This window comes from Mesocricetus auratus, unplaced genomic scaffold (assembly GCF_017639785.1).
Source record: "Mesocricetus auratus isolate SY011 unplaced genomic scaffold, BCM_Maur_2.0 Super-Scaffold_100010, whole genome shotgun sequence".
Taxonomy (NCBI): Eukaryota; Metazoa; Chordata; class Mammalia; order Rodentia; family Cricetidae; genus Mesocricetus; species Mesocricetus auratus.
Window position 1 is genome coordinate 2,066,774 of NW_024429194.1, and position 1,153,433 is coordinate 3,220,206.

Sequence of the window (1,153,433 nt, forward strand, 5' to 3'; positions counted from 1 at the left end):
TTGGTTGGTTGGTGTTGTTGTTGTTGTTGAGACAGGATCTCCCCATGTGCTCCCACTGGCCTAGAATTTAGTCTGTAGACCAGACTGACCTAGAATTTAGAATGTAGACCAGGCTGGCCTAGAACTTAGTATGAGACCAGGCTAAAAAAAAAATCACAGAGACCCACAGGCCTCTGCAGGCACCAGACACACCCATGATGTACATATGCAAAAACACATACAGACAAAAACACCTACATACGTACATTTTAAATTTTTAAAAAGACTTATTTATTTACTATGTATACAGTCTTCACAGATAGTTGTGAGCTATCATGTGGTTGCTGGGAGTTGAACTCAGGACCTCTGGAAGAACAGCCAGTGCTCTTGACCTCTGAGCCATCTCCCCAGCCTATCAATTTGAAATATTTAATTTAAAAATATAAATATTTTTATTTATGCTATGTGTATACCAGGCCCTGTGGAAACTAGAAGCAGATATCGAATTCAGTGGAGCCGAGGCCACAAGCAGTTGAGTGCTCTGGGACAGAAGGGAGTACTCTTGACCTCTGAGTCGACTCTGTAACCCCTACTTATAAAAAGCCGTAGACATCTATTTTTATGTGAGATTATGATAAAAAGTAGCTTCTCTATCAAGTTCCCCGATTCATATTTGTAACATCTCTTCTCATAAGAACAGTGCCTACTGTCTAAGAAGGCATATTATATGTTTTTGTTTGTTTGCTGTATATCCCAGGGTGGCCTTGAACTCACCAACCTATCCTCAGACAGGGTGGCCTTGAACTCACCAACCTATCCTCAGACTTGTGTCATTCCTCCAGCCTGTGCTTCCTAAGTTATAGCATTGCAAGCATGAGCCACCATGCCTGGCAAGACAGAGAGCTTTATGTCTTGATAGGTATTTGTACTCCATACTCAGAGCATCTTCCTCTGTTTGTAAAGACTCACCTGCAAACAAGCCTCAACAAGGAAAGGCCCCAAACCTACGCCCACCCTCTCTACTGCACAACAGTGGGCAAATGTTTAAAGCCAATGAACCCCTATGCCTAGACATGAGTGATGGAAATGGAAACTCTTGTTAAGTATATTTAGCACATGCGCAATCACACACAAGAACACACACAGGCTTGAGGGTATGCCTCAGGGGGCAGAGTTCATACAAGCAGGCTTGATGAGCCCCCAGGTTCAACTATCCCCTCTTGTCTCTACATCAAAATGTAAACAAATATTCAAAATGTAAGTGGATGAGGGTTCTAGATTCACAAAACGTCTCTGCCTAAGATGAATGTTCCAGAGCTTAACCTAAAAACTTGACCCATATTATATCTCCAACAATTGTTATTAATCTTGATGACAGTTTTTTCCATAGTCTTCTAATATCTCTGTGCATTAAGGAATCAAAACAATAGTTTGGTGGTACAACCTTGAAATAGAAGCACTCTGGAGGTAGAGGCAGGAATATCAGGAGTTCAAGACCAGCCGTGGCTACATTAAGAAGAAAAAAAAGGAATACAGAAATAAAAACCTTTCCCAGTCCCCATTCTTTACAAGAGTAAAGGAAGCAAAATGACCAAATTTCTGAAATATTATTGTTAAAGTGTCTAAATAGACCATGAAAATTAAAAAAAAAGAAAAAGAGTTTACACACCAGCTCCTGTGACTCAGAACTAAGGAAGCATTTCTCATGAGCTGCACACAGCTGTCACTGCATGAGGCATGAAACCACAGGGGCAACAGAAATAATTATCTCGTGTGTCACAGTCAGTGAATCATTCAGTTAGATAAACAACACGATTCCAGTAGAGGTCACTGCCATTCGCTTCACCACCAGAGGAAGGAGGTGGTGGTGTTTTAATGTGTGTGTGTGTGTGTGTGTGTGTGTGTGTGTGTGTGTGTGTGTGTGTGTGCACGATGCCCTCAGAGTGCTCTTACCCCACAGCCATTGTATTTTGTTTTTATTATTATGTGTGCTACCCCCACCCTCTTGTGTGCACATGAGTGCCGGCAGCTGTAGAGATCTCAGATGTCCTGGACCTAGAATTGCAGGCGGTCGTCCGTCGCCAGATGTGGGTACTGAGCTCTGAACTCAGGTCCTGTGGGAGAAGAGTCTATGCCCTTAACCGCCTAACCATCTCTCGCGTCTTGATTCTGTTTTGGAACAAGGCCTCATGTACCCAAAGCCAACCTAAAAACTTGTCACCTACCTAAACTTGCCCTCACTTTCTGCCCTTCCTTCCTCCATGGACCTCCTAAACGCTGAGATTATTGGCATTGGCCACCAAGCCTGGCTTTGAAATCGTGAACTGGCTGAGAAGAAGACGGGAAAGGAGTGTTCTGAGGATGTTTTGAAAACCACTTGTTTCTTATTGCACACCCACTGTATTTCATCCCGCTGAATCAATTATTTTAAGCCCTGTGGACCAATGCTTTATAAAAGGTACCCAGATTATTTTACGGATAACCTATAACTGATGATAATTTTTTTCTAATGTAGTGAAATTATTCCTATAATTAACAAGAATCTGTCTTCATTTGGAAAGGTAGATAGTGGGGCCGGGCGTTGGTGGCATGCGCCTCTAATCCCAGCACTTGGGGAAGCAGAGGCAGGCGGATCTCTGTGAGTTCGAGGCCAGCCTGGTCTACAGAGCGAGTTCCAGGACAGCCTCCAAAACAATACAGAGAAACCCTGTCTCCAAAAACCAAGCAAACAAACAAAAAGAAATGGTAGTTAGTAGGGTATATGGGATAAATTATTACAAATTATTATTCGAAAGTGGGGTTGGATTGGTTTTTTTTTTTTGCTTCGGGTGTGTGTGTGTGTGTGTGTGTGTGTGTGTGTGTGTGTGTGTGTGTGTGTGTGTGTGTGTGACCCTGACTGTCCTGTAACTCACTGTGTAGACCAGCCTCCTTGAGCTCACGGAGGTCTACCTGCCTCTGCCTTGTTTGAAGTGCTGAGATTAAAGGCATGCGCCACAATGAAAGCACCAATTTATGAACACAAAATCCTCTTTGCTAAAAGCCATTAGTTGAAGTGCCATCTTTGCCAATAAATAACTAAATAAATAACTAGGGCCCCCTGAGCAAATCACTAGCTTTAGGTTAGAAGTAGGCCTGAGTCGTTATTATTCCAGGAGATTGGAAATATTCAAACACACACACACACACACACACACATACACACGAGCGAATCAGTGAGATGGTTCAATGGGTGGAGGTGCTTGCTGCTAAGCCTGGTGGCCTGAGTTCAACCCCAAGAACCCATGTGGCAGAAGAGGAACACTGATCCCTTTTATGCGTACACATATTCTGTGGTATGATCATCCCCCGTGTCCCCCAACACACAAAATAAATATAATTTTTTTTTTTTTTTTGGTTTTTGGAGACAGGGTTTCTCTGCGTTGTTTTGGAGGCTGTCCTGGAACTCGCTCTGTAGACCAGGCTGGCCTAGAACTCCCAGAAATCCACCTGCCTCTGCCTCCTGAGTGCTGGGATTAGAGGCGTGTGCCCCCAACACCCGATAATATAAAAAAAAATTTAAAGTGAATGCCAAATTCTTTAAGAATGACAACAGAAAACACACGGGACAAGTAAAAAGCGGGGGTCTGCAAGAATAGTCTTTGGATGAGCAAGTCTAGGATAATTTAAGCCTGAAAGTCACAAACAAAAATGAAGCAGTAGCCAGACATGGTGACACACGCCTTTGAACGCAAAACTTGGGAGGCAGAGGCAGGCCGACCTCTGGGAGTCTGAGGCCAGCCAGGACTACATTGTAAGGCTCCCGTCTTCAAAAATAAAAATATTTTTAAATTCTGAAGGATGTGTGTCTGTCTGTGTGATGAAATATCTAAGCAAAATAACTTGTGAGGGAAGGTTCTTGTCTCATGGTCCCCAGAGCTCCCAGAGTTTCCGTCTGACCTTGGCTAAGGGCACAGGGTGGGCTAGAGCTGTTCATGTCATGGAATCTGCACCAGCAGGGATTTTGTTTTTAGTTTTTGCTTTTCCCCATTTTTTCCATTCAGGCCTGTAGCTTGCAAGATAGTACTGCCCATGCTCAGGACAGGTCTCCCTTTGGTTGATCTTCTCTTGAAATGCCCTCACAGACACACCCAACGGGAGCATTTTACTGAACCCCCCCCTAGGTGCTTTCAATCCCATCAAGTTAACTGTCAAGTTTCAACATCATCATTTCACAGAAGCGGTTGGAGCATCTGTGCTTGTGGTATCCAAGGTCTTGGGATCAATGGCCCTTGATTCTGAGGGGCATGTGCATTAAAATAAAATAATATAGGAAGCTTACTCTGTGAAATGTAAGTGTAGACTCTAGACTCCCAATGCAAAGATAAGACTCCTTTAGGGACATCATTAAAATTAATTTAAAAAACTTTAGTACTTTTACTAATTTCCTAATTCTTAAAATCTAAGTCGTACTACCTTAAGATGTACTACCTAAGATGTGCTACCTTAAATAATTAAATAAACTCATTGGCTCTTACTATATTATACCGGTAACAGATATCTAATATTGAATTATCTCATAGTTTTTTTAATACAAGATAACCAGCGACATATCAGACTTTCCGATGTTGAATTATAAACTTTTGATATGAAAAAAGGTGGCGGAGAGTTATCATGTGACCTGAAATGACACAAACAAAATTACTTAACGATTGTACTGGGCGATTTTGTGTGTGAACTTGGCACAAGCAAGAGTCATCAGAGGAAGGGGCCTCAGCTGAGGAAAAGCCCCCATGAGATCCAGCTGCAAGACGTTTTCTCTATTAGTGATCAGTGTGGGAGAGCCCAGGCCACGGTGGGTGGTGCCCTCCCTAGACAGGTGGTCCTGGGTTCTGTAAGAAAGCAGGCTGAGCCAGCCATGGGATGCAAACCAGTAAGAAGCTTCCCTCCGAGGCCTCCGCATCAGCTCCTGCCTTCAGGATCCTGCCCTGTTTGAGTTCCTGTCCTGACTTCCTTCAGTGGAGAGCAGCGGGGCTGAAAGGTTAGCCAGATAAACCCTTTCCTTCCCATCCTGCTGTTCGGTCACATGGTGTTTCCTCGCAGCAACAGAAACCCTGACTGAGACAGTGTAACGGACAATGTAACCTGACATTGTTAATGTATTGTTATGATATTGCTAATGTAATGAAGTTAGAGCCAAAGCCTTAAACAGGTACAGGCGAGTGTTTATTTTTATCTTAATTACTTTTAAATGAAAGCAGATCAATGAGGATCAGAAGAAAAGAAAACAGGAAGAATACAGGAAAGAAAGGGAGGGAGGAAGGAAAAACTTGAAGATACCAAGTATTTTTCTCATGAATAGATAGATATCAGATAAGATGTAGGAGTGACAGGTGAAAAATGGAAATTAGCTTAAACCATCCTTCTGACTTCATATTCCAGAGGGGCCAGGGACTGTGTGGAGTAGACACCTCCTGCTGCTGCCTCTCCACACCCATTGCGGCTTCATCCTCATTTCAAATGGTGCACCTAAGGGTGGGCGTTCTGTAACTAGCTGGCAGCCAGGCAGCCGAGGATTTATTCTCTCCTGGTGACAAAACCTGGCCATGGCGCTGTCAGCTTCCACTATTGCCCGTAGCTCTAGGTCTCCACTTACACCAAGGAAATATCCTGCCCCCAGGACCTGAAATTAATTAGAGGACTGATGATTTAGCTGTGACTCATGCTCAGAATTTTCCTCTTCGAACGTTGAGGCCTTGGCCTCAACGAAATGAAATGCCTGAGAAGCAGCAGCAGTTTCATTTTCAGGTATTCGGGTTGGTTGGTTTGTTTGTGGTTCTTGGTTTGGGGTTTTAGAAGGGGGAACTTCCATACCGTTTCCATGATAGCTGTAATAATTTTCAATCCCTCTCATAGTATAGTAAAGGTTCCCTTTCTCAGGGCCAGAGAGACCTTGACCAGACTGAGCTGGTATAGGAACTTGCCGCCAAGCCTGACAACCTAGCTTTGTTTCCCAGGTACTTCCTGGTGGAGAGAGATGACCGATTCCCAAAAGTTGTCCTTTGACCGCCACACACAGGCCAGGAGGCTGTGTCATGAACACACACACACACATACTCATGTACAAACACACACACACTCATGTACAAACACACACACTCATGTACAAACACACACACTCATGTACAAGCACACACTCACATACACACACACAGAAAGAGAGAGAGAGAAAGGTAAAAAACAACAAAAATAAATATTTGCCTTTTACAAGTCCTTTCTAACATTTGCAAATTTTTGTCTGTTTGAGAACAGTCATTTTAACTGGAGTGAGCTATCTCTTTGTGGTTTGTTTTGCATTCCCTGATGTTAGGGATGTTGAATACTTTGTTACAATTCTTTTTTTTTAAAGATTTATTTATTTGTTTTATATATATATATATATATATGTATGTATGTATATGTATAGTGTTCTGCCTGCATGTATCCCTGCACACCAGAAGAGGGCGCCAGATCTCCTTACAGATGGTTGTGAGCCACCATGTGGTTGCTGGGAATTGAACTCAGGACCTCTGGAAGAGCAGCCAGTGCTCTTAACCTTTGAGCCATCTCTCCAGTCCCTTTATTACAATTCTTATTGGACATTTGTAGTCTTCTTTTGAGAAATGCCTGGGTCACTGTTATCGTTGTTTTGAGTTTCTTACACATCCTGAGTATTGCTCCTTTGTCAGTTTGTCATTTTCTTTCTCCTAACTTTGTGGTCTGTCTCTTCACTCTCTTAATTATTCCCTTTGCAGGAGCTTCTTGGTTTCCCAGAATCCCACTCACATAGTTTGTCTTCTGTTGCTTGGGCTCATAGGGTCTTATAAAAAAAAAGTCTTTGACAACACCAACTTCTTGAAGTATTTCCTCTGGGTTTTTTTTCCCTAGCAGTTCTATAGTCGTGGTCTTTTTAGGTTGATTTTGTACGTGGTGTGAGGTAGAGTCTAATTTCATTGTTTTGAATACGTATACCCAGGTTTCTATTAGAAAAGCTTACCCTCTCTCCAATGTATAGTCTTAGATCCTTTGTTCAAAATCAGTTAGCTGTAGATACTCAGAATATACATTACATATACATGCATACACATATACATGGAACTGATAAAAAAATCAAAGGAAATGAAATGAATGGGAAAATCCTCCTACTAGTTGAAGGGAAGTTTTAGTATTTTGTTTCATTTTTCTGTGTGTATGTGTGTGTGTGTACATACATACATACATATATATATAAACTTCTCACAAAGTTTTTCTTTGTTTATTATTATTATTATTATTATTATTTGGTTTTTCGAGATAGGGTTTCTCTGTATTATTTTGGAGGCTGTCCTGGCACTCGCTCTGTATACCAGGCTGGCCTCGAACTCACAGAGATCCACCTACCTCTGCCTCCCGAGTGCTGGGATTAAAGGCGTGCGCCACCAACGCCCGGCTTTGTTTATTATTTTTGAGAAAAGGTTTCTCTGTGTAGCTCTGGCTGTCCTGGAACTCACTCTGTAGACCAGGCTGGATTTGAACTCACAGAGATCTGCCTGCCTCTGCCTCCTGAGTGCTAGGTTAAAAGGCACGCACCACTACTGAATGGCTCTTCCTACAAAGTTTTAATAAAATAAGGAACAGTTCTAGCTGAGTTGTGGTGGCCTTTAATCCTAGCACTCAGGAACTAGAGGCAGGCAGATCTCTACGAGTTCGAGGCTAGCCTGGTCTATAGAGTGAGTTCCAAGGCAGCTAGGGCTACACAGAGAAACTCTGACCCAGGAGGTCGGGGGAGACTTAAAATTTAAAAGAGAAGTTGTTTTTATTACTCCTGCCATCAGCCTTACTTTCCAGGAACTATTTTTAAGATTTCTAAGTTTTGTTTTTTTCTGGTGACTATGATGGACACATTCCAATTATATTTCTGTGTCTCCCTCACCTCTTAACTTATTTGCATTAACATTTTAAACATTTACATGTGATTCATAATTATAATTATTTTGTGCTTTGCAATTGAATTGCTTCTGGACGTTTTAAACTCTGCAAAACATCATTTTTTAAAAAGATTTATTTACTCATTATGTATACAACATTCTGCCCCATGACTGCACACCAGAAGAGGGCACCAGATATCATTATAGATGGCTGTGAGCCACCATGTGGTTGCTGGGAATTGAATTCAGGATCTCTGGAAGAAAATTCAGTGCTCTCTTAACCTCTGAGCCATCTCTCCAGCCCCGCCAAACATGATTTTTTATTTTATTTTTATTTTGTTGCATTGGTGTCTTGCCTGCGTGTATGTGTGTGTGATAGTGTCGAACCTTGGAGTTAGAGAAAGTTGTGAGGTGCCATGTGGGTGCTGGGAATTGAACCCTGGGTCCTCTGGAAGAGCAGCCAGTGCTCTTAACCACTGAGCCATCTCTCCAGCCTCCTAAAATATCATTTTTAGGTTGCTGTGTCCACACTATTAGGTGCAGACTCAGATAGGGGCTTTGCAAGGAAAATGGAATCTATGCCACTAAGGCCTTCTCCCTCTTCAGAAGAAACCGTCCCAATACCCTTATTCCCACACATGCCTGTGGTGGATTGAATGAAAATGTCTCCCACAAGTCTCAGGCATTTGAACACTTGGTCACCAGATGGTGGTGCAGTTTGGGTATGTTTAGAACTGTAGCCTCACTGAAGGAAGTGTGTCCCTGGGGGCAGGCTTTGAGGTGTCAGGAGCCATGTGCCGAGCCCCCTGTTAGCCCTTTTGCGTCATGTTTGTAATTCCAGATGCCAGCTTCCATCTCCAGTCTCTAAGCCTACCTACATGCTTCCTCGTCAGGACAGTGACGGACTCATCCCTCTGCGAGAATGGAAACGAGTCACGTCAAGGTTGCTGGGAAAAGGTAGTTGGATATTTATTCAGATAGAGAGAAGTAACTTAGATGAGAAGCTGAGAACCTGGATCAGCGCTCTATGATCTCCGTAAAGATTTATTTATTATGTATACAGTGTTCTGCCTCCAGGTCAGAAGAGGGCACCAGATCTCATTACAGATGGTTGTGAGCCACCATGTGGTTGCTGGGAATTGAACTCGGGACCTCTGGAAAAGCAGTCAGTGATCTTAACCTCTGAGCCATCTCTCCAGCCCCCTCCTGTACCTTCTTTTATCCCTGGTTTCTCCCATGTACTTATGGCCCGTTGGGCGTGGTCAGTGCTGCAGGTACTCAATCTCTCCTACACCTCTGGACCTATAAGCCCCAAATAAACCCATCTCTAAATTGCCTTGGCTGTGACGTTTCATCTCAGCAGCAGAAAGTAACTGTTTTTGCGGGACTTATTCTAAATCTGCCACTGTTTTTAATTAAAAGCATAAAATGTTAATTTAATATTTCTGGTTTTGTGGTATGGGCCACTGAACTCAGTCCTCACATATGATAGGTGAGAAACTACCCCTACACTCCCAGCCCTTGTTTGTTTGGTTGGGTTTTTGAGACAGGGTTTCTCTGTGTAGCCCTAGCTGAACTAGAACTAGCTCCTGTAGACCAGGCTGGCCTCAAACTCACAGACATCCACCTGCCTCTGCCTCCTGAGTGCCGGGATTAAAGGCATGCGCCACCACTGCCGAGCCTCTGTTTGTATTTTTTAAATTGCCCTTTTCCTTTTATAGGAAGAAAAGTCTCACACAGAGTTGAATACATTGTGCAATTCCTCATAGCAGTAAATACCTCCTCATCTCACTTTGATGTCAGACAAGGAACAGAAATCAAGCATCAGGGTTGGGGTGGGGGCGTGACTCAGCTGGTAGCATGTGTGTCTAGCAAACCCCAGGGCCTGGCTTCTACACCCAGCACTGAATAAAACGACGTGGTAAAGTACACACGTAACCCCAGCATTCAGGAGATGGAGATGGGAAGATCTGAAGTTCAAGGCTCTTATTGTGTAGTGAATTTGAGGTTATCCTGGGCTACATGAGCTCCTTTCTCAAGAAATTAAAAGATGTAGAAACTACTTGCAAAAATCTCCATAGAATAGCGGGCGTTGGTGGCGCACGCCTTTAATCCCAGCACTCGGGAGGCAGAGGCAGGTGGATCTCTGTGAGTTCGAGGCCAGCCTGGTCTACAAAGTGAGTTCCAGGACAGCTTCCAAAGCCACAGAGAAACCCTGTCTCGAAAAAACAAAAACAACAACAAAAAAAAAATCTCCGTAGAAGTGGGTGGGGCGCTGAAAAGAAGGAAAAGCCCCAAAAGAGAATCTTCCGTTACCTTTGGTTGCCCCCTGGGTCCTCGGTTCGGTTATTTATTGTTGTTTTAACAGTCCTAAAGCTTGGCGGTCAAAAGCAACACCCGTTGTGTTACCGACAATGATTCTACGTGTTTACTGGGGGCTGCGGGGCCAGTTTTTAAGCTTCGTGTGATGTGGGTTGTGGCTGTGTTCATCTGGGCATTTGGCGGGGTGGGGCTGTTTCAGTGGCTCCTTCCCATGGCTGGCAGGGACAGAGGCTGGCATCTCAGCAGGGCTGTTGACTAGACATGCACTTGGCCCTGTCCGTGAGGCTCGTGCTTTTCCTTCCCGGTGGGACCCACCCTACACCCAAGTTCACAGTCCCAACAGCATCATCCTAGAGCACCAAGCTCCTATCCGCATGCAAACCACGGCAAGAATGTGGCCATCGCTCTCATCCAGGTCCAAATCCTTGGGTTTTTTTGTGGGAGTGTTCTGGAACCTTTATCTCAGTATACTACTGACAAAGTAGTTTCATACCATGATAAAATGCAATTTTTTTGTTCGTTTTGTTTGTTTGTTTGTTTGTTTTTTTGAGACAGTATCTCACTGTGTATATTTAGCTGTCCTTAAATTCACGGTGTAGACCAGACTGGCCCTGGAACTCAGAGATCCACCTGACTTTATCTTCAGAGTGCTAGGATTAAAGGTGTGTGTATGCCATCACACCTGGCTTTTATTATTATTAATTTGATGCATGTTTTAGGGTTTTTTTTAAATTGCTGTCAAGAGACACCATAACAGTGGCAACTCTTATAAATAAAAACATTTAATGGAGGGCTGGAGAGATGGCTCAGCGGTTCAGAGCACTGTCTGCTCTTCCAGAGGTCCTGAGTTCAATTCCCAGCAACCACATGGTGACTCACAACCATCTGTAATGAGATCTGTAATGTGCCCTCTTCTGGCCTGCAGATGTTCATGCGGGCAGAACACTGTATACATAATAAATAAATCTTAAAAAAAAAACATTTAATGGAGGTGGCAGCTTACAGTTTCAGAGGTTCAGTCCATTACCATGGTGGGGAGCCATGGCGGCTTGCAGGCAGATGTGGGGCTGAGAGTCCTGCATCTTGCAGGCAACAGGAAGTCAACTGAGACACTGGGCAGTATCCTGAGCGTAGGAAACTCCAAAGCCCCGCCCCCACACCCACATACAGAGTGACACACTTCCTCCAACAAGGCCATATTTGTTCCAACAAAACCACATCTCCTAATAGTGCCACTCCCTGTGAGATTATGGGGGCCATAAATGAACTACATTCAAACTGCCACAAAGCGTACGAATGTTTTGCCCGGGAGCCGTGGATGTGCATCATGTGCTTGCCCGGGAGCCGTGGATGTGTATCATGTGCTTGCCCGGTACCTGCTAAAGCCAAAAGAGTTTTTACCGGGGCTAGAAAGCATCACCCCTCGGAACTGGAAGGATGACCTGTTTGGTGTGAGTAGTTGTGTGGATGCTGGGAACTGGACCCATCTCTCCAGCCACCCAAAATACATCTCTTGCAGAAGTCATTAAAATCACGCTATTGAGAAGTAGGAGACAATAGATACGACAACGATAGCTACTTATCCCTGTCTGGTTGAATAGAAATATGTACTGTTGTGTGGGGGAAGTCCTGTTATTTGCCTGTGCATTTGTCAATAAAGTACTGTCTGGCCAATAGAAAACCTAGATAGGAGGGACTAGGGGTCGAGGAGGATTCTGGGAAGGGGAAACACAAGAGAGTCGAGATGTAACGCCATGAGGTAGAACCCCGGAACTATTCTCCGGTAAGAGACATACTTAGATTAACAATTACGGGGTAATTACTTAAAGCAGAGCTAGCCAGTAAGAGACAAACAAGGCCAACAGCTTCATAATTAATATAGCCTCCTGTGTGTTTATTTGGGGACTGCAATGAGGCAGAGCCTAGGCGGCTGGCGGGGAATAAACCAAAGCGGCTAGCAAAGAAAAAGCTTCTCTTAACACTGTTGGTTTCTGTTATAACTCCTCCAGTTGATTTTTGTTTTTTCTTTTCTTTTCTTTTTTTTTTTTTTTTTTGGTTTTTTCGAGCCAGGGTTTCTCTGTATTGTTTTTGGAGGCTGTCCTGGAACACACTCTGTAGACCAGGCTGGTCTTGAACTCACAGAGATCCACCTGCCTCTGCCTCCCTAGTGGCTGGGATTAAAGGCGTGTGCCACCAACACCCGGCATAAATGTAAATTTTTTAAATTAAAGAAACCTTGAGGGATTCAGCCCAGAGACTTGGCCCCTGGGTGCGTCTAGACCTTATCATTTTGACAGTCAGCCATCAGTATTGACTATCAGGATTCTCACATGTTGTTTGAACCTGAAAATTAAGTCTTGTCTGTAAGGAAAACTCCACCTATAACCTTGGGATGGTTTCTGTTTAATTCGTTCTATTTTGTTCTCTAGGAACAGCCATCATGTGGTGACAAATTGTTCTACCTCTCCTTACACATCTGTAATCCAGATGCTGGTGGTGGCAACCATGGGTTGGGGATTTAATGAGTTATCTTAAAGGGGCCATTCCAGGACCTATTTAAAAAAAATAAACCAAAGACCCCAATTTTTTAATTAAGCCTGCTTGTTTTCACTTGTTTAAAATTTGGTTTTACTGAGTTTAGATGGGGGGCTCGGCAGTCTAAGCGCTTGCTGCTCTTCCAGAGGACCTGGATTGGTCCCCGGCACCCACATGAGGCATCTCACATCCGTCTCTAACTCCAGTTCTAAGGGATCCGATGCCCTCTTTTGGCATCTGTGGGCACTGTGTACTCATAATGCAAGCAACACTCATACACATAAAACAAATCTTCTTTTAAATAATTGGTTTTGCCAAGAAGCCGACTGACAAATAATTGATTTTGTTTCTTTTTCTTTTGGTTTACTTACGATGTAAGGGTTTGTAGCTTTCTATTACCCCTGCTCTTACCCCTCCTCTTTGAGCTACCTACCCTTCCTACACTGCTCCCCATCCTCTCCATCATGCATGTTAGGTCCTATCCAAATTCTCCTTGTCTATCAAAATGAAGTTTCCTTTCTTTCAACCTTTATATTACTTGTAGTAACTTGGAAGAAACGCACCCCCCCCAAAAGGCGTGGCACTAGTAGGAGGTGCGCCATTATTGGAGTGGGAAATAACCTTGTTGGAAGGAATTGTGTCACGGTGGGGGCAGCCTTTGGGTCTCTCTTGCTCAAGGTCCCCTCAGTCAGCTGACTTCCTGTTTCCTGTAGGACTCTCAGCCGCTCCTCCAGCACTATGTCTGCCTGCACACCGCCACGCTCCCCACCATGGCGACAACGGACTGAACGAACCTCTGAAACTGTAAGTGAACCGCTTGGATGAACTGTTTTCCTTATAAGAGTTGCCAAGGGGGCTGGAGAGATGGCTCAGAGGTTAAGAGCACTGACTGCTCTTCCAGAGGTTCTGAGTTCAACTCCCAGCAACCACATGGTGGCTCACAACCATCCATAATGAGATCTGGTGCCCACTTCTGGCTTGCAGACATACATGGAGGCAAGATGTTGTATTCATAATAAATAAATAAATCTTAAAAAAAAAAGAGTTGCCAAGGTCATGGTGTCTCTTCACAGCAATAGAAACCCTCACTGAGACACCATGGCACTGGAGGAAAGTCTCGTAGTTAAGAGCACACACTACTCTTGTGGAAGACTGGAGTTCAGTTCCCTGCCCCCCAGACTGGGTTGGTCACATCTGCTTGTACCACTAATAACTCCGCTCCACGAGGATCTGACCCCCTCTGGCCTCCATGAGACACACACACACACACACACACACACACTTTAAATAATAAAACAAAACAAAAACCTTCATGCTCACTCATTAAGCCTGGACCTGGGAATGAGGTTGGGGGAACTCGGTTTCTGCCTTTACAATCTGCTTAACCAAACAAAGGCTTTAGTCACAGGTGAATTCAGGTGCTTTAAATGATGTCATCAAGATTGTGTTTCCCGCTCTTCCTCTCAGGTTTACTTGTCTCTGTTTCTCTTTTCACGTGGCCTCATTCTCTTCTGATCCAAAAAAAAAAAACAAAAACAAAAACCCGTACCTCACGAGTTACAGAAAGGGCAGCTCCTGTTTGCCCCGGGTAATATAAATAGCCTATGATTCCATGCTGAGAGAGTGAGACCCTTCCCAGTGTTCCCAGTTATGTCTCTGGGAAGAAATGTAATTGGACTTGCTTGGGACCATGCCCCGGTTGCACTGGGTAAACACGGCTGGGTTGGCGTGATTGGGTGGGGCGGGTTGTGTATCTACCTCAGTCGCCAGGTCCCATGGGGATCGTTTGGGATCTGGGAAGACCAGTTCTCTGGTGGAAAGAGGGATGCTTTGTTGTGAAGACAAAGGCAACAGCTGTCCCACACCTCACACTCTTTGGTATGGAAATGTGCCCTGGCAGGATCCCTGTCCTCCTTTGGCTCATCCTGCCTCTGGTTTGAGGGTTAGTTCTCTGCACACAAATCTCTGTCAGGGTGGATGTGAAAGGTTCAGGCGGTCCGCTGGCCCGTCCTGTCACCTGGCAGGATGCTCTCGGGCAGCACTCTGGTGCAAAGGGCCCCTTTTAAGGACTGACCTCTGACCGCTTATACTCTTTCTTCTCTTACTCTCCTCATCTCATCCTCTCTCTCTCTCTCTCTCTCTCTCTCTCTCTCTCTCTCTCTCTCTCTCCCTCCCCCCTTCCCCCTTCCCTCCACACAGGTTGGTTACCCCTCACCCCCCTGTCCTTCCCTGTCCACCAGTAACACTCCACGTGGGACCCTTGACTCGAGGTTTGCGTCTGGTTACTGGGTAAACCTAGACATTTTAACAACAGTGTGTCCTGTTAAAGGATGTGACCCTCTTGCAGGCTGTCTTTTCCTGTCCCCTCCCCCCATCCCTTACTGATTAAGAAAGGAGCAACAGCTACCAGTTACTTCGTGAAAAGCCTTCGGTTTGCTTTTTAACGTTGCTTGCCTGTGAAGCAAACTGAGAAGCAAGGGAGGATAAATGAGAAGGGGGAAAGACTAAAGGGAGAATTACCTCATGAACCCCAGGCTTTCCCCCCAATGAAATCATGGGCTGCCGTGGTGATTTCACACTCAGAGGGCTCGGTGAATTACAACAACGGGGCAATTTGGTGTACAAAAGTGCTCAGTGAACTGGGCAAGCGGGTGGTTCCAGAGTCAAAGGAATGCCTTGCTTTGAAGCTATTCACGGAACGCAGAGTGAGTGCTGGGGTCTGCCAGGCCCAGTGCTGGGTACAGAGTCGGCTTGAAATCAGTCTTTTATTGCCCCCCCCCCCGTACACTCCATTCTGCATTGTAAGTGGTGATTTTTACTTTGAACGGTCTACTTCCTTTATTTCCATTTGAGGAAGACTTAAAGGTCTAGGGATGAGGTTCAGCCGGCGGAGTGCTCGCCGGGTTTGCGGGAAGGCTCAGGTTGGATCCCTGGCGCGCATGAACGAGGCGTGGTGGAACATGCCTGTAACTCTAGAAGGGAAAGCAGGAGGCTCAGAAGTTGGGGGGGCGGGGCTAGGAAGATGGGTCAGCAGCTGAGAGCCAGTACTGCCCTTGCAGAGGACTCAAGTTCAGTTCCCACCACCCACACCAAGTGGCTCACAACTGACTGTAACTCCCCGCTCCAGAGGGTCTGATCCCTCTGACTTCCTCAGACACCCGTTCTCACGAGCACACACCCACACACAGACGCATAAGCATAATTAAAATAATCCTTTAAATACCTTTGCATAAAGAAGCTCGAAGTCATCCTTGGTTATGTAGAGTCCAACCTGCCTGGGTCCCATGGTCTAAAAATAATAAACAAGCAAAATGGAGTTCAGTTAGGTTGCATATACTTACTTATGTGACATGTCGTATCTTGAATCCTTTCTAAAAAGAAACCCTAAGGTAAATAGGATCACCTTCAATTTAGGATCACCTCCAGAGGACCAAGGTCGAGTCCCAGCATCCACATGGCAGCCCTCAGCCGTCTGCCTCCAGTCCCAGCAAGGAGGTTTAAAGGAGACTCAACCAACCATCGCGGCAATTCTCACCACACCCCAAATACAGGCTACTGCCTGTGTACAGCCGACAACCCGTGCGCGTGTCCACAGGTGAATGGAGTGAGAGTGTGCTATCCACATGCAACAGAGAGTTCCAGGGAGTCCTGGTGACAGGAGCCCCTACGTGGAGGAAGCCAGCGTCAGCGTCAGATATGCTGCATGATTTCATTTATATGTGGGCAGCAGCAGAGGGGAACTCGTAGCTGGGAATAGAACTGTGATTTCTAGGGCCTGGAGTTTGGTGAAGTGGAGAGGTAACTGGTCGAGAGGAATGAGCTTCCATTTGGTGTGGGACATTTGTGCACAGTGTGTGAAGGCATATTGCTGAGAACGGTATAATGAAGAGCGGAGTCACCAATAGCTAGGCAGGAAAGAATAGGCGGGACTTCTGGGGAGAGGACTCTGGGAAGAAGAGAGACTGGGAGACACCATAGAGATGCCTGGGAAACAGGACTTGCAATAGGGCAGAACAGAGATTTAAAAATACGGGTTAACTCCGGGCGTTGGTGGCGCATGCCTTTAATCCCAGCACTCAGGAGGCAGAGGCAGGCGGATCTCTGTGAGTTTGAGGCCAGCCTGGTCTACAAAGCAAGTTCCAGGACAGCCTCCAAGACAATACAGAGAAACCCTGGCTCGGAAAACCAAAAAAGAAAAAAAATATATATGGGTTAAGTCATAAGAGCTAGTTGGAAACACACCTAAGCTAAAGGCCAAGCTTTCATAACTGATAATGAATCTCCCATGTCATTATCTGCAGGTTGGTAGTCCAGATGAGAAAGTACAACTACATTCAGTTATGAAATAAATAGATTCTGGAGGTCCAGCATGAAGGACCATGACCAGCGCACACTGGGAAGGTACTAAGAGAGCCCGTCTTAAACGGTCTTGATTCGCTTGTGAGAGTAAATCTTTTTTTATATAAAGTTTTTTTTTGTTTTTTCTTTGGTTTTTTCAAGACAGGGTTTCTCTGTAGCTTTGGAGACTGTCCTGGAACTCACTTTGTAGACCAGGCTGGCCTCGAACTCACAGAGATCGGCCTGCCTCTGCCTCCCGAGTGCTGGGATTAAAGGCGTGTGCCACCAACGCCTGGCTTAAAGTTTATTTAAAATATATTTTTTTTTATCCTGTCTCTGTTGTGTGTCCAGAATAGGGCATCAGATTCCCCCCTGGAGCTACAGTTACAGGTGATTGTGAGCCACCAAAGGGTGCTAAGAAGAGACTGTGGTTCCCTCTCTAACCACTGAACAGTGTCCCCGGTCACGACATCTTATTTTTCATTATGTGAATATATGAATGTTCATGTGTTAAGTGCAGGTGCCCTCAGAGTCCAGAAGAGTTCACTTGGTCCGTGGGGCATGGGGTTATAGGTGGATGTGAGCTGTAAGCCATATAAACTGTTGCACCATCTGCTAGAGTGAATCTTTCTTTCCTTCTTTCCTCTTTTCTTTCTTCCTTCCTTCCTTCCTTCCTTCCTTCCTTCCTTTCTTTCTTTCTTTCTTTCTTTCTTTTGAGATAAGGTCTCCCTACATATTCCTGATGTCCCCCGGAACTCAAGATGTAGACCAAACGGGCCTTGAATTTGCAGAGTTCTGCCTGCCCCTGCCTTGAGTGCTAGCATGAAAGGCTTGCACCACCACGCCCAGAGAGTAAATCAGTGTACACACAAAGACACACACACACACACACACAAAGACACACACACACACACAAAGACACACACACACACACACAAAGACACACACACAAAGACACACACACACACACATACACACAAAGACACACACACACACAGAGTTGGAGACAACGTGAGATGACGGCGATATTAACTGGCATAATTTCGTGATGCATGTGTATATCAAAACATTGTACACCTTAAACATATACAAGGTAGCTGGGTGTTGGTGGTGCACACCTTTAATCCCAGCACTCGGGAGGCAGAGGCAGGCGGATCTCTGTGAGTTCGAGGCCAGCCTGGTCTACAAAGCGAGTTCCAGCACAGGTTCCAAAACAATACTGAGAAACCCTGTCTCAAAAAAAAAAAAAAATATATATATATATATATATATATATATATACAAGTTTTGGTTGTTAAGTTTAGCTCAGTTAACATGGGGTGAGTCTAACCTAGTGGGGATAGCCCATCTGGGGGGTCAGATCTCCAGTTTTCTGCACAATGGTGTCATCCACATCAAGGCTTTTCTTTGCACCCATTTTCCCCTTCCTCGGGTAAATGCCTTGCGTGCTCTTTCTCAGTTTGACACAGGTTGTCTTTGTCCACTGCTGGTTCCTATCAGCATCTCTGGCTTGTCCTAGATCAGGTAGTCACCCCTGCTCTGATCCATCACCCGTGATGGGGGCAGGAGGGCTAATCAAGGCAGAATTCCCTTCACGGTGTAAACATCCGTGAAGGTGACTAGCGTAGCCTTGAACAGAGACACGCCCAAATGCACAGTTTTTAATCTATTAATATGATTTAGTAAATGTTGCATCCTAGCTGGCAGCAGCTGGTATTTTAATCACAGGCCCTGTGTTGAAGAGGAACAACCCAGGCTAGGTGACAGTAGGACATAACTTGGAATATTAGACAACCACCAACGGGTCGAGTTTTCAGTCCTCCCGTAAGCAGCCTGAGGTGACCTGGGAAAAATGGTTTACTGCTCACTCAGCTGAGAAAAGCCAACAAAACCGGGCACATTTAGAGGATTAAGTCTGTGTGTTCATTCTCTGTTCATGGAAGTGTCCTGGCCACCAAGGAACTGTATACCATAAAATCACTTACAGAAGCAGTGTGAGCCATCCAGGTAGGGTGAGTACATGTGCTTGGCAGGCCAAGTGGGTCTGGTGACAGAACCTGTGGACCAAAAGGAAAGCTGATTTTTTATTTTTTTTTTATTTTTTTATTTTTTTTGGTTTTTCGAGACAGGGTTTCTCTGTGGCTTTGGAGGCTGTCCTGGAACTAGCTCTTGTAGACCAGGCTGGCCTCGAACTCACAGAGATCCGCCTGCCTCTGCCTCCCAAGTGCTGGGATTAAAGGCGTGCACCACCAACGCCCGGCTCTGATTTTTTATTTTTATTCATTTATTTATTTTGGTTTTTCGAGACAGGGTTTCTCTGTGGCTTTGGAGGCTGTCCTGGAACTCACTTTGTAGACCAAGCTGGCCTCGAACTCACAGAGATCCGCCTACCTCTGCCTCCCAAGTGCTGGGATTAAAGGCGTGCACCACCAACGCCTGGCGAAAGCTGATTTTTTAAAAAATTTATTTCTGACTCACTGTGTCTATGACTCGTGTGTGTGTGTGCGTGTGTGCGTGCGTGCGTACATGCACATGCACCATGCTGCATGCATGAAGGTCGGAGGACAATTCGCCAGAGTTGGTTTTCTCTTTCCAGCATATGAGTGGTGGGAATTGAACTTATGTCGTTAGGCTTGGCAACAAACATCTCTCTCTGAGCCATCTGTCTCTGCAGCCCCAAAGCTGACTGATTGCTTTATGCACTTAAAATGCAAAGTGACGCTGGTCTTGAGGGTTCAGATGCTGACGTTCTGGCCAATGGGTATGTCCAGACGAACAAAGCAGCTGAGATCCTGCACAGTGATGACTGAGCTGGGTCAGGCCTAGCCTCCCCCACAGGCTCCCCTGCCGCAGAGATGATCCTCCTCGCTGAGAAACAAGGAACGCATTGTGTGTGAAACAGAAGAGACTACACAGAGGAAAAAAGAAAGGATTCCCCAGAAGACACCGAGGACACATAAAACTATGGCATGGGAATATATTCAGCACAAAATAAATGCAAATAAACATGAAAAGGGGAACATGAAAATCTTTCCAAAAGATTTTCGTAACAGGCGAAGCGGCCGGAATACATCACGCGAAAACCAAGGCTAGTATGATAAAACTTCTCCATACATGGCACAGTAAGTGAACTCATCGTGCGTTTTAAGTAGGCAGAAAGGGCAATGTCACGCTAAAAGATGGGAGGTAGAGGGAATTTGAGAAGCTGGAAAGCAAAAAAAAAAAAAAAAAAAAGGAAAGCATAAGTTTCCCCATACTGGTATCAGAGGAGAGTGTCTGGACCAGGAGGCAGCAAGATCCTGGGATGAATATATTATAGGCTCTTGTGTTGCGGGGAAGGAAAAAAAAACAACTACTCTTGGTAGCAGAGTTAGCATCCTTTGTTGGGTTTTACAGAGCTGGTTTGTGACTCGGCACTGTAGAGGTGATGGTTTTGCTAGTAGCCAGTCGCTTTATTTTCTGAGAGCATTCCCCTATTGGCCAGAATCCTGGGCTAGCCATTTGGCTTACAAAGCAGCCCCTGTCTAGATAGTGAGACGGTTCCTCCGCGCTCACCGCGAAAGCTCTGAAACTTGGCACAGGGAAAGCAAACGCCAGACTGTGTGTGGGTTGCCTCCCTGAAGCAAAAAGACACCAAACAGGTTCAACCTGAAACCGCCGGCGACCTTTTCCTTTCCTGGCTCCCGGAATCGTGAGATCATTCGCCAGGGCGTTTTAAGACTGAAGTAGAGGCTGCTCTTTGGGGGATCTCTACGGCTTCCGACTGAGCGAGCTCCAGGACACAGCACCTCTACTGTTCGTCCCTGACTCACACCCGCACACGTTTCGATGTTTGGAGGAAGGTTTTTGTGGTTTAGGAAGAAATAAATTCCATAAACACTCACTGGTTAGATGGAACCAGGGAGAAAATTGTGTGTGTGTGTGTGTGGTGGAGGGGGGAGTCGGGGGTGTAGACCTCAAGCTTCATATGTCAACAAAGCAATTGAGTGCACACACAAGCTTTGTGACTGTTCGATGATATCATCGTTTATAAAACAGTTCCCTGTCGTCTTTTGTCCCTGTCTAGTGAAGGCAAGGGGAACTCCGGAGAGAGTCACGCTGGTGGCGTGCAATCTAGAAACAAATTAGAAGGATGTGAATAAAAACAAAGATGCTTGGCCAGAGAGGTGCTCAGTGGGCGAGAGTGTGTACTGCTCGTGCAAAGAATGGCCTTCCGTCCAAACCCCAGCACCCACACCAGGTGGCCCATGACTCAGTAACCCTGGCGTCAGGGAGTCATGCCCTCTCCGGGCTTCCCCAGTGCGGTGGTGGTGTGAAAAGGAACGGCCCCCATAGTCTCACAAGTTTGAAAGCTTGGCCCATTGGGAACGATTTTACTTGGAGGTGTGGCCTTTTGGAGTGGGCGTGGCCTTTTTGGAGGAAGTAGGTTACTGTGGGGGCGGGCTTTTTAAGGTCTCAGATGCTCAAGCTAGGCCTAGCGTGGCATTCACTTCCTGCAGATCAAGATGTAGAACTCTCAGCTCCTTCTCCAGCACCGTGTCAGTCTGCACGCTGCCATGCTTTCTGCCATGACCATAACGGACTGAACTCTGAAACTGTAAGTCAGCCCCAATTAATTTTTTTTCCTTTATGAGAATTGCCAAAGGAGTGGTGGCGCCACGTCTTTAATCCCAGCATCCAGGAAGCAGAGGCAGGCAGACCTTTGTGGGTTCGAGGCCAGCCTGGTTTTCAGAGCAGGCTCCAGAGCTACTCAGAGAAACCTTATCTCAGGACAACAAAAAGCAAACAGCAGCAGAGTTGCAGTGGTCATGGTGTCTCTCATGGCAATGGGATCCCTAACTAAGACACCCAGGCAGCCGCACTCACATGCATGTACAAAAATGAAATAATAAAGTAATCTCAAAACACATACGAGAACGATGAAAGTGTTTTTGTAGAGGTGCCATGGCGGCCAGTAAGCCTGAGTTCCCCTGAAGAAACGGGGAGGGAATGACCATAGGGTGATCCCAAGGTGCAATTGTGAAGCACAAAGGTTTGTATCAAGTCTTCAGAGAAGATGGCCTTCTGCAGTCTGGGGTTAAGTCTTCCCCCAGCTGTACCCTGGGACTATTCAGGCACAACAAAGTTGGCATTTGCTACACCGTGCCGTTTGGGCTTATTTAAAAAAAACACAGGAGCACCATGAAGTGAACACTGCTGCAGGCTCATTCTACAAACAAGGCACAGATCCATTCACTATTTTGGCCAAGTTTATCACCGATAGTGTTGTGCATGATAAAGAAAGGAAATGCGAGCGCTCCAGGGGAGTGGAGGGGGGGTCCTGCCGCTCCAATTTTCATACAAATGTGCCCAACCGTAGAGCTCACTTAGGACTGTGATAGCTTCTTCTCCTGTGTGCCCCCTGTGTGTGTGTGAGAGAGTGCTTCTGTTGAGATTAGCATTTCAACAGTGCAGGTGGTGAAGCTGATTGCTCTCTCCAGTGCAGCTGGAGGGCAGGGATCAACCAGCCCATTTGTATCAAAAGGTGTGAGGAGGAGGAATTTGTCCCCTTTGCTTTCTGCTTGCTTGCTGACATGGGGGGGGAGCACACAGCCTTCAGACTGTGAGTAACATCTCTGGCTGTCTCCAGCCCTCCCTCACCTAGCTCCCACTTCTCTGCCAAGCAAGATTTGCAAGAGGACAACTTGTGGGGGTCAGTTCTCTCCTCCCAGCGCGCGGGTTCTGGGACAGGGTGTCAGGCAAGCACCCTTGCCCACTGAGCCACCTTGCCTGCCCTCTCTGACCAGGTCCTCTTTCCCCCCACCCTTCTTATTCCATCCAGTCACCCCACATAGGATGGTACTGCTCACCCTAAGGGTCCTCCCCACCCTTGGTTCGTCTCTCTGAACACTACCCTTGAAGACAGGCAGAGGTGCCTGATAACTCAAATGGGTAAAATCAACCATCACGCCATCCAAGCACACAACTCACCCACCAGCCGCCGGTTTGAAAGCAGCTGAGGGGGCTGGAGAGATGGCTCTTCACTGAAGAGCCATCTCTTCAGCTGAGCAGCGTGCCGTGCTGCTCTTCCAATGGGACCTGGGCTCAGTGCCCAGCACCCACATCAAGGGGCTCACAACCACCTGTAACTCCAGGTCCAGGGATCTGACTCCTCAGGGGGGCGCCTGCACCCCCACACGCAGACACATAAGATAAATGCGGACACATACTTAAGGTGAAGTGTTTGAAGTCAGTTGTGACCCATGCCTTTAACCCCAGCGCTCAGGGCCAAAGGCAAGAGGACAATGAGTTTGAGGCTGGCCTGAGCTGCGTAACAAGCTCAAGTTCCGCTCTCCCTTGGAAAACAAACGACAATCATATTAAGATAATAGTGTTACATGGCCTAGACTAGTGGGTCCCAGCCTTCCTAATACGGTGACCTTCTAATATATAGTTCCCCCAACCATAGAATTATTTTCACTGCTGCTTCATAACTGTTAATTTTGCTGTTATAAATTGCAACATAAATATCTGACAGGTGACCCCTTCCGAGGGTTGAGACCCACAGGTTGATAACCATTGGCCTGTAAAATAACAATCTTTTAAAAATATTAAAATAATGTTATATTGTCCCTGCTATGCACTATGTAGTTAGGCCTATTTAGATAGCATTTACCTGTGTTATATATTACAACATATGATACAGAAGCGATTTAAAGTATACAGAACCACGTAGAAAACACACATATAGTAAGTCATCTTCTTTTGGGACTTATGCATCTTCAGTTTTGGGTGTGGGTATCTGTGTCCTGGAATCAAGGCCCGATCAAGCTGCCCCATTTGTAACTATATGTCCTCTTGGCTTTATTTCTCCAGAAAACACACACACACACTATTAGGAAGTGCGGCCCTTGTTGGAGGAAGCGTGTTGCTGTGGAGGTGAGCTTTGAGGTCTCACATATGCCATGCCCAGTGTCCCAGACCACTTCCTGTCACCTGCAAGTCAAGACATAGGACTCTCAGATACTTCTCCAGCACCGTGTTGCACCAAGATGATAATGGACTAAACCTCTGAAAAATGTAAGCCACCCCAATTAAGTGTTTTTCCTTTATAATAGCTGACATGGACATGACGTTTCTTCACAGCAACAGAAGCCCTAACTAAGACAAGTGGCAAGAGTACTCTTAACCACTGAGTCATGCTTTTACACAGTTTTATAAAGCAGTTTGTTCTCCTTTCTTCTTTCTGTACCAACCCAGGGCCCTGTGCCCACCAAGGTCATGCCAAGTACACATTGTGTACTGCGAAGCTATACCACAGCCCCTACGTCTTCATTGCAAATTCTTCTATGTACTGGCTGATAGCATTCTCCTCCTTCTATGTGTGAAACAGTTCTGAGAGGTCAGGTGGCTTGTCCAAGGCCACACGGTCAGCCCATCACAGAAACAGGACCAGAGTTAGGGAGTGTTCCCCTCGTGGAAGAGGCTAGGGAAAGCCCTTATTCTCTGGGATCTCTCTGTGGGCCATAACTAAAAAATGAATATGGTTGAAAGGTTGTGGTATCAGGAAAAATTTGTAAGTGCTTGTTTCCTTGGGGGTGATCCTGCTCCGACACCCCCTTGGGGGGAGGGGTGAGAAGACAGGCTCTGAGAGTCAGTGAGTTAGCAGAGCGTGCTGCAGACTTTTTATTTAGGAAGTTAGGCCTGCCTTTATACCCACTCTCAAGGTCCCATTGGCCCAGGCAGCTGACTCTGCTGCCTTGTCCTTTCTGCATGGGTGTCCCTGGTCAGGTGTCTCTGCATCAGCAGCCTCTGGGTGTAGAGGCAGGATTGGCTCAGGGAGGAAGTGCCTGCTGTGCATGTTCATGCGGCCTGACCTGACCTGGGCGCCTGGGCAGGGCTACTGTGGCTTGGGTAGGCTGGCCCGAAGTTTCGCCTACATTATTTGAATCTGGAGCTGTGCCTGCACTAGGAGGTGGGAGCTAACAAGAAAATTGCACTTAGTTCAGTGAATTCTAAGATTTATTTGTTTTAATGAGTATGTTTGTTTGCACGAGCGTTATGTGTACAGCATTCGTGCCGGGCGCCTTCAGAGGCCGGAAGAGGGCATCAGATACCCCCAGAACTACAGTTACAGATGGTTGTACATTGCCACGCCAATGCTGGGAACTGAACCTCGGTCTTCTTTGAGAACCGCAAGTGTTCTCAACGGCTGAGCCATCTCTTCGGCCCCAGAGTGTGTTGTTCATGCAGGATCGACAGGCATGTCTTTCGCCTGGAGATGGTAGACGCTGTTTAACAGTGCTGTGTTGTTAGTAGTATGCCTTCTGGTAACATGGAAGCGCCTTTTGTTTTAGACAGAGGTTTAATTTATTCTCTCTCTCTCTCTCTCTCTCTCTCTCTCTCTCTCTCTCTCTCTCTCTCTCTCTCTCTCTCTCTCTCTCTGTTAAATGTGGAAGCCTCGGTCTCCTGCTTGAGAAGTAAAGTAGAGAGGGCTTTACACTGGGCGAGCGAGAAGCAGCATGGACGGCGGGGCCACGAGAGGTTATGAAACAGCCGGAAGCCACGGTGAAGCGGGACGCGGGAACATCTGGAAGCCTCGGTCTCCTCTGCTTGAGAAGTAAGGTAGAGAGAGCTTTATACTGGGCGAGCGAGAAGCAGCACGAGATGGTTATGAAACAGCCAGAAGGAAGCCTCTGGGCCAAGATGTAGGGACTCTCGGCTCCTGCACCACATCGGCCTGCGTGCCGCCATGCTCCCCGCCCTGATGATAACGGGCTGAACCTCTAAAACTGTAAGCAAGCTCCCTCGATTAAACGTTTTCACTTACCAGGGTTGCCGTGGCCACGGCGTCTCTCCATAGCAATAGAAACCTCACTCAAGACAACACAGTTCTGGGAACCTTTCCAAAACTGCCCAGCAGACATCCTCTGACTGACACTGAGTCCTTGGCGTGTCTAAAAGCATTGCTAGAAACGGGAGTGGAGTGGTAAGCGGATGTGGGGAATCACCCCACTTACCTTTCTCTCCTTTGCAGTGATAAAACTCCCCGAATTCTATCTGGACACACAAACAGCAGGGCAGAAGCCTCCTTTCCCAGCCTCCCTTGCGCCTCATCATCACGTGACAAAGTTCAGGCCAGTAAGATGTAATTGGAAAGTTTGTAAGTAAATTGTGGGTTGAGCCGGGCGTTGGTGGTACACGCCTTTAATCCGAGCACTTGGGAGGCAGAGGCAGGCGGATCTCTGTGAATTCGAGGCCAGCCTGGTCTACAAGAGGAGTTCCAGGACAGCCTCCAAAGCCACAGAGGAACCCTGTCTCGAAAAACAAAAAAACAAAACAAAAAAAAAAATTGTAGGTTGACCCTTTAACATTCCTACACACTCTGCTTCCTCCTTGGGCGGCATGGGGTGACATAAGTCAGCCTCAGTGCACTCTCACAGATGACAAATACCTAAGTAGAAGGAACCCAGGACCCAAATCCTTCTCATTAAGAGATTTCTTTACCTGACTTCTAGTTTGAAATTCTGATTATTTTTCAGGCATCCATTAAAGCAGCATGGCCTAATTACTGTAATGGCCAAGCCTCGCTTAGGTTAGTGATTCTCAACAGGGTTCCTATGCTGGCAATGTCTGCAGTCTGCGTCACCCAGGTGCTTGCTGGACGAGCACGTCGTTGAACCGTACACCCAGAGTTACCTAGAATGCCTGAGGATTGTCCAGATATACATGTTTTCGGTAGTCTTCCAGGTCATTCTGTTGCTCGCTCAAGTTGAAAAGGCATGTTACTCTACAGGCTCCAGGGATGAGCTTACTACTATTATTTTTGCTAAGTGGACATAATATCAAACCACCCTCCAAATTGCTATCTCTGTACCCACAGATTAGTGTGGCTCTCAGACCACTTCAAGGGTTTCTTTGTGCAGTGGACACGGCGGTTAATACAGAAACTCACAGCTATCCAAAGTGCCAAGTAGCAGTGGCATGGTCAGCTGCAAAGGCAACAACGCCTGTATCAACAACCCACCAAAGCCAAAGGGGCTAATTCCAAAGAGCGAACAGGAAGGTTGTAAGAGTCAAGAGGTCAGCCAGGCGTGGGTGGCGCACACCTTTAATCCCAGCACTTGGGAGGCAGAAGCAGGCGGATCTCTGTGAGTTCGAGGCCAGCCTGGTCTACAGAGCGAGTTCCAGGACAGCCTCCAAAGCCACAGAGAAACCCTGTCTCGAAAAAACAAAACAAAAAACAAACAAAAAGAGAGAGTCAAGAGGTCATGGAGAACCAGAGCCAAACTGTGTCCTTTGAATGTGTCACTACACTCATGAACTCACAGTTGCTGTGGCAGCACAAGACCAACTCTAGATCAAGCCACTCAACATTCTACCATGGAGGGAGGAGGGGCTTGTGGGCCCCACCCCCAACTGTGGAACTGTAGACAGTTGGTGGTTTCTGTAGAGGAGAGTCTTTTTCTGTAAGGGTGTGGCTCTGGAAGGTGTGTCTAGCTCCTGGGAGGTTGACCATGCTCCAGTAGATGGCTCCAAACCCATGAATATTCAGGCAGCACAACTTGGATTTTCTTTCTTCTTTTGAAAAGGACACTAGGTGTGTTGATGATGCATGCATGCCTTTAATACTAGTATTCAGAAGGTCAATCTCTGTGAGTTCAAGGACAATCTGGTCTACATAGTGAGTTCCAGGCTGGCCAAAGCTATGGAGTGAAACCCTGTCTCAAAATACAAAGATGAGGACTAGAAGTTGGGGAGAAGGATGGTTGGGTGGTAGATCTAGAGGTTAGGGGAAGGAGTGGGGGGTGGATGTGATCTAAATACATTGTGTGAAATTCTCAAAGAATTAATAAAAAATATCACATACATGTCAATTATGTATTTGGCGTGGTGGCGCACACCTTTAACCCCAGCACTTGGGAGGCAGACACAGGCACATCTCAGTGTACAAAGGGAGTTCTAGGACCGCCAGGACTGTTACACAAAGAAACCCTGTCTCGAAAAACAAAACAACAAAAAACCCACCAATTATTCCATGCTAGATTCGGTTTGTTTGTTTTTTTCTTGCTAAGAATGTATACGGGCTTCATCTAAAGTATATGAACCGCATAGAAAATGTGGGGTTTTGTTCGGGCGGAATGGAGATTGGGTAAGCTACCGTTAGCCTTTGCCACTGTTATAACCGGTACGGTTCAAGTGTTTTCACCCGCTGGAATCAATCAACATAGAGATGGATGTTTACTTACGGTTTCGGGACAGAATTTAGAGGTGATGACTGTTAGTAACAGTACTGATGGCCGGGCTGGGTAACAGGCATGAAAAAGAGAGCAGAGAGCTCAGAAAGGGAAGACACTGGTCAGGGAAGCCATGCCAGCAAGACAATCTCTGAAGGCTAACAGAAGACTGTTAAAATAAATGGCCTGGGGTGGGGGTGGGGACCAGCAGGAGGAAAGGCAAAAAGGCACTGGCCAAGCACCCAGTTCCCCAGTGTGGTGTTCTGTATAAGAACAGTCCCTGTAAGGCTTTCGGCCACGCGCTGATTACTTGGTCTCCAATTTGGAACTTTTTGGTGAGGATTAGGAAGTGAGAACTTGTCCGGAGGAGGTTTCGCACCAAGTGGCAGGAGGGGCTCTGATGTTTCAAAAGCCTATGCCATTCACAGTTTCTCTCTCTCCCTCCCTCCCTCCCTCCCCTCATCTTGAATCCCTCTCCCTCCCTTCCTTCTCTCTACCCCTCCCCCCTCCCCGCCTTATGCTTTGGGTCTCTCAGCTACTGCGCCAAGCTTGTCTGCTCCCTGCCATGCTCCCCAACGAGAGAGTCAAGGTCTCCGTCTCTGAATCTGTAAACCACAGAGTTAGATGGCTTCCGTCATAAGTTGCCTTGGCCATGGTGTTCTGTCATGGTGATAGAAAAGTAACCAAGGTGCCCAGTGAAGGCCAGAAGCTTATTTGCCAGGGGGGTGGAAGAGGAGGAAAATGCAGTCTTGGGGGATGAGGGGGTGTGGCTTTTAGGGGACACGAATGAGTCTGAGGGATGGACCACAGCCAGGGTCAAAGTTCACTATACTCTGGCAGGGCAGGGCGTCAGTGCTAGGCAGGCCTCCTGCCCCGTGCACCAGTTTCCCCCCAGCTGGTTGGAAGGGGCAGAAGTGAGAAGGTATCTTCTGGAGGAGCCATCATTCAGACACACATCAGAACCTCAGAGAAAGCCCTCCTCTGCTGTTTCTCAGGTGCTCTGTTTGATGTTCAAGTCTGCATTTTGGGGGGGTGTTATCTATTTCTGAACCCCAACAGTACAACCTTCAAGTAGACAGGAGGATAGTTTTGATTGACAGTAATGTGGCGTTTCTAAGACAGTAAATTACAGCTCTAGACACACACACACACACACACACACACACACACACACACGATGTAAGGAATTATCTGTGTTAACTAGTTTGCTTTAACCATTCCGTATTATTTACAGCTATCACCATATCACATTGTAATCCATAAACATACACAATCATAATCCACCAGCCAAGAGTGACAATGAAGGAGAACAGCAGTAAGTTGGTAGTTGACATAGTATGGAATGAAGCCACCGACTGAAAATTATAAATGCAACAAAAACTCAAAATAAGAACAACTGTTAGCAGAAGGACTGAGTACACATAAACTAAAATTTCCTTTAAAAAAAAAACACATTTGTTTACTAACCATGGGCATTTGTGGAGGAACCAAGGTGTCAATTCTCTTCTTCTACAGGGGGCCTGGGACTTGAACCCAGGTCTTCAGGCTTGGTGGTCAGTGCGTTTTATCCACCAGGCCATCTCGCCCCCCTCCCCCATCCTTCACAGCAGGAAGTCAGTAGGTAGTTTCAGAAAACACTGCATCCAGGAGCATGTTAGCCCATTATTTAACAAGACAACCAGAAGGACAAAAACAGGCAATTGAAATAAAACCCTGGAGACACATAAGAGATTCAGCTGTGGGGGGCTGCTTATTTTCCTTCTGGCCCTCTTCTACCCGCTTGACGTTTTGTTTAACCTGGGGCATGTATCCCTCTGGCTGCTGTCCCTGATGCCTGGACACAGCAGTCTCTGATAGCTGTACTTCAGTTTCAAATTAAGTTCTAACGAGAGCAAAACTAAAGGGATGTAGCAGGTAGCTAGAGGCATAAATGAATAAAGCATCACCAGGTGGGGTCCTGACACCGTCCACTAGAGGTGATTAGGGTGGCTTAACTGGGAGTCCCGCCAACAAAGGTAAACTCATCGAAGGAGTTGGGGTGACATTCAGCAGAAATAGAAGGAGAGTTTGTGTGCTGGCATTTTTATACAAGGGATAAACAGTAGTAACCTCTGTTAGTTCACCTTTTAACTGTTCTCAAAGCTATGATATTTTTTAAACACCCCTGGCTGTTTTCCCTTCCTACTTTCAGAGCTAGCCTGCTCCAGAACAGGGAATTTCGGAGGGCAGATGGAAATAAGCATGTTCCAGGGCTTGGAGATGGCTCCGTGGGCCTGACAGCTTGTTGCTCCGTCCCTGGGACCCACAGGGCTCCAGCAAATGGTTCTCCGATCTCCACACGGACGCCTGTGGCCCAAGCGCACTTCTCTCCCAGACACCCCCCTCATAAAAGTGTTCGAGGGGGGCTCCTAGAGTCCGCTTAAGCTGCACACGATGTACTTTACAATGACGGGATCTTTTTTTTTTTTGCCATCAGCTACTTAAAATCAAACCACTGGAGAGGCTGCGCACAATGTGGGGCGACGGATTTTCCTGCTCTAAAAAGTTCCTCTGTAATGCCCTGCTTTACCCAGAAGCCACCAGAGTGTTTTCAGAGCCTCGGCTAGACCAGTCTCTGGAAAGCAGCTTTGAGAGTGGTTGGGTGGGGTGGGACTTCTGACAAAGGACCCTGGTTCATTGGCATAATCCTCGGGAGAGAGAGCTGCCCAGCAACGCCTGTGGTCAAGCCATGACAACCAGCTGGGAGCAGCCTGGTTGCAGCCCGTTGGCTGTCACCCTTTGTAGCATCGGCCTCAGTCAGCTTCTTTCTCATTCGGGCGGAGGAGAGCACACTGCCTTGAGGGATAATGGATGCTTTTAGCTGGAGAAAGGGCCGAGCCTCCAGCCACTAGCTCACTCAGCTCTGGCCCTGCAGGGGGAAAACATTCACATCCCTGAAGTCTTGATATTTCAACCGGGCCAGCTCCTGTTCAGACGGCCACATTAGCTACTGTGTTATGAGAGCAACAGTTACATCGTGGTTCTGCCTTTTAATTCAGCTCCTGTATGTTTCCTCTTAACACAACATCGCTGTCAGGTTTTAAGTTTTCTTTGTGCCCCAGAGTAGATGTTGGGATCTCTGCTTTCAGTGCCAAATAAACCTGGTGGGAGCCCGGCGAGGTTGAAGAGCCCTGCGGTGCTCCAGGGACATGTTTTGGAGGTGTCCCTGGGAGTGGCTGGGACTTGGATTGCTAACATAACTCTATTGGGCAGGGGGGAAGGAATCTTCAGTAACTCCTTGAAAACAACTGGCGCACTTAGGGCATTAGCATGGGGCTTGATAAGGTTTCTCTTCCACTTGATAGGTCTGCAACCGCGAGCAATTTCAAATGACTCCTTTAAGTTTCTTTGGTATAAAATAGAGGTAACAGTCTCTTCTTCATCTTTGGCACAAGACTATCTGCAAAGCCTTCTGCTTCCATCTCTATGGGAAGTACTTAAGTGATCCGTCTGCTTTGAGGGTTCCTGTGCTCCCCTTCCCTTCTCTGTCTATCATGACGACCTCTTGGTCAGCTCATTAAAACACTCACTGTCTCAGTCTGCTTTGGGGGGAACGAGGCTTTGCTTGATTCAGGAATTGCAAATAAGAGTCAACCGAGGTATTAAAACTAAACTTTTGTAATTCTAAAATAACCTTTTGAGCCTGGTGGTGGTGGTGGTGGTGGTGGTATACACCTTTAATCCCAGACAGAGGTAGAGGGATCTCTGTAAATCTGAGGCCAGCCTGGTCTGCATAGTGAGTTCTAGGACAGCCAGAGCTACATAAAGAGACCCTGTCTCAAAACAACACAAAAACCCTAAAGATTGTTTTTATTTTATGTGTATGAAGCATTAGCCTACATGTATGTGGGAGTACCATGTGTGTCCTTAGTGCTCTCAGAAGCCAGAAGAGAGCATTGGACCTCAAGATTGGAGTTACAGATGGTTGGGAGCTGCCATATGGGGCCTGGGAACTGAACTTAGGTTTCTTATAAGAGCAACCAGTAAGTACTCTGAACCATTGAGCCATCTCTCCAGGCGCTAGATTTTGTTGCTTTTAGTAATGTTTCTATTTTTTTCCCATCAATTCAAGTTTATTTCAGGGCAAACATTTGATCCATTCATAGTTCGCTTGCTACTAGTTAATATCTTAATCTGGTTGAGCAAATTACCTTAGATAAAACCCATACTCTGCCCTTTCCTTGTTCCGGGAGAAAGGGCTGAACTTAGTGTGTCCTGGTCAGGCCTGGGATAAAAAAAAAATGTTACGTGAATGGTACAGGTGTCTCAGGTCTCATCTGGCCTTTACCAGCCTCAGAGGTGACTGCCCCATGTCAGCTTGGCTACTGCCTGTCCTGTGGGTGAAACTGGTCTATGAAGTAATTCATGGCATGGTCAGTGCCTTTGTGGGCTGGCACCTTCTGTTTGTCTGAACCCATGCCACAGCCACACCCTCACACAGCAGGCCCATCCAAGTTCCTTCTCTTACCCTTGTCTCCTGGGGACCCACAAGGCTTAGGTGTAAGGATCCAGGCATTATGCTGGCCTTCCCCTGTCACCTGGCAGAATGCACTCAGGCAGTGCCCTGGTCAGCCCAGGGTTCCATGGTTGCATAGTAGTCTGCACGCAGGTGCAAAGGACCCCTTTGAAAGAAAGACCCTGCCTCCACTTATGCTGTCTATCCATTCTTCTCTTTTCCCATTGTTCCTCTGGGGCAGACTTTTCCTGTCTCCCTCTTCTCTTCTGTCCTCTGTCTCTGTGTTTCTTTACCTCTTTTCTCTTTTCCTTCCCCCCTCCCCTTTCTAATAAAACTTCTCACTTAAGCTCTGTTTGTCCCTGCCCTCCCTGCCCTCGGTCACCCTCACCTGCCTGCCATGGAATCCGCCAAGGTTCCCCTCGGGCTTTATCCTAACATTCGGTTCTCAAGGCAAAAATCACCTCTGTGTCTTCTCCAGTCTGGGATACCCGTGAGGGCTTCCTGGCGGGACTGGTGACTTTGGGAAATGACACTTTCTGCCTTGACCATGATGCTTCATGACCTCATCTCAACCCAGAAAGAGAAGTTGGTAATGGCTGGTTGGTATCCCCTCACTTCCTGGTGTCTCCGGCAGCCCTAGGTAGAAGGCGCAGGCTTCTTCCCGTCTGAAAGAGCATTTCCCTTGGTCACTTCCTCCCTCTTCGGGAGGTGATTATTCCCCTCACCCTAGGATAGAAGGACTCAGGAAACAGAAGTCGGCTTATCATAAGGAAACAGGGCTCTTTCAAAGACCTTGCATCTGTTATGAGGAAAAAGGGGGTGTGTAGGACCACAGTGATTTGCCCCATCAGCAAAAAGGCCAGGGCCTTGTGGTGGAAGAGACCAGCTACTGAGAAGGTGGCAGGGAGCCCTGGATACTCTTGGAGTTGGGTACTAGATGCTTCGGAGAAGCTGGTGGCTGCTCCGTGTGGTGCGTGGCTCTCTGATCTTTTCCTTGCTCTTGCGTGTAGAAGCACCAGGTAGCCGGATAAAGAAGCTGACCCAAGTAGGAGAAGGCTGTAGAGTCATCCCACCCATGTGGTTCATCAAGGATTCGCTGCGTAATGTCAGCATTGACTGAAGGAACTAATTCTGGCTGTTACTATTGACTCATCCTTTGACTTGTTGAGTTCCTGTTTTTTTATAAAAGTCTGGGTTTTCCTCCTCTGAATATGTCTGATGATCAATAAACAGATACCCAGCCGGGCGTTGGTGGCGCACGCCTTTAGTCCCAGCACTCAGGAGGCAGAGGCAGGCGGATCTCTGTGAGTTGGAGGCCAGCCTGGACTACCAAGCGAGTTCCAGGACAGCCTCCAAAGCCACAGAGAAACCCTGTCTCGAAAAACCAAAAAAAAAAAAAAAAAAACCAGATACCCAGATATTTACAGTGTAGAACAATAGGCTTCACGTTGTCTTTGTGAGGGGTGGCTACGGGGCGTGGCTAAGGTCTTGACTATGCTAAGGAACTGCCGCATCATTGAACTTTAACTCTAGCTCTTGTTTTTTGAGATCAGGCCTTGCTGTTTCGGCTGATGGCCCAGAAACACAGTAATAAGAATACTTTCAGAGAAAAATGAAGACAAGGTGGGGAAAGGTAGTCGCTGGTTTGCTACAGTGGTGGGACACCTCGTGAGCCAGATTTGTACACATTTCACCCCTGGCCTTTGCCAAGTACGTTGGCCCCTAACTCTGCCAAGGATCCTCCATTGTCCTCTGTGGCATTTGTGTGTGTGCGCTTCTAGAAATTTCTTCCAACGGCCACATCTGAAATGGAGCTAAGGATTCTGCTGCCAGATATTGCTTTAGGGGGTAGAGTTTGAGTATGAAGGCTCCCCATTCCCCCATTCCATTCTGTTCCATTTATTTATTTACTTATTTATTTATTTGTTGTTTTTATGAGGCGGGGTCTCTCTGCATAGGCCTTGGCTGCCCAGGAACTCGCTATGTGGACCAGGCAGGGCTCAGATTCTGAGCTTCTCAAACCACCCCTGGCTCCTCTCTCCAATCTCTTAACCATTGCTTAAGTGAGCCCTACCTCTCTGCGGGATGTGCCTGTCTTCCTGAGGTCTCTTAGCCAAGTGACAGACCAGCCCAACTGGAATGAGCCTGTCATTAGAATAGTTTACAATGTTCAGTCTTGACCCAGGTCGGAGAAATAGCTTTCCCTAACGGGCCTCCACAGAGCCCAGAGCAAGTTTTCTGTAGCAGCAGGACCCAAGTCTTTATTTTTTAGACTCTTTAACTGCCTGACCTGATCTGTGACTTAGTTCTAGTTAAGAGGCTGTGTTAAGAATTAGAAACCAGGCATGGTGGTGCCCACCTTTAATGCCAGCACTCGGGAGGCAGAGGCAGGTGGATCTCTTTGAGTTCGAGGCCAGCCTGGTCTACAAGAGCTAGTTCCAGGACAGCCTCCAAAGCCACAGAGAAACCCTGTCTCAAAAAACCAAAAAAAAAAAAAAAAAAAAGATAGAAAAAGAAAAAAAGATGTCTAAGAGGTCACCCAGTAATATAATGTGGCCTGGTTTTGACTGGACTGTTGGTGTGTGGCACAGGCATACCTCGTTCCTTTCACCCCCTCGGTAGAAAAGCTGAGGTGGTGAGAATTAAGAGCTCAGTGGTGGAGCCTTTGCTTAAGGAGCATGAGGCCTGGGTTTCTTCTCTAGTACAGCAAAGAACAAGAAGGGGGGGGGATAGAAGCTGGGAAGAGAATGGCCATGCACAGGGCCTGCAGCCCCAATGAACACCCACCTAGTCACCAGCATGGAAGGCTTGTGTTTAGATGGGGACACAGAATCTTCCAGGCTGTAGCCTAATTAATGTATGTATCTTGTTGCGACTATTTCTGAGAGACTCTCTCCCCTCACCTCAGTGCTGGAGATAAATCCAGGACTTTGTGTACGCTAGCTAGGCAAATACTCTACCACTGAGCTATATCCAGCCCATTTTAAAAAGTGTGTGTGTGTCTCTATGTCTCTGTGTGTGTGTGTCTGTGTGTACCTCTATGTCTGTATGTCTATATGTGTCTATGTCTGTGTGTATCTGTGTGTGTCTCTATGTCTGTGTGTTGTCTGTGTGTGTGTGCCTATGTGTGTCTGTGTTATCTGTGTCTGTGCGTCTGTGTCTCTATGTCTGTGTTATCTGTGTGTGTGTGTCTGTATGTCTGTATCTCTGTGTCTGTGTGTCTGTGTATGTCTGTATGTCTATGTGTCTGTGTGTCTCTATGTCTGTGTGTTATCTGTGTGTGTCTGTATGTGTCTATGTGTCTGTGTGTCTCTATGTCTGTATTATCTGTGTGTGTGTGTCTGTATGTCTGTATCTCTGTGTGTCTGTACGTGTCTGTGTGTGTCTCTGTCTGTTATCTGTGTGTGTCTGTGTGTATCTGTGTATGTCTGTGTGTGTCTCTATGTCTGTGTATATCTGTGTGTGTCTCTATGTCTGTGTGTGCATACACATTGCCTACGGAGGCCAGAAGAGGGTGTCTGGTCTCCAGGAGCTGGAACCACAGGGAGCTGTGAGTCGTCCACCTCTCTTCACAGTTGATTGATTGTTCCACACCCGGCCCCGCCCCCATTCATTTTATTATAAGTGGTCAGTAATCATAACAGCACCAATGAATAACAGCTTGTAGTAAATCTGTAATGCATGGGGGCTGGAAGCTCAGCCAGGCCTTACAGTCAGGAGATAAGGAAGTCACCAGTAAAGGAGGTTGGTTTCTATGTCTGTGCACCAGATTTCTCCAATGTGACATTGTGAAAGAGACATTTGGCCTTCATTTCCTGGCGTACAACTACAAAAAAAACCCTTGGACTCTCCAAAGGATAAGAAGAAAAAGGATAGTGTCCTGGTGTCGGCGATAGGGTGAGATTTTCTCTGGGGGAGAAAGATGTCAGACAGTATTGACTTGTCTAGTAGACTGGAAGGGGAAGTTGGGATAATGGTTGTCAGTGATGGGCGTGACCACACCCAGTGACTGGGACTGTTTCATGATTCGTATGCATGCCCCGAGCCCTCTGTTTACCTCCAAACCTGTGTCAGGACCCCAAAGGTGAGCTTGGATTAGGAAGAGAGTTTACTAGGTCTCTTCGGTTTTTTTCCCTAATGTGTTGGCAGGAACCAAATTAGTTTTCTCTTTCACTACTACCTGTTTCTTTACCTGCTGACTGGGACAGGTAGCTGAACCTTGCTTGTGAAGGGCTTCCAGGATTTGACCTAACAGCTCTGGATCTGATGCCTCCTCAGCAAGTGTGACAGGTCACTGTAGGGGCCCAGCTCCTGTACTAGGGCCCAACATAACTGTTCCCAGAGTTTTAAGTTAACAGTGCTTGAGCTGCTGTCCCCTGCCCAAAGGGGGGAAAAACTATGCTCAGTCAACTCTTCCCTCCCCCATGGCCAATCAAAAACAAGAAACGATAGAGAGCAGAGAGATGAGACTAATGCAGAGCCACCTTGCTTCAAGGCTCCGTCTTGAACTTTAGGTTTACATAGAGGGAGACTAGAGGGAGGAGAGGTGTGTAATTAGAGTCCTGGTCTAGGTGTGTCTTGTTCATCTCCTGTCTCCCAGGTGATCTAAGGAAGTCCTTGTTGCTTGAGGGGACCGAGTAGTTAGTTAGTTCTCCAGAAGGCAGCCTCACCTTCACAGAGAGCTGCCCTCACCTGGGGAAAGGAGCCCTCTGTCCTGTCGGGGTGGGGGTTGGGGAGGAGGTTCTGTCGTTTCTAGAATACAAAGGGTCACAGGAGGGAAAGTTAAGGACAATGATTCATCTCTGTTGCCTTTGGCAAAAAAAAAAAAAAAAAAAAAAAAGCAAGGTGGCCTAGAGTGGAAGGCAGAGGCCAGACTTTCACCTGCTCCTCCTCCCCGGAGGCTCAGGCGAGGGGTTGCTGCTTTTTAGCAAAAGTGACTTCTTGGTGCCTTGTGTCCTTACTGGACCACGCCGGAATAGAGCCATTCATCCTAACCGGAACTGAAGCTTCAAAGGAGCAGTTTCCTTAAAGGACCAGTTTTCTCCTCAAAATTGGAGGTTCCAGTCTCCTCCAGTTGGCTCCAGGAGGAAGTGCTTTCCACTTTAGCCCTCAGAAAAACACTGATCTGGTGGATGCTAATCAGGTGTTCTTGTTTTTCTGTTTCCTTGTTCCCGCCTCACAAACCCCACCAGTTCTGCACGGCCCCGGGGAGGGCGGGTAGCTCCTCATTCCTTTCAGAAAGGAAAAAAAAAAAAAAAAAAAAACGGAGACTTGCTCTCCATTCATGAATCTCACACTAAACTGTGACTAAATTCACTGTGGGCTTTTTTTTTTTTTTGACAGTGCACAGTGAAGCCTGTAGAAAACCCAGTTAGGGCAGGGTTCTGGGGTGGGGGACTTTGGGAGGGTGCAGGACAGGGCATCCAGAGGGGTGAGGCTTTGACTCCTCTGAGTCCCTCACCCTGAACACCCTTCCATCTAGGGCGGTAGTTCTCGGTGCTTCTCAATCTTCCTAAGGCTTGGGCCCTTAATACAGCTCCCCCTGAATGAAAGGTTGTAGGGTTAGGAGGTTTGGTGAACCCCACCACCCCACATTTGTGTTCTGTGTGTGTGTGTGCACGCAGAACAACTTACAGGAGCTGGTTCTGTCCATCCATCTGCCGTGTACGACGTTTTGGGGATTTAACTCGGGTGTCTGTCATCTCACCTGTACACAGGTACCTGATACTTTTGACAAGGCCTCGTCCTAAGAGGTTTTCCCAAAGGCGCACCTGCCGTCATATGAAAATGCCTGTGAATGTGATTGTTCGGTACAGCACTGTATATAACTGCAGTCCAAACGCTCAGAAGAGAGAGTTAGAACGCCTTCGGTCGAGGTGGTGAGCTGCTGAGCTGCTGAGCTGCTGTAACCACACTGGAAGGAGCCCTTGCCTTTAGCTCTCTGACAATGGAGACAATAGATTCCCAAAGTACTGGAATATCCCCCCCCCCCGGGATCTTACTTTAGGACTGTGACACCCGAGGGCAGCCGGAGGAAGAACTTGTAATCCAGGAAGGAGTTTCCCAATTGGGCTGCTTGTCAGTCCACCTTGCAAGACAGATTGGAGCCAAGACAATGATGGACCAAGTGATTCCGGAGACACACCTCGACCAGGAATACTTAGGTATGCAGTCCTCCTGACCTTTGTTTCAGCTAAACTGCTTGTCAGTCACCTGAAGATGGACATGAGGAGCTACTGGACCTCTTTGCTTATTCCTTTTCCCAATGTAGCTACTTGAAGAAATATTCTCTGCTTTTCACTCTGTTTGTCTCTTTATTTGGCTTATGGTGGACAGGTGGCCAAGCCTAGCTTATTAGGATTGCTGGGGCCTAGTCTTTGACACTGGTAACATTTAATATACAACTGTAAAAATAAGTAAGACTAGCCAGGCGTTGGTGGTGTCTGCCTTTAATCCCAGAACTCGGGAGGCAGAGGCAGGCGGATCTCTGTGAGTTCGAGGCCAGCCTGGTCTACAGAGTTCCAGGACAGGCTCCAAAGCCACAGAGAAATCCTGTCTCGAAAAACAAACAAACAAACAAACAAAAAGTAAGACTTCTATAGCCTGATACAAAGCGTTTTCTAATATTTACTATTATTATTATTACTGCCAGAAATTGAGCCCTAGACACAAATCCAGAATACAGAACACACACACATTTTTTTTTCTTTTTTAAAGACAAGATCTCATATAGCCCAGCCCTCTGTGTAGTGGAGTGTGACTTTGAATTCATAATCTTCCTGCTTCCAGCAGTGACCTACAGGGTTGGTGGAATCTGTGGTTTTGACTGCACTCTGGGTGAACCTTTCACTTAGTGAAGACTTATGAGTTTTGCTAAATGTACAAACAAAAGAGGAAAACTGTAGAGTTGGAAGAATGTGCTGGGCCGGGCACAACATGGAGTAGGAATAAAAAAGCTAAAGCTTATTTCAAAAGAATAACACTCAATTGAAGAGCATGGAAGGCAGGATTAACGGAAGTAAGTTTTAAGTAGGGGTGTTTTGACCTAAACCCTCAGACAAAAAGGAGGAAACAAAAAGGAGTTAATTATCAGTGGTGGCGTTGTTCTCTGCAGTGACCTGCCTGCCATGTTCTAGGACTAAGTACTCATTACCTGGCGGTAATGGGAAGCAGACTTCTCACTGTGAGAGGAGAGGCACAGATACCACAAGTGGGAAATGAAGTAAGTGCGGTAGTGCTGGACTGAAATAGGAAGTATAGAATAAATGTGTGCCCCGCTCTCTCCCCCTGTACACAGACACACACACACACACACACACATAGATACACAGACACACATATACATACACACACAGATACACAGACATACAGACACAGACACACACATACAAACACACACATACACACAGACACACATACACACAGACACACAGATACACAGACACACATACACAGACATACATATACATACACACACATACAGACACACACAGACACACATACACAGACACACATATACACTCAGACACCCATACACACACATACACAGTTACACAGACACACATATACACTCAGACACACAGACACAGATACACAGACACACATACTCACACACAGATACACATACATACATACATATACACATAGACACTCATATACACACACATACTCACACAGATACACATACATACTCACACATATCTTTCTCTTCCTCATTTAACACACACACATGCACCCCTTTTCTCCCCCCCTTTTACACATACCTCTTTCCCCCATTCACACACCCCTTTTTCTCTCCCCCCCTTTTACACACACACACACACACACACCTCTTTTCCCCTCTTCCCCTCCCCCATACCCATTGCTTTTTCAGATTGTTTTGACAGACTCCGAATGGCCTCAAACTCCCAATCCCCCTGCCTCAGTCCTCTAAGTACTGGAATTATAAATGTATAGCTCTTTACTGGCATACCCTGCTTGAATTTGTGATTTTCAACATATAAAGGTGTGTGTGTGTGTGTGTGTGTGTGTGTGTGTGTGTGTGTGTGTGAGCTTCTGCTGAGAAACCCAGACACAATGATGGTCCAGGAGCAAAGCAACGCATCTGCCTCGAGCCCAACTTGGTGTCCATAAATGAGTCTTTTCCATTGCGGATAGCTAGAGCTTGCTGGGTAAATGGCCAGTTCCAGGGTTTGGGGCTGGAGCAGGGAAAATGTAACATGCACCTGCACCTGAAACGTATTATCGCACCAGACAATGGGAAAGTCTTCTAAGAATGGTGAAGACCGATGAGGAGACCGGTTTGGGGACCGTTGGCTACAGGATGCTGCTGGGGAGAGGGAGGCATCCATCACATCCACTTTTCTTCCCTCTGGTGCTGGGTCTGCCAGTTTCAGGAGTTCCCTTGCCCAAGGTTGCATGAGCCACTGCGGTTAAACTCAGTGGGACACAAAACAAAAAGGCATGAGGGGGCTACTCTGGGAAAGGACCCAAATTCCCTTCCTAACACTCATATAGTGGCTCACAGTCATCCCAACTGCGGTTCCCAGGGATCCAATGCCCTCTTCTGGCCTCTGAGGGTACCAGGCACACACAGAACACAGGCACACATTCAGGCAAACCACACATATGCATAACATTTTTAAAATCTGTAAAAAAAAAAGACGTGAGCATGAACGATGAAGGGATTCGTAGGGGAGAGGAGGGACTGAAGGGGGTGATGGGAGGGGATAGGGGAGTAATCAGAATACATTGTCTATATGAGGTTGTCAAAGAACAAGCTTAATAAAAGAAAGGGTTTGAGGAACTCCCTCTGGGCAAATCTGATAGTTTTTACAATAATAACAGCAGTCGACGGCTGATGTACTAAATGAATCGGGATTCCAAGCATCCATGCTCCTGTAAGTAAACAGTCAACTGGAGGGAACGCTCTCCCCACTGTAGCTAGAGTGCGCAGAAGAGTGGAGAAGAAATGACGGAAGTCGTTGGCACGACGAAGGACTGAAGGACAGGACACCCTATTTTGATACACTTGATGGATTTACCAACCACAAAGGTAAAAATAACACCCGTGTGACCGAGGCTGACAGTGCTGGGATCACGTGCCACTTGGCACCTGCACTGAGAAGGGGGTGAGGTCGTCTTTTGGAATGTGACTGTCAGACAAACGCACAGCTTCAGTCTACCTGAGAAGACACCAGGAGATGCCAAGCTGGGAAGGGAACTCTAAAACAGGAGGCCTTGACTTCTGAAAGACGCTGAAGTTACTAAAGACAACTAAGAAGTAACCCGGGTTTTAGAAAGCCAGAGAAGCCAGGTGGTGGTGCACGCCTTTAATCCGAGCGCGCTTGGGAGGCAGAGGCAGGAGGATCTCTGAGTGAAGGCCAGCCTGGCCTGTTAGAGGAATTCCAGGACAGCCAGGGCTACACGGAGAAATCCTATCTCAAAGAAAGAAAGGACAGAAGGGAGAGAGAGACAGAGGGAGGGAGGAAGGGAGGGAGGGAGGGAGGGAGGGAGGGAGGGAGGGAGGGAGGGAGGGAGGCAAGAGAGGTTAGTCAAACACAACCAATGTCTGATCCTTATTTGAATTTAGGAAAGTTTGTTTCTGATGATGGACATTATCTGATAGGTAGAAAATATAACCGGTTGGTGGGTTAGAGAACAGCTTGGAAGCGGCGGTCCTAAGTTTGTTACGAAAGGAGAAGTTGTGTTCCTAGGGACACACACTGAGGTTTTTAGGGGCCAATGGACAATGTATCTGCAATACGCTATCACATAATTCAAGGAAAATAAAATGCACATGTATGAAAAGGATTGAGTAGGGGCGGAGAGATAGCTTGATGGTTAAGAGAGCTTGCTGCTTTTCTGGGGGACTCATGTTCAGTTCCCAGCATCCGCATTGGGTGGCTTCCAACTGTTTATAATCCCAGCTTGACTGGATCCGATGCCTTCTTTTGGCCTTCTCAGGCACAGGCAAATAAACAATAAGTCTTTTTATTTTTAAGAGGGGAAGGGGAGAAAAGTAGCTGTGTGTGTGTGTGTGTGTGTGTGTGTGTGTGTGTGTGTGTGTGTGTAAAATCATGAACCAAACTGTAGAGTCTGGGTGGTAAGGAGTATGGGAGTCTTTGTACTATTCTTAAGTTTTTCTGTATGGCTGAAATTACATTAGTGTTAAACATTATGAGCTGGAGGCCAGGCATGGTGGTGTACATCTTTAATCCCAGCACTCAAGAGACAGAGACAGGCAGAGGGTCTCTGTTGAGTTCCAGGCCAGCCAGGGCCGTACAGTGAGATCCTGTCTCCAAAAAGTAATTTCTTTCCATTTAATGAGGAGCCCCTCTTGAGATGGGGAGATGGCTTGATGGGCACAATTTTTTGCTTGGTGCACAAGCGTGACCTGAGTTTGATCCCCAGAACCCACCCTAATGCAATGGAGTGCGCCCATAATTCCAGCGCTCCTGCAAAGAGACAGGAAAGAATCAGCCCAAAGTTTGCAGACCGCCTGGCCTGGGAGACTGTCCCAGAAACAAGGTGGAGGGAGAGAAGACACCCCCCCGTGTGTGTGTGTGTGTGTGTGTGTGTGTGTGTGTGTGTGTGTTACAGAAAAAAACCGAGGGAGGGGAAAAAAGGGCTTTTGTCTTTTTAAAAGCATTTATTTGAGAGGGTGTCCATGCCCACTTAAACCATGAGATAAAATAAAATTTTCTCCCCTAATTGCTTCTGTGGAGCATTTGGTCACAGTGACTATCCAATTCCCAGCACCAGAAGGAAAACCAAGTGTGTAGAGATGTGAATGTGTTTCATCAATCAAACAACAGGGCAAAACCGATCAAAATGGTCACCTAAGTGTGCCGAGTGCTGGCAGAAAGAATGGAAGTGGACATCTAATGAGCCTGTCCAAAGCAGGCATTTTATCTCTTTATTTACCTAAGTAATGGGCTGCTAGAACTTGAATGCTAAAAGAGCATTCAAGTACCAAGGACAAAATGTAATTGTTCTCTCTGAAGTAAATGTTTGACCCTAGAAGCAGAAACACCTTTAGAAAAAGACAATGGAGCGTATCATTCTGGGACTACCCAGCCCTGTTTCTAAGTCATTTTGGCTACAGAGTTCAGAGCTCCTGATCAGGCAAGTTAGAACACTGATCATAAAGGCTGATCCAGGAGTCATATGATGTCTGGGGTTTACAGCAAACAATAAAAGTAAGAAGAAACCTTGAGGATGTAGGTGAAGGAAGTCAGTTCAAGAGTCAACAGCTCAGAAAAAAAAAAAAAAGAGTCAACAGCTCTGGGGCCAGTCGGGTATCTCAGTGGGTAGAGCGCACTTTGCACAAAGCCCTATGTTCCGTTCCTACCTCAGTAGGGAACCAGGTGTGGTGTTAAACGCCAGTAACCCCTGCACCCTGTAGGCCCAGGCAGGAGGACTGTCATGAGTTCAAGGCCAGTGTCTGTCTGTGTTATATAGTGAATTCCCACACCATCCCGAGCTATAGGGAGCAAAGAGGAAAAGGGAAAAAATATATATATAATAAAAAGTTAAAAGAGCAAACAAAAACACTCTGGGAATGACAGTGTCACTGTATCTGGGATCACTCATCTATCTTTAGGATTTCCTGAAAGTAAGAGGGCTGGCTGGCTAGGAGCATGCACTGCACTCCCAGAGGGGGGAGAAGTCACGGCACCTCCATGGCAACTGGCAACCAGGTGCAGCCCGGTTCCAGAGGATCCAAAGTCCTCTCCCGGCCTCCGAGGGCACCAGACACACATGTGATTCACAGACACACATGCAGGCAAGACACCCACACGCCCAAAAAAAAACTTTTTAAATTAAAAACAAAAAAGGAATTTGGGCTGCAGAGATGGTTCACAGGTTAAGATGGTCCTGCTCCTGCAGAGACTCAAGTTCAGTTCCCAGCATGCACCTTGGGAGGATCGTGACCACCATCTCCAAGGACACCTATGCTCTTGTGCGTGTACCCCACCCCCCACACATACACATAGGCACATAATTTAAAAAATAACGTAGTTTACTTGGTACAGGGCTTGCTTCACGGGCACGGAATCCTGAACTTGATGCCTAGGTAAAGCAGGTTTGCAGACCTAGCGCTTGGGAGTAGAGGCAGGGGGGGTCAGAGGTTTAGGTCTCTTTCAGCCAGTGGAATACATGAAGATTTGTATAACAAAAAGTGCTCTCTTCTCTTTAAAACTGGTACATATGTGTATGTTAGTACTCTTTAAATATGTTAAAGGGCCTTCAAAATGTAAAATCTAAAACGGGCTGGGCGGTGGTGGCAAATGCCTTTAATTCCAGCACTTGGGAGGCAGAGGCAAGAGGATCTCTGTGAGTTCGAGGCCAGTCTGGGCTAAGGAGCTAGTTCCCGGATAGGCTCCAAAGCTACACAGAGAAGCCCTGTTTCGGGGGAGAAAAAAAAAGATGAGGACCGGATGGTGGTGTCGCACACCTTTGATCCCAGCACTGACAGGCAGAAGCAGGAGGATCTCTGTGAGTTGGAGACCAGTCAGGACAGCCAGGGCTGTTATACAGTGAAACCCTGTCTCGGAAAAAACAAACAGGAGGAAATATAAAGGAATCATCTTGACTGTTACAGGACACCCTGTGGAGACAATTGAGATCACTCCCACTTACAAAGACACCACTGGACTGGAAAGCCTTCCTTTAATTCAGTTCCTTCCTTTATAGGAGTGCACTAACTTTACCCACATATTTATAAATTCGTTTTTGATTAAAATAACCCCGCCCTATTTTCACACATCGTAATGCTTAGCCTATAAAAAAAACAATTGTCAAGGTAAGTGTGGCCTCACCTTGGAGCTGGAGAGATGTCTCAATGGTTAAGAGCACTGGCTGCTCTTCCAGAGGTCCTGAGTTCAATTCCCAGCAACTACATGGTGGCTCACAGCCATCTACAATGAGACCTCGTGCCCTCTTCTGATCTGCAGTCATACATGCAGGTAGAACACCGTATACATAATAAATAAATCTTAAAAAAAAAGTGTTTGATTTTTTTTCCCACATCTGGTCACCTCCTTCCAGGCTGTGACGGCATTTGTTCCTGTTTTCGGTAAGGGGCAATGAATAATTGGTCTCCAGCGCCATTAGGGGTGCACACCGGCTAATGGCTAACCACCCCTGGCTCTTGGATAGAGAACCCTGCCTGGAAGGCCTTAAATGCCACAGAGTCTCATTTCAGATCTTCCCTCAGCAGATTGTACACATCTATGATAATTAGGAACCAGGCTCCCAAGTCTAATAGTAAGAGACGGTGCACAATGTGTAACCCATGCGACCGGTTACTACTCAGTCATTGCAGTGACGTGACGTGACAGTACTCCCCAGGTAGTAGCCACCCTTAATATTTTCTTGAGACTCATCCCAAAATATGTCGGAAATCAAACATTTTATGAAAAATTACGTTGTATTGTCTTTACAGTGTGTGCATGTTTGTTTGTGGGTGCACAGATAGTCCTGGGCCATGTGGTGTAGCACACACATGACGGTGGTTTCTTAAGATGGACTGGCCTTGCCAGGTGTGGTGGTGCACACCTTCAATTCCAGCACCTGGAAAGACAGAGGCAGATACACTTCTCTGAGTCCCAGACCAGCCTGGCCTATGTAGTGAGTTCTAGACCACCCAGGGGTACATAGGGAGATCTGGTCTTTAAACAAACAAACAAACAAACAAAAAAACAAGAGTGACCAAGTGACCTAGGGACATCACATCTGTTCTGGATAAGGACTGCATGATGCCTGCATAAAGAAGTCACCTAACAGCCTGCTTCAGAATGTGTTACCATTGCTAATTGAGGAATCAGGCTGGTTTCCTATACTCTGTCACACAGCAACAGCAAATTATGTCCTTCCCTGTGTTTTTTGGATTATTTTTTGTTAATTACTTTTGTAAACTTCTAACCTGGAGGCTCATTTGTCAAACTTTAAAGGTGTGTGTATGTGTGTGTGTGAACATGCATGTCCTCTAGTGCCTGAGGAGGCAGAAGAGGGCATCAGATCCTATGGAGCTGGACTTGGGTGGCTCTGAGCCTTGTGATAGACATGCTAAGAGCTGAACCAGGTCCTCTTTGAGAGCAGCAAGAGCCCGTACCCACCCGATCATTTCTCCAGCCCTTACCTCACTCAACACCTGATTGTCCCTTCTTGCAGCTGCACGACATCTTCTCTAAGTCTATGCCTCAGGTAAACTGGTCAACTGAAGGGGAGAACCAAACTGTGTCCTGACTGTCACACAGGCCCCTCCCATATCCTACACCCATGTGATATAAACACATACATACTTATATCTCTTTGTCATTTCTGGGTTCTGGGTTCTAACTGGAAAGGCTTTCCTTACTCCAACACCACACAGTTCTTTGCGCCTCCTTCTACAACATGGAGTTGCACCCCTTACACCACCATTAGAATACACTTCCATGCATTTAAAATAAATTTTTTTCCAGGGGATAGCCCGGGCTGTCCTGAAACTTATTATGTAGACCAGGCTGGCCTTCCTTGAACTCACAGACATCCACTTGCCTCTGCCTTTCAAGTACTGGGATTAAAGGCCACCACTGCCCGGTCTACATTTCAAAAATTTTTTAAAGAAGAATTTTATTTTTTATTAAAGTAAATACAGTGCTAGCTTTGTGTGTTTAATTTTTGTACAGAATCACACTGTGTTGTCCAGTCTTAGCCTCGATTTCAGCTCAAGCCATCTCTCTGCCTCATCCTTAGGAGCTGGGCCAGTCTTTGTGCTTTGTCTGTGTTTGTTTGAGACCGGGGACTCTGTTATGTAGCTCTGGCTGTCTTAGAGCTCCTCAGGTGTAGACCAGGCTCACCTGGAACTCATGCTCCCGAGGAGGCCTGCCTGGGGTAGCATGTGCTCTGTGCCGCTGGCCCTCAGCTCTTTCTCTCGCTGTGATGGGCAGGAAGTCCTGAGCAATTCCTGGCTCAGCAATTCTCAACCCGTGGGTCAGGATTCCTTTGGGGGTCAAGCCACCCTTTCACAGGGGTCACTTATCAGATATCCTGCATACCAGATATTTACCTTGTGATTCACGACAGTAGCAAAATTACAGTAATGAAGGAACGACAAAAATAATTTTTTCCCATAACCTGAAAAATTGTGTTAAAGGGTCAAAGCTTCAGGAAGGTTGAGAATCGCTGACCTGCCTCCTCTCAGGTATCGTCTGCTGCTGCTGTTCCCAGGTTTTGGGGACTCAGTTGCCTTCAAAGGAAGCCAGCACAGAGGCAGGGACAGCCGAGCTGCTGAAGCAGTGGTGGAGTGCTCCCTCCCTCGGTATGTGTGAGGCTGGAGTCCCATCCCTAGAACATTAAAAGAATAAAAGGAAGAGGGGGACCAGGGAGCTGGCTCAATGGCTGGAAATAATTGCTGTGTCAGCATAAAGACTTGGTTAGATTCCCCTCGACTACCTATGTAAAAAGCAAGGTATGGTTGTGGGTGCCTCTAACCCCAGAGTTGATGGGTTGATCCAGAGAGCCTGAGTACTGCAGAGTCCTCCAACTTCAGGTTCAGGAAGGGGAGCCCCCGCCCCTGCCCCCGCCCAGTCTCAAGGGACTTAGGCTGAAAGAGGCAGAGGCAGACACCGGCTCTGGCTTCCCACTGTGAAGCATGTGCACACTACATATACATATATATACACACTACCCCCACATATATACACAAGCTAGCGTGAACAGCAAAAAGACGGAGAGGGGGGTGGGGTGAAAAATCTAGTGACTTCCGGCATTGAGATCTTACGTGACTCTGATCTTAGGTCAAAGTCAGACCTTCCAGAATGTCAGGATTTCCTCGGAGACCCAAGACCTCTATTGCCCAATACCTTGTTTTATGTCTTTTAGCTAGGTCACATTTTGGATGTGCTGTTCAAGTTATCTCGGCTTTAAAAAAACATATAATCTATACGATAATCTGGATATTAAATGAGAGTATTTAAATGTTTTAGAAACTGTGAAACACAAAGGTACAAGATGTTGAAAGTAGCCAAACCGTGGCCTTTAATCCCAACATTGGGAGGCAGAGGCAGGTGGATCTCTGTGAGTTCGAGGCCATCCTGGTCTACAGAGGGAGTTCCAGGACAGCCAGGGCTACACAGAGAAACCCTGTCTCGCGCCTCCCCTGCCCCCCCACCGTGTTGAAAGTAAAGTGTTATAAAGACTGGGCTCAGTGGGTTACTTGTTTTGTTCTGTCTCCGAGATTCTGCAGATGGTGGTTAGAGGAAAACCATCGATCTCACCCAAAATCGGATCATTTATTCTGAGCCAAACGTGAAAACTGACGGTGGCACTGGGGATCCTGAATTTGGGTAGACCCCAGAGACACGTACCCATGGAAGTCAGTTATCACGTGAACTCTTTAGTCACAAACTAAGCTATAAACGAATGCACCAAAATTCATTGGTGGGGCTGGAGGGAGGTAGGCGAGGAAGAGCAGATCAGGGGAAGCCTCGGCTCTGACGGCATCTGTAGGGCTGGTGGAAGGGGTGGGTCTAGAGACTTTAACTGATAGTCAGAAGTAGGGTGGGTCAGATACAGAGCAGGTGATAACTGGCAATTGGCCGGACGAGATAGATCAGGATAATCCGGCTATGGGGTCTGGGGTCTGTATGTATCGTTCCAACTCTTCCCCAATCAGGACGTTCATAAATCCGGCAACCAGGTCTTCGGAAACACAACACTGTGTGTGTGGCCTTTCCGGGGGAGCTTCAGTCCACATCACCCAGGTAAATACAAGTGACTTCTTACCGTGGGAAAAGCGCGGCTGTTGGGGATGGCGCTGGCTGGTACAAAGAGCTCAGAAGCAGCCCGGCCAGCTACCTGTCTATTCATACCTGAGGAATTATCCTTATGTTGCTAATGTGGATAAACTCAACATGGCTGACTGGCCCTTGAAAAAAAAAGACAATAGCCAGCTTCCCCTTCAGCAGCTGGAGGTCCTCAGACCTGAGATGTGACGAGATGATTACAGGTCCCCTGTGCAAGGGTTTTGGAGTCCAGCAGCCTGCATGTTTTATAAATACCTGCCCATGCTGGGCTGCGAGCTAAAGAGATCCCGTGGACTACCAGAGTCAGCCTCCCCACCCCCAAACTTCCCCTCCCCGCCCCCCGCCCCCCCCCCCCCGGCCCAGCACCTGAGGGGAATCAGACCATACCTAAGCAATTGTCCGGATGAAACAAACACCCTTCCCTCCGTCGTTCGACAGGCCTGGTACCAATAACGGCAATTACCACTTATTGCTGCGGGGGCCTCGCCTCTCTCCGCTCTGCCAAGTTTGAAATCTCTGCCTGCTCAGGGTCTGCAGAACCGCGAAAAATCAACTTGGCTTGGCTTGGCTGAAGGCACCAAACGGGGCTGCGCGTATCGCCAGGAAAAGGAACAATAATAATAAACAATAGTGGTGGGACACGTTTATCGCTAGGTTGGGAGAGCACAGGGCCACCGCTCGGTTGTACTTCAGAAGTTTCATGAAGAGGCTTTTTTTTTTTTTAAAGAATCCCGCAAATATAACACGTGGCAGCGACAACTAACCCCACCCCCACCCCCCACCCCCAGTCAATTGCATCAGTGACGCTCAGAGACAGTTGACAGCGACGCCAGCCGCCCGAAGTGAAGCTGAAGTTTGTCTTTCTGCCGTGCGGAGAACAAAACTACTGCGGGTGTCAGGGGCTCGCACTGGGGGGCCGGGGTGGGGGTGTGGGGGTCGTTTCCCCTTTCCGGAGCTGTGCAGGGCGGGTGCAGAGTCCCGCAGGAATGCGAAGCTCCTAACGAGCTGCGCTCAGGCCTCCGGGGGGCGGAGGGGGGTGGGGAGGGCGGCGGGGGAGGGGCTCCAGCTGATCTCAGAATCCGGCCCGCGCGTTCCCGCGTCCTAACGGCCTCGAGATGATTTACACCAGCAGACGGTGTGCCTTGGCGGGGTCCAGCTGGCCTTCGCGTCACGGTGAGTGGTATTCTGCATTTTCCTCCCCTCCCGGCTTGAAAGAGGCTTCTGCTACCCTCTGCCCCCCCCCAATCCCCGCTTGACCCATGTCAAGTTTTGTTTTCAAACTGTAAGCCGGGTTTCCATTTCTGTTGCCCGCCCGCAGAGAGAGAGGAAAAAAAAAAAAAAAAAAAAAAAAAGCAAAGCTACCTTTGTGTGCATAACGAGGCCACCGCGGGGCCGAGGGTAACCGCCGGGAAGGAGCGTTCCGGCCTCGCGTTGCCGCCGCCGCGGCTGGGTTTAGCCGACCCCGGGGCGAGCTCCGTGGAGCGGCCCCGAAGCCACTGTCCAAGTTAGCAAACAAAAGCCACTAAGGCAGTCACCGCCCGGCCGGGACAGGAGTCCTGCCACTCACACGGCCCAGCTCCTCCTCCTCCTCTCCCGCAGTGGATGTGAGCCACCAATCCCAGCCCCAAACAACCCTTCAAAAGCCCCAGAGAGGCGGCCCTCCAACGAGCGGCCGGCCCGCGGCCCCCTCCCCGCACCACATCAGTCCCGCACCCGGGCGGGCGCAGCAGCAGCCGCCGCCGCCGCCGCCGCTGAGTCATCTCCGGCCGGGTCCCGGAAAGCGCTGCGCCCCGGGGGCAGTTTGCAGAGAGGGCTCTGCCAAGCCGGTGGGTTTCTCTCCCTGGACACCGTCCTCCAACCGCCTCCTGCGCTGATTTCCGCGTGTGCGCTCTGCCAGCCGCCAGGGCGCGCGCGGCTTGGGGGTGGGGGTGGCTTTTTTAGGGTTCCTGCCTCACGGTGACGCGACCCCCCCGCCTCCGCAGTTGGTGCGTTTTGTAAAAACCACCCGAGCTTCTTTAACTCTGGGTTTTAACGCGCTCCCCAGAGGGGTTGTCTTTAGGAAGGGGGCGCGGCGAAGGCTTGCTTTAGTTTCCAACGCAATCGTAAACAGACTCCAAAGTCTAGCGGGTCATCCCGTGGCCGCCTTAGTGTGACTTGGGCTTTAACCTTGTTTTCACCGGGACGTCTCCTCCTGCCCGATCTCCACCGAGGTCACAAAACCAGAACAGCCACAGAGCCGAAACTGGAGACAGACACCGGCGCTGACGTCGCCGCTCGGCTTATTTACGTTTGGGGTTTTTCTTTTTCTTTTTTTTTTTTTAGGTAATGGGGAAAGTCTTCTGTGACATGTGACAGTTGGCTTGCTTTGCCTTTTTTTTTTTTTTTTTAACAATCCGGCATAGGTGGAAACTAAACCTAGAAGTGAGGGCATTCGCGTCTCGAAGTCAGTCAAAACTGCATCTGGGTTGTATTTTGGGGGGGGGAGGTTGTAATTCATCGTGGAACTCGTATTGGCGCTCCCCTCTCAAGCAAAATAAACCAATAGGAACGAGTGTGTATTTAATGGCCAGTTTCTGTTTGAAATACTGAAGGGTGGAGGGGGGTTGTCCTCTGGTGGGCACCGCAGCCCACAAAGTAGACGCTGTTTACCGAAACGGATGAGCAGCCCCGGCGTGGTCACCCCTCTTCTAGAAAGGCGTAGCTGCGGGGGTGGGGAGGGGCGCAGCGGGGCGCACACGCGCCCCGGTCATTCCCAAGCTGAGTTGTTTAAAGAACATGTGAGCATGACAAGTGTCTATCCGCAACGTGTTAGATTTCGAAACTGCCCTTCAATCCAATCCGGAACTCGGAGCCCGGGGGAACAGACATTCGCCTAGGGTGCCTGTGTCTGTGTCTCATCCAGCCCCTCCCCCCCGCCGTACACACACACACACACACACACACACACACACACCTCTCCCACTGTCAAGAGTCCACGAGGAGAAGGGTGCGCCGCGCCCGCGTGTCAATGGCAGCTGCGCCTTCTGGAAGAAGTTGGTTCTTGTCTGGAATACTTTTCCTCTGGCGCCCCACCCCTTGAGTCAGAAACCGCTGCCTCTTGTGGCTGGAGTTTGGGGCAGCTGTCAAAAACAAGGGTGGGGGGTTGTCTTGTCTTCTCTGAGGTGGACGGGGCTGGGTGGGGGAGAGGAGGTGTCCTTAACCAGAGCTCTCCCCATCTGTTGCAAACTAAAAGCACTCCTCGCCCGGGACGAAAGGCCCCTAAGGAGAAACTGGTGTGGCCGCCGAGGGCTGAGGCATGTGGACCATACTAGCCCTACGGGCAGGCAGGCATGACCGTGTTTCTGGGCTCCGCCACCCCGGAGGGACCGGTGACCACGGTTCCCCGGACCAGGGCTGTTAAGCTGGAAGGTGCCGGGGGGAGGGGCAGAGGAGCGGCTGGGCGGGCGGGGGACGGGGCGGGCTGCTGGGGGCGGAGGCAGGACCTCCTGTACCTTCCCTCTGCTCTCTCACTCTGACAGCGCCGAGGTGCGCGGAGTGGAGCGGGAAACAAAGGAGTTGAGTAGGGAGGGGAGTGAGTTGGGCCAGGGAGAGCCCCCGGCTGGCTGCCAGAAGATCCTGGCTGGAGGAAGCCCAAGTGTCACTTGAATTCCAAACCCAGGAGCCAGCGCCTGGGACCCAAAGCACCTTGTTTAGCCATAGTGGCTGGAATACTCTCCCGTAAGTTCCCGGAGCACCAGTAAAGGAGGATCATCGCCCCCGCCCCGCCACTCGGACTGCTGGTCCCCAGAAACCCCAGCTTCACCTCTCGCTGGGACGGGAGTTCCAGGATGAAAATCAAAAAGGGTAAGGCTGCTGCACCGGCGGGCTGTGCGCACCCAGGGCACCAGTGCGGGACATGTGCGGTCCGTCCGCGCTGGGTCGGGGTGGGGAGACACTGACTTCGGTGGACTTTTCCGCCCAGGGGCACCCGGACCGGAGAGAGGTGGCCGTTCTCTTTGTTGAGGCTGTGTCTCCAATGGCAGTTGCTGTGCTTTTTTTCCTCCTAGACACAACACGAGGGGCTGTTGTGGGGAGACAGCCTCACCACGCTGCTGGCGCGTTGTCAAGAAACGCGCTCAGCGCCTTGTTTGTGCGCCTCCAAGTTTCATTGTCTTCGCTGACACTCCATGCTCAGCCCAGCCGCCGCGTGGTTTCTCGTGCTGTTTGTGGGACAGGGCCATGGGGTGGGTGTTTAAGGGTACCCTCACACCTCTCTTTTCCCCGCGTGTGTGTGTGGGGTCGTTGGCGCAATCCAGCTGCCTTACCTTTTGTTTAAAAGTTCGGTTCCGGGTGCTCTCGCTCCTCATCAGACCCTGGTACTGTTTTTATGGATGTGGTGTGTGTGTGTGTGTTTCACTGTCAAAGGAATGGGATTCCGGGCCCACACATCGTCTGAGGGAGAGCATAGCTTTAGAAAGCTGGACTTGGACTTTTTAAAACTACGAGTTTCTAAAAGTTTTCTCACCATGAATTTAGGAGAACTTGTCCCCATGCAGGCAAAACGTGTCCCAAGTGTGTGACAAGTAGGCTTGGTTTTGTGAGTGCATAGAGCGAGCCTGTCATTGTTTCCACCGGGCTTTACAACTAAAACTTGCCGTCAGTCAGTCTGGTTTAAAAACAAAATACACAGGGGAGGGGAGAAAAAAAAAACTCCGAGCGGTCAAAAGACTGTGAAGTCCCTTTTGAAGCTAACTTTGGAGTCCCTGGCTGGGAGGTCCCTCGAGTGTTCGTTCCTTCGTTCAGTCGTGGACTAGAGTTGGCTTTTCTGTTGTGATTTATGTGGAGTGGTTCAAAACAGAAGTTAATGGCTTGGGGAAGCTGGCGTGGGGGAGGGTTGGGGAACGCTGCTGCGCATGCCCGAGAGCTTCCTCGAGTTTGTTACTCCACATTCTTTCAGACCCAGACCGCGGCTGCAGTTCCAACGACTGCAGTTCCAACGGAACACGGTTACGGTGGCCACCGCGGGGCGCGCGCGCGCACACACACACACACACACACACAGGCACACACACCCTGGGGTTCCTCCTCGCTCTCCACCCGGTAGAGTTGTGCCGATGTAGTTCCGTGAGAGACTCTGAAACATAGGGAGCTAACTCATGAAGACACACGGTACTTGGTTAAGTAGGCCTCCCTGCCCTTCTCCGTCCTGGGACCAGGGAGAGCCAGAGCGCCTAGAGCTGAGGAAAAGTTTTAACTGAGTCCTGGCGAAGACTTGGGGTGGGGTTGGGGAAACCTCCGCAGAGCCGTGTCACCCTTTTGACAAGACTGACAGATCTAGACCAGGGGAGGGGGGGGGAGGCATTCCGGTCCAAGGGCAGGCACATACTACACGAGGGTGTTTTGGTTTTGAGCGGTTCCTCGGGAAGGCAAAACTGGGTTTGTTTCCGTGGGTGGGGAGGGGGAACTGACTGCTAAGTAGTCTCTTCCTCAGTTACCACCTCTCCCACTTGGGTGTCCCCTTCCCCAGATGCAAGGTCTGGGGGAAAACATCAGAGGTCCCCAGCCCACGACGCGTCAGTCCCAAGTTGGTGGAAACAATGAACCGTGATGTGTTGGAGGGGAAACTTTGCTGCTGCTGCGGCCGCTTCAGGGCTGCTGGTGGGGAGAGAGCAGAGACTGCAGAGGTGGCCCAGGCTCCTTTCCCTTTTTAGGCTTCCCCAGCACATGGTCCGGATGGGGGCAGACCTGTGGGGCAGTGAGTGAGCTGCACCGCCCCATTGCGAGTTCCTTAGGGACCGTGATCCAGCTGGGTTGCTAACTCGGGGACAGTTAGCCAGCAGGCTTCAGTAGGGGCTAAAGAACTCCAAAGAACAAAAGCTGCTTGCTTTCTCTCCTCGGGCTCCTCCCTCTCCTGTGAGCCTCCAGCCCTGCCTCCCCGCACCCCCATCCCTGCTTGAGACTACCTGGGAGGGGAGGGCAAGCTTCCCTGTCCTTGGGCCAGGACTGCTTAAACCTGCCCCGCCTATTGTCTGTTTTAGGAACATCTGAACACCCTTTCTACTTTACTTAGAACAAAGACTGGTCTGATGATAAAGTGCCTTCGTAGAAAGCCGAGATGGCCCCGAAAGAGCTCCAAAAATGGCCCTGGCACAGGCTGGAAGAAGGCTGGACTAGGAAACCCCGGGGTCTCTCCAAGCCTGTTGAATCAGTTTAGGGCTGGGCTGAGCAGCGCCATGGATTTAGTGACTTGGGTGTGAAGTTCTATCCAAGTAGTACTTGTCCGAAGAAGGGAGACTTGTTAAGTTTGTTTCTTCTTAAGTCTTTCCTTTGATTTCCCCCCCCCCAGATTATTTTTCCAGTCTGCATTAGATCTTTTAAAATCCAAGCTCTCCCACCCCCCAACCCCAATGTTTCAGAACTTCAGAAAAGAGAAAGTGAAGAAGCAAGATCTGCTTCCTAGAGCCCTGGGACCCACAGGCCGCCTTGTGGCCTTCTGAACCCTCCTTGTATGTGGGTAGAGTAAGAGACTTGGGATTTTGTCCCACACCCACCTCGCTCCCTCCATAGCCGATTTTTTTTTTCCCAACGAGTAAGCAAAGCGAGACTATTGGAAACAAGTCCTGGCCGGGAAGCTTTTCAAAAGCTCTGTTACAGTAGGAAATGAGTAACAAGGAAAAAAGCCTTTGTTTTTCCAAGTCGAGCCACAATCGGGAGGGAGTTTTAATGAAAACAGCCCTGACAGTAGCAAACGTGGTCTAGCAGGGCTGAACACATCAGCTGGCGCGCCCAAGGCACCTAGTCTTCACTTCCTGTTCCTTCAGCCTTTGTGCATGCTTTGGAAATACTTGTAAAGAAGGCCTGTCTAGTCTGTCTGTCCCTCTTTCTTTCCTTCCTTCCTTTCTTCCTTCCTTCCGTCCTTCCTTCCTTTCTTTCTTTTCTCTCTCCCCTTCCTTTTTTTTTTTTTTTTCTTTGTCAAATGAACAGAGGCGGCCGTTTGGTTAACTGAAACCTGCTTTGTGTCCCTAACCTATTCTGAAAGAGCATGCTTCTTGTCAAACTTCAGTGATCAGATCAAAGGGCAGGCTTTGGGGTTTTTTTGTTTCAGGCACTTTGTTATTGCCAATTTACAGTCGGGAATTGACTGTTCATTGAGCAAACTTTGACACTTTTCCCCTCCTAGATTTAAAAAGAGGGGGTAGGGAATAGAGTGTCTTGACTTTTCTGAAGTTGGGGGAGTTGAAGCAAATTGCTTTATTCAATTAACCTGATGTGTTTAAAAGTGAGATTTCCTTGGTTATCAAAGCAAATGTGAAACAGGAACTCGTTTATAATGGAAGGTGGGTTTTTTTAAAAATGGTTTTTCACCCAAATTTCAATATGGGACTTTTAAAATTTCTCCGATTCTGTACAGTGAAAATACTTTCGGTTTTAAAATCGCCCTTTCTTTAGACTTTTTTTTTCTTTCTCGAAACATTAATTGTATCTTCAGGGGGAGCACATCAACTGCGTGGCAGTTAAACATGGCTGGTTCCTGTGGTTTATTATGGCAGTTTATTGTTAAGCCTTAAGCTACAGTGAATTTGCAAAATCATCTCCCTCTTTTGTTAGAACTTGCTTTACTTTGTCTTTGGATGTGGGCTTTTCCTGTAGGAACGTCTTCCAGCACCTTCTGCCCCCTGCAGTCCAAAGCTAAAAATGTGTCAACAAAGTCAGTCTGCTCCTGGTTGTAAATTCCTTTAAAATTCATGGAGCCGATGCTGTGTCACTGTGAAGAGTATTGTTTTTATTTCCTAGAACAGCACACAGACTCAATTAAGATTGACTAAAACTACTCATAGCTTAAAAAAATATATCTTTGAAAACTTCACCTTCAAACAAACACAAACTTCATAGGTTATAAAGATAATATTGCCTGACTTTTAGATTTGAAAGGTGTTAATAGCATTTGTTAGATAAAACATTTTAAGGTTCAAAATGATGTTAAAATGTAAAAGTCAAACTGTCCTGAAAATTTTCATTGAACTTTGATTTAAATACTCTGTAGGGCTTGGGAATTCTTAACATTTCTGATAGGATTAAAGTATTTACCACCAAAGTGGCTTCCTTTTCGGGTTGCATATTCAATTTTCTTTGTTATGTAAGAATTAAAGATTGATGGGTAGGATAGCATTCTAGGTAGTAAACCTTTCATGAAAGGAGAAAAACATTTAAAATGTACATATTCGCTGGAGTATTGTCTCTAGTTAGCAATGACCATAAATACAAAATTTGAGGCACAGTCCCACACTGTTCAGCACACTTCTTGTGATGACTTACTCCCTTCAAGTGCAGTTTGTCTTGTCTAAGCTTCATGTTTAAAAAAAAAAGTTACATCTTAGTTGGCCACAGCAAGAAGGACTCTGGCAATTAATTGGTTGAATGTCTGTGCCGTTCTATGGAGACCCCGGTCCAGGCCGAAAGCTTCACACTCAATAGTTGAAAAACCACAAGGACGTGGCATTAGTCTAAGCAAACAAGCTTTGAGATGGTCACCCTGCTGATAAGAGTGAGTGACTGTGGGCCTTGTCCCTTCCCAGGCATCGTCGCAGCATCCGGCAGCGACACCGAGGATGAAGACAGCATGGATGTTCCCCTGGACCTTTCCTCTTCGGCAGCCTCTGGCAAGAGACGGAGGAGAGGCAATCTGCCCAAGGAGTCTGTCCAGATTCTGCGGGACTGGCTGTACGAGCACAGATACAACGCGTATCCCTCAGAGCAAGAGAAGGCACTGCTGTCCCAGCAGACACACCTGTCCACACTGCAGGTACGGGGAAAGCTTCACCTCTCACCCCTGCGGCTGCGGGGCTGGGCTTCCACTGTCCAGCTGTGCCCCCAACCTAAGCATATCCTTCTTTATTCCTTACTATTAGATATTTTATAGCATTCCCGTGTGTCATGTTATTAAGCTCTTCCCTAGTCTTCCCCTCCCCCATCCAGAGAGAGAGAGAGAAGCAGGATCTTTCCCTCTTAGACTGTATAGTGTGAGAAGCTAATAATTGGCTGTTTACAGAGGACAGAAACACTTGACACTCATCTATCAGGAAACACTTCCTTCAATGGCTGAAAGAGCCTGTGTGGTGTGTATTGAGAAGGAGGTTAAACCTTACTCTATTGCCCAGGAAACTGGTTTGATATTTAAACAAGGACAGACCTCAGTGAGGTAATTCGTGTTATGTCTGTTGACACAGTCATTTGAACGGAGGGAAATCAGTTACTGAGGGGTGTGGCCTCTTTTATACAGGAAAAGCCTTCCTGTAGTTGATTAACTCAGATGCTAGGGCAGTAGGTAGTAGGTTGAAACAGGCTTGAAGGTGAGCCTTCCTTAAAGTTACCGTCAAGTTTGAGATCTTACACCTTTTCCTTGTTTGTGAAAGGGTTGTGGATGAGAACACATTCAAAGCCAATTTGTGCTCATGGCAGACAGGCTGACTTGGCTTATGTCTCTCTCTCTCCTCTCTCCCCCCTTCCATGTTTTATTATCTTTGCTGTTGTTGGGCCCCTCGAATGCTAGGCAAATGTTACTACCTCCTCAGTCCAGATAAGCCCTGTTCCACCTCCTTTACTTCAGAGAGAGAGGTCAGTTAGGCACCCTGCATTGGATGTTTTCAGAACCAGTTTGTCAAGTGTGTGGAGAAAGTGTTGCAGCCTATCTCTGTGATTTCAGGTCTGTAACTGGTTCATCAACGCCCGCCGCAGGCTCCTCCCTGACATGCTGAGGAAGGATGGCAAAGATCCAAACCAGTTCACGATTTCCCGCCGTGGGGCCAAGATTTCCGAAGCTAGCTCTGTGGAAACTGCGATGGGTATCAAAAACTTCATGCCGGCTCTAGAAGAGAGCCCGTTTCATTCCTGCACAGCTGGACCCGACCCAACCCTCGGGAGGCCGGCGTCTCCCAAGCCTTCCGCCCCGGGATCCATTTTGGCTCGTCCGTCGGTGATCTGCCATACCACTGTGACTGCTCTGAAAGACGGGCCCTTCTCTCTCTGCCAGCCAGTTGGTGTGGGACAGAGCGCAGATGTACAGCAGGTAACAGCTGGCAACTTTACAGATACCTCTCTCATGTACCCAGAGGATGCTTGCAAATCTGGACCGAGTCCAAACCCTCAGAGTGGTCTTTTTAACACTCCTCCCCCGACTCCGCCGGACCTCAATCAGGATTTTAGCGGATTCCAGCTTCTGGTGGATGTTGCACTCAAACGGGCAGCGGAGATGGAGCTTCAGGCGAAACTCACAGCTTAACCCTTTTCCAGACAAAACAGTTCTCCAAAATATGGTCCTGATTGGCAGGGTGATGGCAAGAGATGCATTATTTTATATTTTTTCTATTAATATTTGCACATGGGATTGCTCAATTGAAGCTTCCTGTTACTAAGATGTCTTCAATGGAATACAGTCATTCCAAGAACTACAAACTAAAGCTACTGTAGAAACAAAGGGTTCTCTTTTTTAAATGTTTCTTGGTAGATTTTTCATAATGTGAGATGGTTCCCAATATCATGTGATCTTCTCCCACATCCCCCCACCTTTTATGTTTTTTTTTTCAGACTGTGCAATACTTAGAAGCCGTAGCGTCTTTCTATCTCCATGTGGAACAGGATGCCCACATACAGTCTAATGAATAATCTTTCAGTTTTTTTTAGATTCAAACAAGTATGAATCTAGTTGTTGGATATCTTTTTTCATGATGTAATAAAGTATTTTCTTTAAAAGTTATTGCAATGAAGAGTATTTTCTTGAAGGAAGCACTAGGAGCCCGGCAGGAATATAGTACACCCATGTGCAGGAAGTTGGGGGCAGGGAGGGGTATGACTTAGAGGTGTGTGTCACTGCTTTTTAAAGAGCTGTGGACAACAGACCAGTATGAATAAACAGGATGTGTGATATTTACTCTTGATTGGAGGGGCAGCTGGTCCCTTCAATCTTCCTTAGGGAGGAATGTTAAATTGTAATGAGGTATCAGCATTTAGTTAGCTCATCGCTAAATCAATAACAAGCTGCTTCATATTTCAGACAGGACCATGTGAAACAAAAAGCTTCGAGCAACTGGTCATAGCTTAATTTTTCACAAGTGAACAGTACTAGCAACTTTCATGTCTTTCTAATGTTTGTTGTGGTTACAGATGGTACAGATTTTTGCATCTGAGTACAGTGCCTATTTGTGGAGAAATCACCATTGATAAGCCCTTAAAGCATCTTCCAGAATCCAGGAAAGTACCATCTATGGTGATACTCTGAGTTTATTAAACTTTCCAAGGTCATAAGTTTGAAAATAATGATGCCATGTACAAGTAGAGTTTGTTGGGATAGGAAATTATTTACAAAGCCTGGTTGGCCAGAAGGGAATTGGTTGTGTTCCTTTCGCTTGTCACATGCCACAGAACCATTCCTACAAAGTCATGCTTAGTGTGAAGTTCCTTTGTCTTTATTGCCCTGTCCTCTATCCCTCGGCATGAACTGTCCAAATTTGGAGGACGAATCACAGCTTGCTTCTATGTGGCATTTCAGACAGTGGCAGATTCTCACACCGTCAGGTTTACCTAAATGTAAAAGTGGCTGCTACAGAAAAAGATACACTCAGAAAATTTCTTTGTAAGTGAAACAGAAAACCTGGCCGTGAACTGCATCCTAGAAGTGTAACAAAAGAAAGGAAACGATTTAGAGCCAGTTCTGTCAGACGGTTGCCTGACCATAGTACAAACGCAATGACGGTGGTTAAAGCTGGGTCAAAGATCACTAACTTTGCTTTAAGTCTGACCGCCTACCCATGTTAAAGGTGTTAACTCACTCTAAAGGACGGTGAGAAAAACCCAAAGAGTATAAGGCTGGGCAGGGAGGTACCTCAAGCCAAAGGAATGCACAAGGCCCTGGCCAAAAACAAAAAACAAACAAAACAAAAAAATGACAAGGTTAAGGGTCAACAAGAGCTGAAGCCCATGGCTTATGCTACTTTTCCTTGTTTGAGCTCCTTACAGATCCTAGTTTCCAGTAGCTGACAGAGTAAACAGAACCCATTATGCTGAAACACGTCACTCATAAGCTTTCATATCAGCCAGGCAATGGCGGCACACCTGTAATCCCAGCCCTGAAGAAGCAGGAGAGTCATAAGTTTGAAGCCATCCTGGGCTACTTTTTGTTGTTTTTGCTTTCAAAGACAGGGTTTTTCTGTGTAACAGTCCTGGCTGTCCTGGGTTCTCAAACCAGGCTGGACTCGAACTCAGAGATCCCAGAGTGCTGGGATTAAGTTGTGCACCACCACTGCCTGGCTACCTGGGCCACTTTTTTTTTTCCTTTTTTTGAGACCCAGACTTAAAATTATTCATGGGGCTGAGGAATAATTTGGTCAGGAGGGTGCTTGCCTAGCATGCAGATGACCCTGGGTTCTGTCTCCCATGACAGAAACTGGGGCAAGGTGGCACATATGAGTAATCCCAGCCTATATTCAAAGTTATACTTTGCTACATTGTGAGTTTGGCCAGCCTGGGCAACTTAATACCCTGTCTGAAACTATTCTATCAAACCCAAATAGAAATGATTCTTTTGCGTCTACTGTATACATTGTTTACTTTTGCCGCCTCATAGGGAATATGTAAGTGGGTCTTTTATTTAGTCTGTTTTTGAATCAATGTGTCTAGTCACTTTAAACCTAATATATTTCCATCACTATGCCCCAACTGTCATATATTTGTAGTTTGTATGTTTGTTTTTCCCTTCCTTTGTCTTCTTTCATTTTTGCCTTATTCCAGCTTAAGTGGTACTATCTAGTATTCTGTCTGTAGTTTTTTTTTTTCCAGTCATAACTATATTGTTAGTTTGTCTCACTAAGTAGATCAGGTCGGCCTTGAACTCAGAGATATCCACCTGGCTCTGTCTCCCAAGTTTTGGAATCAAAGGCATTCACCACCGCACTCAGCTGTGCTGCTAATTTGGCTGGCTACTGTATGGTCGTTGTAGGGATTACATCATGCATCTTTAGTTTATTGAAGTCTCCAGTTCTGTTCACTTAATCTGCTTTGCTTTCTTGTGTCTGTGACAAAAGACACAGAGCTCGGTAGATTATGCTTTTAGTCCTGGCACTAGGGAGGCAGAGGCGGAGGCATCACTATGAGTCTCAAGCCATCCAGGGCTGCAAAGTGAGACCCTCTCAAAAATGACAAAACAAAACATGGACTTTTTGAGAGACAAAAAAGGACCAAAACAATAATGCTGGTTTAGCATTTCCAGTGCCTTCCATTCTTTCCTGAAGATTCAAGTGACATGTCTGTCATTCCTCCTAAGCTGGAGGAAGCTCCTACAGGAGTGTAGTATGAAATAGTTCAGTGGAAAACCAAGCCTAAGTAACGTTAGTTCAATTCTCAGCCCCGCCCTCCTCCCCAAAATGTTTTATTTTTTATTGTATTTAATTTCATTTCACTTTTGTTTTGGAAGTGCTTTCACTGCTGGGGAATTTTATGTTGGTACTTGTTTTCCTTTGGCCTGTGGAAGGCACAGCCTCTGTCCCCATTGTTCCAGAGGGGACCTGCTGCTGTTTTGTCCCTTCCTTAGGAGGAGTGTATTTCCTTAGCTGTGTTATTCTGGGATTTCAGCATTTGAACCTTGATGTGACTAAGTGGGGCTTTCTCTTGTTTTTTATTTACCTTTGCTTTGGTTTGTATTGTCTTGGAGTTCACTGAACATCTTGGATGTGTAAGTAAAACCAGGGAAGTTTTGGCCATTAGTTTTGTTGTTTTGTTTTTCATGACAGTGTTTCTCTGTGTAGCCTTGGCTGGTCATTCCATTTCTAAAATACATTTTCTATTTCTTCTCTCCTAAAATGCCATTGAACTTATATTAGGTCATCTGAGATTGCCTTACATATTTATAAGGTTTCTATATTCACTATATTTCAAATTCAGTAATTCAACTAATTAATTTTCAACTTACTCTGTGTCTTCAATCTGCTATTGGGTCTATCTCAGGTCATTTTAAGTTTTATATATATATATATATATATATATATATATTTTTTTTTTTTTTTTTTTTTTTTTACGAGACAGGGTTTCTCTGTATTGCTTTTGAGGCTGTCGGTCCAGCCTGGCCTTGAACTCACAGAGATCCGCCTGCCTCTGCCTCCTGAGTGCTGGGATTAAAGGCGTGCGCCACCACCGCCCGGCCTTTATGTTATATTTTTATAAATAGGTTTCCATTTGCCAGGAACTGAACCCAGGCCTCACCCCTGCTCTGCTAGTACTTAGTTCTTTACACGCCAGACTCTCATCTGATCGTTATGCTTTGTTTTAAGATGAGGCCTCACCTTATAGACCAGTGAAAGAGCACACCACCACACCAACTTTATTCTTTTTGAGAAGTCATTGCTAGTCTATTGTGACCATTGACTTAATAATTATATATTATTTCTGTGTAAGCTATCTGTCAGTCACTGTCCATTTTATTTACTGTGAAGGGTTTGCTCCTGAGCCTGGAGCCTCACCCTGAGGATCACCAAGGCAGAGTGCTTGGATAGCAGGTGGGCTATTGTGCCCACCGGGCTTCTATTGGTGGGGGTTGGGGTTCTGGACTTGTTCTCACACTTGCATGGCAAACACTACCCACTGAGCCATTGCCCCAGTCCCTCACGGGCTACTCATGATTGGCAGCCTCAAAGCACCTGTAATGTGTCATAATAGTCTCCTTTGATAGCCTTTTACTTCAGCAAGAGGTCAACTCTGTGGCCAGTCTCTCTCTTTTTGACTCCACACTGGCATTTCGGATGGGATGTTAGCAAGCCCTCAGTTCTATGACATTCCTCTGAGGAGTTAGCTTTTGTCTTCAGGCGGTTCTCCTGGTTGGACTAACCACCCTACTCTGCTGTGGCTGAAGTCTGAACCTGTTCTTTCACGGTCTTACAGCAGCCCTAAGAAGAGCAGTGCTCTCCCTGGCACAGGCTGAGACTTGCCCCCTGCACCTACAGCATTTCCCCCAAACCTTCCCAGCTTGTTGGCTCTGTCTACCCCCAAGTCTTTCCATGACACCTGTATAAAAATAAGTGTTTAAATTTACTTACTTTATCTCCCCCGAGTGGTTTGCCTGCACATGTGTGTGTTGGTTCTGGATGAAGCCTGGTCCTCTAGTGGGCAGCCCCTGAGCCATGGCTCTAGCCGCTTTCCATGAAATCTTTTTTTTTTTATTTTTTTAAATTAGAAACAAGCTCACTTCAATCCCTCCCCTCCTCTCCCGCCCCTCCCACCAGACCTTCCAGCCTCCCACCCAATCCCCACTTACTCAGCTCCCCAGGGTGGGTGAGGCCCTCCATGGGGGAATCTCCAGAGTCTGTCATTTCATCCAGGGCAGGGCCTAGGCCCTCCCCCAAGAGTCCAGGCTGAGAGAGCATCCCTCACTGTGGGATGGGCTCCCAAAGTCTATTTGTGTGCCAGGGATAAATACTGATCTACTACCCAAGGCCCCAAAGATTGCCTAGGCCTCCTCACTGACACCTACATTCAGGGGGTCTGGATCAGTCCCATGCTGACCTCCCAGCCATCAGTCTGGGGCCCAAGAGCTCCCCCCTTGTTCAGGTCAGCTGTTTCTGGGGGGTTAAACCAGCCCAGTCTTGACCCCTTTGCTCATCAGCCCTTCCTCTCTGTCACTGGGTTCCAGGAGTTCAGTGTTTAGCTGTAGGTGTCTGCCTCTGCTTCCACCAGTTGCTAGATGAAGATTCTGTTTCCCAGACTCTCTGACAGTGGGATTGTGGGCTGTCACTCCCCTGGTCCATGCCAAAAATCCATATATGAGGGAGTACATTCCATGTTTGTCTTTTTGTTACTGGGTTACCTCACTCAAGATGGTTTTGCTTGCAATTTTCAAGATTCCATTTTTTTTTCTGCTGAATAATACTCCATTGTGTAAATGTACCACATTTTCTCTATCCACTCTTCAGTTGTGGGGCATCTAGGTTGCTTCCAGGTTCTGGCTGTTACAAATAATGCTGCTATGAACATAGTGGAACAGATATCCTTGTTGTATGAATTTGCATCTTTTGGGTATATGCCTAAGAGTGGAATTGTTGGGTCTTGTGGTAGACTGATTCCCATTTTCCTGAGGAATCTCCATACTGATTTCCAAAGTGGCTGTAAGAGTTGGCACTCCCACCTTCAGTGGAGTGTTCCTAGTTTGTAATTGTAACCTTGAATGCCATTAGCCTAGAAAAGATTCTACCATTAATGGAAATTAGAGTGTTACTGTGCCTTTAAACTCAAAGTCAGTGGGAGAGGAAGGGGCTGGACTAGCCTGCCCATTCCTGGCTGTCTTAGACAAATTCTCCTGTCTCAATCTCATTATTATAGTTGTCCACTATCATACCTGGTTTAAATCTTTTATATTTTTTTAAGTTTTATTTTATGCCTATAAGTGTTTTGCCTATATGCCTGATGTCCAAGGGTTTCAGAGAAGGGTGTCAGAGCTGGATTTTTGTTTTGTTTTGTTTTTTTGAGACAGGGTTTCTCTGTATTGTTTTTGGAGGCTGTCCTGGAATTCACTCTGTAGACCAGGCTGGCCTCGAACTCAGGAGATCCACCCGCCTCTTCCTCCCGAGTGCTGGGATTAAAGGCGTGCACCACCAACGCCCGGCTCAGAGCTGGATTTTTTACAGAAGGCAGTAAGTGGTGCTGGGAACTGAATTTAGGTCCTGTGCAAGAGAGGCAAGTGCTGTCTCTCTAGCCCCCTTAAACCGCTTCTTTTCTGTGTGTGTGGGATGTTGGTGTTCAGACAGGGTTTCTCTGTGTAGCCCTGGCTGTCTTGAAATTCACTATGTAGCCGAGGCTGGCCTCGAACTCAGGGAGATCCACCCGCCTCTTCCTCCCGAGTGCTGGGATTAAAGGCGTGTGCCACCACTGTCCGGCAGCCTTGAGTAACTCAACATTAGTCTTACTTTGTTGAGATGGTGTTACATGTAGCCTAGACTGGCTTGGTGTGGAAGAGGCAGGTTCACCCTGAACTCCTGATCCCCTCCCCCCATTTTTTCCTCTCTAGTTCTCTTACTCCAGTGCTCAGGACCAAACCCAGAGCTCTTGTGCTGGTTCTGCAGTGAACTACTTCTAAAGCCCCACACCCTGTTTCTCTTAGTAGGCGTTGTCTGGCTTGGTGGCACAGCCTTCAACTCCAGCACTCTGAAGGCAGGGAGAGGAGGAGGTAATCTGTGAATTCGAGGCCAACCGGGTAGTGAATTCCAGGACATCCAGGGGTAGTGAGTTCCAGGACAGCCAGGACAGAGATACACAATGAGAAGATGTCTCTGAAGGAAAAAAAAGAGGGTGCTGGTCAGTGGTGGCACACTCCTTTAGTCCCAGCACTTGGGAGACAGAGGCAGGCCGATCTCCTTAAGTTCGAGGCCATCCTGGTCTACACAGTGAGTTCCAGGACTATTGCACAGAGAAACCCTGTCTCCAAAAACAAAAGCAAACAAACAAACAAACAAAAAAAAAATAGCAAAGCCCCTACAATCCCTGAAGCCACTTCAGGAAGGTAAACATTCATTTTTATCTACCACCCCAGCCCCCTCCCCCCACCAAATGAATATGTATCTGGGAGTTGGCCAGAGAACAAAAAAATAATATGTAGAGATCAGAGTGTTAGATCTTATTAAGCTCACTAATGGGAGAATGTGTGGAGTCTTGACCTCTCAAAGCCGTGACCTGTAATTAAAAATAGATTGCCCCGTGGGGCTGAACTTTATGATTCAGAGGTTGAAAAGAGAACATTCAACAACTGCCTGGCAGATGAAGGGAAGGCAGCTCAGGCCAGTGGTCACAGCAGCACAGCCAACAAACAAGGGAAGCATAAGTTGATGAGTAAGAACAGCAAGTTTTACAGAGATTTAACAAATGTCAAGGAAATAGGATTTCTGAATGAAGTGTTTTATAGACACCAACAGCCCGTGCAACCCTGGGAGGTAACCTGTGGGTGGACTTGCACATGAGTCAGTTTCCACGATGGAAATTTACTCAGCTTCAAGAGACTGCTGTAGGCAGACATTTAGCAAACAGCACTTGCAGGTATACAGTAAAAGGAAACCGTGGGGGGGAGATTTCGGAAGGCATTTCAAGCTCCGTTTCACTTATCTTTTTTTTTTTTTATGCGATGTGTATGTATGGGCCACCCCACATATATGGGGATCATAGGGCAACCTGTGGGATGACATCAGTTCTCACTTTCTAGAGGAACCTGGGTCATAAGGCTTGCTGAGGGGAGTCTTTGCTCCCTGAGCCATCTCACTAGCTCACTATTATCTTTATAAATAAAACAACTGGCCAGGGCGTTGGTGGCGCACGCCTTTAGTCCCAGCGCTCGGGAGGCAGAGGCAGGTGGATCTCTGTGAGTTTGAGGCCAGCCTGGTCTACAGAGCGAGTTCTAGGACAGCCTCAAAAACAATACACAGAAACCCTGTCTTGAAAAACCAAAAAACAAAAACAAAACAAAAAAGAAACTTGAGTATGTTGACATTTGAAAATCTCATCCTAATTTATGATCTTGGGACAAATTAAACTCTTTCCTGAAATTACTGCATATGCACATATTCAGCAATACACAGGATATCCTAATCCTCATAAATCTTAATGGGAAATCATAAATTGAAATAAAACAAAAATAGCTGCTATTCTGGTTTCGTTTGTCTCTTCTCACCTGGTCTAATAATACTTTATTGCTTTAAGTTCTTTCTAATGAATTTTGGTTTGAAACTTATTTGAATGGTCCCATGAAAAGTCAATAGATGCTATTGTTTCCCTTTAGCTATCTTTCTTAGGGTTTGGGTTTAGGTTACTCATGGCCAAACAAGGACTGAGACTATTGAATAGAAAATTCAAGAAATAAACAACTCATGTTTTAAATTCCATGCTGTTCTGAGTTGCATGACAAAATCTTATGCAATCTTAACCCCGTGACTCATCCCCCTGTTTCCACACAAGGGCTGTGCTGCCTGCCTGTCAACCACTTGGTAGCCATTTCAATTACTGAATGGGCTGATGGCATCCAGCACTGGTGTTCATAATGCAAAAAAATGCAAATGTGGAGAGCCTTGATGGTAATTAGCATTCGACCAAGAGTGGTTTGCAAAGATCTTCCAGTAAATGAAAAAGTGAAAGTTCCCAGTACGGGTAGTCACATCCTGTAGTTGGCCATGTCTAAGGGAGACCAAATCTACCTGTGACTTTTTGAGGAAGCCAACAGAAATTAGCGCTAATTCTGCCTGCTCGACCCCAAACTGCACACGGAACAGGACAAGCACTCAGCTGAGATTAAGGGGGATAGCTGTGCACACGTAATTTGGAGAAAGCAGTTCTACGTGACAGGCCCTTTGCTGACTTCAGGATATCCAACACGTGTCTTGGGACGCGCACACCTCAAGGAAAGCTACACTAAAGATGGCTGCTGGCTGCTTTGCTGGCCCTACGGATGACCGGAAAGCAGCAGGCTCACACTTCTGACCCTGATGCGCTCCCAGACTGGTGAAGAGGACACTGTCATGCTGGGCAGTCAACGGTGAGTCACAGCTCTCACCTGGCCACAAGAGGACCACGAGGGTAGACAAAGGGTACCTTGGCGTACAGCACCGTGTCGATAATGGTGGGATAGATACAGGTACCCGGGCCACATTACACCGGAGTCCAACGCATGAAAGCATAGGTTTAGGGCCCTGTCTCAAAAAGCAAAAGGTGCTGTAAATGTAGTTCAGTGCGAACGGCAAGGCCTTGGCCTCCATCCCCGCCCAGTAAGCACAAACAAACAAAAACACCACAAAAAACTAGAGAAGTGATGGCTGGAGGGATGAGATGGCCCAGTGGTTAGGGGCACTGACCTGGGTTCAATCCTGTCGCCCACATGGGAGCTAACTATTGACTGTAACTCCAGTTCCAAGGGGACCTAACACCCTCTACATGCTGTCAAAACACCACACATATAAAATAAAAATAAATGTCTAAACTAGATAAATGTATTAAATCCCCTTTGGATTAGAATGTTTTCAATTTATGGCAGACTCATCTGGTTGTAATATCATTATAAGTTAAGGAGATAAGTATTACACAGCCAACATTTTTATCCCCAAGGCCTGTGCACAGCAAACCACACAATTCAGAATATCATTTATTTAAAATCTTCTAATGAACCATCTTGATATGTTAATTGTCAATCCAGTCATTTCACAATTTATATCATAGATCAAGATGCCACAAAAAGTACAATCTTGCCAGGCTTTGGTGGCGCACACCTTTAGTCCCAGCACTCGGGAGGCAGAGGCAGAGGCAGGTGTATCTCTTATGAGTTCCAGGCCAGCCTGGTCTACAGAGCGAGTTCCAGGACAGTCTCCAAAACAATACAGAGAAACCCTGTCTTGAAAAAACAACAACAACAAAAAAAACCAAGCCAAACCAAAAAAAAAGTACAATTCTTTTTCACAATTTTTTTTCCAAGATAGTGAGATGTCAGATTAAGAGTTGGGGATGTAGCTCAGTGATTCCTTGCATAGGTCCAAGGTTCAATTCCCAATACTACATACGTTAAACACAGAAACAAAGCCAGATTAATTTAAAAGCAATAGTATATTTATTGGACATCTCATATTATCGTTTATTACATTATTGTATTTTATTGAGCATCTTATGTACACGTCGTTTAGACTTCACAATTTAGTGGGAGGGTTACTACTGCACAGGGAGGAAGCTGATTCCCTCGGGTTCAGTTTGTCTGAATGCAACCCCCATTCACCAGCGGATTCTGCCGATTCATCCTGAGTATACTCTGGGCCGGAAATCAAACGACTTGCAGAGAAAAAAAACAAACACAGAAAACAAAACACCAACCCTACACTCTTAAATGAAGATTTTGGAGTTGCCTTGGCAAATGATCGTTTACAGATTCTCTTTTCTAAACACCTCTCCCCATTCCATTTCCTTTTGACCACATCTGCTTCTTGGGGGGACTCCGAGGAGGCGCAGACACATCCTCTGGGTTTCCCGAGTCTCCTGAACAGCAGAGACCAGCACAGTGAATTCCTCCACTGCGCTCGCCGCAGCCTCTCGGTGTGTGAGGACTCACGCAAACTGCTCAATAGCCCACACCTTTTTTTTCCCCCAGTAAGTTTCTGTTTTATTTCGACCCTTTAATTCTACTCATTCCCTCCCCATTAATACTACGGCTTTTAATAGAGATGGGGGACGACATTTAAAAGGGCGCGAATTCATGATAACGCCACTCCATCCCTCTCTCTCCCAACCCCAACACATCCATTCGCTTTTGAATAGGGGGTGTGCGTTAATTAGAGCTAGTGGGCTCTAGTGGTGTACACACAGGCCAAACGTAAAAATAAATAAATACCTCCAGGAAAAGAAAACAGACCACACCTTTCCCCCTCGACCCCGACAGTTACCGGAGCCGTCAGCCCGGGCAAGCTTTCTGAAAGGCTCACCTCCGCACAAGAAGAGCAAGATGAGCCGGTTTGCTGCTCTTCGCGGGCAGGTGCTGCTCGGCTCGCCAGCTCCGTGTTAATTTGAGCCCGCCGAGGGACCTTTGATCAGCGCGCTCGCTCGCAGCCTGCAGGCTTCCCAAACTGGCTCCGGCGACTTCAAAAGAGCTGTAAAGCGAACCGTAATCTCGGCCTTCCTGTTTCTGCGCCTGCCCCCTGGCTGGCTCACAAAAACGCCCGGCTTCCCACAGGACCATTGTGCTCTGGTCCCCGCTCTGTGCAGTCACCCAAAATCCTGTGTGAGCTTGAAGGGGTCTGGGCTTCTCTGCGACTCGGATTTCCGCCAGAGGAGCACCGGGCTCAGGCTCTTTTGGAGGGATGTTTTGGTGGACGTGTCACTTGGATTGAAAAGCCGTCAGTTTTGGGGAATTCTACACCAGGGAGACAGCTGTTTAAGTGCAGTAAATGTCCACAGACTGGACGTGGGCTGAAGTCTGGACCCATAAACTACAACAAAACTCCTGACCAACACAGTCTGTCTGTCTGTCTGTCTGTCTATCTACACTATTTATCATCTGTCTATCACACTATCTGTCATCTATCTGCACTATCTTCTGTTATACAGTCAGTCAGCCTGTCTGTCTGTCTATCTATCTATCTATCTATCTATCTATCTATCTATCTATCTACACTATCATCTATCTATACTATCTATCATCTATCTACATTATCTATCTTCTGTTATACAGTCTAGCTATCTTTATGCTCTCAAATTGTATTCCCTATTTGCCTTTGGGTTTCAAAAAAATGACTTTTAAAAACTTAACACTTATTCTGTGTGCCAAGTGTGCACACCGTGGCAAGTGTACAGAGGTCAGAGGACAACTTGAAAGGGTTGTCGCCTCCCTCATCCTCGAGGGGATTGAACTCAGGTCCTTGGGCGTGGCAGCAGGTGCTCTACCATCTGAGCTGTCTTCCTGGCCCTGATCTATGGCTTATACTGTAAGCACAGGGGGAAAAAAAAGAGAACTAGATTATTGCGGCTTAAGCAAGCTGTTTGTTGTGTTGTGTTTTTTGTTTGTTTGAACTCGGGACTTGGTTGATGTGAGGCAAACTTTTTCCTGTTAAGTTACTTAGGAAATTCTATGTAAATCATGTGAAACCTTTGAAAAGCTTGACTTCTTTATCTACAAATTGGTATTTATTTTTATCTATTTGCTAGCTTTTTATTTATTTTTTTTATTTATTTTAATTAATTAATTTTTTTGTGACGCAGTGTGTCTGTGTAACTGCCCCAGCTGCCCTGGAACTAGCTCTGTAGGTAGACTACAATTTGGCATTTAAAAACAACGCTACTAGCTGCCCCCAAAACAAACACACACAAAAACCCCACTAAACTTCAAAGTTGTTGATAAATCACAGAAGGTAAAACTGAAGTCACTTCTGACTAACCAACCCATGTAAGCTGGCCAAAGGGAGAAAGTAAAAGGAAATTAGAGGTTCTGCCACGGAGGGACCCACCCTTGAGCATTTAAGAACAGGGACTAAGCCGGGCGGTGGTGGCACATGCCTTTAATCCCAGCACTCGGGAGGCAGAGGCAGGTGGATCTCCATGAGTTCGAGGTCAGCTTGGTCTACAGAGCGAGTTCCAGGACAGCCTCCAAAACAATACAGAGAAACCCTGTCTCGAAAAACCAAAAAAAAAAAAAAAAAAAAAACGGGGACTGAGGGGGGGACGGGGACGGGGAGATGGCAAGGTGGTTAAAAGCACTGGCTACTTTTCCAGAGGACCTGAGTTCAGTATCCACACTGCAGCTTACAACTGACTCAACCGTCAGGCCCTAGAGATTCAGCACCGTTTCCTGGCCCGTGCACACACATGCAGACTAAACGCTGGCACCACAGAATACATACATAAATAGGTGAAAGAACTGGGGTTGGTCCGGGGTCAACTCAGTGGTAAAGCTCTGGTCTAGCGTGTGAAAGGCCCCGGTGGTAGATCCCAGCACCAAAAAGGACAAAAAACGAGACAAACTAGCAAAACCGTTAGTCTGAGAGATGCTGGTCGCTCTGTCCTCAGTGAAGCAGTCACAGCTAGCTCTCTTGAGCTTATCAAGTGCCTTTGAAGCCTCACACTGCTTCCTCCCGTGAAGTCCTAAGGAGAGAGGGAAGGAAGGACAGACAGAGCTCAGCTTCAACGGAAGCTGGAGAAGGACGGGCAGGGGATTGAGCAAATCAGCGCTAGACCGAAGCCAAAAGGCAGAACAGTCGAATTAAGAGGAAGCGGGATCTTGGCCCTGATCCAGGGAGGGTCACCGGACAAAGGACAATTTGACCATTTGTTGGCTGCTCAGTTTTGCTCTAAAGAACTTGCCTTTGCTGGGTATATAGGTGCAGGCCTTTATTCTGGCACTTGGGAGGCAGAGGCAAGTAGATCTCTGTGAGTTCAAAGCCAACTCGGTCTAAATAGTGAATTCCAGGACAACTGGAGCTACATAGTGAGACCCTGTCTGGAAGCACACACACACACACACACATACACACACACAGGCACGCATGCTCTTTGTAACTTCACTGTGTACACACACACTCACTCACACAGGCACGCACACTCTTTGTAACTTCACTGTGTGAGTGTGTGTGTGTGTATGTGTGTGTGTGTGTGTGTGTGTGTGTTAGTCTGATCTCTGATGCTGTGACAAAACACTGACTAAAACCAGTCTGGGGGAGGCAAGGGTTTATTTATTTGGCTTACACTTCCTCATCACAAACCATCTCCAAGGGAAGTCAGGGTGGGGAACTCAAGGCAAAGCCCTGGAGGTAGGAACGGAGCAGAGGCCCATGCCTTTGCTCCTCATGGTTTGCTCAGCCTGCTCTTGTATGCTACCCAGAATCAAGCTGCCTAGAGGTAGTATGACCCACTGTGGAATGGGTCCACCTAAATCAAGTTAATCCAGAAAATGCCCCCACAGACCAATCTGATGGAGACAATTCCTCACTGGAGGGTCCCCCCTCACTAATTTATGCTGAGTTGGCAAAAAGCAAAGCAGCGCGGGAGCTATGTAAGACGATGAAACGATGCATCTTTGGACAAAACCATCCAAAAGGGATCATTGCAAACTTCAGGGACAAGAAGAACAAGCTGTGTTAAAACATTACATCTGAGAGCCAAGTTTTTTGTTTCAGGAGGGAGCAGTAGGTGTGCCCCAAAAGAGTCGTTGGACCACAGTGGACTGTTGGACAGCAGTGGAGGGGGGTGGAGGGCCGAGGCGAGGTCAGAGGAGGGACAGGGAGAGGGGTGTGCTGCTGCGGTCTGGTGGGCAGAGGACTAGTTCCAGGCAACCAGAGATCCAGGCAGGTTCTGCCAAGCTCAGGCAAGGTGTGTTCTATACTGGATGTAGAAAGGGGGAAGATGGTAAAAGACTACAATATTTCTTTCTTTTCCTTTTTCTCTTTCCTTCCTTCCCCTTTCTTTATCTCCCCCTCCCTGCCTCCTTCCTTTTCCTCTTCTTTCTTTCCCTCCCTCCTCGATACGCTGATGCTTAGGGATTAAAACCCAGGATCTTGCACTTATTAAGCGGTACACCCCACCACTGTGCTACAGACCCAGCTCCAAAGCCCCTAGTTTTCTGACGACCAACAGAGCTCCACTAAACCTGCAGCCAATCAGCTACTGGATAGAACCTATGTAAATTCAGCAAGAAGCCAGGGGGAAGTCCCGGAGGCTGGAGAGCAAAGAGCCCCATCGGCACAAGAAATAAAAAGGCACAGGCCCCCAAGTCGGAGAAAGCACTGAGCAGCCGCATCCACAGAAGAGACAGCTGCAGAGAGAGGCATGGCTGGTCAGAGGTGGAAAGTGGGGGCTGAGTAAGTGTGGGGGGGTACGCAGGGGGAGGAGAAGACTCTAAGAAACTTTGAAACAGACCCAAGGCCCAGAGCTTGCAGGGCACCTACCCCAAAGTTCTCTCCTGCCTGGTTTCTCTAGGACTCACGTCCCGTCTGTACACACCCAGCCGCCCCCCCAGTTCTGGAGTCTGCCATGCAAAACACACAGGTGTAGAGAGAGCTCCTTCCAAAAGGTCCGTCAAGGCCAGCAAGATGGTCAGCATGGTAAAGTCTCGCTGCCCATCCTGATCCCCAGGCAGACTGACTCCCTCAAGTCGTCCCCTGACCTCCACATGACAAATGAAATGTAAATTTGGAAAAGACCCGCAGGAGGCATTCAAGTGCCGGGTGCACACTTTACAAGTACGTGGGTGGCTGAGGCAGGAGACTTAGTCAAGCCCAGGTGTTGGAAGTGAACCTAGACAACACAGCAAGACTCCTATCTCAACAAAACAAAGCAAAAAGCCAACCAAAGCAGCAAACCACCAAGAGGCAAACGACAAGAGAGGAGGCAAAGGACCAGGAGTTCAAAGTCACCTTCAGGTATCCAGCCGCCCTTTTCCAAGCACAGTGATTTCTACTTACCCAACAGCGTTTGCAGTGGAGAAGAGTGGCCAATCAGCAGCGCGGATTCTTTACCATTTATCACCCTCTTGGAAGCTGCCAGCTTTGAATGGAAATGTTAAGGCCGTTTCATCACACGTGGAATCTCCCAAACTACAAACTTCAGTCTCCCCACTTGTACAGAGTATGGAGTACCGTATCTGGTTCTTACAAAAAGCTACATCCTTCAGGCCATGGCGGTGGCCCACACCCTTCATCCCAGCACTCAGGAGGCAGGAGGATCTCTGTGAGTTCGAGGCCGGCCTGGTCTACAGAGCAAGTTCCAGGACAGCCTCCAAAGCCACACAGAAGAAACCCTGTCTTGAAAAACTAAAACAAAACCAAACCAAACAGCTGCACCCGAGTAGTAAAACTGTTTGGTTTGTCCTCCTTCAGCCTTAATCGGCTCATACCTCACCAACACACTCCAAGTCAGGAAGAAGGGAGAATCAGAGGCGCTGTAGTGACCCCAGCCTTCTCCATCATTGTTTCCTGACACAGGGCAGTCACAGGAGCGGGAAAGCAGGGTTCCTTGTTCATTCATGTTTCTCAAATATCAGCTTTTTTTTTTTTTCCTGGCTTGAAAGAAAATGGTTCCTCTCTGGACTGTAACTGCCATCTCTGGTTACTCAGGTATGTATGTTATCTGACACCCACTCGCTGCAAGGCCTGTGACCCTCCCGTGCATGTGTGAGCCGGCTTTGGGGTTGTTGTGTGTGAGTAAGATGACAATGTGCTGTGGTCAAGGCCTCAGGACCCAGCTAGGTGTGCTCATCCCAGAACTCCACGGGCCAGGCACCTAGGAGTGAGCATACAGTAACATCGGAGCACGGTCCAAGAATGGAGTCAGGTGAAGAGGAGAATTTGGAGTGCTGTGAGAAGACTCCAAGGAAAACGTAAGAGGCTGGCTCATGGTGGGTGTCCCACGCCTTTGATCCCAGCACTCAGGAGTCAGAGGCAGGAGGACCTCTGAGTTCAAGGCCAGCCTGGTTCTGGGACAGCCAGGTCTACACAGAGAAACCCTGTTTCAAAAATATCAAAGCAAGACCATAATCTGTTTCTTCAGAACACAGAATTGTTTTGATTGTTTTGTTGTTTGTTTGTTTGTTTTCCGAGGCAGCGTTTCTCTGTAGCTTTGGAGCCTGCCCTGGAACTCTCTCTACAGATCAGGCTGGCCTTGAACTCACAGAGTTCTACCTGCCTCTGCCTCCCGAGTTCTGGGACAGAATTGTCTTTTTTTTTTTTTTTTTTTTTTGGCTTTTTGAGGCAGAGTTTCTCTGTATTGTTTTGGAGGCTGTCCTGGAACTCGCTTTGTAGACCAGGATGACCTCGAACTCACAGAGATCCGCCTGCCTCTGCCTCCCAAGTGCTGGGATTAAAGGCGTGGGCCACCAACGCCCGGCTCAGAATTGTCTTTGAAATGTGTTTTCTTGCTCCTGCCAGATATAGCGGACAGTAATGGGTTTACTCTAGACTGTTCATTACAACTGGCTGTTGTCATTTGTTTACATGCCTTCATGGAAAAACGGTTTTTTGCTGCCGCACGCAGCTATGGCTGACCTGCCTGCCATGCTCAGCTTTTAAGGTCTCTAACAGGCAAACTGAACATGGCAAACATGGCACCAATAGGTTTTATACCCCTCCCCCTTCCACTAAAAACCATGAGCTTTGGCTTTCCTAAAACTAGCTGATTGGTCCAACAATTAAAATGCATTATTTGGCTAATGTAAGGATTCAGGCATTATGCTGGTCTGTCACCTGGCAGAATGCACCCACCCAGGCAGTACCGTGGTCAGCCCAGGGTTCCATGGTTGCGTAGTCTACACACAGGTGCAAAGGACCCCTTTAAAAGAAAGACCCCTCCCCACCACCACATCCCCACCCCTGGTCCACACACGCACACTTAACGTTCTCTTTCCTGCTATTCTCCTGGGGGATCAGGATTTTTTTCCTGTCTCCCTCTTCTCTTCTGTCCTCTCTCCATCTCTGTGTCTCTTCACCTCTTCTCTTTCCGCCCCTCCCCCTCTCTTTCTAATAAAACTTCTCACTTAAGCTCTGTCTGCCTGGCGCATTTGTCTCCAGCCTCGGTCACCCTCGCCTGCTGTGGAATCCGCCAAGGTTCCCCTCATGCTCTATCGTAACAGCTAACCTGTCCAGTCAGGAATTACGACTAACCCTAGCACTGACTCTCCCTTTTTCTCCAAAAACAACAACAACAACAACAACAAAAAGCATTTGTTTGGGACTGGAGAGATGGCTCAGTGGTTAAAAGCACTGACTCCTCTTCCGGAGGTCCTGAGTTCAATTCCCAACAACCACATGGTGGCTCACAACCATCAGTAATGAGATCTGGCGCCCTCTTCTGTCACGCAAGGGTACATGCGGGCAGAACACTGTATACATAATAAATAAATAAATCTGGGGGGGGGGGGAAGCGTTTATTTGCTCTCTCGCTTGTTGCTAATTGCTATATCTTCCTTTGCAGCCTCTGCCTCGCTCCCTGCTCGCCCCCCCTGGAGTAAAAAATCTCCTATGTGTTGAGAATTTGGTGTCTGGGCGTGTCCCGTAGAGACTGAGAGGGGGGGGCCCACGCTGCTGCAGCCTGTCCTCCACTCTACTCGCCTAACGTTACTCAGTTGTCTGATGCTCTGGATAAAACGGGCTGCTGCATGAAGCTAGTCAGCCTCTCTCATGGGCTCCACTCTCCCAGGCCCCAGTCTTTTGTGCAGTAGACACAGTTAGGAAATAATTCTCTCTGCCACAATAGACATTTCCTGATTTTCCTTCCAAAAGCAGGGATTTTTTTGTTTGTTTGTTTGTTTTCCTTTTCAGAAATTATTTGTTTTATGTGAACTGGTGTTTTGTCTGCATGCATGTCTGTGTGAGGGCGCCAGATCCCCTGGAACTGGAGTTACAGACAGTTATGAGCTGCCGTGTGGGTGCTGGGAATCGAACCTGGGTCCTCTGGAGGAACAGCCAGTGCTCTCCACTTCTCCAGCCCGAGCAGGGATTTTCTATCTGTGGAAATGTGTGGCTTAGGCATAAACTGAGGTCTCAGACCAGGACAAACGGCTGAGGTGTCTGCTTTACACATCAAAAGCTAACCTGGCCTCCAGCATCCCTCAGTCCCCACCTGTTACAGGGCATATGGCTTGCAAACTTCACCTTCTATGCTTTCTGCCCTGAACTCTCCAGCCCAGGGGCTGGGCTGCCCTCCCCACAGAGGCTAACCCCTATATAATTCAGCCATTTTGGCTACCTACCCTTTTGTGCCTTTGGCTTCTCTTGGTCTACGTAGGTTGTGGGGATTGATTGGGCCTCAGTGTGTTCAGCCAGGGCTTTTGCACACTGAGCTTACCCCAGGCTGGACATTTTTTTTTAAAGATTTATTTATTTATTGCATATACAGTGTTCTGCCTACATGCCAGAAGAGGGCACCAGATTGAATTGTAGATGGTTGTGAGCCACCATGTGGTTGCTGGGAATTGAACTCAGGACCTCTGGAAGAGCAGTCAGTGCTCTTAACCTCTGAGCCATCTCTCCAGCCCCAGGCTGGGCATTTTGTGATTCAAGTTGCTGCTGTCTTTGTGTTTATAGGGTTTCACCTCTCAGCTGGGCTCTTTCCAGGGAGGTAATAGTACTGACTTCTTCCAAGATAATTGACTACGTGGTCAGCTATTTTCTAGATTCTGGGATTGAAGAGGATGTCTTCTGTACATGTGTTTCTCTTATTGGTTGATGAATAAAGCACTGTGGCCAATGAGGCAGGCTGATAGGTGGGACTAGGAGACAAGGAGGATTCTGGGAAGTGTAGGCAGAGAGGAGTCATCGTGTGAGGCAGGGTCAGAGAGGACGATAGTGAGTCGTCTCTCCCGCAAGATAAGACCATGTGGAAATACTTAGGTTAATAGAGATTAATAATTAAGACAGAGCTAGCCAATAAGAAGCCCAGGCCAATGGCCAGCAATATTATAGCTAATATAGTGTCCATGTGCTTCTTTGGGGCAAGGCGGTTGCAAAACTGGGTGGGAAACCCAGCAACGTTGGATTATGTGAAATCGGATTCATAACCGCCATTTAGGTGATTCTTTTAAAATGCTGATTCTCAACAGGTGGTGGTGGTGCACACCTTTGATCCCAGCACTTGGGAAGCAGAGTCAGGAGGATCCCTATGAGTTTAAGACCAGCCTGGTCATACAGAGCAAGTTCCAGAACAGCCAGGGTGACACAGAGAAACCCTGTCTTGAGAAGCCAAAACCAGAAAGGTGCCAGGTGACCGACTGCCGAAATGTACAGACAATAACTATGTTTTTTTTTTTTTACAGCAAAGCGTATTTTAGAAAATAAACAGATTCTAAGTAGAAATACGTCTACAGCACCGAGTTTTCTGCTTCTGTATGCACATTTCAGAGTTGTGATGTGGGATGACGTTCTTGTACACTGTAAAGATTTGTCACTTATGTTGGTTTAATAAAATGCTGATTGGCCAGTAGTCAAGCAGGAAGTATAGGCGGGGCTAACAGAGTAGGAGGATTCTGGGAAGAGGAAAGGCAGAGGACCAGTCGCCAGCCAAACCCCAAGGAAGCAAGATGAGATTGTGTTACTACTGAGAAAAGGTACCAAGTCACGTATGGCTAAACATAGATAAGAATTATGGGTTAATTTAAGTTGTAAGAGCTTGTTAGTAATAAGCCTGAGCCAAACAGTTTATAATTAATATACCCTTCTGTGTGTTTATTTGGGACTGAACAACTGCAGACCAGGTGGGACAGAAACTTCCATCTACAAAATGTCATCCAATTGCCAGACTACTGGAGATGTTTAATATCAGTGGAAACCTCACTCCACACTGGCGCACTCATGCACGCGCCCCCCCCAGATGCTCCTTAAGTGTACGTAAAAAAATAATTGTGCCCTGGGCCATTATAAAAGGGCGAGTGTTGTTTTACCTTCGTCCTAGTGGCTGCATTTTGGACGACTAGCGGCCTGGCTACTGAGGTTATAGCCTGCGGGAATTCTGTTCCTCCAGACCTTAGCTCCGTAGCTGCTGATGAAGGTAGTTCTAACTAAATCTCTATCCATTCTAATAAAACCCGAGATCAAAGGCTAGGGTGAAAATCTGCACGCTCAGAGAGTTAGAGTAGCAACTAGCTAACTTCCTCTCTCAGCTTGCATCCCTTTTACTTAATTAACCCAAATGCAACACATCTTTACATAGTTAAACAAATGCATCATAAACAAACGTAACACATCTTTACCTAGTTAAACAAATACATTCCACATCAGCTACGTGTGTGTGTGTGTGTGTGTGTGTGTGTGTACGCGCACGCTCGTGCCTATGTGCGACCATCCTTGGGGTAAAGCTGTGAGGGTAGATTCTTCATGCACCTAATATTCTAGTTCCGACTTGACCTTGCTCTGACACAAGTTGAAATACGACCTGCGCGATGAGCTTGTCTGCTTGTCTGTTGCCTGCCACCCAAACGCTCAGCTCCCACTTTCAGTCATCGTTTTCCTTTAGGCTCAGATACTAAAGTGAGAGTTCGAACCTGAGCTGCATGAAAATACGCCCAGCAACACCGCTGCCTTTGCCCTGCGGTGCCCTAAGCCCCGCCCAGCATTTAATGTGACCGATCTTTCACAGAGTTTTGTTCTGTGTCTTGCCTCGCATAGGCCAGGCAAGTGTTCTCCCGCCGAGCTACACCAGCAGGCCTCCACCAGGTTTTACAAAGCTGTCAAAGCGAACACCCACAATGGACAGCAGTTTCTCAGGTTTTCTGGGTACTCAGGCTCTGCAAGGGGTGAGAGGGATAGCCAGAGAGGTCCTTACACCACCCCTGTTTGAGAAGCAAGATGCCCCGGGGCAATCGCAAGCCTTTAAGTCAACCCTGCCTCACCCACGGGCACCTTCGCCTGCTTTCACCGATGTTTATGGTTCCGTGTATCTGATTGTTTTGTAAAGGGAAGAATATTGTCATTATTTTCAGGTTTGTTTGTCCTTTTTGGGGGATAGTTCTGACTGGATCTCACACTTGCAAACCTTTCTTAACCTCTTTTGAGTGTTGGAATTGCTAGGATGAGGTGAGCCATCATTTTAAGTTTTTAAATTTTCCTCTCTTTGTTTTGAGACAGGGTCTCACTATGTAGCTTTGACTGTCCTGGAACTCTCTATGGCTGGCCTTGAACCCAAAGAGATCCTCCTGCCTCTGCCTCCCAAGTGCTGGAACTAAAGGTGAGAGCCACCAATGCCTGGCTCAAGGTTTTGTTTTTTTAAATATGCATTTTTAAAATTTTATTTATTATTCATACAGTTTTTTTTTTATCTGTGTACATGCTTGTACCCCAGGAGAAGGCGTCAGACCTCATTATAGATGGTTGTGAGCCACTGTGTGGTTGCTGGGAATTGAACTCAGGACCTCTGGAAGAACATGCAGTGCTCTTAACCTCTGAGCCATCTCTCCAGCCCCTTAAATATGCATTTTTATTATTTGTTATGCATGAGTGTTTATCCTGCATGTATGTACATGCACAGTGTGTGTACCTGGTTCCCAAGGAAGCTAAAAGAGAAAGTCAGATCTCCTAGAACTAGGGTTATATAATCTGGGCTCTGGGAATCAAACCAGGGTCACCTGCAAAGGCAGCAATATTCTTAACCACCAAGCCATCTCTCTCCATCATCTCATTTTCAAGCCTGGTTTGGTTTGTGTCTAACACAGGTGTGGTGTGTATCCTTTCTTTTCTCTCTTTGCACCTTCTGAATATAGAATATAGCTAGGGGCTGGGCGGTGGTGGCGCATGCTTTAATCCCAGCACTCAGGAGGCAGAGGCAGAGGCAGGTGGATCTCTGTGAGTTCAAGGCCAGGCTGGACCGACAGCTTCCAAAACAATACAGAGAAACCTTGTCTCGTAAAACCAAAAAAAAAAAAAAAAAAAGAATATAGCTGGGGGTGTGAACCACTAGTAGAAAGAATGCTTGCCTGCCTGGTGTGTTAAGGACCACAGAATGAAGGGAACAGTAAGAAAGATAATTGTGTCCACATTGCAGCACATAGGCAGACAGAGGGACAGGGTGGCTGGGTGACGTGTGGGGTGGGGTGAAGGGTTTCTGATCATGTTGACTAGTTCCCAAAGTCACAGAGTCTGCAAAGGATGCTGTTGGGACAGGAAATCCAGAACTTCTTATCTGTCTTTAAAGAGAAGAGGAGGGATATCCCACACCCAAGCAGGCCTCAAGACACTGCTTACTTCCTGGATTGAATTCCTAATGATTTGAGAGTTTATAAGCACATCAGAAGTTTAGCACCCTCAGACCCGTTTGTTGGCTAAGAACCCAAACTGACTCAAAATAGTAAAAGCACAAGAGGGATGACCATAAAGACAACAGTTACCCTCCATTCCTCAGGGCCACTTGTGATAAGCAAAGTAGCATGGCCACCGTGAGGTCACACTTAGGTTGTCAGTTGTCCTGTCTGCAGAGTACTTTGAGAACAGAGAGGACATTTGCACTTTTGGTATCTCCAAACTGACCAAAAGTTGATTTTAAAATTCTGAATAACTTGCCCTTGGCTGCCTGAAAACCCAGGCAGAGATTTGTACTATTGCAGCTGGGATCCTGGGGGACCCTGGGAGCTTGATAATCTACTGACTCCTTTTCTCTATTCATTTAAAATGTTGCTGCTAGGTCTGTGGGTTATAGCTCAGTGGTGGGATGCTTTTTTAGTGGTAGTTCAATGACCTCTGGTCAATACCCAGCAATATGAAAATGAAATATTGTTCAGTTTTATGTTTTCATTGTAGAAGTCATACTGAAGTCCTTTTTTTTTTTTTCTTTTTGATTTTTTTGAGACATGGTTTCTCTATGACTATGGAGCCTGTCTTGGCACTCGCTCTGCAGGCCAGGCTGGCCTGGAATACACAGAGATCCACCTGCCTCTGCCTTCCGAGTGCTGGGACTAAAGGCGTGCGCCACCATTGCTGGGCTTATATTGAAGTCTTTTAAGTAGACTTTGGGAAATCAGGGAAATGGCTCAGTCAGTAAATTTGCTTGCTACACAGCATAAGGACTTGGAATTTGTACCCCAACAACTACATAAAAAGCCATCCATGGTAGTGCATGCACATCTGTAACCCCAGCACTGGGGGAGGGCCCAGAGGCAGGAAGATCTCTGAATCTCATTGGCCTTTCAGCCCCAATCAAAGAGCTCCAGATTCAGTGAGAGAAGGTGCTTCAAAAAAATAAGGTGGGTGGAGAGATGGCTCAGCAGGTAAAGGCACTTGCTGTCAAACAAGACGACCTCAGTTTAATCCTGGGACCCACATGGTGGAAAGAGAGAACCAACTCCCCTAAGTTGCCACTCCACATATGTGCAATGGCATGTGCGCCTGCGCATGCGCGCACACACACACACATATAATTTAAAAATAACAAAATAAATAAGATGGAGAGGGACTAAGGAAACACTTGATGTTGACTTCTGGCCTGTGTGTACACACACTCAGATGAACACACACACACATACACCCACACACATGCACACATACACAGAGGGAAGATTAACAACAACTTAAAGAATAACTGCCAAGAGTGCAAGTTGCCATAAACCTAAAGTTCCCAGGGCCCCCCACTATCTGAGTTCTCAGTCGTCATGTGAGGTGGGTGACAACAGCCCTGATTTCCTGTAGGTTCACATCTAAGGATAAAATTATACTTTTACTTTCACTTCTGAATGCTTTGTCCTGGGAATTACAGAAGAAATTGCATTTACGTCACAGTCACATTTTGTAGAAATTTTGAGTGTGTTCCGTTGAAATTCTGCTAGGGTATGCCAAATTTTAAAAAAATGAGCGTGTCTGGTTGAATCTGTCTTGGCCTCAAATTTCTGTTGCTGCTGTGGCTAGAACTCAAAGCAGGCCAGAAAGTGCTCTGTGAACTACGCCCCACCTCCTGAATTTACTCTGGGAATCCTTGAAAGGTTCAGGCACTGCGCTGGCCTGCCCTGTTACCTAGCAGGATGCACTCAGGCAGCACTCTGGCCAGCCCGGAGTTCTGTGAGAACCACGCAGGTGCAAAGGACCCCTTTAAAGGACTGACCCCTGCCAGATTATGCTCTCTCTTACTCTCATCCTCTCATTTAGTCTCATCTTCCGCTCTTACTTCTCTCTCTCTCTCTCTCTCTCTCTCTCTCTCTCTCTCTCTCTCTCTCTCTCTCTCTCTCTCTCTCTCTCGCTCGCTCGCTCGCTCGCTCGCTCCCTCCCCCCTCCCTCCTTCTCTCTCTGTCTCTCTGTCTCTCTGTCTCATATCTTATCTCTCAGCTCTGCTTGGGTTGGTTACCCCTCAGCCCCCTTTTCCTTCCCTGTCCACCAATAAAACTCCACATGGGACCATTGACTCAAGGTTTGTGTCTCGTTACTGGGTAAACCTAGACATTTTAACGATAATACTTTGTTTCATTGTCCATAAAAGTAGGTACTACAATGCATTCATGTTTGGTGGAGTGAAAAAAACAATCAATGCAGACCTTAAATCGCTGCATGTCTGGGCTGAAGAGCTTGCTCAGTGGTTAAGAAAGTAATGTTGCAGCTGGGTGGTGGCGGCGCATTGCCTTTAATCCCAGCACTTAGGAGGCAGAGGCAGGTGGATGTCGTGAGTTCGAGGCCAGCCTGGTCTACATAATGAGTTCCAGGACAGCCAGGGCTACACAGGGAAACTCTTGTCTTGAAAAACCAAACAATAGCAACAACAATAAAACAAATCTATCGTGGCTAAGGCGTAAAAGGGAACACTGAAACCACTCAGTAGGTGGGCCGCGGTGCTCTGAACGGGAATAATAGGTTACTAAGTAAAACAGGAGCATGTAGAATGGGCTGCCCTTTGGTGGGGGAAAAATGTGTCCACACTTGAAAACCCATACGCTGGAAGGATATGCGTGCTATAAACTGTTAAGATGTGTTGAGTCTCACATGGAAGAGTGGCAGTGAAAAGTTGGCCTCATACTGAGCTTGCTATTCCCATCCTGAAATTCTCATAGGTGTTTCTTTTCAGCCTTAAAACAACCAACGTAAGGAACCACTTGTTCTGAACAAATCTCATCCATGGACAAAGGACCTGGTGTCAGGCTGGATTCAAACACACTTTGGGTCCATTTTAAGAGTGGGCAGAGTTAAGTCTCTCACGTTACCATGATTTACAAAGTGTTCAGTGTTCACTCAAATTCGGTTTGGGAATCCACCCTTTCGAGCTAGGTCCTCCTGCTGTTCAAACCGTCCACACACTTGACCAGACTTCCCACTCTTCTGAGATTTCACAGATTCCCCTGCCTAGTCAAGGCTTCCAAGACTGGATGCAAAGACCCTGGCTCCTACAGAAAGGGCTCCCCTTCAGTCCTTCCAGACTTTGCTAAGGTCAACAAACAGGCTCAGGGTAGGAAGTGGCAGGTTCACCAAGACTCCTGGAAGGCCAAGCTGCAGAGAACAGAGTGAACCCCTATTTTCCACCCAGTGTATAAAGATTCTTTCCCCTGAACATTCTGGGAGCTGGGGTGGGGGAACTCCCCAAGAAATGTGTTAAGGTAAACTCCAAAGGAATCCATGACAGGATCATTCAATCTTCATTTTTACCTTGGTTCAAGAGTAGCTTTTGGGATCAACCTCCGTGCATGCTTGGTCATACTAGCTCAAGCTGTAAAACACATGAATTTATTTTGGCAATAAAACAGTGTGAGTAATCTGGTACCTTTAAGAAGTGTCAGGTATAGAAGTGAATGTTTCTTACGGTGAGATATTCTCCCTGCTAAGATAACGAGACACGTAAATAACATATCCACTCCCTTAAGTAGACTCTGAATTTTTTTCAGTTGGTAGAACATGTATTTTAAAAGACACACCCATTTTTATTTTATGTGTGCGAATGTTTGCATATGTGTAGGTACACCGTGTGCACAGTGCCCTTGGGAGCCTAAAGAAGGTGTCAAATCCTATGAAACTAGTTAAAGGTGACTGTGAGCCACCAAATCCAGGTCTTCTGGGAAAGTATTATGTCATCTCTCCAGCCCCAGTTAATCTAGGGAGATGTGTTCTTGCCTGTATTGGGGCCATATATCGTACCATCTAACCTTACCTTATGTCTTTGCATCATTAAAAATGTTGGTAGGCCTTGGACTCTGAACTCCTAGAAAAAGGCAGTGTCCATCAACCAGTCATCTCAAAATACCTGCGGGTGACTGGTTCCAAGACCTTGGATACTAAAATCTATGAATGCTCTCACATAAAATGACAGAGTCTTCATCCTGCCTGAGCACATCCTGCTGTGTCCTTCTCTCTAGATTGCTTATGACACTTACTACAATACAAAGACCACACAAGAAGCTGCTGTAGAAAATTGTTTAGGAAATAGTGAAAAGAAACATTTACACATGCTCAGTTGTAGTTTTTCCCCCAAATATATATTTTAAAAATATTTTCAAGCAGGCGGTGGTGGCGCACGCCTTTAATCCCAGCACCCGGGAGGCAGAGGCAGGGGGATCTCTGTGAGTTCGAGACCATCGGAGAAACCCTATCTCAAAAACACCAAAAAAATTATTTTCATTTGTTAATGTGTGTGTGTGTTTGTGTGTGTGTGTGTGTGTGCGCGCGCGCGCGCGTGCATGTGCGTGCCAAGGTTTTGTGTGCGGAAGTCAGAGGAAAACTTGTAAGTGTTGGGCTTTTCCTTCCACCATGTTGGTACTGGGGACTGAAATTAGGTTGTCAAGTCGGATGATGGCAAGTACATTTATATGCTTAGCTGTCTTGCCCCTCCAAATATTACTGACTCACAGTTGGCTGAAATGTGGGCATGTTGAGCCCAGGGGTAAGGAGTGCTGGCTATGCAAACCTCAAAAGCCTGGCTATGCTTGGATGTTTTCTCTGTCGCACGTCAGTGTCTGAAGCATTCGAGGTGTCAGGATTCGAGACTGCAGAAAATAGTTGTCATTTATAACCTCCTTGAAGAGAGCCATTGGGAAGAATGCATTTCCTATCGGGTATCAGGGGGCACAGGGCTGTATCTGCTCCCCTTTCCAAGGGGAAAGTCTCTCCATTGAAGAACCTCCTCAGAAGAAACTGCCTGGTGACAATGGTTTACCTATCAGGCTTCCAGGTGGAACTAACATCGACTTGTCCGAAACAGGGACTAGAAAGAGGAACTCTCCATCAGTGCCTTGGACAAACGTTCTGTATTCAGTCTGCGGCGGGGAATTTATTAAAATGTTTACTGCTTCCTGCCTTGTTCGCTCTAAGCTCAGGCTCCTGTTCCTTTGTTTAGAGGACATGTGGAAATATTTCCCCTCTTCCCCTAACCAAGGCACAGGATGACACAGGGGGTGTCACATTCTTGAGATTTTCACAGGGGTGAATCTTCTGCTTCATGGGAGACAATGACTGGCTTAAGGCGGGGGGGGGAGTTTAAGACCTATTTTGCAAACTTAAAAAATTAGACTCAAAGGAGGGATTTCAGATAGGGTCATTAGTTTCTGTTTGCGAAAGGAATTGATTAGGTCTTGGTTTCGCAGCTGAAAGTCAAACAGCATATTGAACAAACAGAAGGAAAACTTTAGCACCTTTCGTTCCCAGTGCCACTGAGAGAGAATACACCGATACCATGATTTATGACACATGCCATTTATTTAAACCAAAATCAGTTTATGCATTCAAAGAGTGGGTCTCAAAGATTTAAAAGAAAAAAAAAGCCATGTTCTCAACAAACATTTTTTTCCCTGAATTTCCGTTTAAAAAAATTAACTTACATTTTCCAGGAGGGAGCTAACATGGGAAACTGCTTCACTAAAAATAACCTCCTCCATCTTTCTCATCCTCCTCCATCTTTCTCCTCCTCCTCCTCCTCCTCTTCCTTCTCTTTCTTTTCCTTCATCTTTCTAGGCAGGGTCTCTCCAGGTATCCCAGGCTGGACTTTAATTCTTTTTTTTTTTTAATATTTATTTTCATTTTATATGCATTGGTGTTTTGCCATGGGTGTCAGTCAGGTCCCCTGGAACTGGAATTACAGACAGTTGTGAGCTGCCATGTAGATGCTGGGAATTGAACCCGGATCCTCTGGAAGTACTCTTAAACACTGAGCATTTCTCCAGCTCCCCCCCCCCCCACTTGGATTCTTGATACTCCTGCCTTAGCTGGGGTTCTTTAACTTCAGATTCCTACATTCAAAAGCAGATTCAGTTTGGGGATTGGCTGAAATGTTTAAGGAGCCTGGATGAAATAAATAAATTCGGTTGGTGTAAAGTCAAGAAATGTGATCAGATTAGATGAGATTGGTGTGTGCATGTCCGAGTTGTAAGATCTTTGTGGCCTCCATGGATTTGGTCAGTTGACCATTTTGCATCTCAGTTTCAACAGCTTATTCTATTATTTGGTGACTGGCACAGGTCTGACTTATGGCCCCAAAATTAAAAAAAAGACGCCTATCTGTATACTCATCTCCAAGACTGTTGCATATAGATGGATGGATTTTGCCAAGAAGTTGGAGAAAACTGGGAAGGAGGTGCTGGCGGACACAGCTGTCAGACTTTTTCAGCCAGGTGATGAGTGCAAGTCCACTCTGTAAGCTTAAAACCCAGACGGAAAACCACAATGGCAAATAATCACCAATGTGAACCAGGGAGAGAAGACAGAGGTGGTGTTGAAGGTACCAAGCACAGGCCTGCAGTTTAGATCCAAATCCATCCCTTAGTAATTGTGTTGCGGTGGCAAGTAATTAAACCTGGAGCAAAACTCCCCCCCTCTCCGTTCTTCAAGGTACCGGGGATTAGATCCAGGGCCTCACACACATGTTAAACACATCCTCCATCACTGACACAAACCGTTTTTTATTACCTTGAAGATGGAATAAGAACTTCAGAGTACAACTCTGATTTTACCATTGAGAACTGTGTGGGAAACCCATTGGGGGGGGGACACAAGGATGCAAAGAAATCAGGATGCTTACCATATATATGTGAGGGTCTTACAGCATCACTCCTAACCTGTTACCTGTCAGCACAACGCAGTGGTAGGAGCACTGCCGAGCATACCTGATTATCGGAATGAAAGACTTCAGGTTTTCCTTCTGAAATCCTTGAGACAGGATCTCCCACAGCCTGTGTGGCAGCGGGTAGGTAGCATAGTATGCCATTACAACAAAAGTGAGAAAGACGACAGGCCTCTTAGCTGCTGAGCCACCCACTTCCAAAGACAACCACTTAGATTTTGGAAGACTTGGGGCTTCAGTAAAAAACACACAGGCCTGAAAGTAGTGCGTTGGTTATTTTATTAATTCCTTCTTTTTACATTATGGGAAACATCCATGTATTTACAGGTCATATATTTTTTTTTTTGGCCACACACAATCTAGGTAAATAAGCCTATGAAATTCCAATTCAGAAAGCCATAAAAATCTTCCCCACCCCTCCATCTGAAGGCTTTCAAGTGAATCTTTTTTTATTCCCCAAACCAAAATAATTTTTAAAAATTACATTAGGGAATTCAGATATGCTAATGATTTACATTCCAGTTATTTAAAATATGCATCTAGACATGTTCTTAAAAAAGAAATGGTAAATTCATAAGGATAAGGCTTAAATTAAAGCAGTACTGCACAGTAAAACATTAAGGGGACATCTATAAATAACAGAAATATATTACAAATAAATTAGCTCTATTTACCATTTCAAATATTAAAAATCTTTAATCCATTTCTTCATCTCTCTTTACAAAAAGGTTATGTGAATTGTATGGAAACATCTGCAAAAAATATAATAAATACTTAATTTCTTTGAATGTATTTTTTTGTTGTTCTTGATGAGGGAGACAAATTTCTTTTGTAATTCCCCCCACCCCAAGAAAATGCCCAACACCTTTATACCAAAGTTAAACAAAATAAGCAATTTTTCAGGGTACATACATTGTTCATTATGAACTAAAAAACATCTCTACAAATTACATCAAAAAGAATAACGCAACAAATGTTATGCTCACGGATGTCAGTTTCCAGGTTCCAGGGGATAACAAGCTGTATTGTGTGTGGGGTCATGTCCTACCATCAATGATTACCTTCTTTTTTTTTTTAATAAAGTGTTTGTACAGTTTAAACTGTGTTTTTCAGGAAGGCAAGGGTTGTGATGCCCTGCAGGCGTTCAGCTAAAAGATTTAAAATTCTTACCAAAAATAGCTTATGAATATACAAATGCCATTCACTTAAGACAAGATAAATAGGCCTTCACTTGTCCCTCTTTAAAACAGCCTGGGCCAAACCAGTTCCCAAAGAAAACATTGTAGCAGAATCTGGAATCACACTAGAAACTGAACTCTACCTCAGGGCACGGAGCTGTAGTAGTGACTGTGGGTCTGGAATGGACAGTGCTTCCTGTGAATGCCAAGTCTTTCTTGGATGAATGTGACCGCGGGCTACCCAAGGTGACAGTTGACCTTACTCCTGCATACTTCACATGATGCTTAATTGCTGTTCTACTACAAGACTGTTGTCTTTTTTGGAACTAGCAAATACTTGAAGCTCCAAAAAAAAAAAAAAAAAAAATCTCTTCTCCAGTTCAGAAAGCACTGACTTTGTCTGCCCTAGTTAAAAGTTTTGTTTTGTTTTGTTGTTTTTAAAATGTTAGTAGCCCTTTTCTTGTAAACCACAGCAGTAAACATTGTGCCCTGTTATTAAAGGTAACTCAAAGCATCAAGGCTCTGAGAGGTAGCGGATTCTCTAGTAGTTTTAGAATACGTCTGAAAATATTGGTTTCCAGAACCCATCGCTTCTCTTAATTTTGTAAAGAAAATTAAATTAGCACCTGGCTATGAGAGTGTATTTTTTATCAGCATCTCTGTTGCAAGCATTTTTTTTTCTTTTAAGACTTCCGTTTTTCAATGGCAAATTTCTAATTCTTTAGGTTTCAAGCTTGACATACTATATGGCTGACGCTTTCCGATTGCCACATTCTGAATGTTTAAACTGCTACAAGTAAGGGCATTTTGAAGACTTCAGCGGGACGCCAGTGCACACGGCCCATGGACCACGGCTAAAGTGTAAGCCAACAGGAAGCCTGGAATCCAACCCAAAGCTTGAGTTTCTCTCAGCCGTTCTGAATGCTGGCTTTCCTAGCTCCTCATAGCTCTTGGCCCCTGCATACCAAACGACATTCTCTCACTACCTGGAACTTGAGGATCATAACGACAGCTCTTGGGAATGAGGCAGAATGTTAACTGGGGTAAAGAAAAACCTTTTATTTTATTCATTTGATGTAGGACAAAAATCCTGTGCTGCGGAACGAGTGGGAGGTGACCCCTGGACTGTGGAGTGCTGGGCAGAACTGGACAGATGTGGAGCGTTCAAAGGGGGTGGCAGAGAACCGCAACTCTCTTCTGGAAATGGCCTCGCCGCTTTTCAGAAGCAGAGATGTTCCTGTGTGTGTGTGTGTGTGTGTGCGCGCGCGCGTGCGCACGCGTGTGAAATCGTTCAGTGCGCCCACCCGAACGGACACTGAACTAGCAGAACCAACTCTTTCTCCCCCCGGCCCCCATTTAAAAACCCACTGCCATGACATTATAATACACAGAGTACAAGAAAAGTTGATAAAACATTTCAGGTCTAAATTCTCTTAATAATAAATAAATAGATTCCTTTTATGGGATCTTAAACCATCGGGGTTTCCTCTGCCTTAAACTTTCTTCATTTTATTGCCTTTCAGAATAGATTAATTTCCCTGAAAGATCGGGTTTACAATCTTCTGCTGATTGAGACGTTAGAAGCTGCGACTGATGAAGTGCCGGCGAGGCGGTTTGTACAGCTGCACAGGTACAGATGCAGGGTACCGGGCACTTGGCCCTTCTCTCCTACGCCACACCCAGGCCCCCAACCCCAGGCCAGCTTGGTTCCCTCTCTCTTGGTCACCATTGATTCCGATGAGATGGTGTGATTTCTGAGATTAGAAATAAAGCGCTCTGTCTGCTCGTTTAAAAAAAAAATAACCGTTTTCGGGGGGTGCAAAGAAAGGGAATCGGAGCCCTCGTTTCTTTCACGTGGAAGACGGTTAAGTCTCTAAAGGATCACCCTGTGTGACACTGGGCTTCTGAAATACCCTATGGTTTTATATTGCTGAGTTCTGGGGACGCACTAGCTTGAAAGAACTGAGGAGGGCGGAGTGACCTACAGGTGTCTTTTCTACACGGGTGGGTTTGCTTGTCCCAGAAAAGAAAGGGTTTGGATGTCTGCATGAGGCTACAGGACAAGGGAGCGAAGCTCGGTGGGTGAAGAAGATGGGCAAAGTGGTCCAGGAAGCTGGGTGGGGGGGTGGCTTGGGGAACAACGGCTCCTGCGAGGTGGACAACTACGCCACGACGGTGGCGGTCACTGAGCTCAGAGACAGAGGGGGACACGGGGGGGGGGGCGGGGTGGGAGGGAGAGGCGGCCGCGGGCCAGGGCGGCGGGATGGTCCTCTGCGGCGGGCGGGCGCTCAGAGCCGGGTCTGCGCCTCGGGGATGTAGATCTCGATGCTCTCCGCGCTCTCGGTGGCCGAGTTCTGGCGGACCGATGCGGCACGCTTGGCGGCCATCAGGCGCTTGCGGGCCTCCTGGCGCTGCGAGCTCTCCAGCGAGCGCTCCCGGATCAGCGGCGCGGGGCCCTTCGCCGGCTTCTTTGGCACTGGAGGAGGGGCCCTTCGCTCCTGATCAAAGCAGAAGGTTCAGGACATTACACAGCTTCTCAGGACAAAGCTTGGGAAAGACTGGGATAGGTCAATAGTTTGAAAACACACACTTCTGCTTTTTTTTTTTTTAACCTAAGGATGGTTAGCTCTGATCTGTTCACTGTATCTATGATTTCTCCTCATTGTTCTGGCTTGGGTATTCAAAAGATGCAGGGGGGGGGGAACAAAAAACCCACCACCAACGACACATCGTCTCTTACGCTTAAGGCCGAGTGTAAATCTGGGTCGCAGAGCTAGGTCTTTTCATGGCAGGGGGTGAGCATTTAAGACGTACCCCTGCCAGTGCGAGGGTTGGCTCTGACCGCTTATTCCAGACTCCTCCTGGTGCTACGGATGGGCCAGGAGATCTCAACCGCTTACAGAATGATTTAGAACTCTATGATGGATCTGTCTAAGGAGGCATCAGGTAGGAGCTGGGGTGAGAGAAGAAAACCCTCCTTACCCTCCCCATTCGCCTACCCAGCCTCCCCTTCCACCCATTCCTAAGTAGCCAGATGAGGTTGTATTTGTCGGCTTTGATGGTACCACAGGGAGTTAACCCCCCCCCTTTTTTTTGCACATCACACAGGAACACACAGCCATAGACTGTACAGGGTCACTGGGTGGAGAGACTATGGCATTTCCTACTCTGGGGAGGATTTTTTTTTCCGGGATATCAATCGGTCGCTAGGGGCTTCAGCATGCTCATGGCGGCCCGGAAGAAGACAATCCCAACTTGTTATCAAAGTTGAACACAGGACTGGAAAAGGCCATGCCTCTTATCTGCAGACTCTGAAACCGTATTAGACCTAGTCTCCTGCAAAATTCAGCCACCGATGCCTTCATGGTCACCGTCCAGGGGGAAAAGAAAGGCATCTAAGCCACAAAGGGTGGCTTTAGGCGAAAGGTGTTGAGCCTCGGGCTGTGCAAGGGTCCACACGAACCTCCACATTTCCACTTACGTAAGACGCTCTGCATCCTTACGAAATCACTCAGGAAGTTTTTATCGGGAAGGTACCGAGTACCCGACTTAACCCTGATGCCCAGAACCGAGAAAGGCAGAGTTCAGCATGGTTACGCTTGGGCGTGGCCCACAGCTGTTTAAAGCAGTGCCTCTGTTTCCGAAGGACTAAAAGGGGGAACACAGAGTCTCCCGTCACCTCTGTCCCTTCTATTATCTTTTCCTGTCGGGTTCATGAGATGATGAAAGGCTCTGACCATAATCCAAATGCATTTTTAAAAACTCAGAAACTAAGCTAATAATTTAGGTCACACACCAGTAAGTCACATGTAACAGTTTCTTTGCATCACTTCTTCGGGACGTTTAAAATCTTCACTGTGGGATAACTGGTGGATATTTTTAAAAGTATGAATATTGGAAACTTTTTAGCCATTTTTCTTTCTTTGAACACTTTATTATTTTTTTGAAACAATGATATTAACGAATCAGTAGGTGAGATAGTAGATGGAGCAGTACTAAAATTCCAGCGTGTTTACACGTGTGTATACTTTTAAGACCAATTCGCCAGCAGATAGTTTCACACATAAAGAAAACTAGAAGAAGTACAATGTTTGGCTTCTCAACGTAGAGGCCACACACACATCACTGGTACTTCAAGCTTGGTTCTAGAACCCCCCAGTTGGATGGTCATAGATTTGGAGATGGTGGATAGCCGTGACAACATTGCCCTCCTTATGGGCAGTCCTTTGGGACTGGGTTTAGGCTGGGTGCCCACTGACCCCATACATCTGGAAACGATGGGTGACAGCAGATTACTCTTAGCTCTTAATGGGTCAGGAGACCCAAAAGGGCAGGGCTCTCACCGCTCTGAACGAATAACCATCTCTCGTTTTCAGAGGTATCTCTTGGAACTATTTGACTTTGGGTCATAGAAGAACAAAAGTTGTTTAAAAAAAAACCTCATACAAGGCAGATCAGCCTGGGAAGGCAGACATTCGATCCTTGTAGAAGCCTGGTTGGAACCACAGTAATCAGATATGAAGTTATTATTGATTAATGAAAATAATTTAAGTCTTTATTTCTATACTGTTGCATGAAGATCCTCCCCCACCCCCCCACCCCCCACCCCGCCCAGGGAACAATATCCCCCCAGGCAAATCAATGTTAGAAAAAAAATCCCAACTTTGGAGATGACTGTCAGCTTCGTAGAGAGCATCTTAGACTGCAGCATCAGTAACGTCTTCGTTACCGTGTTTATGATTGTCAGCCAGTTACTTCTCAGGGTTTCCTATGTTTCCTCAGAAACACATCCTGAGGGTGTAAGGAAGTTGAAATCTTGTCCTATGGAACCATGCACTGGAAAGATCATTTATTTTAGGTTAGAAAGCAAAACCGGAGGCAGTTCCCTCCAGTGTCTAAAGTGGTTTAGCTTAAAGTTAAACCAGAGAAGAAAGAGAGAAAAGAAAAAAAGGGAAGAAAAAGAAAAAAGAAAGAAGGGAAGAAAAAAAAGGAGAAAAGATAAAGAAAAGCCACATTCCCACTTTCCAATTCACAAAGACAGGTTTTTCTTTGAAAAATATGCCTGACACATATTACAGATAATACCCAAGTGATTAGTATGTAAACATTGTCATTACAATGAAATGAATATGATGCCAGCCAGCTCCATTTCACATTGTAAACAGCAGGACTGAATGCAGAGCCCTATTTAGACTGTCCAGTGTTTGTGCAGGTTTTTAAATGAACCATACAAAATCTACATTGTTCTACCTTCTTGTCAAGAGGATCCATCTGTTTCCAATTATTGGCCTTTAACTGATGAAGTTCATCAAATTTCATACTAATATTTTCTATGGACAACTGCAGCATGTCCCAAAACCCCGCCAAATCCTGGGAAGTGGGTCTTGGATGAGCATTGGGATTCTGTACAAGAGAGAGAAAAATATTGATACTTTAGAGGCAGCAAACAGGGCCAGAAAGGCATTTTTCAAACATTTCAAAGAACTTTAGGAGACTGGGTTCTTTTTGGTTTTTTAAGATAAGAGATAAAAGTGAGGCTACAAATGGTAATTGAAGCCGGGCATTGGTGGCGCACACCTTTAATCCCAGCACTCGGGAGGCAGAGGCAGGCAGATCACTGTGAGTTCGAGACCAGCCTGGACTACCAAGCAAGTTCCAGGACAGCCTCCAAAGCCACAGGGAAACTCTGTCTTGAAAAACCAAAAAAAAAAAAAAAAAAAAAAACAACAAAAAAAACAAATGGTAATTGAATACGTGCCCCCATCCCAGTCTCTGGCTTTCAAAATGTCAAGGTTGTAAAATTCCTCTGTCCTTACAACAGAATGGTTGCTTCAGTTTGATAAGTGGGGGAAGTCTAAACATTTGGGAAAAAAAATCCAGAGTGCATTATCTATTACTAGATGTATTTTAAAACAATATATTTAAACGAAACTACTATCTTTGAAAAAAAATCACATGTAATTTAACGCCACACAGTTTGTTCAGATAATAGATGAGGATTCTAGAATGAGATTAGTTTTAGGATTCTTGTTGAGTGAAATACTAGGGTACAGGATTGATGAGCAATAAGCTATTTTCAGAGTACTTTGGCAAGGCTTTTAAGATGTGAGGGACTGAGCCCAGAGTTTGTATGCTTGAAGCAACCATGGAGACAGATAGCTAGCTCCTGAAACAATTATGTGTTCAGTAGTTGGGATGTTCCTGATGCATATAATAAAGAACCATCTTTACCATATGACTCATTGGAAATCAGCTAGTTTTAAATGCAGCAAATGTCAGAAAACATTATCTTTACACATACATATGTGTGTTAGCAATAATTCCCTTCTTAGAATGGCAAATATTCTTCAGTGTTTAAGAACTGACATTTTCCCAGCCAGTGCTAGTGCACGCCTTTAAATAACAGCACTCGGGAGACAGAGGCAGGTGGATCTTTGAGTTCAAGGCCAACCTGGTGTACAGAGTGAGTTCTAGGATATCCAAAGCTACACAGTGAAACCCTGTCTCAAAACACCAAATCATCATCAATAACAACAAAAAACAAAACAAAACAAAAAATAATTTTTAAAGAATTACTTTAAAATTTTGTTAATATCAACAGGGCATGGTGGTGCATGTCTTTAATTCCAGGACTTGGGAGGCTCAAGGCAGGTCTGTGAACTAGAAGCCAGCCTGGTTTCCATAGTGAATTCCAGGATAGCCAGAGCTACATAGTGAGACCTTGTCTGGGGGGAAAAAAAACTCCTTCCAACAAACACACACACAAACAAAAATCATTATCTTTCCTGGGCAGCATACCTCTGTGTGTGTGTGTGTGTGTGTGTGTACACTAAAACGTGTGTGAAGGTCAAAGGACAACTTTATGGACTTGGTTCTCTTCTTCCACCTTGGTGTGGATTCCAGGAATTTAGCTGGGGTCATCGGGTTTGAGAAGCCAATACCTTTACCCACTGAAGCCAGCTGAGAATTGATTTCTGTTAGTTTGTTTACTTCGGAGTTTGCTGTGTAATCGATGCTGGCCTGGAAATCTCCAAACTCCTACCTCAGCCTCCTGAGTGGGAAAACTGCAGGAGCACACTCTCACATCTGGCTCAGGAGTTGACTTTCTTTATCCCTGTAATCCCTTATCACTGTCATTGCCAAAAAAGAAAAAAAAATGCCACCTGCAAAAGCAGCTGTAGGCATCGAGGTCAGACAGCAAGAGTCTCCCTCCCCTCCACCGGCCAGGGGTTTCTGGACGGTGTCATTTGTTATTTCTTAGTATTATAAACAACTGTAAGCCCCTGCCACATCCTGTGATAACTGATAACTGAAGGCAGCTTGGACGTTTAAAATTAACCCAGGAAAAACGGTATCATCAGAATTTCAGAAACTCATAAAGGTTGTTGACCATCTAATTGTTTCAAGGTTGGAAACAACATTGACATCTGAGGATGACTCTGAAACTACTCACGGTTGTGAGATTCTCCGGAATAAACATACTTTACGGTTTTTAAGTGCTTGGTTCAATATTAAAATCTATCCCAGAGATGGGAGTGAGCGTGACTTTAGTGGTACATACTCAAGGCCTTGGGCTTGAAACAAACCAAAATAAAACAAATACAGCAAAGCATAAAAAAGGATTATAATGATACCTGAGTGAACAAAAAGGGTTCTCTGTGATATCTTCACATAGTAAAAAGCAACCAGAAACCAGAACAAAAGTCCTCCAAGGGGTGTGGTGGCAAACACCAATTATCACTTAAGTAAGCTGGGGGGGGGGGGTAACCTGAAACAGGAACATCTCAAGTTTGAGGCTGCACCACAAACAACAAAAGACCGAAAGGGATAAAGCAAAAACAAACAACCCCTCAGCATTCAGAATGGATGGCAGATTTGACAAAGCACTTCTCAGAAGTTTATGATTTCTCAATATATTTAGCCTTATCCATCATGGCAAACTAAACAGTTCATGTTTTGGAGTTCGGTGACATTCATCTGGGTCATGAGTTTTACTGTTGTATTATTTTAGCACCAATGAGAGAAAAAGTACAGAGTGAATGCTTCTTTTCTGAAACCCTTGGGACCAGACGTTGAGATGTTGGAGTTCATAGGATGTGGAAATGTTTGCCTATCCATATTGAGATACCCTGGAGCTAGAACACACATCTTAAAGTGAAGTTGACGTACATGACACGTACACCTTGTACACACGGTCTGAAGGTATTATACACATTTTTAGTGTGCCTGTATTTTGACCGTGACATGTTATAGGAGGTCAGATGTGTATCTGCCTTGTATCAATGCCTTGGTATCCCCAAAGTTTTAGGTTTCAGAGGTTTCCTGATTTTGGATTCTTTTGGGGGTTTGGGCATGGTCAACCTATAGTTCAGTAGCCCAAGTTTTATAGCAGTTCCTTAGATACACTCAACTCTGTATCATGGGCAACCTGGTCTTGCCCCCAAAGGAATCTCTTTGTGCTGCATTGGCTAAAAGACAAACAAGGAAAAAAGAGGGTAAGTGCTAGCCATTCTCCAACCCAGCGGTGGTATGAAAGTATGAGTCGTACGGTAGTGTGGCCGAACCTAAACCAGATCATCTATGAGATTAGAGGGAGAGTTGGGGGGTGGGGGTCCCCCTGGTTTAGTTATGCTGGGGAAAAATTCATTTACTCTAAGCTTGAGAATCTACTCTGGGATAAATATGTTCTCAAACTACCTTCTCTTTTTCCCTCTTAAAGAAAGAGGGAATAAAGAAAGACCAGCTGCACCTGTCTCTGACCAGCCCTACGTCACTTCCTAAAAACACACACATATTTATTTACTCTGTGTGTGTGTGTGTGTGTGTGTGTGCGCGCACGCGCGCACGCGCTTGTGCGCGCGTGCTGGGGGTGGTACCAGGACAAGCAGGTGTAGGAGCTGGTGTGCTCTCTCTCCATCCTGTGGGTACCAGGGTCAAACTCAGGTCATCAGACTTGACAGTAAGCTCCTTTGCCTGCTGGGCCATCTTGCTGCCACCCCTCAGAGTTACTGTCATACAGCTGCAGTACCAAGTGGAGCCACCACCCGGTCACACTGTTTCCTGGGAGGGATGGAATTCACAATCCTGCCTGGGATTTATGGGGATGGAGCCTGAACAGACAAGGGTCTGATTCTTGGCTCTGCTTTTTACCATGGGCTGGTGGTAGCTAAGTTTCTTAACTTTTTATGCTCATCTACCCCATCTATAAAACATATTAATAATTCATGCCACTGGTAACCCCAAATGACCTTTCTGAGGAGTTTTAACCCAGGGCACCTGGCACCTACGGTGCTGTGTTTGATCTTCAGAGGCCTGGCTTGGGCAGTACCAATGACCTTCCTGTTGGTGTGGTGATGCCATAAACAGGGACATTCTCTAGTGGTCATAGCAGCCACTCTGAGGAATGGTAAGATGTCAAAAGCTGGCTTTCGTGAACCTGGCAATTTCCAGAAATCAGTACACATTAAAAAAAAAGGGGGGGGTACCTGCAATTTCATCTTTAAAGTTTGCACATCTTTATTTATGTTCTACTTTGTAGTACACTTGGGAACTTGCTCATTAATTCTGTTTTTACATTTACTCAGTGTGTGTGTGAGAGAGAACAGTTTTTTGAGTTGATCCTCTTGTGAGTGTGCCTCCTGAGTTCAGGAGACTGAACATCAGGCTTGTCTGCGAGGCCCCTTACCCAGAATTCACCTTGCCGGCCCTGGCTTAGATTCCTTTGAGGAGAAAACCCGCAGTACCTAGGACACAGAGTTAAAAAAACTCTAAATTTCCTATCTGGGTCATTTAGATGTCAATCATGTTTTCACTTCACACACAGCCATGATTTGCTTTTCCTTTGCTTTGCTGTGGAGTGAGCCCGACCAATACCAGTTGTGTTTGTAGGGTCATTCTTGGAGGATAGAGGCTTCTGTTTTCAGGCCTCCCCCGAAGAGGCCTTGTTTCACATCAAATTTGCAAACGCTATTGCTATCCAGATGGGGGTTTTCCTCCCTTTGTTTTTGCATGACAGAGGTAGATGGAGCACTCGCTTGCCTCAGGGTGTCTAATCTACATTTTGTGAGGCACTCAACCTCTGGCCTTTGAGTTAAAACAAAACTCTGATCACAGACACAGTCACTGATAGCCATTTTAGAAAGAGTGACATGAGCCAAAATAGTTATCCTTGTAATAGTATTTAGGAAACACCGGTTGCTCCATACTTTAACAAGAATAAGAAAATCAAAAGCATCATGCCAAAATCTGGGAACATGGAAAATTTTCAGTACAAAAAAAAAGATCAGGAAATGGAGTTTTTAATTTAATTCTGCCCCTAAGATTATGTAAGTGTAAAACAAAGTGGGGTTTTTGTTTGTTTAGTGAAAATCGGGAAGTCGGATTCGTCTGTTAAAAGACTCCAATGAGCCTTGACTTGGTGCAAACTGAGTTTTGCTTTGGCTGGGCCAGTCTTGAGGACAAGGTCTCTCCCGGCTGTGCTAGCAAAGGAGTCACGATGATGTGGATGGTACCTACCAGGTTCTCTTCACACAGTTCTCTGAACTGGTAGAATTTCTGCGCCATGAGAAGTTGGGCGCTGCCCACTGCGGTTCGGATTTTCCCTAGAACTGAAAAGAGCAGACAGGGAAGTTTACATGATAGCTCAATGTTAAGACTTAGTCTGGTAAACAAAGCGAAGAGAAAGTTATGGCGTCACAGTTTGGGAAAAACAGCACACACCACGTGCTCACTCCCACCCGGGCGGGTCCTTGAAACCCTGGACTACAGGGTTCAAGCACGAGGTCAACTTGGACAAGCCCACGTTTATTGCTCTGGTTTCTCCGGAGAACTGGAGTTCTCCGCCGCAGCACCTTGCAGTCCACAAGGAGAGACAAATAGCGTTCCCTTCATGGTCCAGACAAGTGTCATATGCATATTTCCCAGTGTGGTTGTTGGTTTATGGAGTCTGCGATCCCGATCTGCTGGCTGGCTTTTCCAATTCGGATTCAAACACAAGATAAGAAATTCTAGCTTGGCTGGGAGGAATCTCCTAATCACCCTGACCATTTTCCCAGAGTTCAGTCCCTTGTGTTCTCTGACAAGTGAATTGGCTAGGGAGTGATGAGATTCAACCTGTTGCCCAGAGTACGCCAGCACTGACCGATACAGCTTTCTATTTCTCTGCAGTCCAGTCCCCTTTTGAATTAACGTCAGTTTGGTGCAGAGCCTTGCCCGTTGCAAGTAAACTATTTTTGGTCCCAGTAACTGCCTCTGAGGGCCTCTGCAGGGGCCAGGGTCTGAGTGTCCCCAGACCTCCCCCTGCTCCCGCAGCCCTTGTAGCTGCCCCTCCTGGAGCTCTGCCATGTGGCAAACTGCCCTCCTCTTGTACCTGAGTGGGCAGAAACCTCCCACAAGGGAAGCCCAGAGAGAGCCCAGGACCCCCTGAGGCTTGGCTAGGCTGGGGATTTTGCTTGGAAGAGACAGTATGGGATTCAAACAATCTCACTGATGATTCCTGCTTCTTTTTCTCAATCACAAGGTCAGGCAGAAGAAAACTAATAAAGCAATCGGGGCATTGTCCCTGGCTTTTTAGGAATTTCCTGTGCTGGATTCAAAATGCCAGGCCAGATCCAAGTCCGAGATGCACATTCTTCCTAAGTTTTGTTCAAATATCTCAGCATCCTCACTGGTAAGTCAGAACACTTCTACGCTTACATGTTCCCAGTCATGCCAAGTCGCCTGGGGACACACATTTGTAGCCTCTGTTGAGTCACAGTGTTCCTCTGACTTGCAGCTCCAAGCCCTGCTTTTAAGAAGGATCTTTTCTTTTTTGAGACAGGGTTTCTCTGTGGCTTTGGAGGCTGTCCTGGAACTCGCTCTTGTAGACCAGGCTGGTCTCGAACTCACAGAGATCCTCCTGCCTCTGCCTCCCGAGTGCTGGGATTAAAGGCGTGCGCCACCAACGCCCGGCTGCCCTGCTTTTAAAGTCTTCCTCTTTCACTGGAAAATCGTTTGAGTGAGGTTTCTCCCTTTTTAATTTTAACCATTATTTTATACAGGGTCTCGCTACACAGCCCTGGCTGACCTGGAACTCACTATGCAGACCAGGCTGCTCTTAGACTCAGGGAGATCCACCTGTCTCTACCTCCCTTAGTTACTTTAGTGAACAAATGGAAAAGGTGAGCCGAGAGGCCTCAGTTATACCCGAATGCCTGTACTATGTCAGACTATATAAAAGGAGCACACCCACACACCCTCAAAAAAAAAAAAAAAGGGTCTCTTGTAGCGAAGGGTGATCTCCAATTCACGATGTAGACAGGTATGAATGTGGATTTCTGATTCACCTTGCGTACTCCCCCACCACACCTGGTCGGAAAGTGTCACACACTCCTCGACAAACAAACAGCAGTGGAAGCAACAGGCATAGAGCAAAAGGTGGGAGAGTCTATCATGAAAAAAGGAGAATCGTAAGAAAAACACATCTTGCTAACGTCTGGACTCCGCTCTGTAATGCCCCAGGTCAAAACTCAGCGGAGTAGGAATCGAAACTCTTCTGTAGGAGCTTCAGTTAATCAAACGAAACACTAGAGAGTTCTGGGGCAGGCCTACACACACACACACACACACACACACACACACACACACACACACACACACACACGCGCGCGCGGCATCTTTCCAGGGTCATTCTTGAATTCACTATTGTTCCGCAGCAAGGTGGAGGCCAGCCTTGAAGCAGCTAGCCTGGCCCTCAAGGCCGAAGCCAAGGCCAAAAATAGGGCAGAGGAGCCTGGCAGGGCTTGGGAATCCAGTCCCAGAGCGGGGACGGGGGCCGAGTGGGCTCTGCGCATTCATTCATTCACACCGCCAGCAAATACTGGCGAGGGTATAGCATGGCAGGCATGACATTAACGGTAAATGGCAGCGGTTAGCAAGGCAAAAGTCCCTGCCTTTTGGGCTTTGCATCCTGGTAGGGCGCACAGGGGAAAAGGGAAGGGAGCAGTCCCCCTCAGAGGCGTTAGACAACGCAGCCTTCTTTCTCTGTCTCCTGAGAAACGGAAGACAAACGAGCAGCAAACACACTCTGGGGTTTCAGCTACAGCATGCCCAAACAGTCTGTCTCGGCGGCAGCCACAATTTGACAGTGCCACTGCCTCTTATTTAGTTCTTTATTTACCTCATTTTTTAAATAATTCATTTAACTTTATTTTATGTGCATTGGTGTGAAGGTATCAGATCCCCTGGAACTAGAGTTTCAGACAGTTGTGAGCTGCCATGTGGGTGCTGGGAATTGAACCCCGGTCCTCTGGAAGAGCAGCCAATGCTCTTAACCACTGAGCCACCTCTCCAGCCCTTTATTTACCTCATTAAATCTGTGCACACCACTTATTGTGTGCATGTGCCTGAGTGTGCGCACGCATGTGTACCACGGTGTGTGTGTAGAGTTCAGAGGACAACTTGCAGGAGCGTGTTCTCTCTTTTGGCGGTAAAAGTCTTGCGGGTACTGAGGACTGAGTTCAGGTCATTAGGCTTGGTAGCAGGCTCCTTGAGCATCTCGCTGGCTCCCTCTTTTTATCTATTTATTAATTTTTTTGCCACTATTTTTTAAATCTGGAAACAAATTACAATTACTTTCAAGGACTTGATGATTTTCCATTCAAAGAAAATGAGTATCAATATATATGTTCTCCCCAAAGGAACTAATTTTCCCCTTCAGGGCCAAGTGTGGTTCCTTCTGGCCTGACCGTTCTCCTTCTCACCTAGAGTAGAGATAAAGTAGAAAGAGACTGATATCACTGAGATAACCCTCTGGTCCTGGAAAGGTAAGAACTAGGAGCCCTTTAAACTACACACAAAGGGCTGGAAATGGTGGCCATGCATTAGATTCCAGCACTCATAGAAGAAGGTGGATCTTTGTGAGTTTGAAGCCAGTCCGATCTACACAGTAAGTTCCAGGACAGCCAGGGCTACACAGTAAGACTGTTTCAATAAATTAAATATATATATATATATATATATATATACATGTATGTAATTTTAAAAAATTCTATGTGCACTGTGTACATGTATGTCTGTGTGAGGGTGTCAGTAAATGCATATTTTATTTTTTAAATTCTATGTGCACTGGTATTCTGAATGCATGTGTGTCTGCGTGAGGGTGTCAGAAACCCTGGAACTGCCATGTGGGTACTGGAACTTGAACCGTGTCTTCTGGAAGAGCAGTTAGTGCTCTTAACCGCTGAGTCGTTTCTCTAGTCCCATAAATACGTAAATGGGGAAAACAAATACACACAAAAAAACTCTGGATTTGGCCCATCCCACTAACACAGTTAGACCCTGTGGGCTGAAGTGGCAGATTTTCTCTGAATGTTAAAACTGGAGGTTTGGGGTCTCTGTGGGTCTAGGATGGGTTTTGCTCCTAGGGTTCTGGAGAGTTGACTGACCTCCTTTACATGCGAACTTTTCTAGATTATCCAACCAAATATGTTACACACTGAATGTCCCCCCCCCCAGAGGCCTATGTATTAAAATGTTGTTCACTAGCCTATGGGGTTACTGCAAGTAGTAGACACTGGGAAGTGGGGCCTTAGTGGAAGGAACTTGAGCTGCTAGGAGGTTCCTGAGAAGGGGACACAGGTACTCCAGTCCTTGCTCTCTCTTTTTCTTCCCAACTGCCATGAGGTAATCAGTCTCCTCAGATCTGATGTACTGTGCCTCTGAGGGCTTCAGGCAACAAGGTTTAGCGACCATGGGTTGATCCTTTTTCCTTCCTTCCTTCCTTCCTTCCTTCCTTCCTTCCTTCCTTCCTTCCTTCCCTCTCTGTCTCTCTCTCTCTCTCTCTCTTTCTTTTCTACCTGGTTCCACCACCCTTCAGTCCCAAATAAACACACAAAGACTTATATTAACTATGAACTGTTTGGCAGATGGCTCAGGCTTCTTATTGGCCAGCTCTCTCTTAATTATTAACCCATATCTATTAACCTATGTATTTCCACATGGTCTTGGGTTTACCGGTGATGCCGGGTCTCCTTTCTTCCTCGGCGGCTCCTTCGAGACTCCTCTCTGTGTCCCTCTTCCCAGCATTCCTAGTTTGGTAGCCTTGGCTATACCTCCTGACTGCTTACTGGTCAGTCAGTGTTGTATTCATCAATCAATAAGAGAAACATATATTAAAAGCCTACAGAGATTGTTTCTCTATGTATCCCTGGCTCTCCCAGAACCCGCTCTGTAGCCCAGGCTGACCTCCAACTCACAGAAATCCACCTGCCATTGACTGCCGAGTGCTGGGATTAAGGGCATGTGTCACTCCTGCTTGGTTTGTTTCCGTTTGGAGGACAGAATAGGGTATCAAATCCATTGTGACTACAGTTATGGGGGATTGTGAGTTCCTAATGTGGGTGTTGGGAATGGAACTTGGGTCTTGTGCAAGAGCAGTCAGTGTGCTTAACCACTGAGCCATCTCTCCAGCCCTTGCTTCTTTTCCTTCTTTCCTTTTCTCCTTTTTTTGTTTTTGTTTTTGCTTTTGGAGACAGGATCTATTTTTGTAGTCCTGGTGTCCTAAAGCTCACTCTCTAGATCAGGCTAGCTCTGAACTCAGCAAGATCCACTTCCCTCTGCCTCCTGAGTGTTAGGGTTAAAGGCGTGCAGCACCACGCCCAGCTCCGTGTTTTGTTTTCTGAGGTAGAGTCTCTCCTTCCATTCTGTTCTTTGATTCACTCTATGAATTTGCCTTATTTATTTTATTATTGATTTATTTAGAACCAGGGTCTTACTGCATAGCCCGGGTTGATCTCAACTTCCCTAAGACAATCTATCCTCCCTACCTCAGGCTCCAGAGTATCTGGGATTCCAGCTGTGTTTCAGTGCACCGGTTGAATTTCCCTACATGAAGTATTTATCTTTCTGTGACTGGATTATTTCACCTAACACAGGGTCCTCCGAGTTACTCATGTTGTCAGACAGGATCTTCCTCCTCCTCCTGCTCCCCTTTCTCCTTTTCTTCTTCATTTTGGTTTTTCGAGACCGGGTTTCTCTGTGTAGCTTTGGAGCCTATCCTGGAACTCGCTCTGTAGACCAGGCTGGCCTCGAACTCACAGAGACCCACCTGCCTCTGCCTCCCGAGCACTGGGATTAAAAGTGTACACCACCAACATCGGCTAACCTTCTTTTTAAGGCTCAGTAGCATTCCATGGTGTCCACGCATAGCACTTAAAAATCAGGAGAGTGTGATTTCTCTCGATTATCAACAACTTCCTAGAACCAGGTGTGGCGGCACGTCGTCGTCCTCAGAGGGCTGAAGCGGGAAGATTCTGAGTTCAGGACTAAAGCCAAGCTGCTACTTAGTGAGACCTTGTCTCAAAACAGCAAAGCAAGGCAAAACCAGGCCAAATATCCACCTTCTAGCCAGTGCCACTGGGCAGCAGGAGCTGCCGTGGGAATCTGAAGATGAGTCAGCCCCAGATGCAGTGGCTGAGCGCAAGGTCCCGTCTGCTGTGAAGAAGGTGGAGGGTCTGGGGCTAACTCTACAGAGATGGTTAGAGTAAATTACAAGCCCCGTGTTTTCTTTTAAAGATTATATGTCATAATGAGAAGCAGGGAACCACTTCTGTGGGGAGGGGCGTCTATGCAAACTATGCTTTGAAATCCCCGGGGCTACATTGAATTAAAGACCCAGATATTTTAAAAAGACTGACTCTTCTTTCCCCACTTGCCTGCGTGGGATATGGTTTTTTATTTTTTTATTTCGGGAACATAGAGATGGTAGAAAAAGGTGCAGGGGTGAAAAGAGCGAACAGTTTCTCTTGACCCTTCGAGGGGAATCTGTGATTGCTACGAGGAGGAGTTTTGGTGTTCTTGTGCCAGAGAGCCAAAAGAGAACAGTCCCCTAGGGATACGCATGGCTTTTTGTTTGTTTGTTTGGTTTTCGAGACAGGGTTTCTCTGTGGCTTTGGAGGCTGTCCTGGAACTCCCTCTGTAGACCAGGCTGGCCTTGAACTCACAGAGATCCCCCTGCCTCTGCCTCCCGAGTGCTGGGATTAAAGGCGTGCGCCACCAACGCCCGCCATGCATGGCTTTTTGCTAAGTCAAAATTTCAGGGCTGAACGTGTAGCTCAGTGAGCGTGAAACTCTGAACTCAATCCTTATCACCTAAAACACAAACAAATAAGCGTGTGCATGTGCACGAGCGCGCGCGCACACACACACACACACACACACACACAACAGAAGAACGTTCAAACCCTTCAGCACAGCAACCCTATGTACCTTTCCATATTCCAAGAGAACTGGGTCTCCCTTTTGTCCTTCCTTCCTTCCTTCCGTCTGTCCGTCCTTCCTTCTTCCTTCCTCCCTCCCTCCCTTCCCCCTCTCTCCTTCCTTCTTTCTTTCTTTTTCTTGGTTTTTTGAGACAGGCTTTCTCTGTATAACAGCCCTGGCTGTGCTGTAACTTGCACTGTAGACCAGGCTGGCTTAAAACTTACAGAGATCCGACTGCCTCTGCCTCCCAAGTGCTAGGATTAAAGGCGAGCACCACCATATCCCAGCTCTCTCTCTTTTTTTTTTCTTCCTAATTTTTATTTTTGAGGCAGAGTCTCACTATACAGACTTGGCTGGCCTGAAACTTACTATGTAGACTGGGATGACTCAGAGATCCACCTGCCTCTGCCTCCTGACTCCCAAGTACCAGGACGAAAGCCACCACGGCTGGCTTGCTCTCAGCTCTGCCCCAGTTCCACAGCCGTCATGCCTCAGACACCAAAAAGAACATACATACACCCTCAAACTCGTTATGCAGTCAAGGATAACCTTCAACTCCTGATTATCCTGCCTGCATCTCCCTGGCGCTAGGATTGGAGGTGTGTGCCAGCTGCTACGCCTGGGCTATGCAGCGCCACTAGGAGCTCCGCAAGGGCCACAGAGCTACAACACAGAAGACATGGCGGCAGCACTTTCTCCCGTCCTCATGACCTTGCTGTCGGAGCCACAGACAGGGAGAGGAGAATCAAAGGCATATTTCTCACACCTTTTACGTCGAGTCCCGGAAGACTGGGAACTATATATCACATGCAGGAGTCTATCTAGCTGCCCTCCCGCGGGGGGAGGGGCCATCAGTGGGCACACCGGGTAGAAGCGGTTAAGCGGCTTGCCACCTCTCCTGCGGTGTTTCTGCTGTGCTCCTTTTCCCGCACCACTTTCTTTGACATTACAGGCGCTGCGTCCGAGAACAGCCAGCTTCTTCACAAAGTAACTGTCCCTCTCAGGACCACTTATAACCCCTCTTCCTCCTGTTTTTCCTGCATTCCTATGCATAGCTGCCTCTGCCTTTTGCTCATTCTTCCAGCTCCGGGTGGCTACTTACTTGATTTTCCAACCAGACCACAAGCTCCTTGACTGCATAGTTTGGTGTCCTTGCAGCCATGCAACCCCTGAAGTTTCATTGAAGGAATAAGTTTGGAAATCAACTAAATTGGCTATGGACTCTATGTCATCCCCCAACACACACACACACTACCAATAACAACAACAATAACCAAGTTAACAGCAACAATACACACTAGGTTTTTTTACTCCTTTCTGTTTTTTTCTTACACTATCCGTTAAATTACTGTTGAGTAGTTAAGTCCCTGCTTATCTATTTTTGAGACAGGGTCTCTCTACATAGCTTTGGCTGTCCTGAAACTCAGTAGGTAGATCAGGCTGGGTTCAAACTCAAAGACCCACTGCCCCTGATTTATGAGAGCTGGGTTTAAAGTCGTGCACCACCACACTTGGCCTGCAATTCACTATATATCTCAGGTGGTCTTTGAATTCACCATCCCCCTGCTTCTCTGTCCCAAGTGCTGGGTCTTCTTGTGCCTGGAGACCCATCCCGAGAGTGTCAGACCCTATGGGATAGGTTGAACATTATCTGTGGATGAAAGTAAGTAAGTTACCTCGTGGGGATGTTCCTCCATTATATCCCAAGAAGGCCATCAAAAATGGGAAAGGCGGCTAAGTTCCTAATTGACTAACCTTTTGATCTTAGCAAAGCCTGCCTACGCAGTCTCAGTTGCGACCTTCCCTGACCTAGAAGCTGTTGGCGAGTAGGTGGCTGTCAATGTTCACCTTAACTAGAGAAGGCAACTCCAGCATGTGGCCAGCCTAGGAAAAGGCAAAGCTCAGAATCCCCAAGTGGTGAGCAGGGAATGCCTATCACCGAAACGCCCGCCCTTGTAAATCAAAGGCTATCTGCTCCCAAGTTTGGGCTCCTCCTTATCCATTTGGCTTTTTTCTTTTCATTCTGTGGACCTTTGGGGCAGAGGAGGAGAGAAGAGTGGGGGAGAATGTGAGTCCATTCTTCCTGTTTTAAAGCCACATGGATCTGTTGTCAGTACAAATCTGTATGAGACTGTCTGTGCATCCTTGAGGCAGTTTCTCCAATCTGTGGCCCAGAGGCCACTTCTCCTACACACACAGATCAGAGGTGCTGTCACAGCGCGTCTCTGCCACATGGTCTGACCTGTTCTCTTACTGGCTGATGCTACATTTCATAGGAGTACCGTCTATTTTATTTATTTACTATTACTGGTACTCGTGGTAGAGTCGGGAATTGAACCCAGAGCCTTGGATACGCTAGGCAAGAGCTGTAATCCCAGTCTGTACCTGCTGTTTATTTATTTCTTAATCTATTATTTTATTTAGTGTATTTGGGTATTGGTTGCATGGATGTCTGTACACCATATGCATGTGTATACAGTCTTCTGCCTGCATGCCAGTGGAGGGCACCAGATCTCATAAGGGCACCAGATCTCATTCAAGGAGGTTGTGAGCCACCATGTGGTTGCTGGGAATTGAACTCAGGTCCTCTGGAAGAATAGTCAGTGCTCTTAACCTCTGAGCCATCTCTCCAGTCCCTGCTTTCCCTTTTTAAGGAGCCAAAACTTGGTGGCTGCTAACGTATAAAGAACAGAATTCTCAGGGAGACGTCCTCTGCACCATGGGAAGGGCTCCCGTGAGGGGAATGATCCTGAACTCCCTACCCTCCTGCTTCTCCCCCTCTGTTGCAGGTTCCAGGCAAATGCCACCCACCATTGATGTATCTGGCGCCGGAGAGCTAACTTATTGCTTAATAAATGCTAGATAGGCGCTCTGCCAGCTGAGCTGCATCCCCAGGCCCTGTTTTGGTTTTTTAAAGTGAGTTTAGGCTGAATGTGGTGCTACAGGCATGACATCCTGGTCACTCTAGACCAAGGCAGGAGGATTCCCCCGAGCTCAAGAATCAGAGAACAGCCGGGGGAATACAGTGAGTTTCTGAAACGTTGCAAGAATTCATCAAGCTTTCATAATTTCCCTCGTCCCCCCAAAAAATCCATCAGTTTTAATTTTTAAGTTTGTTAGACTTTGGATCAACATACACCAGCCACAAAACTGTCAACATCACATGCCACATGTACAAATAAAGACAGTGCCTTTGGAAGCTGAATGAAGCCAGGTATGGTGGCTCACCTGGTAAACTCTAGCACTGGGAAGGCTGAGGCCAGAGGGTTGCCCCGGGTTCCAAGCCAGTTTAGGCTACACAGTGAGACTGTGTCTAAAAACAACAACAGAGCCGGGCGTTGGTGGCTCACGCCTTTAATCCCAGCCCTCGGGAGGCAGAGGCAGGAGGATCTCTGTGAGTTCGAGGCCAGCCTGGTCTGCAAGACCGAGTTCCAGGACAGCCTCCAAAGCTACACAGAGAAACCCTGTCTCGAAAAACAAAACCAAACTAAAAAGCAACAGACAAACAGGGCTGGTGAGACAGCTCAGAGAGTTAGGTGCTCACGATCTGAGCTTGATTCCCCAGACCACGAATAATGGAAGGAAGAGAGCCAACTCCAGACAGTTTTCCTCAGGCCTCCAAATACATGCTGTGGTACATGTCCCTCTCCTGTCCCAGTAAGTAAATGCAGAATTAAAAACAAACAAAAATCCCTAATTAGGAAAAAACTGAGCTACATGAAAACATTTATTTATATATGTATAATTTTTGCAACATGTGTTTCCGTGTATGTGCATGCCAATATACATGCATGTGGTGATAGTTATGATTTATTAAAGCTTGCCTGAGGATTCAGAAAGCAAAGCCAGACTCAAGATATAGAGACCAGGCAGTGGTGGCACACACCTTTAATCCCAGGACTCTGGAGTAAGAGGTAGAAGGATCTCTGTTAGTTCAAGGCCACACTGACTACACGAAATGGATCCAGTCCTAAGAGAAACAGCTCACATGAAGTTGATCTCAGAGCACTTGGGATCATGCACACCTTTAATCCCGGCACTATGGAGGTGGAGACAGGAGGATATGCCTGGGGGGGTGGGGGGGGAGACAGGAATTCAGAGCCTTTTGCCTCTGAGGATCCCTGGAGACGGGATTGCCATTTCAGCTGGGTAGAGGTAAGAGCTAGTGGCCGGCTGCTTTGCTTCTCTGTCCTTCATCTTGAAGCCTGAACCCCAATATCAGTCTCTGGGTCTTTTAGTTTTCCTGCTACACATGCACATACACAAAGCTATGATTTAGGGCCAAGAACTCCTTCGCTAAGGCAACCTGCAGAAACTAGAATTTTTCTTCCCCAAGGAAAGCCATAGAAGCTCAAATCTTCCTTCTCAGAGTTGGCCGTAAAGCAGTTCTCTGAGTCTGCCTCTACCTCCTGAGTGCTGGGACTAGATGTATGCATCATCAGCACCTAACCTACCTCGGTTTTTTTTTTTTTACACAGGGTCTCTTATTGGTCTTGACCTCAAGCAAGTAGGCTAGATGGCCAGTCAGCCCCAGGGACTCTCCTGTTTCCACCTTCCCAGGGCTAGGAGTGCAAGCACGTCATGACCCCTGACACTTTTTGTGAGTTCTGGGGCTTGCACTCTGACCTGAGAACTCTTGCTTGAGAGGCCAGTGTATGACAGGCCTCACTGTATCCTTTCTAATGTCCTTTGTAGTGAATTGATTGACGAATGTGTTTCCCTGAGTTCTGTGATTCATTAAGGCAAATTAATTGACCCCGAGAAGAGGTGCATAGGACTTAACACCGCCTCTTCTCTTTACACTTTTAAAACTGTGTGCATGTATTTGTGTTTGTGTAGCAGTGTATGCACATGTATAGGTTCCCTCAAAGGTCACAGGCATCTGATGCCCCGGAGTAGGAGTTACAGGAGGCTGTGAGCTGCCCAGAGTAGGCTGTTGGGAACCAAATTTTGTGGCCTTTGTTAGAGCAGTACATGCTCTTCCCTGCTGAGCCTGTGTATTTGTTTTTTAAGACAATTTGGGTTGTGAGATTATCATCTATAGTGTGTATGCATGTGTTTGTGTTGGGAGGGGAGTGCAGGGAGGAATTGGTCTTTTGAGTTGACCTTCAGCCGGGGGGATTTGATGGAGTCCAAACTGAACCGCATTAGAAGACATCAGCTAGCCGGGCATGGTGGCCCAGCACTTGTGAGGCAGAGCAGGCAGAGCTCTGTGAGTTCCGGGTCAGTCTGGTCTACAGTGTGAGTTCCAGCCAGGGCTACATAGAGACGTGTTGATTAGCATATGCATACTTTCCCTGGATTGCACTTCTTCCTTTAGAAGGCTCTTGCAGGGGAAAAGTAACAGAGGCCTTGCCCTGAGACTGCCCAGCTGACTCTCAGCAGCCCCCACCCCCCAACACTGCAGGGTTCACTGAATACCTGAGGCTCTGTTTACAATCTGCCCTGTCCTGCCTTCATATTTCCCTATGACTTAGTGCCTCGCTCAGACTCCGAGCACCGCCCCAGGAAAGACACCCGTTGAGGGATGCCTTTCCCATGTCTGTACCAGTGCTGGACAAAGCAGAGAGAGGCAGCTCAGGAGCCGGACATCAGGCATGTCTCACACAATTTACTCTTCATGGCTGTCTCTTCCTGTGGTCGTGAACTAGTCAGAACTTATGAAACAGACCACACGCTGCTCTCTCTTTGTTTCTGTCTCTGGCCCCTACTACTGTGCTACCGTGTGTGTGTGTGTGTGTGTGTGTGTGTGTGTGTGTGTGTGTGTGTGAGAGAGAGAGAGAGAGAGAGAGACAGACAGACATAGACAGAGAAAGAGAGACAGAGAGAGAGAGAGAGAAGGAGAGAGACAGAGACACAGAGAGAGAGAGATGCATAGGAGAAAACCTTTTGAAGGTTCACTTTAAATGTAAGATGATAATTAAACTGGAAGCAGCAAGGATGGGCCCCCACAGCTCCCCATTTAGCCACACACCCAGGGCTGATGAATATGGCCGGGCCTCACAGGCTGCAGCTTTGTCCACCACCTACCAGCTGATGAGCTGCCCAGATTCGGCAGAGGCAGCCCTGGACAGAAACCCAGAGATCACACCGATAGCCAGCCACGATAGCGACCACGCACAGCTTCCGTAACCAAACCTGAAAGCAGGCAGAGCTGACCTAGGATGTCATCAGCAGCCTGGAGTTCCCTGTCGATGCTCACAAGCCCTTCTGTAGGGGATGCTATCCTCTACCCTGGACGCTGCTGCCAGGTGAAGTTAAAGTGGAATTAAGCTGACTCCTACACACGATGTTCATCTGTCTCTTTCGGATAAAGCCTGGAAATTCCGAGTAGATGCTGTCCACAATTCAGGAGGCAAAGATAGATTACCGAGTACAGCAAACCGGGTACTTTATCCCTGAGCCAAACGAAACCTGAGCCTGCTTCCCTTCCCGCCTCCCCTCCCCCCAACCAGCCAGAGACTGCATTCCTAGTGAGAAGGGCTCAGTTCCATCCGGTTGGTTCTTTTCCTGGTTAGATAATCCCAGACGTATCCGTGTAACATGCGAGCTGCTGTCAAGCAGTGCTGAGCCATCTCCCCGAGACAGCTGTTTCACACAAGGGCTGCATTGTCTGAGGAGAGCTGGTATCGTTTTCCCCTCAAGTGCTGGGGAGGCTCTCTCAGCTGCCTTGGCTGGGAAGAAAGCCTTGCTCTCTACAGACTTCCATTATTCTGTTATCTGGCCCCAAACCACCATGGACTGGGAGGGCTGAAGGCCTAAATTAGGGACCAGTGTCTTTTTCTGCTTCGCATTTTATCAGGGGGAGTAATAGCTCCACACACCCAGGGATTCATGGTTTTACTCTTCCAAAGCTAGCTGGGTTTGCTGTCTGTCTTCCCCCAGGCTCCAGGTTAATTGGAGAGAGTTGTCCAGTCTGGGAATGCCAAAAACTGTTCTGCAGGGAGGGGCTGTCTGAGTTAGGATAACTAACGACAGAATAGGCATTTAAAGCGAGACAGATCTTTTCTTCTCTTGTATAGATGACTCTAAACTACCCACACACCAAATCTCTGTGTTGCTTCAAGTAGTAAGGCAGCAAACAGATTCCTTATGGTACTCTCCCTCCCCCCTCCCCCGCCCTCCCCCCTCCCTTCCCCCACTCCCGTCTTCCTCTCATCTCTCTCTGTGTTTTGGACTGTGGACGTCTGTGTTTTCAACTCAGAAAGATGTTTAATAAAATAGCTTATATTCCTATGAACACGATGACAGCCTTCTAAGCAGATGCGTGTGTTGTTAGGAATTGAATCTAAGGGCTTATACATGCCAGGCAAGTTGCCAGACACTTACCCATACCCCCAAGCACACCTGTAGGGGTCAGAGGTCAATTTATGGGCATGGGCTGTCCCCTTTGCCATGTGATTTCTGGGACTGGATTTAGATTGTCTGGCTTCGTGGCAAGCACCTTAAAGTGCTGGGCCATCTCACCCCTCCCCCACCATTTTTAAATGGACAAAGGGAGGCATTAAATCCCTGCATCAAACATTTGAAATATTTAAGAAATGGGATAACTTTGAATCCTGTCCCTAAGCTTAACCCTATCTAAAATCTCACCTAGCTGGTCAGTAAGATTTTAGACAGCCTAACCTAAAACCTAATCTTAACCCTCACTGTTACGCTAATCACACAACCCCAATCCTCATTCTAACACTATGGCTAATCATACATAATTCTAGCCCTAACCCTGACCTTAAACCCAATATTTTTTGTGTGTGTGTTGTTTTGTTTTTTGCAGTCCGGGCTGTTCTGGAATTCACTCTGTAGACCAAGTTGGCCTCACACTTAGAGCCAGCCTCTGCCTCCCTAACCCTGAGTGCTGGGATTAAAGGCATGTGCCGCCACCACCTGGCAAACGTCACCTTTTATAACCCTGACCCTAATATAAATAAACAAATAAACAAACAAACAAATAAATGCAAAAAGTTGGGAAAATCTGGGGACTTTAAAGGAAAACTAAGCAAGTGTTGTGTTTAGAATTTCCCTTCCCCTCACTGTGATTCTGTGTATGATGACTATAAATACCGAGTCTCCTGGGAAATTCTTGTTTGTTTTTTTCCGTCTCTTTTTGCTTTCAAGAAAAAGAACGTATGAAACGTACACCTTAGCTAAAGCACGGGGGGGGGCCGGGGGTGATATTGGAGGCCCAAAGTCGCCCTGGTCCCTGAAGAGATATCGTCTTTGCACAGGAGGCAAAGAGCCCATCACAAGACCTGGACAACCTAGACGTAGCTGCTTGGTTTGGTTCTTTTTCTGTCATCCACGAATTCAAACAAACAAGGGTTGGTTACTTCGAAGTTTAGCTCTTCTCTGAGAGCAGGGGTTGAGAGGGAAGAAAGGAAGGCTGAATCAGAGGATTTGGGGACACAGACTGAGGCTGTCATCAGAATAGTGGGAAAACTGCCGAGGAGCCAGGGGCAAATGCATGTGGCGAGCGTTCCTGAGGGTCTCAGCAAGCCTCACACGGTGTCATTACATTGTCAAGTGTTGCGCCTGTCCTGTCAGACACTTCTGTGTTCTGTGACCTCAGACAAGACACTGCCAGAGAGCTGTTTGGAGGGCAAACAAAACCTCTCAAAGGCTCCGGCCCACTCTTAGGGGGTGTCACAGGGCTGGGTTCCCACTAACTTGGATTTGCATCATCTGAAATTGGCAGTGTTTTGTGGGTTCTTTTTTTTTTTTTTTTTTTGTCTTTGGAATTACCAGCTAATTCAGAAACTGGTAATCCCAGCAGATTAAAGTATGGCTTGAGCCGGGCATTGGTGGCACACGCCTTTAATCCCAGCACTCGGGAGGCAGAGGCAGGAGGATCTCTGTGAGTTCAAGGCCAGCCTGGTCTACAAAGTGAGTTCCAGGACAGGCTCCAAAGCCACAGAGAAACCCTGTCCCGAAAAACCAAAAAAAAAAAAAAAAAAAAAAAAAAAAAGTATGGCTTGGGACATGAGATAAATGGAGACACTGTTCAAGTGCTTGCATGATGTAACTGTGTCATATGAAGCCGGACAGGAAATATGGGGCTCACCTAGCTGTCCACCTGGTGCTCTCACCCCTGCCAAACCTACCCACTAACCTACCCACTACTCCCAGGAGGCCACATAGCACAAGGGGACGGTCCTTGAAACTTTTATGGCAACAATAACTGTTAGTTACTTGCTGTGATTTGAATGTTCGTGTCCTTTCAAAATTCTACGCTGAAACTCTCCACTGAGGAAAGAGCCTGGAAAAGATGGTTAGGAGCCAGGCAGTGGCGTTGCATGCCTTTGATCCCAGCACTTGAGAGGCAGAGACAGAGAAATCTCTGAATTCAAGGCCATCCTGGTCTACAGAGTCCCAGGACAGCCGGGACTATACAGAGAAACCTTGTCTCGAAAGGAAAAAAAAATAGAAAGAAAAGAAAAAGATGATTAGGTCTTGTGAACAGAATTAGTGACTTCCTAAATGAGGCGGGGCGGGGGTGGGGGTGGGGTGGGGAGGGGCTTGTGTAACCTTTCTACCACCTGAGAATGCTTTAGGAGAGTTCCATGCTGGCTCCATCAGCGCCTTGATCTGAGACTCCCCAGCCCAGTCCCTTAGCTGTAGCCACCTGGCCAGACTAAGAACTTCCCACTTTGGTAGGAAGAAAGTTGTTGCTGAGTTAAAAACAAAAACAAAGCTGGGGCCTGGAGAAATGGCTCAGTGGGTTTGATTCCAGCAGTGGCAGTGCACAATCATCTGTAACTCCAATTCCAGAGCATTCCACTCCCCTCTTCCTCTGGCCTCTGAGGGCACCTGGCATGGACACGGTTGCAGACAAACACCGATACACATAAATAGATGGGATTTTACAAAGTCTTATGAGATTAAATATTTCAAAGGTCTAAATGTATGTCTAATGATCCCATCTTAAATAACTTCTTGTTGGAAGCAGTAGTGGTGCAGGCCTTTAATTCTAGCACTTGGGCGGGCAGAAGCAGTTAGATCGAGTTCAAGGGAAGCCTGAGCTTTATAGAGAGATTCTGTCTCAAAAAAACAAAAACAAAAAACAAAAAAACAAAAAAAAAGCAAAAACAAAAAAAGACAATGAGTTACTTCTGGCCTTACGAAGCTTTCCACCTGAAAACGAGAGTGCAGACTTCATAAAATGAGGATTCAAGGAGGACCTGAGAGTCCCTAAGTAGTCCTGGCAGCCACGCCCAGTGCATCCTAACTGCAAACCCAGCTCAGAACAGTAAACAGTCAAGCTGTCCCTTCAGAGGCACTACTTTGAAATGACCTATAGTTTTATTCTTTCATTTCTTTCTTCCTCTTTTCTTCCCTCCCTCCCTTTCATTTTCTTTCTTTTTTAGTTATTTTTGAGGTTGTATTTTAATCCCCAAATTTCTCCCTCCCCCTTTCTCCCTCTTTTTCCCTGCTCTCCTTCAAACTCGTGGCTTCCTTTTCCATCAGTTGTTATTGTGTGCAAATATGTATATGAATATATATATATATACATATTCCTAAATATAACCTGTTGAGCTCATATAATGTTGCTTTTCTTTGTATAGGGTTGAGGCCCTGTGGGCTTCTCCTTCCTTCCTTCCTTCCTTTTTTCCTTCCTTCTTTTGGGTTTCACTGCTCACTTGGAGCCTCTGGCTCACCCTTATACAATCCATGGAGTCCATTCCTCTCTTCCCAAATCCCACCCACTCAAAGAGTCTCACTATGCAGCACTGGCTGTCCTGGAACTTGCTCTGTAAACCAGGCTGGCCTAGTACTCAGAGATTCACCTGTGTCTGCCTCCCAAATTCTGGGAATAAAGGCGTGCGCCACCACCGGGGCCAGATTGTTGATTTCTATTAGCCTGTAGCTGAGTTTAGTCTAGCCTAAAGCTGCCTCCTACATAGCTTTAAGGATGCTTTGTAGCCGGGCGTTGGTGGCGCACGCCTTTAATCCCAGCACTCGGGAGGCAGAGGCGGGCGGATCTCTGTGAGTTCGAGGCCAGCCTGGTCTACAGAGTGAGTTCCAGGACCGCCTCCAAAGCCACAGAGAAACCCTGTCTCGAAAAACCAAAAAAAAAAAGGATGCTTTGTTCACAGGGAGGCCAGAGGGGGACTGGAGGGATATTGCAGCACCCAAATACACTTACTGCTTTTGCAGGGAGCCTGGGTTTGGTTCCCAGCCCCTCTTGAAAATACCAATCATCTCTAACTCCAGTACCAGGGGATCTGATGCTCCCTTCTGATCTCCACGGGCATCAGAGACACATACGTGGTGCACACAGCATACACACAGGAAAGCATTCATAGACAAAATTAATAAACAAGCCTTTAAATTAAAAAAAATTGTGTGCATTGGTGTTTTGCCTGCATGCATGTCTGTATGAGGGGGTCAGATCACGTGAAAGGGGCCATGTTTTATTCTTTCTTTCTTCTTCTAGTCCTCCCTCCCTCCATTTCATTTCTCTCTCTCTCTCTCTCTCTCTCTCTCTCTCTCTCTCTCTCTCTCTCTCAGAGGTTGTCTTTTAATTGAATTGAATCTGAATCCTGCTGAAGAGCAGCCAGGGCTCCAAAGTCAGGGCTTCCAACCATTGAACCATCTCTCCAGTCATAAATAAGTCTATAGCAATAACAACAAAAGGCGGTTAGCACATACCTTTAACCCCCAGCACCTAGGAGTCAGAGGCAGGTGGATCACTGATCACGGAAAGCTTGAGGACAGCCTGGTCTACATAAAAGTTCCAGACCAGCCAGAGCTATGCAGTGAGACCCTGTCTCAAGAAGGAAAACAAAACAGCAAAATAAACTGGTCAGCTAGCCCTGCGTGGTCACGGTACAAGCCTATAATACCATGACCCGGCAGGCTGACACACACCTATAATCTTAGCACTTGGGAGGTGAAAGCAGGAAGATCAAAAAGTACAAAGATATCTTTTGCTACTGAGCTCCAGGCTAGCCGGGGTTATATAAGAGCCCCCCACCTCTCAAAACAAACTGGCTGAAAGATGCAATAAGCAGGGTTTCCATTGGCCTATACACTATTGTTATTTTAATATTGCATGTTAATAAGACTAATAAAACTATAAAGATAATAACCCAACACACACACATTGAGATGGCTATTAGTGTTGTCAGCCTGACAAAATCTAAAATCCACCTGGAAATGAGGAGGAGGAGGGAGCCTCAATTAAGACAATGCCTCAGTGGGACTGGACTGCAGGCAAGCATGTGTGGTATTGTCTTGATTGATAATTGATGTGGAAGGGGCCAGACCATTGTGGGTAGGGCTATCCCTGGGCTTGGTGGTACAGGGTTCTATAAGAAAGCCAGTAAGTAGCTCCCCTCCATGGCCTCTGCATCAGCTCCTGCCTCCAGGTTCCTGCCCTGTTTGAGATCCTGTCCTGACTTCCTTTGATGATGAAGAGTCGTATGCAAGTGTAAGCCAAAGAAACCCTTTCCTCACCAACTTGCTTTTGTTCATGGTGTTTCATCATAGCAGCAGTAACCCTGACTAAGGCAGACCTTAAAACTAGTTATAATAATAATAATCTTACTAATAGTAATAAATAAAATTATTGTTGTTATTTGATTTTTCAAGATAGGGCTTGTCTGTATTGCCCTGGTTGTCCTGGAATTCCCTTTGTACACCAGGACCGCCTTGAACTCACAGAGATCCACCTGCCTCTGCCTCCCGAGTGCTGGCATTAAAGACGTGCGCCACCACCGCCCAGCTAGTTAGAGTTGGGATCGGACATATTTTAAGATTATGTTGGGGGAAGTGTGGATGCTGGGAGACAGCGAGACCATAGCCCCACGCTGATCTTGGATGTGTTTCAGAGGAGGAAAGGAAAGCTACAGATCTTAGAGCTGGAGGGTGTGGCACCGGCTCCGTGGCTTTCCCTTTTTTTGTGCAGTACAGCACTTTCTGGTGTTTCAACGGAATCGCACAGCTCTTCCAGGAGTTTGGGTTTGGGGTGTGAAACAAACAGAAGGGTTACTACAAGCTGAGCTGGTGGAAAGCCTACGCACACAAACCGGCACGGCCCACACCACAGTCACCGACACGCGGGGCAGCACTACTTACTGTCCTCGGGGAGGCTGTTTTCCCGCTCTTCCCTCTCCATCTGCTGGCACCAGCCTTCCATGCGGTCTCGCTCTGCCTGGAGAAGCTTCAGGAACCAGTGGCCATCCCGGTGGCACACGGACCTTTGAACGGCCTCCAGGGGGTCTTCTGTGATGGAGTCAATCCAGGGGTCCGGGGGAGGCAGGATGGAGGGGTCAAAATCCGTGTCAAAGTCATCGTCGGCTGCGCAGGCGTGGTAATGGTTCCCCGAACCCTGGATGCTGACGGTAGACGTGCTGGCATCCCGGGAGAACTGCCTGGCCATCGGGCCGGGACACGAATTGTCCTCTAAAGATTCCAGGGAATTTTCCAGATTATCATGGAAGTCCAGGTCAGCCTGCACTGCGGTGGTCACGCTGTTGGACCGGGTGAACCTGCGGAAGCTTTGGAAGAGAAGAGAAGTGAGATTTAGCTCCAGGATATTTACCGAAGCCTAACTACATCCTATTTGTTTTGGTGGACTCTGACGAGGAGTGCTCTTGCATCTTCCCAGTGTTTGGAGGAGCAGTTGGGTTGACCTTTGAGGTGACTATACCGGTTGTCACAGATCTAAATATTTGCTAAATATGGAATAGTAAAGCACATGTAAGGTAATTTCACAGGTGGGACAACACGTAGAGCTACCGGAGTCACTATGATGTCCAGGGGCGGCTTTCAGGCAGCTACTGGAGAAGCACAACATTTCAATTAGATTTTTATGTAATTTGCTTAGAGATGGGGAGAAGAATGCAACCTAGGCTTGATCAAGACTGTCTTGCCGGGCGTTGGTGGCGCACGCTTTTAATCCCAGCACTCGGGAGGCAGAGGCAGGCGGATCTCTGTGAGTTCGAGGCCAGGCTGGACCGACAGCCTCAAAAACAATACAGAGAAACCCTGTCTCGTAAAAACCAAACCAAAACAAAACAAAACAAAAAAAAGACTGTCTTAATTCCTGTATTTTCCCCAGGGACACCTCTTAGGAAAGAGATTTCCTAAACATTCGTTCGTTTCCCCTTAAAATTAAAACCTTTTTGCTTGGCAAGCATTCACCTGGCAGTCCTGTAGGTCCACATAATAACATGGCTCAAAGCCTTTGGGATAAAGACCAATTTAGAGCTCTAGAGTTCTCCATGACTACCCTCCCCTGTAACTTTGCTTTGCTTTTCCACAATTGTTGGCCAAAGGTAGCAAAAGACTGCTTATTAACAGGTTCAGTTTGGGCATCTCTCTGTCTCTCTGTCTCTGTCTCTCTCATTTTGAGACAGGATTTCTTTGTATACCCTTGGCTATCCTGGAACTAGCTCTGTAGACCAGGTTGGCCTGGAACTCACAGAAATCTGTCTCTGCCTCCTGAGTGCTGGGATTAAAGGTATGTGCCACCACCACCTGGCTACTTTGGGCATTTTTATATGGATATTCATAGGAACAACTTTTTTTTTTTTTGAGCAAATAGTTCTATGTATCTCTTGCTACAATGAAGGTGAGGACAGTGACCTATCACAGGGTTGTGATGGATTCAAGTATCAATTTCTCTATACCCCATCAACAACACATCTTGTTCTCTAGTTTGTGTGTGTGTGTGTTTGCATGCATGGTATATGTGCATATGTGTGCTCCCACACACCTGTGCATATACATAAGAGTATAGAGCAGTAGTTCTCAACCTGTGAGTTTGACCTTTTGGGAGGTACAGTCACCCTTTCACGGGGGTCACACATCAGATATTTACATTATGATTCCTAACAGTAGTTATGAAGCAGCAGCAAGAATATTTTATGGCTGGTGGGAGTAGGGGATGGTGTCACCATAACATGAGGGTTGTAGCATTGGGAAGACTGAGAACCACTGGTCTAGAGGAAGACACTGGGTATTCTCTTACTTTCCACTGTAGGACCTTGAGACAGGGTCTCTCACTGAACCTGGAGCCTGTCTGGTGGCCATGAGGACCCAGCGAGCCTCTTGTTTCTGTCTCCCGCAGTGCTGGGGTTACAGCAGGCATGTGGGTGTTGGGGACTTGAACTCAACTCCTCAAGCTTAAGCAGCAAACATTTTATTTCTTCCTTTTCTTTCCCCTTCATGAGACAGGGTTTCTCTGTGTAGCCCTGGCTGTCCTGTAACTCACTCTGTAGACCAGGCTGCCCTTGCACTCAGAGATTCACCCGCCTGTGTCTCTAAGGGCTGGGATTAAAGACATGCACCACCACCACCCGGCAGCAAACAGTTTTTTAGAAAATTATTTATTTTTATTTTACATGTGTGAGTGCTTTTCCTGAATGTATGTATATGTACTGTGTACACGCCTGCTGCCCTCAGAGGCCAGGATAGGGTGTTGAATACCCTGGAACTGGAGTTCCAGATGATTGGGAGCTACTATGTGCGTGTTGGGAGTCAAACTTGAGTCCTCTTTGAGGACAGCCAGTGATCTTAACCACTGAACCATCCTCTCTCCAACACCTTAGTGGGTTTTTTTTTTGTTTATTTGTTTTTCCTTAAACTGAAACCACCGTAATGAGCATAATTTGGTACATTCCTCTGAGTAGCTCATAACTATATTACTTTGAGACTTCATCAGCCAGTTGGTTTCCAACGAATGCTTCGTATTCAACAGTACCAACCTAAAGGGGTTGTGTATTAAGCAAAGTGTGCAGCTTTAAATAGCCCGGACTTTCATAGTTCTCCTGGGTTACCCTGTGTCAGCCAATTAAAACTAATGCTTGTAGTCCATCAAAACAAAGAAGGCCCAAATAACATGGGGAAGCAGTTATGTGAACAAGTTAAATCAAGTAATCAAAAGGATACAGAGTCAACATCTCAAAAAAAAATCCATGGTTCCCCTAGAGAATATACATCAAAGAGAAGATGCCTGGAGGACAGGTCTGTGTTGATTATTAAGATTAAAGTCAGGCAGAGCAGTGGTGGTGCACGCCTTTAATCCCAGCACTCGGGAGGCAGAGGCAGGTGTATCTCTGTGAGTTCAAAGTCAGCCTGGTCTTATAAAGTTCCAGGACAGCCAGGACTACACAAAGAAACTGTCTCAAAAACAAAACAAAACAAAAACAAAAGCAATAAAGACAGTCACTGCACATCCTTAAGTCTAGCACTTGGGAGGCAAAGTCATACACATCATGATCCTGGCCACTCACTTTAGTTCATCTATCACTTACACTTTTAAGAAACTGCATGTACGGCATGGTAGCTCATGCCTTTGATCCCGGTGCTTGGATCTACACTGGTCTACACAGAGAGCTCCCAGACAGCCAGAGCTATACAGTGAGACACTTTCTCAAATCACCCCCACCTCAGGGCACACACAAAGAAAAGAAATTGAAGAAATTGTATCTGTTGACATGATCAGCTCTGGTTACTTCTGGAAACTGTTAGTACTGTGAAGAGCTAAAGTGTGTGTGTGTGTGTGTGTGTGTGTGTGGTATTGTGAGAGTGGGTATATGTAAGAGAGAGAGAAAAGAGTGGGGGGGGTGGCTTGTGTGTGCTGTGCAAGTTTGAAAGTCATGTTAAGAAGTCTCTTTGTTGTAACAAGGGCGGGCAGAAATTCAGGTAAAGTGTTCCTTCCAGTAACCACTTCTTGGCTGTTTCTGTATTTCTTCAACTTTGTCCCTAAATGCTAAATGTCACTTCCTGACGTTGAGTTTCCCCTCCCGCTGCCTGTGTGGACTTGGATGGCGTTCATCACCACGGCTGACATTTTGGCTGTTCTACTAACACAGAACTGGAAACTGCAGAAATACTTGGGCTTCTTTGCCGCCAAGATCTCTGATTGCCAGGGGATCGAATTTCCACATTTACTAGTCCAGCAGCTCACACCCAACGCCAGGGAAGAATCTGCTCCACAGAGAGAACAGTGGCCTAGTTTCCCCTGTTTTCAGCCACACAAAACTGTCCTACCAGCACTCCCAGATGTGGATTGGGTAATGTATCCACCTTCTTGAGAAAAATTACTTGGCAGTAGATTAATAGAAGTTTGCAGTTTAGCCACCCAGAAAGAAATAAAAGTCAAGCAAAACGAAAACGGTCTGGGATTAAAAGCGGCGCGCCTTTGAACTCCTGGCAGCCCTGCACAAGCTGTGCCTTCTCTTGCCCCTCAAGTCCCACAAACAATGCTTCCTTCCCAGCAGAGCTTTCAAAGGATGCTCAGCCCCGAAAAACTGCTCTGTCTTTCAGGCACAGAGGCCCTTGTGAGCGAAGGGTGTGAGCAAGTTGTGACTGTTTTTTAAGTTGCTGATGGGACTGAAGGAAGGGCCACTAAGATGAATCTCTGTGCATGGGTAACCTTAAAGCCAAGCCTGATGTAGCTGCTCCCAAACCCACACTTCCCGGTTTTAAAGCGCTTCCTGCCTGCCTGCCCTGCAGGCACAGTGTGTAATGATTACACTTCTGAACAAGGCCAGCCAGTACTCAGGCCTAGGATGCAGAAAACCAGTGATGAGAGACTGGATCAGCCGGTGCAGAGGACAAAGACCTGTGTGTTCTGCATAGGGAGACAAGTCACTGACTAGCAGTCCCAGCTGGGGCCCTTGTGGCTGTGAAACAAGTGGGTGTCTATGACTAAAGGACTCTCTACACCATGGCCATAATGTTTCTATATGGAACAGGTTAAGGAACATACAGGTTCTTGGCTACAGTTAAAAAAAGAAAAAAGGAGTAGCATTTAATACAATTGTCATCTTTGGTGTGTGTTTGTGTAAGGGCTGGAGTTTGAAACCAGGGCTGTCTGTCTACATGCTACACCGTTGCCATAATGTTTCTATATGGAACAGGTTACAAATGAACATACAGGTTCTTGCGCTACAGTTAAAAAAGAAAAAGGACTCACAACTGATACAATTGTCATCTTTGGTGTGTATTTGTGTAAGGGCTGGAGTTTGAACCCAGGGCTGTCCACATGCTGCACTCCCATCCTGACATCTCTGTGTTAATGGGCTGGAACTGCCTGGCATTCAACTAGTGACATCCAAGCCATATGGGATTTTAGGGAGGGTCATTCAGTCATTCCATTGCAGAGCCTCCAGGATCTGGTCACCTTCTTCATCCCTCTATTTGGTTATAGTTGCTTTCAGAATCAAATCTGGCCACATGTTGGAAATGTGAATCTTAGGCTGACGGTCTGAGGAATCCTCACCTCAGCCTTTTCCTCCAAGCTCCTGTCAAGGCCTCAAAATGTTTTCCTCAGTGTGATGCCCATCTTGGGGCTGGGTGAACAGGCACCATTTCTGACCAAGACCCAACATATAACTCATTATGCAAAGTAAAAGTAAAAAATAAAGGGGTGGGAGGTTGCAACTCCTCTAAAAATGTACTTTTCAGTCAGAACTTCTCATCGGAAACTGAGCAGAAAACATCCACGATGTAGCCCTCACTCAGAGAGCTCCCCAGCTGCCATGTGAACGAAGCTCGTGCTGTTCTATCTAGCCTGCAAAGCATCCATTGCTCATCTGAACTCGACAATTCTTTTGTCCAAAGATCTCTTTAAGACAAAGAAAAGAGCGGGTTTCCAACATGAAGACTCGCCCCATGCCGGCTATGGGAGATCATTGGCAGAGGATGGGAAGTTAAGGACAGTGGGTTAGGTAACATCCATTGGCTTTTGAGAGGGCCCACACATTGCTGGTCTTCTTTTAGGATGAGCTGGGAAGTCACTAAGATCCCTGATGACCGTCACTATGGGAAACGCTTGGTTCTATCTCTCCAAAGGTCCAGAAGAAATTGCTTTCAGAACTGGAGCTGAGCCAGTCTTTGGAACCAACACAGGTGTCAGGCATCTCATTAACCATTAAAAAGGTTTATACTTCTTTTATGTCTACAGCTGTTGTGCTTGTGTAAGAGGGCATCAGACCCCTTGGAACTGTAGTTACAGACAATGGCTAACACCCAAGGAGGTGTTGGGAAACCAATCTAGGTCCTCTACAGGAACAGCAAGTGCTCTTAACACTTCATCCCCACTAACACGTTTTAACATGGCGTTGGTTAAATAAAAGTCATAGTGAGTTGATCTCTTCCTGCTAACTAAATAGTCTTAAAAACTAAACATGAAAAATGGAAGGTGGAAGGAAAAGAAGAAAGGAAGAGAGGAGGGGGAAGGAGAAAAGAAAGGAAGACAGACAGACAGACAGACAGAAAGAAAGAAAGAAAGAAAGAAAGAAAGAAAGAAAGGACAGAGGGGATGGGTCAGGGGTGGTGCCACATTCTTGTAATCCTAGAACTAAGGGCTATAAATTTGATGCTGGCTTGGATTTAGGCTAAGTGTCAGGCGTTTGAAATGTGAAACCCCTGAAGACAGTACACCGTTAGGAAGTATTTGATTAGGTTACATCGTTGTTAAGCAAAGGAGAGAGATTGTGAAGGGCAGGTTCTGCCTTTGGAGCTGTTCAAGGAGACAGTAGGAGGTGGAATGAATCCAGAATTTCTAGGTGGGCAAAAACGAGGATGTAGCCTTACGCTCAAAGGGGCTGTCTCTCTAGGCTCCCCGATTTTGACTTTTTATCTTTTAGTTTCTTGTTTAGTTGGGATCACCAGAAGCCCAAATATTTACACACTGAAGTCACTTGGTATCAAAGAAGGAATGTCTATAGTGACGGCGATTGTGGTCAGAGGAACAACGTGCTTTCTTTATGACTTGCTCCATTCAGTTACGGCTCTGTTGTGAGCTGTCTTCTGTTTTGAAATACAGGGTTTAGGGGTTGGTGAGATGGCTCCCCCAGCCACCAAACCCAATGACTTAATTGAATCCTTGGGACCCACACCATGGCGAAGAGAATCGACTGACTCCTTAAGTTTTCCTCTGATGGCCACACAGGAGCTCGCCAACCAGACAAACAAGCATAAAGGGTCATAGGTAGCCCAGGCTGACCTCAAACTTGCTATGTAGCCCAGGCTAACCCCTGAACTTCTGATTCCCCCCCTTCACTTCCCAAAAGCTAGGATTACAGAAGTGTGCCACTACCTCTCAGCCAGTAAACTTTGATATTCGAAGGAAGGAAGGACGGATGGAAGGAAGGACGGGTGGTAGGAAGGTCTTTGAAACTCAGAACTAGGTTACTTCTGGAAATGCTGAAGGAAATGGGGGCAATTTTTATGGAACACCAAACGTATGAGAATTCTATTCACAAACCCCAGCCTCTGCCTCCAAGTGCTGGGATTAAAGGTGATGCACGTCTTTAATCCCTGCACTCAGGAGGCAGAGGCTGGTGGATCTCTGAGCTTGAGGCCAGCCTGACCTATAGAGTGAGTTCCAGGGATAGCCATGGCTACACTGAGAAACCCTGTCTCAAAACAAACAAACAAAGCCAAAGAAACACCAAAAAGCAAAAACAAACAACCACAACAAGAAAGAATTCCGTTCACTGAAGCCTTTGTTTCTAGAGGTGGGGAGTGACTCTCAGGTGGGCGGTCTTCAAAGCCTGTGACATCAGTCTGTGTTTGCAGATCTACTGGAATGGCGGGAGTCATTTGCAAGCAGATTTTATTTTTCGATAGAGGATCTAGTGGTGTAGTTCAAGCTGTTCTCAAACTCATAATCCCCCTATGTGAACTTACAACTGCCATATCCAGTTCTCAAGTACATTTTGATGTCAGGATATCTTTCTTGTTTATAGCCATCATACTCTTGAGATCTAAGTATCAAACACAATGGAAAAGGTGTGGTAGAAGTGGGTGGGGCCTCAATCAGTGGGAGGTCAGGCGGAGCAGAGATTTTTCTTTTTGGCAAGTCAAAGTAGAGACCAATCCTCTTTCCACCAACATACAGGAAAAGGTGTTGACATCCTAAATCCACAAAGCTGTCACAGTTAAACAAGGGTAGTGTTTTGACCCTGTACCGACGCCTGGTCAGGAGCAGGTGGAACTACTTTGGGAATGGGTGGAAACTCTAGGAATCAGGATCTTGCTAGAGAAGCAAGGTCATTGGGGGCATGGCACTGAAGGTAATTTTGTTTCCTGAGGGTAATTTGTGTTCTCTGATTCTTCCCTGTCACAAGTTGAAGAACCTCATCACATGTTCCCACCACAACGATGCTTAAGCACATGGGACCATGAATCCATGAACGGATTCCCCTGAAACCATAATGCAAAATATACTTGAAGCTGTTCTCTGAGATGCTGCCATCCCAGCAACGCAAACAAGCAAGCAGACGTAAGTAAAGCAGAAGACTCGTTCTAGAAGTGGGTCACCGTGGTGACTAAAATCTGACCATGTAGTTCTCAAGCCTTTGAAAATGGTTTGAAGAAAGAATTTTAAGGAGTTTGGACTTGGTAGCCTAGAGAGTCTACATAATTATCAGAGGAAGAATCAAACAGGTGATTCTGGTAAAAATTCAGAAGACCAGAGTATTGACAGAAACGTGGACAGCCAATACTATGTCTTGATGTTTCAGATAGGAACAAAGAGTGCATTGGGAAGCAGACTAGAAGCACTTCGTGTTATCCTCTGGCAAAGAACTTGTCCTCATCCTCACTCTCCGAGGAGGCTCAGGGGACTAGTGGCTCATGCTTGCGATCCCAGTACTTAGGATGTAGGAAGACTGTCACAAGTTCAAGGCCATTCATTAGCCACAAGTTCAAGGCTAGAGAGTAAGATCCTATCTCAACCACACTAGGTCTTTGGTTTCTGAAGTCCAGAGTCTTGAAAAAGAGCACAGATACTTTTGCACTGGGACAATAAGAGAGATGTCCTGGAGGACATTTTAGGCATTGATCAGACCTCATCCATGGCAGATTCGAGAGTAGAAAAATGAAGTCATCTGGAACGTTTTTTTACCTTGAAGAAAGAGGACCTCCATTACACCCTGTTTGCACAGGGCTGCCACAGAAATTATTTCACTATGCACAGCCACCCGGGTACTCCAAACTCAATGCAGCCATGGTCCCAGAGAGAGGCCGTGTGGCCTCTGCATGAAAAGGCCACAGAGGCAGGGCTTCTCAAACTTACTGGAGTTCCCATCATGTCAGCACGATTTAGACATAGAGCTACAGGGTTTAGTGATTGTTCTGTTAGGTTTCTATTGTGATTTTTAATCCTCTTTTCTGTGTATTTCCTTAGAACATTATATGTTGGAGGCATGTAATCTATCTATCTATCTATCTATCTATCTATCTATCTATCTATCTATCATCTATCTAAGCAGGGTTCCTCTGGCTGTCCTGGAACTTGCTCTGTAGACCAGGCTGGCCTCGAACTCACAGAAATCCACCTACCTCTGCCTCCCAGTGCTGGGACTAAAGGAATGTACCACTACTGCCCAGGGTAAATTAACATAAGGAAAATCAGATGGTAGGGTGATGCATGCCTTTAATCCCAGTACCTAGGAGGCAGAAGCAAGGATCTCTGTGAGTTCATGGCCGGACTATCTACAAAGTGAGTTTCAGGACAGCCAGTGCTACATAGTGAGACCCTGTTCCTCCCTAAACAAACAAGCACATTTATTTTATCTATTAAATTTTTGTTTTGTTTTGTTTTTGGAGGTAGGGTTTCTCTGTGGCTTTGGAGGCTTTCTTGGAACTAGCTCTTGTAGACCAGGCTGTTCTCAAAGTCACAGACATCTGCCTGCCTCTGTCTCCCGAGTGCTGGGATTTAATGGCATGCATCACCACTGCCTGGCTCTATTTAATTTTTTAAAATATGTATTTACTGTTACTTAATGTGTGTATGTGAGTGCCTGCCTGTATGTATGTACACCATATTTGTGCCTGGTACCCTCAGGACTGGAAGATGGTGTCACATCCTCTGGAACTAGAGGCACAGTTAAAGTTTCCCTGTGCGTGCTGGTATCCTCTGCAAGAACAAGTGTTTTTTATCACTGAGCTATCCCTCTACTCTCCCTCCAATAAATAAAATAAATCAGTGAATGTCAGTTAGATGGACGGCCACACTAAAAAATAATTTTGCATCTTAATTCATCTCATATAAAAATAATTAGCTCAAAATGAAGGTTAAATTAAGATCTAAGTTATATACAGCCAAACTTTGACCATGGACTTGGTAATGATTTCTCTTCTAAAAAATTAGTTTAGTTTATTTTTATGTTTATGGGTGTTCTGTTTGTGTGTCTGTCTGTATCACATCCACGCCTGGTAGGCCAGAAAAGGCCATTGGATCTCCTGGGACAAGTATTACAAGTGGTTGTGAGTTGCCATGTGGGTGCTAGGAATTGAATTAGGGTCCTCTGGAAGAGCAACCAGTGTGCTTACTCCCCGGAGGCATCCCTCCGGTTCCTTCGTGATGATTTCTTAAGCAGGATACTGAAAATATAAGTATCAAAACAAAGATATAAACTGGACTTATTATTATTATTATTATTATTGAGACAGAGTTTCTCTGTGTAACAGTCCTGCTGTTCTGGAACTCACTTTGTAGACCAGGCTGGCCTCGAACTCATAAAGACTTCTGACACCTGAGTGCTGGGATTAAAGAAGTACGTGGCCACTGCCTAGGAAGCTGGGCTTTTTTTTAAAAACTAAAAACTCTGATACCTGAAATGCCCCTATGGAGAGTGGGAAGACAGCTCACAGAACATGGGAAAATGATACATTTTAACCCTGATAAAGATCCGGTGGTGAATATGAAGATAATTGTTAAAATATTGACTAACAGAAAGAACAAACAACCCAATTTATATAAAAGGCAATCAGCTTGAATTAGACACTGTCCAAAGAGATATATAATCATCCAAAAGACACATAAAAAACCAATGTCATTATTCATTACAGAAATTCAAATGAAAGCTCTGAGATACCACTGCATATCCTCCAAGATGACACAGAAGAAACAAGAAAGACAGTGACAGTGTTACTTAACTAAACACAGAAAGCTTTCTTTCTTTCCTTTTTCTTCTTTCCCTCCCTCCCTCCCTCCCTTCTTCCTTTCTTTTTCTCGAGACAGAGTCTTTCAATGAACTCCTGGCTGCCTTTGAACTCACTCTGTAGACCAGGCTGGCCTCTAACTCAAAGAGATCCTCCTTCCCCTGTCTCTGGAGTGCTGGGATCAAAGCTGTGTGCCTCGTAAAGCCATCAAGTTGTTGCTTTAAGCTTTTACTTATTTCATATGTGTATATGTACATATGTGTGGGGGTGTACATACACCTCAGCACGTGTACAGAGGTGAGTGGACAATTTATGGACCTTGGTTCTCTCTTTCTATCATTTTCTGTCATATAGGTCCCTGGGATCAAGCCCAGGTCTTCAGGCTTAGTAGTAGCTGGCACTGGGCTATCTGGCATGGGCTTTTAATAGCAAAGAGAAAACTTACATTGTGATGTTCTTTCTCATTTTATCATTTTATGTGTTTGGGTGTTTTGCCTTCATGCACTGTCTGTGTACCACACGTATGCCTGACGTCTTGAGAGATCAGAAGAGGGTGTCAGATCCCCCTGGGACTGTAGTTACAGCAATTGTGAGCTGCCGAGTGGGTGCCCATCAAACTGCCAGAAAGGCCGCCGCTTTTACCCGCTGAGCCATCTCTCCAGCCCCTCCTTTCCTTAGTATTAACTGAATTATTCAGCAGTACACAATCCTTACTTAAAAAGACAGTGTAAAGAGAAGAGATACAGGCGCACACAGACACAGGTGTTTTTTTTTTTTTTTTTTTTTTCCCAATCACTCTGAAGCGCATCGGTTATAAATTGTTACCACCTCACCCTTTCTTTGCCTCTGAGTAAGTTTGCATAGTCCTTTTATCACGAAGGCAGTAATCACCTCCTTTTTTTTTGTGTATCCACTGCCGGCCTCAGAATCACTAGTGGGTCATGAAACAAAGGGCAGTTTAAAGTCACTGGGCTAATACAATCGTCATTAGGGAAAGCCCCCTCCCCCTCCCGGGGAGCTTCAGGCTTTCCCACCTTAGTCAACAGAAAGGATTACTTTTCCTGGAGTTGTTAATTATCAGCTCGAAAGCCTAGAAGACTTCATAGGAATTCCTGAGCGCAGACAAAGGATGGGACAGCCGTAGGAGGCCTTGCACCCAGGGCCGCGGAGGAGGCACTGTGGGGGTCTGCTTAGGATCCACCCTGCACGTCGGCAAATATGTACCCCTCGGATCCTGTGCTCGCGCTGCTAGCGGGCCTGCGGAGTCAGCGAACCGATGTCGACAAAGGAAACAAATCTGGTTTCAGAGAACGGTCTCCTTTGCAAAAACGACCCAGGGCGTTCACACAACTGACTTTTGGACAGCGTGGTCCCTACGGTGACGGTGACGCTGCCCAGGGGAGGACACAGCACGTCCACTCTCCACGATACTCTGAGCATGTCCTTGCTGCCCACAAACGGGGACATCCCATGCCCCTTTGCACGCCTCTTCTCGCAGCAGATCTCTGCCTCAAGCACCTTGTTTATGCATCTCTTTATCAACAGCTTAGGAACTGATTTACTTCATAACTCTGAAGTCTGCTCAGTAGTCAGTCAGTCAGGTGGGTTTTTGAGGCCGGTTGTTTACCTAGCCTGTGACCATTCAAAAAAGGCTAGGAGTCTCCTGGCCTCTTGCATAATTCGTTTCTTTTTTTCTTTCTTTCTTCTGGCTCTATTTTCTTTCTCTTCTCACTTTTTGTGGGGTTGCTGCTTCTTATCCTTCGGTTTGTTTGGGGAAGGAAGCCTGGATTACCATCAGATATTCAGCGTGAAAACAGCTGGTTCCTCATTAACACTACATAATTGGGGTGTGTGCACGCCCGCGTCCAGTCATCGGGAAGGAATCTCAACAACGGCCCGATTTTGCTTTGTAGGATGGTATCTAAGTGGACTGCCAGTCGCAGAATTATAAAGAGGAATTGTAAAAGAAGATGAAAGAAACCCCTTCACGTCTGAGAATGGGTTTCTTTCACCCAGAGCCACGAACAATCTATGTAAATGCTTATTTACCTCGTGGAAGAGCCAACTACAAAGTGGCCTGTGGAGGAGTTTTCTAGAAGGTTAAGCACTAAAATTACTGTCAGCCTTCTAGGGAATTAATTAACTTATGCATGCATTTAGTTGCTGGTGTTTTTGAGATGGGTCTCACTATTTGCCGCGGCTGTCCTGGAGCTCACTATGTGGTAGCCTAGGCTGGCCTCAATTCACAGAGATCCACCTACTTTGCCTCTAGAGTGCTGGGATTAGAGGAGCACACCTCTAATTGTATCAGCAAGCATTCTAACACACGCCTGGCACGCTGTTAACAGTTTTCTAGAAATCATTGGGAAAGCTCAGCAGTTGAGAGCTCACAACGCTCTTCTAGAGAAGACTCACAACTCCAGCTCCAGGAGATCCGAGGCTCTGGTCTCTGTGGGTACTTTCACTCACGTGTACAAATCCCCACATAGATGCATATACATAATTAAAAGTAAATCTTTTAAAAAATTACTAGTGTGTGTATGTGTGTGTGAGTGTGCATGTGTGTAGATATGAATGTGTGTGTACGTATATATGTTGTGTATGTATATGTGGGGTGCGTGAGTGTGCATGTGTGTGTGAATGTATGTATGCCTGAGTATATGTATGTGTGCATGTGTATCTGTGGTGTGTGTGCGTGTGCAATCTTGTTAAGATCAGAGCAGACAGCTCTCTCTACTTCTAGGTAGGGAATTCAGGTCATTAGGTTTGTGTGGTAAATTCCTTCCCTATCCCATTGCCCTGTATCAGCAAGCACTCTTACAGATGGTTGAGTATCTGGATATCAATTTAGGAAGACAGGCTGCTTGACTGTGGGGGAAGGGTTTGAAGAATAATGTAAGATTGAGACTATCTTTTCTTTTTCTTTTTTGTGTTTGTTTTTTTAAAAAGGGTTTCTCTATGTGGCAGCCCTGGCTGTCCTGGATTTTGCTCTGGAGACCAGGCTGGCCGTGAACTCACAGAGATCCACCTGCCTTTGCCTCCGAGTGCTGGGATTCAAGGCGTGCGCCACCACCCACTAGAGACCTTTTATTTTTAATCTATTATTTTATTTTTTAATTTACTATTTTACTTTATGTGTATTGGTGTTCTGCCTACATATATGTATATCTTGTGCACCATGTGTTTCCCTGATGCCCATGAAGGCCTGAGCAGGGCATCAGATCCCTCTAGAACTGGAGTCACAGACAACTGTGAGCTGCCGTGTGGGTGCTGGTTAATTGAACCTGGGTTCTTTGGTAGTGCTCTTTACCTCTGAGCAGTCTCTCCAGTCCCTTTCTCTGGTTTTTGAAGAAAAGGTTACACTATTAATTTCTTTAAAAATTTTTGCACTCATGTGCGTATATACGTCCCATAGTCTCCATGCAGAGGTCCAGTGTTTGGAGTGAGCTATTTCTTTCCATCATGAGTGCTTCTGTGTCCTGAGCTAGCCCACCAGCCCTGCTTTCTCACAACTTTAGTCTTTACAGCTCTTCTTCTATGTGGTACTATAGTAGCAACAGCGAGGAGAGCATCCTACACACCAGGCACTGCTCTGAATGTTCTCACATCTCAAACAACACACTCCAGGACAACCACCGATGTTGATGTTGTTATCCATCCTCTCTTTCACAATTAACAAGTGTCAGTTTGGGGGAACGGTTTGAAGTTCATAGCAAAATTCTATAAAATGTAGAGTTCCCATGACCACTCTCTTGATTCCCGGCGCCGCATTATAACCCTCCACCAGAATGTTGTATTTGGTGCAACTGGCACCTCCGTATTACCAAACAATGATGGTGTTCATCAGGGTTTACTTTGGTTGTCTGTTTCCCACTCTGTCCCCTTTGTTTGTTTTTTTGTTTTCTTTTGTTTTGAGATAGGGTCTCATTTAGCTCAGGCTAGTATCGGTGTAGCTGAGGTTGGCCTTGAGAGTTCTCTTAACCTCCCAAATCCCAGGATTATAGGTTTGTGTGACCATGCCCAGCTAGAGTACCTTCTACTGGTTTTGATAAATACACTTTAACATGTATGTACCATCATAGTTTCATACTTTTTATTTACTTTATCTATATGAGTATTTTGCCTGCATGCACCACCCACGCATGAATTCCCCTGGAACTGGAGTTACAGACAGCCTTGAGCTGTCATGTGGGTGCTGGGAGCTGAACCCAGGTCCTCTGGAGGAGCAGCCAGTGCTCCCAACTTCTGGGCTATCTCTCCAGCCCTCGCATTAGGAATTTTATTATGCATTTATTTATTGTGTGTGTGCAGGTGCACATGCGTACTCACTCACGTGCCTGTGCCAGTGTGTGCATGTCACTCTCCACTTATCCCTCCAAGGGAAGGTCTCCCTGAACTCTGGGTTTGTGTTTTCCCAGCTAGGCTGGAAGATCAAGGAGCCCCAGGAGTCCCAGATCCATGGGTATTTGTGGAGTCCCCGGGCTTGCTTTGTGGGAGCTGGGATCTGAACGCTGGTCTTCATTGCAAAGTACTCCTAAATGCTGAGCTATCTTCCTTTCCAGCTCCTTGATGGCTTTAGTTTTGAGACAGGGTAGCCTGCCCGGACTGGAGCTTTCTACACTGACCCGGCTAGCCTCGAACACCCTGCCTCTGCCTCCCGAGTGCTAGGGTCTAAGGCATTCACCACACTGTCTGACACTGTTTTTTTTCAAAGCTCCAAACATTATCTCCTTACCCCAGATGTGCTTCGGTTCATGATTCATGCATTAAAAGACATCCTGTCTGCTCCCAAGTACGGTTGTTAACAACTGTGGTTGCTACACAGATCCACACGCAGGCTCCGGTGTGAATGCAAAAATGTCCTCATTGTGCTGCAACAAGTACAACAACTGCACTGTATTCTAAGAGTTTCCTAAGAAACTGCCAAGCTGTCTTCTTACGCCGCAGCTAAAGGTTTTCCTTTCCCGCTGCAGACTGCTGCACATCCGGGTTACTCCGCGCGCCCTGTGTCAGAATGGGGGACACTCATCGGCCTTTCTGACAGGAGGGCAGTGAATGTATCTGTCAGGTCTGTAGCTTGTCGCTTTGGCTGTGCTGGGGACTGAGCCTACAGCCTCGAGGCTTCTAAGTAAGCACTTCGGGGTGGAGTAGCAAACTCAGACTTGTACATGTCTAAAATTTTTTTTTGCAGATTATTACTTTTTTTTTATGTGTTTGAAGGTTTTGTATGTGAACCCCACGCACACAGTGCCTACAGAGGCCGGAAGGGAGGGCGTCAGATCCCCTGGAATTGGAGTTACAGACGGTTGTGAGACACATTCTGGGTGCTAGGAACTGAATTACAATCCTCAGTAAGAACAGCCTATGCTTTTGGCCATTGAGCCCTTTCTCTAGGCCCCATTTCTAAAAAAGTATAAATTTTATTTATTTATTTATTACTATTATTGTTAATGTATGTGCCAGTGCATGTGTGTGCGTGTGTGCACAGGACTTGGTTCTGTCTTTCCACCTAGTGGGTTCCTGGGACTGAACTCAGGCCAAGGCTTGGTACCAAGTGTCCAGAGACACTGAGCCATCTTGCGGGCTCAGTGTAGCCTTTTTGTGTTTTCCACTTAAAGCTATAATCAGTTTTGAGTTAGGTGGTGTAAAGGCCATGAGACCTGTGTGTGGATTACTCTCCCCCGAGTGTTGGCATGTCCAGTAGACCCAGCACCATTTGTTTAAAGGCTGGCCATCCTCTCCTTATCACTGTGCTTTCTTGCCAAAGATCAGCTGACTGCGTTTATGTGGGTCTTTCTGGAATCGCTCCTCTGCTCCACTGATCAAAGTATCTGTGTGTGTGTGTGTGTGCGTGCGTGTGTGTGTGTGTGTGTGTGTGTGTATGTTTCTCTCTGTGTCTGTTTCTCTCTCCCCCTCCCCCTCCCCCTCTTCCCTTCCCCCTCCTCCCGCACTTCCAAGCTGTGCTGATTACCAGAGTTCTACAAGAGCCCTGAAGTTAGGCCGTCTTAGTCTCTCTCTACTTTGTTCATCCACTTTGGTTCTGAGGTGGCTACTCCGGATCCTTTGTTTTCGATTTAAACTCTACAATCGGTTTGCTGATGCACACAAAAGAACCTGCTGTGACTTTCACAGATCTGGGTTCGATCTACAGAGGAAACTGGGAAGAGCTGACATCCCGGGCCGGCAATGGCAAGTCTTCCTATCCATGGGTTATTTACTCGTCTCTGGTATGTTTCACCAGAGGCTTGTAGTTTTCCCCGATGGTTTCTTATTTGTATTTTTAGATCTATCTATTTTTTGGGGGGGAGTGCTAATGTAAATGATAATTTATTCTCTTGGTTTTATTTAATGTGTATTACACTTGTTAATTGATTTACGTGGGGGGAGGTGCGTACCACGGTGTGCTCATGTGGTGAGAGTCGGTTCTTGGTTTCTACCATCTGGGTCCTGAAAACTGAACTTGAGTCATCACACTTGGCATTGCAAAGCCTACATTTATTTAAAATTTTATTATTATTATTCAAAGATGTGTATATGTGTGTGCCTGAGTGTGGGCATATACACATGAGTGCAGTTGCTGCAGGAAGCCAGAGGCATCAGGTATCCCTGGAGCGGTATCAACCTGAAGTGGGTCCTAGGAACTAAACTCAGGTCCTGTAGAAGGACAGGAAGTGATCTTCATCCTCGAGCCATCTCTTCCACCCTGCTACTACGCTTTAAATGTCAAATCTACTTCCCCATTGAGGACGTGTTGGAAAGTGACTCACTTTTGTATAGTAACTTCTGGTCCTACACATCCCTTATAATTGCTTATAAAATCCTGAAGTGTTTACAAGGTGCAGACTTTTTAATTTTCTACATACATGATCTGTGCATCTAGGATCTGTGAACAAAAGCAACTTTATGTCTTCTTCCTCAACCTACGTAATATCTGTGTCCTTGTTACACTGTTAAAATGGAACAGTGAAGGGCATCTGGGAAGGGACTGGACCCTCACCCAGCCCCTGCTTTGGCAGCTGTGTCCTCTGACTCAGCAAAATGTGCTGAGCGTCCTGACCTTTTCCATCCTCCCTGTCACTGGGAGTTCAAACACCCTCCACATGGCAAGGAATCAATCAGAAGTTAGCTGGCCTGACTCTGGATGTGCTTCACAGTAAAAGTGGCCTGCAGAGCATGGCAACCGCCTTGGGGGGGCCTATGGGCCATAACAACCAGATGACCAATCAATACAGGGCACGTTGTTGCCCAAGTCGGGAAGCGCTCCAATCCTGAGACTGTTGCTCACTCCTAGACACTCCCCTTGCTCTATGCAATAAATTCACCGCCTTGCTGTTTCCCTGGGGGCCTTCTCACTCCATTGCTGCTGTGATAAAGGGCTAGAGTTAATGCAGTCTCCTGGTGATTTGGGGGTTCAGAATTTGAGCACAACATCTGGATCCATCTGGACAGCTGTGAGCTGCCATTTGGGTGCTGGGAATTGAACCCAGGTCCTCTAGAAGAGTGGCCAGTGCTTTTTTTTTTTTTTTTTTTTTTTTTTTTTTTGGAGACAGGGTCTCTCTGTAACAGCCCTGGCTGTCTTGGAATTCACTCCGTAGACCAGGCTGGTCTTGAACTCACTGAGATCCTTTCTCTGCCTCCCAAGTGCTGGGATTAAAGGCATGTGCTACCACCACACATCAAGGCCAGTGCTTCAGCCTCTGAGCCATCTCTCCAGCCCCAAGGATGTGCCTTCTTTTTTGGTTTGTTCAGATTTTTACTTACTAGAGGGTACAATGGTGACCTCCCAGCTCCTGAAATGCAGGCCCGAAGCTATCAACCCTTTTTACACTGAAGGACACCAACCACACATATGTGTGTAGTTTTATGTTCAAGGTCCCTCAGGCTGGTGCTAGGCCGGGGTTAGATACAAGCAGTAGAGGAAGGACATAGCTCTACTGTTTGAACAGTTGATTATTTTTTAATTGAGTGTGTGTGTGTGTATGTGTGCGTGCGCTCGCACTCGAGAGAGAGCATGCACCTAGATTCAGAGCCCAGGTGTGTCGGCTCTCCCAGAGCTGGAGTTTCAGGCAACAGTGTGAGTCAATGTTGCGGGTTCTGAGAACCAAAACTGGGTCCCCTGTATCGTTTAATCTCAGCTCTGTGGCAACAGGACTTCTGAGTTCACAGGATCACAGAATCTCATTTATAAAATGAAAATATTGACACCAGTAGCCTGTTCCACCAGGGGGGTTCTGTGTCACCATGAAACCCTAAATTCCCCGCTTCTGGATACTAAGAGTCTGCAGTGAGCTTGCTTCAAACACCAGTGATGTGACGCTGGGCCTTGCGTCCTTGTGTGCTTAAAAACATTGTGTGTGTGTGTGTGTGTGTGTGTGTGTGTGTGAGAAAGTACACCACCTCCCCAAAGCACACACCCACACAGAGACAAATACACAATTTTAAAAAAGAAAATCACATCCCAGCACTCACAAGACAGAGGCAGGCCAATCTTTGTGAATTTGAGGTCAGCTGGATTTAGAGTTCTGGGTCAGTCAGGGGTGCACGGTACAACTCTTGCCTTAACAACAACAAGACCAGCAACAACAATACCGACAACAGCAGCGATAATAACATAAAACGCCTGCAAGTCTGAGGAGAGGGACCTTTGGCAGTCTCACGCTTCCATTCAATGTTATGCGAGCGTGCCGCTCTTCAGCTGTAACCAAAGCTCAGATGGGGTGCGCCCTCCGGGGTTACAGTGCAGGAGAGGAACACCTAGCGCTGGCTGGCGGAAGCTTTCTCAGCGCTGCCACACCTACTGGGAAGGAAGGGCGGGTTTATCGCGGACTCACCACTTCTCCTCTCCCACTTGTACTCCCACGGACTGGAACTTACTGGGCGCCTTACTCTCCCCCGCCTTCTCCGGCTCTTCAGCATCGTCCACCTGAGGAAACGACCAAGCAAACAAGAGTTGAGCCTCTTCCAAGTTGCCTCACTCGAGAAGCAAATAAATGCGGGTTCATCTCAGGCCATCTGCGGTTATGGCGGGAATGCTCTGGAGGCTTATAACCTCTTTGGTTCAGGTTTGATATCAGCAATTGCTACCTTACTAGCATGCTCTCTGAGTCTGCTAATATTTTCTAGAAAAACGTGTGTGTGTGTGTGTGTGTGTGTGTGTGTGCACCACATGTGTGCAAGTGCCTGGGGAGGCCACAAGAGGGCAGCAGATTCCCTGAAACTGGAGTTACACAGGCAGCTGTGAGCCACTGTGTCGGTGCTGGAACTGAACCCTGGCCCTCAGTGAGAGCAACAAGTGCTCTTAACCATTGAGCCGTCTCTCTAGCCCCCGACTCTACTGATTTTAATAAAATACAGTTTTACTCCCAAAGCTGACAACTGTCTATGATTCCTCCACAGACTTACAAGCAGTCATTCATTGGTCTCCACAGGAATCAGTTCTATGATCACCATAGATATCCAGATTCAAGAAGCCTCAAATCTCTTACATGAGATGGCACAGTGCCTACCAATGACTATACCATACCTCTCAGCATGCTGTCATATCTAGAGCATTCCTACCTAATACTATTGACATGACATGCAGAGTTGCACACTGTACGGAATAGTGAAAGGAAATTGTCTATACAGGTTCGGTACAAATTCACTTTTCTAAGGATCTGGTCTCATTTCTGTGAGTCTGTCTGTGCATATGTCACATGTGTGCAGCTACCTCGTGGAAGCCAGAGGATGGTGTTGAACCTGCTGAAGCTTTCATTAGAGGCAACTGTGAGCCATTTCCACCGATGTGAATGCTGGGAACCAAACTCAGGTCTTCTGGAAGGTGAGCAAGTTCTCTTAACTACTGCGCCATCTCCCGCCCACCCCAGGGGCAGGTTGATTGAGTCTGTGTATATCAAACACTATGAGGGATAACTGTATGTAATGTCCTGTGACTACTCTGTTGGAAGAGGGTGTCACAAACAAATGCGTTCTTGGAAGTTCTAAATGAGCAGTGAAGACACAAGAGGATGAATGGAGATGTGCCTCAGTTGGCAGATTGCTTGCCAAGTATGTGTGTGTATGTGTGTGCAGCCCTGGGTTGGATCCTTAGCCCCGCATAAACTGGATGTGGTCGTGTACATCTCTAATCCCAGCACTTGGGAAGTTGAAGCAGGAGGACCAGAAGTTTAAGTTTATATGGCAAGTTGGAGGGCAGCTAATGTTATCTGACACCCTAGCTCACCCCACACAGAATACATATTAAATGAAAAATGGTGGGCTTCCGGGTGGTGGTGGCGCACCCCTTTAATCCCAGCTCTCAGGAGGCACTAGCAGGTGGATCTCTGAGTTTGAGGCCAAGCCTGGTCCACAAAGCAAGCTCCAGGGGTTACTCAGGGAAACTCTGTCCTGAAAAACAAACAAACCAGCAAACAAATAAATAAGAAAAGGTGGGCTTACGACATTACATGACAGGCAAGATCACATGCCACCAAGCCCGGCGACTGGAATTCAATCCCTAGAAGCCACATGGCAGAAAGAGAGAACCAGCATGTCCTCTGACTTCCACAAGCAAGCCATGCCATAAGTAGGTGCCCCCCAACACACTAAATAACTAAGCAAGTGTAACAAAAGAAAAAAATAAAGCAAAACATAGAGTATTGTAAGACACATGCTAACAGCAGGGCAACATAGGAAAAAGTAAAACAGATATTTGCCAGAAGATTCACTGATGGGGGAAGTCCTTCTGTGTATATATTGTCTTATTGGTTCATAAATAAAGCACTGTTGGCCAATAGGGAAGCAAGATAGGTGGGACTAGGAGTTGAGGAGGATTCTGGGAAATGTAGTCAAGACCAGAGCGTTGCCATGTGATCCCAGGAGGAGAGGGTGCAAGTATGGCATTCTCGGTAAGATAAGACCTTATAAAAATATATATTAGTAATTATGGGTTAATAATTAAGTCAAAGTTAGCCATTAAGAAACCTTATCAAACTTCCAACAGATTCAGAGTTAACATAGCATCCTGCGTGTTCATTTGGGACTGATGCGGCTCAGGGAACAGGCTGGCGGGAAGAATGGATGGGTTACAACTCACAAAATATCATTATATACAAATACTGAGTGCTTTGATTTCCCTCCAAAAGAGAACTGATTGGTTTTTAATCACAACTTGTTGAGGAGCCTTGTCATCACACACACACACACACAAGTTCTGGGGGCCTAGAGACATGGCTCAGAGACCAGGAGCAGCACCTACTGCTCTCGCAGGGGATCCGTGTGCAGTTCCCAGCACATGGTGGCCCCCAGCTGCCTATAACTCCAGTTCTGAGGGATCCAGTGTCCTCTTCTTCTTTTTCCCCCAACTCTGCCAGCTCCTGCATGCGTGTGGTGTACAGACATGTGCACTCAGGCACAGTCACATACAGGTGCACACAAAATAAGTAAATAAAAGCTAAACAGTACTCTGAGTTTCGGGTGATGTATTAGCGATGGAAAATAGTACACAAAGAAGAAGAGAAGGAACTAAACATTGAGGAAGTAAAAGCAAGCTGTCATTCCACGGCACTAATTTGGTGCTAGACAGAAAGGCAGATATTTTAATCACCGTGGTGAAGCCTGTGCAACATAAACTTTCCCACGGTAACCATGGTGATGCGCACGGTTGAGTGGCACTGAACACACCCATGTTGCTGTGCCGCCGCCACCAACAGCCGTGGCAGAATTATACCCAGCATCCCAAACAGAGACCCATGTCCACCCCCACAGGAATCTAGGTTCCGTGCGTCTTGGGGTACGGGTGAGATGGGGTGCCAGCCATGGCGTTCCCGTGGAGTTCAGAGGACAGCTCTCAGGAGTTTTGGTTCTCAACTTCTATCATGGGCCCTGGGACTCAAGCTCAGGTGATCAGGCTTGTACAGCAAAGAGCCTTTACCCTCTGAGCCAACTCGCCAGCCTGGAACCTAAAGAGTTTTAAAATCCTCATTCTTGGATGAGCAAGATGGCTCATTGGGAAAAGGCGTACTGCCAAGCCTGTGAAGCTGAATGAGACCCTGGGGCCCACATAACGACAGAGGGAGAGAACTCTCTCCTGTAAGTTGTTCTCTGGCCTCTGTGTGCGTGCCGTGGCGGTCATACACCCCCCCCACTCTTGTACACTCACTGCAAATAAGTAGAAAATTTCACTCGTTCCTAGTGCTGGTGATGTATGCCTGTAATCTCATCATTTGATAGGAAAGGCAGGGGGTGCAGATCCCTTAGTGATGGAAGGGAAATTTAGCTTCCAGTGGGAACCAGGAGATGAGGGCAGGGGGCTGGGGCTTGGGCCCTTGGCTCCTATGCTGTCACCTCCTCCCAGGCTTCAGTGTGGTCTCGCTGGGAGACCTGACCAGCTGTGTGTGCTATGCAGGCTAGGAAAGGCACCTGACTCCCCTCTTTGAGGGAAGGATTAATTGCCCTTCAAAGGTGAACTTCGCAGAATGGGCTGTGAGCACAGAACCTTAGGGAGAAAATGCGCCCATGTCTGGCTTTCAGATGTCTGTGACCCATGATCTGCGTTGCAGAGAAATAACTGTCCAACAGGAGGCGCCACCGACACCAATGTGTCTCAGGCTCACCAGATGGGGGCAAAAAAGCGAAGGATGGGCTGGCAAGATGGTTCTGTGGGCAACGGACCTATAGCTGACCCTCACGACTTGAGTTTGATGCCCTGGACCCACATGGCAGAAGGAGAGGATCAGATCCTGAAAGCCTTCCTCTGACCTCCGTGTGTGCTGCTGCTGCAGGTGTCCGTGTGCACATGGACACACATAATACATTTAAAGAGAAACAAAGCAAGGTTAGATGGCTGTTATTTCAGAAAACTTACAACACAGTAAAATACTTCCCCTGTGGGACTCGGGCTGGGGAAAAGGATAGAGAGCAAAGAACTGGGAAGTCTCTGAGGTGGCTACGTGTTTCCGTGAGACGCACAGCACGGCGAAACAGCCAACAATGACCCTGGGACTCATGGCATTCCTTCCCGGTGATGCTGGGGGAGCTGCTGCTTCCCACATGAGCGGTCGCTTTGCCCTTGGTCTCCCACACCTGTGAGTGACGAGTTACATCTTGTTCTTCAGTAGGGTTGGGCGTAAGGCAACCTGATGATGGCCACAGCAATACTTGGATATGCACTCCTTTGCTAATTTTGGTGTCTCGTGTGTGTGTGTGTGTGTGTGTGTGAATGTGCATGAGTGTGTGTGCATGAGTGTAAAAGTGTGGGTGTGCATTGTGTACGAGTGCTTGTGCACGTGGGTGAATATGTGTGAGCGTGTGTTTGTGAGTGTGCACGACTGTATGTATTGTGTGAATGTGTGTGTGCGCGAGTGTGAGTATGCGTGTGTAATATGTGAGCGTGTGAGAGTGCATGTGGGTAAGCATGTGTGGGTGTGTGTATTGTATGAGTGTGCTCGTGTGTGTGTGTGTGTGTGTGAGAGAGAGACAGAGAGAGACAGAGACAGAGAAACAGAGAGGGAGAGAGAGACAGACAGAGAGAGACAGAGAGGGAGAGAGGGAGAGAGAGAGAGAAAGGGAGAGAGGGAGAGAAGGAGAGGGAGAGAGGAAGAGGGAGAGAGAGAGAGAGAGAGAGAGAGAGAGAGAGAGAGAGAGAGAGAGAGAGAGAGAGAGAGAGAGAGAGAGAGAGAGAGACTTATGTATGGGCATGCGTGTGCCACAGCACTGTACGGGAGGTCACGCTGCAGGCCTCGGGTCTCTCCTTCGCAGGTGGTCTCTGTAGATTGAACTCACTCTGCCAGGCTTAGCAGAAAGCACCCTATGCACTTGGCCACCTTGCCTCTTACTCTTTTGAACAGAAGACACCAAGGAAACTTTCAACGCCTTCTAGACACAACAGAACAGGCACACGTATGAACTCACGGGGCAGCATGCATGGGGCCTGCATGGTTCTGGGTCAGATGGGGTCCCAGGGCTGAAAGGAGAAGTGGGCAGAAGCCCCCACCCTAATTCAGAAGCTCCTCAAGGAACAACTGCTTGCAAAGGAAAAATTCATTTTCTCCTGTGGAGTTTCACTGGGCTCACAAACCACGCTTAAGGGCAGGCCCCATGCCCAGCACAAAACTAACTCAGTGGTGTTTTTTTGTCCTTAATGCTTTGTCTAGGATCTTTTTCTTTTTGAAACCTTCAGGTCTTCATTTTCTGATTTTGTGTGTTGTATGGGAGCTCAGTGTGTGTGACGTGTGGCGTCTACATCTACATATACTTCTTATGCTCTTTCTTTGGTTCTTTTTTTTCCTTTCTGTTTTTTCTGTCCTACTCTGGTTTATTTATTTCAACTTTATTTTATTTTTACGTGCCTGTCTGTTTTCTAATGAGAGAGAGAGAGAAAGTAAGCATGAGGATTTGGGCAGGGAAGTAGGCAGGTGCTGGGAGGAGTTGGGTGAGGGGAAGCCATGATCAGAATATAGTCTGTGTGGAAAAAAAAACTTTCAATTTTAAAAATATTTATTTTTATTATATATGTATGAGTGTTTGCCTGTATGTGTGTGCACCATGTGAGTGACTGATGCCTGAGGAGGCCAGAGAGGGCACATGAGCTGGAAATTACACAGCTACCAAACCCAGATCCCCTGCAAAAGCAGTAAGTGTGCTCAGCCATGGACACGCCTCTTCCAGACCCTGAACTCTATTTGAGAATCAAAATGTACTTGAGACTAAAGTGTACTTTACGTTAGCATACGTTAGCAGCTGTAATTTTGCTTTTTTATTTTTTGGTATTTTGGTTGGTGGTTGGTTGGTTGTTTTTAAGAAAGGGATAGGCAGTCTAAAACTGCAACCCCCTTTGTTTATTTGCTTTTGAGACAGAGCCGTATAATGTAATACAGGCTGGCTTTGAACTCACAGAGCTTTGCCCGCCTGTGCCTGGTCATGCTGACACGGAAGGTCTTTACCCCCACACTGGCTCAGCCTGCAACCCTGTTGCCCCAGCTTCCTGAGAGCTGAGATTCCAGGCATGCACCACCTACCCCAGCCGCACCCTTCTGTTTAGCAGCTAAGAGGAACCGGTAAAACTTTTAACAAGGGTTAAAAAAAAAGAAAATTCAGCACTAATAATTTGAAATTCTTGTCCTACACATAGCCATCTCATTTCCAATGGCAAAATGGGTGATCTGGCAAAAAACAAAACAACAACAAAAACAAACACACACAGGAAAAGACAGAAAAAACACAAAAAGCAGGAAGAGGCATAGTTCTTAGTAGTTGGGTTGTGTCTGGAGGGCACAGAGAGCCGTTACCTGTATCCCAATAGATAGACATCGGTTTTTCTTAAAGTCTTTCTTCCTGTCCTCGGTCGTGACAGTGGCTATGGTGGTGGTGGTGGTGGTGACCGCAGCGGCATTATTGCCCATGTGTTGACTTGCTGGGCCGTGGATCTGGGCATTTGCAGCCTCGATGGCAGCGGTCAGAGCCTTCATACTGTCCAGACTCTCGGTGGAGTTGCTGAGGCCAGACTGGCTGATCATGTCTCCGCGCTGGCCTTGTCCATCCATGTAGGCGTCCTGCGCAGACTCTGTGCTACTCTGAGCTGTGATAGAAATGAAAGGTTTCGTGGTAGTTCTGGGTGGGACTGGAGGTGGTGTCTTCTTATATGTTGTAATGCAAGATGACACTGGAAGACAGTGAAAACAGAGACGCTGTGATTCCCGCCCGGCCTTCAGCCTCTGATACTTGTCAGTGACAGTCATTGGGGAACTGGGGCACGCGGAACACTCTCTTGGACACACACCGAACATGGGAAAAACAAAAACAAAAACAAAAAAACCGAGGCCATCTACGGGGCAATGAGTGAGGCCTTTGCTGGGGTCATAGAGGTACTGCCGCCTACGGGGTAAACGCGCCATCAAAATAGACAGGGAAGGACCAGCAAGCACCCACCGCTGAAATGGATGGAGGCTTCTAAATGGGAGTGATAAGCCAACAGGAGCGAGACGCGGCTGGTCAACCGCAGAGACTCCCAGGTAGCAACGGAGAAAAGAGAGAGGGCGCTGGGGAGGGATGGTACCGAGAGGTGATGCCAAGCAGAGCAGCCTGTTCGGAGATGGTTTCGGTGGTTGTGATTAACACTGAGCAGGAAATGAGGGGTTGTGAGCGCACGCAAGCTGGCCCTGGTAAGGGTGACAAGCTTGGGGCCCACATAAGCCACCGAAGCTCCCGGATTACGCCCGCCAACGCGAGTCCCTTCCCTGCCTCTTATCGCCTCTCTTTTCTGTGGTTTCTGTCTGTTTCCCTACCTATCTGCCCTCCCTGCCCCTCCCGCCCGTTTTCTCTTGTGGATAGGTACTGGCCATACAAACTTTTGTTCAGAAACTTTGTTTGCTGGGCGCGACGACGGCTCACTAAGGGGTACCTCCCCACCCCCAACACAGAATATGCACGTGTTTATAAATCGACTGTGAGCCTCTCTTGGTCTCTATAATATCAACCCAAGCCTTCCTTCAGGGAGGCTTCATCAAAGTCAAGGGTGAATGCGTTCACCCCAGGCTGCTGTTTGCCCAGGTCGTCTCCCAGGCTCCAACGGAAGCAGCTGCCCGCCTCCTCTCCAAACATCTGTCCACGGTTTTCCGCACCGTGGAGAACTGGGCTGCTTCTCAGGCACCCCCCCCCCCCCCCCCCCGTTTGTGGAGCGTGATTCAGAAAAAGGGAGATTAAAAAAAAATCGATTTCCGGCGGGCGGTGGTGGCGCACAACTTTAATCCCAGCACTCGGGAGGCAGAGGCAGGCGGATCTCTGTGAGTTCAAGGCCAGCCTGGTCTACAAGAGCTAGTTCCAGGACAGTCTCCAAAACAACACACAGAAACCCTGCCTTGAAAAAAAGAAGGATCGATTTCCAGGTAGGACCTCCTACCAGTAAAGCGCCAGCCCTGTGCCGCGTTCTGAACCAGGTTCCTGTCTCCTTCCACGCCTTCCCCAGGTACACACACGCCTGAGACCTCTGGGGTTACAGAAAACCCACACAACTCCAACCTGTCACCTTGGGTCCTCGATACCACTTGGATTATCTTACTTAATACAATATTCACTTCAGGCCTGCCCATGCTCCCCCAGTCCACTAATAATGATGATGATGATGGTGATAAAATCCTACGATGAATCATAAACAGGAGGGTCCTGTTCTGCTGTCCTGTCTCTGCTGCCCTGCAATTGGGGTAATTTCCTTAACCATGAAGAATTACAGCAATGTTGTTGTCACGTCACAACATCACATGCTCGGGAAGAGGATGCGAGCGCATACCATGATGGGGGTCACCGTAGTTATGTGGTCAAATGATCAGCAAATACTGCCAGGATCTCCTCAGGAGGGGAACAGTGAGTGATGTGCAATTCAGTGCTATACCCCCCCCCGTCTGTCTGTCTCTCTGTCTGTCTGTCTGTCTGTCTGTCTGTCTCTCTCTAACACTCCTGAGAAATAAATCTATTGGAAGATGATCCCAAGGGAAGAAGTAAGTCCCTTGTGCCTTCCAGGTCACAGCAAGAGCCTACCTAGACTCGGGTGGGTCCAATCCGCTGTCTCAGAGTTAAGCCTCCCACCAGGTCTCGTGAACCTGGAGGGGACTGGTAAGTCTCATTCTACCTGTTTCATGTCCTTCTCTAACCACTATGGCGCTGCCTCCCGACTCCCAGGAACAGGTTAAAGGTGGCAGCTGAGTTTGTGGTACCCTGTCTCTGTCGTCCATCTGAAGACCCAGAGAGGGTTGGAGAAAGGGGGAGGGCCATACACTCCCGCCTGAACCCTGACGACATCGGATCACAAGGTGACCTCTAGGGCAAGTCTTTACAATGTGAACTTCTTATTGCACTCAAAATCTGTTCTCAGGACATTCAGGCCCCACTCATTTTCCAAAGAAACTAAATGCCGCTTCCCAGCACACAGGGTCTGCTCTTCTAGGCTATTTACTTATTTACTGCTTGCTCAGAACCCTTTCTACCTTTTTCTTGTTATACTGATCATCAAGCTGTCTGTCTGCTACATGGGTTTGACTCCAGAAACCAATGAAACATTCTCTAAGTAACAAAAACAACAACAACAAAACCCAGACCGATGCAGAAGACAAATCATTTCATTTTCTAGAATATACAGAAGAAGTCCTGCTATGGGTACCTCCCAGTATTTCCAACACAATGGCTGGCTTTGCCTTCTGCAAGGCCCACATACTGCCCAGGCCAGCTGCAGTTTTCCGAGTGTCAGATTGGACAGGGGCAATACTGGGGACATGCTGCCACAGCTGCTAAAACCAAACCAGAATTTGAGATTGTCCTACTTTAATAGAGAGGGTCAGGAGCATTGCTCGGGCTTGCTGGACTCCTGCCTACCTCCATGCTCAGGGAGAGACCCTGTCTTGAAGGAATAAAGTGGAGAGTTATGGAACGGACCAGCCAGTGTCACCTCTGGCCTCTGTGTGTATGTATGGGTACTTTGTACCTGCAGACACATTTGTGAATACAATACACACAGAGGTAGAGATAGACAGATGTACAGATGATAGGTAGGTAGATAGATGCCAGATAGGTCATAGATAGATGATGTGTCATAGATAGATGATATATAGATCATAGATGATAGAGAGATCATAGATAGGCCATAGAGAGATCATAGATAGATGATAGATGATAGAGAGATCATAGATAGGTCATAGATCACAGACAGACAGACAGACAGATAGATAGATCATAGAGAGAGTCAAAAAGTCAAATCAAGACTTTACAAATAACAGATTCCTATCATTCCAGTCTAAAATTTTTAAGATTTTTTTTCTTCCACAGCATCTCATGTGGATACAATAGCCTTGGATTTGTTTTACAGCTGGCCTTCAACCCTTAATCCTTCTCCAATGTTTCGGAAGTACATGAGTACACTTTGGCTCAAGGTCGTCTATACTCTAAACGAAAAGCAGTGTCAGTGTGGCAAGCCTCAGGAGGGGCTGTCCAGAAAGAAGGCTTTCTGGAAGAAAACGTAGGCTCCTCCCCTTCTGGCTATCCTCTGTGCGCTCCCAAGCTACTGGACACACAAGCAGCAGGGGCAGGGACACTCATTGAATTGGTCTCTTTAAGCCCCCATTAAAGTTTACTTTAAACTACGCGTAGAAGTGTACGGCCGCGCCGGCATGTGCGGGTGCCTGCAGAGGCCCAGGCGCTGGATGCCCTGGAGTGCGCGCAGGTGTTGCGTCTTCAGATCACGGGTGCTGGGAACTAAATTCAGGTCCTCTGTTACAGACCCATGTTCTTAGCCGCTGGGCCATCTCTCCAGCTACCCAAGCCGAGGCCACCGCCCCCTTCCCCGCCCACATATTGTTCTCTTAAGAAGACTTTGTTGTTGTTTTGAGGCAGGGTTTCTCTGTGTAGCCCTGCCTGGCTGACCTGGAACTCAGCTCTGTAGACCTGTAGCTTTTACCGGCTAAGACAACGGGTCATGCATCCATCAAGCCTTACAGGGAAACTGCTCGGCAGCTGTTGGTTACCGTGACTGCAAAAGTTCTTCCCGATGTCGTACCTGACCTCTCTCTGGAGAGAATGAATGTCTAAAGAGACACCTGTGCTTCCCAACTCTTTGGCTATCGACTAACCAGAGTATTGAAAAGGAAGGTCCAGGAGATAGTAGGATTTCCCCAGAGATCTCTCTATGGGAGAGGAGGTAACTGAAACCCTCGGGCATCCAGGGGAGGAGCTTGTCTCTCTGACATGGACTGGCGAGTTAGCTGACCCTGCAGGGGAGTCCTGCAGGCACAGCAGTAGTGGGCTGGGCGCCACGCCTTTTGGAACAGCATTATCTCTTGCTTTCTTTTTTTTTTTTTAACATTTATTTATTTATTTATTGTATATGCACTTTTCTGCCTACATGCCAGAAGAGGGCACCAGATTGAATATAAGATGGTTGTGAGCCACCATGTGGTTGCTGGGAATTGAACTCAGGACCCCTGGAACAGCAGTCAATGTTCTTAACCTCTGAGCCATCTCTCCAGCCCTATCTCTTGCTTTCTAGTTAACCCGACACTCATGTCATGACCCCTGAAAGATGGACTGGGTGACGTCACTGGACCCCTTTGTCTCTCTCTCCCCTACGTGGCCAGATTGAATGGCTCCCTTTTTTCTGCTTTCACTATTAATTGATCTATTGAGGACAGGTGGCAAAACCTAACTTCTTGGGGGCACAGGCTGTGGCCCGTGAGTACAGGAACAATGTAAGAGCAAGCCTCTCAGGGACTACAAATAAAAACATAAGGGGTGGGTCTCGTGAGATGGGCTGTGTGGCTAAGAGCGTTCGTTGCTCCTGCACAGGACCAGGGTTCAGTTCCCAGCACCCACACGGTAGCTCACAACCATCCCAGAGGACTCCACCCCTCTTCTGGTTGGCGGGGGAACTACATACATGTGATCCACAGACACATGGACAGACACCCATCACATAATGAACAAAACAAAACAAAACAAAAGAGTCACCACTTATCTACCTAGATTTATTCAGTCACTCAAATGAGGTAGGTGATGGAATATATATATATATATATATATGTATATGAAATATATATATGTATTCTCAGCATTAGCAAGGTGGAGGTAGGAGTATCATAACCCATGATATGTCTAGACGGTGAGTTCAAGCTACATGAGACCCTGCATGAAAAACAAAACAAAAATACCCCCTCCCAAATCAGTTATACAATAGTCAAATAACCTTTTTATATGCAAACACATCACCCCCAAGGGACTTTTATTGGGGGCGTTTTTTGTGGCGCCAGATCTCTGAACCCACGGCCACAAGCTTGCTAACCAAGTGTTTTGCCCGAGCGCCAGCCAGCTGCTACACTGAACTTGTATCGAAGTTGTTATTAAGCAAGCCCCGACTTGTTCAGTCGGAAGCCACACGGGTAGGAGGGAACCAAGTCCTGCAAGCTGTCCTCTGATCTTCACATGCACACAAGATCGTCCGTGTGCACGCTAACCAAACTGATGAAAGAAATTAAAAAAACAAAGCTAACGTGGGTGGCTGAGATGGCTCAAGGGTAAAGAAAACGCAGCTGCCGACCCTTAAAGAGCTTGGGTTTGGTTTCAGAACCCATGTAGCAGAAGGTGGACTCCCCAGAGTTCCCCTCTGTCTTCCACATGTACACCATGGCATGCATACGCCCATATACGCACACACACATACAGAATAAATAAACGCATGCAATTTTAATTAAAAACACACCAAGAAGCCAGGCTTGGTGGTTAATCCCATCACTAGAGAGGCAGGCCGATCTCTGTGAGTTTGAGACCATCTACACAGTGAGTTTCAGGCTAGCCAAGGCTATAAAACGAGACCCTACCTTGAGAAAACAAATAAACACTAGATAAATGAATAAACAAATAAAACAAAAGCAACAGCCCCCCACCCCACAAAATATGTAATCATGAGTTATTCATACACGGAACATATGGACCATATTCTATAGTGAGGGGTCAGTTCTTGGGAGCATACAAGCGCAGATCAGTAAACTTTCTCTTTTTTTAAAAAGATTTATTTTATGTGCATGCTTCTTGCCTTCATGTTTGTCTGGACACCATACACATGCCTGTTGTCTGTGGAGGTTCAGCAGAGTGCCTGGGGTTCCCTGGCGCTGGAGTTAGGATGGTTGTAAGCCATCACATGGGTGCTGGGAATTGGAGCCATGTCCTCTGCAAGGGCTCCGAACCCCTGACCCATCCTTCTAGATCAGTCCCCATCTCTCCAGCCCCAGGTCAGTCAATTGTCAGGGGTGGGAAGATACAGAAATTGTATCGGCATTCGATAGATGGATGAGCTTGGTAAAACGATCTTGTTTTTCCTTCCCAAATGGAGCTTTCTGAGTGGGCACAATGCGGAAAAGCACTTTTGGGAGGTGGAGTCCTTTTGAAAGTGACATGAACTAGACACAGGAGGGAGGAAGCCACCAGCTGCACAGCTCAATAACACGCCGGCGTCGCCAGAAAGCATCCTGGCATGGAGGAAGACACAAGCGTTAAGAGATGTTTGCTGCCACTGTTCCCAGTCAGGGGACCGTGAATCTCAGTGGCTGTGCGGTTTGCAGTGATACGTCCAGGGAGGCAGGAACCCATCTGGTGCCAGACAAATCCTGGTCCTTCCCTGGGAAAAGTACAAACCCAAGAGACAAGCAAAGAAGCGGAGATGAAGAGGGAGTGGAGATTTTCCTAGCCACAGGCAGTCACACTGCACACTGCTAAGAACTTGAAGGTCTCCCGGGTGAGGAGGAGTCCACTCTCAGAGAAGGGCATGGCTGTGCTCCTGCCGCACAGCCGTTAAATGGCAGAGCACTCTGAGGTCCACATCCTTTCCCTCCCTGTCCTTTCTTTTTCTTTCCTTTTTTTTTTTTCTTCTTTGAGTCAGGGTCTCACTATGTAGCTGTCCTGGAACTTGCTATCTAGACCAGGCTGGCCTCAAAATCACAGAGGTCTACGTGCCTCAAGCTCCCTAGTACTGGGATTAAAGGTGTGGGCCACCACATCGCAAAATATTTATTTTATGTATCTGGACATTTTGTCCATATGTCTATTTGCACACCAGAAGAAGGCATAGGGTCCCATGGGACTACAGTTACAGAAGGTTGTGAACTCCCATGTGGGTTCAGGGAATTGAAGTCAGGAATTCTGGAAGGGCAGCCAGTAAGTACTCTTTCCTGCTGAACCATCTCTCCAATTCTGCCTTTTCTTTTCTTCCATCCTTCCTTTTTATTTATTTATCTATCTATCTTTAAGGCAGAGTGTCCCCAGACAGACAGCGGTGGTACATGCCTTTATTTACTTATCTTTATTTTATGTGTATTGGTGTTTTGTCATGGGTGATGGGTCCCCTGGAACTGGAGTTACAGACAGTTGTAAGCTGCCATGTGGGTGCTGGGAATTGAACCTGGGTTCTGGACAAGCAGCCAGTGCTCTTGAACACTGAGCCATCTCTCCAGCTCCTAGGAACACGCCTTCAATCCCAGCACTTGGGAGGCAGAGGCAGGCAGATCTCTGAGTCTGAGGCCAGCCTGGTGCAGGCCTCAGGGAAACCCTGTCAAACAAAACAAAAACAAACAAAAAGATGAGTCTTACCATGATGCCTAGACTGGTCTGGAACAATTAATCTGCTTCAGCCTGGCAAGTAACCAGGCCTACATGCACACCACGCTTAACTAAGTCAGAGTTCAAGCCTCTCTTGGAACCATTTCAAACTTACTCACTAAACCTATAAGAAGGTCCTGTGAGGTACAGAGGGCTATGTGGGGAGAAATCTCTCCCAGCATTGGGATATGTTAGAGAAGGGGTTTTGTGGTGGTGTCCCGGGGATAAATAAATGTTTTAAACTGGGTGGTGGTGGCACATGCCTTTAATCCCAGCACTCAGGAGACAGAGGCAGGAGGATCTCTGTGAGTTCAGGGCAGCTTGGTCTACAGAGCGAGTTCCAGGACATCTCACTCTATGTAGAGACCCTGTTTTCTCAAAAAGACCTGCTTTCATTGCTGAAACTGCCAAAATAAATAAATAATAAGAAAATAAAAAGAGAATAAAATAACCCAAGTATATATAAATTCTAAAAAGTTAACAAAACGTTACAGAAACTCTCTACCCAGCAGAGTCCACATGGAAAAGTTACTGCCCTGTTTGAAAAATATTTACAGCTTCCTCCTTCCCAGGCCACCCAGAGAGATAGGACGGCTTGTGGTGAGAGGAACGCTGGCTCACCCGCCAGCCCACCTCCAGGAGATACAGCACACTACACAGTAGTCTCTCCCTCCGTTAGTTCTGGCTCCAGGGAGGCGACTTTCCACTCAAGGCATCCTCCACGGAAAAACACTTTTTCCCTGTCACTGAAGGAAGAAAAGCAAGCGGCTGTTGTGAGTGCAGGGGTGGGGAGGGGAGGGGCTGGCAATAACTCTTTGCAGTCATCCACACCCTCGCCAGTTGGTGGTTACCAGGCTCCCAGACACTTCTTACTGCCAGACAAATGCCCCAAGCCTCGGCATGTCTGGCTCGAAGATCTATTCAACTGATAGCCCCCGCCTTTCCTAGGGAGAGCCCCACGCTACCCGGCTAATCAAACAAAACATTGTTCTCAGAAGGCAGGAAGAAGGGAAAGGCTTGTCTCTGGGCCACGACGTTTGGGGGTTTATTTAATACACACACACACACACACACACACACACACACACACACACACACACACCCTCCCAATTAATCCTGGGCTTCCCGAGACGAGGTTGTTTTGCACAGAGCGTGCACTGTATAAAAATTCCAGGAGGGGAGGAATCAGAAAGTTGAGAGTCATTAAAAGAAAGAGAAAGAAAGAAAGAAAAGAAAAAAGCCCCAGGCACTTGATGCCTGGAAATGATGTAAGACGCAGCCACTCCTCCGTTAGAACCGAACGGCTCTCAGATCCACCGCAGCTGCTCTCCAAATGTCAGCGCCAGCGCCAGGGCAAAGCTTGAAACCCACCATGCTCAAGGAGGCCCTTTCTCGTCCACATTTTCCCCCAGCACGCTTAGCAACCTGGCAACAGGTAACGTGGCAACCTTTGACTTCTAAAGCGGCGGGCGGGATAATTTCAGGGAACCGATGGATTGTTTCCGAGCCAGCTGCACCCTCTCCTCCCGCCCCCGCACCCGACCTCCTCCCTTCCAATCCAAAGTCTGAGAAAACAAATTTTAAAGTGTGCTGCGGGCTACCCTGCTCTTGGGCGCCCCCGGTGACCAACGTCGGAACTACAGGCACGTGCTCGGCGCTCTCCCTGGGTAAGTGGCTTGCGTTGTGGAAATGGGCAGTTGACCCTGCGGACTTGTTTCCGGTAAAGAGCTGGAAGCCACCTAGAATGTCTTCATCTTCGTTGTTGTTTTCGAGACCGGGTTTCTGTGTGTGGCTTTGGCTGTCCTGGAACTCACTGTGTGGCCCACTTGTGTCCTGCAACTCAGCCTTAGCTCCTGAGTGCTGGGGCAAAAGGGGTGAACCATAAACCACCACGCCCTGCTCCAAAACCTCTTCATTTTTATCTAAGCACATTGACAATTTCCTGGCGAGCATGGGCGTGCATGGCAGGTGGCACAGGCCTGTCATTCCCTCCTCCTGAGGCAGATGATGGAGGAGGATCAGGGTTCAAGACCCGGTCAGACTCTCATCTTGAGAAAGCATCAACGAAATTGGATTCCTGTTGTGTGGCAACTCCCATTTCCCCGTTTGTCTTAAGGTGTATTCCGCATGTGACACCTTTTGGGCCTACAGTTTTCCCTCCCCACCTCCCCCAATCAGCCCTGCTGGGTTCCTATCGGCATGGATTACTGAAGATTTCCACACTGCCAGACCAGCTTCCCAGACTGCAGCCTCCAAGCCCCAGCTACACCCAGGAAAACGCCAGCGGCAGTGTTTTTAGGCTGTCTGATTCTCTCAGACACTGCCTCATCTCTTCCTCTGTGGGGCAGGAATGGAGGCCCACACTAACCGGAGGACCTGGTACTCCTCGGTTCTGCATCTGGAAACGGTAACGGGAAACTGAGAGGTTCAGATCAAAGTAATTGTTTTTTTTTTCCAGAAACTTCCATTAATTAACTAAATTAGAGGACACCGAAGGATGCGGGGGTGGGGGGTGGGGGTGGAGGGGTGGAGGTGTCTCTGCAGAAGGTTCAGGTCCAGGGGTTACAGTCTGAGTGAGCCCTGTAATAGACTTTTAGTGAGGTTTGACAATCAAATAATACTAGAAGCTGAAAGTTACCATATGTGAAAACAGCTCATGCCTGAAACCATAGACATTTGAGTAGTATTTGCCCAGACCATTTAAGGTCAAAGATGAAAGCTTGGTTGTCTGAATAAGCATGGTTTGGCTAATGTGAATGGAAGCCTTCCTAGAGCCAGGGCAGCACCTGTGTTGAAATCGGGACATTTCAATCTCCAAGATTACTCATTTTCAAGGCAGGAGTGTTGTTCCCGGTTGGGAATTTGATCTGGACTTCACACTCCATTTTCCCAGCTTAGCTAACAGGTGCTGTTGAGTCATCGATGGACACAGATGACCGCCCAGGCCTTTTTATCACTGCAAGGCTCTCACGTCCATTTGTTCCGTGACTTTATGGAGTGATTCCTACCATTGACTCAGATCACTTCCTCTTAGACTTAGGGGATTGTTTTTGTTTTTTGTTTTTTTCCTTCTTCTTTAGCATTCGTAATCGTGTGTGTGTGTGTGTGTGTGTGTGTGTGTATGTGTTTCAAAATATGTCCCAGTCTGGCTCACAGGTCTTCCTGAGTTGAATGGACTGTTTACAGAAAGGGAAGATTCAGGACCCAAGGTCAGGGTTAGAGAATAATATAAGGTTTCCTGTTTGGGCAGCTGGTCTACCAACTCCTAAGTTAGGGCGGATGAAAGACAGCATGCCAGTTGGGTGTGGTGGCACACACCTGTAACTCAGCCCTGGGTAATACCAGAAGTCCAAAGCCATGCCATCCACAGTTATGTAGGAAAACCCTGTAACTACTAAGAGGCTGGTGTAGAGATGACGTCAGGAACAAGGGTGCGCTCATCAGCCAGGTGGCTTTCATCTCTCTCCAAATGCCGATTCTCAACCATTTGGCTGATCCTATATTTCTAGTAACATTATTATTATTATTTTATCCCCCCCAGGCCAGATTGAGAGAAGGACGTTCATTCACCAAGGAGGTATGAAGCACGCAGCCGGGCATGCTTGTCTGTCGCACGCACGGATGACACTGCAGTTCTTAGAGCAGGTATGTCACAGTCCTGCCATAGTAAACATTGGTTACGTGAAGGGATGGATGAGAATGGGAAGACACTTCCCGGAGAAAAAGGAAACGGGCCTCTGGCAGCAAAGCTATTCTGTGTGGTTTCACAGTCCACCTCCCCCACTTCCCCCGTGTAGCTGCTCACCCTGAATGGAAAGTGTCTGGAAGTGCACACTGGAGCCCGCATTCAACATGCACAGACTTTTTATTTGCTGTTCTCTGTGTAAAGTATAACAACGATATGGAAGTCCTTCTGTACATGTGTTTCTCTTATTGGTTGATGAATAAAACACTGTGGCCAGTGAGGCAGAAAGATAGGTGGGACTAGGACGAGGAGAATTCTGGGAAAGGGAGGCAGAGAGGGCCTGCCAGAACAGTCGCCGCCGAGTGAGCTGCCAAAGGAGCTAGAGGTCCGGACCCTTCTCCGGTAAGATCAGAGAGATAAATGAGCAGGCCATAGGCACCTTTACCTTGCTAACTTCCCAGCGGGGGAAAAAAGAGACGGAACTCCTATCTCTTCCGGCCCATCACTTCCTCTCTCGCCCGGTCATCTCACTTCTTGTCTGTCTATACATCTCACTTCCTGTCTGTCTATACAGACTTCCAGACCTCTATGGTTACCTAGTGGCTAACTCTGCCCCCTGAAATTCAGGCAAGCTTTACTGTGAGAGTACAAACAAGATATCACCACAACAACTATTTGCTTGGTCTACTTCTGTCCACACAGTCCTCGCATGCAAGCGGCTGAGGCGGGGGATTGCAAATGGAAAGCCAGCCTGGGCTACAAGTTGAATACTTGTCTCAAAACTAACATCTAGCCAGGCGGGTTGGCATACACTTTAAAGTCCAGCACTTGAGAGGCATGGGCGGGCAGGTCTCTGTGACTTTGAAGCTTTCCTTGTCCACACAGCAAGTCCTAGGCCATCAGGAGTTACAAAGTGAGACCCTGTCATAATGTATGTATGTATGTATGTATGTACGTATGTATGTATGTGTACACATGAGCACACATACACACACACACGGCCTATATCAGTGGTAGAGTACTTATCTGGCATGGTGGCAGGCCCTGTGTTTGATCTCTAGGTCCGCCAAAATAAGAAACAGTCGTTACAAAGCATTTGTATCAGCTGTCAGAAGTAATCTCGAAATGGCTTGGAGTACGCGGCACACAGGTTACATGCAAACACTGTACCAGAGACTAGAGTGGCTGAGTATCCCCCATAAACGTGCAGGGTAAGAGGGTATTTCCAGAATCAACCCTCCAAGGACACCAAAGGACAGCTACATAGTCTGCTGTCACCAGTGCCCACTTCCATAGGCACTAGTGAATGCTGGCTAAGTTCAGCCGCGAACAGCCAGCGTTCTCCACGGGGCTAGTCTGTCAAACCCCCAGGGTCATGAGGTTGAGGTGACTGCTCGGCGCAGAGCATGAACCTTGTGTGGGCTGAGCTCCACTGCCCAGCATCATCAAAATGAGGAATGTAGTTTCCACTCTCACCTGTGGTTTACCCGCCCAGCATCCTCCTCCGTCACACCCAGGTCCTGACTGGCTGCCAAGCGAGTGAGCGGCCCAGAGGACAGCCAGCAGCCCAGAGCCCCGTCGGTGTCAATGCTTTTGTCTCCCATCGCCTAGGCTGGCCTAGAACTCACTGGGTAGTCAAAGCCTGATCCTGAACTCCCGATCCTCCAGCCTCAACTTTTCAAGTGCTGGAATGACAGACATGCCATCGTGCCTGCCTTCCCTTCCGAGACCCTTTGTCGCTTTGTCTTATTTGAAAATCTTTCTTGTTATTATTTATTTCATTTATTCATCTGGAAAGGTCTCGTGCAGCTCAGGGTGGATCGGGGACTTGAGGATAGCCTCGGGCTTCCGATTGTGCTGCCTTCACCTTCTAAAGTGGGGTTGTGTGGGTATGGACCACTAAGTCTTTTTTTTTTAACGTAAGTGTTGGGGACTGAAGCCACTACTTTTGTGTATGCTAGTCAAGCACCCTACCAATTTAGCTACATCTTCAGATCTTCAGTCCCGTTTGGGTTTTTTAATTGATTAATTGATTTTTGTTAGCTTACATGGTTTGGGTTTTATCGTGGCATCTTTCCAAGAATCCTTCTCTACCTCATCTGAAGAAACTTAACTTGGGAGTCTTGGATACTTACCTGGGTGGAACTCACAAATGGCTGCCTGCCTTCTCTCACCGTGAGACCACGCCCATAAGATGCTAAGGATTCCTGTGCTGGAGGAGAGTGTCAAGCTCATGGTATCTGTCTGTGTTGCCGCAGGACGTGGGGGGCGGGGCTCTGTTTACAAATCAGAATGCAGCACATCTATGGAAGAGCTGGCCTGCTAAGTCCTAACTTACTGGGGCTTTGCTCGGAGAGTCCCTCGGCTTAGGCGCCGAGAGCAGCCTGGAGAATGTACAGAAAGGCCTCAGATATTAGAAAACCAGTTTGTGCTTCAGTGAAGAAAGGAAACCTCTCTGGCCTTCCTATTGGCTTCTGCGGGGTCTGGAAGGCGGGGCCTGTGGGAGGTGCCGGCAGCCCCAGGTGATGTAGGTAAGCATCTAGTTATCCATCTCCTTTCCTACTTTTTCAAAGGGAAAAGTATCCTCCCTGTGTATCCTCATTGGCCTCTGTGGTCCAGAGAGGATTGCCTCTTCCTCACGCACACTCAGATAGCGAGATCAGCCCCGAGAATGACAGATTCTCTTTAACTGCTTGTGTCACTGAGAGCCCAGGACACAAATCTAAGTAACTGTCCAGGTGTCCCTCAGGGCCCTTTCCCACTACAGGACTATTTAAAGTATCCTACAAAGGCTTCACTTACACTGTCACCCTAGGGTATAGCACGGTGGTTGAGCACACACCTAGTTATGTGCAGGGATGTATTTTCTAGCATGGGGAAAAAAAGGGAGGGGGGCAGGAGGCACTGCTGAGGGCTCCTCAACTGCCATTTCATTTGAAGTCCTTTTGAAGTTAAGATTAAAACTGGTATCAAGTTACTCCAACCTCTGTCCTCATGCACTGAGTGTTAATGAACCCAAGGCTGTGTGTGTAGCTGGTCTCATTAAGTCCCCCAAACAACCCTGCATAGCTTACAGATTAAAAAAAAAAAAGGAGGCCAAGAGAGAGGTTGCTTTGCTCCAGGATAGAGCTGGCTGGGAAATCGTTCTCCCCACTGAAGCCTACTTATTTTTCAAAGACCGTGCCACTGTATCTGCTGGTCATGGTGGGTGAACACTTGTAATCCCCTCACTGGAGAGGTAGAGGCAGAAGGATCGGAGAGGTTCAAGGCTAGCTTCCGCTACACTGTCAGTTCCAGGCTAGCCTGGGCTACATGGGACGTTGCCTCAAAACAACAATGGCAAAACAGAGTCTCCCTTGGAATCTTTGGGAGGACACTGCTGCCGGGAGCTCATATTAGAAACTCAGTCAGTAATCCCTGTGTGGCTTTGGGGATTTGCAGACAGCTGATATAGTGACCCCGATACTTGATGGTGGCTGTGAAAGTCTTGGTGTGGTCATGCTGTTGGCTGTTCCAAGGTCAGGCTTTTCGTGATGGCTTTCAGAAATGTGGATGGGGGGAGTCAGGGAATATTTTTGCAGCACCACCACTCTGCACTGGACCACCTGTAGAAGCCAGTTTACGTGTAAGATTTTATATTTCAGTTTCATTTTGTTTATTTATTCTGAGACAGTGTTTCACCATGTAGTTTGTAGCCCTGGCTGGCCTACAACTTTGTAGACCAGGCTAATCTTAAAGAGATCTGCCTTGCTGGGCAGTGGTGGCACACACCTTTGATCCCAGCACTTGGGAGGTAGAGGCAGGCAAATCTCTGTGAGTTCAAGGCCAGCCTGGTCTACAGAGTGAGTTCCAGGACAGCCAGGGCTGTTACAGAGAAACCCTGTCTGGGAAAACAACAACAACGGAAAAAGCCCTCCAAACCAAACATACCATAAAACAAACAAATCCCCAAATAAACAAGAGTTTAAAGGTATAGTTTAGGCTGGCCTGGAACTCCAGATCCTCCTACCCCTCCTGGTACGCAGTTGGGTTTGATAAAGAGTGTCTCTTGCTTCCCTGTGGAGTTCTGAGTGTCCATCGGTTTACCAGTGCACGGTACCTTGCACACAGCACGTTCTTTGTTGGTTTTTATTGCAATGGTAGGGGTGGCTGGAGAATCTTTTAATTGTGTTCTTTCTACAGGTTAGGGTAGTGTCTGAATAGCAACTGTCACACTGTGCAGTGTTCTTTGAGATAAACATTCATATTTACAAGGCCAACTTCTTAGACAGCAAAATGAACAAAGTAGCCTTTTTTTTTGGTACCTACAGGAGGGCATGGGTCCACAGTAGGCTCTGTTGGGGGTGGGGTGGCTTCTGGCTACAGTTTGTCTGAAGGCCAACTTTTCAACCATTGACGTTCTACCTAGTAAACGTGGTCTCGAGAACTCTATGCTCTAGTTTAAACTTGGGGGGGGGTAATGACGGAGATAATCTTTGTTACAGCTTGAATTACAGAATAAACGGAGGTGGGGTGTGTATATAGCTTGTGGCTTAGCGCTGGCCTAGCATATGGGGATCTCCACTGCCATGACAGTCTTCCCAAACCGATGCGTGGGTAGACAGATATGCTGGTGAACTGCACAGGCGACCGATCAAACACTCGACATTTTTATGACCCCAAACAAGCCCGGTACCTACTTCCTGGTGTGGGCTGTATTCTTGTTTTTTTTTTTTTTTTTAATGAACCATAAAAAACCGAAAGGCAATAAAATCTTGGTCTTCTTTTTCTTTTGGATTCCTATTGTCACCGGTCAGGTTTTATTAAGCAGTTAACACTGGGCTGGCGGGATAGCTCAGTGGGTAGAGCACACTTGCTTCTCGAAGCTTGGTAACCCGAGTTCAATCCCTGGAATTTACAGGGCAGAGCAGAAACAGCTCCAGCAAGTGGCCCCCAAGCTTGGTGTGCTGCCTTTCTCAATAAAGAAACGGATGTATTTTTTAAAACAAAAAACCAGATCTGAAGGGCAGCTGTGACCACTGACAATTCTCTTGAGCTTTCTAAAATACTAGGTGTTACAGGGCTTGCCCCACCCACCTCCCCGACTTCTCTCATACCTGGAACGGGAATGCAGGGGGGGCGGGGCGGGGGGGGGGGCAGAGGCGAGTAAAGGCTGGTGTGTGGATGTAAATTAACCACCAATAAAACTGTGAAGCAGAGAATCTTTGATGGCCGGCTTGCTCCAAGGCGCAGCCGGTTTGAGTCGCTGATAACCTTGTCAAACCCAAAGATAAAGGCCAGTCTCGTCACCCGGGGCACCTGGCTGAGAGGTAATAAACTGTAATCTCCCTGTGGTGGAACCGGGCCAAGCTCTGCCTGCGGTAATTACAGCTCTAGAATTGCCATCCTCCGCTGAGAGACCGCGATGGGGAGGGCAGGAAACTGTTTGTTTCTGTCCTTGGATTTAAAAGAGAAAGCAAGCGAAAACAAGGACGAAAGTCTCTAGGGAGTGAAAGAAAACAGCGAGGGGCCTGGGCTCCCCTCACTCCGGGTTACAACCAGTTTGCTAACGGTCAAGTAAAGAGGCTCAGCTGCTGACAGTAACCCCCAAACTTTAAGCAGGAGCCCTTCCCTCTTCTAAATGTAAATAGCCGAGTCACTGCTTTGCTAAGCCGGGGAGGAAGTTGCTGGAGCACCGAGTGACTCATTTTGTTGCACTCTGGCTGTTGGGGGGGGGGAGTCTACGAAATGCAAGAAATCGGGCTTTAAATCCTGCCTCTGTGAGGGAATTCCTCCCCGACGGGAGTGAATGCCATCCACACAAAAGAGCCCCTGTTGACATCTCATTTACAATCTCCCCTAGGACACAGACAAGACTGCCTCAATAAACCCGGCTCAGAAACACCCTTTGTTCAAAATCTTCCATTAACAACAGGCTACCATCACCCGAAGACTTTGCAAAAGAAAAGATTTGGTTGGAGGAAGCCTGGGGCTGGGGAAGCTGAAAAGGCAGGAAACTGTCCTTTGATCCTGGCTGTCCAAGAGTGCATGCACACAGAATGAAGTTAATGGCATTTCCGTATCATTTTTCCTAAGAGATGCCTGGGAGAGCCCCAAACCAGTGGTGGTGAACTCTAAATTTGATGTCAGCTCTACACAGAAACTTCTGTCCACGGGACGGGACTGCCAAACAAAGAGACAGTTGCTCTGCCCAATTTACCTGTTCTCAGCCCTGCGAAACCTGACACCGCCGCAGCAGAACACAGCTGAGTCTGTAAGAGCTTTGTTCTGAAAAGTCAGTCCTCAAACCTGCACCTGTCTGCAGAGTTCCTGATCAGCTCCATTGTTTTGGCCCCTCATCCCACTAAACCTTGAAAGTTCCTGTAATTATATAGTGCTGTTGTTTGGATACACCTTAAATTCCGTTTGGGTTTGCCAAAAAAAAAAAAAAAGAAAAGAAAAAAGGTGGGATTTTAAAAACAAACAGAAACAAATCATCTTTACCCTCCTAAGGGATCTTCCCGTTAACATGTCTAGCCCCAGATCCGTGGCATTTGTGTATTCTGGCCATTCTCTTTTGGATCCTCCTGACTCTTAGGTCATTCTGGAACCATTCTGTGTCTTACCCGGCCCTTTCCCGGTCTCTAGATCTTTCTGTTTATTAACCCGCCTTGGGAGTGTCACAGCCATTTCCTCAGGTCTCTACAGCTCCAGGTTGTGATTTATTAATGAGTCATGAGATCAACGGGAGGTGAGTCATGCAGTTTCACTATTCAGAGAGGGAAAAGGTCTAAACAGAAATTGCCAGAATGCCCTCACAGGTTAGGAAATGTATTGTTGCGTGAAGCGTGTTTGTCCGGATCTGTGTACAAAGTAGGCAACAGGTCAGGTGCTTTTGTTTGTCAAAACTATTTTATAACTGGTCACCCTGCAGGTCTCATCATCCCTGCTTCCAAACTGTTGTATATACTTAGAGCCACGGTGAAAACGTGGGCATGTATAGCCTGTCACCGAGGCTTACGAGTGTTCCCGGGAGGAAGGTGTCCCATCTGGAGCTGAGGAAACTCTGCTAGCCCTTCAGGTCCCTCTTTCTGACCCCGTCAAACTTTTTAGTTGTTCAGGTGGTCAAGTTTCCTCACTTTGCCCTGGGATTCCAACTGTGGGAGACCCTTCCTTTTCTTTCCTGGCCCAGGGACCAGCGTAGGTGTCACCCCCTACTGGAGGACATCTATCTGCACTGTCCTTCCAAATAACCTCTCCTCCATTGCTCTTCTGGCTTGACAGGGCACTTACTGTATTCTGTTGTCTTTTTAGTCCCTTCTGGATTCATGCCCCCCCCAAGAAGGCATTCTGTTAGCAGATGTGTGGCCTGGATGGTTGCCTAGGTGACTGGTTCACTCTCCATCCCACCCTAATCTTGGTTTTCCTCTGTTGAGAAGATGTCTTTTTTATTTATTTATTTTGGTTTTTCGAGACAGGGTTTCTCTGTATTGTTTTGGAGGCTGTCCTGGAACTCGCTCTGTAGACCAGGCTGGCCTTGAACTCACAGAAATCCTCCTGCCTCTGCCTCCCAAGTGTTGGGATTAAAGGCATGCACCACCAATGCCCAGCCGAGAAGATGTCTTGATGCCAGAAGTCCCTCCTCCTTCGGGTGAGCCGGCCAAAGCGGGTTGGATCTGATAGCCAGCTAGAGTAACTACAGAAAGCCCTCTGCATGCTGAATGACACAAGTCCTCCAAAGTCACATTTGTCAGCTGCTGTGGTAGCGGCCGGGTGTGGGTGGTGGGTGGTGGGTGGGTGGGGAGGGGTGATAAGGAGCAGCACATGGAGTTGCCTGAGAAGTCAAACCTTCATCACCCCCAGAACAGACATGGGTACTCCTCTATATCAGCTTGCTCTTCCTCTCACTTGGCTTTAACCTCCCAGCCCCCGAGGACAGAAAAAGTTGATTTTCATCACTCATCTTTCCTATTCTTGGACCAGGTTGACAGACATGGTGGCTGCAGGCAGATGCAGGTTCAGAGCTGTCTCTGTCACACAGCAAGATGTCCACGTGGGAGTAAACTCAAGACCAGTCGAAACCAGCTGGGACCAGCATGGTGAGAGATGATGGCTAACACTGCTTCCACGCTCCCCCCTCTTTCTTTTTGGTTGTTTTTTTAGACAGGGTTTCTGTGTGTAGCTTTTGGAGCCTGTCCTGGAACTCGCTCTGTAGACCAGGCTGGCCTGGAACTCCACAGAGATCCACCTGCCTCTGCTTCCCAAGTTCTGGGATTAAAGTCATGCATCACGACTGCTCGGCTAAATGCCCCCTTGTTATGGCGTCTCTACAGCATCGACTTTGCAAAACTCCTCTTACCATCCATCCTGGCTCCATGATACATCCCCAGACTCCATATAAGAACAGAAAAGAGGGGCTGGAGAGATGGCTCAGTGGTTAAGAGCACTGGCTGCTCTTCCAGAGGTCCTGAGTTCAATTCCCGGCAACCACATGGTGGCTCACAACCATCTGTAGTGTGATCTGGTGCCCTCTTCTGGTGTGCAGGAATGTATGCAGCCAGAACATTGTGCACATAAGAAATAAATAAATCTTAAAAGAACAGAAAAGAGATGCAAACGCTATTCCAGGAATCCCTACCCTGCCAGCCATGACTTACATTATAAGGCACCTGGTTAGTCCCTGCCAGCCACGACTCTTAATCTTCCTTACATTACAAGGCGCCTGGTTAGTCCCAACGGTCAGCCATCAGACTACAGCATCTCTCTACCCTCTCTTTTCCTTCCACTTTCAAAACTACTTTGTTTCAGCTTCAAAACTACTTTGTTTCAGCTTCAAAGCTACTTTGTTTCATCTGGAGTACATGGGCCAGGACTGCGAGAAGATGCGAAAGACTTGCTCACAAGCTGAGTTTGTAATAGCACGTGAGGAGTGGGGGCCGTAAGATCAGTTCAGGACCAACCTGGGCTACTGCATGGTGGTGAAATTGAGGCCAACCTGGTCTCAGAGGACTGAGAGGTGAGGAGACCTTCCCAAGGCCAAACAGCTGCTTAGGAGTGGGAAATTAACACTGTGTAGGTTTTAAATTAATTCAGGAATGCTGAAGATTATGTCCAGGGCATGGGGCATGCTAGGCAAGGACTGGATCTATAGCTGGTGGGAAAAGCACTTGTGTGACATGTGTGTGTGTGGGGGGTCCTGGAACCCATGGTGGGAGCAGACAACAAACCCCCCAAAGCCATCCTCTGACTTCCACATGCTCACTGCAGCCTTCTAACAATAAACAATGCAATAAAACCTTAAGAATCTCTACAACTGGGGCTGGAGAGATGGCTCAGAGGTTAGGAGCACTGGCTGCTCTTCCAGAGGTCCTGAGTTCAATTCCCAGCAACCACATGGTGGCTCACAACCATCTGTAATGAGATCTGGTGCCCTCTGCTGGCCTGCTGGCATACATGCAGGGAGAACACTGTATACATAATAAATCTTAAAAAAAAAAAAAAAGAATCTCTACAACTGAACTATATCCCCATCCCTTTAGAGATTTCAATATTTCATTAGAGACAGCATCCCTTTATGTAGCTCAGGTTGGCCCGGAACTCAAGATATTCTTGCCTGGGGCTCTCAAGTGTCAGAATTGTGGTCTGCCCTCTTGAAAGGTTTTAAAAGGCAGCATGAAAGACCAGGGTGATAGTTCAGTGCAGGACCTTGCCTTCCATGACCAGAGACCTAGGTTTAGTCTATAGTACCAATGGGAAAGTGGGGAGGGGGACCCAGGAACTGAGTGCCATTATATGGTTACATGAGAACAATCCATAATACAATCAATACAACAAAGTCAGGCGTTGGTGGCGCACACCTTTAATCCCAGCACTCGGGAGGCAGAGGCAGTTGGATCTCTGTGAGTTCGAGGCTAGCCTGGTCTACAGAGCGAGTTCCAGGACAGCCTCCAAAACAATACAGAGAAACTCTGCCTCGAAAAACCAACAAATAAGTAAATAAATAAATAAATAAATAAATAAAGTGGGCTGGAGAGATGGCTCAGAGGTTAAGAGCACTGACTGCTCTTCCAGAGGTCCTGAGTTCAATTCTCAGCAACCACATGGGGGCTCACAACCATCTACAATTCAATCTGGTGTATATGTAATAAATAAATCTTTTTTAAAAATCCAATAAATTAACTAATTAATAAATAAAGTAAGCTGAGAGGGGAAAAAATGGAAGAACTTTCTGCTCCCAAACACATTGTGCTGCCACAGCGTCCCAAGGATGCTCTTCTCTGGATGCAGGCCCCAGTGTCTGGACCAGTGGCTACTTGAGAGAAAGCTGTAACTCTGCTTCACGTGACCTTTCTTCCCCCATGTCCCTTCCCATGCCTTTTTACCGAAAGGAACTCCCTGTTGTCAGGGACAAGGCATGTTATTTACTCGCCAGCTTGGGTTTAGATAACCTGCAGTCTAAAGCAGAAGTCACTCCTTTTGGGCATGTGCCCGAGTTTCTTTGAAAACAGTCCTTGGCAAGGCCGCCTCCCCTCCTTTTGCTTGATAACACTTTTAAGTTTCAAAACCACACCTGAGTGATTAAAGATGATCAGTGCCACAGAATCTTTAGATTTACAGACCCCCCCTCACCAAATCATATGAAGACAGTCACTGACACCAGAATGCAGTCCTTATTTTATTTTTTTAGTTCTGTGCCTGAGTTACACAAGTGTGTAAAGTTCTGCGAGGCATAATTTCCAGAAAAATGACAGGTGCAATGGACTATAGGACCAGTGCTGTGGGTCAAGGTTCATGGTCCACAGCATATGCTGGCCAGAGAGGAAAAGGACAGCATGGCCTCCTTCCCTTCTCCAGGCCCTATGCTGAGTTCTTTTTAAATTAGTTATTATGTGTACAGTGTTCTGCCTGCATGTCTGCTTACAGGCCAGAAGAGGGCGCCAGATCTCATTGTAGATGGTTAATGAGCCACCATGCGGTTGCTGGGAATTGAACTCAGACCTCTGGAAGAGTAACCAGTGCACTTAACCTCTGAGTCATCTCTCCAGCCTGGAACAATTATATTTAATATGTACATGAATACGTATGCCTACTCTACCAGTAGGTATACATTCTACCAATGAGCTGGATTCGGTCTGAAGGACTCAGTTGGTCAATTTCTATTCTAGAATCTTACTATTTCCCATCAGGGGTGATGTTTGAAGGATGCACAAGGTTTTATATTTTCCCTTGAATGAAGGAAGATTTTTAATTTGTAACTAAGACAGTTGGGAGTTATATTGCATGGCTTTCGATGCAAGATCAGAATGTGTAATGCAAATTCTAGCAGTCCAGTGGTCTTAAGGCCGTCTTACTGTTAGGAAGCCCAGGACAACCTGTGAGAAAGACCATGTGGGGAAGCCTTGAGTCTACAGAGGGAGAGAGCCTCTGGTGGTTCCCAGATGTTCTAGCTCCCACTGACTGTAAGACCAGAAGAGACTCTGAGCCAGAACTACCCAGCCAAAGCCCTCCCCAAATTCCTGGTTCTCAGAAACTGATAAAATGTTTACTGTTGTTTCACATTGCCAAGTCCGTGGTTGGATTGTTACATAGAAATACACACATCATTGCTCTTAAACTAATGACTGGCAGAGGTGTAATCCAAACCAGTTTGCTATGACAGGGCAAGACAGTGCATAGATTCCTCCATCTATTATTTTTGATGAAGATTTGATCCCCCTGATGGGGAATCCTGTGGAAAATCACCCAACTCTATTCTAGGAACCTAAGGTCAAGCTGACCCAGCTAGCTTTTCTTTGCTTCTGTTAAAGGGCCTGCTTGTGCAGACACCTCTGCCCCGACTCCAGTCAACTGCTTATCTTAGCTTCTGTTAAACTGCTTGCTTGTGTAAAACTTTTCTGGTAGTTGCTGAGCCAAATACCAGGATTTGGCTTTTGCCTTTAAAAACCCATTATCATAAACTCGTGGTTCAACATTTGGGTCCTGAATACCAGGGTGTAGTTCTAGCCATCGAGAATAAAGACTTTTGTGGGGACACCAGACCTTGAGCAGAAACCCACTTCCCCTTCGGCCTGGGGGCAGGCATCTATGTAATGTTTACTGAAAACAATTCAGTGCTTTAAAGCTTGATAGGGCTCAGATAAGGGCTGGCTCACTGAAATACCATGCCTTTCACACCTCCTACGGCTAGATGCCTCTTCCTGTCCCTGCCCCCTGTGGTGTCTCCCCGATTCTGGGGCCGGAGATTAAACCACCAGCCAGGAGGGTGAGAAGTGGAAAGAATGGTATGTAAATGGATGGCAAAAGTCCTTAAAAAAGGGAAGCTCCTTTTTCTTAGAGAGACTTCTCCTGAGATTTCTCCTGAGAGCTCTGCTAAGCGGACTGGGGTCTCCTCCTAAGCTGACTTGGGAAGCATAAAGTTTTCTTAAAGCAACCGACCGGTCTCTGTGTCATCTATCCCGACCACCTCGCTACATTCTCGGATGCAGGCCGCACAGCAGGTGCGACAGACTTTCAGTTGGGTGTCAACTGTGAGTGGTTGTCTCTAGTGGGCTCCTTGTAACATTTTTTTGGAAGCCCCAGCAAGATTTCCCAGAGACTGAACCCAGACACTTAGGGGCTTCAGGACCCCGAAAAGCAGGGAAGAGTATGCCAGCTGGAGAAGACTTTTAGGAGAGCCCTGAGAATATACTCTTCGGCTGATAGCAATTAGCTGCCAAGTGCTCCACAGATATCCGCCGATACTGCCACCCAAAAGAAGGTAAATCCGAAGTCACCTGGTCGGAACAGGTCTGGAGGTAGGTGTGGTCTGTGGGAGGTGCCATCTGAGTAGGACACAAAGGGGAGATGGGATATGACCAAAGACCCAGTCAGTGCTCAGGAGCCACGTGAGACATCAGTGGACTTCCGTGGACTGTTGAGGTGTCCGAATGTGTGGTGGCCACCCCTAGGCTGCATTTACTATGTGTCTCCCTATGGGTTTCTGTCACTTCTATTAGTTGGAAAAACAGATCTGAAACGGAAGGGGGAGTGAGCCATCCTGAGGCTGCAGCTGCCACTGCCCCCGAAACAGTGAACGTACTTCCCGCAGTCCGTGGATGGTCTTGGCCACGGCTCTGTGACACCTGTAGAAGGCAAGAGGTCCTTGTGCACACAGGTGAGCACCGAGGGATGTCGGGAAGAATTACACATGCAAGCTTGTCTCTTCAAAGGGAGGGAACATTTGCGTGTCTTCCATCGGCAATGCTGGGAACAGGCGTAGTTTACGATGCAGTGATCTTCTGCTGTCTGTGGGGCCAGGCCTCATCTGAATCCTCCAGGCTGTTATGTTTGTTTATCCCAGAGTGCTCCTCCTGCTCCCCCCCCCGATGTTGAGCATTGCTTCTCAGTCAGTAAGACCCATCCTTATGAGAGATGCCACTTGTATTTTACAACCTAGCTTACCTTTGTGTTATTTTAGGGCCAGGCGAATCCTGACTCCCACAGACATTATATTTACGTCAGTCATTCCCCCTACACCCTCATCTCAATCATTGTTTCTAAGTCAACAGAACGCATCTTTGTGGAAACGCCATATGTACTTTGTAAAGGATTTTAGTGTAAGCATGTCCTAAGCTTTGCTGTATACACGGGATTGAGTTAATTGTCATCAAGAAACTACCCCCTCCCCACCCCCAAATTGTGTTGTACTTAAATTTGGCTGAAATAAAACCACGTGGTACCAGGTTCTGTAAGTCTGAACCAGAAGCAGCTAACCAACTCATGCCGAACCTGATCTCCTTCTTGCCTCTGGAGGATCGTTTCCCTGTCAGCTGTCGCAATTGTAGACTCCGCAGACACCCTCCTTTCTATGGTGGTTGGCTGCTGTTGTTGCTGTGGAGGTGCCTGTAGCTTCCTGAGCCACAGTGGTAGTCACCAGTTTCCCTGTAATAACCAATAGCTTTCTCTGGTGCCAGACCTCGCCTTAAGACCTGTGCCCTCTTGTCAGGGACTTAATTCCTTTTGGCCCAGCCAGGTTGACCAGAGAAGCCTAAAACCTCCATCTCCTCAGCCCCACCCGAGGAATTCTATGCCCCCCCCAGCCCCACTTGTGGTCCCACAGTCCTGGTCCTGCTCCCTGTGTGGAGGTGGGGAGGAGCCAGGGCTCCCATCCAGGGCTCCCTGCCTTCTAAGCAGGGTGCACACAGGGAGGAGGAAATAGTAATTCCCAGAGCTGCACACACTCTCCGCTCCTTCCTCTGCCTACTCTAAGCCCTAAGAAGGGGAAAGCAGTTCCTCCAGTAGCAGCCCTGGGGTGAGGGTGGGGGAGTGGGAATTCAACTTCTTCCCTGTTCATGGTCTATGTCCCCTTCCCTACTGGTGACATATAATTGGAAGACCCTGAAGCCCTCTATTTTCAGAGAGGTCACAGTCGCTTATCAGCCTGTTGGAAACTGTTTTAAGGTTGGAGAACACTGGATGATCTTTCACTAGACATTATTAGAAGGATTACCGGTTTATCCAAGGTAAGCCCAGCTACTCAAGGACTGGATGAATCGCCCACTGGGTTTGTGGAAAGGCTATGTGAGACATACTGGGTATTTATTCCCCTAGACCAAGATGCCTCCAAAGAGCAGCAAGGCACCGACACTGCCTTTGTCGTGGAGTTGGCCCCCAGACATAAGGTGAAAGGTCCAGAAATGAGAGGGATCTGAAATGATAGATAGGTCTCAACTTCTGGAAATTGTCCAGAAAGTTTACAACAGCCAAGATTCAGCTGGAGATAGACAGGGAAATAAACTCTCTGTGTGGTAATTGCTGCCCTTAGAGAAACAGACAAGAGAGGAAACAGGGGAAGTAGACCAAAAGAAAGGAGTAAAAACTTAACAACATTGTTTAATAAAGCCTGAGCCCAGATCTGTTGGAATTTAGACAAAAATATCCACAAAACACCCTGCTCGGGTATGTAGATGACCTCCTCATAGCTTCAACCACAAAGTAGGAATGTGTGTGTGTGTGTGTGTACATATGTATGTGCATGAGTGTAGTGTGTATGCATGTGGTATGTGTATATGTATGTGTGGCATATGAATGTTATGTATGTGTGTGTGGTATGTGTTGGGTACATGTGTTCCCACTGAATGTATTAAACCGATTGTTTCGGGATTATTGTTGCCTTGGAATCTGAGCAGACAGGCCAGTTATTTTCTCAAGGATGGGCTTAGTAGGGAGAGGACCAGTAGTGACGGCCCCACCCTTTGCTGTGTCTGTTCCAGCAGGCTAGGCAGAAGGGATACATTTCCTCTCAACTTTCCCCTCTCCCTGCTGCCTGGGGCAATCATTCCCTGCCTAGCTGGAAAGATACCACACTCACTTTCAACACACACATGAGGTCATCCCTTCAGCGCTGGCTGGAAGGCTGAATCACACAGACAGTGATTTGAATATTTGGACTAGCTGCTTCATGTCAGCTGGGTGATCCCAGGTGCTTAGGCTCCGTGTTCTCGTTTGTATGGTGGGTATGCTGAAAGCGTTGCCCAGATGGACACGTGAGGGTTAAATGGAAAATCTATATGAAAATTCTGGAGAGGAGAGGTTAACTAACACTACTGTAAGTAACTCTAGTTGGTAACTATCTTTTTTTTTTCTGAGACAGGGTTTCTCTGTGTGGCTTCCTGTCCTGGAATTCACTATTTAGACCAGACTGCGGTAACTGTTCTTGTACAGGCTGACACCAGTTCCTAAGCTTCATAGAAATCCATAACCCCTACAGACACATACGTCCATATACGTAAGGGATCTGATTCTCTTTCTCTTCTCCCTCTTTCCATCTCTCTTTCCCTACCTCTCTTCCTTCTCTTCTGTGAACTGAGCTTCAAAAGCCTTACACATGCTGAGGAGATGCTCTACCACGGAACCACACCCGCCAACCCTAGAGACTCAGCACGAGCAGTTAAAACACATCAGGGCTTGGATACAAAAGGCCCTGGCTTCCACCCAGGCACTGGAAAGAAAGGAAGAAAGGCAGGGAGGGGGGGGGAGGGAGAGAAAGAGAGAGAGAGGGAGAGAGAGACAGAGAGAGAGAGTGAGTATGTGAGTTCTGGTGGCTTCCTCCTACTGAAGCTCTCCTTGGGTGGAACGCAACTGGACCCGGGTAGGTGGCAGCTGTGATGGTCCCCTCACTGCTCACACTCCTCTGACTCCAAGCGCCCGCCCGGTACTTTTCCTCCCTCTTCCTCAGCCGGGCCTCCACACCACATTCCACTGCTCCAGCAGCGGAAGCAAAGGCGGGCTGAGGTCTCTCTGGGTGAGTGACAGCGTCTGAGATGAGATCAAGTCAATGCCAGTGTTGGGGGACAACAGCCTTTCCCTGAGTCACCTCCGTCCCACCTCCTGTGTCTCATGACACACAGCTGAGTCTGTCGACCACTGGGCCTGTGTAATGGATGGTGTGTCAGCCTTGGGTGTCAGACAGTGGGGCTCTGGTAACCTGGGAGCAATGTGTCTACTTGAGAACCTAGGGCTGACCCGTGCTAAGCGAGTGTGTCCTGGACTTTGGGGCTTAGCCTGGCACGCGTATGTCGTTCTGTGTCTCCGTCCCCTGGTGGAGGATGAGGGTTGCTCCAGCTTCCCCAATGATGTTGCAGGGATTTTCCTCAGCCATGAGGATGGGGTGAGACATTTACACACAAAGACAGCATACCAGGAAACCGGAAGGGCTGGGCGGGCCCCTGGGATTTAAAAGTTGACAGCTTGACCCAGCTGGCACGCTCCTTTCTGCTGTGTCATTTTTCCCCCCGAGCTACAGGGCATGTCTGCAGGACGCTCAACCCCACCTCCCACCCACGATCTATTCCCTTATTCTGCGAGCCCACTCATTTTCCTACAGCGTTTACCTTCTTAGGGTCCACAGTTAGAGAACACAGGAAACACGAGTTTCCCTGCTTCTAAACCCTATTCTGCTTCCTCTGTCTAACCAGGGGGAGTGTTGGACAACATTATTTTCAGGTGTGGTGCAGTTTCTTTACGCTCTGAAGCACTTGTTCAAGGATGCAAAGACGTGCTGCTCTTGATCATGCCGCACTAGCTTAACTCTGTGAAGCTGTGATTCGTTGCCTGTCTAAAACACCTGATGGTCCTAATAAAGGGCTGAACGGCCAAATGGCGGGGCGGGAGAGAGGATAGGCGGGGCTGGCGGGCAGAGAGTATAAATAGAAGGAGAAATTTGGAGAAGCAGCAAGAGAGAGCAAGGATGGAGAAAATGGGTGGGTCACCCAACCAGTCATGGAGTAAGAGTGAAATCAAGATTACAGAAGAAAAGGAAAAGGCCAGAGGCAGAAGGTAGATGGGATGATTTAAATTAAGAAAAACTGGCTAGAGGTAAGGCTGGTAGGGGTGGGATGGAGGGCGGGTAATAATAAGCCTGTGTGTGTGTGCGACGGAGGGAGGGTAATAATAATCCTGTGTGTGTGTGGATTGCTCCCTCGTGTGTATTGTACTAGGGGTGAAACTCGGGGCCAGGTGTTAGCTAGGTAAGTGGTCTGCCACAGATCTAGCTACACCTCCAAGCCTGCTGTTGCTGTTGTTTTGGGGTCTTTGTATCTCAGAATGGCCTGGAACTTCCTTTGTAGCTAAGGGTGATAACCCTGAGCTTCTGGTCTCCCTCCTGTCTCTGTTTCCCAAGTGCTGGCCTTAACGGGGTGCTGTTTCGTGTGGCGCTGGCTGGGTATTGAACCCCCCCCCCCCACCGCCCCAGGACTGTATCAACTGAGCGACTCAGACACTCCTACCCATCACTGTTTTGGAGACAGGGTTTCGCTATGTATTAAAATAGCTCAGCCAGCCTGGACTCCCCATAAGTAACCCCCCCTCCAGTCCTGCCTGGTTTATGTCAACTCGACACAGGCTAGAACCATCTAAAAGGAGGGAACCTCAACTGAGAAAATGCCTCCATAAGATTCAGCTGTAGGAGTCGGGCGGTGGTGGCCCCACAGCTTTAATCCCAGCACTTGGGAGGCAGAAGCAGGTGGATCTCTTGAGTTTGAGGCCATCCCGGTCCAGAAAGCAAATTCCAGGACAGCCGGGGCCATTACACAGAGAAACCTTGTCTCAAAATTAAGGAAAAAAAATCCAGCTGTAGGGCATTTTCTTAGTGATTGGTGGGGGGAGGGCCCAACCCACAGTAGGTATTGCTACACCTGGGCTGGTAGTTCTGGGTTCTTTAAGAAAGTCGGGGCGTTGGTGGCGCAGGCCTTTAGTCCCAGCACTTGAGGGGCAGAGGCAGGCAGGTCTCTGAGTTCGAGGCCAGCCTGGTCTACAGAGCGAGTTCCAGGACAGGCCCCAAAACAAAATAGAGAAACCCTGTCTTGAAAAAACAAAAGCAAAACAAACAAAAAAAGCAGGCTGAGAAAGCCATGGGAAACAAGCATCTCTCTTCCATGGCCTCTGCGTCAGCTCCTGCCTCCGGGTTCCTGCCCTGTTTGAGGTCCTGTCCTGACTTCTTTCAACAGACGTCTAAGTCAAAGAAACCTTTTTCTCCCCAGGTTGCTTTTGGTCATGGCGTTTCAGCACAGCAATAGTGAACCCAACTAGGTTCACAAATGCCCCAAGACCCATTTGTGTATAGTCCCCTGCCTGTGGGTGGTGGGGAAACCACTTGGCGCTTGGGCATAGTGGGAGAGGCTAAGCCACTGAGCAAGAGCCCTTGCAGGACCACCCCAGGTATGATGGTGCTGTCCTTCTGTACCTATGCTTCTCTCATTGGTTAATGAATAAAACGCTGACTGGCTGATTGGCCAGGCAGGAAGTATAGGCAGGGCTAGGAGATGAGAATTCTGGGAAACTGTAGGCAGGCAGAGTCGTCATGTAGACCCCAGGAAGAGAGGACGTGCAAGGCCTTCTCCGGTAAGCCAAGACCACATGGAAATACATAGATCAATAGAAATGGGTTAATAATTAAGACAGAGCTGGCCAATAAGAAGCCCAAGTCACTGGCCAACAGTTTTATAATAAATATAGCGTCCGTGTGTTTAATTGGGGCCAAAGTGGCAGCAGAAACAAGAAAACCACCGCAACACAGGTGTTCTCTCTTTGCTTCTCAGAAGACATTAGTGAGCTCTCTCTCCACCATCACATTCTGTCACAGGTCTGATGGCAAGGGGGGGACGGTCAGCATTGATGGACTGACACTTGTGTGACCATGTGCCAACCCCTGTCCCTGCCTTGCTAGGAAAGTATCTTTATTGTATGTGTGTATTTTATTTTTGCGTCTGAGTGTTTGTATGTGCACCCTGTGTGTGCCTGATGCCCCCAGAGGTCAGCAGAGAGCACCGTCCCTCCAGCAGTTATAGAGTTTCTAAGCCATTATGTGGGTTCTGGGAGCCAAACCCAGGTCCTCTGCAGGAGCAACAAATGCTCTTAGCTGCTGAGCCCCCCTCTCCAGCCTCCTAGGAGAGTATCTTTAAAGTGAGCAACACACTTGTTTTTCTCAGCCCTGTTTTTTTCTCACTGGAATACTGACACTTCATGGAATGAAGTTTTCCGTGACTGTAGAGTTGAAACTAAAGCCAAATGAAAAATTAAATTGAGCCGGGTAGTGGTGGCACACGCCTTTAATCCCAGCACTCGGGAGGCAGAGGCAGGCGGATCTCTGTGAGTTCTAGGCCAGCCTTGTCTACAAAGTGAGTCCAGGACTCCAGGACAGCCTCCAAAGCTACAGAGAAACCCTGTCTCGAAAAACCAAAAAAAAAAAAAAAGTATCATCAGAAAGTTGACCTCTGATCTCCACGTACACATCATAGCAAGCACACACACACACACACACACACACACACACACACACACACACACTCGGAGCAAAGCTCCATGTGACTGGCTGAGGTGGGCCATCAGTTTCTCCAGCCTTTGAACACAGTAGTGACATTGTTTTTCCTGTGTGTGGAGCCCGGAACTGGTCAGATTAAAACTACCATTACCCCTCCTGTTTTTCAGGCTTTTGGATTCAGAGCCCAACTAGACACCAGCTCACTTGGCTTTGCTAGCTTAAAACTTCCCCGCCTTTCTGTGTGAGCGAAGTCCTCCTAGTTTGCCTACTTCTCTCCCTCTTTCCCTCCCTCTCTCTCTTCTCAGCCTGGGGTTCTACAAAGGTCAATCTAGTTTTCTCCTTTCCCTCCTCCCCCTCTTTGTCAAAGCAGACAAAGCCAGCACCCCTGATGCAGTGCTGCCCCTCCCCCACCGCTCTATAGAGCGGCTTCTTAAGGCTTCACCTGTGCACGGGGCTGTTTCTGGCCACTGCCCAGTCCCTGTGCCTACACATCTTACTATCATGGGGTCATTTTTAATCTTGATGCATGATCTTCTCATTTAAGAGTGTCTTCAGCTGGGCAGGGTAGTGTGTTTTTTAACCCCAACACTTGGGGAAGCAGGGGCAGGGGGCCAGATGTAGGCAGAGCTCTGAGTTCAAGGTTAGTGTGGTCTGAGAGTAAAACCCTGTCTCAAGAAATAACAAGAAGTACTTTGGCTATATTCAGCAGAACTAAAAGTGACCAAAATTAATTAGGCTTTTAATTGAGATCACATTGAACTTACAGGTAACTCTTAGGAAAACAGGCATGTTTAAACGAATTTGGGTGTTACAATTTGGGTTTGGAGCGTCACAGTCTCTGTAAGTCTGTACGTTTAAGTTCCCGGGAGGGAGCTGCACCTATATCACCATTCACAAGGCCGAATTGACTGACTGGAACTTCAGTGACCGCACAGAGGTTGGAATGTTGACAAGCCAGAGCCGAATGCCTTGAGCTACCTATCTTACTTAGACCGCAAGAAACCGTTTATTGCCGGTCTTGTGTGTGACCTAACATCCTGTCACTATTAAGTAAATCCTTTGGAATGTAAGAACAGACCCTGGCTTCCACCAGGTCAGCAGCTAAGAGTGTCACCCTATAGCATCAGCATCTATGATAATAGATTGCTTTGTGTAAGCTGTCTCTACGTTAGGTACCCACCGGTGTATCTTAGAAGTATTTGATTTATGGCTTTCTTTGTTCTGTCACTATTAAACTCCAGGAGCCTCTGTTACTGTCTTAGAACATGGTGTTCCCGGCCATGGCCACACTCAGGTTTGGCTCCAGAATAAACTGTTTTGTCGTTTTTTTGTTTTTTGTTTTTGTTTTTTTTTTTTTGAGGTCAGAGCTATGTTTTTTTTTTCTTCTCTTTTCTCTCCGTCTCATAGGTAAAGGCTGATACCAGACTGTGGTGAAATAGGGAGGTGGGGGGCATTAGATCACTGGGGTGCCCTTGAAGGGACAGCAAGATTTTCCTTTCTTCTTAGCTGCCATGTGTGAACAGACTCACCCCATAAGATTCACTCCATCAGATCCACCCATCATGTGTTTCCCCATGGTTATTTTCTTTTTTATTATTATTTTCTGAGACAGGGTTTCTCAGGCCTAGCAGTCCTGGAACTCGATTTATAGACCAGGCTGGCCTTGAACTCACAGGGATCCACCTGCCTTTCGGATTAAAGGTGTATGCCACCACTGCCTGACAAGTTCTTATTACATGTTACATTTTAGGTCCTATATTAGTTTATAACTTCCTTTAGTACTTGTTGTTGGTAAATATAATGTGTAATTTATTGATGAATTTTTCTAATTTACTTTTTTTTTTTTTGCGATAAGGTTTTCCTTTTGTAACCATAGCTGTCTTGGAACCAGGCTGGCCTTGAACTGGGGATCCATCTGCCTTTGCCTCCCCAGTTGTGTGCCACTATGCCCAGGTTTTTATCTTTTAATTAATTAAATTCAAGGTGTGACTATGTAGCTGTGGTTGGTTTAGAACTCCGTGTACTAGGCTATCCTTGAACTCACAGAGATCTGACTGCCTCCACCCTCCTGAGTGCTGATATTGAAGTTGTGTACCACCATGAATGCCTAATTCTAAAAGTTTTTAAATGAATACTTCTCACTTATTTGTATATTCCTTGGCCTTCACATGTATTCACAGTCTGAGGCTAGCCTGGGCTACACAGCAAAGACCATGTTTTAAAAAAATCAAAACGCAACCTTCAAATACACCTGAAGTTGTTGATACCCTCTCTTTCATTTTTTTAAAAGACTTACTTTGTTTCAAATTGTGTGTATTTGTGTGTCTGTGTGTGCCTGTGTACACCTGAGTTCAGGTACCCTCGGGGGCCAGAAGAGGGAGCTGCAGAAGGTTGAGAGAGACAGGAGTGGGGGGCTGGGAACCAACCGCATTTAGGTTTCAGGTGAGAATGTCACAAGCCGCCACCTCTCCATCCCATTCTCCTTTGTTTCCCTAAGGGCTGGTGGAAGACAGTCTTGGACTTCCCATCTCAATTCAACTTGTCATTGGCTAATCTGTTTGTTTGCAAGACACTGGACATGAAGTGCAGAGTTTCACACATAATGACAATGCTTTCTACCTCTTGGCTATATCCTTTGCTTCTCTTCTCCAGAGTTCAGCTAATCTCTTTCCTCCCCACTTCCTCCATCCTTCCTTTCCTCCTCCTTCAGTTCCTCTCCCACCCCCTTACTGAGGGAGGGTTACTTGGGGTTGAACCCCCTGGGCTTTGCACTTACGTTTGAGCTAATCTACCATCAACACAACTTCTCATTTCTGTGGAATACCCTAACATCGCAAGACCCAGACATATGCGAATTAAGGATACGGCCTGAATTTCTGCATGAGTTCTCTTATTTTATGTTCTACTAAATGTGATTTTAAAAATACAACTGTTTATCACAGAGTGTTGGCTCAAATTACAATGTCATGGTGAAATTAAGCCGTCAGAACATGGTCCAAGAAAAAGTTGCGTGAAATTTCTAAGTGTTAGTGAAAAAACTCCCAAGAAAACCAAGATGAGAGTCTTGTGACCTCGGTTTCTTCAAAGGCATGGAACTGTTCTCGGAGTATTATTTCATGCCCCTCCCGGGTAGTGGATAGGAGTGAGTTTACTTCAGATTATTGGTTACACTAGGTACTGTTATCTGTTTATACACCTCTATGGAAAAACACATTCTGTTGCATGCAGCTTGCCTCTACATAGGACTTGCCCTTGCGATTGTACCCTTTAAGTATGAGACTCCTTTTAGCCCTCAGGGTACAATTCTTTTTGAAGCTTTGAATAAGGCTGGCAGTTGGGTGAAACTTGAGTTTGCCTCATTTATTGGCTCTCCCAGTTCCCCCTGTCAACTAGAGCAGTAAACAGTCAGTCTCATTCACTGGAAAGATACTATATCATACTATAATATTTGCCTCTAATATTGAAGGACTGTATCATACAGTTGTTCAGAAATATCCATTTGGAGGTGTGAAAGAAATAACTCCAATACTCACCATATGCTAAACTATTTCATCTGTTAATTTCTCTAATGCTACATTCTCTTTGAAATAACAATGTATTATTGCTGTCTTGGATTTTTAAATGTTTACTTTTGAGGGGTCATGTTTTGAGATAGGGGTTCTTTATATCTTTGGAGGCTGTCCTGGAACTCAGCTCTGTAGACCAGGCTGGCCTTAAACTTAGAGAGATCTGCCTGCCTCTGCCTCCCGAGTGCTGGGATTAAAGGTGTGCTCCATCTCCCCTCAACAGTTTTACTTATTTTTACTATGTGTATGTAAGTGTTCCTGCTTGTCTGTATGTGTCATGTGTGTGTGGGTGTCTGAGGAGGCCAGAGGCCTCTGGAACTGGAGTTACTACAAATGGCTATGAACTAGGTGCCAACCATTGAATCCAGGTCCTCTGAAAGAGCAGCCAGTGCTCTTAACCACTGAGCGATCGTTCCCCTATTTTGACTTTTTGAGGAGGCTGGTTTCATGTAGCCCAAGCTAATGTTGAGCCCATCTGAAGCTGTGGCTGACTTTGAATTCCTGATCTTTGTTTCCAGTTCGTAAGTTATGGGGTCCCAGGTTCCAGGTGTATACTAAAGACCGTGGGTACAGAACAACGTCTCTCTCTCTCTCTCTCTCTCTCTCTCTCTCTCTCTCTCTCTCTCTCTCTCTCTCTCTCTGGGTCATAGAGTTCTGCCTGCATGTGTGCCTGCATGTATACCTGCAGGCCAGAAGAGGGCACGGGATCTCATTACAGATGGTTGTGAGCTACCATGTGGTTGCTGGGAATTGAACTCGGGACCTCTGAAAGAGCAGCCAGTGCTCTTAACCTCTGAGCCATCTCTCCATCCCCTCAAAACAACATCTTAATTTTATTAGCTGACATGAGGCATGCTGGGCAACACGAGCCGAGATATTTTCCACTCTCATGAGAGCCATCTGGAGTGAAATGGAGGTGTGTGCACGATTATAGAAATCTCCAAGTAACAGGTGCATGAAATGTCCACGTAACCTTGCTCCTGACCACAGAAAGCTACGTGTACAAACGAGCTCAGAATCTGTCACATCTCTCAGCGACCAGAAAATTCAACTCTCCTGGCAGTCCCTGTAGGCTGCCTCCTGTCCAGGAAGCACTCATGACTGCGGCAGTGGGTGGAGTCTCCCATGATGAGGACAACCTCTCTGGTGGCCAGAGATGGACCTTCACTGGATTCTTGACCTCCTCCTCTTTTCTTCAAGATAGGTTTATGCATAGCCCAGGCTGTCCTGGAGCTCACTCTGTAGACCAGGCTGGCCTAGAACTCACAGAGATCTGCCTGCCTTTGCCTCCAGAGTTCTGGGATTAAAGGCATGTGCCACCACTGCCTGGCTAATAAGAACCTTATGTTCAATGTGACATAATCCTGCAGGGTAACTCCTCACACTGAGTGTTGACTTCAAAAATGAAGAAACTATCACTATCCAGGCACATCCCTTCCTTTCCCTTACATCTATGTTCAAGCAGCCATTGGTGATGTGAGCCCAAACTCCTTCAGCCCCTGGAGTGTCTACGTGGCACAGACCTTCCAAATCTTGACTGGATTCTCTGCCTCTAAATTTGAGCACTTTCTAAATTTATTCTGTTTCCTTTTTTTTTTTTTTTTTTGAAACAAGGTCTCATGTATCCTACTTTGCTCCATCTCGGTGTAGTCAAGCATCATCTTGAACCCCCTGATCCTCCTGCCCCCCACTTCCAAATGCTGGGAATACAGGCATATTCCACTGTGCCTGCCTCTGAGTTATTGACTAAATAGGCAAATAATCATTCCATTAGTTGGTTCAAAAATCTTCAGTGGGGTTGACCAGATGGCTCAGTGGATGAATGCCCTTGTTGTCAAACCTTATGACCAGAGTCTGATCCCAGAAACCCACATGGTGAAAGGGGAGAACCAACTCTGAGTAAATGGCCCTCTGACCTTCACATGCGTCCTACCCCCCCTACTAAATAATTTTACTTTTAACAAATCCTCAATAGCCTGTCACAGAGTTAAATTCCTTGCTGGGATCTTTATAACAGCTCTGAGTCATCTGCCTCTGTTTTATTTCCACCTTAAACCATTATGAAATATAGGTTGTCTGTCTGTCTGTCTCCATCATTTATCATCTATCAATTTACCATCTATCAATTGTCTGTTGATCATCTATTTGTCTATTCACTGCATCTCCTTAGTCACCAGGGACACATTCGAAGACCGTGTCAGGTGCCTGAAGCCTCCACTTAATACAGAGCCCTCTGTACTATTTTTTCCCCCTATGTGTCCTGCAGCATTGCTACACAGAACCATGATTAACCCATCCTTACATGTTCTAAGTCCTGCTGTCTCCCTTCCTTTACTACTCTTGGGCTTTCGAGTCCTTACTAAGTAAGATAAGGATTACTTGAACAGCAGCATTGTGGAACCGGGTAGTAAATCTGACAAGTTAAGGGAGGGAGGGTAACAAGTGAATAATTCCGTGGCTACTATGTGGCTGATGACTCTAACTGGTAGACATGCTGGACCCAGGATGATTCATGCCAGGTAGGGACAGGGTGAGATTCTGTGTGCTCAGAGCAATGTTCAATCTAAAGCTCATGACTTGAACATTTCTGGAATCTTCCTCGTCATATTTCTATACTGTGGTTGGCTGGGTAAGTGAAAGTATAGAAAATAAACCCACGGATAAGTTGGGACCAGTGGAACTCCTGGTTCCTGATGTGACATTTGCAAGCCCTTCTCCTTGTAGGTCCTGTGTGTTTCGGTGTGTGTGTGTTTCGGTGTGTGTGTGTTTCGGTGTGTGTGTGTGTCTCTGTGTGTGTCTGTCTCTGTGTGTGTGTCTCTGTGTGTGTGTCTCTGTGTGTGTGTCTCTGTGTGTGTGTGTCTCTGTGTGTGTGTCTCTGTGTGTGTGTGTGTCTCTGTGTGTGTGTGTCTCTGTGTGTGTGTCTCTGTGTGTGTGTGTCTGTGTGTGTGTGTCTGTGTGTGTGTGTCTCTGTGTGTGTGTGTGTCTCTGTGTGTGTGTGTGTCTCTGTGTGTGTGTGTGTCTCTGTGTGTGTGTGTGTCTCTGTGTGTGTGTGTGTCTCTGTGTGTGTGTGTGTCTCTGTGTGTGTGTGTGTCTCTGTGTGTGTGTGTGTCTCTGTGTGTGTGTGTGTCTCTGTGTGTGTGTGTGTCTCTGTGTGTGTGTGTGTCTCTGTGTGTGTGTGTGTCTCTGTGTGTGTGTGTCTCTGTGTGTGTGTGTGTCTCTGTGTGTGTGTGTGTCTCTGTGTGTGTGTGTGTGTCTGTGTGTGTGTGTGTCTCTGTGTGTGTGTGTGTCTCTGTGTGTGTGTGTGTCTCTGTGTGTGTGTGTGTCTCTGTGTGTGTGTGTGTCTCTGTGTGTGTGTGTGTCTCTGTGTGTGTGTGTGTCTCTGTGTGTGTGTGTGTCTCTGTGTGTGTGTGTGTCTCTGTGTGTGTGTGTGTCTCTGTGTGTGTGTGTGTCTCTGTGTGTGTGTGTGTCTCTGTGTGTGTGTGTGTCTCTGTGTGTGTGTGTGTCTCTGTGTGTGTGTGTGTCTCTGTGTGTGTCTGTGTCTCTGTGTGTGTCTGTGTCTCTGTGTGTGTCTGTGTCTCTGTGTGTGTCTGTGTCTCTGTGTGTATGAGTGTGTGTGTGTGTCTCTGTGTGTATGAGTGTGTGTGTGTTTCTGTATAAGTGTGTATGTGTCTGGGTGTTTGTCTGTAGGTCAAGTATGTGTATGTATCTCTGAGTGTGAATATGTGTGTAAGTTTTTCTGTATGTGTCTGTTTGTATGTGTATGAGAGTGCCTGTACATGTGTATCTGTGTGTGTGTGTGTCTGAGTGCACCTGTGTGCATGTCTATAGGTCCAGTATGTGTGTGAGTGTCTGAGTGTGCCTGTGTGTGTGTTTTTGTGTCTGTGTATGAGTGTATCTGTGTGTGTATATGTGTATGTATGAGTGTATCTGAATGTGTGAGAGTGTGTGTGTAATGCATGAAATCAAAACCTAGGGCCTTACCCAAGCTGGGCAGGCAACCAACTGCTGACTGACATCCTCCTCCTTCCCCTGTCCCTTTACTTTTTTTCTGTCACTTTTTTTGAGACCGGGCTTCACTGTGCAGCCCTGGCTGGCCTGAAACTCCAGAGATCCTCATGCCTTTTGCCTTCCAAGTGCTGGGGTTAAAGGCGTGCGCCACCATGCCTGGCCACTATTTCTTTATCATCATGCCTCTTACCATCTCTCCCTTGTTGGATTACCCACACTGCCTCTGCTTTCTCCGTCCTTTGACGCTGCTATCTTAGAGTATATCAGAACCTACATCATCTTCATTTGTTTGGGTTTTTTTTTTTTTTTGAGACAAAGTTTGGCCATATAGTCCAGGCTGGCCTTGAACGCCATCCTCCTGCCTCAGATTTCCTTCTGTCACAATGCCTGGCAGAACCCGCATCTGATTTGTCTTTGGATACGTGCCTGGCTCCATATTCATTTTCTCAATTACAGTTTTTGCATACTTTAACTCACATGACTCACAAATGTTGCCGACACTTTCGCGAGACTACAACGGACCTTAGAATGTTCTTGGTTATTGCGCGCACAGGTGGGCAGCCCTGCCCGTTACTGTCCTGTTCAGATTCTGTATTTATGGATATTTTCGGGGGCAGCTGATGAGAAAGACTAATCAAGGAGTTTCATTTCTTGTTAATTAAGACATTTTACATTTATTTGTGTGTGTGTACACTGTGCATGTATATATGACGTGTGTGTGGCTCAAAGGAGAGTCTGTAGTTGGTTCTCTCTGTCTACGGTGTGGGGAGGGGCTACTGAATGGAGGTCATCAGAACTGGGGTCAGCTGCCTTTCACCCACAGAGCCATCTCTGCTCACTTCTTCCTAACTTTAAACACTGGACTCCAGAAATATAAAATGCTGAACCTGGGGCTGGAATGTACAGTGCTTGTCTGGCACGTGTGGAGCCCCGGGTTCAATCACCAGCACCCCAAAGCCATCTATGGTGTGAGCACTTGTAATTCCAGCACGTGGAAAGCAGAGGCAGGAGAAGGGAAGTGCTCAGGGTCATCCTCAGCTACATAACTACTTTGTGGCCAGCCTGGGGTACATGAGACCCTGACTCAAAATATTTTTATTCGTTTGTTGGAGACTTTTCTAGGGATATCTATCTCCTCTCTCCTTTAGAAACAGGTTTGGTTCATTGAGTAGAGGTGGCTATACTTGGATTTTGAGTCATTTTCTCATATCTGATTTTATTTTACTTTTTTATGATTTATATATGCATATGAGTGCTTTGTATGTTTGTGCACCATGTACATGTGTGGTATCTACAGATACAGGAAGAGAATACTGGATCCCTTGGAACTAGGGTTACAGATGGTTATGTTTTGACATGTGGGTTCTGGGAACCAAACCCAGGTCCTCTGCAAGAGGAGCCAGTGCTCTTAACTTCTTAACTGCTAAGCTGTCTCTCTAGCACCTATGATTTTATTCTTTCTAGAATACTTTTAGGGGTCCAGAGAGATGACTCAGTAGGTAAAGGTGAATGTAGCCATGCCTGGAAAACAAGTTTGATCTTTGGGATGCACTTGGTGGAAGAAGAGAACCAGCTCAGGTGCTGAATACATTCGCGCGTGCGCGCGCGCGCGCGCGCACACACACACACACACACGAGTTTTTTTTTTTTAAGCTTTTGTATTGGGCTAGGGATGTGACTCAGTGGCAGAACATTTGTCTTGCATCTGCAGTGGTCCTGTCTCTGACCTGCAGGCATAGATAGACAGAACAATCACCTGCATGTTAAACTAGGTACTCAACATTATCTCATTCTGCTTAAGCCTGTTAAACTCCTGGACTAGGAAGTAGTTTTGATCCCATTTTACAGATGAGGAAGGTCTGGTTCAGCAAATGTTAGAGTTTGGACATGTGTTCCCCTGAGGGGCTCATACGTTGGAGACTTGGGTCTGCAGATGCTGGCTAGACCCAGTCACTGGGGTATGAGTAGATCATGGGGATTTGATGCAATGTGTAAATCCTTTATGGATTTGGGGGTACAACAGCATTAGTTGGGGGATGGTGGTAGAGGGAGGTGGGTGGGGTCGGAGGAAGTGAGTCACAGGGTGTATCTCTAAGAAGTGGGTCTTGTATCGGCCCCTTCCTATTATACACTCTGCTTCCATGAAGTGGGTAACTTTTATCCACGCTGCCCTCCACCAGGATGCTGTGCCCTGCTACATGTCTAAAAGCAACTGAGACAGCCAGGCAGGGACCAAATCCTCTGCAACAGTGTGCCAAAAATAGTCTCTCCCCTGTTAACTTGTTTCTCTTTGGTATTTGTTACAGTGACAAAACAAAACATTAAAAAAAAAAATCAAAACCCATTAACAGAGTGTCCCACTTTGGATTGCAACACAGGCTTAAGAGATGCTATCTTCCACCTTTCCGTACTTAGTTCTACTACAGTGGCTCCAAACCCAGCATTTGCTTTATCTTTGAGGCCACCTATACAATCCAGAGGCACACGGAAGGCTTCAGAGGAAGGTGAAATTTGTGTCTCTTACAGTTTTAAAAAGCACTGCACTCTACAGCGATGGACCTAGGTTCTTTCTGTCATTGGCTCTGAATGATGTGGTGCTAAGTAGGGCACCCCTGAAAGTCTGCAGCTCTAGAACCTCTCTCACATCCCATGGGCGGCTGACTTCGCTTGTCACCCACACGTGACAGTCAAAGCGCTTTGGCTCTTTACTCCACGAAGCCAAATGAAACCTCAGCAGATGTCCCTCCACCTGAGGCAGCATGGAAGCTGCTGAGTATACAGTGGTGGCAGCATGCAGATCTGTAGACATCTTGATGGAGTACCCAACTCATACAGGAGTCAACGATAAGTAGCTTCCTCCACCTAACTGTAATGGGGAGCTGTGGATAGTTTGAGATGTGATTTCTAAGGTCATACCTAGTCATACTCCGACCATAGTCTTCAGGGACTAGAGCCAGAGCCTAAATTATGGCATATTCCAAAGTTAACAGGAAGGTCACACTGTAATTTTAGATTGAAAATGTGAAACATTTTCTAAATTTGGGAAAGAAATAGTAGGGGTGGCTTTCATGTCAGTACAGACCTGGCTGCAAAGTAGGTCGCTGTCCTAAAGAACTGTTTTCCCAAGCAACAAATCAGAGTTGGTTGTTAAGAGTGAAAGTTTTATGATGGGGGGATGTCCTTTGGTATATATGTTTCGCTTATTGGTTAATGGATAAAAACACTGATTGGCCAATGGCTCAGACTCCTTATTGGCTAGCTCTCTCTTAGTTATTAGCCTATTTCTATTAAACTATGTATCTCCATGTAGCCTTGTCTTACCGGAGAATGCCAGGACCTGTTAACCCTTCGGCGGATACATGGCATCTCCCATGGCTCCTCTGTGCCTTCTTCTTCCCAGAATTCTCCTACTCTGGTATCCCCATCTATTCTTCCTGCCTGGCTACTGGCCAATCAGTGTTTTGTTAGTCAACCAATATGCGAAGCATATATATAGAAGGACATTCTCCCATCTGTTTCCTTCATATAGAAAACTTCCAGCAGACTGCTAGATTGGTGAAACTAGGTACACAGATGTAAAAAACCTATGCCCTTAAAACAGAAGGGGAAGTGAGCCAGTGGGCCAAAGTAGAAGACGTTGAGGGCTGGCTACCCAGCTGCAGATGTGTGGACTCTCTCTGGGTGGTGCTCATGTGTGGCGAGTCTTCATGGCTGCATATTCACAGACTTGGAATAAGATCGACAGACTTATGAAGTGCTAACTGCAGCCGCACTGACTTTGGTTCTTACTCGTCAAAGTCTGCATGTTTGTTTTAACATCTTAAAGTGTGTGTGCACACGCACAGGCATGCCATGGTGCACATATGGAGGTCAGAGGACAACTTGTGGGAGTCACTTCCCTCCCTCTGTCACGTAGGGCCCAGGGATGGAACTCAGGATATCAGGCTGGGGACTAGGCTCCCTTACCCACAGAGCCATCTCAGTGGCCTCTGTGTTATTTGTGTTTTCAGACTTTGAAGCATTTATCTGCCTTTCCATAAACTCTGATCACGGATTATGTCGTAAGTGTGAGTGGCTAAGCCCCGGGAAAGAATCTCTACTGTGTGACTGTTGTGCTGTGACATTGATGGTCAACTTGACAGGAGTTGGGATCACCGGAAAGACCGGCCTTTGGGCATGCTTGAGACGGGTGATCTAGATGATGTTAATTGACATGGGACTCATTAAATGCAGCAATACCAATCCATGGGCCGGGGTCCCCGACTGAACAAAAAGTGAGCTGGGCATTCATGCGTGTCCATGTCTTGACTGCTGATGGCTGGCTTTCTCAGCTCTTATTACCTGCCACGACTTCCCTGCACAACGGTCCTGGAACTGTCACCTGCAACAAGGCCTTCTTTAAGCTTTTGTGGGCCTTCTTTCCTTTTTTGTTTTTAGTTTTTTGAGACGGAATCTCTTTACGTGTCACCCTGGCTGTCCTGGAACTCACGCTGTAGACTAGGTTGACCTCAAACTGGGAGATCCACCTGCCTCTGCCTACTGAGTAGGTGTCAGGTATGTTGTCAGAGCATCGAGACAAGTAACTAAAAGGCAAATCACAAAGCTCTTTATTCATTGAGATATGGAGGCTCTTGGTCTCTTTCTCTCTCTCTCTCTCTCCCCATCCATTCCTCTAGTCCAGGTCCTCAATGCAACTCAGGCTGACTCAACTCACGACAATCTCCCTGGGTTAGCCTTGTAAGCGCTAGGCTTACAGGTGTGAGACAATACACCCAGCAAGCCACAGCTTTGAGGAAAGATGACAAATGGCGGCCATCTCAGGAACATTCTAGAAGTATAAACTACCGTGTGATAAACACCACTAATACTAAGGAAACCAGCCTCTAACTGTACCTGCCTGGAAATTTCCTGTCTTTTTTTTTTTTTTAAGATTTATTTATTTATTACATATACACCAGCTTGAATTGTAGATGGTTGTGAGCCACCATGTGGTTGCTGGGAATTGAACTCAAGACCTCTGGAAGAGCAGTCAGTGCTCTTAACCTCTGAGCCATCTCTCCAGCTCCAAAATTTCCTGTCTTAGAAAAGGAAGAGCAGGTAGACAGGCAGGTGGGACAATCTGATTTGAACACCTCACATTTAGAGGGTGCCTGGCCCCTTCTGTACAGAGACATCACATCTCTGGGCAAGGACATCAGAGGCTCTGTCCTAGGTAAGGAGCTGTTTCCCTTCTGAGTTCTCAGAGTAGACAGAAGGGAGTGCTCTGCTGTGTACTAGATCTTCCAAAGGAGAGTGGGAGATCAGCAGAGATGGGAGGGAAAGAAAGGGGAGGGGCTACCTGTGGGTTTAGCCTGGAGGGTGCACATCTTTAATCTCAGCACCCAGGAGGCAGTCAGGTGGATTCCTGTGAGTTTGAGGCTGGCTAGGGCTACTTAGTGAAACCACGTCTAAGAGGGAGGGAGAGAGAAAGCGTGTGTGTGTGCGCGTGCATGCGTGCATTTGTGCTAGAGAGCTGAGCTTCCCTGGGTTACCTGCTGTGCACAGCATGCTAAGTCTTTCTCCTTCCTTTTCACCTACACCCTAACACCATCTCCCACCCCCCACTCCTTCTCTTCCAACAGTGTCCCAAGTGTCCCCAGCTGGCCTTGGACTCAGCATTTAGCCTAGGATGACCTTGAACTTCGGGTCATCCTGTCCCTACCACCCAATTCTGGGATCACAGAGGCACAACACCACACTCAGCCGTGTGCTAGGGCTTTCCGATGTCTTTCACGAGTCTTGATGACTGCCCTGAGAAAGAGAAGGCCTGCTTTATGGACTAGCATGTTACAGTGAGCAGCAGCCACCAAACGCATCCAGTTAGTGGGCACTTCCTGTGGTTGAGAGGCCTCCTTAAGGTTGCTACTCGGGAAGAGAGACACCAAAAGGAAAAACAGCTGTGAAATGGTGTCCGTGGTCCTGCAAGACTACTGGTAGGTGGGGCTTGACCTTGATCCATCTTTCTCCAGTTTCTGACTCATGTGGCTCCATCACTGACAGTTCAGATAACCCCAGATTCAGGGAGCTACAGCGTTCTCTCTCCCTATGTTCTACATTGTGGATTCAACGAACCATGGATTGAATATGTATGTATGTACGCATGTATGTATGTATCAATCATCTATCATCATTTCTTTGAAACAGAGTCTCATTATGTAGATCAAGCTTGCCCAACTGTCCAGCCTTTGTATACTGAGTTCTGGGATTACTTTAGTAAAACTCTTCTTCTTTTAAACCTTTATGGTTTTATTGTGGTGAGCGCCTTTACCCAATGAACTATCTTCCAGCATTGCCCCTGCCCTCCATCTTTTCTCTCAGAGTCAGGAGCTTTTGTAGCGCAGGCTAGCGCCAGACTTGCTTTGTAGCTGAGGGTGACCTAGAACTCTTGACCCACATGCCTCAGCCTCTTGAGTATTGGGATCACAGATGTGCCTCATCATGCTCTGTATGTATGTATATGTGTGTATATATATATATTTGTATTCATAAATATATGTACTGAATATGTACATTTTTTTCTTGTCATTCCCTAAACAACATGGTAGAGTAACTATTTATGAAGCCCTTACATTGTGTTGGGTATTTTAACTCATCTCTGCCTTTGAAGTATATGGTAGTCCCTGGTAGGATGTGTAAGTTATATGGAAATACTGCCCCATTTTATTTCTGGGACTTGAGCATCTGGGATTTTTTTTAATCCATGTAGACCCTGGACTAGGACCCCTGTGTTTACTGACAGGTAACTATATCTGAAGAATTCTCAATGTAATACTTCCAGAAACACTAATTCTACCTATCTGTCTTCATCTATGTATGTATGTATATATCTGTTTTTATTATTCACTTTAGCTGTGGGGATTAAACCCAGACTATTAGGTAAGTCTTCTACCTCTGAGCTATACTCTCTGCCTCTGAGATTACAATCTCGTAGGAAAGTTTAGCAAGAGGATAGAAAATACACTTGAGGCCCATATGCATTTGGTGAGGTGTCCAGCTTGCAGGCCATCTTGCCAGGAGGTCGGAGCTGCTTTGCAGAAACAGTCTTCTTAAAATTTATTTATTTATGGCCGGGCGGTGGTGGTGCACGCCTTTAATCCCATCACTCAGGAGGCAGAGGCAGGAGGATCTCAGTGAGTTCAAGGCAGACAGCCTCCAAAACAATACAGAGAAACCCTGTCTCATAAAACCAAAAAAAATTATTTATTATGAATACAACATTGTAGGAGGAAGTCTGTATGCCGCCATTAAACATGTGACTTACTAGAGGCGCATACAGATGAGGTAATAAAAGGGCGGTTTACCGCTAACCACACCCACTTTAGGCATGACTAAAGACGTATACGGCCGGACGTAAAGACGTATACGTATGTAGGCGGTGAACTACGGGGGAAGGCATCAAAGACAGCACACAGGAAGTCTCGGTCTCTTTTTTTTCCCAGAGTTCGGCTTCCGGTTCGGCAGTGGAAAACTACTTGGCTCATCTGGGTTACTTGTTTGGTATCTTTGTTATTTGGAGCTACACAACATTATGCCTCCATGTATGTCTGCACGCCAAAAAAGGGCACCAGATCTCATTATGGATGGTTGTGAGCCACCATGTGGTTGCTGGGAATTGAACTCATGACCTCTGGAAGAGCAGACAGTGCTCTTAACCTCTTAGCCATCTCTCCAGCCCAGAAACTGGCTTCTTGCATGTTGTTTTTAGTTTCTCCAATGTTCTGTCTCACAGTCCTCAAGCCGTCACTTTTTACTCTGATAAAAGGGTGCAGCAGGGGAGTGCCTTTCTGGGAGATGGCTCTACCTTGGCCCTGTCAGCTTTCTGCCCTGTCATCTAAGTGACGAAACTTCACCCTCACTGTTCCACTATAAGTCAGTCCTCCATCGTCTGCCTAGTAATGGGTTTGCCTCAGTCTGCGGTGCCACGCCGGCTTCCCTTAAAATGTAGATACAGCGGCAAGAGCAAAACTCACCTATGGAGGGGACATCGCTGTCTGATCATGTTATAGTGATTGAATTTCAATGCTGGGAATTGAACCCAAGGGCTCTCAAGCGCTAGGTGGGATTCCACCATGAAGCTACATGTTCCACCCTTTTCTGAAAACATGTTTCTATTTTGCAGTAGAGCCTGGGCTGGCTTCGAACTCGAGGTACTTTTTTGCAAGTTATAGGCCTTTGTTACCAGTTGCGGGCTTTTGAAAAAAAAAAAAAGGTTACTTTTGTGGGAAATTCTGTATTTAATGCATATCATCCTATCTCAGTGACAGGCAGAGTGCATTTGGTGAAGGCTGCTCTTTTCCCTTCCCCCCGTTTTTTTGAGACAGTGTTTCTCTGTGTAACAGCTCTGGCTGCCCTGGAACTCACTCTGTAAACCAGGCTGGCCTCAAGCTCACAGAGCCTCCTCCTGCCTCTGCCTCCTGAGTGCTGGGATTATAGGTGTGTGCTACCACTGCCTGGCATTACTATTTTTTTAAGCATTTATTGTGTGTGTGTGTGTGCGCGAATGAGCCACTGAGTGGAAGTTGAGGTCAGAGGACAACTTGGAGATAGTTCACTCCTACCACATAGGTCCTGGGGATTGAACTCCCTCCGGTCATGAGGTTTGGAGGAAGGTGCCTTTTACCTACTGAGTCATTTCCCTGACCTTGGTTTTACTGTTCTTGAAATGTCTTTCCATTCGGTGGTCCAGAATTCATGAACCCGCAGAAACCATCACCCTGGATATGACAGTCCAAAGCCCCCTGTTCTGTGGGGATTGCACACATGAGTCGTCATTGGGAACAAAAAGATACTTATTGCTTTTAAAATTTTATTATTTGTTGCTGTTGTTTCTTGAGACAGGGGTCCCATTATGTTGACCAGGCTGGCCTCGAACTCACAGAGATCCACCTGCCTCTGCCTCCTGAGTGCTGTGTACCACCATGTAGCAGTAGCAGTAAGATACTTAATTTTAGATAATCTGAATAGGATGAAGTGAGAAGGAGGAAAAGGGAAAAGAGAATATTTGAGAATATTCCTGTGGCCAGGGGAGGTTCTGGTTCGTGAACCTCAGTTGTTCCTTCTTGGAGGCTTGGGTGTAGGCCTTTTCAGCCTCCCTCTGACTGCACGAATGAGCACCCAACTCCAGCACACACACACACACACACACACACACACACACACACACACACACACTGTGTGAGTCATGATCAAAGCCAAGGGAGAGCTTGCACTGCCTCACCATCTGGTTTCCTTGAGCAGTTTCTTTAGTCATAGTTTTAAAGTCACGGGGCTTTCCCTAAGCAGACTTCTCTTTATATCCGGGCTGTCAAAATAATTATCTGTCATTTTGGTGTTTGGAATTACCACCCGTAGTAAAGGCATCATCAACAAATGGCCCTTGAGGGATCTTACTGCAGAACATACCTAGTTATCAGCACCGGCACGGGTGCCTCTCCCTCTCCCTCCAGGCTGCATCTCCAGAATACCCGAGTCTGATTTAAACAGAAGGTAGCACACTAGTGTACTACAGTGGCTGGGAGAGCCCTCTGGGCTGAGGCTGGAGTTTCCCCTCCCTGGAAGACAAGGAGCCTGCAGGCTGCAGTCAGGGCAGTTCTGACTCAGCTCTGACTTGTCTACCAGTACTCCTTGATAAGGGCTCTTCTTTCTACTTGTGGAAGTGTACCTGTCTGCTCAGATTTCAGGAGTGAAAACCCCCTTCCCAAGAGGGGATACATGCAAGATTCTAACCTGGGATTCTTGGCACGGACGTTGTTTCTTTCCATGTTCAGGGCTCCAACTTTATCTCGGGTGTTGATTCTGGACTTTTCCCTCTTATCCCAATTTTCTCTTTGGTTTGGAACTAGCCATTTTTAATCTTAAAATTAAGCGCACAGCACACATGCGGAGTCAGAGGAACTTGTTGGGGTCAGTTTTCCCCTTCCACCGGGGGTCTGGGCGTTTGAACACAGCATCGGGCTTGGCAGGAAGGTACCTGTGTGCTGAGCTTCCCATCCCCCCCCCGTTTCCCCTGTATCGAGATAAAACCCAGGGCCTTGACCATGCTAAGCAAATGCTCCATGGTTCCAAACTCCCCGACCCTGAGTCTGGAGCTGTCAATCCTAAAACTAAAGTCAAGAGTTAATCATTGCCAATGATAAAATAATGTAGCTAAAAAGAATTCTTCTCCTTGTTTAAACATTTTTCTTCATTGCAAAACAAAGCATTAATGTGCGTTCCTGTTTAAGTACATAGTCCAATCTTTCAAAGAAAATTGCATTTGAAGGCTTGCCATTAATAAGACAGATTTCCCCTTTGTGCTTACATGAAGCTACACAATGCTGAAGGGGGGAGTTAACGTGTTTTAGAAAGCAGAAAGTACTAAGCCATATGATTTGAACTCTAGGTAGGAAAGAGCAAGCAGAACCTCTGTAGTTCTTTCTCTGAGAACTTTTCAAAGCTGTCTTTTTTTCCTTTTTGCGATGGGAATTGAATCCAAGGCCCCGTACACCTTAAGCAAGTCATGTACAATCAAGTCACACCCCAGCGCCCCCCAAATGTTTTTCCTTAAAAAGCAAAGAGAATGAGAAACCTACCTAGGATTTTTAACTCTAGTTTGAGAGTTAAAACTAGGACAATTCAGAAGAGACAATTTTAAGGGGAAGCGGTGTCATTTTTTTTTTTTTGACAATTGGCCTCTTCCATGGACATGCATGTCCCTGGACATGGGGACAATCTAGGCAGCTGCCTTGGATACACAACGCAGTTGGAAAACCGCAAGGGCGGTAACGAACCCAAACACTGGAAGTTTCACTGTAATCTGACACACAACTCCACCGAGCATGCTCCTTCAGAGCCTCCCGTTCTAGGTGCACGCGGAGAATGCATGCATTGAGCACACTTTTCCCCCACCCCCAGCAAACACATCCCCAGATTGCGTCTGAACACACAGATCCGACACACAGCTACAATGCAGCATGCTTTTCGGAGCCTGCAAGCTTTTACGGCTGTCAGCCAACAAGATGTCCAAGCACAGTAGAAGCCTGCCCCCTAGTGGTCCACACCTGGAGAGACCCTCCTGTGACCCCAGGGACGCCCCGGAGAGGTCCGCAACAGCTGCTTGCTGCCCTGGATCTTTCCCTCACATCTCCTTCTTTCTCTGGAGAAGACAACTCTGTTTGGGGAGCTGAGGAAGGGTGTGCCATCCAATAGTAACCTTGAGTAGAGCATTTTTTTGTTGTTGTTGTCTTTCAAGACAAGGGTATCTCTGTGTAGCTTTGCAGACCAGGCTGGGCTAGAACTCACCAAGATCCGCCCTGCCTCTGCCTCCCGAGCAAGCGCTGGCCTTAGAATAAGGTTCTTGAGTTTCTGACTTTTATCGTAAAAAGAAAAGTTTCTGTATCTTTTCTCTCTTGAGTGCAATGTTGTAAAGGTCAGGCTGCAAATTCTTTCATTAATGTTACAATGACTACCCTTTGCCTGTTACTATGCAGATAGTTAAGAGAATGTCCAGGTCCAAATTGCCCTTGTCTGTATTATTATTGTCTGTATTATTATATGTCTGCATGTAGTGAGTGTTTAGGTAGGCGTGTGTGTGTGTGTGTGTGTGTGTGTGTGTGTGTGTGTGTGTGTAAGGGGCCACAGCAGGTCGTTGTCTTCTTCTATTGCTCTATGTCTTCACGGTTACCGAGCAAGCACTGCTGTCATCCCCTGAGTCCCATCTCCCAGCTCCAACCCTTGTACTTTGATAGGTACAGAACAGACTGGAGAAGCTTTCTATAAAATTCTCCTTGATGTGGACTTGCCGGAGGCCTGAAGCGTGCACTCTCTGTTGGGCTTTGAGGGGATTAATTTTGCTCATCTGTCTCTCTTGAGCGTATTTCTTGAACCTTTCCCCTGTTGTTTTGTTTTGATGGGTGTGTGTGTGTGCTCGTGTGTGCGTGTGTGTTTGCATATCTAGGACCCTGCTTACACTAAGTACGCAGCCCACCACTGGACTCCGTCCCAGTACTCGATGTGTTTTCTTTAACAGCATTCTCTATGCTGTCAACATCAAAGCGCTGCCTTTGGGATTTGGTTTTGGAGTCTCTGGTGGCACTAAACCCACAAAGGGGGACAGCCTTCCACCCTGGATTTCTTGGCCTCATAGATGAGCTCCTAAGCTCCTTTCCCATCTCCTAACTTTCAGACTCCAGCCCTCTCTGAATTCCTTGGCTCAAGGCCAGCCTCCTCCTTTAACTCTTTCCCTACTCCTCCATGCATTCCTCATCTGGTAAGCTGCATCTCACCTGAAACCCACCACTTCCTGTAAGCAGCCCCTCCCCCCAAAAGGATGAAGACAGCACCAGGGCATGACTGGCACACTCCCAACACACAGGAACACACCCCAAAGAAAACGAACACGAGACTCACGGAAAGAGAACGTCACATTCTGTGCCTCTGAACTAAAGACCCCAAGAGGGCGAGAGCATCATTTAAAAAAACATACGAATTAGTCACCACCATCACTTCATATAACGAGAGATGTTTGTCATTGTTGTTTTATTAGGGCCTTGCTGTCACGGTTCAGGCTGACTGGGAACTAGCAATGTAACCCCCAAGCTAGCCTCAAACTCACGTGTCTCCTGCCTCAGCCTTCTGAGAGCTGAGGGGTTACAGGAAAGTGGTCAGCTACTTGTAGCAGTCCTGGGCATTCCTCAGCAAAATGGGCTGCTGTTGTCACTGATTGGGTATTTTTTTTTTTTTTTTTGCTTTATTTGGTACCAGGGGAAGGTGCCCAGGGGCCTTGTATAACAGAGGGAAATCAATACTCGTTAAACTAGACAACACAAAATTGACCCCCACAGCATCTTTTGTTTATGTATTTTTTTGAGACAGTCTCGTGGAGACTATGCTGTTTTCAAATTTCCTCCTCCTCCTCCTCCTCCATTTTCATGTGCTAGGAGGATTACAGGCATGCACCACCATGCCGGGACTTCCTCCACAGCATCTTGTGGTAGAATTGAGTGCCCAAGAGCTTGCTGTTGGATTGACAAATGCACTTGCTAGCATGGGAGCCCGAATGATTGTTCATGCCTGCACGCTTCCCAGGGGGATCCGGTCCACTGTGTGAGCACAGAGGACCACGGCTCCTCTGGGAAAGGCCTTGCTGACTTCCGACAGGCCTTTGCATCCACTCGGGCTCTGGACCTGAGGCGATCATACAGCACAGACATACATGTGCTCTCACGTGACCTCGGAGGCCGAGAGACTTAACATGAGACTTAACAGGAGAAACACGAGACGAAAAGGCAACAGCTGGCAACCGGAGCAGGGCGTCACACACCACGGCCACAGAAGCTCGCTAGCTACGGCCACGCTGTGCAGCCTTGAAGCAAAACTACTGATTTTTGTGGTTGTAAAAAAACAAAAACAACAAAAACCCCCGAAACGTACCTTCAACGGCAGAACTCAGTTTTATGACACCTTGAATAAAAACAAGAGATGGTAGTTATATAATGGACCTGGGTTACCTTTTTTTTTTTCCAGTTTTTCATATAACACACGCACATTTCAGGTCTGGATATATACATATATATGTATGTATGTATGTATATATATATATTTGTTGGTGTTGTTGAGAAATGAAACAATTTGAAAAATGGAACACAGAAGCATCAGCACTTCCTGATCTTTCCTGGGCCTGAGAATCATTTTACACACGTTGGGGCAGAGTTTGTGTTGAAATACGCAATAGACGGATGAAAACCAAGGCATCTCTCCCGGCATCCTTCCCCAAACTGGTTGGGCAAAGCTGTTTTCTCAGTCTTCAGGTGTAACTTTGTCTTTGCAGGGGAAACAAAAGGCTACCTGGGTATGTCAAGGTGATCATGGAGAAAGTAGACATTACCTATGTCTGGACTGTTTGTTTTCCCCCAAACTTAAGGCAAAAATGCTAAAAGGTAGGCCCGGTCCAGCAATTTGATTTACGGCATAATCTCTGTAAGCCACAGCTGTATAGAGGTAAGGTTCTCCAGTTTCCTTCTACAGTCTGTGTGTATGACACAGATGTGTGTCAACACAGGTGCGCGCACTTGGTCGGAAGACAACCTCCTGTGTTCTCTCCGTCTACCTAGCTTGAGGTGGCGCCTTGCTTGCTTTGGGGATGTTCCTGTCTCTCTGCCTCCCTTAAAAGCACACTACTGAACAAGTTTTCCATGGACTCTGAGGATCTGCAGTCAGGTCCCCCGGCTTGTCCCCGGAGCTCTTTTATTCACTGGGCCATCTGAGCAGCCCCTACTTTCTGTGCCACAGCTGTGGTCTTTCACACGGTGCCAAAGTGTCCACAGCATTATCTGGTTGAAGATGTACCTTGTCTTTTATACTGGAAAGGTTTCTAATTTAAGTGGAAATGAAAGTCTTTTGAATACCACCAAATCCAGCTGGTATCAGCTGGCCTGCACACGGCTTCCGTTGAGTGCCCGTAGGCCAATGTACTCATTGCAAATGCCACCAATGTAAACTGTGTGTAGCGTCCGGTGTATGAAAACGAAGTCACAGTAATCGTAAGGCAACTTCCAGAGAGCACCAGCAATTCAAACTGTAACTAGTGTCCCTCCCCCAACAAATCATACATTGATTTATACGCCAATCTGACCTTTCTCCGATATGTTTATTGTCATTACATCTTATGATCTGAACCCATTCCTCATACACGTTGTTTTCATTAGGTTAAAGCCTCGTTCAGTTCTAATGGCAGTGAAAACTCATTGTGAGGTACCCCTTTGGATGCGGGGCTGGGAAGAGCTGTGGACTTAACGGCAGGACACAGCTGCGAATAGCTCCAGGAGTAGGAATTAATAAGCTGTTGTTGGGAATTCCAGGATTTTTAGTAACCTGTCACCATTGTTCCACCAGTGCTGGGCACTGAAGAAAAAAAAAAACAAACCAGTCAAGCTTGGAGGTGCAGGTCAGTGGCCCAGTCCTGAGACTGGTTCAATTCTTTTTTTTTTTTAAAGATTTATTTATGTATTATGTATAGTGTTCTGCCTGCATGTCAGAAGAGGACACCAGATCTCATTATAGATGGCTGTGAGCCACCCTGTGGTTGCTGGGAATTGAACTCAGGACTTCTGGAAGAGCAGTCAGTGCTCTTAACCTCTGAGCCATCTCTCCAGCCCCTGAGGTTCAATTCTTGATAGCATTAAAGCATTGTGTATTGTCTGCCTCTGAACTGTCTGGCTCTTTTGTTTGTCATGTAGATTTATGGAATTGTGAGTTTATATAACTTAAATTGTAACAAGGAGCTCACAAGCTTCCTGGAAAACAAAAGAACTGGGGAGTCGGCTTCTGCAGGCTGCAAGGAGCCAGCCTTTGGACATGGCCATCGTCACCAACGTTCCTGCCACTCAGGCCCAGAGAGGAAAGCTTACTTAGGTTTGTAGACATGGTTTTTAGTTGCTTATTTTTATTTTTACTTTTTAAAAACAGGGTTTCTGTGTGGCTTCCTGTCCTGGAACTAGCTCTTGTAGACCAGGCTGGCCTCAAACTCACAGAGATCCACCTGCCTCTGCCTCCCGAGCGCTGGGATAAAAGGCATGTGCCACCACTGCCTGGCTATGGACATGGTTTTAATTGAACCGAACAAGCCGGTTGTAAACAACTTGATCATTTACTATGATTTTGAGAGTCTCAACGCCTCTCAAAACTGTCAGATGCAAGAAATACCTTTATGTCCATTACACTGGAAGCAGCAGCCTTTGACCTCCACTAAGAACAAAAGCTAAGGTGGGTTTGCCCCCCCCCCCTTTTGTGGTCAGACAAAGCAAGAGGTAAGGTCAGGCCTGAGCACTAGACGTATTAATGAATCTGCCATATTTGAACAGTAGGATGTAAAACAATGTGTGCAAATTGTGTGGGAGACAGTCTCTGTAAAGAACACCTAAACATTCTAGGACTAAAGTGGCCTTGGAGGGAAGTTAAAAAAATGCACTTACTGAAAGAAAAAAAAATTAAGTTAGACAATAGCCTGATTTTAGAACTTTCAATGTGAACATTGTTTTCACAGAAGCATTAATGAATGGATCATTAACTTCAAATGGATGTTTCTTATCTTTTAAACAACAAATTAGATTTTTCTCTGTATTAGGGCAGATATTTATGTTTTGAAGAAACTATTTTGTAGTGAAAGTCTAAACTCAACCAAAGCTCAATATAGGGCTAATACGAACATACATATGGTTATAGAACGACAGGAAAGGTTATAGAACAACAGGAAAGGTTATAGAACGACAGGAAAGGCACCCTCCATCTTAAGTCTTAGAGTGTCTAAGAAGTGACTGCTGTTGATGTTTTGTTTTTTGTGTTTTTTTTGGTTTTTCGAGACAGGGTTTCTCTGTGGCTTTGGAGGCTGTCCTGGAACTCGCTCTTGTAGACCAGGCTGGCCTCGAACTCACAGAGATCCTCCTGCCTCTGCCTCCCGAGTGCTGGGATTAAAGGCGTGCGCCACCAACGCCCGGCTTGGTGTTGATGTTTTAAGGTACACACACGGTGTCGCTGACTTGCAGCAGACACAGGCTGGACATGCTGTAAGCAGACACCATTGACGTTCCCTGTCGTTCAGGGTAAGCCACAGCATGTACATGTATGTAGATACACAGAACGGAGCCCACCACTTCCCAACGAGTTCACTGCTTCAGTCTGCAGAGGGTTTTGAAAATCAAAAGCAAAACATGGAAAGATGAAGGGGAAAAAAAATCCCGGTGGTTTCCCCCTGAACTGGTTTTCTCAGCAAGGCAAACTCCTAACTCGGTGGTGATCTCTGCAAAGCCCTCACCCACCACCCCCATTGTCCTGAGGGAGGGAGCCAATGGCCAGCCAGGGGGTGCTTCCTTCTTGAGCTGTGTTCGTTCGATGTAGCCCTAGGGGTGTGTCCTAGACATCACGCATGTGATTCTTTGGCTGTGTTTGCTTATTGCAGTCCTAGGGGGTGAACTAGACATCACGCATGTGAGTCAACGATCAACCACAGTGCTAGGCCCTCGGCTCATTTTTTTTTTTTTTTACATTGGGTGTTGAGATAGAGTTTTATAGGATGACCAGGTTGGCCTTGGATCCACTCTGTAGCTCACACAGGCCTTGACTTTATAACCCTCCAGCCTCAGTTTCGAGGACAGTTAGGATGACAGGCTCTGCTGCCAGGCCCGTCTCCCTTATTACCTGCATCGATCCCACACCCTGCCATCTTTGGTGCTGAGGATTTAACCCAGGAGTTTCCATAAACTAAGTCCCTGCTCTATTACTGATCTACAACCCCGAACCTCCCTCCCCCATAAGCGATGATTGGTTCCAGCTGTTCTAAAAGAATTCATAGGAGAAACGATCAGGTTAAATCATGCTAAAGTGTGAATGACTGGAGTTCGCTAGGATCCTGCAGTGGGCATCTCGCTGCTGGTGACAGACCCAGCCAGTTTCCGGCCCTAATGAGACACCCTGCCTTTCCCAACAGTCCTCTTCAATGCTCGCTCCTTTCTGCCCTGAGCCAGCCTAACTGCTGCTGCTCCACCTGAGCTGTGGAATCTTCCTCTTTCTCTTCATTCAGACCCTGCTCCAAGACCCCCTCAGACCCTGCTCCAAGACCCCTTCTCCTCACAGTCCTCCTGGTGGCTGCATTCGGAGAAGCCCACAGACCACCCTCTGTGCTAGGCTTTGAGTTGACGTCTCTATCTGAAATGCTCTCCTGTGGGTGTCCCTCGCTCACACATGTCTTCCTCAGCAGGGCCAAGTATGGTGAGATGGGTCCGTGTTGTTTGTTTCTGGAACCTCTTGCCCAGCGGAATTCATAGAATGAGCACCCGGTAAATACCTTTAAAGCGTTTTATTTTTTGAGACGGAGCCTCACGTCAGCCCAGTATGATCAAGAACTCAACACGTAGTTGGGGATGCCCTCGGTCCTCATGCCTGCTTCCTGAGTGCTGGGATTTACAGGCGTGCACCACCGCGCCTGCCTAGCAAATACTCAGAGTTAATTAACTGAATGGTCACTGCCAAGGTTCCATGTCACACACACGGAGCTTCAGTTTTAGCAAATGTATTTCGGGTGTATTATTTAATCGTGAGTAGCATTGAGTGGGACACTGAGAACTCATTACCCTGATCACTGTCTGTCCATGTCTACTCAGTGACTGTGTGTGTGTGTGTGTGTGTGTGGTGGGGAGGGTTGTTGGGGGGAGACCGAGGAATGGAGAGAATATATATGTAAGTTTCAGTAGATATAACAGTACTTCCTATTGTAACAGTAACAAGAGCTCAGAGAAATCTGATTGGCTGGCTACTTGTAGCAAGAGTGTGCCCCTCATTAGATGCCACGAAATATTAATGCATTGGTTGTATATCTCCAAGCATCCCAAGAATCTGTAGTTCTCTTCAGCGGTATCACCCTGTCCCCAACTATAGCTGAGTTCATATGATGAGATATAGAGAAAAGAGTGGCTGGGGGGGGTCACAGGTGTGTGTCGCCACGCCTGACTGAGGACCGTCTCAGTTTTTAATATCCCGACTAATGAGTTGCTGTCCTGCAGCTGGCAGGGCCCCTCAGAAGGTTCTCAGCCCTTTTGACCCTGAAAGGCTCAGGCATTACGCTGGCCTGTCCTGTTACCTGGCAGAATGCACTCAGGCAGCACTCTGGCCAGCCCAGAGTTCCGTGAGAACCAGTCTGCACGCAGGTGCAAAGGACCCCTTTACAGGACAGACGCCTGCCCACTTTCGCTTTCTGGTCTTTCTCTCTCTCATCTTCCCTTACTCTCATCTTCTCTCTCTCTCTCCTCTTTTCTCTTACCTTTCCCTCTCTCAAGTCTGTCTCCCCGCTTTCAGTCTCACTATAATAAGCTATGCTCTCCCTGGCTTGTGCTCTGTCCGCTGTGCCGGTCCTTATTCCCTAGTTAACAACAGACCCTTTCAGTGGTGTTATTTTTAAGATAAAGACAAGCCTCAAAGGAAGCTTGCAGGGCCTTTCAGGGTGTCACCTAAGGAGAACAAAAGACAGCTCTGCATTCACGCTCATCTACAGGAGCAGTGCAGAGGCCCCTGGCCCCTGAAGCTACTCAAATCTCCTGGACCTCTGAATGTCAGAAGATAGGAAGGACCCTCTCTGCCCGCCCTGCGTCCGGCTTCACGAAGCCCATAGTGCCCTCTTCCTGTCTCTTGGGGGTCAGAAGCACCAAGCACGTTCTGCAGGGAGAGCCTCCACGTGAACCTCAAAGCAGAGGCTGTCGGACCCTGTTGCTGAGGGGTAAGAGAATGGGGGAGGAAACCACTCTTGGAAACAGGAGAGACATCGGTCCTTTTATGTGGTGAGAAGGCTTTCCGCCACATTATCCCTCTAGTAGGGGGGAAAATAGACCTAACGAACTGCATGGTTTCACTTGTTACTGTGCGGATCAATCCAGGGCTTCAGACACGCTAGGGAAGGGGCTCTTCCTCAGCCCAGATTTCCAAGTTCAGGGCTTAAAATATGTCCCCTCTGAATCAGAGCTGCACACAGTGAGTTCCAGACAGAGAGTCTGAAAAAAACACAAAAACAAACAAAAAAAACCACAAAACAGTAACAAACAAAAAGCTGTATTTAAGAAACACTCAGCAGAAACACAAAGAGGCAGGACTTGAAATGCCAAAGCACAACAGCAAAGTAAAAATATAAGAAATAAACTATTGGTCCTACATGTCAAGAGATGGCCATTATGATCCCCGCCCATTAAAAAAAATCAAATATTTAAGCATGTGTCCTCTGGAGTTCCTAAAGCTGAGAAAAAGATGGTAGGAATCAAAGCTGCTCCCCAGCTCCCAGCTCCGTTTTTGAAGAGAACTACAGACACATCTTGTTTTAGCAGACAGATGTCTAGTAAGTCCCCGCAGGAGGCCATGCCGATTCCAAAAGAATCGAATGAGGAACCACACCACCAGACGGGCAAGGTGAACAGCCGTGACTTGGTCTGAGAAGATAGCTCAGCTCAAGGTTTTATTTCCTGTGGGAAACGGATAATTCAGAGTACGGGACAAGAATCCGGTACCTGGGCTCAGGAGCTGTGAAGAATCATTCCCAGGAAGCAAGACTGGGCTCCTCAGTTGAAGAACGGCTTTCCGAACTTCTGCAGGCCACTGATTACCATGGGGACCCTTCTTCCCCTTTTGAGTAGAAGTTTCCTAATTTGGATAGGAGTGCCCTCCAAATGCACACGTGTGTCGAAGGCTTGGTCCCCAATGCAGTGTTCAGGGTGGGATTCGGAGATGATTGAATCAGAGGGACACTAAGCTCGTCCATAAGTGGACTAAGCCACTGGTGGGTTCGTAACTGAAAGGACTGTAAGAGGAGAAGCCTGATCGCAGGAACTGGATTTGCTGGGGCCTATCTTTGAAGAGTGTGGTCATTTGGATGGAAATGGCTCCCACAGGCTCTTAGGGTGTGGCCCTATTAGTAGGTGTGGCCTTGTTGGAGGAAGTGTGTCACTGAGGGTGGGCTTTTGAGGTCTCAGATGCTTAAGCGACACCTAGTGTTGCTCTTTTCCTGCTGCCCTGGAGATCCAGATGTAGAACTCTCAGCTCCTTCTCCAGCACCGTGTCTGCCTGCACGCTGCCATGCTTCCCGCCATGACAACAAACTAAACCTTCGAACCGTAAGCCAGCCCCAGTGAAATGCTTTCCTTTGTAAGTGTTGCCATGGTCATGGTGTCTCTTCACGGCAATAGAAACCCTACCTAAGACAAATGGTTTATCTTGTCTACAACTTCTGTCTGCTTTCCCAGCTGCCATGAGGTGAGCTTGACACAAACCTACAGTAACAGAGCCAGTTGACCTTGGACTGAGACCTCTGCAACCCTGAGCCAAACTGAGTTCCCCGTTCAGATGCTTTGTGCGATGATGGACAACTCTGTGCTCAATGGATTTTTTTTTCTCTTCCCACACCAGTATCTGTTGGATATAGGCGGCTCATAGACCTTTAGTTCGCAAACTCTTACATCTAAATTATACCAGAGAACTGCTTCAGGGGACTCTGCCATCAGCTCCTCAACCTCATTCAGGTAGCAAAGATCTCAAACTTGAGCGTGGAGGTTATGAGGTTGTTGAAGGATGAATTGAGGCTGCCTTCCCATAGGCAAATGACATCTTGGTCACTCCTCTTGATGTATGTGGGCTCTGTGACTGCTTTGACCAACAGAATAGAGTAGATGTGAACACAGAGCATTTGGGCTCGGACCTCAGGACGTCCTGTCATGAACACACTCTCTGAGAGTCCTGACACGTTAGAGGTCTAGAAACCACAAGGCTTGAGGTACCACTTAGAGTTTCAGTCAGTGTTGGGCCTGCGCTCCAGCCATCCAAACCAAGGAGTCATGCATGTGAGTGATACCATCATGTACCCACCCCCTGCCTGGTCTAGGCCACCGGTGATGGCTAGGCTTTGTCTCAACCTGACTGGGCTTTGTGGATAACCCCACATTTGGTCGAGCACTGTTTCAGGTGTACACGTGAAGGCTTTTCTGGGTGAAAATATTTGAATGAGTGGCTGGGTAAAGCAGGCTTGCCCCCCCTGATGTAGCTGAGTCTCATCCAGTCTGCTAAAGGCCTGAAGAGAGCTGAAAGGCGGACTGTGGGGGGATTTCTCCCCCTCTCTGCTGGGACACTGGGCTCCTGCCTTTAGACTCGGACTGGAATTCACGTTTGTCATCCACCTGGTTACCAGATCTCTGGACTTAGAACTACAGCAGCACCACATCTGCCTTTAATTGCAGATCTTGGGACCTCCCAGGCTCCCTCATCCGTGAGTCAGCTCTGAAACACTTTAGCACCCCAGCTCCTGATGCACACGGGACAGAAGAGTCACATTGCTGAACATGGCCTAAAACCCTCACACAAAACTGTATTTGATCGGTTTTCCCCTCCCTGTGACAAAATACCCGAGGAAAACAACTTAAAAAGGTGTATGAATTTCTTTTAGCTCATGACTTCAGTTCCTAGTTGCTTTGCTCTATTGCTATGGGGCTGTGGCAGCACGCTATGTCGTGGTTGGGGACACGGTGGAAGAGAACTGCTCACCTTAAAACAGCTGAAAAGGAGGAGGGAGAAATGAGAGAACAAAAGGTAGTTGGGGAGGGAGTCCCAGTATCTCCTTCAGGCCAGTGACCCGAACAACTTCCTAAAGTTCCTTCTAGTAGGGCCACGGGCTAATTAATGACTAAGCCTTCACACATGAGGCTCTGGGGCAGGGTTGGGGGGTGGTGGTGGCAATTTCAGATCCTAATTACAACGCAGAATCTGATAAAAAAATGGTTGTTTATGAGCGTATGCATTCCAAGGTAATAGAGTTCACAGCAAGAGACAACTGCTATCTCATCTTCCGGACCTGACACCTCTAAGCTTTCCTACCCTTATCGGTCACTGCCTACTTAGTATGTGAGGGGCTTTTCTCCAGAAGCTTCCCCCATGCCTTTCTCTGCCTTCGCCCATTGCTTCCTTGTTGGTGATCTCTCCTATCGGCACTGAGTTCTTTCCCCTTTGGAGCCCATCATCTCTGATGATGATTTACGCTGGTCCTCACCTCCTGACTGTAAGCCTCATGAGAATGGAGAGCGGAGGCTCCCTTTGATCACTGTGGAATTCCTGGCTTCAGCACAGTGACTGGGCACGGCCAAGTGCCGGATAAATATTTGTTAAGCAGATGAATGAAATGTTTGATGTTGCTGATAACGACTGGGTGCTCACCACCACCTCCGTAACGCACCGCTATTCTTCTTGCTCATGTGCTGTGCAAGCCTGGAAACCCAGCCGCAGGAACTGGGCAAGACCGTGTGGCTGACTTATTGATCAATTGCCGGGCTGTGGTCTGTGAGGGCAGCTGAGCACCCCTGAAGACTGTAAGCCCAGGAAAGAGAGTCATGAGAGCCCTGGGGATATATGGCTTTGGGGATGTGAGTGTGTGTGTGTGTGTGGGGGGGCAATCTGTGCTCTATTCCATTTATGGCCGAAGGGGAAATGGGGATGAGAGTTTTACTTGAGAGTCCTCCTGAGAAGTTGGTGGCATTTAGACTGTTTGAAGCACTTTAGGATGACGTTAGAAGCCATTCCTTGCTGGGTCAGGAGCTGTTTTCTGCCCTACATCTACAGAAGAAGGAAGCTGTTGGCTCAGGGCCAGGCAAAGCTGCCACCTTCAGCCCGTCCTGGGAATGAATCTCAAGGTATTGGTCCTCCAGATAAGGAAAACAGTGGCTCTCTTACAGTTGTGTGTGTTTTTTTCATCACTCAGTCATCATTGTTTCCAATAGTAAAGTAAGTGCAAGTCTTTATCAGTGTCTTTATAACTTCTATTTATAATTTAAAAGTACCATGCTCACACCCCCCCCCGTAAGTGGCACCCCTTCCTTTACTCTTCTCCCTCCCTCCCTCCCTCCCTCCCTCCCTCCCTCCTTCTCTCTTTCTCTCCCTCTCTCTCTTTCCCTCCCTCCCTCCTGGGTAGGTAGGGCATGGAATTCGGAGCTTTGACACAAATACACAGTTCTGGCCTCAAAGGGAATAAGAGTTTGGAGCCAGATGTGAGTGACCATGGTCTAGGGAACCCCGAGCCCCCCAAATACTTCCTTCCAGTGTGGTAACAGCTTGATGATGTTTATACAGTTACAGAACAAAGAACCTCATGAATCAAGGCACCTTGAAAAGGATTGGTGAGAACAGGAGGTATGACTTCCAAGGTACGGCTCTGCTACTGGATGTACGTGCTATTTGATGACACTCCTTAGCCTCTGGGCTGGTGGAAACCTGTGGTCTGTCAGAACACTGCAAAAGGGTTTATCTGGATAGTCTCAAGGGTGGTAGACAGTGATGGCTTTTTAGGGGCTAACGAAAACCCAAGATGATTGGGCTCCAGATCCAGAGCATTGCAAGTCCCCACAATCCCAAAATCTAACTCGTCCACCAGCCTTAGAGATCCACCATCTTCCCACCCTCCTCCCATCCTTCCCTCCCCTAATTCCTTTCTTCCTTTTGCCTTAAAAATTTTTTTTTTCTTCCTTTTGTTTCACATGTCAATCCCAGCTCCCTCTCCCTCCCCTCCCCCCAAGGCCCCCCTAGTCCCCCACCCAATCTCCACTCCGATTCCCAGGGAGGGTGAGGCCCTCCATGGTAGATCTCCAGTGACTGTCATGTCATCCAGGGCAGGGCCTAGGCTCTTCCCCAAGAGTCCAGGCTGAGAGAACATCCCTCATTGTGGGGGATGGGCAGCCAAAGTCTGTTTGTATGCCATGGATAAATACTACCCAAGGCCACACAGATTACCTAGGCCTCCTCACTGACATCCACATTCAGGGGGGGTCTGGGTCAGTCCCATGCTGTCTACCCAGCCATCAGTCTGGAGCCGAAGAACTCCCCTTGTTCAGGTCAGCTGTTTCTGTGGGTTAAACCAGCCCAGTCTTAACCCCTTTGCTCATCAGTTCTTCCTTTCTGACACTGGATTCCAGGAGTTCAGTTCAGTGTTTAGCTGTGGGTCCTGCCTCTGCTTCCATCAGTCACTGGATGAAGGTTCTATTTCCCAGACTCTCTGGCAGTGGGATTGTATGTAGGCATTCCCCTGATTCATGTCTAAAATCCATTTATGAGTGAGTACATACCACATTTGTCTTTTTGTGACTGGATTACCTCACTCAGGATGGTTTCTTCTAGTGCCATCCATTTGCCTGCAAATTTCAAGATTCCACTGTTTTTTTTTTTTTTTCTGCTGAATAGTACTCCATTGTGTAAATGTACCACATTTTCTCTATCCACTCTTCAGTTGAGGGGCATCTAGGTTGTTTCCAGGTTCTGGTTATTACAAATAATGCTGCTATGAACATAGTGGAACAGGTGTCCTTGTTGTATGCATGTGCATCTTTTGGGTTTATGCCTAAGAGTGGAATTGCTGGGTCTTGTGGTAGACTGATTCCCATTTTCCTAAGGAATCTCCATACTGATTTCCATAGTGGCTGTAAGAGTCGGCCCTCCCACCAGCAGTGGAGGAGTGTTCCCCCTTTTCCACATCCTCTTCAGCATAAACTGTCATTGGTGTTTTTGATTTTAGCCATTCTGACTGGAGTAAGATGGTATCTCAGAGTCGTTTTGATTTGCATTTGCCTGATGGCTAAGGATGTTGAGCACTTTCTCAAGTGTCTCTCAGTCATTTTAGACTCCTGAGAATTCTCTAGTTCTGTACCCCACTTTTTAATTGGATCCTTTGGTGTTTTGGAGACTTGCTTCTTGAGTTCTTTGTAAATTTTGGAGATCAGCCCTCTGTCAGATGTGGGGTTAGTGAATATCTTTTCCCAATCTGTGGGGTGCCTTTTTGTCTTGTTGACTGTGTCCTTTGCCTTGCAGAAGCTTCTCAGTTTCAGGAGGTCCCATGTATTAATTGTCGATCTTGGTGTCTGTGCTACTGGAGTTATGTTCAGGAAGCAATCTCCTGTACCAATTTGTTCAAGGGTGCTTCTCACTTTCTCTTCTAACAGGTTCAGAGTGGCTGGATTTATGCTGAGGTCTTTGATCCATTTGAAGTTAAGTTTTGTGCATGGCGATAGACATAGATCTATCTGCAGTCTTCTGCATGTCAGCCTCCAGTTATGCCAGCACCATTGGTTGAAGATGCTTTTTTTCCCACTGTATAATTTTAGCTTCTTTGTCAAAGATCAGGTGTTCATACGTGTATGGGTTAATGTCGGGGTATTCAATTTGATTCCATTGAGCTATAGTCCTGAAAACAGCTTGGTATTAGCACAAAAATAGACAGACTTTTTTTTTCCGGCTGTTTTTTTTAAAACATTTTAAAATTTTTAATTAGCTTGTTTTACATGTCAATCCCAGTTCCCTCTCCCTCCCTTCCTCCCGCAACCCCTCCACCTTCCCCCCCATCCTCCCACCCTATTGCCAATTCCTTCCACATAGGGGATATCAAGAGTCTATCACTTCATTCAGGGTAGGGTCCAGGCACTTCCCTAAGAGTCCTGGCAGAGAGAGCAACCTTCTTTGTGTTATGGACACACGATGTCTGTTAGTATTCGAGGGATAAACACTGATCCACTGCTCAGGACCTCATAGGTAGCCCAGGCGTCCTCACTGACTCTCACATTCAGGGGGTCTGGATCGGTCCCATGCTGGCCTCCCAGCTGTCAGTCTGGAGTCCAAGAGCTCTCCCCTGTTCAGATCAGCTGTCTCTGCTGGTTTTGCCAGCCCATTCTTTGCCAATTTGCTCTTCGCTCCTCTCTGTCGCTGGGTTCCTTGGGTTCAGTTCAGTGTTTAACTGTGGGTGTTTGCCTCTGCTTCCATCAGTCTCTGGATGAAGGCTCCAGGATGGTTATAGACATCAAGTTCACTATCAGGAATAGGCATTCGAGGTGGTCTCTCCACTATTGCTTAGCGTGTCAATTGGTGTCATCCGTTTAGATCACTAGAGGTCACAATGGTGCCTGATCTGTCTTCTAACCTAAGATTCCCTCTTCCCCCTATCCTACCCCCTCCAGTTGACCTTCCTGTTCCTCCACAACCTACTCTCTCTTCCACTTCTCCCCCTCTCTATTTCCCAGGTCCCCCTCCCCCCACCCCTCGCTGTGTTCCCCATCTGTTCAGAGGATCTTGCCTCATTTCTCTTCTCTTGGGTACCATGTATGTCTTTTAGGTTCTTTCCTGTTTCCCAGACTCTCTGTCAGTGAAAGTGCAGACTGGCACTCTTCTGATCCATGTCTAAAATCCATATATGAGTGAGTATGTACCATGTTTGTCTTTTTGTGACTGGGTTACCTCACTCAGGATGGTTTCTTGCAGTGCTATCAATTTACCTGCAAATTTCAAGATTCCATTGTTTTTTTCTGCTGAGTAATACTCCATTGTGTAAATGTACCACATTTTCTCTATCGACTTTTCAGTTGAGGGGCATCTAGGTTGCTTCCAGGTTCTGGCTATTACAAATAATGCTGCTATGAACATAGTGGAGCAGATGCCCTTGTTGTATGAATTTGCCTCCTTTGGATATATGTCTAAGAGTGGAATTGCTGGGTCTAGTGGTAGATTAATTCCCATTTTCCTGAGGAATCTCCATACTGATTTCCAAAGAGGCTGTACGAGTTGGCACTCCCACCAGCAGTGGAGGAGTGTTCCCCTCTCTCCACATCCTCTCCAGCATAAATTGTCTTCGGTGTTTTTGATTTTAGCCATTCTGACAGGAGTAAGATGGTATCTCAGAGTTGTTTTGATTTGCATTTCCCTGATGGCTAAGGATGTTGAGCACTTTCTTAAGTGTCTCTTGGCCATTTTAGCCTCCTCTATTGAGAATTCTGTTTAGTTCTGTACCCCACCTTTTGATTGGATCCTTTGGTGTTTTGGAGACTTGCTTCTTGAGTTCTTTGTAAATTTTGGAGATTAGCTCTCTGTCAGGGTTTTTAAGGGAAGGGTTTCACTGCATAGTCCTGACTGGTTCAGAACTCCAGATTCAAAGAGATCTTCCTGCCGGCGCTGGCACACCAGGCTAGCTTTTTGCATGCTTTAACGCAGCGAGGTTTTATATTTCCTGGGCACTCTACCACTGAGTCATACTCGCCGACTGGTTCTGTGGACCTGATTTCACGGAGGGGTGTTTAAGCATGGCTCTATAGTTGGAGACGGGAAGGTTACCATCCACCATGTAAAATTTGATCCTTTACCAAGAACAAACCTTGCGGTGTCAGGGCTGCCAAGCGCGTGCACACACACCACGCGCGCCTCAGTCACCTGCTCCAGACGGTGCCCACTGCCACCTCTGATCCGTGGGCCACCACTCCCCCGGGGTGCACAATACCGTGTTTGTCCCCTTTGTGTAACATTTGAAAGCACAGGGGCAGGAGGCAGATGCAGGCACACCTTTGATCTCCCACCCTTGCGGGTTGAGGGAGGGCAGACACCTGGCGGCTGCGGTGAGGAGCTGGAAACAACGCTGGCGGGGACCGGAATGACCAGAAACGGTTGCATGGGCTGGTTGTGTGTGCAGGCAGAGGGCCTGGTCCCGGGCAGCGCCACGAACGACAGGGCTGGAGCGCCAAGGGCAGACACTTCCTAGGCAGGAGGCCAGGAAAGATCCGACAGCAAAGCCAACAAGGCTGCAGAGACTGCAGCTGCGTACCGATGCCAAGGGACTATTTTGGTGACGATGCAGGGAGCTTCTAGGCTTCTAGAAAGGGTATCTAGAGCGCTCTCTTTCCTTCGCGGAACAATTAAGGATTCCATCCTGGCCCCAAGATGCCACGAATGCGCGCTTCAAGTTTCCGTGTCTTCGGCGGGATTGTACTGCCCCCTGCCGTTTATGTTCTGTAACTACGCCATTCCCCGGGCAGCCAGGGCCGTCAATCACATCCATCAATGGCGCGTTTTCTGGTTTCCCCTCACACCGTGGGAGCAGGGGTCTAGTAGGATTGGAAACCCAGTTTTAAATCCTAAGTCAGACCTGGGACGGAACTTCAGACTTAAAGTCCTTCCTTCCCCACGCTGACCTGGGTCTTCTGAGATGTTCCATAAGCTTTGAATCTGTCAGTTATTAATGGGGTTACTGCAGGTGGTTACTGCACTCGGGGTCTTTTCAGAGTCAACCCAAACGAGGCCTGGGCTGGAAAATCTTTTTCCTGACATCGCTTCAGCAATTGGCACGTGATAGGTGATGGATGTGCCCCCCTTGCTGTCAAGCTTCCCCATCAGCGTGGAAAGCAAAGGGCGAGGGATATCCCTGATCTGCAATTTACAGCCAGTGGGGCCAACCTTCAGGAAAACGTCCAGTAAAAAACAAACAAAAAAACGGCTGTGTATTGTCCACACACAGCAACCCTATTCACAAAGCATCAGACGCTCAACCACAATACAGCAACCTGACCCCAAGGCAAGAAGGCAGGTTGTGGGCTGAGGCAGAGGGGTGTGTACAGGTGTGTGAAGGTCGGAGGGCAACCTCGGGCTTAGTTCTCCTGCACCTCCCTTTTTACCCGGAGACAGAGTCTTTGATTGACTGGGAGCTTCCACAAGTAGGCTAGCTGCCCAGCAAAGCTCCAGGGAACCGGTGGCCCATCTTGGTATGAGGAGATGATAAGTTCCCAGATATTTACGCGAGTTCTGGGGATCGAACTTGAGGCAAGCATCTTACTGATACAGCCACCTCGCCAGCCAGTTTAGAATAACGTAAAACTAGGAAACATCTAGTTGCAGTCGTTGGGAATCCACGAAGCTATTTAGACTTTGGCTTGCAGCATCTTGTGGAGGGTGGTCCCCTCACTAGTGAGACCACAGATGTCGTTTGGGTAGGTGTTTTTAGGAGTCAGTGTTGTGTTTCTTAGATGATGTTATTGAATGTTCTGTGGCACCCTGAGTGGAGCCCTGGGCACACTCTGCTACGGAGGTGTACTGCTGGTCTGAATTAATACTACTTCTAAAAACTGTGTGGGCAGTCCCACTTTTGGAACCTCATCCTCCCTGATGCAGGGACCTGTTCTTATACTTCTCAGTAAAATCATGCTTGCTTTTTAGCCCGCCCCCTCCCCTCCCCCATAGGCTCTTAGGTAACCTAACCTATCCTCCAGGTCTGCCCAAGGATGACTTTGAACTCCCGATCCTCTTGCCTCTAATGCTGGGATCACAGGCATTGGTCACCATGCCTTCCCCGCTCATTTGTTACATTGTTTATTTAATTGAGCAGTTTCAAAGTTTGCGGAAGGCTAACATAGCATAGGCATGATTCACCGTTGATAGGGGCAAATGTGCTACTACTAGACCGCACTTCGGCTATTGGGTAGCATCTCTTAAACAAAGGCTGACTAACTTGTTAAAAGATAAATACCCACTGTGTTGTATAATCCCAGTTTTAAGGCAACATAGGTTCAGGGGTCTAAACTTTCTGAATGTTTTCATTTTCCTATTGAAAATATATACTAATTATATACAATAATGAATTCTGTCCTAGTCACTGTTCTAGTTCTGAGAAGAGACACCACAATTAAGGCAACTGTTATAAGAGAAAGTATTTATTTGGGGGCTTGCTTACAGTTTTAGAGGTTGAGTTTATTATATCTGGGAGCATGGCTGCAGCTGAGAGCTCTACATACTGATCAGGAGAGAGAGATTGGGATTGGGATGAGCTTTTGAAACCTCAAAGCCCATTTGCAGCAACACACGTCTTCCAACAAGGCTGTACCTCCTAATCCTTTCAAATAGTGTCACTCCATGGTGACTTAGTATTCAAATGTGTGAGCCTGTGCCTATTCTTATTCAAACCACCATCTATTTCGTTATGGTAGTTTCGTTCTTGTATAGAAATATTTTGTTCATTTTTTTATACCCCCTTCTCTTACCATCATCTAGTCTCCTTTCTCAATTAATAATTCTTTTCCATTAGGGTTGCCTATAGGAGCATATAGGCAATAGTCACCAGTGACTGCACTGAAGACGATTTGTCTCTTGGGGGTCTGGAGAGATGGCTCAGTGGTTAAGAGCACTTGCAGTGGACCCCAGGTTTGGTTCCCAGCACCGGCATGGCAGCTCACAACACCTGGACTCCAGTTCCAGGGGATCCGATGTCGTCTTCTATTTTAAGACTTATTTGTTGTGTATACAGGGCACCAGATCTCATTACAGATGGCTGTGAGCCACCATGTGGTTGCTGGGAATTGAACTCAGGACCTCTGGAAGGGCAGCCAGTGCTCCTACTCTCCGAGCCATCTCTCCAGCCTCTGTGGGCACAAGGCATGCCTGTGGTTAACACTCATCCACACCATAAATGAAACTTAGAAAAGAAAAACGGGTGTCTTTCCCTCCCCTACCGACCATCAGCTGCTGGGAGGATCTCAAGGAGGAGTGATCCCTGAACCTTTCCTTATTCATAACTTTGTGTTGCAGCTTTGAAATCTTAACCTCTGTGTTAAGAGAAGCTTTTTCTTTGAGAGAAGCCTTCCCGCCAGCTTGGTTCCAGAGCCGCATCAGTCCCAAATAAACATACAGGAGGCTATATTAATTATGAAGCTGTTGGCCTTTGCGTGTTTCTTACTGGCTTGCTCTGACTTAAGTAATTACCCCATAATTGTTAATCCAAGTATTTCTCTTACCGGAGAATAGTTCCAGGCTTCCTACCCCATGGCGTTACATGTTGAACTCTCCTGTGTTTCTCCTTCCCAGAATCCTCCTGGACTCCTAGTCCCACCTATCTAGATTCCTATTGGCCAACAGTGCTTTATTAACAAATGTACAGGACTTCCCCCATCACCTCTGTGCTGATGGGAACATATGTACCACTAAAAATAAAAAGCTAAATTCTTATTGCTAGACTAAGATGGTCAAAGTGAGGCCATCCAAGCATCTCCTGCAGGGTCGCTGTGTATTTGTGACATGCACAGGGCGATCCCAGACTTAAAGATGGACCGGGTTGATGATTTAGAAGGATACAAATGTATATATTTGTGGGAGCCTAGAAACATATATTCTTTTTCAACAGGAGGATCGGGCCTTCTAATGGAACATCCAGTAATGTACATGGATCATGAGTTCTGCACAGCTCCCACATCATACCGTGGCTTCCTTAGAATTCCAGTGCAAGACTGAACACTGAGAACTGTCAGCCTGGACTTCAGGTGAGTGCAACATCTACTACCCTTCTTGGAGGTTTTCTTTTACATATGGCAGAGGATTTGCAGGAATGATGAGGATGGGGAGGCTATATTTTTTTATTTTTATTTTTTACAATCTAGCACACGGTTGTAAGATCTTTGTGAGAAACTGCTAAGCATTTATTTTAAAGGTTATTTATGTGTATGGGTGTTTGGTCTGCAGGTGTGTCTGTATACCACATGTGTGCTTGGTGCCCAAGGAGGCCAGAAGAGGGTCCCTTGGAAATGGAGCTGCAGATTGTGAGCTGCGGTTCGAGCAAGAACATAGGTCCTCGGGAAAGTAACAACTGCTCTAAAGGCTGAGCCCATCTCTCCAGCCCCTCGGAGTAGTTTAAATCTCAGCATCTACAAACTTAAGTCATGATTCTGATTATACATGCTTAGGTGAACTATGTCTCGGAACGGATGTTTGACAGCTGCCGGGTAAGCAGAATGTACTTGCTTTTTTATCCGTCAACCAATGAATATCAGCTTTCCCGTAACTAAGGGCAGCCAGGCAGGTTTAATAAGAGCACCCGTGTGACCTGGTAGACATTGTTTAACACCCCTATTCTTATTTCTGGATCCGTGAAGCAGCTGACCAATCGCTGGCTTTCCTGAGCTGGGACTGTGTCTAGTTCTGTCTTGGGTGTTTTTCAACCCTTCAGGCTCCCATTCACCCCCTTACTCGAAGCACTTACAGTCTTTTCAACTTTCTGTCCTCCTTCCTGCCCCTGGAACTCACTGGAGGAAGAGGCAAATTACTTTCTCTACCCACACAGCCCAGTTACAGGGGGACCACAGTGTTCCTTAGCTCCAATCTTCAGAACCAGTCACAGAGTGAACGCCTTGTGCCTCCACAGTACCTGGGAGCCTCCCTGATGGTGAAGTGTCCTTAGGGCGCATCCTGGCCACTGACTCTTTGTGGCTGCCTGCTAGGTTGGCATAAATACCCCCCTGGAAGGCCTGCGGCTTTGTCCTAGCCCGGAGCACTGTTGGGATGTAGTAAAAAATCTTTAAGAAATAGGACCCAGCGGGAGGGTTTAGGTCTTTGGGGAAGGGTGTGTGCAGGCTAGTTTTATGTCAACTTGCCACAAGCTAGAGTTATCTGAAAGGAGTCTCAATTGAGTAAATGCCTCCATGAGGCCCAGCCCATTGTGGGTTGTATCATCCTTGAGCTGGTGCTCCTGCGTTCTATAGAAAAGCAGCTAGTCAGTAAGCAGCTTCCATCCACGCTCTAGGCATCAGATCCCACCTCCAGGTCCTGGTCCTCACTGCCCCCCCCCTTTAAAGACAGGGTTTCTCTGAGTAGCCCCTGCTGTCCTGGAATTAACTCTGTAGACCAGGCTGGCTTCCATCTCACAGAGATCCTCTTGTCTCTGCCTCCCAAGTGCTGGGATTAAAGGTATGGGCCACCACTGCCTGGCCAGCCCTTACTGCTTTTGATGATGAGCTGTTACATGGAACTGTGAGTGAAATAAACCTTTCCCTCCCCCAAGATGCTTTTGCTCATGGTGTTTTGTCACAGCAGCACTAACCCTAACTAAGACAGCACGCGTGCCCTCAAAGGTGATATGGGGATCTCTGTCTCTCTCTCTCTCTCTCTCATCCCACCATAGGCCTAAAAGACCTTTAAAGCTGGGAGCCAAAATCAACCTTTTCTTTTTTAACCTTTATTCCTTTTAATATGACTCATCTCAGGTACTTGCTACAGTAACAGAAAGCTAACTCAGTACCAAAGGAAAAAAATGCTTGCTAAAGGAAGGGATTCATAAATTGACAGGTCATGGTCTCCCTTTGCTTGGCTGTGTCTAGTGAAAAGGTCATAGCACAGGAACTGATTATTTCAGTTGGAGAGACAACCAATTATTTTCATAAAGGTAGAAAACAGATTTTTTTTTTCCTGGCAAGAATTTTTCCCCCCATAAACCACATCTGTAGCCTGAGAAAACAGGTTTTCAAACTTTCTATTTTATTTACTTACTGTCTTTTGAGACAGGGTCTCACTGTGTAGCTGTGGTAAGGTCTTAGGGAGTGGCACTATTAGGAGTATAGCTTTGTTGGAGGACGCATATCACTGTGGGGGTGAGCTTTGAGGTCTCACATATGCCCAAGCCACGCCCAGTGCTTCAGACCACTTCCTGTTGCCTGCAAGATGTAGGATCCACTACTGCTACAGCCCCAGGTCTGCCTGCCAGCCACCATCCTCCCCGCCATGATAATGGACTGGACCTCTGAAACTGAATGAGCACCCCAATTAAATGTTTCCTTTATAAGACTTGCTGTGGTCATGGTGTCTCTTCAGAAACCCTAACTAAGACACTAGCTCTGACTGACCTGCAACTCGATCTGTAGATTAGGCTGGCTCAAACGCACAGAGACTCCCCCCCACCTCTGCCTCCTGAGTGCTGGGATTAAAGGCGTGCACCACCATGCCTGACTGGAACTTGCTTGCTCAACAGATTTTTCTGTCTCCCACACTCATGCCAGATGGAAGGTAGCATGACGTAAGGGAGCTGAAGCAAATATAGTATTAATGAAGTCATTTCCCCTTTAGGACCTATTTTACGATGCTCCTTTCTTCATGCTCAGCTAGTCATTTCCCAATGGAGCAACAAGAGTAATTCTCTAAAATCTGGGATCATGTAGCTTCTTTGTTGAAATCAAGAAGTGACTCCTATTTTACTTACTGTAGTAGACAGATCTTCCCCACCACCACCCCATGTTAGAGTAGCAATAAAGGCACATGAAGGGAATAACTGTTTTAAAAGAGTCAAAGATAGGTTCTGAAGACTCTGGCTTTTTCTGAAAAACTTTAAATAATAATAATAAAGATTTATTGGCCAGGTGGTGGTGGCACACACCTTTAATCTCAGCACTCAGGAGGCGGGCAGATCTGAGTTTGAGACTAGCCTGGTTTACAGAGAGTGTTTCAGGACAGCATTTTATTTTAGGTGTGTGGGTGTTTTGCTGGCATATGTATATCTGTGTACCACGTGGGTGCTTGGTGCCTATCAAGGTCAGAAGATCTCTTGGCACTGGAACTGTAAGATGCCAGGTAGGTGCTAGGAATTGAACCCGGGTCAGTTACTTTACAGTAATAGGACATTCACAGGCTAAACAGATGTGTGTGATGCCCCTGTATGCACATTGGCTGGGGGCAGTTGCTACCTATCAGGAATGATTGATGATGACTTAAGCTTTAGTTGTGACAGTTTTGCTCTTTCTTTGTCTTCTTCCCTTAATTTTTTTTTTTTTGGTAGTGCCAGGGACCAAAGCCAGGGCTTCCTGCATCCAAGGCAATGTTCTACCACTGAGTTAAACATCCAGTCCAGGATGGTACTCTTGATCAAAAAGCTACCACGTCTATACGACAAATGTTGGGTTCTCATTTCCCATCTAATGGATTTTCACATTTTTTTGACTTGTAGTCTCTTTTTTTTAGGTTTATTTCATTGTACGTGTATGTACATCACATGCATGCCCGGTGCCCTAAGAGTTCACAAGATGGCACCAGACCTCCTGGAACTGGAGTTATGGGTGGTTGTGAGCGACCACGTGGGTTCTGCAAACCAAACCCAGGTCTTCTACAAGAATAAAAAGTACTCTTAACCACTGGCCCATCACTCCAGCTCTCTCTATTTTTCCCTTGATTCTGTACATGTTGACTTTCCCAACAAAAACCAACAGTGAGGTCTCTGGAGGTATAAAATAGCCTTGAGGGAATTGATATAAACATTTACTTTCTGGAAGCACACAGCTCTGGCTGGTGTACATCCAGCATGAGGAGCCTAACCAGGAAAGACCAGGTACAAACTATCTGGGCAGTGTACTTCGCAGCAAGCATTACAGAATACACATGGCCTGTGAGAATAGCCTGTGAATTCACTGGTGTCCTGGGCTCTATATATTGGTATGGAAGGAATTCACAGGTACTAAAAACCATTTATAGAATTTTGAGCTTTTCAATAAATTATATGAGATATTCTATACTTAAAAAATGTAGGCTTTGTGCTAGGTGATTCTGTCAAGCAACAGGATAATGTTTAAGATTGGCCAGTCTAAGCTTTTGTTTTTTTGTTTTGGTTTAGTAGAGGTAATTACATCTTTAAAATAGAGTGGGGCTTGGTTTTGGAAATCCAATTCAGAGTCTTAAGCGTGTTAAGCAAAATCCTGCCATTGAACTTCATTTCCACGCTCCACAATGCTCCTCTGACAGATGTTTCTAAGTTACCATGAGCATATTCATTCTCTCTCTCTTCTGTGATTTGGGATTGAAGCCCCCCCCCCCACTGTCTCTCCTGTGTTTAGGGATTGGAGCCAGGGCCTTGGGAATGCTAGGCACACACTCTTCTGATGAGCTACACAGTCATTCCTATGAACATAATTTGGTTAAAGACTGGAATCCAAACCTCTGAAGAAAGGAGTATATTGAGGAGGTCCATCTTTGAGTGCTCTAACTGGGGAATCATGAGGGAACAGCCTATGTTAGATGAAGTCAGGTGCAGGAAGGTCAACTATAGAAGACGTCAGATCAACCTAGTTTTCCTTATAATAAACAACCCACGCTAAAAATATCGGCACCATAACTGTTCCGATACCAACACATAAGAAGAAATCACTGAAATCTAGCCTGAGGTTTATATGGGGTTAAAAAAGATTACTCTCCCCAACCTGTCAGAAAAACAATTTTCCCTCTTTTGTATTTGGGATGATAAATGAATAGATTTTGGTTTCAGAGACCCTACAACACTGAGGGTGACACAGCAGGGCTTAAAGTGGGCTAGAAATAAACCGGCTATTGCTTCCTCCATGGGAGGAGCGCACAACAGTAGTGAGACCAGAGAAAGGATCATCATGGAGAGGGATGAGGCATCCAGCAGACTAAAATTAAGGAGCACCGGATCACCTCAGAGGTGTCTGAATGGATAAGAGACACAAACGCTGTGGCTATATGGTAAGAAAGAGTAGACAGGCTGGTGAAGGTGGCCCAGCATGTGTGTATTTCTGTGTGTGAGGATACATGACAATGTGATGGGGAAGTCCTGTGTATGTGTCAATAAAGCACTGTTGGCCAATAGGGAAGCAAGATAGGTGGGACTAGGAGTCCAGGAGGACTCTGGGAAGGAGAAACACAGGGAGTCATGTAGCTGCCATAGGGGTAAGAAGTCTGGACCCTTTTCTCTGGTAAGAGAAATAGATTAACAATTATGGAGTAAATACTTAAGTCAGAAATAGTAAGAAACAAGCAAGGCCAACAGCTTCGTAATTAATACAACGTCTTGTGTGTTATTGGGGACTGGTGGGGAAAAACCAAAGCGGCTGGCAAGGAAAAGGCTTCACTCAACAGACATGTGCCGTACAAGTCTGAGGATCTGGGTTCATGGTTTTGTTGAGAAAAAAGAGTTGTCTGACCTCTGCAATTTCATGTCTGCACTAACAAACAAACATAAAATTCTTTAAAAAAAAAAGGTTGGATGAAATAAATTTGCAGTTGTGGTCTTTTACCTGGTGTGTACTTTTTGTAAGACCCCTTTCTTTCCCGGATATTTTTTCAAAAAAAGGGTCTCAGTGTAGCCCAGGATGACCTCAAATTCATAGCAATCCTTCTGCCTCAGCCTCCTGAGTGCTGGAATTAACAGGCATGGGCCACTCATTTGAGTCTCCAAGATTCGCAAATTTTCACCTTCAATGAAGTAAGCAATATCACCCACCCAGGGATAATAGGGGGATTAAATAAGGTTATAAACACAGATTACATAGGACTGACATGTTACAGGATTAATTATCAGTGACTATTATTATTCATGAGTAAATATTATGTGATACTTAGCCCAGCCGGTTAGATAACTGTTCCATCACCAACATGAAGAATGTAGATAACAGCCCAGAAAAATGCCATATATACTATTATAGGAATAAAGGTCCTAGAGAGATCAGGGATAACAGGAACATACCTGAATGTAATAAAAGCAATATACAGTAAACCAATAGCTAACATCAAACTAAATGGAGAGAAACTCAAAGCAATTCCTCTAAAATCAGGAACAAGACAAGGCTGTCCACTCTCTCCATATCTCTTCAATATTGTACTTGAAGTTCTAGCTACAGCAATAAGACAACAAAAGGAGATAAGGGGGATACAAATTGGAAAAGAAGTCAAACTTCTCACTATTTGCAGATGATATGATAGTTTACATTAGTGACCCGAAAAACTCCATAAGGGAACTCCTAGAACTGATAAACACCTTCAGCAAAATGGCAGGATACAAGGTAAACTCAAAAAAATCAGTGGCCCTAGTATATACAGACAATGAAGTGACTGAGAAAGAAATCAGAGAAACCTCACCCTTTACAATAGCCATAAACAGCATCAAATATCTGGGGATAATGTTAACCAAGGAAGTGAAAGACCTGTATATCAAGAACTTTGAGTCTTTAAAGAAAGAAATCAAAGAGGATACCAGAAGATGGAAAGATCTCCCATGCTCTTGGATTGGTAGGATCAACATAATAAAAATGGCAATCTTGCCAAAAGCAGTCTACAGATTCAATGCAATCCCTATCAAAATTCCAGCACAATTCTTCACAGACCTGGAAAGAACATTAATCAACTTTATATGGAAAAACAAAAGGCCCAGGATAGCCAAAACAACCTTATACAATAAAGGAACTTCAGGAGGCATCACAATACCTGACTTCAAGCTCTATTATAGAGCTATAGTCCTGAAAACAGCTTGGTATTGGCACAAAAATAGGCAGGTAGACCAATGGAACTGAATTGAAAACCCTGATTTTAACCCACACACCTATGAACACTTGATTTTTGACAAAGTAGCTAAAACTATACAATGGAAAAAGAAAGCATCTTCAACAAATGGTGCTGGCATAACTGGGTACTGGTATGCAGATAGATCCATGTTTATCGCTTTGTACAAAACTTAAGTCCAAATGGATCAAAGATCTCAACATAAATCCAGCCACACTGAAACTTTTAGAAGAGAAAGTGGGAGATACTCTTCAACGAGTTGGTACAGGAGACCACTTCCTGAACATAACAGCAGTGGCACAGACACTGAGATCGACAATTAACAAATGGGACCTCCTGAAACTAAAAAGCTTCTGTAAGGCAAAGGAATAAACAAGATGCTTTAATAGAAGCCATGCTACCTTAATAATTGGTGGATAACGTACCATAAGAAAAAAAATTAGGAGCCCATCAGTTGTGGCACACACCTTTAACCCCAGCACCCAGTAGGCCAAGGCAGACGGATCTCTGTGAGTTCAAGTCCAGCCTGGTCTATAAAGTGAGTTCCAGAACAGCCAAAGCTACACAGAGAAACCCTGTTTTGGGGACGAAATTTACACCTGCTGAAGAAACTGTCTCCCTTTGTGTTAGGTCCAAAGCAGAACCTCAATGGCAGTGCTGGTGACAATTGCCCTGGTAAACAGAAGGATTGTTAGTGGGTATCTGTTTATCAGAAACCTCTTTTAATTTGCCCCAAGGGTCAGTTGCCTTGGGCAGAGGGCATTTAGTTGCCTGTCATTCCTAACAGCCAGTATCAGCTGAAAAACCCCACCCTGCTGCCTTGTACAAAACCTCTTACGTTTTTCCTTGGCCCTGCAGAGATATCCTTGGCATTTGACCCCCCAATGAACCATTTTTTCTATCCATGAAGAGGTCTCCTTGTGCCCTGGCTTACACTATGAGCAGTGGAGGAAGGAGCAGCCTTGGAATTTTGGGGACACCCTCTTCAAAGCAGTTGGAGGCATTCCTGGAGAACAACTAGGCAGAGCATAGAGAGGAGGAATATTGCTGTGATTCTGATGGAAGAGAACCTTACTTGGGCTGTATCTCTCTGAAGGGGTAGCATTCTCCATCAATGTTGTATCCAGCCTCCAACGTGGCAGGATCTGCCACTTGATAAAATCAAGCAAGTTGGAAATTTTCAAGGGATCAACCAGACAAGGAAACTGGGATCTTACAGTAGTGTCATCATGTTGAGTATTCTGGTGGCCACAGTCTGAGGTTCAGTATCGTCTCTAAAACATTACCTTTTCCCTCTGAGCATTTGAAACAAAAGACGACGTTGCTCAGAAGCCTATGTAGCCTTGTAAATATTAACCGTCTTCCTTGCTGTTTAATTTAGAGGTCATCTTAACGAGGCCTCTGTAGATCTGACACATGCAGAAAAATTGGAGTTAAAGCAGGGATACATCAGGAAACCGAGAGGAAGGGGGTGGGGGACATAGCAAAGTATGTTTCTTTACCTTTCAGGCTTAGGCTGCAAAGCCTCAATACCTCCAATACTCGATGAGCACAAAGCAAGAAACCAAGAGCTCCTTGTGTAACGTAACATAATTGCTCCAAGGTCCCTGCCACTATCTGATGGCATGCAACAGAGCAAGTTTAGCATGAGGAAGCTCCATGAGGGTGCCTTTTGGAAGCCTGGACACGTTGGTGATGTGAGCATCCCTTTTCAAAATGCACCAGGAAGTCCTAATGTTGATCAAGGAAGTGTAGAGGAAAACTGTTCATGTAATTATTAAAACACATTGTCCGTTACTTGTTAATGCTTTTTGGCCTTTGTGATTGCACGTGTGGTGTGTAAGTGGTGGACCCCGGGAGGGCACAGGGTGTCTTCCTCTATTGCACTCTGCCTTATGTTTTGAGACAGGATTTTTCACTCAACAGGACGCTCCTGTTTTGGCCAGGTTGTTTGGCCATAGAGGCTCTTAGGGGAGCAGAGACAGGCATATCCTAACACTGGGGTTACAGGGACACACACGGTCGTGCTTGGCTTTCACAAGGGTAGTGCAAACTCAGGTCCGTGTGACCGCATGGCAAGTGCACTTATCATCTCCCCAGCCCCTTAGACAGTATTATTTAAAGAATATGTTAACGACGGCAATAGTATTCCCATCTTTTTCATTTTAGTAGATCACAGAGCTAACACAGTATTCGTTCCCTTGTGTCAATGCTGGGTAGCCCTGAGGGTTGTACATGAAAATGCTTTCTTCCCTGCAGTTTTTTTCCCCTTACAGGCCTTCTTCGACAAGGAACCTGAGACGGATTATCTCAGAAGGTCACCAGTGAGGTTCTAATTTGGTTTGCCTCTCTCCCTAGGCTCAGGAGCTTGGATCCTCACAGAGTACATGTGCCAGAAAAGTTCTACGGAAATCAGAGTAAAGGCTCCAAAGATGTTAAAGTCTTATCCCCAGAACTGTTAAGTGTCATCGTATGTAGCAGAAGGAACATTTCGGAAGCGATTAAAGATCTTGAGATGGGGAGAAGACCCTGGATTATGGGGTTGGACCTAATCCCAATTCTGAGGTCCTCAGTCATGAAAGGAGCAAGGTCAGAGAGTTGGCAACAAAGGAAGGGTAAGCCCCACACCCAAGAGAAGTTAACCGATGTAAACTCCACTCGATGGGCTTAAAAGAGAGAGAGAACAAGAAGTTGGATGGGTAAGAAGACTAGGGGAGATCTGGGAGAAACTGGGGTGAATATGATCAAAAAATATTGTACAGAAATTTTAAAGACTTAATAAAATGCTATTTTAAAATATAACAACAACAACAACAAAAAACCATGAACCATCTCTTTTCTGACTCCAAGAAACACATCCCGTCATCAAAGTCAGATACTGCCTTAAGAGGAGAGGATAGAGAAAAGTATTACATGCTAATGGGATCAGAAAGCAATCGGGATTGCTGTTGAAATGGACTTAAAACAAAAACTACCCGAAGGAGAGACAGAAGGTCACTTTATACTGATTAAAAGCAAAGTCCATCAAGGGGACATTACGATGATACATGTCCCTGTATCAAATGCAGGTGCACTCAATCTCATTAAAACAAATACTGCTAGCTGTAAGGTCACAGGGTGTGATGATTAGTCAACTTGACTGATCCCAGGATCATCTGGGAGAAATGTGCAGGCCAGGGAGGCATTATTTTGCTCATTTTAATTGGGGTGGGGAGACTCACCTACTGTGGGTGGTATTTCCTTGTTGGGATTCTGGGCTGTGTAAGTAGAAAGAGAGAATTGAAGATGTTGGATGCATTCATTGCTCTCTTCTGACTGTTGCTATCATGTGACCAGCTGCTTCACGCTCCTGCTGCTTTGAGCTCCTTGCTCGATGGACGGTATCTTGAACTGAAATAGACTTTATCTCTCTTACAACAAAAAGACATCTGCTGTGACTGGCTTTGAGAATGGAAAGCGGTCATGAGTCTAGGATCTCAGCATCCCTGAGAGGAGGGTGGGAGAGGCTATAAAAGGCGGTCCTCCAAGAGATTTCAGTCTACCAGGATGATGCCAGGCTTCTGGCCACTGAATACTCCACAACAATTTATTTGTGCTGTTTTCAGCTACCGTTTCCATGAATACAACTGAAGTCAATGCCAAAAATATAAGCAAAAATCATGTCCCCTTAGAAAGTGAAGTACATCAGTGTAAGACTAAAGAAAACCAATGGCCAACAGAATATCCAAAGACGTTTGGACCAAATAGCAGCTGTGTGACAATTAGCTAAGACGGTCACGCTCCTACAAGGCCTTTAAAATGTAGTTGTATTGTTAGAATGATTTCCCTTCTAAAATGACTGGCTAGTAGTTACCTAATGCAAATTCCCTGGTTCATACAGAAGAAGCTCCAAGAGCTAAAACCAGACCGTAGATTTGAGATGCAAAGCAGAAATCCAACATCATAAAGGGAAGCAGGACAGGGTGGCCTGAGAATGGATGTATCCCAACCGTCCAAAGAAAAGGAAAGGATGAGTGTAAGGCAGGAAAGCTGTAGAGAGAGAAGAGAACACCGTTTCCCAGTTGACGGAAAGCTGCGGGAAGTGTCTCAGAGTAAAGGTCTGCATGCTGTTGTTGATCATACTTGCACTTCTTTCATCAAATAAAAGTCTCTAGATATGAAAAAAAAAAAGACAGCACAGTAAAAATAAGAAAGGATTGCCTTAGGGAAGACATCAAGCGGCTTCAGGATGGGCAAGAAGGTGGCGGGGGAGACACCTGGCATCGGTTGGGTTCCCTCCCCAACAGATTTTTTTTTCAAGACAGGGTTTCTTTGTATTGCTTTGGAGCCTGTCCTGGAACTTGTGCTGTAGACTGTTACCTCTTCCCACCAGCCTGATCCCAGTGCCGTGTCAGCCCCAAATAACACACAGAGACTCTATTAGCTATAATGCTGTTGGCCAATATCTAGGACTTCTTATTGGCTAGCTCTGTCTTAAGTATTAACTCATAACTACTAATACATGTATTTTTACAAGGTCTTATCTTACCAAGAACGCCATACTCATGCGTCCTCTCCTCCTGGGATCACATGGTGACTTCTTACCACACTTCCCAGAATCCTCCTTGTCTCCTAGTCCTGCCTATCTTGTTCCCTACTGGCCAACAATGTTTTATTCATCAGCCAATAAGAGAAATGTATGTACAAAAGACTTCCCCCATCAGTAGACCAGGTTGGCCTCAAACTCACAGAAATCTGTCTGCCTCTGCTTCCTGAGTACTAGGATTAAAGGCATGTGTCACCACCACCCGGCCCCCAACAGATTCTTGGTTCAGGAAACTTCAAGGAAGACTGGCAGGAGGCTGCTCCTTTCCTGAAGCCCTTCCCTGGTGTCCGCAGCCTTCCAAAGCACTTTCCAGCTGAAAATTCCTGTTCACTGCTGGGACATGCTAATAAGAAACAGACTGCACCACAAACACTGCATCTAGGACCTGGGTTTGTTAGCTAGCCTCCACCTTGTCCTGGCTTCCTGTGTTCTCCCGGCCTCCAGCATTCTACCAAACACTAGGCTCAACCTCCTCTAAGAATGATTTCATAGGCTACAACCTTGGACAGTGTTCACTAAATTAAGAAAAAAAAATCTCTGAAGTAGACCCTTCATCTGGCTCATTGCCGTATGATCTGTAAAATCAGTTCTGGGATTTCAAGGAAGAATTTAAATGTGTTTATCTCTCTGCTCACATCCAAACCAAATCAGCCCCAAACTTCAGGCTCTAAGTGATATCTCCTTGAACAACAAACCTTTTCATCTGCCAGAGCAGCGAAGTGAAAAACCCAGCCGCTGAATTGGAATCTGACCTCCTCTGCGCTGCTGGACTGTTGATGGAGTTGGGAAATGTAATTTTAGATTTCCCAGCACCAGGGTCAGCTCGCCCTCGGCGTTGGTGGCTCTCTCAATAATCTTTGTCCTTGTGCTGACCAGACAACACGTATCTAATGTCCTTTGAAAGGATCTTTTTTTCCTCCTCTGAATGGCACGATCAGGAAGAAAGGTGACCACCGTTTCAATGGAAACCTGATATATGCCGAGAACGGCTACCTACCTCAGCAAACCAAAACACGGGTGATGGACAGAAGGGGCCACACAAATGCAGCAGGCCAGGGTGGTGTGATGGATGTTTAAATACACACTTTCCATCCCCCTTATTTTTACCTTGGAAGTCACATTCTAAGAAGCAGAAAAGGGGAGTCACGATGTAGCTGCGATTAGGGGTAAGAAGTCCGGACCCTTTCTCCAGTAAGAGAAATACTTAGATTGGCAGTTATGGGGTAAATACTTAAGTCAGAGATAGCCAGTAAGAAACAAGCAAATGGCCAACAGCTTCATAATTAAAAAAAAAAAAACAGAAATGGATTTCTTGGGTGGGCATGTAGGAAGGAAGGAAGGAAGCAAATTTTATAGTTAAATCAACTTGAAAAATTCTGGAAGAATTAAAAGACAGTTCTTAGAACCTCTAGTCACATAATAAACATTCATGACCATGGGATTTGTTGTTGTTTTAAATTTGTACCTGGAACACATCATGTCATCCTGGGACACACTCTGGGAAATGCCTACAAACATCTCTTTCTCTCCCATATTTTTGGGGGAGAGTGTGAAATTCCAGTTCTTAAATATGTGGGAGGAGTAGTGGAAACAAGGTCTGGCTGAGGGTTCGCGTGAAGCAGACCAAAGCAGGAACCATGGGTATCCCCACAGAAAGGACATCTGACACAGGTCCAGAAGACCTCGACACTCAATGAGTTAAAGATTTAACTTTTATTTTATGCCTACGAGTACCTGCACGTATGCCTGTGCATCATGTATGTTCCCGACGCCTCTGAAGGCCAGAAGAGGGCGTTGGATACCCTGGAACTAGAGTTACAGGTGACTGTGAGCAGTCATGCAGGTGCTGGGAACCAAACCCGAGTCCTCTGCAGGGGCGGCTGGTGCTCTCAATCGCTGAGCCATCTCTCTAGCTCCATTTAAAATTATATTTGTGTACGTGTGTGTGTGTGTGTGTGTGTGTCTCACACAAGCACATGGAGGTCAGAGGACAACTTGTAGGAGTCAGTTTTCTCCTTCAAACATCTGGTTACCAGAAACTGAACTGAGGTCATCAGGCAAGCACCTTTATCTGCTGAGTCATTTTCCCGGACTCACTATTTGATGATCGAGTTGAAAAAAAAAAAAAGGTCGGGCATTGGTGGCACACGCCTTTAATCCCAGCACTCGGGAGGCAGAGACAGGCAGATCTCTGTGAGTTCAAGGCCAGCCTGGTGTACAGAGCGAGTTCCAGGACAGCCTCCAAAACAATACAGAGAAACCCTGTCTCGAAAAACAAACAAACAAAAAACAGGAGTGGGATGAAAGTAAGTTACTCAGCTAGGTTGAATGAACGTGATTATGACTCCGGGCATGCAAGCATTTGAGCGTAGGGGTTTGCATTTACGACTGCAGTCATGTAAAAGGTAAACACTGGTTTTCTGAGGAAAGGAACCTTTCATAATTTCCACATGCAACATTTTAAAAAGGCACTGAAGAATTAGTTCCTGTCATGTTTCCTGCAAAGAAAAATGAACAGAAAACTGAAGCCAAGCTAATGGTGATTTGTATTTTCTGCTGTCTTTGCCAGAGTTAAATGTCCCCCATTTCGCCTTGGTCTGTAAGAAGGTATCCTTAGGAGAACTTTGAAAAATTTTGCTAATTACTTTAACATATTATCAAAACAACACCCAAGGAAACATGTTCCTGGCTGTGTGCACGCTGCCTCTGGGTAATGTAATTTAGCTAGAGACCAAAGGTTAAGTGCCTCTTAGCCAGGGCGAGAGGTAATCATTTCCATTATGTGTATTTTTGGAAGTGTTTTTATTGTTAATACAAAATGAAATGGACATTCCCCCCTCCTACGAACCATTAACAGTTGTGAATCTGCATCTTAGAACACATTAGAAGAGGCAATTAGAAAGTTCTTATGGTCTCCAGAGTTCAAACGCAATTTTGTCATTTTAATTAGGAGTTTATTCTCTTACCAGGCATTGGAGTATTTTTGTACCAAGGTACAGTGAAATGAAGAGCCATTAGCTTTCCAAGGTCGCCCAGTACTGTCTCCCATTCATTTGCCCTGGCAGGGATTCAGCCTGGTAAAGTCAACCCTACTTCTGCAACTGAGGGCTTCCGCGGCTAGACCCTGACACATGCGTGTGGAGTTGCTTGCTACCCACTTGGCACTTTAAAGTCTGGAATCCCTTTCCTGTCACCAGACTACTGTGTTCACAGGGGGATGGGCATTGTCTCTAAGCTACTGACTTCCCTTCTCCACTAGGACACAAAGAAGTAGCACCCCTGGTGTTCCGACCAGTTTCTCTCATGTTCGAGCAAGTGGTTGAAGTGGGGTTGGGGTATGGGCAGGACTAGGATCCAGGTCCATGGTTCTGTATGTAGATTCTCCAGACTCTGGCCATGGTATCGAAAGCCATGCAGTGATGGGGGGAGGTCCTTCTGTACATATGTTTCTCTTACTGGTTCGTGAATAAAACACTGATTGGCTGACTGGCCAGGCAGGAAGGATAGGCAGGGCTAGGAGAAGAGGAGAATTCTGGGAAACATAGGCAGACGGAGTCGTTATGTAGCCGGCAAAGGAGTTGCAGGTCTGGGCATTCTCCGGTGAGCCAAGACCACGTGGAAATATATAGATTAATAGAAATGGGTTAATAATTAAGACAGAGATAGCCAATAAGAAGCTAAGGAGCCCAAGCTGCCGGCCAACAGTTTTGTAACTAATATAGTGTTTGGTTTGTGTGTTTATTTGGGGCTTAAGGGCGGCGAAACATTCATACAACAATGCAGTCTGGCTGTGACGGAGCCAGCATCTGATAAGGCTATTGAAACCCTTCAGCTCTCCAACTCACAGACATCTGCCTGCCTCTGCCTCCCGAGTGCTGGGATTAAAGGTGTGCGCCACCTGCACTCGCCGGCAAGGATACGTTTCTGTAGGGTTTACCGATAGGTGAATATTGAGAATGTCTCAAGAATCCAGAGCCCGGGGGGGGAGTCAGACTCCCTGACAGCAGGTGTTCCTTCACGAGTTTTGAATTTCATTGTATTGACTTTAAATGTTATTGTATAGTATATGACAGTATAGGAGAAAGGTCGGAGAACACGATCATAATGGCAAGAAAACACAAGAATTACAGATACATGTGGACAGGATGAATAACTCACTGCAAAGTAAGACAGATAAATCGCCAGGATTGCCTAGAGTGGGAGGACGCCGCAGCCTGATCTGATGGCGCAAGGAGAGCGTCAGGATGATGGTGTTCTTTGTGAGTGACTGGTTTCCTTTAGGAGGCAGCTCACCAGCTGTGGACACATTCCTACTCAGGAACCTTACAGATTTATTTGCCTTATGGCTAGAGTTCGCGCTTTCCCTATGCACATGCACACAGCGACCACCAGAGGGAGACCTTGCACGCGCGCAAGCCCTTAGCCGAGCGGGCTATTCCCAGCGATTACAAGGCACAGATTCCTCCCCACGGTCCCCTTTCACGCCTGGCCTCCAATCTGACAGCTCCCCGAGCACCAGGCACGGGTCTCTGTGGGCAGTGGCACAGCCGCGAACATTCTGGCTGCTTTGTAAAACTGTATGCACCTAGGGACAGACGCTTGCGGGATGGCAAGCTCACAGAGAAGGTGCTTGGCAGCCGATCCGCCCTGTTACATTTCTCTGTTCCCAGAGACAGGTGCGCAGAGGTCCCTGGAGGGGCTCTGCCAGTTGGCAAGCGTGGAGTCGCCTGGACGCATGGCTTCCTCTGGGCGTGCGCGTTCTCTTTCTCACATTAAGGACAATGCTAGTTTCGTAACTCGGAGTGAAATGGCCAGTTTGGGAATCCACGGCTAGATTTTCCTGTAAATTTCCTCTAAGTAACTCTGAATTAAAAGGTCTGAGAGAACAGTAGGGTTTATGATCCCAGCTGAGGAGACTGGGGTCACAGAGGAACCTCGCTTCGGGAAGGAATGTTAATTGGTGTTAACACCTGGACTGTGTGTTACGGAGTCGCTGTCACGAGACCCGGTAGGATGCCTGCAGTTAGGACAAACATCTCCAGGGTTTATTAACATTGGTATTGAAAATGTCTTTTGGATATTTTGGGTAGCCACCTTGGGTAAAGACAGAAGACACGAATACAACATGCAAATGGGAATAGCCAACGTGTACAGCACTACATTTTGGGGTTCTAGAATGAGGTAATAGAGGACTGAGGTATGACTTTATAAAGAATAGGAAGAAGAAAGTCAGATGGAAATGATTTCATTCATTCATTCACTCATTCAGCATCTGTGTACATGGGCAACATGGCGTACTTGTAGAATCCAAGGAATGAACTTGTGAGTCAGTTCTCGCCTTCCACTGTGTAGGTCCTGGGATTGAACTCAGGTCCTCAGGCTTGGCTGCAAGTGCCTTTGCCCACTGACTCATCTCATGACCTCCAGTTTTTCTTTTCTTTTCTTTAAAAGATGGGTAATGCAGTCCCCATGTAGCCCAGGCTAGCCTTAACCCATTCTATCTCTCAAGTGCTGGGGACTATAGGCATGTATCACCACACCCAACGGAGAAATTCAGATATTCAGATATTCATTAGGAGAGAAAGACACATAATATGGTAGCATTCTTTAAAATTTTTTTTTGAGCCAAACAGATTTGTTGGCATGGTGACTTCAGCAAACCATCTGTGGGGCTATCTGAAGAGAATCTAAAATAAATGAAGGGATTAATCCAATTTATTTTTTGGGAAAGAAACATTTCCAGCGTTTCAGACTGCTCGCTGGGAAACTTCCGGGGTTTAAACGCAATCTAGCTTTAATTTGGCCATGGTAAACCAGTATTATCTGCTGGGAGGAGCTACGGATTGTGTCTTGGCCGTATGCTAAAAAAACATGGAGCTGAATGTGTCCCCTTTCTAATCACAGTGCAGTTCCTTAATAAGAGACTGCTCGGTTGGAATCATCAGCAAAGGAGGGTTAGAACACTGCTTCATGCAGGACCTTCAGTGTTCATACAATTCTGCATGCAAAGTGACATTTACCCCAGTAAAGTTATAAATGACCCCCCCCCCTCCAAAACACACACTTTTGAAATGTTCTGGTTTGGGTAATAAACTAAGTGGCCACCATGCCCTTATTACCAGTCTCTGAGCCCACAAGACACAGATGTGGTCTTTCCGGTCCCAGGCTCAGAAGACAAATGTGACTAGTACACACGGGCTGGATCCTTCCCTTTGACACCCCCCCCCCCGGGGAGTTCACACACCCACAGCTCCAGAGTAAAGACAATATGGAGACGTTAGAAGTCAGGATGAAATGTCTGTGACCCAAAATGCTCGTAGACATGTATCACAGTCTGCATCAGGGATGCCCCCCGAAGGCTCCCTTCCCCATGCTAATGACTGCCTCCTACTCCTCCTACTCTATGACACTACTGGGAGACAGAAGAACCTTTAGGGGATGTGGCCTAAAGGAAGGAAGTTAGATCACTGGAGGTATGTCTTTGGAGGATATTCTGGGATGCCAGCTCCTTCCTCTCTGTGGTCCTAGGCCGCCTTGCCCTACTTTGGAGTGGTGTGGGTGTCGCCACCTCATTCCCTAACACAGTGGACTAACTGGGAATCAACTGCTGTCTCGAAACAAGAACTAAATGAAGATTTTCCTCCTTTCAAGCTGACGGTTTCAAGTGCTTTGTTAGTGGGGATCCGCCTAACATAGTATGAGAATCATGGGAGCTCTGAAGATGGAAAATTCGGTTTCTTTAGGGCTGTGTAACGACAAAGCCCAGTGAGTAGTTGTACGTGTGAGATGCAGAAATGATGCCAGTGGCCGGCCGAATGACATTTGATCTGGATGCACAGAGAAACTCAGGACGTTCAGATGATACAGCTGGGACTCTAGTCTGAGGCCAAGGCTGAGGAAGCAAGAAATACAGGAAAGCAAAAGCCCTGCCATGATTGGGGGAAAGGCAGGCTGGCTGGAGTGGTTAAGACCACGGTGGGAACTTGCAATGGTGGCCTCTCATGGTGGCTCACACGGCAGAGACAGGGCAGGAGCATGGCTGGGGTATAACACCCAAGGCCCACCCCAGGTGGCCTGCCTCTTAAAGGTTCCGCAGCCTCGCCAAACAAGTGGTCGGAAACTCAATGATGCTCAAAACTCAAGTCCACAGGGACATTCTAGATTCAAAGCATCACAAAAACACACACACACACACACACACACACACACACACACACGCACGCACACACACACACACGCGCACACACACACACACACACGCACGCACACACGTTTAGTCATGTGTGCATTCTGGAATCCATCATGGGCCTTATCCCATGTAGAAAAGATGGGGAGGGACTGACATACATCATGGTCAGGAAGAAAAAGATCCTGAATGAGAACGTGGCAGGAATTCCTGTTAAGAATGCCAACATTGTTGGTACCAAATGAATTGAGAAACGTGGGCAAAAAGGAATTTTTGCAATGAGATGCAGGAGGAGAATTGAATTCAACCAGGGAGAACCCGAATACCACCAGGGCATTGCAGAGGAAGTTGGATATTATGTGGAAATAAAGCTGTGAAGAGTCTAGTGTTTGCCTATTTCCCTTTAAAATTGATTTTATTATCTTTTTATTATCTGTCATCTGTCTGTCTGTTTGTCTATCCATTCATCTGGTCTACCATACATCTATCATCCTCTGTGTGTGTGTGTGTGTGTGTGTGTGTGTGTGTGTGTGTGTGTGTTTATGCCACAGAGTTCCAGGCACTTGTGATCTGACTGATGTGGATTCTGGGAACCAAACTCAGGTCTTCTCAAAGAGCAGGAAGTGTTCTTAACTGCAGAGCCACCTCTCCATTTACCTACCTCGACCTGCCTGTACAACCATGCTTTATGTCTGAGTGTTTCCCCAACTGTGCAAGCTCTCTGACTACTGTAACTGTGTTAGTCTGAGAAAAGAAAAGGAGAAGGACAGGTGTGAGGTATGAAGGACTCCACCTTTGAGAAATACTTCTTTATTGTATTTTGGAATCTAGCTGTAGCCTGGGCTGGCCTTGATTTTGAAGCAGTTCTCTTTCTTTAGGCCCCTAAGTTCTGGAATTAAAGAATGCACTATCACGCCTGGCTTCTCATGAGTATAGATAGGTATTCCTTTTTTTTCCCCCTAAGAACCTATCACTGTACACCGGTAATCAGTCAGCAATACCGAGTTAAGTCCTTAGATCTGATAAGCTGGAGCTGAATTCCAATGGAGCTGAAGAAAACGGCACCTGTCAACTGTAAAATGCTGTTATCATTCAGGGAGTTAGGTAATACCTGGGCTCTGGTCCCTATTCTATATGCAGAGGACATGCACATCTGTACTGGGTCCTGCAAGGCTCTGCCATTATAAAACATCAGTGCAGAAACTGTTGACTTAGTAGATGGTATGGATATGAAGAGGTGTGATTCTCTGCTTGAGTTACGGATGTGAAGAGGGGGGATTCCCTGGCAGGCTACTCACACCCACATTCATGATTCTTAACGTGTTGGTCATCTAAGTCTTGAGCTTGCCGGTTAGCACAAAGCAATGCTCAGTGATGCCTGGTCTGAGTGATTAGACATTATAGGTAACTTTCCGTAGCTACAGGTTCTGCAACCTCTCAACCGACTGGACATAGTTTAAAAAGTATCTGGGAAAAGATAATGCTTGTGTTGAACAAAGATTTTTTCTTGTGACTATTTGTTGTATTAATTATGTGTCTGTATATAGACACGTGTTTTGTGAGTGCAGGTGCCCTCAGAGGCCAGAAGCTTCAGATCTTCTGAAGCTGGAGTTACATGGAGTTTTGAACTTTTGTGAGTGCTAGGAATAGAACTCAAGTCCTCTTTAGTATGCACTCTTAACCATTCAGCCATCTCTCCAGCCACTGTCTTATTGCCTAAGCATTAACGTATAGCAACTACTTACAGAACATTTGTTTTATTTGTGGTGCTGGGGATTGAACCCAGGGCCTTATGGATGCTAGGCACATGGCACATGCTCACTCACTGAGCTACACCTCTAGCTGCCCAACAGGTATACATTGTATTAGGTAATATTTTGTATTCTGGCCATCTAGAGATGCTGGAACGAGTGTGTAGGTTTTATGGTAATGACTACCATTTTTTTCTTATAGAAGGAATTTGGGCATCTATGGGTTTGGTAGGAAGGTGTGTTTGTGTGTCCTAAAAACAGGGTTAGCACAATTTGGTATTCCTCTTTTCTTTCATTTCTATATCTGCCAGTCCCAGTTAACACTGGAATCAGAAACAGTGTGGTGAGAGAGGTCCACCTTGCCATTTCTGCAATCTAACGCGTCAGGGCAGGTCAGCGTTTGGCTTCCTTTCTAAATCAGCCCTCAAGCGAAGCATAGATCCACCAAGAGTGAGTTACTGTCAGCCTGCCACAGAGAAGCCCAGATTACCTGCTGGATTGTGGTAGGGGACAGTGTTTTTTCCTGTGTCATCGAGTTTAGGACACACAGCGGAGAATGTGGATGGATTTGTGAATGACTATCCAATGGCCGGCCCTTCATCTGACACCAGGAGAGACAAACTGCCATGAACTGAGACCGCTCACATGCTCTCCCATCCCATATTTACAGAAAAGAGAAGACACTTAGAGAAGATGACAAGAAAGACGTGTGGTCCACGCCTCCTTTTGTCAAACCAAAAGTCTCACCTTCCCCAGTAGATTTCCAGGGGCCCACGTTTCTCGTTTAGTTCCTTCCACTCTCCTCCAAGCTCCACCCTGGGCAGAGGGAGTGTAGGTGTTTTCTCCCCCCTTTTTTTTGAGACAGGGTATCGCTATGTGGTTCTGGCTTTCGTAGAACCCACCGTGTGGACCAAGCAGGCCTCCAACTCACAGAGATCCACTTGCCTCAGTAGGAGTGCTAGAAATTAAAGGCGTCAACCACCGTGCCCTAGCTCCAATGTACATGTTTTAAACTATCCGGGGCAGACATCAAGGCTCTAAGACCCGAGAACACAGCAAGCAAGAGATAGGGCCGCCAATGTCGGCTGCATGAGCTTTCCATTTCAGGAAGTGCCCTGAAGATGAAGCATCTGAAGGGACAGGAGGTGATGCGGGGGTGGGACTCTAGGTAGTGCGGACACCGGAGGGGGAAGCATTGGCAGGGCGTGGGGACGCGATGGGAGCAAGCTCGCTGGGTTCAGGAAGGAGGTCGAACACTATGAGGGGTCGCAGAGGACCTGGCCTGGCAAGGGCTTGGCTACAAACATGATTGCCTCAGCCCCCATGAACAAGGAAGCAAGCAGACCAAGGAGGCACTGCTTGGTTTGTTTAAATCTGATAAGAAACTGCAAGCCAGGGGGCCATAAAAGCCCGAATGGAAACGGGAGCCGATGCGTCTCACACGATGAGCTCTGCGATTGCCCGTCGTCATAGACATGAATCGGCTCCTACGAATGGGAGCCTTTAAGAGGAGGGGCCTAGTTAGAGGATGCTGGGTACTGATGCCAGGCACCCACCCCCTTCTCCCTACTCAGTTTGTTTCCCAGTTGCCACATGGTGGGCAGACAGACAGACCCCTCTTGGGGGTGAAATCAGGAGTTTATTGCGTTGGGGCAATAGATCTGGAGGAAGCTGCAGGACTCAGCAAACAGCTGATTGTATATTTTTGCTCACCCTTCCGTTCTTAGAACGAGGACCTGGCTTTGAGCTGCTCTTCCCCCTAACCCCCCATCACAGCCTGTGCTACATAACAACAAGCACTTGGTCGCTCGCCATCTGCTGTGGTGCGCGCGACACTGGCGTGATGTAAGTCGCACTGTCCGTGGGAAGCTTGGAGTGCTGCAGATGTTCAGTGGGTGGTCACGGCTTGGATACCATGCAGCAGGCCCAGAAACCGGTGGATGCTTTAAATGAATCCTCAGTTACTCGTCTAGATCTCTCTTTTAGCCTATGGCACACCCGGAAAGGGGAGGTGAACGTGTGAGAAATCTAAAGGTGACGGTGACTTTTAAGGTGACTGGGTGAGCACGGATGGCATCCTGTTCTGTGTGGGAACACCCAGTTCCTGACGGTGTCCTGCCTGAAGGGGCTTCTCCTCTGGGTACTGCAGGTCTGTCAGACCCCCTTTCTAAAAATTTATTTTTAATTATTTGTGTGTATGTGGGTGTTTGTGTATGTATGTGCGGTATGTACGTGTGTGTACATATGTGTACGTATATGTATACGTGTGTATGTGTATATATATGTATGTGTATATATATGTATATGTATGTGTGTATATGTATGTAAGTATATGTGTATGTGTGTATGTATATGTGTGTGTGTATGTGTATGTATGCATGCATATGTATATGTATGTGTGTATGTGTATGTATATGTGTGTGTATGTATATGTATATGTATGTGTATATGTGTGTATGTATATGTATGTGTGTATGTATATGTGTGCATGCATATGTATATGTATGTGTGTATGTGTATGTATATGTATATGTATGTGTGTATGTATATGTATGTGTGTATGTAAATGTACATGAGTATACATGTGAGATTGTGCATGTGAGTGCGGGCGCCTGTAAGGCCAGTGGTGTTGGATTCTCCTGAAGCTGGAGATACAGGCCGTCTCTCCAGCCCCTTAACCCTCTTTTAAGGATACATAATTTTGATCTGTTTCAGGGGAAAAGTAATCAGTATAATTGAGGACTTCAAGCCTGCACTTCCTTGAAGGCCCTTGCCCCTTGGAGAGATGCGTCAGCAGTTAAGGGAGTGTACTGTTTTTGCAGAGAACCCAAGTTCAGTCCCCAGAACCCGTGACGGGAAACACAAACCCTGATGCTTAGTGACGCTGGGTAGTGGGATCAGTAAGATGCGGAGCCTATTGGAAGAGCGAACTCCAGTTCACCAACAGCTTGATCTCAAGGGACACTGCGGGCCTTGATCCATTTTCTCCTTCTCTTTTACTTCCTGGCCATGAGGTGAGGGTTCTGTTTTGCCATGGCGTACTTGCCTTACCACAGGCCCAAAGGAATGCGCCATAGACCATGAACCAAAATGACCCCTCTCTCTTTGTATGTCAGTTATCTCAGAAAGCTGTGTGACACAAGGATGGAGCCCCACTGTTAGCAGTGTGCTACGTGTACTCTTTCCCGCTGGCCGCCTGGGTCCCGTCACTGCTTTAGCCCCCAAATCACACTTTATTAATTATACATCTGTTGGCTGGTGACTAGGACTTCTCATTGGCTAGATCTGTCTTAAGAATCACACACGAGACACTTTATTAATTATACATCTGTTGGCTGGTGACTAGGGTTTCTCATTGACTAGCTCCGTCTTAAGTATTAACCCATAACTACTAATATATGTATGTCTACATGGCCTTACCTTACCAAGAACGCCAGACTCATGCGTCCTCTCCTCCTGGTGATGGTTTCCCTTACTACACTTCCCAGAATCCTCCTTGTCCCCTAGTCCCACCTTTCTTGCTTCCCTATTGGCCAACAGTGTTTTATTCATCACCTAATAAGACACACATATGTACAGAAGACTTCCCCCTGTCAGCAGTGGATGGAGGTACAACCTTCAAAGGCGGCTCTGGAAGAGAATACAAGCTGAAATTAAAGGTAATGGCCTAGTCATGAAGCTCAGGGGGAAAGAGACGGGTGTGCTCATGGGTTGTGAGGGGAAAACCCTTCTGTTAGACGCGTTCAGCATGGCACATGCCGTAGATGCACTCACAGCTCTGGAAGCATCAAGAGATAGACTGTTTTAAATTTGCCAGGTCTTAAAATTAAGCTCACAGGGCTGCGGAGATAGTTTGGCAGGTCGAGTGCTTGCCAGACAAGCAAGAGGGACCAGAGCTTGGATCCTGAGTACCCATGTGAAAACTTGGTGTGCTGTGCCTGTCTGCAATCCCAGAGCTGGAGGGCAGAGATATTTGGATACTGGGCCAGCCAGCTTAAGCTGACATGGTGAGTTATAGGGTCAGTGAGAGACCCTTACCTCAAAAAACATAAGGCAGAGCAATGACGAAGGAGACAGCCATATGTTGATCTATGACACCCCTACATAACTTCACGGACCACTGTACGGATGCACAGATCATCCTCAACCCCGTTCCCAAATAATACAAAATTCAGTTCATAACACTACAGATTTACATCCTCTTTGCTTGGATAAAGGTATGGAAGGGACTTATCTTACAGGAGTTAGGCTGAGAAACACCAGCCATCTGTGCCCTTTTCTGATGCAATGTGAGCCTGTGATTGGACGGAACGTTATTGCCAATTTCTGGGGTCTTATGCATGCCATATTATCTCTCATAGAGAGTTCTGGAAGCACATATATTAGAAACGGGCAACTGTTTGGCATGGCTTTGTTTTGACTTGGCCTCTTCACCCTGTTTTCTCACTTGAGCCGTTTCAGAAGGAAACAGGGAGGCAAAGTCAAGAGTGAGGTCTGAGAGGGCCAGGCAGAGCACCGCGGCGGATGACCCTGCTTACCCCAGGAGCACCGTTCTCCCAGAGACGCAAAGCTGTGTTAAGAGATGTGCAGAATCCAAGGAGGCACAATCCCGCGTTAACAGTGCTTTGGTCGTCTGGTGAAGAGAGGTGCCTTAGTGCTGTTTTTAGTGTAGGTTTATCAACATCCACCTCTCTTCTGCTGCTTCTGAGCTGCGCATCTCCGGCCATCGCGTGAATATCAGCAGCCACGATTTTCCCACACTCCCAACTCTGCACTTCACTTTTTCTGTTTTCCAAAAAGAGTTCTCTTTGGCCTGCACTGTTAGAGCGCGGCCATGGATCTCTGTCAACTCTGCACTTCACTTTTTCTGTTTTCCAAAAAGAGTTCTCTTTGGCCTGCACTGTTAGAGCGCGGCCATGGATCTCTGTTAATTGCTCCGGGAGCTTTGCTGGCTGGACCACAGGTAAACCTAAGAGCATGTCTCTGAGAGCTTTACTCTTGTCAGAGCAAGAATTACAGACACATGGGTTTGTGTTCTCAAGACAGCGTGGGCTGGTTTGATGTAGCTTTATCCCTTTGTCCCAAGCTCCATTCTCTGGGAAGCCACCTGCAAATGAGGTTTGTAAATGAATGCAACTGACACCTAAAAGGAAAATCCCCCCTAAGTCCCCAAAACCTCAACAGCTGGCACTATGGGAGTCAAGGAGGACAAAGGAAGGATATTTTTAAAAAATGATTTTTTTATGCACAGCAGTGCTTACCTCTAAATCCAGCACTAGGGATGCAGAAGCAGGGACGGGGGGATGGGGTGGAGGTTGTAAGTTTGAAGCCAGCCTAGGCTTCCTGAGAAGACCCAGCCTCAAGCCAACAAGATGGAGTTGTTTGTTTCAGCCTTCCCATAAAGAATCCATGGGCACTAACTGTCTTCCAAGCCTGGCCACCTACTTGCATTCTGTTTATCACATTGTCACAGACATAGACATATCCCGCCTCAAGGCGGAGGTGCTGAAACAGAAAGTGGGGGATCGTAACTGGCTCCAGTCTCAATCAGACTATAGAAACAAGGAACCCCTGGTAGAAGGGATTTCCCTAGGACTCTCATGCTGGGAAAAGATCAGCTCCGGGAAAGAGATTCCACAGTTCCAACAACTTGTTGGACCACCCACTATAGGAAGAACCGGAAGCCCAGTCACTGATGAGTAAGTGGGCAGGACCACACCTTGACCAGGACCACTCAGATGTGTATATCCTTGACTCTCTACTTAATGTCACTTCTAGACCTTGAAGATGAAGACAAGACTGGGGAGTCACCAGATCTCTTTGTCCCTCCTCTCAACGTGGCCACATTGAAGGAAACTTTTTTTTCCTGCTTTTCATCATTAGCTAATTTTTAAAAAAAAGATCGATCTATCTATCTATCTATCTATCTATCTATCTATCTATCTATCTATCTATTATGTGTACAGCATTCTGTCTCCATGTATGCCTGCACACCAGAAGAGGGCATTAGATCTCATTATAGATGGCTGTGAGCCACCGTGTGGTTGCTGGGACTTGAACTCAGGACCTCTGGAAGAGTAGTCGGTGCTCTTAATCTCCAAGCCATCTCTCCAGGCCACCTAATTGGTTTTTTTTTTTTTTTTTTGATTCATTTTAGAATTCTCATAGTTAAGAGAAACAACAGAGTGGCCAGTAGGATGGCTTCAACTACCCTGTGCAGGAACCAAACTCAAGAGACCCGAGTTAGTCGTGAATCATGAACACCCTCTCTCCCTGACCCCCTCTCTTCTTTCCCTTCTCCCTGTGTTATAAATCAAACCCAGCTCTTGGACACTGGTTGATCCTTATGCTAATGAAATGAATCTATATCTTGACTGCATGGTGGTTATGGGAATCCACACCAGTAATAAGATATGGCTTCTTCATTCCCATAGCACCAGTGTCACTGTCCTACTTTGGGTGTTACAGAGCTACCTGGGTTACATGTTACTGCTAGTGGACACGGTGGATGTTACAAGGATCCGCATTCTTTGTGATTTCCTATAAATCCACAGTTCTTCTAACTCCCTCCTCCCTTCTTCTCCTTTGAGATCAAGTCTGGCTGTGTGGTGCTGACTGCTCTAGAACTTGCTTGCCTCCAACGCTAGGACTGCATTGTCATGCGAAGACCAACCCTGCCCTTATGTCCAAATAAAAAAGTGTAGTGCAAAAGATGACAGGAAGAAGCTTTGTAGCAAAATAACAGAAGCAAGCGCTTAAAAGTCCCATGATCCTTTGGCCACAAATGACATTTTAGAGGAGAGAAAAGGAAAACCTCTTAAAATGTATTGGGGTGAGAGGGTGGGTTACACAATGGGACACAGAAAGTGGATGAAAAAAGAGACTCAAGGTTTGACTTGAAAGAGACAGGGTGCCCAATCCTACCCAGGGATTTGGATGTCCTTCTGTCTGTCCCCAAATCAGCAACTGCCTAGGCAGACTGATAATATTCCTAGCATATGTCTCCTTGAAGTTGCATAGAAATTAAATCTTGACAGTATGTCATAGTTTTAGAGATCAGTTGGACTGGTTAGTATGCTCTGTCATTCAAAACTAGCCGTTATTAGGATTAGTGTTGTCAGAATTTGCTAGTAATAGTGGTAAAAGGAAGGAATAGGTATAAAAATTGTGTGTGTGGCAACAGGGTATCCAGAGAGAGCGAAGCAGTGCTCAGAGCAACTGTGGCTACGCAGCCACCGATTTGTCATTAAAGCTAACGTACAGTCATTTCAGATGCCGCCAGGGCAAGGTCCTGGTACTGCTCATTTTGGTCGGCCCTGCTTTCAATCACTGAGCATCAAGAAGGCTCACCTAAAGCGACTAAAAGACACCTTGGGAGGAGTTAACAGGAATTCAAAACCACATGCCTTGATTTCACCATCTGGAGATAAGCACGGTTTGAACATCAAAGGGACTCTAGAGGGCTTGTTTAATATCAGCACTAATTACAGGTACGGTTCCCAACTGAACTGCCGCGGTGTAAACTCATTGTGAACTGGACCAGTCTGATCTAGACAACTACCTGCCTACCTACCTGTCTACCTGTCTACCTACTTAGCATCTGTCTGTCTGTCTGTCTATCTATCTATCATCTATCCATCCATCCATCTGTCTGTCTGTCTATCATCATTCTATCTGTCTGTCTTTTAGAGTTGAGGAGAAACTTTTATTTTCAAAGTCATTTAAAGTTACCCTGCAAAGCAATGACTTTCCAGACGGCATTTCCTTCCCACCCATACACGTCATTATACTCCATTTTCCTTCCCCTCTGCTCTGGCCCCAGTGTCACTTCTTGCGGGACCCTTGTCTAATTTTTTTTTAAATTGTTTGCTGAGGACTGGGGCTAACACAGTTGGTAGAGTATCTGCCTAGCGTATTTTGACGTACACACAATAAGGGCATTGTTGGTTATTTATTGTGGGGAAACCCAGGCTAGTCTCTGTAGCCTTTTGAGATCCGACCAGAACCCTGAAAGAGAACGAGTGCCCCTCTCCTCACCCCTTTATTCCTCGAGCCCCTAGGCACCTGTGATCACACCCCAAACGGGCATGGTCAGCGCCACAGGTACCTAGATCTCTCCCTGCATAGCATATACAAGGCCTTACATTTGATCCTAAGCACCCCATAAATGTTGTGATGTTGAATGCCTGCACCCCTAGCAATCTAGAGATGGCAACAGGACCAGAAGTTCAAGGTCATCCTTGGCTACATAATGCATTGGAGGCCAGCCTCGGCTACACTGAGACCCTGTCCAAAAAAAAAAAAAAAAAAAAAGAAAGAAAGAAAGAAAAGAAAAAGTTTATTTTAAAGTTTTAAAGTGATGTCTAAAGACGTAATGCAAAATGGTGAGATTTTTAGGTGCTATATTTTCATAGCACTATTACTTTTATTTAGGAATTCTGTCTGACAAATCATCACATTGAAGGACCCTAATTTGCTGATTTGTGTTTTCTGACCTTTGTAACTGGGCCATTTTGTGTCTTTGCTTTCCAGCCCCATAAAGGGACCTGTCATGCCAGGGTTAAGTTACCACAGGGCGTTTTTTTTTTTTTCCTTACCTAGCATAAGGGCAGGGAGAGCCTTGTCTTTTCTCATCAGCCACACAGAGTAGCTTTGCCACCTGCTTGGTTTACTTGACAGAAATTCCTTCCTCCCAGTTAGGCTGCTTGACAGAGCTGTGGCTAGCGGGGGAACTGGACATTTGATCTTTAAATCCATCATACTGTCAACACACAAATGTGATAGGAAATCTTAAACCCAGAACAGTGCTTTCTTTTTACAGGCTGCTTCTTTATTCATTTACAGTTCTATCTTTAAAAACCTCTAAACAGCCATTTTATAGGCAGAGCAACGTGTGAGATTGCAGCAATAATATGTAGGCAAAACATTTTCTTTTCTTTTTTCCTTTTTGTCTTTTTTTCAAGGCAAGGTTGTTACTTTGTAGCCCTGGCTGTCCTGAAACTTAATATATAGACCAGGCTGGCCTTGAACCCACAGAGGTCCTCCTGAAACATTTTCCTTACAAAAGAGAGACTTTCATAAAATTTTAAGGAAGATACAGGTTTCAGGGTAGCAGGAGCTAGATTAGAATTTCTGAGAAGGAAAAATTTAAGGGAAAATTTCCCGGTCTTCTCATTATTGAAACAGACTTGTTATTTCAGAGTATACTGTATTTAAAAAAAACATTTACAGACAGTTATAGAAATAATTTGAGAGTCTTCATTGTCACTTACCACCTTCGAGACTTGATCAAGGCGTGTAAACTTAATTTTCTCAAAATTTTAACATTTTATTATTGTTGTTGTTGTATGTGTATTTGTTATTATTATTACTATCATTAGTGTGTGTGTGTGTGTGAGCCACCATGTGGCTGCCGGGAATTGAACTCAGGACCTCTGGAGGAACAGTCAGTGCTCTTAACTGCTGAGCCATCTCTTCAGCAGCATGTATGCATGTGTGTATAAGGACAACTTTGTGGAGTTGCTTCTCTTGTTCCACTTTTAAGTGGGTTCCAAGGCTCTCATTCAGACCCTCAGGCTCTCATGCACTTTTACCAAGCAACTATCTGCTGGGCCACTTCTCCCACCCTTATTATTCTTTTTTAACTGCTTGATGAAGATAGTATCTATACATGTCATAGAGTATTTGTTAGGGTTCACGACATAGTTACATACAGTTGGTTTACCATGCCTGTCAAGCAGGATGTGCGCAAAGGTTGGCTATGATCGTTTCCAGCAAACTAAACCAGACGGAGAGCTTTGAAATCAAAGCCACGGCGGAGGTGACCTGATGTGTAACTTGCATAATTGCTTCCCCACTGATCTTATCTGAGCCTCTGCCGCCCTTCCAGTCACTCCGGAAGCCCCCATGGGACCCCCTTCACTATTTGCCCATGACAATCCTCCCCGGGGCAAAGGTGGACCCTTGGTTGGCTGTAAAGGCATGGACACTCTCCTCTCCAGATGACATTCGTGCTTTAGAAAACACACTCTTCAGATTTTAAATTATGCTTGTGTCAGCCAGAATGTTTGCACTCTTGTGATTTTTTAAAAATACTACAGAGCAATCCCATCCTCAAGTGCCCCAAAGACAAACAGGGGAGGCTAAAGCCAACCTTTCTGAGATTTATCACTGACATTTTATCAGATACGAGACAGACCAGGATGGGTCATCTTCACAGGTGAGAGGCCTGCCCCAGACATTTTGCTCTATCTTCTTTTTCCCTAACTTTCCCAAGGTGTGTGTAAGTAGATGTCCAGTTTTATGTGGAGGGATTGGAAGACAGAAATGTCATTAGCAGAGGGCAAGGAACCTGGCCAGGCAATATCCAAGCATATATTACTTGATTTTATCTTGAGCAGAGCACAAAGGGGCTCTGTTCAGAAGGCCTCTGCTTGATGTCTGGCCGTGTGCTTCTGAACTTCCCCCGGCTGCTTTATTAGAAGTTTATTCGCTTTATTAGAAGTTTATTAACTAACTCAGCGCCTGGCAGGAACAACTCTGGAGTCTAAGACTTCAGTAAGTCTGGTATGAGAAGCTGCATCCTAATCTCACTTTACACACAAAGAAATTCACATTAAGCTTATAATCTAATGCAGTTTGTAGAGCATCCTGAAGGTGCAAAGGGCTACTTTCCAAAGACCTGGGCCCTTTATCCCGATTTTGTGTCCACTTGGAGCCCTAATGCTTGCTGCAGCTGCTACCTCCTCCTTCTACCCATTGGAACAAGGTCTCCCGTGGAGCCCAGTCCAGTCTTGAACATGTAATCCTCCCGTCTTAGCCTCTGAAGTGCTGAGACTATAGGTATGTTCCACAACTGATTTTTCTTTTTTCTTTCTACTCACTTACTACCATGTTTCTGTTCTTGGTATGGGATCACATACAGCTGTGAGATCGTATTTTGTCTGGTTATGATATCTTATTCATGCTATTGGCATCATCAGATGTCAGTCTGGGCTCAGAGGTAAAGGGCCTGCCCAGATGCCAGTTTGCCTAGCTAAGAAGAAAACACCTCCTTAAATGTCTATCACTGCATTGGAGTATTCTGTAAGAAGTAGGCTTACTCCATCACTGTGTGGAGATGTCAGGGTTTATTTTGGGCCACCAAGATCTACTTTTATCAAAAATATTCAGATGAACGGGGCAAGAGTTTTTGTTTTTCTCAGACATGAAGCCAATTAATTCATTTTTTTCATTTTACTTTCCTGTCATAGCTCTGATCTTAACCAACACCGGCTTTTATCAAACCTTGGACAGGTTTATACCTTGATCAAGCTCTCCCCAACTCCCATCCTCTCAACCTGTACTGTCCACTGTTCCCTTCTGTGAAATCCAACTTCTTTAGACTCTACATACTGAGTGAGAAAATGTGATGTCTGTCTTTTTATGTCTGCTTATTTAATACAGACAGGAAGGAGAAGTTCCAAAGCCCTAGTGCGCAGCAGGCTGCTTGAAACACAGTAATAGGCATTGCATACTTCAAAACAGGTAGACAATTGTTTGCTTCAGGGTTTCTCTGTAGCCCTGGCTGGCCTGGAGCTTGCTATGTAGACCAGGCTTGCCTTGAACTCAGAAATCTGCCTGCCTCTGTTTCTCACGTGCTAGGATTAAAGGCATCCTTCACTATGTCAGCTCAGAAGAATATTCTTGTTTTGTTTTTTTGTTTTTACGAGACAGGGTTTCTCTGTATTGTTTTGGAGGCTGTCGATCCAGCCTGGCCTCGAACTCACAGAGATCCGCCTGCGTCTGCCTCCCGAGTGCTGGGATTAAAGGTGTGCGCCACCAGCGCCCGGCTTCAGAAGAATATTCTTGTCACAAAGAAACAATAATTCTTTGGGAGGGGGAGTGTGGTAGATATATTAATTGTCACAACTGATGACACAATATGCATTGGTGTCAAAGCATTACAGAGCGTCCTGCAGACATGGAGAGTTATTGGAAACTTGTCCAATCTATTGGACTCCGAGTTATCTGGGTAGCTGAAGTAGACTATGGGCTCAGGGAATACCTGCCTCTCTCATAGGTTAACTGGAAAGTCAATAAATCAGTGGAAGCGTAAAGATGAGTCACTAACTCCCTGATATACGGTGCTCTGAGCAGACATTATCCCTCCTCACCACCTCATTGTGTCTAGAAGGTCCCTACAGCTATTTACAGCTTATCTCATCAGCACGGCTCTTCTATGTGGCGTAAGAACCTTCGGTAGACTTTTGTTTATGATTTAGTAGAACAAACACGCATACAGGGCAAGGCTGGAAGAGAACAGATCAGTAGGACAAGTTAAGTGTTAAAATGGACAGATACGAAAATCAAATTCTTAAAAATGGCAGCAGCCGGCTGGGCATTGGTGGTTCACGTCTTTAACCCCACCACTCGGGAGGCAGAGGCAGGTGATCTCCGTGAGTTCAAAGGCCAGTCTGGTCTACAGAGTGAGTTCCAGGACAGCCTCCAAAGCAATACAGAGAAACCCTGTCTCAAAAAACCAAAACCGAAAGCCAAAGCAACAAAAATGACAGCAGTCATATAAATAACAGCAGATGACAAAAAGGGATCGTCTCTTCCGGATAGAGGATGTTTAGCCAATATGGAACGTCCTACAAGCGTCCGTGAATAGAGCAAAGGGAGAGAAGTCAAAGAGGGAACCTCTGTCACGATCACTAACCCTGAAGCCGGCTGACCAGCGAACCCGGGGAACCTCAAGAAGGCAAAGTCTGTTCTGATGACCACAGGTGAGCGTGTGCTTTAGAATGCCAGGAAGTCAGAGAATAGATTTCCACAGGAAACTGTATTTGCTTCAGGGTGAGAAGGAAGCTACTAGTAAAACGGAAACTAGAAACCCTAATATGTGAGTAGGAAAAGGGGACGCGTGATGGGGGTGGGGGAGGACAATGGGCAAAAAAACTCATAATATAAATTACCGATTTCTCCAGTTGCAGAGAGGGAGGAGTGATGAGCCAAGGGGTCAAGACCAGGCTGGAGAAACCCACTGAAACAGCCGACCTGAACATGGGGGAGCTCATGGGCCCCAGATAGCTGGGGAACCAGCATTGGATCAAACCAAGTCCTCTGAATGTGGGTGTCAGTTAGAAGACCTGGGAAATCTATGGGGCCCCTGGTAATTAAGGATTAGTACTTATCCCTAGTGCACGAATGGACATTGGGAGCCTACTCCACATGGAGGGATACTCTCTCAGCCTAGACACACAGGGGAGGGCCTAGGCCCTGCTCCAAATGATGTGACAGACTTTGAAGATTCCCCCATGGAAGGCCTCACCCTCCCTGGGGAGCAGAAAGGGGATGGGATAAGGGGTTGGTTGGGGGCAGGGGAGGAGGGCAGGGAGAGGGAACTGGGATAGACATGTAAAAGAAGCTTGTATTTAATTTAAAAAAAAAGAGAGAAAATAAATAAATTACAGATTCTTTTCAGAAAGGACAAACCAATGAGGTGGAGAGACCGTGAAATGTAATACTGTTTTTCTGTTTGTTTGTTTTCTTCTCAATGCTGTGCTCTTGACTATCAGGTAGATTTGCTCAGAATCCACTATAATGATTTTTCTTACTTACAGCTGTTTGCTCTCCCATAATGCTCAGTAAATGTTAGGTTTGATGACTTAGTTAACGATGACTGATGACAGAGAGAGAAGCCACCAGCTGCCTTGGTTGGAAAATCTGGCATGGTGTCTATCTCCCTCACCTGGAGTGAATCACAGAGCATGAAGCCTGCCCACCAAGAGGAGAGCTGCAGGTGGGTGCTGCGTATACTTGGGACTGGGGAGAGGGTGCGGCTGTCTCTGTGGTTTTCACTGGCTGTCCCTGTCCTAGGAGGTCACACACAAGGGGCCTCCTGTTAAAGCCCCGCCCCTCCCCCTCGCCTAGGGTCAACTCAGAGCTTAGGTGGGGAGAAACAGGGCACCCTCACAGGCACCGCTCATCTCCTAATAGGCTTGCTGGGTTCTAGTGAAGACTTCAAAGCCTCCAAATACTGCCTCAGTATCATCATTTCCTGGGGTAGGTAGGGATCACTGCAGAGTCAAGAGACAAATAAACGGGGGAGGGGGAGGAAGAAGGGGAGGGAGAGGGCTCTAAAACACTGTGGCCATCAAATACCAAGGTAGGCCCCAAGGTCAGAATGCTCCTTAAACCAAGCTAAGCCCAGCAGGTTTTATGATGGGTGCATAAGGAAAAAGACCAAAGGGAAAACCTCACACCACAAAATGCCCCCAGTATCAGTGCAGACACACCACAGCCTGCCTAGCAGAATCCCGGTGTTTGTGCTTAAGCCGGTGACCCATGCTCGCTAATATCGGAGGTCACACAGCTGAGCAACGGATTATCAAGCTTCCATCTGGGTTGCTGGAGATAATGCTTCCGGCCGGTGGGTTATGATAACGTTGTCTAGGAGACTTCTCAGAAAGTCTGCTTTTGCTGAAAGCTACCTACTGTTTCCTAGAGCCCTCGGCTACCTAATGTATGATTAAAATGAGATAAAAGGCCTGGAATCCTTGTCTCCATATGACGTCTGCCCCTTTTTGCTGCTGTGACCTCTGAGCCAGACTCTACTCAGCTCGGCATTTAGTCATATTGGTTGGTGGTCACTTGGGAGATGTTTTGCTCAAGACCACGACACAGGCTGAGTCTTGTCTACCGCTCTGTGGAGTGGATGTGATTGTCCTGCCCTTCTTGCCAGCCCAATTCCTCTTCCTTATTATAATGGCAAACCAAGTCATGAGGCCGAGACGAGGATGCTGGCGACAGGTGGGACTCAACAGTCCTGAAAATCCTAGCAGTCCCATGACTAGTCCCCAAGCATGGGGGGAGGAAGGGGAGGCATTCACACAGGAATGCTGGTGCCAACAGCAAGAATAACTCTGTTGTTGCAGCTATAAAGCCACTTTCTGATAGTCTGCAAATCCTGGGGAAGAATGCTTGCACATAAAAAGCAAAGTACCCACTGAAACCTTACACGCCTATAACCAACCGATTATTACCAAGTCACAGCCCATTCTTAAAAAAAAAAATTACCCTGAGCAGTGTCAGTGTGACACAGCCTAGAAGCAGTGTCAGAGGGAGGCCCGGACCTCAGTGGGGAGCGACCCCTGGGTGAGAGACAGCAGCGGTTTCCAGCAGAGGTTCTCAGAAACTACCACAAGAAGTTCCTCTGGGAAAGAACACCTGTGTCCCGGTCAGTATCCACTGCCATTTCTCAGCTGGAGATACCCGCTGCTACAGCAGTCACTGGACCCTAAGCTCCAACTATACCTAGAGGAGCAATCGACGGAGCCATGGCCCCACCTCCAATGGGAGGAGCATCTGCTGGAGCTGTAGCCCCACCAGCACACCAAGGAGCGAACACCAGAGCCTTGGGCCCACTTCCTCCAGGAGCAGCGTTCACCAGAGGCTCTGCTCTGCTAGCTCCTGAAGGATTGGTCAAGGGAGCCACAGTCCCCAACTATACCAATTGGAGAAAGAGAGACCCCCTGAAGCACAAGCTCCACCCATACCGATTAGAGGAAGAGACGCTTGAACAACAAGGTTGAACACATTCAACAATATAAAGAGCAATACAGCACCACTAGAAACTAGTGGTTCTACAGCAGCAAGACCTGAACATCCCAGCACAGATGAAATTGAAGAAAAAGACCTAAAAAATGACTTTATGAGGATGATTGGGGCTCTTAAAGAGGAAATGAAAAAATTCCCTTAAAGAAATGGAGGGAAAGACAAATAATGGGAAGAAATTGACAAATCCCCTAAAGAAAACCAAGAAAAAGCAATCAAACAAGTGAAGGAAACGATTCAGGACTTGAGATCTGAAATAGAGGCAATAAATAAAACACAAACCAAGGGAATTCTGGAAATTGAAAATCTGGGTAAACGATTTTCAGTAACCACAAATGCAAGCATAAACAACAGGATACAAGAGATGGAGGAGAGAATTTCAGACATTGAAGATATGATAGAGGAAAATAGATTCATTGGTCAGAGAAAAATTTACATCCAACAAATCCCTAACATAAAACATGCAGGGAATCTGGGACACCATGGAAAGACCGAACCTAAGAATAATAGGTATAGAAGGGAGAAGAAGTCCAACTCAAAGGCACAGAAAATATCTTCAACAAAATCATAGAGGAAACCTTTCCCAACCTAAAGAAGGACATGCCTATGAAAATACAAGAGGCTTACAGAACACCAAATAGACTGGACCAAAATAAAAGTCTCCTGGCCACATAATCAAAACAATAAACATACAGACTAAAGAAAGACTATTAAGAGCTAAAAAGGAGCAAGGCCAGGTAACATATAAAGACAGACCTGTCACAATTACACCTGACTTCTCAATGGAAACAATGAAAGCCAGAAGTCCTGGATAGGTGTTATGCAGACACTAAGGGACCAAGGATGCCAGCCCAGACTACTTTACCCAGCAAAGCTTTCAATAACTATAGACGGAGAAAACAAGATATTCCACGATAAAAACAAATCTAACAATAACTATCCACAAACCCAGTCCTACAGAAAGTATTAGAAGGAAATCTCCAACCCAAGGAAGTTAGCTACATCCACAAGGACACAGGCAATAGATGAGCTTACAGCAGCAGATCCCAAAGAAGAGAACTGAACACACAATGCCATCATCACCACCACCACCAAATAACAGAAACTAGGAATCGCTGGTCATTAATATTAATATTAATATAAATGGTCTCAATTCACCTATAAAAAGAATGGATAGGAAAACAGGATCCATCCTTCTGCTGCATACAAGACACCTACCCTAACTTCAAAGACAGACATTTCCTCAGTGAAAAGAGATGGGAAAAGACTTTCCAATCAAATGGACCTAAGAAACAAGGTGGTGTAGTTATCCTAATATCTAACAAAATAGACTTCAAACTAAAATCAATCAAAAAAGATAAAAAGAAGCATTTCATATTCATCACAGAAAAAGATCCATCAAGAGGAAATCTCAATTTTGAACAGCTATGCCTTAAACACAAGGGGACCTGCATTTGTAAAAGAAACATTAATAAAGCTTAAATCACAAATCAAGTCACACACACTAATAGTGGGAGACTTCAACACCCCACTTTCACCACTGGACAGGTCTGCCAGACAGAGCTTAACTGAGAAATATGGGAACTAGCAGATGTTATGACTCAAATGGATTTAATAGACATCTATAGAACATTCCACCCAAACACAGAAGAATATACTTTCTTTTCAGCACATCATGGAACGTTCTCAAAAATAGACCACATATTCGGTTACAAAGCAAACCTCAGCAGATACAAAAAAAAATTGGAATAACCCCCAGCATTCTATCGGATCATCACAGCTTAGAGTTAGAATTCAACAGCAACGTTAATTTCAGAAATCCCACAAACACATGGAAGTTGAACAATGATCAACTGAATTACCACTGGGTCAAGGAAGAAATAAAAAAAAAAAGGAATTAAGGACTTCCTAGAGTTTAATGAAAACGACAGCACAACATACCCAAACTTATGGGACTCAATGAAAGCAGCACTAAGAGGAAAGTTCATAGCACTTTAATGGCTACATGAGGAAGCTGGAAAAATCCCACACTAGGGAATTAACAGAACAACTGAAAGTGCTAGAACAAAGAGAAGCAAACTCACCCAGGAGGAATGGATGGCAGGAAACAGTCAAATTGAGGACCAACATCAATAGAAGCAAAGAAAACAACGCAAAGAACCAATGACACAAAGAGTTGGTTCTTTGAGAAATTCAACAAAACAGACAAACCTTTATCCAAACTAGCCAAAAGACACAGAGAGAATATCCAAATTAACAAAATCAGGAATGAAAAGGGGGACAACCACGGACACTGAGGAAATCCAGAGAGTCTTCAGGGTCATACTTTGAAAACCTGTACTCCACAAAATTTGAAAATTTAAAGGAAATGAACAATTTTCTGGATAGATATCACTTACCAACATTAAATCAAGAACAGATAGACAACTTAAATATACCTATAACCCCTAAGGAAATAGAAAGTTATCAATAGTCTCCCATCAAAAACAACAACAACAACAACAAAAGCCCAGGCCCAGATGGTTTCAGCACAGAATTCTACCAGATGTTCAAAGAAGTACTAGTAACAATATTCCTCAAATTATTCCACACAATAGAAACAGAAGGAACATCGCCAAACTCTTTTTTATGGTGCTACAGTTACCCTGATACCCAAACCATACAAAGACACCACTAGGAAAGAGAATTGCAGACCAATTTTCCTCATGAACATAGATGCAAAAATACCCAATAAAATACTGGCAAACTGAATCCAAGAACATATCAGAAAAAATCATTCACCATGACCAAAAGGATTCATACCAGAGATACAGGGATGATTCAACATAAGAAAAAGCCTTATATAAAACTCAACAACCCTTCATGATAAAGGTCTTGGAGAGAATAGGAATACAAGGAACATACCTAAATATAATAAAAGCAATATACAGTAACCCAACAGCCAACATCAAACTAAATGGAGAGAAACTCAAAGCAATTCCACTGAAATCAGGAACAAGACAAGGCTATTCACTCTCTCCACATCTATTCAACATACTACTTGAAGTTCTAGCTAGAAAAATAAGACAACAAAAGGAGATCAAGGGGATACAAATTGGAAAAGAAGTCAAACTCTCACTATTTGATGACAGTTTACATAAGCGACCCCAAAAATTCTACCAGGGAACTCCTACCATCAATAAACACCTTCAGTAAGGTAGCAGGATACAAGAGTAAATGAAAAAAAATCAGTAGCCCTCCTATATACAGGTGATAAATGGGCTGAGAAAGAAATCAGAGAAACATCATCCTTGACAATAGCCACAAATAACATAAAATATCTTGAAGTAACTCCAAACAAGTGAAAGATCTGTATGGCAAGAACTTTAAGTCTTTAAAGAAAGAAATTAAAGAAGGTATCAGAAAACGGAAAGATCTCCCATGCTCTTGGATAGATAGGGGCAACATAGTAAAAATGGCAATCCTGCCAAAAGTTTTTAGTATTCAGGCATCTGTATTTGTCTGCCCTTGGGGTTCTGACAGGATACTTCCCCAACTGCAGTCACTAAGAGCACCACCTGTGCACATTCACTATGTTCCCCTTTAAAAGGTCCCTACCCACCTCCCATCCTTTTCTCTCTCTCCCCTCTCTCTTTTCTCTCTCCTCTCTCCCCCTCTTTCCTTTCTCTTCTCTCCTACTGCTCCTGTCCCTGGAGGCTGGTCTTCCCCCTTCCCTTTTTCCCTTTTATGATCCCTTTCCCTAATTAAAAAAAAACCCTGCTTGAACCACGTCCCAAGACATCTTTTTTTGTGAGTGCTTCTTTCCTTAAATTACACAAAAGCAATCTACAGATTCAATGCAATCCCCATAAAAATCCCAGCACAATTCTTCACAGACCTTAAAAGAACACTCAACTTCATATGGAAAAACAAAAAAACCCAGGATAACCCAAATAATCCTGGACAATAAAGGATCATCTGGGGGCATCACCATCCCTTACTTCACGCTCTACAGTAATAGAGCTACAATAGTGAAAACAGCTTGGTATTGGCACAAAAACAGACATGTGGACCAATGGAATCAAATCAAAGACCCTGATATCAGTCCACACACCTATGAACACCTAATTTTTTTGACAAAGAAGCTAAAAATATACAATGGATAAAAGAAAGCATATTCAACAAATGGTGCTGGTATAACTGGCTGTCAACATAAGAATGCAAATAGATCCATATCTATCACCATGCACAAAACTCCAAATGGATCAAAGACCCCAATATAAATCCATCCATACTGAACCTCACAGAAGAAAAAGTAGGAAATACACTTGAATACATAGGCACAGGAGACCATTTTCTTAAATAGAACACCAGTAGCACAGACACTGAGAGCAGCAATTAATGAATGGGACCTCCTGAAACTGAGAAGCTTCTGTAAAGCAAAGATTATGGTCAATGAGACAAACAACTCCCTACAGAATGGGAAAAGATCTTCACCAACCCCACATCTGACAGAGGACTGATCTCCAAAATATACAAAGAACTTAAGAAACTAGACATCAACTGCCAGATAATCCAATTAAAAATGGGGTACAAATCTAAACAGAGAATTCTCATCAGAACAATCTCAAATGGCAGAAAGACACTTAAGGAAAGGCTCAACATCCTTAGTCACCAGGGAAACGCAAATCAAAATCACTCTGAGATTCCATCTTTCACTGATCAGAATGGCTAAGATCAAAGACATCAGTGACAGCTTATGCTGAAGAGGATGTGGAGAAAGGGGAACACTCCTCCATTGCTGCTGGGAGTGCAAGTTTGTACAGCCACTTTGGAAATCAGCACAGCGGTTTCTCAGAAAAAAGGGAATTCGTCTTCCTCAAGATCCAGCAAGTCCACTCTTAGGCATATACCTAAAGGGGGCATATTTACATCACAAGGACATTTGCTCAACTATGTTCATAGCAACATTATTCCTAATAGCCAGAACTTGGAAACAACCTAGATGCCTCTCACTTGAAGAATGGATAAAGAAAAGGTGGTACATTTACACAATAGAGTACTATTCAGCAGTAAGAAACAATGACATCTCAAAATTTGCAGGCAAATGGAAAGGAACTAGAAGAAAACAAAACACATCCTGAGTGAGGTGACCCAGACCTATGAAGACAAATATAGTATGTATTCACTCATAAGTGGATATTAGTCACAAAGCAAGATACCCAACCTACAATCCACAACCCCAGAGAAGTTTGAACCCTCTTCCAGAAGCAGATGCAGAAATCCACAACTATTGGGTGAGGGAGGAGCAATAATATGAACAAAGGGGTCAAGATTATGATGGAGAAACCCACAGAATCAGCTGACCCGAGCTAGTGAGAGATCACACTGTCTCAGGTCTAACAAATGGGGAACCTGCATAAGACTGAACTAGACTCCCTTAATATAGGTGACAACGGTGTGACTGGGACAATATATGAGGCCAATGGCAGTGGGTCCAAGATCTAACACTAATGCACAAACTGACTCAGTGGAGCCCATTCGATATGGAGAGGCACCTTGTCCAGCCTAGACACACGGGTGTGGTGATGGAGAGGTGCCTTGGTCCTGCCTCAATGGGATGATGGGACAGACTCAGTAGACTTCCTAGGGGAGGCTTTACCCTCTCCGAGGAGCAGCTGGGAGGAGGGTTGGGGGGGGAAGTGGGGAGAACGGGAAGAAGAGGAGGGAGGGGAACTGGGACTGGAATGTAAAAAAACAAACAAAAAAGACTTTAAATAATAAAAGAAATAAAAAAATTAACAAAAGCCTGACACTTCTTTGTCCAAGCAAACGGCCTGATCACCTCGGGGCCACCTGGCAGAAGTCAGCCAGCGAATGGACGTCCCAACAAGAGCCTTACATGTTTTGTTTATAGAGTTACACTCATTCAGTATCACAAGACCCCAGAGTCCGGTTTCTTTTCCGGTCCAACATCTGGGTTTCTTACACATTGCTCACTATTTACCTGGGGATTAACTGGCAAGCCTGGATTTTATTTGGCAACCTTATTGTCTGAACTCTTCAGGGAGGGAGGGAGGGAGGGAGAGGGAGAGAGGGAGAGAGAGAGAGAGAGAGAGAGAGAGAGAGAGAGAGAGAGAGAGAGGGAGGGAGGGAGGGAGGGAGGGAGGGAGGGAGGGAGGGAGAGAGGGAGAGAGGGAGAGAGGGAGAGAGGAGAGAGGGAGAGAGAGAGAGAGAGAGAGAGAGAGAGAGAGAGAGAGAGAGAGAGAGAGAGAGAGAGAGAGAGAGAGAGAGAGAGAGAGAGAGAGAGAGAGAGAGAGAGAGAGAGAGAGTGTTGGTGGCAGGGTCAGCAGTGAGTGCGAGGAGCTGAGGAGAACTGCCCCGGAGTGTGCAAGTCACACTGCCTGTTAGTGATAAAAGCCACACACGTTCTGAGAGGCGAGAAGGGCACAGCCAGTCAGATGGTCCCTTCCGCTTTATTTCCGCACCTCTCCCCGGGCGTGGGAGGAGCATCCCGCAGAGCCTCTCCTTCCACCGTTCCTCCCAGGCCCAAGTGGGCCATGCTCTCTGTCTGCATCACTTGTATTGAAGGAACAACTCTGGCTGGCAGGCAGTGCAATGGGCAGAGAGGAAATGAGCCCAGCACCAGGGAAGGGTTGTTTGGAGGGCGAGGGTGGAGGGTGCGCAACCACGAGCAAGGCGCACGTCGACGCGCCCCAGCAGAGCGCAGACCTTCAAAACCGCATGTATGGCACGACCTGAGACACACAGGATATTCTGTGATGGATCGTTAAAGGACGTTATTTCGGACGCTTCAGGAGTCACCTTTATTTCATTAGCCTTGTCTGACGCTGCCCTCGGGGATATCCTACCAAGAAAGGTGTATCTCGTCCACTGTCTTTGGTCTGGACACGACTGTGCTTAGAAACATTTCTCAGTTTGCCGTGGCCAGAAATCTTTGCTCAGGACTTCTACGGAAGTTTACAAATTCTTACCTCAGTCGTTTATCTCTAGTTAGTAGGGGTTTTCGAGGATTTACCACTCAAGCCTTCAAAACTTCTAGAATGAATGATCATTTCTCTGATTATTATTTTTTTTTTGAGACAGGTTTCAGTCTGAAGTGTTTGACTCAGATTCACAATCCTCCTGCCTCAGCCCCCCTGAGGAATGGAATTACAGGCCTGCTTCACCAGGCCAGGCTAACGCTGACACTGATGCCCCTAGTGCTAGCACAGGGTAATCCGATAACCTGGTACAGGCGTTTCTAGTTTACTCATCACCATTTACTGATACCGTGTCCTGGTGTAGGCGTTTCTAATTTACTCATCATTATTTATCTAGGCTCTTTAAGTTTGATGGTATTCTCGTGGAATCACTTTATGGGAGTCAGGCTGAATTCAGTCATAAAGCTAAACCTGGTTAAGATGGAGGGATTTTTTTTCCTTCTTGGTTGCTCAATTGTTAATCTAGCCTCACATAGTGCGAGACTGCGTTACTATGCACATTCTAGTTCCATGGAAACTAGTCAAGCTTCCCCATGCCCCTGCTCCTAAAAATATGCCCATAAAAACACAGTTTCTCTGCAGAAACCACAGTTTAGAGGGAGGAACTGTTTATATATGGCATGACTTAAACCAATGAAACAAGTCTTTTTGTTGTTGTTGTAATAAAATTCATAAACTCCTAGTCAATGTTGCTATTATGCCCATTTTTCTTCTTCTCCTTGTTCTTTTTAAAAATTTTAACCGGATATTTTAGGTCTCCTGGAAGAGTCACACCACGGCCACCTTGGAATAAAAAGGACTCAGGCTGAATCCAAGAAGCAGGTGTTTTTGGTTAGTCTCAGCCCAGGGCTTACCTATTTGGAGTCCGAGTAGGGAGTACCAATGAGACTATGTCGGACTGTCTCCCCCTGACCATAAGCTGTAGTTGTGAATTTTTAGCATGATGATGGAGGGAAGAGCATGTGAGCATGACGGGGAGGAGTAGGTCGGGTCAAGTAAGGAAACTCTTTTTCTGTGTGGGACACAGATGGCATTTGTTACTGTCGACCAAGCGGCCACAGCGAAGCCACCCAAATTCCTGGACAGCAGCTGCGCCCAGGCTGGGGCTCCCGGCTCGCTCACTCACCGGTGCTGCTCTGGATGGTCCTCACGGTGGTGGTTGTGCGTGGAGGCGAGGACGACCTCAGCGACACGCACTCGTCGTCCTGGGAGCAGCCCTTCTCGATGGCCCGCACGTAGCTGTGGCTGCGCATGCGGAAGCAGCCAGGCATGGGCAGGTCCAGAGCCTCCACAGCCTGCGACTCCAGCTCGCTGAACACGGACTCACACACGGATTCGAACTGCCCGTTCACCTCCATCTCGCTCACCTGCCGGCAGACACGCGATGGTCAACACCTGGCTGGCTCCAACAGCTCCCTCCCAGTATCTGGAAACTTCACTCCCCATAAGAGCAGCAGTTATCATTCCAATGTGTGTTATTTCCTTTATGCCACAGATTGTAAGTCAGTGGCAGCTAGCTGATAATATAATAGACATTTTTAAGGATGAGAACTTCGGGGCTGGGGAGATATCTCAGCGTGCAAGAAGTCTTGCTTTGCAAGCCGGAGGACCTGAGTTTGGATTCCTGGTACCTATATCGAAAAGGAGAGCGCCTGAGGGTTTCTTTGCTGTGAAGAGCCACCATGACCAGGGCAACTCTCATAAAGGAAAATATTTAATTGAGATGGTGGCTTACAGTCTCAGAGGTTCACTCCAGTATCATCAGGGTGGGACATGTTGGCGGGACAGAGGACGCTGTGCTAGAGAGGTAGCTGAGAGTTCTACTTGCAGACAATAGGAAGTGAATTGAGACACTGGGTGTGGTTTGAGCATATATGAGCCCTCAAAGCCCGCCTCCACGGTGACTCACTTCCTCCTACAAGGCCACACCCACTTCACGCCTCCTATTAGTGCCACTCCCTTTGGGGACCATTTTCTTTCAAATCACTATCCAGGGTTAACATGTGCCTGTAAACGGAAGTGTTGGGAAAGCATTGGACAGCAGAGACAGGAAAATCCTGATAGCTCATGGGTCAGCCAGCCTAGCCAACCTGGGAGCTCCAATTTCAGTGAGAGACCTCGCTTCAAAACACGAAGTGGAATACGTCAAAATAGAGGAGGACGCCTACCTCTTGCTCTGGAACACACACCTGCATATTCTGTGCGTGTTCCCTCTGCCTCCACTCCCAAAGGAGATCTTTGTTTCTGGAGCAGTGAAGAAATGCAGGATGGGAAGGAAACTTTTCCCCAATGCCTTCTTGATAATGCTATTTACTGTTTCCAATTAGCTTGCTTTTATTTTGCATTGCTGGGGATGGAAGCCAGGGCCTCTTGCTTGGGTAAACATTTCATCAGTAGGATGTGTTCTCTATCCCCTTCCTTATTTATAAATGGGAGTCTAGAGAGCCAATTTATTGGTTTGTGGTCATGGTTCATGTATTTCAGTGTAACTTTTTAGCAACTACTATTTTTGTAAACTATTTTACTTTGCCTTCTGAAGTGTCTAGTTCATCAAATAATTTCAAGGAACATACATTATTTTATTTTGTTTTGCAAGATATATTCTGTATTAAAATAGGCCAAACCTAGATACGTCAAAATCTTAAAAAGCAAGATCAAGATTTCAAAGTATTTATAGGTTTCACGTTTCATAAAAAAATTAATTAACTTCTTTTTTTGAGATAGGAGGCTTTTAGGTTTTTAATGTAATCCTGGATGTCCGGAAGCTCTCTATACAGACTAGTCTGGCCTTGAACTCACAGAGATCCTCCTGCCTTTGCCTCTGGAGTGCTGGGATTAAAGGTGTGAACCACTAGGCTGTCCTTATCCATAAACTCTTTACAAATATATTCATGAAGATCTTTGAAGTAAGACCCTCTTTCAAGAAAAAAAGATAATTAAACAACAACAACAACAACAACAACATATTTTAGCCTAATATCATGGCACATGCCTTAAGTAGAGGCAGGTGAGCTCAAGGCTACACACTGAATTATCTGCCTATTCCTTTGAGGCGAGGGGGGGTGTCTCTCTCTGAATCTAGTACTGTTGTTTTCTTAGCTAGGGTGTACACCAGCAAGCCCCAGATATCCTCCTATAATTTTTTTCAGTTCAGAGCTATGGATACATACTTGTTCAGATTGCAAGGCTCCTTACATGGGTTTTGGGATTCAAGCTCTGGCCTCTTACAGTTGAACATCAAGTATTCCTAAATGCTAAGCCATTTCTTTAGCTCTCTGAACATTTTTAAAAAATAAAGTGTGTGTGTGTGTCTGTGGAGGTCAGAGAATAACTTGTCAGATTTGATTCTCTCTGCCACGTGGATCTAGGTATCAAACTCAGGTTATCGGTCTTGGTGGCAAGTACCATTATTTGCAGAGTCACCTCTCTGGCTTAGTCATTGAGTCAGAATCCAAGTTTAAAATCCATCAGGGTTTGTTTATTTTATATGTGATTCATTCAAGTTTGAAATAATTTCAAAGCAACTTATCCACGCATGTGCTCATAAGTATAACTTATTTATTTTTTTCCTCTCAACTATTTCTGTAACAAACATCACAAAGGAACAGTGAAATATCCATCCTTGTTAAGGTTGCAGGCATTCACCTTGGTCATCTACCTTTTCAGAGGGTTTATACACATTTCCTAGTTTTAATAAAACCTGAATCATACAGCAAACACAATTCTGTATTCTGTAACTTGTCTTTATTTTACTGAACCATCTAGGCTAACCATGCATTCTTAATAGGGTTGTTCTTTTTCTTACAAAGACATAGAAAACCAAAGGAAATAAATGTCTGACTTAACAGGTAATAATAACCAAATATCCTTGGAAATACTAACAAAATCAAGAATGCACATTCCCAAGCCACCCTACAGCCCTCCACATCCATATCTTAACAATAATCCCATGTCTAACTTCTACTTTATCCAATTTTAAAAGTTTTTTTTTTCACCCAAGTGTGAATCTCTGGACCCTAAGGTTTATTCATTGAAAACAATCTGATACATAAGTTTTGAAGGGATCAAACCCAGGGACTCCTGTATGCTAGGCAGACACTCTCATTATAATAGACATCCCCAGCCTCTAACACATTACCTGCTTAAAAAACTAAGTTACATTTATGTGCATATATATTTATGTGCGTGTATGTGTTATGTGTGTGGGTGTGCATGCCAGAGTGTGCGTGTGGTCAGAAGAAACCTTGTGGAAGTCAGTTCTCAGTATGTAAGTGTCAACTTAGTGTATCTTTAGATCATATTGTGTTAGGAAATTTTATTTTAAATGTCATTATTTGAGTTTCATAATTTGTTTAGTGGTTTTTGGCTTGCAGTTGGGACACTTTCTTAAGTGGCCTTAAAACTACTTCTGCAAGTAGCATTCTCAGCACAGATGGTGACACACTCTGAAAAACACTGAATATACTATTGGCCTTCCTATCAAATATTCAGCCAGGATTGAGGTTTCACTCTGTAGACCAGGCTGGCCTTAAACTCACAGAGATCCACCTGCTTCTGCATCCAAAGTGCTGGAATTAAAGGTGTGCACCATGACTGCCTGCAGGATTGAATTCTTTATAGTATCTTTAGCATGGCAACTCACTTTTATCTTTAATAAACACTACAATTATACGTATATCAAAGAATTGCTTTAGTGTAAATTTATGCTTTATCACCAGTAAAATTGTACACTTATTTTATATACCTGTATATGTGGAGTTGCATAAAAAATTTTAAGCATAAAGGGATCATATGTTCAAAAAGTTTAAGAAGTTCACTTGTGTTGGGAGATGTCATTCTGTAAATATGTGTCTGATTGGTTTGAATAAAGCACTGTTGGCCAATAGGGAAACAAGATAGGTGGGACTAGGAGTCGAGGAGGATTCTGGGAATTGTGGTGAGAAGAGCTCTTGTCATGTGATCTCCGGGAGCAACAGGAGCTCAGGAGTGTGTCCTCAAAAAGGTAAGTTCTTATAAAATTATGAGTTAATAATCAAATCAGAGCTAGCCTATAAGAAACCAAGCAAACGGCCAACAGCTTCATAATTATTATAGTGTCCTGTGTGTTATTTGGGGGCTGAAAGCAGCAACAGGAACCAGGTGGTGGGTAGGAAGACTAAACGTTACACATTTGAGTCTAATTCCTTGGTTTATAACATTTTACTTGGATCCCTCTTCGGAGCCTTTGGTGAATAATGTCAGATTTTAAATGGGAACAGAGTATAATGTGCTTAAATTCGACACTATTCTTCTACATATATATATATATAATATTCTACAAGACTAACTCACAAAATCATCTTCTTTTAGAAAAGTCAGTGTGTATGGTTCAGTGACTTTGAAGAAGAAACTGTTCTCTGAATAATGACACCATTGCAACTGTAATAGGAAGGTTGAAATTGTCCTTAAAGACACTGTGTTATTTGAAAGTTGAATATGGTGCTTGAAAAATGATGTGTCATTAGAACTCCATTAAGGATGACCATTCTTTCTGTTATTTTTTTTCTCTTAAGGCCAAATGACTACACCGTGGAATTGTGGCACTTGACTCGAAGACAGCATTAGACTTTTCCAGGTCTGATATCTTACTTGGCCGTCATTGGGGAGTGATGTCCCAAGGAAGGTCGTACTCACAGCACAGGGACCTGAAACATCCAGCTGCACAGCAGTGTCCTGCTGAGGGACATGACATGTCCCCTTCTTCTAAACACATTGAGGTTATGAAGTTCATAAATGTGCACACATTTTTTTCACAGTTTTACTAATCTGCTTTGGAGATAGGGTTTTACTATCTAGCTCTGACTGGCCCGGAACTCACAGAGATCTGGCTTTCTCTGCCTCCTGAGTGTAGGATCAAATCTCCGTGTGCCACTACACCCAGCTTCGCAAAAATTTTAAATTCACTAATGCCCACTCTAAACTGTAGTACTTTTATGACTAGGGTTTTGCCGGTGATGTCTGCCCTAGGCACGGACCCCCCCTCAAGCAACTCTGCAGCGGAAGCCTCCTCTACCAATACCATCCTGAAACTTGAATGGTACCTACATGGTAGGTTAATGAATTTCCCAGGATTCCTTCCTTGTACCCGGTTCACCTGCAAAGGGCTACTCTTCTCCTAGTAGACCATCAAGACCAGGAGTTTGCTGGTTGATCATGTGGCCTACACTGCAGCATCAGCTGTACTTCCTGTTCTCACTGATAATGAATGGCTCACGGCCCCTGAGGCTCTGATGGCTCTTACCTGGCTGATGGTGCTCATGGCTCGCATGTAGCTCTCATTTCTGGAGCGGAACTTTGGTGACGTGAGCAAGCCTGCGGGGTCAAGGCTGTCCAGGCTTCTGTTGATGGAGACTTCACTTACTGCCCTCAGGTAACTGTGACTCCGGATCTGGAGTTTGGGTGAGTGTTCGTTGGAGATCCTGGAAGAGAACAATGAGGAGCTTGGTGAGTGTTCATTGGGGATCCTGGGAGAGAACAATGAGGAGTTTAGTGAGTGTTCACTGAAGATCCTGGTAGAGTCATACTCCATGGAAGCAGTGATAGGCTGTGGTTGCTGTCCTTGGTGCAGCATCCTAAGCACCAGGAAAAACAGTACTGACCGCTATGATTGCCAAAAATCCCATATGGAAGGAAGCTCAGGAGAATAACCTCTTCTTTAGTTTCTCTTCCTTCTTTTCTTTTTAATTAAAGTTAGTTTTGATTGACACATAATACATTTATATGCATGAATAGAGGCCATGGTGAGGTATTTTAGTGCATTTTTTTTCTTTCTGAGACAGGGTTTCTCTGTGTAGCCCTGGCTGTCCTGGAACTCAGGCTGGCCTCAAACTCACAGAGATCCACCTGCCTCTGGCTCCCAAGTGCTGGGATTAAAGACATACATCACCACCACCATCTGGCTAGTGCATGTATTTAATAATATATGATGATTAGATAAAGATATCTACATAACCATAATCTCAGATATCTATCTTTCTTTGTTCTGGGGATATTCACAATCCTCTCCCCTAGCTATTTCAAATGTACATTTTGTTGTTGTCATCCAGAAGTACCTGGTTATCCCACAGGGCATTAGAAGTTATTCTTTCTACTTAATCACACATATGTATGGCTTAGCCATACTGTCTTTATTCCCTACCCACTCCCCCCAGGCATCTGGCATACTAATCACTTCTATGAAGTTGGCTTTCTAGGTATGCACACGCATGTGAGAGCAATAAGGGTTTGCCTCTCTGTCTCTGACTTGTTTTGCTTAACACATCGTACTCTGATTGCATCCACACAGCCACAAATGATACTCTTTAGTTCCTTTATAATAGCTGACTAATGTTCCATTGTGTATATCCACCGTGTTTTCTTTATCCATTCTTCAATTTATGAACTGATGTCTAGGTTGATTCTCTATGCTAGCTACTTTGAATAATGCCACAGTAAGTATTAGAATGCTGATGTCTCCTCAACATATTGATTTTATTTTCTGCGTATTCACATAACCAGTGATGGAATTACTAGGTCATCTGGCAGCTTTATCTCTACTATATTGAGGGGACTACCATATTCTGTGATGGCTGCATGATTTTAAATTCTCACCACCAGGGTGTAAGACATTCCCCCCCCCAAACTATTTTCATAAAAGGAAATACTTTTCCCTTAAAACAGGGTATAATGAAGCTCAGGTTTGCTCCTAGAATACCATGTAGCTGAGGCTAGCCTTTAACTCATGATTCTCCAGTCTCTGCATCCCAAATGCTAGGATTACAGACAGGTCACTACACCTGGCTAGAAAGGAAATATTGTTTCAGGAAATCATCGAGGTTTGATGACCTTAGAAAACAATTAGACCAATTAAAACTCTCTGGAACACCCAGACACCCTGAGGAGGAAGGAAACACCAGTGACTGATCTATTTCAGAATTCTGTGCTTGGTAACATCTAAGATCTTCCTTTGCATGAACTCATTTCCATTTTTTTTTGGTTTTTACGACACAGGGTTTCTCTGTATTGTTTTGGAGGCTGTCGGTCCAGCCCGGCCTCAAACTCACAGAGATCCGCCTGCCTCTGCATACCAAGTGCTGGGATTAAAGGTGTGCGCCACCACATTTCCATTTTTATTTGTCCTTTCATATTAGCAAACAGCACGTAGGTCTGTATCTATACCTATCTATACATTAGTGAGTTTCTCACTCAATAAATCAATTATGTATCTAACTTTCAATTATCTCATATAATTGAGATCGAACCTAACGAGGAAACTGAGATCCAAGCTGCTGAAAATGCACCATTTCCGAGTCTGATCCATAAAGACAACTTCCCCCATGCTTTGTACCCTATGATTGGTCATGGGATGCACTATGAGGATATAAACTGGTTTAGTTGGTTAAGTGTCTTCCAAACAAACATGGTGCCCAGAGTTTGGATCTCAAGAGCCCACACAAAAGCTAGGTCTGGTTCGCAGTACCAGAAAGTGCTATGTTGGGGAAAAGTTATTATTAATGGATTTACCCAGCAGTGAACCTTGCATGCTGACCTTGCCAAACAAGATGTGCCTACTGGTATAATAGTGGCATGGCTGTTATGGGGGGTAACAGACCACTTTCTGATTGGCTTTGAGGACTGCTCCACAGGAGGAAACCATATGTGATATAATGAACTTGACCAATAATCCATGGCTGGGGACGTCATAGACCCTGGGGGACGGCAGTTTTCCTACAACTGTTGTTTCACTAAGTGGACATAATGTCAACTAGCCTTCTAAATATTTTTGTTTATACCCATAGAGTGATGCCAACTTTAGCCAGAGAGACGTCTTTGTACAGTGGGCAGCTCTCAACACAGAGACTCTTAACTTGTCAAAGAAAAATTGACTGCAGAATTCTCAGCCTTAAATGGGACATTTATACCACACCCTCGCAGATTCAGTGAACATCGTGGAAGAGGAGGTAGAAAGAATGTATGACCCAGAGGGTGGGAAGGAAGGCAGTAGTGTTCATGAACTCAGAGAGGTTGTAGTTAGCTGCACAGACCTAAAAGAAAAACTCATCAGTGAACATTCTAGTACAGATAGGGGAGGGGCCCGAGAGTCACTATGCCTAGCTGGGGAGCTACTGGCAGTTTATGGTTACTGGGAGGGACATCAGGAACCCTTCAACTTCAGGAATGTAGCTGCTGGTTGGTTGACCATGCTCCACCAGATGGCGTCATACACATAAGCATTCAAATTAGTGGAGATCAACTATTTACTCTATCGTGATAAATAAAAGACCCAGGAGTGATATTGGGATTCAAACTCCAAACTGAAAATCAGAAAAGCAAAGCAACTGGGCACTAGCTTTCACTCTACCTCAGACTGAAATGCAATCCTGGCTCCACCAAACCTCAGACTGTAACCTCTCCTCAGCATGGCTGGAGAATCCTGAGATTTTGATGTCATCCTCCTATCCCCAATGTGGCTGGAGAATGAATGGCTGATCCTGACTACTGAAGACCCTGCTCTTATCTTTTATACCCCTTTAGTGCTGGGATTCAAGGCATGTGATTCCAGGTGCTGAGGTCATCTTTGTGTGAGCCTTTTCTCTTTAGGACTGGATCAATCTTGTGTATGTCTGGGTGGCCTTGGACTCACAGAGACCTGTCTACCTCTTAATCCTGAGTCCTAGCATTAAAGTATGTGCCACCACCTCCTAGCTTCTGACTTCTGGGACTAAAGGTGTGTATCACCACTGCCTGATCTCTGTATCTTGAGGCTGACTTTGCTTTCTGAATCCTCAGGCAAGCTTCAATAAATCATAAATAATGTCGCCACAATTTACTAGTGACATTAGAGCAGCGGAACATTCATTTTTTTTTTTGGAAAACACATTATTGCTACCCATGCAGATTAAAAATAAGAATATTAGAAGCATAGGAAGTAGATTTAACAACGAATAAAAATCATATTTAGTCAACTCTGGGTAAAGGCTCTCTAGAGCTTATCATAAGAAAATAAATATGAAGGTTCATGGGAAAATAAGTTTATATGTTTATATGCTGCCAGGCACATGACGAGGTGTGCAGTCTCACTGGAAACCAGAGAAATGTTGATTAAAAAAATGGGGCTTTGGGTAGTAGATCAGTGTTTATCCCTGGCACACAAATGAACTTTGGGTGTCCATCTTACAATGAGGAATGCTTTCTCAATCTGGACACTTGGGGGAGGACCTAGGCCCTCCCTGGAAAGAAATAGCAGACGCTAGAGATCCCCCATGGAGGGCCTTACCCTCCCTGGGGAATGGAGTGGGGATTGGGTGGCGGACTGGGGGGAGGGAATGGGCGTGGAGGGGAGGGAGAGGGAGCTGGGACTGACATGGGAAGCAAGCTTGTTTCTAATTTAAATATATAATAAAAAAGTGTTTAAAAATGATAGATATTTTCAAAGCACATCCCTGAACACCCATGGGAAGTGAGGACATTTCACATGCCCTTTAAATGGCAATGTGTGAGATCATATCCGTTCATAAAGATTACTTAATGGCAGCTGAAAAACATATTCTGGGTCATGCTGAGACCTCAGGACTTGATTAGCAGCTGCTTTATTTATCACCTGTACAAAAGAAGAAAGGAAAACAGATGTAGGGCAAAATGTCTGAAGGAAACTTTGTATTTTATTACTATGAGAAAGAAACAATTGTTCTAGAAAGCTGTCCCGTGGGTTATCTGGGCAGCTCTCAAGCAAGAAGACTCCTCTGCCAGGGCAAGTGGATATTTTCTAATGTGTTAATGCTATTCTGGTGACCCATACTGGGTCACTTTGCCATGCTCAGGAATTCCGCCTAACCAGCAAATTTCAACCATTGTTCTCAAACATCCTTTTTTTTTTCCCCCAAAAACTGTGTTAAGCAATAAACTAAACTTCACTTCTGCTTAGAAGTCTGTTTTTATGACAAATGTGCTTCTTTGACTATTTTGCAAAATGCCCCAGAGCAATGACACCCCCAACATAAGTGATGATGCCATTGGTCACCAGGGCAGTAACGGGAGTGGCGCTTTCAGAAGCAGAATTATATTCAAGAAGAAACAAAAGTCCAGTTTTTGAAGAGTGAGTGCCCGCTGGCCGAAATGAGGCATCGTGACAAATCTGTCATCCTGGCCACTTGTTATAAAATAAGGCATCATTCCAAAAATTTCACAGTGGAGAAAAAAAATCGAGAAGGAACTGAATAGCTCTGTTTTGGTGAGTCATTTCTCATGAAAACAACACACACCTTAGCAACCCACTACACAGGAGGAAGCGAGCTTTATCTTATCTTGAGGGTGGAGGTGGCAGCTACCCACACAGAGAGGACATTCTGGGCCTGCACTTCCTGGTGCGGAAGAGTCCAGTAAGAAATGACAACACACATTGTGCTCATCGCTCCCCTCCATGACAGTGGATCTCCTCTCAAGGGAGGTGTGCACAGTCAGAGATGTTAGAGACAGCAATTAATTTTCAGGGTTGCCCTCTTGTAATGAGATCCGTCTTTCCCCACTGTACTTCTTGAATCCCTCTGAGACGTGGCCTTGCTGGGCCAGAGAACCCCTATTTACTATTCACTATTATCACATTCCTAAGTGTAGCCACTTAAGGGACAACCCTTTGGGGTAGATCGTGAGGCCGTGGTTGCAAAGAAGGCTTGAGAAGACTCAGACCCTGTGGTTTCAAACCAGTGCCTCAAGAAAGAAAATCATCAACGTTGTAACACAGATGTAGAAATAAGATCAGGTGATTGGTAATGATGATGACGGTGATGGTGGTGAAGATGGCGATGATTAATTTCTCCTGCAGAGAAGCGATTCGGAGTGATTGTGTCTAATGAGAGTCTTGGAGGGGATGGGTGGGTCCCCTTACGCTTTTATGCTTTGGTTCTTTTTCATCTTGTCTTGACTCTGACTCCTACAGTGTCTTTTACATAAAGCGATTTCACACGTCACAGAGGCAATGTCTGGCTTTGTTCTTTTCTGAAAATGAAGATATTTGATCTTGGCCATGGCGCCCTTATCAAAGTAGTCTCACAAACATTCATGGCTTAAATGGGGCTTTGATTCCTTGGGCTTTAGGGTAGAAAATGGTAATTTAGTGAGTAGCGACACTTGATTGCTGGCTTTCGAGGCTCTTTTATGAGTTGATCTGGTTCAGTCAAACTGAAGCCAACTCTCTTTTCCCCATCCTACTGTGTGTGGTCTACAAAAGTGTGTATTTTGATGAAATTGCTCCCTGGACCACTGCCTTTTGAGTGATTTCTACCTGACACTTGTTAAGGTATTGCTAACACCCCACTATATATCAAGAAACAACTCCTTGAAGATAATTTACTCATTATGAGAATGTGAGTTTTGAGACAGGGTCTCATTAAGTTTCCATGGCTAGCCTTGAACTTGAGAGCCTCCTGCCTCAGTTTCCCCCACACTTGTATTATAGGCAGGTACCAGCAAGCGCAACTTGAAGGTAATTTAAACAGAACCTTTCTATTTCTGACTTCTCCATTGTGATTTTTTAAAAAATAAGAATGGCCCCCAAAGGCTCATATAGTTGAATGCTCAGTCACCAGGGCGTGGAACTCTTATTAGATAGGATTAGAAGGATTAGGAGGTGTGGCCTTGTTGGAGGAAGTATGTCACCAAGGTGGAGGGTGGGCTTTGAGGTTTCAAAAGCCCATGCCAGGCTGAGAGTCTCTCTCTCTCTGCCTATGGATCAGGATGTAGCTCCAGCTCCAGCACCGTGTCTGCCTGCACACCGCCATGCTTCTCGCCATGACAATAATGAACTAAACCTCTGATACTGTAAGCCAGCCCTCCATTAAATGCGTTCTTTCGTAAGTGTTGCCTTGGTCAAGGTGTCTCTTCACAGCAATAGAACAGTAACTGGGACATCCACCTGTGGTGATACATTATTTATGATTTATTAAAGCTCCGCTGCGGATTCAGAAAGCAAAGTCAGCCACAAGCCTTGGAAGCCAGGCACACAACCTTAATCCCAGCAGCCAGAGGATCGGAGGCGGTGGTACACACCATTACTCCTAGGACTCAGGATTAAGAGACAGACGGATCTCTGTGAGTCCAAGGCCACCCAGACTTGCACAAGAATGAATTAGTCTAAAAGAGAATTATAAGTCACACCTTAAATCCCAACATTAGGGAAGTATATAAGACAGGAGCAAGGTCTCCATAGGAGGCATTCATTCTCCAGCGACGCTGAGGAGAGGTTACAGTCTGAGGGAGGCTTGGTGAGAACTTGTAGATTCAGGACCAGACCATTCAGCCTGAGGTAGAGGTAAGGAGCTAGTGACAGACTGCTTTGCTTTCCTGTTGAAGCTTGAATCCTAAGATTAGCCTCTGGGTCTTTTATTTATTTTCAGTGTTACACCCATATTTCTTCCTTTACCTTCTACTTCTTAGGAACTCCTGCCTTTACTTTATCCATTCATCAGTTGGTGGGGATCTAGGTTGCTTGACTTGTTGATGTGAATAGCGCCCACAAAAGGTTCTAAAAAATGCCTTATGATATAATCCTCCCTTAAGAGTCTGTGGTTCACTGGTTCTTATCACGTTTTCAGGATTGAATAAGCAGAACCACTACATACACATCAGTTAGACATCGGGACAGGGATGCTACTGACCACCATTGGCCAATAGGTATTTACAGAAGACAGCATTGCCAGGCACAGAGAGCCCTTTCCAACTTGACTCTCTTTGTAATTCCATATTGTTTCTTTAACATTGAGTTTTCCTTCTGTTTCACAGAGATGAAAATTCAGAACAGCCTCCATTTATCCAGTGCTCACCCCTTCATAAGAGCAATGGTGTACTGCAAAGGCAACTTCTGGAGAATAAGAAACACATAGACTCATGCTACATTCTTTGCTGTGTTTCCTCCATGAATGTTTGATGTGGTAGATAAATGTTAGCATTAGCTGCAAGACATTCCAATGGTCAAGTGCTGTATACATACAGACATTCCTATTTCCCAAGGGCCCCAGGGCCCTGGCCAAAGAAAGTTAAGGGAACATTTTGGAGAGTCATTTAATTATGTGGTATTTCATTTGCTTCATAAACTTTTCCCCGTAGGAAGAAAAAAAAAAAAAGATAGATTTGGTGGGAATTATCTGACTGCCCAATTGTGGGCACTGCTGGAGAGGTCAAGGCCCAGTATATGTGAAGCCATGTTCTAGACACGGAGATAACTGGTTTAGTTGTAAGATGGGACTCATACAAATTGCCAAAGCAACACTTTACACAGAAAACCATCTCATGTCTAAAAATTATTAATAGCAAATGTGAATTTTCCCGTGTTTCAAATGTGCTTACATCAGTTATGTTTAGGTTCTTGTGGCTTTTAGAATTCAAACGTCCTCAGACTTTTAAAGTATACAGCACCAAACACAAAGCAATTAAAAGACATCAGCTGGGCCGGGCGGTGGTGGCACACACCTTTAATCCCAGCACTCGGGAGGCAGAGGCAGGCGGATCTCTGTGAGTTCAAGGCCGGGCTGGACCGATAGCCTCTGAAACAATACAGAGAAACCCTGTCTCGTAAAAACCAAAAAAAAAAAAAAAAAAAAAAAAAGTTATCAGCTGGCTGAAAGGCCAGCATGGGACTGATCCAGACCCCCTAAATTTGGGTGTCAGTGAGGAGGCCTCGGTAATCTATAGGAGCGGGGGTAGAAGATCAGTATTTATCCCTGGCATTCGAATGGACTTTGGGAGCCCATTCCACATGGATGCTCTCTCAGCCTGGACACATGGGGGAGGGTCTAGGCTCTGCCCTGGATGATATGACGAAATTTGGAGATTCCCCCATGGAGGGCCTCACCCTCCCTGGGGAGCAGAGTGGGGGTTGGGTAGGGAGTTGGGGAGGGTTGGTGGGAGGCAGGGGAGGAGGGGAGGGACAGGGAGTTAGGATTGACATGTGAAGCAAGCTTTTTTCTAATTTCAATAAAAAATACATCAGGAAAAAAGATATCATCTGTGCAAACAGCTTGGGTTGGTTACTGCGGGCTAGAACTCCAGTTTTCAGATTGAGACAAAAAAATGCAGAATCAACTTCAAGGGAATCTTTGTTAGGCCTTTTTCCCCCTCCCCAGTTCAAGGAAAAGGAATAGAACAATAGGAAAAGGAAGGGACTCAGCTGGAGTGTGGAGGACAGCTTTCGAGAGAAGGTAACTTTGAGTTAGAACCCGAATGACAAGATTTCCACAGGGCACAGAGGGGCAAAGGAGGCAGACAGTAGAGCAGCTGATATCCAGGTTGAACAGAGCCAGCCAGTGCAGGTGGGAGGGCTAGGCACGTAGCTGCCTGCTGGCCAGTCTGCACCATCAAACTGCAGGTTCCCAGAGACAGCAGCCCCTTGTTGGGAGGATGGGTGGAAATGCATCACTGTATTCTCAAGCTCAGCTCAGGCCTGACTCATTTAAGTCCTCAAATAACTGGTGAACAGAGAGAGAGAGAGAGAGAGAGAGAGAGAGAGAGAGAGAGAGAGAGAGAGACAGAGACAGAGACAGAGACAGAGACAGACAGAGAGAGAGACAGACAGAGAGAGCTACACAGACACAGAGAGAGACAGAGACAGAGAGACAGAGACAGAGAGAGACAGACAGAGAGAGAGAGCTAGACAGACACAGAGAGAGACTGAGAGACTGAGACAGAGACAGAGAGACAGAGAGAGAGCTAGACAGACACAGAGACAGAGAGACAGAGAGAGAAACAGAGAGAGACAGACAGACACATACACAGACAAAGAGATAGACAGAGAGAGACAGACAGACAGAGAGACAGACACACAGAGAGACAGACACAGAGAGAGACTGAGACAGAGAGACAGAGACAGAGAGACACACAGAGAGAGACATAGAGAGAGAGGGAGAGAGAGAGACAGACAGACACACACAGAAAGACACAGAGGGAGAGACAGACAGACAGACAGAGAGAGAGAGAGAGAGAGAGAGAGAGAGAGAGAGAGAGGATGCAATGTAATGCAAAGACCCATTCAGACCCTGGAACAAAGAGGCCGTGAAATGAACCGAAATGAACCAGAGAACGGAGAACGGAAGAAGAAGCCCATCAGGTGTGCAGGTCAGACTTTGAGACTGGGCAGTGATGGAGGAAGCTGTCCAGAGCCCTGTCCCTGCATGACGGGAAGCATGTAGTGACGACACTTTTTCCCACTACAAAGAACATGGGTCTAGGGGTATCTGGTGCCCGCTTTGAGGAAAAAGAAGTCCCTCCTTCTTAATACTTGGATGCACCCCGTAGAGTTTGGGACTGGCTGAAGGCAGAGCAGGGGTTATTCGAGGATTAATTTCCAAGGAACCACATGCAGGGTATTCCTGGCTACAGCCAAGCTTTTCAAGGGGTCTCTGTAAGGACATGGCACATGTGCATTTGGGGAAAATTCCAGGAATCACTGCTCATAGCCCGACCACAACCGAAGCAGGGGGAGGTTTCTTCCTGCTTGTTTTTAACCTGCTCTAGGGTGTCTGTTTTATGAAAAACCGTCCTATATCTCAGAATAACATGAAATTATCTTGGCTTCAGTTTGCACAGGACTGAACTGGGAGAACTAAATCAATGAAAGGAACCCAGTGAGAGCAGCTGCCTTTAACAGTAGGGATTTCACAGTGGGCATCTTATCCTGAGAGGTTGGCTCTGCATAACTGGTAAACCTACGACCTCCGTAGCATTGGGTGAACCCAGTGTTTCTTGTTTGTAAAGAAGCCATAGTAACATCCACCTTCTAGAGTCCAGAGGATTTACTGCATTGTAATCGTCTGTCTTTCTCTTACTGTGGGGAAAGACACACATCACATAAACATCATTCTGTGGAAGCAAAGTGATCCTGAGTAGGGGTCAGAGGGACTTATGGGAGGGAGCGGGGGAGAAGGGAGAGGACAGGAGGTGGGGGGTGGAATGAACATTATGGCCTACGACAGCACGGCAGTTAATATGCACAATTAACAGTTAAAAATCATCATCGCAGTCATCTTATTGTTGTGTGCAGTTCAGTGGCATTAAGTACGCTCATATCATGGTTCAACCACGCACGGTCCCTCTCCAGAACTGCTCTTCCGACTGAACTGCTGAACACCAGTGCTCCCCATCCTCCTCCAGTAGCCCCTGGCAACCATCATCCTACTTTCTGTCTGGGAGTCCAGCCACTCCTATACGTGGTATCTCCTACAGGTGGAGCAAGACAGTATTTTCCTTTTGCGACTGGCTCTTCTTGCTCAGGGCATTGCCTTCAGAGCTCAGCTCTGCTAGCACGCTGTCCTGTTTACGTCTCCCAAGGCTAAATGCTATCCTACTGCGTAAACCTTGTGTACCCCAACACTCGGGTTATCCCCACCTCTCAGGTATTGTGTAATGCCACTATGAACATGAGCGTACACATAGCTTCTTGGGTCCCTTCTTTGAAGTTTTGCTTTGATTGTAGACCCCAAAGTAGGAATCTCTTCCTTAGCAGAAGTTCTTGTTTTTTTTTTCAGTTTCATTTCCTATCAATTTTGCTACCAACATGAGGACCAATGTAATAAAAACAAGCTACCACTTTCCCCCTAAGGAATCACTCTTTGGATTATTTGTTGCAAGCTTTAAGGATGTTAAGTAACCGAGCAGTATTTCCCAAATGATTATTGCTATGGTGAAAATAGAGAAAATACAGTTCTATTCACAGGGACAGATGATTGGCTGCAGCATCCCGCAGGCACCAGGATCTGCAGATGCTTGTATAAAGACACGTAAATGTATATATAGCCTCCCCCTCACCTTCAATCATGTCTAGATATTCGTAACACCCAGAAAAATGAAGACGCAGTATAAATAGCTGTTCTATTGTATTTTAAAGGAAATAATGACAAGAAAAGAAGACTATACATTTTCAGCACAGAAACACTTTGAAAGTATTTCTGATTCACACAGCTCATTGACTCTGTGCATGAAGAACCCATGGATACAGATGCTAATGTGACAGATAAGGAGTATATTTTTATTGCTCTAGCAATGGAAAAGCAGTAAAGTAATTACAACTTGATATAGTATTATGAAAGATATATTGCCATGGTCAAGGCATCCAGAAAAAAATCCCATAAGCAACTAGAGATTGCTAAGACCCTATGGATAGTAGCATCAGTTAATGGACAAGTGAGATCATTTCCTAAGCACCAGGCAGTAAGAGCCTACATGATAATTCTTAGCAGTGGGTGGAGATAGTGACCTAAATGCTATTCTTCGATGACTATGGAGAGGCCTTTCTTTCCTGTTTTTGACCTGTCAGGAGCTTGTATGGGTTCCTTTGCTTGTTACAGCAACAAAGTATCCGACCAAAGCAGCTAGTGGACAAAGAATTTATTTTTAAGAGGGGATACAGTCTGTCATGGTGGAAAGGCATGCTGGCAGGGTGTGAAGCAGGTGTCTGTTCTGTTCACACAATCAGGAAGCAGATAGAAGAGTACTAGAATGTCTATTCTTGCTCTTTTATTTGGTCCGGGAGCCGAGCCAATGGAACGATGATGCCTACGTTCAGAGTGGGTTTCTCCGCCTCAGTTGAACCCCTATGGAAGCATACTGACATCCTACATGCCCAGAGAGTCATCTTCTAGACAATTCTGTTGGGTTGATAAGATCAACTACCACAGATACGTTGACATTAGCAAATAGGAAGTTAAAGACTGTGTGAAACTATTTTGGAAGGTTTGATGAGTTCTTCATGTACCAAGTTCACGCTACGAACTAAAGATGGAATTTGGATGACTTTGTTATAACCCCCATTGTCAAACCTGTACTCGCTGCTGGTATGACAAAAGGCCTTGAGGACCACAGGGCATCTGTGTGATGTTCTCCAGATGTTTGAGCATACTCTCATGTCCAGATGTTTCAGCACACTCTCATGTCCTTGCAAAAAGCCCTCCCTGAGAGCCACGGGTCTCATGACAGCATCTCCAGGTTCTTAAGGAGCTGGGTGACTCTTCTCTAAAGTTGGGAAAATTTGTTATTCTGTCTTTCACCGCTGGGCACGCAGAAGCAGTTAGCCATTCAGACATGGGCCGACCAGTGCAGAATATGGGGCAGCCATGACTGTATATGTTCAGTGGAGGATTCTGCTGGGGTTCAGTCAGAGGAAGCTGTGGCTTGTATGGTCTGTAATCACACAATTCACCTCTAATCAACTCCCCGTCAAATGCTTTAGGTCTTTGTTTTAGGAAGTGATGCTCAGCCATTGCGGTTCCTGCACTTTGTTCCCGAGACGTTGAAGTGGACGCCTAACTCTGCCATCTTCATGTAATGTGTGTGTTGTAGCACTCTTCACAGATTTATTTGTTTTTTTTTACCTTTATTTATGGGTGACAGCGTATGCCGCATTATGTCAGGGTGTCTGCAGAGGCCAGAAGAGGGCATCAGATTCCCTGGAGCTGAGTTACAGATGACTGTGATCTTTGTGACAGATGTGGGTGCCGGGAACAAAACTCACATCCTCTGGAAGACTCATGATAGGTCAGCAATCTCCTTTTTCAGAACCGTAGATAACATTTGCAATTTTTTTTTTTTACTAATGCTGACCCTGCAATTCCTGTCATACTTAGGGTTTCTACTGGGGTGATAAAAACACCATGACTAGGAACAACTTGGTTTTGGAAGGGTTTAGTCTCTAGCTTACAACCCTCAGGTTACAGCCCGATGCTGAGGGAAGTCAGGGCAGGAACTCAAACAGGGCGGGAGGCAGGATCCGACACAGAGGCTGTGGAGCAGTGCTGCTTACTGGCTTGCTTAGCCCGTTTTCTTATAGCACTCAGGGCCGCCAGCCCAGAGGTGACACAGCCCTTAGGGGGTGGGGACCTCCCACTTCAATCACTAATTAAGAAAAGGTACTGTAGACTTGCCTACAGGGAAATCTTATGGAGGCATTTTCCCAATTGAGGCTTCTTTTCCCCAAACAACTCTAGCTGTGTCAAGTTGACACAAACCTAAGAGGCACAATTCCTAAAGTACCCCCAGTACTGATTGTCATCAGCGAGCTGAATTTCCTTCAAGCGCAGACAAAAATTTCACAGACTTTTTTTTTGGTTCTCTTCCTCTCCTCCCTCTTTTTCTTCTCCCTCTTTCACTCTGCAGCCCAAGCTGGCCTCCGACTTATAATCTCGAGGCTTTAGCCTGGGTGTTGGAACTGGAGGTGCCAGCCGGCACACCTGACTTGAATTCTTTTGGTTGGTAACAGTGACCCGCTCTGGGTTCTTGATTTAGGCTGATGTAAGGGAGTCAGTCTTGCCAGCTTTGGATCTGGGCATGAGATGAGGATCTGCACCAGGGCAGAGAGCATTCGAGAGAGGTATTCTCAGTAGACACCAGGGAGCATGGCTGGGCCAGCTGGCTTCATATGTGTGTGCATGGCTGGGCCAGCTGGCTTCATATGTGTGTGCATGGCTGGGCCAGCTAGCTTTACGTGTGTGTGCATGGCTGTCTGTGGTGTATGTGTGATTATTGTCTGACTGCTCCTAATTTTTTACTTTCACACTTGTGTGTGTATAATACACATATAACACAGACATGAAATCCTTATGTAGGCATTCAAACTCTTAGGAGAAATAAATTAGGTGGATGGAGAGATGGTTCAGGGGTTAAGACTACTGGCTGCTCTTACAAAGGACCTGGGTTCAATTCCCAGCACCCACTGGCAGCTTTCTGTAACTCTAGTATTAGGGGCTCTGGTACCTGACATACATATGGACAAAACACCAGTGCATAGGAAATAAAACTAAATAGATTAAAAAAAGAAATAAATTATAAGCAATAAAATAATATATTGTTGGATTTAAAAATAAAATAGGTTCATATTTTAACAAAATTTGTTCTTTCTTACAAAAAGATCCTGATTGGTGCATTTTTTTTTATGCCAGTGGAATAAACCCTGAGTTTTATTTCTCAATCTCTACTTAAGCGTATCATTCTACATAACTGAAAATATTTCAAATAGCCTTTCGTCTTTAGTTATTTGAAACCCACCTTCATTTTGAATAGTTTTAGTAAGATTCATGGTAGAATGACCCTTTCTCTGCTTTACTGTGGTCTGTGTCACACTTCTAAGACACACCCATGCTCTTGGACAAATGCTCAACAAGGTAGCAAAACCATTACGTGGAATACCTTATACATGATACTTTGTCACTATACCATAGGAACGTCACATGTCAGTGTGTATACCCTGTTCTTTCTAAACAATCACTTGACCTTCTTAGCCAGCCAACAAAGACATTTCAGTTGTTATCATACTTTCTATTATTTCCACTTGATAAGTCACACCTAACCAAGTCACATGTGAGTGGTGGGTCGCTGACACGTTATGAATGCTGCTTTACTGTAGGAATCGGAGTAGGCATCCAGAATTCATTGTCCTGAAGCACAGGTGCCCTCCCAACTCCTCTTGACAACTTTTTTCTTTAGGTGATGCAACGGTTCATCCCGACTGGTTGTCAAAAAGGAGCAGAGCTCTATGTCTCCAGCTCACTCCATGATGACACACTCTGGTCACTGTGACACCCCCACCAGATGGACCAAAGCCTGTGTCATGAAACGCAGTAAACACTCCCTTTTTAATTTGCTTTGTTGGGGTATTTCATCACAGCAACAGGAAAAGGAACTGACGTCGGTTACTAACTACCACTGCGAGCACTAGAACAAACAGCCCGGAACACACTGTAAACAATTAAGACCACACTGGAAACTAATGAAGAAAAGAAACTGCTTCACCTAACTAATGAGGAAATCTTGGCTAATAAGTAGATATGAAGAAGAATCAAGTAGAAATTTTAGAACTGAAAAAAATTGAGCAACTGAAACCTACATCTTAGCAGCTGGCCTCAGAAGCAGAGAAGAGAGGGAGAGGAAGGAGCCAGAATATTGCAGTACAGCATGGAGGAAATTGCTCAGTCTGCAAGACAGACAGAAAAGAAACCAGAAAGAAATGTTTCAGAGCTCACAGACCTGTGTGGCCTTTGAGTCGTTAGGATTATGGGGGATAGCTTATGTCCTTTATGGAAAAAGACTCACCAGGAGTGAAAGGGGGTAGGAAAAGCTAATAAGGTGATTAGTACATAGGCATGAAATGGCTAAAACAGAAAAGAGTTTCAAAAAAAGTGGTTGGAAAGTGTTTATAATGGCTAAGAACTCTTGGAATTTATGATGACACAAAGCTGTAGAAACATGAAGTTGAGTGGTTCTGAAACAGGACAGACAAATGTAAGTCAAGACATCATAGCTAAATAGCTCTAACCCAAAGACAGAAAACATGTTGAAACAGCCAAAAGAAAAAGAAAAAGACACCCATCCCTAGGGATAACCAACTTGAGGGACACAGATTTTTTTCCTTCGGGGCCATGGTTAAGGAGAAGACGCCTAGAAAATTTCAAATGCTAAATTTTTATACGCAGAGACATCTATCCTTGAGAGTAAGCAGTAAAGACGTTCTGAGCCAAAGGCAAACTAAAAGCCTTTGTCATCAGCAGACCTGCTCTGAAAGAGTAGCTACAGATGCCAGGCAGTGGTGGCGACACCTTTAATCCCAACACTAGGGAGGCAAAGTAAGATGGATCTCTGTGAATCCGAGGCTAGTCTGGTCTACAGAGCGAGTTCCAGGACAGTAACGGCTGTTACACAGAGAAACCCTGTACTCAAGAAACAAAAGCAAGCAAACAACCAAAAAAAATCCCTGAATTCACTACCAAAAACCACATAAGTGAACCCAGAAAAAGTAACAGGATATAATACAACATGAAAACCAAGTGGATTTATCTAGTTATAAACACGGAAATTAAAAATACAGTGACATTTGCAGTAGCTCAAAAGTGAAACACGTAGGTCCAAATGTAACAAAATAAGTGCAGGACTATGGACTAAAGCTTCAAGACTCTGATAAGGAAATGAAAGACCTGAATAAATCGAAATGGTTGCTATGCTTATGACCTAGGATGCTTAATAAATTAGAAATGCCCATTTCTTCATATTGATGTGCATGTTCAATGGATCCCTGTCAAACTCCATGAAGACTTTTTTTTTGAGACAGGGTCTCTCTATTATGTAGCTCTGGCTGTCCTGGAACTCACTCAGTGTGTAGACCAGGCTGGCCTTGACCTCACAGAGATCCACCTGCCTCTGCCTCCCAAGTGCTGGGATTAAAGGCGTGAGCCACCATGCCTGGCTGCCCATAAAGATTTCTGTAGGTGTAAATACAACTATTTATTTTATATTTTTCTGGAAGATATAGGAACAAAACAGGTAAAATGATTTTCTTTTCTTTCTTTTTTTTTAAAGAATAGTTTTTGAGGATTTACTCTAGTGAAGGTACACAGTCAGCAACACACACTATGTCATGTCAATCACCAAGACATAGGAATGAATAGAAGGGAATAAAGAATCCCAGAAGAAACCCATATGTGTCTCTTACTACTGATGACAGTGCTAAGAAGGACTACCTTTTAAACAATGGTGCTAGGTCAGTGCACACAAATATTGGCAGGGAGAATTCTGACCTAAGTTCAACAGCTTATTCAAAAACAGATCCTGGGCTTCAATGGAAAACATCAAAGAAAAATAATATATTTTTTGAGACAGGGTATCTTTGTGTAGTACTGGCTGTCCTGGAACTCGCTCTGTAGATCAGGCTGGACTCAAACTCACAGAGATCCACCTGCCTCTGCCTTCCTAGTTTAAAGGTGTGTGCCACCCCTGCCCGGCTTGAAGAGAAGCTCCAAGAAAGAACTCTGAAGAAGACATTTGAGATTCCGAGTGAGATGAGAGACAGTTCTTAGACTTGACACTAAAGATTCACAGAAGGACTTGATAAAAGTTAAAACCTTCATCTTGGTGTATGACCTGATCAGAAAGACGCTACATACTATCCACAAGTTATCTAGTGAGGGAAGATTCTTTTAAAAGAAGCATTAACACGTATGAATTGGGTCTTGCTGTGACTTCTGTTTCCATCCACAAAAAACATCATGCTTTGATCACGTGACCCTCCTCTCTGCCCCCCTCGCCCCTCTCCTGGCTTCCCTTTCCTTTTTCTAGAAGTCTTTTAGGAGAAGTTACTGAAAACCGTCCGTCTCACAGTGGACTAGTGTCTGATACTCTCAAAACCCAATGCTACAAAACACAACTCAATGAAAACACAGGCAAAGTCATGAAGAGACACTGCACAAATGAGCACACCAGAGGATATTCGAGAGTCCCGTTTCATTACTAAAATGGAAATGAAATCCACAGTGAGCTAGCGTTGCCTCCTTTCCAGAACATCTAAAATACATATCAACAGATGCAACAGATGTGAGTGAGGATTCGGGGAAAGGGAGTCACTCATAAAATGTAAAAAAATTGTTAAAAAACACTAACTGTCCAGTCACTGCACAACCTAGCCCTTGTCCTCCTGGAAACCTGTTTTAAACAAATGAAGAACTGAAAACTCTTTCCAGGAATGTTCATAATGGTTTGATTTATAAGAGCCCCAAATTGGAAACAACCTGGTAACCTGTCAATGATGGAGGTTTGAATAAACTACAGTATATCTACAGCATGAAGCAAAGAAAAAAGGAGCAAATTCCAGGAAGTTCCATACTGTGTGATTTCCCTTATATGAGGAGAAAACATCATAGGAATGGAGAGATTAGAGAAAGAGAGGGACAGGCAAGGGGCTGTGTGGACCTCCAGGTCAACCCAGATGATCCTCGTGGTGATGGACACACTTTGCATGTTTACTATGATGTCAAACACCGTGCTTGTAGAATTCTACTGCAGTTTCCCAAGCTGGTATGATGGGAGGTAGAAAGGGAAATCAGGGAACTGGGGAAAGGGTATATGGCTCTGTTAACATGTGTTATATTTTCAACTCCATGTATCCTACAGTATCTTAAGATAAAAATTTGGTTCAGAACAATTTCATTTGCAGACAGTCCAGGCATGTCCAACACATGACTGGAGATAGTTATGAATGCAGCAAAACACAAGAATCATAAACATACTTAAAACATCACACACACACACACACAAAGCTGATTTTGTATGTGTTGCATGTAAACTCTTTCACATGTTGCTACAATGTGGTTGGACATGTTCAACAGTACACGCTGCCCAAACACCTCTGATGTTGACAAGTTTGTATCAAAGAGCAAGTAGAATCAGGTTATGTTCCAGAGTTTTAAGCTTTGGTCCAAGTAAGCCAGGGTCTCTGTGCCTGTGGCATGGGTGATGCAAGTGTTGCGAGTCTGTCCTCAGGAGTGGACTCAGGGCCTTGATTAGGTCACTTGGCTGACAGCGACTCTCCATTTTCCTTCACAGAGTCAGTCAGTGCTGCTGTGGATGGAAGGCAAGGAAAGCAGGAGGAGAGAGGACTCCCATTTTCAGCTTATTCTTCTCCAAGTCCTTGGGAAGGCAAGGGACTCTTAAAGACCAGACCGGACACTGCCTCTGCCTTGCTCACTTGACACCGGCTGCTAAGACATAAAAAGGCTGGAGGTGGCCACAGGAAGAGGCATTTGAAATGCAGCGCACGCAATCTGTTATATTTTCCTTCAGCTTTAGCTGCACAATTGCAGCAGCTTTGATACTCAGAGGCATAAGAACACATCCACCCCATCCACAACAAAGTGGGTCTCCAGGAAATGTGGAGAGTTGTCGACTTCACAGATTCCGAACGCCAGGTGTAACAGCCCGTGATTCAAGGCAGAAACATACCTCAAAGGACTCGTGAGCAAAGCAGGAATACCGTGTGTTCATACACGATCATGTGAATCAAAACAGCCTTTGAATGACCACATGCGCTCTGACTGAAGCGACTGAGTAGCAAGAGAGTAACAATTGGTCTCACTGGCTTCCCTGGTTATTCACTAAAGGTGTTGGAAAAGATGACTTCAATTCGCATTTATTCCATGTCGAGGTAAATTATAGCAATTTCTTGTGCTTTGGGTGATAGAGAATGGAAAGAATTATCTTAGTCAGGGCTTCTATTGCTGTTACGAAATACCACGACCAACAGCAACTTGGGGAGTGAAGGGTTTTTTTTTCAAAGATTTATTTATTTATTATGACAACATCTTGCCTCCATATATGTCTGCACTCCAGAAGAGGGCACCAGATCTCATTACTGATGGTTGTGAGCCACCATGTGGTTGCTGGGAATTGAACTCAGAACCTCTGGAAGAGCAGCCAGTGCTCTTAACCTCTGAGCCATCTCTCCAGTCCCCGGAGTGAAGGGTTTATCTTGCTTATCGTTCCACACCACTGTTTATCACCAAAGGAAGTTAGGAAGAAAAGTTAAAACAAGGCAGGAACCTACAGGCTGATACAGAGGCCATGGTGGGGAGTTGTTTACTGTCTTGCTCATCATGGCTTGCTCAGTCTGCTTTCTTATAGAACTCAGGACCACCTGCCCAAGAGTGTCACCACACACAACGGGCTGAACCCTACCACGTCAACCACTAATTAAAATGCCATAAAGGATTGCCCACAGCCCCGTCTTATGGAGGCATTTTCCCAATTGAAAGTCCCTTCTCCAAAATGACTTCGGTTTGTGTCAAGTTGACATAAAACTAGCCAGGACAATAATATTCACCTAGCGAAGATGGATTAGGCTCGGCACAGAGAATCACTGAAGAACCTTTTACCAGCACATGAAAAAGAACAAATCCTTCTGGTTAAAATGCTATGGAACCAAGAGATCAGACTCTAATTTTCTGCTGCTGGAAATATCAAGGTTGTAATGAGTAACATGCATGAAACCAAGTGCCGTGGGGATACAGAGGGGGGACAGTTAATAAACATAGTCTCCCTTTTACATGGGGCTGTCTAGACTACTAAGACTCTGTTCACCCCTCTTCCAACCCTGAGAGCCCTTCCTCTTCTGTGGGTCTTCATCGACTGGCCTTTGTCTCTTCTCTAATGAAAGAGGCGCTGTTCTACTCTTTCTGGTGCCCAGTGGAAGCGGGGCGGTGGGGAAGAGGAAGATACTGTAGGTCTAAAGGAAGCCAAGGGTGTGTTTCCATGGAGAAGCACGCCGGCCTGCAGGGTGTCGCTGAATTGTAGTTCAGGAGAGCGCCTGCAGGTGGCGCTGTACACTGAGGAATGAGCAGGGGTTTGGTGCAGCCACAGAGGCACCAACAGGGAAGCCTAATTTTCACTCAATTTTTACAGTGTTTTTCCCACTGGGGATTTGATGAAAGAATCAGAGGGCGTTGGGAACGTGAATTTCTATGATTATCTTTCCCAAGGCTTCCGTTTCTCGGATGAGGGGTTAAGCTGCGAAGCTTTGGGTCTAAGAAGCCGATGAACCGGGTAGATGCCCAGGTTGGGATCTGGGGGCACCCTGACATCTACCCAGCCAGCTCTGCTAAGATAAACACTAATGGTAAAAGAGCACCCTGACTCTCTGCCACTCCCTAACTAGCGTTTCTATGATTCAGGCCCCAAATGGCTAACAGTCTTTGGAGAAAAACACAAATTTGAAATTAGACAGAATTATGAGTGAGTTGCAGTATTCTGCTGTTTTACCATGGGGTCTGATGTAGAAAACAGTACACAGAGGTTTTCTTATCTTTCCTTCCTCCCTGCATCCCTCCCTGTGGGAGAATCCTGGCTATATCCTTTATCCTTATTTCAAAATCAAAATTCAAATATTATTATTTTTTTTTAAGACACGGTCTCACCATGTAGACCAGGTTGGCCTCAGACTCAGAGAGATCCATGATTGCTAGGATCAAAAGGCATCATTCCTTTTTGTAGTCATAAATGTCTCAGAATGTACTCACTTCTAGACTTTCCAGTTTAAAAATGCATTTTCTAATAATTTCCCAATGATCCTCTGAATTTTATTGGATTCTGTTGTAAACCTTTTGATCCTTAATTTTATTAATTTGGGTCTTCTCTTCCTTCGATTGGTTTGGCTAAGGGTCTGTCAGTCTTGTTTTTCTTTTCAAGGAAGAGGATTTTTTCACCCCATTGATTCTGTGTATTGGTCATGTGCTTTCTGCTTCATTAATTTCTGTCTTGAGCTCCATTGTTTCTTGCTGTTTAGTACATTTGAGTTTAGCCTTTTCTTTTTTTTAAACATTTTTAATTTAGAAACAATCTTATTTTACATATCAATCCCCCCTTCCCTCTCCCTCCTATCCTCCCAAGCCTCAACTCCCCCTACCCACTCCCCAAGAATAGTGAGGCCTTCCATGGGGGACCATCAAAGTCTGTCACATCATTTAGGGGAGGACCTAGGCCCTCCTTCATGTATCCCTCCGTGGGGAATGGGCTCCCAAAGTCCATTTGTGCACTAGGGATAAACACTGGTTCCACTGTTAGAGGTCCCATAGACTGCCCAGGCCTCCTAACTGGCACCCACATTCAGAGGGGTTGGTTCTGTCTCATGAGTTTAGCTTGTTCTTGTTTTTCTAGGACATTAAAGTGCAGTGTCAGGTTATCCGAGATACCCTTGATTTTTATTTATTTATTTGAGATGAGACCACGCTATGTAGCTCTGACTGGACTGGAACTTAATACGGAGACCAGGCTGTCCTCCAATCCATAGAGATTGGCTTGTGCTAACCACTCTTAGTTATCCTGAACTAAAAAAATAAAATTAAAATATAATTACATTTTCCCCTTCTTTTTCCTCCCTCCAACCTCTCTCCAACCCACCTTTGTTCCCTCTCAAAATCATGTCCTCTTTTTCTTTAGCGACCATTGTTACACACACACTCTCTCTCTCTCTCTCTCTTTCACTCTCTCCACACACACAAATTATATATTTACTTCCCTGTAATCTCTTCAATGGCCTATGCACTATTCATTTTAATAGTTTCTAAATATTTGTGGATTTTCATCTTCCTATTTTTTAATTCAAGTGCAATTCTGTTGATCAGGACATATTCATTGTATGATTTAAATTATATATATGCACATATATACACATACATATATATGTATATACACACATATACATATGTATATACACATACATACACATATACATGTATATATGTATATATATATGTATATAAAATGCCTAAATATAAACACGTCCTGCTCAGTCTGTATAATGTTAATTTGTACAGATGATGTTCCAGGGCTGACTGGCTGAATCACCAATTAGGGGGCTTATCCCTGAGGAAGACCGTTTCTTCTGCTCTCAGCATTTCTTAGTCGTCTGTAGTTCCCAGTCTATGGGTGGGGCCCAGTGAGATTCCTCCCCCACCCGTCATGTCAGCATTTCAATTGGTGTTGCCTTGCTATGCAGCCACAATGTTGAGGTCTCACGGGTGCAACGTCCTTGTCATTCCCCGGAGACATACCTCAGAGCAGCTTTCCTGGTCCGCCCCCCCCAGCAATGTTCCCTGAGAGTCTGAGGCGCGGGAGTTGTGTAGTTGATGGCCATCCTTGTACCCACAGGTAAGTGCAACTGTCAACCGTCCATGAAGGTAACTTCTTTCTTTTTACATCCGAAGGAAACCATTAGAGGAATCTATAACCATTCAGAACACGCGGGACAAGTGATCTTGGGTTTCCAGCCCCGACTGTCAACTCTCCTCTTGGAACCTGCCTCCTGAGCATTCGGAAAGTCCTGGCGAGTCCTACTTTCATTTCCATTTAATTCTAGCAGTTGTAACGTTTCCTCCCCAACTCCTTCAAATGTCACACCTTGTCATCCAACAATGTATTTCCCAGTCTCCAAGAATTTGTGTAGAGTCTGTTATTTTTCTTGCTGCTGACTCCTACTTTTGTTGCTTTGTCTTTGTTTTTAAAAATGTATTTATTTCACTGTCGATTTTAAATGCTAGCTTTGGGTGATACAGCAAGCTTGACTGATTGTCCCTTGATCTCCTGGCTTCTAGACTTGCTGACCGGGGAACTTTGATGTGTTGGCCCTTATAGGTGAGTTGGCATTTTTCCCATCAGTTTCTTAAAAAAGTTCTTATTTTATTTATGTGTGTGCATTTCTCGTGTGTGTATGCGCGCAGCATGTGTATGCTGGGACCAGCCGAGGGCAGGTGAGGTTCCCCTGGATCAGGATTCGCAGATGTTAAAAGGCCGCGAAGGAACTTTCCATTCACGGCATTAAGTGAAAGAAACCCGAAAAGCTTAAGTAACATCTTTGACCATGTTACTTTGGAGGACACTGACTGGGTAGAGTTTAGGATAGGTGATTGTGAAGGACGTGGGGAGGAGGCAGGAACTTTTAAAAAGGTAAAAGCAGCCCTCCTGTCTAATCCCCCCATATATAGACTGCGGGTTTTCCCCCCTGTTCTTTGCCTCTGTTTAACCCACTTAATGTGTCTAAATTCTTTTTTTTCTTTTTTAAAGAAGTTTTACACACCAGCCAGTTTCCCCTCCCTCCTCTCCCCCTGCTCCCTCTCCCCTACCTCCTCTGTGCCCCTCCCCCATCCTCCTCTCCGAAAGGGTAAGGCCTCCTTATCAAGCTTATCAAAGCTTATCAAGTTGAGGCAGGACCAAGCTCCTCCCTCCTGCATCCAGGCTGAGCGGGGCCATCCCACCATAGGGAATGGGTCCCGAACACCAGCTCACGTGCCAGGGACAGATCCTGGTCCCACGGCCAGGGGCTCCACAGGGATGAAGTAACACAGGCAACATGTGGGAAGAGGAGACAGGAAGATCGTGAGATCCGGGTCAAACTGGGCTACACGGTGAGACCTTGTTGCTGTGGAACCGACTGTGTGCACCGTGAATATGCATTAATCCCACCGGTTAATAAAGAGCTGGCTGGCCTACAGCTGGGCTGTAAGAGATTGTGTGGGGGAGAGCCAGACTAGGAGGACGCTGGGAAGAAGAAGGGCGGAGCCCGAGGAGTCGTCAGCCAGAGGCAGAGAAAGCAGGATGTGTACAAAATGAGTTAGCAAGGCCACGAGCCATGCTGGAAGCAAGTAGAGGAACAGAAGTGGGTTCATTTAAGTTGTAAGAGCTAGCTAACAACGAGCCTAAGCTATCGGTTGAGCATTTGTAATAATAATAATAATAAAAAAGAGGTTAAATAGAGATGTCTAGGGCAGTGGCAGCTTTTGAATGTATCATTATTTGTTTGCAAAGCCTTTTGAATACACAAAACGAAGTGTGGACTGAAACGTGAGCCGTGGACTTTGAGTGACAGTGATGTCTGAGAGCAGGTCACAGAACATCACGCTGGTGGGGACCGTGGAGTGGTGAGGAAGGCCGTGTTGGGGATGAGGGACAACTGGGAATCTTTTCTATTTTTCCCTCAATTTTGCTATGAACCTACAACTACTCCAAAAAATACTATGTCTGTCTGTCTATCTATCTATCTATCTATCTATCTATCTATCTATCTATCTATCATCTATCTATCTATCCATCCATCCATCCATCTATCTATCTATCTATCTATCTATATCTATATATATCTATATTTCAATTTGAAAGGATGAGAGAGTCTGCAGAGAAGCTGGGTTTGTTATGTTGTGAGCCTGGGTAGAAGGTAGTGATGGTCATATTCTCTGCCTGAAGACTCCTCTTTACACAGGCTGAACTGGACCAATGAGCATGTTACTCTTCTCTCTCCATCGTAGTGCCCAGGCACCTTTCTCCGTTAATTCAATAAAACATATTGTGTCCCAGATCTGTGCCAGGAGCCCGGGAGAGAGTCTCATATACAGAACGAGAGAAGACACACACCAACGGGCCGTTAAAATCCCTTGGAACAAATATTAGGACAGTTGTTTAACTGTGCTGACGGTTTGGATTGGTGACTTCACTTTCCAGTTTGCTTTTGGAGGAGCCACGTAATTAGCTAGAACTGCTCTGCTAAACTAGCTGCGATTTTCTTAAATAACTTCTTGCCCCACTGATAAAAGTCTTGCCAAATTCAGCTTGAACAGATTGGTAAGTGTTATTTATTTCTAAAGGATTTTGTTCTGTTCTGGATGCAGCAAAGGCAGGTGACACGTTATCTTAGTAGACTACGGAATGAGAGATTGTCTAAGAGTCTCTGCTAATGTTTCTCTGTAGCCGAGCGGCCAGATGTTACAAAGTTATAAATTGCCAAGTTTAAAAGTCACAGAAAGAACCAAAATACACTTTTCTGTGATTGGGACTCCAGAGCCAAGAAACAAGACTCTGTGGCTTAGTCTTTCTACCCCAAATTAGGAAGTTCCCTCCCCTGCCGGGTACCAGCAGCTGCTATCCCACCCTCTCCCTCCCACTTATTAGAAACAGTTTCAGCAGCTGTCGAGGAGGGTTTCAGTGCATCTGTAAGCTGTTCAAATAACTCCACACCAGAATGTTACTCTTAGTGAGTGCTAGGGTAAAAAGAAAATTCCGACTTTCAGTTTAAGCCGTAAGAAATGCCTGGTCAATAGCTTAAGGTTTCCCTGTGCCCAAAGTATGTTCTCCTCCCCCCTCCCCCCACTAAAAGACAGGGTCTCACTATGCAGCTCTGGATTACCCAGAATTCACCATGTAGACCAGGCTGGCCTTGAACCCACAGAGATCCACCTGCCTCTGCTGGGATTAAAGGAGTGTGCCATCACCCCGCCCAGCTCTTCCTTTTAAGAAAGAATTTATTTTAACTTAAATGTACCTGTACGTGCGTCTATGCGGACTGCATGTGTATGTGAGTGCAGGTGCCTGCAGAGGCAGGGTTGCTATCTTCTCAGTGACAAGGTGTCCCGTCAGGAAGCAATTGGAGCGACGAGTGGTAGCCAGGGAGTCTGGTAAGCCTCAGTGCTGAGAAGCCCTGTATGCTGTGTTCACCACGTGGAGTGTCATGGACGGGTGGACGGCACGTCTACATGTCTTCCCCTCCTCCACTTGCTATGCTGGAAACCCAACTCACGGTTTCCCGCATGTGTCCTACTAGGAATCCACATCCTCAGCCCTTTCAGGTGATGTATATGTGGATGCTCAGTGTACGTGTGTGTGCAGAGGTGAATCTGCCCATACGGACACATGCGGAGGCTGGAAGTTGACAGAGGGTGTCTTCCTCAACTGCTTTCCTACTTACGCTTTGAGTCAGGGTCTCTCGCCAAATACAAAGCTCATCCTTTAGCTTAACATGGCTGGCTGGTAGGCTACAGAGATCTGTCTGCCTCTGCCTCCCCGTGCTGAGCCTTTAGGCACACGCTGCCACTATTGGCTTTTACGTGGGTGTACGCCTCCAAACGCAGATCCCCGTGTGGGCACAAGCAAGTAGTTTGCCCACTGAGCCGTCTTTAAGCCCTGGTGATGTTTAAATGGTTATTTAGGGAGGCGACATCCTTCTAAAACTTACTGAGTAGGATAGTCTCTGTCTGGGGTGGTTTGAGGGGGTTTCACCCCTGATGGTTGGAGTTAGGCAGGGGAAAGAGACAACTCATCTTGTCTTGAGGATTGTTGACTCCCCCGAACCCCGGGAGACAGGCCGATCATGAAAGGGAAATGATGGCAAGGGGCCCAAGCGTCCTCTTGGTTTTATTGCCCTAACTTCTTTACAAGCCTCTTAAGGGATGGGGATGGTAGGAAGCAGGTGATCCAAAGGGGGAAAGGGAGTAACTGGAGAGGAACATTGAGTGGGGGGAGAGATGGGAGGTCAGGAAAGAGGAGGGGGGTGAGAGGAAGGATAACTAACATTAAAGGGTGTTTGAAAAAGCCGTATGTTATAAGACTCCTAGCTATGCGTGTAGGTTTATTCATATGAAAGCGCCGAATTGGAGTTACCCTACTCAGGGGGCACTGATCCTCCCAGAAGCCATAGTTGTCCAATGCAAAGCCCAGTAGCAGGCATGGGGCACCTTCCTTAGAGTTGTTAGTCCAGGGTGCCTCAGAGACCCCAAACATTATAGGCTGTTGCCATTACTACTGGATGCCTCTCGGCACGGGGTGGGAAGATGGCTGCTGAAGACTCGACGTCTTTGGCTACAGGATACAGGGAAAAAAATCAGGTTGGTACTGACCAAGGAGCCTCCCAACAGAACACGATATGCGGGCTCCCTGGGGGGAGAAAATTCAATGACCGTTTTACCCAGCTACGAACCCTGTGGGCTGCAATGAAGACCAGCGTGTCAAGATGGGGTGCAGTAGGACAAGAACGTTATGGGGGAAACAAAATGCTTTCTGATTGGATGCGAGGCCTGCCCCATAGGAGGAAATACATGCCTAGTGTTATAAATATGGCCGAGAACCCATGTTTGGGGAGTTCATAGACCTCAAGGGTGAACCTACTGCTATTACTTTGCTAAATGGACACAGTCTCTGTTGGTATCCAGGCACCTGCACTGTCCTGCCCTTTGGGGTTCTGATGGGATGTGCCCTCAGCTGCTGCCACTAAGAGCACTACCTGGGCACACTCACTAAGTTCCCTTCTAAAAGGGCCCTGCCCACCTCCCATCTCTCTCTCTCTCTCTCTCTCTCTCTCTCTCTCTCTCTCTCTCTCTCTCTCTCTGCCTCTCTTTCTTCTCTTATACTGGTCCTGTCCCTGGAGACTGGTCTCCCCCATCCCTTTTCCCCTTTTATGATCCTTTTCCCCTAATAAAAAAAACCCTCTGCTTGAACTCTGTCACATAGAATCTTTCTCTCTTGAGTCAGGACACATGTTCCACTATGTTCATAGCAGCATTTGTAATAGCTAGAACCTAGAAACAACCTAGATGCCCCTCAATTGAAGAGCAGATAGAGAAAAACGTGGTACATTTACACAGTGGAGTACTACTCAGCAGAAAAAAAAACACACACACACAATGGAATCTCTAAATTTCTAGAAGAAACCATCCTGAGTGAGGTCACCCAGTCACAAAAAAGACAAACACGGTATGTACTCACTCATACATGGCTTTTAGACATAGAGCAAAGGATTACCAGCCTACAATCCACAGCACCATAAGAGCTAGAAAACAAGGAGGACCCCAAGAGAAAAAAACTCATGATCCCCCAAAGAAGGGAAGGGGGACAAGAACCCCTGAGTATAGGGTGAGGGGAGAGGAAGAAGGTGGAAAGAGGAGAAGGGGAGAAGGCAGGAGGAGAACTGAGACAGGGGAGGAATAGAGGAGGGCAAGAAAGGAGATGTCTTGATAAAGGGAGCCAGTACAGGTTTGGAGAGAGGTCTGGCACAGAGGAAATAGTAGGGGATACACAGGGATGACACCAGCTGAGAATCTAGGCAGTGGTGGAGAGGCTGCCTTTGATGCCCTTCCCCTATTATGAGATTGATGACTACCATGGTTACCATTCCTAGAGCCTTGACTGAGTACCGATCGAAGCAGAGGCAGGCACCCCCAGCTGAGCACTGAGCCACACTCCCAGAATCCAGTTGCGGAGAAGGAGGAGAGATGACCAAATGAACCAAGATGGAACTGGAGATACCCACAGAAACAGTTGACCTGACCTAACGAGAGCACACAGACCTTAGTTGTAAGGCGGGAGGGGGGGGGAACCAGCATTGGACCAAACCAAGCCCTTTGAATGTGGGTTTCAGCTATGAGGCCAAGGAACCTCTAACAGTGGAGCCAGGGTTTATTCCTAGGTCACAAATGGACTTTGGGAGCCCTTTCTCTATGGATACTATTGCAGCCCAGATACGGAAAGGAGGGCCTGGGCCCTACCCCAAATGATGTGATTGACTTTGATGATCTCCCGTGGAAGGTCTCACTATCCCTGTGGAGTGGGTGGGGGTGGGTTGGGGGGGTAGGTGGGAAGCATGGGAGGATGGGAGGGTGAGGGAATGGGGGGATGGATATGTAAATAAGAGTGTTTCTAAAAGTAAAAAAATCAAAAAATATTGCTTTTAATTTTAAAAATTTAAATAAAAAATAAAAAATTACAACAGGATCAAACTGCCAACTAAATTCCTCTCTCTTTACCTCCAGGGTGGCGCAGCTCTCAGACCCCATCAGAGGAGCGTCTTTGTGGATGTCGATTAACAGAGAAACTCACAGCTGGTCAACACTCAGAGTGCAGCCGTACGTGGGGCATCCACACTGCACTCTCCCCCTCAAGACTCAGGGAAGAGTGCAGAAGAGTCAGAGGTCAGGAGGGATGTGACCCAAAGAACCCTCTTGTCATGAAAACCATGTGCTTAGACTCCATAATGGTCCCACACACCTGTCTGTTCTTCCCAGAAGGTAAGCCCAGAAACAGATGCTTTCCTTAGGTTTCTGGGTCTTTTTTTTTTCCTCTCCCCTCTGAAGACTTTTATGGCACGCGAGGCTTTGATTAAGCAAAACTGACTAATTTCCTCTTGTCTTCTGTCGTATGGGTGTCAGTCTTGCGGTGGGAGACACGGCTCAGCAGTTAAGAAGGTACACTCCTCTTCTGGAGGACCGGTTCCCAGCAGCGCCCATGTCAAGAGGTTTCCCGTAACTCCAGCTGCTGCATCCATGTGCAAATATCTGCACACAAGCAACAGTGCACACATAATTTAAAATGCTCAAATGTATCTTTGAGGGGAAAGAAAGCGCCTATAAGTCGTGACCCTTAGTGATGGGGAGAGAAAAGGAACCTCGGGCGTTTCTGCCCGTTCCCATGCACTTACCAAAATTTATTCTGCTGTCGATAGGCGTTCTCACTTGGAAATTATTAAAATAACACTGCGATGAATATTTTACACATTTTTGGTGCCGATGTGTGCATATTTCTCTCGTGTCTGTATCTAGAAATGAAGCTGCGGGTTTTGTGACTATCCACCCTGGATTCCCGCCATCCTTCTTTATCTTAATTTCAAGCCATTTCTATTCCCAGATAATCTTGAAGCTGTTTATATGGAAACTGAGCAGGCCAGGGCACTACAAGTGATTGCTGCTCATAGCTTAAGGAAGGGGACAGACCTACTGCTGGTGTCAAAAGGTTCTGGGCCCTACACCCTGTGCTCCTCAGCAACAAAATCTTCTGTGTGAATGGCTCTGCCAGGGCCCCAGAGAGCATGGAAGTCAGAACAGGGGTAGACATGCCAATGTTCCCACTGTTTGCCTTGCTATGAGCCAAAACTGTCACAGGAAGGGATGAGGGGAAGGACTGACTGAAACTAAATATATGAAAAACACCTCAGGGAAACTTGCTTTTTAATAAAGTAATGAAGCGCGCATGCACATACACACACACACACACACACACACACACACACCAGATTTGCTCCTACTCATGACGCTTCAGAGTCTCCTGGCCAACCGTGATCTTGTGTAGGGGCTGTCTCTGATTATTTTGTCACTGTGGCTTAGACCCAGGGCCTTGTACATAGTAGGCAGATGTTCTCTCTCTGTGAGCTGCACCTCTTCTTTCTATTACAAAAGCTGAGTTCTTTCTCCAGAGCACTTAGTTTGGTCCTGTGTCCCTCCCCTTACTCTCCTTCTTCTATAGAGTCTTGCTATGTAGTCCGAGCTGTCTTGAAACTCACTATGTTCCCCGAGGCTGGCTCTGAACTCCTGTTGTCCTGCCTCCACCTCCAAAGCGTTGGGACTGCAGGTGTGCCTCCAGTCTCCGTTAACACGTAGCTTTGGGAAGCCGCTAAGTAACTTCCCAAAGTAGCGCGTGAGGCTCTTACTGCCCTTCTGGGATTTGCTACAACTGATACTTGACTGGCTGATATGTCACCTTCTCAAATGCCATAATTCCTACAATTCTGGCAAGGTAAGTTTCATTCTTACAGAGGGCCAGCGGCAGGGAATTAAAGACATTTGATTTTGCACGGCCATGGTAACAACATTCTCCCCATGATGCGTGGCGGTCATCACCTACATCATATCAGACCCTGTGGCTGGGGTTCACCATGTGTACTGCTTCGTTACAATGCTGTAAGACAAGTCTCAGTCATCCTCGTTCCTCACGAGTGGGTCTGTTAGCTATAACGAAGTTATCCACAGTCTCTTAACAGTGGCCGGCAGGGAATGACTGACCCCCAAGCCCAAGCACAATTCTCCCTCCATCGCATTCCTTAGTCATGTGCTAAGTGGAAGAGGCACAGGCTGAACTCACACCCTTGGAGTCTAGGACAAAAGTGATTTCATGTACATTTCCCTGAGGCGACTCAACACTCAACTGTGAGTTTTCCTACCCCACCAGGCACACAACAAACCACCAAAGATCTGCCAGGGAAAGGAAGAGAGTGGAAGGTTAGTCTAACTCTTACACTGGGTCACTGGCCTCTGAGTGGCAGATTGGGTGACTGAATATAAAACTCAGAAGGGACATGGAAGTCCTCAGGCTTTCTGAAGAAAAGATATGACCCACAAAAGAGGAAAGAGTAATTGTGGCCCAGAATGGTTCCCAGCATCACAGGCATCACTAGGAGCTTGCTGTTTCTGAGGACATCCATCCAAGAACTCCAGGAGGGTACACGTCTGTCTGTACAACACACACTGAATGGATCCTCATAGAGAGAAAGAGAAAGAGAGAGAGAGAGACAGACAGACAGACAGACAGAGCACCACCTCCCATGTTTTCCCGTCTCTCATGTTAAAGGACAGTCAACCTAGATACAGGACACAACTCTCTGGGGTGTACAAACATGTCAGCTTTTCCTATTGTCCCAGTTCTCAGTCCCCTTGCTCACAGACTCTGTCTGTGCTGACTGTCTTGGCTCACTGCAGCCTGCCCTGTGCAAGCGCCAGCCTGGATCTTTGAGCATTTTACCCCCAATACGACAGAGAGGCAATTATGTGGCAATTGTTCAGTGACTATCTCAAAAATAATAAGAAAAAGACATTATTGGTGTGAGTATAAAATAATTTTCAAGGTTCTATACACTAACAAATTAGTATTGAAGTGATAGTTTTTGAAGTTTGCACTCAGAGATGTGGCTGGGATATTTGGAGAGAGTGGGGATGAAGCTTAAATGGACATCCAGAGAGAACACTGAGCTCCCTGATGGAGCCGTCCTTAACAGAGATGAGTCACTTAAGTATCTGTAGGTGTGCTCCAAAGTGGAAAACTGCAGGAAATGCACAGAGAGGAAATACATTGGAACCAAGAAGGGGGGCTGGGGAAGGTTCTGTGGAAAAGAGAACTTGCTGCTCTTGCAGAGGATTCCCAACAGCTCACAACCACCTATAACTCTGGTTCTTCTGCCTCCCACAAACACCACCATAAACACATGCACCCACGCATGCATGCATGTGCACATGGGCACACACATACACACACATACACACATACATACACATATACATATATATATATGCACACATACACACACATGCACACACATACACACATACATACATGCATACACACACCACACATATACCCATATATACACACATATACACACATACACATATACATACACACACATACACACATATACACACACATACACACATATATACACACATACACACACAAAGTAAAATAAGAAAGGAAATGAAGAAGAAAGAATGTAGGTAACTTCATCAAGGCAGAGGTGTAGAGGAGTGTACATTTGTGGCTGCAGAGATGGGATATGGCTTACAGAAGGTCATGTCTCAAAATAAATTTCTTTGTGTCCTGTGGCTATTATTCCACATTGAAGGAAAGAAAGCAGAGAAATTCTAAGCCTTTTACATGGAAGTTTTCTTACAATCTTGTTATGTCATCTCCTGAAAAATACAAAAGGGATGAGGATGTCTCTACATGTAGATTCTGGGTACTGGGAAAGCTTATTTCAATTGTGTGGTATTCTAAATGTGTGATAAACTTGAACAGGTCAGAAAGATCTGGGCATCAAAATGTTGCATTTCAGTGTTATCAAGTACTGTTTTTTTGCATAATTATGCAACGAAACCAGCAATTGGTGCTTGGGCCTTGGGGAAAAGGTTGACCAGAAGGAGCTCTTCTGATCAGACGTCAGCACCCTGGAGGGGTGGTTATCTTTAGAGATAGGTGGGTGGCTAGTGCATGAAAATATGAGAGTCTACAGTCTCTCTCATGCATTCTCCCATTTTTTTGCTTTTTGCCAGCCCTCAATTTCACATTATTGTCAACGAGACTTACCTCTGAAAAACTTCTGATTAAAGACATTCTACCTATAAGATAAAACTTAACTGTGCATATCAGAGTTGTGAACTAATTAGCATTTATGGTGCATATCAAAAGCAGGTCATGGCTCTCGTTTTAGCACATGTAGGAAAGAAAGGACTTTCTGATGGAAGGGTTCTATGCTAGCAATAAAGACAGATTTCTTGCAACACAGTGTGTGTGCTGATTATTTGGGTGACTGGAGATCTCTTCAGAGAACAGTCCAGCAGAGAGAGAGAGAGAGAGAGTGAGAGAGAAGAGAGAGAGAGACGAATAGGTGATAGATAGGTAGCTATTGCACAATGGGCTCAACGATGAGGCACTCTCTAAAAACCCATGAAAGTGGGCCGGGCATCGGTGGCGCACGCCTTTAACCCCAGCACTGGGGAGGCAGACTCGGGGGGCGGGATCTCTGTGAGCTCGAGGCCATCCTGGTCTACAGAGTTCCAGGACAGCCTCCAAAACAATACAGAGAAACCCTGTCTCAACAAAACAAAACAAACAAACAAACAAAACCGCCTGAAAGTGGAAGATGTCAGAGGAAAGTAAGCGGAGACAGGACAGCCTACGTAGTTGTGGGGGAGGATAATGACTCATTATGTGAAGGATCATCCGCGGTAAGCAGAGGTGATAGATTGCTCACACAGGACGGAAAGCCTGCCGCAGAGGCACAACTGTGCTCGATTCCACCCTATTGTAAAACCTCGCCAATCACCCCTGTCCTACTGCTCATGTGACACCCACTCAGGAGACCACTGGATCGCAGCCTGCTCCCGGAACCTTCACGCTTGGTTTAGCTTTGATAGGTCAACTCCCTTGCCTGTTTTAGCTGGTTCCTGCCCACCCGGCCAGAACTAAGCCCACGCAATGACTCCCAACGTTCTCATCTGCATTCTGCTCCTTCCTTGGCTTCGGTCCTCAGACCCAGGTCTTGGGGGCATGCTCTTATTGTTTTTTCCCTTTGACTCTTTGCACTGAAGGGTTACTCTCCAGAGACAATGTAATCCGTATCCGTTTTTTTTCCCACGATAAATCCCACATTTTTCACAGACTACGAAATAAAGCAGTTTATTTCAAATCTTCAACAATCCATCCAGGCCCCAATTAGTCCATTCCTTGTCCTTTGGGATCCAGCCTAGCTGGACTTCCTGCACTCTGTTGAGTACCACAAAGGACGACTGCATGCCCTTCATAAGGTTTGCCCGACTCCTTTGTCCCTGCTGTCCTCCATTTTGATCTCCCCTGTATCTTGGCACGCCAGCTACTATGGTGTTTCTTGTCGCAGCATTAGGAAACCCTAAGACAATTACCTTGCAGTTCTGGAGATAAAGAAGTATGATTGGTGTCTTTGGTCTAAAATCAAAGGGTTCACAGTGTGTTCCTTTCTAGAGTTTGTGGGGAAGAATCTATTTGTGGACCTTTTACAGCTTCAAGGTTGGCTACATTTCTAGACCCTTCCCCCACCTTCAAAACTAGTAATGACATTTGAATATATCATGATGAACAACTTTACTCGGAAGGGCCCCTGTACATTCACCGAGCACTCTAGGGTACTCAAGATTACATAATACATACATATCTATATACACACACACACACACACACTCTCTCTCCCTCCCTCCCTCCCTCCCTCCCTCCCTCCCTCCCTCCCTCCCTCCCTCCCTCCCTCTCTCTCTCTCTCTCTCTCTCTCTCTCTCTCTCTCTCTCTACTCCACAGGTTGGCTTCAAACTCCTTAGATCAAGTGTTGCCAGCATATCCACCTTAATCTCTATTTTAGCTAGCTACCTTAATTTTATCTGCAAATTTTATTCCTTTGCCATATAGATAACATTCTGGTATTGTGGACATCCATGGGGGATTTGGAAGACAGTTTTTTTTCTCTATCAATCACAGGCTCATTCTGTATATTTTTCCTATAGGTATTTATGCTTTAACATATGACTCTTAGAAGCATACCCTACCCCGAGACACCGCATTTCTCTGCCGTGCTGTGGGTGGAGGCGAGGGCCCTGCAACACGTTTTACAAGTGTTCTACCACTGAGCTATGACCCCCAGACTCCACACTCACTTTTAATAAATGATTCATCCCGTGTGTCTTCCAAAGAAGTTCACCGGGAGCCCTCGGTGTCTCTGATGGTTTCAGAGTATTCCGTGAGATAAATGTCTCATTGTTGCTGAACTCAAGGGGCATGGAGAGAGAGATCGACAGAGCAGGTACTGACCAGGAGGCTTCCTCCTTGATGTCTAGCTTTCACACGTTACAGAAGGTGCTATGATGCTGGTGGGTGATGAATCCATGAAGCGTCCCATGCAGATGTGAACCCTGTGAGCTATGATCACTGCCAACATGGCAAGACATGCCCACGGTGCAGTGGTGACACAAATATTACAGGGGTAACCAACTGCTTTCTGATTGGATGGAGGGCACATTCCAGAGGAAGAAACACATACCTGACGCTATGAATCTGGCAAAGGGCCTATGTCTGGGATCCCACAGGCCTCTGGGTCATGCTAGTACTACTATTTAGCTAAACAGGCATCGTATTAACTTCCTTCTAAGTTTGTATCTATCTATTTACCCACAGAGTGTTGTTGCAGCTCTCACACTTTATCAGACAAGTCTCTTTGTTCAGCGAATAGCAGTTAAGGAAGAAACTCACCGTCGGTCAGGGTCAGAGAACAAGTGTCAGCCTCGCATGGACACTGATATCACTCCTCGTCCACCCGGGGCTCAGGGCCATTGCAGAAAAGGGGGCGGCAACGTTTGAAGGGTCAGAGGCTGGGATGACATGACGGGAACACTGTGCTCATAAACTCATGGTAGCTGTGGTTACCTCACAAGACACAGATGAGACCAATCCCACCATGGAGGAGCGAGGGGCTCATAAACCTCCACCACTAACTGGGGAGCTATGGGTCGTTGACTGCTTCTGCCAGAGGGCTGATTCTCTGAAGTGTGTGGTCTCTGGTAGGTCAACCATGCTCCAGCGGAATTTGTACGGTGGAAGGGTCTGACAGGGTGGGAACGGAGGGCAATTAGGATTAATTTTGTCCTTGTATGAAAATGCCGAAGAACAAGTGAGATTTAAAGATAGGAAAAGACAACAGACTTTGCAACCCTATATCTGACAAAAAACAAACAAACAAACAACCCAAAAAACAAAACCTTGTGTCTTGGGGCTGGAGAGATGTCTCAGTGGTTAAGAGCATATACTGCTTGTGTTTCCAGCCCCTATGTCAGAAAGCTCAGAACTGCCTGCAACTGCAGCTCCAAGGGTTCTGATGCTTTTTCTTGTCTCTACCTGCCCACATATGCACACACCTGAATGCAGTCACTACAGATACACACATAATTAGAAACAGAATAAATCCTTTTTAAAAATACTTTGGGGTTCGGAGGATTGGGTCGGCAGTTAAGAGGTCCTCTGTAAGGGAACCCAGACTCAATTCCTAGCACGTGGCTGCTGACACCTGTCTTAAAAGAAAACCTTCCAGGAATCCAGGGCCTCTTCTGACCTCCGTGGGCACCAGGAACACACGGATGACACATGCATACCTATATTCAGGTAAAGCACTCACACATAAAACAGTAAAATAAATAGAAGAGACTTGTGTCTAGAATTGATACAGAACACATGCAACTCAGTAGTGAAGGACTAACAAACTAAAGATTAATGGGGGACACCCTTCTGTATATATGCTCCTCTCATTGGTTGATGAATAAAACACTGATTGGCCAATAGCCAGGCAGGAAGGATAGGCGGGGCTACCAGATCAGGAGAAGGCTGGGGAGAGGAGGGCAGAGAGGTGGTGAAGAGACACCATGCTGCCCAAGGAGTAACATGCTGGATTACAGTTAGGTCACAGCCTCGTGGCAATACATAGATTAATAAAAATGAGTTAATAATTAAGAGGAGGAGGCAGAGAGAGGCCGCCGGGGAGAAACGCCATGTAGAGACTGGAAAGATAACGTCTTGTAGATATACATAGCTTAGAAGTTATAGGTCAGTAATTAAGAGAGAACTAGCCAGTAAGAAACCATAGCCATTGACCAAACAGTTTGTAATTAGTGTAAGTCTTTGTGTGTGTTTATTTGGGGCTAACCAGCCACGGGACCAGGCTGGGAAGAAACTCCAGCTACAAAAGATGGATAAGAGTAGACAGAAGAGGGAACAAGGAACACATGAAGAGACTCTCAGTATCATTGGCCACAGGAGAGACATAAACCATAACCGCGATGAGGCACCAACTCACATTAGCGGGGATTAGATGACTGCAACACAAAAGACAGCATCGCCAGCAAGAAGAGACACTGGAACCCCCTTTGCAGATCAGGTGCCGAGTGAAAGGAGCCTGTGTCCCTTGGAAACAATCTCACAGCTTCTCAAGAATGTCAAACAAAGCTACCACCAGCCACACCATTCCCAATCATCACCAACCCCGGGAGTAATAAGAACACAGACACATGTGAAAACTTGTACACAAGGCCATTCATAGCATCGTAAAGTCAAAAAACATGCACACAATCCAAGTGTCCACTGAGGGATGAATGAATAGATGAAACGTGGTCTGTCTATACAGTAAGGTATCACTTACTCATAAAAAGAAATCATGCATACATGTTACAACCCGGGTTATGCTGAGTGAAAGGACCATATATATTAGAAATGTACAGAATAGGTAGGTTCACGGAGGTAGACTGGGGTAATTCATGGAAGGGAGGAACGGAACGCGACTCTAATAGTCACAGGGGTTTGGTGGTACTCAAAGTGTTCTGAAATTGACTATAGAGGCTGTGATGCACTAAAACTATTGTGTTGTGCTCTTTAGATGGAGAAGTTAAATCGTAAATGCACCACACCTCAACAAAAAACCATCATCTATGAAGATATACATCCTTCTGGAGTGTCACGGTATGAAAACAACCCACCCTATCACCGGCGGCACTGCCCACCAGTGGATTAAACGCACAAGGAAACAACAAACAAGCTGAAGGCAGTCCTTGGCTTTTCCTGTGCATGCCGGAGCAGTTTCTGGAAGGGGAAGACATGTGGAGGTGTGTGAAGTGAGTTTGTTCTCAGCCCCTGCTTGGTGGGCTCACTTCCTTCTGTATGCAGATCTCGGGGAGCCGACAAGATCTAGTTTCAAATTGTTGAGTGTAAATGGTTGAGCGTATGTGAAATGACATCACAGGAATCATTTTAAAGACTGCTACAGCAACCAACCACCCTCCTGAGCCCCTCTCCCTGCCCTTATGTAAGAGGGAAGCCAGTTAAGAGAGAAGCATTACCTCCTGAAGCACACTGTGCCACTGGGCTGCACCCTGGGTTCCTGGAGGTAGCTTGTTGCCTGATTTTAGGCATCTGAATGGGATACGCTGCCTGGATGATTTTCTCTTGAGTTCCCTTGGCTGTCCCCCCTCCCCCAGCCCCGTCCCTTAGATGGAAGCAAGCAGAAGCCAGTGGACATATAACCCTGTTCTGGGAAAGGTTGTTTCCTTCAGGGTTTCTCCACTAGGGGGCAGTGCCACGGGTCGTAGGCTGGGGTGCTTGCATAACGTTCCATTGTGAAGGATGGGAGTGAAAATGCAGTTAGACAGAAGGACTGAGTTCTGTTGTTCTAAATACAGTGAGCTGACCATGGCCCACAATAACCTACTTCATATCTAATGACATTCTAGAGCGGAGGAAATGACAGACAGATGATAAGGACAACTGCTCCCACTTGACCCCTATGTGGCTGTATGCCTTTGCTATTACCTCATCGAGCACGATTAATATGCACAATTACTACATGTCGGTTAAAAAAAAGCCTACTCTCCATTTCTTCTTCTTCTCCCCCCAACCCCCTCACTCAAGTTGCTGCAGTCCTGGGAGAGATTTGAGACTGCTTTATCTTTCTTAGAGAAATCTATTTTTATTCACACGCTCAGGTGTCCAAATGATGAAGTCTCTCTCTCTCTCTCTCTCTCTCTCTCTCTCTCTCTCTCTCTCTCTCTCTCTCTCTCTCTCTCTCTCTCTCTCTCTCTCTCTCTCTCTCTCTCTCTCTCTCTCTCTCTCTCTCTCTCTCTCTCTCTCTCTCTCTCTCTCTCTCTCTCTCTCTCTCTCTCTCCCAATCAACGACAGCCCACCCACAGTGTCAGTGTGTTCCCTACTTTGGCTTTTTAATGACAAGCCAGATTCCTGCCCAGCTCTGCCGCCTTCGAGGCTCTGCAAGGCGCCCACACCAAGCTGCTGCCGCCGAGGGAAGGAGCCTTTTTGGAAGCACTGGTATGCAGCCAGTGCACCGAGCAAGAGCCTTGGTATGGGGTGGGGGCAACGACCACTTTTGCTAAAAAGTATATTCGGGGCCTCTAGTGCGCTACCCGAGAACAAAGCTGATAAAAACGGCATTGTGTTCAGACCTCCTCGTTCAGTGTGGATTTTAGACGCTCCTGCCCCGCCGAGTGTAGCTGTTTGAGGCGGTAGACACGCTAACCTGCTTCGCTATGGTAACCATGGTACCATCTGTATGCACCTCAAAAACATCACGTCGTAAACCCGAGGTATACATAACGCGGTCAACTAAAATACGCGTCATGAAATTAGAAACAAGGAGCTGGCACTGTGGCTCAGTTGGCAGAGTGCTTGGCTGGCGCGCACAAAGTCCCAGGCTCCATCCCCTGCACCACGGGAACGGGGTGAGGCGGCACATGCCTGCCATCCCAGCACTTGGGAGGCACAGGCAGGAGGCACGGAAACTCAAGATCACCCTTGGCTGTGTCGAGAGTTCCAGGCCAGCCTGGGCTCGATAAGACACTGTTTCCAAAAGGAAGTCAGAAATGAGCAGAATGGAACCCGTGGGACTGCATATGAAGGAGCTCACGTTCGCCCAGCCCAGTCTCTGGCAGCCACCGGCTCCCCTGCTGTCCACGTGCCCGTGCTCTACCCCTGTGAACTGGCTCTTTCTCATTTTATGGGCGGAGATTCAAGCACTTAAGACAAAACCTACTTTAGGACCGGGCGGTGCCTAGTGTTTTCCTTCTCCCGGTCTTAAGTCTGAACTATGATCTTCCTGACAGAAAGTTGTGTTAGCTTCTCCGTCGCTGCTGCCACGGAACCATGAATTCCGAGGCTCACAACTCCCACCAGTCTATTCTCATCCTGGAGGTCACACGTGTAAAATGGGTCTTTGGGGTTATCCCTCAGGGATAATCTGTTCCCTGGCCTTTGGAGAGGCAGCCTGTGCTCCTTGGTTTGCAGACCCGTCCTCAATCTTCAAGGTTGGCAACTGAACATCTCCAATCCTCCCTGGTCTCTCTCATCTTTGTTGTCTCTTTGTGACTCAGACTCACCTGCCGCCCCTTTCCTAAGATCTCTCATGACCACACTGATTCCAGGAGGAACTTCAATCATGTCTATGAAGTCCATCTCTTTTGTCCTGTAAGGAATCAGCATCACAGAGTCTGGGGATTAGGAAGGAAATAAACATCCTTGGTCATCTGCACTTTCCACAAAGGTCTAGAGCTGAGTTAATGAGAATCATCTGGGGCCAAATACTTCAACTTGTCTCTTACAGTGTTGGCGATCACTGAAATGGAGACATAGTAACTAAAAGCAGAAACAAACCCAGAAGAGGTATCAGATAGACACTGTAGAGTTCCTTCCACGTTATAGGAAAACCAGCTGATGCTTGCTTTTTAGGTTTTATGGCATAAATGACCTCTCTAATGACTGAGATTTGAGGTTACACAAATGTCATCATTAAAAAAAAGCACAGCATGGGGGATATATTCTCTACTTAGATTAAAAAGTACTTATTGTTGTTACTGTCTCTGTGAGAACGTGGGCACATCCATGCCGTGTGCTTGTGGACGAGAGGGCAGTGTTTAGGAGCTCTGGGGGTTGAACTCAAGGCTTGGGTGGCAAGGACTTTCATCCACTGATCCATCTTATCTGCTCGTAGGTTTTATTTTGTTGTTATGTTACATGGCTGTTAAAACAGCTAATGAGGAAAAAAATTACCACAAGACACACTGAATTAGGTTTTTTTTTTTTTTTTTTTTTTTTTTTTTTGAGACAGGGTTTCTCTGTATTGTTTTGGAGCCTGTCCTGGAACTCGCTCGGTAGACCAGGCTTGGTCTCGAACTCACAGAGATCCACCTGCCTCTGCCTCCCGAGTGCTGGGACTAAAGGCGTGCACCAACACGGCCCGGCCAGACTGAATGAATTAGTAAGTAAATCTCTTACTGAAGACTGATTTTCCCTTAGTGGGAAAGGCATCTATCAGTGGCTGTGCATTCTTGGGTCATAGAATCCTGGGCAGATTTACAGTGTTGACATGAGACCCTCTTGTAGAGTGGGCCTTAAACCCAACCAGAAAGCTATCTATCAGTTACCCACAGAACACTCATACCACTGCTGCAGCAATGGGAATATTTTACAAAGTGGTTCATTACTGTAGCTTGCAGCATTCACAGCTGGGTTAGTCTGTTGACAACGCCTCTCCAAGCAGCTCTGGTAGACCCTTAATGGCACGTTGAAAACTATATGGAAGGGAGGAGGCTTCCCTGTCAGCTGTCAGTACTAGCATGACTTCTCCACGCCCTGTGGCCAAAGTACGTGGTGTCTTCAACAATAGAGTCTTGGCAGTAAGTTCCGATTGGCAACCTACAACAATGATAAGAGCCTATATTGCTATTTTGGGGAGTCTTTGGAGCCCCCTCGATCAACAACTCCAGTATGCATTTCACACACTTGTCTTTGCAAGACCTTTGTGTTTGATACTTTATGCTTTCTAGGAGGAACAATTATTCTCTGTGTAGAATAACTCCAATTAACCTTTCTGCTTTTAGATTACATTTCTTAGGAAGCTTATTGAAGAGTATGTTTCTGAATGATTTTTTAAAACATCCCTTGCCATCTGACTTCTGTCTTACCTTGCCATCCTCTCCCCACTTAAACCTTCCCCTCATTATTTCCCCTTCTCCCTTCATATCATCTGTGACCCTCAGTTCCTCTCCCTTAAGCTTCCCCAACCCAAACAATGCTACCTTTCTTCTTTTCTGACTTCAAAACACACACACACACACACACACACACACACACACACACACACACACACACTCCGAATTAAACACTCAACTCTAAATATTTGAAGTTAAAGTTTACATATAAGATCGAACATTTAACATTTGTTTTTCTGGGTCTGTTACTGTGCTGTCTCAAGTTTCATGTCAATGTAACATAAGATAGAGTGATTTGGGAAGAGGAAACCCTACTTGGTGAAGATGCTCCCACCCAACTGGCCTGTGGACGAGCCTGTAATGCATTGTCTTAATTGGTGATTGACGTGGGAGGGCCCGGTCCATTGTGGGTGGTGCCATCCTTGGCAGGTGGTCCTGGAGTGTGTAGAAACCAGGCTGAGCAAACCTTGAGGAACAAGCCAGTAAGCAGCATTCCTCCACGGCTTTCTGCATCATCTCCTGTTCTCAAGCCCCTGCCTTGAGCTCCTGCCTTTGCGTCCCTACATGATGGACTGACTACAAGGTGCAAGATGAAATAAACCACTTCCCTCCGAAAACAAACCAGACATGACTTAGTAAATCCCTTCCTGAAAACAGAAGTCTCCCCCAGTGGAAAAGGCCTTCATTGGCCCTGCATCCTTGGGCTTAGACTAGACGGACGACCTGCCACCAGAGAAGCAGCCGACTGCCAGTCTTCTATTCTACTCAGGAAATCTCAGTGTTTGGGCAGTCACCTGTCATCCTAGGTGAAGACACGAGTCCCTCACCGAACAAAGACTCATTTCAAATCTAAGCGAAGGCAATGGGACCTCAGGCTGAACCAGTCCTGAAGCTGCTGCGTGGGCCCAGAGTTTGGATCTCCTCATGGCACAGGAGGCTTGTGAGCTCCATGGCATCTTGTGCAGTCACGGAAGCTTGACTGTCTTGAGGAACTCTGGTTTGTCACACGGGGCCAAAGAACAAAGGAAAACAAATGTTCATCAACGGGGAAAGAAACTGAAACGAGAGTAGGTGGAGTAGACCGTGCGTTTTCACATGACCACAAGTGAAGACATTAGATCAATACTGAATTGTGAACTCTGAGGCCAAAGGGGGAGAATAAGCAAGATTTTTTTTTCCTTCACGTAACTGATGGATGAGTACTGAATCTGAGCTCAGGAAAATCCCAGCACGCAGTGGATATATCATCTTTTTGGGTTCTGGAGATCCTCATACTTAGCCATCTTCCAAGCCCAGGAAGGAACTTTTAAAAGATGATAATAGATGACTCTAAAACACAATGGAAGCTCAATGTTTATATCTTGCCTACCCTGCTTAGTCTTTTCAAACCTTGATGACTGGGAAGGAAAGTGATCATTAACCTGCCCTCGCTTCAGAGATGGAGACAAAGGGAAGCAAGTTATTTCTATCCTACAAGCATATGCAAGCCAGTAAAATACTAAGACCCATTCCTAGTGCACAACACCCCCTTAAGGATGGCAAACAACTATGATTAGGTTCATTTGGCAAATGAGAAAATTTGCTCTTTGAGTTAAGTGGCTTTTCAAGGTCATTACACTTTGGCAGAAGCCTCTGACACTCAGCTTTGGGTGTCAGGCGTGATCCTCATGAGGCTGAGTATGGCAGTCCCATCTCTGTCATCCTAGAATGACCTTTGCCATAGAATTCAGCCATCATAAAGGATGGTAATTGAGCCCTTATAGATAAATAGATGGTGAGATGGTTATGAAGCAACGTTAAGGGTAAAAAAAAGTCAGAGCACAAAATTAAAAGTTCTTTGTGACTTGGGTTACTTAACATGGTAAAGCAATGGTCAAAACACTGGAAAGTTGTGGAAAAAATACAGACTGTGCTCTCAATCCAGCTCAGGTCTTCCTTTACTAGAAAGAGTGCCATCAGAAAAATGGTGATGACTCAATGATGATGTTCCCTCTAGGAAGCATCTGGTGATGAAGGTTTCACTAGAGACACATTAGAGGACATAATTAACAGATGTCACTAGCCTACTGACACAGAATTTGAGGCATGGGAACAGGGGAAAGCCTGGGAGGGTGAAGATCCCCATGGAGACTAGTTCAACACTGAGGTCTGATGATTCACTACCCAGTGGGCGTTAGAAGCTTCTAGAAGATGTGTTGGTCAGGTAGGTAGAAGACCTGGTCTGAAGAGGTGGATTTGAAGGCCAGGGGCAAACAAATGACAGATGAACATGTAATGTTTAGATAATATTGCCTAAGGAGAGATTATTGAATGAAAAAGACCAAGGTAGGACCACAGGACCCATCAGCCTCTAAAGGGACAGTGAGGGAAGTCGGCCAAGGAGAGGAGCGTATCATGCAGGTCAACAGAATAGTTTAAGAAGATAGGATCAACAGTATAAGACATTTCAGAAATGTAAAACAAAACAAAAACAACAAAGAAGAACAAACAAGAAATTAGAAATATCCCTTGACTGTATCATTTGTGAATAGTGACAGGGATCCAAGAATTAATGAGAAATGAAAAGAGATGACAGACAGACAGACAGACAGACACACACACACACACACACACACACACACGAAACAGGCTTAAAAGAATTAAAAACTAGTAACAATAAAAACGAAATACCAGAACTAAGTAACTATGTTTACCAGCAGTGTGTCTTAAACTGTAGAAGCAATGTTTGGGAAATATTGTGAACCGTGCCTTTGCTACACAAATTATTCCAGCATCTAAGAAAATTACTCTAGCTTAAATGTGGGCACATGTTTGTGGGTTAGCTCTTCCTGGCTTTGGTATACCAGCTAGGTTCTGTCAGCTTTTAGTTTGCAAAGTTGTTTTCTGGTCCTCAGAGGACACATTAGGATAAGTAAGCATTTAATTCTTGTCTCTGAAAAGGCTGAAGAATGAATTACCTTCTCTTTGTTCCACTGTAAAATGAATGGATGACTGGGCCACACCTTTATATGGATAATTTCCAACTCCTCCTCTGCCTTCTTCTCCTCTGCCCCCTCTCTCCCCTTCTCTCCACTCTCCTTCCCTCCCCTATTCTTGTCTTCTCTCCCCATGATTTTTCTTCCCTCCCTCCTGATGGGGACGCCCGACTGTACATATGTTTCTCTTATTGGTTGATGAATAAAGCTCTGTGGCCAATGAGGCGAGATGATAGGTGGGACTAGGAGACAAGGAGGATTCTGGGAAGTATAGGCAGAGAGGAGTTGTCTTGTAGGCTGACGGAGGAGTAACACCATGCTGGGCATTAATTACTGCATAAGCCACACTCTTGTGGGAAATACTTAGATTGATAGAAATGGGTTACTAATTGAAACAGAGCTAGCCAATAAGAAGCCCAAGATAATGGCCAACAGTATTATAACTAATACAGCGTCTGCATGTTCATTTGGGGTTGATGCGGCTCTGAGACCAGGGTTGCAGGAAAGAATGCTTGTAACACCCTCCCTTCCTTTCCCTTTGTGACAGGGTCTCACTGTGTAGCTCAAGCTGGCCTCAAACTCACAGTCCTCCAGCCTCAGCCTTTGGAGTTGCGGGTCTGTGGGTGAGCTTCTAACTGAGGAATGTGGATTTCCCAGCAGTTCTCATTATCTGACTTACTCAAGCACAATGTGAAACGCACGTGGATTCAACAGAAAGAGGAGTCCTGCTTGCTTGCTGTTACGTGCAGCATGTCCTGGACAGAGCTCATGGAGAGAAGTGTTTGGAACCTCAATGGTACTTTTTCACACAAGGAGCCATGGAGAAGGTCCTGGAGGGTCTTCTGTACTCATCACAGGGGATGGGACTTTGGCTCAAGATAACTCAAGGCCGCTTCGCAGACCAACGCCGAAGCTGCCTTTGCTTCAGTAAGGCAACCAGGTCTCTGCAGATGTGGTCTCTGCCTCTTAGAATGCCAGAATCAATTAGTGAAGGGTCATCTCAGCTGTGCACCACGGGCATGGCTTCGGGGCCGAGGTAATAAAGACCCATCAACTGTGGTGATGTTACTGAGAATGGGGGGAGCAGGTGACAAGCTCATCAGGATATGCAAAAAGCATCCCCCAGGAAAAGTAGGCACGGAAACTGTAATAGTCAACTCAACAAATGCCTTGTCCAGCATAACTTTTCAAAAGCGTGATATAATTACCAATCCAGATCGGCTCAGCACAGCATTATCCGACATGGAAGGCAAAGTAGAGCAGGCTAGCATTTTCTTCCATGATCCACAATACCATGCATGCATGTGATTACAGTGGGATCATAATACTTGGAGTGGCTTGTGGGAAAGTAAACTCTAGATTCATACAGCTGGCTTTGACTCCAGGGCTGTTTTTATGTGTTGCATGGTTGAATTTACAAGGTGTGTGTGTGTGTGTGTGTGTGTGTGTGTGTGTGTGTGTGTGTATGTGTGAGAGACAGAGAGAAACAGAGAGACAGAGAGAGAGAGGCAGAGACAGAGAGAGAGAGAACGAGAGAATTTTCATTCACACAAAATGAATAGATGTTTTCTTAAGAGTCAGTGATAAACATTAGGTAATATGTGATACTATTCATTCACATCTGTACTCCTGGACTCTCTCTATGTAGACTAGGATTCACAGAGATCCACATGCCTCTGCCTCCCGAGTGCTGGGATTAAAGGCGTGCGCCACCAATGCCTGGCCACATCTATGCTTTTCAATGTGAATTATAGGACACCATCCCAACACAACAGAAATGAAACACAGTTTAAAAAGACAAACGAGGAGGGGGTGCGGTGGAGATGACTCAGTTGGCAAAGTCCTTGCTGTGCAAGCATGAAGGCCTGGGCTCAGTCCCCAGTACTGACGTGTAAAATATAAATAAAACCCAGGTGCGGTGGTCTGCTTACATCCCAGTGCTGGGACTCCTTCAGGCTCACTGGCCAGGCAGCCTACCCTACGTGGCAGTAAGAGACCTTGCCTCAAAGAACAAGGTGGACGGTGCCTTAAAGAGTGACAACTGAGGTTGACCTCTGACATCCACAACCATGCACACACATGCATGAATATCTTCTCTGCACTCTCCAACATACATGGACACATGTACACACACACACATGAACGCACATGTTAGAAAATTAAAAAAACCCAAATGGGAATTTTACATTGAACAGAAAGTCACGTTCAATCCCTATCTGCTTTCCATCCACACACTATGGCTCTTCACCTGGAGCTGGCTGGCTGGTGCTCTGCCCCAGGGCATATTCAGCATGGCAGTTATCTTATCCCAGGAGACCCTGGCGTGGCAACCTTCATGAGTGCTGGAGACAAGATCCTCTGCTTTGATGCCACACGGGCCTCCTTCATGGGTCTACAATCCAGAGCCACAGTTTGCAGTTCCACACAAGGGTTCAGTGTCTGTGGTAGACCAGAAGGACCTGAAGGGAGGGTTCAGCCAACTGGACAGCCTGACTCATCACTGCCCTCCCACAGCCCACCACCCAGGCCAGCACTGGTGAGGGTCCAGACTGAGCCTCGGTTGGCTGAACTGTTGGGATGACATACTAGGTTGAGTTTACATAGGTCTGTGATTCCCTTTGTCTTGTCTGATCCCTTAGCTTAGATACTTGTCCTGTTTCCTGAGCTGAGACCAGCCCGTTGCCTTCTCCCCTGGACTCTGATCATTTCTCAGGTTTCCTCAGGGTGGGGGTTACACTCTATCCAGTACCTAGAGAGTTTGTGGGCCCATAGAAACTCAAGCTTCCTGACTGGGTTCTCGAGGAAGGGTGGTACAGTCAGCACCCTTGGGGAGTAAGTGTTGGACACTTCCCCCATAGGGATCTGCTGACCAGCTTGTGACTAGGAGCTTACCTCTTGATCCCCTCCTTCCAATAAGGCCTGAATGCGAGTTCCTGTTATCCGCCCATCCTTATTGCTGGAGGGCCCTGGGGATGTGAATCTCTGACCTTGGTGGTTTTCCAACGTGCCTGCTAACTGGTATATAATGCTCCTCTCTCGTTGCAATAAATGACATTCTCTTTGCAAGAATGACCCTCTGTCTTTTGTCTTCATTTCAATCCTCAGGCCCTCGCCTGAATCCTTGAGAAGTGTTGTAGCCTGGGTGCTACAAGTAAGTCTGGCCAACACAGACAGATGTCTGGAAGTATCTAACATGTAGGTTTCTAGCCTTTTCTCTGGTAGATCAGTCTGCACTAGCTCCACATGGCCCACCCAGGGGAGTCTTGTGTGATCAAACAGCCAGCTATGTTTGCCTCCAACACTTTCCTGGTAATGTCCCACCTGCTATTTGCCTGGTCTGGCCTCCAAGTCCTGCTTAGCCCTTCTTGAGAAGAACATGAAGGACTTAGCTCCTTTTCACTGTCTGGGGTCTGGGCCACAACAGACAGCATGACTTGCAGGGAACAGTGCCTTTGCACAGGGACAGCCTGTCACAGGCAGGCTAGCCTAAGATGGGTCTGCCCATTCACAGACTCCACTCTGGTCCTCGTTGGTCTGCTGCTGAAACCCAAGCCTAATCCATACCTGACTTATGGTGAAAAAAAAATGGGTGGATTCTTGGATAGTCTGGTCATTGATTTGTATGGTCTGATGTTCTGGGTACTGGGCCGAAGGAGAGGTTTTGGCTTAATAGTTCTAATCTGGCAGTCCCATATAGCCTAGGTGCTTAGGTCTGGTGGGGTGGACACTAGTTTTGATGTTCCTTCATCTAAAACAGCTTTCTGCTGTTTGAACTATCTTGTCTATGGCGTCTTATCATGGAAGTCCAAGCACTCTCCCAAGGGCAGATTGAAGCATGAAAGTAACACACAAGGGACAAGAAAGCCTCCTACCATCCGTCAAGGGCTGGAGAGTACCCAGCAGTATATTCTTAATGTTTTTGCCTCATTTGCTGCAGAGGGGTGTGTTTTACACAAACTGGTCAGGTGCAGCAAGGACCCAGAGAGACACAACACACTAGAACAAAAAACATCCAGAGCATGCTGGCCCACTGCTCTACTCCCCGAGCTCATATACACACACACAGCAAAGATGCCAGGTTAACAGACCCCTGGCTTCACGTGTCCACCCATCAGCCCTTGGGATTGGCGAGGGAACTCTCCCAACAGAGGGGAAGAGTCAGGGAGAGACGGGCAGATGGCGATCAGAGGGGGAGACTGGAGAGGGGTGGAAAGTAGATCCCTTCATGCTCAGCTGTTTAAGCCTCTGGGGTTGGCAAGAGAAAGACCTCCATTCTGGGGTATGAGAGGCAAGGGAAAGGGCAGCATCGGAGTGCAGCTAGCTCAGTCTAGAAGAGTCCCATGTGTCAACTCCAGCAGAGTGAGTTACTGGTCCACGGGGAGGACATTTACAGGGGGCTCGGTTGTGCCTGGCACATTGTGGTGTGTGTGTAGGGTTAGGGTGGGGGAGATCTATTCTGTGTACACAAATACGTTTTTAGGGCTTTCCAGTTATCCATGTTCATCTAAAGCTTGGTTTGCATTTTAAATTTTGAATTACTGCGCATCTGTGTGTGGGTCTGGAGCTGTGGTTACAGGAGGTATGAGCTGTTCCATGCGGGTACTGAGAGCCACACTCTGGTCCTCTGCAGGAGCCGCTCCTTTAACCCCTTAACTGCCACGCTGTCTCTCCCCACACTAAGGGGAGTGAAACTTGTTCCTGGTACACAGGCCCAATGCGTCCTCACAGAGTGTTCTGGGCTAGAAATCTAACCTTCACCTGCGGGTTTAATTTTCACAAACATTTCCGTAAGGATAGGCAGAATTAGGTCAATTCTACAGGTGAAAAAAAGAAGAAGGAAAAAAAGCCCGTGAGAAACAGAGTGCCTCACAGAAGGAGGCAGAGTGGCAAGGCCCACCTACGTACTCATGGATGCCTTCCCCACTCTTTCAAGGGTACCTCCCCCGAAGAAGGATCCAGCCTGGGGTCCCCAGTGCCACCACGAAGGGTGAGGGGAGCAGAGGAGGCAGCTGGGCCCTTGTGCCTTCTGCCCGAGTTTCCTCTCTCTCCCAGAAACGGCTGGCTGGCAGGGCTGAGGGTGAGCGGTGGGACCCTAATGTGAGCATCTTAGCGCTATTCCAAAAGCAGCGCCCTTAAAACACACATACACACACACACACACACACAGGAACTCCCTCTACCCGAGATGAAGGGTTTTCCTTCGGTCAGCAGGGAGACAAAGTGATGATGGGGTGTGGGGTATGGGTGTCGGTGAGAGCCGGGTGGGGTGGGGGTGGGGTCTTGTCTTCCAAGTAGGCCAGCCTCAAGGTCTACAGGAGGGAAAGAGGCTAGAAATCTTTATTTATTTATTTGTTTGCTTTTTATTTATTTATTTATTTATTTTAAATGTAAACAAAAAATTTGATGAAATGCCATCAGGATTGCGACCTTAAAAAGGAAAAGCCAAATAGAGTTGATTAATGTTCTTTCCAGGTCTGTGAAGAATTGTGCCGGAATTTTGATAGGGATTGCATTGAATCTGTAGACTGCTTTTGGCACATGAAAACAGAAAAAAAGCCTCACACAGTCTTGGGTACTTATAGAAAACACATTTCGGTACAGTCTGAGGCGAAAAGAGCAAGGTCTACACCTTGTTTCTAAGGAGAGCTGAGACTCCTTCATATATAATGTATGTGTCGTGTGCATAGTGGCACATGCTTATGTCGCAAATGAGATGGGGAAAAGGAGTATCAGGGGGTCAGCCTGAGCTACATAGCAAGACCTTGTCCCCCCTGCAAAGAAAAAAAAGCCAGTTAAGAAACTAAGAATTTTTATGCATACAAGGGTTATGTCATGTGGGATCATAATTCCCGTTTTCTAGGTCTTGCTAGAGTTCTTACATTATTATGTCCCTTGACGGCTCCCGTCAGCTGATAGGACTTGAGTTTTGTGAAGTGGTTCTGCTCCATGAGGCAATGATGAGTGTTATGGCTGGGATCTTAGACATCTCCTAAAGGGCCATGTGTCACCTTAGTCACCAGCCTGTGGCGCTGTTGGTTCTCTGTGTTTCCATGCAGCCATGTGGTAAGCAAGTTTGTTCTGATGCCACATTCTCCACCGTGGTACTCAGTCTTATGGGCCCCAAAGCCATGGAGCCGTTCAACCATGAAGCCTCAGAAGCCATGAGCCAAAACAAACTTTGCCTTTTTAGGCTACGCATATCAGGTGGTTTGTCACAGCGATAAACAGCTGACTGTGTTGGTTAATTTTGACTGTCAATTGACGGATAAATAAATACCTAGGGCATCAGCGGATGGAACCTCTGGATACAGGGGATTACTGGGGTGGTCAGGGGACAGAAGTAGGTGATGTGAGTGAAACACATCAGTATAAGTATGAAAATATAATAATGAAACTCTTGCTATGTTTAGTTAATATATACTGATAAAACTTTGAAAACCTTACCTAGGTTTGCCTGATACGGTATCTCCATAATCAGTTAGGTCATGAGGGCTTTGACCTGACTAATGCATTCATTCACTAACAGACATTCATAACCTGATGGCATTATTGGGAGGTGAGAAAGGAGGTCTAGTTACGGGAAGTAGGTCGCTGACGGTGAACTTCGGTGTTATATCTCACCCTGGCTCTTTCTACATTTGGCCCCTGTGATTTCTGTCCACCGCAAGGCCAAACAAAGTCTTCCCCCTTTTGCTTACACAAGGCTTTCGGTTCCAACATCAAGAACAAAATGAATACAACCGACTAACAGCCATCTATGCTCATCTCCCGCGTTTCTCCATCTAACACTGGCATACCTATCTTTAAAAAAATGCTTTTATTACATTTATTTATTTATCTTGTATGTGCCACAACATATATGTGGAGGTCAGAGAGCAATGTGGGAGAATAGGCTCTTGCCTTCCATTAAGTGGGTCCTGGGGATTGAACTCAAGTTCTCAGGCATGGCAGCAAGTGTCTTTATCCACTGAGCCATGACATAACCTTTCTTCACTGAGTAAGGAAGGAAGTGGTTATCAACTAGGTCTTTAATCTAAGTCTCTGAAGACATAGGCTCTAGGATAAGACAAACCATAAACACCCGTATCATCCACAGAGTAAGAACTTTTTCTGAAGTCTGGCCCAGGGATGACTCAAGTATGGGCAATGCCATATGCAATTGATAACCTAGAGCTATGCCAAGAGCCCTCAGCCCTGCCTTTTCTGGGAAAGAGAAGTGATCCAAAGAACTGAAAAAAGGTTCTAGGATGAAAGTCTAGAACAGTGTACAGATGGTGCAGGCAATGTCCAGGTTGGTTGGGTGGGTGGGGACACCACAGTTCTATGAGTCATTGAGAGGAAGCAAGGGCTAGAGCTTAAGACACAGAGGGCAGAGTTGGGCATTGGCTGATAAGAAGAAAACCCGTGCGTGAATCTTTTTGTTAAAGTCGACTCTACATTCCCTTTGAGAACACTGGGATCAAACAAGACATACTGAGAATTCCGAAGAGACAGTTATTTGTAACTATTAGTCTTGAAAAGAGAGCCATGGAGGAGAAGGAAAATAGTGCTATTTATCAGCACAGATGATCAGGCACCTCTGCTGCTCTTTGGCTTGTGTGGATTCCCAGGCAAGTTTTAAAAGTACCGAGCAGTCAGTATGGACGTTGAAGAAGACCTCTCTGCAATTCTAGAAAGGGCTCATTAGTCAAATAGAATCTTAGGGGATTCCCCAGATAAACTAAAGGAAATGTGCTAACGTTCAAAGGGGAAGACAATACTAGGGATGGCTGTGTAGATATTTTTAACATTGATAATGCATACCTGACAGACTGAGTTCCCAGCCTCCAGGTGGGCTGGCAGTGCTAAGTATGGTTGCGAGGAAACAGCTTTTCCAGAGAACTACAGACTCTGAAAGAACCTGAGAGGGTACAACCAAAACACTTCTGGTAGAAGCTGGGTGGCCGCTCACCTCAAGGATCGCAGGTTGATGTCGCTGCGTGAAACTCTTGTTCAATCTACTTTAGGCATGCAGGGATGGTGGTGGCATAGCGACTGGACATTCAGTTTCTGCTTGGGTCTTATCCTGTGCCATAGGATGTACAACTATTACTTGTCTTCTACACTAGGGAGAAAGAGAAATTATAATAGAAAAGGGCATACGAAGGATAATCACCTTCGCAAATATTCGCCCTGGGAGTTGTTAGGAAGAAGAAATACTGGCCGTGGGAAAGTGTTTGAGAGGAAGGTTTAGAAAGATGGAGATGCCCACCTAGTCCGTTCGTTGTTATTTTAAGAATCCAAAGACGGCACTTCCTGGGATAGCAGCACCGTAACAATGGGGATGAGGATGGGAACTAAGCTCTAGAGAGCATCCATCTTCCATGTGCTGAGTGCTCCACACACATCCTCTTGAATATCCATAATTAATAATAATCTTATCCCTGAATGATTTGACGAGGAAAGTGAGGCACAGAATGATCAAACGGTGCTTTTCCATAATATGCGCCTCAAAGTGACAGACACAGGCGTTTGAACTGAGAGATAGCTGACATCAGAGTCTGGGCTGTGTGCCTGGGCATTCCATGGGAGAATGTGGGGGTAGCAACGGCAGTGCCTAGGAGCTTGGAGGGAGGAGCGTGAAGGGAGGGCTCCAGGCCCTTCCAAACAGACACAGCTCTCAGTTTCCCAGGCTTATGGTAGTACAGCTCTTCCCCCCTACCCTGCCCTCTTTGGAATGAGGCGTGGCTGTGTCGCTTGCTCCAGCCGTGACATGTGAGCGCGAGCCACGTCTCACTTCTAGGAAACCACGATTCCCCTTGTCACTTGGCCACCGCGGAAGCAGGTGCTCCGATGGAGCTGCTGCCATTCTGAGCATGGGAGTGACCACAGCAAGCACAGTAAGAACTCAATTGTGGCCATCTGGGAATTGCTTATCAGCAAGAGCACAGCTTAACCTATTCTTGCTGGGGCATAAACTGGTGTCAGAAATAAGATGCTCCCGTAACACCAAGAGTGACCAAAAAAAAAATCTTGAAGTATGTGACTTGTAGTTTCAGGAGTTGGTAGTCGTCAGCGAGTGACTGCCACTAAAGGCTGGAGAAAGCTTTGGTTGATGCTCCCCGGTGAATCACTTTGTAAACTGTTTTCTACAACCTGAAAGAGGGAGGTGATGTAACAAGCGAACTCACGGTGCTAATCACATATATTGGTTGCTGTTGGCAACATCTCACAAGCTATTTCATGGTAGGAGAGAAGGGGCTATTTTCTCAAGTAGCAGTGAAAGAAAGAATAAACAGTTTAGACACTTGAGAGCTTGCTGCATTGGGAGAAGGAACTGGTTTTAAACTAACTCACAGAAGGCAAAACAGAACCCAAGAAACTATGAATGACGGAGGGAACATGAGACTCACCTCTTGTGGCAAAGTTCCACTTAAGGACATGCCCACCCTTCTCCTCTGTTTAACCCCCTGAGCAATTCTGAGAAATTAGAAGAAGACACAATTAAGAAGATCGTTTTGATTAGAGAAAATTATTCGGAAGAAAAAAAGTTAGTAGGTCTGGCTCTCTAACTCCCGGATGAGTTGAGAGTCTCTGAGATCAAGGCGTGTGGATGAGAAGGCAAACTAATCCAAGCCCGGATAGTAATTGCATCTGCGCGGATCCTGTGAGCATGCTAATCAGTTCACAGAACTCACTGGAGACAGGAGACGAGAGATAAGAGGGTGCTTGCAGTCTTACGGAGCTGTACTGTTCAAGGAACCACAGGATAAAATCAAAAGACATGTCTCTGGAAGGGTCCTGAGATACCACTTGGGTTCCCAGAGTGAACTACGGGTATAGTCAAGAAGGATAACAGAGATGTCCTTCCAGAGAGGAGGCTCAGCGGCAAGGAGAACAACAGATGAGAAGTTGCTGCCAGGCAACAGAATAGCAGCGTCATCTAGGAACACTACCTTACCCAAGAAGAGACCCTGCAACATCCCATCCAGCAGGACTGCTGGGGGTCCATGCCTCCTGTGACCCTGTCTTCTTCCTTCCTAATGAGAGTGTTGGTTAGGGATGTTTTTTTTTTTTGCTTTTATTTTATAATTATATCAGATATGTGAGAGACAGGTCATTTGTCCTGTTGAGTCTCTGTGTCACATAGACACACCTGGACTGTGTCTCATTCTCTGTGGCGCACACCATCACACATCTGCCATAGGATATAAAGTTTAAATGCAGACATTTTGCCCTGGAAGGATGGGGTTTCTGGATTTCCTCCCATTTGATGGAGAGCATGAATCTATTTTTCTTGCAGGACAGAGAGTAAGTTTTAGTGTTTAAAAGAATGGGATTTGGTTGTCTTTAGAGCTGTTAGGTAGACAGTGTTTTGCATTTACGTCCTAGCATGGGGTCAGGTTGCTTAGCTCTTCGAAGTTAGGGATGGTTGTGTCATTAGCTTTCATCAATGGAACTGGAAGGGAGGTGGCTTGTTCCACTTTCCAAGTGCAAGTGTTAAGGTCTTTGGCCCCAATTCTGCTTTGGTGAGCTTGAGAGAGAATTTTTGCTGTGGCGTATCCAATCTTGGTCCAGCAGTAACCATAGTGGGCAGAGTTCTCTAATGACCCCAGGTGAACATATAGTGTGTGCAAGAAATCACCTCTAGCTGTTGGAAGTCTCTGGTTTCAAGACTGTTTTAAAGCACCCACTTAATCTAGCTTATCTTGTTTAGCGCAGGTCTCAGACCTAAAACACAGAATAATGAAGACCTCCCTATGATTGAAGCCTGGGAAATGTGTAGAGGGATAGAAGGAAAGAACTCAAAGGAGGGTGGACATTGGTGCTTTGGAATGTTCTATTGTGCACAGGCAAAGTGAGATTCTGCGAGGAGTTGTCAATAGCCTCGAAGAAAGTCTCTGTAAAGAGCTAGAACAGACAGAGAACAAATTGGCTCATCAGAGTCATTCAAGTGAGAAATAGTGAAGCCATAAAGCTCAAAGACATTAGAAGCAAAACCCACGATGCTTTGCCACTGTATTTTGGACAGCAGCAATTCCACCAAAAGAAAGAAAAGACCTATGAGGCAGGTGTGTGTTTAGGGATTTGAAATGTCATCCCACAATGTCAGCTTGGAAATGTAGGATTGGTGATCACTGTAGGAGGACACTGTTGACCTTGCACTGACATATTAGGCTCCTCAGGCTCGAAGGCTCTTATGTAGATGTTTTGCTCATCACAATTAAATACTCCAAGCAGTTCTCAGATGCCTTCTAGTCATAAGTACATGTTTACATGCTACTTTATTTTTCCCTCCCTTAAAGAAAAAATGCTTTTGAACAGTTCTCTGTGACGTTAGCAGGTTATTCATTCCACCCAAATCTCTATCTTTTCTTCCCTTAGCAGACAGGCTCAAATCTTAACTCTCACTGTACTTGAGAGTTAACCTCCATGGGACTCGGATTACTCATCTGTAAAAGCATCTAAACCATGTGTAAAGAGCTGTGGTGGCCAAAATGAAACTCTTGCACTCAGTCATGTATTGAGAACTTTGTGAAGATGTAAATATCTGGGCTGGGGAGGTGTTCAGAACTTAAAGTGTTCTTGCTGCTCTTCCAGAGAACCTGAGTTCAGAGTCTAGCACCATTCTTAACTCCAGTCCCAGGGGATACGACGCCCTCTTCTGGTCTCTGCTGGCATTTGCACTCATGTGCACATAAACATACATACACACACACACACACACGCTTATACACAATTAAAATATATAAAAAAGGAATCTTAAAATTTTAAAAAGATTTAGATACCTTTTTTTGCTTTCTAATATGTGTATCCAAGATCTCTGAATAGATGCTGGAGTTCTTTTCATATTCATTAAACACACACACACACACATGCATGCACACATGCACTCATGCACAGCACACACCATACGCACATGCATGCACACACACATGTCTCTTTTTATTGAGACCAAGTTCATGTTGAGACAGTTCAATCTGTGCACGTTTCCTTCTAAGACAGACTTTTAAAAGACTTTAATAAGGCATAGGATAGGGTGTAGACCACAAGATACATCAGACTCATAACATCTGAAGGTGGGCTTTCAAATCCCAGGGAAGGACCAGTTTTTGAAGCTTCCCCTGGTGATCAGGGCCTGAAGCAATGGACAGTTCCTTACACGAGTTGCTTCCTCTGTTCAGTCAAGGCTCATTCCAGCAGGAGTTTAAAAGATCTCTGCCTACAGGCCAGCAATGCTTTGTCTGTGAGAAAGAATGATGCTCCCGCTTTAACACTTTCCCACTTATTATTTTGGAAAGTGAGAAGGGAGTTAGAAAGACTGGAGACAGTAAAAGAAAGCATTATTGTCATGGAGGATGTAAATTTACGACGTGTAGTGCCTGGTCCAGCTATTCTGTTCTCCCTCTGGTTGCATGGAGTACTTGCTAGTTTATGTCACAATTATACTCTGGGAAAGGTATGAGAGGAATGGGAAAGAATTTGGGGGGGGAACAGACAACAAAAGAGTAGAGATATCTCACATAGTTAGGACCAAGACGGATGATGTATATTGCTATGTCCTTAAATACGGCTCATATCTTTGGTTAAAAAAAATAGCAATGCTCCAATCTTCCACCGTCTTTCTTTTCTGGGAAGAGAAACAACAGTCGGTGGGTAGGAGGAACAAGCAGAGACACAGTGTGTCTAGAAAGAAAAAAAAAGAAACTTACACAAAGACAAATAAGTTTTCATGCTCTTGCTATAGGCCTTCATTTTAAAGTCGAAGCTGGACATCGGCGTTTCTCAGGGCATTTTACCTCCCAACACTGTTTCCCCATCTTTAAATGGCAAACTAGCTTTTTTTTTCTATGCTACATCCTTATGTTTTCTTCACGGGTGCCAAGAGGTTCCTCAGAGACCACCCGTGTAGATGAGCAATGACATCCACAGACAACGGGGGTCAATGAGTCCAGGATAAGGGTGTCTGATGCTTAGCCACCAATGCTGGGATCTGCCAAAGCTGACGGCCACAGCCTAGGTGTGGAGGAGTCAGCCTGGAGTTCCCATTCATGGTAAGAGCCTGAGACTTTTTTTTTTTGAGATGTTGAACCATTAGCCAAAAGACACTTGATGCCCCACCAAGTATGACGGCTCATCTTCATTGTCATCGAGACCGGACCTGGGAGCACCTTGGGGGCATACCTATGGGAATCGGTAAGATGTAGTCAGAGGGTTTTTAGTGGGGGGAAGGAAGACCCTCCCACATCAAGGGTAACACCACCTCAGAGGATGGGCTCCGGTTCTGGACAAAAGAGGAGAAGGGTGCCAGCCACAGCTCTCGGCTTTATGGACTGTCCAGGTGGAAGGGATTCCAGATGTTATGAGCTTGGCCATATCTCCCGACAAGGATGAACCATGCCCTTGCAAACTGGGAGCTGAAATGAACTATGCCTCCCAGGAGTCGCTTTTTGTTGCCTATCTGGTCACAGCATGAATATAGTGATTAATTTATCTTTAAAAGAGGTGAGGGATGGGGCTGGAAAGATGGCTCAGAGGTTAAGAGCACTGGCTGCTCTTCCAGAGGTCCTGAGTTCGATTCCCAGCAACCACATGGTGGCTCACAACCATCTGTAATGAGATCAAGCACCCTCTTATGGCCTGCAGGCATATATAGACAGAACACTGTATACTTAAAAAATAAATAAATCTTTTTAAAAAAAGGTGAGGGATTGGGAAATACATGGAGATGAAGAGGATGAGCCACTTGAAATATAGGACTGGGCATAAACCCCCTTGAAGTCACTCATTAGACACTTTATCTACATTGCTAAGAGCTCTAATTGGCCCCATAATAAAGTCCAGGGCCCTCCTCAGTGGCTTTAGAAACTATTTCCCTGCCCCCCCATGGGAATTTTTTTTTCACCTAATGCTTGGATGAAGGGATAAAAAATATGGAGAAACTTTAAAGCATCATTTTCTATGGATTAGTGGGTATTTGAACTTGACATTAGAGTATTTCATATTTTATATTATTATTATTATTAGTCAGTTTTTTGAGATAGGATCTCATGATATAGCCTTGGCTGGCCTAAAACTCACTACATAGACCAGACTGGCCTTGAACTTACAGAGATCTACCTACCTCTGCCCCATGACTGCTGGGATTAAAGCCATGCGCCAGCAAACCCAACCTGCTTTTAGAATATTTTAAATGGAAGCTCTCTTAGTATCATTTTAGAGCATTTCTTCTACAGTATATCTGAGTGAAGTAAATTCGAGCCTGCTTTGGGTCTGATTGTAACCCACCACTGTAGCAGTCCGCAGTCTAGCTTTGAGAACAAACAAGATTATAAAGAATCCAAATAAAAGACCTACGTTCCTTTTCAGAGCTAAACTGTCGGGGATGCGTTTCTGGAGAAACTCTGACTCCCAAAATTCTCTCCTTGCTTGCCTGAAACTTTATTATTGAATATTCAGAAGCTTCGTTGGAAAACATTGTGGTGATTTTCTAGGTACAATGTCATTTCAGATTCACAAAAGAAGGAGAAGATAGGGATGAAGGGAAGGGTCAGTTGGGTGGGGAGGAAGAAGAATGTTGGAGAGACAGTGGCTTTCAGACAGAAGTTAGTACAGAGCTCTGCAAGCCCAAAGAAGGACTTATCATGATTTCAGAAAGCTCCCCTGCCCTTAGGGGTTGTTGTGCTGAAGACCCAATCACTAACACTAAGCGGCTGATGCATAAACAAATTCTCCAGATGCTTTTGCAAAATAAGAAGGAAAACAATGGAAGGAAGTGTAGGAGTGCTCTCTCTGTCTCCCAGAGAAGAGGGGAGTGGAAAGCCTCAAACAAAATGTTGTCCCAGCTCCACTTGGCTAATTTTAGTTATCTTGGTTCATGTCTATGATTCATCCCTAAAGCTGTGAATTGTTGAGGAGGAAGGAGGAAAAAAAATGACTTAAATGTCAAAGAAGTAGGAACATAAATATAGTTTTCTTTTTTGGGGGAACTAGAATTCCAGGATCTGGGTATCTTTTTTTCCCGCATGGGGGACTGAAAGCTTCAAACTTCTAGAAAAATAATGACTCCAGTCAAAACACCACCAAGAAATAAGAGAGGATTGATTCCAAACCATGATTTATGTTGAGGTCTTTGATCCATTTGGACTTAAGTTTTGTGCATGGCGATAGACATGGATCTATCTGCAGTCTTCTATACTCCAGCATCTAGTTATGCCAGCACCATTTGTTGAAGATGCTTTCTTTTTTTCCATTGTATAATTTTAGCTTCTTTGTCAAAAATCAGGTGTTTGTAGATGTATGGGTCCATATCAGGGTTTTCAATTCGAGTCCATTGGTTTATCTGTTTATTTTTGTGCCAATACCAAGCTGTTTTCAGGACTATAACTCTGTAATGGAGCTTGAAGTCAGGGATGGTGATGTCTCTGGAAGTTCCTTTATTGTACAGGGTTGTTTTGGCTATCATGGGTCCTTTGTTTTTCCATATACTAAGAATTGTTTTTTCAAGGTCTGTGAAGAATTGTGCTGGGATTTTGATGGGTATTGCGTTGAATCTGTAGATTGTTTTTGGCAAGATTGCCATTTTTACTATATTGATCCTACCTATCCAAGAGCATGGGAGATCTTTCCATTTTCTGATATCTTCTTTAGTTTCTTTCTTTAAAGACTCAAAGTTCTTGTTATACAGGTCTTTCACTTGTTTGATTAGTGTTACCCCAAGGTATTTTATGTTGTTTGTGGCTATTGTAAAGGGTGATGTTTCTCTGATTTCTTTCTCAGCCCATTGATCATCTGTATAGAGTAGGGCTACTGATTTTTTTGAGTTAACCTTGTATCCTGCCACTTTGCTGAAGGTGTTTATCAACTGTAGGAGTTCCCTGGTAGAGGTTTTTTGGGTCCCTTATGTAAACTATCATATCATCTGCAAATAGTGAAAGTTTGACTTCTTTCTTTCCAATTTGTATCCCCTTGATCTCCTTTTGTGTTATTGCTCTAGGTAGAATTTCAACTACAATATTGAAGAGATATGGAGAGGGTGGACAGCCTTGCCTTGTTCCTGATTTTAGAGGAATTGTGTTGAGTTTCTCTCCATTTAGTTTGATGTTGGCTGTTGGTTTGCTGTATATTGCTTTTGTTATGTTCAGGTATGTTCCCGTTATCCTTATCTCTCCAAGCCCTTTTTCATGAAGGGGTGTTGAAGTTTGTCAAAGACTTTTCAGCATCTACACAGATGATCATGTGAGTTTTTCTTTCTCAGTTTGTTTATATGGTGGGTTACATTGATGACTTTTTGTATGTTGAACCATCCCTACATTCCTGGGATGAAGCCTACTTGATCATGGTAGATGATTTTTTTTCTGATTTGCCAGTATTTTATTGAATATTTTGGCAACAATGTTAATGAGGGATATTGGTCTATAATTCTCTTTCTTGTGTCTTTCTGTAACTTGGGTACCAGAATGATTGTAGCCTCATAAAAAGAGTTTGGCAATGATCCCTTTGCTTCTATTATGTGGAACAATTTGAAGAGTATTGGTATTAGCTCTTCTTTGAATTTCTGGTAGAAGTATGCACTGAAACCATCTGGCCCTGGGCTTTTTTTGGTTGGGAGACTTTTGATGACTGCTTCTATTTCATTAGGGGTTACGGATTTATTTAAATTGCTTATCTGTTCTTGATTTAGTTTAGTAAGTGATGTCTATCCAGAAAATTGTCTATTTCCTTTAGATTTTCAAATTTTGTGAAGTACAGCTTTTCAAAGTATGACCTGATGATGCTCTGGATTTCCTCAGTGTCCATTGTTATATCCCCTTTTTCATTTCTGATTTCGCTAATTTGCATGCTTGCACTCTGCCGTTTGGTAACTTTGGATAGAGGTTTGTCTAGTTGATTTTCTCGAAGAACCAACTCTTTGGTTACATTTATTCTTTGTATTGTTTTCCTAGTTTGTACTTTATTGATTTCACCCTCAATATTATTTCCTGACGTCTACTCCTCCAGGGTGAGTTTACTTCTTTTTGTTCTAGAGCTTTTAATTGTGCTGTTAATTCTCTAGTGTGACTCTTCTCCAGTTTCTTCATGTAGGCATTCAGTGCTATGAACTTTCCTCTTGCCACTGCTTTCAAGGTATCCCATAAGTTTGCATATGTTTTGTCTTCATTCTCATTAAATTCTAGGAAGTCTTTCATTCCTTTTTTTCATTTCTTCCCTGACCCAGGAATTCTGCATTGTTCAATTTCCATGAGTTTGTAGGGTTTCTGCAATTTGTGTTGTTGAATTCTAACTTTAAAGCATGGTGGTCTAATAAAATACAGGGGGTTATTCCAATTTTTTTTGTACCTGTTGAGATTTGCTATGTTGCCAAGTATGTGGCTGATTTCAGAGAAGGTTCCATGTGGCACTGAGAAGAAGGTATATTCTTTTGTATTTGGATGGAATGTTCCATTGATGTCTGTTAAACCCAATTGGGTCATAACTTCTGTTAGTTCCTTTGTTTCTTTGTTAAGTTTCTGTCTGGTAGTCCTGTCTAGCAGTGAGAGTGGGGTATTGAAGTCTCCCACTATAAGTGTGTGAGGTTTTCTGTGTGATTAGAGTTTCAGTAATGTTTCTTTTACGAATGTGAATGCCTTTGTATTTGGGCCATAAATGTTAAGAATTGAGACTTTATCTTGATGTATTTCTCCTGTGATGAGTATGAAATGCCCTCTTTCATCTCTTTTGATTGATTTTAGTTTAAAATCTAATTTGTTAGATATTAGGATTGCAACCCCATGCTTGTTTCTTGGGTCCATTTGATTGGAAAATCTTTTCCCAACTCTTAACTCTGAGGTACTGTCTGTCTTTGAAGTTGAGGTGTGTTTCTTGTATGCATTCTGTCTTCATATCCATTCTGTTAGTCTGTATCTTTTTATAGGCAAGTAAAGACCATTAATAGTGAGGGATATTAATGACCATTGTTGTTCATTCTTGTTTGTTTTGTATTTGGTGGTGGTGGTGGAATTGGGTGTAGATTTCCACCCCCTTTTTTCTTTTGGATATTGGTGAAGTGGGATTGCCTATGTTTTTCTGATTGTAGTTAACTTCCTTGAGTTGGAGTTTTCCTTCCAGAACTTTCTGTAAGGCTGGATTAGAGGATATGTATTTTTTAAATCTGGTTTTGTCATGGAAAATCTTGTTTTCTCCTTCTATAGTGATTGAAAGCTTTGCTGGGTATAGTAGTCTGGGATGGCATCCTTGATCTCTTAGTATTGGTAGAATATCTATTCAGGACCTTCTGGCTTTCAGAGTTCATGGAGAAGTCAGGTGTATTTCTGATAGGTTTCCCTTTATATGTGACTTAGCCTTTTCCTTAGCTGCTCTTAATATTCTTTCTTTATTCTGTATGTTTGGGGTTTTGATTATTATGTGGCGAGGAGACTTGTTTGTGGTTCACTCTATTTGGTGTTCTATACATTTCTTGTAGTTTTATGGGCATGACTTTCTTTAGGTAGGGAAAGTTTTCTTCTATGATTTTGTTGAATAGGTTTTCTGCACCTTTGAGGTGGGTTTCTTCACTTTCTTCTGTACCTATTATTCTTAGGTTTGGCCTTTTCATAGTGCCCCATATTTCCCAGGTATTTTGTGTTAGGGATTTTTTTGACTTAAGATTTTCTTTGGTCAATGAATCTATTTCTCTCAGTGTATCTTCAATGCCTGAGATTCTCTCTTCCATCTCTTGTATTCTGTTGGTTATGCTTGCATCTGGAGTTCCTTATCATTTACCTAGATTTTCTATTTCCAGCATTCCCTCAGTTTGTGTTTTCTTTATTGTCTCTATTTCAGTTTTCATGTCTTGAACTGTTTCTGTCATCTGTTTGATTGTTTTTTCTTGGCTTTCTTTAAGAGATTTGTTGATTTCTTGTATTTTTTGGTTTGTTTTTTTTCTTCCATTTCTTTAAGGGATTTTCTCATATCCTCTTTGAGGACCTCTGTCATTTTTATGAAGTTGTTTTTAAGGTCATTCTCTTCTACTTCATCTGACTTTGGGTATTCAGGTCTTGCTGGTGTAGAGTCCCTAGACTCTGGTGGTATCATATTAGTTTTTCTGTTGTTGAATGTGTTTTTATATCATTATCTTCACATCCCTTCTTCCAGTGGGTGCAGGAGGAGTGTCTTCCTCTCCTGGTGGGTATGGGACCAAGGTTCCCTTCCAGTGGGTGCAAGCAGGTCCAATACTCCAATGCCTCTCCTCTTCCTGTGAGTGGAGGTGGGGCTAGTACTTGGGCCTTGGTAGTCTATGGGTGGGCAGGACTGCCCAGATGGGATCCCCAGTGTGCAGTCCCCAGGCCTCAGGTGGCTCCGAGCAGGGCACCAGAAGCTTTTTTTTTTTTTTAACCAAAGCAGTTAACTACTTAATTTTTTGGGTCTCTTGCAGTTGTGTCAAAGTTCCACAGGGATTTGTTTCCCTTTTTCAATGTCCACAACAACTTTTACCCTGTAGTAACTTTATAGGTTGACTCATATCCCCCAAGTAGGTATGCTGTCAGCATCTGTGAATGCTCACAGCAAGTACAGGTTCTTGGAAGATTCAATCAAGTTAACATGAGAATAATTAGGGAGGTCCCTAACGCTATGGCTGGTGTCGTGAGAGTGATGAAATTAGCACCATGTAATGTCATGTGACGTCAGCCAAGGGATACCAATGTTGCTGGCTTCAACCAGAATCCAAAAGAAACAAGGGAGGATTGACCACTGTGGGTTTTGGCAGGTGTGTTTCCCTACATGTCTAACTTCCTGTGCTAGGAGGCAGTAAATTCATTGTTTGTGCTAAGTTTGTGATGGCATCCCCAATTAACTAACAAACAAAAGCAAAATGAAGGAACGCGGCATGGGAAGGTTAGAAAGAACAGCTTCTCTTTGTGGGTTACTTCACTAATGTATCAATGCTAATCTTCAATTAAAAAGATTTCAGAACAATCCCATATGGTCCCTTGAAAAGGGACCAAGAGTAGATTTTCCTGCCTCGTTCCTTATGTCCTTCGTTATTTAAATAGTTCTTGTTATAGATCAGTCAGCTGCTTTTCAACATTCTTGATCAATAGTTTGATTTATATTTTATATTTATATTTTAACCCAGCTACTTAGTCCTTTTATGTTTTATCTGTTTCTTAACATTTCATTCTGTAACCTAATGCAAGTGCAGAAATAGTATTAGTCACACACATTTTACCAAGAGGGCACTTTAAAAACGCCAATTACCAAAGCTAAAACTATATAATGGAAGAAAGAAAGCATCTTCAACAAATGGTGCTGGCCTAACTGGATGCAGATAGATCCATGCCTATCGCCATGCACAAAACTTAATGGATCAAAGACCTCAATATAAATCCAGCCACACTGAACCTCTTAGAAGAGAAAGTGGGAGGTACCCATGAACAAGTTGGTACGGGAGACTGCTTTCTGAACATAATGCCAGTAGCATAGACACTGAGATTGATAATTAATAAATGGGACCTCCTGAAACTGAGAAGCTTCTGTAAAGCAAAAGACACAGTCAACAAGACTAAACAGCAACAGCAACCCACAGAATGGGAAAAGATCTTCACCAATCCGACATCTGACAGAGGCTGATTTCCAAAATACACAAAGAACTCAAGAAGTCACCAAAACACCAAATAATTCAACTAAAAAGTGGGGTACAGAACTAAACAGAGAATTCTCAAAAGAGGAAACTAAAATGGCTAAAAGACAATTAATAAATTGCTCAACATCCTTAGCCATCAGGGAAATGCAAATCAAAACAACTCTGAGATATCATCTTACACCTGTCAGAATGGCTAAAATAAAAAACGCCAACAGCAGTCTATGCTGGAGAGGATGTGGAGAAAGCAGAACACTCCTTCATTGCTTGTGGGAGTGCAACCTTATACAGCCACTTTGGAAATCAGTATGGTGGTTTCTCTGAATTGTGAACGAGAGTCTACCTGAAGATCCAGCAATTCCACTCTTAGGAATACACACAAAGGATGTACATTCATACAACTAGAATGTCTGTCCCATTATGTTCACAGCAGCATTATTTGTAGTAGCCAGCACTTGGAAGCAACCTAGATGCCCTTCAACTGAAGAATGGATAAAAAAATGTGATACATTTACACAATGGAATACTACTCAGTGGAATAAAAAACAATGGAGTCTTGAAATTTACAGGCAAATGGACTGAAGTAGAAGAAACAATCCTAAGTGAGGTAACCCAGTCACAGAAAGACAAACATGTACTCACTCATATGTAGATATTAGACATAGAGAAAAGGATTACCAGCCTGCAATCCACACTGCCAGAGAAACTAGGAAACAAGGAGGACCATAAGAGAGACATACACGGTCCCCCAGCAAAGCAGAAAGGGACAAGAGCCCCTGGACAAATGGGGAGCATGGGGGAAGGGGGAGGGAGATAAGAGAGGGAGGAGGGAAGGAGAGGAGGGGAAAGGGGAGCATGAGGGATCAGGAAGATTTAGTGGGGAGAGGAATAGAGGAGAGCAGGAAAGGAGACATATCAATAGAGGGAGCCACGATGGGTTTGGGGAGAAATCTGGCACTTAGGGAATTACACAGAGATCCACAAGGATGACTCCAGCTAGGACCTTAGGCGATAGTGGAGAGGCTACCTTGGATGCCCTTCTCCTATAATGAGATGATGACTACCTTATATGCCATCCTGGAACCTTCATCCTGTGGCTGATGGAAGGAGAAGCAGAGAACCACAACTGAGCACTGAGCCAGACTCCTGGAATCCAGTTTCAAAGAGGAGGGTGTGATGAACAAAGGGGTCAAGACCATGCTGGGGAAACCCACAGAGACAGCTGACCTGAGTAGGTGGGAACTCATGGGCTGGGGGACCAGCATGGGACCCAACCCAGCCCCCCCCCCCGGGTATCAATCAGCTGGGAGCACTGGGCTGTCTATGGGACCTCAGGCTGGATATATCCCTGGTGCATGAACAGACTCCAGGAGTCCATTTCCCATAAAGGGATACTCTCTTAGCCTGGATGCATGGGGGAGGGCCTGGGCCCTGCCCCAAGTGACTTAATAGATTTTGGTGATCCCTCATGGAAGGCCTCACCCTCCCTGGGGAGTGGATGGGGGACGGGTTGGGGGGACATGGGAAGATGGGATGGAGAGGGAACTATGATTGATATATAAAATATGATTGCTTCTAATTTAAATACAATCTATAGAAAAAATCCTACCAATTACCTGCGATATATCTTTTAGGGGCAAATAGTTCTATTTTCCAAGGCTCTCTATGAACAATATTAGAAATTAGGTCTGTTTGAAACAGTCAGTATCTGGGCTGCATGTTGTGGCAGCACCTTTAATTCTAGCATTCAGGAGGCCAAGGCAGGCAGATCTCTGTTGAGCTCAGGGCCAGCCTAGACTACATAGTGAGCACCAGGCTAGCCAGGGCAACATGGTGAGAACTGTCTCCTCCCGCCCTCCCCCCAAAAGTCAGTTCTAGTTGTTTCCTGTGCAAAGTTGTTTTTCTCCAAATGGCACAAACATAAGTGCTCATGCTCACACATTTTTTCCAAAACAAACAAACAGAAGCACTTTTAAGGCCTTGCAAACTGTACTATGCACGGAGTCCAAATTCAAACATGCATATCGGGAATTGTCAGGCACTACCCAGCTTCCCCACCACGATCTCATTTTATAAACTTCTCTGACACAAACAGCTCCACCACACGACGTAATTTTCTGAAAAAATCCAAGTCTCCTAAGGAAGAGTTCACTTGCATATTTAGTAGCTGAAAAAAAAAAAAGTTCCAAATCTGGGTGGGGTACACCGGCCTCTCCCTTGACCAGAAATCTCGCTGTTTTTTTTCCCCTTCCAAAAACATTCTGATTGCCTTTGAGGGTTAAGAGTCCATCTGTATTTCTCTGTCTTTATGACAGTGGTATTTACAAGCCAAATCCAATGTCCAAAACCAACAGTCCAGTCATTACGACACTGCAGCTGAGGGACATTTTCTGCTTCTGTCTTGTCATCAGTTGGACCCTAGGTGCTAACACCGCAGGTGTGGGGGGACAGGGCGGGGCTGGGGGTAGGGGTGGGGGTTGACTAAGGGGAGCACGCAGGTAGGGTTACTCACTTGAGTGTGGTGAGCTCTGTAAGGGAGGGTTGTGTAGCCTTGAGATAGCTCTCTCTTCTTGCGGCCACTTTGGGAGAAGGCTTGGGACTCGTGTCTGAATCCCCGCTGTCCTCGTCCCCCATGGCCTTGATGTAGCTGCCACTTCGCATCCTTCGGCAGGGGATCTCGTCGCCCTTCCCGCGAGGCGTGTACCCTGTCCATTCATCTTGGGGAACCTGGTCAGATGTAAAGGAGACAGGTCACAGTTCACTTTCAATAAAATGGAACGTCTTAAAGTCCCCCCCCCCCCCGTATGATTCTGGCATAGAGATAAATTATCTAACCCTTAGATCTTTAGACCCTTAGACATTCATTTTTTTAAATTAAAGTTTTACCGTAACCACTTTTTAACACACACACACTCATGCTGCCGTCTTAGCCGAGCGCAGAGCATCTGGAAAGTGGGAACCCCTGGCTCTGGTGACTTAAAACTTCTCAGCTTTCTCACACGTAACAACAGCAGCTGAGCTGGAAGCAGATGATGGGGAGGAAAGCCGCTGGACTTGAACTTTTCACCGACCTGCCTCCTTGGGAGTCGGGGAGTGTTCCCCGGCTCGTCCTGGGGTCTCTGACTTCGCGCCCATCCCGTGTCTGCTTCTTTTCTTCCTGACCACCGCTCTGTTCCCTAGTTGCATTTCCTCCCCACTCATCCATTCTTTCCGAGCTCTTGTTAGTTTATATCTGGTCTCAGTGATGTTTTCATAATGGCCAATTGCCCCATCTCAGTATTTGTGCTTGCTGGCTTCTCCAGCGTGTGCGCGCGCGCGCGCGCGCGCGCGCACACACACACACATACAGCGCACGCTACACGTCACTGAAATTGCCTCCCTGTTCAGCATCCTGCTTGCTCTATGACTTGGGAGAGTTACCGGTCAGGTCTCCCCTCCCCCTCAAGTTTTGCTGGATCCTGTCCTACATCCCTCACTGCGGAGTCCACAGAGAGGATGCTGCCAGTGCATTGCTTTCCCATGTTTTTCCGTTTCCGTTGAGCTGATCAGGGCATTACAAATTCTGCTTTACGTTGATTACATTACGGCACCACTTCCAATTCCCCCTATTTCCCCCCCTGCTTCAGCATGGGCTCAACCCAGTACCTATTTAGCTTCATCCTTCTTCCAATGGCGAAATACACACGTAACAACCACGGACTTTAATCCTTCAAGGAGTCAAAAAGAGCCCACAGTGCCATGGTGCCCTGTATTTGGGGCTTCATCAAAAAAGAGACAAACCAGGGTGAGGCTGGTTTTACCGCTGACATGCTTTACAAAAGGTGGGGGGAGGGGGAAGAGGAAGGGGGAAGGAGAGGGGTACGTGGAGGGGGAAGGGGGGACCAGCAGACACACAAACATAACGCTACCTCTAAGTCAACATGCTTGTTAAGTTGAAGATGCCGCGCCACAATGGGATATGCGCTAAAGAGACCACTAGAAGCATGGCCCCCTCTCGGTAATGAAAATGGGAGTAGAAGTCCTAGAGGGGGGTCTGGCCAGGTTTGCAACGATAAGATAAAATGACTATAAGTATGCATTTACATACATACACATACACACATATATGTATATGTAGATGATGTATATGTATATGTATATGATGTGTGTATTAGGGTCTCATGGGCAGGCCAGTAACTCATCGTGCAGCCCACGCTGGCTGGGAACTCTCAGGCCACTTGCCTCAAGCTCTTGAATTCTGGGGTCAAAGGTGGGCACCAGCATACCCAGCAATGAGACATTATTTAGCTCCTTGCATACTGGGACTTGGTATTTAGATGCTAAGTAGTTCCTGGTTACCGGAATTGACCCAGCACCTCACCAGCTACGTTTAACTATACTAAGCAATTTGCTCGCAGCAACTTGTTTTGTCGGCGTAGCTCCGTGCTTTTATTATCTTTCTGTAATTTCCCCCTGTGAAAAGCTGGATCTCACACTGCTGAAGGCACTGGCCGAAGGATGCAAGGGAATCCTTGGGATTGAAAATCACTCAAGTTTCTCACTCCAGGCAGACCCCTTGTCCAGGAGTAGATGACCAACACAAAGCAGACTTAGTGGCTTTTTTGTTGTTACACTTGTTTTGGCAGTTTTTATCTTTTTTTTTTGTTTGCTTGTTTTGATATTATTCAGAATAATATTTTGAGGGGGGTGCTAAAGTTGGGTAGGTATGGAGGTTCTGGGAGGAATCGGGGGAAGGGAAACCTGATCAAACTATATTGCACGAAACATTAAAGAAAAAAGACTACCACACTGACTGCATCTGAAGAAAAAAATATCTGGAAGACATAAAAGGGTGCTCCAGCTGAACTTCAAAAATCAGAATGTCTTTTTACATGGGAGATAGTCTGTGAATTTGAAACTCAAAAGAGTTAAGAAAATTGCCCATGATGACTTCTTATCTACATCAGACATAGATTTCTAAATATTACCCACTGCAGACAGTGAGATTACACATTCACTATCAGAAGCACTGTTCTGTCCTCCTTAAATCATGGGCTTCCCTGTGTAATCAAAAAATGCCATCAACCGCTCACAGCCCCTCATCCAGGGGTGGGGCCTTGTGAGTCTCTCCCTCATCCACGCTGGAATGTTGACCGGCTTGACCATGAGCAGGTATCCAGAGCGTCCACAAGTTCTTGAGTACAACAGCCCCGTCATGTCCAGAGGACATGCTTTATTTCTCTGCGGTCGTCTCCAAGCTTTAGTTCGTGTAGCCTTTTTCTGTCCCTCTCTCTGGTTGTTCCCTGAGACGTGGGAAAGGGGTACAATTACAGATGTACCATTTAAGGCAGAGGACTCCACAGTCAACTTTTGTCTACACTCTGACCAGCTGTGAATCTCTGCACCAACTGTCATCTAATGTAAAAGGAAGTTTCCCTAATGAGGGGTGAGAGTTGAACCCTGCAGAAGAGGAGGTGGAGAGAGTGTTAAGAGCCAGAGAGGATGGAGGACTCCAGGAGAACAAGCCCCCCTCTAAGTTATCAACTGGGTAAAGTTCATATGAACTTACGGAGACTGAAGCAGCAAAACACCTATACACTTAGCTTTCAGTTTAATATTTTTGTGGGACCCCTTAACGTGTGAACAAGTAGTTCTCTGATTCTTGCTCCTGCTCTTGGGTCTCCTTTCCTCCTGTTCATTTACTGCCTTGTTCAACTTCAATGTGATGTTTATTTTTTGTCTTATCTTATATTTTGTTGTGTTTGGTTGTTAGCTCTTTGAAGCCTGTTCTTTCTTAACAGCAGACAGAAAGGGAGTGGACCTGAATGGGAGGGAGCAAGGGTAGAGCCGGGAGGAGTAGCAAGAGGGTATAGCATGAATAATAAAAGCCCAGAGACAAGCCGAGCATTGGTGGCGCACGCCTTTAATCCCAGCACTCGGGAGGCAGAGGCAGGCGGATCTCTGTGAGTTCGAGGCCAGCCTGGTTTACAGAGCGAGTTCCAGGACAGCCTCCAAAGCCACAGAAAAACCCTCTACCAGGGTTGGGGAGATCCTGTCCTCAAAGTGGCTGGAGACTAATTGCCTAAGACTTTTATACTGAATACCCCATGAGACCCTGAGCTCCTGTCTTATATACATCTCTAGTGCTGGGATTAAAGGCATGAGCTCTCTTACTCTTTTAGACTGATTCACTCTCATGTAGCTCTGGGTGGCCTTGAACTCACAGAGATCCATCTGTCTCTGTTTTCTGAGTTCTGGAATTAAAGGTATGTGCCACCACTGTCTGGCCTCTGCGGCTGTGGCTAGCTTTGCATCTTGATCTTCAGGCAAGCTTTATTAGATTATAAACAATATATCGCCACAAGAGAGGAAACTAATCAGGATATATTGCATGAGAAATGAATCTATTTTCAACAAAAGAAAAAAAAAGATAACTTTTTGGAAGACAGTTTGATACTATGTCCACTAAGCAAAATAATAGTAGTAGGTTCTCTCCTAGGGTCAGCAATAGGTTCTTGCCATGTTTACAGTACAAAGGATAAGTTCCTTCCTTTGTGGTAGGCCATAAATCCAAGCAGAAAGATGTTGGTTACCTCCACAATATGCATGCCACTATTGCACCAACGGATTTATCGGGCTAGGCTGGTCATTACATACGCAGCTAGGTAAGATCATTGATGTCTTTTCTCCCCAAGCAGCCTGAACAGCAGTTTCTGGTACTGTAAAAGCTAGGCTGTCAATTCTATGATCTTTCCTGTCACCAAAGTATGTGGTGCCTTCTGTAGTAGGCACTTCCAACCAAAATTTCCATATTCTTATGCTGAGCTCATGGGGTGCCAGTTCCTTGGATCCACACGCTGAAGGGGTGATAGTGTTTTCCCCTCATTTTGCAGCAGAGGGAACTCAGTCTCTGGAACGAGGCCAGGCTACAGGTGTGAAGAGCAGAGTCTCAACAGGGCAGTGCCTGGGCCTTAGTACTGGCCGGGAATTGATGGGGGTTTTCTCTCTGGTCTGTGCTTTGCTGCAGCTGTTGGACTGTGCAGTTATAGTTCTTGACCCTGTCACAGTTCATCACATACAACACATTTGTCATTGACTAACCATGCTAAAGGGCCCCAGGGTCACCACAGCAACAAGGATGTCTCAGGGAATTATAAATGATGAGAACAACCTTGTTTCCCTTCAGTTGGCAAGTGACTCATGGCATAGCTGTAATCACGTTCAGATCCTCGTCTCCGTCATAAGCTTGGTGATTGCGCCCTAAAAATTAACAGCAAGCCCGGGCCACTGATGACCCGCCACTTGCCATTTCTCAACACTGATGTGAGGTTCATTAGAGTTGCTTTCTGGAAGCAGGCAGATGAATGACAAACTGATTAGCTAACATGCCAGTTTCTGCTCAGGTGCTTTGCAAACTTAGCTCAAGGCAGAAACCTGGGCTCCGGTAAAAATAGTCTGTGATCGTTGCTAGGGGAACGGGCTGAGAAGTGTTTAATCTGTATGCCTTTCAATTAATCATTCTTTTCGATTGATAGAGGTGAAAGAATTGTACCGATGTGGCTTCCACTGGAGTGGAGCATAAATATTAATATATTATTCATCCGCTCAAAGGGAGCATACAGCAAGGTTTCATATAAAATAACAAAGAAGCTGGTTCCAATAAAATATAGTAGACCTGGGAGAAGAAAAATTCCATTGCTAAACTGTTAGCATGAGCAAAATCGCTGAAATTAAGTCTCTCTCTCTCTCTCTCTCTCTCTCTCTCTCTCTCTCTCTCTCTCTCTCCTGTGTGTGTGTGTGTGTGTGTATCTAAACAATTCAAAGCAAAAGAGGGACAGCTCAGAGGTACATAGTTTTAGAGGGAAGCATACTGCTCTGTAAAGAGTGCAATGTTACCTGTCTTTGGTCAGAAAGAAAAAAATGGTTACAAGGTGGCAGCTACTGTTTTGACCTAGTCAAAGATTGCTGGACTAGACTAGATTTCCCCTTTCCGCTACTAGGCTGGGTTTTCAATCCTTCCCACCCCCTACTCCCAAAAGGCACCAGTCCTATGCACATCTACAGACTTTCAGGCAGGCATGAATCTACGAGTGGCTAATGCTTTAGATTTTGGTGGTAAGTCTCTAACACCAGGAACATCCCTCCCTGTGCTGACTGACACGCGTGTGGTTCAGACAGGCTTTCAGGTCTGCTGGCACTGTGTTCTGATTCACCCCTGTGAGTACAGCCTAGCACTGCCAGCAGCGTCCGCACCGCCAGGGTTATAGGAATCCTGGGAGCTTCCTTCTTCTCCTTTTCCACTGCTCTCTGCCTGGGTGACCTACTGCTTCGTTTTCTGCTGCTTACACCAAGGAGCCCCCTTAGCTGCTCCCCCACCTGACGGCACAGGAAAAGGTGTAGGGAAATCTAAAGAGAAGGTTAACCCTGCCCACACTCTGAGAAAGGTTACGCTGTTACTGGTGGTGGTGGTCTAGGGCTGGGAGTCCTGTTGCAAGGGGAGCAGATGGACAAGTGTCTGGGCGACAGGGGGACAGCGGGTGGCCCCACGTGTCTGGGCCATTCCAGGAGGCAGCTGGGCCCAACTAAGGAAGTCACAGGCAAAACAGTCTCCTACAGGTTAGGTTTGATCACAGTGATAGGTCACAAGGAGAGATCATTTACTTTCTAATGCTTGTGTTTAAGCACTAACACTCTAACAGAGAGTTTTATTTATTTATTTATTTATTTTTGTGGGACAGCTCTGGCTGTCCTTAAAGTCTATCTGTAGACCAGGCTAGCTTTGAATTTACAGAGATCCACCTGTCTCTGCCTCTTGAGTGGTGGGATTAAAAGTGTGTGCCACCACTGCCTGTTTTTTTTCCCCCAATGATTTTGAGGCAGGTTCTGATGATGTAGCGCAGGCTCGCCTGTAACTTGCTGTGTAGCTCAGGCTGTCCCCCAACTCGCAATCTTCCTGCCTCAGCCTTCCTTCTCAGTACGGTGATTACAGGCATGTGCCAGCTTGTCTATCTGAGAGTTTTGGAAAAAATGAGGAGTTGTGAGCAGTTTCCTATGTGGGGTCTACAACTGAAGCCACATGTCATCATGGGGAAGTTGAAGGACTCACCACCAACCAGTCAGTGACTGTAATCAGATGCTGCCACCCAGGCACCCAGGAGGTGAATACTTTCTTTACTGCAGTGACCTCTGCGGCACCAAACAGTAGTCTATCCAGTCACAGAACAGGGTTGAGATCGGGAAGCCATGGCCACCTAATGGGACATGCTTTCATTTCCCTAGCCTTCCTGCCTCCCCGCTGCTCTTATTCTCTTACCGCTGCAAGCCGCTGTAATTGTTTATTTGCCAGCAGCACATGATTCAAACTTACAGGCAGATAAGCAGAGAAATAAACGAACAAGATAATTTGAGAAAAAACAAATGCTAAAGGGAAACCAGATGAGACAACATGGCAGGGTGTCTGGAAGGGGGCAGCTGGCCTTCCCTTGTTTCTCTCCTGCCTGCAAGGGGTGACATCCGAGAATCACAGCAGCGAGCCTTAGGAAGACCTGGGTCTAGCCAGCATAAACGGTATAGCATAAGAATAAGCTGGGAGTAACCCAAGTCGGGCCTTGAAAAGTGTCAACCTGGGCAGAGAGCACCGGGCAGAGGCGGGGCGGTGATACAAGGAGGCACCAGCGGGCGTGGCCAGGTCACATTTATCCTATAAGTACCTCTCAGGTTTTCCTCCAAAGATGGACTCAGCCTTCCCAAAGCCCCCCCTTAAACCACTGCAACCTAAATTAGTCTCTTTCGTGAAATATGATCTATTGACTTGGGGGTCTGTGAGCTGTAGCTTGGAGACTAAATGCGGCTCACTCTGGGCTTTTATAAAGTATAAGCTTTACTGGAGTGCAGTCATGGCCGGTGATTGTATCTTGTCTGTGGCTGATTTTTGAGTTACAAGGGCAAAACTGTGGTGGGGGAGAGAAACTGTACAGTTCACAATGTGGGGGGGATAAAACCTCTCAAGGCCCATTCTTTGATACCGCAGACACAAAAATAATTGAACATGTTAAACGGGAGCATAAATTCAGGACAGACTGTCTGCACCAGCGGTTCTGAGTGTTAGTTCCCCATCAGGAAGTATCCCAAAGCTGCTTTTCCTCTTCAGGAGGACGCACTTTCCTGGCTTTCCAACGACCCTGCATGATGTCTGTTTGGGTTTAGAAACCTTAGGGTACAAGGACCCCAATGGGCCCTACTTTTTTTTTTAATTTTAAGATTTCTTAAAAGAACATTTGTCCTAAGACCTCTGTGCATAAATGTTGGTTGTCAACACGATCTCTTACATACTATATGTGTGACTATGTGTGTAATCACATGTTTGACTCACTCTTTTCATATCTGTAAAATAGGAACAGCTATCTAAGGACTTTATGAACTTTAGGCACCTTACAAATGTGACCATAGAGGTTGGAAACATAGCTATATTTTAAGTGTAGCTAACCATAAATATCTTGGGGATGACAAAGTGACAGCCTTTCAGGATGATATCCTTCTGCATATTAGATATTCCAGTACAAAGATATATATATACATATATATGATATATACATATATATTATATACATATATATACATATATGTATATATGACTATGTAAATACCCATACGCAAAAATACAAGCATTTCTTCTACCACAAAGACACAGAACCCCTAAATTGGCCATGTGAACCAAAAGGTACTTATCCATCTTGTAGGCCCTTTGGAAATGGACTGTCTTATGATGCTTTTAATTTCTCTCCCTTAGGTTTCCCCAGATGGAATTAAAAGAGCATCATACGGGTTCTGGGAGACCAAAGAAGGGGTCCTTTAAAATATTCTTCCTGTGGAGGTTGAGCTGAGGTTATTACCTCCATCTGGATGTCTCAAACTTGTCCTGCTTGGCTAGCAAGCTTCCTGCATTTACCTCTCCCTGCTTTCTTAAGGTGAGAGGCCTCATTTTATGTCAGTGCAGACCTCACAATCCTTACAATCCTTTTTTTGTACCAACAAGAAAGAAAGGAACACCACCAACGAACTCTAGATATTATGCTGCATCTCAGAAATGATGAATATGTGAAAAATATGGGTCTTAGGATCAGCTTACCACTCGTTTAAAATATATGTGAAAACAAGAAATGAGACAGTAACAGTGCTCATATTCAGCCATCTGTATTCAGCATTCATCTGTCTTATGTTTTTGTGGGGAAAAAAAGCCCACCTCTAAGTTCACATAGTGTCTATGATTCTGATGGACAAACTGAACAACAGCAAGAGTTCTTTTGTATACTCTCTATCGTAATATGTTATCAATTACATATCATAATATGTATCAAATGAAGAGACTAGGGAGCAGAGAGGTCAGTAGCTGGTGTTGTAGAACCCGACTCTCAACTCTCAAGCTGGGTTCTTCTCCTCTTCAGGGTTCAGGAGAAATTTTCCTTCCATTATTTATATATATTCCTTCCATGCTGTTGCTACTTTACAATAATCAACAGAATACACACTTCAGATAAAAAAATCCAACTTCCTATGGATTTAAGATCAGATTACGGGAAAAACTGAGTTAATACACAGACCATAATTTATTCAACTTGGGATAAAAATGGCAAGAACTGCTATTTATGATGAAGGAAGGCCTGTCTATCAAAGGCCCTGGCAAAGTGTACAGGCTTGAGACTCTGCTTCAGTGGGCTACAGGTCCTGAGATGTATCTACAGCTAGGACAAGTGAGACACTCAGCACCCATGATGGTCCGATGGCCGAGAGAGCTGGCTACAGGTCCTGAGATGTGTCTACAGCTAGGACAAGTGAGACATTCAGTGCCCATGATGGTCCGATGGCTGAGAGATGGGATCATGTGCACATCCTTGAGAGTAGAGCATCTCAGGATGGGAGCTGGATGGTGAGGTCCAGAGTAATGAAAATGCGTGAGATTTGGGGAAAATCTGAGAGCCACAAAAGGAATGAAGACTTAGAAAGCCTGGACAGCTGAAGTGGAGTGTATGTCCTGAAAATCCACAAGGGTAGGCTAGAGCTTTTCTGGAGGAGGCGATGGAGCTGGTAGCTGTGGGCACCAAGGCAGGGTTCTATGCCACGGGGGTAGGCGGAGAGCCTGGAGAAATGAGACGCACGTGGCTGGGCAGAGAGACTGCAGGGAACAAAACGAGGAGATGTAGGGGATTAGGGTCACCTTGCCTATGCCTGCAAGGTGGCCATTTAGCACTGTTGACGTTTTTCCAAAGAACAGGACATTTCGGTGATGGTCATCAGGTCAGTGGTGGTGCTTGGCCTTGGCTGAGGGGGTGCAATGGAACTAGCCCTTCTGAGCTTTATGGACAAAGGTCAATTGCAGGACAAGATCTTGTATTTATGAAAGCTGAGGTGGGGGATCTGCTCTCTACAGAAAAAAAATCTAACAATTATATGGAATAGTCTCCCAGGATCAGGGGCAGGATAGGGTTGCGGACAGCAACCTCCAGCAATCCTGTAAAACAGGCATTGCCAATTTTGTTCTGCCCTCGAAAAGCCGAGACTCAGGAGCGGTGAAACGACTCTCCAAGGTCATCGTGATGAACGAGAGGTTTGCTGTCTGGCACCAAGGCTTTTTAGCAGCATCACCTAGCCTCTGGTGAATCCATCACGACCGGGTGATGAGCCGATAAACTACAAAAAAAGGAAAAAGAAAAAAAAAAGAGTGGAGTCCATGCTCCCACTTAACCGCACTTAAAAATGAAATATAACTATTAAAAATAATCACAAATGTTATCTTGTCACTTATTCTCCTAGCACCGCTAAAAGAGCAAGTACTTAAAACATGTAGGACGTGAGATGGTCCTTTGGCAGCAGTCCTGCGACTCTTGCCACCACCGTTCTCTGCATTACGGATTAAACAGAAAAATGCTCAGTCGTATGAGTGTGGCTGGGGGGTCAGAAGACTTTCAGGACAGTCACCCGGGGGTGAACAGTGCCTCTGGAGGCCTCCGAGCATCCCGGCATGCTTTAGCATTGCTAGGACGGCTTGGCTGTGGAGACCAGACTCCCGGGGACAGCCTCCTGCAGGGAGGGCGGCGAAGCACTGGCCTTCTAAGCACTTTTAGTGGCTCTCAGATTCCCTACTCACTCGGCTTCTTCGCATCTTCTTTGTAGCCTGGAGGATTGCTTTTCTGCTCCACACAGCTTTCACCTTGACAAATACGACTTGGCTTAAGTGTCCCTGCAGCCTTTTTAGCTTGCTCTTCTCATAGCAAAGGCAGCAGAAGGAAAAAAAAAGAGAGCAGGAATAGGAAAATTACAATGACATGACATGCAGATCCTCAGGCTGTCCGTAAGACTGTCCTTACACAAATAGGATTTGATCTCCCTAGCAACCAACCACCCTTCCTCACTCCTATGGAGGCGCAAGGCTGAAGCGCGAATGAGCTTGCTCCACTTAAGGTTACCTTTCTAGGGACAAGCACGGATACCTACCTTGCTTAAAATAGGGGCTGTACCCCGGGTCAGTGTCAAAGCCCCCTCTACATGTTCTTGAATGCTCTCAAGAGAAGAGAACTTTGTAAGCATCAGAACGTAGTGGAGATCTGTCCACTGAGTGGCTCTAAGATGGTTTTCAACTACAAACATTTATACTTGTCTTCAGGGGACCTGGGTAAACATGCCCAGACCATTTTACAAAACATAGTTTCTGACCTCAGAGAAATCCAGAAGTTTTAACTGGACCTGGAGATTGGGAGGACGAAGGAGAAGACTGAAAACCAGCTTCAAAGCGTGTCACATGGAGTTGGGCACTAAACTCTTTATGTGGCTGGAGCTTGTTCCCATAGGCCCTGTTCCCTAGTGGGTGATACTGTATTTGTGGGAATACCCAAAGGCCTTTTAAACAGGTACTCGCCCCTGGGAGCTGCTGGGAAGCATTATCAAGGTGCCAGATGATGACAGAAGGGGACTGTTGGGCAGAGTCTTAGTGACATGAGGTCAAGAAATAGCAGCTGAGATGCCAGCCTCCAGGTGGCTGTACGAAGGGGCAGAAGGGAAAGTGAACATGCGTTTTTACAGATTTATTCATTTTTATTATATGCATACGTGTATATGCGCTTTGTCTGCTTTTATGTCTGTGTACCACGTGTGTGCTGGGTGCCTGTAGAGTTGCAGGCACTCGTGAGCTGCCGTTAGGGTGGCTGGGAATTGGATTCAGGTCCTCTGGAAGAGCACCTAGTACTCCTAACCACTGAGCCACCTGTCCAGGCCCTGGAAAGTGACTCTTTATTCACCCTGTACTTTGACTGGCGTGGCCACGGCTGGAGTTTGCTATCTAAACCTCACGGTTGGCTCTTGTGCTCACTTCACATGGGTTTTGTTTTGGGGGAACCTTCTTCCTTTATTTGAGACCCACATTGTTTTAGGACTGGTTCAGGGTTCAGGCCACACCCATCGGTACACACAGCTTTGTTCACTGCTCTTTGCCTCATTGCACTGTTTCAGCGTTGTGTGCATGATCTAAGCTTGTTCAATACATAAGGGTCTTGGGGCTTTTGCTTGGAAATGCTGGGCAAAAATACTTTCTCTTCGATTGAGTAATGCAATAGGGAAGCAGGGAGTGATAGGCCCTGAAGGTAGCCATTTAATAATCACAGATACAACAGTACTTTCTAACATACTGTCAACCCTATGCTGCTATCAAATCCCATTGCAAAAATGAGAACACTGAGACTTCACAGCATCAAGGGACTTAAAGTAAATGTTACACACGATAGTCAGATTTCTATTCTCTTTTTAACCGCACCATCCTGTCTAAACAAGATTTTTGGACCTCACTTTAGCAATTCTTCATTAATCATGAGATTCAAGAATTAAATTTTCGGGACGTATTATGAAATGCTTTTAAAAAACTTTGAAAACCTTGACAAATAATGACTATTAGATGCTTAGAAGAACAACAGAGAGAGAATGCACCCCACCCAGCAGTTAGAAGTAGCTGTAAGAGTGAGCGAAATGCAAGGAAAATCCAAGACATTTTAGAAGAGTTCAAAAATCAACAGCCCCGGGGTCTGTCTGTGGCAGAGAAATTTGTTCCCACATGCTATATAAGATGATAAATTTGAAGCCCTTAGTAATTTTAATGAGGCTGTTTACTTTTGGGCACATGGAAGGCACAGCCATTGGCTCAGAATGGCTGAGCTGAGAACTGTGTTTTTTTCCATCACGGCTACAGTCGGAGGTAGGCTGTGTCTGTCCACCACATTGTGTGTGGGTTTTCAGTATAATTTCTCATTCTAAAGCGGAGTTCTCCGAGGAAAGCTGGAATTATTGACGGGGTATTCAGAAGCCGGGAGGGAGCTGGGCCAGGAGTCTTCCTCCTGGGGTTCTGTAGAAACCCAGACACAGACATTCACCAAAACCAAACCGCGCTGTTCACTAAAAATCTCACAAGTCACTCAGCCAGCTCGTCAGCTGCCAGTGCTCTACACTCCCCATGTGTCTAATCTGCAGGGCGGCAACTCTGCTTCTTTAGAACAGGAAGCCTGATAAACATGGGATGAACAAATAGCACAGTTATTTTAAAGTGCTTATGAATATAGATGCTCTCCCTTTAGAACAGAAAGTCTGATGATCTTGTGAGAATGGTACAAGTTTAGCCCACAAAACACTCAGCCAGTCGTCCCATGCACTAATAGTTAAACGCACATCCCGAAACAAATTTCAGGAAACATTTTTTCCCCCGTTAGAGAATTTATTGTTAATTTCAAAATGCTGTTTCTTAAGCGAGCCTACAACTAATTATACTTATCAACCATTGACGCAACTTTCTGGCCTTACAGACAAGCAAACAAAGGAAGATTTAATGTTTCATCGCCATCCACTGATTACTATGACTGTTATCTTGATGCCTTTTTTTCCCCCTCAAGTAATAGTACACTGCATTTAAATGGACCACAGTGGAATTTTTTCCTCCTGAATCTATTCATTCTCTAACACTGAAACACCATGAAACCATATGAATCTAGTTCTTGGCATCTAAGCAGGATAAAGTCACATTTTGGTGTCTCTGTGCACGTAGGTGATGCAAAAATTATCACACAGTGACAGTATCTCTTGAGGATCTGATCTTTGTTCTGTTTCATCCTGCTTCCTTCAGGCAGCAAGATGTCTATAACAGGTATGTGCACAGATGGCCCGCTAAATAGCTATTTTCACCAGTATTTTATCAGGCTGTTGTAAAGGCCGTGGATGGGGTTTTGAATAGAGACAGACATGTTCTAGTTTAAAAGACTCTTTTCAAGTTGTCCATTTGGGAATGACCAAAGGGGAACAAGAGTAGAATCAGAGATTAAATTCATGTAAGAATCCTAGTGAGGGGCTGGAGAGATGGCTCAGAGGTTAAGAGCACTGACTGCTCTTCCAGAGGTCCTGAGTTTAATTCCTAGCAACTACATGATGGCTCCCAGCCATCTATAATGAGATCTGGTGTCCTCTTCTGGCTTGCAGACAGACATGGAGACAGGATTATTCATAATAAATAAATAAATCTTGAAAAAAAACCAATCCTGGTGAATCCAGACTGTGGTGGAGAGAGGAGAGGATGGGTTTCTTAATGGAGATTTGGGTGTGCAGACTTGGAAGAAAGGAGGCGAGGCTGACCCCAATGCTTATGGCTTTATCTAATAGAAAGGCTGAATTACTATCGGCTGAAATGAAGGAGCAGATTAGGGGTGCAAGATTCAGTCTGGAATCTTAAGTCACACACACACTGCAGGGACAGCCGAACAGTCACCTTCCCTGTGGCACTACTCACAATAGCCAAGTTACAACATCAGCCTAGGCGTCTACCACATGAATGGGTACAAAGAAAGTAGTACATTTACCCAATGAACTTTCACTTAGCCATGAAGAAGAGTGAAACTGTTGTTGGCTGGGATAAAAACAGAACTAGTAAGGGTCATCATATCAAGTGAAACAGCAAGGTTCAGAAGAAAAAAAAATTCATGTTCCCTCTCATTTGTTTGTTCTATACTTCATATAAAAACAAAACTCTTTATATATGCATATATATATATAAATAAAATCTTTTGCATATATATGTGCGAGAGGGAGCCTGGCATGAGGGGAACAGACCAGTGGGAAAGTGTAGGAGGAAGAAGACAGAGAGCATAGGGGGTAACTATGGTCGAGGTGCATCATCTACTTGGGAACTACTTCCTTAAGGAAACACAGCACCGTGCACACAGAGGATCCACACAGAGGTAACGCACATGTGCTGACTCTGAGATGCCCGGCAGACGTCCAGGAGGAGATGTTAAGGAGGGATCTGGCCATATAAACATGGCTCGCCGGCAATCTGGGCTGGGAAAGAAAAAATCCAACCGGACATCACCTGAGGACGAGTGACGCCTCTGAGCAAGGAGAAGCAGCCCAAAAGCCGTGATTAAGTGGGCCTTCCTCCCCATCTTTGGGGGGGGGACCAAGATGCAGCAAGAATGGTGTGTGTGTGGGTGAGGGCAGCAATGTGTACGCCCCAGAAGATGAGCAAGGAAAGGTGTTGGGAGGGGAAGGGTGACCTGCTGCACCCTACTCCAGCCCATCTCACCTCTTAGTGGCTCTCCACTTTATACAAAAGACTCACCATTCAGTCAGCTTTCTTTTCTCGGCAGGAAGTAAACCCGGGAGTGTCGGAGCTTTTGTCTTCTCCTTTTTTCTCCCTTCAAACTCTTTGACTACTTTTCACAATAAGCATCTTACTTTGGAAATCCAGTGGCCACCCCCCCCCCCACACACACACACAAGAAAGAAGGGAAGCTTAACCTTCTGGCTCCCCGTAAACTCTATCTTCTTTTCTATTATTCTCGTCTATTGTACTCTACTTAATTAAAAATAATGTTGTTCCCGACCCACTAAATTGATTTCACCAACTGCTAATTCATCATGACCATTGTATTGGAAAACAGTTTTGTTTTTCTTCTCCACAGCATCTGGCAGGGGCTTGGCCGCATCCTTTGTTAATCAGAAAGATAATGGTATTTATCTTTGCTTTTCCCAGTGAACCTTCTGCAAAATCAGTGCTTACCACGGACTTGCTGAATGGATAGCTTTGAGACACTAAAGTCGTTTCTCTTTAATGGAGCGCTATGGATTTTTTTTTTGTTGTTGCCTTTACTTTATTGATTGTACCCCATGTGGAAAACCACTTCCTCAAAGCTCTTTGTCTGGAGATGATTTTGACTCTTACGAATAGATCCTGCGAGAACTGGTGAAGACCACCCTCCGGGTGACATTCACCAGTAGGGTTCCTACTCCACACAAAGCCAGAGAAGGCATGCGGAACCATCTGCATGCCATTGCATACATATTCACCTTTGTGAGTCTGGCCAGTGGCGCTATAAAAAAAAAATTAAGAGCTAGCAGGGTGGCTCAGGATAAAGGCACTTGTCACCAAGCCTGAGGACCTGAGTTCAATCCCTGAGACCTCCACAGTGGGAGGAGAGAACCGGCTTTTGAAAGTTAATTTCTGATTTCCAAACTCACGCTGTGGTACATTCCCACCACAAATAAGTGCAACAGAGTTTTTTTTTTTAATGTAAAATTCAAACCAATTAAGCTCCCCTTAAAGCATCCTATAATCTAAAAGAAGAGATCTCAATATTTTAGAACAGTCTTATTTTTAATATTGTCATTCTCATGGCTCTTCATGCCAAGACGAAATGTCTGTCACCTTAGGAACGGGGTTAAAAAGCTTCTGTCAACGAAACGAATGGTCTGGAGAAAAATGATGAGTACCAACATGTCTTAGGATCCTAAAACATCTGGTTAGAAATGATGTGTGGCTTGACCCGCACATGGGACTAGAGGAAGCTTTAGGGAAAAAGCCTGGCATGTAGTACGTCCTCAGTAAGTGTGAGCCGGAATGAAATGCGTCTCACGGAGCACCTACAAAGGGACACGGAAGCAGATGGAGGGTCTTGCGACTGTGTGATTCTTCCTCATGAGGCTTGCCACTCACAGAGAGGAACAGGCTACAACAAAGTGCAGACCTTGGAGACAGGTCAACCTGGGCGCAGACCTGACCCGCTAAACTGGTGGTGTTTGGTTTGCTTACCTGGCCTCCCTCTGACTTCAGGCTTTCAAGTACGTAATGAGAATATTAAGACTTACAGGGACGAGACGGTCGCATGAAAAATAAAAGACGCAGACACGGATGTTGGGGTTCAAGCTTCAAACTGAAGATCACAGAAGCAGAGAAGTCAAGACTCTTACCTCTGCCTCAGCCCGAAAGACCTGATCCTGTCTCCACGAGCTCTCACCGAGCCTCAGACTGCTGCCTCTCCTCAGTGTGGCTGGAGAATCAATTCTTCCTACCCTCAATGTGGCTGGAGAATGAATGCCAGCCCCGAGACCCTGTTCCTGTCTTGAATACCTCTCATGAGTTCCGGGATTAAAGGCGTGAGCTCTGTTACTCTTTCAGACTGATTCAGTCTCTTGTAGCCCTGGATGGCCTTGAACTCAGATCCATCTGCCTTTGTCTCCTGAGTCCTGGGATTAAAGGTGTGTGCCACCACTGCCCAGTTTATAGCTGCTTTGCTATTTTGATCTCCAGTGGTTTTAATAAATCATAAACAATATATCATCATATATGGCTGTAAGTATAAGGATAATATAAATATAAAATAATTTAGAATGTACTAAATAACATACAGAACATGCTCACTAAATATGATAACAGAGACATGGTTGTAGTTTTTTTTGGGGGTGGCTGAGGCTTGATCCAGAAGGCATTTTTATGTGGAAATCATGTAGTTAGGGATTGGTAATTAAGTCTTCATGAGGTAGAAGTCCCTAAATTCTATTTAATTCTCGATAGAGCTGATCCACAATGCAATACACAACAAACCCAAGACTCTGAGGCTTGGTGGGGCTGAGAGAGACTGGTATATTTTGGGGGATTCTCCAAAGGCTTGGGTGTAGAAGAACAGGAGAAAACTCAAAGTGTAAGACACTGGTGTGCATGCCTGTGGCAATGGCAAATCTTAACCCCACACAGAGGTCATCTGGAAGCTCGGACAGGCGTGAGGCTGCCGATACTAGGACCGTCTTCCCAGGAAAGCCTGTTTTGCTTTTAAGGCCTTTCTGCTGATTAGATGTGGTTCGCCATCCACTTTAAGGAGGAGAATTACTTTTATGTAAGGTAAACTAACGGCCGATTTTATCTGTATCTTGTTCTAACATAGCAACATCCACATTAGGGTTTGGTTCAACATCTGGGTACTCTAGTCTAGCCAGGTGACCACACAGAAATAACCACCACAGGTGGGGGTGGAGGCAGCAGCTTCTGGAGCAAAGGGAAAGGCTTTGGAGTCGAGTACGGGCACCAATCACTGACAGGTGTTCAGGTTCACTTTGGTTCTGAGTTGCATGCGCTCTTCCCACTTTGTGAGGAAGTCATCATCTGGGTTAAAAGCCTATGTGCAAATATGAAGTCCCCACATAGCTGCTCAGGAGGCCCACAAAGTCCCTCCAACGTCAGGCCAGTCTAATTCAGAAACAGTTTTTCTCTGTTGTTTTTTGTTTTTTTGTTGTTGTTGACAAGTGTCCAGGTAGGCCTGAAGTTAACAGAAGCGCTATGCCAGAAGATATAAACAGGAATCTGAGAGGCTGACCTTTCCTTTAAAGTCCATTTTCTAGAAGGCCAGTAAGTCATAATGCCCCACCTTAATAAACATAAATACAGAGATTATCTACAGAAATCAAGATTTATTCTAAGACCTTGAATCACTGCTTATAAAATGCTCACTGTACTTTAAAAAGAACCATGTGCTTAGAAGTCTGCCTCACCCACCGATCTATAGGCAACTTGAGGGCAGAGATGATGTTGGGTCTCACAGACAGTCGAGTGGCCCAAGAAGTGAAACTGGGTTAGAACTGGTTTATTAATCAACTGAGAAGTGAAAAAGAGGAACTTCTTTTATCCTGGATTTTCTTCCATCAACGACGGGGAAGAAACCTGGCATCCAAAGTGGGTGGGTAGAGGAGACCTCTATGCTTCCGTGTAGGGAGGAGCTGGTGTGTGTCCACGTGTGGTTATGTAACGGCAGGAAGGCAAGTAGGAGATCCATGGCCAGCATTCTGAAGAAAGGCTTTGGAAGCATCCAAGGAATCACACATGGGTGTCTCCATGTTGACCTTCAGGTATCCAAAGCTAAGCCATCTCACAGGGCCAGCTGAACACCAGGCCCAAGGGAGCCTGCTATATCTCCAGATCTGGGCAGTCCCAGTGAGCGGAAAGGAAAACTGCCATCTCACCCAGCATATTGCGAAGTACATTTTATTTGTCATGGATTCTTAGACATATTTTTTTGCAGAAGTGCTTTTCAAGAAGAACTGGAGACACTGAATATGGGATTACTTGCTTTATGAAGACCCCAGGAGGCTTGCTGGTAGGAGTGTGAGCATGTCACTTAGTCTCACAAACTTTGCTGTTTCTCTTCCGGGTGAATTCTCTTCACACCAAACCATGGCAAACCCCATCAATTATAAATGAAGATGCCGACACAGAATGCAATTAAAGCTGACACAGATAATAAGCAGCAGGGTTTAGTGAGACATAATGTGTCCATTCAGGCCAGTGCAATTTCTACCTAGCCACACCACATGTCAATGAGTTATCTATCTACTAAACTCTACAAAGGGGGAAAACAATGAATATATTTATTATTATTATTTTTTTTAAGTTTTTTTTCAGGGTTTCTCTGTAGCTTTGGAGATTGCCCTGGAACTCACTAAGTAGACCAGGCTGGCCTTGAACTCACAGAGATGCTTTTAACAATCTGGGGGAATTGCTTTGATCTCTCTACATAGATATAGACAAGGGGAAAATGTGTTTAGAAGGAGACTCTTGGCCAGACCTAGTTAGGATCACAGAATTAATGTCAAGTCTATGTCAGTATCTGTATTTCCCAAGGTATTAGTGTAAACAAAATGGAGTGACAGAGGCTTGTAAAAAGTAGGCACACGGTACACGCCTTGCATTAGATTCCATAAACTTTGAGCGTGCCAGCATTAAAAAAAAACTGTGTATGTGTGTGTGATATATGTGAGTGTGTGACATATGCATGTGTGTGTGCTTATGCATGTGCATGTGTGTGTGTGAGAGAGAGATGCATGTGTGTGATATATGCATATGTGTGTGATATGCATGTGTGTGATATGCATGTGTGTGCGTGTGCATGTACGTGTGATATATGCATATATGTGTGTGTGTGTGCATATGTGCACGAGTGCACATGCGTGTGGGCTGGAGATGGATGTCAGATAGCGTCTTTATTGTTCTCCAGCCCTTTTTTTTTTGAGACAGGATCTCTCAGTGAACCTGGACTTTACCTATTCTGGCTGGGTCAGTCTAGCTGGATAGGAAGCTCCAGCCACCCTCCTGTTTCTGTCTCCTCATTCCCAGGGTTATAGACATGTGCCCGTGTGTTCAGATTTTTCCGTGGATGCTGGCAACCCTAACCGAGACTCTCATACTTGTCACCACAGGCTGAGCAAACCTTTCAAACCCAGTGCCAACATTCTGATGGCAAAAATTATGTGGGAAGAAGGGTCTACTTTATGTCTACAAGTGATTATCTTTGGATGGAAGGCTAAGAGGACCCTTGCTAATAACACACATTCTATCTAGCTACTATTATCTCTTTCTTTAAAGATCCAGTGTTCTCCCCATCACCCACGCCCCATGAATCCACAGCACATTTTGTACAGAACGGCGATGGCTTTTCCCCCACTGTGGAATTGAACTACCTACCGAGAGCAGTACCCCAGGTGCACTTCCCACGAGGGAGGTTTTGTTTATTTTGCTTTTTTTTCCTTTATCTTTTGCTAATGGGTCACACTGGCCCTGTGAGAGCTCTTCAGATACCCTGTTCATCCCCCAGTGGCTGTCCGCAATCCTCATGCTTCAGGGCAGAGACGAGTGGGCACTTAACTTCCCACTCATGCCAGCAAGTGTTTGTTTAGAGTAAAATCTATGGGTTGACAGAAAAACATTAAGCTAAATTCCATTGGTGACATCCTATAAGGTTGAAAAAAAACCCTTTTTATGTGGGCGGGGGTGAGCATTAGACTAATAACCAGAAAAACACATTTGAGGGGCTGGGAGTATAGCTCAGTGGCAGAACATGTACTTTGCATGCCTGAGGCCCCAAGTTTGACCCCTGGAACCATGTTTTCTCTTGGAATGCCCACAAGAGACATTTTTTTTTGACAAGGCGCTATTTCCTAATTAATGTGAAAACAAAAGGCCACGTGATTTCCTAGTTTCTGCACAGGCTACACAAGTTTCTCAGTATGACCCTAAGATCTCAGAAACAGTACATAGTGGAGGAGGCTGTTGCCAGGCATGAGGGGCAGGCAGTAGAGACAGCTTTCATTCAGAGGGACAGCAGGGGGCTGGTCAGTGGTAGTTGATTTCCTTTTTCCTTCCTTCCTTCCTTCCTTCCTTCCTTCCTTCCTTCCTTCCTTCCTTCCTTCCTTCCTTCCTTCCTTCCTTTCTTTTTGGCTTTTCAAGACAGGGTTTCTCTGTATTTGCTTTGGAGCTTGTCCTGGAACTCGTTCTGTAGAGCAGGCTGGCTTTGAACTCACAGAGATCCGCCTGCCTCTGCCTCCCCGAGTGCTGGGATTAAAGGTGTGCACCACCAACGCCCGGCTAACTGATTTTCTTTTAAGAAATATATTTTTACTGAAAATATTTCTCACACTATTTAAAAAGTGAAAAAAAAACCACAAGAAACACACACACACACCATAAAAACATAAAATTTGAAACCATAGTATACAAGTATAAGGCCAGCAAGAAAGAAAAATATGCCTGAACAAAACGATGTGGGACACAATGTCCACACTAACACCATTGAGTCTGTTCTGTGCTGTCCATCTGCTGCTGGGCACAGGACTTGCCCTTCAATGTGGTTTGTATGCCCAGCCAGACTCTATTAGAGAAAACTGATTTTTTTTTCTGCTTGGCAGCCATTGATTTTTCTTGTCAATTACGTTGGAGTCAAAACTTTCTGTGAATGAAGGGATGAATCTGTCTTGTGTTTACAAAAGCACATTTTCTTTTGTTCTCAACACTGTAACTGAAAGGAGAAATACACATTCTGTGTGGGAGGTAGCTGAATATCAAGAAGTATTTAAATGAGGAGGCTGCAGGACATGTGATCAGCAAGGAAACCAGGACGCATGACCTGATTCCTGCGTGGCTCATGATCGTGCGGCGCATGATCGCAGGCTCACCCAGGACTTGATCCAGATGTCACTGTAACGCATTTCTTAACTTTAACAAAGATGTGGACTGCAAAAGACAGGACGCCTTAGTGCTAAAGTTTTATTGTTGCCTGAACTCAAGTAGCAATGTGGCATAATCCATTCCTAAAGGAGTTGATGATAAAACACACACACACATACACACACACACACACACACACACGCGCGCGAGCGCATGCACACCACAAACATTGGTGGAAATATTGCTTTTATAAAAACAATTTCTGCAATTTGTCTTAGCTGATAGAGAGGCATTAAGATATATATATATATGTATATATAATTTTTAAATTTAAATTTAAATTAGAAACAAGGTTGCTTCACATGTCAATTCCAGGTCCCTCTCGAGGCATAAAGATTTAAGATGATCTGTCACAGCACTCCTTTTGTTTTCTAATTTAAAATAATTTAAATATATTGTTAATTGAAATATTATTATGTAACTTTCTTCTTTTCCTTTTCTCACTCCAGCCCTACCATGTTTACCCACTCTCAAGTTCATAGCCTCTTTTCCTTTATTACTATTATATATATATTCAAATATTAGAATGAATATGCATATATGACATAGATAAGCATGGAAGTACTTAAACATTAATGTCTGCATACTCAGACATGCACTGTCTTCCATTTTTAATGAAGCGGAATTGTACGTTAAAGACTCCCAGCTCTTGCCCTTTCTCACTCAATAACATAAACGTACCATCATTGCATGACAGCATGTTTCAATCCACCTCATTCTTTACATATATATTTAGATTTATTTATTTATTACGTATATAGTGTTCACACACACACACACACACATATATATATATTTAGATTTATTTATTTATTATGTATACAGTGTTCTGCCTGTATGTCTGCCTACAGGCCAGAAGAGGGCACCAGGTCTCACTGCAGATGGTTGTGAACCACCATGTGGTTGCTGGGAATTGAACCCAGGACCTCTGGAAGAGCAGCCAGTGCTCCTAACCTCTGAGGCATCTCTCCGGCCCCCACCCCGTTGTTTTTTAAAGTTACGAACTCTTCATTGTGCGGTAGAGCTCAGTCACTTAACAAAATGTTTAGTATGCCTTTACCGTGTGTGGGAGCATACGTCCAGGCAATGGGAACCCAGAACCGGGCAAATCCCAAATCACTGGCCTCACGGAGAACCCCCTACCATCTCACACTAGCGGAGTGCAGAACCAGTACACGCAGGGCCACAACACGTGGTCACACATTTTTCTTGAAGGGAGAAAAATCTCACGGGGGCCCAGCCTTAGACGAAGAATTACAGGCATCTATGGACTATTGAGAGGGAGAGTCGGCCTCTCCCAGGGGCGAACCCCCTGATTAGTTATCCAACACTAAGTGGTCAGCCCTGAAGCCACATACTACAACAAAGTGGGCACAGTAGGCTATTTGTATGTATCTGTGCATACTTATGCATGTATATACACACATACACACACACATGCATGAATGAACTCAGCCATGCACACAGACCGTATCTGGAGGAAATGCTACCGTGGAGATGGAGTTATAGGCACAGGTAGAAGGTTTTTCAATTTTTTAACTCTACATGATTCTACTCCCCCTTCCCCATAATCAGCATGTGCAGCTTTCATTAAAAAACACGAATTGTGTGTGGAAAAACTCTCAACCTACAATTCCCGTGCTTCTGTGGATTTGGCATTCATGCCGTCATTACGCTGTCTCATCCCAAAGGTTAAAAACTCTGTTAGGTTCAAAGCCCCACGGGAAGGTTGGGTTTTCTCAGGAAGCTAAGGATGCCTCTCTTCAGAGAATACCCGTGGCCTCCCAATTTCTTCAGCTGGAATTTTATATCCAAGGCGAAGAACACACGGGACCCGCATGCAAGGGCCCGTATGCTCTGTGGCGGTGGTCTGTGTCACTTGTTTTCAATGCGACAAAATAGCTTATTCAAACTTTGAATCTCCCCCACGGGGTTCAGGCGATTCAGCTGTTTACCCAACGGCACCCTGCTTAAAAGAATATATAGCATGACATTTCCGGGTGCTTAAAAAAAAAATACCCATCGGAGAGATGAGCAGAGAGCACTCACGCGCCATCCTTGTCATTTCTATTATGTAAGGGTGACAAACAGTTATGAAATGAAGGCTACACGGGGAACAGCCTTCCACCCCCCAACAATAAAGGACAGACGGCTCTTCAGGGAGCCAGTAGCATTTGCTGGCCGTACAAGGGCATGACAATTGGATATTACTACTTGGTGATTATAATTAGTGCAACGGAAATCCACTAATAGTACATGGAGAGTTTTTCTTCTTCTGTCACCCTCCTCATTACAGACAGTCCACCCATCAATTTACCAACTACTTACCGAGTGTCTGCTGTGTGGCAGGCAATGTCAGTATGCCACTGAATACCCAGGTGAGTGTATTTTACAGACCTGTGTAATAATACCATTTGTATCAGTCTCCCAAATGTAATTGGTGTGGTTAATACCGACCTGAAGCCTGTGGTCCCACAATGCCACAGGCAACTGGGCCAAGAATTAAAACAGGTGGAACTCAAGGTATGTATGTTGCCATCAGAAGTACCAAACTGGAGATATACGGGAACCTGAAGTATTGAAATCGTGGTTCCAGTCCGGTAGCATTGCTGATGGCGAAGGATAGGGGCCATGAAGAAATGAAACCCAAAGCATTTCTTTCCCATCCAGTGGTAACACACCTATCTTGGCATCTTACTGATTTTTTTTAATTAAAAAAGGTATACTTTATGAGGAGATTGCATTTACTGGGTGATATGAAAGAGGAAATCAGGTCTGTGCTGGGGACCCGGTGTGGTCTTTGCCAGGCGATGTTTTTTTTTTTTTATCTCCAGTTTTATCCGTGTTTTCTGGGCACTCATGGAAGTCAACAGGATTAGATCCATCTTCATCAAGTATGCGCTTTACCCCCCAGGAGCTGCCACTCACCCGACAGGTGTTTGTCCTCCTGGCCTATGACTTGAATAGTTAGCTTCTCCAAATCAGACTTGCCACCTGCTCCTTCCCTGACGGCACCTGAGGCCATCCCAGTGAGTGGCCAGGTCAAGGGAAGAGAGTCCTCGATAGCTCATTTTTCATGTCCCTCTAGAATCTACCTCACAGAGGCAGCTTAAGCGGCCTCCTGCCCGAAACATTGTTTCCTTCTCCTCAGATCCTGCAAATGCTTTTAATGGTCTGGGTGCCCCCACCCAGAGCAGGGATTTTGTGTTTTCTTTTCAGTAGCACCATCTACTTCCGAGTACCCTGTGGCATTTTGTAAAAGCGATAAACACTAATGATGATGGACAACCTAGCAGGCCCTTGGGTTCCTGGGGCTCCTGGAGGACTCGGAGTGAGGGGGAAGAAACAAACTATTTCTAACACAAAGGCAAGCGGTAGCGAGCCTCTCGTTAGATCCAGATGTTAGATGTGAAAAAGCTTGGCGCTAAAACGATGTAGGGATTTTGAGACATGGAGCCAAATGTGCGGAATGGGCTTCCAAGATGTGTTTCCATCTTCTTTCCAATTTGGGGTGTTATGATATAACAGGATTTTGAAATCCAAGCAGATGTTATTTCCTTTCTTCTTCCCCTCTTACATTTAAATCAGCATTGTAATGAACTGCATCTCCCTCTTCAGTAATCTAGACTGCTTATTTCCTATAAACATACATTTAATTGACTTACTTGCTTAAAATTCATTTTCGCTTAAAGATGTGTTTTCTCCCTTTTACCACCAAGTCTGGTCCTACTTATTCATGGCTCAGGAATGAGTACATTCATCTCAGCAAGCAATGGGTAACAACTAGCTCCTAGAATTTACACAAATGCACCCTCACTTTCACAAGCAGAGCCCCGAAAAGTTTTTGAGTTATAAAAAACGCTAGAAATAACTGATAATTTCATTTTCACTTTGCATGTTTTCAGGACAAAACTCTGGACTATGAAAGCCACAGACTCGGATAAAGGCAAACACTAAACAGCGTCCTTATTAATGAGGCATCTCCAATATTGCTAATTTTTGTAATAAAACCAAAATAGGTACACCTACTTATAAACTCTGAATAGGACATCAACAAATTTATGTTTTGTGAAACTTCTGATTCTTCTGTCATACTCTGTTCTTAGTAGGTTAGGTTGATGCAAGGACTTACTTTCTTTAGGCACTGATTGGGAGGGGGGCATGAACATTGCTATTTTCTTCATCCTGTGATAATTGTGACTACAGGATACAATTGGCCAATCAGTTCATTCGTGCATTCATCCACACATCCCTCCTGCATGGCAAGGAAGGGCGGGAGTAGCAGACAGTGGTCGTGGTGGGGTATTTATTCCCAGGAGTCTCTCTGTCCATCGAGTTACTGCGGAAGGAAGGTGCCAGAGTTCACAAACGTACTGTAAATAGGTAGAGATCAAAACGTGCCTATTTATAGTATTGGCGCAGAAGCTAGTTCAAGGTCTTCCTTGACCTGAGACTTGAAAGGTAGGCACAAATATTGCCAGCTAGGCAGAAGGAGGGGAAAGGCTGTACAAGCGCGTGCGGGAGACAAGATCATGTGTGTTTTCCCAGCGCAGTATGCAAGCTGCTGATGATAGATGGAGAACTCACAGGAAACAAAGTTTACCTCAGACCTTGGGGGTCTCGATGCTACCGCCAGATTACATGAAAATGACTCAGACCTGTAGCGGTGGCATCTTGCCTGTGGCCTTGTAAAGGTGGCCACACCCATTTGGGCGTGGCTTCAGGTGGGAAAAGCCAGGGAAAGAGGAAAGTATGAGGAGTGGCCGCTCTTTGTGGGCTCTCTTGGGTTGTGGATCCAGTCCAAAGGGCAGAGAAAACGCTGCGGCCGGTCCTTTATTGCCCTGTGTAAGTTGTTTCCCAATAAAACACCCAGTTATTATTTACCTTGGGTCTAGTGAATTAATTAACCATTGCCTTCACAGATGGGTGCTAACAATAGTCTTGACTTGGTTTGAAGACCTAGAAAGTATTTTCAAGACTTTCAGTCCTTGAACTGTCTTTGTATCCCTAATGAGGCACTGTGAACAACAGGAAATGGCTATTTTTGTTGTTTGTTTCTGGAACATGGATCCTCTCCTCTCCTCTCCTCCCCTCTCCTCCCCTTATCCCTCTCTCTCCCCCTTCCTTCCTTCCTTCCTTCCTTCCTTCCTTCCTTCCTTCCTTCCTTCCTTCCTTCCTTCCCGAGACAGGGTTTCTTTGTATAGCTTCAGCTGCCCTGGAACTCACTCTGCAGACCATAATGGCTTTGAACTCAGAGATCCACCTGCCTCTGCCCCCTAAGTGCTGGGATTAAAGGTGTGCGCCACCGCTGCCGGGCAATAGGTCCTCTTTTCTAGGATTCCTGATTGCTGCCTAGAGAAATTCCCCACGACAACCCGTTTTCTTTCCCTGAATAGAACGGAAGAGCATTACACCATTGCCTCAGCTCCCCTGTGCTGTGACCCTACCCTCACCGACTACTCATGGCTGCTCTTGTCCAACAAGAGCATTTACTCATGCTAGTATTCAAGGTCTCCACAAATGGCCTTATCCCCGTGGGTTTTTCCCTAGCTGAGGCACAGCCTTCCACCCCTTCACATACTCTCTCACGCAACAGCTTTCTAGAGGACCTTAAGACACTGCTCTGTAGTATCATCTATCTCACACTAATGATCTATTTCCCTTCAGCTCATTTGGAGAGTCACCTTCCACTTCTCAAAATGCCACCAGCTCTATTGGGTTTCTCTGCTGCTGTGTCCATGTCGCCACAAGCCCATCAGCCAGCAAACAACTCACATTTTATTCCCTCACAGTTCTGTAGGTCGGAAGAAGTCCAGGCAGGTCCTGACTTCTCAGCAGGGCTGAGTGTCTATCCTTGCCTTTTTGTTTGTTTGTTTGTTTTTTGTTTTTTACAAGACAGGGTTTCTCTGTATTGTTTGGAGGCTGTCGGTCCAGCCTGGCCTCGAACTCACGGAGATCTGCTTGCCTCTGCCTCCCTAGTGCTGGGATTAAAGGCATGTGCCACCACCGCCCAGCTTATCCTTGCCTTTTTAACTGGCTGAAATGACATTCCTAGGCTCATGGCTTCTCTGTCTTCAAAACCAGGAGTGTGGCATCTTTAAATCTCTCCGTGCTTCTTTAGTCAAATGGACTTATACGGTCAAAGGTCTCTCTCTCCTCTCTCTACAAGGCCACCTTTGAATATATGTATTTAGGGTTCACCACCCAGATAGTTTAGGATGATTCTTCCCACAATGGTTCTTAATGTCATCACATTTGCAAAGTCCTATTTACCATGAAGTGAAGGCAGGGTTTATATGAGTTCACCAGACCCAAGATAAATGATAAATAGGAATTTATTAGGGAAGTACTTACACAGATAAGACTAAATAACTGCCACAGTCTTCCTGCTCCAGAAGATGTAGTCTCTGCCCTTCCAATGCTCTCCAGAACCCAAGAGAGCATGAGCCAGCCCCTCCTCTACCTTATAATGGGTCACATCAGCACCTGAAACCATGCCCAAAGGGTGTGGCCACCACTACAAAGTTCACTGGCAAGGCAAGACGCCGCTACAATGAAGATAACCAATGCACTCTTAAAATCATGATACGGCCTCACAAACTGTACTTATCAGCTACTCACACCATCAGTTGACTACTCTGTGTTAGCCACCATTTATGATGTAGACATCAATGTCATCTCCGTTTCGCAGATGAGGGAATCTGTGGCACAGAGGTGTTAAATAGCTTGGTCAGTTCACACAGAGGACTTCAAAGATAGTTGCGCCCCCCCCAAAAGCTCCTACTCAGGCTCTGCACGGTCTCTGCGCAGTGTCCGGCTATATACATGTGTGCGTTGATTTGCACATCAGGGACTCCAGAGATTATCACACGGTCAACCCAACATGGAAAATTTCCTAGAGATTTTGCCTCTCGTTTCCCTAGGCATACCCACCCCTGAGAATGCTGCCAGTTAGGTGGCTGGGTGGTAACAAGCAGCCCTTTGCTTCTCCAACAAAGAGCAGTGGAAGCTCCCTGGTTGGCTCACGTCAGGCTGAGGCTAAAAAACAATGGGGACTGACCGAGCCCGGGCAAAAGTGCTACAGAAAGAGAAATTGCAGGGTGAGACCCGGAGAATGATCTCCGCAGGAAGGGACAATGGGAACGGAGCAGGGAATGTAGAGCTTGCCACTTTGTCTACACACAGAGGAAGCGGGGAAGGCTGAGAGTTCCTGCAGCTGTAGGGGCTGAAGGAGAAAGCGGAAGAACAAAGGAAGCCATGGCACAAAGAAAAGTACTTCCTGGCCAACAATAAGGGAGAAATATACCCAGGGCAGGGCAGACTGCTGGTTGTCAGAAAGCAGAGAAAGGTACACTGGTAGTGAGTGCAAAAACCAAGGCCTTTTCTAGGACCACAGGACATGAAGAATAAGCCCCCTTCTCTCCTTCTAAGTGGGTCACAGGATGGATAGAAAGATCTGGTCCTTGGAGTCAAACACACTGAAGGGCCACTCCTTTGATAACAATGTCACAAACGGCCATCCCCTCATTTACAGAACGGACGGGAGAACCATACCGGCTTGTTCCTTTCCAGGAATGATGAATGACATCTAGCTTCTGGAGCCCCAGAAGACCATAGGTAATCCCGTTTAGCAGTGCAGCTAAAGCTACGCATTCAGGTAGATTTTGCTGCGTGTGGGGGCAATGTGCCTGATCATGGGCCACAGCGACGAATGACACTAGAAGCCAGCTCTCACAGAACTATTAGGCTAGAGGAAGAGCCAGCCATGGGATGAGCAATTCCACATACGACAGAAAGCTCACGGCAGAGAAATGGCGGGCGCTATGAGGACACGACAGGAGGGGGTATCTGATGGCTCACCTTCACTGCCCACAGGACTGGAACTGGAGTCACCTAACGGGTTCATGAGGGTGTTTCTAGCAAAGTCTAACCGAGGAGGGAACCCACCCTAAATGTGGGTGGCGTTATCCTACAGGTTGTGGGCTTGGACTGAGTAAAAAGGAGAAATTGAGTCAGGCACTGGCGTTCATTGCTCTGTTTCCCAACTGTGGACGCAATGTGGCCAGCAGACTCACACGCCTGCCGCCATGTCTTCATGCACACTTGTGCACAAACACACACACACATGCACAATCCACACTCACACACATGCACTCTCCCACACATGAACGCGCGCGCACACCCGCTGTCTCTCACACACATACACTCTGACACACACATGCATGCACACACTCGTGCACACACGTGATCACTCTCTCTCTCTCACACATACAAACATGTGCACACACTCGTGCACCAGTCATGCCCTAAGTCACATTAAGGAATCTCAACTTCATGGTGGGGGTGAAGAGGAACCTTGCCATGACGCGCACGCGCGCGCGCGCGCGCGTGTGTGTGTGTGTGTGTGTGTGTGCACACGCATATACGCACATGTGAGAGCCTCGCCATATTACTCAAGAGGCCTCAAGCCTGCTGTGTGACTAAGGTGGTCTTGAACTCATCCTGTCGTGGCCTTTCACTGCTGGGGTTCTGAGGCATTTGCCACCACGTTTGGCTCACTGAATTTATTTTTCATCAGGATGTTTAATGATTCTGCACCTAGTTCAGAAAGATCGATTGGTTCTAGTTTCCAGAGTGGAGTGGATTGGGGAAAAACTAACAGGAAGACCCTCCTCCCAGCAATAATCTAGAAGACATTGAACAAGGGTACTAGGACATTGGCAAAAGAATGAAGAGAAGTAGACAGGTAAGTTGTGCGGAGTTTGGTGGTTTTTCTCCTCATTCATTCATTCATTCATTCGTTCGTTCGTTCAACTCTTTTAAGTGGCATAGGTACGTGACATGAGGGTAAGGTAAAGAGGGGGAGGCATCAGAGATGTTTCATAACCTGGACTGAAAAAGAGGGGCGTGGAGAGGAAAGGGACCAGCAAGATGGAGATGGAGAGGATCAAGAGAGGCTGGGGCCTGGATAAGAATGATACACAGCCGGTGTTGGTGGCGCACGCCTTTAATCCCAGCACTCGGGAGGCAGAGACAGGCGGATCTTTGTGAGTTCGAGACCAGCCTGGTCTATAAAAGCTAGTTCCAGGACAGCCTCCAAAGCCACAGAGAAACTCTGTCTCGAAAAACCAAAAAAAAAAAAAAAAAAAAAAAAAGAATGATACACAACGAGATCTGTGTAAGAAAAAAATCCCATACCGAAACCCCTTATTGTGCACATTAAAAAGCAATTTTTACAAGAGAGAAGTAGGATACAGAGGTCAAGAGAGGCTTGTGTGGAGGACAATCTCTGTAGCCAAGGATCTGAAACACTTTATCTTTGTATCCTGGTATCCTGGGCTCCACAGCCTGTGAGAATAAATGAGGCCACACTGACAATAATAACCACATCCAGACATATTTTAGTCGCCCTCGTCTTTGTTCTCCCTGTAGCTCATTCTCGTTGTGCCTAAGAATGGGCTTCACGTGTACTTGGAACAAATCTGCCTGCTGCCTTCTGTCAGGCTGCTTGGCCGCAGTGCCAAGAACTTTTTATGATGGCGGGCCACCTGATCACCACTGTCCTCAGCTGGCGGCTGCTCCTGGTCTGTGTGTGTGTGTGTGTGTCAGAGAGAGAGAGCGTGTGCATGTGTGTACATGTGTGTGTGTGTGCATGTGTGTGTCAGAGTGTATGTGTGTGAGAAAGAGCATTGGCGGCTGCTCCTGGTCTGTGTGTGTGTGTGTGTGAGAGAGAGAGAGAGAGAGAGAGCATGCATGCATGTGTGTGTGCATGTGTGTGCATGTGTGTGTCAGAGTGTATGTGTGTGAGAGACAGCGTGTGTGCACGTGCGCATACACATGTGGGAGAGTGCATATGTGTGCACGAGTGTGTGCACGTGTTTGTATGTGTGAGAGAGAGTGAGAGAGCGTGTGTGCATGTGTGTGTCAGAGTGTATATGTGTGAGAGACAGCGTGTACATGTGTGCAGAGTGTGTGCATGTGTGGGCATGTGAGTGTGTAATATGGGGTACTGCTTTCTCTCATTTTCTCCATTACAACACGGAAAGAGTTAATGTTCAACTGTGTAAATGACACACGGCTTGCATGTGGTAGAGCCAAAAAATACCCCCAAGGGCAGAAATGTCCATTTCCTTTATACTATAGTCACAATAGTGAAAAAGGATCCTCTGAGAGGTGCTGACCAGTCTTGCTCATTTTGATCACTGAGTTGGTTTCAGGAAACAATAGTGGACAGAAAGTCTTGGGAAGGGTGTGTGTGTGTGTGTGTGTGTGTGTGTGTGTGTGTATGCCTTGTTTCACCAGTGGCAGGAAATGGAACGCCACAATTTAGTGATGACACAGGGTTGTTTCGTACTTCCTACAGCTTTTAGGTAGACATGGGGCAATCTATGGACTTCGGAGACTAGAAATGGGGGGACACTGGGGGAAAAGAAGTAAAAACAATGCCCGGATAGCTGAGGAAACTTTAGAGAGATGAAATGTGAAGAGCAAGAATGTGGAGAAGAAAAGGACAGGAAAGAAATGTTTTCAAACCCCGAACAAGCCACAGCCCCTGTGTTTCTGATGTAGCTCTACATATTGAACACCCGTGAAATGTAACACGTTTAAAACAGTGCAATATGAGTAGGTGATGTGTGCCATGTTGCTCTAAAAAGTTAACCGCGAGAGACCATGCTTTACATAGTAAACTAGCGTCTCAAGAAAAGTGCCTAAATTTGTAGGTGGGCCTTGGATGATAGTTTAGGCAGTATTAAGTTTCTGTTGGTCTACTTATGTCTACCCTCTTAGAACCCTGTTTGTACTTTAGAGACAATGGAGTTCAGAGTCCGTGGAGAGGAAGTGAGACAGATCGGTGTGGAAAGTCATTGTGGTGTCTGGAGAGTTTCAGTGAACAAAACCTAGGAGACCCTCAGTTCATTTCCCATGCAGAAAACCAGAGCAGAAAGATGAGACAAGAGGGACCAGAGGAAATTAGTTCCTTTCTGTGTCTCCAAGATTCCCTGTGTACTCTGACTGCCTGTGAGTAGACCTAATACCTTTTGAGGTCACCTACTTTGGGAGACTCGGGTCTGATTTTGAGATGACACAGCAGTGCGATCCAAGAACGCCTGCAAACACAAACTCTGGTTGTATTTTCCACCCTTGCCATCCTGATAGACTAGATCACAATCTCTTTTCTGTCCCATTAAACCCCTGCTGGTTTCTGGGATTCATGGGAAGATTCAAACAGAGCCGGGAAACCCCTGCTCCTGTGTGAAACACAGACACAAACAGAAAGCAGAACTGCCAGGCGAAGTCAACCCAGGGACTATTTCCCTACTTCTTGCTCATGGGATACTATAGCCAAGGTGTTGAGAAAAAAATTCTCTGATATGATAGCTAGCTCCTGCTTTCATGGACTTGGGAACAACCACATTTTTCATATGTACTGAAGCCGCTGCAGCCGTGGACAGTCAGGAAAAGTGACAGAGAAACTCACGTTACTACTACGCTGCTATTTTAAAAATATACTCTCACAAGATAAAATTCACCTAAAGCAACGCTGTGGAGTAATTTTAGCAGCTGAAAAATCACTACCTTTTCTAGGATAACACATACTTAGAAATGAGATGATTCAGAAAACAGCGTGATGTAGACAAGTCTCCTTTCTTGAGAACAAATATCACCGTCAATTTATATTACATCACGATAAACATCAACAGTCAGTGCTTAAATAATTTAGTCAGTCACGACTGAATCTAAACATTTCCCCTTTTAAGTAAATTCATCCTGTACTACAGATGATAAAAACATATAAGCAACACCGTTCTTATTAAAAGCTATGTTTCTCCCTGGACCCTTTGATATCATTAGCAGTCATTTCAATAGTGGGGAAACTTGTCACAGAATCTTCATCCCAAACTCACAGGCATCATAAAATTTGAAATTAGCTCCAGTACCATTAAAAGAAAAACTACAGATTAATACAGAAGTCAGGCTATTTCCTCCCCACCTCCAGGCCAGGATCTCTGTTAGCTTACCTTATTAGCTGAAACACCAAACAGAATGTCCTTACGGAAAATTAAGTTCATTATTCATGTTAGCTTTGATGTGGTGTGTGCAGCTGAGAGCTTCTAGCCTCTGCCTGTGACTTGCAAAGTGTGCGAGTCAGGCGGTAAACACAGGACTTGGGGGCGGAGGGAGGGAGAGTGAGCTGTGATGGTTACGCTTGCAACTCTCCACTATGCACAACTTTCCCGGTTCCTCCGAGTGAAGCTGAAACCAAATCTTCCCATGGATGCCTCTCACTCAGGGGACTACCCAGGCCAGGTGTCAAGAGCAGTGCTAGCAGGGAAAGTACTTGCTTTGAGTGTCACTGTCCCAGCAAAAACAAAAACAAACAAAAACAAAAAAACGACAGTGCTCTTTCATTCATTTGGTGGATTCTTGGGGGTATTGATTCACCTTGCAGCACACATGGGGGGTAATTACGTTCTGCCAGAGAGAAGTTCACATGAGGTACCGAGTCCTGCAGTCTGCGGATCACGGAATGCCTGGTTGCCTCTGCGGCAGCGTGTAAAGGCTAGATGCAGTTCCCAATTCTGAAGTCAAGTGTGCACATACACCGAGTGGTTAGAACATTCACATGGCAAGTACACGGAGACCCCTGGGGGGTCCAGGATGAAATAACAGCAGCCACACACTCTCTGCCCGTTAATCTTCCCCCTCCCTTCATATTTAGGGGGGGAAGTGGAAGTGATATTATTGCCTTATTCATCAGTTTTATCTAAAACAAACACCAAAGCTAAGTTTTCTCAATCAGAAGTCTCCAGTCATAGCAGCGGGAGCATTTCTGGGTTGTGAGGGGACCAGGATGGCATGACTGAGCAAGGCGGGCGGGAGCGACAACCTATGCTCTGTGGGCGGCGTGGACCCCAGGATACCTGTGAATGTGGCTCAAGATGAAATCATTAACTCACTTGCAGCATGAAGTTTGAAGGAGAACTTCCGTAACTTTATTATGTGGCTCTCAAGCGTGAACTTTGTAGATGGCCACGTCCTTCTGTAATGTCCAGTGGCTGGCCACTTTGCTTCTCTGATCTTCAGCTTTAATCCCAATCTCTCTCTCTGGATTTTTATTATTCATGCTCCTCCCTTCCCTCCTTTCCTCCCTCCCTCCCTTCCCCCATCTTTGTCTCCCTCCCTCCGTCTCTGTCTCCCTCCCTCTTCCCATTCTTTTCCCTCCCAGTACTATGGACCTAATCTAGGGCCTTGAGTTTCTACCACTGGCACCAGACTGGGTTTTGATAAGACAACTTGAAGGCACAGATGACTCAAGAAGGAAAACAGAGCCATGAAACTTGATGATGAAGACATCGGGGTCTAGCTGAAGACAGGAGAAATGCCATGGAACCGAGACTGTCCACAGAGGGTACCAAAGTGCTCAGACGACGGAGACGTGTCTTAAACGGAGGAGCGGGAATCAGGGACGAATACAGGTAATGTGTGAGCATCTAGGGCAGTGGTTCTCAACCCCCTGAGGTTGCCACCCTTTAATATAAGTCCTCACGTTGTGGTGACCCTCCCAACCACAAAACAGTTCTGCTGTTGCTTCATAACTGTCAGTTTGCTACTGTTATAGAATGCGAATACTTGATGTGCTGATGGTCTTAGGGTCGTTTGACCCTCAAAGGGGCCTCAAACCAGAGGTTGAGAACCACTGGTCTAGAAGAACTATAAGAAAAGGACTGAGACCCAGAATGAAATGAGGCCTTCAAGTCTTTAAAGAGGTCTTTTAAAATAAGTTAGAAGGAGAGGGCAAATGCAAAGGCTTGGTCCAGATGGTTTAATGTGAACAGATGATGAACAAGGAGGAGGAGGAGGAGGAGGAGGAAGAGGAGGAGGAGGAGCAGCGGGAGGAAGGAAGGGAAAGACAAAATAGCAAGCTGTCAAACTTTCATCTTTGTGCTTTTTTTTTCTTGTCAAAGGGCACAATATTTACGGTGAGAAACATAGATGAAGGAGCAAGGCAAAGAGCAACTTGACCTCGAGGAACGTCTCTTTGGTTAGGTAAATCTTAAGTGTATCCTTCCTTTCCACAACGACCACGAGCTTAGGTACTCGATAACTTCACTTCGGCACTTCAAAATCAGACTCCTTCTGCCTCCAACTCCCCAGCCACAGAGTAAACACTGGGGAGTTCCAGAATGTTCTACTTCAGTGACTGGAACCACCATCTATCTTTTAAGCGAGTCGGGAACACAAGCACCCTATGGACACGTCCCTGAACCCTCACCTCCCTAAACCATGGATTTGGAAAGCTTGGAAACTATCTATTCTCATCACTGCTACCTCCATCATCCTAGTCCTGATTTCCATGTTCTTTTTGTTGTTGTTGTTTCTGGTTTTTTCTTTTTGAGACAGATTCTCACTCTGTATGTACCCTAGGCTGTCGCCAAGTAGCTCAGGCCCTGAAATCTCCTCTCTCCCGCCTTGCCTCCACAAGGACAGGAGTCAGGCTCCTGCCAGCCGACCTGGCTTTTTAGCCATCCCCCAGCCTTTGGACTGGTGTGTTTGCTTGCCCTCTGGTGTTTCTCTCCCTTGCTTTTCTCTTCCCATGCCAGACAGAGGCATGTTTTCAGGGTGCAACACACATATCAACCATACTCCTTCCCCCACCAAACAAAGATACAGTGTGAAGTTTGACTCTTGAGGTCTTGAAGAAGCCTTACCTTTCCAGACTCATCTACTACCTAGCTATGCGGGGTTCTCACCCTTCTGTTCTGGACTTGTCGCTGTCTCCTTTATGCCAGTTTTTCACTTGAACCTCATCTCAGACTGTGTCTGGCCGGCTTCTCATGAATATGCTACAGCAGCCCCGACACAAGTGATAGCTGGGGAGAAGTATGTAATCCATAGCAGAAAAGATTAAAGGTCACACAGGTCACTAAGTTCTTGGAATGTCAAGAAGACTTGCTTGGGAACTAATCTTGATACTATTCTCACTTGGTAGACCTGACTTCCTGTTGGCTGTCCGTCTCATTAGGGAAGGGTGTGTGTGGGAAGATATGCTCTCAGGAAGGTAGGCAAGGGGAAACATTCTGGGCTCAGGACCAGCCTGATGTGTGTGCCAGGTCTTGATGGAGGTGGTAGGGACAGCAAGTGCCTCTACCTTTGAGTCCATGAAGGTCCTCACTCCTCTATGTGGAGAAATCATTGCCCCTATTTCAGAGACGGATCCTCAGAATGGCTAAGCAACAGACCTTACAATTTGCACTCACTTGTGTGGTTAATTAACATTTTTCTCATCCTTGTACAAGAGGGAGCATGAGCAAGGAGCCATGTTTGTTTCTGGCTATCACCGTAATCTGTGCATTCACCTAAGGCCTAGTTTGAGTAAGCATTTTCTACTTTTTAAATGAAGAACAAAGCTTTTGAACTGGTAGGATGTGGGGGTGTAGGTAATAAGCATAATTGCTCCTAGAAAAATAATTTAATGCCTGTGATTCTATGTGGAATACTATTACTAGTTTATAAAACTGGTTTATAAACCTGGCCTTTTTTTCTCTTTCTCTGTTCAGGTTATCTGTAACATCATAAAACTGCTATTAGTTGAACATTTACATTTTCCTTAAAAAGTCGGCATGCATACAGGATGCCGATTTAAAATACATGAAGACTTATTGGATTAATAACTTTCACAATGAAGACGTTTTTCCTTTTAACCTAAATACATTAAGCTTGAAGGTTTTTTTCAGCTCAAATTCTAATAAAAAGGGCTTTTGCTAGGACTGTCAAATCAATCTGGGTAATGGAAAAAGATTTTATTTTGTTTAGCATATATGCATATATGTATGCATGGGTGCATGTGTGTGCACATGTGTGTGTGTGCACATGTGTGTGTGTGCGTGCATGTGAGCACACACATGTGCCATGTGAGGCCAGGAGAGGGCATCAGGTTCCCCTTGAGCTGGGGTCAGAGGTGGATGCAAGCTTCCCAAAGTGGCTGCTGGGAACTGAACTTCTCTGCAAAGATATCAGGCACCTTTAACCACCGAGGCATCACCTCATCTCTGTAGCATGGGCAATCATAAAGACTGGTAAAAGAAATGGTGGTGGCGGCAGCAGCTGCAGCAGTGACAACAGCAACAACAAAACCCCTGGAGATGCCAGTATGTCTGGATCTTCAAGATGAAATGTCTTGGGAGTCCAGCAGAAGGCCTCTGGGAGGAGGAGAACAGGCTCACGAAGAGGTGAACCAGCCTTGCTGTGTGTGCTTGGCTTTACCTTTGACTTCGTAAGATAAGCACGGTTGATAAATAATCGGGTGTACCAAGCTTTCACGTGCAAAATCATCTTGAGAACAAGGCGCCAGGGTGAAATCATTTCTAAACGTTAACAGGACTGGCTTTCGTGGAAACTAAGTTTCCCCACTTTCCTTGGAATCTACTGTGAGTAACAAAAACAATACAGCAAAACAAAAAGGAAACACTTGCAAAGTACATTTTCAGCGAAACCAGCAGAGAAATAGATAAACTCCCGAGTCAGATCAGGCAGGAAACTAAGGTCTGAAGTTGTGACAACATTGCAAGTAAATAAGAGATATGGATGGACCCGGACAGAGAAGATCTAAGAAACCTCCGCTTCCCAAAAGTCCAGGCTTTAATCTAAGAGAGAGATGCCCCAAAGAGAGGGGAGTGGTACAGATGTAGGAAGACAATGATCAGAAAATGGCCTTAAAGTGCTTTTCAAAGCACTGTGCAGGTTATGCTCCACACACCAGGCTGCATGTAAGGCCATCCTTGAAGAAACCCAGGAGGAGCAGAATAGGCTTGGTGCTGAGCACTGGAGGCAGGAGGCATCACTTTATAAAGAAAGACTTTACAAGTGTGTAGCAGCAGCATCCGAACCCTGACAGCTAGGAACCACTCCCTCCACAAGTATGTTTTTTCTCCCAATTCTTTAGAAAAACCCAATGTATTCAAATAGGAGAAACACAAAGCTAATATGAGCAAAAGCAGCCACAAATCTCTTGTAAATAATGAAAACTCACCTGGGGAAATGTGCCACAATGGAGACTAAATACTTAACCCAAAGATTCACTCTCAGTAAATTGAGTAGCTAACACAGCCATTATTCCTATAAAGAAAGATCACACAGTAGGGATGTAGGAACCCAGGGAAGAAGAGAGAGAGAACAACAGGATGTCACTGAGAGATGGCTGGAGCGAAACAAGAATTGGCAGACTGAAGGAAAGGAAATAGATGATATACAGATGCAAAAGTTAAAGAAGTATCAGAGAGGACATGAAATACATCGAAGATGAACAAAGGGTACCCAGCGCATACGTAACATCAATCCTTTATAAGGAAAGCCCAAACAGCAGAATGGGATGTTTCACAAGCAACATCACAAGCCATTATGTCAATCAAAAGGGGTCCCACAGACCCCGATAGAAATGCAGGATGTTGACGCTGCTCTTGGTTGCCCACCAAAACTTGGTAATGAGATCCTATTGCGGCCAACACCACACAAGTTGGCCACCGGACTTGGGGAAATCAAGCTAGTCTTGACCTAGTAGCTTCTCCCTTACTGGTTAATTTTCATGGTATCACTAGGTGCTGTGCAAACTTCTGGGGGAGGAAAGTCACCAGCATTCTTACCCAGCTGTGATTCAAGTGAGGTACAACATTGACAGCCTGGAAGACCCGCCCATTGACGCAGTAGTGGCATGGCCATTATGGGAGCAACCAATAGCTTTCTGATTGGATTTAAGGATTGCTCCACAGGATAAAACTCATGCCTGGTACGATGAACGTGGCCCAAGAAGCACATAGCTGGGGAATCACATGGGCCCTAGAGACGAACCCATCAATTTTAATTTTGCTAAACGGACGTAGTGACAAAATGCCTTCTATATATCTCTGTACCCATGGATAACTCAAAATCATGCAGTTCAGTTCTCTCTGTCATCATTTGAGGATATCTTTTTGCAGCAGATTTTGGCAGTTAATAGGGAAACTCACAACTAGACAAAGTACAGAGAACCAGTAATGGTGGACTCTTCATGCCTAAATGGGACGTCCCTATTACCCCCAAGGCTCAGGAATCATTGCAAAAGGTGGGGAAAAACAGTGTCTTCTGGACATGATCGGGCTGTTACACTCATGGACTTAGGGCAGCTGTGGTTATCTGCAAGAGACCTGCCCAAAAGTCAAGCTAGCTGATGCTCTGGAATGGATGAGGACGAGGATCATTAACTCCCATGCCTAGATGGGAAGCTGTTGACAATTGATGAAAGGAAGAATCCATTTTCTCCACGGTCCTTTGTAGCATGACCCTGTTCTAGTAGGTGGTTCCACACCTATGGGTGGCACCAATTAAACTCAGTGAGTTATAAAAGAGAGAGAGAGAGAGAGAGAGAGAGAGAGAGAGAGAGAGAGAGAGAGAGAGAGAGAAAACAAAAAGGATACACAAAGTTGGGAGGCGGACCTCAGAAGAGGTGATCTGGGAGGAACTGGAAGGGGTGTGGATAAATATCATTAAAATACATTGCATGAATTATCAAATTATCAGGACTAGGTAAAAGTATGTTTAAAACACAATTTGGAATGGTTTCCTGGAATCAGAGCATTAAACACACCTTGGGAAAGATCTTTTAAGAGTCCAGGAAAAATTACAGAAGCAGTTAAAGAGTAGAAAAAGAAGCTGATACCAGACTTAGTCATATAAACTTTTGCCCTCACCATAGAGTCTAGCAACATCTAAAAGGTAAGAGCAGAAGGCAGGGGCAAAGATTTTCTACCTCATCTGGTCATCTCCTATGCATCAAATCTCAAATACAAAAGTGAGCACAGTGAACATGGACAATGCTTATCAAACGAGCCCTACTAGTAATTACTTTATTTGTTGCTGTGATAAAATATCTGTAAAAAACACTTTAACGAAGGATGGGCTCATCTGAGCCCATGAATTGAGGTGACACATTCCATTACGATGGCGGTGCACATTGGAGGGAGATTGAGGTGACTGGCGACAAGCAGAGAGGTAAATGCTGGTGTTCCCCTCTTCTTATGCAGGGTAGGAACTCAGCTGGGATGGTGCCACTTGCATCCAGGTTGGGTGCGCTGGCTAGTTTTATGTCAATCTGTCACAAGCTAGAGTCATCCGGAGAAAAAGGAACCCCAATTGAAAACAAAAATGCCTCTAGAAGATCTGTCTATAGGCAGACAAACCTGTAGGTCATTTTCTTAATTAGTGATTGATGGGGATGGGCCCTGGTCATTGTGGGTGGTGTCATCCCTGGGCTAGTGGTCCTAGGTTCTGTAAGAAAACAGGTTGAGAAAGCTATGAGGAGAATGCCAGTGAGTAACACTCCTCCATGGCCTCAGCATCAGTTCCTGCCTCCAGGCTCCTGCCTTGTTTGAGTTCCTGCCTTAGTTTCCCTCAGTGGACTGTGATTCAGGATATGTGAGCCAAACAAACCCTTTCCTCCACAAGTTGCTTTTGGTCATGGTGTTTTCATCACAGCAATAGCAACATAAACTAAGACAGTGGGTCTTTCCTCCTTGGTTAAACTCTCTTAAGTGACTGCAAATCTAGTCACACTGATGAAGAAGATGAGTGATCACAAGTCCGTGCCTGTCAACTTGACACCCAAATAGATCACTTTTAAACCTTAACATTCCACCCTCCCCATCCTAAAAGGTTTACGGCTATCTCATCATTCCGAACTCGACTAGATCATTTCCAAGAGACATCTACGCTTTAACAATCTCAAACACTGTAGAAAAGCTCAGTAGTTAAATTCTCTTCTGAGGCTCAGGCTATTTCTTAACAGTGAACTCATCAAATTAAAAAAAATCAAGTCAATAATTGTAACACACAATAGTGCCACAGTGTCCAGACTTTATAAGATGCCTTTCAAAGCCCTACCAACCAACAATAATTCTCACATATTTGAGCTTATATGCTGCTCGCTGATATCTCCAGTATTTCCTTCCCAAGGAGCAGAGACAAATTATTGGTATTGTTTCCTGCTCAAAACTTGGCCTCAAATGGTGTGAGCGTCAGACATTGGTTGATGTTGATCAGACACGGTTGCTGTTATGATTCGTGCTGGTTGCAACATAGTAGATAAACAGCTTGCAGCAGACAACTGCAGTACTATGCATATGTTTTACAGTTATCCGAGGACTTCTGTATGCTCTACGCTGACGGCAATATCCTTTGAAGAATACCATACAGCACTGTACACTTCCGGCCTGGTAGAGATAGGTAATTTTCCATGACTACCCTTAGATGTTGAGTGGATACTATAGTTTCTTCCTATTGAACAAATTAAAAGCCACCATGATTCAAAAAGGTCATTGAGTTCAATGCTGATATGTCACACACAATAATGAGATTTTTCCAGCATAACTTACCTTGGGAAGATGTAATGCATTCTTTTGGGCAGTCTCATCAGCACTTCTAAGTGTGTGGATAAGCAATCTGTCTTTTGCTGATGGCTGGAAGCATGTAGCAATGAGTAATTATTACCGCATGACCACTAATAAAAGTGAAGCCCCATGGAGGTGAAGGGGGCTATCAGTGTCACGGTAAACCATGGCCGTGGATTGGAAACACACACTTGCATGTGCACAGTAACACTTACTAAAGCTAAGAATAGCACCGGCATTGTGTGAAGCCATTCGGGAGTGTTTAACGCAGGGAACAGAAACATGCCAACACATGGACATGAAAAACAAATGGTCCCCAGAAATTTTAACCGAGTACAAGTTGACACAGTTGCCAGACTTGTTAGCAGCGGAAAGGATAGACGTGAGACAGTCAGAGCCATGGATTTTTTTCACCGGGTGCCATGAGGTTCTACACCTAACTGAAATGCCGCCTGCACCTCATTAGCTAGAGAGACGCTTCCTTGGGATAAGATGAAGTTTGTCAGGGTGGTGCTGGCAGTATTTCAAGGCCTGCTCTTAAAGAAGTCTATCCATTGAAGTTGGAATACAAGAGTTTCAAGGAAAACCAGAGGTTTTTATTGGACATTTGAGGACCGCCACACAGAAGGGCATTTAGACACATTTTCTATGGTCCTATCAGAGAGGGAGGGTTGGGGACAAAGCAGAGGAGAATCTCCTGAAGGCACCAGCTCTGCAAAGGACACCTGGCACCGCTAAGCAGAGACGAGGATGTGGAAAAAAAATGTGAAACAAACAGACAAGCTCCCAAAACAAACGACAACCCAGAGCAAGAACACAGTGAGTCGGAGAAAGAGAACAACATACCAGCTGGAAAGATCCCCCCCCAATACCGCTAAAAGTACAGAAGAGGGAAGATAGTTCGGCGGTATTACAAAATTGCCAGTCAAAATAAGGTTGGATGCGGGCCACTGAGGCAGTGACCCAATTTTTCTTTTGTTAATTAGACGAGAGAATTGTGATTGCTAAAATTAAGACGAGCGGGGAGGAACCCTACCTAAGCGAGGGCAGCAAAAATAGCTAATGGGTGGAGCACCAGCCACTTGAAATGGAAGACTCCAATGCATGATGGGAGCTAAACCGCTCGTAATATAAGAAAGGGAACCTATGATTCCTGCGTTGCGTTACACGTGACAGTGCTGCTCGATGAGGTCTTTGATGCGCAGCAAGGGGAGGACTCTTGCTTTAGAAGTGTGCACTCTAGGTTAGACAACAGCTGAGACATTTGTGTGGTCTCTGCCTTAAAAAAACAACCATCAAGAAGTAGAAAATTTTCTCTGCATAATGACTATGCAAAATTAGGATGCTTAAATTATTTTAGGATGCTCAGATTCACTTGTGTTTTTCCTTGAGACTGAAGGATGCTTCGTATTTGGGAATAACAAAAACAGAACAAAATTTTGTCTTTTATCGAAGGTGACAATTAAGGCGTTATCTGTCACGGAGAAGGAAACTGTAAAAGTATTTCAAATTGCAAATGAACTATCAAATAATATTCCAGTCACAGTGCCCTTGCCCGCTTTAGAGGCTTTATGAAGATATGCATCCACTAACATGAAAATTATCTTTAAAAGTAAGTTTTTGTTTAGATGGCATCAAATGAGTTTCGCTCAGGTCTAACAGTTGTTTCCTAACTGTCAAGTTCATGGACAAGGTTTTCCTCCCGTGTCTGACTGGAGTTCTGATAGTTGACTTTGTTGAACTGCTTACCAAACTCTTCCTTTCGTCCTATTGCTATGATGCTGCCATTTCCTCCTGTGTCAACTGATTCTTGACTACTATGACCAACCTGACACAGACACCTTCAAGCAGTAGGGTTTGTCTCGCTCAGCTTCAGAGGGCCCATGGTATCATGGTGATGAGGGTGGGGCTTACATCCCTACAGCAAAGCTCACATTGTAGTGGCAAGAAGGTGGAGACAAGGAGGGCCTAGTACTCTGTGGCTGAATCAGAAGCAGGAACTGAAGTGGCAGCAGCCAAAGATATGATGCCCCTAAGTACCACCCCCTACGTACCTACTTCCTTCTACTCGGTTTTACTTTTAAAGGTTTCCAGAACCTTCCAAGATGGGATTACCATCTAGGGATTCAGTATTCAAGTCATAGGCCTGTGGAGATATTACATATCCCAACCACAACTACTCCCATCTTTATGTCCTTTAATTAATTTCTGTTTATCTGTTGTTTGTGTAGCTCAGGGAGGCTTGTGGAAGAAACTGTTCACAACATGGCAGATCAGGACACAGAGAGAGAAGGGGGGAGCAGCTAGGAGTGGTTATAACCTTCTAAAACCCATCCCTAGTAACTCAATCAACATAGGTTCAATCTCCAAAAGGTTCCACAGACTCCTACCAGTTAGGGAGTAAGCATGCCAAAAGCCTTTGAGAGACCTTGCAGGAATAAGCCAAATCAGACGAGAGACAGCTAGTGTGAAAAATATTATGCATACATGCTCCTTGACTTGGGAAAAGGGCTCAGTCCTGATAAACCCATGAAAACACTGTAAGCTGAAATTATAACCCAAACTACTGGACATCGCACCCAGCAGTAGAGTAATACCGAGAGGAGTGTCGTCCTCTTGTGGTTGGCTGACTAGAGCTACAGCTCACTGCTGCTGTCCAGCATCCAGGGGGAGGACTGCACACATCTCTCTCTCACCTGGAAAAAGATCCAAATCAAATCCGGGAAAGCTGGATGCTTATTACTTTCACAGGATCATACAGTGGCGAAAAAAGAAATTGTAGGAGAGGCTGGCATAACTCAGACGTTGCTTGCATTTAAATCTGTAGATACTGAAGAAAATATTTCAAGTGATAGGGAGAATGAGAATTTCACTATAGAGCAAAAACGAATACTAAAATTTGAAATAAAAAGAAGCTATAAATGTCCACCTCATAGTTAAAGAAGGATGTAGATTTAGCAAAGTCAACATTGTCTAACAGAACATCCATGTACTCCGCAAAGCTCACTGAAGGTCAGTGACTGGCATTATTGTAGGGCAGTTCTCAAAGGAAATGAATACTGCTCATAGATGGTGCGGAAAGTTGATTGTAAGAAGAAATGTAGGTGAAACTATCAGATGCTTATATTTGAAGAAGAGAGACCAATAAAACTAAAAAACATTAGAGATTTCCCCATGCACTAAAGTATAGAATACATACTGGGTGGCAATATTTAACAGAAACTGACAAGTTAATTGTGAGCAAAAAAAATAAATGACAGGCAAGAGTGAATGGCTGCAGGACAAGAATGCAGATCCTGTAAGTGCTTTGGGTTGAAATGGTGATTTCTGAATGGAGGTGTCGTCAAACTTTGTCAGAATTGTGTTGTTTCAAAAATAATATAACAAACGTGGAAGCAAAAACGGAAAGGAGATGGCCTTCCCCTTTCCACTACACACAAGCATCATGGTTTCAGTGACTGAACGCTAGATGCATGAGTTTATACACCTCTTGCCCCAAACTTCAAAGTAAGTGCTACGGGAGTGAGCTCAGTGATGACAGAGTATGTGATTAGCATACAAAAGGCACTGAATTTGTCTCTAGCTCCCAAAGAATTATATTAGGTTAAACAACGTATTATGTATTCAGTTGTGTATTCTGTGGTAGGCAGAGCAACAGCGCCCCAAAGATACCCACATCTTAATCAAGTGTCTGACCTCTTACGTGGCACAATGGACATTGAAGATGTGGCTGGTTATGTTAGTGACTTTAAGATGAGGAGGTGATCCTGGATTATTTGAATAGCTTCGATACAATCACGAGGACCTCTGCAAGTGAAAAAAGGAGGCAAGAGAGGCTGAGAAGGCAGAGGACCACAGAAGCAGAGACCAGGGAGAAGTGATTGCTGGATTTTAAGACGGAAGAACAAGGGGCAGCCCCTACATGCTTAAAAAGGCAAGGGAATGGATTCTGCCCCACAACATTGAGAGGGGCAGAGTCTTACATGTTCAAATTTATTTATTTATTTATTTAGTGTGTGTGTGTGTGTGTGTGTGTGTGCGCGCGCGCCCACATGCACGTGTGTGAGTGTCATGGTGTTCATGCGGAGGGCAGAGGACGGATTCTGAGCACCTGTTCTCTGCTTCTATCATGTGGGTTTTGGGAACTGAATTCAGGTCCTCAGGCTTGGCTTGGCAGAACACACCTTTACCCACGGAAATGTCTCATTGGCTCCCTGTTGATAGTTCTGTTTTAGACTGGCGAGACATACTTCGGACATCGCTGATCTCCTGATTTGTAATAGAATGAGTTTGTATTGTTTTACAATAGTTATGTCATTCAGTCATAAACAAGAATAAATATAAAATAGTGAATGGTAGAAGACTGGGAAGGGTGGAGAGGGTAGACAAACTGGTTTGGATTTGATACACACGTTATATGTGTGGTCAAATGTGAAGTGATTTCCATTTGTTTGCAAATCAATAAAAATACATTAAAAAGTCCATGAGCTCACATTTTTAAGTTTTAAAAGTTTTTAAAAGATGTGTCTATGTATGTATGTGTCACACGTGTCTGGGTATCCATATAGGCAAAAAAAGACCATCAGATCCTCTGGAGCTGGAGCTACAGGCAGGTGTGAGCCACCTGATACAGGTGTTGGAACCAGACTCAAGTCCTCTGGGAGAGCAATATGACCTCTTAACTACCAAGCCATCTCTCTAGTCTTGGATTGCAGTGGTTAGCAGCTGTAAGAAGCCAATGCAAATGAGGCAGCATCTCATGTTCTCAAACTCCAGACCAAATGAAATGGTGACCTCTCACCATCACCATGGTGATGCTTTTAAAGTCTGTCCTCTCTCTCCTTAAAATTTGCTTTATGCCTTCTTGTGTGAATGTGTACCATACGCACACTATGCCTGTAGAGGCTAGGAGAGGGCGTGGAATGCCTTGGGACTGGAGTTGCAGACAGTTGTGAGCTGCTGTGAGCGTGCTGGCCATGAACCAGGGACCTCTGGAAGAGCAGCCAGTGCTCTTAATTGCCGAGCTATCTTCCCAGCCCCTTACATGCATTCTCTTAGTTCTGTTTTCACCGCTGCCATGTTTTCAGGCTCGGAGTAACAGAACCGACTGAGCCATTGTGTAATGTCCCCCTGCTAAGCTCTGTTCTATGTGTTTAACCCATGTTCATCCATTTAATGTTTTCAACATTACCAGGCGATTTGTGCCTTCCTTATCCCCGAGTTATAGATGAGAGGGCCAAGGATGAGAGACATTGAGTAATTCCTTCATATAATTAATAAGTACAGAATTTGAGCACAACTTCCTGGCACCAAGGTTGTGCTTGCTTTTTCTGGAACTGACATCATAGCCTTGGACTGTATAGTTTTCAAAGAATGTGGTCTTCATACTAACAGATCAACCAGGTGAAGCCATTGGTTATTAATGTGGCAGATGGAATTTTGGTTCCCAAATCTTTACCCATTGAGTTATGCCCTTGAGCAAAAGGGAATTTATTCATTCATTCATTCATTTATTTTTCTTTTTTAAAATTTAAATTAGAAACAAGCTTGTTTTACATGTCAATCCCAGTTCCCCCCCTCTCTCCCTCTTCTCCTGCCCCCTACTGACCCCCTATCTCATTCCCTTTCTGCTCTCCAGGGAGGGTGAGGCCTTCCATGGGGGAATCTTCAAAGTCTGTCACATCATTTGGAGCAGGGCCTAGACTCTCCCCCATGTGCCTAGGCTGAGAGAGTATTCCTCTATGTAGAGTGGGCTCTCAAAGTCCATCTGTGATCCAGGCATAAATACTGATCCACTACCAGAGGCCCCATAGATTAACCAGACCTCCAAACTGACATTCATGTTCAGGGGGTCTGAAAGAGTCCTAAACTGGTGTCCCAGCTATCAGTCTGGGGTCCATGATCTCCCCCTTGTTCAGGTCAGCTGTTTCTGTGGGTTTCCTCAGCCTGGTCTTGACCCCTTTGCTCATCACTGCTCCCTCTCTACAACTGGATTCCAGGAATTTGGCTCAGTGTTTAGCTGTGGGTCTCTGCCTCTGCTTCCATCAGCTACTGAATGAAGGCTCTAGGATGGCATATAATGTAGTCATCAATCTCATTATTGGAGAAAGGTGTTTAAAGTGGCTTCTCAAGTATTGCTTAGATTTGTTAGTTGGGGTCAACCTTGCAGATCTCTGGACATTTCCCTAGTGCTAGATTTCTCTTTAAACCTATAATGGCTCCCTCTGTTATGGTATCTCCTTTCTTGCTCTCCTCTATTTTTCTCCCTGACTCGATCTTCCTGCTCCTTCATGGCCTCCTCTCCCCTCCTCTTTCTCCTAACTCTCTCTGCCCTCCACCCATGCTCCCAATTAGCTCAGGGGATCTTGTCACAAAAGGAAATTTATACAAGTAATATCAGTTAGTGACCTTAGATGGGCAAGTTAATGGGCTAATCTGGGTGGGCCCATCATAATCACAGGCACCCTTAAAGCAACTGACTCATGCTTTGCAGATTTTTCCACCATGAAATAAAATAAAAAGAAGTTTGTTTGGCTGAGGGCAAGGAATTGGTGGCAGGTGGCAGAAAGTGGATTTAAATCGAGGTAAAGATCCCATGTGCTACCGTCAGCCCATGTTGTACAGTTTGCCCGGGCTTCTGGCTTATGGGAATGCCTACCTTTCTGATCTCCCCCACAGCTGATTTCTTCCTTTTCAAAACAAGGTTTATTTTTAACCACACGTGTATCACGTGTCTGTGTGTGTGGATTTGTGCACATAGGAGTTCAGGTGCCCAGAGTCCTGATGGTGGCAGCAGAAGCCGTACTGATAGACTGACAGGCTTTGCAACCACCTTAGTAGTGAGAATCCACACTCAGGTCCCCTGAAAGAGCAGCACCCGCTCTTAACCACTGAGCCATCTTTCCAGCCCCACACAACCGCTTCTTGTAAGACTATTTATTGAACTGGGTTTCGCCCTGGGTCCTGAAACAACTCCTGTGGTGTTGCATAATCCGTTTCTTCTTATATTTCTCCTCTCTCCGTCTTCTTCACATCTCTCTTGTCAGTTACCTTTCTACTCCATCATCCATCCTCTCCTCTATGGACCCAACTACTCACACAGAAATAGTATTTGCCAAGTGTGGGGTGTGCGAGGCTTATTCAGTGAGGGCTAAAAAAAAAAACCCAAAAAACAAAAACGAATAATGAGAAAGTACTGAAGGCAGTTTCCTTTGACATGCTCCTTAGAGACAGGTCTCCAGTTGCGTAGTTCATTTTCCTCTCACTGTGGTAAAATACCCCAGCAAAAGCAATTCAGGGGTAAAGGATTTAGCTTAGCGTGTTATAGTCAACCACTGTGGGGAGGTCAGGAGGCAGGAACTTAAGCCACATAGTCCTCCTACCCACAGTGAGCTTCAGAGAGAAAGTCAATGAGTTTATGTTATGCTTGTGTTCTGGTGGCTTTCTCTGTTCAGGATCTCCTGCCTACGGAATGGTGCCACCCACAGTGGGCAGATCTTTCCAATTAATGTAATCAAGACGGTTCCCTATAGACATGCCCACAGGACACCTGATTGAGACAGTCTTTCACTGAGACTTTCTTCCCAGGTGACTCTATGGTATGTTATGCTGACAATGAAAACCAAGCATTACAGGAAGAGTTCTCCTTTGCCCTTCCCTCCCCAAAACTCAAGTCTGAATTTTTTTTTTGAGGTGGGGGGATGTTCAAGACAGGGTTTCTCTGTGGCTTTGGAGGCTGTCCTGGAACTAGCTCTTGCAGGATAGGCTGGTCTTGAACTCACACAGATCTGCCTGCCTCTGTCTCCTGAGTGCTGGGATTAAAGGCATGTGCCGCCACCACCCGGCTTCCTTTAAATCTCCAAATACTTTGTTCAGAAATCTTTCCTTCTGCTATACTGATCTGTTTAGTATCCCACCACTGTAAGGTTCTTTGAATACATTGTTTTACAGAATTTTAAATTCCCATCTCCTCTTAGTTTCAATTCTTGAACACGTGCAGATCCGTACACTTTTGTTCCTCGAGCTGAACTGATCACTTGAGAAAAGTTCCTTAACAATACGCCTCTAGTTTCCAACGGAATATCTACTTATTTCAGGAAATAATCACCACCATCAATACTTTTTTAGAAACCTGAATATTCTGGGTTGGTAAGATGGCTCAACGGGTAAAAGGTATTAACCATGGAACCCTGACATCCTGGGTTCCATCCCTGGGTTCCACAGTGGAAGGAGAGTGCTGACGTCTGAAAGCTGTTCCTTATCTTCCACACAAGCATTGGGGAATGCATACACTTGTAGTGGCATCTTGCCTTGCCAGTGAACTTGTAGTAGTGGCCACACCCTCTGTGTGTGGGTTCAGGTGCAGATGAGACCAGTTAAGGTAGAGGAGGGGCTGGCTCGAGCTCTCTTGGGTTCCGGAGAGCATGGGAAGGGCAGAGACTGCATCTTCTGGAGCAGGAAGGCCGCGGTGGATATTTACTCTTATCTGTGTTAAGTTCTTCCCTAATAAACACCCACTTATCATTTATCTTGGGTCTGGTGAACTCATTTAAACCCTGCCACGTGGGTTGATTCTACGTAACACCCGTACTCACACACATACCATATGTGTACACAAGGTAAGATACAAGGAAATGTTTTGGTATCTTTGTACATGAGAAGGCCGATGTTAATTCAGTAGGTACATTGATCTCACCTCTAGTCTCCTTAGGAGATCACAGTTTCTGGCTGGGAACATCTGGACTAGGTGGGTGGTGTGTCCTACAGTCTGCTTTTGACACCCCACTCCATTTCTCACATCCTTTGAGGAAGGATGATTTCAGAAGCCACCAAAAGCTTACTGTGGTCAGTTCTGCTCTGGGCTGTCCCAGAGCTGTGTGAGGGTCACCTTGAGGATGCTTCAGTAATGAAAATGTCCTCTGCTGATGGCTACTTGAGGGAATCTGGACTTACTGTACCTTCTATCTTTAAGTTTATTTTAGGACTTCATACACAAGGATTATATTCACACCATTTGTTGGTTTACAGTGAGTTACTTTCCATTATGGCATTTCCTAAACAAAATGGGGGTTTTGTTCTTCTTGGTGAGCTTTTTGAATGTGCCTGTTGCTAGTGGCATTTTCCTGACCTGCTAGGTTGAGGTAATCTCCCTCACTAAGCCTGACAGATAGCCAAATACAGTTTTGGAGAGCAATACCAAAAATATTTTTGAAATTTGGTGAGTAGAAAATGAGGTTAGGCAACACTATTTTTTGACAACCCTCCCCCCAAGAATGGAATTTGAAAGCACATCTTGCTTATTACTGCACAAGACAGGGTCTACTAGATTTACCTATGAAGCAGAGCATTAAACTTGTAATGCTTATAATGTTTACTTACAAGAACAACATGCTTAAGTGTCATTGACACTCAGGGACCAGAAACATGAAATTTTCAGTGAAGTGGAATTGAACAGAGTTAGAGCTAAAACCACTGTCATGGCTAACTGAAACTCAAGGGTCCTTCTAGAAGGCTCTTCCTTTTGGACAAAGGCCGAGCATATGAAGTGGACAAAAGTGTCTCATAACATGCCACCTGATGGTAGGAGAGGGGTTTTGGGCCAGTGGCCCTGCCCTGTGACAGGCTGTAGCCGATCTGACTGAGCAAAGCCAAGTTCTGAATCCGTTTGCCTCAGATGAAGCTCTTGCAAGTGATGTAACGTTATAACTTACAAAGACTGAAAGAACAGTTTTGCAGGTGTGTTCTCTTTTTGAATGAAAAAACAGGATGCATATTCCAAGGCTAAAGATTCAAAACCCTAAATACATCAAAAACATGAAGCTCTCGAACATAGAATGCTACAGACGAGAAGTTTCACATGAGGCTATGTGATAGACTACAGCAAAAACATAGGCACACTAAATAGCAAGATAGGAGACCATTTTCAGTTATGAGTGTAGGGTGTATATAATCCATAAATGAACTTTGTGTTTAGACTTGGATTGCCCCTAAAAAAATACCGTTCCATTTAAGTATGCAAAATATCCAGAAGTCCATTTAAGTCTGAAATCTAAAACAATTTATGTCCCTAGCATTTTGATAAGGGATATTCAAACTGTACTTTTAAATCATTGACTCCTTAAGGACACTCAACATAGTATGCTTTTTGGAAAACAAAGAAACAAGGTTAGAATGGTTGGGTGCTGTGTAGTAAGTATAAGAGTCAGGATTTAATCAGGATTCGGTCAGGACTCAACTCACCTCTCCAGGGCCTCTCTGTCTCCACACAGGTACAAAGAAAACTACCAGCTAGCTTAGATCCTTCTGACCATGGAGTCATCACAACAGAACGTTATCTTTTTTGGTTAAACTCAAATCTACTGGAAGCCAAGATGGAAAAAGTTAAAAACAGAAAGAACTGCGCTGTCCACTAGGATGTTCTGTTTTGATGACTGTTTCATAGACGTTGTGTACGACAAAGCGGATACTGGCCATGCTGTGATTAGGGAACTCTTCTGGGTTTCTTAAATAAAACTAAGCATTCAAAGAATCGCATTGTGGCCCATGACCACCATTTTGGGGCAACATGGAATTAGACAGCCTGGTTTAAAAGGAGCCTTGGGGCCATCTAATTTAACCACTGCATGGCTTACCCTTGATGTTTTCCCCTAGTCTTCCACTACACACTTTTGACAACGTGAAGACTCCCACATTACTTGCTACCTTTGCTAGAAAAATCATCGGACACCACATTCTCAGGTGCTGTGATCTGCCGATAAAGTGAGGTTTGGGTAGAATAATAAACATATTCATTGTTCTCTGAGGCTATTTGCCAACCTCTGTGTGAGTTCTTGTAACGCCTGTGACCGTTTAGGCTCCAAGGGTGGCCACTGAATCCACAGAGCCACTGTCTGAGAACACCACAGTGTTAGGGTATAAGTTAGAGGATGCTGTCCCTCATCAACAGTGCTCTGCTGCTGGCCTGGATTCCTTCTCTTGGTCTCGGTCAGCCCCACTGCTTCCGGTGAGAGCAGTCTGCATGGATTAAGGAGCCTGCGGCTCCATGCTTCTCTACAGGCTCTCTGCCTAAGTTCCTTTCCTGACATCATCGATTGTCCTTAGACAGTGCCCACAGATTCACTTGCTTTGGGTTTGGTGCCTCAGATGCAGATTATTGTTCCTCTCTGGGGAAATTGGTGCATTTGAGAAAAAAATTACTACATACCGTTTTGTAAATTAAAGGAAAAACAAAACTTGATTTAAGTTGTTTATCCTTCCTGCTGAGCAACCAGGTTATCTATCTGTTCACTCTTTGACAAACAAGTCGGTCCCATCTCTACTTTTGCTTAGCAACCTATCATCGGCATTTAGTTTGGGTCAAACAGGTATGGAATAAATAAATCTTGGTGGAACGAAAGGTTTTTTTTTCCAGAATGACATTTTTATTAAACTTTTAAAATTTTTTTTCATTGCACCCTTGAGGACTACTTAATGCAAAAAGACTATGCACTAGGATAACTAAGCAATTTTGCCACCAGTGGGAGCTAGGAAATATGCGATATTCTATTTACTTGTTAACCTAATGGCAGTTTCAGAAACATAAATGAGATTGAATTGGCATGGTTTAATTTCAGCAAATGTTTTCATTCCTTATAAACTCCTGTTAAGCAAATGGTTAACATTCTTATATGTGGAAAATATTTCATTGTAAAATACTGAGATGAGGGAATGAGGAAGCTGTAGAGTATATGGTGACTGTACTCATCATATCAAATTGACTTTATCTGAGTTTAAACAAAGAGAGAAGAGTATAAGACAGGGGTTTGCCAGAACACTAAATTATTTGCAGTGTGAGTCACATACACAAAGAAAACTCCAAGTAAGTTAGGAATAGAGCAACAAAGAGCACAAGGTCATCGGCGAGCATGACCTATGTCCTGATATATCTCAAAGGCTTTACTACTCCACATGATTGCTTATTCTAAAGATTTAGCACAAGCTCTACCTCACATTTGATATTAGATGACTCACTATTTGGGTAGTTAAGTGGTATTCTATCTATAGACATTTGGCAAAATGTAGTTTCCTTCAGGCCTGAGTAATTTAATGTATTATAAAGTTGTTGAACTCGTTAAACATTTAGTCGACCTTGTAGGAAATACTGAGTTCATGCCAAGAAGAATTCTGAACCATGGTCTACCTGAAAGATGACAACCACAAAGGTAAGAGCAGACAGTCATTCAGTCATATCAACCCATAGGGGGACTGGGTTTGGGGACCCCCAGTTTACTTCTGTGAATCTGCTGCTTACAGAATGGAATGCTGCTAAGTACGGTGAACCACCACACGGCCGATTTGGGCCTAAGAAACTTCAAGAGCAAAGTTACGACTACAGGCAACTGAGCAATTTTGTTGGCTCAATCATGATGCTTCTTTCTGAAACGAACAGACAAACAATCAAATCAGTAACAAGAGCCATGAGTAGCGGCTCTTTAATGGGTTGAGATGTGGGTCTCCAGCTACATTAAATAATACTGCGCTGGTGCAACTCAACCTTAAACACATGGCTTTGTAAGTGAATTTCATACAGCCATAGCTTTCAAAAAACTGCAGTCTGCCAAACCGGACTGAGAATCACATGGAACCCTGCAGGTATAAATTAGTTTAAAAAGTTCATAGTTAATAACTTCTACTAGGAAAATTAATTCCCATGAATAAAAATCATCCTTTAGGAAGACAGAAGTAAACGACTACAAAACAGCACCAGCTGGGTGGCACAGGGAGTGAAAAGACTTTGGGAGCAAACAGACTAGAGCACAAATTTCAGTTATTTCACTCAGTGGCAATATAATCTTGAGCAAATGTATTCCTTCCTTCTTAATAAAAACAAGGGTAAGAAATAACCACTCCAGAAACTTCAGAAATAAAAGCAATAGGAGAGCGGCCGGTGTCAAACACAGCATGCACAGTCTCTGCTAGTGAACAGCTTGTAGGAAAGCTACTTGGAAATTCAGAGAGAAAAGTCTGGGTTGTTGGAAGGTGAACATGGGGACTGGACTAAAAGAGCCGTGGAGACTAATGACAGGCCAAGGGGAGGGGAAACCGTATCACCCCAGTGAAAAGAAAATGTGGCCTAAAGGCACGGCACAAGGCCTCTGTTTCACTTTATTGCCTGTTTTAATTTGTAAAGTTTAGTTGCTTGGGGTTTCCTATCTTCTAATTTTTACAATTATTTAAAGTTGTAGTTGTTAATTGTTAAGCCATTATAACTTCTATATTGTTGGGAGAAACTTTTATGTCTGTCTTTTTATTTTTCTGTGCCTGCAAATGTTTATACATTTACAATAGCCTCTCTACTGCTTCTCATAATTCCAACCCATTTCCTTTTCTTCTTAAAGAAAGCAGAAAATGTCACAGAGGTCTTGACCTGCTGACAGTCGGGACTGATAACTATAAGTCTTTAAAACTAAACATCTGTAAAGAAATTTCAGAGATAAACTATACCACAGATCAACTGGTTTCATGAAATGCCTACTGAATATTTCACCTGCCAGGTAAGGAATAGGCATTGTTCTTAATGCCATAGAAAATTTTCTTCAAAATGATCACATTAGCATATTATCACTCAGCAAATACATAAGAAAGAAAATAAAAATTTCCCTGTGTGATTAAAGCCTTCAAGTACAAAATAGCCTTCTCAAGTACAAAGGTAAAAAAGCAATTTCTTTTATCTTACCAGATCACAGTAGAACAAAACTAGAAACCAGCAGCAAAATCAAAGACAAAAATCCCACAAAAAAACAACAAAAAACCTCCACAAAACCAAACAAACTGAGAAACTACACAGGAACTTGGATGAGCAGTATACATTTGAATGAACAGTGGTTCAATGAAGAAATTGGAGTGAAAATGAAGAATTTCCTAGGATCAAATGAAAATAATAGCACAATGTATCAGAACCTCTGGCATATAGCCAAGGCAGTTCTAAGAGGAAAAATCATAGCTGTAAGCACCCACATCAGAGACTGATAAGCCGATGGCAAAACCAAACTCAGTAGATAGTAAGAAATAATAAAGTTGTGGACAGAAAATAATGAAGCATAGAAGAAAAGAACACTACAGAGTCAATAAAAAAGAGTTCTTTTGAAAAATGAACCAGAAAACTCTTAGCTAAACTAGCACAAAGAAATAAAATATACAAATTAATAAATTAGAGACAAATGGAGTTGTTATAACAGACCCCAGTGAAATCTAGGTCATCAGGGAATACTTTGAAAACTTACACATCAAAAAACAAAGCTAGAAAACATATAAAAATGGATGAATTTCTAAGCTTTTATGTTCTGCTAAAATTTAGCTCAGAGGATATAAACAATTTAAACAGATTCCTAACAGTCAATGACATTGAAACAGTAGTCAAAGTCTCTACAAGGAGAAGCCAAGGACCACCCAGCATCACTGTTGAATTCTACCAAACTTTTGAGGACAACTTAATACATATAGTTCTCAAATAGTTCCAAGAGAAGTAACAGAACCAAACTCACTCTATGGAAGCAGCGTTGCTCTGATACCCAAACCTCCTGGAAGCAACTTAGTTGCCCCACAACTGAAGAGTGGTTAGAGAAAAGGTGGTACATTTACACAATGGAGTGCTACGCAAACCAGAAAAAGACAACAAAGAGGAAACTAGAATTTGTATAGATGCAGAAATTCTCAACAAAATACCCGTGAACTAAATTCAAGAACACATCATACGTTACAATCAAGTTGATTTCATTCTAGGGATGCAAAGCTGGCCATACATACATACATACATACATACATACATACATACATATATGCAAATACACTTAAGAACAAAAGTCATATGATTACCTCAGTAGATGTGGGGATGTTATTTGACAAAGTTTAAAATCCCTCCCATGACAAAGTCCTGGAGAAACCAGGAAATAGACTGTGTAAACACTGATTGCTAAGTATTGTGACAGTCAGCACTGGTTGTATGCTGGATGGGACCTGTGATCACTGTTGAGACGAACCTCAGCATGCAGCTGTGAGGGGTGCTGTAGGTTAGGTCAATTGAGACTGGGAGACCTGCCACATCCTGGCTGGGGCCATAGGCTGTACAAAAAAGAGAAAGCAAACTGAGTATGAGGATTCCCTACTTTCTGCTGGACTGTGGAAGCAATCTGAGCAACCACAACTTTTCTGCCATGATGGACTGTACCCTAGAACTTCAAGGCAAAAGGAGCTCCCTTTCCCACTTGTTTTTGTCAGGACATTTTGTCGTAACACCAGGAAAAGTAGCCGAGACAGGTTTTTTTTATAACAGTGTGGATAATCCAAGAAGAATTTGATGAATTCCTTGAGACATAACCTACGATGATAGAACTATAAAGAAAAGAATGGATAGCCCAATTACAAGTTGCTAATCTTATTAATACAAAATTCTCCCATAAGTAATTACTTTAAAAGGTAAGAGCCCAATGGTTCCATTGTTGAGTTATACTCAATGTAGAAAGAGGGGCCAGTCCTTCTCAAATCATTTCAGTTGAAGAGAGTGCGGTGTTTCCAAAGTCTTTTTAATGAGGTCCCCAGGCTAATCAATCAACAAGTAAAGCTACAAATACTTGACATCCAGCACATGGAAAACAACAGCCCATCACAGCGATTGTTTATCATGAAAAGGCGTGATTCTTTCCACATGCAAAGAAGGGTGCTTCAGTATATGCAAACCCATGACTGTGGCACCTCCCCATTAGCAAAATTAGAGAGAAACCCTATTATAATCCCAATAGATGAGAAACAAAGCAGACAACAGTCAACACCCCTTCATAATAAAATCTTCTAGTAAATTAAGTGAAGAAAAGAAGGACTACACATTACTACCACAGAGACCATCTAGGACAAAGCACGGTCACTATACTGAACCTGAGGAGCCTGAAGTCATCCCGTAACATCCGGAGCATGGCAGGGTGGTCACTTTTATCACTTATGCTCAACACAGGGTTACAATTCCTGGCCAGAGTTACTAGCTGAAAGATATGATGGCATCCAAATTGTCCCTATTTGCAGCTGATATTCTTATATAGAAAACCTTAGAGATTCCACTAAAAAACGGTTAGGTATCACAAATGAATGCAGTAAGGCTTCAGGGATAAACAACAACAACCAACACACAATAGGACTAGTAGTTGCTTTTGCACATGACCAGTTAACCACTTGAAAAAGAAATCCAAGGAAACAGCCCCACTGACAATACCTAAAGTAATACTTTAGAATAAATTTATTCAAAGAGGTAGAATATTCCCCCACTGAGAATTACCAAACACTGGTGAAAGAAACTGGAAAAAGAAACACAAATAAATAGAAAGAGCTGATGTTTAATGGATTAGACACATAAATATCGTTTAATGCTCTTGCTGCCTAAAGCAGTCTGCAGATCCTATGCAACTCCTATCAAAATGCCAGTAATACTTTTCAAAGAAACATAATACAGCAATATTGAAGTTTGTGTGGGACCACAAAAATCCCCAATGCACAAAGAAATCTTGAGCAAAAAAGAACAAAGATGGAGAAGAACAAACATTGCCTGACTTTAAAATGTACACATACACGGAGATCTAACAAATACTCCCAGATAAACAATCTGGGTCAATGAAGACATTAAGAAGACAATATTAAATTTTCTTTGGAAAATTTGGGTGAAAATGAAAGTTCACTATTCTCAACCTACGTGATATGGTGAAAGCTGGGTTCTGGTGATATTTTGCTTGTGCAAATAAAGCCTGCCTGACAGTCAGAGAATGGAGCCTGCCACTAGCTTACCATCGAGGTCTGGAGGTCCATGGGTCATCAAACAACACAGCAGTGACATGAAAACACACACTAAAACAGATCAGTAACAAGCCCAAGAACTTATACGCAGCTGTTTTTGACTGAGGATCTAGGAATGGGGACCAGGAGAGATGTTTAAAGAAATGACCTTGGAAAATATTCAGATAGATGAATATACATGTTTCTATAAAAATAACCCCCAAACAGGATTAAGGATCCTATCTGTACAACTATCTAATGACTTGAAGAAAACATCCTACATTGATCCGAGCATTGTCCTTTGCAATATAATTTCAGAAGCATGAATAGCAAATCAAAAGAGAGAAATGTGGTAACAACTGACTGATAGTAGCCCTCAGAACAGCAAGGAAAACATTCAAAGAAAACAGCCCAGACAACCCAGGAAAATGGGGGAAAAGTATTTGCCAACACCCAGCTGACAAGTAGTTGGTTTTCAGAACCTGTAAGGAACTAAAACACTCAAGAGGAAACAGACCCAATAATCCTGTTTGGAAAAATGGGCAAAAGGCCAATATTTTCAAAAGAAGATGTAAGAGTGGCAAAAGGTATTCAAAATGTTCTACAGCATTAATTATCAAACACATGCAAATAAAACCAAACTGAGGTTGCACTTTACACCTGCTAGAACAGCTATTATCACCAAAAAAGGCAACATATGGCAAGTGTCAGCAAAAATCGGGAGTAAGGGAGCACTACATTTCTGATGAGGATGTACATTAGGATAGCTACCCATGCCCCCCCAAAAAGTATGGAATTTTCTTAAAATATCAAAAGCGGGACTGCCTCGGTAGTGTTTCGGCACATGACCAGCACAACAACCCTTTGAATCTTCAACACACAAATCTGTGTGTTGAAGGGACACCCTCAAAGCTCTGATGACTACAGTAATATTCGCAAAATCCAAGATGTCCATCAACACATAAACCAATGAAGGAAATACAGTAGACACACAGTGGCCATGGAAAGAACAAAATCCTGTCGTCTGAGACACGACACGCATACGACTAGAGAATGCCACGTAAGATATGTACTAGCTCAGGAGCAGGAAGGCCAGTGTCACCGGACCTCACCCATTTGTGGAATCTGAAGGAGTTTATTTCATAGCAGCAGTGAGCCGAATGGCGCCTAGCCAAGGGGTGAGAGGTTGGACGGATGTGGAGGCATTGGCTAATCATAGTTAGATTAGAGAAATAAAAATGTTTCCAGAATAGGTGAACACAGGGACAGAAAGCAGAAAGGCAAGCCAGTGCCCGTGGCTAGGCGATGGAGGAGGGAGCGTGGGGAACGACTAAATAGTCCTGCAATATGGGTGATAAAATGCTCCCCGAAATTGTGCCGATGGTTGGTTGGCAACTCTGTGGACGCGCTTAAAATCATCAGATTATGCACATGACGACGGGGGATTATGTGACATTGGGGGTTGTATCTTGGTCACATCTGTGTCTATGACTGGTGTGCTCTCTGGTATGAAGTTCCAGTAGAGGTGAGGCAGGTGACATCCAGGCCCAACTCCTCACTCAGGAGCCAACTGGCGGTTGATAGTTGCTGGAGGAAGGCGAATCGCTCTCTTTTGAGGATGCGGCCATTTCTACGGTTCCCGCGCTCCACCGCATGGCCCCGTACCCGTGTACATAAACACAGCACCAACTGGATTAACTCAGTTAAACTAAGAATGCCACAGTTTTCCATCAAGTTTCCCGAACACGCGGATCACCCCGGTGGTTGCAGGATTCCTCTCACGGGATCAAGGAAGAAGTGTTACCCCGTGGGAAGGAGGAGCCAAGGGGGACCCGGAGTTGCTGCTGGCCCACGGCTCTCTGTGATGGAGAGGTCTTTCCAGAGCCTGGTCTGGGAATGGACGACGTTGGGTGAGTCTTCTATCTCAGATGGTGCGGTAAAATAAAAAGTGAGAAGGGAGAGAGAAGATGAAGCCTCAGGGATGGGGAAACATTTCTGGATTATTCCATTCTCTTCTCCTTCAGGATGTGCGTGGGAGGGAGAGCTGGAAGTGGGGGGGGGGGTTAGGACTCAACCCACGTATGGGATTGATCAGGTCTTTTTTTTTTTTTTTTTTTTTTTTTAGTAAATTAGTGAAGGGAGATATTACGGTCTCTCTCAACACAGGCAGAGCCTTCCAAGAATTTCCTAATTCCTGTGCTGTTAGGTCTGGCGATGGCGATGGTTGTCAGGGCAATGGGGAGACAGGTGACCAGGCTGGCCAGCCAATCAATGATCCTTCCGTCAGTAAGGGCAGATTGGAGGAGACATGAAATCAGTTTCAAATTCCCCACTAGGAATAAGCCACGGGGATTGGCTTATTCAGACTACAAATTCATTCTAATAAGTAACAGTTGACTTTAGGATTATTTTTTTTAAAGTGGCACAAATGTCCAAGTATGTATTTTCAAAGCATTAAAGTCCATAGGAGATTTTTGTTGTTGTTGTTGCTTGTTTGGCTCATGAGATCACCTGGCACAAAATAAAATGTTTCTCTTTTTTTTTTCCTTTTTCTGTGCAGCGACTGTGTAAGTCAAATACGGAAGAACAACCTACACAACAATTTTCGGCCTGTGGATCTGATTTTTTCATAAGCCTCACCACACATCTTTCACAGAGAGCTCTTGTTTCGGATGGATTTGTTTCACCTTCTTTGTGGGAGCCTCAAAGAGAAGGCAGTACGAAGGGGGAAAACTCAGCTATTTATAGGCATTTTTGACTAAAAGTATCTGCTTGGCGTGCTATGGAATACTTCCAAGATGTGGGAGAACAGGAAACTATCTAAAATCAACTGGAAGGCTGGAGGAGTGTTATGGAGGAACAGTTCTGCAGGGGAGTCGTTTTTTTTTTTTGCAGAAAGCTCGGGTTTCATTTGCAAACAAATGACAATTCCTTTTCTTGACACTCCCGAGTTACAGAGAAGCCTGCTGAACTTCTGCTAGTTAAGGAGAGGAGAGGAGAGGGGAGAACGAAAAAAAAAAAAAACCCATGAATTCGTCAAGTAAAATAAGTGTTTGGAACCCTCACTGGAATTTGAAAGTGGGGGCACCTCTCTACAGCGAACTCTCTTTGGGAGAGGTTTTGCCAGCTAACTGGATGCCAGTGGAACACATGGCAAGCAGGTGGGTTTCTAAGAATAGACTGTAGGGCCCCGTGACCTCACGGCCCTGCTGAGACCCCGGAACAATCTTCATCATCACTTACCTTCACTTTTACAACAACAACAACAAAACAAAATGGCAAGATCATTTGCCTGAGCTTCTACAGCCAAGGGACAATTGCATCTAGTTCTGTGTGCATCCATCCCATGGGTTGGTCACAGGAGGCAGGTGTGGTAGGACCTGGGGATGATTGCCAACAGACAGATGGCCATGAGAAGAACCAGGGCTTCTGATGGCTCTGTGGAGGAGGAGGCCCTGAGAGGAACCTGCCTTCAGCACGTGTTTATTCTTGGGAATTCTACAGGCTTGAAAGGACGTTGCACCCGGTTTCAGAGAAGGGGAAGGTTAGTTGAGGACCTTGGGCAGGAGCAATGGAGGATAATGGCCTAGGCCCTGTTGTGAAGCTCATACCTATCTGGTTGCCATGAAGGAGACACTCCGCAGAGACCCAGTTGAGCCCGTACATGATACAATGAGAGGGTGGTTTGAGCTACCCTTGTGGCCATATCCCATGTTTTTTTGCTGTTCATTAAACTCATTCTGCTGATTTTCCAGGCTGCCTGGAGTAAGGCAGAGGGGGATTGGCAGGCTAAAGCTATACAAGTAAACTCAGGGCTCATGGAAACCAACAATTGAATGGGCTGGGGTTGTGTTCCACCAGCAAATGCCAAGCCATGTGAAAATCTGCCCCACCGAAGCTAGGACATCTGACCTGGCCCATTGTAGCCCTCTCATTTATAGTCATAGACTTTATGTACCATTATCTTACATGGGGTAGGGGGAGATAGGGGTTGGAGGTTTTCCTTGTCCACAGACTCGGACATACCTATGCGGGTAAAACAGAAAAGGAGAAAAACTGTTGTGCTATGATACGTAAAACAAAGAAAGGATTCAAAGAGTATTTGTGGCGGAGGGTGTATACTTTGAAAACCTTCCACACCATTATTTTAACTGGTTTCTTAAATTCCTCAATTTTCTTCCCTAGCACCTGGCACAGACACAGTCACATCTTCATGCCCATTTTACAGATTAAGAAATGGAAGCATGGGGGTAGATGGAGTCCAGTGATGTGGGAAGCCGGTGATTACCTATTAAAGCTTGGCTGAGCATGCGGAACTCAGGTTTCCATCAGTTAGACTCTACTGCCCCCTAGAGTAAGGCATAGGAGACACCAAGCCTGCTGCTGCCTGGAATCTGGTTATTTGAGGGAGGTTCTTGGATAGATTCTATTGGAATCACTCCAGATGGATGCCATCAGCATCTCTTGGGCTCACGCCAGAAACCCTCACTTAACGGATTCTTCCAGCGCAATCCTTGTGCACACAATGTTTTGGGAACCGCCTCTAAATTGCAATGACCGAGGGATTCTCAATGATAGACGATTACTAAAGATGGTCCGGCGAAGGCTTGCATGGGGGTATGGTTGTGGTCACTTGTACCATGTAGATACACCATCTCATCTTGCATCAGGCGGTGGTGTTTTCCAACCTTATGGGGCGATCTTCTTTTCTTCTTAGCCACCCATTCTCTAATTCTGGATGCAATGGTCAAGAGACCCATGTGGGCCCTTTGTTTTCCCAGTGTACCATGCCCTTAGCATCTGCACAGTTGCCCTGATTTAATACATTTGCCCTCATTGTCCCAACGCATAATACCTTATCATTACATGTGTGTGAGATTTCCTAAAGATCACACATCCAAAAGCGGGTCAGCTGTGTTCTGTTTGTCTTCTTCTGGATCATGGTTGACGCCTAGTAAAGCCAATTAGGACACAGAAAGGACCAATCTGCAACAGGAGAAATGCATCCATCTTGGGGGGTAGGGGAGTAGAGTTAAAGGTATTAGCATGAGGCCAACGAGGAGACTCAACAGGCCAAGGCACTTGCCGTGTGAGCTGACAGTCCTGAGTTCAACCACTGAAACCCACGGAGGGAGGAGATGTCACACACATGGAAGCAGTCCTCTGCTCTCCAACCTGCACGTATGGCACATGTGGACCTGGATTCACACACAGGCATCACACAACAATAAATAAAACAAAACAAAATACGACATGTGCTTTGCGAGTACAGAGTCACACACCGCAGATAGTTGTTTAAACTGAAAAGTACTTTTGTCTCCTGTGAGCCTTTTAAAGTGCAAGCATGCATCACGGTTAACTCTGAGGTGACTCTCTCTATTGCCTCGTTGACCTCATTGCCTCCAGGGAACATGGCAGGGAATTGTATCAGCAGGAGTGTGAAAAGAGCATGAGAGGCAGTTGGAGAATAGAGAGCACAGGCCATCAGGCAGGAAGACAGCCAGTGAGGAGGTCTCTTCCAAGGTTTGATGACAGACCTTGACGAGGTATTCCCTTTTGCCCTTTGAAAAGAGTAAGCAGAGCTAAATGATTCCGGAAGGTCCTTTTATACGCCGGTCACTATGGAAAGTAATAGGAAGCTGTAGAGTGCAGACTATGGGGGAAGAGACTGTGATTGAGGAGGTCGACAAGATGACTTTCCAACAGTTATTCAGGAGATGGTGAATTAGAAGGAAACAAAAATACACTGCTAAGCCCCCAGGCAGTTAAGTCAGGGTATCAGGCAATCCTGAAGGTATATATTAAATTGTGGGGTTTCAGAGCATACAGGGGGCAGAAGACATTTTCTTTCATGGTTGTCGAATATGTCTTTGAATGGAGAGGACTGACACTGCCAGCCTTGTGTCACTGGGGAGCCAGGACATGTCTAGATTAATGATCTGATATAAGATTGAAAAACGAAGGAAATGACCTTTTTTTAAAAAAAAAAACTTGGATGGACTGGAAAGAAAAAAAAGGAGGGGGGAGGTTCCTTCTTCCATGGCTCTTGTGAAGTGGCCCACTTGAAAGAGATCTCATTTCATAAGAGAGCAAAGACATCAAAGGCATGGGTGCGTAAGCAGAAGTGTGGGTGCCCAGGCACTGAGGAGGAGGTGAGGGGTAGATCCGTACACCAGCATACACAGTAACACTCACTCTGCTTCGTAGATGGCTTTTCCATCTCAGAAGAGGGAGTGCGGACTCCCTAATTCATCGAGGACAATGATTAGAAACTGTTTACTGAGCAGAACAGTGCCCTAGCGTCATGAGCTTACATAGGGATCTCAAACACACATGGTATGGCACAGAATTAAACTGTAGAAAACAAAGAGAAGCTGTTTTAAAGGCAAAATCGGTATTTCCTTATAGTTGTAGGGTCAGAGCATCAAAAGAGGTCTTCCCTTTCCATGTGGGTATTCTCCAAAAGAATTAAACATGGTAGAACTAAGAAATTAGCCCCAAGAAACACAAGGACTACATGATGCCTGCCTGTGTACACTGCTCTCCCCTTTACTTATTTTGCGTGTGTTAACAGTAATCAAATCACTCCTATGCCATCATCTTTTAGTTACAAACAGAGAGGGCTCAGGTGTTGGAGAATCAACTAACTTGGAAATCATTATAACTGGGAGCCATTCACCGAAAAGAGATTAAAGTACTTCCCTACTGCGACTCTAGTGTAAGAACGCGGATGAACACTTACACACACAGAAGAAAGCAATGCCCCTCTGTGTTATGCTTTCACTCATGTGGCAGTTCCTGGTCTGCTGGTGTGGACCAGGAAAAACAGTCTTGAGAAACAGGTCAGTGAGTTCTACAAGCAAAGCAAAGGTGCTTTCTTCCCTCTGAGCAAAAGCATGGGTTTAACTTTTTGGATGAACATTACATAGTGCAGTAGTCACACAACTTAATGCAAACTATTCCTAGTAACCTAGTTCTACCTGAAAACGCAGACTCTTTTCCTACATCAAGCCTCCCTGGTTAATGACATAAAATCTGTTAGGTGGTATTATGAGTTTTAAACTTATGGAATTTGAGATTTCTGTGTCTTAGACCCGTATAAGATGGCATTTGCAAATGAGTCAACCCTGCCTGAGCTGTGTGGTCCTGGACCCTAGCAACACACATTCTTCCAAAATGAGAAACATGATACCGAGCTTTAAAGAAGTGAAAGACTGATTTCACTGAACTCTAACTTACAATGATCACACTGAGCCAAAAATAGGAAGAAACATAAAATAATTGCAAACCAAAGTCAGTGTGGTAGTGCTACATAGACCCTTTTCTTATTAGCTAGCCCCAACACACACACACACACACACACACACACACACACACACACACACACACCTAGAACAAGAAACTATGTATTATGCCATTTACAATTACCCTGTCAAGTCCCATAATGCCATGATCTCAAATGCTCTGGAGATTAAAAGATGAATTTCCAGAAGACACAGTGAACCTTGAGTTCTCATCTTTAACTGTAATCCACTAAGTAGTCCTCAAGGGAGAGCAGAAAAGGAGAAGTCAAGTCCATGGCCACTGAGTGATCCCAGGCTGGATTTTTCTCTTTTACACTCTCCTAACCAATGCTGCCTCTTCAATCAGTAGGTTGAAATTCGGTGGGTTAAGCTTTGGCTCACCGGATGCTTTTCAGGCTGCCAACAGTGGCATCAGGAACCCGAGTCTCTGACCAAGAGTCATGAAGTTTCCTCTAAGAGCCCTTTCCTAGTAACTTCTGATGTCTCTGTCCTACTGCTGAGTCTGTCTGGACTCCTGATTTCTCAGGGTGTTTTGCCAACTGCTTTTCTTTGTCCATTAGTTAGATGGAGGCAGCAGTGAGAACCGCAGGGCTTCAGAGCAGAGGGCAGAGGGCAGGCAGAATTCCCAGGGTTCTGTGGCTGGTCATGGTCTCCACATTCAAAGTTAGCATCCAACAAGAGTAGCCCCCCTCACCTTTGTCTCTCAGTGAGAGAGGCATCTCTAGTAAGATGGAAAATCAAGAGGGGATTGTAGGAGCCACGTATATAAAATGTATATAAAATGTACTTAAGGTCCTTGGCAATACCACTTAAAAATAAAGAAAACTATTAATAAATGTAACTGATAAGGTTTTCAGACAAGGCAGTCAGGCAACACTGCAGTTGGCAGAATCATAAGCAGAACCGGCAGTTTTATAAAAATCATATGAAACAGTTAAAACTGAATTAGTATAATTTAAATTGTTTTAAGACAGGAGGAAAGAAAAGAAAAAAAAAAACCTCAGCCACAAAACACAAAAAAAGCTCCCATTGGGCAAAGATGGGAACAGTCTTGAGAGAGATTTGAAATATAAGTGTACCTAGACTTTAAAATAAAACCCCCAGCTCACATTTGCAAGAGACGCTCCTTGAAGGATTGCTGTGGTATCTCATGCAAACAACAGAAAAAAACCAAACAAACCCATCATCCAGAAATTTAAATTCTGAAAAGGACCAGTAAGTGCTAAGGATTCTTGTTCAGGAAAATGACCGATCGCATTCGAATCACCAGCCATTGAGCAGCCTACATCCCCTTAACGTGCACTCCAGGACCATGAAAAACAGGATTTTAAGGAGCCGCTGCGCACAGTGACTTGTAGGCACCTGATGTCTTCACCTGTTTCCTACCACCTGTACATACATCAGCTTGCTAGCTCTTTCTGACGCACAGTAGGCATTGTCTACAGAGACAGCAAAACAACCAAACTGTCCTCACACTTCCCCACCTCCCCCTTTGCAAACAAACAAAACAAAAAAATCCCTTCCAAACCAACTGCTCACATTCACCAAACGCAAAGTAATAAAAGAGCGACTTATACCCAAACCTGGTCAGTCCTTCCATTTCTGGAAACTTGCACACAGACTGAGGAGACCCACTCAGCCTTAAAAAGGTCGATCATTTTGCTGTCTACAGCTTCATCTCTGAGAGCGAGTGCCGGCTTCCGCGGTCCTTGCCTGCCCTGCTTCTTGCTCTCTCGCTCCCTCTGTGTGTCTCTCTACTTGTACAGGAGAGGAGAGGGTTCCGTCCCCTTTCCTGTTTCTGCTGCTGGATGAAGGATGAATGCTAAGCACACGATTTGAAGGGATTATTCCCCCCCCACCTCTTCTTAGGCGAACAGTTGGAAATCTGAAAGTCTTTCTCTTCTGAATGGCTTAATATGCCACTCACTCAACACAGAACATTTATATAAAGAGGCATAAACACAACCAAGAATTCTACTTGAAAAAGGAAGAAAGAAAAAAAAAAAAAGAAAGAAAAACAACCCTCCTCTTCCCAGCCTATTCTGTTTACTTAACCATTAGCACTTACCCTGAGATGTGCCATAAATGCTCTATTCCAAATGTACAAAAGCCAGCCACATCTCAACTGAGAATCAAACAGTTTTAATGTCTTCAAATCCATGCTCCTGCTCCAAGCCCTGATACAGGCAGTCACTGGCAGCGGTACAATAGTTCTCAACAGCAGACATCTGATTCTTGACATTTAAAAATAACAATATTGGGGAAAAGGGGAGGCTTTTTTTTAATTAACTAAAACAGCTTGTGAGTGAGCACACAGCACCCATTGAGTGTATTGATTGGAATGTACAGTGACTACAAGGGAATCCTTGACAGCCACAGGCCAGACACACACACACACACACACACACACACACACACACACACACACACACACACACACACAGTCCTGGCAAGGAACTGCTTTAGGTTCCTACTGAGTGAAACTCTGAAGACCCTAGAAGACACTCAAATATTTAAGTCCTGCTGTTTACTGAACACTTATTAACATTAATTAGCGAATACTAATTTAGTTTCGAATCATGTTGGGGATTTTGGTTTCTTTCCACCGGCGGCCTAATTTTACATGGACGTTCTTTGACTGGGCTGGGCACGTCGCAGGTGGATTGCACGCATGAATTTGATTCAGACTGGGACGCAGTAATAAGACAAGACGCACATTTGCATCTACACCCGAAGCACATCACAGAACTGGACAGACCTGGGGCCAGCTGTCAGCCGCCCTGCCTACTTGGCAATCTTTGTCCCTTGGTCCTGTCTATAAAGCTAAAGTAAAGGAGGACTTCTTGGGAAGAGGGTGGGGGAGGGGTGGGGTAGAAGAGAGGAGGGGAAACAGAGGATGAACATGAGAGAAGTTTCCTAGGCAAATGGATGAAGATGACATAACGGAACCCCACCTTTGTATGAGGAAAAAAGTTCTGAAGACAGCTAAAGCAAACACAGCATTTTTCCAAGTTGTTTTGAGCATCAAATGAGATCTAGATGGTTTTTAACACACGAAAGATTTTTAACACACGAAAGGCATGACCGGATTGCGCCCCGTAAGCAGAGAGAAGTCAGACGTCACAGGGGAAAGAATCAGTTTTGGCTCATTGCACAGCTGTATGCCCTCGGTCAAGTTATCCCACACAGTTTTCTGTTTTTCTCCCCTCTGTGAAATGCCTTTAAAATCCCCCCCCCCGAAAAAAAATCGAATTAACACTTGAGGAGCAGCTGCTTTTTGGCAAGTGTTTATGAATCGAGAGTTACAGGCCTTCTAACTCTTGGAAACTGCTCTAATCAGTACACTGAAATACTCTATTTATGAATTTAAAAATGAGTAGAGAGATTACAGCCTTTCAGAGCCAACCGCCTTGTTCCCTCATATCTACGAGGCCCCGGAGTCTGAAGGACGGCTCCAGCCAACGACACCAGTTAGTGACAAATAGGGCAGAGAAACCCAGTGTTCCTGGTGGAGTGGGCTGGCATTTGCTCACTAAATCTTGCAACGGCGATGTTACGTATGACTGTAAATCCGGCTTGGAACCAGCACCTTCAGTAATAGCACTAGAAAACAAAACAACTCTTTTTCTTTCTCCAAATCTGTTTCTAAGATGAGTTTATACACAAAAATTATCCCATAGGAGCTGGCGAAACCTCCTGTTTTCTGAGAAGAGTATCCCACAGGATGTGGGATTCTTTGTCTCTCCTAGAAGCAAGAGAATTGTTGGAACTCAGGTCTCTGGAAGCATCTCCTACTTCCCCTCCCTTCTGGAATACTCAGTTCTCCCCTCCCTTTCCATGTAAGAGCATCCCAACCTCAGCCCAGAGGGCAGGCAGGGAGAGGTTGCAGTTCTCCATGTCCGTCTGCTTACTAACATGATCACCCCACTGTGAAATGCATTGCTATAAACACCGTTGTCTTTTCAGCCTGAAGGCCTTGTACAGAGTAGACTCAATAAATGTACTAAATAAGCTGCAATGCAGATTTCGCTGCGCCTTTAAAAGGACAAGTAAACATGGTTCAGGATTAGTTCTTGCCCAAGGTTTGAAAGAAAATATTAATTTTTTGACAGTTTCAAGACTAAAACAAACAAAAAAGGTGCCATCGTTCTAGGTAGCAAGATGGGGATGGGACAGAGGGAAGCACACATGAGATCTATTATAATTATTGTTTCTAGTTGGGTGACACGCAAGTTAGTGGTTGATCCGCTTTATTCCTCATAGCTTTCTTACATATATTATTTAAAAAACAAAAAGTAGCCCAAGGAAGGCAAATATTTTGAAAATAGAGGTTTCTAGCCATTAAAGTGTGACTGTGTCACCCCCCCCCACTTAGATTGTTAAACAGTTCATTCTGATGTTACTGGAGAGTGTTCAGGAATTGTTATTTTGAAAACCCCACTTTCTCCTTCCTCACTCTCCTACTTGGCTTTGGCAATGAAATAGGAATAAGCCCAAATTTCAGTCCTACAATCTTCAGGTCAGAGGCCAAAGTCCCTCCATGTTTCAAAGCCCCGGTTTCCTCTTTCCATGTGTAGCCTTGAGGATGGGGGACCCTCCTCGCGGTGTCTAGTACACCGTGGCTCTGCAGCTGACACCCATTTTCTTCTTCTGCCTTTCCCTACCACGGCACACCTTACCACTCCTGAGATTTTGACTTGGATAGGCGTGAAAGAAAAGAGAGAAAAGTGGATTTCAGGGAGGGATGGAGTAAAAGCACAAAGCCACTTGTACAAGTACTCGTGAGAATTCCATCACTAACAACGGCTGGCTGGCGTCGGATCCACGGGCAGTATCCCTCTTAAGTCTAATTCTTCTCCTCATATCCCACTATGACTTACAATAGCATGGGACTTAACAGTCATCGGTAACAGAGCCTTTTCGTAGAATATATGCTGACCTCTAGGGGGCCCCTATATCCTTACTCAACCAGAGTACTTCACCTTAGATACTGGACAAAATTTATGTGCTTAAATGCCTTCTAAATCCTTAACTTGCAGCCCTCATAATGGCCATTTTGTGGAGAGACTTGGGTTCTAGTCTCATTTCCACCACAAGTTAACCGTGTAACCCATTAAACCTTTATTTAAGTTTACCTTTTTTTTTTTTTGCCTATTCCAAGTGGGTCAGATGATCCTTTGAGCTCGAAAATTACTAATAGTTCTTTGCCTGCATCTATGTATGTGTACCATGTGTGTGCTCGTGGGGTCAGAAGAGGGTGTCAGATTTCCTGGAACTGGAGTTACAGATGATGATTACACACCGCCACATGGGTGCTGGGAACTGAACCTGGGTCCTCTTCGAAAGCAGCCAGTGCTCTTAACCACTGAGAAATCTCTCTGGCTCCTTCTGGTGGCTTATTTGCACACAGAGCAATCATACAGTAAGCTAAGCCATCCGATCGTAAGTGGGGGAAGTTAGCATGCATTTGTGACATGGTAGCTTTTTCTAGAATTGGGGGAATGGGCCCTGTCCTTGCTCAGGAATGGAGAGACGCTCTCAAGAAAGAGTTTAACGAGGGGATTTCTTCGGAAGGAGAGGATGGAGAGGATGGCGATGGTTATGGCATGCTGCTTTTAGGGTCTAGTAAAACACTTTCACTGTAAGATAGGGACAATGGGGAGGAAAGGGAAACACAGATGCTTTGAAATGGGAACCATGGAGGTCATTATGTGACGCATTGTATCTTAGGAAAAGACAATACTGGAGGGAGGGAAGAGGGAAGAGAGCTCTGCCTGTCCGTGCTGATATTTTTATCCAGGTGAATCTCATTTTAAGTCAACTGGAGGCAGAAGGGGAAATGGGAGCAGACGTAGAAGGGGAAGATCAGCCTGCTTTTGGAGGTTGTGTGTGGGATTTGCACGCTGACACTAATTGTATTTCACCACACTGATGCCTCCCCTTCACCCCCCCCTCTACCCCCCACGTTGTCCTGGTCTTCTGCAGCTGTGCTTATCAGGTCCCCCCCAACTGACTCCTTCTGTCTCCACCTCTGCAGGGCATCATCTGGGTTTTCTGTGTCTTGGAAGCGGGGCGGGCTGGGGATAATCACTGCAATAAGGAAGACGTGTGCACACTACGGGACATCTTAAGGGAGCCTAGCGAAGCTGGTAGAAACGCGCTTCCTTGAATCTCCCCGATCGCTGCCATTAATCACCGAAATGATAAACAAATCTGCTTGGGTTCACACAGGCAGTTCAGAATACAGCCAAGACTAGCATCCAGGAGCAAAGACCACACACCCGAGCCCAGGAGCAATTTCACAGCACGTTATCATTTAACATAGATAGTACCTGTAGGTACTGGCAGGACCGCTCCTGCTGACATGCCTCGGACTTCACCATGGCCTGATCCATGTTCACTGAGGCTTTCTGGTAAACCTCTCGGGCTCTGCTCACGGTGAGAGTGGAGGACCAGGCACTCTTCTTCAGGAGTGGGGCATCCAGAGTGACGGGCAGGTTAGCGCAGGTCGAGCACTTGATGTCATTGTTACTCCTGGAGGCCTTCACCGCCTGCTCGCTGATGGTGTTGTAGGCTTCCATGAAGTACTGCGAAGCAGAGCGGTCAGGGCACCTGCCCATGGTCATCACACCCGAGGGCGTGTGGTAGAGGCACATGTCGCCATCCAGGTTGTCATCTGAGCTCCACCAGCTGGGAGAGGTTGGGGAGGCGTTGGAGGCATTGGACCTGGCTTTGGACTCCGAGCGCCTCTCTTTGCTCTTGCTGCGCTTGCCGTATCTCACAGTCTGCGACTCATCGGGGCTGGCTTTGCCCCCATTGACGCTGCCTTTGGACGGCCCCTCCAGGGAGTGTGACTTGGTGAAGAGCTTCTGGACAGAGTGGACCAGGTGTCGGATGCGGCCGGGGCTGTCGCTGCGGTGCTCCACCGCGGTGCGCTTGTACTGCAGCGTGTGGTAGCCATCCCGGCTGAGCGGCAGCTGCCTTTCAAACTGGTCCAGGAGGTTGGCGGGGATGCGGTGGTTCGCCTTGGTGGCCAGGGTGCGTGGCACCAGGGCGCTCTCGTCCTTCAGCTCCTGCTGCGAGGTGTAATGCCTGCGTGGGAAGGTGCTGCTGGCCAGCGGGTCACTGAAGGGCCCCACGCACTCTGCCTGGAAGGAGTTCCGCTGGGTGTAGTAGGGGTGGTCCGCAGGGTGGTGGTCCACGGGGCTCAGCAGGTAGGGCTTGTGGTCAGAGTGGTGTGACAGGGAGTCACAGGCCGACTCGCAGGTGATCCCGTGGTGGTGGCTGCGGCTACCTGATAACCCTTTCATTGCTGACTGGAAGCAATCGCAGGGGTCATGGGAACCCCGTTAAGTTCCAGACCCCGTCTTGGGCAGAAGAGACCTGAGGGATGAAGAACAAAGGCATGGGGTTAGGTCCATCCTAGGTACATGTGGTTTCTTCCTCCCACCCCACCTCCCCCCGTGGCTACATACTACTGCTAGGTTTCTGAGGGACTCCAGGCTGTTCCTAAAAGCAGCTTTCATGCATTATTGGAAAGGGCTCTCTCACCTTTGTTAGGGTGAAAGGAACTATGGGACAAGGAGACTATGAAACACAATCTCAACTGTCTTTTTTTTTTTTTTCTTCTGAGACAGACTCTTGCTGCACAGCCCAGGCTAGAACGCTCAGTCCTGCTTCAGCCTGAGAGATGGGATCACACCGGAGTACTACCACACTGAAATCCTCCCCAAGTTCTTTGACACATAGTAGCTCTGTTTCTCCTTACGGTCCCAGTAGCTCCATGTATCTTTCCCATGCTTTTCTTCTTGCCTTCTTGACACGATGTAAGAAAGGTATTTTATTATGTTTACCCGTGGGAGCATGTATGTTGGCATGCCAGCTGAGAGCAGAGGTATAGGTATAGCATCCTCTGGAGCTGGAGTTGCTGGCAGTTGTGAGCCCAAATTCAGCCCTGGGAATCACACTAAGCAGTATTCAGCTTCTGGCCCCACATCAATCATAAATTTATCATATCTAAAGGGCCGGGTTTCTGTGGAAAGCCCTTCCAAGTACCCATGGCAGAGAGATACGTTATGGCTTTTGATTTTATGGCATCTTATATCTACTCCCCAGAGCCCACAGGATTGTTTTTTTCTGTTTCTACCAGTTGAAGTTTCTTGCAGCCTGGCTTAATGCTTCCTCACTTGTATGTCTTCCTGTTATCAAAAAGCTATTACCATAGGCACCAAGAAAGCATTCTGAGTGTGGGGGTTAAAAAAAAAACAAGATGAACAAAAGAAGCCTGTGACTCATTAAATCATTAGGATATATAACTTTGCATCGCTCTGTTCGTCATAACATTCTGTAGGAATAATTACAGTACCCAAGCATGTTAATAATGCTGATGTTAAATACAACTATGTATTTATGTATTAATAACATTAGTGATAAATATGAGCCCATATATTAATCAGCTGCAGATAGAGAGACACATAGACTAGGGATATGGGGAAATTTGTCCATGTGTTTCTGTTCTCAGAGAGCCAAGTGTCCTGTGAACAGTGCGTAAGGAAGTGCATTGGCTGAGTCTGGGTCATGTCTTCTGGTTGTCTCCATTTGCATTCCAAGATCCCCCAATGGTCAGTGTGTTGAGGGTTTGGATGTTAGCCTTCAGTGCGGTGTCATTGGTTTGGTCATGGGTACTTCGGTAGTCGGGACCTCTGGGGAAGACGTGAGGTCACTGGGAGATACTGTGGCCCAGGCTCCTCCCAGCTCTTGTTCTTTTTAATTCCTGGCTGGTGTGGGATAAACAGGTTTCCTCCATCAAACATCTCTACCATGATGTGCTGCTACTCCACCACAGGTCCAAACCCACAAGAGTAAGTGAACTAGCACATTACCTTTCCAAGACCAGAAGCCCATACAGATCCTTTGTTTTATTAAGTTCTTCTTTTTTTTGTTTTATTAAGCTGATTTTTTGGGGGGGTTACTTTGCCACAGTGAAGGAGGAGGGCTATCATGTTCACAAGTGAAAGCAGAATGACCAGAGACTGAAAGGCTCTTGGCCCTGAGGATCTGCGTGGAAGACTCTGGGCCTCACGGTCAACTTAGTCTGCGGGAGTCTTAGCTCCTGCAGTTCAAGCAGTGGGAGCTCACACTGAGTTCATATCTGAGCTCAGGTTGTCCCCGAGCTCTGGAAACAGTCTGTGGCTCTATCAGGGAACTCTGTGTTCTTTTGACTTTAACACAGTGTGCTTGTTCTTCAGGAGCTGACTGAGGTCATCATGACAGTTTGCTTAAAATTTTTTTTAAAGCTTCCTACAGTATAAAAATTGTCATTTTAAGCATTGTGCTGGAAATGGTTCAAAAATGTCATTTCAAAAGTGGAAAGATAAATGGCCAGTGAACATACAGGATGGGCTAAAAGGCACGCACCTGGCTTCATGAAGAAAGACACAGATTTTTTTTTTTAGAGAGGTCAAAGCTGGCCTTTTCCAGGGGACACATGGCATTTGTGAGCTCATGACAATGGTAACTGTCCATGCCCCTTGAAGCCCCCAAAGTTCCTCACTCCCTCTATTTTTTTTTTCTGATTGCTGCCTAGGATTGGACCCGGTGCCTTGAACAAGTCTGGTAAGTAATCTCTCCCATTTCACGGCTTAATAGCGCAAAACTACTGATGGGAGTTTTAACCGCTGGTCTTTTGAAATTGGTTAGCTTACTAGGTTATGAAGGCAAGAGACTCAGTTCATTTGCCCAATCTCAAGTACAGTGTAAATTCTTCATCGCTGATAATGCATGCTTGCAGAGTTTGCCCGGTGGCTCATACTGTGGTTGATGTAGCTGCTGCCCAGCGACACTGTGGTCACACAGGGAAGACTGGGGAAGCCAATTCCCAGGCATGGAGGAAGCAGCCATTTCAGAGAGGCAGAAGATGGCAGGTGAGCTGTACTCCTGCACCTCTTAGGTTTCCACGTCTGTCTCGCCATGGGCCCTGAGTTCTACCTGCCTCGAAGTTCAAGTCTGGGAATGTTTGTTCTGGCCCAAAGGATGTCTATGCAAAGTACACACCATGATGGTATGTCTGAAGGAGAGAGAGAGTGAGGGCGAGCAAGCCCACACAAGAGAGACAGAGAGAGAGAGAGAGAGAGAGAGAGAGACAGAGAGACAGAGAGACAGAGAGACAGAGAGAGAGAGACAGAGAGAGGAAGAGGAGAGAGGGGGGGAAGAGAAAGAGAGAAGAGAGAGAGAAAGGAGAAGAAGAGAAAAGGAGAAGAGAAGAGGGTAGAGAGAGAGAGAGAGAGAGAGAGAGAGAGGAAGAGGAGGGGGGGGGAGAGAAAGAGAGAAGGAGAAGAGAAGAGAGAGAGAGAGCCCAGTAGGAAAGGATCTAGAGGGGTTAAATATACATCTTTAGCAAAGCTACGCTGTGTGTTGACTTCTGAGAAAAGCTTTTCTCTATTAACCAGGTTTCATGGAAGGCGGTTTTATTTTTATAAAACATGGACTTAACAGTAAAGACAGAGCTAAGCAAACAGCTAGGTGGTAGAGCACTTGCCGAATGTGACAGACACCTTGGGTTCAATCTCCAGTGCTGTGCTAAGTATAAACAAACAAGCTAAAGAAGGGGACAGTCCTGGAGGCCTATACTCATATAATACATTTTAGGACTACACAGGATTGGTTCTCCACATATAAAGCAACACAAGTTGAGGCTTCAAGGTTGTCTTCTGAAGTGGCTCCGTCTTGGGTAGGTATTTTGTGCTAAATGAAACGTGAAACTGGCAAGAGTTTAAAAGATGGGTTTTCCCTAAAATGTTATTTCAATCGGGTATTCAATAATCATCTTAATATGTGAGCAACATTTTATGGACCTGAGGACAGGCAGAGATAATGAAGAATCTTTTCATTACCATCAATAATGAATTATGTTACATGATGCATCTAATGATAATTTGATGTAAATTAAACATATCCAGTATGGCATTTACTAAACTTTAAGTGGTTTATTTTCATCACAGTGACAAGCTCCTAAACCTTCCAAGAGGCTAACAAATTTCATCAGAGCTGAACTCACTTCTTCCTTCCTACTGCTTGTGAAGGGCCATTGAGCCTGTAGCCATTTTCCTGTATGTCAGGAGTTTCCCTGTGGGGCATGACCCTCACAGGGGTTGCACACCAGATATCCAACATATCAGGTATTTACATTACGATCCACAATGGTAGTAAAATTACAGTTATGAGGTAGCAACAAAATAATTTTATGGGTGGGAGTCACCACAACATGAGGAACTGTATTTAGAGGGTCGCAGCATCAAGAAGGTTGAGAACCTCTGCTCTACGTCATGGTAAATAAGGTCATAATAATGGCACTACACTGTCATAAATGTTTTGAAATGCTAAATCTCTTTCTCTGGTCAAGGTCAAGAGATTATCAGCTTGGCTCTTCCCGTAGAAGACATCACACTGTCTTTTTTATCCTCTTTCCGTTTTAAAAGGCGACTGGATCAATTTGTGGTTAGAAATCACAGCAGCACACTTGGCCACTTCCTGTTGAGCAAAACGGATGATGTAACATCCTAATGTCAGTGACCGTGGATAGACAATTGTGGCTGACACCCACCATGGAGAGCTTGAGTTCTCATTCCTCATGCTTTTCTACCACACTTCTCTCCATGGCTCCCGTTTCCTGCTCTCCTAACTGATGTTCGTTAAGTGGCATCCGTGGGCACCGCTGTCTTCCCACAGCATCGGGATAAAGCAATAACTGAGCATTGCTCATGTGCAAAAGCTAAGGCTTGCTGCTGCAAACAATGACCAAATGCATACAGGGAATCCTTACTGGCTGAAGAGGTTATGATCTACTCAGAAAAACATGACTGAGGCGTGAAAAAAAAAGCTAACTCACGATCTTCCTCATTTAATACAGTCTTGGAGAAGGACGTTGTTAGTGGCTGGATTAGGTTTCAATTGGCTGTAACAATTTCTGAAAATAGAAAGGGGGAAGCTGCCTCTTTTTTTGCCTTTCCTCTCTGAGCGAGGCTGTGAAGTATGGTCAACATGTCTCCGTGAAGGTTTCTATGGCTACGGTGATTACATCTCATTCTTTCTTGTTCACTGTGACTTAAAAATTATTTTGTTGTCCTCTGGGTTCAGTTCTGCCATCAGATCGTAAGTCCTGATGCCTGGCTTGGAGAATTTGTTGCTCTACTGGTGACCGTGAGATGAGCTTACTGCGACAGGCGCATTGTTTTTGTCCAGTCCCTGCACCTGCAACAGAAGTATTGATGCAAAGATGACGACCGAAGCTAAAATGATTAAGTGCTGTAAAGGAAAAAAAAAACCTCTAGGAAGGTAATTTATGAGACCTAAACTAAACAAACAGACCAACTACACATTAGAAGATGCTGACAGGGGTGGGGGGGGAGGTATCCTCCAAAGCAGGTGACTCCTTACTTCCTTTGTTTCATTTTGATTTCTGTGCATGTCTTTATTTAGAGCTGCTTGTTTTGATTTTTTCCTTTACGTGCAGAGAAGAGTCAACCAAAGGCCTTTGGCTATCTTACTTGGTGAGGGCTGGCAGGCAAGCAATCAGAAGCCGTGTCACAAACAACATGGGTACTCCCGCCGCCTAAGAGAATAGTCCAGTCCAGTTGGGGAAGGCAGTGGGAGGGAGGCAATCTTTGTGGATCCTTTCAGGGTCAAATCACCTTTCTGGCTTTCCTCCGTCTGCCTGTGACTTTCTCATGGCAGATTGACACACTGAAATAAGAAGTAAAAGAGCCTCATCTCAAAAAGGACAACCTAGTCCTTGAATAAGGGCCACGCCTCCCAGTGTCCCTTGATGAGCATAGGTGACTAATTCTGACTAAATAGGATACAACCGGAAGTGATACGTGCAATTTCTGGAAAACATCTCAAAAGCGACGTAGTCTTTCACCCTTATGCTGACTGGAACTCAGGTCTGAGGGCTGGTCAAGCAGTGATCTTTTTTTTTTTTTTTTTTGGTTTTACGAGACAGGGTTTCTCTGTATTGTTTTGGAGGCTGTCGGTCCAGCCTGGCCTCAAACTCACAGAGATCCGCCTGCCTCTGCCTCCTGAGTTCAAGCAGTGATCTTACACCACGGTACTAGTACTACCTATTGAGCACACAGGTAGAATACAAAACGAACGTTCTGGTCACTGTGGAGTGCCGTGTCACCTAGTGTCTTGCTTCTGTGAGAGGAAACAGACCTCCGTCTGGTTTGTACCACTGTTCCGCTTCCTTGGGGACCAGTTTCTGAATGAGATGGAGCAGCTGAGATCCCGGTCCCGTGGAAGCTACGTCATGATGTAGAATCACAGGTGACTGCGCTCCACTGGAGACTTAAATAAGCCAGTGGCATGGCAATGCTCACGAGTGTCCTAAAGATCTCTGTGCTTGTCCTTAGAGAGTAGATTTAATGGGGGGGGGGAGGAACAAGGAGGTTCAAGAAAAAGCAATTATTTCATGAGAGAAGAATGAAGGGGAGGAAGGAACAGCCTAAAGTGGTGATAGCCCAGCTAGCAAGGTAGTTCCCCAATTCCTGGTCTCTCAGCCCAATAGGGATGCCCCTAACACAACCTGAACATATCCCGTACCTTTTCTAGGAAGAAAAAAAAAAAAAAAAAAGAAAACACTCCAGGTAGACAATCCAGCTTTCTCTAGCAAATCCTTTCATCTACTTAAAATAAAACCACGTTCTATGGGCAGCCTCCAAACCCGTGAACTAGAGAAGCTGCCCTTCCCTCCCCCCTTTTAAATCAGTACCTAGCCTTACGTATTTCATTATGGTAACAAAGATGGAAGTGTATACTTAAAGGCATGCAGATGTTAGCGGAGCACCTTTGAGTGCATACTGTGTGAAATACTCCAATTATGTTATTCGAAGCACGGTGCTGAGCCATTTTACATACACAGAAATGTACTCTGGCTTTTCATTAACATTAATTGCTATCCTAATCACCTGCAGTTTGATTTTGTGAATATCTCTTTGAATGGGGGGTGGGGGGCATTTCTCTCGCTCAGAAAGATCTGGTATTGTACAAAGAACAAAACAAACAGCCGAGGCCTTCTCCCATTTAGTCACAGTAGGCACCAAGTCATGGTGGCCTCACAAAGCTTGCAAAAGGCAGCTCTGTGACAGCGTTTGAGAGTCAGATGGTGGGGACCAGTCCTTGAGAAAGGCTGGCGGGCCATTGTTGACACAGCTATGGACTTGCTACAGTTTGGGCAAAACATCACAGAGCTTAGTAGACGATGTTTACGTGCAGACAACTGCAGTAGCAAACTGTAATATGCCACAATTATTTGACACAGATAGAGGTGATGGCGGCTGTCTTGACTCTGAGGAAACCAGGGGGAATACGCCTTGTGGGACTGTTTTCACTGGCTTTCCAGGGCAGGGTTGATTGTCTCAGCTAAGCCTGTAGATGGGTGCCCTGGGAGTGAGATGCAGAGTATGATCGCCTTGATGAGCAACGGTCAACAAATGCCCTTTTCAGACCTACTGTAGAGAAGGGAACATCTTTCAGCATACAGCTGCTTCAGACTATTGACAGGGAAGACTAAAAACCATCAGCATCTACTAAAAAAAAAGTAGAGAAAAACTTGCAAGCTACTGCTTAATCAAGAATAAACAAAGAACAGTGACAGATTAGAGCAATTTAATGGGATGCAAGCCAGCTGTGATGGGAGATGGGAAAATTGGAAACAATGACAGCTAAGGCAACGCAACAATGTAACTTGGAAAAGGCATCGGGAAATAGCCTCTGATAAAAATGGAGTTATTTTTGTCTGCATTTCTCATAACTAGCTGAAGAGTCTGGTGAGCTTGTTCTGGCACATTCTAGACAAGCTACTTCACGGTTAGAACACACACACACACACACACACATACACACACACACACACAACACCAATCATGTTTTCTTTTGTAATCTCTCCTTTTAAATGTAATTGTTTGCCTTACCGAGTTTGCAATGCAAATTCTACTTTCCTGAGTTCTGAGGCCTCAAAGTGCCCACAGTGAGCACCAAATTTTCCGAGCTGACTGTGCAGTTTGAAAACCCAATTCAGGGACATTTGTGCAGAGGCTTAACTGAGGGAGCAAGATGCCCCCTCTGGAGAGTGAAGTGGAAATATCCCCAGTGGGTACCGTAGGATGGAAGAGTTATCTGCCACTTAAGCTGTGTGACAGTGAGGTCACTGGATCTGCAGAAGGAGTGTAAGGAGAGGAATCAGTCTCTATGCAGCCCTGGGAATAAACAAAAGGAAAAAAAAGTCTACCACATTTTTTTCATCTAGGTAGTCAGTCCCCTGCCCAGTGTGGCTGAATCTCGCAGCAATTTGTGGCAGAAACATGGTAGCTCAGGTTTATACACACATAAAGGGAACCCCTCTTCAAAGTTGGGGTAACTACAAGCATACCAGAACCACTGTCAACGGTCTGTGTTCAAATGGGCACAACATGAGTTCCCAGCATCAGCTCCCTTGGGATTGATTAAAGTATCTTCACCTGGCTTCACACAAACCTACTTATCGAGTGTTACACATTATGAACACTCATTCAGAGTGTTTTATATAGACTCTTGGAAAACGCTTGTTCACAACCTCCCTCCCTCTGTGCCAAGGACATGGTCAGATGCTACAGAGGAGATGAGAACAGCTGTAGTTCTCAGCATCTGATAGACCCACTTTCTTCTGATGAGCTTGGCTTCCCTGGCTTCTACAATGGCTAATGTTAGTGGGAACCAGACTTTCGATTCCCGAAACACTGTTTCTTTCTTCTGTTCCCATCATCAGGTCATTTCCAAAGGGCTCTACTTTCAACCTTCGTTTGTCAAGCAACGAAGCTTTTTCATTTTCTTCACCTTGGCACCGATTTTGTCTTCTCTCAGGGATTTGTATGCCCAGTCTTAAACTTTCAACAAACAAACTCATCTCCACATAACATTCTAGAAATGTGTTTGTGGATAAAGAAGAATTTCATATCTGGATTAAAGTACTAGGATCAAAGTGTTGACAGACAGAAGTAGCCATGGAGGGATCAGTCCATGTGTCCTTTCAGTGTTCTGGTTTGGAACCACACGCCAAGTAAGTACTTATAAATCAAATTATTTATTAAGAAACTATTGCTTGGATAATGTGTGCTGAGCACTGTGAAAGGAATTGCGTTGCTGTTTCTACCACTGCTTCTTCTTCTTTGTTTTTTTAAGACATGGTTTCTCTGTGTAGCTTTGGAGCCTGTCATGGAACTCTGTAAACCAGGCTGGCCCCGAACTCACAGAGATCTGCCTGCCTCTGCTTCCCAAGTGCTGGGATTAAAGACATGCGCCACCACCACCCACTCGAAATTGGGGTTCTTAACATTGTATTTTCTATTTCCCCTCTTCCATTCTTTTTCTCATATTCTTTCCTGTCTCTGCCAGCTCTTGTGATAGCTTATTCTATTTCCTCATCTCTAGTCTTGTGGCCCAGGAGATACAACAGGTCAAACATTCTGTCATCTCCTCTGCTCTATGATATACTTTACTGGTTCTGGACAATATAAATCAAAGACAGATGCCTCTATCTGTTTCGTCCTTCCACATAGGCTGCCAAATGTACCTGTGGGTAGAGCTAGTACCAAATCTCAACTCCCTTCTCAAATCCTAATTATTCTGTCACAGATATTCTAAATCCTTGAGCCTAATAATTCGTTTTTCATTTGTGAGGCCTTGGTTGGAAAAAGAACCAGTAGAAGCTAACTAATTAAAAAAGAAATCGGGTCTGTGCCTCCAGTAATATCTACCAAGCAAACATTATGAGCCATATACTAGCATTCTGAACACTTTAAATGTATCATAGTTAATTATTAAATAATCCTATATGGCAAGATATCTAGGACTCGTTATTTATCCATGAAGGGTATATTCTAAGACCCCTGAAAGATGTCTGTAATCTTTTACAGTATTGAACCCTGTATAAGCCGTGGTTTCTCCTATACACATTTGTATTTCCTTCCATTGATTACATTAATTCCTTTCATCTTTTCACACTTAATTCCTTCTCTTTAGCAAATATTGATTGCCGGCATTTCTACTCTTTCTGTTTAGGGAATTATTAAAACATATAAAATAAAATTACTGAGACAGTTAATAAGTGACTGGCAATCAGGTAGTGCAGTCAGCATGCATACACTGGATGGATGGATGACTCACACCCTAGGTAGGAAGAAGCAGGCAAGGAATGTCAGCGTATCACCCGGGGAAGCAAACGGGATTTAAAACTCATGAACTGTTTATTTCTGAGCACTTCACTCAGTATTTTAGGCGGTTGACTGTAGAGTAACTGAAATTGGGAAAAGTTAAACTCTGCATAAGGGGTGGTTGTGGTGCTCTTTGGATAAAGAAATATACTTTCAAAAATTAAATGACTTACCCTAAGATCATGAATTAGTGAATTTTGAATTCAGAATGTTTTGACTATTATAACAACTATTATTTTCACCTTTAACACACACACACACACACAACCATATACACAGGCACACATACAGACACAGACACACAGAAACATAGAGAGACACAAAGACACATAAAGACACAGACATACAGAGACAGACATACACATACACAGACACAGACAGACAGACAGACAGACAGACAGACACACACACACACACACACACACACACACAGACACACATACCCAGTCTGTAGTATAATTCTAACAGCAGGCTTATAGCATATTATTCATTACTTGATTATCCCAGGCTCAAACTTTTAATTGTTCCCCTATACCTGCAGGGTATAATATCAGTCTTTCACTATGGCCCACAGTGGGCAGCTCCGTGATCTGCAACCTGCCCTCCAGACAGCTCTATCTGCTGTCCCCTCAGCCCTTCTTATGCTGGCAATGCTGCAACTCCTCGCACCCTCCCCAGATGCTACGCTGTGCTCCGTGCTGCAAGCCTCTGCAATGCTCGCTTCCATTTGTCGAGCAAATTCTCATTCCCCCTTCCAAGTGGGTACAAATATAGCCTCCCCCTGAAGCGCATTACTTGGCTGAAGGGAACATGGAAATGATAGGCCTTATCTAATTTATCATTTAGTGGTATGTGCTGCCCACGTAATGTGGCACGTACAAAGCTTTTGGAGGAAAAAGGCGTCTGGAAGACGCGAAAGCTAAGGGGCAGCAAGACGCGTCTCATTCCAGAAAACCTGGAGCAGCACACGCTTCAGTGATGAGATGTCTTAGGGCAAGTGTGAACGCTGCTCTGTATTTTGTTTTTAAGTGTGGCTTCGCTTTTTTTTTAATTATGAGACAAGTTCTCTTTATACAGCCATAGCCCCGAATGGTTGGCACTTGCTGTGTAGACCAGTCTGGCTTCAAATTTGTGCCCATCTTCCCGCCTTTGCTTCCTCCTGCTGGGATTACAGGCGTGCACCACCACGCTTGGCTTCTCTGAGGGGCTCAGCCACCTCTGACGAGGTCTTTCACAGCGTCATCAATGCATTGGGCCGGAGCCTCTGATACCCACAAACCTGGCGTCCTCCAGTCCTTCTTCTGGGCTCCTTTCGCGGAACTGCTTTTGGATGTTTAGCTGCTGCTCTCCATAAAGGACCTTCCCCCAGATAGCTACACATCTCACACTGAGCTTTTTATTTGTGTAGGGATGTCATGTACCCCAACAAAGAATGGTTTGAGTGAGGTGATTGGGGGGGGGATCCTACGCAGGTTTTTAGCATGAACAGCACCTGCCTTTCAGCTGCGACACACAGTATGTTTTGCAAGACAAGGGTGTTTCTAGATGACACCGGGAAATCTGTGAAGGCACAGCAGTGGTTCTATTACTTTTCTACTTTTAGTGTGGCTGCCTTGTGTCTCCTCAAGTCCTTCTCGCTACCCTATTTGATGTCGACGCGCTCTCACAAGCCATGTAACCCTTCAATGCAAATGCATTGCACTGGAGCAGCGTATCCATCATGTCTAGGTAGCTCTGCATTCTTTAACGTTCATCTGTGTCTTCCCCACTCGGGGATACCATGCGGTGAATGTAACAGAGGTTGTCCAATGATGAATGTAACAGAGGTCGTCCAACGTGAGTGTGCATTAGAGAGTCTGAGAGAAGACCTGCCAAGACCCAGCTTGCTGGATCCACTCTCACAATGTATAGGGTGGTTTCCAAGAACTAACTAACTCCCATGGCAAGGTGTGCACTGGTCCCATAACCACACGATGGGGCTGGGAAACGGAACAATTTGGGTTGGGGTTGCACTGGTTGAATGCAATGTGAGAACTAGCATGTGCCTTCTCTGTTGTCTTATTGGGAACTATTTCTCCTTTCATCAGGGTCTTGGAAGATCTTCTATAAATTTATTTCCACACATGCACCTCTCCCCCTCTGCAAAAAAAAAAAACATGCAGTTTAACCAGGCATGGGGCCCCTCACCAATGCTCCTTTCACAGTTTTATAGACAAGACCCCCAAACATTGCACACAGTCAGCGATTGTTAGTCAAACATATATTATTTGGAGTCTGTTGCATGTGACACACCTAATTTATAAATAAAAAAGCAGCATCTTTCTATAAACAGTGCATTTCCTGCACAGGTGGCACACAGAGCTGAGTTATGGTGCTAATTGTTGAGTATTGAACAATGGCTAATGAAGACAGCTAGGGTCTGCTTTGCTCTCTCATCCATCCACACACCCCCGCTGCCGATGCCCGGAGGAGGCTCATTCATCCTTCTTTAGCCTCCTCAGCAGGGAGTCTCTCCAGTTACAATAGCAATAATTGAGGAAACCACGGAGAATTTTTTTTCAATAGCAGTAATTGAGGAAACCACGGCAGAAATCTTTCAGTAGCAGTAACTGAGGAAGCCATTTTCTGTACATCTCTGAAGGCAAGGACATTTTGGTTCAAACCTGGTTTCTAGATCAGTTCTACAGGATTCAATGCCGCTTCTGGCCTCTGACCTCCACAGGCTCTGTTATAGAGATACACGTAATAACATTTAAAGTTAGTCATTAAAAAGTTACCCACAATCTTGCCTAAATCCATTTAGTTTAGAGGGAATAAAACTGGAGTGACACTAAGTTTAATAATGTATAGAAAGACATAGTTTTATAGTTTGGCTAGAAAACAGAAGCAGAGAAAGCCTGTATGCCACGTCAAACCTCAGATGAGTCATACTCTGCGATGTTTTCTTACCCTTGCACATAAAGGTAAGCAGTAAGCATTATGTCTTTGTTACATGGTCTATTCCACTGGGCTTAGCATTTGTTGGATGAGTCCTGGCAACTTTAGAGGTCGAGGTGTTTGCGGATCCTTCCTTTCAGACTAATGGGATATGAGCATGAAAAAAATATTTAAAAGAAAATCCTTTTTACAACAGCTGTTTCTAACCTTGGTTGTTTTGCTTGGTTTCATACCAGATGTCTTGTGGTTTGATGAGAATGACTCCTTTAGGCTCACATGTTTGCGTATTTGGTCTATGTTAGTGTAACTGTTTGGGAAGGATTAAGGAAGTTTGGCCTTGTTGGATGAGGCATGTCACTGGGTGTGGGGGGGCACTTTGAGGTTCCAAAAGAATGCTATTCCCTGTCTCTCTCTTTCTGTCTTCAGCCTGTGGATCAAGATGTAGGTTCTTAGCTGTTCATGCTACCACATCTTTGCTCTGCCATTTAACCCTCTAAAACCGTAAGCTCCAAATTAAAAGCTTTCTCCTTTAAGTAGCTTTGGCCATGGTGTTTCGTCCCAGCAATAGAAAACAACTAATTCATGTCTCATTAGAAAAATAGTAATACTCAAGTGGCCTAGGCAATTATGACAGTGACACTGTCATGTTTGGAGCCACTAGCCAATAACACAACAAAATCAACCCAAACCTAAAGACTTCATTCTACCGCTGAATGTTTGTCACGGGAACCTTTATTTGTCTGGTTTCCGAGAGAGACGTTGACTTGTCTTCTCAGAGCCTCATTCTACAGAGCTGGATTGTAACAGAGTCAGTCATAACTGTTCGTGGAGTTGCCATTTAGTGGGCCTTCAGTTATGATCAATGGACCTCTTCAAATCAAGAGAATTTGACCTCATGTACTTCAACCATTTAACAAATCAGTGTTTGAAAACAGATGGATCTCACAACCAAAGCAAAGCTGTGGAGAGCAAATATTTGGCTTCCTACAAAGGAAGATAATTTATGTAATTATTAGGCAACATGGATCAATTTACATTTTAACTCCTTCAGAGGGTTTGTATCCTTTATTGTTTTTAAAAATACCTTTTTTTTTTGACGGATATCTTGCATATAAAGCATAAGATGAATAAAACCCTGTACCTTACTCATTTGGTACAGACAGTATGTTTGTCTGGATTGCTGAATGTGTGTAGATTTGTGAGGTTTCTTAGCAATCTTGTTCTTTATCAATTATTATTATTATCATGTTAATCTATTTTCTTGCAGTGACTTTAAAAAATAAATCAGGATGTTAGAAATATACTTGTGTAGTAAAGGAACCCAGGAAATTGTAAAAAACAATTAGAAAATTATTAATATGTATATTAAAATTTTCCTTATAAATACAACAACAAGGCATACTCAGCACTTGGTATGGAATATGATATCCATAGAAGGTTCTGGTAGATCTACATCCAGCTTAGTCTTTTTAAAAAAAAAATGACCCCTATTCTTTTGGGAATTTCTCTCTTGGCATGTATGTGCCTGTGGGTACATATTCTACTGGCTAAATGTGTGTGTGTGTGTGTGTGTGTGTGTGTGTGTGTATGTGTGGCACGTACAGGAGTGGGTTAATGTGTGTGTGAGGGTGCATGTATGTGTGGGATTCCTATTCCTCTGTGTGAATGTGTATATGAGAGGACCCATGCATGTGGAGGTGGGAGCTAAGCCTTGGGTGCTGTCCTTCAGATGGTACCTACCTCTTATTCAATATTTATTTGTCAGTGAGTGTCTGTGCATGTCTGCATGTGAGGACAACTCCTTGGAGCCAGTTTGCTCCTCCACTATGGGGCACCTGGGGATCAGACTCAGGCTGTCAGGCTTGGTGGTGAGTGACTTTGTCCACTGAGGCATCTTGTCCATGCCCACCCAGCTTTTTGAGGCAATGTCCCTCACTGGCCTGGAGTTTGCCTACTAGATTAGGCTGGCTGGTCAAGTGAACCCCAGGGATCTTACAATCTATGGCCTCTGGTCTTTATATTTATTTCTGTGAAGGGACACCACGACCACAGCAACTCGTATAGAGGAAAAACATTTAATTGTGGTTAGCTTATAGTCCAGAGGTTGAGCCCATTATCAGCATGGTGGGAAGCACAGGGGTGTGTAGGCAGATGTTGTGCTGGAGAAGGACCTGGGAGTTCTACATCTACATCTACAGGCAGCCGGAAGAGAGAATGAAGCATTAGGTATGGATTGAGCATCTGAAACCTCAAAGCCCATCCTCAGCGGCACAGTTCCTAAAACAAGGTCATGTCTACTCCAGCAAGGCCACATCTGCTAATAGCGCCACTCCCTAGTGACCAAGCATTCAAACACGAGTCTCTGGAGAGGGGGCCATTCCTATCCAAACCACCACGCCCTCCAGCAATGGGATTTCTAATGTATCTCATCATGCCTGGGTTTTGTTACCCCTGGGAGCTGAACTCCAGTCCTCAAGCTTGTGTGGAGCAGTTTGTCAACCATGCTGTCTTTCCCGCTCTGTCTGGAAATGTCTAACAGTTGGTTACTACAAGTCTCAGTGTGGTAGGGCTGTGGCCTGAGCTCACAGTTGGATGAGAGAATTTCCTCCACATGTTCTATGGCTCTTAGGTATTGAGGGGGCATTCCACAGGAGTTGGGGAAGGAAAGAGAGAGAGAGACAGACAGAGAGAGAGGAGAGAGAGAGAGAGAGAGAGAGAGAGAGAGAGAGAGAGAGAGAGAGAGCCCAAGATCAAGGCAGTACAATGTTTGGAGGATGCTTGCTCTACTGCACTATCCTACCATGTGCAAGACATGTAGCCTCTTGAAAGAATGTGGCATTCTGCAGCAAAGAGACCCTTTTAACATTTTCATTCTAGTGCTTTGAAAAATTATCAGATCATAGAACCTTTATTTCCTATAGTACTTGGGCTCACACTCACCCATGTGAACCTATTTTCTGAAGAAAATTCCCTGCCACTTTTCAGGATGATGTTTTTGAATACATGGGAGCACTCACGTGTCTTCGCTGAGTCTCCCATTTTACATACTAGGGAGCAGATTGGGATTCATTCTCTTTCCATCTCAGTCATAAATTTCCCATAAGAACGTTGGGTCACTATGGATAAGAGGTCCTGAGGTCGCCTTTATCTAACCTGAAGTTATAACTATCCAACTTAGTTACATATTTGCAAAAAGTAAAATATGAGCGCAGAAGAATAATTTCTCTAAAAATTATCTGTAAAGCTTTGTAAAGACAGGTATTAAAAGCTGTTGTACACCTTGATGAGGAGCCGCAGAGAGTCAGTGGTTGTTGAGGGAGTGAGGACCCTTCATCTTCAGCGTTGGGACTCCAATCCCAACTGGTCAGTCCAAAACATACATATATAGTTGGAGTAAGCAGTGTGTGTGTGTGTGTGTGTTTACATGTATGTATGTGCCTGTGTGTATGTGTGTGCTATATGTGTGTATGCTGTATGTGTGCATGTATGTGTGGGGTGTATGTGTTGTTTGTGTATGTATGTATGTGGGGTGTGTATGTGTGTGGGGTATGCATCTTGGGTGTGTAACAATTACGGAAGAAGAGGCTGTACGTTTGAGAGAGTGGTAAGGATATGAGAAAAGTTGGAGTGGAGAGAGGCAGGAGTGGCTATGATACAAGTATAGAATACTCATGTGTGAAAATTTCAAATAATTTTTTTAGGAGTTATTACAGAAGTAGCTGTTGACAACACAAATGTACATATTGAACATTTCCAAAGAGAATGCATTCAGAACTGCTTTGTATGCCTACATCTCAAGAAACAAAGAGTTCAGTTTCTAGATACACATCACAAATATGAATAATGCAATAGATTTCTTCCCTTTCCAAAGCCTGGCTCTTCAATGAGGAAGTTATACGTTATGTTTTTAGATAACTCCAAACATTTAAGGAAAGCATCTTTAAAGGGTCCTTCCTTTATCTTTTATGAGTAGCTTACTAGTTAGATAAATCAGTTTAGGGGAATTGTCAGCAAATGTCTAAACATTTAAAGATATTCAGTGCCCACATGACAGGTATGTTTCAAACTGTACTCACCATGGTTTTATTTTTCTCTTAACTTCCTTCACTATTTGAGCTAGACTTGAAGGCAAGGTTCACTGGGAAGGGTGATACAGAGGGGCTTGTGGGAGCTCTGATCAAAGCTCCCAGAAGTAGGAGTGAGAGGCAACTGGACCTTCACCCAGGAGGGAGCTGGTGTCTGCAGCACTGGGCAGTCCAGCACTGATCAGAGAGATCGATGGCTGATTCCATAGGGCTTTCTCACTGGGAAACTGGGATAAAAAGCATTTCTACTAGGGATTTAAAATTTCTATTTCAAGTTGGATATTTGATCCTATTCCTTGTGATGCCATCCTACTCCATTTCACTAAAAAAATGCTGGCCAGGAACACTAAATTACTTCTTGACCTCAGTTTAGAAAACACTACGTGTAGTGGCTGATTCTACCAGGAAATTCATGTCTCGCCATGTCTACACCTCTGGTCCAAACCTGGTGTAGAAGCAGAGTTGCTCACAAAAAAGACAGGTCTGGAGAGTATTCCAGATCCCTTGCTTGAAGTCTTGAGCTCGGAAATATAGAAAACAAGAACGTAAACCTTCTTTTTTTTGTCTTGAGTCAAAACTGTCCTTGGTGAGGGCCTGGGGATGACTTGGGGAATGAGTGACCTCAGAGATTCTCCATTCTTGGGTAGGTCCTGAGCAGATGCAGAAGAGCTGGAAATCAGAGCTGGGTGGGGCATACATGGTGTACCTCCTTCATGGAAGACCAAAGGCAGCAGTAAGGACCACAGGCACCTTCAACAAGTGAAGATTCAGGGCACCTGCAGTCTGGGCTCTCTGGAGATGACAGTGACAACGGGGAGTGGGAGGTGAGTAGGAGCAAAGTCTCCTGTCCATCTCCGTATCAGAGATGCTGAGAAAGCCCCCCCCACAGTGATGGAGGACATTCAGCAAGAGCGAACACCTATCTAAGAGACTGAACCCTTATAGAGGCCAGTGGCACTGTGGACAGGAGCAGTATTGTGAGTTGATCAACTTGACTGGAATCGAGGCCTTCAAGAGCCAAATGCGCTTTTAGTTGCAGATAATTGTTACGCTACTGCATGCACGATTTGTCCCTGTAGATTTTTAAGCCGTCTCTACCTGCACTGGAAGTATTTGTGGGTGTATGAAAGCAACAAGCAGTCCCTGCTGTTATTTTTAATGCACACTCAGTGCCAATGTTCCAGGCATTGTACTGACTGAATGCAGAAACAGGCAATTCTCTGTTCGCCTGGCTCACAGGCAGGGTGACAGGAACAGGGTATTCAGAGACAGAGGGGTGAGGGGGAGGGGCAGAGCGACTGCAAAGAGTGGGACATATTTAGGAAGTCTAAGTGATCTCACCATGCGTTGTTACTCAGAGGCAATTGCTAGGTGGGAATTAAAAGCTGTGTATACTCATACTTGACTCAACACCTTGAACACAGTGAAAAACTACTGAAGTTCTGTCTCAGCTCTGGCTAGCTGCAACTGAAACTCCTCACCAGTCATCTTGGAAAACTACAGGTTCCTGGCACTCACTCCTGAAAACTTGGGTTTTGCTTGGCTGTTTGTATCATCAAAATGTTTCTTTGATGTCTGCTGTACGGCTCAGGTCAATGGCCACCTCCACAGAAGGTCCTATGTATTTTTATTTAATCATTTATTCTTTTGGTATTATAATATAATCATATTATTCCCCCTTCTCTTTCCTCCCTCCAAATGCTCTCACATAGTCCTCCTTGCTCTCTTTCAAACCATGGGCTCCTTTCTCATTAATGCATTGTTAATGTATATTATGTGTGTGTGTGTGTGTGTGTGTGTGTGTGTGTGTGTGCATATGTATTCCTAACATGAAAACAACCTGCTCAGTCTGTATGTATGTTTTCATGGCTAACCTTTTGGCATTGGGTAACCAATTAGTGTGATTTCACCTGGGGAAGATGATTTCTCCCACTCTTGGTATTCCTTAGTTGCCTGTAGTTCTTTGTGTTGGGCGGAAGAGGCTTTGGAAGAGCCTTCCTGTCCACTCCAGCACGTCTACTGTTGTCGTTGTTTAACTCATGTTTCAGCATTCATGGTTTTAAATGATAGTATATTTTTGCTCACTCTCTTAAGAGGGGATAAAGCACTTTGATATATCCTCTAACACATTTTTCCCCCTAATCAGGAAAACAACCTCAAATGTACGATTTGTATTTGCCATCCAATTTTGACTTAAGCAGAACGTATTTTTAATGAATTACATGAAAAGCCACACATTTACAAAAGTATATGTGAGACATCATGGTAGGAGAGGCATTCCCAAAATCTCGAGTAATAAATGCCACAGAGAGCGAAGATGTGCATGTTTCGGCTTTAAATCGCCAACCCACAGTAGCAGCAAGCCCTGTCAACCTTCCTCACAGTGCCAGCAACAAGGTAGTTTCTGTTGAGGGAACTGTGGCTGAGTTGCAGAAATTTGGCAGAGACAAAGTCCACGGTCCAGCAAGTGGAGGCAACGGCTATTAGCACAACCAGGAGACGAGTTACGTTCAGGTTGAGAGATCTAAGTCATGGTGCTGATTGATTATTTCCTGGGAGTGCACACTGTCACTCCAGCCTTTTGCCATAGGAGGCAGAGAGCAATGAGGTAGTTTCTTCACTGAGCAGTTAGAACCAGCTGTCGGTCTTCCCATGTGAGATTTCCAACCAGAGGCAAAAAAGGCCTATCATATATCAAAACCAGTGTCATATAGGCAGGTTTTTAATCCCCTAAATCCATGGAGTCAAAACCCAAGATCAGTTGGGCCTGGGGTGCAGACCTGTAAATTTTAACTCATCGAGAGGCAAGAGAATATAGAGTAAGTTCAAGGCCAGCCTATGCAACTAGTGGGACTCTCTTGCAAAATTAAAAGTCAAAAGGTGTCTGGGACCACGGCTAGTAGTAGAGTGCTCAATTAGCCCTTGAAGGTTCTAGGTTCAATTCCAGTGAAACACAGACACACACACAGACACACACACAGACACACACACACACAGACACAGAGAGAGACAGAGACAGAGATAGATAGATGATAGATAGATAGATGACAGATGGATAAATAGACATGATAGATAGATGATAGACAGACAGAGAGACAGACAGACAGAGGATCACGTAAACCTAGAAACAGCTGGACAGGATGGCAGTTATGTTTGAGTCTGACTCAGAATAACATTAAGCAGAACTTTTGTATCACATTAATTCTATGGGTCACATTCTGAATGGAGCAAGGGCTAACAAGGGACTACAATGTACAGTCTTCTCCAGTTGGTCCAAGAGGGACCATACAGGCTGTACACTAGCTTTTGGCATTAGCATTTGGATCTTTTCCTGCCTTCTATTTTTAAATGATTAATGCTAATTGATGGGGGAACATCCTTCTGTATATATGTTTCTCTTGTTGGTTGATGAATAAAACACCATTTGGCCAATGAGGCAGGAAGATAGGCAGGACAAGGAGATGAGGCGAATTCTGGGAAAGGTAGGTAGAGAAAGACCGTGAGAGAGTTGCCACATAAGGACCAGGAAGAAAGGACGCGCCAGGAGCTCTCTGGTAAGATAAGAAATGGGCTAATTAAGTCAGAGTTAGCCAGTAAGAAGTCCTAGCCACCACCACCAGCTTTATAACTAACATAGTGTCTGTGTGTTTATTTGGGGCCAAATGGCTGCAGGAGGCTCCGGCTAACCATTATGTCTATTCCACTAAGAAAACACTTAAATGAAATAAAGTCTTGAGGCAGTTCTCTGTTATAGATGTTAATAGAGGTTAATAAGAGGAAATAGAGGACAGATAGCCAGTTCCTCGAACAGCAGGGACATGGAAGTCCCAGATCACAGCTGTCCTTCAGAGTGTCACACACAGGCTACACTGTGTCTGCATACCTGCAAATGTGTCTTTTTGGTAATTTTATATTTCTGTTTACCAAGAGAATGCTGAACATATCTATATCAGAGATAGGTGTTGCACACACAAGTCTTTTCTCTTGGCTATGTATCATACTGTGGTGTGCTTAACCCGCTCTGAGTTTCCTGGGAGAAATATGCTCCATTTCCCCCCACTTTAGTGCCAGTGTAAATATGGGGATAAACTGAAGCTTTCTTGATCTCTGATAGTTCTACTGGGACTAGTGGGAAATTCTTGGGAGTGACCCCTCCTACAATGTGGAGACAGGATGTCACTGTTTGCTGTTCCCATGATGAAAAACTTACAGGTAACAGACCACAAGAATGAACAAGTGTTGCATGCTCCCCAGCTATTCTTAAAGGACAGCTTAAACGCAGATTTCCAGTGTGCATGCACATTGTCACGTCTTTATTTGAATACTAACATCCCACAAAGGCAGAGATTGGAGTTGCTATCTCAATGCTCAAAGGCAGCCTTCTCTCCCACATCTCTGTTCTCAGAGAAATGACAGAGTACAACTGCTGATAAGTTCTGTTAGCACAGTCCACTGTAGAATGAGAGGAAATTGAGAGAGAAATTTAGCGATTTAAGACAAAGTGCTTAGTGTGGTTGAATTTTTTGTTTTTGAAAAGCAACTGTTAACATTTTCAACCTTTAAATCCTGTTGATTCCTACAGGCTAAGTTCAAATTGGATAGCCAGACAGATGGAACAAAAGCCAAGGATATGACTCGACAACTTCAGGTGGATGATAGTTTCAAAATCTTTAAAGTGGACTTGAGAACAATTAAAACTAATAATAGCTTCTTGGGAAAAGGGCAACATGGGTGACTATCTTTATCATCTCCTAGTGTTCGCCTACACGGCTTTGAGAAGATGATTTGGGAGCTGTATGTGCCTCAAGCCTCAATGGAGTGACTCACTCACCTCCTCTTAGATAAAATAAAAGGCTTGGAGGGATACTCATATTCTAAATATATGAAAATATTGACGAAATAAGAATAGGAATCTTTTTGATGACATAAATAGAGCATAAAAATGAACACCAACAGAGAGGCTTGGTAAAGAAGGTGCATGATTGCTTTAAAAACCTACAAGGGTCATTGCTTGTTGGGAATAACAGGGAGTCGTGGTGTTAATCTTGGTTTTGACCCATGAATTGCTTGAGGATTCGGCAGCTAAACACTCAAGAGTTTAGTTTCTCCAGCTGTGAGTTGGAAAAGCCTTATCTGAACACAAGTAGAGCAAGCCCATTAGAAAGTTGTGGATGGAAAAATGCCTTCAGGTAAACTTTTGTTCTGTCTAGAAACCAGAGAGTTCACTAGAAACCTAGTTTGTGCCACACCGGGGAGAGTTGGATATGTACCGTCTAATCCTTTAGGCTGAAGCCCGAATCTTATGTACATTTGATTATTCCTGGCAGAGGGTTCAGCTATTCAGAAGCACTCAATAAATATTTGTTGAATGAATTGATTCTGCATATATTATCTCATGCAAAAAAACAACCCCCCTTCCTCTGAGGGTGGGTGATAGGCATGGGAAGAAGAGCAAAAGAGATGATTGCCAGCGGCATGCTACGTCTCCATGGAGACACATATTCCACGAAGCGTGCCCACTGATGGACGGACCCTTCAGAATGGCCAAGGAGGGCATTTGCTCATTTTTAAGTTGCTTGGTGAGTAGAATACTGCTCACTGTGAAGTAACACATGTTGGTTGGACTGAATGACCCAGTGATTAAACACCACACATTTCCAGTTCCACAGAAATGGAGTCCAAGTCTGTTTGCTGATGAGTTCATTGGTGGCTCTTCTGTGGACCCCTTAGTAAGAATTGAAACAAACAAGACCCTGTTCTTAAGGAGCTGTAGAACTTCCCCACCTTCAACTACAGCCAGGCTGCTGAAGAGGTGACCTGGTGACGTCTCTTATCCACTGCAGGTTCAGCACATTTCTGGGGAATGAAAATTTACTTAATGTCTACCACGTGACAATGAGTTTGGTGGTGTTTGGTTCTTCCTGAACTTGCAGCATCACCACCAAAGGGCACCTTCTTTGATTGTTAAGTTTTTTGACTTGGGCCTGTGAAACTGGACACTGTTAGTTACTTCAAGCTGACATGCTGGTGTGTTGAAACCACAGCTACATGGTTTTAAAATCTGCAATTAGCCCTCGGACATTTATTCTTCTCAGGCCCATTTTACATTTTGAAAAGAAACAATTGCTATCCACTTTAATGATTATCTGAGCTTCCCAGAACCAAAACACAATTATTTGTATTCCCAACATTCTTCATGCCTATTACCCAATATGTTTCATCATTTAAGGTGAGGCGACTTTAACTCATCTCAGATGCCTCTGAGCATCCAAGCTCTCAGAGGCTTCTATTCTTAGGCGGGGCAGGTGAGTGTGGACAAGTCTCCCTCCTCTGTCTGTTTCTGGGCCTCAAAATAGTCTGAGATGAGGCTAGGTTTCAGGTTAGCAAAGGCCTGTTGCTAAGTTCAAAGGGCTGGAGATGCCGAGCTAGAGATCTCCATCTCAGCACAGTAGTTGCTTGATTATTACTCGGCTTCTTGTGTAAGTCTCTTCTCTTTACATTGTGTATTTGCAGTGCTGGGGATCCGGCTCAAGGTCTTGTCCATGTTGGACAAGTACTCCATCGCTGAAATACACCCTCACCCTTCAGCCCGTTTGAGCTAGGGTCTCCCTGCATAGCCAGGCTAGCCTTGGACTTTGAACCTCCCTGTTTCAGATTCCCTGCCACTGGCATAGCAGCCACGCATCACCAAATTCACCTCCAAGTAACTTTTTTGTTTATAAAAAAGGATTCTGCAGGTGAAGAAAAAAAATAGCACCACAGAACTGGACGCCCTTAGGGTTGTTGCGGCCAGGGTTCCGCCGTCTTAGATTCCTCTTGCCGTTTGGGGAGGGTTCATTAACAGGAAGCACTACTTGGAATTCTTTGTGGGACTTTTTTTTATGGATCTCTCAGGTAAGTGATAAATATTTCTATTAAACACAGCATCTATTTAGCACTCAGAATGGCCTATAAAAATATCTGGATTTTCCTTAGGAGGCACAAATTTACCTTTTGTTCTTCCTAGCCTGATTCGAGAATAGAGAAAACAATTGCTCTTTCTAAGGCTTGGTAGAAAAAAATACATACATGTTTTTGGACTTGGACCAAAATTCTAAAATAGGTCAAACCTCAACTGAAAGGAGAAAAATATCTTACGGTTCAAATCCTCATTAGTGTTGCTCCTTAAGCTAAATTTACCTCTTCAGTTAGCCTCCTATTTATGAATATAGTGTGACTGAAATGGTGTCCTCTCCTTAATCCACTACCATATGGCTTTCTTGCCTAAAAGAATTATAATAAAGATGACTTTTTCCCCAAGGAGAAACCAAAAGAATAGCACTCAAATGAACATCAGGTGGGAAGCTCGTTGCTAGATTGAACTGGACGTGACTACATTTTACTTCTGGGATGGGATGGGTTAGTCTTGATTACCAGTTTCATTCATGCAAATTCCAGGGTTTTCTTCTTTTAAAAGGTTTGTTGGTAGCAGTGTGTGTGTGTGTGTGTGTGTGTGTGTGTGTGTGTGTGTGTGTGCCTGTATGGATGCATGTGTGTGACATCTCTCGTCAGTTCATCCATTGGTAGGCCATTAGTCTGGCTTCACATCTATTCTTGTGTGCTGCAGCGTATTTGGGAGTGTAGGCACCTTTTCAGCACACTTGGTTTCATTTTATTTGGGTATACCTGCAGAACTGGGATTCAATGGATCACATGGGAGTTCTATTATTAGTTTCTTTTGAGGAAACTTGATGCCACTTTCCCCACAGTGGGGTTATCAATTTACATTATCTTCTACAAGGCACGAAGGTCGCCTTTCTCCGCATCTTCATAATATGTACCTTTTAATGAACATAGCAGCTGCTGTTACAGGCATGAGGTGACTCCTCACTGTGGCTCTAGGTTACATTTCCACGGTTCCCATGGGTGTCAGGGAGCGCTTTACCCCTACACGCCCCTACGCCCTGGCCATTTGCATCCCCTCCTTGAAACACTCTGTTCAAGGTTCTGCTCATTTTCTCCCACTGATCAGTTTTCTTGCTACTGAGACTATGATGACTCTTCAAAGATGAATTTTAATAGTTTTAATACAGACTGGAATTTGTAAGTCCAGAAGTGACAACTATGTACTATGTACAAGAGGAAGGATAACGGTGGATGCCCTTCTACATATACATCTCTCTTATTGGTTGACGGACAAAACATTGACCAATAGAGGCAGGAAGACAGGCAGGACTAGGAGACAAGGAGAATGCTGGGAAAGATAGGCAGGGAGAGACCATAAGTGGATGCCATGTAGCCGTGGAAGGAGTTAACAGGTCCACGCATTCTCCGGTAAGATGAGACCATGTGGAGAAATACTTAGATTAATAGACACAGGTTAATGATTAAGACAGAGCTAGCCAATAAGAATCCCTAGCCATCACCCAACAGGTTTATAGTTAACATGGTGTCTGCGTGCTTATTTGAGGCTGAAGGGTGGCTGGAAGGAAAAACTCCAGCAACAGGAGGGAAACTAAAATCTCTTCAAATTGAGCTTTATAGGGATTTAACATTGCGGGTGACTTATAAAAAATGGCAGTCCCCGCGGTGACATTTAGAAGCCACTCGGCTGAATGGCGACTCGCAAAGGTGACTCGGGAACAGAAAAGAACAAGAATGAAATGAACCCACGCTGATGAAGGCATCATGGAGGCAAACTCCAGACACACTGTGAAGGCGGAGCTTCTGGAACCTGCGGTGTTTCAGACTCCAATGTTTGCTTTTGGGAAAAAAGCAAGGATTGCAAAGAGGACCCCCACAGAGAAGTCAAGAGGGTAGAGCAGCCTTCCACGCTACTTCTGGAATGCCGGTTCCCTTCCGGTGAACATTTCCCAAGTCCTCTTTGTTGGACGTTCTCTGCAAACCATTTACTACCTTTACAAACAAGATGTGCTAGGGAAATCTTAGACCTTGGAGGAGACTGAAAAATCACTGAAAATGGAAAAATTCCTCATTGTCTACTGGGGCAAGATGCCCAGCAGCAGAAACAAATACTTTAGAAATCTACACTGCACCTCATGGTGATCTCCTTTGATCAAGCGGAAAAAAATGAAAAAAAAAAAAACCCCAAAGGCATCACCAGGCTAATTTCCCAACACCCAAGGGCTTGATTTGCTCCTAACATTGGCCGCCTAAGAATATGCTCACTTTGCTGGAACCCTGTCTGATTAGTGCCAGCGAGCCCCAGGGCATTGATGCTGGCTGCTTCAGAGACACCCACGGTCACAATAGCACGTGCCAAATCAGCTTGCAGTGCCCGTGCCTTCCCAGAGAATAGAGCAGCATATGGAGGGTTTGGGCTCGCCTCCATCTGCCGGGAGTGGGCAGGACAGTGCGTGCAATTATGATCTGTGCCAGAGCTCGGGGAGATAATGATTTCCACAGCCAAGGGTCTGCTGGCCTCAGATAAGGACAGTGTTCACACAGGAATGGTGAGAAGTCACACAGCACACATAGCTTGGCCTCAACCCCTCTCAGCTCTGCTCAAAACTCATGGTCATTACCCATACAGCACCGAAGAGAAGTCATTCTTGTTTATTGCTGGCGTATATGGAGCTTGGGCACTCACTCCTGGGCTGTACAACACAGCCATCATTGCTATTATTGTAAACAAAACCAAAACCAACACTTGCTGAAGTACTTCAGGGTAATTCCCTTTTAACTTCCAAAAGCATGCGCAATAAAAATCTCCTTATCCAGGGACATAGATGCATATTTTACTTTTTTTTTCTGCGCATATCTGTGTTCTAGCCAGTACGTCAAGGGTATGTCAGTGGGCATTATTTTTCCTAGAAAACAGGTTTGTGGGTTTTCTGGCATCCTTTTTAAACATTTGCTTTGCATTTTATTATTGCGAGGCAGTCCCACACAGCCTAGGCTGACCTTGAACTTGCTGGGTAGGAAGACCTTGAACTTCCTTTTTTGTTTTTGTTTTTGTTTTTCGAGACAGAGTTTCTCTGTATTGTTTTGGAGGCTGTCGGTCCAGCCTGGCCTCGAACTCACAGAGATCTGCCTGCCTCTGCCTCCCGAGTGCTGGGATTAAAGGCGTGCGCCACCACTGCCTGGCGACCTTGAACTTCTGACCTGCTTCCATCTCCCTAGTGCTGGGACTGTACGTTTTACGGCGTGCTAGAATCCAAACATAGGGCTTCACGCCTGTGAGGCAAGTGCTCTGTCCACCGGGCTATATTCCCACATTCTCTAGCACTGTCAATATCACCCGCAAATTTGATCTTTTCCTTAGATTTGGACCAACATCTGCAAATGACCAAATGGAATGGTACAAGACTTATTATAATTAACACTCAAGGATGTCCTGTCACTGGCCTGGTAAGGATGGAGACATGCCAAAGAAACTCCCATGTTCCCTCACTTTGGCTATCAGACTATTGGAAACAATGGATTCCACCCCCCAAAATTGGAATTCCCTAAGTAACCTCATGTTTGAAGAGGAAACCTTCTAAAGCCTGGGCCAGCCAGAGGGAAACTTTTCCCCCAGAAAGAGATTATAGATTTTCCACTTCACTGGAGGGTGGAGCCAAAACAGAGAAGGGCCAGTGATGGGCAGGACTACAACTTGACCAGAACTGCTAACACATGCATAATTCTGCTTTTCCACTTAAGCAGCGACCTCATCCCAGTACCCCCCAGAAAGCAGACTTGGGGAGTTACTGCATCTCTTTGTCCTTTTCCCATTGTGCTGCATTCACTAAATCTCTGGGCATAGGCTATGGCCCCTAAATCCAATAATAGTGGTAAGCAATGCTATATAAAGTACACTAGGTACTTACTTAATAATAATAATAGTCTTTCAAACTCCTGAAATTGTTCTCCACAGTGCCTGCCGGCTGGCTAGTTAATCAAGCAAGACATATTGAAGGACAAAAGTGTCTGTCTCAGACATCCTGTTGGAGTTCTCTATACCTACTAATTCATGAAATCACTAGAAGAATTTCAGTGTTGTAAGTACCGCCAATTTCCCTGTCTTACAGATTTCAGACTGTAACATAGAGAGATACAGTACCTGACCCCAGCTATGCACTAGGTGTAGGGTGAGGACAAGGAAGCCAGTAAGGGAAGCCTGGCTACGCAGTCTCCACACGTTGCCTTTCCCTCACCTCATCTGGGAGCCGATGCTTATAGCAGGGTGTGGGAGAACAAGCTCAGATGCTTGTCAGGGGTGTGCCCGGAGAAGACGGGCAGGAAGGGAGAGCAGAGAGGGAGCATAAGGGTGTTCTGCCTTACGTGCTCTTCACCGAACACCCCAGACAGCAAATACAAGTAAATGCCGGGGAAGACAGGCATTTTTCATTAGGGGTCCAGAAGTGATTCGATGGAATCCTGTTCTCGTACCACGGGCAAGAAGTTGGCAGGACTGGAGCGCCACCTGAGAGCGGTGACTGTACTTCGAGGATCATGATATCCATCTCCCAGGCACTTCCATAACTCTTTTATTTGTCCTCATCTCTGGAGGAAATCTCCTAAAATGTTCCATATTACAATCTACATGTTTTTATGGGTTAGCGGCGTATACTAATCTTTGTAAATGTGTGACATCATTCGACATGCGCTTAGTTAAGCTCCCAGGGAAGGCTTCACTGAACTATCACTTCCTTAAATTGTAGGATAAGAGACTTCTGGGGTTAGTAAGGTGCCTCAGCAAATAAAGGTGCCTTCTAACAATCATGAAAAACCTGAATTAATCGCTGGGACCTACATGGAGGAAGGAAGAAGAGAACCCATTCCTGAAAGCTGTCCTCTGATACCCCTTACCCTGCGGCACACATGCCCCCAATAAATAAATAAATAAATAAGATAAAATTGAAAGAAACTATAAAAGAGAAGACTTTGGCTGAGACAATTGTTGCTCATAGTTTGAGTGAGGGTTTTTTTCTGCAATATTTAATACAGGTTCTATAGTAAACACTCTTCCAGAGTAATAAGAATAGTGATACTTGGCCTGCTTATATTTTAAAGTATATATATATATGTACATATATATGGCAATATATGAATATTTATATATATATCGAAATCAATACTTGTGTGTGTGGGGAGATAAACCTTCAAGCAAACAATATTGTGCGAAGAACATGTTTTCTCTTCTAGACTAGGGATGTAGGATGCTGATTTTGATGAATGTAAAGAGGTTTGGTGCCCCAGGTTTAAGGAGGCAGCACCATTGTCCCTCCTTTATAGTCACCCCCAGTATTAAAGAGGGATGCTTTACCAGTTTATGTTTACCATGAGTAAAACAGGGGATCTGATAGAGAAGGAGGTGCCTGGTATTAGCATTCTCCACGAGGCTGACAGCCCGCACGCTTGCTCTCGCTTGGTTCTTTGAAATCATCTCTATTCAGGCTGAAGCGCACCGTACCTGCTATTAGCAGGCTCGTGGATGAGGTGTGTGCTTGTTGTTCTCCCTGAATCGTGTCTGTTGCCATGAAAACGAAGCACTCCAGACTGAGGTTCCAAACACAATTTCCGAGCAGGGGAGAAAGGAGCATGGAGGACACTCACAGTCTTAAATGAATATATAACCGGATAGGCCATTAAGCGTCTCTGAGCCTCAGTGTCTTCTGTGAAATAGAGAAATTCTGTGAGATGTTTGCCACATCTTCTTTAGCCTCTAACAATTAGGGGGGGGGGAGAGTCAGCAACAAGCCACTCAAAATGAAACACAGCGTGAAAGTCATAAGTCATAAGATGCCGAATAGGAGTGAATCACAGAACTTCAGATTTGGGAGTGAGAGGTTGTTAGTGAAGACATTAAGTAGGTTTTTTTTCTCTTTCTCTTTAGGCTTTGTCTCCTGAAAGAATCCTTCCTCCTTCTCACCTGCTTTCTTCTTCTCCCTTCCTTTTGTATTTGCTGAGGACTGAAGAAGCCAGACCTCTGGAGAAGCAAAGCCAATGCTCTATTACTGAGCTGCATACATCTCTGGCCAAAGGAGAGGGTTCTCCCCATGTTACAGATGGCCCCAAGCGTTTTCTCTCTATGTAGAGGATATCATTTTGAGGGTCTGAGGCAGCAAGAGGAAAGTGCAAGGAGGTGAGCCAACAAGTTGCCTACAACAAGAGGTATTAGTGACAAAAACCTTGGACCAGAGTAGCTGGAGGCAAAGAGCTGGAAAGGGTCAGATGGTTGAAAACTATTGTAGCTGTAACTTTTCTGTCTCACCCACCATTCCTGCAGCTGCTTATAAAATAATCACTCAGAGCCTTAATATTAATTATAGTTGTTTGGCTGATGGCTCAGGCTTATTACTAGCTAGCTCTTACAACTTAAATTGACCCATTTGTATTAGTTACTATGTGGCCATGGCGTTGCCTCATTTGCTACATGTTTTGCTTCTTTGGCAGTTGCCTCTAGTCTCCCAGACTCTGCCCCTTCTTCACCTTTTTCTCTGTTTGGATTTTGAACCTGGGTCTATCCTGCCTTGCCATAGGCCAAAGCAGCTTTATTTATCCAGCAATGCGAACAACATATTCATAGCATACGGAAAAACATCCCACAGCAAACTATGATGTTGAAGTGGTTGGGCAGAGGTCATAATAATGTGGCAAACACCAGTCCTAGACACAGGGGTGTGTGGGCGGGGAGGTGCGTTGGTCCTGCCTCAACTAGATGATGGGACAGACTTAGTAGACTTCCTATGGGAGGCCTTACCCTCTCCGTGGAGCAGATGGGAGGAGGTGGGGGAGCAAGAGGAGAGGAGGGAGGGGGAACTGGGATTGGAATGTAAAAAATAAGTTAATAAAAAAGAAAAACAAACAAACAAAAAATGTGGCAACTATTAATGATGGATAGCCTGGGACTTGTAAACAGAATAGTAGCTAGTACTGACTCTCTACAATGTTCTCATGACATAGGCATAGTCTGTGTACGTCAGGCACAAAGGGAATATGGACAGTTTGGGCCACACGAAGAGGTGTGACAAAATTGTATCAATGGCATCTTAAGAAGGCTCCTAAATATACACAGAATTGATCACCAAGAAAGATTGATGAGATGGGACGTAGCTCACGGGTAGATAATTTGCTGGTATGTGCTAAGCTTTGGGTATGATCCTCAGGGCTGCAAGAAAATAGGAAAATAGTGGTGAAGTGCCTTAGACTTCTCTCTGGCACTCAGTTTCATAAGAACATGGGGGCAATTTCAAACTCTTTTTGTGCCGCCCGGGAAACACTCAAAATCCACGCATCCCTAGCTTTGTTCGATGGTTCCCGTGGGCAGATCTGCTCCTCTTTCTTAGCAGTACGGAATCTCTTGAGCGCGTCCATACCATCCATGCTTAGAAGTTTTCACGTGTAAGCTAACATCCCTTTATTTCACCACAAGGACACAAAGCATAGACACTCCTGATGAGTTTGAAAGAGAAAGCCGGAAAGTTAGGTTGAGGCTAAACTGTGAATGACTTTAAATTCTGGTTGGACTGGATTGGTAAGAGGGAGCTACTGATAATTTTGCACAAGGGGTGGTTGTGGTGGTGGGGGTGACCCTAATTACAATGCTACCTGGACATGCATTGGTCATGAAAGAAGTTAAACTCTTGCTATCAAGTAGAGACACAAGTGAGCTACCACGTGAGAAGACCAGCAATCCAGAGTGATTTCATGCTACAATAGCTGGGCACGCTGCTAACTGAATGGCTTTGCCTATTGCGATGGTTGGAAGTCCACTGTCTACTTGACTGGATTTAGAATCAGCTAGGAGACATCTCTCGGCAGGCTATGGAGACAGTGTTAACTGAGGGGAGAAGACTCACCCTGAATGTGGTTGGTACTAAGGGCTCAGAACGAACACAGAAGGGAAAGGGGGAAGACAAAATGAATGATGGCAGCCCCCTTCTCTGCTTCCTTATGCACAAAGATCCACCACCTGCCATGATGGACTGCGGCTTCAAGCTGTGGGTTAAAAAGAACCCAAAACCAAACCAAAACAAAACAAAAAAACCCAGAAAACCTTCCTCCACTTAGACTCTTCTTGTCAGATATTTGGTGATAACAATGAGCGAGACAACTAACATATCTATAGTACCTCACTTCCTGTGAGGAGATACAGCAATACACTGTAACGTGTAGTCTTCCCCCAGCCACTTGGATCCCGCTGCTGTCTCAGCCCCCAAATAACACACGAGACACTATACTAATTATGAAGCTGTTGGACGTTTGCTACAGCTTCTAATTGGCTAGTTCTGACTTAATTACTAACCCATAATTACTGATATACATTTTATAAGGACTTATCTTTCCGAGGACATCATCCTGATGCATCTTGTTCTCCTGTGAGTTCATGGTGAGGACTCTCTTCACTACATTTCCCAGAATCCTCCTAGACTCCTAGTCCCACCTGTCTTGCTTCCCTATTGGCCAATAGTGTTTTATTTACATATACACAGAAGGACTTCCCCCATTATCTCCTCTTTTCTGTCTAAATAAAAAGAAAGGTTTTAACTTTAACATAGTCAAATTATATATATATGGGAAATGCTCCAGCAGTTCTTTGTATTTTTTTTGTATAATTGTTCCCCCCAAAACACCCATTTATCATTTATCTTGGGTCTAGTGATACAATTACATCCTCACCTTCATAGGTGTGTGTTACTGTGCTTATGGGATGCTGGATAATCAAATTATTATGGGCTTTGTGCACAGCAGAGAACTGATATCCCAGCTGAGATATATCCAACCCCTTGATAGCATACCTTTTAAATTTTAATTTAATTCTTATTTTTTTATTTTATATGTGTGAGTGTTTGGCCTGCATGTCCAGGAACAGATCTCCTGGAACAGCAGTTACTATGCGTTGTGATGCAACATGTGGGTGTTGGGTCTTTGGTAGGAGCAGAAAGTGCTCTTAAACTCTGAGTCATCTCTCCATCCCTATAACAGTATCTTTTTTTATGGTGACACATTATTTCACTCAATACATTTGTCACAATTTAACTGGTCCTTTATGGAGAGCCATTCATTGTTTCTAGCTTTGCTTTACTTGAGTCATTTCTGAGTAATGCAACATGCATATTTTCGTAAGTATCCACTTCCATAGGCTAAATTAGTCCATGTAGAGTTATTTCGGGATAAAAGGATATGGAGAGATAAAATTGGATACACATTATCACATTTCTTTTAAAAAATCATGGTTTTGTTCACAACAGCTGTATATAAGAATGAAAATTTCCCTAATATTACCATTTCTGAACATGACCAACCTACATATCATCTTTTGTTAGTTTGATGAAATCAGTGTCATATAATTTTAAAAATACCTCCTAGTTTTAACTTTCATTTTATTGTGAAGAGGAGTCAGTCAGTTTTCATGTTTATTGGCCATTTTTATATTCCTTCTGTAACATTTTACTAACAAAATTTGTCCATGTTTATATTATGTTGATTTTTTTCATTAGTAAAAATTCTGTGACCTTTTTTGGAAAATAATGGTTTACAAGTCCTATATTATACATACATTTTCCCATCTATTCCTTTAAATGTTTGTTTGATTTTATATATTATTTGTAAGTATTTCACTTTAAGATTTGCTTCATAGCATGTTTATAAAAGTTCTCCCAAACTTGGTTTAAAAATATCATTTTAGGACCAACAAAATGTCTCAGCCGATAAAGGTACTTGCTGCTAGGCCTGATGACGCCAGACCCAAGTTTGGTCCCCTCTTGGTTCAAGGAGAGTTTGTGGACTAAAAGGTTTAACTGACAATCCCACATGTATGACATCACACACACACACACACACACACACACACACAGACACACACAAGCATGCACAATTTAAAAAATCACTGTCATTTTTAAGATTTCAAAATTTCTTAAGCTTTAGTGAAGTCAATTTTGTGTAGACTTTCCCTTGCTATCTGAAAATAATTGTAATGTAGATCTTTTACAGTCTTCTGTATTAAAATGGGGATCTTGCTGGTTTAATGTTAATCCTTTGAATACATTTTACCCTACTGCTAATTCACTTTTATCAACTATAATTACAAAAGTACACGATAACATAAAGTTGGGGCAGAAATACCTTAAAGGAGATGGTGGTGTATACAATGTCGATACACAAAGAAATCATATTTACTTCGAAGCTTGAATTCACTGGGAGAAAACATGATCCCCTTGCCTGACCTCAGAGTTGAGACACATGTGCAGGGTATTTCCTCTGTGTGTTACTTAAAGGCACCAGAGACACTCTGAAAAGCAGGAACTGTTTCCTGGGGTTCTAATGTTGCACACAAAGAGTCTAATGAAGGTAAGAGGCACTCAAGGCTGCATCTCCTATCACATACAGGGCCAGAGGATCGCCACTGGCCCAGGAGAAAGGAACAGAAAGCAAGCTTATATCATCTTGAGTAGATAGAAGCAGATCAGCTAGCCCAGAAACAAGCTTAGGAAAATGCAGGAGAGCTTTTAGATGAAGTGTTCGGAGAACAAGACTAGCATCACCAATCTTCCCGTGTGTGAGCTCCTTGGTGACAGGACATCCCACAGCCTCAAGACCTGGTCTTCCTCTGACCCCCTCCCTGAGGTTTTCCAGATTTTGTTTCCATTTCCCACACTCTCTCATGATACCAGAAGCTTCTCTGCAAAGCATATCACCACACCAGTGCCTTTAGGATCAACAAACCTCAAATCTATAGAAACCACAAAAACAACCACTACCTCATGGTGACCTGGTTCATGCCCTCCCTGTACAGTGTGAGGCCCTTTTGCCCAGATCCTATGAAGAGCTGCACAAACTTTGCCCCTACAGTGTTGGGTATGGTAGGCATTTGACCTTCAGATACAGTCTGACACATTTCATTGCAGTTATAATTACTGCATATCCTTTCCAAGGGATTGAGAATCCAGTGTGGCAATTTCTTCTCTCAAGTTCTTCCACCAAGGACATGAGGAAAAAGACATCCTCTTTCCGTGTTTTCTTGGTTTGTTTTTGAAACTGGGGATTGATCCTAGGGTCTTATGCATACTATATATGTACCTTACTATTGATACACCCCAGCATATCCAATTCTATAGTGACATCACCCCCTCAGCAGCTGTTGCTTTATAAAGGTCTGTTTTTCAATTGGATTTCTATTTAGTAACATAGTCATAGAAAAAATTGTAAAGTCATAAAGAACGAATGTAAGTATTAGCTGTGAGTGTGGGAGATTTTATTTTGCACTATTCTTACCACACCCCCTGATGGTAGTCTATCTACTTTAAGAAGTTCCCATGTAGGTTATTTTATGATATCTAAGGCCCACCATTCAAACTCTAGTACTGTATCCCCTAAGCAAAAGTTCCCCCCCAGCCCATCCCTAAAGTTGACTACTGGCTTTCAATCCTGAATAATTACTCTCAGGTCCAGCCAACAGTTTTCTGATGCCTCCTGATTCAGTTCTGGGCCACTATGGCATTATCACAACTTTGAATTTTTTAAAAACCTGCTCTATTAAGTATAAGGAAGAGTGAACATTATGGAAAGAGACTCCTTAGGAATAAGATATTTATCTAGAAAAGCATATTGGTTGCAATGAGCTCAAGTTGCTTTCGTACATTAACAGTATTCAGAAAAAGGATCCAAACACCCAAGTAACATCTTGTTTTAAGAGGATTTATTACAGTTTATAGGATATTTAGTCATGTTCATGGCTTCTATGCACAGGAAGTAAGTAACAACTCCCATCTACCCCCAAATATGTCTACACATATTGCCTAATCTTTCCTGTGACTAAACTGGCCCCCATCAGGGGAGAATCACGCATCTGAGTTAATGGTTTAGACACATATGGATGCAGATATGGACAGATATATGCATGTATATGCAGGTGTCACCTGTGTGTGCACCATGCTGTTGTTGTAACAAATACCCAAGATAAGTCAAATTGAAAAGGGGAAAAAGTTTATTTTGGCTCATAATACAACTTACAATCAATTGATTGTGCTTCTGTGGTGGAGTAAGGCACCATATCATGGCAGGAATACATTGGGGAAGAGGGCTGTTCACTTTATAGTTGGGTAGAGAGAAAAAAAACCCTTCAAAGATGGAACTGTAATGTCTTACCTTTCTCCTAGTAGGTCCTGACTCTTACAGGTTCCACTACCGCCCAATAACAATGCCTGGGGACCAAGTCTTTGCTACATGGGCCCCCTGGAGGCATGTAAGATCCACACTATTGCAACACGCATAAATACGTACATTATGAACATATTTCTTAACTCTGCTTCAGTAGGATCCTATGGTGATAACTTAATAATCCTGGGCTTGGATTCTAACAATCGTTTATGCCTGGAGATAGGGCTCCTTGAAGAAATGGCTTCCTCCTAGACTGGAGCCACAGAAAGGAAGATAAACAATGCTTCCTTCCATAGGAAAGTATAGAAAAGCTCAAAAATGAGGCAGGTCACATGAGAAAGACTCAGGGGTTTGGTTGAAGGTGCACCTCCTACCATATATGATAAGGCAGCTCATTTGGAAAATTTAAGTGACAAAATTATTAAGTTAAAGATACTCAGTCCAAAGCTGTGGCTGTCAGGCATGTATGAGACCTGGGTCCCAAACCTCAGTATGCTAAAATGTTCTTGAAGAATACATAGCCAAAACTAAATAAATAAAAGAATAAATACATGAGGAAGAATGTTCACTACTACTCAATCAGTAATCTTAATAATGAAGGCAGATGCAATCAGTTCATTATTAGAAGATCACAGATTCTGGAAACTGTTTCAGGGATATCTAATCAATGGATGCTAAATGAGGGAGGTAGCAGAGTCTTTGAATGAACACATAATTATATTTTACAACTCTTGTGATTCTGTACTGGCTAGCTTTCTGTCAACTTGACACAAGTTATGCGAAAAGAGGGAAATTCAATTGAGAAAATTCCCCCATAAGTTCTGGATGCGGGGCATTTTCTTAATTAGTGATTGATGGGGGAGAAGGCCCAGCCCATTGTGGGGGAGAAGGCTCAGCCCATTGTGGGGGAGAAGGCTCAGCCCATTGTGGGTGGTGCCATCCCTGGACTGGTGGTCCTAGGTTCTGTAAGAAATCAGGTTGAGAGGGCCACGATGAGCAAGCCAGTAGGTAGCACCTCTCCATGGTCTCTCTGTCAGCTCCTGCTTCTGGGATCCTGCCCTGTTTGAGTTCCTGTCCTGGCTTCCTTGGATGATGAACTGTGATGAGGATGCATAAGCTGAAATTAACCCTTTCCTCCCAAGGTTGCTTTGGTCATGGTGTTTCATTACAGCAATGGGAACTCTAAAAAAGACAAACACCGATGCCTTGACTCAGGATCATGGGGTTGTCTTCTTGTGCAAAGGGCTCATTGAAAGACTCAGAGGCAGAGGTAAATTATGGCACATTACTGACTCGAATGAACACATGTAATCACACTTCCCAGCATCGAAGCCTGGAAAAATAAATATTTGCCAGGTGAGGGATGTTGTCTCCCCATTACATGTGATATATGGCTGTTGTATCAACATGAGTCATGAATGTGTGGCATTGACGTATGAGTGAAGCAGCTGCTGTGGTTTTTCCTTAGCCTAAACAAATGTTTATCATATCAGCAGAGAAATTTTAAATGTTAGGCCTTCAGCTATACATGTAATTTAGGATTTAGGTGCTAACAAAATGCACTTTTTTCTAGTAGGATAAGGAAAGCAAGACTGAATTATCCTGCTACAGTCAGAGTGTCCTGATATGAAATTCGACTATGGTAAATTACAAAGGCTACTAGCATGTGAGCTTATTATTAAGGAATAGGATTTGCAGCATTATAGCATTACGCAGTGTGAACATTTTTAAAAATACAATGTAGACTCAATTTGACTTTTGTGGACCTGTACTCCGATGACAGCACTCTTCCCTTTCACAATAGCCTGTTTCCCCCGAAGCTGAGGTACTCTGACTTGCAAACCCAGTAAAGTAGAAGACCTTGACACTCATCCGCGGTGGGGTATTTCCACTCTAAATGGCTGGCCTCCATACTGCTTGCAGACTTTCTGTACTCTGCGGAGTTTATTAGATTATACTGCCCCACCATGGCCCTAACTTTCTTTTTCCTTTTCCTTCCCAGCCTTCTGTCTGCACTGCTCTTTTCTGACCCTCACCCTAACCCATCCGGACATTCAAGGTGAACTTCCTCTAACAACACCAGCATCTTTTGGTTTCTCGTTTTTTCAAGAAGCTCAGTATACGGCTAGTGAAACAGGACCCGTGACCATCTCCTTTGGCCATGAAAAGGTATCATGCCGGTGTCTTAGCGTTGTTGCTTACAAGGACATTTGAACACAGGGGCAAATTTATCTTTCCAGGGGCCATGCTGGAATTCCATTTTGTAATTCTCGTTAAAAGCACAAGAGCCCACATTTACCTTTGGCTTCACGTTTCACAGTTTCTGTTGCTGACGGTGCACCGAGTGTGTCTGAACACATTAAGTGGGGGAAAAAGAAAGTTCTGAAACAATTGGTGAATTTTAAGTTGATGTGGCTCTGAGAGGCACCGCGAAATGTCACGTGGTCTTGCTCCACCGTGTCCGACCCACTACTTTCCCAGTCGTATTCACTCTGTGCGCACTACCCACCCATAGTCACCACTTAGCTGTCTTGGTTTCCAAGTCAACCGTGGGGAAGCAGCACAGTGTCCATATATAAATGTTCTGCACTCTGTGGTTCAAGGGGCTCTTGGAGTGTGCCAAATCAGCAGCTCTCAAAACAAGAGATTGGAACAAACCACTTTAAGCTATTATTTTCAGAACAGATTGAGAGAAAACCAAAACAAAAAAACAAAAAAACAAAAACCAAAAAAAAAACCAAAACCTAAAAAACAAAAACCCAGTAATACAATAAAAATAATTAACTACACGATGATGACAACGTGCCAGGCAGGCATAGCTGCAAGGACTCCAGATGCCTTTGATCATTGAGTCTTAGTAGCGCTGTGGAGGATACATAGTAATCCTCCTGCCTGTTACAGATGGAGAGACTGAGCAAGAGAGAAAAGGGCATGCAAGCTCACAGCAAGGCTGCAGGGAAGTCTTAAAACCCAGGCTACACGTAGGCAGTCTGGCTACAGGAAGTAGGCCCTCACCCACTCTGCTGAGTTATGCCATGCAGTTTTTACACCAGAAAAAAAAAAGATTTTTTTAATGGGGTATAATTCCATTTTCAGATGGAAGGAAGGCCAGAGAAAAGTAAGGTTGTTACTTAATCTAGGCAAGACCTGGAAGTCTGCTAAGGTGTAGCCCATTGCCTTCTTGGATGGGACATGAATTTGAAATGAGTGAGCGGTGACCTCCACAGTCCTAGACATTCCAGCAGGGTCTTGAGGTCACTGCTTCTGAATCAGGAGGCAGAAACCTTCAATGCTAGGGTTTGGAGTTCAAAAGTCACAGTTGCATTTGGGGCTTTCTAACGTAAACACAGAGCAAAAGGGTTCTCAGACACCATCTCATGTCCAAGTACGGTGGTTGGAAGACAGCAAGAAGGGCTGCTGTATCACTCTTCATTCTTTATACATTTCTCTCTGGGGAGGATGAAACTGTGCAAACATTCTTTCGGTGTGTGTGTGCGAGCATGTGAAGGTCCTGGGTATTGTTCCCCAGGAGGCATCCACCTTGTTTTTTCATGCAGGGTCTGTCGTTGGGCCTGGGGCTTGATGATGAGAACAGGCTGGTTAGTCAGTGAGCCCCCGAGACCCACCTGTCTCTGCCTCTGCAGGGCTGGTAGTAGGGATGAATGCCCCCACTTCTGGAAACTGCTGGAAATTGCGCTCTGGTCCTCACAGCTTCATAACAAGCATTTCATTGACTGGATTCTCCCCGCAGACCCTGATATGTATGTCTTAGCAGGAGAATAAGGAATATGAGTCACGTTTGTATCTCCCCGCTGAACATCAGATTCTGTGCAGTGACTCTTCATTGTCTACCACAAACTGCCCTATGTATTCTGCTGAGTTTCCCCCCAGAAAACTGTGAGAAACACTCCAGGGATAAACATTTGCATATGTTCTTCTGTCCCTTAGAACGAACCGTCTAGAAGTGGAATTCCCGCACCGATTTCTATGTGGACATCCTGGAACTTGAACCCTTGTCACATTAATTGCTTACAAAGCCAGCCATCTCTGAAGCATTGGTGTGTGAGGATTTCCTGGGCATCATTTCAGCCAGGAGGGAAGGAAACAAGACCAGTTCTATGGGGGGGGGTGGTGTTCAGTTATTTTAACTTATGGCTTATTGATTTTTTTTGGTTGAACGTATAATTTGATGTTTCCATGAGCCACTTCTTTTGTGAACTGTGTGCTTGTGAACACCTCTCTTCTATTTTGTTATTATATAAAGCTCAGTCTTAACGGTGACAACAGTAAGTACAACGGTGAGCCGTTACTAGATGCCTGGCACCGTGTTAAGCCCCTTGCTCTCATATACATTGGAAATCTTTTCCCATGTGGTTTGTGTTTTAAAGTACTCTTGTATGAAACCATCACTCCTATTTCTTGAGGCCCATTTTTGGAGCAGTCTGTTTTAGAAGCTTGCATTAGTTCATTTTTAGCATTTAACATCTTGAGAGGGGGACTGAGGAGCAGAGCCTGTGTAGGCTGCCCTGGGTGTGTGTGTGTGTGTTGGGGGGTGCAACTTGGTAGTTGTCCTTCACTAACAAGGTGAACGAGTCTCACCCTGACAGTTTCATAAGCACAGGCACTTCTCCGGACACTGTGGCCTCTGCTCAGGTGGTGGCGGCCTTAGAGTTAGGTCCTGCTGTTCCTACCTCTTCCAGGAATCTAAAAAGGACAGAAGCATAAGGATTAGCTGAGGGGGAGAGGAGCTGTCTTGAGGTGACAAAAGCGTATGAAATGAGCAGGGAACACTTGGATATTTCCTTCTCTAAGCACCTTTGAGAAAATACACAGCACCGTGGTCCAGGAAGAACAGCAATACTTCAGCATTCCTGGAGGTACCCTGAAATGGAGATGCTGGATATAGTTTTGGAAATGGCCCCGCTGTGTTGTCATGCTCGTGCCAAACTTGTCTTAGCATCTGATCAGGGGACCAACCATTTGTCATCCCTGTTTTCTCCATTACCTATCCTTTCTTCCAAAGTGACCATGATGGTGCCTCACACGTCCTGGAGGCCATTACTGTGCCGAGCTTACTGGCTAGTCCCATGACTTGACCTCTGTCTCTGCCTGCTCACTCACCCCATGAAGTTTCAACCTGCTACAAACATCCTGCTCACTCTGACTGCACAGCAGTCACTATGTTGCTTTGCAGGAATAGCAAGGACCTGAGCTCCAAGCCTGGGAGGTGGCCTTAAACAGAGAACAGCCTTGTCATCACAGTTGGCTCTGTCCCATTATGCTAAAGGAACTCCAGGAAGGATCATCTTCACAGGGCCCTATCCTTCACACGTGGAGGCTGTGCCTGGAAATTAGAAGCCGCCTGCTTTCTCTTTGAGCACATATCCCCTTTGAGGATCAAAGCTGAGGGATGAGAAACTGTTAAGAGTCATTTGTAAGGACGGGCCACACCATGGAATAAATTAGGACACATGTCAAATCTAGGTTCCTGGGCTCTGCTTCAGATTGTCTCAACAGGGCTAGGCAGAACCTGAGAATCTGTTTGTAATTAAGCCATCAATTGATTTTTGATTAATTAATACCTACTTAGGAGCTAATTCTATGGCAACCAGTCTGGCATGGGAAACGACGTCTTGGGGGCAGAGTTGGAAGAGTTACTTGTTTCAGCTCAAATCATCCAAAGATCCCACGCATCTGAACAGCAGCTTAATAGTACCTTTATGATGGAGGATTACTTTTAGACACAAGTTAATTATTGTAAACGTTGAGACCAGCCAAGGAAAGACTAGCTTTTTAAAGGACAGCTGATAAGTACAATCCCCAGTCAGGCATCTATCTGGTAGCTCACATATGTGGCTGCTCCCAGCACCATTGTTTCTTCTATTGTGGCCCATCTCATCCCGCATTTGCTACATCGGAGTGTCTACTGTCTTCCAGCCTATGTCGGCACGGGCACGTGTTCTCAGTCTCTTCTATTCCCTACCTTTTACTTCCTGGGCTTCTTTCTCACCTGCACTTCTCCCGTGATGAGGGCTGCCACAAAACGCTCCAGACACCCATAGACCCTGTCACAGAGGTGGGAAGGCCGCTTTCTGGACCTATGCGCATGGCTCCCTCAAAAGCCCGTTGATCCCCATTTGCAAGGCCCCCGCACAGGAGGCAGAGGCTGTCACAGCATCTTGGTGTTGCTAGGCTGGTGAACAGATAAGGCCCGGGAATTCATGGCATTCCACCTCCCACAGACTGCAGGAGTCAGAAAGTTCTCTCGCAGCATTTCTCCCCCTCCGGAGTTCCAGCCAATCACAAACAAAAAGTGCTCATCTGCATCCTCTGCAGCTTGGTGGCAGATGGGGACAACCTCCACAAGGCTAGTGCCAGGATGAAGTTGTGATACCAGCCCCCAAGAGGGAAGGCTGAAGAAACACCCTCAGGAACAGCTCAGGCCCTGCTGTCACCAGGAAGCCAAATCCTCTACTTCCTGTGCTTCCCAGGTGGCCAAGGGGGCGTGGCTGATGACAAACTGAAGGATTGACAGTAAAAACGGAAGTTAGGACAAGGGCCACGTTTGGAAGAGGTGTGTCTTGTGTCTGGCCAGGTCTACCTTACCGTTAAAAGTAGAATCAAAGGTATGGATTTGAAATAGAAACATGGCCAGTGCACAAAATTCCTTTAGGAAGGGCTCCTCTTAACTCCCGAACACCCGTTCCGTAACGATTTGAACGCCTAATGCTAGGCACTAGCTAGCCAGACTCAGATCATTAGAAATGAAACCAGCAGAGAAAAAAACATCAGGTCATCTTGGAAAACACACAGATGAGGTGTAACACGGAAGCCAGGCATGGCAGAATGGATGCAGCTAATTCCTACTGAAAGGTTCAGGCACTATGCTGGCCTGCCCCTGTCACCGGGCAGAATGCACTCAGGCAGTACCCTGGTCAGCCCAGGTTTGCATGAGAGCTGGTCTGCACGCAGGTGCAAAGGACCCCCTTAAGAGACAGACCCCCGCCCACTTATGCCTTCGTGCTCTGCTCTTTGCTCTCTTCCCTTGCTCTGCTCTTACCAACCCCCCCACTCTTGCTTTCCCATCCTGTAATAAACTCTGTGGTTAATGCACTCTCTGTGGTTCGTGTTCCATCGCGCTGGTCCCTTCCATCTCGCGCCTTCTAGTTTTAACTTAAACAAAAGAACAACACCTACCAGAGGAGTTTTTCAAAGAACCGACTATTGATGGGACTGACGAAGGAGATGGAAGTTGCCTTGCAATTGTCCATGTGGGCTCTGCTAGCTGGAAAACCCACGTTCAGTATCTTTAGATTCTACCGGGACACACACTTGACCTTGGAAGTCAATCTTTGATGGAACTGACTTTTTAAATTTCAGAGGCTACCATGTGTTCTCTGTGTTAACCACCCTCCTTCTTATTCCATTGTGTACTCACTGAACTAGGAGCTGGTGTGGGGGGATCGGGGTATATGAGAGGAAACTTTGGATGGCCTCTAGCACTGTGAAGAACATAGTTTGGGAGGAAAAAATAATGAAAATGAATGAAACAGTCACCAAATTCATGGGGGGGTCAGATATTAGTCATGATTTAGGTATTGGAAATGGAATGTTCCATCCATATCTTAATTCCATCTACCCTCAAGACCCTGCTTCCACTAAGCAGTTTTAGGGTTTTTTTTTCTTCTCATAATCTTTTTGGAGATTTCACAGTTAATTTGGACATCAAGGTTGATTCGTTTGGAATTTTTTAAGGGACAGCAGTTTCTTGTTGGCCCTTGTTATTCATCTCAGTCTTCCCCTCTGGGTTTGTACCTGGGAGCAGGAAAAAGGACACAAGGCATGCATCTGGGCAGAAGTCCTCTCCCCAGGACTGCTATTGCTTGTGTTTGCAAAGTCTGACCCTCAGGGAGCCTGGCTATTGATCCTTTTGTGTTTGGGATCCTCTATGAGAGGGATTAAGACCTTGTCTAGGACCCCTCTCTGCAATCTGTCTTCCATTCACATGGAACTGAGGGGCACGAGGAATGGGCTTGATGGACCTTAGTCTTTTGAGGCTGTGGTTTTTCTGTGTCACTACTTTCCTTTACGTCCAGGGAACGTAAAGACAGAATACTGTAACACTGTTGTACCCATCAAGTCAACTATCTTCTAGTATATTCAAGCATCCGTACTGGCCTGTGCTTGGGGTTCTGACAGGATGCGTCCTCAGCTGCAGCCAGTAAGAGCACCACCTGTGCACATTCACTATGCTCCCCTGATGGGGGATGTCCTTTGGTGTACATGTTTGCCTGATTGGTTGATAAATAAAGCACTGTTGGCTAATAGGGAAGTGAGAAAATGTAGCCAAGAGTAGAGAGTCGCCTTGTGATCCTAGGAGGAGAGGGCATTCTTGGTAAGATAAGACCTTATAAAATATATATTAGTAATTATGGATTAATAATTAAGTCATATCTAGCCATTAAGAAACCATAGAAAATGGCAAACAGCTTCATAATTAATATAGTGTCCTTTAATACATTTAAAGGGCTCTGCCCACCTCCCATCCTCCCCCCCCCCTCTCTCTCCCTCCCTCCCTCCCTCCCTCCCTCCCTCCCTGATGGGGGAAGTCCTTCTGTGTATATGTTGTCTATTGGTTGACTGAATAAAGCGCTGTTGGCCAACAGGTGGGACTAGTAGTTGAGGAGGATTCTGGGAAAGAGCAGAAAGAGATGTAGGGTGCAGGAGAAGTAATATGTTCAGACCATTCCTCCAATAAGAGAAGACCACGTGGACATACTCAGATTAGCAGTTATGGGTTAATAATTAAGTCAGAGCTAGCCAGTAAGAAACCAAGCAAACAGCCAACAGCTTCATAATTAATATAGCATCTTGTGTGTTATTTGGGTGCTGAAACTGTAGTAGGGCCCAGGCGGCTGGCAGGAAGACTACACGTTATATCTCCCTCTTTCTCTTTCTGCCCCTCTTTTTTTCTCTCCTGCTGCTCCTGTCCCCAGAGGCCAGTCTCCCCCTTCCCCTTCTCCATTTTAGTGATCCTTTTCCCCTCATAAAAACCCCTCTGCTTGAACCCTGTAACACGGCGTCTTTCTCTCGAATGCTGCTTCTCTTAAATTACAACATTCAGCCCTCTACAGACACCCCAGTCTGGAGATATCAGCAGGAAGCTGTGGCGCTGGTCACTGGAGGCCATTAGGAGCAGTCAAGTGGTCTCTTCAACATTAATTGATGGCTTCGATCCCTCTGCTGTACTCAGAAGGGGGCAGCTTCATGAAGATTCTCTCAGTCAGTCTTCCAGTGAAGCATCAATTTTACTTAGTCCCTTTGCCTAGCATCTAAAAACGTAAGTGCATTCACAGAGAAGAGGTGGTGGCACACAGTGCAGTCCTTTATTTCATTCGTTTGCTTTCATTAGCGACCACAGCCATGACTGTTATACTAAGAGGGCGGGAATTTCCCTAGCGGTTCTTAGGCCTGAAAAGGATGCTTTTAAGGTCTAACTACAATAAACGCGTTGGGAGGCTCCCTAGAAAGAAGGGACACAGAAGACACTCACAACGATGAGACTCTTCAAACTCAACATCATCCACTTGATAGGGGAAGTCCTGTGTATTTGTCAATAAAGCACTGTTGGCCAATAGGGAAGCAAGATAGGTGGGACTAGGAGTCGAGGAGGACTCTGGGTAGGAGAAACCCAAGAAGTCAAGATGTAACGCCATGGGGTAGGAAGCCCGGAAACCTCTCCGGTAAGAGAAATACTTAGATTAGCAATTATGGGATAAATACTTAAGTCAGAGCTAGCCAGTAAGAAACAAGCAAGGCCAACAGCTTCATAATTAATATAGCCTCCTGTGTGTTTATTTGGGACTGATGCGGCTCTGGAACCAGGCTGGCGGGAAGGCTTCTCTCAAGGAAAAGGCTTCCCTTTACATCCACTCCTCTGTTCTCCATTCAGTGACTGAATGGTTTAATAACTAGGGACAGCTACTATATGTTGATGCTGAGGGACGGATATGGATAGTAACAGAGCAGGAGGGAGAAAAGGGAGAGATAAGACAGAAGATTTCGGCATTACGCGATAGGCATCATCTCTGACTTCAAAGCTCCGACAGATTTATTGATGACGTTATAATTGCACATATACAAAGCAATGCTTTTAGAACCCAGTAGTCATAGCAGATGACAACGCAAAGGGTCTTCCATGCTATCAACACCATGATGTAGTTAGTAGCTGGGGAAAGGGAAAATGAGTGTTTGACAGAGGCAAAGCCTGGGCAGGCTGAAGGCAGGACTATGCATGGAGAGTGAAATTTTGGCAAGAAAGGGCAAAAGGGTTCCTAGGGCAGTGTCTAGATTAACCTGGCTGAAATGGGGGTGGAGGGCATATTCTCAAAAGATTCCTCCTCCATTGCTGAAAAACCTTTGGGCAGTGACTTCACTTTGTTGTGCTCCAGGTTCTTTTGATATTTGAAACCGGAACAAAACATCTCTCTGGGATTACTGCTGTGATGGCAATGAGAATACATTTTCCAGACAGATTATGGGTCCCAAACAGATGCCCAAGTAGAGCCATGTGAGGTCTTCCCATCTTTTGCAGATCATTTAAGCAAACAGAACACTTCCATGGGTATTATCTCATTTGGTTCTCACCACAACCTGTGAAATGGATGAGACAGGTATGAATATTCTCATTTTGTAGGTCTTATGAGATGTCAACTCTACCTTGCCTCCTTAGGGAGACAGAGAAAGAGAGTGAAATGGAAAAACACTATGGTTATGCCAGAGACTTGAAGGTTAGGGAAATGTGTTAGGATCTTATTTCAACAACTAATGGGAAGCAGGCAAATATTCTAGAACAGAGAAATGGAAAATGAAAGGACAGCAGTACTTAAGGGATGCTAATATGGAAGCAGTGGGCCGATTGGAATAGGAAGGGTTTATTCAAGTCAGCCTCAGAGGTGGGTATTTTGGGTTTTGCTGTGTATAGAAGTATTGGGTTACTGTAACAATTTAGGGCTGGTGATTCAACTAGACAGAACTTCCTCGTCGCCAATGAGACATGTGCAGTGGTCCATCTGTTGCTCTTTCCTGCCTCTCCCTCCCTTTCAAAGTGGTGGAGATGATAATGGCAATAGAACAGACATTATAGTTAGCAGGTGCGAGCAGCAACTGCGCATTAAAGCCATGCAAATATGAAAAGCTGAGTCTCTGGAGCATTCTAGATGAGGACTGTCATACCCAGTGCTTAGGAAGCAGATTCGAATCCAGTGCCTATTCCAAAGTCTAAGTCTTTTGCTCTCTGTCATTTCTTTCTCTATCAGGGTTTAGGGTGCTGTCTTTCATCAAGATAAAGGAAATGCTTAATTTTTTATACAAAACCTACAAAACCTACAGAACCATCAAACCCCCATCTTGGGTTTCGTATCTACTCCATTGAGGACATCAACAAAAAGACCACCTCTTAACCCCCCCTACACTATCTTGCAGAATCTTAACCCACTTTGAAGGAGCATAGCCTTGGAGACTCATTTACTCACCCACCCCAAGGGCTGTTTTTCTTTTGCAAGCCCAATTCTATGCAGACAATCCAACACTAGTAAGATTTCACTTTCCATGAGGTCCATTCCCCCATGACATCCTCAGCAAAAGAAAATAGTATGCAACCCTCCTAGCCTACTGAACAGCCTAGCTTAGTCACTGTGTCACTGTAAAGTGTGGTTATTTCCTCCTGTGATCACTCTGCTGCCAGGGAATGGGAGCTCACTGTCACTGCCCAGCATCAGGCAGAGGCCCAGACAGTGTATCGCTAGATAGAGACACAATCAAAATTCAAAATGGAAGGATGGCTTCTGTTGATGGTGGTTATGTTCACACCCTCCGAAGTCAAAAATGTCTACAACAAACCACTGAGAGCTGGCACCACCTGGGTTTCCAGGACACAAATTTACGACGACGGGAATCGGCTGCAGGATGCCAGGCTGAGAGCAAGCCAATGTCAGTCGGAAAACCAGACGTTAGTTGTGACCTGGCCTTGCCGGCTGACTTCTTGCATGCAATTCGTCTTTTACTGAGAGACAAATTCTTTTTCCTCCCTGTAGATCATGCTGTTTTTGGCTGGTGTTGAACATTTCCTTTCCTGTTATATTTAACTTCTAATTTGCTCAATTCATCTCAGTAGATCCTCCAGTGGGAAAGGAAAGTCACTGGAAAAGGGAGTTTTGTTCACCCAAGTGCCTTCATAGCCTGCACTTACTTGACATCGTTTTCAACAATACCGTGGCATGTTGATTCAAGATCCATTTCTGCCAGCTATGGCTTAAAGGCGTCTGCCTCCAAAAGTTTGTTCATTGGACACTTGATTCTGGAGTTCATGTGTTAATGTCATTTGGAGACGGGATCTTTCCCAAGCAACGGGATGAAGTCAAGAGAGCGGGGCTTCTAATGACGGCACTGGAGGATTTGTAAGAAGATGAGAGACTCACATGAACTGTTTGTCCTACTATGTGATGACCTGTATTCTTTCACTATGCAGCAGGAAGGTCCTTATCAAATGTCAGCCCTGCTTTTGACTTCCTAGACTCCAGAACCATGAGTTAAATAAACCTCCATTATTTATAAATTACTCAGTCTTGGGTATTCTGTAATAGTGGCAGAAAAAAAGACTGAAACCCACTATATTTGATTATTTAAAGACCCCAAGGTAAAGCACCACTGTCTGATTTTATATAATTTTTTTCTTGTTTATTGTAGATGTTTAAGTAGGATGTATGAATGAACAAATGAGTGGATGAATAAATGAAACGCTCATTTATATTACCTGAATAGCACTCTAGAAAGTTCTAGCATTCCAGTATCTACACAATATGCAGTCTGGAGGCACATATTGGCTCATGTGGCAACTGTTGGCTTGCTCAGGACCAAGTAAACAGGAAGGATGACCCAACAGAGACGCTCTTATTGGCACACTGACATCCAGGTCAGAAGGTACGCAATCATCTTGTGTAGGTGTTAGAAATTAATCATCTTTGACTCATAGGCTACATTCTTTGACTCTTATTAAAATCTAGTTTACAGAGAACTCTCAGAAGAAGCAGAAGGAAGGCGTATGATGCAGGGGGGGAGAGTGGGGGGGGGACGATGAGCTCCGAATGGAAGCTGAAACACAGCATGCCCTAGAGAGGTCAGCTTTTTACAGTGGTTGCAGGAAGGGAAGAGAATGTTCTAGAGTCATGATGTTACATGTCATTACTTTGCATCTTTGCAACTCCTGCTTATATTAATAGCAATTCACACACCTAGATTTAAACACCCAACATGGCCATCTCTGAGATGCTAAACTACAAGTCACCAAATTTGGCAGTGCAAATCAGCTTTCCCCCAAAGCAACGGGGTTGCAATCACAACATTCACACATTCAAGTTGGGAGCTTGCATGTACAGGAGAGACCCCCCCCCAGACACTGAGATAGAGACAACCTATATTTATTTCGTATGTGATTCTATAAAGGGACACATATCACGGGCTTTGGAGCAGACTGCATTCATTATCACCTGACATTCATTAGCTGAGTCCCAATAGCAGGCTGCTTTGGCTTTTTCTGTGCCTCCGTTTCAGGAACTGTACAGTATAAAGAATAATGGACTGTCTATACACACACAGGACTGTTTTAAGGCGTTTATTAGCTAGTATGTGGTAGATGTCACTTCCAAGCTTACTGTGGATCTGAAACAACAAATCAGGTGTTGGAGCTAAGGAAGGTATGCTGGATGGTTTGTTTCTTAAGACAGTGTCTCACCATGCCAGGCAGGTTGGCACTGAATGGTTGACATTCCTGCCTCAGCTTCCTGAGTGCTGACGTCATAAGATAACATCATTACCCTTAACTAAGGGTTTCGTAACACAGGCATTCCGAATGGGTATGAAAGGGTCCACAGTTTTGGTCTGATCCAGTCACTGGAAATTCTCATTTAGTAAAGGATCTTGGCATTCACAGATACCGTGTGGCACCAGGCAGGGGAGGTAGTTTCAGGGAAAATGCAGCTGGAAATAGGGAGAAGAAGTAGGTGGAAGTCTCCCTGAGAGCTAAGCAATGTTATGGCGTGGCACTTGAGAAAATCTGGAGAATAACATTTGTCTTTTTTTTTTTTTTTTTTTTTGGCAAGTGAGAGGCAGCTGCAAAGCTGTGAGCCTTTAGTATGTGTGATGGGTCTTGGGGACAGGAGAATACATGTTTCATGGAAGAGACCCATTTTCCATTTAATACACTACTAGCCTTGGGAAGCCAGGAGGATGTCCGGCAGAAAACGCTGGTTCAGCTGATAGGCACGGGTGCGGTTAAGGAGGATCTGGTAGGCAGCACCCTCAAGACAGTCCTATATTCTTTATACTGTACAGTTCCTGAAACAGAGGCACAGAAAAAGCCAAAGCAGCCTGTTATCTGGGCTCAGCTAATGAATGTCAAGATGGGTAAAGCAGAAGCCAGGATGCACGGGAGAGCAGCGTCAGACCACGTGGGACTCTGGGCTCCAAAAGGAGACATGGGTATGTCGTGAGGCAGCTAGAACCTTGGGGTTAAACGGATGGCGTGATCTGACTCACACTGTAAAATGGCCATCCTGGTTCCTGGGTGGGAATGCATCAGAACACATCACAGGGGGACAGGAATGAACGTACAAAGGCCAGGAGGAAGGTGACCTGGATGTAGTAAAGGTGGCGATGAGGGGGTCCAGCCCTAGTCAAAAGTACTATGTAACTTGGGATGGGGGGGGCGGAAGAAGAGCCAAACCACTCTCAGTGGGGAGCTGGGTAGGTTAAGAGGCAGTAGAGGCAGACATGTGCAACTGGAAATCACGTGGTAAGAACCAAGATACACCAATAAAGGGATACATGCTTAAAATGTGGGATAGGCATACAGTTCACAAAGAGGCCGGAGGACAATTCAGTTCTTGCACATTAAAAACAACCACCAAGTCTAGTATGTCTTAGAAAGCACATCTCTGTATCTGTGGAGTTGATGCTTGTTGTATGATGTCTGTCGCTTCCAGCAGATGTGGAGGAAGAACAGAGAACAAAAGGGAGTAATAAAATAAAATGGTACAGTGGTCCAATACGCCATAAAGTAGTGGATATGCTTATCTCTGGGTTGTTGAGGCCCTGGGAAACGAATTCCTCAACTCTAGGTCCCAAGGGCCACTTTCTTTTTTCTTTTTCTATCTTTTATTTAAATTAGAAACAAGCTTGTTTTACATGTCAATACCAATTCCCTCTCCCTCCCCTCCTCCCCTGTTCACCACTAACTTCCTATCCCATCCCTTTTCTATTCCCCAGGGAAGGTGAGGCCTTCCATGGGGGAATCTTCAAAGTCTGTCATATCATTTGGAGCAGGGCCTAGCCCCCCCCCCCCGTGTGTCTAGGCTGGGAGAGTATCCCTCTGTGTGGAGTGGGCTCCCAAAGTCTATTCGTGTATTATGGATAAATACTGATCCGCTACCAAAGGCCCCACAGATTCACCAGACCTCCAAACTGACACCCACGTTAGGGGGTCTGAAACAGTCCTATATTGGTTTCCCATCTATCAGTCTGGGGACCATGAGCTCCCCCTTGTTCAGGTCAGCTGTTTCTGTGGGTTTCTCCAGCCTGGTCTTGACCCCTTTGCCCATCACTGCTCCCTCTCTACAACTGGTTTCCAGGAGTTCAGTTTAGTGTTTAGCTGTGAGTGTCTGCCTCTGCTTCCATCAGTCACTGGATGAAGGCTCTAGGATGGCATATAAAGTAGTCATCAATCTCATTATAGGAGAAGGGAATTTAAGCTAGCCTCTCTGACTATTGCTTAGATTGTTAGTTGGGGTCATCCTTGTAGATCTCTGGATATTGTCATAGTGCCAGATTCTCTTTAAGTCTATAATGGCTCCCTCTATTATTGTACTCTTATTTTTCTCTCCTCTATTCTTCCCCCGACTAAACCTTCCTGATCCCTTATGTCCTTTTTTCCCCTTCTCTTTCTCCTAGCTCCCTCTCCCCTCCCCGCATGTTCCCTATTTGCTAGGAGATCTTGTCCCTTTCCCCTTCTCCTGGGGACCATGTATGTCTCTCTTAGGGTCCTCCTTGTTTCCTAGCTTCTCTGGTTGGTGTGGATTGTAGGCTGGTAATCCTTTGCTCTATGTCTAAAATCCATATATGAGTGGATGCATACCTTGTTGGTCTTTTTGTGACTGGGGATGGTTTCTTTTAGTCCCATCCATTTGCCTCGAATTTCAAGATTCCATTGTGTTTTTCCCCTACTGAGTAGTACTCCAATGTGTAAATGTACCACATTTTCTCTATCCGTTCTCCAGTTGAGGGGCATCTAGGTTGCTTCCAGGTTCTAGCTATTACAAAGAAGGCTGCTTTGAACATAGTGGAACAGATGTCCTTGTTATATGAATGTGCACCTTTTGAGTATATGCCTGAGGGGAATTGCTGGATCTTGTGGTAGACTAGTTTCTATTTTCCTGAGGAATCTCCATACTGATTTCCAAAGTGGCTGTATGAGTTGGCACTCCAACCAGCAGTGGAGGAGTGTTCCCCTTTCTCCACATCCTCTCCAGCATAAACTATCTCTGGTGTTTTTTATTTTAGCCATTCTGACAGGAGTAAGGTGGTATCTCAGAGTTGTTTTGATGTTCTTTTCCTTGATGGCTAAGGATGTTGGGCACTTTCTTAAATGTCTACCAGCCATTTTAGACTCCTCTATTGAGAATTCTCTATTTAGTTCTGTACCCCACTTTTTAATTTTATTTGATGTTTTGGAAACTAGATTCTTGAGTTCTTTGTGAATTTTAATGATAAGCCCTCTGTCAGATGTGGGGTTGGTGAATATCTTTTCCCATTCTGTGGGTTGCCTTTTTTGTCTTGTTGATTGTATTCTTTGCCTTACAGAAGCTTCTCAGTTTCAGGAGGTTCCATTTGTTAATTGTAGATTTCAGTGTCTGTACTACTGGCATTATGTTCAGGAAGGAGTCTCCTGTACCAACTTGTTCAAGGGAACTTCCCATTTTCTCTTCTAAGACGTTCAGTGTGGCTGTATTTATGTTGAGGTCTTTGGTCCATTTGGACTTAACTTTTGTGCATGGCGATAGATATGGATCTATCTGTAGTCTTCTACATGCCAGCATCAGTTATGCCAGAACCATTTGGTGAAAACACTTTCTTTTTTCCATTGTATAATTTTAGCTTCTTTGTCAAAAATCAGGTGTTTGTAGGTGTGTGGGTTTAATTCAATTCCATTGGTCTACCTGTCTATTTTTGTGCCAATACCAAGCTATTTTCAGGACTATAGCTCTATAATAGAGCTTGAAGTCAGGGATGATGATGCCTCTGGAAGTTTCTTTATTGTACAGCATTGTTTTGGCTATCCTGGGTCTTTTGTTTTTCCATATAAAGTTGATTATTGTTCTTTCAAGTTCTGTGAAGAATTGTGCTGGGATTTTGATGGGGATTGCATTGAATCTGTAGATTGCTTTTGGCAAGATTGCCATTTTTACTGTGTTGATTCTACCTATCCAAGAGCATGGGAGATCTTTCCATTTTCTGATATCTTCTTTAATTTCTTTCTTTAAAGATTCCAAGTTCTTGCTATACAGGTCTTTCACTTGTTTGATTAGTGTTACCTGAAGATATTTTATGTTGTTTGTGGCCATTGTAAAGGGTAATATTTGTTTGATTTCCTTCTCAGCCCATTTATTGTCTGTGTATAGTAGGACTACTGATTATTTTAGTTGATCTTGTAATCCTGCCACTTTGCTGAAGGTGTTTATCAACTGTAGGAGTTCCCTGGTAGAGTGTTTTGGGTCACTTATGTAAACTATCATATCATCTGCAAATAATGAAAGTTTGACTTCTTCCTTTCCAATTTGTATCCCTTTGATCTCCTTTTGTTGTCTTATTGCTCTAATTAGAACATCAAGTATAATATTGAAGATATGGAGAGAGTAGACAGCCTTGTCTTGTTCCTGATTTTAGAGGAATCACGTTCAGTTTCTCCATTTAGTTTGATTTTGGCTATTGGTTTTCTGTATATTGCTTTTATTATGTTCAGGTATGTTCCTATTATCCCTGATCTCTCCAGGATCTTTATCATGAAGGGGTGTTGGATTTTGTCAAAGGCTTTTTCAGCATCTAGTGATCATGTGATTTTTCTTTTGCAGTTTGCTTATATGGTGGATTACACCGGTAGATTTTCATTTGTTATACCATCCCTGAATCCCTTGGATGAAGCCCACTTGACCATGATGGATGATTTTTCTGATGTGTTCTTGGATTCAATTTGCCAGTATTGCATTGAGTATTTTTGCATTAATGTTCATGAGGGATACTGGTCTTCAGTTCTCTTTCTTAGTTGTGTCTTTGTGTGCCAATGGCCACTTTCTTTATGAGAGCATGCATTTATAATACTTCCTCCTTTTTAAGGATATGCATTCCATAGCCTCCTGATTGGTCCTCGGTGGTCACTGACTCCCGTTAGTCACACAGATGGAATCCTTTCTCCTAGGAATAGGGCTAACTTGAAATTCAATGGGATTTCAGAAATGGCCGCCAAGGTTATGTCATAAAATACATTTTAGTTATGCCTCTGTGGTGGCTTGAATGAAAACGCCCCCCCCATAGCCCCATAGACCCATGGGGCGTGGTACCATTGGGTACTATTAGGAGGTGTGACCTTGTTGGAGGAAGTGCATCACTAGGTCTCAGAAGCTCAAACATGTTCACTTCCTGCTGCCTTCGGATCCAGATTTAGGACTCTCAGCTCCTTCTCCAGCACCAAGTCTGCTGCTTGTTTCCTGCCGTGATGATAATGGACAAAACCTCTGAAACTGTAGGCCCAGCTCCCATTAAATGCTTTCCTTTATAAGACTTGCTGTGGTCATGGTGCCTCTTCATAGGAATAGAAACCCTAACCAAGAGGGTCTCAGTATCATGCCTCCCATTTGCTCTGGGGAAGCCAGTGGCCATATTGTGAGGACACTGAAGCAGTTCCATGGAGGTTCACACAGTCAGAAACCAAGGCCTCCTGAGATCAGGCTATCAGCCATGAATTTTCCAGCCACATGCTCGGCCATCTCGGAGTATTCCTATGCATGGCTTTGCGGCAGCCTCACTAGAGACACCGGGCCAGAACACCTACCTATGCCCTTCCTGATGCACAGAGATCGTTTGGGGTTAATAAAATGATCATTGCTGTTTTAAGTCAGGCATTTTTGGGGTAGTTTGTTCTGCTATAGCTAACTGAAGCCCTCTCAGTCTTGCAACTCAGAACTGCCTTACTGAAGTGTGTGAAGAAACGAAAGCTTTTCTCGCCTAGGATGACTCTTTTTGTCGCTAGGTCTCCTTACCTTCTAACGGGAGAGGCGTGAAAAGCAATAATTTTAATCAAAATAAGTAACATCTGGTTCAGTTAAAATCAAGTCCTGTGAAATTGGGCCTTAGAAAATCAAATGTTGGCACTGCCGGAAACCGTAAGAAGTATCTTTAAAGAGATAAATCTGTTCTAAGGTTACACACTGTTTTTCATGAAAACATCCTTTCTTATTCATGCAATCACCTGGCTTTGAAACCTTGTCTCTTTGTTCTTTCTACAGCATCTTAGAAAAAAAACACCCAAAACCTACAGTATGAATGATGAGCAGATGAATCTCATTTTCTGACTTTTGTAGGAGATTAAAAAATTTCCAGTGGGGTGTGTGTGTGGCGGGGGGGGGTGAGGGGTGAGAACATGGTTGGAGCAAAGGAACTCCCTTTCTCTTTCACAGTGGAGAAAGCTACAATGAAGCAGGGATGGCGGTTTCTGTCCTCCTTGTTTGACATATTGTGTATCCGTCTGCTACATTATTTTAAAAGGACAACAAAATCGAAAGCAGCATGGCCAAATTCTAGCAAGTCAGGCAATCACAGATGCAAAAGGAATTTGTAAGACAAAAAAAAGCTTGATCTTTGTTGGGCCAACTGTCTGTACCAGACAGGGAAATGTGTAGAGCTTGGGGTTCGCCCCCAGGAAATCACGGAAGCTAGTCAAGAGCCCAGCAAGTCAAGGGAGGAATGATCTCTGGCTTGCAGGGCTCAGGCTTCAAGGTTGTATGAGCATGTTCAGGGGAATGAATGGCCCAAATGGATGCTGGCTGGACCTTGAGGAAAAGAAGGGAGGGGGGAGGCGGGGAGGCAGGGAGGCAGGGATGGATGGAGGGAGGGTCTTAAGATCTGGATTAAAGTCAGAATGAGCCAGAGGAGAGCAAATTGAGAAAAGGCTGATTCCTAGACTCTGAAGATGGAAAGTTCTAGAAAGAGCAAAGGGAAACACAATATGGTAAGCCTGGAAGACTCTCCAGGGTTCAGAGTCTCTCATTACAAAGAGCCTCCATCCGCACCACTTCCTCTAATTAACAACAGAAGTTTTTAAGACATAAATAACATTTACTTTTTCTGGAAGACATTTAACATTGTAAATGGAGCTCTTTCACAGTTCCAGAGAATATCCCACATGATGATGAAGTTTAGATTAATTTCAGGCTCATTTTTTCCTTTCAATTTATTTGTTTGTTTGTTTGTTTGTTTGCAGGGTTCTCATGTATCCCAGGTTGGCCTTGAACTCTCTATGTAGCTGAGGACGACCTTGAACTTCTGAGCGCAGATATCACGGGTACGTGCCACCATGTTTTGTCTGTGCGTGCTGCGGGTTGAGCCCACATCTCTGTGCATGCTAGACAAGTACTCTGTCACCTGAGTGTCGCCCCCAGGCATTTCATAAGAGAGAGACAACATGGGTTTGGGATTTACACCATGATTCCATTTCATCTTAACCTTGTGATCTTAAGCAGGCTAGTGGCTCTCAGTGTTTGGATGTTAGCATTTAACGAGTGGCTTTGTCATAGATGAGGGGTGTATTCTGTTACAGCAACGCACAATAAACTAAGAAGAACCTCAGGCTGAGAGGCCAAATCTTAAAAATGTGCATGCTAGAGTATCAGCGTTATAGGAAGCGCCTGGAGGTAGCTGAGAATGTCTCCACAGATGATGTTCGGCCTTGGAAGTACGTTCCAGGAAGGATGAACAAATCTGTTATGCCCGAAAGGGTGACGATCAGATATGACTTACGAAAGGAGGCATCCGTGTCCCCCTGGCCCAAAGACAATGACTGAAAGGAACACCCAGGTTGAAATTCAGTGACTCTTTGCAACGGGTGTGCCAGCCTGAAGCCAGAGTTCCTGCCTGACACCATCTGTTCTGGGCTTTTTCTTGCTTAGATGCGGAAATTCACTCTGGCCAGGAAGGAAGGCGTTAAGACCCAATAAATGCTCCTTAAATCGAAATAGCGTTTTGGAAATTATTATCGAATTTATTGCTTGTGTAGAAGGTAACACCCCCTTCCATATCTAAATACAGGTAGGGTTTATAGAGTTAGAACGTGGTACAAGACCACGCCAGGTAGTAGGGTTCTGCTGAACCAGAAATGGTGACAATTTCTGCCTACACCAGCTCAAGATGCAGCTGCTGAAACTAAGCCCCAGGGCTCCATTTCCCACCTTCTTCCTGTTCCCTTCATCATGCTGTGGTGGCAAGCTCTGTTGTTTGAGAGTCTACCTGAATCAAAGACATTTCAGCTTCGGGAGTATCCATTTTTGATAGGGTTTACTGGGACATCGCCTGATTGTAAGTCAAGAGGTACACTGTAGAGCCAGTTAAAGAAAAGCCCAGCAGAGTGCTATTCACAGGACAGCGGAGAGAAAGAAAACTGAGTCCACCAGGTTTTATTGTCTTCCCTTTCTAAATCTGTGCACCTCTCTCATTTTTCCTAAGAATCAAAGAGGCTAAGTTGACAGATGGGCAGCTTTGAGAAAGGAAAGAAAGACCAACCCAACACTGGCTTTGGGTTTTGAGTACTTGGAAGCTGGGTTTCACAGAAGGCTGGTCTCTAGGGGTTTAGTGGTGAAAGAGGGTTTGGAATCCAGCCTCACCAAAGAGGTAACTCACGTCCAGGGTTGAATGGTGATAAAATACAGAGGTGGAGACTTATCTGCTATGAAAGGGATGTGCTCATTCATTCTCGGCCTGGCATGCGAATTGCACTGGCAGGGCTGCCTACTGGATTATGCCTTTTGTAATTTTTCGAATCAGTAGAACGGGTCAACCCGTGGAGAGGCAGGAGGCAGGTAACAAGCCGCAGTAGGGATGCTATACACCATGCCTGAGCAAACCTGGCATGGAAAAGTGAACGCAGATTCAAACCCAGCACTCCGCAGCCTGTCCCCCAACCCCTTCTACTTTCTAACTGGCTCTATTTGCTAATTTAAAAGTGCAATGCAACTGAGCTGAACCCATAGTTTTGGATGGGTCTGTGCGTTTCATATCTTCAGACATGGAAGTTCTTGGGTTTAGAGCTGTGAACTCTGTCCCTCCTGAATTAACTGTTACAGTCATCCTGTAGATTCTAGACCCGAATCTCAATACTTTGTAACTGTCTTTGATCTTGGGAGAAATCCACAGTAAGTGTAATGTCAACATTTTTTTTTCTGGCTAAGGATCTTATGGTGTTGGGTACTTTATTCATATTTATCCCTTGATCATGTTGCTTTCATAATTGGTGTTAAAAGAAGAACAGAGAAATAATATCCTTCAGCCACCAGGGTTACTTTATCCTTTGGTGTTAGCCCTAAGGATAGCCAGTGACATAACCATATTTGTGGATTCCCACTGATATGTGAATGATGAAATCTGACAATATGGGGGACAGATATGTAATACGAGGCTTGGCTCATTTGTTAACCAAGCTCCTAGTAATTATCAGGTCAGATAAATCCAAAGATTCAGTAATATACTGATTTAAGTTTCTGTAAGAACTGGTGAATTAATTAAAAGTTTGTATTTTATACATGAAGTCAAACATTAAGAAGTTATTTATTTCCCAAGCCAATTCAAAACTAAATTTGATAATATATACACATATGCTTCAATACCTAGTTTAATTATTTACACTATAAAAAACCAGTAGAGGGGGGTTTTAAGGACTTTACTATATCTACAAGAAGAAACTCAATTTAATAAGTTATTACTTTTATTTGTGTGTGTGTGTGTGTGTGTGTGTCTGTCTGTCTGTCTGTGTAGATTCCTACAGAGGGCAGAAGTGAGCACTGGATTTCCCCTAGAGCTGGAGTTAGCCTCTGGACATGGGTGCTATGAAATGAAGTCTGGTCCCTTGCAAGAACAGCAAGTGCTCTTAACCACTGAGCCATCTCTCCAGACCCCACAAATCCAGTCCTTAAAACACAGCTTTTCTTTGTGGAATAAAGTTATTAAATATTAAAAGCAATCACACCTGTAATCAAGGTCTTTCTGGATAGCCCCTATCATTTTCTTTACGGCCCTGAAGTTATTCTTAATTAAAGGTTTGGACTTGTTGCTAATAAAGGATGTTGGAAACCATCTGAGTCATTGCTAAAATTAACACAGTTTTTAGTGAAAGGAAAAAAAAACCCTAACATGTTGCATTCATCTAATTTGTACTCTGACACGATGCTTTTAGACGTTACTGCTTTAATTTGAGGAAATATTTATCAGCTTTTCCTCCGGTCATTGGCATGGCATTTGTAGGGAGAGGTCATTCAGGATGAATGGGCTGAAGTTCTTGGTTTATATTTTGAGTGGACCTGCAGCTGTGAGAAGGCAGTTGGAGAGTGGGAGGTTGGGTCTCAATGACCTCCTCCGGCTGTCTCTAATCCCACGTTTATTCCCCCCATCCAATTAGATCACTGCATTCTAATTCTGGACTTGTGCTCATTGCAATCTGAGGGGTTTTCAAGGCTCAGATCAAACAGAGAAATCCTATAAGCCAGACTCCTTTTACATCTGCAGACATTTAGCTAACAATTCGAGTTTCTGAAAGATTTATTAACTTTTATTTTATGCATGTCTACATGTTTTGCCTCCGTGTGCGTAAGTGGACCGCGTGTGACTCTGGTGACTTCATTCGCTTGCAGCATGCACTTAAAGCCCTGGAGTTCTCACAACCCTGCTGTGGTTCTGAGTTGTGCGAATGTTTCCTCAAGTCCCCAGGTCTCAGGCTACGGTGGGATGGGATTCTCGTGGCAACCCCTGCTTTATCAACAATTTCCATAGTCTCTGATAAATTCCTACTGAGTAACATGACTTGGGTTCCATTTTCCTCATAGGATCCTGACTATTACTTTTACTATAGGTGATTACATTGGTGGGAATTTGTGGGAACACCAGACCTTGAGCAGAGACCCACTTCCCCTTCTGCCTGGGAGTAGGCAGCTGTAAGACAATGTTTAGTAAAAACATGTTTACTAAAAACGATACAATAAGTTCCTGGCCACTTCCCCTTCTGCCTGGGAGTAGGCAGCTGTAAGACAATGTTTAGTAAAAACATGTTTACTAAAAATGATACAATAAGTTCCTGGGAAAGGCCTTCCCACAGAAACCGCCCTGACCTCGACCTTGTCCAAAGACTAACCGCACCTTCAAAAACCCACACACATCCACCTCTGGTGTCAGAGCAGAACCAGCCAGGGTAGAGGAGAGAGCAGAAGCTTCTCTGGTGGGAGCTTTTCTTAGGAAGTTTTTCTTGAACCTTTTTGGAGCCTGTTTAAAGTTTTCTTTATATCATTGAACGAGTCTCTGTGTTTTCAATACCCGACACCCTCCGCACGTTCTCGGACACAGGCCGCGCAGCAGACGTGACAATTGGAGGTCCCACTGAGATCGTGAAAGCGAGGTAAGTGGACGGGGTTAAGAAACTATGGGGAATAGTTCCGGGAAGCTAGAATCATTGCAGTATCAACTAAAAAAGTTACTTAAAGAACATGGGACTGCAGTCAAGTCTAAAACCCTAGAAGGCTTTCTAAAATCGATCGAACGAGCCAGTCCATGGTTCATTACTGGGGGAAGCTTAAATATTCCAGATTGGGAGGAGGTTCGCCGTGATCTTCATAGACTTTTACGAAAAGAGGGATCTGAGTCCTTGCCCCCTACGACATTCTCCTTATGGAGATTAGTGAGGGGAGCACTTTTGACAGATAAGGTTCGTCACCGCCAGGTAGTTCAGGACACAAAAGAGGCTTTTTTAGAGTTACAAGAGACTGAGACTCAAGCCTCCTTGAGTTCAGGGGCAGAGAGTGATGATGAAGAGACCGTGATTGAAACTAGAGGCTCCATTGTTAGTGAGGATGAGGAGGAGTCTCTTAGTAACAACAAAAAAACGGGTAGACATCTCCGGGCACGACCCAAAAGAAGGACTCCGGTCAGAATCGGTTATATCCTTCTCTATCAGACCTAGAAAATGGAAGTAGCTCAGACTCAGACTCGTCACAGTCTGAAAAGGAACGATTACTTGCTGAGATCACGGCCCTTAAAAAAGAACTAAAAAAGATTCTAATTAAGGAAAGACAGGACAGGGAGAGAAACCCTTCCCCATACTCTGAAAAAAGGGACTCCTCCTATGAGATAACCCAGTCCTTCTCAGACCTGGAGGGAAGACCCAGAGGAGGGGTCCAATGCTGCCCGGTGGTGGCCCCAGTAATGGAAGTTCCAGATCTGAACAATTCTGGACAGGTCATTAGGCGTCATAACCCTTTAAATTTTAAGGATATAAAACAACTTAAAGAGGCAACTTTAAATTATGGCGCGCAGGCTCCCTTTACACTTTCCTTAATGGAATCTTTTGCGTCTCTTAATTTGACACCTGGCGATTGGCAGCAGCTTTGCAGAGCAGCTCTGTCGGGGGGAGATTATTTGATTTGGAGAGGTGAGTTTCAGGAAAGATGCAGCCAGACAGCCCAAAGAAATGCACAGGCCGGACAGCCCCAGAGAAATGTGGAGATGCTTACAGGAAGTGGTCAATATGCCACCATTCAGCAACAAATGCAATATGACATCGCAGTCTATGCCCAAGTGGCAGCAGCGGCCCAAGGAGCTTGGAAAGCATTGCCTTCCAAGGAAGGAGGGGATCATCTGTCCAAAGTCCTTCAAGGACCTTCCGAACCTTTTCAAGACTTCGTAGACCGTCTCAGTCAGGTAGCAGAAAGAATATTTGGGGGCATTGGGCCTGCGATGCCAGTCATAAAGCAGATGGCATTTGAAAATGCAAATAAATATTGTAAGGAAGCCCTTCGCCCCTATCGCAATAAAAGTCTAAATGACTATATCCGGATCTGTAGGGACATTGATGGGAACTTCATCCAGGGCCAAGTGTTAGCTGCTGCCATTCGGCCCCAAGTGGGGAAAGAAAGACCTACTCTGGGAGGGAGAAAAACATGTTTCAGCTGTGGTAGAGAGGGACACTTCCGTAGAGAGCGCCCTCAAAATAGTACTACGGGTCTCAAGAGACCTGGTTTATGCCCCCGTTGTCGAAGGGGATATCATTGGGCCAATAACTGCTACTCTAAAACTGACAGGGAGGGAAATTTCCTTTCTGCTAATAATAATCAGGGAAACGGGAGGAGGGCCCCGCCCCAGGGCCCCAAAACCAATGTGTACGGGGCAATGACCCCTGCTCTGGGCAGTGGCAGGACTCATTTTCTCCCCAGAGCAACCCCTTCATATCTCAGACCTCCTTAGAGCCACCTCGGGAGTGCAGGATTGGACCTCGCTCCCTCCGCCCGGGCAATCCTAACACCAGAAATGGGGATCCAGGCCCTCCCTACTGGGGTGCATGGGCCATTGCCCCCAGGCACGGTCGGACTACTCTTGGGACGGTCCAGTACTATTCTTCGAGGCCAGGCTGGACTGACAGCCTCAAACAATACAGAGAAACCCTGACTCAAAAAAAATTTTTTTGGTAACAGTAAAGAGGTACTGGTATTAAGTAAAGAAAAAAAAAAGGACAAAGATATATGGAATGGAAAATTTTGTTTACATTTAAGTTCTATTTTGTGAGTCATCTCTAAAAACTTTTGGCCAAAATCCTGGCCTCTCTACCTTGCATCTACAGAGTTACAAGGAGTAGGTACGGCTGTACCCCATGACTGTAGCTCAAATGGAGGAATGATAAAAACATATAGGACTTTTTAACCTTTTTAGTTCAAGGATTGGCTGGAGTTGTTCTTTTACATAGATTTCAATTAAGGAAGCTTCATTGCAACAGACTAATCATGACCTAGGGAAAAAGGATGACTGAAAGATGCATGTATGTTCTGAATGTATGGTGTGGCCACACCGGTATGTATGAAATGTGATTGCGAATGTGTGAGTGTGAACTGCTTATATGATTAAAAGGATACTTAAATCCCTTCAAAAATAGTTAAGAAGCTACCTAGATTGCGTTAAATATAGCCAAAAGGAACATCCAGCCAGTCTGTTAATGTTTTAACAGAAAAATTTAAGATGCAAATGAGGCCTTGTCAGCTAGTGAGAGCTCTACAGGTTAGATTGGGAAAGACTGCTCACAGACTTCAAATAATTTTCAAAAAGTTATTTGGACACAGTATAGTTTACAATCTTTGAGTGATTTTTCAGAAGTTTTTGGGAAATATTCAAAGGATATGTCCTTTTTAATGGACATCTACAAATAATCTAAGTAATAAGCCCAATTTACCTAGATAGTTAACCAAGGAGGGTAGACAAATCCTTCTACTGTTATGGCCCAGCTTCAACAGTTCAAAAAAATTTTTTTAGAAAATAAAAAAGGAGAAATAATGCCCCCAGTCCCCACATGACTCATCAAATAATACACTCCTCATTTAAAAATTTTATAATGTGAATGCCAGTGAGTTTCAGACAGATTCTGGCATGATGGAACTTGAGCAACCATTGCTCAGGTCAAATGGAGACATCCATACACTAGACAGTGGAGAAGACCCTAATTTGGGGTCGAGGGCATGTTTGTGTTTTCTTGCAGGAAAAGAATAAAGCTTCGGCAGCTGTCAGACCATTTAGTGAGATGCATGGAGCAGAGAAAAACTGGACCTGAGACCATGGGAGCCTACCTAAGCCAGTTTGAGTGAGATCTCCTAAATCAGTGTTCCTGACCCTTGATGTCATCGAATCTACAGCCCAAAAAAAGAAAGAAAACAGTTGGTTCGAGATTTCCAGTTTCTCAACAGACCTGCTGCATCAACCTTCCGGACCCATGAGTTTTCATCATGAAGCTAACAGAGAAAAAAGGACCCATTTAAAGCATTTGGACATTGGTATGGACTATGATGAGTGGCAAAAGCCTCTTTTCAGTATTTGAACAGGACATGGTCACTTGATGGTTCCTGTTTCTGGAATCACGACTAGGCCAGTGTATTTTTCTGGAGAAATGCAACTTGTCCTAATGCGACAACTATTGTTCATATTTTTCGTAATGCTACATGTGTAACATCAATGATTGTACCTAATGTATCTGTGCAAGTGCACTTTCTAAATGCTTTCCTGAGCAGATCTTGAAACGATTGGAAACTTTATCAAATTGTAAATGTAAATCACATGCGGGTTACCCTTGTAAGAGACGAAGGCTGGTAGAATGTTATGGCCCAGATCTGGTGATGGGTATGGTAATGGAGAGGCGCTATGTCGATGGGGGTCCTGGAAATGGTGGCAGTGGCGGTAGGCATTCTGGCTTTATGCCGAGCTCAAACGTGCCTTGTTCCAGAGACAAGAGATCCGTAACCAAGTATTGCTTAGCTTAGCCCATGGCAATCCCGATAGCCATGAAGGTTGGTTACAGATGATTTAAGGTTGGGGTATCTCCGATGACGGGCAACCTGTGGGGAAGACCCCTCCCACCTAAAACAGGGGTTCAAGGTCCCCCAAAGACGGGAAAGGGAGGGTGACCCTACTTGACCTAAGCCAGGAGTGCCTCATTTGAAAATAAAAAGGGGTGAATTGTGGGAACACCAGACCTTGAGCAGAGACCCACTTCCCCTTCTGCCTGGGAGTAGGCAGCTGTAAGACAATGTTTAGTAAAAACATGTTTACTAAAAACGATACAATAAGTTCCTGGCCACTTCCCCTTCTGCCTGGGAGTAGGCAGCTGTAAGACAATGTTTAGTAAAAACATGTTTACTAAAAATGATACAATAAGTTCCTGGGAAAGGCCTTCCCACAGAAACCGCCCTGACCTCGACCTTGTCCAAAGACTAACCGCACCTTCAAAAACCCACACACATCCACCTCTGGTGTCAGAGCAGAACCAGCCAGGGTAGAGGAGGGAGCAGAAGCTTCTCTGGTGGGAGCTTTTCTTAGGAAGTTTTTCTTGAACCTTTTTGGAGCCTGTTTAAAGTTTTCTTTATATCATTGAACGAGTCTCTGTGTTTTCAATACCCGACACCCTCCGCACGTTCTCGGACACAGGCCGCGCAGCAGACGTGACAGGAATTCATATATATATATATATATATATATATATATGTGTGTGTGTGTGTGTGTGTGTGTGTGTATGAATGTGATATTCATATAGTATGTGTGTATATATACACATTGTATGTCTAATCATCTCAAAGTTATATCAGATTGAAATGTATTTATGTGGCTGACCTCATGCGATTTATAATTAAATACTTTTGTTGTTGTTTTTTTTCAAGACAGGGTTTCTCTGTGTAGCTTTGGAGCCTGTCCTGGAACTCACTCAGTAGACCAGGTTGGTCTTGAACTCACAGAAGTCTACCCACCTCTGCCTCCCAGTGCTGGGATTGAAGGCATGTGACACCACCGCCCGGCATGATTATAATTTTTTAATATCACATCAAACATTTGGTACAAATACTAGTACATCCTTTGTCCTCAAAAGGAAATGAGCTATTTTCTATCTTTTTGAGATCATTTATAACTTAAATGAGGTGTTAGTAATAATTATACTAACTAGTAGCACGAATCCCCTTGGAAAATGTCTTATTGAAGACCACCTCTGTATACATTTTGCAGTCTCCATGATATTTTGTCTTTCTATGGAAAACAAATTCACTTACATAAATCCTGCAATGTGTGTATGGGGGGGGGTAGAAAACACCAGATGTGCCACAGCCTTTTGAGAAGATTTGAACTCTGGAGGCAGCGTGATAAGTATGTCCTATGTTAGAGATATTTTCACATCAACAAACATCCACGTCCAGGAACAATTTTATGAAGCCTCCTCACCTACTACATTCACCACTCACTGAATAATAGCTTCATCACTCCTAAAATCCTTCCAAGAGTAGCTTTATAACAGAAACGATGTAAAAATGATGACAGAAACTCCTTCCCAAAGGAGCAGAGATCATATTTCATAATCATGGAGAGTCATGTTAGTATTCTATCGGTCCCAAACTAAGGGATAGCCTCGCATACACATAAGTCCCTCTCTTGGAATGACGCTCTGTCTCCTACTTGATTTCTTGATGCCTGTTAATCTACAGTCAACTGGTACCTTATAGTAAATAAAGTCAAATCCCTTCTGGCACCACGGAGTCTCCAGAAATAGGCCTGCCCTCAGAAATACACATCCCAGGCTAACATCTACTCGCTTGCTGACTTAACTACATCAGCTTTCCTCTTTCCCACTACGCTACACAGCAAGGTCTGGGAGAGCGGGGGTTGCTTCTACTGTTGCCTGCGGCCATTTTCCCGGTAAAGAGCACAAGCTGAACAAATGATCCACCACTTGTACATTCAGATGACAGCGACTAGTGGCACCTCCGAGGCTGAGAAGCGATTACTGCATTGGAACCATCTGAGAATTCAACTGGGCGAGCTCCATGGTTCTTCTGAACCCTGCTTCTATAGACACAGCTTGAGGACAGTGTACCCCCTTGCAAGACCATCTTCTCCTTGCCTGACCTTACAAAGGACTGTGTGCTTACTATATGTTCTAATTGTAGCATTACAACAGCGAAGGAAAATTTGAGAGGTCAGCAGCTTAAAAGATACTCATAGATGTCAACGTAAAGTGAGCTGTAAGAAACGGCAGCAATCCACGTGCAAAGAAGGGAGATCAAAGATGACAGAGGAATCCAGCCTGGGAGAGAAGGGGCTGGGATGTCCCACAACTATGAAGAAACAGGCAAGGAGCGGCTTTATCTGCCCTTCACACTTAAAAATGGATTGTTTCAGGGTTAGCAGACCTACGGATGTGGTTAGTGGCACGGTTCCGCCCTTTCGTTACCACATCCATATGCATCTTTGGAGCGCCACATGGCTAATGGTGGAGTCCTAAGTTTCCACAAAGGAGCGACTTTATCTGCCCTTCATACTTAAAAACAAATTGTTTCAGGGTTAGCAGACCTAGACAGCAACTGAAGAGCGCTCATGCATGACTAGATCGGTCCCCATATTTATGAGGAAATACAATGTAACTAGAGCTTACCCAGCCTTTCTACACCAGTCAGAAGGAAGCGAGAGGGTTAAAATGTGTCCAACCAGTGGTTTAGTAGAGAGGATGCATTGCTGTACCATGTTTAAAGCATTACCCCACAGGTAATGTCTGCAAATACAATCATGGGCTACAAAAACTATGTTAGAAGGACAATCTGGTAAGAGCACATCGCCTGGTGCTTGCACAGTGGTAGATCACCCAAGTGCACATTTCTCAGTAGTACAAGGCTGCACATATGTAAAAAAAAAAAGTTCTGGAAACTATGTATTAAGACACCATCTGACACAGCTGAGTTAGTTTTTTTTTTTTGTTTTTGTTTTTAAATTCTTGCATGGCTGGTGTCAAATTCTCCTAAGGTGACTGAGTTCTTTAGAAACCTTTGGAGAAGCCGGGCGTTGGTGGCGCACGCCTTTAATCACAGCACTTAGGAGGCAGAGGCAGGCAGATCTCTGTGAGTTCGAGGCCAGGCTGGACCGACAGCCTCCAAAACAGAGAAACCCTGTCTCGCAAAAAACCAAAAAAAAAAAAAGAAACCTTTGGAGAATAGTCACAAGTATCTTGATACTAGTACACTATTTCTTTGCTTTGTCTTTATTTTATTTTTTATTTTATTCGGTTGTACTCTTTGAATTTATATTCCAGTGTACTCACTAAACTCTAAGAAACTTTGGCCTCCTAACTCTCTGTTACTTTTCTTGATGATTCTGGCTATTAGATTGATTGAGAGATTATAGACGGAATGCAGGTGGTGGAGACTGAGGAACACTGCAGTGAAGGAGGGGTGGTTACCAGGGTTTGTGGTACATTCTTGTTAGCCATTAGTCAGCCTGTGAGATGGATTCCAAAGCCATGTGTGGGAGCATTTGACTGAAGTCAATTAACATGACTCAGATCACGTCTCGAGATAAATAAAGCCTTTCTCCTCTTTCTGGATGCTGTTTGCTTGGTGCTTTTATTTTCTAATGCCAGGGGGAAAATATCAAGGAGATTACTTCAATCTCCTTAGCTCATTACTGTGCTCATCACACACGACTCTCTGGTTGCCTGCTACCAAGATTGCAGCCCTGGAGTGGGCTTGGCTGCCTTGATTCATACATAGTCCCTCCCTTGTGACTCACAGCACCCAGGTGTCTGAATGGAGATAAGAGGGGGGCCTCTGAAGGCTGACTGACCCGTGGCCACAAGGCGGCGACCTCAGCCTCGTCTGCCTCCTGTCCCAGCAGATTCAGGGGAGAGAGAACACAGAAGAGTAGGCCTAGGGCAAGAGCAAAACCACCGGAGCTGTCCACAGAGGACAAGATAAATATCGACCCTCTAACAAAATATAGGTAGGCTCCTCTGCTAAACTTCAAGGAGACTGCCACACATAAGGAAAGGTGTCTGCCAGGTGAATTAAACCTATGGGTAATTTTCTGGAATTAAAGAAAAGGAATTCTAAGAAGCAACGCAACACAGTGGAGAAGAGACATGATGAACAGATAAACATGTCTATTAAATTATCATCACATCAGCCGGGCGTTGGTGGCGCACGCCTTTAATCACAGCACTTGGGAGGCAGAGGCAGGCGGATCTCTGTGAGTTCAAGGCTGGGCTGGACCGACAGCCTCCAAACAATACAGAGAAACCCTGTCTGGTAAAAACCAAAAAAAAAAAAAAATATCATCGCATCATTCAGAGGAGGCCGATGACTTAGGACAGTGGCCTGTTTACTTCACCAAGGGTTTCACTGTGCAAGCCCTTAAGTTCCTACTAAAGCTCTTTCTTTCTTTTTTTCTTCTGCCCTGAGAAGTCAGAAGATTCCCTCCACATCTATCAGTGGATTTACAACACAGAAGGCAAGCATTTACAAAAAAACAAGAACTGTCTAAAAGAAACAACGTCACCTCAGAATCCCCCAACCTGCTATCCTGTACACTTGCTTGGCTCCTGAACTGGTTTGCTCCAGTTCTACTCTGGGAATATCTAATGCCTGAACTACTGATGCATACGTGAGGATGGTCGAGGAAGCCTACGTGCCATGGTGAGACACCCAAGGAGCTGCTGTGGCGCCTCAGGTCTATAGTCAAAGAGGCTGGGCAGGTCCACAGCTTGATGTCAGGACTCCTGGCTTGGAGCTTCTTACTATTCCCAGCATTGCCAGGCTGTACAGAAGAATGAAGACAATTGTTATCGCCAGCGTTATAAGAAGACACTTTAGGCCGGGCGTTGGTGGCACACCCCTTTAATCCCAAGCACTCGGGAGGCAGAGGCAGGAGGGTCTCTGTGAGTTCGAGGCCAGCCTGGCCTACCTAGCGAGTTCCAGGACAGCCTCCAAAACAATACAGAGAAACCCTGTCTTGAAAAACCAAAAAAAAAAAAAAAAAAAAAAAGACACTTTAGTTCTTGCTTTTTCTATTCAGAAAACATTGACACTTGGTGTTTTTTGTTGTTGTTGTTTTTTAAACACACAAAAGCTAACAGTAAGTTGTCTGTCATTCACACATGAAAGAGGTTTTTCATTTCACGGAAGGAAATGGCCCATGTGGAGAAGCTGAAGACTTCAAGAGCCACCCAGGATCTCTTTAAATTACCTTCTTGAAAAGATATTATCTTTAATTTTTTTCTTCTTCTGTGAAAATTGGAATCACGTCCATATGATGCCTCCAGAGGGACAGAAATAAAAGGCCTCGTGGGACTTCAGAACCCGCTGATATTAAACTGTCAAAACAGGATTTCTGATGTTAAGTGGTGTGAACAGACTGAATTTAATAGACACATCTGGAGATGAATAATAGAACGAAGAAAGTGGCTGTACTTAGGGGCAAGCTAAACAGTGCTTTTGCTAAGATGCAAAGTTAGAAGAGTGTCCCACACTTAGAAAGTTCCCATCAGCTTTGTGGACTTTTTTTAAAAAGGCATAAACCCTTTATGACTAATTTCTTGGGAAACAGAGAATTGTATTCAGATCCATGGGAAGTTTCAAGGTCTCTGTAAGTGAAGGGGATTTTAGAGACGATAAAAAGCAAGTGTAAGAACTCTCGTGTAACTGCTAAGGGTGAGATATTTCCACTCTGGATGCTGCCCAAGGCAGCCATACTCATTTTCTGCTTGAGATGACAAATGATACCAGAAAAGACAAATGCAATAACCTCTTCCCAAGCACAGGGCATACTGGCAATGAAGACAGCAGTCCATGAGCACTGAGAAGCTAATGAGTTGAACCTGGCCATTACCGCGGCACAAAGTCGGCTGTTTCCGGGGAGAGGAAATCAGAAGGGCTTCTGAGAAGGCAACTGATTCTGGGTATCGCACACAGAGACATCAAAATGCAGGGAGATGAAGGCAGTTGGAGTTCTGGGGTTCAGAGCAGAGCATCTAAGGCATGAGGGGCGACCTGTCCAGCTGCAGGGGTCCGTGTGGTAAAGACACAGTGGGAAGAAGGCCGTTGGAAATGTTTACAGAACAGTACCTGTTGCTTTTACAGGGCTTTGTTGACCAGAGAAATCAGAATTCACAAGGCACTGGGTACAGCACTCAGGAATCTCCCGCCTGGTTCACTGAGGATACTCAGCCTTAGACTTCGTAGGAATGCCCTGTGTTCATGCCGGAAATCATGAAAGCAAGACTCCCCCCCCCCAAAGCAGGTTATTTCCAAAGGTGACTTGATGGTGTCTGAACAAAGGTTAAGAATATTTATAAAGAAATGAAACACTCAGTACACAGCATTTACAGTATGTGACCACCCATTAAAAATCTAAGTAGAGGGGCTGGAGAGATGGCTCAGTGCTTGTGAGCACGTTCTGCTTTTGCAGAGGGACTGAGTTCAACTGTAAGCACCTACCTGGGGAAGTTGACAACTGCCTGTAAATCCAGCTGCAGGGGATCCACAGGCATCTGCACTCACATGCACATACCTGTACACGAACACTCGTGTTTGGGCATTATAAATAGGATCCTGCCCACAGCATTTTCACCCCCATGCATCTGGGGACATTCTGATACACAACTTAGCAAGAGCCACGTTGGAAGTCCCAACTACCCTTTTATTGGGTTTGCCCCATCGGCACCCAGGCTCCTCTCAGGCAAGTTCTGTCCAGTTCTGCAACGGACTGTCCGCAGGACAGGGAGACATGAGGCTACCTTATTTTTTAAGCCTTGACTTTTACCCTTTTCCAATGTGTAACTAACGAAAGATGAGCCTTGTTTCTGTTTCTGGGAGGCTGTCCTCTGTGAGGAGTGGTGACCTCATGGCTCAGCAAGGCTCTCATGTTTCACTCTGCTGTATTCAGGAAACTCCTCCCGTGGATAGATCTTTATCTGTAACTTGTGTGACTTCCTAGGGGGTTCCTTGTCTTCAATTTTACCCATGCAGCAGTCTTCCCTTGCTCAAGCTCCCCCTCTCAATTTCTTATCCCTGATAAATGGTAAAAGTAATCAGGGCTGGGGAGCCGACTCCACAATGTATTTGTTCTGCAAGCACAGGGGCTTGAGTTCAATCCCCCAGAGCTCACATTAAAAAAACAAACAAATAAAAACAAACAGAAAAGGCAGGTCATGAACTGGTGTGTGCTTGAAATTCCAGTGCTGGTGAGGTGGGGACAGGAACATCTTGTAACTCACTGGCGACGAGGACCAGCAGAAATGCTGAGCTGCAGGTTCAGTGAAAGACACTGTCTCAAAAAGCAAGACAAAACAAAACAAAACAAAACAAAAAACTCCACAAACAAAACACCAAAAAGAGGTGGAGGGCAACTGAAGACGACTACAGATGTAGGCCTCTGTGCTCCGTAGGCACAAGAATTCATGCACCCATATACACACATGTGTATGCTCGAGTCACACACACACACACACACACACACACACACACACACACACACACACACTCACAGAGACAGAGGATATCCCAGCATATTGATTTTGGAAAATGTCTAGGATTTTTTTCTATGAATTATGAACAAATACATACTATCAGACATTCAATAGTGAGGTCATTTGTTTACTATCATTTTTAATGCCCACATTGCCCCTCCCCTTTGGGGTTCACGGGATAGAACAAATCCCCTAGTTACGTTTTCAGAGAGTATGGCCTCCAAGGGTCCTATATCTTTTTCTTCCGTGGCTCCTGGTGGGCAGATGTCTCAGGTTTTATGATCCTTCATTTCCCATTGGTCTTAGCTTGTTCCCTCTTTCCATGCATATTTATTTGCATGGTATCATATACTCTCTTAGCTATTTTTTTTTTTTTGCTGTTGTTGTAGTCTGAGCACATATATTTGTTCATTAGGGATTGAGAACTGGTTGGCTTGTTTGGGTAAAGCTATTAATTTATTCCATTGTTATTCAACAGTATCTTCTACTGACAATATTTGCTGGGGGTTAGCTCTTGAGTTTGCTTGAGTTGTTAGTTTTCTTTGAAAGCCTGGGGACTCTCGGTTGTCTGTTCCTATCAACGGAAGGGCTGCAGAATGCGTTTTCTTGGTCCCAAATAAGGAATCCTGTTGACTTTCCTACTTGGTGGGGGAAGTCCTTCTGTGTATGTTTGTCTTATTGGTTGATAAAGCACTGCTGGCCAATAACAAAGCAAGACAGGTGGGATTAGGAGTCCAGGAGGATTCTGGGAAATGTAGTCAAGAGTAGAGAGTCATCATGTGATCCTGGGAGGAGAGGGTGCTGAGGCTGGTGTCCTCAGAAAGATAAGACTTTATGAAAATATATTAGTAATTATGGGTTAATAATTAAATCAGAGCTAGCCATTAATAAACCACAGCAAACGGCCAACAGCTTCATAATTACCATAGTGTCTCATGTGTTATTTGGGGGCAGAGACAATGGCGGAAAAGAATACACGTTACACCTACTAATACCTCTTCTGACCTCCTCTGTCAGGAGGATCAGGAGAGGCTTTGTTTTGGAGCTTGGGAAGAAAGTTCCTCTTGACTGGAGTGCCGCCCGCCTCCCAGGCCTGGTTAATCTCTCCTTCAGAAAATGTACTGGGAGCCACACATTGGGGACAGAGCCTCTTTCCATCCCTAAATTCTAATCCACTTTCACGAAGACATCAGTAGCTTTTCCTCCATGGAGAGGACAGGCCATTAGCCAGGAGGGAAGTGCTACAGCTCTCAGGCTCTTTTGTGTATGAGTGACTCCCCGCAAGAGCATTCACAATTATGGATACATCCTGGGTTCCAGCTTTCAGCTTCTCTCTCTCTCTGTTGTGCATGTGTGTGTGTGAATTCATGTATGTATATGTGCATGAACAGCCGCGTGTGCGTGTTAGAGTTTGACACTGGGGTATTTTCTTTGATCCCCTCTATCTCATTTTTTTTAAGACAGGGTCTCTCATGGCACCTGGAGCTCAAGGATTTGGCTAGGGTGGCTAGCCAATAAATTCCAGGGAATTGCCTGTCTCAGCCCTACAATTCTGGCATTACAGGTACGCGCCAGCATTCTCAGCTTTTAAGTGGATGCTGGCGACCAGGCTGAGGTCCTCATGCTTGGACAGGGGGTGCTTTGAGAGCTGAGTAGCTCCCTAGCCCCTAATCACGGGGAACTTTTATCGACGCGCTCCAGTTTCCTTTCTGTTGATGTGACAAAACACCCTCCAAAAGCACCTTAAGGGAGAAAGGCTGGTTTTAGCTAACGATTCCTGAATATGGCTCACCCTTGGGGGGAAGCCACAGTGACAGCAGACAGCCCAAAGGACAACGTGATCTAGATGACCCCTCGTGAGAGACTCTACTCAGGCGATTCCACATCGTGTCACGTTGACAATTAAAGCCACCTTGTAGGGATTGTCTCTTCCCCCTACTAAGTATCACAGGAAATCCAGATTCTTGAGCAGTGACACAAGGGGATGAGAGGGAGAAAGCAAAAAATCACTGCAACAAGAGAGTTCTGTGTTTGTGTTTGTTCCCACTGGGATGGACAAATGTTGCTCTTAGGCCTGTGTGTTTCTGGAAGGTCCTACTACAAGACTTAACTAACCATGATAGGATGTTTCACATCTTAAGCTCCTAGCCAAAGGGAGATTCCTATTGTTTTTAATGCCAAAGTAATAGGATTTAAATGGAGGGGGAACAGCTGCTTTGTAAACAGCTAGGAGGGATGGATGATGCTTCCTGCTTTTCTGCCACCTAAACTGAGGACACACGGTACCGAACATCACTAAGCCTATAAATACCATAAGTACGTTTGTGCTGGGGCCTCAGGTCAGCATGTGAACTTCTATAGTTCTCCACTACTTAGAACCATCTGGAGAATCTACATAAAGGACTTGGTAAGAAGGTCAGTGGGAAATTTGCAAGAATTGAGAGGTCATGGTCTCTGTCTTGGTTTGGCCAGTGGCCATGCACAAACTATTAAGAGTTTTACTAAAATGGGGGAATTATACTACTAAGTATAATGTGTGTATACAGGCACAGAGGAGCAACTACCATACCTTGTGGCATCTTACAGTGCCCCTAGATTTGTGTTTTTAATCATTTGCATTTCACACCTGAAATAATTACTATTCAGTCTAGGAGGTGAGGGCACGTATGTAACTCAGTGCTTGGTAGGATGTGGAAATGGATAAACCCACCGTATTATTAAGCTGTGCGTGGTGTCAGGCCTGGCTACACTGCTTCAGAGGGAAGTCCCGCCATTATTTACAGAGGGATCCCACACATACGGGCTTAGCTTCCTTCCTCAGGGTGCTGATGACATCCCAGCACTGTGGAAGAGCCAGGCATGGTCCTACGCACTACAGCTATTTACCCTGGTGCCCAGCTTTGCTTAGAGCAGCGATTCTCAAGATGGTGGTGCCTTGGAGGACTAAGAACTGCATCTGGAAACTTGCCAGATGTGGAATCTGAGACTCTGGGGGCTGGAGTTTGCAGAAGCTAGTCAGCTGAGTGTGGGGGGAAGGCTTTGAAAGAAAATGCTCTCCCGAAGGAAGCAGCACTATTAGGAGGTGTGGTCTCGTGGGAGGAAGGGTGTCACTGTGGAGGCCGGCTATGAGGTCTCATATATATATATATACATATATATATATATATATATATATATATGCATGCTCAAGTCATACCCAGGGTCTCAGACCACTTTCCTGTTGCCTGCAAGATGCAGGGCTCACAGCGACTTCTCCGACACCACGTCTGCCTGTACAATGTCACATCTCACCATGATGACAATGGGCTGAACCTCTGAACTGTAAGCCAGCCACCCCGGTGAAATGCTTTCCTTTGTAGGAGCTCTTCACAGCAGTGGAAACCCTAGTTAAGACAGGGTTAGAAACCTCAGCTCGAGGGGAGAAAGCTTGACCTCCAGACTGTACTAACCCAAAGAGGATATGAAGAGTCAAGGGAGGTTTGTGGAGGTGGCTCAGTGGGAAAAGTGCTTGCCACACAGTCACAAGAACCCGAGCTCATTCTCTGGGACCTACATAAAAAGCCAGGCATGGTGGTGGTACATGCTTGTATCCCCAGTGCGCAGGAGGCAGAGATGGGTGTATCACTAGCGTCCACTGGCCAGCCAGCCTAGCTGAACAGTAAGTCCCAGGTACCAGTGAGGGATCTTGTCTCAAAAACAACGTGGATGGCTCTTGAGAAACAACACCTGAGGCTCATATCTACGCCTGCACATAAACACCCCCACACATCTGCACACACCCACACTACCATCCTCCCAGCAACTCACCAGCCACCCCACCCCACACAAACGTTGAGATAATGGCAGTATTTATTGCTCTGCTTCTCCTCTGACAGCCATACTTGATTATTATTGGCTCAAAAATATATTCGATTCTACTATTGGCTTCACATTAACAGGAATAATTTAATGCTTCTGAGCTTATTTATTTCTCTTATATAAGAGGAGCTGTTGAGGGCTTCTGAGAAAGTCACCCAACTGTGCAGCTTGGTCCCAGCATAAATGCACAGAATAAATACGTGGCTTTCAGCCGCATCAGATGCCTGATTCAACGTCTACACCCACGTTAAGTTTCCTTGTTAGCCCCCAGCACATTTTCTGGCAGCTGACTGGAACGTTCTATTTATTAGATTACCACAACCAACTTTTAAAGAGTCTTCACGGCTAAAACAGGTTGTTGGAAGAGCTGACACCTGGACTGATCAAAGCATCTTGTTGACAAGATCCCTGGCAAGCGTGATTAATTCTGTTACCTCTCGTTCCATTGATCACGCTCAGATAAAGGTGTTAAAACTTCTCCAGTCTGAGCTCAAATCCGCCAAGACCCCTCCCTCTTCTGATCCTCCCGGGTCATAAGCCTTCCATTGGCTGTTCATGTCTATCTTTGACTGTTTACATATGCTAAGGAACTTTTTCATCTGAAAAGGCAAAGCTAAATCTTGCCTCGACTTCACATGTTATAGGACCTACTGATCTCAAATTTTTATTTTCTGAGGTGATGGAATTTCTTGAAGTTACCTAATCTGTTCCCTTCACCTTTCTTAAACAGCACACCATGAGGCTCAAAGGAGGCATTTACTGAGCCTTGCTGCTTAAAATGGCTGACTATGAACGTATACTTAAAAATGTGAAAATACAGCAATCTACAAAGATGAGCATATGATCCCAGAAGTTCTAAATAGTGAATATGCTCCTATTTTGTTGTGACTCTTTAAAAGATAAATACTAGCTTGATGGATTTGAGAAAGAATGCTGCAACGGTGGATAATCTGAGAACCAGAATTCAACTACATGTGCAAACATTACGTAGAACAAATAGAGAGATAACTGAAATTCAAGGGCACTCTCTTTTCTTGTAGCTTTGGTTGTGAGCCTAGCCTTTAACGGCTGAGCCATCTCTCCAGCCAACAATCTCTTTTCTTTAAACTTTGAATGGTCACATCCAATCAAGTTTCCACTCAGAACAGTAATTGAGTAGCATTTTGTAAAGGAACTTCATTTCTTCCCTCCCTCCTGTCGTTAAAGTAATCAAAATAACTGAATGCTATAGTAATAGTATTTAAATGGGGAGAGGGGAAGGTTGCTTTGTAAACAGACAGGAGGAATGGGTTGTCTTTGCTTCATTTCTGTGGCCTGAGCTGAGGACACATCGTGCTGAACATCACTAAGACTATAAATAATTACAGCAAATATGTTTGAGCCAGGTCAGGTCAACATGTGAACTTCTATAGTTCTTGACCTCTTAGAATTGTCTGGTAGATCCAAATAAAACTGACCAAAGGCCCTTCCTGCAACAGGAAGAGAAATAACTAGGAGATCAATAACAAAGTATGATTTTTTTGTTTGGAAGAAAAATTAGACCACATTTCCCTTCCAATTCTCTTCTTAAAATTTGTATGTTAAGGATGACGAAGGTCTACTAGGGGATGGCTAGGAGTGGGAAGTAAGGGAGTATGTTCCAGAAGAGCAACCTTATTTTCTGTGCTAATAATACATGAGAAGTCACGATTGCTTGTTTTGCTATGATAGAAGAATTGGAAAGAACAAAGTGGTTACCAGGGTGGCTTAATTCTCCAGGTCAAAAACTGTTGACGTATGTGCCAGATTCAATAGTACCCCCAGTATCAAAAGGCTATGTTATAAATCCTACTAAAGATAATTTACCCCATCCACTCATCCAGTGATTCTATTGTCACTGCTCAGTCCTTCATGAAGACTAAATGACACTGATGTACAGGACGGTCTCCTGTAAGTTTTCCACAGAACATCCTGTTGCATATTTTCCTTAAGGAGTGCTTAATGTGCTATGCCACTGACACAGCCCAGCCGACAGCGGAAAGCTCTTGCTCTCAAAAATATAAGGACACACACGGGAAGAAGGGACCTTTAAAAATGAACGGGCATTAAGAGATTTCAGATGGACATGTTGCTCCAAAGGCTATGATTGCCCCAAAGCTTCATTCTCCATTTTTCCTAAAAAAAAAAAAAAATGTAAAATGAAATAAACATTCAGCCCAACGAGCGCAGATAGAGCCTTTCAGGTTTATGTTTAAGTAGTGAATCTCCACAGCGCTATGTAAAAACTGGTTATTGCCCTTAGCAAGAATGCCAACTCCTTTCTGCCAAGAGATCTGCTTGCGCCAGCTTGTTGCTATATGGAGCGCAAGCCAAAGACGACATCTGTTTGATTTTTAATGTGGTGCATGTAAAGCCCTTTCATGTATGGAGCGTGTACAAGGGAATGACTCCCAGGGACTTCCTTAAGGCTGTCTTGCCTGTGTTTAGGAAGGAAGGCGGCTTGCCAGGAAGCTTGAAGGTTTGCTGTGTTAGGGTATGGGTGTTTCATGAGCACTTAATAATGGTGCCAGGTTTAATGTTGGCTGCCGGAGGGAAAGGGAAAGAACACAGTTTTCCCCGGGGAGAACAAAGCAAACCTGTGACACCACCCCCCCCAAAAAAATTAAGTGCAGAATTCAGGATGAGTTGAACGTTACGGAACTTAAGTAATTTCTCCCCGTCTGTGCTTCAGGTAATATCAATTCACCGAGTTTTATTTTAGCTGGCTAACCATAGCTTTGGCCTCAACTCTCATGTGACACGAGGAAGGCGTTTTCTTTGATTCTTCACCCACAAAAAGATTTAGCAAAGTACGGCGCCCAAAGCCAACCAATCAGCAGCAGCCATTCCTGCCCAGAATTTTTTACGGGTGCTACGGGGATCACGTGACAGCAATAACAAGGAGCCGTCTAGAGAACAGGGTCCCAGTCGCACACTCCGAACTTGAACTCAAGGACAACCGCTGCAGAGTGCTATTTTACAACAGTGTTTTTGTCACCGCTTGTTAGAAATACTCGAGGGGGCAGGCAGCTGACCGCAAAGCTGGGCTACACAGTAGAGAGGCAAGTATGCAGAAAGTCTGAGAAACAAACAGGGGACAAAGGGCAGAACCACTCCCCCTATTGCTACGGTAAAAGAGAGTGAGAGCTTTTAATTTTACTTTCCAGTTAGCAATCCCTCACTCAAGTCTAAGATAGAGTGCCGTAGCCTACCGGTGCTATTTGATAATTACTGCACATTAGCGACATTTGTTACTATTAATACTAAAATATGCAGGTGATTTTTCGTTCTTCCATTTGAACTGAGATTCAACAACCGATAATTTAAAAATAGACGGTAGCCCAGTTTGGCCTTGAACTCGAAGGAAGCCTGCCCCTAGTCTCCCAAGTATTGCTTTGCATTAACTCAGCATGCAGAATTTCTTTGAAACTAACCCTGACTGTAAGAGACGCATTTACATTCCCTTCTGTAGGAAAATGTGTGTCATATATGCATGTGCACATAACTGAGACAAATTTCATTTAAAAATTAATAATTTGCCTATTCCCTTCCTTCTCCTGAGCTGTTACCATAGCGATTGACACACGATCCGCCGTAAGGACTTGGAGACTACATTTTGAAAACATATTTCTCTAGGGCTTATTTTTCAGACCCACTCTTCAGCAAGGTGAGTTCCACTGAGGATGGGGTGAGATATTATTGGAACACTCAGAGAAAATTTCCCTGACTGATTGTTCCTGAAGGTCTCAGGGTTACAGGGTGGCAAATCTTATGAGAAGCTTTCTTTGTTAACCAGTTTGTGAAATGGGCATTATCAATGGGCATTATCAATTTCATAGTCACTAAGACTGGCAGGCATGGATTTTGAGGGACAAAAAGCAAACAAAACAAAACAAAAACAAATTAAAACTAGTCTTCTAAATAGTCCTAGAGTGTTCTACGTGAACTGGACCTCTATGAGGCCACTAAGCAAAGCCTCTCCCCCGGGATTCTTGTGAGAAGACAGCAAATTCTGGCAGGTCAAGACAGGGCAAGACCGTGCAGAGGGTCTTCCACCTTGCATTCTTGCTGAGGTCATGTCAGGTTTAACTAGAATTTGACCTCCTTGATGAAGAATCCTGTGGGAGATCACCCAACTCCAGGACCTGAGGCCAAGATGCCCCAGCTAGCGGGGGGACCCTGGAGGGAATGGAAACTTTCATCAACACTGGGGTTCATGGAGGTGGCAGGACCTGGGGTCAACAGCCTGTTAATGGGGTATCGGGTAGAGAAGGAGGGCTTTGACCAATGCTCACAACATTAGGTTGGGAGCTGGGCTCAGGGAACCAGGCCTGGAAGTGCTTATGGGCGTCGCAGTAATCCACATGGAAGTGAGGTGGTCTCGAGGCGGTCTCTCGTGTCTGTCTTTAGGATAGTTTTGTGTAGTGCGGGGTTTCACACGTGCAGGGGAAGGGTCCCTTCCTCACTTCCGGCAGAACCGTGAGCTTTGCATCTTAGGCATGCTCGGCCGCGTATCGTTCTCAGCCCTTCTCTGGAAAGTAACGGGCATAGCAATTTTCACCTCATAAGTCTCTCCCTGGGGTCCAGATTGTATGTCGGATGCTTGGTTTTATTCGCTTTCTCTCTGCTTTAAAAAAATTACTTATTTTTAATTGGCAACTAAAAAGTGTATATACTTATGGTGCATGCTCTATTTTGAAATGTGTTAGTTATTATGGGACAGTTAAACGAAGCTAGCTAGTGTAGGTGGCATCTCACACTTAACATCTTATTTTTTTCCTGGCTTTCAAGTGCAGAGTGTGTCATCATTAACTGTGATCTCCACGTATGTATAACAGCAGATCTTTTGAACGTGTATTGTAAGGTCATTGCATTGTTAAAATTATAATTCAATTTTTATTTTGCTTTCTTTGAGACAGAGTCTTGCTTTGCAGCCCAGGCTAGCCTCAAATGCACAACCCTCCTGCCTCAGTCTCCGTAATGTGTCACCAGACTCAGTTTTTGATTATTCTTCAAGACAAGATCATGGCTCTTTTGAATACAGACTTCCTTTTATAAATGATGTTCAATTAGTAAGTAGATTAAAATAGTGGACTTCAATATATATGTTTAATAACCAATGTAGAAAATGAACATTCTCTACTACAAGACTTATTTACATAATAAGGAAAAGGAAAAGGCTTAGGTTTGCTAGTGAAGTTTGATACTTGACTAAATCTATAAAAGAACATAAACCAAGCAAAGAACAATAAGCACCATAATTAATATTAATATCATGGCCTTCCTCACAACTGATTAACCTTCCTTTGAAAGAGAAATTTGCAAGAATCAGAACAAGGAAAAATCACTAGCACAATCTAAAATCTACAATTCTTTCTGAAGGGAGAATTAGCAGAAGCTAGGAACAGTTAGTGCTGGAGGTCTGCAGAAGCTACCGTAGTGACAGCCGTTCATCGAATGCTACCAGGGAACCTAGAGCTGGGATGTGGCACAGAGACAGGGAAAGATAAGCAATCTGAAAGTCAGAACAGAAAGTCACAAAGAGTCTTACTTGGTCAGAAATCATAGAAAGAAGGGAGGGAAAAAAACACTCCTGGGGAGAGTAGGAAAAAATGATATTTCATAGCATGAGAAAACTTCTGTTTTCAGTCTTTGGAAACGAACAAACAAACCAGAACACCCTCAGACCAGAACAACTACTGTTCTCATGGCTCTCTCCTCACATGGCAAAGGCGACTTTCTTAGCAATAAAACATTACCTCTAAATATTACTCATCTTTTATGTCATCGATGCTCCTTAGCTTATCTGGCAGAGATAAATACATGCATGTACTTTGTCACTTCTAACAATGTGCAAAGTGGACTTCACAGTACTAAAACTTGACACGATCTGGAGTTGGCCACTAACTTGGTTATGCTGTTCACTATGTAATATGGGCTGTTTAATTGGGCCACATCTCAAAGAATGTCAAGTCTGGTGCCACTCAAGGTGGGTTGGAGGAGGGTGGTCAATGAATGTAAGTCACTGGCTATTTTCCTTACATCAAAACTTGAATGTTCATTGTCTCCTCGCTTGCGAGTTCCCCTGCTCTCTATTGTGGGTTGCAGTGTGTGGCATTCCCTGTCCAACTCACCCATGGAAGCTCTAAGCCCTAGCGCCCCAGAACATAGTTACCTTTGGAAATATGGTCTTTAAAGAGGTAATGATGGTTAGGTAAGGGGATACAGGTGGGCTCTATTCCAATGTTGTTGTCCTTAGAGGAAGAGAAACTTGGGCTGGCGATACTGTTCTATTGGTAGAGTGCTTATTCAGCATGAACAAAGCCCCAGGCCCATCCCTAGCACTGTGTAGGTTGGGTCTGGTGGCACAGGCTTAGCATCCCAGCAGGAATGATGAGTTTAGTGTCATCCTCAGTTTCACAACAAGCTGAAGGGCAACCTTGGCTGCATGGGACCGTGTCTCAATAAAAGGAAAAAAAAAAAGGATGATGAAGAGGTAAAAGAGAAAATGGAAAGAATTAGGACACAGGCAAATGCCAAAGGTCACAAGACAGGGAGAAGGCAGCTGGGTGGAAACTAAAGGGAGAAGAAGCCAGCCCTACTGGTAACCCTGATTTTTGAACTTCCGGCCTCTAGGGTTATGAAAAGGTAATGTTTTTGTTTATTCTATCCATCCCGTTGTACTTTGTTAGTGAGCAAACCAAGACCCTTTGAAGACAAGTGGTCTTCAGGAGTCTCCCTCTACTCAGCACACCGGGTCTCAACACTTTCAAGCACATTATCACTCCAGTCACCCCAGAGTTCCCCTGCACGAGACTGTGCGACTAGACTGACAGGTTTTAACTTACCCACCAAGTATGCACCCGCCTAGGAAGCTGGGCTTCACTTGTCTGCTTAGTGAGTCTGAAACAGCTATTGGTCTGATGACAGAGTCGCTCGTGCCACATTGGGTCACCTGGACTGGAAACCGTGAAGCTGTTAAGTCTCACTTTCTCCATGTTTCTCACAGCCAACCAGTCACGACCTTTCTTTGACTTTATTTTCTGTCCTTCACAATTTAAAAAAAAAATATACCTCCATTTTGGTTGGTTCCTAGTGCACCTACTTCCTAGGATAGTCTACAGTGAATTTCTCATTGGCCCTCCTGCCTCTGGCTTGACCCTCTGCCATGCATGACGTACTCAACTACAAACCAGTTTCAGCCTCAAAGGCCCTTTATTGCCCAGAGTACGACTTGGAAGGTCCCATAAGATCTGGGACCTGATCATCCTCACTACCCATTACCACAACACGCTTCCTCCATTGTCTACTGATTTGGGCCATGCTTTTGTGTTCTGTCCAGGGACGCTCTCTTATTTCCACCTCAGTGGTTTTGCTCAAGTCATTTCAACTTCTTGTGAATCTCTTACATTTGCCAACCTTACCCATTCTAGAAAGGCAATTTCTTGTCTAAATCCCATGGGAACCTTCATTCAGAGTCCAACTTGAGGGGTCTGGGTCCGCAGGGCTCTATAAACCCTGTCTGCCATCTCATCTTGAGTCACAAGGGCTCTCAGCCACACATGATACCCTAGGGAAGCTCCTGTATCTCTGGCTCCAGTCATGAACAGCTCTGTCTGCTCTCCTGGGGACCTGCAATACTGCTTACATTTCCACTTAAAGTTCCTTTTGGAATCTGTTTTTTTTTTTCTCAACAAGAACCCTCAAAGGCATAAGGTCTAGCTAAATGCTCATTAAATCTTCCACTGAAAGGAGGGCTCTCACCGTCCTTCCCCAGTAGGTCCAGAAAAATGACATGTACATTTTTTTCTGGACCATTTAAGCGATTCAGATCTGGCTTTGACATGGAAAATCTAAAGGACACCAGGAAGACATGAGGAAGTCGCTGTAGGTGAAAACAGTTGTCTGTATGTGTGCTGGTTGTCCCTTGATGTAGTCTTCTGCTTGCCAGCCATTCCTGTCTGTCCAGGGACAGCGCCAGAACATTCTCCCTCTCCTTATCAAGGCAATCCACCAGTTCTTCTATTTGGGATACCCTGCAGACTTTGGGCTTGTTTCACGTTCTGTCACTGTCATCCGTCTGCCATAGGCACATGGTCTGCGTCAAGAACTACTTGCATGGCTGGGCTGTGGTGGTGAACATCTTTAATCCCAGCACTGGGGAGGCAGAGGCAGGAGGATCTCGGTGAGTTTGAGGCCAGCCTGGTCTACAGAGAAAGCTCTAGGACAGATAGGGCTACAAAGAGAAACTGTGTCTCAACCAAACCAAACCAAACCAAACCCAAACCAAGGGGATGCCAAGTATTCAGGGTAAAGATGGAAACACAGATCAACCCCTACAACCTATAATTTTCTGCTACCACTTCTAAGTCTTCCTACTATTCTGAGAGACACACACAAGCCCTGGACTGTTGATTTCTGTCCCAAGCAATCTCAATCGTCTATGATCACTTGGGTTTTAAAAAATTTATCCAAACCTAACAGAACCATTTATTATAGACAAATGCATTCGCAGCAATGGGTATTTGCTTGGCTTTATTCTCTCCTATCTGTGTGTAGGGTGACTCGCAGTAATCTCCCTTATCCTGGCAGACAATAAACATGCACACGGTTTCAAGGAGTCCAGAGAACTTTAATTTCTAGGAAGACCAAGTGAGTGGAGCAGATGCAGGTTTTCAGTTTTCCTTTAAAGCCTAGCTGTTCTCAGCAGGGTTCCAATGCAATGAGGGACCTTTTCCGGGCTTCACAAGACATGTTCAAATGCCCAGAGCTGACATTTAGCTTGTACGCATCCATACAACTGACTATACCTTACTGAGCTGTTAAAATAACATTTATCCCCCACTAAGTACTTGCCCACTGTTGTAACCCACACAGCTTACCATAGTGCCCCATTCCCATAAAGACGCACTGTGACTTAACCCTTAAGAATGCGTTTCAAACCCAGGCCCTGTTAGTTTTTGGCTATTGTCTTGTAGCTACAACTTGCTTCTCACCATATCCGTTATCCCACAACAGTATAAAAAAGCATGAGCCTTGAGAACAAGACTACCTAAGAGGTTGTTTTCCTGGCTACCATGTCATCTCCTCAAAAGATTCCTGCTGAATAGAACACCCTGGTTCCTGTAAGCTAAGGCCCAACTTATGGGCAGCCTACTCCTTTAAGCCCACACTGTATTTTTATAGGAATGCTTCTGGATGGATCTCTGCTTCAACACACACACACACACACACACACACACACACACACACACACACCAACCACACCCCACAGGCTTAAATGACTGCTAATCTTAAACCCTATTTTAAAATCCAATGATAACCATAATTATAAAAAAATGACATGTATCTAAGAATGGCAAATAAATCATAGTGGAACTACTCCAAGTTAGGCACTGTATGAGTGCTTTGCAATATAAACTTATTTAATCCACAGGATAACACTGTGACCTGATTTGATCATCATCACAATTATTATAATTGAAAGAGGAGTATAGTCAGATATATTTATTTTCACCCTCCTGATTTTCTTAGATATATTTCAAGTTATAATTTATTCAAACCTAATATTCACATAATGATTATTTAATGAAATTCAAGTCATCATATAGTCTTTCTTATGTACCCTAATTATGGATTTCCAAGTGTACTTTATAAAATGCTTTGTCTTTAAGTTTTGGATTTCTTGCTGAAAATGTAGACTGTGTAGCAAAAGTACCTAAGAACCTTGGTTTCTACCAGTTTTCTCTTTATGTTCAGCATTTAACATGGCCATGGATCTGGGCAGTTTAGGACTCTGCTCAGACATTCTCTGAGCATCCAGTGACTGTAACTGGTTAGCTGGCAATAAACCCTGGTACAAATCTGAGCACAAAGTTCTTCCGCACTTTTCATGTGGGTCTGTGGGAGAGGTGAGTGGGTCCATGTCTGCCTGTCCCTGCCATCCTGCACAGCATCGTCTGGAACACGGATCTCTCAACATCTTTTACAGCATCACTGGTACTGTGGGTCCTCAGCATCTTTAACAGTATCACCTACACCATGGGTCCTCAGCATCCTGTACAGCATCACTCGCATCGTGGTCCCTCAGCATCTGCTTCTGTTTCCATGGCCCCATCCATGTGCTTCTGGGTAGGAGAAGAGTGTCTGGCCAAGCCTAGCTTAGGCCTTTGCTGGTGGAGAGTGCGGTTGTCTCTCAACCAGTCTATAGGAGCTGGGAGAGAAACACGAGCAAACAGATTTTCATGGGAGAAGCAGGGAGGAATCTCTGGGGTTCCTGTTTTGGTAGAATGAACGAGCATCTGGAAGAACTCTGCTGACCCTTGTAGCCTCACTGGGCTGTAAGAAAGCTCTCTGGTGTAGTCTGTAGGGCTGGGTACCATCGGAAGGCGAGGAATATTTCCTGACCACGGTGGTCCTCTTGGTTCTCAGATGGCTTGTCATAGACGAGAAATTAATTCATGCAAGATACGTGGATTGTCCATATGAACTCTGTAACATTAATCGTTCATCCTAGACGTCATCATCTCTCATCCTAAAGCAAACATCAGCTTGCCACAGTCCTGACTTTAACATGAAAAACAACATAACCTTCCCAAATAAAAACAAAAACCTCATCTCTCCTATGTTTAAAGTGCTAGCCCATTCCAAGCTTTGATGTTTTTTACACGATGTCTTGTTCAAACGATCTCAAGAAAGACCCAAATAAATTAAAATTAAACATAGTCCTTCCATTTGTATTCGCATGTCTTTATTTCTCTGTATTTTTTGGTGGTGGAGTTGAATGAGAAGAAAGAAAGGGAGACTGATAGGGATCAAAGCCTCCGGACTTCCTCAGGAATCTCAGACATGGCTCAGTGGGAGTGTCTGGAATCTGGGGGTGGAGTCCTGGAAATCACATCACAGGGGATGCAGGCGGCCCCGCCTACTCCTGGGGTCAGTGGTGGTAGACCCCGTGCTCCTGGAAGCTCTTCTGGAAGCTTTCCACCTCAGTGGCCTGGGAGCCCTGGAGACCACTTCTGGCAGGATCACCCTTCTCCCAGAGCTACGCCTGATGGGGTTATCGGGGCTGGAAAAGCAATGCCCTTGTCACACATTCCTACTTTAATATGTTAATATTCCACCTACACCCCCCCCCACGGCCAGGCTGAGACACCAATAACTCCTCCAACCCTTTAACTCAATGAAAGGAAACAGTGTGATAGGCAACATTTCCAGCAGCATCACATTATAACTATGCTGACTCTTCTTTGTGTCCTGGCTTGACATTATTTCTGTACCTGAGACCATGAAATACGCCTCTGTTTTTTTTGTTTTTTTGTTGTGTGTGTGTGTGTGTGTGTGTGTGTGTGTGTGTAGATATTTCTGCTCTGATAGCTAAGCTCACCACACAGTTGTATAAAGGAGGGCCACACAGCCACCCACAGATTTTATTTATCTGGAAGAATCTGTTTCATTTGTTCTCAGCCATATTGATAGGTAGCCTTACCCTGGGAAAGTAAGGCAGATGAAAAGACAAAGCTGGCCCACGACAGTGGTGCCAAAGCAGAATCAGAATCAGAATCAGAATCAGAATCAGAATCAGAATCAGAATCAGAATCAGAATCAGAAGCAGAAGCAGAAGCAGAATCAGAATCAGAATCAGAATCAGAATCAGAAGCAGAAGCAGAAGCAGAATCAGAATCAGAAGCAGAAGCAGAAGCAGAAACAGAAGCAGAAGCAGAAGCAGAATCAGAAGCAGAAGCAGAAGCAGCAGACGCCCCCTGTGCACCAGCCATCTGGATTATCAGGGAGGCATCATCCAGGCAGGGAAACACAAAGGAGTACTTGGAAACAAAAGTCAGACCAAGCTTGCCCTGAAGAGACAGGACTTTCTTAGACAAGAGAAAAGCAACAACATTTTATTTACTTCATATGTTTTAAGGTGTATTTTTAAACCATTGCTCTTATTTTGGGGGGTTGTGGGGCAGGGGTAGAGTATGTTTAATGACAGTTTGTTTAGAATGAAATTCCAGATTTGTTTTCCATCATCATTTCAGAGAAAATTCAGGAAGGGAATGGGGGTGGGGGTGGGGGAGTGAGGAGTCCTAAGAGTAACACTCAATGAAGCCATAGGAGCATTTGCAAGCAGAAGCTTGCTTCTGCCATAAAGGGTTGCAGAGGCCCAGGCTGGACTGACTAATTTAGGAAGGGGCAGAGAGTAGACCTGTCTCACTCCCCCTGGAGCTCTGCCTAAGTGGTCTAGCATTGAGGGACGTTGAACCCCCTTAGAAGTTGGTTGCATGAGGCCGAGAAGAAACTCCACATTTTTATGGAATAGCAGATGTTTCCCACCGGACCACACAAAAGCCATCAGACATGACGCAGGGAACAAAAAGCCCAGCATTTCCATGGAGGACCTTCCTTAATGGGTCACTTCCCTAGGATCTGATGAACTTGTGAATGGAATAGACACACAGAGAGAGATGCGTAGGGGTCATCTCCGACATCCAGAGGCTGTTATTCTCCATGGCTGCAACCACCACCTGGTTCCCTGCCTGTTTCTTGCTCCCATTGAGTGGCCAAAGGCCAGGCTCTGGCTGAGGCAGTGCAAGAGAGAAGACAGGTCTGGGGGCTTCTGCCTCAGTTCCTCCCAGCCTTGGTTCTGGCAATGGCTCCTTCCAAGACAGCAGCTACCGAGGACACCACAGCCGTGCTTCTCAAAGAACTAGGGAGCTCCTTCTCGGCTGTCCCTTCATGCCCGTGGTGGTGGCAGCTTCCTACCTGTACTGTGTTGGGTGTTCTAGCATCTCCCATGATTTTCTTTCCAACCTGTGCTCCTCCGTGAAAACAGCCCCCGGTTTAAATTCACTGAAGCATTCTCGTGACTGGGATACTTTCCCCCCAAAGAATCCTGGCTGATACAGTGGCACCCAAATTATCTGAAACCCGGTAGAGTCGCCAAAGAATTGAAATTCTGAGTTTGCACAAACAAGGATCCAGACTGCTTGCGTGTACTGGAGAGCAAACCACTTGCTATTTATGAAACAGAACTAAGAGAACAGGCTATAGAAATCCCAGGTACAAAAGACCCGAAGAAATGAAGCAGAATCAAGCAGGATTAATGGCGTTAATCGAATATTTTCATAATCGCCCCACCGCCTGCTGCTAATGACACATTCCAAACAGACTTCAAGAAGTAAGAAGTAAATCAGGAGAGCCCTGTGGAATGAGGAATTAGAATTTAAGTAGGCCAAAGCTGAGTTCAGAACACAGCTCATGTAGTAATCACAGAGTCTACCTTTTAAAATGAAAAAAAAAATTTGATGCGTTGCTTGTGTATTAGAAGATTCACAGCACATTAAGAAGGTTCCCAAACTCGGCTGGATTCTGAGTTCAGCATATAAATGCTGGCCTTATCACCATACATAAAGTACCTATGATCTGTGCCCAACAATACCCGATCTATCAAAAAACATCACTGTTTACACTGTTTAGTTCTTTTTAAAAAGAACTAAAAAAATGGAGCACTTTCAGCAGTTAGGACGGTGAAGAGGGGGGACGGATAAACTGGAGGTCAGTCTGGGTTGCACTGTAAGCTACTGTCCCAAAATCAAAACAATAACTGTAAAGGAAGAAAAAAAAGTTAAAATAAATAAATAAAAAATGGGCAAAATACAAATCTGGAAACCATAAGTAAGTTTTATAGATTTCGATTTTTAGCTTTGACATCTTAATTTTTGTTACTTTTTTTTTCTTTGTAGGTATTGGGCCAGCATCCAAAGTGATTATTGAGAACATTACTGAATTGGAACTAAGCTGAGGTGAGTAGAATTAAGAATAGAAGAGAGAAAGAAAACTGAGAATGGAAACTATTCTCAAACACTATCAAAGGTGACAGAGGCCCCAAGGTGCACGGAAGGGAGGATATAAAAGAACGGTGAGTGAGGCTACTTCTGCAGTCAAGAAACTGCTCCTTTAAAAACAAAACAAAACATGTCCCCTTTTCTCTTTTCTTGGGAACAGAAAGAATAGCTGGAAAGGCATTTCAGAAAGCGTTTATAGGTGGGTTCAGAATTTAAGTGTCCTTTCAAGAGGCAGTGAATACAACAAACAGTCCAGGTAACTTCAGAAGTCAGCTGGCAAAATGCTGCTACCACCACACCCATTAGGTGTAATTTCCCAATCCCCAGACAGCGTTGGGCTAACACCACTGCCCCCTAGTGTTCTCTCATGTTGTTGCAATGTGAGTTAAGATTCAAACTTATTTCCAACACGAAGCAGTTATCAATGTATTCTTATTTGACAGTGACTATTATTTTCCTGTGGGGTAGTCAGACATCATACCCGTGGTATGGATAAGTGTTTAATGCTAACCCAGACTCTTTTCATTGATTGATAATTTAAAACAGAAAGGGAAGTCCGGGTGACATTAAGTAAATTCTTACTCAGTGAATCGCACCGGGCATTAGACATGACATATTAAAAGTCAAATCTCGTGTGATCCCAATCCTACGATTTTAAAGTGTAAGGTTTCTGTCAAGACAGGAAGACTGTTGTGTGTCACAGACCGGCCTGGACTATACAGAAAGAGACACTGCCCCCAAGAAACCAAAAGTACAATACAATAAAATAGAGTAAAACAAAATACACTTCAGGGTGTCACTGATCAAATTCCTCTGTCTGGTATTTTCCATGCAAGCCATAGTTAGAACAGACAAGTGCTATCCACTAAGAGTATGACACGAGGCACAAATATAACTTAACAATTGTAGTGAGCACTTAAAAATTAGTCTTCATAATATACTTATTTTCCTAATATATACTTTTTCATCTTTAAATTATTTTTTAAAATTTTGAACAATTTTTAAAATTAAAACATTTTGGTATTCTCTCCCTCTCCCCCACGTCCTTCTCTACCCGTGCAACTTTAAGTTTGTGTAAAGAACAAACTAAGATGTCAAACCCCTCAAAACAAAGAAAACAAAATGAAACAACACCTATAAAATAAAATTAAACAGCAAAACAGCACCACCAGCAAAAGCAGTAGCTAAAGTCAACCAAATCATAACCAAATAAAAGTATACAAAATAAAACTGTGGAGTGCATTGTGTGTCCATCAGCCGGTCCTCAAGATAATGCCTGTCGAGGAGTGGTTGATATGCACAGTGACACTACTAATATATACTTTCATGTGAGTAAATAATCAAAATTAAATGCTACTGAAGTACATCCTTTATTTTCTCATTATGAGGTATTTTACGTCTTAACCAGGCCCGGCATCATACCTACTGTGGGCAGCCATCTGTGTCTGGTATTGATTGACTATCAGGCCTAGGGATGTGGATTCATTTTCTGACAAACGCACCCATCAATAGTGCCGTATCCCTCTGTTTTGAAGCCAGCATTTTTATGGCTTTTTTTGTGACACTGGCGGCCATTGATGGTAAATGTCAACATCCAATATTTTTATAAAGGTCTCAAAATGGCGGCATAACTTTACCGCAATGTCTTCATCTGTCGGAGGGAACACTCTCACAAAGAGAAACGGTGCATCAAAGTTCCTTCAGTTACTTGAGATAGATTACACCTTTGATTTCCTTCATTTGCTGGTTTGAAAGAGGATTATTTTTTTGTTTCCTGGTGACTTTTCCAAGCACAGTAACAGTGTCTTATTTTATTTTTTACAGTATCCTTAGAGATTTATGCATTCTAAGACATTTGCCTCAATCTGTTACAGTTGTGCTATTTACTATTGTTCATATTTTCCCATCTCTTGCCCCCCCCCACCGCCAGAGTTCAGGACCAGGTAGCCTACAACAGCTACCCCAGACTCCGGTTCCTTCCCATAGACCTGCAGTCCATCACTCTTCAAGAAATGCTTGTTGTCAAGCCTGGTAGGTAGGACACCAGGCAGAGACCAAGGTCTCATGGTGAGATTTTAATCACCCTCTAAATCTTCCTGGGAACAAAAAGGAAAGGAACACTTATTAAATAAGACAATCTTCACAGATTCACGATATTTTCTCATTTAAACTCAAGTGGAGGGTTTTCTTTTTTTTAGACTGTATGTCCTTTTCTTTAGTCAAACTTCAGTTTTCCGGCAAAGACAATGCTTACTCACTTCCTTTATCCGTTAGGCACACACACCACACGGTGAGAATAAATCCCAAGACGACCAGTCGGGCATGATGATAACAACAGTCAGCTCACAATTCCTTGCAGTTGCCTTTGGCCCAGGGACAACATTCGACTTAGGCTATGCAATGTGACACCTGCGGTCTGAAGTCTCTTGTCATCCCCTGCTACTGTGCCACCTGCTGGAAAGCAGGCACAGCTGTCTCGATTTACTGTTGATGTTTCAAATGACTTCAGATTTATTTTTGCTTCATGATGATGTAAAGTTTTATGCGGCTTTAAAGTCAAATTTACAAGATGAATCTAGTGCTCATCTGTCTCTCTCTCCTTTATGCTGGTGCCTTCCTCTGCCTGAAGACACCGTTTTATTTTTAAATGCCGTGGAATCTTTCCATTAATGCAATACTATATTGTTATATAACACTAGTTTCTATCTGCATGCTTCACTCTCTTTCATTAGGTAAATGATATCAGATTTTACAGACCCTTGTCAACCTAGAAAAGTTAGTTTATTATTATTATTATTTTATTATTTCAGACAGGGAAAAGTTTACCGCCTGTACAGCAACCTGACATGGTAGCTTTGACTTCGTATTAGGCAATCTGAACATTAATTTTTTTTTTGAGAAAACAAGGAGTTTAGTGGTGAAGTCCTAAGCTGCTACCGTTTTATGCACGGCAGTTTACACACCTCTGAGAGAGATTCAAACAGAAAACAAACAAACAAACAAAGACGCAGTAAGATAAAGCAAAAGTCCTCATATCAAGGCTGGAGGAGGCAACCCAACATAAAAGAGTCCAAAGAACAGGCAAAAGAGTCAGAGATACATTCACTCCCGCAGTCAGGAGTTCCACGAAAGCACCACACTCACAGACATAGCATATATGCAGAGGACCTGGTGCAGACCCATGCAGGTCTCTGCTTGACTCTTCAGTCTCTGGGAGTCCATGTGAGCCCCGCCTAGTTGATTTGATGGGCCATGTTCTCCTGGTGTCCTCCATCCCCTTTGACTACTACGGCCTTTTTTCCCTCCTCTTTTGTGGGGTCCCCCAATCTCCTAGGGGAGGGACCTGATGGAAACCTCAAATTTAGACCCTCTCTGAATAATGTCTGGCTGTGGATCTCTGCCGAGGGATCCCATCTGCTGCCAGAGGAAGCCTCTCTCGTGAAAACTGGACAAGGCACCAATCCTAGGTCTCTGGGCAACTAGACCATTGGTATGTATATAAGAAGAAAGCACGGTACAGCTAGACTTTGGGGCTGCTCATGAATCAAGCAGGGGCCTTGGATGTAGCACCATGGCTAGGGGAACCCCGTCCCTGGCTTTTTTTCAGATGTGTCCTGGTTCCTTTTTCCCCACCACATCTAGCTTTTCTCTGTCTCTTTGCCCTTAAACAGTTTTCCCCCACTCAGTGTATGCTCTGTTTCCAGTAGCTATCCCTTAACACAGGGACTGGCCAGAGGAGGTGTGTGTGTGTGTGTGTGTGTGTGTGTGTGTGTGTGTGTGTGTGTGTTGAGTCCTGTTTAAGTATTGGTGTAGCTTGGGCTACTCCAGCACACTTGGGCTCTCCATGTCCACCCACACACTGGAGCCAGAGTGACTCCCAGGTTTCAGGCTCTCCACCCAGACAAACCGCCCAAGCTTTGTGGGGACAGCTTTGGATGACTCTAATTTCTCTGCCTTTTGGTGCTAACAGGAGGCCCCCCAGCTTTCTTTCTGTCTTCTGTGACACGTTTTGAAAAAAAACAGCCATGCCTTATTACCACCAATAGTTTATGCAACCCACACATAAAAAAACAAACACATTTTGGTTCTAAGGGGTGCAATTTACCACTTCTTTATTATAGAGTTGGCCGTTGGGTCTTGTTTTTGCTGTTATAGTTGCTATTTTTTGCACAGGGTGGTTTAATGATGTAAAATTCTTGTCACCTTGGCAATATTTTGCAGATGAAGCAGGCAAACCCATCATCTCTTTTCATTAGCATCTGCATGCCTGTTTCCCTACAGCATGTTTTCTGAGGCATTTCAGATGCCCTCCCATTTGCAGTGGGTGGGTGACAGCTCATTAAACCATCAAAAATATAACCTAAAAGTGGATTTCACTCTTAACCCACCAGACAGCTTAGTGTGTTGGCCCTTTGAGTACACAGGGTACTTACTTTAACCTACAGTTAGACAAAAATCATTACACAGAAAATCCATTTTATAATAAAATTCTGAGTATGCCATATAATTTGGTGAATACTGACTCTATGGAAAGCAAAACCCAGATAATAGCACAGACATGCATTTGCAATACTACAAAGTTTAAAAATCATAATCCAAGTGGGAACCATCTCTATATTGCTTAAGCAATGTGGTGTTGGGATAATCTCTTTGTACGCTGTGTGAAGATGTGTCTCTGTCCTTCCTCACTTGCCTGATTGTTTCTGATTGGTTCCATAAAGAGCTGAATGGAAAACAGCTGGGCAGGAGAGGATAGGAAGGGCTTCCAGGGAGAGATAGGAGCTCTGGGAAAGAATTTGAGGTGTGGAAGATTCACCAGCCAGACACAGAGGAAGTCAGATATATGGTATTTAAGAGAGGCAATGAGCCACAAGGCAGAATGTAGATTAATATAAACATGCTAAATTAAATTTTAAGAGCTGGTTGAGAACAAGCCTAGGCTAAGGCCACACTTTCATAATTAATAAAAAAGTCTCCATGTCATTATTTGGGAGCTGGCAACCCAAAGAAAGACATGCAGCATTTAGAGTCCAGCACGGAAGCATGTATGTGTAAACACAGGGCCTGAGAAAGCTGAGAAAAGTTCCTGGTGTACAGAGGCATGACTCTTTTAGGAGGCCCTGTTGTGCAGCCTAACATTTGAGGAGGGCCTGTGAGCAGCTGGAGGGAGACTCTGTAGAATGGCCTGCCTGCAGCAGTCCAGCCCAGCACCATCACAGAGCTGGGGCAGGTAGGTAAGGCTCCCACCAGTGATCATGGGCATGAGGTTCAGCTCTTACCAACCCAAGTGGGGCAGAGCCAGTCACCAATGCTGTATGCTAAGCCACAGAAAGAGCCTACATATGCTCAGAGGTGGCCTGGCTCTTTAAGACTTGACTCACAGGGTCAGAAAAGGCAAGTAGGAACATAAAAAGTCAGGTCCAGTATAGAAAAATAAACCAAAAAACTAAACAATCTCTGAGCAGGCACAGTACCCTTGAAATGTGCTTAGGTTCTGAAAAAAAGAAAATAAAATCAACACAGACAGTCATAGAAATAGTTTGAAAATACCAATGTGAAGTTCTGAAAGATTTGAGAGTAAAGTAATATACAAAGAATAAGCCATGTAAGAATGGGGATACCATACAGGATGTTTGGACACTATATAGTGCCTTATTAATTTTAAAGTTTTAAGTGGTAATGAGCAACAAAACAAAACAAACAAACAAACAAACAAAAAACAACAGCTACCGAGAGACACTGGATTGTGGGGGGGAAACTGCCGAATTAAATCAGAGTATATATTTTAAAGATATCTTAACTTCAGAATAGAAGTCAGGAAATGTATTGCATTGTGGGAGAGGTTATCTCTTTGTTTCTATGGGAAACAAAAAGCTATGGATTCCTCTAAAATTAATAAAGATCAGATTGGACCAGGGAAGACCTCTTGAGGACCTTGTCTGCAGACATGAAGAAACCAAGAAAAACTACAAGACAGGTGACATATATGCTGGTCCTTCTACATGGGAACAGCTTTGAGTTGGGTGAGACATGATGACTCTTGTTGGCTATGGAGTCCTCATGGCAGTCTGGTTATGCAGTCCAAACAGACTTATAGAAGTTGACAGATGCCTTTTACCTGCTCAAACATAGACCAGAAAATCGTCTCTAGCTGACTTGTGCACACTGCATATTATCTACTTGTGTTGATGCAGACATATATATGTGAATTTTAAAAGTCTTATGTTTTCAGGACAAAAGAACCAGGAACCAATGAAGACAAGCAGCCCAGGTGATTCAGCCTCCCAGAATGCCTCTATTGCTGTTTCCTCAGAAACCCGCAACCAGAAAATCTTGGAAGTGGCTAGCTAAGATGGTTCAGCCTCACAGACTACTCCAGCTAGGACTTCAGGAAAGCCCTGCAATCTCACATCACACAGAGACTGGACCACAATAAAGTTAGATCCTTCCAAGACTATGCTAAGTTTTCAGGGTGCCCTAAAAAGGCCACCATGTCCAGACAGCAGAAATTTTAGGACAGTATGCCCTATTCCTGTGAGGTGGGGTGAATGGTGTTTGGTTGTTTGGTGGGTTACAGGTGTTGTCACGGGGGGAGCTGGTTGCAAGTTGTTGTTGATTATGGTCAGAAAAGAAACTAAACAAAGGAGATCAGATTCAGGGATCTCTTGGTGGGGAATGTCCTTCTACATGCCGTGAATGTATGCTTCTCTTATTGGTTGATGAGTAAAGCTATTTTCAGTCAGTGGACAGGCAGGATTTAGCCAGATGGGAAGTCCAAACAGGGATAGAGAAAGGTAGTAGACAGAGGCAGAGAGATGCCATGTAGCTGCCCAGAAAGCAAGAGGCTCAGGCATTACTGGTGAGCCAAGACCATGTGGATATGCATGGATTAATAGAAATGGGTTAATAGTTAAGAGAGAGCTGGCCAACAAGAAGCCTGAGCTACAGGACAAACAGTTTATAATTAATATAAGCCTCTGTGTGTTTATTTGGAACTAAACAGCTAAGGGACTGGGTGGGACAGAAACTTCCCTCCACAGGCTTTCTCCCCATCTCCCTCCCTTCCTCCCTCCCTCTCTTCCTTCCTTCCTTTCTCTTTCCTCTATCCATCTTTCTCTCCCATCTTATGTTGAAGAAAGAGGGGGGGAGTGTGGTATGAAAAGAAAACATGGGGGATATAGGAATGATAGGATAAAAAGGTAAATTATCGAATCTACTTCTAAACTAAAAAGCAACTACTAGCCTCAAATATTTTACATTCATACAGATTTTTGTATATTGATACAAATTTTTGGTTATTTTTGTTACAACATACTGTATAGATGTTCCTGCTCTTGTTTAAGGTATTGTACCTATGCAGCATTTAAAAATGTGATGAAGTTCCAATCCTTCAAAACTACTATTACAAACTATTTAGGAAAATTGAGAGATGCAGGTTAATTAGTAGCCTACAATAATCAAACTTGTAGTAAGGGTTTAAGTGTAGACAGAAATAAGCTTTATTTAACCTCATGTCACATTTTCAAGGTTAAAGGTTGAACAGAGATATGTTTTAGATAAATAGGTGGTCTCCAAACACTTCAGAGATCTATAGGCTATGACATTTATGATGCCTTAGCAATATAAAGCTTCTCATGACAGTGAGACATGTCTGCTCCTGGCAGCGCTAATCCACTTCAAAGAAGATGATGGTCATCGAAGAAGTGGAAAAGCCCAGCCACTGAGCAAGAAACTGCCCTTGCCTCGACTGCTGACAGTACGCTGTTCAAACTGAACCAGCAGGACACAAAGGGAGTCGACTGCCAAACTTTACCAAGACAAGGTAGTGCAGGCCTTAAAAATTCTTGCCTCACTTAAAAGTCTGTTAGGTATTCAAGGTCTGTAGACTGAAGATGGACACTCCAATGTTGCAGAGGAACTTTGAGTGACTGTCCAGGCAGCCAGCTATCTCTGCCATTTCTATAATTTTTTGAAGTCGCTTGCTCTGCACTTCCTGTTACTCAGTTAATATTTTATCTTTCTCAGGTCTGATAGGGGTTGAAGATACTTAGAGCCATAGTTGTAGTTTTCCTTGTTACCAAATTCAGAAATGAAGCTCCAAAAAAGATGTAAAGTCCATAAAGGTTAAGAGACATAAAAGCTTAAGTTGTTTATCTAGGAAAATGTTTTAAGGTCTAAAAGATATTTTTAGGTTGGCAATACAAGTTATGGAAGAAAGTGATTTAGGTAGAGAGCTTTGGACTCACCAAGATAGGATAGACAATAGGGTAGTTTCTCCAAAGTTGCCAAAAACAAATGGACTGGACATGGTAGATGCAATTCTTAAATGGTAATTGTTCTTATTGTATGTAGTTTATTGATGTTAGAGAAAGAGCCACAGTTTCTAGAATGAAAAGCCTCAAAGGTTTGGTGATGTGGATCAAAGGCTATAAAAAGTCAAAGAACCAATGGTTTAAAACAGAACATTCAAGATAATTTCTGAGGAGTCCACAGAAACGCCAGTGTGCAGGTCATGTTAGTAACATAAGGCCATATCATAAATAATTCACATACAGGGATACAACAACTAAGTAGACATTTCCCCATGTAAGTCTGTTACCGCACCACACTGATACCAGAACAACAGGTGATTTTATATTTATAAACTTTCTGTGTTTTCTGTTTCAGATACTATTTCTTTTGTAACTAAAGAAGAAAGACAGGAATCGAAAGTTACCCAAATTCAGTCCGTTGTTACGGTCATTAATATTTTAACATATGCTGTTAACATATTACTGTATATTACAATATAATTTTCCTGCTAGTGAATCTTAAATATGACAGGACACACGGCGGCAAAGTGCAGCTATGGAGACAGCTTGCCATTCCCCAAGGCCCTCCTCCCTAGCAGTCACTTCTTGTTCACTGAGTATACCTAGTCTTCTTCTCCTAGATGGTAATGGTGTCTAGTCCTTGTACCAGTTAAGTTTAGCAGACAAAAGGAAAAACAGAAAGATCTTCAATAGTTGGAAAAGGTGTCAGTAGAACGAGAATAGCTCTTGCTTATTAATTTCTGCCACACTATATAATAAGTGGGCTGTCAACGCCTTTTGGCTTCCTTCCCAACACTATGAAATAAAACCACCAAGAAATCAAGCTGGGACTATTCCCAGGCCTTGCGCACATGATAGACAGGTACTTCAACACTCAGCTACATCCCCAGATCAGAAGTACATAACACTGTTAGATCATAGCCTGGAGGAATAGGACAGTTTTGATCTCGGAAAGTTGACTGTGTATTCACCACCACTTTAGACCTCTCTGTTAATGGCTTCAAGAGAAGTCAGTTTGGATCCATGGTTACTTTTAGATGGAAGGAAGAATGCTGATACTGTGTGTGTGTGTGTGTGTGTGTGTGTGTGTGTGTGTGTGTGTGTGTGTTGGGTGGGAGGAGGAGTGGGAGCCACCAGTGAATTTTGGGAACACACCTTCCTACTGTGAGGACATCTCCATACCTTGCTGCTTTTTAAAATTTTAGTTGCGGGTGGCTGGCCCTCACAGGCTCCATGTTTCCCTCGCTGTTTCCCCACCTGGACTTACTGTTCTCAGCGTCTTTGTCATTCAACGGGAGTTCTCTGAAGCAGACACAGGGGCCTTCAAGCGACATTCAGCGGATCCCAGAGCAGATGTAACCTGTCAGAAGCACAGTTCATACTTTAATCTGCTTGTCACGTGCAAACAACAACCCGAGAGGTTAACAAACCATCATGAAATGGAGGCTGAGGAGCCCCACAAGTCATCTCTGCACAATGTGAGCCATTTTCATCATGCTCTTTTACGAAGAGAGTCTGCAAGCGAACTCACCACCACCCCTCAAAATTTTTATCCTTTTAAATTTGTTTTGGCAAAACTCTATTTTCCTGTTCCAGCCCAGTTTTCCAGATTTCATGACGTATATTTACTTAAGTATTTAATGATCATAATATATATATGTATATATATATATATATAATTTCACAGTACTGGGCAATCAAGGGTGGAGGTTTTGGATATCATAAACTCCTCAGAAATTTTGAATTCAGTGGGTTTTTGTTTGTGTCCTTTCTTCCTTGTGTTCTACCTTATCTCTTCAGTTTCTTTGTAGCCATCCCCATGTAGTCGCAGGGAGCCGGGTCCTCATGCTAGGCCCACAGCAATCAGGTGCTCAGTACCCTCCAGTGGGCTCAAGTTCAGAGTCTCTGTAGTTCAGCGGTCACGTCTGCCCTGCACTGAGGCTTCACAACCCTTGTACTGCATCAAGACCCATTAGTAATGTGGGGAAGGTCTATTTATTTCTGTCATAGATGCTTAGGAGCCTGCCTTTGGAACATTCCCATGGGTCTTTGGTGTGCAGCCAGGCTGCAAAACTCATTTCCCTCTCTGTACTTTTTTCCTAGATGTATGGATCCATGACCGTCAGTAGTCAGGTACCCTGCACTTCTGAGTCCTTGCCTCCACTTAGCTTGCTGGCGTCTCTCTCTGTAGAGAGTTTTAAAGACTTGATGTAATCCCTGAGGTCTAATGACATGCCTCATTCCCCCTTGTCTTTTCCAAGATCAAGATCTGCTTACTGAATGAACTGCCCACCTTCAGCACCTACTTTCCCCCAACCCTTAGTCTGAGGGCTTCAAGCAGCCTGTTCCAATGTAAACAATGGATGAAGAGGACCACAGAAGTCTGCAGCAGCCTCTTTCGTTATTTTATTCAGGGTCGCACTTATCTTTGCATACTGTTTGTAAATGATTCTCTGCACAGTCACTGAGACTAGAGAGTAGACCGAGTTTGCTTTCTTTCCCAGCGTAGCAGACTATGTATGCTGTGTGTGTAACAGATTCCCACCAGCATCGCAGACTATGTGTTGTGCGTCGTAGGTCCTCAACACGCCCTTGCTGAGTATTCCGCCTTCCTGCGTCTACAAAGTCAGTTAACATTGAGGTCTTATTTTTCTTGTTCTTCTTTCTCTTCTTCCTCCCCAGACATGACAGTATTTCTAAACTTAAGGATTCATGTGGCTCAATTGCATCCAATGAGATGATGAACACTCAACTTCTCACTTTCAAGTCGTCTGGCTAGACACTAAATCTCATCACCCACCTCCCTGTCCCTTTGTCGTTATGCGATGTTACATATTATAACTCTGGAAGGAATTGTTCCAGGAGACTGATGCACAAAAAGTTAATTAATTTTTTTTCTTATTCAGAGATAGAGAATGTCAGAGCTAGCAACTAGCCCAAAAGCTGGACCCAGGGTTTGCACATTTATTTATTTATTTGTTAGCTTGTTTGTTTATTGTGTGTGTGTGTGTGTGTGTGTGTGTTTGTGCATGTACACCAGGGCATATGTGCAGAGATCAGAACACAGCTTTTGGAGTTGATTCTCCATTTCCAACATGGGGCTCCAGGGATTAAACTGAAATCATCAGGTTTGACAGCAACTGCTCTTACCGATGGCACCAGCTTAACTCCTACTTATATGTAAACTTTCTTCTGAAAGGATTTGCTGAGTCTCTCTCCAGGTTTGTCCTTGAAATCAGAATCATCCTGGAATCACCTCTTGAACAGGCTCACACTATATTAACAATACGGAAGCATTTTTTTTTTTTACAGCGAACAAGGCATATCTGCCAATGCCATTTTGTTCGTTCTCCAAGAGGCCATTTTGTTGTGATGAGTTCTGCTTCACAGATTAAAACAACAACAACAACAACAAATAACCACACTGAGCAACTGAAGTGGCTTCTTCAAGAAACACCATTAATAAGGAGCACAAGTTGAGACATTTGCCACAGAAAGGGGTTGCTGCGACTCAGGCTTGTGTTGTGGCAGAGTTGGCATGGTTTGGGCTGTGAGCATCACACAGAGCTCCCTGCTCTCGAATTGAAAGGTCTGGGCTTGGGGAACCACTCTTGTTCTTTTACACAGACCTCTTTTCTCACCACTATTTTCCCTCCAGAGTCAGAACCACCAGGTTTTCTACAATAACTGTGTCACAACAGGATTTCATCAGAAAGCCTGCAGTGACATCTGGTGACCACAGATGGATAAAAGTTCTAACAAGACACTCAAGGGGCTTTAAAATATGGGTTATAGTATAGAAGAGGGACAGAGGTTGGGGAGGATCAGAACAAAAGAGAGTCTCCAGGGCATGGCAACACTGCTCCACTCACAAACAGACCTGCACAAGACCAAGCCAGTCATTATTCCATCACGAACCAGGGAAAAGGTTCCCATCCCTGGAACTGAGGTGCTGTGATCAATTAATGGTTTCTAGGGAGAGAGAGAGAGAGAGAGAGAGAGAGAGAGAGAGAGAGAGAGAGAGTTTTCCTTAAGGGTGTGGTCCCTGGTAGGTTTAGCCATGCTTCTGTGTGGTTGGAGGGACACCCCAAGAGTATTGGGCATTACAAAGTGAGTTATTCAATAGGATTTTTTTTTAAATAAGAGGACATGAAGTCGCAGGGGTAAGGAAGTAGGAGTGGATCTAGGTGGATTTAGGGATTGGATATGATCAAAATACACTGTATGAAATGCTCAAAAATCAACAAGATGTTATAGTAAAACATTTCACCTTTTATTAGAATAGAGTTGTTATTTGTATGTGAAATGACTTCCACAGGTTCGTGAACTTGGCTCCTGGAAGACGGTTGTTTTGAGGGGTCAGGGAGTATTCCCACCTTCATGGGGCCTCCTGCTGTCATGCCTTCCTGTTCCTTCATGATAACCTGTCCCTTAAGCGTCGAGCTAGCATAAGATGCCCAGCCTAGGCATCCGCTACAGTACTAAACACGAGCGTCAGCTGCTCCTGCCTTTCTCATGCACAACAACGGCCAACCACTGAATGCCAACCCACCTGCCTGCCTTGCCTCTCTCTAACCAGAGTTACCTTCCAGTGCTATTCCTTCTAAAAAAAAAAATGCCTTTCCCATCCTGCTTCACAGGAAGAATTTGTCTACAGGGTTCAAGCCATGTGCAGCACTTAAATATTGCCTTTTCTAGGTTTTCAGGTTGGATGCAATTCCCAGTCTTGTAAGTTCAGTCTCCCCTGTATCTTTACCAGTGACATGGCGTCCCTGCACCTTCTCTCCTTCCTGTCAGGTCATGAGCACTCTGAGGCATGGCGGCAAGAATGGAAATCACTGGCTAACCTGACACCAGCTTCTTCAGTTATGTGCCTCTATAGAGGCTGCTTCCCTTTTCTATAAAGCGCACGTGACGGCAATGTTTGATTATGGACAAACAGGCAGCAATTCTAATAACAGATGTGGGGTCTGTAGGAAGGAACGGATAAGACCATGCAGACTAAGACAATCAACAGAGTAACTTGCCCATGCTGGGCACTCAATGTAAGAACAGCCACGGGGTCACATATGCTCATTAGGGAGACTTCCTGGGGATAAACTGAAAATTAATTATGGGCTTTGGAGGCGCAGTTGGAGTTTAGGGTTCTTTCTCCCAGGTATATGGTGCTGATCAGAGTGGTCTGTAATGAGAGCTTTCTTGTTTTGGCTGGTCCCCCCATCCTTTAGCCACAAATGAACACTCAGAGACTATATTAGTTATATAGTTGGCCAGTGGCTTGGGCTTCTTACTGGCTAGCTCTGTCTTAGTTATTAACCCATTTCTATTAATCTATGTATTTCCACGTGGACTTGGCTTAGCAGAGAAGGGTCTGGACCTGTTACTCCTCTGGTGTCCTACATGGCGACTGACTCAGCCTACCTTTCCCAGAATTCTCCTCATCTCCTAGCCTCGCCCACCTCCCTGCCTCTATTGGCCACAGTGTTTTATTCACCAACCAATAAGACAAACATGTATACAGAAGGACATCCCCTGTCAGTGGTCACATGGAGACTGGCTGAAGGCAGAGTAACCTTTACAGGGATCTGTGGGCTCCCACGTTCGCACGTCTTTATTTGCTTTACCGATTTCTTCTAAAGGCTATTTTTATGTTTAACCTCACACGCGTGCACACATACGAGAGGCACGCAAGTGCCTGTGCGGGCCGGAAGGTGTTGATGTCTTGGAGAAAGACTTACTGGTGGTTGTGTACTGCCTCGCAGGTGCTGTAAACAAACTGAGGTCCTCCTCGAGAGCAGTACATGCTCCTAACTGCTGAGCCATCTCTCCAGCCCTGCTGGTTACTTTTCAACCCCCCCTTTCTTTACACAATGAAGGGTGAGAATAAAAAATGTTCCCTCAAAAGAAAGAAAATGGCTGTTTATAGATGGCTTTGCCATGGAGCCAGTATGTGATAACTTGTCTTAAGAATTCACACAGAGTCATCCCTGTGTCTACGTGTCGCCATATATACAGACATGGCCAATGGAGGATCCAGAATCGCAGATGACCCCAATGATGCTCAGTGTTTCCTTATTCTTCTCTTTAATACAGAAACAGCGCTAGATCACAGCCATGGACAGTCTTGATGTTACATCAGAAATGGTAGGTTGCTTAAAAGATGATAGAAGAATATAGGGGAATGTACGTGAGTTTGATGCACACACTCCATCATAAAACAAGGAGGCAATGTGTCAGGGACCTCCAGCCATCAGTCAGCTAGGCTGTATCACATTCTCATAGAGAAGATGTGACATTAAGACCACCCTGCCACCCCTTCTGATATAAAGCAAATTCCAATAAAACAGGCCTGCAGTTTATCTGTCAGTTAAAGATTGGTTTAATTGGAAAACTACAAGGTCCTCAGGAGATAGGCCTGAGCAATAGTAAATTGTAACAGATAGGATCGGACCCTGCTGTCAGGTTAGCAAACAACATAGAAGGTCCCACCCCTAACCTCTTGCCCTGTAGATTCGGTTGCCAGGCAACGCAGCAGACCACCTCTCCCACTGACCTCTTGCCCCTGCAGCTGCAAGTACACCTTCCCCCTTCCCCTCCTCACTTCTCCTATATAAATCCCTTGTGATGAATAAAGACGTTGTCTTGATCAGAATCCTGTCTTGGCGTCTATTCTCATATTCCCCTGTCCTCCATCTTTCTCCTAGGTGTCTACCAGACCCATGTTGAATGTCCTGTGGGTCTGGACAACAAGGACCTCTGTCATTTCTCCATTGACACTCCCTCCTTCCTGTTCCCAGGGAAACACTGCTCCCACAAGCTGGTGTCACATTCATTTGGTTCCTCGATGAGAACCTGCTGCTACGGATGTTTACCTCAGGGGGTCCTGAAAGGTAAGAGTTCCTACCTACATGTGTCTATGTGGCTAATTACTCCGAGTCAGCACGCACACAGGAGCTCATGCCAAATAAAATCAGCCATTCCCTCACACTCTTGTAAGTCTGTTTTCTGCTGTTTTGTGGGTTACAATGACTTCCCCCCCCTGCTGTTGCTTCTGTCATCGGCAAGCTAAGGATTCAAATTGGGAAGGTATGATTTCACTTGGTTACTAGTCACATAGTATTTTCTAAGAAAGCGAAAACCAGTCACTAACAAGTCCTACGGAATGGTTTCCTCTCACCAGACATCAACCCATTAGGGGTTGCTATAGCAACAGCACGATTACCATGCTCAACTCTTGTATAAAATATATACCAATTTGTCATCTACAAAAATCACATGCGTATTTTTGTTTTTCAATTAAATTTAAACAGAAGTACTTATCTTCAGAGTCCTAATTTTGTTTCTTTTGTTACTGTGATGAAAAATGAGACAAAAAGGGTTTGTTCAATTTCCACTTGCAGTTTATAGCCCATCATCGAGTAGAGGTCAGTGCAGCAACCCAAGCAGGTTGTCCCATCACACCCAAAGCCAAGAGCAGACAGAAATGAATGTACGGCGCTCTAATTGCTTTCTTGCTTGCTTCCTCACAACTACCTATCTCCACCCCTCCACTACCTATCTCCACCCCTAGACCACCTATCTCCACCCCTACACTACCCATCTCCACCCCTATACTGTATAGGATCCTCTGCCTAGGGAATGGTGATGCTCACAATGGGCCGAGTTTTCCTGTATCAGTGAAATCCAACCAAGATAATCTTCCATAGGCAAGTCCACAGGATAATCTCAATCCAGATTACAGAAGAGGAGGTGGGAAGAGTGTTAAGAGCCAGAGGGGCAGAGGATATCAGAACGAGGCCTTTTAAATCAACTGTGCAAAACTCAGCTCATGTGACCTCACAGAGATATAAGCAGCAAGCACAGGGATGACATGGGTCTGCAACCTGTCCTTAGCATGCATATATATACATACATATATATATGAAATAGCTTTCAACTTAGTATTTTTTATGGGACTCCTGAGTGTGTGAATGAGTGGGTCTCTGATTCTTGTGCCTTCTGTTGGACCTTTTTTTTTTAAACTGTTGGTTTGCATTGTCCAACTTTGATATGATGGTTTTCATTTCATCTCATTATATTTTATTTTGTCAAAAATGAAGATGAATGTCAGTACACCACTGACCAAGAAAAATTTTAGTTGAGGCAAAGAGTAAGTGTTTTTATACAAGCAGACACTAAAAGAATTTGCCAGAAGCACAATACAATTCAGTGAATTTCTTAAGAGGAAGGAAGTCGATACCAGATGAAACAAAGTCCAGATATCTAGGAGATAAGACAGAGAGTTATGGCAAACATGAAAATATACCGTGTGTGTGTGTGCAAGTGTGTGTGTGTGTGTGTCCAAGTGTGTGTCTGAACTTCTCAAAAATAATAACAGAAACTTACTGTAGTCTTAAATTACATAATCTTAGAATCACCAGGTCTAGTAACTTTTTTGTTGTTGTTTCATCTTTCAGGTTAAATATTTTTATTATTGTGGTTGTTTGGAAGAAAATGGCCTCCAAAGGGAATGGCAGTATTAGGAGGTGTGGCCTTGTTGGAGGTCTCTTTTGCTCAAGCTTCCCCCAGTGTGACATCCAGTCTACTTCCTGCTCCCTGCTGTCAAGATGTAGCCAGGACCACATCTGCCTATATACTGCCATGTTCCCCATCATGCTGACAATGGACTGAACCTCTGAAACTGTAAGTGAGCTTCCTCAATTAAATGTTTTCCTTATAAGAGTTGCCATCATCATGGTGTCTCTTCACAGCAATAAAAACCTAACTAAGACAACAGTATTTCTCTTCTCTCTTAATCTTATTATCATATACTCTTAAACCTAAAATGACTTCCTGGAAATAACAGTATTCTTACTGTGTTTAAAGCTTACATGAGTGTGTAGTTTGCCATACTCCAAAAACAATTAGCAAATAACAAAAAAAGTCACACATTCATTAGAATAGGTCTGATCTGGTTGGCCATATGCTCAACCCCATATCCTCATTTATGGGAGAGCAGACACCATAGAAATAGATCTATTCAACCCTATGTCCTCATTTGTGGGAGAGCAGACACCCTAGGAATACTTTGGTCAATGGTGGCTTGTTTCCCTCTCCGTGTACAAGTAGGTGCCAAGTATCTGCCTGGGCAAAAGTTGGAATTCTAAAAATGCAACAATGTGTGCTTTGAGTTTTAGGGTCTCAGACCTTGCTTTTAATCAGTGGGACAGAACACCAGCCCCAGACTCTCTCCACGATCTGCCTTTGAACTGTTTGCTGTTCACCATTTATTGAAAGTTCTTGACAGGAATGTTGAAGGTCATCTGTTCAGCACATTCCTGACTTTGACCCTTTTATGGATCCCTGAATTCTTGTCCTAAAAGTAATTATTTAACAACATACACAGAAGACTGGATGACTATGTCAGAGAATGTGTGTTCAGTGACCCCTGGAGGACACAGTCTCTGAGGACTTCAATCCTTGCCACCTGCAATCAGCTTGTAGTGGGACCAACAGCACTCCTTTGAAATAGATTTGAATCCCGTTTGGTCTAAAAAAGAAGAGAGTTCTATGACCTCTTAGCATACCCTGCATCTAGGTAAGGAACGGGCATGGCTTTGGCTCCCTAGGGACAAAATTAATGCAAAGAGCCAGAAAGCTGTGTATATTGGTTACAAGTTTTCTAATGGAGTCAGTCACTAGCTTTCCTTGGTCATTAGAAACTGTCTGCAACATCTGACTTCTATATTTTTGTTTTAATGTAACAGACAAACTGTCACAAAAAAATTATGACATGGGAAAGAAGTTCTTGTCAAATCCTGGCATTGGAAAAATCTTTGCTTTACTAAAGAGTTTTATATGTTTAGGGTGAAATATGAATGTCAGAGTATATGGGTTTCCTCCGACTTTCAGGAAGACTAATTTAATATCAGTAATTATATTCACTGACAAAGAAAAATCTGTCATACAGTGACACCACTTTTAACATCTTCATCTGTCTATCTGTCACCTCACTGAGGCAGGAATCCCTATCAGCCACTTAAAATCTTTGGTAGAACAAAATGGAATCTATAAAAGTAAACAAATACTTTTGTATATTTGTCAACATTTGAAGTCTCCCATGGTAAAACAAAAGCTATTTTGGTGTCAGAAAAGATTTACCAGTTTATAACATGAAGATTGAAGTGTAGTGAACTGCCCCACAGTTGGCAGCTTTAAGTGTCCCAGTCATTAAAGTACTGACTGAATCCTCTCATCTCATGGAGCGACAGGAACAGCTCTCCAGTGTGACCCAACAATTTCTTTCTCTATAGACAGATATTTTTATACACTTAAATAACTGCAGAAAGAAATGCTATTTAAAGAACATACATGCAGTATAAATTCACACTGGTTTTTCAGAATTCCTTCATTTTTAATAGACATAAATGATTAGCTCAAATAATTTCCCACAAGTCCCACAGCCCAGTTAAGATGGCGGCCCATGACATAATACCCTTCAGTATCATCCTCTTTTCCCTCCAATTGACATTTTTCAGTCTGCTTAAGCCAAAAATTGTACTTCAGTGGTGAAATAAAAACAACACACACTCTAAGCAAATGAATAAGTCATATGGCCTTGAGAACAGGATAGAATATTCAAAAGCATTTCTCGGCAGAAATCCAGAAATCTGTTCCTCATCATCTCTGTTTCCTTCCCTCAGTCCCGGCCTTTCTCCCAAAAGAGAGTGTGGAAGAGACAGTGGCCCATAGCCAGGCGTTAAAGGCAAGGACGGGGTCCGTTTTGTTCTCTGGTCCATCCCAAGCGAGTTGAACGTGCTTCTGTATGGACAAGTTGCTCAACAAATATTTGATAAACTGAACTGGATGCCAAGAAAGAAAAGCAGTATGTTCTAGTACTCAATACATTGACTTTTCCTGGAATTTGGTGACTAAAATGATTACTTTTTTATAAAAAGTAGAAGGGAGTCCTCAGCTTTATGTCACAGGGCGGGTGCTACATCTTTCTTCCTTTTCCTCAAGAAGATTCCAACAAAATGAAACTGCAATTCTAAAGCTACACAGCCCTGAGGACATTGCTCTGGCAACTGTGGGCACATGGCCTTGAAAGGCGGGTGTGAATGTAGCTGATACTGAAAGGAGAATCACTCGGATGTTAGCGTGGTGTTCTGCCAGGTCCTTTCAGGGGGTAGGGATGAGCTCTCACCCTCACACTGCAGTCTAAATGGTAGAAGGTATAAAAGTATTCCATCTGTGTTACTGATACAAAGAGTGGTGGGGCAATGGATTTTCAGTGATCGGTGTTTACTCCATGAATGGGTGAAATACTCAAGGCTATTTTAATGTTTGATGTTGAAGGTCCCATGGAAACAATGTTGGATCAGCTAAGGGCTCAGTTGACTTTTCAAAAGAAACAATTAGCATGTATCAGTTAACAAATGAAAAAAAAAACAGCATAGTGGAGGGGTAAAGTTAGGACTCCACCATTAGCCATGTGGAGCTGTAAAGACACATACGGATGTGGTAACAAAAGGGTGGAATCCCACCACTAACCACACCCACTTTGGGCATGACTAGAGACAGGGCAGTGAACTACGCCACTAGCCAGGCCCACTTTTGGGTGTGGCTAGGGGCGTGTACAGAGGAAGGAATAAAAGACTGAGCAGCAGAGCCTCTAGCCCTCTTTTCGGCTTCCGGTTTGGTGGGGGGAACTACTTGATTGATCTGGATTGCTTGTTTTCTCTTGTGAGTAATTTCTATGTGGTGGCGCTCGCCTTTAATCTCAGCACTCGGGAGGCAGAGGCAGGCGGATCTCTGTGAGTTCGAGGCTGGGCTGGACCGATAGCCTCCAAAACAATACAGAGAAACCCTGTCTCGAAAAACAAAACAAAACAAAACCAAAAACCAAAAACCAAAAACAATTGCCTATATCCTCAACAAGTGTGCTGTTTATCGTTGTAGCGTCAGCACAGGGCACTGACCTTATCATTCTAGGCATTATGAAATCACTCATGGAGAATTAACTCACAAACTTAAGCTAATCATAGACGTTTTTTGTTTGTAAATGCCAGGTTGTTGTTGCTCGAATTCCCGGTAACTAATAAGCACTGGCTATTTTAGTGACCAAATCATATTGTTTCTCTAGATACTTGCTGAGATAATGGATGCAGTAATTGGAGGAACCCTGAAGACTCCCTCTAACAGCTGATGCCCTGCAGCTTACTCGAGTCTTGGGGTGCCATCCTGGAGGAGTTTTGCTAAGGATATGAAGATTTTTAGAACATGCCCATGGAGAACCACCCATTGCTTTATTCGGCCAAGAAGGATTTGGGGGAAGGAAATGTTGCTCTCTCCACCTGGACAATCCTTCAGACTGATGGACACAGAAGCACGGAGGCTAACCCTCTGTATTCCTATCAGTAACTAGCCATTTGAGGTGGGTTGCTCTTTGGAGAAAGCACGCCCTTGTATGAAGTCCCCACCGGAAGCAAGTAGTAGATGATGCTCACAGCTGACACAGTTGACAGCTCCAATCCCAATGGCTGACTACATGAGGTCACAATGGGGCAACTGGATGGCCACCCAAACTGGAAAAGGATGAGAGAAGGATGAATAACTGGTTTCAAGTTCATCAGAAGGGATTCAAAAAGAGGCTGATACCAAATGATAGCAAGCCAAATCAGTCCACAACTCCAAGAAGATACGACATCTGTCTTATGGTGCTGGCATTTGATTCAGTCTTTAAAATTATTAGAGTCTGAATCTTCTAAGCTGTGGGAAAATGTGGCAGGAAAGACCCAAAAGGGGCTATGATCTGAAGCTGAACAGACGATGCCCCCCACTTACTGCCAAAGGGCAACGGCTTCTGCTGTGTAAGAGTTTGGTGGAAAACCTTCGAACTTTAAAAGGGCAATTATTAGTTGACAGGAAGGAGGGAAGAACGGAAAAGCAGCACTGACTGAATCTTTCCAAAGTCAACAACTCCTCCTGCCAGAAGCCATTTAGCAATAAAAATCACCCAAGTTGTATGCAAAGGCCAAATCTAACCACAGTCTATTCTACTCAGCTCCTCCTCCAAGCATTTGAAAATACCTTACAGCCAGCAATTTAATCACAAAGACATTTCCCCAAAAGTTACAAATTCCTGCAGTAGATGGAGTTATGGAAAATAGGGACTTGCAGGGTAATGCCAAGGATGTGTCACCTTCCCTCAGTGTCTTGAACCAAGATAAGTTCTATTTAACACTCAGCTTGTACGAATCCCTGTCCCTAAAAGATTTATCTGATTAAAGGCATGGATAAATATTTAATGTATTTTGTAGGTTTTATTGTTATGCGAATGGGCAAATCTTGCCTTAAAGTGAAGAGCTTTTTGGTTTTTTTTTTTAACCACTTATTCTAAAGTGGCATGGTTTTCACCTGACAATTCGTTTCGTGTCTTTGTCTCCAAGGGATGAGTGTGTGACATTTCATGAATCTGAATACACCGATACCTCACGAGTGTCTCTAGATTAGGCTAATCAGGTCATCTTGGGGGATTTGTTGCTCTTATGATGAGTTTATTAAGAAAGATGCTTCTGTTGTGTTTCCAGGCAGCTGCTGCCCAGGATCAGTGACTATACCTCCCCAGGGAATGTAGGCACAGAACCGCACAGGCACATGCCCACACACCGACACTCACATGTCTCCGGAAGCTTGAAATCCTACCACCAGCAAATTACATACCCTTTGTATAAGATTAGCTCTTTCCACAGTTCCCTGTGTCATTAAGATGTGATGGGGGGACAGGGGTTCAACAGATGCTTACTTCCCACTTCTTAAAGTAGAGAGAAAGAGTACTAAATTTTGCCCAGAGAACCGCCTCATGCATGACTCAACATCCAGAGACACATTACAGAATACCTACGTAACTGAAATGATAATGAAGAATTTAATAATACACAATCATGTTTACCAATTGCCAGCATAAAAGAAGAATGAACTTCTTCAGTCCAGGAGCGAAGATGAACGCTATCCTTGGCACTGTTGACCCCCCAAAAGTTAATTGTCACCCCCAGATACTGTTAGTAACCTGGACTCTGCTTTCCATGAAGGCATCATCAGATTTCATAATGAAAAACATTCTTTTCATGCAATCATAAGCGAAGTAAGTGCCTGGCTAAGTCTTGCTCTTATTCCATATTCATTTAAAAAGGGATTTCATTTTCTAGAAGATCTAGTGCCCATAAGTCAAGGCAAAAACTACCCTTGTCTCCAGTGGCAAAGGGACCAGCTTGCTAGGCTGAAGTCCACCTTCTAGATCAGTTACTTTCTGCCTAGTAGAAACAGCATCACCATGTTTTTATGGCTTAGGTTGTACTTCCCTGAGCAAGAGTACTGTTCCTAAGCATTACATTTCTACAGATTTTATTGAATGCTAATTAGATGCCAGGGACTAGGAGGCCCTGAAATGAACTTTATGTCATTCTGCCCTTCAATGGCTGTTGGCCACAACATGCTTTTTAAAGCTTTATTTTCTCAGCTCAGTTTCCAAGAAAAGTTTCAAATAGAATTGATATTTTTACTGTGTTATCCATACATGTTCTTAACCTGATTTTTTCCCTCAACTGTTAAATACTTAGAAAAAAAATTTTTGAAATGTGTACCTCCTATAAGGAAATTTGAACTGATCAAAGATTTGAGTTTATAGCATTCTGTCCCTGTCAATGCGTGGAATGCTACTGTTTAGCTTACGTTACTTGGATTTTTTTGTTTGTTTTTTATGAGACAGGGTTTCTCTGTATTGTTTTGGAGGCCATCGGTCCAGCCCGGCCTCGAACTCACAGAGATCGGCCTGCCTCTGCCTCCCGAGTGCTGGGATTAAAGGCGTGCACAACCACTGCCCGGCATTACGTTATTTGGATTTTATTGTTTCCACTTTTTCTTTTACTATTCTGTACTGAATCCTGAATTACATTACATCCCATTACATTTGCTTTTACACAGTATCTACAATACGTTTTGATGTCTACCTTCTACACACAAACACACATAGCTTTGAGACTTTGTCACTGAGTGTATTTAATGTACATCCACACGGCATACATTTCTGCTTATAACACACATTCTTTCCGTTCAGTGCTCCTTTTTGAAGTTCTGCATGTATTTAACATACCCCTAACCTGTGCTTCATGCGCGTCATGCTCCATCATGTGCTGTCCTAGTCACTGTACTGGCAAATCTTCCACAGCAGCAGCTTTGCTATACGCAACAGCACACACATTTCCTTGAGCCCCGAGTGTTTAAAGTAGAAGAGCAACGATAGCAGAATGGCTAGACGATTGCATCCACGTATTTAATGCCACAGATCTGGGGAGAATATTTTCCAACTGTGTGAAAGCATACTTCAGGGTCTCATGTCTTGATATCTCCACCAGCATTTGCTATCTTGCAATGCTTTGGTTTTTGCCAGCCTGGAAAATATATATATATATATGACATGTCGTTGATGCTTTGATGAACTTGATGATACGTTCCCCGTTTTTAGAAGGTTGTGTATATTTTCACATTTGCTATTCTGTTACCTCGGCTTTTCTGTCTGCGAATGGCCTAGTCACAGAGGCGGAGGCATTTCCTAAGCTCTTTATCCTTTCTTCTCCGTTGCCTTCCAGAAAACAAGGCACATGGAACACCTTCTCATTGTCAAAAGCCTTTAATACTTATCAACCTTAGGTTTTCCTGAAGCCTGTACACCTTTCTTTCCTGCCGTGGTGTTAGGAAATACATGGCCCTATTCAACATGGGATCAGATGTTCAGGGAGACTACTGTATTCTGTTCGTTGGAGATAATTTTTAATTTCAAGGATGTCACCAACTTTATTTTTAATATCCCACTTGTCAGAACCTCACTCAAAAGATGTTTTGAAGGAGTCATGCACAAACGAATCAATAAGAGCATTTTCTCCCAGAACGTACCCTATCATTTTAAATTGGTCTTTCTAGAACCAAACACGTTCCTACACACCTGAGAATTGCAAAGGGGTTTTAGAACTACAAGGCTATAGGCGTCATACCTTCCTAGTGGGAGTTAGAAGACACCCCACAACTCTCTAGGGGACACAGGACCATCCAGACTGGAATTTACTTGCGTCAAACCTAAGACTTGCTTTTTCTTATTTTCAACTTTTTTTTCATAGAAATAATGTACAGATATGGGTGGTGCACAGGTAAAAACACATTGATGTTGGCTGAGACAAATGCTTGGTGTCTGCCTGCTTCCTGTAAGAATTTCTTGTGCACTAAGTGATGAGCTCGTCTACATTCAAGGGCTTCAGCCAGAAAAAAAAAGGACAATGGCAGGGGAGTGACAACCACAACGCATCCCTGAAGGAACCAGGAGAGAGACCCCATCCGAGGTTACCCTGGGGATCCCCGCTTTACAGACCTCACATGCGTGTGTCACGTGATACACATACTCAGTCGGTACAACCATTTCACCAACAGGCAACGGTAGTTTAGTGTGGAAAAGCTACCGGTTGTGGTAATAAAATGAAGTGACGTACTTCCGTGTTCTGAAGACAAAGGCTATTTTCACTCTATTTTTAGTTCACAACGTTGTCATTTTGAGCAGAAAAAAAAATCCAGGTTGAAGTTTCCCGTGACCCTACCCCACCCCCTGTTGGCGCACATAAAGATAGGTCTAAGGCTTAGCTACTGCAGGATGTTATGGTCTTGGTAGTGGATGTCTTATCTAAATAACAACAGACTTGGGCTAAGGTGTGTCTACTCTTGACCCTCAAGGCCGAATAACAGGTGTAGTTAACCAAATGCTTGGAGGATTAAGGGAAGAAAGTTTGTTTGCCCCTTAGACATGATCAAGAAGTCTTCTGACATGTCCCCCTTTTGGTTGGGGTACTTAAGGATGTTGAGGAATAAACTTGGGGCTTCCAGTGTCTATCCTGTGTCTCTCCTTTTCCTAGCATCTTTACCTGTCCTCAATCCACACTCCCCTCTCAGGTATAAACCGGGCAAGTTGGCTGGATCCAAACTGAAGCCCCACAAAGCCAGGTTCCCACAAGCCCCAAAGTTTCCTCTCTCTAAGTCAGTCTGTAGCTGAAACTGACCTTGAAGTCCTGGTTTCCCACCTCTATCTCCTAAGTGCTGGGATGACAGGTGTGTGTCACAAGTCGGGCTGAATCTCTACTTTGTAAGGGCTGATGTCTTTCTATCTGAGTTCTGTTTTCTGCTGATAATGACAACACTTTGAAAATAATTCAAGCCATATATGTATGTGACATTTCCTGAATATTTTACATGACTACCAAGGGATACTTCAAATTGACATTTAAAAATGCCAAGTAAATCATTGGAAGTATTTTTAGAAAATGGTTATTTTGATTTGAAACAATCTCTTGCTACACCAAGAGCTGTCTCATCTCTAAAACTGCCAAACTCAGGTAGTCATAGGATAATTAGATCATAATCTAGCTTTACTTAAAGGGATTGAATCCAAATGTCAAAATATTTCTTGCTCTTGACAGGCATATGGTAGCTGACAGCTCAATGTCAAAGCATGCTGGATCCTCGAGGCCGTGACAGTGCCTCCATCCGTACACAGTGAAGAGGGATGGCAGCATGGCTGCGCTTGACCTCTGCCATTCACACATGTAGACGTGGTTACACTCTTGTCAGAGTAAGTTGAACGGCCTTCAAGATGTTATCGGGAAAAGAAAAACATCTCTAAATTGTTGAAAATCATGTTATGGGTCAATTAAAGGGCTAAGATGGTCAATAAATGTCCCATCTTTGAACTATACATTCATTCTGGAGGGAGAGAGAGAGACAGAGAGAGGGAGGGAGAGGGAGAGAGAGAAAGAGAGACAGAGACAGAGAGAGATCAGGGCTCTTTCTCACAGGTGAGGCATGTACCAGCGATGTCCATTTCTTGGAACTTGTCATTGATCCCACCCTTGATCTAAGTAAACATCGCTTTACCTTGTGGAAGCTCTTCTCTCATTTGCTGTCTTCTTGGCAAGGAGCTCCCAGGAGGTCCTGTTTAAATTTGCTGCCCCTTCCCAACTGCCCACTCAGTCTTTTCTTTGTAGCAAACACCACTCCAACATTCTCCACTTAAAACCAATTTTACATGATTCCTTCTTTTTGCCCCTCATACTGGAAATGTAAACTCCATGCAAAAGGACTTTTAGTTTTTGTTTTGTTTTAAACTGAAGCTTAAAAAAATCTGCATCCCTAGCGGCAGAATCAGGGCAAATTATAGGCTTTCGTAGAGTATTTGTGCAATGCATCACTCTGTGACTAAAACTGGACATGTATTTGATTTCTGTATGAGTAAGGAGGTATTGAAACAGTGTCCTTCCCTTCTAGATTCAGTTTTCTTGTTTTCAGTCAACTGCAGGCAACAACAGTCCAAACATACATAATAGAAAATTTTAGGGGGAAAAAAATCAGAAGAAGTGCTGTCAAGATGGCTCAGCAATTGAAAGCACTGGCTGTGTGCCCCCCCCCATTTATGTTGGGCTGATCACACCCACACTGGGCTATTCACAACTGCCTATAACTTGAGCTCCAGGGAATCTGATGCCCTCTTCTAATCTCTATGGGTATGCACACACAGACACACATATACACATAAATAAAAATAAATCTTGAAAGCCCACAAGTTTTAAATAAATTTGAGCACTGTATGCTGTTGTAAATACTCTGTTATTACTGTTTTGCATGTATTTTGAGCCTAACTAGCAAATCAAGCCTTTTCTTTGGTATGTGTGCATGGGAGAAAAGCGTATGCATGGCAGCAGACTCTCTGGTTTCATGTATCTGTTGACACATTGAAATGTGTCCCCAAGGAGGATAGGACTACTGTGTAACATTCAGCAATAAATGGATTCATCAGTTAATTTGTTTTCTGTTGTGATTGCTGAACAAAATTGTCTGGCTAAAAACAAAACAAAGCTAAAATGCAGCTGGTTGACCTTTAGCAAAAGCCAGTTTCCTTGCAGATGCCAAATATAATACATGTTGCAAACACATTTCTTTCAAACCACTGACAGCATTGGTGGCCACACCTTCAACGAAACTACATTTTATTTACAATGGTGAACTACTTATGAAAACTCATGTATGTGTGTACCCAGTGCGCACACGGTCTGCCCCTCTTCAGATGCTAGGTAGGAAACCCCAAACAGGGTTTGTCAAAGAACCACTTGTAGAAATCTCAAAGGTTTTGGGGCCTTTTGAAGAAGAATTTCCAGCAAGCTATATAAAAGAAATTTACAACAGTTTCAAAGGAAGAGGAGCCTGTGAGGAACCTGTTTGAAAGCAGTGACAATTTAATGGGCTGTGGACACCCCTTGGAGTTTGTAGATTAGGTGGGAACTGGGAGCATCCTTACTCATTAAGGAAACTGTGATGTAATTTGCTGACTAGAAAGTGCTGCTTCCTTTAAAGTGATCACGGTAAAGACTGCAGAGCAACTCAGAAAGAACTGGATGAAATATTAAATAACAATATTAAATAATAATATTAAATTATTCAATGTACCAAGCCACATGTGGCGGCCGTAGCCATGCATAAAATATGCAGTGTTGTCTAAAGATTGCATTATGAGTAATAATAGAATGACTCATTTTCTGCATTTTCACAGCTCTGAAATTAAATATTACAAGGGATAAATTACTAGAACAAAACATTGATCATGGTGTGTAAGCGATAGTTTACCAAAGACAACTAAACACAGATGGGAGCAGTAGCTTCGGAATGTCATTCGAAAGAGATTTTTTTCTTTCTCTCTCTCTCTCTCCAGCTCTTCAGGGGAGGAGCTGTGTCATTCACAAACAAAGGAACGTCATTAAATTAGGTAACATTTGAGCCCTGTTGAAGATTCAAGATGTACCATTCAATTCAAAGCTCCGTAAATTTATGGAGAGGAAAAACAATGATTTGAGGAGACTTGGTTGAGTTTTCCTTGATGTTATTCTACCATCTGCCATTGAGCGATGGGAGACAGGGGAGCACACTTCCACAGCAAGCACATGGGTCCTATGAGTCGGCGAAGGAGGAAGTTGAGTGGTTTGAACCACAATGCTTTGTGTTTGATGGCAGCCAAGGCTGACCAAGCTTAAATAAAACGTTGAGTCAGTCTGTAAAGCTTGAAAAGAGAGGCATCAAGCAGGGACCATTCACAGAGACGCTTCACACCTGGGCTGGGTCACATGCAGAAGCAGGTGCGTGTATGTCATTCTGTCTGGAAACGAGTCACTTAGAAATCAAAGCTTTAGGGCTTGCAGAATGGAGCTAGAAGTGACTAGGTTAAGATTACAAACCCCCAAATTCCTATGATGCCCTGTAGGGCTCACTACCAGGGAATTATTTTCTTAGTGATGTCTCTCCATAAAGTCTGAGCTCCTGCATCTGCCCTCTTAGCACATAAGCTTCTTGATGACTTAGCTCAGGGATCTCAATATCTCCTACGCTGTGACTCTTTAATACAGTTCCTCATGTTGTGGTGACCCCCCCAACACAAAATTATTTTTGTTGCTATTTCATAACTGTAACTCGCCCTACCGTTATGAATCACAATGTAAATATATGTTTTCCAATGGTCTTGGGCAGGATGATTCGTCCCCAAAAGGGGTTGAGACCCACAGGTTGGGAACCGCTAACTCAGGTCATAGGGGTCACCTTTGTGTCCACGATGGCTGGAATGCATTTGGTGTTGAATAGATGAAAGCACATTAGCGACAGAAATGCCGAATGGGTGAGTGAGTCAACCCTCTAGTATAGGGCGCTGGAGCAGACAACTTCAACATTCTCCCCAAGCACAGACATCTAGTAAAACAAGCCTTAGGTAACTCCCTACATCACTATTAGACTGGAAATTATATGTATAGTCCTGTCCAGCCTTCCCCTAGTATCTTCTCTGCTTACCAAAGGTCATATATAATCTTAATTTCATCATATATAAAATATTCAAACATTACAGATGAAGCTAAGACGTCTCCAGGGTAGAAATCCCAGAACCATGTTTGGCACACCAAATCACTGCCTTTAGGGTATTCTGAGTCTAGGCAACAGATTGCACATAGATTTTTCAGTAGCCGCAGATCACTCCATAAAACAGTATTTGGTAAATTCTTGAATCTCTCTTACTTACTGACTCCTGTGATACTACGATTCTTGCACAGATATTTTCATTACCAAATCAGATTCTTTTCCCTTAGTTATTTGCGTAATACTTTCTCTTACTTTGTACTTTTCTGATTAATATAGAACATTACCATTTTTTTTTGTGGTGCTACTGGGGATCGAACCCAAATGCCAAATTAAGCTACCCCCATAACCCTAAACTACATTTCATACACTATTCGTCATGAATTAATTTCGTGCAAGATATATTTAATCATATGAAAATCACAGGAGAGCATAAAAACACAAGTCACCAGTAAAGGCGGGTTAAAGGAAGTCCACAAGCACCTGAATAAAGAATAACAAATATTTATTGGGGAAGCGCTCACACAATGGTGGTAAATAACTGTCAGTCTTCTGCCTCTGGAGGTGCAGGGTCTGCAATGCAGGATGCTCAGACCACAAGCCAAGAGAGAGCCTGAGTGAACACCCCCTTTCCTTATAAGGGGTCAGGTCTACACACTGAAGCCACACCCTAAGGCCACACCTCAAGTCTATTGGTGGAACAAGATTCCACTGCACACCAGTATAACTTACTCAATTATTAGTCTAAGCAAAAACACATATTTAAAGTATTCCTGAATGTTGTCTGTCTATGCAGCTTTTGAAAAGACGTCTTCAAGAGGAGTGTGTGTGTGAAAAATTAGACTCCTTCCCAACGGAACTTGTCCACTTTCCCGGCAAATGATCCTTGGGTCAAGAAAGCATGACTTTGTCCACTCTTGTCAGTGAATCTGCCCTCATGAACTACTGCTTGGCAATAGTCATCGAGTTCATGTCACCATTACCATGGTCTCCGTGACAACGGGGGATGATCTAAATATGCTGTGACTGTGACCGAATGTAACATCACAGATATGGTCAACTTTCAGATGCTGCAAACCCCACCCTCAGTGCTAGGCTCTGAACTGCACCATAATTTTCCCATTCTTCTGTTGTCAGGTAGCAAGATCATGATTCAGGTGGACATGGCTATCATGGCCCAATTGTAAAAAGTTAACTATTGACTTCCGTGACATAGCACATAAGCATTTCCATCCTGTCACTGTCTTATTAGCAACACTCAATGGTATAGACAGTGTTTGAGTAAAGGAGAATAAACAGATATATGTAGGTATTGGTTAGGATACTTTCAACATCTCTCCCCTCAATTTCCATTGTAATACTATATGTAGTACATAAAGGAAACATAGATGCTCATTTTTTTCAAGCCATATTTAATCATGAACAATTAAGTACTTGTAAAAGACATAGATGTGTGCTTACTAAAGAAAAATGCCATTGACAAGGCAATATATACTTCTACCTAGACTCAGAAGTAGTTTTTTTTCTTCTTTATGCTGTATCAAAGTACTTTTCTGTTTTTATGCTTGAAAACAATCTTTTCTTTCTATTTTTTAAAGACCAATTTAATTTATTGAACACCAGCGGAGAGCAGGTTGTGGTACACTAGAGCAGAGAGGAAGCCTTGCCATCTAGAGTCACACAATCTGGAAGAAATCTACCAGCGTTCACTGATTATTCTACTTCAGGTTAAGGTAAAACATGGAAAGGTATATGAAAAAGACTCAGAGCAAGACACTACATTCTTGGTTCTGACACTAGGAAACTATATGACTGCGAGTTTTTCCAACTTAGTGTCTTACTGAATAAAATAAAGGGTTGGGATAGTACTGAGGGATATTAACTCAACTTCTTTGATTTGTCTTCTAACATTAAAAAGACCAGCGCTGACAGATAAAGACAAGAATTTCAAGTGGTTTCTGAAACCCAAGTTTAATCTGACCATTTGGGTTCCTTTAGCTGTCTCAGAGCCAGGTTGAGGCAGTTGCCCAACCAGTGGTTGGTTATGGCCTTTCCCGGTAATGCAAGGCTCACCTTGCCAATGCCCATTTATTTTTTTGTTAATGCCCTGTGGACATCATTCTCTTTCAACTGCAATTAAGAGCTGGAGAAAATTTTATGGCGACTTCATGTAACTTTGACCTTCTGAAGAATTTATTTGGGAAGATTTTTGAGAAAACTTGGAAATAGCTTGTGAAAAAAAGAATGTTATAGGTTCACCCATCCTGAATCTCTTCAAGAAACTCACTTTCAGGCTTCTCTGGAAGGCCTTGCCTCCTTCATCTCTAAATGTTTTGGAGGACGCCCCAGGCTCTGCCCGGTCAATCCAATGCCACCATCTTTGCATACTTTCTTCCGAAGTCCAGACACTGCTCTTCCTGTGACTGATGGGTTGATATATATTAACAAACACCTTCAGCTTGGTGCTTCAGCCTGGCTGCACTCAGGCTATGGACTCTGGGTGCTGAATGCCTCCCACACGTAATTAAGGAGAGCCCCTCTCCACCCCCGACTTAGCTACGGTTCCTCAAGGCTCCAGCCCAAGGCAGCATACCAGCTCACTGTCCAAGTGAGTTGTGTGATGGGCCGCAGAGCTGGAGCTCCTCAGTACAGAGACTGTGAGTTCAGTTTCTGGAATCCATTCACAAACCCTTCAGCTTACATAAGTCACAAGGGGTCCCAGAGAAATGTCCTGTTAATTTCCTCCCCTTTTGGATTTCATTTCTTTACTTTTGACATTACCAGAAGCAGTGCAAGAACATCAAAAGCAGGATGCAGGCTTTAAAGCTGGTGAAAAACCTTGTGCCAGTTTGCGCACACAAGCACGGGAGAGAAGGAAATGGGCTGAGAAATAAAGAATTAGCCAATGAATTAGCAATGGTCTTTTGCACCCACTTGAAGATGTTTTATTTTTATTTTTATTTTAGCTATTTGAGTTAGGTTTTAGTAGGAATCTATAAAATGGGGCATCTTTTGTGCTTCCATAGGTGAACGCGACTTGAAGAACCTTCAGAAGCAGACATTTACTTCATAAACTAAGGTTAAAGTCACAGGGGAGGAACGCTGCATGTTTCAACGTGTGCAGACATTGTTTCAGTACGGCCATTTGTATGATGAGGGCTGAAGTTTGGGTCTGGGATATTTTCTAAAGCTCCGCATGCCAGAGCAGTGAGTTCCGGCCCAACTGGAAGGTGGAGCCATCTGCGGGAGGTGTGAACTAGCAGAAGGAAGCCGGAGCATTGGAGGTCTCCAAGGAAGACGGCGCTGCGTGATTTCTTCTTTCTCCTCTTTATAAATTCCTGGCGCCCGCTGCATGATTTCTTCTTTCTCTTCTTTATAAATTCCTGGCGCCCGGCATGCATTCTCACCGTCTCTGCCGTGATGCCCCAGGCACAGAGGAACGAGGCAAAGTGTTCATGGGTTGAAAGTTCCCCAAGCTTGAGCCAACACTGACTGACCTTCCCTCCTCAAAGACCGACTTGGTTCCATGACCTCTTCCAGTGAGAAGGTTCTATGACCTCTTCCAGTGAGAAAAAGCTCGTATAAAGTCCCATGAAGTTAGCTATTTCCTTTTTATGATTTAAATTAAATTTCAACTGATCCATAAAACACGGAACTTTTATGTCTTAGGGAGGGTAACCAGCAGGCAATGCTTCAACACATACATACTGCGTGACGCTGGAATTACAATAAACACACCTCCTCTACCATTTATCGTCTTTACAGCGAAGTGCTCAAAATCCTTCCTGCTAGCCTTCTGAAGCCCAGAGCGCTTTGTTACCCAGTGCGGCACGGGGTCACGTGGTCACACACTAGGGCTTCTCTTTCTTGACGAGCTGTAGCTTCATTCCCATTGATCAGCATCTTCCAGTCATTTCCAGCTATACCATTCCTACCGTCACCCACATGGCCGTCTCTCACGTGTTCTTCAACAGCAGCGTTTCATGAAGTCTAACGTCTGTGAACAGTACTCACCCTTCACAACGTCTTTTCTCTTTATCGCTACATTTTGCCCATGTCACCCGCCTTCGGTGATCCTGCAGAGACACCTCGTGGCACTCAATTATCCGCACTCCATACTGTACCTACGATTTACAAAATGCAGCTGGAAGAAGGCTATTTCTGCTACCTGTACACATTTCTTCTTACTTTTCTCAGTCAACCATCGGATTAAAAAAAAAAACACTTTTCTTTACAAACACAGAGAAAAGGATGCTCACCAAACCTCAGGTTATATGGCACTAGACTCGAGTGTTGGAAATACGGACGTGGTGATAAGTAAAAGAATAAAAACCAATGGCTGTGTTCTGAGGAATGTACTGCATTACAGAGCTGTGGATAGAAAAAAATAATTTAAAAATTCCTGCTGGGATGCAGACTCAAAAGCCAATCATCTATTTACTCCTCTGAAAATAAGATTTTAGGTGAAGGGAGACAATATACATCCACTTCTGTAGGTTCTGGGCTTTCGGAGGAGTGTCCCAGAAATAAAATTGTTGGGTTTGGAACACCAGGAAATTGCCACTTACGTACTTAAAGAGCTTTCATGATGCCACCCAGACACCCACTCATTTGACACTGTATTGGTTGCTAATGGTTTCTGGCTGAGGAACTGATTCTCTTGCGTTGTAACTGGGAATGATAAGCTCTTTCAAACTCAATCATAGTCTGTTAGCTTCTTCCATTCAAAAATGCCACACTTGGTTCTGAACCATCTGAGAAGTCCGGCAGTCTAATTTTGGTGACAACGGGCTCAGTGTTTACAATTCGTACACCTGCTCCTTTGACACCATGGACAGGTCATTTGAGGAGGGCCAAATCAGTTGTTTATTTCTCATTTACAGAAGAGTAAACCAGGTATCTCTTTTTACAGTAGTGTTTGAAAAGTCTATGCCTATTTTTTTTTTAAGCGGGAGCCGGAGATACTTGAGACAGTGTTGTCCTTGAACTTCCGATCTTTCTGCCTCTGCCCCCTAAATGCTGGGATATCTGGCACATGCCACCATAATCTGGCACCATGATGGCTTCTCAAACACTCTTATTAAGCAGATTAAATACTACATACAAACCAAGTCCTTGACATGGAGTTATATTAGAAAGAAAACAGCTGGCTGTGGATGCAAGTGTCTATAAAAAGCAGATGTTTTCTGATGGAAACCAGGTGTGTGAAGGGAGCATGAAAATCAGTCTTGGTGCAAAAACCACCGTGGATCTGAAGATCAGCCATTGGGAGAAATCATGGAGAGCATTTAATTACATTTCCCACATTTAAAAGGGAGAGATCGAATCTTCACATGATAAACAGAAACATAAAGCCTACATACATTATTTTTTTTAAAACCAGATTTTCTCAATGGCCCTTTTCCAAATATTTGGAGCCCACTGAGGTTTCCTTTTTTAAAAACATGAGTACTTGTTTTCTGGACCCCTTGGAAAGCACCAGGGCGTCTCTCAGGATCTTCCTCAACTTTGCCCGCATCCGTCACAGTTATGCTGCTAAACACTTTCGCCAGAGAATCTCTGAGCTTGTCAAGTTGACACAAAGAATGCTCATTCTGTATGTTCCTCTGTGGGCATTTTATAGGCTGCATCCATGCACCACACAATCGGTTATGATTTGAGGATTTTTCTTTTTTGGAGGTAAAGTCAGGGGAAGAATTAAAAAACCATGCTCACCCTTGGTTAAATGACTCCAAGTGGAAGTGCTTTCCTTTCTTTCCGTCATGTGACACTGATATGTTATTGGTAATGTGGAGTTAATCATTAAGGCATACAATTCCTGCATCATAGTAGCCCTAAGAACGAACACCTTACAGAGATGACTAATATGGATAGGACATGAGTACCTGTTTTGGCTACAGTAACAGAAACAGGGTTGAAAGACTAAGCAGCCTTTTCACTGAAAATACCAGTGAACTAATGATGGCCAGGGGTGTAAATGTGGAATGGCAGAAACATTGATATGGAAAAATACTTCTTTCCTTCCATTGGGCCTCAGAAATGAAGAGAGACACATTCCTCCCAAGGATATGTCTCTTGGATCTCTATAATCGATGTACGACACACTTTTAGGTTTGTCATTCTCACCACAATTGTAGGTTGGACAGTTTTTGGGTTGGTGAGTTTTATAATGTAAATTGATAGTCATTTGGAAGGTCTGCAAAAAATAAAATGTGCCAAATATCTTGGCTAATGGTAGTTATAATCTCCTTTCCATTCCCATAAAACATAACTGACTTCAAGTCTGTGTTTTCATAAAACACTTTAGAATGTGCTACATTTGTTCAAATACTATATTTTATGATATTTGCCAGTATTCTAAAATTTTGTAAAGTTTTGCCCAGCAAGACTGAAATTCTCCATCATTCTATTTGTTTCTGGTCAAGACTGCCTTGGGGGAGTTGTGTTATGAGATGTTACAGAAGAGAGAGGTTGGTAGATGGCCCCAGGCACTCAGCAATTGATTATAGAGTCAGACACCAATGCAGGCATGAGCATTTGAAGTCCCCAGAGAAGAGATACGAAGCCAGCATAATCCCCTCTGGCAGAAGAGGATGTACTTTAGAAGACAGAAGACAAAAGGAGAAGTCGAGGTTGGGGTGATTGGTTTCAAAGATGAATGGAGTCGCCTCCAAAGAATGGGGGGCAAACCCTGGTGGAAAGGAAATGCATTTCAGAGTATGAGGGCACATACAGGAGCCCAAGTGAGTGGACACCTTGATCACAGCCATGTGCTACCTGGCCATACCTGCCTGAGTGCTTGCCCCATGGGAGGAAGGTACTGTAGTGGCCTCTTGCCTGTGAACCTGTAACTATGGCCACACCCCTTTGGGAGTGGCTGCAGATGGGGACAGAAGTCGAAAGAGGAAAGTGTGAGGTGTGGTTGGAAAGGCAGATCTTTATTGTTCTGTGTAAGTTGTTCCCTAATAAACATCCATTTATCATTTATCTTGGGTCTAGTGAAATCATTACACCCTTGCCTTTAAGATACCACAGTCATGCTGTGTTAGCTGTGGCAAACTGTTATTCTGTGGTAGAAAACCAATATGAATTATGGATTTGCAGCAATGTAGACAACTTTGATGTTTCTTTAAACGATTTATGTATTGAAACACCCAGAATTTCTCCCAAGATCATCCTGTTAGCTATAAATCTAGAAAACGTCAGCACTACATATGATTTAGAATGAATGGCATAACACAGGATGATTTCTCTCCTCTAAAAAAATCATTTATATTATCCAAAGACATTTGAGACGAAAATATAACACTTTATTTTCCAATGACTGAACTCTGTTTATTTCTCTACTCATCCCAAATCAATTTTTCTCTTGACTCTGGAAGCAGAGGGTAGGCTATACCTCTGCAGGAGTTTCATTACTGTAGCAATATTTATACATACTTAATTTCTACTGGAAATATTTATTGTAAATATAATCTCTATACTCAGCACAGGGAATACAATTGAATCTAATTAACGAAGTACATTTGCATAGACAGCCTTGGTGAACTTTATGCAATTACAGAAGATGACAAATCTGAAATTAATCATCAAATGTCTGACATTAAAACAGGAATTTGTCAGGGCAGAAGCATATGAGTCAGCTCAGTAACTAATCCCCTGGTTTCTGGGCAAATCGCTTTCTGTACTCTGATGAACAGAAGCGTGTGTGTTCATACTAAAACTGCTCCAGCAACCAAGACTGTATTTAGTATAGTCTGGGTACCCAGGGAGAGAGTATTCCTGTAAAGATTTCAGAACAATCACGGATTTAGATGCAACCTGTATCCCATTGCCCCCTTTCATCTCTGAGTCTTGTCTTTGAAGGATAGATATATTTCATTGACTACACTTTAGCATGTCCAGCTTCACTGAATAAGCCAAAGCGGCCACATCGACCAAGCTTTCATGAAGCAGCGGTCTGATTTATAACATCCACAACAAGGACTTTGCTTTTTCCTCTTCAAGGATGATGGCAAAACAGGGATGGCAAAACTCAGTAGAAGGTTGAAAGGGGAGAGGAAGAAGAGGGAAGGAAGTGCTGATTTAGATGCCTGGTGTTGAGATAGTTCCAAATTTATACCTTTCTCATGTTAGTGAATGAAAGCTAAGTTGGTAAATTGGATGAAATACAGGAATGCTCTCAGCAATCGACAATGAGATGGGTAAATGTCCTCACTGCGCACTGAAGAAGCATTTAAAGTGAGTGCTGGGTACAAACTGGCAATGTAGAACAGTCAGTTCGTCTACTCTCAGTACAGCATACAGAAAATAAAAGGTCAGTAACCAAGACATTTAGCGGGCACATTGGCCAAAGGGACAGAAATATAGAGAAGGAAGTAAAAAATAAGAAATGCCCATTTCTCTGACAATGTAGAACCCTTTAAAAATTAACCAGAATATGATATACTTTTTTTAATACAAAACAATGGCAAAACACAAAGAACAAATAATATGGCAAGCATGTGTTTATTTGACTTCTTACCACTACAATAAAATGCCAGACACAGTCGAGTTATAAAGAGGAGAATGCTATTTTTGACTCACAGTTTTGGAGCTTACTGTCTGTGACTGACAGTCCCACTGTTTTGGCTATGAAGAGTCAACATGGATGGTGGTCGCATTCATTAGAACACAACTGTTCACCTGATAGCCAAGAAGCAAGAGAGCGAGAAAGGGACCAGTGTGTTCCACAATCTCCACTGAGGACACAATCCAATGGCTTAAGACTCCCCAATCAGTCCCATCTCCTTGTTTCCAAATACTCTCAATAGACCCCTACTTAGTCCAAGCTTTCAGCACACAGGCCTTTGTTGGGTCACTCAAGTGCGATCTGCTACACCATGTTTATGAGAGCATGGGTTTTCATTCCAATGGCCTCACCTATTGCTAGTCTGGGGATATTCCCAGCGGCTGTCACTCAAGAGTGAATCAGTCCTTCTAAATAAATGGTGTTCATGGCCTCTCGGGAAAAGGGTAGGTGCTTTTTTTTAAATTAATCTAAGTTGTTCTATTTACCAGTAAAGACTAGGAGTCAGATATAGGGGTGAAAACCTGCTAGATCAGAGAAGCCGAGAAGCCACCAGCTGGCCTTCCTTTTTGTCTGGAGACCCAGAGAATGAGCCATCTCTCCTTCTGCCCCAAACCAAAAAGCCTCTGTCCATATCTCTGGCTTCTCTGTTTCTCTATGGTAAATACCTGTCAATTAGTCACTGACTCTGCTCTCTGATTCAAGGGTAATTTTATTAACATAACCTAGGAGGTTTGTACGCCTTCAATCCCAGCACTTGGGAGTCCAAAGCAGGTGAAAGAGTTCTGTGAGTTTGAGGCTAGCCTGGTCTACAGAGCAAGTTCCAGGACAGCCAGAGATATACTGAGAAACCCTGTCTCAACAAACAAACAAGTGACTTGGAGATTCAGGGGCTTTTTGGTTTGGGATGGAAAGTGCCTCAGTGTCTTAAGTGACTATCATCAATGTTGTCCCTTTCAGCTCGCCTCTTCCAGTTGCCTGAAGATATGCATTGCCTGAGGAGAAAGCCCTGGGCAAGCATGCTCAGCCACACTGACTGTGGAGTTTTGACACCGCGCACACATCTGCCTACTGATTATGAAATGGTTCTTCTATTATGTCACTGAGGTTTGGTAAGGGACAGGCTTCCATTTAGCTGAATGTGGCTAGCTTACAATCATGCTCCCTGAGCCTGGGAGGAATATTTATAGTTCTAGGCCAGCATGAGCGACATAGCAAGCTCAAGGCCAGCCTGAGCTACATAGTGACTACCTGTTTTAAAACAGGAACCCAACAAAACCCAAATAATCAAAACCAAACAACAACCAAAACAAGGGCTGGGGATGTTGCTCAATGATAGAATATGCCTTCATCATTACACAAGGCCCTGCATTCAATCTGTAGCAACCTCTTACTGAAGTCAGAAGAAGATTGTTCTTCTCAGTATCCTATGGGCATCTGAATAGATCCTGGAAACTAATAAAATGTACAAGTGTTAGCTACGTCATCCATGGCGAGTGTACACACTCTTTATTTGGCCACTTTCAAGATATTCACTTGATTCTGGAAGAAATATAATCACTGGGATTTATGATGAAGAATCAAAACAGCGATCTAAGCTATCAGAACCCATTCTTGACATTTCAAGGCAATGAAATTCAGATTTTGCCTTTTATAGCTTTCTTATGCCATATTGATTCTAAATGACTCGGAGTTTCTTACAACATGACAAAGCACGGTGCATGCCATTTGCCAGATCTTTTTTTGGTCAGAAGTGGGCTCTACCCTGATGGGCCTGTCTGTCAAACCATGCCCACTCACTCATGAATTATAATACTTGAAGCCAGACTTCGGGCAGATTTGAGATTTCTTTTCTCCATTTTTCTGACAGTTGGATAAATCTTAGAGTGTATACGGAACCAAAGAAGATGGGAAATGGCCCCAACTGACTTGTGGTTTCTACCGGGTCGGGTCAGCCCTGAGCCTTCCAGTGAAGGGCAAGAAAACAATTTTGCCTGTCAGTGTCAGAAGTTATTGAGAGGTTGATGATTCATTCAAGGCACTGCCAGTAGGGAGAGGTTGCGGACAAGGACAGCGTTCACCACAATTTCTAGCCTAAAGGAGACCATCCTAACTGGGGGTAGATGATGGCTGCTCTTCTCATGCTTCCATACAGCTGAGCCACCTCTACTGGTTGTCATGGTAATATCTCTGTTCTTCTGAGCTTCCCATCAGTCCAGCCTCTCACTGTATCCTTGTTCTCAAAACTATGCTCCAAACCTGGATTCCCACTAGGTTTTAATACACTAGGTCAGGACCATGTCTCTATCACCTTAGGGCATTCTATTTCTGATGGGCTGATGAGCCCTTCTTCTGGGAGTTGGGGCGTCTGCTCCGGGTTCTCAGTGTGAGTTTATCTTTTGCTAAGCCGAAGGCCATGCCTTGTTCTTAGATGTTCAAATCTTCAGCACTCCACCTGCGGTTAAGACTCCTTGGATGTGGAATGCCCAGTGAAGTGAGTACCTACCCTGCACACTGTTCGGGGCCTCCCTTGATAACCAAGAGCTAGGACTTGGTTTTAACAGCTTTGTAGACAGTCCTCAAAACTGTTCACGAGGAGTATATTAGTTTATTCTATCACCGATACGATAAAAATGCCCAACAGAAGCAACCTAAGGAAGGAGCCTTTTATTTTGGGTCACAGTCTGGGGGTATAGTCCACCATGGTGAAGAAGTCATGGTATCAAAGGGACAAGGAGGATGGCCACATTGAATTTATGGTTGGGTAGCAGGGAGATGGATGCTGGTGCTTAGCATGTTTTCACATTCTTATTCAGTTCAGGAACCCAGTCCATGGGACGAGTATCTCTGTTCACATTTACAATGGGTCGTCTCACCTCAAGTGAAATGAAATGAAAACACGACCAGATGTGTTCAGAGATTTACCTCCAAGGTTATTCTAGATTCTGTCAAGTCAGAATTCAATCTAAACGATCATGAGGGGATTCCGTCCGTCCGTCCGTCCGTCCGTCCATCCATCCTTCTACCCTTCCCATTCATTTATTCTTCATTCACCTTTAGTTCAGTACTGGATATACAATGTGTCCCAAGATAGTCTAATCTATGCTGTGGAAGAAGAGGGATATAGATGTACAAAGAATTACAATCAAGCACAATAGCTTCCCTCACATCTGCCTGAGAAGGTGGTCCTATGTAGTTCTGGTCCAATCTGTCTTCACCTATGTCTCTGCACATATAGCCATAGTCTGCAGCGTCCCCAAAAGCTAATATTTCCAACTTTCTTTTTTATGAACTCTATGGAAAATACTACCATGTGAAGTGCATTAATACTGTAAGAATATCTGCACAACTCTTTAGTTTTTATGAGTTTTGTAGTGTACAGACACTGTTATTCATAGATGCTATTCCATATTCAGAACCTAGCTATAAGGTTCATGAAAGGTAGGTTCTATTTTTATTTTGTGGAAAAAGAAGTCAAGCTTCATGCAATTAGAGTAGGTTTAGTTATTAAATGGGAACAAAACTCAAGCCCAGTTATCTGATACCATGAGATTCTATGCACTTTATAAGTACTTCAGGGAAACACACAGTTTCTGTATGTAATGGCACTTCTTGATAGTGATGTCTGTTTTTTGAGAAACAGATTTATGCTTATCAGATAGCCTGGCATGTCACCTGTTCCAGAGAAATGGCCAAAAAATGCATAGAGCTCTATAGTGTTGATTTATCATTCATTAAACATTTACTGCCACAATCCATGAGCGTTAAGAAGGGATTGGGGAAAAGAAAACCACTTGTTTTTCTTTGAAAGATGTGAGACAGCAGGGAGCTCACAGAACATTTTCCAAAGAACACTTAGTGACTTTGATACGAGACTGATGTCCCGTCATGGCATTTTCCTTCCCATCATGCTGTGGAGATAGCTCATTCTTTTGTCATCTGTTGTCTTTAGTTAGACTCATCAGAAGTTGTTCTCATGTGTCATTTGCCTTTTTGGCTAAGCTTACCGATTTCCTTTTTTATTCCTTCAAATACACTTAATTCCTTAAGCCTACTTAGTAGGATACGTTTCTAGATGGCAGACTACCAGTAAAAATTTGCTGTTCTTCTCTATGTCTTCCAATGTACCTCATTTCCATAGTGAATTTTGTAAAGTCTGATGTTCAATGTCACACAACTAAAATAAAACTTAAATATGGGATGTTTGCATTGCTATGTGGGCTCCATATTTCAAAGTAATTTTAGAACGTACTGACTATGTTAAAGCAAAGGCATTGTAAATGCCCAAGAAGTCATTTTTTGTGACTTTGTGTGTGTGTGTGTGTGTGTGTGTACACATGCGTGCGTGTGTGCGTGTGTGCGTGCATGCGTGTGTGTGTGTGTGTGTGTGTGTGTGTGTGTGTGTGTGTGTGTGTGTGATCTCTCAGCTTCCTCTTCTGGCCACCTTTTGCCATGCGTCCCCATCCTGATCGACTCTCCCCCTGAAACTGCTAGCTAAAGTAAACACTTATGGTCATGGTGTTTTTATCACAGTAATACAAAGCAAACTAGAACACAGGCAAGCGTGATGCTGGTGGGGGTATCTTCCAAGTCCCTCTTTTTCATAATTACTTAGTTCTTCTTAAGCATAGGATGATGGAGGGGGGAATATCCTTCTGAATATATATTTCTCTCTTATAGGTTGATGAATGAAGCACTGATTGGCCAGTAGCCAGGCAGGAAGTATAGGCGGGGCTAGCAGACGAGGAGAATAATGACTCCTCATAAAAACACAAGTATTAATTACATTGTCATAAGTAAGAACGTTGAGATGTGCAGTTGGGGGCATCATTATCATTTCTGCTGCCAGGGGCTGATTCAGTGCCAATCAAAGATTGATGAAAAGGAAGAGGGAAAGAGAAGATTGATTGTTTTCAGTATTAAAGGCAGATCTATATTCATGTGATAGGTTAATTCACAGTGAAGCAGATTCTGAAGATGAGATTAAACATGAAAGAGATTAATGGGAAGGACACAAGGAAAGGGCATATAGAATATATGTGCATCAACCCATAGGAGAACATGAAAGGAGAAGAAGCCTCTGGCTGCAAGGCAGGCTGGGAATTCTGATGAATGGTCTACATGGCACAGTCTTCTGAAGATGGCCCATCAATTTACTGGATGAGCTTGACTTTGTACTTCTGATATGTTTAGTTACTGGTTAAAAACATCACAGGACAAACATATAAGTTGACATAAACATGGCGGTAGAACCAGACTGGCCAACAGATGGACCCCCAGACAGCTACTCTCCTGCCAGCAGAAGGTCCAAGAAGTCTATGGCAGCAGAATTCTCCAGGGAAGGAGTTAAAAGGGCTGGGGGTTGGGGTGAGGAAGCAGCCAGGCACAGACTGTACAGCAATGTCACCAAAGCAGCATGCCATTCACTCTCATGCTGGTATCCAACACTGGCATTTGCTACATCCTGTAAGGGGTTGTGTTTTGCCTTTACTGTTCAGGAAGAACTCTTATGCATCAAGAAGACTCTTATCTGATTGGTTAAGACTGTACTGTGTGGTACGGGTGGCTCCTACTTATCTGAAACACTATTTCAAAAGAGCAAGGGTTTCAAAATTTCATTTTTGAATCTAGTCCTTTCTTACACAGTTTCTCCCACCTGGGATATCCACAAGGACATAAAACTTACCCAGGCTCTCACAGTTTATCATGGGCATTTCAACATTTTGTTGCCCTCAGTCCGATATTCTATGGAAGTTTTCTATTACCACACAGTTTAATACACAGATTCTGCCTCATGCTTTTCTGTAGTTGATCTCTGTTTTAATTAAATAACAGTATCATACAGTACCTACATATACATGCTCTTTCCACAGCAGCATACTCACATGCATGCTATTCTACCTTTTAAGTTTATTATCTGACACACATGAAAATTGTATGTGTACGAAAATTCTTTTTTTATTGATTCATTGCTTTCCTAACGGAACACAGGCTGCAGGAAGGCAGGATTATTAGTTTGTTTCTGTAGCCTTATAAAAGTTTCTCAATCAGTAGATGCCCAATACTGAATGAGCCAATGATATTCTTGTGTTCTTGGCATACATTTTAAATTATATATTGTGGCATGTGTTCATGTAGCCACATGTCTGACACATAATATACAGATGCTATGCTCTTGTTGCATGTATTCACATACATATTCTCTCATATTTATTTCATGTTCTGTGTGTGTATGTGTAGAGCGTGTGGCATAAAGGCACGTGAGTGCAGGTGCCAATGGCGGTGAGAAGTACCAGACGTCCCCTGAAGTTGGGGTTATAGCTGGTTGTAAGCCAACTGTCATGGATGCTGAGAATGACCTCTGCAAGAACAGCGTCATACTCTTAACTGCCGAGCCATCTCTACAGAGCCCTGTTTGTGCTTTTAAATCAGGATTTTAATCTTCTGATTTTTTTCTTTTTCTTCCAGATTCAAAAGAGTGACAACATCGTGGGACGATTTAGAGATGTTGATACATGACATTCGACTACATACGCTAATGGCTATGATTAGAGTCTTTATGGTTCAAACTGCCGTAGAAGAATTTTGCAGAGATCGTGCAATAGTAACATGAATTAAAAAAGAATCGTTGTTTATTGTAGTCATGGCCCGGAGGGAAGGAGCTAGGCTGGCTGGCTCTTGCTCTACAGCACCATCTGCTGCGCATAGACGGAACAACAATGAACACATGAGACATCCAGGGAACTGACAAGGACCCGAGATGCTATCTGATCCATTTACAGCTGTACATGGGGATAAAAAAGCAAAGACGAGAGGGAATGAGTTCCTTGACAGATTGTCGTATGACATTTTCTTTTAGAGGAGCTGAACACAGAAGAGGTACGTGGGGGTGAGAACGTAAAGTCTGGAGTCAGGTTTAGTTTTGCATTTCATGCATGGCCTCCAATGCCTTTCGGGCATTGGTGATATTTACATTGCGTGATTGCTGCGAGACTGTCTGCATCACCTGGCAAGCAGCGCTCCCGATCGTGCTTAGGAACTAGAACATGAGCCCTTCCACAGCAAAGGCGTGTGATCTCAAAGTTACCAGCAGTACACAGAAAGCAAAGCACTTGGTTCACACTGATCACCTAAAAAGTACGTCTTGAATAGCTGGGAGATCTCTAGGGAGAGGAACGGAGGCAAACCGCATGTCTATTTCCAGTTACGCTGATGAACCTGTTTTGTAAAGTGCCAGCAAAGCTGACCAGTTTATTTCTTCATTGCTTCTCAGGGGGCTCCTAATTGGCAACTTGCCAGTGAGTTTCAGGCAAGTTATGACACATAGGTGTAATATTTCAGAACGCTAGCACCTATGGCTTTTGACTCAAAGCTGTTCTTCTTTTAATGCTTAATTTTGTGTTTTCTACCTCATTTCTTTTGCAGCTAAATGTCTGCTGCCCCTTCCTGCAAGCCACACATTCATAACAAATCAATCTCTGGAAGGGGAGTATCCACTTTGGGGGAGTCTAGGTGCAGAGAATTTACATTAAGATCCCTTACAAAAGATGACTGCTTTAGATAAAGCATTCTAAATAAGCATTTTTTCATTTTTCCAAAGCTGACAGTAATCAGGAAAAATAAATTAAAGTGTAAACTTTCACAGTGAGTGACAAACAATCTAGGTTCTTAAAGAGCTGGGGTCAACGGCAGCAAAGTTACACACATAAGGGAAGGACAGAGATGGAGAGAGTCGCTGCAGACATCACAATGTGTGAGATGTCACTCCTAATGACATTTCTTTAGATGCAAACGACACCGTTTTTTGCAGAACATTCCTGGCTTCCTCACAGAGTCCAAATTAAAGCTGGTGCTTCATCTAAGAATACAATACAGAGAAGAGTGCCGGTAAAACAGAAATGAACGGTGGAATCCTGCCTCATAAAATGAAGAAAAGGGGGGGGATATGAATCATCAAATGTTAGCTTCACGTCAGCCTGGGAATGACTGTGGGGTTGCCCTACTTCTCATCTCCATTCAACAGAGATTTGCCGATAGGAGCCCTACTAATTTACAGCAATGGGATAGGTTCTTTTTGATAGAGGGTTGCACAATGCAGCTTTGCCTGCAAGGAAACTCACTCTGTAGACCAGGCTGGCCTTAAAGTCATAGAGATCCAACTGCTTCTGCCTCTCAATTGCTGAAATTAAAGGTGTGTGCCACTACCCATGGCAAATGAGACTTGAAAAATTCAGTAAATTATTTTTTCCAAATCTAAATGTTTAATTTTTGTGCAGTTATGCACAGTTTTGTAACCTTAAATTCAAATATTAGACATGTTCTATTACGAAAATTTTGAGTTACAGATTAAACACACCCACACACCCACACATACACACCCACACCCCTCCACACACGCTCAAATGCTTCTTGGAAAAGCAAAATCACTAAACAACCCATGGTGTTATTTGAGGTAATTTTTTTCCCAGAAAATATTAACATAGCTATCATCTCACAAGGAGTCAACAGCTTGAACATCAAAATGATATACCTCGTAATTATGTAAATATCTCATGGTCAGTTGCTAATTTTCTACTTCAAATGCTTCATGATTCCCTTTCATGATTTTTTTTCCGAGACAGGGTTTCTCTGTGTAGCTTTGTAGACCGGGCTGGCCTGGAACTCACAGAGATCCGCCTGCTTCTGCCTCTCGAGTGCTGGGATTAAAGGCATGAGCCACCACCCCCCAGCCTCCTTCCAATGATTTTTAAGAACATCTAGCCAAATCTCAGCCCTTTTGGTGCTGCGTCAACTCTCGGGGACCCCAAGACATGTGTCCTGTCATCCAGCTTCTGTTATATCAGGAAAATGATGGTGCTGTCACCACATCCGAGGGCATTGCAATCCTTGGAAATGTCCCATTATTCCAGTATTACACTCTTCCATAACGTACAGTAGTGGTGCTGCCTCGAAATCCTTATGCAACAAGACTGCCTTGACGTCATCCTTAGCCTGAAGAACGGCTCTGGCTGTCTGAACTGTTTTAAGGGAGAAGAGGTGGGGAGACAATGACAGCCTCCTTCTTTGAGAGCTATCATCATGGTCTTTCTTTCTCGCAGGTTCCCTCTTACAGAGAGAATTTCAAGTCGGTCAGTTCCAGATCCCCATTCTCACGGTGACTATCACAGTCCCCGCAACACAATCGTACGCACTGCAGAAGAACTTCAGCTGGAATGGAGATGGCTTCCTCCGCTGGAAAGAATTTCTTTATGCAGAATATATATACATATACATATATATATATATATAATGTGTTCGTATATGTGTACTACAGTTTTAGTTACCTGCTGGTTTATGGAGCTGCATTGTCAAGGCTGAGGATGCATATTTTACCCTCTGTAGCACACGGGCCAGAAGAGTGGATAGTGAAAACCAAGAGATGATGTGGCGACTGTTTGTACATGTAGCATTGCACAGTGCTCGCACACAGCCTTTCAAGGATTCTAAGGAGACCCTGACTTTTTGTATTGAAATAATGACAGTTGGGAGTGGTGATACATTCTTCTCCACAAGTCTTTTCCTGATCACTTTCTGTGTTAATCATGTTATAAATCACGGTCTGTTTTTATTGTCAGCACCACCACCACTGTTATCTTTATAGCTGCTTCTACTGCTCAGAATTATAGGTAAAAATTACCTCATCTAATTCAATAGCCTTATGAGAGAAGTTTTACTATTATATTTATTATTTGCTAGATGAAGATACCAGAGCCAGAGAGTTCAAGTCAATTACAGATAGCCAGAGAATTGGGGTGCTGGAGTCCAAATTTGGGCCCTGGAGTAAGAGTGTTTATGTACAAAAACTATATCCCCTGTTAAGAACGGTCACCAAAGACAAGTGTGTTAGATCCCCATAACTGTAGCTTCCTATTCTGGAAAAATGTCACATGGCAATGGACATATATTAAAGACGAAGATGGCTCAAGGACAAGGAGGTCAGGTGAGCTTTGTGACAAACAACTTCAACCCTAGGCTAAGCTCCTCCACCTGCATTAGTAGGAGGCTTTTTATCTTTGATAAAAAATTTAAATAACAAATGAAGGCCAGTGTTTGGGAAATCTCAATTTCTGATATAAAACAGATTTAAGGTAAAAAGAAGCAAGCAAGCAAGCAAACAAACAAAAACTACCTACATGCCAAACGACACTGATATTTATATAAGAGGAAAATAGAATTACAAGCTCCTACAGGAGAGCTGTGGGGGAAGCCTCACCAGGTAAAAGTGCTTCTACGGAAATCTCACGAGTTGAGTTCTGCTTGTGGAATTTATGTGTAAAGTCAGACGCTGTGTTGTCTATCTGTTTACTGGCCAGCTATCCTGGAGTATGCAGCATGGCAGGAGCAACAAGACAGAGTGTGTCTCAACGAGATGGAAGGAGAGAACTAACTCCCCAGGTTGTCCTCTGAGCTCTACACGCACTCAGTGGAATGTATACACATGGACACACATAGACACACACACACACACACAGACACAGACAAACACAGACACATACACAGAGATACACATAGATACACACATACACACACACAGACACAGACACAGACAGGCATACATACACAGAGGCACACACACACACACACACACACACACACACACACGGACACATAGATGCTCTCTGAGGGACCAAAGAGATGGAAGCTTAATGGGGGACATCCTTTTGTGTGTATATTTGTCTTATTGGTTGATAAATAAAGCACTGCTGGCCAATAGGGAAGCAAGATAGGTGGGATTAGGAGAACTGGAGGATTCTGGGAAACAGAGGCACAGTCAGTCACCATGTAGGACGCCAGAGGAGTAAGAGGTCCGGTTCCTTTCTCCAGTAAGGAAAGACCACATGGAAATACTCAGATTAGCAGTTATGGGTTAATAATTTAGTCAGAGCCAGAGCTAGCCAGTAAGAAACCAAGCAAATGGCCAAAAGCTTCATAATTAATATATAGCATCCTGTGTGTTCATTTGGGACTGACCAGGCTCTGGGGCCAGGCTGGTGGGAAAAATGCTCGTTACAGAAGCTCAGCTAAAACTCCCCACAAAAATGTTTCAATGCGGAGCTCGTTTGAAATGACCCTTCTTTTAGAAACAGAATACCTAAGCAAAGATACTATTTTTTTTTTGGTTTTGTGAGATAGGGTCTTACTATGTGGCTTTGTTGTCCCAAAACTCACTCTGTGCACTAGGCTGGCCACAATCTCACAGAGATCTGCTTGTCTCTGCCTCCCGAGTGCTGGCATTAAAGATGTCAGCCACCACTGTAGTAGATATGGATGGAATAGCAGAGATGTGTACATCTTCATCTCTGGGCAAGGATTACATGTTTTTTCCAATGATTGGATGACTGCAATATTTTAAGAGTCTCTGCATCTCTAACACTTCATGTGGGCATGTGGTCAAGGCTCCAAGGGTGCAGCAAGGTTTCCCGACTTACATTTTGATGGAGATGGCTGTCTGCACTATTGAGAAGAAAGAGAGGAGGGGCAGTCAGTCTATCAGAAAGAAATCTGCTACTGGTGCACAGGATGGCCAGGCCTCGGCATGACCTCCACGAAAGTCATTTTACTGTCGGTCTTGATCCTGGAAGCCAAATCAATTGCCAATTAAGCTATACACGGTGGAGGCAAAGTTTAACAGCATTTCACTTAAAGTGATACATCCAGCTAACCTACAATCACCAAACCCAATCAATGCCCGTCATCCCTAACTGAACAACTTCGATGCTCGGTTTTCTGAAAATCTCAGGGAAGAGCTGCCTGTATTATACACGTTTTACCGTCCTGTCCTGTAGCTAGCTGTGCACATACACACCATCTCCACTGTGGTACAAAGGCAGCTTCATTCTGCACACAGTCAGCCCTCAGAAAGTGAATACCTGGATGGATTCATGCCTGACACACATGGCACAAATCATAAGATTAACATTCCCAGTCACTCTTAAAGGAACTTTTTAAATGCTCTGTCAGTTCCATGTTTTCCTGCTAATCTAACCTTTTGAAGGTCAAAGTGTTAGCATCATTAGTTTTCTTGACAACAAAATGACTGGAACCTTTTCATTTGAGACCGACCAAAATTTACCAGTGGAAATTCTCTTGTTGACTTTGTAGGGCAGCTACTTGACATTAAATGGCCTTCTTAGTGCCATTATGCTAAAATAATAATAATAATAAGAAGAAGAAGAAGAATGATTATGCTAGTTTCTCCAGATTGGATTTCTTGTTTTAAAACCATATGGTGTTGGTGAGTAATAGCAGAAAAAAAATCTCTGAACACTGTAATAGTGACAGCTAGTTCCAGTTCTCTGGCATATGAAGAGGCTTACCCTCCTTTACTGTAAAAAAAAAAAAAAAAGAAAAGAAAAAGAAAAGAAAAGAAAAGAAAAAGGAAAAGAAAAAAAGAAAAAAGAAAGAAAAGAAATAGCTGAGAAGCAAGTGAATATTTTTTCTTTCTTCTTACAAACCACAGTAAAATGAAACACCCTCAAGCAGCTATGATAGAAAATGCATATGACTGTCAATGCTTAATGACTTCAGTGCACCTGTCCCTTCTTATGGCTACACTTATGGAAGGCTGGGACCCATTTAGTTCAAGCACACTGCTCTTGAAACACAGAAGAATGGACGAGAAAGACCTCACTGAGCAAACTGTAGATGCAGCCTGTTTTGTCTGGCCTCTTTCTGCTGGAAAACAATGCGCATGAAATGCTAATTTAGCTTTCTGGAATGTGCGTATTAATAATGGCTGGGTGTGAGACGACTTCAGTGTTTCCTTTCTGAGACCGTCAAGCACAGTGACTCATGTGAGAGCTGTGCATTGTTCAGCCGTGTTTAATGCGACATGAGTTTATCCTGCTCTATAGGACACATGCTGGTTATTTAAAGAATGGAAGTTGTTATTTTCATCAGAACCTTTTGTTCTTAGTCTCACAATGGAGAGTTTTGTCAGCCATGAAACCTACCACAGCTCTGGGGTTACTCTGAGCTCCTGAACCTGCATCTCTGTCTCTGTCTCTCAGCTCCTCTCTCTCTCCCCTTGCATACTGAGTTTCTAGTTCTCTGCTGGCTGAGAAGGCTCTCCTCTCTTGCCTCCAGCGTCTCCTCAAAATGAATACAGCACAGGACTTGTGTTTTTTTCCATTGCCATCTCACTGTACTTCTCCCCAAATATGTCATTTTTAATGGTCTCCTTAGAGACACACCAAATATTTTATTTTATTAAAAAAACTTTTATGTGTAAAGGAAAAGTGCTCATGGTAATTGGTAAATTCATTTGAAGGTGGCATAAGCTTGGCAGAATGGAGCTGTAACAAAGACAAAATAAAAAATCTTTATTTTCCAAGGCACTCAAAAACGCATCCATGCTTTGTAGAGATGAAGAAGGCAATGGGGTGGTGAAAAATCCAGAAGGAAAACCTCAGTGTGCGAGAACCCACCTTTTGGAAAACAGAAGGGGTTGTGTCCTGTGTCTGGAGCCTGTTACTCAAGCGTGCATCTTGATTTTTGCGCTCACCCCAATGTTCCCTTCTCCACACAGTTCACCACGATCTATGAGTGACTAACTCGCTCATACTTGTCTCCTGCGAATGCACAAACCTGATGTGAGGGGAGGGCAGTGGTCACTTTGCTTGGGAGACTTGCAGCAAGAATGAATTGCATTAATATAGGAAGAGGTTAGCCCCACCCCCTGCTACACAGTAGTCCTGGCTCAAAGGTCAACTTTTTATCCATTATTGTAGTTTGCCATCAGAAAGAAAAATTAACTTAAGTATATTAAGGGGATGGATTGCGTAAGAGTTAAATATCCACTGCACTCTTTCTCCCCTTCCTCTTCCTCCCTCCCTCCCTCCCTCCCTCCCTCCCTCCCTCTCTCTCTGTCTCTCTCTCTCTCTCTCTCTCTCTCTCTCTTGCGTGTGTATGTATGACACACATGTGTGACATACACATGACACACGTACACACAGAGAAAGAGGGGCAAGCAAGTCAGAGAAAGGGAGAGAGGGGGAGAGAAAGAAGAAGAAAGTTTGAAATATTCAGTGCAGAGAACAGTCATGTTTGAAATCACTCCCCATCATATTGAGCTTCCTAAATCTTAACAATACCTCCAGGTAAAGTAGTCCACTCAGAAATATGTAAGTCCCAGAGCCCCATATAAATTTAAACTAGATATTAGATGATTTTTAGGCTCTTGGTACAGAAAGCACTTGGTATTTACAAGCTCTGAGTCACATGGAGGACCACTCTACGTCACAGTGGTTTAAACGGTATGCGTAAAGACCAGACCTGCTGATACCGGCCGTGGAATACGGTCCTGACACGGAGGTCAAAAGGCTCAGTGCTCGGAAATGCCATAGTGTTTTCAAAGTTAGATAAGTGTTTTTTTTTTCAGTCCTTGAGAAGTTGGATGCTACCGTAGGTGACTTTTAGCTGTAAGCCTGACACAGTCTAGACTCACACTCAGTGAGGGATCCCTAGCCCTCAACAACAAATTGGCCTGTTGGTCAGTCGATGGGAAACTGCCCTTGAGTCTGATCGTTGTGGTGGATAGACCTGGCTGTTGTGAGTGGCGCCATTCCCTGGATTTGGGTCCAGGACAGAGAGAGCTAGCTGAACAGCCGTAAGCATGGATGCATTCCCTCTCTGCTCTTTTAAAAAATATCCTTTCCCCCTTTTTATTAAACATAGATTCTTTCCTCATACAATATACTCTGAATACAGCTGCTCCTCTTTCTACTCCTCCCAGCCACCCTTCCTGTCCATATCCACTCTCATTAGGAAACAACAGGCTTCTGAGAGATAGCAACCAAACATGATGAAACAAAACAAAACAAAAAAACAACCCCGTTGAAGCTGAACAAGGCAAACCAACAGAAAAAAAAAAAAAAGCCCCAGGAGAAGGCACAAGAATCAGAGCTCCACTCATCCACACATCCAGGAGTCTCACCAAAGCATTATACCAAACGCTATAGTATCTATACACAGGACCTGGTGTAGGCTCCTGTGGGACTTGGGTTTTGCTGTTTCAGTCTCTGCAAACGCCTACGAACTTTGTTCAGCCGTTTTAGAGGGCCTTACTCTTCTGTTGCCCTCCAGCCTGTCTCTCCTACTCCTTCTGCGTGTCCTCTTCATGGGGTTCCCTGAGCTCAGAGGGGAGGGATCGGGATGGCCTCTCTCTGATTTTGACAGTGAATCTGACTAGCCTGCCTTGCTTTCCCAATAACTATGAACTGTGACCTGGAACTGTGAGCCAAAACAGACTTCTCTCTCCTCCCACAGGTTATTTAGTCAGAATTTTTTTTTCATAGTCACAAGAAAGAAAACTAAACACATGCTTCCTAACAAATCAAATTCTTTTCCGGGGGGGATGCACTAGTAAAGTCTCAGGGATAGGGGGTAGTTCTGTTAGTAAGGCACTTGCCTTTCAAACATGAGGACCTGAGCTTGATCCCCAGAACCCACACAAAAATGTCCCGAGAAACGATTTGTGCAAGTAAGCCCAGCACAGGGGAGGCAGAGAGAGGAGGAGATCTAGGCCTTACTGGCCAGCTAGTAGAGCCTAATTGGTTTGCTCTAGGCCAGTGAATGACCCTGTTTCAAAGGAGGTTGATGACATCCCTGAGAGTCACACCCAAGGTTATCATGTGCCCCCCCACCCCCCACATCAGAGACCTGACATAGTTTTAGGACGGACTCTGAACTGCCCTGTTTCTATATTGTTCTAAGGAGTTATTAAAATGAGACTGACATGTGTCTCAGAATATTATTTTAAGATGGGTTACATTCATTTACTCTGGAATATCTGTTCAGTGATGCAAAGGTGTGTTGTGTTCTTTTATGTTGCACTTGCTAACTCTGTGAAGCTGTGCCTGTGTGCCTATCAAAAACACCTGGGACTCACAGAGGAAGGCGGTCTGTCCCAGAGACACCTTTACAGTCTGGACACCTGGTGGGTCCCCAGCATTTTTGGGGAAGAATGGAGGACGTAAGAGAAGGAGGTGGGCAGTATGGGTGGGTAGACACAGAGATTCATGTTTCCTTGAAAGCCAAGGCCCTTTAGGTTAACACGGCCTTGTCATATCTAGGCTTATTAACTGGGGACCCAGAGACCCCTCCAGATTAGTTCTATGTGGAATAGACTGCAGCTCCCAGTTTTATGGCCATTGTTACATATTTTTTCCAATGTGTTAATTACTTTTCGAAATGCATCGAAGCGTGAGAAAACTCCATGGCCAAGGCAACTTACAGGAGAAATAATTTATTTTGGGCTTATGGTTCCAGAGGGTTAGGGTCCATAAGGGTGGGGACAGTGGGCAGCAGACATGGCAGCCGGCTCTGTAAGCTGAGTGCCCACAGGCTGAGCCACAAGCAAGAAACGGAGTGTACTAGAAATAATACACGACCTTTGAATCCTGGAAGCCCATATCCAGGGACGGAAACACTTACTCAATCAAGGACACACCTCCCAATCCTCCGCAAAGAGCCACCAACTAAGGTCCAAGTATCTAGACGTTCATTACTCATGGGGACATCTCATTGGGACCACCACAGGCACCTCTGACTGTTCTACGACGACTCTTGTTCAGAAAGCTTAGAGAGATAAATGTGGTTTGAGGAGCTGAAGACCCTCAGCATCTGGATTCGGCCTTGACTTACCCTCAAGTACGGAATGATCGGAGTGTTCAGTTCCCCGAATAAACTCAGAGCAAACAAAACTCATGGGACAGATTGGGGCTATTATACATAGGCTGTGTGTGTGTGTGTGTGTGTGTGTGTGTGTGTGTGTGTGTGTGTATGCACACATGCATGAGCATGAAGGTCTTGCCATGCCCATCAAGTAAGTGACCTCTTTGCCTCTTTAAGGGTCACTTTATCTAAAATCCGGGTTTAGTCTTGGTCAGTCGGGGAAGAAACCATGCATTTGTAGTAGAATCGTAGGTGAGAAACAGACCTGTCTGGAAGAAGGGAGGGAAAAAAGCAGCACAAAGCAAGCTGTGTCCCGTCCCTGGCTCGTGGGAACTCACTACTCCCCCTCAGCTGCCATCTGTTCCCACAGGCGTAAGACATTACATGAGTGTGGCCAAGCGACTTCACTGTAGGTGGAAATCCTTGGCTTACTAACAATGGGATTTCTGGTTCCCAACCAGAGTCTCTTGACTTCAGTGAACCCCCAAGCAGAACCAGGGTTCTGTAGCTGCCTCAAGTGAGTCTTGCACAGTCTCTTGGGGGCAGTGGCTCCGTCCGAAGCCATTAGCAGGTAGGCATGCACCTTTTGTGAGACATTTCGGCGAGGCTTTTACTCAGAGCCTTAAAGTGTGTCCATCAAATTCTTTGTTACGCTCAGAGACAAGAAAAAGTTACCTAGGGACCATTTCTCATCTCCCTTTGCTAGGTAGCTTCCAATTTTGAAGAAAATTTCGAATCCCATTCTGTTGAATTATATGCATTTTACGGCACTAGGCCTCCTTTCGCTAGGAATTTGAAAGAAGGGAGCAATAGGATATAAGTTCCCCTTTTTAGCTGAAAATAGATAGATACACTGTAGTGCTTTGCCTATGTAAAATGGGCTTCCAGAGAATCTGGCCTCAATTTAAAATTCCATTTTACTACACCACACAGTGGCTCTTCATGAGACCTGATGAGTGATAACAGGAATTACACAAAATTTCTTCCCTTTTATTGAGATGGAAGGAAAATGTGTTTGGGATCATGGGAAGACACTATAATTTATTGAGTACAGGGCGTCAAACACTATACTAGATCTTTTCAAATTTTACTTAAACAGTTCTTTTTCTGGAGTTAATGGTGGAAGCCACTGACTCCGACATTGGAGGCAAATGTACTACCATGGAGCTACACCTCCATCTTTAAGTATTTGTTATATTTGCTTGGCACCAGCATGCGCACAAGCATGTGTGTATGCATGTGTGTGCATATATACGTATGTGTAATGTATGTGCATATGTATGTGTAATGTGTATGTGTGCATATGTGTAATGTGTGTGCATGTGTGTGTATGCCTGTGTGTGTATGTGTATGTGTATGTGTATGTATTTGTCAGTGTGTATCCCCAAGCAGTTTCCCTCTCCTCTTGCTTTTGCCTATGGTGGTTAATCACCACAACAGACATGATAGAAAATTGAATACTGTAAAGTTTTTTTTCTTAGATTTTAATTTATTCTAAGCTTCTAGTTTAGAGAAAAATTAATTCCATATCAAATTTTGTTTAGTAACTTCTTTTTTATTATTTATTTTTAAATTTAAATTTAAATTAGAAACAAGGTTGCTTCACAAGTCAGCTCCAGGTCCCTCTCCCTTTCCCTCCCCTCCTCCCGTGCCTTCCCCCCAACCTTCCCAATATCCCCTCATTTCCCCAGGGAGGCCGAGGCCCTCCATGGGGGTGTCCATAGTCTGTCATTTCATCCAGGGCAGGGCCTAGACTCTCCCACAAGAGTTCAGGGTGAGAGTGCATCTCACATTGTTGGATGGGAGTCCAAAGTCCACTTGTATAGTAACTTTTCCATTATTAAAAAAATTTACTTACTCCTGAGGCAGTCTCAAAACACCCTAGCTACAAACATGGAGTACCTGAACTAGATGCAGAAGCAAAGTCTCCGACTTGCCACCTTCCCTCCCTTCTTTTCCATGACAGGGAGACATGCTAGAGATGTCCACCCTAAGCCCAGAGGGAAGACACATCTTTACACTCTGAAGACGGAGGCAGAGAAGACTGAACCAACTGCCCTGTCTACGTGCCCTACACCCTGGAGACGGAGGCAGAGAAGACGGAACCATCTTCCCTGTCTACACGCCCTACATTCTGACAGTTACTACCAGATCACACCCTTTGACCAGATGTCCCCTCTCCGTAACTTTGCATTTTGTCATCAAATGGTGTGAAACACACGGTGCCCATTTCTTCCTTGGACCTAACATTCCATGTGGAGATTCCGTGCCATGTAAGATCTATGACTGTGACACACGTGCACCAATCCTGTCAATCCATCTTTTTCAGTTTTATTTTTGGACCCATGCAGGGATGCTAGGACAGTAGAAGAAAAGTCTTTTATCTTCCCTCCCTCCCTCCCATCTTTTTCTTCTCCTCCACTCCTGTTAATTTCTTCACTGCAGCGCCCTCCTTTCCTCCCTTCCTTGACTGACTGAGACCAGGTTCCACGTAGCCCAGGAGAGGCTAAAACTCCCATACAGCCGAGGATGACACTGGACTCCTGACGCTCTTGCCTCTACCTCCCAAGTTCTGAAATTACAGGTGTAAGCTAAAACTTGTTTATGATCGACTCTAAACCAAGAACCTGCCCTTCCCCCACCCCCCAAAGCAGACATCAACTGAATTCAGGGTGGTTCTCGGTGGGGCATATCACACACTCCACCTGCCAATTGTACTTCTGTGAATGAGGAGGGTTTCTCTACCCACAGGTCACCCACATGTTGTCCTATACGGCTCTCTCTATACCATATGAAAATTTAATAAGGTAGGTCACACGTTCTCTGTGCTACTGAGTAGCAGAAGTAAACTAGATCATGGAAACGGAGAGGGACAATACTATTTGGGGAAAGAAAAATCTTCCCAAATGCCAGCCTCTTTACAAATCAAGAAGTTAATTATTTACCACACAGACAAGTCAGCAAGACAGAAAGAAGAATGTGGTGATTATTCCCAGAGGTGGCGATTATTTGCATCAGCCCATTCACTTCCGCGCTAATTAGCGGCTTTTGTCTTCATTGAAGAATCTGTTTCCTTTGTTTAATTCAGCAAACCCAGCTTACACCATAAGCAGCTACGCAGGCGGACTCCATCTTTTACCACAAGAGGACACGTGGGCACTGGAGCAAGACTACCAGTTCTTACCCGATCTAAACCTGTAGCTGTCAGACAGTAATTGTTAGAAATAGATTTAGGGGACAGGAATTACCCATCTGAGAGCAAAAGCTCGCCACTGCCAGCGTCTGTCTTAGGAACTTCTGCAGGTCTATGCGCCTATGTGTTTTTCAGATCCCTGGCCTTGTTGTCAGCACACCCCTGCTTGACTTGAGTCCTTACTGCTAAGGAGAACAGATTAGGTTTTTACACTCTAGAGAGGGATGGCTTTCCAGAGACAACGACAGAAGGTAATACCAGGTCTGGCTCAACCATTTGAAAAGGCTACAGTTTCATCTGACCCCCTCTCCCTCCCCTCCCCCTTCCCCCGGGACAACTTTTCAGGGAGTTTTCCTGCTTTTGTTAGGCTTCTACATTATATCTGTTCTGCTTCCTGTGGGAAGCTCTTCTAGAAGTGACTATTTGTGTTGGTTTGAATAAGGATGGCTCCCCCAAAAGTTCATATATTTGAATGAATAGTCATTAGGGAATCTGCACTATTTGAGAAGGATTAGGAGGGAACAGCTCTGACTGTCCTGGAACTCACTCTGTAGACCAGGCTGGCCTTGAAGTCACAGAGATCCACCTGCTTCTACCTCCCAAGTGCTGGGATTAAAGGCGTGCACCACCACCACTGCCTAAGCTGCCTCTTAGGTTTTTAAAAGCCCATGCTAGACCCAGTATTTTTTTTTCTCCTTCTCTCTACCTTTGATTAGGAAGTAGCTCTCAACTATTTATTCAGTACCATGTCTGCCACGCCTGATGCCATGCTCTGTGCCATGACGATAATGGACTAAACCTCTGAAACTGTAAGCCAGCCTCCAATTAAATGCTGTCTTTTATGAGTCGCCTCAGTTGTGCTGTCTCTTCAGAGCTCCCGAACAGTGACTTGCTATCCAGTCAGTTTAAGGTTTTGAGGACATGAATGAAAATTACACTGGGCAGAGGTAGTAAAATCAGACCATTTTATGCTTTTGTGTACTTGAAAGGTGTAGATGACAGAATGCTCTACTCTAATCGTTCCTTTACTCTGGGTCAAAATATGAGTGACCCTGGCCAAGGAACAGGCACTCACCTGGCTGCCTCAAACAGGTTTTCCATGTGGAATTGGTCAAATGGACATTTTATAGTCATTTAAAAAAGAGTCATAAACCAAGGTATTTACCCAGTATACTGGTGGCAGCTTCTGAAGTGGTTACAGCAAGACAAGGGGACACTGCTATAGGTCTGAGATGTTATGAGTGCCTTTGCAGCTTTTTTGTGTTGGTGGAAGCTAGAGGCTTGCTAAGAACATATTCCAAACGTATTACCTGATAGTTGAAAAGGGCTTAGAACAGCAAGTGGCAATTAGAGATATTGAAGAGAGCCCAAGATATATTTTAGCTTTGGATCTGAAACATCTAACTCTCATCTTGAAGCTGCAATCGTGGACTTTAGAATGTGTATGTGGCACCCCCCCCATACTTCAGTTCATAATTATTTAACTCAAAAATGTTTGGGGATTTTTTTAATGATTTAATACCATGTGGTATGTTCTTAATTATGTTAAATGTGTGAGTGTTTATTTTGTGGCCCAAGACCTGACCTATTTCTGTTGATAGTCTAATTAGGAAATCTGTGTCACCCGATGCCCATATAATGAATTCAGGTTTATTTTGTTTGGCATTTGCATGGTGTTTTCATGTCATATGTGTTTATGTAATCTACTCTTAACCCTTTTCTTTATATATAGAATGGATTTCATGTAGAAAATTAAACTTTAGGTTCTGTTCCCAACTTAATGTGCCAGACTTTGTTGATGCCCTCATGGGAGCCCTTACCAGTTGGGAGGAGTGAATGGGAGGTAGGTTGGGGGGGCGCTGAGGAGGTGCAGGAGGAGGGGTGGGAGGGAGAACTGTGGTTGGACTATAAAATGAAATTAAAAATAAATAAATTAATTAAAAATTAAATTTTAATCTTTTTGCAATTACTGACCTACAAATATTTGGGTCTTTTACTTTAGTGGTTTAAAGAGACTGTATAGTCTAGAAAAGAATCAAATTAACTCATATGAATGTAGAGAAGGTTATATTATATTCATATTAATTTACTGCTTCCTATAAAACATCACGCCTTTTCTATTTTGTCTAAAAAGCCTACACATATTTCTCGTATTCTGTGAAGTGTCCTTTCAGAGACAGGCTTTATCTTCTTTTAAAGCACTCCATGCTTTCTTCCTGTTTCGGGATTCTTTTTCACAAATTTCTTTATTTTTTTCTTATGAATGCCCGACCTTAGCTTGTCTTGCTTCTTGCCAGCATTTTTCTTGTTTTTTCTTCTTTTTATTTAAATTTTTTCCATTTTACATTACAATCCCAGGTTCCTCTCCCTCCCCCACTTCCCCTACCCCACTCCTCAGAGGGGGGATAAGGTCTCCCTTGAGGAGTCAACAGTCTCTGGTATAGCAAGTTGAGGCGGGACCTAACCCCTCCCTGCTGCATCCAGGCTGAGCAAGGTATCTCACCATAAGAAATGGGCTCTAAAGAAGCCAGTTCATGCACCCAGGATAAATCCTAGTCCCACTGCCAGTACCTGCCCCCCCACAACAGATCAAGCCACATAACTGTCACCCATACTCAGAGGGCTTAGTCTGGTCCCATGCAAGCTCCCCAGCTGTCAGTCCATAGTCTGAGAGCTCCCAGTAGCTCAGGTCAGCTATCTCTGATTTTCCCAATCATGATCTTGAGCCCCTGTCCCCACCTCATATGATCCCTCCTCTCTCTCTTTGGATGGGACTCCCAGAGCTTGGCCCAGTGCTTGTCTGTGGGTCACTGCATCTGCTTCCAATGGTTACTGGATGTAGGCAGTTAGTTTCATTTAGTTTCATTCCTTTTATCCTTGAATGGAGAAAGAGCAAGGCAACCAACCTGTGGTACATGAAAACAAAACAAAACAACTGGAAAAGGTTAGAGTCTCCAGCCTCTTTCTGGTGTTTAGCAGGTGCTTTAAGAATGTATTATGACTGGCTGAAGTAGAAACTTCAGACTGCACGGGTTAGCATGCTGACCTGTCTAGTCATTTCCCATTAACGCCGACAAGGTTTGTTTACTTTTTTCTGTATTTCAGTTTGTGTATGCTTAAAGCCCAGCAAGCAGTGACACGTCACAAACTTGTGAAATGAAGTGAGTTAAGTTAATGAGTTTGGAATAGCGCCTGGCACCGGGTCAACACTAGAGGCTAGCTGATACCTCTGCTATCACTGTTTTCTCGGAGAGCCCCCCCCTCCACTCCCCAATCTTGCTCCCTCTCAGGTTCCACTACTCCTGGTGGCCTAAAGAGGAAAAGTCCCCGATAGACACTCACGTATGTGAACACTAGATTTTTCTCTGGTGGCACTGTTGGGGAAGTCATGGAACCTGGAGGAGGTTCATTGCTGGGGGGGTGGCTGTTGGGAAGTGACATCCACTGTCCAAACAGTTTTCAGCACTACCATAACACAAACAAAGGCAAAGTTCAGCACAAATATATGTGATGGGTCACACTTAAAATGCAGAGTAAATAAAAGTCAGAGTAAATAAAAAAATACAATTTCCTTTAGCCTATGTGCACGTCGTGTGCAGGCAAGATAAACGAGTTTTCTATTAGTCTTGAAACCCTACCCTCAACATACCTCACATAGGGTATGGGGCTTCATTCTTACACCCATTGCTTTATTGCTCACTGGGTGGGAGTTTTGCTGCTTCGTGAATTTTTTTTCAGCTCTTTTTTTTGTCTAGAGTCTTCCTTATTGCTACGGACACCAATCATCCTCCTTATTTATATTTATACCACCTCATCTTAATTCTTCCTTTTCTAGGATGCCAACCACAAATTCACCTTACAATTATGACGAGGTTTCCTGACCTTTCAAATAGCATTGCCCATTGCTAGGAGCTGCAATGTCACAACACTAAGACATACAATAATTTGTGTAGTAGATATAGTGACTCTCTTCTGTCTTCCTCTGACTCCAGGCTTCTCACAGGCAGGAATTTAACTTACATGCATATTTCCCAAAGTTACAGAAGCATGCCTTTTAAGTAGAGAGAATTCAACAGTTGATTATTAATCTGAATTGGACTAAGATATAGAAGTTCTGGGCATTTTTCTCTTAGGGTCCTCCTTGTTTCCTAGTTTCTCTGGTGGTGTGGACTGTAGGCTGGTAGTTCTTTGCTCTATGTCTAATATCCATATATGAATGAGAATATACCATGCTTATCGCTCTGTGACTGGGTTACCTCACTCAGGATGAAGAAGGGGAAAGGGATAAGAACACCTGAGCAAATTGGGAGCATGGGAAGAGAGGGGAGGGGAGTGGGAAAAAGAGAATGGGAGAAGCTGGGGGGATGAAGACATGAGGGATCAGGAAGATTGAGTCAGGAGAGGAATAGAGGAGAGTAAGAAAGGAGATTCCTTAAGAGAGGGAGCCAGTATAGGTTTAAAGAGAAATCTGGCACTAGGGAAATGTTCAGAGTTCTATAAGGATGACCCCAACTAAGAATCTAGGAAGTAGTAGAGACGCCACCTTTGATGCCCTTTCCCTATAATGAGATTGATGACTCCCTTAACTACCATCCTAGAGCTTTTATCCAGTAGCTGATGGAAGCAGAAGCAGGCACACAGAGCTAAGCACTGAGCTGAACTCCTGGAATCCAGTTGTACAGAGGGAGGAGGGATGAGCAAAGGAGTCAAGACCATGCTGGAGAAACCCACAGAACCAGCTGACCCAACCTACTGAAGTTCATGGACCCCAGTCGTAAAACTGGGGAACCAGCACTGGACAAAACCAAACCCTCTGAATGTGGGTGCCAGTTATGAGACCTGGGTAGTCTATGGGTCCTCTAACAGTGAAACGAGTATTTATCTCTACTGCACAAATGGACTTTGGGAGTCCATTCCCTATGGAGGAATACTATTTCACACCAGATACATGGAGGAGGACCTAGGCCCTCCCAAAATGATGTGACAGACTTTGCTGATCCCCCATGGAAGGCTTCACTATCCCTGGGAAGTGGGTGGGTGGTGGGTTGAGGGGGTAGGTAAGGGGCATAGGAGGATGGGAGGGAGAGGGAATTGGGGGGATTGACATGTAAAATGATTGTAAATTATTAAATAAAAAAGTAGATAAAAAAGACAGCACATTGACCTGTTCAGCCAGCACCCATCACATTCAATCAATACTATTAAATAATCCTCAACCACAAATGAATTTTATGCCAAAAACAAGTTCTGGGTAAGGATAATGGTACACTGACAAATTTTCTTCCTATACCTTTAAAGCATGATACAGGACATTATTCCTGTTTTTTAAAAAAACAAAAGTCTTAAATATCTCAACAAAAAATTCAGATTGGACTATTTTTTTCACAATATATCAAAACTCATTGAATATCAACAAACACAATGACATGTTTTTCTACAAAGGGAGACGTTGACGTTAATCACTTAGCATTATTTCAAGGCTCAATTTACAATTAACGGCTGCTACAGACTTGGTATCAAGAACCAAAAAAAGGAAGCAAGAACTCTAAGGAGCCCAGAATACTTAAGTTAGGACCCATGGCAGGAAGTTTTGCCTTCATACTGCAAATCTATCAGCAAACACTCACTATGCCGCCCAGTGAGGTAAAATGTAAGAAAAGGCTTCAAACAGCCAAGACATTAAGGAGCTGGTGAACTGGGAAATGAATGTTTCCTAGTGAGGGGCAGTAGTAGTTAGTTAGGATTGGATTTCAGTTACGGCAAAAGGACTTAGAGGGAAACAAGAGGTGCAGACGAGTTAGAAAAAGAATATAAGAGGCATGGAGACTACACAAGGAGGGGGGGAGGGAAGGAGGGAGGGAGGGGGAGGGAAGGAGAGAGAGAGAGAGAGAGAGAGAGAGAGAGGTTTGAGAAACTACAATATTTTAATTCTAAGAAAGTGAGAGAATTACCAAAATACAGAAGTATGGAAAACAGAGGGGAAAATACCAGGGATGGTTGGGGCAAGAGAAGAGAGAGGAAAAAGTAATGCTACAGTGGAAAATAGTTCACGCTGAACTACCCACAGCAGACACTCATGGTGCTTTACAGTTTTTCATTGTTTTGTTTGACGACACCAGAGAGCCTGTGATGGTCAGAGGAGGGAAGCCATCTCCTCATGCACCACATGGAGAAGTCCGCACATGAACTCCAGCCCCTTGAGGGAGCTGGGCTTGGTATATGCCATCTTTGGGCTGGCACCACATTCGTGTGAGCTGCCAGAATTATTTCAACTCCTCTAAGCTGCTTCTGCCCATCCACACCTGTCTTCTACATGTGCGGTGGAAATTAAAAGATTAAAAAGTGCTCAGAATAACTGGCAGGTAATGAAAAATTCAATAAATTTTTACCCAATATACTGCTTCGACACTAGAGCCGCTCAACAGAGCCTAGTACTTGAAACCAGAGGTCTGTCCTGTCAGGACACACATTTTACCTATCTAATGACCACATATTTAAAGTCAACATATAGTTGAATCCTAAAGAAACAGATATTTTTTGATAGACAGTTCATGGCAGATAAGGTTTGCTTGAATCTACAAAATGATTATTCTGTTATAAGCAACCTTGAACTTTGGTGATCTTGATAGCCATTAAGTAATAATCACGATTATTACTTACATCTTAATTTTTTTGAGAATTTCCCACATTTGTATTGTATTTGTATTATATATGATCCTTCCTCTCCCCACAGACTCCTCTTGTGCCTCCCCCCACTCCTTCTCAAAAATTAATAACCTCTTTTAAAATTGTTGTGATGTGTGAATACACACATGAGTAGGCATATACATGCACACACAGACACACCACACACACAGAGACACAGAGACACACACACACACCACATACACAGAGACACAGAGACACATCACACAGAGACACAGAGACACAGACACATCACACACACAGAGACACAGAGAGACACAGAGACACAGACACACCACACACACACACACACACACACACACACACACACACACACACACACACACAAACCCCAGGGACTGGCAGAATTCTAGCACTTTTGTTCTGAAGTATCATAGGTCACGCTTACACAGCTTGTGCTTTTGTTTTAGTGAAACCATACTTTTTTTGGTTTTGTTTTAGGTATGAAGTATGCATGAATATATGATTTGCATATTAATAAGTACTCAAGTGCCTCCCATTCAGCTAACATTAATATTACCAAGGAGCATCTTGTATGACCCAACTGTGACTACCAATTGTTTCGATTTTGATCCTGAGTGTGAGTATACCTGTCAAGTTTTGTTTTTCTGCATCTAGGCATTTGTGCTTTCCTGTGTTTTTTTTTTTTTTAGTTTTTTATTCCTTTCTATTATCATTGTTTGCCTACGACATACACTGTGTGCCTGTGACCTACACTGTGTGCCTGTGACCTACACTGTGTGCCTGTGACATATACTGTGTGCCTGTGACCTACACTGTGTGCCTGTGACCTACACTGTGTGCCTGTGACCTACACTGTGTGTCTGTGACATACACTGTGTGTCTGTGACCTACACTGTGTGCCTGTGACATATACTGTGTGCCTGTGACCTACACTGTGTGTCTGTGACATACACTGTGTGTCTGTGACCTACACTGTGTGCCTGTGACATATACTGTGTGCCTGTGACCTACACTGTGTGCCTGTGACCTACACTGTGTGTCTGTGACCTACACTATGTGCCTGTGACCTACACTGTGTGCCTGTGACCTACACTGTGTGCCTGTGACCTACACTGTGTGTCTGTGACCTACACTATGTGCCTATGACATACACAGTGTGCCTGTGACCTACACTGTGTGCCTGTGACCTACACTGTGTGTCTGTGACATACACTGTGTGCCTGTGACATACACTGTGTGCCTGTGACCTACACTATGTACCTATGACATACACAGTGTGCCTGTGACCTACACTGTGTGCCTATGACATACAAAGTATGTCTCTTTACATACATTGTGAGGGTGTCTATAAGGCATCCTTAGACCAAAATCCATTTCTCCTTCCTTACCTGTGGGTGTCCAACTAGGTCATGCCCTCCAGGCTTATTTTCAGTTGGATGCAGTTTTGTGACCAAGTTCTTACCAACGGACTCTACTTGACACCTGTTACCTGTTACCTGGAATCAGAGCCTGAAGGCATCAGGCACCATCTCCATGCTCCCATCTCTCGCCCACAAGCTAAAACCCAGACCTGGTGGTCAGGACCTGGATGACTGTGAGGCTAAAATCCACTGACTAATACAGATTGAAATCCAGCCCTTGGATGTAAGAGGAAACTAGACCTCTCCCCTTTAGGCTATTCTACTGTGTTGTTAGGGTAGCCTGGGCTCATGGCCCTTCATGTGGGAGGAACTCATGTCAAGATTCTCTCAAGGGTGCTGCTGTGTCCGTATCTAAATTCTCAACTGAGCGATACCTCCAACACCGTCAGCTCCTGTTTCAGCACGGGCATCACAGTGAGATTTATCAGGCTGTGTCTCCATCCTGCCTTACATTCTCTCTCAGGAGGAGAGACATCTACTTTCTTGAGAGACTAAAGTTCTTGTGCCATGCCTCTGGGATCGTCAGATCTACTCTCTGCCTCCTTCTGGGATGAGTGCCCTAAAACTGTCCTGCTCCATAGGAGTCACGGCCAGTCCTTCCTTCACTGTACCCGAGGTCTCGTGCCTACGTGAAAACCGAGTGAAGGAGAGAGTTCCGGCTGCAGTTACTCTAGTGTTAGCACCACTCCAGGAGATCCTGCGTGAGTCCCCAGCTAGCTAACGACAGACACACTCGCTCGGTGGCTCCGTGGGCGCAGGCGGGAGGGGGTGCAAGGGAAATGTCAGAACACAGGAGGGCAATGTGGACACTTTGGTACCTGGTGTAGAAAGTGTCTCCATGTGAGATACCATGCCCAGCCTAGACACAGGGGTGTGGGGGTGGAGAGGGGCCACTATCCTAAATAATAAAGCCTGCTCTTCTCCCTCACAACACATTTTATACTTAAGAGCCTCTACAGCGCAGTAAGCAGCTTGCAAAGCACATAACCAAAGGCGTGTTCTTGTAGTGATATTTCCTCAGTATTGATTATGTTGGCTGCTTCAACAAGCAGGCTACAAGAAACATTCTCTGCCATTTGCTACTTCTTTGAAAATCTGTAATGAGTTTTATATCTTATTAATATTCTCTAAGGTGGCTAGTGGCTTTAATGGATATTTTCAGTTGATCCGGCTTACATGGTTAGTATACACCATGCTTATTATTCCACGTGTTTACCTCTTCAGAGTTATGTAATTTAATTATTTATTTTTTAATTAATTTAATTATTTATCCAGGAATTGTATGTCCACATTGACAAGTGAGCTTGACTCACCCTTCTCTCTCATCTAGTTGAGACTCTCATTTTCTAGTATTTCATAAAATTAGTCAGGGTATTTCTAAATTCTGTTAAATGCATATTAGAAACCACATAATTTATTCACATCTTATATCTATTTTAGGGGTAGACTTTGTACTATATAATTTCTATAGTTACTGTTCTTTTAGAGTCTCTTTTCTGGCTGAGCATGGTGGTTAGAGCCCACCTTCCCCCCAGCACTCTGGAGGGTCTCTGCAGTTTCAAGGCCAGCCTGATCTTTACAGTAAATTACAGGTTAGTCAGGGCTACATAGTGAGACCCTGCCTTGGAAAGATTATTTTCCTTGGCCAGTTTGCTATCGTTATCTATTTTTAGAAGTGAATGGATGCATGCATGCATCCAAATGCGTGCCGAGTGCCCCTACGCGGTGATCCCCTTGGCTGTGGCTGCCCTTTCCTTATTTCTAGCACTGTTTTCTTGACCCGAGTCTTTCTCTTTGATCAGCCTCACTGAGAATCTGCCAATTTCAAGGGTTGCTTTCAGGACACAGGGGTTGATTCATTGTTCTTTCTACAGTTGTCTTAGTTAAGGTTTCCACTGCCGTGAGGACACATGGTACCTCAGCACCTCTTCTAACGGAAAACATTCAGCTGGGGCTGGCTTACAGTCTCAGACGTTTAGTCTATTATCTTCATGGCAGAACGCGTTTAGTCTATTATCTTCATGGCAGGCGCTGGGCTGCGAGACACGGTGCTGGCTACATCTTGATCAGGAGGCAACAGGAAGTAAACTGTGATACTGGGTCTAGGGTGGGCATAGGAGACCTCAAAGCCCACCCCCACAGTGACACACTTACTCAAACAAGAACTCACCTCTTAATAGTACCAGTTGCTTGGCAAAGCATTCAAACAAACGAGTCTATGGAGGCCATACCTATTCAATGGCAATGGTATTATTTATTTTTATACTTTGATTATTTCCACCACATACTTTTATAACTCTGAAATATTCAAAGACACTAATATTTTTCTGACAACACCAATTTTCTGAAACATTCTATTTTAAGACAGCATGTAAGTATGGTATTGTATCCCCTTTCTTTCTCCCCCACAAGTCTAGTAACATATGCCAGAAGTAAGGATAAAATAACAGGATCTCAGTCCTGGCAACTCAGGCAATGTCCTCTAATTTCTTCTCCAGGTAGAGGAGCATCAAGTGTGGTTCTCACAACAGTTCTGACACTGCTACAATTCTACTAGCGTTGGCCAACATTGCTCCTGCCTCCCCACCCCCCCAAAAAACCCCCACCATAGCACTAACATTGATGGAAAAGGAGCAACACATATTTGAGGTGGTGGATGCATTTGATAAATTTACAACGTCTATATGCTTCAAAACATCACACCATATTCTATAAATATCTTCAATGATAATGAATTGAGCAAAAAATAAAACTTAAACAGCAACATCATCTTCAACAACAAAAAAGAAACCAATGGAAATGCCTGACACTTGGATCATATTTACTCAGAAAGTTTGAGCACATGTGTCACACACACATGCACACACAATCTCGCACACACACATATACACACACTCACACACATACATACACATACACAAACATACACACACTCACATACATACAAACACATATACATACACACATGCACACACACTCACACATATACACAGACATACACACATACACACACATACACACACAACACACACAGACACAGACACAGACACAGACACAGATACACACATAACTTCCTGGGGCTAAGTGCTATGACTTTAAAATAATATGCGTATGTAAAAGGTGTGTATATACAAAGTGCATGTCACGTGACCCACGAAGACCGTGTGTGATTGGGGAATGCACTTAGTGTTCTAAAATAAGGCCAGGCTGTCAGGAGGGGACAGAAGCTCAGCAGAGACTATCCGTCTCCAATGGCCCAAGACTGGATGAAGGAAAGCACAGACCCATCAAGGACCACCAAGCCCCTGACCTTAGCTCATGAACCCTTCATGCTCTGATGTGATGCAGGGAAAACCCCAGGGTCACACATATTTGTGAATTTTGAAAAATTATTTCTTGGGAAAAGGAGTACCAATAAAATGTAACAAAATGTGACATGAAATAACTTCAGGTGTAGAAAGATCATTTTCAATGAATCTGTAAATTCAGACGATATCTCAAAAAATTCAAGTATTTTTGATGATTTTAGCAGTGTTGTCTAGAGCCATTCAAATTTAATCACTGCTTTCATGGTTAGAACTTAGTCATTTCAATCCAGCCTTTCCACACACAAATGATAAAAATACATTACTATATAAAATACATACAATCTATTCCTGAAAAATACATATGGCCTCTGTAGTCCTAATATCCAAAATCCAGGGAAGGGACAGGAATTATCTTTTTATTTTTTCTTTATGATAGGAATTCTCTGTATAGCTCTGGCTCTCCTGGAATCCACCTTGTGGACCAGGCTGGCCTTGAACTCAGAGATCTGCTGCCTCTGCTTCCTGAGTGCTGGGATTGAAGGTGTGAGCCACCACACCCGGCAACAGTAGCCTTCTTCAGGCTTGAGTGCCAAGTGTCTTACTGGAGGCTATTTACCAGCCTGTGGCACTACTTGGAGGAGCTGGCACATTTAGCACATGGGACCTGGTGGGATGAAGCTGGGTCACGGATACTTTCATGGGAATATCGGGACGCTTGCTCTCTTCTCTGTTTTGCTTCCTGACTGTCGTGGAGTTCATTTCAGGTATTTTGTCATAGCAACAGAAAACCAACCCAAGCTGTAAGCCGTTAAAGAGGAAAGGCCGTGAAGTTAAAGCATAGCTTCTCCCCATCCCCTCCAACGCAGCAGCAGACGGTTGTTTGCTTGGTGACAATATTGACAGTGATGATATAAGGGACCCCAACGGCTGTCACAAGACAGCAGCAGCCGGGAACCAGGTGTCAATGCAACCTAAGAACCTGGCCGGGTCTGAAAAGCCCCAAGCGCAGTTGAAAGCAGACACAGGCTGCAGCTACCACCCAAGCCTGGACTGCCCTAATAAGACTGTGAATGGACTACACTGAGACAGATGTCATAGATAAACATCACGGACTTCAGTAACTGGAAATACACAAGACCACCTGGTGCAAAACACCTGGCAATGTCCTCTAGACAGCTGACGATCTGCCACTGCCGTGGGAGCCAAGGTTAATGAGCTGGGGACACTTTTGGCATCCTGGGCATCTCCTCTCCCCTCCAGGTTTGACAGTTCTCTCCTGGTTGGCCGTAGCTTGTGACTCATTGGCATACAAACACTCCCCGCCCAACAGGGCCCACCCAACTGTACAAAAGTGAGTGTGCACAGACTTCTCACCAATCCAGCTTCTAACTGGCTCTGCTGTCTTTAGAGGAGGAAGCCAGATGTCTTCCAACTCCGGCTCTCAGCTGGCGATTGCCTCTAAGAGTTTCGTTAGAGAGGGGAGACCCACTAGGGATGGGCCGTCTGAAGCCCTTCCCAGGTGGAGGGCTGTGCTCTGAGAGACACCACTCTTGCCTCAGCTTGTGAGAGCTGCTGCTTCAACTACAAGCGGGGAGACTCCCGCAGCAGCACAGAGTTTGTTATTTGACAATTTCGTAAATGTGCATAATGAATTCTGATTATTTCCAGCCCTTCAGCCTCACTCCTCCTATCAACTCTGCCTCCTCCCCTACCGTCTCCTTTCGTAGATTTGCCATGTTTGGTTTGGTTTTAATGATTCTTTTAGTTCAACCGGGGCCACCCCTGACCATAGATTAGGCACTATCCACTGGAGCCTGGTGGGGTCACCAGCGCATGAAACTGAAGCCAATGACTCCTTCAGCCCCTTGAAACCTAACTGACACAGGAGATACAACACTGACACTCTTTTTTTTTTTTTTTTATACTAAGAGGTCTCTTCTTTATTGTAGAGAGGGAGGAACCTTTTTTTTTTTTAATCATTTTTTATTTTAATTTTAAATAGCTTGTTTCACATGTCAATCCCAGTTCCCTCTCCCTCCCCTCCTCCCGCACTCCCCTTCCACCCTCCCTCCCACCCTATTGCCAAATCCCTCCACATAGGGGATGTCTAGAGTCTATCATTTCACTCTTGGTAGGGTCAAGGCACTCCCCTAAGAGTCCAGGCTGAGAGAGCATCTCTCTTTGTGCCATAGGCACATGAAGACAGATTGTATACCAGGGATAGACACTGATCCACAGCTCAGAGCCCCATAGGTTGCCCAGGCCTTCTCACTGACACTCACATTTGGGGGGGTCCAGATCAGTCCCATTCTGGCCTCCCCACTGTCGGTCTGGGGTCCAAGAGCACTCCCCTGTTCAGATCAGCCGTCTCTGCTGGTTTTGCCAGCCCATTCCTTGCCAATTTGCTCATCACTCCTCTCTCTCTGTCACTGGGTTCCTTGGGTTCAGTTCAGTGCTTAGTTGTGTGTTTGCCTCTGCTTCCATCAGTCCCAGGATGAAGGCTCCCGGATAGTTATAGACATCAAGTTCATTATCAGGAATGGGCATTCGAGGTGGTCCTTCCACTATTGCTTAGCTTGCCAATTGATGTTATACCTTTAGATCACTCGAGGTCACTCTGGTGCCTGATCTGTCTTCGATCCTATGATTCCCTCTTCCCCCTATTTTACCCCCACCCCCTCAACTTCCTGTTCCCCCATGACCAACTCCCTTCCTCTTTACCCCCTCTACTCTTCCCAGGTCCCACTACCCCCCCTCGCCCTGTTCCCCATCCATTCAGAGGATCTTGTCTCCATCCTCTTCTCTTGGGTACTATGCATATATGCATATCTTTTAGGTTCTTTCCTGTTTCCCAGACTCTCTATCTGTGGAAGTGCAGACTGGCACTATCCTGATCCATATTTAAAATCCATATATGAGTGAGTACATACCATGTTTGTCTTTTTGCGACTGGGTTACCTCACTCAGGATGGTTTCTTCCAGTGCTATCCATTTCCCTGCGAATTTCAAGATTCCATTGTTTTTTTCTGCTGAGTAATACTCCATTGTGTAAATGTACCACATTTTCTCTATCCACTCTTCAGTTGAGGGGCATCTAGGTTGCTTCCAGGTTCTGGCTATTACAAACAATGCTGCTATGAACATAGTGGAGCAGATGCCCTTGTTGTATGAACCTGCCTCATTTGGATAAATGCCTAAGAGTGGAATTGCTGGGTCTAGTGGTAGATTAATTCCCATTTTCCTGAGGAATCTCCATACTGATTTCCAAAGAGGCTGTATGAGTCGGCATTCCCACCAGCAATGGAGGAGTGATCCTCTCTCTCCACATCCTCTCCAGCATAAATTGTCTTCGGTGTTTTTGATTCTAGCCATTCTGACAGGAGTAAGATGGTATCTCAGAGTTGTTTTGATTTGCATTTCCCTGATGGCTAAGGATGTTGAGCACTTTCTTAAGTGTCTCTTGGCCATTTTAGCCTCCTCTACTGAGAATTCTCTATTTAGCTCTGTACCCCACCTTTCAAGTGGATCCTTTGGTGTTTTGGAGACTTGTTTCTTGAGTTCTTTGTAAATTTTGGAGATTAGCCCTCTGTCAGATGTAGGGTTAGTGAATATCTTTTCCCATTCTGTGGCCTGCCTTTTTGTCTTTTTGATTGTGTCCTTTGCCTTACAAAAGCTTTTTAGTTTCAGAAGGTCCCATTTGTTAATTGTTGATCTCAGTGCCTGTGCCACTGGTGTTATGTTTAGGAAGTGGTCTCCTGTACCAACTCGTTGAAGAGTATCTCCCACTTTCTCTTCTAAAAGTTTCAGTGTGGCTGGATGTATGTTGAGATCTTTGATCCATTTGGACTTAAGTTTTGTACAAGGCGATAAACATGGATCTATCTGCAGTCTTCTGCATACCATTACCCAGTTATGCCAGCACCATTTGTTGAAGATGCTTTCTTTTTTCCACTGTACAGTTTTAGCTTCTTTGTCAAAAATCAGGTGTTCATAGGTGTGTGGGTTAAAATTAGGGCTTTCGATTCGGTTCCATTGGTCTACCTGCCTATTTTTGTGCCAATACCAAGCTGTTTTCAGGACTATAGCTCTATAATAGAGCTTGAAATCAGGTATGGTGATGCCTCCTGAAGTTCCTTTATTGTATAGGGATGTTTTGGCTATCCTGGGCCTTTTGTTTTTCCATATAAAGTTGATCAATGATCTTTCCAGGTCCTTGAAGAATTGTGATGGAATTTTGATAGGGATTGCATTGAATCTATAGACTGCTTTTGGCAAGATTGCCATTTTTATTATGTTGATCCTACCAATCCAAGAGCATGGGAGATCTTTCCATTTTCTGGTATCTTCTTTGATTTCTTTCTTCAAAGACACAAAGTTTTTGATATACAGGTCTTTCACTTCCTTGGTTAACATTATCCCCAGATATTTGATGCTGTTTTTGGCTATTGTAAAAGGTGATGTTTCTCTGATTTCTTTCTCAGTCACTTCAACACTGACACTCTTACCGGTGATCTCTTCACTGTGCAAGGTCCGCTGCAGGGTGGCACCCTAAGACGCCGTGGAAGCTGAGAGCTGTAACACTTGGCTGCCATTCTCTTGGATAGGCACTCTGAAGCCTGCTGAGTATAGAGCTTCATTGCCACCAATCTCTCTCAAGTGGTTGACATTCTGTTCCTAGTGCCATGTTCAAGTTCCCACTCTCGAGTCTAAATTGTTCCCATGTAGCAAACAGAAGCCTTCTGGTGTGTTTCCCACGCCCCTGGTTGTCTATTCCATCCCTTAAACAATTGTTATTATTTTATTCTACAGGACTGTGGTTTGGTCCATATGTATGCCTGTGCACCACGTGTGTGCCTGCGGAGGTCAGAAGAGGGCATCGGATATACCCTGGGTCTGGAGTTACAGTTTTGATCTCTACAGCGTGGGTGCTGGGATTGAACCCGCATCCTGGGGGGAGAGAAACTGGTGCTCTTAACCAATGAACCTTGTCTTCAGCTGCTGCTCAGTCCATTCTTGAAAGGAGGTTAAGACAATAATTCCACATAAGAACCGACTGTCTCAACATGCAACAAGAGAGAGTGACATGTTCTTGTCACCTCAACTCAGAGGACAAGGATGAAGGGAACCCATGTCACCCGCTGTGTTGAGCAGCTTTCCGTCACCGTGACAACGTAGTGATGAGGAGACCCAACCAATAGCTAAGTGTTGGCTGGTTCATGATTTCGGAGGTTTTAGACCATGATAAGTGGGCTCTACCATTAGGTCTGCAGTGAGGCCAAACTCTACTACAGGAGTGTGGTGGAGCATAGCTGGCTACTTCAAGGCAGCGGAGAAGCAAAGAGAGAGGGAGAGAGAGAGGGCAAGTGTCAGGGAGAGAGAGAGAAAGCAGTGTCAGGATTCCCTCCCAGACATGTCTGTCCCCGCAAATAACTCAAGTTTTTCTACCTCCCAAGGATCCACCATTGCACCATAGTGGATTGCACAATATGGCTACAAGGTAGAGACCAAGCTTTCAACAAGGGGCTCTTTGGGGGGGGGGATACTTAATACACTAATCACGGTACCTACAGTACCACAAAATAACTGTCAGGTCCTGCAGAGTCTCAGATCACTCCTGAGATCCCCCTGACAAGTTTGCCTCCCGTGAGTTCATCCCTCTTGTCACTCATTGCCTGGGTGTCTATGGCTGAGACCAAGACTGCCCTAACTGCTGTGACATCTGCAACCCTTGCACCTGTCACCTTTCCACAACCTGCTTGCACTGGAGGAGGACAAGAAGAGGATCGAGTAGAGGAAGCTCCATTTTTCTTCAGAAATCTTAAAGATTGCTTTTGCATTTTTGTCTAGCTGTTTGCCAGCCAGGATACGGGCTGGGCAGTACTTCTCTTCTGCTGGCAGAGGGAACAGAGAATCCGAAAGGCATGCTTCTGGTAAAGTCCTGCTTGTCTTCACAGACAGAACTCCAGACCTACCTGCTCCCCTCCCAATGCACGTGCGCGCGCGCATACACATACACACACACACACACACACACACACACACACACACACACACGGAAACATTCACAGAGAGACAAAGAGACAGAGAGAGACAGAAAGAGATAGAGACAGAGAGAGAAGTAGAGAAGGAAGGAGAGAGAGACAAACACAGAGACAGAGAGAGAGAAAGAGAGACTGATTGATCAATTTCAGAACAGATCTTTACTGGGATTTTTAAGACCAGAATAGCATATTTAATAAGTGACATTTTCCAGATATACCCACAGCAAGTTGGGGATGCAAAACAAGACACAAGCTGGCTCTGGCTATGTCACACCATCCCCGTCTAGTCAGCACTGAGAACCAGAGTTTACCACTCACAGGAAGGAACGGACACCAGTGTTTCCATGTAGCTGTTTGATGGCAGTGAACACTCTGGTCACATCCCAATTATTTTAAGGTAAATTGCACAAGCTCCCACCCCACCACCACTCTGGTCTCTGAAACTTCAAAAGAATATGAAAGAAAACCACACAGGCCTTTTAAAAGCCAAGCATTTGTTTTAAAATTGCCTAGCTAAAACACAGCACCACTTGATTACAATTGCCTCTTTGCTGAGGCAAAACGCACACTGGGCTCCAATTCTCTCCCAGTCTCCCTTCGCAAAGGATGGGGAGATCGCCACGGCGGGGAACGTAACTCACAATTCAGCCTTGTTACAGGGTCCGACACTCCCATTAGGCTTAAAACGGAACCACACAGTGAATTTCCCACAAGCTGAATTTGCCAGGGAAAAGCGTTTCCAAGATGTGCGTCTTCTAAGCGCGGAGCCCAGGAGTCCCAGGTGATCTATGGAGGAGAGCGCGTGTCTCCCTCATCCACTTCTTGCTCCGCTTCCATTCCAGTTTGCCTGCTCCCCACGGCCCTACATGGATTAGCACGGCTTGTGCCTTGCCATGGTATGTAAAAGGGTTTCAGTGTTGGTTGCCAGGGAGACGGAACTTAGTTTGCAGTGATAGGTGCATGATGCCGAGTGAATGAGCAAATGGAAAAGACACCGAACTATACACACGCTGCGCATGGGAGGATTCTGTGGGGTGAGAATTGTTTCTCAGCAGGGCTATAAAAAACAAAGGGAATTCTCTCTTCGACTGCAACAATAGTTCATGGAAAGGCACGGACAGCGATGCCTGATCTCACTTATTCAATGTGATTTGACTGTTCTACTTCTTTTTTTAACTTGTTAAGGCTTCCATTTTGGTACCTAGGTTTGTTTTACTGAGGATGGAGGTTTATGTCCTGACAGATCCCATTGTCCTTCAGCCCCCAAATAAACACACAGAGACTTCTATCAATTATTAAACTGTTTGGCCGATGGCTTAGGCTTCTTATTGGCTAGCACTCTCTTAATTATTAATCCATAACTATTAATCTATGTATTTCCACATGGTCTTATTTTACCAGAGAACTCCTGGAGCGTCCTATCTTCCCAGTAGCTATATGGCGGCTTCTCTGGCGACCTCTCTCCGTGCCTCTCCCCAGAATTCTCCTCATCACATAGCCCTGCTTAAACTTCCTGCCTGGCTACTGGCCAATCAGTGTTTTATTCATCAACCAATAAGAGAAACATATATACAGAAGGACATCCCCATCATTTTACTATGTTCCTCAAACACTTTTTCTACGTTTTCATCAGGGTTATAAGGTTTGAGGGAGGGACTTCCCGTGCAACCCTCTAAAGACCAATCACGTGTGTGGACCAGCAAAGGCAACATTGGGAAGTTGGAGATGAGGGAAGCTGAGAAAGCAGCATAGGAAGGAAGAGTCCCTGGCACCCACTCTCATCCCTTCTTTCCTGAGTTTGGTCATGGAAACTGAAACTCTCTTTGTTTGCTATGGATGTCATACGTAATAGGCTACAAACGCTGTAAACCAAAAAAGAAAAAAACAAAAAACAACAAAAAATACAAAAACAAACCAACACATTGTTATGGCTCTCATCTTGTAAATCTGTATTTCAAGATACAGAGAAGAAAGGAAACACTGTGCCTGAACCTTCCTATGCAGCAGTTGGGAGTGCACGCATTTCTGTGGTGACAAGCAATCATGTGACGGTCTCACGTTGTTTTCTTACCTCCAATAAACAACGTTTGCTTCTCTTCACGTTCTGCCCGGGAGGTCACATCTATCAAATTCTTTCCCTTAATTTTATTTTTATTTTTTGAACATCACATATTAGCACCCTATCTAGACCATTTCTACCCCTTTCTCCTCCCCGATTCTTCCCTCACCAACAGCCACTTCTTTAATTATTACTGCTGCGAACTCAATGACACGGCAGACTGAGAAGACATGCAACTTCTCAGCAGTTTCAACTATACTGCCTTTAAGAAATTTATCCACATGCCTTTGTTAGCATCCCTTAGTGTACCCCCCCCCTCAGTGCAGATCGGAGCTGTGATTCTGAGCATGAAAACCTTCTTGCGTTTACTTCTCCCATTTGGGTACTGACTAGGCTCAATTCTACTATGGCTTCCAATGTCAGAAGGGGTGAGGCACATGCCAAAGTTACGTGACTCAAGATTTCCATGAGTCAGGTCAGCAGACAGCTTTTTAGAGTCTGGGGATGTTCCCGCTTTGGCCTTTACTCTTCACAGGCACGGTTAGTTGTCTAGATTCTTGCCTGACGTCTCCCACTTTCGGCACTGTGGCTATGGTCACCCACATGTGGCCTCCCCTGGTTGCTAAGAAAAGGTCAGCTGTTAATATTCTCGAGTTCACTCTGAAGGGATGAGTCATCTTCCCGTTGGTGTTTTCTCTTTGTCTCTGAGCATTCTGACAACATGCCCAGTGGTGGATTTCTCCCTATTTCTTATGTGGGGCTAACTGGACTCCTTAGATATGTATGTAGGTCATGAAACTTAAGAGGTTCTCACTATGCCCTTAAACACTTTTCTCCTTCCTTGTCCTGTCTCCCTGGTAACTCTCTATGTGTTTCCAGGTATGACGAATGACGTCCCCCATTTCTCTAAACACTTCGGTTTTTCCTCATCTTTTTATTATTAAATGACTATATAATCCCTGCAGATTTTTTTTGAAGTTCTCTGTCTTTTGGGAGCTCAAACTTCCTGTTTGAATCTTATTTGTCTGTTTGGTCATGTGCTCAAAAAAAAGTGTGTCTTTCTTTGTTTGCTTTTTGTTTAAAATGACATTGCCTTCATACGTCTTATTCTTCAGAAAATTTCTCCATTGAGTCTGTCGAAAATGTTTATAGTAACTGCTTTGATGACTTGGTCTGCTAGGACAGCCATTTAGGCTCTTCCAAAAGGAACATCCTAAGATGAACATGTTTACATCCGCCTGTAACCCCTGCATTCGGGAGACTGAGGCAGGAGGATCAAGACTTCTAAATAAGCCTGGGCTACAGAAGGAAGTTAGAGGCAAGCCTGGGCTACATGAGATTCTGTCTTTAAAAAGAAGGCATTTCCTGCCTTCGGGTATTTATTCTGCCTGTGGGGTCTGGTGCTGGTGGAGCTGTGTCAGGCCAAAACTTATGTGCAGAAGTACTTATTTTCAGTACCTCAGAACGCAACTGTATCTGTAGACAGGACCTTTAAGGAGGTAACTAAGTAAACGCCAGGCAGTTTGACTTGGTCTCTAGCCCAGTAAGACACAAGAGGGAGGGGCCACATGAGGATGCTTGAGGGAGGTGAAGAAGGTTAAACCATAAAGGCTTCCTAAGTTCTGCGGGTATTTTGGTCTTGGGATGATAGTATCCGGAATTTTGACATTCTCCTTGTGAGCCTAGCCTTTAAGAGCTGGACCGTCTCTTCAGCCCTGCTATCCAGAATTTTAAGGAAACAATTTCTGTCCTTTAAGCCACTCAGTCTCTGACACTTTGTAATGGCATAGCTCTTTGCATGTCTTTAAGTTTTGTTGAAAGCCTGGCTTTTTTTTTTTCTTTTTGCATAATACACTGGAGCAAATCCATTCCACGTTTCTCTATTCAACTAGCTCAGTAGTGTCATCTTTGTAGTTTGTGGGTTCAGTGGCTAGAAGCCCATCCCCCTAGCCCTAGGAGATAACCTACTGCTCATAGGGTTACCTTTTTTTTTTTTTTTTTGGATCCAGTGTTTTGATACATAGTACAAGCTGTTTTGAAACTCATGATCTGCTTGTCTCTGCTGGCCAAGTGCTAGGATTACTGCTGTGCTCCATGACACCCAGCTTGTGCCTATCCTGTAGTTTGGCTATCTAGAAATTTATCGTTGGTCAGCACACTGGGCATGCACTGTAGTTTGAGCTATACATGGCTTCCTGACCATTATCACAGTTTAAATAGTTTCGTGTTCTCCTCCACCTCTTGTTGTGGAGTACTTAGCTTGGATTTCCCCCTTTTCACTACTACGCTGAATTTTCATCCCCCCCTCCCATCACCCCTGAGAAGGCTCAGTCCTATGCATGTTTAGTTTGCAATCTTTCAGGCAGGCATGAGTTTGCATCTTCATTTTCTTTCCTAGAAGCTGCCTCCAGCTAGGAGTAGCCAATGCTTTAGATTTTGGTGATAAATCTCTTAACACCAGGGAGCATCCTGCTAAGCTGACTGACACGTGTGTGGTTTAGACAGGCTTTCAAGTTTGCTCACACGGTGTTCTGGTTTGCCTCTGTGAGTACAGCCTAGCACCACCAGCAGCATCTACACCGCCAGGGTTTTATATATAGAGATTCTAGGAGCATTCTTGTTCCCCTTTTCCATTGCTCTCTCCCTGGCTGACCTGCTGTTTTGTTTTCTGCTGCTTACACCAAAAGTTCTTGAGTGGCTCCTTAATTGCTCCCAACCAGGATGTTCACCACTTTTGACAACGTCCTTGGGCATGGAGTTTTCCATGCTCTAAATAAAGTGAGTTCCCTCTGGCAGAGCTGTGGAGTTTATCCCTGAGTCCCATCTCCTTTCTTGGGCAGCATCTATCTCCTCTGTACCACTGCCCCGTACCTGGTGCTGGGGGCAGGGCGCAGAAGCTTGCTTTTCCCAGAAGTAGTCTCTGATGGTGTGTGTGTGTGTGTGTGTGTGTGTGTGTGTGTGTGTGTGTGTGTGTGTGATCAGTTTTCTTAGTGTCCTTTCTGGAGGTGAAACCTTGGTGTCAGTAACCTGGGGGAAGAGCGACCAGTCTTCCATATTCTTGGGATGTTATTCCTAGGGAGAGCTTATATCTTACAAATGGGAGTGAGTTGAACGTAAGGAGAACGTGATGTATTCTTTATCCCTGCCTGGAATAAAATGGGGTTGGAAAGACAGGAGGACTAAAGGCAGTCCTTCATTCCCAAGTCAGAACAATGGGAAGATGGGAAGGGCCACACCCTCCTAATGCCCATGATTGTACCTCAATGCTCCCTAAGTAACGCTCCTCTGGATCTTGGGGTTGAGTAATGAATGTATCAGCAGGCTCATCCCTGGAGTGCACTGATCCCCTCTGCCCCAGCATCCACTAATTGCTTTTAGCTCTTCATTTAGGGATAGGGCCAGAATAACGTCTTCTTTTTGATGCTGTTGAAATGACAGTAGCACAATGTTACCACTGGGAGACAGTCCCACTGTTCTCTGCAATATGAAAACCCAGGGCTTCCAATGTGTACTGGAAAATGTACTGAGGGGGCTGGAGGTGTAGGTCGGAGGTACAGTTGTAGAATAGTCCTTTACACTGTGTGACCATATGCTGTAGTGACTGGTTTAATAAAGAAGCTGACTGGCCAGTAGCTGGGCAGGATGAAGTTAGGCGGGATAAAGCAGACCAAGGACACTGGGAAGAAGAAGGGTAGAATCAGAGGAGTCACTGACCAGACAGGGAGAGGAAACAGTAGGAGCAAGATGAAAGAGAGGTAACGCCATGTGGCAGCATGCAAATTAATATAAATGGGTTAATTTAAGTTGTAAGAGTTAGCTAGTAACAAGCCTGAGCTGTTGGCCAAGCATTTATGATTAATGAGAAGCTTCCATGTGCTTATTTGGGAGAAGGTGCCAAGACACAGAGAAACTCTGTTTACATATAGCACTTGCCTGACACATGTGAGAACTTGAGTTCAATCCCCTACCAGGGTATGGGGAGCAGTCTTTTAAAAAAACATGTCTATTTTCTGTGTAGAGTACATCTTCCAATGAAAGTGTGCATCATAATCATAATAAAAGTGTGTGTTTTAATTTGGTAACAGCATGATGAAATCTGTGCTTTTGGTAGGATTGTATGAAATATGACACCATCCTACATATAAATATGTACAGTGGTAAAATTACTTGACATATGCACTTTTTCTTTATTTGATACAATGACTGATTTTACTTATTTCTCTTTGAAAATTTAAAAAAAGCCATAGGGAGGGGGAAATCACCCACAAAACACAACCTTTTAACAGCAGAGGGGGCTGGATGAATTAAAAAAAAAGAAACAGTACTGAAATTACACTTGTCACTTAATTTAAAAAGTCCCTTTAAACCAACCACTATTTTGAAGATGAGTGTTTATCATGACTGAAAGATAATGAAGACTAATTATAATGCTATTAAATAAGAGACTTTTAAAAGTCTGCCCATTGTTTGAAAAAACACTGATGAAATTAAGGACAAGTTGCCCAGATATTTATGTTTGCAAGCGTTAAAAAGAGCAACAAGGTGCCACTAGGTACACTACAGTGTTCAATTAAATCGTTACAGGCCATCAAAGGCATCAGCCTGATGGGAAGGCTGGAATTGGAAGATTTGTCTTATGGAGACAGACAGCAGGATTCTGCATCTAATCCAGCCCATGACAGAAAAGCAATATGGAAGAGGGAATTGTGTATCCCTCTTGGCTTTACAGAATCTTGGTCCACAGCTTACTCTTGGTTTGAAACAACTAGACATCCCTGGCAGCCATAAATCTGCAGTGTTGGTAGCATAATGATAGACAGGTAAAATCAAGATCAGTGTTCAGGGCAGTCAGGTCTGAATATTTCTCTTGACAAGAGACAAGATCAGAAAACAGTAGAGTAATTGCCTACTGTTTCCACTGGATCTTTCTCTTCTGAATTCAAAGAGTACGGTCATGCAGAGGACTCATCCCGGAGTCTGGCTGTCTCCTTTCCTCCTCTATTTTTGCATTTCAGGTTCACACCAATATATTTTATTGAAAACTATTTCCCTGTCCCCTTTCCTCTTATGGCAACATGGGAAGTGAGAGGCGTGTGGCTTGGGTAGCAGCCTAAGTGGGTAGCTGGTACAGAAGGAAGCTACCAGCTCTAGTTACTGGCATGGCGAGATTCCAGGCTCCTTCTCTCCATCTATCCAAGGAGCAGGGATTCTGGGGGTAAGGGGATAAAGCTGACTGTTAATTTGAATGTAGCCAAAGGAAGCTATATGTGCAGTGGGTGGGAGAGGAAGGATCTTCTGTAGACCCTGACTGCATAAGGAAGCAGAGGAGAGGGGCAGGAAGAAAGCGAGACCCAGCAAAGCATGTTTATTATAATACACTCAGAATGTAGGACAGAAATGATGGTCTGGCAGTAACACCTGAAAAAACGACTCTCCTCCCCAGGCTCGCTTCCTTATCACTATGTGGTTCTAAGTGTCCAGATGCGTAGAGTGGTTAGAAATGATGATCTGCTCTTCCATCTTTACGGAGGTAGCTGAGGCTATTGACTGAACAGACTGAGGCCGAAAGAGTTAGGGAAACGCTACAACTTGGTCAGCAACTACTCCGCATATAGAAAAACCGAGGCCTGCAAATTTCAATATGCCATTGTTTTTGTTTAACCACTGAGTAGTATTCTATTGTGCAAATGTTCCACATTTTTTAAATCCATTCTTTGGTTGAGCATCATCTAGGCTGTTTCCAGGTTCTGGCTATTTCAAATAATGCTGCTATGAACATAGTTGAACAAATGTCCTCGTGGTATAATTGTGCACTCTTTAGGTATATGCCCAAGAGTGGTATTGCTGGGTCTTGAAGTAGATTGATCCTCAATTTTTGAGAAACCACCATACTGGTTTCCAAAGTAGCTGTACAATTTTGTACTTCCACCAGCAATGGATGAGTGTTCCCCTTACTCCACATCCTCTCTAGCATAAGCTGTCATCAGTGTTTTTGATCTTAGCCATTCTGATAGGTGTAAGATGTCACTTTGATTTGCATTTCCGTGATGACTAAGGATGTTGAGCAATTACTTACATGTCTTTTAGCCATTTGAGTTTCTTCTGTTGAGAATTCTCTGTTGAGATCTGTACCCATTTTTAAATTGGATAATTTGGTATTTTGGTGTCCAGTATTTTGAGTTCTTTATATATTTTGGAGATCAGCCCTCTGTCAGATGTGGGGTTAGCGAATATCTCTTCCCATTCTGTGGGCTACGAATTTGTCTTATTGACCATGTCCTTTGCCTTATAAAAGCTTCTCAGTTTCAGGTCTCATTTATTAATTGTTGATCTCAGTGGCTGTGCTACTGGTATTATATTTAGGAAGTGGTCTCCTGTGAGTTCAAGACTACTTTCCACTTTATTTTCTATCAGTTTCAGCCTAGCTGGATTTATGTTGAGGTCTTAGATTCATTGAGACTTAAGTTTTGAGCATGGGGATAGATATGAATCTATCTGCAGTCTTTTACACACCAGCATCCAGTTATGCCAGCACCATTTGTTAAAGATGCTTTCCTTTTTCCATTGTACAATTTTGACCTCTTTGTCAAAAATCAGGTGTTTGTGAATTAATATCAAGTATGTGAATTAATATCAGGGTCTTCAATTCTATTCTACTTTTTCACATGTCTGTTTTTATGCCAATATTAAGCTGTTTTTAGCTCAAGAAGTTCCTTTACTGTAACAGGACTGTTTTGGCTATTCTAGGTTTTTTGTTTTTCCATATGAAGTTGAGTATTGTTCTTTTGAGGGAATGGATGGCACTAGAAAAAAAACCACCATCCTGAGTGAGGTAACCCAAACCCAGAAACAAACAGTATGTATTCACTCTTAGGTGGATTTTAGACATAAAGCAAAGGATATCCAGGATACAATCCACAATCCCAGAGAAACTATGTAAAATGGAGAACCCTAATCGGGACACAAGGTGGAGGGCCCCAGGATGGGGAAATAGTTAAGGTCTCCTAGGTAAACTGGGAGGTGGGATGGATGGGACAGGTTGGGGGATGGGAGCATGAAGGATGGGGGAGGAATGGAGGAGAGAGCAATGAAAGAGAGATCTTGATAGAGGGAGCCATTACGATGCTAGGAAAATTACCAGGAATCTACAAGGATGACCCCAGCTGATACTCTTAGCAATAGCGGAGAGGTACCTCAGTGGACCTTCCCCCTATAATCAGATTAGAGACTATCCTAATTGTCATCATAGAACCTATATCCAGTAACTGATGGAAGCAAATGCAGTGACCCACAGCTAAGCACTGGGCCGAACTCCTGGAGTTCATTTGAAGAGAAGGAGGAGAGATAATATGAGCAAGGGGTGGGGGCTAAGATCATGATCGGGAAAACCACAGAGACAGCTGGGAAACCTGCATGGGATGGCTGAACTAGGCTGTCTGAATGTGGGTGACAGTTATATGCCTTGATCTGTTGCAGGGAGGTGGTGGTGAGACCAGGACTTATCCTGGGTACATGAACTGGCTTTTTGGAACCCATTCCCTATGGTGGGATACCTTGCTCAGCCTTGATATGGAGCGAAATGCTAGATCCTGCCTCAACTTGCTACGCCAGACTTTGTTGGCTCCTCAAGGGAAGCTTTGGCACTCTTTGAGGAGTGGATAAAGTGAGGGAAGGGGTGGGGTGGGAGGGCAGGAGAATGGGAAGGAGGGGGAACTGGGATTGGTACATAAAGTTTAAAAAATTAAATAAAAAAAGAAAAATTGAAAGAAAGAAAAATTGAGGCCCACAGCTCCTTCTCTCACGCCCTTCATCTGATCTCAACTTCCCAGAGATTTTGGGCAAAACAGAATACTGTTCACAAAGGGGATCTTTGATGATGATATCCCTACAGGAATCCTACGAGGATGTAGGGTTATTGGGGGGAAATGTTTGAGTATGTCTTCTGTCTCTAAAAGCAGGAATGTATCGCTTGCCAACTTTAAATCACTCTGAATAATAAATTTTGATGTGTCAAGGGAAAGAACATCACAGCAGACAGCCTCAGACTGTGACATAACGACGGGTCATTGCCTCTGACTCACCAGGTTCAGAACAGCTTTCCATCCAGACAGAGCTTGGATCGTAGCCGACACCATCCTCCGCTCATTTTGAAACAATGGTGAAACCCTTCGCCATAAGATATTTCACCAACTCATTAATCATCATTAAAGGCAACTCACCCAATCCTTTCTACTTTTCTATCAAGAAGGAAGGCTGATGCACTAGGCATTTCCCTCCGGCGTTCAGAGTTTGAGAATCACATTATTTCCTGTCTGGAAGCAAAAGAAAATGCCATGCATCTGTCCCCGGGTTCCAGCCATTGTCAAAAACAGTAAACATTAGTGGATTTTCTTGAAGGCCATCCACGACTAGCTAGAATTAACAGGCAACACAAACATCAGGTCGAAGTTGGCAGTCAGATGTAATAGCTTAAGTAACCCATCAGTGAACATTAGTGGCAGAGGTGGATGGCCCTTGCAGGTTACTATACAGAGACAGGGCAAGGGATTCGTCACTACATATATAGGATGAAGAAACGTAAGTCTGAGGTTCATTCATTCAATTAAAAAAAACTGCAAGCTTTCATGTGGTACTAGGCGTTTTGTTAGTCATGGGAGCCCCCATAGACTAGTAGATACAAGTTTGGACATTTGTAACACACAGCAGTGCATATTTGCAATATGTGACAGTCCTTCTGAAGTATAGAGAAAGGGCACATAGCCAGCCTCAGGGGCAAGAGGAGAGACCCCATGGAGAATGGACTTGAGCCAAGTCCTATGAGACGCAGGGAAACTCATCAGAGGAAAGGGAATTCTAGTACTAGGGACAGAAGGCCAGTTTCACCTTGCATCACTGTGGATCACTGAGATCCAAGCTGGCCCAGTGTCTGTCTAGCTGTGCAGGCAGGGCTGGGGTAGTGGAGTCTCACATGTACACAATTGGCCAGAAAAGTGCGCAAATCCAGCAAAGCTGGACAATAATAAACCAATCAGCCCGGAAGTGAAATGGTTGAGGACATGGGGCAGGAGTTCCCATCACAGGGATGTTGGAGAAATTAGACCAAAGATACTAAAACAGTGAGATGAGAGCAGACACTGACTACCTCATTCCTTGGCCAAGGATCGCTGCTCTGTATGTCAGTCTGGGTCCAAGAACCATCCCAAAGCGGAGTGTGGAGTTACACCACAAGGGGATGCTTACAAACTTCTACATGACCAGGGTGACTGAAGCCACATGACTAGGGCCACAGAGGACAAAGGGACAGGCGTCGTCAGCAATGAAGGAAATGAGGACACAAGCCGGAGCTGGCGTGAGCTGATGAGGGAGGCAGTTTTCTGACCTAGTTCTGGCTTTCATTGTTGCTTCCTGTGTGGAAGGAATCAATCCCAGCACAGCTGGTCCAGGCTCATAGACAGAAACTTGCTATCTGAAGCACCTGGCTGGCGGAGCCTGTGCCGAGCAGGGACACAGCTGTAGTTCTGCAAAGTGAATCCTCTCATGGGTCAGGTTGGAAAAGCATATTGCAAAATAAATAAAAGCCCCCGCGAAGACAGAGGGGGTGGATTTCTCTGCCATTATTAAACACTCTGTCTCTGAGGTGACTTGGTCATGGCCTCTAAGTGTAGCAGTAGGGATGTCGGCATTGTACAAAGCCATTTACTCACAACCACACAGGGACAACGTCCATGCTCACGTCTCCCAGGAAAAATGAAAAAAGCTCATTTACGATCCGTCTCAGAGTTAACCTGTTAGATACACCACTTAAAGATGGTGCTCTTCATAACATTCCCTTATCTATTTGCATTAATTATATAGATGTCCAAATGGAGCTCTCCTCTCTTTCTCTCTCTGTCTCTCTCTCTGTCTCTCTCTCTCTCTGTCTCTCTGTCTGTCTCTGTGTATTTGTGTCTCAGTGTTGTAGATAGATATTTATTTACATCTACATTTCGATGTCGTTGATTATTTCTATGGTTCTAAGGCATGAAATTTTGAGTGCCTTTTGAGGGAGTTACAGCTGCTTTAAAATCCTAAGATGGCGTTTGTTTCCTCTGACTTGTCATCAGTCTGCTGTGTCCCCCTTCCCAGCACCAACCCTTTTACTCTAAAGGTGGTTACACGCGGTGCTGAAAGATTAAAAAAAATCTAAATCTCAGAAACCCAGACATATAGCCATCAAAGCAACTTTTCAAAGGCAGCATCTAAAAAGGCAAAAAACCTCTTGAGGTAGCTGTCCCAGATTAATGCCACCCTCTTCCTCTGAGGGAAATAGGGGCACCCTTCAAGAAAGAGCTAAAAGCGGCCTGACGAGATCTCCAGAAAAATGCATCTCTGTAACTTTCACTCTTTCTACACTTCCAATGCCAGCCTGTCCATTCTACTTTAAGGATACTAATTGGCATGACAAGATTTTTTTGGATCCCTGGTTATCTGGCTCAGAATACTGCAATATTCACAGGGATTTCTAAAGGAATAATTTTGTTTTTGAAGAAATGGAGGGAGCCACCAGAGTGGCACTCACTTGCAAGATGGCAACTGGGACCTGCAACTGGGACCTGCAACAGGAACGGTGGGTCCTCAAGCTTATCCGAGGCTGTGCATATCCCCAGGCCTGCTTCACAACACGGGGTGCAGCTGTGCGCCACTAAAAATAGAGTGGCGGTCTATGGATCTTTGCAAATGGATGAGTACTCTTTCTTCAAGGAAAAGGATCATTACTTTGTATTTTCCTCTCAATATAATGGCATTTTTCTACCACTATGGTGCACATTTGTAACGGTGATAAAAGGACCATGCAGTAAAGACAGAGACCCAAGACTATGGTGCTGACTGGGAAAAGGTAGAATCTATACTAGGTGGGGCCTGATGGGACATGCTCTCAGCGAGATAGGAACATCGGAGCCTTCCTTTTCCCCAACTTGCCACCAGTCATGAGATGGATGGGTTTGCTTACCACACATTCCTGACCACGATGTACCAGAGCGTACTGGCAGACAAACAGCCAATCCAACTAAAGTAGACGGGACCTCTTGGGAATAAAAAGGCAAATAGATTCTTGGGCCTTAATTCAGATCCTGTTATCCACTCAAGTGAAAGTAGAGTCTCTTCCTTGTTAACAATGTGCCCATCCCTTTCCTTATCACTCCTCCTCCTCTTTCTGTAAGGACAGAAACCAAGCAGGCACAAGGTGACACTTTACTGTTTCCAATGATGAATTGGTTCCCGATCTCTGTGCCATATGAGGACAGCATTTATTAAAGCATGAAAGGGAGACATTCCATTTTTTTTTCTTTTTGCCTATGTTCCTAGCACTTGGGAGTCATGGCAGGAGGATTGTGAATTTGAGGCCAGCTTGGGCTATGTAACAAGACCATGCCAAGGGAAAAAAAAAAGGACAAAGAAAACAGAATACTCAAAACATTCTGAAAGAACCATCCCCATGTCCTATAACTAATGGAAAAATTTGCCAGACCTTTATTACTCCAGCTACCCAATACTCGAGCGTATTCAGTCCTCCTATGCTGGCAAAGGCTCTTCCCCCTTTTCCTTGAATCTTTCATTCATTTCAACTGATGTTTTTAATCTGTAAGGTTCATCACCTCTTTAGATTTACGGAGACAAAAGATTCCTTGTGTATGACAGCAGATCCTCCTAAACTGTGAGTCCAAATGAACACCATTCCCTTAATCAGTTGGTCCCCTCAGGCATTAGTCACCAAGACAGGGACTGTCGATCACAACTTTCTGTCATAGCTAGTCAGACTTTATGTGAAAATGTGGTGGGGTGTGCATAAGGATAACAGGGAAAAGAGAAGCCGGAGAAAGAAAGGCAAAGAAAGATTTCAACTTCAGAGAAAGGACAGTAGAAGAATACATTCAGAATAATTTACTAATAATCAGCACATCTATGAAATAAAAATGTCACAGGATCCATGGGCTCATCGACTAGTGAGCCAGTGGGCATGGTTTCTCAGAATTAATCGTGTCATCATCTGAGAAACACTAATGATATGTGGTTTGATCTGTTGGGGGTGGGAGGCTGGCAGAGACACCAGGACCTATCCCAGGGGCATGAATTAGCTGTTTTGGAGTCCATTCCCTACGGTGGGATACCTTACTCAGCCTTGATACAGGGGGAAGGGTCCTGTCTTGACTTGATATGCCAGACTTTGTGGGCTCCCCCAAGGAAGGCCTTACTCCCTTTGAGGAGTGGATGGGAGCGGGAAGGGGTGCTAGGAGGAGGAGCAGGGGTGAGAAGGGGAAGGAGGAGGAATTGAGGTTGCTATGCAAAATGAAAAAAATTTTTAATTAAAAAAAGAAACACAACTGAACCTAGTAGTGAGGATCACATATTTGCTTCAAAACTAGGAACCAGATATTACAATATAACTTATTGCTAGTACTTCTTCTGATGGAATGGTGAATTAAGACCTCTAAAAATAAGGGCTAGAAACCAGAAAGCTTAAAACTACAATGTCAGCTGCATGTGTATTTTCTTGGCTTATTCAATGAATTTATCCCATCTAGTCCTCGTGAAAAGAAACACACAGAAAACTCATGTTACGTGCCTTAAACTATAGGAAAAATCCGACTCATCTGTCAAGAGAAGTCACTGAATGCAGTAGTCTACAATAAGACTGAGGTTTTTTTTTTTCTTTCCAGAAAGCATTTTTGAATTTGAGAGAAAAGCCTTGTCTTTAATGGAATTTCCCTCCCTTTGCTAGCTACATAGTATTTTCCCCTCAAGAATGCCACCGAGTTCGTCAAAAGCATTCCTGGTCACCACAGGCAATTATCTACCTCCTACTAAATGCCGATTTCACACATGAAAATATGAATGCACGCTTACCGCTTATATGCCATTTCCTGTTCTCTAAATGCATTGTGAGGCTCTCACGCTTATTCAAAACAGTGAAGCAAAAACAGCTGGATAGGAACCACCACAAACTAACGGCTGAGTCCTCATGAAGAGAAGTGGGCTCTCAGAGGGCCACACTGGCACGGCAGTCCGGAAATGCAAGCACGATTTTGGCAAAAGCCCCCAAGTTGTTTCGTGAAATTTCCTCAGACAGCCAGCATCTAGAAAAGTGCAGGGTCATGGCCAAGGATCAAGTTAGAAACAGATGCAAGACCTGACAATTTGAGCCGTAGTAGACTAGGGTGTTTTAATGGCCCCAGCTGAATTAAAATGGAATTAAGTGTTGAGAAATGCTGGAGAGTCTACAGCCATACCACCCTGAACACGCCCAATCTTGTCTGATCTCGGAAGCTAAGCAGGGTGGGGCCTGTTAGTACCTAGATGGGAGAAACACTGGAGAGTACTTTATTATTTCCTGCTCTTGTTTGTATTTTTCCCCCAAATATCCACCAACTTCCCACAGAAACATGGTGCTCAGTATTCTAGAATAAATTCAGGATAAATTCCCAACACAAGGAGTCTACAAAGTTAGCTGGGCATTGGTGGTGCACACCTTTAGTCCCAGCACTTGGGAGGCAGAGGTAGGCAGATCTCTGTGAGTTCGAGTCCAGTCTGGTCAACAAGAGCTAGTTCCATGACAGTCTCCAAAACAATACAGAGAAACCCTGTCTCAAAAAAATGAAAAAAAAAAAAAAAGAGCTACAGAGTAATCAGGCCTTCCTTGGCTTTGGTAACAGGGAGAAGAGGCCTTTCAGTCAGCAGCCATCTTTAAGCATAGGCGTGGCTCCAAAACTAGTTAACTGATCTCTGAAGAGATGCCACAGAAACACTACAGCTCAATTACTGCCCACTGCGAGCTGCACAAGAAGGTAAGGATGTCCTTTGATTAGTTCCACAGAAGGAAAAACTGTTGGATGGGATCTGTACGTGAAGACAGGAGAAAAATAGAGGATCTGAGTCTAAGGGGAACCCACAGCAAGCTTCTGATTATCAGCCCAAATTAAAGTCTGCATACACACTCTTGCAAATGTACAACACACACACATACACACCATACACACACACACACACACACACACACACACACACCCACACCATGGATTGGGCAGGCACACAGCTATCAGGAGCACCACGTATGGTAGTCTCATTATTCTGTCTCTTACATGTGCTAACACATATGATCATTCTGTGCCATTCCATTATCATGAAGATGTTGGGAAACAGTGTTGTTCATGCATAGAATCACCACACAGGGGGTCCACCCTGTTCATAGGTGAGCCTGCATTCCAGCAGACAGCATCCTAGGACTAGCAGGAGAGGAGGCGCCTTCCCCAAACTTCTAGACTACAAAGATGGGAAAGACAGATAGGAAGCAGTGGGTGGTTTAAGCTTGCTCTGACAACTCCATTTGAGCACTGTCTCAGGAATCAGCGTTGGTGCCTGTGTCCTCAGGGGCATGGGCTCCATGGTGTTCAATACCAGCTCTTCCACTAAAGGACTGTGATTTGGTTATCATCCTAAAATAGCCCTTTATGGTGCAATAAACAAATCTATAAGATAGCCTTTCAAATGTTTTGGCTAATAGACGGATGATTTGACATTCATATGCTATAATCAGTGCTGCCTTGAACTATTTATTAGAGAGTTGAATAGGATGTTCTGGGCCTCATTTAAAGGGTAGTCAGAATGCTTTATCACATTTTCCCCCTGAGAAAGTAGCACACACAACCAACTATCCACTTACTGTGTCCCAACTTTCCCAAGCAGTGTGACTTTAAGTCTTAGAGGGCACCAGTTTCATAACAGGAGCATCTGACTCTCTGTCATTCCTGTTGTTAATGAAGTTTCTTGTACTCCAAAGAATGATCCCAGTTACGTAATAGATGGCTGCCTCCTATTTCCCAAATTTTCTTACTGTGTCAGTTTCAGACACATTGCTGACACATGTCCATCGTGTCACCTTAACTTAGGGGTACATGAACACAGTACCTGGGATAAAACTTACTCCCTGAAGAAGGAATCAGTTAAGGAGTGAACACACAATGGTTTCATTCACTAAGTTAGACAAAAGTTCTAGTTATCATCTTCAATAGTCATCGCTATATTCCTGTGTATTTTTTCAGAAGCCCATTACGATACAAGGAAGGCACCTATGTTCCAGGGGAGAATGTAATCATCTGACTTTCTGCAGGAAGAAACAAAAAGCCCTTATTTTTCTTAATCAGGTTCAGAAACTAAAATGTATGTATGTGTGTGGGAGGGCAGGGGTGGAGGAAGGGAACAATTACTAAATGTTATGAGAAGCCTTGCGTGCACTCGTTGAACTCATGCCACACAGGCTACCATAATCGTGCCAATAATTCTGTGCCACGTTCTATGTCACCTTGATATAAGCTAGAGTCATCAGAGAGGGGTGTAACCCCATTTGACAATGTGTATTTCCATAGGATAAGGCTATAGACATATATATATATATATATATATATATATAGTGCATTTTATTAACTAGTGATTTATCTGGAGATCACAGCCATTGTGAGTGGGGACACTCCTGGGCAGTCGAAGCAGGCTGAGCAAAGCCATGTGAAGTAAATCAGGAAGCAGCACCCTCCATGGCCTCTGCATCAGCTCCTGCCTCCAGGTGCTCTGCCCTGTTTGAGTTCCTGTCCTGACTTCCTTTGGTGATGAGCAGCAATGACGATGAAGCTTAATCCAAAAAAAAAAACCAAAAAAACAAAAAAAAAAACAAAACCTTTCCGTCCCGAAGTCATGGTGTTTCATCACAGCAATGGTAACCCCAACCAGGACAGAAATTGGCACCAGGAGTGGGAGACCGCTGTGAAAGACCTCACTACGTTGCTTGCTGGGAAGGATTGTGGGAGGACTTTGGAACTTTGGGCTAGAAAAGCCACTGAGCGTTCAAGGCGCAGTGAGATTGGTTCTATAGGAGATTAGAAGATAATGAATGCTGAGAGCAGTGCAGACAACCACATTGGGTTGTGAAGTTTCATAGGAAAGTGCGAAGACTCTACTGGGGTCATTTGTTACTCTGAATGAAGACCCTGTGGTTGTGGGTCAGCAGAAGTAGAAGAGTCAACTGTGACTAACAAGAAACCAGAGCTACTAAAGCGAAACCCGTGTGTCACTGGGACAATTGCTGCTGGTTAGCTGAAGCTAAGAGATTAGCCGCGATTAAGAACAGACCATCGTCACCGAGGTGAAATCTGGGGAGGGTTTCCTCCTCAGTTTCAGCACGCAGGTACTCTGCACCAGAGGTGGTCAAGGCTGGACTTCTTCCTGGCATCTGAACTTGGTAGTGTAAGAGTCACCTAGGTGATGCTGGTTTTGAAGGCGTGGAAGGGTGTGATCCTCCTGCCTCTGCCTTTTCAGCAAATTCTGCCGGCTATTGCCACCACAGCCGGAGAAGCTGAGACTTGGCACTGTGAGAGGCCACCAGAGGCCATTGTTGAAGGTGCAGTCCAGAGTAGCAATTAAAGGCCAGTGCTTAAAGGGGTTAAAGGCTTGGCATCCTGAAGTGAGCACAGGAGAAGCCATTGGTAAAAGTGCACCCCAGCTCCACAGAAGACCCCAGTGTTTTGGAGACAGCAGTACCATGGGAAGATCACCAAGAACGGCAGCCGTGGTGGAGTAGAGCTAGCCCGAGCTTAGAAGAAAGTGTGTGCTGCAGAGGGCACAGCCGGAGAAATGACCCAAGTTCCTTGGAGAAGCCCTGACAGTTGTGACTGGGTCCCAGACTTGGACACTGAATTATTTATGCTGTTGGAGTTTTGGTTTGATTACATTGTTACTGTCCCCTGGTTCTTTCCACTTGGAATAAGAGAGCATTTACTTTTGATTTTATAGGAGTCCACAGTTGAATAATGACCTTAAAAATGGATTTTGGAGTTTTAAGGGGACTTTGTATCTTAAAAGAGAATGGATATTTTTACGGTATAACTTTTAAAGCGTTTGAATTTGTGAGGCCGTGGAACTTTTCAAGTTTGTAAGATGTTTTATACTGTGATGTCTTTATTACTGTGTGATCTTGGGGGCAGAACAAGAAAGGAAACGGCTGTTGTCTTAAGAGTGATGTACTCTGGTGTCAAGTTGACAAGCCGTGCTGGCTAGTTTTATGTCAACTTGACACAAGCTAGAGTTACCTGGGGGGTGAGCCTCAATTAAGAAAATGCCTTCATAAGATTGGGCTGTAAGGCAAGCCTGTAGGGCATTTTCTTAATCCGTGATTGGTACGAGAGGACCTAGCTCATTGTGGCGGCGCCATCCCTGGGCCAGTGATCGCGTTCTATAGGAAAGGGCAAGTCATGTAGAGCAAGTCAGTGCGCAGCTCTCCTCTGTGGCCTCTGCACCAGCTCCTGCCTCCGGGCTCCTGTCCCGCTTGAGTACCTGCCCTGACTGCCTTCGGTGATGAACAGTGATTGCGGAGCACAGGCCTTGTATAAACCTTTACTCTGGAGGTTGCTTTAGTCAGGGCACCTCGTCACAGCAACAGTAACCCTAATTAGGACGCACGATGAATGTATTGAGAAATAAATGAGGTAAGAGGCAAACACACGGACTACAAATGTTTCAGTGCACGGACCACAAGACATTTTTTTTTCAAGATGCCAGATAGCAATGATTATTCAGCCTTCCTTGACACTACTGCCTCTAGGCCGGGCGGTGATGGCGCATGCCTTTAATCCCAGCACTCGGGAGGCAGAGGCAGGTGGATCTTGAGGCCAGGCTGGACTGACACGACTGCCTCTGTCGTCGCCGCCTCATGTAACCTTCTCGGATTAGACGAAGAGCCACAGGTAATATGATGCACTTGTGATGTGTTTAACTAATTACTCTTTATCAATAAAAAGACTGGGAGTCAGATATTGGGGTAAGAACCCCAGTGATCGGAGAAATGGCCTCCTATCTATTTCTTTCCTCCACCCAAAAGGCTGAGATCCTCTCTAAGCCCCGCCTTGCTACTTCCTGTCTGTCTGTCCTCGGTCCTCCAAAACCTCTATGGCTAATTTTGGCCAGCCAGTGGCTAGCAAGCTCTGCCCTCTGATTCAAAACAAACTTTGTTGACAGAATGTGCTCAAAATAATCACTTGGTGTTAAAATACTTGTTCATCACTCACATGATCATGGCTTCCACTGCCCAGTGCCACAAATAAATAGCAGCAAAATCAAAAACTAAAAAGCAAAACAACCAAACACTACACAAGAGAGCAAGTGTGTCTGTGCCTGAGAAAAACTCTATCTATGGCAACAGGAGAAAGGCCACATGGAAGATAGCATTTGGTGACCTCTGCTCGAGAGAAACAGAAGCCAACACAAAATAGTACCTAAGTGAACACACAGTTCTGATAATTACATAGAGCAGATTTCTAAAATTCAGGCAAGAGAAGGAAGAGGTAGTTAACCCTACAGGACTGCATTGGCTAGTCATTCTAATACTATACTAGCCATACGTTCATTGTTAAATGGTATTGCTAAAAACAACAACAACAAAAACCACTGCTGTCTCTACTGACGCTATGCAAATGTGAGAGGAGTGTTTGTCAAAGATCTTAGTTTTAAAGTGCTGAGTGAATGTTTCTGGCATGTGGTAGCAAGTTGGCACAGGCAATCCAAAATTCTCATCCAAATCTAAAATCCTAAGGCTCCGCAATTTAAATTACAATATAATTGATAGTACCTGGCAGCACTTCAAAGGCAGCTGACATGGAATTTTGTCATCCCCTTCCCCTCGTTTTCCATTTTTGCAGATATTTTAGAATGCCGATTCTTAGAACCTGGCAGCTTAGACAATAACGCACTATTTCCGGGGCACTTTGCAATTGTTTCTTTTAATTGAGGATGAACTGGTACAGCATGTAAAATCTGAAAACTAAAAATGGATGCCTTGATAAAGCAACTCTTTGTGTTTTTTTTTAATTAAAAATGACTCAACTGCATTGAGACACACGCTTACTTTCATAGTGAGTCGGGGACTATCTTGATTGAGTACTCACACACTGCAACCGTTACGTACACATTCAGTGACTACCTATTAGGTCCCCAAACCATACCTGATATATAGCTATAATCTATATATAGGTATAATCTGCTTGTTCATTAACTGAATGTCTGAACAGTAATTGCTTGGGTTCAGGTCTCAGTCTTCCATTTACTAGTTGTGTGGAATAGGGTGTGAGGGAGCTGAACCTTTCTGTGTTTTCTTTGTTGACTGGCAAATTTGGAATATAAAATAGTACTTCACAAGTACTATAAGAATACAATTAGATGCTACTTACAAAACACGGCCTCTTCCATGGTTGAAGTCTAAGAAAGGTAAAGTTGGTAACATTATTTTCATTGTAGGTATCTAAGCAGAAATATCGTGTGTCTCTGGTGAAGAAATGGCCCTCTGCTGAAGCATGATGCCCTTGTGATGACGGTAGGTAAGGCAGAGTCCCACTTAACATTCTACCAGAAGGCATCGTGCATTCAAAACGGAAAAGGAAAGCAAGGTGAAATGAAAATGTTTGGATAAGTAAAGCAAGTTGCTTCATCTGTGCTGGAAATAGTCACTGTGGGGGTGGGGTGGGGGTGGTGATGGTGACACAAGTTTGGAAAGCATTATAACTCAATAAAAATAAATTTAAATTTTTCTGGGAGTTTAGATTGACTTGATAAGCAGCTCAAACAGGTGTAGTAATCAGTGTTCTGCATCATACATTTACTGAGCATTTATTAGATCCCAGGTCTTGATAAACTGAAGGTGTTTCAGATGTAACTTAAGACGGGAAACTCTTATTACAGATAGGAGCCACGCCTCCCTCATCTGGGACAGGTAGGCGGGACATGTCAACAAGACCCTGTGAGCCGCTGGGCGGTGGTGGCGCATGCCTTTAATCCCAGCACTCGGGAGGCAGAGGCAGGCGGATCTCTGTGAGTTTGAGGCTGGGCTGGACCGATAGCCTCCAAAACAATATAGAGAAACCCTGTCTCGAAAAACCAAAAAAAAAAAAAAAAAAAAAAAAAGACCCTGTGAGCCAGATGAGAGTCACTGCATGATGCTATGGAGCCCATGGTGACACCCTATGTCTTGGGTAGGGGACCTTGGATAGAGGTCATAAACCTGTGGAAGGGTTTCTCCAGGCAGGAACTGACCTGAAGGAGGTATGTGAACTAGAGACATTAAGAAACAATGCTACTTGTGGAGAGGGTAGCTCCCAAAACTGAGGGAATCTGACAAGCTCTTGAGGGTGACACGGATATTGCTTCCACTCAGGAGGTGCCAGTACCTTAACAGATCCATAGTCCAAGAGACATCACCATACACATACTATAACCACTCAGTAAACAGAATCGCCATAGGCCTACCAGAACTACTCAGTAAGACAGAGTCACCATAGGCCTACCAGAACTACTCAGTAAGACAGACTCACCATAGGCCTACCAGAACTACTCAGTAAACAGAGTCATCATAGGCCTACCAGAACTACTCAGTAACACAGAGTCACCATAGGCCTACCAGAACTACTCAGTAAGACAGAGTCCTCATAATAGGCCTACCAGAACTACTCAGTAAGACAGACTCACCATAGGCCTACCAGAACTACTCAGTAAACAGAGTCCTCATAGGCCTACCAGAACTACTCAGTAACACAGAACCTAATCACGTGTTTCCCGCATCATATCTTTACAATTCTTGAATAAATGTTTGCCCACCAAGGATAATTAATTGAATCTTTCGCAGTCCATTATCTCTTGGAGTCTGGTCAGCATTGTCTCTCATACTCAGACACAGAGTCTTGTGATGGCTAAGGTTTTAGCGTTAAACTTTCTTAGGTTACATTTTTTAAACTCTCTTGAGACCAATTTTTGCATGATCATAGCACCTACTGTCTGAAACTGACATAAAGACAAAGGGAAATAGAACACTTAGCATAATGTCTGGCACACGGGGTTAGACAAATACTACAAATACTACTGTTACAGATATATCATCCCACCGCTGGGCATATATATAAAAGGAAACAAGCATATATGTGTGCTCATGTTCATTGCTGCTCTATTCATAAAGGCTGAGAAATGAAAACAATGCAAATGTCTATTAAACGATGAATACATTAAAACTGCGGTCCTTGCACTCAATGGAATATCATTCATTCATAAAGATACTAAAACCTGTTGGGGACTGCTAGAACCTTGAACAAAATGGAGTCTGTCAACCATTTCTTGGCCTTCTGCCTACGTGACTGCGAGCACACATGCCCTTGAGACAAAGGAAAAGGCTAACCATAAAAGTTAAATTTATACAGGGCAGCCCACCCGCCTAGCCAGGGGGAAGTAACCCTTACAGAGCAATTGTCTTTGTTAACAAAAGATTAAAGTGTTCCTTTGAATACTTCCTACCCCTCCCTAATTCCTGCACCTGACTTACTCTGACAAGCATTTGTGGAATGCGACTGATGACTGATGGAAAATTATAGCTTTGTCTTTACCGTATTTGGTGTATATTTGAGTTGAGACTTGATTGGCATGCTTGTACCACCCCCTGAGGTTCTTCCTCTATAAGTACCAGCTCACCCCAAAAATAAACGCTCTTGATCAGCAAAAGTTGTCTTGAGCCTGCTTCCCTTAACCTCTTGAAGTTTACTTTTAAGATCGGATCTGCTCGTGAAGGCCCACCAAATTAGTAGCGACCCTCATCACCTCATCCCCGAGGGTCGGGGGTCCCCTCCGGGGGTCGCAAAAACCATTTTATTTGTGACAAATGGATGGACCACATTATGTTAAGTGGGGAACAAAAGGCACAAGGGGAGATCCAGAGGATGTCGCCCATAGATGCACTGCAAAAGGGTTGATCTCAGAGCTGCAAAGAGGAGGTGGAGTTGGTTAGAGATTGATCATCAGTCACTAAATTACAGCCAGATGGAAGGAAGAGGCTCCAGGGCATCCCCACATAGAACAATGATGGCAGATAATGATGACACGCTGCTGCACATTTCAAAACATCTGGGAGGATTAAAAATAATTTTACCACAGACATGACATGTGACTGAAACGATAAATGCCTTTAATCTACTTAGACATTACCCCATGTATGCATATATCACACGATGCATATGACCTGATGTGTATGTTTAGCTTCTCTGTTTTTGTGTGTTAGTTAGAATCGAAGTGATGTATCTACAGTGGTGTTTGGGGGAGGTCAATACAAAAACAGCTTGCAAAATGAAACCGTGGAGAGAGCCTACCATGAGGCACAAAGAGGGTATTAGTGAAGTGGCAGAGGCATGAGGAAGGGATCTGGACTAGAGGTTGAGGGAAGGAGGGCCCTGAAAGGATCAGAAAACACAGACAAGACCTAGTTAGGGGCCTGAGAAGAAGGCGGTACTGAAACAAGGGCCAAGTCAATGGTGACCCCAAGATTCTAACACTGAGACAGCAATGATCCTTCAAACAGTCAGGTCAGTGAGATGGGGTTACTGAGTTTTGCAACTCACAATTATACAATCTTAGAAGATAGAGGCTACGCTTGAAAGACAGATGTTTCCAAGCTTAAATTCAAGACAGGATCGTGTTAATTAAGTTTCCTCATTTGTGGATTGGGGTTTAGCTCAGAAACAGCACATTCAAGGTTCTAGGCTCATATTCAAGGTTCTAGGCTCAATCCTCAGCACCACAATAATGAAATGAAACCCCTATTCTGTTTCTGAAACTTCCTTCTCAGCCTGCAAACTCTTCTCAGCCTACATTCCACAAAATACTCCATCTCTGTCCATCTTTGTATGCCCCTTCCCCCATAATTCCATCTCTTATCACCCAGAGGATGATGTTTCCCAGAATTCAGGACCTAATCCTCTGAGCCAATTAACTATTTGTATCGTGGGGTGGGCAGCTGCCTTTTCATATCCCATGATGCCTCAGGACTTCAGTATTCCTGCCTAATGCACCCTTTGCACATTACAATTTCAAAAAAGCTTCCCACCGCTGATCTGGAATGGAAACAACCCAATGTCATTTGACTGCCAAACGCAAAATGAAAACATGGTCATACTCATGGCAGACTACTACGCAGCTGTAAAGAAAAAAATGAAATCTGGAGGTAAATGGATGGAATGATTAAACTGAAAGGACAAGGAGGTCAATACAGAAGGAGAGGGAGGATGTTTGCAAAGGCCACAAGAAATCATATTAACTTCTTATTTACCTAAAATTACATGTAATACACAGAAGCGTAAACACACAGGTGTACAGTTTAAATTGAGTTATGCCATTTGAACTGGTAATGGTTCCTCCCAAGAACTACAGGCTAGCTGACAAAAACCCCAGTACTAGGCGTGAGAAATCACCTTTTGGGTTGTTCATCAGGGCTCTCCAAGAGACTCCTAGAACAATATAAGTTATTACTGCTGTCCGTCGCTTCCTTCCGGAAGTTAAAGGTAAGTCCCTATTGCTGCAGATACCACTCCTTCATACACAGGACTCAGAGTATTTGAGCTGGATATGATGTGAAAGCCTCCTTCCAGGGGACTGATTTTCATCATCCAGACAGGTTCTATGCAAGGAAGAAGGGAGCTACCAAACAGTTGTACCCAGCTATGACGTCTACGAGCGGCAACAGTGACAAGCATTGCAAGATATCCCCAAAGGAGCAATAGTGGTACCCATATCCTGATTGTAAACAATAACTATGTCACTAACTGGGAGTTAAGATCCATCAACAGGAGATCATTCCTTAAACTGGAAATCTAGCGAGCTACTCGGGGCTTGCGAAGTCATGGATCTGAGAGGAAAACCTACTGCCACCCCTTTGCCAGACCAGCCTAATTCCTAAATGGAATTCTAAATGTTTATCCGTAAGCCAAGAGATAAGTGTACCTCTCACTCCTTATCAGAGAGAGAGCTTCTCTTCGTAGCAGATGAAGACCATTACAGAAAGCCCCAACTGTTCAAAAACAGAGAACAACTGACCATGGAGTGCCGGCCCTTGCATCTAGGCCCACGGAATATCAAAGAGGAGGTCACCACATTCCAACCTGACGAATGACATGCCTATGAAGCACAAGAAGCTTACTGAATACCAAATAGACTGAACCAAGAGAAAGAAGTCCCCATACCACATAATAATCAAAACACCAGGCATACAGAATAAAGAAAGAAAGCAAAGGAAAAAGGCCAAGTAACATGCAAAAGCAGACCTATCAGAATTTCACCAGAGTTCTCCATAGAAACTCTGAAAGCCAGAAGGTCCTGGATAGATATTCTACAAACACTAAGAGACCACAGATTCCAGCCCAGACTATTATACACAGCAAAACTCTCAATCACTATAGATGGAGAAAACAAGCTATTCCATGACAAAATCAGATTTAAACAATATATATCCACAAATCCAGTCCTACAGAAAGTTCTGGAAGAAAAACTCTAACCCAAGGAAATTAATTACACTCACAAAAACATAGGCAGTAGATAATCTCACTTTACCAAAATCCAGAAATATGGGAAAAACTCACACACAATACCACTCCCAAAAACAAATCCAAAACAAAAAAGAATGAACAATCAATGATCATTAATATCCCTCAATATCAATGGTCTTAACTCATTTATGAAAAGACACAGGCTAACAGAATGGAATGAAGACAGAATCAATCCTTCCGCTGCATACAAGAAACATACCTCACCTTCAAAGACAGACACTACCTCAAACTTAAGGGTTGGGAAAAGATTTTCCAATCAAATGGACCTAAGAAGCAAGCAGATATAGCTATCCTAATATTTAATAAATTAGAATTCAAACTAAAATTAATCAAAAGAGATAAAGAAGGTCATTTCATATTCATCATAGGAAAAATACATCAGAATGAAGTCTCAATTCTGAACATCTATGCCCCAAATACAAAGTAATATTTGTAAAAGAAATATTACTAAAACTTCAACCATACATTAAACCCACACACTTATAGTGGGAGAGTTCTACACTCCACTTTCACCACTGGACAGGATTATCAGACAGAAACTTAACAAAGAAACAAAGGAACTAATAGAAGTTATGACCCAATTGAGTTAAACAAACATCTATAGAACATTCCATCCAAACACAAAAGAATATAAATTCTTCTCAGTGCTACATGTAATCTTCTCTAAAATAGACCACATACTTGGCAATAAAGCAAACCTCAATAAATACAAAAAATTGGAATAACCCCTGTGTCTTATTGGACCACTCTGGTTTAAAATTAGGATTCAACAACAACACAAATTACAGAAAATTCACAAACAATACTCAATTTCATCACTCCTGGGTAAAACAAGAGATAAAGAAAGAAATCAAAGATTTCCTAGAATTCAGTGAAAATGAAAGTACAACATACCCAAACCTATGGGACAGTCTGAAAGCAGTACTAAGAGGAAAGTTCATAGTACAAAGTGCCCACATGAAGAAAGAAACTGGCGAATAGCCATACTTGAGAATTTATAGCACACCTGAAAGCTGTAGAATGAAAAGAAGCGAAGTCACCCAGGAGGAGTAGATGCCAGGAAATAATCAAATTGAGAGCTGAAATCAATAAAGTAGAAACAAAGAAAACAATACAAAGAATCAATGAAACAAAGAGTTGGTTCTTTAAGAAAATCAACAAGAAAGAAAAACCTTTATCCAAACTAACCAAAAGGCAGAAAGAGCATGCAAATTAACAAAATCAGGAATGAAAATGGGAACATAACAACAGACACTGGAGAAATCTGGAGAATCATCAGGTCACACTTTGAAAACCTGTACTCCACAAAATTCGAAAATTTAAAGGAAATGGAGGATATTCTAGACAGATATTGAGTACCAAATTAAATCAAGAACAGATAAACAATTCAAATAGACCTATAACCCCTAATGAAATAGAAGTAGTCATCAAAAATCTTCTAACCAAAAAAAGTCCAGGACTAGATGGTTTCAGTGCAGAATTCTATGAGAAATTCAAAGAATAGCTAATACCAATACTCTTCAAATTGTTCCACATAATAGAAGCAGAAGGATCATTGTCAGACTTTTTACGAGGCTACAATTACCTCGCAAATCACACAAAGACACAATAAGAAAGTGAACTACAGTCCAATCACTCTCATGAACAGAGATGTAAAAATACTCAAAACAATACTGGCCAATCAAATCCAAGAACACATCAGAAAAATCATACACTATGATCAAATAGGCTTCATCCCAGGAATGCAGGAATGATGGTTCAACATATGAAAATCCATCAATGTAATGCACCATATAAACAATCTGAAAAAGGAGAATTACATGATCATCTCACTGAAAAGGCTTTTGAAAAAATTGAACAACCCTTCATGATAAAGGTCTTGGAGAGATCAGGGATAACAGGAACATACGCATACGCAATAAAGACAATATACAGCAAGCTGACAGCCAACATCAAACTAAATGGAGAGAACCTCAACACAATTCCTCTAAATTCAGGAACAAGACAATGTTGCTCACTCTCTCCATATCTCTTCAATATTGTATTTGAAGTTCTAGTTAGAGCAATAAGACAACAAAAGGAAACCAAGGGGGTACAAATTGGAAAGGGAGAAGCAAAACTTTCACTATTTGCAGATGATATGATAGCTTACATAAGTGACCCTAAGAATTCTACCAGGGACCTCCTATAGCAGCTGATAAACACCTTCAGCAGGATACAAGATTAATTCAAAAAAATCAGTAGCCCTACTATATATAGACAATAAATGTGCTGAAAAAGAAATCAGACAAACATCACCCCTTACAATTGCCACAACAACATAAAATATCTTGGGGTAACTCTAACCAAACAGGTGAAAGAACTGTATTACAAGAACCTTGAGTCACTAAAAGAGAAATTAAATAAGATACCAGAAAATGGAAAGATCTCCCATGCTCTTGGATAGGTAGGATCAACAAAGTAATAATGGCAATCTTACCAAAAACAATCCACAGATTCAATGCAATCCCTATCAAAATCCCAGCACAATTCTTCACAGACCTTAAAAGAACAATGCTCAACTTTATATGGAAAAACAAAAGCCTCAGGATAGCCAAAACAACTCTGTAAAATAAAGGAACTTCAGGAGGCATCACCATCCCTGATTTGAAGCTCTACTACAGAGCTATAGTATTGTCACAAAATAGACCGGTAGACCAATGGAATAAAATTGAAGACCCTGATATTAACCCACACACCTATGGACACCTGATCTTTGACAAAGAAGCTAAAACTACACAACGGAAAAAGGAAAGCATCTTCAACAAATGGTGCTGGCATACCTGGATTCTGACATGTAGAAGACTACAGATAGATCCATGTCTATTGCTATGAACAAAACATAAGTTCAAATGGATCAAAGACCTCAACATACATCCACCAGCCACACCGAAACGCTTAGAAGAAAAAGTGGGAGGTACCCTTGAATGAATTGGTACAGGACACTGCTTCCTGAACATAACACCAGTAGCACAGACTCTGAGATCGGCAATTAATAAATGGTATCTCCTGAAACTGAGAAGCTTCCGTAAGGCAAAGGACACAGTCAACAAGGCAAAACATCAGCCCAAAGAATGGGAAAAGGTATTCACCAACCCCATATCTGACAGAGGGCCGATCTCCAAAACTTACAAACAACTCAAGAAGCTAGTCTCCAAAACACCAAATAATTCAATTAAAAAATGGAGCACAGAACTAAATAGAGAATTCTCCATAGAGGAGTATAAAATGGCTGATAGACACTTAAGAAAGTGCTCAACATCCTTAGCCATGTGGGAAATGTAAATCAAAACAACTCTGAGATACCATCTTACTCCTGTCAGAATGGCTAAACAGTTTATGCTGGAGAGGATGTAGAGAAAGGGGAACACTCCTCCACTGCTGGAGGGAGTGCCAACTCGTACAGCTACTTTGGAAATCAGTATGGTGGTTCCTCAGGAAAATGTGAATCAGTCTACCACAAGATCAAGCAATTACACTCTTAAGCATATACCCAAAAGGTGCACATTCATACAACAAGGACATCTGTTCAATTATGTTCATAGCAGCATTATTTTTTTTTCGTTAGTTTTTTTTTAATTTTAAATAGCTTGTTTTACATGTCAATCCCAGTTCCCTCTCCCTCCCCTCCTCCCGCACTCCCCTTCCACCCTCCCTCCCACCCTATTGCCACATACTTCCACATAGGGGATGTCTAGAGTCTATCATTTTACTCTTGGTAGGGTCAAGGCACTCCCCTAAGAGTCCAGGCTGAGAGAGCATCTCTCTTTGTGCTATAGGCACATGAAGACAGATTGTATACCAGGAATAGACACTGATCCACAGCTCAGAGCCCCATAGGTTGTCCAGGCCTTCTCACTGACACTCACATTTGGGGGTCCAGATCAGTCCCATTCTGGCCTCCCCACTGTCGGTCTGGGGTCCAAGAGCACTCCCCTGTTCAGATCAGCTGTCTCTGCTGGTTTTGCCAGCCCATTCTTTGCCAATTTGCTCATCATTCCTCTCTCTCTGTCACTGGGTTCCTTGGGTTCAGTTCAGTGCTTAGATGTGTGTTTGCCTCTGCTTCCATCAGTCCCAGGATGAAGGCTCCCGGATAGTTATAGACATCAAGTTCATTATCAGGAATGTGCATTCGAGGTGGTCCTTCCACTATTGCTTAGCTTGCCAATTGATGTTATACCTTTAGATCACTCGAGGTCACTCTGGTGCCTGATCTGTCTTCGATCCTATGATTCCCTCTTCCCCCTATTCTACCCCCACCCCCTCAACTTCCTGTTCCCCCATGACCAACTCCCTTCCTCTTTACCCCCTCTATTCTTCCCAGGTCCCACTACCCCCCCCCTCGCCCTGTTCCCCATCCATTCAGAGGATCTTGTCTCCATCCTCTTCTCTTGGGTACTATGTATATACATAGCAGCATTATTAGTAATAGCCAGAACTGGAAGGAACCTAGATGCCCCTCAACTGAATAGTGGACAGAGAAAACGTGGTACATTTTACCCAATGGAGTACTACTCAGGGGAATAAAAAACAATGGAATCTTGAAATTGGCAGGCAAATGGATGGCACTAGAAGAAACCATCCTGAGTGAGGTAACCTGGTCATAAAAAGACAAACATAGTATGTACTCACTCATTTATGGATTTTAGACATGGAGCAGGGGAGTGCCAGGTGAAAATGCCGCCACAAGAGGGTCCAGGAAACTGGGAGGACCTGAGAGAGACAGATATACATGGTACCCCGGAGAAGGGGAATGGGACAGGATCTCCCCAGCAGGTTTGGTGCATGGTGGGAGCAGAGGGGGAGCTGGGAGACAGAGTTGGGGAGAAGAGGAGGGGAGAGGAAGACATGGGGGAGGAGGAAGGCTGAGTCAGGGAAAGAATAGTGGAGAGCAGGATGAGAGATACCATCATAGAGGGAGCCATTATAGGCTTGAGATGAGATCTGGCACTAGTGAGATTTCCAGATATCTATAAGAATGATACCACCTGGCAATCTAAGCAATAATGGAGTGGCTACCTTAAATGCCCTTCCCCAATAATGAGGTTGATAACTACCTTATATACCATCCTAGAACCTTCATCCAGTAGCTGATGGAAGCAGAAGCAGACACCCACAGCTAAACACTGAGCCGAACTTCGAGAATCCAGTTGCAGAAAGGGAGGAGTGACGCGTAAAGGGGTCAAGACCAGGCTGGAGAAACCCAAGAAGTCAGACTAGGAAAGGGGTCTTGCCAGGGTAATGGATGCTTCCTAGGTGACAACATTAAAGGAAGGACCCTGCTGAAAACACACGTGTGCCACTGAAAATAGGCTGTATTAGTCAGTATGTGCGACACCTTTGTGGAAGGCAAAGCACCCAGTTCTTAAACACGGGTTCTTCTGCGGGCCTGGCTAGATCCACATCCCTAAGGAGCAAACCTGCAGGAGCAAACCCCAGGCCTTACACAGACATCCAGCACTGCAGCCAGAAATGAAACTGACTCTCACCCCGTGTCTAGTTCACTTTCTATGGCTTTGGTAAGCACCACGACCAAAATATCTTAGGGAGAAACAGGGCTTTATTTCAGCTTGCTGGTGACAACTCCATCATCAAGGGAACTCAAGGCAGGACCCTGGCTAGGGCAGGAACTGAAGCAGAGACCATGGAGGAGTGTGGCTTCCTGGCTTGCTTCCCCTGTCTCTGCTCAGCCAGCTTTCTTGTAAAATGCAGAACCACTTCCCTAGGCTTGACTCCCCCATATGAATCATAAATTGAAGGCTAGCCTTATGTATACAGGGAGTTCAAAGACAGCCAGGGCAGCACAGAAACTGTCTAAAAAGGTTTACAATTATTTGAAATGTCAGAGAGATGGACCCTGCAGATCGTAAAGTATTGTGCAAATTGTATGTTATTTGATTTTTCAGTCCCCAGATTACATTGGAAGTCTAAGAAATGCCAGTGCTTAAGTTAGTTATTTAGTATAGGAACACCATTGCTCCAAATTTAGCTTTCAATGAATATGGTCTGTTCAGGGGGAAATCCCTAGCATATGCTGAGGACACACAAACATGAAATGAAATTTTTTTCTGATTATCCTTGGCAAGCTGCCTCCAATGTATGCAACAAATGTGGTTCCTGTATATTCTCACATGTAAGCAAAGACCTAAAAGCATTGAGCTGCAACGAAGTCCATTGTATTTTACTTAAAAATTATCCAGTCGTATAACATAATGAATGCCTTTCTATATCATGAATAATTGGTATACTGTTATAGCTGATGTGGTGGGAAATACTGGGTTGTTTAAATCAATGACATTACCATTTATGCCACACACTATGTCTGTCATCTTTATATGGTCTATCTCTTTCATTCTATTTACTTATCATTTACTTCTCTGTGGATGATCTATATTTCTACCTATCAACTGCCTATCTGTCTGCTGTCTATCTACCATCTATCTTTACCCCATGAACCTTGAGGTATCCTCACCAGCGGGATTTTCATACTGATGTCAGAGACATGGCAGATATAACTCACAACAACCCACAATTAGATTTTACAATTATCTGAGTTGATCAATCTTTCCAGAGGGCACAGTGGTTTTCAGCTTCTAGATTATTTCTGACACAAAAAGGGACAGATGACTAAACAGTACGATATGATCTATCTTCAAGCAAATTCATAGAATACTGAAATTTAAAAAAAATCCCAGAAGGGTGAAATCCTGTGCTGAGGCCGAGACATTACACCAAAGCTTGATTGACTGTCCATTAAGCAGGCCACTTTGAATTTCTGATAACAAAATGTTGGGGTTAACCAGCATCAGAGCGACCATTCAGCCTCAAGAATATCAGAGACACAGAAACATGTTCCCTGTGAGCATGAATTTCCAGCAAACCAATCTTCTATTGCCCTAAATTTGATGTATTTTGCTTCTGGAGATGGAGCGGCATCTGGCAAATTGGTTATGAAAATGAACTTTTTTATTTTGAGAAATGAAAAGGAAACAACCCCGCATATACTGTAATCAGATCTAAACTCCAAGCATATGGACATTTGTTTAGGATGGTTCTCTGTGATTTGTAGAATCTCTAGGTTAGTTTCTTCCAAAGGTGTGGGTAGATTACAAGAGAGAATACAGGACAGGATTTGAAGACTTTATACTCAAAGATGAAGGAGTTGTCTGTTTTTTTGGGGGGGGGAGGAGTGGATGGAAGGGAATGTAGTGTCTCTGGAATTTGCTATGCAGCCTTGGCTGGCTTGAACTGCCTCCCAGGTGTTGAGACAGCACCTCGTTCCATGTCCCACTGAAGGAATGCCTCTCAAGGTAAAGGACATGGCTTCCTCCATATACTCACTAGTGGTGGGGATGGTCAGAAGCATCCCTTCCAGATGGAAAAGCATGTTGAGTTCTCCCTTTAGCCTTTGAAGACTCACAGGACAAAATTATAGATGCATTTTTATAAGTGTGTCATCTTTTAAAGTCTCAAGCAAAACCGTTCTCAGCCCCATGGAAGAGAACGAAACGTTAACTCACCCCTGACACCTTAGTTTGGGTTCACACAGCTCTGAGATCTGAATAGGCTGTTAGAACTATGTATGTTCAGCTCCAACCAAGTTCTGGATTTTTTAAAATATTATTCCTGGTTTTAAAAATAGCCTTACAAGTAAGAGTCATAATCACATTTATAATAGTAATAATAAAACACAGAACTCAGTTTACAGGTAAAGATATTTAAGTATGTAAAGCAGTTTTGGAATATTTTCTTAGAGTAGCTATGTGGTAAACGAAAAAGTTGGGTGTTGAACTCAGGTCTTTCTAAATCTTAAACCCGCCTTTTAAACTCTATTTCCAACTGTGTGTAGTTCATAGGTTGTCTTTCTTTCTTTCTTTCTTTCTTTCTTTCTTTCTTTCTTTCTTTCTTTCTTTCTTCCTTCCTTCCTTCCTTCCTTCCTTCCTTCCTTCCTTCCTTCCTTTCTTTCTTTCTTTCTTACTTCTTGAAACTGACCAGGTGGTACTGCATGAGTTCTGTACCCTGAGATTGAAGATGGGCACTGGAATGACTCTCAAGGTTTTTGTCCTAGGCAGATTTTCCTCCTCCTCCTCCTCCTCCTCCTTCCTTTACGAAGAAAAAAAATGCTCTCATTTGATGTGTTTTTCTGGCATGTGGTCTACGTACCATGTGTATCCCTAGCACCCACAGGGGCCAGAGGAGGGCATTGAATCCTCTGGAACTGGAGTTACCAGTGGTTGTGAGACGCTGTGTCAGTTCTGGGAACCAAACAGCAAGGGTCTTGGAAGAGATGTCAAAATGATTTTAATCACAGAGCTACTTCTCCAGCCCCTCTCCCCTTCTCTCTTAAAACAGTGTTCTCTCTCTCTCTCTCTCTCTCTCTCTCTCTCTGTTGTGTGCCTGTCTCTTTCTGTGTGTGTGTGTCTGTATGTATCTGTCATCTCTGTCTCTTTCTGTGTCAATGTATATGTGTGTTGTGTATCTGTCTCTCTCTCTCTCTGTGTATTTGTGTTTGTGTGTTTGTTTGCCTGATTCTCACACTCTGTGTGTATGTGTGTTTCTCTCTTTTTCTGTGTGTATGTGACTCTCTCTCTCTCTCTGTGTCTCTGTCTCTCTCTGTCTCTGTCTCTGTCTCTCTGTCTCTGTCTCTGTCTCTGTCTCTGTCTCTCTCTCTCTCTCTCTCTCTCTCTCTCTCTGTGTGTGTGTACACAGTTATGCACCCATGAAGAATTTCCCAGGAATCTGTGTCTCATCTCACCAGGAGTGTTGGGATTATAGACATGGGCTACTGCATCTAGCTTTGCATATGCTGTGGAGATTTGAACTCTGGCCCTCATGCTTATATAGCAAGTATTTCACCCACTGGGTCATCCCCCAGCACTGCCCTAAACTCTCCATTTTCTAATTGAGGAAATAAGTCTAGGACTCAGCCAGGTAAACACACCCTCGAAATAGCAAAACTGAAGTTAATATTATTACACTTTAATTAACATTTTAGCTTTAACACGAGGGATGCTACAAAACAAAATAACTTTTTCCACTGTTGAGATGAATTATGAAGTACATTTGTAAGGATGCATTTTCAAGGATTCATGCTCACCATCCGCTATGCTTAATTATGATAACACAGAACTGCAAACATTTTCAATTTTAACTGAAGTTATTTCCAATTAAATTATTGGGTGTGTTTTCAAGTTTAATACACAACAGAATATATGGGAGCAAATATATATGTGGGACCTCGGTTTTAAAATACATAGAATAAAATTAACACTGAGCTTTGAAAGCAGGCATTGAACACACTATCTGGAATAAATCAAAGAGTAAGCAGAGGACAGACAGTTATTTTAGCAAGCAAAGTGGAATAAATTTACCAATCATGGTCTGAGAAATGCAGATAAAGATGCTGACAGAAAACATGCGAGGCTGATGATGAGCAAGAAACCAGAAAGCGCTTTTGTCCTTGGCGTGAATAAACATTCAGACCATGCTGCAGCTGCAGAATCTAAACTCAAGGAGGACACGTTTACAAAGGGATTTATTAAATTGGTGTGATGATTTCCTGGTTTCACACACCCAGTGGCTCTTGCATAAAGTAAAAATGTACAATTTGTCTTGATAAAAATGACATTTCTCTCATTGCATTCAATCAGATGGCAAAAAGGCTTTTGTGAAGAGCTGTGCTTATTGAAGAGCGCAGAGCTAGGGACACCCGGCGGCTCATGCTCTGAATAGACAGAGCCCGGCCTCTATTAAGATGCCCTCTGTGTCGAGTGTCCCTTATAAGCGTGATTCCATGCACAGGAAATCTGTCTTTCTCTGCATAATATGCCACAGAGATTTCTTTCTAAGAAGTTATTTCTTGCTGAATCCATCATCTGTCTGTCCGTCCATCCATCCGTCCGTCCGTCCGTCCGTCCGTCCGTCCATCCATCCAATATTTATGAAACTCCAAAGTTTTTAATGTAGTAGGGGATAGAAAACATACCTGGGAAGTTAGTATTCAAAACTGTATGATATTAAGATCTGATTTCAGCACTGGGGCAATGGCTCAGAGGTCAAGAGAGTTTGCTGCTCTTGCAGGAGACCTGGGTTTGGTTCCCATCACCCACAGGACTGCTCACAACTGTCTGCAACTCCACTTCCAAGGGGGATCTGACACTCTCTTCTGGCCTCCATGGGCACTGCACCAACGCAGTGCAAAAACATGTCTTCAGGCACACAATCATACACATGAAATAAAGATAAATCAATTTGTTTTAGAAAAGCAATCTTGTGTATTTTCATTTTTGCATCAGTTTCTTGCTATGTAGCACTGGCTGGTGGCTTGGAACACTCTGTAGTCCAGTTTGGCTTTAAACTAGGAGACCCACCCGCCACTGCAACCCCAGTGCTGGGATTAAAGGCATGTACCATCACACTCAGCTATTAAATGTCATTCCATCCTGTTGGGGTGAGCCCCACAAAGCCCCATGAGGGCGGAGATAGGGAAATTTAGGACAGGTGAAGATAAAAGGAAGTGAAAGAGAAAATGAAACTCTCTTCTTCTCCTCTTTTTGGAAGCCTGCCATGCTTCTGACTCCCCATCTTGTGTGTAAGTTCTTTCTCTGGTAAATAAATATAATATGTTCCATATTGCATTGACCTCCCACGTCACCATCCCACGACTCAGATCCTGTCTGAGGCTAATACGACTCCCCAAAGTGTGAGCTGGTAAGAAGTCCGTTCTCTCTCTAACCCAAATCATTAGAGTGCCATCCCGGATCATCATCTCATTTTTTTAGAGCTGTTCTCCAAGTCATGTCTTAGGAAAAACAGGTCAGCATCCTCTCAGAGACTGCTAAAAATGCACATATGTGAGCTCATCCTACGGTGATCTATGCCTAACAACCACAGACCTACACAAGCAATTGGAAGCTTGATGAACCACAGACACTACTTTCTCGATTAGACCACAGGTGAGTAAAAGGAGACCGGCAGACGAGTTTTACATGAAGACAATGGAGCGGGGTATCTGAGACTACCATCGGAGCTAAAACCTAGTATAAGCAGAGGGTTCACTCTTGAAGACTCGGGAAACTACAGAGCTGAAATCCAGTGGGGAGGCAACTGTTAGCTCAGCAAGGAGGCAAGAGTTTGCCAAGTCTCAGAGTCTCTGGGTCATCCACTCCAGTTTCAGCTTGTGCTTAGCGTAAGATTCCCTCAGAGAGATGCCTCCCCACTGTTAGTGAAGTCTTACCAACTCTGGTCTGGTTCTGTCTCCTCTTTCGGCGTTTCTGCCTTGCCATCTGCTGCAACTTCCCCAGGCATCACCGCAACAGCTGAGATGTTTGCTACTGTCTGCTCATCATATATACTTAATGGCTGCTCCTTTCTAGACGCAACTTCTAGAGTGATTTTACAGATTGCAACAAAACCCGCTCACCTTTTATGCAGCTTTATTTTATCGTTTAACATCGCAATGTTAAAAAAAAAAAACAGAAAGGAGTGGGGGCGGGGGAGGGGCTGTGAGATGGCCCACTTACTGAGTGTGGTGGAAAGAGAGAGAAGCAACTCCTTCAAATTATCCTCTAAAGAGAGATGTTTGTGTGTAGACAGACAGAGAGAGAGAGAGAGAGAGAGAGAGAGAGAGAGAGAGAGAGAGAGAGGAATATACATGCCTGTACACTATCCTCAAATGGAACAATACCCAATAACTGTGAAAGTACTATCAAATGTTATCACATTATACTTTATAACTCTTTCCTAAAATGCTCACCACACTTGAAAAACAAACATATACACAAAAAAACACAGTATGCCGAGATGCATGCCTTCCTGTGAGCACAGATCCAATGGTAAACGCTCATTTTGAAACAGTTCATCTTGGCTCCATGACACTTAGAAAGGACTTTACCACATGAATCACACTTTCTTCTCCATTTGGGAGAACAATGACCAGTTTCGAAGTCAAGCAAAAGGGGGGTGTGACAGTCACTGACTGGCTGAATATTGACCTCTGGGCCACTTGCTACTGCAGCCACAGCTTTGGGGATGGGCATTTCCGCTCCTCACGGGATTTTCTTTGCCTTTATGTCAGTCTCCATCGGTAACTAGGTGTTCTGCCTGCTGCCTCAGGTGCTGCTAACACAGCCTGGAACTGTGGGGGAGCTCACGGCCTGGGCAGCAGACCCAGAGAGTGAGAAACCCTGCTAATGCCTGCCTTTCAGGGGGAACATCCCAGACTGCATCCACACTGCCATGGGGAGGCCTCTGAAGCTCCCATGTTGCCCGGGGCAGATTAGTTAGCCCGCCAGTGTTCTTATCCACGCCGAGTCACTCTCTATACTTCTGCTCCTGCACTTCTTTATATTTATCTGTGTAAGAGTTCCCTGATAAACTCTCGGGCCCTAGTGAGGTCTTTACACCCACGCCTTCAACGCCATCAATTTCTGCCATTCGACGCTTATCCTCACTTCCAGTATCTCAGCCCCTCTGAGACTCCTGAAAATCCCATTTGCCCGATGTTCTGATGTTCCAGATTGACATGCGGACCCCATCTTGGTCAAACTATACAGGTAACCAAGGAGTTAAGCAACAGACTTTTAAATTCAGCAGCAGCCTATTAAGAGCTCTGGAACTACAAGGTAGAAATACACGACACTACTGAAAGAGAAAAATTGCCCCACACGGTGCATCTTAAGAGGGCACTGTAGAAGGGCGTTTTATGAGGGGATGAGGCTTTCTTTACCTTTGAGGATCACTCTTCCATTTTTTCTCCCGTCCCACTCAGCAGGAGATCTAAGCTTCAGGTTGCTGCTGTTGCCGATATTGTGAAGTAGATGTCACTCCTGGTACGTGATGATCAACCCTGGAAGATAACAAATGCAATAATTAGACATGATGACTTCATTTGACACGGAAACACACTGAGGACTGGTCTCATTAAAAAATTATAATAATAATCGACACCAGCAGTCATTAAACCCAATAACGCGAGACGAAGAGCTGCATAGGAAATCTAGGTGCTTGGTTCCTGTGATGATATTTCTTATGCACCTCAGAAGATCAAATCAGCCAGAAAAGAATCATTTCACTATTATAAACAGGTCCGATATTCTACCAAATGCTTGTCTATAACTATCGCTTATACTCTCTTTTAAAAAAGTAATAAAGGAAGCGGAAAAGGAGGCGACTCTGTGGGTAAGGGCACGTTCTGCTCTTGTAGAGGACCTGACTTCAGCTCCCAGCAACCCCCAAATCTGAAGGCTCATAGCCATCCGTAACGTAGCTCCAGGGATCTGATGCCCCTCGCCTCTGTAGACACCTGCACTCATGCGCACAGATGCCCCCCCAAAAACAAATAGTTGGAAATCATAAATATAAATCTTCTAAAAAGTAACAAAGTACAAACATCAAACACACGATTTTGTAAGGTACAGCACATGCATAAGCTTGCAGTCATTTCCTGGCAACTCCATCTTTTTTTCCCCCACACCACAACTAACCAATTATGGTTAAAAAGGAGTAAAAACTGTCATTGTTCCTAATGATGTGGTCCCTTTGACCTCACAGCAGGGTCAAACATGACATACTCTTTTCTCAAGTGTGCATCCATGGGCTTGGGGACACAATGGTTACCGATGATGCTTTCCTTACAATGTGACCAAACAGAAATTATATCTGGGTCACCTCATGGAAGGGAGGTTGCCTTAGATCACATCACATGCCCCGTGGAGCCGTGATTCTCCTCTCTAGCAGGGTCACAGGAGGGAGGGTGCACCGCACAAGTGACCTGATGTCTCAAAGTGCTGGGGACACTGACATCTGCTCCTGCTGTTTCTTGTTGTTTAAGGCAAAAAATAGCTTCTGTGTGCCTTGGTAGCACCTAAAAATATTTTCAGAAGAGAAAGGGAAAAGTTAACTTAGGCAATGTATAGAAATGTGATCGGATTCACAACTGAGATTAGAAATGTGACTATGGTTTTAGTCTAATTACTCTAAGAGATGCAACACGCTTCAGAACAGGGGTTCAGGTTCATGGAGGTGATCTGTTTTGGTCACATTCTCGGAGTTGTCAAAAGCAAAACTACACATCCCAGGGCTTCTGCCTTGGAGTCCAGCTCCCCAGCAACGTGTGGCTGTTGTTTCCAGAATGAACACGGGTGAGTCAAAAGATCAAAAACGGGTGACATCACTTTATTGTTATTCTGAGGCTGGCAAAGCTGACAGCTGTTGGAAGACTGTTGACAGTGGAATACAGGATCAATAGTAACACAACCAGCGTATTTAGACAGCACTTAACAAAGCACCCTGGAAATAGCATAATAAATCATGTATATTGCATTTCCTCATCCTAGAGAAGACAAAGTGAGATTCCATTGTCAGTTACAATTTAAAGACCTGAAGCCTTGATTTATAAACTATTATCGTGCTTAGTGTTCTCAATGTTCCAGTAAATCAAAGTCTGAGGAGAATGCCTCCCCATATATGTGAGGATTAAATTATTTAAAAGATAATGAGTGAATTCTGATTTTTTTAAAAACAGAGAGCTTGACCACTTATCTATCCATGAATATTTATTGAGACTTTGTTTTTGTACTAGAGTCTAAATATTCAACTAGATAGTGCTGTCCATTTAAAATGTGGAGAAATGATGCAATTTTTAAAAAAGGTACCAGAATAAGAACAAAAAAGTAGGTTTTATTACAAATAGATCATTGTAAAAGTTATACATTTATTAGGTAAACATCAACTTAAACAGTAAAGGGATCCTAAGTGCTTACTCATGTAGGATGTAGCGGGCCCCAAACATAACTGGTTATCATTGTTACCCATAAATCTTCTTAAATATGCAAATTATAGAACTGTGGAATTTCCCCTTATATGATGATGATGGTGATACCCAGCTGGATTCGAACTCCTGGGCTCAAACATCCTCTGTGTCAGTCCTTTAGGTAACTGGAGCTGCAGGCACATGCCACCACGCCTAGGTGCATCCTTGGTGCGTGGCGTCTTGCCTTGTCAGTGAACTTGAAGTAGTGGCCACACCCTTTGGGTGTGGTTTCAGGTGCAGATTTGACCCCTCTAAGGTAGAGGGGCTGTGGTGTGTGCTCTCTTGGGTTGCGGAGAGCATCAGAAGGGCTCACTACACCTTGGTCTTTGAAAGTACTCCTGGTTACTCACGCGGCCACCAGGCACCGCCACCAAGACATGAGGCTGGTCCTTCCCCATCTTCATGACAGAGATGAGGAAAGATATCCCCCGAGGGATGGCTTGCTCCAGTCATTTGCTTCTCGGTGATAGAACCCAGCCTTGAATGCAGAACTGTTTTTCTGGTATTCTCACCTTTCTGGTATTCTCGCCTTTTCCCTACCCCATGAGGCCCTATTTCCTTGCCCCCCAACCCTCATTTATTTATTTGCTTTGGTCAAGTAGCAATATTTAGCCTCTATATATTAGAAAAAGAAGAGCGAATGAGCAACTATATAGGTACTCAAGTGCTAAAAGACCACCTAGATTTTCCCACTGATATCTATATCGACTTTACACACAAGTAGGTGCTGGAATTTTATTTTTTTCCCTTTTTAATTTAAATTAGAAGCAATCTCTATTTTATATATCAATCCCAGTTCCCTGCCCTTCCATCCTCCCATGCCTTCCATTGACTCCCCCAACACACTCCATCCACTCCTTAGGTAGAGTGAGGCCTTCTAGGGGGGAATCATCAAAGTCTGTCACATTTTGGAGCAGGACCTAGCCTTCCCCCAGTGTGTCCAGGCTGAGAGAGTCTCCCTTTATGGGAAATGGGCTCCCAAAGTCCATTTATACTCTAGGGATAAATACTGGTTCCACTGTCGAGACCCCATAGACTGCCCAGTGCTCCTAACTGACACCCACACTGGGTCCTATATTGATTCCCCAGCTATCAGACTGGGGTCCATGAGCTCCCCCTTGTTCAGGTCAGTTGTTTCTGTGGGTTTCCCCAGCATGGTCTTGACCCCTTTGCTCATCCCTCCTCCCTCTCCACAGCCTGGTGGTGCATGCCGGTAGGATTTGCTGAAGGAGGCAGAGATACTGGAATTTTAATGTTTCTTGTTAGATTTAATGATTCCCTTTGCATTACTACATTTTTCTAGTTATATCTAGTTTGGGGGATGTTTGCCAAGCCCCCTTCTCTTGGGTCTGGCCAATACTTGTAATTCCCCTGTCATCAGGGACACCATCTGCCGGTTGTTTAGGCATTCCGTCCTTGCTCCTGGCCACTGTCGACTGGACCAGGAAGAGTGGCTCACCCAAGGAGGACAAAAACACGGTGGCCACAGTAGGATTGGTGGCATAACCCTGTAACACAAGCACTGGTAAGGCTGAGACAGGATAGGGAACACATTTAAGGGTAGCCTGGACTTTTATCTGGGAACTCACTCAAAAGACCAAACAGGATAAAAAAAAAAAGCAAAACAACAACAACAACAAAAAACTAAAGCCTATCCTCAAGAAAGTATGCAAGCCACAAACAGTCATAGCCTTGGTCAGATTTAAAAAGTGATGGGCAGGGTGTTGTCACCTTGTCTCCTACCGGCGGAGACTCCAAATACTGGTGAACTGTGGAGAAAGAATGAAGAAGACTGGGAGTCTACTGAAGAAATCCCTGCAATCATTTCTCTCCCACTTCTTCTTCGTTTCCTTTTCCTGTGGTTACCCTGAGCTGAAATTATCTTTGGGGTATTTCTGCAACAAAAATCTATTAAACTCTCTCAAAATTAATTTTCTGGATTACTTACTCAGTGGAATTTGTTCCTTAACACACTGGTGTCAGAGTTTAAACTAATATATACCCCACACCACTCATTGCATGGGAGTTACTCTATATAAGCCAGGCAATTCCAGTTTTTAAAAGAGGTTGTTTAAGAATATTGCCTGAGGGTATGGGAAGGGAAATAAATGCAAACTGCATATGCATTAGATTTTACAGGATGCAGATATTTTAGTGAAAGGCAGAAGCTTCTTCAGTCTCACTCTGTCTTCTACAAGACCTCTCACTTGTCGGAGTAACGAGGTCTCTTGGGATTTCAGGACTCTTCTTCGCAGAAGACCTGTTGACCAATCCCTAGGCAAGCACAGACTCTCGCCCTCCATTCACACATAATCGCTCACCTATGCCATTCCACAAAGTCGTATTATCCTATCCCAGGCACTATCAGACCGTGGAAACACACCAGGACACCTTTCGCTTTAGTGGAGGCGAGTAAGCAGGGAAGAAATCACAAAAATGATAACGTGGGAAATTGGGGTGTCAATGCCTAGTCGACTTGTCATGGCCATGGTGGGGTATTTGACTCTGGAATGTAGGAGATGGGTTTGTAACACAATTACCACAGGAAACTGGCAATATTCTTACTTTTCACTTACCAAAGGTGATTCTATAGAGAGGTAAATAACCAATGTAAAGTATCATATTTGGTGCGTACAGGGGCTCAATGAATCTTAATTTCTTTATTCTAGGCATTTATTTAATATTTTGTTGGCTGCACTATAAGATCGAGCTCATCCATGAAGAAACTTCTACAATACGTAATAAAAAGCTCTATTTTACACTTTCTCTTTTTAAAATATAAACAAGATACTCTTCTGGTAGATTAGTAACAGGGCTTCAATAAGCCATGGTTGTATTTTCACTTTGGACAAGAGGTGAACAAAAATCTAAAGAAAAATAAAAGAAATTAGCCTAGGAATCTGAAAAGTCTCCGAGCTTCTGTTAAATCTTATTCATTCCCATCTGTCTTTAAATACATGCCTCGTTTATTTGCTATTCTCTGATTTACACATGTATCATTTAACAATGATCAATAGCCCTTTATGATATTGATACTGAATGTGTAAACTATGGGGCAGACAAACATTCGAACCACGGATCTAACAACAGCGCCAAGAACACAGCTGCCTCAGATCACAGCCTCTAGCAGCCCTGAGAAGAATTCTTTGAAAGACTACAACCCTTTGCTGTAAAAAAGCTGTGAAGTTTCATGAAGTCCCAGTTGTTAATCACTGTCCTTCATTCCTGGGCAACTGGAATACTTCTAGATAAGTCCTGTTCCATACCTGTACTGACTTCTAGCGGTCTCTCCTCATAACTGTCCCGATCATTGGATACCTTCTCTCTCTGTTTGTTTTCATTTAAGTATCTCTTTTATAGAATCACAGCATCCTCATATCTTGGAAATCTTACATTTTATCTGAAAATTTCACTTGCATTTTGCAATAAAGCCCACAAAAATTAGGTTTGCCTGAAGATATATTAAATTATCTATTTGCCTGGTGGTTCCCTCTACCCCAGCCTGCCCCTCCAGGAACAACAAAAAGTTCAGATACGGTCTGTGTTTTATGAATTCTCGTGTCTGAGGCAGGGTTAGCTCATGTAATAGAGAAAAAAAAAAACCACATTGCTAAGTGATTCCTCAACTGTGGATAAGGAACATCAAGGTGAGGCTGGCTCCCGGGAAGTGTATCCTGTGGTTTAAAAGGCTCACACTTCATTTAATGCAAACAAGTGCCCCGTGGGGGGAAACTTCAAGGGGACTCGACTGCACAAGGGAGCAGGGATGGGCATTCGCTACCGGTTGTCGGTAGCTGTTCCTCCCCGCCTTTCACGCTGTAGGACAGGGCATCCGACGGGCATCGGATGGAGGTGAGTGGGATTCCTCAGGTGAAGCTGAATAAGCGTTGTTGTATTTATGATAAGCACGGAAGCTGCTAGCCCAAAGGGTCCTGCTCTCACTGGAGATGAGAACTCCCTCCAAATCAGGAAGAAAGCAGCGGCGTTCGGACAGTCAAACCCGCCATACTTTCTTCCTATTTCCTATCCTATACTTTTCTTGTTTTATCCAAATCACAGATCGAAGACGATGACTTCAGGGAGCAAAGGGAAGGAAAAGTATGCGTGGTGTTCTTTTTTTTTTTTCTTGCAGTCTGTCTGCTCCCCAGTAGCTGCTAGGATGTGTACACATTTGGGAGTGACACGAGGACAGATGGGAGGGTCTACGCTGCATTTCCACTGCTCTGGCAAGAACAAAACGCACCTACATGGTCCATGAGATCAAAATGTGGGCAGACTTAACGTACTTAGGTGTTATACATGCACTGCACGGTACAAAGGCAAACGGGAGAATCCAAGCCAATAGTTTATGCTGTTGACTTTTGTTTTCAATGAGAATGACATGCAACGATACTTTGCCAACATGATCTATCAAGAGAGTTGGCAGAAGACAGGACATGGTTTGTATGTTAGTGCTGTTAGTGACCCCTTCTACCCGCTTTCTGAACAAAGGGACTGCATCTTCATTTAGCCCTGGACCCTGCAAGTTACAGGTACCTAAATACTCACCTTGCTGTGAGGAACTGGTAGCTAGTGCTTCGTGGTATTAACTCGGAGCTTCGGTATTTATTAAATATGGGGTTTTGGAAATGGTCCGTCTCTGTCTGTAATTCCAGTGCAACTTACAAACTAAACCAGGTTAGTTAGTGTTCTCCTTATCAGTGTCTTCCCCTGGTTTACCAAGTGACCACTGGGACATCAGACCAAATTTCCTAATTTGAAACAACAACCCCCTTCAGAAGTCCCCCAGCTAATTCCTAATTTAGCTTAAATCTTCCTTTTAAAACCCCCAGTGCCTTCAAGGTGACGTATTCACAAGAGACAGGCAGTGATAAAAAGAAATCCCCCCTAACTAGTGAATGATGGAGACACCTGATGACCTCAAGGGATAGTCAACTTTTAAAAAAGCCCTGACTCATCAGATCGCGCACATCAAAGGGATGTGCTGTTCCCCACAGCGGCCAAATCTCAGTAAAAGGCTTCAGAGAATTAGTTAGACGTAAAGCACTTTGATGTGCAAAGATATTTTTGCGTGTGTCTACGTGTGCACTCTGTGCGCCTATGCAAGCATGTTTGCATGGGCATGGGCATACATGAGTGTGGGGTGCAGGTGAACTTGTGTAGCCATGCACATGGAGGCCAGCGGCTGACAGGACTCTCTGCCTCACTTACTGAGTCAGGGTCTCCCAGCCGAACAGAAAGGCAGGCTTTTTATGGATAGCAACCTAGCCAGCTTGCTGGGGGGAGTTCCTTTTATCTCCAACCCCCCCCATTTGCTGTGATTACAGGCAGGCTGCCACGCCCACTGGGCATTTACATGGTGATAAGGACATGAAGTCCAGTCCTCATGCTTGCAAGGTCAGCGTTTTGCTCACCAAGTCACTGCCCTAGTTGGAAATTACATTTTAAAGGGCGGAGGTGGGTGGGAACCGTTTATCCATTGCCATTGAGAAGCCTTTCTGTGTCAATCTAATTTCAGGGGCAGGAGGATGCCTCTTTCCCAACCACAAACATGTTTTAAAAACAAAACAAACGAAGTTATGCACATTCAAGCATATCTCAAAATTTCCCACTAATTGAAAATGGCCCCTCCACCATCTGGCATATGGGCTTATTTCCTGTCTCATGAAGGTAGTACGGTTATATAGACTCCCCTAAAGTTAATAAAAAAATCACTAGACTCTCAGGAGATCTATCTATCTATCTATCTATCTATCTATCTATCTATCTATCTATCTATCTATCTATCTATCATCTATCATCTGTCTATCGGTCTATCTGTCTATCTGTCTATCTGTCTATCTATGTATCTATCTATGTATCTGTCTGTGGCACCTGCTGTGCGGCCTGCATCCGAGAATGTAGCGAGGTAGTCCGGATAGATGACACAGACATCAGTCGGTTGCTTTAAGAAAAACTTTATGCTTCCCAAGTCAGCTTAGGAGGAGATTCCAAGTCCGCTTAAGGAGAGAAGTCTCTGGAGAAGTCTCTCCAAGAAAAAGGAGCTTCCCTTTTTAAGGACTTCGGTCATCCATCTACATACAATTCTTTCCAGACTTCTCACCCTCCTGGCTGGTGGTTTAATCTCTGGCCCCAGAATCGGGGAGACACAGTAGGGGAACAGGAAGAGGCATCTAGCCATAGGGGGTGTGAAAGTCATGGTGTTTCAGTGAGCAAGCCCTTATCTGAGCCCTATCAAGAGCTTTAAAGCACTGAATTATTTTCAGTAAACATTACACAGCTGCCTGCTCCCAGGCCTAAGGGGAAGTGGGTTTCTGCTCAAGGTCTGGTGTCCCCACAATTCACCCCTTTTTATTTTTAAATGAGGCACTCCTGGCTTAGGTCAAGTCTTTGGGATGGGTCAGATGGAAGGATTTGATTACAGGAAAATGGCAGCCACCCACTCCCCTACTAGCTAGGGTCCGAGGGGCTGTTGGTGTTTTCCCTCCAGGAAGTGAGAAGCCTATTTGGGTCCCAGAACGGTGCATCAGGCATGTTGACCCCGACTCTGCTCCCTAGGAATGCTCGCCATGATAAAAATGATCCAAACATTGCCAAACTCAGGTAAGGGAAGTATGGGCACTGGTGAGGAAAACCTCCCACCGTTTTGATGCCAGTTAGTCACTGCAGCTCCCCGTTCATCGCCTTTATAGCACTAATAAATACATTGGGAGTGGCTGCTGCCAACAAGAGAGTCTGAGTTTCCCCCTCCTAAAAGGGGACTCTCTGCTTTATGAAAAATATTTAATATCTCCATGATTAAACCATCAGTTGAAGGGTGGATTGGATTAAATGTCTAGGCCTTCGCCTAATACAAGGTCAAGAAAGAAAAGGGGAACCTAAGAAGTTGTCCTCAGTTGGAAGGTGGATTGGATTAAATTTCCAGGCCCTTGTCTAAAGGGACCATTCTCAATGGGAGAATGGATTAAGATGGGTAAATTAAAAAAATTGGTAACAGTTAATAAATGAGGTATTAGTATTCAATAAATAAAAAGGCAAAGGTATATAAAATAAAAAAAAATGTTTGGTTACATTTATATGGGGTAGGTTATTGAATTTTGTGAGTCATCTCTAAAAATTTTTGGCAAAAGCCTGGCCTTTCCACTTTGCATCTACAGAATTACAAGGAGTGGGTATGGCTGTAGCCCCTGAGTGTAGCTCAAAACTTCTCTAATGAAGAAATGATGAGGGACATACAGGACTTTTTCAACCTTTTGTTTTAATTCAAAGATTGACTGGAGTTGTTCTGTTAAAGAAGTTTCAGTTCAACAAACTAATCATAACCTAGGCAAAAGGAGAGATATGTATGCATGGTCTGTGTGTATGGACGTGGCCACGTCAGTATGTTTGAAGTGTGAAATGTAAATGCGTGAATGTTGACAAAAGCAACTGTTCTAACTGCCTTGGATATGATTAAAGGGATACTTAAATCCCTTCAAACAGTTAAAAACTACCTAAATCGATTTAGATATAGATTCTGACATAATGAAAGTTAAACAACTATTACTCAGGTCAAATGGAAACATCCATACACTAGACAGTAGAGAAGACCCTAATTTGGGGTCGAGGGCATGTTTGTGTTTTCTTACAGGAAAAGAATAAAGCTTCAGTAGCTGTCACAACATTTGGTGAGATGCATGGAGCAGAGAAAACTGGACCTGAGACCGTGGGAGCCTGCTCAAGCCAGTTTGAGATCTCCTAAGTCGGTGTTCCTGAACCTTGATGTCATCAAATCTACAGCCCGAGAAAGAAATAAAACAGTCAGTTCGAGATTTCCAGTTTCTCATCAGGCTTGCTACATCAACCTCCTGGACCCGTGAGTTTTCATCCCAAAGCCAACAAAACTGGAAGATTAGCAGCTAGCCTTTGATACACTTTAAAACAACAGAGTTCATTTTGCCAGCTTTTCCCTTTGGGGGAAAAAGGACCCATTTAAAACATTTGGACATTGGTATGGACTGTGATGAGTGACAAAAGCCACTTTTCAGTATTTGAACAGGACATGGTCACTTGAAATATCAGACTTGGTAGTTCCTGTTTCTGGAATCACACCTATGCCAGTGTGTTTTTCTGGAGAAATGTGGTTTGTCCTGGTGCGACAAAAAGACTTTGACTCGGGTTACATGTTCGGCTGATACTACTGACATTAAATCGACAGACTACATCACCACAGGTACAAATTGGTACTCTGTAAATAGTGCACAAGCCTCTTGTTCATATTTTTTATAATGCTACATGTGTAACATCAATGATTGTACCTAATGTATCTGTGCAAGTACACTATCTAATGCTTTCCTAAGTAGATCTTAAAATGATTGTAAACTTTATCACTGTTTTAACCGTCAAATTGTAACTATAAATCACCCTTGTAGCAAAGAAAGACTGGTGGTAAAATGCTAAGGCCCAGATCGGGGGATGGGCAGGTGACAGAGAGGAGCTATGTCAGTGGGGGTCCTAGGAATGGTAACAGTGGCAGTAGGCATTCTGGCTTCATGCTGAGTTCAAAGTGCCTTAGCCCATGGCAATCCCGATAGCCATAAAGCCTTATTACAAATGATTTTAAAGTTGGGGTCTCTCTATCAACAGACAACCTGTGGGGAAAACCCCCTCCCACCTAAGACAGGGGTTCAAGGTACCCCAAAGACGGGCCAGGGAGGGTGACCCTACTTGACCTAAGCCAGGAGTGCCTCATTTAAAAATAAAAAGGGGTGAATTGTGGGGACACCAGACCTTGAGCAGAAACCCACTTCCCCTTAGGCCTGGGAGCAGGCAGCTGTGAGATAATGTTTACTGAAAACAATTCAGTGCTATAAAGCTCTTGATAGGGCTCAGATAAGGGCTCTCACTGAAACACCATGACTTTGACACCCCCTATGGCTAGATGCTTCTTCCTGTTCCCCTACTGTGTCTCCCCCCCCCCATTCTGGGGCCAGAGATTAAAACACCAGCCAGGAGGGTGAGAAGTCTGGAAAGAATTGTATGTAGATGGATGACAGAAGTCCTTAAAAAGGGGAAGTGTTTTTTCTTGGAGAGACTTCTCCTGAGACTTCTCTCCTAAGCAGACTTGAGTTCTCCTCCTAAGCTGACTTGGGAAGCATAAAGTTTTCTTAAAGCAACCGAACGGTCTCTGTGTCATCTACCCCGACCACCTCGCTACATTCTCGGATGCAGGCTGCACAGCAGGTGCGACATCTGTCTGTGTGTGTGTGTATGTATGTATGTATGTATGTATGTATGTATGTATGTATCTATCTATCTATCTATCTATCCATCCATATATATCTATCTATATCTCCAAGCAGACAAGCCCCATCACTGACTGTTCATTCACCGACTGCTCCACACATCTTTGAACATGCCTTCTTCAGATGAGCTTGGCACACACAATAAGGATGGCTACGGTATGAAACATTTGCAATGTGCCAGACGTTGCCTACAACATAGTGCGGTGGTGGTGACCTGGAGTTCCGGATCCCCCTGAGGTGGTAGCTGTTATTACCACTGACATTTCACAGGAGTCAGGGTGTCACAGACGGTAAGAAACTGGCCAACTTGCCGCAGAGAGAGGACGTCTCAATTTCACTGCTCGGTATTTGTCTCAAGGCAGATGTTACAACTTATTCTTCGTGAATCATTCCTGCCCACCTATCCAGTACCTTTACATCCACTCAGCTACGGGGCTTACAAAACTTACTGCATCCCAGGTGCTTTAAGTGAATTACTTCAATCAGGTGTTACTATCATCATCCCATGTTACAGATGCCAAAACAGAGGCACAAGGATATCACAAAAAAAAAAAAACAATTCATAATCCTTTGTGCCATTATTGCCTTTCATTGTTTCAGGTTTGGTTTTCCTTTATTCTTAAAGATCAATTTTCCATGCCAAAATATAGGAGAGCCTTATTAGTTTTTGAATCAAGATGGTGACTAGTTCAAGTTCCAGAGCCAAATTTTCAGCTGCCAGAGAGAGCAGAGTCTTATTTTTAAGCCGGCGTGGGCCAGCTGGCAATGCTGGCCCTGTGACCACCAACTGTAACTCCACTCCCAGCTAGCCATGTGTCCTGAACTCCCACAGCTAATCACTGGTGAATCAGTGAGTTGAGCACTTTAGAATATGGGTTGGAGTTTACTGCTCATCAATATAATCTGTTCAAGTTGAAGAGAGCTGGTAGGAACGATCTTATTTTACATATCAATCCCAGTTCCCTCTAATTTAAATAAAAAGGAAAAAAAGAAACACTGTGTTTAAAGAAATATAGTCCTCCACCCAATGAAGGCCACGTGGCTACTGTGTGTTAAATGCTGTCCCGGGTGTTAGAGGTGGGAAGCAGATGGCAAACACAACGTCCTGCCTTCACTCAGATTTATATCCTGGCACCGCAATGGTAAAAAAAAACTCAGGAAGTTTTTAAAGTAGTAACGTACTATGAATTAAGCTTCTTTTAGTTCAGCTCCTGGCTCTGGATGGTCCAAAGCTACAACGCCTCAGAGCCGTTGAGTCTGTATGCGATGCCAACATCAGGCGTCTGAGAGAAGGAAGGACTGTCTAGAGAGCCAGTCAGGGAGGTTTTGTGTGTCAGTATGGTAGAGTGGAGAATTGAGTGTGGGTGGGTATTGTCCAAGCAGCAGAGGGCCAGACAGGCAAAACACGGTTTGCTGACTGTCATAGAGTGGGCACCCTTTTTCTCATGCCCTCGGACATCACAGCTCCAGGCTCTTTGACCTGTGAATTCCAGAACATGCAGCAGCAGCTATCTGGGTTTTATTTTTTAGAGTTTCTGTCTCCAAGGCAGAATCGCCCCCCTGTGTCCCTGGCACTGAGCCACACTCCCAGCTCCAAGGGTCTCCAGCTTTCATGGACTTCTCTCCATCATCTCTAAGTTAGTTTCCTAATGAATGCCCTCTCCCTTCGCCTCTCTTGCTTCTGTCTCTGCAGGATGCAGACTGGAAGAGTATTTCTCTAGTTTTGTACAGATAATCGAAATCCAGACATTACAGTGGGGGAACTATGGGGAATCTATCAACAGGGATCTGGGGGTTATAGAGGGGCAATGGGAAGAGAGAGATGGGGGTCCCGCTTTTAAGAATGAAGTAGAGTCACGTCGATTTATTTCCTTCAGACATGCAGCTACTTTAGGCGGACTCAACACTTTAACACTATGGTTTACTCTGTGACAAAACCCCTCTCCAGAGCTGTTTGTGCTAAGCCAATTATAACAATAGTTAAGTAAATAATCTGAAACCCCCAAATTCCAATTAAACTGATTTACTTGTAGTCTTTGAAACTGTCATATAATTGATTCTTATAACAACATGTCCAGTGTCGGAGAAATAATAATAAGATGTAAATCGTCCTCTCAATCGATACAAAAGCTCTTCCTCCTCCCAGTCATTAGCAAAAGCAAAATGAAGTTATATAATTGAGTGGTTGGTCACCATGGCTGGTTCCAATTACAATCAGTCTGAATAAAGGCAACTAGCCTGCAGCCATTTAATAACACTTAGAATGCTCTATTAAGCTTATTATGGTGTCCACTCACACCATTATCTGCACCAACTAGATATTTTCAACACAATATTGTTATATTTAAGTTAATCACCTAGTGTACATGACTTTTCTTCAAATGTTAATGCTTTAGTCTGAGTCTGTCATTCAGTAAATCCCTAACAAATAGGGGTCGCTGATAGACTTATTGCCACCAAAGGCCAGGAAGATACCTTCACTCATGTCAAATCATAGAAAAGCTTCTGAAACCATAATATATATGAGTGTATCATAATAAAATTGTGATAAATCTCATTAGATATCCATAGCCCTTTACCATCGCTTGTAGGGTTGCCTGAATGTTGAACTGCTGAAGACAACGTCTTCAAACAACTCTCTACTGTGCTCTTCAGGAGAGTATTCTCATCCAATTAAAAATACTGGAGGAGTTGGGGGAGAAGAAACTAAAATCAGGTTATATCATATGAAAAGAAAAAAAAATCTGTCAACTATACTACAGTGAAAATAAAACCAAAGAAAGACATTTTAATTAAAAGTGAACAAAGGTTAATAATCATAAAACTATGCAAATAGCCAGTGAAAAAGCTGTACATGATAGTATTGATTCCCACATCTGGAAGGAGTAGTCACAAGTACCATGAGTTCAAGGCTACACATGGCTACCTACATGATTGCGTTTGAGACCAGTCTAGGAGTTTCTGTCCTACCTGGTCCCATGGTCATTTAGCCCCAAATAAATATACAGAGGCTTATATTAATTATAAACTCTTTGGCTGATGACTCAGTCTTCTTATTGGCTAGCTCTTATTGGCTGTGGCTTACCCATAATGCTCCAGCATGTTGCTCATTTGACAGCTACCCAGAATTCCTAGTCTGGTAGCCCCGAGTATACTTTCTGCTTGGCAACTGGCCACTCAGCATTTATTCACCAACCAGTAAGAGAAGCACACATTCATAGCATACAGAAGGACATGACATCCCTCATCAAGACAGACTCTGTTTCGACAACCAGAAACAAATAAAAATAACCGCCCAACAGACAAATGAGAAGATATGTGGTACCACTGAACACAAGATAAATGGAAATCAAAACCATAATATGCTGCCACGTCAAGTACCTTTGCTTTGATGCTTTCGACACGAAAAAGAACAAGCAGGAAACAATGTGTTGGCAAGGAAGCAGAGAAAGTGAGTTTCTTTAGAGCTGCCAGTGGGGATGCACAGTGATACATAGAGGTGTCACTTTTATTTATTTATTTTTTTTGGTTTTTATGAGACAGGGTTTCTCTGTATTGTTTTGGAGGCTATCGGTCCAGCCCGGCCTCGAACTCACAGAGATCCACCTGCCTCTGCCTCCCGAGCTGGGAGTAAAGGCTTGCACCACCACAGCCCGGCCATAGAGGTGTCACTTGATGCAGACTTTCTGCTTCTTAATATAAACCCCAAAGAACTGAAAGCAGAGTGCCATGCTGGATGTTAGCACATTAACATTCACGGTCACCTTAATTCACAACAACCAACAGGCAGAAAACAGCCCATGTGTCCAGGAACACAAATAGTTAAAATGTGAGACAAACATATAGGTCAATATTTCTCAGCCTGATGGAAATGCTGACAGTGCTATAAGTCCTATGAGCTACCAGGATGTTATGTTCTAAATGAAATAAAAAAATACCCCCCCCAAAAGGACAGATGTTGCATGATTTCACCTAGGTGAGATTTCTGGAGTATGAAGTCCTTGTTACCAGGAACTGGGAAGGTGGTCACCCTGTCATCGCTAACCGGACAGAATGGATGACAGAAAGTTCCAGAAATGGACAGTGTGAAGGATGTTCAGCAGGGTCATTTGTTTGAGCACTTGGTTTCCACCAGGGGGTGCTGTGTTTCTGAGATCTTGGAACAGGGAAGGGAATCTTAGTTGGCACAACTCTGTTATGGGTGGTGGGCCTTGACTTACGACTTCAAGCTCATGGTCAAACTTGGACAGTCTCTAGATCCTTATTTTAAGCCATGAAAGCAACCCACTCGCACTTCCTTACTTACAATGGACTTTCAGAATCGATGAAGGTAGCACTCCAAAAGTGAGATCTGACCAATTGTCTGGGGACAACTGCCATGCCTGGGCATTAGGTTAGGATATTTTAGAACGGGACAAGAGAGGATATACGTGAAGAGTGTGCATACTCTCAAACAGACCCAATAGGATTTGGTTTTCCAGCTGAGTGCTAGACATGAAAGAGAGAAGCTGAGAAGGTCTGCAAGGCTCTTAGAAATAGATTAATGAAGCCTGGTGGTTGGTGGTGTATGCCTTTAACCTCAGCACTTGGGAGGCAGAGGCAGGCAGGTAGATCTCTGTGAATCTGAGGACAGCCTGGTCTGCCTTGTCTACAGAGTGAATTCCAGGACAGCCGAGGCTACATAGAGAAACCCTGTATCAAAAAAACAATAAAACAAAACGAACAGAAAAGAAAAGGAATTGACCAATGGGTGGTTTTTTTTTCTAACCTTGGTAAAAGAAAATACTGGGAATGAAAAAGTTCCTTGTATTTAGGAAATTCAATTGCTAGGTTTGAACATGTTACATTTATTATCAGTCTACTGAACACCCGGATGAGAATAAATAGCAAGCAGGGATTATTGTTATTGTTTTGGGTAAATTCCCGGAAAAGCGTGGGGATGGAGAAGGAACCATAGGGAATCCACAGGTACAGCCCAGGCAAGAAAACAGTAAGACCCAAGATAATAACATGGCTGGGATTGTGAAGGGACACAGGGGAGCACAGTGTAACTTGTTCCTTTGGACAAGATAAACAAAAACAGAGAGGGTTCACAAGTTCTGGTTTCATCATAGGGTACGGGTAGAGGCAAACGTAGGAAAAAACAGTGAATTGATTGAGTGGGGATGATGGGCGAGGCTCTACAGAGTAACCCAACCTACAAATGCCAATGAGATTAGCTTCATTATCTGAATAAGAACAAAGTTACATCCTGCCCTCTCAGACATTTCCCACAGAAGGGAGCAAATTAAGCAATGTTGTAAACAGTTGAAAGAGAATATTGGTATTCTGTCAGTTTTGAAATTTCCTTGCTTATCTCTTTGTCAGGGCAAGCAGAGAATAGGGGAAGGATGCAGAAATGTACCTCTGCTCGGCTTTTTCACATTTCCTGTCTAAGATTTAGACATGCATGGATATGAGTGCTACCCATACATAGCAGCACCTGGTATAGTCTCATGACACTGGACGTGGGAACGGTCCTTGCTCTGGAGTGTTCTTCAGTTATCCCTTTTCATCTAGCATGAGAAGAACCTTCTCTTTGTACTAGAAAAATATAATGTCTGTATCTATCCATCTATATGCCCCCAGACTGGAAAAGAATCCTACATAAGCAATTGATTGAAATGAATGCTAAAACTGTGTTCTGGATCACTCAAGGACATGTAATATCCTGATTGCGATTGATGGAATGTATTTGCAGAATGGGGAATTATTGAAATGAAGAAACTCAATAGGAAGTTGGGAATAAATGTTTCAGGAAAAGGTTCAATTATTTTCTAAAATAAATTTTATCAAAGAAATGCCATATTTGCTCATTCATTCAGTATTATTTGACCTTGAAGAGTACAAATGCCATAGGAGAGAGATGATTATAAAATCTGATCATCATGTGCCTCTAAGTAATAAAATCTAAACTACCCAGAATTAAACCATCTTACTCAATGCCCTTCATGAGCCCATGTCTGGTAGATTTATTTGGAGAAGTTACAAACTTGTGTCTTGCCCTGTGTAAACAGCTTAGTGACTAAGCAGAAGGGTTCAGGAACTCCTGGATCTTTCCTTATAAAGGGTATTTCTGTTGGCACTCATGACAGAGAAGCATTTGTGGAAGATGAACCTCAGATGTCAGCAACCTGGTTGATTATGGCAATTGGCACTGAAGTTAACCTGGATATGACCACCTCCAAATCTAAAATGATTTCTCTGTTTAGAGTCACTGCATAGGTGCCAGTATCCATCCTTTTTCATTTCTCTTAATTTTGTGACTGAAGAGTCATATGCCTTGCACACAGACAAGCTTCTAAATATATCTCTATTTCGTTCTGCATGCTCTTATAGACAGACATGTGTGTTTCCTCTACAGGCCACTTGGGTTTTTAGTGTTTCCTGAGAAGATAAGTAACGGAATCCTTTTATATCTAATTTCAGCTCTTTCAAAGCTGATCAACATTATTGAGACTACCCTTCAAATTATAATAAGATAGCATGATTCAAACATGGAAAAATGTCAACTGCTGAACATAAGGGCTCTGAAATAACCAATCATAGTCTGGCAAACACTCAAGGCATCCTCCATAGCAACAGAGCTGATGGCATAGCAACCACAGCTGCCTCAGCACAGAAAAATTAGAGGAAATATTCTCAGAGAAAAGCATAACCCATGTTCAAGCCATGGGAGTTACTTTGCATTCACAGAGGGCACTGTGCGTGAGTATGTCAAACGACACAGTCGATACAGGTAGGAGATACTACAGTGCAAGATGAAAATCACCTTGACTGCAACACTTTGGGCTGAGTGCTCTAAAGCTAAAACTTCCCAAGTTGTTCAACTGAAGACTGATTTTTTTTTGTAATATGAGAGAACAATCTATTATTTAGTTATTTTTCTAATGGTAAAATGTTTTCCACTGTTTGAAAGGATCACTTGAGGATAAAATTTACTGAAGTCATGGATCCACTTCATTAGCACTAATGAATGTTAAGATCCATTCTGTACTGCTTTGATTAGGATAAATATGTTTACACTGATTGGAGTAAAAGCCTGTAGAATGAGGACTGGAAGCCTGTGCGCTCAATACTTGCATTACGATGAGCACACATCATGAAGAATATAATTACAGGACATTTCCAGGGGTTTGGAGACTCGGATCCTTTTCCTTGGTATCAAACACCAATGTCACTCAGTACAGTGAGTAACAGAGTCTAATTGTCTGCAGGAATAACTCAGACAAAGACTAGTGCTTCTCTGAGGCTTGAGGAAAATGCCACCCTGAGGGGGCCCAGGAAGACTGAAGATGGGGTACCACGAGCCGGATGATCCAAGAGGAGTATACACCTGGAAACTGGCTGTATCATCACATTAATTTAATCCACGTGGATTTCAAGGATTCTGCTAGAATACCATGAATAGGCACCCATGCGCTAGAATACCATGAATAGGCACCCATGCTGTGTTACCTAAAATCTGTATTCTTACAATGAGTCAAGTGTAGTGATATCTTACTTTGCCTTGGTGGCCACACCCTATAGGCGTGGCTTTGGGTGTGCAGATATGACCCCTTATAAGGTAGAGGAGGGGCTGGCTCATTCTCCTGGGTTGCAGTGAGAGCATTGGAAGGGCAGAGACTGCATCTTCTGGAGCAGGAAGACCACAGCAGTTATTTACTCTTATCTGTGTAAGTGCTTTCCTAATAAGTACCTAATTATTGTTTATCTTGGGTCTGGTGGACTCATTTAAATCCCACCTTCAGTCAAGTTGTGATGGAAGTGGATCAATTCCTTTATTACTAGAAGCACAGATGGTTGTGGAATGGACCCACACATTCATCTCATACAAGGTAAAGGCCCCTTAGTTTCTGGTACTTAATAGTATTGGCTCTAAACCTTAGTTGGCTGATCATTACACTGGGTGTTTGGGATTCCAGCATAGCCAACAGTCTTTCTCAGGGGGAGGCCTGGCAAAACATAAGGCACAGAGCAAAAACAGCAATAGGGGCAACGACAACAACTAATGGGTTTATTTAGAGGTTCACCAGTTTGACCAAAGAAGTTTTGTAACAAATAGGAGGATTTTTCTCAATTGCCTCCCAGTACAACCCAGTTACCAAGAACCCACCAGAGTCCTCCCAAGTGTCTAGTTTCCCTGATTCAGTTAGGTTGGGCGTCTCTGATTTCTGTCTCAGTTTCTAGCTATGCCTGACATCCCAGGCTGGGCCTATCCAATCTTTTGGCTCCCAGTATCATGGAACATCCTCAAGAATCCAGGGCTCTGTTGTGAAGCCTAGGCAGTGAAACTCTGCCAATGGACACTCAGGTGCCAGGCCTCTCTGATTTCCCAGCTCCTAGTCTTAACAGGGCATCCCCAGGGTACCCAGGTGAGTCATAAAAGGAACTGGTGGCTCTGGTTAAACTCCTGAGTAACCAGAGATAACCAGATGGGTCATGCAACACCTCACCTATTGCCCTGGAGGAGGGAATGTTAGATCTCCTCTAACTCTTCCATGTCCCCAGATCGGGATCCCATAGAACCAGGCCAGAGCCAGACGCCACAGAAAGTTAAACCATTTCTATGACTTACTGGAGGAGGCCTCCATTAAAAAAAAGGGTTTGTTGTTTTCCTTTTTATGATGCTGCATTCATGCTGGTAGTACCTCAAAGCCTTGGAATATCTCCAAGGTACACCCCCACCCCAGGGAACAGCTCTTTAGCCCTGTAGTGCCAGAAGGAAAGGTCCAGCTTCTGAACTTCTGATTGTGGTTTGGTGGGGGTGGGGTGGGAGGGTGGGGGTGGTCTTGATCTTGCTGGGGCCTCCAAATGTTAATCCAAAGATTTGAAGAAAAAGATCATAGATACAAATCATCATGGCCAAATTTGTTAAAGCAGGCAATTAATTAAAGGTGAGGTCCAAGGGATCAGCCATGGATATAATGAAGACAAGGTTTCTATAGCTGAAGGGTAGGAGGCTTCCAAATGTTGGATCTGGTGGACAAAATAGGTGGGAGTTACAGGAACAGAACATAAGTATAACAAGTTAGTCAAAACAACCATCTGAAACAAAGACAGGAATGCAAGGTGCTTGTAAGAAGGTAGTCATAATAACAGGGGGTCATAGCAAGCTTTTAGAATGAGGGGGTGCAAGATGGTTACAACAAATTTCTGAAACAATGACATGATTGCCATTTCCTGGAATAGGCAGTACAGAACCATTTGTAATTAAGGTTGCAAGCAGTTACAAAGTCCAATCCTTGAGAAATGGGGGTTTAATCACAAACAGGATTGAACCTTGTTTGTCTTTACTATAAAATGGCTTTTAAGACTGAGATGGAAGCAGGGTGACTCATCATGTTCTGATCTCAATGCAAAATCTGTTTAACATTTTAAAATGAAACTCAGGTCAGTAACTCAGAGAGTAACTTTTAAAAATCAAATGTTCTAACACAGTATAATCTAAATATATACTAATTTGATACATGCTGAAGAATGGTGGCAGGGAAATGCAAAGTCTTTGCATTAATTAAACTACCACACTTCTATAAGAACAGAAAGCTTTGCATATACAGTAAAAGCACCGCAATTTATACGAGAAAAAAAATCCTTGAATCTAGGCTGAGTGCTGTAAGGGTACTCTTGTGCAGCACAGCAGCATGCAAAATTCATGGTATGCATGCCTTGTGTTCAGCATCAAGGCTGTAGTCATGCCACATGATGAAACACTGATGAGTGCTGCCGGAGCCATCTCAATTTCGTGGCATGCTTGACTTTGAATTAAATTCTGATCAGTGCTTATTCAAAAGCGTTTACTATTGCAAACACGTTTGCAAGCCCCACATTCCCCTGCATGACCTCCCACGAAGGGTCTTGACTTGCCATTTGAGAACCCATGCTTTACGGGAAAAGCAGAGAGGAGATAACAAGTGCAGCATGCTGCCAGCTGCGTAAGAAAAGAGATGTCCATGCCCACAGGTCATGACTACATTCCTTTAACTTCCTGGAGGCTGTGTCTGCAAAGAGTCACAGGTTGGGGAGAAAGGGTGCTGCTGAGTAGAGACCTACAGATGACAAAATACATGGGGAGCAGAGACCAAAGAGACCTCTGAAGTCTCTCTAATAAGGTACCTTTGGATATTGGTCCCAATCAGTCACCCTGATCTTATTGTTTAATTCAGGATCCAAAGTTTTACAACAGGTTCTGGCTCTCTGGATGACGAGGCCCAGTGATGCGAGACCATCAACAGGAAGTGGTGGCACGTGGGTGCCGTAAGCCATAGTTACGGAAGTCTTCACAGTATTCCATCTGCCATCCAGATATTTGACCACTGTAGGACATTTGACCACTGGAGAAGTACAACACGCCTTCTCGGCAGTGCCCTGAAGGAGACAGTCTTCCATCAACTCACTGCTGTGCTGTTCAGTCCTATGGATTTCTTTACTTGCCATTGCTTCTCTATCTACAGGTAAAGCAATAGCCACACGCGCAGGGCACAATGGGAAACCTAGATACCAGCAAAACAGCTGGTTGTTTTAGGCAGTCGACAAACTTATTATTTATTGGATAGACATGTTACTTTTTTCCCCTAACCTTCAATTTGACAGGGATTATGGAGCGCAAAAATGTCACTACGCAGTGAGTGAGAGGGAGGGAGAGGTCATCCCTGTTCATGGGTACTATCTGATGCAATGCATACTGCTAAATGACATCAGAGACTTAACAACTGTCAAAATAATACCCCCCCCACCGCAAGGTTCCCAGGAATAATGCTCACTATTCTATGAAATACACAGAGCTAGTTTCTGCACAAGTTATCACCCTTAGCATAAAATCATTGTTAATACATTATTATTCTCTCATTGACAGTGCTCATCTTTGAGTTGTGAATGTTTTGGCACACATGCTACAGTAATTACAGAAGAGGTCATTTCCATTCTGTGAACGCAGGAGGAACTGAGCGATGGGGAATTTCGTTGAAGGTCACACTGCTGCAATGGCCATTGCACTGTCCTAAGCCATAATACAAAGGCTCCATTTCAATCCCAAATCCTTACAACTATCCTATGCACATTTCATACTTAGCAATTTTGCCAAAGACTCACCACATAGATGGGCCTCAGGGTATGTCTTTGATTACAATAATTTACATGAGAAGACCCATCTTAATTGCTACCATGACCATCCCTGGGGCAGAGATCCCCTACCACATAAAAAGAGCTGAACACTGACATGCACACATCCAGTGACCTTCAGTTTCTTGACTGTGAATGTAACATGACCCACTTTGTCAAGATCCCTCAGCTTTGATTTCCCTCCCATAAGCCACTTTACCTTCAACTCTGATAGACAACAAACCTTTCTATGTTGCTTGTGTCAAGATATTTTATCACTGCAACAGGAAAAGAAACCAAGTGAATGACATACATTTCATAACACGGTTCTCTCCCATTGTAGCTGAGAGCCTTGTGTGTTTTCCCACTGTCCGCAGAACAAAAGAGAAATGTCTTCCATTGTATACCATCATTTTTCTGTTTCAGTTGTTCAGAGTAACCCAGGGCAGGGTGACCAATATACCCTTGTCTGCCTGGACTGCACAGTACATTGAGAGAGTTTACACCCTCCCTCAAACACATCATACTTTCTTAAGGTTTTATGTACTCAGATTTTCTCTTTGTACTGCTCTATCAGAAAGTGTGAGTCTTTAAGAATTAACTCAATGTCACTACCACAACCAGCCACTGACATTGTAAGAGTTGGCACCTACAGGACAACTATCATGGAGCCCATCTGAGCCTCATGTGCTAAGCAGAGTGAGAAGTCTCTTCTAACCTGGAGGAGTTCCTGGAAATGGCCTGTGGGGGTGAAGTCAGAACATTCTAAGCACTGTTTTGGACAATGACAGTTACAGGGCTGTGCAGCAAGGTCTAGAACGAAACCTGAAGACAGTACCCTACAAGGAGCCTGCTGTGCGGGTCTAAAGCAAGAACTTCAGCGAATGGGCAGGAGGAGCTGATGGATTTGAGTGAAAAGTAATTTTCTATCATTCCACAGGTTAGAAAGAGAATTTCACATTTCCTTAACAATTGGACTCAAGTTAAGAACATCATTAGTTTGCCAGGAATTTCGTGCTTATTGTTATTTTAGAAAACAAAGGCCTCCTGTCATATTCATAAGTGGTATATTTAAGTCGAGTCTCTGCTCCCTAAAGAATAAGAGTCCTGCTTATATGATAGACTCACTTCCTGGCAGAGTTACACTGGGTGAGTGAGTAGCAACTGAAAATAAGCTTGCCTCCTGAAGCTTTGGGAACCTGCTCTCAATTATCATTGAAATGTCACCAGAGAGGCATCAGAACACTTTTCGATAAGATACGAACTATCAAACTGGATCCAACTGCTACCGGGAGGAGCTTTTAATTTCACAGTTGGTTGACATATATATTATGGTGGCATAAGGGAGAGAGGGTGGCAGTGATCACCTCTGATGGCAGAAGAGATGTCGGCATGGGAAGAAGCACCTTCTACCCTGATGGAAAACACTATTACTTACCATCTGATCTCAGGGAATCTCACAGACCCACTTTTTAAAACATCTTTCTTAGTACATCTGGACAAACAGCAAGCTTTAGTTTACTATATTGCTCCCTGGTTAAAGGGGCTACCTTGTAAAAGTTATCTAGTATTTTTTGCAGTCTCATTTTTTCGCTTGGGTCGTATTCATCCATTGCTCCAGTAAAAATGAACATATCTAGAGCCTGCTGTTGGTGTAAATAATGCTCTGTTTACACTGTGAATACTGCATCGACATTGGCTGTTCTGATAATTGAAAGAAACAGCAGTAACACATGTATTCTCCAGACTGAATGGTGTGTGCATCCAGTGAAGGAGAAGACCGTTTAGGGATGGACAGAACCTCACATACGTGCTTAATTACTTAGTGTGTGTGGGGGGTAGGGAGTGACTAAGGCATGTGATTATAAGCTGGGGGCACGGTGCCTCTCTTTCCACAGTAGAGAGCTGTGGGGATTTGTTGTAGATTGAAGTTGGCCATGGAGGAAATACACGCACCACAGAAACTGCTGAAGGTCTTTCTCTGGAAGCTAGTGAAGGTCACCAGAAGAGGGACTTTGAAGTGTGTCTCTTTGACATGAGAGTGTGGAGCTCGGTTGAAGGTAACCAGGGAGCAGCAGGCACAGAGAGTTCAGCATCTTCCCTCTGTCTGTCTAAAAGCAGGACACAGTTTAACAAATGCAAACCTTGCCCCATGGAACCCTCTCTACCAGCGAGGAGGAGGACAAGTCGTGGACAGCTTTTGATGCCAGGGACCAGGAGATGGCACCAGAGGGATCTCCATCAACATTAGTCACTCACTGAACGTTGTCTCTCAGTCAACTCTGAATCAAGTATTTCCCTGGAGACTTAAATTCCTCTCACTTGTCATTTTTCTAAAGACGGACTGGTTTTTGTTGAGAATGCCATATATGCTGGAATTTAACGTCACTTCTCTGAAACTATACTCATTTTCTGGGGCACACCACGCAGCCATGAGATATGCCTGCTAATAAACATCCATTCTCCTTTCTTCTCACATTGCTTACATAGTAGGCTTTCCTCTCTATTAAGAATTCAGGAGTTAATAAAAACGATCTTTGCTAAACTGGTTATGAAATGTCACCTGGCTCACCTATAAGGACCTATAAGGACCTTTCAGTTGTGGTTATGGTTCACTAAGTGTTGGATGATGAAAAGGCAGTAAATGAAATATAAAAGTGCCGTCCTTGGTATGCACAGAACCTGTACAGGTTCAAATCAGAAAAAAAAAATAAACCCCAGGACAGAGAAGGGGAATTAGACACAAGGTTCCACTTCTAAACAAGAAACTATTTGCATTTGGTATCTGCTAGGAAAGGGAAAAAACACCCAGTTTTCTCCAGTGGAGTGTCACTGGGTATATGACCCATACTCCAGGGCAGGCACCATGCCAAGGAGTAGTTGGACAAGAAAAAACAAACCCCATGGGTTTTTTAAAATTTTGTTTTGGGACTTTTTGTCTTAGTGGTTTTTTTTGTTCATTTTGATTTCCATTTTTTATTCAGAGAGAGAGAGAGAGAGAGAGAGAGAGAGAGAGAGAGAGAGAGAGAGAGAGAGAGAGAGAGAGAGAGAGAGAGAGAGGGATGTTGTGCAGTGTGGGACCTGGGAAGTGTTGAGGGAGAGAGGAACTATATCACAACACATTTTATGAAAAAAAATCTGAAAAAGAGCGTGCCCATATTGAGGCTGTTGTCTGGATGGTTAATCAAAATTACTTGAAGGTTAATCACTTGGATTCACTTCATAAAGACAAAGAGGAAAATAGTGTTGGAGGAGGCTTGTAGGCAAGAAGGGAGAGAGTTCAGATAAAGTCAACCATAATCACCTTCTTCAAAAATAGCAATCATGAACAAGTCTCTGTCATGGTGGCTGATAGTTACAAAAACGTAACTGTTAATGTAGGCTATTCACAACAAACAATTAACAAATGGAACAAAATTTTTGGTATCTTAAATATACAAGTCAACTTGAAGACCATCTCGTAACTTGATGTCCACCAAGCAAGCAGTTTTCATTAATGGTACTCTTTAATAGACTAGATCAATTAGAGAACAAAGCAGAATGAACACTTATGGATTCATTGTGCTTGGCCAAGGAAGTACATACCTATAAAGAAGAGGCATTTATCAAGAGTCCATAAATTACATATCATGAGAAGATTAAAGAGAAATTTCCACATGCATTATATACTTGTGTATGTCCATTATTCCCATCTGTCTGTCTGTCTATCTATTATCTGCCTATCTGTCTTCTATTTATCATCTTTCTATCTACCCACCTGTCTTTCTGTCCATCTATCTATTATCTATCTATCTATCTATCTATCTATCTATCTATCTATCATCTGTATGTCTATTTGTTCATATACAACCTTGGAATGAAAGTTGAAATCCCATTTCTGACACAAATCTACAGTAGTTTTTATAGTATTGTTTCACTTTCCTGTGCTTTATTCTCTTTTTTCCTCAGGCTGCATAATTCCCATTCTTCATAGACTACATGACTACTCATCCACTCTTCTGTGCATAAAAATGTGCAGACACATGAACTGCAACATTTGTATTAAAATGAGAAGTCCTTGGTACAACTCAGGCTTCCTCAGTAGACATCAAATAACTTTTACACGGGAGTCCCACAATCATATTTTTAACCATAGCAGGGCTAAGTCATTCTTATAAGTGGCTTCTGTCTCTAATCTCCCAGTAAGAGAGGAAAACACTATATTCTTTTTAGTATCAACTATGGTCTAAGAAGTCATTTCTACTTTTTTTTTCTGAAAGCTTTCACAGTGAGGTAGAGAAAACTGAGGGCATTTTCTTGTCTTGCTGTAGAGAGTGACAGCACAGAATGTGCACAAATGCCCACGCAGAAAAGTTAATAATATTCTACGAGGTGTCTATTTTTAGATTAATATAACGGTTTACCCAAAGCAGATCTGCACTGTACAAAGAAAAGAAAATTCTTTAAATGTTAGAAATAATTGTGTATAAACTTTAAGGGAAAAAGCAACCTTTTCTTTTCCCACAGTGAGTTTAAAAATAATTAAATGAATTCAAAGTCTGAGCCACTTTTCACAGCTTTTTAATTGCTCATATTGATCATGACCTAAATTAGCTTCTGCACAGTTCATGGAACAGCATGAAGCACTTGAACTAAAACCCTTGGGGAAGAGCACAGTTCACAGCCATCCTAGCATTACCAAAGGTGGAATAATTATTTACATTTATTAATGTACAGACAAAACTGATTTTGTTGGTAGACAAGAAAATCAAGTCTTTACCAGTTAATGCATTAAGAAATACTGTTTTAAGGGTCACGGGAGCTTTGGTAGATGATAACTTTGCTTTACCGAGAGAAGAAAAAATATATCTCACTACACATGTAGGGCCATTACCCTAAATCTATCTATTCAAATGGGGTTGTACATAGTCCTCAAAAACAGTCATGTAGACTCATTCGATGATGTTTGTAAGTACTGGTTAGCCTACAGAGAGAACAAAACACATAACCAGGGACTTTTTGCTTGGCTGAAAGTAGAAAGCCCTTTGCTCTTTCTTCTTTTAATAAGGAAGTAGGTTCCTATTTTTGTTAGAAATAGAATATATTTCCCAGATAAAATACTGATTCTGGCAGATTCACAATACCTGGGTAAACTTCCACAAGTGTTGTTCTAATAGGTAGCTGTTTCTCTCCACTCCAAGCAAGATTCAAAAGGTCTAAGGTCATGGTGTCTGAACTACATATGCATATGGTGAGCAACTCCATATGTCCAGCCTAGCAAGTGTCCACCTGAAACACACATTTTATGATCTCACATCGATCCACGGCTAATTTAGCCTCACAAGTCATGAACTATCACCTTTGAAGATACTTTCTAATTTGTTGGTAATGCACAAAGGATCTATTTCATCAGAAGCAAAAGAGGCAATTTTATGAACATCTACTTTCAAGGAAATTTTGAAAGCAGGGTCTGCTGGTCATTGATGACAATGTATTTGATGGACAGAAATACTTAGAAAATTTCTCCTTATAATTCCTGGTTATTTTTCATGCGGTTTTAATATTCATTTCAGTATGACCTCTGAAGATGCATTTGTTCTTATTTTTTATTTTGCTAACTAGGAAATATACCTTTTGAAACAATGGTAGCCTAAGTGCAAGTCAGCGGATTTAAAGTGAAATTTGCTGCACATTTAAGCAGAAAGATTTTTAACTTACATGCAGAACCTACGGGGCTCTCTGATGATAGAAATGAAAAACCTAAATCATGAGAAGATTTTAAGAGAAACATTACTAAAGTTTAATTTTTTTCTTAACCTTATCTCTAGGTATTGTGGACTCAAATAAATCCACAGCTCATTATTTAACAGATGCTGACACACTTATTGCAATGTTCATATGAAAGACAAGGGAGATAATGAGGAATCAGGGTTGTCAGGCTGACTGGATCTGGAACTAAGAAATAAACTGGTGGGCATATGTGCAAGGGATTCTCTTGATCAGGTTAAGTGGAGCAGGAAGACCCAATCTAAATATGATGATACCTTCAAGATAAAAAGTCTGAAGGGGGAAAAAGCTTTTTGTTTCCTTTTCAATCTCATTGGCACATTCATCCACCCTGTTTGCAAGTTCATCCACTCTGTTGTTTCTGACACTTCATTCCTATGTTACTGTACGACTCCAGCTTCTTCAGGATTCCAATGCTGACCAAAGACCAGTGTTTCCCAGAGATGCTCAATGCCTTAAGTACTATGTTGGAACTGTGAGACATCCAGCCTCATAGAAAGAGTAGCTACAGGGATTCCCAGCCTCTCCAGTGTGGAGACAGTCACTGTTAGACTACCAAGACTGGGTCATGTCAGGCAATCCAGTCAGTCTCCTTTTAATATATTCATCCTACCACATCTATTCTTCTAGAGAACTAATACAGCAAGAGATCCATAGCTGACACCACATAATGTTGAAGAAGAAGCATGTGCAAGGCTAGACTTCAAGTTTATTGTAAAACTTCAGTGAGAGAAACACTGTAGTATGTGAGACAGAACAGACTAATAAATCAGTTGGAGTGAACACAGTACCTAGGACTACACCCACACAAATGAAGGCAATTTATCTTGGACAAACTAGCAATGGCAATCTCTTAGAAAAAAAAAGAGTAGATTTTCAACAAGCGGAGTTGAAAATACTGGACAGTCACCAGGAAAATTGAATCAGACCTTTCAAGGTGCAGGGACTGTTATGCACTCCTGTATGGATGGATAGTCACTTTAGAATATACTCTAGCAATTACAAAGATACACATGGCAGTTGCATTCCAAGACACTTAACAAATGAGCTGAAAAAAAAAACATGACTACACAGAATTTGTACATGGATATGACTTATAGCACTTTTATTTATATTTTTTAATACTGAAAGCAGTCAAGATGCCTTTCCATAGACAAATGGACAAACTGCTGTATACTCAGATAATGCAATATAATTAAGTTAATGTAAATGGATAAGTCACCAGGCTATCCCTTTAGACACAAATAGGAATGACACAGAGGAGTAAGTTTAGTTTTAAATGAAACAGAGTTAGTCTTGAAAAGCGCATACCTATGGTTTCAACCACATAATACCCTGCTTGAGATAAACAGCAAAGTGATGGAGAGAGTCAGCTGATCACTGAGTGTCAGTCATCCAGCTACAAAAGAGAGGGATGGACAGGTAGAGCACAGAGTGACTTGGGAGAGAACAAAAGCTTTGGTAAGAAATGTAAGGGTGGATACATGGCATTAGACATCTGTCAAAGCCCTTGAGATACACAACAGAGTCAGCACTAATGTGAGTTACACACTGCAATTAAAAACTAATGAGTCCATGTTGGCTCATCAGCTGCAACAAGTGAACCACATGGCTGCAAGATGCCAACAACAGGTTAAAGTACTCGCAGGAAGATAGACGATGGAAGGACTCCACCTCATGAATAACTTCTGCAAACATCAAATGGCTCTACAAAAACAGAGTCTATTTTATAAAGCAAATACTGATGAATATTTACTCTAATATGAATTTTTAAGATTAGTATTCCGACTTGAAACCACAGGGAACAGCAGTTTCCTCTCTCTATGACTTCTAAGAAATGGAGTTTTCTTTTCTTCGAGCCAACAGTTTGGTAGTCAAGTGTGATAGTTCATTCTTTTCATCTAGCACTGAAGAGGCAGAAGAAGACAGATCTCTGTTGAGTCCAACACTAGTCCATTCTATACAAAACAAGTTTCAGGCCAGCCAGAACTACACAGTGAGATCTTTTCTCAAGAACAAATAAACGTTTGGGATCTATTCCCTGATAGATCATTTGCCTAACATGTTCGAAGACTTGGGTTCAAGCATCCACAAAATCAAAGGAAGAAAAACAATTCATGTGTAATATTCTATTATTTAGGAATGAAGAAAGTTTATGTGAAAAGAGCTACTTTCACTTGTAACATCTGAAAATAGTTTACTCTTATGTGAGATACATAAAATAAGAACTCAGCAGCTGAAAGATTATAATATACCAATTTTAGAAATGAGAAGTATCTGGAGAAATACCCTCCATGTAAACACTCTTACAAAACATTACAGTTTTCTTTTTTTCCCTCATGGATGTATATTTGAAACTGACTTCTTAATTAAAAAAATTCTCTTAGCTGCAATAAGCACAACAAAATATCTTTGATATAATGATAGGCAAAATTCCCATTTGCCTCTAGTTTTTTCCACTTATTTCTACAGCTTTCATGATTGCTGCATGGATTTTGTGGTTACTCTGAGACCTGAAAAATCCAAGTGGATTCCTACGTGTTCTTCCTACCTAAGAATTTGTTGTGAAAGTCTTTATCTAGGCTTTACTTCAAATAAATCCTGAACAGCCAATGATGAAAACTAGGTGTTCTTTTAGTTAGAATCCTCCAAGAGTGTGTAGTACATCCGTAAGAACTAATTATCTCTTTTAAAAAATGTATCTATCCCTTCCATATCCTCGACACTTTCCTTCCCCAAGAACCGCATCTCTTCCAAGGGCATCTCCATCAGCCTCTGCAAAGCTCCCTGTTTGCATTCTTCCTCTTTTCTAATTCACCGCACCCAGCATCACCATGGTGATCTCCCTTGAGCACTGTTTGACAGCATCACTCACCTCTCACAGCATCACCATGGTGATCCCCCTTGAGCACAGTCGGATAGCATCACACTTGCTCCTAGCTCCTTCATAGGCTCACAGTCAGCAGATACTATTTTCTTCCCTCTTCTGAGCTGAGCAAACTCCTGTGTCACTCCTGGGGAAGCCTGCCCTGAGTTCCTGGCCATGTGTGTCTCAGGATACTGCCATTCTTCCACAGCACCCTCCTACCTTCAGCAACAGAGCGACCTGTAGCAATGTGCTCACACACATTGACCCCGCTATGGGATGTGATCCCTTTGGACATAAAAACTGGCATACGGCTTCTAGGCTCAGTATCAATTTCTTGAATGAAAGAATTACCACCAAGGGGCACCAGATGTGAAACAGGGACTTGGGATGAAGAGATGACAGAGAGGAAAGGGGGTGCGATTAACTTAGATAATACACAGGCAAAGAGGGGTCAATAATGACTTAGTTTGTGGCATCGTTTTCCCTCCACAGACATCAAAAAACTCATATTCATAAACTTTCCTAAGTCTGGGAGGGGAAACTTGGTGATTCTCAGTGTATTCTCTCATTATCCACAAAAACACATTCAAAATCTTTCACATCAACCTTTCATTTACATTTTTTTTATTCTGGGATGAAGATGTATCATACTGGTATATTACTTTTCTACTACATTGGAGACTTGGTCCAAAGAGAAGAGAAGAGAAACTTATTTTGTTCTTCCTGAGAGCAAGTGACATTGAAGCTAGGAGAGAGCAGCCAGGTGAAGACATAGTGAAGAAAATCCCTTTAAAATGCAGGGTAAGTCTCCCCCAGTAGGGACAATAGGGGAAAACGAGGCCATGTGACTGCTGCTGACCAGGCAGGAGGTTAAAGCTGTAGAAGAGAGGCCTCCTGAACCTGGGGACTGTTGACTGTGGAATATATCTTCTTAGCACATGGAATCTTCTCTAAAATCAACCACATACTTGGCAACATAGCAAACCTCAACAGATTAAAAAAAAAACAATTGGAATAACTCCCTGTATCTTATCAGACCACCAAGCTTTAAAGTTAGAATTCAACAAGGACACAAATTCCAGAAAACCTACAAACTCATAGAAAACGAAAACTGTGCAATTGTACCATTCCTGGGTCACGGAAGAAATAAAAACGAAATTATAAAGACTTCCCTAGAATTCAAGGAGATTGAAGACACAACATAACCAAACATTTGGGACACTTTGAAAGCAGTGTTAAGAGGAGAATTCATAGCACTAAGTGCCCACATGAAGAAACTGGAGAATATTTACACCAGAGAATTAACGGCAAAACTGAAAGCTCTAGAACAAAAAGAAGCAAACTCACACAGGAGGTGTAGATGTCAGGAAATAATCAAATTGAGGGCTAAAATCAATAAAGAAGAAACTAGGAAAATAATACAAAGAATCAATATAACAAAAAAGTTGGTTCTTAGAGAGAAATCAACAAGATAGACAAACCTTTATCCAAACTTACTAAATGGCTGAGAGTAAACACACAAACTAACAAAATCAGAAGTGAAAAGGAGGACATAACAATGGACACTGAGGAAATCCAGAGAATCTTCAGGTAATACTTTGAAAACGTGTACTCCTCAAACTTTGAAAATCTAAAGGAAATGGTCAATTTTCTGGGTAGATATCACTTACCAAAATTAAATCAAGAACAGTTAAGCAATTTAAATAGACCTATAACCCCTTAGGAAATAAAGGCAGTCATCAAAAGTCTCCCAACCAAAAAAAAAAAAAAAAAGATCAGGGCCACATGGCTTGAGAAATTCAAAGGACAGCTAATAGCAATTCTCCTCAAAGTATTCCATACAATAGAAACAGAAGGGTCATTGTCAAATTCTTTTCACAAGACTTCAATAACCTTGGTACCCAAGCCACACAAAGACACAACATTGATTCAAAAATACTCAATAAAATACTGGCAAAACGAATCTAAGCAACACATCAGAAAAAAATCATCCACCATGAGTAAGTAGGATTCATCCCAGTGATACAGATTCAATGCAATCCCCATCACAATCCCAGCACATTTGTCACAGACCTTGAAAGAACAATTCTCAACTTTATCTGGAAAAACAAAAGCCCCAGGATAGCCAAAACAACCCTGTACAATAAAGGAACTCCCGAAGGCATCACCATCCCTGACTTCAAGCCCTACTAAAGAGCTATAGTAATAATAACAGATTGGTATTGGCAAAAATAGACAGGTAGACCAATGGAATCAAATTGAAGACCCTGATATTAACCCACACACCTACAAACACCTGATTTTCGACAAAGAAGCTAAAATTATACAATGGAAAAAAGAAAGCATCTTCAACAAATGGTGCTGGCATAACTGCATCCTGGCATGTAGAAGACTGCAGATAGATCCATATCTATTGCCATGCACAAAACTTAAGTCCAAATGGATCAAAGACATCGACATACATCCAGCCACCTAAACCTCTTAGAAGACAAGGTGGTGGTACCCTTGAATGAATTGGTACAGGAGACTGCTTCCTGAACACAACATCAGTAGCACAGACACAGACATTGACAATTAATAAATGGGACCTCCTGAAATTGAGAAGCTTTTGTAAAGCAAAGGGCACAGTTAACAAGACAAAACAGTAGCCCACAGAATGGGAAAAGATATTCACTAACCCCACATCTTAACAGAGGGCTGATCTCCAAAATATACAAAGAAGTCAAAAAGCTAGTCTCCAAAACACCAAATAATCCAATTAAAAAGTGGGGTACAGAACTAAATAGAGAATTCTCAATAGAGGAGTCTAAAATGGCTGAAGACATACAGAAAGTGCTCAACATTCTTAGTTGTCAGGGGAATGCAAATCAAAGCAACTCTGAGCTACCATCTTACTCCTGTCAGAATGGCTAAAATCAAAACCACCAATGACAACTCCTGCTGGAGAGGATGTGGAGAGAGGGGAACACTCCTCCACTGCTGGTTGGAGTGGCAACTCATACAGCCACTTTGGAAGTCAGTATGGTTCTTCAGGAAATGGTAATCAGTCTACCACAAGATCCAGCAATTAAACTCTTAGGCATATACTTAAAAGATGCACATTCATACAACAAGAACATCTATTAAACCATGTTCATATCAGCATTATTTGTAATATCCAGAACCTGGAAGCAACCTAGATGGCCCTCAACTGAAGAATGGTACATTTATATAATGGAGTACAAATCAGCGGGAAAAAAACCAATTGAATCTTGAAATTCTTTTTTTTTCTGATTGATTTTTTATTTTAATTTTAAATAGCTTGTTTTACATGTCAATCCCAGTTCCCTCTCCCTCCCCTCCTCCCGCACTCCCCTTCCCCCCCCACCCTCCCACCCTATTGCCAAATCCCTCCACATAGGGGATATCTAGAGTCTGTCATTTTACTCTGGGTAGGGTCCAGGCACTCCCCTAAGAGTCCAGGCTGAGAGAGCATCCCTCTTTGTGCTATGAGCACACAATGTTTGTATTCCAGGGATAGACACTGATCCACAGCTCAGGGCCCCATAGTTGCCCAGGCCTTCTCGCTGACACTCACATTTGGGGGTTCCAGATCAGTCCCATACTGGCCTCCCCACTGTCAGTCTGGGGTCCAAGAGCTCTCCCCTGTTCAGATCAGCTGTCTCTGCTGGTTTTGCCAGCCCATTCTTTGCCAACTTGCCCATCACTCCTCTCTGTCACTGGGTTCCTTGGTCTCAGTTCAGTGATTAATTGTGTGTTTGCCTCTGCTTCCATCAGTCACGGGATGAAGGCTCCTGGATGGTTATAGACATCAAGTTCATTATCAGGAATGTGCATTCGAGGTGGTCTCTCCACTATTGCTTAGCTTGCCAATTGGTGTTATCCCTTTAGATCACTCGAGGTCACTCTGGTGCCTCATCTGTATTCGATCCTATGATTCCCTCTTCTCCCTATTCTACCCCCACCCCCTCAACTTCTGTTCCCCCATGACCAACTCTGGAATCTTGAAATTCTTAGGCAAATGGATGGAACTAGAAGAAACCATCCTGAGTGAGGCAATTCAGTCACAAAAAGACAAAAATGGTATGTACTCACTCATATAGGGATTTTAGACCTAGAGCAAAGGAGTAGCAGTATACAATCCATACTGCCAGAGAAGCCAGAAAACAAGGATGACCCTAAGAGAAACATATATGGTCCCCCAGAGAAGGGGAAAGGGACAAAATCTCCTGAGCTGATTGGGAGTATGGGTGATGGGAGAGAGATTTAGAAGAAAGAGAAGGGGAGAAGAGGATGGGAGAGGAGGACATGAGGGAGCAGGAAGTTTGAGTGGGGAAAGAATAGAGAAGAGAAAGATAAGAGATACCATAGTAGAGGGAGTCATTGTAGGTTTAAATAGAAATATGGCACTAGGGAAATTTCCAGAGATCTACAAGGATGACACCAACTAACAATCTAAGCAATTGTTGAGAGACTACTTTAAATGCCCTTCTCTGATAATGAGATTGATGACTACCCTATATGTCATCCTAGAGCCTTAATCCAGTAGCTGATGGAAGCAGAAGCAGACATGCACAGCTAAACACTGAACTGAACACTTTGAATCCAGTTGCAGAGAGGGAGGAGTGATGAGCAAAGGGGTCAAGACCAGGCTGGAGAAACCCACAGGAACAGCTGACCTGAATAAAGGGGAGCTCATAGACCCCAGACTGATAGCTGGAAAGCCAGCATAGGACTAATCCAGACCCCCTGAATGTGGGTGTCTGTTAATCTATTGGGCCTCTGGTATTGAATCAGTATTTATCCCTAGCATAGTTTGGTCTTTGGGAACACTCCACCTAGAGGGATACTCTCTCAGCCTAGACACATGGGAGGGGTGGTCTAGGCCCTGCTCCCAATAATATGACAGTCTTTGAAGATCCCCCATATAAGGCCTCATCCACCCTGGGGAGTAGAAAGGGGATGTGGTAGGGAGCTGGTGGGGGGCAGGGAAGGAGGGGAGGGAGAGGAAACTGGGATTGACATGTAAAGGAAGTTTGTTTCTAATTTAAATAAAAAAAGCTGTAGAAGAGACCAAATCACTGTCTGACTCAAAATATTAACAATCCCTTCTTCCCTTGACATTTGAAATCTGTTTCCTTTTGAGTATTCCACTGTCCTTCTCTTAAGAACCTCCCTGCTCAAGTCCCACACTTCAATATAAGCATGTATTATTACTTCTCAATAAAGCCCATGTTTCCTAATTAATAACCCATTTCTTTACAATTCCCTCATGTCACTTCATTAAGAAAGAGAGTAAGGGAGAACCGATAGAGGTAACAAATAAGGGGAAGGAAGGCAATGACATGGATAATCTTCTGGTCGAAGGGAGGCATTTCCATTCCGAATCCCAGGAAGATAATACCTTCATCTGCTATATATAAAGGGTGGGAAGAAGACTGCACACCATACTTTATCTTCCTTCGTGGCATGCCTTGTTTGTTACGTGTGTAGACTGTCCGCACCAATGAGTCAGTTACCATCAGGGGGCGCTGATTAGCCGGCGCTATTGAATCTATCAGGAGTCCCCATGAGGTTCGTTAAGGATGCTACCATCGCCAAGTTCTCTGCCACCACCTAGCAGCTTCTCTGGAGCAGGATGCAGGCAAGTGGCTGCCCTGGATGAGGGCCTGGCTTGGATTTCAGGACTGGGACATGGCCAGCTCTGGCTACGATTCATATTTGATCTCATTTTAAAATATGCTTCTGTTATAGTTTCCAAATTACGCATAAATTATTGAAACTGGGTCAAAACTAAAATCATCGGCTAAGCAGAGTTAATAACGCATGACAACTTTGCAGTCTTCCCATCCAAACACAAAGGCATTGAAACCGGGGCACATTACAGCTCTGTAAAACTGCCCAGACGTAACATCGGCTTTTGGGGGGGGGGGTGATGAGTCAAATACTAGGCAGAAACCAATTTCCCTGCAGGAGTTCAGGACAGACTGACATGACAGTCAAGATGATGGGGGCTTCTGGGTGTGGTGGAGAGGCTCCCCGTGAGAGATAGCTCCACCCTGGGTCATTTTATAAGTGGATGTGCTGTGTGGGAAATATGACTCTTAAGATGCTAGCTAAGGACATGAAAGCAGTAATGGAATTGAGGTAGAAATTAAGACGAACAAAGCTAAGAGCTGGAATTTGCGTGCCCTCTTGTACACAGGCACTCTGCCTCTTCTCTTCTGGGAATATTTTCAAAATACTGGTGAAATGAACTCAACACATTCACTAATAAAAAAAAAGAGTTTGCATGACTCAGGAACAATTGCTCACATAAAAAAATCGGAAATTTAACAGTCCAATACAAATGGAAGAGAAATTAAATCTTCAGTAACTCATTCTTTAAGACTGCTCTTCCTTGTTCCACCTCTTTTCTAAGATAGAAATGGGTACAAAGATGTGTGCCCTGTACTAATAAAAACAGTAGCTTTGCTGCAGATTAAAAAATATCATATCCACTTGGGTTAGTAGATTCAAGACAAAAAGAATCCTATAATTATGTAGACCATTCTTCAATAAAGTCTTCTTACTGAGATGTTTGTAGGGATGGACATGTAGACTTGTGTTTGCCTTTTAAATCAGCCTCGTGTAATATTCAATTCTTCCTAGATGTGTAAATTACTTTGAACCAAAATCTAGCAATGACTACACTACACAATTATTTTTAATTGTAATTCAGTCTTTATAGTTAACAAAGTTTAAAGCTGTATGCAATTTTAAATGTAAAAATCCTATACTATATTGTTAAGTTTAGAGCGGTATTTTCCTTTGGTATTATTATTTTTATTAACAAACCATAATTGTATGGGGCATAATTTGTTATTTTCATAATTATAATGTGTGAAATAATCTATTAAGTCCAGTTAATTAACATAGCCACCTCTGATCTACTAAGTTTTCTGTTTTTGTGGTAAGACTTTTTAAATTTACATCCTTATTTGAAAGCTAATGACACATTACCATTAACTATGTCACTTTGGAGTGCAGTAGATAGCCAAACCTGTTCTCTCCATCAGAGACCCTTTAAAACACAAAGATCTCCTGAATAAAATGAGAAACAAGTTGCTAAAGTTACAATCAGTAATGATAACAGTGTAAAATAATAGTGACTTGTCGTATTAGTCTGCAAAACTGCAAAGATCTGTGCTCACTTGAAGATAATCAAATAAAGTAAAAGTTTCACCTCACACTTCACGAAACACAGGTACATAAGAGACTGTGCAAACCAGGCTTTACCTCATGAAAACCCTGTGGAAAGACAAATTGGGTGAGGGAGCATCAGGAATCACTTAAAACTTCGTAATGTGCAGCGAGGCACATGAAGGGTAAATTTCTGATGTATCACACCCTCTGCTGCCCAATTCTACTGAACCTTCATGCTTTCACTAAGCAAACATCAGGGGGAGGGTGCATGAGTGTCACCTATTGCAATAAAAAATTCATAAACATAATATCAGATGCCAAAAAGAAAATGCTTATGATGGGGGGAGGGTGCATGAGTGCCACCTATTGCAATAAAAAATTCATAAACATAATATCAGGTACCAAAAAGAAAATGCTTATGATGGGGGTGGAGGGTGCATGAGTGTCACCTATTGCAATAAAAAAATTCATAAATGCAGTATCAGATGCCAAAAAGAAAATGCTTATGATGGGGAGGGGAGGGTGCATGAGAGTCACCTATTGCAATAAGAAATTCATAAACATAATACCAGATGCCAAAAAGAAAACGTTTTGTAGAAGGAGGTATTGCCCATCCCAAGGGTCCTGTGGGTGCTGGGCAAGGGCTGTACCACAGATCTCTATCCACAGCAGCGGGTGATGTTGCCTTTATTTAAGACTGTTTCTGTAAAGAGTCTTTCATTCATCACAGCAATTGGTACATCCAAACATGAAGGCTTTGTAGTCCTGAAGACAAGCCTTATGAATAAGGAAATAGGGACACTGAAAACCCACCTGCTAGCCTGTCATTGTGGGCTGTTGGATGGCGTCCGCGCCAAGTGGGCGGAAGGAAACTTCTGTGGGATCATTGACACGACACGGCAATCTGTCACTGGGCACCGACGGCTTCTCAGGGTCCACCCAGGTACAGGCCCAGGAGTGTGTGCTCTTTCCTCCACGTCACATGAAGGAGACACAGCAAAGAGCCATGTTCACATAAGTGGCAGGCCTGGCAATGTAGGGCGGGAAGCTGACCCTTGTCTGGTTAAAATGACAGGGAAGTTCTTGTTTCCAAACTTTATAATGTTGATTGTCACATGACCTTTATTGGCAGTTTCATTCTTATCCATTTCTTTAAAAAGAAAGAAAGAAAAAAGCCCTCATGTTTGGTACATGAGCACCTCCAGCCAGCACCTCTGACAACACAGACCTAAGCGTGGCATGCTCTCCATGGCCGGCTGTTCAGCGTTCGGACATAAGGGTGTGTTCCTACGGACACAACAGGATCAATGTGACCTGCTAGAGGAACAGATAGAAGCCAGACAGCACACAGCAGGAAGGAGGAGGGGGGATCCTGACGGTAAAGTTGCCTCACCGGGTGTTTAGAACCTATTGCTGTATTTAAGCATAAACCTTGCGTCTGGCTGGTGTTGTGCACTATTTATTTTTTATTTTTCAGTCACTCCTTCTGCTTCATGCAGATACACATCACTGGTCATACACCAACTCTGGCAAGAACACGGTGGAGTGATTGGTACAAGAACATGCCAATTTAGCGGGAAATCACAGGAGGAGGAGGAGGAGGAAGGGGCAGCCGCTCTTCCGGAACACACTCCCCCAAGATTGGAGGTCTAGGCGCACACACATTTGCGCAGAGGGGCAGAGGCGGAACTTGCCCCAGAAATGTGGGGGGAGGAGGCATGCTGGCAAACTCGGTTACAGGGCCTTGGGAAGAGAGAGATAAGAAAGGTGGCGCAGAAATCGATTGATTGCAAAGTACGGTACTTGGACGTGGAAGACGGTGAGTTTCCACGTGACCGCTGCCAGTGCCAAGGATCGATGCGATGCTCGGGTCTGTATGCAAGAGACACAGCGTGGCAGGAATGGGAAGAGGCAGACAATGTTGGAAAGGTCCTGACGTTTTGTAGCCTGAACTACTCGAGATGGCTCTCCTTGGTTGCTAACATGGCTGCATCTGAAATTAATGAAACCCAAGCAGCTGGGTGCACCTGCGAGGTGTTTTCCTCAATTCAATAATTCGAAGTGGGAGGACCCACCCTAACTCAGGATCTTTTGAGGTGTGAAGATCTGATTTAAATCTGGGCCACATCTTCTGGCGGCAGCCTGTTTAAAGGACATGGAAGAAGAAGTGTTTGCTCTTTACCTGGTTGCCCTCAGGCTTGCTGGCAAGTTCATCCCCTCACTGGTATTACAGCCAGTATCTGTGAGATTCTGGCATGGACAGAAGACTAGCTATCTGAGACATCCAGCCTCATAGACTGAACAACTACTAGATTCTTGGACTTTCTAATGGGAGACAGCCATTGCTGGAACAGATAAACCATAACACATAAAGCACTCTAATAAATTACACACACACATACATACATACATACACATATGCATGCATACACTTACATGAGTTCTGTTTCTCTAAATAACACTAATACAACTACTAAACATGTGTAGCATTTTAAATGAGATATGACAGGAAGCATGCCTAGATGAGGAGGGGATTATGGGCCCCAATTAAGACGTCCATACTTCAAGCTGGCAACAGCGTATCTATCAAGGATGGGGCTTTCTAAGGAAAGTTAGAATACAAGTCACTTATAACCAGGGGACAGAGCTCATCTAAGCAGATGTGGTTCAGTAAGACAGGGAGCCTGCACTTGCTTTTTTTTTTTCAATGTCCCCATAGTTGTTGTAACCATACAAAGCAGGGAAACATTGAAGAGAAGATATTAAAACCTGTTCTTAAGATTCCCAAACGAGGCTCATGACCTACTCAACATATGCCACACATCTGTAAAGGGAGCCAGAACCCAAGGGGATCCCAAGTAATGATGCTGCTAATGAAAGTTAAGAGCTTTGTTCTCACAAAGGCCACATCTCTGTATATTTCTCTTCCTTCATTAAGTACCACAGTACCTCCACTAAATAACAGTGGATACCACTATACCTATTTGAATAATTCAAAACAATATTACATTTGTCACTGTTAATATTGTAAACGCTTAGAACTCTCAAAAAGTGAAATAATTTAATTAAATAGAAAGAGTTGGCTAGGAACACCAGACGATTATGGGACTCTCATGTTACCGTAGTATAGTCAGAGTTTCCAACATTCATTCTTCCTAACATGACCTCATTTTCTGGATCTTTAACAAGGGTAAAGATCAGAGAGTCATATTATTTTGCTTCAAACTATATAATTCACCTTTGTCCCTAAATGCCTTCTCCATGTACCTCAAAAAACAGGTGATAGTTTTCCAAAGACACGTTGAAAAGTAAGTCAAGTCGTAACAGCTCCATTTTAACCTGCACTACAATGGTGAGCAAACTTCCGTTCAAGGAAGAGGCTGGCATCTTAGGGGACAGAGGATGAGCATATCTCAGTACCCAGCAAGCCCAAGATGTGGTACATCTGGGGTGACACGTGCTTCTCCCTTAAATAGCCTATTCCTTGCTTGTCCTGCTTTTTTTGGTAAGTAATCAATGATGACAGAAGCATTTGTGGATTTATAAAATGAGAAAACATTGACAACCAGTCTGAGCTGTGTGCAAGCTGCTGAAGGCAGCATTATACAGTTGCTATATCCAGGCCAGACCTTCAGTCCCTGGGGAGGCAGAGTGCCTGCTTAGGATGGTACTGTGAATCTTTAGCTCTTCCTGGTTGCATTCAGACATCTCCTGAACAGGGAAAGGGAAATGACTGCAATCATGTTACTATCAATGGTTCCATTAATTTTAGTATGCACTTTTAACATTTACAAGGGAGATGATTCCAGTCATCCACAGCATCTCAGTTGGCTGTATCATCCCAGTTGATTCTTTTTCATGGTTGACACACATGTGGGTAGGCACGTATGACACACATGTGAGTGGATGTGTGAGTGTGCATGCACATACAAGCATCTCTGTGTGTGTGTGTGTGTGTGTGTGTGTGTGTGTGTGTGTGTGTGTGTGTGTGTGTGTAGGCATGAATTTGATATCGTCTTCAGTTGCTTTTTACTTTATTGACTGAAGCAGGGTCTTGATCTGATCTTGGTTCTCACCAGTTTTACTAGTCTAACAATCCAGGATTCCTTTTTCCCCTCCTCCCCAGGACTAGGATTGCCAGAGGACCTCCATGTCAGGCCACCTTTTTTTTTATGTCCTAAGAATCCAGAGTCCAGTCCTCACATTCGTATGGCAAACCCTGTTCCACCACATCACTTCCCCAGTCTGTAGGTGGTGGTCCTGCCCCAGCTGGTGCCCAATGTAGGGCACAAACCCCTGGCTCTGATGTTAAGCATCCCATGCTCTACTGACTAGGAGCTAGGAGATACACAGTTCAATAGAAACGGGCTATTAATTAAGAGAAAGCTAGACAGGAAGAAGCCTGAGCCACTGGCCAGACAGCTTATAATCAATATAAGTCTCTGTGCATTTCTTTGGGGCTAAACAGCCGTGGGATCTGGCCGAACAGAAACTCCATCTACACCAGTTCTAAGTACAAATATTTCTGTGTTCTGAGTCAGTGGCACATATTGCCACATCTATGATCATGGTATAGGTCATAGCTGGAGTTGACTGGGGAGTTAAGACAATGGGACAGATTATCCCTGGGCTTATTCATGGTGTGCTCTGGTAGCGCCAATGCCATCTGGTGTGGAACAACCAGGGTAGGGGCTTTCTAATTAACTATAACCTTAGAATCATCACATTTCCATGGAGAGGCTCGGTCTCCCAGAACTGCTCACAGAAACCAAGCTGCTGTATTTTAATGAATCAGCGTTATGGCCATGTTTCGGAGATAGGGGATAAACAAGGAGTTCTGTTAATTCTCAGAGGTGTTTTTTTCTCTGTCTGAAGATGATACTTCTCCACACTTTAAAGTGAGGACATAGCAGCTTCGTTATGGGAGGAATCAGTTTTTCCAAGAATTTTATAGGCAGTTAAGTAGCACAATGATGATAAGACTACTTAGATAACAATAGCATTTCTAAGAAGCGCTTACACTTCCCGATACTTTTAACTGTGGGAGTTATATAAGCAGGTGCAGCCACCCAAACACAGCTGTCAATTAATACCATGGCTGAGTTTCTTTTACTCGTTTTTCATAACTAATTATATTTCATAATAGATATACAACTTGAATCTTGTGTCTACTTATTTGTTTGTAAGTATTACAAGTATTTTCTCATTATACTCATCTTCCATTAGCCACCGTCTTCAACAGCTACATAATATATTAGATGTGTTTATCATATTTCACATGTAATTTTTCTATACTGTTCTGAAATATGGTAATACAAGCCCACAACATTTGTGTTTTTTGAAATATCTCTGTAGGATCAACTTGCATGTATGAAATTCTCACAAATTAAATAAAAACCATTTAAAAAGGAAACATTGCTTCTCATATTAATGATTACATATTTTTGCAATTTCTGTAGAACAAGTACACTAGTTCTTCAGATGCTATTTATAAGAGTACCAATTCCATTTATGTTGTACTTTGGTAAAGATAATCAGCTTTAATTCTGGCTTACCATGTGTGTGTGAGAGAGTGTGTGTGAGAGTATATGCCTGTATGAGTATGTGTATGTGAGTGAGAGAGAGCCTGTGTGTGTGTGTCTGTGAGCGTACGAGTGTGTATGTCTGTGCGTCTGTGTCTGTGTGTGGCCAGAGATCAATGTCTAATACCCTGCTCAATCATGCTCCACCATATTTTTGAGACAGGGTCTTTCACTGAGTCTGGAGCCCAGAGGTTCAGTTAGAGTAGCTGGACATAAAGCCCACATTATTCTCCCGCTCTGTCTTTCCAGGATTACATGAGCATAACGTCATGCTTTGCTTTGGATGTGTGTGCTGGGCACTGTCTCAGGTCTTTAGACTTGCACTTAAAAGGATAAGGATCTAAACCCAAGCTGAATTAAAAAATATTATATGAGGTTGAAAACCTTCTCACATTTGTTTGATGAACAGGACTCCTGTTTTGTGAATTATCCGAGGCCATACCTGAGCTACAGTCCATTTTGGTTTTGTCACTCAGTTATGACAATCTAAGTGCATGGTAAGTGCGCTTGGCAGTACTTTGCTATGTAACTTCACGTACGGAGGGTTTCGATAGCCAGACAAAGTTTCACAATAAACGTACACATTTTTCTCTCATAATTCTGAGAAACTTAATTTTTTTTGCTTTGTCATTCAACGAGTTGACAATTTCTTTGAATGCTCCCGAAAGACAATGATACTTTTTTAACTAAAAATTACGTTTATTTGTAGTGCGTGCATGTGTGTAAGTATGTGCCACACTGCATGCGGATGTCAGAGGATGACTTACAGGGGTCAGCTCTTCTCCACCCCAGGCTGGCTGACCCTGAGGATCTGACCCAGGACTTGGTGGCAAGTGCCCTCACCTGCTGAGCCACCCTACCCTCTGTGGTTGGTTTCCCTGCTGCATTTAAAGGGGAAGTTCAGTTGACCTTATTAGAGGTTTCTGATGTCTAATTATTCACCTGTCATATGTATGATCATTTTTCTCTTCCTCAGCAAACCGTGACAACTCTTGTAAGTTAATTACTTTCTGAATACATCAGAACCTATTTTTGGCTAATAAATCTATCCTTTCTTACAATTACTATTGTGCAAGGATCTTGCAGGGCTCACCCTTTTCATGACTTTCTCACTCATTTTCTTTGTATGTGTCTATTTCTTTCTCAGGCTCTCTGAGACACTTCTGAAATATTCGGTTGCATTATTAAAAAGAGGCTTTTGAAGTTTCTATTACAGTTGCAATAAAACTGTCAAATCATAGAGAACTGAAATACATACAGTAAGTGTCAGCTTTTTCAGCTTGTTCTCAGGCCAAGTAGCAAATTCTCATTAAAATAAATGCAAGGTATTTTTATATGATTTTGTTACCAAAAATATTCTCCATCTTGTATGTTAAAAAAAAACAATCATAAACTACAACTGTTTGTAATTTGCCAGCACTGGCTGATTCGATTTTTATCTAAAAATTGCATACTAACATAACAGAGAAGAAAGGCTATATACAACTATTCTAATGTCTACAGCTCCTTCATCTTTTGCTTACTGCCATGGCCAGAAATTTCGAAACAATACCAAGTAACTTAGGTGAAACTGCTATTTCTATTTTTGCAATCACATTGTGTGTGTGTGTGTGTGTGTGTGCATGCATGCACACGCATGCACACATTTGTACATGTTTGCATGTCAGGGTACATGTGTGTGAAGGCATAGCTGAAGGCTAGTGGATAATCTAAATTATTGCTTCTCAGGCATTGCCTACCATTATTTTGAGACAGTCTCTCACTGTCCGGCAACTCACTTGTTCCAGCAAGCTCCAAGGCAAGCATCCTGTCTCTACTCCTGCAGAGTCTCTGACTGGAAGTGTGCACTACCACCGTCAATTCTGTAGACAGAACTCAGGTCACGAGCTCATTAGTCCATAGGTAAGCTATAATTGCTCATCTTTAGTACAGGTTTAAGTTAGTGTAGTCCTTGACTTCGAAGTGTAAGGACAATGTGTGGCCATGGCCCCTTGCGGCGGCGTTATATCCATCTTCACCTCATGCCTGCTTGTTTGACAGAAAGCACTTATTGCAGAGCACAACTAGGAGGCATGGAATTCATTAAGCTCTAAAGTCCTAGACAAGTAACTAGGGTTGTGTCATTATCTTCACAACCTCACCATGCGGATCTGATCTGACAGACTCCTCTATTAGCCTCACAATCCAATTTGACTAAGAATGACAGGCACATATCCTGCAGAAAGATAAATTGTGGATAAGATGGGCAGCGATAAGAAAAACACATCTGACAACCTGGAAGATATTAGAAAATATTTATCATTGTGTATAATAAATCAAAAGCAAACACAGATTTGGACTTAGTGATGAATGCTTAAAATGCATTATAAATCTGTTTATATAGCTGTCTCTATTTGTAACAATAATAAAGAAGAAGGAGTAGGAGGTATGGGAAGGAGTAGGAGGTACGGGAGGGGTTCGAGGGAAGAGAGGGATGAAGAAATGACATCAATAGACTACAATACATGAAATTAAAAAATAAAAAAACTCTGTTAACGACTAAAACGAGCAAGCAAGCGCAATAACATGCTATCACACTGCTATTCTCCAATATCCACTCTTGTATTCTGCTAGGGCTCAGGAAAACTGGTTTCTTTCAGCTTTCCTGAGTATTCAAAGGTTGCACTCAGCAGCTGGAAGGGTAGTTTTCTTATCCTCCCTTATTCAGTGTAGATTCAGTAATCTACTTTTTTATATCCTACCATATCAGGATTTCCCCCTCCTCTCTCTTATCAAAACAAAACCTTTGGCTAGACATGGAAATGGCTTTCTAATCTCTCAAATCACAATTAAAAAAGAAAAGTAGCTGTGTATGTATCCACCCAGATAAAGATAAAAATCCACCAAGTCTTTGGATGGTTACAACTCCAGGAACCCTTTCCTGCATCTCTCCTCCTGTCTAACATGGACACGTGCTCTGTCTATTCAGCCAGAGCCAAATGGGGGTTCTGGAAGGTGTGATCAGGATTGAGAAGTTCCCAGGCCGGCCTACGCAGCATCATGTATATGTAAAAACAGCGTCTCCCATGCTGAGTGGTGAACATTCCTGCACACAGAGGCTTGAGCACACAGTAGGGCTGTCGCTGAACGAAAGGAGGATTGAAAACACTAAGAGGGGGCATCTGGGCTTCATCCCTTTCTTGGAATTTCCTCCCAATTCCAAGCTCCCAAACACAGGAGGCTTTGGATTCATGCATATCTCTAGATTGACTATCAGACACCACACACCACTATAACTAGAAGTCTGATTGGCTATGGCCCTCATAATCAAAATAGGAAGTAACAAAGGCCCACTCATTGTGTATTCCCCTCCCACAACACTCTACTGTACTTCATAGCTGAAGCTCATTGAGTCATCTGTGCGTAAGAGTGTCAGCGAAACTAGTTGAATAGGTGCTAAGGAGAACACTTTTCTCAACAGCTTTCCTTTTAAATAGCACTATTAGCACTCTCAAAAACACAACAGATTGCTATGCATCCCACAAAACCAGGACAAGGAGGTGGTTCTCTGCACTCCCCAGTGAGCTCAAAGGCGGGAACCCTTTCCAAGATAACTCCGTGAGCAAGAAGGCATTTCCCTAGGGAACACTTTATTCACCATTAATTCACTTTCTTTTTCCTTTTTCTTTTTTTACAATGATTATAAAACAGTTATAAGGCTGGCTGTACCTAGCGATTTTAATGGACAGGGTCGCTTTTTTTCCCCCCTACCGCAGGGCATCACTTTAAAAGTGTCCATCCCCGCCCCTCCCCACCCCACCAGCAAGTGCGCAATGGAAAACCCAGGCCAAGTGTTTTATTCCTGTTTAACCTTGAGAGATAGATGATGTACTCAACGGGCAATCTATTACTTAATTGGTTTTAAGAGATTTGACATCAAACAGGAACACATCTGAAATATAAATGAAGCAAGAGCCGAAAGGATTCAATTTGGGGCTGCCAAGGGAAATGCTGTTGTCCTCTAAAGGTCAGCCTCAACCTCTCTCTCCTACTACTCTGAGGGGACACCGACCTCTCCCTCCTAGTACTCTGGTGTCAACGGTAGGAGGACCTTCCCTACCTATTTCCTACTTGTTATTTCTTATTATATTTCATAATTTATTTGGAAAAAAGGTTTTTTGTTGTTGTTGTTGCTGTTGTGCTGTTTGCTCTGTTTGGCTTTCCGCTTGGGAGACAGATTTTGCCTAGGCTGGCCCTCAAGCTCACGATTCTCTTGTCTCATCCCAAGGTCTGCTGCTACACACTCGTGTCGTCATTAAGTTGAATTTATTTAGGAGTTTAACCTAACTCTCTTCCCTTCCCCAAGTTTATTAGTTGTCTACCTGATGTAGTAATTTTGAAACCTGCTTTCTGGCTGAGTAATGGGGGAGAAAATCAGATCAGCAATAAAAGGCTGATCTAATTTTCCCAAAAAGAGAGAGGAGAGAGAGAGGAGGGAGGGATGAAAAAAGGGGAGGGGAGAGAAGGGGAAGAAAAGGGAGGGGGGAAAGTGTTGTTATAGGAACCTCCTAAAGGGATGTGACAGACGCTAAGAGAAGGAGGCTGTTTTTTTCTTTTAAGAAGCCACATTGAACATGGTCTTGTAGGATTTTTTCAGAGTTTTTGAAAGACAGAAAATTTATTTCGACAACCCCCACCCACAAGACAACACACATAGAAAGGTAGCCAGGCAAGAGGCATGTTGGAGTTCCAGGGAGATGATGAGTATGTGTGAGTCTATAGCTCACTCTATCAGCCAATAGGATAGGAGAGGAGTACTGTGATGGGCCTCTAAAGATCTTACATTCCACACCAAAGTTGGCATTTCTTTCTTTAGACGTGTAATACGCATTACAATGGTCACTGTCCGCAAGAAGCAACTTCCATTTCAATTAAAAAAATTAATACAGGGGAAAAAATTCAGTTACCCAGTTGCACCGGCCACCATTCTAGTGGCTCAAGAGCCACCAGAGACTGATGGCTATACCACTGGACACAGCGTGTCCCCAAAGTCACTGAAGATGCCAATCAACTCTGCTGCTTCCAATATGGATGGGCTGCATCCAACTGTTCATTATAAAGCCTGACTTGGTGGAGATTATTTTCGGTTAAAAAAAAGCAAATTCACAGAATGTAAAGGCTTTGAACAGTGGTGAGTGACATAGGATGCCTGGAGTCAAACAAAAATCCAATTGTATAGACTGAACCAAAGGCTGTGCCGGTGAAACCAGAGTGGCTTGAATAGGCACAAAGAGAATATTTTTTTCCTTGTAAGCAGAAAGAAAGTTCCCTGTTGTAGACTTCAGATGGGGGTGGCCTTCACTGGGAGATAGGAGAGGAAACTATGGGGTCTGGAGAACAGGTGACTCTATTTTTGACCTGTCTAATTTGAGACTTTAGCTGGAGACTGTAAGAAGATGTTTGGGTCAGGAGGTCTCAAAAGTAATTTCTAGTCACTTTTCCTTTGCTTTTGCAGTTGATTTCCTGCCTCCACTGTCCTAGCATGCACTGTAAGATAGTACTTGATTTCCAAAGCCTTCAGACAAGATTAAACAGCAAAGGAGAACTGAGGCTCAAATGGGTGAAAAGAGCGACTTAGCCTTCATTTTGCTGCCTGCAAAAGCATCAATACAACAGAATCATATCAGCTAAGAGTGACAGCAAGGGGGCCATCGCTCCTTGATGCCATCCAGGTCCTCATATCTGAGGATCAGTGATGTCCCCAGAGAGTGAACGGCTCCTCACCTTAGGAGAAGGGAGCTACGGCTTCTAGTCTTTAATATACACCAGTCTGGGCGTGGCCCGCGTCAGCATGCAAGTGTTTAGCAGAGAATTATTTCACACTATGATTTATGGCACTTGTCAATTGCTTCCCATGTTTCTCCCACTCTCTTTATTGTTTTCTCCCTCCCGCCGAGAACTACCTTTGACAATCTTTCAGTCTTACTATCCTCACTTACTCTTTTATCTTTTTCTGTTGATCACTCCACAAAGAAAACAGATATACTGCAATGCCAGGTTGACAGCTACCCTCATCCATCTCCATCAACGTTGTGTTGATTTCAAAGGAAGTCATCCTTGCTAACCAACTTGGTTTACACACAGGAAGTCACAGAAGGGAAGAAATGAAAGGAAGGAGCAAAAGAAAGTCACGGAAAGGCAACACGAACGATTAATGGAACACAGACAGTCACCACGGAGATAGAATTTCCTTGCATCTGGAGTTAAATTGCTATGTTTAAATATTTCATCTCGAAGAGTCAGGAAAGATTCGGAGACACAGAGAAGATGACAAAGTCTCCTAAGAATCTAGAGAAGATGCCATGAAAGGGAAGATGCTTGCTGGCCCTGATGTAGCAGAAGGGTTATCGAGGAAGCAGAGTGAGCAAAGAGTGTGGACCAGGGAGGAGAGATCACTCAAACAGAACCCCTACAGGATCCATGCAGGATAGTCACCATGTTTTCTTGCAGTAGGCTTCAGCTTGACTTCCTATTCAATTAACCCTATAAACCGTAACTTCAGGTGTGCTTGGGAGACACAAAGCCTGGGTTCCCAATCTCAACACCCCTCTCTTCTCAGCCTGACGGTTTTAGTCTTTCATTTAGCCTTCTCTGTATCTTAGACCTAGACCTAGGATTTATATTTCCATTTAGGGACATGCTTGGATTGGTTTGAGTGCTTGCTTCATGTTTTACGGTTTCTGTTTCAAGTCACTGATGTGTTCCAGAATTGTCAGTGGTCTACTAGAAACACACGCCATTTAAGAACAACGGCAACAAACAGAACATGATACCATTTCTTAATGGTTATGCTAGATTTCTATGTAAACCCAAGTATGTACACTTTCCCCCCGACTCCAAGGATCCTCATGGGTAAAATATTTTTCATTTTCAGTGAAAGGTCAACTGCATAGAGAAAATTTCTATGCAATTAAGTTTTAAGGTGAAAATTGCCCTGTTTATTCTGAATACAACAAAGAAAAAAAAAGAAGATAAAAATCTTTGCCATAATGATTTCCTGGACAGGTTGTTCACACCTAATGAGCAGGCTGTTTCAGGAGTTCACTTGAAAGTTGCGTATTTTGTAACATAATAATGTAATTTCTATGGAAAAATAGTACAAATTATAATTAGTTTTCCAGGACAGCCTATAAAAGCAAACTTAACACACTTGGAACACCACATATTTGCATGAAATAATAGAAAATAGAATATCAGATCCAGCTCTGTTTTCCTCTTACACTGTCACTGTTGGAGCCTGAGAAAAGCCTGATGATTTGCCTTCTAATCCACTGCTAGAGACTGAGCCATGGGTGAAGTTGGACATACATTTTGGTCTATTTCCATGATGCTAGTAACATGTCACTGGATTCAAGATGAAAGAGAACAGTCAACGGGGGGGGTGTATTCTCACCCTAGTCCAAGGATACGGGATCAGAAATAAGATGGTTAAATAGCTTTTGAGCCAAAGGATAAACTTTGTTTTCCTTCACTATAGGGCTTCAGATCATCATGATGTCCATTTCTCTCACTGAAACTAAAAGGCAAAGAGTTTTGGGGAGAAAAACAAGAAAAGGAGAGCATCGAGAGAGCCAGAGAAAGAGAGCCTTGGCAAAGAGCCAATCATCTAACCACGGACTCATGAGGAGGCTGAAATGGGCACCAGAATTCCTTATCTTTAGAAAATTGGACCCTTATTATCACAGCACCCTTATTATCACAGCAACAAGTACCGGCAATTAAGTTGCCAGGCAATGGAAGAGGTGACATGAGCAACTGATCTTAGGTAAGAAGGAAAAGGCTGCTCTCTCCTTTCACAGTGAAGAGGAGGAAGGGTTGAGTCAATGAAACTGGATGCTGAGGATGTGTACCTCAACCACAGATGAGGTGCAACTCACCCCATCCTTGAGAGAGACAAGTTTAGTCATGCTGCACAGTGCTGGGAAGTCATCACACACTGCCTGAAAGAAGCAGATGATATGATAGTTTACATAAATGACCCAAAGAACTCTACCAGGGAACTCTTACAGCTGATTAACACCTTCAGCAAAGTGGCAGGCCCAAGATCAACTCAAGAAAATCAGTATCCCTACTATATACAGGTGATAAAAAGGCTGAGAAAGAAATCAGAGAAACATCACCCTTTACAATTGCCACAAACAACATAAAATACCTTGGGGTAACACTAACCAAACAAGTGAAAGACCTGTATAGCAAGAACTTTGAGTGTTTAAAGAAAGAAATTAAAGAAGCCCTCAGAAAATGGAAAGATCTCCCATGCTCTTGGATAGGTAGGATCAACATAGTAAAAATGGCAATCTGTCAAAAGCAATCTATAGATTCAATGCAATCCCCATTAAAATCCCAGCAGAATTCTTCACAGACCTTGAAAGAACAATAATCAATTTTGTACAGAAAAACAAAAGACCCAGGATAGGCAAAACAATCTTAATCACCAAAGCAATATCTGGAGGTATCACCATCCTCGACCTCAAGCTCTATTATAGAGCTGTAGTCCTGAAAACAGTTTTGTATTGGCACAAAAATAGACAGGTAGACCAATAGAATCAAGTTGAACACGCTGATATTAACACATACATGTATGAACATCTGATCTTCGACAAAGAAGCTAAAAATATACAATGGAAAAAAGAAAGTGTCTTTAACAAATGGTGCTGGCATAACTGGATGCTGGCATGTAGAAGAATGCAGATAGATCCATGTCTATCACCATGCACAAAACTTAAGTCCAAATGTATCAAAGACCTCAACATAAATCTAGCCACACTGAACTTCTTAGAAGAGACAATGGAAAGTACTATTCAACTAATTGGTACAGGAGACCACTTCCTGAACATAACACTAGTAGTACAGACACTGAGATCAACAATTAACAAATGGGACCTCCTGAAACTAAGAAGCTTCTGTAAGGCAAAGGACACATTCAACAAGACAAAAAGACAGTCCACATAATGGGAAAAGATATTCACTAACCCCACATCTGATCAGGGGGCTGATCTCCAAAATTTACAAAGAACTCAAGAAGCAAGTCTCCAAAACCCCAAAGGATCCAATTAAAAGGTGGGGTACAGACTAAATAGAGAATTCTCAATAGAGGAGGCTAAAATGGCCAAGAGACACTTAAGAATGTGCTCAGCATCCTTAGCCATCAGGGAAATGCAAATCAAAACAACTTTGAGATACCATCTCACTCCTGTCAGAATGGCTAAAATCACAAATGCCGAAGACAATTTATGCTGGAGAGGATGTGGAGAGAAGGGAACACTCCTCCACTGCTGGTGGGAGTGCCAACTCGTACACCCACTTTGGAAATCCTCAGGAAAATGAGAATCAGTCTACCACAAGACCCAGCAATTCCACTCTTAGGCATATATCCAAAAGATGCAAATTCATACAACAAGGACACCTGCTCCACTATGTTCATAGCAACCTAGATGCCCCTCAACTGAAGAGTGGATAGAGAAAATGTGGTACATTTACACAGTGGAGTACTATTCAGCAGAAAAAAACAAAGGAATCCTGAAATTTGCAGGCAAATGGATGGCACTAGAAGAAACCATCCTGAGTGAGGTAACCCAGTCACAAAAAGAGAAATATGGCATGTACTCTCTCATATATGGATTTTACACATAGATCTGGGGAGTCTCAGCCTACAATCTCATGGCCAGAGAGTCTGGGAAACAGAACCATCATTCAGTAGCTGATGGAAGCAGAGGCAGACTCCCATGGCTAAGCACTGAGCTGAACTCAAGAAATCCAGTGATTGACAAGGGTTAGCTCTTAAATCCCAGACTGATGCCTGGGAATCCAGCATGAGACTGATCAACACCCCCTGAATGTGGGTGTCAGTGAGGAGGCCTAGGTAATCTATTGAGCCTTGGGCAGTAGATCAGTATTTATCCTGGGTATACAAATGGACTTTGGGCTCCCATCCAACAATAAGAGATGCACTCTCACCCTGGACTCTTGGGGGAGGGTCTAGGCCCTGACAGACTATGGACACCCCCGTGGAGGGCCTCACCCTTCCTGGGGAAATGAGGGGATATTAGGGGGTTGGTGGGAGGGCGCGGGAGGAGGGGAGGGAAAGGGAGAGGGACCTGGAATTGATGTGTGAAGCAACCTTGATTCTAATTTAAATTTAAAAATAAAAAAAAATATATATATATATATATATATATATATATATATATATATATAAAAGAAGCAAGGACAAGAGCCACAGAAAGAGACCAAAGGAAGCAAACTAAATGTCTGCTGGCTGGAAGGTGAATATCGTAAGGACAAACACCATTTTTTTACCTAAGTCAGTGATACCCAGGAAAATCCTGCAGATGGTGTGGCTAGACCGACTATCTGATTTAGTGTTGCAAAGCACTCTTTTTTGATAAGTCTTCCAAGCTCTGTCATTGAAATTGATACGGCTATTAGCTGTTTGTAGCATGTTAATTCTATATTGGTTTAATAAATAGAAAGGATCACCTGGTTTGTATTTAAGTATTTTTATGATAGAAACTTTGTATCATACTTAGGTACTGTCTTTGGAGGGTCAAAACGCATATTATTAAATATCCTGGAAAACAGGACACTATACTTGTATTAATATTTAAAAATTGAAATATAATTGACAAAGTTTAATCCATCATTCAAAACTTACATGAGTACACAATACATGATCTTCTAGGAGTAAATGTAATGACGGATAAGAAGGCTGTAGCTCCTGCTTTGTTGGAAGAGAAAGCACAGCAAAAATGAAAAAAAACAATACCCAGGGAAATGCCATCTACTTTGAGGTGGGCTGTGAGAGGATGAGCTGAAGTTGCTGCAGCATCACACAAAAGATAAGGAGAAGTTTCTATTAAAAGCAATTTCTCAACACCTAGAGTCTGGACCAAGCCACGTAAAGGGTGGTAGAGAACAGTCAAGAGTAGTGTGGTCCAGGAGGTGACTGGATTGTATTCTCATTCAGTCATCAAGCTCATTAAGTCAACCATGGTAACTTTTTATCCTTTCTCACTCATAAATAATGATTATGCCTGTAAGTGTGCTGGAAATTTTTTTTGGAGGGGGTGGGTTTGTCTTGTGGTTAAAAAGAGGGAGATGAGCACCAAGAACTCTGCTTTTCCTTTTGGATGCTGTGTAGCCGAGACACTTGGAGCTTTTGCCACCAGCCTGACAATGAGGCACCACAGAGAACGGATGAACCCAGACCAACTTAAGGGCCAATCTCAAGCCAGGATATACATGCAGGTTATTTTTTTTGTCACTGTCACTGTTTTGGAGAACATAATTTTGTCTGTTGTTGAGGAGAATGTATCTTTCAGAGGACATCAAAGCTAGAAGCAGACATGATCTCCTTACAGGAGAAAAGTAGAACACCCTCTACCCTCTGGTAATTAAGAGAAAACACACCACTTCTGTCTTTTAGAGAAGTCGCTTTGAATATGGATGAAGAGTAGAATGCTCAACGGGTCTGGTGGCAATACAAGCAACCAGGAAAATGTTGCCATAATAAAGGTGAGATTACACTGTCCTTGGGGTGTGGGCCGAGGAAGCTAGAGAGATGTGGACAGGGGAAGATGTTAGCTTTGATCCACTGGGAAATCACAGATCGAAGATCCAAAGCATAGGATCATCTCCATCTTGCAGGAGCTCACTCTTCAGCAGTGTCAGAGGGACAAAAGCTCCACCAGAAATAGGTGAGTGCAAAATGGTCACTCAGTTAACGATACTACAGAGTCTGCGAGAAGACACATTGGTACCCGAAAGAGAACAGACGAGGTCTAAGAGAAAGAAAGACACAAAATATGTCATATGGACACTTCTGGGCCTTCAACCACTCCACAATTCATTGTAATTTTACCCATTTATGCTCTTCTCTTCTTGAGCCGTTAGCAGCTTTTAAAGTGATTTAAATGACCCCAATTCGTCTTAATGCAGTCTCTTCAGTGGTCTTTGAGATTAAAACTCAGCTAAGGGGGAAACGATTCCTAGCCCCACATAATTGGTCAATCGCTCTTTCAGGGGGTCCCGTGGTCTGCTCCACGTCAGGGTTCATCTGTAAGAATTTTCAAGTTCGCTCATTGTCTGTCTGTCTTTCATCAGAACCCCAAGGGATTCTGCCATACGGTTCACATTCCTGTGTATGGTAATTAACCAGATATTAGGTAGGTTTCTGGTAGATAAGTGACTGAAAAAAATAACCATATGGCAGTGATCAGAAACATTATGCTCAAAATGAAGACTGGCAGGTGACGAAAGAGGGAATGCTGGGCTGTGGTGACACAGTGTGACTTAGACATTTCTCTTTGCTTTACACAAACAGCATGGCAGTAGTGATTGGAAAACTGGACTCATGCATTATTATTAAACCTCCCCTATATAGTATGACTAGCTAAAGGACATGACATTTAAAGGACTCAAATGGGCCTGACATTTTCTCCTGATTTTTTTCCTGCTTTGTCTGACATAATTCTAACTGTGCACACGGTATCCAGCAGCACCATGAGCCAGAGGGTGGGGGGAAGATGCTTCTTGCAGATTATTTTTAATGCTCTGACAGCATAAAATTCCAGAGCTGAGTGGACAGTGTATTTTATTTTATTTTTATTACCTTAGTGGTTCCCAGATGGAAAACAGCCACATCGCAGCTGAGACTTAGAAGTTTCCTGATCCATTATATCTGAGCTGTGTCTGGGAATTTGTCTCCTGATCTGTGATGAGATCTTCAGGTTGAGCTCAGCACCTTCATCTACGCATAAGAGAGCTGAGCTCAGGAGAGATTGGTGGCAGAGACAGGAAAACTCCAGGTACTGAGGACAGAGCTCCTAGAGGTGATTCTCTGTACACAAGGACAGGATCCATCCTGAAGCTGAAAGATAACTTGGGTCTTTTTTTTTTTTTTTTGGTTTTACGAGTCAGGGTTTCTCTGTATTGTTTTGGAGGCTGTCGGTCCAGCCAGGCCTCGAACTCACAGAAATCCTCCTGCCTCTGCCTCCCGAGTGCTGGGATTAAAGGCGTGCGCCACCACCGCCCAGCTGATAACTTGTGTTTTAATTAATCTGTAAAGAATCTACTCCTGAAGCAAGAGGGAGACATTCCTCTCCTGACCTCCGCACCGAGGTGTGAGGGTTTGATGGAGCCACGATCACAGAACAGTCACCGCGGTAAACACCTAGGTTTTCTGGAGCTGTGGCGAGAAGCAGCTGCAGATGGCAGGGTCCGCGTGCTGGGGGATGAGTTTTAATGGCACTGGTCATAAGCAGCTTGTTAAGGACGATAAACATCAGCTCTTCACCACTAAGTACAAAATAAAAGGGGGCTCCATGGGACAAAGGAGGGACACATGTGATTGGCAGGGATCACAGATGCAACTGTCATAACCATGACCAAATGTGGGGATTATCAAAGAGTTTGTTCAGCTTTGATTGTTGGTGGGTTCTTCCACTTAAACCCGGGGAAAATTAACCTTGTTTTTCCCAGTGACAGAGTCTGATGTGGGTTGATGTGCCTTTAGGGCCCAGGGACAGCTGTGTCCTTTCATGTGTTTTCCTCCTGGAGTATTCTAGACCGTCTCAGCAGAAGTAGCAGAGACAGGCAGAAACGCTACTGGAAGGTTGAAAGGGAAGCCAATGTCTCCTGCACCTTACCCAGAAACAAAAAAACCAAACCAAAACAGCAATCTCATTACATGCTTTTGTGAGAAAACAAAGATCAGGGGCTTGAGCCAAGGACGAAACAGTGGTGTCTGTCACACAACTGACTCTTTGCAGGCGAGTGAGAGGACACCATTCTGTGATAACGACATAAATCCTTGAACTAATGAGGCTTTTCTGAACCGGGTTTTTGCTTCATTGCAAAGCAGCAGCACTTCTCAACACATCCCCCAATTCGGCAGGCGATAACTCAAACATCTTGTCCTATTAGACAAGCCCTTGCACACTTAACATGTGTCAAGTATGTGTTTCTAAACTGTCCTCATTTACCACAGTGTGTATGACCTGCATCTCTCTGTCTGTCTATCTATCTATCTATCTATCTATCTATCTATCTATCTATCTATCTATCTATCATCCATCCATCCATCCATCCATCCATCCATCCATCTATCTATCTATCTATCTATCTATCTATCTATCTATCTATCTATCCATCTATCTTACCTATCTTTCTGGCTCCTTCCTTCCTTGCTTCCTTCCTTCCTTCCTTCCTTCCTTCCTTCCTTCCTTCCTTCCTTCCTTCCTTCCTTCCTATAGAGCCAGCCCTAGTAGGAAAACCTCTTCTGTACATCACTGACCTGAGTCAGAAAGACAAAGCAGGCAGGTAACATGCTGCTCATTGTACAGTTCCAACAGGAGGGGTGGGGGACACTGTGTCATAGGACATGATAGCTTTGTGCTGCCTCTCACTGAGCCTTAAATACCACCAGAGTCATGTATGCTTACAGTTATCCTCTTCATCAGTAACTTCTGACTGATAGACACTTCTGTTAATCCGGAAATACGAGAATGAATATGATTTGTAGGCTCCTTGAACAGGACCAATAATAATGCCACATAATGGCGCTTTTTATGAAATTATCAGATTGTTGTCACATGATTTCAATGAAAACAGCTATGATACAAATATTGTAGTTGATCTGGAGTCAACGTATAAGACACATAAATTATCTTTCTGTGTTTCTAGTGCTGGGAAGTTGAATCTAGGGCCTCACTCATGATAGACAAAGGCACTAGCCCTGAGATATATTCCCATCACTATAAATTACTTTATATAAATATCTCACTCCTATGGCTGGAGAGATGATCTGGTGTTAAGAGAATGTACATCTCTTGGAGAAGACCCAACTTTGATTCTCAACACTCATGTTAGGCTGCTTATGACCACCTATAACTCCAGCTCCAGGGGATTTGATGTCGATTTCTGCATTTCTGGTCTTCTTGAGTCCTGCATTCATATACTAAACTCTCTCTCATTCTCTCTCTTTCATATGTATATATATGCATATAATTAAAAGAAAAATTAGTATCTTTAAAAATCTCATTACAGATATTACATTTAATATGATACTGATTTTAATGTTCAAACTTTTTCCAGGAAGATCCAATAAGAGATTCATAGGCAAAGAAGAAAGTAAGTTACATTTATAATATATTTCATAAGGTATTTTTCCTCCTCCTGTGTATTAATGTGCAATCATAACTTGTATCTCCTGTTTCATCTAATTGTGTACATACATATGTATACATGTACATATACGCACATGTATGCATGTTTGGGGGCATTAACTTCGTCACTGTGACAGAATCTTGATGGGCACAGGTTACACCGATACACTCTCTGCGGCTTCTTGGAGCGCATTCCAAAGAAAATAAGGGTGGAGCACGAATACTGATCATGAGAAACTTCATCTGTGATCTGGAGGCGATGGGGGACCACTGGCTGACGAGTCTTCCAGAGTGCAACAAGGATGGGCCTTATCATCAGGAAAGTGACTGGAGGTACAGCTGGAGGGACACTACCAAAACTCAGGCTTAGACATCGTGCTTGGTGGGTCTTTCGACTAGTAACGATGAAGAGGACCATGGCAAGAGGAGGAGACAAGCGCCGGGGAGGCGGGGCAAGTCCCTAAATCACAGCTCTGAGACACAAGCAACAAGAGGGCATCATCCTCTGCAAGTCAGCCCCCCTCCCAACAGAAGATGACGGACACCCTTCACAGCCCTGCAAGGATACAGACCTGATCCTCGGCAATGCCGAGACAGAGGGACACACCCTGGAAATGTCAGTGTGGAAATCCTGACGAATCTGAGCAGGGGAGCTACACAGATACCAGGACTAATCATGCAAAAAAGCACAGGAGAGTGCGGATGCACCAACCCTAACATGGCAAGGTGTTTATGAAGGCAACAAGGCAGAATGGGAGCAAACATCAGGGCTCCGGTGTTTGGAACCGACCGGAAGTGAAGTCTGTGAGAGAAAGGCAGGTGGCAGGAAACGTGTTGCTTCAGGCTCAGCACGAACAGGAGGGGCGGGGGACACTGAGCTCCAAATGTCACTGAACGTGCTGCTTTTGTAACGCCACCTGATGAACCACGAATAACACCAGAGCCATTTATGTCTTTCGACATGTCCTTTCCATGGTTAACTTCCCAGCTGACAGTTTCTGGACAAGAAGACTGGGAAAACATCCAGATAAGTTAGAGGAAAGGCAAGGGTGTGTTGCGTGTGATGATTGGGACATGGTCCACAGTGTCTGTCCATTCAGAATCCAATTAGGAAGATTTCCCGATGTAGGGACTAACGGCTCTTCCAGATTCTGGCCAAAGAAATGTCCACGAGAGCACATTGCCCTGCATTGAGTAGTTGCTCCAGACAAGAACCCTGGAAAATGCCTAAGACTCGGTTCCCAAGGAGGCTCCTTGAAAAGACCTTGAATTAGGATTGGGGTGGGGTGGGGAGAGGGCAGTGTGTCTTCATTCTTGAAGATAGAAATGTTTTAATATTATGAGGAAGAGGAAAAAGGCATCTAAACAGGGTGGCACGGTACACGGATGAGCAGACTAGAGGGGGGTAAGATGAGAAGCTTAACACAGGACCAGGGATAGAGAAAGTTGTGCAGGATGAAGAGGGGAGGCTTTGCCTTGGTATTATCCAGGGTAATGCCTCATGTTTCTGAATTTGCTCTATACTCTGTCAGCAAGACTCACTAGATCATTAGCATATATGGCACTGTGATAATCACACAGTAAATGTAATGATAAAATGAACAGGGTCCATTCCTACACAGAAGGGACTGTGTGGCAGCAGAGGGCATACCATACTCCAGTCATCCAAGATCACCTGGGATAATCTTAGCACCGATTCACAGTTTTCCGTGGGTAGAGAAGAGCCCTGCATGTGTTTCTATTTCTTAGACATGAAAATCAATATAAAATAGCTTACCGTCTCTAATACAATTACAACGCATTATCTCCTGAGCGTTGCCCGCCATGTGGTTCCAGTAGCTACCAGACTAGGAAGGTGGCTGGAATTCATTAGCGCTCGCAGTGAACTGCACCCTGACCTTGGTCTAATCGGGACAATTTTCTACTCTAGAGAACATGACTAACTAATTATCTGCTTCGTTTGGAGAGGCAAGCCCAACAGAAAAAGCAAACAATAAGCAAAAGACTTGGGCCGTTTTCCCTTTGTGATGATGCCTTTCTTGACAGAGCTTGTCTTTCCTTCTATAAACAAAGTGCAATAAGAGGAGGACAGCATCTGAGACCTGCAAATCGTCAAGGAAACACAAGTGCAACACTAGTTTGTCAGAGAAATGATTCTCCTGTAAAAGATAAAAGGTATTTCTCAAATGTAGTCACTATATTTTGGGCTGGCCTCTCCCTCCCTCCCTCCCTCCCTCCCTCCCTCCCTCCCTCCCTCCCTCCCTCCCTCCCTCCCTCCCTCCCTCCCTCCCTCCCTCTCTCTCCAGGAAGAAACAAGAGTTTGTGCTATATTGAATACATTGGATCAAGAAAAGGATAACCTTGCCTAGAATGAAACTACGTCAGGCATATGCATTGCTTTTACCGTAAAAATTTAAATAGCACTCTTAACTACTGGAAAAAAATACTTCCACCTGCTGACACAAAGGCACCCCTCCAGATATTCACTAGCAGTGAATACACTAGTTGCGTATGACAATGTGCCAGAGGACGCACCATGCGCCTTGTTGCCCATTATCATTGCCCACACTTAAACACAGACTCCATGTGGCTGCCAAGACTTCCAAGAGAAAGACTGAATGTGTCCACAAACAGGTAAGGGGCAGACAGCCTCATATTTTTTTTAGCGATGTACGTTCCTCTCCTGTGATCAACGCTCCCATCAGATTCGATGCCGCTTTTGTTGAACTGATTCCCCAAAGGAAGCCCAATAGTAAAAAACTCGTAGAAGGATCATTGCCTGATTCCGTAGTCAGTGTTGACTGCTTTTCTGGCCAAGGAAGGGGACAGTCTTCCCCCTTTCATTAAAACAGATGGGCTCACTTACCAGCCAAAGCAAAGAGGGTCAGTGTTAATTTGGGGCATCTTCTCTGTGGCAAGGATACTGGTACATTTTTTTAAGCCACTCAGGTAATACGCTTGCCTGGCGTATTTAAAATAAGCTCGGCACTGTTCTCATGGCAAAAGCAACTGCTACATCCTGGCAATCTGGCTGTTCCTAACTCAGGTGCCTCTTTTTCCTGCCAAAAGCTGGAGCAGGGACAGGTTGGGGAAGGAAGACGGATCTTGGAAACTCAACAAACAAGGTCAACAGTTACTTCAGGGAAGAGACAAAAACAGGCAACGATGAAGCAATTTTAGAATTATGCAAATATATCCCATCCTTGAAATTCAGCATTCCAACAACTGATTTTAATGGTTATTCTCTTGAATTGCCTAGGAAGATGCTGATGATGCCCCCTAAAAACACACACGATGATTTTAAAGCATTAGTAAATATCTATTATCTTAATAAAACAATGACCAAATCTCCAGACTTATTCTTTATCTGTCATTGTAGGATCTGGATATTGACAAAAATCACAAAATACTCAGAATAAATGTCTCTTTCACAGAGTTATATTAGATTGTCTAATAAAATTTATTCTTAATAGAATTCATTTTTATTTTATTTTTAGCATAATTTTAGTTTGCCTGAAAGAAAATGAGTATAAAATGTATTTTGATAATCTCTTTGGCCACCCACAGTTTTCTCTATTATTACTGTCTTTCACGAATGGGGGATATTTATTGAAACTAATAAGTCACTTTTATACTTTTAACTAAGGACCAAAGTCTACAGGAGGGTAAATCTTTGTGCCGTACAGTTCTATTGATTTGGTTTTGATAAGTGCATAGTGTTATATTTCCATCATTAAGTCAGTTTAATTATCCTAAATATTAACTACATCCCAACTCTTCATTCCTCTGCCTCCCTCACTGGAGTCCTTGCAGATACATTATATTTTGTTTTGTTTTGTTTCCTTTTCCAGAATGTAATACACTTGGGATTATTCAGTGCATAACCTTGTTAGACTCACTTCTTTTATTTAGTAATAGGCATGGTGTATTCTTCTATGTCTTTTTGAGTTGTGATTGCTCATTCCTTGATAGAGGTGGATAATACCTCCCTGTATTTATGTAACACAGTTTGTTTACTCACTCACTCACTGAAGAGAATCATGACGACTTCTTCCAAGTTTTATCAAATACGAACAAGGCTGCTATAAATACACATGGCCACTGTGTGCCAGACAAGTTCTCCAAAGGCTTGCAAAAGAACTTAGGAATTTGACAACTAGAACATGATAGTCATTATTTTAAAGAAATGGTCAAAACAACTTCCTCTGTGATCATACCATTTTTCATTCTCATCAGCAGCAAATGAGAGTTCCTGTAGTTCTATATATTGTTGGCACTTGGCATTGTCTGATTTTCATATTTTAGTAGGTTTATGATGGCATCTTATTTCGATTCACTGTTCCCTAGTCACACAAAAATGATTATTTTATCTTTGCATACTGCCTTGTTATCTGTGTAACCTTTTGTGGTGAGGTGTATGTTCAAACTTCTATTTAAAAATTTGATTAGTTATTTTCTTATTGTGACTGATCATACTTTTGGTCCTAGGTACTTTATCAGATAAGTATTTTACAAATATTTTCTCCCCGTGTCTAGCCTTTCTTTCCACTCTTATAAGTGTGCCTTTTGCAGGTAAGTTTTAATTAAAAGGATAAAATGTGAGATTTTTCTTTCATGGACTGTTTTTCTGGGATGATATTCACTAAAACTGAGACCAGCTAGACTTTTCTCTATTTTATTGTACATTTGTTTTATAGTTTTCAGATTAGCATGTTGGTTTATTATTGATTTTATTTTAACTTTTTATACTTTTATATATGCATTTGAGAATATATTTTTATCATATTCTTTCCCTTGCCATAACTCTTACCAGATCCTCTGCCAATCTTCTTACCCACCTAATTTCATGGTTTTTCTCTCTTAAAAAGCAAAACAAACAAACCTAAGCAAAACAAACAAACCTAAGCCAAACACACACACGCACGCACGCACGCACACACACACACACACACACACACACACACACACACACTAAAGTATTAAGTCCATTTTGTGTTGTCCAACTACTACTGATCATGGAGTCTTCCCAGGAGTGTAGCTCATATACTCAGTGTCACTCAGCTGAAGAAAACTGATTTTCTCACTGCCAGCAGCTTTCAATTGCAAAGGGCTTCTTAGCTAGGGGTGGGATTTTATGCTCTGGACTCCTAATGACATACTGCTACACCCACTGATCACTCAACATTTATCATAGAAGCCTCTTCTTGTAGTAGATGGGAATTAACGCTGACAGTTGGAGATTTCGCAGCACTGTGCTCTAAATGGGATGTCTTTATCATACTCTTCCACTCAAGGCTCAAAAAACTCTATGTGGAATAAGAGATAGAAAGATTTTAAGAGCCAGAGGTGGTAGACAACTCCAGGGAAATAGTGTTTTCCAGACACAAAAGGACTAATGCACATATGAACTTACAGAGACAGCGACAACAAAGTCCTATAAAAGCTCCAGCCAGCCAGAATCCCAGCACACATTTTAATTTAAAATTATTAATGGTACAAAAATCAGTCTGGAATTTTTCATGTGGTTACCCATTTGTTCAAGCAGAACTTGTTAAAAACATGTCTATACTCCATTGAGTAGTCTTTGACTCTTTTGACAAAGATCAGTTGACTTCATTTGCTTGAGTTTCATTCTGGGATCTTTGGTTATTTAATTGATTTGTTTTTCTATTCTTTCAGTGTCCTGTCTGTATTCCATTGACCATTTTGGTATGACTTGCTTGGATGCTTTTACTGGCATGATGGCAAATTTATTGATTGTATATGTAAGAACTGACAAGTTAACTGTAGGCATGGATTCCTATAAACAGCCTATTCTGGTCTGTAATCATTTAGATATTCTATATTTTTAACATCTGTGTTAGCAACTTTTTATGTGGGTGATATAAACATATATATGATTTACAATCCAGTGTTTCAAATATTTGCAAGTAATACATATGATGCTTTAGTATTAGTTTCCAATTCTATCTGTTCATTGATGAAATAGAGAAAAACATCAACATCTTTATTTTAGCCCTGCTTTCTACAGCTTCAAGCTAAGTGCTTTTCACAACTCTCTGAAGGTAATTGCATGTAGGTAAACCCACAATTTACCATTTATGAACACAGACTTTGAGTTTTTTTCAACGTGTATATAAATTTATTTTTAAGTTTTATATTTTTATTTTCTCCCTACATTATCTAGGACAGTGATAAATATGAGTGGTACAAAGAGATGTCCTTGCTTTGCATTCAATCTCAGTAGAGAAGTAACTAGTTCCATACCATTAAGCCTGATGCTCTGTAGGTTATTTGTAATTCTTTAGCATGTTAAATTATCTCTAAGCCTAGTTTAGCACTGTTGCATTTTTAAAATACTCCTCTTTAGTTTCTTCCTGTGAGAGTGGATGGAAAGCCTCTGGCTGAGTGTTGTATCTTGGCAGGGCATCATCCATCCTTATCACCAGGAGCTGCAGGTGCTCAGATCAGTGTTTACTTACCAGTGATGCTAGTACTTGCAGAATTTTTCCTCTATGACAGTGACCATCTTTAGTATGTAACTAGCTAGCTTATGTAATGCCTCAGCCACTGTGCTCAAACCCCCATGAACCTGCCTTTACTTCTGCACTCACAATGCAAAGTCTGTCATCACTCTAAACTTTCTTAAGTGCCACAGCGTTAATAATAAATACCTCACTACCTCAGTCTCCTCCTTTTGGGCTTCCAAGTCCAATAACATCATTTTTCATTTACCAGATTCTCTAGTCTGATTGGCTTCCTTCCAATTCATCAGATTTTTTCTCAGACAATTTTACTGAATCCATGGTTTAATTTTCTTCTACTCATTGGGGAGTATTCAAATTTATATAATCCAAACTTCTCCCTAGTTTCTAACACAGCCAAGTTATTACTTTATATCCTTACTCAAATACCTTAAGACATATTTGATTTAACACTCACCAACATAATGCTATTAACTCTCAACTGTTAACTCTTTGCTACTATTTCTTCTTGTTTTTAATAGATGTTATTTATCGTGCTTTGGGATATTGATTTTTTTTTTACTTTTGCTCATTACTTCATCAGCTCTATGTGACAGACTCCAGACCCATTTGACCCTTACTTTACCCGGTGTAGAACAGTCTGGAAGTCTAGGCATGATAAAATGTAAAATGATTAGCAACCACACACATCATAGTGGAAGCTCGCATGATGTTAAAAATAAAAAGAAGTGGTTGTTTCAGATGTTTGACTATAGTCAGACAGTTAGTATGCTAACAGTACAATGGAAGCCAGAGTTAAATGAAATAATACACTTGAGAGGTTGTAAAATAAATCAACCATCTTACAACAGCATATCCTATTGAAAACAAACTAGAACGAAGAACCCTTTTATATAACTAACAACTGAGGATTTTGTATGCTATGAAATAGCTTTCTATAAGGAATTATTAAACATATATTCTAGACTATATTTAGTTGGCCCTAGTCAAAAACTAATATGAGAGTAATAAGATGCAGAAACATGGCACAATAAAGAATAAATCTATACAAGCCTTTACCAAAAAAACACAATGGTATTAAACTCAGGGATATTAAAATGGAGAAGACAAACAAATAACACAATTGAAAATTGGTACAAACACAAATGAAAATAAAAATCGAAGGACTGATGAGCACACACTCACGATGTTGTTTCTGTCATATTTCTAAATAGTGGCTCATATGGTATTTAGTTCACTCTTATTTTTCATGTCTTCCTCATGTTTTATGAATCATAACTTTCATAATTAGTATTTAACAAAATAAACATGTAATTTCTTATATTCATGATTATGAAACATGGTTTAGTTTGCTCTTCTTTGTATTTTTTTCACCCGAAGACATATTTGAAGAACTGATACAGTTTTGAACTTTTACAGTTTACTGGATTCTGATGGGAAAAAGTGTTTTTGAAATAATGCATAATTACTTCAGTAAACCACAGGATTGTATGTCAATAGTTGATATTATTGAAGTCTACTAGTTAAAGAAGTACTATGCTTCCGATATCAACTCTAAATACTCATGTTTGAAATGCACATTTTTTCTGAAGTTGCAACACTAACAGAATTGTTTCTTTGTCATGCGCATCTACAGCATGAAACTACACTATTCCTAGTCTACACCAAGGACAGAGCAGCAATCCTAAGAACCTCTTTGTGCTCAGTTCTCACAGAGCTAGCCAATCAAGGGAGAGGGTCTGTACTAAAGGAGTCAATAATGATAATTCAATTCATAGCTATAACTTCATAACATCTTTATGTAAATATAATAGTACTTGATTTAATTCGAATACAACTTGGGGAATTTTAGACATGGTAATGGGACAGAGCACTGTGAACTACTTAACACTATACACCAGCCACATGGAATCTGTCCATGGTGCTGAAGATTGCTTCTCGAGGGTTTGCTTCATTATTTAGTCAAGATATATGTAAATTAACATCACAATTACCTATCAGGTTTGTTTTTAACTGCTTATTTCTTGTGAAATAGATTGTCTTCCGAAATGAAGCATGCATTATATTCAGAAATACTGAACATATTCTATTTATGTCACTATTGGGATAAAATCTCAAATGGTTTCAAAAATTAAATCTAAGTGCATTCTTTTACCTGTTTATTTATTTATCTTTACTTAAATTACAAACACCTTGTTTTACATGTCAATCCCAGTTCCCTCTCACTCCCCTCCTCCCCAGCTCCCCACTAACCCCCTATCCCATCCCCTTTCTGATTCCCAGGGAGGGTGAGGCCTTCCATAAGGGATCTTCAATGTCTGTCATATCATTTGGGGCAGGGCCTAGGCCCTCCCCCATGTCTAGACATTAAGTATCCCTCTATGTAGAATGGGCTCCCAAAGTCCATTCTTATGTCAGGGATAAATATTGATCCACTACCAGAGGCCCCATAGATTGCTAAGGTTTCCTCCTGACACCCACATTTAGGGGGTCTGAATCAGTCATATCTGTCAGTCTGGAGTCCATGAGCTTTCCAGCTTTGCTGAAAGGGTCAGACACACTGTGGCCTATGGGCTGAAGATGGATGCCCAATGTTACAGAGGAACTTATGGTTACTGTCCAGGAAGCTCGATGCTCTGTCTGTTCCAGAGTTTATATACTATCCTTCTATGGTTTTTGATGGAGTTGGAGACAGATAGTTACAGTTGTAGTTTTCCTTACTTAGGATAAAAGATAAGTTACATATAGGATTTTAGATTCACAAAGATAGGATACATGATAGAACACTTTCTTTAAATCTTGCTAAATGTTAATAGAGTAAATATTGTAACTATAGTTCTTACTTGATAACTGTTTTGTTATATATAATTTGACTATGCTAAAGCTAAAACCTTTCTTTTTATATAGACAGAAAAGAGGAGATGATGGTAGATGTCATTCCGTAATATGTCTCTTTTATTGATTGATAAATAAAACATTGTTGGCCAATAGTAAAGCAAGATAGATGGGAGTAGGAAAGAAGGAGGTTTCTGGGAAATGTAGTAGGGAGTCAGATACAGATGGAGCCAGAGACAGAGAGATGGAAAGAAATAATTTTTTAAATAAATTTTGGAAATTATTCAGATAACCCATCCAACTGTGTCCTATTTCCTGACATGCCCATAGCCAATAGAGAAGACATCCAAATCACAACCAACACATCCAACTAATAAACAAGAAGTGAGTAAAAACTGTCTGTAAGCCGGGCTGTGGTGGCACACGCCTTCAATCCCAGCACTGGGGAGGTAGAGGCAGGTGGATCTCTGTGAATTCGAGGCCAGCCTGTTCTACAAGAGCTAGTTCGAGGACAGCCTCCAAAGCCACAAAGAAACCCTTTTTCCAGAAAAATAAAAAACAAAAACAAAAATGTCTATAAGATACACAAATTAGTATAGAAGAGGGATATGTACTGTGGATGTTTGGTCACTGCTCAATCCCCAATAATTAGCCCCTATGTTCATCTTTAGTTATACATGCTAATAATGCTAATACATACTGGTTTGATTTATTAAGACTGTGTGCTGGTTCATTGTAAAAATTAATTTGGCATGTTTTAGGATCACCTGGGAAGACAGTCTGAATGTAGAATAACCTAGATCAAATCAGTCTGTGTCCATATCAGTGAGTGACTGTCTTGACTGCGAATTTGATCTAGGAAGACACTGCCTACCTACTGTGGGGAGCACCATTCCCTGGGAAGAGTACTGTTAAATGATATATGGGATCAGGAAACTATACGAGAAACAAGCCAGCAACGATGTCTTCATTCCCCCCATGCTCTTATCTGTGGATGCGTTGTGCTTAGCTGCTTCTGCTCCTGCTTTCTCCCACAACACATAACAGATTGCAAGATGTAATTGTAAACCCTACAAATTCATGTATTATTTTTTGTCAGACTATTTGTCAAATCAGCAGAGATGATAATAGAATGCTACATAAATACAATATTTATGATTTCATAACTTAGAGGTTACTGTGAAATTAGCCAATCATTTTAGAATAAAACATTAGTAAAATCAAGAATTTATTTTGTCATTGAGACTCACTAATTTCATAAAGAGGAAAACTGAGCACAAAATCCACAGCATGTCCCAAGAATTCCTGCCATTCACACTACAGAAATAGACATTCATCACAAGGTGCAACCTTGTAGACAAAACAAAACAACAAAACTTGTATGTGGTGTCTTTTTCTCTAAGTGGGTGTAAGAGTGTTTGCCATGCAAGCCCAAAGACCCGAGTTTAAAAACCAAGATGTGATTAGACCACAAATTTCCCAATTTTCACTCTTGACTCGACTTTATGAAAACTCTGACCATATATAAAAACCTATGAAAAACTTTTCCAGGTACAGACACAGGGAACCACTTTTTTTGGTTTAGTTGTTTTTTTGTCTGTGGTAGTTGGAAGGTCAAACAGACATGACCTATAATCATCAGTGTAGGTTGCTATAGTTGGTTGGTAACTTGACTCAATCTGGAAATCAACCAAAGTGCAAACTGCTCATGACTCCTGTGAGGGATGTTCTTGATCATGTCATCTGAAGTGGGAAGGGCACCTTCTGGTTGTGGTACAGACCAAAGGAGAGGGAAGAAGGAAACCTCGGCCTTTGTTTGCCTGCCGTCACTCTTGCTGGCAAGTTACCCTATCCTGTTACTGCGGCATTCCCTCCCTGATACTAGGACCACCTTCTTCATGCTTCCCACATGGACTGAAGATGAACATCTCTCCAGGGATCTGCCAGGTCTTCAGGACCAGAGAGGGACTGCAGGGACAGCCAGCCTATTAGTCTGAGCTACTGGAGTTGCACCTCACTAGAATAAGACAGCTATTGTCAGACCACTGGGAACTTATCACATAAGTCAATCTAATGAATTTCATATATATAATAGTCTCACATATAACATCCCTAATAATACACACACACACACACACACACACACACACACACCAGTGTATGGCTTTTCTTTCTCTAGGTAATTCTGACTGATATAATAGTCTCCAATAAATACTAATAATGGTGTCAAAACTGCCTCCAAGTACTGGAGAGTTTCCCAGATAGACTATTGATACAGTAAGAAATTACATTAGTAGTACTGAAATGCAATTTTTAATTAGCCATGACACATAATGCTTTAGAGCCGGCTGATGAAGTGCTCTTAGACTAACAACTTCAATAAGCTCAGTTCAAGGTTGGTGGTAACGAAGCAAAGTTGATGAGTCAGTGCAGAGGTAATTCCCATTTCTAGTGTTCCCAAATACTCACCACCCTATCCAATTCCAATCGTAAACTCATTCGTCTTCTCTTCACACCACAATGATTTCCTTTGGAACATTATTCGTGATTTTTAGCGTTGATAGAAAAGCCCCGTCGACGGGAAATACTTTGTGGGGTACAGTTATCAAAACAGCACTTCCTTGAGCTCTCTTTTAGAAAACATATAGTCTCTTAGGAGAATAACAGACAAACAAATTTAGCAGCAGTTTGAAAACTGGAGTCATTATGTAAGTGGGGGAAATTAGTTCCATCGCCACTTTCTCATCTTGTCCTTTCCTTCTCATGGTAACCTGGCTAAATGCCAACGTTCTCCTTGGCCTTTTATAGTTCATGAAGATAAAACTAAACCAAGAATTCAGAAGTAACATAAAGACACGTAGCAGAGAATCAAGTGCATGTAGACCCTACCTAACACTATTATTTTAGTACCCTCCCCTCCCTCCTTCTGCTATTTTTACATAAGATTAAACACTATTGAAAATAAAAAATAATTCAAAGCCAGTTTTACCTCATTTGTGAATAATTCCCCAACTTCTCCACAGGTCAGTACTGGCTCCTTTGGTGAGGGGCTGGATATCATTTCTCCCTCCTTTATAACATTGGCACTGTGAAACATGGCTTTTAGTTCCACAAAAGCACATATTCTGTCCTTTGATGAAGCATTTCATACAATTATAAAGCACTCATCGCGTTGCCTCATGGTAGCCACACTGCCTATCCATCCATTCACTGTATTAAACTGATTTTATAGAGCATTCTTTCTTTTTAAAAATCCAAAAGTTGTATATATAGTAAATATACAAAGCTGGGGAAGCAAGGAGAAGAAGAACCAAAGGAAAGGAAAGGAACTTGACTATCAAGATAGCTACTATTCTTTTTCCATATGACTTGGAGCAGTGAAGTCTTGGGACTGTGTGACTCAGCCCCAGCACGTTGCTTAGTATCTGCAAGGGCTGAGAAGCAGAGGCAGAAGAGGAAAACTTGGTGGGATGGGGACACAACTCAGTGGAACAGGGTGTGGCTCTCATGTAGCAGGACTGAAGGGTGGGAGAGAGACGGAGGGATGGGTGGGGAAAAGGAAGGATGAGGATGAGAGGGATGCAAAGGAGGAACAGAAGGAGGGACACAGACACACAGAGAGACAGAGACACTCAGAGAGACACAGACACACAGAGAGACAGAGACACTCAGAGAGACAGAGACACTCAGAGAGACAGAGACACTCAGAGAGACACATAGAGAGACAGAGACACACAGAGAGACAGAGACACACAGAGAGACAGTGACACTTAGAGAGACAGAGACACTCAGAGACACACACAGATACAGAGACTCTGAGAGACATACAGAGAGACAGAGACACTCAGAGAGACACACAGAGAGACACAGACACACAGAGACACACAGAGAGACAGAGACACTCAGAGAGACAGAGACACTCAGAGACACACAGACACACACAGAGAGACAGACACACAGAGAGACACAGACACACACAGAGAGACAGACACACAGAGAGACACAGACACACAGAGAGACAGAGACACTCAGAGACACACAGAGAGACAGAGACACTCAGAGAGACATACAGAGAGATAGAAACACTCAGACACTCAGAGAGACACACAGAGAGAGACAGAGACACTCAGAGAGACACAGACACACAGAGAGACAGAGACACTCAGAGACACACAGAGAGACACAGACACACAGAGAGACAGAGACACTCAGAGAGACACACAGAGAGACAGAGACACACAGAGAACATATGAGTTCTTCATTGGATTTAATTTAAGACCAGGGTGTGATGAGTCCTTGCCAGATAGGAAGTGAACTAATCCCCCAAAGTCTTGTATATTTGATTTTTTTTAAAACGTGCATAATTAGGAACTCCAGTTTTACTTGAGAAAGAAAATAATAAGAATAAGAGAGGGTTAAATAAGAATGGCTTTGGGTCAACTAAAATGCCCCACATAGGATTGGTTGGGCAATGGTAAGGTTCAAAGGGAGCCAAGACGAGCCTGTTGCCGGGATTAGTTGGGTGAGAAGGGACACAGTTAAAACATTATCAACCATGGCAGCTGCCCATGACAAGAGCCGAGGAGGAAGCAGAGAATTGCAGCCTGGGGAATTTAAATGCCAGGAGACGGCCGGTGGTGACCCGCGGTGAGGCGGTCCCTGACAGTAGCAGGACACTCACACCATGTGCACCACAAAGGGGGACCTGTTTCTGCCTGACCATGAAATGCCAACTGCTTTGCTGGTGGAGTTCTCGTCCACGTAATGAGCTAAGTCACTTTCTTTATAAAGATGAAGTAACAGACAGAAATAAAACGTTATATACAAACCATGTGCTGACAAAGGATCCTTTCCACACAGTGACCCCTTGCTTTAGAAACCCTGTTTGTGAGACCATTCCTCATGAGAGGGCAGTGGAAAGCATAGAACCTGACTTAGATGTAGCTCACTCAACAGTGTTTGGTCCCCAGTTTCTTCACCCCCATGGATAGGAACCAGGTGAGGTGGCCTCTAGGCAGGGAGATGGTAATGTTCTCTTGACGATTTTATAAAGTCATTGTAAATCATGATGCTGTAGCTGGTAGCTAGCTGTACACATCACAGGGCTATAGGACAAAATTCCTCTTACCACACTTCCTACTATTTTGGGGAACTCATCTGCTTCTCTCTACACAGTACTCGCCAACATTTTTATAACAAATGTTAATGTTTTGTTTATAACTACACTTAGAAACATATGGAAGATGAGTTGTTGTTCAATGGATAAATTAATTGTTAAACAAACATGAGGACCTGTGTTTGGATCCCCTGAAAGCTTATGCGATGATGTGTATCAGTAACCCCAATCCTAGGGCAGGTGGTAAGATAGGAGGGTCTTGGATGTTGCTGGTCAACTGTACTAGTTGAAATGCTGACCTCCAGGTTTAGTGGGAGGCTACCTCCAAATACCTGACACCTGAAAATGGAAACCTGTTATCAACCTCTGGTGCCCACACATGCAAACACAACCATACAACAGGTAGTGAAGAGTGATTGGCTCATCAAATGTGTATATGCTTGGATGCCTGTGTTACGATGTCAGGTCACGATGAAATTGTGTTTATCTATATAAACGTCCTAGTTAGGATTACTATTGGTATGATGGAACATACCAAGTTGGAGGGGAAAAGTTTTATACTTTCCCATCATAGTCTTATCACTGCAGGAAGTCAGGTCAGGAACTCAAGCATGGCAGGAACCTGGAGGCAGGAACTGACACAAGAGACCATGGAGGAGTGCTGCTTACTGGCTTGTGATGGGGAAGTCTTCTACACATATGTTTCTCTTATTGTTTGATGAATAATAATAAAAAAACACTGTTGGCGGATAGAGAAGCGAGATAGGCGTGACCAGGAGACAAGGAGGATTTTTGGGAAGTGTACTAAGAGAGAAGTCCCTGTGTGATCCTGGGAGGAGAGGATGCATGAGTCTGGTGTTCTTGGTAAGATAAGACCATGCAGAAATAAATATATTAGTAGTTATGGGCTAATACTTAAGACATTGCTAGCCAATAAGAAATCCTAGTCACTGGCCAATAGATTTATAATTAATAAAGTGTCTCCTGTGTTATTTGGGGGCTGAAGTGGTGACGGGACCCAGGCAGCTAGTGGGGAAGAGTACATGGAACAGGCTTGCTTAGTCTTCTTTCGTATAAACCCTGGACCGCCAACCCAGGAATGGCACCACCCACAATAGGCTGGGCCCTCCCCCATCTATCACTAATTAAATGCCCTATGGCTGGATCATGGGGAGGCATTTTCTCAATTGAACTCCCCCCTTTCAGATTACATGAGCTTGTGTCAAGTTGATGTAAAACCAGCCAGAACAATAAACATACGGAATGAAACCAGCATCTACATCAAAACGGGAACAGTAGCTAGTTAGTGGACTATTATAGCATGAAGAAATCATTTATGGGTTTATTAGCTAAATTTTTTTACTGTGTGTGATATAATTTGATGATTTAAAATTGAACTATAATGGACACTGTTTTGTGGGAAGCCCCAGCTACTAGAACTTCATATTTCTTCTAAGAGTTTTGGTAGGTCTTTCTACTCACCTGTCACTCTTCCCTACTGTAAAAAATGGTGACATTTTAGTGGGTGACAGGAGAAAGAAGTGGAGTCTGCTTAGTCCAGCACCTGTCCCTTTTCTGATTTGGGCTTGGATGATAGTGATGAGGTCACATGCTGGTCTACTTGCTGCCATTTGGTCATGGGTCTCCTGGGGTGTGTGTGCTGGGGTTCACCAGCTGCTGGAGTTTCTGCCTCATTAAGAGAGGAAACCTGACAAGTCCAGATGGCTACATTGCATTCTCCAGTCAGCTTGGTGCTGGTGCTGGTGCCTCAAACAGGTGACATTGCCCTCTCTCTCTCTCTCTCTCTCTCTCTCTCTCTCTCTCTCTCTCTCTCTCTCTCTCTCTCTCTCTCTCTCTCTCTCTCTCTCGTGCCCATCTTTGCAGCATGTATATGTGTACATAACAAATTCAGAGGATTTAGAGAGAAGCTGTTCATTACTGTTTCTCAAAACACCCCAACAGGTATTTGTTGTTTTATATTTTTGTTGATTACTAATACTCATTTCCTTTCTTAACAGCACACCTAGTTCTGGGGTGGGGGTGTTCTTCTCCTTCAGCAGATATAGTCTTAGCAAGATTTGAGATACTGAAAGCTCAGTGAGTCCCTGGAGGCTTTTGTTGGGAATCTGAATTAAATGGAACAACCAAAGCCAACATGGATGATTGGCATCAATGGCTTTTCTCTGGGGCAGGAAGAGACTACTTCGGCATCAAAGGGCAGGTGTTCATATCCCAAGAGCCCTACTGTGTCCAGATTTCTACCTTGTATGAGATGGGTGCTGGCCTAGTTTACTCTCTGTTGCTATGACAAAGCACAATAAACAAGATAGACTTGTGGAAAAAATGGCTTTCCATGTCACAGTCTATTACTGAGGGAAGTAAGGCTAACGACTTAAACAGGAATGTAGAGGCAGGAACTGAAGCAGAGGCCATGGGGGAATGGCTTGCTTCCTTCTAGCTTTCTCAGTCTTCTTTCTTCTACCCCCAGGACCACCTATCCAGGGATGGCACTGCCTAGAGAGGACTGGGCCCTTTCCCATCAACCATCAATCAAGACTGTGTCCCAGAGGCGTGCCTATGGATTAGCTGATGGAGTCACTTTCTCAATTGATGTCTCCTCCTCTCAGATGACTGTAGATTGTGTCAATGACAAAAGCCCAACCAGGACAGACACTGTGTACCTTTTCTACAGACATCACTTTTCCCAAGCTTGTTCTACAACAGTCCTTGTCTGCATACGTCACCCACGGCTAGTTTTTATTTGTAGTGGGTCTTTACTAGTCCCCAGCTTTGAGAAAGAGAGAAAAAGAAGGAACTGATGCCCAAGTCAACAGTTGACTGAATTCAACACGGACGAATGGTTCCAGTGACAGCATGAATTAGACTGAGTTACGGTGACATGAATCACTTTGCAATTATTTTATATCACCCAGTCATGCCTAAAACTGAATGAATTACTGAGAGTTGTAAAGCTATAATGGAAACATCGTGATGCAATCTTGTTATACACACAAAGTAAAAAACTCATTTGGATATTTCACCTGTGATAACAGTCAGCAGATGCCATATGCCATGGGAAACACTGCTGTGGCAGTATTATCACGGTCTGTGAAACAATTCTCATCACCTATGGATTAGAGGACTTCACTCAAAGGACCATGAGTTAAATGAGACAATACCTGCGAAGTGTAGTGGCATCTTGCCTTGCATGTGAACTTGTAGTGGCAGCCACACCCTTTGGGCGTGGTTCCAGGAGCAGACGTGACCCATTATAATAAAGTAGTGGAAGGGATAGCTCTTGTTCTCTTGGGTTGCAGAGAGCATCAGAAGGGCAGAGGCTGCATCTTTTGGAGCAGGAAGACCGCAGTGGTTATTTCCTCTCATCTGTGTAAGTTCTTCCCTAATAAACACCCACTTATCATTTATCTTGGGTCTGGTGAACTCATCTAAACCCTGCCTTCGATGAGGGTTCTTAGGAGACCAACTCTCCATTAACTGTGATTCAAGTCTAAGGAGACTTTGCAAATTATTTCCTATTCAAACCAAAGTTCAATTTTAGTCACCTTTAAAGTAACATTTAAAAGACTGAGAATGGAAGTCATGGGGATCATCAAAAGAATAAACCTGGCTTGTTGAGTCAATTTGACAACTTCCTGACAATGTTTGGATGAGCAACATTTTCTCTTAATTAAACAGAAGCATGAGAGAATTCTTAGTGTATAAATATCTTAAAATTATGCAAATACACAGGTGAGGTTTTGAGACATGTTACCCCCTTTTCTAATATTAGTTTTGGTACACTTCCTTGACAAGAATGGATTACATACTAAGGAGGTTCATTGCATAAGAATGATAGGAGGTAAAAGGGATGACGTATTTATAATATGACTATCTATAACTACAATATAACCTTTGTTCGTCGATCTACTGATGGACATCTAGAGGGCTCATGTATGTATGTGTGTATGTATGTATGTATGTATGTACTATATGACCTCTGTCCATCTATCGATGGACTTCTAGCGGGATCCTGTAAGTATGTATATTCTGCATGACTTTTGTTCATCTCTCTACTGATAGACATCTAGAAGGTTCCTGTATGATGTATGTATGTATGTATGTATGTATGTATGTAGTATGTATGTACTATATGACCTCTGTCCATTGTCTAATGATGCACATCTAGGCAGGCTATCTTTTCTGGCTCTAAGAATCTCTGTGGCAAACTGACTGCAGCCCCTTCAAACACATACCTAGTGGTGACACACCTGAGCCTTATGGTAGCTATATTTTTGTGTTTGGAGAAACCACTATAGTGACTTACATGGTGGCCATACAAGTTTACATTCTCAACAAAGGTGAAAATGAATTGCTGGGAAGTAATCAGAAAAAAGAGGGGGAGGGGTTGGTAGGGGGAATGGGATAATGGGAGGGAGAGGGAACTGTGATTGGTATGTAAAAATAAGACTGTTTTTAATTTAAATAAAAATAATTTAAAAACACAGCTCAAAACAAATAAGTAAACATAAAAACAAATCAGAAAAACTATGCAGGAATTGATCCAACCAGAGGGGGAAGACCTTTATAGTGAGTCTTTCAGAAAGGAATAGGAGTTTAGAGAAACAGGGAGACTCTACAGTTATGGATAGGCTGGAGCAGTATCGTAAACATCACCAAATGTGGTTCCTAGATTGAATGCGAGCCTTGTTAAATTCCAATGATGCTCATTTAAGAACGAGAAACAATCCTGAAATTCACATGGAAGCACAAAGGTCCTGGGCATCCTAAGCAGAAAGAACAAAGCACCGGATCTCAAATCACACACTGTGGATCACAAATGTCACAAATACAACAGGGTATTGAATCCCTAAACAGACATGATGTAGAACAACGGGATAGAATGCTGACATAAACTTACAAAGATATCGCTACCTAACTTGACAATGGTGTCAAAAAAATGCACTGGAAAAAAAGATGAAGCATGTTGCAACAAAACTAGATATTCACACATAGAAAAATGGAACTAGATTAATTTTTCCTCCCAAATGTCCCTGAAAAGAGTAAATTAAAAATAATCAAAGACCTTAATATAACATCTAAAACTGAAATTGCTAAGGGGAGATTGGTACAAAACACTTTTAAGATGTATATTAGGCAAGGGCTTTCTGAGAGGGACTCATGTTGCGCAGGAAATAACACCAAAAGCGAACAACACATCATTCCATGAGATGCAATAGAGAAATTACATATGTACAGGAAATGAAGCAACCCTCTGACTCCCCAGATGGCTGGGAATTGAGAGCCACTTCCTGCTATACATCACACGAGGAGCAAATACCTAGAATGTAGAAAGAAAGGCAATAATTGGACATTTATTTGCAATTCCAGCAAGTTTCCAGGTGGTGCTGATGTGGTTAATTGGGAGGTATACTTCAGCTGCAGCAAAAAAGCCCGAACCAGTAAATGATTTTCATAGGCTATTTTTCTTCTGCACTAAGTTAATGGTGATGGAATCTGACTGTAAATCCGTCGATAAGATTAACATAAAACACTGTGTGTCAGCTCAGCACACAGTTCTTAGAAACAATGGTTTCATACAAAATGTAAGTGCATGGCAAAATTATACAGAGCCTGCAAAGGGATAAATCTTTGTTAAGTGGATGGATAAAGAAAATGAAATAATTTAGCCTCAATTTAAAACAAATAAAAATGCAAAATTGAGCAGTACTGCCTGTAAGTTTTGTGATGTTACAAAAAAAAATCCCACAAGACTAACCTTCCTTTTATTTTATTTTCTGAAATACCATTTGGGTGGTGAGGGGAGTGGGGGGTTGGGGGGACTGACACTATATTAATATGCATGTATTTTCATGAATATTTTGGAGTACTATCCAGGCAATAGTTTTGCTAGAATAATGGCTAGCCAATGATATTCTTATAGGAGTTCTTCTTCAATGCAACTGTTTTAAAATGCTTCTTAAAAATCTTTTTTATCAAATAAATATTTTAATATATATTGCCTAAAGTTTGTTGCAGTATCTGCATATTTTCAAATAGCTAAACCAAACTGTCCCTTACAGTTATATATGTGGTTTTTCATTTGCCATTATGTAAAAAAGATGCATTATGATTCCTTTGTCCTAGAAACAAAAAGATGAAGGAGAGATATACCTGAGAGCATTTTCTTTATCAATTTAAGTTTTGTGTGGTTCTGTTGGCTTTTTTTTTGCAGAAAGTATTTTTCAGTAACACTAAAATATACTCTAATTCTTTGTTTAGAGAAATTACAGGTCATACTTCAGGGAAGGTTATACAAATATTACCTATAGGATTCATTATCAAGATTTATCTTCCTACGTGGACATGCTATCAAACTGACCTCTAAATTACTATCTCCACACTCTCAGACCTCAACAAAGAAGTCTCGTTGTGTACTGTATGGTGGTTAACAGAGAAACTCACAACTAGCCGAGGTATAGAGAGTAAGTGTCTGTGGGATGCTCAGCCACAAGTGGGACATCTACCTCATACCCAAACCAGGCTCAGAGAACATCATGGAAGAGTGATCAGAAACACTGTAAAGTACCAGAGGACTAGTAAGACCAGAGTAAAACAGTATCTTCTGGACATGAAGCAGCTGATGGGAGATGTCTCTCTGTATATATGTTTCTCTTATTGGTTGATGAATAAAACACTGTTTGGCCAATGGCCAGCAGAGGCAGGAATACAGGCGGGCTAGGACACAAGGAGAATTCTGGGAAAGATAGGCAGGGAGAGCCCACCAGAGAGATGCCATGGAGGGACCAGGAGGATGGGACATGCATCCTCCGCTAAGACCATGTGGAAATACTTAGATTAATACAAATGGTTTAATCATTAAGACAGAGCTAGACAATAAGAAGCACTAGCCATCAGCCAACAGTTTAGTAATTACTATACCTCTGTGTGTTTATTTAGGGCTAAGAGGTGGCGGGACCTGGCGAGACAAGAGAAACCAGCAACAAGCAGCCACGGCTGCTTTGAGTTTATTAGTACAGTGGTCCTGCGCAGTTTCCTATACAAGACCTGCAGGAGATAAATCCAGTCAACATTCTAGCATGGAAAGAAGGCTGACTATCCCCACCCCTAACTGAGGGACTAATCATAATTAATGGCCTCTAAGGGAGGGAGAACACTTTTCCTTAGAGGTGTGACTCCCAGCAGGTTGACCATGCTCCAGTAGATGTCTCACATCCAAGAGTATATGGGCAGTACAAATTGGACTCTGGATTATTATTTAAGAAGGGGTACATGAAGTTTAGCGGATGTGGTGTTGGAGTTGATCTGGGAGGATTCTGGGGAAGGATAAGGAGTACAGATGACAAATGGAAAAAAGGAAACATATTCAACAAATGGTGCTGGTATAACTGGCTGTCAACAGGTAGAAAATTGTAAGTAGACCCATATATTTATCACCATGCATGAACAAGTCCAAATGGATCAAAGACCTCATTATAAATACATCCTCACTGAGCCTCATAGAAGAAAAAGTAGGAAATACACTTGAATGCCTAGGCACAGGAAATCACTTCCTAAGTAAAACACCAGTAGCACAGAGCAAACATTAATTAATAAATGGGACCTCCTGAAACCGAGAAACTACTGTGAAGCAAAGAACCTGGTCAACAAAACAGCTCCCCACAGAAGGGGAAAAGATCTTCACCAACCCCACATCTGACAGAGGGCTGATCTCCAAACTATACAAAGAACTCACATAACTAGACATCAAACTACCAAATAATCTCATTAAAAATGGGATACAGAGCCAAACAGAGAATTCTCAAGAGAACAACCTCAAATGGCGGTAAAACACTTAAGGGAATGTTCAACATCCTTAGTCATCAGGGAAATGCAAATTAAAACCCCTCTGAGATCCCACCTGCACTGATCACACTGGCTAAATTCAGAAACACCAAATGACAGCTTATGCTGGAGAGGATGTGGAGAAAGGGGAATACTCCTCCACTGCTTGTGAGAGTACAAACTTGCGCAACAGCAGTGGAAATTGTACGGTGATTTCTCAGAAAATTAGGGATCAATCTACCTCAAATACCTGCAATAACACTGTTGGGAATATACCCAAAGGAGGGACATTCACACCACAAGGACATTTGCTCAGCTATGTTCATAGGAACATTATTGACAAGGTGTTCTTCATCGATGATCTTGTTGTACAAAAGGATAATTAAATGCCACTTTAAGGTGCATAATATGGTTGCAATTTCCCTCTCAAATCCACAGTAGCACCAATAAATTTGATTATCCAGTTTTTCCTGGATGGATGATTTTACACTGTGTCTGAAATATGAGAGATGTTTAAATGGTCCTTAGGAGCCGAAGCCTATAATTTGGAGTATTTTGTCCTTTCACCTGTATTTCAAATGATTTAAATCTTTAGAAGGGTTCCTAGGAATAAAATGAATGCCCACATGCCATCATCTGACTTCTCCAGTTGTGACTATTTTGTTCAGCCTTGTAAGCTTTTCTTCTCTGTACCATCTGAAATTGAATTCTGTGCATCTTAATGTTCTAATGCTAAATGTTAGCATGCTGATTTGTACAGTTTATCCATTTACCTTCCATGAGTGGTACTTGGTTATTATGACAAATTGTGTAAATTGTATTTTGGAATAACCACTGTTTTGGATGTGACAGAATAACCAACCATGTCAGTTCCTATATGAGTGACAGGGGAATTGTCAATGACAACAAAACTGACGACACTGGCCATTTCCTTTGATCTGATACTATATAATAGCCATGCTCGTATCACCTTCAGTATCATGCAGACATTAAAAGGATAAAGGATGAAGGATGAAATCACTCTGGTTCACAGGCAGCAGAGTGTAACAGAATCAAAGTCACATGCAGCTCAATGACATATGCTGTCATCCACTGTGACACAATGGATCTTGGCAAGGACACCGTGAGGATGTACTCCAAGAGACCTCTTCTCAGAACATAGCAAGTATCCAGTAATGGATTTCGATAGCATGCAAAAGTCAGCGAACAATTCCTCCTTGTTATTCATATAAATACACGAATGTTAAATCATAAAAAATATTTTACAGGTTAGAGAGATATAATATTAGCAATTACATATTGTTCTACCTGGAGCTCACGATAGCTGCTATACAGTACTCTGGTCAGCTACAACTGCAATCACTCAAAACAATACGTCAGCACCAAAGGCTGTGTAAAATCATATACGTGAAGAGGAGGGCACTTGGAAGAGCACATAGCATTCCTGAAGAGAATATGACAATTACTAACATCTATAAAGTCTCAACATTCCCATACAAATTATATTTGCTACTCGGACACCATGTGGACAACCTCCTTGTGAATATATATTTCACGGTGTTTTAAAACTAAGTGTAAGAAAGACATGTGCCCTGTTTCAGAGGCTTATGTTCTAACAAGATTCTCTTTTTTCTTTAGGGAGGTGAGGGATTTTACAGGGAGAAAAGGAACACTTGTTTGCTGCTCTGTTTTTAATGCAATAAAAGGAACATCTCCATATCTCCACAGCCTTAGCATGAGCAGGCCTAGCTTTCCTCCCAAGCAAGTAGCCTAGATCACAGAATGAGCAGTCAGTACCAGGACACGGCAGTGCAGAGATCATCCAGAGTCCCCCACTAGCCAGTGCCAGGACACAGCAGCATGGAGATCACCCAGAGTCCCCCACTAACCAGTGCCAGGACACAGTGGCACAGAGATCACCCAGAGTCCCCCACTAGCCAGTGCCAGGACACAGTGGCACAGAGATCACCCAGAGTCCCCCACTAACCAGTGCCAGGACACAGTGGCACAGAGATCACCCAGAGTCCCCCACTAGCCAGTGCCAGGACACAGTGGCACAGAGATCACCCAGAGTCCCCCACTAACCAGTGCCAGGACACAGTGGCACAGAGATCACCCAGAGTCCCCCACTAGCCAGTGCCAGGACACAGTGGCACAGAGATCACCCAGAGTCCCGGCGCAATTCAGTGACCTTACAGCAGGAAAACATGATGTGTCATCAGAGCCTGCTTGGGCAGCACCATTTTGCTGAGGCACATTCAGCCTCCTGTTGAGTAACATTTGATTGTGGGTGCTATTTCAGGCAAGGCTGGGTAGGAGCATTTATATCAAGGAAAGCTTTTATGAGCATCATCACAGCAAACCTCTGCAGAAGTAGAGACTGAGACCTGAGGCACGGGGCTCTGGTTCATCTTGGCTCCCTCCTGTACCAGGCTCCACTGCGGGTCACCATCATCATAGGGTGGGGCAGCCCTTCTCATGACACTCGGGTCCCTAAGATTCAAGTTGTCTAACAACTGAAGATGTGTTTGTTACTATTGAAAGGGATGTGTGTGTGTGTGTGTGTGTGTGTGTGTGTGTGTCTTCTGTCTATCTAAGGATGTCACATGGTATCTCAGGAGCATATACCTTGTATTATCCAGTAGGAACAGCATAAAAGAATTAGAAAATATAATGACATATAACTAGGCATATGGAATTCTTGGCACAGATAACAGAAAATATTCTAGTATCTTTGAATAATTAAAATCTTTAAGCAATTCTTTAAATCTCTGTTGGAGGGAAATCATGGCATCTGATGTTTTGAGCAGGTCAAATCAATTTCACTTAGAATTTCTAGAACCAAGACTATCTGATGCTTTGAAATGATAACAGAACACGCACGCTAAATGCATTATTGCCGCTCGTATTCATGTGGAATGACCCCGAAATGTATACTCTCAATTTGAGGTAAGAATTTCTGCTATTTCAAGCCATTCCACCCTGTTACATAGTAACTGGTAGTTAGTCTCTATTACCAGTGTCCCATTTTACAGTGGTTTGGTTGTTCTTCATTGAAATTTGTTTCCCTTGTTTGTTTTAAAAGTGGGCCATGTTATCTAAGCGCACAGAGGTTGGGAATGTTTTCATGAATGAAATGGTACGGGCATCTACCTGGGACATCACCTGTCTTCTGCTCTAATTTCTGGGGTCAAGGGTTTGATGGATGTTGAAGCCAGCTTGTGGACACAGCAGTCAGGGGTAGCCTAGTGTCTCAGCTCTGACTGAAAGGGCTGCGGGCCCTGGGTTTCATCACAGCTCCCATGACTGACTTCTGTGCATCTCCCTGCTTCTTCTGACTTTAGTCTTAAGGGAAATTACTCGGCATAGGAAAGAGGACCCTGTCAGTATATCAGAGGATAAAGCAAGTAAGGCAAGAGCATCAGTGACGTAAGAGGCTCATTGTTGACAGGGACATGGCAGTTCCTTTGACATTCCTTCTGACACCCATTCCACTTTGTTCCTCCCTTTAGGAGAGACTAGAGAGAGAGCATGACAAGAACCAAGTCCTGCACTATAAAACCGAATTTGAAAGTTGTGAAGGTCCGTAAGATATGATGTCTTATCCAGTGTATCCCAGTGTTCTGTGGGTCTCTAAGAAGACTTGCTTATATTAAAGTTTGCACCTGAATTGCAGAGTAGTAGCAGTCATTAGTCATGCAATGGAATGAAAAGGATGACTGAAACAAAACAGGAGGAAGAGACGAGAGAGAAAGCAGTGCAGAAGCTTGCCTCCCTGAAGTTATCTGCGGCGTCTGTGTTTCAAGACTCACAGTGTGATGGGAGATGCCATTCTGTAAAGCTGCCTCTTATTGGTTGTTGAATAAAGCACTGTTGGCCAATAGGGAAGTAAGATAGGTGGGACTAGGAGTCAAGCAAGATTCTGGGAAGGAGAAACACAGGGAGTCATCATGTAGCTGCCATAGGGGTAAGAAGTCTGGACCCTTTTCTCCGGTAAGAGAAATACCTAGATTAACAATTATGGAGTAAATACTTAAGTCAGAGCTAGCCAATAAGAAACAAGCAAGGCTAACAGCTTCATAATTAATATAGCCTCCTGTGTGTTCATTTGGGACTGATGCGGCTCTGGAACCAGTCTGGTGGGAAGGCTTCCATCTACAACAGTGGGTGCCCGAAACTTGATGGCATCGATGCATACATACATGTACACATACATGTATGCACACACATATGATGCATTTCTCATACATCTACACCTATAGTAGAGTTTATAAATTAGACATAGTAACGGATTGAAAATAACCACAAAATAGAGCAAGCTTAAATATATAACACAGCAAAAGTTATACAAGGATTTATGTTTTTACACGCTGGATAAGTTCTGTTTCACAGACCCAAATTGATGGAAATAGCTACTCGTGTGCTTTGGAGTCACTGCTAAGTGACATACAGGTTACTTAAATACACACACTTGCAACCCATGACTGTTGACATGAAATGACTAAGAAGCGTCTCACCGGCAAGTAGCATATACAATGTGGATATGCTGGGCAGAGAGAGACAAGCCTTGGGCTCAGAATTTCATCATGCTACTGAGAAAGGGGTACCATTTAAATATTTGAATAATCTAGTTTTGAGACTTTACATCTAATAATTTTGGTTGACTGTATGAAACTTTCGGTAAGTGGGACTCCCTTAAGTAACTATAACTGTCTTATTGGTTCTCATGTTTACTGTAAACCATTAATATTTGTTTGGCACTGCAATGGGGATTTTTCCCACACTTTAAGTCTTAGATACCTGCTAAATTAGGCGTTATGCTCTTACTGACTGAAGCGAACGGAGGGTAAGAAATAAGGCACGGTTGACCTAGGTACTAAGGAGTATAGCCAGAAATTAATACTGCATATGCTGGCCTGGGCTTTCTTCATTTTAAGAGTGGAAATATATATTGCCTTAATTCTTTCCCTCTTTACTGTGAAAGCCATCCTTAGAAAGGTTGTCCCATATATTTATTTACAGAAAGGGTTTAGGAGTTGGAGATAATTCTCTCGAGTGTTAGAATGCTTTCTAAGGTAGACAGACGACAATTGCTGATGTCTAACTAGAGTTTCCACTCCAGTTCTCTCTTACCGTTAAACTCTCTGTCACCTGGGGACTCAGTGTACGCCGAGACCTAATATCCAATATGCTAGAGACAAGTGATGCAAACCATCTTAATGTCTTGGGGTTTAACACGGGAGTTATGGGGACAGAAGGGGGAAAAGGAATCGGTGATTTTGATGAAAGGATGGGGGTTGTCCTTCTGTATACATGTTTCTCTTATTGGTTAAGGGATAAAACACTGTTCAGCCAATAAAGCAGGAAGATAGGCAGGATGAGGAGATGAGTAGAATTTAGGGAGGGGTAGGCACAGGGAATCCTTTGAGAAGAGTTGCCATGTGGAGGCCAGGAGGATAGGACACAACAGACCCTTCTCCGGTAAGATAAGACCATGTGGAGATAATTAGATTAATAGAAATGGGTTAATAATTAAGACAGAGCTAGCCAATAAGAATCCCTAGTCATTGGCCAACGGATTTATAATTAATATAGCCTCTGTGTGTTTATTTGGGGCTCAAAGGTCGAGGAACCAGCTGGGATGGAAAGCTCCCACAACAGTGAAAGCTGCCTTAAATGGAAGTGCGGGATACCGTGCAACTGACCCATCACTTGAAGCTGAAGCTACAAACTGGTTCTGCCCCCTTCCAAAGTCTTTCTTCCATTTAACTCTGCACTTACCAAGTAGGGAAAATGAGGAAATAAACACCAGTGTTTTTAAAACCCACAGGAAACTACCGCCTTCACAGTGAGATGGAGGGCAGAAGGAATGGCTGGGACTGTATTTTCAATTTCTTTATGGTATTTATGTCTTGGAGTCTCGTATGTTTTTTTTTTATTTCCTGAAGCCAAGCTTTCTTGACTTGTCTACTATCTCCCAGCAAATCTGGTTTGCAAATGGCTCTCTCCTTTCAATGATGGCCTGTTACATCATTGCTTTGTAGAGAGTGCTGAATCTGTTGAATAATTCAAGAGAAGAGTTGAGACATTTATATACCCTTAACATGAATGAAAGTGAGGAAAAATACAACAGGGGACAACATCAAACTTCAGTCTTGTCTATCAGGTACCAGGGTTGTCACCTCCACCAGGATGTCTAATTATGACGCTCAAGCTTATAAATGCCTCTCATGTGCAAAACTCCAAAGCGTATACTCTCAGTTTGAATCAAACATTTCTACTATTTCAAACCATTCCACCCTGTTACATAATAATTGGTAGTTAGTCTCTACTACCAGTGTTCCATTTTACAGTGGCTTGGCTTTTCTTCATTGAACTTGTTTGTGTTTTCCTTGTTTGTGTTAAAAGTGGGACATGCTTCTACAAGCACACAGAACTTGGGAACGTTTTTTCATGAATTTTCGAAATGGTATCTTTCTGGAACACCACCTACCATTTGCTCTCATTTCTGATGTTCTCTCCTTTGCCTTTTGCCTTCAGTAGGGTGATGCGATCCTTTGAAAGTCAACTGAACTAGGCCACACTTTTCACTAAACGTCTTAAGGGGACTCCCTTTTACTTGCAAGGCAAGCTCATCACAGCATACACTGTGTCTCATTGTAGTGAGGTACCCCTTTGTCTCATGCACACCCATGAGACCTGCTGCCTGGGATGTTGGTCTACCATGCGTGCTCCATTTCAGCATGCAACTCATTCATAATGAGAGTTCCATGCATTTAGGATCTGGCTATGCAGAGGTGCCCAGCACAGTGAGGTACAATGCCCTCCTCCCATCTACGGAAACCCCGACCCACTCCACTGGCCTCCCAGGCTTTAATTTTTTCTATCCCTCTTAGAGACATATAGTATACATATGTGCATGTAATAATATCTCATTCCTCACTATATATGCTCTCTAGAATAGTAGTGGATTAACATGAGTTTTAGCCTGTTTTGTTCATAATTTATTCCCAAAGCAGAGAACACTGTCTGTTACATAGTAAAAGCTCAATGCAGATTTTTGAATGACTAGAATTCTATCTTGTAAAATAAGGAGAAAACAATCCTGGATATGCAAAGATTAAACGTGTACCTGGCTGTTTGGAGATACTACAGAGAGCATCATATTAATGGGGTGGTTTTATTGAATATTCGGGCAAAAAAAAACCAAATCAAGTGAATACCACCTATGCTTATGAGATACTCCTTGCCAAGGGGGCAGGCACGGCCTCTACTCTTTGTTAGTCCAGTAGGATTTCAGTGATGACAGATGGTAGATTTGTTCTCAGTTTCAGCTTCTCTGTGTCATCGTGCTGTTAAGGACCACTTCTCCCCTCCTTCTGTGCCATTACCCACAATCACACCTAAGGATCTCCAATATTATGTACTCCAGCCACACACTCAGACAGGCTACTTCACACCCCCACGTCTCCTTAGAGAACAGAACCCACATCGCTCGAAACAACTCATACTTGTCAGCCTAGCAGATTCTGCTCTAGGCTGGCTCTGCAGATGCCCAGGGATGCTTTCTCCCTTATCCCTGGATCTTCCTTTGCCCTTGGCCAACAGCAGTTACATAAGAGAACGCAGACTGACCTTGGTGATGATAGTTCATGCCGAGAGTTTCTGCTTTTGGTACCACACAGCTATCGCCTCTGAGCAGTCAACAGATCAAAAAGTACTGTCACTGCCTGCCAGGTCACACATTCTATGGGCCTGAGAATGTCCTGATTCTAGCAAGGTGGACAAGCACTGCCAATGATTGTTCTATGGTTTTATGTATCATGCTTCATTCATTCCTAAAGTTTTCTTCCACCTTGGGAACCTTCCCATGCCTGTTACCCTGAAAAAAAAATGACTTCAAATCTGGAGCAAGTCTATCTTGATAGCAATTCTAGATGGTTTTCCAGTGTGGAGTCCAGTGAAAAACATACCCCTCACACCCAACAGGCCCTGAATAGTTGGCCGGCAAAACAAGACATCAGAACGAAATAAATTACTTGCTTACAAGCACACTCCCATGGTGCAGAAAAAAATTAAACCCTATGGTTTGGAAAGATTACAATCATATAACCTGAGACAGTAACTATGAGCAGCACTTTGAATCCGAAATATATGTGTGAACACATACACAAACACACACACACACACACACACACACACACACACACACACACACACACGTGTTGGAAACAGGCAGAATCCTCCCCACATCTGGTTTAAGGAGAGCATAAAACCTTGAGAACTTGCCGATGGGAAATCTACATGGCTCAGGGGAACAGTTAAACTGTAACAGAAACCTAAAAGTGAAAGGGTCTGTAAGTCCTCACAGCTTCCAGGAACACATCAGTTGGATGGACAGATGGACAGACAGACAGACAGACAGACACACAGAGAGACTGTCATTCTCTTTTAAAATTCTTCATATATCCATTTTTTAAATCACTTTTCTTCTGTCTTACAACCGTTCTCCAGATGCGGCTTACATTACTTTCCAAGCTAGAATATCTGACATATTCACCTTCATCTAAGAACTTCACTTTCAGAGGGCAGTGCCACACCCAGGGGAGGTGTTGTGAGCCACGTGGAGCTTGGCCACTGCAGCCCTAACCTCTGCCTTAAGAGCCCACCTCTAGTCACCGGTGTCAGACACAACAGACTCGTTATAGACGGAAAGTCCCAGAAGCTGACAAGACTTAACGAAGTCTCTAAGAACTTAGGGTCTCATTTGACGGATCAGTCAGTGGATACTTGTGAGAACTCGGTTTCCTTAAAATCCAGTGAAAACGGAGAATGTCAAACACAGCTTTTGTTTGTAAGACAAAATAAGGTCAAAAGAAAAATATCTGTTGTGGCCAACAGGAAGGAAGCGTAGTTAAAATCCCAGCACTTGGTGGCTGTAGTGGAGGCAGGGGAATAGGGAGATCAGATTGATCCTCAGCTACATGAGTTCGAGGCCAGTGTGAGCTGCGTGATTTACTACATAATTTACTCCCAAATCATCCCTCACTTCTGTGGCCCCTCCAAACCTTCACATTTAACTCTGGAAGGGTTGGAGGAGTCACCACTCATGTACTTGCTCCAGGCTCATCTGGTCCTCTCTGAGTTCCTAGCATCATCTCGACGTGAAAAGATTGCATCATGAAACAGGGCTCCCTGTGTCTACTCAAGCACTGAGCAGCCTTCAGGGAGGGGAGACAGCTACATGAGTCACCTGGGATACATCACCTCTGGCAGGGACTTCTCTGAGAGCCTGGGAAACTTTCCATAGTGAGGAAGGTGTCTGAGGAGCTTCAAAATCCTCTCTTTAGTCACCCAGAGTGTGTGTGTGGAAAACGACTCTTCAGTTCCAATTCTGTGAGGACGAGCCTGGCATTAGAGTGAAATTAAATGAAATGGCATTAAGCCCCCTCTAGGCACTGATGCAGTGAGCTGGGAAAGTGTGTGAGGTTAAGCCTCATGATGGCTTCCCTGTCAACAGCTTTGTCTCCACACAGCATTGTCTTTCAGATGTCTTTGTTTCACACAAAAGACCACTCACCTCTCTTACAAGCAGTGGGTGCTTAAAAAGTTCAAGATTTCCCTTCAAACAAACAAGCATTCAAGAAAAGAAAAGCAGAAAATTCAAAACAAATAAAACGTCTAAGCTTTTCTTTCCATTCCGAAAATAATAGATTTTTGCAGACTTCAAATGCGGCCATCGAAGATAAAACATTTACTGAGGATGATGAGACAAGGGAACATTGCCCAAGGTATCAGAGTGATTGATCGCCCAGAAGTTGAACTTTGGAACTGGATTCACAGAACACCATGGCCTTGCCATTAAGCACAAGCCACTCTTTTTTTTTCCCCCTTAAACAAAGCCACATTTTTTTCTTATTTTCAAGAAATTTGGGAGCAGGATGCTTTCAGGACACTTTGAACGATCGTTTTATTCTAAGTACTGTAGCTTAATGCTATTGCCAGGTATTGGAAATCCCTGGGGAAGAGCAAATGCAGGCTACTGTGGCAGCAGGAAGTGAGGAGGCCAGCACACTCACCAACTTGCTCTTCTTCATTTCTCGGGAAATATCACTCTTTCCACAGGAAAGTCACAAGGGGGAAAAGGAATCCCCAAGAGATACACTAGCGTATCACAAGGTAAGATTCTGTGCCCAATCACCTCCATCAATTTCATTTCTACTAGTCTTCCACAGAATGATAATCTATGTATTGAACCCACTTTACATAAAAAACATTAAAGATATTGGTTTTTTTTTTTTTACTTTAAAACAGGCTGTATGGTTAGGGCTATGATGGTTACACCTATACTCAACACACACACACACACACACATACACACACACACACTATTTTCTTGCCTTAATTCCCTAAATAATATTGTCTAACCATCATTTGAATATCATTTACATTGTAAGAAGTGCTATACAGAGTGATAATTGACAGCATATATATGATGTACCCAAAGACAAGTTTTAGTGAGAAAAAAAAAGATGATACTGAAAAACAAATTCAAACATAGCAAATGATACACCCTGTTTTGAGGACTCCTACTGAAGAACAGTCCCAAGTTTCGAAGGTAATCATTGATTTTTGCCCTAGAGACAAATAGCTTTGGGGCAGAACGAACATAAATACCTCCCAACCCTCAAAAGGCTTTGCCAAAAGAAGACTAAATTATTTTGGGATTCAACCAAATTTCAATTTCTGCCATTTAGGCTTATGTTCTGCATGTTTCTTCAACTATTTTGGCTCTTTTGTGTTGGTACCCGTCTGCCATATCCAGGGGAGGCTGTCCATCTAGAAACAGAAGGTGTAGACATTATCCTGCCTTCCTTTGTCCCTATCCCCTCTGGGTTCTCCGTGGTACAGAGCTCTGAACACCAGCCCAGAGCTTTCCCATTTTGTGTCAAGCGAAGCAGGGCACGGATGGAGAACAAGAAAGAAGACACCGCTCATCCCTGACAAGTGTTTCTTGAGATGCTTTTTTCTTCCCATGATCTAAATTGGGAATCCTGATTCTTAGACAAGGCTGCGTTCTCTACATGCCACAACATGGGTATCCTATGTTGACTACATGATATTCTTGGGTTGTGGGCTCAGGTGTCAACAAATAAATGGAAAGTGACATGTTGGAGCCGTGGGACAGATAGAAATAGAGCAATGGACCCATCTGCCCTAAATATGACGGCATTCATACCCAGTGGTCCCAGTCGTCATGGCCATTCAGTTGTAAGCAAAAAACTGACAGCCCAAGATTTGGATTCTGAGACTCTCTAGCAGTCAGTAAGTGGGTCAAGTTTAGTGTTGATATCTCACCACACTCAATATGGATTGACCCAAGACATCACTCTTACCACAAAAATCTCTCATCCAGTGTTTGGGAACAGTATCTGAAATAATGTTTTCAACCACAGAGTTGGTATTATCTTGGGGACAATGGAACGGTGGTTTGAGAACAAGAAGTAGAAAAATACAGGATGTTCTATACAATGTTTCACCTGTTGGATCTGTCCAAGTTTATGAAAATTTAGACAGAATTGTGGTGAAGATATTTTTTCCCATTTGATTCTACTTCTGCCATCCAGAAAAGCACACAGAATCAAAAAGATAGGGCAAATGTGACCTGAAGTAGCTTCCATGCAGAGGAAATTCAGCCACGCCAACTAGGAAATGAAACAGTGTGCAATAGGTGCTGATCTATACTTTGTGGAGTAGAATTCAGAAAAAAAACATAGTCTAGAAAAAAATGGAGCTGAAGAATTAGAAGAGTGGATCAGGGAGGGACCCAATCCAATCAAAGCAGAGAAGAGATGCTGGGCAGATTGAAGCATGATATGGCAGCTTAGTGAGACTCAAGCATGCTACAACAAAACTTAGCCCTGGCATTTAGACTTGACATTGTGGAGCAGGGTACATGTGCAGGCTCCTCTCTCCTTTAGATTGCCCTTCATGATAGACTGTAACAACTTGCAAAGAGAGTAGAAACAAGTCAGAAACAAATGAACACGGCACTTGTTTCCATCCTCGGCTTTCTGGGCTCTCAATGCATGCTTCCACTCAACAGAACAATGCCTCCTTGCAGAGGAAAGTGTGCCTTTCCTCAACTATTCTTTTAACCCCACAATGGCCATGTGCATATGTGTATGTGTGAACAGGCGAACATCTGTACCTGTGTGTGTGTGTGTGTGTGTGTGTGTGTGTGTGTTTAAAAGCTCTAGCAGCTAATTCCCATGTTAGTGACTCACAAATAGAATGCATGTCTTTCTACCACTATTTGATATGTCCTTAAGCTGAGACTATTTCTTATTAAGTCATATTTCAAATCATCAAGGCTAAAAGATAAATAAATTATAATTTAAGCCTCTAATGAGGTAGTATGAAGTAATATTTCTCCAAGCACACTAACTATAAGCTTTGTTTTTGCAAAAACTAATACAAACACAATTAAGTTAGATGTAAAATATTAAACACTTCTTAAAGTGGAAAATTACAACTAATTCTTGGGAAATATCATGAAATTTTCGGGTAAGTGGGTGGACCTAGAAAACATTATATAAATGATGTAACAGAGACCCAGAAAGACAAAGGCTGTATTTCCTCTCTCATCTGTGGTTCCTAACTCCAAATTATCAGATGTGCGTGTAAAACATAGAGTAGCAACATGAACTAAGAAAGAATAAAGGGATTACACACGTGCAGATGTGTGTCTGTAGGTGGATACTTGGGAGGGAAATAGCAGGACACAGGTGAAATTTCAATTTCAATTATAGTTGAGTTTCTTCAGTAAAAGAATGAAACATCAGTAGCTTGTTGGATTATGTACCAGGAAAAGGACTACAGGTAGTTCAAAGAGTTCTGATGTGTCATGGCCACAAACACACATGGAGATGCTAATCCAAGTTGAATTGATGACTCTCTGCATCACCATACACTAATCATGTGACGTGTGGCTCTCATGGCCAGCCCTGTGGCAACAACCAATCAGAAACTATACTGGTAACGAAAGTCATAGTCTGCAGTCATCCTGCTTCACCTAGATCTGTTTTACTCCACTAGGCGTGTAAGACCTACTTACACATACTCAACTTAAATTTTCTTTAGAAGAAAATACATATATATGTATTAAATTTTATTCAACTTTACTCTTTAAAGGACAAAACCATGTACACAGGGGCTGTGGGGGTTGCATTCTCTCTCTCTCTCTCTCTCTCTCTCTCTCTCTCTCTCTCTCTCTCTCTCTCTCTCTCCATACCTTTGGGTTCCACCTTTGTGGACGGAACCAACTTTAGATCCGAAGTAGCGGTAAAAGGTTGGAGAGTTGGTCCAGGGGTTAAAGCGCTTGCTATACAAGAATGAGTGTAGAAGTTCAGATCCCCACACAAATTGCCAGGGCGGTGTGGTGACTACCTGTAAGTCCAGCCTTGAGAGACACAGACAGCGGCTGTCCAGGCCACACATGTGAGAAAGAGTGACCACACACCTCTGAGCCCCTGAGCTTGACTGAAAACCTTGCCTCTGTGAATAAGCGCCCAAAGAAAGTTTCCAGCATCAACCTTGGGCTTCCACATGCAATGGGCCCAAGTACGTTTCCGCCCTCAAACACATGTGGCCCACATACACACATGCCATGCACACGAAAACTGAGAAAGAAAAGAAATCCAAGAATCATATTATTTGTCGGCAGGCGCTGTGTGGTTAGCCCTAACAAGGACTCAACATGTATAGATGCTTTTTCCTTGTCATCATTCCTAAACCATATAGTGGGGGAGGAGCACAGATCATGTCCTGGCAGGAGGGCTGTGGTCCAAGCTGACAACTGTCCTGCCAAAAGAGAGAGCAGCCCGAAGCTGGTGCTTGACACCAATACAAGATGGCATTGGGAGGAAACTACAGAGGCCAGGCTTCGAACATTTACTAAGAAAAACAACTGGCTGCCCAAACTCACACAGATGAGGCCATCAAACTAGCAGACCGTGCCCAAGAGGGGATAGGATACTAGATACATAATAGGAATTCCTTTGAAATTACTGCCCTGTGGTTTTTGTTTTTACTTTAATAATAAATGAGACCCTGCTTGACTTCACTCCCTGTTGCCTCTGATTGTCTCCGGGTTCCAGGAAGGCTACAGGACTGGCAAACAGCACACTCTACCATCTCCATCGTCGACTCAGGGGCCCCCCAGAGGCCCCTAACAATATAGGTTAAATTATTTACACAGCATTTGCCATTTGCCTTGTATTTGGAACTGTATGTAATCTACAGATGATTTAAGGTATATGCAGGATGTACACAGGCTATATGCAAATACTGAGCACTCTGTGTAAAAGACTTAGGCATCCTGGATTTAGGCTGCTGGTTTCTGGAACAATGTTCTTTCTCTCCCCCTCCCTCCCTTTGTCCCTCCCTCCATCCATCCCTCCTCTGTCTCCCTCTCTCACAAATGCAGAGACAATATATGCATCATCTATATATGGTACAAGCGTATGTGAATATTAGGGCCAGCTTGGGTTTTCACCCTCCTGTTACATAGCACATATAAGAATGCATCTCCTTGAAACATAGAATGTGCAATAAGGATGACTGACTTCTTATGTCACTCTGTGATGCTGGATTCCTCGGCAGCGGAAGACACAGGAATGTAATCTTTATCAAGAAGGGAAAAGGCAGCTAGAAAGGAGGAGGAGTGAAGTGTGGACTGCTATCCTATCCCAGAGCACTGTCACCCACTCATGGCGACATTGACAATGGTTCTTACTGAGAGAAGGGACAGAAATCACACATTGCTGAGGGTGCTAGTGTGCACTGTCCCTCCGAGAGAACGGCTCCTATGGAAAGCAGAATAAGGCTGAGCTCCGTTCAGAATTTTCAAAGCCAATTACAGACTCTGAATTTCTGGAGTAAGCAGAAGGCATTCATGAACTAAAAGTAAGGAAGTGAAGTGTTAAGTGAAGGTTTGAATGGTGTGTGGATGCCTACTGTATCCATGTGGCAGGGCAGGCCACTGACTTGGGCTGCCAAAGGTACTTAGCTGAGCCCTTGGGTGAAGTTCTTAGGCCTACAATGGGAAAGAACATGTACCTCGGTGTGCACCCTACCTTACGGCCTTTCAGAAATAATTAAACTATTACAATGCTAGAATTTGTAGAAAAACTTGCTGGGAAACATGCTCTTTGAAGGGATTTGCCAGATTATGTTACGTGTCAGCCAGCTGTCTCCCCAAAGAAATTTATGAAATCTGCTTACAGAAGCAGCGCGATTCTGACCACTGCATTTTTCTGTTCCTTGTTAATCAAGAACAGGAGCCACACATAAGTCAGGGAAAATCAAGGCTTTGGTTTGGACAACTATGTAACTCAAGCAATGGATAACGGTCTCCTCAGATTCAGGCTTCGGGTGGGTGCATTTCTAAAGGTGAATTTTTGATGTGGGTAACCAATCTACTTTATATCTGGCTTCTCCTAAAACCCATTACACTACCGTATACTGTTATTAAATAAATATATATGTGAAAAATTCAATATTGGGCAAAATTATGCTTCTGTATGTTTGTCAGTCCAAATTGAGAAAAAAAAAAAAAGAAACAGACACATCTCAGTTAAACAGGAAAGTAAAATACAGATAACATTAAAATAGTATACACTGAAAACACACTATACTGTGATTTGGAAAAATTAATAAATGTAATTAATTTCACTTCTCAACTAACAGTTCATTACAGAAACACAGTCCTCATAGTAGTACGTACTGGCATGGCAGTGAGCGCCAAGAAAGGAACCTGTAGGTGTAGAGAGAGCTCCAAGCACGTGTGTCTCTCCTAGTCCTTGGACATGAATTAAAAAACCCGGTGTCTGAAATCTTGTGATGGTTGAAAGGAAGGATCCAGGTAGACCATGCTTGTCCTTGTCCATTTTCTTTCAAACTGTTACAAATTCCATGAAACATTTATCACACAGCTGCTTATCCTCTTAGACATGCCTGTGTGCGCCTTGACATGCTCACTATAAGGCACTAAGTACCTCCCCATATTTGAAGACAGTAGTTGTACTCAGGCATTTACCCTTCCTGAATTTGATTTTGAGCAGTCATTGGCATACCAAATTGATTTAAAGACACGGCACCTTCCGGAGGGTATGAAGGACACAACGGGATGGGGAACTGAAGTGTTAGGGAGAAACTCAGGAGGGCAGAAGAGAAGAGGAGGAGACAAAAGAAACAGGACCCTCGTGTGTGTAAGTGCAGAATGCAGAGAAAACAAGGAGAAACACACTGGCATGTTTTCTTTGAGACGTGTGTGTGTGTGTGTGTGTGTGTGTGTGTGTGTGTGTGTGTGTGTACATGCATGTGGAGGCCAGATATCAATCTCAAGTGCTTCTCTATACTTTTGGGGGGCAGGGTATGTGACATCTCACTGAACCTAGAGCTCATCCATTTGCTTAGCTGTTCAATGGGCTCCATGGATTCTCCTACCTCCGCAGCACACTGGGATTTACAGGCATGACAATCCACTTGGAATTTTCTTTTTTTCCTTTTGGTATGGACACAGGGGATAAAACTCAGGTCATTGTGCTTGTAAATCAGGCTATATAACTGAGCCACTTCCGTAACCCCTTGGGGGTGTCGATAAAATGTCACGTGGACAGCAACAAAGCATGTATGTGACTTAAAAATAAATCACTGGATAGTCTGAGGAGCGTAAGAAAAGGGTCAACCAACATTAATTCAGTTAGTCACCTTTCTTCCTGGTAAGTGGTAGCCAGAAGGCAGACGTGAACTTATGTGTCTCATGGCTGTATTTGCATAGATGAGCAACGTGAACTTCAGAAAGCAAACAATGTCCTAGGAGTTTAGATATTCTCTTGAGATTCCCTGGGCTGGGCACTGACCTATATCCCATGGGATGGTATAACAGTCCATACTCAGCAACAAGGTGAGACGGAACACAAGCAATAGCAGCAAAATCCTCCTCGGAGAAAAGACAAACATAGTATTTGAAACAGAAAATGGAAAACAAACTGTTGAACAGAACCAGCTGTCCTCCAGGTTTACTGTTATGTTTTGCTATGCTACTCTGCGCATTAAATTCTCATTACTTTTCTCATTACTTCTCTCTCTCTCTCTCTCTCTCTCTCTCTCTCTCTCTCTCTCTCTCTCTCTCTCTCCTAATTTCAGCTTTTTTTAAATATAGAAACATAGTAGAAAAGGTCTTAGCTTGGACCGGAGTGAACTATCACATTTCATCTCAGCATCATGGAAATGGAAACCAAGGCACTTTTATCTTGTGGCTGATTACATGTAATAATGTTTCTAGCTTTGCCTAAAATAAACAAGTTAACTTTATCTTCTTTAATTGCAAGGGGCAAGGATTATACTATGTGTTAAAGGTGAACTGAAAACAAACTTAAAATATAAGGAATTTATTCTCACAACCATGAATTAGAGCTTCACGTAGGAAACACAAAAATCAGAGCTTTTTCTTTTAGATATAAGCAAAGCCAAGAATGTATATGATTAGCTACAACTCTGTGGCCACCTTGCTTTGGTCTTCCTTACAGGAAATTTCCTACTTGTGCAATGTGTGTTGGTTGATGCCTCCAAATGGCTGGCCTTATTTAATTTTTCTTTAATAAAACATTGATTATAAATTGGTTCCATTTACTGTTATTTGCTTATAAACCAAGCAGGCCAAATGTCACCTGTGAGAGCTAAATGGTGTCATGTGCTCAAGGACGGCGCTGACCTCAGTTCTTTGTTCTAGCGTTGTACAACCATAGCGCAAGCCCTATTTTTCTTGTACTCTGTTTTTATGTCTTTATGTGCTAATTTCTCATGTTTAATATTAGCTCAAGATCATCTTCTTGAGGAGATACTCTTTAAGCATTTCTTCTATTTACACCCTTCTTTTTCCATGCAAAGTCCTTGTCTCCTGGCCACATTTTATAGAATATAGTGATTTAAATGACCCATTTCTGCCTTCTGTTACAGGTATATCAGTGGCCCAAGGTTCTGTCTAGCACTAGGAGCTATGAGTAGATATTTACTCAGGTGAGAATATTTGTGCTTCTACTTGAAAGGTACGTCACACACAGTATAAATAGAGAGATCCACTAGGCACCAGGAAGTGAACCACAATGAGCTAAGGCATCTAATACTAGAAGAATGAAGGTAGTGTGACCAAAACCAGAAACGAGTTTAAACAACCTTTATCTGCTTAAAGACAGAGCAGGAACCTTAGTGGAACCAAAGAATAGACTCACACAATCCTTTCAATAAACAGGAAAAGATTCAATGAAGTTTAACACTCCTTCATGATGAAACTGAAGAAACTAGAAATAAAAGGGATAGAATTCAACATAGTAGAGTACAAGCGTGTGGAACAAACCTATAGCCAACATTTACCTAATGGGGCGGGGGCACTGAGACCATAATTCCTAGATCCAAGGTGAGATACAGGTGCCCACAGTCTTTACTCTCCTTCAGTATAGTACTTAAAGCCTTACCTGCAACAATCCGACAAAATAAATTTGTAAGAGGGATACAAACAAGAAAAGAAATAAAATTATACCTATTACGGGAGCAACACGACCCTATGTTTAAAAGACCACAATGTTTCCATCAGAAGAGGCTCATTACTTATAAATTCTTTTATCTAAGTAGTGGAATAAAAACCAATGTGTAAAAAATAAGTAGTTTTTCTACATACTGAGAAAGAACTCACCAGGAGAGAAGACAGGGGGGGAGATCCCATTTACATTAGCTTTAAGAAAAATACCTAGGATAAACTAAACAGGAGGGTGAAGTGTCTCTCCAACAAAAGTGAGCGTCACTGAAGAGAGCATCAGAGGGTGGTAATCATTGAATTATGTGTCATAAGAATGAACATCGGGAAAATGCTATATTACCGGAAGCTATCTATAGATACAATGCAACCACCATCAGAATTTCAATGACATTTTTCACAGGACTATGAAAAGCAATTTTTACAAAATCCATATGGAGGGACAAGAAGCAGCTTATAGAATCATACACAGAAGGATTTATGGTGAGGGTGTGAACACACCTGATCTCAAACTACACTGTAGGGTCACGAGAAGAGACAATCATAGAAGTGGGGTGTTTAGCAGACTATCACAATGTAGCCAGAAGCAGTTACATGGCCACATCCAAGAAAACCCTTGATCCACCTGTAGCCAAATGCAGCTGGATTATTACCTTTCACCTTGCACAAAATCCGTTCAGAATAGACAAGAGTCTTTGAAACAAGATCTGAAAACTCAAAGACCCCCCCTCCCCAAAGCAGCCAAGGTGACACACTGCATGACGCAGGCACAGGTAAGGTACCTCTGAGAACAGCCTCAAAGAGACAGGAAACAATGTCACACATTGACAAGAAGGCTTACATGAAGGTAAAAGGCTTCCACAGAGTAAGGGGGGAGGATATCACCAGATAAGCCGACAGCCTACAAAATAAGGGAAAACCCTTCAGTCGCAGCAACACATTAGAGAGGGGATCCACATCTAGAATACAAAAAAAGAACTCTAAGAATTAAGTATAAGAAGATAATCCCCTGATGGATACATGGATGGATGAAGTGAATAAACAGTTGCAAAGAAGAGATACAAATGGAAAACAAAATCCTGGGGAAGGTGTCTGACATCCCCAGCCATGCAGAGGATGCAGTTGGTTTAGACCTGCTCTGTGAGTCCGACCACGGCATCCAGAATGAGGACCCTCAGGAAAACAGTGTATGTGGTCAGGATGTGGGAAAAGAGACCTCATACACAGAGTATACACTGGTGCAGCCACTACGGAAATCACCATGGGGTTTTTCAAAACACAAAAATAGAACTTCCATGATCCTCAGCTACCATATCCTTGTGTACATACACAAACCCACTGAGTCAACACACCACCAGATACTTGAACATCCATGTTTGTTGCTCCGGTATCCACAGCGGTCAGGGATTAACTCCCACCCAGAGCTTCTCTGAGATGTGTCAGCATATACACAGTGGGACTTCAGTCAGCCCCTGGCAAAAATGGTTTTCTTTTCTCTCAGTGGAAATTCAAGAAATTTTGGAAAATGGATGGATCTGGAAATGATGAAGTTAAGTACAACAGCACAATAAACATTAGAAATACAAATACCATTTTTTCCTCCTATGCAGAATCTAGATTTAAAGCTATATATATAGACCAGGCCCCCTGAAAGTGGGTGTCAGTTGGGAGACCTTGACAGTTTATGGGGCCTCTGGTGGTTGAACCTGTATTTATCCCTAGTGCAAGAATGGGTTTGGGGAGCCCATTCCCTATGGAGGGAGACTCTCTCAGACTAGATACACTGGGGAGGGCCTAGGTCCTGCCCCAAATGATGTGACAGACTTTGATGATCCCCCATGGGAGGCCTCACTCTCCCTGAGGAGTGGATGAGGGGTGGGATGGGGGGATTGGTGGGGACCATGGGAAGACGGGAGAAGGACCTGGGATCAGTATGCAAAATAAGATTTTTTAAATTTAAATAAAAATGTATTTTAAAAAACTATATATATATATGCAATTGTATATATGTAAGACATAGCCTCTGTCTCTCTCTCTCTCTTTCTCTCCCTTCCCCCTCTCTCTCTTGTGCAGGAGAACATGCGTGTGTGTGTGTGTGTGTGTGTGTGTGTGTGTGTGATGAAACTGGAAAGATGATCATGAAGGAAGAGGACAGGAGCCCATACAGGGAATGAGAGTGTGAGAAAAAAACGTAAAACAATGCAGAAGGGGAACCTATCTGATTAGAGGGAATGAACCATCCAGAGGGACGCCAGGGATCAGGGAGAAGCAGTGGAGTTTAGGAAATTCCTTAGATAAAAAGTACAATGACTCAAGAAAATGCCATAGTTAAACCTCCTTACCTGGCTTTCTTCTCCCCTGACCAGGCCCCCAATCTACCTCTTCCATTTATCTTTTATCATTATTTTTCTAAGTCAAAGCAATGAATTTCACTATCATGAAAAGTACCAGAAGTACAGGAAAAAAATGCTGTCATAGTGGGAGGCATGTTAGCACATTTATAAGTATTTCCCTAAGACCTAGATTCTGTCAGCTACCGCTTTGCCTGGATCAAGGCAAGGGAATTGTTCCCTTCTTTAAATAACACTATGCTGTGACACAAAGCTCTTGATATAGAGTATCAGCACATAGAACACGGACTGCAGAAGTGAACCAGTATTTTCATTTTTTTCCCATCTAATTCCCTCAGTTATAGAAGAACAGCTTGCCCTAGGCTGCTCCCTTCTGCTGTGTGCATACACTAGACTGTGTGCATGCGTGTGTGTGTGTGTGTGTGTGTGTGTGCAAGCAGGCAATGAGTGTGCCCATCCAAGTGGCTCACATCATCAGATATCTCTAAGGAGAAAGTATTGAAACCCATAGCGCATTATTGCATGATCCTGAAGGCAGCAAAGATACTATAGAACACATAAGCGAGGTAGGTGTCATTTATACTGATGCCATTTGAGTAACAACTTGCAAGAAGAAGACCAGAATAAAACTGACTGTTCTTAGCCGGGCGGGTGTGGCGCACGCCTTTAATCCCAGCACTTGGGAGGCAGAGACAGGCAGGTCTCCGTGAGTTTGAGATCAGCCTGGTCTACAAGATCAAATTCCAGGACAGCCTCCAAAGCCACAAAGAAACCCTGCCTCGAAAAAAACCAGCCAACCAACCAACCAACCAACCAACCAAACAGCCAACCAAACAACCAACCAACCAAACAACCAAACAACCAACCAACCAACCAACCAAACAACCAACCAAACAACCAACCAACCAACCAACCAAACAACCAACCAAACAACCAAACAACCAAACAACCAACCAAACAACCAAACAACCAAACAACCAACCAACCAACCAAACAAACAACCAACCAAACAACCAACCAACCAACCAACCAAACAACCAAACAACCAAACAACCAACCAACCAACCAAACAAACAACCAACCAAACAACCAACCAACCAACCAACCAAACAACCAAACAACCAACCAAACAACCAACCAACCAAACAAACAAACAACCAACCAAACAACCAAACAACCAAACAACCAAACAACCAACCAACCAAACAACCAACCAAACAACCAACCAACCAACCAACCAACCAAACAACCAAACAACCAACCAAACAACCAAACAACCAACCAACCAACCAAACAACCAACCAAACAAACAACCAACCAAACAAACAATCAACCAACCAAACAAACAACCAACCAAACAACCAACCAACCAACCAACCAACCAAACAACCAACCAACCAACCAACCAACCAAACAACCAAACAAACAAACAAACAAACAAACAAACAACCAAACAACCAAACAACCAAACAACCAAACAACCAACCAACCAACCAACCAAACAACCAACCAACCAACCAAACAACCAAACAACCAACCAACCAACCAAACAACCAACCAACCAACCAGCAACCATAGAACAAATAGCTGACTGTTCTTTAAACGGACTGTTGGTCCAGGCAACAAAGGCAAGGCGACTCAATGTCCTCAGACTGGAGTCCCCAAGACTCTAGCAGGTGTCTGCTGCCGTATAAAGCAGTGACCTCTCTATACACTGTATTTTTCTCCAGTTACCTACTTATGATTCATAAGTATAGTAAAATGGAACAATTAAAGCAATGTGCCACAATAAGTACAGGACTGGTGGCCTTCCTTTGTCCCTGTGTGACAGCCCGATAGGTGACCTGACAATTAGGACACCTCTCAAGTAACTAATGTGCAGGTGGCATACATGTCATGGATCCACGGACCACAGGGGCGATTCCCAGAGTAGTGAACGATTTCTTCATGCTGTGTAGATGCCACACTGTTAAAAGTTATGCAGTATTAATGGAGTTTTACCTTTGGTGGAAAACGGTTGACCGTTGGCAGCTGAAATTCCGGAGAGTAAAGCTGCAGATAAAGGAAGATTCCTGTCATCCAGTAGGTGGGTAGCTCAGCAAAGTGGTGACCAGCTTGCATCTGTGCCTAGTCTTCCTGGTCCTGATCAGGGTCCAGTCATGCCTAGCTGTGTGTTTCTGGAAAATTCAACTTTGGTGTGCTGCAGTTTCTACATCTGTATGCAGTTGTTATGCCATTACCTACTTAGTAATTTTTTTAAATATTAGTATTGTTTGGCCCCGTACTGCATAGAAGAAGCCAGAGCATGGCAAGGGATCACAGACACCAGCTTTCCTTTCTCTACCAGGACTCACAGTCATACCAAACTCAGTCCATGGCTATCAATAAAGTAAAACCATATTGCTTACTAATTATTATTGATTTGCTGGGCCAGATTTAAAGGTTGTGGAATGATAATCGTAAAACGGTCCACACATCCAAGCCTTTCCCGTTAAGGATTTCATTTTAAGTGTGAGGCCTTCACTCACACTTGAGTTGAGTTGAGGCAATGTAGTACATGGCAATGGAAAAATACAGAGAGTGGGCCCCTACTAGGCTCCACCTTGGCTTACACTTGCCGCCACTCCCAGCAGCCAAACACATTCAATGCTGTGCACAAAGGTACGCTCTTCTCTGTTGGTGACTAACTGAACTCAAAGGCAGTGACAGAAGATGAGCTAGCTGTTTTAGAGAGACATGGGGGTAGGTTAGCAACTCCCAGAAGGGTAGTTAAGGGTGTTACTAGGTATCATCTCTACACTGTAGTCCACTGGTCTTGACCTGATTCATTGCGTCCAATTAAGGAAATATTTAAGAGAGAAACAAAGAGAGAAAGGGGGAAGGGAGCAATGGAGGAAAGAAGAAGCCGAGAGGGGGAGAAGGCTCATACATTAAAACAGTAATTCTAAGTACAGTGGAATATTTTACTTCAACAGAATTTGTCAGTAGGATTGTGTGCTCCTTTCTTGCCTAAGGAGAACATTTTCAGTAGAAGCACCAATAAGAACAGCGTTCCTAAAGGTTGCCACATTCTAATGCCCTTAGATCTGTAAATATGCCAGGCTCCCGGCTGATGGAGTGAAGGCTGCTACAAAATGACCTTGCAACAGGGAGATTATCCTGGAACATCTAGGTCGGACCATAGCAGTGACAGGAGTCAGTACAAGTGAAATGCGGGGGCAGAAGGGAATCGGAGAAATGGCCATGTCAAGATCAGTGGCTTTGAAGAAAGAGATAAGCCAAAAGACGAAGGAGTCCTCTCGACATTGGCATAGGCTTGTTGGGCCCCAGCCTCCAGGAAGTCTCTGTGCATTGCTTGTCAGCTGATAACCACAGGTGCATCCTGTCTTCTAGTCCTGGCTTACAGCCCCCACCTTGCCCCACTGGCATCCACCTCTAACTATGAAAGCAGGGACTCTTACACCTGGGGTTTCTCCACTGTGATGTAAGTCTGTATATAAGGCTGCTCCCTCCTTGCAACACACACACACACACACACACACACACACACACACACACACACTCTTAGCACAAGCGTCTAATCCCCAGGCTTTCGCCCGATACATTAAACTCACTCATGGCAGGGTATTGTATGGGTTCTGAGATACTCTACAGAATGGTGTGCAGCCTGGCATACTTCTGACCCGTTGGAAGTGGAAGATAACATATTTGTGCTGCACTGTGCCTCTAAGTTTTCCCTACTCTTTTACAGCAGCAACAGAAAATAGCCACAGTTCCTCATTGTGGTAGTTTGAATGAAAATGGGCCCAATGGGCACCTATATTTAAATGCTTGATCATCTATTGGTGTTAAGTATTCAGAAAGGATAAGGAGGTGTGGCCTTGTTAGAGGAATTATGTCAGTGGGAGTGGGCTTTGGAGACACGTTCACTCTTTTGTTTTCAACTTGCTGATCTGATGCAAGCACCCAGCTACTGCTCCCGTGTCATGCCTGCTGTCATGTGTGGTATTGGTGGCCATGGACTAATGCTCTGAAATTTTAAACACTCCCCCAACAAATCCTTTCCTCTATAAGTTTCCTTGTTCATGGGGTATCTTGGTAGCAATAAAAAAAATTAACTCAGACCCTGTTCCTCTGCATTGCTTTCAATCACTGAAAATACAATTATACCTATATGAGAGATTTAATAAATTGTTCCATTATCCTTGCTTTGAGACAAGATGTATAGCTGAGGCTATGCTAGAACTCTGTATGTAACCTAGACTAGCCCTAAACTATCTTTTTAAACTGGTTTTTAATAAGCCAGTTTTTATACACATCATCCACGAAGATATTGCCTCATTAATTCCCTTAGTTATAAGTAGTCATATAAATAGGTCTTCCATTACCAGCTTCCCAAGTGCCACCATGCCTGGATTTTCTACTAATTTTGAAGTCAAACTAGAATTTAGATATTAAAGAAACAAAATAGTTGATACATAGTTCTAAAAGGTTATAACCTTAAAAACAGATGACCAATAAAGGCAAAGATTCACACAGAGATTAACTTTCATTCCTCAGGAACAGAGCTGATGAATCATCTACTGGTTTTAAGTCAATGCCTAGAAATTGAACATTTATACATTAAATAAATGAATAAAGGAGCAAGCGCTCAATTCTGGTTCATTTAGCATAGTTTATAACGTGGAAGTAGGAAGGTTCCATTTTACATCATCTTTTCACTTTTTAATGTTTTACATAGATTGTCATTCTGAATATTAAATCATATGAACAAGAAGTGACACAATTTAAAAATGTTTCCCTGAAAACAAACACTCCTTGGTCAGTAAAATTTTTTTGATTAACATTGAAGTTTATGTTCATGTTTTAAAAAGTGGTTTTTAATAAGGCGGTTTTTGTACACATAATCCACGAAGATACTGTCTCATTAATTCCCTTAGTTATAAGTAGTCCTATAAATAGGTCATGTGTGGTTTGTTAAGCTGTATTCTGGGAGCAGAATATAAATCGATCATGAGATGGAAAGCCCAAGTTTCAAGCTGCGAGTCCCAGGAGTCTGGGTAATCCTTGTGTGTGTGTGTGAACTTTATACGATAGCAGAGGTGCGAAGGTGCTTCACACACTGAAACCATTCCAAGGAGCAGTGTGCTGTCCAATGCACACACACTGGGGAATCCCCTCCTGCTAGGCCACCAGATGTGTGAGCTAGGCTCAGCTCCCATGCTGAGAGCCTATTCTGAGCTTCAATCTGGTCAGAGGGAAAGAGACCCCACACTGCTGTTCTCCGAACCCTTCTTGCATAAGACTTAGCTGGGTCATGATCTCTCACTCTGCAATGCGAGACCAGCAACCCTAAACCGGAAAGTGGCTCCTGAAATTGATTGCACACCTGCATTCACCTCAGCGCAGTATTTCCTGCTGTCTCACCCTGCAGATCTGGACACTGTCCCATCTGGCTGCTCGGATTCTCTTAGGACTTCAGAGAACCTGTTCCATTTACAGCTTCCCCTTCCCAACAGCGGGGGGCATGGATTTACACAGGGGAAGTTTAGGTTGATCAGCTAGATTCGTCTGGATGGACTGGTCCTTGGTACGCTGGGCTGAATTAAGACAAACAAACAAAAAACAAAGACTATGTTCCCAAGACCTCACAGATGGGTCTAGAAACACATGTCCACCAGAAGCAAACCGGAGGCTTCTCAAGGGCACCGGCTTGACGCTTTCCCAGTGAGTGCCAAAGCCGCCATGTCCTCAGGCAAATCCAAAGCAAAGGCAGGGGTGGCTCTCTTTCCAGTTCCGGGTAACATTTTCCCCTGTGCACTCACTGCTCCTGTCCTCTCTTTACCAGTACAAAACGTACCCACCGGCTTCCCTCAGCTGTTTCCTTTCCTTGATGCTTTCATCAAAAGTCTCTCAGAGGATGAGGTTTCCGGGAACTCTTTTTTTTTTTTTTAAACAAACATTTTTACTAACTCGTTGAGAATTTTATTCAATGTATTTTCGATGTTTCTGGGAACTATTCATCACGGTAAAACAGCCGCCACTAAACTGTTCAGCTGATAAGCTCCCCCGATATGCTTTTTAACCTTAGTGACGCCACAGATCTGAGATTTGTAGATACATATAAAAAATTCTGAAGTGAGAGATGGTTTTATTTTAGCTGATTTTGAAAAATCAATTATATTTTAAAAAATTTCAGCATTAGAGGCTGGGGATGTAATTCAGGGTCCAGACCTTGCCCACCAAGCACAAGCCTCTACATTAGTTACTCCACGCTACGAACAGCAGCAGCAACAACAAATCAAACAAATAAGGAAAAAATGTTGAAGGTAACTTCCAGGAAAGACTGTAGGGCAGAAGCTGTCTCCATGCAAACCAGGTAAGAAGTGTCAGGACAATAAAACAAAAGCAAATAATTCTATCCCAAAAAGAGGGGAATAGCCTCTTTTATAATGTTAGGACGTCCTTTCAGAGACAAATAGGCCTGCTGCTAGTTGTATTTCTGCCTAGTTGCAGTCGGGTATCATAGGCAGCGTACCCAGCCTTGGCCTTTCCACCTGTCTACGTTACATCTGCTTAACACTGATTAAAATGTTGGCTACTCCAATGTAGAAAGAAATTGTGTTTGGGAAACAAAGTAACAGCACCATCCTTGTTCTAACTGCATTTTCACCAAAAAGCAAAGCCATCTGAAAGGTACAATGACCACAATTTGTGGATCTGATTACCAGTATGAAGTCAATAGCAGCAAATGAGTCAAGGTAAGGGGCAGCCTAGACATTCACCCAGGGTGACCACACGTGCAGACCGCGCTGGGTACAACCATGGATGCTGCAAGGAGAACCTGTAGACTTCACTTACCATTTTGCCCCTCCCCTCTTAGTTTTGTAAATGCCTTCTCCCCACAACTGCTCCATTCATCACTCTAATGGTTCATGTGGAAATCCACGCCCTTTGGGGTATGACCCTTATGATTTCATGTTAAAACATTTAATTGCTGTAAGAATCAGGGTTGGGGCTGGTCAGACGGCTCACATGAAAGGCAATTTGGGGGGACGTGACTTGGGATAGGAGGTAAATGTGGGAGTAAGGCAGCAACTCTCCAAGGCCGTCCTCTGAACGCCGCAAAAGCACGGCACCATGCATGGCCATCAGGCACTCATAGGTACTATAGCTATTGCTGTCTGTTTAAAACTCGGTGTCAGAAAAGCTGTCAGAGATACTACTCCAACTAAGCAGTTCTCCTCATTTTGGAAACTTCATTTCAGGGAAGAGAACAGGCACTATTGATATCATTAATATTATTTACTATTCCTTTTTTAACTTTTTGAGACAGGTTTTCTCTGCACAGGCCTGGCTCCCTGGCTGTCCTAGAACATGTTCTGTAGATCAGACTGGCCTTGACCTCAGGAAATCCCCCTGCCTCTGTCTCCCAAGTGCTGGAATTAAAGGAGTGTGACACCACTACCAGGCACCATTATTTTAAGCTCATTACTTAACGACAAACACAGGAAAACTCATGTACTCAGGGATCCTCCCGACCCCACCTCCCCCAATGATGCTATTTCTTTTTGTCTTACAGCTATGACCATTTAAAGTAAAAGGTGAAGCAAAACTCCCCTTTGCTGTTACTCCAGAGACACGGCTCTCAGGAAGAAACTTCCAGCTTAGACCATCGGATTGGTCCCCAAATCCCAAACGGAACCACCTGGGAGGCACTTATAATATGTGGCGCAGAATAAATGATCTGTCGATTCTAAACTCGAGGCGAAGATTTTCAGGATAATAATGCACCAACGAATTAATATTCCATTGTTAACTGTCCCACCACGCAAAACTACTAACCTAAGATCTTGAATGTATTTTTCCCCTTAAGAGAAGTTGTTATTGAAAATAAAGAGTACATCTGGAGGTCTCCAGTGGGTCTCTCCCCTCAGAACTGGGGGATCTCCATAGAGGAGGGGGAGGAAAGACTGTAGGAATCAGAGGGGATGGAGGACACCAGGAGAACACTGGCTACTGAACCAAATAAACAGGGCACCTATGAGCTCACAGAGACTTAAGCAGCATGCACATGGCCTGCATGGGTCGACGGCAGGTCCTCTGCATGTGTGTTACAGCTTTACGCTTGGCATATCTCTGGGACTCCTACCGGTGGGAGTGGGTGTGCCTGCTCTCTGAACTCTGTTCCTCCTGTTGGGTTACTTTGTCCAGTTTTGATAGGAGGGATTGTGCCTTGTCTTACTGTATCTTGTTAGCTTGTTTCGTTCTATTTGGTTGTTGTCTCTGGGATGACTGCTCTTTTCTGAAGATAAAGGGGAAGGGTGGATAGGGAGGGAGTGGAGGGAGAGGGGAGCAGGGAGGGGTGGAGGAGGGGGTGCATTGTATGAGACAAGACTCTATTTTCACTTAAGTAAGGATAAAGAAAATAAAGAGCACTTGAAAACCTGAAAGAGAGAGAGGATTAATAATTTTTCTTTTTAAAGAAAGAAATTATTTACTCAGTTGGAAAACCCAAGACACCAAACTCCCTGCCTACACCTTCCCAAATGAAGCTTCTGAAAGCTCTGACAGAGGTCTCACCCATGTTTCTATCAGAATAAACTTTAATTTAGTAATCAGAAGCTTTTCATAAGCTCAGTATTCAAAAGTTCCCAGAACACTCTTCCATAGAACAACAGCTACACATTCTGCGTGGGTACATCTCTGTTGCTGCTCGCAGACGTTGACACACATCCTACATAGTCCCAGGGAGCTATTCCTGCTCACCACGGCTTTTTCTTGTTTCTTGTCTTCACTCTTTAGGCTTTGAGCAATGATTTTCAAAGGGGAATTGTCCATTCCCCATGGCTGGTTTTCTGAGTCTCAGACAGGAATTCATAGCCAGCCTTCCCTCTTCATCATTGATTCAAAAATGTCACTCTTGTTTGAAATGTGTAGAGCGTGGTTCAGAGTCTTCAGGGGAATTCTACGATCCCTGCCTTCCTTCCTTATTTTTTTATTGGCAACATCTCCAAGTTTTTTTCCACACTAGAATGACTTGGGAAGAGTTACAAACAATTCAAGCTCAGAAACAAACCGAGGCCAATCTCTAGAAATTATGGTTTTATTGTCTGGCCAGGGTTCTAGGGACCTCTATGAAACTCTGATTGTAAATCTCCACTTAAGAAATTTACAGTTAATGGAGTGGGGGCCCTGCTCTGAGCCCCAACTCCCTACACCCCCCAGCTCCGTCTCCCTGGGTGTTTTCTACACCTACAGTGGACCTTCCCATCCCAGAAGGATCACCCTGAGTCTGCCCACACCTCGGTCTTCAGTGCCTTCCAGTCTTTGCCCTGTGCTTAAGGTAAGTGGGGGCCCTGCTCTGAGCCTACACTCCTAACATCACCCTGCCTCTGTTTCCCTGGGTGTTCTCTGCACCAAGAGAGGACCCACCCTGCCCGGAAGGATCACCCTGAGTCTGGCCACACCTCAGTCTTCAGTGCCCTCCATTCTCTGTCCTGTGCTTGAGTCTTTAGTACCCTCTGATCTCCACCCTGTGCTTGAGAGTGTCCCAGACCCACCTGCACACATTGAAGTATTGGACCTGCTTGAATGGACTGGAAAGGATCCTTAGACCCAAGCCCACCAGGAGAGGAAGAGACCCCACGAGCTCCCAATGAAAGAAAGGATGGGAAGAAGGCAATATAAGAACACAGCCAACAACAGAAGAATCAGTATTGACACCACCAGAGTCTAGAAACTCTACACCAGCAAGACCTGAACATACCAACACAGATGAAACAGAAAAGAATGACCTCCAAAACAACCTCCTGAAAGTGATAGAGGCTCTCAAAGAGAATATGAGAAAATCCCTTAAAGAAATGGAAGAAAACACAAACCAAAAAATGCAAGAAATCAACAAATCTCTTAAAGAAAGCAAGGAAAGCCAAGCAAAAACAATCAAACAGATGAAGGAAAGAATTCAAACAGTTCAAGACCTGAAAACTGAAATGGAGACAATAAGAAAAGAAATTTACAACTAACTTCCCGTGGAGATCTGATTTTTTTTATAATTCTATATAATCTCCCGTATATGAATTGGCAAGTAGCAGGACAACTTTAGAGGGCACACTATCTTTATAATGAGCTGGAGAATTATTGCTATGAATGGAAGAAGTCTCTAGATCAGAGATACTTAATTTATCAATGGCCAGCTGTTAATGTTTAAGCAACTCTACTGCAAGCCTTTCTAGTGAACATTACATATGCTTGTTATTATGAAGAAAACGCAGCTGTATTTTCGCAGTATCATTGGGGGTTACCCAACGACTTTGACTGCAAACTGTGCACACCCTCCTGTACACATTAGACCATCTCTGCATGATTCATGTTACCCAAAACAACATTCATGCACTATAAACAATTCATTGTTGTATTGATTAGGAAATATTGATAAGGGAAATGTCTGCACAAGTTTACTTGGGACACGCGTTTCAGCTTGGGGTTGGCTGAGGCTGCAAAGGGCTAACTTTATATTAAACGAGGTTTAACCTTGTTGGTGTTTCCTTCATGTGATCAGTGCCAAGGTCTCTGACCACATTCCCCCGTTTCTGTGATAGCTTAGGCACACCCACTAAATGGTGGGAAAGATATCGAGGCTTCTGGAGGTAGGTGACTCTTAGTGTCCTGACTCCATGATTACTTCTTAGTGCTTCAAATGTCCTCGCTGATTTTTTTCCTTTGCTTTTGCCCTTCCCGCGTCTACCACAATGATGTCACTATTGATCATGCTGAAATGACTTCACAGGGCTTGGGAAGAACTTGGAGACCGAATAAACAGGAAATCGTGCGTACTAAATTAAGCACCATCAATGATGCATATACTTCTGCAGGTTCTCTGTGAAAGCAGGTATCTGCACTACAGCATAAAGAACACAGACATTGTCAATTTTGACACTGGAGTTCTCCACTCTTCACTTCCTGTCCTTCATGGGGGTATTAAGGACAATTTAAGCTGGCAGGGTTTTATCGCTAGGTAAGTAGGGTATTCATACATTGAAAACCTATACTACTTAGAAAAAAAAAGGGTTGGAATGAGAACGGTAGGAATGTCCACACAGTGAGGAGATGTCTATGTGGTATACTCCATGAATACACTCAGCCTCCAGTGAGTGCCTTTACATGTCAAGAGAGGCCAGGAACCTGCAGCAGTGCACAATTCAGACGCATGACCCAGAGGTGAGCAGCAGTTAGAAGTGAGCCAATAGAGCCTAGGCTGTCTCCAGAGATGCTTATGCCACAAATGGCAGGACTTCAGATGTTTCCCACCAGAGGTGCCAGAGGTGGTGACAAAAAAAACACCAGATAAAACAGTGGCATCAAGAGCTTGTTTCCCCCAGGAATGTCATGGCAATATTCTATACACTATAATGCTTAATTGTGAATTAAACATCAAAGCAGAATGTCTAGTTTTTAGCACAGGATACCCACAAAGTAGCATATCTTCCCCTGTCTTTAACTCCTAAACAGTGAGGGAACCAGCAATCTAGTGTTAGAAGGTAATTCAAAAGACCCCAAGGCTAAGAAATATGTGACTGTATTGATTTTCATTTGGGGGCTCATGAGCTACAGAAAAATGCATTCCAATTTTATGATAGCAGACCAATACATAATGGCACTATATTAATCATTAATATAGTGTTAATGGCAATTAACGGTATTGGCAGCATTTTGCATTATAGAAAACATATATTCGTGTAATTTTAATAGCATAATTATTTCCCTACTTAGAATGAGTAAAACTGTTTCTGAAGATCTCTCATTCGTAAACTGTCATAGGACAATCCCATTCATAATATTTAGAGGAATACTTCAAAAATCCCTAGGGAGGCTGGTGAGGAGGCTCAGCTAAGTATAACGCTGAGTGAATAATTTGCCTGCCTTGAAAGTATGAGGACCTGAGTTCGACTCCAGTTAGACACTAAATCTCGAATTGTGGTCTTTGTTGAAGGATTTCCACCCAGGTCCCATCTCCGCTTTAGCCCCCAAAATAACACACGGAGACTCTATTAGTTAAAATGCTGTCGGCCAATGTCCAGGGCTTCTCATTGGCTAGTTCAGTCTTAAATGTTAGCCCATGACTACCAATATATATTTCTATAAGGACTTATCTTTCCCAGGATGCTCTCCTGACACATCATATCTACACCCCAGGATCACAGGGAGACTCCCACTCTTGACTACATTTCCCAGAGTCCTCCTCGACTCCTAGTCCCACCTATCTTGCTTCCCTATTGGCCACAGGTGCTTTATTTATCAACAAGTAAGAGAGACATATACACAGAAAGACTTCCCCCATCGGGTCTTGATTTGCATTTCCCTAATAACTGCTACTGACTCTCTTGTCTTGGGTTTAAAGGCCACTTGTCAGCTTGCTTGGGAGAAACAACTTCTCCAATTTTTATGTTTTATTATTGAATTTTAAGAGATTTTCTTCTTCATATTCTAGATGCAAACCATTAATAAGACATACGTTTTTCAAAGTCCTCTTGTATTTTGTGATTTGGTTGTACACCTAGCTGATTGTGTCCATTGGGGAGCAGTTTTTTAAAATTTTTATTAAAACCTAATTAAATGTTGTTTGAGAAGACTTGCTATTCTAGGGTTTGAGGGCCATGTGCAAAAATCCTTTGCAAAACTGAGTGTCACAACTTTACAACGATGATTTCTTACAATAGTTACAGTTGCTCTATTTTTTAAACATCACTTTTTAAAAATTCCCTTCAATTAAAAATAGATTCTGTTGTCATATAATATATCTTGATTACAGTTTCCATCACCTCTAGTCCTTCCAGTTCTTCCCTGCCTCCTCTCCCCTCTGGACCCACTCCCTTTCTCATTAGAAAATAATAGGTTTCTAAGCGATAACAACTAAACATCTTATGTCAACACTGGAAGGCTCCAACTTCATCTGGTTTTCTGGTATTTAACTGCTCATTTTCCAGTCATAGGATGTTTATGATTGCTGTAAATCTATGCGTAGCCCCTGAACTTGCATTACTAAGTTCACTAATCTGAGATTCTGAAATCTGTTTCCGGATGAAGACAAGCAAGCTCTGGCAATTTCTCTGACTTTTTCCATCAACCCTATTTTAGAACCACAAAGTTTGTTAACCTTTGTTCTGTTGTCTATTTCACCAATTTATCTGAAAAATCTCTGTTTAGTTCTGTGCTTTTATTTAGATGTAGTTGAGTTTTCCCAACCATTATTACCTTAGGGCTGGTGAGGAAAGTGTTGATTTCACATTTTCTTTTCCTCTCGTTAAATGTAGGCCTTTCTAGTCATTCATTCATTCTAACTTCATCTGCATTTTGTGTTTTTCTGTGTCCTCTTCACTTTTATCTTGTTCAGCATATTTTCTGATTTCCCCTTTTGACTTATTTATTAGCCCATTAAATATTTACAGTATCTGGTGTAATTTCCATGTATTGTGAATTTCCAGTGTTATTTCACATTAATTTCTAGTATTATGCCACACACTGGTAACACAGAACACTGTCCGCATTATTTCTCTTTAAAGGTACAGAGGTTTGCTTTGTAGGCAAGTACACAGATGATCCTAGAAGCATTCTATTACCTGTCACCATGGGCAGTCGTGCCCGGGAAACCCTCAACCACCACTGAATATTTTAACACAGCTCTCAGTGAGTAATGGCCTAAACAATGTTTACTTGATCATAAGAAGCATTAAACTAACAAAACAACTTCATTAGTGATACACAACTAGAAAACACACTGTCTAGAAAATATGACAGGTGTGTTTCTGCTCTAAGATTAAACCTTTTTCTGAATACTTAAGACCAATAAAATTGTATGATAAAACTAAATAATGTCTACAAACTTAATACAAAAATCTTATAAAGATTTGCACCATATATAAAATCAATCTATTTTTAAAAACTGGTAAATTAATCTTATAATAGATTATAACCAATTGCTATAATTAAACTTTAATGTTTGTAAATGTGAGTTAATACTGATAGCATTAAAATATCTTCAAAGATAGTAGAGTCTTCATTATTTTCATTGTAGATATCTGGTCACTGTATGTCTCTAGTGCCCAGTGTGTCCACTCTACCTTACTAACACTGGCCAACTTAAGAGTGTCCCCAGTTCTGCTCAGGGTTTCCTACTTCCAGGAACATTCTTGCCACAGACATCTACGTGAAGAATTCTCTCACTTCCTCTAAGCCTTTGCCCAAATGTAGTCTTTAGTTCTAAATTCTGACTCTGCATTTCACCCTATCCTTCATACTTTGAAATCCTGTCACCAAAGTAACCAGAAGATTTCCCCGTTCCATGTAGACAATTTCATTGCTTTCCAAGTAGCTGATACAGAAGGTTGTGAGATATGAGTCCATATTGACTGGGGCCAGGGTGCTGTGCATGCCTTCATGATTCAGCAATGCTGAAGCATCTACAAGGGAGACATGAAACTTTCGTGTTTCCCTTACAGAGTTCTTACATTTTTATTTGTAACTAAGTTTTGAAAATAGAAAATAATACTCCCCCTCCGTGTGTGTGTGTGTGTGTGTGTGTGTGTGTGTGTGTGTGTGTGTGTGTGTGTGAAGTCTCTGCATATCAATTGCCTATGTTCCTTTTCTGATCATTTTTGGATGTCATGGTTACTCTCAACTCAAGGTGTGTTAACACATTTTCCAAAAGCAAGAATAGCTAGTGTGGGCTTTATGTGTGGGAAGATATATGTCATATGTTCAATGAAAGATGTCTAACGGATTAGTATATGAGCCATAAAGTTTTTCTTTTCCACTTTAAAGGGAACTTTTCCAGAAGAGACCTTTTTTTTTTAACATTATCCTCTTTGGGCTATTTAGTGTTAATTATTTTGAAGGCTGTTATCACTTATTATTCTAACCCAGACTTTGCAGATATATTTCAGTGACAGAACTTAATGAGGAGGAGACAAACTGTTCTTGCCCTATGCATTTGGTCATGGAACTTCTAGCTGCTCACCCACCAGTCATTAAGTTCTTTTCTTCATAGTTTTCGGGCCCTGGAAATAGAACATCTGCTGATATTCTACTCTTCTGGGGCTCAGAAAATGATTTCCCCACCAACTGAAGAGGCATCTTCAAGGCCTCTCTGACCCACCCAAGCCACTTTTCCATGCGTCCTTGTCTTCCCATCCATAAGAAGGGGCTTTCTCTCAAATACTCTTATCTAACTCTGGGTGCTCCACACGGAACTCGTTTGATTTAAGTTCCCTCCCCGTGGTCTCATTAAATATTAAAGGTCAACACAATTATGGAGGTAACCCCTACCTGCAACGCACAGCAGAGCTTTGGTTTGGGATCCTGTCTGTTCCTTGGGCTTATTTATTTCCCCTAAACCTCCTTTGGCCTTCCTCAGACATCACTCCCTTTCTCCAGGTGGCCCTCTGTGACAGGGACATATCTAAACTTTAAGTTCGTTGACTCATGAGGCACTCACCTTCTTCATACGTTGTCTCTATGAAGGCGAAGAGCTGTCAAGTCTTTTGCCACACAGCCTGTCTGCCGTCAGTTTGGTTTTAGCAGATCAACTAGAGGCCATTCACCTTTCTACCACTCCTACTGGAAAGCCTTCAGCAGGCTTCTCTTCCTCTAAGTGCTGAACACAGGTTTACTTAGGGAGCTGATTACTGACCAGGGTAAAGCTTGCAGACCCAATTAGGAGACGAAATGGCCTTTTCCTGTCTCTCTGACCATTCTCTTCAGCTACACTGAATTAGGTAACAGCATTCTCTTTTCGAATGCCCAGGTGTAGTTAAATGTGGGTGGGTGGGTGCTGAGGCAGGAGGATCATGAACTCAAGACCAGACAAACAAACCAACCCACAGCTTGAAAGGTGCCATGTCAAACGGGTTAAGTATATAAGAAGGTTCTTTGCCCACCAGTATAATGCTTCTACTCTCAAGGGGGTTGTTACACTTAAGGAGCATTTATCATACTCATGAGCAAAAGAGAAGCACACTTGTCTCTGTCTCACAAAACAAAAGTATTCCGTAACTGTGGGTGAGGCCATAAGCACGGAGCACTCATCTATTCGTTGGTTTAGAAGACCTGGGACCCTGCAGGGGAGAAGCCAAGTTCAAATGCGATGGAGAAGGAGAACTGGGGAAATCTGAGGAACCGGCTTCATGGTGGTAAAGGGCAGACCTAGGTGTATGTCCCTAGTGCATTTTAGTAGCTATGCCAGCAGCATTGAAACTCACTTCAATTTTCTCCCATGCAATGGAGAGCTTGCTACTGAGCTGTTGACATATGTGTGAGAGTGCATCATTGAATGGCGCTATTTACATTGTAACACAGCTTTATTTTTGTCATGCTTGATGAAGCAGAAAAGTAAGACTCAAATCCATTCTTTATTGGCCAACACCCTGGGCCTTGGGAACTAAAGACACAGCAAGGAATTCAGGTTTTTACCACCCTTGAGACACTTGAGTGTTTAGGTGAAGTAAAATAAGTCTTACTTTTTCCAATGAGAAAGACTATGTGGGTTTTGTAAAATAAAATGTTGATTAAACATGGCTCTAACGTTAAAATGTATGAGTGAAATCGAGACATAATTATAGGTGGAACAAATTATCTCATCCTGTCTATCTCTCTCAAAAGGCCTACGAGTTCTGATATGTTTAAGTGTAGCAATGACTTAAATGTGTTGAAGATCTTAAATGTAGCTTAAAATGTTAAATAATTTGCTATTTTTAAACAAACTTACAAATTTAACAATGAGTTAATGATTCATAGAATTTAAATACATCAACCCAACATCTTGAGTCTCATTAATCGTATATATTTTACTACTCATCCATCTGATGTCATCTTACAACCTTGAAAATCTGAGTTCCATGCGTGACTGCATTTAACCAAAACCCTCATTTATTTACTGAATGCCATTGTATGTTGAAACTGTGAGTTATAACAGAAAATAGTTGCTGTGTTAGGGTTTTAGTTTTCCTATGATACTACTAAAATTATTCAGAAATTTACAAATTTTAATTGATTCTTTGAAATCTGGCATTGTTACCTATTTAACTCAATGCATAATTCACACTTGTACTGATGAAAAACATCTTAGTATCATACTATTATATTTTGCAATTTAGAAAAAGAAAACATGTATAAGTCTTGGCAAGCTTTCAAAACACCAATTAATTAAGATGTAACATTGAACAATCAGGGTCTCAAATGACAATTATTCATTCACTCATCAAATAAGTATTTACTGGGGACAACTGCAGCACTGTTTCTAGTGTTTCAAAAACATCAATGAGCAAAACATCAGCTCTCCTCTTTCATGGTCTCATGTAAACCACAAGAAACTAAGGTGTCGTGGGAATAAATTCATGTTGGAAAGTGAAGGACTTGTACATCCCCAACTATCCCCTTCCTGTTTGCAAGCCACCATACATGTGTGGGATGAGTATGTGCTGAGCTGAAGAATCCCCTTGTCTTTTTCCTCCCACATCAGGGATATTCCCACAGCTCTACGCTGACCCCTCTCTTTTAACTCCATATTCTCACCCTTGTTTATAAAGACGAATTAACAATAGCCCATCAATTACTGGCAAGCCTCAGTAACCACAGACCACATCCTATACTTGTGGAATTCACAGTTATTAAGTACAGAGACCTGATATGAAACACTTAGTGTCGGCTTATGTCTGACAAAGAGTTCTGAGGAAATTTTATGCTGTTTTTATTAACTTATTCCTCTGAATTTTCCAAGAGTCCATTTTTCTCATTCTTTGTGCTCTTAATAGAAGTATACATTTATTTCTAACCTGAAAACTGACCTGGTTATATCTTGAGACATTTTTTACTAAGTTTGTTTGTTTTTTTACATATTTTAAAGAATATATTTTATATCTTGAGATATCTTTTTTTTTTGGTTTTTTACGAGACAGGGTTTCTCTGTATTGTTTTGGAGGCTGTCGGTCTAGCCTGGCCTTGAGCTCACAGAGATCCGCCTGCCTCTGCCTCCCGAGTGCTGGGATTAAAGGCGTGCGCCACCACCACCCGGCTTATCTTGAGATATCTTATGTGAAACTATTGTGGCTAATTTTGGAGTGAGTTAATATCCTAAATTATTTTTCTTTTAATATTTCATCAGCTGGTGTTCCAATCAAGTAATACTCATTAAGTAGCAACATTTAATATGTATGTGTATGTGTTATGAAACAGGGTCATATTTTGCTGTTTACACTAGTTTAGAATTCACTACATAGCTCAAGACATTCAGCTTGCAATAACTTTTCTGCCTCAGTCTCCTGAGTACTGGGCCTCCATTACGGAGAAACTATATTAGTTATGTGTACGATGGTTAGAACAAAGTATACTACAAAGCAACTTAAAGATGTAAGATCTATTTTCTGAGTGATCCTAGGGATTTTCTGAAACCAGGGGAGGTGTTCCAGTGGTAGAACACTTGTCCAGTATGTGTCCAGGCCCTGAGTTCAAGGCACAGAACTGCAGCTGAATAAGAAAAGACAGCATAGTAAGCCGTGTTCCTTGGTGGTTTCCGCTGCAGTGAATTCCTACCCTGAGCTCCCTCTATGATGGATGGAAGTAGAAACCAAATAAACCCTTTCCTCCACAAGTTGCTTTTGGTCTTGGTGTTTCATCACAATAGAAAAGAAGCTAGGACCAGTACCAAGTACACACTTTCTAAAAATCAACAGATACATGAGGAATGAGGAAAAATGCTTGTTGTTAAAAATCCCTTGAAAGTACGACATAAAGAATGTGAGCATCAGAGACAAACTACTTTGCGGAAATGATTTTAGCTGAGCTCGTCTATAAAATCCAATTTCCAGCCCTCCTCTATAGGTGAGCAGGAGACAAGGGCTGAGCCTGCTTCCGTGCAGATGAAGCAACAGACAATGTGACAGAGAAGGCAGGCAGCCTCTCTGAGGTGCTTCATGCTCACTGAAGGGCTGAAGTTCGACCATCGTGACTGTCTTTTATAATTCACGAAAGAACGCCAGAGTTGGAATGCTACTGAGAGTCCCAAGAGTGACAACATACGTTACAAATTAAAATCCAAGGAAACCAAAACAGAGGAGGGCCAGGTCACACGTTTGAGCTGTCAATCAACAGCCACCAGGTGTTCGGGGTTACATAAGTATCACCAGTGATGCTTTGTTTTAATATCAAGCCATGAGTGCCACAAGAGCAAAGGCAGGGATTTCCCAAAATATAAATAGAAAAATCAAACACGCATGTCTTGTACTTGACGAACTCTCTCAATCTTTAGTAAACTTTTTTGGAAGCATAATGCAATTGCCCTTTAGGGAGTGATCAGAATGTTTTGTGTTTCTGTTGAAAGGGGATGAACACTGTGTGCAATAGAGTCTGAGACGCAGATTTACATTGTTGAATATTTTTGAAGTCAAAAGCTCATTGAAAAGAGAATCAGACAGACACAGGGAACTGGATTTCATTTCAGAGCAACTACTGTCTGTGAAGCTGAGATGCTGGGCGCTGAAAATAAAAGGACTGACAGGAGCATTCATGGCATAGTATGTATGTATGTACCTACGTATGCCGGCATTGGAGGCCAGAAAACACATGGACTACTTGTTCTCAATCCTCTGGAAGATGGTATAAATGGAAACAGGATCCTCATGGAGTAGACATCAAGACTCGCCGTGCATTAGGAAGGACAAAGGGTGTCTGTGCAATCAGAACAGAGTACAGGCGCTGACACAGCTTTGTTGGCGGGCAGAGTGACCCGGCAAAGTGCTGGATCTTCTTGCTTTGGTATCACGGACATAGGTGCGGTTTTGCGCAATTATGAAAGATTAATGTTTTCTTGATTATATTCACCTAAGCACACTATTTGGTTTGCCACACAGAATAGTTCCTTGGCCTGAAAGTCAGTTTTTTTCAAAATTTCGATGCTTACCAGGTAGGATATGAGTGTGACCATGGTGTTACATTTCGCACATATATATGTTCACATTTAATGCTAAAGGGGTCTCTCAGCTTGTAGATGGAGTGGTGATATTTGAAGCTACCAAGAGAAATATGATAGGACATAAGTGGGTGTATTAGCCACAAATGAGTCTCCTCTAGCCACTCTAAAGGCTCAGGGCACGAGGAAGAAGGGGTAGAGCAGACATTAAGAGCCGGACAACAGGTAAAAGGGTAATGAAAACCTCAACTGCTAGAATTACTGTGACAAGCAACTCCCACCCGCCCGCTCTGTGGCCACACATTGCCAGACCCCTCAACAACCAGTCACAGAAGGGTTATCAATGGATTTTGGGGACGGTATGGGATCTTGTTCTTTATCGGTACATCATCTGCTGAGCCTACCAGGCTCCCACTGATATGGGTTCAAACCAGCATTCAGATGGCCATGGCTGATCTCCGTGGGACACACATGACACAAAATGAAGAGATTTAGGGTGAAGGAAGGGGACGGGCAGGGTGACTGGTGGCAGGTGACAGCGGCCAGCACGCGAAGCAAGAACGTAGGATTGCTAAGATCGCAATGGCAGTTTAAAAAGCACTACTAGTTTGCTTTCATGAAACCCACTGTGTATGAGTGTCCTCAGCCTCCTTCCTGCTCTTAGTGGGTTCAAAATTCAAAGTAGAGTGACGTAAGCAGCTTGGCAGAGCTACCAACTATAAAAAAATAACCTACATTATTTAAAAGTGGGTACTCAGAAAACCATCCTCTCTGTCATTGTTTAATTATATTTTCAATGTATATTGTTTTTTGAAAAAAATAAACAGTAGCAAAAAGCAAAAAAAAAAAAAGATGTTCAGATTACCATTTCCCCCATTTTCCTTTTTGATGTTTAAAAAGAACTTTGTGTATATGTGCGTGCGTGTATGTGTGTGTGTGTGTGTGTGTGAGAGAGAGAGAGAGAGAGAGAGAGAGAGACACAGAGAGAGAGAGAGAGAGAGAAAGAGAATGAGATCATTAAATTGTATTTTAGCAAGCTTGTTAATATAGTAAGATTTTAGATATTTTCTTCTTAACACTGCATTACACAATTCATCTTTGTCCATACTAAAATATGCATTATTAATTTCTTTTTCATTAAAATTAGAGGGAAAAGATATATTACAAATATTGCTTTTTGATGATATCTTTAGGGTAAAATTTTCCTTGCAACTTATGGATTAATATCTTTTAAAGTTTAGAGTTTAAACACACACATCACACACACACACACACACACACACTTCCTTAAAAGTAAAATTAGGTCAGGTTAATTTTAATTTCAAGGACAATGTTTTCCTGCTGCCAGACAACAGAAACCAAAGATGGGAGCAATGTGTCAGAAAGATGGTCAAGAAATGGCACGGGATAGAAACAAACACGGCATGGGAGAGGTTGAGAGTTCCAGGCAGCAGTAGATCTCTTACCAGCAAGCGCCCCTGAAGCCACTCATAGATTCATATATTCCTCTCACGCATTAATGCAGGGCATCCAACCTGGGGCCATCTGCATGCCAGCCCTCCAACACTGCGCAGGGTGTGTCCACACGTCCCCATATAAGTAACTGTGGCTACAGCCCACGGAGCGTTTCAAACAACAGAGTGAAGGCAAGCTGACGTGACCTATGCCTGTTCAGGTGCTGCTTGAGGGCAACAGTCATTAGGAGTCTATTGTCTGATGTCACCTTGGTATTCCTGTATTCCCCTGTACACAGAAAGCTGGCAAAAATACCCAATGAGCTGAGGTAGGGCCACTTTCCAAGGACAAGGGATGTGGTTAATTCCACACACACCATTCAGGACTATGGGAAAGACTGGCTGCCACATCTGAGGTGTAGCCAACCACACACATTAAATAGTTTAGTCTCTGACATAAAGTCTCCCAATTCTTGGGGGGAGGGGAAGACAGATGAAATCAGTTCATGTGATGCAGTCAATTAATATCAATCACAATTATAACGATAAAAAGAACGGCTTTCTGTAAAAAATTCATTTAAACTATTTCATGCGCATCATCATCATAATCATAATCATCATTATCCTTTGTTTTTTTGAGACAGGGTTTCTATGTGAAGCTTTGTACACCAGGGTGGCCAGGAACTCACAGAGACCCGCCTTCCTCTGCCTCCTGAGTGCTGGGATTAAAGGCCTGCGCCACCACCACCTGGCTATTTAAACTATTTCAAAGAATAAACCAAATGCTCCCACCAAACGAAATCAAAGAGTGACATCAGGTAACATCAATGAGATTGTCCCCATTTTCTGTAGCCTGCTTCACTCAAGTTTCTACAGAAGTACCAGAAGAACACATCTATTTGTGACCTTGCTTCACTCTGTGACTATAAAAGCTCCTGTATCCACTCCCACTTTGAGATGCCTTCAGCACAACTTTACTCTGTAGTCCTGGACCAGTGCTCTTTCATATTTGGCTCAGAAGAAGCTTTCTCATAGTCCACTCAGGGTGAGAGGTGTGCTCTGCATTGGCAAAGCTCATGTTTATGATGTGTGTTTGCATGCAGAGAGGCCCAATGTCTTTACGATAAAAAGCATTGTCTTAGGAAAAAAATCTTAACAGCTGTGATAAATAAAGTGGCATTTTAGTGGTCCCCTCCAACCAAACCACCCTTTGCTCTCCCGATGGTTCTCCCTCACCCCATCAGCTCCCCCACCCCACCAGCTCCCCCTTCAAGTGCTTGAAGGAGAGAATTCAAGCACTTAAGAATGAGAAAAATCATTTCAAAACAACCTCTACTTATTAGTTACTTAATTTACTCTGAGGTTACTCCCACAGTTCCTGAGAGAGAGCAAATGAAAAGTGTACAGGGGAAAAAGTTACACTTTATCAGAGTGGATATACCAGTAAACTAATAGTCTATCATGGGGGAAAAGTTACACTTTATCAGAGTGGATATACCAGTAAACTAATAGTCTATCATGGGGGAAAAGTAACACGTTAGCACAGTAGTAAACTAAGTGTCTATCTTCAGGGATATATCCAGCACAGGCTTGTCAACAGGGTATGTTCTTAAACTTGATGTCTTTAGAATTATTTGTCCCTATTCTAGCTCCCTCATCTCAAGCTGTATAAATGCTGTGGGTTTAGAAGGATCAGAGTGCTGAATCTTTTCTTTTTCTCCCTCTTTTCATTTCCATCTGAGTCCTAATTTATCTTCGTTATTCATCTGTGGGTCAAGAATTGGCATTGACATGACAGTCACAGCTTTTTTTTCTTATCAACCCATTCTAAACAACTCTCCATGGCTTATTCTCCCCTTCACTCTTTTGAAAATATCAGCTGATCAAGCCAAACTGTAGATATCCTTCCCAGATCTCACCATATTCACAATGTCACACACACAGGTAAAATGCCTTCCAGGACATTTTAACACTTACCCATCCAACTACAGTGAAAATAACTCAAGCACTGTGACAGCATTTGCTGGGCAAAGTCAGGGTTGTGTGGGAAGATTTAGGACTTCTTGTGGCATTCGGGAGTGAGGTGCCAAAACACTTGGAATCCTTTACTCTTTCTGTCCCTAAGGCTCCAAAACATGACTCTACAAAGGACAACAGTTAGAGTTGCTTATTTGGTAATATGCGTGGTTCCCAGGGGAATAATTGTGGTCCTGTGCCTTTTTTTTAACATGAGTCTCAACAAAAATTGGCCACATTGAATTTTGCTTCCAAATTTGCAACCACGTCTTGGTTCTCCACTGGAGTAGTGAATGATTAGACTGGAGAGTGAGACGATGAAATATCTAGTGGTGTATGGGTGTAGGGCCAGAATCGTAACAAACACGAATGGTTGAAATGAAATGAAGGTCAAGGGCCTCCAATACTAAATGAGCTAGTACTCTGCTGTATCTAAGTTTCCTCTGAGTTTAAAACCTTCTGTTTTGGAGGGAAGCTAGGTAAGACACTGTATGTTAGAAATCAAGAGAAACAACAGGATGTTGTAAGGGGGAGTTAACCATTTCGTCCTACTGGGGAAGCTTGTTAAGTTCAGGCAGTAAACCTCAGAAAGGGCCTGAAACAGACCAGATACACTAGGCCCCACCCTTTCAAAGCATATATAAATGGGAAGGATGCTGAAAACGCCGAGACCAATCATCTGCCTGGAAGAGGCTCAGAGCAACTGAGACACCTGGAAAGGACGCTGCACAACCTGTTGAGCGGCCTGTGGGTTTCTTGTCACACTCCGGGTTTCTAGCCTTTGAGAGCTGTCTCCTATCCTGGGTGGGCTTTGGCGATGCAGCTGTCTTTGAGTCATTCCTGCTGCTATACATAATCCCACATCCATGGCCCTGCAATCAGTTCCAATAAAGCTCACTGATTCACATAGATGGACTTCAGGGGGTACCCGCACGTTGCTCTATCGTGGGTTCCCCATCTGGGGTGAATGGATGTCTGCTCCCATCTCCCCAGGAGTGCAGTCATACAACATTCCCTTTCACGTGGATGTACAATTGTCTAGTTCTGTGGCCCTAGGCAAATTACATGTTCTCCAGTCTTCTACTTAGCTATCTGCAAACTGGGCATGAAAACAAGGAAAGTGGTCAGCAGAGTATAAACCACACGTGTGTCGTCCATAAACATCACCTTACCACCAAGAGACCTCGTGCTATGCTTTTGAAGAAAGGCTCTTACTGGCTGTATGTAGATACTAACGATTCTAATCAGTCAATAGAGTCTTTTTAGCATATCCTATAAGATAGGCGCTTCCTTCTTTCACTGTACTATGAAATGTTAACGACAGGGAACCGGCATGATGGGAGTATTAACAGGGTAAGGATCAGTGAGGAGAAAGCACCATTCACTATTACCACGTCATGATCTGGTCTCTTAGCAAACACACAACACTCACGGCAACAGCCATGATGACGGTCACATGTTCTGGCCCAGTCTCCCTGTGTCTTGATTTTGCTGGAATTTGCCTTACCATAACTTGCTGTATCACTTCCCTTTACCTTCCCCCTAACTATAAATCCTCAAAAACAGACAGTATCTCTCACCTTTATATCATCCAGAACCCTAAGCTTGTGTATACACATGCAACACACACACACACACACACACACACACAGACTGGGGGGGTGATGATCTAGCTCTACGGAGAAAGGACATGAATTTAATAAAAAAAACCGCAAGACTACAGATGAGCAGATAAATTGAGCCATCCAAGCAGACCTTACGCTTCCAATAACAGAATGACAGCACCTCAGCCACAATTTGTTGACTTTCTAAAGTCTGCAGTTCAGTTGGGGATGTTGTCCTACAACTGTGAGTCATCTTACAGTCAGATCCAAGTTCTGTTGTCTTCTAAACCCTGTCATTAAAGTCACTTTCAGCTTGACTGCCTTGATTAATAGCACTGTGATGTCTACATTCTCCACTGGAAAGAACATTTTGTGTTCCAAAGTCATTCTTTACCTTTTGATCTTGACAACTTCAGTCAGCTTCAACAGAATAAATAACCACTTGGAAGCAAATTCCTGAGGCCAGGCACTCTCCATAGGAAATTGTATTTTCGTTTCTTTTCCTCTTCTTTGTGAACTGAAGTGCAGAACAGGTGGCCTCTGATCAAGTAGCTCCCCTGTGCCTGGCAAAGAAGCCACCTCCTGCACAGACCTGGATAGATTTTAACCTCCAGCATCCTTAATCACCCTACTGCATTTCCTCAGAGTGGCATGTCATCTAGATGTACTTTTCTGGGATGGAACAACTATCCCAGTTGAACCTGATGTGTGTAGTTCATCGATTCTGGGACGTTAATGAATTTCTATGTTACTCTAGATTTATAAAGATGATATACCACAACGATCTTGTGCTAATGTCAGCTAGCATTACCATTTCTGAACACCTCAAATTAAAGAGATGCACTTGGAAAAGTTCTGCAGCAATAGCATTTGGAAGGAATCCTGTTTTACCAATTAGGAAACTGAGGCTTAGACAAGTAAGGGTAATGGGATATGCTTTCTGTATATAAGTTTGTCTGATTGCTTGACAAATAAAACACTGTAGCCAACACATGCAGGCAGATAGGCAGGGCTAGGAGATGACGAGAATTCTGGGAAATATAGGCAGAGTCAGTCTCTATGTAGGACGTCAGAGGAGTAACAGGTCGTCACTCTTCTCCAGTAAGCTAAGACCACGTGGAAATACATAGATTAATAGAAATGGGTTAATAATCAAAACAGAGCTAGCCAATAAGAAGCCCAAGACACTGCCCAACAGTTTTATAACTAATATAACATCCCTGTGTTCATTTGGGGCTAAAGTGTGGTAGGATCAGTTGGGACAAATAATCCCTCATTATAAAAGGGTTATCTATAACATAATATACTAACATGTGGCAAAGGAAGCATCCCGAATTAGTTGACTTGAAGATCTTTTTTTTTTCAAACTTGTACCATGAGTATATTAGTACCCAGTAATATCTAATACAATACTGTCTCCATGTATGAAAAATAATGTTGAAGTACAATTTACATCTGGGGAAAAATGATCAAAAATTCATTATTGAAACTCAACAAGTGAAAAAGATGTTTAATTCAAACCTAAAACAATTGGTATTTTTTTTTTTTGGTTTTTCGAGACAGGGTTTCTCTGTGGCTTTGGAGGCTGTTCTGGAACTCACCCTGTAGACCAGGCTGGCCTCAAACTCACAGAGATCCACCTGCCTCTGCCTCCCGAGTGCTGGGATTAAAGGCGTGCGCCACCAAGGCCCGGCTAACAATTGGTATTTTAACATTTCCACATTTGCAGATAGGAAACAATGAACTATTATTCCTGGCTATCTTCAACTTCATCAAGGTGGAGAATGGGAGAGATTACAAAGTTGTCTCCTCTCTGCACTCTGGAGAACATATGTCCCTCTCTCTTTTCCTATGTCTCTCTGTATCTCTCTCTGTATCTCTCTCTTTGTATCTCTCTCTCTCTGTCTCTCTCTCTCTCTCCCTGTTTTTCTCTCTTTCCCTCTGGCTCTCGCTCTTGCTCTCTCTCTGCTCCCTTTTACTTTCCTTGTTTCATCATGTGGGCTTGTCAATCCACATGTGTTTGAAACTATGACCAACTCACCTGTTGCAAGACAACCTGAGAACCTTCTGAATTTCAAAATTAATGCTAGATTTACTCAAAGTGGGACCCTGCATTGGCAACAGAGTTTTACCTAATACCTTGCTAGAGAAACAGAGTTTTCAGGTAGATCTGTTAAGTTTTAATGAGAGACTCAGCATTTAATGCTTTCGCAAACATCCAATTAATGCTGCTGTGCACTGAAACTTATAAACCACTGCCATGACTTCTATTCATGCAATTCTAGAAATAACTTTCCACAGACATACCCTGTTGTGTATGCTCCAATGGACGCTGTAACGATAAACGACACACAATTACTGAAAGTAAAACTAAGTATTTATTGTAGAAATTACTCACAAGATACCAAACAAGTAACCCAGATGAGCCAAGCAGTTTTCCGCTGCCGAACTGGAAGCTGAACTCCGGGAAAAGAGACCGAGACTTCCTGTGTGCTGTCTTTTATACCTTCCCCCATAACGCCCCCTAGCCATGCCCAAAAGTGGGCCTGGCTAGTGACGTAGTTCCGCCTACGTACGTATACGTCTTTACGTCCAGCCGTAAACGTCTTTAGTCCTGCCTAAAGTGGGTGTGGTTAGCGGTGTGGTAAACCGCCCTTTTATTACCTCATCTGTATGCGCCTCTAATAAGTCACATGTTTAATGGCGGCATACAGACTTCCTCCTACACTGTTGACATAGATCAATTTAGAAAGAAAACTCAGTAGATCTTTCTGTAAATCATATTCTAGTTCGGGGAAGATACCATTTCTAGGTGTTGGAGATTTTTGCTCAAACATTTCCTAATACAGTACAAATTCTACATTTATAACCAAGGTTCAGTATAACTCCCAGAGTTTGTTCAATTCCAAGTACTTTACTACTTAGTTCAAGTAAAAATAGTAACTGATACTGAGCATCTAACAAAATCAAAAGCCCACTTTGTCATGTGTTATGGTCAACTAACTTGAAATCCACCTCCTTTGAAAAACATGTAATTATCCATTCTTTTATTTAAAAATTATTGTGTTTAGGGTGGGTGGGTGCAAAAAAGTGTGCTGTGGCACAAATACTGAGATGCAAGGATAACTTACAGGAGTCAGTACCCTGAGGTCATCAGGTCTGACCCAGTAGGCTGTCGTGCCAGCCCTAATTATCAGTCTGTTCTAAACTGTTCATACTGGTCATAAAATCATACAGTACTTGCATAAATAACCAAAATATGAAGAACTACTCAACATCTGTTCTGTTTTCATCCATGTAACATGGTACAATAAAGCATGTAAAGAAAAAAACAAAACTAAGTGTCTCCCCTGCCACATATGCAGTAGACTAGTTCTTCACTTTGTTCTTGATGGGACACAGAAAGCTTGGCACCTTTGGTCATCACTCTTTATGTGATGGAGCTACAAGGGTTAGTTCTATATCCTTGCACTCCCATCTTCCTGCTGTTCTTTTGAGGTGGCTCAAGAACGTTCAAGAGCTACGTGCCTTTTGTTATCCAATGCTATAGTCAAAGGTTACCTTCTTTCTTTTGATGAACCAACCTAAAGATACTTGACTTGATCATTTATCCTGCTCAGCTGCCCTCCTTAGAACTTGATGACTATCCAAATGTGACGTGAACAAGTGGAAATGCCAAAGTGGATGGGAAAACCCTACAAGGCCACAAAGCTACACAAGGGACTCAGGCAAATGAAGAAAGCTGGGAGCAAGAGAAGCAGAGAAGCAGCTTTCCCAATGGAACAGCACAGCAACTGACTGTCCAAGGCCAAAAGATCAACATGGAATACAACGTATATTGTACAGACTGAGTAGGGTTAATTTAGGAATATACATATACATATATGCATGCAATCACAATTAGTGAAATAAGAGGTCACTAATTTTGACAGAGAGTTGGGAAGGCTATATGGGATGATTCAGAGGGAGAAAAGATGAAGGGAGAAGTACTGTAATTATATAAAAGTAAAATAAAGAAAAATTTTATCATAAATTGACTAATTATAGTATACAGAGTTATAAGATATGAAATAGTCATATTATGACTTGAGAAGATAATGTAGAATAGTCAAATTAATTGAATTTACATATGTATACCCTTAAGTACCAATGATCTTTGTGGTGACAACATTATATATTTAGCATTAGCAGTTCTGAAATATAAGACACACCATTATTAAGCATAGCCACAATGTCGGGCAACTGCTGAAGTTTGTCTAAGGAAAGCTATTCCAAAGCTACTGTCATTATTCTTTTCAAGTGAGTAGCTAATAGAAGTGTAGACTCTGAATGTGGCCAACATAATTTCAATTTCTCCCTTGCACTACAAATTACTCTCTCACCTACACCTTCTTCCCATGATGTCATAAACAAGATACACTTGCTTAATACATGTTAAACATTTCTGCTTTTCTTCTATGACCCTGAGCTCCAAAAGCTCATGACTTGAGTATTCATAAGCGACTGGGGATAAGTTACTGATGGGGAAGGAGGAGAGACAAGCTAAGGATCAGAATGGACGTTAGCAGTAAAAAGAAAACCATTGGGCACATTGAGTCCCTAAAGCTATAAACTTCATGTGACGCTCTCAGCAATTTACTGAGTGAAGCAAATCTGCTGTTCTACAGTGTCAATGATCAATTCATGCTCAGAGACAATCAATAAGATTCTCTACTACAGGAATTGTTTGTTGGAGATGACTTTTACTTACCTTTTTTATTTTTTGCTTAAAGAGCTGTGGTTTAACTGTATTGCCTGTCAGCTGAAACAGTAAAACAAAGCCAAGAAAATAAAAACAATACAGTAAAATAATGAAAACTGCATATGAAAATTGGAGAGGGTATAGGCGATTTGACAAAAACTATAATCTTTCCTAAGTTCCAGGAATTTTAAGTTTTACTTTGGGGCAAGCTACTAAGTACAGTGACATCAATGTCATTAAGGAGGCCACTTCTGCAATGTCAACCCCCCCACACACACACACCAGGAAAGAATTTCAGAAGAGCAAAGAGGTTGCTGGTGACACATTTTATATCTAGAAAACTGATAGATGTTTGAAGACTGTTAAATCAGGCTGCATGATGATAATTGCAGATTTGAGTGAGGAAGTCTTGCTGGCAAGTTATTTGCATGTCAGCCATCCCAGGGCCTTGGGAAAGTAGGTACAGACACAGAGATAAAGCCAAGGAAAGAACCCACACTCATGGGTAACCTTACCAGGACTGTAGGAACGTGGGATACAGGTGCATAGCCACTGAGAGAAAGCCTGTAAGAAGAGCGCAGACTCAGCTTTACTTAGACAAATGATTCATGTGATGTCTGACATTGACAGGATATGAGAAGAATAGCAAGAGAGTAAGCAAGAAAGAGTGAGGGAGGGGACAGGGAGAAGATAATGAAGAAAGCAGACAGATGCCTTATAAAATTACATGGTTCTTAAACCATTTCTACAAACAGCAGGCTCAAAAACAAATATTAAATTTAAAATTTTCCTCCAAAGCCTCTTTGGGATGTTTAGCATGCTTGATTCAAATTATACCTGTCACCTAAAAGCAGGGTGTGAATTACCTACCCAAAGGCAATTGAAGTAATTTTCCTGACAATTTTTCAGGTTTGTTAACTTGGTTTCTTCCAGATGAGATGATTGCTTATATTCTTAAATTATATTAAAAACGGTATAAAAATTCTTTATAGACCTTTGCATTTTCTTTCTCAACAACATGCTAATTTGAACTTTAAAAATAATTTATTCTAATGTCAGAGTGGACTCTCAAGAAGTGCAAATATTGGGGATCAAAAGTTTAATATCAATTAAATGAAATCATCCCTACCTCAGACATTTAATTTTATGCAGTGAAGCCTTTCTGTGAGCACCATATCCTGGAGAAGGTGCTATATGCTCAGAGGAGAGACTGCACCTGGACTCTCCTAGATAGATTCCGTGTGTAAACACAAATGGCACCCAATAAATTTGAGAAATGCTAGGACATTCCAGAAGGCTTCATTGTCCCTTTGCCTAGTGACCTATTGCCAAGCAGCAGACTCCTCCCCCTCCTTACATGACCCAACCAAACACTGTTTATTCTAGAAGAGCCTCTCAAATGTGACCTCTGACTCCTACCTTTAATATACTTCCAACTGTCCATTTTACATATGCATTTTTTTCCTCACATGCATACTCATGGGGCCACTATTTTTAAGCCTTATTACGTCTAGTAATGTTTAAGTCCAGTCTGGGATGCCACACAACATCTAGACACAGCTTGTCTCATTTACACAGAAAGCACCACCTCCCCTACAGCTATTTCTTTGTTTCTTTTGTTGTGGCTTTCTTTAATACTCAGGGAAATGACATTCCAAGAGAAAGAACCAGAAAATAGAAACGTCAGGCTTCATACCTGCCACCTCATTTGTAGCCATACCTTTGTGCCCAGTGGCTTCCACACAGAAGGGTCACGTTTCCTATTTTTAGTCACCTCTTGACTTTAATACAAGTTGACTAGTTACCACACTAGTCTAAGGAAACTAAGGAAAGGAAAAAAATAATAACTTGAGGATCACCACACATCTGACAAGGTGGTCATATGATCAGGGACTCCTCTGCCCAAGAGTCTAAGAGAGCCCCTGACTACTGTGCTCTTAACTTCTGCTTCCCATTTAAATCTGCATGGCAACCAAACATCTGCAGCCACCTACAGCTGCTGTCCAAATCCCACCTAACCACTTGATAATTATGTGTTTAGAGTGGCTTTATGGAAGACATATGAAATGAGGAGCAGAACATACCGCCTCTGCTCTTTAAAGTGATTCACATATTTTAAGCAACACTTTGTAACCAGTGGCATTTTAAATTTAATGCATGGTCAAGTGAACAAGAAGTCTGTATGCACCCGATCAGTGTTCTGTTCCGTGCCGTCCTCGTACCCTTATCTATCTTATAATGTCAGGGCACAGAACAAACTCTAAAAGCTCTCATCAAACTGCCAATGAAAACAGAGAACCAACCTCGGTACACCTGAAAACCGACCCTCAAAATAAAATCAGTTTGTGTCCACAGATTCAATTGCTTGAATTTGTACCAACTGTAAGAGAGCAAAACTTAAGCCAGAAGGAAATTAGTGGGGTGGGGAAACTCAATAAGAAATGTCATCCATTTCTATACGAAGACCCCCCAAACCACGCCCTTATTTGTCTCGGACAAAGGGACCTTGAGCACACACATGCATTCTGTGCCAAACAAAACAAACTCTACCTCCTCACAACGTCAACACACCAAGTTATTGGGCAGTGAAGAAACCCCAGCTTCTCAGTGACACAGAAGCAAGATGGAGGAGAATAGTTGCTTCATTCATGACAAGTGAGTTGAAAGGTGATTGCCAACTGCTTATTATAGCACCAAAGTCAGATGGGTGAATCCGGTGCAATGCAGAATAAAATAACATATCCAGAAGGATTCCAAGGCTGCAGAGCCATCCCATTAGTTACAAGTATCCATTATATGGCAATATGCATGGCTTCATTCATTTTCAATTCAGAACTTAGTTACCAATATACATTTTAGTTATATTTAGTGTTGGTTGTGGATGCTCATCATGCTGTCATACCACATTGGGCCCTGTGTCTGAAGTAGAAAGTTACATTACAGATCAAGTGTACTGTTGACCTGAAAACTGTTTGTGGAAATAATGTATTATTAAATTGCTGGGAAAAGGGCTTGGTCAGCACACAGGCATGCAGACCTGAGTTAAGATCCCAGCACGTGTGTAAAAGGCTGAATATGGTTGTAGGCAGCTTTAATATTGGCTAGGTAGGGGACAGAAACAGGGGAATACATGGGTTTCACTTGCCTACTGATCTTGCTAAATCAGTCAGCTCCAAGGTCACTGAGACCTTGTCTCATAAAGTAAGGGGCAGGGCAACAGAGGAAAGCATATGACATGAAGCTCTGGCTTTCATGTGTGTACGCCACACACATCTGCAAATATCCCTACAAACTACACAAATGGATGCACACAAATCACATGTGCACAGCACACATAAACACACACATACAAGAGAAAGAGACAAGAAAGATTGAGACAGACAGAAGGGCAGACACAGAGACACAGAACATGTTTATTAAATGCATGACAAAATCTACCCATTGTTGAATCTTGTGGACCAGGCAAGAAAAGCTTGCAAGTCCTGAACAGGTCTAGTAGGAAGAGAGCGCAGAATTTAGAGAGTGCAGGATTTGCACTGAGTGCTGTTGATCAGATGAGATCTGGGTATAAAACACAAGAAGGACCAGGGACAGGCAGAGAAAGGTCAACTCCGTAAAGCTACCACTTCCTTCTGAAAGCCAGTTTCCTCCTTTGCCCAAACTTAACAGTAGGGACAAGACAAAGGGGAATCATTTCACTTTTGCCCAGTGTTTCCAAGACAAGTGGCATAGAACGCTACGTTGGATTCGCAGGAACGAAGTCAAGTTCTCATGCTTAGCCTCATGCTAGGCTTAAGACTATTTTTTCTATCTACAGGATGGAATCAGCATGACTCCATTCCTAGGACTTTTGAAAATAATGTCCAATGTGCTGATATATTATTTATGGCTTAATAAATACTACCTGACAATCAGAGAACCAAATCCGCCACGCCACCAGAGAGCTCTCACCTCTACCAATGCTCAGACTGAAGGGGCAATCCATGGAACCGCAGATTTCATCTGCACTGCTCTCCACCTAACCTCAGAACCATAGCCTGCTAGACTGCACTCTGAGACTGCACTGAGCTCCTTACATACTCCCTAGTGCTGAGATTAAAGGCATGAGATGCTTCTGTTTTAGACTAATTCGTTCTATTATAGCTAGCCTTGGGTAGCCATGAACTCACAGAGATCCATTTGTCTCTTTCTCCTGAATCCTGGGATTAAAGATGTGCACCACCACTGCCCACCTTCTATAGATTACTAGTGTGGCTGGCTTTGCATTCTGATCCTATGGGCAATCTCTATTAAATCATAAATAATATATCTAGCCCCTCTATGTTCATGGACTTTCTTCTTAGTTTAGAGAATAGGCATTGGATGCACCTCTAATATAATGTGGGCAGTTTTTTACACCTAGCAGACACCCTGCTATTATGATGGAAATACCACTAAGTTTTCTCTGACATACACTTGAGGATTACATGTTCTGTAATTTTGAAATCTAAATCGTGTTAGAATAAACACTCTAGTGAAGTTATACACAGCAGTTAAATTAAAGATGCCCATACCAGGCAGAAGTCAAAGCCAGATGTTTGTGTATCCTTTTTTTCACCAGGTTCTATGAGTTCTTTCAGGTCAGCAATCATCTTTCCCTGTTTGTCTCCTCATCTCATTGCTTCACATATAATGATGCACAAGATACCTCTCTGGAAACAACAGAAATGTCCACTTGGCCTCACCTTTACAGCATGAACATTTTCCCACGTCTCCAGAGAGCTCGTTCATTCTTGTTTCCATGAGCCTCCCATCACCTCAGCAATTCTCCAGTTTTAGTTGAAAGAAGTCACTAGTGCTTGCCCCTGTTGGATTGGATGCTTTCCCATTTTAGGCTTAGCCCACAAAGCGAACATTTAGGCTTGCATGTAACCAATGTTGACCCCATGTTCCCTTTAGAGAGCCCCCATCCAAAGGCAAACACACAACTCTAAAAATTCTGCCACACCAAACTAAGGAAACATAGGTGTGACTGAACACACAATCCAAAACAGTAGACCCTCACATCATACTTGAGAAGTTTTCCCTTCGGGCAAAGTCATCTGCAGCTCCTGGCTAGTACCTGAAGCTTAACTACTCAGCGTTTTACCGCATACAGCTAAATTTTGACAAGGGCACAATCTTTTTAGCCTTTGATTCATAAAACCTCCTCATTTATATACCAGCTTCACTGTTTTGGAGTGCCCACGGGGATAATTACAGTGGCTGTCTCAGTCATGTCTGCTTTATTTAGATAATAAGCCTAAAAGGCCAGGGGTGCCTTAGCAGTTTCTATCTATAGCACTGACTACAAGGCACTGAGCATTTGTGAAACAGTAATACCAGGTTTGCATCTTTCTGTAGCATCCTTTGTAACAGTCCAGGGGCTGTATTAGATTCAAGTTCTGTTTATTTCTGCTTGGGATTTCAATATTGATTACAGCTCTAGAAATTATACAGCATTAGCATAATGTGTAGAATTTTCTTTTCTTGAACGATTTTAGCAATGCCTTTCTGGTATTTAATTCCCTTCTGAAATCTAGACATCGAATGTCAATCATGTCATTAAAACACTCTCAGAGGGATTAGTGGGTAGAGGAATTTATGAGGAATGCTCATGACTTATATATAAAAACAGAATGCCTTAAAATTTTATTTACTGTTTCACAGACAAGATTACACAACATCTGACTTGTGCACAGGTCTAAATTTGACCACATTTTAATCTGCATCCTACACAAAGACTATGTGGTAAGCAAAGAAACACTTCTGGATCAAAACACCAAGTGAAGGCCAACAAATGTAACTAGAGTGTTTTCCCAAGAGGCGTTTTATTTATCATATATGTACTGGATGTTTTGTGTTATGTCATTGTTCAGCCAATGAGGTAGGGAGATAGACGGGACTGGTAGATAAGGAGAACTCTGGGAAAGGTAGGCAGAGGGAGCGCGCCACACAGAGAGTCGTGATGCCGCTGAAGGAGTAACAACATGCCAGGGCATTACCCAGTAAGCCCCAGCCTCATGGCAACACGTAAATTGATAGAAATGGGTCAATAATTAAGACAGAGCTAGCCTATAAGAAGCCCTAGCCACCAGCCAAAAGTTCAATAACTGACACAGTGTCTGTGTGTTTATTTGAGGATCAAGGGCCATGGGACCAGCCACGACATAGAGCCTCTCATTACAAAATGATGCTAACAACATGGGTTGTACGAATTTCCACATAGAACCTACTAAAGCTTAAGAAGGGATTTTGTTTTATTGATACAAATTTAAGGTGAATTTTGCTATATGTATATTTCACTTGCTTAGATATTGTGTTTATACAGATCTTTTGTAAATGTAATGTAAAATTAAATAAGATGATAGTCACCTAAAATAGTCAAAACTTATAGTTAGGTTAGTTATGTTTTCTACATATACAGAGATATATTTGAGATGGATAGATATTCTTCAAACCATTTAAAGACCTACAGAATATGTCATTTAAGTGGTTTAGGGTTTTTCATGACAAAGAGACACAACTGCTCCTGGCAAAACCAATTATGTCAGAGAGGAAGATGGGTATCATAAAACTCATTATGGAGTTTGCCTTTGACATGGCAAGAGTAACCATTTGGGCAAGCAACTGCTCATGCCTGGACTATTTGACTGTTACTGTATGAACTGAACATGCAGGATCCACAGGAAAGTGACTGCTGAATGTACAAAACAAAATGAAGAAATGTGTGTCAAGGTTCCTGATTCATGGAGGAGTCTGCCAGACATTCTGCAGGATGCAGAAAAATGAAAACTACCAATACAGGTGGACAGTTTAAAATTTCCTGCTTTGCTGAGAAGTCTTCCAGACACATTGTGGCCTATGGGCTGAAAATGGATGCTCCAATGTTACAGAGGAACTTTGGGTGACTGTCCAGGCAGCAAGATGTCTCTGTCAATTCTAGTGTTTATACATTATCCTTCTGTGATCTTTGATGGAGTTGAAGACAGACAGTTATGGTTATGGTTTCCCTTAGTTATAATAAAAGATAAGTTATATATGAGACTTTAGACTCACAAAGACAGGATAGATGATAGAATATTTTCCTTAAATTTTGCCAAGTATTAATGGACTAAATATTGTTAACTATAGTTATTACTTGATAACTATTTTGTTATACACAATTTTCCGATGTTAAAGTCAAAACTCTTCTTTTTATTTGGACAGAAAAGAGGAGATGATGGAGTTTGTCCTTCTGTATATGTTCCTCTTATTGGTTAATGAATAAAACACTGTTCAGCCAATGAGGTAGAAAGACAGGCGGGTCTAGGAGACAAGGAGAATTCTGAAAAAGGTAGGGAGAGAGAGCCCACTACATAGAAAGTGACAATGCTGCCGACAGAGTAACAAACAAAATGCTGGGGCATTACCGGGTAAGTCACAGCCTCATGGCAATACATAGATTGGTAGAAATGGGTTAATAACTAAGACAGTGCTAGCCTATAGGAAGCCCTAGCCATCAGCCAACAGTTTAATAACTAAGTTAGCATCTGTTTATTTGGGGTTCAAGGGCCTTGGGGCAGAAAGCTCATGTTATTCATGGGCTCCTAAGGCAGTGAGTAACAGTGACACCGTTGAAATGAAGACATTAGCTACTCGATAAGTTGGAGAAGAAAAGGTAAGAAGTTGGGCTTCACCACAGCTTACCACTCTACGGATGCCTAGTGAGTGAGGGGAGGACACATTGAGCACAGCAACTGCCAAGTGACTGAAAGTGGTCCGGACCCCTGCCTCACAATGCCTGAGGGCAGACAAAGCTGGGTCCCTGGGGAAAGAGAGAGTGGTGAAGGAAGGTCAGGGGGTCAGAAGAAAGAGCCCTCACCCCTCAGCAGAGTCCAATGATAACCCAGCAACTCCAGACGTCAGAGTCAGAGATCTCTGAGGAGGGGGGAACTATGAGAAAAGCAGACCCCCTGCTCTCCCTGACAAGAGCCAGGAATTTCCAAAGACAAGGAAAATGTAGAAACTCGTTTTTCGGATGTCCCATTTCCATTCACACTCTGAACAGCTCTGTGTCAAGTTAATCCAGAGTAAGGCAAGTAAGACCTTGAAGTCTGGAAACAGAGTGCAAATTGCAACCTACAGTTCATTACTGTGCCACGGGAAAGAATTTGGACTACAGGGGTAATACCCTTGCCAACTTGAAATGATTTCATGAAGCTCAGCAAATCTCCATAATGGTGTTACCTTTGTTCGTATTTACTCATCGGACCATAGTATCTCTCTACTCAAAGATGCCTTCTTCGTGCAAATCTGCCTGGCTCTAGAGCTGCAGAGAACCTGGGTCGTTATAATTGAGTGAGGAACTGGATATTAGTGATGCAATGCCTTTCCTTCAGAGTACAGCTTTATAAAAGGTAAGGATGAAATATGTTGTTCTTAACACCAGTCCATATCCCAGTGCCTGGAGAGATGAGGCGTATAGTATACATTCCTAAATGAGTCCATGAGAACATCTAGAAGACAGTTTTGGATTGATGATAGCACCAAATGTGGCCTCTTATTTAGTTGGATGCTGCACGTGAACAATGCTAGGTCAGGAAAAGCAGCAGCAAGGAACTGGGAAGGCAGTTTATGGATCGACGGGTCGGGTACAGCTCTCCTACCCTGTCTGCTGGAGACAGTCTTACAGATCTCAATGGGTGTCCTTTATCATTTTGTACTACACACATGCACCTATGATAAATTTATATGCTAGACACAGTAAGAAATGAACAATGGGCATAAAAGAGAGCAATTATAACAATGTACTGTATAACAATGTACTGTACAAACACTTAGGCAAATGTCTATTACTCATCGCACTAAAGTACAAAATATATTTGTTCAGCTAACAATGCGAGGCAACATTTGTGAACACAGGGTGCTGAAGCCGCTTCTGGAGTGGTACCCAGCTCTCAAGCCATTCAGGTGACTTCAACTCAGTTTCTCAACCAGAGAGACTGGGACAGCCACACTAAAATGAACCCTAGAGTTCTGAGAACATAATTAAATCACAGATAGCAATAGGATGTCCATCCTTGTTCTTAGTGCCTACGCAATTTCAATTAGCAAGAGATAGGAGGCAGACGTCCATGGCACAAACTTAGACATTTCTAAGTGAACTAAATTCTTAGTTGTCATAAGAATATTCCTGGGGGACTGTCAATTGTCTCTGCCAGCTAAATAGATTCTGATACCACTGTGATCACTCTAACTACTTGGATTACAGCAGTTTTGAAACTGTAATTAATTACCTGAAACACTTTATAGAAATGGACAACTAAGTTATAGCCTTTGGTTATTATGTACCGGATAGTAATTATCATGCCTATAATCACCAAATCCACTCCAAATAAACATTGCAAATGTATCTGAAGGTCAACTATTATTAATGTGAAATGATTTTTTAAGACTTAACATAGTGAACGTTAATTCGGGTTCCAGATGTTTGGAAAAAGCTGGCCAAATTATGTGAACCTTTGGAGTAAACTTGATATGCACTCAAGATCTTCACCTCTAACGTCGCCATGATAAGCCAGAGTAACTTTTGACTCTGAAGAATGAGCTAAGAGGCCCAAGACTTAGGCACTGTAAGTGGTCAATACAATCTATTCATAAATAAAGCTGATTAATTAACAGATTAGTTAATTGGACAGTATAGTTCAGCTGACGCGATGATGTAAGCAGCTCCTGGAAAGACTTGGACCCATCGCCATTAAACATATGAACAGTGATGATGTTCATACACCTAATATAAACACAGACAGAAAATACGGCAGGCACATAAAACGAACCGATGAAGTAATTAAAAAGCATTCTTCTGTTTTCTACCTAGGGCTTCTTTTCTTCCAGCTGAACACATGGCAGACTGAAGGAAGACGAGAGTATAGTTCCTACACTCACCTGGGCTTGCCATATTGATCGTCCCATCTGTGTAGTTTTCATGAGCCTGGGCCACTAATTTTAACTTTCCCCTTTGTTATATAGCGTTGTGCTCCCCGAGGGCAAGAAACGCAACCTCTCATGGGCACCATATGAAATAACTGCTTAAACTTTATGTTGGATGTGGAAAAACACCTCATTTCTATTTACTACGCACAGGTGTACGATACAGAAACAAGGGGCTCTGACCTCGCACTCTGTTGTGGTAATGAACTGGTACAGGTTGATGGGGAAGACGGAAGTTAGTCAGTGACAAGGTTGACACTGTGATAGCCAGCAACCCTGCCTAAGTTCAACACTGGACAGTCAGTCAAACTCAGAGCTAGCCTGGAAAACCTCAGCTGGCTGTGCCTGCAGAGCTAGCCTGGACAACCTCAGCTGGCTGTGCCTGCAGAGCTAGCCTGGACAACCTCAGCTGGCTGTGCCTGCAGAGCTAGCCTGGAAAACCTGAGCTGGCTGTGCCTGCAGAGCTAGCCTGGAAAACCTCAGCTGGCTGTGCCTGCAGAGCTAGCCTGGACAACCTCAGCTGGCTGTGCCTGCAGAGCTAACCAGGGAAACCTAGGCTGGCTGTGCCTGCAGAGCTAACCAGGGAAACCTAGGCTGGCTGTCCCTGCAGAGCTAACCAGGGAGACCTGAGCTGGGTATCCCTGCAGAACTAGCCTGGAAAACCTGAGCTGGCTGTGCCTGCAGAGCTAGCCTGGAATACCTCAGCCGGCTGCCCCTGCAGAGTTAGCCTGGAATACCTCAGCCGGCTGCCCCTGATATAATTTCTCTGAAGGACTTTGCCACACAGAAGGGATCCTGAGGATAGAAAATGCCAATGGCAACAACAGAACCCCTGCAAAGTCTCTCAACACAGTGATTGCCACAGCCCAAATGCAGACTCAAGACTCTTGCCTGGAATTTAGGTCTTGCCTCCCATTGATATTCCCCCTTCTGGGCCTTAATGGTTAGAGAGTTCCCAGGGTTTTGTGGCCTCATGCCCCGATTTGACCCCTGGATCCATGAGTAGCCACACTCCATGTTTATATCACTGTGGAGGCTCCCCGATTGGTTTACAACAGAACATCATGGTTACTGGCTCTTTCTAGAAACCAAGGGAGGTCACCATGCCTTCCTATCAGAAACCCATCTCCCATCTCTACCATCCTGACCTGATGATCTACACCCACATCTACCAGCAAGGTCCACAATGGAGAGAGCCTAGACATGAGACACTGGGTATAAATGTCACGCAGTCTGTTTAACATGACACCAAGTTTTGGATTCCCTATCAAAGCCCGGAGTAAAGAGATAACTCTGTGGGCTTTCTATCCTGTCTGTGTCCTCACTCGCTCTCATGCCAGTGACCTTGGGTGCCCTGCTGCTGTGCTGCTCTCCCACCTGCCGGGAGACCTACTCATTACCGTCAGAACCGTTGAGGACATGCCCAGCTGCTTATGTAACGCCTCATCTGTCACCATCTCTCCCAAATGCTCACCCGACCTGGACTTGTGAATGATCTTCTCTTCACTAACAACATCGGATAGGCCAAATTAATTATGTCATGACAGATACAGGTAATTCCGTGACAGTTTTTTTTAGAGTATTACGGCATGAGTCGCCTTTCCAGAGTTCTACATTCTGATCCTAACGTTGTGTGTGAAAAGACCAGAAGAAAGAAGAAAATGCTTCTGGGTGTTCCACGGCGACTCGACCCATTCATGAACTGAAAATCTTAGAAAGCCCAGAAGGTTCCAAATGTTGCTCAAATGTTGTTTCTGCCTGTGTCAATGCTTCTTCTCCAAGATCTTAAGTAGAATCTAGGCTGGAGAGAAATAGGCAGGGCTGGCAGAGAATTAGAAGTCCCTGCTCCAAGTGGTCAAACCTAACTTTAACAGTTGCTGTGATGCTGAAAAAGAAGAAAAAGATGAAGAAAGAACTGCAAGTTTTCTGTTAAAAGTCATACTTTCCACCGTGAGAAAGTGATATCAGCAAAGAATGATAACCAATAATGCCCAGATATGGTCCTTGGTTCAAACACTTTCAAGGATTCTTTTAATATCAGAAAAATGAAACCCAAAATGTCCCTTTGTAGCTTGACCACTTTCACTTGAAAGTCAGGGGTTTTCTACTGCTGGATACAGTATCGTTAATAAGCTTTTATTCAGAATAAGAATTATTAAGATGTGAACTGCTGAACCACGAAAACGCTCGGCATGAGAGACAGTGGGAAATCTGAAAGCTGTAATATGATATTAAAATCAAAGCCCAAAAAATTGCAGGCTGAATACTGATTGCAGTATTAAGCCAATTCTCAATTCCAGTCTCCATGTGCATAGATAGCCCTGCTTCCTGTGCCCAAGAGGGAGTCTGGAGCAAGCAACCGAGCATAGCATAGCCCTGCTTCCGGTGCCCAGAGAGATAGTTTGGAGCAAGCAACCGAGCATAGCATAGCCCTGCTTCCGGTGCCCAGAGAGAGAGTCTGGAGGAAGCAACCTAGCATAGCATAGCCCTGCTTCCGGTGCCCAGAGAGAGAGTCTGGAGGAAGCAACCGAGCATAGCATAGCCCCACTTCCTGCGCCCGAGAGGGAGACTGGAACAAGCAGCAGCAGGGACGATCTTCTCGAGAGGTGTGGGAGCTCATCTCACCATAAAGGAAGCTGGGAAAGACCAGGTTTCCTTTACTTTTGAAAATGTCATTTTGGGGCTGGTGAGACGACTCAAGGTAATTTACCTCCAAGAATATGACCTGAGTTAGATGCTCTAGACTAAAGGATGGACAGAGAGGACCAGCTCCCTCAAAGTTGTTCCCTAACTTTCACACAAGCGCCGATACACGAGCACTTACCCAACACATACACACACATGCACACTCACACACGCTCATACACACATGCAAACTCACATACACACTCTCACATACATACACACATGCACACACATATGCACACTCCCTTCAAAAACATATACGCTCACATTCATACACACACATACACATATACAGACACTTAAATGTACATACACACAAACTCATACACACATACACACATTAACACACACACACACACACACTCACATTCGTACCTTCATTGAGAAGTCTTAAAAAGGAATGGCTGTCTCAAGCCACTATATTATACTTTTTTCAAAACTTCAGTGGGCTTTACATACGTAAATAAAGGTGTTTCATGAAAATATCAACTTTTAGGATTCCATTCTTAACGTTTATGTGTTTTTGTTACTATGTGGTTTCTGAGTGAGATAATGGGGACAGGAGGACACCAATTACAGTTAGGAAGTAGAGTTCTAGAGATGTATCACACATGACAAAGGATATGTTTAGAGCAACATGTATCTCATGCTAAAAACTAAAAATGCATTTACCCTTAAATTCTAGTGGGTGCCTGATCCTGAAGAAAGTATTGAGGCTAAAAGGTAAGTCAGCCCATACTGCACAGTGGGGGAATCAAACCGATAAAATTAACACCTACTAGGGACGTATTAATCAGAGCAGTGAGTTCTTCGTAGAAGAAGACAACTTTGAAACTTGTGGTTATCATAACACTAGGGAAAGTTGGAAGCAGTTTAACTGGGCCTTGATGATTTTGGTAACAGCTGACAGGGCTCAGGCAGAGAATGGGATTCTTGAAAAGGTTCAAGAATTGGCTGTGCTCTGGACCTAACAGGACAACATGGAAGTGTGAATGAGGGACACTGGGGAGATGGGACTAATTGGCCTTCTGTTGCTAAATCCTCAGGAGCCTTACACTGACTATTTCCAAGCAGCAAAACAACAGCATGCCCTTACAAACGGGATTCAGCAACATGAAGAGGGCTTTCCCGACTCCCCCAGGCACACACTGGCTTGCTTTTCCTCTATTCTGAGGAAGCTTACTCTCTGCTCCTCAGGTCCCAGCACCAACTCCCAGAGAGAACTCCCTACTTCCTTCTCCCTCAAAACTCGTCTTACCATTACTACTAATACATTTTTTGCTAGTATTAATTATTGAATACTCACAAAATACCAGATGAATCATTAAAAAAAATATCGTATGAACACCAGAGAAGGCTCTAGGGTCCTGCTTTGAAACGGAATAGTCATGAGAAATACTAAGTCCTGTGCTGTGTAGCCACTAATGATTCACAGGGCCTTCATCTCACTAGATTGACAGTTGCTCACTCCATTTCAGAGGCTGGACTAAGGGGAGGGACCAGACAAGACCAGAGAGATGCACAGATACAGTATATGCCTGTCTCCCTCTTCTCTGCAGATGCTTCAAACTGAATAATGCAAATGTTAAGTACTTTTTAATAACTTTGTTTTCAATCAAATGGACTTGCTTTTATTATAGCTCAATAAATGACGCTTCCACCATTGTCCCTCCATATATTATATAATAAATGTACTCCATATTATATAATAAATACCTGTCCAGCGAGGTCGGTAGTGGGACTGTGTAGGAGGTGAATCCAGACAGCCATTGGGAGGTAAGTCAAATGTGGAACTACCTAACCAATGTCTAAGCCCTTCCCCCATGTGGTCTCCTACAAACACGATCAAAAACACTCATTCTTATTGGCCCTTGCCCTCATGGGTAATGACTTAGAGTTGCCCTTTTCAAGCTTTAAGAACATCTCTGGTTAAAAAAAAAAGAAGAAGCACCAGTTATAGTTTCATCCACATGTACAAAAATATCACTGCAGAAAGAAAACTCAACAATGGGAAAAAATGACTTGTGATTTTTTTGATGTCTACAGGAAGTGGAAGTTCAACAGAGACCATAGTTACCGTTAAAACTTCTGGTGTTAGGAAATTCAGTGAAGCCTTGTAAGCTTCTAACCTTTGAACAACCTTCAGAAGACTCTGAATTCCAGGATTTCAAGACCCAAGGCCGTCACTTTTCAGTACATGGTACGAGATATCATTGAAGAGGATATTCGTTAAATTTGCCACCATCCATAAAATGAAACTATTTTTACAGGCATTGTCATCAGTCAGCTTTCATTCATCTGGGGACTATGCAGACAAGGATGGATAATAAAAAACATCATTTTTGATTTGCAGGATGAAGATGAGAGATTCTTTCACATTGTCAACACCTAACATTCAGTATAAATTCATAAACGCCCAAGTTTAATAGTAACAGAAAGTGAGGTGGTGGGGATAATTTACACAGGCTCCACCCATGCTAGTCATAAGAAATACTACATAATTAATAGCATTGTGATACACTGTCATTATCATTTTGGCACATTTATGGGCTTCATGCTCACAGCTGACAGCATTCAATTATTGATGAGGAGATGTAAATACAGAAAGTTTTTCAGTAACTTCATGTCTAAGGATAGAGGCATCCTGCCATTTATTCTTTACTGCACAAAGCGGCAAAGCGACTCCTCACAGAACTGGAAAGCTTACCCTACAGCAACTTCAATTTAAAAGTACCCCTGGCCAATCTCAACACCACATTTACTTTTTAAATTAAACTCAATAGAATCAATCCATAGAGACACAGACTTTTCAAGCACTCCTGGAAATCAAACCAATAGGACATCCAGAATATACACTGGTTTGGTCCAATAAGAAAAACCTTACATATTTCATCACTTAGACAACGGCTTTAGCTATCCACTATCTGATACAAAGGGGAGGGAATAGTGGAGCCAGATGCACAAAGCCCAATGTCACCTACAGCAAAAAGAATAACGCTGGTGATATCATACATCTGTGTTTTGCACTGTAGTTTAAAACTACAGTGCAAAGGTCCAGTCACCTGGATAGCATGACGCTGGTATCAGAAGAGATGTGTTGTCTAATGGAGAGAGAAACAGAGCCCAAAATTGAAACACATTTTTTGTCAACTGCTTTTCAATACAGCAATCAAGAACACACAATGTGAAAAATATAGTGTCTGAGTATCTATATATTTACAGAAGGAGAAACTGGCTCCTGTTTTCTGTTCACTAATTTAAAAATATTTCATAATGCACTCACATTAACACACATACAGACACACACACACACAGCATATTCCTTTGCACACAACACATCTAACCTTTTCTGCTCCCTTTACTTCCCTTGTTATTACCCTAGTCAGATTCTTGTCTAGCTTCATGTCATATATGCATATATTACTCTATGAGTTTATGTAAAAATGTAAGAACAACAAAGGTAGAAAACATACAAAATTTGTTTTTCTAAGACAAACATAAGTTACTTAATATTATAACATTCAGTTGCAGCAATTTTTCTGCAGATAGCATACTCTGTCAAGTGGCATACTTCTAAAGAACTGTGTGGCTCAAAAACTCTCATTTTATAAATGTATGCACATACATACTTATATCTCACATTTTCTTTTCCCACTCCTCATTAGTAAGACGTCTCTATTAGCTAAAAACTTAGTTATTATTAATAGTGTTGCAGTTGACACTGATGAATAATTATCTGTTATTTATTGACTTAGAGTCCTTTGAGTAAATATTCAGGAATGGCATAGTTGAGTTACATAGCAGATTTATAGTTAGTTTTTTGTTTCTTTGTTTTAGAGAAACCTCCATACTGATTTGACTACTTACAGTTCTCACTGCTTGTATATAAGGGCTCACTTTTGTCACACACTATGGCTATTGTTGTCCTTTGTTCTCGTAATGATAAACAGTATGCGTGTGGTAGGATGGACTCACTTTTGATGTGTATTTTTTCTGGTTTTGGTGTGTCACGAATTGTACCCTGGACATTGCATTTGCTCGGGAAGTTCTCTATCACCAAGCACTACCCAGGCTAATCTGCATTATTTTGATAGCCATTGAGGTTGAACATTTTTGCATATGTTTACTGACTATTTACATTTCATCTTTTGAAAACTGCTCATTCCATAGGCCTTATTGAATCATTCGATTTCTTTTTGCTTAGTTCTCTGATTTCTTAGTCAAAGCTTTTCATGTAAAACTCACCCCCAAGTGTATTACAGATTTAAATGGAAGAACTAAGACTACAAAGCAACTAGGAAAGGAAACACAGGACTTCTTCCAGGCATTGCTCCAGGCAAGTTGTTTATATGACTCCCCCAGGCACAACCTACAAGAGTGAATAATTGGCAAGTGGGGCAAGCTGGCAAGCCTTTGAAAAGAGAGTGAAATACTAAAGAAACAGCTTACAAACTCAGAAAATATGTTCAAATGACAAGCATATGGCTAAATACAAAACATATAAGGAACTCAACTCATAGGAAAAAGAATAGATGGGTTAAAAATTCAACAAAGAACTTAAAACGAAAGTTTCTGAAGAAGACATATGAACGGCCAACAGACTTGTGGAAAAATAGTGATCAGTATCTACCAGGATAACAGTTTTACACAACATGAAACATCCCCGCTTGATGTTAGACTAGCTGTTACCAAACCCCAAAGTTCCACAATGAAGAAGATATGTAGCCAAACAAACACTTAGGAGATGCTGGTGGGGATGTAAATTGTCCTAGCTTAATTTATGCTGCTATAATAAAACAAGAGACTGAAAGCCACTCTTGGAGGAGAAGGTGTATTTTGCTTACAGTTCCAGGGCACACTTCATCATGGAGGAGTACTCTGCCTCAGGCTCAGCTAGCTTTTTTACACAGCCCAGCTCCAACTGCCTAGGGGTGGTACCACCCACAGTGGACCAGGCCCTTCCAAACCAGTTGGCAATCAAGATAATCCTTCATAGATGTAGTCCTTGACAATTTGATCTGTGAAATCACTCAATTGGGACTCTCTCCTCTGTTGACTCAAGTTGACAGCTGACGCTAATGAGGTCGTAAATTAACAAAGTCATTATAGATAATAATAGATGTTATTTTAAACTGTGTGTTGTTCTGAGCAGCAGTTTAAAATGTATAAACCCTTCATTTACACAATTCTGCACTTAGTATTTTCCTACCACAGTTGGTTGTAATTGAGACCAGAGAAGATGAAATCAGAGATAAAACGGACCTATAGTCCTTCTGTGCAATATACATGTCCATAAAGTCTTTTGTCCCTCTCTGGTCAATGACTTTATGGTGCATAGTGTAGTAACAAAAAATTTCCTCCAAAATTATTTTGAGGCACATGTTATGTTGTCCTGTGAATCAGTAATACGCTTCATTGTGTGGTGGCTAGCATTCCAGTACATTCAATTTTAACACTACAAATCCAAGTGTATTTCTTACTTTTGACAACTGCAAACCAAACTTCCAAGAACATCTGAATATATTTTGTATAAATGTATACTTTAACTTCCCTTGGAGAGATATCCAACAGTGGGGTAGATGTGCCACATGGTACTACCTTCCTGGACAAGAAACTAAAACTGATTTCAAAGAGGCTGCCACAGTGGGCATTCTGTCTACCATGCTGCAATTTCTGGTCAATCACAGGCCCTTCGGCATTTGTCAGTCTTTATACCAGTGAAGGTGAAGTGGTATTTCACTGTGATTTCCATTTCCATTTCTGTAATGACTAACTGCATTGAGCATCTATCCATCTGTTTCCTAACTGTTCATACACCATGAATGATGAATTTATTCAAATCATTTGCACATACATACTGTTCTGAATCAGATCGTCTTCTTAAATTTAAGAGCTCTTACATAATTTTGTCTCCAGGTCTAGGATGTCTGAGTCCATTGCTTGTGTTTTCCTTTTCTAAGTAGTACAGGTTTTTAGAACTATGACATGGTGTGAGCTAATTTATGAGTCTGACATAAGACAATGATCATGATTGATTTGATTTTTTTAAACCAAAAGAGATATCCAATTGTTAAATAGCATAATATTCATTTATATTTATCTTTAAAATTCGTTTGATTTTAAAAATGAGCATTATCACATTTACAATAGACATTCATCAATCTATAAGCATGCATTGTACACTTTCAACAAGTCTTATAAACAGTGAGTCTTTAGGTCTAGTGGCAGGTAATACTATGCTACCGCTTGGTTATTTTGAAAATTCAGATTTTGTAGATTTAGTGTAGAAAACATGAACACGGTGTTAAGTTCATGGACACATAAACTTTCCCACATGAGTGTAAGCACTCATAAGGGCCAGAGGAATTAGGTTCCTTGGAGTTATAGACAACCTGACATGGAAGCCAGGAACTGAATTCAAGTCCTCTAGAAGAGGAACAGTGACCTTAACCACTGAGCGCTAGCGTGAACCACCAATTTTCATAATCCTAAGGGCATGAGTGTTCTGACTGTATGTATGTAAGCACACTCCATATATCCAGTGTCCATGGGGCTAGAAGAGGGCATTGGGTCCTATGGGAACTGGTAGGGTGAGCCAAACCCAGGTCCCCTCTAAGAGAAGTCAGTGCTCTTAACAACTGGGCCATCCCTCCAGCCCATGCATCTCAGCATTTTTATCTGATTATAAACAACACTTTGTTTTTGTGTCTAATTATTATTGGAACAGAGTAACACTGATCTGTCATTTTCGTTTGCCCTCATGTCCTTGGTTTGGGTAGCAGACTAAAACACTACCTCTTCCTTTAATTTTCTGCGAGGCTGCCTGTACGATCGGCAATTTCTCTTTGTTTTAGACTGAACTCACGGAGGTTTTATGAAATCAATTGAGATCCGCAGTACACGCTGGGCTTTTCATCACTTACCAATTTCGTCAACTCAGAGCTTTATTTGTTTTTCGAAAACACTGTCCACTTAACTGTAATCGTCGGATTTACAGGCTTGCAGATGTTTAGTATGCCCTCGCTGTCCTTCTTATTCCCGTGAACTCTGTAGTGGCGCCCGGTCTTGATACATCGATTTGGTTCTCCTTTAAGACCTGATCAGTGGTACGGCTATGGACCTTCCAGCTGCATTGACTCCTCTCAAGAAATGCCCCCTCTCCCACTAACCTCTGGCTGCTTTTCTGTTTATATTCAACCCACTTCTTGGCCTGGGCTTGTGATCTCCTTGTTTCTGCTTGCTGTGAGTTTTCTGGTTTTGTTGTGTAGTAATTTAGGTACATATTTAGGTCGCCTACTGGATACTTTAAAAAAATTTTAGCATAAGCATCCCATGCACAAATACAGCCTCTGTTACACAGTCACACGATACCCATTTTGTTTGGCAGTGATTTCGTCTTTAGCCCATTCAAAAATACTTGCTGACTTTTCTGTGAAATATGGATCATCGAAATATGTATTGTTCAATCCAAAAGAAGTTGCAAAAATTTCAAGGTGTTGTCCTATAACCACTTTCTACCAGCTCCTCCAGGTCACAGATGACACTTTGAACAATTTAATGAGATCTGTCTCAAACCCCGGAATATGTTCTCTCTTTAGATGTGTTCTAGATGTTTGCACCCTGCGGGTTGTAGCTGTGTATAAGCAGATCATTTTGATTCTCCGTTTATTTGAGTCTTGTATACATTTACCACATTTTTCTTCTTGCTCCATCCATTACTAGGTCTGATGTGCTGAACTTTTAGTTCATCATTTCTCTTCTTAGTTCTATCAAGGTTTTGCTCGCTGGGTTGTGGCAGCCTGCCACGAGATGCAGACACATTTAGGATCACAGCATCCTTTTTGATGAACTGATGTTTTTTCATCATTATGAAGTTTTTCTGTTTTCCCTTGCCCTGAGATCTACCTAGCTGTTATAGATTTTGTTAGATGAATACTTGCATGCGTACTAATGTTGGTCTTCTTATTTTTAGTTCCTTGCTCAACCCCGTCATGGGCTCACTGCCTCAGCCTCTTGATGCACTCCCACCCCACCTGCTTCACAGGCCTTGTACAGATCAGTGAATTTAGACATTGAGGCTCAGGACAGGAACTGAGGAAATAACATAGTTTCTTCTCTTTCTCTACTAATACATCCTTTTTACTTAACAAAACCAAAAACTGATTGCTCCCCTGACCTTCCAACTCTCCATGGGAAACCATTAAATTCTGGATCATTTTCCTTTTCTGTTTTTTTTTTGTTTTGTATGTTTGTTTGTTTTCTTTTTGGGGTAACAGATCTGGGCTATGCCTGGAACACAGTCCCCTTTGTAACTTTCCTTGTGAGCATTTAACCTGATATTGCAGGTGTGCAGAAGTGACAGCCCTTCAATAGCTTCACCTTTCCAGAGACATTGATTCAACCCCTGTGCCAGGCACCCAGTTCCATCCTGACATGAAATTACACATCAGAAGCTATTGGTGGCTACACTTAAGAGGCTAAAATTCATTGTGGAAGACAGTTATCTCATCATAAACTTTGTGCAAAGGTGTCCTACAAGAAGTTCAATAAAGAAAATGAGTGTAGAGCTATAAAGAGCAAAAGTGAAAATTAACTAGGATATAAGGAGGACTTCGCTGTGGAATAACTCTTTGACCAATGATGGGGAATGTTCTTCTGTGTATATGTTTGTCTTATTGGCTGATGAATAAAATACTGCTGGCCAATAGGGCAGTAAGATAGGTAGGACTAGGATATGAGGAGGATTCTGGGAAGTGTAGGCAGAAAGGTGTCATCATGTGACTCCAGGAAGTGACATAGCTGGGCAGAAACTGCCACTAGCTAACTATAGAGGCCTGGAGGTCTGCAAAGACAGATAGGAAGAGATGTAGCTGGGCAGAATCAGAATATAAGCAGGGACAAACAGGAAATCATGCTCTTCTCTTCTCTGTGGAGATGTAGCAGGCAAAGGAGTTGCAGGTCCTGTATTCCCAGTAAGCCAAAACCAAAGGAAATACTTAGATTTATAGAAAAAGATTAGTAATTAAGACAGAGCTATCCAATAAGAAACCCAAGTCACTGGCCAACCATTTCCTAATTAATATACGTCTTGTGTATTCATTTGTAGCTGAAGTGGGGGGGGGGAACCTAGCCGGGCCAGAAAATTCACATTTCAGACCAAGATCAAGAGAGTGTAGCTGTTACCCAAAACGTCAGACTTCAGGGGAGACAAAAAACATATTATTAAATTTTAGCACAGACACTTATACGGTTAACAGGCAAAGAGTTATGGTACTTTTGATTGGCTATAGCATAATTAATGAGTTACATCAACCCTCAAACTGCAACTGTCTTTTCAGATACTTATAAATAACATTATGTGTTTACCATCTGAGTAGAAAGGAATAGCATGTTGTACACTATAAGACAGAGGAGGAAACAAGAGAAAAGTCACATTATTTTCTCTCCTGGTTCCTCATTTTTAATATAAAAGCATGTCTGAATGACTGCAGAGACTGCTTTAGTGAAAACAGCAAATAATAAATACTTAACATTTCAAAACTGATTTGTTAGGCTTTCTCCAAATAGTGTAATGAAATTCAACTCTTCCCTTAATGTAGGTAGAGGAGAGGGGTAGATTCAACAACCATAACAATGGGGTATTTGAAAGCCTCACCTTTCTATTCTGTAGCATGTACTGCAACAGCCTGGGTGATAGGTAACCTGCAATCCAGTAGGGGATGCTTCATTGTCTGAGAAATTCTACCAGATCTAATGTAAAGTGAGGCTTTGCATTTAAGCACTGTTTTACTGCTGGCGTCTCAGCCGTGGTAGACCCAATGACTGTGTTTATTACCTATAATGTTTTTTTTCTAATCATACAAGTCCTATTTTTTAAAACGAACTTAAAACTAAACTCTTCTAACTCAACTTCTCCATCTATTTTAAAAGCTTAATCATTCATAAAAAGTGTAGTGATTCTAGCCTAGCAATGCTCATTCAGCTTCCCATCTCCATTCTTATGACAAATGGATTGCTTCCATCTCCTGTATCAATTAGCACTTGTTTAGTAAACCAATCCTGTGTCCAGGAGTTTAATGTAAAATCCATTTAGCTTGCTCCAGATTTTGTCAAGTACTTTTCGGGCCTGAGTTTGGGGTCACCAATCCAGCAAAAAAAATAGCTTTGGCTTTTGAAAGGCAGTTGAGGGTATGACAGGTCTCCTGGTGCATATCTTCTTGCAGACAGATTTGGAAGATGTCTAGTGATAAGGTCACATACCCCTCACCATCTATTAGGTTCCATGATGGTTCTAAAACAGGCAAGGGGCAACCCCCATTGTACAAGCATGCTCAATGATGCTCTATGAACATTCCATTGGCCCAAACCAGCCCCTTTGAGAAGTGCTGTGTCAATATAGAGAGTAATGAATGTGTGTGTATTTTACAATAGACTATGTCATCAGATGAACCGAAATAAAAACCCAAACCAATAATAATTTTCTTTGACTCCACTCATTACTGCCCCCATATATAAAAGATATTCCAAACTGAATACAAAAGTGAGATATTTGTATTTATGTTCATCTGATGCCTTTGTATCTGTGACAAGGAATAAACTGACCTTTTTGTGGCAGCACTTTAATAGCATTTATATAAGAGTTTATCAAAAGAAATGTGGTAACACAAGTTCGTGGTTGGTACACCTTAAAAATAGGAATTACCATGAGTCCTGAGTTACTTTGCTTTGCTCTTAGAACAACCTGTAATTTGTAGTTGCTTTGTATGACTGTTAGAATTGAAAGTCAATTTATATATCATTCCAGGTAGTTAATGTATCAAGGCCATAACACTACTCAAAACTAATCTTTGGTTTAAGAATTTCTCTGCCGGTATAATAGATCAAATGGCTACAGTTGGGTTGCATAAAGCACTGCACAGTTAATACATAAAGGAAAAGACTCTGGTCCACTAAGCAATAAACATCCCAGTAGGCAAGATTCCTAAACAGTAAGAATGTCCAAAATAGGAACACAGAGACTTCTGTGGTTGACTTCAAAGGCATCCTAGAGAGCAAAAATAAAAATGTGCTCAAAAGCCAAAGAGTGATAAAGTTGTTCTTATCTCACACTGCCTTTCACAACACTGAAAGAGGGAGCAAAAAACAGGAGCTACCCCTGGGCCTTCAGCAACGGACTCATTGTTGTACACAATAAAGTTAATAGAATTTGTACACCCAGAATTTAACTGCTCAAAAAGCCAACCAGCCTCACCATAACAAAAAGGCCTTCTTTACCTGGACTTCAGTTATTGGAGTTAAACATTAGTAGGAAAATTGGGACTGAAATTAGAAGCCTTACTGCATTACCTGGCTCTGGAAAGCCACACAAAAACCATAAAGCCACGTTGACCAAAGAGACACAGTTTCTCTCAAGAGCAATATGCCAAACCCCAAGTCTGTGCATTTACTATTGGCTCTCCAAATGTGGACCCTGCCCACAAATCCAATGATATTCATTCCTCTTCTGTTGCTGTTTCTCTGACAAAAGCAACCTCAGGAGAGAAGGTTGCATTTTAGAGTAGGGCAGGGGAAATCAAGTCAACGGGAACCGGAGGCGCTTGCCACCCTGCATCCTTAGTGGGAAAAGAGAACTGTAGACACCTACAGCTGCTCACGTTTCTCCCTTGATGCAGCCAGGATCCAAGTCAGGGAGTGGGGTTAAAATGATGGGTGTTCCTATACCAATTAAAGCTATACATGTAACATATGACACCGCCCCCCAGGAACACCGAGAGGCCTGTCTCCCAGATGATTTCAGATTTTCTTGACAATTGTCAATAATCGTCATACCCACCAACTGTGTATCTAACATACTTGAAGAATTACATAGCATTATTAATTTTCTTTAAGAGTATGGCCCTGATTGGCCTTACATGCTCCAGTGTATAGCCACACATTCAGAGTACGTAGGCAACATTAATGGGATTCATTGAGTTAAAAATTGGAGTATACAAAGTTGAGTGGGTGTGGAATGGGGAGGATCTTGGGGGAAGATAGGAAAAAGGGGTGTAAAAATGTTCAAAGGACAATGAATTTATCAAAGTATTAATAAAACCATAAAAAGAAATACAGATTTTCTTGTCATTGTTACCTAAACAACACACTAGTAATACTGTGTTCTGCATTATAAGTAATCAAGACATGATCAGGAATACCCCCCTGCAAGGGTTGAATAGGTTTGATGCACACACTGTACTGTTTTATATAAGGAGCATCAGCATCTCAAGGTCTGGAGATGGAAAAGGTGTCTTGGAACCGGAACCCATGGACACTGAGGAATAACTGTATACTACTATACTTGAGAATGCAAAAACCCGAAATCAAAGTTATTCATTTTCTATTTTAAGTTTTCAAAACCCAAACACTCTGAAACATTTTGTGCAAAGTGCACTTTAAAAGAAGAAATTAGCAATTGAAATGCTATGGGTGTCTTAATATATGTAAATGCCCTTGAGCTTCTGAATTAAAATTCTATCAGTATCTTATTACATGCAGGTATTTAAAGTGTGCATATGCTGTGAATCACTTGTGATATTTTCATGATTCAGAACAGTAACTACTGGTTGGTTTCTACTTCCACTTGGGGAACAAACTGATATATCAAGAGATGAGCTGTCAACCTCTGGAATAAAAGCCACCAATGTAAACCATATGCAAACTATGTACATCCTGGTATGTTAATGAGTAGGTGCTGGTGAGAACATCCCTCTTCACACCTCCTTAGGTGCTTTAGTCACATATCTGCATTAAAATGAGTTCATGTGTGTTCCACACAGCCCATTGTTCCCATTACTGCTGACCGAACTGCATACAAACAACAGATTCCAGTGAAATCTGTCAGATATTTTTCAGGAACCTATTACAGTCCAAGGAGAGTCTAAGTCAGCCCTTCTGATGATGAATTATCAACTTGATGGGACCTAGGATCTCCTAGAATCAAACATCTGAGCACATCCCTGAGTGAGTTTCTAGATGGAGTTACTTGACATTGGATGATTCACCCTAAATATGGGTGGGACTATTCCATGATTTGGGGTCCTGGCCTGAATAAAAATAAAGTGAGCTTAAAACCAGGAACCAAGGTACTTCATGAGGATGCAACAGGAGTGACTGCCACCATGGTTTTGCACCTTACAGGTCAACATATGATCCAATAAATCCGTCTTTTCTTAAATTCCCTTTGTTACATATTTTGTATATTTTGATGGGAATGAGGAAAGCAATTTACATAGCTCTGGGTGACCAGTCTGGGAGGTCTGCAGAAATTATACTTAGGGGGTCCCTGAGCTGTAAAAGGTAGAAAGACAGGGATGAAATAGATGCATAGCATGAACATAAGGGGCAGCAAGTGGGCTACAGGGATGTTTAGTCAAAAAGAGTACAGCTTCCCTTAGGGCTGGTAAATTCCTGGGGAATATTTCATAAAAGATTCTTCAATTATCATACCAGAGGACCTATGCCCCCCTAACAAAATGATCTGACATGGTCTATGGCAAATATTGTTCTGAATCAGAGCACGGTCAATGGGTAATTTAAGACCTAATGTCTGCTTTCCTTTGTTCTACACCGCATATTAGTACCAACAGTTGATCTGGACAAAGCAGCCTAAAGGAACAATTGTAGTGATTTTTTTTCTTTTTGCTTTCAGATAACAAATGGCTTGGAGTTAATATACAGTCTAAAACATATTACCAACATAGTATGTAGAAAGAAAGTGGTAACTTGATATATGACACATTGAGAGGCTAACAGTTCCCTACATCATAGTTCCTAGAATTGAAAAGTATTGCAAAGACAATTATAAGAATCATTCATTTATTGATTGAACTGGGTGGTAGATTTTCTACTTAGTCATGATTGACATTTAGCCTCTAATGCACAGGTTGTCAGAATGAGTGATTCTTATAGTGCAGTAGACTTTAAATACTAAGCATACAAGGAAATGCATGCTTATACTGTCTTTGTAATAGTTTTTAGTTCTAGGAACTGAAAGTTACAGATGTATACTTAAATCATAATTAGGAAACCTGAAATGGTTGAGTAAAACAGTCTGTTTTTCTTACACTGGAGATATTCAGCTATTTCCCAGTTGAGATGAAAAGTGCTATACTTTGCATCATTCTTACTATGGTATCTTTTATCAGTGGTCATATTTTATGTCTATCACATCACACATTCTCTTTGCTTTTAAATTATCTGTGTTTGAAAACCAATATATTATAAAAAATAGTTGAAAACTATGAAATGGGACAAAGTTTTTGTCTTTCTATTGAACGTTTTAAGATAACAGGAAGAAAAAAAATCAATTTGCTCCTTGTGTTTAAGAAAAAAAATCACACAATTACCCAGATTTGAAATGTAAAACATTGGCTGTTAGTATTCATTATAACTGTGGCTTGTTAAGTGACCCTTGCGTGCGTGTCAGATTATATTTATCTATAACTCATTCAAAATCTTATTTATCCAGTGGCTATTATTCTTAAGGACTGAGGAAGGTACCAAGAATAACAACACAGCAGATCAGAGAGAGTCTCCCTGAAAATCCACAAGGAAACTATAAATTAATGCTTGTATCATTTAAAATGACAACATGATCAGTAGTAGGAGTTGAATGAATAAGATGTTAAATAATCTTAGATCAGGAGGTCAGCACTTCTTAATACAAGGAAGAAGAATTTCATAGATTATCATGCAAATGCATTATTTCCCTTATGCCTCCTCTTATAGGTCACTAAGGCACTGATTGGACATTTATTATGACGGGGAGGGTGGGGGGAAAGGCATTTATTATATATAAATAGCTTCAAGTTGAAACCAGAGCTTTGAAAATGCCTTACCAACTTCCATATTTTAAAGTATCTGTGACAATAACTCATTACACACGCTAAACAGTTTATGCACACAGAGTGTCCGACTAACAAAGACAGAACATTCATTTAATATTCTGCAGACAAAAGGCTATGGTGGTTACTCTTCACTGTTATCTACCGGGCAGAGACACTCTGCTAGGATGGTGTTAAGGCACCTTTCTGGGGAAGGAGGGCAGTCTCTGATGCTGTTTACTGAGAGACTTGTGTGAGTACGGATATTATCTAAAGGATCCTTTAACGAGTGAGAGGTAACTGGAAAGTACGAGACTGGCCCACGTCTGAGGAAGTACGACCCTGGGATTTGTTACTGGGAGTCCTGTCTTGGCCTCACCTGTTCCTGTGGTTACCTTTCTCTCTGCTTCTACTTTTCTCCAGCTTCTCCAGCACACTCTTTCAGCCCTGAAGGACTGTGCAACTGAGAGTCAAACAAATGTTTCTCACGTGAGTTGCTCTGCTCTTGTTTTTGGTCATAGTGGCACAAAACACTGCCAAACATGTATTTCTCTAATGGTGAGCTTAGGGATGTGTAAGTACATAAGAGCCTGGAATTCAGGCTCACACAAGTCTGGGTGTTGACCCCAGCCCCATAAATTACCGTCTCCTTCATCGACCTTAATCATTCAGGGACAAGTTTTCATTTCTTATTTAAATACTGCCTGCTAGCAATACAATGATATTGCTCATGCAGAAAAACTGGTGGCCCATCGATTCTGTAGAACTTTGGTTTTGTTTTTTATTGTAGGAAGCATTCTTAATGTAATTCTACCTTGTAACAGGAAGGGAAGAAGACCTGGAGGTCAGTGTACACTAGGCTTATTGCAAGCAACCCTGCTGTCCTGGAATAGGAAAGAGAGCCCTAGAGTTATTATTTAGGTATTGGTCCCTGTCTACCGATCACGATGACAAAACAAGGTGTGTGGAGACCTTAGGTGCTGAGGTAAAGATAACTATCCTTCTGGAAGGAAAGGTGCTCCCCCGTATGATCTTGGGCCATCTAAACATTAATATGAGGAACAACCATTGAAAACTGAAGTGCCACCCAGACGTCTCTGTTCAGTGGGCTTCGGGGGCACAATAGCTTCCGTGAAAGAGATCTTCCCACAGAGGTCTTCAGTGTGGTGGGGGGAGAGGAACTGTGACAAAGCATCTTGCCTTGGTGGATCTGCTAACGAACAATCCCTACTCTGGGTGAGAGTCGAGAACTCACTGTGGTTCTCTATATTTCGAGATCTCTCGTCACAATAAATAGATTATTGTTTCCTAGTATACCAAAAGCTATTTATCAGATCTACTAAAATCACAGGCTTTTTAGAAATTATTCTTGTTTAAAAATCCACTGACACAAGCCAGACATGGTAGCACACATCTGTAATCACAACACTTAGGAGGAAGTTGAAATTAGTTCCAAGTCAGCGTGTACACCAGGCTAGCCAGGTCTTCATAGTTAGATTATGTCCCCCAAAAGAAAACAAAAACAACAACAACAACAAAAATCCCCAACCCCCACCGTCCAAAACTTCACAGATACTAATGTCATGAATTCTAAAACTTCAAGACTCAGAAATACACCATGAACTTAATGTTTTGTATTGAAATATTGAAAGATAAAACTAAGATTTACTCTGATGGAACAAGTTCTGCAATGAGGCCACACCACTGATTACCAGACAGAAGAGGCACACAAACATTGACCAGGAACTACAACTATGCATGATGCAGAGACTGCAGAAAATGCTTCCCTTTGGAATTCTATAAAAAGTTTAACTGAACTTCATACTTGAAACTGCAGCATTCATTTAACAAGAATCCCCATGTAGTACTGCTAATAGCCACATGCACCTGGATTATTCTCATAGAGTCTTCAGCTTCAAAAAGACATTGTCAAACTAGATAATTTTATTCAATGATGTATTGCAGTGATTTTAAACAGAAAACTATCCTAATGTTCAGACAGGCTAGAAAGTGAATTCATTGGGGTTTAGTTGAAATTTATTGGTAGAGCTTCTGCCCCACGTGTGTGAAGTACAAGGTATACACACACACACACACACACACACACACACACACATACTCAGTTTCCTGCCCCCTAATATTCAGTAATTTTGGTTCACTGGATCCATTTTCCTCTGGTGTACCCAGATTCTACATTAAAATAAAGATTTAAAGGTGAAAGAAGTTTTTGAACCATTCTTTTTTGACAAGAATTCTTATTTCTCTCCTCTGGCTCATTTTACTGTCAGATTTTCAATGCAACGAAATGATGAACCTATTACAAGTCTTTGCATCAGGTAGAAGTGAGACTAAATGAAAAGACAGGATGGATGCTAAGAAAACATCACATAACACTTTTGGGAAGTGAATAATTTTCCTTGATGAGGGCTAAGGACTACAGTTACCTTTGGGTATAAGGACTCGTATTTTAGAATGTAGTTATGGATTATAGTTGTAATTTAGTAAAGTGACAGCTGTAGGTTCTCTTCCATGACATGTGACTTCACTTGTTGGGTAGTTGGCTAGGATTCCAGTACCAGGTTTCTAGTATGGCTCCTTCTGTTGGTCAGGGCTTAGGTCCAATTACGGACCTTTGGATTGCTATCAAGACATGATTGCCACTACTGCACCCTTAGAATTAGGCTCCGTGATAGCTTCCGTTGTGTTCATAGATGTCATAGATTGGTTGTTTTCCTCCTCTGGAAACTTGCATGACACCCCTGGTACTATGAAAGCTTAGTTCTCAGTGAAGAGGCTTTCAATTCCATCTCAGGGGCCTCTGGGGCCTGTTTCTGGAGCGTATGATGTCTTCGTCAACAGGCCAGGTTTTAAAAATGGATCCTGCAGGCGGGGGTGGCGCACGCCTTTAATCCCAGCACTCGGGAGGCAGAGGCAGGCGGATCTCTGTGAATTCGAGGCTTGGATCAACAGCCTCCAAAACAATACGGAGAAACCCTGTCTCATAAAAACCAAAACAAAATAAAAATGGATTCTGTATTTGTTTTTTACTCTTTGATTTTTCTATTTATTATACATTCTGGAGAATAATCCTCTATCAGATGTCTGTTTGGCTAAGATTTTCATTCTGTGGGCTTCTCCTTCACCTGGTTGATTGCTGCTTTAGCAGAAGCTCTTTAGAACAGTGAAGTCCCATTTAGCAACTGTTGGCTTTAACTCCTGGAAGTCCTATTCGGGAAGTCCTTTCCGACGTATCCTGTAAGGAGCTGCCTATGTTCTCGTCTAGAAGTGACAATGTTTCAGGTTTCATATATAGGCCTCTGATCCTCTTAGGGTTGGCTTGTGTTCCCAATAATAGACATGGCTCTAATTTCATTCTGAAGATGCATTCTCTTCTCCAGAGTATGTTGTTAGGAATCTTCATCAAATATCAAGTGGCTGAGAGTGTGTGTACTCATGTTTGGGTCTTCAGTTTTTATCCTGTTGGTTGACATGTCTGATTTCTGTACAAGGACTATACTGTTTTTATTACTAAGGTTTTGTAATACTTGTTAAGATCTCAAGTGATAATCCTTACAGCAATGTTTTCGTTTTGTTTTCCCAGGATTGTTTTAGCTCTCTGGGGTCTTTTATAGAACTCTGAATGAATTTTTCACACTATTTCTTCTAAAAATGAGATGGGAACTTTGATTGGGACTGCCTTGAACTGGTAATGGGTTTTAGGTTGACTGCTCAGTTTTACAATATTAATTCTGCTAATCCATGATCATGGGATATCTTTCCATTTTCTAGTGTCCTTTTCTATTTCTTACTTCAGAGGTTTAAAGTTTTCATTGTAAAGGTCATTCACGTCCTTGATTAGACTCATTTCTAGATATTTTATTTTCTTTGAGGCGATTATGAATTGGGGTGTGTCCATGATCTCTCTCTGTGTTTGACTGTTGCTGGTTTGAAAAAAAAGGTATTTATTTCTGCAGACTGAATCTGTATCCTTCCACACTGCTGAATTTGTTTACCATATCTCCTGGTAAAATTGTTAAAATCTTTAATGTATAGTATCATTTTATCTGAAAACAAGTACAGTTAAACTTATCTCCCTATTTGCATCCCTTTGATATCTATCTCTTTAAAAAACCATCTCTTGCCTTATTTGCATCTAGTACTTCAAGCACAGTGTTAAAAAGGACTGAGGACATTGGATAGCCCAGGTGTCATTCTTGACTCTAGTGGTATTGCTTCTATTTCCTCTCTATTCATTTGTATGATCTGGGCTAGTGGAATATACATATATAACATATCATATTTAGGTTCCCTCTAGCCCTACATTCTCTTCTTTATCCAGAAGGAAGTATGTGTGTGTGTGTGTAAGTGTGTGTGTAAGTGTGTGTGTAAGTGTGTGTGTAAGTGTGTGTGTAAGTGTGTGTGTAAGTGTGTGTGTAAGTGTGTGTGTAAGTGTGTGTGTAAGTGTGTGTGTGTGTGTGTGTGTGTGTGTGTGAAAACCATCTATGTGTTGGCCACCATGGTCTTTTAGAACTTAAGGTGAGAATATAGAATCAGATTATCAGTGTGCAACATCATGTAGACAAAACTCACTGCCACATTAGACTATTAGAGGAGGGGTAGTGAACTATGGGATATCATGCCTACTGACTGTTTATCTTATGACCTTGAAGGTTGAGTCATTGTTGAGGTTCTACATAAGAATGAAACTGGAAAAATCTGCAATTATGAACCACAGTGTAAAGGTCGCTTTAAAAAATCAATTTTTTATGATTTCCTTTGGAAATGATAACATTTGGAAGGCTTGTAAGTAGTTTCCCACAAAAATGATTTAGTAGCATCACAAGATGAAATTTTGGCTTAACATAAACATACTGCATCAAGGGTCTAAATGATGATGGAGCACCATGTTTCAAACGCGAAATTAAAAACATTGCCGGATGCGTGTGTTCAGTTTCACAAATTAAATGCTGGAAACAACCGCTAGGCTGTGGTGGCACACCTGAAATGTGAGTCTAGCCTGAGCTACATGAGACCTATTGCAGTAATCACAGCAAAGGCAGCTGAGCACGTATTAAAGAATAATTATAACAATTATGATAGTAATACTCACTGTGACTCACCAGAGTTATTAATTCTGTGGCATCCACTGTGGATTGTACCATTTATTATTTGTGACAATTGGGATAAATACTCTACTGCCCTTGTTTCAAGGACAAGGGGATTTAGAAAAGTTAGATACTGCTCAGTAAATCAAGATGTTAGGAATGACAGGAATGATGATAAAGTCTAAACTATAATAATACTCACACATATTTTCATCATATTTAAAACTCCCAGATCTACCCTTGAGAACTCTAGTGATGTGTTGCAATAGGAAAATGCGACATAATAATGTTTTTGGATGAGAAACTTAAGTCTTCATAGGGAAAACCACATTAGGCTCAAGATCAATTAGCCTAAAAAGATAATTTCAAATATTTGTTCATTGGCTTAGTACAATAATGCCTAGTTAACGAATACTCATTGAGTAACAGACCTACTATTAGATTTTATTTATAAATTAGTTTATTGAATGTTCAGAACTACCCTACATGTCATGCCCAGAAGGTATCAGGGTCAGAATTCAAACTAGAACCCCTGATTTGATCTAGAATGTTATCAGTCACCATGCTGTGAATAGTGGCATTTACACAGGTTCAACCTCTCAGATCCCATTTTCTAGGCCTTTTCTTATGAGTAAACTTGGAGGAAATAAGCCCCTCACTGCCATGCAAACAATATATGAAAAGTTGTTGGACACTGTAGAAGAAAGTGGACCTCAGGAGATTGTCCCCCCATCTACAAAGTCAGTTGCTTTTTGTCGTGTGTCCCAGAGGTACCGATTTAGATCCCAAGTCTCAGACACAAGAGATGAAGAATAACTTGTATGCTTGGCAAGGAAACCCTTTGGATGGTTTTCAGGTCCTGTCATCCATCTAACCACTGGTTTCATGCTGTGAGGCATCGATGGTTTTTATTTATGCCTAGGCTTCTGGTCTCAAGAAGCCACCGTGTGTCTAAAAGAGGCAGAGCCATCCTTATTCACCTTCACCCTCCTCCCCTGGGAGTCCCACAGTAGACATCTGGTCAACCATCTGGTTCCACTTCATTCTGTTCCCAGACCCAGTTCTCTGAGAGTTAACCCTGGTAGGAGTATCTGGCGATTTTATGTATTATAACAGAATATCTCGAACTTGAGAATAAGTTACAGATACTAGCAATACAAGGAGGGAAACCCAAGGAAGAAACAATTGGTGTACAGATAATTACACATTTTCATCATAGCCATGCTTTGCTTAAACCCATGTGAGGCCTGCTCCTTTCTGAACAGAGAAAGAGGACTAGTGGAAGGGGTGGGGAGTAGAAATGGGGGGGTAGAGTGTTGGAAGAGTGGGGGGACTGCGGGAGGGGAAATTGCCGTTGGTATGTAAAATAAATGAAAGAATGTTATTTATAAGTAAAATAAAAACACACATAAACACAAAAGAAAGAAATTGCTTTCCTATTTTGCAGCTATTGACTTTACAGAGTAACTATGGATTTCATAAAACTGTATCACATGTTTACAAGGAAGAATGCTTCACAGGAATCTCTACTCACAGTAACTGTTAACTGTGTTCCTTTATGTACGCACTACAACACCTTCAAATAGATCAGCCTTTGCTTAACTACTGATAAAGATATCAAGTAAGGTGTCGATAATTTTTTTTTCAGATGGACCTTTCCAATCAGTAAGAAAGTAAAAATCCTTCAGATTATGTCATTAGATAGCGTGTCATGTCATTAGATAGCGAGGTATTTTTATGCTCTTACCAGTCCTGGCGAGACTGATGACGTCCCCTCTAGAAGAACTCTTTCAATTTGGGGTTATATCTGAGCAAACGGGATGTGCGTTGGTCTTCTGAAGAAAGTGTCCCAGGAAAAGGAATGAGTTGCCTTCACTAGAAGCAGCCTGATAGTACCCCTCACGGTTTTCTGGAACAGAAGGTGGTAAAGAGAAATAAGAACGGGGAAAACTGTTCGCAGATCCCTACAGTCATGCTTTCGACACTCCCTGTACTCATTTGCCCACATAATGGCTGGAGCTTATGTTTTTTCACATCTCCTAGTTTCTATTTTTTACATTATTTCCTTAATTTTTGAGACTCCAATATTAATCACACAGTTTATGTCTTGCGTTTCCTCACTCCAAACTCTCTCACATATTCTTCCTTGCTTTCCTTCAAATTCGTGGCCTCCTTTTTCACTAATTATTGTTAGATACACATATGCAAGTCTGTACATGTACCTAAATATAACTTGCTCATTGTACATGATGTTACCCACAAAATGATCAAGCTGCAAAGCTGTAGAGCCTGGTCCTAATGCACGCATCTACAAAACAACTCACGTTTCTTATCTTTTAACAAAGATGCCAGGGTAGCCAACAATACTGTTTTACACGTTAATGAAAATAAAGTATCAATAATGCCAAGATTCCAAATAAATTAATTGTGCCTCAGAAAACAGTGAACTATAGTTATGTTTGTTGTTCTTTTATATATTTAACATACTTAGCCTACAGTTTTGCCACTAGATAAAGAGTTTAAAAATAACTATCACAATAGAGTCATTATGACAGGATCCTGTGATGAAACGCCCAGTATTACTTCTCTTGTGTGTGGGGCAGGACCGTGTAAAAGAAGGTTTGCTTGCACCACAAACATTGTGAAACTAGATACCCTGTGATTTCTAAGTAACCAAAAAGTGGGTATCATATATAAGAGATCATCTGGCCAAAGGGATAATTAACACTCATGAAAGTTGGGTCAAGATCCCATGACATTTCATCATGATGTCCAGAAAAGTGTGTAATTTAAAAGTACAAAATATTAATTTATGGAATTTTCTATTTTAGTCTTTGGCCAACTGTGAGTAACTAAAACTGAATATAAATGAGAGGATAATACTGTGTATTGTAAGTAAAGAGTGAGATATTAGAATCATGTGCTCAGGGTTCCTATCACTTTGTGACGGCCAAGCCACATACTTGTCCTCTTTGGGAAGACTGCATATTATGTATAGACACCTGTGAAACAACAGAGTTAAGTTGCCCCAAGTCAAGCTCTTTATAGTATTCAATGAATACTGTACCTATCTGTAACTCAGACTCCCCCCTCCCTTCCTTCCTTCCTTCTTCCTTTCTGTCTCCCTTTTTCTCTCCTCTGTCTCTGGCTCTCTCTTTCTCTGTGGTTCTCTCCTCTGTCCCTTTGTTTCTCTGTTCCTCTATCTCTCTATCTGTCTCTCTGTTCCTGTCTGTTTGTCCTTCTGTATCTCTCTGTGTATTTCTGTCCCCATTTCTCTGTGTATGTGTGTGTCTTTCTTTCTGTGTATCTCTCTATCTCTTTCTGTGTGTCTGTCCTCTCTCTCTGTCTCTCTCTTGTTTCTGTCTCTCTCTGTCTCTGTCTCTCTCTCTCTCTCTCTTTCTCTCTCTCTCTCTCTCCTATTGTTGCTTAAAATATATGAAGGAGAAGGAAGGTGGTGATATTTACCGACCATGAAATGTAAAGCCTTTAGCTGGTGCTTTTAAGAAATCATCTCAGTACTTATAAAGAGATGAGATGTCTTTATTTCTATTTTACAAATAAAAACTATGAATCATTAAATTTAGAATGTGCCAAAGTCAGATGACAAGAAAACAGTGGATCTGGGACTTCAACCATGCCTGTGGGACTATCAATGTCCATGCTATTTCTGGCCCCTTGTTCTGCTTTATTCATCCACATCCCCTACTTTTACATTGTTCCTTGTTTGTTTGTTTTTGGTTGGTTGGTTGTGATTCATTGCTGTTCCTTGGTTTTTTTTGTCTGTTTGTTTGTTTTGTTGTTCTTTAGGCTTCGTTTAGTTTATCTCTGTTTAGAGACAGGATTTTCCTAAGTAAGACTTGCTGATCTTGAACTTGTAATTGTCCAGACACCACCTCCAAAGCTGGGATAACAGGCATATTCCACAAAGCCTGGCTATGGAGTCTTCAGTACTTAAGGGAAGTATACTATTTTGTTTTTAATGTGAATTAATTTCCATGAAAAAAGTTTGCTTGATCCAAAAATATTGCATTATTTCTGTGAATAAATTCAATATTCTATAGGGTGAATCGAATGTCTAAAGTAACAAATTGAATTTTCAGCTAAATATGAAAGAATGCATATATGAGGAAATAATTAAGACAAGAATAGAAAATAACAAAAGTAAATCAGAAAAACAGAACTCAAAAATCAATACCATGGTTGTTTAAAAAGTAACTTTAACAAAATAAGCAAAACATAAAACTGACTGGAAAAAATAAGAAATAAGGCAAAACTATAAAAAATATGAAATTACATTGGAGCTTTTGAAAATATAATAAAATAAAACTATGAGAAACTACAGGCATTCATGCACACGTGTTTGAAAACCTAGGGAAAATAAACAATTTTCAAGTGACATGTACAGGCATCCATGCACATATCTGAGAGCCTAGATAACATGAAAAACTTTCAGGTGAAATGCAGACAAACTGAACTGGTAAGCAACAGATAAAGATGTCTCTACCTATGGTTGACATGAACCAGTAAACAAATATTAAACCAGTAACCCCAAATATTAAAATAATCAATACAATGACACATAAAGTTAAATTCAGAAATTCAGATATTTATTTACCTCGTATTACAAGTAAGTAGTCACACTTAGGAATCTGAGAAGTATGGATTCAAACTAAGTATCTTTCAGAAACATTACCGTGACCACATATGTTTTATGATTAAGTTTAATGATAAGGAAATCTGTGCATATGTACTGCACTCCAGATAAAGGCTTACTTTTCATAATGGTATAAAATTGAGTGAAAGTTCTTCATGGGGCCTTTGAGTGCTGTGCAATTAATTAAATATATTGATGACAAAACAGATAATTTTCTCCATCTGAATAAAGCAGATATGAAAAGGGATCAAACATTTTGATATAAGACACACCACTTTGAAGGTTCTCCAGGAAAACACTTCATAATACAACCAAAGACTTCAGAATAAATGCAAAACACTTTACAATATAAGGACAGACAATGAATTCTGAAATGAATACCAGTAATTCTCAAAAAATAAGAAGAAGAATTATCAAAAGGGATGGCACAGTGTGAAGGGACCACCTACAGAATGAGAGAAATTCTGTGGCCAACAGACATTTAATAGATGATTAATATTTAGAATACGTAAAACCTCCAAAACCTAAGTACCCAACCCCCACACACCCAACCAACAAATGGGCAAATTAATTGGACAGTTCCCAAACGAAGTACATGTGACCTGATGGGGAAGTCCTGTGTATGTGTCAATAAAGCACTGTTGGCCAATAGGGTAGCAAGATAGGTGGGACTAGGAGTCGAGGAGGACTCTGGGAAGGAGAAACACAGGGAGTCATCATGTAGCTGCCATAGGGGTAAGAAGTCTGGACCCTTCCCTCCAGTAAGAGAAATACTTAAATTAACAATTATGGAGTAAATACTTAAATCAGAGATAGCCAGTAAGAAACAAGCAAGGCCAACAGCTTCATAATTAATATAGCCTTCTGTGTGTTCATTTGGGACTCATGCGGCTCTGGAACCAGGCTGGCAGGAAGGCTTGTCCCTACAGTGACCAGTGTGTATATATAAATAAAAATGCTCAACACGTTTAACCACCCTGGAAATTCAAGTCAAACTTACAATGACATACTGCCTTACCCTGTCAGAATGGCTATCCTCAAGAAAACAAAGAATAAATTTTGGTAAGTATATGTGGGAAAGAAGCTTTACACATTGTTACAGGAATGTAAGAAAGTTAGGCCATTGTAAAAATCAGTGTGGAGTTTCCTCAAAAGAAAAATTCAAAAAGCTACATTATTATACAGCTATTCTACTACTGATCATACAGTTAGAGGAATCTAAGTCAACATTCCTCAGAGATACATACACTCCAACGTTAAGCACTGTTCAAGATCATCTGTCTGTCTGTCATCTCTTTCTCTCCCACCCTAATGGAGTTTTAGCCATAAAGATGAAGAAATTATGCTATTCAGAGAAAATATGTGGATCTGGTTATCATCAAACTAATCAAATAAGCCAGATTTAGAATGACAACTATGCATCTGTAAATCAATAACCACATATATATGAAAGTCAAAGTTAGTATCTGGGAAGAGATAGGAAACTATCAGGAGTAGGAAGGGGTAACAAGAGACGCTAAATTGGGGGAGGAGAGAATGTGAGCAAAAAAATGACATATATGAAAATGTCATACTGTAACACAATTTCATACAATAAGTATATTCCTATAATATTTTTGAAGCAATTACATGTAATAGAAAGGGAACTGTTCAGAATGGAGGCATCAACAAGACACAAATGTGCACCTTTATGCAAACAGTGACATGGTAGGTGCAGTTGTATGCCTCTGTGTGTGTGTGTGTGTGTGTGTGTGTGTGTGTCTATGACTACACACTTCCTCTCCAAGTCAGTGGCGACAGAGCAATGAGCACACTTACTATCCAGACTTTGGTTTCCAGTGATCTATCCTCAGCAAAAAGAATCCAGGATCTTGGTGGAAACAGTTGAGTTTGGAAATGTGATGCAGAGGAATAAGAATAGGAAAAGAAAAAAAAAAGGTGAGAATCTACAAGATCTTGTGGTGTTGAGAGCGAGCACAAACTTGGGGGTCAATAGCATGGGCAGAGTGAAATGAATGTCTGACGGCTGCTCTATATATGTGTAATCAACTGAGTAAGTGAGAATGAACGAACTCATTCTCAGAGTAGAAGTCACATGAAAAAGCACAGAAAGAATAATGGGAAAAGAAAATAGTGTTGACAGAAACACTATCAATTGTTTTGAAGGCAAAAATTCACTACTGGGTGTTAGAAGCAGCGAGAGGAAAAAAAAAAACAGGAAAAAATAGGATATTGAATAATCCCAGGCAGCCTTCCCACAAGACACTTAGTGGCTAATAAAGAAAGAAAAATACAAACTGGAGTGTAGAAAATGACAGACACCACAGCAACCAAGTGAGCAAATGTCACCTCACTGGGCATCAGTCAGACAATTCAACCTCCTAGACGAGGTCACACATTGGCTTCTGTGATATCCGGACAAAGAATGAACAGTGTAAACTTAGTCAGAAAGGAAAATTTTACAAAGCAATGGAGGGACAGCCTCCAAAGCAACTAGAGCCAACACTCTTGCAAAGCATTGAGGTCAAGAAGGAGAAGGTCCGGGGGCATGCTCTAATTCCAAGAAGGATGGAGCCATGGGAATAAATGGAAAACATGAGCCAGCCAAGAAACACAAGCATATCATGGTGGCAACATTTGAAGCAGCTTATAAATAAGATCAATATTCCTGGTTTTATAATTATGTCATAGTTATGTAAAGGGGTTTGACATTTGATGAAGGTGCTAAGCTTGTGGAAATTGTGTCATTTAAAAAGTTACTTCATAGATCTTAAAAGCGAATGCAATCACATTTCTAATGCATGATTGTAAAATGTCAGACTCTCCTGGGGCTATCTAATCCAGTCACCAACCAGTTAGCTTGAAGTCTCTAAAATGAGACCCATTCTCATATATTTTCTGTGGAATCCCACTCTTCTACATATTATACTCAGACCCCTTGGAGGCCTCACAGTCTAGTTGGAAAAATAACCAAATCTATCACTGACAAACGAATGTATGTGGGTTCCAGCATCACTTTCAACCCACAGAATCTAGGATGCTCAGAGTTCTCACGGTTCTCTTTCTCACCCAAAGGAACTGTAAGACAGAGTCTAAGCACAGACAGATATCAATACATGGATTCTTTAAAGGTGATCATGTCTAGGGCAAAAAGAAAACAAAAGAAATCTCCAATAATTTTCATAGTAATTAATAGAAACAAATTACAATTTGATTACTCAAAATGTGCTCCAGTTGGCTGAAATGTCTACTTATTCATTTTTTGTCACCATATGCCAGGTAAATGAACTATTACTTTGTACACACTTAAAGATTACAGAAACAAATGAAGGTGCCAGAGGATGTCTGAACAACCATATTTCCCTCAAACCTCAACAGCATTTGGCAACACACATGTATTTCTTACCATGACACAGCAGAGAATTCTCTTCTGTGAACTACCGTCTACCCGTGCAATAAAGTTTTCAGTTCCACTGACTTTAACTGCTGTCATTACAAAATCTTCAAATTATAGGTCTGATCTAATGATTGCATCACTAGAATACAGGGTGCAGTGGTGCCATTATTTTACTAGTCAACATTCCTCAGGAGACATTGGAATGAATGTAGACTATTTTGTAGAAACATTGACTGAAATCACAGCCTTCACACACACCGAAGGCAGCACAGTCAAAAGTGCTCCATTATTTTAGGCATTCAGCAAGAACTCAAGAGGTCAATTGCCAGCAATCTGAGGAGCAGGGAGCAGAATGAGTGTATCCTAAGAAGAAAGCGCTAAAGTACGTCTCAGGCATTCACCAGTTCAGGATTTATGATCCTCTGGCGGTGATGTAATCACCGGGGAGGAATATTAGCAAGAATTACATAAACTTCTCTTCACCAATTGTCAGCTTGTATACTGTAGAATAAGCACTGCTGCAGGCTTCTAGTGGTTGGCAACTCAGGCTGTGGAAAATGTTACAAAGGCCTTGCTAGCCCGCTAGCTGTGCTCCATAGAGCGGAAAATTAAGCCTGGCATATTTGGGGGAGGAGTCTTCTTGTCTGTAAGAGGAATTTATAAAAATAGCCATATGGATAGAACCCAGGGTCACATTTGTAAGTCCTTAATAGTCTCTCCATAAATAATTTTGTTACACATGCTAAAAAACGTAGCTCATCCTGTGTCAATGCCTTGATAATGTTTACTTGGCAGAATTCATTTCCCCTTCTAATTATGAAGACACATAAGGAGCACAATAAAATATTTTCACATCTACGGCACACCAAAATACACTGAATAAAAACCACATCAACAACTTCATTCTGCCTTCAATTACTGGATTTCTTTGCGTCCTCTTGAGTAAGTATTGAGTCTAAACAGATAATCATTCATCAAAGTATTAGAGTTTCATCGTGAATAAGTGAGATTCGCTGTATAAAGGCAATGCAACAAATGGAATCATTAATCTAAGTAACACCATGCTGAAGCTTATTTTTTATTTTATGTGTTTATAGTTTGAATTATGCTTAGCTTCCAAACAAATGCTGTTCTGTAGGAACACACTCACTTAGACATTTTTGAAATATTTAAATGCATTTATTGTTTCTATTACAGCAACATACAGTTTTGTCAAAAGGGCTACACCTTGTTTGTGAATGTGGAGTAAAACTGTGGTATTGAAACCTTCAACAGAAGAGGACCGCCGGAGAAAAACACCGCATTGGCATTCCTAGAAAAGTTTGCACAACTTAGGGAACAGTGTCAAGCTATTTATTTGAGTCAATGGTTTCATCAAGATAAGGTTACAACTCCATATCCCATTCCAGTGTTCACAGTTTGCTTTGGCCGTGGTTTGGTGAACCTTACAGTCAAGACTGGAATGAGGTATCTAGAGTCTGTCAGGGGAGGCGAGGAGTTAGACAGAGAGAAAGAAAGTTCTCAAAGGCAGAGCTCAAAACGCTCACAGACTGACAGTTCAGTGAGCCCCATCAACTGTAGGCCACTGCTCCATTGTAATGAACAGAGAGGGGCAACTTGGGGCTTGCAGGTCTTAAGTCAAAGATGAACCAATAACAGGGTCAAACTGGCCGCTAATCCAGAGTAAGCTGATGACATTAACATAATGAGTTCTGGGCTCAAACCTATTGAAAACAAAAGAGTAGATCCATAGCAATAGAGACTGTTGCTGTTCTTTTCAGGTCCAAAGCTAACACAGACTGGAAGTAAAGTCACATTAATAAACCCAGTCAGTGTTCTCTCTAACACTAATGAGCTTTTGGCCACACAGAATACACTGACTACAAAGTTAAAACCTAACATAATGGACTCTGATGAATAATTTTTCCTTGTTTACCACAAGCAAGCAGAGAAATGTCACTCCAGAGGCTGGCATTATTTGGAGTAGAAGACATTCTTTTTTAATGGTCAAGTCGATAAAAGATTCAATGGTCAAAGCCTTGAGGCAAATGGTTCTCTCTTGCAGCTTTTTCCTTTGTGCTTTCTTGCAAGGCACAGTACTCCTGCTTTAAAGTCTGCTTTCATTAAAAATTTCCTTAACCTTTCACTGTATTCCATTTAGCTGCTTGTCTAGGAAGATGCTCCAGGAGTCATTTCTATACTTAGGTTGAGACCTTAACCCAAGGATGGAGGGGAATTCCTGGTTCCCAAATGACAGCTCTATTGGTGGTAATGTAGAAAGGTCCATTCTATTAACCATGCAAAGAATTCCTAACTTCAGGGAAAACACACACACACACACACACACACACACACACACACACACACACACACACACACACACCCTTACCTTCCCTTACCATCATACTCTCTTTGCCTCTGCAAACTCAACACTGGTTCTCCTCACCACAGCCTGAAGGGGCGACCTCTGCGTCTCCAAAGTCCTATTGATCAAGTTCATAGCATTTGCTTAGTATCTGCTTTGTGAATGGCCCCGTTTTGTTTGCAGGAAAGAATGTCCCATGGCCCTTTCTTGTCTGTTTTATCAAGTGGCCTCCATTATATGACATTTACTCCCCTTATTCATCTAACTGTTGCCAACATCTTGTCTTTTCCATAAGCTGTCCCACTTAAATTAAGAAAAGCTAGCATCCATCCCATCACCCCAAGTGTCATCACACAGGGCTCTGTCCTCACGGCCTCCTGGTCCTCACTGCCTCCTGATGTGCTTGGATTTTATTCCCATCTGACTTATTGCTTTTCTGACAATGATATTTTTGTTTCTGTTTGTGATCCGCCATTACTCTTGTACATGCTGGTGAAAATTCCTACAGTCACAGGTCCTCATAAGATCCTGAACATTGTGCAATAAAGCTCTAACACCCTATGTGGGTATGGCAAGCAAGCATGCACCCCAGGTTATCGGTGCTCCTCGCATTCTTCCAAATTTTTCTGGGCAGAGCTGCATATCAGAAGTACATAACCATGTCAGTCATAGCATGCAAGAAGCAGTCCCTGGAGTAAGGATTCTGAGCTGTCTGTGATGCTTCTGCTTTAACTGATCTGCTGCAGACTAAAGATGTGTGTCTCTGCCCACAGAACACTCAGATGCTTACATCACACTCTGCTCTGTCCTATTCTTCCTTTCTCTATAGGTCCCAAGAGAGAAGTTGGCTCTTCATCAAGGTTTCCCACTGATTAGAGTCAGACAACCACAGCCCCTTAAGCCCAAGCTGTCATGACCTGCCTATAGTTGCTACATCAGTTCAGGACTGCAGCCAGCACTGAGATTGAGCCCAGCAGCGAGCAAAACAATTGTAGTGAGGGTGCCTCCTGGCTCCCAAGAGGTGGGGAATCCATGTGGATAGCAGCATTTTTTTGTTTGTTTGTTTTTGTTTGCTTTTATCCAGCCTAAATTAAGCTGTGTTTATTTGTATGAAACCCTCTGTGGCATTTTGTATCTTAGTTGCTTTTCTTTTTATGGACAAATCTGGCTTATAGAAACAAAATGCTTTCAGACGAAGAATTTTTGTTGTAAAAATTTGGGACTCTTGAAAGTACAAGGAAGATTACATCGTGTGCGTGTGTGGGTGAGGGGTGGTGTGTATCTGTACCACTTTGATTCTCAAGGGCATTATGGTACAGTGATTAGATTTCAAAGACAACACAGTATATGAATCCCCATCTGCAATACTCCTGAATATAAAATTGTGAATGGTCAGGTATGGTCACTCATGCCTTTATCCCTGTTCCTAGCAGGTAGAGGCAGGCAGATTTCTATAAGCTTAAGACTAGCCTAGACTACAGTGAGGTCTTGTAAAAACATATGGAGTTAGAGAACACATTAGAAGTTGTCATACATTAGGAATGGAAAATACATGGCTTTAAAAAAATTGCAGAGAGCTATATAATTATGGGAAAGGTCTGGATCTTGACTGGGTAGATAACTACACAAATTTACAATTGTGGTAGGGCAGAACACACACATAAGCATATGTACATCAGGGAATTTATCACAACCCCTATGAATACCAATGCTCACATTTTACCATTGAGATACATGGGAATTCCAAGCACATTGTATATATGATGCATATTTTTGCAACTTCCTATGAATCTATAATTTCAAAGAAAAAGGCTACAAAGTTAAGGTGTCCTTCCTTGATTGTCCAGGTCTACCCAGCTCCTATATTATGATTCTGTACAAACATTTCACACAGCAATCCCTAAAGTTCTACATACTGCCTCTCAACCACCCTGGAGATCTTCCTAAAGTCTGCTATAGTTACCTCCTGACCCACCTACAAGTTAAAATGTGACTACATCCACATTCTCAAGCTCAGGGCTCAGCTGTCAGGCCCACATTCGACAGAAGCAATCATACACTAGTTTGGGGGACTACTTTTACTTAATGGACCATCGTGGTTATTTCTAATTCCATTATGAGGCTCTTCTCTGTCTCATTTTGAGACTCTTCTTAATTTGACAAAGTCAATCGTTTTCCTAAGGTTAAATACAACCCACAAGCTTCCAAGCATGTCTCTCTAGTCCAAATAGAATTTTTTTAAATTCAGAATCTTACTTTAAATGTATCCAACTGTAATCTATGATAAATGCCATGATCAAGAACAGTCACCACAAATTGGGGCAGGAAAGGGCTTATGTCATTTTACATTCCCAGGTGACAGGCCATGACGAAGGGAAATCGGGCTGTCTTCTCTCCGGCTCATGCTTAACTAGATTTCTTGTACAGTCCAAGGTTACCTGCACAGAGGTGACACCACCTACAATGCCCTGGGTCCTCCTGCAACAATGAGTCATTAAGACAATTATTTACAGACAAGGCCACATGCCAATCTGATCTCGGGAATGCCTCCATCAAGACTCCCTCCTCAGGTAACTCCAGGTTGCATCAAGGGGACAGCTGAAGCTACCTGGGAACAGCAGTCTCAATGTAGCTAATTAAAATTACATTTTTTTTCACTTAATATGTCCCAACTGAAATCTTGACAGCACACAAAAACATGTCGTTTCCAGGATTTTATTGGTGTCAATATTAAAGCAACTTTGTATTTCTAATAAAACAAGTCAAAATACTGTTATTATTTCCTTCTATCACATTCAATCTATTCTGTTGGCTCCTTCAAAAAACGATCCTGAATGCAGTAAGCATATCCCACTACTTTGATTTTCATCATCTCATTTTTGTTCATTAATATTTTCAGTCTGAGTCTCCTGAAACAGGTTTTAATGTCTCTCCTCTGTCCTCACTGTTGTGCGTAAGATCAGCGCTCAAAATATCCCTTATAAATGACAAGCTACAGTGTCATGTGACACATTCCCTCCCAAACAGACCTGTCCTTGCTTCTTTTGTTATCTTTAATACTTCATCTGTTAGTACGAACCTTGTTTGGCCTGCTCTAATCTCCCTGCTCCTTCTAGAACACACCACGGACCTCTGTGTTTCTAATCTTCCCACATGAGGATCTCAGAGGGCAGATTTCCTGCCTTGTTATCCAGGTGCTCAACTGACACCACTGTAGATGCAACGTTGTCATTCCACGCACTCTATGGCAATTCCCCCTGTGTGGAAGTGTGTAACCGGAGACAGAAGGGAAACTCAAGAGACTTCGGGAATAAACCTCCCAAATCCAGGAAAGCAGGAGCCACACACACATACACACACACACACACACACACACACACACACACACACACACGTACATATCAACTCACATACATACACACTCACACACAATACTCACAAACAGACACACACAAATGTACACATGCATGAACACCCAGACGCAATACTCACATAATCATACAAATACACACACACACACACAACATGTAGGGGTGATGTTTTACTATTACAGCTGCTTTGTGTCACCCGCACACCTCTAAATAGCCACTTACTCAGCTATGTTTCTTTACTATGCACAGAAAACACCAAGTAGGACCTTGATGGAATTCTCACATTCATCTGTCGGTCCCCATGCAAGATTGAGTAGACACTGTTCAATCACCCCACGAAAGTCTCATACAGTCAACACAGGCGCTTGTTGGGAGGGTGAATGCTGCTCTAGTTCTTAATCTGTCAAGGACTTCTTTGCATTGGTGGTAGATAGGTGTGCAAAATACTGACAGGGAAATATTTCATGTGATGCTCCGTACCTTCCAGTCTGCATGCCTAGTCTAACTATATAAAAGTTCAGTGAGATATATCTTTGAGTACAGACTTTGATTAAGGTTAATGTTGTTGTGGTTTGATTTATTTTCAGGAATCTTACAATAAATATTATAAGATTGTTTCAAAACACACGCACGCATGTTGGCACTTCTACCTGCGCCACCAAGTAAAGGAGCCGTGCAGCAGGGCCTGCTGAGACGAGGGTGACTGTTGAGCTCTTTGGACTCTGAGCTTACAAAACCAGGAGCTGAACAAATGTCTCTTCACTTTGTAATTGGCTTTGTGGGGTAGATTTTTGCAGTGACATAAAGTGTGATCTCGTGACACCATTTCAGTAGTGATGCCAATGTATGTAACTCTATGTATCTCTGCCTATATGTGTCTGTGAATAATACATATGTGTATGGCTGTCTGTCTGCAACTATGTGTGTTTGTGAGTCACATATGCATAAAGGACTGTGTGACAGAGAGAGAGAGAGAGAGAGAGAGAGAGGGACAGAGAGAGAGACAGACAGACAGAGACAGCAATATATATGCTAATATAAATATGATCCACACAAATATATACCATTTATTTCTTTATTATGCATGGATTCCAATTAAAAAATAATCCTCATAGATCAGGGAGTTTTGTCTGTTTTTTTTCACTTCTGTATTTCTGTTACAAAAACCATCCCTAGACTATATAAAGTTATATATAATTACAAAAACATTATGTAACTTGTTTTACAAGTATTTCTCTACTCTAAAGAAGAATAGCTGGGTAGCCTATACCTGGAGAATTCTAGGAAACCAGAACAAAACCCTTCTGCTCTGTGGCTGTTATGGTTAGATCAGCTGATGTTTTTCTATGTTCATGGTGTCTAAGTCACACCACCTCACCCCAGAGCAGTAAAGAAGTGAGTCAGTTTCACAAAGGCTCTCTTGTTCCATGGATTCTATACAGCAAAGGCAAAGGAAACACTGCTTCCAATGTCCACTTATACCTGGTAACTTGAAGCATGAACCACTGTGTTTACCCAACTGTTGAGTGCTGGTAGAAAACAAACATGTACATGTGGTTTCCTGGAGCTGAAGCTTCTAATTCAGGGCCACACTACACAGAGGAATGAAATAAAGAGGTATCCATTCATTCCTTCCACAAATGTTCATAGGCGTCTCCAAGAAGTAGCACCACTTTAGACGGAAGGAGTAAACTAGGGATCAAAAATACTTAATTGGTATTCTCGAGCTGGAGAAGAACAAACAGCAACCCATGCAAACACATTAGGAACAATATAATTGTAGATGATAAAACTAGATGACAAATGAAAGATGCAAGTTGGTTGGTAGTGTGGCTTTCTAGTCGGGAACTCATGGAATCTTCTATGCAGGACACAAAGTAATTTTTACCAAATACCAATAATTTTAACAATTTTTTATATACTATCAAGTGTTACAGGAGTAAAACTAGAGATCAACCTAGCTCTCAAGAGGCAGAGGCAGGCAGATCTCTGTGAGTTCGAGGCCTGATCTACAGAGAGAGTTCCAGGACAAACTCCAAAGCAATACAGAGAAACCCTGTCTCAAAAAACCAAACAAACAAACAAACAAAACAACAAGAAAATATCCAGAGAAACAATAGAAACCTGGGGACCAACAATATATTCTCTAGGTCTATTGAATAAATAGGAAGGAAATTAAAAATTCCTAGAATAAAATGAAAATACAAGTACAACTGAACCTTTGGGACACAACTAAGCCAGTTCTGGGGGAAATTTTTATAGCTTAAGTGTACACACACAGAAAAAAAGAAGAATCCTATCCCAGTCTGCCTCCCATTTGCTACAGCAATAGACTTTAGGATCAGAAATATGGGAGGGGGTTGATTTTTAGGTGTCCATGTCACAGTCCATCATCTAGGGAAGGCAGGCAGGAACACAAACTCAACAGAAACCTAGAGGCAGCACCTAAGGCAGAGGCCATGGAAGAACACGGCTTACCCTCTTGCTCCCGATGTTTTGTTCACTTTGCTTTCTTACACCCCCTAGGAGCGGCATCACTCACAGGGGGACTGGGTCCTCTCACGTCAGTCATTACTCAAGAAAATGCTCCAGGGCCTAGCCCACAAGTCTGTCAGACGGACACACTTTCTTAATCCAGTATCTCTTCTCCTAGACAACCCGAGCGCATGTCAACTTGACATGCGCTTACCAACTTAGAGCTCAAAAACAAAGAAATCAATGACAGACTTCTGTCTTAACAGATCTCAAGTCACAATCAATCAATCATCAATCAATAAAGATTGTGGCAATTTAATACACTTCTCAATAAAAAAACAATGTATAGAGTCGGTCAACTCAATAAAAGGTTGGTTCATTAGAATTAAAGAAAGTTTGATAAAAATCTTAAGCCAAAGTAGCTAAAAACAAGATGCACCAGATTAATAAAATTAGAGGCAAATAATATGTAGGTTACCCCAAGATTACAATGATCCAGGGGTTAATTAGGGAATGCTTTGAAAACTTCTACTTTGCAGCACCAAAAAAAGAAAAAAAAAAGAAATTGACAAATTCAAAGGCACTTGTGACTTATCAGAATTAAATCAAGGCTATAAAAATAAGGTAAACAGATTTGTAGCAAGCAATAATAAATTATTCTCACAAAAGTTGAAGACAGAATGGATACATTCCAATTCTATAAGGGCTATAAAGAAGAGCTTACGCCAACATTCCTTAAACTATCTTATAAAATAAAAGTGAATTAAATACTATTAAAGTCATTTCAAAGGCAGCATTACCCTCCTATGAAACCCAAATAAGGACACAACAAGAAAATAAGATATAGCTCAACTTCCATGACCATAAACACAGATATTCTTACTACAGGCTAAGTTCCTTCATTAACACAGATGCAAGAATTCTTAATACTTGCAAACCACATTTAAGAAGATATTAAGAAGATAACACACCATGACGAAGTTGATTTTATCTCATGGATACAAGATTGGTTCAACACTTATAAATCAATAAGTGTAACAAACCACGTAAACAGATTTAAGAACACGTACTACATGTTCCCCGCAGTAGAAACAGCATTCAGTTAGCCGTCATGAGCAAATCCTTGTAGACACTAAGGATAGAAACTGCTTATCTCAGCATAGCAAAGACTATACGTAACAGGTTTATTATCAACACTGTATTAGGTGGAGAGACATTTTCAAGCATTTCATCTGAAACAGCAAATGAGATAAGGGTGTCCACTCTCTGCTTCCATTCATGATAATATATAAGAGCTTGTAGTAATGAAATAAATTATAAAAGAGATAGAAATAGGAAAGGAAGAAAAAAATCACTCCATTTGTGGATGACACAATCTGAAACTTAAGAAGACTTGCAAATCCATTAAATGATACTGAGACTTACAGCCCACTTTCAGCAAAACAGAAACATAAAAAGCACACATATTTTTCCCAGTGATCTTGATTGGAACCGACTTTCAAGAATCAGATTGATAATGGCTCCTAAAAATGCCCAGAAATAAAATAAAACAAGAAAGTGGGACCTCTGCAAGGAAATCTTCAAAATACTGAAGAAGGCATTAGAAGACAGAAAGACCTCACAACCTGAGAAACTATGAAAATGGTGATATTATTGGAAACCTACAGACTCCTACAATAGTCTACTACACCTACAATAGTCTATGTAAAACTAGGAAAACAGCCCTACAATTCACATAGAAGAACAAAAAAAGCCAGAGCAATACCACACAGAAAGAGTAAAACAGGTGGCATCCTAGTATTTGATCTTAAACTCCAGTGCAGAGAAACAGCAACCTAAAAGTAATGCATCTGCACTAAAGGGGAATATAGTTCACTGGGACGGAAGAGAGGACAAAGAATTCTCACATTGATTTCCAAAAAGCTAAAAGTAAATACACCATATGATCCACCTATATCACTTGTTGGCATATACTCAAAGACGTCAATAAACTATGATAGAGATATAGCCTGTTCATCTCTGCCTTCACCTATGTATTGAAATGTTTGATTTCTATAGTAGCTGCTCTAGTTTGCAATCCTTCCCAGGGTGAATGAAGCTGCCTGATGGGAGATGCCCTTCTGTATCTATGTTTCTCTTATTGGCTGATGAATAAAACACCATCAGGCCAATAGTCAGTAGAGGCAGGGAGGCAGGCAGGGCTAGGAGACGAGGAGAAGGCTGGGAGAGAGGAGCTGCAAAAGATGCCATGTAGAGGCTGCAAGGATACGACATGCCTTGGTTCTCTGGTAAGACAAGACCACGTAGAAATACACAGGTTAGTAGCTATGGGTTAACAATTAAGAAAGAGCTAGCCAATAACAAGCCCTAGCCATCGGCCAACATAACTATTGTAGCGTCTGTGTGTTTCCTTGGGGCTAACGCGGCAGAGGGACCGGGTGAGACAAGAAACTCCAGCAACAATCACCTCTTTCTTTGCCCCCTCATCGGCATTTGTCAGTTCTTTTCTTGGTCTTAGCCATTCTGACTGGTAAGGTTCCACCACTAGATGAAAAGCTACAGTCAATTAATGGCTGGAGAGAGAGAGGGAGAGAGAGACAAAGACACACAGAGAGAGAGACAGAGACAGAGAGAGACAGAGACAGAGGGATTGAGACTTTTTTCTCTAGGGATGAGCTCACTTCACTGCTAGGTCATCCAATCTCAAGTGATCATCACTAAACACACACACACACATTAACAAATGAATGTACACTAAATGAACTCAATAGGTTCAGTGTGTACTCGTGTGAAGGTGTAACAATAATTAATAGAGAAGAGATCATGAATTTGAGAGGAAGTAGGAAGAAGCAGATTAAAGGGGAGAAGGTGGAAATGATGTAAATACTGTTCTCAAGCAAAAATTTTAAAGTGGGTTTAAAATGTAAATAGGCACAGTATTTATTTTAGGTGCACAGATGATATATTTTGGAGGATACATACCACTGTAAAAGGGAAGTAAGTCCAGGATTAGCTTGATTTTGACACTGAGACATTGTCTAACAATAATTCTGTAGTCATTCCAGAACAAGAAAAGGTAGGGAAGTCCTTGAAAGGTAGAGCATGGGCTTCCAGGGACTAGTGAGGCCTGAGTGAGAAGGAGACTGTAAGTCAGTGCGTCAGCCGCAGCAGACAAGGGAGTTGGAGCAGGTGAACAAAGCGATGGAAAACCTGCTTGATCATGAGATCCCAGGCCAGGAGAGCATCTTTCATGCTAGGCATAAAAAGATTTCAAATAGGGTCTACAAATGCAGGAATTACAGAGAAAGAAAACAAACCCCAGAAAATAAAAGGGGAAAATAAAAAAAAATTAAAATCCACCAGACAGTGGGACACCCGGCATTCTTAAAATTGTAGAAGAAATAGCAAATTTGAACAGAGTGAAATAGAAAGCATGTAATCCTAAGGAAGAAAAATACTAGGAAAATCTTAAATTATAATTTAAAATACTACAATCCAGAAGCCTCAACAGCTTCCAACAAGGATGAATAAAAGAGAATCAACTCCCATAAGTGTTTGGATAGCTCTCGACTCTGAGGCTTCACATGCTGAACTGTAACCCCGATTGGCATATACAAAGAAGATGGGACTTAGTCTGACAGCGGTACTTAGAGGTGGGGCCACTGAGAAAGGATTGGGGTTCGATAAGGTCAATATGGTAGAGCGATCACGGTTGAGGCCATTTGGCTTCACCCACGGAGGACTTGACACTCAGACATCTGAATCCCCCATCTCTTGATACCACCACACAAGCAATATAGGGAAGATCAGATGAGCACCTTAGATTGTACATCCCCAGAACCACGAGATGAATCAAGCCTTTCCTTTATGAAATTTTATCCTGCTCAGGTATGCCATTATAGTAACAAAACCAGAGCAATATACTTAGGAGCATCATCATAACACATTTCTGAAATCCTAAGAAAAAGATAATATTGTCAAAGACATAAAGATTACTAATAATATGCAGGTGAGAAAGATGTAATGGACTGTTCATTTCTTATCAGGAACAACGAATATTCAGACTGTGAGCTTGAAGCTCCTAACTGAGAATATTACATTCAGCAAAATTATTATTATTATTTTTTAGAAAATGAAAGTAGGGGCTTGAAAGACAGCTCAGCAGTTAAGAACATGTCCATAGGATACAATTTTGGATTCCCTGACCCTGTAACTCCATCTGGGGGACTTATCACTCTCTTCAGGCCTCTGCAGGAGCCTGAACAGACATTGGCTATCCCAAGCTCCATAGTGAATCTTGTGTAAAAAGAAGACCAATGACTCAACAAATGAAACACATCAACAGAAAAATCTATTCACAGGCAAAATATACTGAGGTCATCCATCACCAACAGACCCATCCTAAAAGAAGTACTGACAGAAGTCATTTGGGCAGAAAGAACATAATAGCAGATATTAGCTCAAGTACACACACACACACACACACACACACACACACACACACACACAAAACCTACGGAAAACTGCAAAGGAGTGTACTAATACAACATTATCTCCAACCATCTCAAAAACATCTGCATGAAAAAGAATTTAAGAGCTCTGATGCTAGCTTTATGACTGATAAAGCTATAAAAGTAAAAGTAAGGTTGTCATTCCCCCGGGCAGATGCGGTACACACCTTTAATTCCAGCACTCAGGAGGCAGAGGCAGGCGGATCTCTGAGTTTGAGGCCAGCCTGGTCTACAAAGAAAGTTCCGGAGAGTTCCAACAGGGCTGACACACAGAGTAGCCCTGTCTTGAACAAACAAATGAAAACAAAACAAAACAAAAAGTAAGGCAGGCATAACACAAGGAGAAAGAAATGCAGCTATATTGCCAAGTGATTTTTTTTATTTTGTTGGAATTAAATTAATATTGATGTAAGGTAGACTAGTAACTTGAGGTGTATACTTTAAGCTCTGACACCATGATGCTAGAAATAGTATAATGAAGTTGTTTAAAAAAAAGGAACAAAATGTGAACATGGTGTACTGGAAAACATGTAGAGACAAGAAATTTAAAAAACTGTGTAAGAGGACCATAAATGTTATGGTTTGAATGAGAATGTGCAACATAGGCTCATATATTTCAATTTCTTCAGTCACAGTTGCTGGCACTGTTTGGGGAGATAAGGAGGTGTGGCCTTGTTGGAGGAAGTGTGTCACTTAGGGGTGGGTTTGGTGTTTCAAAAGCCCAGGGACTCCCAGTTAGCTCTCTCTGCTTCCGGTTTGTGGATCAGACATCAGCTCTCAATGACTGTTCGAGTTCCTTGCCTGCCTGCTTCTGCCATGCTCCCCACCCCTAAGACCTTGGATTTTAAGCCTCTGGAACAGTGAGCCACTGAACCAAATGCATTCTTTTATAAGTTGCCATGGACATGATGTTTTTGTCAAAGCCATAGAAAAGTAAGTAAAAATGATAATCCAAGTATATCAATAATTATATGGAAATATATTTTTAAATTGATTTAATAATTAAAACAGTCATCACAAGGCTTCCTGATTTTGATACATTCTGTACAAGGTATTAAGGAGGAACATGAAACAGCTGGAGTGGACAGGGAAAGAAATATCAGACTCCTTGGGCCAGCAAGATGCTTCAGCTGCCAAGCCTGTGTCCTTAGTTTGTTCCTCAGGACCAGTGCTTGAGAAGAGAAAACTGACCTCCCCAAGCTGTCGCTGTCCTTTTACCCCCACACAGACATTCTGGAATATGTATGTGTATAAGCATGAACACACACACACACACACACACACAAAGAAAGAGAAAGGCAGCAACAGAGGGAGAGACAGAGACACAGATAGAGACAGAGGGACACAGGGAGGGAGAGAGGGGGCTACAATAAAAAGAGAGTCAGAAAGACCCCAAAGGGACAGAGAAATTAAAAGCAAAACAGTTTTCACTAGAGACAAAAGGGAACATTTCATTATGGTAAAAGAATCAACTCAAAGAAGTACATTAAAAAAAACACACATACACTACTCCCAGCAAGTCTTTAAAATACATGGATCAAATGTAACAGAACTAAGATGAGGAACTTCTCTCATCAACAGGAAACCTCATTGCAACACTCTCGGCTACTGATGAAACCAGACAGTGAATCAAGCCTGGAGAAGACTTGGATGAGGTTGTGAACTAACTGGATTAACTAACTGGATTAACAAGGCAATATATATATATATATATATATATTCCTACATTATTAGCCATAAATTTAGGAGGATGATAATCATATTATATGAGTACTATGAGTGAGTACAATGTAATAAAATCGGAAATCTACAACAGAGTTTGAGAAGTCTATCAACATTTGGGAATTAATATATCGCCAAAGCAACTGACATCAGAAACATCAGAATATATAGCTCTCCATAGCCTGACAATGGACATAAACTCCAGGAAGCACATCATTTGATGGTTCCATCATTGTACAAGTACTATTGCTTGTATTTATACAAACCAAGACAACAAGCCTGCCTTCCAGGGTGAACTCAATAGCTACTATTGTGTGCGTGGTTCACATAAGTATGATGCACACAGTATCAAGTTTTGTTAGATACAGCAAAAGCATTAGTAAGAAGGAAGATGTATCTTTGCAGATCGATGCTGGGAAAGAATGATGATACAGGATCAGCATCCAAAGCTTATACCCAAAATACTAGGAGGAGTAACTTTACCAGAGCCAGCAGATTCCATTATTATTTTTTAAAAAAAGCAACAGAAAAAGAATCTACAGAGACAGAGAACAGACTAAATGATCTCCTGGGGCTTGGCATGGGGTGGAGAGGTTACTGAAAGCAGGCTGTAGGTATCCTTCCTGGGAACAAAGAATTCTGTAAATGTGGGTTGGAAAGGCAAATGTACTTAAGTGTACTTAAAGCCATTGAGTTACACAACTGAAATGAATAGATTTAACTCTATGCAATTTACACCCCAACGAGACCATTGAAACGTAATGACTTAATTGGCAATGAAAAACATACACATACATATCACAGAAAAAAATGAAATGTTACTAAATCTAATTATGCCAGTGCTAAGCTCGAGCATGGTTTTAAAACGTTTAAGTATTTATTCCTGATCTGTAACTTTTTATAATCAATAAAAAATTTCTCTCAAGTCCACATATTAAAAATAGAATGCTCGCGCTAATCAACCATGTGCTGTCTTAACTTTTTTAATTGTTTAACTTGACACATGATATCCACCACTAAGATGCCAAGTCCGCACCTAGCTCCATCTGCCTACAATGACACAGACACTATGATAATGATTCATTTCCTAATCGTATGAGCATGCCTCATCTCACTGACAACAGTACAGTCCATTATACAACAACTACGTAGAGACAGATTTAAACTAACCTGACCGACAATTGACCTTTGATCTCTACCAATATGTAAAAGCTATGTGAGCATTTGTCACACTGCTGTTGCTGAAGGGGTGGGGCTTGTTTTTGTTTTGTTTTGTTTTGTTTTTTTCCAGCAGCTGCCTAAGAAAAGAACCATGGAGATTGTGCTAATATAGTGCACTGGCATTTTCTGTGCTGGCCTAAATTATAAAGGACTGGCTTCGAGACCATCAGGCAAGCTAATTTTAAACACTAATTACATCTCGCACCTCATATGGTGAGCTGCTCTGAAGCAGCAGTGCAGATGTGTTGCAGGATTTGGCACCATATAATTTCGGGAGGATTCGGTGGGCACGTGATTTTCAGAAATATTGAAACAGTAAACCAGCCACTACCAAACCAGAGCTGGATTTGATTCACTGTTTTAATTTCTGAAATGTATCCACCATGACCACTGTCCTAACTTAATCGATTTTTATCTCATCTTACCTAGTAAGCTTTCTCCCACACTATAAAAAAAAAAACTGCAAAGTTTCCTAAATCCAATGCGTGAACTGCTGAGAAATCAAGTTATTCCATTAAAAGAAGGCTGTTCTCTTAAATCTTTCACCCCAAAATGATGGGCAAAATAGAAGGAACATAACAGAAATACAAGAATTTAGGCGGTTTTTGAAAAGGTATTTCTGTGCTGGTATCTAGTAACATATTTTACTCAAATATCTTTCAGTAGAATAATTAAATGAATCTTGCTTTACTGACATCCTGTTTGAAAAACAAACACCAATGCACGAGGGACACATACATTCCAATGTCCTTTATAGCAACACAAACAGTGGTACAGGGTGAATGCTTCCTCCCATAATTCACGGGCTGGAAGCCTGATATTTGAAGCCACATACTAACGGCGTTTGAAGGTGACTGACTGCAGAGAGTTAATGAGGCCATGAAGACAGGGTCCGCGACGGCTGTGTAGGAAAGGGTCATGAAAGCTGGAGATGTCTTGTGATGAATCAAGGAGACCCTCGGCAAATGCTAAGCACATGGAAGACTCCCAATTGTGGTGACATACTGTCCATGACTTCATAAAGTCACTGGAGATCAAAATGCAATGCTAGCAACAGCCACAGAGTCAGACAATGGTGATACACACCTTTAATTCCACCAGCCCCACACTAGTTAGCTGCACAAGCTTGGGCAGTGGTGACACCCACACCTTCAATATACAGAAAGCCCACACTCGAATGTTAAACAGAAACAGAAGTTACATGATAATGTCCTGTCTTTTATGCTGTTTATAGTTCACAAAAGTTCTCAGGCTCCAAAGAATGACCTCAGACAAGAGCTAGAAACCATTACGTAGTCAAAGCTACTCAAGAGGTGAGGCAGGAGGACTGTGTAAAGCCAGTTTAAGGTCAGTTTAGGCAACACAGTGAGGCTGCTATCTCAGAAGAAGAAGAGGGAGTGATCTTTAGATAATTCTATAATTACCTGCAAATTTTATATTTTATTCTTTCATGAACACAAATAATCTGTCCCTGTTTGCCCTTTAATTCCGGTATCAATCTAAAGAACCTGGTCCCGCTACTTTCACACCTAATCTCAAACACTGCAGGCCCAATGGTAAGCACCACAGCATACACCACACGTGATGGACAGATGGCTCTAAACTCTGGACCAGGGGAAGAGGATTCTCTCAGAGTGGAAAGAACCAGCAGTATGTGGAGGAGGCTGGAGGACCACAGCTGGCATATAACTGTTGGCAACAACTATTAGGAAGATTCCTAGAGCAGCCAAGACCTACTGCAGAAGCTGAATTTGGAAGGAGAAAACCTTAGGATGAGCAGGGAGAATGATGCTCTGAGAAACACAGCTACAACAAAGCTGGCCATGGGCACAAAGGGCCAAGGGATTGATGCAGCCTTGAGGAGCACGTGAGCTTCCCGTGCCTGGGCTGTTCTTCCAGAGGTGGAAGCAGAGAGTGTGAGCCAAGGCCAGAATAATAGGTATGAAGCCATGGTTAGACTGCAACAACAAAGCAATCGCAGGGGTTTGAGTGTAGAGTAAAAGCGCAGGCAGTCACTCCCCTCTACTCAACACCATCCAAAATCAGTGGGCACCAAATGTCACAGGGGGTACCAAAACCTTTGTATATTATGTTTGTTAATATACCGCAGCCAATTCATAAACCAGGTGGGTTGATAAATGGGTCACAGTAGATGCATCTATTATCTTTGCAAGTATCTATGTTTACATGCATGTATGTATCTACACATGTGTGTATATATGTATATATGCACATGTGTATGTGATATTGATCATGTCATATAATTATATGTATTTATCAGTGTATATACATGTATCTACCTATCCATATACATATGTATATATGCATATACAAGTATCTATCATTTGTGTATTTATCTATCCATGTATATATATGTTTTATGTATATATGAATATATATGCATGTATTATGTTTCTATCATTGATCATCTATGTATTTATCTATGTATATATGTATGTATTTTCATCTGTTCATGCGTATATGTGTGTGTACATATGCATATAGTATCTATCATTTATTTATGTATTTATCTATCCATGTATATGTGTATGTATATATGTGTGTGCTTATATACATGGTGCACATTATATAAATATATACATATATCTTCTACACATATATTTGCCTATCCATGTATGTGTGTATAAACTTATGTACATATGTGTATCTATCATCTAGCTATGTATATATGTGTGTGTGCTTATTTATATACATATGTGCATAGATATGCACAGCTATCATCTACACATGAATTTGCCTATCCATGTATATGTGTATGTTTATGTATGCATGTATGTGTATGCATCTATCATCTTTCTTACTATAATGTGTACATAGGGCTTCCTGCTATCCAAGTTGATACTAGGTAACAAAACCTTGGATGAGGTGAACATTATACTGTGATTTCTGGCATGAGTTAATTAGATAAACAACTAACTCAGAAGTTTGGAGAAGCAGCCGTAGTTTCTGCTAAACTAGAGAGTTAAAACAAATCAAGTGGGGAGGAATAGCGGGAAGCGGATAATAACATCACCATTATGAGCTTCGTGTGGGACTTTCAGATATAGATTCTCTTTTGTCTATTGAATGTCTTAGTCTGGAGTTAATGAAGGAAGTGGGAATGAAGATGGAGGCTTAGTCATGAGCACAAGTCTTCAGAACCAATACACGAGGGAAGGTCACGCTGCAATAATACAATTTTTAAAGCGAAAGCAATTCTCATTGATTTTTCCTCTGGTCCAAATATTTTCTCAACATCGTCTACCTAATTGTGCTTTAGGATTAAACAGTACTAATAGCTAATTACAGTCTCATCTCCCCAAAGAGAACAGTGAAGCCAGCTTGACATCTCACCTCATCTAGGGGAATGTGGGTGTAGACAGGAAATGAAAGTTGCCTCAGAGTAAAGGCTTTTTATTCCTTACCCCACTCATTCCAGGCTCTCTGAGTCTGCTGGAAATATACGCATACATGCACATTTTCTTTTTTTTGCTTTTCAAAATTAGCACAGACCTATGCTATCCATCCAGAGCCATGAATAACAACAGTAAAGGAAACAGAAAGGAGGCACACACATTCAATGTCAGCATTCAGGATGATGAAACAGGAAGACTGTGAATTATTATAGACTATCCTGCGCTACATAGCAAATTTCAAGACTAGCCTGGATTACCTAAGAAGACCTTGTCTTGTTAATTAATTGATTATTGTTCCTACTCTCTGAGGTTAGAAGCCAATTATATTTGCAGTAACATTTTAATTCCAAATAAAGGTAATGCTTTGGCAATATAACATGGCAGAATACAGGAACTAATCAACTGAAACAAAAGAAGACTCAGAAAATGGCCCTAGTGTTGGCCAAGTCACTGGAGAAGATAAGCTGCCTAAGTCATTTAGTAGATAGTCCATGGCTTTGGCCACACTGAAATACCTATCAGTTCAGTCTAGGAAAGTCACAGGACACAGATAAGAAAAGACAGTGTTACAAAGTCCAGTAGAGTTGATCAAGGTCAAGGCTCAAGCAAATGGAGAGGACACAGCATGAGGAAACTTGGACCTCTGCCAAGCAAGAGCACCACACTAGGAGTCCTGGTCTTTATGCATCTTGGTTTTAAGATTTGCATGCATTTGCCAACCCACAAAATATTGACTAGATCACAACACACATGTTTTGATGTAAACAGACAACTCTCTCGTTAAAATGGCTGATGTGGACGGCTCAACACTTACCAACCTTCAAATGTTATTTGTTCTGCCTCTTAGTTCTAAGCTTTTAAAGTTACCATTGTCACTTCTAGTCTAAATCAGAGTCTTTCTCAGTAGCTAAAACTAAAAAATGTTCCTTGGTTTGCTTTTTTGACATAAATTACTGTCTTTGACTAAAATCCCAATCTTGGATTTCATTGTCATTAAATTTAGTATTTATATTAAAAGATAAATCTGAGTCTTTAATCACTGTCTATTAAAATGGAACTTCATGCATCTTTGAAGTTGGGAATAAAATTGAAGGAATGCTACAAATACATGAAGCCTTTACCAAAGAGTAAATAAGTGGTTTTTGGTATTAAAGGGATTTTAATTGGTGACCAGGGAAATTTTATTTTCTGAATCCATCATCTCCCTTTTCTCTGCAAAATCAGCAACTTTCGGAGTAAGTGCATTAAGCACTTGATAGAACCTAGTACCATGATGGTCTCATTTATATCCAGGGGCTGCCATGACAATTTCCTCTCGAAGATGTTGATGCATAACTTCATCCTCTCTAAAGATGAAGAGTTAAGACAAGGTTGATTCTTGGTTTCAGAAAACAACCTCTTGTTTTAAATCACACTACTACAGCACATGGTGGATGTGTCAGCTGTTAAGCTGAACCCAAACATATGTTTGATACCCATGTGACATCACTGCACATAATTCACAGAGAGTTGTGAGATTCATCGGTGTACTTCAAGAGAAATATAATAATATAGCTGGCTTATTGTGGAAAGGGCTTGTGATTACAGATGATGGGCACATTTAGGATGTGAAGTGACAGGAAGTGAATCCCAGCTGTTATACACCCCTTGTGAAAATCATTACACAAGAGGGGTATTCGATCTCAGATTTCTCCCCAAAATTAGGAATACCTGTGTATATACAATGAGATCTCATGGGGATGGGACACAAGCCAAAACACACAATCCTGTTGCTGGAGTTTCTTGTCCCTCCAGGTCCTGCTGCCCGTCAGCCCCAAAACAAACACACAAAGAATTATATTAATTATAAAACTATTGGCCGATAGCTAGGGCTTCCTACTGGTTAACTCTGTCTTAATGATTAACCCATTTCTATAAATCTATGTATTTCCACGTGGTCTTGGCTTATTGGAAAATGCCTTGACCTGTTACCCCGTTGGTGGCTATGCTACCTGGTGTCTCTCTGTCTCTCTCCCCAGCATTCTCCTCATCTCCTAGCCCCGCCTATCTTCCTGCCTCTACTGGCTACTGGCGAGTTTCATTCACCAACCAATAAGAGAAACATATACAAGAAGGACATCTCCCATCACAGTCCAGTTAAGTCTCATAAACACCTTAAACAAATAGACACAGACAGTCTGAAAGGAATTTCACACAATGTTTGTTAACAATTTTATTAACAACGTGTTTCACGGTGAGGCGCTTCCCACCTTGCCGCACCACATCACGGCTCAAAGGTTCCTGTTTCAGAGCACTTCATATCTTAAGAGGTTTAGACTAGAAATACATGCCTACCCAGAAGCAAATTTAGGTGGGAAAGCAGTAAATTTGTTCTAATAGAGTCCCTGGAAAAAAAAACACACACACACACAAAACAAAGAATAACCTGAAGCTAGGAAATGGTCTGAACTGAGAAATAACCCTAACGTTGCTACTCTGCTGTAAAAGTAAGATGTATAGGAAGCAGGCAAAAAGACATAGCGCTCACTGGAAAGCATGACCGGCTGGGCACTGACCACAGATCACTGCTCGCAGAGCAACGAAATGGCGTTTGCAAAACTCCTTCTAAAGTGTAAAGAAAAAAAAAACAGGATATAAAGGTTATACTCTGCCAAGATGCTGTAAAGATGAAACAAAAAACATATCGACCTTTATTATTTTGCAGAAAGACTTAATGATATTCTTAATGATATTTCCCGTGGGGATTTATGACTGAAGCGTCTAGACTCAATCAAAGAGAAACATATATCCTAAAGCCAGAAAAGGAATTGACTCTATGTTGTAGTACTGAAGTGAGACTGAGAAAATACTCTTATCTAAACACTGATCATATTTAGGAAATTATAATATTTTCTAATGAGACACAATAGCAAGGTTTAAATTCAATTTAACCATAAACGCTCGCTTGGAAACAGAGAATGAACAACTTTCAACTTCTATTAATAAAGGACCCTGTCAAAGGAAGTCCTTATTTGCAGTTAATATTTAAGACAATCCACTCGTGGAGTCCATTGCTTATAGGTACAGATGACTTTTCTCTTCAGCTAAAACTCACAGTTTATAGATGTTCTTGTGGAAAACTTGGCAAACACAGCTGATTCTAATTTAAAATACATTTTTTTCCTTTGCCACAAAAAAGGAAAATGGCAAGTCTGCAGGTTCTTCTTTCAAAAGATGGGGAAGCAAACTGAAAACACTGAATTATATTTAATCATAGAAAGTCCCAAATAGCTACCAAAAGCCACCATAAGCATAAATAATGTTGGCATATATAATGGCAATATTTCAAATACAGCACAAGGGCCAAGGCAATAACCAGCTGTTCATGTCACTGTGTGCTCCTACGCAACTTACTAAAACTGTTTTTGCAGTATACCCAGTAATTACTGTTGGCACATACACAGGGTTCCATAGCTGGTATCTTCAATCTCAGGAGAGTTCGATCTCATTACATCTCCCATGATGTAAAACCAGAGAGCCTTCAGTGGAACCTATGTGATATAGCCAAAACATCTGCCCTCCCTTCTCCTGACTTCTCCCATATCCCCAGATGCCAGCACAAATGTCATCTGAATTACAGTGGATGTTCCTTCAAGAGCGGCCTCTTCACCAGAGCGATACCATCCCCCACCCCACTCTCCATCTCAGTCTTTGTTGCCTCCTTTGAACACATGCTCATTGATTTACGAAATACTACTTCTAGTTAAAATATCACTGCGTCAACAGGAAAATATCTAAGTCAGAAGGAAACTAAAAGGCCATTCATCTCGAAAAGGCGATCTGCCAAGAAAACCAGGGCACCTGAAGCACAGTTCAAAGCACTTGGTCAGAAATCCTTCTAATTGGCTGCATTTCCTTCGTTGAATCCTTGACAGAGGCAAAACAGATAGATCTAACAGGTTCATTAAGTATTTATTATTACACAAAACAGCCAAGTACCTGGACTTCATGTGCTTTTACCTGACACTATTCATCAGGGACCTAGGAACTTTAGTCAATAACCTTCCAGGGCGCACTAAAAATATGGCATCCTTGACACCTTTATCTGGATTATGTGTATGTCAGGTTATTTGGACACAAGACAGTGTGACAAACAGTTGATTATAAATAATTCACATAAAGGACCTTTAAGGGTCTGTGGGACTGCTGTGCAACCAAGTAACTATCAAGTAGATCAGATGAATATCCCAAATCTCTGTTACACAACACACAATCTTGCAAACATGAATAGACACATGTCTTAACACAGACATGCACAAGCTTGAAGACATACACTCTAATGAACACATGAAAGCATATGTACATGAACACACACACACACACACACATTTATAGAGTTCAGGAACAGATGTTTGCGAGTGGTGCTCCCTCAAGACCTAGATGAAAGGGAGAAAAGGGAGGGGACAATGATTCAGTCATTCACCTTTTAAAAACTGGAAGGAATATTTGTGACTTTTCTAATCAGTGAAAGAATAGAACTACCTTCAAAATATCAAAGAGCTTGAATATTCCGCTAAGTTTATTAATTTAGATTCTGAGTTAATTTCCTCATGCAAAGACATTGCTTTCAGGTGTCAAGTATTTATAAAGGCTCAAAAGACTTCAGTCATTGGCCATAATTTTCTAGGAAATAAAGTTTGGGTTTCACTGGGTAGGGTAACCACCTCTTCCTTTGGAAGGATAGAGTTCTATTGAAAATGTCACCCTCCTTGGGAGTTTAAATTACCTTGATCTTTAATAACTCTTAGAAAAGTATTTTAACATTATTTCTAGATGGAAACATGTAAATTATTACTTTCTTATGAATATTTAATCTACATATTGAGTTAACAAATCACTTTCAAAAGATGCCAAGAAAAAACAAAAAGATAAACGAATAGAAAACAGGCAGTCTCTATACTGCTGATGGGTGTACACACTGCTACTGGTTTTTAGTAAGGTACTTTGTTGTGTTAAACACGATTTATGGAGCATGAACCTTTGCTCCCCAAATACTATAATTCTAATTCTATTAGAATCCTTCACATACAAACATAATTGTGTCTCCATAGAGGTATGAATAAAAAAATGTTTGTTATTACAATATTAAAGGAAAATTTCTTTAACACTTATTGAGCATATACTCATAAGAGGGGCTACATTAAATACATACTACGGTCTGATATGAACCTCATTTACATCACCCTTAGTAGGCATGAGGTTCAATTCCAGGATCCTGTGAAGATTTACAAGCTTCAAATATTAGGGTTTTTTTTTACATAAAATAGCAGGTGATTACATATATAACTGACACAACTTCTGTCTAGATTAAAAGACCTATAGATGACTTCTAACATCTACTACAATATAAATACAATTTAAATTGCTCTTATGATCTATTATTTATGGAAAAATAATGAGAAAAATTAGGTCTGCATATGCTCAGTACAGAACAACTTTATTTCTTAAAACTATTTGATTTGTGCTGAACCCATGGGTACCCTCTTCTTATTGAGAGAACTAGGTGTGTGTGTGTGTGTGTGTGTGTGTGTGTGTGTGTGTGTGTTAGAAGAGTCTAGAAGAACACTATGAACTACAACCATCTATAGAGAAGAATACAAAATAGTGTGGAACATGGAATGATGAGGCCAGGCAAGAGTTAAGAACAGAGACATTGGTGCTTAGCACTATATGTTTACAACTGGGTTGGATGTTTGAATGCTTTATGATGAACCTGAATGTGAGGCAAGCTGTAAAGGTAAGTTGAAGAAGCAACATAGTAAAAGTTTAACCTTCTAATGGTGAAATGATGAACAACAATTAAAAATCAAACAGCTAAGAAGAGAATACTCAAACTGTGTAGGCAACAGTCCCACGTCATTGGTAAAATTTTGATACTTGGAAAATGAGGTCCTTTTCTAGGACTATTATGAAAGAGGAAGTGGGAGGAGGAAAGAGGAAATGGGGGAAAGAGGAAGTGGGAGAAGGAAAGAGGAAGTGGGAGGGAGAAGATGAAGTGGAAGGCATAAGAGGAAGTGGAAGGGCGGAAGAGGAAGTGAGGGGAAAGAGGAAGCAGGAGGGGGAAGAGGAAGTGAGGGGAAAAGTGGGAAGAGAAGAGGAAGTGGAAGGGGGAAAGAGGAAGTGAGAGGTGGAAAGAGCAAGTGGGGAAGGGAAAGAGGAACTGGGAATGAGAAAGAGGAAGTGGGAGGGGGAAGAGGAAGTGGGAGAGGGAAGAGGAAGTGGGAAGGGGAAGAGGAAGTAGGAATGAGAAAGAGGAAGTGGGAGGGGAAGAGTAAGTTGGAGTGGGAAGAGGAAGTGGGAGGGGAAGAGGAATAGAGTAGAGTTGAAGGGAGGCTTGACAGGGTAAGAGTGCATTATATGAACACATGCAATTGTCACAGTGAAGTTAGTAACTTGTAAAATTACTGAATGATAATTATAGTAAAGAGTTAACCTTGTATATATGTACAACCTGGACTATAATGAAAGTAATAAAATAAAGCCCAGCCCCTGGTGTTCTCACAGACTGAGCAGGGCATAAGAAAGCACCCTACTCCATGTGGAATTGCCTGAGACACTTAGTGCATGCCGTGTATGTGACGTGGACTCTACAAAGCATTGTGTCCTCTTGCAGTTCAATTCACTAGCCTGAGACCATTTGAAGGCTTCCTTTCTCTTCTGTATCATATTATCTTGCCCTCTAAAAGTTCCATAAACAATAGTCCGGCCACACATTCAGTGCCACTCTGTGTTTATTGCTGATGAACCTGATGGTGGCCATATCAGGCAACACCCTCTAATGCTGAGAACTCACTACAAGCACCCCCGCCCTTCCACTGGCAGAAAGAAAGAGCCTGTCCCTTTCTACTTTCATAGGATGAGGTCTCCCACCCTCTGTTACCATATCTGGGTGCCCCAACTCAAGCCTCAACCTCTTACTGACAGGTGAAGCAGGCGAAATTGCCTCTTAAGAATTTACCCAAAATTTCCATAGGCCCCAAGACTGGATCAATGACGGCCTCTCCCCAGAGCTGGAAAAACATGTAAAAGCAAGCAACAAAACAACACAGATGGTCCAGGCGCTATATGTACTGTGTACATGATAGACATACTAGCTAGGAGGCAAATGGGTGAGAGATGCTTAGATAACTAGGTAGATAGATGATGGATGACAGATAGAAGATACATATTTTTAGGGGCTGGAAATCTAACTGAGAGGCTAGGGTGCTTTTGCTACATGTGCAGGGCTCTTGGTCCAAGCCCTGGCACTGCAAAACCAAACAACAACAAATTATCTGTGACTTACACAATCACTCAGGAAACCTGCGGGCTTAGATCATCCAGGCAGTGCATGCGCACAGCTCTAGCAAAGCGGAGGCTGAGGGAGGAAGGTCGTGACTTGAAACCGGTCTGGGATCTATACGCTGAGACCCTGCCAAAGACACTGGAGATGAAAGAACACTCTAATCTGAGACTTGGCAGAAGATATAAAGTGCAGAGTAGAGCCATGCAATGCTCAATGCACAGAAGAGAGAACACGGTTTGAAAACGGCAGTCCACAGGCAGTATGTCATGTACCCGATGCACCTACAACGTTCAAAAGTGACCTCCCACATTGAGTCAAGTCGCTGGGTTCGTGGTGATAATAGTGCCATTCTGCTGTTTCACAGGTGTGGTCTCTCGAGATCTTCTTTGCACTTTCTAACACTGCATTTTGTTCCTCACCATCATTCCTCTGTGTTCTAACAGGGCACAGAAATTATGGTAGTAAAGGTTCTGTTTCCTAATCCTTCGGCATTTTGCTTCCCCTACTCACTAACAGTTAAGTTCATTTTCAGACCCTAGGAAGCCTGACCAACATCACAGCCTTTGAGAAATCTGGGGATTCTCTTCCTACTCGTGGCGTCTGGAATCTTTTCTTCCTACACCCCTTCTAAAACACCATTCTATCCATTCTCATCTCACCAGTGGAAAAAGGGGAACCAAGATAGCAGGCTCTGCTGCCTGCTTGCCAACACGCCTCACTGAACTTCAGCTTCCTCGTGGATATGATTAGCGTAGGCGTCACCTCTTAGGCTCACAATACTTTCAAGTACGGAGTAATTGATAAAGGCTAGCCATTATCAGATTGTACCTTAATTGTATATTACAATTCTTAAGACTAGTTTTTATGTTTTGGATATTTCCTCAAAGGAAGACTGACTGAGAAAAACAGTCACCACGTTGCTAGTAATAAGCCATAGCACTGTGCTGCTTTCAAAGTATTACTGTAACGCGCATTCTTCCCGCTAGCCTTTTGGGTCCCGCTGCTGTCTCAGCCCCCAAATAACACGCAGGATGTTATATTAATTATAAAGCTGCTGGCCATTTGCTTGGTTCCTTATCGGCTAGCTCTGACTTGATTAATAACCCATGATTACTAATATATAGTTTTATAAGGTCTTATTTTACAGAGAATGCAGACTTCTGTCCTCTCTTCCCAGGAAGAACACATGTCGACTCTTCTTAACTACATTTCCCAGAATCCTCCTGGACTCCTAGTCCCACCTGTCTTGTTTCCCTACTGGCCAACAGTGTTTTATTTATATCAATCATATACACAGAAAGACATCCCCCATCATATTACTTACTGGTAAATGTTTTTAAAAGGTTTTTGAATTAAAATTTTCTTCTCATCTTACATACTAATCCCAGTTCCCCAGACGTCAATCCAGAGTCTGTGAGCTCCCACTGGCTTGGATCAGCTGCTTCTGCAGTAGAAGACTTCAGATAGACCCATATGTACCCCCAAGCACAAAACTCAAGTTCAAATGGATCAAAGACAGCAACATAAATCGAGTTACACTGAACCCGACAGAAGAGAAAGTGGAAAGTAGCCTTGAATGCATGGGCACAGGAGACCACTTCCTAAATAGAACACCAGTAGCACAGACACTGAGAGTTACAATTAGTAAATGGAACCTCCTGAAACTGAGAAGCTTCTGTAAGGCAAAGGACACAGTCAGTAAGACAAAAGGACAGTCTACAGAATGAGAAAAGATCTTAACCAACCCCACATTTGAAAAAATTTCCTGAATGAAGGATTCATAGGACCACAGGAACAAATTTGTATGAGACAGTTGCTGGCAAGCAGCACCACTTAACAATGAGAAATGTGTCGTTGGACTAGTTTGACATCAGGGTGTACTTACACAAGCTAAGCAAGCTATAGTGACACTGGGTGATGTAATTCCAGGCAACCACAGTTATGGGGCACAGTATATGGTCCACTGAGACAGTACTTCCTGGTATATCTACAACACAACCTAAGAGATGCCCTCTCTTCTGTAGGTTGCCAGGCTCTAGCTCACGGATATAAATAAAATATTCATTGATAGCCATCAAGAATACAAATGCCAATTCATATTTGCAAAAGAGTATATAAAATGCTTTTTTTTTCATAAAAACCACCTTTATTTTTCACATACATGTCTACAACTCTAATTTCCTATATAGCACCTGAGACATATGGAAATTTATGAAAAGTTCATAGAATGCATTTCTATCCAAGTGATTTAAAACAAACAAAATTGACTCTACTCTTCAAAAAGGGATTATTTCAAAACTAAGGAAACTAAGTACCTTGCAGAATAAGTAACATGCACAGGGAAAATCAGTATTATAGAAACTCCGATTAGAATTCATAGACGATTACTGGCCATTTCTTTCCACCATGTTATCGTGTCTAATAAGATCGGCCGCTAAGCAAGTTTAACAAAGAAATCTGAGTTAAATTAGCTCGTTTCTTATTCTTACACAGGCTAAATGTCCTACGAATTACTGAATCATCTTCCAGACAGAACAAAAGCACAAACAAAAAATTAAAATATTACCTAGGGAATGATGTTCTTCTATTCGTCTAATGGAAAGGTCATTATTGCTACAAGTATAACTTTTAAAATTCAACTGCACTGCAAGCCTGTTTACTAATGAGTCAAATATTATGCACTTGATCTCAAAATATTCAATATATCAACAGGAATTTCATGGTTTTCATTAGCATTCATTTTCATTTTCTTTTAAATTAAATTTTGGTAACAGAATCCTAATGACACTGGGATGTCAGATACCTTGTTTAATGTCAAGAGAATTTACTAGAGTTGGAGTTAAGAGACCTGGATTCTGAATCTATTAATCCTTAAGCAAACTGTGTGTGCACCAGTATAAACTTCAACATTTCTGTCCATAAAATACAATGATTTCCAAAGAAATATTTACTTATGACGGCTGAGTGGAACTTTTTTGGACTATGGTGTGTAGAATAAAAGAGCTCAAGTATCATAGATCATTTTACTTTCCTTTTTTTCTATCCACATAAAATGACATTTTTATGACATGATTTTTATGCCCTCCTTGCCATCCAAATGGAGCATACCGCTATACTGTGATGTTTGCAGAGAGAAAGTGTTAATCCAGTTCCTCTCAGACCTGCTTTATGGCACTCTGAAACCTTGAGTTTGAGTAAAAAGATGAGCACAACCACGAAATGAGCTTCTATATAATAAATACAGCAACTCTGAACCCATCCCCTTGAGCTCAGTGAAAAGGAAATAGACACAAAGCACAGTTCATTCCTCTAAAACAACACTCAAAAGTGAAAACATATCTACATACTACATTATGTCACCAAATGGCAATTATACTTATAGCAATAGGCAATGTGCAGCTTTAGTCAACAGTTGGGGGCTTCCTACAAGGTAAAGTACTAATGACAGAGTCAAATGTGTCCTACAGTGTTAGTTCACATGAATAACATAAGACACCAGGAGTCTGAGTTCATCATTCCAGACTTTTCCATTTTTTTGTGGAGAAGGGAACAACTTTCAAAGTTCATGATCAATGTTGCCTATATATCCACAACCTACACTTCTGACCAGGAAAGTTACAACATGAAATTAACATATTAAAATAAGATCAGTGCCTGCAACAAAGCTGAGATTCTTACGACTGTGACCATCGATCTGCTATTGCTATTTTCCTTTTCTTTGGAGTCACCAGAGCCCACTTTGATGACACAAAACATTAGCAAAAACTGATAGCCAAATCCAAGTGTTTGCCATCAAAGGACTTTTATTCTTTCCTCTCTGAAAAACTGTGTGTAATCTGTTTTGCTTTGCATGTTAACCTGGGACCACCTCCACACCTGGTACTAGATGCATTTCCTTATACTGATGTGACTATTTCCTGCCACCCTTAGACAACAAGCTGTTACTGAAGGTTAAAGATAGCAGAGTAGGGGGAGTGTGTATTGGTGACTTCACAAATGGAGCCTTCTAGGTCTGTGCTATAAAAAAATAATCAAAAACCTGACTATTTTATTCACTGAGCCTGTGAACTCAAAGAAAGCAAACTTTCCCAGTATCTGATATAAGAAATGAGAACATATCCAATGATGTGTTGGCTCATTCTACATTTTTGCTTCCAAGTTCTTATGGCCCCTATCCCTGTCCTCTGCATTTTCTTTATCTACTTTGCTGATTTCCAACTGCACAGTGGCTGTTATCCATCCCTGATGTCTGGAATAGTGCCTCGTTGCCATGGAAATAATCACTTTAAAAAACAATACAGTGCAATAAAATAAGTAATAATGAAAGCTTAGAGCGTCTGTACTGCAGCCAAGAAGGAAAGACAGCGACAGAAATAGAACTTAGACTCAATTAAATTAACTAGACCAGTAGACTTAACTTGTTTTTTTTTATCACTTTCACTTTCAGATACATCCCCACAAATGGTATCGGGCAGCATGCAGACAGAGAATGTTGAAGCAATGATAGACAATGAAGCAGTTCTATGGCAACATAAGACTTTATATATGGTGTACCCCTAGCATGTTCAAGAACAATGCCATCCTCAACTTCCTCTAAAACTGTGTCAGCGAGAACTGACATCACCCTAGATGTTAATTTCTCATTCATTACCAGTTACGTTATCAAAACACAGTCACTCCATCCACACATCTCAGCATAAAGCCTTTCTTTTGTTCATCACATCTGATTTCACAGATGTGCAGAATTTGGGTTATGACAAGGAACGATGTACCATACTGTCAACAAATAACTCATTATAACTATTAACCAATGAGTTAACCAGGAACTACTGCGATGAGCGAGATGGATTTTGCACAAGGCTGGCTGGCTGTTACATTAACAGCAATATATTCAAAGTTTCCATCACCCAGAAACTTGCAAAATTATGCACTGAAATATACATAAATATAACACCACAGTGAGTCCATTTAGACTTCATGTTTTGTTTTCATACCCTTATTGGTGAATAACCCCCATATTAATTCTAGAGCAATGTAGAAAGGAGTCCGGGTGAATAGGCCCTGGATTGACAATAATATACTACTGTTGTCCAAATGCCTTCTTCCTTTGGCAGAGGTAGGAACTTCTTAGTCCACAGAAGTCCTCTGAAAACTTTCCAGGCACAGAGAAGCAGAAGCAATCAGCAGAAAGAGCGGCAGGATTCTAACTGCCCTGAGGACGGGAAGAGAGCACTGCTGTGGGAAGACAAATGTCTTTAAAGCTAAGGGTCACTTCCTCAAAAGTGTTTAAGTGCATTTGTGACCAGATAAGTGCCCAAGGGGTGACTTCAATGATGGATATGACCTCTCTGGGACTTAAAAATAAAAAACCCTTTGGGAGGCACAAAGTCCACTGGACACAGCAAATTACTAATAGAGCTGCAGTCCATCACAGTTAATGTTACATTAGCAATATGTGAAAGAAAAAAAAAAGAAGAGGTGACAGTGATGGAGCATTTTTAAATCACTCCCTGGATAAGCTAATGAATATCCCCAAGGTCAAAGATCCAAGAGCCAACATGGGTGGAAATAGAACAGTCTGTGTAGGAACATCCCCAAGACCTCTAGTAAAAGGGATAACACAAGATCACAATATTGATAAAGAAGGGGGCCAATGGACAGTCACTAGTAACCATCGGACGATGACCATCTGGGAGAAGATACTGGATGGCAGGCCTAGGAACCAGTGAAAGAATATTCCGAGGAAGTATGATGGATAGAGGAGACGCCAGTTGAGATGAAGGAATGACGTCACGAAAGAAAAATAGTGAAGCATCAAAGTAACATAATAAGGATAATTAGGATACAAAAAAAATCTGTGGGCCAAGTGTCTGGAGTGAGAGAAAACTGTTTCCTCAATAATACTCATGGATAAATAAAGCTAAACTCCCTTCCTAGCATGCCTGGAAATGAGACTCAATTTTACTTAGCATGGGAAGTATACTGTTCCCCTTTAATATTTACTGAATGCCCACTGTGTTCTAAGTACATAAGTGCCCATTGGAACGGCAATAAAAGTGGTAGGGACAGATGATAAGCTCACAATGGAGAAATGATGGGGCAAGGTTGGGTGGAAAGGTGGTAATTTTAATCAGTCAAGGGACACTTACTGAGACTGGATTACAAATATGCCTACAAGGCACTTAGCTAGCTTATTTGGGGTGAGACAATAACTTTCATTGTGTAATTGAGAAGGAAGAGGTACTTGAGTGAAAATAAAACAACAATGGCCCACATTTAAATCATTTGTATGTGGTAATAAAGATTAAAATGTGGCCAGATCATTGGCCAGAGGGTGATTCTGAAGTGTCACCGAAAGCAAATGTGACGAAAATTTATGTAGTTAGTGACAACCATCACGAAATTATACTTACCAGAACAAGTCTTGGTCGATGACAGCCTGTGTGCTTGAAAGTGGCTCTCTAAGATTGCATACGCAAGAAGACACTGTAGCTAGCCATCAACGCCTGTATAGGGATAGGCCACGGTGTTGACACAAGGGCAGAACTGCGTAATGGTACAGCTATTGAGAGCCCATGCCTACGTATGAAGAAAGCATGACTGTAAGTGATCAGGTAGTGAAGCGTGTCACGTTTTAGGCTCAGGCAGCTGCACCATTTCCCAGCTGATCGTCTAAGGAGAGGAACCGGATCGGCAATGGTGGATACCAAAGTGGGTGAGGACATCGGGCAGAACGGAGAGGCCTCTGTGAGATGAGGAGGCGTTCTGCAGCAGGGGCAAAGCAATGCTGGGCCCATGAACAAGAGGTCTAAATGTGGCCAGGAGAAAGATGAAGTCAATAGATAACATGAACATGGAGGTGGAGAATTCTGGAACGAACCTCAAATTTCCAATTACAGGACAGTGAGGTTAATGTTTAAGGAAGGGGCTTTGACCCCATTTGGGGGAGGGGGCATGGGTCCATGGGGAATGGATCTGAGACTACATGCAATGTACTCTAAGAACATAAGACAGCTGTAAACCTGACACACATTTATGAGTTCTTTGTGAAGAGTCTAGTGCCTGGAGTCATGTGAGAAGATGAGTTTTTCTAGGGAGAACCAAAGTTCAGAAATAAAACCTTGGGATGAAGATCATTTTAATAGTGTGAAAAGGGCAGAGAAACAGCTGGAGGAAAAGGGAGAAATATACTGTGGTAATTACTGGCAGACAATTTACCTGCATCTTCTTACTAATGTCAAACACGCCATTAAAAGGAAAAGTACCTCACACCGTCACTTGGCTGTAACCTTAATAACAGACTTAACATAATTTGTTAGATTATCATTAACAATACACATATATGTGTATCAAAAAGCAGCTGAAGAATACCATTCAGTACCCTCAGGACAGAAAACGGGTATTAGAAGAATTGAACACTTGTGTACATGCATGGTGCATACAGCAGAACATACTAGGGCATTTAGTGCCTCAATAAATAGAAAACAATCTAGTAATCCCACTTGACGATATGAACTCAACAGCCATAAAAGTGAGATCTTTCCCAGATACATATTTACATCCATGGTTGGAAGTAAAGCAATTATGACTGATGAAGACATAAAATGTGACATACAATTGACTAGCATTCAGCCCTGAAAATCAAAGACTTCATGACACAAACTATTGCACAGGAGAACCCTGAGGACACCTTGCTAAGATAAACAAACATGAAGAATTATACACTGGGATTCTTTCATGTAATGCCAACCATGGTCAAACCCGTAGCAACAAAGATTAGAGCATTGGTTACACATTCCAATTTTTCAGGAGGTTGTCTGGAGACAGGGTGTGTTTAACATCATGAGCACTACACACACAAACACAAAAAAATGATTGATGATGATAAATTTTAGGTCGCACATGTTTCACTGTGATCATTTTTAATTTATAATACTTTTGATATTGTCACTCAAGACTTCAAAACATTTAAAAAGCAACTCAAAACTCAGATTTACAGAACTTTTTATTTGCCTGGTTGAACAACTATATTTTCTTCTTCTTGTCAATGCAATTTCCAAAATTACTAAAATGGGAGGCTCACTTTTGCAGTCAAATAGAAATCATTAAAACAAACTTGTCTTAACCACCTAAGATAGCTGAGTTGAACGTGGATCTCCAGCATGTTTCAGAGTTGACTGCATTAGTGCTTTTTATTCTATGTAGTAAGAGTCTTCCATAGATAAACAAGAATCTACTAAAACTCATACTGATTAGTGAAGTACATAAAGAATGATGTATACCCGGTTGGAGGGATGCCTCAGGGTGAAGAGAATTGGTTGCTTTTCCAGAAGTCCTGAGTTTATTTCCCAGTACCTATGCCAGGCAGCTCACAACCTTCTAACTCCAGCTCCAGGGAACACAAAGCCCTTGGGCTCCATGTGTTCCTGCACCCATGTGCACAAACCCATACTCAGATATTCACACATACACACAACTCAAAATAATATAAATAATAAAAACAATGATGTATACCTTAGCTACTATGGATAAATACTATTCATGACCAAGTCTGGAAATCTCTCATGTTTGTAAGACAATTCTTGAAGGAGGTAATTAGATCTCATCGAATGCTAAGGACATGTAAGATGTTGTATTGCTTCCAGAATAAATGATATTAATCCATAGGTTGTTATGGTAGAATATACTGTTCTGTTTTTCTTTAATGAAACAAGATGTCTTTCCACATTCTGCTGGCCAACATGTGAGAATGAGGGATAAGGTCTTCTTTTTTTATTAATGACTAAATTAATGTTCTCTCTCTCTCTCTCTCTCTCTCTCTCTCTCTCTCTCTCTCTCTCTCTCACTCTCACTCTCTCTCCCAAAGTGTGCCACTGACTTCCCATACCTCGGTGGTAATCAATAAATGGACTAGTTGCTAACATCCTAGCCCACAGTTCACAATAGTTGTCATTCCCGGGATTCCTGTTTCACAGGTACTCATATCCATTGTAGCTTCCCATGTAAAATACTTTACACTTTGACGTTCGTCTTCACTCACCTCCTCAGCCCTGGCAACTGCAGACCATTTTTTGTGTTGCTGATATTTCTGTTTTTCAGAAGACACAGTTGGACTCACACTATTTTTAGTTTTCATACTGACTTCTTTTACTTGCCATAAAATATTCATTTGATTATTCATCCTGCTCAGATGTTTGCAGCCTGCTAGTTCTCTTCCTCGTCTCAATGAATAATATTCCATTACCTGAATATTCCAGAGTTTGTTCATCTCAATTTGTCACTGAGATTTCTTAGTTCCTCCAAGGTTTGGTAAATTTGAATGAAACATCTAGATAAACATCCTATGTAGTTGTGTAGCCCCTTCGGGCAATGCTTTAAGATCTCACTCGTGTTCATGGCTCTCTTAGACTCTCCACTCTCTCTGAGCTCTTCTGAGAGGACTTAACATGGGCATCTCCATTATCCTACACACACACTCTGGGGGAAAGAATTCTGGCATACAACTAGCAGTGGTCCAAGATAGACGGGGCAGGGGCTTCTTTTTTTTCATAATTTGTTACCTCATCACATGTAGTCTGTCCTTGCAGAGAGTTGATTATATCATGCTTCTTCATTAAATATGGATTTTCCTTAAATCAGATAAATGATCCCTTAGAAAAGCATATCCATCTATGTCACCCACCCAGCAGTCCAGCATGTTCCTCAATAAATCTGCTGGTCTTGAGATTGCTCTTTCAGACACAGGCCGTGAGCAAGCAAGTATCTTCTGTGATTATGAAACTAAGCCGAATTACTTTCCCCATCTTCCCAAGAAAAATAGCAATCTATGGGCGAGGGGTGTGCTTAAAAACTCTTTCCCCAGCCCACCACTGCCATTGGACCAGCCAGCTTTCATTACATTCTCAGGATACAAAGTCCTTTCTGAACCAAGGGTCTTATTTGCCTACTTCGTCACCACACAGTCAGTTTGTTGATTATTTCCTAGACATTCTCAATACTGACTAATATTGCTGCCCACCAACAGCTGACCGTCGTCTATTGTTGAGGAAGTCAGTGATTCTCATGCTGAAGATCCCACTAGCTTGAAGAAAAGCACGAAAGCGGCCATGCAGCCCCTGGCAGCATGACTTAATTGCAGCTTGCAAGGGTTGAGTCAAGATTGCCAAGTCTGTCACAGGTCTAGCAAACCCTGAGCTCTGACCACAGATGCTGACTAGCTCCCATGAGCAGTAAGGATCCCCATTCTCATCTCATTAAAAACATGGGTAAGTCATGTCTGCAACAGCACTTACTATGTAACAACTCATAACCCTAGCTGTCTGCAGTAACTTCCTCAACAGCCATGACTTCTAAATCATTAGAAGGTTTGGATTTAGCCTCAAGAACTTTGATACCAAAGTCAAACAGTTCATGGTTGAAAAGCATTCATCCCCTGGGGCTTAAGATCCACCCTACTCCAGGAAAACAAACTCTAGGACTCTCAGTCCCTTACATAAAATGAAATAACTGTGTGGTGGTCTGAATGAGAACAGTGCCCCCGTAGACCCATGTGTCTGAATACATTCCCAGTTGGTGGAACTGCTTGAGATGGACTAGGACGTGTGGCCTTGTTGAGGGAGGCATGTCACTGTGGGTGGGCTGGCCTTTTCCTTGGGATACAAAGACCTGGGCTCTGTTCCCAGTTACCTTCCCCAGCTTCCTGCTTGCAGATCCAGATGTGAGCCAGTGGCTGTTCTTGCCGCCATGACTCTGCTGCACCAACCTGGAGTCTAACCCTCTGAAACCAGAAGCCCAACTAAAGGATTTCTTTCATAAATTGTCCTGGCCATGGTGTTTTGCCTCTGGAACATAAAAGTCAATAATAAAACAAAACAAAACAAAAAAACAACAAACAATCACCAACCTGCAAATAGCTTACTCATATCATCCCACACCATTTATATCATATTTAGATTATTCTAGATGCCAACTACGGCGAAAACATTTTGTAAATACTTGTTGCATTGAGCAACAATGATAAGAAAATAAACATTTACATATTTGCTTTGCACACGTCTTTTTTGGTCCTGACATTTGTATCCAAAATTGGTTGACTCCATGGTCATGTAATCCACAGAGGCAAAGAGCTAAGGACACTCATTCTTAGACAAACCATTTAGTTATTAAATTCTGTACACAGCAACACTTTAGATTTCTGATTTACTAGGTCCTTGTACTTAGAAGCCACAGATTGTGTCAAATTACCTATTAGTCCCTGGGCTCCCTATATTTGAGTGAACATTTGACTTTAAATTTTTAACAGTTATTTTATGTTTTACCATGATATTCTGAATCCCTGAATCATGTTTTCCTGGATCTACCCTTTTCCTTTGATTACACACAGAGGGAGCCATACGATATACATAAGTCACAAGCAAATGGGGATCAATTCCTTTAATCTGAAATTATTAGAACTTGAACTAATAACTACATTCATCATTACACTTCTAGTATCCTAAACATTAAGACACAAAAGAAGCTAGGTGTTGGTGGCACATGCCTTTAATCCCAGCACTCAGAAGACAGAGGCAAGCAGATCTCTGTGAGTTGAAGGACAACCTGGTCTACAAAGCTACACAGAGAAACCCTGTCTCAAAAGAAAAAGGCACAAGAGAAGAAATGGCAATTTTATAGCCCAATTTACCATATTCTAGAAGCCAGTAATATGTTTGATTTAGTTAATTAGCTAGAGATAAAGCTGTCTACATTTTTTTCTGGATATTTTTACCTGGCTACTAAGCAGAGTTCAGAGTAAAATATGCTATTTAACAGATCATTCATTGGTATTTAAATTTACTGTGTACTTTTTGTTTTCAAGATTTAATGACCTCATATGGTGCAAAGTTTAAACAAAGAGTGGAGCATCATATATGAACTAGGGTGTACAGTCTCAAATATGGGGTATTCCTGCCAGGTACATCTTAGAATTGTGAATACATATAAGTACTACTTTACAGTCAACAAGTATTTGTAAATTCTTAATGAGTGCTCAGAGCTATCAAGCATACAAAATCACATTGGGATGAAGGCATGCCTGAACGAAGCAAGAAAAAACATTACATATGTGAGCACCCATACACCCAATGTCAAAATTCCAATTTGTGCCCGCTGCTTTCCTCCAGGGACACAGAGACAGAGATTTCAATACAGCATTTTTTTAATATCATTGGGAATATCACTCCCCACTTCCTCTAAAGAAGAAGCTAAAGTAAACTATGGCTGGAAAATGCATTTATGTTTACTTAGATCCCCAGGGAAGCAACACTAACGTGAAATCTCACAAACCTGCACTGGCCTGCTCTGCACAAACTGTTCACCACCTAGGAGTGCGGTGAGCTGGTGATGCCTACTAACTTAGCAGTCACCCACAGAAAATACGTTGAAACTGTTGGAAGACAATGTCAAAGATAGGAGTTAGAAGAATTATCGCTGCTAGTAAAAGATGAATACATGAACCACTCCGCAAACACTAGCAATTGGCATAATGGAGAGAAAATGGAGTCCTTCTGCCTTGTTTTCTGTATGCCCATTAGAGCAATGCCAAGGCACTAAATCTCAAAGCAGCAGTCATTAGGGTTTAGCCACCTAAGATATCCAGTCTATTCCAGATCAAATGGGACCTATTTTAAAGGCTCTTTGAAAGAGTCACTTCAAAACATCCTTTGATAGCTCAAATGTCCAAGTGCAAAAAAAAATCACTTTTGCTTAAAAAAATTATATCAAAATGAATTATTGTATCTACATTGCACATGAGTTTAATATTCTATAGTGCACAGAAATTCCTAAAATAACATAAATAATACCCACTGGTTGTTTAGGTTCTTATTTTGTGGGTTTTAGCTTATGTTAATTATATTTAGCAAAAAAAAAAGCACCCAGCAAAACAAATATTACCATCCCATTTTTTTACAGTGACAAAATTGAAGGTCAGGAAGCTAATCTGTTCATAGTTAATCTGGTAACAAGTAGAAAGTACAAGCATAAACACATAACTGACGTTTTATTCTTCTCGGTTTCTGCTGTTGCTCTCTGGTTTGTTCTGGTTCTTGCTGTTTGAAATGGTGTCACTCCGCGCTTGTGCGTGTCGGCCTCCTGGCTCCAAAGACCAAGCCATCACTCTCCTCCAGCACTGAGCAGTGGGGCTGGCTTTCAGGGGTTTACATTTTGACAATTTTATAATGTCCTAGGAAACCATTATTCCCCTATTTCCACCGAAATCTTTTGTTGAAACGGTTAGAAATAAAGCCAGGAATCTGCCTCAGCCCAATTAATCCCAAAGCACACGATGCTTAGTATTTTTCTTTTAAATTATAAGTGTAGAGGCAAGCTTCCTTAAGTGACGTGGGTAGAAAAAAGCAGGTAGGCATGGAGAGAGACAGCCATTAGAAAGGGGGAAGTGAAGAAAATCTCTCCAATTATTCCATAAGTGCCCCTGTGTTTTCCAAGGCGAGCTTTTTTTTTTTCCTTTGCTGCCTAACAATGCGTGTGAGTACCACCTAATTGCCATGCATGCTAAGTGCAACCTGGGTGAGGTAAAAGGCTGGACCTGACAAGCCTCAGAATGGCCCTGAAATCATTCCTTAGAGAAGCCTTCGAATGGAGAAAGGTAATGAGGGTGGTGGCAGGAGGGGATCGGAAGAGAAGTCGGCACCACGCCCATCGGCAGTGAAGCCCAATGTCCTTGTGTTATTTAGAGCTAAAGGAGATATATTGTGAAATATAAATGCTGACTTTAGTCAGGGAAAAGCTGCCCCGAATTGTTCTATTAAAAATATTGAAGATTTGACCTCTACATAACATAAAGGACAATTCTTTTCCTCTTATTATTATAGGAAAAGGACAGAATAAGTTGTTCAAGCTGCTGCTACCATTATCTGTTAATGGGCAGGTGACGCCTGGGTACTTCTAGGAAGGTCTGTGACCTAGCAAAGCGGATCTGAGCGCAGTAAACCAAACTGTCAGACCAGCCATCACTGGCATATTTCCATGCATCTACACTATTAAGTTTAAGGCACTTGAGGTAAGTTCAGAAGACGTACACAGAATGCACTTTAGGGACGTGGCAGTTGTGAAGCCAACACCTGGTAAGCACAGGCCGTGATTTTCCATAGACATAACTGAGACTCCACCAGCATGAGACACATGAGCACAAGGGAAGTCACTGCAGAAAGTGAGTCAACAGGATAAGCTCAGGAGTCGGTGGCTGCATTGTGAACTAGTCATGACACCATGACATGGTACTGTAAATGGAAACCAAGGGCTGGAGAGATGACTCAATGGGTGACGGCACCTGCTGCCAAGACTGACGGCCTGAGTTTGGTCCCTAGAGTTCCACTTAGTGAGGGAAGAGCACCAACTCCCACAAGTTGTCCTCTGCCCTCTACAGGCATGTCATGAAACATACACACTAAATAAATACTAAATACAGGAAATGAAATGGAGTCAGTGAAACGGGCTGAGATGAGTATGGTGCTCACAGGAGATGTTAACAGGTTCTAGGAGGAAAATACAATGATATCCAGTTTTTCATGTGTGAGGACATCAGGCTTGGCTGGGCACATCATACTTCCCTATGTGAGAAATCTAATAAGGAAGCTTAGATTGAGGTCTCACTTAAGGAAAGTACAGAACCGAAATGCTTCATTGTAACTGCCATTGAAGAGTGTGGAAGGCTACGTCTGTGGACTCAGGAACCTCTCCAAAGCAAAACTGAAAAATCTCAGCACATGCCTACATTGGGTAGAGGCCCCAACATAGCAGATCATGGGCCTCGCTCAGAGGCTCCAACTCTGTAATTATGAGGTGGCATGACACTCCACATTTTTTTTTTTTGGTTTTACAAGACAGGGTTTCTCCATACTGTTTTGGAGGGTGTCACAGAGATCCGCCTGCATCTGCCTCCTGAGTGCTGGGATTAAAGGCGTGCGCCATCACCGCCCGGCTGACACTCCACATTTTTAACAAGTCCCTCTGTGTGGCAACTCGAAACACTTCTGGTCCTAAGCATTTGTGGATTAAGCACAGTCAACCTATGTGTCCATTGCTTCTGCAGTCTGCTACTCACTAAATGTTATTATTATATACAAGTTATTTAGCATCTCTGTTCAGTTTCCTCAGAGATAGGATGCTGACAAAGATGACCTCATGAGTTATGTGAGGGGCTAAATAGGAAAAGACATACAAATGAGAAGTTTCAGGGTGATTAAATGACTCGGGTAGTTTAATGTTGAAAAAAAAAACCTGAAGAAATATTCTTGAGGAACAGTTGATGCTGGCTTCAAATGGTCAAACATCTCCTGTAGCAAGCTCTGCTGTCAGCCACCAGCCTACAAATAACAACACAGAGACTCGTTATTTACTAGGAAAGCTTGGCCTTAGCTTAGGCTGTCCCAATAGCTCTAATGAATTTGTATGCATCTATGTTGTGTCTCATTGTGTTACGTTGGGGAAGGAGTCTTGCCTTTGTTTCTGCAGTAGAAGAAAAGCTTTGGATTCCATCAAAACTGATCAAGATTCAACCGAACAGGAGAAACCTCGGGAGGAGGAAAGATGACAGCTCATCCACAAAGTCATGTTCTAAGATGTGTAAGGAGACCTCACAAAAGGAAAGGGAAGTGTTTTGTTTTTATCTTCACAGGAAAACCCATCTCCAAACATCGAGAAAATACTGGACGTATGGATAACTGAAGAAGAGAGGATGCCTACCCAAAGGACCATCGAACAAACAAGAATCCACTGCTTGGTATCAATGTCTAACTCTCTCCATCTTGTTCTTATAATATGCCTTTATCTCTACTTCCTAATGCTCTTTTGGTCACAGTTCAATTAAACCGAAGCAGGCTTTGGAGTTGGATTTGGCTCTCCTCCTCTAAATCCAAGCATGTTGGGAAAAAAATATTCAGAGTTTCTATATTATTCCAAGGAGCCAATTGATGTAAGAGAGAAGAAAACAAACTCTAGGGACTGTCATCTGTTTATACTCGGTTCTTTCTCTGAAAGTCTATTTTCCCTCATACACCATCTTCCTTATTGTTGTCTTTCCTGGTATGCAGACATATAAAAGCTGAAAATTTCTCTGTTGACATTAGCGTTTGAGTTTTCCACAGAGAAGAAGGAATTTCCTAGCAGCAATCTTCAAATACTTCAGAAAGAAAATGGGGCCCCATATCATCAACTCCACCTGACAAGTACCATCCTGGAACCGGTTTGGGACTACATCGTTCTACACAACTCTGGACCAGTGAACTGATATGGTGCACCTTCTACAATCTGGCCAGAGCCTCATAGAAGAACTTCAATCAACATAAGAACTTCAAACAAGCATCTCCCACCAAACAGAGACTGGGTACAAGTGTTGTAGGTAGTCCACTCAAGACTTTCACTACACTAACATTTCCTTCCTACAGGATCCCATGAGGTTATTGTTGTCCCAATTCAGCAGGAATTAATTTTGAGAATACTATGCCTCCTTTCCCTACTGTTGATACTGCAGGATAGTTTACACCTGTCAGGGTTAGTTTCCAATTATTTAGTGTTGGGATTGGAAGGTGTTCAGACTTGGACATCTCTTTCAGATAAGTTTAGGGTTTAGATGGGATAAATATACTTAGGATAGGATATAGGTAGATTATAATTTGCTTATCATCTTCTAAGTATATATGCTGTATACGTTTGAGTTTTGTATCAAGTCCAAATCTTGTCTTTAGACTAAAAGGGGAATTGTAGGGGAGGTCTCACATACTTGCTGCACTGACCATACCCGTTTGGGGCATGGTCACAGGTAGGAGGGAGAAAGGGGGAAAAGGAAAGGAAAGCTCACTCTCTGGGATTCTGGTCGAGGCTTGGAGACCATAAAGCACTCAGCTTCTCATGTAAGTGATTTCTCTCTCTCTTTCTAAGAAAGCTTCTTAGACCCTCTCCCATTTTCAATCTCCATTGCAGGGCTCGTTTCCCATCTTCACAAGGCATCAAGCCATGATAGACATGGTACAGGACTGACAAATACCAGACTCTGGTTTGGACATAAAGCTTTATTGCACAGAGACTTTGGTGACACCTGACCATGAGCGTGCATGTGCAGCAGGTGGAAGTCTATCTCACCTGTGACCATCACGCCACCACACAGGCAGTGAGGACCCAGGAGCTAGTGTTTAATTGAGCTCGATGTTGAGCATTCCCAGGATACAGACAAGGACAAGGGAGGTGCTCAGCGCTTCTTGGGAAAAGAAAGAAAACCTTTGAGATGAGTGGTTGGCTCCGTTGGCAAAGGGCCTTCTGTGCAAGTGTGAGGACAGAACTTGATTCGTGGAACCCACATAAAAAGTCATGCCTGGTGGTGCAAACTTAAAATCAAAACCCTTGGAAGGCAGAAAAAAAACAAAAGCAAAACTCACTGGCTAGCCAGTTTAGCCTTATCTGTGAGTTCCAGGATAATGAGAGACAATCTCAAAGAACAAGGTAGATAATGCCTGATGAACTACACCCAAGCCTGACCTCTGGAGTCCACATGCATGAAAGTGTGTGCATATAAACACACATGCCCACACACACTCATGTATGCACACAATGCACACAGAGGTACACCCCACAATGTCCTGCCCTATACACCCAAAAGAAGGAATGCTACTACTTATAAAATCTAGTAGCAAAGGCCCTTGATTACAGCTCTGAAGGGTTGGGAATTACTGCTCTTTTGTAGCAATGCCTGAATTTGGCTACTCTTTGATCCAAAAACTACTAACACAGCATTCAGTAACTATGCAAATCTAGCTGTGATGTTATTATTTAGTATTTCTACAGACATTATGACGTCTAAAGGATTGCAGTTTACTTCACAATTAGGTTGGGATGTTTTATGAAACCTTCTTTAAATAAGGAAATCATTTTGAATTGAGGAACAAAACACACGGCTTGGAAACAGATATCTCTCTTTGCATTACTACTGCTAGAATCTAAGCTGACAATATCCCATATATTCATTTCACAAATTCACTTTTCAAAATGAATAGTGTTTGTTGATATATTTGCTCTTAAGAAAACTATGGGAGGCAGACAGAAGCCCTCGTTAATTTTGTTTCACGGAAAAGAGCAATATTTGCAAATCAAATGGGTCATGGCCATCATAATCAGATTTCAAAGCCATGTTTTTTTGGGGGGGTGGGACTTGGGCACGGGAGGAAGGAATTGGTTTACTTGACTTTCAGGTCATATTCCATAATCAGGTAAAGGCAAATTAGGGTCTCAAGGCAGGAACCTGAAGGCAGGAACTAAAGCATAGAGCTCTGAGGAATGCTGTTTACTAGCTTGCTCCCCATGGTTGGCTCAGCCTTCTTTCTCTCTTAAGCACCTAGGAGCACCTCCTGGGGGGGGGGGACACAATTCCCAGGGGGCCTGGCCAACCCACATCAAATACTAATCAAGAAAATACCCCGTAGACTAGCCCAAAGGCATCCTGATGGAGACTTTTTCTCATCAAACACAATTTATTTTTGGAGAGTAGGGCTTTGTCACTGCAAAGCTCTGCTTTCTAAAGTTATCATTCAAAAGCCCTGAATTAAATTGAATTATTGTGTAAAATGACAAACCAGGGAAAGTCAAAGGAAGGTTGCTTTGAAATGATCGATGTGGCCCAACTGAAAATTCTGCAGCCATCTGTAGATAGGGTCTGGCTTACTTTTTTCCTCATGTCTCACTCTAAAAATCTCTGTATCACGTGGTCATAATTTAGAATACTTACAAGGCAAGACAGCCTTGATGGAAATTATACAGATTTATAGGTGCTATCTCCAGCAGAACCACAGACATAGACATTTTCACTTAATATTATATTGAAAGATAATAGCTGACTATGTCAGATAGGGGGAATATTGCTACTATATCCCGGCTACGGATAATATCACATTTTATTTGCAATGATGGGAACTAAACATATGTCCTGCCTCAGGGTTCAGAGAAGCAAGAACAGGCTTGCACCACAAGAACCTGTACACTACCAGATTTAAAAGTGTCCCGCCATTTCCTTTTCTCCCAACAAAGCATTACAAACTGAAGACCTCCTAGCAAAATTAACCACCATTAAGCACTCTTTGTCCTGCTTTGAAATACTGGCCAGGTTTAGAGTTGCAGTACAATAACCGTATTTTGTAGTCTCAATTGATGTCAGAATACTTCTTCTTCTACACATCCAACTCACAGGTGAAGGGCTACAGATCCACAATGCCTACTGAAAAGGGGAGACTCAATCTCCTCCAGAGATGAGCTCCTACAATGGGTTGTCCATATCCAAGGGGTCAGCCCTGGATACACACGCACATACAAGCAAACCCACGTAGGTTCAATCAGTTACATACAAACACAGGCATGTGTATACACATACATATACATATATAACAGTAGCACTTAAAGAGATGAATTGGGAGACGCAAGTAAGGTGGGTGAAATCCTTGGGGGGGAGGAAGTTGTAGACAATATGCATGCATGAGGGTCTCAGTAACAACAAAACCATTAAACTAAAAATGCACCCTTTTAGTGTATGACTAGTTGCTCGTTGACATGGACTCAGAAAGTGCAATAGTTCTTTAGTCTGTGAACAACATAGTGCAGTTTAACTGAGAAGGTCCTTCTTGTGTGATTAGCCACTTGTTAAGACTTGTAACAGACAGGCTGAATTCTATTTTATTATTAGGTTTTATTTAAATGAATAATAATCTCATTTTACATAGCAATCCCAGTTCCCTCTCCCTCCCATCCTACCATTTCCCCACCACCACCAACCCCCCATCCCACCCCCTAACTACTCCCCAGGGAGAGCGAGGCCTCTGATGGGGGGATCATCAAGGTCTGTCACATCATTTGGGGCAGGACTCAGGTATCTAGGCTCAGAGAATACCCCTACATAGGGAATGGGCTCCAAAGCTAGCTCATTCACTAGGGATAAATACTGGTTCCACTGCCAGAGACCCCATAGACGGCTCAGGCCCGCCAAATGACACCCACATTCAGGAGGTCCTGGTTCTTAAGATTCCAAGATGTGTGGCATGACCAAGATAATAGCAATTCTCGTTGAGATCAGACAATCGTTTTATTTTAGAAACTCAGTTTCTCAATGGTATTTATCACAACCCACAGTTACAAGAAAGCAGGTATGTTATGTAGGTACCTACAAACTTCCCAAGGAAGGAATTCATACAAACAGGCAACCTCTCACTATGCATGCCTTAAAACAGAAAGTTCATGTGACAAATCTTCCTTCCCATGTCACGTTTACACTTCTGACAAATCTTAAATAAATATTTTTTCCATTTTTAAGTGGGAGAACTTTATTCTAGCCTTCCACATGTGTTTCTTCAATATTGCTTTAAAAAACTACATCTTTCTAATGAAATAGCCTGTCCTGCCCTCCACATACTTTCTCTCTTTCTTCTCCTTTTCTCCTTTCCCTTGACAAACTCTACCAGTAGAAAGCCATAGGTTATCTTCAGGATCAGTGTTAGTATTGGCTCCACAATACTAAAGATAACTTGGTATCGTTTCTCCTCCTTGATCCCTTGTTCATTTTGAGCCCCTCCCTCCACACTTTTCCTTAATTCCATTGTTGTCTCGTTTTTTTTCTGGTCACCGGTAGATCTTCCAAGTCCCAGGCAAACCCCCTCTGCTGCCCAGCACCCACAACTGGAACCTAGAGGGCTGCAGATGGCCAGTGTTGGGTGAGCAGGCTCTATGCCAAACAGCAAACACACAGGACGTTCGAAGAAGAGAAGATGGGAAGCTTCGGATTGGGAACAGGGTATTCTGTAGCCAATAGCTACTCATTCCCCTTCGTTTCTCTCAGAAGAAATAGGGAACGTTTTCATCAATGAGTGGAGGTACACAAAATACCATTTGATATCATTAGATAATTACAAGTATGCGTGTGCTAAATTCTAAACAGATTTGGGCTTGCCTCCTGTGAAACCAGTTTTTTTTTCCTCATGATTATTTAATTGACGAAGCAGGCACACAGGAAGAAAACATGTGGAAGAAAAGCAGGAAGTTAAAAAAAACTGTACACAGGCTAAAATCCCTTTACTGAAAAAAAAAATGTAAAACCATTCAACATTCAAAGGCTTTGGATGCCAACAAGTGGGAAAACTTCAAGTCATGAAATTAATATTTATCTACATAATTATGTAAAATAGTCTAGAAAGCTAGCCTCAGACTCTAAGGTATGGAAAAAATGCAAATCAGTTTCATCTGTCAACATTTCTCCCAACTTGAAGGCAAGCACCACTGTTTACATGAAAATATATCAAAATCAGAACATCTTTCAAATAAAAAAAAAACCTGGTCCCAGAGATTTTGATAAAGGATATGTGTGTAATAGCCAAGACGGAACATCGAAGCCACGAGCTGAATGCAACAAACATAATATTACAGAAACTGAGCAAAAGCCTGTCTGGACAAACACTGCTGTGAGGCATTGCTTTCATGTTAAAAATAGGTCTACCAAGTTACAATAGACTGTGTAATTTTATTCCACATAACTTTCCATGATTTTGCTTTGAGTTATTTATATAAATTAATTTATCAATTTTAAAATACTGGGAGCCTTTCACGTGCTTTAAAATACTGGACTCAAAACACTTTATTACATAAGCTACATTCCACGCACAGTCAAGCTATTCAAAGAAAAAAATATCAAAAGAAAATTTCAAAAACTGACCTCAAAGGAAGCACATTATATGGGAGATACAGAAAATGCTGAGAAATGTAGTGAGGTCACCAGAAATTTCTACAGGAAAAAAAATACCCCCACGCCCTTTACACACACATCATACAGAGGCCAATCATGCAAGGTATCACTTACCTTTTAAAGAGAGGGGGAAAAAAAGCCAAACACAACTTCTCTCTATGCCTTCTAATGTTCTCAAAAGTACAACAGAAATACTAATTGGCCAGCCCTGAAATCATATAATCATAACCATACTAGTAACATACTTATACTGAGCAAACTGTACCTATATATTTAGCAATACACACACACACACAAACACACACATATGCACACATTCACACACACTCATGCACACACATGTGTGAACACACACAATTAGGAAACAAGAGATCCAAGGTGATAAATTTGCAAGGAAATGGAAATAGGGGACAGGAGCAGTGCATGGAAAGGGCTGAAGGGAGGAAGCAGAAAGAGGGAAATGATGTAATTATGTTCTAATCAAAAATTAAAAATGGAAATAACTGTATTCTACCAGATCTTTGAGCAAATACGATAGAGAATAACCTTGGTGAAGAATGGTTCCTTCATTATACAATAAAAGAACCAAGAATAACAGAGTTCTACTTAAGATTAAGTACATTTCAATTACACACAGCTGGAAAAAACATTAACAATTTGCAAGTGAGGTTTCTGCACTTGGATCAGTTGGTGGCTGAAAAGGAAAAGGGCATTTCTGTATTAATTATAAACCACCACTCAGAAGCACCCTTACATCAGCACAGGGCTGTGTCAAGGCAGGAACATCAAGTCAGGAGATATTGGTCAAGGTACCCCAAGTCTAGGGGCAGCTGCTTGTTCTCCTTCCCTCTGCTAGAAAAAGTACTTTTTCGGGACAAATGGATTTACAACACAAATGGTATCTTCTCTGGTCAATTCAGATTAACAGTCACCATGAAGAATTAGGGTAAGGGCTCCTGAAGAACCCATAGTTCTTTGATTTTAGTGTCATGTTGTGTGCAATTCTAAAACATAGTGAATTTTTTTCAAAAGTTCAGTCTTGATATTTATGTCTACTGGTGTTGTTATCATCGGGGTCTTATGTAGGCAGCCATACTGTGTCAGTTATTGTCAGCTCTGAAATCAATACAAGCAACAGGTTCAGCGGATTGTATTTATATTTATGCATTTGTATGTGTGTGTGTGTGTGTGTATGTGTATGTATAGGCAACAATAATAACCAAAGAAAAAGAGGTCATGAATTTGAAAGAGAGTAAAGGGGACCACAGGAAAGTTTAGAGGGAAGAGACAAATGATATAAGTATATGTTAATTAAAAATTAAAAATTAGGCCCTCAATATTTTTCAACAAGTACGCTGAATTCTGAGAACAAACACATACACACTGAAGGATGAGTCAATAGAGGATGGAAAGCAGATAAGAAGACAGACTGACAAATAGATGAATAATAGATGATGGATGGATAGAAAGGTAGATAATAGATAAATTATGGAGAGGTAGATGGATAGACAGATAATAGATGGATGATGCATAGATGATGGATGGATGGATGGATGGATGGATGGATGGATGGATGGATGGGTGGATGGATGGATGGGTGGATGGATAGACGGGTGACAGGCAGATATTAGACTTTATATACTGATGAAAGCAAATGCTGAGAGGACACAATAACACATCTGAATTGTTACACTGTAGCATGTTATACATAGTTGCTTTTATTGTTGTTCATCTAACTAGCCGATCTTGAAGACTATTTTGGGACTGAGACTGATCCCAGGAGCTGCCTTCAAACACTAGAATTCACGATGTCACTAAACAGGGAATCCAAGCTAGGCTTAAACACTACACTAGCCATAAGAGAAGGCCTCAGAACCGAGAAAACAGAACCACAGCATAAGGCTTCCCTATCAAGATGCACAACTAATAACACGTCAACTAAAAAGCTTAAGTAGAAAAGTAAACTATTCATGATTCCAATGCGGCACCAACTAGAATAGAATCAACAAACATCACAGAAGTGAAGCAGAGACCCCCACAGACTCCCGGCGATCAACTCAGAGAGCAGGATCTGGTAAGAGGAGGCAGGGTAGACACGCAGGTGACATCGAAAATTCGGTAGAGAACCTTTGGGGTAAGATCAGAGATTCCCTTTAACGGTTCCTTAGAACAAAATCAGAGCTGGCGGCGCATTTGACCGTTTGCTATGAAGCCTTCGGTAGCTGCAAGGCAGCTTTTATCTCTGAGGCATGTCTGTGTCCTTGAGGGGTGCGGCACCCTTTATACGTGGGGTCAGCAGAGATGCGGTGAATGAGCAGGGCTGTGCCGCCAGAAAAGGATGAGCACCTCTTCCACACCAGGCGGGAAGAGAAATGATAGGCTTAGCGGATGTCCTCGATCAGCCTCCGGTATAAATGTAGTGCGGGAATGCTAGAGGTAGAGGTGGCTGTGCCACAGACGCAGGTGGGAGCTAGCAGACCCGTGGCCCTGGGCCTGTAGTGGTTCAAGTACATACCAAACAAGGCAACAGATGGGGAGAAACGGGGGGGGGGGGCAACTGGCACTGAGATCAGAATAAACCCTGCGACGGCCAAGACCAAGAGATATAAAATAATGACCCCGAGAAACGACATAAAGAGAAGGCGGCTAAAAGCTAGAGAGACATGCGCCTTGCTGTGGTTACTGGGTGCCCTCAAAGACTCATACTCTGAAGAGTGCGTCCACAGGCTGGTGCTGACGGGAGGCTGGGGCATCTTGAGAGATAGGGTCTAATGGGAAGCTGATAGGTCATTGTGTCTATTACCCAAGGAGACTGTGGTTCTTGTCGATGAGATAATGGTCCTGCTCCTTTCCATACTTCCTCAGCACAGGTACAAAGCTGTAGGCGAGGGGGAGGCGGGTAGTCAACCATGGACTGATCCACAGCCATAAGTCAAAAGTGTTAGTATTCAAGCATCTGTACTGGCCTGCCCTTGGAGTTCTGACAGGATACACCATCAGCGGTAGCCACTAAGAGCACCACCTGTACGTATTCACGATGTTCCCTTTTAAAAGGGGCCTGCCCACCTCCCATTCTCCTCTCTCTTTCTCTCTATGTCTCTGTCTCACTGTCTCTGTCTCTATTTCCCTCTTTTCTCTCTGTCTCCCATCTCGTCTCTCCTGCTGCTCCTGTCTCTGGAGGCCAGACTCTCCCCTCCTATTCCCCCATTTTATGATCTCTCTCCCTAATTAAAAAAAAAAGAAAAACCTCTGCTTGAACTCTGTCTCATGGCAACTCTCTCTCGCACTATGCTTTTCTTAAATTACAACAAAAAAGCAACCCCTTTTCCTTATAAAAATGATTTTTCTCGGGTGTTTATAGTAAAGCACAGAACACTAACACAAGCCATTTCTGCAATGTTATCTGACGTTGACAGTTTGAACAAAATGTAAGTTTTGTGGTCTCTCCCCAAAAAGTTCATGATGATAGTCATCACAATCTTTGCTTTGAATTTGTACTACCCTATTACACCAAGTTAATTTGCATGCTCGAATCACACAGCCTCGCTGTTTTGTATAAGGTGGCTTACTCTATGTAATTCTAGCTCTTGAAGAGTTACAGTTAAATTTCCTGCTGCTTTAGCAATTCAAATTGAACCAACCAGAAAAAAAATGGACAAAACACAATTTCATTAAAAAGCAAAATATGCGATGTTCTCACCAAGATGGAAATTTTAGTTCTAATTCACTGAGAGTACTCACAGACTGCTTGAGTTTTTCAGTAAAATGCAAAAAGATGCCATCTTCTTACAACTAAATTAAATATTTTCTATCTAGGTGAACACTGGATAAGGAAATACACGGGAATGCAGGTCTGATATTTGTAGAATACATGGGCTGAATGATCTGGGCTACATAGCTTTTCTTTTCCATGTGATATTGGATGGAGTTATCTGAGGATTTCAGGGTATTGAAATATCCACAATATGGTCCTTCATGTGACCAGCCTTGGATTCTGGATACTCATGCAAAATTGCAGTCAATTATCCACTGTGTGTCCTCTCCACGTGCCCCAGGGTCTTCATAAGGTGACTGGGTGCCAAGAGGAGAAAGAGAAAGTTTCCAGTTCTCTAAGGAGTCAAGAGTGAGAGAACAGAACTACCACTCTTGCTACAATTAGACATAGTCAGCTCCAAGTGTACCCAGCCTCAAGGGAAACAGATAATCTCTATTTCTCTTTTCTTCTCTTTGTTCTTACTTAAAACTTTTTTTCATACAATATATTTTGATCACGTTTTTCCCTGCCCAAATCCTTCCCGGTCCTTCTTCCCTACCTCTCTATAAATCCCCCCTCTATTCTCTCTCTCCTCACTCTCTCTCCTCTGTCTCTCACTCATTAACCACAAAAGTGAAAATGAAAACAAAACAATAAGATGAAAAAATTTCCAAAACGATATGTAGCAAAAGTCCACAAAACAACAATAACCAACAAACATGCAGTTTGTTTTGTGTGGGACAATTACTCCAGAGCACGGGGATTGCTCTGAAATGTGGTTGATATAACCTAGAGACACCCTCCCTTGTCAAAAACCGACTTTCCATTTTCTTGCAAGCATCACTTGCAGATAGCTTTTTGGTTAGGGCTAAGACCCCCTATTTCTTTCCTCAGTGTTGGGACCCCATCTGGCTTGAACCTGTGCTGGTCTTACGCATACTGCCAGTCTCTGTGAGTTCATACGAGCATCATCCCTGCTGAGTCTAACACACTGCTTCCTTGGAGTCATCCATCTCTTCTGGCTTCTACGATCTTTGAACCCTAGCACGGAACTTTTGTGGTTAATGAGAGAGAGACAGAGGAGAGCAATGAAACACCTGTCAAGCTTAAGTACAACCAACGATCTCCACTATGGAACAGGTGGGATTCCTCCCAAAGGAAACCGACTTACATCCCACACATATGCTACATGTACTATCCAAGAACCTCCTAGAAAACGACTGTCCATGGAGTTCTGACGAGTGTGACCCACAGGGACATGGTTATGTAACATGTTACTGCTTTGTTTTTAGGAACGAACAGGAAATTTACTTTGAAAATAAGTTTAAAAGTTAAACAGTTTCCACCAGATGGAAAACAACAACAGGAATTTACAGTCATCCATCACGTCACAAGTATATTTTCTCACAGTATGCCATATCAAACGATTTGCCAAAAACCTTGGCTAACCAGTGACTGGGTTTTAGCTCTGAAATCCCCCCTAAAAACCCATGCAAGCACATACACAGAACATGTCAAATGAGTTGTTTACTCTTCCATGATCGTGATATTTATGTAGCACAGTGACACTTCAGAGCTCAACAAATAATTGTCATATGCTCTGTATTAAATATGGTACTTGCTCTTAAGACAACAATAATGTACTTCCCTCCGTCACTTATTAGAAAACACTGTGTCAACATATAGGAAGCCCTTACTAAATGAAGATAACATGGATGAGTAAATGAAATAAAAACTGAATGCAGGTAGGTGTTATCTCCATGGCAGAACTCTCTCCCGGCATCTGAAAGATCACAGTAAAGTATAGGTTATTTTTCAGATGCCAAGTCAATACCAACTTTCTTACCTCCGTATATCTATACAAGATTACATCATCACTGAATTCAAGAGTAAAAGGTAACTTTTAATCCTGTACTAGAAACGCCCCCCCATAAATGGTGAGTGTGTGTGTGTGTGTGTGTGTGTGTGTGCCAGAGGTCTATATTGGGTGACTTCTATTTTCTCCATCCTTTCTTCTTTATTAAAAACTATATTTTTAGATTATAATGTAATTACATTATTTCCTCCTTCGTTTTCTTCCTTTCAGACCCTCCCATATACTCCTCCATGCTTTTTTTTTTCAAATTCATGGCCAAATTTTTCATTGGTTGTTGTCACATGCATATATGTATGTATACATATATATTTCTAAATGCATAAATAAATACTGCTTGCTCAGTCTGTATAATGTTACTTGCATGTTTTCCAAGCTGACCATTTGGTACTGAATAATCAATTGGTGTGTTCTTCCCTAGGGAAGACTATTTCTCCTCTTAGCAGTCCCAAGTTCCCTGTGTTTCCTTGTGCATAGACAGAGCCTCCTGGGCTTCCCCTTCACCCCACACACACTAGCATGGCTGTTGCTATTGCCCTTGGCTCATGTTCAGGCAGTCATCTTGATGAGACTTCATCAATATAGCATTTGACATTTCTAGCAGACACAATCTCAGAGCACATTCCCTCTCCTACAATTGTATTGTAGATGTAGCCACTGGGACTCTGAATTTTGATTGGTCGTTGTTTTCTGTAATGGTCTCCACCTGTTGCAATGGGAAGCTCCCTTGATGGGGGTGATGACTACGCTTCTCTGTGGGTCTACGGGCAACTATTTAAAATGTATTTAGGGATAGTAAAGTCATGGTTATAGGTTATGCTCCAAGACCCAAGATTTCACTATCCCTGAGTAGTTGGGTGGTTTTCTAGTAGTAGGCATAGCTTCTTTCTTATTGAGCCAAACTTAAGTCCAATTAGAGATATATTGGTTACTGCCAAGGCATGCATGTCACAAATACACCCTTAGGATTATGATTCCATTCTGTGATTTATAGGTGTCATGGTTGGGTAGGACTAATAGTTACCGACCTCCTCTGGAATCTTGCATGTCGCCTTCTGGGATCTTAAAAGCTAGTCTGCAGGAAGGAGGCTTTCAGGTCATTTCCAGGGACCTGTGCTCTGTGTGACACATGACTTTTGACTAGGGTACTGCCTTCACTGAAGGATCCATGAGATAGGGTCTATGACTATATGGAGCCATGGGTACCATCACATGTCACCAATCGAAATATTCTAGTTGGACCAACAGACTGATTGAAGTTTAAAAGTTACAACGAAGTAGAAAATACTTGATCAGCATAAGGATCCTGGTAACCAAGCAGGTGAACTACAATGGGAGATAAGTTTGAGGCCCTGATTTCCCCTTCAATGCTGAGACGGGCAGCGTCTGGCTCGATTGTCCACATGGGCCACACAATTCTAGAAATCTCATGGGATTGTAAGTGGCCTTTGGAAAAACTGAATCTCAATTCAATCCTTTTCTGTTGATGAAACTATCTTTTCTCACTCCCTCCACAGCACTAAGACAGGTTCCTGGTAGCCTTCCTGGGTACCACTCACCAGGTTATCAGTTCTAGGAGGCTGATCTGAGACAAACAAAAGAACACATACACTCTCTTTGCCATTGAAGTCTGAATACTGACAGACACAGAATATATGTCAGCTGTAAGGACAGCTTTCCTTTATAAGAAGATAATTAATAAGAAGGCTGTTTGAGATATGATATTGTATTTTTATCTGCATACAAATAACAAGAGATGCAATCACATAGATATTCATTAAACTAGGCACTGACAACTATGGCGTTACTACATTTATTTATTATATGGGTCAAGGAAATAAGTTTTATATCTCATAATCTTCCCTATGATTCAGAGGTGACATGGCTCACTGATATAAACTGAGTTACCACCCTCTATCTCTGAGCTCCGAAGCCCACAGTCTGTGTTTAGAGTTGGACTCAGATACCGATCCCCTGCATGAATCATATCAAATTCAACCACTTCCTTAGGTTTTCTTTTTTTGCTGTTGTCTCTAATATGAATACAAATAGGACTACATGCACATGTTAAGATTAATAAAAACCGCTCTTAAAGAACACATAGAGACCTTTGGATGATACATTAATTATGAAAACATTGGATGCTAAAATTCTGCATAGGACATGTCCTTGAAACTGCTTTTAAGTTTTATATGAAATCGTGTTTGTTTTGTTTTATTCACACATACACACAAAAAGATAAAAGTAAAGGTTGCATACTTCATGAACTTTCTTTGCCTGATGTGTGAGACTGTCACCCTTCATCTAAGAAGCTTCTCTGGCAGCAGACAGAGACCGTCACAGAAATCCACAACTGGTCAAAACGCAGAGAGCATCCCATCACGGAACGTCCGGTCCCTGGGGATACATCTCAACACAACTTCTGCACCTAAGGCCCAGGAGTACAACATGGAAGACCAGGCAGAAAGACTGCAAGATTTTAAGAGCCAGAGGACCTAGACGTCTGGTATGAGAGTATGTCTCCTAGCAAGGACAGGGAGGCTACATGCCTGAAACCTCAAAACATGTCTGCTTAAAGGAGACCTAAACAATCAAACACCCGAAGACACGTTAATGTAGAAAGGGGGAAATCCCTCACGAGGCACCATTGCTACACAAAAATCACAGACAACTGAGAGAGAGAGAGAGAGAGAGAGAGAGAGAGAGAGAGAGAGAGACAGAGAGACAGAGAGAGAGAGAGAGTAGATTAGTCTGCCAATGACAAAACCCCTAACTGGTATCTCATACGAGACACCCAGTCAGAAAATCATGTCCACAGAAAGGCACTAAGAGACCTCAGCATGCTGTCTTCACATATTTATTCATATGTGTCTGCGGAAGAATAAAGAAAAAGAGACCACAGGTTTGACCTGGAGTTAGGGAAGGTCAGGAGGTAGTTTGGAAGTAGAGGACACAGGAGAGACTGGAGAAAGTAAAAGAAAGGGGGGAAATGGTGTAACACAAACATCCCTGCTATTTTCACAGGAGTATACATAACTCTATATTATATATGGTATATAACATTATACTATACACAAATACAACTATTATGACAAATACTGACTCTGTTACAAGAATACTGATAAGTAAACACTACATTTTCTTTCAATAATATGTAGTTTCATAGTGTCAAATATACACAGGCTATAAGATACTGATACTTTTATATATGAATTTTGAGTAAACAGCATCAGTTAACCCAAATTGAATTTCATTTCAATTCATACTTCTTCATTTCTACAGTAAGGGAGATGATACTTACTCTAAGGGTGTTTTGTGATACTACAGAAAAAAATCATGTTTACAACATCGTGTCAATCCAAATGCACCCTTCCCATACCTCTTCTTGCTTCTGGCCAAGGAGAGATGTTTACACATGGCTTCTGAGATTAGAAGAGTAGCCTATAGCCAATGCATAGTTTTCAAAGGCATCTTAACTCACACTTAACTCAGCACAAGGATGTGGATAGCATATCACTCCACTTTGACAAATGAGGTACAAACAGTATGGGAACAGAAAGTATGACGAGACTCATTGTGCCATGTTTGGAAAGCCTTGCTAGTCAGCATTTATAAGTGAAGGGAGTCATGGTGACTTAGGAAATATAATGATATGCAATGTTTTATAAAATATAAGCTATAAAATATTACACTATTTGTGATATTGAAAGCTATTTTACTGACTGCCTCATAAAATAAGCATTCAAAAATGAAAATTTTTACAAGAATGTTTGCATGCAATAAATCAGGCAGGAGATTTACAAAGCTAATCAGGACATAATTCAGTGTACTGAATTGCCTTTTAGCAACAAATTCAGCTCAAGTTTCCAGGAACAAAAATTTTAGAGTATTTCTGGTTCAATCATTTTCTACCTCTGCAAAAAAATCAGCCCGGCAGGATGTAAAAGAGACACATCTTGCATTTCCTCTGATTTAGGCTCAAAAAGTTTGGTGTCAATTAGTAATGACAGGCAGAAAGGGAAACCGGGAGAGAGAGAGAGACAGGGACCAGAGAAAGGGAGACGGGGGATGGGAATGGAAGAGGGGGTTTGGGTTAAATACAGCCAAGGCATGTTATATACGTGTAATTGTGTTTATGAAACCCACCACCACATACAGTTAATGCATGCTGATAATTCACCACTATCATTTAGTAACCCTGCATCCTGAACTAAACCTGGGTCTTCCGCAGGAGCAGAAAATGTTAGTAACCACTGAGTCATCTCTCTAAGCTCCTGAACTTTTGTTTTCGCACCGTGAACTTCGGTGTTTTCACCTGTCTAGTGGGCCTATCACTTCTTTCATATTGTAACTATGAAAGAATAGCCAGTGTGGGGCTGGAGAGATGGCTCAGAGGTTAAGAGCACTGGCTGTTGTTCCAGAGGTTCTGAGTTCAGTTCGCAGCAACCACATGGTGGCTCACAACCATCTGTGATGAGATGTGGTGGCCCTCGTCTGTCGTGTATGCATACGTGCAGGCAGAACACTGTATACATAGTATAATCAATCTTATAAATAAATATATAAATAAATAGCTAATATTAGGGAGCAATACGGAACACACTGAAGCACAGCAGAAGTTCAATAAAGGGGTAAGCTTTTATAGCCTGACACTTGCTTTACGACATAGCATTGGGTTCCCAAGAAGTGACGCAGTTTCGATTTTATGAAACTTGCCCGTTCTTTTTCTTTACCTCTCATTGAATCGCTTTGCATGCTCTGTAAAATATGAGCACGTAGCCCTATCCATTACAGTCATAATGTTCAGTAAACACACTACAATATTTAAGCCTTGGCCCCTGTACCTTGCCAAGCATTCTGACTAGAGGATATTTTATGCTTGGGGACCTAAATGTGGAGTGACAAATTAATATATCACGAAATTCCGCAAAGGTGCAATGGCCTTTAGGAAGTCATAAATGTTACATGCACACCAGAGCCAACGTTGTCTGTGCTATCGCAATCTACTGCCCTATGTCCTGGCTATGGTGTCATTCGGATAGATTATAGTGGCTCCAGCTTCCACAGAAGAGCTTATGCCAAGGTTACGACAGTAAGGAGCCATTAATAAACATGAGTTACGCCACATGAAGAGAGAAGGCCGAACTGGTCCAGTTTTACTAGTAATAGGTTTGAAACCCTGAATTCCCGTTTATGAAAAAAATCTAAAAATACCCACTATCAGTAACCTTTTATTTCAAGTAAAAACTAGACTGGGCACGCATTGTTCACTTCAAGAAGCATGCAACATTGTCTTGACCCCTTTGCTCATATTATATTGCTCCTCCCTCTCTGCAGCTGAGCTCCAGGAATTCGGCCCAGTGCTTAGCTATGAACTCTGCATCCATTTCCATCAGTTACTGGATGAGGGGGGGGGATCTATGACGGCAATTAAGGTCTCCCTCAATCTGATTATAGGGGAAGGACAGTTAAGGTACCCTCTATACTATTGCTTAGAATCTTCACTGGGTGACAACTGGGGGTTTGGGCAGTTTATAGGGCCACTGGCAGTGGAAACAGTAATTATCCCTAGTGCATGAACTGACTGTTTGGAGCCCATTGCCTTTGGAGGGTTACCTTCCTCAGCCTAGACACAGCGGGGAGGGCCTTGGTCCTACCCCAAATGATGTGAAAGACTTTGATGACTCTGCATGGGAGGCCACACCCTCTCTGAGGAGTGGATGGGGGTAGGATGGGGAGATGGGGGGAGACAGGAGGTAGAGGGTACTAGGATTGGTATGTAAAATAAGATTGTTTTAAGAATAAAAATAAAATGAAGCATGCAACAGGTTTGGTTAATTAATGTCTTTGAAACATTAAGAAGCATACATAACTTGCCTGCATAGGTATGGAACTAATCTATCTCTAGTTTGAATGACAAAGCTAGTCTTGAGTTAATTTTCTAGACAATGTACCTTAGTTTTCTATTGTTGTGCTAAAAGATCATAGCTGAAAGCAGCTTGGAGAGGGAAGGGTCTATTTCACATCACCTTATTAAGTCTATCACAGGGAAACCAGGGCAGGAACTAGGGGCAGGAACCTGGAGGCAGGAAGTAAATCAGAAGCCATAGAGAGAGAGAGACTTCTTCCTGGCTTGCTCCCCACAGCTTGTTATAGCCTACTTTCTTAGACTGTCTAGGACCACTTGCCCAGGGGTAGCAGTACCCCTACCCCTGTACCCTGAGTTTTCATACCAATTAAGAAAATGCCATGCAGACTTTCCTATGAAAAATATTATGAAGATTTTTCTCAATTGAGAGCTCCTCTTCCCAGATGCTGTAGCTTGTGCTGAGTTGGCACAAAACCAGCCAGCACGCAATCCAATATTCCAAACATCCTGACAGCGATCAATGCTACACATACTACACGCTCAGGACACTGCTTCTAGCCTGCCGCGGACTGAATGTTGTGAACCAAGTACCAGGACTTGCAAGGGCAGGCAGACCTGGGTTCAAATGTTGTTCAGACGTTCACTAGATCCAAGGTTCCTGTTGTTTTCCTCTTTCCTGCACGGTTTTCCTCGAGACTTTCACAACCAGACAGCCCTAAGAGCAAGTCATCTGGGAAGAAGGCTGACGGTAATCAGGCTTGGGTGAACTTTGCAGGGACCTGTGACACTGGAGGACTCCACATCTCTTAGATGGTGCTCCCAGGTGATCTTACCAGACGCTAACAGAACTGCTGAGAATGAGTTTAAGGTGCCACGATGGGTGCCGATCTGAGAGACCAGAGCAAACTCTACTGCAGAGGTAGAGAAACCTGCCAGACAGAAAGTTCCTACAGAAGGAGTAGAGGGTAGAGGGGCAGCTAACACCACTGCACTGGGGAGCTACAGAAGACACGTTGTAGCTGAGAGAATATGATAAACAAGGCAAAAGGAGATAAAACAGCAAGCAAAAGCCCTCTGGCTGAATGAAGGTGGGGAGCCATCCTGAGCATGGAAATAAGAAAGAGGAGGCAGAATCAGAAACAAGAAGTCATATCCCCAAATCTTAGGATACAGCGTCTGCCTAACCACCCAACTTCTTAAGAGTAGCACAAAACATTTGACCACTACGAACTCATGTTGCCATACTGGCAACTTTCCGTTGAAAAGGGCCTATGAAATACTGTTTCTGGGAGGAATCTAAAAGTTCGGGGCAAGGGAAATACCTCGTGCTGAGAGGAACAGACATGTAAAAGGAAACAAAATACTTCTATAACCTAGACCAATCAAGTATTTCAATAAGATTTTTGAAGTCTATGTTTATCAAACACTGTAGTTTTTTTCCTTCAATATATTGACAATCCTTAAACATTTACAGTTGGTTGTAAGTCTCAAAGTCAATTATTTTCTGTTGAGATAAAGAGGAAAACTGGATGCTAACACATCCAATTCGGTAGGGAAAAAAAGCATCAAACACTTGTGACTTAAATGTTACAAAGCCCAGATACAAACCAATACGAAACATTTACGTGGAAATGTTAATACTAGCATTAATTATTTATAAGTTGGCAACTGAGTAAAACATCCGTTAGTTTCCAAGTGTAATAAACATTCTTTATTTAAGGAAAACCTAGTCTATAACTGTAAACACAGCCTGGAAGCTACTTAAAAGTAAATGATCTGTGCCTAATAAATAGAACTATGGAAGAGACGCATCCACAGAGTTAAATTATATGCATAAATTATGAAATTTAATTGTTTTTGGAAGAGTTCTAATCTTATTAAGCACTACGATTAGCGCTGTTCTCTTTTACAAAATGAGTATTTTGGGACTTAATATTATTTATATTTAAGTCACAAAATAATGGTGTTTCATATTCTACCAAATACACAGTATATTTTATAGCTCAAACCTAAAAACAAAATCATGAAATTGCATTTTGCTACCATTAAATGTGATCCACTAGTTCTGCTGAAAGCAATAAATATTCACCTCCAGTGGTATTTGCTTCCTCACCTGGAAAATGGATTAATCAAAGAATGTCCTCCTAAAGCTTTATGAAGGACTTTATGTGGCTCATCATAAAATGAATAATGGAAATTTCAGAAGCAGAAATTTTGCATTCATATTAAGATGAGAAACAGTGCTCAATTAATCTACCGAGTATGAAATTCATATGATGCTACATTTTTGTGACTTCACTCTGGGAATGTTTGCCAACTATGTGCAAGGAATTTTGCAGCAAATTAAATTCATGATACCCAAAATGCTGTCAATTACAATTTTCAAGTTATATAGCCATCATAAATTATAAAACATAATTTTTCAAAATTGATGTTTATAAAAAACTCCATATGTCTATTCCAATGTCTGATTTTTAAAAGCCTCAGATATGTTTATTCTAACATTTGTCATTCAGAGAATGAGTCCATAGAAGGACTGTCTCCTAATGCAGAATATAACCATGGGACAATGGTTTCAATATCACCCTTTCTTAAGAGTCATAAAAGTTCCAATACAAGACATATCAAAAAAGATGGTACATGGAGTTGCTGGAGTTTTTCTTGTCCCACCAGGCCCTGCTGCAGCTTCAGCCCCAAGTAAACACTAAACACACAGAGACTTACATTAACTATAAAACTGCTTGCCAATAGCTAAAGGCTTCTTATTGGCTAGCTCTGGCTTAATCATTAACCCATTTCTATAGGTCTAAGTATTCCCACATGGTCTTGGCTCACCAGAGAATGCCGGACCTATTACTCCTTTGGCGACTACATGGCGTCTCTTTTCGGTGCCTCTCTGCCTACCTTACCCAGAATTCTCCTCGTCTCCTAGTCCTGCCTATCTTCCTGCCTCTATTGGCCAAACCGTGTTTTATTCACCAAACAAGAAGAGAAACATATATGCAGAAGGACACCCCCCTACCAGTACACTTACAGGGTCCTGAGAATATGAGTATGGATCAGATGTGGTCAAGCTCAAAATCTTATGTTGCTGGGAACTGCGAAAGCTGACACTCTGAAGTCAACAGACTTTCCCAGTTGCTTGGTGGCTCTAAAGACAATGTGGTAAGGTCCTTGGTGGTCAAACACAGAAGCAGCCTTTATCTGCTTTCTAGCTTTTCTTGACTTAATAAACAACTGTGCTGACAAATTGCTAGGGGCCCAAATCTCGGGGTCCTAAATTTCTTACTCAAGTTTGAACAAAGCTGGGATATCAAAAAGTATTCTCCAGAATTGATATCTTCTGTTTTGTGACTGTGATGCCATCTTTTGGAGTGAAAAAAAAAAAGACGTTAATGTTTGTTTGCAAAATGTACCTCCAGTGGGAAGGTGATACAGGATGAGCGTAGTCACTGAAATCGAAGGAGTGTTAATGTTTTCAAGGCTAAAAAATGGTCATTTATACTGCCTTCTCTTAAAATCGTGTTTTGTTATTCAAACCATCAGGGGATTCTTTCAAACTGTGACCATATACTCAGCCAACTTTTCCCAGTGGGAGTCTTTTTTAATTCACTGCATATAGGAAAATGCAGAGTTATCATCGCAAATTACAATAGAAAAAAATAATAGTTTGCTTAAATATTTATTATTAAAAGTCATATTTCCCTTTTTAATGGTTGCAGAAACGGGGATGGTACGAATATTGATGGTGGTGAAAGTTACTAAATTTGCATGTCATTGTTCATTGACTTACACAGAACCAGTGTATTTCAAAATTCCTTGAGCTGCATGCATATAACATGCACCACTGTTGTTTGTTCTACTGGAAGAGAATTCTTTGGAATATAAAACACAGTTCTACTTTTTTTACTTCAATGCATCTCTAGTGCCCAGTGCATACCAAACCCTGCAAAATTCCAGAGAAATCAAATGGGTATCTACTTTACAGTGGGCATAAGTAAGACGGGAACTCTTTTAACCTTTTCGCTGTTATTCCTGCAAGTTCAAAGTTGACAAAAAAAAAGTATCTGGGAGCCATCAAAACACTAAGGTTTTGGAGACAAAAATGCTTCTGTGGGTGATCACCATAAGAGCTTAGCTGACTCACACTGACACGCTGCAGATTAGCTTTTGAAATCCAATTATAAAACTGTTTATTCTGGCCGCACCAGGCTGAAGTTGGACTCTGGTGACACGTCACGCCCATGTGTTTACGGGGCCCGAAGCAGAACTGATGCTGAGGTACAGAGAGGTGTCCGATCCGTTTCCCGGGGACAGGTTTGATGGCGCAATGGGAGAGGGGGCACACAGAACGCAGCCTCACTAACGGGATACAGCATCTCCAGAGATCCTAGCTGGCCTGTTCACAGACAGGCAGACATATTGCCTTGCTTTCAAAAAAAACAACCAAAAAAATTATCTCCTTTTAGTTTTCATCGCAGACTGCTTTTCTTAAAATTGACATATAGTAACCATAGAAATGTGTGGTGTGAAATACAGTGTTGGCACGTGATTGGAGTTCATGGAAATTACCGTATCTATATGGGCTGGAAAGGACTTAACATTTCCTTGTGGCAAAATACTCTCAATCCTCTGTCTGCTCTGCAATCTACAACACATTGTTGATATCTGAATTACCCTACTGTGCGACTCACCGCCCAAACTTACTTCCTCTATGTTTAACTTCGTACGCCATGCCCAACCCCCCACCGTCAGCCTGTCTCGCTATCCTTCTCCCCAAACCACCATTCTACGTCTCTCAGCTTCTGTGAGGTGACGTTGAACTTGCAGGAGTAACAGCGAAAAGGTTAAAGAGTTCCTGGCCTACTTCTGCCCACTGTATAGTAGATAGCCATTTGATTTCTCTGGAATTTTGCAGGGTTTGGTATGAATTGGGTACTAGAGATGCATTGAAGCAAAAAAGTAGAACTGTGTTTTAGATCCCAAAGACATGAGTAAGATCACACAGGACTTGCCCTAGAGTGTCTGGCTTGTTTTGCTTAATGCCATGTCCTCTCTGTGTTCACTCTGTGTTCATACAGTAGTCACAAGGGACAACAGCTTCATTTTCTTGCTGAAACAGAACTGTGTGTATCGTGTTTTCACAATGCATCATCTAGTGGGTAACCCCACAATAAACACAAGCACGCAGCTTTCTCTTTGCTGAGACACTTGGATTTCCTTTGGGCACACACTCGGAAGTGGGATTGCCGAGCACGACGGTAGTTTTGTTCTTAGTATTTTTTGAATGATTTCCACATTTTTATAATGTCTGCATCGATTTAGGATGTGTAGGAATTCTCCTTTTCACAGACATGTCTGGATTTATACACCCCCTACATCTATTGAACATCGGCTAGAGGCTAGACATGGTGCCAGAGGCTGATGACATAGGGGTGACAAAAATCAAACATGACTGTGACCTTCACAGAACTTAAACAAGATAGACTGGAAGGGATTGAAAGTATCAACATCACCCCACTCATTGCCTTGCTCCCTAGGAAATCCTAGCAAAACTGCACAAAGGTTTCATTGCTGCTCCCATAGAGACCCTGTTAGTATTCCTCTGATGCCATCTAATTGCATCTCCTGACATGACAGCAATCTCTACATCACAGATACCTGTATAAGTTCCTTCTGACCCCAGCTGCTGAGTGATTCACCATGGCCAAATATTTTCCCCATAGAGAGAATAAGAACAAATTCCCTTCCAGTTATAAGCCAATAGCAAGTGGACGTTCCTAGGGAGGTGCAAAGACAAAAGGTAGGAATTCTCTGAGAAGAGTTTTTCTTGAGTGCCTTGCTACCCGCACTGAGAGCACACCCCAAGTGCAACAGAATGACTCATTCTGTCGTATAGTCCTGTGTCCCTCAACCCTATCCTCATACTCTGAATGCATGGAGGAAATCAGTCCAGCTTGGTCTGAGGCCAAAGAGAAGGCATTCTCTATGCAGAGGTCTTCCCACTGTAGCTTTGATAAGCGATCTGCAAACCCTGTCTTTTTTATGCTCTAGTACAAAATGCAGACAGCCCTTTAGAATGTCACCTGTGGGTCCTTTTTTTATGCTTTTCATTCTTTACTATGTTCTGCCCATGCCTTTCTAATGAGAAACATATTCATTCACCTAACAGAACTGTTGTGTTCTGGCAGGATTTCAAGAGGAAAAACTATGCATCGTACTGACTTAGGAAAGTAAGAATGCTGGGAGTAAACCAGGTGTGGCGAGATTCTGCTAATCCCAACATTCAGGAGACTGAGGCATGAATATTGTGAGTTTGAGGCTATCCTGGGCTAAACAGTGAGACCTTGTCTTGAAACAGAAGGAAAAGGAAAGAATGCTAAATCCGCAGCCAGAGTCCACATTTCTGCATCATGTCTCTCCTCCCTCCATAAGATACTTCTGACCTGATCAACAACTCAGTGTTCTGGTTCCCATGTCTACGAAAGGGATACAAGCATTATTCTATCACAGCTTACTGTGAGACTTGAGTGGTAATAAACATAACGCAGTTATCAAAGCCTCACTTGTCTATAACAAAACAGGACCCCAGTAAATGAGAAACATTATTAAATTACCATTTTCCCTTTGCTAATGACTTATGAAATCATGTAAAACTGATCAAATGACATGGAGCACCTTATAGATCAGAAACGAATGGTGCTTGGAAGGGGAAATACACTGAGTTTAATAAATAAGCACAAGAAATTAATAACAAGCCAATACTGAGATAAGACTATGAAGTTTTGATGTTGGGGGGAGTCAGAGGTTTTGTATTAGTAGACATTGAGTGATTTACCAATACCAGATTTTGCATTTGGCTGCCCACGGGGAGTGTTGTGTGAGAACAAAACAAAAAAAAAATGGGGTGAGGAAGTTTCAGTTTTATCATCTTGCAAACACGAGTACAAGGTGAGCCACAGACACAGTCGGAGATTAATTAACCAAATGGAGCAGAGAGACAGCCTTCCCGAGCTGGTGATGTCATACTGGGCAAAGCCTCATGCAGAGGAAATGAAGAATAAACGGGGACAGAAGCAACAAGCAGATGGGTTCGCTCCACCTTGGGAGAAGGTTAGCCATGGAGCTGAGGGGAATTATGCAATGAAAGATGGGATCCTGAGGGGCACTGTGACGATGATGATGATGAATGCGAACATCAGATCTTGATGCTAAAACTCCAGCAGCATGAATTTAACAGGCGTTTGGAAACCTCAGACCTTCTGCTGGGCTTCCGAGAGTACACAGGGAAACCTCGGGTTGGTAAACACCTCTTCGGGGACCATTCATAATTTGCCTTGGCTACTTCCAATGGTCATAGCTTCAAGCCTAGATTCTGCCTTTCACTGCCATGAATGGGAGAGAATCTAACCAGTTGGAGCAGGGTGAACGTATTGTTCAGTCGGACTTCAAACCAAAAAACAAGATACAACACAAAAACGGCACCCACTTTCATCCACTGCCTGGAGATGCTCCAGCGAGACACAGGTTTGAGTTACATTAAAGGGGAAATACTGATCCCCAAGGAGATATTAAACTCAGCTGGTTCCCAAACCTTATCCCCCACCCCAGAATTTGATCCCTGGCAGTTTCACATCTTTATCAGAATGGTAATTTTTGAAGTGACCCCATTATGTCAATGCCCGGCATCTCTTTGCAACATAGCTTGGGTAAGACAACAAACATGGTCTTCATCGTCTTACTTGAATGTGAGCTGATCAAGCTTGGTGATCACGGGAGGAAATGGTTATTAAGTTTCCATTGGTGGGTATTTATTAGGTTTTAACTAAAACATGTTCTGCTTGTCATCCATCCTCACAAACAAGCTATTTTTCTAATTCAGTTTGTTTATTTACTAAGTGGCGTTGAGGCGCAAACCCAGGACCTTGAGCGTGCCAGGCAAGCACCCAGAACATAGCCAAACCCCCAACTCTAGGAACTCATTTTTAAAGCAAAGTAGCCATCTTCATATCAGTGAAGACTGAAAACAGCTTCTGTGGTTTTTTATTTCAACTTCACCCCATGTTAAAATGGGAAGGTGACACTATTGTATCAGAGTCCACTGGGGCAGCCAATGGCCTACAATGCCTAGAGCACATCATTAGCATCATTAAATGTCTGTCAGGCAAACAGAGCCACAGCGCTGTCCAGCCAGCCCCCTGAAACATCTTTGTCTTTAAATCTCATTTTACATTCCAACCACAGTTTTACCCCCCACCACTCCTCCCATCCCCCCACCCCACCATTCCCTCCCCACCAGCCCACTGCCAAGCCCACTCTTCCTCTCAGTTAAGGGGTTCCATGCGGAGTCAACAAAGTCTGGCACAATAGATTGGGCTCCAACAAGCTAGGTCATGTACCAGGTTTGCCCCTCAGACAGTCCCAACGTCACAACCATCTCCCACATACAGATGGCCTACTTCCGTCCTGTGGAGTCTCCACTGCTGTCAGTCTAGAGGTCACGAGTTTCCACGAGCTTGATTCAGCTGTCTCTGTAGATTTCCCCACTATGATCCTGACCTCCCTTGCTCATGTGTTCCCTCCTCCCTCTCTTCCTTTGGATTCCCGGAGCTCGGCCTGGCGCCTGGTCGTGGATCTCTGTATCTGGTTCCATCAATTACTGGATGAAGGTTCTATTATGACAGTTGGGGTGTTCACCAATCTGATTACAGAGGTAGGTATGTTCAGGCATCCTCTCCACTATTGCTAGGAGTCTTCGCTGGGGTCCTCCTTGTGGATTCTTGGGAGTTACCCTAGAACCAGGTTTCTCCCTAAGCCCATAGTGGCTCTCTCTATTAAGGTATCTCTCTCATTGCTCTTCCACTACATCCCTCCCCGCCTCAACCATCCCATCCTCATGCTCTTATCTCCCAGCCCTCCCCCTGATTACCCTGTGCCCCCAGTTTACTCCCTAGATGTCATCTAATTTCCCTTCCCAGGGCGATCCATGTGTCCCTCTTAGGGTCCTCCTTGTTACCTAAGCTTCTCTGGAGCTGTGGATTGTAGTCTGATTGAACATCTTTTGAATGTAAAACTCTCACAACAGTTCTAGGAGTTACAGTGTAGTCGTTTCTATCTACCTTCTTAGCATAATCCATTGAGGTCACTATATGATTTCATCCTGCGTCATCTCTGCAGACACACTGGTCACTTCCACCTCGCTGTGTCTCTTCTAAGTCATTTATACAGAAATGCGGGTCACTTCCATCTCTCTGTATCTCTTCTAGAATGAGTTAAGATGGCAGGGGGGGAAAAATCAATGGCTATGCATAAATTCAACTTCATTTAATTAATTCAAGATTGCCATCAAATATTGATGAGCATGAAAGTGTTATTGCAGAGTTCAGCAACAACCATCACTCTGGACGTGTAAAAACACCACTCTAGTTAACAAAAAAGCATTGGGCTTTCTGCATGTAAATGTGTACTGTTTCTCTTCATTATTTCGCCAGAAGTGAACACAATGTCCTGGTTTTTGTATCCTCATATAACTTTGTAAGTGTATGCCTTACAGAACAGTCTTAGTCCCTAAATCACAAATTTAAAAACAAAAATAAACAATATTTGAATAACAATATTGGCCTACAACATTGGCAAAATTAAGAGGGCTGGTGACACTCAGTGTTGGCAAGAACTTACAACACTAGGGGCTCATGCCATACTCTTTAAGGCTGAAACTGGCACAACCAATTTACGAAACACGTAGTCACCATCTTGTGAATCTGGCACTCCCCACAGTCCAGCCTCCTGAACATACATGTCATGAGAAGTGTAGAACTGTATGGCAGTCTGCTCATCAGTGGGGAAAAAAAAGAAAACAAAAGGAACCATCAAACCAAATCTACAAAAATGAGAGAATAGATTAAGTGCATTGTGAATCTTAGGCAGACCACTTAAATGTATTCATATGTGCACCACCACCACACAATGATATCAAAGCATACAATTAAAGGAGGAAAGCGAGTCTGGGAATACATGTTGATACTGTAAGACAGCTCAGACATAAGCAGCACTTACCCCAAACCTGGGCAATAGAGCACTTATGAATAAAGAAAACAACAACAGCGACAAAATAAAAACAGAATGTTTAGAGAATAAAGTTTAGGAGAGATCCTCATGTCCTTGAGATGGGCTTAGGGTTTGGGTGTAAAGAACTCGCCATTCACAGTTCATGTTGCTCTATCTGCAGACGGATGCTACATTTATGGATTTGTTGAGGTCTCTGCTTCCTATCACTGGGATTCAGGGAGTTGTTAAAAAAATGTTTTAAAATGTATCATGTAAGTGACTCAGTCAACCACTCGTGTTGGCTGCTTCTCCAGAGAACCATATTAGGAAGTTCACAACCACCTGTAACACCAGTTCCAGGAGATCTATTGCCCTCTTCTGGACTCCACGGACATCCACATGTAGGTGGTCTCCCTTCCGTAAATCAAGATAAAATGAAAATTAAAACAAAAATTAATGTACTGATCCATCTTGCCATGGTTTCAAACTATCTGCTTCCTATTTATGTGTCCAGCCACAGACAATGCTAATGTCAGCCTTAATCAGAGAAGCCTCTCACTGCAATGAACAGTGGTGATGACTAAACAGTCAGCCATCAACAGGGCATTTTTATCCCCACACCCCTCTGAGATTCAGGGATCATCACGGCGTGGGGAAGAGTCAATGATTTAAGAACTATAAAATAGAGAGAAGGGCTGAAATGCCACGTTGTGAGCTCGGCATGGTCAGTAGCCTTTCATGGGTTCTGGGGGCTCTGAGGGACCTCCCCCTCCCCACTGAACAATTGGTAGTGATGGATTCTGGAGAGGGTCAATCGCTCTCCTCAGCTGTATATGCCATGGAAATTTCCAAAGTCACGGTCACAGAGACAACCCTGGTTCAATCTGGTGAGTCTCAAAAAACAAGACATGAATGTATAGAAGAGACCTTTGGGGGGGGCAATAGGGATGGGAGGGAAATTAGAGAGGGTAATGGGTCACAGTAAGCAGAACATACTTTTATTTTATTTTTAATGCTACTATTACTATGTGGTTTATGATGTGTTGGGGGGTGCGTGAACCACAGCACATGTGCCACAGTCAGAGGACAACTTTGTGACATTAGTTCCCTCCTTCCAGTTTTTGTGGGTTCGGGGATCAAACTGAGGCCCTTGACTTGTACAGAAAACACTGTATCCACTGAGACATCCGGCTGGCCCAGAAACACAGAGAATGCTTTTTATATGTGTCTCAACTTGTCAAAGAACCAAATTAATAAGATGTATTTTAAAGGCATCTTGGAAGGACTCCCTAGGATTTCTTCTTTGGATTCCTCATGGTATGACCTATATTATTCACTGTGCTGGGAATCTGACCATATGGGAGAATCACACTCATTGTGATCTCAGACAACAGTAACTTTTGGGCTTGTGAGTCAATATTTATTGGCACCCGTTGGCAGCGACTATGAATTGGCATCTATGGTACTGTCCGTCATTCATCATTTGTGAGCTAGATGCCTAAATTAAACAATTGGGGGGGAATGGTTTTAATATGAACTTTAATCAAATAATGCCTTAAGAATGAAATTCTCTTCTGGAAAAGAGAAACGAAGACAGAACTGTCCTGGGCTTACACAGGGTGATAAGTACATTAAGAAGTCTTTGAAATCACATTGCCTTTGTCTTAGATTCAACGGCATTCTGCTTATGTAAGCCAATGAGCAGCTCTATTCCTGCATTTGTTCGTTTACACTGTAAGATGACACAGCTAACAACTGAGACGCTCTGCACTGTAAACAAATTCCATGAAGTGTTTTCTGATTACCTTTGTGTAGAAAGCAACCTACCACATAAAACAATATCTGTACCAATGAACACTTCTGCTTTCTTGGAATAGCAATACTGTGATTTATCGCTGATAGCAATGCCCAGTAACGTAGCACCTTGGACCCAAGTTATTCTTATGTTAGGTTAAAGGAGTGAAATATTTATACCACACAAGCCTCTAAACTGTGTGGACTGAGTGGAAACCGCATTTGTTTCATAACCATTGTTTAGCTTTTTCAATGTTGCCTTGATGTCCTACAATCTATCCTATCGCAGATATTTCCAATGCTTACTGCTACTGTGTTTATAACAGCAAGGGAATGGAACTAAGGTACATGTCCACCAACACATGAATGGATAATGAAAATGCGATACATGCACACAAATGGAGTATTATTCAGATGTAGCAAAAATGAAAATTTCAGGAAACATTGATGGACTCAGAAGACATATTACATGAGGTGGCCTAAATCTCACATGCTGTCCCTCATATGTGGGAGCTATACACTATAACGTGCACATGTATATACGTAAACAAATGTGTGTAAATGGGGTTCTTAATTGATCTAATTAATAAAAGCCTGGAGTCATATACAGAGGAAAATGCTGAGAGATCAGAGAGAAGTAGGAGCAAGCCATAGCACACCTTACCTCCATAGCATCTCAGCAGACCAGAGAGCAAGTTCCTATTTCTCCCTGCTTATATCCTGTTTCCGCCCAGCCATCTCATTTCCTGTCTGTTTGTACAGACCTCTATGGTTAGCTAGTGGCAACCTTCATTCTCTGACCTTCAAACAGGCTTTATTTGTACAAGCAAGATATCATGACATATCCCCCTCTTTCATCTAATTTTTTTAAGTTATAACTAATATAAGAAAAACTACATACAAAAAGTACAATAAATATATACAATATATCCAGGCCATAAGTACATTAACAATATCTAGTTCATTCGCATTTGACAAATTCAGAGAAAATACTCCATATCTATTCTTTCTTGGTGAGCCCAAAGTTTTGTACTTAATTTACTTTCTATTCTAATTTGCATTATCAAATTACCTTTTAATGTCTTTCAAACCTATTACATATAACACATCTTTAATTGAGTTTCTTTACTGAGTCTGATAAACAAGGAAAAGTATAACTGTACCATCTAGTCTTCAACTCCCTCAGAAACCTGAGAAGGAAATAATATTAGCTGAGTAGACAGGAAGTGTGAACAAGTGACTTCCAAAAAAAAATGTGAGAAATGGCAGAAACAGCTGGCTGCCTGGACAGTTACCTAAGATTGCTCTACAATGTTGGGCATCCATCTTCAGCCTACAGACCTAGCATATGTGACAGATATTTCTATGAAGCAGGATATTATAAAGGACTGGACTGCCTTGCCTTGGCAAGGTTTGCAGTCAGAGTGTGTGTGTGTGTGTGTGTGTATGTGTGTGTGTGTGTGAGTGTGTGTGTGTGTACATGCAGTGTGCTCACATATGTATGTCACATGTATGTAAGAGCCTCTGCATCCTTAGCCATCCGGGAAATGCAAGTCAAAACAACTCTGAGATACCATCTCACTCCTGTCAGAATGGCTAAAATCAAAAACACCAATGACAATTTATGCTGGAGAGGATGTGGTGAAAGGGGGACACTCCTCCATTGCTGGTGGGAGTGCCAACTGGTTCAGCCACTTTGGAAATCAGTATGGAGATTCCTCAGAAAAATGGGAATAAACCTACCACAAGACCCAGCAACTCCACTCTTAGGCATATATCCAAAAGATGCCCATTCATACAACAAAGATGTCTGTTCCATTATGTCCATAGCAGCTTTATTTGTAATAGCCAGAACTTGGAAGCAAGCTAGATGTCCCTCACCAGAAGAGTGGATAGAGAAAATGTGGTACATCTACACAATGGAGTACTATTCAGCAGAAAAAAATAATGGAATCATGAGATTCGCAGGCAAATGGATGACACTAGAAGAAACCATACTGAGTGAGGTAACCCAGTCACAAAAAGAGAAACATGGCATGTACTCTCTCATATATGGATTTTAGACATAGATCTGGGGAGTGCCAGCCTACAATCCTATGGCCAGAGAGTCTGGGAAACAGAAACTTCATTTAGTGGCTGATTGAAGAAGAGGCAGACTCCCTTGGTTAAGTACTGAGCTGAACTCAAGAAAGCCAGTAACAGAGAGGGAGGACTGATGATCAAAGTAATTAAGACTGGGCTGGTTTAACCCCCAGAAACAGCTGACCAGACAAAGGTTAACTCTTGAATCCCAGGCATCAGCCTGGGAATCCAGCATGGGACTGATCAAGACCCCCAGAATCTGGGTGTCAGTGAGGAGGCCTAGGTAATCTATTGAGCCTTGGGCAGCAGATCAGTACCCATCCCAAGTATACACACGGACTTTGGACTCCCATAGAACAATGTGAGGTGCACTCTCACCCTGAACTCTTGGGGAAGGGTCTAGGCCCTGCCCTATATGAAATGACAAACTATGGACACCCCCATGGAGGGCCTCACCCTCCCTGGGGGAATGAGGGGATAATGGGGGGGGGGGTGGAGGGGAGGGCACGGGAGGAGGGGAGGGAATGGGAGAGGGACCTGGAACTGACTTGTGAAGCAATCTCGTTTCTTATCTAAATTTAAACTGGAAAATAAAATATAAAAAAATAATAAAAATAAAAATAAAAATAAAGAGCCTCTGGAGTCTAGAAGAGAGTGTCAAATCTCCTGGAGCTCCTGTCACAAAGAGAGCCTGCTGTGGGTGTTGAGGATGGGACCCAGGTCTTCCAGAGGAACAGTCAGCTCTCTTAGCTACTGACTCATCTCACCTGCCTTAACAGGAATTTTTGAGATGCAAAAAGTAAAGCCATAATTTGTTAAGTGATAAGAAGTTAAAAACTTTGGAAAATTATGCTGGACAGAGGAGTAATAAGATGAAAATGTTAAATTACATCAAAATGAAAATGTGCTGTAATCAGAAATCAATACCTAGAAGATATTACTTCCTTCAATTAAGTTAATATAACCAGAAGATTTTAGTATTAAAAATGACTTCCATAAATGCATGAGCCAATAACTTTATCTACTATCAGTATTTAAATTAATAATATTTCCCATTAATGATAATGTAATGATAATGAATTTCATTAGAAAATCTAGGGCCTGGGAAAGGTCCCAGAATTTAAATTCAGTAGCCACTAGGCATGACTACCTGAGTTCAGACCCCCAGACCCTCATGGTGGAATAAGAGAGTTGACCCCCCAAAAGGTGTCCTTTCACCTCTCTGCATGCATCATAGCAAAAGTAGACGTACACAAACACATACAAGGCGTGTAAACACACAATAAGATCTGTACATTTTTAAAAATTACTAGTAGCTCCCATTTACGGAAGGTTAGACAGGGGAGCAGAGGGAAAGTGAAGAAGAGATGATGTGATTATATTTCAAATTGAAAGAGACAAGAAGGTGAAACTAGACATTGAAGTACATTTGATACTTTTAAGTTTTAGAAGTATGTTTGTTGTGTATAAGACAATCAAAGTCATCACAGTCAGGATAACTGAGACATCCATCAACTCATAGTTAATATGTTCTCAAAAAAAAAATTAGGATCCTCCGTGAGAGAGCTCTGTGGGTACATATGCTTTACTGCTGAACCTGATAACCTGAGTTTGATTCCCAAGACTAACACAGTGAAGGAGGGAATCAATCCATGCAAGGAGGCAAATCTCCTAAGGTCACATACAGACATTAATTAACTAACTAATGAGGAAATCTAGAACATACCATCTACTCTCTTTAACTGTTTTCACGTAAACCACACGTTATTATCAACTATAGTCACCATTCTAGGGTATATTCCTCCAAACTAAACCTTGGCAAGGTTTGACTGTCTGCTTACTGTACTCTCCTCCCCTCCCAAAGCCACACTACTATTTTTGCAATTCAACAGAGTTGAGCTTTAGGGCCTCCTATCTAATATGAAACCAAACTCTCAAAACCAGGCCCTCAGACGGTTACCCCAACAACTATATATTCATTTTCCCTCCTTCTTTCAATTTGTTCTTCCCTCATACAATACATCCTGACCACAGCCTCCCATCCTCCCTCAATGCCTCCTAGTTCTTTCCCCCTCCCTTAGACTCGCTGCTCCTCTGTTTCCCTTCATAAAAAGCAGGCCTCCTGAGGTGTCAACAGAAAACAGCACAAAAGTCAATAAGACTAAAATAAACCACCATTGTCAAGGATGACCAAGACTACCCAGTATGTGGGAAGGGGTCTCAAAAGCAGGCAAAAACGTTCAGACACACCCCCCACTCCCATCACTAGGAGTCCCGCAAAAACCCCAAGCTAACAATCAACATACACACTGAGGACTTAGGGCACATCCATGCAGGCTCCGTGATTGCCACTTTAGTCCCTTTGAGCCCCTATAAGCCCTGCTTAGTTGACTCAATGGGTCCTATTCTTCTGACGTCCTTGACACCTCTGGCGCCTACAATCCTTCCTCCCCATCTTCCTCAGGGTTCCCCCAACCTCTGCCTAATGTTTGGCTATGGATCTCTGCATCTGAGTTTTTATTTTTTTCAATTCAAAAATTACTGAGGAGATTGCTCTGTTGGTCATGTTTGCTGAGCAAGAGTGAGGACAAGAATTCGATACCAAGAGTCCATCTAATAACGCCAGGACTGCTGTACATCAGTCATCCCAGTGCTGGGCAAGTGGAGATACAAGGACTCCTGGGGCTTGCTGGACAACAAGTCTAGTGGAATCTAAGAGCTACAGCTTGACTCAAAAACATCTAAGTGACAAAGACACCTGATGTTGGCCTTTGACCTCCACACACGTGTGTACATGGACACATGCATCCATGCGCACAAACAAACACAGAACGCTCAGCTACTCAACACATCACAATGCTCTCCCTTTCTTGAGTTCTGCCATTCCAAGGGTTTATATTTCTCAGCAGCCACACAAAGCAGGGTTTCCCTCAAGGATTTTAACAGAGGCAGGGAGGGAAAAAATTTGTCCACACAATCCAAGCTAGGATTTGACTTTTGAGTCTCAGTGGTATGTCATGTTACCCAACTGAAGAAACACATAATTGATGTTAGTTAGCAGGTGCTCCTAACCCCTGTGTCATCATTTTAGAAGTTAGTTTGAGTGTTGGTGGCTAAGCCATTTGGTTCCTTTAAGCCTCAACTTGCTCATCTGTAACAAGGTACCAGGAATGGACTAATGCTTTTTGGGAACATTTTCTGTTCCAGTTTAATATAATTCTGCCTGATTTAAGTTTACTCTTGGGGGCTCTTGTTTGTTCTAATAATTAGCTATTCACAGAAGTCCCCAATAGAAGTCAGTGACTCAGACAAAACTTCTATAACACACTTAATGTTAACAGGATTTCTAAAGAGGGTGAAGGGCCCTCCTAGTGGAGGGACATTAAAAAAAAACACAAGTATTTCACTTTTTATTATTAATACACTAGCATTTTCTAGCCAATATAGACAGTAGTCCTCATGGGACTTAAACTCATTTTAAAAAGTCAGAAAAATCTATTCTGAAAGACTACTGAGGGGTTCAAAGCAGTGATTTGCTCAGACTCATTTAAAAACTAGTACAGTTTCCTGTTGGACATCCAGAGGCATAAAATTTATACACAAACACTTGTCTCTCGTGTTTCCTTTGTAGTCACCACAAGGATGTTCTTGCATCATGTAAGGTGAGCCCTAGAGAAAAGCTAATTAGTATATCCTACATCGTATATAGTGTGTAGATACATGTGTTTGTGTGTATGTGTATGTTGAATGTATGTGTGCATTATGCATGTGCTTCTGTGTCTGTATGTATATGTGTGCATATTATATGTATATGTGTATCTTGTGTGTGCTTGTGTGTGTGTGTGTGTGTGTGTGTGTGTGTGTGTGTAGAATGTTTTGAGATCTACTCTTAGCAGTTTCAAGTCCGTATTTCAGGCACCTTTATGATGCTTTTATCATTTCTTCACCTACCTATTTATCGCTGCTGGGGGGCTCACTCAAACCATGGTGTGCATATGGAGATCAGAGGACAACTTGTGGGAGTCAGTTCTTTCCTTCCACCGTGGAGGCTCAGGCTGTCAGGCTCGGTAGCCAGCTCCCGCGCCCACGGAGCCCCTTAAGCCATTTGCACCCTACGGTGTCTTAAAATGATACTTTGCTGTGCGATGAACAACATCAAACACTTCAGCGCATGTGCAGAGGTCCCTTAGCCATCGCACCTGAACCCGGATCCTTCACTGTGATCCAGTCCAGTTCCCCCACTGACTTGGCCCTTTCGGCTAAACCTCCCTCCGCGTCAACACCTCCATGAAACCACAACCTGGGAGCCACTTCTTAGTAAGGACTTCCCTGTTTATACCGCCTTGGGGATGAAAACCTGCTCCACTCTCTCAAGGCGTTCTGCCTCCATAAAGAAGCATTTTATTCCGTGAGACATCAGAGTTTAATACACATATATTTGATCTGTCTCTCCCACAAGAACAAGAAGCCCCTGTCTGAATTTGTGACTCTGTGAGCATAATAAAAATGCCTCTTTGTGACCTATGACCAGTAAGCTTGTCGTGAGTTGACACCAAAAGTTCCATGCAATACATTTTCTGTTCTCCTGCTGTATTGACTGAATTCTGCCTTCCTTTCTGAGCTGTCGTTTCTAAATTCTCTTTCTCCTTGGATTTGTTCAAATTATAACGACGTCTCTGTGTCTTCCCTTCTGCTGGCAGGCCCTTCGTCATCCTGCTCACCCATCCTTGGACCCCCCCCCTCCTGCCGCATCCTTCCTGATTGTTCTAATAGTGCCAAATCCACTGGAGGAAGGAGCTGAATTCTCTGGTCCCAGAAGTTGTTCTTCCTTCTGCAAGGAGGTCATCAAGAGGCAGCATAGTAGAACCTGCAACGTTTCATACTAAGATGACATGAAATAAATAATTCTGGGGCCAGAAATCTCAGAGAAAACCAGGGGTGCGCCCTGCCCAAGCTGTCCTGAAACACACATAGTTATCTGCCATACAGGGATTGAAGCAAGGATTCTCTGAGGAGAGGACATAATGGTGGTGAGACACAGAGAGGAACTTCATAAAACACAGTGCCACATGGTAAATGATGGGCAAAACAGCCGGAAGTACAAAACTCCACCAGGCCCAGCGATGCCCAGAGTTTTAAGGCCGCGAAACTGCATTCCACACTGAGCTACAGGAAAACCTGTGCGCTGTGCACACTACAGACTCCACGCTTCATCTCATAGATCACAGAGAACTAGACAACAAAGGATTCAATGTGGGAACTTGAATAAACTTTTCAAAGTTATTTATAGCGTATAACTTCAAAATGCAGTTTGGAGGAGGATGGAACCGAAGGCTTGGGTTCTCCCAAATTTGCAGGGCATTAAGTACATTAAAGGCATTCAGTAGGCTAGGAATTTCTGAGATATAGAAAGCTAATTCTAGAGACAGCAGGCATTCGGTCAATAAAACGTGATGAGTTGGTGTGGGGAGGTAAAGATGTAGGCTTCCTCTCTTCTGCTTCTGGCTTGAGCAACTGTAAACAGGATGGGTAAAGAAACAGAAGCTACAGCCATGTTGAATGCTGGCGGAAAATACTCAGTAGCGGAAATAACACAGCGCAGCAACAAGAAATGGAAAGACGTGGAAGTCAGGAAAGATGCGGAAGTCAGGAAAGATGATTCCTGGAGGGGAGGGGGGGGATAGTTTTAAAAGGTGGAGCAGGGGTAAACTGAGAGGGACAGCAACACTGACTCAGAGCTCAGCCCTCACACCAAGAGCAAGGGAATATTGAGGCAAAGTCACCACCACGCTTTTGTAGCATCCATAACTTGACTTTGGAAGACTTTTTTTTTTTGTGCACTTGAGTGCAAATTGCTCCAGATGCTCTCTAAAAACTCCTAGCTCTTTAATCACAGTAACAGGACCATTCTGCACAAAGGTAATGCTGGAGGGATGAAAAAATGCTCAGGCTATGAATTCCTTCCCTCACTTTTCACCTCCCAGTACCTGAGATGTTAAGACTGAAAGCACCCAGAGTCTAGTCACAAGCACAGGGAGCCGTCTGAGACCACACCAACAGAGGGCCGGCTGCGTATACAGGAAGAGCCTAAGGTAAAGGCGTAAGCTCCGACTGAGTAAGACTTCTATGCGCTTGCAACATGTTTTACAGGTTTTGAAGCTAAAACACCAGGGGGAATACTGGGATAAGTCACCAGAATGGCAATCACAGAAGCTTAAGTCATACAAGAGGCATTTGATAGTAAGATAGAGAGCTGAAAAGCAGAGAAAGGTTTGCAGAAGTCCAAGGAGACGGTAGTCTATCCAGAAAACAAACATGGAACTAGAAAGGGTCTCTCTCTCTCTCTCTCTCTCTCTCTCTCTCTCTCTTTTGGTTTTTCGAGACAGGGTTTCTCTGTGGCTTTGGAGGCTGTCCTGGAACTCGCTCTTGTAGACCAGGCTGGTCTCGAACTCACAGGGCTCCCCTGCCTCTGCCTCTCGAGTGCTGGGATTAAAGGCTTGTGTCAGCAACCCCCGGCTCAGAACTAGAAAGGGTCTCTTGCTGTAATCAGTGATCTTTATTTTTATCCCTTCTTTTGAGTGGTACGTAGTCCCAACCATGAGACCTGCAGACAGAGGTTAACAAAAATAAGGACCTTGCTGGAAATAAGAACCTGTGTTGGGTAATTTCCTAAAACACTGACCTCTGGGGCCTGACCTTGAAGTCCGACCTGGAGGCCGAGAACCTGTACTGCTACATACTCCTGGATGATGTGATGGTGCTGGTATGGGGACTACAGTGGGAATCCCTACTCTGAGTCTTTGGCTATTATCCATGGGTGCTGGCTGGAATAACTGGACCAGCTTTGCAAACACTTCTTAAGGCTAAGTCAGCAGACTGGGCCTGAATACTGATAATAGCTACATTTTTAGACGTTTCCTGAATAATTCAACGTGTAAAGGTGGCTCACCAGTACTAAACCATATGGACATAAGTGTGAGTAATAACGGATGAAGTCCTTTTTGCACTCAGTAAGAACTCTACCTGGAAGCATGGCTTAATTTTCAACTCTTTAAGCATAGGGGTTATGGTCAGCCACGGTTCTGATAACAGCGATGTCACACTTTTTTAATGGAAACTTTGAAGTCATATTATTGCACCTGTGAGTTGAGACATGGAGAACTTAGACCCCTAAGAAAGAGCATGTTACAGGCCCCCAGAAAGCTGTTGCTAGTAACATAATGTTAGGAAGGTGGTAAGTTTCACATAAATTGACTTACAAAGACCATGGGAAGATCCATGACTCTATTCCACCCATCTAAAGCCCCTTGAGACCCCAATACCCACCTGTGATAAATCTGTCTGCTCAGCTGAATGAGCTCTTCAGGCCTCCCCCATGGTTCCCTACAGCCCTTCATTTCCCTGATACTTGATGGTGGAACCTTTATCTTTCTGATCAGAGTAAGGTCACTGAAACAAGGGCAGAGTCATTTCCCACAGTACACTTCCAGTGCTTTTGAGGAACCAGCAAAATCACAAAACTCGGGCTTAAATAATCAACATCTCACGGTCAATTTCTTCAACCAACAATCAACTTAAAACATGCCCAGTTGTCATCATAAGCAAGGAAGTTAAACCATCTCGAGCTCTGTTACTTCACACCCATTCCTATAATAACTATTAGGAATAAGTGTTTGACAAATAATAAGACACTAGACAGAGTGCTGAAAATGTGGGTGGCAGACTGGCTGAAACTCGTTTGAAACAGCCATGTGAAGAGGAGTGAAGATTTGCCAACAGGATAAACTTCCGGATGATGGACCAAGGTACCTCAGATAACACCACCAAATTTTAGCTACCCTTGCATCTACCATGCCTAGCACACAAATGTTAGATTTTTTCCCTTGTATTACACAATGTCTAAATAAAACATTTTACTTAAGTACATGCAACACAGAACACATTAACATTGAGGATATAATCAACATAAACACATTGAACTTGACTTTAATCACGGGGCATGCTATGATTTTAAGCACGGTGAGGCAGCACTTGATTCCACAGTTCTTGCCTCCAAATAAACGATGCTATCCCTATTAGCGAATTTACTTTTAACAGTACCTTAAAGATTCAATTTTTACTCTAGGTCAGGACTGCAAGGTGATCTAAAACAAAATGGCAGCATTAGACATAACCTTCACAGAATCTTAGCCAGAAATATTGAAGACATTTAACTCACAAGATGCATTTTCCCCTGTGACACTACAGTGACAGTAAGAACATTATACAGAACACTTACTCTCTTCCACCACATTTGTGTGAATCTGTCTTCACTGCAGCTTTCATTAATGTGCGTGAGCAAAATATCCTGTACCAATGTTTATGTGTGTAAGGATGCTTACACATTTCCCCTAAGGAATTAAAAATAAACTACAGCACCATTTTAGTATATTACGGACAAGTTGAACAACCTTCCTCTCCAGTAGAATAGTGACTGACGTGCCGATGTCTACTTAAAGAGATTGGTGCTTTAATTCCACAAGGCTGAACTGCAAAGGAGTCTAAAGATAAGCGCCATGCAGTTTTCAGGTATGTGTTGGAAAGGCAATTGAACACCCTTTGCTCTCCCTTGCTTATCTGATCCTCGGAGAGGCTGTGCCAAGCCTGTTAATTGTGCTTTCTAAACTATGTCTTTATTTCGCAGGCTAAATCTCCGTGTCCCTTTGTCTTTGAGCTCCATACTTATTTACGCTCTCAAACAGATTGCCCAACGGGAGGCAGGGAGCTGAAGTTCTTCTTCACGGCTGACAGATCCTTCCCTGGAAAAGAAGACACCGGTTTCCTCCAGAACCAGCAGATGGTCACACCCCTAGACGTTTTCCAAAGAGAGTCACCTCTGTCGTGCAGGGCTTTTCCAGCAAGTGGGAGGACACACGGAGAAAGGAGACAAGGCAAATGCAACCTCTTCGTGCAGTTTGTTCTTGATGTCTTCAAAACAGCCCATCTCCCAAAATAAACCACTAGAGCAGGGACTAGTCAAAAACCAAGACAGATATGACAAGTAAGAAACAATTTCTTTGAAAAAAAAAAAAAAAGACTGGCATTAGAGAACAAAGTAACTTCACCTTTAAGTCAGAAACTTGGGATTTTGGCATTCCTGTTGGTTCATCTTCACTGTCAACCTGTGTTTGGAATCACCCAAGAGACACACCCCTCGGCATACCGAAGAGGACATTTCCAGAATGATTTAAGGGAGAAAGGAAGCCCCACCCCCAACCCCACCCCCGAATGTGGGTGGTACAAATCTAGGCTGCCATGGGTACTGACTGAGTGAAAAAGAACGCCAGCGGACCTGGCTGGTTCCTCTCTTTCCTGCCACGCTCAGATGTGAGGAGTCCCGCCTTCACGCTACACCTTTCCTGCCATGGCAGATGGCAACCCCCTTTACCATGAGCCAAAGGAATTATTTCTTCAGCAACGTTGCTTTCTGTCAGTTATTTGATTTTACAGAGACGAGAAAGTAACTGGTAACAGCATTTCAGTAGAAGTAATTTCATTTCCGCTATGTCCTCCACATGTGTGTGGCAGGCAACAGCTGGAGGGATCTAAGGAAGAAATAAAGTGCCACTTTGAAACAAAAAAAAAAATGTCCAAATAACCGTCTCTCAGGTCATCCAAGCTCTGAAGTGAAATAACTTAAACCAAGAAGAACATATATCTTTCAAGACAGCTAGAAACACATTTCCGATAGCTATCAATTTTGCAAGATGATAACATTTTTGATTTCCATTTTTCCGTTTCACTCTGCAGTTCTTGGGTGTCATTCAAAATCTGGCAACAGGCTAGGAATCCAGGGAACACAGACTCTGTTACAGACCCCACTTTAAATTATCAACTCCATTGGAGAAAGTTCTGAAATCTAAGCATAGTTAGTAAACTATATCACTTCCTACATGATGCTAGTGTGAATATAAAAAAAATTACTGACTTAGTGGGCTTTAGTGTACAACACATATCCAATAAAATGTAATGTCTATTATTATTTCTGTAATAAAACTTCGTAGGCAATTTCTCCGATGCTATGATTAATGATTTGTAGGATATTAAAAACCAAAATCACAGTTGTCTTGTGGTGCACTCCTGTGATCCCTGAACTTTGGTGGCAAATGCAAAAGGATGATGGGTTTGAGGTAAGCCTGGAGGACCTGGTGAGCTAAGAAATTCCAACCTTGGCTTCCAAAAGAGACGCTAGTGGTAGAAATGTACCTAGCATGTGCAAGTACCTGGGACCAATCCCAGCACTTAAAATCAAAAGATCAAGAAGAATGGTGGGAGAAAACAGAACAGAGCTGATACAATGGTGGGCACGATATCTAAGGGCATGTCTACTATTGTGAAAAGAGAATGGGACAACATAATGCCATATGGCCGGGCGGTGGTGGCGCATGCCTTTAATCCCAGCACTTGGGAGGCAGAGACAGGCAGATCTCTGTGAGTTCGAGACCAAGCCTGGTCTACCGAGCGAGTTCCAGGACAGCCTCCAAAACAATACAGAGAAACCTGTCTCGAAAAACCCAAAAGAAAAAAAAAACCATAATACCATCCATGAAAGGACCTCAACACTTCCTGTAGAAACTCTTCAAACCCAACAGCTAGGCCACGTCTAGTGAAGGTCTGAATTTAGCAAGAGAGGAGCCAAAGTTCATGGTTTTTTCATGTAATAAATACTCAGATCCCTGCCCATTTCATTGACTCTCCCATAGCTGTAAGAAGTATGGATCTGTTGTGGTTGCACACGCCTGTCATCTCTGTATTCAGAATGCCGATGCACAGGACGATGGGTTAAAGTAAAGCCAGGGTTACATAAGACCGTGTATCAAAAATAAACAAAATAAAATACCAAGCCGTATGCACTGCATTACTTCCCAATTTACTTCTCGTTACTTTTACTCAAGGCTAAGTTCAAAGAATTCAGACGATGTATTTGTTGAATTGATGAAAGAAGAAAAACGAAAGGACGAAGAAATGAGTCAATAATGGCTATCATCTTCAAGATATGAAGTAATAGGAAAGAAAATTTTAGCAAAAAGTACCTAAGTGTACTACCCACAATTCTCTTGCTCATGAGCAACCCTTGGGATGCTGTGGTTGTGGAAGCAGAAGACAGCTGAGGCAACACCAACACTTTGGTCTGGACACGGTTTTCACTCAGTTCTGGTACTAGACAACGGAAATCACAGACGGACAATTTGAGAGGCCCGAGCATCACCTGGTGACAATCACTGCCAAGCCAGGGTGAGCCATATCACATGGAAGACACTGCTGTGAGTGACCATGGCCGCAGTCAATGGACTTTTTTTCCATAAACGTATGACTTTCGTTGCTGTATTTCTGTTGGGTTTATAGAAGATGTGTCAAAAAGAGTCTGCAAACAGTTATGTTAGAAGCTGCCACCATCCGGAAGCAGAGACTCCGAGAGGAGGAACTACTCAATCTAAAACCCCTCAGCTTTTGTGGCTCCGTGGAAATCATAGGCTAGTTCTCTTGTTTCTGTGAAGAAAAAGATGGGGGCTTTGATTAGGATTGCATTGAATCTGCAAATAAATTTTGGTGAAGTGGCCATTTTACAATAATAAACCTACCAATCCATGAGGATGGGATGCCTTTCTAGTTTCTAGAATAATTATATATCTCATTCTTCAAATGGTTTAAGTTTTCATTGTGTGGGGGAAGGTAGGGAGAATCTGGGAGGAGATGGGGGAAGGAACCATGATCAGAATGTATTGTAGGAAAAAATTATTTGCAATAACAACAAAAAATACCCTACTAAAATTGTTTTCATTGTATTGGCCATTTGATTCCCATGGTTAGGTTTATTCCTAGATATTTTATTGTCTTTGAGGCTACTGGGAATAGAAGTGTATCCATGATCTCTTTCTCTGTATGCTGATTGTTGGGCTACAGACAAGCTATTGATCTGTGCAAGTTAATTCTATATCTTACCACATTGCTCAACTTGTTTGTCATTTGTAAACATTTTCTAGAGAATTCTGGAGATCTCTAATGTTATATGCAAATAGAAATAGCTTGACTTCTTCTTTTCCAATTTGAATGCCTTTAATTTCCTTCTCTTCTGAGATCACAATATTGGAAAGGAGATAGGAGTAGTAAATAGCTCTGGCTCATTCCTGACTTCAGTGAGATTGCTTCAAGATTTCCTCCATGTAGGATGATGTAGCCAATGGGTTTCTTGTATATAACTTCCATTAGGCTGAAGTATGTTCCTCTAGTTCTACATTCTTGATGACTCTTATAATAAAGGCATGTTGCATTTTGTCAAAGGTTTATTTCTGCACCTATTGAAATAATCATTTGATTTTTTTCCCTTTTAAGTGTGTGTGGCTTATTGTACTTAACGACTTGATGTGTTGAACCGTCGCCCTACATCTCAGGGATAAGATCAGCTAGGTCACGGTGTATAGTCTTTTTTGTATATGTCAGTATTTTGTTGAGTATTTCTGAGTCTATGTTCATCACAATTGTCGTTCTGCAGCTTCTTTTTGTTGTTGATGTTTCTTTACCTGATTTGGATATCAGGGTATCCTAGGCTTCATGGAAGGAATTTGGGGAAGCTCCTTCTGTTTGTCAGAATCTTCTCCTCTTCCTGCTCCTCCATCTCCTCCTCCTCCTCCTCCTCCTCCTCCTCCTCCTCCTCCTCCTCCTTTTGCATGTTTGAGAAAGGTTGATTGGCTGTAGATCCTTGATTGTCTGGTAGAATTCTGCTGTGAGTCCATCTGGCTCTGGACTCTCTTTTTTGTTTTGTTTTAAGTTGGAAAGCTTTACTGCTATTTCAATTTCCTCATTAGGTTTGGGTCTGTTAAGTCTGTTGACTTCTTGATTTAATTTTGGTGGTTTGGATGAATTTAGAAACACATCCATTTCTTTTAGGTTTTCCAACTTAATAGAGTGCAAAGTTTTTAAGTATTCCCTTACATTATTCTGAATTGCCCAAAGGACTCGACATTCTGACAACCTACTCCACAGACGCTTGCTCAGCCATGTTCATTGCTGCACTATTCATATTAGTTAGGAAATGGAAACAACATAGATATCCTTCAACCAATGAATGGACAATGAAGATGTAGTACCTATATACTGTGGAATACAATTCAGCTGTAAAGAAAAAAATTAAATTTGTAGGTAAATGGGTATAACTAGAAAAGATCATTCTGAGTGCAATGGCCCAGATCCAGAGACACGAACAATGAATGTGCTCTCTCTCATCTGAGACTCCCAGCTCCAAGTCTTCAGATGTGAGTACACATCCTGGAGTAACTGCAGAAATCAGGGAGGTAAAGGGGGACCATTGTAGGGTCTGGGGTGGGGGATGAATAGAGGATGGAATAGCAAGGAGCAAGCCATCTTAAGGTGACAATGGGAAGAACAGGGAATTTCTAATCAGGGACAGGGAAGGAGATAAAGACAGAAACAAGGAGGAGGGTAATAAAATAACAGTCAGGGCTCTGAAAAGGTCATACAGAATCATACTATCAACTATATGCCTAAAAATGCATACAATATATTTAAGATGGTATGTAAGTGAAAGAAAATTCCCATCTAGGCTGACAATGCCACCTCCAAGAGCCACAGACAATCCAACAAAATCTCAACACCAGGCAAGAGAAGCCCTCTTCTGAGTTGTAGGTCAGAGTCCTCCAACATTTCCCAAAGCCTTGTAGGTGGCTGATAATTGCACCATTTGCTCTACAAAAGAAGAAAGCAGGCCCCTATTGCTGAAGATACAAAGAACTCCAGGCATGGTGTCCAAAGGGCCCTGGGATAGAACTAACCCAACAACTTCCTCTCCCTGAGGACTAGCTTTCATGGACACAGAAGAAACCATGTAACCTTCCAAGGGAGCACCCAACAGTCCTATGTATCCATGGTGCCTATGTAACACAATCATGACCAGCATGATACAATGTCACTGACAGTACAGAGGTGGCACATACACCTCAGTGGTAATTAACAGCTCTCTAATTGGGCTTAAGACCCACTCAACAGGGGCTTACAGAGACTGAACCACAGCCAACCAGAGAACATGGGGTGGGAAGATTAATTAATTAATTAATTAATTACTTTTTTCAAAAGCTCACTCGACAAGAGAGAAATCATGCCTAGAACTGCAAACTTAGCCAAATTCTCCAGGCTAGTGAAATCCTGGAGAGTCTACAAGCACCACCTACTTAACCAGTATAATCCTAGGCCACATTCTAAATATCTGTCCTCATACCCATGGTTAGGTGTTGGCCCCACCCTTCCTTTGGACAGATGGAAACCATTAAGGAAAACCACAAGGGATCGACAATGCAGAATTGTGAAGCATAACCCCAAGGGACATGTCAACAACACAACTCCTGTACCCAAGAGTCAGGGGTCACTGAAGAAGACAGGGGGGTGGAAAGGCTGTAAGTAAGAGCCAGAGGACTGGAAGTTTTCTGTGAGACTGTGACTCCTGGAAATGGCACAAGCTACACCCACAAAGTAGCCACAATCACCATGACTGCCTAAGCATGTGCTGAGTGAGGCCAACAGGCATGCTAGCATGGGTGGCGGAAAGCCAAGCCTACACAAATGGCTGTAAGTGACTAATAAATGCTGAGAGCGGTTGAAATACTCTACCCCAGGAATGAGCAGGCCTACTAGTTATCAGTTACCAATAGTCACTCCTGAAAGCATACATACAACTGACATAATTCAGATTGAGTGGATGGTACTTACATATTTAGGAGTATACTTGTATGTATGTATGTAGGTAGGTAGGTATGTAGGTATGTATGCATGTAACAACAACTAATGAAAAAAGAGACCATGAATTTAAAAGAGAACTAACTACATGGAAGGGTTTTGGAGGAAAGAATGGGAAAGGGAAAATGTTATAATTACATTATAATCTGAAAAAATAATTAAAATGAATAGGCTATTTATGAATAACTATGAATAAGCTTATCAATGCATGATGACAGTTAAACCCATTAGTGCTATAATCATCTGACCTCTACAGAGAACACAAGGCACTCTGTAGATGCCAACATCTCTGCCCTAATAGGATGTCTGGAAGAATAAATGCACAAGAAAAGTCTTTTTTTTTTTTCATTCTATTTTAAATGCAAGCAACAAATATTTAGTGTAAGGGTTACTACAACAGATGATGCCCCAAATAAATATAGCTTCCTAGAATGTTTTCTTTTGCCAGAAATAAAAACAAGTACGTTTTCCCTCTACACAGTCTATGGCAAGTTCTCACTTGGCTTGTTGGATAGTTTGAGTTTGAGCTACAGAGTTCTTTCTCTAAGAAGAGAACCTGAGCTGACTGACTGGGATCATGGGGGTATATGGGGATAGTACACAGTCCTTTCTGGCTGAGCACGGTGCCCTCTACCCATCCAGGAACCATGTCGCAAACAGGACAAGCTCCTCCATAGAAATCAAGGCACAACGGCCCCTTCCTGCCAGATCTCTCCATTCCCCATATCCCAACCCCACCTTAGGAAATACACACTCTAACAGAAGGAATTAAAATTTACACTTTGGGCATTGATCCAGATGTCTTGAACTGTTCTTCTGGGTAAATCTTGCTTAGGGAGGAAGTTACCCCTGATTTGTATTGTCATCTCTTCACATTAGAGGGTCCAATATCAGACACCCTTGGGACCATGGGTGCTGCCCTGAGGATTCAGCACCTACAGTCTGCAAGGCACACACGGGAAACCAACATCCTGACCAAGTACAGAGACAACGATGCTCAGTGATCACTAGCTCTTATTGGACTGCTCGCCAAGTCACTGTCACTGTCACTGGGTAACAAAGGAATGTGAAACAATCAGACCCAGGGGTTTCAGTAGATTTCTAGCAGGAGAGGAAGAGTGTTTCAAAACCAGACCAGCCATTTTTTTTAGTTCTTTACTCAGTACCACGCTGATGCAGAAAGGTGGCTGACTGGTTAGCACCTGTGGAAAAAATACACCACTGGAAACATGGTTTAATTGCTCACCATAGGTTCGGCTTTGAACTAGATACGGGTTGGGTCATCTAATCTTTTCAAATACACTGAAATTGTAAGATTAATGATCCTCATGTTCCAGGTAAGAAATTCACTTGCACAAAGTCATGTAGTTAGTTAAAGGGATTGGCACAGTGAGTCATGTTGTACAGAAAGCTGTGGCATTTTCCAAGGGGAAACACAGAAACAGTGGCTTGTACCAAGAATTGACTGACCCACCTCTAACTAACATCTCAAATTTTACCATTTCAGAAACCCAGGTCTCACTTTTTACTTACTTATAGGCAATACTCAATCATCTTAACTATCACAACCAAATCATAGCTTAGTTACTCCAAACACGCTCACTATTCCAAACCCTAGTACGTTCCAGTAATGTTCCTATTTCCAATAACCCCAGAGTCCAAATTCCCATTCAGCCTATGTCATCTCCAATAACTAATTACCAATCATCAAGGAAGCAGCTGTTACCCACTAAAATCACTGTTAGATAGTAGGCTTAGGCCTATGAGATTTGAAAACACATAAATTAATTTACCATGGAGGGAGGCTAGCATCTAGTGTGGTATTCACATATGTAAGTCATAAAATAAATGATCCAGTTAAATACAAATGGAATTAAGAAGAGAGTTAGCCCTCAGCTAAAAGGGCCATAAAAGTTTCATGTGAGATACAATATTTGCCTGGGCTCTGAAATAAACATTTTAAAAGAAATGTTTGCTCATGGCAAGGCAATCTATATAGAAAAATGGGCAGAAAGAGAGAGAGATACGATCCTAACTCCCCTTGGCATGGTCTGGGCAAAAGAGCTACCATAATTTGTCAAATAGGAAGACTATAAATATATGAATAGCAGAGAACGGCCAATGGCAAAGCCCTAGCCAGCAGGCTGTGCATTGTGGAGAAGTTCAACACAAAGGACTAATTAAGAAGTGGGTGGTGGCGCTCGCCTTTAATCCCAGCACTCGGGAGGCAGAGGCAGGCAGATCACTGGGAGTTCGAGGCCATACTGCACCATCCCAGTGATACATCTGAAGGCATACCATGAACAGTAAGTATATGCTTTGTGCTGGGACAGGTGAGTGAGGAGTAAGAATGAGTGTGTTCTACTGTGCTTCTGGAAGGCTCGTGTAGACTTTAGAAAAATAAACCTTGTGAGGTCTGCTGATGTAAGCCTGTGATCCCAGGAGCTGGTGGTGAGGCTAAGGATGGCCTGGGCTACACTGTGAAACCCTACCTTGTGGGTAGGGGGGGAGAAGGAGGGAGGGAGGGAGGGAGGGAGGGACGGAGGGACGGAGGGAGGGACGGAGGGAGGGACGGAGGAAGGGACGGAGGGGAGAGAAAGGCAAGGAGACCGTTGGGGGCAAGCAACCCTGCTCAGAATCCACTGTACATTCCAGGCATAAAATGAAGTCTTGATGTTTGTCAACAGCAGAATTCATAAAAAAGCCAACAGTCTCACTCTACCTAAAGGAGGGACAAATTAAGAGCAAGGTAATCTATGCATCTTTTTCAAATTTGGGATGTAATCAAAGGCTTCATACAGGAACCACAGAATTTAAAGTCGCAAATAACTCAACATGAAAGTTTAGCTCTAGTAGTTTGCGAGAGGAGAGCTTCTTTACCACTTCAGGCTCAGGAAAGGTTTCCCAAGCTACCTAGAATGAGGAACAGTTAAGACCTACATCTTGAAAAACTTAAAGAGACATGTTACCACAAGACACCATTGAAATGGAAAGGGAAACCATTAACTGAGTGGAGACCACTGAACCTCACCATACTGAGAAAGAAAACATCTGGCATCCAGAATATATTAAAGTCAATGAGTTTAAAGGGACAGCAGTAAGAGAGTAGACATCATTTGTGAAAAACCAAACTCATCACCAAAGCCAAAATGTTAGGAAGAAAGGAAAAACTGGCCAAAAAATTCCTAGCACTCTCCGGGAGCAAACTGATGCCATAATGAGATACCATCTCACATTCACAAGATTAGCAAAACACAAAATGCATCACCAAGTGTCAGCAAAGATGTGGAACAAAAAGACCTCTTATGGATTGTTGGTTGGAATATAAATAGATGCTACCAATTTTGGTAATCAGACATAATCTGCCAAGTGTGCGGGTAAGATGCTGTCCTCCTGAAACTGCTATCCTGAGCAATGCCCCAAGGAGCATCAGTGAAGAGCATCAGAAGGCTAAAAAGCAGCCTTGTTTGGAAACAGCGTAAACTCACATCAAGAAAAGATTAGCATATGAGTCAAGATGCAGCCATAGACTGGAACATTACGGAGCAGTAAAAACACACAAATTGAGTCTATACTTAACACATTTCTGGTCAATAAGAGAAGTCTTAGGAAACCAAAGAGCTTGACACTATCTTTATAGAGTCTAAAGCCCAGACTGTATTGTTTGGAGGTCTATCTGTACACAGCAAAGCATACGAGACACAAGGGGATGGTAAGCACCCTATGATGGGAGATATATTTGGAAAATATCAGCAGTAAATGGACTGTTTCATAACCTGGGTGGTAGGCATAAGGCATGTATTACAATGTTAATTAATTTTTTGGTGACACCAAAATGTTTAATTATAATTTTAGTAATATGGAACTCAAAATGACTAGAAAAGAAAAATATCTTCTCACATACCTATCTCCCTAGATCCATCATTCAAAAACTCTTCCTAAGCTACTGGCCTAGCACTGGGAGATGACCTGTCTACTTTCAAGTGACCTGCCTTCCAATCCAAGCTCTGTCTATCTGGTATCCTTGAGTGGCTCCTAGAAAGTCTAAACACTCCTATACAAGTAGTTCTCCAACAGCCATGTCACCATCCTCCAGAATCAAACTCATCAGCACAAGGATCAAATTTCCCCAGACCAGGAACAGGTACCACCCTGTCTCTGTAGACATCTTCCCAAGTCTGTAACTCATACTTCCTTTGACTTGACTCTTACAAATCCATGAGGCATCTGCTTAAGGTTTCCTTCCTTAGGAAGTGCACCCCAAAATGCTTTGATTCTCTGATAAGTCCTACACATTGATGTTTAAAATAAATACAACCAATATGATTGAACAGTTGGCTTTATCCCATAACCCAACACATTATTGCTCACTATTCCCTACATCATTCTGTTTGTTTTTTGCGACAGGTTCTTACTGTATAGCCCAGGTTAGCCTGAAACTCACTGTGTGGCCAAGACTGACCTTGAACTCACAGCACCTTCCCACTTAGCCTCCCTATATTTTCCAAGTTTTAATCTCATCCTCTCTGTTGCATTTTATGCTGTGGGCAGATCTGAAGTATGCCTTACACTTCTGCACTCGTAAGCATCCAAGAGATACCACACTTTTTTTTAATTTACTCATTGCTAGGCATAATACATAATTTCCAAATATCTGAGAGCTATTGTGGGAACCCTGGAGGACTGTAACCATCAAAATAAACTACCTTAAACCACTGACGTGTACATGTATATTTAGCTGCCTGGGTTGATAAGATTGGTTCACACCAACACAGGTCATGCCCACACTGACCCTCATCGTTCCTTACGGAACACTCAAGGCTGCACTGTGGCCCTGACATCTACGAAACAGTCTGCAGCCGGTATGCCAGCACCCCACGGCTTTCAAATATCCCAGAAGTAGAGGCTGGGGAGGAACAAACGCATATGTCTGATTTTTTAAAAGACTTTAAAACTGTTTATTGGAGAAATATTTTGAAGGCTACACTCCCACTGAGTTTGAGGAGTTAGATCCAAGTATTATCCACAGAGAGAGCATCACAGTTCATAGAATTCGGTCTTAAGAAAAGTCAGCTGAAGCACATTTGTCTCTCTCTTCTACGATATCATTCAGCCTTTCAGTCCCTGGGCTAGTTTGTTTTCCGTTGCTGTGACCAAACACTACCAGGAAAAAAAAACCATCTTAGGGAAGAAGGAGTCTGTCTGTCTGTCTTACAGTTCTAGGTCATATTCCATCACTGAGGGAAGTCAGGGTAGGAACTCAGGTAGGAACCTGGAGGCAGGAACTGAGACAGAGACCATACAGGGACACTTCTTTCCAGACTTGCTTCTCAGCTCACATTCAACTACAATTCTGACGCCTCCCAAAAACAGCTGCCCAGCAGTGATACCACCCATAGTGAGCTGAGGCCAGGCCAATAACCAAGGAAATGCCACCAAGATTTGCCTGGAGGACCACCGGATGGAGGCACTTCCCCAACTGAGGCAGCCTCCTCTCTGGTGACTCTAGTTGGTGTCATCTTGCCGTAAGACTATCCAGAGCACACACACTCCCCAATGAACTCTTGCTTCCTTCCAGACACAAACCTTATACTAGCCACTGTCTCTGTTGTGTCTTCAGTTTCTGGTCCTCAGGAGGAGGCTGGCAGGAACAGAAACAAACGAAAAAAAATCACAGATTAAAATGGGGCACAGGTGTACCAGGTTCTCCAAGGTGTGTGTGCGGCAGGAAAGGAGATTTGAAAGGTTAGGCCAAAAGAAATGAAGCCGGTAAGATTTTAATAAGCTCGTTGTGCATAAGGAGGAAGGAAGAGAAATGGGAGTTTTTATTAGATCTAGAATCTTACCCTTTTCATAAAAGGACTGCAGGCCCCTGGCTAGAAAATATAGCATTACTATGACATTTTGGCCACTCTGGGATCATCTGTCTCTCAAAGGTATTATTATCTAAGTAAGCCTAGGCCTACACAAATGCAGAAACTGATCTTGCAAGGACAGCCATGCAAAAGCAATGGAAAGCTACCTTCGTAGTTATGGACTCTACACAGCTGGAACACGGTTCTGCATCCCACTCACTCATTCATTCACACAGCTGGTATGAAGAAACTGACCGATTACCAGGTGCACTGCGATGAGCATGATGTATTTAGCTCTTGAGGTCACATAGAGCACAGTGTTCTGTGGGGAAGGTTGGCATCCAATCGCACCATCGCCAGGTAACGCATCCTTAATAACTGTAAAAGGACCGTCAAGAGACTGCAAAGCCAAAGCTGTCAAACGGCATCCAGTTGGAGAGCTTCACTAATTAAACGCCTCTTCTGTTGAGGTGTAAGAAAGAAGAAGCCAATGTCCTGGAAAGAGGGGGAAAAGACTCCTCATCACAGTTCCCACCAGCTACAGGATCGAGCGAGCCCCCTCTGAGTTGCCCAGGCAAGAGTTCGCACAGTAGAGTTCCAAACAGGGCAGCTGCCCTGCACGATTAAAGAGAGAAGCACATCATGGCTTGGAGAAATGAGAAGCTTGCCTTCCTGCATTCTGGGTTAATGTATGAAGGGAAACAGCATGGAGGAGACGAGTGTGCCCTGCTTTCTTCCTAGATCATAACGTGATGAATCCCATCAAAGAAGGGTTGTCTTCAGAGTCCAAGCCAAGATCAACACGCCATTTTTCCTCGCAAAACTGCAGCATGTGTTTTTACAAAGAAATCTAGGTGGGATCTAGCAGGGAAATTATCTAGTCCTGAAATAGACTTCACACTGAGTTTCCACTGAAATTGAAACCAAGACAGAAAAGGATCTCCAGGGAAAGGGCAATAATCCTGAGGTTAGAGTGGGGTTAATACCAATCCGCCTACCACGTACTCAAAAGCACTTGCCGGAGGTAGAGCTAACAGGGAAGTTACTCTAGCAGATGTTTTTCAAATTAGCTGAAACCATGCCACGGAGTAAGGCAGCAGAGTTGGAAACGTGCCCGGGGAGACCTCCTCACAAGCCGCCCAAGGGAGCCCTTTAAATGTCTCTGAATGGTCTCGGTGCAGAGCTTCTGAGTCAAGGCCAGGGAGACAAGGCAAGCATACTACAGCCCCTCCTTTTCCAATCGCCTATCCATGGCTTCCACACGCTCATCGTGTGCGCTGTTAAATGCTAAGGAAACCTGGCAAGGTTGGGCAGCTCCAAATGACACACACTTCATAGCTTGGCTTTGCATGGTTGCTTACGGATCTGACAAGAAACACTGGGAGAAGACAGACAAATTGTCAGTGACAACAGATGCAAGTTATAAGCGAATGTGAAAATAAATGGTTTCATTTCCGGCAAATTCTAGGAAGAGGGAGGAGGGGCGGGCTTACATTTTGCTTGTGTATTCAGGGCACTGCTATCTAGTCGGCAACCAAAAGCAAACTATGCAGTCACATCCCAGCCATACTGGCTTATATCATAACTAGGTATCCAGACAGAGAGTCCTGTGTGTGCCAGTTTTCCTAACTGGGCTATCACTTGTTTCCCAGTAGTTAGTTACTTCTCTAAGGAGGAGGAGACAGCAAACATCCATCAGTGAAATCTTAAGGCACTGAAGTATGAAAACACCCACTCTGCCCTACTGTCTATCAGAATGAAGGCTGGGAGATTACTGAGTCAGCATTTCTGTGCAAGACCAGCTTCTCAGCAATCCCGGTAAGGAGCAGTGGGTCTCAAAGGAAGGCCACTCATTATTCAAACTGCCTGACCTACCCATCCATTTCCTTGTGTTCCTCTTCTTCTTAATCCCATCTGCTGTGTGAGCTTGCACGCTGCACAGTTGCAGAGAAGGGAGCCATGAATACAGATTATAGAACTAAGTGGATATGGGTTGAAGAAGAAAAGGTTCTGGCATCTTGCATTCCATGCGCCCCAACCCTCCGTGGTTGTTTAAATTAAAGGGGGTGTTAGAGGGCTACTTATAAACCTACTTTGGGGACAGAATGTTTCAGGTCTTCCTAGTAACAAGTCTTGGATGACTCCTGATTTGAGACCAAATCTAGGGAATGTAACCTTCACCAGCACTGAAAAATAATCAGGCTGCAGAGGCCCATGACTTAAAAACCATGAAGGATGTCTTGAGGGGCACTATAATGATTCTTTTCTTGGAAAACAGAGAACTGAGAGCACTTAGGGTGTTCTAGGAATAAAAGGCAGCTCAAGACATGGGGTGTTTTTCAATCCCCAGGGTTCTCAGCAGCATGAATTTTTTTCTACAATGCTAGCAAAAGACCTTCTCATGATAACCATCATCTAATTTTAGAAAGATTCATACTTTTAACTTTGGATGTGTGTGCACTTTGGTGCACATACCCAGAAGTCCAGAAGAGGGCATTGAAGTCCACGGATCTCAAGTTAGAGACAATTGTGGGCCACCCGAAGTGGGTGCTGGGAACTAACTATAGTCTTTTGCAAGAGCTGTACGTGCTCTTACCCTAATATTTTTAAATAGACAACAGACCAACATAATATAATAGGTATGAATTGTAATTATGGGAGGTCAGTATTGGGTTTCCTGAGATCTTAATTAGCCTTCTCGTAATATGAATCTTAAGGGAAAACCAACCTATCAATGCTAAGAGAGAAAAAGATATAAAAGAATTCACGGCAAAAGTAAAGTTTCTAAGGTAACGGAATCTTCATGTAGTCCTCCAGTTGGAAGCCTCCTAATGGAAACTAGTCCCTTCCCTTCTGATAAAGGATAAAACACTTGATGAGGATGACCACTAAAGTAACACAATATGAGTTTGAGTTGACTGAACAAATTTCACTATAGAAATGCCCGGTGGGTAGCATCTTAGCATCATGCAGAACGAAAGCAGTGAGCTCTATTTCCACAAGGGTTTCCTGAAAAAAAAATATTATGGTGCATGTCTATACCAAGGTGCTGCTTTGCTGTCCCTGGGTCAAACAAGCTCCCCCCATCTCTGTGGTGTTAATTGTATATGAAATATCAGTCTTGGAGGCTACTTGGAACAAAGGTAAGCACTTGACAGATCCAAGCGCATTCAGCTTCTGTCCATAAGTCTCCATTCGGTAAGAAATTTGAAAGGGCAGAGTCTGGAAAGCAGAACGTGGAGGTGTGTGGTATTTCTCTGCATAATATTTTGAGGTCCTCTTTCCATCTGCTTTGAATAATTTGCTCACGTGATTCGCCGTGTTTTCAGTCTTGCTGGAATGAAATGAATCTAGAGGGAGAAATTAGTGGTGCTGAACCATCAAAGCTTATTGGGCATGTCATTCCCTCTCAGTACACGGGCTTGCACATAATTTGAAAAGTTTTGTCAGAAAAGTACTTCATGACCTTTTAAAAACATCTGTTAACTAGTTCACTTTGCCAACATGTATGTGGCCTGTGTTCATTCTTTTTGGGAAAATTCGTAGAAATATACAATATATGTTAGTCATACAAACCCCCCACTCCCTCCCTATGTTGTCTATATCTTTTTTAACAGCAAATCTTAGAGTAACAGAGAAAGAGGTGCAGATGTAGGGTTTTTTTAAAGTTAGCTTACATTTGCAAATGTCTTTTCACACAAAGTTACATTTTCTCTTAATCTAGTCACTGAGCTTAAAAGGATTCCATGGAACTATAGACCTATAACTTGGGGTAAATATCTTACAGTAGCCGTCCCAACAACTTTGAGCTGAACCATCAAATCCAAATAAAATGAAGAAGCCAGCTGTGGACGCCAGATTTCTATCAGCTTCCTTTCATTCCAAAGTTTGGATTTTTTTGTGTTTTTGGTTTTGTTTTTTGTTTTTTGTTTTTTTCTGAGCCCAAAGGTAGCTTTTAAATTCTAGCACTTATTCGGAACATGCCATACATTTTTTTAATGTACTGAATGTCCTTTAAAACGACAAGAGCAAAGACAGCTCTCCTCTGGTATTGTATAAACAGTTGCGCCCCTCCTAGCCTACATCTAACCCTGAAAAAACAGTATTGTCATCTCCACAGAATTTTGCTGCCTGAAACTGAAATTGTGATATAAATAACTGTTTTAAAAGCTGCCTGTTAACAGTACCGCCTTTTGTGATTTAAAACAAACGGAAACAGACAAACAAAAAACTGAGGTGTGGGTGTGGGGGGCTGAGGGGGGGCTTCAGGATGTTTGCCTTTGGCCCTAAATTCCATTCCTGAGTTCTAAATTCTAAGCGTTCCCTCCTCGCTGCTAGTGGCCATTCCTGAGGACAGTCTGTAACTGTGACTTTTTATTATCCATCTTGTAATTCTGTCGTAACTTCGCTTGCTAGGCCAGGAGGCGTAATGGATCCGCAGCCTCAGTTTCTCCACCTCTCCCTCTAGGCCCCCCAAGAGGAGTGAAGAGTCCTCTCCCTCTAGAACCCACAAGAGAGCTGATCCTCCTAGCTTCGCCACCTGCAACCCCTTCCCATCTACATGCCCTCCCCAGCTCAGACAGAAAATTCCGCAGCGCTCCAGGCCAGGCAAGGGGTGAGCAGGCATCCTGGGTCAGCGAGGCGCCCGCCTTGCACCCGTGCTCAGTGTCTCTAGAGCGGGCACTCGGGCTGCTACCGCCCCTTCCCACGACCTCGGGGACAGCCTGAAGACGGGCATCGCTTGCCTCCAGCGGGTCCTGAATACAAGGTCTTCATCGCCACGCGGAACCATAAAGGTCCCTCCCCGCAGCTGCAGCCGCCCCTCCATGAAAGTGCAATTTGTTATCTGGCCCAGCCTGGAGCAAGGAGAGATGCTCATTCCCCCGGTCCTTTGAATACAGGCTCTGACCGCCTGCCACGGGGTTCGCGGGCAGTTGGCCTCAGCGACTCTCCGGAGACACCCCCTGGGACCCTGTCCTCTGTGCGTTTCTCTCTGTGCCACAGTCTTTGTGTCTCTCTTTCTGTCTTTTTTCCCCCTCTCTACCACACGTGGGGAAGGGGGTCGCTCTTCACAACCAACGCCAAAAAATGTCACACAAAAAAGAGTGCAACAACTTGCTCTTGCAAAGGACTCTGGAGCTCACGGTGAAGTCTCCTGCAGTGAGCAACTGGCCCCCGCCTGCAAGATGCTGAACCGGGTGTGAATTTGGCTGGAGACCTTAGAAAAAACATAGGACGCGGGTTCTTGTCCCCTTCCCTCCCCCTCCGGGGACCCTGTCTCAGTTAAATAAAAAAAAAAAAATCTGTCCCTTCTCGGACACCCCGGGGAGCTTTGGGGAACCTAAGCCTGGAGAAGGGGACGCTAGCCCCGGGGAACTCGAGGTCACCACTGGGACCAGACGTGCCCCCTGGGCAGGAGTCGGGGAATTAAGCGGTCCAGCCAATGACCAGCAGGGGCAGCCCGCAGTCCCTAGGATGCGAGGGCAACCACGACCTCGCAGCGGGTGGTGAGCCAGAGCCACCCAGCGCGCCACTGCCGGCGCCACCAGCGCCACCGCCGACACCGCCACCACCGCTGCCGCCGCCGCGCTCGCCCCAGCCCCGCTGTGCAGCCTGGCTTTACCTTGCCGCTGCCCGCAGTCCGGAACTCGCTGGTGGCGTCTGTCCGTCTGCCTGTCCGTCGCACGAGCCTCGGAGCAAGGGCAGGAACAGTGGCCCCCCTGGCCGGGGATGCCTCTCAGCGAGGGTTTGGGAAGGAGCCTACTCCGTGGTGGATGCGGCCGCTCGCACCACCGGTCCTGCAGCTCCCCGCCAGTGGAAGGTGTCTGCGAGGCCGCGTCCTCGCGATTGCGGCGCCCGGAGCGCAAGGCTCGCCTCTGGCGCGGAGGCTGAGCGCAGGGAAGCAGCAGCAGCAGCGGGCAGGGGCTGCTAGGCTGGGCTGGTCACCCGCCCCTGGGTGCATGTTAATACAGCGGGGAGGAGGAGGAGTCCCGCGCTTCCTCCGCCCAACCACCGGAGCAGGCGGGCGGGCCGGCGGGCGGCGGCCACGGCCCTAAGCCAGGCGCTCGCACCCGCCCCAGCTACTACGGAGTGGCCACTGGCCTTGGCCCTGGCCCAGGCACGTGCGTCCCGGGCCGCGGGGAGGCGCCGGCGGCTCCCGAAGGGTGCGCGCTTGCCGGCTCAGCCTCCCGAGGCAAGTGCGTCCGCTCCTTCCCCGGGAACGGACTCCAGCATCTCCTCCAGGAGCCCAGAGGCGGCCACCCGCTAGTGGGCGTGACCTATCCATACCCTTGCGCAGCGTCTAGGAGTGGGGGGGGAGGGGGAGTAAACTTCCGCTCCTTTCTGCCCAGTGCTGGCTCCTTACTCAGCCATTCGAAGTAGAGACAGCAGAACACAGTACAAGGTCGGTCCATCCCCCCCGAGACCCTGTCTTTGGGCAAAGGGTGGTTAGAAATCTCTCCTCTCCATCCTCAGAGCCCACCAAAGAAATAGCCACTTAGGAAGAGGCACATAGCCAAAAGGCTCGGACTCACCCATCTCACAGATGATTCCAAACCTGGCACGAACACTCAAAAACTCTTTCCCTTGGCGACTCGGGTTTCTTGTCTTCTACAGCAACAGCTCTTGGGCAGGTTGTGTGGATTAGATAGATGGCACTTTTTTTCATCCGTTCACTGTTTTCATTAAAGAAAAGAAAATAGACTCTATTCCTCCTGTCCTCTGACCTCAAGCAAAAATCCCACCCTCTGCCCCTCCGTGGATACCTAATACCACCACTTAGTGGGTGTTACCCTTAAGCTCACACCACAGAAGGACCAGGATAATGAAGTAAACGGGTTAACTGGGAAGCAGAAAAAGACCAAGTGGATCAATTAGGAACGCGCCAAGTTGCTGTTCTACTCAACATTACACTAGGCACTGAGTATGACACTCCGGGTCAACACTAGCATGCTATAATGATAAATTGTAGTTCATCACCGTCTTCCTGTGTACTTCCGCCCCCCAAAAAAGAAATGACATGTTCACAGAGAAAGCCCTTTTGTTCTGCAGTTGCCCCAGGAGAACACTCCGATGAAAAAGCGTATAATCTCCTTTATGTAATTGTACCCAGAAAGTTATAACATAAGATTTAGCATCTGTTTTGTGTGCTATCTAATTATAAATATTAATAGAATATCCTTTTTTAAAGAAAACACTTCTAAAAATGCGTAGAAGTGAAAAGCAGTTTCCATAAAAATATGACTCAGATAAATAATCTGCACAGTTTCACTAAGTGATTTTCCACTAAAGAGAGGAAAAAAAGTAATAATTGAGCTACTAAATAGAGGTAAATTCTTAGCGTTCTGACCTATTCCCAGTCAATTCTTGAATGACAATGTGGGGATGCTTGTGTTTCCTGTCTGGCTCCCTGAAGGGGGCTATGAAGCCTTCATAATTTGCAAAGGATAACGACAGGGCTTTGGCAGGCTCCTAAATATGTTGAATCGAAACATATTTTTAAATGGCGCCACATATTTAAGAAAATAGTCATAATTGTTATACCCTAACATAGATAACTTCAGTGAAGAAAATAACTTGCTAGAAACCAAAATTCTTTTATTTTTTATTGAAAATGGATGTTTCTCATTCAACATATTCTATGTAGCTCTGTGTTAGAGCATTTGGTTGGAGAAGCCAAACTTCTTATACAGTGAAAACTTGCAGAATTTAAGAATGGACTCAAACCCAGTCTTATTAGCAAGGAGGAGTTGGGGCAATGCTCATGGTGGGGGGGGGGGGGTGTCAGGAAAGTGAGAAAGAGTTTAGTTTGTTGTTACAGAGTCAAAAAAAAGAGAGAACCAGTGTTGTGTTCTACTCTTCTACTGCTGGACCAAGACTTAGCACCATTCGCTTTGGTAACTGACCAGCCAGGCTTCATGCAGACACTAACTGCCTGGCCATACCTCAAGGGAAGAAAACACACATGAGGATTCAGTGACCACAGTTTAAGGCAGCTACATGGATTTACCAGTCTTTGAGACATGCATGTAATTAGAAATAGATAATCAACAAAATAAGGTCAGAGTTCCAAAGGGGGACAATTAGATATTGAGATTTAAGAAAAAGGATGTAAATGTCTAGTTTGTTGGCTGTTGAATTTACATTATGATATGTTACGTATGGGCATAGTGTATAATTTACACTATATATATACATATATATTCTTACAGTTATTGAAACAAATGATATTTTATAAGGAAAACTGATGGCATTTCTTTTGGTTGTTGTCCATATGCTTGTGTCTATTTGACTTTTAAGATGCTACTTAATATCTACCATGAGGATAATTATTTATGTGAGCAGAATACAGGAGGTATACAAGTCAGAGTTGCTCAGCTGCGCTCTTTCTACAACCCCAGCCACGTTAATTGAATAATGCATGAGAAGATGCCCGAGTCCTCATCCGTGGCACCAATCAATGTTGCCTTCTGCGGGCAAAGGAACTTTGCAGATAAGATTCAATTTTAAAAAATCTTGAGACAGAAAAACTATCACTTTGTGCTTTTTTTTTTTTTTTTTTGAGTCTTTCTAATGGAAAGACTGGGCGGCAGGGGGAGGAGCAGGAAGGAAGGTGGAATTCTACACTCTGCGCACCCTGAAGATGGAGAAAGGCAGCCGTGAGGAATGCCGGTTTCTGCAAAAGTAAGGGAAGAGCTGCCCTCAGCAGCTTCCAGAGGAAGGGCGGGTTGCTACAATCTCTGTGTTAGCCCATTCAGCCTGACGTCAGGCTTTCCGTTCTCCAGAGTCATAACTTGACGTGTCTTCTAGCCATCAAGCTTGCGGTCACCGTTAATAGTAGAGAGAGACAAGTCATACAGACATTACCCCTAGCCCCACGCTCATGTTCCTAAAGGTATACTATTGCGAGCGGGTTGCTGGAGAACGCTTTCGCCACATGAGATACCAGAAAGGCATGTCCTCTTCTTGGGGAAGCTTACTGAACGCTGCCTGAGTCAGCGAACATGAGCGATGGTAAGAACAGGACATTTGAAACCACAGGCAAACAGGTTTCCTGTCACAGACTCTCTCATTTTCCAATGGAAGCAAAATGGTGGCATTCTGCCTTGGCCATGACATGGTCAAGCAGGTGAAAATACAAATAAATAACCAAGCAGTCAAAAAAGAACCCAACGGCCTATATGTACCTTTATTCTAATTAGACATTCTCTCATATGTTTTCCTAAGGGTTTTTTTTTTAATTAGAAACAAGCTTGTTTCACATGTCAATCCCAGCTGTCTCTCCCTCCCCTCCTCCTCTGACCCTCACCAACTCCCGCAATGCTCCACCCAATCCCCACTCCACTCTCCAGAAAGGGTGAGGCCCTTCATGGGAGATCTCCAAAGTCTGTCATATCATCTAGGGCAGTGCCTAGACCCTCCCCCATGTGTCCAGGCTGAGAGAACATCCCTCCATGTGGAATGGGCTCCCAAAGTCCATTCTGATGCCAGGGATAAAAACTGATCTAGTACCCGAGGCCCCAAAGATTGACAAGGCCTCCTCACTGACATACACGTTCAGGGGGTCTGGATCAGTTCCATGCTGGCCTCTCAGCATTCAGTCTGGGGTCTTCAATAAGCTCCCCCTTGTTCAGATGAGCTGTTTCTGTGGATTTCTCCAGTTTCTTCATATGAGCACTTAGTGCTATGAACTTTCCTCTTTGTACTGCTTTCAAAGTGTTCCATAAGTTTGGGTATGTTGTGTCTTCCTTTTCATTGACTTTTAAGAAGTCTTTTATTTCTTCCTTGACCCAGGAATGGTGCAACTGCATGTTGTTCAATTTCCATGAGTTTGTAGGGTTTCTGCAATTTGTGTTGTAGAATTCTAACTTTAACGCATGGTGGTTTGATAAGATACAAGGGGTTATTCCAAATTTTTTGTACCTGTTAAGGTTTGCTATGTTGCCAAGTATGTGGTCAATTTTAGAGAAGGTTCCATGTGGCGCTGAGAAGAAGGTGTATTCTTTTGTGTTTGGTTGGAATGTTCTATAGATGTCTGTTAAACCCAATTGGGTCATAACTTCTGTTAGTTCCTTTGTTTCTTTGTTAAGTGTCTGTCTGGTAGTCCTGTCTAGTGGTGAGAGTGGGGTATTGAAGTCTCCCAGTGTAACTGTGTGAGGTCTTATGTGTGATTTGAGTTTTAGTAATGTTTCTTTTATGAATATAGGTGCCTTTGCATAGGGCATAGATGTTCAAAATTGAGACTTCTTCCTTAAGGATTTTTCTTGTAATGAATATGAAATGACTTTCTTCATCTCTTTTGCTTGATTTTAGTTTAAAGTCAATTTGTTCGATACTAGGATAGCTTTACCAGCCTGTTTCTTGGGTCCATTTGTTTGGTAAATCTTATCCCAACCCTTAACTCTGAGGTAATGTCTTTCTTTGAGGCTGAAGTGTGTTTCTTGTATGCAGCAGAAGGATGGATTCTGCTTTGTATCCATTCTGTTAGCCTGTGTCTTTTATAGGCAAATGAAGACCATTAATATTGAGGAAGATTAAGGACCATTGAGTGTTAATTCTTATTTGTTTTTCATTTGTTGATGGTGGTGTTTTTGTTTGTGAATTTACCCTGCTTTTTCTTTTGGCTTTTGGTAAAATTGAATTATCTGTTGCTTATGTTTTCATGAGTGTAGTTACCTTCCTTAGGTTGAAGTTTTACTTCCAGTACTTTCTGTAGCACTGGATTAGTGGATATGTATTGTTTAAATCTGGTTTTGTCATGGAATATTTTATTTTCTCCATCTACAGTGATTGAAAGCTTTGCTGGATATAGTAGTCTGGGCTGGCATCCATGGTCTCTTAGTGTTTGTAGAATATCTATCCAGGACCTTCTGACTTTCAGAGTTTCCATGGAGAAGTCAGGTGTGATTCTGATAGGTTTGCCTTTATATGTTACTTGGCCTTTTTCCTTTGCTGCTCTTAATATTCTTTCTTTATTCTGTATGTTTGGCGTTTTGATTATTATGTGGCGAGGGGACTTTTTTGTGGTCTACTCTATTTGGTGTTCTGTAGGCTTCTTGTACTTTAATTGGCATGTCTTTAGGTTAGGAAAGTTTTCTTCTATGATTTTGCTGAATATGTTTTCTGTACCTTTGAGTTGGGTTTCTTCACCATCTTCTCTCCCTATTATTCCTAGATTTGGCCTTTTCACGGTGTCCCATATTTCCTGGATATTTAGTGTTAGGGATTTGTTGGACTTAAGATTTTCTTTGGAAAATGAATCTATTTCTCCAAGTGAATCTTCAATGCCTGATATTCTCTCTTCCAACTCTTGTATTCTGTTGGTTATGCTTGCATCTGTAGTTCCTGATCATTTACTTACCTTTTCTAATTCCAGCATTCCTTTAAGCTGTGAGTTTTTTCTATTGTCTCTATTTCAGTTTTCAAACCTTGCACTGTTTGAATTGTTTATTGTAATTTTTGCTTTGTCTTTTCTTCCATTTCTTTAAAGAATTTCTCATTTCCTCTTTTAGGATCTCTATCATCTTCATGAAGTTGTTTTAAGGTTATTCTCTTCGGTTTCATCTGTGTTGGGATGTTCAGGTCTTGCTGGTGTAGAGTCCCTAGACTCTGGTGGTGTCATATTGGTTTATATGTTGTTGAATATGTTCTTATATTGTCGTCTTCCCATCCCTTCTTTCAGTGGGTACAGGTGGGGGCCTCTTCCTTTCCTGGTGGGTACAGGTCCAAGGTTCCCTTCTGTTGGATGCAAGTAGATCCAGTACTCTCATTGGTCTCATGCTGGGTGCAGGCAGGACTGAGACACTCCCTTTCCCAGTGGGAGGAAGCTCTGCCCTCTGCCATCTGCCCCCTGCTCTGAGGGGGGTGGGAGTAGGGCAGCACTCTTAGCTGGCCCCTGGTTACTTGGTTCTCTGAGGGCAAGTCTACCTGGCTGTAGTTCCCAGGCCAGGAGATCCCAGAGAGAGCAAGAGGAAGGCCCTAAGTTCTAAATAACATTAAAATGATGACTTCTAGAGCCAGATCTCCAGTTTATACAACTCCACTAGGTTTAAGATTTATGAATCCCCAAACCTGCTAAAAATTCCACCTGAAATTTCCAGACACCCTAGAATTAATAGATCAATATTAACCCATCATCTACTCTTCCCCTCCATTCAAATTTATTTCTCTTACAGGCAATGGGTGTGAAATAGCGGTAAACCACTTTCCCAGAATTTGTGAGGTCTCTGGTTCAAGACAGGAGTAAAAATAAAAAAGACTTCTTGCATTTACCCATGGCAATATCATCCACCAAATCACCATGAGTAACACCATAAACCTGTAAATTAGTTAGACTTCCAAACTCAGAAGTCTGCTTCAATCCATGACTACTGTTGACCTCTCCCACCAGCTAAGCAGGTCTCAATTCCATGCTCTATTTTCATTTATAGGATATAGACCTATTGGGCTCACATGATCTCCACTCTAGGTTACCATAATGTCTGTCTCTTTTGTTTAATGTAGATTTGCCTTTTCTTCAAAAAGAATGGTGTTACTTTAAAAATATATTGAAACCACAACTTTGATCATGTGACTGTACTACTTTAAAATGTTAATAGTCACAGTTATCTATATAAAGTATAAATCTTCATCATGATGCACAAAGTTTCCACAGGCTTACTCCTTCCTTCTCATTTGGCCATCTCCTTCGTGGTTTGTACATTTCTTTTTACAAATGGAGCTGCTCTCTTTGGTATCATTTATGAGATGAGTTCTGTCATAGATATGTAACTATCTCAAACTTTCTTGCTAAAATGTTCCTTTTTTTCTTTGTAATATTTATTGCAAGAGTGGCTTCAACTAAACCCTTTTCCCAAATTATTGGGTTGGGTCACATGTTGCCAATGCTGACCATGCCTATCACATTATTAAATAGCTCAAGGTACCTGTGTTGTGTTTTTTTTTAGATTCTCTCCCTATTTAAATCACTAAAAATAAGCCTGGCACTTGTCTTTCCACAGATAGCCATGCATAGTTGCAATTTCAATTGACCATAGTTGCTTTGAGAATATTTTATGATTTCAGCATATGTCTTGATGAAATTTAATAGATGTCCATGCAATGTAGTAAATTTTTTTAAAAACCTTTCCCATTAACATGTTTAGTAAATGAGAATGCAATCTTTAGGTTTCAGTAGAGTAAGGGAATAAGTTAGGAAAAAGAACAAGGAGGGGAGAAGGAGAAGAAACTCTAGAGGGGAGATATTCATTAAGACACAGATGCTATGAAGTGGGAAAGGGGGGAATGTAGGAAACTCACTTGTTGAGGGGAGGAGGAGGATAATGTAGGTGAAGGGGGAAGGAGAAGAAATAAATGACATTAAGGATGCTTGAAGAGTCCATAAGGAAACATTATCTTAATGATTTCTAAGTTTACTAAAAACATATATGTGTGCTTATATCTTATATATAACATATTTACATATATGCATATATGTTAAATAATTACCTCATACACAGTGATAGTGTTCATCCCCCCCCCCAACTCCAGGGACCATAAACTATCTGAGAAAACTGTGTGCCAAGCAAGAGCCACCTCCCTTAGAGTAGTGACCAAGGGAACCCCAGGACTTTCAAAACATGATAGGCTATTGCCATTCCCCTTGAACTGCTTGAGATAGCACACATGTGGTTTATCTTGGGACTTGAGGAAATAAAGCTGATACTGGCTTGGAAAAACGCCTCCCTGATGGGCAGTTTTCATTTTATCAGAAGGGGCTATCCAAGATGCCCGAGGTAAAACACTATTGACAAGTCTACCCAGCTACAAAGCTTTCAATGTGTAAAAATGACTGTCCCTACAAGATGTTTCCAGCATAGCAACAGTGGAGCTGATATCTTGGAGCTAATAGCTGTCTCATTGGAATTAAGCCCCCAATCAGGGGTAACTCATTCCTGGTACTATATACGCAATGAAGAATCATGGTTGGAGAGGTCATAGACCCTAGAAGAAAACCTACTACTGACATTTTCCTAAATTAATATATCCTCTAACTGTATTCTAAAAATGTTCATCCTAACATTCATGCATAAGGACACTTAACACCTGTAACATGCAGAGGTTACCGCCGAGATGCAAAACAAAGGCAAAAAGTGATCACAGCAATGCCAGTCCCCAGTTGGGACATTTTCAACACAACCCCTATGCCTAAGCGAAGGAAACATCATAGAAGGAGGGATGTAAGATTTCAAGAAACAAAGGATAAGAATGAATGCTGCAAGACATTGTCTTCTAGACAGGGTAGGGGTGCTGCACTCATAGACTCTCAACAAAATGGTTACCTGGGCAAGACCACACCTGTGGACAGACCAGAGTGGATGTGTGAAATAACTGAAGGAGGTCCCACCAGTAGATAAAGTGCTACAGCTACTCAATGGCTGCTAAGGGAGGGAGGATCAGTTCTCTCTGGGTGCAAGGCCCCTGGGTAGGTTTCCTAACCCTTCCATGGGTAGCTCTAAACAAACATGCATATGATAACAACACTAACTGGACTCAGTAGATCCTGTAAAACTAACCATTATAAATGGTCAGGAATTTGAGAGGGGCGAGGCAGCAGGGGAGGAGCTGGGGGAGAAGGTGAAAATTATGTAAATACCATGTGATCAGGTATGAAATTGTAACAAGGAAAGTTTAAAAATAGAAAACAAGAAGCTCCCTTTATTTTGCACAATAAATAACAAAAAACAGCAAAAAGGCAAACCCAAAACTTGGGGAGAACCAGATGCAGAAACTGTCCGGATTTTTCTTTTGATAGACAGTCCGTGATGTGTAATTATCTTTTTAGCCTCAAGTGCTTTTCCGGTGAGTCTTTTGGTTTTATACTTTATTTAATATTTTATGAAGATAGTAAAATTGTTTATAGAATTGTGAATGCTGGAATGCGACGGACAGACTCCTGCCCCACACCCTGTTTTTAGCCTGTCATTCTCATCGGTGGATCCGTCTACGGCTTTGTTCTGGGAGAAATGGGTTGATTTTTCTCAGGAAGGGAGAACCTTTAGAGTTTCCATTTCCCCAGTTTCTATGTTTAATTTTAGAGTAGGAATAGCGGGTTTTCAAACATTTCATCAGAAAGCTGTGTATGATCCTAACTCTCGGGAAGTCGAGGCAGGAGGATAGCAAACCGGCGCCAGACTGAACTGATCAAACAAACTAGTACATTTTCCCCGTTTAGGGACTTTGATGATCTTACTATGTCTTGATTTTCCTTTTTCTTTACCCCTACTCCCAAATTGTTCCCAAATAGGAGCTGGGACCATTCGTGAAGATGAGAAGAAAGAAATAGGGTCCAAGACTGGGTGGAAGGGGTACCTAGGGAAACAGTTTACCAAAACCAAAGAAAGCGGGAATTTTGCCATAGAAGATCCACCGCACCTACACTTCAAACCCTTGTTTGTGCACTTCCGCATGAAAGAAATGCAAAGCCATTTCCGTTTGAGCACCACAGTGTATCAGAGCTCTCTGCCCCACTAGCCGTGGCCCGCCTGCTTCCAAATGCAGATTCAGTCATATGCCGTGCTGGCTCACTTGGCAGAGTGGGTTCATTTCATTACTAGATGTAGCTGGATTCCGTGTGAAAATTCAGAAGCCAGAAATATGAAGTCGGCTGAAACTCTTTCCTCCTCCATACCGCCACTTCGAACTAGTCGCCAAATTTTACCAGCTTCCTAAAGCAAGGGGCTATTTATTTTCACTCTGATGCCTTAATTTTTACCAAATTCCTCTTCTCTTCAAGATAACGTTGAAAATCTTAGACATGAGAAGCAAAGTCATTCACAGTCATCGTTAAATTACCAAATTAATTCACTTGAGTGGAGTCACTGCACATTTTGGACTGGACTAAAAAGCGTAATTAAAATCATTTTAATACATTGGAATCAACAATTTCAGATAATAAAAAAATCAAGGTTATCCTTGAAAATTCACTTTAAAACAATGAATGTTTACTACATAAAGTCACCGGCAAAAAAGTGAAAGAGAAAAAACAGACATCCTTATAATTAGCCAAATTAAGCTAAGGTAATATTGTAAACATCTGAAGATGGAGCATATTCCATATTTTCATGTCAAGAACCATAATATTTAACAATTCAATTTTAAGCTTTTTAATTTAGGAAGACATTGAATCCACTGAAGAGATCTTGTAATTTTGTAGCATTCTAATTTCTCCAGAGACATAAATGCTCTCAACAGAACACACTAAATAAAATTGGTCAAAAGCAAATAACAGCATCAGGAGTTGTCTTTGATTTTTCCATGCAATGTACCCAGACAGTTGAAGGAATGATTGTATTATTATTAATAATAGCCTGTTGTCATATTATATGTAATTTGACTTCTTGTCTTTTTCAACTTGTTTGGAGGATTTATTCATAATCTGCCAGAGGAGAAATATTTCAAACATGACCCCTAGTAGAGATAACACAAATGAAGAAGAATTCAGATGTGAATGACCTAAAATCAGCATAGGCCAGCAATAAGAACATCAAGGAGCAATTCACACTCACCTGTTACTTGATGCTGTTTACAATATTGTACAAAGGAGGTTTAAGGAAGACACCTTTTATCAATGAAAGGAGGTGTAGTTCAAGGGAAACAAGGGACGTTCTAGTGCTTTCATAAAAAGATGGGTAAGACAAAACATGGAAAATTCTGTGAATAAACCACACTCTCCTAAGAGTCCTGTTTTTTAGGTCTAAATCTATATGAAGATATATATTGAATTCTCAGAAGCATCACATACAGACATGTATTTTAATGTTAATATCAGTATTAGCATACTTTTAAGACATTAAAAAACAGTAAGGATATACTCAGGTCTGGGAACTCTAGAAAGACTGAAATAGATTTCTTAGGGATTATTAGGGATTCTGTCTCTATTCTTCATTCTTTTAAAAAAAGGCTAATCACAGCCTAATTTCATTTATTCTTTTTTATACCAGGGGACTTGCATGGAAAAGAGCAAGCCATGTCTTCAGTTTCTAAGAATTCTCCATTCTAAAGGAGAAAAACAAGATTAAATTTGACAGGGCTGGAAGATGGTTCCGAGGGTACAGTGTCTGTCTGTCACCCTCTTGTAAGCATGAAGACCTGAGTTTGGATTCCCATCAGCCCTGAAAACCACAGAGTGGTAGTGTATCTTTAATCTTAGCTTTTGGGAGGTTGGGGGTGGAGACGGGTGAATTCCTGAAGCTCATTGGGCAGACAGCATAGCCAAATGAATCAGCTGAATGATCTCAGGGTTCAATGAGAGACACTGGGTCAAGAAAAAAAGAGGAAAGCAACCAATCTCCATTCAATGCTGACTTCTGAGCTACATACACACATACCCATACCCACAGGAACACATATGTATGTATGCGTGTGTGTGTGTGTGTGGGTGTGTGTTCATATGTTATAAAATATGAAGAAAAATAATATTGGAAAAATGCATCTTGCAATGCTTGTTGATAAATTAGTATTCAAAAAAATTTTTTCTGCTGCTGATGTATGCAGCGTTGGTTATTTTTATCACACTTAAGACACATTTGTGCTTTTGTTAGAACTTCTTCATACTGGGAACGTAGTAGGAACATGCTAGCTCTCCAATCAGTTGAAGTTCAACTACTTCTTGGGCATACAAGTAATTTACTTTCCCAACTCACATGTTCTTATGCACATTTAGCTGTGTTCTATGGTTATAAACATAGAATGGTGATTTGGGGTTTATTAGTTCAATAGTAAATTACAATATTGTGAAGAAAAAAATTAAAGTATTATGGAGTGTTTTCTACATAACTAATCTTGCACAGACAGTGTTTTATTTATTCTATTGGAAAATCGATGCTTGAGTTGAAATAATTCCCTGGGACCCATCAGGAAGTGGCAGAGATGAACTTTGCCCCAGGACTACTGGTATCAGAGGTCACAATGTAATATGTGGCCAACTTCTAACACCAGGGGCAAGGTGGTAATCTGTGTATGGTAAACTCTAAAAATGTGTTTTGTTTACTGGAAATTTAACAATTCTCATTTAATTAACCTTCTGACAAATGATGAAAATTATCTCCGTGAAGAGATTCTGTGAATTGACTCTCATTTCTTAACTCACTGCATGTAATGATCTCCATTTCATCTGTTGTTACAAATGACCCGATTTAATTACTTATTATGGCTAAAGAATAGAGGATTTGTGTTTTTCTCCTCAAGGAATCATTAAGTGTTTGAGAGGACTGATATATTTACACTTATTTAAATATTATATAATATGCACATGTATTGAAACAACCTATGGTACCCCATAACTATATATATATATATATATATATATATATATAATTACTTTGCTTCTGTGTTTCAGTTTTTAAAAAGAGGCTATTAATTTGAAACAGAGCAAGAAGGAGTAAAAGGGAGGGTTTAGAGGGAAGGGGAAGTGATGTAATTATGCTGTAATATCAAAAAAGAAGAGAAAAAAAGGGGAAATTTAAAATATTAAAAAAGAGTCTAACAGATATTAACCACAGTAAAATACATATTTTAAAGGCTACTATCCCTTCTCTGTTCCTTCTTTGGCCTATTACTAGTTAGCCTTAGAGAAACTTAGAGAAAACATAGAGAAAAGGGGAAACCCTCTTTTCAATTATTTGAAAGCATTAAGTTAAGATGAAGAACCCTGTCATTCTACTTAATTTTTTCCATCCCTTATGGTTGATAATATCCAAGTGAAGGATGACGAGCTGGCTCCAAAAAGTACCTCAGGGGAACTCGGTGTTTGGTTAGAGGTACGGACACCGCGTAGGCACATGGAAAGAGATTTGAGTTGGGTTTGTGAATACTTTGTGTCCAATGCTCAGCTCCTAATGTCTGGTCTCACAATACACGGGTTTTGACCCTGACCGTTAATACGAAGTTCAATTCTTGCAGTCTCCTTTCAGAAACAAGGTCAAGTCGCTGAGGTGCGGAGCTGCTATTTCTGTCATATGCCTACACTCTACACACCATCTGCGGCTCATGAAACCACAACCATCAACCTCACTGAGCTGCATGCGCTTGGCAATAAAAAAACCCTCCGAGGAGGACCAGGAGCGCTTACCAGGGACTGGGCACACGCGCACACACACACACACACACACACACACACACACACACACACACACACACACACACACACAAATCACAGGGCATTGAGGCACCAACCAGAAGAACGGAGACCAGACATTTAAAAGGACACATTCTTTAGAGGTCTTCTTTTCGATGAAGCTGTAAAGGTTCCATTTGCTTGTTCTCTGATCCAATTTAAAACAACAACAACAAAAAAGTTTTGGGGACAAGAACAGGAAAAATTACTAGAAGAGGAAAACAGCAAAGGAAAAGAAAGGGTGGTGGTGGTGATAGCCTCTCTGGTCCAGAAATAATCGTACAAAAAGGAAATAAACATCAACAATGGGGACTCACAATCCTCACAGAGCTTCATTTCTGAGTTGACCTTGGGTTGAAGAAACACTAAATATGGACGGTCATTAAAACTAAGTTAAAATAAGTTTGGCAGGGTTCCCCCGCCCCATTTGCTTCTCTTGCCTTTTGATTTTTTTAAAAGTACTTTTTGATGCTGTGATGGCATACCATGACCAAAAGCAATTTAAGGAAGGAAGAATTTACTTTCTCCTATGGTTCCTTATAGCTGGAATTCACAGTGTCAAGCATAGCATCCCTGAAGAACGCCACCAGCTGGAGAGCAAGTGTTCAAATGTTTGAGCCTGTGGTAGACAGTTCTCATTCAAACCACAACAACAGGACAACTCAACAGTAAAGCAACCCTTTGAGATACTGGGAGTGAGCATAATTTCAATTTTTAAAATAGCCCTCAAAGCACACTACTTCTTATGGCGTTCTGATGGCTCAAAATTTAGAAAAAAAATACTACTTAATTTATCAGCAAGAATAAATGTGTGCGTGAAATTGTACAGTATTATCAAATGCCTTTTGTTTTTCAGAAACCTTTGACTCCTATATTTGCAGTTATCACCCTATAGACAAGCAATAGACCCTCTGTGGCCCGACCCCTTGACTTCAGGCTTCCTAGAGAAGTTAACTTTGGAAAAAAGGAAGAGCTGAGGGTTAAACTTCATATACCTTCCAGACTCATGCGAAAGTGGCTCGACCCTGGTGGGCCATCTGGTCCCCATTCCATCTCTGCTCTAGTACTTCTCAAGTGGCAGTCGGGCATACAGTAAGCTACTGGTGACAACCTGCTGACCTCTACTGATCTCTTCCCAGATTATGTGGATTGGTCTCTGGTCATGATGAGGATTGGTCTCTGGTCATGATGAGGATTGGTCTCTGATCATGATGAGGATTGGTCTCTGATCATGATGAGGATTGGTCTCTGATCATGATGAGGATTGGTCTCTGATCATGATGAGGATTGGTCTCTGTCCTTGGCATGTTGGACTCTGGTTTGAAGCTTCTGCCATCTCATTCCGTTTCATTGATGCTGCTGTTACTACTTTTTGTTTTTCCCCTTTTGAGTTTTATTGGGGGAAGGGGATGGGGAACGGGGGATTAAGCCTGGTTTAGTTTTTTTTTAACAAACCAAATCTAATTTATTCATTTCTATCTTATTTGCATTGGTGTTTTGCCATGTATTTCTGTGTGAGAGTTGTCACAGTTTGGAGTTATAAACAATTGTGAGCTGCCATGTTGGTGCTGGGAATTGAACCCCGGGTCCTTTGGAAGAGCAGTCAGTGCTCTTAACCACTGAGCCATCTCTCCAGCCCCTTGCTGCTGTTATTTCAAGCACTGCTGTAGATGTGTTTGTGGGGAGGTATTTTCTTTTCTAAGCTAGTGATTATTTCCTTTACTAACTTTTTTCTTCTATAAAAGGGCTCCATAACTTATAAAAAGATAATGATGTAAGGCATGAGGATGTAAAGAAAGATGAGAAGGCTGTTCATTTGTGAGAGGTCTTCATGTTTGTCCTTGGAGAACTCTGGTCTGAAAAAGTCTTAAAATGAAAGCTGTAAGTAAAGGTTTGGGATGGAAACAAGTCAATGATTTCGAGTTTTCATGATTTTTATGTATGAAACTTTGGTTATGGCCACACCCACTTACCACATGCTTGGTAGCTAAATGAGGCTACACTGGGCCACATCACAGTGCCCCGTGTCTCATGTTCAGTCAGAGATCAGTGAATACAGTTGTTCCCTACGGCCTGCCTCTCTTCACACTCACCTAGTCAATGACTCCCACACTATCCTCCCCAGCTACACCTCACAGCTTAGGAGAGCCAAGAACTAACCTCGGATCAGGTTCCGTACAGTATCCCCATGTTCCTACCCCCTCCGCAAAATGCCAGAGCACCTAGTGACATGGGAGAGTAGTAGGCAAACAAATTGGTTTATGTCTCCTGAAGAGCATGGGTAAGGTTTCCTCAGGGAAGAAAGATGCCATGAAGTTCCTTCTGGGAAGTTTGACATCGAAGCAGCAATTATAATTTGTGGGATTTCCATTTTTATCTGCTCATTTGTTTAGCTTCCTCTCTCTTCTTTACTCCTGCTAATGAATTGTCTATGTCTGTTCAAGTCTTCCTGGGATCCTATGCTGCAGTGTGTTTTGTTGAAAAGTTGTAACTATTGATACCACCAGTGAGCATCTTCTATGCTAAACTAAAACATCTCAGACAAGGGCATGTCATCAGCAAGGTTATGACCACCGACAAAGTGAACATCCAAGTGCTTTCTGAAGAAAGAAAACTATTTATTAAACTAAGAATTACATTATGCTTCCAAAATTGTAACCATGTGGAGTTTGGAGAGATGGTTTCATGGTAAGCAGTGTATCCTGTTCTTCCAAAGGAACCTGGTTCAACTCCCAGTCACCCTGTCAGGTGGTTCACAGCCTCATGTAACTCCAGTGCCAGGGGACTGGATCCTATAGTCAACCACACATACGGCATTCACACCACACACACACACACACACACACACACACACACACACACACACACACACCACTCCTCCCCAGAGCCATAGACTATCTAACAATATCCCAGTGCCAGGCATTAGTAGCCTCCCTTGGAGTTGTTGGTCAGGGGAGTTCAAAAGACTCTAAAAACAGCATTGGATAGTGCTGTTGTTCCCGGTTGCTTTCAAGAAATTGAAAGCAAGTCCCTATTACTGAAGATACTGCCCAATTTGGACACAAGGCTTGGACAAATGGAGCTGGAATTAACCCAGAAGCCTCCTCTCTAAGGATTAACTCTCATAGTATCTGAGGTTACCATGTCAGCTGCCTTGGGAGAAAATCAGTCAGTAGTTCCACCTAGCCCTGAAGCCTCAATATTACAATAATGACCAGCACAAACTATTTCTGATGGTACAATAATAACACTTACGTATTGGGGTAACCCAGAGCTATCTACTTGGACTTAATGCCTAGTCAATAGGAGGTGGACATTCATGCCTTGTATTGTAAAATTAGCCAATTGCCTCTGATGGGTGAGGCCACGGATACTGGAGAGAGCATACTGCTGCCACTGTCCCAAATCAGTATGATTTCTGACTTCATTCTAAATACTTACTCCCAGGCCCACTGATAAGAGTAGTTCTGGTTCATCATCAAAGACATTTCTTTCTGCAGCAAAGGGAGATGATCACAGAAAGTTACACCTGGTGAAAACTCAGAACAACAGACCATTCGGTTACACACAAAACAACACCTACACCTGAGGCCCAGGGACCATCACAAACGACCATGATGGGCTGGGAAGAGTGTAACATCCAGTAGAGCATGATGTGTGTTGTGAGATACTGTCTTCTATACACGACAGGGACGCTACATTCGGAGAACCTAAACAATATGGCTGCCTAAGCAAGGCCTGGAAAAAATACCAAAACCACTTGACACGTCAACACACACGGGGCTAAATCTCACAAGGCCTCTCCCCTAGATGAAGACCTATTGGAAATCAATGTCTGCTGAGAGAGGGTTGAGCCCACTGTTAGGTCTAATGGCAGGAAGTCAGCCATCAACACTACATACACACATATGAGCAACACTAAGTGGACTTGGTATGTATAAATGGCCACAGAGAACTGGGAAGGGTGTAAATACAGTACACATGCAAGACGTTCTCAAAAAGAAAAAGAAAAGTTCACAGGAAACGAATTGCATAGATCTCAAAAGTATAAAAATCCCCTAGAAGAAAGCACAAGAGACAGTCTCGAGGGCTGTAGTTTTGGGGGTGGAGACTTCTTTGTTTTTTACATCAGGCACTGAAGACTTCAGCAAAAGCAAAAGTTTCCTCAGCGCCAGACATTATTAAGCCAGTGGAAAAGGCAAGGAACAGGCTCGGAGAAAATGTTTTGTACAATGAATAGCTGAAAAGGGTGCTGTATTGGCAACCATGACGAACGTTCAAAGCAACGTTAAGAAAGATAATATCCAATTACAAAGAGGTTGTAATATATATGAACAGACATTTTGCTAAAGATACACAGATGGTAAATTAGCCCGTAATAAAAGTGCAAGATGATTTAGTCATCAGAGAAATGAGGGTTAAAATCACAATGTGACGCCAAGAGAATATTTAAGACTCGGAACAATGAAGTGTTTAAGTGCCAAGGAGGAAACGAAGGGACTGGAAATGCCATACGCGGCTGGCGGGAATAAAGTGTGTCCGTCTTTGGAAAGAATGAAGTGATTTCATTTATGCTAAAAGCAAAAAAAAAAAGTTTTCCCAGAGCATACCTCTTCCTGTGTGAAAACCTACGTTCACCCAACATATTTGTGAATGTTTGTATCCCAACCTGTCCAAAGCTTGAAAGTACTCTCAGCCTCTAACCTAGTGAAAGTATAACAAGTGGCGGTACATCCATACAGTGGAATATTACTCTGAATAGGTGGGTCCTAAATGTATCCTGATAATGGGACCAGGTTTGCTTTTAAACTCTCTCCAGTTGTTCTACTTATATGATAAGTCTATCAGTCCCACATAGTAACACATTTGTACAACCCCAGCACTTGGGAGGCTGAAGCCAGAGTAAGTTTGAGGCCAGCCTGACCTACTAGCAAATCTGAAATTAGCCTGGGCTGCAATTGAGACTCTGTCTCAAAAAACTAAACGAGCTAAAAGTAAGCAAACAATCAAACGAGCAAACACCCATTAGAGCAGCGGTTCTCAACCTTCCCAGTGTGTGACCCTTTTAACACGTTGCTCATGTTGTAGTGGCCCCCAACCATAAAATGCTTTTTGCCGACTCGTAACTGTAATCCAGCTAGTTATAAAAGTAAATATCCTCTTTGGGGTCTCCTGGTCTGGGGATTGCTGGCAGATTGACTCGCCCCTGCAATCCAGAGTCTGCTGACATCGTGGTACTCATCCAGATTCCACCTACCAAGAGAGGGATCGTCTCAAACCCACCTGCACCCATCGGGAGACCCATCGGAGTATCGGGCCTGCTTGTACCCGCCGGAAGAGAACCTTGGGAAGATGAGCCACCGCTCTAGAATGAGTATGCTAGATGTTGTCAGGAAAATTGAAACACTTGACTGGAAGGAGCCCACACAGGAAAACACTGTGCGCAGTAGAACAAAATCTTCTATTTTTAAAAAATACTTTTTGTTTATACATTTTCACCTCTTACCATTTTCATTTCATTATTTTCCTACGAAACTTTTGTACATTTGACACTCTCATGCTTGTATGCCATGCACTGTGAACTGTAGCTGTTTTGTGTTTCCGTTCAGGTGCCATGGGTAAATGGAGGCTTCTCTCCGGCCCACCAGTTCCCAAATAAACACTCAGAGGCTTAATATTAATTATAATTGTTTGGCCGAGGACCCACACATATTACTGACTAGCTCTCACAATTAAATCAACCAATTTTTTTTTTTTTACTAATCCGTGTATCACCACATGGCCTTGGCTTACCAGTAATGTTCCGGCATCTTACTCCTACAGTGCCTACATGGTGTCTCCCTGACTCTGCCTTTGAGAGACCCTAACTCAACATTTTTAGACTCCTAGCAACTAGCCCAGCACAGAGTAACTTGTTCTTCTGCCCTCTCCTGAGAAACCGGTGGCCTCAAGATAAACATAAAAGATAACACTCCCTGATCCAGGAACTAGCTCACCACATTCCTGACACATCGGGTGCCTTGCTCAATGTTTAACTGTACAATGCCCCAAGGATGCTTGCTCGAGATAACCTATAACCTTCGCGTTAAGGCATGAGCTATCACCTAACTTCCCCATCCTTTATGGTGTTTGTCTAAACTCCCCCATTCTTTATGGTTCTTTCCTTTAAAAAAAACCCCTGACTGCAGCTACTGGGGGTCCAACTCCTCCGCCCCTGCGAGGGTTTATAAGCTCAGCCCCAGTGCACTGGTTCCCCGAATAAAGCTCGTGTGCTTGCATCAAGAACGGTCTCTCTTGAATTATTGGGGCGTTGGCTTACCCCGAGACTTGAGTGAGGGTCTCCCCACTCTGGGGGTCTTTCACCATCTTTCTTTCTGTATCTTTGTTTGGATTTCCTGCCTGGCTCTCTTCTGCCTGGCCATTGCCCAAGTCAGCTTTACTTACCAACCCAGAAAAGCAGCACACATTCACAGCGTACAGAGGGACATCCCCCCGCATCAGAGACCACATTCAACATTCACTACCTCTTTTATCCTCCCTCACATTGGGCCCCTTACTCTTACCATCTAGTCCCCTTCTGATCTGACTTCTTTCTTTTCCTTTCCTCTTCCCTGCCCCCTCTATTCCCACCCCTTTCCCTCCCCTTCCATTCCTCCCTTTCTCCTTTCCCCTCCCGCCCCCTCCATCTCTCTCTCTCTCTCTCTCTCTCTCTCTCTCTCTGGTAATTCCTGCCCTGTGTAGGCAGTTGCAGACTCTGTGCTTCAGTGCTTATAATGTTGATGTCAAATGTAGGAGTTAACATCCCGTTAAGCTCTCTGTCATCCTTGGACCCCAACGGTCCTTCCATCCTCTTCCTTGATATCCCTGGGCCTCCAAATGGTTGGCGTGGATACCATGTTTCAGCCTGTACACTCAGTGTTAACTTGCTCTTATGACTTTGGCCAGTTATAAGTCCCCGTTTTTGACTGTTAAAAAAAATCACATTAATTTGCGCAGTTTTATGCCAGGGGTGATGGTTAATGTAATATGTCATCACCGAGGAAGGCAACTGGAAAAATCAATAGTGACAGACAACTGATTATCCCACATCCTTCTGACAGTGTGTCACTGGATTGAATAAAGCTACATGAATTAAATTTTGTGATTCACGGTGGCCAAAGAGATGCCACTTAGAGGACCAAATAACCACCTAGTAGAAATCCTAGTATATTTTAGCAATGAGCTACATCAAGATGATTTGATGACGTGTATAGGGAGACTTGCCGATAATGTGTGTCTAAGAGTGTAAGCAAAGTTCAAGCTCCATGTAAGTCAAAAAGCAGGCCTGCCTACAGGAAAAACTAAGGCAAAATATAGCTTAGTTGAAAGGCTCAAAATCAGAAATTCTCTTACTTGGGGAACAAAGACACGGAAAGTTGGCAGCGTACCCCTTATCAATGGCTGAAACTCACTCTGCTAGTTGTATTACAGAGATCTGGGAAGGAAAATAAATGAATATGTCCAGAGCATGAAAAAATGGAATCAATATCATAGAAGAAACAGTTCGATCACAGGAAAACATCAGCCTAGATGATGAAGAAGTGTCCAGCCTGTGTTGTCAAGGGCACCTATATCACTCAAAAGGTGCTTCTGAAAAGACCAAATGCTTTGTGTAGAGAACAATAGTCTACCCAGGGCTAATTGTTTTTCCTCTGGGGTAGATCTTTTTAACATATAAATACGTCACAGCAATGGTGACATCCATTGCTATTCTTTTCTTTTTTTTAGTCTTGATTGGGATCTTATCCTTTTGAGGGGCCTCAAGCAGGATTGCTTTTGCCTTGGGGATACTTGGTAGTGAACCAAACCATACAAAAGGCATTCAAAATTCTCCGTGGGTAAATTTTCTGGAAAAAAAAAGACGCACCAAAACCAGCTGTCCCTTGATCAAATTAACTTCCAGTGCCTTGTCTTGTGTCTGGATAGCTGTTTTGTTCTGGATAACTATTTTGTGAGCCTAACCTTCAATGGTTGAGCTGTCTCCCCAGCCCTAGAGAGCTCCCTAGCAATGAACACTCTTTTCCTAGTGATGCCCTGATGTATTCACAAGGTATCACTATCATCATCATGTCTCTTAGTAAGCAAAAGCCTGGCCCCAACAGCACAGTGATACTCAGGGGCTCTAAGGATACAAAATGGAGAAGTAGTATAGGTTTTCACCAGCTGGTGGGGGTCACAGTTTACGTTTATTTTGATGTTTTAGAAGGGTGACAATAAACATGAATACATTTTAAGCAAGACAAAAAATAAGATTAATATGATAACAGAGTTTAAATATATTCAGTCACTAGGGTAGAAGTCATCTGGGCTTTCATATTAGGGTAGAATAAAAGGGATGTGTGATAGGTATATTAACTGCATATAGATGTTTATCTCAGTAAGAAGGTGCAAGGACATTGCTGTGAGGTTACAGATTCTGTATGGCAAATGCAGGAGCAGGGTTCTGCCCAGGAGAGGAAGAATGGGCTGTCTCTAGTCTATGTTCTATCTTCATGGCTGTTGGATATCCAGGAGCTAAAACCAGGGAACATCTGGCAATCCAGGCTGACATCTTCAATTACCCACCTTGAGTATATTGGGGCTATGTTCCTAGAAATGTCAAAAGCTACACCTATAAAGTCTCACCAACATGACTGCCTAAACATCAGCTGAACAAGGACAAGAATGATAGGCATGCTAAGGGGGAGGGCCAAAAGCCCTGGAGGCCTCAACGGTACACAAGAACTGTAGGTGACTAAGGAACGCTGGCAGCAGGAGAAATGGTCTTCCCCAGAGAAGAGCACATCAACTGGTTACCCAATAACTAAATGGTCACCCTGAAAACATACATACAAATAACATCATACAGACTGAGGAGGTGATATATATGGAAATACATATATGTATATATATGTGTGTGTGTGTGTGTGTGTGTATGTGTGTGTGTGTGTGCTGTACATATGCACATGCAATGACAATTAATGAAAAAAAGAGGCCAGAAACTTGAAAGAGAACAAAGAAAAATATATGGGAGGGTTTGGAGCCAGGAAAGGGCAGGGGAAATGATAGAATTAATGTTACAATCTCAAATTTCAGAATGAAAGAAACAGAAATTTCAACCATCACGTGAATAGCTATTTGAAAGATCTTGGGTAAATTTCTTCACCATTCCCTAAGCCTTCTCATGACACAGTCTCTACAAGTCTGTCCCTTTCAAAGTCTTTGATTTGGTCTGAGGATTTGAGGCCAGTTTAGACTCTCCATAAAAATCACCCTTCGGCACATAAACAGACGCATCTGAAATCTAAAGAAGCCAGTTTTTAAGAACCAAGTTTTCATCTAGACTCTATGCCCTGCTACTGGTAGAAAAACATAAGATTGTTGTGCCTAAGTTCTGAACCCCCAAATCACCAAGAGGCCCATTTTGATGCGAAAGCCAAAAGTCTTTCATTGTAGTTGTTTAATGACATAATCCATTAGCTCGGACCTTTCATGCTGCAGGGGATGGCTGGGGAAAAAGACCCCGAGAAACCACGAGGCAGGGATCTTATAGGGCAGCATAAGGGGAGTGCCTAGGGGTTTGCAACAGTCTCAGGATTGGTGACCAGGACAGGAGGGGCAAGGTCATATGAACACATGTTAGCCTGTCATGGCCGCTAAAATGGGGGACTGGTCCCTTCAAAGATAATGATACTTGGCATAAGATTGGTACTCAGTTGACATGATCATATGGTATTATTACACCCAAACAATCTTTCCTTAGAATTAACATTTTAAGAGTACTTTTGCAAAAGAAAAAAATCCACAATAGAAAAATTATTACATTTTGATAAGCTTAGCAAAAAACTAAGGAGTGACTATATGCTGTCAGTCCTTCCTCAGAAGAGTTTTCACATTGACAGCAGAAGCAATACAGGCTTGGGAAAAACTTTGTTATCACTGGGGATGCTGTATATTTATTTCACAGCTTACTGTTTTCCCCAGATCATAAGTTCATTAACTTGAATAAGGTCTCTTCCATGTCCCAGCAATGCCTGAGGCACACAGTGTGTACTTGTGAGAATTCCTCTCCATTTATTTAAGTGTGAACAGTCAAACTGTCAGGAAGAACTTACAAAATTGGTGGTGCTGTTCACGTCAAACCTGTTCCCCATACCTGGCTTGTGACCTATTTCTGCATCACAAATGATTCCGCCGAGTTGTTTTGTATTTCATGAAAGTTTCTTTGTTAATTTAAAACAACATGCAGTTGTAACTTGTACACCTTTTATCTATCAACAGCTTAACACTCTCCAACAGAGCAAATCACTTAGAACAAATGAGAACTACGAGGTACAAATCAGGTATTTTATTTAATATAGTGTGCATTTTTTTCCTTATCAATTGGTCTGCAGTTTTTCTTAGTTTCTCTCAGACGTGACTGGCCGCTGGAAGTCCTCAAAGTCCTCATGACTGAGCTTGACCCTCCTCTATCAGGTGGACTTGGGTGTTGTTGTTGACTCTAAGCATTTGACTTTGTGCTTTTCTGGCTGCCTTTAAAAGATAACTTTCTCTTTCCCCTAACCTGGGTTATTACCTGGATTACTGCATAAAGACCATTCATGCCCACGGCCTTCTTGCCTGTAGCCTGTAACGTCTCCTCTTTCACTGGGGACAATTCTGCTTCCTCCCCATGCCCCTTTTCCATCAGACAGCTTTACATTCCAGTAGCTCACTCGATCACGAGTACCTTCTCTGCTGAAAGACTGAATGGCAAGTTACTTGTCTTCCGAGACTCAGTAGCTGAGATTACAGAACACAATGGGGCCCGCTTACGGTTTCAGAGTGTGAGTCCATGTTTGTCATTCTGAAGCATGGCAACAGGCAAGTAGGCATGGTACTGGAGCAGTAGCTGGGAGATAACATCTTACTTTTAAGTTGGAAACACAGAAGGGGGAAAGGGAAGGAGAGAGAGAGAGAGAGAGAGAGAGAGAGAGAGAGAGAGAGAGAGAGAGAGAGAGAGAGAGAGCTACCAAACTGGGAAAGGCATATGTAGGTGAACTTTCTCTGCCCCCTCTCCCAGCCAGCTCTCTAATAATTACACATAGACTTAATATTAATTATAAATCCTTGGCCAATAGCTTAGGTTTGTTACTGACTAGGTCTTTCAACTTAAAAAATTAACCACATTTCTTATCTACACCCTACCACATGGCTCTGTATGTCTTTTTAGCAAGGATGTTCATCTCGCTTCTCCTCACATCTCCTGGGGACTCCACCCTCCTCCATTCCCAGAGAGCTCTCCCTCTATCTGCAAGTCCTGCCTAATCTCTTCCTGCCTAACCATTGGCCACATAGCTCTTTATCAAGCCAAGGAGAGCAACACATCTTCACAATGTACAAAATGATTGTTCCACAACAGGAATGGTCCATCTGAAAGCTCAAAGCCCACTCCCAGTGGCACATCTCCCCTAACAAGACCACACCACTTAATCATTCCCAGTAGAATCCCAAACTGCACGCACCAAACTTTCAAATATATGAGGCTGAGAGGCCCACTCTCATCCAAACCACCAGACATCTGATGATAAGATTCATCCTTTGATATCAAATTACCACCCAATAAAGTGAGTCACACACTATTCTGGATTCCAGGTTTATGTAAAAGATGCATTGTTCACAGGGCATACTGGCTAGGCTTTTTTTGTCAAGTTGACATGAAGTAGAGTCGTCTAAGAGCAGGGGACTTCAACCGAGACATCTATGGCCCCTTGTAACACCAACCTATAGGCATGCCTGTGGCGTTTTTCTTGATTAATGGTTGATGTGAGCGGGACCAGCACACCACAGTTGGTCCTGGAGTATATAAGTAACCAAACTGAGCAAACCATGGAGAGTAGTCTGGGAAGTGTCAGGCAAGCCGCATTCCTCCATGCCCTCTCCCTTCAGTGTCTGCCTCCAAGGTCCTATCTTGACTTCTCTTCTTGATGAACTGCAGCTCTAAGCTGAAATAAATCTTTTTTTTCCTTCCTCCTCACCACATTGCTTTTGGTAATAGTGTTTTATCACAGCAATAGAAACCCCAAGACAAAACCCATTACCGGGTTGTTGGCTATTGCTATAACAGACCTGACCGTTGTGTTTTGGGGAGAGTCGTGGAAGGGACTAGAAGAGCCATGGAGCGTTTAGAGCGTACGCAGGTGCTGTGGGAATTTAGAAGACAATGCTGAAAGCGGAGCAGGCACGGAGGTATGCTTGTGAAGTGTTAGGGGGGAAGCAAAGATCCCGTCGATGCCAGTTATGTGATCCTTTGAATTGAAAACAACTAAGAGTGAAGCCATTGCCTTGCTGTGACAATCAATGGTTATCGGCTGCAGCTGAGAAATTGGCGGTAAGAACAGACCAGACTCATTACAGTGTAAATTCCTGTGGTCCAGAGGGGGCAGGGATGTATCTCATCCTGGCAGAACGTGGAATAATATAAGTGTCTTCCAGGTGGTCCTGGCTTTGAAGGCGTAAATGGGTCACGGAGATCGCCTGAGGCTTGGGTAGTGTGTAGTAGTCCCTGAAGAGAGGCTGGGAGAGACCACTAGTGAAGTCTCAGCTCCTGTTGGAGTAGAAGCCCCAGGATTGAAGGGGTCACGGGAAGAAGTTGGGGGTAGCAGAGTCAGTGTCCCTGAAGAGAGAGCAGGGGAGGCTATTAGTGAAAGTGGAGCTATGTTGATCTCCTCCTATAAATAACCAATGTTCTCAGTGGCACCCAGGATGAGGAACCCTTTCCGGCAGGTTCGGGGTTAATATTTTTCCTCTGTCCTTCATAGCAATCACTGTAGCAGTGTTAAATGACACAGTTACACTTGTCTTAAATGACAAGACTTGACATTTGGAATTACTCCTCCACCCGGGGCTGCAGAATGGTGGTTGTGTGAACAGCACTATTAACAACATTAATCTTGCTGTACACCTCTCCACCAGCCAGCGCTCCTGGGTAACCAGGTGTATTGTCAATGAAAGACAGTAATACTTTGAGATGAATCGTTCTTTTTCCCCCCTCTGAGGGGTAAGTCTCAACAGGAGGCTTAAAATATTCTGAAAACCTTGTAGTAAACAGATGTGCTGTCGCCGGGCTTTGCTGCTCCTTTTGTAGAGCGGAGGTAGAGGACATTAGGCCAATTCTTAGGGGCCCGGACTTGGGATGGCAAATGAGCAATAGGCTTCAACTTAAAGTTACCGGTTTCTTTAGCCCCAGACAAGCCAGCCTGCACTCTGGAGCTCTGGAGCCAAGCACCGACTCTCCCTCAGTTACCGAATCTGATACTGCATCCTCTGAGGATGCTGGTAGGGTTTTTGTTTCCCTTCGTGGCTTCTTCCCCTGTTGGTGCATCCTCTGGAGAGGTCACTAAGTGCAGCACGCACTTTAGCAGGGCGACCTTAGGCTCCATCCTCCAAGGGCCCCTTTTCTTGGTAGTTTTCCTCCCAGATCTGTTTCTTTGTGTCTGTGTATTTATTCATTCATTCATTCATTCATATGTAACAGCATGAATTCATGTGGATTATAACTGGAAAATAATTTGAGTTACAATCCCAATCTTACTTCATTTTGTAGCTCAAATATTTCATTCAATTGAGATTTAAGGAAGTCTGCTTTCCTTCCTTCCTTTCCTCCGTGTGTCCATCCATCCTCCCTTCCTCCCTTCTTTCCTTCCTTCCCTGCCTTCCTAACCCTAACCCTATCCTGGCCCATCCACTCCTCCGTTCTCTTCAGAAAATGGCAGGTCTCCATGCACATCAGCCAGCCCTGGCATAACAAGTTGCAGTGCAACTAGGCACCTCCTCTCCTATTAAGACTGGATGAGGCAACCCAGTGGGAGGAAAGGGTCCTAAAAGCAGGTAACAGAGTCAGAGATATCCCCTGCTCCCATGGTTAGGAGTCCCACAAGAACACCAGGTTACACATGTGTTACATATATGCGGAGGGTCTATGTCAGCCTCATGCAAACTCTGGTTGGTTCAGCCTATCCGAGCCCCTATGATCCCAGGTTAGCTGATTCTGTGGGTTTTTCCTGTAGTGTCCTTGGCTCTTCTGGCTTCTATAACCCTTCCTCCCCGTCTTCCAGAGTCCCGGAGGTCTGCCTAATACTTGGCTGTGAGACATCGGAGCAACTGTGGAGCAGGTTGCTGTTTCCTACAGAGAAAGCGCATTAGCAGAGACTCGACGAGTTTAAACTCTACGAGCTGGTGATTACCTTTTCTTTGAAGGTTTTGTTTTTCTTTAATGAGAGAATTCACATTGAATGACAAGAATTCTCAGAAAATAAATACCAGCATTGCTTTTTTTTCACCCGTTGCTTTTGTTTTACTGCATTTTGAAGTTAGGGGCCCACTATACCCTTCGTCGGGATGTCTGAGAAACACCAGCTGCGTCAAACCACCCAATGCCACACAGCTGACGGATGACTGCAGGGCATGCTGACCGCAGAGGCACACGGTGGCGCCACACCCTATCGGGCGCTCTCCTTCCAACTACAGATCATGTGAGCACCTCACGTAGTAGGGCCTCCTTGTGCCTCAGTTGCCTTTCCTAAACCATTTAAATGGTCTTCGTCTCGGCGTTCTGGTACCCACAACTAGGGTTGTCACTTGTCACTCTGCAGTTAGGGGGTGGAGCTTTGAGAAGCCTTCCATGCTCTATGTTGTAATTTCTGGCATGTATGATCATGTGCAGGTCGCCACAGCTACTGTGAGTTCATGCGTGCAAAGCTGTCCAGAGGACAGTGTTTCACCTCACTGCTCCCCAGTGCTGTCTTTACAAGCATGTAACCCCATGCCTGCTCTCTCTCTCTCTCTCTCTCTCTCTCTCTCTGTCTCTCTCTCTCTCTCTGTCTCTCTCTGTCTCTCTCTCTCTCTCTCTCTGTATGTATGTGTGTGTGTGTGTGTGTGTTTGTGTGTCTAGGATTAAACTCAGGTCCTCATATTTGTGTGACCAGCACTTTATCTCCCCAGACACCTAAAAGTCTCTTCAAGTTGTGATGTGTTTCTGCCTGCCTTAATTTTTGTAACTCATCCTATTGACCTTGAAATGTCCTTTGCTTCAGTTTTTTTCTTGTAGCAATCAGTAGATCCTTGTTTTTGAAGATTATCGTAGAACGTAAGGGTGTGTTGTCTCAGTCTGGTGTGGGAACTTCATACAGAGACAGGGTGTTCATTCACGCGGTCAAGACAATATCCTGTCAACTCCAACCACAAAGCAAAACCAAGCCGTTTGCTGCTTTACAGTCTTAAACTGCCTTACACTGATTAGCTCCGCTTTTGTCACGGTAGTGGACAGGTGACGGATGCGGGACAAAGCATGTCAGCACACACACTCCTGCATGTTACCTATGCCCCACTTGCTTCTCTTCCATGGCTGAGTAGGGTCCCATGAGCCCTTTAACACAATCCAAGAAGGTGCCGCAGCTGTGCTCTTGGACTCTACAATGGTGAGTTACATGGATATCTTTTTATTTATGAATTATCTAGCTTCAGATATTTTATTGTAAGAGCAGAAAATGTGTATGATAGGGTCCCTGTACAAATTCAAAATGGAGATGTTGGCGGGGGGTGGGCTATTTCAAATATTGAGCCAAGGGAAAAGATAAATCCAAAGAAATGCATGCCATTGTGCCTGGAGAATGAGAAGACACTGTACAAGAAGGGGCACTTGGAGAGAAAGAAAAGACCACCATGAAGAGAGACTAAGGAATGCAGATCAGTCCCCCAAGTTGCTGAGAATTCAACCAAATGGGACTTCTTTTATACAGTGTCAAACACTGTATAAAATCAACTGAAATAACAACCCACTAGTGTCAACGGGAGGAAAAGTGAAATAAAGGTTGTTGACAATGTTGAAGTGTGTCATTAGATCCCTCTGGCTTAAATGGCTTGTGCATGCGTGCGTGCGTGCGTGCGTGCGTGCGTGCGTGCGTGTGTGTGAAATGGAAATGAAAAAGTAGAATCAGCAACTGTTCCAGCAGTTTGAGGGTAAATGGGAAGGACACATGGGGACTTGCTGTTTGTTGTCACGAGAGATGGTTGAGTGTGTTTAGAAGCTGTTACCAGGAAGGCACAGCCAGGGCTCTTACGGAGGGCACTCCAAAGGTTAGGCGTTGCTTCAGGGTATTTGCTGTGCCATAGTAACAAGGTGATGTTTTCTGCTCATTTACCAAACTGACTCATTTGGGAGCTGCAATACTTGTGTGCTGACAACTGACATTTTGAGAAAACAGGAATATTTTGCGTCTCATTTTCTCCAGGGTAGCATTAGCGCCCAAATTAAAAGACTCATCTATGATCTACGTTAAACACAGAGACTACAGATGAGGTTCCCAGTTGACTGGAGCTCATTGGCTATGAGGCTCTTCCGTGATTATAAAACATCTGTGTGCCTGTACCTGGCCGTTACCATTAGCACAAGAAAATGGGAAGGAATGGGCCGGACTCCTGAAGGAGGGCTGGGCTGGGTGTTGCTATTTCTTCCTCTGGTAGTATCAATGTGTGGTATCAATGGAATCATGAAGGGAGAAGAACAGTGGGATTAGTCCTGGGTCATCTCAGGGCAGCAAAGCATGGCACTGTTATTTCTGTTGATGGATTATGATAGACCTTGCTTTCAAAGTCGTATGCTCAGTGCTCTGAATCCATCTTCATTTTCATTCCTCTAATAACTTATAAACTAGGCACTGAAATTACTTTTAGATGATACTTAATGTTCTTTCCCAAGTTTTAAATCCAACATATGCTCATTATAGTAACTTTATGGTAACGAAACATTGAGACAGAAATTAAAATGTCACTTATTTAAAATACTTACAGACAAATGCAAATTCCACTATCATGCGAGCATTCCCTAGGCTTAATTTTTGTATATAAAACTATTTCTCAGTTGATTCATAAACACATGATCTAAATACCCTATCTATTCGATTTTTAAAATAACATTTTATCTGTTTTCTCTATAATTACAACAACAAGTATATTGAATATGGCATTCAATAACAAGTATTTACAAATAAAATATTCAGTAATATGAACATTGTATTTTAAATATTGTTCTCTCAGATACTCTAGAGTATTATAAGCAACACACTGAGCAAAATCTGCATATCTGAGTTGTTTTGTTTTCCCTGGTTAGGGAAGGTACATCTATACTAAGGCAACCATTAAATAGTAGGTGTCCTTATATAACTAACTTTTGACAGTATCTTACTATTTAAATTCCTGCCATTAGCAATAAAATCACTGATCTCAGTCACTCGTTTTTTAAATGTACTTTTAAAACTTTTGATAATTTGGATATGAACAATCATTTTAGTTTATACTTATTTGTTTAGGACAATCCATGAATTTGTGCTGGTAACCTCTGCCCTGTGCTGTCTTACACACCTCCTGGTGTCCTCCATGACTCCTGCTGTCATTGTACCTCCTCTGCTGCCAGAATAGTTCTACAAGTATAATTTTCTTTTCCAGTGACTTGACTATGTGTTTTGCTCCTTATCCAATCATTTATTAATTTTTAAATCATTCACACTAAAATAGACACATTTCTTTTTCTCCCACAGTATCACAAAATTATTTGTATCTCATACGTGTGAACCCCTACTCCCTAGGAACTTAAGCTAAAGCAATTATTTTTTGGTGTCTCTCAGAAAACATGAGTGATTAAACAAAGGAAGTTTAGAGCAGTGAGGGAGGAGAAGGTACATTTCATTTGTTGTCTCGCTTCGTTATGACAGGTAAGCCTTATACCAAGCATGGGATGCAGAATGAGAAGCCGTTCTGAGCAGTGAGGCATGGCATGAGAGCCAGACGCCTCTACTCTCTGGAAACAAGCTACAGTTTGCCTTCGTTATGAAATTTTGGGCTGTGGAGCATAAATCATACATATTCAAAGATGGTTAAGCGGTGGTTAGATTGTAGCTCACTCACCTTGAAGGAGAAATTAGATTTAGATAAAGGAAAGAGAATACAAAGAACAATCCAAGGGAAGATGTATGAAGAGTAAAGTCAGAGTGGTTGTAATACAAATGATAGAACTTTTGCAAGGGGTGTTTGGCTGTATACTGTGGGATACTGTATACTGTATACTATGGAAAACACTATGGATGTAGATTCACATATGATGCAGCTTTTGTCTTCAGCTTAAATAGATGGAAAATTGACCTGGTTGCATTGGTTTGTTTTCAATAATTGTAACAAAATGCTTGAAGCTAGGTAACTTTTAATCAAAGAAGCTTATTTAGCTCACAGTGTTGGAGGCTAAAGGTCTGAGGTGGCCTCAACAATAGCATCTCTGACTAGACTCCCTTGATCAGGATATGTGACCACAGTTGTCACCCTAGGAGCACATGCTAGCAAAAGAGATCACGAGGTAAAGGGAAGGGAGGGGGAAGGAATGAGGGAGGATGCATTAGATATGTTCCTTCTGTAACAACCCTTTCAGCAGAATTAATTTAGTGCCCTGTGACACTGAAGGTGACACTCCAGTGTCTAATGCCCATGGAAAGCCACCTCAACACCGCCATGCTAAGGAGAAGTTTCTGGCAGACAGTGCTGTGTGGGACACACCCACAAGACCCAAACATTAGCACTAATCTGTTGTGGAACATGCAAAAGTCAACATTTTAACTAATTAAGCTTTGTGTCAAAGTGAGTAATTATTTGCATTTTGTAACATTCAGAAAAGAATTCAGAGACTTTGTGAGAAAGACTAATTTTTCTCCTCAGAAAGCTAACTGAAAAAGAGAACACTTGCTGAACAGAAGTGGGTAGGTGGCATCATTGAAACTGAGGAAACCATAAAGGTAAAAGCACATAAGTGGGAACTAACACCATGTGTGTGTGTGTTCCCTGCTGTGTAGCGTGTCACCACAGACACATTCGCTTAAATACAACACTGCACAGCCTTGGCTCACAGTTTTGGTGGGATAGACTCAGGGGTGGCTCATAAGAACTCTGCTTCAGGGTTTCCATCTTAGAGGATGGCAAGTTGTAGACCATATCAGAAACTTGGCTCAGGGAAGGTATATTTCCAAGCTTACCCAGGCTGGGGCAGAATCCACTCGTTGACTGCTCCCAGCCTGCCTCACCAGATTCCCCGTAGTCAGAGGCCATATGACCTGATTTGTGCTTTAGGTAGTTTATTCCAGTAGTAGCTGATGGATTAATTTCACAATGGTAAGGTTAGTTAGAAAACCATTTAAAAGTAGATTGAAGAAACGTGAGTCATTTCCCTTAATAGTATTAAGGCCATTGGGAATAAACAAACATTGTTAACATACAGAGCAGCAGGTAAAAACTGCTTTGATGTTTATAAACCGAGATTCACTGTTTCCTTAAAGATACTTACCAGGCTGCCTTACCAATGCTGTGGTCTTAGGAGGAACAGTGGTACCTTCAAATGTATCTGGAACAACTCCTCAAATTCCACTCATTAGAGAAAAGTCTACACAATGCAAACAGTCCTTCTTAGAAATGTAGAGTATAGGCCACAGGATGTGGATAGGAATCAGTGAGCACTGCAAACATTGAAAACTGGACAGAATATAGCAAAACAAAGCAAGAAAGAAATCTGGCTTGACCTAAGCAGAGGCCTTCAGTCCACTATATCAAATCACCTAGATTTAAATTTATTGATCAACATTTAGTAATTTGGGGGCATATTATAAGCTTGTAATAAAGAGGCAGTATGCTAAAGGGAGTGTCCACTAGGTAAAAGCTTACCAGAAAAATGAAAGATGAATTAAAAGCATGTCTGGAATTTGCAAGACAATGTACACTGGTTTTAGCTGTTAGATGCTGCTGGTGCTGGAGGGGATAGGGAATAAATTTAATCACCCCTGGGAAGAAGAAATAATGGCAGGTCATGGCTGAATACATGTAGAAGGTTTAACACATAGAAATGCCCCCCAAAAAGTTAAAGGAACATAGTGATTCCGGGGTTAATTTCCACCGATCCGCATTGTTGTACTTTCACAAAGTCAGTGTGGAGCCCAAAATAGTTAAAAGGGCATATCAACAAGGTGAAGTCAAAACCACAGCAAGAGTCAGGAGGCAGCCCCAAAGCCCCTTTGGGATTTTTGTGTTTTGCCCCTCAAAAACATACTGGTTTTGCAATAGGGGGGAAAAATTAAAAGGAACACACCCAAAGTCCTAATTGTTATCAAAACACTTCCCTGTCTTTTCTCAGATTAAGAAACGTGATCATTAAAATATTATTAGGATGTTTACATATCCAGTAGAGGCAGGCCTAGCTTCCTGCTGACCCACCTTCCTATTGAGATCAGCTGTAGTTGCTGGAGATGAAACACAAATGCCAACATCAAAAAGTCAACCAGGCAGCCAGGGCTTGAAATGTGAAAACCCTACAAGCGCCATCTTTTAACCTGGCCATTTGTCAAGTCACACAGGGAAGCTAAACGCTGAGTCCTGATCCCACAGTCTTATTGTCTTGATACACTAAAACTAAAGTACAGAGCTAATAAGTAAGAGATTTTCGCTCTCCACACTTTCCAATCCAATTCTGTCTTATGCACCACCCCCCAGCTCTGAAGCAGACCGCCTGCTGTGGCCTCTCCCCCCCCCAACCCTGCCTGTCTCCAGCAGATCATGTAGATCTTTTCCTCCAACCCTTTTCCTAGTGCATCTCTTTGTCTCATCCCCCAACTCTAGCAGGGGTTACTGGGAACTCTTCCACCAAGCAAGTAGACCAGTGAAGCAGGTAGGTCACCAACTTCAGGTCTTTACTCTACCATATCCTTTCCTTCAAATCCAATCCCAAACCTCGTTTCTAGCTCTGCAGCAGACTGCTTACTCTCTGCTCCCATCCCCAGGGGAATAAGCAGATCCTGGTGGAACACCCTGCATTCCTACATCCTATGGACCTCCTCAACTCCCGTGAAATTTACAGATAGCTATCCCACTCTTCTAAGAACCAGAGAAAGCAGCAGAAACCAAAGAACAAAAGACCTCTTCTAACAAACACAAGGCCCAACTATCATCGCCTAGAATCACAATCATCCCAAGCACAGATGCCTAGACACCAGTGGAATAAAAACACCATCAATAGCAACCAGGACAATATGCCCATTCCAGAGCCCATAAATCCAACTACAGTCGGCCTGGAGAAATGCAACACAGCTGAAGCACAAGGCAAAGGACCTTAAAATGCCCTTTATGAGTGAATAAGTAAGTCCCTTAGAGAAATTTATGAAAACACAAAGAAAGGGTACAAGGAAATGAATAAAATAGCATGGAAATAGAATCAATAAAGGAAACCCAAATTAGAAAAATCTGGGAGTGCAAGTTTAGGAACTCACTCAAGAACCTCAGAGGCAAGCTCCACCAACAGAACGCAAGGGATGGAAGAGAGTCTCGGGCATTGAAGACATGATAGAAGAAATGGAGATCCCAGTCAAGAAAATGTTAAATCTAAAACGCTCCAGATATAAAACATCTAGGAAATTTATGACACCATGGAAAGAAAAAAAATCTAAGAATAACAGGAATAGAGGAAGGGGCAGAAACCCAGGTCAAAGGCACAGAAAATATTTTCAGCAGTATCTTAGAAGAAAATTTCCCCAATCTAAAGCAGTAGATGCCTACTGAGGTACAAGAAGTATCTAGAACACCAAATAGACTGGAACAGAAAATAATTTGTTCTCAGCACCTAATATTCAAAACAACAGAACAAAGAAATAATATTAAATGTCACAGGGGAAAGGGCCAAGTAAAATATAAAGACAGACCTATTAGAATAACATCAGAATTCCCAATGAAAACTCTGAAAGCCAGAAGGGCCTGAACAGAAATTCTAAAAATTCTAAGAAACCAGCCCATATTACTATACTCAGAAAAACTTTTAATCACAATAGATGGAGAAAGAAAAACTTCAAACCAAAAAGATGAGCTAGAGAAGGACACTACAAACTTATCAAAGGAAAAATCCACCAAGGTGACATTTTAATTATTAACATCTATGCCCCAAACACAATGGCAACAAAAGAAACAGTTCTACAGCTTAAATCACATACGGACCTTCATACAGTGATAGTGGATGACTTCAACACCCCACTTTTACCAATAGATGAGTCATCCAGACAAAAGATAAACAGAGAAGTGATATAGATAACTGATATTATAAACCAAGTGAACCTATCAGATATTTTCAGAACATTTTACCCAAACCACTAAAGAACATACCTTCATTGAACCATGAGGTATGCTTGCTTGAACACAAAGCAAGTCACAACAGATAAAAGAAGACAGAAATAGCACCCTGCATCTTATCTGGCCACTATGGAATAAAGCTGTATATCAACAACAACACATACAACAGAATGTTTATAAACTTACGAAAACCAAACAACTCTCCACTGAATGAAAAATGGGTAAAGAAATAAATTAAAGACTTTCTAGAATTAAATGAAAACACTCAAAGCTGTGAGACACAATAAAGGCAGTTCTAAGCACTAAGTGCCTGTGTAAAGAAATTGTAGAGATTTCACACTAGTAACTTAATGGGTCATCTGAAATTTCTAGAACAAAGAGTAAAACTCTCATCACAAGCAAAAGAATAGATGGCAAGAAATAATCAAACTCAGAGGTAAAAATCAATAAGATAGAAAAATACAACAAAAATCAATGAAACAAAGAGTTTGTTCTTCTAACAAATCAGTTAAGATTGACAAACTCTTGGCTCAATTTATCAAAAGGTGGAGAGAGAAGTTTCAAATGGAGAAAATTACAGATGAAGAGAGAGGGGCATGACAACAGACACTGAGGAAATCCAGAAAAATGATAAGTACATACTTTGAAAATCTATATTCCCCAAATGGGAAAATCCAAAAGAAATGGATAATTTTCCCCATTTTTACCACCTACCAAAGTTAAATCAATACCAGACAAGCAACTCAAACAGACTTCTAACCCTTATTGAAATAAAAGTAGTGTTAAAAATCTACCAATGGGAAAAAAGGCCCAGGACCAGATCTTTTTAGTGCAGAATTCTACCAGATATTCAAAGAAGAATTAATACCGATACTCTTCAGATTATTCTACAAAATAGAAACAGAAGGAATATTGGTCAATTAATTTTATGAAGTCATAGTTATCCTGATACCTAAACTACATAAAACCCAACAAATAAAAGGAAGTTCAGATCACATTCTCATTAATATAGATGCAAAAGTTCTCAATAAAATACTTTCAAACCAAATCCAAAAATTCATTGAAAAGATCATCCACCATGATCTTCTGGAGATACAGGGATGGCTCAACATACATAAATCAATAAATGTGATCCATTATTACATTGATCATCTCATTAGATTCAGAGAAAATACCTTTGACGTAATCCAACACCCATTCTTGACAAAAGTCATCGAGAGATTAGAGATAAAAGGAATATATACCTATATACATAATAAAGGCAGTTAATAATAAGCGTTCAGACAACATCAACTTAATTGGAAAGAAATTCAAAGCAATTCCACCAAAATCAGGAACAAGACAAGGATGTCCACTCTCTCCATATCTACTCAATTTGGTACTTCAATTCTTATAGAGCAATGAAATCATTGAACAAGATCAATGGGATATAGATTGGAAAGGAAGAAGTCAAAGTATAATTATTTGCAAATGATATGATAGTATACCTAAGCAACCCTAAAAATGCCACCAGGAGACTCTTCAGCAATGTGTCTGAATATAACATTAACTCATGCCAGTAGCCTTCTTATAAACAAATGATAAATGGACTGAGAAAAAAATAGGGAAACAATGTCCTTCACAATAGCCTCAAAAACATAAAATATTTTGGGGTAACTCTAACCAAGCAAGTGAAAGACTTGTATGATAAAAATTTAAGGCATTAAAGAAATTATAGAAGATATCGGAAGACATAAAGACTTCCTAGGTTACAGACTTATAGGATTAATACAGTAAAAACAGCCATCCTACCAAAAGCTATATACAGATTCAATGTAATCCTCAAAAAAATGACAACACATTTTTTCATAAACCTTGAAAGGACAATTCTCAGCTTCATATGGACACACACACACACACACACACATACATACACACATCCCCAAATATCTAAAACATTCCTGAATAATAAAACTGCTAGAGAAATCACCATCCCCCATTTCAAGTTGTATTACAGAGCCATAGTAATAATAATAATAATAATAATAATAAAACAGTATGGTCTTAGCACAAAAACACACATGTTGATAAATGGAATCAAATTGAAGAAACAGACATAGCTGCACATACCTGCGATTGCCTGATTTTTTTTTTAAATAAAAGAATCCAGAAATGCACAGTGGGAAAACAAAGCAGCATCTTCAACAAATGGTGCTGTTCAGCTTTGATGTCTGTGTGTGAATTATGCAATTAGATCCATGTCAGCATCCCGCAAAAAACTCAACTCCAAGTGAATCAAAGACATCAGCGTAGAAGCACATACACAGACCCTGAGAGCAGGAAAGAAAGGCAACTTTCTTGAACTCATTGGCACAGAAGGAGACCTTCATGAACAAACAGTGTCAGGATAGGCACTAAGATCAATAGTTAATAAATCTCTCATCACCAAATGAAGTTTCAGCATTAGGAATGGATTAGGCCAAAGGGGTCCCATGGGAATCCCCAAACAAACCATGCCATGACAAAGGTTAAAGGTTGCTCTCCATAAACTGATGACAAGGCACTATTGCTGAAAATAGCACCTACACAGCTCACTAAACATGGAGATGCTGAGGTGGTTCCTGCCTAGAGCCTTCACCGATACTGGCTAGTGTTCTTGGCTCTTTAGTATAGGACTATGCATGCTATGAAAGGAGAAACAGAAACCCATCTACAAACCCTTTGATCTACAATGTTACTTCCTGAAAGTCATGCTATGGAATTAGTGGCACAAAGCTTAGGGGAGTAATTAACCAGTGTCTGGTCTGATTGGATTTAAGGTCCAATCCAGGAGATGGCACCCATACCTGACTCTGCTTGGGTGACCAAGAACCCGAGACTAGATAGGCCAAGGACCCATTTGAAAACCAAATACTACTGTTCTTAAACACAAACAAACAAACAAAAAGGAATGTGGCTTTCATTTGCAAACAAACTTCTGCTTGACTGTCTTACTAAGAAAAAAAACAAAGCTGAAGCAAACACCCTTCTGTTTTGACTTGTATTTGGGGACAGGGAGGAAGACACCACTTGGGTTTAAAAAAACAAAACAAAACAAAGCAAACCCACCTTCCCCTAAGGCCTGGTCATAGAAATGTAAACAATGCAAATGAATCCACCATTACCAGTTGTCATAGGTCATATCACACACACACACACACACACACACACACACACACACACACACACACACACACACGCACACACACACCAGCCAACATACCTGGGAAGATAGTTAGATGACAGTTACATATGAGTTCTAGGCGGGCAGGATGACGGAGAAAGGGATCTGGAATGAGTTTTGCATCTTGTTCAGAAGAAGGGAAGCACTAGCATTTTCTGAAATGTTGGTTATGATAGGAAGACACTGCCCAGGAGCTCTCCTTTTCACTTTGGTTCATTCCAGCTTTGTGAGTGACGGAGCTGTCTGATTCATCTGCTTATGGAGCAATCCTGCCAGAGAGCATTAGCACACAGATTCCTACTACCCCTTCAACACCTGTGTTTTTCCAAGATTTATTCTCTACTACACCCACAGTATGTCACCGGTTCTTGAATATTAAACAGAAATACAAATGGGCAAAACTCTTCTAAAACTGCTGACATCTGTTGAGGCATTCCTGCAGGTATTGCTGTTGGTAGGAAAGTAGATCAAGGAGAGACAGAATGAAAACTCGGTGCAGCCAGGCTTGGCCAGACAGGATCAAGACTTCTAGAATCCGATCCCGTGTTTTAGTTTTTCCACACTTTTAAACACAGTAGAACTTTGGGGAAAGTCTCTGCATGACAATTCTCAAAACAAAGCTTCAGGGCTAGCTACATGGAAATTCCCTTGCCAAATAGTAAAGCACCTGTGACCTTTACAATAAGAATGAATTCTGTTGATTGACGAACAGAATTTAGGACCAGGGCCTAGAGAGGAAGGATGCATAATAGGCATAAATTCTATTCACCGAGAGACAAAGTCCAGGATTAGGGCATAAACAATGCTCAGAATATCGTGTGGGGGTGGGGGGAGGAGTGGCAGGGGGAATTCAGTTGGAGGCTGGCTCCTAATAGAAAGAGCCAAGGATCGCCAGGTTGTCTGATCCAGGCATTCCAGCATTCCAGGTAACCAGGCACCATTCATTTCCTTCCACTGAAGAAAATAGGCCCATGTGATTGACAGTCCTCGATTGCCCGCAATGCTTTTTCTAAGCTGTACTTTCCCGCAGACATCTATGGCTAGGATGGGTGTATCCGGGAGGAGGCGAGAGAATGAAAATAAACGTTCATGTGCAGGGGGTACGGTTCAAGTCTTTGGATTTAAAAACAAGTCCCCAGAGAAGCTGCTGTCATGGAATTTTCAGGAAATTTCCTTTGCCTCCCAACATGGACCGAAAAAGCCCGGATCCAAATGTTTTCATACATTTTGAGATGCTATAAACGATCAAAGCAATCAGACAGAGGAGTGGCGTGTTGTCCACTTAGCTACAGGTTGTAACACAGCCTCTTCAGCAATCGGTGGATGAGGAAAAGCCACTGAAGACTGGAAGTGCTTTAAAGCACAGGGTAAAAAGTACTCAACAGATAACTCTGCAGAAACCAGTAATAGGACGTCGTGGCTAGGAAGTGTTCTAAACAGTAAAATGACTTCAGGACGGATCACTCTGACACTAAATGTAGCAGAATTTTAAAAAAGATTTACAAGTGGATATAATGATAACAGAAAATTGCAAGGCAGAGAACACACTCGCAAGGGAATCAAGACAGTGCTGTAGGTTCAACCGTTTCCCATGAGGCTAGAAGACCTGTTAATTTTTGTTAAACTAGCTAAATATCACTCCTGTGTGTTTATAAGTCACTTTTTTATCGTATGACCACACCACGTCAAATCCTTTTCTTTCCTTGTACTGGAGACTCCTACAGTCGGCCTTCAGCATTCTGCATTTCTTTGCCAGTCTTGTAACTGAGTATCTTGTTGGAGTCGATTTTGGTTGGGTAACTGGAAGCTGCCGGCACAAGGCTTTGAACGTGGTATCTCATGTTGTTTGACCGTTCTCACAATTTAATTGCTGTCTGATACTCATACTCTGCACTCTCTATGATTTTAATAAACTCCTTGGCAGTTTGGACTCCATTAGAAACAGTTACTGAATCCTGCACATCTTTATGGCTGGACCTTGCTATCTTCAGAATAATGGACCTGAATCTTGAGCACTCCAGCCACCTGGGTCGTAGGTGGCATGATGATAAACTTCCACTCTGATCTCCAACATCCATTCCAGAAGTTTTTGGGCTGAAACTGAAGGCTTTCAATACATGCAACAATGTTGCCCATCTATAGTTTTAGCATAAACAGTAGAGAGGCCGTTGGAATAATGATCTTTCACATAGGCTCTTAGGACACCTTCACAGGATTCTCTCCAAGGCTTTAAGCCTCCGCCCACATCTTCTGGCTGGAGGTCACCTGCTTCCGTAAATGATCAAACTTAGAGGAAATCTGAAAATCTGCTGTTACTGAGGTCACTATGCCCTGTAATTAAGACCTGATCACTGTAGCCTTCTATGGGTGTGAATTGATCCGTGTTATACTGGGCAAATGGATGTCATCATTAAGTAGTAACTGGACAGCATTGAACACTTCATTAAATTCCCCAGGGGGTGCATGAGTGATGAATTTGGCAGCTATGAGTACCTTGTCCTCATCTGACACCCGATCCTCAAAGTCGGTCATCTTGGCTGCTCTAACTTTGTTTTCTAATGAGAGGCAGAAAGGGGGTGGATCCTAATGGGAGAGGAGGTAGTGAGGAACCAGGAGGAGCAGAGAGAGGGGAAACCATAATCAGACTATGTTGTGTGGAAAAAAATCTATTTTAAACAAAAGGGGATAAAGGAGAATTTTTTTTGGTCAGAATCTTTGACGAGCTAAGCTACATAATAGAACCAAATTGCAACTAATACCACCTTGCCCCAAGCCTCAAGCATACTGTAACTTCAGCACAGTCTCTGATTGTGTGAGTATAATCCTTTCCCACATAAATGCTTGACAGAAGTAAAAACAAAATCTTTATGGTGGTATGTCACATCAGCCAGTGCCAAAAATAATCTTTACCATGTTTTCCATTCACAATGTCAAGTATTTGATCAAAAATAACTAGAAATATTAGTAAATAAGACCATGTGAGCCAAGAAATAAAAATAAAAAAGAGTGAGATTAAGAAAAAAGAGGGTGAGTGGGGAGAGAAGGAAGATTAGGAGAACAGAACCACAGGAGTTTCAGACAGTAGAATCATTGAACACAGGTTTTAAGTCAGGAAGCTAGGTAAATATTATATGAAGACCAAATGAACAAGCAAAATAAATAAATAAATAAACTATTAAAAGGGCCAAGTGGAAGTTACAACATTCAAAATATAAAACTAAGGAACTCACCAAAATATATAGAATATAGTTGAAGAAACAATTAGTAGAAAAAATGGGTCAGAGTACCATGCCCACACAGAAGTATCTAAAGAAAAATCAAAATTTAAACCATTTTTGAGACATATAACTCTCAGACACAATAGCTGAATTTCACAGAGATGAGAGACTACAACAAGAATACTGTGAATACTGTGTGATCAGACCTGGGAAGGCAATTTCTATAACCAGTAACATATCAGCTACCTACCAGAGAACTGAAATGTATCTCAGGCACAGTAAAACAGAAAATTGTGAGAAAGTGTATCCAGGTAAGATAGTGGAAAACCAAAGAAAACTCTTAAAGACAAGAAGATTAAAGCCATCTTGCTTTCAAGACCCCTTGATATGTCTGATTACTGGTCTCTCAACTAAAATAAAAGAGAATAAGTAAGTTACATTTTCAAACGCTGACAGTACATGGCTTGCTGGCTTAAAACTTAAATTTAACCTTGTAAAATTAACTGGAAAGGAAATAAAGACATTCTCAAACAAAGGAGGAGTGGAGGAATTCGTCATTCACTCGTCTACAGAAAGGAAATAAAACAGAGGGAATAGTGAGGACAGAATGAAAAAGCCCCAGATGGAAGCATTGAGACATGACAGACAAGAGAGCAACAGACAGGAAGAGCAAACACGTTTGTAAATGGAAATAAACACCAACCACGCATTGACAAAATCACCCCCTCTCACTCTGCAAACTCTTATTAACAAACCTCACACGGCATCGTTCAATTAGATCTCAAAAGAATGAAACGTCCTGAGGAAAGTCAGAGTTGAACATGGCACAGATTGCGTAATTATATGAGACAAGACTGATAGCTCCCACTCATTTACAACTTGATTTACTCAAAGCGCAGTTTGAAATCACCAAAGCAAGGGTGCAAGGGAGAAGATACTAAACTATGAAGAACTCAGCAAGCTCATAAAACAGAGATAATGAAAGGAATGGGCAGAAATATGAAGTTATTCCCCACATTAAATTCCAAACAGCCATTAGACTTGGAGAAGCGAGAAACTGCATGAGCCATCAGGGAACTGATACTAACCCGCATTACAGTAGACAATACTGATAATACGGAATACTGAGAAATATTTAAGCTCCTTTAGTGGCTCATATTGGCAAGCTACATTCCTGGGAGGTACTGAAGTAAGAAGACTAGAAATTCGAAATTAGTCTGGACTGCACAGGCATGACTGTTTCAAAGAAAAGCTGAGGTTAGCCAACAGACAACTATACTGTTTACCAACAGGGAGTATAACATAGAATCTCCATTGGAAATTATCTGAGTTCGGCTTAGTGGGGCCCATTCCATATGGAAAGACACTTTGCTCAGCCCTGAAACAGGGGTGTGTGTGGGGGTGGGGAGGCGTCATGGTCCTGCCTCCGTAAGATGATGTAATAGACTTACTAGACTTCCTAGGGGAGGCCTTACCCTCTCTGAGGAGCAGATGGGAGGTGGGGTGTAGCGGGGATTGGGGGTAGAGGGAGGAGAGGATGGAGGGGGAACTGGGATTGGAATGTAAAAAAGTAAAATTAATAAAATAAAAAAGAAAATATTCTGAGTTCTACATACAAACTGTTGAAAAATATCTGAAGTATGGGAAGAGATATAGTGATTGATTTAACTTAGATATTTTATCTTTCAAGGACGTTGTTCACAAACATTCCTTATTTTTCAAATATGCTGTAAATAAGACAGAACGGCATCAATTTTTCCCAGGATATTTATTATCCATTCCCTTTTAAGATCATTCCTCAATAAGCAACTTGAGTCATTGCTGGATGACTAACAATTTGTATTAGTTAAGGCTGTGAAAAGAAAGTAACATTTCAAACATATGCAAAATAATTTTTACATCTTTAGGAGATATATATGTGTATATATAATCTACCCATGCATAATTCTTATATTAAAAGCAACATGCCTCACTAGCTTCTCCCAACACAATGAGTTTGATACAATTAATATCACTGTTTCAAGTACCAGGAACTGGGAACTGTCAGATTTGGTAGCTTTACTTAAAGAGTCAATGCACACATTCCTGACAGTCTGTCTTCAGAATGCATGATTTTTTTCCCATTACATATGACTGCATTTCAAGAGAGAGCTCATTCATGTTTTTATACATGTAACACAAAATTGAAGTTACCGCAATGAGCATTTCTTTTTTGGTTTCTTTGAGACAGGGTTTCTCTATGAAACAGCCCACTCTATCCCAGAACTCACACTGTAGACCAGGCTGGCCTTGAACTCACAGAGATCCGCCCACCTCTGCCTCCCAAGTGCTGGGGTTAAAGGTGTGTGCCACCACTGCCCAGCTGCAATGAACACTTTCAATTGCTCTATTTGCAACACATAAAGCGAAGAGTGAATGTGATACATTGAAAGATGGAGTTTTAAGACATGTAGTAGTTAGTGTTTACTAAAGAAACACCCAATACCTTGGGTTCATTAGCGATAGAAGAAGAACATTAACATGGTAGAGGGGCTGGAGAGATGGTTCAGTTACTAAGAGGGCTGGTTGGTTTTTCACAGGACCAGAGTTTGGTTCACAGACCCACATGTCAGCTTGTAACTGTCTGTAACTCCAGTTTTAGGGGATCTGGTACCCTCTTCTGACTTCTGCAAATTCCAGTCAAGGACATGGAGTGCATATACACACGCAGGCAAACACTCATACACAATATAAAAGTAAATAAATCTTTAAAAGGGAGGCTATAGCAGAGAATAAGGCAGATGGCTGAAAGGGGGACAAGTGTATATTAAATCCAGCAAAAAAACAAAACATCTGAGTGCCAGGAATCTCTTCCTTTAAGATGAGGTTGTATGGGTGAAAAATTTCCATTGTTTCGATGATTGTCCGAGAACTTCCATGAGGTTTGTGATGGACAGAAACCCTATTGTATAATACTGCACTGAACAGTATTGTGTTTCTTGATTTTTTGTGTTTATCTTTCTTTTATAAGAGAGAGACAGACAGACAGACAGACAGACAGACAGACAGACAGAATATAAAGTTGGGTGTGTTGGGAGGACCTGGTGAAAAGCACAATCAAAATATATGAAAAATATCTTCAAAATTTATGAAATATGACAGAGGGTGGGTTGTAAAATCTGATGCCTGCTGCGCCTCCAGTCCCAATCTCCCTGTTCCCTCTATGTAACTGTGTTGCCCATGTCTGCCATGCTGTAATGTGGCCAGCACTATACACCCCACCGTTCTCACACATGCTCTGTCTTCTCCCTGTTGTGCCCTTGGCCACCTCACTCTGTTTTATTTTATTTTTTAATTAATTTATGTGTGTGGATGTTTGGCCTGCCTATACGTTTGTGCCCCACATGCACTCAGTGCCTACAGAGGTCAGAAACAGGTAATGGATCCCCTGGAACTGGAGGTACAGATGGTTGGGAGACACACGTAGGTGCTTGGACTAACAACCCAGGTCCAGTGCTCTTAGCCACTGAGACTTTTCTGCAGTCCCTTCCCTCATTTTCGTATCGCTCATCTCTCAGTTCCCACCCTCAGTTCAGGTCTTCAAAGGCGTGGCATCTACTTCTTGGTATTCACCGCTCGCAGCCTTGTTCCAGGCACAACTATAGATTCACAACTGCTCATAGGATAACATCACATGTTTATCTTTATCTTGCTGGCTTTAAAGTTCTATGGAGGTAGAAATTTGGAGTCTGTTTTGTTCAACCCTTTAATTGCTTGTAGCTTTCACAGAGCTAGGTACTAGGTATCTGTATACTAGAACTATGCAGAAAGAAAGGAAGGAAGGAAAGAAGAAAGAACTCATGAATGGTTAAGTGAACAGAAAGATCGTAGTGGCAAATGTGATTTTTGAACTTCTCGGCTGTTTTAAGGGCTCAACTGTTTAAAGGTGGCTGTGGATGTGAAAATTGAGAAGGAAGATTGCTGCTCTTCATGACCACTTATGAGATTACTAATGTTTCCTCTTAACTACTACGAAACAAAGACTCATTAACAGATTTTATTTTCTTCCCTTTTCTCTAGTCAGAATAGTGAAACAGTGAGGGGAGGGAGGGGCATAGCAATATAACTTAACAGGCGCTTATGTGTTAAGAAGCAAAGAGCAATAGTCCAAAAGTTCCTCTCTTGACTTCATAGACATTCGACCAACTGCTCTGTTTTCTAAGAAAACACAATGAAGTGTATATAAACATAGGACTCTACTATTAAAGATAGCTTTATATAGCTAGGCACTGATCATCAACGACAATCCCCAAAATTAGTGAAAAGATCTGTTGTAATTTATGGGTATGAAATTATACTGCTTTAGACGTTAGAAGATGTGCTACAATGAAACATAATGGAGACAGATAGCATCTTTCAGGCATTAAAGCAATTTCAGAAGTACTTGTAGTGTTTTAGGAACTTAGTCTTCTTGCCTGAATAATTGTTAATATTGAAAAAAAGGAATGTGAACAAACCGTGGTGCTTCTCATAATGACTCATAATGACATCTGTTGAATGAGCTAATGAAGCATTTACCAACTTTATCTCCATATGTCTTCAAATGTTTTACCCTTGTGTTCAATATTGATGTAGGCACTATTTGGGCTATTGCAGGCAATGAAATGCAGATAATGTACAATTTTATTGCTTAATCTTAAATATTTGAGCAAGTTTTTGTAGCATAGAACTCTGCAAAGCAAGTATAAAACGCTAGACTGTTGAATTGTACTCAGTTCATCCTCTGATAATTTAATTTTTGTAAAGCACAAAGAAGTAACCAATGATGCATTCCAAGTTAAAGTCAACATCAGTTGGCTTGGGATCTTAAAAGGAACACTGAACATTGAAAACACCAAGGGAATAAATGTCAAAGAATGTACTGGATTTTATAGGAGAGGTAATGGTAATATGGTATGACCTCTCAGCTGAATGGAGTCTAGGAGGGGTTTTGTCAATCAGAAGTCATGCCAAGGTTGCCTAGAGTGTCCTGCAGAAATAGTATAGTAAGACAGGCAAACAAGATAAGTCTTATGGATACAGAGCAAGACCAACACTCACGCCAAAGTTTAGTAAGCACAGCAAGCATCTCAGAGCAATAAACATTGGAGGAGTCATGGCTGAAATTTTCTCAGATCGAAATTATGCCTCAAGTACAGAACAGACGGAGCCAAGATGAACAGATGTGCAGACACGGAGTGGTGAAGCTGTAGGACCTAGAGTAGAGACAAATCCTAAGAGGTGGCCAGAGCATCACCAGCCATGGGGTGTCCAGTTAAGCCAGTGCACAACACGAGCAAACCTAGATGCTCCAGATGGTGGAATGACATATTTAAGGTGCTGACAAAGGAAAATAAAGGAAAGCCATATACACAGATAAGCTGCTACTCTTGAGTACAGAGGCAGAACAGAGCTTTTATGCCCATGATTACTGGAAGAATTTATCACCCACACAGATTCTCATTAAAAGAACCGTTAAGTGTATATTTCAGCAAGAAGAAAGCTGAACAGAGAAAGAAGCAGTAAGGATGAGGGATCAAAGAACCAAATGCAAATTCCATAGCTGAATAACTTCCAGGAAATTTCATTAAGTATTAACTATAAACGTTAGGGGAAAAACATGGTAAAATAAGCATTTGACAGTATTTGTTTACAGAATACCATACACATATAAACAGCAAAAGTGGAAAAATGAAGGTTTTATTTAGGTATTGTGCATACATATATACATACATATGTGTATGTGTGTGTGTGTGTGTATACAAAAATAATCAAAGAAAGGTACACTATCAATTTGAAAGTAAGGAATAAGAGGGGTTGGTGGGAGAGTATTTGGAAGGTGATGGAGGGAAGAAAGGTCAGTAAGAAAAATGATGTAATTAAGTTTCAATTTAAATGTATTAAAACTATAGTGGTAAGTTGGGATTGTATTCTTTAAAAGTTCTAAGACATTTTTTTCAAGTTTGAGACAGAAGAAGAAAATTGAGTGAGTTTAGACATTTTGAAGAAAACAGTTAACACAGAAGTGATAAATACTATCTACGTTTAAAGCAAAAGAAATGTTAGTGGAGTAGATTATATTTACAATGTAACAGTATGGAAAACAGTCAAGTACATCACATAGCTACCTTTTGACTAAAGTCAGGTATGGTATCTGTTGTTACTATTTAATGGTAGCCACAGACTAAACAATACAAAATAGAAGATGGCTGTAGCTAGAATATTCTTGTCCCACCAGGTTCCACATCCATTAGCCCCAAATGAGCATACAGACACAGTATTAATTATAAATCTATTGGCTGATAGCTAGGGTTTCTTGTTGGCTAGCTCTGCCGTGATTACTAAACCATAACTACTAATCTATGTGTTTCTACATGGCCTTGTCTTACCAGAGAATGCCTGGTGCAACCTATCCTCCTGGTCTCTTCATGGCATCTCTTTGCAGTCTCTCTTTGCCTACCTTTTCCAGAATTCTCCTCGTCTCTTAGTCCTGCCTATCTTCTTGCTAAACAGTGTTTTATTCATCAACCAGTAAGAGAAACATATCTACAGAAGAACATCCCCCAACAGATGACAAGAAGAGAAACTAAGTGATTAAAGTAAATCCAAACATTTCAAATATTACAACTGTAAATATATGAATATATGTGTATATATACATACATATACACTAAAACATGACCGACTTTCATGTTGAAAATTTCTTCTTTAATTCTTAAGACAGAAGCACCTACAACAAAAATCATTCAGAAATGTTTAAAATGAAAATTAGAAAAAGAAAACACGGCGGCTTTTGTGGGGTTATCCTTGGGGAAATAATGTGGTTTTTTTGCAATTTTTAACTCAAACTCAGAAATAAGAAAGGAATAAAAGTGATAAGTCCCATGATATAAATACTTCCACATAAAAAAACACACAAAGCTTAATGACAAGCACAATCCAAGAAAAATAATTGCACCATGTGTCACAAAAGGGTATTAAGAATAACCATGGATTATCAATCTGCAAGCTTATTTACTTTAGGGAAACATACTGCACACAGATCTCTGAAACAACGGTTTTCCACTGAAGTGAAAATTCAAGTATCAAAGACATCTATAAGCCAAATGATTACTATATGGCGATACTGTAAAAAATTGTATAATAGATTAATGTGATCTTTCAATTTTCTTGCATGTTCACACATCTCCCCACATATTTTAGATTTACATATATGCTTATTACATAATTTTTGAACTGTGTTTGAATTGCATCATTCTCTTCCAACCTGCTTTTTATCCCTGCCAATTAGTTCTGACAGTCTCATCCATATTGCTTCAAGAAAATCAAATTTATTCATCTCTGTCGCTCTTAAATACTGTTAGAGTCTGGCAATAATGAATCTTCATTTTCCTAGACCTTGGCCGTAAACGACTTGTAAGATAAACTAGAAATGTAGAATGTGAATTTTTTCAATTCTTTTTCTGCTGTTGTCTAATTTTGAATGGAAACAAAGGCAATTTCCAATATCTTTGTGGGTCTCCAGAAATTCACTCTAGCATTATTAGGCAGATGTGCTTCCCAAAATATGAATGGAATCACTCTGGGTGGGCAACTGCATCAATCCCAGTCATCATTCCAGTGTACAATGTGAACGTGTGAAGTGAAAATTCCCCCAGCTCTGGTGAACTCCATCCTGACTCTGCTTCTGATGTTGGTCGTGCACTTAACAAACTCAATGCTGTTAAAACTAGCAACATGGAAATTGTTGCTGGTACATCATCAAGTCAAGTGCCCCACTCATGCAGGAGCCTCGGGGAAAACTAAAGGGAGGCCCTTAACTGCAACCGCAGAATTCGGCAAAACAATTCATTCTTTTGAGAGTCAATACTTCAAAGTCCGTCATTGATCCTTGAATCGTATTTAATAGTCACTATTTAGATTTGGGGAAACTGCCCTTCACATCGTCAGTTCTTAATTATTTGCTGCATAAAATTACTTGATCAAAAGTAAATAATTGTAGAGTAGTATGACTTCTAAGGAATCCTTTGGGAAAAAAAGATGTATTTCAGTATGGAATATCTCGTAGTCCCAAAAGGGATTTAGGGCTCTCGTTTTTTTAATCAAGGGAAGGGGTATTAATTTCTAAAAGCGTAAAGGGAGAACCATCACTTCACAACATAGATTTTCCTGTGCTGACCAATCATTACATGTTGTTGATATGTTAATTTTATTGGTTATCATTAAGATCTCTGTGCAGAATTCCTTTGCTCTGGCTCCCTGTAACAACTGTTGAAAGAATTCAGATGACAGACAGTAGTGTCAAAGGTAGGTCAAGTTTACTGCAGAGGTAAAAGAAGCACCCTTGAATAGTAAGAACAGATAATGTACAAAGGGACCACATGCCAATCTGTGATTTAGGTAAGCTTTATATTATTTCTAGAGTTCTCAGAACAGTCAGCTCTTCCTGGAGAACTTTATTCTGTCCATGTGATTGGCAGGTTCATGTGGATTGAGCCCTACAGAAGGGTTTGCGGGAATATCCTGGTCCTTCATCAGAAGGCCTTTTGATTTATAGCCATCATATAAGCCTTAGGCAGCCAGAGTCACATTTAGACTATTATCTATTAACAACCTTCTGGAATATTCAGGATGTCATGTCTCCTCTTAGGGTTAGAGATGGGACTCAAGTTGCATTCTTCTGAACAGTAATTAGAGCCTGCAGATCTAGGCTTGTACTAAGTTCTCCTGACTATGAGGGAGGAAACTGTATCCACAAAGCCTTCCAATATCTGACTGGCTGTCTGCAAGGCATTATCACATATTAGTCATTGGGATAATTTATATATAATAATGTATACATGATATATGCAATATATATATTGGGATAATATATCCATCAAGGTAATAACTAGCTGGCTTCCTATTACTTCTGTTGACTTTTTCATATGACAGAGTAGAATGCAATTTAGTGAAACCAGAGAGGTGTAGCACAAAAGATTTCTAAGGAATTTTGATTATAGTCATCCCTTCAATAAACAAAGGTAGTGATTTCAATAATATCTTGGGGGTACCTGTGCTTATTTATGATCAAAAATTAGGCAATAGAAGAATGTGATACACATCTTTAAGTCTGGTGCTTAGGAAGATGAGGCAATAGGATCAATAAGTTGGAGGTCAGTCTGAACGACAGCAAAATCTTCAAATGAATGAATAACTAAAACAAAATAAAAAAATTTCCTTAATGTACATTAATTGCTGACATTAAGATGTGATAACATTCTAACTGGGTAGAATACTAAGACCTGGAGGAAGATGCATTTCTTTGAATTTGCCATTTTATATGAAGACAGGTAGAAGAGAATGATGACTCTGTACATTTTAAGACATGAAGTATGCTTTCTTCATAAGGTTTAAAAGACAGCTTGAAAAAGTCGAGTAACATTTTTTTTTCATTTTCACTTACTGTATTGACAAACTGATTGATACCATCCAGTGTTGACAAGTTGGGAGCATATGTTCTCCCTATCTACTGAATGAACTTCTTATTTCAGTCATTCTGAGTGTTTGGCCCTAGGACCACATAGTTTAGGAAAATATATGTTTTATATGCTTAACATTGCCTAGAAAAAAAATCTTGGAGTATTTTTCAAATGTATTATTTCCATGAGAAAAAAGGCTGTAACTTATTTTTACTGTTTTCCCTACAGTGACTGCTATGTAATTAAAATAAATAGAGCTTAAAATTTAATTTTTAAGTAAAATGCCTGTAACTTTTCAAAACTTCCAAAAATCCAGCATCAGCTGTTAGAGATTCCTGTTGTGTCTTCTGTAATCCTTAAATGACTGACATAAAAAATGAAAGGTAATAAAAAGGAAGTAAAACGTTATCACTAGGTAAGCCCAGCATGGCACAAGAGAGACAATACTCACTACTAATGACCAGTTTCCTGCCATGTATGCTCAAATAGCAAGCCCTAGATGTCACCCAGATTATAGGATTACTGGGCAAACGCAGAGAGTGAGCATTGAGTGAGTTACTAGCTCCCCAATAATGACTGCTCTGTGTGTGTGCCCTTTGCCCCCTGGCTTGAAGTTTTCTGTATTTTCACACTGAGCTCACGAAGTGATGCATCTAGTCAATCTATAGAAGGAGTCTCAATGCATTCTGCCACAGCTCAACACCATTGTCAAAGACCCAAATGCAGACATTTGTTTCTCATAGGTTGAGAGGCTGAGGGGTCCAAGATCAAGTTTCTCAATTTGTTTCTTCATGAGGGCTGTCTTATCGACTTGCAAGCAACAAGCCTTCTCACTTGGTGGTGAGGGAAGCTATGGCCTCTCTTTAGAAGGGCACTGATTCTCATGGGATCTCTACCCTGTAGTTACATAGTTGTGTTTTCTCCTTTTTTAATCCTTTACTCTTTTGGGGGTCTACCACCAAGTTCCCAAATAAATACCCCGAGGCTTATTTTCACTTGTGAATGCCCAGCTTAGGTTGGCTTGTTTCTAGTTAGCTTTTCTTAACTATCCCATCTACCTTTTGCCTCAGGGCTTTTATCTTTATTTCTGAATACCGTTCTTTTTTTTCCCCTCCCTTTCAGTATTTTTTTATATTGTTTTATTTAGGTTAGAAAAAAATCTTATTTTACATATCAATCCCAGTTCTCTCTCCCATCCTCCCATGCCCCCACCCACCCCCATCCCACCCCCCTTTCAGCATGTAATCTTTTAAGAGAATCAAGCTACCAATAGTTCCAAATAATCTGCAAATCTATCAAACAAATGATTTTCCATTTTACAACAGCTTTCTCCCAACACTACCTGTGAAGGAATTCATCAGTCAACATGAGCACAGTGTTGCTTTGTACTCTGTGTACGTGGGAGCATGTCTTCTTACCTCCTGTCTTTTGTTAACTGCATGGGATTTAGTGTTGTGGGATTTCAATCCTTTCAGCCAATGACTTTTGGGGGCAGCAAGCCCTAGGAAGTGGTCTTTGCCTACATGACAACTTATAAGCTGAGGGGAGGGTCTCTCACTTTCTTGCTCTTGAGCTCTTCTTGGGCGGTCAAAGCAGAGCAAGGTGGCTTGTTGATGGTGCTCTCAACCCCTGGACAGAAGAACTGGACACAGGCAGCTGGGTCAGGAGCAGTGTCTAACCTGCTCTGTATCAGTGAATGCTTACCCCTATTTTATACCTAAATACGTTATTGAGAACCTTTACTAGTTTCTCATGGATCCACGATACAGTTAGCTCTACTTGCTGACATGTCTTAGACACATGTATTTATGAAGTCATGTAACAAGATACTTTTGCATGTCTTTACATGTCACATATCCCTGTCAATGATGGTCAAATCCAAGCGCTCACAAAATTGCAATATATTACACATGTAGCAGTTAAAATGGCAGAAAGGAATAGACCAAAGGTAAAGCAAATAGAGCAATGAATTCCCTCAAAGTATTATGAACACTCAGTTTACACAGTCTTTTTCTAAGAAAACGCTTAAACTTTAGTGGTCACTCCAAAAACTGCATAATTTTCCTGAACTACATGTGACTCTTTTTTCTCAATATATTTTTTATTTAAATTAGAAACATGCTTGCTGAATACTTTCTTTACTTCTTACTCCGTGGCTTGCTGTGAGGGTGGCTACTCGGCCCCTGGAATCCTCCTTTTCTCCTTTTCTCGATCCTTGATCCTTTCCTTCCAGATTTTTTTCTTCTATCTATTATCTCTGCCTGCAGGCCCTGCTTATCCATTTCCTGCCTCGCTATTGGCCATTCAGTTGTTTTAAACAAGCAAAGTAACACAGCTTCATAGAGTTAAACAAATGCAGCATTAAAGAAGGCAACCATCTTTGCATCATTAAAACATATGTTCCCCCAGAACACATCTTCAACCAGAATTCTACAACACGAGTCTTATGACCTCATCTAAACCTCACTACCTCCCAAAGGACCAACCTCCTCCTCTTTTTCTGTCATCATATTGGACGCAAGGCTTGTGACTTGGGCGTGCGATCTGAGCAAAGACAGAGTCATCTGCTCTATAACAGAAGATAAGCAAATAAGTAGCAAAGGCCATGTTTAAGGCTCATATAGGCTCTTACGTACGTTCAGTCTTACCTCTTAGACCTCTCATAAGCCTCCTAGGTGAGCCTGCTGGAGGCTTGTAAGAGTTGGGTGGAGGGAACTGTCATCCCAGCCATAGGCATCTCAGCCCTGACCATCTTAGGTCCGCTAAACCTTGGGTAAACTCCTGACAATACAACATTAGAGATTCCAGGTAAGAGCAGGTGTGTCAACTCTCCACAGATAAACCCCCAAATATCCTCACGAAAATTAACCCGTGGCCACTGTGTTCTAATCCACTTAGCTGTGGAGTGTTGTGTTAACACAATAGCTGATACCACACACCCTTCCCCTTTGGGTTAGGCATTGAGTTGTTCAGATTCTGGGATATAACTCAACAATTTAGCTTCTCTTGGATAATTATATGTAACTGGCCTGCCAGGGTGGAATTCATGTTTAAAGGGCTAAGTTCTAATCCAAAAAAAAATCAAGTGAAAACTGGTAAAATTTTCACTTCAGAAATTAGGGTCATCCCATACACTCTAGGGTCAACCTAAAGGAACACTGTTGCCACAATTTACAAAAAAAATAGGAAGAATGAACATCAGAGGGATGGGCATTGTTTCCAACACAGCAAACGGAGTCGATGGTAGAGTCTATCCTTTGATTATGGTTTTCTCTGTTCAGAAATAGCCTCCAGCTGCTAGCCTGTTCATACCAGCAGAGACAGCAGTTGGGAGCTCAGGCTCAGAGCAGAGAGGGACGTGTGGGCTTGGCACGGAACTGACCCTGAGCTGGAAGAGAATGCCTGGTTGCTGGTGACTGGCACTGAGATCCCCAATACATGGCACGATTTTGCCACTAGATAGACGGTTGAACCTAAAACTTGGCATGTGTAAAATTCCAAGAAGAGGCCCAACCTCCACGTGAAGCCACCCCCAGATGGAGTTTGCGGTGCACTGAATCCCACCCTGCTGTGGAGATTCTAATTTAGACCAGTGGCATGATTGTCTTGTCTGCTACTTGTCATTTTCTGTCACTACTATGGAAGGAAGTTTTTTTTTATTTGTTTTCTGTCTTCTACAGAGGCTATGTTGATTTGATTCTTATCAAATAAAAGAAAATAAGCTAAATCTGCTGAGTTGGTGGATTTGAATATTGAGCTTTATACAGACAATTCAAGCCCACTTTAAACTCTGCTGTTTGAAATAATCCTGTAGCATGGAACCAATGGCATCCTTTGTTTCACTTCTGGAAGTAAAAGACCATTGCATTCTCTTGTCTATATCAACACATAGACCATGTTTTATGGACCCTATTACTGTTTCTTTCCAAAATGTGACTTTTCTGTGACTGACCACATCACGGATGCTCTCTCAGGCCTTTTACAAAGCACTCAATCCATTCATGAGCCCCCTGCCTAACAAATATCTTTCAAATGTTCTACTCCCCATCACTTAAGGAGTAAGGGTAATATTTCACCAGATGGATTGTGGAGAGATACTAAGCTCAGTCTAAGCCAGCCTCCCAAGCTGAAGTGTTTTATTTCTACAGCCTGAACTAAGACAAATATTAACTTGGATAAAGGGGATAATCACAGTTAAAGTGTGCCAAGATCTTGCATTTCTTGTGATAAATGAAAAACTACGCCTTAATTTTTAAATCTGTTAGATCAGTATGCATGTAAAATGTCTAGAGCGTATATTTTTAAAACTCAAGAGAATAATGCGCATAACGTCTGTGCCCATGGAAGGCACAAAAAGGGGAAAAGATAAACATAAAAAGCAAAATACTACAATCCAATATTAAAGCAAATGAAAATGCAAAGAAGTGACAAACTTATCAAAGAACAAATATAAAATGCAATGAAATGTACTTTGTATGTGGGACGGATGTAAATTGTAACCAAAGGGCAGATGACAGCATGTTATGTTTTTCCTGAAATAACCACAGCGATACTTCTGGTCTAATGTGCTCTCCCAGAAATGTGGCAATTTCTTACTAAGTCTTCTGGTCTAATGTGCTCTCCCAGAACTATGGCAATTTCTTACTAAGCGGAGTGGGGATGAGACTGTGTAGATAGCTTGACAGACAGAATGTGTCAGGCATGGCAAAGCTTGACTTCCAATGCTGAACCACAGAAGGAGACTCAGCTTACAGTTAGTTTGCTTCTCTCTGTAGGGACACTTACTGGAGTTACACTTCCAGGAAACCCGAGAGCTGGTGAAATAAAGCTGGTAGAAAGAGAAAGCAAAAGTTCTTGGCCCCTGAACTGGAGAACATGAGTTTATGATCTGAGGCATCTGCAGAGAAGTGAGTGTGGTTAGTCCCGCTAACCAGAGGAGTTGGAGTGAAGCCAAGAAGACCCCTGGGACTTGCTTACCAGCAAATCCAGCTGAAAAAGGTGAACTCCTGACCCAGTTAGAGACCTTTTCTAGAGGAGGACATTCAGCTATCAACCTGTGGTTTCCATATGTGCTTACATGAGCAAGTGTATGTGTACAAATTCATGAATGCACACACACACACACACACACACACACGCACACACACACACCTGTATCAAACTGAGAGGCCAGATATGCTGCTGTGGGTGACAGACCCAGATAAACACCCAACCCACAGTGTGGAGACGGGCATGTGAGTGACCAGCACGGCAGATGATGCTAGTCTTTGTGTTTCATTGTTCTCTATATAGAACCTGCTCTTTGCTAGAAATACACAGGGAAAAATCACAGCTGAAACCACTGAGTTTTGGGTGTCCTGTCATGCAGCAATAGACCCCAAGTCAACTGCTCTTCGATCTGTAGAGGAGAGACTAATCTTTTCCACTGGTTTATTCAGACACGTGGGTGATCCTTGGCATTCTGCAGCTTGTGACTAAGTTTCGAATCCCTGCCTGTCAGGAGACACTTGAAGAAATTAAATGATCCAGGTTAAGATCCATCATGCGAATGGCACCCCCTGCCCTTGTGTTACCGAAGTCTCACGGTATGCCTGGCTGCTCGGAAGTCTGTAGCAGTGTTACCCCACTTGCTGTCACTCAGGGCAGCGTTCTGCTGAATCATTGCCAACTGGGACCTCGTCATCCGATATGCAGAAGGGTCAATGCACTCGGGGCTTCCTTCAACCCAGGACCTTCCTTGGCACGAGTTGCTGTATCTCAGGCAGTTTTACCCAACTCTAAACAAAGTGGCGCAAGTTTCCTGGATTCGGGTCATGCTCCAACTGCCTGGCTTGCACAAGGCAGTAATAAGTTCCATCCCCATCTACCCAAGTCAATTCTAGGCTTGGCAGTTGTAGTAAAAAGTAAATAATTCATCAGAACTTGGTGACACAATTAAGACAGCAGAACAGTTGATGCCTCTTATGTGAGGGAAAATAATATCAGGCTTAAATGTTGAAGGCTGGAAAGATGAAGGTATTTGTTTTGCTAAGGAAGAGCACATTTATTAAAACCACCAAAGAGGTGGGGTGAAAATCAAAGGGAAGAAATTGGGTGGACTTGTATAGTTTTAGAATGATTTATAGTATAAAAGTGGATTTTATGGAAAATAGAGATTAAAATCTTGGAGCAACAGTTTTCTTGGATGGAAGGAAACATTGCTGGTATGTTCTCCCTACAGTACTTGTTCCTTCAAGATACTGATTGTAATGCAGTTTGTTAAAACCTGGAACACGGCTTCTAGGAAAGGATACAAAGGAGTCTGTCCCGAGACAATTCTGAAAACTAGAAAAAAATGAAGACAGCATTTTGCCGTTCTACTTAATCCTCTGTGGCTCCCTGAGGAGCCCTCAGATATAAGCTCAAACACTTCAATTTGTTATTGTTGAGATGCACTTTTTGCATAGCTTATACTAATTAAAGTGTGACACATTCCACAAAACTTAAATTAATACCCGATTGCTTAAGACACACCTCGGACATAAGACTTGGAGAATGCAGCGGGGACTGATCTGTAAGCTCACATAGTATTGGAAGGTGCTGCGCAGACTACCAAAGGCAGAAAACAATCAACAGTTCTACTAGGAACCACAGCAATGATCAGCAGGGCAAGATATATTCAAGATGATACTTGTATCCTAAGTAGTGTACAATGGATAGAGATTTATACTTAAGAAATAACTTAGTCTTCTATCAATATACAGAGAAATAGCATTGCAAGATTTTAACAAAGCATACATGGCTCTTGAAAGTTCATATCAAATTTAAAGTTCTTGTAAGTCGACCATAGCATGATTTTGCTGCCACCTTCAAATCACCGGTCATGCCCTTGGAACAATACAGCTTTTATTTTATAGGATAGGAAAATATTTGTCATTCACATCTTGAACATATTAAATGTCCTTTAACATATATGATCATTCAAAGATGGATGGGTTTACGGTGAGTCTAAGTCTAAGACATGAGTCTCTTCTCTACAGGATAACAGTAACTGATTACTGCAGGAGGGGAGACTCAGCAGGCCCCCACTTTGCTAGTATTATTGCAATAAATGACTCGGGAAGAGTGGCAATTCAGTGCTGAATCCCGTCTACTGGGAAGCGTCTGGGGAATAAGATCTATCTGCTCTTAAGGTGTTACTTCATAGACTGCTAATTAGAAAAGGAGTGTGGAAGCTAATGCATGATGTAATCTGTAGGGAGGACACGCCCAGAGATGATACTTTAATATCACAGCGAGAGAGGCATCGTGAACTCCCTCACTGTGACACACAGAGAAGCACCAGCTCCACTGATGGTGGCATCCTGTTGGGAGGTTGAACATGAATCTAGAGCCTGGATACAGACATGAAGAATGAATCCGACAAATTCTAGTTGAAGGGCATAGATTGAGGGATGCCATTACGATTTTGAAAGCAATCTCATGAAGGACAAAGAACAGATGTGCGGGGAATTCTGTGGGTTAAGAGAGAAATAGGTGACAATAATAGTTCAACAATTGGGTTCTGGATCAAAACGACAACGCCAAGGAAGCTGTAAAGTATTATTAGAATGGCTTATGAATTCTGAGTAATATTTCCTACATTATATAATAAGATAGGTATTTTATAAAAGTAGAAGGACTTGGATCTTAAATGCCCCCAGAATTGGACAGCAGTGTTCAGTGTGTGTGTGTGTGTGGGGGGGGGGAGATTAGGAAGTTACTGGACCATGAGAGCTCTGATCTCACACATGTGTTAATTAATGATATATTCACATCCTAATGAGCTGTTGGGATGTGAGGAAACTTTAGGTGGTTCAGGCTACTTGGACAAAGTAGTTTATGAGGAGGCAGCCTTAAAAGGTCATGTTTTGTCCCTGAACCACGCCTACCCCCCCTCCCAGTTTCTGGCTATCAAGATATAAGCAACTGGATTCCATGTTCTCCCCTTTCCTGACCCAGGTCCTCAGTGATCAGCCTAAAATAGGTTGAACATCTAAGACACAAGCTAAAAACAAACCTTTCCTACTTTTAAGCAATTTTTCTCAAGTATTGTGTCACAGGTATAGAAAACTGACCACTACACATATAAGTGGAAAGACTGAAAAATATTATATTGGAACCGAAGTAATACAGGTGCCAGTCCTTGCTTTGGAAAAAATATCCCCAGCTGTATTAAAACCTGAGATGGGCTGAGGTGAAGAATATCTGAACCTTGGAGAGAAAGTAATGTCCATTATACGATTTCAGAACCATTTCCCGCTGGTTGAAGTTTATCCAAATACAAGTTGGGGGAATGTGACTGTGCAGTTAAACCTTTTTTTTTCTTGCAAATTTTCATATTGTTGCAATTTTGTAAATATTTTCAAAAACAGGTGGGCTCCTAAGAATATAACATTGCAATAATAAAATATTCCTATAAATGACCATTTGCTATATCAGATACCTCAGTAAACACCCTATAGAGTATATCATTTAAGAATATAATATTATATAGTAATAATAAAATGTTCCTATAAATGACCATTTGCTATATCAGATACCTCAGTAAACACCCTATAGAGTATATCATTTTCCCTTCAAACTATAATCATCTCTACCTTTCCTGCCAAAAAGCTGGAATTCAGAGGCAGATGCCCACCTGCCCACTCAGCATAATCCAGTATAGCCCGGTAGCTCTCTTGGTGTCATCTACCTAGGAAGTGTGTGAGCTTAGAGCTTGGGATGTGCACCTGACTGGGGAGAGTAGCATAGCGATGAAATAAAACTCCAGAGGAAATGAGATGTGCAAGGAGGCCAAAAACTAAAGATGAAGCAATCATTTTCAGAAATGGTTAACACAATTTTACAAAAAAAAAAAAAGAAAAAAGAAAAAAAAACAAAGAAAAAACTACCGTTATTTCACATCTGCTCTAATATCTTAACATGTCTGAGGGCTTTTGCCTCCATTGCTGCTTGTGCCCTATTATAATTTATTTGCCCATCTTAATTAAAGTAGATTAAAAATAAAATGAGAATGAATCAGACTATTTTAACCATGGGCATGAAGTCTGATTCTCTGAAGATCCCACATTAGTTCATGATTTTTCTTTGAATGGCTTTTTTTCTCCATTCTTTGAAATGACAATACATCCTCACCCAATGACTTAAAGTTATTTTGGTAATTAAGCTACATAACCTTTGTGGTGCTCTATTAAGATTGAGCGAAATGATTTTTTTTCTAGATAACAGTTTAGTTGCTGCAGATGGCGTCGGCAGAAACAGACAGCAATGTAGCAATTAGGATACAGCACACAGAGGGCTTAATACCAAGTGTGGTAGGAAAAGCTTTGAAAAGCATTTGCTTTAGGAGAACTACACCTCAGCCAGAAAAGATTGACTGATGGCAGGAAAGACTTTATCCCTATGCATCCAAAGAGAACCCCCAGAGCATTTTCTTAAACATAAGAGAACAATTTGCAGGAAAAATTTCACCCTATACACCCCTCCATCAAAGGTGAACAACTTGTATTCATGTATTGTCTTAGGGTCTCTCTCCTACCATGACCAAAATCAACATGGGGAGGAGGAGATTTGTTTCACCTTAACCCTTTTACAGCACAGTCCATCATCCAAGGAAGCCATGGTAAGAACTCAAGACCAGAACCTGGGGTCAGGAACTAAATCAGAAACCACAGGGGAGTGCTGTTTACTGGCTTGTTCACCATGGCTTGCTCTGCCTATTTTCTTATATACCCTAGAAGATCTGCCCAGTCGAGATTGTGGGAGGTTTGGACAAATGGGCTAGAAAATCCATTGAATGCTTTGTGTCATTATTTGGGGACTTGAGGGGGGCGTAGTTCTTGATAAAGAGATGCAAACAAAGGAAGTCTTGACTGTGAAGTTTCCGAGGCAAGTGAATATTCCATCAGAGTTATTTGTATGGCATTTTGAATTAAAGCTCTGGTTGGCTGGGGCTGAAGAGTCAGCTGTAGATAAGAAAAGGCCACCATCATGGGGGCACAATAGTACACAGAAACTCTAGTCCAAAGGCATTTAAGGCTGCATAGACCTTACACTGCCAATCAGACTTAGCAAAGCATAAGTTTCTCAGGCGGTTCAGGTTTCTATGGTATGAAGAGGCCATGGAGAACATCTGAGGCCTGTGAGAGGTGGGGAGAAGCCACTGGTAAAGGAGAAGCTTCAGCTGCAGTAGAAGCCACAGTATTGAAGGAGTCCTGAGTAGCATTGGAGGCTTGGCACCATATGGCAGGGCTGGAGTCCAAGAACACAGACCAGGAAAGGAAATGCAACCCAGTTCCAGGGGAGACCCCAGAATTTTGGAAATGCCAGTACTGTGGGATGACCAGTAAGGACAGCAGTCCCTGTGTGGTGGAGCTGGCCTGGGAAGTAATATATGTGTGCTGGGAACAGCAGACCTGGGGAAGTAGAGTACTCAGGCCCTTTGAAGTCCAGAAGATCATGAGTTCAAGACATCAGACAGTAGCTATTTATAATGCTGGAACTGTGTTTGTTTTCATTGGACCGTGACTGTTTCCTAATACCTCCGTCTTTGGGAAAGAAGAAGTATTTGGTTTGTTTTTTATTTTACAGGAGCCAAAGTTAAAAGACTTGTAATATTTTAAAGAGACTTTGGAATTTTAAAGATATCTCAGAATTTTTAGAGACGGCAGGACTTTTTTTTTTTTTTTGGTTTTTACGAGACAGGGAGACAGGGTTTCTCTGTATTGTTTTGGAGGCTGTCGGTCCAGCCTGGCCTTGAACTCACAGAGATCCACCTGCCTCTGCCTCCCACATACTGGGAATAAAGGCATGTGCCACCACCGCCCAGCTCAGAGACTGTAGGAATTTTAAAGTTATACTATACATATATTGTGATATTAATAGGAGATCTTGGGGATGAACAAGAAAGGAATAGTGGTTATGGTTTAATAAGTAATGTGTTTTGTGTTAAGTTGGCAAGGTGCCAGTTGTTGTTTTTGTTGTCAACTTTACAAACATTTTTCATGGAAAGAGATCTTAATTGATAAAATATCACCATAGGATTGGCCTGCCCAGGATTCTGATAGTCAAGGATTCAAGACCAACAATTCAAGAATGAGAACTCATGAAGCCACACTCTTTTGTATATTAAAGAATATCCTTATTTGAACAAAACAGCAACCTGCAAAATGGGAAAAACTTCACCAATTATATGTCAGGCAGAGGTTGAATGACTAGACTATACAAAGAATTTTTAGACACTAAGCATCATGTAAACAAATAACCCAATTTAAAATGGATTGTAGATCTAAACAGAGTTCTCAAAAGATGAAATACAAATGGCTGAGAAACATTTTGAAAATGTTCAACTTTTTTTGAAAAAATCAACAAGATAGACACACCTTTATACAAACTTATGAAATGGCAGAGTATAAACATGCAAATTAACAAAATCAGAAATGAAAAGTGGGACATAACAACGGACACTGAGGAAATCCAGAGAATCATCAGGTCATACTTTGAAAATCTGTACTCCACAAAATTTGAAAATCTAAAGGAAATGGATAATTTTCTAAATAGATATCACTTGCCAATTAAATAAAGAACAGATAAGCAATTTAAATAGACCTATAACCCCTAAAGAAATAGAAGCAGTCATCAAAAGTCTCCCAACCAAAAAAAGCCCAGGGCCAGATGGCCTCAGTGCAGAATTCTAGCACCAATTCAAACAACAGCTTATACCAATTCTTCTCAAAGTATTGCACACCATAGAAGCAGAAGGATCTTTGCCAAACTCTTTCTATGAGGCTTCAATAACCTTGATACACAAGCCACACAAAGACACAAATAGGAAAGAGAACTTCAGACCAATATCCCTAATGAACATTGATGTGAAAATACTCAATACTGGCAAATCAAATCCAAGAACACATCAGAAAACTCATCCACCATGATCGAGTAGGCTTTATTCCAGGGATGCAGGGATGGTTCAACATATGAAAATCCATCAATGTAATCCACCATATAAACAAGCTGAAAACAAAAATCACATGACCATTTCACTAGATGCTGAAAAAGCCTTTGACAAAATCCAAAACCCCTTCATGATAAAGACCTTGGAGAGATCCAGGATAACAGGATCTTACCTAAACATAATAAAAGCTATATACAGCAAACCAACAGCCAACATCAAACTAAATGGACAGAAACTCAACACAATTCCTCTAAAATAAGGAACAAGACAAGGCTGTCCACTCTCTCCATACCTCTTCAATATTGTACGTGAAAGTTCTAGATAGAGCAATATGACAACAAAAGGAGATCAAGGGGGTACAAATTGGAAAGGAAGAGGTCAAACTTTCACTATTTGCAGATGATATGATAGTTTATATAAGTGACCCAAAAAACTCTACCAGGGAACTCCTACAGCTGATAAATACCTTCAGCAAAGTGGCAGGATACAAGATCAACAAAAGAAAATCAGTAGCCCTACTATACACAGGACTGAGAAAGAAATCAGAGAAACACTGCCCTTTACAATAGCCACAAACAACATAAAATACCTTGGGGTAATGCTAACCTAACAAGTGAAAGACCTGTATAGCAAGAACTTTGAGTCTTTAAAGAAAGAAATTAAAGAAGACACCCCAAAATGGAAAGATCTCCCATGCACTTGGATAGGTAGTATCAACATAGTAAAAATGGCAATCTTTCCAAAAGCAATCTAGAGATTTGATGCAATCCCCATTGAAATTACAGCACAATTCTTCACAGACCTTGAAAGAGCAATTCTCAACTTTATATTGAAAAATAAAAGACTCAGGATCTCCAAAACAATCCTGTTCAACAAGGTAACATCTGGAGGCATCACCATCCCTGACTTCAAGCTGTATTACAGAGCTATAGTCCTGAAAACAGCTTGGTATTGGCACAAACATACACAGATAGACCAATGGAATGGAATTGAACACCCCGACATTAACCCATACACGTATGAACATCTCATCTTTGACAAAGAAGCTAAAATTATGCAATGGAAAAAAGAAAGCATCTTCAATAAATGGTGCTGGCATAACTGGAGGCTGACATATAGAAGACTGCAGATAGATCCATGTCTATCGCCATACACAAAACTTAAATCCACATGGATCAAAGATCTCAACATCAATCCAGTCACACTGAATCTGTTAGAAGAGAAACTGGGAGGCACCCTGGAATGAATTGGTATGGCTTCCTGAACATAACACCAGTAGCACAAACACTGAGATCGACAATTAATAAATGGGAACTCCTGAAACTGAGAAGCTTCTGTAAGGCAAAGAACAGTGTCAACAAGACAAAAAGGCAGCCCTCAGAATGGAAAAAGATATCACTAACTCCACATCTGACAGAGGGCTGATCTCCAAAATTTACAAAGAACTCAAGAAGCAAGTCTCCAAAACACCAAAGGATCCAATTAAAAAGTGGGGTACAGAACTAAATAGAGAATTCTCAGTAGAGGAGTCTAAAATGGCTGAGAGACACATAAGAAAGTGTTCAACATCCATAGCCATCCCAGAAATGCAAATCAAAACAACTCTGAGATACCATCTTACTTATGTAAGAATGGCTAAAATAAAAAACTCCAATGAAAATTTATGTTAGAGAGGATGTAGAGAAAGGGGAACACTCCTTCACTGCTGGTGGGAGTGTCAACTTATACAGCCACTTTGGAAATCAGTATAGCGATTCCTCAGGAAAATGGGAACCAGTCTACCACAAGACCCAGCAATTCTACTCTTAGGCATATACCAAAAAGATGCACATTAATCCAACAAGAATGTCTGTTCCACTATGTTCATAGCAGCATTATTTGTACTAGCCTGAACCTGAAAGCAACCTAGATGCTTCTCAAATGAAGAGTGGATAGAGAAAATGTGGTACATTTACACAATGAAGTACTATTCAGTGGGAAAACAACAATGGAATCTTGAAATTTGAAGGCAAAGGAATGGCACTAGAAGAAACCATCCTGAGTGAGGTAACCCAGTCACAAATAGAGAAACATAGTGTGTACTCACTCATATATGGATTTTAGACATGAATCAGGCGAGTGCCAGCATACAATCTCACTGCCAGAGAGTCTGGGAAACAGAACCTTTTTCCAGTGACTTATGGAAGTAGAGGCAGATACCCACAGATTTATATGCAGAATCTTGTGGATCCTAGTAAATAAGTCAAGATGTCTTCCCCTGTAAGTATAAACCATTACATTTCTCGTCACTTGAAAATAATTTCTGATACCAGTAAACTCTCAATTTTACAAGATATAAGATGAAACCTTCATCCAGTGACTGATGGAAGCAGAGGCAGATACCCAGAGGTAAACACAAACTGAACTCCTGGAACCCAGTGACAGAGAGGGAGGAGTGATGAACAAAGGGGTCAAGACCATGATGGTGAAACCCACAAAGATATCTGACCTGACAAGGGGGAGCTCTTGGACCCTAAACTGATGGGTAAGAGACCAGCAAGGGACTGATCCAGACCTCCTGAACGTAGTGCCAATGAGGAGGCCTCGGCCATCTCTGGGGCCTTGGGTAATAGATCAGTGTTTACCATGGCATACAAACGAACTTTGGGAGCCCATTCTACATGGAGGGATGCTCTCTCAGCCTGGACACATGGGGGAAGGCCTAGGTCCTGCCCCAGATGAAAAGACAGATTCTGGAGAACCCCCATGGAGGGCCTCACCCTCCCTAGCAAATGGTGTAGGGACAGGGTGCGGGGCTGGGGGAGCTGGTGGAGGGGCAAAGGAGGAGGGGTGGGAGAGGGAGCTGGGATTGACATGTGAAGCAAGTATGTTTCTACTTTAAATTAAAAAATATAATGGAAAAAATGTTTAACCTTCCTAGCCAATTGAGTAAATGCAAAATAAAGCTACTACTTTGATATTTCATTTAAAGCCAGTCAGAATAACCAAGACCAATAAAACAAATGAAAGTTGATTCTTTCGAGGGTGTTGTGAAAGAAGAACACTTGTGAAAACTTTTACAGCTTCTCTGGAAAGCTGTGTGGTGTTTCCTCAGGAAGCTTTGAATGACTCTACCTCAAAGTCCAGCTGTACCACACTTGGGCTTGTATCCAAAGGACTCTACATCCTACCACAGAGACAACTGCTCATCCATGCTCATTGCTGCACCGTCGATAATAACCGTAGATTGGAACCAGACTAGTTGTCCATCTACTGATGAATATATGGTACATTTACACCATGGAGTATCATCCAGGTCTTAACAAAGATAAACTTTGAAGATAAATGGATGGAGGTATGAAAACCAAGCCGAGTGAGGTGCCCAGACCCCAAAAGACAAATATTACATATTTTCTATATGTTGTTAGCTTTCAAGCCTTTGATATCTGTGCTAACTTCCAAAGAACCACTGAGGTTAGGCAGATAGTAAGAGACTGGGAAGAAAGGGGAGTCTCTTAAGTAATAGAAAATAGAATGTAGTATCTTAAAGGGAAAATGGAAAACTAAAAATGAAGGGATTAAGTGGGGATGGGGAAGGGAGGGCAGGGTAAATAAGGGAACATGTGGAGAGACGACAAACTCTTAAGATCCTTTTGAAAAACTATAGAGAAATCTACTGTTGTAGATGTTTGATCACATAATAAAGGGATTTAAACAGAGTTACCATACAATATGAAAGACAATGCTCGAGCCAGACATTAAAATCCCCCAGTGCAAAGAAAAATATAAAATACTAAGTCTCCATATTTGCCTTTTCTCTGACATTCAGCAAAGGCAACATTTCCTCACTTCCTTTGTCAGCAACGGGTAGAAATATGACTTTGATTCAACCAATAGGTTGGACTAAATGAGGAAGACACCCAGCTAGGCTCAGTGGCTTCAAGAATATCTCTAACTGTGGTTCTTAGGGTTTTCCAGGTGTCCTTCAATAGACCAGTTGGTAGAGCAGAGGACTGCAGAGTTTTCCAGGCTATTTAGTAGAGACTGTGTCTTCACAGACTTGCCCAAGATGCTGAAATGCGTAGCACAGCTTATAAAATACAATTTCTTCACATAAATGGGAAAATGGGATTGTATTATCTCCCTTTATGGACTCAGACAGCAGACGCCTCTGCTGCCATTTGCCTATAAAATTGAGAAAATGCACAAGTGATCTCAGAAGATGACTGTAAGATTGAAATAACATAACACACATAAAATAGCTTGAAAAAAATGCCACCAAAGACAACATGTTAAGAAGCAAGTAGTACTTAGCAGTATTCAAGACAAAACATGAGTTTATTTTCTTTAAAACTTTAAAAATTGTGTGTGTGTGTGTGTGTGTGTGTGTGTGTGTGTGTGTGTGTGTGGTCAATGGACTATTTAATGGAATCAGTTATATCCCCTTCTACCGTGTGAGTACAGTGAATTCACCAGACCAGCACTCTCGCCCACTGAGCGGTCTTGCTAGACCAGAATGAGCACATTTTGTGTTACTCCAAAAGCAAACATTAAATTAATGGCATTGCAAAAATAAAAGAGGAATTTTTACCATATGTTCTGAGTCAGTAGAGCTGGCCTGTTGAGTTCTACAAAAGGCCTTGAGATGGAGAGAAGGCACCGGAGCACACTGCAAGGATGACTTAGTAAATGCGACGTTTATTTCCTTTTACTTAAGATGCCTTTTTATTACCCTTAATCACCCCTATATGTGAGTGGGTGTGCACGTGAGAGCAGGTGATGTCATAGCCCTGTGTCCCGGATGAATGGGTGGTTGTGAGAAATCCAGCACGGGTATGAGAGCCCAACTTGACTCCTCTGCAAGAGTTGAAAAGACTCCTGACCACCAACTCTAGGAATTTTGTTCCGGAAACATTAGAATCAGACTCTCCCAACTTCTCCTTTCTCTTTCTCTAGGCAGTTTTCCTGTGTGAATTTATCCCATGTATTTAGTGTGTGCTATGATGTCATTCCTTTGTTTCCTGGTGGATTACATGCACACACAGTCAGAATATGTTTATGTAAGCTTGCTATGTCAATATCAGATACATCAAATAAGATGATCATAAAATATAAATGAATATAACTATTTTAATTATAAACCTTGTTAGTATACTTGCAAATTAACAGTTTTTTTCCTATTTTTGTAAAGAAGGAAGCATGAGGAATTTGTTACTGATTTTTGAGTTAGGGGTTCATATGTGCAGGCTGCATTGAACTTACTGTGTAGTCAAGGATGGCTTTGAATTCTTGATCCTTACGCCTCACTCTCACAAGTCCTTTGGATTATGGCATATACTATCACAGCAGGCTGTAGCACTAGCTTTTGTTTTAAAATGTATTTAAATTATTGTTCAGCATGAAACATGCTTCTTTTACCTTGGGGTAAAATTTAGGGCATAAGTCTTTGTGGCCACTGAGTATGTAAGACCAATGCTGCACACCTGTTGCAGAGTAACCACTCCCTCTCCTGAGCCACAGACACCTGTTCATTTGCTTCCTGCTTCTTAAAGCCTTGCTCATTGTATACATTGCCCTATGGGTTAACTCACAGAATGCAGCCGTTTGAGACTGATTTCTTCAAAATAGCATAACGCTTTCAAGTTTCATCTAAGTAGTCCTATACATCCATACTTCACCCCATTATTTACTGTAGTTTTGATTCTGAGTGTCTCCTCGATGCCCATATATTAAACGCTTGGTCTACAGTTTGACACTATTGGTAGATGGTAGGATGTTTTAGAAGTGAGACCTATGTTAGAAATACGACTATGTGGATTGCTCTTGCAGACGACACAGGTTGGTTGCCAGCACCCACATTGAATGGCTCACAACAAGTCATGACTATAGACCCAGGGGATTGAGATCCCTCACCATCTTTTGTTGTTTGACTTCCCTTAAACCCTCCAAACATGTGGTTCACAGAAACTCAAGAAGCCACATACACACATCATACACATATATATCATAAACATACACATTGTACACATAAACACACACACACACACGCACGCAAAACCCACAATGGGGTAACACTTAGGAGGAGATCTTGGGTCACAGAGTACAGATAAGTCTCTGAAGGAGATTTGGAAGCCCTGATCTCTCTCTCTCTCTCTCTCTCTCTCTCTCTCTCTCTCTCTCTCTCTCTCTCTCTCTCTCTCTCTCTCTCTCTCTCTCTCTCTCCAGCCAGGTGGTAAACACTTCTGCTTTGTTACATAGCCAAGTCTGCTAAGCAATGCCTCAACACAGACCTCAAAGCTAAATGGCCAATCAATCTTGACTGCACTTTCTAAAGTTTGAGGCAAAATAAACCTTTACTTTAAAATGCTTATCTAAGATGTTTTGTTAAGACAACAGAGGCACAACTAACTTGACTGTGTATATGTACCACATTTTGTTGATATATTCATGGGATGAACACTCAGGTCATTTCCAATTTTAAGATATTTTACAAATGTTGCTATGAATATGCATGTATAGAATAGTGCACAGACGCTGTTTCAAGACCTCTCATGTATATGCATAGCAGACTGTAAGATCAGTGGTAAACTCAATGTTCAACCTTTCAGGGACCTGTCCTTCTGATTTGTAGGCTTCCAGCACCATTTAGTACTCTTACCAGCAGTTTCTGTTTCAAATTCCACACATTCTCGCCAACACTTGTTATTAACGGCACCTCCTAGCCCCAGAGATGTGGTATAAAGCAATATCCTGGTTTTTTATTGTATTGCCTAATTAGTGATATCAGTTATATTTACATATCCTAATTGGTCATTCATATGACTGCTTTGGAATAAGGGGAGATTAGTACCACTCACCCATATTTAACTGAGTTACTTTTCATTCATTACTGAACTATAAGACATCTCCACAGACTGTGGTTACAAGGCCCTTATCCAATCAGCATCCAGTGGGGAGTCTCCACTTTTTTTTGGATTGATTCGTGGCATCACACAATCTTTAAAATTTGCTTGACATGCTAGTTACTTTTACTTCTCTTCTGCGTTACCAGTATCGTCACTTGAAACCATTTCTAACCTAAGGTCACAAAGACTCATGTCTGTGTTTCCATCAAAGTCTCAGGCATTTTTCAGCAACTAGAGAAATGATCATGTGATTTTTGTTTCTCAACTTGTTTATATGGTGGATTACATTAATGGATTTTTGTATGTTGAACCATCCCTGCATGCCTGGGATGAAACCCACATGATCATGGTGGATGAGTTTTCTGATTTGTGCTTGGATCCAGTTTGCCAGTATTTTGTTTAGTAATTTTGCATCTATGTTCATGACTGAAATTGGTCTGAAGTTCTCTTTCTTAGCTATGTCTTTGTGTGGCTTGGATATCATGGTTATTGAAGCCTCATAAAAAGAGTTTGGCAAAGACCCTTCTGCTTTTATTGCATGGCATGCTTTGAGGAGAATTGGTATAAGCTGATCTTTGAATTTCTGGTAGAATTCTGCACTGAGGCCATCTGGACCTGAACTTTTTTAGTGGGGAGACTTTTGATGACTATTTTTATTTCCTTAGGGGTTATAGGCCTATTTAAATTTCTTATCTATTCTTGATTTAATTTTGGCAGGTGATATCCATCCAGAAAATTGTCTATTTCCTTTAGATTTTCAAATTTGGTGGAGTACAGGTTTTCAAAGTATGACCTGATGATTCTCTGTATTTCCTCAGTGGCTGTGTTATGTCCCTCCTTTCATATCTGATTTTGTTAATTTGCATGTTCACATTTGGTGAGTTTGCTTTTCTCAAAGAACCAACTCTTTGTTACTTTGATTCCTTGTATTGTTTTCCTCGTTTATTGAGTTCAGACCTCAATTTGATTATTTCCTAAATACAACACCCCTTCATGATAAAGGTCTTGGAGAGATCCAGGATAACAGGAACATACCTAAACATAATAAAAGCTATATACAGCAAACCAACAGCCAACATCAAACTAAATGGAAAGAAACTCAAAGCAATTCCTCTAAAATCAGAAACAAGACAAGGCTGTCCACTTTCTCCATACCTCCTCAATATTGTACTTGAAGTTCTAGCCAGAGCAATAAGACAACAAAATGAGATCAAGGGGATATAAAATGGAAAGAAAGAGGAAAAACTTTCACTATTTGCAGATGATATTATTACATAAGTGACCCGAAAACCTCTACCAGGGAACTCCTACAGCTGATAAATACCTTCAGCAAAGTGGCAGGATACAAGATCAACAAAAGAAAATCAGTAGCCCTACTATATACAGGTATAAGAAAGAAATCAGAGAAACATTGTCCTTTACAATTGCCACAAACAACTAAAATACCTTGTGGTAACCCTAACCAAACAAGTGGAAGACCTGTGGCAGAAGAACTTTGAGTCTTTAAAGAAAGAAATTAAAGAAGACACCAGAAAATGGAAAGATTTCCCATGCTCTTGGATAGTTAGGGTCAACATAGTAAAAATGGCAATCTTGCCAAAAGTAATCTACAGATTCAGTATAATCTCCATTGAAATTACAGCAAAATTCTTCACAGACCTTGAAAGAGCAATTCTCATCTTTATATGAAAAAACAACCCTGTTCAACAAGGCAGCATCTGGAGGCATCACCATCCCTGACTTCAAGCTCTATTATAGAGCTATAGTCCTGAAAACAGCTTGATATTGGCACAAAAATAGACAGGTAGACCAATGGAATTGAATTGAAAACCCTGATATTAACCCGCACATGTATGAACACTTACTTTTTGACAAAGAAGCTTAAATTATACAGTGGAAAAAGAAGGCATCTTCAATAAATGGTGCTGGCATACAAAACTTGATGCTAGCATGTAGAAGACTGCAGATAGATCCATGTCTATTGTCATGCACAAAACTTAATTCCAAATAGATTAAAGACCTCAACATAAATCCAGTCACTGAACCTCTTAGAAGAGAAAGTGGGGGGCACCCTTGAACGAATTGGTACATGACACCCACCACTTCCTGAACATAACACAAGTAGCACACACACTGAGATTGACACTTAATAAATGGGACTTCCTGAAACCAAGAAGCTTCTGTAAGGCAAAGGACAGTGTCAACAAGACAAAAAGGCAGCCCACAGAATGGGAAAAGATATTCATTAACCCCACATCTGACAGAGGGCTGATCTCCAAAATCTACAAAGAACTCAAGAAGCAAAGTGCCAAAGGATCCAATTAAAAAGTGGGCTACAGAACTAAATAGAGAATTCTCAACAGAGAGACCAAAATGGCTAGGAGACACTTAAGAAAGTGCTCAACATCCATAGCCATCCCAGAAATGCAAATCAAAACAACTCTGAGATACCATCTTACTCCTGTCAGAATAGCTAAAATCAAAATCACCAATGATAGTTTATGCTGGAGAGGATGTGGAGAAAGGGGATCACTCCTTCACTGCTGGTGGGAGTGTCAATTTGTACAGTCAATATGGAAATCAGTATGGAGATTCCTCAGGAAAATGGGAATCAGTCTACCACAAGACCCAGCAATTCCACTCTTAGGCATATACCAAAAAGATGCACATTCATACAACAAGGACATCTGTTCCACTATGTTAATAGCCACATTATTTGTAATAGTCCAAACCTGGACACAACCTAGATGCTCCTCAAACTAAGAGTGGATAGAGAAAATGTGGTACATTTACACAATGCAGTACTAGTCAGTGGAAAAAAACAATGGAATCTTAAAATTTGCAGGCAAATGGATGGCATTAGAAGAAACCATCCTAAGTGAGGTAACCCAGTCACAAAAAGAAAAACATGGTATGTAGTATCTCATATATGGATTTTAGACATGAATCAGGGAAGTAACAGCCTACAATCCCACTGCCAGAGAGTCTGGGAAACAGGAAGGACCCTAAGAGAAATATTCATGATACCCCAGAGAAAGTGAAATGAGGCAAGATCTCCTGAGCAGATTGGGAGCATGGGAAGATGGGAGAGGAAAAAGACAGAGAGAGAAGAGGAGGGTATAGGAGGACATGGGGGAGCAGCAAGGTTGAGTCGGGGGAAGAACAGAGGAGAGCAGGATGAGAGATACCATAATAGAGGGAGCCATTCTAGGTTTGAGGGGAGATCTGGCACTAGTGAGATTTCCAGAGACCAACTGGCAAACCAAGAAATAGTGGAAAGACTATCTCAAATGCCCCTCCCTGATGATGATTTTGACGACTATACCATCCTAGAACTTCCATTCAGTGACAGATGGAAGCAGAGACAGATACCCACAGCTAAACACTGAACTGAACTCCTGGACCTCAGTGACAGACAGGGAGGAGTGATTAGCAAAGGGGTCAAGACTGGGCTGGTGAAACACATAGAAACAGCTTACCTAAACAAGGGGGAGATCTTGGACCCCCAACTGATGGCTGAGAGGCCAGCATGAGACTGATCCAGACCTCCTGAATGTGTGTGTCAGTGATGAGGCCTAGGCAATCTATGGGGCTTTGTGTAGTAGATCAGTATTTATCCCTGGCACACAAATGGACTTTGGTAGCCCATCCCGCAATGAGGGAATCTTTCTCAATCTGAAACACTTGGGGAATGGTCCAGGCCCTCCCTGGAACAAAATGAAAGACTCTAGAGATCCCCATGGAGGGCCTTATCCTCCCTGGGGAATGGAGTAGGGATTGGATGGGGGCTGGAGAGGGGCTGGTGGAGGGGAGTCTGTGTGGAAGGGAGAGAGAGGGAGCTGGGACTGACAAGGGAAGCAAGCTTGTTTCTAATTTAAATATATAATAAAAAAAAGTATTTCAAAAAAAAAGTCTCAGTCAGCCGTACTAACATGTAAGTCGTTGGTCCCTTTCAAATTAGCTTTACCCACAGTAAGAAGGGTCTAAAGTTGCCACTTACAAGGGCAAGGGCAGTTCCTGCCATTCTATCTACTGAATAGTCCTTTCCCCTATGAGATTCTCTTAGTCCACCCATCAAAGTCTACGTAACGAGAACTGGTCTTTGGAATCTGAATTTCCCATTGACTGACAGGCTGATCCATATTCGTTTTGAGCTTCTACAACTTGTATCAGGCCTGGCCTATGAGAGGACACAGAGTCTGCATGTTTCAGATGACGGGCAATAAAACAGAAGGGTTGACTTATTCCAGGGGTTTAACAAGCCATTGGCTAACATCTGCATGCGGTAGTTCCCAATCAACTTGAAGAGGGTGATTAAAAAATAAGTGTCCCAGCCTTCTGATTCTGACATGCCATTATTACCCCCAAGAGTATCTTAAACTCTGTGATACAAACTCAAGGTCAGGCAAGAAAACAGCTCGGTGTTTGGGGACTTGTTTTTCCGTTATGTAACCGTTTCTTGCCTGTAACACTCTTCTATGTTCTTGTCAGCTCCATTCCTGAATGTAGGTGACAAAGTTAAATTTATAAGAATGGCAACTGTGCTTTTTATTTTTTAACTGAAAAAAAGCCTATTGTGACATTTTATTTTTTATACTCTGTATTACATAAGTTTACAAAACAGGAATACAACGCGAAAATGTTATGAAAACAAGTGGTCTGCGTATGACATTGTATTAACCATATTCACTGTGCACAGGTATTGTTACAGTCTGTGTATATATGGCATCATTTTACCATTGTCCAGAAATGGAGTGCACATTATTGTACCCATTTTAAGAAGAGAAGACCAGAGCGCTGGTAGGTAAATATTCTAACCAAAGTCACAGTGCTAGGTATCAGGATTTAAACTTAGACATGGTAGATTCCAGAACCCATGGCTCACTTGGGAAACAGCTTCCAAGGAGGGAGACAGAGCAGCTTTCATTACAGAAGTGAGGGAGAAAATGCCCCTGGATGTTCGATAATCATGCAGTTGGCTATTCATGCTGCACACAGGCCTTTCAGTTCAAAGACGAAATAGTCATGAAATATGAAGACAAACAGCCAGTCAATTTCTATTATCTTTTTTCTATCATTCTAAAGTTTCCTTCTGAAATTCTCTCTTCCCCAGACTTCACTGTGTGGTGTTCACACGCCTGTTTTCCATGTCTAAGCTCTTTGCTTTATTTTTTTTTTCAGAATGTTATATAATGCCTACACCTCCCTGCCCAGCTCTATTTCCTGTGTTCTCTGATGAATTTATTAACTTAATCCCAGTACTCAGGAAGCAGAGGCTGGCAGGTCTCTGTGAGTTTGAGGCCAGCTTTGTCTATAAAATAAGCTCCAGGACAGCCAAGGCTGCTATACAGAGAAACTCTGTCTTGAAAAAAAGCAAAAAGCAAACAAAGCAAAATAAAAAATAAAATAAAACCCACATACAAAACAAAAGTTATTAGTTCATATTCTATTTTTTTTCATTGTTGGAGTGGTGGGAATACAGTTCTCTCCAGCTGTGTCCGCATCTGTGTTCAAACCAATCACCTAGTTTTTGAAGGGAAGAAAAAATTATCTTAAAGAACATTAGAATCAAATTGTGACATAAATTTATGAGCTCATGACATAATAAGAATAGATTAAGTGCTTGTAATAGTCAGACTTTCCCTCAAAGATGGCTCCAGGAGAGGAATAGATCATAACAAGTTGAATATGTGAAAATGGCCAAAATTGTATAGGACACCAAATGCAGACCCAAAGAACTACTTACTATGAAGACAATAGTTCTTTTAGAGACATCTGGGGTAAAAAAATCACTTTAAGCAGTTCTCTGCTGGCTGTTATTGTACTCTGGTATCACCTATTAAAGCCCATCATCTCATGGAAAGCAAATGATTGGCATCATATTTCTTTTTATGGTGCTGTAAGGAACAAACACTTGGCAAATTTGTTTCCTAACGGACCCATCTTCTAGCAGTAATAATAAAATTATTACTCTGCAACCTTGCAAGTGATTACAAGTTACTAAAAGGAGAAGGCAACACAGCCTTATCAGTGCACATTTAGGGAGTTCCAGCGTCAACAGAAGCCAGGTGTGAGCGCATGAGGCCCTTTCTTCACACCAGTCGAAGTGAATATTGTCCTCTGCACACCACATCCTCCTTGCAGGGAATTCCTTAAAGGGAATTTTGCTCTTCCTAAAGTATTGCCGCTCACCACACGGTTCATTTCTCTACTCTCCTGTTTAAACCTCCCTTATTATTGTACATAAGATGGATGAGATTATATCAGTATTTAGAGGGACAGATTGTGTTCTGAATGATATCAAGGAAAGGAAGCAACAATACTGGATATCACAAGCCTTTAAATAACTTCCAGAAATCAACACACACACACACTCACACACACACACACACACATGCAAAACCCTAATATTGTGCTGGTGGGACAACTCTCTCCACTGTCTTTGGATACTTAAAGTATAAGACATATGTAAGAGACTAATACAAGATGGTAAATAATGTACATATGTGTACACACACAGTCATTCATTCAAAACAAATGCAAGCTGTGTATGTTACAGCACTTACTTGAAAACAAGGCAGATATTTGATTGCCAGAATCAGCACAAAATCAGACCCGAGGGCCTTCAAAAGTTGCTAACCTGGCAAAGTGCTTAAAAGCTAGAAAAAACAAAAAAACCCAAACCAGATATACCTGGAAAGTATGCAGGTCACGCCTCCTCAGCTCACCCTCAGAAATCACCTGTGCTAGGATAAATACCCCAAGTATTCTCTCCTTTACCGTGAAAACAACCCAAGACAGTTGAAGTATATAAAGAAAGGTTTGGTTTGGCTTGCTTTTAGAAGTCTATGGCCAGAAAGAATTGACACTGTGGCTTTGAACTTTACTGAACAGTGGTAGAGCCTGGATGGAATGCATGCCAGAGTGATGCAGCTCATTTCATGGGTGGGAACAAAGGTGATGGAGAGGAACACACAGGGGCTCCCCAGTACCCTTTCCTAGTGTGTCCCCAGCAACATACAGTTCTCCCGCTAAGCCCTATACTTCCCATGAGTGCCAGGCCTGGAGTCAGTCCTTAATAACTGACACACTTAGACACGCAGATGTCTTTCCATAGCACGTTATTAAATACTCTAAGGCCCACTGCAAGACAGAGGGTATGGTGACATCTTGCTTGTACAAATAAAGCCTGTCTGAGGGTCAGAGAGTGCAGCCTGCCACTAGCTAAACATAGAGGTCTGGGGGGGTCTGTACAGACAGACAGGAAGTGAGATATCTGGGTGGAAACAGGATATAAGCAGGGAGAAACAGGAACTCGCTCTCGTGTCTGATGAGACGCTAAGGAAGTGAGGTGTGGCTGTGGCTTGCTCCTTCTCCCTGATCTCTCAGCATTTCCCTCTATATCTGACTCTGGGTTTTTACTATCTACACCAATTAGAACTCCATTTACATTGTGGCACCCGACTTGAGGCGATTTGCCCCTGACCTGCCATTACTGGTCCTTCCCTCATCAGCATCAGAGGATTCTTACTCTAACGCCCATTCTTCCTCTCATTGTCAACATAACCAATGATGCTCAGTGTTCATGTGGCTTCCTGGAAGCAGGGGATGTATGCCACACCCTACCTTCCAGTTCTTTGTGGCTGTGTGTGGACAAATCCTAGTCACTGAAGCATAGATCAAACTGTGTAATTTCCAGGAAGAACATTAGAGGGGGAAAGACCTGGTTTTCCTGCCTCCTGCACATTTTTATTGCTTGGAGAATAGGAGCAAAGATATGGTCAGTTAATCTTGCAGAGGGAAGAGATCTGCCTAAGCAAGTAGAGCAGAAACATGCCAAGAAAAATAAGACTGTAAGACATGATGAGACAGTCTATCTCCAAACTGATTTCATGTGAATGAGAAATAAATTTGTGTTTTCTAAAGACAACTTTATCTTGGGCTGAAACCATCCTAAGTAGTATTCTAAAGTTGTACTAGACTATTACCATGTTATTTTGTTGGTTTATTTAGAGAGTGTATGTGAATATATTATATCCACAAGGCATTTTGAATATCTCTATGATTTTGAACTAATCTATAATCAAGTGACTCTTAAGAGAGATGATCCTTAGTGACCCTGCATACTCTGTGACCTCTGCCCAGTTACTTCAAAATTCTCAAAGGGACCCTTGAGTTTCCAAGACAAAAGCTCCACCTATGCAACTGCTGACACATGAGTTGCAGCTTCTCTTTCCCCTGACTGCACTATGGATTTCCATGTTAACAGTCATCCCCATAACCACATCAGTGATTTTCTTCAAGAAATCTTGTAACATGTGTCAGGATTGATTTCATTTCTCTGGCTTAACCTTGACGTATACATTCTAAAATTAAGAAGAATAAAAAATAGAACAAAAGGATAATTGGGAGCGAGAAATAAATTCTATGAAGAAGTTAAGCTATCATCTTTCTTTTATAATTATGTCAAAGTTCCAGATAAGGAAACAGTTGTATCTTCCTTATGTAGACCTTGGGAAATTTCCTATTTTCCTAACTCCATGGGTTTTTGTTTCCCCAGCTCTCTTTCTGAGATGATATCACGCCACAACATTTAATTGAATTACTTTTATTCAAATTTCCCAATTATAACCAATCTGTGGGAAGAGTACATGCATCACCAATGACCAGAAGAAAAACATCATGAATGATCAGATGACACACACCATGAATGACCAGAAGACATGCACCATGAATGATGGGCAGACACAAACCAAGCATGACCAGAAGACATGCATCATGAATGACCAGAAGACAAACAGCATGAATGACAAGATGACATGCATCATGAATGGCCAGAAGTAAGGCCAGCATATGGCATCTCACATTCCACAGGACGCAGATGTGAGCAATTTCCCCCAGGTCAGCTCTTGGCAGTGTGTTGTCAAGAGGAACTATCTTCCTTCCAAGGGCTTGACTCCTACCAATATCTGAACTAGTGAGGATCATCTCATAAAATTGATTTAAATAACATAACAGAGGTACTATCTATCCAGATACTGAACACTGACAGTTCACTGTACATCATTTAGAATGTGACATTGAACACACTTGATGGTAGGTACCACATGTTTACATCTGCAAAACGAACTTCAAGTTTGAGAGATTTTATTCCTGCTTCTAAATACTACTAATTCTTTTCTTCTGTGTTCCCCAACACCCACAATATGTTGCAACTGTCATTAATCTTTCACTACTCCCTTGAACAAATTCACATGGCTTCCATTAGACGGGCAGACAACTTCCAGATTTTAAAATACTGGCTCTTCTATAGTCTGTATGACAAAAAAACGTCCCTCAAGAACTTGTTCCTGGCTTTCAAATTTTGATAGTTCTGCATTAACATTAAGAAAGTGGGCCACAGATTAGACCATCTTTGGACATCTCTGTGGAATAGTGATAAACTGCCCAAAGTTAGCACAGCCTTTAGCATTTATGTGACTAATGCGTGGTTCATGTCTTTCTCTGTTCCATTTGATTTCTCAGGAAACATCTTTAGCCAGCACTTTCTAATTTGCTGTGAAGACTTCCTAAGTTAAAGATGTAGCTGTCAAATAATATTGGTGCACATACTTTTACCACACCAGACTGGAATAACAGTACAGGAAAACAGCTGAGTTATCATTCTCCATTGTTAACAGAACTTTGTAGGGAAAGCAAAGGAGAGTGGAGTTGTGATGAGAAAGTCTTAGATGGATTCAGAAAAGAGAATTAAAACAGACTTGGATGCTACATTCTGAATTTTTCCTATAAAATTTTTCCCTTTATTCAATTCATGGGTTTTAATGAGATAGTACCTACATTTTGAAAACAATGCAAATTTCAATTTTCAATATTCTGAAGCCAAAATTTTGGAATATGAGTCACGTAGATAAAGCACAAATATTGATATTGAAAAAGATAAAGTTTAAATCTAGAAGTGGATTAACTTATTTAGATAACGTTTCTGATTTTGTGTAAAACAGCTATTAATATACATTAAGGCAGAATGCACCTCTAAAAGCAATATAAGCCACTTGCAAATTGTCTTATATTGTCTGTTTAATTTTCTGAGTGATGGATTACAAAAACAATTATATGACATTTAAAATATAAAATATAGCTACTTTTAAAAAACTGAACAAAAGCCAGGCGTTGGTGGCACACACCTTTAATCCCAGCACTCGGGAGGCAGAGGCAGGTGGATCTCTGTGAGTTCGAGGCCAGCCTGATCTACAGAGAGAGTTCCAGGACAGCTTCCAAAAACAATACAGAGAAACAAAAAAAGTGAACAAAAACATTATTGCCCCTCCTTTTTTCCTTCGCCCTTTCTTGCTCTAGTTTCCTCCTTCCTTTCTCCTTGTGACTACTTACTACTCTTTAAAAGACAGGCATCCTATATTTCTCAGCAGATATGTAAAATACATAAGGCTCTCATCCACCACAGCGAGGTGTCAAAAAGAACTAAGCGTAGGAAGTTAATGGAATGGATCAAGTCCCCAGTCAGTCCCATCACTTTTAAATAATACCTTATGAAGCTCTCTTCCCTGCATCCTTCCTTTCACACATTGCAGAGGCTTCTCAGTCTGCCTCACCCAGACTGAACGGAGAAATCATGTAAATCCTCCCCAAGGTCTGCGTGCCCACCTCTCTCCTGCTGTCTCATTTTCTCACATCGCTGAAAGACACTGAGCATAGAGGACAGAAGAATCAGATCACAGGGTAAGAAAAAGTAGATATGAGAAATGCCTGGGAAAGTATGAGTTATCAGTCATCATCTTCAATATACTATTTTTATGTATATTTTGTATATCCAGGAACTACTTGAGAATTATCTCTCTCTGTTAGCTCACCATAATTCATTTTAAATGGAACAAGAAGCTGTATAAAGAAAAAGAAACTATAGAAAAGAAGGGAATATTTTTCAACCAGCATAAAGATGGCACCTTAAAACCCAGCCCAACATCAGGATAGTAGAGGCGCTGGTCCTTGGAAGTTCTCACCAACAGGGCTGTTCTCAATGCTGCATCAACAGTTCACTGCTTTGTCTTTCTAGTATGTGCCCTCATAGCCAACATGCTAAACAAAGAAAAAAATAGCTAGGTCCTTTTTGAACCACTAAGTTAAAAGTGCCTTTGGTTCAGCACCTCAACCTGAGTATCGCCTATAGCAAGCATCCCACACACTACGAAGTCCTCCAAAAGGTTCAGCTCAAAGCAATTTGACTCATTCACACACAGCCATTCACAACATCCCTGTTCATTCACTATGCCCTACCAAGTTCCTATCCCACCTGAAAATTAGAGCAACTCAGCCATGCAAATTAGCACAAAGGTAGCTATTTACTAAATAGATCCCTGGTGGTTTTAAAGAGTACAGACAGCTTCTAAAACTACCTAACCAAGCCTGTTCAAAGTTGAAGCCCTGGAAGGGCCTGGCTCACTACAGATGAGCACTTTCAAGTTCTAAAAATTTAAGAATAGTTATGTAAGTAGCTGGGCAAGAATGACAAGGAATTTTAAATCAACAAATATTAATTGAATAATCAATGTGGTGTTGGCACTGACTTAGTCTACCTTTCCTGTCTAGGGGAGTAAGCATTGCCATCCTGAGGCTAGACTACAAAGTGGAGGATGTTTGCATACGAGAAATAGCAGGCATCTTGGAATGCATACCCTCCATAACCTACTCTTGACTTAGGGAAAGAACCCAGAAGAACCTAGCACCATTCAAAAACAAGGATTTATTCCATGCCTCACAGTAACGACTTTCCAGTACTATAATAGAGCACACTGGCTCATGACATTCGATGTTCTCAGGGATATCCTTCTACCGTCTTGATAGAGATTCTCACAAAAAGCTGGCAAACTCGAATAATTTCTCTGTATCACTTTATGAATTTGCTTAATTTTTATACACCTAGAGAGAGTTTGCACAAGTGCAATGATCATGCTCTACAAGTGAAAAATTTAGACATGTTGCCTGATGAGTTATGAAGACGTGGAGACAGTGAAAAGGGCCATTTGAAATGGAGATAGTCCCAGGGGAAAAACACTGCACATAAGACCGACATTGCAATTTCCAGCTTGTGTTAGTGTTGAGCCACCATGTTTCGAACCTAGCTAAGTAAGAGAAGCTACCCTTGACTCAAAATTAATGCGGAAGTTGCTTTTCATCATTTAATTCTGGAATGTTACCTGGCAGCTATATCTTGTGAGACATTTTACAAAGATAAGCAGGTTTATTACCTGCTTCATTAAGATCAGTGTTATTCTTTCAAACAAGTGTAATTGATGTCACATTAAGCAGGCTCCCGGGAGAGACACTGGATATGGTAGGACAGCTGATGTCAGGAAGTACCTTCGGAAGATTTTTTTCCACCCTGAGCTTCTGTAGTGAGACTAGGCTACAGAATCACCATGTGTCAGTACCATTTTGAAAAGCGTGCCACGAGATATGCCTTGGATAGAATTCTGTAGGAGAGCCTTTTCTATTCAATGAACGGGCACTAATCAAGAGCACACACACAACTCTAAACCTCACTTTCTGAGGGGAAAAGAAAACGTCTCAGCACAAAACAGCTACTGTGACAAGAGCAACGCGAGATTCCCTGGAGAGAGAGCCCAGCTAGAGCAGAGTTATTCCCTGAGCCCTGGAAGGTTAATGTGGATTACCCCCAGGTAGGGAGTGAGAGGGAGGAACAGGAGACTGAGCAAACATGAGTCCATCTTTACTAGTGTGACTGTGTTGGAAAGATGCCCTTGCTGGTGCGAGCTTTTATTTGGTGACCTTGATGACGTTGTGACTCTTTAAGCATTTTTGGTAGTTTTGTTTAAGAATGTCATACACACATGTAACATCTTTTTGACTCCCCTGCCCTCTTGTCTGATTCCTCCTGCCTGTCCCATCACCACCACCACCTTCTTCCGACCTCAGATTCTCTCTCTCCCTTTTCTCTAAACTAACTCCATCCATTTAGTGGTCCCTGTATCTGCTCTGTATAAGATCATCTACTGGGGCATGGACAGCCTCTCAGGGGCTGACCCCCTAGAAGCGACAGATTCTCCCTCCCTTAGTATCTATCACTTATAATAGCTCTTCAGTTGGGGTTGGTACTTCATGAGGCCTCCCCCATGCGTGCCGGGAATTGGGCTGGCTTGATGCTGTGCAGCTATTCCTCAAGTCATCAGAGCTATTATAATCGTGTTTGTCCAACTACTCTATCACATCTACATGATACTGGGCACTGTCTTTGGTGCAGACATCCGTTGCGTCTGGCTCTTAAGATCTCTCAACACCTTCCTTCTAAGACGGTCCTGAGACTTGGCAGGAGTGGGGGAGATACGGGTGTTCCATTTATAGCTGAGCACTCCAGGTCTTATTTTCCCCGCATGTTGACTAATTATCTCTACATTAATCATCATCGAGTGTGAAAACAAGCCCCTCTGGTGAGCGTTGGTAGAGACACCAGTCTACGAGCATAAAGACATGAACTCTAAAGATGAGAGCAGAGGTTATGCACCTGACCTTCAAGTAGAAGGTTCAAGCCCTCAGAGAATGAACACAGACGCACAGAATATTCAGTCTTTTCGGCATATCTGACCGATATGCCTTTCAGGAAAGTTTAGAGGGCTGCTCAAGAGAAGGATCCTCTGTTTTTGGAATTAGCATTCTGGTTCAGTTTCCACTGTTGATCAGACTGGTTTCAAGTATTTCGGATGTTTCAGTTCTTCACTGAGTCTGCGGGCTTATGTCCCATATGTATTCTAGAACAGCGATGGTTGTCATGCTGTCTTTTACCTCTTTGTGTCACAAGGCTGTCGCCAGGGATGGCTCTGCACCAGTGCCCTTTTACTTCGGGATCTGTATTAAGGTTAGGGCTAAACATGATGAAATGTTGCCATCATTTGAATTCCCTCATTTTCTTCCATTCCTCCAAGAGCTCTTCTTGAAATGTTGTTCAGAAATAATTTGCCTTCCCGTGCAGCAGTCCCATTCAAAGTGTGAGTTCAATGGCTTCTGGCCTGTCCAGTCTGTGTAATCGACACTATGATTCTGGCCTGTTCTCATCACCTCCAAAGGACATACTATAGCTTTCACTGCCATTCACCTCCACCTTCCCCACCCAGTCGTAAAGCAACTACTAGCTGACATTCAGATGTGACACTTTCCTAATTTAGGACATTGCATGTAAATGGAATTCATAAAATGCGTGACCTTTTGCAACTAATGTTACCTGGTGTCATATATTCAAGATTTATGCATGTTATAGCAGTTATTAGAATTTTGTGATCAAATAATTTTTCATTGTACATATGTACTACATTTAGTTTGATTTAATTAGACATCTATCTACCTTTGGTTTGTGGCTGTCATAGACAATGCTGTCATCCATGCATATTCATGCACAAGCTCTTTTAAAGACTTATTTAATGATGTGTATGTGTGTATGTAAGTATGTGTGTATGAATGCGGGTGTCTGTGGAGGCCAGGGCCATTTGAATGGGTTATAAGCAGCCACCAGACTGGGAAACAAACTTGAGTCTTATTCAAGAGCAGTAAATGCGCTCTAACCATGGAGCTATTCTTTACAAATGAGTCCATTTATTTATTCTGAGAAAGGGTCTCACTATATAGCCATGTTTGATGTGGAATCGGACTGTCCTGAAACTCACAAAGATCTGCTTGCCTCTGTCTCTCTGTTGCTATAAATAAAGGCATGTGCCATCATGCCCATGCATAAAGTTGTCATGGACATGTCTGTAGTGTGTGTGTGTGTGTTTATTGTGCATACATATATGTGAAGGTATGTACATTCATGAAGAGGCCAAAGGGGCATTTTGATTGTCCATCATTCTCCTGTTCTTTGAGACAGAACCTCTCACTGAATCTGTGGGTGGATGATGACAAGCAAGTCCCTGTCCATGCCCACCAGAACAGTAGGGTGTTAGCTTCAGGAAGCCATACCCAAGGTTTCACATGAGTGTTAGGGATTCGAACCCAGGTCCTCCTTCTTACGCATGGGACACTCTTACCAACCGAACAACTCTATAACCCCCTCTTCACATCTCTTGGGTAAATGTGTCCAAGTAGAATTACAGGCACATAAGGTAACTCTACATTCAATATTCAGTGAATTTCTAGACCCATTTTCAAAAGGAGTCACACCATTTTGGGTTCTCATTAGCAGCATAAGTAGGTTTCAGTTTCTCATGAAGGCTTGTTTCAATCTGCCTTTTTAAAAATTCAGTCCATCCTAATGCATATGACTAGAAGCTCATTGTTGTATGAACAGCATTTCCCTGGTGTTGAATAACAGTGATCATCTCTTCATTAGAGTATGCCCATCTATAGTCTATTTTAATATCCTCTGCCCAGTTTTCATTGGCATGATTTTCTTTTCATTACTTGCAGGATCCAACAATGTCTTCTGCTATCCTTTATTCTATGGCTTCTTGTTTTCCTCTCTAAAAAGTAGTTGAGGCAGAAGTAAAGGCCCTTTTAGAACTTTTGTTTTCATGCAGTAAGCTTCTGCCTTTCTGGGGAGCATCAGAGATTTTATTGCCTTCCTCAAGGCTCCGTGTCATGACTAAATAAACCCGACACAATTCTCTTCTGCACTAGTAGTTAGAGTTTTCCAACCAGAACTGTTTTTATGGATCCCTACGGGGCCAGCTAACAGAATTGCAATGACTTGGAGAGCTAGGTGAGTTCCTAAAGAGATTACAAAATTTTAGTATTTATTCCACATTCTTCCAATGACACCACAGTTTTCACATTGTCTTCAAAAGCCTGCCTTTGTAGGTTTTTGTATTTAGATAGGGAATAGGTTCACTTTACAAACCTTACAAAGTTATTTTAATAGTAGGCAAGCATTCATTTTCCTGTGATTTCTGTGTATTTTGTACATTTGCAGAGTAACTCTTCATAATACAGGTAAATTTTGTAAGACATTTTTACATGCTAAATATATCATGCAAAAATACAAGAAATTGACAAAAACTGGGCAATTATGTACTCTAAAATGTTCTCATACTTGTTTAGTAGACAACAAAATAGATAAGAAAATGTAGGCAAGAACATATGAATGAAATCAAAGAAATATGCAAAATTAACAATTATTCCAGAGATGACTCTCTGAGCACCAATGAGGAATCCTGGAGGATTCCTTTTCAAGATCTGGTGGGGGACTCAGATGTACAGAACCTGCCTAGCATGCAAAAACACTGGATCGTGTCTTCAGCACTGCAAAACAAAAGGCTGTGTAACCTAGCGTCTTTGCACTTGGGAAGCTTTGACAGAAGAATCACAGTCTCAAAGCCAGAATGTTCCAGGTAAGCTATTTATAGCTGCATATCAAGACCCCATCTCAGTGTGTGTGTGTGTGTGTGTTTGTGTGTGTGTGTGTGTGTGTTTGTGTGTGTGTGTGTGCGTGTGTGTGTGTGTACAGGCTAGCTATAGCTGCATATCAAGACCCCATCTCAGTGTGTGAGTGTGTGTATGTATAAATTTTTCCATTTAGAAGGCTAATAATATTTTGCTTACCTTCCAAACATCCATTCATCAAGTCAGAATTACAGATAGGCCTGGCTTTCCCCTATCCTCTGACTCCCTAACTCCCGGCCATCATAATCCAATTTTTTGAGAAATGCATGAAGCTGTTTTACACCCGTTTTCTTATCAGGAATTGAGGTAACTTTCTGTCTTTATTTAAAGGCATTAGCACCAAGAAGTCTAGGGATAGCCACTCACTAATCCCATAGGAACTCTCCAAGATTCCTCAAGGGAAGCCGGTAGCATAGAACAGTAATACAGCACCAAGATAGAATCATAGCACTCTCATGAAGTTTTGTCCGAAGTCTCCCCTGATTTCTCATTAACAATGAAAGTAGAGACACAGGATCACAAATGATTAGCCACGTGTCTTGTTAAAATTCAGTTCACTTCAAGAGCTGGGTGTGTAGCTCAAGGCACTTGCCCGATACATGCAAAGCCTTGAGTGTGATCCCCAGAAATGCAAGAAGCAAAATTTGATGAACTATCGTTTCTACAAGGGAGCTCAACAAATCAGATAAAAGAAGCCTGAATATGGTGCCAGTGACAAGGCCCAGAGAAATTCTCATCTGAGACGCAGAGATTGTCGTCATTTAGATGATTAGTGTGTTCTTAACTTTTACAGAGGAAAAAAGAGTGAAAGCCAGGAAGAGAATATAAAGTGAGTGACAGAAGGAAGGGCAATGGTCACCTCTGGGCAGCCTTAAGTTCTGAAGAGGACAGGGAGAGCCTGATGGTTTTCAGGGTAGGGATTTCAATTTAACCTGAATGTTACTTAACTTTGGTGACATTTACAAAAAAAAAAAAAACCAAAAGGTAAATGTGCACGCACACACACACACATACACATACACATGTAAATGAAGCATTTATAAATGATACTAGCAATGTCAAGGTATGTGGCCCGACTGCAGGACACGGTGTGTTTGCTATTACTTATAGTTAGGGATGATGGATGAGGGAATTTGAAGAGTATAATCGTGACATTTTTAATTCTGCAAAACAGCACAGCATGCCATTTGTTACTGTCATGAACACTGCAGGGCAAAGAACAACCTCAGCCCACACATGTAGATGGTAAGTTCCACCAATTCATGAATTAATGCTCTTAGCACCATTCTAGAACATCATGGAATAAAAAGCCAGGAGTTGATGCCTTTGGGGGAGGTTTCTTCACAAGGAAAAGTGAGCCATAGACAAAGTATCTCTTCTCTGAGAGTATAGCAAAGGCAGGCTTTCCCGTGTTGTTTTATGAAAAGAATTTGTGTAACTTCAGTAGAGAAAATGTTTCCTTTCACTGCTGACTAATTTTACTTTTTACTTTTAATGTTATGTCAGATGTTATACAATGCTGGCTATATATAAATACAAATATAAATATACTCTTAGCCGGGCAGTGGTGGCACATGCCTTTAATCCCAGCACTCGGCAAAGCAGATCTCTGTGAGTTCCAGACCAGCCTGCTCTACAAGAGCTACAAGAGCTAGTTTTAGGACAGCCTCCAAAGCCACAGAGAAACCCTGTCTTGAAAAACCAATATATATAAAATATATATTATACTCTTAATATAAACCATTTGTAATTCACTATATTGCACTACTAACTACTATTTAGTTTATTCACTATTGACTTCTGCTTCATATAAACATGCATTTGATGAGAGTCCTATCTTCATTAAAGTATGTGATTGTAGTTTAGAAGGAAATGATTAAAAAAAAACCCTGTAGCTGGTCCCCGGACACTTGTAACTGGGATGAAATTTGGCCAGAGAGGATGGTGGTCCAAAGTAGGAACCAGGTTCTATTTCTCAAGGTCACAAAAATATTGCATATATTATATCCATTGCTTTTTTTATTCTGGAGTTTAGTTAAATTTATTTGCCTTTCAGTGTCCCATAATCACTTCAGTCTTATGTTTTGTCTAGGAAAAAGTCTGCTCTGGGTACTTCATAGCCACTGGATATGCCGTACGACAGTGTTAACTGGGTTTCTTTATTTCCTCTTGTGCAAATCTGTCAGTGAGGAGAGGAAATTATTATGCAGTTCATTCCAGATCACAACATCCCAAGTGAGACTGTGACATTATTGCTTTGTCATCTTCAGCTTCCTTACATTTGCCATGGAGCAAACAAAATTGCCCTACTTTCATCGTTCAATGCCAGAAAGTTTGTGGGCGCACATCTTAAAAAGCGTTATGCTCTAGAAACGTTAATATACGAGTGGGATCTAATTTAATTCCACTTATTTTTCTTTTCTCCTCATATAAGAAGTTATTAAATTCCATTCTTTGACAATTTCGCTTATGTATAATATATTCCGGTTGCTTTCACCCCCCAACCTTGTCTTAGCTCCCTCACCACCCTCTTCCCTACTGGTCCTGTTCCCACCCTCATGCCTTTCTGTTTTGGTTTTACCCTTCTAGTTTTGACCAGGGCTTTTTTTAGAACTATCTGCTGGGACCCAGTATGTAGAGAGAAGCCTTTTCCTTGCAAGTCGCTTTGGATTTTCCCCGCCAGTCGCCTGGGCTCTGCCACGTTATAGTCCCCAAATATCACACAAGATGCTGTATTAATTATGAAGCTGTTGGCCTTGCTTGTTTCTTACTGGCTAACTCTGACTTAAGTATTTATCCCATCTAAGTATTTCTCTTACCGAATGGACATCTTACTCCTCTGGCGGGCTACATGATGACTACCTGTGTTACTCCTACCCAGAGTCCTCCTTGAATTCTAGTCCCACCTATCTTGATTCCCTATTGGCCAACAGTGCTTTATTGACATATACACAAGACTTCCCCATCACCGGTAGTATACAACTGAGGAATCCGGCTCTTTCTCTCCCAGGTTTTATCTGTTATCTGTAGTTCAGTATCAAGTCTTGGGGCCCCATGAGCCTCTGTCCTATGCATGCCTGATTGCCAAAAGGGCCTGTCATGTAGATGCCCAGTGAAAGTAATTGCAATTATTATGAGATCACAGTTACATCAGCTGTGTTGTGTTGAAAGAAGGGGGATTTCACTGCCCTTCTCTCTGTCTTCTGGGTCTTACATTCTTTGACTCCCCTCTTCTGCAATGTTCCCTGAGTCTTCCTTTGAGGAGGCAATATGAATAACTTGTGTAGGGTCAAGCTCTCTTCTGTCACTTATTCTTAGTATTTGGGACAGCGATGGGCTTCTGTACACACTGCAAGCACAAGCTTCTCTGATTAGGGTTGAGACTAGCCTTTGTCTAAGAGTATAAACATACATGCTTAGAAGGCAGTCTGACAGTATGCACATTTACCTGTCGTCAGTACTAGTTATCCTCAAAGTACCTGTGACTTTCCCGAGGCATGGGTTTTCAACAAGAGTTATACATAGTATGAGGATGAGATCCCTCCAGAGGACCAGGTGTCAAATTCACAAAGAGAGCCCCCTTGATTATCTCTAGAACAGTCATGCCACTTTTTGCACATGTGGGCCCACAGGTTGGTGTGGTTCATGGAGCCCAACGATGAGTAAGATGGTGATGCCATTCCCATCTCAGCAGTCTGCAGGACACCTTAGAGCACTCTGAGATCTAGCCGGCAGGATGGAGATTCTCAGCTCAATTCTTGCTTGACCTCTCTGTATCTTGCAGCCGTGGTGTGTGGTGTCTTTGGCAACGGAGTCTTATCATTCCGTTCTGGTAGACAACCAAGAAGAAAGGCGATAGCCTGTTGTGGGGAATACTCCTAGGCCTCCCCGACTAGACTCCTACAGAGGTATCACACACTGGGCACAAAGATTTTTTTGCTTAACATTCCTGCTTCCAGGAGCAACAGCATTATGAAGCCATATGGGACATTTCCCTTCAGACTTTTCTATATAATTTTTAATTTGGCTCAGAAAGAAGGCGGTAGGTTCCTACGTGGCTTTATCATGCCCCTTTCATTTTGGTTACCCTCTTTCCCTTGCCGCCCATCACTCCTATCTCCTAACCATTCCCTTTCTACATCAATAGGCCCTTCTACACTTTAATTTTACATACATTCAACTGTCAGTCTCCTGTAAGACTTAATTTCAGATTTCCATTTTCATTCAAAATCAGCTCATTTGTTACAGACCTCAAACGCATATTATGTTCTTAAAAACTAATCAAGACTCGCTGATAGTTTTTTCCTCACTGGAGTTATGACAGAGAACTTTTGTGTCATTTCAAGATACCCTGTTCTTCTTACATCTATTTTTAAATTTCTTAGAGCTCTCACACAAGAACATAAAGCTCTACCTCTGAAATGTTTGGTTATTATATTGTACCAGCACTCTGGGGATAAAAAAGAAAAATTAATCTGTCCTTTGTCTGTGAGCCCAGTCGTCATCTTCAACAAGGCATGATTTGGCACCCCCATCGTGTAAGAGAGATTCCTTGTAGTGCTCTAGTGGATGGTGTGGTATCGTGTGGCATTCCTCTAAAACACGGAATCAGAGTGAAAAGTCAACCCCAGTCTTTACCGCAAGGGTAGAGCTGCTAGGCAGAGTGTGGGTGTCAGCATCTGCAGGTGCAGAGGAGCAGAGCATAAACCGAGCCAGCTGCCACCGCTCTGCACCCACACTGGTGTCTTTCTCCAATATGATGCCAACAGAGCGCCCCAATCCCCTCATGTGGGAGTAGCCACACCATACTCAAGGGCTGGCTCCAGGTGTCCGCACGCTCTGACATGCTTACAACGCTGCCCTCCACGTGGCTTGATCCCACAGTGATTGATGTGTGACGGGGCGAGCAGAGAGCTAAACCGGAATTCGCACTGGGTTCGTTTCCAGTACCCACCCGTGCGCATGCGTGCATCTCACCTGCTTCTATAATACTCCCAGGAAACCCATCTCCAAGTCTACCCCCGTGACCCGTTCCTTCACGTTAGAGAGAAGTTGTCCAGGGTAGTGAAGTCGTGTATTCTTCACTGAGAGCAAATATTCGAGGTCGTGCCTTTAGTTTTATCCCTGACTTTTAATCTGGCGTTAACTTTAGAGAAGCTGAGACGTGTTGTAATACTCAAGGAGGTTTAGCAAGGACATACGTGAAAAATAAATGCAGAATTCCTAAGAAATTGGTTTCCTCTGTGACCCAGAGACACTTCATTATATCCAAACACTGATTTAAAAAAAAAAAAGAGCTTCTTACTAGATCCAGACAGTGGATAGGCTGCCCCAGAATGCTGTCAATGCTTCTAACATTTTCTTTGAGTTGTTTACTCCAGACTCAGACACAGCTTCCACTCACAACTGAACATCTGCTTCCGGCCCAGGGCCCCTTAGGTACCTTTTTCCAAACTGTCAAAATAATTTTTCTTTCAGACACAAGGCCAAGATGTGAGACCTTCAACAGGGATGGGCTAATAATCCCTTCTCCTTTGAGGAAAGTGAAGTGTGATTTCACTGCAGTTGTTTCCCTACTGTGTTTGAAGGTTGTCTTTTAAAACACGGCTCAGAATGTGGATTCATGGAGCTGGGGCACTGTGTATCTGACTCGGTAGGTTATGCATGGGAGTCCGAGAGGGGCATGAATGTTTCCTACATGCTCTGTGATCTGGGATTTTTAAAGCTAATATTTACAAAAAGACGGACAGTCTGCAACAGGCAAAAAATGACCCAACTCTAGCTTTGTCATTTCCCTTCATTTCTTTCTCGAATATCCTCAGCCATGTTTTATTTTAGAAACAGAGTCTCACTATGTGCCACAGGGTGACCTTGAACATTCTAGGTAGGCCAGGCTACTTAGGCCAGGAACTCATAATTTCCCTACCTCAGCCTCCCAAGTACTGGGACTATAGGCATATACTATCACACTGGCTCTCAGTTTATTTTAAGCTTTTGTGTCTGCTGATGAATCTAGTTGGTAAAAAAAAAAAAAGGCCTGTCTCATGTGTACAAAGTCTTGGTTTGAACCCTAGGACGTCAGGCATTGGTCACGGTGCCACATGCCTGAAAAAATACCAATCCTAGGGACATGAAGACAGGGAGGAAGGAAGTTTAGAGAGCTGTGTCCTCTAACACAGATTCATGTGCTGACACGCTAACCTTATCATCTTAGTCAGCTTTCCACTATCAAGACAAATCACCTGAGGTAATCAAATTAAAAAGAGGCAAGGGTTTCTTTGGCTGAGAGCTCTAGAGGTTCTGGTGCTGTTCCTCTGAGGCTTACAGAGAGGTAGCATGTGTTAGAGTGGGTTGTGATGGGTTAACTTATGGAGGGGTAGCATGTGCTAAAATGAATTGTGATGGGCTAACTCCGTCAACACAGAGTGCCTGGGAAGCAAAGAAAACAAAGGCTGGAATATCAGTACCTCCCCTTCAAGGGGACACTATCACTGACAATGTTCTCCCAATAGCTCCCAGGACTCAAATGTTCCCAGTAACACCCTGGGTTGCTGATTTCCAAGCCTGGGTAAGGCTTATCCGAAGTGGTAGCACCCAGTGACAGCTTAAGGAATTAAGTCTTTGGTAGAGATCGCGTAGCATAGAATTCTCGAGATCGGGACAGTGCGCTAGCGAAAGCCCGTCTCAAAGATCCACCTCGCTCGAGAACTTGTGTGAAGACGCAGAGGATGAATCAGGGAAAACATCAGCAAACACAGATCTGCTGGTACCATAACATGGGAAATCGGCCCCCTCAGCTGTGAGAAATGTTTCTGTCATTTGGGCTGTCCAGTCTACGGTACTTTGCGATCAAAGTGTAGACTAGCATGGGCTATTCATTCAGCTGGTGTCTTTTACCTAATGCTGTGTCTTAAAATTTGTTCATGCATTTCCGAAACACACTTGCAATACTATAGAATGTCCCAGATTTGAACGCAGGGCACAGCATTTTATCTTTTCTATTGTTGCTGAACACTTGACTGTTTCTTGTTGAACTCATTCTGAAGTCTACTACTCTGGATAGTCTCCAGATATAATGTGGTACCCACAAGTAAGTGGTTTGTTTTTGGGGGTGGCTTACAGAACTATCAGTGTAAGAGGTCACATGGCTCTTCAGACTCAGTGCTGCTAACCTTTCTAAAAACAAGTTTCATAAGACTATGTCTGATCAACAATATGTAAAAGTCTTAGCTGCTCCATTTCTTTGCCAACTCTTGGTATTGTTAGCACTCTGACGTTTTTTACCGAGGTGGTGGGTTCATAGTGGCATCTCTGTCATGTCATAGTCATTGTTACTTTGAATATGGGCTTCCCTGGAATGAAGAGATTTGATACTCTGCTGTTGCTGTTATTGCATATTTGCACACTGTGAAGATGTATTGCTGTGATTGGTGTAATAAAGAGCTAAATGGCCAATCACTAGGCAGGAGAGACAGGCGGGATTTCCAGGCAGAGAGAGTACTCTGGGAAGAAGGAGGAGGAGTCACCAGCCCGGTGTTGAGGAAGCAGCAAGGGCAGTACAGGATTGACCCATGTAAGAAAACATAGATTGAAAGATATGGCCAGGCGGTGGTAGCGCATGCCTTTAATCCCAGCACTCGGGAGGCAGAGGCAGGTGGATCTCTGTGAGTTCGAGCCGGGCTGGACCGACAGCCTCCAAAACAATACAGAGAAACCCTGTCTCGTAAAAACAAACAAACAAAAAAAAAAAGATATGGGTTAATTAAGTTATAAGAACTAGTTAGTAACAAACCTAAGCAAAGGCCAAGCGTTCATAATTAGTGAGCCTCCATGTCATGTGTGTGTGTGTGTGTGTGTGTGTGTGTGTGTGTGTGTGTGTGTGTGTGTGTGTGTGTGAGAGAGAGAGAGAGAGAGAGAGAGAGAGAGAGAGAGAGAGCTGGCTACCCAAAGAAAAATCCATCTACACATCTCTGCTGGAATTCATGATGTCTTACTTAATCAACTATTTGTATGAGACAAGATTGTTTTGGTTTCCTTATTGAATTTGGGGATATTTTCATGTTCTCAGTGTTGTCTCTTTCTTGGTTATATACTAAAATAGGTTTTCACAAGCTGTATATTTCTCTTTACCTCTGATAGGATTATAGTTTATAATTTAATATATTAAAGTTTACCAATATTTCTGTTGTGGTTAATGCTTTCTGAGTCTTATTCAAACATTCCCTACCTAGAGATTATAAAGCCATTCTATGTCACATTCCAGTAGCTTTATTGCTTTGATTATTGTATTCAAGTCAACTATCAACATCAACTGGTTTGTGTGTAGGCAAGAAGTGTGGTACATTATTGGTTCATTATTTTAGCATGAACAGCCATACCACTCAAACATTTCGCCCACACACACTTTACATTGTTTCCTTGTCTTAGGCCAAATGTCCTCATGTGTTCATGTCTCCTTCTACTGTTTGTCTCCGATGCATCTGTCTTGTTTGCTATCTTAAGATTACATTTTTAGCTTCCATAATTTAATGCTCTATCTTGGTGTCCGTATTTGCAGGTTTTCTCCCTTCTACTCTTAGGAGAGTTTCTTGGCTATTTTATGATGTCATAATACTTCAATCACATTTCAGTGCAAGCTCTCTCTAAGTTTTACCCAAAATAAAACAAAACAGAACAGCTCAGGGTTTTTTTTTATGAAGTCCAAATTTGATTAAACCAGGTAGAATCTGCCATTGGCCATCAGAGATTCAACAACACCTACATGGGTTTGGCGTATCATTCTCCCCATTTCTTTGAGTATCTCGTGTGTGTGTGACTCATTCCTGTATGTGTGAGGATGCAGGTGGGAGTATACCACAGAGCATGAGTGGAGATCAGAGGACAACCTCGAATGTTGATTCTCACCTAGCTTGTTTGAGACACAGTTTCTGTCTTGTTATTCCACTGTGAACCCCAGGTTGTCTGGTCCAGAAGCTTCTCAAGGTTCTCCTGGACCCTGCTTCCCATCTCCGCACAGAAGCAATGAGACTATCAGAGGCCTCTTACATGGGTCCTGGGGACTGTTCCCCCCTGAGCTATTCTCCCTGCCTAAGATGTTATAGTCTGATTGCTGAAAATTAATTTAAAAGTTACAATATCAACTGATTTGCAGGGTGACTTTGTGTCTTAAGTAATGGTACATAGAGTTGGAAAATGACAGCTTATTCAGTATTAAACCACCAGTTTGGAAAGGAGAAGTCTTGAGACCCGTAGCTACCACCTGTAAGTCCTTATAAGTACCCTTCACTGACCACCAAAGACGGTCTTTTCTGCAGTCAAAGAGGAAGATAACAAGTTTTGGAGGATTGTGGAATTATTACCTTTGTAGATAGAAATTTTAGAATAAAACTGTAGGTTAAAATGCACTGTATTGCACATACTTGATCACTTTCTTCATGCAGTAAGTAAATGGTTTAAACAGCAAAAAGAAAGAAGGAAAAATATGAAAGAAAACATAAGTATAACCTCAGCTTGACCAAAGTGTGTGAATCTATTAAGTTATTTGTGATAATACCCAAGCAATTTTGAGAGAGAGAGAGAGAGAGAGAGAGAGAGAGAGAGAGAGAGAGAGAGAGAGAGAGAGAGAGAGAGAGAGAGAGAGAGGGCAGAGCAAAGGAGGAATCTAGCTTTAGTGGCCCCTGCCCAACCCCCAAGGTTTTGGCAACAGTGAGGATTAAGGAACCAGGGTAGGATGCAGGCTGCATGGGTGTTCTCCGGGGCTCCTCCCACGCATATCACTTTGTTCTTCCTGGGGACTCTTTGATTTGCCAGGACAAACGAGAAGGCAGGAGATGACCTAGTTGGAGTAAAGGAAGCAGAAGAAAGTTGCTAGCCGGGAGTGAAGATTACTAAGACTTTTTTCCCTCTCCTTTTATAGGTGATCTAGGGACGGGAATGCTTCCTGTGTTGGCAGTGGGCAGGTTTTTAAAAGAAAGTAGGGACACAGAGGTTTCTATTCCAGGCTAGAAGTAAGGTTTCCAGTCGCTTTTTTCTCTACATTCTTCCATTTGCAACCGGCTGATTGCAGAAGCAACACGGATGACTTCGAATATCCACTCTCTCCTTGTATCCCTCTGTCCCTTACATTTCTTAAGAGTGATGTGTTTCTAACCTTACGAGAAATTTTGAAAGGAAACCCCAAGTCCCTGCCTCAACTTTGTAGTTGGTGACTGCGTCAAAAAGTCTTCACACACCCAACCTTCAGCAGAGGCCGAACATAAGCTTATAAAAACACACAGCTTATTAACACCACGCCGAGGTGATCGGCTTCTTGCAAATGTACATGTGTGAGGCTGAACGTAAAACCAAATGACCTGTACGCATTTCTCAAATTAGACCTGGGGTTTACTGTTGCATTTCTATCTCACTGCCTCTTAGTCCCTTAAACACACCTTCCCTAAGTCACACACTTTTTCCACACACACACAGTCCCTTCCCGCTTTTCCTTATTTTTGCTCCACTGTTTTGAGACCCTCCCTTGATTGTGGCTGCTCCATCTTAAAGGGGTTTGCTAATACCCGTTTTCGCAGCAGATCTCACCCCTACATGGCATGTCTGTCTTGCCTTCGTAGATCCCATTTCCCTGATCATTGGCTTTCAGTAATCCCTTCTCTCCCTAACCAACTGCACATTCACTTACAAGTGCATTAAAACCCATTACCGTTACTTCCTGTCAGTCATCCCTTACTGCCTAGAACCCTGGGATCCTCTATGAACTCCCATCCCTGGGAGTAATCAAGTCTCTTTCATATGTACAACAACAACAAAAATACAGCACACCAGAGAACCTGGCTGTCAAAAATATGCTTTTGGAGCCAAGTTTTCAATATTAAACGCTGTTTCATGATACCTGAAAACTACTTTTTGTTTGTCTGTGACTGGGTCTCTCCCAGTAGCCCAGGCTGGCCTTACATTCATGGTCTTCCCATCTCTGTCCTCTGAATGAGATATGCTGTTGTTTGAATAAGCGAGACTGTAAAGGGAGGCCTTGTTGTAAAATATCAACCTAAAATTTTCTGTTAAGAGGTAAATATTGATAGTTCATGCGTATTTTCTCAGGTCATTTTCTATAAATGGCTCTTCCACCCCCCATGTATGAATATGTGTATTAGCATACTTAATTCTCTAAATAATACATTATAGAAAACCTTGCAAGTAAACCAACATAAATTTGCTTTTTATGTTTTTAAGGTTGCTGTCAAGGACAACTCTCATTGTGTAACGGTTTGCATAGAGGGACATACAAAAATCTTAGTGTTTGAAGATAATTTAGCTCTAGTTATACCCGATTGAAGATGAAAGTTTCTGCTCTGCCTGGTCCCGCTGCCCTTCAGGCCCCAATAAATACACAGAGACGTATTAACTATTAAACTGTTTTGCCAAAGGCTCGGGCTTCCTACTGGCTAGTTCTCTCTTAATTGTCAACCCATTTCTATTAGATTATGCATTGATACCAGGCTGTGGTTTACCCATAATCCGGCATGTTACTCCTTCAGCAGCATGGTGTCTCCCTGGGGGGCTTCTCCTGCCTCATCCCCCCTACTCCCCGGAATTCTCCTCATCTTGCAGCCCCGCCTATACTTCCTGCCTGGCTGCTGGGCAATCAGTGTTTTATTCACCGACCAATACGAGAAACACATATACAGAAGGACATCCCCCATCACCTAATACCATGGCCTCTACCAAGGTAGAAATAGCCCCATTTTTTCCTATCCTCCTGAAATTCTCCAGTCAACTAATCTCTCTCATGAGTTTTACCTCTATTCCATTGCCATTTACCATAGATTAGCAAATCCAACCGACAAATACACCACCTTTAATGTAGCGCACCTGTCCACTTCTCCGTTAGCAGATACTAAAGCTCCTCGGACCACCTGTGACTTAAACAGAGTCGAACAGGGGGCCCGTTAGCGTTTGTCCTTTCCGGGTGAAAACTGAATCCTCTTGTTTGTTTGCACACACAGAGTACAGAACGCACCTGTTTGACGGCTCGCAGCCCCGAAAAGCACCAAGAACGGGTCTCATGTGAGGTCTAGTGGAAAGGAGCCACCTTTGTAACGGGATCAGCAGTTTGGGAAGTGTAAATAATAGGTCTGTAAGATCTGTCACTATAATGAGGAAACTTTACAGGCAGAAAACAAAAAGCATCTCTCGAAATCTACAAGGGAAATGCTCATTTAGATTTCAGGGCTGTCAGAGGATTCGGGAGGGCAAACATGAGCTGCCGAGCCCTGACAGACACCCCTGACAAGAAGGCGGCTCCCTGCCATAGGAGAAGCGTTTCTCTGCCATGAACAGGGTGAGTGGAACTACGCACTGGTTTGTGAGAGCCACGGCGCATGCCGGGAGGTCTTGGGGAGCAAAGGGTCTATGAGGCCCAGGCACGTATACTTCCCTTTCTAAAGGCCATATTTAATAACTTCATTTTTAATTTTAATACATCATATCTGCTTTGCTGGCATATCATAACACTCTCCTGCCGGTGGTGATGGCGTGAGTTGCTTCAAGGTCAGGAACCGATCCGATGCGTCCGTGGAGACACAAAAATGAAAAGATGGGCTGGGAGAAAATGATAACATGGGTGGGCCCGGGATCAGGTCTGCTTCGTGATCAGTTTCCAAAACCGAGGTGGGAGAGGAGACTCAGGCAGGAGCAGGCTGCAGAGTGTGAGGGTCAGCCTGGAGGAAGCCGGGGGTGCAGTGTTGAGGGTCAGCCTGGAGGAAGCCGGGGGGTGCAGAGTGTGAGGGTCAGCCTGGAGGAAGCCGGGGGTGCAGTGTTGAGGGTCAGCCTCGAGGAAGCCGGGGGTGCAGAGTGTGAGTGAGAGTCAGCCTGGAGGAAGCCGGGGGTGCAGAGTATGAGGGTCAGCCTGGGGAAAGCCGGGGTAACTGGAGATCTCCGAGTAACCGGGAAGCAATGGGAATTTGAGATCGGTGTGTATCAGACCCTGCCTGGGGCACTGGTGGGCCATATTAGGGTCTGATCACCGTGAGTGAGGTGGGAAAAGTTCATGATCTCACTTCTGAGGGGAGGCTGGAGAAGACAGGCCAAAATGGAGTCAGAGCAGGTAAATACCAAGGAATAATCCAGAAAGGGGGTGATGGGGATCTGGTCCCTGGGACTAGTATATGGAGTGAGGGGTATTGATGGTGAAAAAAAAAAAGAGTTTGAGGATGAGGGTAGGGGTTGCTCTTGTGCTGTAAACGGCAGCCCACAATCCTAACCTAAGGCTGCAGGAATCCAGAGTTCTCACTAACAGTACACAACACCTCAGGCTGAGGGACAAGGCCCTGTGAAGGGCTCATTTAGTCCCTCGTCGCTCAGATCCGTTTGTTAAAGATTATGGGATCGGCTCCTTTTTTTTCTGTTTTGCTTTAGGTCTTAGCTCTAGGATCACATGAAAAGGACCTCCAGGGACACAGTGATGTCACTGATAAAGGATCTGGTCCTGCTGGCTACGCATATGCTTAAGAATTTATTTAAATGTTGATTTCTGGTTGCCCATTGTCTTTTATTTATCTATGAGTGAAGGCCATTGTGGTCCCTCAGCTATAGACTTGGAGTTATTGGTCAAATACTGTTAGGCGTAGACATGTCTCTTCATTGTCTGCTAGGCATCCTCTGCAAGAAGGCCTTACTCAGATTCTCACCTGTTCCCTCTATGAAGTTCTCAAAGCCCGGGATCTTAAGGAGTTACATCTTGAATGCGGAAAGATAACGGAAAGAGAAAGAAATGTCAGTTCTATTTCTTGGAAAACTATTTCTGTACAGCTAATGGCTGTCTAGATGGCATTTATACATTTCTAACACGTAGAAAGCGTGTGAGGCAAGTTCCTGCAGCTCCGGTAAGTCTGGGAATGTCCTAAGGACAATGACCACAATTGCTGGCGGAATTTGTCGTGTGGCAGAAGGCAAACATCTGCTGCATGTTTAGAAATAGCTCGTGTGTGCTCATGGATGTGTGTGCATGTGTGTGCATTTGCATGTTGCATGTGTTTATTAAATGCATAAGTCTTACATGTTTTAACATGTAAATTTTACACGTAACATTTAACATTATGCCTTTAATCCCAGCACGGGGAGGCAGAGGCAGAGGCAGAGGCAGGTGGATCTCTGTGAGTTCCAGGCCAGCCTGGTCTCCAGATTGAGTTTCAGGACAGGATTCAAAGCAATACAGAGAAACCCTGTCTCAAAAGAGTAGAAACAAAACAAAATCAAATTAGTTTCTGAGGAAGAAGATTCAAAACACAAACCATGCATTTTCCGCCATGCAGTTCAAATTGATACTTTTCTTCTCCCACAGAGCACACAGAGTGATGTTTAATCAGACTGCTCTGGAATGCTGCACACACTTAAGTCATGCTTTTAATCTGCAGAGATCATTCTACTCAGATAAGACAAAGGGAATTTCTGGAAGGAGCCCTTTAGTCTTATAGAATTGGTAGAGGAGAAAACGGCAGGATCGGAAGGAAATGAGGGTTGTTTTGTGAAAACAGAATTAGAGGTAACAAGAACCAAATTAATTTTCCTGCAGAAAACAAATACAAATAGGCAGGCTATCTGGAAGCCTTATTTCTAAGACCTTGGGCACTAGACACCAAGGCTACTGAATCCCAAAGAATGAGAGAGATGACAGGAGCATTATGAAACCACATTCTTATATTTTGAAGACATGTTTAGTTTGTAGTTATTAGTTCTCAATATTTTAGAAATAAAACAAAAGTTTAAAAAAAAGCATTCTACAGAGATCATGTGTGCTCCATAAGTCTTTGAATATATGCAAACTGATTCATTAAATAGAACAGCTAGTTAATGTCTATTGAAAGTTTACAAACAATGACTTCACAGAGTGACTCTTGGGACTATTCATGTGAAAAAATAAGTATAAAAGACAGGATGGTGAAATTCACAAAGCCTCACATTTAATAGACTATTTTAATCAACTCCCTTCTAGATACATCTTTATGGACATAGCCACGGTGTGTCTCTAGATTTTAGGTAATTCAAAATCCAGGCAAGCTGTCAATAAAGGTTAGCCATCAGAAGATACTAAAAATATTGAAAGGTGGCAGTTGTGCCCTATAAATGAATACAAAGATGAGAATCAAGACTCAGAAAACAGGAGTCAAAGCCACTGCCCCTGTGGCTACCACTGTTAGACCTGAATATGTCTCCTCTGAGAAACAGCATCCCAGAAGGAATCCGACTTACTCAGTTGATGCCAAGTGCCACTCCTGGCATACCTCTGCTCCACGGTGGCCGGTGAATGCCCAGGGTTGTCTTACCTTTGAAACTACACCTGGCAGGGAGACCTTTCCCCAAGGTTGTGTAGAAATTAAAAATATGCAAGAGGAACACAGCTACAATGTATATGCTGGCAGATTTTTGTTGCTCTCTAGGTGTTTATGGTTCGAAACTCTCAGATGTTCTAGTAGAACAGGAGCTATTCGAAACATGCATATTTCAATTTAATTGTTGAAGTTTTCACATATTTTACTGTTTACTAAGATTTTGTTTAATATAGACTATTGATTACAGTACACTCTTCTATTTGTATGTTTGTTTGAACAGATTGGATAAATATATCTACTCATGAATACTTAAAAAAATGCATAGGTTTTAAAGATCAGTGTTTTGGTCTTCAATTCTCTTACCTCCCCTCCTGTCTGTCTGTCTCCCCCCCCTCTCTCTCTCTCTCTCTCTCTCTCTCTCTCTGTGTGTGTGTGTGTTCAGATGCATTTGTTGTGTATAGTTGGGGGAGTGCATTCACATGTGTGCACATATTCATCTGGATGCTATATGTGAACCTTGGGTGTTGTTCCTCAGGGAGTTTTACCTTGTTTTGTGAGACAGGGTTTCTCAGTGGGACCTGGAGCTCACTAATTAGGCTAGGATAGCTGGCCAGGGCGCTATGGGGATCCACTGCTCTCTGCCTCCCCAGGGTAGAATGATAAGTCCTTAATCACAGTTGTGGCTCTTTAGGTAAATACTGGGGACCAAATTCAAATATTTCATGTCAAGAATTTTACCCAAGTTGCCTCTCTCCCCAGGTCCTGTTCACTAATTTTAAATGAAGCAAAGTGTCTGTGTGTCTGTTCTTTTCAATCAAATACCACTCATTGTATGTTTGAATTTAGTAATAAATTATTGGCATCCGACTTGTAACTGATGCTATAGTTCTATTATTGAACTACAAACTTAGAAAAAGGCTAAGACTCACTGACTATCACTCAATTATACTACTTTTTTCTTTGTGGACTGGAGACATAACACTCTTCCCTTAGAAATATTAACCCTCAGTTTTCCCTTGTTTCTGTCAGGGTAGAAAGTGGGGCAGCCAACAGGAGGCTGCGAGGTTGAGAGTCTGTGTGTGAAACCATTTCCCATGGGCTTATTTCTGCTTCTTGTGGGTCATTACATAGAAACTTTACTTTTCTGTCTTGTGATTTCCCCAGCTACAAAGAAGAACCATGTCCTTTGTGAACACGGGAATAAAGACTCAATGGCTAGGCTTAATGATTTCATTCATTTGAACTACATCTATTACCTAATAGAGTGGATTTTACAAAATGTGTGTAGTTCTAAGGCTGACAGAATACAGAAGCCTAAGCAGCAGAAGCAGGGAGTATTAGCTTTGACTCTGGAATTTCTTAAGTAAAACACTTTGGAAATTAAGAACAACATCTTAGAAAAGCAAAGGAAATGACTTTAGGTTCAATCTGGACAATTATATTTAAAAGACTTGGTAAAGAAAACTGAATGCAACGACGAAAGAGTCAACTCAACAATTAAATCTTTAGACTCCTAAACTACATATCCCGACAAATCAAGCAAAGTACCCTTAGTCTATCTGCGTATAGTGGTTATTTTTTTCTCTCTTCTTTGTGTAACAAACCGTTTGTCTAGTCCTGTGTGGGTATCTTTGCTTTGTATCCAATAAAAGATGTTAGAGCTAACCTAATTGTAAGCTTAAATTATAATCTTAGCTCTGTTGCTAATACATGTGTCACCCTAGCTACTCATCTTAATCCTTCAATATCTCAGAGTCTTTATCTTCAAAGTAAGGAACAGAAAACAGAAGATTAAAAAGGACACATAACACCACTACCCCTACTTACACTCCTTGCAGACATTAGTAACCAAACATGAAAACATTTCCTGTTGAACTCACACTACTTCAGAAACTTCCATCACAGTCATATTCTGGCATTAGATTTTCCTTGTTTTCTTTAATTCTTTATTTCTTTCAAGTACTACTTTAAATACTTCTATGAGTCACTTAAACATGATCATCTCTGTGGTATACTGCAACAGCTACCCCCTTTTTTTACAGATCAGGAAAACAAGGGCCACGAATTCATATGTCATCATCAACAGGGATGAAATCCAAAAACCCTATGTGTTTCCCTCTCTTTGTTACTTAGCCTTTGCATATTCTAGTCTAATTCAACGCACATATCATGGATAGACTTTTAAATGTGCTACCAACATTTGACAGTGGAGGTATCCTCTGTCTTTGGGGATATTTTGACTTGTAGTTTGTTCTCAGCCTCATTCTCAGCCCTGAGCCCATGACCAGCTTACAATGGACACCCTGTCAAGACCGACTGAGTAAATACTTCCAACTCTATAGCCATAATGACTGTATTTTATAAAACTACACTTTTCAATTCTTGTACGCTGCGTAAGTTTTCTTCTGTGTCAGCCACATTGATTATTTTTCTAGTCAACATCTTATTTGTCTTCTATCTGACATTCTGTCCAAAATTCTATCTCCAAGCTTCATTGGTTTGGTCTTTATTCTCAGAGTAACTGTTTGTTAAAACCCGGTGCAGCAAAGAGCAAACCCAGAAAACCCTTAATTGTGGGTGCAGCAGTTCCCATTTTTAACATGGGCTGACTTGTACCACGCTAGAAAGAGTCTGAGATGGTGGGGTCAGAGGGAACACTGGGAACAACCTTGACCGATGAAGGGAACAGATGCTCTTGAGTGTAATGAGTGCACACTTACAGTGACCTAATTGTCACTGAGTAAGAAGGAGGTGAATGAAAATATTGAATAAAAATAATGGCAAGTGGCTGAACAGACCTCAACAGTGACACTTGCAGAACAAACTGGTAAGGAAGTATTTATGGTGAACTCTCTCTCATATATATATATATATATATATATATATATATATATATATATGATGGATGGATGGATGGATGGATAGAGATATATATTGATAGTCTGCCCCAACTTATTCTTTGTCCTCTAACAGAACAACCAACACTTAACTTATCTGGATTATAAATGATAACATTAAAGCTAGAAATAACTAGAAAACCACACAGTTGGAACATGTTTATTTTTCTTAAAATGACAAGTATGTTTGGGGTGTGCTCTTACAAGGCCCTTGACATCAAAGCTTGATAACCATGACTTCTGAAATGATTGTATTTCACCCTGATACCGTTTTTGAAATGAGGGGCAAAGGCTTTGGGTAGCCTCAGATAATAAAAAAAAAGAAAGTTTCCTGGTACACAAAAGCACTGTGGTTAAGAAACGGAAGTCGGGCCGGGCAGTGGTGGCGCACGCCTTTATTAATCCCAGCACTCGGGAGGCAGAGGCAGGCGGATCTCTGTGAGTTCGAGGCTGGACTGGACCAACAGCCTTCGAAAACAATACAGAGAAACCCTGTCTCATAAAAAACAAAAAAAAAAAACAAAAAAAAAAAAAAACGGAAGTCGGGCAGAACGGCAAGCAAGCTTTACTCCTCAATAAAGGTCTCCAAGAGGAGTTCCATAGAATCAAGAAGGGGAGGAGGCCCCAAGGGGACTCCAGGCTGGTGCTAATTGTACTGTAGCCACCAGCTGCCTCCTGGCAGTCCTTTATGGTTGGTAGGGTGGTCTCTTGCCACCACCCCTATTGGATAACTTGTAATGTTCCAGGAAGAAAGCAGTCCATGAACATACTGAGTTGCAAGAAAAGGAGACTGCAGGGAGATAAAGATAGCGCTGTTGTATTAAGAGAAGTCAGCATTTATTTTACTTAAAATAACAAGTACTGGGGTATGGCAGGATGAAGAAATGGGAGCTGCTCCTTAAACTCCGTGGAAAAGGCGTGGCCACAGGCAGAGACCAGCAGCAGCAGACACGAGCTGCTCATACAACACGATGCCCGTCTCTTTAGCTACAGCAGCGGTTTCCAGCAGAGCTGAAAGCAAGCTGCTGCCTTCTGTACTACCAAGATACCTTGGATAATATCCCTAGTCTAGGTAGCCTGTGACCGAACCAGCCATCTCATAATATTCTGTAGTAAGTAACCCCAACATGCACCTGTCCATTTCCAAAGAGGCTTGTGTACCAAACCTGTTCCTCCCCATTTGTGACCGGCTCAACAGAGGCCCTCTTCTGTGTGGAAACTCTGACCACAGCATGACAGTATTTAGAGAAAGGCTCAGGGTTCAGAGGAAGCAATTAGGTTCATATAAGATCACAAGAGGCAGGGGACACTGGAAACTCGGTGCCTCTCTCTGTCCATTTGCCAGAAGTAAGGAATGACCACTCGAGAGCACGTAAGTAGGTGGCTCTGGGGCTGGGGAAGTAGCTCGGCTGATTAAATGCTTCATGTATGCCACATAATCACAAGCCTGACAGCCCAGAGTTCAGACTCATAGCACTGAAGTGTAAGATCTGGTTGTGACACCATCCATCTGTGGTATTAGACCTGGGTACATAAGAAGCACACACACACACACACACACAAAATAGAGGATCTCTGGGACTTGACAGTCAACCAGTCCAGCTCAAGATCTAGGTCCAGTGTGAGACCCTGTCTCAAAACTAAGCAAACGGGAGAGTAACAGAGAAATACACCTAATGCTGATCCTTTGGCATTCACACGCATGTGCGTGCTGTCTCTTTCTCCCTCTCTCCCTCTCTCTCTCTCTCTCTCTCTCTCTCTCTATGTCTGTCTCTCCTTCTCTCTCCCGCTCTGTGTCTCTATCTCTCTATCTCTCTGTCTCTGTCTCTCTGTCTCTCTCTGTCTCTGTCTCTCTCTGTCTCTCCTTCTCGCTCTCTCTGTCTCTGTCTCTCTCTGTCTTTCTTTCTGTCTCTGTGTCTCTGCATCTGTCTGTCTCTCTCTCTGTCTCTGTCTCTCCTTCTCGCGTTCTCTCTCACAATGTTTCTGGCACTTCGACCTCAGACTTTCAGTTTCCAGAGCAGCAGCGAAACATTTTTCTGTTGTTTAACCTTCGCTAATCTAGTCATAAAAGCCCAAGCTAGCTAAAAACAGCCCGTGCTCCATGTCATGCAAACATGCTAAGGGAGAGGCAGCAGCGTGTTTTATGAGGTGCATTTCTTTCATATTTAGAAAATCAAACGATCCGGGTTCTGCCAGGAGTCAGTCGTATGGACTTGGCAGACATACTTAGCTACACTCACTCCCCTCACAAAACGAGGGGCTTAGTTTGACGTGATCTGGAAGAGTGGTTCTTATCCGATAGTGTGTTGAGTCTTGTGCAGTTGCAGGAGGGCTGCAGGAGACATCCTAAATAAAAAGGATCTTCAGAGCATACAGTCATGTTTTCAGCACCATTATCCCCATATAAATGATAGCAAAAGAAAGGTTGGCAAAGTGACCCTCTTCTTGTTCAGTTGCTGACCTCTGAGACAAAATGTCACAGCAGAAGCCAGCCAGGCCTAGAGGCTTAGATGGGTTCCAACATTGGTAAATGTAACTTGTTCCTAACTGTCACCCTACACTAAGGAGGGGATGGCCAATTGGTAACTACCACTGAATGCAAGTAAGCAATGCCATGTCTCCTCTGCTGAGCTAATCCTGGCTGTGCTCCATCAGAGGAAGAACTTAGCTCCTTGGGATGTGCTTTGCAGCATCGGGTAACTGGGACCTGCACCTAGTTGTGGTTTTCACCAGGATATCACCTTCTTAGGGCTTTCCTGTAGACAAGTAAATCAATTCTACAAAACCCGGAAGCCAAGTGTCTCTATCTTACTGCCGTCATTTTGCAAAACCTGGAAGCCAAGTGTCTCTGTCTTATTGCTGTCATCAGAGGTTTCAGACTCATCCATACAGCTGTATTCTATGGTATTATGAAAATTACTCCAGTGCATTAAAAAAATCTGTCTCAGACTATTCTGGGTTCCCAGCACTCTATTATTTAAGACCATGACTGAAATGTAAGTGGTATATAATGGCAGCGACATTATACTAAAAAAGAAAAAAAGGAAAAAAAAGGAGACTTTCCCTCACACAGTCAGAGAAGGAAGGCAATTTAAATGACATTTCCTTTCATCTTTTTCTCACCTTTGCCATGAAGCCTTGCTCTTATTCGTCTGCATTCAAACAGGATGGAGCTAATGTAAAGGGAATTCTAAATCCCCAAGACAAACGACATGACTGTGACAGATAAAGTGTCCCCTTCCTTCAGGAGTCATTTTTGAACCAAAAATAACTCCAGCAACTTTCACTGATTTCCTGAGAAGCAATGGAAAACTCATCCTGGGAGCACTGTATTCATAGCAAGCGTAAGAGCTTCTCTTCTAAAACTACACTCTTGAAGCATTAGCAGTCGGGGAAAGGCCCGAAGAGACAGCAGGTGACAGCCACCAGTGGCCCTAGGGAATGCTTCCCTGTTAACTTTGCAAGAACCTTTGCTAAAACTGTTTATTTAATTGCTAGAAAAATGTTCCCAAATGTATCCCCTTAAACATTCATTTTAGAATTGGTTTCTTTAGAACTCAATGGTATGGAGAATATCCAAGTATCATACCAAGCTCCAGGAGTGATTTTGCTCTTCCTCGGAAACACTGAGCAACATCTATGGGCATAATTACTTGTCACGATTGTGTGTGTGTGTGTGTGTATGTGTGTGTGTGTACGTACCTGTGCATGTGTGTTCGTATGCATGTGGTGGGAGGATTGTTACTGAATTCTAAAGGGCAGTGGTCAGAGATGTTGCCCAGCAAACTTTCAACGCACAAGACAGCCCCAGAGCAAATTATCACTCTGCCTTTGAAGTCAACACTACACGGATGGAGAAACCCTGACATAAAGAATAGATTCTAAAGCCCAATGGCAAGAATATTTAATCTGTCTTCTCTAGAAGAAGTCATTTTCAATGAATAAGAAAAATATGATTAAAGACCTTTTCTGAGATTTAGATTTAAAAAACAAAGAACATATATATATAATAGTCTAAGAATATATATACAGCACCACTCATATTTATAGGAATTTAAATCATTCCTACATTCTGGAGAGCTGATGTGACTTTATCAGTTTGAAAGGTTTTTTTTCTTTAAAGCACATGAACAATGTTTATGTCTTGTGGGTAAAAGTTTGTACTAAGCATAAGATAGAGTCACCCCTGCTCTCGCAGAGCTCATGATGAGGGCTGAAGGATGGTTGCTTACGAGCAACCTATCACCATCGATGCATTTGTTAAGCGAATGGTTGTCGCCTGTCTTCCATGTGTCAGCCTGGGTATGCCACTGAACACGCAGCAATTGCTCCTCCTGTTGTGATGAGATGCAGTTTAAGAGTTAAGATGAGCCGGGTGTTGGTGGCGCATGCCTTTAATCCCAGCGCTCAGGAGGCAGAGGCAGGTGGATCTCTGTGAGTTCGAGGCCAGCCTGGTCTACAGAGTGAGTTCCAGGACAGCCTCCAAAACAATACAGAGAAACCCTGTCTCGAAAAACCAAAAAAAAAAAAAAAGAGTTAAGATGAGAAGACAGATGGTCTGTGGGGTTCCCCAAAGGGAAGCTGGTACCTGCGAGCATGCAATGTGTAAGTCAGGGAACCTCAACGTAGCCTCTCGGAGGGAGAGTTGGAGGATGGGTGGAATCAGAGTAGTGTTCAAACGAAATGTTACTACTAGTGTCCTCTTTCCTTCAGAGGACTTTAAGATTCAGGAAGAACAAAGCCAGCATATATCACAAAAACGGAGGCTTCCTTCGTTTGCCCCCACCCCCTGATTCTTTCAGCATTACTTCCCACAGTTGGCTTCCATGGCAATGCCTAACTGCAAAACAGACGCTGAATCACTCTTTCTCTGGCTTCCATCCACCTGCTTAGGAGCCTGGAGATGTCTATATAAATGAGAGAGTCAACTGCCAACAAAAATTTACAAGGAAATAGTATAAAAGAGAAGGCCTTTTTCCCCCAGTAAGTTTATAAACCAGTGCTATGAAGCCTTACCTATGTGTGTTCTGCAGGAGCAACAAGATGAGTTGATTTTCATATAGCTAAGCTTCCCACCCATGGTCCTATGCTGGTCTGCTAGAAATAAATATTCTAAACCTGCTCTGTTCTAATGGGTTGGTTTTTAAGTCTGACTGCCAGGTCATCATTCATTCATCAAGTCTACGTGGATAAATGGGACATTTCTAGTAGCTCTTTCTCTGCAAATTGAAACTACTAAGAGTGGTATAGCTCAATGCATGGTCGTTCCAAAGAACATGGATCATCTGCATGACACCAATGAGGACCAGTTTCCTTTTTGAATTTATGTTCAATTAGTCCCTGGGAGTCCTTTTGGGAGAGTGCATTTTCTTAAAGGTCACAGTATGCATTCATCTTAATAATAGCTGAAAGTGAGGCCAGCAAGGCCCTACTGTTGGAATGGAAGACATTCAATAGCTGCTATGTTCTCAGTGTCAACTTGGAATGGGAAGAACACTGGCTCATAGTAGCAGAATCTTGTCATAGTGAAATGCAAATGTGCCAATTGATAGTAACCATACTGAGAAGAGAATTTTGAATAAGGAGTCAACAACCAAAATAATTCATAAGTAGGCATAGTATTTAGCAAAACCTGGGCCAATGCTCCTCCTTGGTATAAAGTAGAGGGACTGGCTGATTCAATCCTCATTGTATTCCCACATGAAACCAGTACCATTATGAATATCACTGGAGTGCAACAGTCACTTAACCTCTGTGAAAATGTTTATGTTATTTTGAAATTTTACTTTGATAGTTCTTATTTAACAGTGGCACGCGCGAGCACACACACACACACACACCATCTGTAAACAGGAGACTTTCTTCCACTCACCCCTATTAGCTGACATCTTCATAGGTCTCCTGACATAGTCGAGCTTGTACAAGATTTACATATAACTTTGTGATACTAAGAAGGGTGTACTGTTGTCTCAGAAGAGAGAGGAAATCTGGGGTCCAGAAATCACTTTCCCTTACAAGGTAAAAGCAAGGAGGATACTGTCACACATATTTTGTGCAAGTTTTAGCTGCTGATGATTGTGATCGCCCTAGGCTCCAAGGCTGTGAGAAAGGAGCTCATAGTGAATCTTATAGTTAGATGGTTAGACCAAAGACCATTCAAGGAACCATCTGTATTTAATTATTTAATTATCAAGATTTTCAAATATAGTGGAAAGAGAGAGAGAGAGAGAATGAACATTTACGTGCACATACTAGAGATTATAACTAAGAAACCCTACATGCTCCCCAAACGCTTTATCACTGAAACATATTCCAGCTCCCAGTGATCTGATATTTTACCAAAGGCCATAGTTACTCAACTCATCTTCTATGTCCAATTTGACTCTAATGAAACGTTACATGAAAAACAATCATGGTACTAACAGTTATTGCAAACCCCTCAGGAAATAAAGTCCTTACAGGTTTTGTTCATATGATTGATTTTTTATTGTTGTAGTTGGTGGTGGGTTTTTTGTTTGTTATCTTTTTTGATAGCGTCTCATTATGTAGTCATGAATGGCTTGCACTTGCTACATAGATCACACTGGCCTAGAACTCACAGAGAGCTGGGATTAGAGGCACGTGCCTTCAGGCCCAACAACTTGATAGTTTCAATTAGAGAAAGAAAAGGTGTATTCCTTCCATAGTCACTGAAAAGCAATAAGAAATGGGTGAAAACATAACTATTTTTCTTTGTTTAGTTATATATATAATATTAATTTTATAAAAGTATCATATGTAACACCCTTTAAACATTTAGAACGCTCTCTACAGGTAAGCTGTCAGGAAGAGCTGTAAACTACAATACAACAGTGAAGGAATCGGTAGCTTTAAGGCGTTGAAAATTTTAAGCTGGAGAGATGACTTGGTTGCTCTTACAGAAGGTCTGATTACTGACAAAGGGGATTCAACAAGGCCCCTTCTGGCCTCCACAAACAATGTGCGCACACACACACTTCACAGAAACACATGCAGACAAAACATCCAAACCTCTAAAACAAAATAAATAAACTGGAAATTTCAGCTCAGAAGAACGAAAGGGTTTACATAGGATTATGAAGCTGTTTATGGAACTGACAAATAACTAAACATTAAAAAAGATTATTTGTCCCTGTGAAACATACCACATAGATACCACATATATGACTACCATCTTTATGAATGTATCAATCCCAGACTTGCTACATAACTAGAGAGGTCCAGTATTGACTCCATTTCAGATTAATGTCTTTTAGATTTGCTCACACTGTAGTTTAAGTCAGAATCATATTTCTGTACTTAAGGCAGAATAATTTTCCAGTGCATATTTGTGTATTTTGGTCAACCATTGTCTGGGCATCTAGGTTGCTTTCCAGTGTTTGCACTTATAAATAAAGCCACTGTAGACTTAGGTGTGAAGTGTCTGGTGAAGTATCCACTTTCATTTTCTTTGGAGATTTTATACATACATACATATATATATATGTATATATATATATATATGTGTGTGTGTGTGTGTGTGTGTGTGTGTGTGTGTGTGTGTCCAAGTGAAATTACTAGCTGAGATGGTAATTCTTTGTCTAATTTATACTGTTTCCACAGTGACTATGTCATTTCACATTTCCATTAGCAACATTCAAGAGTACCAGATTTTTTTCTTTACTAATCCAAGAAGCAACAATCCTCATTGCATACAGTTTTTAATTTGTACTCTAATAGTTCCAAAGACACAAAAAGAAATGAAGATATTTACCTAGTCTAGCAATTATTTTTAAAACCACCCATGTTTGCTTTGGGGTGAGTTCCAGACAAAGCGTTTACGGTATTGCAGAAATCCACTCGCTACAGTAGACTACAGTTCATGATATTTCCCACTGTCCTGGGCAAATCTTGACCCAAATGAATGCCCTCTGTCTGTGGCGCATGAACAATACGTGGACTGTGTCGGGCCACTGTGGATTAAGTGGCTGTGGGGAAATGAGCTCCATCTGTTACCACCGAATGTCTGAGGAGCCATTCATCACGTGTATCTGTATTCTGTTGACGTGGGCATAATGGAACTGAATGATGGGGGAGACACTATGGCATCAGACACTGATGTGCCTGTGCATCAGGCCACTTACCAAGCTGTTCCAGGAGAGGCTGCCTGCACAGGCAAAATTAAAAATACCAATTAAAAAAATCAGCTTTGTCTCCCAAGACTTTATTCTAGCTCTATTTATTAGCAATAAAGTAATTCACATCCTAGCTTTGGGGGAGTCATAATAGTAGCAACCAGAAAAGAGGAGAGAGAGAGCAGGCACTTGATAATACTGATCTGATCAATATTTTCATACTTGATTGAAATTATACTGCATTTAATCAAAAAAAGTGTTGGTTCCAGGAAAACTGAATCCAGCTGAAATTTTGTTCTTTTAAGCAGTGTCAGAACAACCAGAAAGAATGGAGTTATGCTTCTTCCAAACATCGTATATTAAGAGAAACCCACACAAACAGCTGACCTGACCAAGTGAGAGCACACGGACCCCAGTCGTAAGGCTGGGGAACCAGCATTGGACCAAACCAAGCCCTCTGCATGTGGGTGCCCGTTAGGAGACTTGAGCATTCTATGGGACCTTTGACAGTGGAACCAGTATTTATCCCCACTGCACAAATGGACTTTGGAATTTTATTGCTCATAGAGGGATACACTCTCAGCCCAGATACATGGAGGAGGGCCCAGACCTTCCCCCAATGATGTTACAGACTTTGATGATCCCTCATGGAAGGCCTCACTCTCCCTGGGGAGTACATGGGGGATAGGGTAGAGGGGACAATTAAGGGGGTATGGGAGGATAGGAGGGAGAGGGAACTGGGATTGATATGTAAGATAAGATTGTTTATAAATTATATAAATACATTTTTAAAAAGTAACTCAAGTGTGTCTGTTACATCTAGTAACTACTTATGAGTGAGTACATACTGTGTTTGTCTTTCTGGGTTTGGGTTATCTGACTCTGGGTGTTTCTTTTTCTAGTTCTGTCCATTTGCCTTCACATTTCAAGATGTCATTGTTTTGGGTTTTTTTTTTTTTACTGCTGATTAACAATTCATTGTGTAAATGTACCACATTTTCTTTATCCATTCTTCAGTTGATGGGTATCTAGGTTTTTTTCTAAAGTCTGGTTATTACAAATAATGCTTCTATGAACATAGTTGAACAAATGTCATTGTGATATGACTGAATCTTTTGGTTATATGCCTAAGAGTGGTATTTCTGGGTTTTGAGGAAGATTGGTACCCAGTTTTCTGAGAAGCTGCCATACTGATTTCCATAGCAGCGGTACAAGTTTGCACTCCCACCAGCAATGGAGGAGTGGTCCCCTTATTCCACATCCTCACCAGCATAAGCTGTCATCAGTGTTTTTGATCTTTGCCATCTTGACAGGTATAAGATGGTATCTCAGAGTCGTTTAGATTTGCATTTCTCTGATGACTAAGTATGTTGAGCAATTCCTTAAATGCCTTTTGGTCATTTGAGTTAGTTCTCTGTTTAGATATGTACCCCATTTTTAATTCTGACATTTTGGTTTCTAGTTTCTTGAGTTCTTTATATATTGTGGAGATCAGCCCACTGATGGAAGCAGATGCATTGACCCACAGTCAAACGCTGGACTGAGCTCCTGGAGTTCAACCGAAGACAGGGAGGATGGATCAAATGGATAACACTACAATGAAATTGTATTCTTAGAAGTAAATCTAATGACCTTGAGTTAGGCAAAGGCTTCTTAGAAACAATTATAAAAAGGTACAAGGGACAAAAGGAAACAATAGGCAAGATGCCCTTAACAAGATAAAATTGTTCTTCAAGTGGACTCACCAAGAAAACCAGAGACAAAGCACAGAATGTTTCTATACTATAAATTAAAAGAGTATGTGTCCAGAACACATAGAGAACTCATCACCAATAACAGCATTAATAGCTCACTTTCAAATGAGCAAAGGACCTAAGTTCTTCAAAAACGATGCATGTGGCCAGTACACACATTAAGCGATGATGCCTCATATCACCAGCTAAGGTGAGACGGTAAATCAAATCTGCGGCGACCTGCTAATCACATCCATTCACAAGGGTTCATAAGGATGGGACTATGAAGACTTATGAAGCCTCACCTGTTTGTAAGCTAATTAATTAACAATATGTTTTATAAAAATGAGTTTTCAAGGAATTCCCCCCCACACACACACATTAGGGAACCATACTTCTCCCAAAAGTCTTGGGTTATTAAATGAAAATCTCCATGCCAGTCATGGGATTCCTCCAACTGGGTTACTGGTCAGAAGGCTCCCACATATGTTCCATCATGTCTCTTTTTTAAAGTATTACCTAACAGAAAAGGTGCAATCTTCTTGCTTCTTTTCCAGATCACCTAGCAAACGGGTCCTGGAATGTGTAGTTGGAAAGAAATCCTTTGAGAAAGAGAGAGAATATATATATATATATATGTATATATATATGTGTGTGTGTATGTATGTATGTATATATATATATATATATATATATAAGCACACACGCATTTATGCACACAAACTTATATGGGACACTTCTACTCCATATAATGGAAGTTTCTTCTCGAGCTAAAACACCTAAATGCTGTTTCTTTCTCTGTGCGACCGCACTGACTGTTCTCTTCCCCTCTCCTCTCTGTCACATCTTCAAAGGGAACGTTGCCAAGTTATTTCAGGCCTCTGGGTGTTGGGTTGTGATGAACACTGAAGAACAAAGTGAAAAGCAGAGCATGGGTGCATCAATTCTTATACTTGAATTTCAGTGGCAGTAGATTGGCCTTTCAAAAGACTTGTCCACAGAAGCAGGCAAAGTTGTTTTTTCTTCTTCTTCTTTTTCTTTAAACGTCGTCACACTGAATAGAAGGCACATTATTACTGTGAATACAAGGTCCTTCCTTTCCCAAAGAATAGTCTTCATTCACGGAGTCCCCTTTTGTCCAGTCTCCCTCTAATATATGGGACGCTCATTAAATGTCCCTTGTTTGAATAAATGTCATTATGTACTCACTGTATAATTTTTCTAGACCTGCTTCTAAACTTGCTTTTAGAAAAGAATCATTGAGATATTGTTCCTGCAATTAAAAAGCGTTTTTGCCATGCTATTTCAAACACGGGCAAACTGGAGACTGACGGCGTAGAGATGCTGTTGGACTTGGTTGCTGGGGATCAGCACTTACTCACTATGCTGCCCTGTGAATCTAGACTGGTGATTGCAAGGCTGATTATGAGACAGCAGAGAGAAATATTATGCTAGAACTCATAAGGGGCTTTCAGATGCCTCCATCTCAAGTCCACTCTTCTTTCCCAGGACACAGATCTTTACTGAGATCATTAGTTTTCCTGAGAACATTTAATACGATGTGACACCAGTCTGCTCTACTGCAATCACACATCCCTGCTTATATTTCTGGCATGAACCACATTAATAGATTCTTATATTCTCGTAATCAGAACAAGTCATTACCCTGATATTTTTTTAATGGAAAAGATGCATGAGTGTGTGTATTGTAGGATATACCTACACATATATAATTATATACACACATATATACATATATAAATATACATATACATACACATATTAGAAGAGGATTGTCCTATAAACTTCTGGTATTATCAGATTATGTTTCATTATCCTTTAGTTTATCTTAATTTCAATCACTATTTTTCAAAGCATAAACACTGATTAAATTCCCAAGTATCACTTCTTTAGTGCTTGTTAGAGCCTAAATCTTCAGAGCAAACCGAAAGCATGTCTGTCTTCAAGGGATTTACACTCTTTGTGGGGAGATAATATAGATTTTAATCATTGGTCTTGATCGGTAGTTGCCAATGTTGTCAATAACTCTTTGATATTTGATGATAAAAACATCTTCGGGGAAAAATGAGAAGACAGAGACTCTTTATCCTTGGGCAAAGCAGTTTGTATGGGCGTATCTGCTATGAATCTGCACATTTTCTTACTGTTAGTTGCTGTGTCCCCTGTAACCCATCAGTGACTAGGGGTATGAAAAGTCCTTAGGTCTAAACTGTTTATCTCCTTTAAATTCCTTCTAAGATCAAGGCTGCCCTGGTGTCTTCTATTCCACTCAGATGTGTGATGAATTTTGTTAAGTGTTTTGCATGCTTCCTTGAATGATAAAATACCATCCTGCAAGCTGCTTTTCTCACCTGTTTAATGGAGATGTTACATATACACGAGGTTCCCTAGGATACCATTCCCAGGACACAGTATGCACAGGGTCAAACGGCCCAACAGGATCTTCCTGTTTCTAGTGATGTTTAGGCTTAGTTTTACTTCTTTGAGATTCTGAAAGGAATAAAGAATGAAAGTAAGAACAATCGAGTGACTCCTGTAGACTAGAACTTTTCACCCTTTGCATGGATGATGACAAATGCTTCTTCATCAACACACGTCATACTGATCTCCCGAAGGGTTTCTTCATGAGATTAGAAAGGTTGGAGGGTGAAAGAGGAAAGAATCGCACACTTTACTACTGATTTCCATGTCGAAATTTTTCTGCTGACCAGGCTTGAATTTTTTTGAGGAAAAAAAACTTGTATGTGTGTGTGTTTGTGTGTCTCTGTGTATGTGCATGCAGGCAGGCATGTATGTTGAAGTCAGAAAACAACCCCGGGAAGTAACGGAGGAGGCAGCAGAAGAAAACAATAAAATATGCACATGACATTATTGAAATGGCAGACAAACTTTTCTATATTAATAACTGCATTAAATTACAGTGTTAAGATTCTACATAGGATTGGAGAACTGACTTTAATGGGTAAAAATGCTTTTCACAGAGTATAAGGACCAGAGCTCTGGTAACCCAGAGCTCTGCAGTGTGATGGGGCTATGGAGCCAGGAGAAGCCATAGAACCTCATGGGCCACACAGCCTGGTGTGCATAGGCCACATAGCCTGGTGTGCATATCAGTCAATAACAAAGACCCTGCTTCAAACAGGGTAGAGGAGAGGATGGGCACCTAGGGGTATCCTCTGACACCCACACATGTACCATGGCACACACTTTCCTGAACTCATATACGCAAACACTCACAAATACATGCTATACATCAACATACATAGCACACACACATATACACAGAAACACACATATAGACAATCACACCCACAGAGATAGAGGGAGACACACACACACACACACACACACACACACACGATTTATAAAAAAGCCTCCTGTTGGAAAAGGTTGAAAAAAAGATGCTACCAAGTTGTACACTGTCAATAAGAACTACAACTTAGTTGCCAATATGTAAGTCCAGAGTAATGTAATACACACACACACTAGAATATTAACCTAATAGGGTTGGAATGGTGATGCCGTCAGATAAAATTGACTTCGAGATTAAGAAGCATTAACACAAACAAAAGGAAGGACATCTTATAATGAAAAGGGGATAATGTCAGGACACAAACGCATATGTGCCAAACAAAAAAGATTTAGTATTCATAAACCAAAAATGACAACTCCGAAGAGAGACTTAGACAACTCAATGGCAAACACTAGAAATGCTCCAATTTTTCCAATCTAATGAGAAAAATATTCACTAAAGAAAAAAAAAGAACAGCAGTGAGAATACAGAAAACAGTTACGACAGGGCATGAACCATATCTCCTGAGAGATCGCCATAGACTGTTCCGTCTACAGAATACAGTCTTCTTCAGAGTGTGCGGCATGTTGATCAAGACAAGGAAAGCACTGGAACATGAAGCCAACCCGATTAAACTTTATAAGGTTAAATCATTCAAGCGGATCACAAATTAATTCAATTAGAGTCTAAAAGGAGGAGGAAAATTGAAAACCGCACAGACGCTTTTAAGATTGCTTTAGAAATGGCCCACGTTATTGAAGGTCCCTTTAGAAGGATCTACAATCACCTCGGAGCTGAGCCTCTGGGCATGCCTGGGAGGGGTTGTACAGATCAGGTTGAGGTGGGAGACAGCATTCTTACCTTGGGTGGAATCTTCCATGGAATGGGGTCCTTTAAAAAAAAAGAGGCAATCAGAAGAACACCACATTCACTGTTCTGTGCATGGTGACTTGGGTACCATGTGACCATCTTACTCCTCTTGTCTCCGGCATTTATGACATTCCTAAATAATGAACTGTGCGAACCCAATTAAGTATTGTTTGCCTTTAAGTGTTTTCATCAGGCTATTTTAGGACAGGAGCAGGAAGAGTAACACAGAAAATTTGTATAAAAAAATGGTCTGCTGCTTCAATAAGCTCATCTATGCCATGTGGTCCTAAGCCTTTGGAACTGGTTTACAGAATGCATTGGAGAGATGTTGGGACATTAGCCTTGAAGAGTACAAGCAGAGTTTAGCGGTCCTTTCCCTTGGGAGTTTGGAAGGACAGGAGGCTGAGACGAAAGCACACAGAAGAATCTGACTTAGGAACTCTCTTGGAGAACAAGGAGTGTAATGTTAAGTGGGCTGGCCTTCTACCCACTTAGAGCTTGAGTGAGGATATGACTAAATGTGATACAATAGCCTCATCTCTTTGACAGATGAAATTTCAAGCCAGCATTGCAATCGGTCTTCTCCAATGAGAGAGAGAAAGAGAGAGAGAGAGAGAGAGAGAGAGAGAGAGAGAGAGAGAGAGAGAGAGAGAGAGAGAGAGAGAGAGAGAAAGATAAGAAAAATGCCAAGTTCAGGACAGAAAGCTGTGTGGCAAGTTTTAATGGCGCATAAGTAGAATGCCGATGACAAACCATCAGTAGCCATTAAAGAGAAACCTCACTTCCTTCTTTGGCACCATAGGAAAGGTACCCTGAAGGTAAGACCCCACACATCAAAGACTTCTAACTTACAAAAATGCAAATGTACTTGAAAGGGGAAAGCCTGCATGGAGAACGCCCCCCAAAGGGGTTCCCTGCTGGAAAATAACTGCCTAGAAAACATGGCTTTGCTGATCAGCCAGGGCATACAGAGACAGCTGTAACTGGAGTCCAAAGGGAGCCAGACCCCACTGCAAACTCAGAGCAACACTTGGCATTGTCCACATAATACTAATTTTGCAGGAATGAAACATGCAAGATTGAGAGAGAGTCACATCCTCTTGATCCATGACTTCAGTGAGCAGCTGAGGTCACGTAACACATATCATGGTCAGAGTTCCTGCAAGAAAATCCTGAGAAGCTGCTGCCTGAAAGTGGAGACTAAATTGCAACAGAGACATCAAGGCACTGGAGATGCCATGGCCATAGGACAGCCACCAAAGAAAGGTGTGGTCACAGAGTAGAGTGAGCCAAAGAGAAATATCTCCCTGCTGCTAAGGACAGAGCTAGAGAGGCAAGCTATCGAAGCCTGAGGTGAAACTGTTAAGATTTGGACTTCGTCCCTGTTGGATTTTGACCCTTTCTTTAATTTGATCATTCTTTGACATGCCTCACTTCTTTTCTTTTAGGAGGGGGCTATGTCTTTGTATATTGGGACCATGGGAGCTGCAGGTGGTTGTGACTGCCCTGTGGATGCTGGGAACTGAACTTGGGTCCTCTGGAAAGGCAGCTAGTGCTGTTAACTGCAGAGCCGTCTCTTCAGCTCCCAGAGCTCAAATTTTTAAATAGTCTTGGAATTGTTAAAGACGATGGAGAATTTTGAGGTTACACCAGGGTACATTTTGCATTACGGAAAGGTCCTAAGCCCATGGGAATATAGGAAGAAGGTATGACTTAAAAAAAAAAGTAATCAGCCGGGCGTTGGTGGCGCACGCCTTTAATCCCAGCACTCGGGAGGCAGAGGCAGGTGGATCTCTGTGAGTTCGAGGCCAGGCTGGACCGACAGCCTCCAAAACAGAGAAACCCTGTCTCGTAAAACCAAAAAAAAAAAAAAGTAATCTAGTGGGACATCAAGCTGAAAAGGGGTGGAGGTGTGATGGTTAAAATGATCAGTTTGGCAGGATTTAAAATCAAGCCTGGCCATGCCTAAACGGGATTGTCTAGATGAGATTTAGCCCCTGGCTATGCCTGTGAGGGAGTATCTAGATTCGCTTAATTGAGATGGGGGTGGACATTATGAGGATGGGGTTCTTGACTGGATAAAAAAACATGAACGGAGCTGTTCCTCGACTGTAGATGTAATGCTACCTCCTTTATCTTTTGCTGCCACGACTTTCCCACCACAACGGACTGTGTCCATGAACTATTTTTTTTAAGTATTTTTTTCCAGTTTAAATTTAGATAAGAAACAAGGTTGCTTCACAAGTCAGTTCCAGGTCCCTCTCCCTTTCCCTCTCCTCCTCCCGTGCCCTCCCCCCAACCCGCCCATGAACTATTAACCAAATTAAGGGTATTTCATCATAGACCGGGACAAATAAGGGGGGCATGCTGCTGCAGATCTAAGTGCTTCAGAAGCAGAGACAGCGGAAGAGAAAGCAGGGAGCAGAGGTTAAAGGAAAGCGAAATGGTTCCTTTGTCAGTTTCCTAAGGAAAGGGAAGGGAATTGAGCTGATGAAATACTGGAGCAGACATCAGCTAGCCGAGAGATGGAGACACTTGTGATTATTTTTTTTACCCTCCTCTTTATTCTTCCCTTGTGACTATGAGATCCTCCATCAAGAAGCAGAATCCTGGTGCCTTTGAAAAGTGTGGCCTTTTTGGCTTTCTTTGGTCAATGGATACACAAACAGCGGGCCTGAGTTAGAGTGCAGATTCAGATGGGCTTGTCTGACTGACCCTTCCTCTCTGAACCTTTGCTGTCAGATGAAAGTGGTATGTCTCCACAGTCTGGGAGTCCCCGCAAGGCAGAGAGTTGTCCTGGCTAAAGATGTCTAAAACAAGCTCCAAACATGGGAGGGAGCCACACCAGAAGTGAGTGGGTGTTGCAAAGGTGCCCATGCAAGAGCCTGTCCTAAAATGAGTACTTTCCCAGGGACTCAGAAGACTTATAAGGAATAAAATGCAAAAATGCAAACCTGTGAGAGTGCCTATATACCCAAGCAGAAACTGAAAGTCATCTGATTTTCTCTTAGCTGTGTGAAACACAGAACTGAAACAGAGAAGGAAGCTAATGGGGAGGCTGACCATGTTGAGTGTATTTGACAGGAAATACAGAAGGTAGGAAAATGAATACAGTTCTCTTCTCCAAGATGCTCAGTGATATTTTTCTAATGTAAAATAAATCCCAAAAACTAAACAAGTATAAGAGTGTGGTGGGGAAACTCCTTCTAAAGTCCATTGAGAGAATTAAGTTCTCCTGCCAGACTTTCTTGGATGAGCAAAGGAACTTGCAGAAATTTTAGGGCATAATGTCATAGATGTCTAATACCAAAGGGGCAATAAGGAAGTATTAAATCCATTGAAGATGTGGTATTTGAGGATGAATCTGCTATACAGAACGTTCACCGAGATTTTAAGTAAATTGGCAAAGCAGACACATTTCCAGATTAAAAGAAAAGGAGAGAATTTAAATTACAGCAAAGACCCGGGAGTCCCTAACTTTCTAAGATCAAAAACCAAGCTGAGGAAACTAGTCAACAACCAAGCTAGAAAACTTTCAACACTGGCCAGGAAGGTTCAAGCACATGTCTATCTCAGAAGGAAGATATTGGAGACCACAATGCACACCTGATAGTAAGACAGATTTGTTTTCCTAAGTGAATATCAATTTTCTGGAACCGTCATTTTTATGATCTAGCAGAGTAAGTAAGTTAGGCATTGGTATACTTTTTAAATGACTGTGCTGAGGTATTGTAATGAAATATCATAGTTCATTCATACATTCATTTCTATTGCTTTGTTGGACTGGAGTCAAAGTCTACCGTGAAAAATACGAGCGATGATATTCTGTTGAATAACTATTGAAGGAAGATAAGATCCATCTTGATCTGGAGCTTGCATCCATTGTGCCCCAAGCTGCCTTTGTTCCTAGTGGATAATACTGTCAATGAATAAAAAAATCCTGTTCCTGCGATTTGAACTGGGAAGTAAGATATTTCATTGTAGTGTCACGACACAAGGGTTTCCTACTTACGTTATTTCATTACATATCTATTTAATCACATACTTGTATATCTTGTATTTGCTTACATATTATACACGTATATATTTAGTCTGTTTTAAACTATCTTATGCTGCATACTCTGAATGTTTCTAATAAAACTTAAAACTCCTTTGGTAACTGCAAGAGAAGCGATAAATGCCATGGAATTCACTTTATGTCACAATGGATCTTGAACCATGACATATGGCTTGCACTGAGAATGTAACACACAAAAAATTACTTTTCCTTGTTACTGAAAACACTTGTTTGCAATATTGAGCTATAGAAAAGCAACCCACAGATACATATTGGATCTGTTTACAGGACTGTATTACCAAATCAACGTCAAAACACTGTGGAGCAAGGAGCTTGTTCCCTCTAGTAATTAAAACTACAAAGGATTCAGAGTTATCTGAAGGCCCCTGTGTAATCAGAGCCCACGAGGTATAGCTGCATCCATCTTTTGCTGGAAGTCTAATTGTTTGATTGATGGTCCAGTGGAGTGAATTTAACAGATTCCGCTCCTGTTTTCTGGAGGATGACCAGACGTGTGTTGAAAACTACACACACTCATACTTTGGACTATTGCTCAAAGTACCACTTAGAATTAGGATCAAGCAGCTAGAGTTGTTTTTTGATTTTTCGTTTGTTTTTTTAGAAGACAACATAGCCCAGGAGAGAGGGTATAAGTCCAACCGCAAAAGTGACATCCCAATAAGAGTCTGAGGCTTTCTGGCTGTTCCTAAACTCCGTAAACTGCATAGTAAGAAAGGCCAAGCTGGTGCAAACCAGGGGTTACCATGGTGATTGAGTATGTGGATGCCTGTAAAAGTCTGAGTTACCATAGGAGTGAAAATTGACAAAAAAAAGCAAAAAAAAAAAAAACAAAACAAAAACAAAGGAAAACTATGGGTAATCTTTGTGTTTAGTGACTTAGTTGTACCCAATGATGCTCGGATTCAATGGATAGGGAGAGAGGGACAGGGTGAGGAGAATCAAGGAGAAAGACAGGAAGTTTGCTGAGTGGGAGGCCCCCCAGGAGGCTCTCATGGAGAAGGGGCCTTTCCATGTACAGTCTCAGCAGAGAAGGTTTGTGAGTCAGAACAATCAAAAGAATACCTATTGGGCTTTTTCGCCTTTTCTTCCAGTACCGAGGATCATGTGTGCCAGAAAATGTTCTTCTGCCAAGCCTCTCCCCAGCCCTAGACACACTTCTTGAAGATAAAAGCCTAATGAAATATGTTTTTCCTTACTCAGCTTAGTATAGCATTACACGTCGTATCTCAGGTTCTCTAGGAAAAAAATAAAACAAAAGTTCAGGCTTTGATTGAGAACTGCAAATTCGAGGCTTTATCATATCTTGAACTTTTAATATTTAAAAATCTAAAGATAATAAAAGAATAGGGTCTCTCTAAAGATAATAAAAGAATAGGGTCTCCTGGGAATACAGCAGATGCCAGTCTAATGCCTCGTGCTGTGGTTTGGATAGTCATCCCCCCCTAAGGCCATACATTGAATGCCTGGTACCCAGCCTATAATCCCACTGCAGAGGTGGTGTAAACTTCAAGAAGTGCAGTTCAGTGAGAGGTTGTCCAGTCACGGTGTTTGTGCCTTTAAGGGCACAGGGACCAGAGACCCTTCTCCTTCCTCTCTTTTGTGTCCCAGCCAAGAGGTAAACAGTCCCACAACATGCTACCACAATAATGTCCCCTTTGACCACAGCAATGAGAACAACCAAGCATGGACTGACCCAAAACCATGACCCAAAATAAACTTCTTCTCTTTATAAACTGACCACACCGTGAGTTTGGAATAGTGACGGCAGACCAGCTACCTGCCATCAGCTCACTGTAGTAGACTTGTTACTCTACCAACCCCACAAGGGCCAGGAATCAATTGCTTTGCCCACACCATTCATGAAATGCTGTTGCTTTATTCAAATAGACGATGCTAAATTCCCCAGATTTCTGCACAGCCTTGGCCCCCCTGACCGACTGGCTTCCTACACAATCATCCCTCGGGCCGGTGCTTGTGGAAAAAACAGCTTTGAGATTCTGCTCCATTTGCCCAGTGAGCCAATGAAGGCATTTCCACTCTTCAAGCAAAGGAGTTGAGATGAGCACTGAGACATTCAGTTTGCACATAGGGAAAACCTGGTGATGCTTTCTGCCCGTACTGTTGCTATGCAACCACTATATCCACCCCACTAAAACGAAACATTAACTTCATAGCGGTGGATGATTTAAACGGAGTGTGGTTAAGGAGGGGTGGTTCAACAGAGCTAGTACCTCTGGAAAGGGCACCCAAGGCTTTGCAAGAGCGAAGGAAATCTAAATGCAGACGCACGAGGCCACCCCTTCGATTCTACGGTTACCCCCAGACTGTTAATCTGAAATGCACGACCAGTTTCCAATCGAAGCGGTAATGGGCCGCCTCCACCAGTTATGATGCAAAGGAGACACACTACCATTTCAGTTTCTTTTTTCAGAGTCCCAACTGTAACTGAAATATGAAGTCAGTATTGCAATGTAGGGAACACAGTTGGGAAGTAGAGCAAAACCTCAGCCGCTCCTCCCTGGAGATTAGGATAAATCATCATTACCACCTGAATATGTGCTGGATATTTTGAATAAGAAAAAAAATGTATTGTTTTAAGAGATGCTGGGGAATTTGAAATAACCCCATCATGAGTGGCAGAAAATATACCATGCAGAAATGTTTTCTCTGTATGACGTCGAAAACCCCTCTGGCACCTTAAATTTCCCCTTTCCTGCGGCGTGCTGAAGCGCAGCCTAAGACAGTTTGGGTAGGAAGGAAGCCCTATATTTTTTTTTCTTTAGAAGGTGAACTGTTAGCTAGGTATGCACACAACCAGGGTTCTCGAGAGAAACAGGAACAATAGGCGATACCACCGTTGGACCGTGTGAGGAACTGGTTCTTGCCATCTTTGGAAACCATCAAGTCCCGATATCTATAAAGTGAGAGAGACCACAGGCTCGGGACAGCTCACTTCCCATATGAATCATGAAAGCCTGATAAACCAGGAGAGCTGTACAAAGCTCCACGGGCAGGCATGGGGAGGCACTCAGTGATAGGCTAACTTTCTGTGGGGTTCCTGAGATTCAGATGTGGTTGTACAGTGCTGGGAGATGGAGAAGCTATATCCTAGGGGCTCATTGACCAGACAATCCAACCAACTGGTGAGCTCCGGTTTCTGTGAGGGACCCTATCTCAAAAATGAGGTGAAGAATAATAGAGAGAAAATACCCAGCGTCAACCTCTGAGGGGTAAACCCACAGACCTCTGGTTCCTAAATCCGTAAATGGCAGCCTGCAAATTGGGACTAAGGACCCCATGAGCAGATGCTCTCAGGGAAGATCTATGGCACGCTTCCCGGGGGAGGGGGAACTTCAGTCTGATTCTCCGTCTCTCCTTGAACGTCTGAATCAATTTGCTGCTGACTCTGTTCATACAGGACGCCACTCTGCCACTTCTGAGAGGTCTGCGCCTTTCTCACGCCAGCCAAGGGACTGGGCACCACTTCTCCCTAAGCGACAGTAGCCATGCTCAAGGAAAATTTAAATATCTGCTAAGGCAGATAATATCCCCCAAATACAGCCTGTATAGAATTGCATGCCACGCCCCTGTGTGTTCAGACCATCTTCATGTGGACACCCACAGGACAGCCCAGTGTGCTCTGTTCGAATGCTCCTTCCTCTTGTCCGTCTTTTTGTGCTGTCCTTTGTACCAGTATACACTGCAATTTATACTTGAAATCAAAGACTGGAACTCTCCCTTATACATGTGCTGAACAGGCCCCAGAATGAATGAATGAGTCAGTGAAGGAGTGAATGAGGTCCGGATATACAACCTCTGGTTGCAGAGAAGCTCCAACTGTCATCAATTACGAACGTTTTCTGGTTTGGGGACTGTTCAGTGTCTATGAAGAAGGAAGGGTTAGCATTGATTTAAGGAGGAAATAGCACTACAAAGACAGAGAGAGGATGACAGAGAAAAACTATTCTGGGACATAATTAGAATGTCTCTTAGAGGGGAAAGGGTCGAAGTAGGAATGGATTGGCTTGACTCAATTAATTTTCAGGATGCTCAGGTCATCTATTTTTTGCCTTCCTTGTCTAAATTAAAATTATTCTACTGCTCAGAATGCATGAGTCTTTGGCCTCCACCAACCTTTGCTCTGATTCTTTTTTTTTCCATGAATGTCCTCACAGAACGTTTTTCAGTTCTGTACAAATTGGATGTGGGGTGAGGTACACTGGTTCAGAAAGCCTTCATTCCTATAGTGACAGTAACTTAAAGTGCTTTGATGCGTGCTTCCCTTTCGTTTGAAGACAGAGATGCACTCAATTTTCCGTTATGATCAAAAGCATAGGTGAAATGTTTTTATGTATATTTGGGTCATATCTTGCAATATTTTGCCCTTTTATTCCTGTGGACATCCCCCACAGAATTGCCCCAAAGTATTTAAAATGACTTTCCTTCTCTATTTATGAAAAATTTATTTGTCTCTTTGGTATTTCTCTTTATTGAGATACAATCTTAAAAACATGTTTGTTTAAAACCTATTTATTTAGACTTAAAATTACCAAGGTTTCTACTAGATAAGAAGACCTTCCAGGGAGGGATGGTAGGAGCCAGGGGGGTTCTTAACAAAGGAACCCACAGGGGCAGTTGATCTGAGCCGCAGGAGCTCATGGACTCTGGACAGTTAGTTAGGGAGCCTCCATGGGACTGATCTAGACTCTCTGCTTGTGTGTGACAGTTTGTATAACTTGTTCTTTTTGTGGAGATCCTGGCAGTGAGATCAGGACCTGTCCCTGGAGCTTAATTGCCTTTTGGAAACCATCCCCCATGCTGGATTACTTTGCCCAGAATTGACACAAGGAGATAAGGTAGGTCCTGCCTCAACTTGATGTGCTATTTTTGTTCAAGCCCCTGGGAGGCCTGACCCTTTCTGAAAGGAGACTAAGGAGGAGTGGGAGGGGAGGAGGAGGAGATGGGAAGGAGGAGGAATTGGAGTAGAGGGGGGGGGGGGGAAACCGTGGTCAGTACGTAAAATAAATGGAAAAAGACATTTAAATAAAATAAAATTTAAAAAGAAGACCTTCAAGGAAATCTCATAAATCAGGAGAGCAATATTAATTCAGAACTGACAACATGCAAATCTGTGATATCTTGGCCACTTTGAGTATCATGGAAATGCAACTGCTTGCCTTTGTGAGTTGAATTTGCTTAATTTTCATGTCTATGGTGTATACATTTGGTTATTCTTTTTAGCATCTGTCTACATTAAGCAATAAAAGTTTAAGGATAAGGACAACATAGGTCTGGTTCTCAAAGGACTTATTATCTGCTGTCAAATCCTTTAAAACTTGTAGGTAATTATGAAAGTGTATGATATGGTAGAGATGGGCTTTTGTTTGGCTTCCAGTACCATTTAAATGTCGATACAAAACCAGCAAAAGTTGATACTGATGGCTTCGTTGGGGGAAAACCCAAAGAACAATGATTTTCTAGAGATCCGCTTTTCAGCGTGGTAATTACTATTCATTTAACAACTGCCAAGAAATATATCTCAGTGTTCTTGCCACTGAAGAGTGCATTTTAAGACAGGTTGTTAAACTTCATCCTTTTGAAGGTACATGTATATCAAGGTACTGCGTAAATCTAGTCTTACAGTCAAAGAGCTGTCATTTATTGGTAAACTGGATGTTGCTGTGACTAGAAGAATGACAGTCTCTAAATATAAGATATCTTTATAATTTATTTATGGTCATTATACATAGGCATGCCCCCCCAAAAAAGTGTGAGCTCATTTAGTCTAAACTTAAAATACCAGGCTTGGGCAACAGTTCACATGCTTCTGTATAAGCTATTCCCCGAATCACTGACGAATGCTGGTATACTAGCAGTTCGGAAGTATCACTGGTTTCCTGGTGTCAGAGGCTACCGTGGAGGCAAGGAGTAATGACTCCAGCTCCTAACAGACTGGATGGGGAGACTTCCAAATAGCAGGAAGGGAGTCTATATGTGCATATGAGCTGCTAGTCCACAGATACTCCAGAAAGCTAAACCTGCCCATGGGGAATATGAATAAAAGTATGAAACTGAAAATAAAGACAGGTAGGGAAAGGATGAGAAACTGGGGCACAGAATGTGCAAGTGAAACAGCTAAAGGAATGTCACCTAAAAATTCAAAGGAAAGGCGTAAGGAAAGTGTAACATGGACTTTCTGTCCCCAATGGCCCTGCCACCCTTCTCTGCCCCAAAGAAACACACGGACGCCATATTAGTGATAAAAACTGTTGGCCATTGGTTTTGGTCTCTTATTATAGCTCTGTCTTAATCATTAACACATTTCCATTAATCTAAGTTTTTCCTCGTGGTCTTCTCTTACAGAGAAAGGTCCAGGGACCTCTTACTCCTCTGGCATCCTACATCTCTACTGCTTCTTGTCTCAGCAGAGAAGAGAAGAGAGCAATTTCCTGTTGGCCCCTGCTTGCATCTTACTTCTGCCCAGCTAAGTCACCTCCTGCCTGTCTGTACAGACCTCTATGGTTTGCTAGTGGCATTTTCTGCCAGGCTATATCACTTCCTGGGATCACATGACAACTCCTCTCTGCCTACACTTCCCAGAATCCTCCTCGACTCCTAGTCCCACATATCTTGCTTCCCTATTGGCCAACCGTGCTTTATTCATCAACCAATAAGAAAAATGTATATCCAGAAGAACATTCCCCATCAGGAAAGTTAGGAAAGTGTTCTAAAATATCTGTTTATATATTTATCAGTGTTGTGAATGTGAGGCGGGGTAGGCTGGAGGACCAGTGCGAAAGCTAAGTGACAGCCTGTAGAAGTTGGTTGTCTTTCCACCCTGTGGGTTTTGAGACTGAAGTCAGGTCCTGAGGCTTGGTGGCAAGTTCCTTTACTCACAGAATCATCTCTCTGGCCCTAAGACGCTTTTAATCAGTTTGAGATAAGAATAAATTCAAATGAGCACATATACCCACACATCCTTTGCAATGATCTCTAGTGAACCCTTAATGTTTTCCAAAAAAAAGCCTTGTGTAAGTTTCAAACGCTATTGTTTTTCTTTCCGGTGGAAGCTGAACGTTTAAAAGGGGTTTTAAAAAATGCATTGGTTACATTTTTGTTTTTCTATGGCTACTTACAGCAGTATATGTTGAAATTTTTTTCCAACTAAAGTAATACATATGAATGAGACCAGCAAAACAAATGCTTGAGTGTTTCGGGATTCATTAGCTATAGATGGTAGCCTGAGTATTGGCTTTCCTAACATAAAGTGCCAAATAACAGCACCAACAAAGTTGGCACATCACAGCTATTGACCAGCATCTTTAAAGCTGAGCTGTAATTGACAATTTCAAAGCTGTATTCAAGTTCAGGGCACTCATTGAACTTTCTCAGTGTGTAGCCAATTTGGGAGAATATTTGTGTAATGTTTTGTGAAAGTCTGAACAGCCTCAGATCCCTGATGCTGTGTAAGTGCCTTAAACACAGTTGGAATGGAGGGAGGCGGCATGATACAGTTTTCTTTCCCTGGTCATCCTTTATTTCCTTCACGAGATATAATTTTCTGGAAGCCGTGCTTTAGACTATATTCCTGAACACAGATTTTCAGTATTTCAAAGCTGGACTCGACATAGCATAAGCAAAATGCTCATGTGTGCCTAACATTTACAAGTTATTGATTTTTCTAGATGAGAACTATCTGTAAAATATCTGTTTGGGGGCCTGTTATCTTACCTAGCCTACAAAAATAACTTAATGTCTTTTAAAAGCAGGAAAATGATTTTAAAAAGTAATTTTGAATCTAATCTTGGATAGATATATTGAAATGAACCTCTCTGCACCACCTCCAATGACTTCATCAACAAAGAGCTGTGCAAGCCATTGCCATGGTATTTCTCATAGCTATTAGAAGATATAAGTGAACTCCACTATCAAGGTCACTTGGAAGGAGGGAGACACACAGTGGACCAGGGAATTGTATGGAGTTCAGCCTGCTTGAGATCTCCCAATCTATAAACTTTCCAAACTAAGGCAACATACTGGAGGCTTAATTATAGAACATGAGGTAACTAACATGGGAATTCTGCTGCCTCATATGGAAAATGTATATTGAACAGGTTAAACTCATGAAGCTTATTTGTATTATGTTTTCTTTCTCTTTCTAAGCATTACATAGTGAGGAGAATTCAACTTTGCATCAAGAAAAGGTTATTTTCTTAAGGAATGGGCAAGATAATATGATAACCAACTCTAGATGTGAGTTCCCCAAATTGACAGAGTGGAGAAGCCCAGTATTTACTTGAACCAACTTGCTCATCTGAGAGATGAGTAACCTAGGTCTAGAAGATCATATTATTCATACCAGTAATTGTGATGACACAAACTCCTGCCTCTCCCTGTGGCTTACATTGCGCTACGCAATTGAGAGGGCAGTGTACGCAAAACTTTGAAAATGCGGTCCAGAGATGTAACTTGCGTAAGTCACAAAGAAAGAAATAGGCAGGAAAGCTTCAAAGGGATGAGTCTCCTGGTATGTATGTGTGTGTGTGTGTGTGTGTGTGTGTGTGTGTGTGAGGGGGTCTTCTCAAGTCAAGAGAGTGAGAGCACATGGTGGTGGAAAGGTTGTTTTGAGATAGAAGGAAGGATGAAAGTTCAAAGGGAAGATAAAAACAAGAGAAAAAAAAAGGATATAGAGAGATGCCTGCTGGCTTATGTCTTTTGATCCCTTAGTGCAGATGTATGTACCATAGGGTAAGAAGAACAGAACTGCAGTTGGGAACTAAATTCTGAATCCACCAAGCCCTACATATCATTGGAGACACTGGAAGCCGTAGTAAAACAACTTATGATTTTTAATGGAATGTTTTCACTGAAGCCCTCCTCTCAGGGCTCAGGGATTTATGTGGAAGAAGGGTTGGAAAGATTTTGATGGAAAGCTCCAAAGACACAGCGTCACCCACGGGTGGACACATGAACTCACAGGGTCTGTGGAAGCATGTACAAGACCTGTACAGATTCAAGTCAGATGGGGTCCCAGCCCTGGGGTGGGGGATGGGGAGTAGACATGGGGTTCTTCCTCTAACCAGGAATCTATTTGCAATTTTTGCCTGCTGGCAAAGAGGAAAATCAGTGTTCCACAGCAGAGTCTGTCACTGGGTGTATCAACACCCCAGGAAAAATCCAATGACAAAGGATAGTTGGCCAACACAAATGGACTCCATGGCTTTTATTGTTTCATTTTGGACTTTTTGGTAAGAGAGAGAGAGAGAGAGAGAGAGAGAGAGAGAGAGAGAGAGAGAGAGAGAGAGAGAAGAGAGAGAGAGACTCAGTGAGAGAGAGAGACTCAGTGAGAGAGAGAGAGACATTGAGAGAGAGAGGGAGAGAGAGAGAGGGAGAGAGAGAGTAACTGAGAGAGATGGAGAGAGAGAGAGAGAGAGAGAAAGAGAATATAAAATTGTGTGGGTAGGGAGGTGGGGAGGATCTGGGAAGAGTTGGGGGACAGGAAAATGTTCAAATCAATTAAAACAAAAGGGTTCCAGTGTCTCTGGACACTGTCTTTGTTATTCTACTTGCTTACTTCCCTTCCTCCTGAAACCATCCCCACCCCCAACGCCTCATTCACTGGATCTCACCTGCGGACTTGAACTCAGAAGGTTTGAAAACTTCACCCACTCCTCAAAGTCAGTTAGCAGGGGAGTTTGAATTAAAATCTATCTCAACCGTCTTCCAAAACACTTGAGTTTTCACCGTATCTGTCCTGTTTCAAAACAAAGAAGAACTACTTACATGGTATTTAGCTATCAGTCTTAGAAACATCTAACTCTGGTGTTTCATACAGTTTGTCAATAAAAGTAGAGAAAAGCTGTCTGAATCCCTGTATCCCAGGTACCCAGATCTTAGTAATCAATAAATATTTTCTTCAGTGGATTACTAATCACTCTTGACTTTCTTTTCTCCCCCTGTTTCCTTCCTTCTTTTCCTTCTCCCCGTCCACTTCCTACCCTTCTGTCACCCAATTTTGTACATGGCACATCCCCACCCCCTCTTGCTTCTTCCAGCTTTCTTCTATTTTCTGGAATACTACAAAGTTAGTTTTACGTGCATATGTTAAAGACAAGGAGCTTGTTGAAACTTAGACACTCGTCAACATTCGGCGAACGGTGTCTGTGGTGTGACCAGTGAAGGAGACAAACAAGTTAAAGTAATAACAGCATATTGAAACATGCTATGAACAGCATACCCAGTGATTTCTTTTTAAGTTTTAGCTCTGATTATTTTTTATCCTTTGACGGTTTCATACATGTCTGTAGCTATTATTACTCATGTTTATCCCCCTTCCCCCTCCTCCCCCATTCCTCTTCCTCATTCCCCTCCCGTACTTCCATCCCTCACTTCCTCCTCCCCTTCCTTATGTAACCCTTCTTTCCAGTAACCCCTCTTCCAATTTCCATGTCTTAGTGTATGAGCACGTGTGTGTGCGCGAGCGTGTGCGCTTGTGTGTGCATGCATGCATGCATGCTGCGGAGTTTAATCAGGGTTGTTGAACAGGCATGGGTAGAAGGGCAGGCAACTTTTGGGTGGCTCTCATCTCCAAAGACAGCCTCATACTCTCCTGTACCAACCATTAGCTGCCACTTCTTAGTGACAAGCTGTGACATTCTTCCTGCCCTATCCTCCATGATGTCCCCTGAGACCTGGTTGGAACTAGAGACATGGATGGCCCATTTAAGCCTCAGCCCTCCGCCGTTACTCATTTTTTGGCACTTTGGCCACTGATGAGTCTCTGTTAACTTCTGATGATTTCGATAAGGTTAGTTTTGGTATTTTTGAGCTTATTTGAAATTTTCTTTTTAACTCTCTATTTCGCTACATGTAAATTCAATTGTACCAGTTATTATCTATTGATTTTAAAACATACATATTTTACCGATATTGTTACAGAATTACTTTGTTCTTAGAATAAATATTCAGAATCACTCTCTTTAATTCCTAAGATTAATAACTTTCCAGGCTTTGCTAACCCATTTCCTATAACCATCTGTGTGACTGTTGGTCTAGACTTTACCAGGGTGTAAAACAGAGACTGTGATTACTCAACAAGACTGGTGTTTTTCCATTAGCAAAAGTTTTATTGATTTTGCAACTAATACCTCTTCTGTTAATGACAGACATGATTCTTATTCCTGACATGGGTTTTGAAGTTGGTTTCCATTGTCCTTATAGCAACCAACTTCAAAAACCATGCCTGGAATGCTGCCTTCTCTTTGGAGTCTTCCAGAAGGGTCAGTTTACTCAGGGCAAAGCCAAACCCAGCCGAGTGACCCCTAAGGCCAAACCCAGCAGAGTGAACCTACAGCCAAACCCAGCCGAGTGACCGCTAAGGCCAAACCCAGCAGAGTGAACCTACAGCCATACCCAGCAGAGTAACCCCTAAGGTCAAACCCAGCAGAGTGAACCTACAGCCAAACCTAGCAGAGTGACCCTAAGGCCAAACCCAGCAGAGTGACCCCTAAGGCCAAGCCCAGCAGAGTGACCCTAAGGCCCTACACAGTGTGCACTGCATTTGCCATGTGTTTCTGCCCCGTGGCTTCCCATCTTTGCAACTTGATTGAGCAGCTTCTTCTGGACCACGGGGGCTTTCACAATGGGCTTCTCTGTGTATATACTCTCTCCTCTGCCTGAATATTCTTCCATCAGATGTACCGATGCTTCAAAGGCCACATTCTCACAACCTTGACTGCAATTCTAGGCCTTATAAAACCCCTCATCTTATACTCGACTTCCCCGTTTCCTGCTTCATAGCAGTGGCTTGTACTTTTCAGTGACCTTGCAATTTATGTATTCATCATTTTGCTGTTCCCTCCCACTAGAATTCAAGCTCTAAAGCAACAGCGGTTTGGTTAGGTCTTCCAGGCACTGTGATACGTACTTACTAAGTGAACTATAAAGATAAAAAGGGATTGCAAGAAGATGTTGTCATGGATCTCGGGGATAGATCAGAAAAAAAAAGTTCTGTTTTGTAGCTTCAGAATTGAACTAGTGGCTTATATTAGCCAACCGTCCATCACTGTAACAAAGCACCTGAGACTGTCAACTTCAGAGGGTTTATGATTTCAGAAGTTTCAGACCATGATAACTTGGTCCTGTTATTTTGGACTTGGGGTGGGACAGTACATCATGGTAAGATTGCATGGCAGAAGAGGCCCCACGCAACCAGAAAACAAAGAGAGAAACAGGAAGGGCCTGAGAAACAAGGTTCCATATCTAGTCACATCTCCTTTCTGTCCCCCTTTCTCCCACATCCTATGAGTTCCACCACTTCAGAAAAAATGTCCTTGAGGTTTGTCCAAGACCCAAAGTAGAACATGGGTGTCCCTGTGACCCACATCGAGCATTATGACCAAGGGGCAATCTCAGTACATGCATGTTTGATGTTTAGTCAGTCTATGGGAAGTTTAAACAGGATGAAAGAATTGGGATATGATCTTTACCATACACTACAACACCTTTGATAGGAAAACACCTAGAGTTTCTCAAACAGTCAATCCTTGCTACAGGCACGGCTCAATAAATCATGCCTAGGTAAGACACAGCCATACAAATTCTAAATTGTCATTTTAAATGCCACATATGAACAACTAAAGTCATAGTGTCCATAAGGACTGTAGAGACATTCTGACAGAGAGGAAGGAGGTGATACGGATCACAGGATGCCCCTGTTATGTTTGGGCTCCATCCCCTCCATTGGTTAGCGCTCAGTACCATGTGATGTCACAGTGTACAAGGCCATTTCCTCCAATGACCTCTCAGAGATCCTTAGAGAAAACAAACCCATGGGTTGTAACTATCTCATTACCATGAGCGAGGGCTTATAGGTGTGTTGTGGTTTCCTCGAGCTAGACAGCCTCTCTCTGGGGTTGTGGATACAGTCTCTTGGTCCTGCCTGGTGATGATCTAGGTTCTCAATGAAAGCTCCAACTGACTGAGCACACATGGGTAAACCTGCTGGAGTTCTACCCGAAGACAACATCAAGAAAGAACTGCCTGGGAGAAATTACATTGTCTTATGCAGTAGCTGTAGAGATGGAAGCCAGAGGAGAAAATGAAATAATTACAGTTGAGGCAGAATTGAGTAGGAAAAAATAATATTGTTCTTTATATACATATACATATATATAAATGTGTGGTATGTGTGTGTGTGTGCGCGCGCGTGCATTATTGTAAACATGCCTTTAGAAGTCAGAGTTGCCTGGAGTTTGTGAGGAAATTAGAGCAAATACAGATGATAAGAAGTTCTGGGCAAATATAGGAGCACAGAAAGTCTCACCTTAGCTTCTCTTTCTGTGTCCAGTGACTTAAGGACCACACGGGGAAGCAGAGATCAAAGAACAGTTGGAGGATAAAGGAAAGAATTACAAAATGCTGGGATAACACATAAATAATCAAAAGACGGAATAAATTAGCAAGCTACCTGTGAGTGTTATCAGTACATAGAACGCCTCTTGAGTGAAGACCAGCACGCCTGATTTATTTCTAAACAGCATGAAAACGGTGCCTTTCAGCTTTCACACCAATGAACACTGGAAAGATTACTTATAAATGCTGGGTAATTTTTGGTTTTTAGGGTTTTTTTTGCTACACACACAAAAAAATACAAAGTTCTTGAAATATGTGGTAGTGTAAATCAAACAGAATGGATTTTCATTGCCTTAGTTTAAGAATGCTAAGCCATTCAATAAAGGGTCCCAATGCATTATCATTTTAAACTTGCAGCCTAGAAATAAAACAAACACACAAACAAGAAAGTGAGACGGTGTATTAGATAAAATTTAGGCATAAGATGTAATCAAATCTCTTTTGGGGGGGGTGAAAAAACAACCCAAAGAAGTTTCGATAGAATTACTTTCTCGGAAGAAATAAAACACGACAGAAACACAGTTTAAGGTGAGACTATTCCTGTAAGGTTAGAGAAAAAAAAAAGCTACATGAAAAATGTCAGCTCCACTTGCTTGGGAGATGTCAGAACATGCTCAGATAACCACATAAAGCGAGAGGTAACGTCAGTGGCCATGAAGACTAACTATCGTGAGCATTCCCGGCATCAGATGCCTGCTCTAGAAAATCCGTAGGAAGGAGGAGGAATTTTCTCCTGGAGGTGGAGTGCAAGCGATGACCGGGATGGGAAAGGGAGTTTCATTCTGACTGTGAGAATGGAGCTGCGACCACAGGGAACTCAGAAGAAGGTAGAAGACAAGCATGTGGCGGGCGGGGACTTTTAAAACCAGGACAGCAGACATGCGAGCACGGATGTAGCTCAGTGATGGAACGCCTCGGGTTCAACCATCACCACTGCCATTAAAAAAAATAAACAAACAAACAAATAAATAAATGCAAGTAAATGAATAGCGGGTAAATGAATAAATAAATGAAACTCCCACATTCAACCATTTTAAGTGTGCATGGATTCCTGATGGCGAAAGATAAAGATATACTGACAACTAAGACTGAGACACGGAGGACTAGACCAAGAGTACACAGACAGGGAAACATGGGCAGCGTGCTTCTTTCCAGACCTGAGAGTCCGTGCATGAAGTTCACAGGATTTAATCAACCGTAAAGGGTGCTGGCTACGCCCCTTTGACTTCTGGGAAATATGTAAATGTTGGATAGAGGCCTAGGCAATCTACTGGGCCTTGGGTAGTAGACCAGTATTTATCCCTGGTATACAAATGGACTTTGGGTGCCCATCCCACAATGAGGGATGCACTCTCACCCTAGACTCTTGGGGAAGGGTCCAGGCCCTGCCCTGGATGAAATGACAGACTATAGACACTCCCATGAGGACCTCACCCTCCCTGGGGAAATGAGGGGGTACTGGGGGGATTGGTGGGAGGGCGTGGGAGGAGGGGAGGGAAAGGGAGAGGGACCTGTGATTGACATGTGAAGCAACTTTGCTTCTAACTGTTAAATTTTAAAAATTAAAAAAAAGATTAACTCAAAAAAAATGTTGGATAAGGCAGGAAGAAAATCTAGAAGGAGATGGTTTTATGAAGAAAGTATCCTGAGTGCATGTGTCAGCATTTTCTCTAGATTGTGCGACCTACAGAATACATTGGAAAAATATCTAACGTCTACCATCTTCACCGTGAACTATAACTCGTTTTCCTCACATACCTGCACTTACCTATGACCTCAGCTGCTGGACTAAGACAGGCAAGCGTGCTTCGTTTAGTTTTGAATGCTAGCACTGAACGCATCCTTAGTGCTTTAGGTCACTGAACGGAACCGTCTGTGCGGCTGTGTCACTGGCTCCTGTGATTAGCATTCAGGAACAAACGAATGAGTACAGGCTGCTCCAATTGTACATGAAGTCAGCAGGAAAACCCAAGAGAAACATCTCAGTTCTAAAAGCAGCAATTATGAAGAACTGGGAACAGGTTTGGCTCACCTGATAATGTCATTTTTATGGTGTTTTGAATGAGAATGGTCACTACAGGCTCAGGCATTTGAATGCTTGGCCATGAGGGAGTGGAGCTATTTGAGAAGGATTAGGAGGCGTGGCCTTGCTGGAATAAGTGTGGCTTTGTTCAGGGAAGTGTGTCACTGGGGGTGGACTGGGAAATCTCAAAGCCCACACCAGGCCCACTGTCTCTTTCTCAGCCTGCTACAGGCGAGTCAGATGGGAGCGCTCGCTACTCCCCCAGAACCCTGCTTGCTGCCACACTCCGCACACTGATGACTGTTGTAGGCGCCTGCAGTAACCCCACGTTGCTGCACTAACTGTGATAACCCGGCTTTGTGAGCCTTCAGTGGGATCCAGCCGACTTGCCTGGTTTGTACCTGAGAGGGGGGAGCGTGGATCGAGAAAGGGCAGGTGAAGACACTGGGAAAAGACAGAAACAGCCAGGAGGGCAACCAGTCAATACTGAACGCCCCAAGTTTATTCTTCAACATTCTTATATACCCCCACCAAAAAGGGGGAAAATGATATCTTGTATACGGAACAAACAGACTTTCTTTCTTAATTCTCCAAGCATTTGTTAACCACGCCTCAGAATTAATTTCTCGCTCTGTGACCTTGAGGATCAAGAGTAACCACACCTCAGACCCAGGCCAAGTCTGCTGTTATTTAAATAAGACACCCAAAGCCAAGATCAAAATCTTACTGTAGCCACACCTCTCTAAAGCTGTAAGCAAGCTGCTGATTAAATGCTATCGTCTATAAGTGGCCTTGGCCATGGTGTCTCTTCACGGCAATAGAACAGTGATGGAGACACTACTGAAGATACAGATCTAACATTGAGAGCTATAAAAAAAAACATTTATACTGTTAGAACCACTTACGTGACATGACTTTATTATGGTAACCCTTGAAAATCGATGTAAATAGTAAAGAGTGAGGTGAAAAAAATTATTTAGAAATTGGGTGTGACCACACTTGATAGTTGAATATGTAGATAGTGAAGAAAAGGAAAGACTTCTGCATTATTTTCCAACTTTGTCAAAAAATTCTTCAACAGTGACAGACATTCTAGTAGATCGTGTCTAGGTCAGACATAGGGAGTGCTCTTGTTCTTCTGAATTTTCGTGTAAAAATCACAAAGGCTGTCATCCATACGGAGAAGTAATTACCCTCTGTTTCGCTTAGCATTGCTGAATCCTAGTCGCACACAATGCCTACCTCCCTCTGTTCTTTCCATTCTTCCTTCTTTTAGTTTTTCTATTTCATACGTGTGCATTTCATGTGCCTATCAGTGAACTTGTCAACATCAACATTAAATGGGGCGTGCATTTTTTGGGTAATGACGGGGTACAATAGCCCTGGTCAATACCCTCATGCGCTTACTCAAACATAAACCAACGTTAAACAAAATTAAAATTCAGTTTGTCAGCAGCAGGATCTCCATTTCAAGTCCTGAAAGTCACATGCAGCTAGTAACCACGCTAGGGAACAGAGGCATACCATTTTCTTTGGGGGAGGGTCCTGCAGGGATGAAGGAAGGATATGGGAGGGGCTGGTGGTGAGCAGAAGTAAGGATCATGATGTGAAACTCCCAAAGAATCAATAAAGAAATTGTACTAAAAAACAAACAAACAAGAAACTGTGGAGTAGAGTACCCAGCTCTAAATGAGCCATCTGTATCATACTCTCTTCTCCCAAGACTCAGAGATCACTGTGGAAGAGGGGGCAGAGAGACCATAAGAGCTGGTAGCAATGGTAACTACGGTGGAGCAGTGTTTCCTGGGCACAGCACGGAAACTGCACATAGGAACTCGTGGTAGCTGTGACTGCGTGTGTAATACCTGTGCAAGATCACGTCATACAAAAGCCCCCAGAAGGACTGCGAAGGTGATGACAAACTCTCAACTGTAGCTGAGGAGCTGTTGTCAGTCTAAGTCCGCTGGGAGGGCTAGTGAGTATTCTTCGTGGATATGACCTCTGAGAGGCCACCCACGTTCTAGTCGATGTCCCGCACACGTGCACATACAGGCAACACTGAGTGGACTAAGTGGTTTTAAATGAGATTGGGGGGAAAATAGTGGTTAAGACACAGGAAGAAATTGAAGGAGGGGGTGGGGTGAATTTGATCAAGGCATTGTGTGACTGCATGAAATTCTCAAATAGTAAGGAAGCTTTAAATAATAGGACAAAATCCTTAGGAGATAATCGCCATATCTAATCTTAAGTTACATCACAGAGCTGTACTGATAATTGCAGCATTGATACTGGCACAAAAACAGACACATAGAACTGTAGAAAGGACTTGGCGACCCAAATATGAATCTATAAGACTACAGGTATTTAGTTTTGCTTAAAGATGCCAAAATATAATATAATACTGGGGATAAGAAGGCAGGATCTTCAACAAATGGTGCTAGGACAGATGGATTTCTATGTGGGGAAACATTAAACTAGACCCGTACTCCTCACTATGCACACAGCTCAACCGCAAATGCATCAAAGATGTCAACATAAAATCTGACCCTGAAATTGCTAGAGGAAGTGCAGGGAGCATTCTTTAACCAGTAGACACAGGGAAGACCTTTCTAAATAAGACTCTGATGACACAAAAAAGAAAACAAGGGCAACAATCAACAAATGGGATCTCATGAAACCAAAAAGCTAAGGAAATGGGAAAGAAACCAAAAGGCAGCCCGAAGAATAGGAGAAAATCTTCCAGGTATTCATCCAGTGGAGGATTACTGTCCAGACTACACAAAGACTTAAAAAACAAACAAACAAACAGCTCTAACCATCAAGAAAAATAAACAACCCATTTAAAAATGAGCAATAGAACTCTATGGAAATCTCCCAGAAGAATGCAAACGGCTCTGAAAGACTTTAAAAGATGCTCAACATCTATAGCCACTAGTGAAATGCAAATTAAAAGTAATTTAAGATCGCATCTTGTGCCTTCAGAATGGCCATCATCAGGAACACGAATGGTAACTGTTTTAATTTAAGAAAAGTGGAAAAGTGTTGCGTGAGAGAAAGACACCATGCGACAGGGTTCAAGCAGAGGGTCTTTTTTTTTTTTAATTAGGCAAAGGGATCATGAAAAGAGGAGAGGGGAGAGGAGGCAACAGCCTCCAGAGACAGGAGCAGTTGGAGAGAGGAAAGAGAGAGGAGGATGGGAGGCGGGCAGGGCCCTTTTAAAAGGGAACACAGTGAATGTGCACAGGTGGTGCTCTTAGTGGCTGAAGTTGAGGCCATACCCTGTCAGAACCCCCAGGGCAGGCTACTACAGATGCCTGAATACCAACAATCCCAAATGCTAGTTTGAATGCGTCACAAGGGGAATCCTTACGTACTGTGGGCGGGAGTGTAAATGAACACAACCACTATGAAAATCAGTCTGGAGGTTTCCCAAGCAGCACAAATAGAACTGCACAGGGTGTGGCTCCACCCAGCCCCAGGCCTAGATCCCACAGGCTCTGCACACCCCACCGAGATACTCGAGCTTCCGTGTTGGATGGTTCTCTAGGCACAGCAGTGAGGAAAATGGAATCAAATGTGTACACGTAAACAGCTGAAAACTACCCAGCAGTCAGGAAAGGCCAACTTGCTGGAAACGTAATATCAACGGAAGAAAAAAAGACAAAAACAAAAACACTTATAACGAATGGGGTAACATAGGCCCAGAGAGACAAATGCAGCCTGTGTCCACTCTATGCGAATCCAAAATTCCAATCTTTTGTTCATTTTGCCTGAGCACAGGCAAGTGGGGAGACGGCTCTGAGAAGCCGCCATGCTGAGGGAGGGCACAGAGGGTCACAGGTGAAAAGATAAAGGGGGTGGGGTAGTGTCGGCAGCAAGGCTCACACAGAGGAGAGGAGCGCAGCAGTGTGGGGAAGAGTAGATGGTAGATGTTTTCGTCTGTCCACACAGTTCTACCAAACAACACTGGGCTAACATATCTTGCTTAGCTGAGCAGAAGGCTGGATAAAGACACGTGAGTCAAGCTAGACGGAATGCGCTTTCATTTTATTTTATTTTTAAGAGGGGTTATTTTGAGGGAAATGTGCAGCAGACAGCTGAGTATGGTGGTTTTGGGATACGCTGAGTTTGAGGTTTCTTGGATCCATTGCTGCCGTTCTTAGGAGGATGCTCAAGAGAGGGGCCAGGCTTAGAGACCTGGAAGGGTTTATGCTCTATGTGATTCTGCATGACTGCTACCCTTACACATGTGCTTGTAAAGTTATAACCAAGGAAGGCATGCTTGTTATTCCCAGTAAGGAGAATTGGGCAATGATAGAAGGACAGTGCCTTCAGGACATAATTCCTAGAATTCTGCAGACTGAAACAGGAGAGATGGCATGGCGAATGAATGGACTGAGAAGTAGGGAAAACTTGAATTCTCATGAAGTCAGCTCAGAGTGCACTCTTCCAAAAAAACAAAGTTTTTCCGTTATTTTCATATTTTTTGTATGAGTCCTCTGAGAATTTGCATAAAGTATTTTGATCACTTTGGTCCCTCCTTACCCTAACCCTTCCATCACAGAAAAGGGAGATGGGCTGAAGTCCTGCCCTGAACTTACAGCAACTGCTCACTGCCCCTGAACAAGAGTCGTTTTATTTAAGGGTGTGGCCTCTGGTAGGTTAACCATGTTCTAGCGAGAGGCCGCACACCCAATAATATACAAGAAACACAAATCGGACTTGATGCTTAAGGTGGATTAACAAGGAATTTATCTCAGTGACATCAGAGATAGCAGTGACATCAGAGATAGCAACAAGTTCCAGAGAATGAGACTGAACTGTTTCATTTTATGTAGAAACAGGGATGTCGGATGGAGCTGTCAGGCAGAGCTTACGAAGCCCTCTAGGGAACGGAAGTCACAGTTCACCCTGCAGGGGATCTGTTGATTGTATATCGGGGGCAATAGGCGCAAAGAAACTAAAGAATTAGTTGTTTAAGTAGAAAGTGGGTTTCTTGTTTTGTTTTCAGCAAAGAAAAGGGGCCGCTTCAAGGAGAAAGGCTGATGCGTAGAATAGAGGAGTGAAGTAACCGATGGAGAAGTAACCGATGGAGAGCTGGGGGGGAAGTCATGAGAGAGAGCATTCGGATAGACTCCGGGTTGGGATGCCTACTAAGAAGCAGACCCGTTACTCGCTGTGGGCTGCCACATCAGGTTAGCGCCACGAAGCATGTGGGTGCAAAACACCAAGCCTCGGAGGAAACTGACGAATCTCCATGGGAGCTGGACCACAGGCATCTCGTAACCCTAAGATGAATGGAAGTAAAGAGAGAAATGCATAGCTCTGCCTGGATGGAAGCAGAAGGAATTTTACGAAACGAAGCTATAATTCACCAATTCCTATACATCAGAAGCCCAGTAAGAGTTTTAAAAGGAAAGAAATATGACGCAGTTAACATGCCTGTCTTCAATCAGAAAGCATGCCCAGTCTCCTGTGACCTGACAAAGTGGGAAGAAACACACTCACTGTGAAACAAGAAAGGAGGTCGTCATGGTCAGGTAGGGTTGCTTAAAGGGAAATCTAGTTAATCTTGGCATGGAAAGAATACATGTAGCTTCCAAAGGAGGAAAGTAACCACAATGCTACCCAGTGATGACACCTATGAGCTATGATGGCCAGCATGACACAATCACCCTAAGGGTACAGTAGAGGCACACATACCTTGGCAATAACCAACAGTTCTCTAATTAGGCTTAAGGCCTGATCAACAAGAGGTGAATTTTACCTGGTCCTGGAAATCTAACCAACTACCGGGGAGTAGTGAAGTCATGGATCTTGGAGGAGAATCCACAACTGCCAATTTGCTAAACCAGCACAATACCACATTCTAAACATTTGCCCTTGAACCTACAGATAAGTGTAGCTCTTACCTCTCATTAAGGAATTTCTCTTTGCAGCAGGCAGAGACCCATACAGGAAACACAAACCAACCAAAATGCAGAGTTGTGGAGCCCAGCTCCAATGAATGCATCTTCCACAATACAACCCTTGCTCCCACGGTTCAGGGATTATTTCAGAATAGGGCTTGGAAAAAATTGTAAGAGTCAGAGGAATTGAGTTTCCTGGGAGATTGTACTTCCTAGAAGTGTCAGATACACCCGTGAGGTCCCAACAACAGGGCTGCTTAAACAGGAAGAGGATAACAATAAACGTGCTAAAGCAGATGAGGGGGAGCCCATGGGGCTTCGTCCTATAAAGAGCTACAGGCAACTTAGCCTTCTGTATTTAAATAGATGCAACGGCAGTTAATAAAAAGGGGCCCACAAATATGAAGGATAGCAGGAGGGAAGCCTATGAAGGGGAGTATGGAGGGAGGAAGTGGTGCAATTATATCACAATTTCAAAAAAATTACAGATCAAACTTCCATTTTCAGCTTGAAAGTTCCTTACAACTGGAGTTCTACTTATTATCCCACCAGACTTAGGAGTTATCGCTTTATAGGCCAATGTCAGTACTAAGTAGATTGTAAAGTATTCTAAGTGTTAGGAAAATGAGGGGCGAGTGTAATCAGAGAACTATAGACCATTGAAATATGGTGAAGGCAGAGTTACATCAGAGTCACCAACGCATTCTAAACCTAGGGGAAAATGGTGGTAGCCATCATGAGGCAGTGGGCAGAGTGAACTAAGGAATGGCATGAGATTTCAAAACCTCAAAGCCCACCCCTGGTGACATATCTCCTCCAACAAGGCCACACCTCCTAATCCTTCCCAAGAAGTTCCACCAACTGGGAACCAATTAGTCAAATATATGGGCCCATGGAGGCCATTCTCATTCAAAACACCAAACAGCATATTTATGCTCTATTATATTTAGTTTTTGTTGAAGGTTTTCAAATCTAGCATTATTTCCAAAAATATTTAATTTTTAATGTTGCTACAGTGATATGAGCAGAATTATACTGCCCAACACAGGTCTCCAGGTGCCAGTGAAGCTTGGCCTGGGTCATCAGGTAGAGGAAACAGAAAAGACCTTGATGAATTCCGACAACAGGCAGGGTGACCTGATGTGTTGCAGCAGAATGTAGTCTTCCTCTGCCTTTGTCTCCCCCTTTTATTTGGTGGCACTAGAAGATGAAAGATTCTGCCCAAACAAAAGTAAACAGCAGGATGAGGAGAACCAAAGCTGCCCATATGCTGGAATGTCAGTATGAGCAGAATCATACAATGACTTCTGCCGTTCTGTGCATTTGGAGGCTGCATTTCTATGCCTTGCCAAATATTAAACACACCAGAGGGAGAGAAAAAAATCTCACCCAATTAATATCTCTACATACATACAGCAATGTTAGAGAATTTTGTTATAAAGATCCAACCCTTGTTGTTTACAAGTTTATGTTTAATTTTTACGTTTTTGGCAATCCCAATTCGTTCTACGTTCCTATTAATCATTAGCTATTTCAGTTGATGCCCTGCTTTGAATTTACTGAGAGTTTCAAACATGGATATAATGTGTTTTGAACAAGTACAGCCCCACCTCTCCCTCCCCAGTCCCTCCCATACCCACCCACCAAGTTTTCCTTCCAGAGTCATACGTGCTTTTCCAAACGCACTTGAGGCCACTCTCTGCAGCCAATCTGTGCATGCATGTAGGGCTGTCAACAGGAAAACAAGAAGCCTACCAGGGGCCACCTCTGAAGAAAAGGGACAGTAATCTAAAGGGTTTTCCGCAGGCTTGTTCCGTAAGACACGGAGAAAGCATTAACGGCACACACCAGGCACAGCAAACGGGGAGGTGCATCCTTGGGCGCTGTGAGATTTGCCTCTGCTAATTTGGATCTACTAAGAACACAGGTGTCTGGACATGCTCTCGTTTTCTTGTGCTTAGCGAAATTACCAGTTTTTATAATGCTACTTCAGATAAAAGTCTAGCAGGAGCATGATTCAATAGCCAGCAACTCACACCAGAGGCCCAGTGATTATTAGTCTCCCAAGAACAGACAGGTTAGAGAGAGAAAGAGAGAGAGAGAGACAGACAGACAGACAGACAGAGACAGAGAGACAGAGAGACAGATACAGAGACAGAGACAGAGAGACAGATACAGAGACAGAGAGACACAGAGAGAGAGACAGAGAGAGAAAGACAGAGAGAGAGGGGGTGGAGAAGATAACTCAGGGTGATTAATTATAAATTACATAAGTAATAGGCTTTTTTCCCAGAATTCTCTTTCCAGTTCCAACCTAGCATTTATACAGTAAATATTTCATGTCTACTTTATTTGTAGCGTTATAGTGGGAAACCGTTTGGAGAAAATATTTGTCTCACCAACAGGCATACAGTTTCCTGGTGTTTGCGGTCCCCGGTTCTTGCGTTTCAGCATTTTGCTGCCTGCCCACACTAGCACTTTCTGCCCTAGATTGGATTCTTCCAGTTGATTCCTGAAGTGTTAGGACTCGGAAGCCATCAAAGCCCCCACACGCGTGTCCTCATTCACTAACAGTTGCATTTAGGTTACAGACGGCAATTCCCACCAGTGGGTGGGGAGGAAACCTCCAAGGACAGAATTCAACAGCTAGCCACCTCTGCTAAACAAACCTGGTGCATACTAGAAACAGGCCTCCAAACTGAAGTAGAAACATAGTCACCGCACACAGTTTGAAGAAAATAGCCTGTCAGCGTGTTGCCAGAGAACAGGGGGTCCCTTTTTGCAGGATCTTCATCTCAAAGACAAATTAATTTCATAGGTCGTGGAGGCTCACACAGACGGGGCATGCCTGACCAGGTGGAAAGGGGAAAAAAACGAAAGAATTTACAGACAGGCAATAGAAAACACAAGGACAGTTTCCATAGGGTCCGAGAGAGCAAAACAATAGCTCAGTTAAACTGCATATTTTGGTGCCTGTCTAGAGAAGGGTGCAAGATAGAAAGGAGTAAATACTTTTTATGTTAGTTGGGATCCCTAAGCAGCTATACCAAGGGAAGGGCTTGTGGTGTACCCATGGCATCAAGGGGATGGCTATTCCTTCCATCTTTTTTTTTTGGCATGGCTCTAGATAGAGCATACAGCTCTCCTCTGGGGTGGTCTTCTGTCAATATGATTTACAGCCTCACGTAGATGAGGGTGGAGCCTCACTTAAGGGATGGGACAACAATAGATTTATAATCTTATACTCCTCTGGGCAGTTTAGAACGCCAAGTTCCATCAGGGCCAGGGATAGGATGCAGAACCCATTTTGACGAAAAACCATGTACTATAGTAAATTAAATAGTTTCAATTTTTAAAAATCTAGACAACACCAATGTTTTACAGGGAAGAAATGGCTTTTCCTCAACGAGTCTTAACGTCCCCTGCCCCCACCCATCTCTCTGTATATGGGATTACTGTCCTAAGGGAGGGTAGTTGGACGGTTTCTCCCCTCCGTTCGAGTGGTATTTCGAGCGCTGAGGAGATTAAATGTGACATTTTCCTTTTTTTTAAAATTAGTGTTACCAGGGAAACAAGGAGTGGGCTGCAATGTCAATAGCAGCTCAGTCAGCTTAATTTCTGAGAAGCCACCTAACAAGTGCGAGTCTGCCTCCTTCGTAACAGTCGCGGGAGAGACGCAGGATGATACCCAGAGTTGTGAGCAGCCGCAGAGAACATACAACGCCGACCTGCACCAGCAGCGATGCGCATTGGAGAAGGAGCCGGGGAAGATGCAAATGAGATGAAGCCGTGGTCTCATTTCAGCTCCTGTTTCTGCAGGGTTTCAGGTGGCGGCACGGAAGTGGGGGAAGGGAGACACAGTATCTCCATGCTCTGTGATTTACTGACCCAACGTCGTCACAAAACTCTTAAGAAGGAAGACACTCCCCGGTGGAGCCGCTGTAGCGGTATGCCTTTCTGGCAGATTTGAGCCCGATTGTGTGGCCCCAGCGAAGAGGCAAGATGAAAGAGTGAGTTGACATTTTCATAACGAAAAGTCCGCTCAGGATGACAAAGACGGTCAGCCCAAGCACAGTGGTCAGTGTCTGCGATCTCAAGGCATGGAAGACGGAGATGCCATTTCGTGTCTTCCATGTCTGAGACCAACCTGGGCTACACAGCAACTCTCTCTCTCTCTCTCTCTCTCTCTCTCTCTCTCTCTCTCTCTCTCTCTCTCTCTCTCTCTCTCTCTCTCTCTCTCTCTCTCTCTCTCTCTCTCTCTCTCTCTCTCTCTCTCTCTCTCTCTCTCTCCTCTCTCTCTCTCTCTCTCTCTCTCTCTCTCTCTCTCTCTCTCTCTCTCTCTCTCTCCCCTCTCTCCCTCTCCCTCTCTCTCTCAGACCCAAAATATAAAAGGACTCTTCCTATTACAGATTTGCCCAAGCACAGAGTATGCCTCATGGTTCAGCGAGATCTCCCTTGTGTTTCCTATCTACATTCACCTCAGTCGGGGTTCCAGGATGATGGTCCACTGCCAGGCAATGTAATAGGATGACTTGGATCGGCTTTATAAAAATAGATTTTGTGTATCCCATGTAAGGCCACTGATGGACAAGAGAAGCTTGGGACTGGTGGTTACGATAAATGTTTTCTGTGTTAACTAATGTCAGGGTTAGTGAAACCACTGTCTGTTGCCCATGCATTAGGACTCGGTGTCAGAACGCACACACACTTTCAGGTGTTTTATTCCCTGGCTTTTCTGTGCTTACCGTTTCGGCCCTATGTTCACTTCCTCTCTATGCTCATTTTCTCTACAGACGTGTATGTCTTGGGGAGGATAGGGCCCTGCTCTAATTCGTTCACCCGGATACAGTAGACTCTTTTGAGTGCCTGTCACTCAATACACCTGCTCTGGGGTAGTACATTCCAGCCTCACGATTACCTTTGCTGGCCGCACACTGAAGACTTGATAGGCCACTCAATGAATCAGTGGGTCTTCCCTAATGTCTGAAGTCTCACCCAGGGAGGAATTTAGGAGACAGATTTCATGGAAAAACATCTTGAGGATTTATATTACTACAGAAAGAGGAGTGCCACTTAACCTTTATTATAACTGGAAACTAGTTTTTACATATTTTATAAACAAAACTCTCAAATAACTAACATATTTGTGCACTCACTCAGCTCAGACAAGATTTTGTATTTTTACATCATGCTCTTCAGAGAGCTCTCCACTGCACGGGAAGACATCAATGGTCTGGATTTTAGAAAAGTTGTGAAACTTCCCGAGCAGGGGAGGAGATATGCTCTGTCTAAAGGAGTCTTGGAAAAAGTTAAAACAGGATATATCCAAAATGGAAGCTATAAAACCGTCAACAAACTATCTTCTACATGGCTATTTTGCAGTAATACGTTCTAATTTGAGATTTGCAAGCTATTCATCCACATTGCCCTGGATCTTATGGTGAAGTATTAGGTGGAAGGAAATAAAGTCAGAATACCTTGGATGATTCATATGCTGAATTTCCGCTCCTCACTGCCGACCACAGCATTACTGCGAAGGTAGGATCCCTTCACGTATAAGCTTCAGTCATACCTACCTTTCCAACCCTCTCCAGACATTGGCCAGCTCTGAAGAGAAGGAGAGTCTTGTCCAACAATCGATTCTGCTTCTGCTCCAACGGGGGCTTTCTTTTTCCATCACTGAGTCTCCTGCTCCCCCCTGCATTTCTCTGTCTTCCCTCCTCTCTTTGTGTCTGTGTTCGCTCAACAAGAGCCCTACTGCAATAGGACTGCGTTTGCCTGAGTATTCGCTTCACTTCTTGATTTTAATAAAGCCTGCACGAGTGGTATTTTGTGACCGACCATAATGTATGTCTGGAATACCACAACAAGAAAAACATTTGCTGGGACTCAGAGTTCAGTTTTCAGGTCGTGCATGATGGCCCTGGAAGTTTTCCATGATGCTGCTTCATTGGTGGGACACACCACGGGGAAGCATGCTCATCTCACAACTGGGATGCAGGGAAAAGTTGAGTGTCAGCCCAGCCCCAATTAGCCAACTTCCCTTCCACAGCCCCACTTCTAAATGCTCTACTACTTCCTGACAATGTCACCGCTTTGAACTGAGCTTGCTCTACCACTTCCTGACAATGTCACCGCTTTGAACCGAGCTTTTAGCACACGGTCCTTTGGGAGACACACCCAAACCACAGCAATTCGATGCATCAATTAAATTTTCCATGGATTGTGCCTTTGGCATCACATCAGAGAGTTGCTGCCAAACTTAAGCTCATCCATATTTCCTTCCATATTATCTTGTTTTGTAAGTTTGAGCTCTACATTTAACACACTGATCTATCTTGAGCTGTGTCTGTTGAGAGTGTTGCAGGTTGTGCCTGTGTTCTCTTTAATTTTTATGTATGCATGTCAAGTTGTTCCAGTGTCACTTGCTGAGAAAAAGAAAACTTATCTTTTGTGTTACTCCTTCTCTTTTGCATATTTGAGTCATGATAGTATGACTGATATTCTTATATCTCCATCTTCAGCATGTACAGGAAAAGTCAGGAATTAATGAAATAGAATTGATAGAATTATGCTGTCCAAGGCAATGCTTACATATTTCACGGTAATCCTTCTACATATTGGATATAAAAATAAAATTCATAGAGAGCCATATTATCCCATAATCACATTATTTATAGCATTACATTTCTATTTTTAAATGAAAAAATAAATAAAAACAATTCTTCCCCCCAAAATAATGTCCTTGTTAGTTAAAAATCCCTTCTTGGCTGCCATTTTCCTAGTTGTTCTTTTCTTCATTCCGCTCTGATTCCTTACTGGATGCTGTGGTGCCCAGAGCTGGAGCACAGCAGGGTCAGGGCAAGCATATCACAGGAAAAAAAGCACTTAGCATCCAAGTAAGATGCTGTGATGGACTTGTTTTCCTATTGCTCGCGGATGGCCCTGGGATTCTGCTGGGAAAGCTGACTGTGGGAGGGTGAGGCTCTTGACCTGAAGTAATATCCTGATCTCTGTGTGTCAGGCTCTCTGCTTTCTGGGAGCAGGCCAGACTTCAAGGTAACTGCAACTGAAGGAACATGTGGGGGAGGGGCTGATTCCCTAACCTCTCCAACCATCTCTTCTTTTAGAGGCCAGAGCAGTAGAGGAGGATTCCCATCACGTAGTTAATGTTAGGAAATTATTCGGGGGAAACTCTCCTCCAGTCTGTCCCTCACCACAACACTCAGTATCCTTGGCTCCCGAGCTCCAGGATACCTTTCCACCTGAGCTGTGTTACACTCAGTATTCTGTGACTCCCGAGTGCCAGAATACCTGACTGACTCCTGTTCCATCCTGTCCCGACCCATCCCAAAATGCTTACAAACTGTCCACTTGCATATAGCAGATTGGTTTCGTTTTTCATTTCTGTAAAACAAAAATTGAGCAGTTTGGATTTTCTCTTTTCATAGTTTTGAGTAGGATCCCATGTATAAACATGATAGCCCCAATCTTGCTGTACGGGCAAAGATAACCTCCTTTCTCTAGGTCTCTGGATTCCAACGGGGTCTAAGTTGCAGATTAATGCTACTCAGTGACTTCTCCCTGATTTTAGAAAAACCCCGGGTGTAAGCGTTTCGGAATGGGTTGGGACAGGATGGAACAGGAGTGAGTCAGGTATTCTGGCACTCGGGAGTCACAGAATACTGAGTGTTACACAGCTCAGGTGGAAAGGTATCCTGGAACTCGGGAGTCACAGAATACTGAGTGTAACACAGCTCAGGTGGAAAGGTATCCTGGAGCTCGGGAGCCAAGGACCATCACAGGTTGCAGTAAGCTTGGCAGCTTACAGCCTTGCCTCAGAGAAAGGCTTCTTCCGTGTATCAGCTCCGCTCCGGCAGGACAGGGTCTTCCAGCTGGGGATGTTAGCCTAGTGTAGCAGTTTTGCTAGGCAGGAGGTTTCTCGGGCGAAGTTGCTACAGTTCAGCTCTGCTCCTGGAGAGCGGAGAGCAGAGAGCAGGGAGCCGGGAGCAGAGTGTAACAACTCTGCTCTGCCAAGGAAGGTTTCCCGGGCAAGTGTTACAGCGCTGCTTGCTCTGCTCTGCTCTGCCCAGGGTTGCCTCTGCTCTGTCGCCGCCGCAAAAGAAGATCTTCACCCGAAGCTCATCCAAAGGGGTTTATTGGAAGGCAGCTGGACCAGCCAAGCTGAACATACACAGGGTTTATATAGGGATTCTTGGGGTTGGGGAAGTTTTTCCAGAGTAGGGATTGGTCCAATTTCAGTGCTGAGCTCAGATTGGCTAGAGCTCTGCTCCGGGATTGGTTACTTTTTTACACAGGATTAGGGTCAGATTTGGCTCTGGTTTCAGGGCCAAAGTGTGTTTCTTTCTCTGGTCCTTTTTAGCCTTTTGCCTCCAATTTTAGGGCCAGGGTACATTTCTTTCACTGACTCTGATTCCAGGGACAAAGTGTGTTCCTTTGGCACTGGTTTTAGGGTCAGGGTACATTTCTTTGGTTGTGGTTGCAGGGCCAAAGTGTGTTTCTTTGGCTCTGCTCAGGGTGTGTTTCTTTGACTGGTCCCTTTTCCCTACACAGTTAACTGGGAAATCACACTGTTAACCAAATTCCATCATTGCTTTGTAGGTTTTACTTTGGATATTTTCCAAAGGCTTTCCTTGGCTACTGCTTTCTAGCAATTTTCCAATGAAGTCGGGGGAAGAGGTCTCTGGCCAACTGTGTCCTTAACACGTAAAGGGAAGTTGGTAGATGGTGCCTGCGACCACACAACTCTGCCTCTTCTTTCTCGTTCCCCTTTGCTGTTTCTCCTGGGGAAGACTGAATTTGAAACTCTGCCTCTTCTTTCTCGTTCCCCTTTGCTGTTTCTCCTGGGGAAGACTGAATTTGAAACGAAACACTTCAGAGTGGGTGTGACTGAGTTGCAACAAGGGTGCCATTTTCAGACATTGTAGCCATCATGCTCTGTGGGTGAGAGAACTAGAAGGCCCTGTGGGGGCCAGAAAGCCGAGATACAGTCACAGTCACAGGGAGAAGGCAGTGTGACCTCGTTTTCCCAGGTGGCTGGCCTCCTTCCCTCTTCTGGCCCCATTTTTCCTAGCAGAGAGAAGGCTGGCAGTATGGCTTGAGAACGTCCCTGATTCTCTATTTCTTCAGGCTCAAACTCCCACCTGACACAATGCAATGGTCAGGTTGACCCACGGTGCTCCCCAAAGACTGGACCTAGCCCTACTCTTTCTAAAAATAGATCCACAATACTTTTGTGACTTATGATACAATTCTATCCTTTCCCTCATCCTTTCCCTTCCTCTAACTCCCTCATGTACCCCTCCACCATGTCCTCTTTCAAATGCATGTCTCCTGGTTTCTTTAATTGGTTACAAACACACATCTGTGTATATGTACGTGTGTCTATGTGTATGTATGAATATGTGTGTGTGTGTTCCCAAACACATAAATACAGCCTGCTCAGTCCGTATGTTGCTTGCATGTAAACTGTAGTTCTATGTTTACTAAATATATGTTAAACACTCTTTTTCTAATTCCGGTGTGACCAGAACTATTTCGTAGTCTTTGTCCTCCCTTCTCAGAACAAATCTCTCAGCTTCTATCCCAAACTGGGCCAGCTGGGTCTCTGCATTCCCTGTGAGCACTGACTTGGGGGGGTGTGTCCATCCTCCAGTACATAAGCTTCAAGCTTCTCCTGTAAGTCGGCCTAAACAACCCCATCTTGGTCCTATTACAGCCACCTCTACTCTTTAAAAGAATTAAAATCCTTCTTATGCTGGGGGTAGTGCAGTGAAACTCGTGTTTCAAAGCATGTACCTGGCAAGTTCTCAACTGCTGAGACACACCTGAGCCTGGAAGTCCGAGCATAGCTTGTTCCTTGATTCTAGGGTCACACTCCACTCACCGGTCAGACTCAAAAAACACCGTGCCTGAGCTGCAGAAATTTTAGAAGCCATGTTAATGAGCCTTGTTGGATATGTCTAGCATGATGGCTATCTTGGCTTGCCCCCCCCCCCCCAACACTTTCTCTTAGGAAGGAGGGTTAGGGTTAGGGTTAGGTTTAGGGTTAGGGTTGTATTGTTTCACCTTCTCTGATCTTCCTTAATTGGCAGGGAGAGCATGCCAGAACAGGACAAGAAGTGCCCTTTCTTCCTTTGTTCCTTCCTTCGTTCCTTCCTTTGTTCGTTCGTTCCTTCTTTCCTACCTTCCTTCCTTCTAACACCCACGTCACTCCATGAACAAGGTCTTCCCGGTCTCTTCGGGTCTCGACTTGGAGCCAAGGCTTTCCCTCCCCTCACAGCTGCATCCTTAGACTCTCATCCAAATGACTTTGTCTTCCTACTTTCACCTCTGAACCAGACTGACAACCTCCATGGGGAGCCAGAGTGGTGAAGGTGCTCTCTTCCCTTGCTCAAGGCCTTGATGGCTTTGAAACAAAATGCAAAATTGCTGTGATCTGAGCCTTTTGTCTGTCTGGGCAGGCTTCTGTGGAGCTCTAGGCTTGGTTTGCATCACCGTATCCCCTGAACTCAGAATTCCCTCACAACCCAAGTTCCTTCTGCTACAGAACTTTGAGATGTCTTGGCAGAACAAAAGTACTTAAAATGCCTGCCGAATACTCTTTAAAAAAATAGTTGGGAGGTCAGTATGACTAGCCTAATTTTATATTATATAAACATAGTTGAAAAGTTTGATTGCTCTTTCAAGACCAGAGAGATGGCAGTTGAAAGAACGAATACTTAAGATGTGTAAGGATCCAGGTTTCTTCTGCTAAATCTCAAAAGGAGACAACTTTCTCTAAGAAAATCTTATAGAATTGCTGGTTGGAAACTTTAAATCGGGGGATGAAGCAACTGCTCGGCCATGCCTGATAGCAATGAACGCTAGTGCTTTGTTTTTCAATTATTTTTCAGAATATTTACCTCATCTAATTCCCTATAACATACTTCCTCTATCCATAATTAAATAAAATATGTTAGCAGCATAGTTTAAACAACCCCATCCCCACCCCATCTCTAAATAACCCTTGGGAAAGGGTTGTACTTCTTATAGAACACAAAAGAAAACATAATAAATTTGGAGAAAATACTAACACAATGCACTTTTTTTTAATTCCCAAGTTTAAAGTTGCAGGTCTCACATAAATTGTTGTCCCAGTCTTATGAGATCGTGTCATGTTTTCCATATCCTGGATATAGCCAGATCGAAAGAAGCAAGATGTGATCATTAGTCTGACTGGGATTAAGACACTCCTAGGAGATACATAGAACACACCCCTGTGTAGGTCTGCTCGGGCTTTTGCAGACCCAGTGAAATATGAGCACTCTGATCTAATGAACGGACTTGGCCCCTTGATTGATTCATAATTCGATTATTAGGGAGCTGAAAAAACACAGACCATGATGGAGGAAGTAAGTCACTTCACTAGGTGAATGTCCTTTGGGATGATAACTAACTCATTACCTTCCAGTACAGACTTTGTCAGCCTCCTGTTGACCGTAGGATGAATGGCCCCTAAAGGGTCAAGCAAATGCGGTCTGAATCTTCTGAAAATGCAAGAAAAAAAGCAATCTCTCCAAATTAAATTGCTACTGTCCGGCATCTGTATCGTAGCTACGCCATGACAGACCACACCCTCAAGCTGTGAGCTAAAACAAACCCGTCCTTTGTCAAGATGTTTCTTTGTCAGGTACCCTTGTCACAGTGAGGATAAAAGCAATGAACCCCAAAGAATATTTGCAAAGAGAACATTTTTAGGAAGAGTTGAGTTAAAATAGTAAGAAGAAAAGGGAAAAAGACTAAATGCACAACATAAAACTCATAATAACTCCTCTCTGCCTGATGGACAGAGTTGAGTGGGACTCAGGAGGAGGCTGGATGGGAGCTGCCAAAGAAGTTGAGTTCTCAGCCTGGGTCCTAAAATGCTGAGACATTCTAACTGATGCAGAGTTGTTGGTTACATTTGTTCCTGTTACAGTTGCAGTTACATCCAAACAGTAAATGACTTCCCAGGAAGCAAACAAAAGAAGCGACAATTTGAAAAGTAAGTTACCACCAAGGTGAAGGTGTAATGATGAATCATTAGAAAGACAACCATGTGCTAAAGAAGCATCTGAATGCAAACACTAGGAAAACAAAGTTGAATTGAAACACTGAAAGCAGAGGGCAATCCAAGCCATACCACAGGGCCCATGCATGGAACTGTAACTCTTCCAGAAAGGGTTTACTTTGTAAAGGGTCCACAACCTTCCAAAACACTGGCCTGAGGGGGGATGTCCTTCTGTACATATGTTTCACTTATTGGTTGATTAGCATAACACTGATTGGCCAGTAGGAAGTATAGGCGGGGCTATCAGACAAGGAGAGTTCTGGTGAGAGGAAGGCAGAGAGGAGCCGCTGGGAGTTGCCATGTAGCCACTGGGAAGACAGGATGCCTAGGCCTTCTCCAGTAAGCCAAATCTGCATGGAGATATTTAGATTAATAGAGAAATGGGTTGATAATTAAGAGAGAGCTAGCCAATAAGAAGCTTGAGCCATCAGCCACACAGTTTATAATTAATATTAGCCTCTGTGTGTTTATTTGGGGGGCTAAAAACCACTGTGGGACCAGATGGGACAGAAAACTCCACCTACACTCGTCCAAGCCAGGGGGACCAACTGTTCAAACACATGAGCCTATAGGGAACCTTCCACATTTAAATCTACACAGATTGCATGAATTTTTCATTGCCCCCCTTCCCCATGATAGTAAGGCAAGACAAGCATGGGTGGGGGGGTGCGAGTGACCACTCCCCTTATACCACAGTGCCATCCTGGGTGTATTGCATTCTGACATCTGCTTTCCTCGTTGCACAGTCTAGAGTGATGCTCCGATGGACCTACCTTCAGTGTGCACAGCTCTTTGCTCACGGAGCTAGAGTTGTTCTTGTGTGAGTCCTTGTGTTTTTGCTCACAGCACTTCCACACACCACTATTCTAGAGATATTTTTTTGGAGGGCTGGGTAAGACAGAAACCTTGTGAAGGGCAAACCGGAAAGAGCTTGAATCTGTGCGCCTTCATTCGAAGGCCTCTGGGTCTTTTGAGAACCAGCCCATGCCCTTCTCCCACTGTGTCCTGCCAAGGCTGTTGATGCACCACAGGAGGCCCTAAGACTGCAAACAAGATGGTAGGAGGCGGAACTGGACTGAGGTCCCTGTTCCTGTTCAAAACGAGGACCACAGAGATTCACGGTTGTTTCCTCCCGTGCGTGCTTGGTCCTTCCTCAGGACGAAGGCCAAGTACTGTGCTGTTTCTTGTAAGGGAGCTGTATCATTTTCATTCTCTAAATTACAGGTTCTATGTTGAACGATGAAACTCAGCAATGTCACATGGTATACACAGGAACTGCCACCGCTCCACAACATCTGGCCTGCACATCTGCCTTAAGTTTTTCTTCTAGAAATTAGGGCGCATCCCAACGTCCTCGTTCCCTTGCCTTCTGGCATGATGGCAGACCTTCAAACTATTAAGGAGATGTGTTATAGAACACTTCAAGTGGCCAGTGTGGCAGGGTCCTGGCTCGCATGTCTCTGTTTTGCTTTGTCTCGTCTTTGTGGGATAATTTCTATTTTGACTGCTTAAAGATTCTTGACAGTTTATTATCTTGCAAACGGTTTCTCTGAAATATCTTTAATTTTCAAACCTAAGAACATAGAACGGGATGCAGAAACGCTGCATCTCATCTGGGGAAGGGGACACACGTCTGACTTGCTCTCGGTGACACACAGGTGTCTGCCCTGTGATCTCTAGCGCTTACTCCTTAGCTGATCAGTCACAGCATTCCATGAGAGGTGATGCTCTCACTCCCCTCGTCCTTGTACGTTATGTTCAGGCTCTCAGGGAGTGCTGCTAAAACACTAGGGAGAGCTCTCTGATGACCAAAATAATCCCGCTACCTAAAATAACATCCTCTCTGCCACCCCCTGCCATAACGCTGCGGCGTTGAGGGAAGAGACTAAAGGGGGAGAGAGTGGGATTGGGGCCGAACTCTATAGGAAAGAATCATAAAAAAGAAGGCTTTGAATACACTTATTTGCTGCTAACCCTACCTGTCACCAGCATCAGACTGGACATGTCATTTGGGTAATGTAATAACTAGTTACCGGCCCACTCCAAATACCAGTTCTTGGGAAGGCATGGTTCTTGTTTTATTTTCTTTCTCCATGTCCTTCAGTGCGTGCACAGGCTTTTAAAAGGGGAGTTACGTCCTCATAGCTCACTGCTAAACTTCTCTACATCCACATCGTCTCTGGCTCCTCCCCCAAAGCCCCTGAATATCGCTTCTTGGTACCCGACAGGTGGAGGGTGCCGGTGGCTATGGCATTGAGGGGCTGATTAGCATGGGAGAACAGCAGCAGCCCTGCCTTTCATACGTAGTCCCTGTGTAGAATTTGCTCCAGAAATTCATCTACAGCAGTGTTACAGGCTGTTCTTTTTTACCCTGAGAGGTGAAAACAAAACAGGAACTAAAAATGGAGTGTGCAGAGCCATCTGGGTCTGATGTGGTGCCGACAAGATGGGCTGGCAACTTCTCTAATCCTTGTCACGCAGGGGGAGGTACCAATGGCTCACTAGGCACCCTCTGCGTAAGCGAACGGAGACGGAGAGGAAAGGCGATGCTACAATTCCTTTGTCAAAGAGCCTTCACCTAGAAATGCTCAGAATGTCCCTTTAAGTTGAGTCTGCATCATCCTGTGGGGCAAGTCACAGTAGAACTCCACGTGTGCCTGGCAGGAGCTACGGAAGAATGCCTTACAGAAGTTTACATGCAAAAGCAACAGCTACAAGGACAGTCAAAGGCACACTGATTGACGTGGGCTTATGAAGCCAACTTGATGCTGTGGGAGCAAAACGGGCTTTGGAAGTACATATTGTAGGATTAAGTCTTAGGCTGTCCACTTCCCGATGTGTGTTCTTGGCCAAGTCCTTACTCCATTTGAGCCTCAGGTCTCTTATCTGCCAAAATAGGCATAGCGCTACTAAAACTTACTTTACTTAATCAACAAAATTGGTAGTGTGAAGGTGCCCTGGGTCTAACAGTGTTAAGGTGATCTCTATTGTGTTAAATAGAAATATTTTACTTTTCTAATTCTAAGTTTATTCTTTTTTTCAGAAAATACATGAACATCTTAGACACTAAAACATGGTTTCTGATGTCAAGAGATTGACTATTGCTGCACTCTGACAGTTTCCCATTTAGATGTCTTTTTGTGCACACAGTCCACATTTACAATGGCATCATACTATACAAATTGTAAGTTTGAGTTTTTACTTAATGTTATGCGAAAGAATATAAGCTATTATTACTTGCACTGCAGAGAAGGAAGGAACTGATTCGAAACTGAAGACACCACAAATACAAGCAGCATATGGCATTTCCTCACTGTGTCAAAGTGAATTATTCATGAGCATTTGTCAGAAATATCCAGCGCTGCTACTGAGTTATTCTGGAACAAAGAGTACAAATTCTGTGGCAGTGATCGCTCCATGTTAAATTCAACTTGTTTTGTTTTCTCTCTCTGGGCATGAGGCAGAGTTCTCTTTGGTCCTAGCATGTAGACGAAGTAACGTGAATGAGGTCCAGCCAGTAGAGTGTGAGAAGGAAAAACTTGTTCAGTCCGTTCCCAGGTGGCTAGTGAGAGGTGCATCCTTGCTGTGCGATCCCTCATCTGCCCCGTGAATGGAGGGAGCCTATGTGTCCGGGTCCCACGGAGAGGCAGACCGGCTGCCAAGCACACGCTGGCCTCAACATGAATAAGAAGTGTGATTTTACTAGGCTACCAAACTTCAGAAGTTTATTATTATAATAACAAGCAGTGCTTGGATTAGCTAACAAAACTTTCAGCGCACATCCAAGCAGCAAATACAGTCATTGCGCAGTTACTCATGGGAGATGGTGCCAGGAACCCAGAAGATGCACCAATCTGCAAATGCTCTAACTCCTCACAAAATGTCCTAGTACTTGCATAGAACCTGGAGGTTTCTTGCCCTGCTTCTGTACATTACATTGTCTGTAGATAATGTGCAATACCTAACACAGGGTAGAAGCCGTGTGTGGTTCCTCGCCTGCTCAGAGAATAACTGCGCGAAAGAAGGGGCGTATGTATTCAGTACAAGCACGGTTCCATCAAATGATTTGGATGCGCGGTTGGTCAAATCCATGATTGTAAAACCTTGAGGATGGAGGACTTGCTGAACAGACTGGGAATTGGACTCAACCCCAAGCTTTCTTGACTTATGGAAAGAGCTGAAAACCATTGAATGTTTCAATTTCAGCAGTAAAGAGAATGAATCTTAAATCTCTGGCACAAGAAAATTTCCCTCTGTACTCCCTTATCAGAGAATCTTAAATTGCTATTTCCAGAGACAGAGTCTGTATCCAAAATTGAGACTGAAAATGCAAATATCTCTAAGAGAGGCAGCACGTTTATTTTACCCTAAGATGTGAACAATGGATATAATTTTTACAGTTAAAATTAGGGAAAGGCGAAAAAAAGACTCAAGAGGGAGGGGGAAAGGCATAATGAAGAGAAAGAAAGACACCCAGATGGATGGCTCAAAGTTCAAATATTTCAAATTATGTCTGGGAATAATCCGATGAAATATGTCAGTTGGAGGCACAATTACTAGTTTAATAAAGATGGTGAACCGAGAAGAGTTGTCTGAGGCTTCATCTCACTTGCAACCTAGCAAATTGGATTGTCCGGCATCTTGCAAGAACCTGTAGCAGGCATGGCGGTATAGTGTACAGATTTGTTTTAAGTGGGAAGTTGTATAAATTGTTCTGATTTATTCAAGAGGATCAACTCATTATGAACTTCGATTAAATACCATCTCTACACCCCAGCTAAATTTGGGGGCTCTTTTTGAGATAAGGTCTCATGTTGTGGCTCGGGCTGTCCAGGACTTTACTGTGGAGCCCAGAGTGGCCCAGACTAGTGGCTATCCTCTGACCTCAGCCTTCTGAGTCCTGGGATTATAGGAATGAGTCATATGTCCAACTCTCGGTTCAGTTTTGAAAATTAAGGACAATCATTATACTCGTTATGAATATTCAGTGGGAAAACACATTTAAAAGCTCTTAGCGCACAGAGCACCTGGCATATAACAAATGCTTAGTAAATGTTAACTATTAATCAGAAGCCAATTAAAGTCCCTGCTGGCCACAATGCAAAGTGCTGTGCAGCTTCTCCGTAGGAGCATTTGTCTCCTGATGACTGGCATTCTGGGCTTACATGGTGTTTATGCCCAAACTCCTGTTCCCCTAGGACTGTCCCCAGCCTGGGAATGAACAGTGGTCATCAGTGTAGGGCTACTGTTACAGAGGAATCTGGTCCTCAGGCCTGTGTTTTGACCAAAATGAAGGCTTCATGAGACTGTTCTATAACCTAGTTCTTTGTCTACCTTCCTCTCTTGTCCTTATCTCCTTCCGCAGAATAAGGCTAATCCTCTGCCCGCTCATTTCTGCCATTCTCATTCCCATCATCCTTCACTGGCATTCCACCAGTGAACACAGGACTGATGTCATCCCAAATTTTTGCTTTTTTGGAAAACTAAAATTAATATGGGAGGACTGGCATGAGTCGAGAGGGTCTGGGGGCTCCTTACTTGCTACCCAGAAGACAGGGGAGACATGTCTAAGTCAGTGTACACACACTGGTGTTAGTGCACAGTACAGTCTAGCTGCTAAACATTTCTGTAGTGTCCTAACTTCCAAAAGTATCTTGTTGGAGGTGACATCCTTCAAGGGCGGTGGTTCAGGAACCCGAAAGATACGGAGAGCAGTCAGTACACAGATGACAGAGTTATCTAACTGTTGCTAGGTTGTATCGAGGACTTACAGAAGAATAACAAGGAAGAGGGTGTCAAACAAATAGATAGATAGATAGATAGATAGATAGATAGATAGATAGATAGATGAGAGACAGAAACACTTTCTGGTCTGTTTCAAAGATTTATTATCTACTACAGTCTGACTTAGCAGAAGCTAGACTCGTGATAAATAGATAACAGTGCTCAGAGAAATTCAGATGCTTATACAAGGTGGGTGGATCTACAAAGTCTAGAGTTTGGGTTGAAGAAAACCTGGCACCATGAGGCATGGGGCAGATTCTCAGAACAGATATGCTTGTGTGGTTAATCTCTGTGGATTTTAACCCTAGGAGCTCGAAGGTCCCATCCATGTGACTGGCAGGCCAGAACGGCCTTCATGTGACCTATGTGACAGATACTGTAAAGCACCTACAAGAATATGTGTCACCTGTCAATACCTTGGCACTAGCCTGTCACCAGTATGAAAGCAGCATATCTCAGAATATCCCTGACCTTACGATGTAGGAGAGGTAACAAAGTGAAGGAATCATAAAATTTTAACTTTGATACTGCAGGATTAATCCAAGTTTCTTTTGAGAATGGATCTTGAGGGTAAGTAATACAAAGGACTAGTTAAAGGACATCAATATCACCAAGAAGTTAGGGATGATGATGAAAGAGGCTGGGTTCAGGTCTACAGCTGGGCTCACTGGATTTGAAGATGATGAGGATCATGTGGTGGTACTTGCCTACCAGAAGTCTGAAACTCTGTTAACCACTAAAACAATCCATTAGGGCAATCAGTATCAATTGGTACATGGAGCTGCAGAGGTTAATGCAGCCTGACACCTCCAGAGTCAAAACGCACATGCATCCAGGAAGGACATCACGCATTTATACAGCAATAAAAATGTCAGAAGCAAAGAACCAGAGGCAGAGTGACTGAGGGCATGGGTACCTTGTTTTTTTCTTACTGCTTTGGCAGAATACCAAACGGAATCAGCTTGACAGAGGAAAGGCTTCTTTTGCCTCGCTGTTGAGAGGATATTACTTCCTCAGGAAGAGAAGGCAGGGCAGCTAGAGTAACCATGTCCTTGGCAGCAGCAACCTAGAGTAATGTGGGTTCACACACTCACAGGTTGAGAAGCAGAGACCAGGAATGGGCTGCAACCCTCAAAAATGTACCCTAACCACGACAGACCTCCAAGGAAATGCTGTCTCAAATGTTCTATAATTCTCAAGATGACATCACCAGCTCAGAGCCAAGTGCTGCCAGTCTAGACTCACAAAGGACATCCCACACTCAAACTATAATGCGGTAGGTTCTCTACTGTAATCTGTAACTGTTCCTACTACTTTGTTCAGTTCTGATATCCAGTGACCAGAAGGGATTTGGAAGCTGTGGGAAGAACATTCTTGAGTGATTCTACTGTGTTTTCCTTCCAAAGGGAATTAGCACCAATTCTTCGGTGACAATAATGGTGAAAGGAAAGGATTCACATATTATGAGGGCTGCTGCACATGACAACCACACGGATATTGATTTTAGCAACCCAAAGAATCTCCAGAGGCCACCCAAAACAGAATAACACTAAATAACCAGTTGCGGGGACATCTGATATTAGCTAAATACTGGTATCATCATTGCGAACACATAGCAATAGCATCCACACAGACAGAGGTGGAGTCTATAATGGAACCTAAACTCTAACCTGATACTGATCTATGCTGATCTAAATAGTGTTGCCTATGGAGAACTAGCCTATCTAAAACTAGAATCTGGCCATCTCTCTTGAGAAGAGCAGTTGGAACTTGGCAATGAGGTGACAATATTAGGCTTCTTCCATCATGGGGGACGTTCCACCTGTTAAGCCTTATAGGAATAGATACATTTCTAGATATTTATCCTCCTGATTTTCAGGGAATCTCTCCACAAATCAGGGCCTTACAGAAATCCCAGTCCACAGGCATAGAATATCATACATAGCATCCAAGCAGGACACTCAGGGGATAGTTAAGATGGGAAAGTGGGCCCGTGATGATAGGATTGACTGTATACCAACCCTATCACCCAGAATCAGCCAGCTTCCTGGGAAATTAAAATTACTTTCTAAAGGCACATGGAAACTGCCCACTCTCAGGTAAGCCTGTGAATGGATGCTGTGTTACCATGCTGGGTATGGTGCATGCATTATCGAAGACTTCCATAAGCACCGTGTCCCAAGTTGGAAGGCAATGCAAATCTGGAAATCAAGGAGAAGAGGGTGGAATTGCCTCACTTTCTCTCACTCTAGTGCCCCAAGAGAGTCTGTGTGTCCCATTTCTGAAGCATTGGGCTCTGCAAGATTGGATATCCTGGTTGGCAGATGTGGAGTATTCTTCTTTAGAACTATCTTCATTAAACTATAAGGTGGCTGGCCACCAGAGCACAGTGTAATCTCTTTGTGATGGCCCAACAGGTAAGAGTTGATATTAGCCAGGTGGTGGCAGTGCTCACCTTTAATCCCAACACTGGGGAGGCAGAGGCAGGTGGATCTCTGTGAGTTCAAGACCAGCCTGGTCTACAAGAGCTAGTTCCAGGACAGCCTCCAAAGCCACAGAGAAACCCTGTCTGGAAGAACCAAAGGGGAAAAAAAGAGTTGATATTGATATTGCCATCACAACTGAGACACGGGATTAAGGTCAGCAAGATGAGTTATACAATGAAGTAGAAAGGAATGTCTATAGCGTAGTGAGTCACTTACATCATTTTAATCCCTTGTTTCTTTTACTACAGCTGCTAATGAAGGTGTGTTCAGCCTCAGCCTGAGAATCCCAAAAGACTCAACTGCTCATAAATGACAGTTTGAGACAGAAATTCTAAGAAGCCACCGAGACATACCAAAATAATAAGTGTGGGTGGGAAAATTTAGAATGGACAGCCACCAAGCCCAGGGATACGTACCGTCTGAAGCCCAACTACCTTGATAGGGGCTGGATTTTGCTCCATTTATCTCCCCCTTCTTTGCCATCAGGAAGAATAGCCCAGGCAGCAAGGACAGCAACTCCCTGAATTTGGAGGGGGAAGTCATATCTGCCTCTTCAGGAGGTAAGAGGAATGATTTCCTAGCACCACGGACAGCAGCTTCCTGTCTGAATTTGAAAGCCCTCTGGCTCTCTGGAGAATACTGGTGGAAGCCATAACAACCTGTTCTTTCACTCTCTTATTGAAGGGAACAGGGCTGATTGGCCTCATCAGCTGTTTGCATTCTGGTGACAACCCGCATGCCCCCTGAGATGACCCTGTCCTAGCTGCCTCCAGCAGCGAATGACCCCATTGAAGACACTGCCTCGGGCCTACGCACCTAGGATGTGGGGCCCCTGTTGTAAGTGACTTTGACTTGACAACTCTCCGTGATTGTAATGATAAAACTTTGAGTCGCACACAGCAATCTGATTCATCCTAACCCCTCCCTACTCCTTCCTCCTCTCTTGTCTTACGTGTAGGACACACATTATTCTGAAGCCTCTCCCCACACACCTTTACTTTCTGGCCCGAATCCTCCAGCAAACTCTTGAATTATGAAGTCAGTGTCGGTATCTGAGTTCAAGTGTATATCAGGAATTCCTTACCTAATGCAAAACAACTTCTGCCATTTCCAGTGGGAGATCTTGATAAGGAAAAAGTGAAACCTCCATCGTTCCCTCATTCTGGGTGAGAGCTTAGACAACAGAGTGACATTGAGGAGCCAAGAATAAACTTGGAGAAAAAAAATCACAGTTTCACTCAAACTGGAGCCTTGTATTTTCCTGCAAGCTGCAAATGGGAAACTCTAATATATATTCTTGGCATTCAGGGTGATTTATCATTCTGTTCTTGTAAACATTAGTATAGAATGCAGTTACTTTATAGAATGTGAAATACACATCTTCCTATGAGAAGCATTGGCTCTAAACCTACTGCACTATTGTTGTTGGGAATGGAGACTGCCGTGAATGAGAATCCTTTTGCCCAGCTTAGACCAGCAGCAGCACAATCTGCATTTAACAAAGCCATCAGAAGATGTGTTGGCACAATGGATGGGACAAGTCTCTGGGAAGATGACTTGGTTTCCTGTCTCTACATCATGCTGGCTGACAAATGGCTTAGCATCTCCGCACTTTTTAACTCTCTCAGCTGTTTTGTGGAAGCAACATGCCCATTCTCCTCTCAGTCCATCTTTATTCCGATCCTTATATTCTTCTCACCGTGGTTTAGTGTGTTTCTGGTGTGTTAATGCTGCGTGTCTATTCTTTTACTAGAAGCCTTTGTATGAAGCACCCTTACACCTGTAGGCAGCTACACCATACCTTACATATTTAGGAACGATGGACACAAGAAGCAGCTTGGCTCCTCCAGTCTCCGACCTCTGACCTCCAAGCTCGTGCTCCCTAGCCACTCAAATAAGGACACTGTGGTTACAGTCCCACAGACCCAGTTAAGAGACTTTAGCCCAGCCTCAACCACTTGGCCCCCTCTACTTCCATACCAGCATGCCCAAGTTACTCCATATGGTCTGCTTTAAATAAGAGTATTCAACATCCTTAGCCATCTGAGAAATGCAGATTAAAACTACCTTAAGATTCTACCTCACCCCAGAGTAGATATCATCAAGAATACCAGTGACAACAAATGCTGGGTAAAGGATGTAGGGAAAGGGGTAGCCTCCCACAGTACTGTTGAGAATGTAAACTAGAATAGCCACCTTAGAAACCAGTCTGAAGGCTTCTCAAAAACCTCGGGAGTGAAAATACTATATATGACTAACTTACCCACTCCTGGGCACATAGCCAAGGACTCCATCCATATCATGCTATAAAGATACCTGAATATATGCATAACTGTTTACGTATTTACTGCTATCTTATTTCTGGCAAACTAGGAAAAGGAAGCAGCCTAGATGCCCATCCTAGATGGGTAGACAATGTGGTACGTATACACAGTAGAATTTAGTTCACCCATAAAGGAAAAAAATGAAACTTTGTGAGTAAACGGGTGGATCTAGAAATAACCATATTGAATGAGGCAGGCTCAGAAAGGACAAATGCCACATGCGTGGTCCCACGTGTACACCCTAGATTCAATGTTTTCATTTTGCTTGTCTAACTTGAAATATTTGTGGAGGCCATGAAACTGGGGGCAGGGACCAGGTTGGATTTCTCAAAGAAAGGGGATAGTAGACCACAGGTAAACACGGATGACGAGAGATAACACTGAAGATGGAAGGTTTAGTGAGGGAGCGGGATGAGCAGTCTGGGCATAAGGGACGATTAACCAGACTGAAGGGTATCTGAAGAATTCAAATAGAAACCTACTATATTGTGACTCAACTTGAAATTACAATTGGACTATTGAATGGGCGTTTGATAAAAATCGCACGGTGGGTGATGGTGCTCTTGGGGGGGCCGTGGGCTACTAAATGAACTGCCAGGTAAGCTGTATCTTTTTTTTAGGGTTTGTTGGCCAGAGATGGCCCAAAGCTTTTGTCAGTTCTCTTGGTTGCCCACCCGAACTAGAGGCTGTAACGAGTTATGAATGCTGCTACACACCACAGGTGCAAGATGAAAAGAAAGCAAGCTGGAACTAGGCTGGGAAGTTTCTCCGAGCACAGGAAGATGCATCATAGGCTTCTAGGGGAGGAAATACTCCTGCTGAGGCATAGGGAGAAACTCTGCAAAAAAAAAAAAAAGCCATCCTGTGGGCACGACAGCCATTGCAATCAGGAAGTTACCTGGCCTGGGCCTTGTACATGATTAGTTTGACGTCAATACACATGAGTGTCAGCCATCAGTCATACATAGTGGATGGGTCGCAACAGACCCTGGGAAGCGGGGGAGTGACTGCATTTAGTTGTGTGTCACGGTTGAGCACACCTGTTCGGGGAGAAATCTAAGCCAGATGGCCACACAAGGGACTTTGGCTCAATTCAGTGGTTCACAAAACAAATGGACACGAATGAGAGAGTGGTGTCTTCAGGGAATGGGGAATATGGAGGCGGGAGGGAGGCAAAAGTTGATGAGAGTGGCGATATGCACTGCATAAACATACAGAACAGTCAGAGAATAAATTTAATTAATTAAAAACATTCAATAATTCTGTCGAATGGATGTGAAAGGTCATTTGACTAGCTATTTCTCACTGAGTGACCCACGAGGCTCCAGGCCACCGTCTAAGCGGTGGCCAATGCGTAGGTAACTACTGGCTCGGGCAAACTCTAGCGGGCTGTGCTTATGAAGCACTAGGTTGTGCACAGATGGTGAGACACACAAATCACGCCCCCTGGCGCCCCCTGCTGTGCCTCGGTTACCTAAAAAACCAACCAAACAAAGCCTGGCTCTAAATGATCTCTGAAGACGCTTCCAGCCCTCAAACCTCCTCTAGTAGGATTCCAATCCACTGATGCGTCAGACCAAACGTTTGCTATTGCATGCTGAAAGCCACGGATACGATTTCACGCGGTCGCCTCAGAGGGCTGCGTAAGATGCCATCTCACTAAAGAACAGAACTGGCCTGAAGGGGCTCCCTGACTCCCCTCGTTCATAGCAATAAAACCCCATCACAGAGATGCCAATATGCTCAGAAGCAAGATTTTTTCACATCTTTTAATCTCAAGCCTCACTTCAGCTCAGCTATTCGTCTCATTTGCAGACGCCTGGCATCTCTATCCGTTTCCTAAAAATAAACACGCGTGAAGTTTGGACCCCAAAATTAAACTCCGGAATTTTTGAGATTGATTTCTAAATGAAGCCAGATGACAGCAAATTCAAATACTGAATATAAATGTATGTGGCCGTATAAGTGAATCATTTAGCACTCCCCGCACCGGGAGGAAAACTCAACCTTTGCACAAATAGTCCTCTCCTGCAAATCTTGTCTAATTTCCTGACCCTAAATCTTGATGGAGCTGGTAATTTAAATCCTGATTCATTGTTTTATCTTCTGTTGATCACATAATATTACAAAAATAACCAACGCTTTGGGGATTGTATTAAAAGTTCTTCCTCTTAGAAGACAGCAATGAATGCCAACATTTATATACTCAGAAGCCAGATTGCAAGCCCCAACATGCTCAGCCAATTCCAGAAGAGACTTAGGATTTATGATCACAATAACAACATATCATATTGGAATGTTAGCTGCTAGCTTATTGTTTCCTGCCAGCTTGTTTATAGATTTAAGAAATCTAGCGGGTTGATCAGGGTTATGGATGGCAGAGGCTAATGACTTTGGATAAAGCAAAGCAAATCTATCAATTGTAATTTGTAATGATCATTTACTATGTATCTGAGCCATCCAAAAGATTTCCTTGTGCTAATTAGCTTACCCACCGGTGCCTTTTGAAGACACAGCAAGGGAGAATATCTTGTGCAGGGTCCCATGGAGAGTCCAGTAAAAGTAATTACAAGACTGTAGGCTTCTGACTTCAGAGTCTATACCTGCAATAGTTTGGGTGGTGAATTTCCCCAAAGGACTATGTGTTGGTGACTTGGTCTCCAGGGTAGTAAGTATTCTTGGAAAGTGTTGGGATCTTTTAGAGTTAGGGCCTAGTAGGATGTCCTTAAGCTGCTGGACAGGTGCTCATCAAAATTATCTTCATTTTTCTCTTTTCATTTCCTGTTATGAAAGCAAATGGCTTGGCTCTGCCAAGTGCATCAGCAATGAGACGCTACCTCATTACAGGCCTATGGCAGAGGGGCCAACCCATCATGGAGTGGAGTGTCTCAGACTGTGAACTGGGACAAATCTTTCTCTCCTCATAAGCTAATTGTCTCAGGCATTTTGTTACAGTGAGGAAAAGCAGACTAATGCAACATCCTTAAAAGTGAAACTCGTCCTAACCAAGTCCAAGTCTTACATGTCCACTATTAAATTGATTATATCAGATCCCACTGCACTATCTTTTATCTCTACCGATGTGTTAACAGAGCGTTATTAACTCTTACTCTGAACATTACACTTTTATAAGATGGTAGCACTAGTGGTGGGGGTAATTTTGTTTTGTTTTGCTTGAAACAAGGTCTCGCTTGTGCTAGCTGGCCTTGAATTCCAAGACTATCCTACCACAACCTCCTCAGTAGCAGTGACTAGGTGCGTAATACGTTGTTCAGTTTAGATTAATATCAGTAATTATAATTTAGTTTCATTGGTCCGAGGAACTTTCCTGTCTTTGATAACTACGATCACATAACTTGAGTTTGAGTCTTGATGGAGGCAAGGGTGGGGTGTGGGGTGGGAGTTTGGGGGAGTCACACTCTACCCACAGGTATCATCTTTACCCTTCATCAAGGAAACTTCTCTTGGCAACAGATGGAGACAATTACAGAAAACAACAACAAATCCATATGCAGAATTGTGGATCCCAGTTCCAGTAGATACATCTATTTAAAAAAACTCAGGGAATGTTGTGGAAAGAGCCAAATCAGGGACTTTGCTGTGAGGTGGCCTCTCCTAGTACTATTAGAAGCTACACCGTTGTCATCACACCAGCATGATTGCCTGAATATGAGTTAAGCAAAGATAATACCAACAAGTTTGTCAAAGTGGATGGAGAAAAATACCAGGATGCCCCATTCCTCCTCTTTGGATTCCTAATCTTTAACCATCTTTCAGACCAGTTGTCATTGAGAGGCCTCTCCCATTCAGTGGACATGATGATGAAACTCTCTCAATCCCTAAATATCCCCCTGGAGTGATTTCCACATTGGCTGAGATAAAGTAACCCTATACAGCTACCCAGCAATCTTTGACTCCTTGTTTGTTTTTAATCACATAGATGTTATTGATCAACAACTCCAGATGATTCTTTTCTTACAGGTTTATCTATTTTTATGTGCACTGGTGTTTTGCCTGCATTTATGTGCGTTTGAGGGTGCCAGGTCCCAGGGAACTGGAGTTATATAAACAAGTGAACTGCTCTGTGGGTGCTGGGAATTGAACCAGAGTCCTCTGGAAGAGCAGTCAGTACTCTTAACCAGTGAGCCATCTCTCAAGCGCCCGCAAATCCAAACAATCCAGTTTTAAATATGTTCAGATAATTAATTCCTAGCTGCACGCTGCTCAGGCAAGCTGGAAGTCTGCTAATCTTTTTTAAACTGCCATATAGTTTAACAGCACTTTACTCATAAGCCCAGGTACAGTAGGTTGTGCTATGGCTGTAACCAGCCTAGAGGCTGGGGTGCCCATCCACACTTCAAGGCCTTCCTTGTCTTTGATGGCGGCCCGTGAAGTTATCTATAAGATACCACGGTATTCACCACACAGCTTCAAGACCAGGCGGGGGCAGACCTGTCAACAGTGTCTCTACCTCTACATTCCCACTTGCCATGTTGTTCCAGAAAGTACCTCTGTAAGACAGAGAGGTAATAGACTTCCGTTTTAAAAGTATTGGTCAGGCATGGTGGTACATACATTTACTCCTGCTTGGGAGGCAGGCAAGAGGCCGTGAGTTCAAGGTTGGCTTTGACTGCCTAGTCGGAGGCCTGGCCTCAGGCAAACGATGGTGGTGTGTTACTAACTAGAGGGCGGCATTCACGCTCCTTCACATGAATTTACACTCTTCACATCCTGAGCACTACCACACAGCCCCGTTCACGCCATATCCTGTCCGTCTCGGTCCTTTTGCCCCTCATGGTGAGCTCTAGGACTAGTGCCTCAGCCTATTAGCTTTGACTTGACTGCAAAACAGCCTTGGTGGTAAAGAGACAGAGAGAGAGAGAGAGAGAGAGAGAGAGGGAGAGAGAGAGAGGGAGAGAGAGAGAGAGAGAGGGAGAAAGGAATACCCCTTACTTCTTTAATTCCGCTGCTGCCTACCCAAATACCACCACTGCCCAGCAGAGCGGGATCCCTCAGGCTGAAGAAAGAACACAATCACACATTTCTGTAGGAACAGTGGCACATAGCGGTCCTTTGGAATGACATGTATAGCCATGTCGGGTAGAAGTATGATAGCCACCCATTTTACCAAACTGAGCTGTCACTCTTACTAATGACCAGTGTACTAGCACTCTGTCTGCTTTCTGAGAAGCGGCTTGGGTTATGGCTTATAGTTCCTCACAGGGAAAAACCAGGGCAAGAACCAAAGCAAGGGCCCAGCAGCAGGATCTGAGGCAGAGGCCGTGGAGGGATGCTGCTGACTGGCTGTAGCCAGCCTCACATTCAGCTGCCTATTTTATACAGCCCAGGCCCATCCGCCTAAGGAAAGTTCTGCCCATCATGGGCCATGTTCTCCTGTGTCCATCAACAGTCAAGAAAACATCCGTAGACATGCCCACAAGACAGTCTCTTGGAAGCATTTCCACAGCAGAAGTCCCATCTTTCAATGTATAAACAAGGTTAGCCATCATAACCAGAAAGTACTGCCCAACCTTCAACTGAGGTACTTCAATTTTTATACAGCACAGATCATTCATTTTCCGTAGACGCAGACAATATTGAAGCATTTCGATATTTCGTCTCTCCTACACCTTGTGTAACTAAAGCCGCACAGAAAAAAACTAAGATGCGTCTTTGCAGCTAAAAATATGATCTGCTCAAGAGGATGTAACCAAAGCATCAATTTATGGACGGCAAGAAATCAATATGTAATTAAGCAACTGAGCTTTGCAGGTGACTAATGCTATAAAGTATAGCAGTATGTTCTGGGATTGTTTTTTATAATAAACCTCATGAAAGACATTGTTTCCGATTAGATGTAAAAGGCAGGGCTGGTTTACATAAGAGGAGGAAAGGGGGACTTCAGGCCGAAGAAACAGTGCAAAAACACAAAAAATGCAAGAAAACGAACGTTGAAGACAGCCTGGTCTATGGGTACAGCAGGAAGAGAATGAACTGGAATGTTGAGGTAACTGAAGGTGTGCCAAACCCATCGATGATTTCAAGTTCCTTAATATACAATAAAACTTCACGGAAGGTGATGCTATGTCTCCTTTTATTCATTCACTTCTGCAACGGTGATGTGACTGGTGTTAAAGAGAGGACAAGCAGGATATGGGGACCAGGGGATCTGGCTGGGAAAGCAGGAAGCCTCTGCTGCATAACTGACGCCCAGTGGGTGACCAGCCTGGCTCAGGGTGACAGCCAAGGTGTAAGAAGTATAAAGTGTGAAGGAGACACCAGCAGGGTTCCTGAGCATCTGGCTTCCAGAGCAATACCCAGCGACTACAAAAACTTTCATCTTGAGTAATACGATAATAATGCTGTTTTGACAGACACGGAATCGAACTTGAATGATGAAAAATAGTCTTTTTCTTAAAAAAAATGTCAGGATTGAAGAGCCCTTTTCACGGGGTTTCTCTGGAAAACAGAGCTGAAGGCAGTGATTGAGGCGCAGGTACATTACTCGGGAGGAGGTGCGGACTCAGAAAAGGGCGTAAGGATGCTCGATGAGGCAGAGGGTTCTCGAGGGCAAGTGGACTGGCAGACAGATTAACACAGCCCTGCTTGCCGGGGGCATTCAACGCAGCTACAGAACTTTCTGCAGAGGCCTTGCGAGTAAAAGGGCAGCCAGCCAGGTGTTAGTGGCACACGCCTTTAATCTCAGCGCTTGGGAGGCAGAGAGGCGGGCAGATCTCTGTGAGTTCGAGGCCAGCCTGGTCTACAGAGCGAGCTCCAGGACAGCCTCCAAAACAATACAGAGAAACCCTGTCTCCAAACCCCTCCCCCCCCCAAAAAAAGAGTAAAAGGGCTTCATATTAGCATATGTTCAAGAAGAGGAAAGCGTGAAGTGGCCGAGATTCCATTAGAATCCTATGCCTCCTTACCCTAAGACCACTCCGTGGAACACTAATCCTCCTCTTCACCTAGGCTTCCGGGTTCAGAGCCATCCAAAACGTGATGAGGTAAGGAGGCCTGGAACTCCAGGTCATGCTTGGTCAACCAACAGCATCAGCCAGTGGCGTGAGGGGCACTAGGGAAGCCAGGACGGAGACACGTGACTATAGTGTTTCCTTGAAGAACTGGGTGACTTTGTGAGCAAAGATATGCATCAGACAAGCTTTTAAATAAGGTGTATCTCTGGGGAGAAATGACTCCTCCATGGAACACTACAGACAACTGAACACATGGGCTAAGAGCCCCAAGGAACTTTGAAATGAAAACTGTGGAGCCAATGGTTTACAGTTTGGTCTACCCTGGAAGAATGAACATGGAACAGAAGGGTAAGGTAAGAAAAATAGCATTGAGAAGCAGACACCCACAGCTAAACACAGAGCTCAACTCCTGAAATCCAGTTGCAGAGAGAGGGAGGAGTGATGAGCAAAGGGGTCAAGACCGGGCTGGAGAAACCCAAAGAAACAGCTGACCTGAACAAGGGGGAGCTCATGGACCCCAGACTGATAGCTGGGAAACCAGCATAGGACTGACCCAGACCCAATGAATGTGGGTGTCAGTGAGGAGGTCTGGGCAATCTATGGGGCCTCTGGTAGTAGGTCAGTATTTATCCCTAGTGTACAAATGGACTTTGGGAGATCATTCCACATAAAGGGATCCTCTCTCAGCCTAGACACTTGGGAGAGAACCTAGGCCCTGCTCCAAATGACATGACAGACTTTGGAGATCTCCCGTGGAAGGCCTCACCCTCCCTGGGGAGCAGAAAGGGAATGGGATAGGGGGTCAGTAGGGGGGCAAGGGAGGAAGGGAGGGAGAGGGAACTGGGATTGACATGTAAAACAAGCTTGTTTCTAATTTAAATAAATTTCCAAAAAAGAACATAGCATTGGACATGAGGAACAGAGTGGGAAATGAGAGAAGGGGAGAAATACAATGTGACCATATTAAAAACAAGAGAGTGACACCTCCGTTCCAGTGCTGTGGCATGTTCTCACTGACGTGCTCCAATGAGTCAGGGCACAAACAAGAGTGGCGCAGCATTTCCCACTGTTCTGGAAACGGAATCTAAGACAAGGGCTGCAGAAGGGTTGGTGTTTGTTGAAACATAGTAACATAGTAACCTCCTCGCTGTTTGTTGAAACATAGTAACATAGTAACCTCCTCGCTGGTTCACAGACTCTCCACGTGTGGAAGAGCTACTACATCAACTCAGGCTTCTTTCGCTAGAGCACTCATCCCATCCTGGGGACTGTGTTCTCATGCCCTAACCTCCCAAGTTATTGCTGTCTCATACACCACCGTGTGGACTAAGACGTTAAGAGAAGAACTCACTCAAAGTGGCAGTGGGGCACAAGCATCCCAGCCATTGTATTCAAAGGTGTGTTATGTTGCCGGGTGGTGGTGGCGCATGCCTTTAATCCCAGCACTCGGGAGGCAGAGGCAGGCAGATCTCTGTGAGTTCGAGGCCAGCCTGGCCTACAGAGCAAGTTCCAGGACGGCCTCCAAAACAATACAGAGAAACACTGTCTCAAAAAACAAAACAACAACAACAACAAAAAAAAGGTATGTTGTGTGGACCCATAACCAATGCAGCGGACTGGTCCAGAGGAATGGGGGCATGCAGGAAATCGAACCTACCATGGGGCTAGTCGTGTTATTCAATGCAACGGCGTATTTTTAGTATCCCCAAACTAGGCATGGGATGGAACATTTACTTTGTGATCCCCAAAGTCTATGATTACAATGGCATCGCCTTTGGGATCTGCACCAGAGGTCTAGAGGTGCTGGTGGGCCTGGCTTACAGGATCACCAAAGCCCAGGGCCCAGGTAGACACACGGCATCACGTCTCCAGGCTCAAGAGAGTAGTTGGTGATGTTGGGGGTTCAGAGCACATTGCTACTGGGAGGTGCTGGTGGTGTGGTCTCTATGGAAGATGAGAAAGGCAGCAAATCTAGGGAATACAAGAAGATCAGAATATGAGGAGAAAATACGGCCCCAAAAGGACACCCAGGGAGTCATCTGTAGAGAAACGGGGAAGTTAAATAAAAACTTGAAATTATAGCTTTCTTGCTGTATTTAAGAATTGGGACTGGAATTAAAGACAGGGTCTGGCTGGCTCTGCTCTCTGGGAGATGAGCAGACAGAAATGTGAACTTTAGGATCAAACTGCCTGGGCCCCCAGAGCAAGCTGTACTTTCACCATGGCAAGGGAGTGTGTGACTCCTCTTCTCAAGTTCCTCACCTAGGAAACTGTCTCAGTGATAGACTCCATCCATTGGGGGAATCAGTGAGTAAAAGTGGACATCAGTTGACCTCGCATTTAGCAGAGTGCCAGAAACATAGTAACAACAAAGTTGATAACAGGCCATGTTCTCTTCCTGACTCAAAGCACATTGAAGACTGATTTCATAACGTTTCTCACCATCTGGTGCTCTATCCTGACCATCTATCCTGAAAGCGAGGCACCCAAAAGTCATCCTAATCTATAAACTCGGCATCTATACTCCTACCATGCTACTCAAAGTTGTTCTTTGCCTTACCTGTAAGTACCACAGACCCGTCTACCTATAGCTCCAAAACCATTCTTCAATCTGGAGCTCCCAGGCTGACCAAAGAACATACCGCAGAACCTGGAGTAGCTGTAGAGTTGCATACACAGCTGGGCGTATTTCCCATTTCTGTACCGAAATGGCGTACAGTTTTGCCTGACCCTCTTTCAGGCCATTTTACTGATATCCAACTATAAGGGAAACACTCTACAAATACAAACACACTCACCCGTGTGCATGTCCTCACTAGAGAAGCAGCCTTACGTTATAAATATTTTTACCATTTCTGCTGCCGTGTACATTCCAGTGCCTCTGTTACTGAAGAGGACACGCTGCTTGTCTTGGCCATCAATAGAGACTCCCAAGCCCCCACTGGCTCTCTGGAACCCTGAAGCAAACATTATCCACGTGTCTATGTCCTGGGATGTAGACAGCTGAGGGAATGAACACTCCCATCCTCCACCGTGGGAGGTTTAGACAGAAGTCTGCACAAAGAGCTTCACAGAGCCCTTCAGAGTGACTACCAGGAGAAGCACTGTGAAGTCCAGGGTCTGCTCGCCTGCTTCATGCCCCTCTCTGATTCTATCTGCAGACACCCTGACCAAAAGCATCTTGGGGAGGAAAGGGCTCTTATCTGACTTACGAGCCTGATCGTGGCCCACCATTGAGAATAGCCATAGGTAGGAGGTCAAGCAGGGCAGGAACCAGAGACAGGGGCCATTCAAGCAGGGCAGGAACTACAGGCAGGGACCAAAGCAGGGGCCATGGGGGGAAGATGGCTTACTGGCTTGCTTCTTACGGCTCACCCCGGTCTCCTATACCACCCAGGATCAGAGGTAGAGTTGGCCCAGTAGACTGTGTTAGTATTGAGGCATCTGTCCTGGCCTGTCCTTGGGGTTCTGACAGGATGCGCCCTCAGCTGCAGCCGCTAACAGCTCCACCTGCGCACATTCACTGTGTTCCCTCTTAAAAAGGCCCTGATCTCCTCTCCTCCTCCCCCCACTCCCCCTCCCCCCTTCCTCCTCCCCCTGGAGGCTGCCCCACTTTCCCCTTTTTACAATCCCTTTCCCTAAAAACAAAAAACAAAAAAACAAAAAACGCTCCACTTGAACTGTGTCACATGGCATCTTTCTCTGGAGCCGCTTTTTTTAAACTTAAAACAGTCTGGGCCCTCCTCTATCAATTATCAGTTAAGAAAATACCCTACACAGACTTGCACAGAGGCCATCTGGTACAAGCGTTTCTCGGTTTAGGTTCTTCTTTCAGTTTGGACTCTAGCTTGCAGGCGCTTTGAGGGAAAAAGTAAACCAGGAGGGAGGCGTTGTGCGTGCAGGTCTCTCTGAACCGAGACTGTTTTGCTGCCACCCTCCACGGTCACCTCTTCATGTCGCTTCGCCCCTTGCTCTCTGCCCAGGCCTGACTCCCCTCTGTTCTGTAGGTCTCATGACGCTGCTGCTGGTTCAACCGACTTGTGGACTCGTGCTTTCCCGCCCCCCCCGCTGTGGTCAGCAGCGCCTAGCTCAAGACTGGGCCCTTGAGAAAAAATGAAGAACTTTAAAAAACAAAAAACAGACTGAGGGCTACATTCCAGCCAGCCCCGGTGTCAAACTGAAGCCCCCCCGCAGATGGCACTCCTAAGTGCCAAACGGGTTCATCCTTGAAGAATTGCCCTGACTGAGGAGCGGTTTGAGTTTGTCGAACTTTCTAAGTGTGGAGGACTAGAAGGGCTTTTCGAGGCCTAGCAATCCATCCTTGTTAACCCTAATGTGACAGAACCACTTCATTTTGTGTAACAGCTCCTATTCCTTGGCAAAAAATTTTTTTTAAATTCATATTTTATATAAATTGTACACATAGATCTGTTTGATGGTGTTTTATTCATAATAATGCCACACATGCTTTATTAAACCGCTGCACGATCTCCTCCTAAGTACTAACTGAGGAAAATGCCAGGAAGGCAATAATTCAGTAAATTCATGTGAAAAATAGTGGGAAAAGAATTGAGGTAGAGATCGGAGGCAAAGCGGGGTCCCACCAATATGAAATATGAATTACGCTGCCACAGTTCATCATAAGTACCTGTACATAACTAAACTCCAGCTACTAAAGGGATTGGCTCCTCTACCATTCAGAAACACAGAAAAAGAGGCCGATCCAGGTAATCATATACACATATAGTTTAATGTTTTTGTTCATATTTTAATTACTTTCTAAAATATGTAATATATATACAATGACGATAAATGATGTTTTTACTGGTTTAAATATTCATTGCACTGTGTCTGTTTTTGCTTCAGAGTACACTCCTACTTTCATATAAAGAAATAAGCTTACTGTAAAACAGTGTGCTGGGTTATGCTGGCGGAGCCCTCACATGGGTGTAACACGCCCCTTGATTGTGTCATTTCCTGTTGTGCTTGACTTACTCTTGTGTCTGGGCAAGTGTATTCTATGATGTTCCTGAAATCTCCTACCAATGCATTTTTCCATCTGGAACCCTTTTGATGGGGGGGAGTCCTTCTGTGTATATGTAAATAAAGCACTGTTGGCCAATAGGAAAGCAAGATAGGTGGGACTAGGAGTCTAGGAGGATTCTGGGAAATATAGTGAAGAGAGTCGTCCCCATGTGATTGTGGGACACACACATACACACACACACACACAAGGTTGCGTCCTCGGTAAGGTAAGTCCTTATAGGAATATATATTGGTAATTATGGGTTAATAATTAAGTCACAGCTAGCCAATGAGAAACCATAGCAAACGGCCAACAGCTTCATAATTAATATAGTGTCTCATGTGTTACTTGGGGGCTAAAGCAGCAACGGGATCCAGGTGGCTGGCGGTAAGACTACACATCACACCCTTTAAGGGATACCTGGAATCCTCATCTTCAGATTGATTAAGAACAAAGTCCCAAGAGAAAGCTGAAAGAGGCCACCCCTCCTGAAAGCAAAACACTCGTGCATGCCTGTCAAAGGTAGTGCCCGCAGGTGTGTCTTTCGGTTTACCATGCTTTCTCCCAGGCAGTTCACTAACGAGGAAAGCAGGACCAGTTGGAGTGGCTGGGCTGCCTATCAGTGATGCAATCATACTGGACTGTGGGTCGGGCTCCGTCAGTAGATTCTAGTTTCTCTTGACATTGCCTAATTGAAGCCACAAGCACATCGCTCTGCCTCACTATGGTAAACGCTTTTACACTGCGTGCTCCATTACATCATGCTGTATACAGACCTTAAGCAGACACACACATTATTAAATTTTACTTTTAGTAAATAAATAGTATGGGCCGGGGAACAGCTTAGGTTAAGAGCACTTGCCTGACATATATGAGACTCCAGCTTGGCTTTCATTAACACACATTTATTTCCACACAAGGGAATTTTAAGAGAGCACAGTGTTGATTTCTGAAAACAACAGAAACCTTGCTCAATCTCAAAAGGCAAGCTTTATTTTAAGAAACCATATAGAAACAGTGCACAGCCCATTGGCATGACCTTATTAATATGTGTGCATATATTTTAGCATGCGGGAAACATAAGCACATGACGTGTGTCCTCCTGTATCAGCTGGCTTCAGGTTCATGACTTTGAACCACTACAGATCAAAAGTTCTTTTTTTATTTAGGAAAGTCCTTCATAGGGAGCACACAGCTATTGTTCTTACTATTCCTTACACTGAACAGTGCAGCAGCTTTGACATGCCATTAACATTGTATTAATTACTGGAGGTACTCTAGGAAGGATATAAATTATACAAGTAGTACTACATGGATTCAAATGCGAATATAATACCATGTATATAAGGATTGGGGCCATGTGCAGTTTTAATTATCTGTTAGAGACTTGTGAATGACAAAGGACTACTGTTTGAATGCAGACACACACACTTATTAATGCATGTAATAAAAGACAAAACTAAACTGTTCTGAGAAGGTGAATGCCAATACTGTTTTGCTCACAGGGATTATCGCTTAGTTAGTTTTCTATTGTCATTACAAAACACTATGACCAAGGCAAACTGTAAGAGAAAGCATTTACTTGGGGGCCCATGGTTCCAAAGGAATAGAGTCCATGATTGCCATGGAGGGAGAATGCCAGCAGGCAGGCAGGCAGGCAGACATGGCACTTACATCGTTATTCATAAATAGGCAGAGAGCAGAGGCCGAACAGGAAGTGGTATAGGCTTTTCGAACCTCAAAGTCCATCCATAGTGACACACCTCCTCCAACAAGGCCACACCTCCTAATCCTTCCCAAATAGTTCCACCAACTGAGACCCAAGCATTCAAATACGGGAGCCCATGGGGACCAACACATTCCAATTCTTGGCTTCTATCAGCTTGTGGCCACATCATAAGGCAAAATATATTTAATCCAGCTTGTAAGTCCCCCTTACCTTTCAGTTTCAATACAGTTTAAAAGTCTAAAATCCTAGGATGACAGTTCCGTGACTTGATCTCTTTGTGAGGACCCACCCTGGCAGTGGGACCAGGACTTACCAGGATTCAGTGGGTCCTGCCTCACATTGGTATGCCAGACTTTGTTGACCTCCCAAGGGAGGCCTTAACCCCTCTGAGAAGTGGGATGGGGTGTGAGAAGGGGAGGGGGAACTGGGGGTTGGTATGTAAAATGAGAGAACATTAAATTTAAAAAAGTCTAAGAACCAAAGCCTCTTCTCAGACTCAAGGCAGTCTGTTGTTTGTAACCTCCTGTAAAATCAAAAAGAAAATCACATGCTTCCAACATACAGTGGCACAGAATAGACACTGCCACCCCAGAAAGGAGAGATCGAGGCATAGTAAGGAAATACTGAACCAAAACCTAGCAGGGCAAACTCCAAACCCTGTAGTCCTGAATCTAACATCAAAGGGTGGGTCTTCCCTTCCATCTTTGTAGACTGCAACACAGTTCTCTCTCTCTAGGGCTGGTCCTACATTCCATGTGCACTTCTCTTTGGCCATTGTCTACGACTTTGGCATCTCCCAACATAATCCAGGATTCATCTTCACCTCTGAAAATCCCCTCAGGGCCTCCATGCAGAGTCCCCTCGGTAAGCCTGACCTTCACTGCGGAAGAAGACTGCACAGCCCCTTCAGGCCTGTGTCCTTCATGTCTAAAGCCAACACCACGTGGCCTGCGCTGCCAAGGTTGGTTGCCTGCTGCAAGCTTGCCCTGCTTGAATTGCAGTCGCTAATCTTTGATTTGTTTACGCCTTTTAGGATCAGAAAATATCTCATCCTTTCACTTCCACAGATTGCAGGAATGGCTTGGTGTGGTCTTACCTGAGGGTGCCACTCCCTTTATTCTATTTTGCTTCATGCCTCTCCTCTCTCAGCATAAACCTTGGATCCAACATTAGGTTTCCTGGTGCTCTTTTTCTCCTCAAACCACGTTTGTATTTCTTCTTCCCCTGCTTGCTCTTTTTCGTTGTGGATGCCCGGAAGGGTGATTACTAGTAACCATGTGACAGAGTCATAGTAGGCTCTCTTGAAATCTTCCCTGCCAATGAAATCAGCACAACTCTTTTCTTCAATTTTAACATCAGACAGATTCTCAGGACAGGGGCAAAAAGCAGCTACATTCTTTGCCAAAATATTACAAGCAATGACTCCTTAGCCCGGTTGCTAATAGATGGCATTGCTCCTCTCTGAAACCCCTTGAACTGGACTCCCTCACTCCACATTGCTTTCAGAACTACTGTTCTCCAAGAATTCTATTTTAATCCTCTCTTACAGCAGGCAACCGGTTTCCTAGTCCAATGTCCCAAAGTCTCATAAGATGAACAAGGGACTTTCTTTGGGCCCCGAGGCTGCTCTGTATCTTGCACCAACTGGTGGCCCATAGCTAATAAAACTAAAACTGTACTCCGGCATTTGTACAATTTGCCTGGGTTTCCACAGACATCCTCTGAATATATCCTTTACCTCTGTGCTTCCGTTAACATTCCTGGCCTCAGCTAAAGTCTATCCTCCTCCAATAGCCAAAGGACTATGAGTCCATTCTCTTCCTCTACCTGCCTCAGGCCTTCTGAGACACAGTATATGTTCCTGCCTCCAGACAGCCTGCTGTGAACCCTGTGTACACAGAAGGAAACTGCTCACAGTCAAACGAGGACAGTGTGAGACATACAAGCCCAACAGGGACTGCAGTGCTGACACTGATTCCTTATTCTGCCTCCATCTTTCTGACACAGACTCTCCCACTCAGTAAAATATTATCATGTTGGTAAAGTGGAAGGGACAGGATGATATCTCATGTTCCCGATTTGTCACCAGAGGGCTAGTGTGACCAACATGTAGTTGACAAGAGACTGGAAAGCTTCCAAAACTTTCTCCACTCGTCAGCGTGGAGCTGCAGGTTTTGTACGCTGAGGAAATGGTGAAGAGGATGTCTTAACCAGTAGGTACAGAAATAGTGTCCAGAATAGGGGGGATTAGCCTGTTTATAATCTATCTTTGAAGGCTGCTCACTCAATGTTTTTTTTAATTACCTGGAGTGTGTTTAATTTCTGTTGTTGCACCTGTAACACGTCAGCACAAATCAAACTCACAGGCTCAAGCCAACTCATCGAGCTCAGTTCTACAGGAAAGGAAGTCTGCCATAGGTCTTGCTGAAGGAGACTGAAGAACCCCAGGACACCGCCTCCTTCCTGTGGCTCTATGGGTAAAGGATCCCCTCTCTACTTTGCAACATGGGAAAACCCTTCAGATCAAAGGTTGTGTGATGGGATTGAGGCTTACCGAATCAACCAGGACAGTCTTCTCTTTCAGGGTTCTTGGGTTTATGTAAAGTAACATGAAGTAACATGTTTGAGAATCAAAGCTTGGATACTGTTGGAGGTGGTAACTGTGCCCACCACAGAACTTAGCAAGGCACCTCTTCTTAAGGGACAATGCTCGATCGGGTATCAAGGACTGAGCATCAGGAAGCTCTGCACCCACCAATGTGCATTGACTGGCCTTCACCTCTACCACAGAAAGATAAGGTAGGTAGAATAATGACTTTCAGAAACTGAGAGTCATCACTGAGAAGGCAGAGACAGGCAAGGTCACTGGGATTCACTGATGAGTTCCAGGCCAGTGAGGTATACTGACTCAAGTAAAAACCAGAGAAACCATCACTAAAGTTGTCTTGCGGCCATCAAATGTGTGCACACATGTGCACCATAGCCCTCCCACGCAAGTGCTTCTACAGATACGTCTTCCTTAGGATTATCATTGCTGTGATGGAACTCCATGACCAAAGCAACTTCGGGGGGGAGGGGGGGAGGGTTTATTTCAGGTCACACTTTTACATCACTGTTCATCACTGAAGGAAGTCAAGACAGGAGGATAAACAGGGCAGGAACCTGAAGGCAGGAGCTGATGCAGAGGCCATGGAGGGTGCTGGTTCCTGACTTGCTCCTCATGACGTATTCAGCCTGCTTTCTTATAAAACCCAGCTGCAGTGAGAGATCCAACCAGCCTCACCTGTGGCTATGACCATGCTCGTTTGGGCGTGGCCACAGGTGCATACATGAACATGTGGTATTTGGTCTGGGGTCCGGGACATGCTTGCTCTCTCTTGGTTCCGGTCGGGTCACTGAGAGCAGCTGGGTATGGATCCTTGGAGCAGGAACTTGTGGGTCAACAGTTTCTTATGTAAGTGACTTCTCCCCGAATAAAATCGACCTGTATTTATCCTAGTCCCGTGTATCTTAATCTACATTTACACCCAGCTTCGATGTGGCACCACCATGGGCTTGCCCTTCCCCTGTCATTACTAATTAAGCAAATGCCCTACAGGTTTGCCGATAGCCTGATCATACAGAGGCATTTTCTTATTCAAGATCTCCTCCTCTCAAATGACTTTAGCTTGTGTCAAGTTGACATAAGACTATCCAACACACAGTCATTGCTAAATTTGGTGCAATAAGTAACAGTGGGTTTAAGTTTTCTTCAACTGTTGGCGGTCATGTATTGTCACTTCACCTTTTTTTTTTTTTTTTTGGCTGTCATTCTGGCAACAATTTGAGTTCTCTGCAGTTTCATCTGAGTGATGGGGAAGAGTTCCACTGTCACAGGGTAGTGAGGGTGACTAAACGTGGTGATGTAGAACATTGCTGATGTTACGCCATGTGCACAGTACACAGTGGTTTATTCCCATGGCCCCTGTGAATTGATCTTGGATCCATATGCGTGGCGCGGTCTTAGCTCTTGCCTCGGTACACTTTCTTAGGGTTCTTCACTCTGTCAACACGTGTGTGTCCCCAAGTTACCCTTGAGGAAGATTTGTGCCTACTTATGCTTTCATCGACATCGCAGAAGACTTCCTACCTTGTGAAACTTTGGCAGGGAACCGCTAGGCACGCAGGTCTCATTAGTGGTATTTAACCAGAAGACAACATAAGCACGCAGCTCTTTCGTCGGACATAACCCTGATTATGACATCCACTTTCCGTGTTATTCATATTCACCCCGCCTTAGTCTCTCTATCTGTAAAATGGAAATAAGTGTGCATCGTTCTACCTAAGCATCTGTTAGGATCCACAAGGGTAGTGCTGCTTTGAGAAGACAGAGAGCTACGGGGCCGTGTGATATTTCGCCACGTGGCATGCCCAGAATATCCCAATCAAAATCAAGCATGCATTGAAGGCAAGTTCTGAACGCAATTTAGCCAAGAAAAAGCTGTCAGGGAGGCACACTTGCTCCTTCCTAGAGCAGCTGGCATCTCTGAATTGCTTGAGCTGTACAGTAGCCTGGCAATTATGATGCGCATGTCTGTGAGCTTCATTCTTACAAAATCATCTCCTTGCGGATCTGCTTAGTCATTAGTTTTTACGGCGGAAGTTGAATGTCTAACAAAATTGCAGATTTCAACTGTTTTATGGTCTCTAAGAAAACCTCATTTATCGCAGAGTAGCTGTGAAAAGATGTGACTGGCAGGAGGAAGGGTGTGCATCATTATGCATAGAAGAAGGAAATCGGCTCCAAGGGTACACAGAGAAACAAAGGTGGCATTGTTTTCTGAGGTTTCCTCCTTCACGCCCTCCGTTCTTTCACATTTGTTCACAAATGCATGCAGTCCTCGTTGACTAGGTACTAACTTGAAGTGAATGGGATAGGTAGGAACTCTTCCCTAAAAGGCTCCCGCAATGTAAGCAGTGAGATCTAAAGGGCCAATTCAGCCTTAACTACACTACTTGTTTCAGTAATTTCTGTTGGAGGTTTTACAGGACTTGGTGATGGAAGAGTGGAAATTCTCCAGCTCTCTATTCAAAAGGAGCACAGAACAGGAGGGATTTAGGGATTTATGGTGTGTTAATTAAATTTAGTGGGGTCTAAATAGGAAGAAATGGTGTCTAGATCAACAACCAGAAAGAAATTCTGTCTCTCTCTCTCTCCCTCTCTCTCTCCCTCTTTCTCAGCATATAATTTATCTATCTTTCTGTTGCTAATAGTGAACAACCATATAAAAACTGTAAACTCATGGATTGTTATGCATTTTTAAAAGTCACAACTAAACTGTAAAGATAAATGGGATGATTATGAACATGTATGTCGTCAGAAATAAAAAGTCAGAATGTAACTGTATTCCCCCAGGATAGCATTTAGTTTGCGTTAGAGGTTCTGCTGGGCTTTCACTGATGTACTTTGTCTTAGTAATAGTATGGACAATGGGCGTGTTAAATTAATTGCAACAAATCATATAATACTGACCTTCTGGAGAAGAAATGTCTCAACTGGTGACCACTACGCATGCAGTGGGACAAACACACCTATGTCGACGATTATTTTGTTCTTTTAATCCAACATGTCTGAGAGGCCGAGGGCTGGCAGCAGCAAAGCCTTCCCACTGCTCCCACCTTGGATCCTCAGATCTGACTGTCATCGGCTGTCTTGGTTGGGGTTTTTACTGTTGTGGAGAGACACCACGACCATGGTAGCTCTCACAAGAAAAGCATTTAATTGGGGCAGCTCACTTATAGTGTCAGAGGCTCAGTCTCATCCTCATCATCATCATGGTGTGGAGCATGATGGGGTGCAGGCAGACGTGGTTCTGGTTCCATCTTGGATCGCAGGGAACAAGAAGTCAACTGGCTGCGCTGCTGAGGGAAGCTTGAGCAAAAGAGACCTCAAAGCCCGCCCCCACAGTGATGTACTTCCTCCATCGAGGCCACACCTCCTAATCGTGCCACTCTCTTTGGAGGCCATTTTCTTTCAAACCACCGCGCTGGTCTAGGTAACGCCCCCTCCCACCTCCCCTTTGGCCTCTGGTTAATATCCACCCATGACAAGGATCGGAAGCCAGAGGTTTCTTTCCTCCGTCTCTGCCTTTCTTCCTGAGACTACGGGCTGATTCCATCCGTTTACTAACGTTGTCTACAGACCTAGAGGTGTGAGCTAGTGCTGGCACTAACTAAAAAAATAAAACTAGGTCCTTGCCATACCTCCCCTGGCATTGGTACAGTAAATTCTCCAGAAAACATGGCATGCTCTGTTGGCTTACTGTATTCCTGCCCTCATTTTTACCGGGTGTTGTTTGAACTACTTCCCATCAAGTCCCCATTGATAAAAATTGCATTCCTTGGCTATTTGTTTTGAAAACCTGACCTACGCTAATGACGTTAAGAAAATGTCCTTCTTTACGTTCCATTTACGATTAGTCATCAAATCCTATCCCCTGTGGCCCTAACACATGTAACCAAATCCACCCTTTCCTATTCAGACCTGTGAGTGCGGCTCTAGTTCACGTGACCCTTGGCATCGCGTGGCAGAGCATAGATAGGAGCAAACCACGGGAGTCACAAATGCCACTCCAGCGGCACATGTAACTCACCATCACTGTACTGCAATGGCTACGGTCTCTGAGCTCATCTCCTTTCCTTCCCTGTCCTCTCCAGGGTATGCTCCCCCACCCCCCCAGAGTCGAGAGCTCTCACACAAGCTCACATCTAATCAGATCCCTTTCCAAGGTCCTTGAGGAGAACAGTTTTCATCTTTGGTCTGCATTCAAGATGCATGAATTATCACTCGCTGGGCACCCTCACTCATCAACATTATTCATCATTATCAGCGGCTTTTATTGTTATATAAAGGCCCTATGTCTTATGAGGATGGAGGCGTAAAAATAAGACGTGGTTTCATTTCTCGTTGTGTTTAAGGATGAGCAAACAAACAAAAAGCAGATCTTTATAATCCAGCAGGATACACACCAGCTGGAGACCAGAGATGAAGTGTGGGCTTGGGGGACTAGAGGTCTTTGGAGCAGGGGTATTCAAAGGTCCAGCCAAGGCAATGGGAGGGGGTTGGGGTGGGGTGGGGTGGGGTACTTGCCACCTGACCACACCAAGAGTTTCCACACAGATTCAGTGAGATGTCCACAAGAGGTTCCGAACGGAAGAGGAACAGGATGGAGTTAAGAAATGAGCAGAATTCGAAATCCTAGCATCCTGCCCAATATTTTTATCTGAATATATTTCCTTTGCTCTCTTAGTAAACGAGGCTGACCCAGCCCGAAGGGGAATCTGGAGTTTGCACCTGACAGTGTGGCTGACTTCTTTAACTGGGAAGGGGCTCCAGGGCTCGGAAAAGAGCCCAGAAACTCTGAAGCCCAGAAGTCGGGTGTCTGTGGTTGCCCAGCTCCCACGAGGCTTGTGACTGTCTGACGTTCTCGCCATCACGCCTCCTCAGTCTGCATCACCATCCCTTTCAAGTGCAGAAGGAGCTGACTCAGAAAGGGTATGGGAGGAGAAAAATCATTTAGTCCAAGGACACTCAAGGGACACATCACTGCAAATTCCACCAACTGAAGCCAATTCTCCCAGTTGTGGAGCACTGGTTCGGCGACGGAGCGCCGCCCAGGCAGGAAGTTCGGAGCATCAGCTGAGGCCAAGTGCGGGCACAGCTGTGGTGCGCTTCTAGTGCCTGCAAAGCGGTGACAAAGAAAACACTCCTCCCGCTGCGGAAGAATGATCTCTGATTGCTTGGGAACAGGGATGGAAGAACACGCAGAGGATATTTTAGGTCTTTGGCCTTTGAGGAATTATCTTGAGTGTTCTCAGAGGTTATTTTGGGGGGGGGATGCTAACCTTGCAATTTAGAGTCTGAAAACTTCATTGGCTTAGGGAAACATCAGGGCGTAGGACCTGCTTCCAATTTTTAGTTACAGAGATGCTATTCGCTCAGCCCCTAATTATCTCCTTTCGTTTTTCATCCCCTGTCCTGGCTTTCCCAGTACCAACACTAGAAGAAATGAAAAGAACTTATTAGTTTAAGTGTAAGCACCAAAGTACACATTCAGGTTTTCTGGGGGCCCAGTCTTATTTCTGATTGTCTTTATGCTTTAAAGAGTGAAGAGGAGTTAACTGCTATCTGAAAGTCAAGACAGAAAAAGTGAACCACTGAGGATCTCAATAACCCATTCCTAACACTGTGCCTGGTACATCCCATTGATGATTTATGAATAGAGCCAAAAATTCTGTCTCCAGGTGTGAAAAAACATAGCATGCCCAGTGGTCCAGCCATCTGCCATGAGAATGGATAGAACCCGTGACCTGCTCCCAGGGAAGGCAGTGAAGTGCCCAGACAAGACACCTGGAGTGTGTACCCTTTCGTGTGAGTTTTTCAGATGTAATTAAGGTCCTTAATGGTTGGCTGAGTTACTCAAAAGGCAGGCTGATCCACCACCCCCATCTGATCTACTCAGCCCTTAAAGACGGGTTCAGAATTCCTTTCAACCCAGACTCAAGACAGCAGCAGAAGCAACCTCCTTCATCTGCCCCAAGATAAAACCCATACCATGCACTCAACAGCTGGAAGAAAGGAGCTCTCCCCGGAACCGTACACTCCAGAGAGGGGCTGTGTTGGTGAGATCACAGGCTCAGCCTGGGCATTGACTGAGGCCCCAAGCATAGAATCCAACTAAGCCCCGGAAATGGGGAGATAGCAACCCGGTGTTTGAAGTCTGTTTCCATGGAACCATAGAAAACACACTGAAATGCCCTTGGGTGGTGGCTCCTTTAACTCCATTCCAAATCTGGATTCTTCTGGATGCCACTGTCCCGTTGTTTTTGTCTGTGACTACTCTGTTTTCCCTTCTTGAATGATTTATATAACCTAAACAGCTGTGTTCAGGGAGAAGCTGCCCAACTTGCAACTTTTTTTTTTTTGTCTCAGAGAGCCATGGATTCCCTGCTGAAAGCAAAGGCAGTAACTGTCTTTCACCTCTGAGGTCTCTGATCTAGAATCGGGACGTGTTCTTTGAAACTTCAGAGTCTCTGCAACCTAGGGCTGTCATGTGCTGAGAGAAATCCGAAGCAGCAGGGCACCTGCTCTCCCTTTGTAGATGTAAACATGCTGAGGAGACTCCCATAGGACTGGAGGGACAGCTGTGAGTGAAAAAGCTTGCCTCGAACACACGAGGACCCAAGTTGGGGATGGTGACAGCAGACTAGGTCCTGAAGGGTGACTGGCCAGCCAGCCTGACCCACGGGGCAAGTTCTAAGTCATTGAGAGGGTCCAGTCTCCAAGTATAAATGGTGAATCTTGCCTGAGGTACCACACCTGAAGTTGTCTCTAACCACCACATGCACATGCACATGCACACACACACACCTTCATATACAAGAACACAAACACACACACACACACACACACACACACACACACGCACACGCGCACACACACATACGTTCCTGCAAACATAATCATTGTCTTTCAGCTGTATCAGGTGATGAGAAGCACAGCCGCCAAATCTTGTTTCAGCTGTAGCTCAGTGTATCCCCGCAGCCTATCAAATTGGTCGCATACACCTATTTATAAAGTAAACGCTAACACTAAAGACGGATGTGATTTCATATGGTGGTTGTGTCTATTAGCTGATATTGATGATGCTAAAACAATGTAAAGGATTAGTCTTTCAGACAGTCTTTAGGAGGCTGGAGAGACGAATCAATAATTAAAAATGTATACTGCTCTCATGAAGGACCAATATTTGGTGTCTGGGACCACGCCGCGTGGCTCACAACTACCTGTAACTCTAGATCTGTGGATACCCAACCCATTGGGCTTTCCTGGGCACCAGCATTCATATGCACATAACCACACACAGAAACATACATATTGCATAATTAAAATAAATAAATGTTAACACTTTTTAAAGGAAATTCAATGGCCTATTTAAGTGATCGAATAAAAATCTACCTGGGGGAATGCCATCTTCATTCAGGCCCAATATTTTATTCTTACTATGCTCTGTAAGGTACCTTACACGCTGTCAACACCACATGCAGCTCCAGCCCGCCGTGATAATTAGTTTTACCATTTGTGCTCATCAGCCAGAACTAAGGGTGTATATGCCACTAATGTGCAATGACTCCTCTCATTTGCATATTCATAGACCTGACAACTTCAAAAGCATGTATAATATTAATTGAACAGAGTTTAACTTTCATCTCTCTTGGAAAGGATAGAAATTTTAGGCGAAACGTTTAAAATCCACATCTTCTTGACCTAAAAAATAGAAATAATGAAAACTTACTTCACATTGACAAAGTCATCTAATGTGTGTGTGTGTGTGTGTGTGTGTGTGTGTGTGTGTGTGTGTGTGCGTGCACGCACGCAACAACCAGCAACACACTGTTTAATGGATATTAGGCTTAGGGGGCACTGGAAGAATTGTGACAGTTAGGGCTTGACGTAGAATGAGCTTTCCACTCTCTCTTTCGATACTGCTATCCAAAGTCATCAAAGTGAAATTTCCATCACCATTGGGTCCCTAGGTATTACAGCTGCTCCAACTGTTTGGCACATGCATCCAGGGCGAGCGCACATCTTCAGTCCACACAGCATGCTAGTGACGCTGGGTACGAGTTTATCCTAAAGGTCCGAATACTGTAAAGGCAGATTCTCTGCCCTTAAGATGAGTGCTCAACATCTAAGGCACTGCATAGCCAGCTGAATGACTGAAACCCTGTTGAACCATAAATTGTCACTCTTCCATGCCCTCAGGTTCAGCCACCTATGAGCCAAGCATCCAGACGACAGTGTATCTGTGCACAGGCACAGAATTATCTCTCTTGTTCTCTAACTGACAGATCATTACAGTTATCTACATAGCATTTCATTGTATTAAATGTCATACACCACCCAGTGATGATTTAAAGTATGTAGAAGAATATGTTTAGGCAACGTGAGAATATTACATCATTCTATGTGAGGTACTTGAGCATCTGTGGGTTTTGTCAACCACAAGAGTCCTAAAGCCATCATCCATGGTTAAAAGTAATTATATACTGACTATAACAAGGACTTTTTTTTTAAAGATGAGATAAGCATAGGTAAGCATAGCAATGATATAGCCCATCATAAGAATAATGTTGGAATTATAAAGCTTTTAGCTCAGGATCCCAGTCTAGTAATAATAACATGGTGTCAACAGTCATGTTTATCAGTTATTCAGTAATCTGTAGGAGACAAAAGTCAACACCTCAGATTGTCAGCAAAGACATCCAAAGGGAGGCTACTTAGGAACATTTTGGAGGGAAGTAAAGGGTATCAGGATAATTTGGGGAGGCACAAAGAAAGGTAGTGTTACAGGAAGAAGGAAATACACACGAGCCAGGAAGGAAGTGGATTTCTAGGATGTCCAACTCTGTAGCCACTGAATCACAAATCTTAGGACAGAAGAAGAATTAAAAAAAAATTCTGAACCCACAGAATAACTCAGGTGCCAGACGGTAATACTCCTAAAATTTCTCAATAAAGCGATGTGGAGTTTAATCATGGAATACAATGTTCACTCTTGTGTTTGGCTACGGAGCGGAGTAACTTATCTGTGTGCTAAAAATGAATGGGTTAGAGGACTGACCCAGTCCAGGTTAGCAATAATTCAGTGACCTATAACTGGCAGACCTGAGAAGAGAGACGATGAAATGCGAAGGTGTAGGAGTTGGAAGTGGTTCAGTATGGTGATGGTGCACACTCCACGAGTCAAGGAAGATCCTGAGCCAATCCTAGTTATGCACATTTGCAACAGCTAGTTATGCACATTTGCAAACAGAGCAAGAACTGGAGCCCCTTACTCCCAAAAGATAATTAAGGAGGAACTCACGCTAGAGAATGAGTTCTGTAAGTACACACATTGAATGTGAGAGGCACAGGGGACAGTAAGTGGTGAGTGGGCAAACATTGGTGGCAGCTTTTGATATGGTGTAAGTGCTGGACTGGAGTCCTAGCTACAAGCTTCAATATTCCTAGGTGAATTTATGAAAGTTGGTGTCATCATCTGAAAAAGCGGCATTTAGAGAGCTAGAGATCTAACTATGCCCCTGTAGGCATGGTCACAGGTGCGTACAGGAGGGGAGGATTTAGGATTTAGGCTGGCTCTGAGAGGGGCGCTTTCTTTCTGGTGGCTGGCCACCCACATCTTATGTAAGTGTTATCTCTCCAAATAAACCTTTTAACCTGTACTGGGTCTAGCGAAGCTTGATTCCCATGTGCGACATCTAGTACCAGAAGTGGGGATTCCCATGCACGACAGTGGTATACAACTGAGAAAGGACAAAATCCCCAGGCAAAATATATGAAAAATACCATATCATAGGAATATAACTTGAAAGTGACACTGGAAAGAATGCTGAGTATAATATTCACAAACCCCACATCTTTCAGAGGGCTGATCTCCAAAATCTATAAAGAACTCAAGAAGCTAGTCTCCAGAACACCAAAGGATCCAATTAAAAAGTTGGGTACAGAACTAAATAGAGAATTCTCAATAGAGGAGGCTAAAATGACTGAGAGACACTTGAGAAAGTGCTCAACATCCTTAGCCATCCGGGAAATGCAAATCAAAGCAACTCTGAGATACCATCTCAGTCCTGTCAGAATGGCTAAAATCAAAAATGCTAGTGACAGTTTATGCTGTAGAGGATGTAGAGAAAGGGGAACACTCCTCCACTGCTGGTGGGAGTGCAAACTTGTGCAGCCACTTTGGAGATCGGTATGGAGATTCCTCAGGAAAATGGGAATCAGTCTACCACAAGATCCAGCAATTCCATTCTTAGGCATATACTCATACAATAAAGACATCTGCTCAACTATGTTCATAGCAACATTATTTGTAATAGCCAGAACCTGGAAGCAACCTAGATGCCCCTCAACTGAAGAGTGGATGGAGAAAATGTAGTACATTTACACAATGGAGTACTACTCAGCTGAAAAAAAATGTAATCTTGAAATGTGTAGGCAAATGGATGGCACTAGAAGAAACCATCCTGCGTGAGGTAACCCAGTCACAAAAGGACAAACATGGTATGGACTCACTCATATATGGATTTTAGACATGGGGCAGGGCATTGGCAGCCTACAATTCCACTGCCAGGGAAGCAGGGAGGACCCTAAGAGAGATATGCATGGTAACCCAGAGAAGGGTTATGGGACATATCTCCTAATTGGATTGGGAGGGGGCGTGGAAGGAGATGGGAGAAAGAGAGGAGGAAAAGACAAGGGGAGAGGAGGACATAAGAGAGCAGGAAGGTTGAACCAGGGCAAGAATCGAGGAGAGAAGGATGGGAGATACCATGATAGAGGGAGCCATCATAAGTTGGAGGAGAAATCTGGCACTAGTGAGATCTTCACAGATCTACAAGAATGACACCAACTGGCATTAAGGCTACCTTAAATGCCCTCCCATGATAATGAGATTGATGACTACCTTGTATGCCATGCTAGAACCCTCATCCAGTGGCTGACGGAAGCAGAGGCAGACACCCACAGCTATGAACTGAATTGAACTCCTGGAACCCAGTCACAAAGAGGACTGATGAGCAAAGGAATCACGATCAGGCTGGCGAAACCCACAGAGGCAGCTGACCTAGACAAGGGGGAACACATGGACCCCAGACTGATGACTGAGAGGCCAGCATGGGACTGATCCAGACACCTACCCCAACCCCCACAACTCCCACCCCCCACCCCATGCATGCATTGGCCCTGAACCTAGGTGTCAGAGAAGAGGCGTTGGCAATCTGTGGGACCTTGAAGAGTAGAGCAGTATTTATTCCTGGCATACAAAGAGACTCTGGGAGCCCATTCCACATGGAGGGATGCTCTCTCAGCCTGGACACAAGGGGGAGGGCCTAGGCCCTGCCAAGGATGATATGACAGACTCTGAAAATCCTTCATGGAAGCCCTTACCCTCCCTGGGGAGTGGAGGGAGGGGGATGGAGTGGGGTGAGGGTTTGGGAGGATTAGGGGATGGGGGAGGAGAGGGAGAGGGAACTGAGAGTAACATGTGTAAAAAGTTAAATAAAAAATAAAAGTTATACAGACTTGCAAAAAAAAAAAAAGGCCAAGTATGCAGAGGTGGAGAGACAAGGGAGAACCAAGAGAGTAGGAAAGACGGTAAAGGACAGATGGAAGTGCTTGGGTGAACACCTGGAACTGACTGCTCATTCACAGATGACGTAGGAGGGGAAGACACCGCTTTCACGAGAAGACGTGGAATAGAAGTCAAATCTGAATCCAAGAGTAAGGGAAAAAAAAAGACCAGGAAATGAACTCCTCCGAGATGCTTGGTGGAGAAAGGAAGAGAGAACACAGACTGTTAATCCTTAGAATATAAGGAGGATATCTTTGATTAAGGTGGAGGCACTGGACGCAGTGAAGGGTGGTGATCCCAGAATGAAGAGAGTAAATGATGGACCAGGCTCTGCAGAGGCGAGAGGGGAAGAGAGGCCCAGAACTTAGGAAGGACTATTGCTGAGTAGGAATGCCCCGTCAAGCAAGGAAGTTTGGGTGCATGTAACCACAAAGGAGAGGAACTTGAGAGAACTCCCGCCACCTCCCCCCTGCATCTTTCTCTCTTTTATTGGTACCCCGAGCCTGAGAGTTCAAGGCATGTAGAGTTTGATTTTTAAAATCAATTGTAAAGCATCACAGGCATGAAGAGGAGAGACACTAATCCAGGAAAGAAGGAGTTTCCAGGTAACCTGGGAGACCTGCACAGGCTGAATAGAATGAATCGGCAGAGGCATTTATCTGCCCACTCTGAGGGTGTCTTCAGTAGGACTCTAGCTGGGTGCTGACACGGAGAAGCCAGACTGCTGGGCTATCCAGCAGGTGCCACCAGAGTGTAACCATGCAGTGTAACATCATTCCATTTCCATTTGCTCTTTTGGGACCGTCCCAGGAAATGCATCCCTCGGCTGATTGTCTGACACAGGACTGGGGTATCACCCATGGAGGCTTCTAATGTCAGTCTCTCCACGCTAACACTAGCTGAGTTAGAAAACGGATCTGGACCTTTTGAAGGAAGCCCCACTCTCTCCGTTGTCTGTGAGTCACATGCTTACTCACACAAACACAAAGAAGGGTTAAATGATCTGCCATTCCATACCAACTGTGACCCCTCTGCTCCCTGTTAGCTCCTAGGGGGGAAAAAACTGTACTCCAACCTGAAACTTATCTATGCGGTTTTCTCAGAGCAATGCCCGCTCAGGGAAAAGCCCATTTCACATACAGTAAGAATGAGGGTATATTTGGGGATTTCACTGCTCTTCCATCAGGGCAGACCAGAGAGGTTCTATGCAAGGAAAGTAGGACACAGTCTCTAAAGAGGGAGCCGTGTGGCTCTGTGGCAGAGGCTACAAAAGAAAATCACACCCTCATCCCGGAAGGCAGATTTCCCTTTTTCCTTCCTGTGGTGGTGATTTATGCCTTGGGATAAAGTTTGCTCTCAAAACATCAGAAACCAAGCAAGGTATCACTTTACAGTAAGGGGTGCAACCGCAGCGAAGAATTTGAAAGGTATTGACAAGACCGTTTTAATCCCCATCTCTACATGGAGAACTCAACAGAGAAAGATGGAAGTCCTTCACTCTTTGTTATCCCAGCCTCCCAATAAGACCTTGAATATCTTTCAATGTTCTGAGAGTGGGATGAACTCCAAAGCATTATAAGCCTTGATGACCAGCTCCAAAGCATTAAAGCCTTGATCACGAACCCTTGGGGGGGGGGGTAGGGAGGCGTATGCAATGCACATGTGAATTTAAAAATGAGAATGATAGTGCTTTCTTTGGGATATCGAAGATAACCCCTATTTCTCTTCTGAGCACCCCTCCTCTCTTAACTCTGTGCTATGCAAAGGAAGCTAGTAAGAGGGCTACCTCAGCAGTCTGTCCTCATCCTTCAAGGGCATGGATGCCCAGAAGAAAGGCAGCTCCAGGGAGAAATCATGACGCCTATTCATCCAGAGTGGGCTTGAACAATGCAAGCGTGCAAGCCAATTTAGTCCCTTCTTGAATTCAGTGGGAAACAAATCCATATAGAAACTTATGTCACCAGTATTCTGAGGTCATGGTTCCTGCCTAATGCATGACATATTAACAAGTTTGCTGCTCAAACACTACTGCATGCATAAGTTAAGGAAAACATAGTCTAATGTTTATTCTAAAGGCAGTAAGTGTTAACAGGTCCCCAGACCTTAGGAGGCCCACAGAACTTAGAGATAGAACAGATTTCATGATAGGAATATCATTCAGGCCATAAAACCCAGCATATAGACAGTATCACCTGCCAAAATGAAAACAAAGACCTAATTCATCAAAGTCCATAGTTCTGGGAAAGTCCCGGAATGTACTAACCTTGCTTTTTGGCTTCTGTAGTTCTGCTTCTGGCTGAGTATTCTTGCTAGCTTCAGTATGTCAACCAAGGACATGATTTTTGTGCTGAACAGCTCAGCCCCGAGAAAGGCTTAGTCTTGCACTGGGATCCTGAACACCCAGTGCAGTTGCTAACCTGTTAATAAAGACTATCTATTGGCTTAAATCCATATCTGAGCGGTCTTCTCTGGTGATACCCCACAGTAGCATGTAACTCACCCATCAAATTTATTTACATAATCTTTAAAGTGTTATGCATGAAAAAATGCAAACGCTGAGAAAACATCTAAACTATTTTAAGAGTTAAGGTCAGCATCAATTTCTGCTTGAACTTTAGCATTGCTGTATAAAATTGATCAGTCTCAGTAAACACACCAACTGTGTACCCAGTCTGAATAACTATTTCATCATGCTTTAAAATTTCTTAAACATTATTAATGTCTAAAAAAACTCTATGCCAGTAAGTCAGCCTTCCTTGGCTTCTGTGTCTTTAAGACCAATTAAAATGTTTGCTTGACCATGTTTTCTAGTTGGCATGGATGGAGGACTTCAATTTCTTTTGAAAGGAGTGATTACAAGCAACTGATCTGTGATGAGAAAAATTGTACCTCCATTTTAAAAATCGCAAAGTAAAGTGACACAATGCATCGCATCACTTGATATAAGGTGAGGTGAGAAAGCCAGCACCCAAATAAACTCAACTGCTTCTGATCTGGGCAGTATTGGCACGTGCCTTTAGTGCCAGCACTTGGAAGGGAAAGGCAGATGGGTCTCTGAGTCAGAGGCCAACCTGGTCTATGCAGAGTGAATTCCAGGCCAGCCAGGGCTACACAGAGAAGCCCTGTCTCAGAAAAAAAAAAAAAAAGAATCACTTCTGCATTCTGATGTAATCAAGATCTCAGGTTGTTGTAGCTGCTAGCATAAATGCTTACTGACCAAGCAGCATGGCTAGGACAAGTTGAGATGCAGTGTGCACATACAATGTGTAGTGGACTTTGAAGATTAGAAGGAAAAAAAATAAGAAAATAATATTATCTCATTAATAGTGATTATAAATCAAAATATTTATATTTAGACCATTGAGTTAAATTAAAAAATATTGTTTTAAGTGATGGGGGATGACCTTCTGTATGCTGTGAATATATGTTTCTCTTATTGGTTGATGAATAAATGCTGATTGGCCAGTAGCCAGGCAGGAAGTACAGGTGGGCTATCCGACTAGGAGGATGCTAGGAAGAGAAAGGTAGAGAGGAGCTACCAGGGAGACACCATGTAGCTTCTGAGGGAACAAGTGGCCTGGGCATTCTCCAGTAAGGTAGGGCCATGTGGAAGTACACAGATTAATACTTATAGGTTAATAATTAAGAGAGAGCTAGCCAATAAGAAACCTAAGTCATTGGCCAAACAGTTTATAATTGATATACACCTCTGTATTTATTTGGGACTAAATAGCTGTGGGACCAGGCAGAACAGAAACTCTGTCTTCAGTTAAGACCACAAATACCTAATTACTCTTACTTCGTACCCCATTTGTTTGTACAATTTGACAACTAGGAATTTAAGAGTCATATACCTAGCTCCCTTTTGTGGCTTATGTATATTTGCCGAAGAGTGCTGCCTTAATCCAGAGTCTACTTTATAAAAATTTATAGGAGAAAGAAAATGGCAGAAGACACCAAATGGAACCCACTAGCCAAGATGAAGACGGAAAACATTCTGTAGCAGTGCTACACACAGTCAGGGCCACAGGCCAACACTTACCTATCATTGTGCCTCCACAGCAACATTAGGAACTGGACTAAGACTCTACACGTTTTGGGGCTCAGGTGGACGTTTTCCTAGAAATACTAGCCAGAAAGGAAAGCTTTCCCCTCAATGAACTTGTATCTCTTTATGGACTAGCACTAAGCATCACAGTTATATGCAACAATTGACATGCACCCTCAAAAGCATTACCATGTCCTAAAAAAAAAAAAAAAAACAAAAGAGCCGTGTAGGAAGGTGAATGGTTTAGATCAAAAGATGTACCATCCACACGCAGTGAGTGAATTTAGAGAACTGATTTCTGTGGAGGCAATGGTATCTGTAAGATACTTGAAGATGAATGAAGAACTAGAAGAACACAGAGAGATGATGCCACTTAACTATGACGCCTTACTCCAGATCATTATTTCAAACTTCCTATTCTTCCTGGGACAAGACCGCCACTAGAAGACTATCGCCTTGCTTTGCAAGGTCTCTTGGGTTGTGTGATTTGTCACAGAATGAGAAGAAGGGACATCAAATGCCAATGTCGTTTCTGATGGGGTCATATTTCCCACTGGTCTACACACCTGGCCTCCAAAGGTAGATGCTTACTAACTCCCTGCAGTAATATCCAGATGCTAAATACAAGTTACCAGGAAGTGGGCCACTAATAACATCGGCCCCCAAAGGGAATATTTAGATTACTTATCTCAAGATGTTCATGATGGGTAAATGAGCAAGAGAAGCCTTGGGCTTCAGAACCAGGGAGCCAAGTAAACTAGGAAATCACCCCTTACCAGACAAGGAGCTTGGCTGCTTTTCCAACATAAACATTAGGGACCCTGATTTTTGTCTTCTATATTCTCCTATCCAAGAAGAGAGGGGGTGTTTCAACCTTTGGGGGCAGGTAGGGACTTTGAACATGTACAAAGGTGGAAGGAATCGCTTTATGAATACTTTAGCATTCAGTCCAGCAACAATTGAGGGTTTCTTTATTAATTAGATTTGTTTTTGACATTTTCATAGAAGTTTAAAATATATTCTAAACACTCTTACTTCCTACCCCATCAGCCTCCCCTCCTCCCTACAAATGCCTCACCTACACTCAGATTTTTGGTTTTGATGACTGACCAACAGAATTTAAACACCAGCACTTGGAGATACATTTTCATTTCCCTCCACCATTTTGTTTCCTATAATATTTTAAGGCCAAAACTAGGCATCATATCATGCCATGCATAAATTCAATGGGGACTCTTGAGGTTTTCTATTTCGCTGCTCTTATTTCTTGGGGGAGAACAATATTTAACACATCCAATTGGATCATAGGCAGGCTTTCTCTCTTTGAAGGGCACAGCCTGTGGATGTCAACACCAGCTGCCGGCTACCATGAAGTGACCAGGACTCCAATTGCAGAAGGTTTGGGAAATTTTTGAAAATGAGCTTCATTTTCATGTTTTATTCATAGGAAACACCTCTCAGGTTAAATACAGGATCCAACTGATTCAAAAGCAACTCTGCCTTCTCTTTGGATACCGCTCATGATGCACTTTCACAGGACATAATTTCTGGGTTTTGTTTGTTTGTTTGTTTGTTTTAAGATGAACTGAGTTCTCAATGAGTCAAAAGCAGGGATTCTGAAACCAGTCATCCATGGTGCACACTAGGCATCAGGGTAAGGTGGAACCATCATTTTCTAGGCCAAGCTCAACGTGGGGGAAATCTTGATTTGCATTGCCCTGGACAAATTTAAATGGAAAGGAAGGCATTAGAGGTGTGAAAAACTGGCAAAAGAGACAAGGAAACAGGGCCTACTGAAAGCAGCTGCAGAGTCTGCGCTCCCAGGCGCAGTGCTATCCTGGCCCAGAGGCCACACATTGTCAGCTACCCAAACTGAGGGCGCTGAGATACCAAATGGCTTGTGATACAGCTCCCGGGAAGACACGATTATTTCCAAGGCTTCTGCCGGTGTTAGGTTTAGCTTTTTCTGGGTTTCTCGGCTGCTGCGTAACACAGTACACGTTTCAGAGGGCGCAAAGGTCTAAAAAACATTTCATTCACACCTGGTAAGAACATTTGTTTACCTTAAAACAGCCACCAGGAGAAAAGATGGTGGCATTGAAAAGCTGATGTCCTAGAGTGTTCTGGAGTGACTTTTTCTGGTGCTAGAGCTGTAGCTCAGTAGGGAAGGCGTGCGAGCACAGACTCCAGCTTTTGATCCCAGAGATCCACACTTATAAAGAAAAATGCCAGGCGCAGCGAGGGGGGACTGTGACGCCAGAGCTTGTGAGGCAATGACAGAAGGATCCCCCAAACTCAGCAAGCTAGCCTAGCCTATTCAGGGACAGACCTTGTCTCAAAACCATCGAGCAGAGAAGAGTTGGGAAAAGATGCCCAACACTAACTAACCAGTGGCTTCCACACACTCTCACACATGTAAATGCATGCACACAAGCAAATACGCACACACACGCACACACACGCACGCACACACACACACACACACAGATTACTTTTCTATATGAAGTTTTTAAGACAATTACTGTTAGGATTTATTTGCATTTCTTTCATTTTGTTAATTTAAAAGCATGAGAAAATGTACTTAAATGTTGATGGGGGTTGCAGCAAATTTGTAGATCAATTTTGGCAGCTAAGGCACGTTCATTCTGTTGGTTCTATCCATCCAGAGGCATGGGAGGTCTTTCTAAATGTTTGTATTTTCTTTAATCTCTTGATTTTCCACTGCAGATATCTTTCACCTCCTTGGTTGGGATGATCCTATGTATTTCCTTGGTGTGGGGATTTTTTTCCTTAGTATGTATCTGTCACTGACTTATAGAAAAGCTGCTAATTTCTCGATGATGATTTGTGGCCAGACACTTGGCAGGAAGTGCTTACCATTGTCTTTAGTGGTGTCTTTGGGGACTTTGATGTAGAAGATCATAACTTTACCAAATGAGGATAATTTGACATCTCCCTTTCCTATTTGTGCCCCATTTTCTTTTCATTTTTCTTACTGCTCTGGATGACTTTAAAAACTGCATTAAATAATAAAAAGAACTGTCAAATGGGATTGTATGGCATTATATATATATATATATATATATATATATATATATATATCCTCTGTACACCAGACTGAAGAAAAATCCTACATAAGGGGAAGAAAATCTTTACCAACCATGCAGTTGACAGAGGATTAATATCTATAGTATTTACTTATTCTTAATTAAAATGAAACCAACTAATTCAACCAATAAGTAGGATAATGAAATGAACAGATCATTCTCAAAATATAAAGTATAGATGGATAATAACCATGTTAAAAAAGTCAATATCCTTAACCAATAAAGGAAATATAAACCAAAGCTATAATGAGATTATGTTTTTGCATTACATTTTATGAGAATACTGTATTTTAAAATGCTAGGGAAAAAAGTAGGGGATAAGGAGCTTTTATATAGAAATAGTGAGATTCTCTATCAGTTCAGTCACAATAGAAATCACATTTCTGAACACAGAATCACCATATCAGCCAACTACATACTCAAAGGACACCATGTCAAGATACATAGAGAAATCTGCACTTACATATTTAATGTGATAGTATTCACAGTTACCCTAAGCATCCATCAGCATTTGAATGGATGACTCTGGGTAGGCTTCCTTCTCATTTGCATTTGAAACATACTTTCAATGAAGATCTTGATAGCATACTTGACATTCCGTGGGTTGAAATTTTTCACTTGCATAGAAGAAGTAACATAAGCGGAACATATTCTCCTCAAGCTATTACATTTTACATAGTTTTGTTGCCCTATTTGCTTTTACATTTTAGGTCTGCATAAACATGATTATTAACAGCTACAAGACAGAGCCAGTATTAGGACGTCTTTAAAAATCTTCTGCCAACAAAATTAGTCCAAACCCTTCAATTTAGCATTAGACAGATTCTTAGGACAAGGGCCAAAAGAGCTACATTCTTCCCCAAAATCACACACACACACACACACACACACACACACACACAAATGTATTTCACTCCGTTGCTAGTATGTTTTTCCTCTGCAACTCTTGGGACTACGGATCTCCGTAGTCCACAAAGTCTAGTGCTACTGTCTTCCAAGCTCCTGCAGGGGTAGCCCATTAAGCCATGCTTAGAGCATTCAACCACTTCCCTAGTCCAAAGTCTTCTACATTCCTCCAAAAAGGGAGCTTGGTGAGGTCCTGTGATAGCAATAGCCCACTCCCTGGTATCAAATTCTATCTTACTTTTCAATTGCTATGAAGAGATACCACGACGGAGGCAACTTACAGAATAGGGCGTCTATTGGGGCTTATAGTTCCAGAGGATGAGCCATGACCATCACGGTTTGGGAGCATGTTATCAGGCAGGCAAGGCGCTGGAGCAGTGGCTAAGAGCTTACATTCTGGTCCACACTAATGAGGCAGAGAGGGCTAACCAGGGATGGTGTAGGTTTTTGAAGTCTCAAAAGTGACACACCTCCTCCAGCAAGGCCATACCCCCTCATCTTTTCCAAACAGTTCTACCTATGGAGACCTTTGCCATTCAAAGTACCACATGGATAAAAAAATAAATAAATAAGACAGATAAATACTTTCTACTACCTTCCTTGCAAAGTTACCAACAATAATGTGTAAATGAGCTGTCATTCTGACAATGGCAAAGTAGGCTGATTTTAGTAGCATATTCACATTTATGACATGTACCAAGTCTTAAAAAAAAACAGTTTAAGAACAGTAATACTCAAAACACCCCTGAAGTCTACTGAAGTTATACTTTAACACTCTTCTTGTTAACTGATAGATTATTCTTTTCTTGACATCTGATGGAACACATGACATTCTATAGTCTTTTCTTGATAATTTATAAAAACTTGTGAAAGCTTGTAAGAATATAGGAAATATGAGTGATATAATTAACTAATGAGACTAAAACTAGTGAAGTCTGTCATTCCACAATAGTAGACTACATCTTTTTTAAGCTGCTATTGGAAAAATACAAAATGGGTTATACTCTGGGCATTAATGAAGGCTAAACAAACTTTAAAAGAGGACACTCAGACATGTTCTGTTACTAAATGAAATGTCAGCTAAACCATAAACATGATTTCATGAAGATAGTGCAAATCCCCAAACAGTTGGAAATTCAGTAAGACAGGTATAAGTAGTCCATGTTTAGAAACAATCTAAAGTGAATCAGAAAAATATTTTACACAGAATGGGAAGAAGAAAAAAAAAGTAAAGTGTATGGTATCCAGTTAAGACAAAGTTTAGTGGGAAAAATTATATGCTTAAATGCTTACATCAGGAAAAAAAAAGATTAGACTGATTAATTGATCCAAAGAACACAAAACAGTCCTTTCTCTATCATGTCAGTCCATGTAATTCCTCAAATTAATAGCTGCAAAATCAGGAAACCATGTGATCACCTTAACTTATGTGAAAAAAATAATTCGAGAATTAAAGCACCTGTGACCATTTCTGGCTTGTCCACATTGAATGCTCTTCTCTATGTCCAGAGGCCAATTCTGTAGGTTTGATTTTTCAGAATCTCTTTCTTAGCCTGCTTTGGGCTGACATAAGCCAACGAAAAGCAGGAACACTGGACAGATACCGTGCAGACAGAGAACAGCTTGCTCTCCCTCCAGGTTTCACCCTGTTTTCATGATGACGGCCCAGTTTCTCTGCTAGAAGCCACACTCTCTCAGCTCCCCTAAGACCCACACCTACTTTTAGTTGTTGAGGAAGGGTAAATGTGTCTCTCTCCTCACATACATTCCCACCCTTCTTCACTTCATTCATTCTCTCTCTCTCTCTCTCTCTCTCTCTCTCTCTCTCTCTCTCTCTCTCTCTCTCTCTCTCTCCATGTCACTATGTGACCCCAGATTCAAACTCATGACCTTTTATTATTTCCAGATGGCTCTTTTGTTTTTAAATCATCCTTTTATCTTGCTTGCATTTCTAAAAAAAAAATAATCATCTCATTAAAATTTCCTTGTTGAAGCTGGACAGTGGCACACGCCTTTAATTCCAGCACTCAGGAGGCAGGGGCAGGAAGATCTCTGAGTTCAAGGTCTGCCTGGTCTACAAAGTGAACTCCACGGCAGCCACAGTTACACATAAGAACACTGCCTCAAAAAGAAAAATTCTTTGTTGAAAGAATTGGGATTCAAAAGATGTTTTCTGCCAGGAAGGACTTGAATGAACTAGAAAGACACAAACTCAAGCCACTTATATTTGATTTTAGAAAGTATTTAATTGTATCCTACATCACATTGTTTTATGTTACAGAAATCCATACTCTTTTAAAGACGATGTGAATCCAGTTATCCTTTATTACAATAATCTTTCAAAAAATCCCGTTTAATTGCCTTTTCAGGATTCCTCCCTATTCTTCAGACCAAACTCCCAGCAATCCTTCCTCCAGCCAAAGCAGAGACGTAGCTGTGTAGTTGATACACCTCTACATTAGTAATAATTAGAATCTTTGTTTTAAAAGCCATCTTGGGAGACAGCTGGCTGTTTTATGGTGTGAACACACATATAAAACATCACATTTTGGCTGCTTTAGGTACTATGTGCTGAAGAAAGGTATTAATAGCAACTGCAAAGCAATATCTGTCTTGTGTTATTCACTGTGGTCATCGAATTGCCTTGAAAGATGAAAAGCCTGGAATCAATTTCTTCATCTGAAAATCACTGGGTTATTAGGGCCAGAAGTTTTCATCTCTCAGCAGTTTAGCTTCCCAATCAATACAAAGTTATTTATTCGCATCTAGTGTTTTCAAAATAGCTATGTGCCTGAGTGGTTGCGGGGACTGTGAAGGAGTCTCCCTTCCACTTAGGGTAGCAGTCGTGGAAACTTACTACCCTAAACGGTGGGGCTGCATTCCTCAGATTTACCGGCCAATTGACATTATTTTATAAATCCTTTTGGTGCGCTTATGGGCTACATACAGTAAAGCAACGGGTTTATTTACTGTAAATTAACCATGTTCCTGATGCTTTTTTTTTTAGGTCTTGGAACATAGATTTAATGTGATGAAATTAAAACAATTTCTAATTTCAACCCAATGACTGCAAATATCTGTCTTCCTGGGGAAAGGCCTCAGAATTCTTCATCTGTTCAGCAGTCTCTCACTTACATAACTGTAGGTTTTCTGAATCAATGATGCTGCAGATCAAGATGACTGGAGAAGGTTACGAAGAATTAGGCATTATTTTAGAAAACCAAGTTGATCATAGGACCCAAGAAGTGTGTTACCGTGGAAGTAAGAGAACTTGCTAAAAAAATCCAAGGCAGACGTGGGATGTTCCCTGGGAGAAATTACACCCAAGCAACGTGGATACTTTAGGTGGTAGAGAGAGGATGATCCTGTATGTGTCAGGGGAAAGCAGCATTTGTGGTTGACATGGGTTTGAATAGATGGGGAAGATTCCAAGGGGTGCAAAGGAGGGCTGGCTTTGTCACTGTCACATGACGAATCACACACAGACAGCTGCTCAGGTTGGGTACACTTACAACTTTCTGATTTTTACGGTGGTGTGGAAGTGATGAACAGTCAGCAGAAACTCTGCTTCATTTGTTGAATTTTTTGGTTAATCTTTTCCCTAGAAAGATAAATGCTGAGCAGCGACTTTATACCACAGCTGCCTCCCATCCAGCTACCACCAGCCTTTATGCTGGTGTCTTAGTTAGGGATACTATTGCTTCAAAGAGACACCATGGCCATGGCAACCTTTATAAAGAAAACATTTAAATCGGGGCTGGCTTACAGTTTCAGACATTTAGTCCATTGTCATCATGGAGGGACACGGTGGCGTGCAGGCTACGTCTTGGGAAGTCCACTGAGATACTGGACGGTATCCTGAGCATAGGAAACCTCAGAGCCCATCCCCACAGGGGCACACTTCCTCCAACAAGGCCATAGGCACTCCAACAAAGCTACTCACTATGAGAGTATGGGTTACGCCAATTACATTCAAAGCACCACAGTAGGTTAGGAGTTTTAAATGTATGTTTTACCTAAAAAGATTTTTCAACTCATCAGAACTGTGAGCCTCTCACAAATCAAGGAACGTTACATATTAAAAGCCTTACTTGAAACGCTCCGTACACTGCCCAAGAGCCAGGATGTTATATAATGGCAGACTGGTTTCTCCAAATATTGTGACACCACTAAAATAATTACTTTCAAATGTCTTCACAAAATGCTTACTTTAATAGTTATTAATGAAAATAATAGTAATAAAAGCCAAATGTGGCCTTGCATAACAATACTTTCAGCGCTGGGGAAGTTGAGGCAGGAAAATCAAGAATTCAGTACTAGCCTCAAGTATGTGAGTTCAAGAGCAGCCTAGGCTACATGAATTCTGTCTCAAAACAAATAAACAAAATATCCCAAACAAACAAACGAAAACAACGGCCTGCTGTACTAGATGGGGAAAGAAATCATGAGTATTCTGCTGAGTCATCTTGGGTCTGAAGAATAATGACATATATTATCCTCAAAGTAGACAATAGCAGAGGGGCTCATGACAGTTTCACAGGATACTGTGGGACATTGTACATAGTTGATGGGTTCCTTCCCCACCCCCACCCCCACCCCCAGGTCTCTTTTACCAGTTTTCTCCTTGCTTTGTACTTTGGATACCTGGGCCGAGTGGTGTAGACAGGTTCCTCTTCAGGGAGAAATTCTTTTTCAGCTTTGTTTGTCCTTATGCAACTTCAACATCCCCTGGGTTATCGTCCTGCTCTGGGCACAGCTGTGGATGACCAGGGGACCAATGGAGCTTCAGAGTTACCCATCCTCCAGTGGTGCCCAACAGAGAGGTGACCCAGGAAGTGGGCCACTTCCGGCCCTCAAGCTCAAGGTGGTTTCATTCCAGGGTATTAGTTGAGGAGATCTGCTCCCAGCCACCAAGGGCAGGGTGACCTCTCCCTGTCCACCTTACTGCCTGAGCTGAGAGCTTCTACACTTCTCAGCTGGCACATGCCCGGCCTTCCTATTCTACACTGCTCCCTCCCCTCCATGTTGTCTCTTACCCTGGGGGCTGTGACAGATTAAATTCTGAAGGCCATCCCTGAATATGCTGCAGGCTGCCTCCGTGGGGGCCTTCACCACAAATGTCATCATTACCCTAGAGCTATCAAAATAGCACTGTGTTATATTTGTGATATTTACTTCCTGGTGCTTTTTTTTCCCCCCAAGTACTCTGTTGAGAGTAGGAGCTAGAATTTTAAATTCTGATTCAGCATCTAAAATAAGCACATGGTTCTAATAAGTGACACAGATTTTGTTTCAATAATTCAGATCCCGGAGTAATAAAAGGAACAGGTTGTGGGAGGGAAAAAAACAACAATCCTCTGCGTGTCATGGATATGAGTTTGAACAATGTCAGGAAAGTTGACAAGTGAAATGCTCCTCTCCGTCTAAATGCCAAGGGGCTTAAGGCACAACATTGAAGTCCAAGAGGTTAGCGGTCTAATTTTTGCATAGTAATGAATGAATAGATGCTGGCCCTGATCATTCACCATTTATTAGGTAAGATTATCAAACCCGTCCTTTGGTCTGTGCTCAGAACTCTGCCGTGTACTGTGTATGTAACCCTGAGTCCACGATGTCTGAATGTTATAACCCTGGGCAAGCACTCATCTCTCGGAACACAATTTCCTATCAGTAAAATGAGGACAGTCATGGTGGCATAGGCAACCAACAAAGCCAGATATCGCAATAAAAATGTGAAGCCTTAGGTATAAGGGTATGAGCATAGTAAAAAACAAACAAACAAAAACACTACAAATGTAGTGATTACTGACACATAGTCCTGGATTTGGGCATTTGAAATGAGAGGCACACACTGAAATTACCTCTCCATCCCATTTTGGAGGTGTCCTAGACAGAGCGCCCAGCCCTGAGTCTTAGACAAATTCTGTATTCCCATTGCCTACCGCCACAAGACAGCTGAACACCCCTATACCCACATAAAGAACTAACTCCAGAGAGCAGACTGGAGAAGCTACACATGGATCTAGAGAGTCTACTGGATCTCTTGCTAGGTAGGCAGCTAATCATACTGAGCCATTGATTAGAATGAGACATAAATTTTTGTTCATGAATTTCCATCAATGAATACCTCGTTTATCCAGAACTCCTTTTTCAGTCCCAGGTCTGACTGTTTTGTTGGTATACAAATTCTTGTAGCAGTTTTACACCTCCCACCCCTGTGGCGGTGGCCACACCCCTTTGGGTGTGGCAGTGACTACACCCCCCCTTTGGGCGTGGCTCAGTAGTGGAAAGAGGGAAGCTGGAGGCAGGGCTTTCCTTCCCTAGTGCTTTCTGGTGGGTCAGCTGATCTGGTAGGAAGGGCAGAGAAATGTTCCCACAGTTCTTTGTACTTTTCTGTGTAAGTGTTCCCCAACAAACACCCATTTATCATTTATCTTGGGTCTAATGAATAATTACACCCTCGCTTTCAAACTCTAGCTAGCCCCACTACTCCATCTCCATCATGGGACAGCCAATTCACGGTACCTCTACCATCACAGAGCGTGGAAGCTGACTGGTGTTGATAGTGTGCTTTCAGGAAGTAAATCACTACCACAGCAGTCATTGCCCAAATGGCGGCATCCAGGTTTCAAAACACAATTTGCCACGAGTTCCCTCATCCCTACATGCCACATCTGTTCTACTTTCTGGTCTAGAAGAGTGGCTCTCAACCTTCCTAATGCTACAACCCTTTCAACACCGTCCCCCATGTAGTGATGACCCCCAACCATAAAACTATCTTTGTTGCTACTTTATAACTGTAATTTTGCTGCTGTTATGAAGTGTAGTCTAAACGTCGGATGTGCAACCTCCAAAGGGTTGGAAACAGTTGATTTAGAATGTTCCAAGTTTTAATCGCTGATACTTTCCATGACTGGTATTTTATCAGAGTCCAGCCCTCATGATCACACATACCATGGCCTCCTAACTGAAGTATGGGCCTGTGAATGCTCCAGGGTTTGATAACCCCAGGAAGTTATCAGAGGGCTTACATCACACTCCAAATACTAAGTAGGCAACAATGTCAATATAGGCTGTTTAACTTCACACTTAAGCATTTGCCCTACATGACAAAAACAATATTCAGGCAAGAGTCATTCACTCACTGTTGACATTTGATGGACATCCTTCAGAGAAGTCATTTGTTTTATAAGCAGTATCCATGACCCTTGCAGATGTAGCCAGGATTTCACATGAAGGCATTAGAATCAGACAGAGGAAGGAAATGCTAAGCCCTCCGGGCACCAGGGAAGTAGGCATAAACATGGATTGAGTCCCACACTTGGTGTCTGGACTCTCTAGGGTCCAGTTACCTTCTGTGTGGCTCGGTTCCAACAACCTTCGGGCTTTGGCTTCGCATTCACAGCAAAGAAACTTGATGGGCAATTGTAAACTAGATGCTCTTCTCTTGATGAATCAGCTCGGGCCAGAGAAGTGAGAAAAAGTCCTGAAGACAAGTATGGGTAACCCTGCTTGGATAGTGTGTCCATTCCATTGGCCAATAGTATATTAATCTTAGCCATATGCTCTGACTAGAACCCTTCCTCACAACTGGGAGTCGAGATCCACTCAAGAAATACCACAACTGACTCAAATAAAGGATGAAAAGTTGGGAACTTAAAAATGAAATATCCACAATATGTACTTTTATGTCTCTGTTTTCCTCGTCTGCAAAATAAGAATCATACTGCTCCCTTGCATTCTCTCCCTCTCTCAGATATAAAATTCAGATGAATTAATATGCACTGATGAAGTACATGAACTGATATCAAAAGACTAATTCTCAATGTCACAGGTCACAAAGAAGACACACTTGGCAAGAGAGCAACAACAAAACCATCTTAGCATTAATTTCCCTTCCTTATATAGACATATTAAAAATCAACAGTAATTTAGTGCCATTATTGTATTTTTCATTATAGAATCATGACACATAAATAAGCTTATAAAACAAAGCAAGCTAAAGGTGAACGTTGCCATCAGTTATCCAGATACACGAGTAATCTGATCAGAGAAGTGGGAGGGGGCTCTTCAGAAAGGCGAGGGAGGTAAATACAGAAGGGAGAGAATAAAATAATGATAAATGTGTCTGAAAACTTGTAAGGAATTCATACAGTTAACTATTTAGCTTTTAAAAACCTATAATTTGTATAAGTCTGCATATTGCATCAAAAGTTTCCTTGATAAGTGGATAAGGACTACACTTACCTTCGGGCATAAAGACAAAGGTTTAGAATGTAGTTAGGGATTATGCTGGTTAGTAAAGTGGTGGTTGGATTCTCTCCTCCAAGATCCATGACTTCACTAGCCCTGAGTAGTAGGCTAGTTCTCCAGTGCCAGGCATGGTCTCCCTCTTATTCATCAGGTCTTCCATCCAATGAGGAAGCTGTTGGTTGTCGCCAAGGCTGCTACTGCACCCTTGGGGTTATTGTGCCACAATGGTTATTATTGTGGCTCATAAGCATCATAGCTGGGTAGGACCTTTATTTCCCTTCCTTGGGAAGCTTACATGGTGCTTTCTGGTACTGTTAAAGTTAGTCCTCAGGATGGAGGCCTTCAGGCCAGTCTCAGCTCAAGCACCTCTGGGCCTGATGTAGGAAGCACATAGTGTCTTCAGCAACAGGGTTTACCTTCCACTTCTCAGGGGCAACCAAGAGCAACAGGCTATATGTTTACAGAGTCTGTTAGACAACCCTGACCAACAACCCACAGGGGACTTTTCATGCCTGGTATTGGGGGTCTTCGAATGTTAGAGGGAACACTGATAGCCCAGATTAGAAAATTTTGTTTAAACTACATATGTACTTTTTGAGATTATATTATAATTACATTTTATACTTCCTTTTCCTGCTTCCAAACCATCTCATATAATCCTCTTTGCTCTCCTTCAAATTCACGGACTCTTTTTCATCAATTATCATTACATGCCTATATGTAAACACACATACACACACACACACACACACACACACACACACACACACACACCACATACACTATCTAAATATAATTTGCACAGTCTGTATAATGTTACTTGACTGTATGTTTTCAGGGCAGACCATTTGACACTAGGTAACCAATTGGTGTGGTCTTACCAAGGGAATGCTATTTTCCCCACATTGTAGCAAACCACAGCTCACCAAAATGCAGAATTGTGTAGCCCAGTCCCAACGGATACATCTACAAAACAGTCCTGTACCCAAGGCTCAGGGGACATTGCAGAAGAAGATGCAGAAAGATTGTAAGAGCCAGAGGATCGAGGGGCTCACTGTGAGATTATGTCTCCTAGTGACGTCAAAAGCTACACTCACGAAATCTCACCAACACAACTGCCCAAATGTGAACTGAACAAGAAAAACAATAGTAAACATGTCCACACAAGAAATACAGACAGCTAAGAAAGGCTGAAAACGAGAGACGTCATAGCCTTTCTTGGGAGGAGCACACCAGATGGTGTTCCAGTGTCACATTTTCAGCCCTGAAAACAGACACACACATACCATTATGCAGAATGAGCAGGCTAGATTTAGGACTGTATACGTATATACATATGCATGTATGTATATACCAGCAATTAACCAAAAAAGAGGCTGTGAGTTTGAAAGAGAGGAAGAAGACGATAGAGGAGGGTTTGGAGGGAGGAAAGAGAAGGGGGGAAATGATGCAATTATATTATAATCTCAAGGATAAAAGAAAAATGTGGACACATTCCCCAAGAAAGGAAATATTTAGATAATGTATTAATAATAAATAAATAACTTTTTAACTTACCAAAAAAGGAGGGAGGGGTTGGAGCCCAGTTGAAAGGATACTGTGGGGCTCTGACTTTGGAAGCCGTTAAGCTAGTTCTCACGATTGTGTGGTTGATGCGTCGTGTAAAAGAACAAGCCTATTTGCCCTACTCTGGCTTCCCCTTTGGCCAGGCAGTGTCACCATCATGGAACCCTTTACCATGTGGGGAGAAGCTGCCAGGTGTTGAGTGCCCCTAGAACTGTGCTATTTTGCTATGATCTGAACAAGGCCCTCCTTTGCAAGCACACAGCCTCACACATTTCACGATGGTCATACAAAGGGACTCATACCCGAGTGTTCTCATTGGATTTGCTAGTTGCACCTCCTACTATACCCGAGTGTTCTCATTGGATGTGCTAGTAGCACCTCCTACTATACCCGAGTGTTCTCATTGGATGTGCTAGTAGCACCTCCTACTTACTTGCAACTCTAGTTGTTTGCTCTCTGGGTCAGATTCGTTGAAATAGTTCAGAAATCATCACAGGTGGACTTTTAGACCTTTGAGGGCCAGGTTTCTTCTCCTAGCATCGGCTAGATCCGTGCTTTATGTTCCTTGCGGTTTCTTAAAATCAAAACGAAAGACAAGAACCATCCATTGCCATGAGTACAAGGAGTACTTGATGTCGTGATAGCAACCTGATGGTGTGGCTGTTAGTATGAATGTACCAGAACAGAAAAAGGACACAAGCATCTCGGACGCTAAAGGCTGATTTCGGAAACAATTTGACATATTTTTCAGCCTTTGACACCATGCCTGGCTACTCGGGTACTTTTTGGTTTGTTTGCTTTGTTTTCCTGGATTTCCTTTGTGATGCTGGGAGAAAGTGGAGTGAGCCCAAGAGCTTCTTCAGGAACATGTGTTTAAAATAGCCCAGCTGACAAGTGCTGATGTTTAAGACTGCTCGGGCACCCTGGTGGCTGTCAATTCCTTCTCCATTTTGGTGCATACGCAAAAGATTTTAATGCCAAGTGATGGCAAGCGTTCTTCTGCATTTCTACCATCTGTTTTCTTGGCATCCACCACAGACAGCTGCATTGCCAGCTTCCAAGCTGCTCATTGGTGTGTCACATGGTGGAGATATTGATGGATAGACCGCGCTGCCTGAAAACTGGGCAGTTTTGCTTTTCTTTGAAATGTTTATTCAATATCATGGATGTTTTTTACAGGGTGCTCAACAAGCATTTCCTGAATGGTTCTGCTGGCCACTGACAAGGCAGTTTCCTCTATCATGAATGAATATTTGTGAAAGAAGAAGAAAAAAAATTCTACGTCCACTTTCAAGCAACCTACAGATAATGGGAGATGGCATTCTGTAAATATGCTTCTCTTATTGGTTAATGAATAAAGCACCATTTGGCCAATAAGGCAGAAAGATAGGTGAGACTGGGAAACAAGGAGGATTCTGGAAAGTGTAGGCAGAGAGCAGTTGCCATGTGATCCCAGGATGAGAGGACGTGAGTGAGGCCTTCTCTGGTAAGAGAAGACCATGTAGAAACACTTACATTAATAGAAATGGGCTAATAGTTAAGATGGAGCTAGCCAATAAGAAGCCCTAGTCATCCGCCAATATTATTCTAATTAATATAAGTCTCTGAGTGTTCATTTGGGGCTGACGCGGTTTGTGGGATCAGGCAGGCAGAAAGAATGCTTATAACACACAGATGGACCTAGAGAAGAACCAGAGAGAGGAGAGTGGATTGATCAAATGGGGAGAAGCAGATGTGTCCTGTGTGCACAGAATTAGAAGAGACAGGTGCACTGTAAACTCTAGATTCGTGAAGCTGGTCATAGACGAGGAATGGAATGCTGAGGATGCTGGGAGAAAGTAAACTTAGAATACATAAAACAAAGTTCATAAGCTTAGATATATGATATCTAAAGTACCCAAAGGACACTAGGACACTAATGATAGAAGCTAAATCCAAATCTCTCTCTCTCTCTCTCTCTCTCTCTCTCTCTCTCTCTCTCTCTCTCTCTCTCTCTCTCTCACACACACACACACACACATACATATACATACATGTACACATGTGAAGCATGTTAGAGGAACCCAAGTTACTGACAAAAAGCCCTAATTTTGAAGGATCAAGTAGATTTTGTAAAATCAAGTAGATTATGGGAACATTCACACAATAGCATTTAAATTCACAGAGGTGCAGTAACATCAGGCAACGCAGGAATGACTCATCAGTACTGCTTAACCCTTGGATAATCAAGGTGCTGTTGACAAATTTTATGTATATCTATATATAATTATATATTATATAACAATCATATTACAAATTATAACTATAAATACTTATACCTAACTATATATTAATTGTGTATCATACAATATGCATATATAAGTATATGTTATTATATATATTATAACACAGAAATTGTGTAAGTAGATTTCCAGTTTTTCAGATACTTTAGGGTCATGTGGAGATGATCAAATAGAAATGTAAACCTACGCACTGTATGTGAACATGAACACACATTATTTACCTTTGAATACCTTTATAAAGGACAGATGTCACAAAACTCAAGGAAATACTCAGGAGAGAGAGCATCTGAACTGGATCTGAATGGAGTTGTTAGACTCAGCCACCAAATTCATACGAAAGGGCACTTCATCCTAAAAGAACTGAGCACGAACTGCAGGGTTGGTGAAACCCAGAGACTATGTCTGGGGATGGTGTGATGTCACTGTCACCTGGAACTGTCAGCTTCTGAATGACGAGTAGCAGCCTGGGACACTAAAACACTCCTTTCATGTTCGTAAGTGAAAAAGCTTTTGAGTGGCATCCTAAGGACCAGTATGTTTTTGAGCAAGTTATGGATGTGATGAGACCCATGTAATCAGGTGGAAAAGAGACAGGAGGCAGTAGGGGCCAGGCTAAATTGGTGAAGGTGTTTGTTATTGCCAAAGCTACTGTCATGGGATGAGAGAGCTTCACTACCCCACCTATTTTCTTCAAAGCTTCAAAACTAACCTTTAGAAGGGGGGAAATTACTCACCAGCTTTCATCACCATGGCTTACCATGAAGGGCTAGACGGGAGGAGACCAATGACAATTGAAGTAGCTGATTTCAAAGGGAAGATGGATATCATGAGCCCTTTTCCTGCCTCTCTAGACATTACCTGTGAGTTCCTACCTCTACCTTAAAGTATACATTGTTCTCCCACCATCACCCAGGAGGACTCTCAGCCCGAGTGTGCTCTCACATCCTTCCGATGCTACACACTTGTACTAATTTTCAGCTGGCGCGTCACAATGCCACAAACTCGGCACCTAATGACAATGGCCGCCTTTAGAGTTTACAGTTCTGCAGATAAGAAAAAAAACCTCAAAGGTGCCATGACTGTGTTCCTTCAACACTACCTGTTGGCTATTAGCTAGGGGCTATTCTCCTAAGTGTCATGTGGGCCTTGGCCACCAAGCCTATTTGTCAGTCTCTTGCATAAGTCTCTGATTTTCTGTGTTTCTGATTGCTTGGCTTGGATAAGGTCAGACCCTCCAAGGGGTTTCTAATTAAAGGTCAGTGGTGTCATACAGCATAATCAATTACATCCCAAAGTCAAGTCTACTGTACTCTCAATCTGCAAATAGCGTGCATGCCATAGAGGAAAACTCTTGGGGCCACCTTAAAGCCCTGCCACCCACACCCTAGTCAGGGATGGCAAACTTCTCTTTTCATAGCATGGCCTTAGGAACTCAATTTAATTTAACCAAGACTAAAGTGTGAATGACTTTAAGTGTTCAGTGGTATCTGCTCATTAGCTAAAAACAATTCCCTCTTAGAATTCCAGGCAGTGCTTCCGAGGGACTTGGAGACGGCTGAGTTGGCAGATAGTATCTATACTAAGACAGAGTCACTGCTGGCCCTGTTGTCCATACTACCCTGGGCTATGGGAAGAAGAATTCTCACAGATTTGAGAATTGTTTGAAAGAAACAAACGGGAATTTTGCTTCTTATATGGGAATTGACAAGTCACAGACTTGCCTTTGTTCTTGGTCAGAAAAACTATCACTGCAGCCCTTACTGCTATGTACTCTTTGGTGATCAAGAAGTTACAAAATAAACCTAGTTAATTAAACCAGTTACAATCCAATCCTCATGCAAAAACAAAACATTCACTTGCAGCATTTGGCACACTCTGTTAAGGTAGAGAACCACCATATTATTCAAGCTACTCTTTATTCAGCCTTCCTTCTTCCAGCAATCACTTTCATAATTAGGAATGACACATTGTGCCTAATTAGTTATTTCTGGGGCATATGGGCATGAAACGTATGTGTTCCTTAGTCACCCTGCTTTACTGTTAAATTGTCTGTGGAGATTTTTTTTCAAAAGATGAATAATTAAGCTTATTTCTCTGTCTCTTGTTTTCCAATTCCCTTAGATTCTATTCAGGTGCTATAATTATGCTGTAACCATGGCAACACCCATTATCTACATCTATAGGTGAAATCACTGGGAGCTGCTGCTGATTCCTTTTTCCTTAATATGTCTTCAACCTGTAGACGATGAGATGAGTGAGAAAAGTTAAAAGTCACCAGTGTTAATAGAGATTTACCTTTCAGTCATGATGGCAATGTGAGGGCTCACACCCAATTTCCAGCTAACTTCAACATTAACTTATTTGTCAGTATATATGTAATTTTCTGTCAAACCAACAGAACATATATATATATATTCAAATTCTACAACACAGTTTTATTCCGATGAGCACCTCAGTTATAATGAGTAACCTGGACTGTGTTATCCCACTCAAAGGACTGATCATATTTTTAAGACAAGATACAAGTGAGAGTTCAAAGTTTAAATAGTGAATTCAAAAAAAAAACCCTCAACAGATTGGTTTCAAAGTGTCAACACATTTAACCAAAGTCTGCCATGGTATCTTATGGTACACACCTTGCAGATACAAGTCTGTGCCCTAATTTTAGCTGTGATGCTGTTTGCAGGGCTACACTATTGATGAGTAAATATGGCAGAAGATTTGAAGTACAAGATTCACGTTTCAAACTCAGTTCTGCTGTTTCCCCGCAATGATACCATGGTTAAGTCACTCAACTCTCCCCTGATGAAAGTCTCTCTCTTTCAATAGGTGTATAATAACAATAATAGCCATCCATTAGCAGCAGCAGTAGTAAATAACAACAATAAATCATGCAAACTGCACATAGAAAATGATCAACACATGACATCATCACTACGAGACAGCTTTTGGAGAATACAGACTCCATTTATGCCCCCAGAAACCCTGTGTCAGACTGCAATTTCAGGATACCAATATACCATTGAAGTTCGGGACATACTGGGCTTAAAATGGCAGACTGACAGATCATGACTATTTCGTTCTAGACAATTTCTTGTCTCCACAGGTTGTTTGTTGCTTGATACCTGGAGTAGAGATTTCAAGTCATTTGTACGCATTGACAACCGTACACCAAGTACCATTTCCCCCTCATTCTACTCCCAAGATGATGGGAAAGTAAAACAATGTATCTAAAGAGGATTTAGGGGTCCTAGAGTCTACATCCTATTTGCACAAGTAAGGATGCAAAGATCCACGGAAATGAACCAGTTAGTGGGAATAAATAATTAAGATGCAAGTGCAAAGCAGACAAATTGTGGAAGATATAAAAAATGTGGGCTTTGGAGTCAGGTGCTAGCATTGCGTAAGTCATTAACTCCCTTTGTCCTTGACTCTATGGTCCTTGTTTTGGGGGTGCGAACCAGGTATAATAAGACATGTTTTGAAAAAGTCATGAAGGAAAAAAGAGAACATGAAAAGATTCGGCACCAAGCAAAACACATGCCAATTGCTTTATGAATTCATAATCTCATCATTCACATTTTTATTTGGCATGGCAGAAAGATCCAAGGAGCAGCAGAGGGGAAACCTCTCCCCTAAAGAGACAGAGATTAAGAAGTTGCATCTAATGGGGAGAAACTGGGGGTTTTTAAATTTTTTTTTGTTTTGTGTTTTGTATTCAAGACAGAGTTCCTCTATGTTGCTTTGGAGCCTGTCCTGGAACTAGACCTTGCAGACCAGGCTGGTCTTGAACTCACGGATCCCCCTGCCTCTGCCTCCCAAGTGCTGAGATTAAAGGTGTGCACCACCACTGCCCACCCTGGGTGAGGGTTTTTAAAATTTAGGAAATGTAAAAACAAACAAAAAGAGACCATCACTGCATGGCAGACTTAGTGGCTGGGAGGCAGGGTCTAGTGTAAGAACCAGCATTAAAGATGATAGAACTGGTAAAATTTATAGGCTTGAGGAGAAAATAGAGGCCAACAAAAAGAACAGTCAGACCTCTGAGGAAACAATGCTGCTCCTTCGGTGCCCCCTCACTAGGACCATGATGAAGCTAGTTTTGCAAGTCTGGAGAGAACGGATACATTGGATGTGACTGCGGCGACATCAAAGGACGTCCTCTGCCCACAGCTCACTGCAACAGAAAGGAGACAGGAAAGCCTTCTGCCTGCCTTCTACAGTTCGTCCCATGCAGTCAGGCAAACAGAAACCAGGTAGCAAAGACGCCTGTTGCCCGCAGTATCGTCAAATCTCGGAACTAAGGGGACCGAAGGACTGAGAACCCAGGGATGACGGCTCGCAAAGTGTGGTACTGAAAGGCAAAGAAAAAACATTGTGAGAGAGGTTACACCCTGAGGGAAATGGGACCCCAGAAGGAGTCATTACTCCTATTTGGCAAAGAGGGCTTCATACCAAGAGGAGGCGGTAGGTGGTGCCTCTCTGGGCCTTAAAGAGAAAATGAAGAACTGCCGTAGAGTTTTCTGCCTCCTCCTCCGCCTCCTCCTCCTCCTCCTCCTCCTCCTCCTCCTCCTCCTCCTCCTTCTCCTCCTCTTCTTCCTTCTCCTCCTGTGTTGCCCTTTCCCCTCATCTATTACAACTAACAATGGAAAAACGAGGGATGAAAAACTGTACTGCTATATCTGAGGCTTCCAGGAACCTGGCATGTAGTCACCTGACACATCCTTTCAAAGACATCTTCACAAAGTCAATCACTGTAGTGGATATTTGCTCTGTCCATGACCTTGGGCTGTCAATACTGGCCTATGGGGCAATGATCAGCCTTTGCCTCAGCTACTGACAGCAAGCACGCCATCCAATCTGGACACACAGGATACAAGAAAAAGCAACTGCTGAACCTTGCCAAGACAGGGTAGGACAGTCTTTCGAATTTTCCTGTTCCTAAAAATGGTCTGTCATAGATATTCTAGGCCTACAGCCAAGAGCTGGATGCTACAACATCGCAGAGAGACTTTGGGTGACTGTCCAGGCAGCCAACTGTTTCTGCCATTTCTTGCATCTTTCAGAAGTAATATTTTCCTTTCTCGGGTCTTTTGATGGGGTTGAAGACTAGATAGTCACAGTTACTATTCTATCATATCTTAGCTAAGGTATATTAGGTACAAAAAGACTTAGACCCTTCAGGATAGGAAAGCTATTGGAATAATCTCTGTTATTCGCCAATTACCCATGGCCTGGTCATTTAGTATGTGTTTCTTGCTTAATGTTCTTCTTGTTGGCTGTAGTTCTGTTTTTGTTTATGCTATTACCCTTTCTTTCTCCTGGACAATACTTGATAATTGTTACTATTGTATATAGTTTTGTGTTAGGTTTAGATTCTTACTATTTAGACATATGGGGGAAGTGTAATGGGTATTTGCTCTGCCCATGACCGTGGGTGGTTTAGCCTGATAGAGGTGTGCTTATTGTCTTAAAAGGAAAGAGGGCTCTTTCTCTCTCTCTCTCTCTCTCTCTCTCTCTCTCTCTCTCTGGTTGGAGATTGAACTGCTCATTCCATTGACCTCTGGGAAGAACAGAAGACCACGGGGGCCATTTACCTTTTTGTGTATCTGTGAGTGTATCCTAATAAATCATTGATACCCCTTTAAATGGTCTCTCATGAATTTGCCTACAAACCAAACCACTGAAAAACAGCTGTTCTTTTTCATATCTGATATGGGATGTCCTTCTGTATGCTGCAAAGATGTGTTGCTTTTATTGGTTTATCAATAAAGCTGTTTTGACCAATGGCCAGGCAAAATATGGCTTGGGAGGAAAACCAAACAGAATTCTGAGAGAAAGAAGGCAGAGCCAGGGACACGCAAGCCACAGTCTAGGAGCAATGCATAGATTAATAGAAATGGGCTAATTTACAAGAGGGAGCTAGCCAGTAATATGGCTGAGCCACTGGCTAATTACAACTGATATTGAACCCCAGTGTGCCATTTCATAAGAGCTTGTGGGGACTCGGTGGGCTAGAGAGAAACCAGTCCAGTGGGACCAGGAGAGGCAGAGAAAAACTTCCAATCTACACGTATCAGTTTATGGTCTTGCTCTGAACACATAAAATTGGAAGCTTCTGTGAATGCTGGATGTTCAAGAGGAACAGCAGTAAACAGCGACTACTCAGACTTAAGGATGCTGGTTGGGATGCGCAAGTACTGGTGCCTGCCTCCAGCCTCCTACCACAGACTGGAGAGTTGTCACCTCACATGATAGTGAACTGAGGAGAAATCAACAAACAAACTGTGCCAAATGCTAACTGAGAAGGCAAAATGCCTCCTAGCTTATAGACAGACGTAAGACAGCACCGTGGCCCAAGACTTCACACCCCAGAGACAGCTCCAAAGGGAATACTTTTCAAGGATTCCATTAGAGTGTCAATAGGAAAGGGGGGGGATGGGGTTCCGCATGAGCAGTAGAGAGAGAAAATTCCCTGTGTGGTACGTCTTCTCCACTGCATAGTTATGTCAGACAACGAGAGCTAAGAGGTGAATCATCTGTTTTTCTTTTCTTTCATGTATGTACATGGGTGGTATGCAAGCATCCACATTCATGTGGCTAAAATGTACACCTGCGTGTATGTGCATGTGTGTGTGCGTGCCTGTGTGTGTGTGTGTGTGTGTGTGTGTGTGTGTGTGTGTGTGTTTACATGTGGAAACCTGATTATTGAGGTCTGGAGTGTCACTTACTCTCTACCTCTGACTGATGGAGACAGGGTCTCTCAGTTGAATCTAGAAGTTCCTTGCATGGCTCCCCGCCCTAGCCTGCTTGCTGTGGGGAATCTTCTGGTATCCATCATGTGCTAGAGATACAGGTGAGCCACCATGGCCACCCAGCACTTATGTGGGTTCTGGGAATCCAACCCCCCCCCACATTTGCAGCAAGTTGATTAAAAACTGAGCTATCTTCCCAGCTCAAATCATCTAATTTTTTTTTGAGAAAGAAGATACTAATGGACTTTGGTTCTTCAGAATTTTCTCCTTTAAATATGCTCTTCCTAGTTAACATGAGTGTGAAATCCCTTGAATCCCTCTCCCCTCTCTCTTTCCTAAAGGAGTTGATACATAGCACTGCTCTTTAGGAATGAAATGGAATCAATAAAAAGGCAACTGAGAGGTCATGCATGTCTTTCTGAAAGAATGGCAGGAATGTGGATGTGAACAGACCATTGTGATTCCATTTGCTGGAATGATCACAGCAAAACGCAGTAGCCAAGGCAGCTTGAATAAGAGAAAGTCACTTTCTTACTATCTGGAGACTAGAATTCCCAAATCAAGGGCTGTCGACTTCTCAGGAGTCTCTCTCCTTAGTCGTCGTCTCAAAAAACGTTCTCGCACAGCCCCTTTCCTATGGTACCCATCCTTCATGCTCTCCCTTTCCCGTAGGGACACAGATCATAAGCACCCCATTAATAATTCAATTCTCTTTCCTGAGAGGCCTTACCTCCTATTATGATTGCACTCTGAGGTGTGGGCTCTGGAGACGCAACCCATCCCATACCACGTGGCAATCAATGCAGATACCCTGATGGGATAAAATACCACCTTAGTGGCATTGCAATACAATTCCATGCCTAAACGTAAGTGTAACATCTGTCCTCTTTCTCCTGTGTAATCAGTCTTCATCTAAGAAGGGAGGGAGGGCCTGGTATGCACACATGTCGCTTAAAATCAGACAGCAAAAAACATAGAAAGCACCCATCACTTTGTGGGTATAAAAAGTCCTGTTGCCTCACTTGAGTATGCACGACACTCCATAGGTTCCCTTTGTGCAGACTGAAGCGTGCACTAATGAAGCCCATTTTGCTGCCTATCAAGAAGCATTCTTCTTTGCCAATTAGCTGCCAACAGAGATAGGTATTCTGGTCTCCATAGTGACAGGCCTGGTCAGTCCTTCAAAGGAACTAATATCTTAGACTAAACAAAACCAGTTGAATACAAGTGTATTAAATATGGTCTCCAAATGAAGCAACCATATTCATAATTCTCAAAAATAGAGCGTGCCTTTGACCTGAAGCACATCCATTGTTTAAAGTGACATCCTGTTAGTGTGAGAAACTATGAGAGAGCTATTTCTTGATTGAGGGTTGTTTTTTAAACAGGAGAGTTTTTTTCCTTCATCACCCCAAGTTTTCCTTTCTTTTTTATTCTTTCTTTTATAAGTAAACAGATCTTGTGAATATATAGCTGTAAAATATCATGGTAAGGTATGATTATTTCAAACTCCTTTATAGGGAGGAATCCACAAAACAATAATTGATGTTTATAGCATTTTCATTCATGATTCTAAGGGACACTCTCACGTGGTTCTTAACCCTCACTAAGTTCAGATTAAACGAGTCCAAAGACATGCGCCAAAGGCGTGGCACCTGACCCCTTGGGAGTATCGTAACGTGGGAGAACCATTGAGATGGTAGGGTCTAGAGGGAAGCGTTTCCGTCTCCAGGGATGTGCTCTGAAGTGAGCTGGGACAATAACTGCCCCTCTCCACCTACCCTTCACATCCTGTGTATCGAGTGAGGGGCTTCCGGATGACCTCACCCATCTGCCTTGATGCGCTCTGCAAAGGGAACGTGGCAGACGGACACAAGCAAACTGTGTCCTAAAGTCAGCCTTTACCCTGCAAAGTCGACATGGCCGCGTGCAAGTTGCTCCGTGAAGACAATGCGAACACCAAACGACAAGGAAACCAAAAGTCTTCACAGAGTTTTAAATGACTTCAAGCGCTCTGATGATGAAACAGTTAAGGGAGAGTTAATCTGGTTTTACCTTTTTTGTTTTGTTTTGTTTTGTTTTTTCTTTCCATATAAAGTCTAGCACTAAGGATCAACTCCGTATGCGGCTATGGTTTGGATGGGAAGAGTTTCCCTTGGGCTCAAGTGTTTGAGCCTTCGGTCCCCCTGGTAGATGATGTTAGGGGAAGGTTATGGAACCTTTGGGAGGTACGGCTTTGCTGGAAGAAGCGCATGGCTGAGGGCGGGGCCTAAGAGCTCATAGCCTCACCCTGCTTTCTGTGGGTGAGTGAAAGGCAGTCACCCATCATGCCACACCTCACTGACATTATGGACTCTCCTTCTGGAACAGTAAGTCAAAATAAACTCTAAGCCGAGCGTTGGTGGCGCACGCCTTTAATCCCAGCACTCAGGAGGCAGAGGCGGGCGGATCTCTGTGAGTTCGAGGTCAGCCTGGTCTACGGAGTTAGTTATAGGACAGCCTCCAAAACAATACAGAGAAACCCTATCTCAAAAATAAATTAATTAAATAAAAATAAACTCTTTCACCTGCCTATAGGTTGCTTTAGGTTGTGGTAATTATATCACAGCAACAGCAACAGAAAAGTAAACTATGGCACATGCTGATGGCTAGGCCCTGCCAAGGGCAGCTACGTGAGGTTTTTAAGGAAACAAGAAAATAGGTTGCCTTGCGTAAGTGTTTTGGACACGGAACTTTTCTTGAAATCCGGAATTCTGAGTTATGTAATTATCCCTCTGACTATGGGTTTTAAAAAATGAGTACCCTGATAGCTATGTAGCTGTGGTTTCACACAGCGCCCTTGCTGCAGAGGTGGAGAGCTATGTACAGGCTCTTCTCTTCCCACCTCTCATTTAAAAATAAACCTCTAAAGAACTTGAATGCAAAAGCATTAGCTTAACATTTCATTAATAATTTCAATGCAAAAAAGCGAAAGAAATATGAAATCACCCACAGAGAATGTGTTATGTTCCCCAGTTCCTGTTATATTTGTAAAACGGTTCTTAATTTAGAAAGGAAAGATTTAAATCATCAAAGCAGTAGTCACTGGAAAGGGAAGATGAGTTAACTTTTGACTGGAAATTTCTGGAATGTGCATGTTTTAAAAGAAAATAGGGGTAGGAAACATTTCTCATTAGCATGAATTCTTTTGCCACTACTACCACAATGAATGTATTATTCTTTTAAAGCCTCTATTTTATTGTAGTTACTATTGCCTATTATATGTCATAGGAATGATATTTTTGTTTGAGATTATGTGACGTAAAAAATTAAATATTATACTATAACTGTAAACAGTTAAACCTTGAATTAGAATAATTTCTCAAAACATAGCAAGAGATATTAAGGAGTATGAATGAACATGTCTATGGGTTCAATCTATCAGTGAGCGCCTAGCAATGGCCTCATGAGGGTCTTTTCCTTTAATACCTTTTCTCAGGCTCACTTTCCTACTAATTTTGTTAACGAACTATAAGGAAAAAAATGCAGAAACATAACATAGCCAAATAAACTAGTCTATATACCACAGTACTGAATATTTAGTGCCACGTGTGTGCTGCTTATAAGAAAAGTCCTTCCAGCTCACAGCTGCCTATGAGCATCAGAAGGAAGGATATTGAAAACGTGAGTTGACGCATCAGAGGAGTTTTTCCTTGCAGTGGATAGCAACAAACGAGACACCCCTGAGACACACACACACACACACACACACACACACAGACGCGCACACGCACACACGCACATGGAAAAACACACATGTAGACACGCGCACACACATGCATGCACACACACACACACACACACACGGGCACACGGGCACACATGGACACATACACTGATTAACATGAAGAGAATGAGAGCCTGTGGAGTGCTCAGACCTGAATGGAACATACATATCACACTCTCCCCTCAAAGCTCCAGGATTTTTCAAGAAAGACGGCAGGAAAGACCCGGAGATCCGGGACTGGTTGGCAACATGAAGAGAGCCGTGTTTTCCAGAAACAACACGGTAGTTGCAGGTGTGAACTCACAGTGGTTGTGGCAGCATGCACAAGACCTTTGCAAGCTTCAGCCAGACAAAGTCCGAACACAGAGTTCAGAAGGTTGGCTTGGGACCTTCCCACCAGCTGAGGAGATATTAGCATTTGATAGCTGTTGGTAGAGTTGGTGTCTTTAAAGAGAGTGACCTTGGTAGTTTGACCCTGTGCCTGGGCGGCCCCAGTACACAGACTACCGGGTCATAAAAGCTAGACTTGATGGTCGGGGGAGAAATCTCAGCGTTGGGTGGGAAGGGATGAGAGGGTAGAGAGGGTGATTATGGGAAGATTTCGGGGCATGGATGTGCTCTAAACACAGGGTATAAAATTCTCAAAGTGTTAATCAAAATATTGCTAAAAAAAAAGGTAACGGGGAAAAAAGAAAGAAAATGTGGGTAGAATTATTTAAAACTATCTCACCCTTGCCTTAGAAATGAAGGAAGCTAAGCCAACATGAAAACATAGATAAGTGAATTCTAAGGTAAAGCAGGAAGGAGGGTTGCTTGGTGGGTTCTAGTGGGTTCTACAAATAAAGTAGTCTCCTTCACCCCAAACAAGCTCACAGGTAGACACACATTTCCTTAAAATTAGCTCTAGCTTAGGGTCCTTAAGAGAACCAGGACTGAGTTGGCAGTGCACACCTTTAATCCCAGCACTCGGGAGGCAGAGGTAGGCGGGGATCTCTGTGAGTTCAAGGCCAGCCTGGTCTACAGAGTGAGTTCTGGGACAACCAACACAGAGTAAGACCTTGCTTTTAAAACATAAAAAAAGAATTAGGGCTGGGGAGCAATGGCACAGAAAGCCTGGCCTGTGGGCCTATACCCCAGGAAACATGCACCCAGAAGCCTGCCTAGGGGAACCTCAGGATATACAAACCCTGGTTTCATTGAATGGATTTAATTTTCAATGCTCTTCTTATCTTTGTAAACCATTTTTTCAGTATTTGAAATTTAGGACGGTTGACTACGGAACCTGTTACAGGTGTGACCATTGATAATGGATAAAGAGGGAAGCACAGAAGAGAAACAAGTCATTTCATAAAAATACAGTCTTGCAAAATGAGAAGAGACATTCCATTTCAACTTGACTATACTGTAACTATACTGTATTAGTCTATACCTTGTGGTTATAGCAAAATCTCTGGGACTGGGTAATAAAAAATATTTGGACCCATGGGTTTACAGGTGCTGACATCTGGTGAGGCAAACAGGTGGCTTTATGGGAAAGTAGAAGAAAGAACATGTTCATGAAGGAGAGCAGGTGTCAGGGAGATAGGAGGCACCCGGCGCTTGCTCAAAACTCTCAATCAGTATAGACGGAGAAAGCAACATATTCCACGACAAAACTAGATTTACACCATTCATATCCACAAATCCAGCCCTACAGAAAGTTCTGGAAGGAAAACTCCAACCCAAGGAAGTTAACTACACTCACAAAAACATAGGCAATAGATAATCCCACTTTACCAAAAGCAAGAAAAGGAGGAAAAATTCACACACAATACCACCATCAAAAACAAATCCAAAACAAACAAGAATCAACAATCAATGGTCATTAATATCCCTCAATATCAATGGCCTTAACTCACCCATAAAAAGACACAGGCTAAGAGAATTCATACAAAGACAGAACCCATCCTTCTGCTGCATACAAGAAACACACCTCAACTTCAAAGACAGACATTACCTCAGAGTTAAGGGTTGGGAAAAGATTTTTCAAATCAAATGGCCCTAAGAAGCAAGCTGGAGTAGCCATCCTAATATCTAAAATGTTGGACTTCCAACTAAAATTAACCAAAAGAGCTGAAGAAGGTCACTTCATATTCATCACAGGAAAATCCATCAAGATGAAGTCTCAATTCTCAACATCTATGCACCAAATACAAAGGCACCCACATTTGTAAAAGAAACATTACTAAAACTCAAATCACACATTAAACCCTACACACTTATAGTGGGAGACTTCAATACCCCACTCTTACCACTGGACAAGAATACCAGACAGAAACTTAATGAAGAAACACAGGAACTAACAGAAGTTATGACCCAATTGAGTTTAACAGACATATATAGAACATTCCACCCAAACACAAAAGAATATACCTTCTTCTCAATACCACATGGAGCTTTCTCTAAAATTGACTACATACTCAGCAATAAAGCAAACCTCAACAGATACAAAAAAAATGGAATAACCTCCTGTATCTTATCAGACTGCCATGGCTTAAAATTAGAATTCAGCAGCAATACAAATTGCAGAAACCCTACAAACTCATAGAAATTGAACAATGCTCAACTGTATCACTGCTGGGTAAAGAAAGAAATAAAGAAATCAAAGACTTCCTAGAATTCAGTGAAAATGAATCACAACACACCCAAACCTATGGGATACTCTGAAAGCAATGCTAAGAGGAAAGTTCATAGCACTAAGTGCCGCATGAAGAAACTGGAGAATAACCACACTAGAGAATTAATAGAACACCTGAAAGCTCTAGAACGAAAAGAAGCAAACTCACTCTGAAGGAGTGGATGCCAGGAAATAATCAAATAATTAATAAAGTAGAAACAAAGAAAACAATACAAAGAATCAATGAAACAAAGAATTGGTTCTTTGACAAACATCAACAAGACAGACAAACCTTTATCCAACCTAATCAAAAGGCAGAGAGAGCATGCAAATTAACAAAATCAGAAACGAAAAGGGGACATAATAACAGACATTGAGTCATACTTTGAAGACTTTTGCTTGGAAATTTAACACAGCCTCATAGAAACGACTTTAGTCTTGCTGTGAAGTCAGAGTTTCTTTACCCAATGTGTCTAAGGTCTTAATACCTCTTGATGAAGTTTGGAGGAGGCACACCATGACATATATGCATGTCATCTTTACTTCTTATGCTAGAAAAACATTTTAATGAAGATAAGCAAAGCTAGAGAGGATTCGAGCACAGATGGGTCTCTCATATGTCGCCAGTGTAAAAGTACAGCCATCTTGAAATGTGATACGGCATCACGTTAGGAAATTTCACCATGCTCGCAGTCACGGGGCTATGAGGTTGAGGTCCACGCAACCAGAAACCGAAACACGAGAAAAGATGGCTTGGTTACCCAGACGACCCACAAAGCACCACAGGCACAGAAGAACAAAGTGGGAAGCTGGTTTCTAGCAAAGGTTGCAGAGTTCTCTGCAGAAGATGCAGAATCCGACAGACATTTTTCGGATTCTGCACCACGCTTCCCCTGTGTCTATCAGAGCCTGGAAATAACAAGGTAAAATGAATGGAATTCTAAAAGAGACCAACCTGACACAGAAAACACAGCAAAAGTGATAAGCAAACTAGCAAGTGGGTGAGAATTAAGCCTGGTCAGTGAATTAATTCTTAAAGGCCTAGGGTGGACTCACGGGATGGCCAATAAGGATGAGTCTGACATCAGAGAGAACTTCTCTTGTTGGATCTCAGAGTGCGATTCTCCAGACAGGTGTGAGGGCTGGTGTCTATGACCCCCATACTTGCAGAGGCTGAGGCAGGAGGATGGGGGGCAGTGGGGGAGTTGAGAACAGCATGCCCTACATAGCAAGGCTCAAAAGGCTAAAAGAAAATGATACGGCGAAGTAGGCAAAGCTCTTTGCAGCTGAACCTTTGAACTGGGGAGATCAGAACGCCTTAGGATTAGGGTTTCCCTAACCTTCCTTGCATCCTTCCAAAAGCAGGGAGTCTCTCTCTAATGTTTGTGGTGACGTTTTGTTTATGAGCTAACAAATAAAGCTTGCCTGAAGATCAGAGTGCAAAGCTAGCCACACTAATCAGTCATACAGGCCAGGCAGTGGTAACACACACTTTTTTTTTTTCTTCTTCCTTTTTTTATTTAAACTAGAAACAAGCTTGCTTCACATGTCAATCCCAGCTCCCTCTCCTTCCCTCCTCCCTCGCCCTCCCCCCCCAGTTCCCCACCCAATCTCTACTCAGATTCCCAGGGAGGGTGAGGCCCTCCATGGAGGATCTCCAGAGTCTGTCATTTCATCCAGGGCAGAGCCTAGGCCCTCCCCTAAGAGTTCAGGCTGAGAGAGCATCCCTCATTGTGGGATGGGCAGCCAAAGTCCATTTATATGCCAGGGATAAAAACTGATCTACTACCCAAGGTCCCATAGATTACCTAGGCCTCCTCACTGACACCCATAATCAGGGGGTCTGGATTGGTCCCACACTTTTAATCCCAGAAGCCATAGTTAGCCAAAGAGGCCAGGCAGTGGTGGTGCACGCCTTTAATACCAGCACTAGAGAGGAATATAATACCAGCACAGGAGGAGACAGGAGTCAGTCAATCTGCACTCACAATGAGGACAAGATCGCCCCCTTTTGGTGTGAGTCTTGGTAGAGGTGAGAACTCTCTAAAGGTTGGCTTTTCTGGTCTTCAACTTGAATGCCAATATCTGCCTCTGAGTTCTTTTGTTTAGCTAAAGGTTTTATTTGTCTGTTTGTTTAAAAGAAGTGTAGTTGTCTTTGATTGTGTCCGCAAAGCCTCATTTACCAGGAAAAATTAACCATGAAGAAGAGACCAAGGCAGACACAGACAGAGTTTTCATACATTATTCTAAAGGCACCTCCAAAGGATTATGTGGTAGGTTTTATCTGCATAAAAATACAACTGTTCTCCACAGTACTATCACACTCCTCGCCTACCTATAGCCTGAGGCCATGCTTCCAGAGCCTAGAGGAACTTGTCTCTGGTTACTGCATTCTCTTAGACACTATTCATTACCCCTAAAAATTGTTAACCCCCCATCTGGATTGTTGTTATCCCTTCTTCCTGTGAAGAGTCTGTTATAAGTCTCCATGGAGTTTGGGGCAATCTCTGCTGTAAGGTCCCAGGTGTGTGGCAAGTAGACTTGCCTGATGGGGAATGGCCTTCTATGTATATGCTTGTCTTATTGGTTGATGAATAAAGCACTGTTGGCAAATAGGGAAGCAAGGTAAGTAGGACTAGGAGAGGTGCAGGATTCTGGGAAACAGAGGCACAGTCAGTTACTATGTAGGACGTCAGAGGATTAAGAGGTTGGGACCCTTTCTCTGGGAAGAGAAGACCATGTGGAAATACTCAGATTAGCAGTTATGGGTTAATAATTAAATCAGAGCTAGCCAACGAGAAATCAGCAAATGGCCAACATCTTCATAATTAATATAGTGTCCCGTGTGTTCACTTGGGACTGAGACTGCTCTAAAACCAGGTTGGCGGGAAGAATGCTTGTTATACTTGTCTTTTTTCTTGTTGATTTACAAGGTTGTTTTGTTTTTCCCAGCATACCTGAACCTTCACAGAGAAAGAAAAATCCCTTTGTCCTTCTCCTCAAGGTCCCCACTGGACATTGTTAAATCGAACTTGGCTTAGAATTCCAGAAACATTGCTTGTAAAAAGAAAAAATCCCTGGACAGTGGGAAAGGACTAGCATGCTTAGCCTAGGATTCCAAGTGAAGATCGGCCCACAGAAAATCTGGAGCTGCGTCTTTTCCTCTGGGGGAGGCACAGAGAGCCAGTATGTGAAAAGCAGACGCCACTGTGGCTTTCTGAGATAAGAACACTTTCTCCCACTCTAGAGCCCTGCAGATACAATGTTTTGTTGTCACAAGGAGTAAGTGACAAGAATATTCAGGAAGGACCATCCCCCCTTCCGACACTTAGTCACACATGGTTAATCTAAGACTTGAGTTAGGCCAGAGATTACTCTGACCTACAAGGAGCTAAGCCCTGGCTAACAGCCCCTTCTGGGAGAAGATTAAAACTGTGCAGAGACCTTTCTTGTGTGGTAGATACACACAGGTGCCTGAAAGTGGGCATGAAGGAAGGGGTATACACAAAGTAACTACTGCAAGAAGAAAATTATAACTGGATCATGTGATGGAACTCCCTTCACATCTAATGGTAGAGAAGGAGGGAAGGAGGGAGGGAGGGAAGGAGGGAGAAGACTCTTTCTATAGTCATTCAAGATAAATTGCCTAGCTTTCAATAAAAAGAATACATTTTCTTTAGATTTAAAAATAATCCAGAGAGCAGGGCATTGGTAATGCCTGCCTTTAATCCCAGCACTTGGGAGGCAGAGGCAGGCAGGTCTTTGTGAGTTCAAGACAAGCCTGATCTATGAAAGCTAGCTCCAGGACAACCTCCAAAGCCACAGAGAAACCCTTCCTTGAACCCCCCCCCAAATAACCCAGAGTGGTGCACACCTTTAATTCCAACACTTGGGAGGCAGAGGCAGGTGGATTCTGTGAGTTCCAAGCTAACTAATGCTACATAGTGAGACAAAGAAAAACAAAATTTGCTAGACAAAAATCATTAAGCCACAGTCAGCAGAAAATGAACTAATTAATAGTCTTTATTACTTAGACATGCAAAATGATGTTTAGAATATAGAAATACCCCCTACAATATGGTATATTCCTTGGAGAATAATACAGAGACATGCTTTTTCGTGTTTATATAAGTATATAGAAATTTTTTCTAGAAGCATTACATCAAAGATAGTGTTTTTATTAGGGTGAGGCTGTTTTCAAATGCACCTTTTATATTATTTATATTCTATAGTTCATTGTATTCACACAATTTATATAATAATGATAGCCTCCCTCTAGTAAAAAGCATTCACCATAGTGAGAGAAACTTTTCCATGTTTTTGAGTGTATGACTGCATGGGTACGAGTATACCTGTGCACTCTTGAGATGAACAGCGATTGTTTTCCTTCGTCATTCTCTACCTCGTCGAGGCATGGTCTCTTAATGAACCTGAAACTCATCAATTTGGCTAGACTGGCTGATCAGTGAGTACCAAGAGCTTCACATATACACCCACACACATTTACACACACGCACACACACTCACATGGACACACATACACATATCCCCACACACTTGCGTACCTACTCACACATGCACATGTGCGTGTGCACACACACCTGTATACACACTCACACACACACTGCGGAAGTTCAGACAAAAACTCTGTCCTATCTGGCTTTTGAGGTGGGTGCTGGGATCTAAACACAGGTCCCCACACGTCAGCTACTGAACCACCTCATCAGCCCTTTTCCTGGGATTGTATTGTTGTCTAAAACCAACCTTCTAGGCTTGGTTGCCGCGAAGGCTACAAGAAGCAGACAACCCAAGAAGAATATACAAGCCACCCAGAACCTAAAATTTTACAGTCTTCATAAGAGCTGTAACAAAAACTGGGTCTTTTTACTTTTCTTAACTGTTTAATGATTCCAAAGCATGCTACTTACTTACTCAGGTAACAGCAACATTGTTGCTATTAACTTTGCCTGCTTGCCATTTATTAAATGATACAGTTGGTACATTTACTACCTGGTGCAATGCTATAACTTGATGAACCTATCATACAGATGAGAAAACTGGAATGTAAAATCTGCATATAATTAAATCAGCAGCAGTTGCCAAGGGCAATGAATAATAAGTAAATACTGATAATATTGACCATAAAACCACTGCCATCTATTGATTTTAAAAGACGGTGGTGGGTGAAGTTCAGAGAGTTCGGCTATCCTGGTGAAGTGTGTCTACCTGTTGAGGAAGGGTACCCACGTTCAAGTCCTACCCTGCTGCAGCCTGAAAACAACTAAGGCTTGTGCTTTACGTTCATAGCCTTGAAGGTTCTGGTCTATGTTGTTTAGTGACTCTTTCTCCCTTCTGTGATTTTTTGACACACTCCGATCCAGGTTCATTGCTCAGACATTTCCCGGCGTGCTTCTCCGATCTGAGCTCTGTGTGACTGCCCCAGATTCACATCCAGCCTAAGGCAACACACTTCCTCTTCTGAGCACTCAGAGGCTGTGAGCCTAGTGACCTGTCTGTTTCACTTCCCTTCATTATAAGCACAAGACCTAATGTTGTTCGACACTGGAAATCAGTACAGATGAGCAGTCACCCAGTCCTTGTACTGTTCTCAGCATGTGGCTGGCTTAGCGATTCACTTCTATTATCATTGAACACTGTGACAGTTTAGGAAATCCCTAACGTCCTGTGTACCTACAGAAAACAGTCAGCACCCACCACACGGAGGGCTTGATGAACCTTCTAATCTGAAACTTACGTCCTTCACTTGGAGAAACATCCCTAATTGTATCTCACCCCTCCCTCCATCATCTCTAGTCATTCCCGGAATGCAACAAAAGAGGATTTTCTTAATTGCCCAGTTTCCTTAACTTGACTCTCTGCTTTTCGTCTTTGCTGTTTTGCTTTCTAGGAAGCGTCATCGATTTCAGTATTAGTGATTTGTCCATTTTCCACTTCTCCATCAGGTGCTACTTAATCTTCAAGGGCTGCTGTGCTTTTCTCTGGACATCGTCAGTGCTCTGGCTGTTTCGTCCTCATCCCTGTAAACTGCTGACTTTCTGAGACTCTGAGTTGTAGTTTCAGTACTATCTCTGCTGCCTCTTCATCTCTTGTTTCCCTGTCAGTGCCCATGCCACTTATTATTAGCATTACCCCTCAAACTCTTACACATTCTTCCTGGAGAGTCACAGAGAAGGGAACAAGGACAGACATCTCATTCCTCAGTCATCAAACTTAACTGTGGTCACTAACCCCACCCCGTCCCAGCTGGCCAGGCCTTAGTCAAGATGTTGGACAACTTTCAAGTCCCCATCTGTATGTAGGGGGGGTTCTCTCCCTGCTTCTTGCAGACTGTCAACCCACCCCTGTCCACCTCACGGGCACCTTCACCTTCAGGAAGACCCATGTCTAGGTCCTAGTCAACCTGCCCAGGATTCTACTGGGTATCAGCTTTCTGTAGACCTCTATCCAGTTATCAACCTTCAGTTTCCAATAGAGTGGCTCATTCTCCCTGTGGATGTCTCTTTATTGTTAGAGGTGAAATTAGCTATGAATTCGTCTTCACTCTGATAGGCTGTGCTGAAAGCCTTAGTGTTTGTAGTGGATTCCACGTGGGTTACTGCTGCTGGTAATAGAGCGTTATCACTGCTGAGAGCCAAAAAATGCCAGGAACTCTCTTTAAAATGTTGATTTCATTATCTTATACAGATCTCAAAAGAGAATAAGGAATGAGTGTTCCCTATTTAACAGGTAAGGAAACTTAGGCTAAACCCTTTTATTTTTACCCATTTCTATGACATAGCATTTTCATGCCATTCTAAACTCTAAACTCTTTTTTTTATTAATTTAATTTTAACAATTCAATCCCAGTTTCTCCTCTCTCCTCTGCTCCTGCTACCCCTTCCTCCCATCTACTCCTCACAGAGGATAAGGCCTCCCCTAGGAAGTCTACTAAGTCTGTCCCATCATCTCGTTGAGACAGAACCAAGGCACCCCCACACTCCTGTGTCTAGGCTGGGCAAGGTATCTCTCCATATAGAATGGGCTCCACTAAGTCAATTAGATCTTGGACCCATATATTGTCCCAGTCATATCATTGTCACCTATATTAAGGGAGTCTAGTTCAGCCTTATGCAGGATCCCAGTTTGTCAGATCTGAGTTAGTGATCTCTCACTAGATCAGGTCAACTGATTGTGTGGGTTTCTCCATCAGCTGATTCTGTGGGTTTCCCCATCATGGTTTTAACTTCTTTGTTCCTATTATCTTATCACTCCTCCCTCACTTTGATTGTGTACTCTAGGAGCTTGTGTGGCCCTAAATCTTTAATTATGAGATTCCTCACTAAAGACAGACTGACAGTTCAACCCCAGGGGTTTTCACTGGAGAGCAATGCTACCACAATAATATGACATTTTTATGACAATTTACAGAATTATACACCCACCACTAGCAATATTAGTGGTCAGTTTTCAACTGAGATGACCTAAATTGAGGGTTAAAACTAAAGACTCTATGGTCCCACTTCATCAGTATAACTTCAAGGTAGAAGTTAGCATTCTCTCACACCTGGCATCCACATGCTTTCTGGGAAAAAAGAAAACCTGGAAAATTATTTATTGAGCAATGTGGCTCTGATACCCCTGAGATAGCATGCTTTGCTAGATCTACAGAAAGTCCGAGTACATAACGCTGGTAGGTTGATAATACACTCTCTCTTCTTCCCTCCTCCAGGGAAAAGCAACTCTGTAGCTCAAGAGGTACACTCTATCCTGCTCCCCCACCCCCGCCTTTCATTTCTGACTTGGCCTATAATTTCTCACTGCTAAGAGAACTGGACGGAAGAGGTGCTTCCAGCCCTTGTAGGCATCCTCTGGTTCACTTGGATGCCTGCCTCCACCCAGCTGGTTTGCCAAGGGCAAGGGACCAAGGAGAATAGAGCCAAGTCCCCGGTTGTCTCAGCCAAGCCCAGGCACGGGAGCGAGACCAGCCAAGAGTGAATGGACAGCGTTATGACTTCACATTTGACTTGGACACAGAGGGAGCCTGGCTGGTTTCAGCTCCCAGTTGTGACTCACGGAACCTGGGTGGGTTAAGTGGTTGTTGTTTTTGAGCCATTAGGTTCTGAAGTGGTTTCTAATGCTGCATTGCTGTGGTGGATGATGCGAAGTCTAAAACGGTGTGTGCCTCTGTGGTGTCAAGTGCTGCTGCCCATACCGCTTAGAGTTGACTGACTGGCTTTGTTTCTACGGTAGAGAGATGTTTTGAGTTAATTCAAGGCACCACCTAACGTAGCACTGTGCCAGACGCATTTTCGTGCCCCACAGGTACGGCTTGCCATTCAGCATCAGGAAACACCCATTCTTGCCTCTGGAGTCTAACATGGAAGATACTTGCTTTATCACGCAGTGGAAAGACTCACACACCCCATAGATTTTTACAAGCTCTGTTTGAAACATACACAGTGATTGTCGAGATCTCATCCAGGACATTTCCCACAAATGCTGCAAGCAGCATTTCTCCTTCTGTGATGCTGACTTGGCTACCAAGAAGGACAGCTGGACTAGCTGTTGAAGTGACTACTAATCTTCTCCTAGTATTAATTGTTGGCTCTTTTCTAACCTTCTAACATGTGCCCACTGAGAGCAGAAAGTTTCTCTGTCACTCTCCCCTGTAGCTACAGTTGCTACATGATGATACTCAGCCGACTGACTGAGAAGAAAAAAAATCAAGAAAGTCAACAACAATGACATTTGCCTGGGACTAATTAGGACAGCATCCTAGGAGAGCATCCTAAGCTGCACAGCTGAGTAGTCTCCATGACTTGCAAAAATGGGAACTTATCTGTAGTTTTAAGAAATAGCAGAGGCCAGTAATTAAACTCCACCATTGTCATTCAGGAATTACGATTGGTTTGACAATAGTTAAACCATCTACATGAAAGAGGTCAGCTATAGTCTCAGGTTCTGGGTAGGTTGAAGAAAGGAATTGTCACATTAAAGGTCAGCGTGGGTCTATAAGCAATGTCTTTGAAAACTTCTCCTTGGCCTGGCAGCTCTCAGATGAAGATGGGGAGGAGGCTGTCATTATTAGTATCCAGGCATCTGTGCTGGCTTGTCCTTGGAGTTCTGATAGGATACGCCCTCAGCTGTGGCCACCAGTGCACATTCAGTATGTTCCCTTTTAAAAGGGCCCTGCCCCCCATATCTCTCTCTCTCCCTCCCTCCCTCTCTCCCTCTCTCCCTCTCTCCCTCTCTCCCTCTCTCCCTCTCTCCCTCTCTCCCTCTCTCCCTCCCTCCCTCCCTCCCTCTCTCCCTCCCCCCCCCCTCTCTCTCTCTCTCTCTCTCTCTCTCTCTCTCTTCTCATGTCCCCAGAGGCCAGTCTCCCCTCTCCCCTCCCTCCTTTTTCTATTCACTTTCCCCCAATTAAAACAAAACAAAACAAAAACTCCACCGAAGCTCTGTCTCATGGTGTCTTTCTCTCAGACGCTGCTTTTTCAAAGTGCAACAGTTATCCCAGCTCCAAAATTCAGCTGCTGAAGTATCCACAGCTTGATTTAACCATGCCCCCTCTCTCCATTTCTATTGTGCTTTTCCTTTTTTTTTTTTTTAAACCAAGGCCACTGGACTATGAGAAAGCCTATGTACCTCTTCACACTTTTCACCTTCCCTGCCAGCAAGACTGGGAAAGCAGAATGCTCTGCGATGCTAATAGCAAGAGACCAACTTCTAGATATGCAAGGCGAAAAGACAGAATCCACATGTAGCCTCGAGCAAGGTGAGAAGGCAGGATACAGCCTCGGGCTTTGTTTCCCTGGGCCCTTAAGTAACAGGAAAATAGGTGTCTTGGTTATTTGAAATAAAGTATATTTTGTTGTTGTTGTCACCTACAGCCGAGTGGGTATCCTCATACTCTGGCTGTTGGCATTCACAGAAATGTCTTCACTGATGTACATGCATATTATTTTCTTCCACGTCTCTTTCTCCAGATCATTAAAACATGGAGATTGAAGATATTCTCTAACTTATTCCTCAGTATTCTTTTCATGAGAATATCTGTATGTCCTATTCTTGCTCGTTTGGCATTTTAAATTTTCCTTATGTAATTTTGTCATAAATTAATAGCTGTATGACATCAATTTTCATAAAAAAATTCCAGGAAAATAAAGGCACTGCATCATCAAAGGATGAACGTCTATTATTGTCCCTTAAATGTCCTTTTCTGAAATTTATACTTTCTTTAGATGTTTAAATGCTTTATAGATTGATTTAATGAACATATTGTAAATCCTTTAAGAAATAGGACACGCAGCCGGGCGGTGGTGGCACACGCCTTTAATCCCAGCACTCGGGAGGTAGAGGCAGGCGGATCTCTGTGAGTTCGAGGCCGGGCTGGACCGATAGGAGAGCATGACTTCTACAGACACTCGACGACCCATTCGAAGTAAACAAATCTACAACAGCGTCAATCACGTGTGTATTGATAGCGATAGCGATGACTCAATCGGTTTGTGCACCCACTGTAATATATTTCTGTCATGACTTTAGAATATGTTCCTTCTAATTATGCTTAAATTTACTGTGGAACTAGACGCTTTATTGTGGCAGCAGCCTCACCCATGTCATATTTACATCCGTCTGGATTCCACGGAGAGGCTGCCTGAATTGATTGACCTCGACTAAATCTGAATCTGTGTGCGTGCACTCTGAATTGCCTGCATGTCATCAAAGTAGGTTAAGGATGCGTTTCTCAGAACCTCGGAGTGATACTCGATATGCCTGGTGCATAGAAGGGTTATATTACCATTAATCATCATCATCTCCATCATTATCGTCATCATCATCATCATCTCACTGAAATGAACTTGCAGTTCAGCCATTAGTTCACACATTTGCTGTCTGTATCCTTCATGAGTGCCCACAGACCAGACAGTGATTATCCGCAACCTAGCATAGTGTCTGTCTGACACACTGTGAAGTGCTTAGAATATGTTTGCAAATGAAATGCAACAAGGAGTCCACGGGGTCAGGAAGGGCTGAGGGAATGAACGGATGGTCCACAGAGGAGCAGGATAAGGTGAGCCTGGTTTAAAATTAAGTTCAAGCCACAGCAGCTGGTTTTCCTGCAGAACAACGCATTAACATTTTTTGAAGAAACAAGAAAGTGTGCGTTTTTGGATTCTGTAAGTTCTGCTCCTGGCAAACTGCTCTTGCTAATGTGGGGAATGTGGGTTTTTGTCCTTGAAAGCTCACCCTGAGAAGGGGTTGGGACAGCACTCGGGTCCCAAACGCCCAGCATAGTCGTCAGCCACCTAATAAAGACTTCCTGTTGGCTTGAACGTATGCCTCAGTGACCTTCTCTGGTGGACATGTCACAACAGGAGCTCGTGAAGAACAATCCCTGTGCATCAGATCTTCAATACGATTGCCCAGAGGGAGGAATAGACATTGAGGGCATGAAAACATATGAACACTAAGGAATGAGATAATCAGATAGGAAGAGTATAAGAGATGCCTAGTACAGAACTATGCCTCAGGCCAAGAGATCAGATTATACACAAAGACATGAAAAAAATTGGTAAATGAGAAGCAAACAATGTGTTAAAAAGAAACGAAGGAAAGTAATTTAGTGAGATTACCAGTAGGAAAGAAAAGTAACCAAAATCCTGACATTATATATCAAGTATATATAATGCAATAGCATGTTTTCTTAATGTCCCTATTATCATATCAAAAGAAATTCATAAATTTATACTTTTCAGAAGTGAAAAATGTGTCCTGGAAAGAAGGCCAAGAATTAAGAAAGAATGCTAAAACAAACTATCAAAGATCATATGGTAAACTTCACTAGTTTTGGTTGGATCTAACAGTAACCATGTCAGGGCCAGAGAGATGTGACAGCAGGTAAAGGGACTCGCCACCAACCCTGACCACCTGCGTTCCATCCCCAGGCCCGCATTCCAGAAGAGAATAAACCCCCACAACTCATCCCTTGACCACATGTGTTCTACGGCATGAATGTGCCCCACACCCTTAACAGAAAATAAATAAATCCAATTTTTAAAACACGTAAAATAATATTTTATCATTAATTCTTTGAGAATTAATACATTATTTTATACAGGGCATTTTGATTGCATCCACCTCCCTTGTCCGATTCCTTCCAGACTGACCCTACCCTTTCTACCCACCAACTCCATTTTTTCCTATGCTTCTGTCTAATCTTATCAATGGACCATCAATATTGTGCTACACGTTAGAAATAACGCCACGTGGTGGCAGTGCACCACCAGGTTGAATGATGAGTTTGATACGAAGTGTAGACATAAACATTAAGTCTATAAAAGATGCTGGGGAAAATAAAATGATGAAGGAATAGAATAAATTCTTACACTCATGATAAATGCAAAGTCACAGACCCAAAGAAAAAAAGGCCATAGAAGAAAGGGACTAATCCTCTAACGTCTCTGAATGGCTGATATTTTCAACCTAAACAATATAGAAGAGACCACACTCAGAAATCATTTTCAAAATATCTGGCAAATTTAATTCCACAAATATAAAGTCATAGGTAAAGTTTAAAAAAAAACAACACAAATTCTATGGCTATAGACCGGTAACACATTAGACAGAAAGAGAATGCTCTTTAATACAGTGGTTCTCAACCTGTGAGCCTCGATCCCTTTGAGGATCAAATGACTTTTTCTGCAGGGGCCACCTGAGACCATCAGAAGACACAAATATTTGCATTATATAGCAAAATTACAGTTATGAAGCAGCAACGAAAATAATTTTATGGCTGGGGGTCACCACGATAAGAGGAACTGTATTAAAGAGTTGCACGTTAGAGAGGTTGAGAACCACTGCTTTAATGCATAGACATCTTCTAAAGATGATAAGGAAAAAGTGAAAAATCCCAATTGAAAGTCTGACCCAAGCTACAAAAATATAACCAACAACAGAAGGAACCAATGGCCCTAAAATGTAAGTTAAGAAAGCGTCTGCCCTGTATGCATGAGGCTCTCTCCTTTGCTCCCTAGAGCTGACAAGAAGCAAACTAGAACAGCTTTCACGTAGAATAGGAGCCCTGGGGTGGGACAGAAGAAAGGGAAAGCTCAGCCTGGGCTGCTCAATTAATTCCAGACCAGTGAGAGACCTTGTCCGTCACAAAGACACACGGAAGATAGCACCCAAGTTGTCATCTGTCCTCCACTTGTTATGTATACACATAATCTTGCGCCTACACACACACACACACACACACACACACACACACACACACACACACACGCACACATATACACACAGACAGACAAATTTTTAAAACCCTGCTCCTCTTTATACACCATAAAATTGAGGTCAAGAGACAAGGACTTGCAATAATTGTTCTCTGATTTTCAGAAAAAGAACCAGTACTTATAAACAAACAAAAAAATACCAAAAAAGTTCATAAAGAATGGAAAAACTAACGGGCAAGGGTTGAGATAATATGGAGCATGTTCTTAGAGTGGGAACAACTTAAAATAATAAGAATGAAGAAACTCTTAAAACACAAGTACTTAGTATTAAGCCATGTGCTTCAAAGATGAAATCATGTGGCAGCTTAGAAAACATTTTTAATTCAATAAAAGCCAAGAATCCTTGTACTTAAATGGCAGTGATGCAGTCTGAGGAACCTGTAAGAGGGAGAAAAGAGCAGCATCGTATGCTCACAGCAAGAAATCACGAAGGAGAGCTACACCGGGCCGTCCCTTCCCAACCATCAGCTAAAAAAACAGAACAAGCCTCTCTCTTAAGAACTTAGAAAAGGAATGACAAAATGAAAACTACATTGGTAATAAATATAAAAGATAAATCACGGACATAAAAGCATAAATAATGAAGAAAACCTGTGAAATTAAACAAGTTGAGAGAATGAGTAAAACTAACACCGGCCTCATCAGAGATGAGCAGAAGAAAGAAAGAAAATGCTTGGGACAGGAAGATCATTGCTGAAGGCTTTCGTGACTGGCTCACTAGAGTCACAGCTAATGCATCCTAATGACTCTGCCAGGGGCAAACTACCTCTGGAGACTTTCAGGACTAAGCATCAAGCGCTGAAGGACTCAGCCCAGCAGGAATTGCAGTGTTGTTTTCCTGGCACCCTCCAGATTCAAGCTTGGGAGTGGGAAACTAGCTGGCTACAAATACCTGCCAACAACAATCACCAACTGGACAGCAAATTGGGATAACTAGGCTACGTGGAATTGGGCTGGGCATCCAGAGGGGAAATTCCGGGCTACAAGATAGTAGTAAGACAAGTAAAGGGGTTTTTGGAAGCAATCTCATGAAGTGTTAATAAACTCCTATGCATTCCCTAGACCATGAGTAAGCAATCCTGATTCTTAGAGTGAACCCCTCTGTGAGAACTGAGCCAATAGTTAGAATACTATTCAACCAGTCAAATGGCACCTCAAATATTCTTTTTTTTTTAAAGATTTATTTATTTATTATGTATACAATGTTCTACCTGCTCGTATGCCTGCACACCAGAAGAGGGCACCAGATTGAATTCTAGATGGTTGTAAGACACCATGTGGTTGCTGGGAATTGAACTCAAGACCTCTGGAAGAGCAGCCAGTGCTCTTAACTTATGAGCCATCTCTCCAGCCTCTGGCACCTCAAATATTCTTAAGACTTAACCGACAGTGACAAGGGAGGTAGGTACAAGCATAATAAACCTAACTACAGTCACTGCCCAGTAAGTAGCAATAGAATACAAACAAGAGCCAGCATCTGATACTGGGATAGCTGGGTATACGGGGACACAAGAAAATTCTCGACTCACCTGAAGGAACATAACCAACAAAACACAATTAGAATGGTCTAACCACCACCTACTGACAGCGATAAAAAAAAAATGTTCAAGACAACGGAGCCAAAAGGATTTCTGAGGTAAATTGAAAGCTAGAATCTCTAGGGAGAAACATAATGTGTAGAAAGAAAAAGCAAAACCACTAGTAGAATTTTCGGGTTAGAGTTCATGTCTGCTGTAAAACAAAGGTAGGTGTGTAGACCGACTGTAGGTTACAGTGTTTCTGTATTCTAGTTAAGGGGTAAAGTACGGACTCTAGATGGTGAATTGGTTCACGGCCGGCAGTTTAGCTGCCAGCCACTGTCGATGAACCACAGGCAGAAGGTGCGGATCCTGTCCCCCAACTCTTGTCCGAGTCTCTGCTAAACCATGAGGTACTGGAAAGACTTCCGCGAGGACTTGATTCTAAGTAACTTGGACCGCAGGCAAGAGAAGAAGAAGCCGGAAGTAGTCACAAAAGCTAGAGCCAGATTAAAGCCTACGGGTGCCCGGGGCAAGGTACTAGAAACAGAAATATATAATAAACCATCTTAAGTATGGAGGAGATGCTGACGGGGGAGCCGAAATGAGATCTTTGAGAAGATTAGAAGTCTGAAGTGTTGCTCTCTGAGATCTTAAGGAACATTCTAAAGTGGCTCGCTGTGTGAGAGAAGTCTGAAGAGCCGCACTGTGCAAAAATCACAGCCGGGGAACTTGTGGAAGACCCTCATTCCCATGTCGCTCTGGTCCCCACAGCCAGACATTGAAGGAATGTCCCCAACACAGGACTCCAGAGATCGGAGGAGCCGACTAGTCTTGTTGTTGTTGTTTTAACTGCTATTTCATGAGATGTTTTTGATTATGTTTATTGTATTTCACGATTTTTAAAACGTATTCTTCTCTCATACCAGAGCCTCCCCTCTCCCCACTCCTTCCAGATCCTCCCTCTCCCCACTCCTTCCAGATCCTCCCTCTTCCCCTCCCCAGAGTCCCTCCCCCTCCTTTCCCTTCACAAAAGAGCAGGCCATCCAGGGATACCAACCCAATACCATACACAACAAGATGCAATAAGGCTAGGCACAAATCCTCCTATCAAAGCCGGACCAGGCCACCAGTAGGAGCAAAAGAGTCCTCAGAACAGGTAAAAGTATCAGAAGTACCCCAAATCCAACAAAGATACCAAGCTGAACAACCAAAACATATATGCAGAGGACCTAATGCAGACCCAAGCAGGCTTAGCGATTGCTGCTTCCGTCTCTGTAACCCCCCAATGAGCCATGCTTAGTTGACCCTGTGGGCCATGTTTTCATAGAGTCCTCAACCTATGGGGCTCCTACAACTCTTCCTTCCCCTCTCCTGCAGCTTACTCTGGGTTCCAAGGGGAGGAAACCAGTGGAGATCTCCAGTTTGGGTTATCACTGCCTTATATTTGGCTGTGGGTCTCTGCATCTGACGGCATCAGCTGCCAGAGGAAGCCTCTCTGATGATGATTGGGATAGGGCACTGATCTATGAGTACAGCAGAATATCATTGGGAGTCATTTTATTTACTTTTTTTTCCTATCCTACCTAGGTCTCTGGGCTATCCAAACTCTGGCTTTTGGCCATCCAAGCAGTGTCAGGCATGGGCTCCCTCTCTTGATATGGGCCTCAAATCAGAACGTTCATTGGTTGGCCACCCCTATAAGTTTGGTGCCTCCATTGGCCAGGCACAGCTTTCAGGCAAGAGAGATTGTAGGTCAAAGATTTTGTGGTGACTGGGTAGGTGTCCTAATCCCTCCTGGTTACAGAGGATGGCCACTTCAAGCTCTGTGCTCTCTATTATAAAGAGTCCTTATTAGAGTCATTCTTACAGAATCCTGGGAGTTTCTAAGGAAGTAGGTATCCACGTGCCCCCCGCCATGCCCTCCATTCTTTTATTTTGCTTTTTCCTTTGTCTCTGTGATTGGTTTGTCTCAGGCCCCAGATTTTTGTCAAAATATTAGCTGAATAGATGCTAAAAGGAACAGAGAACTTTAATACAAACAAACGCTTGTGATTCATCTTTGGAAATCAATGTTTCCCTGGTACCAAAGCCAAATCACTTACCAAGGTGGCCAAAAGAAAAGTGAAGACCGATATCCCTTATGAATAAATCGACATGGAAATCTCTAAAGTACTAGCAAGCTGAGTGTTTATTTGCATAGGAAAAAAAAAAAGACTGTAAACCATGACTCAGTAGGAGGATTTGTTCTTGGAATAGCAGGTGGCAAACATTTTTTAAAAAGTTAATTATTACAATATATCCCACAGATAGAATGAAAGTAGACTCTTGGTCACCTCAGCTGATATTAGAAAATAATTTGTCAGAATTTAATACTCCGTCATGAGTAAAACACAGAAGAAGCTAGGTTAAATAGTGAATTACAGAATTCACAGGGACAGAAAGTTGTCATGGTGGTAGAGAGGAATGGGGACATACTATTGAATGGGATCAGAGCTTCAACTCATGACGGACAATGCGGCAGTCACATAAAAGCACGCATGCACTCAATGACACCGACTGTCACTTCAAAATGTATGTCTTCAGTCAAAAGGGGAAGGTAAAAGTGGCCTGACCCCTCTCTACACATCCTCCTCGGGACCCAAACACCTTGCTGAAGCAGGTCTCCTTTGTCAGGAAAACGATGCATGCGTCTAATCATGGACTTCAAATATGTGAAGTCAAGTTCAACGAAACAGAAGGAATAAATGAAGCTCATCTGTCACTATTAGAGATTTTACTATAACCCTTCTTGCCAATAGGTGGAATCAGTGAAAGGGATCCAGTAGAGATGAATACATACTTAACAATGTTGGCCAACAGCATCTAGATGTCATTTTAGAGTAATTCTTTATATTTCCAGAAATATAAAGGTCAAATGGGGTCAAATGGCTCAAGACACATTGTATGGCAAAGAGGACCGAGCCAGGACTTATAGATGAAAGACAAAATAAGTTATGTCAAAACACTCCAAACTATCATATTTTACATTCACGAAGATATCATAAAGAAACAGAAGTTTAAAACTCAAGATGCTGGTCATTTGGGAGGAAGAATTAAGGGCTCGGGTGGGAATGAGCCATGTAAAGGGCATGCTAGGATGGCTGGAAAATTTCCGTTTCTAACCTGATGGTTGCAGGAGATTGTCTCATCATCCACTAAACTCTTTTAATTTTGGTATAGTGTGCTCTTTTTTATTTATGTTTTATTTTAAAATAAAAACATCTTAAAATCATACATCGGCATAAAATACAACAGTTCACAGCGGATCAGCATTCCCAAAAGGAAAAACAAAGACAAATACACGAATTGCAGAGCAAAAGAAAACAAAAAGCAAGCGAATGACTTCTTCCTGGGAGTGCTGAAGAAATTTCAAAGGCAAATTTTCAGAGGCCAACACCCTGCAGAGACAGACAACACACAGAGAGGAGCTAGCATTTTGCAGCCTTTCTTTTCTCGGGGTGTTTAGCAATTCTTAGCATGAATTCAAGCAGAGGTCCCAGTGAGGGGATGCTGATAGGGGGCAGAGAAGTTAGCAAAAAATTTTGGCAAACACAGTTGGCTGGAGAAATAGAAATGAGGGAAGCAGCCAAAGCAGCTGTGTAGGGTACAGAACTCTAGTAGAAGGGATGCATAGGGCATAAATGAGGCAGAGTAAGAAGATGGAGAAATTATGACATGGGAAGCAAAGCCCGGGGAGACAAAATGGCCCCAGATTAACCCTGGAGATGATATATGCTTCCCAAAAAGCAGGGCCAGCATGACATGTGTTTTCTCAAAGACATGTCAACCAAAGATGTCAAAGACAGTAAATAATCTGCACTTACTTAGTGGCCAAATGACATTTGGCCTTAAGACTTAGCGTTCCCTTCTCATTCCTAAGGCTAAGGAATAGCACTCGTTAATCCGCCTTACAGCTTTGCTTGCAAAAGAAAACTATTTCATTTTGAACTTTGTCATAACTACATGCTTAAACACATGGGAGGGGCAATGCTTAGAGATGGGACTTGAGAGCCAACTGTGTGTGTGTGTGTGTGTGTGTGTTTGTTTTTACTTTTCTCTGGGACATATAAACAAACATCTACACACACTACGTAGGGCACCAATGATGGGATGAGTCAAACAACATGGTTCCTCCCAAGTCTAGTTTGGTGAATCAATGAGCTCATCAGGTTCATTGTAGAAGTATGGGAGAGGATTCCCTTTTGGGGCACAGATGACTTCAAAGGCAGTCGCATGATTGAAAATCTCACATGAACATGGGTGAAGATTCCCTAAAGGCTGTGTCTGTGGAGCTCTCTGTATGATATGTGGTCAACAAGGCTGGTTTGAGCATCTCCCCTGAGAGCAGTGACCTTTGGAGGAACCCTATGTATCTTGCAAGTTTCAGGGACTTCAGGAGATTTCTTATTTGTTCACTTCCTGAACTCTGTCTCATTTTGTTAAGTACCTTAATGAGCTTCCCTCCAGGACTGATGGGTTCAACATTGTGGATATGATTACAGAACATCACAAAGGCATTTAATTGTACCCTTACCTTGAGAGTATGAATGTGTTATACTTTCCCTAGGGGTTTTCTATTTAATCCTTGTGCTTATGATTTATGTTTTAAAAATACATCTTAATCTCCAACTCTCCTTCGTATTGACTCACCCTGAAGCTATTTTTTTCCTTCAAGTCATAAACACACACACATACACACACACACACAAACTACAGTCAATATCCATGATGAACTACTGGATTCTTGGACCTTCTGTTCATAGTCAGCTATCATTGAACTAGCTGGACCACATCCTGTAAGGCATTCTAATAAATCACACACACACACACACACACTATACATATATATATGTGTGTATATATATGTATATATATATATATACATATATATATATATATAGAGAGAGAGAGAGAGAGAGAGAGAGATTCATTCTATAAGTTCTGTTACTCTAGAGGACCCTCACTAATATAGGAGCCTACAGAACTGGAAAGAGAATCTTTGCTGACTATTCTCATGCAAGATGACTATCCAGAATATACAGAGAACTCAAAAAGCAGAGTCAAAAATGCAAATTACCAATTCAGAAATCAGGCTGAGGTCCTGAACAGAGGGTTCTCGGAATAAGAAAGAAAGAATAAAAAAGAACAGCTAAGAAATATCTCAGAAAAAGTTCATTGTCCCTAGCAGTTAGAGAAACACAAATCAAAACAACTTTGAGATTTTCATCCCATCCCGATCAGAATGGCAAAGATCAACAAAACAGCCAACAACAGAAATGGGGAAAATATGGGGGTAAAGGGAACTGTAATTCACTGACAGGATGGCAAAACCATCCTGCCACTCAGGAAATCAGTGTAGAGAACTCTTCAAAAGCTAAAAAAGTAAGTCTACCATTTGACATAGGTATGCTACTCCTTGGCATATACTCAAAGAGCTCAAAGGGCGTATGCTCACAGATGTTTGATCAGACATGTTCATAGCTGCTCTATGCACAGTATCTAGAAGATGGAAACAACCTCAATGTCCTACAACCGATGAATGGATAATAAAATGCGGTGTGTGTGTGTGTGTGTGTGTGTGTGTGTGTGTGTGTATACACAATATGGAATACTGCTCAGCTGTTAAAAAAAATGAAGCCATGAACTTTGCAGGTAAATGGATGGAACTAGAAAAGCTCATTACATTACCCAGACCCAGAAAGACCAACATCACATGTTGTCCTTTATCTGGGACTTCTAGCCCCAATTTTGACATGTGAATAAATGGCCAAGAGTAACTATAAAACCCAGGAAAGTGAAGAGGGACCACATGGGAGCATAGCAAAGGGGTATAGCGGGGTTCAAGTGATTTAAAGGGGAGAATGGGGGGAGGCCTTAATAGCTTGTGGAATGGGGGATCAATACAGATGAAAAAAGCAAAGAGGGGAGTAAAATAACAGTACGGATGTCTGAAAAACATTCATGAAGAGTCAATCATATTACTATCATTTTTTAAAGAATGAAACCATGTCTGGTACTGGAAACTCAGCTAATCACACCCAGGGCTCATAAAGTCATGACGAAAGCCTCCAGCTGCCACTTTGCAAAGCTAGCAGAATTCCTAACTGCATTCTAACTATTTATTTGTCCTTAGACACAGGTAAGTACAGCCCTCAGCACTAGTCAAAGAAATGTCATTTGAAACAGAAGGAGAGCATTATCTAAAAAACTACAAACAATCAAAATGCAGAGAACAAGTGGTCCTGTGGTAGCCAGCCCCAAATGATCCTGCCCCCAAGGCTCAAGGAAGATCATGGAGGAGAAAAACCAGACAAGTTATATTTATATATTCAGGAGTCTGTGTGTGTGTGTGTGTATGTGTTTAACAGCGACTTTAAAGAGAGGCCATGAATTTGGAAGAGAGTAAGGAAGATCATGGCAGAGTATAAACTAAAGAAAGGGAAGGGGAAATGATGGAAATATATATATTTTAAACAAAAATGCATCTATAGGACCCAGTTCCTTTAGTTAGCAGACATGAAATTCACATTATCTATGAATAAGTCACCCTGCAAATCTGTGAATGCAGCTCAGTGATGCAAGTTTGTGTTCTCATGAGTGAGGTCCTGGGTTCAAGACCCAGTACCCAAAAAAACAGCCTATGCTTAACAACTTAAAAAGTACAGGATGTGTTTAGGAATTTGTAAGAGAAAAGAATTTGCAAACAGAATCAGGTAGAATTTTTAAATAAAAAAACCCCAAGAACTGAAAGTTAGAATTTAGTATTTGAATTTAACATCAGTTTTCTTTTTCAGGTCAGACGTGCAAAATTCCCAACCTATAGAATGCTTCAAGAGGAAACACAGTATTTGACTTCTAAGAAAAAGGATGGAGGCAACAGACATGAGGTTCCATGGAGAAAACCAATTATCCTCACAGCTCCTGCTAACAGCTAAAATGTCTCTGAATAAAAACACTATTCAAAATAGCAACCAAAATGCAATATGTCTTTGAATAAAATCTGTAGTCATACAGGAAAATTATAAAAAATATAAACGAAAAATTCTATCAAATAGTAATAAATAATTGCTTCCACAGGCAGGATGATTCCATATTGCAAGCAATAACAGCTCATCAAAATACCACAAACTCAAAGCACAACTAAACGAACCTCCAACAGGATATTCTATGCAATTTGACAAATCTTTTCACATATGTGAAAAGGCTAAGAAGCGTGGAAAATATAAAACACATCTAAAAAGGAAGTGAAATACCCTGCAATAGATTGAGGCTTTTTATAACACACTGTGGCATAAGTGCAGTGATAGACACGTGACCTAACTGTACAGAGTGGTCTAAAATTAGACCTGTGCATAAATTAAAACCCAGTTCACATCAGTTTCATGGGAGAAAAAGACTGTGAAAAATGCTGCTGGGCAATAGATTATCCATAAGGAAGCAGGGAAGGGAGTGAAAAACCTTTGCATAAAATCATAGGTGATAATAAATTTTGGGTGGATTATGTATTTTTAAACCATAGGAAAATAAAAGTGTTTTATATAAAATGGGGTTAGTGAAGTCACTTTTAGTGTGTTAAAAACAAAAACAGAAATTGTCCAGAGAGGGCTAAATTCAATGACAAAATAACTAGGGAATGTTCACCCATCAAAAGGAATGTAAATGTTTTAAATGTAAACTGGAACAGATTTGGCTGTGTTAACCAGAGTAAAAATGGTTTTATATATTTTCCATATATATATTATATCAATGAAAAGGGAGGAGAAAAAGAATAATTAGGCATTTTGCAGAAACAAATATCCCCAAACAACAATAACAAAAATTTTGCATTTTATATGCAATCATGAGGTAATCAGAGTGCAACACTATTTTACACCCAAATAAGTGAAACTGGAAGAAAACAAAACTCTTGTATTGTCAACTGTACACCAAAGAAGACTTGAGGATTGATGTCAATTGGCATATTACACTGGAGGCAATCTGTTTATGATCCATTAAACTGATGACATGTATTCCAAGGACCTAGCAATTCATCATGTGTATGTATTACTCCAGGACAGATCCTGCACACTACCAGGAAAAGTGCACACAAGAGCCGTAAGAGCATTGTTTAAACCATCAGAGAATAGAAAGAAAAACAAGATCAGTGGTCCTTATCAATAGGACAGCTAACCAAAAAGAGCATCAGAGAGCCATATAATGAAATAATATAAGCTTGTAAGCAAGAACAAAGAAGGGTCCATAATGATGAATATCAGCAGCAGAATATTAAGCAAAGACATATGTGCCACATGCTCATGGTATGGTATTCTCCTACAAATCATAAAATTATAGCTATATATATATATATATATATATATATATATATATATATGGGCATTGAAGAAACTCCATATGGAGTTTGCATTCTTTTTGGCAAAGCTGGCCATCTGGGCAAAGAAACTGCCCTCACCTCAATTGCTGACAGTATACCAGAATGATGCAGAAGAAAACTACTTCTAGACTTTTCAGTCTTTCAAAATTCCCTGCTTCTCAGAAAAGCCTGTCAGGCCTATAGGCCAAAGATGGATCCCCCATTGTCACAGAAGAACCTAGGGTGACTCTCCAGACAGCCAGATGTCCCTGTCATTAGGTAATATTCCACCATTCTGGGGTCTTTGACAGAGTTGAAGCCGAGATAGGCATAGCTAAAGTTTCCCTTAGTTATGATAAAAAGTAAGTTAGGTATAAAATTTTAGACTCACAAAGATAAAATAGATAACAGAATATTTTCTCTAATTTTTCCAAATACAAATTGACTGGATATTGTAACTGTAATTCCTACTTAATAACTGTTTTCACTGAATATAATTTTACTTTGTTAAAATTAAAACAACCTTATACAATAAAGAAACTTCTGGAAGCATTACCATCCCTGACTTCAAGTTCTACTGTAGAGTTATAGTATGAAAACAGTTTGGTATTGGCATAAAAACAGACAGGCAGACCAACGAAATCAAATTGAAAACTTTGATACTAATCCACACACCTACAAACACCTGATTTTTGACAAAGAAGCTAAAGATATACAATGTAAAAAAGAAAGCATCTTCAACAAATGGTGCTGGCATAACTGAATGCTGACATGTAGAAGATTGCAGATAGATCCTTATCTATCACCATGCACAAAACTTAGCTCCAAATAGATCAAAGACTTCAACATAAATTCAGCCACAACGAACCTCTTAGAAGAGAAAGTGGGAGATACCCTTGAAGGAATCAGTACAAGAGACTGCTTCATGAACATGACTCCAATAGCACAGACACAGAGATCCACAATTAATAAATGGGTCCTCCCAAAACTGAGAAGCTTCTGTAAGACAAAGGACACAGTCAACAAGATAAAATGGCAACCCACAGAATGGGAAAAGATATTCACTAACCTCACATCTGGCAAAGAGCTGATGTCTAAAATTTACAAAGAACTCAGGAAACCAGTCACCAAAACACCAAATAATCCAATTAAAGAGTGGGGTACAGATCTAAATAGAAACTTCTCAACTGAGGAATCTAAAATGGCTGAGAGACACTTAAGAAAGTGTTCAACATCCTTAGCCATCAGGAAAATGCAAATCAAAACAACTTTGAGATACCATCTTACACTGGCCTGAATGGCTAAAATCAAAAACACCAATGACAATTTATGCTGGAGAGGATGTGGGGAGAGGGGAACACTCTCCACTGCTGGTGGGAATGCCAACTTGCGCAGCCACTGTGGAGATCAGTATGGAGATTCCTCAGGAAAATGGCAATCAATCTACCGCAAGACCCAGCAATTCCACTCTTGTATGAACAACAAGGACGTCTGTTCAATTATGTTCATAGCAGCATTATTTGTAATAGCCAGAACCTTAAGCAACCTAGATGCCCCTCAACCGAAGAGTGGATAGAGAAAATGTGGTGCATTTACACAATGGAGTACTAGTCAGTGGAAAAACAAACAATGGAATCTTGAAATTCGCAGGGAAATGGATGGAACTGGAAGAAACCATCCTGGGTGGTAACCCAGTCACAGGAAGGCAAACATGGTATGTACTCACTCGTATATGGATTTTAGACATAGAGCAAAGGACTACCAACCTACAATCCACACCACCAGAGAAGCTAGGAAACAAGGAGGACCCTGAGAGAGACATACACGGTCCCCCGGAGAAGGGGAAAAGGACAAGAGTCCCTGAGGAAATTGGGAGCACACGGTAGGGGGGAGAGGGAGGTTAGGAAAAAGAGAAGGGGAGAAGAGGAGGGAGAGGATGACATGAGGGAGCAGGAAGATCGAGTCTGGGGAAGACTAGAGGAGAGCAAGGAAAGAGATACCATAATAGAGGAAGCCATTGGGGTTTAAAGAGAAATCTGACACTAGGGAAATGTCCAGAGATCCACAAAGATGACCCCATCTAGGAATCTAGGCAGTAGTGGACAGGCCACCTTTGATGCCCTTTCCCTGTAATGAGATTGATGACGACCTCATATGCCATCCTAGAGCCTTCAAGCAGTAGTTGACAAAAGCAGAAGCAGACACCCATAGCTAACCCTGATCCATACTCCTGCAATCCAGTTGTAGAGAAGGAGGGATGAGCAAAGGAGTCAAGACCAAGACGTGCGGGAGAAACCCACAGAAACAGCTGACCTGACTCAGGACCCCCGTCGTAAAGCTGGGGAACCAGCATTGAACCAAACTAAGTCCTTTGAATGTGGGTGCCAGTTGGGAGGCCTGGGCAGTCTATGGGACCTCTGACAGTGGAACTAGTATTTATCTCCAGTACAAACGGACTTTGGGAGCCCATTTCCCAAAGAGGGATACTCTCTCAGCCCAGATACACAGAGGGGGGCCTAGGCCCTCCCCCAAATGATGTGACAGGCTTTGATGACCCCCCATGGAGAACCTCACCCTCCTTGGGGAATGGGATGGGGGCATCGGTGGGAGGCATGGAAGGATGGGAGTAATAGGGAACTGGGATTGATATGTAAAATAAGACTGTTCTAAATTAAATAAATGTAATAATAAAAAATTAAGCCGGGCGGTGGTGGCGCACGCCTTTAATCCCAGCACTCGGGAGGCAGAGGCAGGCGGATCTCTGTGAGTTCGAGGCTGGGCTGGACCGATAGCCTCCAAAACAATACAGAGAAAGCCTGCCTCGTAAAAACCAAAAAAAAAAAAAATTAAAACCTTTCTTTTTAATTAGACAATAGGGGGAAATACTGTGGAATAATTCCTTTGTATACTGTAATGGTTTTGTCGCTTGGTTTGGTTTAATAAAGCAGCTGCCTGGTCAATAGCTAAACAGGAGAAGGTTAAGCAGGAGGGCCAAGCTCAGAGCACTGGAGGGAGAAGGGCGGAGTCAGTGGAGTCACCTAGAGACAAAGAGGGAGCAAGACGCACCAGGGGACAGGCAAAGCCATGAGCACATGTGCCAGTATGTAGATGAACAGAAATCGGTTAATAAGTTGTAAGAGCTAGTCATAAGCCTGCGCTATTGGCTGAGCATTCATAATTCATATCCAGTCTCTTATGGTTATTCGGGAGTGGCTGCCGGGACTCAGAAAAACCCCACCTACAACTATAAATATCATTAAAGATAACAGCCCCAAATGAAAGGTTGTCTCACTTTTGACTGAAAATAGAGATATTCAGATAGTAAAGAGACACACGACAGGCCTCGGAGATGCTCTCCAACTGGATGCTGGCACTAAAACAAAAACAAAAACGTGCGCCTGTTTGTCTTCATAACTTTGCAGTGTATACTGATAAAACATTTTATAATAATTTACAAAAAAAGGTAATCCAATGTTGACAATGTATTGTGTGAGAGGCAAAAACATGAGAAAATCAAGAAATGAATTCATACAAAACATTATTAACGTATGCAGGCAGTGACGTCACATCTAGACCGTACGGGTCAAAGATGGACACGTGTTACTTTAAATACTGTATGTTGCTAAGACCAAAAAAAAGTCTTTTTTCCCAATTTCTAACAAATGTTATGTAAGTCAGAAAGGGATCCTGAGCAATTATTAGCCAGATTAATTTACCTGGTCAGTCAAAGGGAAGACCCAGATCCCATCCCACACTTGTAAAGGAGTACCTGTCCCTTCCCACTGAGAACAAGAGGCAAGCTGCAAAAATCACCATCATGCAGGCAGATCAGATGGGGCATGAGCTGAAGGCAGTGAGGGGGTGTCAGTGGCTATGACTTCCCTTTTGAGGACGGCAGTATCAAAGCAGGCCTGACTAGCTTTGCATGAATATAAAGTGACGGCCTTGCTGTTGAAAGTGAATGTAGTCAAAGTTTCTGCAACACAATCTCTTTGCTGATGTTTCACTCCCTGTGGTTTCCGTTCCCAGTGGTCGGGGAATTCAAAAGCTATAAAAGGTACATATTTCCAAAAAGAACGATGAGATCTTTCATTCCCCCCCTGCCCCCGATTCATTTTCTACATGTAAACAAACTCCCCTTGCCTCCAGAGGATATTTACTTAATATAGCTTGCCAGCCTGTGGTTGCCTTTGTAGCGGTCTCCGTTATAAGAGCGACTGTCTCAGTGTCATGATCCACGGGCTCAAGTGACTCTCGTTTTACCCAGGAATTAACCTAATTGTCCTAAACCACAAAAGCAGCGGTGTGCTATTACAACCTTCTTTTGAGCTAAAGCAACAGAAGTACAATAAGAGAGATCGCATTCACCTATTTTATTCATCTGTTGTTTATATGGATTCAGCTTTCCTGTTTTCCTATTCTAAATCTATTTGCTTAATTTGTATACTGAATCCCATCACAGCTATATGTATAACAAATGCATAGCGTTTACAGGACTTGGACCCATCCGTAGTCTCAGGCAGCCACAGATGAGGGGACACAGCTGTGTTTGAAAAGCAAACGGTTCTGAGTGAAGAAGGACTTCACAGAGAAGGTAGGAACTGAACGCAAGCAGTCTGGAGGGGCATGGATGAGTGAGGTGTGTTGAACAAACAAGATCTGGGTTTCTAGTTGCCTGTGTTTGCCCTTTAGAGGGTCCAGGTCACTGCACATCCCTTGGGAATTCTACCCCACCCCTCGCAGACCGTCATCGGAGATACTGGCAACGTTCTCCTTTTCTTTTCTTTTTTAACAGTTTTTATTACTTTAATTTTAAATAGCTTGCTTCACTTGTCAATCCCAGCTCTCTCTCCCTGCCCTCCTCCCGCACCTCCCACTATCCTCCCCAGCCTCCCACCCCATTCCCACTCCCTTCCACATAGGGAATATCCAGAGTCTGTCATTTTGCTCAGGGTAGGGTCCAGGCACTCCTTTAAGAGTCCAGGCTGAAAGAGCATCCCTCTTTGTGTTATGGATACACGAAGTTCATTTGCATGCCAAGGATGAACACTGATCTACTGCCCAGGGTCCCATAGATTGCCCAGGCCTCCTCACTGACTCTCACACTCAGGGGGTCTGGATCAGTCCCATCCTGGCCTCCCAGTGGTCGGTCTGGGGTCCAAGAGCTCCCCCTTGTTCAAATCAGCTGTCTCTGCTGGTTTTGCCAGCCCATTCTTTGCCAATTTGCTCATCGCTCCTCTCTCTCTGTCACTGGGTTCCATGGGTTCAGTTCATTGTTTAACTGTGGGTGTTGGCCTCTGCTTCCATCAGTCACTGGATGAAGGTTCTAGAATGGCATATAGGGTAGACGTCAAGTTCATTATCAGGAATGGGCATTTAAAGTGGTCTCTCCACTACTGCTTAGCTTGCCAGTTGGTGCCATCCCTTTAGATCACTAGAGGTCTCACTGCTTCCAGATCTCTCTTCTAACCTATGACTCCCTCTATTATGTTATTTCTCATCCTGTTCTCTCCAAATCAGTTCAGGAGATCTTGCCTCATTCCTCTTCTCTGGGGCACCATGCATATCTCTCTTAGGTTCTTTCCTGTTTCCCAAACTCTCTGTCAGTGGAAGTACAGACTGGCACTATCCTGATCCATGTCTAAAATCCATATATGAGTGAGTACATACCATGTTTGTCTTTTTATGACTGGGTTACCTCACTCAGGATGGTTTCTTCTAGTGCCATCCATTTACCTGCGAATTTCAAGATTCCAATTGTTTTTTTCTGATGAGTAGTACTCTATTGTGTAAATGTACCATATTTTCTCTATCCACTCTTCAGTTGAGGGGCATCTAGGTTGCTTCCAGGTTCTGGCTATTACAAATAATGCTGCTATGAACATAGTGGAACAGATGTCCTTGTTGCATGAATTTGCATCTTTTGGATATATGCCTAAGAGTGGAATTGCTGGGTCTAGTGGTAGATATTCACTAACCCCACATCTGACAGAGGGCTGATCTCCAGAATTTACAAAGAACTCAAAAAGCAAGTCTCCAAAACACCAAAGGATCCAATTAAAAGTGAGGTACAGAACTAAATAGAGAATTCTCAATAAAGGAGTCTAAAATGGCTGAGAGACACTTGAGAAAGTGCTCAACATCCTTAGCCATCAAGGAAATGCAAATCAAAATAACTCTGAGATACCATCTTACTCCTGGCTAAAATCAAAAACACCAAAGACAATTTATGCTGGAGAGGATGTGGAGAGAGCAGAACACTCCTCCACTGCTGGTGCCAGCTCGTACGCCCACTTTGGAAATCAGTATGGAGATTCCTCAGGAAAATGGGACTGTCTCCTTTTCTGAAGTGGCACACACACTTAGTGGAAAGAAAGGAATCATGATGTAAGAATAGGTTTTTTTTTCTTTACCCATTATCCTTATTCATTCACCACGATGCCCATTCTTTGAAATCATTCTGAAAATGCAGGTGTCTTGATATGCAAATTAGAAAACCGTCAAATTTAATTTAAAATGTTTCAAGTAAATGTAGGACTTCTACTTAACTAGCAGTCTAATGTCATAGATAGAGCAACATTTAATTTCCAGCTCACCCACATGTCAAGTGTGTGATGTGACTGGGTTGGTCAACTCCTCCTCATCAATGTCTCCATCCCAAGAGGAACATAAATATAGTACAGTGGACTTTAAGAAGAACTGGAGCAGCACTTGTAAATCCTGTGCAAACTGGAGACTCCTGAGTAGATTCTGCTCCTCCTCTGGTCAAGAAGTGCATCCCTAGCAAGTCCGTTCCCGCCAACCACCATTTATAAATGCAGCCCCACTGCCTTTGAAAGAGGTGACATCACATATGGGCCGCTTCCTTTCATCTAACAGTATGTGAAATTATCGTTGACATGTTTCCAGGTGATCCCTGCCAAGCCCTTACCCTGTAATCCAATCCTGCAATAAATCACTATTTATATCACACATGCCACATACCATATGCATTCACATGCATGCTCACACACACATGATCACACATATACTCACACACATACATATTCACACATATACTTGCACACACGCTCATACATATACATTCACACACACTACCATATACACTCTCACACATACATTCTCACTCACATACACACTTGCACACATGCACTCACACATATACTCTCATACATACATTCACACATACACTCATACATACACTCTCTCTCACTCATACACACACACACACACACACACACACACACACACAATCCTATCAGTTCTATCACTGTAGAGGACCCTGCCTGATACACAAAACATATCCAGTTCCATGCTCTGTGTCTCTGGAGAGCCTTGCCATGGATCCACTGACTCACAATGAGGAGAAGAAAAATTTAAATTTAAAGCTGCACTGGACTGAATAGCTCTGAATCAGGTTCTAATTCATGTGATTAAATATAAATCACTGTGGATACTTGGTAATTCTCAAATTGAGGATACTTTAGGAAAATGATTCTTCCATTTATATACCCTAATATGGTCTCCTTTTTTGTGAAAAGTCAGTACCAAGGAAAAGCCATTCTGGGTATCCATCAAATTTGTGAAATTACATTTGCATCCTTTCTAATATCTTGTACTGAATATGCTTTCTCCATGAATAATGTACAGCAGGATTCTGTGACTCACGGTACTCATTAGCATGCGATTACGCTAACAGTAGGATGGTACTAGTGTCTCAGATTAGTAATGGCATTCAAATAAGCATAATTGTTCTCCCCTGCTTTTAGTAGAAATCATCACCAATCTCCAAAACAATGGGATATGACTTCTGTCAAGATAATACACATGCTAAAATTATTTTTTGGAATATACAGACAGATGAGATTCATTTTTCAGAGTGTTTACTAGATGAACAATCTAATAGGTTCACAAAACTCCACAAAAACGCAGCATCTGCAGATATCAAAGGTACAACCTGTACACAGATAAACAGGGACATACATGTGGGCTCTGCTTCCCACCCACCCCCACTCCAGCTTAAAGAATGGTGTGAGAGGAAATGATAACACAATTAAGCTTCTACAATTGTAAATGCTATGGTAATAGTTCTGAAGATGTTAAATTATAAACATCTTCTGAATATTGAAATCCCCACAGATACTAACTTTCATAAGACACCAATTATTTTTGTCATCCTAGCATTAAAGTTCATTACATCTAACTAAAGATATCCACGACTAGAGTTGGGCTTCTTTTAAGTTTACAAATTAGCCATATTAATGGTCTGTGGAATGATTAGAACAGACATAATTAAATCCTTATTGCTAGTTTTAAATGAAAGGTTTTGTCTATTTCAGGAACTCATGTGACAAACGGCCATTGCCCTGCCACAGCAACCATATTACTCTCTGTCACTTTGTCTCCTCTCCGCCGCTGAATGATTCAGTAAGTCCCACCAAATCACTCAGCACCAAATTGTGCCTTGCCAAACCCATCTATATTCTTACTGTAGTGATTTGCTTCCACTAATTTCAGAAAGACCATGTAGCATTTGTTTCCTGATCCATGCCCGGGAGGTAAATGCTTCAGGACAGAATAAGAAGCTCCCAAAAGCTTCTCCTGAGCTTGAGGACACACAGAAGGATGGTGAGAAATTCTGGGACGTGGAATGAGAAGGGAGCCGGTTAAAACTTCGCAACAGCAGGAAACCCAGAATTCCAGTGCAATCAGCAATTCTTCCTGGGAAGACTGCCTTTAATGTACACACATGCAGGGAAACACTCATATGCATAAAATGCATTTTTAATAACTCTCTTGTGACTTAATGCAAGATAATAACCAGAACACGCCCAAATCATGGACATGACTGTTGCAAAGAAAATGAAGTGTGACTCTCCCATACCCACGTGTGTCTTATTCTTTCCAAATATCTCAAACTCCATGCTTAAGTTAATGTTGGAAAACTCTTTTAATAAACAAAAATTCTGATTCATACTGCATTAACTTGAAACTCTTTTCTGTATTTGTCAAAAATCCAGATTTCCTTGCATGGTGTTCTCTGCAAGAACTCCTAAAGCTGAATTGAAGAACATCCTAGATCTTGATGAAGAGACATCCTAGAGCCTGAGGAACATCCTAGATCTTGATGGCAACATCCTAGAGCCTGAAGAACATCCTAGATCTTGATGAAGAGACATCCTAGAGCCTGAGGAACATCCTAGATCTTGATGGCAACATCCTAGAGCCTGAAGAACATCCTAGATCTTGATGAAGAGACATCCTAGAGCCTGAGGAACATCCTAGATCTTGATGGCGACATCCTAGAGCCTGAGGAACATCCTAGATCTTGATGGAGACATCCTAGAGCCTGAGGAACATCCTAGATATTGATGGAGGCATTCTAAAGCCTGAGGAACATCCTAGAACCTAAGAGACAACCCAAAGCTTGATGGAGACATCATAGAGCCTTATGGAAATGCCCTAGAACCTAATAGAGACATCCTAGAGCCTGTAGAGGCATCCTAGAACCTAATAGAGACATCCTAGAGCCTAATGGAGATAGCCTAGAGCCTAATAGAGATACCCTAGAGCCTGAGAGACATCTTAAAACCTGAAGAGCATCCTAGATCTTGATGGAGACATACTGTCTCCATTCCTCTCACTGCTAACAGGGCTTCCTTTTTGTGCAGTATCCATTTCCCAAACACTATCCCAGTCCAAGGATTAGGAAGGCTTCTCCAAGCATGCCAAGCTTCTCTATCCTTTGCCTATGGTGTCCCCTTGCTCCTCAAGCCCTTCATCTTCTTCCCTGGTGACAAACATTACCTGTATTTACGAAGAAAAGCATTGTTCACACACAGTGCCTCAGCATCCCGCCACTCTTTCTTCTGCATGCCCACATTGCCCGTGTTTGCATCACCGACAGTATTTCCAGCACTTACCAGATTGTACCACAACCAAAGCACACAGTACTCGTCTCCATCATATGACACGGGGTTGCTGATGAGGGTCGGCACTATTTCTCTTTGCTCTAGCTGCCAGTAGTAGTCACAGTGGTAGCTAACACCCACCATGTAGGGATTGTTCAAAGAGTGAAGTAAGTCAGTGGTTTGCTCATTCAAAGAGTTTTTTAAGGGAAGGGCTTATTTCATCATTTCAGGCTAATCACTATTGGAAGACCTCAAACTGCTCCTGATTAGCTTCAATCGTATCAAGAAAAGCAGCCTGCCACTGCATTGAAGATGTGATAGAGAGGAGGGACCACTGCTATCTCTGATGAACTTTGTAAAATTAAAAGTAAGCAAAGGAAAGTCCTTACTTGTCATGAGTAACTATGCTCCCAGAACTAGCTCATTTCCTACTTGATGAAGTCTTATTTGTAGGAAGCAAACCTAATCTACAGAATTAAATTTTCCATTATAACTCTCTATGATTGCAATAAAAAAGCTGCGGGGAACCTAAAATGCAATTCACAGTAAACATAAGACTTCGATAGAAATTGAGAGTTCTTGGAGACTTTTCTATGAACCAGAAGTCGTCTTCACTGACAGCACATGCTACATTTCTAGAAAAATCATTTGTTTCTCATTTCCATTATAGACAAGATGCTGCCACAAAAATCACATTCAGAAAACTACACCTACATGGATGCATTCTTATGCAATTATTATTATGATTTTGAATAGGATTGAGACTGTTGTTAAAGGCACTCCTTGAGTTGGTAGGAAGGTAAAAATTATGCACAATACTTCAAGCTTTTCCTGTTAATGTAGATATTTTCTTACCGTGCCTTTTGTTTGCCTAATATACAATGCTGTGGTTAATTATCTCTGCTCACCACATACTTTATTCCTTGGCCATGGACAAAGCATTGGACAACTTCATTTCTTACTTTCCCGTTTAGGGAATGAATAAATGACCTCCACTACAATGTTTTCAAAATTAGTAACCAGAATATAGTTTTAGAACATAGATGCTGTGTAAAGAATATGATAAAATGTTAAACTAATAAATGTGCATAGGTTATTAGTACACTTGCTTCCCAGCATCCTTGCTTAATTTACGCAATTTTTACAAGTATTAAAGAAATTACTTTTGATGACTGTTTTTGAGAAGAGTATTTCAAACTTGATTAATGTGCTAAGGGCTCATTTATGTTTCAAAAAGCTTTTAGGGGGTCAAAAATGAACTCTATTAAAGCTAACTTGGCTTCCTCCCACCTGAGTTGGCCAGATCTACAAAGCCAAGCCTCCCAACACTCCCAAGGGAGCACTCCTTCCATCAGGCATAGTGAAAGAATACTGAGGAGTCTGCAGGTGAGACCCACAGCTGGTGGCCTTATAGTGGCTCATTCATCCGTGACACAGCTGGCAGAAGTCAGTGGGTGTTCCTGAGGCTGTCTTTCTTTGGAAAAACAAAACACAAAACTGGTCTATGAACTTCAGTTGTCAAGTACATGTTTATGACAATCACATGCTTCCTTCCCATGAGTCATTCTCCAGAATACTCCTATTTAATTTATTTTTTATTTGCATTTACTCATTTAGGACCTTTCTGAAACAGGGTCTTGCTATGTAGCCCACCGTGTACAGAACGTGTCGTTATCTACTTCCTGAGTGCTGGGATTGCACGCCACACTATCCAAAGTGCTGAGAATCAATGACTCTGAGTTCTATACATCATCTATATCACACCCCTCAGACACACAGAGACGGGGAAGAAAGAATGTGAGATGAAGGGGAATTCTGCGACAATGCTCTCCTCTGGAAATGTCACAGCTACGGCACTCATGAACTCACAGCGGTTGTCTTCACCAACACAAGCAACACAAGACCCCCATAAGATCGGGCTAGTTCAAATTCCCACCATGGAAGAGGGAAGGGTTTGCAAAGCCACACCCAGAGCTGAGGAGCTACCGGAAGTTGGTGGTTGTTTGGAGAGGGAGACTCACTTTTCTTCAGGAGCGTGGACACTGGTTAGTTCTCCATGCTGTAGTAGACAACCGCATACCCGTGTGCTTATGGGCTGAACTAACCTGACTCAGCAGGTTAAGAGCAATTCAAAATGGAAGGGAGATGCGATGGAGAGAGCTGAGGAGGGTCTGGGGGAGGGGAAGATATGATCAAGGTACACTGTGTACAGGTGTGAAATTTTCAAAGAATAAATGTTGCTTAGAATACCCTTCCCTCCTAAACCATCTACTCTCCAGTGGGGACCCTTGCCTAATCACCAGGATGCATTTGAAGACACTGAGTGAGATGCAATGCTTCGTATTATGCAAATAAATACTTTAAATTTCTAGTCATTGCCCATGACTCTAGACAACAATTTATTACAGTTGCTTAAAAGACAAAGCTAAGTGCTGTCTTCTTGGTTGTGTTTACTCCCATGATGTCTGCCATGAAACCGATGCCAGGTGGACACTGCTTGAGAAAAAGCAAGTGTAGCAGAGTTTGCTTTAACTTCTTTGTCCTGGATGAACCACTTTGATTCATACTTCCCATTCTGATAAAAATAATTACTGTAGGTTAATTTGGCCTTGGGGCTTTAAGAGCAAAAAATAAATTTAAAATTTCATACCAACAGTTACTTGTAAATCAAAGCTCATGCCTGTGTCAGCATGGTGACTTTCTTGGCAGTCATTAGTAATAGCCGCTATTTTTGTGTTTGAATACCTGAGCACAGCCATTTGTCTTTATGAAATCTGAGAGCATTTTGATGAATATTTATAAGAAATTTGTTTTGAGGAGCCATAATGTTAGAGCCTGGGCATGTCATCTGGTCTATATTATAAAACTTTAGGATTTCATTCTTTTTGCAGTAACATGCACAGGGGTTTGCAGCATTCTTAATTCTGAATTCAGGATGTTCTTCAAAGGGAGTTATTGGGTTCGCAGCCTGTAGCTCGCACATGACACTGGGGTCCTGATGCCATGACCTGTATAATGTCTTTCTGAGTGCTGTGGATCATAATGAGGGTTAGACAATAACATTTCACCAAGAAACTCACATAAGTTATTAAATGATGAAAATATTCTGGAAGTGCATGGATGAAACACTCTGCTGGTTGCATGAACTCCTCACAGTAAAGGGCAGAGGCTGGAAACTGGAGCATATTTCCTGTGATCACCTAAATACAAATATTCAAAAGTTTACTTCACTTGTTGATAATGTAAGAGGGGTGTGTGTGTGTGTGCGCGCGCGTGCAGATGGAGGTTTAAGTCCTGCCACCCTTCAGCCCCAAATAAACACACAGATGCTATGTTAACTATAAAACTGTTGACAGATGGCTAGGGCTTATTATTGGCTAGCTCTGTCTTAATTAATAGCCCATTTCTATAAATCTATGCATTTCTACATGGCCTTATCTTACCAGAGAACACCTGGCACGTCCTATCATCCTGGTCTCTACATGGCGTCTCCTGTCGGTTCCTCTCTGCCTTCTCTTCCGCAGCATTCTAGGACGCCACAAGAAAATCCACGGAAATCAGCTAACCTGGGTTCACAGAGACTGAACCTCCAACCAGGGAGTTTGCCCGGGATTGACCTAGGCTCTGTGTATGTATGTTACAGTTGTGGAGTTTGGCCTTCTTGTGGGACTTCTGACAGTGGGAGCAGGGACTGTCTCTGACTCTGTTACCTGATTTGGGGACCTTCCCCTCCTACTGGGTTGCCTTGACTAGCCTTGATAGGAGAGGAAGTACTTAGTGTCACTGCAACTTGATATGCCAGGGCTGGCTGATATGCATAGGAGCCCTTTTCTGAAGAGAAAGGAGGAGGAGGAGGAGGAGGAGGAGGAGGAGGAGGAGGAGGAGGAGGAGGAGGAGGAGGAGGAGGAGGAGTGCACAAGAGGGAAGTGGGGAGGTTGGAGGGAGGGACTGGAAGAAGAGAAGGGAGGGAGTGGACAATGTGTCGGGGCTGGGGAAAATTAAATTAATTAATTTTTTTTTGGTTTTTCGAGACAGGGTTTCTCTGTATTGTTTAGGAGGCTATCGGTCCAGCCCGGCCTCGAACTCACAGAGATCCGCCTGCCTCTGCCTCCCAAGTGCTGGGACCGCCCGGCTAAATTAATTAATTTTTAAAAAGAGCTTGTTAGCTGCTATGGTGATGGGAAAAACAGGAGAAAATGTTTTCAGTAGACTCCTAGTGAATTACCCCCCTTATCCAGACCATTTTGTTGGCTCCTCAGAACTTCCCATGGTCTGCTTGGTTTTCCCATCTTTTCTCACTGTTGCGTTTCAAGCATAGACAATTGAAAAAAAAAAAAAGATGATACTGCCTTAGCAGAAAGGAGGAGGTCACTTAGAGACACTTCATTTTAGGTGGAAATGCTTAATGCCATTACATCGCTCATTTGTCATTGCATACACAATGTCATTACGTTGTAGACAAGGGGTGTAAAATGTAAGCGACACATTTGCCTGGTGGGAACTATGAATAGTGGACATAACGGTATGGTGGGGTTAGTCATGTGAGCTCAGTGATCTCCCCTACAGAAGCCAGAAATCAGCCCGCGTAGATACAATAAATCGATCCTCAGCGAGGAAGGTTAAGAACACCAAGGTAGTATTTATAATTTCACAAGTGAAAAACCTAATAGTAGAGGCCTCAGATAATTTCACTACGTATTTATTAGGTGGAAAAACTTTGGTCTGGCAGTCATGTTTGCTTGAAAAACTCTAGTTTTATTTGGGATGGCTCTTGCCCCAAATAAGAACTGAAGCAAAGGAGGAGAGACACTAAGTTTCCTTTCTGGAAACAGGTTAAAAAACAAACCATTCTCACAAAAAAATGTTGAGATCCAGGAGTTTGTCTTCTAATTGAAAGTCATCTCCATTCACACTTCTCTAATGAGGTGCACTAGAGCCATGCCTGAAATAACTCTGGTAATGAGACAACTCCCATTAATCTACTTATGAAAGAGTCTGCTCATTAATTAGGCTGGACGGTACAAAAACAAAAACAGTGACACTGCTGTTTCAGGGTGTCAGCCAGAGTCTAATTAGACAATGAGTGGCTGAAATGACTCAAATATTTCCACTTACACTGACACTGGCCTAAAGTACCGAGATTATAAATCATTTCACCGGGAAGACAGTCTCAAAGGGTACGGGATAGGTGGCAGCTTATACATCAAGGTCACTGTCACCTCTCAAACAGCCTTCCTCGAACACTTCTCATCTGTCTTTCCTAGAGGTGTGTATTATAATCCATTTGGGCTGTGGGTTACAGTATGGTTGCTCACATTTCTAACTTACACACGATTCCTTCCAATAGAGTTGGTAAGATGATCTCCCTATGCTTTTTTCCTTGCCCATTAACAAAGAAAAGCTCACCAATGACATTTCATCCTTTTTGAACTTTCAGAAAGAAAAAAAAAGCCCTCCTTGGAGGCAGGCAGTAACTGTGGAGACACCCACTGAGTCCACTCATATTTAATACTAAAACTTAGAGGGGGGG

At 43.4% G+C, this 1,153,433-nt stretch overlaps 2 protein-coding genes, 10 long non-coding RNA genes and 1 pseudogene across 32 annotated transcripts; 7 read left to right on the forward strand and 6 right to left on the reverse strand.

The window, feature by feature from the left end:
• Window positions 1-11,968: 11,968 nt before the first annotated feature.
• LOC121142691 lies at window positions 11,969-38,781 on the forward strand. Of its 2 annotated transcripts, XR_005879719.1 has the most exons (7): window positions 11,969-12,006; window positions 13,472-13,562; window positions 16,173-16,353; window positions 17,060-17,159; window positions 23,952-24,155; window positions 25,535-26,064; window positions 38,525-38,781. It is a non-coding gene; the product is annotated as an uncharacterized LOC121142691 (long non-coding RNA). The 2 variants fall into 2 exon arrangements; XR_005879718.1 differs by lacking the exons at window positions 16,173-16,353; window positions 17,060-17,159; window positions 38,525-38,781 and having other exon boundaries at window positions 25,535-25,905.
• Window positions 15,512-27,251, reverse strand: LOC121142692. Of its 2 annotated transcripts, none has more exons than XR_005879721.1 (4): window positions 26,096-27,251; window positions 19,082-19,153; window positions 15,982-16,047; window positions 15,512-15,730 (listed from the first exon to the last, which is right to left on the reverse strand). It is a non-coding gene; the product is annotated as an uncharacterized LOC121142692 (long non-coding RNA). The 2 variants fall into 2 exon arrangements; XR_005879720.1 differs by lacking the exon at window positions 26,096-27,251 and adding an exon at window positions 20,745-21,042.
• On the reverse strand, window positions 36,462-40,186 carry LOC121142693. The gene is made up of 2 exons (XR_005879722.1): window positions 38,810-40,186; window positions 36,462-38,578 (listed from the first exon to the last, which is right to left on the reverse strand). It is a non-coding gene; the product is annotated as an uncharacterized LOC121142693 (long non-coding RNA).
• A 5,279-nt stretch (window positions 40,187-45,465) lies between these two features.
• On the reverse strand, window positions 45,466-51,295 carry LOC106022176. Of its 2 annotated transcripts, XR_001197206.3 has the most exons (4): window positions 50,966-51,105; window positions 49,991-50,190; window positions 46,954-48,143; window positions 45,466-46,385 (listed from the first exon to the last, which is right to left on the reverse strand). It is a non-coding gene; the product is annotated as an uncharacterized LOC106022176 (long non-coding RNA). The 2 variants fall into 2 exon arrangements; XR_001197207.3 differs by lacking the exon at window positions 45,466-46,385 and having other exon boundaries at window positions 47,400-48,143; window positions 49,991-50,134; window positions 50,966-51,295.
• Tgif1 (TGFB induced factor homeobox 1) lies at window positions 50,648-60,335 on the forward strand. Of its 4 annotated transcripts, none has more exons than XM_005082559.3 (3): window positions 50,648-50,776; window positions 58,159-58,385; window positions 59,286-60,335. In XM_005082559.3, exons 1-3 carry the CDS (start codon window positions 50,719-50,721, stop codon window positions 59,859-59,861), a joined length of 861 nt encoding a protein of 286 aa, XP_005082616.1. In that variant the 5' UTR covers window positions 50,648-50,718; the 3' UTR covers window positions 59,862-60,335. The 4 variants fall into 4 exon arrangements, with proteins under 4 accessions (XP_005082616.1, XP_040608773.1, XP_005082617.1 ...); XM_040752839.1 differs by lacking the exon at window positions 50,648-50,776 and adding an exon at window positions 51,322-51,429; XM_005082560.4 differs by lacking the exon at window positions 50,648-50,776 and adding an exon at window positions 53,087-53,446.
• A 9,838-nt stretch (window positions 60,336-70,173) lies between these two features.
• On the reverse strand, window positions 70,174-71,560 carry LOC110343222. The gene is made up of 2 exons (XR_002385429.2): window positions 71,059-71,560; window positions 70,174-70,615 (listed from the first exon to the last, which is right to left on the reverse strand). It is a non-coding gene; the product is annotated as an uncharacterized LOC110343222 (long non-coding RNA).
• An 18,262-nt stretch (window positions 71,561-89,822) lies between these two features.
• Dlgap1 (DLG associated protein 1) lies at window positions 89,823-886,809 on the reverse strand. Of its 13 annotated transcripts, none has more exons than XM_040752843.1 (15): window positions 886,259-886,809; window positions 780,097-780,258; window positions 613,594-613,713; window positions 508,727-508,819; window positions 408,237-409,287; window positions 335,571-335,785; window positions 266,820-266,997; window positions 261,666-261,906; window positions 199,469-199,498; window positions 147,144-147,433; window positions 140,709-140,800; window positions 121,048-121,469; window positions 101,254-101,345; window positions 95,989-96,141; window positions 89,823-93,236 (listed from the first exon to the last, which is right to left on the reverse strand). In XM_040752843.1, exons 5-15 carry the CDS (start codon window positions 409,212-409,214, stop codon window positions 93,027-93,029), a joined length of 2,901 nt encoding a protein of 966 aa, XP_040608777.1. In that variant the 5' UTR covers window positions 409,215-409,287; window positions 508,727-508,819; window positions 613,594-613,713; window positions 780,097-780,258; window positions 886,259-886,809; the 3' UTR covers window positions 89,823-93,026. The 13 variants fall into 13 exon arrangements, with proteins under 13 accessions (XP_040608777.1, XP_040608775.1, XP_040608778.1 ...); XM_040752841.1 differs by having other exon boundaries at window positions 147,144-147,517; window positions 886,259-886,807; XM_040752844.1 differs by lacking the exon at window positions 199,469-199,498.
• On the forward strand, window positions 155,571-167,948 carry LOC106023249. 3 transcript variants are annotated; one of them, XR_005879724.1, is made up of 6 exons: window positions 155,572-156,418; window positions 157,162-157,390; window positions 158,525-158,628; window positions 164,511-166,298; window positions 166,631-166,746; window positions 167,478-167,948. It is a non-coding gene; the product is annotated as an uncharacterized LOC106023249 (long non-coding RNA). The 3 variants fall into 3 exon arrangements; XR_005879723.1 differs by having other exon boundaries at window positions 155,571-157,390; XR_005879725.1 differs by having other exon boundaries at window positions 155,571-157,390; window positions 164,744-166,298.
• Window positions 171,048-172,413, forward strand: LOC121142695. Its single transcript, XR_005879728.1, has 2 exons — window positions 171,048-171,800; window positions 172,104-172,413. It is a non-coding gene; the product is annotated as an uncharacterized LOC121142695 (long non-coding RNA).
• Window positions 174,676-219,012, forward strand: LOC110343234. The gene is made up of 4 exons (XR_005879726.1): window positions 174,676-176,002; window positions 205,080-205,301; window positions 217,518-217,653; window positions 217,853-219,012. It is a non-coding gene; the product is annotated as an uncharacterized LOC110343234 (long non-coding RNA).
• LOC121142694 lies at window positions 497,005-505,654 on the forward strand. The gene is made up of 3 exons (XR_005879727.1): window positions 497,005-497,226; window positions 499,046-499,105; window positions 505,380-505,654. It is a non-coding gene; the product is annotated as an uncharacterized LOC121142694 (long non-coding RNA).
• On the forward strand, window positions 519,095-520,748 carry LOC121142696. The gene is made up of 2 exons (XR_005879729.1): window positions 519,095-519,183; window positions 519,584-520,748. It is a non-coding gene; the product is annotated as an uncharacterized LOC121142696 (long non-coding RNA).
• Window positions 886,810-926,908: 40,099 nt separating the features above from the next.
• LOC101826827 lies at window positions 926,909-927,722 on the reverse strand (annotated as a pseudogene).
• Between the last annotated feature and the right edge of the window lie 225,711 nt (window positions 927,723-1,153,433).

What these genes read in the sequence shown, in the direction of transcription:
- Tgif1 (XM_005082559.3), top strand. Translation starts at nt 50,719, where the DNA reads ATGATTTACACCAGCAGACGGTGTGCCTTGGCGGGGTCCAGCTGGCCT. An exon ending in CAGCTGGCCTTCGCGTCACG is followed by an intron (nt 50,777 to 58,158) that starts GTGAGTGGTATT and finishes GTCCCTTCCCAG; the next exon opens with GCATCGTCGCAGCATCCGGC. An exon ending in CACACCTGTCCACACTGCAG is followed by an intron (nt 58,386 to 59,285) that starts GTACGGGGAAAG and finishes CTGTGATTTCAG; the next exon opens with GTCTGTAACTGGTTCATCAA.
- Dlgap1 (XM_040752841.1), bottom strand. Translation starts at nt 409,214, where the DNA reads ATGAAAGGGTTATCAGGTAGCCGCAGCCACCACCACGGGATCACCTGC. An exon ending in CCATGAGCACCATCAGCCAG is followed by an intron (nt 261,907 to 266,819) that starts GTAAGAGCCATC and finishes GTCTGCCGGCAG; the next exon opens with GTGAGCGAGATGGAGGTGAA. An exon ending in CAAGTGGGAGAGGAGAAGTG is followed by an intron (nt 121,470 to 140,708) that starts GTGAGTCCGCGA and finishes TCTCTTCCAAAG; the next exon opens with CTTCCGCAGGTTCACCCGGT.